The sequence below is a fragment of the Ischnura elegans genome, chromosome 5 (assembly GCF_921293095.1).
Source record: "Ischnura elegans chromosome 5, ioIscEleg1.1, whole genome shotgun sequence".
Classification (NCBI taxonomy): Eukaryota; Metazoa; Arthropoda; class Insecta; order Odonata; family Coenagrionidae; genus Ischnura; species Ischnura elegans.
This window is the reverse complement of record NC_060250.1, coordinates 19,357,645-20,265,647: the sequence shown is the minus strand read 5'-3', so window position 1 is coordinate 20,265,647 and position 908,003 is coordinate 19,357,645. Positions and strand designations below refer to the sequence as shown.

Sequence of the window (908,003 nt, the reverse complement as noted above, 5' to 3'; positions counted from 1 at the left end):
TGCCGCGCAAAACAACCAGGTGCGATGCGCCCCGTTACCATAACACCAGAGCACATACATTTAAGTGCTGTAGAATCATTTTTCGGTAATGATTCCTGTAATAAATAAAATAAAGGTTTCTCTCCATCTCTCTCTCCCTACCCTACCCTCGTGGCGCAAATAACCTTAACTACCGGTCGCCTCCTCCAAATACCACACCAAAGCAGAACCTGGGATCGTCTGTGCGTAATCATTTTAGGCTATGTTCGGCTGTCCACCAAATCATGTTAGGAGATCCTTTGCAGCCCCCCTCCCCTCACTCCTGAAGAGTAGTGCTGCGGGTGGCTAATCACGATAGGGATGAGACATGCGTACGTCATTTGCTATCTCGATTCTTTGCCTTTTCTATTGGATTGAATACAATCGAATGATGATTGTCGTATACTAGGCGTTAACTACCATACTTGAACGCCAAATCGGTTACAATGGATAGGTATTCAGCCATTTTTATAACCTTATTCACGTTTCCGCCTATTGAAAAAATAAGGAAATCTCCATCGCTCTGCTCAGTAGACCCTAAGAAATACACTGTAACACGCATTGGTATTTTGTAAAACGATAAAGAGAGACACCTACGATTAACGAATTTAGCTAATTACATAGTTCAATAAAGTGATTATTATCAACAAAAAAATTAATATAGACTTCATTGTGATGCTATTCATAATCCGTAGGTGTAGAATGTAGTGTTTATGCATTAATATTACGTTTATGAATTTTCCCAAGCTGAACCGAACCCAGGACGGTAAAAGCAATAACCTATTACATAATATTTCAAACTTTAAATTACTAAACAAACAATAATACAAGGAAAATTTCATTTATAGGATAATGATTTTAGTGAAAATGCTGATTAAAACATGGCGTGACATTACTTTTTTAAATCCCAATTCACCCCAATCTTTATAACCCGCGAAAATTAATTAGTTGATCAAAGCAAATCCTTCCATTTTCGATATACAAAATTACAAATGTTATCGCTACACAGAAGTAACCGAGATAAGCAACTAAAACGCGGAAAATGAAGTCTAAAATAAACCACATCCTTCAACGAAACAAGGAGAACCGATTTTAATGGTTTCGTTATGTTAGAAGAATTTGTTTTCTCGGATGTAAGATTAGTCACCTGATAGCTGCTCGTTTCCGCGCATTTATAATCAGACGGGAGGCCTTAGAACGAATATTTACATTAATAAAAGCACCTCCAGTAACAGACGACTCCACTAATACCAACAAATTTTTAAATGGTTATTCTAGTTTACACTCAGGAATAAAACGGCGTGAGCAAAGGAGGACTCGTGAACGGGAAGGAGGTGATGTGAGGATGTTCATGTAAGAGTTATGAGGACGCAAACGGATGAGGATGATGAAAGGCTTTCGAGATAAGGGTTTGAAGAATGAGGAAGTTCATAAACATAATATCAATGCATAAATACTAATTTCTACATCTACGGATCACGAATAGCATCACTATGAAGTCTATATAAATTTTTTGTTGATAATAATCGCATTATTGAACTGTGTAATTAGCTAATTTCGTAAATCGTAGCTGCCTCTCATTTTTTCAATAGGTTAAAATAAATAAGGTTAAAAATGGCTGAAGGCCTATGCATTGTAACCGATTTGGCGTTCAAGTATGGCAGTCAATGCATATTATACGACAATCCCCATTCGAAGAAGAAGGAAGAATGAAGAAGAAGGAGTGGACGGAGAGGAGGAAAGATGAAGTGCTGAACATGGTGGGTGAGGAGAGGCAGCTTCTTGATGAAATGCGGAGGAGACAGGAGGTATGGATGGAGCGAGTACTGAGCGGAGAGGGGATGCTGAAAATTATGTTGGAGGGTCGAATGTTGGGTTAATGAAGGAGAGGAGTAATGAGAGAAGGATTTTTAGATGGTATGAAAGGGGGCAGGCCTTATTGTGAATTGAAGAGCAAGGTCCATGAAAGGAGGGGAGACTGCCAGAATACTTACCAAATACTTTATAGAAACGTACCTCAATCGGTGGAATACTTCAATGAATGAAATTTCACTATATTACGCCTGAATCGGTTGAATTTATGACAGCAGGATAGGAAACTAGGTGAGATGCGGATGAGAATATGGGTTTGGATATAGCGAGTATTCAGCATTGAGATGAGGCTAAAATCCACGTTAGAGGGAAGAATGCCAGGAAAGCGAGGGAAGTGGAAGAAAGAGAATAGGATTTATTGATAGAGTGAAAAGGAGTACGCCTTATAGTGAATTGAAAAGGTAAGTCCTACTTGGCAGAGGGGAGACAGGCTGTTTCAATTCACTTGATGCTCCATATACTGTAACCGGCGGAATACTTTGATAAAAATTAAAATTGTTAAAAGCGTTTGCCTTTTCTTCGATATATTTACTGGTATGCTTAGAAAATTTAATTTGCGCAAACATCTCCATACATATTTTTAAGGGCACAATTTCAATGGCACACGGGGTGCTATTAACCTCTCCGCTCCTTCCACCCCGGGCACCCCTAAATTTAATTTGTGATAACAAGGCCACAGCAATTACCAACAGAGAAAAAAATCATTAAAATTTAGGGAAAAACGTGAACGCATATTCCAAAATAGTTTCTCTGATCCTCCTCGGAGCATAACTCGTCTAGGCGGAGTGGGGGTTGCGGTCTATTTCCGAAGGCCATAGAGTTTTGTGCCAGGTTGGCAGCTCTTGCATTCACCTATTGAGCATAGAGGGGAACTGGAGACGAGTTCATCTCAAATGCTGACGGCTCCGAATCCAAGTAATCCGAAAAAATATCGAAGAAAAAACAACCTCGCAATGGAATTACCATTCGATAACGACCTACTGACAGGGATGCCGACTTACAAAAAATATTGGGGGGGCCCAAACCGGGGATCTTGCACCGGGAAATTTTATAAGTAGTGAGTTTTAAGTTTTTTTAAGCATTTTAGAAGAGTCATATGATCAACATTAGAACCCTGATAACTCGAATATCGATATCTGGACACTCCGGGGAAAATCGACAAGCCTGACAATTTTTTCCTCACACCCATAACGAATTTTTGAGTGGGCTCGGGTCCCCTCAGGCCCTATGGAGTCAGCGCCACTGCCTACTGACAGTGAGAGGTATCATGAAATTAATAAATGCAACACGGGGAATCTGCTGGAGGAGAAACAGATGAAAAGAAGAAATATTTTAAAGGTTAAAGATGGCTCGTCATTGATGTAACCACAAATTTCAAGTTCCACTGTGGGGAAAAGTAAAAAAAACTGAGATTGAATCCTGCTTTAGGAAAGAGGATTTACTTTTTATAGTAGAAGTAGTAATATATTCTACAGCTGATAGTTTGGTAACCATGATATGGCATGACGAAATTCATTAACTTTGAAACATACATCCTATGTTTGATAACAATCGAGCATGCAATGAACACTGAGAAGTGATGTCATGAACTTCGGAAGATTATGGATAAAGTGCTCTTGAGCTTACAGCCGGGCGAGAGAGTTCATTATTTCGGGTTAGGTACCAACATCTTCATGTATCCTACCACGAAGAGCAAATTATGCATTTGATGCGCCAGGAAAGCGCTATATCATTCATCGGAAGCTTACTTTAGAGCAAACTCTTTTCAAGGTTGCACTCTCATATGTTTTGAGAAAGTTCTTGGTAGCTTATTTCGCAGTTTACATGACTTTCGAAGGAAGTTTCCAAGGAGCTGCCGAATTTGCTAAAGCCGCGCAAGGCTGTAAAGGCTGGTTTGAGGCTCTCAGCCGGTTGTGGCTTAATCGAAGTCCTTTCTCCTTCAAGCGGCCATAATTAATGGACTTTACTTAACATCTAGTAGGTACCATGAGCTATAAGTACCAGAGGTGCAATTGCCATGGAATTTCAGGAACCGGAAGAGCGTAAGGGTCTGCCCAGTGGCCGGGAAAACCATAAGCACGACGTTTTTCCCAGCATTTTTTTCTCTGTAGGTCATTGCTGTAGTCTTGTTATCACAAATTAAATTTAGGGGTGCCCGGAGAGTAAGGAGCGGAGAGGTTGATAGCGCACAATGTGCCATTATGGTTCCATTCCCAGGACAAGGAAATTTTTTTCACAGCATTTCATATAAATTTCATCGCCGTTTACGCAGATGGCCCTTAATAATGAACTTCTACCGCCGTTCTGGTTAAAACTTTCAACCTTTCCCTTTAATTCTACCCGCATACCCTATTCCCTTATAGCCAGTGTACCTAAAATTCTTCCTTCTAACATTTTTCAGCTTCCAAATCTCCTCCATATGCTACCTCTCCTCACTTAACTCGTAGTAGCAATCCACCGTTTTTTCCTCACCGTCCATTACCTACACCTGCTTTTTTCTTTTCTCCTCTACAGGAGGAGCGTGATGGCATAGGAAGTCCGATATGATGTCGATCAATGGGCCCTAAGCCTATACTGGATAGAGCCTTCAATACACCACAATACAAAAATGTTCCTAGTGGGAAGTGGTCGTTGGAACTCCATAATTATATTAATTCATTCGCCGTGGCTTAGTCTGAGGTGAGCTCTAACCTCTCAAATCCAAACCAAACTTCGCTCGGGTCAAATAATTCTTCTTCGTGCCCACATTCATTAGAAACCCGACCACAGGTCCAAAAGAAACGATAAATTAAAAAAAACCTACCTTGCCGAACGAATAGGCATGCGAATCCGTTTTTTTCCTCGAACAAAAAAAAAGTAATGAATGCTAGGTAGAACATTGTTAGTATAGAGCATTTCCTATTTATTCGTTAACGGCTGGTGTCCTAACATCCTCCGCCACGCATCTATTGAGACTGCTTGCGGGATAGTATGCAGATTTAGATGGAGCATTCTAGGATTTGCCTCATTCGGTATCCTCTCCCTACTCCATTTCATTTAATCTTTAAATTATTTTCTCTTCCTTCCCCTTCCTCGCTCAGCATGCGTTCTCCCAATAGACACGGATTCAGGGTTCCCCTTCTCGCACAATTATCACTCCATCCTAAACTTTCAAACAAGTCTCTCATTTATATTTACGTGGAATTGCAGATACTGGTGTCCTAGCACCCTTCGCCGCACACTTATTAAGGCGGCTTGCGGGATATTATGTAGATTTCAAAGGCCTTGAGCCTTCTCTCTATCTCCTTCTTCAGTGCCCACGTTTCCGCACCGTAAGCGCAACGCTCCATAGAAGAGTACACCCCTATTTTGCATGCTTCTAAACGTTCCGTTCTTATCCAGTTAATTTTCCTCGTACAGGCATGTTAGGCACGCGTACAGGTTTTCGATGTATTCAAGGAAAAGTATGTAGCTAGGTTGGTAGCTAATTTTTTATTTATTTTATCTAAATTGTAGATCCTGCACAAGGCTCTATTGGAAATAATGGTATTTTCGGGAAGCTTTGCGGAATATTGAATCAAATAATGACGTCTCTGATTATATCTCACTCTACAGTCAAGCTTTTATGGTTAACACACCAACTCCCGTGACCAATGTTTTTCAGATAAGTGCGTAATTAAGGAATGAAAAATGAGAGTTTTGAGGGATTTGAGTCCCGTATGAATCCCATTTGAGAGCCTTTTCTAAACTCAAAAAGTGGGTTACCCGCGGAAGATGCGAGGATATCTTGATTCGTGTCTTTCTTGTGTAGTGAAGAGGGAACTGGGGAGAGGCGTGCGCCCTGACGCCTTCGCTTTTTTCGTCACCCTTTCTCCCCTTCCTATTTCTGTCCCTCGGCACCCCCCTCCACACTCCCCTTTCCGTTATAACGGCCCTGGCGGCACCCTCGCATCCACGCTTGCTTTCGGCAAACATCCCGAGGACGGAGAGCGGGCACTGGGCCAACGCGGACGGGAGTGAGCAACAGCATAGTATAAGAGCAGACTTACCCACCTGACAATTCGTCCCTACGCCAGACGACATGCGCCGGCCGCCGCCACCGGGGTTGAATGGACAGCGGGGTCGATGGCGCCACGCGGCAAGAACATTGAGGCGCCTCTCAGTCCTAACCGCAAAAATTCCAAGCATCGGTGAATTGAGCGGTAGGACCCTTGGCGAAAGTGGACGTTGCTGGCGGCAGGGTGGAGTCTTCGTTTATCAACTCGGCGACTACGGCTTGTGGCTCGGCACTCCTGTTGTTTCAGGTTGCGGTAGAGTTTTTCAAACATGCATATAGTCGCGAAAATTACAAAACAGGATTCTCCAGTCCAGGTTAGCACACTAAATCATTTTTTTACCAACCGCGCTTTTCACCAACTATGACTCAATGCTGCTTTTAATTAACATAAAAATATGTACACATTTTCAGCTCCATTCAGGAAAGATTTATACCAAGTGTTCTTCTTACGTGCCGCAAACATTAATGGCTAAATATGTAGTTGCCCCAATAATTATGATTTATAAGAAAATATTCACATTATTGAAATGAGAAGTCCTGAAATTTAATTTCGGCCAGAAGCAGTTCTGGGTTAGATAGGGTTAACACATGGGTTTACTGAAGCCACTACTCGCGTTGCTGACGGCAGAAAGATCCTAATTTCACGGAGAAATTCGTTTTATTTATGGATGTTAATCGAAATTTATATTCGTGATGGTATCATCTATCCAACGCACATCTTTCCAATGCTATTCCCAGCGAGTGAACATTATTTCAAACTCTGAGAATGAATGGACTAATCTCCCCGCTGCGGCCATTTTTGAAAACCAATTTAAATCGCAACCTTCAATAAACAGTAAAGACAAATGCATAAGGTTAGATGTACAGGGAGGAAAAAAGAACGAGGGAGTGGTGCATATGATGGGAGAGGAGAAGAAACTACTAGAGAAGATACAGATTTTTGATGGAGGTTGTGCTGATGAAAGAGAGGATGAAGAAAATAGTGACAGATGGAAAAATAAAATGGGAGAATAGAGAAGAAGAGAACAGGATATATAGGCAGTGAGACCATGACAAAATGGCCCGTGAAAAATATCCTTTCACATTCACTCACCCGAGATTGAGGAGGAGCATAGATATAAAACCCTTCCGTTTTGAACATTTGGAGGAAGCCACATTTACTGCGGTGCAAGCCACATCCGTAACCGATTAGATGCACATAATCTCCAACCGCCTAACCAAATAGACGTCTGGAATACTTAATCAATGGTAGATTACACCGAGAAACTGATGGACGGCATATTCATTGACATTTCCGAATAAGTTCTGTATGAATTTTACCGAATAATTTTAGGTTATGTCGCAACACATTCCCAATACATTTTAATTTTACTGTTGAGTATTGTCAACATCATCTTATGCCAGTTCTGACGCATGAAAACAGTCATAGTTAAAACTAGATTATACATGTTGTTTTCACCAAAAAAATAGGATACGGTGGGTCATAAAAAAGTATTAAGGATAGCATTAAATTTTGGAAACATTAAATGAATCAATGTTTGAACTATTAGCGAACAAATGCCGTCAACAAAGAAAAAAAATACATTGTTTAGGCTAAATTCAAGGTATCATTGGCTAGAACAACTTGGAAAATTGTTTATTTTTAAACGCATGTTTTGAAATGCTAATATTTTGGCTTTTAACATCAAAGGATTGCATCTATGAAGAAAAACCTATTCTCAACGATAATTGCGATAAAGTTTTCTCATATATTAATCACTAAAGAAATCCTTTTGCCGTTCCAAATTGACGATGCATTAATACCAACAGTAGTTCACTCTCAAACACAGTATTAAGGAAATCACGATCGACTCCTTCCATCATTTTGATAATGAAACTACGAATGGATAATTGCGGAACACATCACTCTCATGCATGATTTACGAATAATAGTTTTCCTCCCACCATTCTATGAGAGGCCAATAAATGCAAATGAAGGATGTTTATCACTGCAATATCTCGAGCCACTCAATTAGCTCAAACATTTACGACGGCAATCTAGAAGTGGCCATGTCGTGCGACTCTTTAATCTTAACTGATTTCTGAAGACGCTGATCACTGCCAAGGAACATTAGTCTTTAAATTTTCATGAATTGGGTTTTAGAAAGGAATTGCTACCTACTAATTTCTCTAACTTACAAACCCGTGATGGTATTGGCCTCACCAACGACCTACGTCCACTCTTCCCTGTCTTCCGTCATTCCTACCTCTGCTCTTCGGACATCTTTGAGTACTTGGCCTGTCCAATGCAGTCTTGGTCGAATTCTAACGAATATTCAAAAAGTAACTACAGTAGGAAATATAAACTGTGAATCGGTATTTATTCAGTTTTTAATATGAAAAATTAGAAGAGTGAGCGTTAACTGGTGTGGATATTTTCCAAAAATAGTGGATCTCCGAACGATAATTCAGAACTTCGTATCCTTATGACGCAATCATGTCCAAACGGACCTTCTGACCATGCCAATAGACATACCCATTTTTTCGGCTGGATATTCTTTTCCTGCGCTCTCATACCCTTTCCCTTTTGAAATTCATCCAGCTGTGTATTCTGTGATCAGTTGGGTTCCAGCAACTTTTTGGGGTGAATCGTTTATAGACATAAGTTATTGAGCCTTAATTGATTCCGTCTTTTCTTTATCTCCAGCTTTTAATGAATAAATTGATCCGTTTCTGATTACTTTCAACTAAATCGGTTCCGCGTTGAATGTCTTAATACAACGATTAATTGCCACAGCCGTCAAAAGTTTCTTTTACCCGAGTGGTGAACATCCTATGTGAATGTCAAACAGTTTGGCTGGAAAGAATTATCTTATATCGCCCTAAACTGTTTTTATGGAATGGCTTTTATTCATCTACTTACATTTAAATATTTTTAATAAGAGGCAATGCAAAAAATCATAATTAGACTGGGTTCATGAATATCAATTTCACAAATCGTGTCCAAATATGATCTTCTGATTGTACATCATCGAATTATGGTTTGTGCGTAGGATCTTATGGCGTTTATTTTGAATTTCTTGATGCTAACTTAAATAAGTAGTTTTCGCAAAAACTCTGGACTGGATGTCACATGATATAACGGTGAAACTTAATCTTAGGCTTAATCTCTTAATCTTAGGCTCGTAACCGGATTGATTTTTGAGTAATTTTAGCAAAAGTAAGCTGTAATTGAAGTACAATCAAGTAATTGCACGCAATATACACTACGGTCAGCTCAAATAGCTGAAAGAAATACTAATAGCAACTTCGCTTCCTTAAATAAGTGATTTATGCACTGTAAATACTCTCAGTGACCTAAGCCTTTTTGGTTATAACTATTGACAATATACAATATATTTGCCCAAGTAAAAATGTATTATAGTGTATATAAAGTCCAATCTCTGACCTTATAGCACTTCACAAAGAGCTTCGTCATAAGACCGGCTACACCAGCAATTCAAGGACACCGAGATCACATCGTCTCTACACCAACATGAATGTAAGACGGCCGCCTTTGGGGTTTTTCTCCGGTTTCCTTAGCATCTCGGGCAAATGTCGGACCATAAGCCAGCCCAAAAGACAAGAGTGCCAGATGCTTTGATTTTTTTCGCCATGTCTGCCTCAAGCTAAAAAAACAATGCATAAATAACAGCTACTATATGAAAAGCCTTGTATAGGAATATTTTCTATATCGGAGTCGTTGCTGTGTATATAAAAATATAATAATAATAATTTATTACTCCTACATATTGTTTTTTACATCTTAATACAATGAAAAAAAAGAGAAGGACTTTAGGTGGTCTCCAAGGTCATAGGACCAGAATTGAGCCACCATCAAATAACAAAATGTATGCCAATAAACATATTAATGCAGTAAATGATACATTAGTGTTTTATGTAAATAACATCAAAATAAAATTTTAACTATTTCTTGTGAGAAGAGCCAGTCTTTAGTATGTCTCAACATGACATTTGTGATTTTATTTTTTTTAATTCTAGGGGGTAGCAAATGAAATAATTTTGGCCCCAGGTAAATAAAACAGCGTTTATATAAAGTTAACTTGGGTCTATTTGCAACTATAAAAGACTCATTCCTTAAATTATATTTATATTTGTCACTTACACTCGGCACATTTCCACTTCCTGCAAAAAACAATTTAAGCACTTTGAATAAATAAAAATGCCTTAGTGGCAACAAATTTAGGGCCACAAACAACGGAAATTAGTGCTCATAGTAATTTTTAGACAGTATTACCCTATTTTTTTGCAAAACGAGTGCACACTTAAATGTGCTCATGTATGCAATGCCCCAGCAGATTATATCATAAGAAAGTTTGGAATGAACAAGAGCATGATAAATGGTTTTTTTAACCGGAAGAGGGCATTTGTTTCGTAGGTAGTAAAATTTGGGAAAGGCATTTGTTTACAGTAAGTAAGTGTTTATCCCAGCGTAGATTACTATCCAGAATTACTTCCAAGTATTTCATTTCATTCACTCTATCAATGACTGGACAGTTACAGACACAATTGAAACAATTTGTATAGTGAAATATAAGTTTGCCATTAAAAATACTCGTATTACATAAGTCATAGCACATAAACTTCGTCTTTTCACTTAACTCTAATCCATTGAAATTAAACCATTTTCGCAAGAAACCAGGGTTAAAGAATGGTGCGGTTTTGAATATGGTTTAAATGAAAACAGAATTACTTACAGATCACGTTTCTTATTTTTGAAATTTGTCATCTGAAGCAGTTTTTCATATACTGAATACATTGAAATATATGCGCCCTTGGTCGCTCGGACAAAAAAAACTCGGCGTCGACATTAGCCTACTCCTATCGAAAAATGCCCTTGGGACCACGGCTTAACGTCCCATCCGACGGACGGATTGCTGCACCTGAAGTGTCCTCCTCATGGTACTAATACAGGGATCGGGTATCCTCCCAAAAATCTCTGCCACCCTACTCCTACAATCTTCTTATACATTACAGAAACCGCACCATTCTTTTATGATAGCCTTTTATTACCTCACTATTTAAATGTTAATGTAAACTGGCAGTAATGGAAATAAACGCATTTTGACTTTACTGGCTGAGTGTAACGTAAGACTATAGGATTCAACTTATTCAAATCATACGGAGTATTATTTAATTTTTAATTGGGTGGATTTCGCTAATGATATCAAAACGTTTTCAAAATAAAATATCTGAAAAGTATTTGGTTTGCATCGCGCAGTTTCCGACCAATCTCCTAAATACATGCAATTAAGTCACTGATATAATTAATTGGATCTTGGGGACGGCATGATTGGTTAAGAGATAGATTATAAATGCCCCGTGCTGAGCACTCATTGTCAGCGGCACGCATCTTCCCAGCCGCCGTACGGAGGGAAGAAAGCGCTCGTGCGCCCTTTGCATTTGAGTCAGCGGCGCTTTTAACCGTCAGGCGGAGAGCGCGTGCACCTTTAGCAGTAAACGCACGGATTTATTCATCGGCCGAAAAAGCAGCGTCGCCGCACGCCTCGCCTCATGCGTGATTCATGAGCCTCGTTGAATGCGTCGGAGATAAGGAGGAGGCGGGGAAATGCGACTTAAATACCACCGGCAGCTCGATTGCTTTCCTGTTTGCTCCGACACCCACACCCACCATGACGCTTGCTAGAGGAAGGGAACACAGGTGCGGTCATGCACTTTGTGCTTTTTCACGAACTTCGGAAATACCTACACTCACTTCAGTGATTTGACCCGAAGGTTGATTTTTGTTTATTTATTCCCATACCAGCGGAAACGACTCATTCTGGCCTTATACATCAGGGTTATCAATATCTTTGTCGGCCTACGTGGCGGCGGGGATACCATAGGTCGCAGGTTCGATTCCCGCCTGGGAATGTTGCTCCTTCCAGGACATGGTTGAGAGTGATCGTCTGTTGATTGTTAAATATCCCGATGTTAAGGTCTCATTGTGCTGTTTTCGGGGGTAGTTGAGGTAAATAAATAAATTTAACAATCACGCATGCACGGAAAACCATCTCCTGGACAGGGGCAACCTACCCAGGTGGAACTCGAACCCGCGACCTCTTGTTTATGTAGGTGAGAACTTAATTCCGCTGCCACCGTGGCCGCGGATAGTTGAAGGTGACGATCAACCCCGCATTGGTTCAGGCGCATAAATTTCACACAATCAGGATATGGAGGCCATCTCGTACTTGAGGATTTATTCGTTTTGAGACGTCTAATGGCTTTACCCAAGGTTTGAACAGGGGTGGATTCAGCAACAATTTTGGGGGGGGGGGTGATGACCTGGGTGTGGGGAGAATGGAATACCCCCGCGAGAGAGGGGAGTTTTTACAGTAGAGATTCGATACATACAACTGTACGATAAATACAACTCAAACTTCTCTCACGTTTGAGACTTGTAGTCATGCATTTGCATATATAAACCCCTTACTCCTTTGTAAGGAATATGCAAAATTATTAAACTAATAAAAAAAATGTTTTTTTAATTGGGGAGGGAGAGGTCATGACCCCTGTGACCCCTACACCCTAAATACGCCCCTGGATTTTAACCGTGGGCCCTTATATCAGCAGCCAAGAGCTCTACCCAATAGGTTACCACTCTAATTCCTTATTCATTGCCCAATATTTTTTTAACCACACATGAATGTTTCTGCATGACTGAAATGTAATTGATACCAATGCAATATTTTTACTCAATTTTCCAAAGCCGCGTTTAAGAAAAAACAATGATATGAGATATTTTATACCTTTGACAGACACAAATGAACTTTATCAATGCGTATACGTAAAAAGCCATGAATAATTGAGAAGTATCATTTCGTATCGTAACTGAACCTCGACTAGATGAATAATAACCTTGGAAAAGTACTACCCGTTATTTAATGAAATTTTCTATTTTATGCCCAACCGCTTTCAATTGATCGACATCAAGGGAATTACCTCAAATATAATTACAAAGATTACATTAGGTTGAAACCCGATGGGCATTTTATGAAAGAAGTTCTTGGTCAATTACAAAATTATAAGAATTTGACTAGTATAGCGTCCCTGCTTCAATAATTTTTCTCACGATTCTCATTTTATGGATCACTTGATAACTTAATTTCCTGTATTTAAATTAAATTACACCTCGCTAACTTTCATACCCTTATGTATCATCTTCATGGCATTAGATAAATTTATTAGAGGCAATTATGGTAAGGTTAAGAGTATCTTTTAATAACAGTTTCATGTTCACAGTGTTTCTTTGCCGAATTTACCGCCCAAAAATTGATCCAACGCTTACAAATACTAAAAGGCCTGAAACGTAGGAAGTAGGACATTAATTGTGCATCAGTGATTTAAAAAAAGACCAAGCATCCAAAAATTATTTCCCTGGTGTTTCCAAACAGTATTCACTGCAAAACAACATTCACATCAAAGAACTGCGTTAGAAAAAACAAAAATAAGAATGACATTTAACTATCTCACACCATTATCTGAAGGTCAGACTCAAGTCTCCTTTTCAATCTACGCTATCATATAGATTTTGAAAATATTACGAACAGAAGGCGTCTTACGACGCAAAATTCCCTCACAGTGCATCAAAAAGGGCTGCCGCGTACTTTCTTAAATCATTGAAGATGCGCTCTTCATTAAATCATTCACGCATTGATGGGATCAACGGTGACCCACATTCGCATTTCACCGCCTGGCCATAAATAAAAACCAAGCCATGAAAGTACAGTAACCGGCCACCCAATCTGAGGCCGCTACCAGACGACAAAGCTCCGTCAGAGAGCACAACTAGTGGGAACTCTAGCGTTCACTCCGGGAACTACTTCACTTTGTAGCGGTCAATTCAAATCCATGCCTCAGATGTACTACAAGAGAGAAGTATCACTACCTTGGTATTACCGATTTAAAGGAGACAAATGACATTTTTCAGATATCAACGACACTTAATATAACCACAAGGAATAAGTATATTGATTCCTTTCAAGCAAGCCTCTTTTAAAATAAACTAATTTCATGATATCAATTTGTTCATAGTTATCTCAACACACATGTTGTTAATGTTACACTTATAATCATTGAAATATAACGTAAAATTAAGTAAATACAATAAAATAGCTGTAACCACTGGAAAGTATGGTCCCATAAGACAAGTTACAAAGCTTGTTAGATTTTTTGGTGATGTTTGTGCATGACATACCTATTTGAACGTATGATTCTTCATACTGCTGTAATAATAACGGGAAGGTTATTAATATATAACATTTGAAAATATACATTAAAAATTATTGAATCCTGTTGAATAATCAATGCATTTAGTGGGCGTCTTCAAAATGAGTTACCTACGTTTCCTCGTCCTCATGTAATGCTTATTCAGTGATAATATTAATTGAAAATAATTAGGTAAGGCAAGTCTTGGGAAACTTTTTTACGCCCTTTTCATTTTACGGCAGATTTTTTATTTATTTAAAATACGAAACTTTTACGAGTAGAAGATGAAATTAATTTTTGAAGAAACTTATAAAGATTATTCCGTTAAGTGAATAAATGCTTGTTAAAATTGATACTTTTTAAAACTGTACATAAGCGCGAGTTATTTTATTTTTGCCAACGAAAATGTTTAGTACCTGAGGCAATGAGTCTCCAAGTTCCAAATTATTGCGTTTTGTGTTTGGCCGCTCGAGATAATTTCAAATATCTAAGTTGACATATTGAGGCGTTAGAGATTTTTAATCGTTCTAAATGTAGTAGTTGAGTTCTCCTCGATCTATTTTGCCTCGCTCAGAATCACTTTGAGTGGTTCCATCATAAAATACCAAAGTGAGGTTTAAGGTCTTCCGATTACAGCAATAAAAGCATATGCCCTTACAGAATCTGAATGCAAGAGCACTGAGCAGGAAAATGCATTCTGCGATTATTTTTTTACTTGGAAGAAGTTTTTAATCAATATCAAATACCGTGCTGTCCTTAGTTCTGTAAATCTATACCTCGGTGCAGGCCATTTTCAATCCTTTTGTGCTACTTCTTAACAACCAACATTTGATGTGAGAAATAGATTTAATCTAAGTGAGAAGTAGATTTAAATAGAGAAATAGATGTAATATCATTTTAAAGAACGGATTTAACTTCTTTTTTAATTTTTTATTTAGAGGTTATATTTAAAGGTGTAGGTGAACCAATTAGTCACAAAATGACAAATTAAGATTTTTATAAAAGCGGATGGTGTAATATTGCGCCCGTAGTAGAAATCGAAGGATTTCACCGTGGCGAATAACCATATCTACAATTAGAAAACGAGAGCGTAAAGGGAGTAACCATAGCGAAGTACTTGATATTGGATAAAAGCGGAACTAGAAATCAAGAGATCAGCAAGTGAATTACAAATGGAAGAGCAAATAATTGATCTATATTCCATTCATTTAATGGGACCAATATTTGGGTAGAAGACCGAAAGTAAGAATTTACGGTAAAAAATGGTAGAGGGTGTATTAACATATAGAGAAGAGGTATATTTTTACCATATTATTCAAATTTTTAGAAGGTCGCTATCTGCCAGGTGATAACAGTTTGTATGTAATGAAAATATAACTCCAAAATAAAGCTACATCGGTGAAATCGAAAATTTAAAATTAACATTGAAATTAATTTTCCAAGATAAACTTTTTGCGCCTATTCTTAAAAACCTATTTATTTTCTTCACCGTCCTGGTGAGTCACATTTGCAGCATTTCAGTGACACACTCAGTCTTTTTATTGCATCCGCATTGCACACCTTGCTGGCTCTCTTTGTATCTTCTCAATGGAGTTTATTCGTCTCTTTTCATATGGATCCCACTCTAGGGACGCGTAATCTAAACTCGTTCTGTTTAGGGTCTCATACGCCTTTTTCCTTTGTAGTTCGACCGCGTTCCTTTAGGTTTCTCAACACCCAATGTAACATTTTAAAGGCATTTTTTTACCTGTTCCACGTTTGCCTCCCATTAAAATTTTGCGTTGAATACACCCCTAGTATTTACAAAGGTCATTTTTTCAAACTGCCTTACCTGGAAATGAATAGTGACTTTATGTATATTTAGTAATGAAAATACATAACAAATTGCTCACCGTATGCATTCTTCGTGCAAAGAATCAAAAGTCCCAGAACTGAAACGAGCTTGTCCAAAAAATATTAAAAGTGTAAACTGTAACTGTAAAAAGTGTCATCCACCAACCCCATGTACCTCAAGAGGGGGGGGAAGGCAAAGGGAAGGAAAAAGGAAAGTGGCGCCCCCGCAATAAAGAGTCATATGATCAACATTAGAACCTCGATAACTCGAATCTCGATATCTGGACACTCCGAGGAAAATCGACAAGCCTGATACATTTTTTGCTCATACCCATAACGAATTTTTGAGGGGGCTCGGGCCCCCTTAGGCCCCATGGAGTCGGCGTCACTGATCCTAATAACAGAAGACATTTGAACAAAATATCTGGAAACAGGGGAAAATCGACAAGCCTGACACATTTTTTCTTCACACCCATAACGAATTTTTGAGGGTGCTAGGGCCCCCTCAGGCCCCATAGAGTCGGCGCCATTGATACTAATAACAAATGACATTTGAACCAAATAACCCTATTTCCAACGATCCCTAATGAACCACAATGACATCAACAAAGAAAAGAGGAGCACTTACTCTTAAAATTTCAATATTTGCGGAGAATATCTTAAAAATTTCTTCTCGTAGATCATTCTATTTCTTTATTCCTCTATACAGAAAGGATTCCTAAAGTAAGTAATTGTCCCCCTTTTTATGCCTCCATTGAGTATCTATATTTAGCTGCCTCCCTATGAACACTTTCAAGCCTTGAAATATGTTTTACTATGAGGATCCGACACTGAAGTAGGAATGGAAAAGTCCCAACACTGTCATTAAGACGACGCGAGCTACCATCAGCGAAACCGAATTTACTGTTCTTAAAGAAATGAAAGATTATCCTGCAAGAAAAACAATCAAAGAGATTTTTTCTGGATTCAACAAAACCTCAGCGGATGAGGACCCATGGTAAGTCCTCATATGGTACAACACACGAGGGCCGGGAACCAAGTAGTTCAACTACGCCCAGTCATCCTGGGGAGGGATGTAGAGAGGAAGAAAGAAAAGGAAAGAAGCGCCGCGGCGAAAACAATTTTTACGAAAAAAATTCAATCCGGGCAATTTTTAAGAAACTTATTCAAATTTGAGGCAAAGTAATTTGTTTAAAAAATTAGCCTATGAAAAACGGTTTGCGTCATAAAATGTAATTATGCATTGACAATAACTGTCCAAAGTTTCAAATTCCGCACTCAAAAAAATCGTTTTTGAGGTTTTGTCCAGCTTTTTTCGATTTCAGCCCACTGTGCGCTGCCGCGATAGGGATCCCTCCGACGCGACGCCTCCCCGGTGAGGATAGGGTTAAAAGGAATGGGATAAAGAATCCCACGCCGCGCCGTCAGCAGGACGACTACTAGCGAAACCATGATTTGATGTTTCTGCAGAAATGATAGAATATTCCATAAATAAAAACATCCATTTGATTTTTCTGTAGATTCAACCAACCTCAGTTTACCCCACCCAAACGAACAAGCTTACCCAGGCCCGAAATGAAACGAGGCGTGGCGATGGATGGTTGGAGGGTGCGCCATAGCGAAACAGCAACAGGACACTGGGAGGGGCGTGAGCAATTCATTTCCCCCACCCCCGAAGGAAAGGCGGCGCAAGGCAGGGGGCGCGGACGACGCAGCGTAATAGGGAGACCTTCTGGTCGGGCGTGGCATCCGCACACCGTCGTATCGCTCTCCCGAACCATTCTGTCCACTCGGGAAGCAAAACGTAAACAAGACAAGCACTCGGTGAGATAAACAGATGAAACGTCAATCAATCGCATGTACCGCAACAACATGGAACGGAAGTGAACGGATGGTCGGCGGGGGTGGGGAGAGGAGGGCGGGGGCGGGGGAGGAAGAGATTCCTCCCCTTCTTTGGAGACGGCAGGGAGAGTAAGGGGATGGTTTTCACTAACTCGAACCACTCTCATGCCAACCACTTTTGTCCTCGAGCACTCCATGAATGATTCACCAATGCATGCCCATGTTTCGAATTTCCGACGGTTTCCCTGACGACAGAAGTTCGTCTCGTCTCTCAGGAAGGTAGAGGGGGTGAGCGTGGGTGGGTGTGATCCTGGGGACCAAGGGTTTGGAGGGTAGAATAGGGGTTGTGTTCACCGCATGGGGTGCGTATCGACCAGTATCACTCGAGTACCTCCTAGTCCCTGATGCGAGCCGCTCACCCCTCGTATTTCTCGGTGAGTGAATATGTATACAATTTAAATATAAAGGCAAGTCATCAACGCTTGAGATGGGTAGAGCTTTGCTCTTTGCGCTCATTTCCTCATTCCAGTAACCGTCGGAACCGACCCATATTTACAATTAAAAGAAGTATAAATATAGTAAGAGATAGTCCTTCAATCCACTAAACCACTGTTTCACATAATAGGATTTTTTCTTGGAAATACATAATATTTTATCAATGATTTGATTGAGAAATTATCTTTGAACAGATTATATTTTAAGTATTATAAGTAAAATAAGGAAGGTTCGCATGGAGCATTAAAGCAGTGTTAACCAGTCGTCCAATATTAAATTACTTTACATGCGACTTGGCCGCCTCTCAAATTGTATATTTTGTTTTTCACTGACGGTTCTCCAGATACCAGATCCACTTGATTACAAACATTAAATTTCCATTCATTCCTCGTGGATGTTTCGGTGCTCACTATCGGAGGTACTGAAAAAAACATCCGTTTCGCTAAAATAGATGAGAAAGTAAACATAAATCAATATGAAAAGGGAATTTCAAAAAATCATCCCCCACTCCAAAAATTTTCCTCATTAGTTCACAACCATTTTAAATCATATCATCAAAAAGAGATAGCTTCAGGCTAATAACAGCGGCGTATACCGTATCAAGGCTGAGGGCAGAAAAATGTTTCTGGGGCTCACTTGGAGAAGGGACACGTTACGAGGGTGGTTCAGTAAGAGAGGGAATGATTTTGACTGTATCTACCGAAAATTTCTATGGGTTTTAAACCTCGCTCGCCATAGTTTTGCCTCTTATCTTAGTATATTCGGGTTCATATAATTAAAAAATGTGTCAGTACACATCTTTGTAAGAATTCCATACAAAACCATGCATATAGAAATTTCGATCTCTCAACAAGGAGAGGTGAAGATTTGAGTTACCTACGATGACTTCCCGGTGCCGACACAATAAGCAGACGTGTGGCGCCAGTAATTCGATAGCTTAAGGTGATGAATTGCGGAATTGCCTCGCGAAAATGACGTGCATTTTGACGGCATTCATTTTTTGACAACCGGTTTATCTGCAATGGCAACATCTCCACAACTCCTAAAAGGCTTTGGACACGTAAAAAAGCTATCCGTCATATGATAAAGGTCTCCGAAACCAACCTGACGCTTTCATTTTCCCACAAGCCACTTAACTATCCATTTCTCAAACGGCGGGTATACCTTTAGCGTGGGTGTTGCATTACATGCATATACTCATAAGGTCATCAAGAAGATGTCAATATGATATTAACCGTGAAATGTCACATTACACACCAAAAGCCATAAAATGTACGAAAACATCTATTATTCTCTACAGAGTGACACCATTTCGTAGATAAACCACAGGAAAATTTCTTTTCCACACACAAAATAATATTCAATTCAAATGAAAAGCTAACATAAATAGTTTAGTTTCCGCATGCAATTATGAAATTTTAATGAGTCAATGCAGGTAATTCAAATATTAGAGTAGAGCTAAACCTGATAAAATTGTTGTTTACCATTAATAGATAATAAAAAATACTAACGTTTTATAGTATCGTTTATGAGCGTCTTACATTCACGAAAATGAAGCACTAAGTTGAAAAAATCGAAAAAACATTTTTGAAATTATTTACATTTTTCATCGTTAAAAATGAAACAGGGAAATATATAGTTCCATTTAGTTCATTTCATTATTTCGAGAATACTTAAGCGTTACGGGTGGATGATATTGTTGAAGCTCTTTCTGGCGGTAATATTATTGCAGCGATCTGAAGCTGACGCGAGCTGACTCCTGGCCATTTATGGTCCCCATTAAGATGACCTAAATGTAGGCAAATGATAAGAATCTTCCTCCAGAACTACAAGATAATGGTTCCACTATATGCTTGGCAGTTTACAGCATCGAAAGGGATGGTGAGTTCCACTCTAGGTGAGTTTGTCTCATTGAAGGCATTGGTTTCAGGATTATCCTTAAAACACATTAGATTCAAAGATAGAGTGAAGAGCAATAGGCCTTCTGCCGATTTGGAGGAATCAAAAAACCGTGGTATCGGGAACAGCGAATGTCGAAGGCGATATGAAAGAGATTGCATGGAAGAGCGAATGCTCAACGCCGTGCTAGAGGAAAAAGATAAGCGGAATATCGCGAGGTTTCAGGATTTCAATGAGGCGAGAGATCAGGGTTCAGAATTCAGGAAACGATAGATAGGTCTCATGCCGAACGGAAAGAACAACATTGCATATTATCTGTAATGATGGCGACTAATAAAAATAAAAATTAATAAAATCTATAAAAACAAGAATTTATGCTTTGCCACAACGAAGAAAAGGCAAAAAAACGTCACTGGCCTTGGAGATGAGGGATTCGTGGAGTGATACCGGTGGTGGTATCTATGAAAGGACTTGTTCCTCAGGACCTAATCGATTCAATGGACAGGGTGGATCTTCGTAGGTAGCATTAAATTATGATGCAGAAATCAGTAGTATTTGGTACTGCTCGAATAAAAATATTTATTGGCATATGAAATCATGCAACATCGATCTACAGTCAATGCAGTATATATCCACAAACATACACACTGCAGTGGCAACTTTTATGCGAAAGAGGAATATAAAAAATATAATAATAATAATAGTAATAATATTTTTTTCAATATAGAGTCTTTTCAGGTTCAATCTTGTAGAATTCCAAGATGCTAGAAAATTAAAAATTAAAAACTAACAATTTTCTTATAAAAATAAAGGTTGAAGTATGATACCCAGTCAAGGGCGTACCCAGAATCATAAATAGGGGGGGGGGGCAAGCCATGGTCTATTGGGGAGGGAAGCCATGGTCTAGGGGGGGGCAAGCCAAGTTGTGACATTAGTTTATGAGATTATTTCCTTGAAAAAATAGTTTTATTTTTGTAACATATCTCATACTAACACATCATTTTTCGTGGGTTTAAATAAAAATTTATTGAATGCTTTCGTTTCAATTCAGTACTGATTTTGCTTAAAGACTTATGAGGGTTTTACTTCTAGGGGGGGGGGCACCTGCTCCCCAATGCCCCTCGCTAGGTACGCCCATGGTCCCAGTCATATTACTACATAACTTACTTAGTCAAAGCGAGTTTCAAGGAAGTAAAAAAAAATTATTTTTGCCCGCCTTTTTCCAGGTCCCTGGCTGAGCGTCGCCCCTGCGTGCGGGAGGGTATATCTCCGGCAAAGTCATGGTATGTCTCCGCCAACAGGCGAGCAGAAGATGCGAGCGGTGGCAATGGCGATGACTCCGCCGATTCCGCGCGCCTTGACTGTCAGTGGCGACAGTGCAATGATGGCAGCCTGAAAGCATGGTCAAGTAATCACTGTCGCTCAACGCGGTGGCGTAGACAACATTAAAACAACGTGACGTCTGAATGATATAGATATTATTATCAATAATAATTGGTTCACTGTCGGTTAAGATACCATTTCGTTAGATATGGAGCATTTTATTAATCACCCCGGCCTTCCCCCATTACCAAATTGAACATCCAACTTCAATTACAATGTAATTAATTTTCCTGGAAGAGAAAGTAATGCGGGGACGGGATGACGTCTTTCAGAGATAAACAATCTGCAGTAGCTAAATGGCCTCTCAATAAGTGAGATGAGAGTTATAAAAAAGACGGTAACCAGGAATACAAAAGTGCTGCCACATCGAGGAATTCTCGAAAACTTGTGTTTTACTGAGAACGAGTGGCGCTAGCGACACCAGGGCCGCCCATGATCCACGTATGAACTTTGAGGCTGCCATTTGAGTTTCACGTCTTGCGCTTTGATGACAGGCGTGAATTTCGGCGGATTGAAGGAAAGAACTTGTAAATGGTTCCTGTACGGTCGATGCATTTCGAGCGTGTTTACACAGAGGTTCCCTTCAATACTGCGAAATAAGCCATCTTGTTTGTATCGCATTATTTCGGATTCAGAATGGCTCGACATAGGAATACGAGGGATAAGAGGCTGCCATGGTGTCGTAGGAGGTTTGCCCGCTTTGTACACTCGAGCGAGGGCGAGACAGAAAATCGATAATTTCGAAATATTTGGGCACGCCCTGCATCGGATAGCTACCCTCCCCTCTCTCGCTTCCACGCCCCTCCCCCCCTTTGGCGTATCCCTCCATACTTGACGCCCCTCATCGTTGCAATGGCCGGCAATTGAACACAATGGTGCTGCATAGAGGAGGCCCAATTCCACCCCATAGAAGACTGATTTCAGTTGCCACTTACGTCGCATTTAAATAGGCTTTCAAAAATGTCCGCGGCGCGGTGATGAACTCAATGCGATCCACCTTTATCCAACATTTTGTAGTATAATGTTTGTAATTGCGAGGAATAGTTTGGAAACCAATTAATTTGGTAGAGCATGTCAAAATGTGTATAAGTTTCGGGTAATACCCCTAATTATACCGCATCCCCCAGTGAAACTCGGATCAATTTGTCCGTCAGTGACACGAGTGGCGACTTTTTAAACGCATTTAGACGCGCGGTGTGTGACAACATATTTAGAGGCCGACTTGAGGATCCTCTTTTGTAATATTCCTGATTGAATCACTCAATGGAATGTGGAAGTGGGATATGTACAGAGGTCGAATAACAATTCGTACCTCAAGAGTTGGAAACAGCCCTTAAATCGAAATTTTCCTCGGCCCATAGCACTGTCGCGTTATCATCAGATTTCATACTCTTAAGGGTTTTTAATTTTAATACGAACATTTTTTCTTCGAAGTCACCGGTCCACGATTCTAGGATTGATTTGGGCAGCAGCTGTAATTTACGCGTTCGAAAATATTGCGTGTGACGTCGTGAAAGTATCCTATATCCATGCTGATTTTTTTTCACAGGCATTTTTTTAATTTCACAGGCATTTTCACCGCATAGTGGCATGTTTATAAGCAACATTAATTACGTACAACTTTTGCCATTTATTGATAAATAATAATTGTGTTCAATGAAGTATGGGACGAGAAGGCTACCTATTCCAGAATTGAAAGGGAACTCAAATACCATGCCTCCTACCGAGCTGATGATACTCGAATACATCCTCCGTGGCGCTGCAAGTAATCGCATGATACAAACACAAGGAAAATGGAAGGACTTTTTCGGAAGGAAACAATATGAGTATGGAATGAGGATTGGAAATAATTTGGTGATGGCAGACACGCTAAAGAGCATATTCCTGACAATACAAATGAAAAATCAGTCATCATCATCAACAATTCTCAGATTCATTGTCGCAGCTCTCCGTTCCGCTCTCCGTTCCGTCTTTTATAGAGACATATTTCTTTCATTTCAAATCCTTCATTATCTTTCCTATAGTTATAACCCATTCGGGGTCATCCCTCCTAGACCTCTGTATCTAAACTATTCCACTATGATGTTTCTAGGTTAGTTAAATGTTACTTATACCAGTATACCAGTATTTTTTACATACAGCGACCGGTGAGTAATCATAATAATGATAAGTTACGCCTGATGACTATGATTACTCATCAAAACTCGGGTCGCTTTATGTAAAAAAAAAAAGTGGTAGTATAAGTAACAGTTAACAACAAAGAAAAATTAGCAGTAAAACAGGTTAATTCACTGACGAGACTGCATTTAATACATCGTGAAATTGGTGAATCCCCTGAATTTCTAACCCCCTAATCAGACCCAAGGAACTTTCATGCGCGGCACAAGAGTGGGAGCCGTAGCTAAATTTAACAAAGCGCACGTTCTTTCTGGAGTTATACGCTCCCATGTGTATTGTGTAAGAATAGCATAGTGACACTCCATATTTTTCTTTTATTAATCAAGCATGGGGTGTCGCTAGATCTATATTTCGTAGGAAAAATTTAATTACGATAATATGAAAAACTCACTGAGAAACCATCAAAATTTCAATCTACTTATAACGATTTAATTCATTTTTTCATTTCCAATTATAAGACTGATGTTTAAGTTTCAATGTTAGCCTCAGCTTTTGATTACTGCGCAGCCTCTTTGAGCATCTTGTGTATATTCTGAGACAAAAGCACGCAAATGGGCAGTGGGTATGTTACTCCGTAGGCATCTGTTGCCAGTGTCAAAGCTGATACAGGCTGATGGAGGAGACTATTTAATACCTGCAATGCAGTTAGCCTTGGTAGAGTCGGAAAATATTTTCTCAAGGGAATTAATGGTCAGCATCGTTTTAAAAGACTAAACACCGCTGGATTTTAATCGATTCCAATATGGGCACCCAGAAATTGAGTGTAATTGCCGATCGTATCATTTACAACCAATTAGAATGTCATAAAAGAAAAACGCCCAGATTATTTGTAACCCGAAAATTTAACCAATATGGTCCCCTGACCAACGGCTTTCTCCCTCAAGATTTGGGTATTGAGGACCCCTTGTGGTTAGCAATTAAAGCTGTGCTACGCGACTAGTTTTTGCCTCTTTGCGAAATTCAAACGCCTGTGGCTTAGCTGGGGTGAGCTCTACCATCACTAATCCAAAAACCAACCTGGTTGAATTCTTGAGTGACTCAACCGTTTCACACACACACACTATGGTGGGTGAATATACCCTTTTACATTTAACTTTAAGATTTTGAACTCCACCTTTATGAATCAACATGATTTTCTTTCATAAAAAAATGAAGAACTTACCAAAAACACATGAGTGACTCGGTTTGAATGAAAAAATTGTCTCATAGGCCATAATCAAATCATGCACATTATATTAATAATTATTATCATAATTGAGTGGGTGAGAAGTCAAAGGGTACAAGTGATTTCGTTTTCTATACAGAGTTAGGTACAGAAATTAGGCACAGAAAACAAACGAGATCAGTTAGATATTTAGCAAAGCATTTCAATTTCAACTCGATGTCAGCACAGAACTGAGACTCACTCGTATCCCTTAGCAACCAATTTTTGTGTATTTCTTCTAATAATTAACTTTACCTAACTCTGTTGAGAAAGAAAAAATCACTTCTACCCCTTGACTTCTCACCCCCTCAATTATAATAAGCAAAAATAATTCATTAAAAGCAGTGACTATTTAAATGAACCTACACTTCTAATTAGTCTAATTATAGATAGAAATTCAAGTCATGACGACAGAACAGATGGATTCTGCGTCACAATCAGTTATGATTCACCATCGGTGACCGGTTAAAACGAAGTAAGTCTCCGCGTGACTCCACTGGAGTAGCATGATTGTTATGAGTGGAGAAAAGTCACGTCCTCCACGAGGTGGATATAATAGATGTCACACAAAAGATGACGATGTTTGGTCACGTTTACTAGCGGAAAATACTGGTGCTGTGATGACCAAAGACGTAATTGTTGCAGTATTGAACTTATTGACTAGTTCGGTATCTTTTCTTATAAAATCTATCATTGAAGCCATTTCTCGCTGTAATAACCGTTCCGATTATAAATATGCCTTTTGCAGAGCTTCCTTCATTGCAATAAAGACTATCGAGGGACTTAAATCCCAAATCCAAGAATAACACTGTGCGAATGTTGGCGAAATAATCTTGCTATTATATCTTCATGAGCTAGCAAAGAAACTGATATTAGAACAAAAATTTTAAAGTTATATGGCTTATAACAAGTATTATAGGACCAGGTGAAAACAGGTGTCTTGCTCTCAGAAGGCATTTCCTTCGCCGTGGATGAAACTTATAAGATAACGCATCAAAGCCGCTAACTCTAAGTCGTATTTTTATACATTTACGCATTGAATGTTTAAACCAATCGATTAACCTTCATTCCTACTTCTCAACCTTCCTTCCCAATCTTTCATATTTCCAATTTGGTTCATATCAACTCCAACTAATCTAAAATCCCTTAACTTCAACCCTCACTTCTTTGAAAAAATAGACAAAAATAGTCCCATACTTACACAATTTGTCCTCTGATGCTGGCTGTCTTCACTCTCCTTATCTTAACTATTGAACTATATACTTAAAATGGTTTTAAAATTACTTAATAATGCCCTAAACTTGACTACAGACTGCCCTGATCTTCTTTCTCTCTTGAATTTTAGGATACCAACTCCGTCAACTCCCTCGTTCTCCCAACCCCAACTGCCTATTCCTAGGATCTCCCTGACCAAGAGCTCACCGTTATATCGCCTCTACACTCTTCTATGATCCATATGATCATGCAAGAGTTTCACCGTACAATCCTTGTCCCATCTGTTTGGTAATTGAATGTTTCCTCTCTCCTCTGGTTATTTATTTATTAGTTTTTATATTGTTATTGTATTTGGCTAATTTTATGCTTTCTTTAAAAATTTCATTTTTTATTGGCGTCACGGCTCTATGTGAAAATGATTTAAATAAATTAAATAAAAAACCTTGAGCTGGCATATTGAATTTTTCATAGTATATACAGTAGACCTATGTAAACATTTTCTTTTCAATATGATGGCATAATTCATTCTCTATCACTAGCTCGCACAAAATATCGTGAGCGCGAATGATGCATCCTCATGCACATGTGGAGGTTTTCTATGAAAACTCCTCACCTCATTTATTTTGTAGATTATGAAAATAGGTACATTCCAATAATGAGCTTATATTGTTCACATGTAGTGTTAGAGCTACAACAGTAAATAATGTAACAGAAAAAATTAAAATTCTCCTATTTTCAAAAAATGTCCAAATACACAGACGTTGAAGCGTAATATTTAAACACTGCCGCGTGAACGGTGGAAATTCACAGAAATTGCCACGAGAAAAAATTACCCTGGACCGAGAATCGAACCAAGGACCATAGGATTCCCGGAAACCTTGCAGACCACTACGCTATCCAGTTTCCAGATTTCCCACAGCATGGCTACTCTCCCTGGCGTTACCATCTTGGATGGACTGCGGAGGCCTAACATCTAGTACCATCAGCCTTGGTACAATTGCCATGTGAAACGAGGAACCTGGCATTGTGGTATGTAGTACGTTGTACGGTGGCTCGAAAACCAAAGGTCCATGGTTCGATTCTCTGTCCGGGATAATTTTCTTCTCAAGGCGATTCCCGAGAATACAGACATTTCTCTCCCAAAGTAGACCCTCATATATGTCCAGGCCGTCACATAGTTCCGCCTCTATAATGCCCGAGATTTTTGACATTAAGATGATTAAATACACCTATCTGTAATGCGATTAACGACGTAAGCCGTGGTAGCGAGCAATCCTGACGCCGCTCGCTTGAAGCTTGATTGAAGTCGTTGTGAGAACGTTCGATTAATAACACCGACTTACATAAACGGCGGTTGATCTGTTATTCGTATACGCAAAGATAGAAGCTCTCAGGCTACGTTGGAAGTGCCTCAATGACTGCCTTTGACTCCCTCCTTTACCCTTCACATCCATAGATGATACATTCGACAAATATACCATTCTATATGGTAAAACATCTGGCTAAAACAGGGAAAAGTTGGGGATAATGCAACAAAAAAAACTAAAAATAACTCTTGAAGGTAGGGCTGTTGTAATCGGAGGTAGAGTGGAAAAGTACGAATTTTTATGTGAAAATAAAATTTATAGGCAAAAAAGAAAAGGATCACTTATTAAAAAGAGCAAATTTATTTTTCGGTTTTTTTGCAACCAATGATGAAAACAAGAAAATTAAATAATATCTGTAGAGCTACCAATGATGAAATATCGTTCTCTTCAAACGACATTTTTTTTAGTTCATTCAGCTTTTTCATTTTCATAGTAAATTTCAATGGCTTTCTGTAGATTTTGAATAGCTTATACTTGAACAAATTCTACAGGTCACTCATCACTCGTGCCTTTGCTTTAAAAAAATTACAATTACAACTGACTTCCAAGAGCATTTATAAATGCTTAACTATCTTAGATATCAATATCTTTCCATCTCAGTCCAGGGAACGCTGCGGGGACACGAGGAAGAGAGTGAAAACCATTAATTACGACTTGATCGCCACGGCGCCGTAATTCGTACAGCTGATGACGCTGAAGAGCTAAAGCGTGTATGATTAACCCACTTAATGGCTTCGAACGCATCAACGCCACCCACAACAGAAGTTGAAAAAAATAAAATAGCAGAAGGCCGCTCAATCATCGTCAAGGTATGTTTGTCGAAAGGTGAGCATGTGACGCAATGGAAGACGGACCAATCCCTGCCTCGGGTCACTGAAAGTTAAAGGCACAAATGAAAAGAAATTAATGGAAGATTTATCTTTGAACAACTACGACCATGAATTTCACAACTTTACTAATTAATAAACGATCGTTTTATTTTATTTTTACAAAATGTTGGCCAGTCATTACATCACAGCGTGACGTGCCCATTCGAGCGACGAAATAAATCCTCTTCGGCCATTACCAAATGTTACTATCTCTATTCGTTCACCATTTGTTAACACATTATGTGACGGTTATCTCCTTCTTCAGTTAGCTGCCGTGAGTCTGCTTTGTATCAACTCACCATTCTTACCTGTTTTCCGCCATCCACATCAGCTGGCAATTTGATGCTTTGTTCATATCTCTCATGATCTCATTGATGCATGCAAGTGGTGGTCTTCCTCTAGTGTTTCTTCTTTTAATCGTCCCTTAAATGAGTCTTGCCATTGGGCTTTTATGTCCTTTCATATTTCCTCTTCTTTTTCTTAGGCTATTCATAAAATTTCTCCTTTTTCCTGCTCTTTTGAACACAAGAGCTTATAAGGTCAACGATGCCACCATTTTATCCTAAAATAATCTTTCCGGGGGAGAAGATTTTTCCTTCCTCACAGGTCTCAGACTGACAACAGAGGGTGGAGGTTGAGTAATTATCAGAATGACATTAACTAAGAAGGGGTTGAAATAAAAGAGTCGTAGATGAACCGTACCATAGCGGAGAATGATTCTTTCGGGACATATTTCTTGAGGGTCACTAAAAGGAAATCTATTTCCTAACTGAAGATTGACCAAGGATTCGATTTAAAAGCTCATCGACTCTGCGTGCTGAGTGAAATTTATGCACATTATAATAGAAAATCTGATGACTGAAAACCGAAAAGGGAGAAAAGAATTCACGATGGCACATCACTTATCACAGCATCTCACTTTTCGGGATTCCCACCGGTTTTATATCACCAACGTTTCAGCGGACGACTCGCCCATCATCATCAGGGCGAATGAATAATATTGAATGAACAGAAAAATTGAGATGTAACTATGAATAGTCCCAACAATCAGGTTACTCCTGATCGGCCGGAAAGTTCTAGGCAGTGGCGGCGCGTGCATATACGCATGTAGGCAACTGCACACCCAAAGATGAATGAATCATAAAAGAAAACTATGTATTCCTTTGCAAAGAGAAAGATAAAAATCCTGTCCACACAGAGATGGGATATGAAGCTCCAAACGCTACAGCTATCTCCTTGGCGAATTCACCGCTCTACAAGCGTGCGCTCCCGTGGCATTGCGCCGGCCGCTTACTCGGTCTACGCGATCGCTTGTGGGTGCTCGGGCGGGACGAGGTAAGCGGGGGGCATGCCATGTTCAAATGGGTCCTGGGAGCAGACTCAACACGACGCGAATGCGTACGCGGATATTTGGTGATTAACTAGCAGGTAGTGCAGCGATGTAGCTGCCACCTACACTACCTGCGCTCAGGATCCTAGTATGTCAATGAATTCAGTGACATTCAGCAGCATTCCTTTGAACTCAATGCCCTTTTTCATCATCGCATATCTTCTCTAAAACATATCCTGAATATATAATCACTGGAGCTCGGTAATTATGATAAAAAGGAGTTCTATCATGTTTTACTTTCTTTGAATGGGATTTCACACATCGTTATGTTCATAGCCCATGTCTCGATTAAAATTTTCGTTGCTAAGCCTGATCCCAATGACCTCCTTAATAATCCTGTTTCAGAAGTTGATGGAACCTAGATATTTCCGGTAGATCAGGAGTAACCTGATTGTTGTGACTGTTTATTGTTACATCTCAACGTTTTTTGTTCAGTCAAATTTATTCATTCACCCTGATTACGATAGATGAGTTTTCCGTTGAAACGTTAATGACATGCAACGAACTAAACCGGTGGAAACCCCGATAAGACTTCACTTAAATAACTCGCCGGGAACGAATTACTCCCTATTTTACTAATCACTTACGTTTTCCTCGAATAAAAAGAAACAGTCAAATTTTCTTTTCAATAACACAATACTTAACAAATACATTGAAATCAATACAATAAATAAGGATGCATAGACGTCCCTCGTACAGAAATAGGGTGGTTTCCTATTATTTTTTTATTGCTTTAATCGAAAGATTATTACTCCTGGAGTACGTATTTCACGCTTTTAGATTTTTAAATGACAATATCTATTTTTTGCGATTAAATGAAAAGTGAAAATTTTCAAGCGCGCGAAGACGCGACGCTTAAGTATGAATGCCGGGAAATATCTCCGTACGTCGTATTTCTGGTTCCCCCTCCCGCCCGGTGAGGTGACCTTGAGGCGAGGCTTAGCGCTGATACGTCGCAGGATGCTAGCGGATAGCTGAGTACCTTGCTGGATGGTAGCGCTTGGCTTAAAAAAGGTTTATTAATACCTTATCAAACGAAGAAAACTTTCCGAACTTAGCCAGTTTCAATAGGTGATTATTAAGACATGTTTCCCTGAGCTCTGTGCCTCATGCATGCATTGGTAACCTCAGACGATGTATAACTCCTATCCTCTCGTGTAGAAACTAGGTCCCTGTGACGTCATGCGGAGTGGAATCGCATGGGCGCCAATCTGGCCTTTTTCAAATGAGGATAAAATTTGACCCTTGCCATTCGTCTAAACCGGTATTTCTAAAACCAAATAATATGTGTATTATGAATACACTAATGGTGGGTAACGAATCGCAATCAATGCCTTTCGTTTTCTTTGATGAAGGAAACTACCCTATTCCTTGGAGAATTCATAAAAATTTGCATCCAATGTTGTTCCATGGTGTGTCTAGTGTTGGTCATCAACATTATTTACATATATATGCGGGAGTTCCACAGCTCAAAATCGGTGTTAGAGTCGAGTTAAAAATGAGAATTAATACCTAAAACCGAGGGATAAAAAGAAATAGATAATCTTAGGTTTTCCCGGCGGCTTCAGAAAAGTTTCGCGGGTTTTCTATCGGTTGATGTCTTCCATGTCTCCCGACGTTTCGAGCAACGACTTGCTGTTCATCCTCAGGGGAGCTTCCGATTCATTTGGATTCAATTCGGAGGATCCCCTGAGGATGAACAGCAAGTCGCTGCTCGAAACGTCGGGAGACATGGTACACATCAACCGGTGGAAAACCCGCGAAACTTTTCTGCAAGAAATAGATAATTAGCCACCAACAGGAATCAAAGGAGGACTAATGCTGACATAATGAACACACATAACTAGATAGCTCCATGGATACGAAAATTAGTTCTTCCTTCAGAAAGGAGTTTCCACTCCAATACACCTTATTGACACTTACTACCAACCAAACAAAAAGACAAGTTCACATTAATCAAAAGGGAATTAGGGCACCCAAGAAACTACCAATCAAAGGTGGAACTCATACCAGCGCTATCGCCGCGCTTGCCGGTAAATGGGCCATATCTCAATACTGCACGCGAACGGCGATGAAATTCACATTAATTACCATGGGAATAAATTACCCTGGACTGGGATTTGAACCACGGTCTTTTAGCATTTCGAGTCTCTGCGAAGACCACTGCGCTATCCAGGTTCCTGGTATCCCATGGCGTGGCAATTCTCTCTCGCGTTGCCATCCACAACGGGACGCAAGGGCCAAGCTCCGTGAACCTCGGTAAAAATTGTTAAGCGAATCAAGGAACATGGTTAGCGTAGCGGTCTCCGAAGTGTCCCAGATAGGCAATGGTCTGTGGTTTGATTCTCAGTTTATCCCATATTTACCTATCTATTACGTGAAGGTTCCCAACCGAGCTCACCTTCAAAGCAGAAACACTAGTGGTTTCACCATCCTTACCGTTGATTGCTTATTCAAAGTGAGGTCTTACAAGAGTTGGAAGGATCTTTCCTACACATCCTTTGGTATTTACAAGAGAATTGGATACGTTGGATTAGAATAAATAAAGAGAATTACCGTAAACGCTTTTTAGATTAGCATGAAATCGATTTCAGGAACACAATCCCGCGCTTTGATATCGGTTTTCTCAGTTATCTCGTAGCGCGGAACAAAATCTAACCACTGAATCTACATCTATTCACAACCTAGCAAGTCGCCTCAATAGACGTGTGGCGGGGGTGTTAGGACACCAGCCTTTAGCAAATAAATAGGAAACGCTCAAACGAAGTTTCGCCTAGCATTTATGTAAGTCCTTTATTATTCGGGAGACAACCGAATTCCCATACCTATCCAATATTTTATACATTTCTCTCTTAATTTATCGTTTCTGCCGGTCGTAGAAATATAGTGGGATTCTAAGATGATGTTCTCCGTGTCTGAAAGATATCTATTCTCAATGGCTCAAGCAATATAAACCTAGCGCACAGCTTCCGCGTTTCTAGTGACTCTCAGTCGAATCACGCCATGGAGAAGGAATTCAAAATCATTTTATCCTAAAATGTAAAATTAATTGTTTGCGTGCACTTTTGGAGGTATCTTTCCTGAAAAATGTATTCATCACCGGAGGGACATAATAGATGTAATGAAAGAATCTAAATAATCAATAAATTTGCTCCATTGAAGTAAGTAGTGGAACGATACTCTAACTACATGTGGGGTAAAATAGCTGAAGAAATGAACAAAAAGCAAAAATTTCGCACGCAAGCTGCTGAGAGCATGGCTGCTGTCTTTGCCTTTAAAGAAAGATCACGAATTACACTATCATTTGGCTTCATGAGAGTGCCAGTAACTTGACGCAAATAAAACAATCATTCCGTTAAAATGAAAAGAATATACTGTGTTATTTCTATGTTACCTTCTAATGACAACGGGGAAATATCAGTTGCGCTGGTGGTAAAAGATAAAAAAGGAAGGATAATAAATGATCCATATGAGTCTCAAATCCGCGAGACATGGATAAAAAATAAGAAAATAGAACGATAAAAGAGATATAAACGGAGAAAGTATTCAGGCTTGCAATCAATTCCCTCGAGCAGGATGACATATGACTCTCCATTGATGGGGATACCTTCATTATTTCGACGAATGACGGGATTATTTTGCTTAGCAGAATTTGCAAGTCACTTTGGCACGCATATAGCACCTTGATGGATTCCGCATACGTTCGACGATAATTTTTCCTAGTGAGATGAAATAAAGACTTGAAGAAGAGAGTGAAGAAACTGATGAGAATGGAGAAGGATGGTGAGAAGATAAGTCTCATCACCTGCCTTCACCGGTAGATTACAAAAAAAATCCAGGAACTCTGAGCGTTTCAAAGTACATAAACGGGTGCGTGTTTTTTTCCTTGAATCTAATATTGAGGAACGAGAAAGCCAAAGAGCATAAAAATGAAGGGGAAGTGGGAACTCATATTTTGTCCGCAAGCAACTCCTAAGGATTAGGAAAAATAAGTGCTGCTATTAGACCTTCTAATGGAGGTTTGATTTTCGGTTCGAGAGTTTTATAATACATAACGTATTATTCACTCATAAATTTAATAACGGGATACAGATATTAATAAAAAAATTAATTGGCCATTATAACATATTAACCTATGGCTTAAGCTTTCAGATTTAAATGGCAAAACTTTGGTGCACAATCGTTAGTGCACGATTACCAACCTTTGGAATGAAAAAAGCGAGGGAAATTTATCGATGGTGAGAGGGAAAAGGTAAAGAACGTATTTCACTTTGAGGGGGGCGTGAGGATTGACGCCTATCAATAAGCCGTCAATCGGATCCAGGAAACGCCGAACAGCGTAAACACTCGAGTGGAACATCGAGCAGGCCAGTCTGGACCCGTCGAACACGATTAGGTAAGCTGACTCTTTGCGCGTGCTCCTTCCAGTAGGACACGGACAAATAAGAAGAACGCGCGTAATCGTATTCACTTGTTTTCGCTCGTGGCCGAGCACACGCGTAAAGATGACACAATGCGCGGGGGAAACGAAAGAAAGTGGTTGCCTCTCCCGTAAGTTACGTCAATCAGAATTTCTCGCTGTTTTTCTCCTCTTCGCGCTTTCCTAGGAGAGGAGTTCTTCGTAACGCATATACAACTCACACCGGCGACACAAAATGGAGACCTACGTAGCCCACTATACTGTAAGACGAAGAATTGATGTCTCACATTCGTTCATCAGGGCGAACGATGACTCGGACACAACTATTATGTTACTAATAAGTGGACACCCAGGTCTAAGGGACCATCGAAAAGAAAATAATTAAATTTTGACTGAAAATATCAATTAATTTATAGTAGCAGAAGCCGCTGCGTAAAGAAAATAAAGAAATTAGTGATTGATGAAAAAGATGACTTTCGATGCTTTGATTGCATAGGTATTCTCCGCTATCAACCAATGACTATTCTTTTCCATAAGTTGTCTGATTCTTCTCACCTCTGCCTCCACAACTGCAATCTATTTTCACTGACATTTCAAAAACTAGCCTCTGCAGTCAATTTTTCCTTTCTCATTCAAACGGATAACCATAAGCGAAGGATGTACAAACTGATTATACCACTGTTTTTATGGCAATTAACGTTTCATTTTATGAATACCTTCAACGTAAAATCCTTCTAATTTATATGTTACGTAAGGCCTTTCAAATCGTTTCTGTTCCTATCATTCCCTCGCGCCGTATATCAGCCTGTGGGCTCGTTTAGGATAGATGAGGGTAGAGCTCACCTCACACTTAGCCACAGATCGGTGAAATTAGCTCATTCAGGATATGGTCCCTGGAATACTTAGTATTTCGAGGATTTTAGAGAGGGGTACGTAATGGCTTCGCCCGAGATATGAACCCAGGACCCTCGAGGCAGCAGGAAAAAGCTCCACTACCTGTGCTCCCGCATGGAAATTTCCGATTCAGCTAGATCATGTCTCATAAGATATTAAATCAAGTCTAATGAAATTATATGAGGTCTGATCCAATTCGATCAGGCCTGATCTCGAAATATATCAAGTAAGATCTAATCAGATAAAATGTGCATGATATAAAAGGGTGTGGAGTTCTCCCATCTGTTTCTATAGTTAACAAATATTTAGAACACGAAAATGATGTCAAATGTCTTCCCGATATTACACGGTGGATACCTTCAGTGAAAAGTCGCCCAAACCGCAATGCTCCTAGTCCAAATTATGATTCTAATAAACGATATATCTACCGCAATCAAAAGGCCATAGTTCTATGAATTTGCCAACTAATAGATATTTTCTTTTTGTATTTCGCACCCCACTGCAGTCAGTATATCACAATTGAAACCTATTCCTTAAGACCAATGTTCATTTGGGACAAGTGCAATAATTTTTTCTCGAGTGTGAATTTAAGCATCTCAATGGAAACATGAAGGGGAAACCATTGAAAAAATACCTTCGAGATATGGTGATAGAGAATACTGGGATAAAATAAACGGATAAAGTGATGAATGAGGAATTATAAGACATTTAAGGGCAAGGAGGTGCTACTTACAACGAAGAAGAACACGGAGAGTTGGCTACATCTTGAGACGCAGCTATCTTCATCTACATACTACCCCTTCGAGCTGCCTCAATAAGTGTATCGCTCGTAAGCTGCCAAATAAGTGTATAAGTGTTAGGATATAAGCCGTGGACAAATAAAAGGGAAAATGCTCTTACGAAGTTCCGCCGATCATAATTTAAGTCCTTAATTGTTCGGGGATTATTCCCATACCTCTGATATCTGGGTTCAGTGGCGGATCCAGGATAGGGACAAGGGGGGGTTAAATATTCCAGTAGAAGTGGGGTCAGAAAAAGTTACCATTCCATCTAGTGTAAATTGGATACCCAAGGGGGCTATAGCCTCCTAACCCCCTCCCCCCCCATAGATCCGCCACTGTCTGGGTTATAATATTATGTTCCCCGTGTACCTCTGAAAGATATCTATTTCCAATTGATCGAGCAATCCGAGTTTATAGCGAATAGCCTCTGGCTATAGGACTAGTAGGAGAAAAAATAGGAGGGATAAATTGAAGGTGACCCCGAGAAAGAATTAGGGACAAGTACCTGGAGAAATTCAAGAAATAGACAGTAAAGAGAAAGAAATGGCATCGAATAGAGAGAAATAGCGAGAGTAAAGTAATCCGAGGACTGTAAAATTATGTGAGTAATGGAAAACAGGAAGCGATAGGTCACCTGAAGAACTCCTTGCGAAACCTGAATGCTAGGAGCTTTCGTACATAAAACATTCATTCCTTGGAGCCCTTTCTCCTTGACATTGGAAAGACTCTGGGCTTACATAAGGGGACCTCGGGAAGGAGATTCCGAGACGGATAACTACAAAGCTTTCACCTTCACCGATGACAACTGAGACGTGCTCGCATGATTGTACAGCACAAATGTATGCGAAAAAGGGAAGATGAGATGGAAATGGGTTGCCCAAAGGATGGCATCACGAGGGCCAAAGGAGACACGTTTTCCCGAATAACCCCCTGGCCTCCATTCACACCCGTCAAAACGCAAGCTCCTCAGACGTAATATTTGCCCACCCGGCATGCGGATCAGAAGTGGAAACTCTCGGGAGAAGGCACAAAGTCTGCGGCGGGCCTCCTCCGTTTCGCCTCCCCGACTTCTTCTGTTTGCTGATGGAGAGAAGCTGCGAAGTGTTATTTTACTCCCACCACGCTTTCCACTGCTTCAAGGATATCCGTTATACGATACTCCGAAAGAGTGAGAAAGAGAGAAAAAAACATGCATAATAATAATAATGTATTCAAATTAAGCCGGTTCCTTAGTTGGTCACAGCCCCTTCCCCACAGAAACAAGAATTCCCCCTCCATACTCCTGTCTCAAGCACGCAAAATTCCATCCATAATTAAAAAAATAAACAAGCAAATGAGCGTGGAGGATTCTTTTTCAAATCCACCCACCACCAGAAGAGCGTCCATCACGCACACGGCGACGAGGAAAAAAGAAAGAAACGAAGAATACATGGAAAGAAGATCTCGTCACCTTTCGAAGCCCGCGGCTGCATGATGTTGCTGGAGCAGGGTATATACAGACGCAGCGAAGGGGAATGGGGAATTAAAGGGTACTGAAGGGAGTAGGGGGGGATATTTCTTCTCTCGAACGAGGAGGCATAAGCGAGAATATCTCTCACGAACAAAACTTAAAGAGATTGATGCGATTTTTCTCTCGCGCCACCTTTTGATGGACCGAAATTTTTATGAATTGGGAAAAGGTTTCGAAACCGATTAGGTAAGGCGGTTAGATCACAGGCTTACTGGCGATTCCATTCTAGAAATTTTCCGGAGATGGTAAGCAATTTTAGTATCCATCACATTTTTAGCCGCAATGATTTCTATTTTGTTGCTGTTGTTTACTGCTTTTGATATTTTTGTAGCAATGAACACTATTCTGTGCATAAACCTGCCTTAATGCCCAGCTATTTTTGCTTGTCAGCGATGTCATGTGTATGGGATGGTCATCATCATCACTGGTCAACAATCCTAGGATTGGTTTGACGCAGCTCTCCACTCAGTTCTCTTATCAGCTAATCTTTTCACACCTACGTATTTCTTCTCTTTCACATCTCTTTTTACTTGTTCCATATATTTTGTTCGAGGTCTTCCTTTTCCATTCTTGCCTTCCACCTGTCCTTCGAAGTTTGTCTTCATCAGGCCATCATGTCTCAAGATGTGGCCTATAAGGTTGTTCCGTCTTCTTATTAAGGTTTTCATGAGGCTTCTCTTCTCTCCTACCCTTCTTAGGACTTCCTCGTTACTAACTCGGTCGATCCATTTGATTTTCATCATTCTTCTGTAGCACCACATTTCGAAGGCCTCTATCCTTGCTTTCTCCGCTGCGGTCATTGTCCATGCCTCACTTCCGTATAGGAGCATACTCCAGATGCAGGTTCTTATAAATTGTTTCTTTACTCCCATATTTAAGTTTCCCGCTGTAAGCAGGTCTCTCTTTTGGTGGAATGCTCTCTTCGCCTGGGCTATTCTGCTGATAATTTCTTTCTTGCTTCTCCCGTCACTAGTTATCTTGCTTCCCAAATAACAGAATTCATCCACCTCTATCAGTTTTTGCCTCCCTATTTTAATGTTGGTCTTGACTTCTTCTCTTCTGCTGCATACTAAGATCTTGGTTTTCTTCGTGCTTATTTTCAGTTTATATCTACTCATTACCCTACCCATATTAACCAGAATATTTTTCAAATCCTTCTCTGTTTCTGCTATAACGGCTATGTCATCGGCAAATCTTAGCATTCTAATTTTTTCTCCATGGATATTCACTCCCAATTCCTTTTCTTTGATTTCATTAATGGCTTTTTCAATGTAAACGTTGAAAATTACGGGTGACAATGTACAGCCTTGTCGCACTCCTTTCCTAATTCTTGCTTCTTCACAGCTGGGCCCTGATTTTATCACGGCTACTTGGTTTTTGTATAAACTGTGGATGAATCTTCTATCATTATAAAGAACCCCAATTTCCTTTAGGATTCCAAGCATTGTGCTCCAATCCACGTTGTCAAATGCTTTCTCTAAGTCCACAAACGCAACGAATGTTGGCTTGTTCTTTTCCATTCTCTTCTCTATGAGCAGTCTTAGGGCCAATATTGCTTCCCTTGTGCCTTGTTTTTTTCTGAATCCAAATTGGTCCTCATCCAAGTACTCTTCTGCTTTTCGTTCTATTCTTCTATAGATGATCCTTGTCAGTATCTTTGACGCATGTGTAGTAAGGCTTATGCTCCTAAAATCTTCGCACTTCTCCGCTCTTTTCTTCTTAGGTTCCTCTCGAAATCCTTTGGTATCTCACCTGTCGTATACATCTCACAAAGGTTTTTGTATAGCTGGTTCAACGTCTTCTCTCCTGAATGTTTAATTAGTTCTGCAGGAATGTCATCAATGCCAGACGCTTTATTTATCCTGAGGTCTCTTACAGCCGCATCAAATTCCGATCTTAAAATTGGGGCTCCCATGTCATCGGCATCCACTTCCCTCTCGTTTTCGATAGCATTCGTTCTGAGGCGACTTCCTTTGTACAACCAGATATTCCTTCCATCTCTTCCCTTTTTCTTCGTTTTCAATCAATAGTTCTCCGTTTTTGTCCCTAAGGGTATTACATCATACGCCCCTTTCCTTTAAGTGATGGTAACCCCACCAAAATTGTTCTCTTATTACATTATTATGCTTCGGTTGGTTATAGACCTATTATTGCGCATGCCGGTGTATTATTCCGTCTATAAAAGGAGTTCATACGCCATTAAGGAATAAAGTTGTCTTGCTGGTTAAATTAAAGTTAATTTTTGTTTTGAGACGTCCAGATGAAGTAATGGAGGCAATGATTTCCAAGTCAATTTGGGCGTGAAATTGGGATGAACGTTTTCAGTATACATTTGGGGCTCCAAGAATTTTTCCTTTCATTCTTTTCTACTGACAGATTTTAAGAGAATAATATATCTACTTACGGGAAAAAGTTGAAGTGAAGACCGTAGTATCTTTAATAGCTACACATCAATTCGTTTGCTTAAAAAAATATCTGAATAGGTTTGATAACTAGCTTACCACAGATTCGATCCTGGCCTATTTTGGAGCTCTCTTGGCGGGATAATGACTCATTCTTGAATGCGTTTTTGTATTTTTTTCTGGGTAAGAGGACATCTATTCTACGCCTGTGAAGAAAATGTGACTTTTCAGTCGATATTTACCGTGAAATTCGGTCGATAATTTAAAGGGTTCTAAATACGAAAGTTTCATAGTTACCAACACCTAAATTACTTACCATCTGAAATTCTACGCATCTTTAACTAGGAGATTGAAATTTTGGATGGAGTAAGAACTGAGCGAGAAGAGGAACTCAAAATCCGTGTTAGATGGGAGATGGAGGGGTGAACGAGGAAGGTTACGCAAGAGAATATGATTTATAGATAAAATGGAATAAGGGAAGGATATCGAATGGGTTAAATCTCTAAATCCTCCATCTACATCTACATACTACCCCACAAGCCGCCTTAATAGGCGTGTGACAGGGGTGATAGGACGCAGCCGTTGAAAAATACAAAGGAAATGCCCTAACGAAGTTCCACCTAGCATTTACTAAATTCCTTTATCGTTCGGGGAAAAATTATTTCCCATACTCATCAATTCGGCAAAATATTTCTCATAATTTATCGTTATTGCCAGACCAAAAAATGTAGTAGGGCTCTAAAATTATGTTCTCCGTGTCACTCTGAAAGATATTTCTTGCCTATTACTCAAATAATCTAAAGCCAGAGCGCATCCTCCGAGTCTCTGGCTGCTCCCAGCCTACATAACTTCTCATAACAGCTGCGTTACGCCCTCTGTGCGCCCGTAGGAGTTTTTGACGAATCGCGAAGCTTTTAAGCCTATTTTCACTTCTAAGTAAACTTTAATTATAACACCATGTTCAATTCTCTCAGACGCGGAGACACCGGTGAGAATGGCATTCACGGATCGACTTCTCACCGCTTGATGCGATTTTTCTCTCGCAGCATATTTTGATAGGACAGGTTTTGTGTGAAGTGCGAGTCTTTCTAAACGCGCTAGATACGAAACACAAGAAACCGATTTCGTTAGGTGTCTAGATGTCTGAATTCCCGGGGTTTTCATTCTGGCCATAGCTAGAGATGCGATGGCGAAACATTAACTTTTACCACCAACGTTACCGTTAGAACACAAAAATCATGTAACTATTTCTCAGAAGAAAAAAAATGATGCATTGGTCAACTTCAAGGATTGCTTAGGAAGAAATGATAATACCATAATACCATAAAATTTCAAGCAATAAGAGAGATACGACTTCGAGTCACAATGACTAACACAGAGGTACGACTTAGAGACATAATGAAAGTTTCAGACAAATTAAAAAGATCAACAGTAGTTTGAACTGAATTATTACAGATTATGATACCGCAACTTTTTCCTAGTAAAATTTACTTTTATTTTTCCAGCACACGATACAGAATAAAAAATAATAATTTTGCTGCAGCGAGTCTTTGGAAAAATTTGACAAATAATTTCAGGACTCAATACAATAGAGTTAAAACCGTTTTTCGCCTGTAAAAACGAGGTCAAGATGACTTATTTTTTTTAGGGAATGCTGATTTTTCCGCTATTTTCAGGTGCCAAAAATATATATAATTTCATTTCAAATCATACGCCTTAATGGCCTGCGTATTAAGCCTTTCGATTTCAATTCCAAGCCAGAAGCAAGCCAATTTTGACGGACCGAAGGAATGCAGTTATCCAAATCCCGCCACCTGCAACCGTGGTGATCAGTGGTAGTGGTGGCCAAAGTGGTAATCGGTCCAACGCTCTCCCAAATTAAAAAATGAACCGTTGCGGCGGAGGGCACTGATATTTCAGCCCACCCACGCCGACCCATCACTCGCCCAGTCCTTCCTTGACCTGCTCTCACACTTTCATCTCACCAACTTCACTTTTTATAATTGGCGTGGTTATCAATTTCTGGAATGGACTGAAATGATAGAAAAGGAAGGCCTCGAATTAAATATAAACATGTATTAAACAGGTGACGTAGGATGTAAAACTGAAGAAGCATGTGATTGCATAGTATAGTTATGAAGAGATTATTTGATACGAAAAATGAGTGGAGAGCTGTGTTCAGCCAATTATCCCATCATTGCTGACTACTTGCTGCATTGTTTTGACAAGGTGTTAACTGAAATTTTGGCCAATGGTGGCGTTACGTGAAAAACAAGTATTTCAGTTTGAAAAACCAACCGATATCAAATGAACTAGCTAACCACTGATATCACATTTGACCCCATGTTTCATGAATAAGATAACAGCATGAGTATAAAAAATAGACTTGGGTGGTGAGTTTTTCAAATATGATGATAGAACACTTATTTGTAATTTTCTCACTTTCCTCAAACTTACACCGACCTAAGTTGCTGCGGATAACCGTCATTCTCAAGATAATCCGCTGAAAATAGGTTTATTGAGTCTGATTGAAGTGAGAAAAAGAACAAAGGTGAGCGTGACCTTCCATCATCATATCACCAAGAGCTAAAAATTCATTTGTCTCGAGAAATAATGCAGTTGCGCTTAGAACCTTGTCAAACCAATGCAGAGTAATGGTGATGATTATCTTCTGGTCTTACACACGGAAAAAAACATTGTAAGTAATCACCGCTGTCCCCAGTCACATTCTAACTCACCTTACAGCCCAGTTTGCACTGTCGCTGGGGTTAAATTTCCCAGGCAAAGGATGTTTCTCGATGGGAGCAAGGTTTGGATATTGACAATTGCAGAAAAGTCAAGATTGGAAGCATTCGAAACGTGGTGCAACCGAAATATGATGAGGATAAAATTGATCGACCGAGTAAATAACGAGGAAATGCTTAGAAGAATGGGAGAAAACCGAAGTCTTCTAAAAAAACCTCAAGGAAAAGACGAGATAAATAAAGTTGGCGATATATTATGAGGTATGATGGCCTGCTGAAAACAACCGTAGAAGGACTGGTGGAAGAGAAGATGGGCAAGAGAAGGCCCGGAAAGAGTTACATTGGACAGGTTATAGAGGGTGTAAAAGAAAAGAAATACGTCACTATGAAATGGCTAAAGGGTAGGATAGCGGAAAGGAGAGCTGCGTCAAACCAATCTTAGGATTTTTGACTTATGATGATGACGAAGCAAATGATAGAAATGAAATACTCATATTGTGACAGCGATATCAATCGAACATGCCGCAACGCATGGGATACGGAGTAGAAATTGCACTGTATAGATCGAGGTAGCGCAACAAGTTTTTTCAGCGCGTGGGCGTAGCGACGAAGGGAACGAAGAAGCAGGTTAGGGAAATGACACGCTCGACGCGCGGAAAATGGTAATTTGCGCGAAAATAAAATGACAAGACCAGACGACGTGCGCTTTAAAATCTGCCGCGGCCATGACACACGGCTTTCTCTTCGTGCGTTGTGATCACCGGCTGCAGGCAGCAGCATCCTCTACTCTTCAATGGGATCACCAGTATCTTCAACCCATTGTGTTGTCTCTGTAGAATAGACGGGAGCGTCACAACGGGTGGGAATAAGCGGCCGAGGAAAACGGTCGTTTCCCGCAAATTGCCCGTCGTCCTTGTCCGAGGCCACACACAAACTCCGTAGCGCTGTAATCGATTTTGGCACGGGCACTTCGTAGTAAATGGAAAACCTTCACGTAATTGAAAGAGGTTCGCAAAAGCGACTACTACGCACGAAAGTTTGCCGATGATCTACCAAGGGAGTGTTTTCCGATAATATATATAAGTTTTATTGAGTGGAAAAATATCATGATGCACGCAATCTGCATAAATCTACATCTACGTGCAACCCATTAAGCCGCCTCAATAGGCTTCTGGTGGGGGGTGTTAGGACATCAGCCTTAAAGAAATAATAGTGAAATGCGGTGACGTAGTTCCGCCTAGCATTTACGAAAGTCCTTTATTATTTGGGGGAAAAATTAATTCCGATACCTATCCGTTCCGTAAAATATCTCTCTTAATTTATTGTTTCTGTTGGACCTGGAAATATAATGGGCTTCTAATAAGATGCTCTCCGTGTCGTTTTGAAAGACATCTATTCTCAATTGCTCAAGTATTCTAATCCTAGGGCGCAGCCTCCGAGTTCCAACGGCTCCCAGTCTAATTCCTTTCATATCTCTTTAATCTTTCTGCAATAAAGTAAAGTAAATAACATAATTTGAACATAAACACATGCGTAAATTATGTGCAAAATTAAAGATAGGCTTAAGCTAGCTCTACAAATTGAATATCAATTTCCGGCTTAAAAATTACGCTATCCTAGCCATCCCAGGCTAAAACATCCTAAACGTAAATGCAAATTCGATCAATCGCACAGTTGTGATAATAGATCAAATTTTGGAATTCATATAGCTTTATGGCATCTTCATGTTTGATTTAATTTTAAATTTAATTGTTTTTATTATATCATTTATAAAATAATATAATTTATATTCTTTGAACATTTTGAGCCATTTTTTCTCATGAACATTTTTTAACTTACCAGCAGTAGAAATCTCTAAACTTTTATTGGCTTAAAAAGTAAAAGAAATAAGCCTACAGCTCATTTAAAGAATTTTGGCGTCGATTAAATTCTGAGTAGACGATGAGATATCGACAGGAGCTGTGGAAAGATTCATTATAATTTAAGCGAAATATACAACAGACAGACTCTAAGATACATGCATATATTTTTAGAGTGATAGTATTTATAAATATATGAACCACAGAAAGTGATTGATTTGTGTTACAACTATCTGATCCTCTCACGAAGAGCGACATTGCAAAAACCGATATTAACCTCTAATCATCAAACTACTCACACTTTCTAACAGCACCCTTTAATTGATAGTCGCAGCATCATTGCAGTAAGTAGATCTACAGCATTCCGAGAGAACTCGATAACAACTTTCAATCTTTAATCTTGAAAATCTTTCGACAGCAGATGATACTGCGGTGAAAGACGTAAATGACTTGCTCGAATCATAACAACCACAGCAGTTAGCATTTCATATCAAGCGAATTAGAGGGGAAAGATAGCGATTACTACTCGTCTGTCCATCGAGAAGACGACATTATGAATGGCGCAATAACGACACATGGCAAATACATGGGGAAAAAATAAATGAATGAGGTACGCACGAGTTTGAATTTACTCGCCATGCAATTTCGCTAACTCGTATTTAAAGTTAAAAATAACTTCCGCAAGGATGCAAACATCATAAGCGCAAGGCATATTGAGCAAGGAGTATATTTTCTGTAAAGAGAAAAATTCATCTACTGAAAGTAAATAAGAAGGTATATGAATAAGACGGTAGGGATAAAATATCGTGCTTATTTATTTGCATGGAGTGTACTCTTACCGTAAGTTGCCACTTGCGCAAATACCAAAGGATAGAGACTTTTGAACCGATTTTCTAAATGCATATAAGAAGAAAATTCCACGTGAAAGTCTTAGGCTACGTCAGAAAAATAGGAAGAATAAAACCACAAAATATTTGTTGATTCATAAAGCCCAAAATTGATTTCATTCAATATTTCCAACCAAAATTTTCAGGGCCTAGTAATAATAATCATAATTTCGAGCTTAGTGATTTAAAAAACATCCTCATAGAGGTCTTCAACCAAGAAGAACGTTTGGATCGGTGATGAAAGGGATCAACTAAACTACCCACTAAGCTACAAATTTTCATAACGAAATAGAATTAATAAAGTTATTGAGACAATTTGGAAGAGTGATCTTTTAGGAATCCGAGAGAGAATAACGATTTACCTGAGATTTACGCTCACGTGTGCTATGTCTAATCAATCTCTTATGGCTAAGCTAGTCACCATATTTAAATATTATGGAATACCAAAAGGCATAACTTTTCATGCTTCTCTCGAGCAATATTCTAAATCATTTGAGTAAAGTGCAGTAAGATTAGTGCAGATGAAATGTAGTGCTACCTATGCATCGCCCTGATCGGTCTATAAGGGTTTCATCTCTGTAAACCTTAAAAATAAACAAAATCTTCTAAATGTCAGGTAATATGTATTCAATTTTAGTAACAATCAATCAATGCTAGTTATAATAAGTGTTGAACTTGCATTGGTAGACAAAAAGGTGAGAGCCTCTAGGAAATCGATTTTAAATGATAATTAGAATGCGGATATCATAAAATTCCAATAGCTTTTTAAAATAAAGAGAGACTGTATTCAGAAAAGTAAAAAAGCATGATCTTCAACTTGTGCATGAAATGGATTATATGAAATTACATTTTGGTCGTAGGAAGACCTGAAATTGCAAAAAAATTCAGTCAAAAAATTTGCAGGTAAACAGCTATCTACTACACCAATCGAATGTCTATAAGTAACACGGACGGCACATACCCAATATACACTCATGTTCTATAATTAGGAAACCCTTTATTTTGCTTGACTAAAACACTCTCCAGCATTTGGGTGACTTAAGGACCACTCTATTTTGCAACGCACAGTAATGAAACCTTTTACTGCGACTTTCGCAAAGCATTCGCATTGACGCAATGCGAACGGGCTTTTGGTAGTCTGAGCTTTTGGAATGAAAACGATAGTCATTACGTCTCGCGTCCATTGAGCGAATCCTTTCCTAGAAGGCAGCAGTTGGATCCATCTACCGGGAATTTCGCCCGAAACGGGGTCACGTGAACGGTGAGGTTTTATGATTTGTCGTAATCATACCTTGAAAAGATTGGTAGCGACCTCACCTGAAAAGTCTTCCAAAATTTGCAATCAACGATCGATTGCAATTCTTGAAGTAACTACCTTATTGTTTTTGGGAGTTTGATTTGGATAGTGGTAGTTTTGTGGGGCCAAGAAATACCCAGTTAAAGCAATTTCTCTCACCTTTTTCATTTTATATTGTCCATAAATTTTCCAAAAAAAAGACGGGTATGATAGTTAACATTTAATATTTATAGCGTCATTATCTCTACTGGAATATTTTCAAAACTCTAACTACCTGTGTCTATTTGGACTGAATCATCAATGAAATTCCTTGATTTCCTGCCTATGTTATTATATGTTAAATATTACTGGGCTCATGATGTAAAGATAAGATTTAAAACGTGAGTAATAACAACAGTAGCTGACGAAATAACACACCATTCGTCACACACTAGCAACGTCAATTTTATGAAAGCCCCCATGAGCTAAATTCATGGATACCCATTGCAGGCGCTGGCGACGATTCGGTCTACCCCGGAGAAAAATGGGGAATTGTACGATATTAATTTTACGGTCGCTTTGAGGTGGGATCAACACGCTCCGAAAGTGTGTTTTTTGAGCATAACCAACCCTGGCATCTGATGGATGGCATTCCTCCATGCACGGCGCTTTCCGATCAATTCCTCGCTAGTTTCGGGCGATGGCAATCCGTTATGGCGCAGTCTTCCTTCCCCTTCCACTCATATATGCCTTTTGCTAATACTCCCCCCTCCCTCTCCTCATGTTTTCCCCCAGGCACTTTCAGCTTCTCCCTCCCCCCTCAGCAATATACTCCTCCTCCCCCTCCGCACTCCAAACGAACTTAGCGAGAAGCATGAAGAGTCCCTCGCCTCCAACCAGGTGCATCTGAAAGCGGTCTCGCCTCATCCGACACGGCAGGCCATTGATGCCGCGCTCCTCGTCAACTAGCAGCCGCCGTTGGAAAACATAAGTCTCGCATGGGAAACTTAACGGGTTTCCATTTGCGCTATCAATTTTTAGTTCAATCCCTATCGCGCTTGGGGCAAAGTTATTCACGTATTCTCTCGCCTTCTATACTATATTTCGGAATTCATCTCGCATTTACGTTTTTCTTCCTCTCAATCACCCGGCACGAAGTGTGAGTGAGATGCACACATGAGTAAATCAGAAGGTAAAATTTATTCCTCTTTCATATGCCTTTGTAAAAAAGGGTATTTGCGTACAGGCCTGTATATATTTCATATCTTCTAGCACTAAGAACACGTAGACCATTGCACATTATGAGACGTAAATTATTTTGTTTCATCAACTGATAATAAGATTCTTAAAATTCGGTGTCAATTTGATAATAGGAAAAATAAACTGAGATTTACATTTAGCCGAACAAGAATATGTCAATAACCGACGCCATTTCCTTTTCACATATACAGTGCATTACAGTCTATGGGGAATAAAAATCTATCAGTAAATACAAGTGCCTATTGTATATACGATGGTCGGGGCATTTTAAATTATTCCTGGAAGCTGACGATTGTTCAATGAAAAATGTAATCGGATTTTACGGGATTCAAAAACTTCTCATAAAGAACACCTCTGTTATTTCATATTTCAACTGCTGTGTGAAAATAATTTTTCATTGACAATATTTTCCATCATATAAAGAAAGATTTGCTGAAAAAAGTATTTCTTTTTCCTGAAATAATCAAAGAAGCAAGGGTATATACTTTCATTACAGCTTATCTGCACTCATCATGATCACAATCAAGCATTACAGCAACCTCTGTCGTATGTTTTTTTTTCAGTACAAGACATATGATGCACTTTTATCGTCAATTCACGCTAGATACTTAAACAAGCCCCTGCCGAGTTCTTTTTTTTTGTCCATAAAGAGATGAAGCCATTGAGAATTGTGACGTTTCCGGACTAAATTTGACTGGTACAGGGTGTTTGGGTCTTGATTTGGTCCAGTACCCCTGGGCAAAGTGTAATCAATCGTCTGCAACATAATCTGCGGTATAATTCGCTTAATAACAGGACAAAGTTAAAAAGATGAAAGCCTAAAGGTGAAAAAATTCAAGTTACCTTCACGTTAGGCTGTAGATGAGGTTGTGTAGATTGAAGTTTTCACTCAGCGAGTATTTATTACTCAAGCATGAGCAAGGGAAACATAAACCGAAAATAGGTGCCCAAAATTAGTTGAACTGTGATGGAGAATTTCATATAAAGTCGGTTCATAGTTTTTTTTTAATCGCATACATTCACAAAGTTTTTGGGGGAATACCAACGAAGTATGGCTCGTTTAAATGGCTTTTTGCCTTCATCGACCGTAATGCAATCAAAGGTAATTCTTGATTTGAGTTTTGCCCTAGGATAGTTGTCCTAAACGACGGGCTGCCCTTAATACCAGATGCCTTAATCATCCGAAATCTACCTTAGTACTATGAAATGTAAAGACCAAAATAAACATCTCCTGCGCAAAACAAACATACACATGAGCTTTCATAGTGACAGAGGTATTCACCACAACCAACGACGCCAAATTTTGACCCCCAGTGGTTGGGAAAACATATTCTGGATTCGCCAATTTCACCTTAATTCACACACCACCACAGGCCTTCGCCAGCCTTCATCTCCGCCTCTCCATTTCATCCCCACCACCTCAAGGTCTTCTCTTCGTAATCCTCACTCCCTCCCCTCCTACGCGCAATACATATGACCCCCCCCCCCCCCCCCCAACCTCTCATACATCCTGCATCATCTCTCTCCCCATCCCACTGACAGTATAAACGCTATTTTAAACCGCTCGACTCCCAATTCAGCTGAGATAGCAGCTTCTCTTTTTTCTCCAAAACTATTATTTACGGAACAGGTTCGTCATAATTGAAAAGAATCACATTTTATGGCCAAGCGCGTCGAGTCCGCGGACACGAATTAATAATCTCACAAAAGCCTTCTTTTTTTCGCTACGACTGGATTACGACGACGCTGACTGACGGGTGACGAGAGAGAAAATTTGAAGACGATGTCCAAGGACGCTCGACTCGTCGAGTTGACGCTTGAGGTAGTGCCGCGACAGAGAGAGAAAGAGCATCACGTCGACACGTTTTTCAAGGCGTTAATTCAACGCGCAGGGATACTGAGAGAGGACGAATTGACTGGAAAATCAGAACCAAAGGATGTTTTCCGTTGAGTAACGTATGGACATCCCAAAGGTCTAACTTGACGGCAACCATTGGTTATACCATTCAATCAATTTTGAATGAGATAAATTGATATACTAAATGGAAGGTACTATTTTTATTAAGAGGACACATAGATTTAGCTCGACTGGTCTTAAGAATCAGTTCAAAGAGGATTGGAACGAAAGATCCTGCGCAAATATTAAAAAAAAAATGACGGAAGGAAACTCAGAAACGGCATACAGGCCAAGAAAGAGACACCAAGGAGACAGAAAACCAAGATGCAAAAACAATAGAGATTCAAATGAGAAATTGATGATGTATCATAGACATCAGCTGTACTGGGTGGAGAAAAATTATGTCACGTAACTTAAATCATCGATAGATGATGCCAGTAGGAAGAAAAATTGAGAACGATGTTTTGGTCGAAAACGCACCATTTTCAAACTACATAAACTTCCAAGCGCTCCAATTTGCCACGAGTTTGCGCTGTTGTCGGATGTTCTGGACAACTCATGACTACGAACGCTTTTCCCACTAGATATTGCGATGTATCCTAGGAATATGGTAATAAGGCAAATTCGGAGCGCTTGGCTAAAAGTTTCTGTAGTTGCGTTGTCGACCTAAACATCATAAGAAATATTATTTACTACCGGTTATCAGCTATCTAGGGTAAAAACTCCGTGATATAATTTTTCTCATCTCTGTAGATGGAAACAGTACGTATAAGAACTACACCGAGGCTCGAAACCCCTAAAAGAAGCAGTCTCAGATGACCAAGGAGACGGGGACAACCGTTACCAGGAATTCTGATTGTGAGAATAGAATTTTAGAGAGCTCCAAACTTACCCGCGCGGTATCCCGAGAAGAGTTTATACATATTGTTCGCCAAGGAAGTGTAAACTCTTACATTTGAGAGAGCTGTTAAAGACTTAAAGAATGGAAAAAGGGCCCATAGAAGATTAAATAAGCTGCGAAGGAATCAAATCACTTGGTGAGAAATCGAAGGAAGCACAGTAAGGAATACTTCGAGACTGCTGCGAATCGGGAAAACTATCATAAGATCAAGTGCAGCACAACTGTGACCATACCGAAAAGGTAAGGGATTACAAATATGAAAATAACAAGGCCTTGTATCATATGCCTCCAAAATCCTTGCTTGGATACTAGGAAGACAGATCGAAGGTAAAACCGGAGAAAACAAGTCAGAAAACCAATTTGGATGTAGAAAGAAGAGAGGGAGGCAATATAAGCACCAAGGAGAAAGAAATATTGAGGCTAAAGTTAACAAAGTAGTCCGACAAGAAGAACAAGGAATCTAGGGGATCAAGATGAATTGAGAAGAAATAAACATGCCACGATTCGTTGATGACATCACAATCGTCGCAGGCAGCGAAGAAGATCCACAGGACTCGAACACAAAAGTTGAAACAGTGTTTTAGGAATAAAATATGAAAACAATTAGGAGGAAAACCAAGATACTTGTACGCGGAAGAGAGAAAACTGCGGCCGAAATTTCCGTCAAATGAGAGAGATAGGAGCAAGTAGAGTCATTCACCTGCCTTGAGAACAGCATAACATGGGAGGGTACAATCATGACTGACATGAAGCGTTAAATAACCAAAGCTAAGGCGACGTTCATGGCAAAGAGGCCTCTCTTAGAGAATAACCACTGGAGACTAGGAAACTTTAGATAAATTCAAGAGCAGTGTCTTTTCTAACGAAGTTAGCCATACCTATCTTACGGACGCCAACATACTACGGAAGATCAGATCATGTAAATAAAATAAGAGATATAGACTGTAGAACAGACAGATTCAAAGTGTCTTTTTTTCCACGATCAATAAGAGATTATAACGGTAGCGTCAGAACTCATAAATAGATTAGATGGCTTGTAGTGTAGCCTACTAACTTATTTAAAACTTAATGCATGTATCTGAATTTTATTATTTCTTCTAACAGCTCATGGTAGTATAATTTGTTAGTATGCGTGACGTTTTTTGGAGCGTGTGGTGTGCATGTGAGAGTCCAATTGCATGCTGGTGATTTATCACCCCCTGCCAAACACCCTAGAGGTGGCTCGCAGGGTATTTTTTAGATGTAGATGAAAGAGCGCGTGAAAACATTCGAGCGGGCAGTGGCATTCTTTGGTGCAGCAATTTGGATGATCAAAAAAATTGATCAGAAAAGAATAGAGACGTTCGAGAACTGGTGGTGGAGGATGATGGTGAAGATAAAAATGGCTGGGCAGCGTGATAAATGAGGAGATGTATAGAAGTGTAGGAGAATAAAGGACCCTATGGAACACTGTACGCCAAAGAAGATCAAGGTAATTTGACCACGCAGTGAGATACAGCCGTTACGTGAGAAACATAATGGACGTAAAATTTGGTGGAAAATTCCCAGGAGAATGGTCAAGGGTCCTGTACCTAGGACAGATTAACACTAGAACCGCGGAGGGGGTCAAATTGACCCCTTACGATTTTCAACATGTAAATTTCGCACTTAATTTTCTTTTCACAAACCTGACATTTTCTGACTTTTAATGAATTGTATAAAGGCATATTCGTGCAAAATTCCGACGCTCTAGGACTATTTTTGTGAACACTAGACAACAATATACCTAGAACCGCGGTAGGGGTCATTTTGACCCCTGCTCTGTTGTTGTTCCCGAACTTTATATTTGCGCAGCAGAAATTCACCGCAAGCGTAATTTTCGAAGGTCGAATGTGTGGGAATGGCATGGATTACCTCTGTCGTTTCTTATTAGGCCGCAGATAAAGGCAACCCGCCCAGCGGACGCCTGAAAGAATGTGAGAGTCGAGCCGCGTAGAAATGGACCTACGCGAAAATTTCCGGGCACCCCCCTTTCCTCGGCTACCCCCACTCAAGGCTCCTTCCTTCCCCTACCGTGCCTCCCCTACCAATGTGGCGTCATTGTAGTTGTCAGCTCAATTACATGAATTACAATGTAATACTTCGCAATTCACCCGAATTCAAAAGTTTGCGCGGCAGTTCGTCTCACCCGTTCGATTGTTGCGCTGCATCGCTCAGCGCTGAACGACGGGCAATACCGTTTCAAGGGTGATACTCCGGTCAACGCCCAGCGATGCGTCGATCAAAGGGATACACCGCAGAACAGGTCGCTCGTATTCTCGAGCAACTTTAGGATGTGCCTGAGGATTGCTCTGAGGCGGAGGATGATCCTGTTGTAGTGTATGACGGCGGCGTTGACGCAGAGGAAGAAAGTGAAGAGTCCTTGACTGAAGATTCAAGCGAAGACACTGGTAAGTTTCCTATTTTTATTTTACTCGCATTCTTTGATAATTGTTGCAAATCTATTTCATAAAGCATTTATTTTGTTTGGTACAGGTAATGAAGGTGAGGAGTACGTTCCCTATTAGCCGCCAACCACCCGCACACTACGACGTGAACGTGGTCCCCAAATACAGCCTCCCGTGAACCAAGTCGTGTCCACAGTTCCTGCTCAAGGGACGGGGTCGCCCTGGAACTGCCCAGGGCCTCTGCCGTGGTGCTCGGGGCCATCGAGGACGTGGCGATGCTGTAGTCGCACCAGCTGAAGACGACGAGCCGCTTGAGTCTGCTGCTGCCGCTCCTCGTGGACAGGTACGAGGACGAGGTGGTTCTCGCCAGGGGTGTGCTAGTCTTCAATCTTCTTCTTCACTGAGGGTGATGTTCGCTCAGCATGGGATTTGGTGATAACTCCAACTATGCTGAATCACATGAAGATGTGCACGGAAAATCGGGCTCGTGAAGAAATTGGGGACAAGGACTGGTCGGTATCTATGGATGAACTGGAAGCTTTCATTGCAGTTTTATATGCACGTACGGAGCAAGGAACTTGGAGCTTGACTTTTTTTCTTGACTTGACATTCTTCATTACTGTATGCTTCTCTGCACCAATAAAAGTGTTTCTTTTTTCTTTAATAAATTTAAAATTTTTCCCCATCCTCAGCCGAACATATAGTAAAAATGTGAAAAACGCATTATTTGTGCAAGACGGGTAGCCTATCTAGCGCTTATACCGCCCATATATCATTCAAATTTCATTGTAAATCTCAGATAATTCATTTCACATAGTGCAGTATCCAAAAGAAACCCAAAATACTAAAAATATGGCAAGAAATGACGAGGGGTCAAAATGACCCCCTCCGCGGTTCTAGGTATACGAAAAAGTCCGCGGTTCTAGTGTTAAGTAGGATACGGGGAAGAGGGGCCTCAGGAAGATTAAAGAACAAGCTTGGGATAGGGATTACTGGAGGCCTACTGCATACCAATCTTAGGATTGTAATACCGAGTATTTATTAACACTTGCCAGGGACTCCATTAAGTTACATCGCTGGCTATTCCAAAGTTTTGTTGAATGACGTAATTTGCCGTTTAATACACGATATAGTTCATCTAAGAGTTCACAAAAGGGATTGTATTTCTCGCCATGCTTGACGCATATGCAGCAGTGAATCTATGCGATAATCCAACGCGTCAAATTGTGTACAATTTTGAAAAATTCTTAATAATTTACTAAGATGGATATAATTTCCCTACTTTGTTATGCAGGTCTATGAAAAATAAGGAAAAACACTTGAAAAATAAACACCTATTCTAATTGTCAATTGCATTTGATTAATAATGTAATGTAATAATTTTTCCAAGCAACCCAACGTATTTGGAAGAAACTCTGAGCTTTTAATGTAATGAGGAAAACTTATGGAGGATGAGAGTAAATGTAAATTTGGTATTTTTCAACGATGGCGATGACAGAAGATAAGAACGAGAAAGATGGACTTGGAAATACTTCACGTCAAACACCAAGTGGCGACCCGGAGAGGTAGGCGACGGTGCGATATTCATCATGCCACTGCTTCATGGAAACAAACGAAGAGTTTATAAAAGAAGGATTCAGAAAAGAGGCACTCAAAGGTTAAAAACAAATTTAGTATTTGACGAGATCCTACCGTCATGCACAAGAAATCGTTAACGCACTCCATAAAAATCCATCACTTTAAGTATTAGCTAGATTCATTCAACAGATGTTTCCCACTGCGTTATAAACGCCGATATCTAAAAGACAGTTCAATTTAGCTTAAAATAATGATTTGAGTATATTCAGTGGATTCATCTGGTAGTTTCCGGGGAGTTATTTCTGGAACGATCGCTCAATGTGATAAAGTTTAACATTGCATGTAATTTTGCAAAGATAAATACAACTTCATGCATGAATGATATTCAAGCGGCTACACCACGTTTACAGTAGGAAGGCATTACAAGCGGTGGACTTAACACGATGAAATTATTTATTACTCAGGCTACATTTAAGACCGGCTGATAATGTAGCGCATAAAAAACAAAATCGTTTAAAAAATTACTTTTCACCGAAATATCAGGCATCCTACTGTCAAATAATGTTAAATTTTAAATGATAACCTGGAGCCCCGATAGCTAATTGCGTCCCGATAGACTTTTCAAGTTTCCCACACGATTAATTCTCTCACATTAACGAAGGTAAGTATAAACAAACCAACCCGTCGAGAAATCTGAACTCTTCCGAGAGGCTGTTCGAGGGACAACTTTCAACGAATATTCGCAGTGTACACATATTGCTAAAACTAATGATGTGTAATATTTCAAAGCCTGCCGCGTGAACGGCGGTGAAATATACATGAAATGCAATGAGAGGTTCACGGAAATTCATACGTATACAACTACTGATGCTTCCTAAATGAGAAAAATGCATTATTCGCCAAAAAGAAACGGCATGATTCTGCACAGACTGATCAAAAAAGAAATAAATATAATTATTAATATTGATAAAGTAAAATTCGCAATATTCTTTAAAGATTTATCCTACCAAGATTTCCATGAGAATGACGTATTTTCGAATGACCAGAGGGAATTTCAACATGAATTGAGGCCAATTAAGGAGCCTAAGTCCACAGTGTCCTAAGTCCCACAACCTTTGGATTGCCAACAGAATAGTCTGGAGAGGAAATTAAACGGTAAATTATTTTTTGCGGCGCCGGCTCGACCTTGATCCATGCGTAGAGATTCTCATCTTCACGACCTCGAGAACAAAACTCAACCCGCAAGGCATTTGGCTGAAGAATCGGGTTCCGGCAAATCAAATCCTTGCTTGCACGCCGATTTATCTGTACGCATGAACTCAACAGTCTGTCAATCCTGCGAAGAAAAATTACTAGCATATCTTTCGACAGAATTAAACTCTAAAGTTCAAATCTCGAGGGTCATACATTCGTTTCATTCCTCATGAAATATCCTCATTCCTATGTTTTTATCGGTACAAAAAGGTCAAGAGACCTAGAAGCATACTCCTCTCGTAATGGAAAGTCATCAAACAAAGTGCATTGCACATATACGAATTTTTGAAAGAATCGTGGATATTGTCAAAGAGGCCGAAGACTGTATTTCGCCCCAAAATAAAAATTCAGACTGAACGACTTCTGATGAGTGAACCGCCCTTGAGACTGAAGAAATACATTCACAGTATAATTTAACTAAATATTGGTCTAAGAGAATCATATTGTGATACATAAGCCTAACGCCCACCAATTAATTATTGCACGCATGCAAGAAGCCGAGCAAATACTTCAGTGAGAGTATATATTTTTCCCAACTACAGATTGCATAATCTACCCATGCGGTATTCGAACCTGCGGCCTTTGCTTTAGCAGACGAGAACTGAACGCCACCGCCACTGAGACCGACTAAATTTTGCCAGCACTGGGCCACGACCCGAGGATCCCTGAGGCACGAGCACTTCGCTTAAGCCATTACGCTGCACACCGTCGACATTGACTTGAAAACATGTGAACCCACGGGCAGCAGCTAGAGAGAAGATGGAATTTGCCACTCAGAAAATGAGATATTTATAATGGCTTAAAACCGACGCTATGTCTGCTATAAAATCGGGGCATGGATAACTGCACAAAACAATCAGCGTGTACAAAACCGTAGGCAGGGGAAGAAAGTAAAATAAAATGAACATATTTCAGGAAGCGGATATGGATAAAAACGACGGCAAACCATTTTTTAACACGCTTCATTAGAATCTCAGCAGGGTTTCCGAGTGAATCTTCCCCTACTTGAACAATCACATCGATTTTCCTAAGCATTGCGATGAACAAAAGATCGGTTTATAAATAAATATGCATCATTTTACGGGCTATCTTGTAGCTTTTTTCGCTTTAGCCGCATTCTGGCAAACAATATTCCCCTACGTATTTTTTTTCGGTCGGCGTTTATGAAACTTTGAAATTCAAGACTTTTCCTAGGCAGAGCTGCATAACTTCGTAAAGGCATCTAATGAAACTCTAAGCGTGAATTAAGGATATTAGTAATTACAAAAATCTGAGTACAATAATGACACCCTAACAAGTACTGCAATATGAATAGGAAAACCTTAGGAAACATTCTCATAAAAAAATGAAAAGAGTCAATGAATTCACAGTCGTTATTTATAGCTCCTAATTTGGGGTAACTCGTAGGGGATTTAATTGTAGAGCACTATGCACAGATTCAATTAAAATACTGATATCCCTCATCCTAAAGTCAAAAATTTATTTAATTGCAATGAAATTTCGAATTGAAAGCAATAACAAGGTAAAAGACGCTATTGTCTTTTTGACAGCCAATGAGGCTCTTCGCGTAACTTCGGATTTAGTCATTACAATACCGGTCCAACGCGAAGTAGCTGGCCACATATGTCTGTCGCATATGTTTACTACAAGAAGAATCCTCATTTCACACTGGTGCAACGAGTCACACATTGAGGACCGACGGGTAATATGCATCAATCTGTCCTCGCGGAAAAGAGAGATTTCAGAGACATTGAGAAGGTGAGAATGGATGAAAGGCGCTAATATATACAAGCGGCCGACTAGACTAGCGGCCAAGTCCCAAACTTTCGCTCGACCTCCGAACGTCCTTGCGACTCTATGTAGTTAGCGCCTTGTTTCCGCCTATGCCGGAATCGCACGATCATTTTTTCCGTCCCATCCGAGCGATAACCCTAGCGATCGGTCCAATGATGGCGGAAAAATGACAGTCTCACGCAATCATTTTTTGTGATGTCTCCAGAGATGGAGAATCCCTTTTTCCATTACTCGGCATGTCCAGGGTCGGATCAAAGTGGGGCCCAAGGGTTTACCCCCCAACCCAGGGTCACCCACCAAGCATGAGCCTTCCGCCAATATAGGTTTATAGGTATCTCTCATAAAATCGTAAAAACAGAAAAAAGATAATGCATGAGGGGATTCAAATTGAAGATGGGTTGTTCTTTGGTTAACATGTAGTCGTCAAGATTGACGATAATAAATGGCTTACGCTGCTAATAAAAAACGCTTAATCCATTTTCTATTTTTTTTGCATTTCCTGTCATTACGTTAAAAATTGTAATACTTTTAATCTGTGTGTCTCCCACCAAAATGGGTCCCGGGCCACGGCTTAGCGGCTAGAAATTCTTAACAGCTAGAAATAAAGTAGACCACGACATCTATGGTCAGCCACGGATTGTAGGTACTTCGTTAATTTTACAACTTTGGGAATAAGTAAAACACAATCAACAACTTCCATGAAAAAAATTAGCACTACCGATAAAAATCAAGCCTTCGCAGGCATCACACTAATATCACTTCAACTTCAGTGCTAACGATCAAAGATGATCCATATCCTTCTCTTCGAAAAATCGCTAAAAAATTGCCATTATCAACGAGAAACTGACTGTACATGTATAATAATAAAACGTAAAACTTTTTATATAGACAAACTGACGCAATATTCAGCCCTAAATTTAATAAAATCACATACAAGCGTTGAAAGTAGACACTATAAAATGGGAAGAAAATTTCTCATGAGAAAATATTTTCGGAGAAATAATAAAGATGAAATACTTCGAAGAGGAAGAAATATTTTAAACGCGATAAGTTTTATATGAAAAGGAGGAATTCATAATGCTCCTAAGCACAAGAGAGCCAAAGATGAGCATTAGAAGCCAGTTTTTCCGGTTTATACTGCCAGGACCTTTCGTTGACAAGGATTCTAAAGATAGATTAAAATTAGCCAATACTCGATGCAAACGACTGAAGATATCAGAAACGCGTCAACTTATAACTCCACCGCGCCTTTTGCGACATTCAAACTTTCCAATAAATGAGCTTATGGAGCGCTTTAAAAGACAAAGATATGGTTGCAGAGTTTCACCGAAGCTGCGGTTTCTCGCCTCTTCAACTTATTGAGGGCAAGGATAGTTTCCATCATAAAAGACTCTCAACCCGCACAATTCTGGCGGCGTTTGTCTCTCTAAGAATAGCTCTGGGAGCGCAGGGTAAAAATATAAATACATAGTAGTAACAGGCATAAAATTATGCCCTCATGCGTTGGGGAACTCAGAAAAACTAATCTCATTAATAAGCATAAAATTATCACCATAACAAAGCCGGATATCATTACGGCTCAACATATGAGAAAAGGTTTTTACGCTCAAATAATAACAACAGTAAATTAGTTGCCAAATAACATCAATACGCTTCATCAATCACGCATATAGGTTGTAAATTGGATAAGCTATGATTTAGGAAGTTGTTTAAACAGCAAAGAAAATAATGCTCCAAACGATGAAATGAGTGGGGTAAGATTTTTAATGCACCTACTTTGGAGGAAAAAATAAGCATTCAAAAAGATAAGATTGATTACTCAAAAATTTGGAAGAATTTTATTTTGGTACCATAAGTAAATAAATGAACCTTGAAGAAAGGACATAAAAGTCTTATGTAATTCCATTTCTCCAAGAATTTCCATTTTTGACAACGGCGTAAGGGCTTTATGTCAGCACGTTACGCTGAGTTTTAAATGCACACACTAAAGTTGCGAATACTTCAATGGCTGCCTAAAGGATCGTAAATAATGTATCAATTTCTCTAATCCCCGAAGAGAGCATAGGTAACAAAATTTCCCGTTCATCTTCCCTTCAATAAATAAGATTTTTGGATCATCGTTCACGTGTAGCACGCCCTTCTCAGATCGTATCAGTGAGCATAACATGGCTACCTTCAGCCAATTGCAGTGACAATATGCAAATGGCCTGGAGGAACTCCGCTCCACCCACGCATAAATTCCTATCCCACCCCATTTACCCGTGGAGATGAGGAAAAGGAGGTACACGTAATACTTATGATATTTAGGCAACGCCTCCTGCACAAAAGCATCATCGATTGAAACAAACGTACTCTATCAAGTGGTTAAGGAAACGTGGCTACTGTAAAATCTACGACATTTATTCCAACATCTCACAGGCAGTAAGAGAAATTATAAATTGAAAGCTTCCGTATAGTGTACGTCCAATTTAAAGCACTTACACATGTCTGTATAGTGGGAATCCACTTAAAACGCTTATTCTGTTTGCTTTAAGAGCATTTTCACAAAATGCCCGTCAAGATTATTACAAATCAGTTTCATTCAATTACAAGCAGAACCTATTGGACTTCGGTAGATAATTGTCATCATAAATAGTTTTCCTGATTAGGGTGTCATCATTAGATTCAATCATTCCAAACAAGTATTGCTCAGTCCGACATTCTAACTCACGATTTGCTAATCACTTCATCCTCGCATAAATTTTCAGTTGCGCGGCACTCATGAATCTATCCTCTACGTTTCCTTATTTAAGTTCTCTCATTCTTTTCTCCATGAGTTCCCAACGCGCACATCCTCACGTCGCATTTTCATTACTATTTACGACGACGCAGACCACTGTAACGGAAATTGCACTCTACTCGGAGATCTTGCTTGTACTATGATGTGAGCCGAGGATGTAACCTGTGACAGGACCCATTTATCCTCGTCAATTTTCAATGTTTCCAAAAGTAACAAATGCATAGCGTAAATTTATTTAATTTTTATTGGGCGAGTCGAAATTTTTACAAATCAGCACGACACTGAGGAAAAAACGCACGTTTAAAAAAAATATCAGATAACTTTACATTTATGATATATCACAGTAAATGATGATAAAACATTATTGCCAAATTATAATAAAATTTAAATTACATTAGTCAATTATATCCCCTAATACTTGTTTGAAACGCTTTACTTTACCGTAACTAGTAGCTCTGACCCAGTCGCTACATTTCAGTCAAATCTAATCAGTTGGTATTTAATTGATTTCCTCTTGCAATGACGAGGATAGAATGTGATGAAATTAAAGAAGGTATGGTACGATAAAATAACACACAATATTAAAAAGCTGATCTCTCGTCTTTGTCAGCGCTCTAAAATGCCATTTTTGAATTGATGCAATTGCCCACCCTAGTAATAATCTACGGATTCCGACGGAGTGAACAGACCTCTTGTGCGGAGTCACAATGAGGGTGAAGGTACTGCCCCCTCAAAAACGAGGGAAAAGGATCTTGCTAACGACATATAGCGATAATAGTAAAAGAGCTCTGTGGATTTACGTGTCAAATTTGAAACGCTTATGGACACAATACTAAAAAAGGTGACAGATATATCTCTGCCGTCAACTCGAAACCCGCTTGAAAAACCTAAACCAATTTTTCTCCGCTAGAAGAATTCAAAAACAAATAATTCAATTCCAAAAGATATTTCAACGATTTTATCCTCATTTTCGAAACAATTGCTAACGCAACCTGAATCGTCGTTAATGACGCAATGAGCGTGCTTTTTGCTCATTTCTTCTCTTTGTACGACTGACTGCGTGACATATTCCATATTTTCACCGCTAATGTACACAATAATTGTACACACGTGACACGAGTAAGTCTCTTTACCAATTATAACCAGCTTGAAGATTTGAAGCGCTAAAATACTCGTTTCAATAAAAGTTCCATCATTGAATTATTGACAATTTTCCTAATGTAAATATAATAATAATAATAATTGTTTACTCTTACGGGTGTTAACCCAATGTACAGAAAAGGTGTTACATTAAATAGCATGTAGACATAGCGTTGCTCAATTAAGTACATATAAAAAGCATATAAACATTAATAAGCATAATTTAACACATTTATAAAGTAAAGGATAGCGAAAGATAGCATGTAATCAATAGAAAAAGTTATAAAATAACAAACATATAAGAAGCATACAAATATTATTAAGCATTATATTAGCACGTTAAAAAAGTAGCGTAGCGAAAGATAACATGTAATCAATATAGCAAAGTAAAGCGTACAAACATTAAAAGCATTATTTAACACGTTAAAAACAAGTAAAAGGTAGCAAAAGATAACATGTGATTAATATAAAAAGTTATAATATAACATATGATTAAAATCACGTTAAGAAATATAAAATATATCAATACCAAAAAATGATCAAGAACATGGAAAAATATACACTCAAATTATTTAACTAAAAGTGGAATTGTTCAAAGAGAGGACGTGTGCTCTTCTGCATTGTACCCTCTCTCTTGTCATATATCTAATCCTACGCCACGCCATTTAGCCTCGCAATCTGAGAAGTGTGGTGAACTCCTACCCGCCACACTTAACGTCTTTTTTCACCCATTTCCTCCTCTAGTCTCCTTCGAAAGATGCTCTCCTCCTTTGCAGTAATTATCAATTTTCGATTTTAGGAATAACCTAATTAAAACTTAAGAAAATGTTCATCGCTCCAACACCCCATGCGTATTTGAAGGAGAAAGAGGCGGGAAAATACAAGTCGCAAAATTAATGATTAGTAAATACAAAAGAGAATATTACTTTAATTCCATTTTTGGCCATAAAAAATCACGCAAATGTAATTCAGGAGTGATTTGAATAATTGTGAAAACACAAGTAATGTCCAGACATGGTGTAAGACATTCAATAGAAGTTTTTCTCTCACGTTAGCAAATTCGCATAAGTATGTCGAGTTCGTTTGAATCGCACCTCCTCATTTAGTAAACGCTTCGGGCAACTTGAAACTACGCCACGCCACTGGACCTCGCACTCCGAGAAAGATTGACCGCCCTCACACATCGCAACCAGTAGACTCTCCATTTACCCCCACCCTCCTTCACTACTCTTGGAAAGATTTTTTACTTTCTCACAATTTTCATTAATTTTAATTATTTTGAAAAATATTACGAGCCTCAAGAAAAATCCATGTTAAGGATCTTATATCATAATATTAACAGGGGAGGACGGTTCGAATTTAAAAGATTAAGACGCAAAGAATAAAAGAATAAACATTTAAGCACTTAGAATAAATAAAATATAGAGTTCTTTACAGTAGCTAAAATACGTAAGTATAAGAGCGATTTGTATAGGTGCGAGAACAATTTAAACTACAATCACTTCCCATGAACGTGGGGAAAGCAAACCTTAGACGTTTTTCTTGCATTTCTATAGCCAAAATACGTTTAGTTGTGACATTCTTTTGAATCACACCTCCACGCTAGGTATTTGCCTCAGGCAGCGAAAACCTACTCCAAAACACAGGGCGTCGCAATCCGAGAAAGATGCTGCGCTCCACTACCGCCGACAACAGCGTCTCCTTTTTTTCCCTCTCTCCACAGCTCTCCTCATAAAAGTCTCCATCCTCGCCATTTTTGCATTAAATGGTGTGAAAAACCTTTTTATGGCTTAATAAAATATTACTCGATCTGGATAACTTCATCTTCATAGTTACATCATATTCTGAAGAGGGGAGGATCGGGCATACATGAAAGATAAGAATCAAACTAATACGAAATTTTAAAAATTACTAATTAATTAATGAATACTTTATCAAAGTTTTTATCTAGATTATTCATCCGAAATGAAAATATTTGTTTTGGAGTAATTAGAATCATTGTGTGGATACAAATCATATAACATAATACTTAATACAAGAAAATTCATGGAAAAATATGAGGTAAATCTCTCCTGGTGAATTATCTGCGTGAAATCTTCTAGATTTAATTTGCTGTATATCACATATTATTCAACGGACGACTCCTTCATCGTAGTCAGGATGAATAAAAAAATTTGACTGAACAAAAAACGTTGAGAAGTAACTATAAACAGTTACAACAATTAGGTTACACATGATCGGCCTGAAACATCTTGGCAATTACGATAAAAAGGAGGCGTTCGATCACTTTTATACCTATCGTCGCATACCTATCACCAAAATTTAGGGTACGCATCGTGATAAGGAGTAGCTCTTAAACATGAGCATGATTGCCCATCATTGTGTACGTCTCGGGCAATTTGAACCAACGCCACGCCGCTGGGCCTCGCAATGCGAGGGAGATGCTCCACCGCCGATGGGAGGTCTTCGTTTGCCGGAGCTCTCCTGTACTCGCCTCCAAAATAAATTTTTTGCCCCTCATATTTTTCAAGTCTCATTTTTTTGGAAAACTCTTATTACTCTCTAAGAAAATATTCCTTGCACTGGAAATATTAAACTCTATGATAATATCACATTCTGGAAGGGAGACAATTTTCGCGTAGGAATGAATAAAAATAATACATATTTAAATAAATAAAAGATCGTAGTACTTTTCCACAAGAATTTTTAATGCGTACAACGCGTTTCGGCTCACTGAGCCATCATCTGATACAAGACTGATTGCTCAGTGAGCCGAAACGCGTTGTACGCATTGAAAATTCTTGTGGAAAAGTGCTACGATCTTTTATTTACCTAAATATGTCTAACTTCCACCATTTGAAGCCAGAATCTGTTGAACTTAAAAATAATACAAATGACACTGCAACAAATAATCTATATAAACTTAAGCAGCAGTTTCTGCAGCAGTCAATTATACAGCCACTCCATTGTCATGACTTTTAGCCAAAACTTTTCGCATATTGCAGTAGTTCCTGTTGGTGTTACATACTCCTTAGTGAACACAAGTCACATTTCAACAAATTCATATTGGACAGGAATATTCTTTTGGGTCAAGCCTACTCATTTCGTATACTTCGCCTCGGGCAATTTGAACCAACGCCATGCCGCTGGGCCTCGCAATGCGAGAGAGAGAGAGATGCTGAGCTCCTTCACCGCCGACGGTAGCGTCTTCGTTCTTCCGCCCTCCCTCCTGCACTCTCCTTGGAAAGGTCTCCTCCTTCGCAATGGATGTCTCTCCTCTCGAGAGACACACTCTCCCCCCCTCCACTCAGCGAGAGGCACTCTCCGCACGCAATAATAATGCACGCGCTCCCACCGCCCCCGTGAAGACGACCCGCCGGCCTTTCGCTCTCATCTTCCGCCCCCGGGGCGAGCGAATCGAGAGGGGCGGGGGCGGAGGGGGCGGCGGGGGCACACCTTTTTCAGGATTCCCATCCCTCATCGCCCCCCGAGACCCCATCCATCCATCTGCAACACCCATCGCCAGCAACACCCCCCTCCCACCACTGGGGACGACTCGAGTATATAAGGCGCGGGCCGCGACACATGGCCATCACACAGCTCTTTCGGCTCCTTGGATTCACCAGCAGAAGACAGAGACACACACAACCCATCCGCCATGAAGGTGGTAAGTCACGTTTAGTGTAGTGGATTCCGCGGTGCTCGTCGACGAACTTCTTCATCTTTCGGGTTCACTACCGCATTGGAGTTTGCAGTGCTGACATCAGTTTCGCTGGCACCAGTGCTCACGTCTTCAGGTCGAGGAAACTAAGGTTATTTTCGGTCTAAAGACGCGAGCAGAAGTGCTGGGGAAACTGTTGTTAACACTGCAATACCCAACGGATGCTCAGCAGCACAGAAGTAGTGATCCGACAGATGCAGGAGTTGGTTTCATTCACTGCTTTACTTGTATTTTTTTACCCCGACAAGTTGGAGATATTCAAGACGAAAATACGTACTGTGCGCCTTTTGCCTACAATATCATAGATTTTCCCTGGATAGGCTACGATGCCATTTAAAACCAACGGTTAACTTTTGCCAGTTACATTTACATCAGTACAATTACGGACAGTGGTGTGAAGAGTCTTCAGAAAATGGATATTCACATAGTTGACTCGGCGTAATTCACGTACAATTGTATCGCGAGGTTAAGTCACCCCATACTTGGGATGGTACTTCCAACATAACCCGACGTCTGAGTACGTTACCCACACTTCTTTGCAATGTGGAGATGTCCTACGATTTATTTCACTGAGATATCACGTCAGCTCCCGAAATTTTGGCTCCGTTAACCAATTTTCAAGATAATCTAATTTTTTCCCCTTGAAGGGCAGATTGAAGAATAAATATTTTCGCATATATTCTAGTAAACAAAAAGTTAGCTCATGACTGTGCAACTTTCATGTGCAATTTTTGGAGTATTACATCTACTAGCATCACCAAGAGACAAGTTTCCTCATACCAAGTTCTATTTTGATTCCTTGAGTTTGCTTTCTCAGTTTTTTCTTTTTTCCAAAGTAACCGTTGTTACTTGTGCAAAACTTTTCTGAGTATTTTCCGAAGAAATTAAGAGGATATTTTACTAGTCAGGAAAAGTTCTACAGACTCAAAATGAAATTAAGCGTAAATGCTTATAGAAATCACTATCACTTCAAAAGAGAAGAGAATATGAATTATAATATCTTTCATAGGCTTCTCGAAAAATATTTTCATCAGTAAATTTCATCGTCAAAAGTTACGTAAATATAAGTTATTACGTAAATAATAACGAAAGTACAAGAGAATAGAATAAGTTTTCGTGCAATCCAGTTTCCAGATGAAAAATGAAAAAGTTTTGATAATGTGGGAATTTCACCAAAACCAATTTGCATCAGGATGATACCTAAGACCGTAGAATACACCACACTTTGGAGAGAAAAATTAGTCAATATATATATGATTTTTGTCAACCCTCTAATCCTCATTGAAGTTTATGTCGCTATTTCACTCTTCGCGGATGTTTGTAGATAAAAATATAGAAAGGGATTTTAAATACTTCCTGCTTAGAAATGGAGCGATGGATGTCTTCTACAGAATGAATACGAAATAAATCTTCGATGACATAATTTAATTTCTATAAAAATATCCAGTGATCAGCTTTGCGAATACATTACATAGTAAAATATCTAACATTACTTCCGATGCAAACCAAATCTCAAGCTCCTGTATAAGTATTCAATGCTTTCTAACTCCTTGTATTCTTTGGAACGTCTGCCGGAATTAGTTATTTTCAACATGTACCCCAAAAATTTTATTGATATGGTATTTGAAAAACTTTTCATCGATATGGAACGGACGTTAATATCTCCTGGTTTGCCTTACTCATCACTTTAGAGGAAAATTTGGCGTAATAATAGAATTTGCGCGAATGAGTCGATACTCGAGAGAAAAACCATTGCCATCACTTTCTGGCGATCGCAGATGAGAGAATTTATGAAAAAATAACATAAACTTAGTTTTAAATGCGGTCATCAATCAAACAAAAAACATCATACATTACGGAATAGGCCGACATCCTCCTTTCGCAATGAAGATAGTACCCTTCAAAAAGAAAATCAAAAACCTCACGTTTTAGAAAGGGATGTGGTGACTGAGTTAAGATGCCGCTAGTTCGGGCGGAATGGAGATATGTAGGAAGGGGTAAAACACGGGTCACCATTGACCCTTCACCCGCACAGCGAATGACCTCATAAAATGTGGCTCCTTCCCAGAGAATGGCTCCCCACGCTGCGAGGTCACCCAAGGCTCTTTAAAGGCGCTCTCTTTGAACGCGCTAGTAACGTGCTAGTGGCGGCGAAAGTAACATTCAGCGCAAACTACTCGAGAACCAATTGCATCGGGAGCGGGGAGCGGGCCTCCGGGTGACGCCGCCGCTGGCCGTGATGCGGGGACACGGAGAGGGATTAGGCGGACGCATGGCGTTTTCAAGCCCAATATTCAAGACTTAATGTTGAAGCAGGGAAACCGTTGGGCCCTTGCAATTGGAAACCTCCATATCAGCATGGAACGGACGATTAAATCTCCGGGATTTCTTTATTCCACTTCAGAGTCAAATTTGATATTATCGTACCACTTGCGTGACCGATTATATGCATAGTATTTCTCTCATCTATAGACTCAGTCACGCAAATGCTATTTTAATATCAAATTTTCCTGTGAAGAGACGAACAATGCAATCCAAGAGATTTCAACGTCCGCTCCAAACCGGTATGGAGGAGTCCAAATGCCACCTTAGTAAAATTTTAGGGAAATATGTTTAAAATATCTAATCCCGGTAGATGTTCCAAAGAAAACAAATGATATAAAAGTTTGCCTATTCAATCAGTACTCGCGACAGAATCATGCATCTGTAAGAGACAACCATATAGAAGGAAAAGACCATCATACAGTTCCTTACATTTTCAAAAATTTATCGGCCTAAATACGTCATTAGAGTCCGGTGTATCGGTTTCAGCTTGATAAATTCCGAATTTTTCAAGTTAGGAGGTTATTAAAAAAAACACAAAATTATACCATAGAATTGAAGCGAACCGTTTGCTCCATTGCTAATGCTAGCGAAAACCGTTCTCTGCCTAATCGTTTCAGAAATACGGACACGTATCTAAATTTATGTCTTTAAAACGAAACTATTTGTCTGAACAACGCACGTTTCGCGAAAATTCACCATTAAAAAAATGGTGATTCTTTTGAATATTTGCTTATAAAAGAATTTTGCGCCAATCCGCATCGGTTTGAGTTAGTTTTAGGCTCAAACTTAACTAGCGGAAAAATCACACGGACCAACATAGAAGCAGACTTCCCCTTATTCCAGCTTGCTTGTTCTCTCTCTTTAATAGCAGTCCTGTCACTACTTAAGTCACTTGCGATACTCAGCACCCTGATTTTAAAAATTCTCAAGGAGGTAAAACTATTTTCCGCTGTAGCCACGAATTGCAAACCCCAATAGACATGCCTAGCAATCACAACTTGAAAAAAAAATTAGACTTCTATGAATACAACCATTTCCTCCACACACACACACCTCAGGTTAGACACTTTAATTGAAGGGAAAAATAGACAAGATATTTTCAATCTACGTGGAATACCGAAGTGATAACACCATCAGCAAGGAATTACCAGCTATAATCACATACAATACGGGATAGATAGATAGAAGAAGGTTCTTACTCAAAGGTGACTAGGGGCCCCTACACTGGTTGCCACACGGAGTAAATTCAAAGAGAATAATAAGTTTATCATTCATCCGATTAAATAGTTAAATGTTTTGAAATTGCATTCACGCACGAAAATTCCAATAATTCAGCATGCATTCTATTAATTAAATGCATGTAAGTCAGACATTATTTTATCAATTACACTTTTTCTAGCTCAATGTAGTGTCATTTTCGCTCATCTGGCCTATTTATTCTTCAATTTTGGCATTAAAATAATAGCAACTCAAATATAGCATGGTTAAATAACTTCGTTTTTATCATATTTGCTATAAATTTTCTACTCAAGGGACAGTTTTGCTCAGTGTGAAGCTGAATTTTGCCTATTTTTACCTTATCGCCAATCATCCCTATTGCAAATTCCAAATTTTTGCATTCAGTTCTGAAGATCACAGAAAAATAAGAGGAGATTACGAAGAGGATTTTTAGGCGATTTTTGAAGTAGTGCAATACGAAGATCATATACTCAATGCATTTGCATAGGTAACATTATCACAGTTTCTCGGAGGTATCTCCTTAACTTTGGTCGATCACGGTGTTGTCGGGGCGGTGTCGTGAAGACGGGGTCCATGGGAGAGTCGCATGGGCACCTCTTACGCAAGCGTGATAAGGCACGCCGATTAGAAGTGAAAGGCGCGAGGGGGGATTGCATAAGCCACTCGAGATGAATGTTCCACCTGTCACCCCATCGCTTTCTTCCATCCGCTGGTCCCCCGCCGGCGGTTCGCTGAATATGCCGCGGATACAACGTCGTTTTGTTCCCAATCACATCTTACATCTTCGTTTAAGTATGGTGACCTAGGGACACGACACACCTAACCGATGGTAATTAAATACATTTCATAATCAATGGAACTCTATGAATTCTTATCCCAGTGCTTTTAAGGACGTAAGTAAATTCATTTTTATTAGTGCGAGAAGCTAGCTACAAAATATGATGATGTTCAGGAAGGTCAAGAAAATAACTTCGAAAATTTCTTTTCCAGAAAGACTATAATTTTTCTTACGAATCTTTAACCCATTCAGTGCTTGAATATTTAGGTTGGATTGGATAGATGAGGGTATAGTTCGCCACAGACTAAGCTACAGACGCGTGATACTCATGCATTCAGTGTAAGAAGCTCATTCCTTTTTCTGGGCTACCGTGCATCTTTAGGCTTTTTGTATTGATGCTGTGCAAAGGAATCACCGAGATTCGATCTCAGAACTCCTCGGACAGTAAATCCACTAGATAACTATGTTCCCATTAAAAACCTGTGAATAAGGGATGCTCCAAGAAATCGGAACGAATGACAGACGTGTTTTAAGTAAATTAAGAAGAAAGCATTCTATGGTTCGGATTCAAATGTTTTAACGAGGAACCTGCGCATACTAGGACTAAATAATAATGTAACTCTGGCATAAACAGCATAATAGACATATTTCCCATTCAAAAACTCATTCAAATAATAATTTTTTGCTTTCTCTTCCCCGCAGTTCGTATTTTTCTTCCTCACCGCCCTGGTTCTCGTCTCTGCCCGTCCACAAAACGACGTGGTCATCACAAGCTACACCAACGAGAACATTGGAGTCGACGGATACAGCTTTGGGTGAGTTCATTAACTTTCATGATATAACAAAACAAAATCAAGACAACCAAATGATGACGCTCAGCCACTGAAATCAGCAGACGACATTAAATTATTTTAGTACAGCTCTTTGTTTTGGATTTCCTACCATGAATATTACTTAGTTCCACTAAGTGACGTCCAAATAAGTTGATTTGATTTATTGACTTTGAACAAGGGTTCTACTACTATTAATTAGCTTTTTAATAACTTCATGGGAAAACAACTCAATCATAAATGGCTAGATGATGAAGGGGAATAAACGATTTTCGTGCTAACGGATAAGTAAAAATGCATTAGAAATACAGTATATAAAAAAGTCTCTATTACTTCTAAGGACTGCAATAGGAACCCGATATTATTAATTTCACATTCACTCGGGTATTATTTGCATCTAATGCAAGACCTCAGTTAAATTTCAGTTTGACTCCACAACCCTAAAAATTTGTTTAAAAAACCCTTATTTTAATTATTGAAAACATTTTTCGAAAACTTGAGTTCATCACATTTCTACAGCAGTTGCGCCATGGAATCGATAGCGAATTTTCCCACGATATCAAACATATTAAATCAACATACAAGGCGGTAGAGAGCGAGGGGGGGGATCCGGGAGTTCAAACCCCTCCCAAAATGCTCAGAAGATATGGCCCTGAGTGTCTCTCCTGATCCTGCGTGTTTTCTCTCCTAAGAACACCACTCCCACAATTTATCCCTTCCTCCCAAATCTCTCTTCCCAAATAAATTTCCGGCGTCGCCCTTCACCAAAAGCAAACCGCAAAATAACTATTAAATTACGCTAATAAGGAAGGAATTATTCATAGCCAGGATGAAAAAAAATTATTTTATTTCACCACGATATTGAGTGAGTATAATTTATTCCAGTTATTTTAGGATTTTGGATTGAAACTGAAATTTAAAGTCGAATTGGATTGGGAAAAATCAATGGAAATTACGCTTATTTATGTCATTTTCACTCTTTCCGCACTAGTTATGAGCAGAGCGACGGCACGGCACACCAGGAGACTGGAGAACTGAAGAACGCAGGCAGCGAGAACGAGGCCATGTCAGTGCGAGGCAGCTTCACCTTCAAGGGAGCCGACGGCGTCGTGTACACCGTCAACTACGTCGCCGACGAGAACGGATTCCAACCCGAAGGCGCCCACATCCCCAAGTGAACATGATCGACAGGCGACAACCACAAATAACAACAAAAGCGACCACGCAGTTCCTCAAACCTTCCCAATACCCTCACATACTCCCAATACCCTAGACCCTTAAAAACCAACTCCCCGACCTGATTCCACGCCCAACCATCGGAGACTCTATTCCACTGAAAGCGATATCCTATCGAACCATCACCATCAGATCACCGAGAAGAGCTCAGTCGCATGGAAGGCGAAGGAGCAGCTTCGAGATTTAGAATGGTGAAGACATTGGGACAGATATGCAACCACCCAGGAGGAACTGCAAAACGGCATGAAAAAAAATAAATCTATGGCAGGGGAAAAAACGACAAAAAGCGAAAAAAATGAAGGTGAGAGGCGGATGGACAGTTTGCGACGAGCCTTCATTAACCTTCTCCATGACTTTATGTTTGTTTTAATGTTTTCTGGAGAGGAGTTGGAGGCGTGAATGAGAGGGTGGAGTGAATGAGTGATTCATCTGTCACGTGTTGAACTCGCATTGAATAAAATGCTTTTTTTACATACCAAAATCTGACTCTATTCATTGCCTTATACAGTCGCTGTTCTTCAAACCTTATCTGTAGGTCCATACGATCCCGAGAAATATTTTTCATCCAAATTCCGTTTTACTTGACGCTTAATACAGCACAGGACATACCATGCTGCATAAAACTGTAAAAGTAATTCTTCTTGAAGGTAAGTAACTGCCATGATTGGCAGGACAATAACAACCAGGAGGTCAGGGTTTCAAATCTCACCGATAAGATTGAAAGATACAGCTTTAAACGTAACCAATACAACTGAACACCCTCCATGATAAGAGAAGCCCGAGTAGGCTAATATTAAATAGGAGTAAAATTAGACTTGCCAGTAAGAGCCAATCACAGCAGCGATTCAAAGGAAGAAAATTTAAGATTGCATACCGTATTTGAAAGCTAATTCTACGGATAATAGAACGCAGAACGGGATAGGTATCATTGACAGATTAACACACCAGTAAGTCATTCATGTAACTCAGCGCCTAAGATTGTACCTACGTGTATGTTTACTAGGAATTAGTCTGTTGCTATTTGAAACCAGATAGTTGTAGCACTATACAGGCAATCCCTCAAGTCTTGTGCTTAATCAATACAAGTAAATTAGAGTTAATGGTTGTATAACAATGCTATCAATCACCCCTAAAGACAAATATACTGCCTTTTTAAGTACGGGCGGCTTATTTAGGGGGGCCTCGTAAATCCTGAAAATAGAAAAGATAATATTTGAGGTGGCTCTCCAATGCAAGTTTTTAGTTCATCATCAAAAATCAATGTTTTAAGGTAATTAAAATTGCACTTGCCTAAGCAGACCCATTATCCCTGAGAGAATTTCCATAATACATACTTGGATAAAACCCTGCTCCAAACGACGACATTAATGCCCCCTAGTTTCATGAAATTATTATCGCCCTATAATACATTTCAGGATTGTCATCCCAGTTCAATTTTGAAAAGAATACTCGAGGACATTTCGTTTATCGTGATCGGGATATGGAAGTTTGAGCATTATAACTCTGCCATTTTATTTCCGTTTTGCTCACAGCCAAAACTTGTCAAATAATAGTTGTTTCTTGCTCTTAAAATGAGACACGGGTGTTACAAACTAAATACCTTTAGGATTATATGGTAACTTTTTGGCCAGAGTATGTAATAAAATTCGGCCCAATGCTTACTTCTCATATCAATGTCAAAGAAATTTACGCTAACTATAAGGATATAGGGTTCGCATCGTAAGCATCTATAGAACATGCTCTAGACAAGATTAATCAAGGAGTTTATTTGAACAAGAAGGCAATGATTATTGAAAAGTGGAAGCATCACGACAAAAGCATGTTCGACGGCAGTTATAAAATAAAGAAATAATAAACTAAGTATCTAACTCCAGCGGTTCCATGGTTGTAACTAACGCGACCGGTAGCAAACTCTAAAAATTTCGAAGTCATTGAACCGACCTCGAATTTTCAGCTGAGAAAATTTTTACTGGTATAATTTTGACGCGTATGGAATACATTTTCCATGCAAATAATGTGATCCATTGGAATATATCTCACCGTTTTTGCAGAGAAAAAAACTTTTTTCTGTTAAAGAAAAAAACACAGGAGAAATAAAGTTTCATAGCCACTCAAAATCATCTGAATGGGTCGCGATCGTTTAATTTTGGAAAGTCATCTCCCCAAAATAGCCCAGGTTTTCAACACGATGACGCCGTTTGATTCTACGGAAGATAAGAGCAAAGGTTTAATCTAAATAAACAACCTCAACGACACTACCATGCTCACATTCAAAAATCAAGAATTTCAGGCGGCTATTATTTGCACAATAAACCGAGAAAACACGAAAAAGAAGTCAAGGGCGAAAGTAAAAGTCGTCGCTCAGAGAGACATCTTCACTTTCCCTTGCATAACTGGTAATTAGAAGAAGCTACTACATCCTGCTATGGAAGCAACGATGCGCCAGCTGAAAAAATACTTATAGCAAATATCCAATCCAATCAGAAGCATCGATTACAGCACACTAGCAAAAGAAATCCACTTGATTACATCCTGAAAATCACGTGCCAGTGAGTAGCACCCTGATAATACCACCTTATGACATAAATTAGGAATGAAAGAGTTGAAATGAAATATTTAAATATCAAAGAAATATTTCACCCCGATATATTTTTGGCAAAGTGATTCGATGAAAAGAGAAGTAATTTAATCCAACCCCATTATAAAGAAACAGGAAATATTGGCGAATTTATGAGGGAAATCAATTGTGGAAATAGCCGAAAATTATAATAGATGAAAATCGTGATAATTGCTGGGGATCGCTTTTTAAGAACTCATTTCATCATCCGCAAAATTTACTATCTACGATGAATTTTAAATAGGCGCATTCCTTAAGCAATCCTAACATACCTAATTTTCATCTCTAAGAGTTGATTAAAAGACGCTCGGAACCATTTCCGCACACCGTAGCCATATGGCTAAATCCTACCATTCTGAGCACATGAGACTCTTGAAGAAAACCCTTACTTCTTTTTGTTTTCGAATTTCCGCAAATGTGTTGTTGAAGCATTTGCGCGTGCCGTTGATTTTTTTGCTAAGCTTTCTTTTAAATGGAAACGAAAGTCGAAACGCTGGCTGACTTGTCTTTATGTGTTAATCGACGGTGAACATGTCTTAAGCCCGAGAGTCACACGATAATTTTTAAGTCCCTCAGAGTGACAGCTTTCTAGGACCAAAAAGTGATCATTCAATCCACCATGTAATAAATCTCACGGTCATTCCGCGGTCCCTTTTTCATCACTTTTTGCGTCATTTTCCGTGTTTACAACTGTAATTTCGTTAAATCCATACGTATAGGGTTACAAACGCTGTTTGAGGCCGTGTGATATGATTGACCCAAAGACGATGTCAGCGAGGGTTTCAGCGACGGAAAAGGGATGCGCGGATTGGAAAAGGGATGATATTCTCCATTCCATATGAGTCATCGCGTGAAACGTTCATTTTATTATCGGGCATCATAGTGAGCAATCAATGGTGATATCGCTGAAAAGGGACGGAAAAAATTTGGTGTACATAAGAAACTTACTGATTTAATCGCCCTACAGCAAAATTCAATCATAATTTGCGGCCAAAATGCTTATTTTTTACCTTACATCATACATATTTACACTTCTACGACGCAGCAAAAAGTGCTATGGGAGTCACTAGTCGGAAGCTTCCGAATACTTGGTGATAATATTTGAAATTGGGTTTTCTCTCGCCGAGTCATTTCTCTTGCTACAGAAAACCTAGTTCAGAGGGTATTCTTTGCTCTTTAATAAATCTTCTACATAGAGAAGACCCTGGTGTATATCAAAGACGCTTCGTTTATCTTGTTAGTTGGGACGCATTTTAAACTGTTTTCGAAAACGCTCGTATCTTAGCGATGAGAGCATATTGATCCATTTATTTCCATTATATTTTCAATAGAGTACCTGCAATCACGAGGAATAGGATAGAAAGGAAATATATGTGATAGATTATATCATCTCGAAAATAAATTTCTGTTTACATCCACAATATTCACTTGCATCCCCGTAAAAGTCATCTCGCTCTGTGTACAGCCACTTCTGTACCGCCGTTCAAATGCGCGGTGAGGGGCAGCTGAATGGAGAATATCTTTTTTATATACGTTCCTCTTAAGTTTGATCTTGCCGAAGCATTGACGTTTAAAATTAATGGGTCGAGGTCCTTCCCGCGTATGGTACACAGCCCCCTTGGTACGCCTTATGTGCGACTATGATTCAGCTGATGCATTGCATGGATTTACGAGTCCTCGTCACACCTTATGCTTTTAATTTTGACTCCTCGCCATTGTATGCCGCGAAGAGAGCTGGTATTTTATCCCTTGCTTCATATTATGTTTTGGAATGCTCCCGAACGGAAGAATTACTCTGGGTTCCATACGAAGGTGTCATGAATAACCGCTAGCATTTACACGCGCGGTCAACATGACGCGTCATTCCCACTCAATCGGTCAAATATGCATTATTGTGTTGGGACTAAAAATATTGTGAACTGTGGTCATGAGCTAAACGCAAGAAGAGGTCGTGTCATTAGGTATTCGGAATGACGCAATTCAGAGTTAAAGGTGGAGAAAATTTCGAATCGGTACGAAGTCACTCAGAATATAGTTCAGTTGATGGATAACCATGTAATGACAGTGTTTAAGTTTTTATCTTAGAGATGTGCCTTATCCGTCTTGTGAAGTAATCATTCCCAATTGTGCTCTTCTGCATATTCCCCAAGTGTTTACTCTCAAGCCCCATTATCAGCAGTAGTTCTCCACCTTATCCGTTTTAAAGATGCGCAACGCTTTCTGTTCGTTTGTTGTGGTTTTTAGAAGTATATCACCGCTTTCATTTTCTATCTTATTTCTAGGAGTTCGTTCGACATGCTTGTTCAGGGACCCGGACTTTTACAGATCACTGAATGTCTCCACAACGTCATGTCTATCCCTCATTTCCTCATACACTCACAAAGTTCAATAATCAATTTGTCCCAGCCTTCCAACTAAGCAGGGGGGGTCTGGGTTAATGGGGGCCCTCGGCTGCGGCTCATGATGGGGGCCTCCTTATCTGGGGAATCTGGGGTCCTTTCACCGGAAAATTTTAGGAAATTGTATTCCTGGAATAATATTTCTGACGCTATTCTGGTTCTTAATAACCAGGTAAAACTTAAATTTAAAAAATAGTAATTCAAACTATATGCTTCACGACCCCTTATTATATATATATATATATATTTTTTTTTAAATCACGAGATGTGGGTCATTGTAAATATTATTTAATTTTTTCCAAACTTTGCCAACGTTTCGGACATTTTATTTGTCCATCCTCAGGGCTACAAAAATGATAATTTATGATACAAAATTTGTTAAATACAGGCAATTTTACAGTTGTTATACATTAAAATACATGGAAATACATATTCAAAATTTACCTTTAAGTCTGATGTTGTTTTTATTTATTTACAATTTGGTTGCTTGGATTTCTTTCTTTGTTGGTTATGTCATTTATTAAATTATGATAAATTTTGCTAAGGTAAGTAATGTCTGTTCTTTTATTGCAGCTTTTTTTATTTCTGGATATGTGGTACATTTCTTTGAATAATCTTTTTGATAAAACTGGTTCTGTATCTAAAATTTTGGCCTCTTCGAAACGAAATGAGTGACTGTTTGTAATTGCATGATCTGCTAATGCACAAATTTGAATTTTGGTCTTAATTGATGTTTTATGTTGTGAGATCCTATTTTTTAAATATTGACATGTTTGGCCTATATAATTTTTATCACAGTCTTTACATGGAATTGAATAAATGATATTTAAAAAATAGGATCTCACAACATAAAACATCAATTAAGACCAAAATTCAAATTTGTGCATTAGCAGATCATGCAATTACAAACAGTCACTCATTTCGTTTCGAAGAGGCCAAAATTTTAGATACAGAACCAGTTTTATCAAAAAGATTATTCAAAGAAATGTACCACATATCCAGAAATAAAAAAAGCTGCAATAAAAGAACAGACATTACTTACCTTAGCAAAATTTATCATAATTTAATAAATGACATAACCAACAAAGAAAGAAATCCAAGCAACCAAATTGTAAATAAATAAAAACAACATCAGACTTAAAGGTAAATTTTGAATATGTATTTCCATGTATTTTAATGTATAACAACATTGCCTGTATTTAACAAATTTTGTATCATAAATTATCATTTTTGTAGCCCTGAGGATGGACAAATAAAATGTCCGAAACGTTGGCAAAGTTTGGAAAAAATTAAATAATATTTACAATGACCCACATCTCGTGATTTAAAAAAAAAATATATATATATAAAAATAGTAATTTCGTAAGATAAATACTATGAAAAGTGAGAATGTCACAGCTCATGAAATTTAATAATGTATTGTGGTTCTATCATCTATTTAGTGAATTTGTTCCTTGAAACTGCTCTGAAATCTAAAAAACCTGCAATAACCTTTTCGAATAACCCTTTCAAGAAAGCATCAGCTCCTCGTTTATCTTTTGACACCTTTACTTTTTTTCTACATAATCTTTTTACACTGAACGTGTTATAAATAAAGCAACTAATGAAAATGTAGAATTTTATAACTGCAGAAAAAATTTGGTTCAAGTAATCCGAGTATGTTTTCACTATACGCTTTACGATAGAAGCGAGCGTTAAGTGGGGGGGGATCGGGACCCTAGACAATAGGGTTGTTCAAGCCTATCAAAACGGTCTAAAAAAACGAATGTATATCACTTCTGATGTAATTTCATTTTGATTGGGATGAATGACAGATGCGTTGAAAAAGTAATGATGGAATTATTAGCAATCAAAATTCGAACAATTTTAAACGCCGCCAAAAACGGTCGGCCATCTTGAAATAGAGGTGATGACGACACAAGCCTGTACGGCTGGCCTGTACCCTCGATCGCTCGATGCCAAGCTGAGTACTCTGCATGCCGACTGGACATTTGCCAAGGTTATTCCTTATTTTGAAATGGCCTATGTTGTGCATGAAGCTTCCGGATGGATCAAGGCGACATGAAATCCATTCTTCAAGTTAGGCAGGCAATGTATGTAGCGTTGACAGGAATTGAAAGTTTTGTATTGCTGCATTTGCTAGGAAACTACGTGCAGTGAACTTTCATTGTGCTTCTAGTGCAAGTGAACACAATTTGTGCCCTTAATGTACCCCTAAGTGAATGATTGCATATAGACGATGAAGCGACGAGTGAAGTGAGTTGTGAATGTAACTGCTTCGACGAAATTATTTATTTCTTCCATGCTAGTTCAATCAACCCTATACATTTCGATCTAAGGTATCTAACTATTGCCTAGGGGATATTTTTCATATTTGAGCTAGTTGTGCTTTAGGGATACATCGAACGCATATTAATTTTCAATCGTTTGTTCGCTTCTAAGTTCCGTTTGATTTTATTACCTATTCCACCTATTCATTTTGAGCATTCACGAGTGTTTACATTTCACGAATTTCGTTGCGCTGTTGTTTGTTTTTGTTTTGGTCATATTTTGGTTACGGTAAGAGTACGGGTAAGAGTAATAGTGAAATTCGAAGTTTTTTGATGTTACAATAACCGGTTTAGCTATTTGTTTCAGCCTATTCATTTCATTGTCCTCGAAATGTCAATGTGAAATAACGTACACTGATTCTAAGTCGTTAGTGATGAGTGAGAAGTGAGGTGTGGAGAATCTTTCGAACTTCAAGGAGTGCAAATTCTTTTAGCGTGTGCATAGTGATTGGAAAACCGATTATCATGTTTTATTAGTGTTTTATATTTATTGTGAGTCAAGTTTTTCATTGAATCAGTTGATTCGGAATATATTCGAATAATATTCGTATCAAAAAGACAACTCGTGAAATGTGTACGTTGTAGTGCTATTTATGATATGATGAGCAATAAATATGTACAAGTAAGGGTAATTTTGCTTATTATTACTCTTATTGAAGGATAAATTTGGATTTTCTTTAAACACTGATCTGGCGGCAGACGCTGGAGATCTTGAAAAAAAGTGGAATAACCCTGCTGAGCCACTTAAACAACACTGCAGTAGGGCATCTACAGGCTTGTGACGTCACACATCAATTCAAGATGGAAGTAGGGCTTTTTGGCGTCACGTAAAAGTTGTCACTGTTTAAAGCCTTCTCTAAACATGTACAATGAAGAAAATAGCATAATATTATTGTCATTGCTCCTTCTGAAGCACGATCTTTCGATTTCTTAAATAAAAAAAATATGGTGAACAACCCTATTGCCGACCAGCCGACCTGGCTAGACCAGGGGCGGAATTCTGTACACCGTACAGACGATTGTCGGTGTCGGTAAGCCGGTCCTACCGATAAGTCTCGGTACGAGCGATTCAGGAGACACGTTTTACCGACGATGGTCGTTATCCTACCGACAGTTGTCGGTAAACGCGTCGGTACATACCGACGATTTCAAAACGCTCGGTAGGACCTACCGACAAATTTTTAGCATCATGGCGGACTTTTGTTTACACTTTTCGGCCTAAGCTGAGGATTTTAAATCATAATCTACGACGCTAGATCCGTGGAAGCGCTCTAATTGTATGTTATTTATAATAAAAATGATTGATTAAACACTTGAAACGTAAAATTTACATAGTGGGAGCAGTATTTAACTTTACCAATGTTACACGTATATTACATTATGCGTTCCAATAGCGTAAGGTATTTTACATTATAAATATTCCGTAATTTTAAGTATGTAACGTATTGCTTTGCTTTTAAATTACTCACAACAAGACACGATAGGTATCTATTGTTGATTCGTAAAGTTTGGATCCGAAATTAATTTATGTTTTCAATAAAAACGAATGCTTATTGATGCACTTTCAATGAAATATATACGTGGACATTTCGTTCACTTTCATATTAACTTCAATACCCTATGTGAGCATCTGAGAATGGGATTTATAATGAAAATAACTCTCCTACCTTCGTAAGTACTCTTGAGAGCATCAGACAGCAACGACGAAATAGAAAAAGCATATTGCTACTATATTTTAGAAGAATATAAATGGCATCACTTAACTCCTCTCACTCTTTGACGTCGTTACCGGTGCACAAAACTTCCCGTAAAATTAATGCTGAATTTACTTTACCATACTAACCATACACCGTACGGGACTTCAAGATAGATTTTCATTATTACTATAAGAGCACTGAGTAGGTACGTACCGTGTATTCCATCGGTAGAAAGGGGCAAATAAAAAGAATGATTGCACGAAACAAGGAAACATTTAATGAATTATTCATCATAAAACTACAAAAATTTCATTTCAACACGAGAAAACCTTCATACTTTCAACGGTATATCACAAATTAACACTGATCAAGCATATTTAGTCAAAGTCATATCAACGCTAAGTTTGAAATAACACAAATGGTATCAAAATGCAAAAGTTAACACTTCCAAATAGATAGCGTAAAGTATGTCACTCAAGTTCACAATCACAACACTTGACGCGATGATACTGATGATACCTTCCGTGACATCCGCGGAAACTCGGTATTTTTCTCAACGAATGTATTTTAAATAGCCCAAAATGTGAATTCAAGCGACAAAAATGTTTTCTAATGAAATAATTACCCTTGTGGTAGCATCGGACTCACAGCGAACAATGAGGCAAACGATGTAAACAAACCGTGGCTGAAGATGAAGGTACATTGTTACAATACTAATAAAAATAATTTCGTCACTGCTAATCCCAAGAATACAATTATAATAAGCGTAGGTGAACAATTATGTAGCAGACAAAGTCCTCTTCAAGACAATTATACTTGAAAATTCCAATACATTGAGCACCAAATGTTGCCGGTGTTCTTCTATCAACGACCGTTGAATCCTTGAATAAAAAGGCTTTTTTACTTGGGCTAGAAAAAATCCTATGGTAAATACGGCAAAATCTCGGAATACAAGCCACATCGCACCAACGGGAGTAAGAAATTGTGTTCGCAGAGTGAATAAACATCGTAAATATCTCACAAAGCAGTGATCAACTCTTTTTAACTTCTTCGCGGGCTGACGAATAACAGATGGCGTTTTCGGAGCCTCATTTGTTTAATGCAAACAAAGGGGAAATATGATTGGTCGAGGCGCCTAGCCTCGCGTGCGGGTGCCACTTTCGTACCGACAAAAGCATTACGTCACGAATTTGTCGGTTGCACCGACAATCTGTCGGTAGCGGCGTTTTGTGAATCACATTTCTATCGGTGCTACCGACGATCGTCGGTAGCTACCGACACCGACGATCGTCGGTATCCGTGTACAGAATTCCGCCCCAGTAGGGGCTTTCTCTAACTCGTTAACGAATTGTTGTTAACGGGTTGTTAACGAATGTCCTCTCTTGCAACGACACCCTCTTATCGAAAGTGTGTTTCTGTATCTCACCTTAACGACAGCTCGTCGTTGCAAAACAAGACCACGGTTCGTCGATAGCAAAAAATACACCGTAGGCGCCTGCGAGTGAGGCTAGAATTTTCAACCAATCACAATGCCTAGATTTCTTCGTTCGGCAGCATCAAGAAGCAGCGCCTTACTACGGTAGCTAATAAACGATAAATAAACAAGAAGCTGCTAAACGACGCACCGGTCGATTTGGAAAAGAATAATAAATGATGGAGAAAACTGATGAGTATTATTTTAGTAGTGGATTCATTTGCTGTTTTTATGATGTGTTGTAATATATTTCCATGAAGAACAAAATAAAATAAGGGGGAAACTAGTGTAAATAAGCGTGTATATTCAAGGATTCAACGGATTCAACAGTCGTCGACAGAAGAATATCGGCTACTTTTGGTGCACTATGTATCGTTATGTTCAAGTATTATCATCTTGAAGAGGACTTTGTCTGCTACTTACTCGGTTACCTACGCCTATAATAATTTTACTGTCGTGATTATAGTAGTAACAAAATTATTTTTATTAGTATTGTAACAATGTAAATTTTGGAGTGCATCTTCTGCCACGGCTTGTTTACATCTTTTGCCTTATTTCCGCTTTAAGTCCACAACTTCCACAGTGGTAGTTATTCAATTAGAAAAACTTATTGACGCTTTCATCATATTTTGAGATGCTTGAAATCAATTCGTTGATAAAAAATACCGAGGTTACGCGGATGTCATGGAAGGAATCATCGTGAGTGTTGTGATTGTGAACTCGTGTCACATACTTAACGCTTTTTAGTGTCAATTTCTTGAGTAAAGATTACGGAAGTGTTAATGTTGTTGGTGCTGTTATTACTTATAATTATATTCTACGCAAAGCGAAGATAAGCACAGTATAGCAAACATAGAAAAAAATGTGCATTTAAGGAAATAATATAAATATATTCATAGTCGTCCGCCATGTTGAGGCATCGAATCACTGATTAAATTCACACAAATCAAAGCGTAACATAGGTTTATCGTTGGTAGCCACAATTAGGCATAGGAAATCACTGCAATCAGCAGCTGAAAATGATTCTAAAATAAGTGTATGCATGTACCCATCAAAACACAGGCATATTTTTCGTTGGGACTTATATTATAATATTAGGTATATAGTAGGATAGTATTAGGTATATAGTAGGTAGGATATAACTTTTCAAGTAAAAATACCTTTATCGCTTGGTGGTAGCAGAATTATAACTTTGCCACGCACTGAGCAACCGAAACCTAAAAACAATATAGCGGGCGTCGATAAGCTTAAGACGGGCTCCCGAGTCCCCGGATAAGCTATCGGCATTTTTCGTTAGTGCTATCGAGAAAATATCGTTAAGCGAGCGTAGAGAAAACAAATTGTCGTTAGTGAAGATTTTCGATAAGCTAACGACGCAGCAACGTCGATAAGACTTGCTATCGAGTTAGAGAAAGCCCCTACAGGGGCGGAATTCTGTACACGGATACCGACGATCGTCGGTGTCGGTAGCTACCGACGATCGTCGGTAGCACCGATAGAAATGTGATTCACAAAACGCCGCTACCGACAGATTGTCGGTGCAACCGACAAATTCGTGACGTATTGCTTTTGTCGGTACGAAAGTGGCACCCGCACGCGAGGCTAGGCGCCTCGACCAATCATATTTCTCCTTTCTTTGCATTAAACAAATGAGGCTCCGAAAACGCCATCTGTTATTCGTCAGCCCGCGAAGAAGTTAAAAAGAGTTGATCACTGATTTGTGAGATACTTACGATGTTTAATCACTCTGCGAACACAATTTCTTACTCCCGTTGGTGCGATGTGGCTTGTATTCCGAGATTTTGCTGTATTTACTATCGGATTTTTTCTAGCCCAAGTAAAAAAGCCTTTATATTCAAGGATTCAACGGTCGTTGATAGAAGAACACCGGCAACATTTGGTGCTCAATGTATTGGAATTTTCAAGTATAATTGTCTTGAAGAGGACTTTGTCTGCTACATAATTGTTCACCTACGCTTATTATAATTGTATTCTTGGGATTAGCAGTGACGAAATTATTTTTATTAGTATTGTAACAATGTAGCTTCATCTTGAGCCACGGCTTGTTTAAATCGTTTGCCTCATTGTTCGCCGTAAGTCCTATACTTCCACAAGGGTAATTCTTTAATTAGAAAACATTTTTGTCGCTTGAATTCACATTTTGGGCTATTTAAAATAGATTCGTTGAGAAAAACATCGAGATTCCGCGGATGTCACGGAAGGTATCATCAGTATCATCGCGTCAAGTGTTGTGATTGTGAACTTGAGTGACATACTTTACGCTATCTATTTGGAAGTGTTAACTTTTGCATTTTGATACCATTTGTGTGTTATTTCAAACTTTGCGTTGATATGACTTTGACTAAATATGCTTGATCAGTGTTAATTTGTGATATACCGTTGAAAGTATGAAGGTTTTCTCGTGTTGAAATGAAATTTTTGTAGTTTTATGATGAATAATTCATTAAATGTTTCCTTGTTTCGTGCAATCATTCTTTTTATTTGCCCCTTTCTACCGATGGAATACACGGTACGTACCTACTCACAATCAGTGCTCTTAAGTAATAATGAAAATTTATCTTGAAGTCCCGTACGGTGTTTGGTTAGTATGGTGAAGTAAATTCAGGAGTAATTTTACGGGAAGTTTTGTGCACCGGTAACGACGTCAAAGAGTGAGAGGAGTTAAGTGATGCCATTTATATTCTTCTAAAATATAGTAGCAATATGCTTTTTCTATTTCGTCGTTGCTGTCTGATGCTCTCAAGAGTACTTACGAAGGTAGGAGAGTTATTTTCATTATAAACCCCATTCTCAGATGCTCACATAGGGTATTGAAGTTAAAATGAAAGTGAACGAAATGTCCACGTATATATTTCATTGAAAGTGCATCAATAGGCATTCGTTTTTATTGAAAATATAAATTAATTTCGGATCCAAACTTTACGAATCAACAATAGATACCTATCGTGTCTTGTTGTGAGTAATTTAAAAGCAAAGCAATACGTTACATACTTAAAATTACGGAATATTTATAATGTAAAATACCTTACGCTATTGGAACGCATAATGTAATATACGTGTAACATTGGTAAAGTTTAATACTGCTCCCACTATGTAAATTTTACGTTTCAAGTGTTTAATCAATCATTTTTATTATAAATAACATACAATTAGAGCGCTTCCACGGATCTAGCGTCGTAGATTATGATTTAAAATCCTCAGCTTAGGCCGAAAAGTGTAAACAAAAGTCCGCCATGATGCTAAAAATTTGTCGGTAGGTCCTACCGAGCGTTTTGAAATCGTCGGTATGTACCGACGCGTTTACCGACAACTGTCGGTAGGATAACGACCATCGTCGGTAAAACGTGTCTCCTGAATCGCTCGTACCGAGACTTATCGGTAGGACCGGCTTACCGACACCGACAATCGTCGGTACGGTGTACAGAATTCCGCCCCAGGACCACACGGGGCGGAATTCTGTACACGGATACCGACGATCGTCGGTGTCGGTAGCTACCGACGATCGTCGGTAGCACCGATAGAAATGTGATTCACAAAGCGCCGCTACCGACAGATTGTCGGTGCAACCGACAAATTCGTGACGTAATGCTTTTGTCGGTACGAAAGTGGCACCCGCACGCGAGGCTAGGCGCCTCGACCAATCATATTTCTCCTTTATTTGCATTAAACAAATGAAGCTCCGAAAACGCCATTTGTTATTCGTCAGCCCGCGAAGAAGTTAAAAAGAGTTGATCACTGCTTTGTGAGATATTTACGATGTTTAATCACTCTGCGAACACAATTTCTTACTCCCGTTGGTGCGATGTGGCTTGTATTCCGAGATTTTGCTGTATTTACCATCGGATTTTTTCTAGCCCAAGTAAAAAAGCCTTTATATTCAAGGATTCAACGGTCGTTGATAGAAGAACACCGGCAACATATGGTGCTCAATGTATTGGAATTTTCAAGTATAATTGTCTTGAAGAGGACTTTATCTGCTACATAATTGTTCACCTACGCTTATTATAATCGTATTCTTGCGATTAGCAGTGACGAAATTATTTTTATTAGTATTGTAACAATGTACCTTCATCTTGAGCCACGGCTTGTTTACATCGCTGGCCTCATTGTTCGCCGTAAGTCCGATACTTCCACGAGGGTAATTATATAATTAGAAAACATTTTTGTCGCTTGAATTCACATTTTGGGCTATTTAAAATACATTCATTGAGAAAAACACCGAGATTCCACGGATGTCACGGAAGGTATCATCGCGTCAAGTGTTGTGATTGTGAACTTGAGTGACATACTATTCGCTATCTATTTGGAAGTGTTAACTTTTGCATTTTGATACCATTTGTGTGTTATTTCAAACTTTGCGTTGATATGACTTTGACTAAATATGCTTGATCAGTGTTAATTTGTGATATACCGTTGAAAGTATGAAGGTTTTCTCGTGTTGAAATGAAATTTTTGTAGTTTTATGATGAATAATTCATTAAATGTTTCCTTGTTTCGTGCAATCATTCTTTTTATTTGCCCCTTTCTACCGATGGAATACACGGTACGTACCTACTCAGTGCTCTTATAGTAATAATGAAAATCTATCTTGAAGTCCCGTACGGTGTTTGGTTAGTATGGTGAAGTAAATTCAGCATTAATTTTATACGGGAAGTTTTGTGCACCGGTAACGACGCGTCGCGACGTCAGTGAGAGGAGTTAAGTGATGCCATTTATATTCTTCTAATATATAGTAGCAATATGCTTTTTCTATTTCGTCGTTGCTGTATGATGCTCTCAAGAGTACTTACGAAGGTAGGAGAGTTATTTTCATTATAAACCCCATTCTCAGATGCTCACATAGGGTATTGAAGGTAATATGAAAGTGAACGAAATGTCCACGTATATATTTCATTGAAAGTGCATCAATAGGCATTCGTTTTTATTGAAAATATAAATTAATTTCGGATCCAAACTTTACGAATCAACAATAGATACCTATCGTGTCTTGTTGTGAGTAATTTAAAAGCAAATAGCAATACGTTACATACTTAAAATTACGGAATATTTATAATGTAAAATACCTTACGCTATTGGAACGCAATGTAATATACGTGTAACATTGATAAAGTTAAATACTGCTCCCACTATGTAAATTTTACGTTTCAAGTGTTTAATCAATCATTTTTATTATAAATAACATACAATTAGAGTGCTTCCACGGATCTAGCGTCGTAGATTATGATTTAAAATCGTCAGCTTAGGCCGAAAACTGTAAACAAAAGTCCGCCATGTTGCTAAAAATTTGTCGGTAGGTCCTACCGAGCGTTTTGAAATCGTCGGTATGTACCGACGGGTTTACCGACAACTGTCGGTGGGATAACGACAATCGTCGGTAAAACGTGTCTCCTGAATCGCTCGTACCGAGACTTATCGGTAGGACCGGCTTACCGACACCGACAATCGTCGGTACGGTGTACAGAATTCCGCCCCTGCACCTAGAGTTGCGGCATTAATCTACTTTTTAACAAAACCTTGCGGTTCGAAGCTTGAAATTCTGTCGATTATAACATAATACTTTACTATCGGTATTGATAGTATTTGAAATTCTTATTGGTGTATTATAATAATAACTCGAGCCAGTTCCTTCGGTTTCCTGAGGTGATTCTTTCTCTTAAATTTCTTGATCTGCCGCTATTAAATCTCTTTTGATCTTCTTTGAGGATTTTTCTTCAATTTTTCCTTCCATTTCAAACCTCATGTAATAGGAAATCTCTCACTTTCTATTCATATCAGTAATCATGAGTCAACAATCCTATGATTGGTTTGAAGCAGTTCTCCATTCCGTTCTCCAATCCGCGAGACTTTTTGTGGTGACGTATTTCTTCTTACATCTTTCACATCTCTATTACATCTGTTACAACCTGTTCTTATTGGCCTTCTCGATGTAAACATTAAAAATTACGGGGAACAGTGTGTGCACTGCACAGTGCACAACCATGTCTATTTCTTGCATCTGCACACTGTGGCCCACAATGACCTTTTAAATAGGCTTCTGCTCAGTGACGGATACAGAAGGGAGGTGCAGAGGGGCGCCCCCCCCCCTTGTAGGGCCGCCCGTATTGCCAAATATTGCAGAACCACAATTTTAACTTTTTTATATAATAAAATGGCATTGTATTGTGTTTTTAGCTTTTTATACTTTACAAATTTTTATTTACACTTCAATTAAAACCTTCTTAAACTTTGCTTGTGACTTATTTTTTATTGCGATAAAAGTAAAGGTAACTCAAGGTATCTTTTGCGCCCTCTCTTGAGTTTTTTCTGTATCTGCTACTGCTTCTGCTTACATTAGATGCTTTTATTTCTTATTCTGCATAGGTTAGCCTCAAAGTGAAAAACCAAAGGAGATGTTTTGGAGGTGAAAGAAATATTCTGGAGAATGAGAAATCCTCATCTTCTGACTCAGAATAGAAATTAAAGCGGCATGCTTCAGTTTTGGAGCAATTAGAAATAAAAATATTTGTTAATGGTATTATTTTATATTATTACGCTACAATGACCAAATTTTCAAGTTTAAAGACCTAATACCAATATTTAATCATCAATTTCTTAAAGCGTAGCCATTTGATAGCTTTAACATTGCTAATAATAGAAGAAATTCCATCTTTCCTCAGATTTTCCCATAGCAAAATTTCGACCTGACCCTGGCAACTATGCCTCACTCATCACTTTTCCCAACTGTCGGCGTCAAAATGACAAGCAGTTGTACTTTGCAAATTTATATCTGGGCTTGTGCGCATGCTAAAATAATGACGTAATTTTAAAGAAAATTTTATTCTTAATTCCGATATATTTTTTATGAAAAAAATTAAAAATGTAGACACACCAGTGTAATAATCGACTCGGAGCACCGTAAAATTAGCCGTTTTGTCAACTTCATGAACTTTGTTACTCAACCTAGGGACAACTACTACGTCTACAGCATTCATCTTCCGCAACAAGTTGCAAAAATTCATGTACATCAAGAAAATGGCTTTTACGTATCCTTATACGTTTCCTTCCTGCTCTACACTGTTAACATGCCCACGACAAATGCCCAAATCAGTGACGTAGCCAGGGAGGGGTTCGGGGGGTCCATACCTGCCCCGAAACATAAAACACAATTATTGTCCTTCATAAAAGAAAACAAAATATTGAAAAATCAGGAATTTACAAAATGTTTCTTCAACAAATTAAGTTTTTTCAATTATGAAAAGTGTTAAAATTAGTTTAAACCCATTACTTATAAGTACATGCACTATAGTGCCCGGTTTTTCAAAAATTTCCCCCCCTGGTTTTGGACCCTCCAAATGAAATTCCTGGCCACGCCACTGTCCCAAATGTAGGCTTATCCTTTAGTAAGAAAGAAAGAAGGGTTGCTCCAGACTATAAGGGCTCTGTCCTTGCAAGACACTCTGCCAGGCTAAAGGGAAAAATATCTCTTGGCTCTCTCCCGCACAGGCTGGAAGCTAAAATCATGTACTCCCGCAGCTAAAGGGTTAATGGCAATAACATTTTGGCATGTAACTATATTGTAATAATTTTTAAATAAATCTGTAATTTTTTTATAAGTCCAAAACTTCACAATTAGAAATTAATTTTTATTTTTATGTACTCCAGGGTGAACGAAGATAACTGATAACCAGAAGTAAAAATATTGTGCAGTTATCTAAAGAATTTTAGATTTTGATAGACTGAAGGAGATACATACAAGATGTTTCTGCATCAATAGAAAGCAAGTTTGCCGCTGGTATCAAGTTGGGCTTTGCAGTGATGAGCAGGACGCTGCCCATTGCTGAGGGTATTTTTTCATATTATTGAGTGATTCCAGCAATGCTGTGAATATTATGTATTTTCCCACACACATTTCATCGAAAGAAAAGCGCACGAGCATGGTATATATCACGGTGCGAAGGTTGAATTAGATATCTCTCTCTCTTTGATAGGTATATTTAAAGAGGGATGATCTAGTCTGGTACTGGTAATGGACTCAGGTACAACATGGGTCTTATAATGAGAGCTCTCATGCACTAAATGTTCCCATTAACTCAAGGTGAAAAGAGAAAATATGCAAATTTTCAAATGCTGCCAAAAATACCAAAATGAGCACATAATAGGCTTAGAATACAAAAATTAAATATGTTTAGGAAAAACAAAAATGCATGCATTAATGTTATAAGAGTGATGTCAAGGCAAAATTAGCAGTGCCGGAATGCATTTTCCTTAAATCTTTTTAGAGATGAAATATTTCTGTTTTTTTATAACAGGTTATTATTTTCATTTACAGGCGGTCCCCGACTTTCGTACACAATGCGTTCCCGAAAACTTGTACGAAAGTCGAATTGTACGAAAGTCGAACCATTGAATTCCATACTAATTAGGGGTTACGTTCCAAAAGAGCGGAATTTACGTACTAAAACCTTTTTTTTCACGGAATTCATTTCAATTGACTTAATTTTAATAATATATTAATAAAACTCCTCAAATCATATAATTTATTTCGAAAATACGCAGAAAATGCAAATATAAGTTTAAAAAACAAGAAATCCGTTGGCTATCGAGTGAAACTTCCTCTTGGCGTTTAAGTTGACATTCCACTTATTACGTCCACTATAAATAAAAGGACATATCAAGTAGCATAAAAAAATGTATTCGTTGAACCCGCACTCTGGATACCTTTTAATTTTTACACCAAAATTCGATGTTTGGCAGGTGACATTCGTGATCGCGTATATTCCGCATGTTATTCAAAAAAGACAAACGGAATTCGCGTGATATGTCGTGCAATATCGTTGCTGAAGGTTTACATGAATTAAACAGCACTCAAACGAAAAAACACAATTAGAAAGAAGGTCTTACTAGTTTTATTGAAAGCTATTCGATGATGTCTAGTCAACTTCTTTTGAAAAATATCTTCAATGAAGGCTTTCCTCTTCTCTTGATAAAGGAGCCTATAGCAGGCAGTCTCTCTCCCAAATAAATCACCTAGATCAGAGTCAATTACCAACAATTCCCTTCATTATATACGTTCATATTGTTCGCATATACTGCCAATACTGCAATTTGAAACAATTGAATGTTGGGATGCGCAATAAACATAGCGGGAATTTTAAAAAAATTACAGACCAGCGTCCGAAAGTCCGAATTTAGCGTACGAAAGTCGAGTAAAAGGTGTCAATTTTGAATGTACGAAAGTGCGAATTGTACGAAAGTCGAGTGTACGAAAGTCGAGGACCGCCTGTAATTACAATTTTTTGTTTTGGTTACAAATGTATTTATTAGAAATTTTGAGGCAACATAATTGATGAAAGTTGTCTATTATGATAGATTATTATGTCCTTTGGCTGACTGACTAATGTCTTTTTTTAATCAGTGCTGGAACAGCGAATGTGCATGTTGGAGTCGTGAGCGGTAGGAGTCGGACTCCATGCACACACAACACACTCCGTGCACACTGTGCGCTAAAATTGTGTGAGGCAAAGTCATATTCCCGGCGGTCACAACTCCCCAGCACACACTTGGCATGTTGGAGTCGTGAGCAGTGGAAGTCGGACCCCATGTACACACTTCTTCCACATACATTTTCCACATGAGGATCATCACATGTTTGGCGAGTCAAAGGGAGGACATGGCAATTTTCGTGGGTAGCCCACTTCTCACGTTTTCATGTCGCTTGAAAGATTCTCCGGATTCATTTTCTAGGTATAACTCTAAAGAATCTCATATGACCCTTATCATACTTCTCTCTTATTAAAGTAAATCCCAAGAAAAAAGGGTTGAAGTTGTTCATGTAAAAGTTCATTTAAATTTTCATCAATGGCAAATTTATGACATGAGAAAAAAATGAAAATTTGTTCCAACATAAACAACTAAGATTACTCGAGGAAATTAATTATGAATTGCTAACATTATCATGTAGTTTTGGAGAGAATATTTTATTACAACAGAATTTTTTAAATTGTCATCATCTATAAGCACAGGAAACGGAATAAATTTTCCACCTTCCATGAAAGATGCAACTTTTCTCAATGACTTAAAGGCCATTGGCAGAGCCGTGACCCATCTGTTCTTTCGACTCGTCAGGCAATGGGCGGATGATACCAGCACAGCATCGGGGCAAGTAAAAGACTGCCCCCATGGAGTTTTCCGTGGCCCCTACTCCATCGAAGTCGACGTGTGTGTTGCCAACCTCGCAAGCACAAGGGCAAGCATAAACAACCATGAGGTTGTTATACTCAATACTATGCAATAAATACCGCACAAGAATACTACCAAAATTTTATGAGCTGAGATAATATATTACATACATGCAAAACGATTAAGATGCTGAGTGCCCTCATGTACTTACTGTATGCCAATACTGAGCCCACATCTCCTTCTCCAAAGGCTGTGACAAATTGTCAAACTCAACACCACACTTCTGACTGGAATATATGAGCCTTCCCATTTCGTCCAACACATGACTTTCATCTGATGAGAGCTGGTGTTCTGAAAATGGATTCATGACTCTAATTCAGCATCTTTCCAGCATTATGTCTAATTTATTCCCTAAATAGGATGTATCTCTTCCATAATTTTTCTCTCTGAGCTCACAAGACATTTCCTGCAAATAAGTAAGTCTTCCAATAAGTACATAGCAAGATCAACTGAGAACAGGCAAGGATTAGTAAATTTTTAGAGCCTTTCATAATTCATCATATTCCACGGGATGGTTAAGAAATGAATTTTTTTGATTTTAGGAAGTAGGTAATAGAATATTATGCATTTTGTTTCCTGAAAAAATATCTTCTGGTAACTCAGGAGTAACACAGTAATGGCAGCTTAAAAATCATCTGAGATGCACATAGAATTATGAAATTGCCAAAAACAGAATTGAGCAGGAATACTGAATGAAAATCTTTCAATGTATATCGTTAAGATAGTTGTCTTTTTTTACTGCCAAAATATATTTATATTGGCAACCAGTTTTAAGATGGTTACCAAAATGGAAAAGATTACCAATTTTGAATACATAACTTTATTTTTTCAAACACGTGGTTGATATTCAAGACTTGCAAGATATTAATGGCTTCAAAATAAAAAAATGCTATTATCTTGCCAATCCTGCCATCATAACATTCATTATTTATCATCTGGTATATTAATACATGTGAAATGCATGGCGATACTCTCTCATTTGCCCCTTTAGTAATAGCTCAATTCCATCATCAGAACTAACATTATTTTCGATGTATACAAAAAATAGCTCATTTTCAAAACAGAAAACGTAGATTTTACTTTCTTTTTTTAAATTTGCTCCTTCACAGTATTTAAATGGAAACTCCAAAATACATGCACCTTAGAAAATATAGTCATCGGTAGCTAAACTAAGAAAACTCAATCCTATTTGTATGCAATAAATAATACCAAACATAAAATAAATAATACTTAAGCAATACGACCATCAAAAGTATTGAATATTACTTGTGAATCTTCTTATAGAGTGCAAAATTTACACAAATTCTGCATCAACTCCATGAATATATTTTCCAATAAATTTATCCCTAATCCTCCACCCATGTTTTCCATGTTTGATCCTTAACATGACACAAAAAATTGATGGGGACAAGTGCTACTAGGGTAAAAGTTAAAGGAGTGCATTCACAGAAGCCAAAGAAACATAAAAACAAATACATATATAAACAACAGAGAAAGAGGAATATTCATTTATCAGTTCAAAATTGAAAAAAAAAACAATAATATAAATAACATAAAAATTATGTTCTCATTAAAAGCAACTTAATTCACAGGCTGGTTCAATAAATAATGAATTTTGTGATAAGTACATGGAGTTTTCAAATCACACATAAAAACTTCAAAACATTCATCAGCTACGATAGAAATCAGCAATGACTTGATAGCAAAAATTCATCTGTGTCTCATTTAATTTTTAGAGAAAAACAATATTTTACTATCCCTCATGCAAGTTCCTTAGTCTATCTAATCTGAAGAAGCCAGCAAAAGATAGCAAATTACTGTTTTACACTTGTAAACATAAGAGTGAATCTTAAAAGAAAATACATTCAGGGAAGTATATGCTGAAGAATTGCTCACATTGTTAATGTAGTTGTAAGGGGGTAGATCAGCAATAAGCTGTTCAAATGAAATGATGTGTTAATGATAGTGAGACTATTAATGAAATATTTGAGAAAAATATTGCAATCAATTAAGATACAAATGAATTAATACGCTACAAAAACCTATAACATATCTTATTTTCAGAAGCCATTTTTATTCAGAGACTCATACTTATCATGCTGACAACAGAGTCAATTCTTCGAATCTATATTTCCCCACTTCCATGATGACCCCCTAAGGTGTCGGTGCTGTCACCGACACTGGCCGAAGGCCACTTTACACCGGCATCAGCAGCCACTTTAATTCTGTATGTATAAGAAGAAAGATGTGGTTTGAAGATGGAAGATGTTATTTGATCATGCTTTTTACCTTAGCGAAAATACAGGAGATGAGAAAGAGAGTTCTGCGTGCATCCATTTTTGAGAGTAGGATGTTTGGGAGGAAGTTTCTACTCTACATATGAAAAACTTGGAATGGACGAATCTTATTTTTTTTAATTGTTTTCGTTTGAGTTGGCACACAAATTATTTTCTCTGAAATGCATAGGAGAAGCTATGCAGCACAAAGATACTGTAGAAGAGAGCAAATACACTGCCGATGGTAATGTTTGCAGACCAGTGACAAAATAAGGGTTTTTCACCCCGACAGTGGCTTAGTAAACACGACCCTTCGCCAAATGTGCCACAGTGTGGACTTGTGACGTCAACATCTTGTTCGGTAAAACCCATCCTGAAGTCCACTCTCAGAAATTGGCTTGGTGGTGGAACTGGTTCACACACCCGACTGGCAATCGGGAGATCTGGGTTCGAATCCCGGCTAAGTAAAATATTTTTTCATGGCGATCTTCACCTGTTAGTGTATATAACAATAAGGTGGAATAAGGATGACAATTAATATATTTATGCTAGTACTGCATTTTTAATAAGATTTAGTAAGAAAAATATTCAACAATATAAAAGTCCTTGAATGAAGGGTCGAATGAGGGCTAGATTTGCAAGTCACAGGGGAAATGTAGCTGTTCACCTTGAGGCAATGATGATTGTCGACTGAGGACAGTTGTTGGATGAAATCTGTTATTGATGCTGAGAATGAGATGAGAAAGACAGAGAAGCTAATGATGAACAGGCAGGAAACAATTCAGGGACTGGTGATTTATCTCATGGTTTTTCATGTTTTTAATAAGTTATAAGACACCCATACAGAATAAATCTTTTTCCTCGCCACCCATTTTTCTCACAGCTAGGAAAACAGAGAGAGAAAGTGCTTGGTCTTTGTCAGGTTCATAATTAGTATTTTATATAATTTAAATGACTATATCAACGTCCTCTTGGCACCTGAGTTTTTTCCGAGAGTGGAAGGCATTGTCCTGGTCACAAAGTCCTCATACGATGCCTATATTTCCACTTCAATGTCGTCGTTACCCTCAGTATATGGTATCTTCTCCTGTAACTCCTCAATACTTGATACAGTATCATCTTTTTGACATGCTTTCATTTAAAATTTCAAGTTTTCATGGTAGATATATTTCTTCGTAGTTCTCTGACCAGATCTCTTCCCTTGTGACTTTATTAACTAATGCCATTCTGCCATTTTTTTAAAAGATGAAAAATTACATTTCATTGTGATTTTAGCAGCGATACTTGGTGTGGGAAGCCTACAAAAAATAGTAATATCTTCAAGGATATGAAAGAGTACGCAAGTAGCCAGCGATTTTAGAATTCAGAGAGGTTGGAAATGTAACTGTCTCCTGTGATCGAAAAAGGTACCTCGTTAACCCTAAGTTTAACTAAAATGTCCATGTTGAAAAATAAAAGGTATTACTTATCAAAGAGCATATAATTTATTGAAAAGAAACTATTTCACATTCAATTAAGTAAACTTGGTGCACTTAACCATCGCTGGCTGCACCATATTATGCGCAGTTAACAAAGGAACACTTCTTGGTCATAGGATCGTGGCTCTAATAGTCAACGATATCAAGGGAAAGTAAATATAAAATCAGTGTTATTATGAAAATTAACAGGGTTTTATGAAAGATATTTGTATTTTAGTAATGACCAACAGAGAATCAGAGGATAGTGGAAAAATCAAAATTAGTATAGAGATGAATTAGTTACTCTTTCAAAAAAATAATGAACAGTTGCGGGGAAACGGATATGAACCTTGGTAATAATCATGAAATGCAAAACTGTTACTTGCTTCTCCTCAATGTATTACTTGCTAGATTTACATCAAAATTTTAGGTACCAGGCACTTGGAGCAACATTTACTGATCTACACTCTAACTACAGGCTGGGGATAAGCACAGTCAGTAGATTTGTAAGTTTGGTATGAAATATCTTGTGGCATTTACTAAAATCTGAATTTGCTCCGCAACCGACAGAAGAGAAACGACAAGAAATTGCAAATTGATTTCAAAAGGCTGCTCTCTTACCCAACTGCATTGGTGTGGTCGATGGAAAGCACGTACGAATAATGAGGTTTTCTCATAGTGGCTCCATGAATCTTATCTCAAGAGCCACTTTTAAATGGAAGTTGCTGATTCAGGACAACAGATTTATGTACATATATATGTTGGGGCCTATAGAAAAGACTGCCACTAAAACATTTTTCAATCGACCACTTTGTTTTCAGTTGATGGTCAGCAAGAAATTGAATATTCCACTCCCTTAATAGTAATGTTCTCCTGAAATACTACGAGTAGTGAAGATTTTCCTCCAGTACTTATGGGAGGTGAAGCATTTTCACTGTCAGAAAAATTGATGCGGCCATAACCAGGATGCAATATTATGGAAAAAGCGAGTATTCAATTACTTTTTATGCCGAACACAAAGACGCTTTGAATGTACATTCGGTTCTATGTACAATAAATGAGTTATTTTCCATACATCCTCTCACTAATTGTCTATTCAATTCATGAGTGACATCACAAAAGCATGAGTGGTTCTTTAAAATGCTGGGTGACTGAAAGATGGGTGCAGATCTGAAGAAATATACATGACTCAGTTATTGCATGGAGTAAACAGATTTCCCTAAAGTTGACCAACAAGTACAGCAGCCAACATAAGAGATTGTTTAGCAGGCTACTTGTTAGGCCCCGAGGGGGGCATTGTCATGGAAAAGGAATAAAATATTCTATCTAAAGCCTGAATATTATTCAAGCACATAATAAAATTTGACTTCCCCACTTAGCATTATTCTTTCTCATTTGTTTAAAATATAATATTTTAAAAATTCTCTCCTAGCTTTTTGTTTTTCCAGCTCGTCTTTAAAGCAATCTGAGGCCTTTTACGATCCACTAGTTCAATCAGAGTCGCAATATCGCAAACTGGTGATTTTTAGGCATAAAACAGAACCACAAATGAGGCCGATTACAGAACTATGAAACACAGGAGCAACAACACGACAGAAAACCATCTCCTCTCCGGCACTGGCAAAATAAACCTACATGTGGTCAAGTATACGTAAAGAAACATTGTAATCGACAACCGGTGCCGGCTTCCAATTTGCAGAGTTCATCACCAGCTGCACTTGGAGGTGCTGTCAATTGCGCCGGCAATGCTGCCGGACAGGACTACGTGTATAGGCTTCCATTTGGTTGCATTGCATCCGGTGCCGGTAACGTCACTGGTTTTGCCGGTGCGTGTGAAAACGGCCTAATGCTTAAGCGTATCTTAAGGTCAATGTTAAGAACTAGACCTGAGAATGTGTCACCAAGATTGTTGCAAAATATCATCCAAAAAATAATTAACTCCAAGTGAACCCAAAAACCTCAATAAATAAAGACTTTAGGAAAAACTACTGTTAAACTTAAAAATTAAAAATACATGTATTAGACACAGCATTTTAAATAAAACCTGTTTTTAAATTATTAAGATAGGAAAAAGTCCTCCAAGCAAACTAAATCAGAAGATATATACTTTAAAATACAATAATAACTAATGAGTTTTATTTCAAGAATAGAGGGAAATAGATTTAGTTCATCGATACATAAACTAGTTTTCCATAAATTTCAAATCCAGAGAATGATAACTGAAAGTCTGAAGTTTTCATTTTGACAAAAACCATGTATTGAATAAATGTCTCACAATGATTAAAAGATACCTCAGCAAACCCATTTACCGTCAAATCAAGCTACAGCATAACTTATAAAGGAATAACTGTTAGCTTGTGGTTTTAAGACAGAACTGCCTTTAACTAAGGAAATCAATACAGTTCACTGCTGCTCTATCTTTTCAAACCCTTATGAAGTTTATTGTACCATATTTTTTGAACCAATACTATGTAGTACAGTTTCATGATATGGTTTCATTTGAGCAAGTATACTAAAGGGAACTATTTAGAGATCAATCTATCCAGAGAGAAGTATGAAAGCATTAAAAAAGAAATATGAACATAATACTCACAGTACTGAATATTCAAATCCTTACTGAAAAGGGGCAGACTCCCAACAGACTAGCTGAATGGAGTGCTATACAAAAAGGAAGTACTAAAAATATAACTATTTCAGTTGGAAACTGTTCCAAATCAAAAGAAAAGCACCTTTAACAGTTTTATTATTATTTTCTGGAACCACAAAAGAGCAGGCAAACACTGGCATCCATACACTCACTTTGTCAACATATGTAAAACACTGGCATCAATAAAAGCACTATCACTTTTTTTCATTTAAGCATTATGTAACCATTCCTTCAAAGGAACCGTTTTGTCCATTGGAGATTAAAACTCTGACACCCACAGTACCCTGGCTCTTTGTTATAAATGTTTATATAGGGTTGACATATAATTTACACCACCCTTCCAAAGAATGAGTTGTCTGAATTTGGAAAAGGAAAGGTTAAGGAAGGAAATGACTCAAGCAATGCATACAAAATACAAATCACAACTGCTATTAAAATTGACTTAAAACAAAGCACTATTCCACCATACACGATTATGGCCCAGCAATGTTCCTCGGGGAAGAATTCCTTTAAGTTCCACGCAATGAGGTAAGCATGTACATATACATATCATGCTAAAGCCTCAAATACACTTGAGGTGCCAAAAAAGCAACATCACATAGCCACCTTTACAGTGCTGAACAGCAAACATGCTCCAACATATTTCATGAAAATTGAGTGTCTTCTTTGATATTGAAAATCCAGTCACATTTCTTATAGGAATATTGATAGTTGACTAGACATCATTGCTACATAAATTTTAACTTCCTAGAACTAAAATGTATGTATGAAATAAATGCATTAAAATAGAAGACAACTTTCTTATGTACAAGAACACACATGAAAGAATCCTAAAAAAAATAAGATATTAAAGAAAAGACAAAAACACAGCTAAAAAAATTACCTACTTATGATATTGATTCATGAGCCCACAAAAATAAAGCCAGTAGGCAATACGAGTAACAGGCAACACAAGGGCTGGAAATGAAGAAGAAATTAAATTTAAATGACATAAACTGAAAGTTCCATTTCAATTATCTAGCAACCAACACAGTGTACGAGTATTAATGGCACAGGCACACATCCACTGGAATACACATAAATTTACGCACCTCCTCACAAATACATGATAACAAAAATAATCAACTCTACACAGCTTTTAAGCAAAAATTAATGTTATTTCATGACATAAATTTGTACTAAAATGAAACTATAATCAGAATATGTACAGAAATATAAGTTACAAACATTGGGTATCACACTATTCTTCCTGGACCAATAATTACGATGAATTCAAGGAAAAGAAAGTATGCACACGACTAAGGTGAAAGGCAACACATACCATTATCAAGGGGCACAATTCATATGTTGTTGAGATATTCCATTTAATCTCAAGATAATCACTCACAAAATATCATGTTGAAGAAATTGAGAGAACATGAGCTTCTTCCTTCATGAACATATGATGGAAGAAATGCAGGTTATTGTATTTTGAACTCATATAAATTCTGAGAGTAACTGTAAATACGCTCAGGCGGTGGTGGTTTCTGTGCTCAATATCATTAACTCACATTTACATTTTTATCAACACATTTGTGTTCACAATAATAATGCAACCCATTGCATTAGATAAAATTTGTCCACAGTTGAGAAAATTAAATGTAAAAAAAAGACGTAATTAAACTGAGGGAAAAGCTCAATTTTGAACATGAATTTTTCCTATGCAGGGGTTTTTGCATGATTATATCACTCTTAACAAGCCAGTAAGAGGTAGTGTTTGCATAGGTTTCTTTTAAAATAAGTAGCTAGAAACACCCATCCCAAAAAAAATTGACTCTCTGAAGAAGTAAGACCCAGGATGAAGCAATTCCAAGGGCATTGACAAACACTGCAACCATGCCAAATGAACTAGTTAGCACATATTTCAGGACATAAACAACAATGATAGGGGTGTGCGAGTAGTATTTTTTGATCTCGTGTTGAGTATCGAGTCGAGTTGAAAACTACTCATGCCCATCCAATCAAGTCGAGTATAGTAATTTCTGAACCAGGCAATGCAGCAATGCATGCATCATTTCTCCGAAAGATAATGAGGAAAGTTGATGGTAATTGTGTCAGAATTAGGAGAGGAGTGAAAAAAATACATCTTAACCAGTTGAATAAGCACAATTGAAATTAATTAACCTCTAGTAGTATACGTTCAATTTAATTAATATATGCATCCAAACTGTTAGGAACAGCCCCGAGTAAATGCAATTGCACAGTTGTAATATATACATATTATTCATGAAAATGAATCAGGTAATTTCATCCTCTCAAATTCTCATGCAGAAAAACCATTTTTTTACAAGTTCAGGCTGCAGGTTATGACTCCCCAAGTTACAGTATCTCTGCCAGCAGAAAATTTTCTCTCGCTACGCACTAGTGTGGCTGGACATTACAACGACTTATCAACTTTAAAAACAATATTATCAGATGAGTTTCATGATAGCGGCCCCCTGCTGGCAAATTTCTGGACCTACTGACATCGACAGCTCTGTAACCGAAACTACTCCACTCGACTTGACATTCGTAATGCTAATCAAATCGTTCGAGTAGAGTACCAACTACTTGACTCGAATTTTTGAGTACTCGCACATCCCTAAATAATGAATATCCAGGATGAACTTCCGGTTAACCTTTATAAAATTCATGCCAAGAATGATAACAGTTAACACAATAACCTGAACCATACTAAATGAATTCCCAGTATTTTCTTGAGTATTTCCAATGCAATCAAAAAGCTGAATCCCAAAAAAAAGAAAAACTTGCAAGTGTTCACTTATGAAAGAGTAGAAGAAATTTTGACAGCAGAGCAGATGACAAAAAAAGGAGAAAAATATATCATAGCCACCGTAAGAAAATCAGTACATAACTGTAGTTGTAATCCATCAGTGTAAATTTTGGTTATAGGAAGATAAGGTTTTTATTAGTCATAGCCCCAAGTACGCTTCGCTGTTTTCTCCTATTCTTTTCTCCCACTTCAAGAAAGGAACAAAATTTAAATAATATGATGGTATAAAATTTGGCAACAAGCATATGCACACACTTGGAAGAGATTTTTTTTCAAATTAAAACACTCTCTCAAATCTTATAATTTAATTCACAAATAATAAAGAAAGAAAATTCACATCAGCACTAGTTTTTGGTCAGTATGCTTGTCATGTCTTGTGATTAAATCTGGATTCAGCTGGGTAGAAGCAAGAAAAAGGAAAGGGGTGTGCTCTGTCTCCAGTTATTTTCACTTTGTTCATTGAGAAAGCTATCAAAAAATGCAGGATAAAGCACCAGGAGAGAAAATCCACCGTGAAAAAATTAGCATATTGTGACTTAGGTGAGAAGATTTTCGTGGTGTTGATCAGACGATCTGCACATTTTCTTCAGGTTCTCAATGCATCCGCTAGCTTTTGATGGCAACAGGTTCACTGGCATTGCACTTAGCATTATAGGTCGAAGGCAATGTCAGCGAAACTGTTATCAACAAAAGCCAACAAATGCAGTAAGAATATGCAGAGATTACGTTGCAATGTTCTGAAGACATCTCAGTCATAGCATATAAAGAGAGAAGTAAAATAAGTAAAGTCTTTTAAAGATGGAAAACATTATGACTTATGAACTAAAAATATAATAAAAAAAGGTATAGGTCTGCAGTAGACAAGATGAGGTGAAAACCAATCTGAAACTTGGAAACCGTTAACTTGAGGAAGTGAAGGAGTTCTGCCACTTGGGTAGCCAAGTGACCAATGTAGCTTCAGCCACACAATTTTTTCAGCCTTCCCCACAAATATTGCCTGAATATTACTCCATAGCACTAGCAAATGTTTTCTACTTTGCCTGTACATAGGAAATTCAAATGCCATTCAAAGTTAGATGCAAAAATGTCTCAAAAACCAATTTTTTTATTGTTTCAGGGAAGAAGAACAGCCTCTAACATCATTAATGACGAAGTAGTAGTAAGAGATCGATTTATTTTTCACAAAATGATCAAAATGAATGTAATCAACATTTCCTTTCCCTTATTAGTTCCTAGATTGTTCGGCAAAGATTAATAGCTGCTTACCATGATGGCTAGGATTAAAAACAAACGTTTAAATGTTAAAACAGCACGAGGAAAAATCTCACCCAAGGAACATATCTCCTAAATTTGCCTCAATATGTACAATAAGAAACTGACTGAGTAAATCACTTAAAAATAAGATAATAGCAATGGTGGTCATTCAAAATAGTCAATGCTTAATGACTTGAAGTTAGAATCAACAAACGTACTTCAATGGCTCTCCACATGTTTAAAAAATATAATGACGTGAAGTCACTATGGTTTTCCTTCTTACAACATAAGTATGACAAATGAGAAAGTCCCACCCAAGTTTATGAAAATTAATAATTTCTCATATACCTTCAACCTCACATTGAAAAAAAATCTCTGAGAAAGTCAATTCCTTCATAATAGCCAAAAGTACACCCAAACAGTGAGCCAAATAAGAAAGAAGGATGGATTAAGAAATATAACAGAAGTGATAGTATGTGAACTCCATGAGAGTGGGAGAATTATTTATCCTAAATTAACAAGACATATCCAAGATTATTTATCAGGAGCTCACTATCTAATTCACTAAAAATCCATTAAGAAATGAACTTATTCTAGTACTTCATCAGTTGAGAGACCATTATGATAGTGAAAACAAGAAAAATTGGGGGGGGGGGGGGGGGGCAAATGTAGCTAGAATACCCGAGAACAAACCACTATACTTCTGAAAATACTCGTACTTTACAAAGGTTTTAGTCTTGGTATGGAAAGCAAGAGAAAGTAAATGCAACCATATTCCTTTTACACTAGACCATATTTTCACAGAACTAATCAGTTCAATAACTTTTTTCCAAAAAGGCAATGTTCAAAGCTTATCTTCGAATTGCATTTCCTCATCCTGTAACCTCCACATCATGCTTATGGAAACAAGTAAAAAGGAGAATAAGGTAATATAATATCAACACTCACTTAGGATGCATCAGTCACCGTTTTTTTTTCATTTATAACACCTTCAGAACCTCCATCACCACACAAAAGCAGGGGAAAATTTTATGGCTAGATGGTTTCTTATATTGAAGAGGAAATTAATGTCAAAGAACAATGTTATAACTTTTGAAATTTCAAAGAAAAAAATCAAAACAAATTATTTTTTCTAAGATAAAATTACGCTAGGTGAACTATGTATATATGTCATACGAGTCTGAGGAATCATTTAGCTTGTTTTCTGAGCCAAGAATTAGCATGTTTGTCTAAAACATCATCATATGGCTTCCATAGATCACCAAACAAATCTGAACAGAAAAGATCATTCTGTCTGCACCTTTGTTCTTATTGTGCCCATTGCTTTTGTGGATGGCAGTTTCAATACATTGAAAATAAGTGGCCTTAGGCAGAAACTAATACAGTTTAGCCTCAATTATCCATCAGTTGAGAAATTATTTATTAGATTACTGCCCAAACCAGTCCCGCTAACCACTTCCTAACTCTCCCTTATACTTTCTTTTTTATCCTTAATCCCGATCTCACCATTCCGGACCAAAAAAAATCTTTTCAATGGAAAGGGAGCAAAATATTTTGAGATAGATTAACAATGACATTTATCCCTTTTGATTATTCACTTAGATTTTTCTCTCCATGAGGTAGGATCAAAGAAGCTCTACTGTAATCACAAAAACAATGCGTACCATGAGAATTGATGCATTCAGAGATCAAAGCATCAAGATCAAGGAAACCCACAGCTGAGCAACATAGAAGTCCATTTATTACTGATAAATATGGCCAATTTCCATGACTTTGAGTTGCAGAATTGAATGCAGAAGAATATTTGTGACAGCAAAAACAGATTCTCACAAATTTTACATTGACACAGCTCATGCATCTTCCAATATATTCTTTTGGAAATTCAACATAATATAATGAAACTAGAGCCAGTTTCTGAGATATTAAGACACTGCAAATTTAGCTGAAATTTTGCACATCAACGAATGACTGCACCATTTAGCTTATATTCAGTGCCATATCATTTTGATTAGCCATTTTTAAATTTTGGCCCGCCCCATAGGACAGGCATATTCATATGATATTTACAATCAATTGATACAATATCACAAACTTGTATTAATCATGCTCCTCCATGATGATCGTTAATATCATCTAAGTTCTATTTTCAAACACTTATTCACATTGAGCGATATGGCCCTTGCACCTTGAGATAATGAATTACAAGGGATGACCCTCCAGCAACAATCTCGCATGGTATTTTAGAGAGGGGACAGTTCTCCAAACTAAGGATTTGAAGATTACTACAAAGTGAAAGCTCAAATGGCAAGTTGTGAAGATTAGGATTATCATTAATGTGCAATGCTTCTAAATTTTCCAGAGTTCCTATTTCCTCTGGAATTGAACCGAGGTTGTTTTCACCAACACTGAGATATGAAAGGCTGGTCAAATGGCCTATTGCTTTGGGTAGAGCAGTCAGATGGTTTGACTGGACAATGAGCTTCTGGAGTTCTTTCAAGAAACAAATCTCACTGGGTAATGACTCAAGCCTGTTTTCAGCCAGATCTAGAACCCTTAGTTTACGTATGTTCCCCAAAGCAGGAGTGATCCTCTTCAAGTGATTATTAGACAATATTAAGACCTCCAGTTTTGGAAGATGCTGTATATCATCAGGTACTTTGGTCAGCTGGTTAGTACCAAAATTCAATTCAACCACATTTGACCACTTTCCAATATCTACAGGCAGTAGTGTTAACCAATTATCCTTCAAATTGAGTTTAGTGAGGTTTTTAGCTCGGGAAAAAATCCCATATGGAATCTTATCGATTTGATTATGTTCCATGTTGACAGAATATACGTTTGCAAACTGAGCTGGTCCACCCATAGGAAATGACATAAATGCATTTCTAGACAAAGTTATGCTACTTAAATTATACAAGCTCGACAGAAGATCACATGGGAGGGATGCAAGAGCATTACCCTCAACATTAAACTCATCCAAATGCACACAGCAATTGAGTGTATCTGGCACGGCAGTCAATCTGTTATACCTGAGGCCTAACCTTGTGAGAGACTTAAGATTTCCAATAGATTCTGGGATGTCTAAGAGTTCATTATGCTGGAGATCCAAGGTAGAGAGTTGAGTGCAGTTGCCAATTTCTTCGGGTAAGTGCTCCAGATGGTTGTGTGACACATCAAAAGTTATTAGATTGGTCAAGTTACCTATTAACACTGGTAACTCCTTGATTTTATTCTCACGAAGACTTAGCATTGTTAGATTGGTCAACTGACTTATCTCATCACCAACAACTTTGATCCGATTGAATCGGAGAAATAAAGTAGTGAGTGATACAAGTTTATAAACAACATCTGGGATCTCACTAAGTTTATTGTGCCTTAGGTCTAAGACCTTCAGCAACTGCAAATTAGACAATGTATCAGGAAGGCTGGTCAAGGAATTTTCACTAAGAGCAAGAGTCCTAAGATTGACCAGGTGCCCAATTTCTGGGGGCAGAGTCACTAATTTGTTGCCGTACAGATAAAATTCCACTAAGTGGGTGAGCTCTCGAACCGTGGGAGGCAGCTGAGTAATACTGGACTTGCTGAGGTCCAACCGCAGTGAGCCTTCCTCAGCACACTTGGAAAACTCTTTTGACACATCCAAGTCTGCCTGGATGGGCTTACTCTTCTTCACAGTGGGCTTGAACTTGTTAGATTCCGGCTGCTTCACTGTGACCACCTTTGGTTGCACAGTATCACTCAGAGAGCTAGAGGACAATTTCTTCTCCTTGGACTCTCTGCCTGACCCCGAGGCCACACTACTTGAGATGGATGTGACTGAAAGCTGGTCCACTGCATCAAGCATGTCCAAACTGACACTGCTGCAGCCTTCATTCTCGGGAGATCCAGAGCTTGGGCTTCGAGATGAGCACCCGGCAGCTGACTCGCCCTTGCCTTCCATGGTGGGGTCTGCCAAGGATGCAGTCTCCAAACGATTAGTCTTGGAGGATTTCTTCATCCCGCTCACTAGGATGACATCACTGAAATCATAATTCCTCATTGAGTAATATAGACAGATTCAAACCTGATTTGAACCAAATTACACAATTAATCATTTGAAATTGTAATTAATCATTAATTTGAAAGATGTGATACGTTGTTAAAGCACATCAGCAGCGATACACATAAACGTGCCAAAGAAAGGGGACCCGCAAAATGACAGCTATCATTTGAACACACAGTCACTCAGTCAAAGAAAGCAAAGGAAGAGCTTGTTGTTGCTACCACAGAAGCATTTTTAAAGGCTTAATTTAGTGTAGAGAAACTTGACAATCCAAAAATTCTGGAATGGCTCTCGAAGTATACACATAAGAGGTAGTGGGAATTTGCCGATCGTATTCACCAAGACTACATACTTGAACCATTCATATACCTTGAACCAATATAAGTTGAACCATTTCTTTCATTTAATTTTATCAGAACTTTTGTACAATCGAAATTGTGTTAAATGTTATGTAAAATGCTTAATAAAAGTTTAAGTACTCATGAAATGTGTACCATAAAATAATAAAACGCCTATAAACATGGGAAAATTGTAGCATTATAATAACACCGCCAAGATGTTCTATAAAATCGAAATCACATGGTTTTAAAACGAATTTTAGCATGAAATAAAACCACTTTCACAGACCTCTATTAATAACTTGATTAGCAAAAATCAAAAGGCTTCTATTTTTATCACATGCACAGAGTCATAATCTTTTAGGATGCTTCAATTAGTATGGCAAGCTGGAGAATATTACTATTAAGCTGGAGATGGATGGAATCTTTTAAATTGATCGAAGGCATTTTGAATAGAATAATGCTATTTGTCTCTTCATCAGACCCAAGATTGCTTCTCCTATTCATATTCTTCGCATTTTTAGGTTTGGGTACATAATTTTTAGAATACCTATTTCTCAGATTTCTCAGTATTTTCAATACTTTCCACAATATAAAAAATCATGGAAAAAACCTAGAATAATATCACAGAGAGCAGATCTTATATCCCTTGCCAAGAAGTGGAGCATCTACTCATGAGTGTCATTATGGCCACCACAATTCCTGTTCTCCATAGCCCACCTAGACGACATTGGAACATCTGTTGATCTAACAGCAATTCTTTCGTGCACGAATTTTTTCTTAACAGCTTGAATTGAATTAAGTATATTTTTTTAGGACCTTTAATGGAAATTGCTTGGCAGCAACACCACAATGTCAATATGAAGTATGCACATTTACACTTCCAAACCAGCACTCTTGATGAAATTTATAGCTTCCATTATTCATACATATATGCCACCAATGTAATGAAAATTTTACATCGGCTCCATAAATGTTTGGGCTTGTCTGGGAAATCTTTCTCACTGAATCTTACCGATAAACAGCACTGGATGCTTTTTCTATCTCTCTTAAAATTCATGACACCATAGAATAGAAAAAGTATGATATCTCAAATAAAAGAAGAATTCTCTTATCTCATAAGAATTTGTTCATAAAAGATTCATTGGTTCAAAGGTTTACAAAATGACAATTTCTGCACAAACAGATACAACACAAATGAGTGGGAAACCTTGCAAAATTTTCTATGCGTCCATCTACAAATACAGGCATAGATATAGCATTTATGAGAACATTTTTGTAAAGAAAATAAATGGAGGCTTAAATTGCAATGCAACATAGTCTGTTTGCATTAACTTTCAAACCTTAGGTTATTGACTTTATACTTAGAACTTATCGATATCGAATTACATAATTTCAAGAATTTTAGATAATAGGGTAGTTCCCTTCATCAAAGAAAACGAAAGGCATTGATTGCAATTCGTTACCCACCATTAGTGTATTCATAATATACAAATTACATATTTGGTTTTAGAAATCCCAGTTTAGACGAATGGCAATGGTCAATTTTATCCTCATTTGAAAAAAGCCAGATTGGCGCCCATGCGATGCCACTCCATGTGATGTCACAGGGACCTAGGTAGTTTCTATACGAGTAGATAGGAGTTTTACATCGTCTGAGATTACCAATGCATGGATGCGGCACAGAGCTCAGGGAAACATCTCTTAATAATCACCCATTAAAATTACCTAAGTTCGGAAAGATTCCTTTGTTTGATAGAGGAATAACAATCCTTATTTAAGCCAAGCGCTACCTGCTAGCAGGGTACTCAGCTACCTGCTAGCAGCCTGCGTCGTATCAGTGCTCAAGCCTCGCCCCAAGATCACCTCAATCGGCGCAGGGGGAACCAGAACTATGTCACACGGACTTTTTCCCATCATTCCCACTTAGCCGTTGCGTTTTCGTGCGCTTGAAATTTTTCACTTTTCGTTTAATCGCAAAAAATAGATATCGTCATTCGAAAATCTAAGAGCGTGAAATGCGTACTCCAGGAGTAATAATCTTTCAATTCAGGCAATAAAAAAATAATAGGAAACCACCCTATTGCACAAAACATTAACATTTGTTTTTCCACCATCACTTGTCTCCACCGGATCAATTTAAACATAATTTGATGCTATATATGGAAGCAGTACATTTAAAGACATACATTACCATTATAATACCTAGTATTCCTCTTTGTATTTAGTAATCTTTGATCCCTGCATTGCCAGAATTTGGACATAATTTCTGAATGTAAACAAATCATACTTAAAGATTTGATACTCTCCCGGCAAATCATGCGGGTAAACTTTTTCCGAGATGCCCACTGGGTTAAAAACTCCATTTTTGTCAACATTTCAAGCTCCATCTTGAGGCTGATCATGTTACTGAATGTTGTTTCATCTTTTTTCCTATTGCTATGTCACATTGTTACAATTAATTTGTGGTATCAAACATTAATAAATTTACTAAAATGCATATATCAGTTCCCTTATCACAGATCTCAGTGTTTTTTTTTAAGAATATCTATTTTCTTATATGTATATCCTTTTTGTAAAATTATGTTCTGTATCCAGAATTTGTTTTCATAAGCTTGGTCAGGTTCACTTTCACCATTGGATTGGGAGTACATCGATGATGTCATGGCAGCCACGGGAGTGTTGTTCCACTGAAAGGAATTGGAGATGTAGAAAAAGAAGTTCTCCAAACTACAAACCTCCTAGACGACCTTTCCTCTGGACCACAAATGACTGGTGATCAACTTAATCAGGATATAGACGAGCATATGCTATCTGTGCTTTCCAAAAGCCTTAACTTTGCACCGCCCCCAGCTAGATACCATATACCTATGTAGAGACCTCATTAGCGGGGTGGAACAAGCAATTTGGAAACTACCAGAAGCAGCAGAGGAAGTGAAAAGCAATATATCCATGGTCCTTAAAAGGGCTGTTTCCCTGAAACTCAGCATCATGAAGGAAGAGAGAGATGCAGTCCGTGCCTTGAAGCAAAACGAAGCGGTAGCCATTCTGCCAGTGGACAGTGGCAATGCTACCATCCTCAAGGAGACCATAGACTACCACCACAAGGTGAAGGAATTACTTCAGGACAAGGATTACGAGAAGCTGCAAGGGGACCACACTGACTGCACTCTGGACTGGAATTGACGCCTATTTTCGCCTGCCGCCTAAACTTCGAGGCCAACTCGTGACGGCCAAGGACCCTTGTGGACTTCGGACTCCGGGTATCTGCCAGATACCATGCACATGCCACCTGCATGGCCTGGTGTATGTGGGAGAGACAGGGAGGACCATCGAAACAAGATTAAAAGAACACAAAAGACATTTCAGACTCGGGCAGCCTGAAAAATTGGTCGTGGCCGAACACAGCATTTCCTCCAACCACGCCATCTGTAGGGAGAAGACCAAGGTCCTTTGTCGCATAGAAAAATTTTGGGAAAGACTGGCAAGGGAGGCCATTGAAATTCGTCTCAACACCACCATGAACCATGACACTGGCTACACTCTGAGCGCCTCATGGAAACCAGTGCTGAGGAACATTCGTGAGGAACGAGGAAAAAGGCGGGAAGCTCTCAACCAATCACATAACACCTGCCCCGGTTGATACCGCTGTCATCCATATATAAGGAGGACGATTTTCAAGACTCGACATGCCCTGAAGATGATGGACAACTCGCCCATCGAACGTCGGCCGAGATGGAGTTGGAGAACCTGACCCGGTGAAAATCCCGTGTAACCTTCCACAATTCTATACGCCGGGAAAACCTACAATCATTCTTCACACTGACTGCATAACAAGGAAGACCATCACGCTCCTCAACGGATTGGGTCTGCCAATCGAGAACAAGAAGAACGTGAGGCCACAAATACCGGCTCCCCCGAGGCTCTGTGGACGGCCGAAAGTTCACAAAGATGGAACACCCCAGAGGCCAACAGTAAGAGCAGTCAGAACATCCATCTTGAGAGGATTCGACACCAGAAGCGTCATATGAGGAACCCGTGGCTGGTGCCAGTTATGGCAGCAGTGAGAATAGGGATGAAACCAAAAAAGTAAATAAAAACTGTACCCCATATACATAATATAATGTAATAAAATACATCAATGTAGTCAGAGCTTAACCAAAAGTATGAGAATTTTATGAGTGTATTCCCATTTCATTACATCTGCCATTGGTCCACCGCAGGTTGCTCCAAGTTATTTCAAACCCTTTTTCATCTAACAATCAATTCCAGAGCAGTTAAAAATTACACAACTAAAGCAAACTGCCATCAAACATACGTTGTTATTAGTACACAGTTTTCATATCCAGTTTTACGCCCTTTGTTAGTTTGTTCATAAAAAATGCTATTAATTCTTCCTGGAGGCACAGGTCCAGGTTTGATTTTTCAAAGAATTTCTTATTTACAAAACATCTAATTTCCAAATTTGCCATGCATTTAGCATAAGCTTTTTGTCAGGACCAACGGTTTCGCTAATGTATTATCCTGATTTGTGAAACCAAGAATTTACTTAATTAAAAATCGCCTTCAATGAAAAAAAATATCTCTGAAAATATTGGAAGCTCATATTAGTTCCATCACCTCAAAAACAATCACATCAATTTTACCAGCTCATCAAAATTTTATGAGCAGCACCACAGTTACTGACATGTACACATCCTTCGGTAGCAAAATTCTCTCACCAGAGTTTGAAGACAACCGATCTACAACCGATCATTTGATTAAAAACAAAGTGCATCACATTAAAACTGTGCTTACAGAGGGAATTCATATTATTTTCCCACATGAAATACATCACTAAGTTAAAACACATCATCACCTGGCTCACCGCAGTGTGCATGTACATCAGCAAACATTAGTGCTGCCTATGAAATTTTGAAAGTGTAATGAAAAGGCTGTAAATTATTTTTATAGTAATGAAACTAATTTGCATAGCTGATATTTTTATCGGCAAGACAAACTAACTATGTATATTTTTTTAAATTGAAGGGGGAAATTTGGCATCAAAGGCCAAAGTTTAGAGTCAATGACCTTTGGTTTGAAAATGTATACAGACAGTGCACTATGCATTGCAGTTTAAATCCCTAGTTATAGCTTTTTTCTATAAATGTGTATTAAATGGTGCATCTACATACATGATAGAATTATAAGCGCTCATCGGTAGACAGACGTGCTCCAATTACACAGAATTTCCTAAATTTGATCTCCCGTAAATTTCTTGCTATTTGTTGTTTAACGTTAGAATATTACATATTTTCAATGCCTATAAGCGTCCATAAAAATACCAAATATAGGCATGGAATGGCATTGGCTTTGCCATAGGAAATTTTTTTACTGAAATATGTTCACTTGAAGTCAAATGGCCACAATGGCATTCATAATTGCCACACTTTTCAAGAGGTCTCTGATTTCCTAAGAGAGTACATACATGGAAAAAGCTGGGAACGCCCATTATCCTCCTGTGGTTTAACAGCTTCCTTAGTGGCTTTAGTCCAGAGCACAGGTTGAGCACACTTCTTGCAACCGGGAAGCCCAAATATTTTCCAAGTGGCAAATGTGAAGCATTCTGAAAAATGATAAAATGTATTACTGCCACAATAGTACCATCACAACTGAAAGAAAAAAAGGTAAAAGTGGCATTCCCTCTAACTTAGCACATACAGCAAGTGAATGTCTATTTCATACAACAAATGATACGATCATGAGAAAAAATGGCACATGCTAATATTTACCACTCAATACGTGAACAGAAACATGAATTATGACACTTTGTCACAAGCTCTGAGCAAAATGAATAAATAATATACTATAAAGGTAATGCACTATAATATACTACAAAGAGCAGGTACCAACAGACAATTTGGTTGGGGGGGTGTGCAGGGCCGTGAGACGACCGGCATTACGGGAAGTCTGGGGGATATCCCTACTTTAATAGGGAGTGTTTCTCACACAGAAAATGTTTTAAAATGAAATTTATCCAACATGAATTAAGCCAAATTTCTGATGATATTTTGTGCATTGTACCAAATTTCGTGATTTTTGGAACATGCCAAATTTTAAGGGGGGCTTTTGAAGCAACCTAGCTAAGCACAAAGGCACTCCATTGAAAATTTGATATGCACCTACAATCAGTGTAAAGTATCAGGTAATAGGAAGACATTTTGATGAAATTGAAATTAAGGTGAAGGAAGAAGGGACTGCAAAATTAGCAATTGCATTTATGCTTGATTACGGTGCCACATTACTTTGCCACAAAGACATTGAGCCAAAATATTGAAACCTTTATTTAGAAACATACAGTTAACCTGGATTACAGTCAGTAAACTTTTTGAAAATAGTTCATCCGCTTGTAAATGTAAAAATGTAATTACCATACTGTTTTCTCATTGTAGACGACATGATTCGAAAACAAGGCCAGCTTTCAGGATTTTTGACTCAAGATAGAAATGATTAGTTCATAAGATTAAAATACATATAGGTACATATTCACCAACTTTGGTGCGGCAATTGGCAAATTAAACCCACAACCTGTGAGTTTCAATTAGAAACCAAGCACATTTTGCTGTTTTAGCCTTCACATTCATCAGGATGGAAAAATGATACAGTCAATAAATAGGGCTTTTCATTAAATTTCCCACTGCCCTTGCTCCATTGAGAACTCTCATCTAGCATTCATTATATGTATATGATTCATTATATCTATCAGCTGACATCCAACATCTAAGGTTTGAACCTGCCCAGTAGGTGATGAATAATCAGTACATAGAGGGAAAGCCCCCTTCATTAGTACCACACAAAAGTTATTCAAAAGTGAATGCACACATGTGAGCAATACATCTCATTTGACAAATTGATAAAAATGCTCTTTTTACCAAACCTGTGAAATAATCAGCAGTTCCACTCACTGTTGTCCAAAGAAGCAGTTATACCAATTTCCAAAGGAAATTATAATCAATAAAATATATGAAAAATGACTTTATAAAACTGATTCACTCTGTGGGGAACTCTCATCACTTTTGGCATAAAACTGCTCATGCTCCACCAGGCATGTAGAGAAGGAGGGCTTTGGGGATGTCAGCCACGTCAACCCCCCTAAATGCTTTCCCCTTGTGGCTACTATCCGCAAAATATTCACTGAGAAGACCACTTGCGAAGGGGCACCTATCCTCTGACATCTTTTATTTGACTGAGCAACACATCATAAAGCCTGTCACAGAATCACGATGAAAAATAATAACTCAATCTCCTTTGCAAAAGGACAACATTTAGAGAAAAATACATAGACATTTTTAGAGCATGAAAATTAGGATTGAATAACACAAAAATATCAGCATTATTGTGGTGAAAAAAGACGTAAGTGTAAGATTAGACTGACTGCCAGGCCTCAGGGAAAGTACAATGAGCGCAGACTGCACCTTTGGTAAAACCAAATATGACTATTAATTTCAGCATCATGCAATCCAAATTTATACCTTGTTCAATGAAATGTATGGTTTTCCAATGCATGTGAATTGACAAAAAATTACCAGGATATGGAACACTCACACAACCCAAGCCACCCCCAAAGCAAATTTCGGGCTACGAGCCTGCCCCCCACATATGATCAGTGGTGGATCCAGAGAGGGGCTATGCCCAATCCCCCTTTTGGGTATCCAATTCTCAACGGATACAATGGTAATTTTGATCAAACCCCCAATACTGCAGGGAGGTTGCCCTCAAAGATCCTCCACCTAGTCCCCCCTTGTCCCAATCCTGGGTCCGCTACTGCCTATGACCTTGGGTCTTCTACCTGCAAGAGACTAAACTAGCTTCCATACCACAGAGCCCTCTTAATTCTTCTCCTAGGAATGATGTGTTTAGATGGTACATATAACTTTTTCTACACAAATGAATGATGTCTACAGGCATAACTACTACAAAGCCACCCCTATGTATTTCCAAAAGTGCTCTCGATTGTGCATTGCGGGTGACTACGGTAAAAAAGTTATCACCGCGGCTAGTCCCGGTATACTTTAAAAACTGCTCTAAAAGACCTAGAATGTTAGTTTTAGATTGTTGTCAGCTGAAGAGGGTCCTGAAGTGGAAATCCTAATTTCTGAATTTACTTCTGAACTAGCTTTATTATATTCATTACATTATATCGATACCGAACAATTATTTTTCTTTTAATTCGTAGTTGATTACAGCTGAGAGCAAGTATAAATTTTTTTCACGACAAGTAATCTACTATGTAATGTAATGCCTATCTATGTGTTCTATTATTAATAAAAAAAGTGTTCAGACAAAACAAAATTTCCTGACATCTCTGTGATAATTTACCAACTTCTCTAACTGATTACAAGAGCGAGAGACATATGGGTGTATGCCGCGTGACGTAGTGGAGATTGCCCCGACGTTTCGCGACCGACAGTCTGGTCACTTCTTCAAGGGAATGATGCTGGGATTTGGTTTTGGGTTTATGCTCTGCATTTTTGATTGCCACTGTTTCCAAGTGTTCCATATAAATATCTGCCACTGCTGAAGAGATGGGAGACCCCATCGCCGCCCCTCAAACTTGTTCGTAAAATTTGTTTCGCCATGGGAAGAATGTGCTTTGCAGGCAAATTAATGACAGAGAAGCGATGTGAGCCAAACCCAGAATTTGGCTATGGTGCATAGACAACACTTTTATCATTTGGATGCATGGTCAACAGAAGTTAGAAGAATTTTTTGAATATTTAAATACCCTTAATAGCCGTATTAAATTCACTATGGAGGTAGAAGAATCAGGAAAACTGCCATTTCTCGATGTCTTGGTGAAGGAGAATGACAACGGAAGCCAAGGCCATGCCGTGTATAGAAAACCGACATCAACAAATCTGTATCTCCATGCCAATTCTCATCACCACCCTGCTCAATTAAACGCTGTGATGACCTCTCCACTTGAACGTTCGATCCGGCTTAGTGACTCAAAGAATCTATCGTCAGAAACTATTAAGCTGAAATCCATCCTACGTCTTAATAGTTACAACAACAGAGCTATATCCTGCAATTTTAAAAATATTATCAACAAGGACGACAGGAACAATTCCAATGACACAGAAGACATCATTAGCCAAAAGAAAGCCTTCCTCCCCTACATGAAAAGAACAATGGATAAGATCAGTAACATCCTCCGGAAGTTTGACATTAAAGCCATTTTTAAACCACACGCCCAAGTACAACACCTCCCGGGAAATGCCAAGGAAAGGATGCCACTTCAAATTGAAGAAGTATATGAAATCCCCAGCGAAACTTGCAAGAAGAAATATATCTGGAAAACAGGACGAACGGTCAAAACTCGAATAGAAGAGCATAAGCGGGCCATTCAACTGGGTTACTCTTCAAAGTCAGCCGTAGTGGAGCACGGAGCCACCGGACTCGCGATTACCTTTAAAAAATCAAGAGTCATGGCGAGGGTAAAACATTTTAAAGCCGGACTCATCCGCGAAGCCATAGAAATAAAGAAGAACAAGAATAGTTATAACAGAGACACCGGATTGAGAACAGTTCGTCATCTTCCCCCTCCAGTCCTCACTCCTCACACACTCTGCCCATCCCTTCCAACTGAAATAAAAAGGCAGCAAAAACCAATTCCCAGCCTCATTCCCTTGAAGAAGTGACCAGCAGTCGGTCGCAAAACGTCGGGGTAATCTCCATTACGACACCTGTATGTCACTCTCTCTTTTAATTATCATGAGCTTCGAAAGCTCCAATCAAGAAACTTCGCTAACTGATCCATAAGAAGTAGACCGCTTCACATTTCCTAAGCCTGATCACACTGTGGAGATAGAACAAGCATCAAGGCAAAGGAAAATAGGTAAATTGTGGCACAACCCCAATTGTGGGAGCACATAAGCTATGTTTAATTCCACAGGTACTCCCTGACTTATGAACAGGATATGTTCCGAAGACTTTGTCATAGGTCAGATTGGCTGTAAGTCGGCAATGCCAATTATGCATAGGTACAGAATCATCTATAGGCCAAAATCTCGCCTAAAACATTGCTGTGCCAAATAACAAGGATTCGCTCTGTGAAGTACATATACTTTTTTATGCACCATCCCTTGATAGGTACAAAGTTATAGAATAAACATATAATTAAAAATAAAGAATAATTCTGAGCTAGAGGGTACCTATTTCCCCAATATGCCTATGACTATTGTGGCATTTTCAAGAGGAATTTTAGGGATTTTTCAAAATTTGTTTTTCAAAATAATGTTTGTCGTAACTTTGGATGGCTGTTAAGTTGGGGAGTACACACTTGTATTTAACTGTCAAATGATGAATGATTGTACTTCTTACAAAAAAATCTTAAGATAATTCAAGCTTAGAGGGTATTTCTATAGTTATGATTAAAATTTTTCAAGGAAAAGAGCCAAAACACATGTTTGCAGAGCCGAATAAATTGTGTGCCATAGTACCATAGTAAAGGGAAGCAATTCACAGACTCATAGGTCATTCTAATGGCCAGATGCACTATTGTGATGGCAGAAGTGATTAGAATCAACTGAATGTTACATGAATTGATGGGGCCAATTCAATGCACATCAGCAACAAACATTAGTTTTACTATGTGATTGGTTGTCAAAAGGGGGTTAAAGATTGGCAGGTAAGCCAAGTGTTAGAACAATAACCAGAATTTTCAATTCAACTTTCTTCCTTGCTTTAATGTGAATTCTCTCACTTTTCCAAATGCAAAAGTTCACAGAAAATTGTAAGATTTTCCCTCATAATTGCCACCCTGCTTATGTTTAGTTTACAACTGAAAATTTGAAATCAAGGTCTACCATTATTTTTTATGCATGTGGTTCAATGTTACATCAATGCTACTTATGATATTTTTTTTTAATTTCCTTAAAAGCTGCGAATGGAATGCCAAACAAAAGAATGCATTACTGTTCTTACAAATGTAAAATTTTGGCATTATCTCAACTATTTATATTACATACTTATCTCTAGTGTCTAAGGTGACTAACTCAAATAGCCATTGCCACGTACAATTCATAACAATCAGTAAACCCTGAATTAATTATAGTATCATCACCCCAGAAAAATTGCTGAGCAAAAAGAAGGTTAGGTTTAAATAATGACGGCATTGGCTAATGCGACCAAGACGCAATACTCGCAGTCAGCCAAAGGGGGACACTGGTAGAAAGGACATAGACAGACTGCTGACGAAAGGAGAAAGAGAACAGTAGATAAATCATTTTCATCACTAGAGTCAAATCTGAAATGGCAAAGAAATTTAGCATACATATGATGACTAAGATTTCTATATAAAAAAAAGTTGAGAGAAAGAATTAATAAAATATACTAATTAAACAATTGTTACCTACCTCTCTTCATCCCTCTGCAGAGTATGGATCTCTATCAGCTTCAGGATTCCTCTGAAGATAATTTATTGCCATTATGAGACTTTCCATACATGTTGCACGAGGAAACACCTTAGTATTCATTTCCCTTAATGGATGTCTCGTGTGACAAGAGGTTTGCAGCATGCATAAGACAGCCAGAACCATCCTAAGTGAATCAATCATATATGTTGACACAAGTTAAATTATAAATGCAAGATAGACAATGATATGCTTAGCGTTATCTCATGAATGACAAGAGGTTTGCAGCATGCAAAGGACAGCCAGAACCATCCTAAGTAAATCAATCATAAATGCTGACACTTGTGTTACTTGTAAGTTAAATTATAAATGCAAGATAGACAACGATATGCTTAGCACTACCTCAGCTGATTTCCTTGGTTAAATTTGAAACATATTTTGAATGCAAATATTATCTTCACATCAATTACAAGCAAATTAAAGATAGGCATTAACAAGAACGAATCAAAGCAAAATGCCTAACTACCAATAAGACCGGTAATTCCAAGACTTATCACACTTATCCACAATGTGACAGTGCACTGATGCAGATAAAGGACATTAAGGGGGATACCACACAGATTTTGCAGGAGTGTTTTCATTGAAATGAGAGGAAATATTTACGCTATTTTACAGGCGTTATTGAATTTTGAGCATCCATACCCCATGAATCTACAAGCACCAGCACATAAATACTTTGACTGAACCCCATTTCAGACTCTTTTCTCCTGTTAATACCAATTTAGGTCTATAATTAATCAAATGAAGAATCACAACTGTACCTCAATAGAAGTCAGGCTTTTAGTTCGGTATTTTTTTCTATCCCTAAGACGCCAAGGCATTGATTGACATCCATTACTACAATCTAACAATAGAAACACTTCATGAGATGCCATGCTGTATTTTTAAAATTCATAATAAACCTTCGATGAACCCCAATTAACATAATGAAAAATAAAGCAGATCAAAGTCTATCAATCCTACTAAGTACTAATGCAAGTGTAGACTAGATTTCACTCGCCATACAGCTAAACTTCTAGATTATACTAGTACATGAAGTTAAAGTTAGTACCTCATTCTACTAAAACTTCCCAATATGCTTACATTTTGAGCACTAAATCAGTGATTACGGTAAGTATATTGCCAGGAGAATTCTTCAGCATGGCAATTTTATCGTATGGCACAGAAAATTAATGCTGTATTCGATAACTGATATAAAAATGGAACTGATCAATGCATTTAAAAAATGAAGCACGGCATCCCAGAGAATTAACTCACAAATTTAACTTGGTCAAAAACTAGGGTATTTCCTGGGTAGCTTAATGATACAATTTGAAATAGAACAAAATCATTTTGGCACGTAGCCACATTTTCACCTGAGGTATAGGTGCGATTATTAAACAGAAACCAACAGTTTAAACCTCACACCTTCGCATGCAAATTAATTACCAGGTACGAAACCAACAGTTTGATCACAGCGGGAAACTGTGTTCAACTAAAAAAACATGGATTATCTACCGAAATAGGGCTTTAAGTCCTATAGAATTCTTATATAAATTAGGCATTAGTAAACAAATAAAACCATTTCACAGTTTAAAGAGGAAGCATGTATAAGGGTACCATACCTATTTAAGACGCGTAGGCACATAAATATTTTTTTCGTTCAAGCATGAAAGCACAGATGCAAGTAAGATAAACGTTATTCAAAGACTGTATCCTTCACAAAAAAGTCATACATGGTCGAAAAGGAAAAATAACTCAACGAGAAGAATGCGGCATGCCCATTACACTTCAAAGTAAAGAGCAGCCAACTAAATGGACATGGAAAAGCATAATAGCACTGAACTTAAGAAAGCCACCAGCTAAGAGAGAGTATTAAATGAGTGACAATCAAAAGAAGTATCAACAACGGACTTGAACTGATGTTCACCCGTAAGTAACACATAAATCGTCTGCAGACAACAGACTCGTATTCTATTCTTTCATGTAACATGAATTTTAACATTTTCAAGGCTCAATAAATCGTTCTAAGTAAAAAATAAACGAAATAACAACAAAGTAAAGACCTAATGCCAAAAAAAAACAGTAAGGAAAAAAATGACCACCACTAATAAACTCACCTTTATAAGTATTCCATTCATTTCCAACCCCGCAAGAACGTCTACTAATATAGATATAGTAGTATAATGATCTTTTTTTCCACTTCACTTCCTAACACTTATTTCTAAACACGATAAAAAATACACACACACTCGATTCGAAAATGTTTCTTGATCATCATCTGTAAACAAACGAAATGCTGACGCGCATCAGCAAAACGCGCATCGCTTAAAACTTCTTTCAACGGTTGTGTTAATAGTATAATATGACCAGCATTGGATAAAATTGAAATATTGACGGCCAGTATCAGAGGTAAGTTTAATATTATTTTTTCATTCAATTTATTTAAGTAAAAATTCTCGATGAGTCCATTTTATCCCAATATTTACATAATATACAGGGTAATATGCCAGGATATATGTGGTGATGGACCTCATTGTTTGGATGGCCTTTGGGTAGCGGAATTGATGAATATGTAAAAAAAACTTCATTAAATCAGTCAGGTTAAATTATTTTGGATTTGAGGATGTCTGAGATGATAGATGCAGGATGCTTTACACCATATTTGAGATTATAACTTTCACTAAAGCATGACCATTCCTGAATTTTAATAAGACATTTGCCACTGGTCATCAAAATTTTATATATTGAGACTACTCAGGATTGAGTTGCATAGGCATAGAGACCAGGGGTGCAGCTAAGAATTAGGGCCTTTGCACACTAGGCCACCATGGTGGCGCTACCATGGAAGCGCCACTTTGGAAGAGCGTTTGGTGGCGAGTAACCTTGAGTAGTGTGCCACTTCATCAGCCACCACGCTTGCTCAGTTTACTATTTTCTATTAATCGTGACGGATGTGGAAGAACCTTGTGGGTTTGCTTTTATGTTATTTACTTGCTGAATAAAAGGAAAAAAACAAGGAGAAAATATTGGATACACCCGTTTTACGCTTTATATCTCTGTCCTCGTACACTTCACCACTCATGTCCCACAACTCTGGCACGGTTTGCACTTCTAAGATAAAACGTTCCACGTCAAGTGTCATGATGATCACAAGTTACACTGAAGAAAAACAAAACAAAACAAACCTACTGGTGTCGCCACAGAGTAGCGCTAGTGTGCAGTGCTCCATATGATTCAAAGCTTTTCGGCTGGTGGCATGATGGCAAGCAAAGTCTCTGGCCACCGCAATTTTGGCCGTTCTTCCAGGAGCGCGACCAAGCCACCAAAGTGGCTCAGTGTGCTCTTGTACATATAGCTCAATGACTTTTGTGGCGGCGCTTCCATGGTTGCTTAGGCCCTTAAGGCTAGGGGGGGTTTTAGGCGCAACTAATACTTTGAGGTGTGGGGCTATTGCATACCCGCCAGGGTAAGAGGGAGTTGCAGGGGTCCTCCTCCAGAAAAATTAAGATTAATGGTTCAAAATCAAAATGACTAGTTTTACCACTTTATGAGAGATGTATTTGATTAATCCTAACACTATTCTGTGATTAATACTAATCTATTAAGTAAAATGGATTAAAATTTAAAATTTCACTGAGCTCTGGGAGGATTTTATCCACCAAACCCCCCCCCCCCCTCGCTGTGCCACTGATATAGACAATATGTGGTAAGTTAAGTTGGGCAAATATATTGGACTTGATGGAGCCAATAAAATATTTTAAGTATTACTTTTTACAAGTATTGATACTTGGTGAAGGTCCGACAAAAATTGGCGTTTCGATAAAACTACCATATACTGTTGCTGGCGGATTTAGGGAGCTCGTGCTAAAAAAATACACAAGATTTTAAAAATGTTTATCATTATGTTCATTTAGTTTTGAGAATTACACAGCATCATTCACTTAATTTCACATTAATAAATTAAAGTGATACTAAAATAAATAGAATATTTTGTACAGTAATGTTCTTTGTTATTTTAAAACTCAGGTATGAGAAGACCATTTACCTGTCAGACTCTTGTGCCCCCCAGAAAAAATCCTGAATCCGCCCTTGCATATACATGCATCAGGTGGCTCTCACAGTGGCCATGCAACTTTATATAGGAGAAAAGGGACACTTCCTTTAGGGGAATATGTCACTATTATGAATATTATTGTTAAAGGAAAAAAGAGGGGAACGTTGTGACAAAGAGGTTGATGAAAATATGTCATGAATCTAAGATGCTCAATATTTCTAACAGATTTCATTTATAATCTGGCATACCAATGCTAGGGAATGGATTGGTGTACAAGCTTACAGGCTGCTGATGCAGATGGGTCTTGGGCTTATTGGCTTACTTATTTAAAAATGGTGCCTCAAATCATGAAAAATTCTGCTCATCTTGGAAAATCACTGCAAAGCGAGAAGTTAACTCACTCTCAAAAAATAACTTCAACATACAACCTGCACTCAATGCATATTTTACAGCATCTTTGTGGGATGTTTAGCAAAGAACACCCACTCCATGGCTACCTTGCTCCATGATTGGCATTCAACTGCCTCTCTTGTGCCATGGGTGTATCAAACCTTTATTCCGAGCATTTCATCCCTCGGACATCCTTTGTATTCCATTGATATACTACCCTACACCACCCTTTTAATCCTTGGCTATCCCACCACAATTTGAACACAAAGAAAGGAAGAAAAAATCGGCAATAAAATCCAATACATTAAAAAATTTGTCCATAATACCATGAATGGTAGGTAGACTCTTACCTAAAAATTGTCTCTATGAGGAGACAGTTGCCTTTGACCATTTTTATCTCAAACTTAGGGGATGTAGGAACAACGTACTTGATACCTACATAAAATGTCACTAGGAGTTACAGCAGCATACAGGGTGCTTCCGATCACTAGCTGACTTTCTAGTCTGTTTGGAATGGACTCTTTTCTCAGTATTTGGGGGTTCACCAGTGATGGAGTTCATGACATGGTGAACTCCCCAAATCTGGCATCTGGTTGCTGGTCCTGTGGTTCATGATTGGAAGGTTGAGACAGCTCATACATTGATGGCACAAAGGATGTATTGAGCATAGCATGATTCCTTAATGGACTCTTTATGGCAACCGCATACATATTTTGCAGCACCTCAAAAGGACTGGCAAAAAAAGAGGTGGAAAACTTGTTTCCATGCTTTTGTCTCACAAGCAAAGTGTCTCCTGGTCCAAATTTTCTTTCTGATTCCCTTCTTGCTGAATTAGCATAGATTTTCACCTTTGCCCATTTAATATTGTCCTGATCACGCACTTTACCATCAGTTTGTCCTCGTTGAAGAATGCTTTGGATCTTTTATCATAACTCCCATCCGAACGTCATCTTTCCCGAGGAAACCCAAGTGACAAGTGGTCCTATAGGTGAAGAGACAGCTCCACAGGGCCTTCTTTATGTTCACACCTTGAGAATGACCTACCTTCACTCTGTTTATTATAAACCTTTTCTGTCTCTCTTCTTCCCATTTTCTAATAACCACCTTGGTGTGCATTGAGGTAGCCTACTTAGTGACATAACCTTAAACTCATAAGCTGCAGTAACCTGTAGATACTAGAATATACTCTCCAGCCGATTGTGGCTCCAAATAATGTCTGGCTATACACCAAGGCGTACAGGGTTTGTATAAAAAGTAACCGGACTGTGCTTAGAAAATATATTTATCGGCAAAATTTCTACACTTTTCCTGTAGAAATCTTCGAAGTAGTCCCCATTGGAGTCGATAACCCTTAGGTACCGGATTTTCCAGTGCTCGAACGCCTCTTGGAAGTCGACAATCTTTAAGGCGTCTAAAGCCCTCGTTGTAGTGAGATGAACGGCTTCCAGAGTCCAAAATTGTATCCCCTTCAGTACTTTCTTGATCTTGGGGAAAGGGAAGAAGTCCAGTGGTGCCATATCCCGGCTGTCAAAAATATTCAGTTTGGTTTGCAGGCGATCAAGAATTTCCGATGCGACAGCAACAGCGACTCCTTTTGCTTGTCCGGCAGCTGTTTTGGCACCAGCTTTGCACAGATCTTCCTCAAGCCTAGATCGTTCTTAATAATATTGTGAATGGTCATCTTATCAATTTCGATCTCTTATGCGATTTCTCAGATGCTCAGGCGATGGTCAGTGTTCAATACATCTTGCACTCTTTGAACATTTGGGTCTGTGTGACTGGCTAATGGATGTCTGGCACTCTGTTCACCATGGACGTCATCGCGACCCTCTTGGAAATTCTTGTTTCACCAGAAGATTTGAGTTCTGGATACAGCATCCTCACCGTGAACCTCATTGATCATTTGAAGAGTTTCCGTAGGTGTCTTGCATGAAAAGAAACAAGAAATAGATACCATGATGGACATATTATTCTAAAGTATGAACAATAAATTATTTGTACTCCATGTTTTCAGGGAAGAGATAGTTGGTAGGGTTTCCCACTTTCACTCTGACAGTGTTTTTTACGTAATACCATCATGTGGACTACCTTTCGTCTGGCTCCTTCCCTTCAACCTATCTGGCATGGGTGACCCTTCCGGTAATAATTCAGAATTAATCCCACCAGTGCAGCTCTAGGGGTCATAGGGACTCTCAAGCCTTTTCACCGCAACAAGGTTGTAGCCCAAGGGAAAGGAGAAATAGAAATAGAAAAAGAAATTTATCATTCCGGGACAAGTTTGTTCCTTAGGAACATACATGATTATAAATGTATTAGAGTAAAAAATATTGCATATAATGAAGCAATTGTGCAAGCAGTTGCATATTATGAAGGTTTACATGAAACATTGATGTCACAGAATGCGGCATATTATATGACAAAATATAACATATATAATATTTATCAGTAAGGCAAACGTATGAATACTCATGAAAAACATCTGATTTTGTTAACTGTAGCATAATATTCAGTTAACAAACAGTACCCAGACGGCACAGAACCCTCCGTATCTAATTCGTATGTACATAGTACCCATTGACTAAGGGGATACTATGCCGCTTCGTCGCTTTTCGTCAATGGATAATTTCCGTTCGCGGCCTGTCGACGAAGCGCGTACGCAGCATGTGAATGTCCGCTACTAAGCACGTACGATTGGATACGAAGCGCGCAGGAACACGGCACTCAGGCTAATCTCAATCGATTAGGTCGACATTAGATATATCGTAACTCGCACGATCGAAAAATGTATCGAACGCAACACAATCGATAGCTACCGACCGTAGCGAGAACCTTGATACGAATCATTATGAATTGTAAGTTCTCAATAGGTAAATAACACCATATCATGAATTCTAATTACCATGAAAGACTCACGACCGACAAAGTTTTGTCGGTTGTGAGTTTTTCATGGTAATTAGAATTCATGATATAGTATTATTTACCCATTGAGAACTTACAAAACTTACTCGGCCACTTAAATAACTCTGCGAAAAATGAGATTCTCATGGCTAATTCACGCACCCCCAGCATCCAGCATTGTTAAGTGGCTCGTACTTACTTGGAAACCTTGAGATGTTAATGAGAGTAAATTCTTATTAATTTTGACACTAAATAAGACATCACATAGCCCACGAGCATTAAAAAGCTTACCCTAAAGCCTGACGAAATAAAATTTTTAAATAAAAATTGCCGATGAAACAGGATTGCTGACACATCTGCTATTAGTATGATCGAATTCATCAAAATGCAAGCAAAAATTAACGTATACCCTGTCGATTTCTGAAACAACAATGCCTGTTCGTTGTCCGTTTGAAGTCTGTTGATAGCCTGTTGGAGATTAGTGAACAGAGTATAAACAGCCAACGAACAATCTCGGGTCACTCACAAGTAGGAACAACTTACGAACAGCCTACCAACAGTTTGTACTCTGTTTGCAGCTTGTTCCTTAACAGGCAGGCAACAAGCATTTCGGGAACAATAGTGAACAAGCTTTTAACAGGCAGGGGCCGGTTGGTAGTATGTTTCACCGAACAGGGAATGAACAGACAACAGTGAACAAACACTAAACACCCTATCGATTTACGTAAAAATGATGCCTGTTCGCTGTCAGTTTGGAACCTTTTGGAGATTTTGAGAACAGATTATGAACAACGTACGAACAATTGTTTTAAGTTTCGGAATTTGGACAACAATTTGGATTAATCCAAATTTAATTGAGTACAAGGAAGTTTGATTGAATCCAAAGAAAATATCATCTACTTAAACAGTAATTATATACGGTTGAATTCATTATCACGATTACCATCAACCACGGATGACGGTTATTGAAGTGAGCACGCAAATTATATTAGCTATCTGCTCGGCTTACGCACGTTAAATACTTTACTTCGCCAATTACAGGCAGGGGCCGTATGTTTCAGCCAAAGAGTATGTACTCTGTGGTTTCAGCGGACTGGGAACGAACAGACAACAGTGAACGGACAGTCAACAGGCAAGGGCCGGTTCATAGTCCGTTTCACGGTACAGGGTACGAACAGAAAACAGTGAACAGCTAGTGAACAGGTTCTCAACAAGGACGGAAAGATAGCGTGGTGCTGCTACCTACCTATAGAAGATGGCAAACGCAAACAATGACGCCAATAACCGATACCGTTATCCGGACAGTTTACGAGCACATGGTCGACTGTGTTATGGTGAAGTTGTTGGTTGCGGAGAAAACAGTTATTTATTTGATTATTATTTAACCTGTGCTAAATGCCCGCAGTGACGAATTAAGTAATTCGTGCATCCATTCAGTGATAGTGAAAGTCGTGAAGTGATATTTGTTCTTGAGTGTGTTTATTTAATAATTTATTGTGTCTCTTAAGTTTTTGAGCAAGTACTGAGATTTGTATTGTATTTGTATTATGCGTATGTGCGTTACGTCGCCAATAAGAACCAACAAACATTGTCAGAGTGTCTTTCTTGTAGGTTTGTGTGTGAGATGTGAAATCATCGTGTTCATAAATATGTATTCTTTAAAGGCGTGTTTCTCTTTTAAAATCACACGTATTATATTGACATAGTGCAGAATCCGAGTTGTATTAATTTAAGGAAGTACATATTTCTTTGATGAAGGCATGTGAAATATTTGTTGATGTAGTGGTTGTTCTGTTAATGATGACAAAGCTTGCTTTTCTGCAACTATTCAAGATTTTTATAACTAATGGAATATGTGGAAAAGCAGAATAAAAGTTTTTCTTACAATCATTCAAATGAATTTCAACTTTTAATTCTATTTTAGCATAAATTATCTCTTGTCTATTATGTCCAACTTAGCAACAGCGAACAGTTAAGGAACAAAGTATGCGCATAGGGAGAGAACAGACAAATAACCATCTTCCCACATTGTCACAGACAAGGAACAGACAAGGCGTTCCAATTTACATTCTACGAACAGTCGCCTGCCTGTTCTCTCTTGGTCAAGGAACAGGGAACAAACAACCTAAGAAAACAGGCAATGAACTGACAGCGCACAGTCCCCTGCCTGTTCATTGTCTGTAGTCCAACAGGTAAGGAACAGAGAATGCCGCTTTCTTAACAGGGAGGGAACAGACAAGTAACCCTTTTCTCACAGACAAGGAACAGACAAGGCGTTCCAATTTACATTCTACGAACAGTCGCCTGCCTGTTCTCTCTTGGTCAGGGAACAGGGAACGAACAGCCAACTGACAGACAATGAACAGACTTTATTGTTACAGAAATCGACAGGGTAGTTCAGTCTCAGCTACTAAAACTTACCCATATCAGGCGCTAAAGTATTTGAAAAATTATTTGGGATGAGTAAAAGTCCCTAGGTCACTGCAGTAAATGTATCACCCTATTAAAAATATGAAAGTCCTGCCAAATCACCAGCATAAACACTTGTAAAATAAAACATGTTATCTCTTAGATCACACCTCCGATTTTATACTTACTTTGCATGAAGTCACCACCGCAAGAAATTTTAAAGAGGCAGGAAAGAAAAAACCCACAGAAATACAATACATATATTATGTATTTTCTATTGTCAACCACAATAATATTTCCAATTTTCTCTTCTATCCCACATCTAATTTAGCGAAACAATTACTCTTATTCTCTTTCGAATAGAAAATTATTTAAAAGAGGACTGGTCGATACATACAAACTATCGTCAATACTATCTCCGATGAACGTCCACTATCACTGCACCAACTTGCACAAATCAAATCCACATCCACAAATATGTCACTTCTGCCACAATGTCTGTCTTCTTGGCGACAGGTAACAGTGAAGCAATGGTACCTTCCTCCAATCTGGGCACCTCCAATTCAGCAAGAATTTTCTCCTCGTCTTCTCGTCCAAGGCCACAGATTATTTTCTGATATCACAAGGTGCGATGTGAAGCTCCTAAAATTAATAAATAATAAAATACCATGTAACTTATTAGGTCAAATCATTTCCAATTTTTGGTATTTCTGCATGAGAAATCAAATTACTAGGCTCGTAAATATAGTAAATATTTTTATGCCTGATATTTTTATTGTTTTAAACTATAGCATAAGGTAATTTGAAATGATGAAAGCCGACGTGTAATACACCATAGGGCAAGCTAAGAAGCAATATTCGAACCTATAAACTTGGCAGCTTATTCCTAGTTTCTCCTTTAACCACACGTTTACCGAATGAATTAATACCTACAAAAAAGACAACTAAAATGCAAGAATTTTCAAAAGAATTGCTGCTACAATATTTTGAATCACCATTTTTAGTACTGAATAGTACTATAGTACTTCAGTACTGAATAGTTCGGGATGTTGATGCATCAACATCCCGAAGCCACTTCTAACTTAAAATTACATCCAAATAATTACAGCGAGAAAGAGCACATACCTCACAGCTTTTCGTAGGGGTGAAATGTTTTCTTCTTATCGCCCAAATGCACTTCTTCTTCAACTCAGGATCTTTTGGAAAGCTAAAACCTTGAACCACGTCCCGGAGTTTCCATTACGTCATCCCGACAATAAACACACGAAAGGCATTTTTAACAAAAATATCTCACAAACACGTTTCTGAAGCCCAGTGAATGAAATTAAAGAATAAGGGAAACTTCACTATTACCAGACACTCTATTTTTCACAAACTTAACCACAAAAATCCCTGAAATGTGGTAAGACGTTACGTAAACGACGCGATCTCCAACGCCTTGTGCTAGCTTGTGAAGACATGTGATCTTTCTAGGAGGATATGGCACGATGGCACCAGATGGCACCACCCGCGTAAGAAAATAGTCCCAGACCGAATACAGTTTTATCCATGGAGAATACATTATATAGGAGATTAAAGAGACTGCCACTAGGTGTTGCCATGAGCATCCCGAGCTAACGAAGTGTTGCCAAATGTCGCAGTGTTGCCTATTCTGCAAAGACGGGTCGCTGCATGGGGAAATGTATAGTTTTAAAGGGCAATAGGACGGACAGAAAACCGAATTAACTTTTCGACTTGACCACTACCCGTTAATAAATACATTTCAACGAATCACTGACCAACAAATCGTCCTTTTGTCAATTTCCCGCTAACTCCATGGGGCTTATTACGTAAGTCATAACTCCGGAGCTATGGAGCTATAAGAGTTATGATGGCTGCCATAGCTCAATTTGCGATTACAGTAGTCAAAATAACTCCGATAGGAGTTGCGAACTGGAGCTATCTCGGGGCTGGAATAACGCAGGCTTCTGACCCGTCCTTATGGTAACTCCAGCCCGATTTCGTTCGCTTCTCCACTGTCATTTGTTGATTTCTGCCGTCGGAAGGTCGGAATCTGAAGGATTTGGCAATGGATGGACCAATAAACATATTTGGGGAAGGATGATGAGGGTGTTTGCGGAGTATGAAAGAAGAAGGAGGCATCTGACATTAGAAATGAGACGAATAAGGGGTTCCCACTATCCGATCGAATTATATGAAGACCATTTTCGAATGTTTTTCAGAGTGTCGAAAGACATTTTTCAATATCTCTGCCGATCTCTGGGACCCACACTAAGGAAACGCAGAATATCTGGACTAAACGTGGAAAAACAGATAAATATTATTAAAGAATTTTCATGATACCACTATGGGCGTGTGAAATGTTGAATCTTCTTATATAAGAAATGGATCATCGAATATTCGATGATCCATTTCTTATATACATTTCTCAGACGCAGAATAATTATTCTGCGTCTGAGATATTCCGCGCTTCCTTCCTTACTGCGTGTAGTGTGGGTCCCAGAGACCGGCAGAGATATTGAAAAATGTTTAAACATATCTAATTCGATCGGATTGTGGGAACCCCTTATTCGTCTCCTTTCTAATGTCGGATGCCTCCTTCTTCTTACATACTCCGTAAACACCCTCATTATCCTTCCCCATTATATGTTTATTGGTCGATCCATTGCCAAATCCTTCATATTCCGTCGGCAGAAATCAACAAATGACAGTAGAGAAGCGAAGTAAATCGGGCTGGAGTTATCTCATTTTTATTTTCATTATTGGTATTAAAAAAATGTGTCGGTGTGTGTGCAATTATATCTCCGTTCTGTGTAGGCATCTGTCAATCTCACTAGCACATTTTTGTTAATTGTCTATGAAATATTAAGGTTTATCACCCCACATTTTATTCATTGTTGCCTCCCCGTTTATTCCTTGGAATACGCCAAGGGCCAAGCTTCTGTGGTCACTCATAACATTAGTGAGCACCACGCACTGCTTCCTGCTCATTTTCTCCGACCTTTGCCGGTATCTAAAATTGTATTCATTGCCATAATATAAACATGGGCAGAGAATAGGTTTGCATTCGACGATAAATGAATGACTGTATACAATGGATGACATATAACTGTATATGAATAAGCTTTAAAGTATAAACATTTCAACAATGTGGTTTATATTAATTATTTCACGTTAACTTACGAAATACAAGTTTGGGACTCCATTCCGAAATTCACGCTAAACCCGTCTGCTCAGAAACATTTACTATCGGATACCTAAGCTCCTATTGGTTGACTCATTTCTGGAGATTTGCTTTCCGAATTTTTCATAGCCACTGTAGCTCCGCATTCTTTCGGAGACTTCTCGTAACTCCTGCCGGTACGTAATAGGGTTGGAGCTACAAATCAAAACAAATCCGGGCGGAGTTACAGATAGCTCTAGCTCCGAGTAAAAGTTACGTAATAGGCCCCCATGACCAGCAGACGACGTATTCCGTAATATATACGACGCCTCTCACAGTGCACAATTACCTGCTTAACATGTCAGAACATCGCAACTTCTGGATTCCCCTACTATAAGTATTGCGATGTATATCGGTAATGTTATCGGAGTATGACATTGACTTTAGTTGTCATAAGGCACAGCGAAGAAAACCACAGAATAATTAAGCGTAAATAAAGTATGACTTTTAGAAAGTATTTGCACGAGAGGGATCAGTGAAATTAGAAATCGATCTTAAAAAAATACAAACACATTTCTCTTATCAACGGAAAGAGCGATTGGTACAGATAAAGCTCAAAACCCACTAAGCCCCGAACTCTTTTGATTTCAAAAGCAACGAGAAAAAAAAGGCACCGAACACAACCACAAACAACATTTCGGACGTGATGCATCATAAAGCGTTGAAGATATGGCAATTAATCTAACAATGCTCATTGCATTTGCAACGGATGTCACAGTGCAAGATTAAGAATGAAGAATGCTATTGACTAAAAAGCGCTACCCTATCTAACAGTTGTCCTTCACAGAATTGAAATGTGGCATTTTATTATGACTATAACACAAAACTCACCTGTGCATGGATTTGCAAATACTTGCCTCTGATGGGGTGGCACTCACATTAACTGTAACACACATTAGAAATCATGCAATTTGCAGCTGTTACGGGAAACGTGGACCGGATGTCATGTAGACTTAAATAATTATATCCCAATTATTGTTCACAATCACATCAAACAGAAATTTATTGCCAAAATTGTAACTTACATAGAAATGTAGTTTCAAATGTAAAACAGAAATCTCTTTTGTCCAATATCAAACTATAGCTATTCACTGTGTGAGTCACACACCACGTAAAATAACTTTCCTTTTATAAACAGTTTAAACTTAAGATGATTAAGCACAGCAAATAAATAATGAAACAACACTGAGAACAGTTGATACAAAAATTCAAGCCTTGTATCGTTGAAATAACTTGCACTACACTAACCTAATTGCACTATGATAACACTGACTGCTCCAGAATAGTATTAATTGCACTTCACTTTCACTAATTTAACTTCGCTCCCACCAATTGCACTACTCCAGCGGCCGTTTCTGGCCCAGCATCCTTGCAATCGAAACAGCAAAACCACGGCAATACTCCACCTAAAAGGTAGAAAACAGATGATGTAAGAAAACTGATTTAAAGGAAGAAACACAAGGATCGACAATACAACACTCAATAAGAAATAGTTTAACACTCATTACAAATGTTAGAACATTTTCTAGTTACCAATCAGTGAAAGTTTAGAACTCTATCATAAAAAAATACAAACATATCTCTTATCAGACGGAAAGAGCGATTTTATGTTTCAAACGGAAAGAGAACTCACTTTATAAAACGAAAAGATATCAAATTAATTCGACGATACCCTATTTTCACAACGCATTCACTGGCGCGGACATAAATTCGTAGGCATTGCGAAGAGGTTCCTATTCCGCCATTGCGTCAGCGCATCAATCCGCGAGATATATGCATCATCTAAATAGAAGCACATGGCAGATTAAATTGATCTCTTCACATTATCAACAATTCTGCCTTGAAGTCATTACACTACATCGATTATCCCTGATTTAAACCCCACTTATTTAGAAGACAAATAGAAAGCTTTCAGTCCAGAGAAGAACATTCATGTATAAATGCCAATAAGGACGCCAAAATGGAGTCGCCCGCGATATCCCCACGATGTGTAAAAAAGGCGATTAATTGCTTACCGGCCGACTTTAAAATATTTTATTCGGATATAAACAGCAAAAATGCGTATTCTAAAAACTTTGGATCTAATTTTTCATAGGTCTTTAGCCAACTTGCATATAGCTGGCACTTCCCGCCATTGCTGGCGGGAAGTAACAGCAGCACATTTTCCTCCCCAGTGCTCACTTTCCTCCCACGGCGAATGATAACCAATTGTTATCTCATCACAAGATATGTATATTAACGTCTAATAACAGAAATTTTAAAAAAATCGGCCAAAGTTGATCAATCCCTCTTACCAACTAAAATGGTACTCACCGTAGCCACACCATGCCATAGCCTTGGACCTGCTTTCTTCCAGATATCCACCGAAGTGTTCACTTTTTGCGTCTTCTTGTAAGCGGTCGTGCATCCCCACACATAACAAGTTCGAGAATTGCAAATATTTTCCAAAGAAAAACTCACAAATTGATGAATTCCGGAGCTCTGCACACAAGCGTCCGTAGCCTTGCGTTGGAATGTAATGACTAAGCAACCCAGAGAATATTTTTGTCGCGCTAAGTGGCAAAAGTGGGGAACTAATAGACGCGGGAGTCGGACCACAGCGCTTTCGGATTGCAACGGGTAGCAAGTCAACTAACCTGTGTAATGTATTAATCATGGTTTTATCGATGAGATACAATTTTATCGATGCATATGAATTTGCCAGTCCTCTTGCATCTTTATTCGTCATTAAAGGAAATAAGGAAACAAAACCTTCTAAGTAACTTCTTAAGCGCGAGTTTTGTATCTTGATTGTCCACCCTCGTATTTAGGTACGAAAACTTCCTGTGCCGTCTGGGTATTTAAATCACAGGTAGCAATATTTCATTGTATTTCTTTTTGGATTGACCTCAGATAGTGGTTCACAGTGGGTCAACATCAGAGAAGAGGTTTGTACAGAGGGAAAGATTGTTTTTGAAGTTACCTAATACTGCTTTGCGTTTTTGGCCATATTGTGTACCTTGGATTTTTTGTCAAAGTAGGGACTCAGAATAGCCTCTTTGCCGGAAGACAAAGGTAGATAAGAAAAAAAATATTGAGAGCGCCCAGATTAAATTATAACATAAGCATTTTGTAAGTGTAAGATAGCAGGTGTTTATCTAGTGTTTTTATTATGTGTACCAAGGTGTTGAACTTTGTGACCTCTTTGCTATACCAATGACAAAAATATGCAGCAGGAAGTTTCTTGACCTGGAAGACAAAAGCCGTCGGATATTTTTCTACACAGGAGAACAAATGCCGGAAACATACGTTTCCTTACTCTCCCAGGTCGCGGGTTCGCTAAGTCTTAGTTTTGGGACCCAATAAAGCGGGACTTAAGGCCTGTTTACACGATAAATTAACACGTACGAGTTAATGTACGTTTGCGTGAATGATTTTTGTGGACCGGAACGGAACATGTACGAAAGCATGAACCAAATTAGAACAGGTTCTATTTTCTGTGCATGCATTCGCACAAGTTGGGTGGTTACATGGTGCATTTTGGCGTTCATTCTTGCGTTCATACATTTAGACATTAACCCGTGCGTGTTAATGCACCGTGTAAACAGGCCTTAAGACAGTACCCTTGAAATATGGGAGAAGGTACCCGGATCCCTTGTTGCATATTACCCCTCTTTGTGGTAAGGGACTGCAGTCATTCAATTGTTCATTCAGTCGGTTTTCAAAATAAATATTTGTTCCTTTCTAAAAAAATATAAACTAAGAATTGAATTCTTTGTCTTTTGAGCAGCGTTCACAATTTTTAAACAAAATTCTACTATATAAATATTAACTTATATCTCGATTTCAGTATGAACATCAATATGGAAATTGTTGCTGCATTAAATGCTTTATTAATGACGGTAGAGCTTCATTCAAAATTTGACGATTCTTAGAATAAAATTAGGAATATAATTCTAAGTCTTCAATTTACATTCAAGCAACAATTATCCACATAGCTAATTCATATAAACAAAGCATGATTGACCGTGAACCAATGCTGCTGGTAGAGTTATGCACCCCAAAAGGAGGGAGCCCAGCAACCCTAGGAGTCCGAGATAATGCAGAGTCCCCGCTAGGAAGGGTCAAAAAAGGTTAGTGCTGAGAGTGTGTGATTATCCGCAAGACCCTTCTTAACAAACGTCCCGTAGAAATGATAAGTACAGAGTGGACGGAAGAGTCTTTGGGTTCAGTACAGCAGTCATGCTAAGGAGAGAACTCCTCCGTCTCAAAAGGGTCAATACAAAGTGAGATGTCCATATCAAGGAATGCAGCATATGTGGTAGATGAATCGCAAAGAGGAAGATGAGTTGAAAGTTATCAAGAAATCCATATCATGAAGCCTCAGTTGGTAGCTGTTGCAAACCCAGAGGATGGGTTGGAGTGGGTATGAGGAGAGAAAGGGCTGTTCTAGGTGGCCTAGAAAAAGGTTAACCTAGGAAGGGCTGAATTGATTCCTGTGATAAAATCCCTGGATGGGGTAGAGTGATGGATATTAATGAAGAAACAGTTGAGAGTAAGGGAATTTCATTTAGTCTACTAGAAACTTAGTGCTTGGAATATTAAAATGTTGGAGAACAGAGAAATTTTCTGCATGTGGTATAGATGTGTATTGGAAAGTGATGTTAATGCTGGCCAAAATTATGTTTTGTGAGTAGGAAGGGTGATAGAGGGGAAGCTTTGGAGCAGTGGCATAGCCAGGAATTTCGTCCGAGGGGAGTCCAAAAGCAGGGGGGGCCCAACTAGCACAAGGGGCTATATATCCCAGTCATATCATAATACTTTCCCGATATAAGATGGATACTATATCTCCTACGGGAAAAGATATCTCGGATATAATGGGGAAATGCAGCGGAAAAGCACGGGATACATTTCCGCCTTTGACGGGATATGTTATCCGTAACAGGGGATAACTGCTGCCTGGCGGCGAAAACCAGAATGACCCAGCAAACGATATATCGATAACATACTCGAAGCAATCGCAACGAAAATATATCGACCCTGACACGTAATCGATATATCGACTGTGCTCGACGCGTTCACGCTGCAAGAGCTAAATCATATAAAAGAACCGCCACATTCTTCAAAATTACCAACGATCATGCAGCGGTAACAATCACCCACCAAATGAATTTAAAACCAACTATCAAGCCGATCTCCCAAGGATACTACCCTTAAATCTCCTTCGTCACCGGCCGGCTCGAGATTATTCATCTGGGTTCACTGTTCATGGTAAAAAAAAGAACAGCAAGTTCATCGAACACCTGAAAACTCGAATATGGAAAGGTTTACCCCTAGGGGAGAGTAAGTACAAACTCGACACCGAGAAACCCCCACCCACTTCTAAAATATAAATTAACCCACAGTTGCTTCATCACTATGAGGGGGAATTCCCGGTACCAGGTACCCTACCAGGTAAATACCAGGTACCCTTTTTTTGAAAATTCCCCCGGGGGGTACCTGGTAGACTAGGTATCCTGGTGCATTAATGTGAAGCATTCAAATTATAGAAAGCAAAACTTAACTTATCACTGAGGAAGCATCGTAGTTCAATAAAAAACAAAGAGATGAATTGTTACTTAGGCTGTGTTTGAATTCCAAACGAAAACCACGCAAGCTTCCAAAACTATCAGCAGTAACACCTGCTACAGGCAATTGTAATTATCTGTAAATCTCTGTTGAGCTCACTTTTTCATTGCAATCTCTGGCGGTTCAGTAAAGTGCATCATGATCCAAAACAAAGCAAATTTACAGAACCTAATAAACCAAACAGCAACTGAATATACGATGGGTGATTTACCTGTTGGTTTCAGGCACCTGAGCAGGCGATATGTGGCGTCGGCCATGAAGTTTTGGTTTTCTGAAATCGTGAAATATCACTCTTACGTGAAACATTCCTGATGCTATGCTACGTATAAGAACTTATCCCAGTATTCTATCGATTACATATGGCCATGGTCCATATAGGACCATACATATGGCTTTGCATACGAACATTCAATCGAAGAGGGAAGTTATTCAATTCAATAGTCACATAAAAGGTGCATGCATTTACATATAAATAGCATTTCCCACCCGCATTCCTTATTTCTTCGAGAGCCCACTCGAGCTCACTATGTCCTCCGCAGGATGACTAACGGACGGCATGGCATCCGTGGCATTGATGACTGGTCGGTTTATTCTCCTCCTTGTCCGAGGTATCCATTAGGCAGGAAAAGTGAACGGCAGTCACCAAGGCGTTGAAAGAAGAATTCGTTATTGGCTGCATGACCCCCAAAAAAGGAGCTCGTAATCCTTAACCCTGCCTGGATTAAAGCACCAATTCAATATCAGCATTCTCATGGCTAAATATGGAAGGAATAAACATGCCATCAGAGAAGTCAAAACGCTTACCTCCAATTTTGACTGCAGTCTCCACCACCAACCTCGTTCTCACCTTCACCTTAATTTTGATTAATTATTTCCATTAACAACCATCGAAGTACCGGGAAAATATTTATGCCATCAATCTTTTCATGCCAAAACCCACGCTCACCACTCGTCTTTCACTCCTAGCAGCTTGAGAGAAATAACGGTAACCGACAGCTTGACACGCGGGAAAAGATGTACGTGTTGCCAAAAGCTAGATGTTAAAAAACACATTGCTGCTCACAACAGGGGTCGCGTACATGTCCGGTAGATGGGTTCCATATGTTGGAAAAATTTACGATGGGTAGCACACGTGCAGCAAGGGAGAAGCAGTTCAAATTCATGAGGGAGAGGGGATACCCAAATGCTGCAACAGCTCTGTGGCAGGGCAGTAAAGACATTTGGCAAGAGAGATGCAGTGGAGTCATAAATTCGGTCTGGCCTGAGCCAACTGTGCAGCTCAGTATCAGTGGAGTACACATGCAGCAAGGGAGAAGCAGTTCAAATGCAATGGACTTGCAAGGGAGAATGGCATCAGAGTTTCAGTTGAGTGCTCCTTTTCTTGTTGAGGACAAGGCAGTGCAGTGCAGTTACAAGGCTGCTTCAAGGCAATTTTCACACAGTCAGTGGAGTTTCAGCCCAGAATCAGCTCTGTTTCAAGGGAAAATTTTTTACTTGAGAGTGTCGTAGGATAATAACCACGTCAAAAGTAACTACGTTGCAGATTTCAGAAAAGCACCCTCAGCAGTCCATCAGCCCGTGCCTCTGTTGTCTTCAAAGGAAAATATCAAATTACTTGAGAACAATTGAAGCGTGTTTCATCCCTACCCTGTCTCACCAACTGACCTTTTTGGCCTACCTGCTTCAATTCTCAGTTTCTAGACGATAAATGCTAGGTGAGTGACACTCTGGGTCCGAAGATGTCTCGATAGCTTCGACCATTAGATGACATGCACGAGATTCAAAAAGGAATTAGACCAAATGTGATGCATGCCTGACAATATATCTGTTTATTTTTCAGCTGTTTTTGAATGCCACTCTGTTTACAATGAGGCTATACTAATATGCAACATTGTCCAAACAGCACAATTTTCAAAGAAGCAAGTGCAGCATTAACCCCCAAACAAGTAAAGACGGATTAGAAACACCAACTGCATATATATCATGTAGCTTGCCCGGCTTCGCTTTGAAGGCAACGACGTCACTGAAGCAAGATCTGACTTGTTCATCCTTGACTCCCTCATTTGTAGCCTCGTTGCTTGAAATACGGAGGGAGCGCGCTCCTTCCCCTCCACCTCTCCTTTACGCCCTTCTGCTGCCCACCCCTTCCTCATTCTGAGTGGTCGAGCACCTCGTTGCACTTGACATTAATGCTGTTTTAAATACTGTTAATTGTGTTGCTGATTGCGCAGTTGCAATTCAATTTAATGATATACTGATAAAAATGTCTTTCATTGTGTAGAAACATTTCTATTGAGATAAGGAGAACCAATGTATGCCATGTGCGTGATCTGTGGCGTTAAATTATCGTGAGGAAGTGCTAAATCCACCTCACCATACTGTAGCATTTTCGGGTGAAACACAAGTCGGTATGTAATGAGAAAGTGACAAAATTCGGGGGAAACGTGCGTGAGGAAAATTTGAATTCAGTCGATGGTGGGTAGCCAGGAATTTTGTTAGAGGGGGGGTACTAAACCAGGGGGGAAAATTTTTAAATGACAAGGTATGAAGTAGAGGGTGTCAAACTAATTTTAACATCCTTCACCAATCGAAAGAAAAATTCATTTTTCAAAGAAATCCATTATAAATTCATGATTTTTCAATATTTTGTTTCCTTTTATGAAGGAAAGTCATTGTGTTTTTATATTTTGGGGGTCCGTACCCCCTGGACTTCCCCCTCTCACTGCGCCACTGGTCAGTGGTTTATCAGAAGATTTTTCCTATTTTCATTTCCAAACACAACCAAACAGTTGAGGCCCTGAGCATGTAAAGATGTTTTTAAAAAACAACTCAAACTCGAAAGCCTATAAAAATGATTTTTAATTTATAAAAATATTAAAATGTGTATTAAAATCTAAAAAGCATTCCTTTGATTGCATGTACCCAGAATTAACTTGAATAATTACTTCGTTTAATAGCAGGAATTTGAAAATGCATTTGGATCAAAAAATATCCAATCCGAAAGATCCTGCTCTGAAAATCAAGGATCCGATCTGAATCCGGATCCGAAAAAAATCCTGGATCCGTCCATCCCTAGTTAAAATCCTCAGTACCACTTTTGCAGCCTGCAATATTTAGCTAAATGTCCCATAATCTCTACATTCTACAGCATTCCTAATTCCAATTCTCCTAATTCTTTTCCATCTCTCTCTTCCCCAACTGAGACGTTTCAGTCCCTCATCACTAATAGATTTGTCTTACCCAGGATTTCCTAATTATATCCTCATGCTGTTTATGCACCTAATCTACATCTTCCTCACTATTGTTAGCAGTCATGTTAACTTAAACCACCACAAATTTGGTGGGTCTTGCCTAGGGCTGTGCGAGACTCTCGACCACCCGAGAGTCTCGACGGTCGAGACGAGAATTTCATTTCTCGGCATTGTCGGGACGAGACTCTCGCCGCGCCGAGAGTCTCGCCTGGGTCGAGAGTCTTGACGAGAGTCGAGAAGTCTCGCCCCTTCGAGATTTCTCGACACCTGTCGAGACTCCCGCTTCCTCGAAAAAATAACACTATTTCTATTTTAGACATTGAAAATAATTTAGCAAAAAGATTATTTTAAGACATCATATATATCTCCAAAACTAAAAATAGTTGTAATATAAGATCGACATTGACAATTTAAGCATATTTTATTATTTAATCAGGCAAAATTGACTGGTAACCATGAACCTTAGTTACCATAAATAAACATTTCAAAAAATATATAAAATTCTATAGAAATAAACGATGATCTATTCTTTTTTTAATGATCAAGTGAATGTTTCTTTTCTATTATATTACTATAATATTTAACATTGATGTAACTCTTTAACATGCCTGTGTATCAAAATTATTTGCTCAATTTCATTACAAGCCCTGATAATGGATTGTAAATAAACGGAAACGTTGGCACAATTTACATTTCAATTTAAAGACCTACACTCCATGATTCAAATTTTATATTAAATATTTCCAAAACTAAAATTAGTTAGAAAATAAGATCGACATTGACAATTTAAGCATATTTTATTTTTTCTATTGAATTCAATAGAATTTTATATATCTTTTTGAAATGTTTATTTATGGTAACTAAGGTTCATGGTTACCAGTCAATTTTGGTTGATTAAGTAATAAAATATGATTAAATTGTCAATTAAATAAAATATTTTTATAGTGTGAATAAATCCATAAAAGTAGTAAGGGATACCCCAGTAATCTCTATTAACGACTGATTGCGGTATTCATCGGAATTTCTCGCCTTGCTCGGGAGTCTCGACGGATGTCGAGAAATCTCGAAGGGGCGAGACTTCTCGACTCTTGTCAAGACTCTCGACCCAGGCGAGACTCTCGCCGCGCCGAGAGTCTCGTCCCGACAATGCCGAGAAATGAATTTCTCATCTCGACCGTCGAGACGAGACTCTCGCACAGCTCTAGTCTTGCCTCAATTTATACCACTAGAATCCTACCCCTTGCCTGATCTGTACTTCCACTCTCTTACCCATCTTCTCAGTTAATTCTAAAATTACCCCTCGTTGACTTTCCTCTCCACCACTATGCAAAACCCTCTACCCATCAATCCAGGAGCACTCACTATCCTTCCACCTCACTCATTCATCATGAAAAGAGTTTTATCATGTTGATAATGAACCAATTCTCAGGAAAACAAAATTCTTTTCCGTCATACAATTAGTTACTTATCTTGATTCCACTCCCATGGTAAAAAGTAACGTTCTGGAAAAATTATAATGCCAGCAATTTTGTGTAAACTATCATAGCTGCAAAGGAATATTTTCAAATGAGAGGCACAAGACACAGCAGTAACCCTGCGATGTGTTCTTCACGATGGTCGGTGAAACTTCTGAATCACCTGCCAAGTTACAGCTACTCATTCAATGATAAATATCCACATGAAGGTTAAGAAGCATTATTCTACAAATTCGGATTATGCACTCTGTTAAAATTTTCTTAGAATTAGTCATTGATACTGCTTGGTGTAATTCTATGCATGATAACCCTGGGATATCCCCAAAGGTGACCATCACCACAGCAGGTACGTGGACGGAGAGGAGAGACAAGGAGCGGGGAAGATACCCAAGCAAAACTATGTCGGAGGCCATGGAAAAAACATCCTTGGCCAGCCATGAGTTTCCAAGAAAAATAATTGCAAGGAGATGAAGTTTTGTCAGTGAGCATTATAAATAGGCAAATAAGATTCTTAGCAAAAAGAAAGAGAAAAATTGGTATACATATATACTTAGTAATATTTTCCTTTTATTGAACTATTTCATTTTATTTATAAAGTTTAAAAAAATAAATAATATGATTATAAATAGAATATGGCATTTATTATGAAACTTAATAATTCAGAAATTAGTATTGAAAGAGCAGTCCCAGACATAGTGACAAGGAAATTCTCGGGGCCGCAGCAGCTACGTAAATCCATCAAAGTAACTTTTTTCATTAGAGGCCAATGAAATGAAAACTGTCCATACTATGATAACAAAAATACATTTGTTGACTAAAAAAGAAGAAAAAAAAAGACTACTAAAATTTCAAAAGGATTCATGTTAATAAAAAATTTTTACATCATTTTTAAAACCACAAGCGCAGCTAAGGCACAGCGAATCCATATGAGGGTTAACAAAGATTGAGACAGTAAGATGGGCAGAAATTTCTATGAGGGCCAAGTCCTTCTGATATGAGTCTGTGACCTAACCGTACAATGATATTGACCACCTCTTCTATTATCAGTACATCATCTTAAGTTATTGCTATGCATTACTAGCACAAGTATTCACTAGATATATTGGCAAACCCATCGAGCTAAAATTGTATGACTAAATTTTGCTAAGTTGTATTCCTGAAGTGCCCTGTTTGAGCGATCGAGTTACAGTCAGACTAAGGGATTCTCATGCATGTTTGAGAGGAAGATATACTATAGATGAATGGTCCTGTGAAGTCAAAGGTAAGTTTTATTGTACAATTTTGATAAGGTTATCTCCAGGCAGGCAAAAATCTTATTTAAGCTGTTTGCGTTCCACTGTACCGCATATGGGACAAATGAAATTTTGCCTCTCTGCCTCTTCATAACATCTCATGAAATATTTGAAAAGTATAGTGAGAGGTCTTCATGTTGGGGAGTGAGGATAAAGGTAAAAGTACAGCATCAATAACATTTATGGTTTTCTTTACAATATGAAAGACTGAGAATGTAGTGTCTACCCAAACATTTTTTTACGGCTTAATGGGTGTTTTCAGAATCTCATGGAAGTTATCCTTAGGTACCGTTCACTTCATAAAAGCTCTTGCTCCTTGATGTCATGTTAGCAGGCAAGCATAGTCTGGCTCATCAAAGCTAATTCTGTCATGAATCACTTTTTACTTACTATCGCTCAGAAAGTAACGTATCCAGTTTACTACTGATCTGTTTAAGCTTTGAGTTTTAAGGCTGCATGACTGAAATTTGTATTGCATTGAATTCAATAACTGTAATTGATAGTGGTAGGTATAATTAATGAAAATGGGCTAAGATATATAGTAAAATAAATTGGAAATGTACTCATCAGTGAAGTCAGTGGCATAGCCAGGAATTTCATTTTGGCGGGGGTCCAAAACCAGGGTTGAAAATATTTGAAAAACAGGGTATTAAATAGAGAGTTTTAAACTAATTTTAACACTTTTCATAATCGAATTAACTTCATTTGTCGAAGAAATATATTGTAAAGTCATGATTTTGAAATATTTTGTTTTCTTTTATGAAGGAATATAATTGCATTTTTATATTTTGGGGGGATCTGGACTCACCGGATACACCACTAAGTGAAGTAATAAACTATAAAACATCCACCCATCATTTTATGCAGTTTTCATATTTGCCATGGGGTCAGGGGCAAATTAAGGCCCTTGCTACAGGAGGTGGAGGTTCATCACTTATCGTGGCACCTTGGTGGTATGCAATACCTCACAGCAATAATGCACCTGAGGTCTGACATGTGTATGTTGAAAAAAAAGCAAATGTTTGGGTGGGTACTATCATAGAGTAAGTATATTCTTATAAGAGTAAGAATATTTATCTTTAAAAATTATTCATGAATTAAAAAAAATCTATTTTCATTTATATAGGTAATACAATGCAATCAGTATCAGAATATTCTTACTCTTATAAGAATATACTTACTCTATGGTAGTACCTCAGTTGTCACATTGTTAAGGAAAAAAATCACATTACTGATTGCATTGTATTACCTATATAAATGAAAATAGGTTTTTTTAAATTCATGAATAATTTTTAAAGATTTTTTAATTAAGCTGGCGAAATAAAAATTACTTTTGGAAGCCATCTTAAAAATTATCATCTTATCAATTTCCTCAGAAAATATGGGGAGGGTGACCACCCACTTCAACATCCTTTCTTTCCTTAACACTAGGAGACAGGCATGGGTCATTGTGACCCGTCAACTTTTGTAGCTTCATGCACATTTCTGTCATCTGTGGGTCCAATTTTAAGGCATATTTTCTTTTTGCAAAGTGAATTAGTCCATGAATTGAGCAAAGAACTTGCTTTTGATGCATAATTCTTTAGGCAGATGCAAGTTTCAGTTTAACCAAAAATGTTTGATCATTATAGTGATTTAGAATTTGCCGCATTGCAGAATTATCTTTGATGGATATTTGTTTATTTATTATTTATTTATTCCCATGCCACTGAAAATAGCACATATAGGCCTTTTACATTGGGGTTTCCAATATGTTAACAATTACACGTGCACTAACAGCATTGCCCTGGACTGGGGAAACCTACCTAGGAAGGACTCGAACTTGCGACCTTTAGTTTGTCAGGCAAGGACTTCACCCAGCCCATAGCCATTCTAGGTGGCTATGCCCCGCCGCCACCGAGGCCGGCGACTGATACCGTGGAATTACCGTGGGAATAGAATGATGAGGTTTCGAGTACACATTGTTATTAATCTATCCTGATGTGTTATTTGATCTGTACATAAATACCGTGAGTTAATAGCAGTAGCAGTGGTGCAGTGAGGGGGAATTTGGGGGATAAAACCCCCCAAGAACTCAGAGAAATTTTAAAATTTAATCCATTTCACTTAATTGGATAATATTACTCATAGAATAGAGTAAGGATTAATTAAATATCCCTCATAAAGCCGTAAAACACACCATTTTGAACCATTAATCTTAAAAATTTTCTGGGGGAGGGCACCCGCACCTCCAGTATTCCATAACCCCCAGTATTAGTTGCTCCTAAACTCCCCCTAGCCTTAATTTCTCCCTGCGCGCCTGTGAGTGAGCACAAGGAAATGGAGAGATAACCGTGCCGCAATGAGAGTTAATGCGGGAGAAACAGTTAGGGGGTAAAATGACTTATAACCGCCCTTCTAGGTATAACATCCATTTAAAAAAATTCTACCAATCACTACGAAATTTTATTTTAAAATTAGTACAGTATCAGTAATCACACGCTAACAAGGGGAGATCACTTACACAGACTACGCCTTTTTCAATGCAATATTATTTATGGCATTTGGAATGCCAAACGCATTCTCGGGACTGGTTGTGGTTTTATTGAATTTAGTTTGGCTGTAATTTGTTATTTTTCATGCGGTACTTTTAACATGGCTTATATTATTATTGAAATAGCTACATATCGTTCGTGTGAGTCAGTTGGTGAAGTGGTCGGCGTTGGAGCCAGGGTTCGCGGCTTCATCCCGGCGGAATATTGCATTGTCTTCATTTCGATCATTTGGCGCCAAATTAACATTTAATTTCAATTGCAACAAGCATAGGCAGGAGAAGAATTTTTATCATCGTAATGTCTTTTAGGTATTTAAAAAGCGGAACGAAAATTTCGAAGGCGGAGACAGGAAGACTATCCTAGAAAGGGTTGGTGTGCGCTAGAATGTTCCTGTTAATTTTTATGTGGTCACGACGTTTTATGAGAAATTTACTCTTTCTGGTGAGCAGTGGAATTTTGCAGAGAGATAAAATGTCCCTTTATAGTGTAGTCTACCGATGTCCGCGGAAGTTTAGTGAAATTTCAAGGGAATAGTATGGAAAATGAGAGTTAAATTTGATTTTGACCATGATAAATGGGTAAAAAGGATCAATCCCATCCTATAGAGTTAATCTGCCACTGATGGGAATCCTGTTTCTGTTAGCTCTTCATCGATGGATAGCGCTTAGTTCTATTCAGAGGCTTGGAAACGCGTTTAAAATGAGAGAAATATCGCACGATGGATCCATCTGGTGTGTCGTATTTTTATTGAAAGCATAGCACGAACGGAACGCGATATGAAATATTAATCAACTTCACGTTTCCCAAACAAAAGTTTCCCACTTTCGAACTCAGTATGTTTGGTGCCTTACAGGAACAATGAAATTGAAAAGCCGTAACTTGGGGTTGAAATCAATTTTCGCTGGGGATTCCGTTCGCGCATGAAATTGGGAGACGTCGAGATTTGGCTGCTATTTAGGGTTCGATGGACGGAATATGAAAAGAATAAGCGAACGAGACTGCGACGGCAAATTTACTCACCCCGGGATCGCTCTCCGAGGATCAGATTTCGTGCTTTTCCGATCCAATTTCGCGCCTTAACACAGCGATAAATTGACGTGAAGTCCGCGGGTGGTGTTGTCCCATCAAAAAGTGCATCTAGCTTCATTGAATTTCGATTCATTCTGCGTCAGGCGCATTTGAGCATTGCAATATTGCATTGGAGACATACAGTACGGGTTTGACTAGGAATTGATTCGTGAACGTCAGTGATTATGAAAGAGTCTTCTTACCCATTATTTTGAATTAGCATAAAGCCACTGGAGCAGTGTTAGGATTATATTTTTTATTATATCAACTCTTTTTACTATTATTAACAATGTAACTATAAAGAATACAATCTCTAGGAATCGTGTTTCGTTTCATTGGAGGATAAATAAAAAACGATGCACTGAACAGTCCCTATTATGATGAGTACAGGTCACTTAGGCCCTAAAGTGTTTTGTGAGCCATAAATCCCTATTATGATGAATCGTACTCATATACTAGTCGCATGGAGTCAGTTGATCAATTAGTTAATTTATTGATGAGATAAAATGAGAAAACGAGAAATACGGCAGTAAAAAATATTTCATGGCTAGATGAAATTTTTGACTGTTTGCCATTCGTTTTAACCCTTAACCGGTGACGTGCGGCTTGAGAGACCGCTGCGTTTAAAAAATTATGAATATTTTCAAAATTAAGATTTGAAAATATCTATAATTCTCGTTAGCTTCATATTTTTGCATAACAAGGACATCCCACTCTTAAAATTTAACGTTCCTTTTATTAATTTCTGTAAATTTGCAATTGAACTCGATTAGCGGTCTGTGAGACCGCACGTCACTTACTAAGAATGCATCAAGGAATGGAATAAGCGGGATAAATTTCATGGCTACTTACTACTTAGCCTTCCAAATTTAATATTTAAGGCTGTTTTTGAATCTGGCGAAATATTGATACATAAATATAATAATTATAACTCAAGTGTTTTTGGCATCAGTTTTTTTATCCTGCTTCAAATCACAATTTTTTATGACAAATTGGTTCGTATTGGGAGTGTAAAATAATTATATTATTTAAATAAATTTTAATATAAGTTCTAAAATAGTTAAGCATTCAAAAAAAATCAAACAAAACAATAAAAATGGCGTAGCAATATTTTATGAATTTTTGATTTATTGCGGTCTCCCAGACCGCACGTCACTGGTAGTGTAACAAGAATAGGGTGGTTTCCTATTATTTTTTTATTGCCTAAATCGAAAGATTATTACACCTGGAGTACGTATTTCACGCTTTTAGATTTTTAAATGACGATATCTATTTTTCGCGATTAAATGAAAAATGAAAATTTTCAAGCGCGCGAAAACGCGACGCGTAAGTATGAATGCCGGGAAATCTCTCCGTGTGACGTATTTCTCGTTCCCGCTGCCGCCCTGTGAGGTGACCATGGCCCTTATGTACTGGTTACTAATCTCCGGCTCGGGAGTGTTGAGCGCTGTTACGACGCTGGCTGCTAGCGGGTAGCTGAGTACCCTGCTGGCTGGTAGCGCTTGGCTTAAATAAGGATTATTAATGCCTTATCAAATGAAGAAAACTTTCCGACCTTAGCCAGTTTTAATAAGTGATTATTAAGACATGTTTCCCTGAGCTCTGCGCCTCATGCATGCATTGGTAACCTCAGACGATTTATAAATCCTATCTTCTCGCATAGAAACTAGGTCCCTGTGACGTCACGTGGAGTGGCATCGCATGGGCGCCAATCTGGCCCTTTTCAAATGAGGATAAAAATGGACCATTGCCATTCGTCTAAACCGGTATTGCTAAAACGAAATAATTTTTATATTATGAATACAGTAATGGTGGGTAACGAATCGCAATCAATGCCTTTCGTTTTCTTTGATGAAGGAAACAACCCTATTGCAAGTCACTGGTTAAGGGTTAAGATGAAAATAAGCATAACGATTTGATTGCATGATTTTCTGCGGAAAATAAATCATATGTGGAACAAAAGCGATTGATAAAAAGTTGACGGTTAGCTCACAAAAACCCTTTCTCACAAGGGAATGGTTAAATAAGGCACGAAAATAAATTAATAGAATAATTAAAATAGTGAATATGTGGCGTGGTGCAAAGTTGTAATTGGTATTGTACTAGCTATCGATGAAATGCTTCGTATTCGGGATGTACATATAGCAACGCGGGATACAAATTCGGAATGTGAAGCATGAGATTATTTCATTTTGATGGTAGTGAGAGAATAACCTTTTTCAATTCCAGAGATGACTCTCTGTTACAGGGAAAATTTTTGAAAGATTCTTTGATTGATGGCTGGAAAATAAAAAAAAATAAAAATTACTCTTTACAATAATTCCACTGGTTGTTGGTTTAGTGCCATACAGGACAATCAGGGAGAATGGGGATTTTCAGTTGCACAAAAAATGCAAGAAACATCTTAATGCATCATTTAAGTTTTTACATTCAGCCATCACAGAGTGATATAATGGGGTCATTCTATTTTCATGAGAGAGGCAGTTGGTTACTCATCTTAGCTGCCCATTAAAACGTTTTGATCATGCAAATGATTATTTTTATGTAATTTGTAAATTTCAAATATAATATTTCTGTTCGGGGTCGGACGGCAAAGAAATATGACTCCACATATTTCATAATTTAACAAAAAAAATCTGTGAAGCGCATGTAGTAATTATAATGGTATTTTAAAAGAATATTAAACATTTTTTTCATGATAAAACATTATTAGAAAGAGCGGCTTTGGTAGGAATGGGTGAAAGAAATATGCGGTCCGTCACGCACTTTTAAGGGAGCTGGACTGAAAAGTCCACTACGGGCTGCATGGTAGGGCAGGGGGCAACAATTCAAGAGTCGTCCCTTTTAACACACACTATAGCTAAATTGCAGACAAGAAATGGATCATATAATAATAATATTTTGATGATGCACTCGACATCTGCCCGCAGCAACATAAAAATCTCATCTATCTTTATTTTGCACATAACATCTTGTCTTTAGTTTTCGTGAGGGATAGCTTCAATGATCGCATTTTTCAGTAAAATAGTTATATTAGTTTTTACCATTACCTACTTGGATGATGAATATAAATAATTTTATATAATTATAAAAATATGTATATGCCTAACAAAAACAACTTCTTTAATTAATAGGCTTGATCTTCACGAAATATACCAATGGAAAAATATTTCGACATTGTATATATCAATATGACGGAGAAAGTTTATTAAAGTTGATTATAAGTGTGTCTTGCAGCGGCACAATAGATGCAGAAATTCCGATATTTATTTTTTTTTCAGCTCAAACCACGTGATTCATTATCGAACAGTGAAGCTACGTAAGGATTCCACTAATAAGAATCTTTATGTTTAAAGCCCACATTTGCTTACTCAGTGAAAAATAAAACGTTTATTGGAAGCAGAAATCTCTTACTGGGAGGTGTCAGCTGTTGAAGTGAGACCATAAATCAGCAATGAGTGTTTTCTATATTTAGTGCGATTTGAAGAGCTGACGATAAGGTATTTGGGCGATGTCATTGACTGTGCCTCGAATACGAAAAGAAGTGAGCGTGGGTGCTAGGACAGGAAACATTGAAGAAGAGGTCATATGCCTTAGCCTTGATAAAGTGTTGCAAGAAACCCGTGAAGCAGTTCTATGATAGTGTCATCAACCCTAGCATTGTGTACAGAGAGACTTCAGCGGTCATCTGCCTTAGCTTAGTTACTCAATCCTTTCCAGTCTAATTTTTCTTTCGCTTATTTCGTTACCTCTCCGCTGATACCTTATATTTAACTATCGTAAGCTCTCCTCTACCAAGCTACCAAGCTTATGTTAGTTAAATGAGACATCGAAATATTTTCACTGAATTAATTTTTGCACAAAGCGTTTCGTTGTAACATTTTGAAGTGCTCTTGAAAATGTCGAACAGCATATTCAAGTGTCCTTGCCGACGCATAAAACAAGAGAAAATGAGTGCTATCAAAATGATAAATAAAAGAAGCCCACGTACAAAAATCCAATGCTGATTTTTCCATAAAATATTCGAGCAAATCAATCTCTGAGATAATCTTCGCCTGCAGATGGGGATTGGGAAGCCACTTTGTTCCCGGGATATTTAATCAGAAATGCCTACAATAAGTGTTTTAAGGCCGTTTTACACGGTACACGGAATTGCGCAGTCTGACGTACGTGTGAAGGCGCAATCAAAATTGCGTCGTGTAAAGCGGTGAATTGCTAGAACACATGCGAGAATGCGTGGATGCGAGACGGCAAAATAGCCCCTGTTCTAATTTCGTTCATGCATTCGCGCAATTCCACGCCATTTTAGAAATTAATGCAGCTCTAACCTGCGCAATTCCGTGTACCGTGTAAAACGGCCTTTAAATAAAAGTGCAAGTTATCCTAGCAAGTTTCAGTTGGTCGCGGATACCCGAGGAATCATAATTTGTGGTATTCCAATTCCTTTCATGCATCGAAGTGCAAGAGCTGTCTCATAAAAATATATTGCAATGAAAAAATCAACATTGAAATGTCTTATTTAACAAATATTAATAACTTCCACCACATCGTGCCGCATATGATACAAGGTAAACTAAACGTATGCGGCAGAGTTGCGTCTTCCGAGTTTCAGAAAGTTAGAAACCCCAAATGCAAAGAGGTTAGTTGCGAAATACGCGGCTTCTTTCATTGAATAAGCATTCGTGGAAGGAAAGCGAAAGAAGAAGAAAAATTCCTTCCCCACGAATATGGTTGGAGACCGTAGTTTAATCAGCGGAGAGATACTCGTCTCCTACGTACACGTAATGCTCTTCAAGCTGTCTCAGGGGTATTTGGAAGAAAAGGAGCTTTTACCAGCATATACTACGCTTACTCTACATTGCTATGTAAAATCTGAAGCAATATCGCTGAGCAGATGATGTGGGCTTTCCCAAAGTTTGCAACGCTGCATTCCCTCAAGGAAGATACACCAACAGACATTGCTTGCAAGAGATTAAAAATACTTTTCTAGGATAAAATTGAAAATTAGTGTCAGCATAAGTTTTTTAATAAGCGTGGTAACATTTACTGTAGCGGCTGTTGTTCTATGATGCATTAGAGGAATTGGAATAATACAAATTAATCATTAGTCCTAGCTACAGCAAACTGGAACTTGCTTGGATAACTTGCACTTCAATTGAAAATACTTTTTGGAGCCATTTATAATGAAATGTTCCGGGAACGAAGTGATTTCCAATTAATATCTTCATGCAAAGATTGATTCAGTCAAATATTAAATAAAAAAAATCAGCATCGTAACTTGGGACGTGGGGTTGCCATTGTTTACCTTTAGCCAGGAGCTCATTTTTCTCTTTTGTATGCGTTTTTATACGCTATCTGCTGGCATGTGAAATCGAAGCATTGGTTGTTTTTAGGCGCCGTGCTCTGTTAGGTCAGCATAAATATCTGATTGCTGTGATCCTACTGTTAATTTTCTCTTCGAAAATTTTCCTTTTATTTTTACGAATAATTGTTATAATTTAATTTGATGTCTAAAAACAGGGTACCAGTGACCCATGGGGGCGTATAGGATACCATTAATTACGGTAATGTGTGAGAAAGAATGGAATATTAAAAAAAAAAACTGCGTAAGAACTCAAAATAGGCATTTCGAAACAATTTTTTTTACCGTAAACAAGTTTGAAAATTGCTGTGAGTTGCCGGAAGACTCAATAAAAAGACACTTAAAATAGATCTTTCCACAGACCACACATAGCCGAACAGGAATTCTGTTTTTAATTTCATAATCTTTCTCAAGACCGTGCTTTATGGTACTGTGGGAGTTGACTACTGCATGATAAACGATCATAGCAAACTGAGTTGACTTTTTTAACTTTTCAAAACCATTTTTAATATGTGTCTTTGCGATTTTCTTAAGCAAAACCCTACCAGTCTGTATAAGTGACTGGATTTAGCTCCAAAATGCTAACTTTAGAAATTGCATTTGAACTGAATGCGCCCTTTTTTGTCTGTCAGATCTGCTGAAAACAACGTAAGTAAAGATATGAATTTTATAGACCAGTTTATATATAACAAAAATATTTCAGGGCCATCTGATAAAAAATAGGATAGACAGGGTAAGTAGAGAGCTCAGAAAAGTTTTTTAAATACCATCTAACAATTACCCATCTGACTTTCCTTCATATTTTCGACTATCCGTAATATTAGTCGAGCGCGCGGATGTACGAGGGACAAGGAAGTTGCAGAAACTGTCGCCAGAGCGTGCCCTGTGAGCGCGACCACAGATATATACTTCTGTGAGCGCGACCCACAATCGGGAAAATCTGCGTAAAAGCTTGCTACGGAAATCATGGGTGCCCCTTCAATATTTTTTGGGGGTGCCCAAGGCATAGGGTTAACAGGAGTGAGGCCCGAGAAGCCGTTTCCCGGAATATTTTGTAATTTTGAGGCTTATGGAGAACTCTCTTGGGTCACTTAGGTCAGTGTGGATCCCAACCGCGGAGGTCCGCGAGAGCCACAGTGGCAGTACTCGTGAAAAATAAGAAATATTGCCATCAAATAAGGATATCATCATCTTTTTTACTCAATCATATTTGGTTTTGTTCATTGGCAAGGCGCAGAGGAAGAGTAACCGCTGATAGGGGCTATACTAAGTGAAGGCTCGCGGGTGTGAATGATGCGTACTTGTCTTGATTTCAAGCTGAAAATGTATGAAGTATGCAGACTTATGAGGGTTAGGAACTACTAAATTATGTTAATGGCTGAACTATAATTCTGAAAAAATGGTGTTTTAAATGGTACATTAACCATTAATCGGCATATAGTTATATTTTTGAGGTGAAAATATTCTTTTGAATTTAAAAGTGGTAAGTAAAACATAAAGGACTACGTATTTGTTCATTTGAAAAAATGTTGATTAATTAATAAATGATGCAATGTATCTCCTGGGGTACTACATTTCCCATTTCGGTTAAATAATTGATTTGTATCGGTGAAAAAATAATTCAAAACAGACTCCATGATAAACAAAGAAGAGATTAGTATGTACTTACGCATGCCCATAAACAATAAATTACATAAACAAAATTTATCAATGATTCACGAGGGGGTGAGTGATTTGCTCGCTGCCGTGTTGAAAAATCAGGAAGCATCGACTTAATTCGGGAACAATCCAAGAGATAGCGGTAGTTTACTATGCCTTTATAACACCTGTTTCTTCTTAGATAAATCGCTCGAATTGCAAAGAAACACATAAATCTCCTGCGCCATCCTGGTTGAATGGTGCATTGCATGAGATACGTTGGCCAATGTCTCAGAATTCTCCAAATAAAATCATACTGATTTTCATGGTGTGTTTTCGAGAAAAAAATGAAGTACATACTGATGTATTAATTAGAGTTTGGAAACACAACAGTTTTTAAAATAAGTATTCAGCTGGAGCGTTGGAATTAGGTCTTAATTTTTTACATTTGTTTGCATACGATTATATACCTTATTTACGGCAATAATCATCGGTAATCTCTTGCCGCGGGGCTAACAACAATTTTGAGACGAGTCAGTATTCTACGCTTGCGTAGAATGATGGTGCCGGACAGCCTCCGGTAATGATGCGGGGTTGAGACCGGATGTGGCCCATCAGCATGCAAAGCGTGCGCGCGAGAGAGAGAGCGAGGGTTGGGCCGCCTCCGGCATACGCCTCGCATGTACGATCGGAGCGAGTGAGTTAAACGGGTGACTCCCCCGTCAACCTCCCCCATTACATCCTCACTCCTACGGACATGATGCACCCCCCCGAGTGGCGGGATGACTCCATTGATAAGGACTCACAAATCGGCAGGCAATGTGCTGTAATCGAGCACCTGCGCCTCACTTTCGTGTCTCCTTAATTCCATCTTCCGACCGCCCGCGTCGACAGCGAAGGAAATCTTTCCCTTCCCTCTGGCGAACACGTAAAAAGGCTTTGCCGCCATCGGGTAATATGAAACCCGTGCTGGATCAAGTGTCATGGGATTTAGGCTTAAAAGGACGATTCTCTTGATCACGACCAGTTTATCTTCCTGACGCATTTTTCGTTTCTAACTTACGCTCTTATCTTTGTAATTTTCAGGATATGGGTTAACTCATTCACTCACTCAGAGATTCAAATTGAAGGTTGGTTAGGATAGATGAGGGTAGAGCTCACCCCGACCTAAGCCACCGGCATGTAAATTTCACGCATTCAGGTAGCAGGGCCAGTTCCTTTTCTGGGCCATCTCGCACTTCAAGGACATACGTGTTTGTGGGTGTCAAAAGGTTTCCACCGGGATTTGAACTCAGGATCCCTTGATCTGTAGCCAAGCGATCTACCCACTTAGCTGCCATGCTCCCAAAAAGAGTTAAAAAGTAACAGAAATTTTTAGAATCTCAAAGTTTGATAAAGTTACTTTATTTTATTCTCTGAAGTAAAATGTTCGTATTTGATATGCTGGCAAATGTTGATAAGGGTCACCTCTGAAATCTTCAAGATAATAGAGTACGGCGACTTTTAGACTGGGTTCTCCGAGCAAGATGGTTATGCCCCAAGTCCAAATTGTGGAACAGAAGACAGTACAAGTGCCTACCAAACGTTCTAGGGAAATAAGCCCTGGTTTATCGCTATTCACTGTCGAACGTTTTCAAAAGAGCTGCATGTGACTATAGCAACTTTGTACACAGCCACCTTGTACAGTGCAAAATGTTTTACTCCAGTTTTTCTTGTTACTATTGTAAACTTATTTTATGCACATTTATTTTATTCATCGTGAAAATATCATTTGATGGCGTGTACTTCAAACTTCGTCAAAGTTAATACGTCTCGAAACACACCAGTAAAGCGGGATTTTGACGCGGCCTCTCGTCTCGCCATGAGATTCATACACGTGCCCCGCAGAGACTGCATACATTAGCCTCTGCTAAACGCTTCCATTAAGCCACCGAGCACGCACTCTTCATGCGAATTGTGTGGTGGTCGTTCCATGGTGTAGTCAGGTGCGGTGCCTTTAGATCGTTCACGAAGATAGCTCTCCCGTCTTTAAGAAATGCATATTCTTCCTATGTTCATGAGTTGAAACTTCCACGTTCCCTCGTAATTCTTGCACTATACGTGCAAGGATGTTAATATTGATGGGATGGAAATGGTTACATCATTTAAACCGACAAGAAAGATTTTTCCTTTCAGAACGAAATTACAGATCGCCGATGGTAACAAGGTGTCGGGATCCATGTAAAGGAACCAAAAAAGTAAAACGAGATTAACCTCAGTGGGAGGCATAGTAATTTCCACAGGCTATGGCATTTTCTTACCTTTTAATTGCCTATTCCGTTTGAGAGTATATTTTGCCGAACGGAGGATGAAAGGCGAAGTGGAAGGATGTGGAAGTCTTAAGGAAAAGCGGCATGTTTCTTTGAACATTAACTGTATGTAATTTATTTGAGGATTCAAGCGAGATTCTTTGAAGAAAATTGTGGCTGTCCGACGAAAAAAGTCACAAGGCTTCGAAGGCTGATAAATGTTTACAATCACTGATAAAAATGAAGATAAAAGAGTAAATAGGGCTACATTGGAGGTACTAAAATATGCAGTAATGAGATAGTACAAAAGAAGCCTTTCGCCACCTTTACTGTAGCAGTAAAGAGCTGTACTTTGGAACTGTTGCGTACTATCAAGAACGAGGGGTGTACACAGGGGATCCCTATGGGGCCAAAATGAATAAAGTAAAGAAAAATAATAATATCGTACTCTGAATTGGTTTAGTGGATTAAACCCCAAGAAATTTCCTCGGATGCAGTAATATTCCTTCACATATATTATTATTATCATTTAAATACATTTATATAAAAAATGTCATGATGTGTTTTAACTCAAAATGAGTTAACCTAACCTAAAAATTATCTTACCTCCCACACTATTATCGATCCATCGTCTTAAGTCATTGGTGTTACTGGCCCAAATAAGCGCAAGAGATTAAGAGAGGAAAACCTGGAGGGCCAAAATCACCTCACTGAATATTAACAATATTTCTGAATTGTTCTGATGGGCACGATCGTCTCTCTTCATCAAGGTTACGCAATATATTGCGGCCAACACAAATATTTAGTGTCGCAAATGGTAAGAGTGGTACGCACAGCGTCATAAGGGTGGTGAATGAGGGGGCCCGGGATCCCTCACCACGAAGTAAGATTCTATGTACTGCCAAGAACGCGTGGTCGAAAGGCTCCGCTATTTCTTTGACAACCTTTCCTGTTTGTTTTATTGATGGAAAATTCAAAATTATTTGTTGCGTACGAGGTGTGTTCAGAAAATCACGGGAATTTTAGTATTTTGAAAAAATATTTATTTATTATTTATTTATATGAGGAGTATATTAAAATGGCATGGATTAATATGAAGATAAAGGATTATCGTTTAAAAAAACTGTAAAACATTTTGGGTTCCGTCATCTTACACGCCGTAGCAGGCAGCCAATTTAGCCGAATTTAGTGTTTTTCCGTGGTCAATATCGCAGCGTGAAAAACGAGAAATGAAAAATTACGACGATCTTTTCAAATATCGATGTTTCTTCTTCGTAAGTAAGCATTCAAATGTTATGTGCATAGAATAACAGAGGCCTCAGACGAATCTGCCCAGACGTCTGCAGCGTAGTTTTTGGTCAAGGTATCCGGGAGCCTTAACGTTGTCACCTTCAAAATAGTCCCATTAGATATTATGCAATCATTAGCGCTTCTTTTAATCCTCAAAACACTTATCATGCTTGATCTTTGGGATTGTCTCAAGTTATGTCAGCGATTTCTTTTCATATCATCTATGCTTGTAAAACGACGGCCCTTTGAGTTTCTCTTTATTTTTGAAAATTGTAAAAAACCGCACGGAGCCATGTCTGGCGAATATGGAGGCTGGGGCAACGTTACAGTATTGTGTTTGGCCAAAAATTTACGAACAGGAAATTAACAGCAAGCCGAAAATCGTCAAGCTCATAAAAACACGTCTAAACTTAGCGGCTACCGTAGACAAATTAAGCGATGAATACAGCTGAAAATTTTATCAGACGAGAGTGGCTTGTATACCAACATAATAACGCTACTATTCATTCTGAACTATTTATTTTGAACATGCAAGTTCCTATGTAACGGCAGAAATGGCTGATAAATCGTAAAAATATGGTTTTGCTATGGTCAGCAAATAATTTATGGTTTAGTTGCTGGTGAATTACAGTTAATGAGTGTGTTATTTAATTTTTTCCATAATCAAAGGAAGCGGAATATGAAAAGGACGAAATACAAGCCACAAGTAATACTCATGTATCACAGGAATGTTTTCGAAGTCACGAGAATGAATCGTGTTTCCCAGAGGTCCTTAATATTCTACGTTCACGAGAGTTCCCGCTGTAATTGTGTGCGCATGCTGTGCCGTGGGTTTACCCTTAACGCACGAACTACATGCGAGCCACGGTTCTTGTTTGCTCACAATTAAACTCCACCTGTTGTTCAACACTCGGGTTTTATGCCTAATATTTGAGCGCCGTACTTCGGAGTAAAATAGCTCACGCATTGAATGTCCGCCGCAGATAGCATTCTCCTCAGAGGAGGAATGCTCCACGCTCACGACTGTGAATCCAAATTTATGGTGCCTGGGGGCTCTTTTTTATACCGCGCATCCGGTATTTGCTATACTATCCGAGTGAATAATTGAAAATGATTTCAAAGTTAAACGCAAAGGGAAAAGGGAGTTGGAATGGAAATTCTAGAATGAATCGACGCAATCTATCGTTTACAAAGCATGCGGTTTTTTATGACGGAAAAATATTCTGCAGTAGCTGGATAGCTACGTTCGGAAATATTTGTGTTCGTTATTTGATCGGAGGCTATTCCCCCGTTACCGAAGAGCTTCTGCTTCATCAATATATTTAGTCCACGCGCAGTATCATTTATTTTACGTGGGTTCTTTGAAATTTTATTTTTTATCTTGCTGATGCATATCACAATGAATCACGATTCGCCTACCTCGTGGATAAATTTATCGATTTTGTATGAATTGCAGTCGTGTTTACATGACTTGACTAGTGCAAATTACAATGTTAACAAGCATCAATCGGTTAATTAAATCTACGATAAGTATCACTTCTCTTATGAAATCAATATAGATTTTATAAAATTATAACATACCGGGATCGACGTAAGAGTGATGTATTTTGACGGCCACAAAGACACTGAGAACAATCAAGTGTTTTATATAGTTATACTATAAAACGAAAGTTTTCATGAGCCCACCAATTCGTATCGTAACTATTAATAGTTTTAATAACAGAGGGATTTGCGCAATATGGACGTATTTTCGATTACTGTACTTATTATTTTATTACTAATCGAGCAATAGTTTCACTCAGCTGCAGGCTAACATTAAGCAAGCTTAGTCTGAAAAGTGCAGCTTTTAGTTGTGTTTAACTGCCATTATTTAAACAGTTAAAAATTATCACGGAATCAAAAAACAATTAATAGTATCATGAAATGGAAACCATATGTTATTTTCCTTACATTCACAAATTTGGATGCAATAAAAATTAATGAAACGAGGTACAAACATTTCTTATCAGTTTACTTTCTTTGCAATTCAAAGGGAAACCAAAACAAACGTAAGCATGATATTTGCACACGGGAACATGCTTAAAGTTCTTACTGGTTATTGTATATATGGCTTATTTTCGATCAAAATTAACAAAAGCGTGATTTTTCTCATTGGAAGAAGTGGAATTCTCATTTAGAGAAATCGGATTGCATCTACAAAGGACACAAGTCCATTTTTTACTGGAATCGCTTTCGGCGATTTTTAGACAATTTCTTTGAATAATATATATCATCCCTGAAAATCAATAAATAATATCTTAGATAACCACTACGCCATGAATGATCTTGAAAATTAAGTCATACTAACTGCTTGTCTGATCAAAATCTTCTGTATAGCTCTCACATAAGATTCGTCAAAATCATATCGTCAATGATATAAGAAACACATATTGGCGGCGTTGGTAGTTTATAATTAATGCTGTATGTAATATTACTATGATAAGGAGCAGTTATTGCATCCACAGACTTGCATTATGAGCCTACGGTATGTATTACCACGAGCACATTTCAGCATATACCACTGGCGACTATGTAAGAATAAAATTGATAACTTGAGTAAATGTTAAAACCTAATTTATGAAGAACGCATAAGCTATTAAGCCCACACTTCTGATAGTGTTCGTAATGCCATACTTCATTCGTATATGTTTTTTTATTAAAGTCAATGAAAAAATCCTATCATTAGCATACTACAGCCCTCCGTTTCTCCTTATCCTATGATAGTTATTTTACTTCCCTAAAGTTCTTCTTCCCCGATCCTTCTTCTTTTTCCCCAATATTTGTCGCTTTGTCTTCCTCGTGAGATTTTCATACAATATTTCCCTCCCTCCTTCTCACTTTATTGCTGTTACATTAAATTGTTAAGCAATCGTGTTCTTCTTTGATTTTTGACGCTTCACTGTGAATTATTTCTCCTGTTATTTAGCAATAATTTATTCTCCAATTATATTTCCGGCATCCTCACTATGTATCAGGTCCACCAGGACCTAAAGATGAAAGTAAACTGGACGGATCACTGACGAGACACAGGGAGACACACAGAACATATACATAATTTCAAAGGGCAGCATGATTCTAAAATTTTGAATAAATTTACACCCAACTCAAACGTTGTGAACGAGAAAATTTAAGTATCTTGGTGGAACACATTTAATTGTAACACCAGAGAAATGAATGGAAGACCGTATTCAGGAAATGGTAAATTGTGGACTATGCACTCGGATCTGAAGCATCAATTCATCAACAGTGGGGCAATTTTCTTTAGTACATACTTATTTTGACTCGATGAAAACCAAAACACCCTTTGTATTTCCTTGAACAACCGCTATGGTTTTATCTAAGGCGTAGCGTCACTAATGTCAAATGGCCCCTATTTTCCAATCTTTTCACACCACTACTTCCCCTCAATTCATAAGATGAAGCCGTTACTTTCAAGAGCTCCATGTATTATCGACTGTGTTATTTCCATATTGGGACCAGCGTTAGGGTTACGCCTAAGCATTTTATATTCTCTATGTATGGTGGTCGCGCCTATCCGCTCACAAATACCGTTGAAAGAGTTTTGTTATCTCTTTCCCACGGAGAGATTTTTTAATGCTCTGTACCTTTTTTAGGAGACCAGGAGTAAAAATTATTTCAATTTGTTCTAAGCCTAGGTGGAATTTAATGAAAAAACGATGTGAGCGCTTCTGCAGATGTAACCAGCGTAGGTATTTCACAAAGGAACCGCTGGATACAGTGAGAAATTTGGATTAAAAATCAAAGTATGACCGAAAAAATTCCAAAAATTATCCATTGTGTGGGAGAAATGGATTTTTTCAACGTTAAGTTTTGATTTCAATCGAAACAAAATATAATAAAAGTAAAACAAAATATCACCCGAATTTTGAAAACTATATAAAAAAACTATCGTTTGCGATAAGTTAAATATGCGGGTAACGTTACTATCCCGTCTAGAAAGTTTACTAATAAAGGGCTATTACAGCCTATTAGATTATATTGGTAGCGATATGGTTTCAGGAATTTTATCAGGAAAAACTAAATTAACTCAAATATTAAAAATAGCAGCTACCGTAGCAGCTCTTAGCAGTCTAATAGCAGCTCTTTTCTCGTAACACGTAGCTAATTTTGTAAAAACTCGAGATGGGTAGCTTACGAATATTTTTGATGTTTTTTTCTCGTAGTAATTAGCCTAATCAATAAACTGATTAATAAACCCATTGTTCTCTACTGATGGTATGCAGCGGTATTTAGGCCAGCGATCGGCAAAGTCCTGTGCATCGTAAAACAGGGGAAGGACAGTCAGGACGGAGAGAAAACACGCGTCTAATGGAGCCTGCTCTTCTCCTAATAAACATTTTAGATAAACAAAAGACCGTTCGGTCCAGCGTGGAAAGGTAATGTTTTATACATAAAAAGTAAGCAGAGTAAAGAGATTTCTCTGCATGTTTACCATTCATTGATATATAACATTGCTAGATTTTATTCGGAGTATTTATTCGTCGTAATGAATTATGGTCAAAATTTGGATGCTCCGTATCAAATAACTTAATCTTCACGCATTCTTTCTATGTTGGCCTCAGGGCTATGTAGGCTAAACGTAAATATTCATTGGGCGATTCGATTAGGTAAGGCAAGCCTTTATTCATTCTCTGAAGTTTTCTCTTTCCTGCCCGCATGCCTCCGGTTTCCCAGGAGTTAATTTAGGGGTCTTCCCGAATGCGGCTCGAAATTCATTCATGTGCAGCTCGTACCTTCAATTTAATTACTATTAATGATAAAATAGTAAACTAATTTAACGAATGGCAATACTTGTGTTTTAAGGAGAAATTACCATTGAAATATTCCTGGAAACAAAAAGTGAAGTAAAAAACATCAACGCTGTGCTTAAATAATTATTGCATTTATAAATTGCATCATAATGAATTAAAAACCAAGATGTAGTGCAGAAATACTGCCGAGTGACTTTCATTGACTATGAACTGTCATTGATTATTTAATTAAATGTTGATATTGAAAGATGGAAGTATTTTACTTGCCCATTTGGCGTATTTTATGGAACGATCCTCGTTAAATTATTTTTAGTTTTATTTTGAGCAAAGGCGAAAATATTTTAATGAAAACTCACCATCATAGATATAACTTTGAATTTACACGATTAAAAGCTTTGCTTGGGTTGTTTGTGTTACCTACATTCGGTCTAGAAATCAATAGACCTCCGGGTATACTATATGATTTTTTCATTTGTCATTTCACACACCGTAGGTCCAGGGAAATGGATGAGACTATTTACTTCGTTGGATCGTGGAACCGTGTTTTTAAAGCTTTTCTTTGGAGTTTTATTATAAAACCGAATATTTTGTAATTGGTATAAAGTTTTGTAATGTTATTTTCCAATTAATGCCATTCTAGTGTCTATAGATCGGTGGCAACTTCGAGGTAAACTTTGTGTTTCGTTTGTTTTTAAACTTTTATATCCGCCTTTGCAATATGCATAGTTACATTGTTGCTATTTGCATCCAATTATTAAAATTGAAATTAAAACGGTTTCATAGAGTTTCCCCTAAGGGTACCCACTAAATTTCAGCGAGATGTTAATTCTGGTAATTTACTGAAAAACTCGAAGGTGAGCGTTTTTTGAAAGGTGATTATTAAACTTTGACCACATAGGTATTGCCAAGCACAGAAAAAATTTATACGGCTTATCACGCACAGTTTATTTGGGATTGTTTATGCGAAGTCTCAACTTCCTGGTTCAATTAAAATCTTTTTTGAGGATTTTGCCATTATTTTTCGATTTCAGCCCACTATGTGATGCTCCAAATATCATTACTTATAGGCAACCAGAAAACGAAATTTTACCTTTACCTTTATTTCTGCTAGGAATGATCCGATGAAGGCGTGATATGCTGTCAATACCTTAGAGTTAATATGGAAACGAACGATTTCGGCTTGAGTGCAGTCGGCAATGATCGAAATGGCCAAATTCTAGATCTCGTGATCGTGTATGGGACTGATTGCCTGATTCTGGCGATATCGTATGCTTGCATGTTGTTTCTTTCTGTTGAAAATTTTAGTTAAACTAAATTTAACATTCACGAAGAAGGAGTTGTCGCGAGATTTTAAGAACATATATTTATTAGTGTTTCATTTGATGACTTATTCCATTCCTTTTGTCAATCTTGCAGTAGGGGGCTTCAACGTCGGCATCAGCTTTTGGTTTATTCGGAGCACCCTTGAGCACGCTTGTTTATGCTCCTTGGTCTATTTCATTGAAAGATTGAGAAAAATTGTCGTGACAACATTCGATGCAATATCGATGTGGTTCGGTTTGGTCACCCGGGTATTACACTTCGTTCTGAGAATAAAAGTGGCCAAACGAGACTCCCTCTCATCCAATCTCTTTTCTCAGTCTTTGGCCACTGGTAGTAGAGACAGAGTGATAAAGAGTTGGGTGGAGAGTACCCACGCTCTTGTCTCTAACGGTACGGTGGATGTGAAGGAGTGGTGGGGAAGAGGGAGAAATGACGGACACAGTCGCCTCTCCTCGAAGGAGAGGATCTCCGCACTCAAACGTAGTTGTTACTCTCCCAAGTCCTCCTTTCATTTCGTCTCCCACCTTTGTGGTTTGAAGACCCACCGCCAACTCCAGCCTCCCCCCACCAGGCGTGCCCCGGCCCACACACGCCTGCTGCAGGACCATAAAGCCACCGCATCCCAACAATTCGAGGAGATTTTCCACGGACACTCCTTAAATTTCGTGGTGGTCACAGTTACCACGCTCCTGAGCGCTTTCTCCGTCAAATGGTCGACACTGCTTCAAGCTCAGGTGTGCGCGTGACGAACACATTTGACCGATAAAAATCTACGGAACGACACGGAATGAGTTGGCACTCAGAAAAGGTTTCGTTTTTAATTTCTCCCTGGGAAGAATTACAGCACCGTGGCAATATTTTTCTTTCTAATCTTATACCAATTGAGATCGATAGCAAATGAAGACATCACTCGTTGATACTTCACGTTAAGTTTAATATTTGATCTCTACTCTGATAAGGCTTATAGTTTATTTTTATTATCGCCCTATTGATAAATGCGCTTTTTGATTAAGGAAAAGATGGTCTCCATTTTTATGTATCCCACGCTTATTTTAATATTGGTCAATAGAAACGGCATATATAAAGTGCCGTTTCTTTTCCCTGTAACGAAACCGGATTCGTAAAATATTTTTTTGGTGTGCCTGAAAATCTATGGATAGCCTAAGCGTGGAACTAGAGCCGATGAAAGGAATAAACATCTAATTTTAAATTGGGAGAAATTATAATAGTGGTTGGAGCATTAAATCATAGCTATCTTATCCAGGTCATCCATCGGTAGATTTAATGGCAGTACTGATTTTATTATTATATTATTTTATATTTCCATTTTACTCGGACTGAAGCCAGCCTCTTCAACTTTAAGTAGGAACGGCAGCCTATTTCTCTGTATAATGTTGTTTGAACTTCTTTCTCGTTCTACCTTTCGCATTTTTTCATTGGAAAGAGCCCTCAATGAAGGTTAAATTGTCCCTCAAATAGTCCCTCTTCGTGTAGCTTATCTAGGATTCTCGTCTCTTTCTCTTAGTGTTCTACTGACATGGCATATCATCTCTTCTTTATTAGTCACCCTCTCCATCCAAGATATTTTAGTGATTCCCCAGTAGCACCACATCTTTAAGGGCTTAAAATTAAAAATAAGAATTTAATAAAAGGGAATTGGATTGATATGGTGGGTATATTGTTGTGTTCACATCCAGTGGGAATGGGTTTGGATCATAGGAGTGGCGGAGATAGAATAAGCTTTTATAGAGTAAGCGCAATCCCTTTTTGGGTACTGAGTGGAGGGTACTTAAAGTACACTCTGTCCATCGGATGGGTGTCTATCCGTGCTACACTTGGCATTTTTTTGTTGAGAGCAATCAACCGCCGATGTCGGGTTTCCCCCTCCTCATACTTACCCATTATTCTCTAAATCACCTTTGCTTTTAAACGGCTCTTCCAATCATACGCCGCGCAATAAGAAAGAGTCTTGTGAAAGGAATGTATACGGAGGAGGAAGAAATATCGTTCCTTTCCAAAAGCCAAGGATAAAGAGAAAATTGCGAATTGGAAAGTTAAGCCTCTTTCCAGTGAAAAAAAGATGCCGACTTTAGGGCTTTTAAAGATTTACATTTCATTTGACATCGAGATGAAATAGAGGTAGAAATTTGTTTGATGAAACTTTTTTCATTATTCGCACAAAGCCTTTGAAATTTCTAATTAATAAATTATGAATTGGTGTGGCAGTCGCCATATGGAAACAAAACTAATTAAAGAGAACAAGAATTTTTGCCTTAATTTGCCGCTAATACTTTTAATTACGATCGGAAAAGAATAAATTCTTCGTCTGCAATTGTCTTCCACAATAACATACGTATTCCATTCAAATAAATTGCGTCAATTTTTTTATCCCGTGAATTATGGAATAAAATATTTTTTTATTTATATATGCGTTCTTCAACATCAATAGAAGGATAGAAAAGTCATTGTGATGCGTAGGGGACCTTGAATAATACATGGAAATACCGAGGATTTAGTTTATTTTGGTTGGTTTGGTTCATTCACGTTCACTTCCTGAATCCATATCCGTACGAAGCCCCGCGTGTGCCTTACCCATATTTATTTAAGTAGGAAAAATCTGGTATTGTTACTTGCGAAATGATAAAAGGTGGGATATCTCTCTAGATATGATTCGAAGTTTTTTGTTTAACTTTTTTGAATGGAATACATCCTTTAATAATTTAAGGGATTGCGTATCATCGTCATTGAAACTCATCGGTCCTGAGGTTGGCCCAGTGGCGGATACAGAAAAAATTCAAGGGGGGGGCGCAAAAGATATCTCGAGCTACCTTTACTTTTATAGTAATAAAAAATTAATTAATCCACGTGCGAAGTTGAATAAAGTTTTATTTAAACTCATTTTACACGTATATAAGTCAATATCTTACGATACAAAAAAGTTACAACTGTGATTCTACAATGTTCGGCAATGTGACCGAACCCGCAAAGGGGGGGCGCGCGCCCCCTGCGCCCCCCATCTGTATCCGCCTCTGGGTTGGCCAGGCACCGTTTTCTTCTGTGGACCAACTTTTTCATCCTTGCACAATTATTCCTTTTATTCATTGAATTATTGCCCCTATTACCTAATTCGAGGCTACTCCCATAGTATTTCCAATCTGTTATCAAGAATTTGGATTTTTTAGTCTTCCGGTGCTTATGAATTAATTTTCTGATTCAGGTGTGATATAATGGAATTTCGACTTATTTAAATAATTTAAATTTAAGATATTTAATATATAAAATTTTAATTTGATAAAAAAATTAATTTCACAGCATTTACCACAGATATTTTAATGCGTGAAATGCGTTAAAATAGAAGAAAAGTGCAATTATGTTCTATTTCAATATTATATTTCCTGTTTTCTTTGGGAATATATGGAGAATTCTACGTTCTTCTGATAGCCTCAAGACCTCTTAACTGGGTTTCTATCGATCCAATATGCTTCTAAACCCTAAATGGTTCCTCTAGCAGTCCTTTTCTTTCCGATACAACTCAGAGAGGAGATATTATGGAAATATGAATTCAGTAATTAGAAAAAGCACATAGGCTTCACTATTAATAACGTAGGAATGCCAGGGTAAAACAATAGAGAGAGAGGATATTTAGAAAATAGACTCTAATAGTCCTAAAATCGTCTATTGCACAATGCCCAATTGCACCGCTGGAGGTGCGTTCCACCAATCTGGAAAATGAAAAGGCTCGTGAAATTGAGAATCGTATAATTTTACCTTGTCTAGCTGCTATTTTAAGCTGCACTCATAGGTTACCGTTCAAGTGGAAAATGCATTTACAATGGCGAGGTTAGAAAGAGGGTACGAAGGGAGTCAGAGGAGAGCGCTTTGTTGAACCGAGACAGGTGGGCACTTGGAGCCATCGGCGGCGGCAGCACGAAATTGAATGCACTCGACGAAATGCACGGGGCCCGAAGGCGTCGTCGGGAAAATACATAGTCCGTGACGAGGCGATGGAATTCCACTCCGAAGGGAAGAAATGTGTTGGGTGGATGGGTGGGGGAAATTCATAGATGTGCCAGAAGGGTGGGTGGGTGGGCGGGCGGGCGGTAGAGTGTTTACGTAGCGTCGAGGCGACCATCGATTCGGGAAGGAGTTTTGGAAGGAAAAAGGTGAGGGCCTTTGGGAGGGAGGAGAAGGAGCAGGGACGATGAAAACCAAAGAGGGCGCTCGCACACAACAGCTCGGAGGAATGGAAGAAAATAGGACCCCGCCGCGCGGACGGAGAGCTTCCCTATATGTGAGTGGAATCGATGACACCTGAGTGAAGAGGGCTGGGATTTTATTCCGAAGCCACCATCTCGACTATAGCCCTCCCTGACGGCCACGACCAGTGAATAGTATCCTTGTCGGTCGCAAAGCTCGATCTGAGTGGCAGTGACTCGAAGGTAATGCTTTCTCCGTGTCTTATTCGAATCCAATGCAACTGCTGGTCGATTCGATGGCCCATGCGTGTAATTAAAATTGTTTCAATGTAGGCGGATGACTGAAATAAGTGATTATGCGTATCACTGGAAATATGCATATGTGTGAAGTCTTCTCGGGGTTTTCACCGGTTTAATTCGTTGTATATCACTAACTTTTCAACGGACGGCTCATCCATCGCCATCATCTTAAATTAATTTTTAATAGAACAAAAGACTTTTAGATGCATCCATGTAACAATCACCAGGGGTGCAGCTAGGAATTAAGGCTGGGAGGGGTTTTAGGCGCAACTAATACTGGGGTGTCTGGGGGTATGGCATACCCGCCAGGGTAATCGATGGTGCGGGGGCCCTCCCCAGAAATTTTTTAGGATAAATAGTGAGGATATTTTATAAATCCTTAGAATATTCTATAATTAATATTAATGCAATTAAGTAAAATGGACTTAACTTAAAAATTTCTCTGAGCTCTGTGGGGGGGTTTATCCCCCCCAGCGAGGGGGGGTTTTATCCCCCCAAAAACCCCCCCTCGCTGCGCCACTGACAATCACAGTAACAGGAGTCAGGTTACGCCTACTCGGCCGGAAGGATTTAAGGTATTTGGATAAAAAGGAGGTCTACCATCTTTATTTTTTTAAATGGGATTCCTTGCATTGCCAAGTTTTGAGTAGAATCGTTGACACCTGACTGAAGTGGGCTTGGATTTTCATTTAACATCGAGAAATTTAATTTAAACTTAGCAACATGTGGAACTCCATCATAAAGACATTAAAAAATGGTAGAACTCTTCCTTTTTATCCGAATTACCAAGATCTTTCCGGCCGATCAGGAGTAACCTGATTTTTGTAATTGTTTATAGTTACATCTCAACTTTTATTGTCTAGTAAACCTATTCATTCACCCTGTTGGCGACGCACGAGTAGTCCGTGGAAATGTCGGTGATACGAAACAAATTAAACCGTGAAAATCCTGCGAAAACTTCACGAAAATAATTTTCCAAGAAAGAATTACATCGAATTACATCAAATTTTACTAAAGACATCATTGAAGGGATTGGCGAATTGATATACAGGATCTAATTCGGAATAAGAATAAATAAAGAGAGGTTATCGGGTTGATATGGTGGTGAGATTGCTGGGTACCCATTCAAACGGTGAGTCGACGCTAACGCCGTCTCGTGCTCTGGTATCACAATTACTTCGGATACAAATACTGAAAAGGAGAACCACCTTCCGATCACACAGTTTTTATTAGATTCTTTTTTTAAAGCCATTTTACTAAGGAGATGGAAACCAAAGGTCTGCGGTTCGATTCCTGGGATTGGAGAATTTAATTGGAATACCGTTATTGCTTGTATTTCGGTCCATGCCTTGCATGCAGTGGAATGCTCGAAGTATCCCCGAGCAGCCCAATGCAGTCATGTATACGGCTCTTTCGTGCAGTGCGTCCTTTCTGCTTCTCTCTTCACTCGAGAGTGCAGTGCTCTTGCAAGTACGTGCTGCATACGTGTTCCTCTTCATTTGTTTCCTCCTTTGCTACCCACCCTACCCCCCAACCAACTCACCGCACGCCACCAGCCTCTTTGATCTTTTTGAGACGCCTTCTCTAATTTTAACTTCCTGCTCAGCAACGCTTCATTTCTTTACCTTTTCCAACTTCTCGTGGGGGCCTTGCTTCTTTTTTTTTCATGCCAGTACCACGAAATTCTCGTAAATGTTAACCGCGACGACTCTTCGGTCCTAGTTTCGAGTAAGTATTGAGAGAGAAGTTGTGTTTCAAAGGCATATTCTCAATTTGAAGGATGTGCAGCGAACTCGCTACGTCATATTGCTGATTTGGCCATATTTTTCGGGAGTATTCACTTCAGACCATTCTGATTAATGTGGCTTTAAAAATTAAATGAGTTTCTTCATTTCTCATTTCTTGTTATACCGTTTGTTACATCGTCAATAAAAAAAAAGAAGAGGCATACAGAAGAGTGGGAGAATAAAGAGCCTTATAGACCTTATGGAACACTATTGAGAAAAGAAGAACCGGATGGATTGATCACACCCTGAGGCTCAATGGATTCGTGAAGAATGTAATTGAGGGAAAACTAGTGGGAAAAGCCCCAATAGGAAAGAAAGTGCAAAGGAAAATATGAGAGGAAGTAAGCCAAATAGCATTTGTTAGGGTGAGATGTAGGACTAAAGTCAACCAATTTCAGGATTGAGCGATCAATGAATCAGTGAATGAAATGAGTATATTTTGTTTGTAATAAAGGTATAGATGGTGAGTAAACTGTCACGGGATCAGGTTAGAAGCCAGAAACTTGTCTGAGAAATGATCAGCCTAGTGATAGATGATCATAAAGTCTGGTTTCTCTTACGGGTCTCCTAAGTTAAAAAAATCCATTGAGATATGCGTTTGATTAATGTAAAAGTTGCCATAGTTAGAATTCATAAGTAGATCAAGTTTTTCTGTCAAATGTTTTATGGTGACAAGGTTTGTATTGATACAGTATAAAGTTTAGTTATCAACAACATTTTGGGAAAGCTGGAAAAATCACTTGATGGTGCTGAAGCCAGTTATTTCCCTCTGCCTGTGTGTATTGGATAGAATTTTTCCTATTTCTTCGAATGGTTTTTATTAGCTTTCCTCCATCTGCGTTTTTATACAGCAGGCTGCCTATATTTGCAAGTATTCCGGGCCTGACAGTAGGCCAAGGCTGGATGTTAAGAAAGTCGTCGTCTGTCCATTAAGTTTCGGTGATTGTACAAAAAATAAAAACTATTGCTAAGAATATAATGGAAATAACAATTTAAATTATGCTCGTATTTTTTAGGAAAATTTGTTATGACCAAAATAAAATTTCCTTTGGTAATTTTTTTAAGCCATCTCGCTGCCATCATGTAATTGATCAATTGAATTGACGAATTGATAGAATTTTCAGAAATTATGGTAAAATAATATGAAATTTTTAGAAATTATGGTTTAATAATCCGTAAATTTATGTAGGTTATCTTAATAAATTTTTCCTCGCTCACTAAAGTCATGGGTGATGGGCATGTGATTTGTGTACCTTTTAGAATATTTTTTTTTAACGGCATTGGGAATCTGTCAGCTGGTTTAAAATACTACTGGTTGCTCAGTGAATAAACATTGCGTCGAGGAAGAACATAAAAAATAATATGTATTTTTGTTCTACGAGCTTAGTGAGATATACACAGGCTGTCCTTCTCCTTGGGTACCCTCACTTCGTCCTTTGGCTTGAGTAAGATTTGTGACGGACACAAAGAAGGAGGCATCATCGCCCTAATGAAAATTTCAACTTAAATAAAATTAATCCCAACTCGCTAGTATTTTTTATATTTTTGATAAATTAATTTTTTTCTACGAACTACTTAAATGTATGCTTCTGTTTGTATCATGAGGTTATTGTAGTCCTCTATCAGCAAGAATTTTAGCTGTATCAACAAATGACCAAGAAAGCAAAATTATCAGCATAATTTTGATTATGTTTGGGTAATAATTTGTTTAACTTAACTTGAAATAAAAATTACCAAAGAAAATTATATCTTTAGGTTACGAATATGTTGTTTATATGGAGGATGAATCCATTTTTTGGAGGAAAACGATAAATGAATTTGTGTCTTTTTTAAGATAGGAGATTGAATTGGTTTATTGGGGAGCCTTTTCCTTGTATTTTCTACCTTCTCCGTCAGCTAAGATCGATTTCATGCTAGCAGAACGTTACTTTTTCTCTCTCAACGTAAATAAAATTTGATCACTGTGAGGTAGTGGTTTTAAATATTTGGTGCAAAGTCAGTTATTCCTGATAAAATTTTAAGAACTTCCTTAAACTTATCCCACTGGCTGGGACAGCTGGCCTCCTTGAGCAACCTTCCTTATAATTGCACGTGATGTGATTGCCATTAGAAGCCGTGGTTTGGTCCCAATTTGGAGGTCAACCATGGTGATAGCGCCTGCCAGGGCGTTTTGCGGGAATATTCATAAAATTCAGTTGGGGAATTCAAGTTTGTCTCTATTTCTCGGTTTGCCTCTATCTTTGGCTACTAAGGCCGTACAGTATCGATCATAGAGGGCAATGAAAAGTTTGATTCACATATTTAAACAAGAACACCCAATGATATTTTATGCATGAGTTCCTATATCTTTGAGTTTAATGGAACGAGAGCTTTGAGCGAGTATGAACAATACGATTGCGCAATCTCACCCATTTTCATATTAATCGTTTCAAACAATTAGAATCGCACATTTTCGAACAACCTTGATTATTTTATGTCCTTTAAAATCCAAAGTATTAAATAAAATGTCGAAAAGGCTGGGTATCCGAGAAAAACCGTTTTCATGATAACTGCAAAGTCCATTCAAAAAATATTTGCGATGCTATAGCTCAGTAACTAAGGAATTGCCACCCCAGATATACAGACAAAAATATGCTTAAAATTATCTCCCCTACCACCTCCTGAAGTATTGAAGATTCCTTCTGAAACACCCCATATACGGTGGAGAATTACCCCATGGTACGCTCATGCCCTTGCGCAATAAACTGATTCAGAATACAGTAATTATGTTTTCTTTATTTTCCTCATTTTTGAGGAAGAAGGCTAACCTCCACGAGCCCTCATTTTTACACCTCTACCTGCTGCTTAGATTAATTAAAATCCTGCATTATAAAGAATGTAGTTCAATCTTTCTTCTGAAAAACCTAATGGAATCCAATTTTTTCTGTTCAAAATATACGATGCGCATGAAGAGAAATTCCATTTATTCAAGGAAGATCATTAAAATTATGTTAACTTCTTTGTTGCTTCAGGAGCTGAGGCCGTCTAGCTGGCCTTTTCCTTGGGCACTCTCACTTCGTCTCGTAAGTAAGACATGTGACGAGCACAACGAAGTAAGCCACACCGTCCGTCTTTCTTTCTCATCGTAGTACGTACGTACGAAAGGACTTGACCTGCGTGACCTCCGCGACCGCTCGAGGGAGGGCAGCACCGTCCCATGCCCTCTCTTGCTCCTCAAGAAACTTCCCAAGGATTGTTTACCCTTGCAGTTCTTTTTTTCCCCCTCGTTTATTTCTCGGGAGAGGATATGTAGGCGTTCTGTTTATTTTCGTGTGCAGGAATGCGCGCACAGCTGTCAGGTCGGGACAGTGCGGGGAAGGACGTCTCGGTGCGGAAAAAGGGTTGAAGCGAGAGTTTTTCAGAAGGGACTGAGGGAAAACGGAATGATGTTGTTTCCGAGTGGGAGAGGAAGGGAAGATAGAGGTAATTACAAAACTTGGAGAGGGCAGAAAAAAAAAAAAAAAAGGTTTCGAACTCGCTCCGCGGAAGGGCACGATGGAAAAACTACTCGACAGATGAAGGAGAAAAAAATGGCTGCGAGAAAAATAAAATCAGCGCGAGCAAAAAGTGGAGGGGTATCCTCTTTTCCCTCGTTTCGGGGTGTGTATCATCCGGAAATTCTTTCAAAGGGCGCGGCTTTTTTTGAGCGCGGAATACGTCGATACCAACTCTTTATAGGGTGATCTCATGAACTGAGTTGTATGCGCACTTTATCTTCATGTTCATTATCTCCTCCTTTAAGTAAGTATCTTGTATGACATGTGGCACGATGTTATTAATATTAGTTAAATAAGACATAATACTAATCCTGAATAATATACTTTTTTTAATAGACCCGTTTTTTCCTACATCGTGCGAATATATAAATTCAATAGAAATATTGCCATGTCTGATTTAACTAATCCTTTTTTAAAGCTGTGGCGATCGGGGACGTCCGGGAATTCAATCCTCCCCCAAAAATTCTAAAAGGATTCGGGCTTAAATTTTTCCCCTCGAAATGGACTACTGCAAAATTTACCTATGTTCTGTATATTCTGTTGTTCCCCGTATTCCGTTGTTAAGCACTGCCATCTCACTATTCCTAATTTCATATCGGTCATTATTCAACTGCTTTAGGCTATGGCCGTAAAATTTTCTGCATTGGCATATGCGTATTCTATGCTTGTTATTTACCTAACAGACCGAACCACGGTAATTATCATCTATCTACTATCAATTTTACTGCCATTGTCTCCAAAACCTCCTCCGAAAATATCTTTCTGACCGTTTAAATTTAATTGATTTTGGACTTGATGGGTGGAGCAAACGGTGGAGGCAAACTCGTAACTGCCTCACAGTGTTCTTAATTAAGGCTTTCCCGCTATGAGCTACTTATAGCTAGTTCGTCAGTGCTGCTCTGTTGTCGTTGTTTTAAGTGAGTATCGAATGACTAGAAATAACGAATTTAGGCGGTGTGAGAAGGATTATGAATGAATTTAATGATAGTAGCTTTCTTTGCTTAACATTTTTATTGAATTTTCAGGTTTTTTAACTTAAATATACTTAGCGTAAATTTAATAATAATAATTTTTATTCTTCCATGCATATATATTTTTTACAGACTATTACATCCATTCAAGGAAGTAAGGAAGCCTATAAGGCAATAAGCCTGTGTTTGGGCTAACATCAATTTTCATAAATTGCGGAAATGATAACATATACAACCAAAATACACAATACCTTGAGAAAAAAAACATGTGCGTAATAATATAATAACAGAGCTGACCTTAAGATGAGATACAACTTATAATATACAACACATATGATGCCTAGGGTATTTTCTGCAATATACCGACCCTTTACCATAGCTTTTCGATGTCTTCAAAAGTCATTATCCATTTCTGTATCAACCTTTTGTATTTACCAAAACAATTTGTCTCTTTAATTGTATTTGGTAGCATATTATACAATTTTGGTCCCATATACAAAAAACTCCTTTTATACAACAAGAATAACTAATTTATTATTTCATTAGCATTGTACGATAATATTTTTACCAGCAAGTTACAGTATTGCAAAAAAAATACATTGAGTGAAACGAAAAGTTTATCAAAGTAGCCCATAATTTTCTCTACTTTTGATTCCATTTGAGCTAAGTGTGTATCATCAGAAGGTTCTCTGTCTACCACTTTTCTCATTTTCTAATCAAAATAAAAAAATTTCACAAGTAAAAAAATTAAAAATTTAATTTAAAAGTGATAAAATACATAGCAAAATGTAAAAATTATTTAATTATCATCAAAACACCAGTACACTTGTCATCACATTAAAATTTCACAATCGAAAAAAAATATTTATAAAATTACAGAAAAGAGGAAGTTAAATCATCTAAAATAATAAATCCATAATACTTGAGTCATAAGTCATGCGTCAGAAAAAATAGCGTTTATATGATGCAGCATAAATTAAAGTGCAGATAATATATAGCATTTTTGAAAATGATTTAAATTGTTATATTTCTAATAGATTTTCCCTCAGCCTTATTTTGGCGTCTTCAATTGTCCCCGAGCATGTCTTCGGTAATTAATTGAATATTTATGGTACTATCTCCTCATTTTCCACCTCTTTCGTCGAAACATCTTGGAATTCTTTAAATTAATCATGACAATAGCGCTGCTGTGGATTCCACTGGAGCTACTGGAGCCCTATCCAGTAATACGTCTCGTTTCCGAGATTTCGGAATCGAACTCAACATTTCCGTCACTCGGAAGCGCTTTTATGCTATCCACTACGCTAAATTTACTGCTTTGTTGAAAAGCGTAAATGATTAATGCATAAATAACAAAAGTATAAACGCTTTCAACTGGTTTCACCTGTAACTTTATTTAATTCCTAACTCCGTACATAGTCATCCATTTCTCATAATTTTAGCATATACTTATCGTGCCAGTATTGAAAATTACTTGTGACTTCTTACCAGCCTCAGAAACACCACTTTCGTGGTAATAATATTCCATAAGCTTCCAGCTGGCACATCACTTTCCGATTCCGAAAAACGAAAAGTTATTTTCCGAGACCCTCTGTCATTACGGCCGCTCTCGGACGGGTTGCCGTGACGGAAAGTTCGGATTGACCTTTGTAGACAGCTCATACCGAAATTATGACGTCTTTCCGAGAACCAACCACGAACTATCCGAGAGATTGCCTTAGTGGACAGGGCTCCTGAGCTCAGAACTCAGTTCATTGGAAGTTATTTTATGGTTCTACAGCCTTTTTTTGTTTAAAATATACACTTCTCACCGTGTTCAACTTCGTCTCATTCAGTATTCTATCTTAATTTGTATCCTACAAGTTTGAGGTGCCAGTTCGTGTGGAACTGACTTGAAATGCGCTGGTGGCTCTGAAACTTGGAGGATAGTCACGAAGTATGAAGCGGTGGACCGCTAAAAGAGATGCCGATGAATTGAGCAGAAAGGGAATCCTAGGAAAAATGTGGGAATGAGAAGACTCCGTTTTGCCTGAGGTAAACGGTGAGTTTGAGTCACTTTCTAGTTATTTTACCTTGTTGATAGTTTCCCTGGCATTCCAGTTTATTTTAAGTGACAGTGGATAATCGCAGTGTGAAAAGAGTGAGCGACACGAAACTAGTGACTTGATATATTGTTTTCGATGCCTGTTGTGGTAGTCATGCCTCGTTGATTCCTTTTCGAGAAAAAAAATGGAATATAAATGACAAATTTCTCTTAAAAATAAGCATTGCAGATATTTATTGACCAATTAATATCAGAAGTTATTTTTTTCTTTTTTTCTAAATAACTGATGAAGAAATAAATATTATGTAATTTTTGTTCACCGAGCCTGATCTGGTCTACGCCATCCGCACGAGCAATCTTCTTTAAATTCAGAGGATTTTTCTGTCTTTCTGTTTTATTCTGTATTTTTCCTATTTTGTAATGAATATTTGCAAAAAATTACCGTTTTATGAATTTTAATAGAAAAAACTCTTTCTTATTTATGACTCAAAAGTAATGAAAATTTTCAAACATACTGTTTTTTTTATCGTAACAATAGTTTTGTAAATTTGTATTCCAATACCTTAAAGACGTTTAAATTATTTGATTGAATTGCATCACTTAATTCTGCTTATTTTGTCAAGAAGCTGTCTAAACTGCGGTAAAAGTGGACGTATTATGTATTTTCGGTGTACTCTACTGTGAAAGTTATATTTCACAAGTGAATTCCCGTTGATAATATGCGATATGATTTGATGCCTAAATAGCCTTGTCCTCAGTCTTAATAGGAATTTTGAAAATTCCTAAATATTGCATACTAAGGGTTTGACTTCAACAACTTATTCTTTATTTCACTAACTGTCATTCAAGAATGGAAGTATTTATCCAACGTAAAAGCTTGATTTCATTTTCATTTACATTTTTGATGGCGTATGAAGTTCGTGAAGCTGTTTATAATGATTTTTTACTGCCATATTTAAATGTTATGCTCACACATTATGAGGTAGCAGAAGCTAAACATCTAGCACCATAATCCTGGGTAAAATGGCCGTAGAAAATCATGACCATGGTTACCGTAGTGGCCGGAAAGCCAATGGTTCGTTTTTCGATTCCCGGCCCAGGGGAATTTTCCGGTAATTCATGTGAATTTTACCGGCGGGATTAAAAATTTTCAAATTGAAAACTGATTTGTCCGATTGAATCACAAAGACAGAAATGCAGCAAAATACGTCTGGGCTTGAAGAGAAATATGCGTGATGGAATTTGACAGTAATATCTCAGGAAAAAGCAATATGTGAGAGAGATCAGGGTAAGGAATTGAATTTTTTTCTGTTGATACTCGAAGAAAAGGGAAAGAGGGGTGTTTTTTCTTTCCTTACTTTAATCTAAAAATTTTCCGGCTTCTACTGCATAAAAATCTTCCAGAGGCTATTCGATACATTTTAAGGACTCACATTTATGTAGAGCATCAGTTCTTATCATTTTTGCTTGAAATCGCTTGGCTACCTGTTCTCCGTGATCGAACAAAAAATCCATTTATCGTAGTATGCACATATATTCGCCGTACTCTAGTCGTCATTCGACTTTTTTTTACCAACCTAAGAACTACGAAACAGTTATAGGCATCGAGCTGACTCCGAGGGGACGCATGTACTCATGCGGCACGAAGCGTTGGATTGTGAGCGGCTGTTCTTCAGAATGCAGGTAGTCCTCGGGACCATAAAGGCTCTTTTCACCGGAAAATCACGACATTTTATGGAGAGTTTTACAAAGTTTGAAGCTACTGAGCGGGAAAATATTTCCCCACATGCAGTACTCTGTTACCCTGCGACAGAAATATGACAAAACCCATTTTCCGACGATGAAATTAACATTTTTAGCCAAAGTGAAAATATCGAAACTAGGAGATTTTTGGAGACTATTTCTGTCCGTTGAAAATGGTAAAAATTTTGACTGTCCAATGAATGGACAAGGAAATTGATCATCGAAGAAACGCGCATCTGACTGCAGACTAAAGTTGTCGTCACATCTGTCATGGGTGGAGCAAAAGTTGCTCTTCTTTAATTTTATAATTCACGTCTTAAGCGCATTCCTCGTGTGGAACAATTTCTGTGTTCGAACATAGCTTGAAAAAAAAAATATCTGTATCAAAATTTGCCGGAGGATGAGTTTATGAATTTTTGTACGACAGAGGAAAACACCTTTTTTGTGATTAGAATCATTTTTTACGGTATTCCCTCATCGTGCATCCACACAATATGTGTTGGAATCGATTTTTATTGAAATCAGAAGACTGTATATATTTTCTCTCTTTGAAAAAGAAATATGCAACTCCCTGCTAAACCTACGAACTTCTTTGGAGTTCTTCCTTTAATTAGAGTGGACAGAGGGATTTTTTAGAATATATACTGACCAGAAATCGTATGGAGTTCTCTTGGTTAGTGCAAGAATGTCGATTGGTACTACTATCTCAAGTCATATACACTCTCGGCGATCTCTTGTGTATCAGCTACTTTACCATTTTTGGCAAGTTCTTTCTGCATATTACACCCTTCTTTTGGCTGGTCTGTTTTTCAACCCCTCTCTTCTCCAACGTTAAACGTCTCTACAACTGGAAAATTCAATTAAAACGTGTTCTTCTAATCCCAGAATGAATTCATTTGCATTTAAAATTATAGGAATAAAATATAGATACATATTTGGTTTGATAAAAATCCCGCGCTTTCTTCGTGTGAAACTCTACTTTGGACGACGCGAAGTTATACGATTGTGAGACCTAAAATAGCGCATTGACACAGATACCTTCAATTTGGTGAGCAATTCTTCGCCTCATTATCCCCTCCCTTATTTTCTAAGCAAACTCCGTTGGCAATATTGTGTATTCGCGATCTCTACTAAAGCCAAGTACGATTTCGGAAATAAGCAATGACGGCTATGCCACCTTTGTGTGCAGGCTTTCGACAAGAACGATATGTTCCGTTGGTCATAATTCTTAATTTAGATATTTCAAGCCATTTAAGCTCATTATAAATTAAAAGATAATGAGTCACCACGATATGCTAAGATTTAATTTTCGCATTACGCTTCCGCTGATAAACAATATTTGAAGGAAATGAACTATTCCCTCGAACTTGTGCTCTAAACACCATTTTAGGAATAGCATAACATTTATATATTTCATTGGTGATAGAAAGGAAGTGGTAACACTGAGGAGGTTATCTGTATCATTATTTTAAAATAGAAATCACACCACTGGAATTTATGATGGAATACCTTTTGTATACTATTCGGTTCGCGGAAACATGAATAAATTTATCAGGAAGAAAATAGGAATGACAAAGGGGCAGTTTACGAGATGGAAAGACCTAGTGAAAGGATCTTTATGCAATGGTGTAAAAAAAAGGTTGATGATAGTGATTATAGCTCTTTACGGTGCGAAAACTTAGACGTTTGGTGAAAAAAAGACTGCAGGTGACCGAAATAAGGATGTTATGAGGAATGAAGAAGGTGAAGTGGACGGAGAAGAAAAGAAGCCACGAAGTGCTGGGCGTGATGGGCGAGAAGAGAATACTCCTTTGGGGGACACGGAGGGGACAGAGGATTTGGGTGGAGCGAGCACTAAACGAGGAGGGTATTTTAAAATTCTTTCATAGGAAGAAAAAATGAAATAAAGAAGATAAAAAGCACGCTTTTCCAATAAAAATATATAATAAAATGAACAGTAAAAAATTAAGCTTTTTATCACTCGAAAATAAACGTGGGTGCTGATTAGGAGTATTAGCGACGAGTACAGAAGAGTACGATCGGTGAGTATAAGGATGAGCTCGCAATATTAGCATCTAAACCTAATCAACCCCCCCCCCCCCCCCGCTTTATTCTTCAAGAGATGAAACCTTATTTTTTTAGTTTTTGGGATATTTTATACCGTTTTTGGAAAAATCGCGTTTTTTAATCCTTTTTTATTTTATTTTTTTACTTTTTAGAGGCGAATCGTGTAATCGATTGAACAAGAGCATTATAGGAAATTTCTGCCCGAAGAAATTATAACTAACGATCATCTATTTGGAAACTTCCAAAATATTTTTCCATGTGGAAATGTAGCTAATTAATTAATAAACAGCGGAACAAAATTTCAAAATTCTTATCACGGAATATTAGATTGACATCAAAAGCAAGCAAGTGTGCCAAGTGTCAGGCCGATCTAACAAAGTGAAGTTGGTTAAAAATCAATAACAATATACCATAGATGAAACAGACAAACAGGCGAGGAAAGTTAAGAAAAAGCTTGTACGAATGTTGCAGGGAAAGAGGTGGCAGAGAAAGGGATTTGTAGATAGAATAATAGGGAAAAGGACTCGTAAACAAAAAGATACCAGATGCTGCATGTAAAACAGATTTAACCGGTATAATATCTTTCATACTATAACGGTGCACAGCACAGAAGCGCGGCATCTATTTGCCTTTTTGACACACATGACTCCTCAGTGCACCATTCTGCTCATTTTCACCCTCGAACGGAGTCCTCTCTAACTTTCTATAGGGTATCCCTCGAAGATATATTCAGCCCCTACGTGTTCCCGCTAAGGTTGTTGATTTTGCTCCATAGCGTTTCGGCTGAATTTCAGCAGTCTCATTCAAAACCAATCGAGCCGAAACTGTTATCAACCAAAGTCAACAAGCGTAGTGGAAACCTGGAAGAATAGATTTTCATGAATGCCATTCCGCGTCAATATTCCCTTCCGTACCAGTGAAAGTTTCGCTGAAATGCTCGTCAGATTGGTGTTAAAGGTTTGTTCCCGAGGAGTCATAGCATGAAAAATGACTCTCGCTTTTATTAAAAGAGGCGATGACGTTGACGGAATGAGTGGATCACGACGTCTATGGGTAAAAGTAATGGCTAAGACTAACGATTTCATAGGTATTATGAAATTGAAGGCATAAACGGAACAAAGAACGAATTTGGCGAAAATTGTGCATTGCGGGTGACTCCCGTAAAAGTTATCACCATGGCCAGTCCCGCTATACTTAAATCAACGAATTTGACTATTCTGTTCATCACTTTGCGACGCAATCTCGAGCTTTGATGTTATTTTTTTTTTGCTCTTGTTCACCACTAACCTTGACCTCCAGGAAATGAAAATTCACTTTGAACATCCCATGTTAAGGCTTTATTCCTGATCATAGTTTCGCGTATACTATGTTATTGACAAGGTACAAATAATAAAGATATATCTGAAGGGAAGCTGTGGAAATTCCACTTTTAGAAAATAAAGGTGAAATAATGATTTTCTTGACCAGCAAGAAACATTCAAATCATCGAAGAATGTTACTTTAATCTAACAAATGATCTTTATTTGTTGGCCATTCAATTTTTTATGAATTTTCATAAGTCGTAAAATTAATTTCACTCTTTTCCATCTTTTTGATGTCATATTTGTCCTTGTCTTTGAGCCAGCATTCTCTTTTATTCCCCCTTCTACTACGACAAACAAGAATTAGTCGTCTCTCGTACTGGAAACATGGATGCAATGCGAAATCCAATTCACGGTGTTAAGTAAATGAGAGAGGGTAAGGAAAAGATAAGGTGGTTGGAAGAAAATTACTTTGCTTTTCTACAAAACACACACTTTATTGCCGACTAGTTTCGGTACACTGTACCATTTTCAAGACTATGAAAATGGTACAGTGTACCGAAACTAGTCGGCAATAAAGTGTGTGTTTTGTAGAAAATCAAAGTAATTTTCTTCCAACCATATAATGGAATTCTACAAAGTAAAGACCTCAACAATTCAGTGCGAAAAGATAAGGATTTAAATAATGAATGAATGTGTATTATCCTGATTGTGAATTGAACGATACAGCTCAATTTCGGAGGGAGAGCCGGCCGGCGTGATTCATAAAAAGTGCTCCATATAAACCCTATTTAAAATATTAGTGGGTAAAAACCGTTAGTTATGCAAATAGAGTAGCAATTAAAGCAATCCGAATAAAGTATATTTGTTTGGAGTGGATTTCAAGTGAATATAATAATTGTATCATAATACTATGCCGATCCGGAGTATCTCTAGGTCCTCGTTAGTGCTGTCTTTATTTATTTTCATCGTCGGCACTTAGAGATAAAGGGGAGATCTTTTTGTTTCTCAATCAGCGGATCATATTAAATGTTAATCGAGAAGAGAACGTATAGGATTTAGAAAGGTGTTAGTTTTATCTTCCTTTTCCGTGAGCACGCTAGGAAACGGAGGTATGCCTAACTGGAAACTTTAGGACAAACTCCGTGAAGGTCGTGACTCACTTGCGCGCGATCTGTCACCGCAGGGCGGATGGGAAGATAACAGCAGAAAGCACTCCCCATCCGACTGGCCCCACTCGGCTGTCGCGCTAGCAATCAAACTCAAAAGGAGAAGCTAGGAGTACTGAGCTTTAATACCAAGAGAGAGGGAGCCAGGGGGTTAATGCTCTTATTACGCCGCTCTGCACTTGCATCGGGACTAGGATCCGATGATGGCGGGAAATGTCCAAATGCCGCCCTGAATCTCCATCGCTGATTGTCTGCCCAATTAAACGTAGATTATCCTGTTGAATGGCGCCGCGAGGGAGGAAAGCGCTCCAATTTGATCCTCATAATCGCTCTCCTCTCCCTCTCTCTGTCGCTGCATTCTCCGGATCGATTTCCGCAAAAAGTTTATCTGCTCCTCTAAATTTCTAGATTTTGCGGGAAGACTATCCTCTGCCTGCAAAATGTGCGAACTCATTCGCCTGAAATAATAGCGCGATGAAAGTTTCCCAGGAAGCCGAAGTTCAGCAGCTCCTAACGTGAAATTTGGTACTTATGGAAGCCATTATTGATCTTCGAATACGATTTCGTGGGCAACTATCCCCTGCTCTCTCCTCTCTGACTGAGCTTTTGTATGAGATAATTAGAATGGGACAGTATTACGGTAAGATGCCATGATTTGGAATATCACGATAATTCCGAAAGACGATGCATCTCTCCCGATTGATTCGCTCGTTTCCGTAACATATTTATCGTTAAAAACTTACGCCATCAATTCGAAATTTTCATAGCATATATTAGTAGACCATTGTAAAATTTTCCGGCGTTTCAAATTTTTAGATTTCATCCCAATAACACCCTGTAGGTGGCTCGTAGGATTTTACGGATTATGTAGATGTATAATGCCATGTGGATCCTCAGTTTTTTCATTCGAGGCACAGGCAAAGGAATAGAACGTAATGAAAAAATACCAAACATGAAAGTAGAGAGGGAGAAAGTCATACTCTTAAAAGCAGACTTTATTCTGTCCTTTTCAATTAGTAAATTAAGATGTTTGCGGATCTGCACAATTAATTAATAAAAGAAGGTATAAGCGAATTCATCTCGCTCATGAGAATCATTGAAGAATGCTGTTCCTCTTGGGCACACTTTGTTACTTTGAAATAAGTAATGCATAAGCAGCGCAAAATAAAATTATTGTTTGAATAAAATTTAAAAATAATGATTTACCAGGACATAATATAAATATAACCCACCTATGGCCAGGCACTCTAATAAATTCGTTTCCCTCTCTCACTGCCTTTCAGATCTCGATGTTCGCTAAAATAAAATATTCTCTAGGCAATTTAGGGATCTGAGAAAGTAGAAAATGTGAACTTATTCGTCTGAAATACGATAAGTTTCGTACGATAAAAGTTTTTAAGGCAACCAAAGCTGCTCTGAATATCGAGTGGGTACTAATTATGGCCATTATTGAGCTACGATTTCGATTCCTTGAGAGATAATCATTCGCTGATCAGCGAATTTCAGGGAGATACGAAGTTTAAAGTTAAGTACAGCCCTAGTGAATGCGTACGTCCGGTAAAATCGCAGAATAGGGGAGGTTCAGGGTATGTGGAAGGGTCCAGGGAAAGGAACGGTGAGGAAAGTTAGAATATAGTCAGGAGAAATCCTAAATTTGATTCTCAGCTAACAATTTTAATTCCAATTCATATAGGGCAACTCACTCATGGTGGTGCAGATACCTCCGCAAACTCCGTCAAGATAAGGGACAATGCCTCCCCCGTAACCCGTAAAGGGCGCGCAGCTGAAGATATTCAAATTCATTGAGGGCTAATGAAATATTTCGAATTCGATACTCATAATCGGTCCTCTTGCGCAGAGTTTCATGATCGATTTACGAATGAACGAACTTCATTTTGTCTCTCCAGGGATTACCGGAAAAATTCCATTTATGTGGAAAACTTGCAGGCTCATTCCCATTAAATATTAGTTTGGTAAAGTAATCTTAGGCCTCAGAAACTCAGCAGCACTAATTGCCAAGTGGCGAACTACATAGGGTACTACATGCGAATTAGATCCTGTTATTAAGTACTTTTGCTGTATTTTTCAAGCCGTATGAGATAATTGAGGATTGTTCAAATTCATTATTCTCTCCCACATCAACGTTACCGACGATATCGCTGTTTAATACAACAGAGACGAGGGTTTCAACTTAAGTAAGGCATGGAACCCGATTTTGAAAGTGGCGGGAAAAGCGCACTCTTTCTCCGCCAATCAGAACGACCCAACATAACGACCGAGGATATATAAACCTGGCACTTTCCTACTGGCATCATCGGCCCTGATGACGATAGAAAAGGATTCTATCGAAACGTCGGCAGCGATGGAGATGGAGCTCACCCGGATGGAAACCCGAGAAGAATTCACCGCCATCATACGCCGGGAAAAAGTGAAATCTTACAAAATAGCATGTGTTGGACAGCACAAGAATTTGAGGACAGTGTTCTTAATATTCTTAACTGAGCTCTGGGTTTTTGAGTTTTAATTTCCTTGCCTCGTGCGCACGGTAGTTTTATATTTAGTAGTCGGTCAATATAAATACACTCTTCTTCAATCTTAATGCCAAAAGGAAAACAGGCTGGAGAACCGTCGCGTCGGCTCTCTAGCCGAATAGAAAGATAAGGATTATGGCAGGTTTAGTTAAGGCCGTGATTAACTGATTCTCGGAGCTAAAAAGTTCTCCGTGATGCGACAGTAATTGAAATTTTTACTCTCGGAGACCGGCTTCTTTTCGGAGAAGATGCATGCCTCTTAAAAAGCCTCTCTATTTCGCGATATCACTGCCCGTCAGAAGAAGAGGCGACGAGTTCCGTGATTAGGAAAATCGGAAGCCATCAATCATGGCCGGAGGATCAAAGCGGGAGAGCGTACATGAAAGTTTGAAGGGAAATTGGGCAAAGATCAAATGGGACCCGTCATCCGATCGAAAGGATTGGAGGGGTACAGGAGTCGGGGGGGGTGTGACATTTCATAACGCCGCCGAGGCGATTTCTGAAGCGGGGTGGGAAGAAGTAAACAAAAAAATTGGGGATCTGGGGCTAAGATTGGACGGAGGCCCTCTTTCCAGGATTTAATATTTGTTCTATATGAAGTGGTGGGGGAAGGAGGAGGAGGAGGTTGTGGCTGGGAGGAGTAAGAGGGAGGGATGGAAGGACGGAGAAGGATATAGCAAGGACAAGGGAAGGAGATTGAGAAAAGTGGAACGGCGGCACACGACGTCGTGAACTCTTCGAACGGATTGATCGATTAATAATAAAGGCGGTGGTGGTCCTCTTTTCTGGGTTCCCCTCGTCGCATCCGGCTCCCCATTTGACGGAGTCCTCCAGTCCGCGTGGCGGCGCTGCGATCGGTCCCGTAGATGCCGTGACTTGGCGCCAAAAACGACGCTCGCGAGTCGTCGTCGCTTTGACGACGGCAGTGTGGTGGAGGCATCTGTGGGCTGTGGTAGACACTGAGGGGGGTGGTGGGGAAGGATGCGGAAATGCTGCAGGTCTCGAAATGCAATCCACTCTAAAATCGATGGCTTTAATGCAGGTCGTCGTCGAATTATTGAGCCAATACACATTTCTTGAGCAGTTGATTCACGTCCGATCTCGGGGATGGTATATTCGGCAAATATTGACGTAATACCCGTTAAAGCGATCATCATTAATATTTAAAAAGCTCTCTCTGAGCAATATCTCGTTTGAGATAAATGGAATGGTCATTTCTTAGATTGAGCTTTTTGGATTTTTTTTCTGTTTAAAAATTTGCCCATTGAAATCTTATGTTCTACGTTGAAGAATTTATTTCCTCTTGACATCGCCTTAATGAAATGATGGGACGGTTTAAAATGTTATTTTATATTTTAACATTGCTTTTTATGACATACTCAACTGCCGTGACGGAATTAAGTCATTGTTGGGTGAGTGAGGGGGCCTACTACTTAAAGTTTCCCCAAAAATATGTGTAAACCCTTTAATGAAATGGGGAGTTAGGAGAGTCAGTTTAAAATAGTTGCCCGTAAAATTGTCCCGCAACACTTATGAATGGAAATGACTAAATAAAAAGTTTCGTCGAAAAAGCTTTCTTATGATTTCCAACAATTATTAAAGAAATAGGTAGTGTTTGATAAGAATTTAATAAGCTACCTATTGACTTTTGCATATTTTCCCAGAAATTTTGGGAATTAATTTCGCCCGATATACATTGAATTATATCAATGGAAGGTATATCACTCTTAAAAATATTTATCCCATGGTTCTTGAATTGACTAAATTGAATTAGGAATGTTGCATGCTCAAATGAAACATTCGTAGTATACGCTTTGAAGAATAAAGTAAAAGTTTATCATGGTAGACAATGGTAGCAAGTGCTGAATAATAATGAGGTTGTTAAAGTAACCAAGGCCACGGTTTTGACGAAGGAAGGGGAAGAGGGGTGGAAGATTCATCAGCAAAACGAAGAGCTTAGCACTGCACAATATGTGTGCGTGGTCATTATTTCAAAAAATTCCAAGGAGTCTAACTTGGGACGTACGTTGCATTGACAGCACGAAGCCAACTCATAGTAGACCCATACCGAACGTTCTATGGATGATCATCTGTCAGTTAGCATGTTGTGATATTTAGAGATGTAGGTATAGTATTGGTGGATCGGCGAAGGCATTATTGCCTTAACGAGACTAGCTTCACACGTCTGAAAGACACTGCGTCAATAACTTAGATTGATGGAACAGCATCGTGCTTATGAAGGCTCATGTCGGTGCACTTCTCAGAATCACAGTATCGTTTGCCATTAGTCTCTACTTATGTATTTTGTTCGCAAACATTTTAGATGAAGTTTTTTTAACAAAAATATACCCAAGGTTCATCATTACATAGACATTTTCAAAATAGAACTTAGGCCCTACTCCATACTTATTTGAGAGTTTCTTGAAAATGTATGGCGTGCCTTAAGTCAACAATTGCACTGGACGTTGCAGCTGTCGACAAATATAAATAGAGAAATAAATGTAAGCTGAAAAATATATTCGTTGGAAAATGTGCATGCTGTGCAATCAGACATTGCTTTTTCTTATAAATCGTTGGACGTCACAAGTAAAATCAGGATTGAATAAAGTAGTGCGAACTTAGATTTAAAGTTTATCTAATTCTATTGTCGTGGGGAGAGGGCTGTTTTAAGTCTACGTCCCATGCAACCAAAAGGGCTTCTATACCGTTTGACGTATATCACTGGAACACATTCATTTGATAAATAATAGTAAGGAAAAGTACTTTGAGAAAATATGATAGACATTCTTCAATCTTTTTGAAATTTTAAAATTGACATGATTGCAACTTGGTGGTTTATTATCTACTGGCGAGTATGGAAAATTTGCCGATTACTTTTGTAGAACTTTCATCGGGTTTTTCGGGTGCCTTTAGAGAATGTATGTTTAGACAGCACCGATACTTTATTAGGAAATGTCGGGGATAAATTGAGGAGAACATATCGCTACAAAAACTATTGCTAAAGGATGGGTACCACGACCATTTCATGAATGAATTTCCTTTTGAGTATCAGAGTGTGCCCCATGTGAATACAACAAGGATGATAACAAAGATAATAACAAGGAGAGGATTACATACTTCGAAACTCGCAATCCTGGTGGAACACTTTAATAGGACATATTACTCCGCCTCGCTCGGTTGTGTTTTGCCTTTTCTGTGACTTATTACTCGCCTAGAACTCACGCTATCATCTCGCAATTTCAGGATTCAAGAAATGGGTATTTTTAAATATTTATTCACCCTTATCTCATGCACAAACATTTTACTTTAAAGAGCGTACTTTGGAAAAATTGTTAAGCTTGAGATAAAGGTAAATATAGAAGTCCCGTGCAAATACCATGAAAATTCCATGGTGATAACCTAAGTTTTCAGCAATTACAGCGGCAGTAAATTTGTCAATATCAGCGGAAGTTATGCATTACCAGAGATTGCTCCAATCCCCCTCGACCTGTCTTTTTGTATGGTGTTTTAATCGTTTAAAACTTCCGCTGACATTCTGAAATCTTCACAAAATATAGAGCAAACCTTTGTGCATCTCAATTTTAAAATTTTTAGCACTGTTCACCAGAAAACCAAGGTCATGCGATTTTTTAAAGTATTGCGAGCCAGGAGTGTGAAAATCAAGGTAAATAAGGTGGGCAAAAACTTGAAAAAGTGGAAGACGTTTATGACCAGGTCGCAGCTTATGACGAGATTGTCATGTCTGAGTTTACAGAAAAGCCTAGTGAAGAGTCTGTTCTGGAGCTCTGCGCTTTATGATGCAGAAACATGGGCATTTAGGCAGGATGAAGAGAGAAGATTGGAGGTATTCTAGATGCAGGACTGGAGAAGAATGGAGAAGGTGAAGCGGACGGAGAGTAGGAGGAACGACGAAGTGCTGAATATGGTGGATAAGGAGAGGTAGCTTCTAGATGAGATACGGTGGAGACAGAAAGTACGCTGCGAGTACTTTGCGAGGTAAACGACAGAGAGGAAGAAAGAGAATTGGATTTTTATATAGAATGAAAGGGAACAGGCCTTATTGTGAATTGAAGAGGGAAATCCATGAAGTAAGGGGAGGCTGCCAAAATACTTCTTCAATCCTCCATTTAAACCTACCTTGATCGATATAATGCTTTGATGATAGTAGTTTCTACACTCAAAATTTCCTTATTTAGGATAAAAAATAATGGTGCCTTGTCTCTGCCTATGTACCCTAAAATTAAAAATTACGAGTTATGCATCACGGGAAATGGCATTATTCGACCGGTCGATCTGGAGTGATGGCTGCTCTTGAGGAATTAAGGGGTATAATAAACCGTTTGGGCGCGGTGCAATCATTCAGCCAAAAGCACAATGGCGACCAAAGTGGCAAAACTGTGAAAAAGATACGGGTCATTTTTCGAATAATATTTATCGAGTTGTTAATTTCAGGATGTTTTCGATGATTTTTGTGTGTTTTTGGAGATATTTAATTCGAATTTTATTTTTAGATAGTTATTGTTTGCATTAGATGCGTTTTTCATATTTTTATCTGATGATACGTTGTTCCTATGAAGCTTGTTTAAATGTCTGCTCTCAATAGGATACGTAGCTGCATTTTAATTGATGTTGATGAGGTCACCTGTATCCCCTTGTTCGGTCAGGGGCGGATTTCAGGGAGGTCTACTTACTCGCTGTACCGTCAAGGAAATCGTTTTGGCGAAGCGTTGCGTCGGAAGAAGTGAAGGGCAGAGGGTGGAGTGGCGTAAAAACGGCATTTTCCGTTGCTAGGCAACGCGGCGCGTCGGTTGCAGTCTGCACCACGCGTCGACGCCATTTCTCGTCGCGTCGAGTGCGGAACACGGCTTTCAAAGCGAATGCCTCGCGAAATTTCTCTCGGGCTGACCCTCTGGTCTTTCTTCACTAGTCAGTGGAGATGAGACGTCCCAGGTGAGGGAATATCCGAATGGTCCTTCTCATTTCACTCCTGGAATAATGAACTATCGGTAATGGTGATAAACTACTCAGCGCCAAGTGAAGCCGAATGATCGCTTTCAAGAAATTATCCGCCATAAGCTAACATTCCTGCCTTGGTTGCCCGCCCAAGGTTGGTATTTTTCAAATGTAAAGGTTTGATTTTCAGTCGAATTATTAGAATTTTCCCTCGACGGATATCTTCAATACTCCATTATGTATTTCCTACAGTATCAATGCATTGGTTATAACAAAAAGTAAAAAAGTAATCAGAAATGGCACGAAGTCTGTAAATAATGAGCTTGTCTCCCTAAGGTCAAGCAACACTTCACTTTGAAACTTTGTTGCAACCCCGGTTTTTCCACAAACTACATCAATACCAGGGGACGGGGTGTATATAGTATAAGGGAAGGAGGAATAACGGAAGAATGGAGAGATAGGGGAAGTTGTGCAGGAAAGAAGTGAGCAGGCCTTTATTTTCCCTCTTTCTTTTATCTTGTCATTCGACATCTTCATCAAACCATTGTACATACAACCTTTGAACATACGTATACCACGTTCGTCACTTTTTTGTAATGGAAAAATAATTAAAATGGGTGATCTAAGGCGGTAGTTTTAAATACTGATTTTCAACAATTACGTGTGTCAGAACGATACTTGAACGGATTGTTGCAGTAATAAAAAACTGTTATACATAAGTGTCAAAACAACACGGCATACTGAGGCCTTATTCCAACCTCGGTTTCTCATCAAAGCATTAGTTGCCTTCCTTTGAGCGAATGTGTATACATCCTAGAGGGCAGATGGTGTTGCTGCAATGTAGGATATAGAAGTGAAGGAGTATATGGTGGCTGTGTGGTCTACGATGGAAAAATTTCTCCCTCTCCTCTATTGCTCATCAAGGAATACCTCAATTGAACCGTCATCTATTAATAATGATATCCAAAACACTGGTTATAAAGGAAAACTTGAAAATACTTGAGCCGATACCATCATTTTAAGCTTGCCTTCCTCCAAGAATATGCGTCGATACTACAATTGGACGCATTTTTGCTATGGAAAAAGGAAAAATTACTATAGTGGAAACCCAACACTTGAAGGATGTTGCTTTAACCCGTTTTTTTCACAGAAGCATACGTTCCTCTCCTTCGATTAGAGTTTACACTTGCGTAAAAAGAAGCAGGGGTGTCAACCATGGACGAGTGCGGAGAAAAGGAAGGGGGAGGTGATAACCGTTTGTGCGCATGTGTATGATATAAAACACTGGAAAAATGTAGCAGACCATCCTTTTCCTTCTTCTTCTCCTCTTGTCCATCGGAAAATGTCTTCATTAAACGAATTGTTACTTATCAAGGCTTCCCAGGTGCTGGATCTAGCGAAAAAATGGAAAAAATTGAGAAGGAGTGAGCAAAGGCGTTAGTTTGAACCTTGTCCTCCACCAAGTGTGTGCGTGCGCAATTTGTATGATAATAATTAAATGATTACAAAAAAGCCCTCACACCGGTCAGATCATCACATGATCCAAGTATTTGACATCCCAATTGCGCTCTTCTAAACATTTCCGTTGAGAAAATATTTATCGATATATATCGTGCTGGCTGCTTATTTTTATTATTAACGCAACTTCATGTGTTTCAAAGTGTATTGCAGTAGAGTTTTTTTAAAATTTAAATTAATTACACAGTATAATATCTTTTTGAACCTTTTCACAATGCTGTTCCGCGATATCTCTTCAGTAAAAGTTGACTTTATTTCTCCTGAGGTGTCAAGACAGCGTGACACTTGGAGGACATTGCTGCAACCCTGTTTTTTTCACCAACGCACGCGTTTTCTTTTTTCAAGGAGGGAAACATACATGCACAAGAGGGCAGAGGGTCATGCTGCAAGGAGGATAGGAGGAATAGTGGGGTGGTAGTGTGTGTGGTCTACGACGCAGGAAAAGGGGAAGAGAGAGGGGAGAAGAGGAGAAGAAGAAGAGACTTTGAAAGGGAAGGCGTTTCCATTGCAGGAGGCGGTGGGGAGAGAGAGAGGAATGGGTTTTGGGTCGTCGCAGCTTCTGTTGCTTCAGCCGTCGCCTGGGCGATTATGCTGCTGCTCTGCCGCGGGGTTCACAAGGGTGAGGCTCCATTTGGGAGATTAGTCAGCTTCCCTTCTTCTTCCTCCAACCCCACCACCCCCCTCTCTCCATCTCCATCCTATTAGGGCCTCGCGTCCTGGTGTCCCGCCCCTCCAACCTCTCCGCTCCGTCGTGGGTGGGTGGGGTTCGTAAAGGAAAAAGGGGGAATTCTGGGTAGGGCGCAGTCGGAATGTGTCATAGCAACGGTTTCCAGGGCCAGAGAGATAGAGGGAGTATACGTAATACGTATTCCCTTTTTCTCTCTCTCTCTCTGCCTCGGACTACCCTTGGGCCAGTCCTGCCCCTCCCTCTCTCTTTCTCTCCTGATCGTTTTCACAGGACGGTCCGGGTCCGTGGGGCCCTCATTCCCTTCACGAGATGAGGCCCCGAAGGCCCTCGGGAGCCTTTGAGTGGTGTACATGAGAAAACAAATTTAGTTCCCTTGTTCCTGGAAAAGCTGCTTCTTCAATGCGTGGAGGCAGTAGAGGAGTCCATTGAAAACTCATGAGAGGGAAGCTAAATTGATAAACAGAATGGGCCCACTCGAAGGCGCAGTTATTTGGTGAATGGATGAAGGGCTATTTACGAATGGAAATTAGGAAGGAATGATCACGGAGGGAGATTAAGGGAGTGGCATGGAATATACGCGTTCATTGGCACCGAAAATTACTTTTAAGCTTCCTATTGTATCGAAATGTTCGTTTTTTAAATGTGTTGAATATTTGAAAGAAAAGGGCTGTGTCTCGGTGCCTTAATAGCATTTATACAAAATTGAAAGGTTTAAGATCGCTGCATTTAGATTATTTTTTCGTTTTTGTTGAATGAGGTGCCATAGAAATCGCCAGTCTTGTTTAGATGAAATTTTGTCAATATTACTGGAAAATTTTGGAAAAAGACAATCATTTGAATGAATATTTTGCAATAATTTCATCCATATTTCCGGAGAGCTAAGAAGCCAAGGCGATATATGTAATGTCCAATATTGATTTTGATACGTAGTTCAAGACTCCTACAAGTAAATCTTACAAGCTCTCAACGTCCTAGATGTAATTTTGAAGATAAGGGTTTGGAAACACTCGGTAATGGTCCTTGGTAATACTGAAATCTAAGTTTCAAATAATGAAACTCATGGGTGCATCAGTGCAACTTAATTAAAGATGGAGTAAAGAGCGTATGAAAGAGAAGGGGAGAGAGGATAAGACTCGACCATGTGGACGTAAATGACGTCATTTCTCAACAGTCAGGACCTTAAAAAGGACGTATCACTACCGATCAATCAGCTTTTCTTATTGACGTATTGCTTATTTCAAATCTTGTGTCATCTTCTTAAATATTTCATGGTGTAGAGAGAGGACTGTTACCAAAATCGGCCTGTTTCTTAACCATGAAGTAGTTCTATCTATTTCCTCAAGTGTGAGCAAGGAGTAAATGAAAATAGTTAACTTTATATATCCAGAAATTTTAAGCTTTTTTCGAAAATAACACGCCATCTAACAAGACGAAGTAAGACCTTTTGAGCATGAATGATGCGATCATTTTATGATTTTTGATTGCGCACCTACCGAAGGACTTAAAAGCTGAATGGTGAAATTAGATGGGGAATCACATTTCATAATGAAAAGTACTACTAATTAGACCCAGATTCCGAATATATATTTCGAATTTTAGTAAATATTGGTTGGTTAAAAATTCTGTCTTTGTATGTAATAATGACCTGCACACATAATGTTATACTGAGGCTAATAAATAAAAGGTCGGCGTTGTAATTCTTATGTATTTCACTGCCTTAAATTTTCCTGTGTCACGTTACACAATTGAAAAGACAATTTCTCTACTAAGCTATGCGCTTCATCTCACTGTCAGTGAAAATGGTGTTCTCTTGCCTATTTTCGCTTGGAGCCTGCTTAACGAGTTTCTTCAACTTGAAACGTTAGATTTAAAATCGGATCAGGGTTCGGGATTTCACTTTACGATCGCCTGCCAGCCGCAGTGTATACTGACAGTCGACGTTCGTCTTCCGTTATTCTAGATCACATAAACTGAGGAAAAACTTTAACAATTCACCCCAGTTAAACTATAAATAAATAAGATTAGCTTATTTTTGCATTTTGCTATTCCTGAGTGCTGTTCGTGCCGATAAACGTATGTGCAGGGCGGTGAAATTGGATACCCGGCAATTTCCCAGAAATGTTAGGGTCAAAGCTGGTTTTTCGTTGATTTAAAAAAAACTTAATGAGTTGACGGCTAAAATAATGTGCGTGTAATCCTTTGCGACTCTTCGATTTTTATGACTTTGAATTCTAACATGTACTCTATCGAATTTGCTCTCACTGTACTCAAAGCAGATGACTGCTGATCGCGAAACACCGCGATCAGTTGAAGCAAGTCTAGGTACGGGTCCTCCATAATTCCAAATTCCAATTAATTTTTCTTCCAAGTCGCTATCCCGTTCAAATTAAGCCTGAATTAAACAACCTTTTTCTTCGTCCTAGCGATAGCTTCAATAATGACGGAAAATGACCGTTTCACGAATCATTTTCCTCGATGGCTCGAGGCATGGAATACGCATATCTTTTTCCGTCGTTGAAACCATCGTTGGCGCCGTCCTTAATTTAATCAGAACGCACGGCCGCTAACAGCGAATGAACAGCCACACTTGGATTTTAATTTACCGATAGTAATAAATACGGAAATCGACGGAATAGTCGATGGGGTAAAAGGTATGGTGGGAATGACTGTGTGATTCAGAAAATGATGTGTCGAGCGATCACTCTTTTGGTCCCTGAAAACCTATCTCTGAAGCTATCTATCACTCCAAGAGACGGGAAAAATGACCGTGTGAATCAGGCTTTTAATGCGCCGATACAGTTCGAAGTTGTGTCATTTAGCGCGTATTTAAATGTAAATCAATTTTCGATGTTTTTTGCCAGATGCGCAATTTTTTGGCTTTATACAGGGAGGGTCCAATTTATAGTCTGTTCTTTGCAATTATAAAATTCACTAACTCTTGGTTTACTTTGTGGTATTCCATTATAAGTTTTTCCTGGATATTCACAATTTTTTATACCACTTATTAAAAAAATTTAAAAAAATACATGCACTAACCATTAGGAGGCTATTGTGTAGAGGCAGGAGTATGCTGCCATCATTCGCTTCATAATTTTGATACGCATCCGCCGTCTGTCTGTTAATTTTAACCAATTAAGCATAAAATATCATTTTTCCTCCTGTCTTACACCTTTTCCTCATTCAGAGATTAATTTATTTCTGTAAACCACAAATTTCTCAGCAGGTGTTTGCAGTTGATTATGCGAGAATAGCTTTAAAAATATCACTATTAATTAAAAATACACCATGAACGCGAAAGTTTGGTGATATATCTACACGACCAGAGTGTTGGGCCATTCCTGGCTTCAAATCCGGTTGAAGAATTGAGATGCCACAGAATAATAGAATTCGCAATGCGAAGTCTACTAGGGATAGATGGCGGCGCCCTTTCTCTGAATGTGTGAATTTCACACGCCTCGGTTTAGTAGGGATTATCCTCTGCCGTAATATAGCATTATCAACCTTCAGTCTAAATAACAATTGAAATTATTAAAGAAGATGAAAATTATTTGTAATAGAAGAAGAGGGAATCAGCTGAAATAGCTCAGCATTGGAAGTGGAGTTTGTTTGCACGAGGTGAAGAGATCATGGAGCCATTAAGCATTGACAAAGGACGGTTAAGGGATATGGGCCATTGAGAAATTCCTTGTCGGAAATTCTGTAGTCGCTGTACAATCCGGGTCGTAAGGATTAAAATATGGAGTAAAAAATGAGATGAGATCATCAAAACGGAAGGATCCATTCAAAATAGAACGAAGAATTTGAGGCCGGATGTTGATGGGTGAGAGACGATAGGTCATGCTATAATCAGACGTCCGCTTGTGAATGTTTGAAGTGAGCTATGCGGTATTAAATGGATAAACTGTTGAAAAAATGTTAAGGTTTATAATGTGAGGTACTATGAATGTAAGCGTCATACGTCAATACTTCTCCCAGCCACTGTATCACATCTAAATTTCCTATAGTCCGTGTTTCCATCCCATTGAACTTGTCTCTAAGCTCTCCGTGTGTTATTTCCCAACAGACGTGTTCAAAGTGTTCGTTAATACCTACCCACAGCTAAAAATGCGTAAAATAGTGAATTATTTTGGCATTCATTATTTTTCCGTTCCATAGAAACCGTTTCCCACCATCAAACTACGGAAAAATCCAGTTCCTCCCTTGGTATAGCTAATGTCAACCAACTTCTATGTTAAATTCTGTTTTCACCAAGCTAAACGCCTTTATTACATAATCCATCATATCCAGACTAATTAAATTAAGGCTTTAGAGTGATCAATCTTTTTTTCTCGCGTATGATTCATAAAGTATGCTGATTTCTGTAGTTTAACATCTTTCACGCATATGTATGTCCCTGTCCCAAACGCAATAGCCGTGGGAGTTGCAAGGAAAGGTTACAGGAAATACGGCAATGCCTTAATAAAGTTAATCTAAAGTACGCTCCACGGTCCAAGCTCTCAAGATTCCTACGATGAAATTGGCAGCATTTTGAAATCCTTTGTTACTGGAAGACTTTTCTAATGGTTCCCTGATTGATTAAATACCTCTGATAATTTCCTGATTGAAATTGATTATTTCAGGTCTAACATGGTGGATAAGGAAACTTTGTCATGAACTAAGGAATCATGGATTTCCCCGATTGGATACAAAACCCTGATATTAACCTGATTTTCCAAACCTATTGCATCCCTCATGGAAATAAACGTTCACAGAAGCATACGACTCACAGTTGAACGTTTTAACAACTACTCACCTATTTTTAATGAATATTAATTTCTTTTCTGAATTTATGAGGGACAAATAGGCAGATAACTTGGTTTCAATGGTCTCTCTTAATCTTTCTCTTCTGACCGGATGTGCTTGGATTCGATTCAAATGCTCGTGTGCTCCCAATAATACTTGACGTTTTACGGAAAGGTTACAGGTGACCCAATGCTGCCCCAATAAAATTATCCTTGGGAACTGCCCACTGTGCAAGCACTCAAGAATTTCCTTCAAGGACATTGGCGGCATTTTAAAATTCTAGCATCCCTGCGTTTTGAGTATATGGGTCAAAATGTCATTCAACCGAATTCATCGATTTTTTCTTCGACAGAATGAAAAAGAAAAACGTTCCCGTAGGCACTCTCTTCCTGCAGTAATCTTCAGTTATGGGCCATGGGCGGGGAACGTTCGTTATCTGCGATCTACTTTTGCTCGTCAGCGTCTGAAAAGAGTTGGGAGGATGAGGAACACTCCCTTTCGAGTTACCGGGATCATTACCGATACGAGTTGAGCTTAAAGGACGCCATGTAATGAGGTTTAAAGGATGCTATTCCGTGACTGCCGTCACTACATCCAGGCTCAATCTGTCCAAGCGTGTCATGGCTAATGAACAGTAGGGGCTTTGTTGCCGAGCCTTTTTCCATTGATTTAGATAGTATATCGTAGTGAAATGGTTCTTTGATCGCTCTTTTCAACGTATCACTGCTTTCTGTCATGCCTTGAACGATTTTTTTTTTAACTTTTACACATTTTCTTCAATCGAAAAGATAATGGATCCGGCAGAGATGAGAATGCTGAGGTGGATCATGGAAAAAGCAAGGAGAGATAGGATTAAGAATAAGGCAATTAGTGAGATGGCACAAGCGGTTGAGATCTCGAGGAAAGTGCCAGAGGGTAGGATGAAATGATTCAGATATATGTGACTGACTATGCATTTTAAGACTAGATGACAAGTATGTGGGGAAGAATCCAAAATTTTCAAGAACGGAAGAAAACCTCTATAGGAAGGCCTGTTAAGCTGTGGACATCTTGACGCCTCTTGTAAATTGCACGACGCGTCAATCTTATCGTATAGAATTTTTATATATGAATCCAATGAAGTTAAAACAGCCATTAAATTATTTTGAATCTCCGAAAAAGTCGACTATTTTTTTAAGTTTAGCCACAGGTGTTTTGCCCTCAACATGCCGATGTTTGACAGTTTACATAGGCGAATAAATTAATCGTAAGAACCTATCAGGTACGAAATTTTAAAGTCATATCCTGTACAATCCGAATTTAGCATTTAAAAATTTCATGCAAAAAGTGGATAAAATTACTTTTGGCCACCTTTTTTCGATTTGGGGCCATTGTGCGACGCCGCGCCGGTTCCTGTGCCGCCCTTACGTCATGACCTAAGCTAGGCCTCTTTCTTCATAAACCGAGAGCATGTATACTAAAATAGCTCAACAATCGACTTTGGTTAACTCTGCATGAGTAGAAATGTATGAAAACGGCGATTCCATTTGTGTGATCGGTATATGGAGCTAGATACCTTAAGTCAGCCTCACGCCAGAGTAAATTTTCTGTGAATGGCTTCACTAAGGTGGGCGAAAGTGTTTATGCGGGATGTGTTTGCAGAGGAGAGTCACCCGTGCGAACTCTCCCTCGAAAGCCGATGAAGCAGGAGGGCTCCCCTGCTTTCGAGGGAGTGAAGGGCCCGCCCGGAGGAAAACCTCCAGCTCCCTGAGGCACACGAATATTGTTATTGCCCACGTATTTCACGTCTGCCTCCCACGAATAGGAACCTCATTTCGGGACGTTTTGGGATCAGGGATGGCGATCGAAGGGAAACGAATATGCTCAGGGGCGGATCCAGGATTTTTTTCAGGGGGGGCATAAAGGTATGACAGGTCTTTTCATATTTGAGATAAAAAATACAACAATTACTGCTGTAATTTTTTCTCTTTATTTTGATACAAAAGTTATCAATATTATATTAAATGATCGAGGCTCCGTATTACACAAAATAAAACGAAAGTAATGATAACCGTGTTAAAAATCTTGTCTAATTTTTAAGCGTCTGTCACCTGCTACCCCTTAATCCACCTATGAATATGCTACGTTTCGACCGTGAGTAAAACTTAAATATTTGGTATACGTATATTTTTCTCCAGGAGGAAATTGGCATTATAGGAGATGAAGGAATGAAAAATTGTTTTTTTTTTCCACATGGTGATTTATTTTGTCCAACCATGGTTTCGTAACAATGTAACATCTTCAGTGTCTCTTCCTTCCTCTCTCTCATTTAGCGCACATTCTACCGTGTAACCTTTTTTAACCACCCCTCCCCACTCAGCATTCGCTCCATTCATACCTTCTGTCTCATCCGTACCGTAGAGCGGGTAAGTGGACCGTTTTTTTATCATTTTTTAAATAAAAGTACCATTTAATATTTAAGTACCCTTTTGGTATTCCATATATAATACCTTTGAGATCTTCCCGACACAATATCCATGAACGTGCCAACTTTCCAGCAATTTGTATTTTTTTAATTGAAAAAAGTGTTCCGCTTTACCCCACAAGTTGGGGTAAAGTGGATCACTATCCTATTTGGTGTCTAGGGTCTGTTTCTAGTGCTAATAAGGTAAAGTGAACCACCAATATTTGTTTTTGAAAAGTGTTTATGGATGTGAAACTGAAAAATACGGTTGGCCTCATCATAGTTAACAATATTTTGAGGGATATGTCAGGGATTTGAGGGATAGAGTTAAATAAACTCTAACTCTTGAGGTTTAGGTCTTACCATAATCAATATTGCTTATTAATAGAGTGAAATAACTTTTCACCAAAGCATCCTCGCGTAGGCATCCTGCGAATGAAAAACACAAGCAGAGTATTACAACGATCACGAATCCATTCTATCCTTGCATTGGAGAATATATCATTTTTAACAAGCACATAAAACCCATCACTAACATACTTGTCAACACAGAGTAAATATGTTAACAATGTTTGGTATTACAGTAGGCAAAAACATACACTTCATGATTTTACTTTCGTTTGAAATCCATGCCCTAACTTCTAGATGGCCAAAAAAATTAAGAAATATAGCGGAGGCTTATCGATGGCGCAACGGCAGACGACCGGAAAGTAAGCCGCAGATAGTGTAGCGTACAGCGGCCATCTTGATAAATCAAGTTGAATAACGATGAGCTCTCTAACATGGCGAATTTAAAAACTGAATATACGTTGAAAGATGGTGCAGCAAATGTGCATTTGATTCAATACATGCAACCTTACTCTGACGTAAGTGGACGCAGAGAGTGTGCTCTCAGAGAGCTACAGTAGTAGCCACGCTGTTATGCCCAGAATGTGTCTGCTTCTAAGTATTCAGAGTGAGCACTGACTCACTTCTCGAAGTATTCTTTTCGGATTTATGCAGTTCGCTCAGAGAAAATAGAACCTATCATTTGCGACGAACCGATAACGATCGTCACCTTATTTGATGAGGAATTTTAGGGTGACGTGATGCGTTAGCGTCGAGAATTCAGTGTTTAAACCCGTATTTTGAACTTATACAGGGACATTGGTAAAAAACTACTCTCATTTGTGAATTTTATTCATTTTTATAACATTTCATTTAAGAACTGTCAAAATCATCGAAAGATTCTCAAATCGCGGAAAAGGGCGTTATAAAAGCAAAAAAAACTAAAAAATGGAGTAATAACCGAAATTACGCGCGAAATCGTGAAAATCAAGGAGCCGTAGGTACAGAGAAAGATACAGGGCTGCTCATTTGTGACATAGGGGGCGGGATGCCTTCGATTCACTCCGAGTTTAAGTCGTCATAGAAATGTGCTCGATCACTCTCAAAAAAGTCTTTCTTTGTGAAAGAGCCAAGTGGAATAGAAAGGCCCGGCGGAAGGAGAATGTTCCCCAAGTTTTCTGCTTTAAATAATAGAGGGCACATGAATCATTCATGTACTGTTATCTTGCTCCGGAAGGGAAAAAAAGAAGTGCCGACGAAAGTTTGCGCTGAGGAGTTTTTAAGCGTTAATGGAAGCAGTAGAAACAGCAATATGAGTGGTTGGCGGTCGGAGCGGAAGAAAGTTACATCTCTATCGTAAATATGCGCATGAACACATGAATACATGTGCCTGCGGAGAATATTTACGGAGCGTGCCTCTTCCTTCAAAGCTACGCTTTCTTGCATCCGATTTTCGGAGGGTAACGGAAGGCCATGTCAGTCAGTACCCCTGAAATTCATAAGGCCTTAGATCATGAATTTTATTAGCAATGAAAGTAGGAAAGGTATAGAGTAATTTTTGACGTTCTACCAATTTTAGAATTTTTAATGACTCATAGGAATAAGATTTAACAAAATTCTCGAAAACACATTTTATTCGTAATTTGGAAGTAGTAAGTTATTTTTGAAGCCACAAATGCTACTTTACAAGCTTTCTACACATATTTCTGCAAATTTATTTTCCGGAAAACCTGTCGCCTATGACTGTGGTCTTATTTATACTGCTGGCGGAGACAACGAGTACGCCCAGTTGTTTCCGTTAAGCTATGAAGATGATGCCGGATTGGACGTCTATGCACCTTAAGTCAGTTGCAGTCGTAAGTGGAGGTTTTATTTGAATATCTACCCATCAATATAAGTCATTGAAAATATAAATCATCACTAGATTTTGTGATGAATTTAAACAGCAGAAAAATGCAGGAAAAAATTGAATAAAAATTGAATAGCAGTTTGGCCGACGCGTCGTTTACTAGTAAAACCAAAATTAGATTTTCGATAAAATAAGTAATCTGTCAAATTCTGGGGACAAAACAGATAACAGTAATTCATCCATTAAAATAACCTAGATAAATCTGCTACATTTTGCAGTGTTTCCTTCCCCTTTGAATGGAAATTTCACATTATAATACGCTGCTAAATTTCAATATCCCACCGAATAAATGCATGGTTGGATTTTATGAAAAGGTATAATGCAGAAAATTGCGCGTGCAACCTTTTCGCTTACTTGCACGTCTGAATTTGAAATCAAAGCTATTGAGTTTGCATAGAATTTCTCCTTTTATATACCTCGCACCGTTCCTTAGTTAAATATGGATACCTCTTCTCCAGCGACTACTCTTGCCATCCACACCAGTATTGCTGAAACCAAATTAAATTCAAATGACTGAACCGCTGTTTGCGCCTTCTCACGGAAATCGCACATGGGACCATAAAGGGATATAAAATGGCTGAACTGTTTGCTGAAAACATGGACAATTGTATAAATGCAGATAAAAGGCAAATGAATATGAAGTGTTTCGTCCTTTACTGCATTTGCTAACGTGCATGTAGCCGACGTACAATTTTGCGATGCTATATTTTGTTCAAACGAAAATAAAAATATGTAGAGAAGGACAATTTTGATATTATTTGCTATGCTGATAGGGATTTGAATACAAATCCTAACCGAGAAAAAGGCAAGTAGAGCTTAGACTTTTATAAACCCTAGGAGACAAAATGCTTATTCGTCAGAAACATGAATTGGAAAGCCGGGCCGCAGTAAATTAATAATTGGCACTACTTTAAAAATTTTCAGTAGTAAAACTGTTATAATATGACAAAAATAATTTTCTTTTCTTTTCCATAATTTTAATCCGCTCATATCAATATAAGTCAACGCTATTCACACATACTGTCAGTTATTCCATGCGCTCATCTAGAGTTAAACATGTTATAATCATGTTATGGCACCAGAAAACTGAGTTGAACTATGAAAATGAATCTGGCTGATATTTTTTAACTAAGCGTGGAACTATCATTATCATTATTGATAATATGATGATGATCGTCATCAACGTTATTATTAGTTTTCGTGTAGCTTGTGTAACTGAATAACGTAAATAATTGCATTTATGTAATTTTAAAGTCATATTTTTATCAGGTTACCTACTCCAGAGTCATTATCACGCACTTTATTTCAGATTCCCTTTCAAATACGGCTCGCTTGTATCTATATCAAGTCCTGGTCGAATCCTTCGGAAACCTCAAAAACCAAATCCTCGAATTGCGAGGAAACATAGGAAGAGGAATTAGCCCCAAAACCCTAAAATTGTAAAATTTGAATGCCTATAGCTTACCCAGGGTTTTCTAAATCCTTGGTTTGGGTTGAGTTCTACCTTCGCCTATCTTAACCAATCTTCGGGTTGAGTGAACCAATCACTAAGTGAGTGAACAACGCTCTGTGCGTAGCTGCTAGAGTCAAGTTTTCTTGACATAAGAATAGCTTTGTGACACGAACCTGACAAGAGTTTCAATATTTTATTTGAGTTGACACAATTTCAAGGAATTCATTTGAATATGCCTTTACAATATTATTTTCATAAAAAAATATTGAGCCTAACGGGCACCAAACTTGATACAAGATATGACTGCAGATCAATATAGCGTCGCAGAAATAATATGGAGTGCAGAATCTTTAGAGAAGCTATAAGTCTCATAAAAGAAGTTAAGCGATGGCGGAAATGTGTCAAATAAGATTTTTATTTTATTTATAACCTGAATTTTTCCTCTATGAAGAGCTGCAAATCAAATATCTTCACTATGGTCTAGCTATCTTATCGGCAATAATTTAGGACGAAAGAGGGCGAAAAGAATCCCAATCGGATTAATAATTCAAAATGTAATATGAGCTTTACCCTTTTCATTACCCATCCAACTCGAGGGAGCATGGGTAAGGGGTTCCCACGCATGTCTGTGCATTAATGAAGCGCTTTTCGGTCAATAGTTGAATAGTAGAATGTACCATTTTTGAACTGATTCTAGGATATGTAGTGGGTGACCTATAATCTTTGAACCAAATTTTAGCGTAACAAACAAACAAGATATTCTAATTATTTTTTTAAAATTTATACTTCCAAAAGATGAAAACCTTCTGATGAGCCAAATGTGACTCAGAAGGACTCAAAATATATAGGAAATCGTGGCCTTCTTCTCTAATATTTTTGCTACAATCAATGTTAAAATGTTTGCGCTATTGATACATACTGGTGAAAATAACTATAAAACGGTTCTTCTTCTCAGAAAAAAATAAAAAATAACATTCGAGGGTATCATTAACACAAAAAATCTAAATTCAAATAGCAGCTCAAGCATTCGAAGAAGGCTGGGAAAGTTATTGCCCTGAGATTTGAAGACATGGTGGTACAAAGATGAGAATCTGAATATGGAGTTCTCTAGCCCTTGGTGATTGATCAAAGGGTGATAATACCTCGAGACACGCGAAAAGAGAATCAAGAAAATGGTATCAGCGATAAGAACGCGAGAGAAATAGAATTCTTGAAAACAGTTGTAATTTTAGCTCAGGATCGTAAGAAATGGATGAACAGCAGCAGAATTAATTGACCTCGTGAGACACCGGAAGACTGCATTGCGGGCGGAATAATCACAGAATATTACGAGTTACTGAAGCAAGAGGAATAGATAAACGACCACGAGCCTACTTCATTCATAGTTTGCGAACGCAAGCCAGCCAGCTATAAGGACATAAATGGATGGAGTCATTATTTGGTGCGTTCCAAATTCAAATTCTGGCTAGTTTTTCTCACCAATTTCTCAGGCTACGCAAGCTACTGAGTTTTTTTGCCGTTAAATGTTATGAAGTCGGTAAGGGCGTTACGGGTCGTAAAATTGGTTTTTGCGAACTAGCTTCGGAGAATAGAACGCCTTGCAGTGGCGTTCTATTCTCCGCAGTAATACTGTTATTATCATTATGAATTTGATCAAAGACAATCTACTCTAGACTATAGCATTAATGAAGTTATGCATCGTTGCATTAGTATTCATGGCATACGAACTTACCATTCCATTGCATGATAAGAATTAAAATATTTGTTCCAATGTATCATTTTTCCCACGAAATAAGCAAATCCTTTTCTCGGAAATCCCGAGTATGACCAAATGATCTACTTAATATCTATGGTGATAATCTAAAACAAATCATGTGGAGTTTTATAAAAATGGATTTAATGCAATGAATTGGATTTAACAGTGCAATTAATCGGTTTTTTCTTGCGTTAAAAATTCAAAATTTTATTGGTTTTACAGTCTTTGTATTTTCATGCCCAACTTTCAGGCATATTTTTACATAAAAATCAGTATTGAGTAAAATTTAACTAAATGTATTCAGTTATAGTTGAGAAAAATATTCTAAATTTACTCATACGCAATGCATAAAAAAATGTTTCATTAAAATCTAATGAATTTTTGGCGCTTTTATGTACTGAGAGGTTTTAGATACAACGTTTACTCAGGTCCATCTAATATTTAATTTTCATTAGTTTATAGTCAAAAATATATTACATATATATTAATATTTCTAAAATCAATTTTTAATTTTTTAGGCTGTGGGTGAGGGGTAAATTCTGGTTTCCGTGTGTGCTATCATAGCATTTAATAATGGCTGTGATTTATTTCGAGTACATTTATTTTCCAAAACTCTTGGCAAGGTAAACAATCTAATGTTATGAAATGTGTACTTAAAAGCTGTAATGAGTTTTAGCGAATTTTACAAAGATTAATCGCGAGTATCGTTTAATATTAGTTCCTGAGGGAGAGCTCAACTCCCATTTCGAATATTGCACGTATAGGTATTTTATAAAGCATTTTTATATTTATTTTGAAGCACTCCAGGGTCGTTAGAAGTCGCTAAACAATTTTTTCATCGTCCTTTGGCAATGAAAAATAAATAAAAAACTATCGCCACAGAAATTGATGATACCACTTCTAATCTATGAACGGCCGTCCTCAAACCGAGTATATGAGTTGGCAGCGTCGTCGAAGGGCTTTCAAACTAATTGCAAGCTCCTGCAAAGGGGACCGATGTATACACTGTCGCTCTGTTATATACGGCAGGTGCAAGAGCACAGTTCGTGCGATGGCACCATTTTCCGTAGTTTTCCGCGAAAATTGAGCGTCTTGCTTTTGATAGATGGGACGCGTAGTAATCTGCGACTCAGTCAGATTCAAACATTAGTGCGATTGAAATGCCTAGAAATGCATCCCTTTGATCCAGAGCAAAAGAAGTATGCTACATATAAATTGCAGAGAACACATTGACGAAGTAAATGTATCGACAAATCGTTATTTTAATGGAAATTAATTTTCAAAGCTGGATACTTATATATACTTTTTATCATTTAAATCATCATCCCTCCACAGGGAGATTGGATAATGCTGCTGATTTTCTTTATTGACCTAAAGAATGTCCTTTTTCATTGCGATAAAGATTCAAACCAGGGTTTAAAATGGATGGCAAAAAATGTCACGGCAATTTTTTCAGCCGAATCCATTTATTTTTCTAATATTATATAGAAAACAGTTTCACATTGTGCGTGCCCGTAAATTCCAACAAATCTAATAAAATATGAGTTGGAAATTTTTATCAAATCTCCAATCCCTAATTTGAAATACCTACGTTATTGAAACGAAACCAGGAATCGAACCCGGATATTATATCGATACCTCAGATTGCCGGTCAGGTATCTACCAACTCACCACCAGATCTTACTTTTTTTCGAGGCGAATCACAGACTTAGCTAACCGAACATATCGTTGCCGTGTTCACACTGTGGCACAGGAGATGGAGATCGTGATTACAAAACCACTGTCGGAGAATAAACCCGTCTTAGGCGCTATACCACGACGGACGGTTTTCAAAGTGGCGGATACATGGCGTGCAACCTCCACCCCTTGCGGGGCCGCCCATATTGCCAAATGTTGCAGAAACACAACTGCATCCTTTTCATATCATAAGATGGCATTGCCTTTGATGTGTTTAATTGTATAATCACATAGATTAAAACTTTATCAAAATTTGCTCAGTGGCGTAGCCAGGGGGGGTGTCCGGGGGATCCTGACCCTCCGAAATATAAAAGCACAATTATTTTCCTCCATAAAAGAAAACAAAATATTGAAAATCATGAATTTACCAAATATTTCTTTAAGTTTTTACGATTATGAAAATTGTTAAAATTAGTTTAAAACCCTCTACTTAGTACCCTGTTTTTCGAAAAATTTCCCCCCTGCTTTTGGACCTCCCGAACAAAATTCCTGGCCACGCCACTGGCAAAACTCTTCCCCATACTCAAACTTAGGCGTGTGAATACCAAACATTCAGGGTAATGGGGCCATTTCCTTTCCCTGAGCCGCCTCACATTGCGAATTTTTACTTGGTGCCCAAAGACTTATTAGTAAGGTAAGACCACAGATATTATCAAAGATGTATATATCTGTGGGTAAGACTTATTAGAAAAATGATGGCGCAAAGATCAATTCAAGTAGCTGGAAAAAGTACGGCTTAAATATATATTTATTGAATTTTAAACATTAAATGAAATTTAGTTTTTATTTTACTATCATCATCATTAAGTTATCAATCCGGGGATTGGTCTACGGAACTTTCCAATCCACTGTCCTATTTGCTTACCTTTTAATATCTGATTTTTCTTTTATGTCTCAAATAACCTATTCGGAGCATTATCTTATTATGTGGCCAATTCAGCTGTCTAATTTTTTTTCTAGATTTCTCTTTTCCCCTGCTTTCTTAACACATCTTATCAACTTCTTAGTTGCTCCATTTTATCGACAGCATTCTTCGGTAGTTCTACATTTAGAATGATTCTATTGTTAAATTTTCTGTTGCTGTCAACGTCCATGCCTCGCTTCCACATAGAAAAATGCTTCATATTTGGTATCTGATGACCTGTTTCCTTGTTTCTATGCCTGTATTCTCAATTGTAAGACGATTCTTCTTCTTGTAGAAAGTACCCTTCGTCTGCACTATTTTACAGACTATTTCTTCCTAGCTTCGTCCATTATTGTAACTCGGGTTCCTAGGTTTCAAAAATCTGTCATGTCTTCAAACTTTAGTCTTCATTATATTTTAATGTTTATCCTGGCCTCCTCGCTTTTGCTGCGTGCTAAAATATTCATTTCTTTTATTGATACTCAGCTGATACCTGCTCAGTGTCCTTCTCGCACTAATGAAGGGATTTTCAACACTAGGAGTTGATAGAGTTGAAAGTAGTTAACGAAATAATGAAAATAATAATAATAATGATGAAATATCTATTTAATGTGAAGCATATAATAGTGATGGACATCGTTCTGATGGGGATAGACGCGACGGAGCTCCCTTAAAGCCTCGAAGCACGTAACAAGGTCAGACTTCTGGCAAAACCTCGGCCTTTGTCCACAAATTGGAGACAAACATACAAGATAGTCGTGGTGCTTGGAGGTCATCGTTTCCGAGCAATTTGGGCCGAGTAATTGCGGTGCCACGTTAACTCGCTCGCGTGAGTGATAACTCATCGGACAATTCTGGTCGATGTGAATCGTGCGCAGATGTGAAATTTTCAATGACATCAACCCTTTACGGACGCTTAGGGTCATTCGTTTGATTGTTCTCTGTCCATTACCGTTACCGAACGATTGTTAAAGAAATGTAACAGTTTCTATCGCTAAAGCAAGTAAATCCAATATAGGCTGGCCGAATCTGAATGGATGATTAATTGATGAGCTGAGAAACCTACAAGAGAGAAACAAACCTAAGTACAGTATACATCCTGCTTAAAAATACAATAATTATGGAATAAGAATAGCATAAAAAAGAGTAATTAAATACAAAGATTCAAATAAAATCAAATTAACCAACTCAAAGATTCTTGCAACAAAAAAAGCACATAGAAGTTATTCAGAATTCTGCGTAGAAGTCTCGGGATGACAAGGAAGTAATCGAATCAATATCGGTCCATTAATCAATCCTCTTAAAATAGATTGGTTATAAAAAATTTAGTATGGCATTTAAGTAAACTACAATTGACTAAAATTGCTAGGAATCATTGAAAACAGGTGATCACTTACCTTAAAAGCATTGATAACCTGACCACTAAGGTCATTATAAGTTATCCATGTATATTTATCCATGTTTACAATTAGTGTAAATTGTAATGTCTGTCTACAACTTATGTACGTGGGGTTGCCGAGGGGTTTGTTCACATGGGAGGAGGGGATTTTTGAGGGAGATTAGGAAGGGCTCATTTGGAAAATTAGTTGATCACATCGACTTAAAGAAATAAATTAGTTTGGTAGGTGGTCCGGTGTGACATATGTTCATAATCCATTCTCTTTCACGCTATGTGCATATGTGGATCCCCGAAGTTAAGGGATCAAAGTGACATTTATGGTCAAATAGAGTGAAAAGCAGAAATACTAACAAGTTAAAATACCATTCTATTAGATAAGAGATCCATGCGAATATCTTGATAGGGGCTGTCATTTATCGAGGTGGCCTTTCACCAACTAAGCAAAGTAATGCATTGCTTGGAGCTTTGCCTTCAGTTATCTCGAAAGCTTTTTCATTGCACTTTGTCCAATGTGCTTCTGGGGTCCACATACCTGATCTGGTAATGAACGGTATGGCCCATTTTTCTGTTAGCTTTAAAACATAACGCTTTTCACGCGACGGATTTTAGCCTGCCTAATTTTAACAAGAATGGCTCATCCAACTAGACCATAAGTGCCAATATACGACCAATAATACAAGCGCCGACTATCCTATACTTTTCTATAGTTTTAGATTGACCATCGATGAAGAATCTGAGCTTTTCCCGGTGAATAGTTCAGAATATAGGTTGTTTGGGTGAAGACGATCAAGTTGTTGCTGCATATGATGTTGCAACATAAGTAGAGATCGAGGACTGGAGCTAAGTAGCGCTTGGAACCTGGCAATAAATAGGACGAGAAAGGAAGAAAAATCCCGGACCAATCAGAGACCACCTAGGTGAAGGAGGAGGGTATATATATCAAACACAGCGACACCGGCATCATCAGCCCTGAGGATGTTGGGAAAGTCTCCCAACGAAACGTCGGCCTACACCATGCAGACCCTGACCCGGTTGGAAACCCGAGATGCTTTAAACCTTGACCATCGATCTTTTAAGTTCACAAATATGGGGAATAAATAGGTTTTTATGGGATAATTTCCGTATTCCCAAATTCAATTACCCACAACGTCTATAATTGGAAAAGCAATATTTTCTTGGATTGCTCCTACAATATAACGTTTTGTATCAAAATTTCACCACATTAGTGGGCCTATGAATTTTATAAATACATTAATAGAGATGAATTTCTGCGTTATATGGTGTGTACATGCACTCGCTCAAATGCTAATGAGGTGGCGACTTGGTTCCACGTTTTTGTCTCACGAACGAATTACGCAAGTGCCCATTATCACATATATTACCATGCTACCAACAATTTAATTACTCTTTCTTAATTGTAAGTAGTCTTACCTTTTTCGGCAGAGAAACTTCAAGTGAAAGATAATAGAGTTCACTCTCCTTCACCACAAAGCGTGACATCTTCACGAAACTCAAAGTACCTACCTCTTTTCAAGTTCCTCTCGCCGGGAGTATTCAGAATAGTGGCAGGAAAATAAAATGCAGCGCACAGAGAAGACTTCAAAGAATAATTACTCGAGACGGGCGAAACATTTTTGAGTCATTCACAACCTCATATTTCGTCTCAGGGCACCAAAAGTTGCCGCTTTGTAAGAGCTTTCTTCTCGTAAAAATGACTCAATTGAAATTTTTATTATTTTTCTTTCTTACGACGCACTTTCCATCCATATGGCATTTATTTTTAAAACCCAGCATTTGAACATGATCTACGTTATGAGCCACAAAAACCTACAGCAAAGCAGCTATAATTCGGAAAATGGTAAATTGAACGATGAAGATCACTTGTTTGAGGTCGTATGAATAATATGTCTTGTTGTTGCATAACTGCTATCAAAGTGACATTTATGTGACAGTGACACTCTTTTAAATCAATGGCAATATAGCCGCGCTTTTTTGCTAAATTATTGTTATATTTGAAATGAGTGGCAATGTTACTTAAATGTATTTGAGAACTGTAGTTTCTTGAGGTCTGATTAATTAAGGGGATTTTAACGTGGTTAATAGATCAAATAAGAACTATTCAAGCACAGCAAACACTTTTTGCATATTCAGAACATCTATAGGACCTATTTTTAAGTAAAGAACGCTTTTTGGGCATGATATTTTTACTTAATTAAGTTCTGTTCATCCTCGCACCATTCTTGAGCGCCTTCTGTCTGCCTTGTTGCATCGAATAAGAATCCTTTACAAACTAGATGAGCTTTATTTTGGACAAATGTGGAGAAAATTGAACAGTTCCAAGATTTTTGTCTTAATTCTTGTCACTGTTATTTTTATTTCCTTGAGCCACTGTTGAAGTAGTTAGATAACTCGTTTAATGAACATAATTATCCCTTTCTAGTGATTCGTTTCAGCTAATTGGGTATCGTTAAAAGTGTATTAGAGTTCTTCTTGCCAGGGCCTGGAAATTTTTAAACCAACTTTAAATGGTCTCGATTGCTCCTGCGATTTCCAGAGTAGTAGGTCTCACGTAGAAGAAGTTGCGTCACCGAAACAGATCTACGAAGATCTCCTAGTGGAGCAAGCAAGAGACATAAAGTCCAATTATATCAGCCTGGGACTTGGGCGTTCGGGGAGTCTCCATGCTCATTCATCCTCCCGCTCGGTCCAGGGGCAGAATCCGCGAAGCTCCTCGGGAGACGGCGGCGGAGAGACGCCTCCAATCCCGTTCACTGCACTCTCCGAATTCCCCGCGGAGGCCGGATGGGATTATACGGAGACAAGTGGGAATGCGGGAGATTTCCAACGAATCCGCCGTATTTCGGTCCCAAATGAATAAAAAAAACTGGAAAAATTCAATTTTACTTACATATGAACAAATTTTCACATGAACTTTCAATGCTTCTCCTCGTGAATGCAAACATATTTTCTGATGAATCTTATCCGGTTTGGCACAGGGCTAGGCTTTAAGGCGGTGCCAAATCCGAGAAAATTTTATCAACAGAATTCACCCGGAAAGTTTAAGAGCTTTTAACATATTTTCGTTTGAAAACATTGAGAATAAATGAATCGCTCCGCACTCATGGCCAAGCTGTGAGAATTTTTCAAAAGCGGTTAAAATATACTCAATTGATTGAGTTGAAATTGATTAATATAGTTGAAACAAGAGGTTACGTGGAAAATATTTATCAAAAAAAGAGCAGTATTCTCGGAGACCTTGTGAAGACGGCGGGTGCTTAAGATCAAACAGACAGACAGGTTGAGAAGCGAGTATGCTTCCCGAAGCATTAGGAGAAGGCAAGGAACTCTGGAGTACCTTATGAAAGAGAAGGACCTGGTCGATTGTCATGTGAAATAGTAACAGATTCATGCAAAATATAATGGAGGGGAAAATTGAGGAAAAGTCACCGAAGGAAAAACTATATAAGAGTAATTGAGGCGGATGAGAATGCATACGAGGAAGAAGAAAATCTAAGAACTAAAGGAACTAACTTCAATAAGGGTGTAATGGTCTGCTGATGTAGAGATTTTTTGTTTTTTTTTCAATATTATTTCATTATTCTGATATATGGAGGTGAACAATTAACCGCCTTGTTATTTTTATGAAACGAAGGAATCCCCTTTGATGAATGCGCTACAGAATCAAGTGTTTTCTCGCAAAAGATTGAGCATATTCTGTACCCATTACCACGTATTTTCCTTTCATTACCGATGGTTTTATGAAAGTTACTCCGGATTTAAGTTTGCAGAATACCTCAACAAAATTAGATTATCTTCTTAACTACTGTGGCATTCAATTAAAAAGCACTTCATTAAATGTAAGAACTTAATTTTACTCCTATTTTTAATATTTAACTCATGCATAAGCCACAAGTTACTGCCTGAGGGATCAAATTCTTGCCACTCTAACACCTCGCTTCCCGGTAGCGTTATATTCCAAATTTTGATTCAAAACTTTCCCTTAGATATTTTCGTTACCTAGTTGGAGAATAAGATAAGTTTCAACTAGACTAGTTCGATTATTTCAACGTCTTCATTTCCTCATTTCAACTATTTCTCCTCAAAAGAAACTTGTAAAGAAATAACTCTACTAAATTGAGCAAAAAAAAAACAAATATAAATGCAGAGAAAATTCATAATGCGCTGCAAAATACATACATGAATACATTGGGACAAGATCACGGCGTTAAACAGCTTTCTTGAGAGATAGGGAATAAGGAGGAGAGATTGAGATGGCTAAAATTGCGCGTCGAGCGTAAACAAAGCGTCAAGGAGGTCTGAGCAGCTCGTTCAATTTATGTCTTCATGCGAAGTTTGTTTATCTTTCTCAGATGACAGTTGACACGTTCAAGCGTGAGAAATCGTGTGCCGTGAACATGAGCAATTCGATTTGCTAGTGAGAGGTGACGGTGTACCTGGTAGAACATCCGTGAATTTCATCCTACGTATTGCTTCTGAGAGGGTACTTCTATCAAGGTTATCATGAGATAAATGAATGTATAGGAATTCCAAATATATCACCTGTATGTAGTTTTCGCCCTTTGTTCAAAAGTCCCTACTTTAGTTCCACGAACTGTCATATTTTATCCGTCCCTGAAATAGGAATTACTTTACTCCGTCGACGTGCTGTCTGGGAAATACACATTTTCTCTCTTTTTTACCTGTGATGCCGAGTTATTTAAAAAATCAGCTTCGAATTCAAAGTAAGTAATGAATAGATATAAAAAAGTTCCATGCAAATTCTTGGACTAAATAATGACACTTCTCTCAGTACATGGATAACTAAGTATTAGGAGATGGACGTTGTGTTCGTCACATCCGATTTCTACCTTTGATGAGCTGCCATCTTATATGTATGTCTCATATTCATCAATATTTGACATTAATTCTTGGAGAATTTGTGTTATATATTCCAGTTAAATCACTCAAAATATATGTTTTTACTTTATAAATATCCCATTAAAGGATTAATATACCACATCCAGTACAACACCAAACTGTATACTGTATACACTGTCAATTTTGCCCCAAAGTGATTCTTAAACAAACATCTAAACATAATTTGATGTAAGCAAAGCCTTTAATTGACATTGCCTTCAAACCTATCCTAAGCGTGGGAATATCAATTCATTTCCCTAACGTATACAGTGAAATAATAATTAACGTTCTACTGCCGTGCCTTATTGAATGAAATTTAATTCCACAGGACCGCAATTTTAGTTGGAAAGCTAATGGATTGGGTGAATGGAAGGGATTGGGTTAAAAGGAAAGGAATGGAAAGCTACAATTTTCCCAATATTTATTATAGCTCTGAAAGGACTGCTATTAACCTACTATTTAAAAATCCAAGACCACTGAACCTATTTTATGTATTTGTATGCCGTTATATATTTTCTTGCGTTTCTTCAGGAATATTTACACAGTTATAAAGAACGATTATTAGTTATGGTGTGCTTAAGTTTAAAAAATCTTTATTACTTCAACCTTTCCTTAACGCATTTGAAATATATATTAGAGAAATTTATCAGGTCCTAATAAGATTTGATATTACTACGAAGAAAATAAAAATACTAACGACACGTTACGTGAAAGAGAAACGAGGAACACTATATTAAATGAAATACATAGTTATTTGTTTTTACTTTATCTCTAAAGTGATCAGCCTTGGGTTTTTAATTTTATCAAAATCATTTAAGTATCAAAATATATTAGTCAACTTGATGTTCTTTATTTGAATCGAAAATGGCTGTACAAATACTGAAACTAAAGTCCCCAATTCATTACCTTTCTACAAAATCCAGAATCCAGGTTGTCCTTCACGTGTAGGTACTTCAATAAGATGCTCTATTCATTTCAATGAATGTGGGTCGTCTGATTTGATAAAGGCTCTTTAATATCAGGCAGCTTTTAGTCTATGTTAGAGGGGAATATTGATGATTCCACGGCGTCAAGATATCATTCGTCGGCTTTGGTTTAAGCAATTCGGAAGCATAAGTGGAGAACCAGGGAGCATCTTCTTCAAATTAAGTGATAAAATCTCCTTTTCCGCGTTCATCTCTCTTCTCATCCATCACATCTTTCTGTGGGCGTTTCCCACTAAGCCGCATACCGCAAGCAGACTCCGGACAGTAGTCAACAAAGATCTTCTGTTCAGACGCTATTCGTCTTGTCATATTCTAGTCATTCTCCTTGATACCACATAACCCCTGCTTCCCACAGATTTCGTAGGATTTAATTATCAAGAATTAAGTTTAAGTTTACTCGGTAATGAAACCCTTTTTTGTGTAATAGAGCCGTTGCAGATGACCGACTAAACCGCACAGGGAACACCCTAACAAACTCCTTTTATCGGTGGAATTGGTATTTTGAGGACGCTATCGACAGCTAGGTTACTTGAGCCGTAAAGGAATGACGGAGAAAAATCCAGCGTCGGAACTGACATACTATTAACGAAAACTGCCAAAGGAACCACGGCTTAAGGTACCATTTAACATAAGAAGTGCTGTACTTACAGTTCTTTTTACACAGCACCCAAGCAGATATAGAGTCAGCTTCTGAAAAAACTCCACTATCGCTGGGATTTAACCCCGGGCCCTCTGCTTTGGTAGCCAACACTCTGGTCACCACACCTCACTATTTATCGGTGGGAACAATTTAGTAACAAGCGATAAGCGTTGGTGGATGTATACTTTTTTGGTATATTGTGGCACATTAATTCTTGTAACACTAAGTAGCATTATGCGAGGGTCGTTCAATAAGTCCTTAGAATCTCCAAGAAATTGCTCTCGTAGATTCAAAAATTAATTTTTTCCTGAAAGCAGCACTATTGACTAGTCAGCTGTTAGAGTTTCAGCGGTATCCAGGCTATAGTTTAATTTTTGTTACTGATTGTAGGGAGCTACTTTCATTTGTTTATAAAAATGGATAAAATGGAGTTTCGGGCGGTGATCAAACACTTGTTTTTGAAAGAGTTAACGCTGTTGGAAATCAAAGCTGAGTTGCATCAATTTCATGGCATATCTGCTTGTGTTTGCAACTATATAAATTGGGTTAATGAATTGAAACTACGCCGAAATCCAAAAAAATAAACATTGCTCCGGATGCCCTGTGGAAGAGTCACCCGAAAAAATGACAAACAAAATTCACGGTATGGTTGTTAGTGATAGAGTAATCAAAGAGCACGAAAGAAAATATAGGTAAGGCCACAGGCATATCGAAATGCACAATTGCTTTAATTTTCCACGAAAATATGGGTGTGAAAAATTTTCGGCAAGATCGCTGCCACGTTTGCTCACAGTGGAGAAATAACTCTATCGTGTGATCTACTCAGAGGCTAGTTTGGCACTTTTCTTTCGCTATCCTGAGGATTTTCCCCGTCGATACATAACTTTCGATGAAATATGAATTTATCTCTATTCTACAGAAAAAAACTAAAAAAGCTGAAAGGCGACTATAATGAAAAACTTAAAAAAACTTGCCCCAATTTAATGCGTTTTAATACCTTTTTCTAAAGATATATTGAACAATCCTCGTAACATCAATAAAGTGCCAAACATGAAATGCCTTGGCCGAAATGAAACAGGGGAATGGGACTTGTTGGCGCGACCGTTTCAGCGCGGCCGTCTTGGCGTGGGATATTTTGGCGATGGCCATCATGTAGCGAAAGTAAGCGCACAGGCATTATTTTTCTTATCGGCAACGTACAATGGTGGTTTCTCGTTTTTTATCGTCATACAAACTTTCCACGTGCCAAGATAGCCGTGCCAAAATTGTCGCACCTATATGTCCAAGACCCACAGAACAGAGCTATCTTCGTGCAATATTTGCCAAAGGAATAGCCAGATAGCCTAGAAGATTCAATCGCCTGGATGGATATAATATGAGTAGGCTTTGAAAAATAGAACCCCGCAGCCATCGGCTGTTTTCCAAAATACAAAAATGCCGAAGCCGTTTTTGATTCTTCTCTTTAAAACTGACTGGAAGAAGAAAACTCTCTCGTTTCCACGAGAACAAATTTGGCAAGGAAGGCGAAGTACGGAGTACTTGCACTTGTAGATAAAATTTACTTGCCGAAAATATTCTCAGTATTGGACGATTTGGCGATAAAAAACTGCAAAACTCATCAATAAAAACAAAGAATGAATTAAGTTCCAGAACTCGCCGACTGTGAGATTCGTTCGGTGGTTCGGTTTTGGACGTAAGGAGCACGAAGTCATCCAAGTATAATTGGTGAACATGCGAAATGAACGAGAATAGTGCGAAAGTGGGGAAGAATGTCAATGAATCACGAACAAATGTCCTTGGTGAGGCTCGAAGTGGTTTCGTACGTTGTTATGATGATCTGTTATGGAGAGTTGAGTATTGAGTTCACATAGGAGAAGTTCAATGAACCGGTTCCATCAACCACCATGTACTCCACGCAAGATATTATCCGACCATCACTTTTTTCTCGCACTTGAAGCATGACGTAGCAGATAAACAATTTCAAAATGACGACGACGAGAAACACTTTGTTTTATGGTGTATGTTAATGATGCGTGAGCATTGAAACCGGTTGAATAAGATTAAAAAAGGGTGGAAAATTACTACAGCCGTTGCAATTATTTCTATCTAGGGACTTCCACAAATTCTTATCGTCGACAATCAGTCTGTTTAATGTATTTTTTCGTAAAGCTACTCTCTTTCTCGATACGCCTTTTAGTTATTTATAGGCTTTGAATGCTCATTCAATTTATGCAAATATGGTGGTTTAGATAACATCTTAAAATTAGTGCTAATTCAACTAGTTTGCAAGATGAATCTGAATTAATCCCTATGCTCTAGCATAGATCAAGAGGCGAACTTGTCTTATAACATCCCAGCCGTTCCGCAAGTACCTAACAGTGAAAGATATGCTTTCTACTTTTCACCTTCTGCAATCTATAATATTTTTCGGTGGTATTTAAAACAAGCAAATATTTTAGGTAATTGATGGCCACTATTTGTGGTAATTTAACTTTAAAAAATAAACGAATTTATGCATACTTTTTCCTGCCTTCCTTCTTATCCTGATTTGTGGCGGCATTTATTTCTTCTGGCGTATCTAAAATCGAGAGAGTACCTTGCTAATTGAGCATAATTTAATTGCAACGTTTGTACTATCATCAAATTTTGGGAATAAAGAAAAAAAGACCAAGTAATATTGTAGATACGAAAATGAATTGGAATTAGGAGTGGCATTTGGGCGCCAGTTTAGGTAAAGTGATTGCATAAAAGGTATTTTGAAAATGATGCATACCGATATTGCTATACCATATGCATCTCTTTACATCCCGTGCAAAATGGCCTAAGAGCCGTTAATTGTTAGTAAAATTGCATGCTAATCAAGCAACTCCAACTGCCCATTTTGCCATCCTGGAATGCTAGCTTCGAGGGTATTTTTTCCAACAAGGAAAAGAGCCTTTATAAAAGATTAGCAATTAAAATTTGCTCTTTCAAATCGGGGGTGGATTTAATTACCCTTTCAGTTGCATGCATGCGGTTCGAAAAATAAATATAACATGTTTTCAGTTTATATGTGCTTAAGCAGAGAAAAAAAAACAGCTCGCGGTAAATAATAAAGGCTCGGTAAAACGCTTCGTTTAATATTCATGGTTGTTTTAATTAACAGCTGCAATGCGTTTGACTGAAACGCATGATGATTTAAGCAGGAAGAAAATAAAACATTTGGACCAAATTATTTAGGAGGAAATGTTAATATTTTAATGTAATTGTTTTGGAAACACTCCTATTGGTTAACTACGTTAACAGCTCTATGAATTACTCAGGTTATACATTAATAGAAGAAAATCTATATAGAAAGGTCATTTTAAATCACTGATTGGAAAATTAAAGGCGCTTTGAGCGATATAATAACGGAGTATGGACGGGTGTGAATTTCCCAGACGCACGAGTACGAACTTTGGAAGTGTATCATAATTTGAATGAAGGTATATCTATTTGTGTCACTGGAAATACTTCCTAAATTATTGCTAAATTTATATTTGCTAACTTTTTCATGCTCAATAGCCCAATACGCCAAGCTTGAATATATAAGTGTGGAAATATCAGAAAAAAATGATTCAATAACTGCACATTTCACAATATTTATTAAAATACTATATTTCAGCTGAAATTCAAATAGTGTCAGTATTTAAAGAATAATACGTGATTTCTCTTCCTTTTTTTCTAGCCATTGATTGAATTTAATACATCTTTTGAATAGTCAGTGCCTTTGTTATGCACAAAGTCATGCATCTAGCTATCTGGAGTAGTCCAAACCAACCTTCGAGTTGAATAACTGTGTGAGATTTTAGGTATTTCGCAAATTGGAAAGGCATTCACCGAAGAATCCTATGGCCTCAATGCCTACACGTAAGAAATCTACTCAATTTTAGCCTCTGTGGGTTCTTCCATGTATGCCTAGCCACAACTTGCTTAGAGGGTTTAATATCCACTTTAGGCGCGCTCAGAATTGAAAAATGCTAAGAAATGGATTATGATTTATTTTAGAAGTTTTGATGTTGAATGGGGATTGCGTATTATTCCAAAAATTAGATTCACTTCATTTTCGAGGGATTTGGATTCGTATTTAGGTAATTAATAACATTTTACCGATGTCCTAAAATGATATCTACTGTAGGTACGTAAACAGTGATTTGCAAACACTTCTATTCTCTTCGATACAAGTATTCCTTATTAATTGTGGTTTACATAAGAAGCTTTCTTGTTTGAGATTATATATTTATTGCATGCAAATACCATTCTTCCTTGGTGCTTCTATTTTTACGAGGGTCTGCTGATGAAAAATCTGGTAGAACTAGTAATATATAACCTAAAAGTTTATTTATGTTTATGTACCTAATAGCACGCGGAAATTCACTACGGTAAAGGGAGAGAGTACATGGCTTTTCGGACGTTTGTCTGCTCCGCAGATGGTGAAAATTTGAGTACCCTCGTCTTGCAATACCCCTCGACGTTGATTCGACGATGTAAGAGAGATCTTTGAGTCGCCGTCGTTCGGAGTAGTAAATCCATGCTCTTCGCGCATTATGCTTCGGAAAGAATGAGAAAATAAAAAAATATATTTCTGAATGGTCTGCAAAAAAATCATAACGAAAAATGATCTCACATTCTACTCTCTTCTTAATTAATAGTTACTACGCAAAAATTCCATCCTGTGCAGGTGTAGTACACATTAAAATATGAAGTTATTAATGATTGAGTTTAATTAAACGAAAGCTTTTAGCGAGTATCAACTAAACAATTGCGCAATCACACCCATTTCGAGATAAATTCTTTCATACAATTACAGTCTCACATTTTCATCCAGCCATAATTATTTAATGCCCTTATCAATCCAAAGTATTAAATATAATGTCGAAAAGGCTGCATACCCTAGAAAAACCGTTTTCACTGCGATGTGCATCCAAAAATGTTTGCGTAGCCATATCTCAGTGACTAAAGAGTTACGACCCAATATTAATGGACAAAAAAGTCTTAAAATTGTTTCCTCTACCACCTACTGAAATATTTCTTATTCCTCCTTAAACACCCTATATTTCATATTGCACTTTTTGACTAAATTGAGTTTTAGCGAAAAATGAGGAGTAAATATCTAAAGAGTTGCTAGATGTACTGAAATTACTGTCAGGTTGGTTGAATCCTAGTTTTCTTAGACTTATATATTTGTACACGCCAAAGGTAAAATTGGCTATATAACATACATCATCCCCGCTAAGCCAAATATGGAACACCAAGGGTGAAATTGGCTAAGAAACATTCTCACGGCTAAGCCAGGGTGAAGATTTTTTTCAGGGCGAATTCCACCCATGGTGTAAATTACTTGCACCAGTGCGCACGAATGTGGGCAAAGTTACATGTGTCATGCTGTTCTTATTTATTTTTGCCTTCTTATTTCATACTGACTGCACGAAAATCCCATTTTGTGCTGGATTCGATACACACATGGCTTTTAGCGGGTCTGTCTCCAGGCGAGAAATGATTGAAGATATCCTTTCGTTTATCACTCCTTGGCGTAGATACCCCGAAATGGAGTGAGCCACATAGTATAAATAAAGGTAAATAATACATCGCTTAAATTAACAAATTCTTGTTCTATGCAAATTGCGTAATGAATATTAAATATTTTTTTAAAATTGCTTGTGAAAATCTAAGTGAACGATGAGGAGTGAAGCATAATTGCGAAGTGGAGTAGAGTTACTGCATCATGTGATGAGTACATTTTAAATTAAATTTTTTACTATTAATCAGAATTAGATTGTAAAATGAAATAATATTATGAGGAATAGGCAGATAAATATACTGAGAATGAATTGGGTGAATACATAAGATGCGGTAAATGCAATTTAGACTGTGATTTTTTTGAAAGTGAAATTCCATTTCCACATCCATGGCATACTTCCTATGAAGACGGGAATATAAATTTAACCAATAATATACATATTCCGCGTATTCCCTTTTTTTATTAAATAACTCGATCACTGAGGCTTAGTTCTCCAGTCTTATTTATTTACCGCGAAATTCCCATTCTGTGAAGGCGCCGATACGAAACATGGCTTTTAGAGTGTCTGTCTGCTGGAGGGAAAAGATCCCCCACCCGCAGCACCCCTCGACGCGTAGATTCCACGAAATAAAGTGATCCACACGCCGATCGGAGAAGCAAATCCCTGTTTTAAACACGTTGCTTTGGAGAAAGAATAACAAAATATAAATATGAAATTATTAATTGCATGTAAAAATTTCAAAGAACAATAGGGTGTGGCTATCTTTTCAAAGGGGAGGAGATTTACTGCATCGCGGAATTAGTATGATGAAAAAGTTAAATGTTCTTCATATTACCAGAATTAAATTTTAAAATGAAACGACGTCGTTAGATATATGCTATCGTTTAAGAGGATCTAGGTTTTTATATTAGATGGAATGAGATTATTTTTTTATGGTTATATTTTAACCATTGACGAATGGCATGCTTTCCAAGATCATAAAATAAATTTTGCATTTTTTCCAGATATTAAATAATTCAATCACTGAGACTTATTCCTTTATGCTTATTAATTTTACAGAAAATTCCTACTATTTGAAGGGGTTGGTACCAAACACGGCTTTTAAAGAGTCTGTCCGTTGAAGGGAAAAGATTCAGGGTCTCCTTCCCTTCACCATCCCTCGCAGTAGATGGCACAAAATAAAGTGAGCCACGCGTCGCTCGGAGTGGCAAATCCCTGTACCTTGCGCTAGGAAAAGAATGAAAATAAATTAAAGATTTTTTTATTTTACATAATGCGAATAATGGTCTATCGTTTCGAAAGTAAGGATATATACTGTATCAAGCGATTAATGAAAATTAAAATTTTAATACCAGAATCAAATTGTTGATTACAATTATTTAAGAAGTGATATTTTTCATTATAATAATGGCATAGTTTCTAAGAAAATAAATTTTCTAATAATATCTATTCTGAAAAAAATTATTTTTGTTCACATAACTCGATCTTGAGGCTTATTTTTTAATTTTAATGTTGCTTAAAATTCCCATTATCTGAAGCGGTAAGATACAAACAGGCTTTTAGAGGTTCTATCTGTAGGAGGGAAAAATTGAGTATCTTCGATCTGCACCACTCCTCAACGCGTAGGTTCCACGAATTAAAGTGAGCCACGTGTCGGAGTAGCAAATTTCCGCTGTATACACATTGAGTTCGAGAAAAAATGAAAAATATGAGATTTTGTAATTGCATTTAAACATCTCAGTGAAAAATGTGGAGCTGCAACCATTTCCAAAGGGAGTAGAGTTATTGCATCATGTGATTGTTGTCATAAAAAACTAAGCTTTTCATTAACAAATATTAAAAATATATTAATATATTATTATGACAGATAGGTAGTAATATTAAAAAGAATCGTGGCGAATTTATTAGATGTGATTATTGTAATTACGGTGATGATTTTTTAAATTTTATACATGCTATGATTTTTGATGAGATCGGAAAATATATTTTTCTAATATGAGGCAATAGACACATTATAATATTTCAAATCAGTACGAAATAATTTTAGTGAAATATTGGTTTTTGTAATTAACAAGATATCACTATCTATTTTTTCTACACAGCTTCCCGGAATATTACATCTTAAGATTCGTTAGAAGCAAAACATTCTGGTGAACACATTTTAATATCAATAAAACTATTGATATTAAATTAATAAACGGCATAAAAAGTTAATGAACAGAACTATTTTTTTGCTTAAGAACTCGATTACCGAGACTTAGTTATTTATACTAATTTATTACGCAATTCCTATCGTACGAAGGGCTTGGAACATTCGTTGGCTTTAAGAGGTTCTGTCTGTCGGAGGATCTCCAACCCCTCGACGTTGGATTCCTCGAAATAAAGTGAGCCACACGACGTCGGAGGAGGAGAAGCGGATTTCCAGACGCGTTTTGGCGCGATAGAGGAGGCAGCAGACATTTTGGCGACCTCGACCGCTGGGGGAGAGCGTGTGCGGGGGCGGGTGGTGTCGCCCCCCAGAGCAGCCGTTGCCTCCGCCGCCGTCTCGGGGGCGCTCAATGCACTGCGGGGCGGGCGCGAAAAAGAGAGACTCGGTACACTCTCCCCTCCCTCCCTCTCTCTCTCTCTCTCACTCTGCACTCACTCTCCCAAATGACTCGAGCGGGCATTGAACCGAGGAAAAGGGGTGCCGTGCCGCGAGTCACATCCAACAAGGGGCGCCCACTTCCAAAAATTAATTCTCCCGAAGCCATAATTTTAAAGAACGGGGTCAATCGATCCCAAAATTGAGGAGGCTCTCTTAAGCGGACGCAAACGACTGCGTTGGCATTTTTTAAGGGTGCTGAGCCGGGCTTGAAGTTCATTAGCAATAGGGGTAATTTTATATTTTTAGCAGTTAGGTGTGACAGATACTCAAAGTGGTACTCCATCACATCACCCTTTACTTTGTGAAAGTTGCTTGTATATTATTATTAGAATTTTCCTCTATTTCACGAATATTCTATTATAAAATCAAAAAGTTAATGTCATTTTCACGTTTCTATCTACCGCTGACCATTGATTAAAGCTTCCGCGTCCCTTTTAAAGGATTGAAATAGATTTCCCGGCGTGCTTCTTCAGTGTTTGGATTGTTTACCCCAAAGTCTGAACGCGCGAATAGAATGGAATGATCTGAAAATTTTATGTTTTAAAAATGTGCGGGTGATAGATCAAAACATTTTTACTTTTTGGCGCAATTTGTTCGTTTGCAAAATGGTGTTGACTCCAGAGATGGGAGCACTTAGTCTTGCATTAAAATTATTCATCTCTGGAATGGTACAGCGTTTTTAGTGTGATCTCCAAAAAGACGGCTTTAGCCGAGACGACTAATTCCGCAAAGTAGTTCTACTGGCGATGGAACTATGACAAAATATCACTTAGATCTTCTAAAATTTTTTTCTGCAATTTCCCGGATTATTTCATCTCACGATTCACCAAAAGCAAAACATTCTGGCGAAGTTTTATATCTCCCGGAAAATTGCTCAAGCAAAGGTCACTTTTATTCCCAAGAACATGTAATTGCATGTAGATCCGTGTGGTAACGTCTTTATTTGCAGGTTGATTTTACTTTGAATGAACTCTGGTTTTTGTACCAAGGGGACCCATTTCGCAATACCATCACTCCAGCACCCGTCAGGCACGATTATGCCACTCATAAAATCAGTTGAACCGCCAATTTGGCGTATTTAATATATTTTATGTTCTTAATTTTATTTTTGAAAATGCGGGAAAGGTCCATGCATCTTCATTTTTACTAGTAAATGCAATTGAAATTTCAAAATAAATCTCTGACTGAATTCCATTAAACTTTTGACGGTGACTCATCGATGACAGGATATTTAAACCGTTGAGCCGGTGGACTTTTTAAATTTCATTTATGATATTAAAAAAAAACACCTACTCCTCTTAGCAACGTTAGTACGCTTTCGGGGTTTGGGCTACTGTTGGTTAATTTTACTCCACGCATGGAAGAGCATCAAAATTTTCCATACGATAATATAGCTCCACTAAGAATGTATAGGAATTGTGTCCAAGAATTAATCGTGATTTCACTGATAGTCACCTGGAACCCTTTAAATGACAAAACATTAAGAGCGAAAATTTTAATGATCTGAAAAAATTGAGCTTTGTAAAAATAAAGTAATTTTTAAACCTGAAAATTAATGAAGTATTGAAATAATTACCGTTGATATTTCATTACCAGTTGTCATTCTGAAAATTAGTTTACTTTACCCATTTCTATGAAAAAATTTCTTCCAGGTATCCTATTTGACTTCCCTATATTGCTGGAATACGGCGCAAGTATTTCTGAGCTATATTTGGGCTCTATCCACCATTTGATACCTATATCCAAATATCTGCATGATGAATCATTGAATTATCTATGCCATAAAGCATCGTTGATTAAGCATTTGAAAGACCTAAGAGTGGTATCAGCCTACAAATAATGTTGTAATTGGTAGAGAAATAATTAGATACGTGCAATTTCATCAGGGTGAAATTGATTGCTGTTTCATCATGTGGATGATATCGTTAGAATTCTCCTGTTTACATGAAACAATACATATTGATTCATGAAGAAATTTATTGCTATTATTCCTCTACGAAGTTTCGTCGTATATTTACACATGTAATTTTTATCGCTTCGTAGATCTTCATCAATATTTTCAAGTCCGTTGCTTCTAAAATTGTGCTCACTTGTGAATCCTTTTCTTATGTTTGGATATCAATAAAATAAGCAGACATTTTGATGAAAAAAGTGTCATCGGAATAGGAAACAAGATAAAATGCTTCGAGTTAAAGTGCGACTTACTAGCCAAGTGCCGGCCGGTTGCCGGTGATGTTTGGCGAAAGAAAAAGATTATTTGAACGTATGTCTTCCTCCGTCGAGATATTTAAGGGAAAGCTTACTCGGAGAATTTTTCCATGGAATATTTTTCATCTAATTTAAACTCATCTCAACTCTATTCATCCTTTCATTATCACACATCCTTACCTTATTCATTACACCAGTATTTGTGACTCTCAATGCATCTTCTTTTGAGTCTATAATGTTACAACTTTTATTGCCTCATAAAACCTTAGGTAATGATTCTTGAGTGAATAATTTGAACCGCCAGCGAATATGCGAGTCGAATTCCGTGGTATAATAAAAGAATCGTAAAGCAAACACAGTGACCGCCTTTCTCACAAAATATTCTCACCACCGACCAACATGATGCCCAAAGTTCTACTCAAAAGCTCCCGGTATAACAGTTTGAAGTTCATAATGGGGTCGAAAATTAGAGATTGGTAGCTAGGAGAGATTCCTGCTGTTTGCTCTGGCTTGCACTACATGAACCTGATGCAAAATTGATTCTCGACTTTCATGTTCTAATCTGGGTCTATGGTTACAGCCGTCCTTCATTCCACCAGGCTAGTTTTTCTCATAAGACATTTTGCTGTTCGCTGGAAAGAAGTTTTTAACGAAGAAAGAGACTCTTTGTATGCATTGGTTCGTGGTTCTAAACTTGCTGGGGAATATTCGAAAGCTTGTGGGGCGTTCAAATGTAAACTTGGGCGAAGTAACAGTTTTTCTCTTTCACTCATTCATTTCATAAGCTTCATTTCATAAGGTCTGAAACATTTATAGGACGGTCTGCTGTTATTTTATTTTTAATTAGTATGACATGACTTTTTCTAATTTCATGCACAGCAAAAAATGCGAGACGGTTGAAGCGGTTTATTCACACCATGCTCGCGCAATCCACAATGTACATCAATACCATCAGACTACCCTGTAGGGAAGAAAGAATTATATCACCAGATTTTTTAAATGCCATTCCTTCACTAATTCCTTAATTTAGACACATTTAAATTCATTGTATTAGGGAAATACGTCGTAAAACACATAGTTACTTGATGAACTCAATGCAAAATATTTTTAAGGCTCACGTCTTCCAAAATCTACTCTGATATTACAAAAAATATCAGCGAAGCGTTGAGTGGAAAAAAAATAATTTTTATAAGTCCAATAATGAAGATCCGTAAAGTTATTAATTTAGATGGTCGAGTTGAAAAGCGAGTTTTAAAATATATTTTTCATACATAAATTCTATTCCACATTTTTTCACGTATCATATTTTTAAATATTCCTGAATTACCGTTATTTTTATTCAATCCCCGTGAATTTTTTTATCGCATAAGCCATGTTTCCTTGAGGATTTTCGCTTTATTACTTTGCATGCCTATGACCTACGGCGATCATCTCCATTATCTCAATGATGCAACTTAGATGCCAGATGTTACAACGGTTAGCGGTGAGGTCCGATCGCATACCTATCTGATTATTGTGAGCGGAGGATGTTTACTCCTGGAATGCCCAACGTTCCATCGCTCATTGATTGATCGAAGAAAATTAAAGTGGGTCACATTATATGAAATAACGCTACTTCACAGAGATTGTGGTCACCACTGAACCTTTGATAAGCAAGGTTTAGTGTTTCCACGCGTTTCCTGTTCCAGCATTCTTCGATGTATACCATTGGAATGTGTTGGAGAAGCACATTAATCTGAACACAACTAAATTTCAGCACGTTCTGTTTGTATTAATATCGGGAGCTTGATTACTTCGCTGAAATGGCTAACGTATGCGCATTTCGCTGAAATATCATAATAGATAGTTTTCAGTAAGGGAAATAAAGATTTGAAAATGCTAAAAATATAAAATCCGCACCCTCTGGACGTTGAGTAGCATACCTAAATTGTAATTCGAAAACCTGAAATCGAACCGCTGAACAGTTCCTATTTAGCATGAATGTCACGTTGAGTTATCAACGACATAAGTTTTCCTGAGTAATACAAAAATATTGCATCTTACCCATATTTGTATTAAAAAAAACTATGGACATAAATATTACAAACCCGGTGAACAAGACAAGTTCATTTTCTCAAATACTGTTTCCCCACCCAGCACTGAAGTTGAAAACTTTAATTCAGAATGGGATAATTTTAAGAAAATATATTTTTGCACTCTTCGTAATTAACAAGTCTCTAGTTCGAATTCGTGAGTAATTATTAATTTACATTTCGAATTCATTTCTTCTCGATGCCTTGAGGAAAATACCGTGAGTCATTGAATTCAGTTAATTTGTAATTTCTAATTTGTCTCTTTGTCTTTACAATTCAGTTAATTTGAATTTGTTCTCGTTTGTATATTCCATATTTAAAAACCTCACATCTAGTGTAAATTATTCTAGTGTAACACGAAATGAGTTCATTTGTGTGAATATTTATTCACATTATGAAGCACTAAAATAACAAGTGAAGCTAAAGAGTTAATTTTTTCCTGGTGGCTACACCGTGAAGCACATAACAGGTAGCTTCGTGAAACATTAGAATTTTCATCACGAATCATAAAAATTTATATTAGTTGCATTTTTAAACTTTATATCTCTTGCTATAAACGATTTATTTCGATTTATCAGTAAAATACGTACAATTTAATCATTCGAGCGAATGGAATCAATCTCCCAAGATTAATTCAAATAGAATGCACTAAATCAGTGAAATTTGATTAACGTCCTTCTCCAACACATTCCAATTGTATGCATAGAAGATCACTGGAGCGAGGAAACGCATAGAAATTCTAGAATGGTTGAAATTTCCCCATCAATCCTGTTATGCCTCTGCATGTGGCGCGTTGACCAGGCAAAAGCTATACGCTATAGGAACTCATATGCATTTTTCAAGTAACCTCTTTAATAATATATTGTTTTATTCATAAATTATTAGTTTTCTATAGATTTTTTCTGAAGTAACAATTCAGAGGGTTTCCAATGCATTTTAAACGTGATCAAAAACTATATTTTTTAAGCTGCGTATGAGTATGATTCATGTAATTACTGCTGGCTAGAAACAATTTTTGAGAGACGTAATCCCACAAAAAACCTTAGCATTGGAGGAAGAGTTCTCGGGTTTCTGTCTATTCGCCGCGAAAACCTTAGATGCTTCAACGTTAGAATTGTCACTTATTCCGGAATCGTGTTTTTTTTTATCTTTTTCGAAGTTTAATGTTTATTAAAATGTTCTAAAATCCCAAAATATGTCACAGAATTTCCTACGAGTTTTTTACAACCATAAATTTTGAATTCCTATGATACGCATGATGCAACCGCTGTAGAAAAAGTGTGGAGGGACAATCCAATTTGAAAATATGAGTGGAGATAACCCTTGTAAACTTTTAAAAGTACTCACAGCTATTTTAGCATGACATTTCGCAACTTTACTTTGCATTAGCTACTGAAATTCTCCAATAAAAATTTTCAGCGCATTTTATCCGGTTTTATATGCCTCAATAAAAATTTTCGACATTTCTCAATCGAAATCTCAAATTTTATATCCCATTATTTGCATATTTTAGCACATCATTCCACCGTTACACATGCCGGTTTCATTTTGCGAATGTGCTGAAGATTGGACATTGAATTTTGAGGAAGTCTGGACCGTCAACCGAGACCAATTAGTGTCAATCTCGTCCTAAAATAAAGCAATTAACGAGAAACTAGAGTTTTATCGTTTACATCGGCTTCCATCTGCGAATCTCAAAGGTTGATCTTCCCTCCGGGACATTCGGAAGGGGCTCCTCAGATGAAAAAAGACCTGTTTTTTGGCGCATCGGCTGGTAGTCATGGGGCGTCGCGTCGTCGCCAGCGAGTAGTTAGGCCGCGGGGTGGAAGGTGGAGCTAGTGGTATCTCGGGGGAGTGGGAAGACGAAGAGAAGGGCTGGGAAAATGGAAATGAAAGGGAGAGAAAGAAGAAGCCACGCGTGCAGTTTGCCTCGGTCGAGATAAGAAGGGAAAGTGAACGAAGAATATAGTATCGTAGGAGTGAAAGTGTTGGAGGAAAGGTAGAATATGAAAATAGAAAAAGAAAGATTGTATTTAGGGGTAAATATTTCCCGTAGCATCAATAATCAATCAAAAACGGTACGGAATCGTATGTTGTTTAATGAATGAGATTAAATTAACGTTACTAGACAATAAGGTAGTTAATCAAAGAAACAGAATAATATTGTATCACATATTAATATAAAGATTCTTTCCCTAGTCAAATAAAATCTTTGAATTTCTGACCAAATATGAGTAATACCGCTTTAAATATATGCTGCTGCGTTTTTGCGGAAACTGTGAAATATTCAAGTCGACTGGGAAAACATTTTTTATATGTAATGCAAAATTTAACTGCGTACATGATTACAACCTTTTTAGTTTAGGAGTTAATGTCTCCTCTTTAACAGAGGAGAGATAACTCATCCATTTTTAAGACCAGTTTTTCATTAAAAAAAAGGGGAATATAATTTAATTCTGCTGGAGACCCCATGCGTTGATTCATCTTACTATGGAAGATTCATCCTTAGTATTCTCCATCCGAGATTTAACGAATGCCTAACGCAGGGTTTTCAAAACCGTTAAATAAACACCAATAATCCAAAGAAATACGAATCAATTGCTCAATTATATGAAAACAATCCATATTGGCGTTTGGATGATATTAATATAGCGTATTCCCAAATTCAATTAGAATATATTTGTCTACCTCATTGCATAAGCGACAATTCGAAAGAATTCATTTTGGTATGTATGGCATTACATTCGGAGAGGGCGAACGACAGGATAAATGAAAATGATTAGAATTTCGCTACTCCATCCTGCGAGAGACTGAGGTATAGTTGAAGGCTGCTCCTCCTGACGGAAGGTCCTCCGTATAGGAAAGACCATCCGTGTGGTCATAGACCGTGTGAAAATCATGACCGAGCAAAGATTTTTTATTTGAAAACTGAGATAATAAATTTTGAATTTACTGAGCAATGAAAAGTGTTTTCTCAATAAATATAAAAATCTTCATTTCTGAAGGAGGTAAAAATATCTTTAATCCAATTTAATTGGGTGGCTAATTGGAGAAATGGACACTATGAAGAGAGTGCTGAGGAATAAAATAGATGTTGTGGACAACTGTCGAGCTCTATTGATAGTGTGGCTTAATGCTAATTAATTGGCTTCAGCTAAGACTGATGATATCTCATCAATCCTTATAAATGGTGCGTTTAAAAAATTCAATGACAAATTCTGTCCATTCACGATCATAGAATGTTTTGCCGAAGTAAACTAGACTCGAGGGACGGTACACAACTGTAATAAATCCTGAATTACATTAACCTTGATGAATTTGTGTAGGTAAAAGAAAGGCAACCGCAAAATCCAAGCGTGTACATATGTGTATCATTTTTTTCTTAATTAGCGCACTTGTAAACGACTTAATCAAATGTAGAGGAGATTTTATTTGGCATACTTCATCCACATTGAGCGATTAATTTTGTATAGTTGCTTTTTCATTCATGAAAGCCTCACCCATAAGGGAATTTTCTACCGAATACATCCAAATTTAGTTCCTTTGCCCTATTATCTATCTCGATTTTCTAAATATGTTTTACAGTTCGATTCTTTAACAATGCCTACGAAATGGCAGATGTAAACAAGTTCTCTTACATACATTTTGAATTTAGTGTTTGATGAATGATTTTTTCTCCCATGGTAACGTAAATAGTTGAAAAATATTTTTTTTAACCGTGGTTAGGGTAAGCATAAAAAACCATGGGGAGGGTAAAGTGGGATGGGTGAGGTGGGAGGCGGGTGCGGGGACTGGGAAAACCACCTCGAGACTCGAACCCGAGCCCCTACCCACATTTTATCTTTTTTACCCGTTGTGAAGCAGTCCATGTATCTCAGTGGACTCCGAAATGCCCCTCAGGGCACGGCTGAGAGCACTCTTACTCTATGAACTTTACGCGAGCCTTTTACCAGGTTGGTATTAATTTCTGTTTATACAGTATAATCTATGTTATCCATTCTTGCGGTTATCCGTCACGTCCAGTAATCCGGCGACCTCACTACAGCAAATGTAATTTCGTCAGTTTTAAATAAAAGATGTTTCATTGCAAAGTAACGGTTTGTTGTATTATGTAGTATGCAGGTTTGCGTCAGTTCATAATTTGCATTCAGTTTTGGTGTAATGGAGTCACAGCGGTGTTCAGGGTTTATTTTGCCTTTATCGACAATAATAGTTATCATTAATTTCGTTATCTACCTTTACTCACACCCTAAGTAGTAGGGAGAGTTGGCGTCACTACCTATTTAATTGTAAATGATACCTTAAAAAGTATTTTGTGCATTGCGTTTGTTTCCTGCAAGTTTCCAATAATCCAGCGTTTTCGATAATCCGGCTATGCAACGACTGCATATGTGTCGGATTACCGAGATAACACTGTATTTAATTCTCTTATATATAACTTTTCGCTGGTTACAGTGACTCGGCTTTAAATTTGGTCTATTTATAATCAGAAATGTGGAAAACTTGGGCAAAGCACATGCCGATTAAGAGTCGGTAAGAATAAGGAAAATAAAAAGGAGTAAATATAGAAGCTCTAATCGCAAGCTTCATAAAATTGTTCATTAGCATCTATTCATCAAAAACTGCTACGGGCGTACATACAGCGTTACCCAGATGTTATTCGAATTAGGTTGGGAGCCGCTGGAGACTCGGAGGCTGCGCGCTAGGCTTACAATTAGATTGCTTGAACAATTGAGAATGGATATCTTTAAGAGCGACACAGAGAACATAATATTAGAGCCCCACTATATTTCCAGATCCGACAGAAGCGATAAATTAAGAGAGATATTTTGCCGAACGAATAGATATGGGAATTCGTTTTCCCCTGAACCATAAAGGGCTTTAAAGGCCGTTTTACACGGGGCACGTACTTGCACAATCTGACGTGTGTACGAATGCGCAGTCAAAATTGCGTCGTGTAAAGCGGTGAATTGCTGGAACACATGCGAGAATGCATGGACGTGAGATGGAAAAATAGCCTCTGTTCTAATTTTGTTCATGCATTCGCGCAATGCCACGCGATTTTAGAAATTAATACAGTTCTAACCTGCGCAATTCCGTGCCCCGTATAAAACAACCTTAATATAAGCTAGTCGTAATTCCGTTAGAGCATTCCCTTCTTATATGTAAATGGCTGGTGTCGTAACACCCCCTGCCACACGTCTTTTAGGCGGCTTACGGAGTAGTATGTAGATTTAGATGATGTAGATAATAAAATATCATACAATCACACAAGGTGAAATAATAATACCGACGATTATATCAAAGAGAAATACACAGTTGTCAGCAAGAATAGTAAGTATAGAACAACATGTAATGGCTAATGATAATGCTCTAGCCTGGAGGCCGATGTCATCAGGTGGACTTACTTAGCAGATAGAGTAAAAATTAGATTGATAGAGTGTCTTGACTCTGGAGATCATAACGTACCACGCAGCCTTGAGAGTGCTTGACTTCTGCGTTGGGCAGTTACGTAGGTATTTCCTTTAATAAAAGAAACTGGTTTCTTTCGAATAACTAACATCCCTTTCTTTTAGCAGGTCTTTATTTTGCTGAGTTGGCAACCTTAAATTTCTTTTGTTCCTCTGGGGTGGCTATATTTCAATTGATATCTGTTTGAGTATTGCTATGGTGCATATAGATGCATAATAATTGACGGCTTTGATCTCTAAGTGCGTAATGGATGTGGAACACTTGTGGATATGAGTTAATTAGACTGAAGTGAATGTATAAATCATCTCAGAGTTAATGAATGTGGAACTTAATCCACATTGATTGATATTGGCTTAGTTTGGTCGGGAAGATGATTGAAAAAAATGATGGAAAGTAAAAATACTCCGGGGACGGTGGAAGAGATAGGGGAGTAATGGCCAAGGGGAAACCGCCTTGCAACTGCAACCCCTCCCCCGTCCCTCTCTCCGTCCTGCTTTGCTGGATATTTCTTTAGGGGACTCCGAAAGTTTCCCAAGGAGATGGGTAGCAGGAGGTGCTCTTTTACCACGAACTGCCTGGGGTCCTTTTGTTACATTTCTAATGCCATGGTACACAATTTTCCAATACGTACTTTCCGAATTCTACACGTAGGTAATCGGCTGTGGACTTGATCCATTTCATTTGAAGTTCTCTTAAAGTGAGATCAGCACCCTTTTATGCTCATTTGAGGAAAAATTTCTGAATCCATAAACGGAGAATACGCTAATTTTGACTCAATAGGTAGTGAAATCAGGCACTAGTAGAGACAACCCCTCTCACTTGGCAGGGTACAATAAAATTGATAGGGCACTTGGACACACAAGGGTATTAAGAATCGTCCAGTGCTGAAAGTGCTTAGGTTATTGAGGAAAGATCTGGAGTTTTCCCCGCGAATAGACTGAATACGTTTTTCTCGCGTTTCCTGCCGGATGAGCATTTTCCACAACGTTTCGAGGTCCAGCACGTTCCTCTCCATCAAGGAATGATGCTGATGATCGTGCCACGACCGTGGCCTCTATTTATACTTTTATCGCAAGAGATTACAATTTTAATCATAAATATTATATAATGAGTAGAATGTAAATACCATCATATACGCAAAATAATAATACCAATGAGACAAAAATTTTTCAGCAAGAATAGTATATTTAGAGCAACAATTAAGGCAAAACGTTTATAATATTCCTTGGGAATTGTCCATAACTTTCTTTCAATGCAGCATTGCGAGACAGGGAAGAGGTCAATATAATTAACATCATGGTCATCTCTTAGCATACGACTAATCGGTGAGAGGAGAGTCGTGGTAATCTGCTCATGGTAATTAATTTCATAAGGAACTTTACTTCTAGTATGATGTGATGGGGCTGTTATGTTTATCTCGTGTAGAGTCTCAGGGGAATAAATACAGTTATTCGATAGTTTAAGTAGAGAAGCGTGCATATGGATTCAAATACCTACTTACCTGTCTCGGTTATAACTACAGATTACTTGAAATATAATTCTGTTTTTCATCACAATTACATGGAGGTAAAATTAATTAGTAACAACCTCAGCTTGATGGCATCAGGTTTAGACAAGTTATTAATTGAGCGGTGATGGACTAAATCATCCCTGAGATTTTTTGAATTTACTGAAATTACTTGGCGCATACTGGAAATTGGCGTACTGAGTGGGGAATATGGCAGAAAAAATGATGCCAGTGTTAAAAAAGTGTGTAGGGTGCAGGATTTGGAACCACCTTGAAACTCGAAGCCCCCACCTTTCTCCCCCGCTGCGAGGCAGTCTATTTATCTCGGGGGACTCCGAAATGTGCCTAAGGACACGGCTGGCAGAACACACGAAAGCGGAGAAGGAACGCATGCCCTCCTTAATCGATAGAAAACATCGTCTTGGTGTGTATGTGAGGGTTGGGGGGACGAACGTTTTTCGATCGAGTCACTGAATGCGGTGGGGGAGCAGCGTATAGCAGAGTGGTAAGGGTGGACGTGAAATGCGGGCACAAGGAGCATGTGCCCCCTGCGAAGGGAGAGAGAGAAAGATGGCCTTCCGAGAAGACCGTGCCTCCTCCAATTACGAAATACACAAAATCAATCTAGCCTCTCTCTCTCTCTCTCCTTTGATTGTCGCAAGGCTGTCTCTAGGCATTTTTATTTTAAGCGCAGCGGACACTTCTTGAAAAATCCCCTTAAAATCTTGGAATCTAATACTACGCCGCACGTGACGTTTTAATATTGATTTGGATATTAATGATCGAATCCGACCTCATATTTGTTCTGTGTTTGTAAATTGATTTAAAGGGCACACCTCTCAGCCGGTAAATGTATTGGAAATTAGTCCTTCAGAAATACAATTTAACGAATATTTGTTTATACTTAGTGATGCCAGAGTTAAAATGTGAAGTTGATGGAATCATAAATAGCACTTTAAGTGTCTTCAACATGTATTTACATTCTTGGGAATGAGCAAAACGGGACGAGTACCTTATTTACGCCATGGTCAGATACACAGTACATATTCTCCTCCACATCGAAAATTAAGGTTTCATACATACGCACGTGGGTGTATTTGGCGTGACTTTATTTTGCAACCATAGGAAATGCATAAGAATTCGATAGGAATGAAGTTAGTTAAGGAAGCAATGAGTAGGAATAAATGGGCCCTTAAAACTATTAAATACCCCTCTGAATTTCGGAGTCGCTGAGACACCGTATATGAAGGTTGTAGTGTGAAGACGGAAGCAGTAGCTGATACAGAAAAAACTCAAGGGGTGGCGCAAAAGATATCTTGAGTTACCTTTTCTTTTATCGTAATAAAATATGATCAAATCATATATAACAAGTCAAAAGCAAAGTTTAAGAAGTTTTCAATTAATGTGATTATGTAAAAATACAAGATAATGCCAACTGACATTAAAATAGTTAGTTAAAATTGTGGTATTGCAATGTTTGGCAATACTGGCGGCCCCACAAGGGGGAGGGCGCGCGCACCCTGCGCCCCCCATCTGTATCCACCACTGGACTGAAGAGACACCCCTATAAGAACGTAAACTTTCTCGGCGAACAAATTGAAGGAACTTTTCTTGAGTTCTCCTCCGGTTCAGATTCTCCGTTACAAAGGTTACAATGCCCTTTACGGTCATTAACAATGCCCTGACGGCAACTACGTTCTCCATTCACTTAATCTGATGTATATATCTTCGTTTTGATCATGCAATTATCCTCCAACGATTGCTTTCATCAGGCATTCTCGTGATATTGCAGACCATTTTGTCCCGTCTTCTATTTAAGGTTTTCATTAGACTTTGCTTCTCATCTACTCTCCTTGAGACTATATATTATTCACTCGGTCGATCCGTCTTATTTTCACCATTCTTCGGTTGCACCATGTTTTGATGGTGTCATTTATTTGAATGTCTTTTTAAACACTTGATTTCTCTTTTGCTGTCATCAATTCCTTTCTTCAGCAGAGAATCACGTTCTGGTTGATAAGCCTGATAAATTATTCCCTAATTATAATTTTATGTCCCTGCTGATATAAGATTCTACTTTGTATGGAATCTTCTCCTCGCCTGGGCTCTTCTACCTACGATTTCATTCTTTAAAAACTTTTTCGTGAAGTTAATATTCGTCTTGTTTCCAGTCTTCATCTTCCTCGGGTATTGCAACCCATCATGAGTTTTGATCTTCTCAACTGTTGTAGCCCATCATCTCTTCATCTTTCCCTCGATCTTCCTCGCCTCTACCTTTTATCGTCACTCTCGTGGTCACGCAATACTAAGATCGTGCTCTGCTCCAGCCGAAAATTTACTTCACCGTCCTCATATCTACAATGCGCATTACTTTCCCAAATCATCTCATTCTTTTTTTGACACTTTATGAAGACTACTATTAATTTGTAATTTTATAATGCATACATCACGCGTTACCTTCTAATGAAGAGTACCCTTAGTAAAACTTAGTATAATCCCCATCTAAAAATCTGGAACCCTTGCCCTGGAGTATCCAATTTCCTTCCTTACTCAGTGTATTATTCTGAACCAAACGCTACTTTTAAAATTTATTTTTAATCATAAATTTTCGATTCACATGGCAAGTGCTGAAAACAGAAATTAATAATTCCATGCTGTGAATAATTATTTCTATGTTTCATAAAATCCCCCACTTTTATTGATTTTCTCAGAATTTTTCTCCATAAATTCATCAACAAATAAATTCTCTCCGCTGGCCGCTAATATTCGCTAACTCATTCGGCTGGAGATCCTTGCCATTCCAGAGGTATGTATCTGTGGTCGTATCTCTGCATTTGTCCTCGGTGGGACTACGTCTGCCTGTGGCCGGGCAAGAAAGAGAGGGTCGAGATCCCAGCTCTATCCAACTAATGAATTTGCTCGCTTTAATTTGAGGAGGAGCGGTGGGGTGGGTGATGGAAGAGTGGCTTTAGAAGTGGCCCAGTCCAATTTCCACGCTGAATAAATCAAATCAAATTCTGGCGGTGGAGAGAGGGAGCCACATTTTTGTGTGCACGTGGCGTGAATTCTCCGGCGTGTCCATTCCCATCAGCCCCCACGTCTCCATCCTGCTCCGCCCCTTTCTCTATCTTCCCCACTCCACTGGTAACGTGTCTGACTCGATTGATTGAAATTATCGTTCATTATGTCCTTTGGACATTGGTGATACGATACCGATGCCCAACTTCAGGACATATCCTCGATTTTTCCACCGGGATAGGCTTTTTTATCCCTTTCCTGCCGGACCGTTTTTTAGGGAATACCCAAAGACTGATGAGGCTGTTATCAGGGAGTTTGTAATGCATCAGACTTTCAGTTATTTCCTGCACTTAATTCTGCTCATTGCTGCTATATTTCTCTCAAAGTTTCAAGATGCATTTTCGGAAGAATGGAACCATGGTAAAACCCATGTAAGAATCAAGGAGGTAGCATACTATTTTTGAGAAGTAAAGTGACAATTTTTTATTATTATTGTAAAAATTTCGAGCAATAAATCGGCCCATGAGAGTTTTCGCACATCCAACGAGGGGCGATGTATATCTGTCCACTAGCGGTAACTGGGGGCTTCGAGCGTGCAAGAGCGTGATTCGGGGTCCACCCTCTGGGCGAATGACGATGTTTTCATTCAAAGTTAACTGCCAGCCATTGCTTTGAGTGCTTTAGGAGTTTGGCCGTGGATGATGAGGAAATTATATGTATTTTCGAAAAGTTTGATTAGAACTTTTTTTTTAGTCACATGGTCTTTGTGGGACCTCCTTGAGCTGTTGAACGTCCAACCGTTGAACAAGGGTAATTTCGAGTACATTGCAATATCTGTACCCTCCACCGCGAAATTCGCCCGCCTTCAATTCTCATTGTTTCGTTAGCGTGGCAATTCCCGGCACGAAATGAGATTGCGGTAGTTACCCGGAAGAGGGTTGAGTAATAGGAAAACCAAAAATTACATTCTGCAGCGGAGAAAACAATATTGTCCCCGTAGTATATTATTCTGGGGTCGTGGTCTATCCATGTGGATGTGATGGGTACTCCACTGATACTTTGATCCCTTTTGTTGGAGTAGGGGATCAAAGTCATGCAAGCGAGTAATTTGGTTTCTTGTCGGAATATCCGCCGCATAGAGTAATCCCGGCTCCCATCATCCTCAATGTCGAAAACCACTCGATTTTCGGCTATTGGAGATGAAATTTCGGGTCACTATTGTATAAATTGTACTTCTGAAATGACAGACTGACTCTGTAGCAAGCCAGCTCCTTACTATTCATTTACTTTTGCTACCTCAGCGCCCAGTTTTCAAAAGAAGTAGAATTTTTGACCATTTTTCCCTAAAAATGTTTGAATAAATTATGATATGCATTATGAACTAACTGTTCTCAAGTTTCTCATCCATAGTAATGGGGATGCCTCTTTTTCGCTTCTTCTACAATTTATCTTCGCCATTGAAGATAAATGTGGCACTCTGAGGACATTAATCAAGAACAATTGTTAAGAAAAAATATCGTTGGAACATTTTCAACTATTGGTTGAAGATCTTGAACGTAGACAATGGGTAAATGTGAACGCTGATGTCACAATTAAAGCGAATCCAGGGAAAACGGGGATTCGAGTGTTTGAGCATCCGTCTACCTCGTAATCCCCTACTCATGATCAGTGTTTGTTCCCATCGAGACCAACCACTAGGGTTTATAGGACACGGGATTTGTTTGAGCTGTAAAGGAAGTACTGTGGAAAATTCATTATTTTTTTTCATTCACCTGTGATTCATTGCGGCAGACAAAGTGGGTGGTCGTCGTTGTCGGAGTTCAACTGCGCAACCTGTTGGTGACTGCGCGATGAATGAGTAACGAGAGCTGATTGATAATTTTCTGTGCCGGCAGGTCAATCAAATGGATAAATAGACAAAAATGAGGGTAAAATGAGACGAAAATAGAGCAGTGGGCAAAATCCTGGAACGTTGACATATTGTTTGGAGGCAGCGAAAACGAGATACTGTCGTAAAATAACGTATCCGCTGTATCGAGTATTTTTTAATGATAATTACTTTCCAAGTACTCCATCTTTGTTTATATTATTCATGGATTATGGCCTGCTTAAATGGAGTATATTAATTTCTCCGAAGCCATCTTTACTCACTTTTTACTACCATGCTAAGTGATAAGAAGCAATATTGTTATTATTATTATTACTAAAATTATTTAAAAATTGGTACAAATCTACCATGCGTTCGGGTATGAACATGCATGACAAAAAATAAAAGGCACGAAATATAAAATTGTGAGCACAAAAAGGCTCAAACAATTCAAATTATTTCACCCTCATCATAAAAACCCGAGTGTTTATCGGGAAGGGCTCCAATTTTTCCTCGGGTAAACCATTCCATTCTTCTAACCCATTGTTATATCCTACAAATATTTTCAATTGGGGGAACAATCAGTGTAATTAAAAAAATGATCAGATTATTTTAATAATCAAACCACACCTGTGTGGCTGTATTTTGCCAATTATGTAGTTGGAGATAACAAATCAACTTATTTCACTATCTGCTATACGATATAGCGACCTGTAAGTGCCCCTGTACTTCTTGTTCACAGTGGTGCCTTTATACATGTTCTTTCTCAGCAGTTTTTCCTCTTAAAATGGAAACATTTCTCGCAGGCCATCGTTTATATCTGTACTGCATGTATAATTTTTTAGTTGCTCCACTATCTGAAACGAAATGGTTGAAATAGTTAAATTCAAACTACGCCCATAGCACAAAAATTCAAGGGCTTAACAGAAGTGTAAATTATTTAAATCCATCTTGAATCACTCTCGTTGCCAGAACGTGATTCTGCAATAATGCCATAATTCAAAACAAATACCTATTGCATGCGTATGTCTATGAAAAAAGCTTACCTTTCATATATTCATAACTTTAGAATTGAATATGCGATAATAAGTAACGCATAATGAGGGCTATTTCGTTTACATATTTTATGAATTGCCCTTTTTTTAAAGGAAAATGAGCCGACATAATTTTTCAAATTAAATTTAATGTAAAATATTTTATGTATTCAGGAAATCGTTATGAATAGATCGATAAAGTTAGAACTGTGACCAATAACGACGAAAATGATGTATTTTCAGGTTTTTTTTCTGCTTTCGTTACGATGCGACAAATGTTTTAACTAGAAGATTCATGGCTTACACGGTGAATGATAATCGTGAAATATTATAGCTCGGCCCTGGGCAAAGTTTATAAAGGGATAAAAAGATCCCTTTATAAACTTTGCCTTCCTTGCGATTAGAATGAATAAAGTTTTCTCGGGTCTCCTGCGAGGTGATCGTGTCCGATTTCTCCAACGTTTCGATGTCCGACGCGTTCCTCGCCATGAGGGAATGATCACACATGAATGGGTTGGAAGCCAAGGGATACATGTGAATTCTCTATTCTATACAGAGTTAGGTACATAGATTGGCTATAGGAAACGAACGAGATCAATTAGATGTTTAGTAGTACATTTGATTTTCCACTCGATGTCAGCACACAATAGACTCACTCGTTTCCCTTGGCAACCAGGTTTTTGTGTATTTATACTAACAATTAACTTTACCTGACTCTGTTGAGAAAAAAATCACTTGTACCCCTTGGCTTCCAACCCACTCATATCTTGTACAGTATAAATATATACTGTTAAAAATATGGCCGCCATGCTGTCATGTGTAATGTTGGCCAATTATGTATTTGGAGATACCGAATCAACTGATAACGAGGAACGGAAATAACTCACCACCTATTTACAAATTTAAGCACCTATTTAATACAGTCCTCCCGATAATTTATCTGGATTGTCCCTGATTGAACGCCTGAACTTCAACACCCTTTTGCTATTGCTCTCCCGATATCTTATCCGGTCTGTGCACAGATTGGAGTGATTAAACACCTCTTGCGTGGGGCCAGCATCTTCACGAGGCGAATTAAGAGGGGGATCATTCTTCGTTTACGCCCACGCCATACGGGGAGGGATGCTGTAGGGAAAACGGTGCCGTCCGCGCCGCTCTGTAGTACTAGTGTGTCTATAGTGCCCGAAACGGGAGGGAGGGGGTATATACCTCAGTGGCTTGCCGTGGGGAAGGGGGGGATCAGGAGTGGGAGGGGCGCCTTGGAACGTCAATACTCGGGCTCCGGGAGGTTAGGGAGAAGGAGGGAGGGATGAGGAGGAGTTACGACGAGGATTTGAGGGGGGTGAAGAGGGAGTGGAATGGGGAGGGAGGGGAGGGAAGTGTAGTTACGCGCGCGCAGGCGTAGTGCGGGTCTTTCCCCCATCCTCCCTCCAAAACAGTTCTCCCTCTCGCAAGAGAAAGGGAGAGAGTATAGAAAGGAGGGGGTGTTGCATGTCGGAGGAGGGGGTGGGAATGTGGTCTTTCCCCCATCTCCCATCCCTTTCGGTCAAAGGGATGAAGGGGAGGGTGCCATGCGGGTGGATTTGGTGCCCGAGAGGAGAGGAGAGACCGGTTGAGAAGTCGTTCGCGAACGAATCGTTCGTCCGTGAGCGACTCTCTTTGCTGAAAAAAGGCTTCTTTCCCAATCCGTAGTTCATGATTCAGAAGAGAATCGCACCCGTAAATGAAGCGGGGAAGGCCTTCATTTGAGAAGTCTACAAATCGTTCAGTAACGTGGGTTAGTGGATGGAATCTTTCAGCGATGGAATGGAGGAATATGTCTAATTCATCGTTTTAAAATTCTGCTTAAAACTTTGTCAAGGAAAGCAAAAAGGAAAGGAAAGTATAAATTACGATTATCAGTTATTTTTTGGCCTTTTTTTAGAAATGTTTTATTCAGCGTATTGCAATATATGTATTCCCAATATTCTGAATGAGAAAGGCAATGTGGAAATTTTGCTGATAAGTTTTGCTTGCTTCTTTATTCGACATGGGGTTCAAGAATAATGAAATTATCTCGCCTTCCTGGAGCTTTCAAGCTATATGATTTCATTGCTCATTTCGCGTGGTTTCCAGGTCTGCTAGATAACCTGACTAGCAAGCAGGATTTCTGGTGAAATATCATTCTTAAATTAAATGATACCCGCACGGCTATTTGTCTTAAAATAAGTTATATTCAAGAGTTATTATGCAAACACGTATATATTCTAACGTTTGTCTCCTTTTGTCGAATAAGAATCGGTTTGCGTTTTCGTGTCAAGCAAGTATGATATGAACAGACTTGCAACCTCTTGACTGCTAATAATTATTTTTCTCTGCGGGGGTAAGGTGATCCAATTTGCATTATCGACAGGCGCTGCAGGTCAATAGGGATGTCAGATTTGTCAGAAAAAAATAAGTCTTATTATTTTTTATTAAACTCACCCTTGAGCTGAGATAGCGATACACCTTTTCCATCACCTTTGACAACCTAATTCATTCTACCTGCCAATAAAAAAATGTAAATCTTATGTTTGTACCCTAAGTACGGTCAATATTGACATATAGATTCTTCGATTTCAGTAAACAGTGCAAGAGGGGTTATGTCAAAATAGAATGTATTACTTAAGTTATTCCCGCTGATCACCAATTCTGCATGTATCCTTGAGATATTACATTATAAATATAAAGCATTATTTTTTTGAGCACTTGGGTAATAAACCGAAGAAATTAAGCTAATTGCATGGAAGAACACTCTAGTTAAAGTTTTTCACAGTGAAAAATATTAAGTGCGACATAAGAAATAAGCGTTTGATACAATGTCACTTCTCCAATTGGTGATCCACTTTTATCGAAAACGATCGTAATCCCGTTAATAAGTAAAAGGTTTTAATGGTGAAAGAGGCATATTTTGGTCATTTTCAAAGAGATTGTTCTACTGAATGCAATTGCATAGCAGTAAGTGATTTGAGTTATAATAGGCTAAAGTGTAGGTCAAAGGGCCACCATACAAGTTAGTATCTTCTTTTTAGGCGCCACGACATGTTTATGCTAGTGAATATGTTCTGCTGAGTGGTCTCCTTTGTTCTTCCCCACTCCCTTGAGAACTGATAGCCTTCGGGCGGGTCGCCACCCATGGCGGTCAAACCGCTCTTCAAGTGGATCGGATCACCCGCTGAGGGCCTGAAAGACATTTAATACCGGCGAATCTGGTGGGCGATGAAACCGATATCACTCCCCGGGGTTCGGAGTTTATTAATTTGACCAGGGCTCAGAGGAGGAAAAAAGACTCACTCATCATTTATATTCCTCCAAATAGTCGACGTCGTACCAAGTTATCATTGAGTTTAGTTCTGGAAATAACCTTGAAGATCTCAGACGATGACTGACGGACATGTTCTCTCTGAACGACTCACTTTTAATTTCACAACAACCGCATTGGGTTTAGGCAGCACAGTGCCATTTTCTATCACCTACTGCATCTTTATCATTATTAAAGTACTCTTCTTGAACACTATTATTTTAAAAGTATTCTTCTTCGACTAAATACCTCCCTCTAATATTCACAGAAAGGCCTACTTCCTTTAATTCTTTCTGAAATCCTATTTCTTACTCCCAATCTCTCGTTTACCTAACATTCTATTCTCCAAGACTCTTTTCAACATCCCCTCTCCACTCAGTACTCGCTCCATCCATACCTTCCGCCTTCTCCGTATCTCGTCCAGAAGCTGCCTCTATGTCCAGAACTTCGTCGTTCAGCCTCCTCTCCGTCCACTTCACTTTCTCCATTCTTCCCCAGACCCACGTCTCGAACGCCTTCAGTCTTTGTCTAATACATAACAACGACATAATTTAAATATGGTAATAGCATAAGCTCTGTCTAAATAGTTTAATTGCTCTACCTGTTCAAGTGTTAGCCCACCTACCTTTACCTTGTGTGTCACCGCTTCTCTATAAGAACAATCTTTTACTACGGTAAGGACGCTATTGATGAGACTTTCGGAGCCAATACGAAAGTGTCTAAGCTAATTTGAATCCCTTCCGCTCTTTAACTAGGGCTGAAGTGTCTTTTTTTTGGATCGGGTGGAAGGAACTGTGGGAGAGTAATTAATGAGTAGGGAAGAACGGGAGTTTTCTCGACCTGGGTCGCTAGATGGCGAAAACGGTGTATGCAATATTCTCCCGGAACACACGGAAAGATTTAAAAAGCAAGCATTTTATGGGGTGCATGACCTACAGAGTACATGTTTCACCTCGCGATGTAGAAGGGTTTTTGCCTGTATACAAATTTCTTAGATACCTCTCAGGAAAAAATATATGTTTTCACTTGAGAGAAAGTGTTTCACGAGGAGGTTGAAAGTTTCTGAAGCCTCGCATTTAGTTCTCCCGCAATCAAAAGCGCAGTGTACTGTGTGATACTTTGAAATTTCAGCATTAGAGGCAGAAAATTAGGGAGAAGTTTCAATGCAGTATTTTTACGAGTTTTTTTCATTTGGAGTACCTACATAACCCCAAATGTGTTTTAGAGGAAGAATTACTTAATATCCTAAATTCGCATATCTTATTATCGCCTAGATTTGTCTGTGGTGCACGTCTGGTCTGCTACCGTAGATTACTCACAGATAGCACAGAAGTGGGCATGGAAAACTTTCTGGGCCTTTAATGGGAATACTACAAATAAGAAAAAAAATGACACATTGGACACGCAGATAAATCTTTCCGCTGTCTTTAAATACCTTATTTTTCAGATATAATATGAAAATAAGACTTCTTTTTACTAGTAAGGCAGACTCATTTAAGAGAAATCAGACTAAATCTTACAATCTTCATTTGTCAAGGAGATTATAGTATCTTCATACCAAATTAACCGGAGGGTTAATAGTACAAACAGATACAATGAGGAGAATGCTTAGGATTAAATGGATGTTGTGAAAAATGTCGACTTTTATGGGTGGTACATGGATTGTTATTAATTAGTTGACTTTATTTCAGACATGTGATCTCCTGCAATTCCTATCAAATGACATCTTTAAATAATTCAATGACAAATTTATACCATTCACTATCAAAGAATGCTCTGCCGAAATAAACTAGAGCCCAGGGAGTATATACAGCTTTAATCAAACCTAGGATATGTCAACCTTGATGAATTAGTGAAGGTGATAGAGAAACTAGCGCTTAATCCAAGCGATTGTTATTCTGTACACTACCTAGTTGGCGGACATATGAAATATAAAGGAAATTGTATTTAACATATTTTCTCCACACTGACCAATGAATGTCATATATAAATACTTTCTCATTCATAAAAGCCTCGCTCAAAAGGGAAGTGTTTATCAAATACACCCACCTCTTTATCTCTCGATTTTCTTAGTGTGATCGAAAGTTCGATTCTTAAAAAATTCTCTAGGAAATGACTGGATCAAAGAAGCTCTCTTAATTCAAATACATGGCTTATCGGAGGGATAGAAAGGGTACATTCACTCGAATTTCATAGTTTCCGTAATTTCAAAAGGTTCCCATTGCGGCGTAAAGAAATTTAAGCAATGAATCAATTCAAATTAACAAGAATAAAGCGAACAGAACTCTGTAACTAGCTTTTATTCCAGCTTGAGAGAGAATGAAAAGCTTTTTAAGTATTTCTAGAAGCTTTTTCTTATTTTTAGAAAAGTATTTTTTCTTTTCTTAATCCCATTTTTCTAAGAATTATTTCATTTTTCTTATCCCAGTTTCATACTTTTATGGACATGATGAAGCTTCGAGTGCCTTCCCTCAAATAATGACGCAATAATTATCGACGGAGATTGCAAGCCTTAACTTCTCATTTCTTACCTTTTTCTCCATTTACTTATCATTCAAACACCTTATATTTAAAGCATCCCTTACATTTATTTGTCTTTCTTTGCCATATTCCATATTTATAATGTTTATTTTGCCTATTTTAAATGTTTTAGCCCATTTTTCTCGACTTAAAATATTATTTTCTACTTTTCACTCTTATTCTCTTGCAATTTATTCTTCTTAACCTAGTTGCATGAAACGAATTGAATCGGGAGTTATTATACCGCAGAGATTAGCCTATCAAAGCAAACTTTTAATCGGGGATGTATGTACAGCATATTCCAAAAGAAAATGGCCGAAAAATTTAGTTACTGCTATGGTTATCAAAGTGTGAGATTCTCTGGATTTTTCCTCTGTCGAATCTCCGCTTTCAACGTGCACTTGCGTTTGACTACGCACAGGAGCGCGGCTGGTTAGTCCGCTGTTATTCCCTTGAAGAATCCTTATGCGAAAAAGACACCAACACCATCAACATGCGTCACCAACTGGATCCTAATTTAACATAAAGATAGAATATTGGCACTATTACTATACACACCGTTGTTCCTCCACTCCGAGTTGAGACCACATGTATTCTTAACTCGGCTATCACTGGATTTCTAGTCTCGTTTTTTTTTCAATCCACAGCAGTATAAAGACCAGATTTCGCGAACATTCCCTGGAAAATCGTAAACCTCGTGGAGGCTGAAACTCCCGTTTTCAACACTCTCCTGATTACGGAGTCCCTTCCAAAACAATTACCGGCTTTATTTTGGTTTCTTGTTTCTCATTCCTATCTAATGTGCGCGGAGCAAACTCAAAGAATACAAAAGTGAGCTGCGTGGTTCGTCAAAAACTGCTACGGGCATACAGAGAGCGTTACATAGATGTTAAACGAATTAGGGTGGTAGCCGCTAGGGAATCCGAGGCTGTGCGCTAGGCTTAGATTGCTTCAGCCACTGAGATTAGATATCTTTCGGAGCGACACGGAGGACATCATATTAGAATCCCACTATATTACCAGGGCCGACAAAAACGATATTTTAAGAGAGATATTTTGTGGAACGGATAGGCATGGGAATTCGTTATTCTCCCGAGTAATAAAAGACTTAATGCTTAGCGCAACTTCGTTGGGGCATTTCCTTTTTATTTGTCAACAGATGGAGTCGTAGAAGACCAAGCCGAATCGACTATCGATTTCCCAAAACTTAGCTAGTAGCATCAACTAATGTTACTTTTAAATCAGGTTATGTAAAATTTAAACGGACAAAAGTTAGCTTTTGTAAAAACTAACGAGGACTTTACTTTTTATCGAACTGAATCAAGTGAAAAGATGTTTCAGCAAATATGCTTTTAAATCGTCCATTTTTTCACGAATCAGAGTCAACTGCGGTTTTTTTTTATTTGAAATACTTAAGTAATTTTAGCTCAGCTACAGCTTGAGGTAGAACGGTCGCAAGCGTACGTTTTTAAAAAGAATGGTCGCTTTTAAAGGAGGCCCGAGATATGGCATTAGTTTACACAGTAATTTCCTGAGCGAAATGAAGTATTTTCTAGCTATCTTCGTAGCAATTTTTACTGCAATTGTTTGAATCGTTCACTGAATTTCTAACGATTAGTATAATTGTTTGATTTCTTTAAAATCATTGCTGAGATTAACAATTAGATGATTACCTTCTTTCTGATTTGTTTGCACCACACAACTACGGTTCAGACCCCAATCACAGAGGGTGTACGTACCTTCTTATTTCTGCGTCGGCTAATCTTGATCATTGCTTCATGGTTCGTGGCGGCAAATCGCCACGGTCGCGTGGCCTAGACAAAAACGGAAGTTTAGCTCGGTGTTCCGCACGGCTACACATGCACGCATGCGTTGAGGGAACACAGGTCTAGCCGCTCGACAGTGGCCCGAAGTCGAAAAAAACCGGATTAAAGGCCAAATTGGCTTTTTTCTTTAGATAAGGACCTGAAAATCAGTGCAAGTGCTCAAAAGTTATTACCGATTATGGATTTATAAGCCATTTTACATTAATGCTACCCGTTACTGAGATACAGTGGCTCAAACATGACTAATTTTTCAAAAACACGCATTATTTCGTTTTCTTTCGAAAATCTTTGAACTTATGGAGGTAGTGTTCCGGCAGTATTATTTTCATTGCACAAAAAATACAATATACCTTTGACATGGTGCTTTGCCTACATTATCCATTACTTTTGTCCGTCTGGGTTTGCTACGCAAAATAGCGTGCCCGTTTTCTATGTGAAATTTGATGTACAGTAGAAGGTACCTTTCGCGCGCGCTCCTTGTACCTCAGTATATAGCTCCGTTTCCCAAAAATAATAAAAATCCAAGCACAACTACTACGCCAGGTTTTTTCACATGCTATGTAACACCTGGCCGCAACCATTGGCACATTGACCGTTTCCATAGTCAACCCGTCATTATCGGAATAGCATTCTGATGAGGATTCGACAATTGGCGGGTAATACAGTGTTGTATTTATAAAACCCATTTCCAAAGTAGGGACTCTCCTACTTTCCATATTTCTCCCCTCTTTCCTTATTTAACTCCTTTGTTGTTCGGGGAAAAAAGAATTCCCATCTATCCGTTCGGCAAAGTATCTCTCTTCATTTATCGTTTCTGTCAGACTAGGAAATATTGTGGGATTCTAAAATGAATTTCTTCATGTCACTCTGAATGAAATCTAATCTCATTGATCAAGTAATTTAAATCTATCGCGCAGCCTTCTAGCCTCTGGTGGCTCCCGGCTTAATCCTTCTAATATTCGCCTAACGCTTTCTGTACGCCCGTAGCAGTTTTAGACCAATCGAGCAGCTTTCCTTTGTATTTTATAATTCTCACACGGCTTAAGTCTTTCTGCGACGGATCCCATATGATCAACGTATAGAATCTTCTGATTGGCAATATGCTGATCTCATCCCTGGAGAAGAGTCGAAAATCCAGCGTCTGTATTCACGTCCAGCCGACTTCCATGACGTGTATATCCAATGCGTAAAGTAGCCCTAAGAGGAAGCATCAGACCCCATCAACTAGTTGTATTTTTTCTTTTTTCGTGGCGTTGCTATTCGAATACGTACGCTATCACATTGAAAAGGAAATTAGTGTTTACCTTTGCCTTCAACAATTTGTATTTAAAATGCATTTTACCTCAAAGAAAATGCTGAGTTAAAATTGCTACATATACCGTACAAGAAAATATTGAAAAGGCTATTCTCTACATACCCTGAAACTTCCAAGATCATGGCTAAAGTTTTGAACAAATAATTCACGTAATAAGTCCACGAATTACTCCTGCACTGATCGTCGCAATTTCAGCACTTCTTAGCAGCACGAGGAGCTATGGATTCAGAAGTGAACGAAGCCATTTGCAATAGAGCTCTATGCCCGAACGTACTCTTCAAGTTGATGAGACAACACTGTGCGAGGACTTTCTCATCAGTGTCGATAGTACAGCGTCCGCCGTCTGGTGAAGCATCTCCTTGCGGTATAGAGAATTCAGGAATGGCCCACGCAAAACAATGAATTCGCGCCCTACAGGTTTACAACGTCCTGTGTCCCAGACAGTGACATTTTTATCGTGCTTCGTCCTCTCATTCGTCACACACGACGTGACTGAACAAGAGCCAACTTTGCCCTTGACGTCCGGTACCGCGCTAGACTTCATGTTACTCGAACTTACATAGCCAACGGGGGAGAACCGGCATACACAATCAGTCTTTAGTTTAAGAATGCATGAAAGTAAAAAGCATTTAATTTAGGATTTAGACTATAATTTACATAATAAAATATAGCATTAATTACACATCCAAACGCTTTCCCGTCACCAGGGTGACTTTTAAAGAGAAGTCTAAAATATTTCGTGTTTGTGACTGCAAGTATCAGGTGATAATTCCTAATTAATAAAAACGCCGACTCTCAATATGAAGTAATATAATAAACAATAAAAAGGAGAAAAAGAATAATTATACGTATGTAATAATACAATCAGCAACTCCCGGTTCCACTTTGCTAGAGGGATGAAAAGTCATATTAGAAAAAAAATCAGTTGTCAAATACAAATATGTATGCATATCAGGCGCCCGATTGAAAAAATACGAATTGTTCAACCTGTAGAAAGCACGTATTAAATAATGGCAGTCGAAAGAGTTTAGGTGCCATGATGGAAATGAATAAAAGCTGCGATTCTCACTTAATAATGAATTTTAACTACCCCACAATAACGATGTTATAATTAAAATTCATAAGTGAACTTTGAATGTTTTATATATTTTTGTCATGGAAAAATTGCGCATAATTACCCTAGAAATTGTTCGATTTGTTTAGATATTATGCATAGAAATTTCTAATCTATTTGATAATCCGTTGATCCAAATGAAAATTCTTCCTCCTTTTCAGGAAGCAATTCTCAAGCAGTCCCTCCAAAGTACGAATCACTGAATGGGACGCGATAAAAATGAACCGGTCGTCTGAGTCGAAAGAGCCGTATCGCCCGCAGATACGCGCGTGTCGTCGGCGGAAGAAGTTTTCAGAGGATAAAACGGGGTAGATGCGGGAGTATAAGAGGAAGGAGGGGAAAAGGAATGAAGATGAGAAGGAGGGGAAAGGAGAGGATGGGATAAGGTGAGGCGGGGATAAGGTGAGGCAGAGCAGAAGAAGAAAGAAGAGTTCGAGATCGGAGGGGAAGGTGCGAGAGATAGCGAGAGGAGAGCGGAGAGGGAGAGACTGCTGCCAGTGCACCCTGTCGGCCCAATCTGGAACCCTCCATACAAAACACACACACCTTCTCGTGAACACACATCGCATCATCGCTCAGTGAGAGCGCGTGGCCTGAGGAACGAGTGCTCGTACCCGACAATAACAACAGCGGCAACGTGGTGTGCGTTTCGCAATAGCCGAGAGCGAAGTGAACGTTAGAGAGGCGTCGTTTTGTGCGTCTGTGTGGAACAGAGTGGTTGGGGGAGGAGAGGAATAACTGCGGTGGGGGAAGCCGTCCCCCTTTCACATAGTCTGTTGCTCTTGGGCCGAAAAACCCACCGAACAGACTGTTAGAGCCGCCGCAGCTGTGTGTGGTGAGTGAGTGTTAACGGAAGGCCGCAAAGGGCCTTTTCGGTCCGAGCTCGCAAGATTTCCGACAGAAAATCCTCAGTTCGCCGCCGAGACAGACCCGTTCTTTCCGCCGTTGCATGCGGCGTGGACGCGTTCGACTCTTGCAGGAGCCGGCCGCGTGATGTAATCGCCTCTCCCGAGATACGAGGGGAGTTTTACTGAGACCATGAGTCCGCGATTGAGAACTGGTGAGGGAGAGTGGGGAGGTTGAGTTGGCCGAGAAGAGGCACGAAGTAATCACCGGGAGTGTCTGAGGCGATCGCCGGGAGTTCCCGCTTCTGTCGCCGGGGCATCCGGTCCAATCGCTGGCGGTGTGTCGCACTGCCGGTGTCGTCACACTGCATCGAGGGCGGCGACCACGCCTTCGTATTGCGTTCAACTCGAGTGATCTTGAGTCAGCGCTTTGTGTCACGCCGGCCGGCTTGATGTGTTGGTGGTAGTGTGTGTCTCTCTTGTGTTTTGGTGCATACGACACGCGGTGGTGTCAGCGCAGGCGCCGCCGTGGTTCCTCCCTGTTCCATCCCCCTACTACAGGCAACCCCTTACCACCCTCCCCCCAGTTCGATCTCTCTCCTACTTTATCGCCCCCTCCATTCCTGCGTACGCACTTCCTTGAATCCCTTGCTCCCCCCAGATATCCCCCACGCCCCCGTGGATACGATTCCCCTACGAACCCTCCACGCGGTCGAAGAAAACGACTGCGAAACGCAATTCGGTCCACAGCGAGTAGAAAGAAGAGGATCTTGCAAATGAAAATGGGAAGGAAGTAAAACAGTCGACTCACCCCTGAAAGGAACGTAGGGGTGGTAGCAGTGCTCTTAGCTTTGGGAAACAAACAGTGCTGTGTACACGTGGAAATTTGTTTAAGATTCAATAAAAAAGTGATAACTAAATGATAACTAGTGGTGTAAAGCGCTCCTGAATACTCTTTTTAAGGGTGTATAAGCTGTCGCATTCTATCAAGCGCGCGAAAGTCATTCGACCGACGCACCGAACAGTTCATTTTGCGCGCGCGCATCTTCAGGTCATCGGGTACATACGTGCCGTGGGCGGTTATCAGGTCCCTCGTTGACGGGCGCAATAAAGCATTGTAATGAAGAGGCGCTCTTGGCCGCTTGATTAATCCCCTCCCCAGCGGCACACAGAGAGGAACAGAAAGGGAGGAAGGATATATATAAAGCGTAGTTGTGGGAGCGATCATTTCCGGGCGAATTTCATCCCTCCCACCCACCCACCCACCGGGCGGCGAGAAGCTCGCGAATTGTGATAGGAGAGAAGTTCAGCGACGAGGGAAGAATAGTTGATCGGAAGAGAGAGACTTCGATTCAAGAACCGGCGAGAAGGAGGAAGATAAAAAAAGACCGCCCTTGCGATACCTCCCTCCCACTGTGCACATCCTCCTCGCCACTATACGTACAAGTGACCGACGAAAGGGCTTTGAAATATTCAAGAGCGCTCTTAAGTAGCGGCGGGCGTTCCGTGAGGGTCAAATAGGAGTGAGAGGCTGGTGAGAAGGCAATAAAAATAAAGAAGGAAACATCATCTTCTTCTCTCACTCCGCCGGCCTGTTTTTTTTTATTAACCACCGTCACCGCCACCAGCATCTCTCGGCGGAAGGCGTAGCGGTGGGGCCAGTCTCGTCCTCGGATCGTTTTGCCTTCTACACGGCCCCGGTCCTCACGGCACAACAACAGCAGGGAAAGGTCCTCCTCCCCCACTGCCACCTCAACCACCCTTCTTCATCCTTGCCCGTCCCTTTGCATCTGCCGCGTCCCTCCCCTATTCTCTCACCCCCAAACCACCCCCCGGCCCGAAAAACCTCCCGTTTCCACCTTCAACACACAGTCAGACCATTTCGTGAGCACCGGCACGAAGAGGAAGGAATAAAAATCCTCACACACACAATCCCACCAACGAGTCCTTTCACTCCCTGACTCACCAACTCCATCCGAAAGATACATACATCCAAAACCATCCCTCCTACTTTACGCACACGAGGAGAGGGGAGTTCTTTTTTGTGTCACCGCATGAGAAAAAGCACGAAACGAGCGAGAGAATATAGCTCGACCATACATACCTTTCCTCTCTCGCCCAGATCGAACCTAGCGTCCCGACCAGAGTGCCGGTTTGGACCCCATTCAAAGAAAACACACCCACGACGAAGACGCGACCGGGTCCAAGTTTTTTTTTTCTCAATTTTATTTTACGGCGGGGGCGCACATTCCGGCGCAGGGAAGCGTCTTGGGGTGGTGATCACGTGATCCGACGCAATAGCAGCGAAACTTATATACACTCTCGCTCGCCGTGGGGGGATTTTTTTGAAAAAAAAAGACGCGAATCCACCGCCGTTAATAATCGCTCCTTTTTCCTTCGTTGCGTCCGAGGGGGCCACGTGACTGGTCGGAGCGCACGCGATCCGCCTTTCACGGCCGACGGAATAATAATCTTTCTCTCGAGCGGTCAAGGAGCTCGTGAGGGGCACTTTCTTGTGGAGGTGGAATGAAAGGGCACCGGCGAGGCAAAAAATTGTAGGAGGGGGGAGGTAATATAATTCGTAAGAGCGGCTCGGACGGAGAAAGGCGGGCGGACTGTTCTCTGCTCCCTCGGAGGGAAAGAAACTCGTTCGTGGCGAAGGGGGGGGGGGGGGAAGGAATCAAAAGACAACAAACGAGGCGAGGAAGACGTGAGCGTTAGGAGAGAGAGAGAAGGGGAGGAGAAAAAACAGAGGAGCATCGGAGAGGTCCCGAGAGTGATTTATAAAAAAAAAGTATCAACACATTAACCGGATTAAGCGGAACCGAAAGAAGACATCATAATCTTGGCCCATTAATGGTGATGGTGTGGTGATTGGTCGAGAGTTTTTATCCGTTCTCCTTCTCACCACTCCAGGGAATGCTCCTCTAATTTATCGGTCAAGCGGATATAGCACCGTGAAACGTTGAGGGGGTCATTCTGCCTCTAGGGCAGGGCGGAAAGTGAGTTTGTTAGAATCATCATCATCTTCGTGTTGGTCGAGGGATCTTGGGCGAGCGGCCTGTCCCTTCTCGGGAGGAGGTCGAATGATGTACGGTGCGGGGACGGCGGCAGGTGCACCGGCCGGGTCTCCGTGGTCCTTGGGCGGGGGCGTTGCCGTCTTCAGCGGGGAAGCGGACGTTCCCATGGCGGTGAAAGCGGCGACTTCGGCGTCTTCCTTATCCTCTTGGAGGGCGGAAGGAAGGAGGGGCCGGGAGGGGTAGAAGACCACTGCTTGTAAGAGAGGGGTGTTGTCCCCCCCCCTGAGACGCAGCCTCCGACGGAGTAGTGGACCTTCGCCGGCCGCCTAGCAGACTCTCCGCCTGCCCTTCATGAGGAGCAGTGGAAGAAAGAAGCAAATAATCGGAATCATTCCTATAAAAAAAAAACTTTACGTAAATCCTAAACCCACTTCGGTGAATCGGCATTATTTAGACTCGAGAAACCCTCCAAAGGATTTAGTTTAGGAAAGAAGCTTAAAATTATAATCATCGCTGAACTGCTCCGCTTAATCCCTAACCCTTATTGATAAATCATATCCTTTTATCATCGCCCATAGTACTCTGAAAACCTTGCCAAGTACTTGCAAGAGTGACCTCAAAGTTGGAAATTCAAAACCACAAAATTGGAACCGACCAACTTCACGACTTTCTCTAAAGATATTAGAGAAGGGGAAAGTACTAAAATCAGAACCATTTTGCAATTACTCAAGTTCACACCTCACCCCACATCCTTTTCCCACGTAAATAAATCCTTTAATCCATCGTCATTCATCAACTTCGATCTTTCCGAGTGCGGAATTCTCTTGCGGTAAGTCGTCGACTGACTGGGAACTCTTCCCCGAATTTTCCTCGAACCTGTTAACCCTTTTGGGAGCGTCTTCGTTGAAGACTTCCTTTCCTCGATAGATCCCATCGCCGCAGGGAAAAATATCCGGATCAAGAAGAGTCCCGAAAACTCCGGAGATAAGTTGGGCGCGATCGATCTGAGCGATCACTCTTCCTTCGGCACCGCCCCTTGATCCTCCAAAAAAGGAAAAATAATCCTCCAGGGGTTCGTGCCCATCCTCCAAGATCCCCCGAGGATCTCCAACAGAGTGTGCGGGAAGGGAACCCTTTCCCGCAGTGGCTGATTCCGCACGGGGTCACGGGGCCGCGCCGCTAAGCCACTGGCCAATCCTCGTCGAGGGCACAGCCGGAGGACAGGCGCCTTCGCTAGAGGCGCCGGGAAGAGGAGGAAGGTCGGGAAAGAATTAAGGAGAGTTGGGAAGGGATAATAAAGGGAGTAATTGGCTTGCGGTTTCTTTTTTGCCATCGGAGAAGAGTTGGTCTGAGGAACCCTGTGGCGGCGAACGAGGGCGCTGTTCCCTTGGCATCATCCATCTCTCAGGGGACGATGACCCATCCACGAGAGGAGCTGCAATCGATTTACTCGTAAGGGCTATCCCTCCCCTCCCTCGCCGCCCACCCAAACCCGTCCCTGACCCCCTCCCCTCTCCCGCCAGCTACCCCTGAGCGCGCCCCCCTCACCCCACACCACCCCCAGCAGTCAGTTCCCCGCCGCGGTGTGAGGAGGCAGAATCAGCGGCGGCAGTAGTGGGGCGACAGTGGAAGGTGACGGAGCGTGTGTGTTGTGGTCTTGAAACGCGTGCGGTATAATACATAGGTAAGAGAGAGTGGGGAAAGTACTGGGCCGAGGAAGGTGTTCTTACCCTTCCTGTACGCCCCTGAGGTGGAGAAGGAGGGGGCGTGGGAGGTGACAGGCCCCCTTTCGATTCCCGCCCCTCACCCCCAAAAAAATACCCTTAAAATTTTCCACCCTCCTCCCACAACCCCTTTGTCTTTTCCCCACCAACGCAGTTCGGATTCCTACGGCCTCTCACACAAACACACTGTGCGGAGCCGTCGTAGTGAAGAGGGGCAAATAAAAGGACTCCAGGACGGAAGAGAGAAACCTCTTCTCTTACTTTCCCGCCCGACGTGAATATACGGGAGGAAATAGCGAGGGAGAGAGAGAGAGTGGGGAGTGATATAAGGGCCTGCGACAATTTTCGAGGACGTCACCGTGTTTTTCCGCCTTCACTCCATCCATCGTGAAGGGAAAAGGAATTCGGCCCTTTTTTCTCTCACCCCCAACACCACCGCACACAACGGGGAGAGTGTGCTTCTGCGGGGAAAGTGGACTGGGAAATAAACGCAGGAAGCAAGAAAGGGTCCTCCTCTCTCCGACAAACCCTTTTTTACGCTTGTCGTCGAAATACCTCCAAGAGGAAAAAAGTGTATTGCCGTGACCTCGATCAAGTGCTTTTCGGGGCCTTTCGGCAAAAAAATATACATACATCTACGTGCCGGTTGGTTGGTTCAGGGTAGGGATTGATACTGCGGGAGATATATATTCGCAAGCACGCGTTACATTCGCACGTTCCGAAGGGGTAAGATAGGGAGAAAGAAGAAATTTTGTGTTCCATACTTCTCTGGGGGAATATTTGTCCTCTCGAGTGTCAGAGCAGTACCTACCTTACTGTGTTTTTGAGTGCGTATTTGTGAAGTGACAAGTGTGACTACCTCGAAAGGGAAAAGAGTAATCACTACCCAAATTATAAAAAAATAAAAGAAGTACGACCGCTAAATAATTGTGACGAAATCGAAGAGGAAAGTGAACGTACATTGAGGGTTGATTTGGGTTCCAATTCACTTCCAAATAAGTGCATGTTGGCCCTACAACCTTTTGTTGAGGCCCTGGATCAATCACTGTAGTGACTATATAATCTTTGCACCTCACGAACGCGTTTTCTTAAACGCTTTCCGTGTCCGCACCGAGCGTGGACTACTCGACCGCGAAACGAGACGTCGTTTGAGTAGCACGTGACTCACCGTGACGGAAGGACGCAGACGACGGAGAGGCGGAAAATCGACTTTGAAGAGGAATTCTTTTTGGAGCAATAAGTAGTGATGGTTTGCTACATGGATCCACGCAGGGCGGCGCAGATGGACTTGTGGATATTGCTCGTGCTGGTCATAGCTGGTGAGTCCTACAAATATACTCAGTTTCTTTTCTTATTACAATTTTCGTAGAGGTCAGGATTGGGGGGTGTGTAGTTTGCCAGGTAAAGACGTGGATTTTTTGCAAGTTTGGCAATGTCTAGGATGTTTACGATAGAGCGAATATATTTTTATCCTTGGCAGAAGCAACCTTTTTAACATGGGAATGTTCCATTTTCGCTGTCGATTAGCCTTAATTCGAGCTATCAAAAATAATTTTGTCATTTCCCGTAATATTGCCTTGATTTTTGCTGAAAAATAATAAGAAAAGTCTGAATAAGGATGTGGGAATATAAATGCCTTATTTCTCATTATTTGCCGGGTCACTTCTACACTGCGCCATATCGTACGTAACATACTCCAAGAAAAAATTGCTCCAGCTAGAAATCTCCTAACACTTGATCAAAGGTGGATTTAGGGGGGGCAAGGGGGCACGTGCCCCCCTGGCGCTTAAAAAATAGACCAATTTTTTTACATGATTATCATTACGTTCATTTACGTTCATTCATTACGGAGCCTCAATCATTTAATTTCATATTGATAAATTTCATATTAAAATAAAGAGAATATTTAGCACAGTTATTGTTGTATCTTGTTTTTAATCTCAAGTAGGAAAATACCGTTTGCCTGTCAAACCCTTGCGCCCCTCCCCAGAAAAATATCGCGCATCCGCCCCTGGTACTGATATGCGAAATGAAATAAAAGTAATCTAATTTAAGCCTATGCCTGTTGGTGTAAAAGTAAACTAATCCAAGGCTATTATATGAAAGTTTCCAATATCTGCGGTAAATAGATCTTATCTTCCAGAAATCCCGAAAATTCAGACGAAGAAATAATGCTTGCCGTACTGCCTTCCTTTGTCCGAGCTCTCGATGACAATTAGGAGGATTTTAGTTTGAATTATTTTATCCTACGTGGAATTTCGGGCCTCCGTAAAGGTGTATCGATGGCTACTTCGATGTTTCGTCTACTTGTTATCTCCATAAGCGCGTAATTGTGAGATATGGAGCGGACTCTGCGAAGGCACTTTTTCCTCTTCCCTCCAAACTCGATTTGGAGCGACGCTCGGGGAGGTTAGACGAGAGTGCGGTGGGAAGGCAGGTGACCACCCGCACGGAAACGCCCATGCCGTGCACGCGTCCCATTTCATGCGGGACGAAAGCGAAATTTGGCGAATTCGGTCACTCTTTCAACAAATTCCCTCATTTTGCTTTGTAGCTCTACCCTAGGCGTTTGGCAGGGGGTAAATTTTCCCAAACCGGCATTAAATAGTGAGTTATGTTGTATAAGCCACACTAAACTTATAAATTTGAAACTTTTTAAAAAGTGATTACATATATGAGGAAAGAACTTTTGATACGTTTAGTCGTTATCGTAACTTGAGAATGACTTAACATGAGACGACACACTGTCAAAATTTCATAATTGTTTGACCGAAAACAGGTTGAGATCTTCCGTTATCATTGATCTCTCGCTGAATTAATCTCTCGCCGAATTTTTTCACGAAATAATTATTCTGCAGCATATGTCTCAGCAGCATAATCTGTTGGAGCGCCGGGGTGTCTTCCTCTAAGTTTGATTGAATGAAAATATTTCTCCGCTCTGAATCCTTGTAACTATGCTGTACTTCCAAGAAAATTGTTAGGTAAGGCTGCTCAGTACATTAAGAGGATGTCTCACTCCCGTTCCACCGGTCGCATTCAATTTTTTTCGCGAAGAAATACTTGTGTAAAACCCTAGCTATCGTCTCGAGATTTTCTATTGTTGTAAAGCATGCAATCATCAGCATTTCCCTGTGTCTCAAGCATGAAAATTTACGTCTTAGTAAGTACTGTGGTTACATTTTGAATTTTAGTTAAGAACAGTTTATGTTACTTGAAAATTTCAAGAAAATAGTGCGAAAAATTCATATCTGTGGATTTTTCTCACAATTTGTGCAATGCGGGTGACTCCGTAAAGTTATCACCGCGGCTAGTCCCGGTATACTCAAATTCAAGAAACTAGCTTACTTTTTAAAAAGTAAATATTCAAGAAAAAAATTCCATTCGCCTTCTTCATTAGTACTCAGAGGATGAGACTGAAATGACTAGCTATGCTGCCTGATGGTTTTACATTACCTATGCTATACGATTATATTCTTTCATTGCTCCAGTTAAAAAGGACACATTTATTCCTCGTTGGTGAAGTGTCTACGATTTCTGTATTTTTCCGATCTCGTATTTCACTATTTTGTTTATCATCACTCAATGTACCATTTTGAGCGGGGTGCCTCATTATGTTTCACAGTTGTTCAAAATGTATATCACTTTGTGTTATACAATGTATTCGAGCTACGCATTATGTTCCCGCGTGCGTGACGATGTACGCAAGTGGGGCTCGAAAGGTGTAAATACATGCGTGCTTTTTGTCGGGGGATCATGTTACCGACGTTGAGTCACCCTGAATGCAAACCTCCGTGACCATATTGCGCGTAGGTGACAGCTCTAATTGTATGCTTTTTGCCGTTCTTATCATACAACCGTCACTCACTCGCTTGGTATTTTAACCCGGCGCTCTTGGGTTAACAAGCGAGGCAGAGCTCACCTCGTACAAACTCATTGGACCGTGTGATTCGCAAATTCAAATGTAGGTGAGAATACTCCTTTCCTTGGGCCACCTGCGATACCTGAGGGGATGTAAATTGAGAAAACCAATGCAGGTTGGGCTCTCTTATTGGAAACGGGGTTCAAAATCCTTTGCCCTTTGCCACCGTTAACCCTCTAATAGTAAATTACTAACTATAAGTCAATTCTGGGACTACGAACTTCCTCTAAATCCCTAACACGGATACCCTAAATTTACCCTTAAGCCAAATAACCTCGAAACCTTACTACCACGACTTAATAGATCACACAAAGTGTGTTTTCCAATGTACGTGAAACAAATTTTACACGAAAAAACCAAATACCCATTTGGTTGGGAAATTTGGCGAATTACACCAAAAGTGAAAAATACTTGGACTGGGAAGTCAGAAAAAGTCATCTAATGTAAGGGAAAAATAAAAAAGTCTGGAATTCATATTTGTTGTACAATGCAAATGGTGGCTCCTCCTCACCCTCTCAGGCAATAAGCATAGCTTCCCACCCCCAAGATGTCATTCATGTTGAACTGAGGAAACGGGTGGTGAATAAGGAAAGATTGCAATGAATTTATCAAGTTCATTGACAAGCAAAATCGCACAAGAAGTAGAAACCACGGCGCTTAGGAAAACAGGAATGCGATTGAGGAAATAAAGCAGAATCAGAAGAGAAGGAACACCCAAGCTTACGCGTTTCCAACGATTAGGCGGACGGATCGGCGTGTGAAGGTGAAGGCAAGGAGCGCTACATTCCTTAACGGGAGACACCCAGCAAATATATTGCAAATCATAGGGGCCCTCGAATATATAGAGGCTGGCCAATTTGATTCCTCCATTCCTTTCCAGAAGAGCCGCTTACTGGAATAGTCGACCGAGACACTAGCCAAGGCTTCGCCGCACTCTCTCGGGCTGCACCCCGCAAGGAAGTCGTTACTTATAATTCTCTAAGGGACCAGTGAGGATCACGCATCTTTCCTCGGTTTTCACATCAGCTTGAGACCTCAGGCACAGATAGCTCAGTGTGGGGCTCATCAAAAGAATTCGGTTGATGAAAAAGGAAAGATTAGTTACGATGGAAAAAATTCTTTCTCATCTAGCCATTCTTTTGTACGTTTGACATGGAACAAAATGGGTGAAATTACTGCCCAATTTGCAAGAGTTGGTAACGTCATTAGAGTTTCAGTTCACTAACTCATTCAGGGAGCAGCGCTCAGTGTGGGGGGTAATCGCTCACAAGACTAAACAACAACGAGGTACGCGAGACACGGGAGCAGCGGAGAAGCTGTGACTTGTTCGGCAAGAGTTCGTGACGTCATCAACATATCTGCGGAAGAGTTAAAGATGTCGATTTATCGTCCTGAATAACTCGAAAGGTTGACATCGCGGCATCAACCTTTCGATCCATTCTCAACGACCGGCCATTCATCGAAAAATGGAAGAAACGGACGGTATCTACCAATTTTTCGAACTCTATGACAATCGCAAATTTGAAAAACAGGTGCACTGACCCATTGTTGAAAGTTATTTTTGTACTGTGAGTCCGCTTGATATTTTTGAAATATGCCGAACAAAATTTAAATCTCCCGTAAATATGACTATTAAGCGTAAATACATACCATGAGAAAGTTGGGAAATTAGCGAAAAAAGTCTGAAAAGAATGTAAAAGCAAAGAAATTCGAGTAAGATATTTTGAATTACCACGGCTACCTTCATTGTCACCGATAAAATTTGTAATCGGGTTGTCCACAGGTTTCACCTCGATTTGAACCCGTGAACTTAAGGTCTGCGGCACTGTGATATTAGCCGCCAGTCTACCATTCCCCCACTTCGCTCTCCATGGAGCATATGGCAGTGGCGCAAAAAGCCTAAACGTGTCTCACTCGGACTCTTCCTGAATTTAAATAGGAATAATCAAGTTTAGCCCAAGCGCACGTGGGGACAGGATGAATTAACCATTAGAGTACTTACGTACGTGCACAACGCATTATTATCTTTTCACCGCTGGCGTTAGCGTAGTGCACCGGCAGCAAAACAGCAAAGCTTTAGCCTTGAGCAAAGCCCTCGCCGTGGTTCTCAGAATGCTCGCGTAGCACCCAAGGCGTGTGATGTCGCATAAATTCGATGCTCTCTTTTTAAATGCTGCATGCGCAGGAAAGTCCCAATCGCTTACGTTATTCCGCCTCACACGCGGTCCATGGCCGTGGGAAATACAGCAATTAGATTAAGCTTGCAGTTTTAGATGAAATATAAATTAAATATGCTTAAAATTTGCTTACAAGTATTAATAGAAGGATATATGTTGAGCATGCATTTTAAAAAATAGCTAAAAAACTGTTATAGCACAAATTGAAAGCGCCTCGATCGTGTAGCTAGTATTTTTCAGCCGATATACTCCTTTAATCCCATATAAGAGCCAGGGGGATTCAAACGCCTCCAAAATGTTTGGAAGATACGGTATTAAGTGTACCACCTTCATATGAAACCATAAACTTTTTACCTCATTCATAAAAAAACCAGCATTGCTTTCTTGTAACGGTCCTGGTAGGCACTCTTGTGCTTCTCGGTTCTATTAGGTATTCTTGATAATACCTAGTAGAAACCATGCAGGATACGATTTAGGCGATTTTAATTCTCAAGCTGCTGGGAGAAATTTATGTGAATGAAAATGATTTTTATAAATTTAAAAGTTAGGTTTATTAAAAATGCCGAATATAGTAATGCTTAATGCTTTCCTTTCTACCCACTATTCAACTTGTCGAATTATCGAAATCATCCGAAGACAGGTTTTCACAAATTATTCCCCAAGTCGCGAGTTTGTCTCTTTACTTTTTGGATATGATATGAGCCCACTTTCCAAAACTCAATGTAGGTGTCCGTAGTTCATGTAGCTTTACTCCAATTCATCAAATCTTTATAGATTTGCGTAGAAGGCAGGGGAATGAGGTTTAAGTGTCGAAGCCTGGGTCGCTTTTTCCGTATAAAGTTTAAATTTGTTTCGAGTATCTTTAGGAATTACTTCCACTGATGATGGCTCTAATTTGTGAAATAGTGGCATAATTGGAAAAATAAATGAAATTATGCTAGTTCGTACCCATGGAGTCTAATTTCTCACAATGCGTGTCTCATTTTTTGTAAATGCAATCCTAAGTTTGGTGCTCAACACTTAACGATTTTTTCTTTTACCAACATGGTTCGCGAATTTCTCTATTGAATTTATTTGCGTCCTTCGTCGGCCACATATAGGTAATTATCCCTAGCCTTTCCTCGGGAACTTTTCCTTTGATGATAATTATTTTTCACGTAATTGTTGTGTCTTATGAAACGACCTATCCACCGAGTCTTCTGCTCCACAATTCCCCCCTCCTATTCTTCGATATAACTCCTTATTTTTCGCCGTATTGATTTTTCGCTTCGTGTGTGATTGCGTGCTTCACATATTTATATGGTGATACCATTCTCGTTTTGTTGAAAAAGTACCTTGAACTTCTGTTAAAATCAGTAAAGGAATATCTATGTTTTTAGATGTACATGAGTAGTACCAAGGATTATCCCGCATCGTCTGAATTTATTTAAACTTAAGGTTGTTTATTTCGTAATGCATTATTCGTAATTCATGAGAATATGTTTAGGTTCAGGATGTGTGACTTATGACGAAGATGTTGCTCCACACTGTTTAATGCGCCAACAGATGTATTCCGAGGGAGAAAAATTATTTCACAGTCTTCAATCATTTGAATTATTACACAGTCGCTTTCATTCTGTTATCAAACTAAGACTGAGAAGTACGCGAGATTTCGTGGAATATTGCTTATTTTTTGCTGAAATATACATCCCTTAATTTCATTGTGAAATAAAATCCGAAGGTTCAAGCGTGGTGTAGTGGATTTTTTCCGTATTGAAAAAAACATAAAAAAACAATTTTCCATCATTTTTTTAATAGTTAATATTTTTCTCAGTAATAAATTTTATAAAAGTAATAGAAGCAGGCGAAACGTAGTGGAATGACATCCTGTAAGTATTAAAAGGAATTAGAGATGGCACTTTTACACAGGTTTATATAAAGTACGACCCGTTTCAAATGTTATGTTGTACTAATTGTACTTAATAATGACCTAACGGTTAAAACACGTCGTACATCTCTATTTTCTTTTAATACTTAATAAATTTTATAATCGTGGAAAACTGCTAGTATTTTTTATCGCTAAGTGTCTATTCCAATAACAGTATGTGAGAATTTTATCAGCCGTAAAAGTTCACGTTGAACACCTTGCCCTGGATAGTTCGGGTTTAGACGTGGTATTAGAACAATGTGGAGGGCCTTTAAGGGAGGCGAGTGAGACTCTCTGGCCAGGCGGACGTTCCGGAGGCTGAGGGGCTGCTTTGCGGCCTGAGATTGCGGAGGGCGATGCTCTTCGCGGTCGCACCCTTTGCCGCAGCCGCGCGCTCCAGGGATTACTTCCCTAAAACAGTGGCAAAAGATTAATGGCGAGGTTGGTGCAATGTTGCCTTCCATGCAGCTCGTGTAAGTCTCCTTGATGAGGGACATTAATCTATTCCGCCCCCCCGCGCCCAAAACGGGTGCATGATAGGATTTAGGAAACCACCCCAACTCGGACGAATTAAAAAAAATAATATTTACGAAAAGAGAAATGAAAGTTTCGAAAAGATATTTTCCTCAACCTGTTCCCACCGCAAAAAGCAATCTCATGAAGCTGAGATAAAAAGGTTATCTATATCAAGCTAAATTAAATTGTCTGACTCGTTCCTTGCTATGGTTTAGTTGTTGCCCTTTTCATTGTCTAGAATGCGAAAATTGTGGGTCAAGTGACTATTCAGGATGAAAGAAAATTTCCCCATTGCTTGTAATAATTTCCCTTTAAATATGGATTGCGAATGAAGTTGAAGAAATTAAGGAATCTATATATTCATCTCACTGTAGCTTTTCATTAGAAAGAAGTTGTAACTATCTTTATTTGTCAATGATATATAATTGGTGGCCAGTGTTAAGGAATGTCTTCTATTTTTTTTATTAGTTATTGGGTTTCTCGATAAAACTAGAGTAAATTTGATTCATAGAAAAGATCTTTGTATGCATAAATACCGTTGTTATCATTACTCCTTAGTTTCATTCACGATAATCTTTTAGTGATGAAATTCATCCAATTATGAAGACATTTCACATAGTTAGAGTTATGGCTGGTATTCATGGGCAAGGCTGGGTCGCAGGTGTTGCTGCTTTTGCGGGCAGATGTTGGTTAGGCACACCCCTCCTAGTGCTTTTGTAATACATGCCATCAACGCGTATGCAAATCCTAATGCTCCGACACAAAATTAAGGAGTTAATTTGGAAGGAAATGTCAACTGTGTGGAACTCATTGCGAATGAAAATGGTTGTTTCATTGGGAAGCCTTTCTCACTTACGAGATTCAATTATGAAACTTAATTTCGATTTGCTCTTGTTTACTTAAGTGATGCTCATAATTGCATTACTTCTTAATTCTTGCCATAAGCCATTCGGTTATTCTGTCATAAATTCGTGAATTGTTGAGTTAATTAAGTTATTTCCAGCGTGAAGCATTTTCAGCATTGCAAGTGTGCATTAAAAATGGGCAGGCTGAAATAGGAAGCAAAGCATCAAGAATGGACCGTGCAAGACTCGAATTCTTAAGACCATGGCATTTCTAGTCATCTTCGCGTTTTATTGAGTAGACTTTGAAGTGTGTCTTATCATTCTTAACCGATTTAAAATCTTAAATTTGATAACTCTTGTGTCATAACTCCCAGAGTAATTCTGTTGCTCACGTTACCCTTAGGGTGTCTCACAAGTACAAATTTCAAGTGCAATCATTCGCAGAGAGGAATGTAGCGTTGCTGCCGATGGCCTGGTGGATCCGGAAACCTCACTAGCGACGAGGAGTTCATATTGATTCCATATCCCGGTAAAGGCTTTCATACGTTTCTCCCTAAATCCAATGTTACTTCCCAATTTCATCTTACCCTATGTTGATAAAAATAGCAAATGCAGCGAATCATTGCCAATTTATTATTTTTTATTAGAAAAGAGGGGTATTCGACCAACCATTTATATTCTTCGCGTATGGTTGCACTGGAGCAGCTAACTCCCATTGTTTCAATCACTGGCTCGCAGCCCTCGCGGGCCAAAATATATACCATCGCGGGAAATAGATGGTTGATTTCCGCCGGTGAAGAATTGCGCGCTTGGAGCAAGTTCACGGTGATATGGTCACCACTGTCAATCACTCATGGGCCTCTCTCTCGACGTCGGCATTGTTGGCACGAGAGGAGACCCGGTCACGGTCGGCTGAAATTCGCTCCCATTGGCTGCTTCATTTCCCCTCGCCGTATCTGCGAGTTTCGGAATTCACTCTCTTGCGATGGCAATTACCCCCACGCCCGTCCAAAGTGATAACGAATGTCGAAAAGCTTGTCGGCCGCGGCGGATTTTGAATGATGTCCCGTAAAAACATGGACTCATGACTCGGTCAGCCTGAAAGCATTGATCCTCTGTGTTGCGGGAATTTTTTTCTCTTCCGAGACTATGATGTATGCAGTCGCATTGCTGCGTAGTGGTCTCGAGTCATTAACGCGTGACCTCCTTCTGATTATTTAGTGGTTGGATAAAACTCGAATGTCACGCGGCCTTTTATCATGTACTTCTATATCGTAACTGTACGTATCTCCACTGACTTCAAGTTTTAGGGCTTATTAGGGCCAGATAATGGAAAAATTAGCGACAAAACGAATCAAACAGTTGAAGAAAAATTAACTTTGCAGCTGTGAGGCATTTATAAAAATTTTATCTAATAATTAAAGTGTACTAGGCGTCATCCATCAGCATTCTAAGAAAAAAGAGCTAACCACCGTTCGCGCTAAATGAAAATTGAGTTCAGCATTTTTTCTAGCCGCCTAATTTTCCATTCCATTTTTTATCCATTTGATTTTTCATCCCGTTGTGCCTTCTTCCATTATTTAGCATTTGATTTTATAAGGCGCAGGAGAAACGTTCTTGTAATTACTGCCTTCTCAAAAATTTCATGCTAACTTAAAATCGGCCAAACCCCACGGTAGTTTTTAGGTTATTTTAACCAGGCTCCTGTCTTTTTTTACTTCTATGAACCTAGTCATTGACCTACGAGCACTAAAATGTCGCGCAAAATACTTCCTACGAGTAATTCAACGCTATTACCTACCTTTTACCCACACATGCTCACTCATAAGGTACATTTTAATCCTTTACTTGTCAGGGCTTTTGGTCCATACCAGGAACGCCACCTTAAGAACCTTTGGAGAGTACATACATTACGTAAATAAACTGCTGTTAAAACATTCGAAAGAAATGACGGCTGATGTAAGCTCTTCTCAAGCATAATTTGATTATAGCGCTTATTACTGGAATAGCAATAGAGCAACAAATAGTCAAGGAATGAAATTAATACTCTCATTGGATACTTAACTAGAATAGTATTAAGGCTAAGCACGCTGTACCAGATATCAATAGGCGTTGTAATTAACCATTCAATAACTTTATCTACCGGCGTAAAAATTTATTTTAATACTCATTATCTCATCATAAATGCTCATGTATTTTCGCCGAATCCAGTGATAACAAAATTTCAATTTTGTGCCTCATTTTTACACTTCAATTTTATGTGCATCATGTTTACTGGCTTATAGAACTATGAATTCAGTATTTATATACATAAAAATTTTTATGCAAAATATTTCCTCTGGGATTTTAGTGGAAATATTAGACTTAAAAAAATATGCATATTTATATCGATAGCATGACGACCTGACAGTCCTCCCATATCGCATTAATATTTTATCATCAACTTTTTAGAGCGAAGCTAGAGGAACTGTTTTCAAATGATGGTCATGTAAAATATCTATAAAAAATATCGAGTCTAGGTGGTAAGTTAGGGTGAAGTACAATGATTCTTTGCCAACGTTTCGGAATTCAATGAATTACATCTTCATGGCTCTGTAGAAAGATTCATATGAGGGTAGAACTCTTACATATCATAGATTATTTTACAGAATCAATTGGGACTTAACACTCGATAATTTTAGTGAATATGTTCATCAAGAGGTCGAGAAGGAAGGCATTGTATTTTCATGTTACGCAATGAAAGAGGACCATCTTTTATGCATATATTTTCCCATCTATTGAGCGTGTCATTCATCTCGTTGTTATTTTCCTTCATTTGAGTGAAGTAGGGCAAAAGGCCGAAGCTAATGCCCGACGGAAGGCACGCAAAGACTCTTTGCACTCTACCTGAGGGAAGGCATCAAACATAAATCCCATAATGGTCCCCGTGACATTCTGATACTGTATCAAAGGCCGATGATGAGAGGTTGGGAGCCACCTTAAGATGCCGGGTGATGCACGCAAGGCTTAGATTACTTGAAAAATTCAGACGATGTGATGATGAGGGTGACTCGAAAGACTTCTACTCGCACGCTACGTCTCTAGGAACGGCAGAAAGGACAAGTTAGTTATTGTATAGATCGCCATGTGGTCTTCCCATGTGATATATATTTCGACCAAATGACACAGTGACTCTACTAATCCGTGACGATGCATTACAATAACTTTTAGAACTCTGACTGTTACCATTACGTCAACCAAATATCTTGCGAGTCACCATAAAAAGTGGACTTTTCACGCTACTTTTTCCGTTTAATCTGTAATCATGATCCGTAAAAGTTTTCTGGGCGCTTATTGCGATCGTTGCTCAGTTGGGAAATGAAACGTTGGTACCTCACCTTTGTTAGACCGCTAACATTGCGACGCAGAACCAATACACGTCCGTTGAATGAGAATGGTGTATATAGTTAATCACATTCCGAGAATATGCGGTTGTAAATGTTGTGTTAAGCCATTAATCCATTGTTTATTGCTATGAATCCTATTAATCTACCGCCTAATAAATTTTTATGAAATAAGAAGGATATCTCATGCGAAAGCCACATTTTAGGAGGTTCCACCGAGAATCCATGAGAATGTCAATTTAATAAAAAATTCAGAAATGTGCAATTCTATTACGTAATATGTACGTTATTTATTGGTTGTATCAAAGATATCTCCTTATATCTTTTCTAAGATCAATCGGGGTCTCATTCTTGGTAGCCAATATTTTTAGCATGCATGCGAAAATGGGCTCGTTCACCAATTTTAAATTGTCAGTTGAGATATTACTGGAAAAATTAAGAGACATTTATTTTTCCGTACTTTGACCCCTCGTATACTTCTCGAGCTATTCGTAGCGATAAATCGACTTTAACCCTTTCCTAGGTAAGTTGATGACGTCACTTACTATTGCCGATGGAGTCACCTCTTCTCAGCCTCCACTCTCCCCCTCACATCGGATTCGCGTGGTTCGTTTTTGTTCATATACTAGTGAGCGATTCATACCTTGGAGGAGTGATTCTCCCCAAGTGAGTTAATGAACCGAAACTAGTCACGAGCTCACCAATAGTAGCCAGAAACTTCCCCGCATTCTATCATTTTTAATTTACGAGAGAATCGCTGAATGAGGAGTAGGTTTTTTGTAGTAACTAATCTTTTCTATCTATCCATCGAATTCCATTCGTGAATTAATTTTTTCGAGCCTAAGTGAATGGCATTGTTATTTATTTTAAATAAATTTCCGGCCTAGTTGGCGGCGAGGTAAATTACTCGCCTGGCAAACCGAATGTTGCGGGTTCGAGTTCCACCTCGGTATCTGTGATGGGTTGCTCCTATCCAGGGTGTAGCTGTTTGTGGTTGCTCGTCATTGCTGTTTCATTTGGATAACTCCGATTTAAAGGCCATCAATGCACTTTTTTCGGTGTGGCGAAGAAAAATAAAAAAAATAAAATTAAGAAATGAATAAGTTGCCGACTCACAGCGGAATCTCTTCATTTATGAAAGGAGGTATTTATTTTTAATGGCGTTGCTACGGCGCAGATGTGTCGTATACCACTCGGTGAGTTGTCACTCTTTACCACAGGATCTTTGGTTCATCGTCATGGGCCCTTGCTAGCCAACACTATTCCTGCTGACCCTGTAAAGACATGCTTTTTGAAGGGGGCGAGGGCTGCATGACCCTACGACCTCAGAGATTGTGTACCGGAGGCTTCCTTTGCGCCCCTCGCTTTGCCATTGTCATTGAGCGATCTCTGTCCCTGCTGGGCTCGCCCAAAATACCCGTTCGAAGGAAAAGCACTGGAGAATGTTTGCGCTTCAGAGGCAAAAAATGGCTCATAATTCTGCTCCTGCTACCTGAATACCATCCTCCGAAGCTTTCAACTGCATGAATATCAACTTCAGGTAAACCTTGTGCTGCGTTAGCCACCACAAATGACGGTTCGCAATCATACAAAGTCCGTTCCAGCGTCATGTTCATGAACTTGAACGTGCTCATGAACATGAACGTTTTCTCATGGACATCCTAACCAGCCACAGACTTGTCAATTATGATAAATAGATGTCTCAGTTTTCCCAGTCACCTATTCTTCGCTAGTGGTTCAACCGATGTAGTTCACGAGTGATATCATTTTGCGCTGGATCGCATGTACTTGCCACGCATCCAAGGCCTTATCGGCCTTATGATTGAAAAACGGAACCCATATTTAACTTTTTCTCTTGAGGACCTTCCCAAAAATCGATTCCTGGATTCATAAGGGCTCATCACAGATATTTTTCACATGTATTTCCAACGATACATGTGAAATTAACGCAGTTCTCATACATTTCTCCCCTATCTATTTTTCTCTATTCGAAGAGAACATGAATACTTTTCATGACGCCTTCATCTTCTCTTCAAATCACAACAATGTATGGTGATAGTTAAACGTCCTACGGAAAAAAATACGGCCTATTTATATGGAAGTTTTAGTAGAGGATAGGATGATGACTACATGAGGACGAGGGAGGTATTGAGCGGTATTCATGGTTAGATTAAAGGATAGTGGGCCTTGTACCGTTTCGAGGATGAAAGTTCAATGTGGAGAAGTGGATAGACCGGCGTGATGGGCAACATGCTCCATGTAAACCAACCTGAACAGGTAGAAACCGTTAAAAGTAACGAGGGTCCGTCATGTAGACGACGATAACCCTATATCACAAGGAGTTCCTTCGACGGGCGCACGAGTGTTGGAAGGAAGTTTTCTGGACCTATCAGCTGCAGTAATCCTACACTCTGACTCTCAGCGATGGTGTCTTAGAGATTTGATATTCTTCGACAAGGGGCTTTTATATATTCTTCAATTATTTTTAAACATTATTTTTAAGCTAGTGAAATAAAAAAATTCACTTGAGAGACACCGCGAAGATTGCCGTTTTCAATTTTTCCAGAAATTACAGAATCATATTTAATTAATTCCTCTCTACATGTAAGTAGTGTAATATGCATCGTAATAGTACGATCTATCTATACTATGATCTATGAATTTCGGGTTGTGATAAATAACTTGATTAAGAGGACCATTGTGAGTAGTGATTTTTTTTACTCCTGAAAATTACGGTATGCATAAGCTTATTTATTTTGCATATTTCCGAGTGCAATCTGAGCCTTTTTAGTTTCGATTCACAACTCCAGAAAAAGATACTGCTTCCGGTGAAATTTTGTTGAGTAAACCAACCCTCTCCCTTACCTCTTAATCTGCTACTATTTCCGTCACTTGTGAGTTAAGGGGAGGCAGCTTGTTCTGGCGACCACTTCAAATCAATTTATGGCTGGCCAATTGAAAACTTGCTGAAAAATGAAAAAAAAATAAAGAACCGCGGGGATCGGTCACGTCATGAGGATGCTAACGTCACGAGCAGTTCCCCCGGCGACGGCCAACGAAGAGTGTTTGAGGGAAGTTGTCTGGGCGATGGAGGGATGCGATGCTGGTTGCGCCAAAATTTCCGCTCATTTCCATACTTGGGCGAGCGATCTCAGAATTGAGTGGAGTGGATGAGAGGGAGGCGGCATCTCCTTGGTCGCATACATTAAAAAGGTTAAAATGAAGGAAGGAGTGACGAAGGGATGTGAAGGGTGTGAGAGGAGAGAGGAAGGAGTGGAGGAAGCTAGGGTACCCCACCCACCCCATGAACCCGCCCCCATTTGACCCCTAGGGGTAAGGGAAGGAGGAAGTCAAATGGGACCATATTTAGGGATATAAGTTATCTAGTGCAATCTAGGAATTTTAAGTTCAATTAAGCAACTTTAGGAAAAGGTAATGTTTCTGGAGAAAATTTATAATAGACCCCCTCAGTTGGATCCTCCTAATTACGTGGGATTTTTAGGGTCTGAGAGGGTAATCTAGAATGAAATGGTGGAATCTAAAGCTGATGACTAGCTGACCACGACGATAACTTATAATTTCATGTTGTTTATTTCGATTGTAAATATAACTCGCATTAAATTTAATATTCTTCAAGGGGGCGTATAAGGGTTGAAGTAAAATCTTCAATTTATAGGTTATTTATATTCACTGTTTCCACTTTACCCCTGAGTTTGGTACTTCAGTTTTGGCATCAGCATTTGGTTACTGCTTAGCCGTCCTCAACGCTCTTGTGTGTATTTACTTTGTGAGAGAGAGACTCTGCAACGAGTAGCGTAGAAGCACATATAGAGAGAGGAGCGTGGGGAAAAGGAGTTGGAGAAGAGACGAGGGTGCCTCCCGTATAATTCTGTCCCCATTTGACCCCTTGAGGAAGAAGAGGCGGACCGTCAAAAGGGACCATATTAGGGGCGTGGGTGGGCGCGGCAAAGGTCAACCCGCGCCCCATCCTGTGTCCTCCTCGCCTTCGACAAGTCCCCGCTCGGCGCGGCTGGCGGTGTGTATTTACGTGTGTGTGGATGGACGTAAGGACGAGTCGGCCGAGTTTGCGGTGACGAAGGCCGGCCGGCTGTGTTGCGTTTACCGCTCCCGTAAGCACTCGAGGAGGGAGGGGAAGGAACCAGTGTACGAATGAAAACTAGGTTGTCTCAGAAAAAAAGAGCCTTGCGCGTGAAGAAAACTTCAAACTTTACAACCCGAGTTTATTTTTGTGGAATTTAAGGATCAGTCTGGAGCTGATTCGTCATTCGGTTTTATGATCAGATTACACGCTTTGATTAGGTGGAACGCAGTGTCACGGCTTTGGTTTTTTCTTGTTATCCGGATTGCACTGGCCTCTTTCCACATCCATCATACTTTTTGGTCCCATCAAATATTTGTAGTTCAAAATCGTCTTCCATTTAATGCGTTTGCTTTCGACCCAAGTATTTTTAATCAGGCAATTTTAAATGTTTGGCTTTCATAAATGACGATTTTGAATTTACAGTGAACCTATACCAAAATATTTAAACAAAATGTGAAAAACGTTCGTCAAATAAGTAGTCCCGACGAGGAAGCAAGATATCTTGGATGTTATTAATTGAGTATCTGAGGCATATCTTATTTGTTCTTCTTCTTTGATCACTTTTTTAATCTGGTTATGAATCAATACGTGTATATTCTCGAATGAAATTTCCTTAATGTAATCAAAAGTAAGTATAGATTGTGAACGGCTTGATGGGAGAAATAATGCTTCTCCCATCAAATCCACGATATCTATATAAATTCCCCCTTTTGACGCTAGTGACCCAGTCATAGATGTGTTCGGAAACCTATCTGTAAAATTAATTTCCTCGAGACTTACCTGATGTCTTCAATTTCTCCCTTTGTTTATTACTACTATTACTTACTATTCCACGAATTAGAGAATCAGCTTACGGTGGTTTTTTAATGGTAACCCTCGCTTGTTAACTCAAGGTGGCCGGCATCGATCATTCTACCTCCCTTCCTCATTGTGTCCAAATTCAAATTAAGTACTTAATTGTCATTCGTCTATTTACTCATTTGTTGAATTTGTTCATTATTACCATTTAATACTTGTATAGACAAAAGCGTATTTTATTGATAGGAAATAACTTATCGATGTTTTATATAGAAGGACCATTATTAGTTATTTTGATCCATTTTTTTATTTCAAAATTTTTAATTTTCCCCCTACTCCTCGAGTATTTTCAAATGTGACATTGAAAAGGGTGAATTTCTATGTATGCATCTATTGAAGTAATTTTTTATTAGTTTACTGTTAAATGTAAAAAGTTTATTAATTTGCCACACATTTCTCGTCTTGTCACTGTCGTTGTAAAAAGTCGAGATTCCCAAGTTAGTAGTATTGTATCTCGGTTACTGCTAAATTGATTGTAATAAAATGAACTGAAAATGAGGGGAAATTTATTTTTAAGTTTATTCCGTGTCATCAGCAACTCATCCTTTGTTTAAATTTTTTTATCCGGCTTTGTATAAAAACCTACGGTTTTTGAAGCTCGGAGAGCATTGGCTCCAATTTGAACGCTATTTTTTCAAGCAATTCTCCGTGTATGGACATAAAGGTAGAGAGAATTATCAGACCCTAATAAATGTACGTATCAGAGAAGAATTTTATGATAGTTGTTTTAATGTTAAAAATTGTTGTTAGGGAAAACTCTGATAGTTTCGATATTTTAAAACTTGAAGGAAATTTAGACGCCTTGTCGGAACCGCTTGCATATAAAATTGACGAAATTTGGAGGTAAAACCGCAAATATTAATTATTTATTGAGAAGCTAGCATATTGTACTTATTTATAAGGTAAGTAGGTAGTTGGAAACTCCCGCCCTCCTTGTGCTATAACTGCATTTCTGAGGGAGGGTTGCAGTCTCAACACGAGATGGATAGTTGGGGTTGAATGAATGAGCTTGCCAGTAATGATAGGACGTTGCCTCGCATAAGAGGGGGCGGTTAAGCTCTCCTAGACAGCGGCTCCTCCTCCTTCCCCGTCGCCAGCCTGCATGGCTCCTTGGCTGACATGCAAATCGTCCGCGGACCCAATTTCGGAACCGTGTAATATGCCTCTAAAGAGGAACGCGCCGTGCAATTAACAAGAAGAAAAAATGCATGCATGATTAAGACTCAAAACTCATCAGAGTTGACAGTGAAAGACCGAATTTTTATTTTGAAAAAAGTAGAATCATCCCCTACAACGGGTGAAATTATGTATCTATATTTTCTCCTGGAAAAATTTTCGAGACTACTAGAACAGAGAATAATTTTTGAGGAAGCTTTCATCCCATTTTTCACTCTGATTTGTGGTGATGAAGAATCAGTTTTACTGTTGCATGTAATTTAATTATTAATATTTCTAATCGTGTAACCATATTCATCAAAAATCCTGTTCGGGTATTTTAAGGCTAGAAACATTAGTAGTATTTTATCTTTCTGAGGAGAATTCAGGCACCGTTCAGTCATGCAAGGTGATATCATAAGGGCAAACAATTTTCATGAGAGATGATGAAACTTCTATTGCGTTTCATCGTTACTGTCGACCTCTATGGAGTCCATTAATCATTGTTTGGCATTTCTTTGAAGTTAAATCTTAAGTATAATTAGATGCGTTGTAAATGAAGATATAACGAAATTTTGGCAAAGCTTTTCTTCCAAACCTCAGTTACTGAAGTTTTTATAGTAATTTTAAAAAATGACATGTTAAAGAAAAGTCGAGAAGAAGTATGCATCTATTAATACGGTTCCTAAGATTGCCCAGGACACATCAACTCGAGGTTTATACTGGATTTTCATGATTTCGAGTATGATTATGCCGAAACTGAGAAATATATAAAAATATGGGGTGATTTATGCCTTTAGGCAGCGTTTCACTATAATGGATGCTGTCAATGATGTTTTTCTAATATCGTAGCTATTTTATCCCGTTTTTAACGAAGATTGATAGAGATTTATTAGTGAGAAATGTCTCCCTTGATGGGAAAAAGAAGTTTTCCACTGCTGTGCTAGTTTTTGTTTTAATAATTACATTGTTATGCAGTGTGGATTTCGTATCATAGAATTTTTCTTCTCCACTGCTAATGTGACACAAAGAGTGATGTGTGCCGATGCATTTTGTCAGGTTACTTGTTGGAATGTAATGTCATCCATAAATACAAAATAAACTAATCCATCGTAGGCAGTGGAGCTGCCTGGGATGGAAACACAAGAGCTAAATATTTACTGGACATTGATCATGAATAATTTATCATTACTCTGTGACTCCAACTTTATTAACTGACAGTGATGAATTTCAACTCCTGTCTCAAATGCAAATCCACATGATTGGATCAGATATCACAAAATAAGATGAGTACGGACAGATTTAATGTATCTCATTAATTCTGTTTCAATTTGGAGGATTTAATGTGGGATGTACGTGCAAAGAAAATTTGATTCTTTATTTTCTCGAAGCTATCAGAGCTGAGTGAGTTTCCGTAGAGTATCAAGAGTAACAAAGCTCTAATGGATTAATTCACCGCGAAAGTAAACGATGTGTTCGGTGTCATAATGTCATAGGTGTATGCATGCATTGTTGTGAAAGCTAAAATGTGATTGGAAAAGTAGTAGTTGCACCTCATTATTTTTGTATAACCTATAGGGTAGGAACGAAGTCAATAGAATACGTTTATAATAGGTACTCTACCGATTTATATAAGCTTTCAAGGTGCATTTGATAAGTATCAACATTGCCCTGTATTTAAATTACAAAAAAATGTTACCTTTGAGGTCTAATTTCCATACTAATCATACGAAGATATTTGAAAACGATCTACTCTACTATTATTTTATTAAAGTATTCTACCCAATGAGGTAGGCTTCCATGGAGTACTTACGAAGTATTCTGGCAATCGCCTTTCCCTTCATGGACTTCCATCTTCAATTCACAATAAGGCCAACTTTCTTTCATTCTATCTAAAAATCCTATTCTCTTCCTTCCTCTTTCTTGTTTACCCAACATTCTAACCTCTAAGATTGTTTTCAAACCCCCTTCCCCCCTAAGTACTTGCTACATGAACGACTCCTTTGATAACGCTATTCTCTACCCGGTGTCCCTCTTGCTATATCCGTTTTCATCAAAGTAATGTGCTGCACAAATAGTTGTATTGCCCTGCCTGCTCAAGTTTTTTACCCGCCTACTTTTTTCTTCAATGGAATATCAAGTTCTAATATTGTTAGGTTGTTCATTGGAGCATATAGTTTTTCCACTTGTCAAATGATGTTCTCCTACGACTGAAGTATTTCCATTCAGGAAGGGAATAAAGGTCTTTACGCATCATGAATATACCTCTCCTATTGCACTCTACTAACTGGTGTCTATGAATCACGATATCACCGTTACGTTATTTGGTAATCGGATGTAAAAATCCGGAAATATACATGGATCAATAGCAACAATAACCATGCATGGAAATTGTGTTTCACCGTGGCTAGTCCCGGTGTACATAAATTATGCATGGGAATGTATACGTTTTGCTTTTCTAATATAATGAATTCATCATCGAGAGATGAATATTAAGCGGCTACTTAAAGAATGAAAATGAAAATTTTAGGGAATAGCTGTAAAATGTTACTTTTTAAATGAGTACAAAATTGATAGCGTGATTGATTTCAAAATATATTATTCAAATGAAAGTAGCTTTAAACTTGATTCAAAAAGTAATTTTTTCGTACTGCGTACGTAGACTGTCTTAAGAATGATTAAAAATGTCATCCTTCTATCGGGAAAGAAATTTGTTCGCAAGAAAGTACAGATTCATTTTGAATTGCATTGTCATAGCGGAACCTTCTGCAGCCTCATTGTATCATCATGTCATAACAGTCTGTACATATGGATACTGTATAGCTAGTAAACCGCAAATTGGCTTCGAGGTTCGTATCAACTTCATGCGTGTCGAACCAATGGACCGCAAAGAAGTCCTGCAACGCGTCATCTCACCCAATCTGTGGATAAGGGAATTTTCTCGTGAGACAGTGCAGCGCAAATTATAGGCCAGGAGATTGTCGGTCGGTCAGCTCCTTATCCAGGGCCCCAACCGGGTTGCCGGCGATAGATGCCACTAATTTCACGGCTTGGAGAACGGCTGAAAGAATATAGAGCAAATAAAAACCTAACTGAGATCGCCTCTGAGCCCGGCTGTCGCAGTAAAATCGCTGGGTTAATGTGGAGGCGGAAAATTGGAAGTCATAGGGCCTTAACTTGTTTGTTGGGTAGCAAGCAGCGTATCGGCGATACGATTTTCCGCCACGGCTTCGGCAAGCCCAGTTTTGTTAGCTCAGCAAATCGCCTGGCTTAGGCTGCGGCCACTAACGAACGGGTCGTCGTAAGTGCTGGGGTCTACAAGCGCTCGCTGCACGCCACCGCCCCGCAAAAGCCACGGGCATTAGCGTTCGCATCTAAGGACACGGCCTATCAAAGGGCAGTTAATCTACCTTGACCTCGTAACTCGTAGGAGTGGTTCAAGATTAACGACTCGTGGAGCGAATGCCGGTGGAGAACTGATAAGGTTTCTAATATTCACGGTGCCTCTGCAAGCGCTACTGAATCGCTAGTGAGCTCATACATGCGGTAGGGGCGAATATTTAACCGAGTGGAGGGTTAGCTTAATCGATGCCTTCCCCACATTTATCGAGAAAGTATTTTGGAAGTTTTAAATAATTTAATGCGCTCAGTTTTTTTTTATTTCCACTGAATTAATTTCTTTAGTATTTTAGGCATGGAATGGATCGAAAAGCTCCAAGCAGATATCTCCTAAATGTTACCTGCTTTCATAGCTTATCCAGCTGAATATTAAATGGGAGTTCAATGCTAGTTTCAAAAGGTGCTACCCTAACCTTTTGCTTGTCATAGATCCACGCACGGACCGACTCCGCGGCCGCGTACGGTCAGCCGCGAGTAAGTTGGTTTATGGGATAATAATTTTTGTTTCTTCAGTAAGCCTTCCGTGGCTGTAAAATTCTAGTATATCATTGGGAAAGAGCTGGGAAAATGATATCTTTACTTACCTGTAAGGAAAGGTGTAAAAATAAAAATTAAATGGCTTAAGAAAGCAATCTTTGCTTTTGTTAAATGTCGAAAGAACCTATTTTAAACCCACCAAGAAGGCGTCATAAATTGTCTTTTAAATATAATCAACAGATTTAGGCGTTACTTGGTGGAGCGATGAGATATTCATGGTTAAATAAAAAACACAGTACTATTCCACAACCTTATAAGGTACAGTACTATTCCACAACCTTATAAGGTTGTGGAATAGTACTGTGTTTTTTATTTAACCATGAATGTCTTTTAAATGTTACCAGCCTTAATGAGTGAAAGCGTTTTGAAAAAATCCTTTTAGTTATACATCACGCAAAGAATAAAAAGGAATACAATGCTGAATGTCTGCTTAATAAATCTCCGGGGCGTACATATTTTGTTGTCATTCAAACGTTTTATAATTTCACAAAGTGTTCTGTGCCGAAGGGCTTGGAGTGGTTAAAAAATGTGTTCTCTCAATCATTTCCTCGCCCCGAGAAATACCAAAATTCCCACCACTTTCCCAAAAAGCAAATTTCAACCTGACAATCGTGACCGAGGTTGAGTTTCCCCCGGCGCGAGGGCGCCAGAGCCCAAATTGCGCCGTCTGGACCTCTTTTTTTAATCAACTGGGCGCGGAAAATTATCCCGAACGATCCAACAGTCGTTTGGCTGCTTTTTGGAACGCTAGCGTGGCTTGATCAAACGCTCACTATCCCGATTCTTAACCTTTTAAGTCTTAGCTGGCTCGTGAAATGCGTTTTAACCACCTCCAGCTACTATTGTCCTGAAGTTATTCCCCGTCATCCGGTAATGAATTAAGAAAAAAATCATGCAATAAATCGGACAGTAATGTTCAAATCTAATTGGCTAAAATGGCTATCGGTTAAAAAATCTGATTTAGTTTCATTTGTGCTCCAACGCTTGCAGAAATATCTGTTTGAATATAATGTAAGGAATTTCGTTCCTACCAAAAAAATCAGGAATACGAATTTTAATTTATATCACATACTATCCCCGTTACTCGAAAATAAAATATCTGCTGAAATTTCAAATTCGTAGAAATATAGTTATTGTAACTGGACTCCTTGAGGCATTTATTCGAGACGCAATCGATGCAATGCAATCAATCTTACTCAAACGGGATTAGTCAGACTGGCAGTTCAAATCTATTTATGGAGTACGTTATAGCTGAAGAAAAAAAGGAAGTCGATCGTAAAACCATATTTTGCATACAATAATTCCTTCAAATGTGGATACCGTAGCGCACCCCGTTTTGTGACACATGCAACAGACTATACTTCAGGTTCATCTTTCTTGGATATCGGATGTTTTTATTCTGAATAATGGTTGTAATTCATAGAAACCGGATGGCCGCTACATTATTCCTATTTCTTTACTATTATTTTTCTATTTCTTTACTTTTAAATATTTAATATATCAGAATATAATTAAACAATAGATAATTTTAACCGTGTCAAGCCCTGAGCCGCGTAAAGCACACTCCAAGAGTTACCTTTCTGACTCCGATATGTTTTCTGTCTCCTTACCCAAGGCATAGATCTTAGCCGGCTCCAGTTTATGCCGCAAAATCAGCGCTAACTTAAAAAGTTTGCGCGACTCCGTGCTCTGACTCGATCCTAATCTCGGAAAACAAATCCAGGGTGATAAGCGATGTGTGTGAAGTGAGATGTGAGCTAGCAGCCCGGGGCAGAGTGACGGAAATGAAGAGGCCAAAGGAGTGAGGGCTTTCGGATCGAACGGAGAAAGTGAAAGGGATTGCAACGAACGAGAAAAGCCAATTACCGAATTTCTAACAATAGGAAGCGCTTCATTGCGCTGCCGCGCGCGACGCCATTCTTGCACTTATCCCCTTTCTGCATTCGTATTTTCGTCACTTAAAACTCATCTTCAAAGACATTACAGTAGCACATTAATTCTCAAATCCACCTACAGTGTTCAGGAAACGATTCTCTTCTTATTTTGTGATAATTTTTAATATTATTTGCATGAATATCGTCACCTTTTAATCCTAAATCTTGAAATCATCAGGAGTTAACCCTAAGTGATATTTATATATTACTTTTGTCCCTTGCCTACTGTTATTATTTTGGAAATATAAAATCTTGAGGTTTAGGTCTATTTGTAAAAAGGCATATTTGATCTTTTAAAAGCCGGAATTTGTGCACATTTTGTGGCCAAACCGATAGCAAGTTGTTTTTCCTGTTGTTAATTGGGAATAACTATTTTTTAAGTCACGAAGGAATAGCCTCTTTAATTAGTTTTTCTTGTCATTTACATTGCTACTCCGGCATTTATTTTAAAGCCAAGTGGTTTTATTGTTGGCGTAATCTTACGGTGAATCTGTGAAGCTACATTGAGCATTGTGTTTGTAATTTATATAATTAGTTTCCACGTTAATGGAATGTGGTTATATCGGTAGATTTTACGTTTTCTCTGGTTTATAGGTCACGTGCGGTTTCCCTTTGAAGGCGAGTTTGCATGCTGTAGGAAATAGTGGTAGAGGTTTTTAAGTTGCGAACGGATGCGAAAGAATATCCCTTGCCAATTTTTTGTGTGTGTACTCATCGATGTTCGCCGATCATGCGCCTCTGGTTCCGCCGGCCGATACAGGCGCTGGCCCCGCGACGCCCGTTCTGCGAGGACCCTGGGCTTTAATGTTTGTTTCCATGGTTATGCCCATATTCACGTCCGCATGTCCGTTAGAGATGAAACTTCAGTCGCTGAAAGTTGTAAATAACTAACGGCTACTCGTAAGTTATGTAGCGGTAAATTATGCTGTATTATTTTTCTAAATGATACCTTCCGTTACCGATGCTATCGTAGTCGGAAGATCTACCAGTGAAGTTCAATCTTTTCAGGACATACTGGAGAGAGAGATAGAAGTGGGTGCAAAATTATATATTTAACCTTGTTAAAGGTTATCGTTACGATATTGACATGCAGTATGCTTTCAGTCACTTGGTAGCGAGGTTTTTTTATTCAGTTAATTTGACGAATTAAATCACACTGGGAAAATATTTTTTGGCTTTCAGGGCAATGACTGTAAATAGTAAGGATCTTTCTCATTGAAATATTTCCATGATTTATTCCGATTATTCTGGAAGCTGTTTTGCATTAATGCTGCAAAAAATATTTACTCATTCACCAAGAATTTTCTATGTGTGATTTTCAATCTAAGATTATTTTATCCTACAGTTTTGAAATAAAAAAAACTTCACTTTGAAAACTGCGTCTATTTATCTTCAATATTTGGGCAAATGTCGTTTATTTATTATTCCCAGTAAAAAGCGATAAATGAAATGAAATTATTTGTCACCCTTTTATGAGGTACGCAAAAATACTCGGAAATGTTGCTATTTCTTTTTTTTTTCTTGATTTGTCACAGTATAGAGCTGATCGCATGAAGCTTCGCCGTAGTGAATGGAAACAAAATGGGCCACTTTCACCAATATCCTTTCACCAACTTTTATTCATAATCTTAGTTTTGATCTCAAGGTAGTATAAAATATCCTCACCTGGATCTTGAATATAATTTATACTCGTAAATCGCAGCGTTTTTACCTTTCCACCATTAAACATTTTTCGAAAAATATGTAAATTATTAAATACGCAGGGGTGAAATCTTTGAACTTGCGCTTTTATTTCGCTGTTGTTATCATCATTATTATTACGTTGTTAAAGCACGTCTCACAATCACTGGTTGGATTGCATTCTCTACGACCCGTACTGATCAAAGATAAATTTTGCATGGAAATGCGTCCCTCTGAGCCTACTAACTCCGCATGGAATATATATCGCTGCATTTTGAACGTGTAGTACGAGGAAATGGAAAGATCTTGCGGCGAAGTGAAAAATTCTAATTTACCTCTGTATTAGGGGAAACCCTTTTGAGCGAGCAGCTTGTGATAGATCTCTGGGATCTCTTTGATGCGCAGCGCGAGCGTTTGTTTGTGGCGTGCGATATGCGGGCTCTGTGCCGCGACTCCCCGTGGCGTGCGGAGTAAACCCGGCGGCGGCGCTTGTGATACGAGATATCCACTGCTCGTGGGGGTGTTCTTGCGTGCGTGACCGCGGCCGCGGCGTGAGGACAGGCCGACCGGGCGGGCGCGTTTTTCGTTAAAGGGGGAGTGTCTCTCATTGGTGTACGTTGGTTGGAGCCGTGCATTGGCCTCTTCCCTCTTTCTTAGAAATTGCAGTCACGGCACTGGATGACGAGAGTGAGAATTGAACGATATTACGGCCGCGACTACGGATTGAAAAGAAGTAAGTGGTAGTGGTGGTATTTTGACGAGGCGACCGACAGCTGAGGTAATTTTTATTCATTATATAAGGATACACGTTGCTATGACGAATCATAGATGAGCTGCTTTAGTGTTATAACTATTTTGTAAATTTTTCTGCTGAGCCTTATTTTCATTGAATGGCAAGCCTACAAAAGATTGAATCTCTTGCAGTACCTAATTTCACTGGTTATATATGTATCTATGTGTAATTTTTGGCAGTGAAATAAATATATTTATTAATATTTTTCCCCATAGGGAAGGGTATGGAAGGTTGGGTGGAGAGAAATCCGGCGTCGGCATTAGCTTACTTTTAACGAAAGGCGCCACCACGGCAGTAACGTCCCATCCGACGGATGAAGTGTTGCGCTTGAAATGTCCGCCACGCATCATTCAAGCAGGGATCTGGCGGACTCTAAAAATTCTCAAAACCGCCGGGATGTGAACCCGAGCCCACTGGGTGGGAATGTAACACTATCCACAAGAAATGACTTAACACTATTAAATTATAAAATCATAGTACATTGAATCACTTATTCCTAATTTTTTTTAAGTTACTACGTTTTCAATTGCTACTTTTTTGCGCCTAACATAGTGCAGAGTTCATGTAACAAACTATTTACTTGAAATGCGTCATTTGACGAATAAATTTCAAAGTAGCGCAGTGACGGGCTTGTTCTCTTTTATCTCGATTCCTTAGATTAGACACATGCATATTTTATTAATTTTTTGGATAAACGGCATGCTTATTCCGTCATTAGTAACCATTTTTCTATGATAGGATTTGCCGTGACAACTATCTGTAAATATCCGGAATTTCCAGATAAATTTCCTTCAAATGTAGAGACTTACCATTTCATTACACTGAGAGTTCTTCGTTTAAAAAAATGTAGTTGTACAAGGTACTTAATATATTTTATATATGAAGTGGCAATGTGCATAAAGAAATATAGAAACATATTATGTTATGCATAATCGTCGTAGAGGCTACTGGATCCGCGTGCCCAAAGTGTGCCGCACGCTTCTCAGTTTTTATGTTCATTGGGCCTAAATTATGCAAGAACTATCGGACAAAATTGAAGAGTAGACATTTTGTTCAAATTTTTTTGAATAGTTTAACAATATTTAATACCTGGTGTAAACATTGAAAATGTGCTTCGTTAAGATATATTTTCTTTTTCTTTTGTTGCTGGAGTCAAGTTTTATTTTAAAGATACTTAGTTTGTTTTTTCTTTTAAAATATTCTTTTATGTAATTAAATACCCTTAAAATATTCCAGCAATGCACGTAAAAACCTGTTGGTGCCCAAAAAACAGGTTTAATGGCTTTTTATATATATATAAGTAGCTAGAAGAGCCATGTTGGCTTTGTCTTTTAAATACGTAATTTAGTGGCCAAACGTCTAGTTTTCGTAAACGTAAATTTTGACATGGCATTTTGAATAAAAATTCCCCTACTCGTACTTACGCTTAGCCTGCGTGACCCGTGCGTGCGAAGTGCCAATCCGTTGGGTAAAGGTGGCACGCGCCATTTTCGCTCTCAATGGCGGGGGTGTGGTTCTCATTTAAGTGGTTGGGGGCGGTGGCCTCCCTTGTGGTGTAACGATCAGTGCTCACTTTGGGCGCAAAGCCATTCAGTCAGTCACCGCAAGGGAAGCCGTAAATGATTAGCGGAATTCATGAATGCCGTGATCATGAATGAATCGCGAGATCGCTAAATCTGATTCTCACTCCAGCGGTGAATGACCCATGCTGTTTGGATGGGGGTGGATTATTTGGAATAGGAATTTGCTTTACCCATAGGTACTCAAGGTGTTTAAACATGATCTCTACGCTTCTTTAGTGTACGTTCCATTTGAAAGCCATAAATCCCGTAAAAAAATTAAAAAATATTTTTGTCATAATGATGTCTATTCTGTTGTTATTTTGCACTGATTTGGATATTTTTATAATAATGAACACTTATCTGTGCATAAACTTGCCTTGATGATTAGATATTTTTGCTTGTATGTGCTGGCGTATGTTGGCAGCACATACAAGCTTATTTTTTTCTTTTTTAGATTAATACATGTCATCCAATGTACCTCATTCGGGGCCTTCCTCCGCCTTTCTTCCCGTTCACTTTTTTGATTTAGAAGGATTTTAGAAGGCTTATTTTTTCTCTCCTTCTTCTATGGACTTCTTTTCATTACTTAATGTATCCATTTTATCTTCACTAGAATTTGTTAACGGCGAATTCCGAATGATTTCACTCTAGATTTCTTTCTCTTCTACTGTCTGCGTCCACGCCTCACAGCCATAAAGGAATTTGCTCCAGATGCAATCATGCAATTGTTAGCCAGGTATAAGTATTTATAAGCATGAGGTACAATTTGTTTTAATTGAGTTTTGGCTCGCACGTGGTTTCTAATCCCAATGGTAGCAGAAGTTTTACAGCAGTTTCCCGATCTCTATCTGTGGAGGGTCAAAAAAACGTGGCGACATAATGACTTAGGTTTGGCATTGCGGGACTGGAATGAATCAAATGGTCGAGTTAGTAGCGGGGCCGTACGATTGAGCCTTTAAAACTTTTACTTCATTCAATTTATGTATTTTATTGTAATAAATCATCGTACAAAATTACTGTTTTTTGAGTCATAAAAATCACGTTTTCATCATCAAAAATCTCAAAAATTTCGGTAGAGGACACCCTTTCGCCCTGGGGTGTTTTTCATACATCCGGGGTGGGAAATCTCCGGCAAACCCCCCCCCCCCTTCCCATTCAAAATCCTGTCTCTGCCACTGTGTCGACTTATGCCGGAGCAGTGCGGGGATATGTTTGCGGCATTTTGAAAAATTTTCAAAAGCTGTGAAAGTAATCGGGGGAGGATATGTATCAGCACTATCGTTAATGAGTGTTTCGGGGATGTTATGGATTCGTTCTCACCGAAATTAATGGATTATTGAAAATTACAGTTGACAAATGTGGCTGAAATTGGAGTCATTCTCATCAGGGTCTATGTTGTGGCGTATAATGATACCTCTGTGTGCATTTTGCTCCTCAAGTTTCCATTTATGCGCTGCGCTTGAATTTCTGGAAACTCAATGTGATGAAAGTGGTAAGTTAACAGCCGAAGTGGAATATATGATGGGTTTTCAATTTTCTACGCGGTTTCCATTTGGCGTACAAACAATTCATTTACATGCGTTTGCAGTTCACCGGGATAGGGTGTTGTACTTTTTCACGAGCAAACACACGATTGCTTGGCTTAAATGCGATTGAAATTTGTTGCAAAATAACGTCCTAGATGGTAAATATTGTGTTTCCCTTGAATTGCGATGAAGAGTTCAAACATTGAAATGAATTTCATGGGTAGAAGCAATGCTCAGTTCCTAAGCAATGAAATAAATGTTTGTTTTGCTTTATATTTTGCAGAAACATTAATATTTCGGTGTTTACCCAAGCATTTTTTCATCACGCGTAGGGTCATAAGGAGTTAAGGGTTATTCTTGATAATTCGTATGTGAAGACTATATCTAATTCTCTATTTTTATTGTTCCTTCTTACTTTTCTTATCTTTTTTGTGCGGTGGATACAAATATTTGCTATCTTTCGAGTACTATATCAACATTTAATTTAGGATCAAAGCAAGGAAAGTAAAAGGACTGGGTGTATAGGAATGGTATAACTGTGTGCTCAGGCTCTTTGTTTTCTTTTTGCATGCGCTCGACAAGATACCAAATATTTGTTGTTTCCTTGGAAAGCGATCAGGAACACAAACAAAAATATCGAAGCTCTATTATTGCGATTTTGTTTTGAAATTAAATGTACGCAGTAGGATATTTGTAGATCGATCATATATTTGCGAAAAATCGGTCTCGTTAAAAGGGCAAATAATAATGTAAGGTTCAATGAATTTTTTTCGTGAACGTGTTGTTTGCTTTGCACTTATGTTAATATTAATTGTAATAGAAATTTATCGTAAGAAATTGGCTTTATGGCTCGCAGGAAGTGAGATAATAAGTATAAAATTTTATTCCAATGTTAAATGAGATAGCTTATTTACCTAATCGGATGACCATTAAGATTTGATCTTATTGAATACAATATTTGCCTGATAATGGAATTACTTCATAATTATATCGTTTTCTAGATACTTTTTAATTCTCTACTTTGATTCTTAATCATTGTATGTCAGCGAGCAATTCAGCAAAATATATTGATGAAGTACATGTAGTTACCGATAGGACTGTATTACAACTGGAAAATAATATACGCCCCAACAATTAACATGTTCCTCGTCACTTTCAGTGAGTTTTATGGTATGATCCTTACACTTTTACTTTTTACCATCTTATTTTTAAGAGGAATAGGTAAATGAGCGAATAATGCGGTTCTTTACTAGGTTTGTCCAGCATGTTACTTAGTACATGATAATTTTCCTGACGCCAAAGTTTTAGAGACGGACATATATGACGCTGTGTGAGGATCGCGAATGATATTAAGTTAGTATAATCATGTATTAATTATGACGTTGGATAGTAAAAAGTTTTCTTGGAGCGATGGAGGGGTGAAGGTCCTGAATGGAAATAGGAAACTTAGTTTTGGAAAAATGGATTAGGTTTAAATGAAACACTATTCTCTGTTATTATTTTTAACAGCGATATAATATTACCTCCTTGAGTGCTGTTGATAGAGTAAGAGGTAGATTCTATTTCATAATGGTTGTCTTAAAGTCTTGCTCAGTAGTTATGCAGTGGGTACAGTACTATAATATTTTGATTCCTCATTTTTTCATCATTAAAGAGAAATAACGCGACAATCTGAAAGATAATCTAATCCCCAAGTTATCAAGCCCCATCACAGTATAGGAGGTTTTAGGTACTGTCGCCTTTCAATACTACTTTCAGGATCATGTCAACGAATTTACGTTTTCCTCCGCATTTTGATATTACTATCTGGGTAGCTTGGAGCATGATTATAAGTAGTATTTTAATTTTTCATACCGTGATACGCTACGAGATTGTCCCTCTGGAACATTTTCACATGAGCAAAGGGAATAGGAGTGAAGAATTATGTTAATTTATATTTAGAGATACAATTTCTGTACCTGTCATGTAAAATTATTCTATGACGGAGTATCACCCTTTATCGTATGTGTATATAATTCCATTTTCAATTTTTGCCGTTTTCATTAACACGAACGTCTGTACAATAAACCTACATTTGGAAACGTCGTCCAACATATTTTTCGTAATTAACATCGAAAATTCAGAGTTCAAAAATTCGTACGAATCAATTCTGAACGAGGCATACCTGCCGTCGAATTAACATCGTAATATTGAGCAGAATGAAAAGCTTTAATTTGTTTTGATTATTTTTTTTGCCTTTGAGCGCAATCAATGCAGCTCTTTTGAGTCCTCGGTAACCGGCACCGTCCAATTTGCATAAATCATGTCACATCATTGTAATATATCATTTTTATCTTTTGAAAACGGTGCTTTTTCCTAAAATTTATTTTTGGGAAATACCCTAGTCACAATTGAAAATTGGATGACGTTTCTACTCCTCTGCCATTGTTCGTTAAATACTGAAAGTAAGTACTGAAATTAATTACTATAACTTATATTCCTTCTCAACAAAATATGTAAATAGCTTTTGTTGGGGTTAACCTCATATATTCATTGCCGATGCAATTCCGTACCCATTTTTAACTAGTAGCTAAAGAACAATTTTTTCTAACAATGTATGTTATTAAAAAAGTAAAATTGAGAAAAATTAAGATGTATTAACATCCCCTGTCCCGAAATATATCCTATGATGATGAAATTCGGATATAGGTGGAATGATAGTATTCCAGACGGCCGTTCATCTTTTAGAAACTGCTAGAAGACAAATGCCATTACAGTTTTTCTCCACGGTCTCTTCTAATCTTGTTATATTGACTTATATTTCGTATGCTTTCAAATGTTTATTATTTTAGGACTAGTTTTTCCTCTATAAATTCACCGTAAAATACAATTCCGCACCATTGAGTGAGTTCTCCGTGTTGCAACCCTTTTCTTCCTGAAAGTTAGTAAGATTAATAGCTGTGGAATTAATGCTTATCCAGAGACACGACTTACAGCGCAAGGCATCTTAGCTCCGGATTACGAGGGTAGACAAACGACAGGGGATTATTTGAAGAAGAAATGGAGATAACAGTTGCCGAATATACGCGGCGAAAATGCCATGGATTCACCATCTTTAAAGACACATATCGTTATATTATTTCAAGGGTAAATCATTTGCTGCCTACCCTCTGACCTTCCTAATTCACAGCTGATGTGCACTTATTTTTGTTTTTTCACTTATCATTAACAAGTTTGAAAATTTTCCGGGTTTTGTAGCTTGCAGTGCTTTTAAACTCGTTTCGGCCTTTTTAGCTGGAAGAAAATGAAAACCATTTGCACAATGAAATAGTCTGTAAACTGCTTTTGTCGAAAAGGGTGACCTATTACAATAGAATATCGAGGGAATGGAACGTTTCCAGAAAATTTGTAATGATTGAATGTTTGAAGACTTCTGCCGGATGCTTCACCGTTAGCTCACAGAAATGGTGTGGTATGGTATTTGGAGGAGGCGACCGACAGCTGAGGTCATTTGCGCCATGAGGGAAGGTTGTGGAAGGAAGGGTGGAGAGAAACCCGGCGTCGGCGTTAGCCTGCTCTTAACGAAAGGCGCCAAGGGGACCACGGCTTAACGTCCCATCCGACGGACGGAGTGTTGCTCTTGAAATGTCCTCCACACAACATTCAAGCAACATCGGGATGTCTCTGAAAATTCTCTGCCACCCCCGGGATTTGAACTCGAGCCCACCGGGTGGGAAGCCAACACTCTAGCCACCACACCAACCCGATCCCATCTCACAGAAATGCCTAATCATGTGAAAAACGGGGGCTATACCTTGATAGCTAAGAAATCACGGGGTGATGGATATTAATAAATGTTTGGCTCCACATTCCCTGTATGTATCGATTGGCTAGGTGTATATTCATGTTTTTATTCTGGTTCAATCTTTTCTTCTACTTCGACATGATTAGTTCGCCGCGTAGATAGTATTTACATTCGTAAATGTTGTCGATATTGGCGGAGTGTTTAATTTTCTCCATAGCTATGATAAGATGTTTTGAATATCACCTTCAAATTCAGGAGGTAGAAATGTGTGAAGAACTCGTAAATTTGTGCGAAACATTTTTTTTTTTGACTTCGCGCAGTGTAATGGGGAATAGGGAGCGTGGCAGCCTAGTGTGTGGAACTCTTGGCAGCTGATTCAAAGGACCCATGTTCAAAACCAAGGTGAAGCATTTGGACACCCTCAAAAAATCCTCTCACAAGGAGACATCGCGAGAGTGATGTTCGTGATCTGAATGCCGATGTTATTTTCAGGAATTATATAGGTAATGTAAAAAAAGTGTCACGGCTTTCTTCCTCATAGGCCCGGGTTCGAATGATATTCGCGTGTAAATATTTCGCGCATCATTAATTAATTCCCTGTAGTTATCGCTCTCCCAAGCACCGCCGTGGTCGGGTGGGCTAGGGCACTGGTCTAATAACTGATGTAGCGTGCGTCCCGGTTTTGAGTCTTGGTGACGGCTAACTTTTTTTTCTCCCTTATAATTTTAGGAATCACTGTTGCAACTCATAACCATTCGTTTAATTTAGTTCATTCGCGATTTTTTTATTGTAATATTAGTTTATGGATTTCAAATGGCATTCCGAATTGTGAATAGTAAAGCCTGCTCGGGTGCTCCACAGGGTAATCTCCTCTGTTTGCCGACGTTTCGGTGTACGAGTAGTACTCCATCCTCAGGGGCTGAAATTTTCTTTCACATCGTCGTCAAATTTATTGACAGGAGTCTTGGAGGAAAGTGCCCGGTGGACCACCCGAGCAGCCTTCGCTACCGGCATTCGTCGGGAAAGCATCAGATCTTTTTTTAAATCCTCAAAGTTCGAGATGGCCCAGGCAAAGGAATTGGCCTCCAACCCTGAATGCGTTAAAATAACAAGTTTATGGGTTAGTTCGGGGCGAGCTCTAACCTCACCAATCTATACAAATCTTCGGGTCGAATCACTGGGTGAGCATAGTGTAATTGGCTAAAGGATAAGTCGTATGCAACGCGACAGCCGGTACGTGATTATGAGCAGTTTATTTGTGATCATTGGCGTGTGGGCGTAAAGCCTCCGTAGCGATGAAAAGATTCGGAAGTATCATGGAGAGAGAGAGAGAAAGGTGATTTCTCTCTCAATGAAGTGATGATGCTTGTGTGGGAAGCCGACGGAGCGAGTGAGTGGCTCAAGATTGATTGTCGCGATCGGATGTCACTTCCTTTAGACCACACCCACGCCCCACAGGAGTGGGGGAGGGGAAGGGATGAGGGAGGGGGAGAAACCAAACCTGTACAGACGGGCGTCTATCAAGGGAGGGAGTCTCCTCTGCGCCCTCACTCAATTGAGGCGTATACGTCATCATAATGCCCCTCGTTGTAGCCGAAAAAAATATGCGTTTGAAATACCACTTTTTTGGAGCGAGAAATTTCAAATCCATTGCGCTTAAAAGGAGAGGCGTCATTCCGTGGCCACACGGGAGTTGAAATAAGGTCATAAATTATAACTTATTTTAATGAAAAATAATTCATGAAATCAAGTAACGATTGTGACAGAGTTAAGGATATTGCTGTTATAAATTCACAAAGAGCTGGTAAGAGATAAGAAAGGAGACATTATTTTATGAAGAATATTGCTTAAATTTTTTAATGCTACGACAATGATATATCGCTACAAGACAATAGTGAGAAATTATTTTAGGCTTTGTTTATCAAGTTAATGATGCAAAAAATGACGGAGATGAAAATGGGCAAAATAATCAATTACCGTTGCTAAGGAGAGGGATTGACAGGGTTCAGCTGCTCCGGTGTGTGGGACGCGAGTGAGACGAATTGTGTCGGTCATTGGGCATCTTTTGCGGCTCTCTTGTTAGACGTGTCGGGTGGGAGGAAAGCCTCCCGCGACGCTCAAGGTTTCCCCTGGCGTCTGCTCATCTCTAAGAAATGGCGCCGACTCCATGGGGCCTGAGGGGGCCCGAGCCCCTCAAAGATTCGTTAAGGGGGGCGGAGCCCCCTCAATAATTCAAGAAAATAATTAAGTTATATTATTCTTTGGGAAATCACAAAAAATATAGTGGTATTTTCCCATATTTGACGACAGATACCTTTTAAAATGCATTCAATAATGTGTTAAAACAAATAATTTTAAGGTACTAAGCAGGTTAACTGAAAACAAGTGGTGTGAATTATGATAGTGTTACGGTGCTGAGACACACTTTGCATTTAACCTCTTCCCGGGGTAAGACCCCCGATATGGGCCCCCCTAATATTTTTTATAAGTCGGCTCCCCTGTCTCTAAGGAAACCGTGTCAAAATCAATTACACCGAGGAGAAATTCAGTTCAAATTGCTCAAGTAAAGAACTTACTTTTGCTGTTTCGAATGGGTCAAGCGGGTGACGCATTCCTCAACCGACCATAGAAATTTCCCAGAAACACGTAGCTTCCATTACTACTATCTGCCTCCGCCGAGATATTTTGCTGGGGGAGGGAATTTACTTACTTTCACCATGCCGAGCCTTGGAGACGATATTCTCCGAGCGTATCGGGCCAATATGTGTGGGTACATACGGTGATTGTGATAATCCATAGGGCTTGCATAGCGTCATCCATTCCCTGCGAAGAATTTTAAAAAGATACGAAAGTCGTTTCCCGGGGAAGAGTGTGGGTCGATAAAAAAAATATTAAAAAATTGATTATTTTCACGAAATACGATCGTTCTTTATAAAAGAAGTGGCCTACACTTGAATACAGTAAATTTTTGGCGTGGTTGAAGTGAGTTCAGCTATCAATTTAGTCAATTTTATCCTTTGCCGTCCGAGTTTCATCCACTTTGTTGTAGACAGTACTTTACCTCACGATTGGCAAATGCTCATATAATCAAATGGTTGTTGTGGTATTATTGAAATCTGCTTCTAATTTAATTGAAGAATCCACCCTTAATATTGTACGTCACTCGCTCCGCATCTACTACCTCATCAAATTTTGAAGGTATAACTCACAATATAAATCACAATATATATTTCAATATAAATCACAATAATTTTGAAGGATTTCAAAATTATCCTTCTTGTGTATATAAAATTATTGTGATTTATATCGATTTCATAATTGGAAATTAGTCATTTTTGAAACAAAATTAATTATTTTTTTAGCCCAAATTACGTTTTTTAATAATGAGAGCTGTTAATAAAAAAGCTGGACATGTTTCTCTTTCATCACCATAAGAAAATTAAAATATATACAGCGGCGAATGAAAAGTTTATGTAGAGATTTTTACTAAGGTGTAGATAGAGAAAAAATTTCAAAAGCCCTGATAATGGTTGTAATAAAAACCGAGTCGTGGCTAAAATTAATTGTTGTTATTAACGGGTGAAAATAATTAACTACCAGTCTCCAACGAAAGGATAACGTATTAAAAATACCAGTAATCGAGATACAACCAATCATATCTCATGAGCGTTTTTATTAAGTGGCAACCTTTTCAGAAAAGTGAAAAAAATTTTTGCACTCTAAAAACCTTACTAAAAGATAGTCTAATTTGCCCTGAAGCTAAGTCTGCTGCATACATTCCTACTTCTTAAAAAACTATGGAATTTATGTCGAGAAAAAATAATGAAATTCGCCGGAAAACATTATTTTAGTTAAGAACAAAGAATTATAATATCCTTATATGGATCCTTCTCTGAGGGCAAATGAACCATTCCACGAGAACTGGAATTTAAAAAAGAAAAACCATAACCCATTCAATGACGATATCCATGTGAAGACGCTATCCGCATCGGTATCCCGGGGCGGTTTCCGATTGCAATTTGAAGTAGTGCACGGGGACTGTGTGTTATTCTGGAAAAGATTATGACCCGGAAAGACATTCTGGTATTTTTATTGTGTGTCATGCACATCAAGGAAGTTCTCATCCTTAGATTTATTTTAGGGCGCATGCAATTTTTTCTACTTAGCAGTTGCTACATGTCATAGAGTTAAACGTAGTTGAATTTTATGGCGACTCTTAAACAATGCTTGTCTTCAACAGATTCCCATCTTAATTTTTTTATCACTTATATCCATTTAATGCTCTTTATAGATAAATTTTTTGGTTGAAGACATTTTTCATGGCAAAATATATACAGAATTCTACGTCTATTGATTTCTCTTTTGGTATCTTTTTCATTTTTATGAAGTAATGCACTTCAAATTCGTTGAATAATGAGTAATAGACGGAGCAATAAAATTAAATACATGAGCATGGAAAAGATGTAGCTATCAAAGGAGTATGAATGACAGAAAAAAATTTGGGCGAATAACATAAGGATAGCTCTTTTGTTTCTTAGATTATATATAATGTATCGTACATGTGAATTTAATAAGTATGTATTTTTGGCATAGGCATGATTTCACACTTACCACTTCATACTTCTTTTACTGTTTCAATAATAACCATCAAAATAGCCTTATGAGCCTATATCACATTCGAATTCACGTTATTTTTATCTGAAATATATGGTTACTTTATTGATAGAGTAACAGAATTATTTTTCAACGAATGGGTTGCGTTTAAACTGGAGAGTTTACAGAAAATTACGTCCTATTGTATTTACGTTTTAGTGGCAATTTGTCTATTGTGACAATATCGGTACGGTGCTTACAGCACGGTGCCTTTGTAATATCTGACTCATTACATCACAACCAAAATTCATTTTTTGCGTTCAGCGTGTCTCTAAAAAACTTTCCTATGGTTTCACGAATATTATATTAAAATTGCAATGCATTTCAACAGGTTCCTGCTTTCTTGAGCTGGAATAAGGAAACTCTGGATTAAAAAACTGATTTCGATCGCTGAGCGTCAAGGACATGTGAATATTTAGAGGATCAATTCCAAAACTCACCCCTGTACTGTGTAATTCAAGTTCATTTTTGTAAGGGTGAAGTTTGGAAGCACTAAATAATGTAATGTCTTGCTCTATCGAGCTGGAATTAGAAAACTCTGGATAACAAAACTGATTTTGATCGCCAAGGGTCGGGAAAAGTGAATATTTAGAGAATCAATGCCAAAATCCAGCCGATGCCAATTGTGCAACTCAAGTTCGTTTTTGTAAGGGTGAAGTATGGAAGCACTAAAAAATGTAAATTATCTCTTGAAGGCTTCGAAGACGTGAATGTCATAAAAAGAGGAAATATTTTGTCGCTATGGATCGTTTGACCTGAATCGTTGTCGAACCACTCGGTTGGCAACCCTGCGGCGATCCCTTCTCCCCCTATCTGCCCTGCCCTGCCAAACCCATTCCTCCACCCTCCCACTCGTCTTTCCCTCCTTGCTTCCATCAATCTCGGCCTTAAATCCTACCCATCCCCCCAGCAAGCCTCATCCACATTCTGCGACGGTCGCCCGCCCGCAAGACGACAAGAAAAGGGTTCATAGCGACCGAGCGTAATTACGCCATCCTGAATTCCTCATCGGGGGAAAAAAATTGGGGACAAAACAAAAGGGGGAATAAATGGCCTCCATACTAAACAAGGGTAAAATTATGACCAATTTCGGGGATCCAGAGAGACTTTTTGAAAGCACTTTTTTTGTGTGTGGTTTGGAAGCTTTGTGCGTTGCTGCGTCCCATTTCTCAGCGAATGTTTATACACTGTGCATCTGCAGCGGCTACGAACGTATGACAGCCGGGCGGGGAATTTTTTTCTGTTTTGAATTGCCAAAAGGGTGAATTCCTCATCTCCGCTCAAGGGAAAGAGACTTGTAATGTGAGGCATGAGTGGCCGAGCATGATTTAACTTATTTTTCATTTTATAAGACGCTCATGGCCATCTATGCTGAGTAATGATGCCCATCCCAAAAGGAAACTACCAAAAATACTAATAAATTATCAATCGAGTGAATTGGTAATTTAAAAAAAAGTTTTACTGTTATCTCTTTCGGTACATTTGGTATCGTCATGAGGTAGGAATGGCATCAACTTTGTGAAAACAGGTGGTAATTTCCTTTATTTGGTAAATTGGCACTCTGTTGCGTTTTTGCGATGCTGTGATTTCCATCGGATTAAGCCTGGAAATACACTCTGTGAAAAAATTGGTTTTCAAGATAACGCCGGCAATCCGAGTGCCAAATATTGTCATTCGAAGTATGTCTCAAGTGTACTTCAATGAAGTATTACTGCATGCACGAACTTGTAATGGCATCTGCCATCTCGCCATGCGAATGTTGTGCAATTCCCACTTTATAATTTTTTTCGTCCACCCCAATCAGCGATATGATATGAGCTCTTGATAAAAGGGTGATGTGAGACTTTAAACAAGAGTGCGTTCTCAAAAGGAGGGGCATTGTATAAAATTCCTAGTTTACCCGGCGAACTCCGTTCCGCCTGATAATCAACGAACATTTTAGTTGTACAATTTATAAATCATTAGCGGCTGTACTGATTTTAATAATTTTTGGCTTATTATAATGACATAATAAAAATTCAATAAAACTACAAAAATAATTTCTACAGTGGCTTAAAAAAAATATTTTCTTTGTTCAATCGACATAGGGTGGACCGGGGTACGTATACGCGGAGTTATTTCAATGAATTTTCTAATTTTCATGTTTAACTTAAGAAATTTGAGACATTATGGTCTTATAAAGCAGTTAATAAAGTCAAAATTTTATGTATCCCGTTCTTGGGCCAGTTTACGCAACGTTAGACCGATGCTTGATTGGCGCTCAAAATCTCGTAAGATTAGCCTCTAGGGAGCAGCATTAATATGTCATAACTTGTGGCGCGATAGTTATAACTCGGTTCGGAAAAGTGCACTGAGTAAACGTGCCCCATGTGTGAACGTGCCCTGGTCTACCCTACATATTCGGCTTTATTCTCTTGAGTCAAGTACCTTCTGATACTCAACAGTTTTTGTTTTGCTATCGAGCGCAAGAACAAAGAAAGCGGATGATTTGCATACACGTGAACATGCCACATGTATTTGACGATAAAAAAATCATAGATTTTCTAGGTTCCGACCACAGCACTAACCTTGTGAATTATTAATCGTCATTGCAAATGAAACACGAATTTGGAAATTCAATTCGTTCAAACTCAAAGGACGTATAAGTTGGGATCATGGGAATCCTCAGAATAATAACTTTGTCTTTTTTTAATTTTCCTTGGAATATACTTATATAGTCTGGTGTATCACATTGATTATCATTTGCGTTTCATGGTATAGTTTAGGTTTCGAAGCATCATTACCACTGAGTCAACCTTCAACTGTAAATTTTGCTTCGGCAAGCAAGGTATCCAAGAAGTTTAATAATTCAAATAGGTAGTTGGTGACTTAATCTTCGTTTATTAGACAATCAATGGGTTTGAGTTTTGATTTGAGATTTTTGGATTGGTAACGTTTGTGTCTCTTTTTTTGGATTCCTTCGGGCTATAAAAACAGGCTTTTATGCCTGAATCTGGTCCTTCTGGTAGTACCCCACGTTATTTTATCTTCATTTGCAGATTTTCTCGTTTCTGATCTCGGGCATCCATTTGAACTTCAGAACACGTCTCCAGTGATAGTTTTCGTTGGTAGAGACTTCGCAGGACCCAAAGAATCAGTCCCTGGGCTATTATTCTGAAGTGTTTGCGCCCAGCATCGTCCCTTGTGAGAAACAGCTCTTTTGAGCGAACGCTCGCTGCATTTCGGGGAATTGCAGTCTCCTCTCATCGGCTTTTGCTTTTCCGGACGACATGACGGTCCGAAAACCTTTGGGAGTACTAACGTATACCGGATTTTAAATTACGGGAACATTTTTTTGGTCTCATTATTCGTTCCTCGAATGGCTTCCTTTATGCCGTGCTGCAGCCACGTGGCCGGAGGCGGTGCTCATCGTGGCGCCCGTTGCCCCCCCCCCCCTGAGGCGCCTTCAGCCTTGAACCGATCACACAGAGACCTCCGCGGAAGAAGGAGGATAAGCTTTTCCCGAAAAAGGGTCCGTCATTCCTTTGTGCACTTGCTTTCCCTGAGCCCAGCACGCTCTTCCTTTTGCCGTTCTCACATACACACATAGGTACGTACCTACTCGCGGGCGCATATTTGGGGCAATGGAAAATTCCTGGGGCGTCTTGAGGAGGGTTCGCCCGATGAGTGGTAAGGAATCCCTTTGAGACGTCGTCCCAGTTACCATCCCTCACACTCCAGCCCCCCTCTTCCCCCACCCACCGCCTCGCCCTCCCTCCCTCCCCTTCCCTTGTATATACGTCGATCGGGATCTAATCAAAGACGTGATGCCTCCGATTTATTTTCCTCCCTCCGAACGAGATTGCATTTCCTCTCTTCTTTTCGAGGGATAATGAGTCACGCGCCTCGTCGAACCCTGCTCCCTACCCAATCGCTCCCTCCCTCGTCGGACGGATCCAAATCATCCCCGTGGCTGCGTCTCAAGAAAAGAGTTGATCGGGAGAGAGAAAAAAATCTTTCATCATCATAGGACGGTAGCAAAATTGGAAAAATGAAATCGATAAGCCCTTCTATTCATGAACGTTATGTTCATATCTATAATTTGGATTTGGGGTAAAAGGCGTGTCTACAGTGGAACTCACGTGGTATCTCAAAATGTGCGCAAAACTGTCCTTTGAAAAACCCAACCACGAAGAAGGAAAGGCAAACTTTAATACGAGAAATCGAAGGAATCAGCGTGGAAATCAGCAAAATTGGAAACTGAAATCGTTAAGCCCTCATATTCAAGAACGCTATCTTCATGTATAAGTATATGAATTGGGGGGTAATAGGTATCCGTATAGTGTGACCTACGCGATATCTCAAAAGGTGAGCACAACTAACCTTGACTATGTTGAAGGAAAGGCAATCTTTTATCCTAAAAATCGAGGTATCAGTATGATATAGGATATAATCGAAATCTTAGATGGCAAATTATCACGCGCTATTATGGAAATTTGAAATTCAGAATAGTAAAAATGAAAATTAAATCTATATTCATTCGGATACTCGCTTCAAAGTCATTCACATAAGAGACATTCACTAACGTCTTGGGTGGCGAACATAACTATTCGTGGAACCCACGCGAAAAAATTCTAAACACGTCCACGTTAGAGGGTCATGGGACATCATAGCCAGATAGGTCGAGAGTCTGGCATAAAATAGAAGGGCACTGGGTTCATATCTAGGTGAAGTATTTGGAAACCTTAGCCTTCCAAAATCTTTATTTCAGAACATTTTTGTTCTTAAACATGATGGTCAAGATAAAATAGATCGACCGAGTAAGTAATAAGGAAGTGCTAAAAAGAGTGGGAGAAAAGAGAAGTGTTTCAAAAACTTAAGGAGAGAAGGGATAACTCAGTTGGCCACATTATGAGCCATGGCCTGATGAAAACAATATTAGAGGTACAAGTGGAAGGGATGAAGTGCAAGGGACGGCTTTGAATGATTTGCTTGGGACAAGTTATAAAGGATGTAAAACAGAAGTAACATTTCACTATGAGGAAGCTAATGGATGGGAGAGCGGAATGGAGAGCTTCGTAAAGCCAACCTTAGGGTTGTTGAATTGTGATGATGATAGATATTTTCCCAAATCCAAAATTTCTGCATGCACATTGCACAGATTAATTTTTACTGAGGTCTAATCTACGCATTTTGAAGGAATTCCACCGTTTGAAATGGGTTTACTTGGAGCACTAGTGAATCGCCCGAATCATTCACATTGTCCCCATCTCTTATAAAAAAATCCTGAAAACTTATAGGTGTTACTGCGAGTGTTAAACGAGTTATGGTCCCGAAAGTAGAAAAAATACGATCGATCGAGCGGAAGCGATGCGTATTCTTAATGAAATTGCTCTGTGAATCGCGGGGAACAATCTTTGCGAATCTGGTCACACCTGCGCGAGAGGCTGACTCAGCGTGAACTCGGCTGTATATCGGTGGCTAGGGCGTCCTGACTCTATCTAACCACGCATTTGGTGCTTCGAAGTTACGAATATAACAATATGGGATTTTGTATGCGGCCAGATGTGTTGCCACCCACCTTGCGTTTCGATGGTTTACGTAAGTCGTCTCTTGCGTTGCTGATGGCCAAGCGACCGAATTTCACGGGGATGCTCACTGCAATTTGGTCTTTTAACCGAAATGGAAGCTCGAGATAATCTATCGAATTCTAGACGCATCGTCGCGCTTCGGACATTTTGGAAAACTGATTGAAATGCAAGCTAAGTAGCAGCATAGATAAAGCTATTACGGGGCGGTCTGAGGGCTCTGTGTAGTCCCCATGATTCATTCCTGCGACGCGGGAGAGACATCAGAAACCTTAACATCTCCATTTCTGTACCGTCGCTCATGATTTTTTGAAAATAAATTGAAATTAACCCCAGCCTATAAGCATTTTTGGGAGATTTGGAAGCCTGGAAGCCTAGTGGGTAGAGCACGTGGCTGCTGATTGAGGGGTCCCGGGATCAAATACCCGGTGAAGTCTTGGGACACCCGCAATAATTAATCTCTCTCAACAATACTCAAAGTGTGAGGCGGCCCAGGAAAGTAACTGCCCATCCTACCCTTAATGTGTGAAATGCACACGCCTGCGTCTCAGGCGTGAGCCCTATCCTCATCTGTTCAAACCAACCTTCGGGTTGAATCAGTATTAAATGAGTAAGTAAAATATTGAATAGTAAGTATATTGAATAACACAGCATCGAACTCAATTACTCTTGAGTAATATTTAGAAGAGTTTCAGGTGAAGATTGATAACTTATTTTCTCCACGCAAAAAGTGCCATCATGCATTCCCACGTAAATTGCATGGAACAGTCTTAGCGACCCATTCGGTCGCACCTGCGGTAGACGCGGTCGAAGCATAAACTCGGCTACGTATCGGCGGCAATGGCGTCCCGGCTTCGGTTAAGCACGCATTTGGAGCGTCCAAAAGGGCTCATTTTCCGAGGAGTCCGTTCCGGATGCGGTAAAACGCTAAGAAGCGGCCTCTTTAGGCCGGGGAAGGGGAGGGGTGGTAGTGGCTGTGTACTTCGCGCAAATGCCGCAAAGATACGCGGATATGCAAATGGGGATATTCCGGGAGGAGGATGGAGGGGAGTTTAAAGGAAAGGCCAGCGTATGAAATGGAATAACCCGGTCGGATGGGGGTGAGTTCGGTACCGAATACCGGATACCAGGTTAGTAGGGGAGGATAGTGTATGGGGAGGTGGCAGTCAAATGCTCCCCATGCAGATAGTGCCTTCCCGGGGTCGTTTGACAATGAGCGAGGTGTGAGCAGGGATCCCACCCACACGCAGACTCAAGGGTGGTCTTCCTGCCGTTATCACGGGAGATAATGTCTTCCCAGAAACATAACGACATGCATAATACACCCCTACCGCGGTGCACCGTCGCCCTGTTAAACGCGCTGGCTTCTTCAAATCTACCGACGATGACGCAGGATGCCCGGTCTGCCGCCATTACCTTCGCCCTGTCTGTCGTTTCCATGACGTAGGGAGAACCATGAAGCCGATAGCGAACAATGACCTTTTACTACAGGGAGGGCCACATGTATCCTCAGGGTATTCCGAGGGGGGGGCGCAATTTCAAACATTAGTGTAAAATGCATTTTCTTTGCTTCCAATTCTGTCCATTTTCATCTATTTCTATCCAATAGTGTCTGAGTGCATACTCTTAGGGATATACTATTGTCAGGAGTTGTGAGCCGAAAATGTAGGGATCCTTTTTGTTGCCTTGTTGTTATACCATACATTAACCCTTTCTAACCCAGAGCTGATTCTGGGAGGAATCAAATTTGAAGATTTTTCAATTTGAAAACTTGAACATTTTACACTCAATGATAACTATCGTGGCAGTTTAATGTTTCGTCATTAAAATTTACACTATAAAATAATAGGTAGTTTAGATATCTCCTAAATAGAGCTGAAATTTTAAACATTTTTTTGGGTTATAAAGGGTTAAAGTTATTTTCAGCGGGGAGGTTTACGGCACATGCTGAACGTTTTTCCATCTATGTAGACGATGTTTCCACCGGTATTGTCGCTGGCTTCCTCAGGTTGATGAAGTGCAGAGAGATGGTATGGACTGACTTTTACACACATCCGTGAGAGCCAGGCGTGTTCTCATTGGTCCATATAGGAGTAAGGAGGCTTCCTTTTTCCTATCGTCTTGAGTTGGTTTTAACGCTCTTTTCCATGAGATCAGTAGCAGGTATCCGTCTTTCCTGTCGAAGTTTTTTTGGCGCATTTATAATCTAAAACGAAAACGCCAGGGAAGACTGACAATTAAGAAGTATCCGTCCTCCTATATGGACCAATGAGGAGAAGTCACCTGGCTCCGACGGATGTGCATAAAAGAAGGTAAAAAACCATCTCTTTGCACATCATCGACCTAAAGAAGCAATCTGCATTACCGGTGAAACTGTTGTCTGTAAAGATGGACACATGCGATGCATATCCCGAACACCTCTCCGCTGAATCTTCACCACATCGAGATTAATACATTTATATTTTTATTTATCACTTTCATCCATATGCTCATCCCAAAGGTTGGTTTGGAATGGTCATTGTAGAGCTTACCTCAGACCAAGTCAAAGGCGTCTGAAATTCCGCATTTCTGACTCATTTGGCTGCCGCGATTCACATTATCATACATTTTCATGTAAACTGTTTATAGGTGTGTTTTTCAGTACCTCTTAACTCCCAGAATTAAATGTAAGTTTATTGCATGATCCTTTCATTTCCTCCACTTAATGGTTACTAGTTCCGAAAGGTAAGCTCCAATTCAATTTTTTCCGTCTCGGGTTTGACCAAAACTTCAGTTATTTTTTTTTTAATTCCGTACTCATTTCACAAAATAAATGTCTTTATAATTGCAATTTTTCAATTGCATATTTTTAGTTTTCATTTTAAATATTTTTGGATAGAAATAAATTAGATTATTTTGGTGTACAAGAAACACCATTCATATAGTACATTAGGCTCACTTTTCATAGAATTTCCCCGATTAGAAGAACACACTTTTCCCTTGGGACATGATCATGTCGCTAACCTTTATACGAACATTTTCTTATTAGGACTGTGAGGATATGAAGCCGGATAACTCGCAGTTAGCCATCGGGTAGCTTATAAACCTTCCGGCTGTGAAATGAAATTTAACAGTGAAAGATTGCGAGGAAAAAGTAGATGGTTGAGGTTTGATTGGGAGATACGGGTGGGCAACACCCAATTTAGATAGGGTTATGGGGTTGTCATAAAATCCGTTCTGCTTCCTTGGAAGCTCAAAATGACCTATTCTTTAGGGAGCCTCTTAAATTTTGCATTTTTTTCCTGCGCAGGGTTATGTGTTCTCAATGCGAGACCCCATTCCTCTCAAACTTAGGAAATGTATTCCAGTATCTTTTGCCAAGCCATTTGTCTTTGCGTTCACATATGGCATATCTCATCGCATGCACATTAGGAACGCAACGAAGAATCTTTTCTAAAACGGGCTCTGGCTTGCATGAGAAAAAATATCTCCCTTTTGGGTCGTTTTTAGCAGGTGATGCCGTTCGTTCCCTTTTCGAGCTGCATTGGAGGAAAAAAAATCCGCAGCGTGACGACGCACGGTAGTTCCAAAATGGCCTCATTTCCGCTTAAGTACAACGACCAGTATCTCACGTGGGCCATAATGCATTGCTTAATTATAGTTTTTTCTTTGTCTAGTAATAGTTTTTCTTTTAATTCAACGACATCCTATCAAAAATACGGCGAAGGGGGTCGTTAAAAAGTCAAATAATGACCTATTTAAATGTACTTGTCTTATGTCTTAACTATTAATGCGATTTTTTGCGTATGATGTGAATGAGCCAAGTTTTTGGTTGCTGAACTTTCGTGATTTGCTGGAAATAAGATCTTTGTGGCTGCTGATTATGGCTCAAGATTTTTTCTTGTCTTTTAAATAGCATTATTCCCTCAACTATTAAAATAAAAAAAACTGAACACCATATTTACTCCACTCAATTAGTGATTCAACCTGAAAGTTGGTTTGGATATGTGATTGTTGAGGTTACTGTAAACATAGAGCTCACCCCGAACTAATTCACAGGTGTTTGAATATTCACATTCAGGGTAAGGGGGGGGGGGGGGGCAGTTCCTTTCCCTGGGCCACCACCTCGCACTTCGAAGATTTTGTTTCGGGGTGTCCGTAGGTTTCACCAGGTGTTTGAAACGTTGGCCCTTAGATAATCTGGCAAGCGTTATACCCACCGGGCTACCCAGAAATTTACGACTAATGATATAAATAAAGACGCTACTTATTCTCAGGTACGACTGTTTTTTTCCTAGCATTTGAGACTCTTTTAAGAAAAATAACGCTCAAATGAACGGGATCATTATTTTTCAATGGGAGTGGGTGGCCCAACGGTTATAGCGTTGGTTTATTGTTTGAAGGATCGAGGGTAGAACTCTCCCGAATAAAAATACTCGATGTACGAGGTGAGCCGTGGCGCCGAGCTCCCTCAAAAATTCGTTATGGGTATGAGGAAAAAATGTGCCAGGCTTGTTGATTTTCCTCGGAGTGTCCAGATATCGACATTCGAGTTATCAGGGTTCTAATGTTGATCATATGGCTCTTCTAAAATGCTTAAAAAACTTAAAACTCCCTACTTATAAAATTTCCTGGGGCTAGATCCCCTGTTTGGGCCCCCCAATATTTTTTGTATGTCGGCATCCCTGGAGGTGAGTTATGAAAAAGAACTAGCCCCCAACCCTAAATATGTGAACTACACAGTATGAAGTGTACATTTCACACGCCGCTGGCTTATTTCGGAGTGATCCAAATTAACCTTCTGTTAAAATTTTAAGTGAAAAGTTATCAGTAGATGCAAAGTATTATTAGCCGTTTCATTCTGTTTTCATTGTATTAGTTAAGATATCAATTTCTTTTTTTGTATATTTTTCATTGATCTAATTTGAGTAAACCAAATGTATTACGTAATATACTTCTGTGAAATTTCTTGGGTTGTCCCAAAAATAATCTTCCAATTGCCATTCAAAGCCTTTCCTCACTGTATGGAAATCATTTTGCTCGATTGATGTATTACTCTAACCCAGAAAAATATTGCGAATTGATACCCTTATTGATTAAAATAACCTAATCTTGCCTAATCATTTTATTTGCATCCCAAAAAAATCATTATACTCAAGTGAGTTTTTGAACAACTGTGCCGTCTCCATTTTATTCTTTTTTATCATTTCTTTTAGGCCTTTCTTTAAATTCTCCGTGTTTTTCTGCTCGAGGTGCCAAAACTTTTCACAACTATGCACTGACACCTCCGCACATTCCGCTTTCTACCTCCCACCGCTAAAAGTTCGGCATTTTCCTCTTCGCTCGAAAATAGCGATATATCCTACGCAGTTTTTTTTACAAGGTAATAGGTGTGATGGAACTATTGGCAGGGCCTTTTTTGTGCAGGCCATAAAACTCGCGTCGCTATACAGCCATTTTCGAGGATTGACTCATAGGTGAGCGGGTGGGTGAACGTTCCAAGCGAAAGGAAAAGTTATGACATGGATTTGAAGGGTCTTTGTCACTTCTCACGGTGCGAAGCGTGAAGGGATCTATCTGACCGCTGGATACTCCGCCCACTCGCTTCCCTTGATGTTCAGGGAGCCAGCAATCGCTCACTGAAGTCACTTTTTCATAAAAATCGTCCCTTTCTTCATACCTAGTCTAATATTTTTATAAATATTATAAATCTTGCAATCCGTGAGAAAAGCCTTATCTCACTTCCGATAAGTTTTTCTCAGCAGTGACCTGTGTATATTTACTCGATAAACATATTCCTCGCATCGCTTTTATAATTTATTTTTGAGGTGCCTCACATACAAAATGGTTCTAATAAACTGTTATGCCTATTAAAATCGTTGATTGAATGGATATTTTTGTTAATGTGCATATTTAGAAAGTTTTAGCAATAAGCTGAGATTGAATGGATTTGGCTTCTATAATAATGCAGAGAGTGACGAAACCTGATTGTTAGCACATCATGTTTGATAACTAAATATTTGGGTACTTAAGATGAAAACATACAATGCATACAATTTCCTCTCTTTCATTCGCTACTACCGAACGAAAAAAGCTTCTTAGGTCAGCATTGAAAGAAGAAAAAACCATCTTACGCAGTATCCCTTGCATATATAGAAGTGCAATCTGCGTGTGGTGGCATTTAATTGTTGCATTTGACCTCCGACTGAAACAGAGAAGTAAAAGAGTAATATTTACGTCGACATCATTTTGTGTTTAATGTTTCAGGTACTCAATTTCTTTTGTAGTCACTTGATTTTTCTTTGGAAATGCTAGTTCTTTTAATTTTATGATTAATAATCTCTCTATGCTCATCTGAATATTTTTTGACAAATTTTAGATACATTATGCGTTTCCAAACTAATTACCCTTGTACTGAAAGTTTGCACAAATTCGATATTTATCTTCATTATTATACATACCAAACTCGTTGCAAAATTGATTATATGTCGCTGATATTTCCTGCTCTAAGTGAAGTTCAATTTAAACTTTAGTAAACAATTTTTTCGGATAATACTAAAATAATCTAACTGTCAATAATTTTTTAATCTGAATTCAACTAGTTTGCGGCCAATCATTGGGTTATTATTATGTAAACTTTTATCATCGTTATAATAAGGCGTTGATATATGTGTTTTTGCCGCTTCTAAAGTTATAATCTTCACGCTGAAAGCTATTTTCGACGAAGACGATATTTGCCCTTTCATCCCGCCCTTTTGTGGATTTACGCGGGGTGGGACTCCCACGTGCCATCTGGGAGTGGAGTGACCGTGATAAAGGACTGGAAGCCGACGAATGGGGCGGAGGTTTTGATGCGAGGTGACCTCACGCGGGTCACGCGTGAAAGGGATCGCTCAAAGGGGCAGAATGCACCGGACGCAAATGGGCGCGCAATGATTGAACGATCTTCAAATCGGACGCATTTCGTCACGGCTGAAATGGCTCCATTACTTGTCGTCATTAGGGAGCCTGCCCACTTCCTTATGGACGGAACAACCTCGCCGCGAACGGTGATTTGAAAAGGTGATAACGCGCACTCATTAGTCAGATGGTATTCTTATCCTCGCCGATGCTCAAATTTCTGAGAACTGAATAATAAAGAATTCGGTTGGAAAAAAAACTGTGAGCTTAAAATAGTCGGTACGCTACGAGATATCGCTAGATATCCTTGACATTGTTGCCGCGATGGTTTTAGAAAACCTAAGTACCCACATTAATTCAGGTAATCGGGGAAGTTGCCTATATTTGAGCTTACCTACACTGTCTAAGAAAACTGTAGAATCCTCAAATTTGGAGAGCACTACAGGTTTGGCGTTGTTAGTAGAATTTCGTCTCAGGAAAAGAAATTTCAATTTGTATATTTTAATATTAAAACAGACTATGATTAGTATCTATGATTGCTGGGTGACGCGGGTTGATGTGGTGGCTTAAGTGTTACCTTCGTAACCCGTGGGCCCCGGTTCAAAGTCCGTCGGTGGGGGAGAAATTTTCAGGGATCACCCGATCCCTGCTTGATCGTTGTGTGCAGGACACTGCAAGCGTAACACTCTGTCCGTCGGATGGGACGTTAAGCCGTGGCACCCTTGCCATCTTTCGATTTGGGCTCGCTAATGTTAACCCCGGGGATCTTTCCATTTCCGCTACCTACTTTTCTTACATGGCGCGAATGACACCTTACTATTGGTCGCTTTCTCCAAAAACCATACCTCGTGCGCATCTCGTGCGATAAATTCATAAGCTGCACCCAAGATATACCGTGCCTGAAATGCGTCGGAACTACCATTATGCCCAGTATTCAACCTTGAGCACGTCGGACATCCAGGAACACGTGGCGTTCCTAAGAAAACCGAACAATCCCGTAGATCGAGATATGGGAGAGCGGTCTCCCTCGCTTTCAAGACTCGATTGCGGCGATATCCGGTAGACGTGGCAACAGTGCATTGTATCGGGAGGAAGAGGAGCTGTTAGATGGGAAGCGGGTTGATGGAAGGAGCTTCTCGCGGTCCCCATTGTGACGAACAACCGTCCCACGAGCGTCCAATGCGTGAGAGACTAACCGTGCCTCCAGATTAGGCGAAGTCCTCAAACATTTCCCGCGCCTGCAAAATTCCATAAATCTACCTGTATAGATCGCAACATGGGTAAGTAGGCAGGCGACTGCTTCTTACATCGCAAAAATTCCCAATTTTTTGTCCAGTAGTTATTTCTTTACACATTGCAGCATCACGACTCTATCGATGATAAAGTTTAGCAGCACTTCTGAAAATTTCAAGTTGACGCAGAAAACTAGAGGCCAGAAATTGAGTGGAGAAGAGGAAGTAAAAAAAGTAGCGTCAATAGTGAAAAATAACGAAAATAATTTTTATAAGTTATTACTTACATTATGGAATAAATAACACTACTGTAGCATATGCTGAATCATATGCATCTGCCTTGAAATGAATAAAAATACATTGGATGTCTCAATTTTAATGATTTGACAACAAGGAATCGGGTATCATGTATAGGGAGTGGCATGGAAGACGAATCTCCACGAGGGACCATACGGTCAACTGAATGTGGGACGCTCTATACGAGGACAAGTCATGCGAACAGCCTGTATTTTTCCTCTCGTCCCGTCGTGCGTACAGATGCACTTTGCTCTTCGTTGGGGAGGGTAAGAGAGCTGTTGTGGACAGCGACATGGAGGGGACCCTCTCTATATATCCGGATGATTCAGCTGAATAGAATTCGCTTGTCACGCTGATCGATAAGTGTCGATTGGGAATGGCGATGGTACGGCTGTGACCGCTCATAAATCATATTTTCACATGTCTCAAAGCAAATTGTGTGTTCGTCGCTTATTAGATGAAACTGAAGATTGTTGGTGATGGGCAAAGCAACTAAAGGCAATGATTCGACATGACGCAACTCTTGGTTAACTCTTTTAATAATTGAAATATCATCTTTTTTACGTACTCTTTGGTACACCAACGTCACAAGTTGTGAAAGTAGTTTCTGTGTTGACTTCAGAAGTTATTATTGTTGACGTAATGTATCGGTAATTGTAGGTTTTCATGAACACAACGAGCCATGTTTATTTATCACTCACAAATTATCTCATTGTAATAATTTCTTTAGTACAGATCAAGGCCCGTATATAGTGCAGAGAATTTCAAGCGCTGCACTCCGTCCGTCGGATGGGACGTTACGCTGTGGTCCCCTTGGCGTCTTTCGTTGAGAGCAGGCTAAAGGCCGTTTTACACGGGGCACGAAGTTGCACAATCTGACGCGTGTATGAAGGCGCAGTCAAAATTGCATCGTGTAAAGCGGTGAATTGTTAGAACACCTGCGAGAATGCGTGGACGTGAGATGGAAAAGTAGCCCCTATTCTAATTTCGTTCATGTATTCGCGCAGTTCCACGCCATTTTAGACATTAATGAAGTTCCAACCTGCGCAATTCCGTGCCCCGTGTTAAAGGGCCTTAATGCTGACGCCGGGTTTCTCTCCACCCTTCCTTCCATAGCCTTTCCTCATGGCGCAAATGACCTCAGGTGTCGATCGCCTACTCCTGGTCGTGCACTTCAATAGAAAGGAGCCCGACGTAAGCACTTACTTTTATTCTCCACTTTGATGATCGCCCAACATGAAAGAAGTCGTAGGAAAAAAGTTGCTCTCAATTTATAATTTTAATACTCATTCCATGTGCATTTTTATGGTAGGGTCGGCATCCTTTTTTAATAACGGGTCTTTACTTTGTAATAGCATGTTTGGGTAAAGTTTTGGGGCACAAATAGGTCCAGAATTGATATGAAATTTGCTTGAAATCAAAATACGAAATATATTTGCTTGCACTATTATTCAACTACTATTATTCAATGAGTTATTACATAAAAATCATGCTAATCGTATGCGATTATTATATAAAGTCGTTTCGAGCGTTGCATCCTGCATTATTATGTTCATTGCCATCATTTGTGTATTGTTGGATAAGACTATTAGCACACATGTGTAAAAAATAAGTGGAATATTAGTTTACGCCAAATCCATATTCTTCATTACGTGCTGCATGTATGAATAGAGAGTATGAAACCATATGATTCCCATGCAGTAGGTACCTACATTGGACCTGAGTGTGGACTGCGAAGACTGATGAACAAAAAGTGCATTGCACAGTATTTTCTAAAACTTTTAAAACTACGCTTTCTTTATCAGCGAAATCGACCTCAATGAAAAAGTAATTAATGAGGGAGCAAATTTTTTCCAAATTTCTATCGTAAGCCCCACTCCACTGATCCATATTTGAAATTACCTGCGATTGCATATTTCTCAATTGCGCCGGGGAAATTCCATCCGTGCGCCAACCTACATAAATTCGCGAAATGAGGCTGAATGATATCGCCCAATTACGTCCCAGTTAAAAAAGAAAACCCAATCTCGCGCGCGACGTGAGAGCCATCCCGTTACTTTTAATCAGGGAATCTTTTCAGGAGCGAAGAAGAAGAAGACTTGGCTGCCTTCAAGTAAAACACGCATTCCTTCCTCTCCCATTTTTTTCTTATTTCCTCTTCCACCCAGTTCCCTTCGGCGTTTTTTATCGGCCGATCGAGGAAAAAATTGAAGGATGGAAAAGCAAAAAAAAAAAAAAAAATGAAAAAAATATAAAAGCAATAACAATGATAAAAAATTCTGCGGTTCGGAGGAAAGGTTGGATGGGCCTGTAGTTTTGCGCCCTCGGGGATCTTGTAGCTGGGGGATGGAGGAGAGAGGGAGAAGTGCCTACTTTCTCCTCGGGGGGTGGAGAAAGGGGTGGGGGAAGAGTAGTATGTATGCGGAGCAGGGTGAGTGAGGTGGGGGGATGGGTTTGGGGGCCCCTGAGGTCCTTGGAAGACGTTCCCTATCTTTTTGGAAGGGGGGAGAAATGGAGGGAGAGAAGGAGGTGAGGAAAGGAGAGGTAGCCATGGAAACTTGTGCTAGAGGCTTAAAGAATGCATCGATATTCGATGTACAATACTCGATGAAAATTCGGCTAAAACTCGTGATTGCTACATTATATTTCCTTTGAAGTTACAGGCAACGAGAAAATGAGAGAGAGGTAGTTATTTTTTTCCTTTTTTGTCGCTGAGAAAGTATCGATTTACAAATTTTCCAGAGGTTTTTGAAAAAAATTTGAAATTATTTGAGTGAAGTCTTGTTCGGAATTCATATTGAGATTAGTTGATCAGGCATTGCCAACGTATGAATGCCTAACTTCACCATCGTCCTCAGGACGTTAAGTGGTGCCCTTAGGAAAGCGTTAAGTATATTAAATATATATATTTATATATTTATTTATATAAATAAATGCCATGATAGGCCACAAAAACATACACACAAATAAAAGAGAACTCACACTATATTTATTTATATTCATATCACCTGTGGTGTCTTTCATAAGTAACATATATATTTATTTATTTATTTGTAGCACGTAAACTACGTATTTCAAATTATATGATGCATAGTATATTTTTGTTTACATTTACTATGATGAATATTACTAATGCATGTATAATTATTCTGTGGCGCCTGTCTAACTTTTAGATGAAGGGAAATTAGTATTTACTCGCTTAGGACGGAACTCTTATGTAAAACCATTCACTTTGAGTTCTTGGAGAATCTGTACTCGTATATATTCTTCCTTTGTCCATGGTTATTTAATAATTGCTCTACTTTCAGATAGAAATAATGCGTCCGTGGTGAGTAATTTTTAAAATTATCCCGGAAAGTAAAATATGGGTTATTCCTACAGAAGGACAGAAATAAATGTTTATTTCCCCATAAAAATACATATTCATCGCAAGGAATGTAAGTGAAAGGTTATTGTCTGCAGTGAATACGTGTATCGTTTGTGCAAAACTGTTACATGTGTTAATTTATTTATTATTTCTAAAAGTATGAAGCCTATAACTGCCTATAAGCCTATAACTTTGTAAGTATTTACCTAGATAGCCTGCCTTAGTTCATGATTCTGCCGGTAATTATATTAAAAGTTTTTGGTTACCGTAATAGGCTTGTGCTGATTTGGTTTTTACCAGTTTTTCACCGTTGTTATATATCACTAGCACGACTCACGTCGCGTCGCTGGCTCGTATAAGTCATTTAAATTTTTTCCCTCCCGTTTTTTACGCAACTACATATGTATGCAATCGTTTCAGGCTTGATGGGGTGGAAGTGCGATATATCCATGATTATCATTACTATTTGTTATTAATATTTTATCATGGATGCATATATATGTTCATTAATCGTCAATTTCAAAGATATATACTCTCCCTCACTGTAGTTATCATTTAAGGCATCGATGCACACACTATTCGATATTTATCCCCGATGTGCGCATCACCTCGTCGTGTATGTGCGTTCGCCCCTGACCTCTTGTTTGTGTGTTCTATCGATCTCCAACCCTCTTCCTCCACCCATCTCTCCACCCCCCCCCCCCACATTCCCTTTCACCCCTTTATCTCATTTCCTCATTCTGCTCGTCTCTCCCATCTTATCCTTCTTCTTCTTCTTCTTCACCTCTCTCGCACTCTCCTTAAACTCTCCTCCACCGCCTCCTCGAACGACACTTCCAACTCCACCCCAACCAACCCTCCCTTCCAACTCCTCCTCCCTTCGCGCTAAACCTCATTTCTTCGCGCACCCTACGCCCACCCTCACGGTCCTCCCCGAGTGGAGAGAGAAGGAGAGGTTGCCATTTTGGTCGGGGCTTAAGGCATGTCCCTCTTCCTCCCTATCTACGCTTTCATCTAGGACCGCCAACACCCTCCATACTCCTTCCAACCCTCCCACCCACGGCGTCTTAAGCAGAATTAACGTCGAGGAGTCTTGTAGGCTGCGGTTCGAACCGATGCTTTTAAAGCTGCCCACGGAACCTGGTTCCAACAAGAAAAAAAAAGAAATGAACGGAGTTGCGTCGAGTTTTGCCGGCAAGGTCGTGATAACGTTTCAATGAAATTAAGCGACGCCATCTGCTCGGATTCCTTCGTGGCGGTTTTGGCGAGAGGCTTGATGGATTAAGGTGTACAGGGAGGGTTAGGTGGAAACATAAGTCACACGTCTTGTGAGGACGACGGGGAGAAGATTGAGCGGGCAAGAGATTAAAGGTCACGGGGGAAGAAGGGTAAAGATTGCAAAAAGTTTTCAAGATTGTGCTACCAGACATATTTTGAAGGAGTCAGCCGATGTTCTAGTCAATTCCTTGATCGAGCCAGAAGTGTCCCTTTTGCTAGCAACATTACAAAATTGGGACTTCCCTGGAGTAGTGAGAATTTCATATCTGAGCATTTATTATATGGTATTCCTTAACTATAAACAAGTCAATTCATAATGAAATTATAAAAGATTTAACTTTAAGAATAAAAACCAATAATATTTTATGATAACAATGACCGAAATGGAACTAATTAGTAGAGTAGCCAATATGTCTGCCATTTTCGACAGCTGCTGCAGAAGTAGCCTACCACACCTATACCTCCGTATTTATCTTAGCTCTATTTCTGCAGTAATTACTCATAAAATCATACCACTTCCCAACATTTACATATCTTCTGAATCCTATGATTTTTAGGTCTCTCAAACTGGTGTTGTAAATAGCATCATAAGTTCATCATCATCATAATTATTTTTTTTAATTGTTTATCATTCTACATCTTTCTTTGCCATCCTCCATGTCTCCTTCAGTGAGTTTGTTCATCAGGACACGTGCATTGCATTTTGAATGCGTTCTGTGTTCCCTCCGTTCGGGGGTACAGTTGAATGGCATGGTATTTGAAGGAGGTGACCGACAGCTAAGGTTATATGCGACGTGAGGGAAGGGTTTAGAGAAACCGCGCGTTGGCATTAGCCTGTTCTTAGGCCGAGCGCCGAGGGGATCACGGCCTAACGTCCCATCCGACGGTCGGAGTGATGCACTTCCACTTCACATCATTCAATCAAGAACTGGGCAGTTTCTGAAAATTCTCCGCCACCGCCGGGATTCGAACCCAAGCCCACGGGGTAGAAAGCCAAGACACTATCTACCACGCCAACCTGATCCCCAGGGGTAGTCATTTGTATTGTGGAAGAACAGCGATGAGTTTGGAGTAAAATTTGCCGGAAATCTTGGCCTACTCTCGAGAAAAGACAGCTTGGAGAAACCGTCTTAACGTCAAATCTTAAGAACCAAGTACTTGACTCAAGTGCTTTCTTGAAGAACTTAGAAGGAGAGGGATTACCTTCGAAGAATTTGTCTTACACTGGTACCTCTATGAAAACAGGTCCTCCTATCCTTAGGGATTATCGCAACTCAACCGATCCGACACCTCTTCAAAAATAGGTCATTGATTCGAGTAGAAGTTTCTGTTTCTAATAGGTAACTGTTGCTAAACAATCTTAGAGTTTAAATTGATTAAAATGTAATTATAAAAACGGGAAAACCTTTATTTTTAATTTTAACAGCAGCTTGAGCCTTTTATTCGCAGAAGAAGCTATCATTGTGATTTTGGAATACACATTGTATTGTGAAAAAAGTTTTGTTCTGAGAGAAATCTTAGTTTTTCATTGTTTTGAAGTATGGCATCAAAGTATCTAGCTTAATTCAAAATATCGTAAATATTACCCAAATTCTTCAGTCTACTGACGACGTACGCTGTTAATGAAACATAACATTAGGTTATTGATAAAGTAATGTTATTAAACAAAAAATTGGGAAGAAATGGTGAATCGTTCCACACAATCCTCATGTGTATGTCTATCACCCTGAAACTCAGCGATGTGTTTTTCATGCACCATTTTACTACTACATTTGCTACTAAATTTTCCTGTAAAATGTTTCACGAGGGATTCAGACTACCATATTATTCAATTTTTTTGACGCCCGGATTGTTATCTGGGATGTGGCATTTTTGCATTGTGATTTTGATTAAGGCAGTTGATTTTTTGTAAGCTCTGAAAAACAACCGTTTTTATTTAGAGCCACCGGATGGGTATCTGAATATGAGCTTTAATACGGTTTTCGCAGTATTATTTGTCAATTTTTTTCGCACAATGACCATATTTTCTTGGCTTTCGTATCCACTTTCTTGAGGAAATGGACGATGTGCGCCGCAATTCGCCTCGTCCTCCGTGAATGCATCCGTGAATCTTCATTCTTTCGCGTAGCGACACGAACGGGAAGTGGCTGCAATATTCAAATATTTATCCTCCCGGCTGAATATTTTCGCGGATCCCGGTGATGCCATGTTACGGCAATCGCTTTAATGAGAGTTTATGTAATGTACGCGAGAAATGAAGACGTGCGAGATCTCATCCCAAGGACGAAATGGTGGGGAAAAAAAAGGGAAGAAATTCTTCGTTGCAGCTCTCCCGTAGCCCCTCCCGGCATCCTTCGTGATCTGCTCTCATCACCATTCCGCGAATTTTTAGCGTTCTCTTCCATCGCCTGTCCACCCAACCCCCTTCCACTCAGCCTCCCTCCCTGACTGTGCAGCGGCGCGCAGTGACTTGCCTCAGTTCAAGAAACCCTTCTCACACCCTGTCCACGCAAGCTGCTATCAAGGCCCACTAGCTGGTCCAGTCAAAATATAGTTTTCCTGGAAATTTAGGTGAAAAGTATATTTTTGTAAGGACGGATTTCTGCATTCATTACGTGGTATTATTCAATTCTGAAAAATGGAACCTGATACTTCGGAATAGGAGCCTTCCAATTACTTTATCAACACACCAACATGAAAAATTTGGATAATTAACAGTAGCGGGCGTAACTTTGTGGAAATCCTTTATCGCAGGAATAGAAGAAATTATAGCTTTGCTATTTCCACACGGTAATTTATTACCTTATGGAAATAGCAAAGTTATTATTCCTTCTATTCCTACGAATGCAATTTTTTAAAAAAATTTCATGATAAAGATTGGTCTTTTATTGCAATAGGTACATAGCTCACTATTCTGCTGTTATGAATATGAATGAAACTACAGTATGGATATGCGGACGCATTTTTTGAGTTTCATCACTAGCGCATCCGTAGAGGTCGCAAAAACACGAAACAAACGTTCGTCATTTAAATATTGTAGGTTTATATTCATGCATGCAGAACTGATTACGATTTATGTGAAAATATTATGAGGGTATTATTTGCTTTTTCCGTGCACGCTAGCGACGATTTTGTGAGAATTCTCAAGGCGGTATCATCGTATTACAATTGCACAATAACCTGATACTATGGATACTATTTACTGGATGGATACTATTTTTAATATAGATTATTGTATTCATTTTATTTTATCATACCAATGAAGTAAAAGTCGAGTATGGATTTTATATTTATGGTACTGTCAGTCGAAATATTTTATCTATAATAAAACGGAATGCCTGGTGCAATCGTGAAAATTAAAAATGTGCTAGCCACTCTGTGTTTAATTGAAACTTAGCTTTCCTTTCTATTTATTTTATTGAAAATTGTATTTTTTAAATCTTCCTTTGTATATGCTCTGTATGTACCTACTTATATATTTAAAAGAAAGTTGAGGAAATGTACAAAATAAATTATTTCAGGACAGTAATAATATATGAGTTCCTTTGAGTATAATTCCTAATTCTTATATTCTGCCCACGATTATTCCGACGTTAGGAATGACTACTTATAGAAAAACACTGAACTGGAGTCTGATTAATTTTTTGAGAAAAATTACCATAGGAGTTGATATAATTTACAAGTATATGCACGAATTGGAAGTGTGCCGATTAGCTTACCATCTTGCGATACTTGCTAATTTTTATATTAATAGAGAGGTGACCGATATGAAGGTAGTATTTTAAAAGTCGCACACATTTTAAAGAAGGCAGAATTTGGATTTGAAATTACATCGGTAATTTGTGGGTGTGAATGATAAAACGTGAGAGAGATTGTAAAACCAAGCTGCACAATACACGCCAATAATGCTACTTTTGTAGGCTAAACCTCTACTTACGTTTGAACCATTTAATGCAATTCTAGTATCACACAACTGACACGAAAGTATTCATAACCCATCATTACTGTACAGAAATACTCGTGATAGTCTTTAATGTCTAAAATCCAAAGTGGAGCAATCTAGGTGATTAATGTTTGTGCGTAATTCGATGTGAAATAAGTATTACGTCTTACGCCTGTAAACGCATTCATCATTCCATTCGAGATGAATTTCCTTTTGATGCTTCAAGACCTCACTGTGAAATGAGAATCTCTCTTCGGCGTATGGAAATTTACTAAAATGTCCCGCAGCATTGTGTCTAAATGCCATACCCGTCATCGTCTAGCCGAAGTATGCCTGTCTATTGTATTCCAGAGCTCATGCGGGAAAGCGTGACAGCTTCACCTCATCGCATTAAATGTCTCAGCACCGCTCTCGCTATAAGGTCGCTGGGCTCCTTTATTGGTGAGGGTTGGATGCACTCAGTTAATTGAGAAAGGGTACTTTTTTTACGAAGATAATATTTTAACGTACCTTTGAGGATTTTTCTCATAGTGAACTTTACTATAACACAGTGATTATACCCTTTTACCCACGTTAAAACGCCTCTCTCTCGCTCTATACATTTCTAGGCCTCTTTGTTGTGTAGATCGCAGTGCTGCTAAAATGCATTCACGATTGTAGAGCCTCATTGGGATCAAGATCACAATTCTACATGATTTTTAACTTCATGAAGTATAATCGTCTTCTTTCATCCCATCAGAGAGCTTAATAATTGTGTTTGATATGGATTGGGAACTCATTATGACACAAAGGTCACGAAGGATACGTGTTTTCGCTCTTCCTTGAAAAAAATAGGCTTCCATGCTTGGTAATCTTCGATTTTAAAAGCATGATGTCGATACCTAGTCCTACCTGCTAGTAGTCACTGAATGCATGTGTAAGATGAAACTTTTTCCTGCTATTCAATCCGATGATAGACCCCGTTCCATTTAAATGATGACTTAAAAAATTCCAATAATTTAAATATGAAGATAGCATTAGCAAACATTGAGGTGAGGTGCCTTATCTTGCGTGGTATCTTGATCAATGCAGGTTATGTCGCATTATATCTCATGTCTATAGCAAGTTTCTATTCTAATTTAAATTTTCACATAACTTTCTCTTTAAAAATGTTAAACTATTTGTCTTAGGATCAAAAATAATATTTCCGGTCATAAAATGAAATTACTTGGAAAAAATGAGTTGGATAAAATAAATGGCTTTTTTTAAGAATTGTGTATTTTGATATGTCCTCGAAGATTGTCATTATATGCAAATACATTTAGCAGAAGGATTACATCTTAAAAATTTTGGAGTAGATATATAGAGCAGACCCTTTTCAAATTAGTCTTTATCGTAAGTATGAAAATTTTTGGTACCTCTTTTTTTGTCGAAGGTCAAATTTTTATTTTTGGGAAGCGGGTAAAAGTTGAATGACGTTCACTTCACACACGAGGTGAGTTCAAAAAATTTCAGTTCCATAAAAACATTATTTATCCGTCTACATTAATGTTGTCACCTTCAAATAATCCTTATTAGACATTAAATAGATTAGATTTTCATGACCATTTCTTTCACTTTTGCCATGTTTTCAAGGGTTGTTGATGTGCTGGGGCGTTCCAGTCTTCAACGTATTAACAGCCATCTTGGAAACGCTTATTTCACTCATGAATTCATGTTTTAGTCATAGCAGACTCACCATAGGCCTTTTTTTTACATTTAAACACTTTTTTTTTAACTTTATTTGCTTATTATTATTTGTTTTGCTATCATTCTTTGATCCATCTCATTCCATAAACGAAAATCGCCGAGCTCATAAAAACATGTATAACCTTTGCGACTGCCACTGGCGAAGTAAACAATGAATATAGGTAGTTGAAATTTTTATCGTACTTCTGAGGCATGTAAGCCAGCATAATTTAAAAAAATAATTATTTGACTTGGTAATTTAAAAATTACCGTTATGTTCTGAATACACCTCGTTCCCCAAAATTTTTAGGATGGTGGCTTTTTGTTTTAATAAAATAACTTACCACGGAAAAATACTAATCATGGTCCATTGTTTGAAAGTGATGGGTTTGGGATGTAGTGATTTTCAGGAAAAAATATTCGATAACTCGCTGATGACCCGTTGACATTCGTCGGCAATTACATTCTACCTTGGCAATGGGCCTGAATGCGACTCCGAAGTCCGAAGATTGGAGCTCCATGCCGGTCGCTTCGAGATTTTGCAGATCAAAGGCGGCGACCGCATACAGACAGAGATAGGAAGGAAGTTATGTACCGCAGGAAGAAGAAAAGGACGGCCGGCAAAGAGGAACAAGATGAGGAAGTAAGGAAGAGAGGGCCGTGTATATATATGTATGTGTACGATTCCCTGACCCCCCTCAGGGCTTCCATTTCGTGAGTGAGTGGATACCTACTACCCTACGCTCGACCCGGGACCAAGGATCCTACAACATTCGTCCGTTTTTGAGTGTATTACGAATCCAATCAACTTAATTGAAAGAAAACTCAAACTAGAGGCCGACCGCGTTCCGTCCTCGTATAACAGAACGTACGTTCCAATTATCCTGAGATATAATGTGACGTATTCCCAAAAATTAAAGCTGGATTGCCCACCGCTACGACTAAAGTTTGAGAGCTTCAACATTGGCAATTTACTTGGGCAAAATTTCGGGACCATTCATGAATTCAAAGTTCTACTAATTGAACCAGCGCAATTTAGTTACCGTGGTATAAAATTGGCATTTTGATGAGAAAGCGGCTCGGAGTAGCTGATTCTACGAAAATATACTGGATCCAGTGATGTAGGTGGTATCAATTTATTTAATTACGACTGGCTGGATTATTTGCCATTAGAGGCTTGGATGTGGCCTCTCTATTTCCAATTATTTTCAATTAATCAACCGGGAATCCGTACGTTTAACCCTGAAAATAATAATTAACCATTTAACTGGAAAAAAGTTGGTACGATGAACACAGTATTATATCTCACTTTTATGTTAAAATATTTATTTTGACGAACGTTTACTTCAATTTTGCGTTAAATAAGCGGAAAAAGTACTTTATGTATTCATCGCGCATGCTTGTAAACAAATTTTCATCGGGTATGGGAAAGGAAAATGGGAGACAAATGGTCTGCAAATTGGAAATGAGACGTGGAAAGATTGAAACGTGTTATTCGTGACTGTCGTGGTTTGAGGATCGTGTAGGACAGCAGAGATGTAGTTGTTTATTGAGTTTTCGCGTGATTGAGAAATTTGATGTCTCTTATTTCTTTCAATTTAAATGCTTACTTTGGGTCACCGTAATTTTGATATTATTTAAGATATTTCTTAAAAGCTGATTTAAGATTAAAAAATATTGGAGGCCTACAGTATTCAGTTATTTTCATATCTTTTATGTAGCAGATACCTACCTGTTGTTTCTATAGTTCAGCAATTTGCTACCTAGTCTCTACTTTTGGCTTTTATTTGCTTGCCCATTTAATTTTATTTGGCTGGCCTTGCTTTAGGAAATGGATACAATTTTTTTATCGTAATTGAAACTTTTTATGGTTGAAAATTGTTGGATGGCTAATTAAACAAGTTGACACTCATGTCATCTGTTAGGCAGAAAGTATAACTTCTGCAAAAGTAATTTAATGGCTTACATTTTGTAAAAATGATTCGCAAAGAATTTCCTAATAATTTAAGGGTGAATATTTACCTAGTGAATCATGCTTTTAATCAGTCTCATTTAAGGGTTGTCGGTTTTTCCTCTATTATTTAACGAACGTCTATTGCATTGCTTTTATCGATGTGAGCATTGGAGAATTCAGCGTCACGATGTACTGAAAGACTTTCCCAAAAATACATAATTATCCTTGGCTTAATATTCGCCATCACTCCTGTAGTTCTCTTATTTATTCCCTGTAATTAGTGTGTTAATTTGTTTACGCTGCCTTTGGAAATTCTTCTCCCTCATTGTTGGACAATCTCCGTGCAATAATTGAGTAATATTTTGCTGAGCAACAGCGAAGAAACGAGGTGATACTCAAGTTGCGGCAGATGAGCATCAAAATTTGGTTAATTACACCCTATACGATTAAACTCTGTTTTATTTCTTATGCTACTTCAGGATTTTTCTCTGTGGATTGTGGAGGGCATTTTAAATTTCAATGCCCGACCTATATTTGATATTTCCTATGCTTCTTTGTTTACCCGTTTGCTAGATAATTTAGCAATTTTAGGGTTCAGCTCGAGCGAATCAATCATTTACTCTCCGTAGTTCAAACACATCTCTTAATAATGACGTTGATGTAGCGTGGAAAGCGAATGAGGCTGCAATAAAGTGGGGAAATAATCAAGCATTGATTGATTAACTTCAGCGGGTTCACATTTGATTACTCTTCACTTGCGACTACTTTGGAAATGTGTAATTAGGTGTTTAAGTTTGCCGTTGTGATTAACGGTCTGGGTTCATGCGTATATTTCATAGCTGAAGCTTTAGGATAAGAATGGGAGGAGATAAATTTAGATTTTTTGTCACTATTGCGGTCACATGTGAATTTCGTGTCTCTGATGATCGCTGAATCCGTCAACCTGCTTTCGATTTCAGCAATTCTTCACTGCGGTGGCTGACTTAGTTGGCTTTGTTTTGTAAAAATTGCTACCGGTCCTTTCAAACTCGGGAATGGCTTGCTGGATGACCCATGAATGCTTAGCAGACTTTCCCTCTTAAAAGCAACTTTTCGTGAAAATTTTATAATATTTAATTTCATTTATTTTACATCATATACAAAAACATTCAAGAAGATCTGTTGCACTATATTAATAAACAAAAGGTTAAATAATATTGTGCAGCAAAGAAACAATTTAAAAAAAAACGCTGCTTAAATGAACTCGGGTATCACGTATTATATCACTAACATTACCACCTCATCCGATCTTTTGCAATTTAGGGAGGGATGGGGAATCGAAAGCGGGATTTAGATAGGAAGTCTACTGATGAAAGCCTTACATGATGAAATTGTTGATCAAAATGAGTTTTGATGGAATTTTAGGTAAGTGGTAGCCGGTAGGTAAGGAATATCAGAGTCACAGATAAAAGGTGATGAGGTAGATGGAAAAGAGACGAGCTCCGTGTTTCACGGCAAGGGACACCGAGGGAGAACATAAGGAAAGTGGCGGAAAGTTTTTATACATGTCCATATTACTTCGCTTTATCTATTTTTATTTTTAAGATTAAGTCCTTTCTTTATATATTATTTGGAAATTTCATCAGAAAATTTTCAAATTGCTATTTTCCCCCATAATGATGGTTTATGATTAGAAATAAATTTTTATTACTATTAGGATAAGCATGTACATAAACAAAATACTAATACATGGTTCGTCAAATGATAGTCAGCCATTACCAAAAACATTTGGCTCCTCACGACACTGGGCTATTATTCTGTGGTCAAAATACGTTAGTTGGTTGAAAATTATATGGAAGTAATTAGTGTGATGTCCTGTATTTTCTCTTCAATTTTTTGTTTATTTTCCAAAGACCATTTATTATTTGAGACCACATTTGATCCTCGATCATACCTCAGAACCTTTTCTTTGCAGCCAATCCACTATTTTAGTAATTGATGTAACTAAACAATCAATCTGAAAAACAAACATCAAGAAAATAGAGTAATTAGTAAGTATTAATAAATTGTAATCATAATGGAGTAAGCCTTAAAAAAATGCATCGAGAAAAAAAGGAATAATAAAGTCTCGAATAATAAAATATATCAAGTGATCACTTTTTTATAAGGTTCGGTGAGGCACGAGCTTAAACTACCCCTCTTAGAACAATAATGATATATTCATCATCATGAGTCAAAAATCCTAAGATTTGTTGGACGCAGCTCTCTCCATTCCTCTCTTCCATCCGATAGCCTTTTTATATCGACGTATTCTTCACTTTTACATCCTATGAAACTTATTCGGAGCTGCCCCTTGCCCTTTTTTCCTTCCATCTGTTACCCTACGATTGTTTTCATTAAGTCATCGTGTCTCATAATGTCACCTCGTCTTCCCGTAAGGTTTTTATGTGACTTCTCTTAGAAATGTATCATTACTTACTCAGTCGATCCATTTTATCTTCATAATTCTTTGGCAGTACCACATTTCAAATGCTACGACTCTTGATTTCTCTGCTGCTGTCGACAACCAAGCCTCGCTCCCGTAGATAAATATGCTCCATCTGTAGCATACAATGAGTTGTTCCTTCATTTATATTCTTGTATTTTCATCTGCAAGTAAATTCTCCTTTTTATAGAAATGCTGTATTCTCCGTTGAAATTCAGCATCCAATCAGCCGCTGGTATTTAGTGCACCGAAGTATGGCGCTCACAACTTTCTCTTAGGGTCGTGCTGACGTCAACCTCCTAGTTAAGTACCACTTCTATAGGGAAGTCCTTTCCCCAAGAGTGGAAATAATCCTTAAAATTTCCGAGTACATTTTAAAGCTGCAGTTAGCTTCCCTAATCCTTGCGTTGGTGTGGGCGGGCGGTGAAAATATCTAGCCAATTAATCAGCCAATCCCTTTTCTCGACACCCTCGCTGCTCCTCCAACTGTTAAACTCCCTTTCCCCCACCCCTCTCCCCATTCCTTCCACATGGCAACGGACCCTTCCACTTCCCCCCACACCCCTACTCCATACCATCTGGCTCTCTCCCCACCTCCACCTCTTCCCTATCCATTTCGCCAGCCGCCATCAAATTCGGAGCGTAATCGATGTGTCAAATTTATTTCCCCAACCGCCCCAAAGTAACGAGGTTGTCACTCCATTTACTCCACACGGATTGCGACCCCTTACACTGCCATTGCTTCTCTTTTCCCTCAGAACCTTCGGCACCGGGAGAACGTGGACAAAATGAAAAATCCACTGCCGCCCGGTTAATTTAAAACAACGGGCCTCACCCGAGTATTCTTGGGGAGAACTGAGTGGAGGATATCCATCTCGTTCCTTTAAATATATAGATGTATGTATAAACGCCGTTGCCTGGCCCACACGATGAAGCGTTCTGGCGTCCCATTCATCTCGGACCATCCTGTTTCAACAACCGTTCGCATATCTTTGGACCGCAATGTGTGAGAGATGGCTCGGGCAAAAACTGTCGGCTTTGCGTCGCTCATTTATACGTACCCACACGCGGGCATGTACCCAAGATGGCGGCCTATCCTTCACGAATCCATTTGTAATTGTCACGTGTGGTGGCAGGGAAGTCATGGAAACGAAGCGTAAGTTTGCAAACGTATGATTTTTTTGCCCCTCGCCGTGAATCCCCACCGAACGTCATATTTCTCCATTCATTCTCCCTGGTCGTGTTGTCATTTTATTTTAGATGCGTAGGAATTCTTACTTCTTCTGTACAAAGGCTTGTGCAAATAATGACATTACGCCAAATAAGTGAACGGTAGCTGTATACACTGCAGTCATATCGCAGACTCCTTGGGAGAAGTCTGATATGTACAAATGGTCTCCTTATTTTTCCCATACGTGGTCACCGAGCAGAAAATGCTTCTGTTGGTAGATACGTGCGTCGAAAACCGCGGGACTTGACACTTCATTTCCTTTCTACAGTATTTCGAATGCAATGAGCTGTTAAAAATGCGATTCTTCTTCCAAAAATATTTCTTTTGAACTCGATTTGATTCTAAGAACTATTAGTTAGACAGTGACTCCGGGTTGTTTGAAGTTTTTTTTTCTTGGATTATGAAGTAGTGCCTAAGCCCATCTAATGATGTGATATTTCAAAAAAAAAAATTAAATTGAAAAAACTTATTTTGAAATTGAAAAAACTAGTCTTTTAAAACCATTTGAAATACTAATTATTAACTAAATATTAACTCTATGAACTATAGTTTGAAACTATTAGGAGCAAGACTTTATATTTAAGTTTTCTATGACCCTCCTGCCTATGTTATTTTAATCATCAACCGGATAATCATTGCGTTAATTCAAATTTGAGAAAAAAGTAATAATTTAAAATATAATTTAACCAGGGTAATTCAATTTCTCTATTAAAGGATGCAACCGCAAAGAGCACTATTATCTATTAAAACGCTCGTTTTTTATTTATCTTTCCCATTATTTTGCTATATTGACCCAAATTGGGATGGCTAATCCTATAAGTTGAATCTACAATACTGTTTGATATACCAACAGGACCCGAAACACTCCGAACATTTATCGAGCGATTGTTCTTGTAGACGTATTGAGTTACAATTTATTAATTAAATCTTGAGGGAATTTAATTAATTAATTAATTTCCACATCTCTTAAAACAGCACTACTCGGCCTTGGCAAGGTTTTTTTTTTAAACATTTAACAATCAAACGTGCACAAACTATCCCCTTCACTGGATCCATGCCCTCCATGATCCAAAAAATCCATGCCCTGGATGAGGGTAACTTACCCAGGCGGGACTCGAATCCACGACCTTTGGTTCGGTAAGCGAGGACTTCACCCTTCCGCAACCGAGGCCGGCAATATCATTGATGTCATCAATAATGTCATTACTGCTTCAAAATCAAAGGCTAGCCCTATATTTTACCGAAAATTTATGTTTCATACTGTTTTTTCAGGGGCCGCAATAATTAATGCACCCTTGCAATTTGAAAACCTGCATATTGTAAATTTTTGTGGGGAGAAATAACGTTTGTTTTAAAGAGATAAACTTGTCGTAAGATGGACTCTGAATGAATCTATGCAATAAACTAGTAATTTCATTTGAGTGACATTCTTTCTGAAAAAATTCCTTCTCTTTTACCGTGAATCGACGTAGCAAAATCTGCGCACTGACTAAGCTCGCGACTATTTGTTTTAAATGCAATGCGCATCTGCGTAGATTTCAGTCGCACGGTACAGGAGCACCTCTTTGCAAACAGCCCCGCGGAAGAGAGAGAAACAGACGAGACAGAAGAGCATCACGCGGCGTCGCGTCGTCGTTTGCACCGCGTGTGCGAGAGGCGGGTCGACTGTACGTGCTCGCGCCAGAGGGCGATGGCTGGCGTTAGAAATCGAAGCGTAATGAGTCACGACCTCTCGCGAAGGGAAAGAGAGAAAAATAAAAGAAGGGGATGGCGCGCATCAGTCAGAGGAAAAAGAAAGAGAGAGAGAGAGGAGTGGAGAGGATATTTACTACCGCCGCCCTACTACTACGGTGTCACTTGGCCCAGGGGATGAGCCGGGTGGGCAAAGAGAGGAAAGGAGGGCGGGATTTGGACGAAGAAACAAGAGAGGATCACACGGCGGAGGGCTATTCCGGCCTCGGCTGATCCCTTAGGGGAGTCCTTCTCTCTATCTTCTTCTTGTTACTTTTTCCTTTTATTTATACTCTCCTTATTTATACACCTTTTTGTTTTTATTCCCTCGTCCTTCCGAAGGGGTGGTAGGGGTGAGCCTTGCTTAATCGGGGATCCCAGATGCTCTTGCGAGGAAGGGTCGACGTCTTTGTGCCTGACGTCGACGACATTTGTGGGTGAGTGGGGGGAAGGCTGAGTGAGTGAGAAAGGATTAGCTGCAGATTGGAAGGGGCGGAGGTTCGCGTAGATTACTGACCAGTCGCAAGAAAGGGAGGCAGCGCGGGCGGCGTTCCCAAGAGCACTTGCCTAACCACATGTAGCTACAGAAAAAATATTCTATTTTTTTCATTTACTCAATTATTTGATTCGTCGTTAAGATACCCCAGATTCTCCATAAATATGATGGAGAAAACAAAGATTCTTTGTATTTTATTTAATGAAAGGTAGCTGCTCTTTTCCACAGTTATTTAATGCGCACGACGCGTTTTGGCTCACAGAGCCATCATCTAAAGAGATTATGAGATGAAAGGACTTTAGTTGTATGTTTTCTCACCGTCTCCCCACTCTACGACTGTTTCCAACCCCTTCCTCAGACCTGTCAAATCCTCCCCCACCCTTACGTCAAAGGTATAAATTTGATGTTCTTATTTACTTCAATGTGTTGCACCAGATAATGACTATGTGAGCCAATACGAGGCGTACACATTGAATAAATGTGGAGAAGTGCAACTACCATTCATTTTAATGTGTCGAACTTCCACTGCATCACGCCTGATTCGGTTTAACCGATTCTTTTTATAATAATTGGCATTCACAATCCGAGTTTATTTTCATACAATCGATGGGTGGTACAGGATAAGAACTGGTCGTTATTGAAGAGTTTTTATTTCAGCAGTCAGAAACGGCTCAGTATTTCCTGTGATAGTAATTATTGTACAATGATATAACCGTAATTGACATTGGTCGCTGAAAATTACAAATAATATTACTAGTATTGACCTTGTATCGGAAACAATTTAGGCATTTTTTCCAATGCACGGATTATAACAATCATAAGTATAGATATTAAAGTTTTATTCAAAGCAATAATTTTATTTTAATGGTTCAATGCCTTAATATTGCAGCATTGGGTCAAAGCAATTATTTTTATCGTTAATGACCTAAGATACCTATAAAATATTTTCCGATCAATCTCTTTCTTCAGCATATTTAGTCATTTTTCCTGCGGGTTGAATGTGGGGAAATATTATTATTATACGTTGTATGACATTTGCGTCTAGCAATAACTGTGTTAGGTTGTTGTCAATGCCCACTCACTCTGTGGTTTTAATTGATTACGGATATTTTTCTTCAATACACGCTTGTATTTTTAGCATATCCTGGTATTGCTGTTTAGGTGCTGATATGATGATAACATAACATGATAACCTTGAGGTATTGGAGACTTACTTAAGCCTAAATCTCACGATCATTTTTTTTCCGTCCCTCTGAGTGATAGCTCCAGCGATAGGTTTTCAGGGATCAAAAGAATAATCCCTCGAACCATCATTTTCTGAATCACGAAGTCCCTTATTCCATCGTTCGTTCCGTCGTCCCTTATCCTTATTACAACTGTCATTCCATTAAAAGTCATTCGTGGTGTTACAATCGCAGTCAGCTTCCGTGCATTCTGATTGTCTTAAAGATGGTACCAGCGAGGGTTTCAGCGACGTAAAAGGGACGCGCCAAATGATGGAAAAGGAAAATGAATGGAATTTTCATCCTTGGAGCCATCGCGGAAAATGATTGCGTGAAACGGTCATTTTTCAACTATCATTTCAGCGATCGTTGTAGCTATCGTTTGGAAGGGATGGAAACAATGATCATGGAATTCAGGCTTTAATTACCGCCCAGGGTGATTTTTGCTCATCCATAGCGAAGTCGTGGGATTCAGTGTAGAAGAGTCGCACAGATGGAAAGTGGGGTTAAGTGAAGGGTCTCGCTAATCTTTGACCAGTGGGTAGGGCGATGGTTGGCGCGGTGTCCCATAACAGGTGCTCTTCTGTGTCTGAAGTTGGAGAATTACGAATGTAATCCCTTACTTTCAGTTTTTCATTCCCTATCTTCCATTAACATCTTTCATTGCTCCAAAATCTCAAACTTGAAAAGCATTATCTGATTGCTTAATGATACGTTTGAACAACCGAAACTACTGTCCTTTTCAATCTCCGTAGGTAGTCATTGTTGCCTGATTACAGTTATTATTTTCATCAATATTTCGTTGTATGTACGCAATTTATATCATATAGTGTATTATTACATCACAATACACTCGATGTGATAAAAATTGTGTGTTTACAACAAAATAGCGATGTAAATAATTAACTGTAATTAGGAAATGATTAAACGTCAGGAAGATTGAAAAATATAAACATAAGTAGTAGTTTCGGTCACTCAAACGTATTATCAAACAATTAACTAACTCTGCTTTGCCTCCCTACCGCAGTTACTTTTAACATCAGAGCCTACGATAGTTCCAAAAATTTTTAAATTTTGTATTGCACATATATTCAGTTGTCTTTTAAGGTTGATTTTATCGCCTGAGATAATCAAATTAAAGTCTCCAATTGCCGCAAAACCGTATGTTTTTCTCCCTTACCGATGTCGACGGGATTCGCTGGAAGGGAGAGTGTGTAAGGCAAGGCCACGGACCGACGGAGGAGGTGAAGGGTCACTCGAATCTTTGACCGATAGCAGGAGTGGGTTGGCGGGGTGTCCCGTAGCACGTGCTTTTCTGTGTCCGAAGGAGGACGGGCGGCGGGGCATTAGGGATGTAATCTCTTTCAGGAAATGAAGGCAACCGTCTGCGGCATCGATCCACGGCGCAATTATCTTTCGGAGGAGGCTGAGAGGGATGTTCTAGGGTATCGGATGAACCGCCGGGTCGGGGGACGTAATGGCCAGGGGGATTATACGCTGTGATAATAGACATGAATGGCATTTAGTCTCAGAGTCCCCTGTTCGATAATTAGCAGTTTTGATAATATTTGATTTATTTTGTCTAATGATAAGGCGGTTAAATCACTCGGCAATTAATTCATTAGTTGTATAAAGGATATAGTTTTTTTGCACTGGTAATAATTAGTGCAGTAAGAAAGTTTAAGGACAAAATGTATTCAATTTGTTTCAACTGCATGAACAAACTCCATTTCAGTAAATTAAATATTGAATAATGTACATTTTGTCTTTTATCTCAAGAAATAAAAGATGTCTTGTCATAATCCTATGAAATTATTTTGCTTATTGTGCTTTAGTGCGAATACTTTTACGTAATTTTTTTTTCTTATTTCTGTGCTCAATTATGTTAGCGATGGCATCACTTCAAATCGAATGATAGTAGTTTAAATACACGTCCTCCTTCTTGGCTGCCTTAAGATAAGCGTGCTGGACAGATAATGCACGGTGCATTCTGTTGTTGGCTGACAATCAAATCCATTACTTAGTCAGTGGTTCAGTTCAAGATTGGTTTGGATAGGTGAGGATAGAGCCTGTCCCAGATTTAGCCACTGGCATGTGAATTTCGCATTCAGGGCAGAGGGGGCAATTCCTTTCCATGGACTACCTCGCACTTTGAGGATTTTGACCGAGGGTTTTCGAAGGTTTCGCCCGAGATTTGAACCCGGAACCCCACGATCAGAAAACAAGCACTCTACCCTTTAGACTACTATGATCCCTATCATTAATTATTGGTAAAGTTGAGTCTTTGTAATCCGCCCTTGCGGTAATCCGACACGTCCAGTAATCCGGTGATCAGGGCTGGCGACTTCCCTTCGGCTAATATAACTTCGTTAATTTTAAGTAGGTAAAAGATTTGTTTTATTATTATGTATGTAGGTGTTTGTCAGTTAATAATTTACATGAAGTTTTGGTTGCGTAACGCACTGCATTGGGGAAAGAAATGTCCTTTGCTGAGTCGCAGTGGTTTTCAGAGTATATTCTGCCTTTATCGGTATAATCGTTATCATTAATTTGGTTATCTAACTTGACTCATCTCATATGTAGTAGGGAGAGTTGGCGTCAATATATGTATCGAAATGCAAAACTATACTTGAAAAATCTTTTTGTACATTGTGTTTGTTTCCTGTAATTTTCCAAAAATCTGGCGTTTTCGATAATCCGGCTATGTCACGGCTGCTGTCGGATTACTGACATCGAACTACATTATTATAAGGATATGCGTAAATATTTACGATCATGGAAATTAAAAGAGCTAAATTAGATGCCACGTGGGAAGATGAGGGAAAGCGAGGTCGCGGGAACAGTCCGAGATGTGACCGTCTAATCGTGGAGTACGCATCAAGTCGAAATTTGTCTCGACCGGGGGCGGGTCGCGAGTAGCGGCCCCTTGGCGGGCGAATGCCTTGACGGAGTGACTGACGTTTCGAGACGATCCGCTCCACATGCTCGGTGTAACAAAAAGCCGAGGAACCCCTTCAGAGCGCGTCGTCGTCTTTGAAAATTCTGAGGAGATATATTTGATTGACAGTGTTTACAAACCGTGGAGGATTTGGGGAACATATAGCCTGGCACCCATCCAAACCGTCTCTTATTCCGGTTCGCCCTCGCTCATAATCCTATGCTTACTAGACTGTGACATCTAGCTATTAGAAGCAGCGACATTCATATTCAAGCTAATTTTATCAAAAGGAATGAATCAACTCCTCAATGTTGCTCCTCAGATTTCCATGCGCCAACAGAATTTGAGATGTAACTGCGGCGATGTGAAATATTTTTATTGCCTTCTTCTGAATCCATGTAATAACTTTCTTACCTCACATCGCAATTATTTGGATTTCTAAAAATCCAGTGGAGTAATCCAGTTTTAATGGCCAAATAAAATATCATTAATTGACGTACTCATAGAAAAAAATGTGATTTACAGACAATATTTGTTCGTCTAAGCGGAAAAGCTCTTATTAGCAGATATTTTTAAGGCATTGATTGATAAATTGATGGGAAAAGTTTAACGTTTTTTAAAGTAGTGGAAAATAAATGGAGTCGAAGAAGAACAAATACTTGAAAATGTTTACTTTTCAGAACGAGCGAGATCTGCAAAACATTATAATTGACAATTATGAGGGTGTCAAGGAGTTCGCCTATCTGTGAGTCAGACTTAATAATAAAAAATTAATATATACACTGAGTTCGACCAAAGGGTAATGGAAGGTAACAAGGAATATTTTGAAGCTCCTAAAAATCAACTCTACTCTCAAGGAATACAAAACTGAAGATCTATAAAACTCTTAATAGACCTTGAGTTGCAAACTCTCATTAGATTATGCAACTTCTGGAGCTGAGATCTGAACAAAATCAAGTCAGAATGAAGAAACCATAGGAAAGTTTGAAAGAAAGATCATAAAGCGAATCTTGAAATAAATACTTGTAATTTTCCACGATTATAAAATTTTTGATGATCTAGGTTTTCAACGTTACTACCTCATCTTCAAGCCTACATCAGCTTGAAGATGATGTAGTTACATTGATAACTCGGTCGTTATAAATTTTATAAATGTGGAAAATTGAATGTATTTACTTCAATAGGGAAAAATTCAACTCCATCACGCTTGAATCTGCGGATTTTATAGCGAGAATCCGCTGCCCAATTTGGGATGGAGGGAAATGCGGAATTAGAATGAACTTAGAGATAAATTTAACACTAGAAGAGAAAGATATAGTTAGATTTGCCAAGTCGCTTCGGCAGGCACGGTTGAGTCATATAGAAAGGATGGAAAGGTCAGAATGTCCAATTCTTAGTAGTAAAATGGAAGGGGTCAGAAGGAGAGGTATCGTACGGAAGAGATAGCTACAGAATGCAAAGGATTATTTAAAGGCAATGGGAATTACAAGATGGTGAATTAATAAATAATACAAATAATTAAAATAAAAATATGAAAGGAGAATTGAATGGAATCATATAAGAACCCAAGACCAACATCGGGCTATAGAGCTGCAGATAACGGTTTATGTATGAAATAATGACAGAAATCTTGTAGGGAATTTTGCATGGTGAATTTTGATAGTTTTACCTTTAAACTGACTGCAGGTTCCCTCGAACCCACCCTCGCATTCTCTTTCTAGATAAAATAAGCGACCCATTTCTAAAACATCGGCCCTGTTATGCAACGGAAGTACGCATGAATTACACTATATTCGTCCTCAAACTATGCACACTTACCCTCGTCTCATCTTTTCTCTATTCAGGTACTGTATTCATAGGTGTGGAATGGGAGCGAAAAACCTTTCTCGGCCTGACCCGCCTCAACTCACATTTTGGGGAAGTGCGGCAAAGAGCAACTTTAAATGCACGTCACGTTCATACGTCCATGCGTGTTCAAGTATCTCGAATTTTCTTACACACATGAAGGAAGAAAAACTTCTAAGAGTGGCATTCGCCATTTATCTTTCCAAGTTCAAAGTTTTGAAGTGTTCTTGCTCGGCGCCATGAATATAAAAGCGCTTAAATTTTTGACTTCTCAAAACGCGGAGTAATACGAAAATTTGGAATGGTAGAGCGATGGAACTACAGAGAGCAGCATCTCTCTATAGTTTCCAGTTTTTTATATTTATGGACTTAGTCTTATATTCAACGTTAACGGCTCTAGTGGTCCCATAACCATTAAGCCAATGAAACTTAGCATAAAATTAGTGCCTACCCATTTTTAAAACTTGTTTTTTTTTCATAACGATGCTAAAACTATTTGTAATTCATGTGGTGATTCTAAAAATATTGTTTACCAATTCTACCAATACCCAAAACCGTGACGCTGAATTTTGATATTTTGATAGCATCAAGGCATTTAAGAAGATAATTTTGAAGAAAACAAATACCATAGGCTTTTCGTCATAACTGAGTATTGCTTAAACTGAATGCTGCATTACAATTCCTACTATTTTATTCCTTTGGGCCAATAAAGGGCTCTGTAATGATCTTAAAAGAATTTTTATATTGGAGAAAAAAACATTAATTAATAGTTATCTTATGCATATGCCTTTGAACATTTTGTCTTCTCGTACCATTTAAATTAAGTTCAGATAAAAGGAGAAAAATAATGCTTTTTCGAACTCTCTAATTGCCTCTCTCCTAGCCAGCACCAGAGGTAGAAGCAGTAAATTTTCTATCTGAGCGGTCAAATACTACGGTGCATTGCGAGCAACTTTGCTACATTTTTGATGATTGATTCTCACAGTGTATGTTATCAAAACTCTGGCCGGCAGATGCACCAACGGTATTCGCGCAAGCTCGCCGTGCATTGCCACCGTGAAAGGAATTCAGTCCGGCTTTCCCGGGGGTAGTTTATCATCTTTTTTCCCCGCCAACCGCTGCAACTCTCTGCTCGGACCATATTATGCGCGTCCTCTGAGGCCTCTCTTTCTTTAATCCCATGCAAACGAATGTTTCCCGGTGGGCGCGCTTCAGGTCCGCCGAGGCTGCGGAAAAGCGTCTCCTTGCCTCGGTGTTTTCCTCTCTTGAGCCGAATCATCATAGAGTTTGCGCGGAAGCCAGGCCCGAGGCGGTTCGCACTAAAGGCTCAATCCCACGCAGGTGGAGCGGACGAGCCAGAGCGGTAGCCCCGGTCCTCGTTGCTGATTCCAAATGCAAAATTTTCTCCCACTCATCCATTTTACCGGGTATTTCTCGGCTCTGGAATCGGTCTTCATCATCGGTACATACACGCCGTAATACTTTACCTAGACGGCAAAATTTTCCCGCCCTGAGCTTCAACTGGTTATCAAATTTTAACTTTAATCCTCTTGATCATTTCCCAACTTCTATACTATTAAATGGGTTTTAAATCAATTAAGGACTCTAATTTGTGAATTAACCGCAGATATCGGGCTTTCATATTACATTGCAACGTCAGACGATTTGTGTTTCCAAAAAGAAACACTTTATTTAATGCAAAGCACAGTTTTATTTGTCTCACTCCTTCAAGTAACTTTCTCTCTTCTCAAAAATCTCCCTGTCTCTCTATCCCTCTATCCTCTTTGATCAACAACTCCCTGGGAAATTAAAATAGCAATATTTAGTAAATATCAAACGTTATAACATGATGATTATTTTCAATTCTCCACACTGGGTATCCATTCTATATAATCAATAATTAATTTACCTTGAATGAGTAGGCCTCGCTCGTTTTATTATCTTCCTTACATCTTCTTTCTCTCTAGGCTAATCTTTCGTATATGTCACGGTTTGCCTGAGTTTTTATTTTTTGTTAAATAAGATTACATCTTTGAGAGTTTTGCATGCAAATCACATACACCCAGACTTACGAACAGGATACGTTCGGAAGACGTTCCGGATTCTTCATCTATCAGAAATGACATATGTAGGTGACACATCAGGCCAAAATCTGTCTTAAAACATTTCTGTGCCAACTGACGTAAATTCACACTCATTCTGGAGTCGTTCTTTATCGTCTGACATTACGCGTTGTGATCATCTTCAATCCTTGACAGTGGGTATTTATTCCAGTTAATTGATAATTAATGTATAATGCATTGGCCTCGGTCATTTTTAAATCAAGGAAACGTACTTTTTACGCGCTTTACTTCAATAGATATAAAGATAAAGAAGAAACATATGAACGAAAATATAGAGTAATGCCATGATAGGAATTCGTTATCGCCATATGAGTATGATTGTCGTGACATTTACAGTAAGAAAGTTTTGCGATTTTGCTAAATATGTTTAAAAAAATAATTCTGGACATGACACCGGATGGTCGCAAGTTCGACGGTCGTAAGCTGGGGAGTACCAGAATATTTAAATTTTACTCCATTATCTCCCGGGGATCAGCTTGTAATTTCATACCAAGAAGTCTTGAGAACAATAATATTCACTCCTACTGCAACAACAGTTTTGACTAGAAATAATCCATGGAAAAACGGAGGTTTTCTCTGGAGAAATTTCTAGTTGGTTTTCATTTTAGAAGTGAATTCCACGGAAGGTCACGGAAACTTCTAATTTATTGGCGCTGATTTTAGGTTTTCCGTGTATATCGCTGCGGAATTTGTTGATGACGATAAATGTTAATTTACTTGTTTAGTAATTTAGATGTTGACGTTCCTAAAATCCGTCACTATTATTTCTCAGGCGACTATAATTGAGAAAATGATGGGCCGTCAAATATAGGTATCGGTTGATGCAACCTTCCTTCTGTCTATGGCGTCATCGATTACTCTGTAAAAAATTAAAAAAACCTCGTGCTTGGGCCAACGCGTTCGCGGGTCGTTTCCTTTTCTAGAATCGGCCACTTCTTCGAAATCAAGTCCACGCGTGGGACTGTTCACGCACGATTGCCTCGTGTCCGAAGAGGCCAAGGTTTCGACGAATTAGCTACAGTATTGTTTTTCTGGAGCTTCGATTTGGAAGGCAAGATGAGTTAAAACGTGCACAACATCTTTTGATTGACGAGCGTGATAATTCTTATGGTGTTTTATCATGTGTGATATTTGATAAATGTAACGCACTTCTCATTGTTGATTGTCGAAAGGCGCTTTTTTACCTTCTTGGAAGGATACTTTGGTTTCTCGCCTGGTAATTGTTGTTTGACATTGCTGCCGAAGTTTCGAGAACCGAGTCGATTCCTGTCTTCAGGGCTGATGGCTGAGCTCATCCTAAGGGCTCCTATAAAATATGCGGGGTCACCTTCGTGCACATATCTCAAAAAAATATATTATGTTGTAGACCTATACGAATCATGCACAAATTTGCCTCTTTTAACTGCCCGAGTCATTTTTTATACGTTACAGCCACCTAAAAAATCACCAAAAATGACTTATGGCGCGATAATCAGTTTTGAAAGTTCTATTGTTATTGTAGTTTAATGGAAAGAAAGGATGTGGAGAGAAGAAATACGTAGCTGAGAAAAGATTAGCTGATAGGAGACTTGGGTGGAGAGCTGCGTCAAACCAATCTTACGATTGTTTACCAGTGATGATTGGTGGAAATTGAAAGTGGCCACTTGGTAAATCTTGGTAATATTTTTTTTGGAGAAATAACCACGATAGATGCGTTATTGGCAATGATATGTTTCCTTAAACTATCGCGTGGCCCATGTGTAGGGACCTTGGCATAGGGTTTACTGATTGCCAGTGGTGAAAGGCAACGAACTTCGATCGAAGCCTCGATCAATCGAGCCATCGAAGCAGGCCGGCGGCGCCAAAAGTCAAGTACGACTTCCTCATTCTCCCCCCTTTCTCCTCACCACATCACTGGCAAATAACATTCTTCCCTCCCCCCTCCCCTCGCGTGCGTGGTAACGCTCTCGCGTGCACTGAACGCATTATGAAGACAGACGCACGGCCGGGTGCCGAGCAACCCCCCCGTGCCGGCCTCGGTGGCGACGGGGTAAAGTCCCCGACTGCCAACCTAGAGGTCGCGGGTTCGAATCCCGCCTGGGTGGCTTGACTACCATCCAGGGCATGGATGTTTGTGAATGTCTAACAAGTTAATTGTAAGAGAGGACAACTCTGTCCTAAATTCGCTTGTATAATAAAGACAAATTATTATTATTATTATTATTACCATCGCTCACATCGCGGCGGCGGGCGGCGCGGCGCAGCGCCAAAAGCCCATCGTGCACCGCGCGCCACAGAATCTCCTCAGGCCCTGCCTCAGTGTGGTAAACATGAACAAGGAGCAATTCATCTGCACCTGCGACTAAGATGGCATATACTTAGATCAAGTGTTCCGTCCAGAAAAAAATATACTTATTCCAAACTATTACATCCTAAATGATCATTTCAACGCTTTAAAATCGTGAATGTATGTTCAGAATTGATACTGTATATTTACCTTAGTCATTGAATTTAAATTATTATTATTATTATTCTAAGAAATTTAACTGGATGCTGAGCTTTTAACTATTGAAGAATAATGTTCCATTCAAATCATTAATCTAATAGAATTAATGCAATAATCTGAGAACGGTGCAGGAAAGCAGGGTCTAATAATCTGAGAACAACACATTTTAATGGTAATAATATTAAAGAAAACGGAAAAATGTTATCTAATGTATGAGACGCCTAAAAATTTCTGGTGGCGCGGCAGGTTTGCTATGGGGCTCTGGGATCCATACTCTCTGCGAAAATATAGTCCCATGTCCGCGCGCATCGCTGAGGGTCGCACTCGGCAGGGGAGGACAGCGGTCGTGTCATTACGAGTGTGCGAATCGCACTCATTTATCTTTTCGTCGTCCCCACCCCTTGGTGCTGCTGCTGCGAGAGCCCCCGTGTTGACCATAACTCACCGCCTGGAGGAGTTCCTTGCGACCGCCGCCGCACCGACGGGATTAGCTCTTGCATACTGTGCGCAGATAAAACCACGGGCCCCCATGCGGTTCCGAGAATGGCACTCCATGCATCCACAAGTTCATCACTCTCACTGTAGCAATAAAATTCATTTTCATTGAAATTATCGTCATTTCACTTAATATTTCTCGTGCTTGCCTACGGAATAAAAATTCCATCGTTGCCAACGTTTCGAAACAGGGGCCGAGCCATCTAGTGGTCGGGTAAGCAGGGAAAGTCTCTCTCCATTTATCGGAATCATTCTTTGCGTATCCGTTGGCCCTTTAATCCATTACAGAGATTTTATTGTTAATAGTGATGTTTTTGCGTTTAGATCTTAATTTGTAAAAATTTAGCTACATTAGTCAGAACTTGGTGATGAAAGAGTTACCTTGAGGGGCTTAGTCCGCGTCTGAAGCAAGTTAAAGGGGAAAAGAAATGAATTATTTAGAGCTGCCAATAGTCATTTTTTCCACTTAGAATAGGACGGAATTGGCACGACATTTATGTATCTGGAAATGATTAGGCGATTGTCACACGAATCGACTGAATTTGCGCCATATTCTCTTTTGCATGCCGTTCATGCTTTAGGATAGTTTCGAGCACGCCCAAGAGGTAATTTTTGTGAAAATTTCAACTTGAAATTTGAAATAATAATTATTCAAGACCTAAATCTAAGGCCTAAATTTCGCTTGATAACTTCAGAATGGGCGTAATATTTATATATGTTACAGATACCTATAATACTGTCATGGAAATACGTATTTATTGAACAGTTTATTGGTGAAATCTACTCTTCAATATATAATGAAGGTTAATGGCGGTTGTGTAAAATAATATGTTTCATTGGTTAATTTCAATGCAGTAATGTAATCAAGATAATTTTCTCTCTCTTTCCAGGTGAGTTTTATCCATTGGCCTTTATTGATGGTAGAGAATTTCGTCCGCTTGGCAGTTCAAATCTGTGAGTAAAAGATGCAATCATATTTCGAAGCGTGAGTTAAAGATAAATTGTAAAAGGGAAAATCGAAGGTTTCCGCTGCGCTGTGATTCCAAATTCTCCATTATTCAGTCCCTACCGCGTCGGTGGCTGTATGTTAAGATTAAGTTAGCACGATGATAAAGACAATGATATCAACTGAGTGTCATTTGAATGAAAGACGAGTTGAATACTGGTTATCGCAAGATAAGAAGCAGCGTTACTTAAAATTAATGAACAGGCAAGATAAATCAATATTACTGGTTGAAAACAGCCTAAGAAAACAAATTATTTTCCGCCGAGGAAAGATAATTACTTAAAGAGGTATTAATTCACAAAATACTGCCCTAATTCGTCAGTTTTAAGTTACCTTTGCAATATTACTAGATTTTTCCTGCAAGGTACCTCAGTGAAACTAGCACAAATAAATTATAAAACACTTAATGATAACGGGTTCTCATTTGGTCCCTTATTGTCCTTCTGTGGTATAAAACAAGCTTAGTCCTTTAAATATCGAAAAATCCGTAATTCGTGAACTTTTATTCATCTCGCTCACTTGATTCCTAAGCCCAGATGCAATGAGCAGGTATTATTATACTGTAAAGACGTATTAATTGCAATTTTCCGCGATTATTAAACCTGTAAAATTCAAAGTAGGTATTTATTTCATTATGGAAAAATTCCAGTCCATCACGCTTGTATCTTCGGATTTTATATTATTTTACTGACTGTGGGTATAATTTTTTAATATATCCCCTCGAGAATGAAAAAGCAAATCCTGTCCTCACACAAGTGATCTACGTCTCAGTTCACTTATCCGATCGGTGGCCGCGAACGTGCCAAAAAAAAACAGAATACTCGCGCCGTCCGAATTCCGTCACGTTTAGGTATGGGCGCGAGTGGGTGCAGTCACATGGTGATGGTCTCGAGAGACGGCGAGTGCTGTGGTGCGCGCGGATTGCACTCGGCAGCGAGTCTTTAGGGCGGCCTCGTGGTGGGGCCTTGAGCGAAAATCGTTATCAGCCGCGTCCACCCACGTTTTTCTATATTTAAGGACGTTTGCCCGCCACTCCGTGGGTCGATACTACCTTCTAGGCTCGGTGATTTAAATATAATGCTTTTTTAATGACTCGAGAAAGACATCAAGAGATCATTTCAAAATTGAGAATATTAAGTTTTTGTCAATAATTTCCTTTTTAATGAGTATATCCAGTATTTGATGATCATATGTCCTGCCCTTACCTGCCAAGGAGTTGACGCATGTGTAATAGATACACTATCGCAGTAGGTCACTAGCTGTTCAAAATCAGCCTCAATTTATAAAGTAATCGTGATCAATGATGTGCTAATGACACAGTATTTGCGAATTCCTGAAGATATCTTCAATTTTTTTAACCTAGTATAACGTATTAAAAGCAATTATCTTCCTGTTATCACTTCAACTGTATCAATTTTCTTCTAATTTGCTTCCCAAATAGTTGAATTTCTCGGCCCGGCAATTGCCTGATTACCTGCTCAAATTCTTGCCCACACATGTTTATCTTGAGTCGCACATTCTTTGCTCGCGATGCTTTACGAAACCGGATGACCTTCGAAAATATATAGTGTACATAAAAATACATAATACACTAAATATATTATGCACATGTTAAAAATGAGGAGTGTCTTTGGCATTTGGTACTGAATTAGATAGGAAAATGAAGTTGGTTGAAATGTAAATAGAGAGGTAAGTGAAATTGGGTAGTATAGTATGCTTTTTTAACTCTTTGGTTTTTAACTACTCATTAACGACTAACTTTGTCACTCAGTTGTACCTCGTTTATGCACATCAATGATTTGGTATGTGCCAATTGAATGCAATAATGACGGTACCTTATTGCTTGAAAGTGTTGCGAAATTGTTGATATCTTTCGGATGGACAGGGAGGGTATCATATTAGAGCCCCGTTCTATTTCCAGGTATAAAAAAAGCGATGAATTAAAAGAGATTTTTTTCCACACGAATAGGTATGAATATACGTTTTTCACGCGAACAATAAAGGAATTCAACTAGGCCTGGTGGAACTTAATTACAGTATTTCCTTTTTAATTGTCAACGGCTCGTTTCCCAGCAACCCCCGCCACACGCAGGCAGCTTGCTGGACATAACGTAGGTGTAGATAAAATTATTATTAATATCATTAAAGTATTCTACCGATTAATAAAGGTTTCCGTGGAGTACTTGAGGAGCTATCCGGAAGCCTCCCCTTCCGGCATGTACTTCCCTCTTTAATTCACAATAACGCCTACCCCCCCTTCATTCTATCTAAAAATCCTATTCTCTTCCTTCCTCGCTTACCCAGCATTCTACCCACTGACACTGTTCAACATCCCCTCCCCGCTAAGTAGATGAAATAGAGGTTGATAAATACCTCTGAAAAATGGTTGAATTGGCAAGAGTGTTTTCGTGCACTTTACGCGGATAAATTCGCACATCATTCGTTTTGCAGCTTGCAGCAGGCAATCCTCAATGCCACTCTCGAGCGCGAGGTGCGAAACTTTTTTATCTGAATTCCGTCGGCGTGCGAAGGGTGAACGACGAGGAATGATTTGGGTTGGCGTAACCCCTTTCCATGAACGAAATGATGGATACGGGTGACTCAAGCCGAAGGGAATGCGACGGCTAGGAATCCAGCGCATGCGCAATGCGAGGACGTCGCGTCGTCACTTCCAAAATTATTTCTTCCGCTCGTCTTCAAAAGACTCGATCCTCCTCCCTTTGATTCGCATTGGGGTGTCATTTGGGGTAGGGGATGAAGGTGGTCCTGTTTCATTTCCGCCGAGATGAAGGGGAAAGGGTCGAGACTGACCCTCGAGTAATTAGCCTCGCTACGTGTTTCGCAACTCCTCCCCCTACCACTTTCCTTTTCGTCGCCTCTTAGTCCAATTTTGGAGCTCCGTCGAAGGATTTCAAATCCCTTTTTCAGCGCACCACTCTCGGCGATATCTCAGTGGCCCTCCAGCCATAGAATCAATAATTTGAATATTTGCTTCCTATCGGCACATTTATATTCGCTTATCCTGGTCCATAGCAAACCAACTTGGCCTGTCTTTTCTGTTAGAGAGATGAGGGCGAATATTTACCAATTAAAAATAAATCGCCTATCTAAGTATACTCCTGAAATCTATTGATGGGTCTACAAATTCGGTTGAATGATTGGGTTACGTTCTGAACCGTGTTTGGTGGAGCAAATTTTACTTGTGCGCAAAGGTCATGGTAATACAAGTTATATGTATAATGTTCCATTGCTTTCCTCTTCAGTCGTTTTGGGATTTTATCTCCTCAGCATCACTTGCTGGTTTAGTTTTTATCTGTTTGTTCCTGTGCCTTTTTGGGTAGTTTTGTAGTTATGAAGATTAGTTTTATGAAAGAATTAGTGAAAATAGAGGCTAAGAATAAAGCCTTCTGAAAATTTTCCTGGGAGTGATTAACTGTTAGAGTTTGACTTATACTCTTCAGATCTTCCAGTCAGGATTAACTGGAGTAACCTCCGCGATAAAGATATATGGCTTTGCTACGAGTAAAATGAATTCACACGATTCGCGACGGGAAATTATTTCTTTTTAAATCAGAATGGCCCCATGGGTCCTTTGTGACATTCAGATCAAATGACACGGGAAAGAAGATGGAGTTGGTGCGAAGGCTTCCGCGGTGCGCTGGTATTTTAGGCTGCATTTTCCGGGTTTCACCGCGTCGTGGTTGTTGGAGACAACAGTTTCTACTGCATTGCAGCAGGCGTCTTCAGGTCGAAGCACAACCACGACGCGGTGAAACCCGGAAAATGCAGTCTACATCACGGGAAAGAAGCTGATTGGTTGAATCAGTTTCTCTCTTTTTTGGGCGACTTGAGAAGATTCGTGCTAGAAAGTATTCGATTGAATCTCTGTGAAAGTAGAATCCGAATATCCGCCTTAGAATTATCAATTTCGGAATTTATATTCTTATTGGATGAATGGAAATGTATGAAATAGAGGTTATTGAACAAGCCTTAAGATGTGTGACAGGTTGGATTCTGAATGTTCATGCAATCCCTTGTAACTCGTAAATAGCTAGTGGTTTGCGAATTTCTGGATTACTTTTCCGTCATCTTAATAATTGATGTCTTATGGGTAAGCTGAAGGTTTTTTTTTTTACATTTTTGTAGAAAAATATCAATTGGCTGTCTGATTTTAGTCGGATACTGCGGATAACCTCGGTAAACGAAAACTGTATCACGAGAAGTGTTGAAGTGCGGCATTTGATGAACATAATGGGAAATAATTGGTTGATTCACTGTTTAATGAAAGATTCGAAGAAAAATCTATGAATTATTTTTATGCTTGATCTAAATATGGCATGAGATTTAGCGGATTTAATGATAATATTTGTAATTAGTTTGAAATTTGGCTGCATTTCTGTATTTCTATTTGCTGCTTAATCAATGCACAAAATGTAAGGTGTCACTTTCCCCACTCACATCGTCCCACAGCTTTCACCCGACCTATGCTTTTGAAGACTGTAGCCACTTTAATTACACCATATCTTCAACTTCGGTCATAAAACGAGGGCTTTTGCGATTTCATGGTCAAATGATTAATTCATGAGTCTGGGCTGAAATTTAGAGAGCAGTCTCGCAGGCGTGCTTAAAATTTCTCATTAAACCCTCGGGTCCCCCCGATGTCATACTTCATCACTTCATATCGAGTGAAAACGCGATACCTTTCGCATAGCTGGAATTTGGAGTTTGTGGTGGTTTCAGAATTATCTCGCCGATGAAATGATTTTATTGTCTTCTGGGGTATACCGTCTCAGCTAAGAACTCTGTTGTAGGTAATGGGGTATTTTAATACAAACGATTTGGATTTTGTGGCATTTTATTATTTACATTGAATGAGAAAGGTAATGGCTAAATTTTGATTTGTAACCCTCAATGTGGACATTATCAATAAAAATGTTCAATTTTTTAAATTACCAAAATATTGATACTCATTTATTTCATAAAATCAGTAAAAGATCTTTGATACAGCTTCCAATATCTTAAGTTATCATGGAAACAGGAATAACATGTATTAATCATTTTGTCACTTAACTTCCCTCGGTAATTCTAGCTTATTCCAGCTTGGGCATGATTTATTTCTGTGGTGAAGCATGAATAACTTGTGTAAATTTGAAAGTACCATGAAAATTGAACTCTAATTTGAGAGAAATAAAATTAAGATAAATTATCTTCTGCTATACGTCTGAGAACTATGAAAATAAGGATAGTATATTTTGCTCATCATTCAAATCAAATGGTCAAACGCTTTAGCTTTAAGTGAGGTTGTTTGTAGTACCCATTTCAGTCGAACGAAGTTTCGAACGTTTGTAGCATAAGTGAGGAATTTTGTACTTCTTCCTATCAGTGATAGAAACCACTTAGGCCCAGAGAACCTATCATTTCCTCGTGGATTTATAGTTCGTGGGATTTTCGTTGAATTCTCGCCCGGCGAGCACTGAAGCCAAAATATAGATGGCGGAGCGAGAGGGCGTTCTACCGATGGAAATTGAGACAAGGCAGACGTTCCTCGGGAAGGAGAGCGAGCGAGATATTCGATGGTCTGGGGTGGGTGGCGTTGAAGACCCCATCGCAAAAGAGAGAGAGAAGGTTATTATTCCGGAGGGGGCGTTGGTTTGGCGGAGCGCGCGGTTCTCTTGTGCGGATGGGGTGGTCGGGTGGGTGGGGAATGAAAGGGGGTTTGCTGGGAGAGGGCACAAGTTGGGAATGGCCAATGAAGGCCCCTTTGATCAATCGATACCACACACTTTCTCTCCTTCACCCTACCGCCCCAGCACTCAAGGCTTGTTCAATAGGCGATTTTGCCTTTCGATATTATTATCCTAAAATTGAGCTCCAAAATGTAAATGCTGGAAGTAGATGGGAAATCGATTGTACTTTTATATTCAGGAATTCTTCTTGGGCTCTACAACAGGTTCATTCAGTCTATCGATTCACCGTTGATAGTAGATTTTTTCCGTCGAAAATCGATCGACCGTCAACAAATCGATTTGCCTTCGAAAATCAGTTTGCTATCAGCAATTAACCGTCTATCGACGATTGGCAGGCCATTAGCAATGATATCTATACAAACAGCTGCAGTAATTTTCCTCACGCCGGTGAAATGGTTAGATTAGTGTGGAAAATCAGTGCAGCGATTTGTATCTTATTACAATGAATTTCCACAGTGTGAACTCGTCAACGATTGATCAGACCATTAGCAATCGGTAGACCAATGAGAATGTGTTTCACTCTAAACAATCGGCCGACAATCCACGATTGTCACACAGTTGTCGATTGCCTGTGATGACCAAGAGCTACTAAAAACCCTAAGCAATTGATAGCTCATAAGCTATTGGTGGACCAACTACGAACTTTAAGCATTGTTTAATAGTCGAAGTTGTCTGCGATAGCAGTCGACTATTACGCTCAACTCGCCATATGGACCATGATTGTGAAGAGGGAAGTGCTCCGCTGTGATTGTCCACGAGTGCGTGTAAGCTGCTGTGCCAGTCGACTTCGACATGTTATAATCGCGTGGCCACCGAGATAATCGATCCACCGTCGATAGCCAGTTTCAAATCAACCGTTTGTATTCTAACTCAAATGGATTGGCTATCAGCACCTGCCACATCTTAGATAATAGACTGGCTAATGATATTCGGTTAACTATCAGCAATCTATTGGCTTTTGACAGTTTGAAGAGTATTAGAAACCTGTAGACCCACAAAAATCGATCAATGGTCAATAATTTCCCGACAATCTACAATTGTATACCTGCCAATTTCCGAGTGGGCCATCTAAAGTTGGTAAACCATTAGCACATGTTATTCCAAAAACTATTTGTGAACAATCGAGGATCGTGAGACAATTGAGCTTCAAAATTGTCGGAGCCTGTCGCCAATACATGGCCACCTTTTATTCCATCCTCATCTATGACCTCCATTTAAATACTAGGGAAATCACGCAACTTTGAAATTATTTTCTCTATTCATATAATTCGGATGAACTGCAACTTGGAACATACACTACGATCTTATGCGGTCGTTTTTTAACTTTCAAATACAGTATCCTCGTAATGGAAGTTTTTTTCGTTTTTCCCAATAGAATTATTTGACCATGTTTGGAGGCACGGACTGGCTTCAACTGATCCCGTGCGCGACCGGCATTCCATTGTTTTGAGTCAAGTGGCTATCATGAAGGGCCGAAAGAATGGTCAATGATTGCGAGTAATCGAATGATCGAACGAGCCCGCTTCTCGCATACTCTCGAATTCATTGTTCACCCTTTAGTCTGCGACGCAGGCAACTTCCCAAGGCGCACCGCACTTCCTCCTGCCTCAGTCGGAAGCTCTTTCCTTCCCGGGCACCCTTTCTTTTTTGCTCGCCCGCCAAACGACCAACCCCCAGGGTATCTCCCTCGCCCCCCGCAGCATCCTTCCCACCGCCCCCATCAATCTTGCCCCGCCCCTCTTTCGGCCTTTTAAGCCCCCCGCCGCGACCCCCCCGATGGATACGCACCCCTTTATACGACCACCCGAGAAGAAGAAGAAGCAGGGGAGTGCTCACACATTACATATGTGTTGTTTATATGGTATATCTATGTATAGGAGCACATACATGGGCATGTATGCGTAAACATGAAAACGCACTACAGAAAAGGAGGCTTCACTCACTACATCTACATATTACCCAGCAGGCCGCCTCAACATGCGTGTGGCAGGGGTTGTTACAACCCGTGTACATATAACGCAAAGGTAATATATCCGTGCAACGAAACCTTCTCTATGGAAATCTTCCAACCAACCTACATGCTGACGGAAAGGTTTGAGATGTTCCGCTGTGCTTATATTTTGCAGGAAAACCTCACAGGTATTCATCGTCCTCTACATACCACGCCGCAAGCCACCTCCACAGGCGCGTGGCGGGCGGTGTTTGGACGTCAAATTTTAACAAATAAAATAGAACTGCTCTAACGGAGATCCGTCTTGCAAATATTAAAGTACTTTATTGTTCAGGGGAAAAAGAATCCCCAGCCCTAAATGATCGGCAAAATATATTTTTATTTGCCGTTTTTGTCGTACCAAGAAATATGGTGGGGTTTTAATACGATCTTCTCCGCGTCGCTCTGAAATATATCTGTACTCAATGTCCATGCTGCTTAGCGCGCAACCTCCGAGTCTCAAATGTTGGAACCTTTGATATCGTCTTGAAGACTATGTTGAGTAGAAAAGCCAATGTCTTAAATATTCTATTTCGAGACTAGCTTACTTGTTTACTAGCCAATTACCTATTCCTAGCCAATTCAACTCAAAATCTCATTGCAACATTTGGTTGGTAGCAATTTGATCATCCGCCATACAGTCCAGGCCAATCGCCAAATGACTGCCAGATTTTTATCATCTGAGCAAACACCCTGGAGGTCAGCGCCGTGATGACGTACAAGAAGGGAATGCGTAAAAGCAACATTTTTTCATTGGTTGTCAATTCAGGTGACAATTTTCTATGACGACGGTAAGCAAAAGCTAGTTGTTCGATATATCATCGTGCCACTTCATCTTTCACGTTCCACAGAGATTATAGAGACGTCTTCCTCTATGGAATAGTTGAGATATTCCAGCATTTGTTACTACCTCCGTCGTATTTTTCAGTGCCGTTTGTCTCTGCTTATTAATAGCATGGATTTTATTTCAATACTTTTTTCATTCTTCATTGTATGGATATGTTTGTTTAAGTCAGGTGAATAGTATATTCGAGACTGCGTTCTTTTGGAAAACATATTAAATGAATTTTAGATAGAAATTTTAAAACATATGGTGTGATTATTGTGACTGCAATTTTCAAAAGCGTCGGTCGGGTGAAAAATGTGGTACATTGAAAGAGGGGAAGGTGATACCTTATATTTTGCGTAAGGAAAGATCATTGAGTGAGTTGCAGGTAGTAATAAATAAATGCATCCAAATATCAAACTAATTACAAATATTGTGGCTCATCTCACCAAATATCCTGCCATATTTAGATCAAGCCTACAAATATTTTTTTAAACAATTCCCCATTGAAAGTAATCGCATTTTAACTGCAGGCATTAAAAGATCTATGCACCGGAATACAAGAGAGAAAAGTATTAGATTGATAGGAACATCCTGGTCGTATAATGATATTCTCTTTCGTATGAAGTCTTCAAGCAAAGATAATCATTTCGTATAAGTTTAGATGTTTTATAGAAGCTTAAAGAGAAATTAATGACAAAAAATGTAAAGGTGATCCGTTGGAGAACTCGAACAGCCTTCAGCAAAATACCACGTTGAGAAAGGACTACATATGAGTTCACATGAAAGAGCAGGTACATCACGTGTGCGCAGTATATTTATTTTAACGTAGAGGGGGTGTGGGCATGCACCAATTTATGTTTGTATCTAAACGTCTCTCTTTCTTTCTCTCTCGATTTCTTCCTCCCGTAATATCCCTGTGCTCGTTGGAAGTTTCTGAAAAAAGGGTGTGCGAGTAAAAAAATCGACTTCTCACACCCTCCCTCGTATATCTATGGGCCATAGATTACGGAGGGGTGGTTCATCCCGCTCCGCTGCGTGGGGTGGCCGAGGGAGAGGCGGCGCGCATCTTTGCCCTCCGACCAAAGGGGTCTTCCTCTCCCTCGCCGCCGCCCGCCACGGCCGTGAGTCAGCGTCGAGACTGATGCGACCCTCGCCAGACAGTCTTAATAGTCTTAGAGAGCCAGCCAGCCCGTTGTGCGAGAGAGTGGGTGCACGCTATTTTTGAAATGCTACAACACGGACGACGCTCGACTGAAACTAGCGTGACGGAGAGCCAATGCAAATTGAATGTTCACTTCGGGAATCTCGGGCGGTAGGGTGGACTGAGACAATCCATGCGTAGGCTTTCGCGGTGTGGTGGAGATTCAGCGACGAGGTTATGTACCGCGTGTGTCTCCATCTTTGCTGTCTGACATTTCCATGACGTAGAGGGGACCATGAAACTGATAGCGAACAATGACCTCTTACTATTTGCATCGTCAGGGCGGACCACATGTACTCAGGGTATTCGGAGGGGGATGTAATTTTAAAAAATAATGTAAAATGCACTTTATTTGCCTCCCTTTCTGTCCATTTTCCTCCATTTCTATGTATTTGTGCCTGAGTGGCATACCCTTTGGAATATTCCCTAGTCAGGAGTATTTAGGTCGATCATTTTCCTTACGTAGTTGTTTTAACAAACATTACAGTTATATTCACCGAAGAAGTACCGGGATATACTTCGCATGTGTCCGTCTTTATAGACAGCTGTTTTGCTGGCATTGCATCTTGCTTCTTCTGGTCGAGAAAGTGCAGGGAATTGGCGTAGACCGGATTTTGTTCACATCATCGGAGTCAGGCGTCTTCTCATTGGTCTATTCAAGAGGCCGGAGACTTTTCATTGGTCCGTATTCACTGTCGTTTTTACATTTCCTTTCTCCCGAGTTCATTTGAGCACTATTTTCCATTAAAACGTTTTAGGGAGATGGAGAAAAAGAAATAGGGAAACGCTATTTCTTAAATTTCTCAAGGTGTGAAAATGTGCAAATAAATGCTGCAAAACGATAGCATAACATGCCATTTCGTTGTTGTTCCAGTACCATCGTTTCAGTCGTAAACCTGATGCTTTTTATAAGTCATGACGTAAAACACATAGGCATTTTATTTATTATAAGTAATTGCTACTCCTTACATCCCTGTTCGTCATATGGTTCTTAGTCCTATGGAAAAATAAATATTATGTGAGTGGGTATTTTTACCGTTGGATTGCATTCAGGGAATTGGCATTCTAAAACCCAGTTCTCATCAACTTAACATGGAATGAATTGACTTAACCTCACCCAGACTTGAAAACACCCAGAAGTCTTCCAATCACAGCACAACTTATATAAATTAGTGATTCCGTTTGAGATAAATTTATATTGCTCTTATGATTGTCGATGGACTTGTATTCTTCATTCATACTGGCTGATTTTATGAGGAATTGGTGCTTGTCAGTAATGACTATTTCAATTCGAGTTACGCCGCTTTAAGCCGCTGTGAACCATTGGAAGATATTCTCGGGATATCAAATCCATAGTTACGCCAAGTTATGTCAAGTTCAGCTGTTGTGAAATTGACATAACTTGGCTAGCTCTATGGATCCATGGTTAAAAACGATTGGCTCATATTTCTCAGCTAGATCTGTGGCGAAATTAGGAGTTATAATTTTTCATACAGCCCTCACGTGCGCGGTTGAGTTTTGGTGGCTTTGTTAGGAAGAAAAGGAAACTCGATTTATCAAGTTCTCACGGATCTAGTGAACTGCATGGTAGTAGTCAAAGAAATTATACGTGTGGCTTTTTCTCCCTCGAGTTTTAACTTGACGATCAACGGTCCTCCACGAAATGCCTTTAGTTTACTTTTATGGGGCATTCTTAGGATCTGTTTCTACCCTTTGGACGGCGTTGTTTCTTCGGTAAAAAATGAAACAAGACGATTATCTGCCACTCTGGTCTTTTCCACATTAATGTTCTCGAGCTACAATGCGTTAACAATGCATTACCGCTGATACAAGGAACAGAAGGGGCACGGGGCGTGTCCCTTTGCAACGTTGAAATCGAGAAACCGCGAGCTTTGTCCGTTGGCGCACGCAAACCGCGCTGCAACGAACACTGCTTTGTTTCCACCCTCGCCGGAGCGGGAATTATTAATAGCCACCCCCCACTCGGCGCCCCCTTAATGCCCGACTCTGAAGACTCTCAGACCCCTTATTCTGTACTTCCTTCTTAATTGTTAATGTACGCTGCGGCGTGCGAGCATTCTGGTGGGGCAATGCAACCTCTCTCACTCAGCGCCAACCGGCTTAAATTCGGCCAACATGAAAACGAGTATTACCTTTCGTTTGCTACTCACATGAGAGCTTATTTATGCGTCGCGTCCTCCACCTTTCGCGGATAAAAAGTCTGAATTACAGGATCATTTGTTCTGTCCCTCAGATGTATAGCTCTGGCGATAGTTTCTCAGGGACCAAGTGGGTGATAGCACAACCTATCGTTTTTGAATCACAAGGTCATTTCCACCATCCTTTTTCTACCGTTCATTACGTCACTTTCCATATTTACAAATTTCAAGCATGGCGTTAAAATGGCTGTTAGCAGCCGTGCATTCTGATAGGCTGAAAGACTGCAACAGCGAGGGGGAAAGGGATGGCATCCATGGAGTCATCGCAGAAAATAATCGCTGAAACGGTCATTTCTTCGCCATCATTGGAACGATTGCTGGAGGTATCGCTCCAATGGGAGGGAAAAAATGACCGCGTGAATCAGGCTTAAGCAAGTATTTTGAGATAATTCTTTGGATTGACGCAGAGTCAAAGTATCATTTATCATTTCTCAGTCTAGTATTGTCTTTATTTTGAGTCAGCGTTGAAGTGTCGTATACCTACGTTTATAGAAAAAGTGCGACTCCTCCGGACGGACTGTGAAAGATATCGGGACGCACGGGTGTGTTTTATTCTCGGGGGAAACCAAGTTCAAGTACTACGAGACAACTCTGAGCATGTCACTCGACTCATCGGATTTTTACCCTCAAATAATATCTTCACTAAAGTATAATTTTAAATATTTTTTTTGCAATACTTTAAGGCCAGACTGGTTTTTTATAAGAACTATTATTTTATTTTCCCATCGGCCAGTGGAGCGAAATGGCCTTAGTCGCCGACGCACCCTATAACTAAAGTTCTACTACCTCTACTTAGTTAGCAAGAAAACGCATATTGGCAAAAAGAAAATCCCTCTCGTCCTTGGAAAATGTAAATAGAAACTATTGGCTCATATTCTTCAAATGTCCTTTTCCGTTCAGTTTTTGTCTATTTTCTCCTGAAGTCCGCTCAATTGCCGGTGAGAAAAGAATAGGATTGGACTTAACCATGAAAGAATCATTTTTTCACTTGGATATTCACAAGTCCCGTGACTAGAAACATGGACTATGTCGCAACAATGGGCTAGACGGAAAACTTTTAGGATCGCAGGCACAATTGAATTATCAGCACAATTCAGTATCATAGCAAGGGAAGGATTCAGCCACTCCTCGTCAAGTGTAACTGGAAATTAATCTCAATGGGTAACTGGGACAAAGGCTGCAAAACCCACCGCGAGGGCGTCCAACATGAATGAATTAACATGCTCTGTGGAAGAACGGGAAGTTTTCTCCCAACTTTGGAAGACTTTACTTCCCTTTCCAGAGGCAAGAGGTCTATTCTCTCAACTTCCCCACGTAGATCCCTTACTTCTCTCTTACTCCACTGAATCTCCCTTTTTTCTTTTAACTCCACCCTCAATCACCCCATAATACCACTTACCAAAGCAATTGCCACGAATATATCCAAGGAGAATTCTCCAGTGGGCCACTATATGCGCGTATTTTAATGGGTTTACAAAAGTCTCCACTCGTGGCGCTGACGGTATTACTATTTTAGTACTCTACCGATCAAGGTAGGTTTTCATGAAGTATTCTTGCAGTCCCTTAGCGGACTTCCCTCATCAGCTCAATAAGGCCTACTCCCTTTCATTGTATCCATAAGTCCTGTTTTCGTCCTTCCTCTCCCTCGTTTTACCCAACATTCTAATCTGCACCACTGTTTTCAAAATTCCTTACCGGCTCAGTACTCGCCTCAACCATATCCTCTGTCTTCTACGTATCTCAAGAGCAAGAACCCGACATGAGGACGGTAATCTTCTATCTCGAATATGTTATCAATGGCAGCGCAAGTAATTCAAGTTCCAACTTTGGCTGCTGTGGCGCCGCTAACCGTAGGCGAGGCAGTTAGCAGACGTTATTATAGGGAAACAATGTTATTTCTCAATTTCATTTTACCAAATTACGGTGAACAATGATGAGTTTTTCTAAGTTTTCTGATAAGATGAGTTAGGATATTTGAATTTATAATAGGATGAGTCATGTAGGGTTCTTGCTCAAGTGGAAGCTGCCTCTTCTCACGCACTTAGTCGTATCCGAATTAATTATTCCGCGGTAAATAAACTATAATTGGCGCTAATAACCGAATGTAGTGTTTGAGTGTATAAAGTAGGTATATTGAATTTATAACTTTTAAATGTTACATTTCCTGATTGCAATTGCACACATTGGGAATATTTAGATCGCTCAGCGCTCATCGTCGTGCTTCGCAAAATTAAAAAAAAACCTAAGGTTGTGAGCGGATTGGCTGCATAAATTAATCTTCTGCAGGATGGACTAGGGTTTCCTCTATGTCGTCTTTCTGGCAGTTGCTGTGGCGTATTCAATGGTACCTCGGAACAAGAATAGGAAAGCGCGAGTTTATGGCTTTGCGCATGCGGTCAAGTTTGATTTAAACGATTTCTTTCACTCATATGATCCTCCACTCCGTCTACCGTCAGCGTTAGGATTCCGCTGAGTCACTTTGAGCTCGTAGTCTGGATTTGGAGCACATGCATTTTTTGTTTTTGTTTTGAAAAGTTTGATCGAAAAGCCAAAAATGAACAAAGAACGGTGTGTGTGAAAGTAATCTATAATTAAGAAAAAGACTATTCGTGCATAGTAAGTAACCGAATCCAGAATATGTAGGCCAAGTTTAATTACATTTGGTGGTTATCGCTGCAAATATATCCATGGTCCTCAGGGCTCTTTGTAATCGTGGACGTTATCAAGTAAGGTTCATGGTCATCCAGTTGATTTCAGAGGAAACATTTCCCTTGGCTTTAAATTTATCGCCAATACTTAAAGAATTCTATCGGATCCGATACTGATGTTATTTCTTTTTTTGCCGTTTTTTTTATATTCGGAATTCTCCATACGTTAGCGGGGCAGTAGCTTGAGGGATTTTTAAAATCCATTACAAAAGACTGCTTCGGGGCGGTGGAGGCCATAGCGACGTGCCCAGCTACGGATAATTAAGTCCTGTCTCTCTCCCGACCCGAACATAATGAAGCCGCAGGCCGATAGACGAAGAAGGACGGAGCGAGCGTGCCGAGGAAGTCGCTTTCAGTTAGAATGGGCCACAATGGCCTCTACTGGGGCGCATAGCAAGTGGCGTCGCACAACTTATGTTCTGGAACGGCCGACCGTCGCGTTGAGATATTGCGCTGCAAAAATTTTTGCGCCGCAGCCGTTGGCGAATGTGATTTTTCCAAATTTGAGTGTGTTATTAAACATGCAGTCTTGATAAAAGTTCAATAATTTATATTTTCTTGCTGTGACATAAATTTTTGTCAATTATCTTTCTTTAAGGGAATGGATTTATTTTCATTTTCCATTTAAGGGCGAAATCTGTAAATATTTATAAAATATTGCGCGTTATTGCGTACCGGAGTTTGATTAAAAACAAATTGGGCAAATTTTATCGCGGCGACGTGGTTCACTACAATTACCAGATTGTAAATACACTTGAAAACAATATTAAACTACTAACACTCACTTGAAACCATTTGCAATCAAATGATGCAATATAAGTTCAGTATTATCCTGTTAAGTACTCCAGAATCAACATGATGATGTGACTATTTGTTACGGTAACAATTGTGTATATGTATGCATTTTTTCAGTTCAACCTCAGATTTCCGCGGTGGCACGTTAAGACATGTCAGTGGCCGCGACCCTGAAATCTGAGATTTCACTCTATGCTAGTGTTTTACCGAAAGGGTTCGCTTCACTCCATTTTTACACCTCGATTTATTCGATACATATACAAGCAATATCTTGTTGAGAGCAATTATGATTTTCTGATGTGAAAATTCGTCAGCATATGGGCTCGCAATTGGAAGCTGTCCCGGTTAGTTCAGCGTCTAATCCAAGCCCACCAGCTGAAAGGAAAATTTGATATATTGAAGCTTTTGCCTACGTTGTCGGTGTAGTGTGTTGTTTGTGTGAAGTAGGTAACTGAAGATTTAATTTTTTTAAATTAGAGTAAGTTTTAAATTTCATTATTAAGTCATTTTTCTCGAGCATCATGCATTTATTCATTAAATATGTAAGCAAAAAGTTCATTATAACATTTCATTGGTCCACAAGGGGCAAATTTTCTCATTTTTTTAAATTTTGCCCTCACAATCGGTCATTAAAATGCTAAACAGGAGTAACAGGCCTAATAGTTATAGGAACGACTCATAGTAAAGCAACTTGCTTAAATAATTCATGAGTTGTCAAATAACCTCATGTTTGTAATAAATGTGCAACTACTTCTCGTCTGCCTTAATGTAACATATTTTTTTTAAATACAGGTTGAAGTTGAGAATGAGAGAAATTGATAAAAATTGTGGCGAGTTAATGACAGAACATCGCAGAATAATTATTCTAACTCGAATTAGAACAAATTATACTAAAAATAAGTTATAATATACGGGACTAATTTTACGTGCAATACTAAGGGGGAACTTGAGAAATTTTTGAAGATGAAGTATATTTGGTTGCAACGTTTCCAGAAAAAGTCTTTTTTCTCTACCAAAACAGGAGCCAGGATCCTCCGACTTTGGACTGAGAAGGTACTTCAAGAATTTGAGTTGAAAAGAGGCTTTAATAAATTTAGGTTATGACCAAGAATTTATTTTACGCATTCTTCTAGTGTGCTTGCGGATTTTCTACTGAAGACAACTGCTGAAAATTCTCCAGTTTCTCCCGTATACAAAGAGTAAAAAACGGACATTACTTTTTTTCGATGAATACACCTTAAGAAGGCGCGACACTCCCTCTTAATAGGTAATATTTTGTCTTTCTTTTAGAGCGAAACGATTCTATGAAAGCTTACAGTTGTATCTAAAAAAAAATTTGGATGAAGCGAGGAGACAATTTTCAACATTTGAATGTAGGTATCTGAAATTTAAAATGTTGCATCCTCATGAATAGTGCGACATAATTTTCAAATGTGAGATCCAGGAACATGCTGACAGGAATATTTTACATGAACCCTGAAAATTTCAGTATGATTGATTAGATTTTAAATGAATAATGCGTCACGAAAAATTGCCGTTCAATCGGGAGTAATGCGTCCTCTTAAAGGATGAAAACTGTCACGGCACCCTCGATATGCAATCGTGAATCTCGCCTGGTTTATGAAGCGCAAGAAGGTCACTTCCCGATCACTTGAAGGACGTGATGCCGTGTTACGTTTGGCATTTCCCTCCCACCTCAGGTTTCGCGTGGCAGGCCGCGGGGAGGCAGCACATTCGCCTTTGACGTGACGATCGTCCTTTAATGCCGCTAACGAGCACTTCCGCCAATTGGTTCGCATCCGCTGAAAGGACTCCGCGCACCGCGTCTCTCTGCACCCCTTCCCATGACGCCCTATTAGTCGACAGTCGGAAGACACAGAACCGAGGCCTTACCTCCTCAGCTGGCGGCTTAAAACGTTCCGTTCGATGAAACAAGCCTTCAGAGTCATAAATAAAATCATGCGGGGGTGGAGCCACGTGGAATTTACGAGGAGAGGTGAATTTATGCTCAAGCATCTGCCTTAGGTGGAGTTTGAAAACATTTGTCGTTCATTGTCTCTAAGTAAGGGTACAGGACAGATGGGTAGAAAATTTCATTTGCGTATTGCTTCAGCACACTTTGGCTTATCATAATTGAATTGAATATGTATAAAACTGTTCACTTAACGCGGATGAGAATACTCTTCTTCTATGAATTTTATTCAAAATACCCGTCGACTAAGTGCCTGATAAATAATTTAAAAGAACTGGTAAAATTTCAGTCTTTTGGAAATTGGATTGAATGTAAAAATAAATGTACGATTAATTCACCGCCTCGGGTACAATTTTGAGACTAAATTTTTCCGCATTTATGCCACATTCGTGCGGCAATCTAGCAGGAATTTCAGCGTAATATTTAACAAATTGTCAGAAGCATTCCAATAGATTCGGTAATTTCCTCAATATTACGATTTAATAGTTAAACTCATTCGCAGAATGAATTCCGGAAAAAAATATATATACGAATGGAAAATTGTCAAACCATGCCAACATTGTTCAACTTTTATGTGCTTGTTTATTGAAATTTTTTAAAAGCTTGAATTAAAACTTCATGACTGAATATTACGAACAAAAGATAATTTATTTAACACGAAGATTGCCTGCCTTGCCCTTAATGCAAGAGTGTGGGACCAATTCCGCGGTTTCAAGTTTTTATGAAATTAATACGCCTCTAAAATAAATGATTGCTCTCTTTTTTTAATGGAAATTACAAAATAAATTACAATTGAGGTTATATTTTCTTATCGAGAGTAAATAGGCGTCATAAGTAGCTGAAAAAGTAAGAAAAACAACAAAAATGTGGTATGAACGCTGGAAATTAAGCTTATTAGGCCGTTATTCGGTTTTGGACTAATACTATACAATAATCATGCGATAGTGTTGGCTTTCATTTATAGCTCTTGATTGTATCTTACAATTAGTCCAAAGTGATTTCCCGACCAGTACCGAAGAGATTGTTCTTTTTGGCATGCGACGCGTCACTGGTTTTCTATAGGGAAGCGATTGGGAGTTACTTGAAGGGATAGTCAATTCTGACCAATAAAGGTAAAAGGTAAAAACATCAATAGACAATAAACCACCCATTTCTGATTCTGTAAATATTTGGCTAGTCTTCAAACCGATTATTGACATGGATAGAGGAGAGTAAAGATCACTCAGTGCTAAGCCACCGGTTTCATTTTTATTTCATGGGTTATTTCCTTTCCCTGGGCCATATTACGTCGCAAATATTTTATCAGGAAGTGTCCTGGGATTTGAATTCTAATCCCTTAGGTCTATTGCTCAGTGGTTTATCAGGGTGGCCACTTTTCTTGAAAAATATGAAATGAGAGAAGACCATGGAATACTAAGGGAAATGAGAAAAATCTGGAAAAATCATCCTTGTTGGTTGATATTTTGGGGCGATTCTTCCTCATTCCTCTTCCACTCTCAAACATTTCGTTTAGGCTGTACTATACGATTGTAAAAATTCATTTTTATTTTATGATATTTTAAATTTTATTTTAGGATGATAAATACGTGCTTTTTATGGCTTCTCTACCTCCTGTAGGAAAGAATGTTTGGTAAAATTCACAGTATTAATGAGCCTGGAGAACTGGGTGAGTAGTTGGGAAATTAGAGAAATGTCTTGGAATCACAGTTACATCGTTGAGTGTATACCCTAGACCATTGCATTCCTCAGTTCATATTTATCTCTTATTCCAATCCGATTAGCCCACTTTGTCTTCATAAGCTATATTCGGTAGCTTCTGCTGCGTAAATACCTACTTGATTTTTATTTGGGAATGTCCTCCAGTGATGAAACTCAGTCCGATGACATCAGATGGAGGAAATTGGACTGGCCTGTCATTGGCTGCGGCGATCTATGTGCTGAGGCGGAGGGAAACAGTTAAGGGGTCAAACGCAGGAGGTCGGAGTCGGAGGGCCCTGGATTATTCGAGCGAGACAGATGCGTAAAAAAATACGCGGGCAGCTGCCACGTTTTCGCCCCGGGGACCAGTGTGGAGTTTTTTTAGGGCCGATCGGCCGTCTGATCTAAATTCAGTTGGACGTCCCAACCAAACGGGTCTCGTAATCTGATCGATGAATCAGTTCGATCGCTCCGTCATGCCGAACGCAGAGTATTGAACCGATGAGCTTCTTGAGTCCTGATATGTTTCTCAAAGACTGCAATGAGCTTTTTTCGGAATAATCTATGGGCAGACCCACCCAGAACTTCGGAGAAAACGAGGGGCTACTGAATGCATCTCGGGCTTCCAGTCGGGTTAAAAACTCCATCGTCGCCAACGTTTGAAGATCGCGTAGCTCATCTTGTTTTTTTCCATTCATCGTGAATTTTTTGTAGCATTAGTTAATGGTCTATAACCTCGGTATGTAATACATTTTTCGGGCCCGAAAGCCCGAAAGTCCGAATAGCATTTTTTTATATATATTCGCCGGGAAAGCATCAGATCTCACTTCACGTACAATGTACTTTGCAGTTCGAATATTTGTACTACCGTGTGGTGTCTGTACTGTTAGCTGAATCAAAAAACCTTGTGGATTTCGCATACATAATTTTAATATAATACGAGTTTCGTCGCCGTCCGACATCGTTAGGTTATTCAACATGAAGCAATTTCACTAAATCATGCCTCAAACTGTTCATTGTATTGTAAGCCTTGAAGATGCATTAGCGAAGCATTGGCTCTAATAAAATAATTCAATCCTTGACAAACCTCTAGGAAGATGCATAATGGGTAAATTTTTTAAGAAAGATCTGGTGCTTTCCCGGCTAGTAAAATCCTCACCTGCCAAACCAAACGTCGCGGGTTCGATTCTCGTCTGGGTAAGTTACCCTTATCCAGGGAATGGATGCTTGTGAACGCGTGATTGTTAAATGTTATCCATTCCAATGTAAAACGCCGAAAAGTGCTGTTTTCGGTGGTATGTGAAATAAATAAAAAATTAAATAATGTACAGAATAAGATTCAGTTAAAATTCGGTTGTAAATCCAGCTTTTCAATAAGGACAGCGGGAGCAACACTTGGGGTTCAGTGCTAAAAACTATAGTGTGTACGTAAATCGGCGCCAACCAATGGGAAGACATCGTAACCGCGATACAAGTAACTATAATAAATACAAGCCACGCTCATAACACCAGCATCATTCCCTGATGACGAGGAATGTGTCGGTCATTGAAACGTTGGAGAAAATGGACTCTCTCACCCGGCTGGAAACCCGAAAAAACCCTTATTCAATACATTATTTGCTTCACGTAATGCGCAGGGAGCATATATCATTTTGAAGAATCATGGGTATTTCTCGTGATGACACGTTATCCAGAGACCACGTTATCCATCTCGGAAATTTTCAACGAACGATGCAGTCGTGCATGGCAGCCAATGATGTGGGAGCTCATTTAGGATGCAGGAGAGGCGGGGTCCAGGATATTTTTGCGACCACTTTTTGCAACGTGAGTGGAGTGTCTAAATGGGATAGCACTGGTCGTCGGCGGAGGTAAAAAGCCAAACCCTCCCTCCTCTCCCCTGCCCCCGGGGGCGGCAGTATTGGAGAAACTGTTGCTCCGCAACCGATATCGAGTGCGGCTGTAATACGTTTAGGGGTCGGTGGGGAGGAGCTGAGGGGGCGGTCGGCGTGAGGTGGCAACGAAACATAAACGAGAAAATCATCGGTATTTCATGAGGCAGGTCTTTGTAGAGAGAGAGAATAACTCTGTAATCTGAAGTACTGTGTGTACGGAAATACCCATAAAAATCTGTCTGCTATGCACACGTGTTGTGAGAGGATTTGCTGAGGTCGACAGGTGTTGCATGGGAAATTATCCTTTGAAGGGTTATAGTCATGTGAGATCAACGTGAGATACGTCAACCACTCACGAGGGAACATATTGATCCAAAATTAAGACAACTAAATTAATGGTCATGGGATGTAATACCATTCATGGTCATATTATTTGAAATAACTATGAGCGCTATAAAGAAGAGGAGATTGGTAGCTGGGTGATTGTATGGCTGCTGACCAAAGGGTTTCAGGTTCCAACCCCGACTGAAGCTTTCGGACACTACTAATGAATTCCTCGAAGTGCAAAATGGCTCAGGGAAAGAACTGGCCTCATTGCTCCGAGTGTAAAATACACTCGCCAATGGCCTGGTCCGGAGTGAGCGTTGATCTCAATTAGCCAAGCAAATCTTCAGGCTAAGTTACTGAGACGTTGATGCGTGATAGTAATTAACATATTAAGAAGTATTAATAAAAGATATGCTATGAATCCAAATCCATTGACTATAATGTGATCTTACGTTGAGAGAATATAAAAACTCAGCTTCTGGCCCTAGCATTGGGTCAGGCACCTGTATTACTAGACACCATTACTCGCGTCAGCTCTAAGAGATGAAAGAGGAGGCATGTGGCAGATCACTAAATAGTATTAAAAGAATGAAAAAAGTAAATTATAAGATAAGGTGGGGCTCTCGTTCCTGCATTATATACCTTATTGTATATGTTATCAATTGAAAGAATCTCTCGGGTCATATATACTCGACGTGACTACTTCTGGGGTAACATACTTATGGCTCTAATGTTCTATTTTGATGACGGAATACTCGCTTAAAAGTTCTGTCATCGAATAATGTCAGAGAGTAAACCGGCATCAATATTTGCCAGTATCTTAAATTTGAAATTTTTCCTTTTATCTGCTAATTATATTGTCAGATGCGATGTTTTTATATTTTAGGTAAAGCGTGATGCTTAATAGGGTCTATTCTACCGACCCGGAATATGCAAAATGGTGGTAGCAAAATTCATTGATCAAGTCAACTTCTTAAGTTTTTAGATTCTTCCATGACTAGTTCGCAATGTAAAACATATATTTGAATCCTACTTTTCTAAGGCGCCATTGAGAAAATAACGCTTTCATGAATGAGACCATTAAATGTAACCAATCACCTGATTGATTTGTAGCAAATTTATCTCTTCCCAAATGCGTGTTTCCTCTCTTTTGAATTCTTTACACCATATCCTTCATTATTGTCTTGGAGTCTTCCTGGACGTCCTTGCCGTTTCAATGTACCTCTATTGTCCTCGTCAGAGTGTCATTTCTCATAATGAGGCCAATTTAGTTGTCCCGTCTTCCTCTCAGTGTATTATAGAAGTTTTCCAACCCCCTATCTTGGGCTCTCGTTATGACTCCGTCGATCGTAGAAAATAATAATCGTTTCTAGAAAGCTGCACCACTGAATGAAAGTATCATCAAGCGATATACTTTATCTAGATGCTTATGCAACCTCTAGTATCGTGTTCATGAAACTGACGTATTTTTACTCGGTATTTCTGTAAGATAATAATTTAGGAAGTAATATGGTCAAGTTCCTTGCTTTATTTGTGTTACACGACTTATTGCAACGCTTTTAGGTGAAGATTTTGCCAATATCTAATGGACACACAAAATGATTTTTTTTCACGGCAAAGTTCTTCTGCAGTTCATATTTTGTTAATATACCTGATAAAATCATTTAGGCGTCCATATTGTATACTTCTAGATCTCATTTTAATTATTTTTAGGTGTACAGAGTGGACTTGATAACAGATAAATTTTAAATGCTCTCTATTCTGCTTTCTAGGCAGTATTTATGCAATAATTTATTTAAAAAACTATCTCCCAATCATACACGCAGTGTTACTAGTGCATTTAAATAATTTATTTTTGTATTTAATCCCAATGCAATTGCCTTATCATTGTACCTATTTTCTTTCTCTTTACAGGTAAGTGTGATCCATTAGCCTTCATTTTTGGTGAAGAATTTCTTCTGCTGGCGTGATCGTCTAATCTGTGAGTAGAAATAGCGTCCGCCATTAGACACATTGAAGATCTAGAGACAAATGAGAGAAATGCTTGATCATTTCTGAAAATTTGTTTGCGCGGAAATTGTCGCACGAATATATTAACATTTTTCTTTATGTTATCGCCTACCTGAATTATATTTCCAACAGTAGTACTTCTGCCGTTTCAGGGAAAAATTGTATTTAAACGGTTGTTTTTATCACCAGCTATGTCTTTGTGTGTGGTTTTATGGAGGATTTCCGACAAATATAAGCGCATCAGAAACAGATCAAACATTTTTCTAGCATGTGGGTGGGTTGGAAGATTGGCATAGGGAAGGTATGGTTGCGCGTATACATATATAGCTCCTATTACCCCTTCGGGCCTGTGGAAGGTTGGAATTTCGATCGCAAGGAAGTAGTTCTGGGTGAGGGCGGGGCAGGGTGTGCAAGTATGGTCGTAGGATACGGGATTTTCGAGGCGTGGTCTTGGCTTCGGTTTTGATACTCGGGTCGCGTCGCTGTATTTCGTTCGCCTCCGGGACAGGGGTGGTGCTCGGTTCATGCTTCGTTGCCTGCGTGTGAGTCCCCATACTCTTCTCAGGTGCTCTTCCCTGGGTAACGGCGCGAAGGGGGAATTTTCGGAGAAAGCTGAATACGGAGAGCAGGCGTAAACTTTACGTCCCCTCGCGCGGTCGCTCTCAATCGGCGATAAAACCCGGCAGTCATGAATGGAGAAAATTTAAGCGTGCGTCCCCAACGACGAGGGAAAGATGGGGGATCGCACACATGCGTTTTTTGTGAGTTTGTATCATGACGAGCGAGGGGTCTCGTTCAGGGGAAATTTAGTGAATATTGGCGATAGCATACACACGCTATATGGCTGGTTTGTTCTCTCTTGAGTGAAACCGTTTACGCTGAATTATTCAGTTATTCATCCTCCGAATCGCAACATTGGCTGTAAACTGACTCAAATCCCTTTCATGGTTACCCGATCACGGATACCACGCCTGGATATCAATGAAAATTTAGTGAAAAGTTATGACTTGGAGGAGCATAAGTTAACTACTCCTCAATTTGGAAAATAAGTTTAATAGAAAAGGATTTTGGATATTCCTCCGTGTATAGGTGTTTCCTAAAGGTCACAGCAGGGTGAATGGAGAAACATTGTCCCACATAACGCACTCGAATGCGGACGTACGCTCGAAGTATTCTTTTGTAATGGATAAAAGCCTCTTATACCTGAAACCTAACTATTCAGTTAAAAATTAGTCAAATTTGTAAGTGGCTGGTTTGGAGTCTACGTTTTCACTATTATCATCATACCTGGAGTAGTTCCGCATGATTTTGTAGGCGTTCACTATGCCCCGCTGACAGCACTTTGATCGTACTGGAAATTATATCAATGCCTAATTAGCTAAATCGTAATGCTAGCTTAACTTGCAGCAAAAAATACTCAGCTACATAAAAAGCTAACTTAATGACAACCATGACTGATAGAAACCTAGCGAGGCTATTTTCAAGTGATTGCTGACTATTGAAAGTAACTATTTGCTTGGAAATTATCTTCCGAGAAGATTGCTACTGGTCGTGATTATCAGCAAATGATGGTGTATTATAGATAAGTATGTTTTTCATTGTAATGTCTCTAATCAATGGAATCGAATAGTATCGAGGGAACTCGACAACCATTTATTTCACGAAAGATTATCTGCTTGGATCCACACACCAGCTTTGTCTTCCAGCTGTTATTCATGGACGCTTTCTAGTGAGCATTATCCTTCTGGTGAGAATAAACTGATTTATTTTGGCAAGTGTAAATGGAAAATTTGTTTTGGTGGCTTGATAGAGGCGTAGTTGAGAATTACTTTTTTATTTCAGGGTTTGAACAATCCGAATCACTTTCATCAATGGCAATCTTCCCACTTCTTGCTTCAGATCAACATGCCAGTTAGAAAGAAATATTATCCAAGGTATATATATAAATCCCTCGTAATAAATATCTATAAATCTCTCGTACGCCCACCTCAAATTAATTGTTAGGAAATGGCTTAAGAGTGGGAGCTTGAATCATGAATCATAAATTGGGAACATATGAAACAGGGGGGTTTATGAATCAACTTGCATCTTCAATGCGATCGAAACTCAATGCAGTGCTAGTTCAAGGCTCGAATTTGATACTAATAAACCTGAATTCAAGGCTCGAATTCAGATTTAATAGTATCAAATAAAATTAACCATTACAAAATTTTAGATCTGACAATCATTGTTTAATCTTCTAGAATAGTTCGATGTTAATTGCGTGAAGTTCTTGCCGCTGTTGTGCCTAGAAGAGAGGAGAGCACTATTTTGATGGAGTTGCCAGCCGGTACAAATGACTGCACAGAAAAAAACATCTAAGTATCAAAGCATGTTTATGCTCAGAAAACCGTTCATTATTACAAGATTATGAAAATCAGTGCACAATTAAATCCAAATAAAAGCCATAATAACATATAATTTTGTGGAATCTTAAATTTCATACTTGAAGAAGATAATTATTATAACTTACTTATTACCTTCACTTTAGAGTCGTCGTTTTGATATCCGTTTTTAGTATGAGCCTAACGTAAAATATTTTCGTTGAGTTTATCAATGCCTTTGTGCTCCTGAGAGAAAAATAAAAAAATCCCCGCATTATTTTCAGCATAATGTGGTGTGCCGGCCCATTGAGGGGGCTAAACGACCACGCCGACCGACAGTGCGGTCGTTTGATCACGCAAACGGCTCACGGAAGTATGTTTGAGTGCGTGTTTGTGGTAGATATGACCAAAAACTCACCGAAATTTTTTTGCGGAATTTTGGAAGCCTCCCTGTTTTTGATGGAACGTAACCCCACCTTTCCGGGCAAGGCTGAAAAAAAGAGGAGGGATATGGAGGAAAACGAGGCGGTTTCTTGGGTGGGAAAAAATGGGATCGGCCCGATGCTATACGAATTGAGGCATCAGCTACTAGCTACAGATAGGGTTTTTTGTCCTCCCCGCTCGAACGGGTATTACGAAAGAGCAGTGGATCGGGCCTTTTTTTCCTTGGACGGGAAAAGATTATTTCTTGCGTGCCCCACCGCTTGAACGCCGAAAGTCGTGACAGGCCGAGTCTTCCCTTTGACCCCGTAGGTCTTTGAACTAATGGAAAGGGAACGTGGGATTGACGAGATTTATTTTAAGGACGAGATTTTTCGGCCGCTCGGCAGCGAACACCTCATAAATCTATCGGCCTGCGCCAGTCTTTAGCTTCCGTGCAGGCATCTATTATCTCGGGGTCGCATCTGACCCCAATAATTTCTACCATAATTTCCCCAACCTCTTTGTAGTCGCTCTGTTTTCTTTCGGGAGATAAATGTTCTTCCAGTGCAGCGAGCTCTGATAGTGACTTACTGATTACGTATTGATGGGAAAGATTAAAAATAAGATATTAATACCCGTTGCGAGTGGTTTGGGATTAGAACTCCTATTCTTAGAGTCTCCTCTAATGCAAACTGTTTTCTTTCGGGAGATAAATATTTTTCCGCTGCAGTGAGCTCTGATAGTGAATTGCAGATTACGTATTGATGGGGAAGATTGAAAATACGATATTAATAATGGCAGGGAGCGGTTTTGGAATGGAACTCCTACTCTTGGAGTCCTGTCTAATGCAATCTGTATTTAATTTTTTCTTTGCCTCAGAAAAAGCATACAGATTAATTCCTATGCACTAATGTAAAAGTAATCAACTAATATTAAAGTAATTTATTCATTCAGAATATTCACTTATTGAAATTGATAGAATTTCCTAATCAAGAAAACTTGAAAGATCTGGTGCTTTCCCGTCACGAGGGAATGAGACACGTTACTCATTCCCTGGGAAACTTTTCGCACCTCGAAACGTTGGAGATAGTGGACCGTGTCGCCCGGATGGAAACCCGAGAAAACCTTATTCAATGCCATATCAACATTCTTAGAGTAAGCGCCATCCAGTGGTTATACATGCAGTATTTGGCACTACGTAGCCGCGGGTAGGAGTTGGTATTTTCTCTGGGTGCGGGTTAATTTGAAGCATAAGCTATGACAAGATAAGTCATAAATTTTGAGGATCTTAGGCAGCGATTCTGTATATTCATAAAGCCATACGCTACGGTAATATTAGCATGTCTTTTACCACGCTTGTGATTCAAATCAATTTGCGTACGCCACATTAACATATCTTATGATTGAGAAGAACTTCAAGCTTGGCGCACACGTTAGCTAGTTATGACCTGCGTTATTACTGTGCGTTCCGCTGCGTTATTGCGGTGAAATGGAACCATAATTCGGCCCTTAATGTTTTAGGAATTTGTCCTTAATGATGTGTATTGCATGCCAAAAAATAACATTATCGTTTATTGGGAAACTTTATTTATCTTCTTAAGTTAAATACACTGGATATATTCATTTCTCAATCTCTAAGGAGCAAAGAAGTAAACGACAATATCTATTTTATTTTCTACACTTTTTGGCCAATAATGGAACGTCCAGCTGCTAATTGATCAACATTATAAATAATTACGAGTTATTGTCTCCCATTTACGAACAAAGACAAGCTTTCACGATTTGAAGACTGACGGCTACTTCCATTTTGGATTTTCAACGGCGATAAGAAACGTATAACAGCTTTCCATTTTATCGTGAAGAAAAATAAAAATGCAATATTAAATGTCAACCTCCGTTATGCTACTGAATTTCGCGAAATGGAAAATGCTTCGAAAGTAATGACATTCAGCATAAAATTTGATACATTTTTGAACATACGCTATATTCCACTTTTTTAAAGACTCAACGAACTCGAAAATAATACTATGCCCCGAAATCAGTCGTCTGTGTAATTTTTGAGGAGAAAAATTTGCAATTCATTCATCAGTTCCTGATGAAACAGCTCCAATATATTGACTTACGTACGTTAACTCAGAGCTTTAACTTAAATTTTTACAGTTCTGATTTTAGAGAATGATATCGTATTCAAGTTCTCGCGATTTTGGTGCATTGGAAAGCAAAGAAATTTCGGCTTCACTTCTCCGGTAAATTCAAATAATCAATGCCAGGACGGGTCTTGGGTAAGATTCGCGCTTTATATGGCAATGTATCACATTTTCCATTTTATATTTTTTGCGAGTATATTTCTCTTATTCAGGTCATTGCTTGGAGAAAAACTAATGTAAAGAAATCAGATGCATTCATTGGAAATGCATCTTAAAAATTAATATGTTTCTAGGAATTCTCTTCGCACCTAGAGATCCACTGGAATTTTAGAATATCTTGTGCATTAAAATTTCTCCTTTTTTCAAAAGAAAGCACTGCAACGCGATGTACGCGCTCTCATTTCCACGGGAAGATAAAATGGAAATCGACGGAATTTCTCCAATGGAGAAAGAAATGTTCTCGCATTTCGTATGACTGATTGGAAAGCGCGAGCAATTTGAATTTAGAGCGTTGAGGAGAAAATAAGTAAATGGTGGCTAAATAATGCAGTGATTAAAATTGTTTCGCTTAACTTCGTCTGCGTCATGGTGAATTGTACCTTGAAAATCTCTCATCCGTTTGACTTAAGAAGAGTAATGATTTTACATGCATACGCATTATCAATTCCTGAGGGATATAAATTCCTAGGACCTGATTCTTTTAGTGAACTCTAGAATTGATTAACTTTTGTTTGACCTTCGAATCTGACTGTTACCTTGATTTTATACACACCTCCCTATACTAGCGATTTTTTTCTCGCGTATTTCTTTCTCGTCTTTATGCATCGCTTGACAAATGCTCTGCTTCCTTTTTCACTTTCAACACTCCTTACGCCTGACCCAATTTGACCATATTCTGACCATTATTGGGTCGAAATGCAATCAAAGGTTGCATTAATTCATTACGTTAATTGTTACAGGGCCTTTTTGAGTTTCGTTGTTACAAAAAATTTTCAAGTGCCGCGTCGTGTGAAAATTAATTCAGTGGAAATATTCCAATGTATATTTTAATTAATGCTAATAACTTCCATTACATCATACCATACAAGATATCTAAAATTTATTTGGAATTCGTAGAATTGAAGCTGTTTAGCGAAGACTTAAAAATTTTCCATGAAATTTCTTGGTTTCCCTTCGTTTGGTTAATCTACGAGCTTGATGAATTTCATGAAGTTTTCCTTGGTACTAACGGTAGGTTTTATTTCACGGAAGTGTAACGGGAAACATCAATTTAGGAAAGAAAATCGCAGATAGCGCGTGTAAAATAGGGTGAGTTATGGAAATGAATATTTTGAAGTTCTTAGTAATGAAATGAAGAATACTTTTTTGGGAATTTTATTCATTATAATTCTTATTTTGAACTCTTGCCTAAAAATTGGAGTTGAAAAAAGATGGAAGAAAGTAAAGAAAGAGGGAAGAAAAGAAAAAATAATTTTGTTTCCCAAGAGATAGGCCAGTTTAAAACAGATATAAAGTAGTATCCTAATGTTTGATATGGATACTTGTCACCCTTTGTTCCTCGAAAGCCAAAATACGTGCCCCCATGTAACACAAAATGAAAATATAAGCTTTTGATGAATTAACTTGGTTAACCCTCTGTCTTCTTTTCTTCAAGATATTTGTGTCACTTATTTAACCATCTCACTAATTTGGAGCAGGAGTAGTGATGATTAAGGAAGCTTAACTTACCGATGTCCTTAGGGAGGAAATGCGGTGTGTAGCTGAAGAGTTGTTATCTTGACATTTTCTTGGTATGTGATGGAGATTTTTGTCAACATTTGCCTCTATCTCAAGAATAAAAATTGTCTATCTCATAAAATACTGGAATCAAAATTTAGATTTATTCAGATATTGAAAAAGGTCTACATCATTCGATCAGGAAATTTCATGGAGCTAATGTAAATATGAAGAGAGTGGTTACTTGTGCATAAAAGATTTGTCAATTGGTTCTCTTTATCTGCGCTCCCTGAATAGCAGTGATATTCATTTCTCCCTACTCCGTACTTCGCATTAAACGTTTTGAGTCTCTACATGAACTTGATCGGTTGTTCTTTTTTCGCATTTTATTTAATGCTAATTTTAGTCCAACTTTCTCTGTACTCCATCACTCTCTCACGGTTGTGATTTGGCAAAGTGAACAAATGGGAGTATTCAGGATAGGCATAACTTGGGTTACTAAAACTCGAATTATTTGTCATGAAAGCCGTCTTAAACATATGTCTATAGCACTCAACTGAAAAATGTGGACATTCTGGACACAAGTTGAACTTAGTATTCTGTTGCTACATGTATTTACTTAACTTCTAGTTTTTCGAATGGCCGAACTACGTGCCGTGATTTCGCATAACTCCACCTACCGGGTGGGTCGCGTGAAATTTTAAAATCTTTCCATGAACTCCCTCGCTGGCCCATTCTCGGAGCTTCGGTTATTCTGTCAGGCTTCATTAAACAGTGCACATACTCACGTGGACCACCAGTGCCTCGCGTCGCAGAGAAAGACCGTGCAATTTTCATACGACCGCCTCCTGCTCGCTACCAGAGTTATTCTCTCTCTCTCCATTATAGCTGCCGCTGCTCTGAATCGAGGCCATCAATTATAAAAAAAAAGTTGAAGAAGTGTGGGAATAAAATAAAGGCTTTTACGTCATGGTTTTGGGGGAAGAGGGGGAGGAGGGTATCGGTCCGTGGTGGTGAGAGGGTAGGATTAGGTGGTCTTCGTAGCCTCCCTCCCCGCAATGACCGTGAGTGACGTGGATCGCGGCGGTTGGTTATTCACGTGGTGGTGGTGGTAGAATTGCTTTAAATCGGAGACAGACCGCGAGAAAGCTCATACCCTCCATAGAGCGATGGTCCCGAACATTTTAATCCTCCCCCCTGTCCGTGGTCGCTGATTGTGGTTTATGTCCGCGGATGGCGCTAAGTAAGCAGGTACACATTTGTGAGCGCGCGCGCTTGGGCTTGAATAAATTGTGGCGCGAGGGAAAATAAAAGTGCAAAAGAGATGAGGGGTCCCGCGGGTGTGCTACATCGAGTTCGGAAACCCTAAAGCTGGGAGTTGTGCGGTCCCGCTTCGACCGTCAGGATGCGGACGTGGAAACCAATAATTATCATCACCGATACCCCTTAACTCCCTGTTGGGGATTGGCGAAATATTTAGATACTGAGGAGTACCCAGTTCTATTTTACATTGAAATTGATGTGAGGCATCGATGGGCGTCTTGAACTTGATAGATTAAAAAGTAAACTATTGTATTCCCCGCAGTATTTATACATAAGTGTATATACCGCCATGTTTGTTTATATATTTGTTTGTCTCTTGATAACGACCTGAAAAGGTCGAAAAAGATTGAGTCTTTTGGTAAATACTGTGTGTAATACTACAATATTTACTTTTTAATCTATCATGCCACGATTCCACAGAGTCAACTCGCAAACCATTGATTAAATGCGTCTTGAACTTGTTTCTACTGAATGCTTCGATTCTGAAAATACCGTCTGTGAACTGCATTGCAATATTTTAACGATCTTGCTCACTGCATTCTCAGTTATTATATTAAAAAATGTTAAATTAAACTCTAATCTATTATCTATTTTTCGACAGAATCATGATCTTTCCTATCCCATTGTTAAACGTTTTGTATCAAATAAATATTTTTCTATTTGTTATTAACACAGTATCTGTAGCTATCAGTAACTGTAGGACAATTTCATGTCATTTTGATTTCTAAAATTTCTATTTTTCAATAAACATCCGTCATTAAGATAATAGGAACCTGCAAAAAAAAAGCATCGTATTGATGTAATGTTAAACCTGAACGTGTTGCAATGTATGATACAAGCGTGGCTATGAACTAGATATTAAATTGTACACAAATTGGGAAAAAGAAAGAAGATTATAAACATATTCCTGGGAAAAAAATGAAAAGCGTTGGAGTCCCTTAGGTGTGTTGCATCAAGCTGGGAAAGCTAGTAATCGCATGGGTTCGCTTCACCCATCAATATTCGGCCCCAAAAACCTATTACTACCAACATAGATACGCAAATAGCCCGATAGGGAATGGGAAGAAAATATCAGTACAGTAGATATTCATATAAATTTCGATTTTACCGATTGACTTAATTAACTTGGTTCTCCAAGTTTACCGATACGGAAAATAGAGGTCATAATCGCACTCATAGAACGATAAGAGAAGACTGGAGGCGTCCGGAATGTGGGATAGGAGAAGAATGGAGAATGTGAAATGGACGGAGAGGAGGAGGAACGACGAAGTGCTGAACATGGTGGGAGGCAGGAGAGGCAGCATGTCGGTGAGATGCGGATCATACAGAAGGTTTGGATGGAACAAGTATTGAATAGGGAGGGGATGTCGAAAACAGTTTTATATAGTAGAGTGTCGGGCAAACGAGGGAGAGGAAAGAAGAGAATAGGATTTATAGGTAGAATGAAAGGCAATAGGTCTTATTGCGAATTGATGAGGGAAGTCAATGAAAGGAGGAGGAATCAGTGTTCACCTCCAGTTCTCCATAAAAGTCAAAATTTGTTCATAAAATACTTAAATAATACATTTAATAATATTTTCACGCATAAGCTCACTCCCTTTTTACTAACAGCATTGAAATAGACACAAAATAAAACTCTCAATTCCAATTGATGTTGAATATTTTTGCGCAATTTTTTTTTAATTATTAATGTTTAATATCTCATCGCATTAAGTTCAGTATACGAGTATTTTTCCTTGGCCTTGCCTTTGCTCATCCATGTAATGGAATATAGAATTTTATTGCTAATATTTTATGCAATGGCATTTCTTTGCGTTCCACCCGGAATCCCTCTCCCGTAATTCACGGGAGTTGTGGTTTGGGAGCAGGAGGATACCCTCCCACCACTATGATCGATGCAATCGAGAAAAATTATGCGTCAATAATCCCAAAGGTCTATCCCCGGACATAATTTCGCTATCCTGGTGTGCGCATAAAAAATTAATTCTTTTTTAATCGCCCATGATGTTTCAAAATTAAAAAAGGAATGTGTCGCTTTTCGGGCTTGATATTTTTGTGCTCAAAACGATCGCTTTTCGAGTCATCGTTGACGTTCCCCAATGGGTACGTCGTAGGTTGGAAGCTATTGCTGATTCGAGTAACCTCATTTGAAACGCCTTGAACGGCGCGAACGGTGCAACAAATTGTCGACGATTTTCTCGACGCTAACGTTAGGAAGCGTAAATTAAAGTCTGAAATGACCCTACATTCAAGAAATATTCACAATGCTTAAAATATTATTAGCGTGATCGATTGTATGTTCTTGTCATAATTTTATCTTAGGTTCAAGGGGGTGATTTGACTCTAAGTTTAATTGCCTGCTTTTGTAAAACTTAATCAGTGAACCGAAAATTATTTACATCTCAAACCATAATAGTATTTTTTTAATCTCTTGTGAAAAATTAATACGCTAAATTTGCATATTTAATGCGTTAATTTGCATGTTTACAGTTTTTATTATAATAAAGCGATGCTCTGATCACGGTAATGATTTTAAGGCGCGTCATCAAAAGAGTCAGTTATTGCAGAAGATAATTAGATTAGCCGCACAGTGTAGCTGTTTTGAGATAATAAAGGTAATGTTTCCTATTAACCAGGATCCGACATTAAATTTTGGTTGTTTGAGTTGCCCCGCTGAAGCGTAAATTTTTTAATCACGCGCGTAATTACGGCAATAACTGTGCATTAACGGCTGTTAACTAATTTGTATTTCAGCCATCCCAAAAGCATTTTCACTGCCTTTGGAAAAAGGTGAATTAAAAGAAATAATTGATGTGTGATTTTGTTTTAAAAAAATCATAAGATATATTTTTTGGATGCTCCAGTGAAATAACTATTTGTGATTGTTTACTAATCATGATGAATAACCTTGACGGGGAAAGCAGATGCTTTTTGTGAACTTAATTACTATTTTTGAAAAATTCATCATTTTTCAAATACTATCCTATTCCTTGGAAACTAGCCATCACTTGAAAATAATAATTTTAATTTGCTTGCTTCCCTCTTAATCGGGTCCGTTAATCTGGTACCCTTAGGAAATATGCTATTTTTGTAACTTTAATTTTCCAAGGCTTGGCATACAGTTTATGTAACTTTTGCTGAACAAAATCACATTTCCTGAGAAATTCTCTTTTGTCTCAAATTTCGGTTGGTGTATGTTTAAAAAAAGACAAAAACTTCTTTGTCCCCACGGCATCGATAAAATTGTTGAGCAAATTGATGGCCAGCCGTGTTTTTGGCTCGTTCGGAAACCTGCGAAGGTAAAGAATATTGTATTTAATTCTTAAAAAAATATTTTATGAATATTGGCTACTGTTTCCACCGGGAAGCTTTAGTTCTTCTGGCTGGGATCAGCAGTATTTTCTCATTGTTAATTTTGTCAAGGGTCATCAATGAAGACGATACCCTAATAAGATTCAATTAGGAAGGTGATGTTGTCCTCAAAATCTATTCTTTCTGCGGTTATGAAGTAAGATATAATATATGACTTTATTTAATAAATTTACATAATCTAATATGTACAATAAACATCAACTATAATAGAATGAAATTACACACCCCAGAAGAGCACTAATCTCATGGGGTTACCATTCGACGCATGTGTCAGCGCAAAAAAAACAAAGATATCTGATCATCAAGGTAAGCTTATGCATATAAAGGTGTTAATTTTCACAAAAATATCTAAATAAAGTCTTAATAACAACAAAACATAAATCATTGTACCAATAAATTTATGGAAACTTGAATTTTTTATACATATAGAGTAGAAAAATCTACCCGCGCTATGTTTAAAAAGAGTTACAGGTTCAGGTCTTACGGGTAGTATATACGATCGGGGTCAACTAGCCGGCGAGATTAAAAAGCGAATTTCACTTTCTTACGAGGGATTTTTTTTCAAAACTGTCTGAATACTTTTATGATGGGTTCCGAGCCGGACACGTTTTAATTTATGCGAGGCTGTAAAAATTCATGCGTGATGTTTCTCCATCCCGCGAATTTCGCATTTATGCGTCACTTTCCATCCACCGCGTGTCCCAGCCACGGCTGCACGCTCGCGTGAGTGGATATTTTGACTCCAACAACATTGTTTCCTGACGAGGATGGCGGTAAAGCAAATGAGAGTTCATTGAATGTAACAAGGGAGCCCGCTTGGGAGGAAGGCGTGCCAATTTGCCAATTGGATGGCCGGCCGTGTTTTTATGTCGCTCGGAAACGTGCGAGAATGAAGAATATATTTTATTCAATTCTTAACAATCGCGAGTTCCATAGAATAATAATGACCAGTTTTAAGGAGTAGGTACTTGATCATACCGTTTTTATCCACTGTTAAGATGATTTCGCACTAGTACCCGTAATATTTCGCGCATAGACTGTGGCAGAGGTGCATTCTTTTGTGAGCCATTCGCTACTTGAAGCACCTGTTTAATTCCACCCACGGTAATTCCTGTCGCTTGAGTTCCATGTCTCATGAATCAGAACCTTATGGTTGGGTATAACTCAATAAAGTTTATTCACGTTCTTTGGGGAACTCTTGGTGCTTCTGTGTCATGTACAGATTAACCCGTCATTTTTCCATGACTTTAATCTAATGATCTTATGAAAATTATAAATGCTCTAATAAAGCAAGCTCTCCTGCCTGAAGGCCGCTTATATTGGCAATATTCATTACTCAAAAAGCCTCTCTGCAATACCACTCTTAAGTATATTAAGACTTGGGACGAATTCTTCTCGGGTATCCGACCGGGTCAAGTCTTACGCCTCGTACGCTTCAATGGCTAACTCCGCCATCGTCCTCATGGCGTTGGTTGGAAACCCGAGAAGAATTCATGTCATAGGTTCGCCGGGAAAGAAATAAATCCTTTGAGATCCCTATATATTCCTAAATGCCTTGTAGATCATGATAAAACTTTTTCTCACCGTTACCCTCTTATAAAAATTTATTATGCCTGTTTTTAGAATGCATTCCTGAAGATTTTTTTGAAATATTCAATTATCCAATGGACTTGGGACTAATTCTGCATTACTAACGTGGGGATGCTCTCTTGTGTGTTTGCATAAACCGACGTGCCATACCTAGCACTTCCTTGGTCGTAAATTAAAAAAACTCGTATTTGTTTCCATTATGAGAAGCACTGCCCCGGATAACTCTCGCGTATACAAATGGGCATCGGCCGATTTCCTCTGGGAATCAATCCTTCTGACTCCACGGCGCCTCGTAATTCTCGCCGATGAAGCAAAGACTCGCTCGCATCAATCATGCAAGCGCGCTCGCCGAACGCTGCGAATTCCACTCGCGCGATAAAAATTCGCTCGTGGTGCATAGCGCGAATGTTTTTTCCCCTCTCGACGGAAAAGTTTTTCTTGTACTGCCACCTGCGGAGGCTGTAACAGGTTGCGAGAACAGGGCGACTCTTCAAAGAGAGAAGGAGGATAAGAGCTGGAGTGGCGGATAACTGCGTGGGAGGGACGCATTAAAGGCATTGGCTGTAGGAAGTGCGTGTCTATGAGTATTGGAGAAATGGAAACGGTTGCATTAATTTCGGCGATGCCCACTAAAACAATAATCAGGTAATAATTAATAATAATAGAGCCGTCAATGATGATAATATTCCCATCATTTGTGAAGTTTCTGAATTTTCATCATTTCCCTCAAACCACTGTGACCCAAGATTTACGAATTTCATGCACATTTCAAGTCGTAGCCTTACGTAGTGTTCAAGGTAAATTACAAATTTTTGAAGTGCTGTGTACAACAATATGATGCTGAAATAATGCAAATGGCCCTGGTCTACCCTAAAATATTGTGGGGGAGGGTAACATGAAGTTAACGTAATGTTGCGATATTTTCGTTACTAGGGTTCATTGCAGTAGGGTACTATAGAAATCAATCTTCAGAGATTCAATTGGCCAATCAAAAATGATAAGTATAATTCCGACTATTAATGTCATTAATATTTCGGGTCAGTGATTTAATGGGTCGAATTTTCTCTTTTTTATTAAATTTATATACATGAAAAATTTTTCCGGATTATTTTTGTATTTGTTTTATTTCTAAATTTCCATGCTTTTTCGGCTACGGTTGGTTTTATTTTGTGCATTTATGTAGCTAGATAATTGAGATATGCTTAAAATCTGTAGATTATTTGGGAAAACCACGGGGAAATAGTTATTTTGGCTAATGATTTGTTAATTTTTAGATTATTTCAGGCTTTATATTTTGTGCGTAAAAACCTAGTTAAGGAAAACAGAATTTGACGTACCATTTAGTTAGCGTGTGCATATGCATCGTGCTCCTCCAATCGAAAACTAAAAATGGTTTAAAAAAGCCAGCTGTCTACTTCGAAGCTTAGATATCACTCTCGATGAGTTGTGATAGACAGGTACACTATTGTTGCCCATTGACGGAATGGAGTCCATTGTTCGTCATTGAATGTGATTTACATCCATCGGCATTCCCATGAATAAAATCAGAGAGGGTCTATTCAGAGTAGTGGAATGGACGTAGAAGTGGGCGCATTGACCTCTGTGCCGTGAATGGAATTTTCTGCTTCAAATTTGACTGCAGAGGCAGTATTTCATTTGTGAGCAAATGAACGGATGCGCAGACTGTAATCCAGTTATTTTTTTCATAGCGGCTTTTCTCGGCGAAGGGAGTGATCGAGGCATCTAAGTGGATTATGTGTGTGTTAGTAAACCCTTTATAAAAATGTCCAATTTCGTATGGCGGGAGAAAAATTTATACTCGGGTCACCTACTGTTTTCACGACACGAGTATTCTATACTACATATACAGAAGACACCAGACCGAAATTCTACTGAATCAAAGTACCAGAATGACTACTATTGATTGGCTATGGAGTGACATAGTAACATAGTAGTTAATTGTGCCGGAAAGCTCATGTGATGCAGTAGAAGCATATTAGGAATTGATTTTATTTAGACTTAAGTCTCTACTGTGATAAATAAAAATGATTTTGTGATGAATGCAATGATGATAATGTTATGATTGAAGTAAATGGATTCTTTTCATCGGAAATCCTGAAATGATGAACGACCTTTTATAGAGGTTGCGCTGTCGCAAAAGTACCCGTCGAGGAAATGATAAAACACGACTTCATTTCGTTAACACTCAAATGCGAAAGAAATCACCTATATTTCTCCTTCGGGCTTGCCCTTTTTCTCATTTTTGGAAAGTTATGTTTACTCCAACGTGTACGTCCTAAATCTCATGACATTTCTACACCAAGGTCAGGAATTAGAAATGGATGGCCAGTTGCCGAATCGGGCGTGATTTCGGTCTTCGTGTGTCAATTGTTAGTCGTACGCGATCGCCATTACTAGGACCATATCCGGGACCAACTGTCGCGCACGCCGAATCCCCTCTAATAGATGGCACTGTTAACGGGGGAAGGAGTGAGAGGGAAAGGGTTCACTCTTCACCCTGAGGGAGAAGAAAAAAGCAATAACCAAACAGAAGAAAATGAGAGACTGGACAAAGACCACGCCTCCACGAAAATTTCGGCCATTTTGCCGGTCGACCAACCGACCGCTGCGACGCTAGAGTGTGTGCGAATCTATGTGTGTGCTGGGCGCTACTCGGTTGTGTTTATGTGTGTGGCGATTATTTCTCTCCCCCGTAGTCTGTCGCCAGCACCCCCCTTAACCATCCACCCTGGTGGCAACGCACGTAATCCCGCGAAATATCACCGACTCGGGTGGACAAAAACGGAAGGGGATGGTGGTCCACTGATACCTATCGCTAGTGGCGACACACCCTCCAACTCACTCGCAACGCACGGGCACAATAGGGCCCTGGCGATCACAGCGCCATTTCGTGCGACGTGGACGGATTCCGAAGGAGAGGGGAAAAAGACACATGAAGCTCGCAATTCGCACGGTGGTGCCCCCAACGCCATTAGTTCTCTTCTCTCTCTCTGTCGTCCTTTCAAGCCGTTAACGTTTTTATTACTTTCTCCCGTCCTCCATCACGAGCGTTTCATTTAATCCCTCCCACCTTAATTTCCATTACCCGCTGCTTTTTCGCCTATTCCCCCTCCACCCCTTGTGTCCTTTTCGGAGTTTGTTTACACCGCCTCCCTCCCCCGCGACACTTCGCCACCCAATTTGGCCGGAGACATATTACGACCGTCTAGGGCCTTATAGCTGGGTAATAACCATGCCCCGTCTTCTATCTCTCTCTGTATTCGGTGCGAATTTCGGCAGCAGTAAGTTAAGATTCCGACTCCTGTATGAGCTTCTGATGTTTTATTCCAATCCATCACGCTAAAAAAAAAACATTTACGGACTGGATTGATTCGCTAGTTGATCAGAGTTGTGAGTCTTTTTTTTAATTTACTGGTGATTTCAGTTTTAATATCCATGACTATCCCTCTTGTGTATGGGAATGGAATCATGTCGCTATTGTCTCAGTGTTGGAAGTTAGAGTTATGCGTTATGGAAGAGGCAGGTGTATCATTCACCCTTGTCGCCACTACCATATGCGGGTGAGTTATTAAGCGATTTATTTGAGGAAGAGTCTCAGTGTTCATTTGAAACCGATTGTTATTATTAACATTTACGGAGGATATCATTTACGAAATGTACCTTTTTTAATCTACTTCGGGGACGTTATAAGGTGGCATCATACTTTGAAAAGTAATACTGGACGGATAGTTTCAAAATCAGAGATGATTTTATGGACCACCTAACAATTGGAAATGAAATGCATTCTATATTGAATAGACCCATGTTCCCGGGATAGAAAATTCATATCCTATTAATTATGAGTGTGTTGGGTATCATTGATGCAGAGAATGGTGTGTGGCTTAATTGCTGTGGAGACAGTTTGACATTATATATAATGAGAAATAATTACGAAGCATGTTAAGGATAAAAAAATACATATTTTAAGGTCGAAAAAACAAAGTTTAGGTTCCCCAAAGCTTGAAAAATTTAGTATCCTATTCAAAGGGAGGTCAGAGGATTTTTATTTAAAAATGACATGTTTACTATGATTGTTCGGAGCATTCATGGTCAGCATATTCGTATTTGGAAAGAGCTGAAGTTGTAAAGATAGCTGTATAAAAGAATCCTAATGTAAGTGAGAGAAGAGAAAGTGATCCGAATATTATATGGCTTAGGGAATTGTCTTCTTGGAAGAGGAAACCGTAGATCAGATTTCAAAACAACTGCTGGATGAATCCGAGAGATAGAGCGTGCTTCCGAATACAATTTCTGGAACAATGTGTGGGATGGGATAAAGGTGGCATCTGTAATTCAAGACACGCGGAAAATAATATCCAGAAAAGACGAGTTCCCTTTTCTTGGGAATTTCTTGACATGATATTGCCCTTTTACTAAACGGCTTGAAACAAGACCGTCCACGAGTCGCAATTGGAGCCCATTTGTGCTTTTTAAGGCGAATAGAAAACGCTAATGGATTATATTAATATAAATAACGTTTATGGATAAGGTCAGGGGCTTTATATTACTACCTATCTACGTAATAAATCAGGGGCTTATGGCACAAGCCCTCCAGTTTCATAAAACAACAAAATGAAATTTGGTGTGTCATCCGGTCTCCATCATTACTTTATAATAAAGTTCATCGTAGTACCGATATTATTATACATTTATTTCCAAAGCTTATTATCTTCTCGTTGGTACCTACTGTTAAATGCTGGAGACAAAAAACAAAAGAGGAAGCTCTTGAAACTGTGGAATTATCCTGCGGGCTGTACTTTCATTCGGTGAATGCTAATTCTTTCCGTGAAGAAGGACTTGAGAAGAATTAATTTGGCAATAAAGTTTGAGAAAATTGGCTTTCTGGTCCAACTAAATTTTGACGCTGTTTCACGGATGAATCTAGCTGCTTAAAATACGCAGTAATGGTAAGAGAGAATTAATTGATTTTATTGGTTGTGATCTTAATTTATACGTCCAATTAATTTGTATATACTAATCGACAAGGTTATGTACACTTTAATACACTATTTAAGGCATTAGGAAATAAAAATATATTATCAATGCACTATATAATAGTTATTCATTGGTATTTTCGTGCTTGCGGCTCATAGGTCTAAGTTTCAGCTTCACTAATATCCGTATCCGAGGCTGAAACTGGTTTCGTTTGGAAAATATTTCCAGCCTTAGTCATCTAAAAAAAGAAATAAATGAGGCATCAGAAATAAATATATGCTACTAATCTGGAGCATATTAAAGGTACTGGTAGCGGTTATAGTTGGGAATAAAAAGAAGAAAACGAAAGCTTGCAGTTCGTGTAATTTCAGTAACTAAGTATTATAACTTAGAGTTAAAACAAAAATTTTAATAATTACCGTATTTCTCCGAATATAGTCCCCCTCTGAATGTAGTCCCCCCCTAATTATGAGGCTTCAGTTTCGGGAAAAATAAAAAAAATGTGTTTGAATTTAGTCCCCTCCTATACTTTTACCACAAGCATTTTTGGAAAAAAAGGGGGGACTGTATTCAGACATATACGGTAGTCTCCATAATGCGTTTCCATTGACGAATTTAAAAATATATATTGACTATTACATTCCCTGGGCTTATTGTGTGTTTTTAACTAGTACATCGAGGAAAAATGAATTTTATCTTTCTTACTGGAAAATGTCTTGAATAGATGTGCCTATTTTTTATACTTTAAACGTGAACATATCATATTCGTGATGGTACTGAGAGGGTGGCTAGATAAACTCAAAGCGTTTTTTCGTCAAGAGTTGCGCGATCAATAGAGAAAGAAAACTTAATTTTGTGAGATAAAAATGTTGCGTGCGTAAAAATATAGCAGTGGGCTGATATGTGGATATTTCGGGTTTTTAATATCGGTTTTTCCTCCCAGAAAACACAAGAAAAACGGATGAAGCGCACCGTTGTCCGTCTTGTCTTCGACAAAGGATCAGCGAAAATTCTTTCCGGTCAAATTCCCACGACGCACGGTCAAATTGATTTCCGTGTGGGTCGGGCATCTTGTCTCTATCCATCCGATGGGACCAATCCGGAATTGCTCCTCCGGAAGCGGCGAACATTTTAATAACGCGACGCGGACCTCTGTACAACGCAAAACCTTTTCCTCTCCTGGGACAAGGAGCTCCTCTTTCATGTTTTTTTTCATGCGGGGTATTGAGCAGGCTAAGGGTTGCATGTGGAGGGGATGGGGGCGATTTCAGGCAGTAAGCACTTGAGAAGATGGTCTCTATAGAGCACATATTCTATAGAGGTCATACGCAATCTATTCTTTGTTATAACACAAGGGCTGGTATAAGGAAATTAAACTATGAAAGTTTCGTATATTTTTTGAGAATTTTAAAGAAAACAGTTTTTAATTCATTTGGAAATTCCCGTGACGGTAAGCCATTATAAACTCATCATGGAAATTAGCACATTCGTTCTCACTTTGAAGCCCTCCTATAGAACAACTCGGCTCATTCCGGTTACTGATATTTCCACTAACTGACCATACGTTTTTGTAAGAAAACAAAAAATGTTTGACTCTGTTAAAGGAATCCAAAATAATATTGACACTACTGTCTTCCAAGGGATAATCAAGAATTTAGAAAATTTGAGCTTAAGAACTTGTGGGTAAACAAAGAGGGTCACGCCTCTTTAGGCAATTGTGAAATGGTTTACTGCTGGTGTTAGCTATATTACGCTGGGATAAGTTCCTGTATATGGTTGTTTATAACGTAATCATGGCATGTACTGCAATAATTCTGGATGCCTTTTTTAGGAAATTGCAATTATGGAATATAAAAAATATATATTTGCGATTTTGAATTCATAAAATGAGACAAATTATTTTTTCCGGAATTTTTTGGCTGTCCTTATGTTTGAAATACGTACTGCCAGAGCATAGAGGCATCTCCTGCTCAAGGCTGACCTGTGTCTTGCTGCATTATGGATGCCTGTACGTGAGTTCCTTCCTCCGCTTTAGTTGCAGCCCTGGCATTTGTCTGCAACTGTCTTCCACTATATCCGATATTGGGGTAACCTTTTCATTTTTCTGTACGATCGGCATCCAAGGTCCTTCACCAACTGTCCCATTTAGTCTAGTCTGAGTCTGTCCTTGGTGTTTTCCCCGTCCTAAGGAGTGCCTTACATAATGGTTTTTACCAAGCAATCGTGATGAAGAACACGGCCAATCCAGTTGCCCCTTTAATCATTTAGCATTTTAATCAGGCGATATATTTCCCCTTTCCTTTTAAACACTTGTTCGTTATAGACCCTTAAATCTTTTCATATTTTCAGTATTTTATTATGTAACCATGCCTTATATGCCTACGTGAGCTTCAGGAGCTGATTGTGTCAAGGAATAAATTTGGTAACCCTAAATGACAAGTTCACTAGACTTTGGTTTCATTGCATTGTCGCAAAGTTTTTGTAAATAGGGCGTTTTTCATAGATTTTAAATTAATCTGGAGATCGAGATATTTCGTATAGCGTTGTTTCCTCGGCAGAAAGTGGGAACGATATCCTGAATAAATGCAACCCACTCACCATTTAGACAAATATTGACTTGGGAAGGGCAAACTACACTCCCGGGACGTGGAGAGTAGATTATCTCACTGCGCATATATGTGGTATTAAAAAAATATCGTTTTGATCCGATATGTGCAACTTTTACAATAAGTTTTGCTTAGAGCTAACAGTTCACATATTTGCTTACTAATAAATGCATAAATCTGTCATAAAAAAGTAAATCCTCAACCATTGCGGAAAAGAATAGTGGCAAGGGATGACCAATAACTTCCCTTTTTGGGACGGCCGATGTTTTGAAGCGTGTGAGGGGACAATTGTCTTACGCCAAGGGATTCCCGGAAGATATCATCCACGTCGACGCGCTGACGTCTTTTGCAGGGTGGGAATATGACGGTAGTTTGTTGAGGAAATTGCTTTGAAGGCTCGCTGAAGCAATACATCCCGGAGAGAATGCCACGATGCCTCCGGGTTTAATTCATAATTTCACGCCGAGATATTGCCTAGGGCCGAGCTCTGATTTGCGTCCCAACACAATTCAGCCATTTTCCATATTCTTCATTCTATGCTTACATATATTTTTGGTAATCTCTGTATAGAAGATCAAACTTAATTTCCACGATGATAACTCCTCGAAAAGCAATTTTCAACTTTGAATAATTTATTTTCCATAAAGAATTTTAACAATAAATTTTTTTATTCTTAAAGCGTCGGAAAGGCCTCAAAGGTGTTGCAATGACATTGAGTCGTCTCTCATAGAACGGCATTCAATCCTGAGATGAGTGACGAATACCCATAAAATTTGCTCAAAGTCCTTGAGCGTTAATAAAATCTTTGGATTTATACCAGAAATAACATTGCTATGATGTTATAATCGGTTAAAACGCGAGGTGAAATTTTGGGAAAGTTGTTCCAATGACTCCGTTAAAGTTCTGTACAGGGATTTCTGAGATCATTTAATTTTAATTACGATAAAAAGGGTAAAAAAATCAGGCGTAGGTGTTTTCATGGGTAGGCCGGCTAAATAAGCTGGAGCTCATTGCCGCTTTTGTCACTGCTACGATTTATATTAATTTTTGATTTAAAAAATCGGGCTACTTCTGTCCATACCCTTCCTGAAATCTATTCTCATCCCTTCCTACCCATCACTGCCATAAACTTCAGCATACCATGACCCATTAGTGCTCTGTTCAACAGTTTCCTCTGCTACTTTACTTAATACACCATCGTCGCCGGTTTACCCACCATCTCGGGCACCGTCAACCCTTTTATTAAATAAGTTCATCAACTTTCTCAAATCTCCCCTGTATTTTTTATACGAATGTTATTCATTAAGTTCAATCCATTCTCCAAAATCATAAAGTGGCGGCTTTTGTACGCAGCGTTTGATGTTTGGAATATTAATGCTTGAAAGTTATTTCATGTCATGATAATATACACCAAATTGTTTCATGGTATCTAAAGAACACGCTGCGTGTATTCAAATGAGTTTTTTCTATACTTCCTTGTTAACTTTGAAACAATGAATTTTTATTTCAAACATTCATTCGAAATGAAATCTCACTCATCGCTTTCTGAGAAATGCTTATTAGACTTGATGGACGGTTTTCATCGTCTCCAAGTCTCTCCGAGTCATGCTTTAACGCCTCTAGAATCGTCTCTTTGTTCACGCTCCGTCTCCCTCTCTTCCTCTCCCTGTTGTCAAGTTGCTATGGAGGAGGAGTTGTTACACCCTCGCTTGCCACCCCCGACCACTGAAAACTCACTAAGATTCCGAGAGAGAATGAGACGAAGGGCAAAGAAGAAAAGTGAAAGAATGTGAAGCTTAGCATACCGAAGCCTTAAATTATTGCTCGACCTTATTTGTGAGTGCTTGTATTAATAACTTTTAGAACGGCGCCGAGAAAATAATTGATTCGTGTTACCGATTTAAGCATTGGAACACATTATCTCGTAGCAATCAAAGGAAATGAAAATTATATTATATGCCATGTTTTTTCGAAACATGAAAGTTAAATTACTCCTCCATGATATCTGCAGGAATTATATGAAAGCATATTTTAATTATATACTTCAATTCGGTAAATTTTATTGTTTTATATGGAATGCCTTTTATTTTAATTAACACATTTTACAATTTTTCCAACTTATGAGAAGATGAAAGAATGTAATAATTTCTATTATAATCCGTTTAGCCAAGGTGTACAATTTTCTTCGAATGTCAATAATACGAAGTGTTTAATTATATATTTTTACCTTTCACCTTGGGGAAAGGAAATAACGGAGGTCAGAAGCGGACGCCGATTAAACGTTTCATTTTTGGATGCAGGGGAAACATCCAGGGAACGTAATCAATAGGAAATATTAATTTTATAAATGATTTTTGGTCCTGCGGGCTAGGCCGTAAACGGAAAGAATTTTCGTTTCGTTCATTTTTGTTCGGTAATGAATTAACCCATTAAATCCCAAGCATGTTAATAATTTAAAAATTCCAAATATTTTGATGAAATAGCAATAAAACAGACTAAAATAAGGCAAATTATCGGTTTTTATATTTTTATTGTTTTTAGTTTGCGGTTGGTGAAACGTTGCGTATACGCAACGTTGGGAGTTCCCCGGGTCAAATGAGCCGTTTTGCTTTTTTTGGAACTCTATTATTTTTGCAAATAGTTCGCTTTTATTGTAACCCAAATATATAATTAACCCAAAATATTGATTAAACTTGGCATTGTTCATGAAATTTAGAGGACCAATCAGTATGTAAATGAATATTGCACATTTGGTAATCACTAAATATCTGGCTGCTACAAACTCGGCATCTTCGTCGTGAATTTTTCCGTCACGAACAATATTGTGGCCAACTTTGTCTTTCCTTACTGTATTTCGTAAACTATTTATTCCGTTATGCCCAATATTATGGCAAGTTTAGTGACTAAAAGTGTAGTTGCTCAAATCGAAACTTGAAGCTTGCACGTGGTAGAAGTTCCATATTATCAATAACAGACACTTTGTGACTTCCACAAAGTATTTATAAAAATTTATGCTATTTGACCGGTTTCGGCTACTACACCATTATAAAGTACAGAAAATATAAAGAAACCGGTCAAATAATAGGAATTTTTATATCGCAGAAATAAAGTGTCTGCTATTGATAATGAGTAATTGCTCCTTCACTTTCGCCAAAATATGGCATCATCCTCTCGTCAAAAGATAATTTATGAGAAATTGCGTCAAACCGTAGAAATATTTGGTTGAGCTAGCAAAGTATGGACGTATCTTAGAAAACTTATCCCCCTGGTCCAAACTTCTGTTACCAGTCAGGCGTAAGAATATTTTAGGTTCAACAAAACGCTTCTGAGACATCGTTTGACGCACATTGGGAACGCGTCCTTACTCCAGTAATATTTTTTGCTAAGGTGTAATAACCAATAAACATCAGAACGGAAGAAATACCACGCTATTGGAATATTTTCTGAGAATTTCACGCACTATGATCACTGGCAATAGTGAACAACTTAGGCTGCAAATGTGAGTTCAGGTTATTTGGAGGGAACGATTGTTCAACAGACAACCACAGATTTAGTAAAAGCAGATGGAACAGAACATCTCCCCTTCTATATACCGTAATACCCAGAAGGCCCTTTACCTGAGTAAATATACCTAGAAATATTTTTCTTGGAATCCCTGTGCATTCATAGTCACTCATAGTTCTCAAAAAATTTCTTTCGAAATGACCTGCACCCTCATTTGGAGCCTTACCAGCTCATTATCGTCAGCGGCCAGTGGTCATGAATTTCTCAGAAAATACTGTGATAATGTGATCCCTCTTATCTCTCCATTCATTTTGCTCACTCGCCAGCCCCCGCTGTGCACGGAGACCCATTGGTGCCGGGATATCCCCGCCCAGCCTACCTATGCTTTTTACCCTCCCACTACCTTCCCTTTGGATCCTAGTCAACAACACCACGTAAATACGAATTTACGAATTTGCTAACCTTCACATACTCACTTGCTTTTTGCATACTTGTCAACTGTGGTAAGCAGATCATTCTTACCTTAGGATGCCAGTATACCTTGAAATTGCACACGCCTACAGAAATCATTATATATTCTGGACAACTCTATAGCAAAGTTTTTATGCATCCTTTGCTTAGTTCACTAAATTTCCACAATAGCACAAGTGAACGCTGATTTAATCTTGCTCGATAAGTGAAGTAAAAAATATCAAACAGTCACAACTCGGTGAAAACTCACCACCTGCCAAACATCCTAGTAAATACCCTTCAAAACTTATATAGATGTATATTTAGGAATAAAATACTGTACAATTGTCTTAAACTAAAGTTTCACCATAAAAAGGTAACATATTCTTGATAAGCCTTTCATTTTTCAGTCCAAAAAGAAACGCTCTACACGACTACCGCTGCGGCGCGCCGTTTCCCTAGATTACCGGGGTCCTCCCAACGTTGCGTGAACGCAACACTTGCTTTATTGTTAAATAATTTGAAAACCACTTAGTCAAATTCACCCAATCTGTTGCAATGGCCTAGAATACAAATGCATCATTGTATTTGCAGAGAGATGTAATCATGGAGTGCCTCAGATTTAACATAATATGTAAACTTAGAAGATAACCTAAAATAACGACTTACATATAAATGAAAAGGCCATTGTAAAAACAAAAGTTATTAAATTTCTTCCGTGAAAAAATTCAAAACATTTTAGAAAGCATTGAACTACCTATGTTAAAAATATTAACTACTGATCAAAAACAAATACGGAGAAAAAAAACGCAAAGTTTGCGTTGCGTTCACGCAACGTTGGGAAGAAATGGGTTAAGAACGTACATTTAAACCGCAATCTTATGACCACATCTCCTAAATATTACGGGTTTGAACTCCGTGACCTACCCTCCTATTAAGGTCTTGACTCTGTCTGAAAATTTTATTTTATCTTGTTAAATAATGAGGGGAGCTTGGTAGCCTAGTGAAGACAGCGGTCAGCCGCTGATTTAGGGGTCCTGAGTTCGGATCTTGGAAAACGCTTCGGACACCCCCAATCAAAATCCTCGAAGTGCAAGATGGCCCTGGGAGAGGAACTGCCCCCCAACGCTGAATGTGTGAAATTCACACCTCTGTGGCGTAGTTTGGAGTAGGTCTGCCCTCACCTATCCAAATTAACCTTCGGGTTTAACAATTGAGTCAGAAAATTGAAATTGTCTGGACTTCTGATGAACTGAATTTAGCGTTTCATGCTTAAATAGAGATCGAAGTGAAATTTTTAATTATTATTATTTGAGAAATAACTTGTTCTTTTGGATTTAAGGGAAGAATAAGTTTCATCTCTCATCCGCTCTCAGGATGGTCTCCGAATACTGATGTGAAGTTTCACACAATTTTGGTTTTAAAAATCACAAACTTATTTTTACTCATATATTTATTAGTCTCTATAATTTTATTTCTTTTCCACTTTTGACTTCCTCAAGCGCGTGGTCCTGTTGTGATGGGGGTGGCAGCTAATTTTTTCTCCATTGCGCACTAGACCTTCGTGAATCGGAAAAGGGAACCGAAGAGGATTTTTCCCTTTTGGCTGAAACGGGGCTAAGAGGCATTGTCGAGAGGTTCTGGGGGATGTGGGTGAGAGAGAAGGGGTTTTTCCGCCGCCGACTTATCTCGACTCGATTCTGATTCTCCTCGACCGTCGAATAGAACCCTTTTTTCCCCGCCCTCTTGACCCACATACCATGTGCTTTCGCTTGCGCCCAGTACCCTGATTTAAGAAGAAAAAGAATTCTTTTTTTTTGCATCCTTCCTCCCACATCATTCACCAGAACCTCATTTCTCCCGTTTCCCGCACCTGCACATGCATGCAAGGAAACACGCCCACTCCGGCGGGAAAAAACACACTCATAAACACAGGGGGCCAGTGCGGTGTTGCCATTTTTGGATCCATTCCCGCCACATTCACTGTGGCGAGCGTGTTCGAAATCGCTCGTGCTGGAATTATTTACCCAAGTCCGGTGATATAATCGCCTTAGTGCGGAATAGCGAATTGTATTGTATTTTAAACGGAAGATTTGCAACCTTTCCGCTGGAGTTACCTCAGCTATGGCGTTAGCTTAAAGGATTACACCACCGCGCATTTTTCATGCGAACTATCAGGAAAATTTATCCTACTTTAGAACCCTTGACCATGTTAACATTTCATCCCTGTGCTATATCGACCGTTGAGTTATCCTCACGCGAATTCGGAGTGTATATGAAAGCATTGTATTTCCTGTAATCCTATTACGCTTGAAATTTCCATGTATTTTTTCCTGACCCATGAAATTTTGTTTGCAAATGAGTTAAACCTTCAAAAAGAGGTTTATTTATTGTTTATTCTTATGGATTAGTTCTCATGTACACTCACGATATATATCTGTATTCTTCACTGCGAGCTGCTAGGTAAGCGTGTACCTGAAGATGTTGGAACACCAATCTTGTTTAAACACTAAGGGGAGTTAGAATACTAGTTGCGTTTATGATGTATTTATTGCTGTGATATTCTCATGATGACAATCTTTTGTTTATAAAAGTGGTAGAACTCTGAGATGACTTATTATTGGGTTTACAACCGGGTCAGTGCTTCTGCTGCCGAGGTTTCAACCGGTAACTCCGCCGTTGTCCCCAGGGCGTTCGTAGTTTGGATTTTCTCCCCTTAATATATATTTCTGAGTCAGTTCCGAGGAAAGTTACTCCTGATACGACGGAATTGATCTATAGAGTTGACGGATATCGGAATATTTTGACAAAGGTAGCCATTGAGGTCCAAATGGAGGAAAATAAGGTCAATAGCTATTCTGTATATGCACTCACCCAATCGTGGAGTTCCATCCCTCGGAAAATTAGGGAAGCAAGGAGAGAGGGAGCCAATCAAGGGTGAATCTTGGAGGAGGAAAGCAGCGAGTACAAGAAAAAGTGATCAGTTCGCAGAGGAAAAAGTAGTTGGGCTCAAATTTAGTTGTTCTAGTGTTAGATAAAAGGCGAGCAAATTTTGAGTTTCATTTTCGGCTTATTTGCGGCGCTTCAGAATTTCCAAGAGCATGTTAATTAGTGACGTAATTTTCTACCTAAGGAATTTTACGTTCTCCTCTTCTGGCTCAAGCTCATGCGGTTTTGAAAATTGTACATTATTGTTGCTCCTTCATATTTGAATGAGTCCACTTATAGTTAGTTGAATAATTATAGTAACAGAACTTTAAAAAAAACACTAGCATGATCTTTCAAGAAACCACTAAAAATACCTCTATTTATCAACATGCACAGCATGAAAACGCCATTCAATGGCTTGCATGTCAACAGAGCAGTTGGATGTCGGTATGTACTATGATAAACACTAATAACTTAATTAACGCCGTTCCGACACTGGCTAACATAAGACATAATAGTCAAATAACACTTATCAATTTTTTTGTCTCAACATTTTTCATATTTACATTCGTAACCAGAACAAAAAATGTAATAAAATGTAAATAATGAATTGTGATAAAAAACACACATAGCAATATTTCACTTCTAATAAAAGTTAAGGAAGGTTCCCTCAAAATTTCTAATGTATACATTCGCAGCGAAAACAAAAATTGTAATAAAATCTAAATAACAACTTGTAAGAAAAAACACACATAGTGATATTTTACTTAAAAAAAAAGTTAAGTAAAGTGCGAATATTGACATGACGTCACTGCTGATGATGGTATAAAAATATACCGAAACGTTGGCCAAAATTTTGCATTCAATTCTTGAAGACATACACTCCAATATTCTTATCAGCGTTAAAAATTGAGGACGAGAGAAAGGAAAAAAATTCGATATAATTTATGTTAAATTGATGAGCATTGTGATATGTGGGTAAGTACGTATAAAGTGGCAGTACTGCACCGTGCCTTCTCGCACGTTCCCACTTTCTTACATGCTCTCACTCGCTCTCTCATTCTTCTCTCGGAAGACCTTTTGCGCCCTTCAAGTACGTCCTCATCGCCACTGTCTCACTTCTCTCTCTCTTTCCCCCTCCCCCCCCCCCCCCGTCGTCTTGCGCACCCCTTGAGTGCCTCCCACCCTCCCTGCCAGCCATTGTCCCTCATCTTCTCATCCGCTTTCTTCATCCGCACACGTCGCTTGGCGCGAAAAACCATCGATTTTCCCCCCCACCCTTCCACCCTACTCTTCATACGCTCACATGCGAGGCCAGTACATTTCTCTCTCTCCCCTCGCTCCAGCGCCCCATTTCCCACTTCATTTGTTTCATTCCACCGGATCGTAACTCATCCTCTCGCCGCTCTTCGACGCGGGAGCGCCTCCGTCTGCACTCCGCGACAATGAATAGCGAAATGTTTGAGAGATGAGTGAAAAAGGTAGCTTTTTCTGCAAAAAAAGAGGGAAGTGTTGGGAGATAAAAAATGAATGAATTCCTTCCACATTTTTTTTTAGATAAAATAAAAAAAAACCTTTCCTCCTCTCTCTCTCTCTCTACGAAGATCAAACGTTCCCCCTCCTCCTAATGTTCAGCAATCCATTTTTTCCGCTTTTCCCGGAACGCCATTAGTGTATGAGGCATAAATCAAATCCGTTTCTCACGCTGTTTATTAATAAATATGCACGTGAGCGAGTGTGTATATTTACTTCTCCTCTCGTTCTCGCCTCCTTTCGGAGTGAGAACGTGTATTGCAATCCGTGCCGCGGTGCGATAAATTTCTTTCGGAAAACTTCCATATCGCGCTCTGGGAATTCCGATGCAGAGAGAGAGATAAAAAGGGAAGTATCGAGAAAAAAAAAGTGAAACGAGGAGAGAAGAGAGGCGTTGGAGGGATCGCTCCATTTGGTCTCTACGCCGCCTCCCGTTTCCAGATTTGCGCGCCTCCGATTCTTTTTCCTCTTCCGATGGCTTCTTTTTTTCTGCGATTAAGGGTTTTTTTTTTATCTCTGCCCATGTGTTTGTGTATGTCTCGACTCTTTTCTCCTCTCCCTCGGCGCAGGTGGCCTATATCGTAAAGAATCCTATTTTTTGATCCTCCACTACACTCTCCGTTCTTCTTCGGAGGATTATTATTTCACGCATATGGATGCGAGTGAGGTCTAGCGATCGCATTTCGGAGCGGAGACCGCTGTATCGAGCGTCAAATGCGCCGCCGCTACCCCGTTTTACCTCGCGCGATAGCGCTTCCCACACGGGCATAAATCTTGGAAGTCCTTCATCCCACACCCAACGCGCTGCGCTTCTCTTTCCTTTTCTTTTATTCAAGCGACGCACTCGAACCTATACACCTAAGTTCCACATATCCGACAAAATATGAAAGAAGCCACGTCAGAAAGTCGACGTGTTCCCAGATGAGGAAATCCAGGGTAGCATTAAAGGATTATTACGTGTTTCCTCATAAAATAGGAAAAATTATTACTTTTCTTGTGGTCTGTTTATAATACAATCGCTATGCTTTTATGAGGTAAATCCTTCCGGGCGACGTTTTATAACATAAAATGTAGCATATTTAACGTGTGCTTCGAATAGTCGCTCTTCTTCGTCCCCTTCCAAAAAAAACATGAATCGACCCCGGACAAAACCTCATCAATTATTTGCTGCTCTTTTAAGTCCACTTTGATCTTCTAATACCGGCGAATGTATATTATCCCAACGAAGCGATTTATCTATCAAGATCGTCCGATCACTGAATTGGGGGTGTAATGTAAGTACTGGAGAAAGACCTAATTTCTATGCAGATCTCGTATTTTAATAAATGGTTAATTACATTTTTCTGCACTATTAGCTCATTTTTTCAGACAGTTTCCGATGCTTTTCTTGTTTCCATTTCCTTAAATTCTTTCTGTTTAATTATCCTTGTTATCGAGCAAAAATTGAGTTGGCAATTCACAATTGTGTGCTTACATTTTTTTGGTGTAATTCGCTGTAACTTTTTCGGAAATAAGGTAAATGATGAGGGGATGGGGTTGGTGTTGTGCCCAGAATGTTGACTTTCCACCCAATGGGTCCGGGTTCATATTCCGGCTGTAGAAGAGATTTTTCAGAGACTTTTCTATCGCTGCTTGAGAACCTATTGGGTATACTTAAACTACAGCACTCCATTCGTTGGATGGGACGTTAAACCATGGTCCCCTTGGAGTCTTTCAGCGGGCTAATCCCGATGCTGGATTTCTCTCCACCCAAATTACCCTCTAGGCGCATATAGCCTCAGCTGTCTGTCGACTCCACCATGTGTGAAGGTGCTAACTCGTGTTTTTACTGGTTACTTAATTGCGAATAAGAACCTATTTATGTATTTTCGTTGAATTAAAAAAAATGCGTTCGGTTTAAAACGATGTTAAGGGGAAATTTGACTAGGGACTTTCTACCTAGTAAAAACTAAGATTGGCTGATTTATGTTCAAGGGTTCCAACTGACGTGAGGGCAATTTAGGTCATCGGGAAGCAAAGCTATATTTTCTCGCTAGGGTCATACTGCCTTAAAAAGGAAATTTCACTGTTTTATTGTAGTCACACTTATGCTTCGGTTTCATGGTGGCCTAGATGTAAGTGCGTTTGGATATAGATTAAATAATTCAGCTTAAAATCTGGGTGAAGCCTATGAACGTCCTTGCAAAACTCGGATTGATATCCCTTTAGGAAATTAATTGGCCCGATTGTCCTGTTCTATTTTCATGAATCTGAGGGTGAACTCTGTTTTAACCTAAAATTACCAAATTTGGAAAGCTGTTGTCGGAAACAATTTTATGTCTACAGGATATATCTTCAAGTTGACTCGTTCAAGAGCGGACCTTATCATGAATAGGCTGGACAACGTCGGTAGCAAATACTTGTATTTTCCTGACATGTTTTTCGCAACATCTGCGTAGAATCTTATAGCTACACTTTACTATTTATATGGGCTTCCGAACACTGATATAAAATGATTTTCGCGTTGAGCAATCGAGTGAGCGGGTTAAATCTAGTTTATAAGTGAAAAGTTGTAAAAAACCTTATTGGTATTAAGTTTTTTATTATTCTCAGAGACGTCAACAATGATATGAGTTCATCTCGAATGAAATCTTCGATGGCTGCGTCTGGGAGCTACTAGCTGCATCCTAGTTAACAGAAGCATGGCGAGAGTCACGAGCGAGGAATGCGTCCTCCTTGGGGGCAAATGATTTAACGGGCTCGTCATATGGGCTGATGACGCGACGCATCCTAGGCAGGGATGAGATCCTGATGAAGGGAAAGCGACAGCTGCGAGAAATCTTTCGAGCCACTCCGTGTGTATGCATGCATGGGGAAGGAAGGCAAGCCGCCGAGAACCTATCCATTCGCAGTCACTCTGTGGAGTAATTAGTAGCCCGAGTAAATCACGTGTCTAACCCTTCACCCGCTCCACTCCCGAAGGCGGGTGACGACATCGAGAAGTTATAGGGGAAGGGGGTAAAGGGAGATCATCCCTTGTGTGCTTTGGGGGGGGGGGGGGGCGAAGGAAGGAGGAAGGGTTGACTGTTGCAGCGCCAACTACCGGATGGATAGATGGGGCAAGTGCACATCTGGCGCGCACACCCTTCCGGGGTTAAACGGGGCACAGTGCGGTGGCTTGTGGGGAACGTTTGACCGTCAAATGGGGTGACGGCGGAGGGTCATTAGAACGAGGGGGAGGATGGGAAGAGAGACGTCTACAATCTTCCTCAGAGTAAGTTTAAACAGATCGCTCGAAGTGGCCCCGCAGAGTAGTCAATAGCATAGGCCGGCTTTGAAAACACGTTACTAAAGAAAATGGCGGAGCAGTATGGCAAATGGAAAAGTTTACGTAATTCATTCATAAAATCAAAGTCTAATCCTGAGATTATTACGCCGCAGCCTTTCATTTCTTTCTCCCCTAAGCAAGTTCCTTAAGTAACGTGATGCCTTTCTTCTTTGAGTCCTTCTTCATCATCCCCCAGTGCTTATTTACTAGTTCAAATCTCGGGGTCTTCATCGCGGTTCCTTTACTTCAACTTCTCCCCGATTATATTTCGCACGTATCTTTTGACATCGACAATCCCCGATCATGGCGCATTGTCATCCACTGTGGCTATTCTTCTCCTATTCTTCGGTACACTATTAACATCATTTTGCTAATTTATACCTTTGGAGTCTGATTTTTTTTCAAATCCTGATGCCTCTACTTCTTTTTGAGTCTTTTCACGATAAAAAATAAATTTTCAATGTAAATGAGCATATTTACAAGCCGTTGTGGTCAAGAATATTATCGTCTGGGAAATAGATAATGTTATCTGGGATTTTTCCATTCTAATTTTAGCGGCATGCGCAGGAACTGAAAATCTCTCGTTTCTATTGTTCTTGTAAGCTTGCACTCCGCCGACCATTTTCAAGCCATCTACTCCTCCACGAAGCGTTCTCCCTGTACTAGCAAGCAGGAGCAATCATCAGTCCACTCTGCGAACGCCAACAGGTGAATTCTCACGCGAGTACACCCCGTGGAGCACTCCCGATTGAGCAAACGTTATTCACTGATCACACACTCGTAGTCTATCTCTCTCACAATGTCAATGGCACGCATCTGAGCGTGAATCATCACGGACGATCAAGGCTGAGAGTCTTTTTTTTTTTTTTTTCTAGGAGAGGTGATGTGTGAGTGATATCATGAATATTAATTGGTATCAAACATCATGAATATGAAACTTCACCTTGTCGAACATGGGGAGACTTGTTCACATTCTCCTATTTTGTAGCTTCGAAGTGCCTTTTGAATTTCATATCCCTCACTGAATCGTATCCGAAAATGTCCCCTCGGTTCTGTGCCTATTACTTGCATTTTGCTGCGTATTAAAACCTCTTGTTACACATTTTCCCACGTTATATAACATTCCACTCCAATCGCCCAGGTGATAATTATTCATGCCGCCGCATAAAATTATTAAATTAGCGCAGGATTATATAACGAAGACTGTGGAGCTACCGGCGCATCATAACGGTAATAACGCAACAACGCATAGGATATATAAATGGTTAAATTTAACCGATACAACTTTATTGACGCGACATAATAATGACTCAGATGCGATGAAGCCCATATCCTCCTCTTTTAAAGCATAACTCGCAAGCAAAACCGTAAGCAACCTCTGTTTTTAAAGTAAAATCTCAATTCGCGGTATTGCAATTGTGCCTTTAGAATTGCTTTCTTCCCTACCTTAGCGCCGTCCATTTGGTTGACCGCTCCCATGGTTTCCCGGGGCAATGCACGAGAATAAGTTATCTCGACCGGAGTGAGTTCATGTCCTTCGTAATTGCAATCAAGGAGCGCGCAGTTGTGTGGCGAACGCGGTAGGATGGGTGGACGAACTGACGTCGTTAATAACGTTGGCGTTTCGAGCCAATCTGCGCGTACGAATGGTTACACGCAGTTCGAACGGTTTCCCATTGATTTAAGTGGCGCTGCCGAGGAGAGTAAAAATTGAAAAGGGGGGCTTTTTGTTTATTTTTTAACTTAGATCCCAACTGGGGTACAACCGTTGCGTGCTGACGGCCACTAAACATTTTAATAGGGGTCGCCAGCGGGTGGAGAGATGGTGGTTCGTTGGGACGACGCAGCGAGGTAACCGTCCGGCCGAGTTCGACATCTGAATGGGGTGGGCGGAATGGATTCTCGGCCATTCCATTTCACCTTCCACCGGACCTCCGAAACATTCCATTTCGCCCTCTCACCTTTCCTTTTACGCCCTTTGAGGGACAAAGATAAAAGTACGCCCGCTCCGGCATTTTATCGACTCTCTCGAGAGAAAATGGTTTGGCTTGAAGTCTCCCTTGAGAACGATTTGAACGGCAAATGGAAAGTAATCCATGAGGGCTCCTCAGGTTGTACAGCGGGTAATTATTCCTATCCATAGATACCAGCCGTAAGAGTAGCTACACGTCACTCTTAACTTTCTATCTTGCTATTCAATAGTGAGGAAGAATTTAATATTTATCATAATGAAATCATGTAGTCTTATTTCCACAGTTTTTTTTATTTCTAATCAACAAAGTTTCTTCACATATAGCCATTTTCAAGGTACACGATTCTTGGATGACAATCTACGTATGAATTTCAGTGAGCCAAGGGTGGAGTTTCGGTTGGTCATTGAATTTCTGAGATGACGAAGGGAGAAGGGAATTCACTGGGTTTTCTAAGGCACAATTGAATGAGAAAAGTGATTCATAATGGCGTAAACTGGCCGTGGGTGTGAGATAGGGTAATGTGCAGGAAGGATGAGTTGAATGGGATCATATGGTTGTTAAACTATTTTAATCAGCAGCATCATGTACAATTTTTCACTTTAAGCAGAAATAGAGTATAGATGGAGAATTGTTGATCACCTGCATTATAATATAAATTTTCTCTTAAAATATAAGGGAACGCATCTCTCTCCTTCAATCGGATAGTTTTTCATGACCTGTACATTGTTTGAAACTTAAGCTATCATCATGAAGTATGCGAGGTGCTAAAAGTGAACATTTAACTGTGTTTCGAATGCCTGAGAAAATTTCTGTCTTTATTTGAGAAAATTTTTATAAATAGGATAAATATTTATTTTCTGCAAAGTTGACTTAGCCGACCGACTGGCACACTGGGTGATACTGCTCTGGCCTTGAATTGCAAGGAAGTATTTTGGGTCGTCTACTCACTAGGATACGTATAATATATACATGTGGGTTTATGAAGTAATTCTGTGATTTAAAATGGAAGCAATATAAAAATGAAGAATTTGTTATTTTAAAACAAAACTAAATTTCAAATTTTCTCCCTACTATAGTATTTTGAGTTATTGGTGATAAATGAGGACATTATTTCATTATTCACGAATTATTCCCGGGGAATTCTTTTGTTAAATATTCTTTGGATGATTGTTAATGATGAGATGAATAGGAGTGTCTCTGGCTAACCCTTTCAAATGACATGACATATAGCGAACAGCTGTGGGAATATTTACATTGCTTCAATAATGCGTCTTCGTCTCGATATTAAGGCAATGATGGCTCCTCGTTTCTTGGGGATCGGTTTATCTAAATTCGGTTTACGCTTATCTAAACTTTTTTGAGAGTAGCCCCAAATCAAACATTTCGGTGACAATTCGCAATAACTATTCACGCCATTAACTGACTGTTATTGCGAATTCTACTGAATAACCAACGAGAATTCCTATAGAATCTAAAATTGCAGTCTAATTTTGCTGGATACAATGTAGAGATGCTTCTTACAGCAGTGCTTAGTGATGTGTGATGGAGGTGCTGACACATAACCGTTTTAAAATTCACAAATTATCCATATCATGCCAATTGTTTTCGTTATATTCGACCTGTTGCTGATAGATTGATGATATGAATGGGTGTGTTTTTCCTGACCGTTTTTAAATGATATTTCATGTAATTATCACATACGGGAGCGTTTACATTGCTATAATAGATAATTGTGGAATCATATTCTCGATATTAAGGCAGTGAAGGCTCCACGACCTTAAATCCGTTAGTTTTAGGATCCATTTTTCTTCACTTTGTGATGGAATGTCTTGAGTTTTTGATAGCGTAGTTCTGTCTCTAACGTTGCTGAAAGAGTCGTAAAATCCACTCGAGGCATGGAATGATTTGCCATTAAATAGCTATCAGAGAGCTTTGAAAGTGGCGTGCGCCATAGGACAATTTTAATAATACATATTTCCAACACCCTAGGTTCTGTTTTTTATGAAAAATCCAAATTGGTGTACATTTTTGTTTATATATGTTAATATTCTCATGGTAGCAGTATTTTGAAGTAGGCGACGATGATGGTGGAAAGTAATAATTTTATCTTTCACCCATTATTCATAGTAAACTCGACTTTTTCATTTAATTTTAGTGATTGCTAATAAATTGATGGTATGGATACGAGTATCTTTTTATAATCTGTTGAAATGACATGCCGTACAGAAAACACCTGCGGGAGTGTTTAAATTGCTGTGAGTAGTAATGAGGGGAGTCATCGTCTAGATATTAAGGCAATGACGAGTCCTCGACCGTAAATCCATTTGCGTGAGGATCCATTTGTCTTCACTTGAGGGGGAGCGTCTTCATTTTTGGAGAGCTCAGTCCGGACTCCATATTTCAGAGAGCGATGATTCATTCACGGCCGGGGAGACGGTGCGTGCAAGTGTCCAATTGGAAACATTCGTCGCCTTCGAAGTGATTCAAAGGCAAAGCGGGGTTGACGCGTCGGATTAAAAGTTATGGTATCACACGTCTCGCGGGACATCTCACACCACGCATGGCGCTGCGAGTTGAATACTTAAAAAGGTACTACAGGCCGACTGATGCGAGGCTCAGGACGACTTCTTGTTTCTGGCATCATTGCATCGGTTTAGCGCGCAAAAATCCAAAGATCAACGTTCCTTCATCCAGCAGCTCCATCCAGATGGCAACGGAACACGTACGCACGGAAGAATTTCCTCCGCTTAACAAAAAACTCGCGTCCATTTATTTCGCGTGAAAGAGCAGCGAGTGAAAAAAATCTTAGCCATTTCAGAAACGCGAGCGGATGAGGAAACTGCCGTACAAAGGAAAATTTATCATGTGGCGTAAGTTGATCTAACATTTAATGTTTATGCAGTGCTCTTAATTTTCAAGTATTTAACAAGAATTGTTTTAGTTTAATTAACCGACTGAGGTGTAAATTTCATTTGATAACCACACCTGTTATACTTCATTCTTGATGATGAGATTAACGAATTATGAAAGTCAAGCAAGAAATGATTGAAGAATTGACCTATGAATTAGGTAGCAGGAATTCATCTCAACCTATTATTAATATTTTGTTCAAATTCTGCCATGAATTAGTTAACTTTTCACATTGCCAAAAGTTACCTTAGCGATTGATCATTGAGTGGGATACGAGTAATTTAATAATCAAGTAATTCGTAATGTGTCAGTGCCAAGTTTTTCGTGTTCGATGCTCGCCCACTCAGGTGCTCGATTAAAGCAGTACTAACGTAAGAGAGACTGGAATGGTGCAGTATAAATCTTCTGCACCTACTGTTTCAAAAATGAGAAAAAATGGAAGCTTAAAAGCGTATCAAATTATGCCATTAATGGTGGGAACTGCCAATGAATCCTGGAGTTTGGATGTGGTTTCATATTTTTTTTAAAGTAAACGAACGGAAATGATAAAGCTGAACGATAATATGTTAGCGGGGATTGGTAATGAGGAAAATATATTTAATGTTTTGGCAAAAGCAAGGAATAAGCATGTGAGGTGTAAGTGAGGAAGAGATTAGCTAAAAAATTAATCTTAGTGGAAGACGATAACTTGCAAACATGATAGGTGTACCACAAAAACCTTATTGAATAGTCTGCTTCTTCTAATAAAACTAATGACCCAACTTTCTTGTCCAAATTGTTTTTCAATGAGTAAATGGGTAAATTTTAACTTCAAGCAGTGGTTAATTTGAGCTTTGAGCCTAATGACTGTTATCGCTTGGAAAACCTTGCGAGTTTTCGCAGACTTGGAGCGTGGATCACTCAGCTGTTGGAGGATCTAGTTTCCACGTCGTAACTCTCATCAGCAGGGAACAGCTCCACTAATAGTTTCTGCGTAGTGCACTACATTGCAGCCCTCTCCAACGGCGCAGGGCGGCCTCCCGCTCCCCCTCAAGGGAGAGAGCAGTGCTATCAACGGGAGTACCCTCGTTTGCTCCTGCCGTAATTTTAATGACGGAGCGTGGAAGTTCCTGGGCGCGTTGACGCACGAATCCGCGGATGTGGCGATAGGAGAGGTCGCATCGCTGCTGCGGTCGCGGGACAGGTAACGGTTCGAATGCGACGGAATCCGAAGTAAGAGGAATGCGGTGGTGGGCGAAACAACGCGAGTACCTAGATAGTGTCCCCAATGTCAATTGCAACCCCGCATAAGTTTTGTGAAGGCTATGAATGCCAAATGAGAGATATATTATAATAATTTTGCTCCTTGTAGGGAATAGTAATGTAAGAATTATTTTCATGAAGTAGGGCCGAGTATTTATCCTTGCCTTTCTCCATTACTGCTACCGTTAGTTTTGTCGCCCAAAGACTTCATAAATTCATGTTTTTTTTGTTGATCATTGTAGATTGTTGTATTCCTTATTGCCAATATCATCAATCAACAATCTTCAGGTTACTTTGACGAAGAGCTAACAACGCACTCTTTCCTCTCAACTGGTATTCATAATTTCATTCATAATTATTGGTATTTCCCCTCTTTTACCGTTTTCTTGGCGTTTGTTCCTTGATATAATGTTTCGTTATTCGACTAATTTTTGAAACCTTCCATTGCTATTTTTCTCATGAATGTTCTTTGAAAATCACTTTAGTTGCAAAATCAAACCTTATAGTGTGGCCAATAGGGTGGTTTCCTATTATTTTTTTATTGCCTAAATCGAAAGATTATTACTCCAGGAGTACGTATTTCACGCTTTTAGATTTTTAAATGACGATATCTATTTTTCGCGATTAAATGAAAAGTGAAAATTTTCTAGCGCGCGAAAACGCGACGCGTAAGTATGAATGTCGGGAAATCTCTCCGTGTGACGTATTTCTCGTTCCCACTGCCGCCTTGTGAGGTGACCTTGAGGCGAGTTGAGCGCTGATACGACGCAGGCTGCTAGCGGGTAGCTGAGTACCCTGCTGGCTGGTAGCGCTTGGCTTAAATAAGGATTATTAATACCTTATCAAATGAAGACAACTTTCCGACCTTAGCCAGTTTTAATGAGTGATTATTAAGATATGTTTCCCTGAGCTCTGCGCCTCATGCATGCATTGGTAGCCTCAGACGACGTATAACTCCTATCTTCTCGTATAGAAACTAGGTCCCTATGACGTCAGGTGGAGTGGCATCGCATGGGCGCCAATCTGGCCCATTTCAAATGAGGATAAAAATGGACCATTGCCATTCGTCTAAACCGGTATTTCTAAAACGAAATAATTTGTATATTATGAATACAGTAATGGTGGGTAACGAATCGCAATCAATGACTTTCGTTTTCTTTGATGAAGGAAACTACCCTATTAAGTAAAAATAATTAGGTTAAATATCTTATATATCACGCCTAATCAAACTCCTCAATTGTGTTTTTTAAAGTACTAAGTGAATGGATAATGAAAGTTTATCCACGACAGATAGCATTAACTTTCAGAATTACTTTCAACCAACTGTTAAGTAAATTACACGTAATCCTTTAGTTATGCGTCGTTACAATTTAATGATGAAATATTTTTCAGGTTCATCCCTGTATGCATTTTTGGCGTTGGAGAAGTACTACTTTATAAAAAATTAGGCTCGTTTTTGTTTAGATGGAACGAATTAAGTATGAAAAAGTGTTTCCAAACAAATTTTGTTTCAGTCCAATGTTGTGCAATTGAGAAAAAACCAATTCATGGGAAGAAGGATATCCTAGAGACGCTGGTATTATGGCACCAAGAGAAGCGATCCAGAATGTGCGAATGGAATAATAAATGTGACCCTGGAGATGATAAATTCCACGCGTGTGCGATATATAGAGCTCTGCAATTCGAAAAATCGAGACTTCTTAAATTCAAATTTCCGTGACTTATACCTCGACCTTGAAGGGCACTGAAAAAAATACGCCAAAAATTATGCCACGGCGGTAGGATTATTGTTTTCTGCAGCCATTCTGACTCATTCCTGATGTAATCCACCAAGGAGCGATGATTCAACCGGTGTATTTTTCCTCAGAGAAAAATGGAGCTAGGAGCGCCATTCACAACCGCTGCGCGGCGCTGCCTACGCTCTCGAGGCGGACGAGGAAGAAAAAGCGCCCTCGTGTTCGCTTGAGCGGGCTTCAATTGTTTCCCTCCCTCGGCTTTCCCTTTTAATTGTTTCGCTGGGGTGGGGATGGGGAAAAGCTTCTATGCAGCCTGCGTTCCTATTCCGAGCAATTCTAAGGAAATGGACGATGCAACTCGACTTCATTTTTGCATCCATTTTCGCTACGAAGTGAGCTAAAAAATAAATGTTTCCCCATTTGGAACACCGATTATATAAAAAGCAAAACTACCGCCCTTGCATGCAGAAATAAATCTTTTCTTTCGAATATGTTGCGTATTGTCGGTTATTTTGGCTCGTGGGTAAACGGTTGCCAGCCAACCTTCCTACCTCCACTGTTTGATTTTGAGGATTCACTGAAACGGAAAGAAAGGAAACCGAAAAGACGGTGGAATTAAATTTAATTTATTGATATTTTTTTATCCGGTCGTTCCCCACAGCGTGAAGAATCCAGGGTATACGCCTGGCGTACTCGTTCCCGTTCGTATTTTATTTTGCTTTTTCGATCGAATCGCTCTGATCTGGAGTCATATCGGTTCAACGTTCTCGAAAGAACTCACATAGTGAATACATCTACATACTCATCATACTCATACATCATCAAGAATCAAAGAATGACGAATGGCGTTAGTTGTGAATAATTTCTTAATTCTTAAACAATTAAGTTTCCTTTTTACTACTGTGAGCATTAGATTTTTTTCGCCTACGTTCATTTAAAGGTTCGTTGATTAGGAAATATTATCGGTTAATATACATATATGTCTTTGTCTATTATTTTTTAGCTATTTGCACAATTACTCAAGGATAATTCTGTTTCATTCTTTTTATTACTATTGGCCATATTCAGAACCGGATCCAGGATAGGGACAAGGAAGTTTAGAGGCGGGGCATAGTGGTCACCTTTGCGCAGCAGTGGGGGTCCGAGCCAAATTACCATTTTTCTAGCGTAAATAAATTGGATTGGGCCCAAGAGTGGGGTCCCCAATAACCACTCTCTGGGTCAGCCACTGTTCATATTTATTTGACGTGAGCGCTGGAAAATTTGGTGGCTTAAAATGCAGGATTTCAAGACTCAAAACAATACGAATTACTCAGCACTTAAGAAAAACTTACACCTTTCTATACCATTTGAAGATCGTTTATTTACATCTTCTTTGTGTATAAAATTATGGCAATGTTAATTGAGTACAATAAAACATTTCGGGAAAAATAATTATTACATTGGGGTTGATATTTCTTAAATAGGTGCGTACTTTTTCATCAAATTTCACCTCTGCAATCATAAAACAAAAATTAGTTTTTGTAATTGCAAAATGTGATCTATTCGTAGGAATGCGAATTTGAATGTATCTAGAAAAGTCATTATTCACAGAATACCATATTATACTCATAAATGCTGTTGGTTTTTAAATTAAAATTCGCTCTCATTAATTTCAGTTTTCCTAGGAATGTGCTTTAATTTGGTTTTTTGGTCATCGGGAATTTTTTTGATTCTACCGTATGGGGCACTTGGGAAGGCACGGAAGGATATCTGATCTCATTTAATGGCCAATGGAGTCGGGGCCTAGTCAATATAATGCTCCAATGGAGTGGGTTGATGAATTATTTTGTGTGGAATTGAATGGCTAATTCTTTTCATCACTAATTCCTTCCGCAAACTAAAAACGGAAAAAAATCACACCTTCCTGCCTCCTACGGGCAAATTCGAGGTGAATATTGGAGGCAGCAGTAAACTATTAACTTTGGGAAATGAGCTTTCATCCCAATTAGTAAGCACTCAAGCGGGCCTTTCGCAATTATTCGCACTGAAAATCTAAAGTGCCATGGATCACCGATCGTGCGCTTAATGCACTCGATGGAAAATATGAATGACATGATTTTATTGCCTTTGGCATAACGGGACCATCAAACTAATTTACGGTTTTGGATACCTTATTACTCGGTATTAGTACTCACAATGGTATGTGACATGCTAATTAGCGTTGCCAAGGAGCGTTTTGAATTGATTCATTGGCGTGACCTGACGATTTTATATGCATTTAAGTACCAAATTTTCTGTAACTCTGTCTGCGTGCTCGGTTCAGTGACAAATTTGTCCAAAACCTGAGAGTCTTCTGGGGTATATCATAAATGCCAGCATAAAAACGATGCTGTGGGAAAATAATATGAATAACAAGATCTTACTTCAGTCAAATTTACCGAAAAATATCTATGTGAATGGCTGGAAAATTCTGTTGAAAGTGTGAAGCATGATTCGAGTGCCCTCTTGACATTTTTATTTCTCCTAAACAAGACCCTCGAAGTTTCTTTCAAAATATACATAGTCACGTAGGAGGAAGGAGTGCCGATTATCAAGCTCAATTTCCAAGTACCTATTTTAATCTTATTCCCTAAGCAGTCATGTAAAACAACTATGCTGGTGGAGATTTTCTGCTGGTAGTGTTTTTATTGCTCCTAACTATCAAGCTTCTCCTCGCTGAGATTATAATTTCCTCGTCTTTTGCATATTCGCCGCGTATTCGCGCGTGCCTTGCAATGGCCGCGGAAGATTTTGGAAGCGTCTCTAGGAAATAGCATCCTAAAGCCTACACTAATAACGCCACTCACTGAATAAGCCTGAGTTCCAACCTGTAATGTAATATATTTTGCATTACATCTGCTTGTAAAAACCTTGTCCGCATCGTGGAAGTGATGATTATCTCTGTAACGTATTTTTTTTATTTGACGACAAACTTTGTGATGTGAATGATTGTCTTATCTTCCTTAGCTATGAAAACAACGCAAAGAACTTCATAAATAAATGAAATACATAGCTTATCTCTATCCCAGGTCATTTCCTGAATCTAAACTACAATTTCTGAGATTAACCGGTTAAGTATTCCTCTAATTAAACCTGATGCAACGCGTTAACCATGAAGCATATTTTGGAGGACTTTCGATTGTCTCAGTACTATCGAAAGGCATTGCTGTGCTCATTGCGAGTATCTCAAAGTATGTTTTTTTTCATATCTTGTTAACGTCATTTTTCATCGGTCTAAGCTGATGCTAACCTGCGCGCACTTAAATTTTTTACTCATACGTTATGTTAAGCAAAGAGGACGCATTTCTCGACTTTCTTGTTTTGTCTTGATTCTCTGGCATATTTACATATTTTGTGATTCATTAAAAACTTTTATATCAGTATCAGAATCAAGATTTAACTTTCGTATTTGATACGCTGGGTAATGCTGCCAAATTTCTACTCAGTATATCCTGACTAATTCAAGACTATATCGTGAGTTGCAGACGAGTGACACCTCTGGAAATTAAGATAAAATACGTCCGGTATTGCGGAGTGATGACTCATTTTAAGTGAAGTTGTGCTTAACGAGGTCTAATTCTTGAATTAAGGAAAGATATGTAGGGGAGTGGACCGTGGGTGGCATGTGCCCAAGTGCGCATGCGTCAAACGGATTATTTGTGGTCATTTATGCCGCTGCGTGTTAGAAGAAGCCGCCGACCACCCGTGGTGAATCTCCAAAGGCTATTACGAGTAGCATTCACACAAGGACACGGTTCGGACGGAATCTAAGGGGCACGAATTAGCTGCGTGCGCATTCGCTCGCCAACCGATTAAGCCCTAGCTTGGAGATGCATACAGCTGTGGTTACGACAACTCCCTAAACAAGGAGGGAAAACGATCGGTGACTATTCATTGTTAAGGCAATATATTATTCATACTCGAAGATTTTTTTTCCGCACGTATTTCATGCATAAAATTTACGCTGTCGTCTTTAAATTTTTAGGATATACTTGCACTATAACTGTGTCAACAATAACCTCAGAAACAGTTGTTAATCAGAAAATAAAAACTGGTATGTGTGAGGGATGCAAAACTGGTATGTGTGAGGTGCCCGTAAATATTGAAAATAAGAATTTCGTGACAATTTCATGATGATGGCGTAAGTTCTAAACGAATGATAAGTCAGGGAATATAATAAAATATGAAGGGTCTAGCGGGAGTATTGATTTATATTAACTGTATTAGTTACATAAAAAATAATGAACAAAATTTATCGTGTTATAACTTGCAAAATATTTAACTATTATGTTCTCAATAGAAACCGCATTATTTACTAATACATAAATTTTAATTTCGTCAGTAATTTAACTGAAGCAATTCTCTTTTCTCTATGTTAGTCTTCTCTTTCGTTTTCCAAAGTAACTAGATTATTTTCTCAAACAGAATCTGGTAGTATTTAGTTAAAAATTGTCTGCATCTGTAGCTGCCAAATACTTGTGTGCCTCTTGAGTTTCATCTTTACAGAGGAACATTGAAGTGAGTTGGGACAGACGCATCTTTGCATTCGCAATTGACTCATGGTTATTGGTCTCCTTTTTCCGGCTAAGGCTTCTATTAACAATCCATCATGCTCCTGTGATACTACTAAATTAGTATAGGTTCTTGACTTGAAATAAAAAGCCATTGGCATGAACGAAGACTGTGGTCATCCTCAGCGCAGCCTGAGGCGTTAATTTTTGGGCGGGCCCAAGCCACTTATCCACAATGAAGTGATGAGTCAATTGATGGATCTGTTCGGGTTAGAGTGGGCCAGTGGAGACATTTTCAAGAAATGCTGCCTACATCTTTTTCATTCCAAGAACTACATAATCGTTCATTCCTACCGTTGGAACTATCAACAAGAGAAAGACTGTCTTATCACTACTCTGGTAAAATTTATATTGAGTAGAAAATTGTTTCTAATCCGTAGTTATAATACTAATTGATCCACAATTTTTTGTGTAGATTTCTTTTTTAAATTTACACTTCACTGAGTTTTTTTATTCATTGCGCTGTCCATACGAGTTATTTTTTTACTTTGGTCTATGTCTTCGATGAATGACTAATTGTCGATTGATGCTGATTGCATACTGATTCTCGAGGCATGAATAAACCATTTGAAATTCGAGTGATAAGTTCCTAGAACTGCACCGCAGAGAGAGTGTAATGGAACCATTCATTACACTCTCACCTTAATTAGGAAATCTAAAATTTACTGCTGGTGTTAAATAGTTTCTCTCGGATTCCATGCGTGAATAAATATATATTGCATATCTCGCCAATTTTAAGGACCCAATTTTCGATAATTTGAAAGCATTAATTACATGGGAAAGCAACCAATCACATTATTGAGTTGATACTCTCCCCGCTTGTTCGCAAAAATACTGAGGACACTCGAGGAATAAAAATTACTGGTTTTCCCAAAATTAGCCGAACGAATTAAAATTTATGTCCAGAATTCGCAGATAGTATTTACCGACCAAATTAATGTTGCGCAAATTTTCGGACAATCAAATAAGTATTCAAATTAATCATTGGTAAAATTCCTCACTATATATTTCCCAACCAAATGCAGGAAATTATTTATTTTGGAGTTAATTTTCTGCCTTTTTGGAGAACAAGAATAATAAATTAATAAAATACAAATAAAAATGATACGGCATCAAGAGTTAAAAGAGGTCATGACAATTATACGCTAAAATTTTCTTTATGATTAATATCGCATTAGTATGAACCTTTCACAATATTCCTGCCCCAGCTATTTCAGTGAAGAGTATTATCTTGTTTACAAGTATCTATCATATTTGAAATCCAGGAATCTATAATTTTGAAGCTAAGCGATAAGAGAGCGAGCTTCGAAGGAAATAGGTGAAAAGCTGGACTCACCCTGCTACATACGAAGGAACGATCATGAATTCAATATCATGTCCAAGAATCAGAAAACGGGCATTTTGAAGGAATATTTCCAGCAGGGAGGAGTAAAGGAGTGGGATAACCTAAATACTCGTCTTTTCCTCGCTAATATAATAATGAAAAGTTTTAGAGCGAGTGTTCTTCGATTCTTGGTTGACGCCATGAGTGGTTCATGAGAATGTATTGTAAATTTAGTTATTTGGTTCAAATTTAATTTTTTAGTTGTATCATATTCTTATCAGTGTACTTTGTATCATATAAGTGTATTGTATGTTTTTTTAAATTTCCTCTTCGGTAGATAAGCTATCCTATTATTTTTTTAATTCTCATGCTACCACCAGGTGACAGTTTACTTGTAGCAATATGCATGAAATGAGTAAGTTCTCCGTTTAATTAGGTATATTTGAGGGAGATGGTTGACGGACGCTTATTAGACCGTTACCTCTTCTTTTCTTCTCTCATAATTCTTTCATCTCTAGAAGGCTAATATGTATTTCTCTGCCGTAGATGACGAAGGATACTCTTTTCCATCGTCATCTATCCTATTGATTATAAATACTTCATAGTAAATGATAAAAACCTCATAATAAATACAGTGAGTGAAAATAAGAGCGATTTAGGGTTTCTACGCAGGGTCAAGCTCTAGGTCATGTGATCGATCACTGATGGGTCTGGTCTAATTCCTTTATTCTATGATCTCCACATGTAGTTTTCTCAACTCCCACTGCATCAAATATGTTTTCGTCATTACTCCTTTTCGTCTAATGCCCATTCTTCTTCGTGTGGTGAAAAAATTTACCCGAGATCATCTCTCACCTCCAAAATGCTTCTTTCGACTGCCCCCTACGTTGACACATCAGGTTTTAACATATGTTATAAGATTCTATCATGGTATTTTCTTTTTCATCTAATTTTTTCATACCATTCCTTCATTGGATATCTTTCACAATACTTTTCATTCTTTCATTTATTTGTATTAAGTACTCACTAGACAACCGGATTCCGTTCGTTAATATAGCTGATTCCTTCTAATCTTACGTAGGACTTCACTTTTTCCCGGTGAATGGTGGGAGTAAATTCTTCTCGGGATCTCATTCGGGGAAGCTCCTCGACCTCCATCGCTAAGGGCATCGATGGAGATCAAGGAGCATACCCGGATTAAATCCTGAGAATGATATACAGCCTTATAACGTTACATTTTTTCAAGAATAAATTCATCGAATTGCTGATTTTATGATTGCTGTGATGTAATTTTCAATAATTTAAGGAAAGGATAGAATTTTTTTCTCTTTAATGTCTCAGTGGCCAAAATGAGGACGAGAAACAGCTTACACACTATACTAATTACATATATTGATGTTTATTTTTGAGCGTTCAAATAAAAAATTAATATTGCTAATTTAGATGTCATTCATCCTCTGGATAGAAGAAATTGAGCATGCATCAAGTAAAGTTGCGTTAATTATGGTATCCTTTTTCTTAATTTTACTTGGCTTAGGCCTCTTTAGTTTTAAGGTATGTCAGCGTTGTTTCCCCCCGTGAGCCATCTGCAAGAGTATTTTGTGAGGTTTCTTTGGTTGAACTAGGGGATAAGGGAGCGGATTTAAGTCCGTTGGTCTGGAAAAAGTTCCTTGCTTTAGTGTGCTTGGACGACTTAGTCCCCAAAGGAAGGAGGAATCGGATTAGTTGGAGCTTCTTTTCCTGAAGTTCAGCCATTGCCAAAAATGCTCGTCTTCGGTGTCTGAGTTGTAATCTTGGCGGCCATCGTGAAAGACCTAGGCTCTACCTATATGCGTGTGGTAGCTATGTGCGGTAATAGGGCATATAAGAAAGTGCCAACAACTAGATTCCGAGTGCATTTGATAATTAATACTATTGATCTCATGTATGATTGTTTTCGAACTATTTACAAACGAGGAGACATTTAGGGAACATTTTGGTGTTGGTGACTACGGCACTATAGGCACAATTGGAATTTTGTACTCATTTCCCTTTACGCGGGGGTGACCGCTAGATGCCACATCGGTTGCAGGTGGTCCGAAAAGTGATATGAGATCACTATTCTTGATTTCTCTCTATTTTTCACTTGATTGTTGTCGTCATACTTTCATTCCTGCTCCCAATGGGATATAGTAGCAACCGACCAATCGAGTGTGTTCACTATAAAGAATGCATCGCGATCGTCAACCATTTATTCCAGAAAAATATAAAAAAGTTTTTCGAGTCTGACCACCTGTTTTACCTTTTGCTATTATTTTAAAATCAACGATTATATTTTAACCTGGGAAAAAAGCTCCCCATGGAAAAATATTGTAAAATAATTACCAAGAAACGTGGGAAGCCGTTGGGAATTGAAATTCAGTTGGTATCTAAGTAAAAAGTAAAAGCAATTATACCGATAAGGTAGATTTGAATGGAGTATTTGAGAAGTATTCTTCGTGGACTCCCCTCTTCATTTCTCTTTCTAATTCAGCTGCTCCATTCTTCTCAAGTTCCAAAAATGAAAGAAAAATGATGGTTTAAATGATGTTTCCACGGTCGAAGAAAATGAAAGACAAAAGAGGCGGGAGTTGGGCACGCGAACAAATAATGGGAGAGTTGTAGTGATCGACCGTAGTGATCGGACGTGTCTGAAAGCCCGGAAACACTGGAATCTTTTACTCCGGATAAGGTCGCAGAGCATAAAAAGAAACATTCTCGTACTGAAACAAGTAGAGATAGAATGGAGGCGAGAAATCAAGCTGTGGCAGGTTACATTGGAGAGGGAAAGGGGACTCCATATAGGAGGCCCAATTCAATCCAAAACCATGTTGATTATTTTCGGTCGCATTTTAATTGGTTTTCAAAAATGTCCGCGGCGCTGTGATGAGTGCAATGCGATCCACTTTTTTCCAATATTTTTCATCATAAGGTTTGTAATTAGGAAGAGTGGCACCGATATGTTATGAATCTGATGAATCACATCACGAATGAATGCATCACATCACGATGAATCACATCACAGCATGAATGTAAATTTCGGTTAACCCCTTTTATAATCTGAGCAATCCCTCGAACTTAATCTGAGCAAATGCATGGCGTTACATTTCTTGTGGAATTCGTCCAACCCAAACCATGTTTATGCAGTGGATGGTATTAACATAAAGGCAACAGACGAAGTGAAATACCTGGGAGTTACGATAACCTCGAACCTCACGTGGGGAACGCATATAAAGAATATTTGCGGCATAGCCCTGAAGAAATGAGGATTCGTCAAGCGTATTGTGGGAAGATTTTCGGATGATAAAGTGAAAGAAAGGTGCCATTTCGCTCTCGTCCGACCGCACCTTGAATATGCAGCGAGCGTATGGGATCCCGTGCAGAGAGACTTAATCCGCGAAATGAATAAAATACAAAGGAAGGCTGCGCGTTTCGTCAAAAACTGCTACGGGCGTACAGACAGCGTTACCCAGATGTTAAGCGAATTAGGCTTTGAGCCATTGGAGACTCTGAGGCTGCGCGCTAGGCTTAGATTGCTTGAACAATTGAGAATGGATATCTTTAAGAGCGACACAGAGAACATAATATTAGAGCCACACTATATTTCCAGGTCCGATAGAAGCGGTAAATTAAGAGAGATGTTTTGCCGAACGGAGAGATATGGGAATTCGTTTTTCCCCCGAACCATAAAGGACTTTAATAAACGCTAGTACAAACCTCGTCAGAGTAATTCATTTTTTTTAGCTGTAAACGGCTGGTGTCCTAACACCCCCTGCCACATGCCTTTTAGGCGGCTAGCGGGGTATTACATAGATGGAGATGAATAATATCTTATTTCCCCATGAAACTCGGATCTATTTGTCCGTCGGTGATGCGAGTGGCGGCTTCTGAAAACCCATGCGCGAAGAGTGGCGACACATTTAGTGGCCGAATTGAGGATCCTCAAGCTCACAGGAGAGAAAGATAGCAATTGCAGGCGAGGGGAGAGGACATACGGTGATCATCATCATCAACAGTCATTTGTCCTAATATTGGGTTGACGTAGCCTTCCACTCAACTCTCCTATCAGTCAATCTTTTAATACCTACATAATCCTTCTGCTTTACATCTTTTATCCCGTGTATATGTATTTAACCCGAGGCCTATCTCTGCCATTCTCCCCCTCCACCTGTCCTCCAACGATAAATTTAATTATTCCATCGTGTGATGTGATGTGGCAGATTATGATTTGATGTAAAGAGCCTAATTCTCTGTTTTTAATGCATGGTTAGCGCTAACCATAAGATTATGCAGCCTTCCACTTTACTTGACGATGGCTGAAAGTTCTGATTGGCATGAAGACTTCATCTTTTTCAGAAGCTAACCAGATCTTTCAAACACTTCTAGGTAAAGCTGAGGTATGTATCATATTAGGGTTACCGCTTACCTCACGTTATTAAACCGACCCTAGAAATTCTAAGAAATGAACTTCATATAAAATTGAAGGGCCACAAGACATGAAGTTGAATTAATTATATTGTTATCGATGATAATCTTAAATAATAAATCTCCATTTCAAATTGATCCTTTTATTTTATGTTAATAATTAAACTTATGCATAAAACATTTTAAATGGAATATCAATTGGAAATAATAAACTCGATAATCACTTACCAGGAACAATATTAAACATAGGGAGAGTCGGATCTCGTAAGATCGGTTTAAAAGGAAGCATTTTAAAATATTTTTGGGTTGTTGATACTTACGTGTTAATAACGCGGCTTTTAAATTCATAGATACGAGAAGATTGACGTCACACGTATCCATTCCAACAAACCTTGTTCAATTGGTATTGTGGGATTCAGGCAATGATGGCTTCGAGCAGTCTAGGTTTGGTCCTGAAATTCAATGTTCTCGTTAGCATCCTCGAACAAGTTCAAGGTTATGTATCATGTCATACAGGTTATAATTAGGCCTTAAATGCTTCTATTTTTTATCCCTCATTCATCAGCATTGGCGAGCAACTGCCTATTACCTAGAGATGTACAGGATGGCAAACTGCCTCCCCCCACTACTTTTATGTACAAGGCCTATGTGAAGCGCTGGAATTGCGCTTCCAATATTATTCTAATGACATGTTTCAATGAAGTTTAATATTTTTATCTTTTTGCACGCCCCCTTTTTTGACGATTCCAATTTTTTTGAACTTTTTATGCACTAAGAAAAGCGCTAAAGTTATTTAAAGGCGGAATTCCATACAATTATAATTTGAAAATAGGAAATAGTTTCGCCGTTTGCTGACGCTGTATTCCTGACGCTGAGCTAGAGAAACGTGATCAACTAATCACACTACCTCGGCTTAATTACTTCTTCTCTTTCATTTCAAACATCAATGCACAATGTGTGGAAGCCATCTTCGGTTGTTGAGTTTTATATTAAAAGTGTGGATATTACCTAACATTTGTGTTATTTTATCATGGATCAATGCATTTGCCCTAGCATTATTTCAGGCGAGCTATTAGGCCAATATGACTAAATTATCAACAGATTGTGATCGACTTGTTTTGACTGATGCGCTAATAAATTGGATAAAATGAAATAAAATGCTTATGAGCTATCAGTAGCGATTAATTGATAAAAATGCTAATTATAACATAGAAAATTACGTTATTAGCAAAAATTAGCAGCCTAAATAACGCGGCATAAATAAAAGTAGCTACAGTGTCCTCATCAGAGCATACACAAAAACAGGCCTACGTATTTCAAACAGGTGACAATCGTGATTCGGAAGTTCCGGGCTGTATATCTCGGAGGCTCCGCCTAGACTCCCTACTCACTGGAGTAATGCAATCAGATTATTGGCTTTCGTTTGGTTCAGCTATAGCAGTCAAGCTTTGAAATTTCACACCGGTCAGGATGAAAAGTGCTCCGCAGTTACGTGCGGTTGTTTTTTCCCTTTTTTCCGTGTCATTTGCGTCCGCGTCTCATTTTCCTGCATTGTGCTCGATTTAGCGCGCCCTCTCCAGTTAGCGGACGAGAACCTCGGCTGCTCTCGCGAGCGCGCCAACTGATCGTCACGTGTTCCCCTGGGAGCAGACAAAATTGGCGCAAAAAGAAATGCATGCGGTCGCCACTGAGCTGAGAGAGATGGTTGATGGGAGGAAATTTGACGAAGTGGCATAACCACTTTGCTAGGTTTCTGAAATAACGTTGCACATCGCGCGCGGATCTCGGATTATTATGAAATAATTCTACCATTCAACCTAGGTTTACATCGAAATTTTTGCAATCACACAATCACCCCTGTCTCGCCACTCAGCTTGGAGTTCCCTCTTGAGGCCCTCCCCTTTTACCCTATCTAAAAATTTCTATTCTCTTCCTTTCCCTCCCACGCTTACCTAACAAATTTGCCAGGTTAGGAAGGGAGTAGACCTAATTGATAGAATGAAAGGGAATTGGCGTTATTGTGATTTGGCGAGGGAAATTTGCCAGGTTTGGAGACAATCGGTGTGATTAGCTAAGATCTATATTTAAACCTATCTTAAACGGTAATGTGTCTACCTATAATGATATTTTTTAACATAACATAACATTTTTTCACGTCATCTCTTCAGTGCAGAACCGATGCTCAAAAATTAAAATTGAAGGGAATAAGTGTAACAGAATAATGATAATAATAAACCATTACCGCACATCATGGGCACGTATCCCATATTTGTTGACCGAACTACTGGGTAGAATGACGGCTATCTTCACTTTCTTCCTTTTAAATGATATTCTTCATATCAAGAAGTTTTCCACAACTTGGAAGAATCTCTCTCAATCCTTTTTACAAAATTTGGCCTGCCTGTATGCAAACTGTCACGATTCTGGAATCCATGATTTATTGCGGGCTGCTGGAAAAGAAACGGAAAACGTGATACTCGTTAGAGAGATTTTTCCTGGGCCGCAAAACAGCGCTATTGTCCTCACTGATTGCATTTCCGACCGCGGCGTATTTCACCCGAATTCTTTCAGTCGATGCGATAGCTGCCTTGATAATTTCATGTCGCATTCAGTGTCATTATCACTATTCAATTAGCCTGCGTGATCAATAACCAACAATCAAGAATGAATAATTGAAAAGGCGCGTTCACGCTAATGGAAGGTAAACGCTTACATTTTTAACGTCAGCGTGACAAATTGAAGCGGGCGCACAGTTTCCTCCGTGCGTAACTTCACCGTGGGAATGTTGTAGCTGGGGAAAAAATTGAACTATTTTTGAGTGGGAGACACGCTCTGGGAGGGAGTGATCGCATTCAAATTTGATGCTAATATATAACCAAGTTAATGAATATTCCGTCCCCATTTTGATTCCGCTGTGCGGAAAACGATGCCTGGCTAGAGAGGAACCCGGAACATACCCTCAGGCCCCCCAGGGAGATGGGGGAGGGGGCGGGTTGAGTTTGAAATGGGACCTCCTAACCAGCGGCGGTGAGAATTTTTAAGGGAGCTGCTGGTCCAATTGCCGCCTGTGCCGTGTCATAAGCAGTGAGAGAGAGGTTAACGTGCCCGCTGGGGAACGTCTGCTAAATGATAATATGGGCCCTTGCCTTGGCGCCGAATTGCCAATTGAAAAAACGGCGGACCTTGAGGAAAAACAATCATTCGCGGGCCGACCAAAATTTATGAGTGCAGGATTATTGGACCACCGACCAGGATTCAACTGCGGTATGTGTATTTCTCAACTGACTCAGGAGCTGTTACTATGGTAATGTTGTAGTTGCTAATCCGAGTTTTCGGGACAGTTCTACCATCCATAACTAATCGATCATATAATTTTTCCAAGACAACGGTTATAAATCTCAAGGCATGATTCAAGACCGTGGTACAACGATCATCGTCATCGCGAGTTATATTTTATCTAGCACAACATCTCTCTATATTATTATAATGTATTCCATCAGTTAAATCAGTCTTACATAGAGTAATTTGTGTATCAATCGCCTTTTTCCCCCTCCAAGTTGAAGTTATATCTTCTATTCACAGTAAGGCCCAATCCAAATCATTTTATGTATAAATCGTTCTACTTCCATTCTTACCAAATATTCTTCTGTCTAACACCGTTTTAGCGTCCCCTCCCTGCTTAGAACCTCCTTGTTCTATCCAAAATATGCATCTCCTCCGCTCCTTTGAAATTTCCTTTCCTCGCCCACCATGTCTAGTACGTTGTCGTATCTGTTACTATACGTCCAGATCACCTTCTCCATTCCTCTCCAAGCCCTCATCACGAACGCCTCCAGCATTCCGTCTTCCTCTTTCCTCAGCGTCCACGTTGTATGCCTGTTTTTCCACCGTCAGTAGGTGGAGAAGGGGAAGAAAATCATTCCGAAATGCTTTCAAAGGGTTTGATTATGACTGCAGGAGTTGAACCAGGAGCTACCGAAGGATATTGGGGATGATAATGGGAGGGGGCTGCGGTAGAATTTAGAGTACGCATCATTGCCGTTCGAGCCGTTCTATTCTGCCTTCTGTGCTCAAAAATCACTTATTGTAAGATGAATATTCTATTTTCAAATCATCTGGGAAAATTTATTGGAATGTAGTTTTTAATTCTTCCTATCTCAGAAATAGAATATCTATAAAATATTTCCTGAAAAAGAAATGACTGGGTTCAAATTTACACATTTTTTAGTACCGGCAAACGTTGATTGGTCTACCCTAACTTTTTTGCAAAATTTCTAGGCAAAAGTTCAGGTCGAGCGATAGTGATGCATTGATATCAACTAACCACAGTGGCTCGATTATTTTTATTCGCAGAATTGAATAATATAAAGCCTCGCCCAAAGCTTCCGGCATTTGTATATCGTAGTATTGAATGGTAAATGTGATGATGGGATAATAACTACGTAGGGTCAAAAAATACTATCGATTATAACCATGGTCTTGTGGTCTCTTCTCAGTCCATCAATATGTAATATTGAAACCAATATATACTGAGAACATTAATGAACGGTTAAGAAATCTCTGAAGCGCATGTAAACGCTGTTGTACGTGGATACAAATAGGGTGGTTTCTTATTTTTTTTAATTGCCGAAATCGAAAGTTAATTACTCCTGCAGTACGTACTATTTCACGCTTTTCAATTTTTAAATGACGGTGCCTATTTTTCGCGATTAAAAGAAAAGTGAAAATTTTCTAGCGCGCGGAAACGCAGGAAACTTTCCGACCATAGGCAATTGTAATAGGTGATAATTAAGAAATGTTTCCCTGAGCTCTGTGCCACATGCATGCATTGGTAATCTCGGAAGATGAAAAAATCCTGACTACTCGTATAGAAGCTAGGTCCCTGGGATGTCACGTTGAGTGGCATCACACGGGCGCCAATCTGGCCATTTTCAAGTGAGGTTAAAAATGACCATTAACATTCGTCTAAACTGTGATTTCTGAAACCAAATAATTTGTATGTTATGAATACGCCAATGTTGGGTAACGAATCGAAATCAATGCCTTTCGTTTTCTTTGATGAAGGAAGCTACCCTATTGGATGATGAACAGATAAGACTATCCATAAATAGTTATTTACCAGATCAGTATAAGCAAGGAAAAAGAGAAAAGGTTATCTTGGTTAGCTATGTCCTTTAAATAAATATCTTCACGCAAGCCTTAGATAGTTCTAAAATGCAAATAATCCGCAGGGGAAAAATTATTCGCTTACTTAGATGCAAAAACCGCCTTGTCATTGGAGTAGATTTTTCCTTTTGCGCAATTTCCCCACTGTATTGCACCTTGTAGTGGGTTCGTAAAGCCATTTGCTCGCTCCTGGCTTGTCCGTCGAGTTTCCTTTAGAAATATTAACCTGGTCGTTTAACTGTTTTTAATGAAGATTAGAAAAATAAAATGTGCCAATGTTAATTCATATTTTATTTCTCAGTTTTCATAATACAGTACTTACGTGACCATTTTCAATAGCATCCACTTTGACATAGCAATGGCCTTTGCAATTTGGTCGCAATAATTTATTGTTTGCTGTCACCTATTTTCTTAAGTAACAATTTTTTAGTTGCAATTAATTTTTTTAGCGGTGATGTACCTTCTTTTATGGTTATATAAAAGGTTTAGTGCCCACCTAAAGTTCTTTTTTGAACCCTGTTGTGGTGCAATAATCACAATGAGGGAAATATATCATTCTCAGTAATATAATGCGTAGTATTTCCAAATTTTAAGTTGATTTATTTCCTCAAGAAAGCCTCTTAAGTGATCCTACACCTTGCTACCTTCGCCGAAGATCTACATCCTGATTGGCATTGTAAGTTCTTGTTACAATTTCAGCTTTAGTTGGATGAATTTTTCTCCGAGGAACATTCTTAACCTAGAGTATAAATTCTTTTATACTTCGGGTACAACACACCTAGAATCTAGGTAGTATATACAAACAGCAATTGAAATACAGATACGAACCCAACAATATAATGAGGAGTTCACACATAATTGAATTGGCTCATCATTATTACATACTCTCTGCAAAGCAATATATAGCAGATATATTTCAAGGAAAAGTTAGTTTTACTCCAATTTGTTCCCTAGTATGTAGTTAAGCGGGTTTTCTTTAAACTAACAACATTTGATAATGAGTTGGAGAGTTCCACATCGCCGTAGAATTGGCTATAAATTAGTAACGACATTTGGTAGCTCAATATGTGAGAGAATACTTATTTATATTATTATTCATTATAGTATTTATAATATTATACTTCATAATACTTCATTTCATTTATAATATTTCATTTATAGTATTATACTTTGAATGGGTAACTTCTTGGAAACATTCCCAGATACAGGCAAACTGTTGAATGTGTTATGACTGAGTGGAGTTACAGCGTTGACCACTCCATGTTTTTATCTTGTATATTTAGTTTTTAGCTATTTCAAAAATGATCTATAACTAGCGGTACTTTTATGACTTTAGTCTAGTCATCAATAATATTCGGAGACGAGGTTAGGCTTGGGGTTATAAGGGTGGTAGATTGGATAATTAATAGACATGACTTTCTCGGGGTCAACTACGAAGATTCATTTAGCGCAGCTTATCATGGGTCTTACTGGATAGCGCTTACTTTCAAAAGTATTACGCCTGTCTCCCAGCTGAAAATATTCTTTATGCAATATAATTTCTCCCTTGTGGTTCCAGAATAATTTCTGTACTGCAGTTTTTTATGAGAAAAATTTGCTAACAATTGCCTGAAACGTGTAATCCACGAGTGTCCCACTGACTGAGAGAATCATCGTTTTCTTGATAAACATAGTAGTAGTCGCTTCCGCGGACAGCGTCATAATAGGCACACTGGAAATGAGACTATAGTGTGTGTGCGATTCTAAGCTCTACATGAGATTGTGTTGCGACTCCACCACGTTCTATGGAAACCTTTTTAATCCTTTTTTTTACCGCTTTCGTCCCTTTTCGAATTTAATTAATGGAAATATCTTGTCGTGCCGCCCTTTCCCTTCCCGAAATTCATGTCCTCTCTTCTCCTATACCTTTTCTGCCTCCGCAGCTAGATCCGCAAGAGAAAAGAGAAATTTTTCGTCTCTTATTTGTCGGCCGTTCCTGAATAACCATTCCGTTAGGTACCGTGTAATTTTATTCTCTCTCTCTCTCTGATATTTTTTACCTCTCTTTAGGCTGGCAGTCCCAGTACCCACGGCATGGATGACGACGGTTTTTCGCGAGCTAGTCCTGGAAAGGCGTTGCGGAAGGCGCTCTCATGTAGGCATTAAGTAACGGAATGCCGCCTCTTCACCTCAGTTCGCGTACAATTAATTCAAATGGATGTGTTAGGCTCTGAAAAGGACTCTTGTAGAGGGCGCGCGGTATGCGGCTCCCGAAAGAGAGGAATGGAGGTAGCGACGGCTGACAATGGGAACTGGAAGAGCACTACTGAAGATTGCTCGTCAACTGGGATGGGGGTGAGGGGGAAGGAAAGGGGACGTGGAAAAATAAAATAAGTTGTTGCGTTCTTTATTTCTTTCCCTAAAGCTCGAAAGGTTAACGCAAAAAGACGAAAAAAGAAGTACGCTGGCTGAACTATCTGGTGAGTTATGGTCCGTGCCCGTTGCTAGCTCGCTTTGCGACCAAAAAGGGAGAGCTATCTCCTAGTGAAGGATGGGTTGAGAATGTCGGTCTTTTCGGCTTGAAAGCTATACGGAAGGAATTGCGGAAAACACCCAAGGTTCCCATGGAGTATCTTTAGGGGTTCTTATAAAGGTGGTACGACTGAGGAACCCTCGCTCAGGAAGTTTAGTAAAGTTCACATCTCAAGAGTTTCATCTCATGCTTTTATCATCTTTGGTGAATGAAAATTATCTCATGCTTTGCTTAAATTTTAAATGAATACCTTAAAAATTAACTAATTCACTTTATTATCTCTTAACTTCATCTATTTTATTACTTTACCTGCATCGATGCGCAACTTCTAATATTTATTTCGTAATGCTCGTCGTTTAACTCGCTTTTTGAAGTGTTTTCCTTGTGTCTTATTTCTTCTCTTTTAAATCCTTCTTTTGCCTCTGTAACGTACTCAGAGTCTCTCTTTGCCCTTATTTCCGTCCACTAGTTCCTCTTCGTAAGCCAACATCAAGTCATCATGCCATTTCGATGAGGCCAATTTAGGACATTCATAATACTTACATTTTATCCTAGTCTTCGTAGGACTTCCTCATTTCTGATTTGGTCGATTAACTTGATGTCTATGTATATCAATTGGTATTAATGAAGTTAACTAAAATTTTAAGCCTTGAAGGCGATGTGTTTTAAACAACCTTATAGATTAAAAAATCAACAATTTTGCTGATATTATGAACTGATTTTCATACTTTTGTTTTGAACACTTTTTTGATCATGAACTTGCATTGATGCTTAAATATTTTTGTTTATCTGAGATGCCGTATAAATAAATTGGATGGCAACACCTCCAAAATAGTGCTCTTCTGGGGTGCCTTACTTCATTCTGTTATAACTGATGCTAATTTTATGCAATTAAGTATGCGAATGAATGTAATAAAGCCTTATAGTATAATTATTATTCGTTTGCAAGAAATCGTATGTAACGTGAGATTGAGAAAAGCGTAGAACTTAACGCAGAATGTCATAAATAGATTGGGATTTAAAAACATTTTACATGACCAAAAACATTTTTAACAAGATGAACGAACTAGCTTACCAGGCTAGGAATTCCACGTCCCCTCTTGCCTCTACTTATGCTTCTATGGAAACTATAATTTAAATCTCTCCCTACCCTCCCTCAATAATCTCTATCTCCCTCTTTTTGTGAGGTTGTCATTTTCTCCAAAAACGGGCATATCTTATATTCACAGCACGCCTCAGAAAATAAAAACTACATCCCTTAACAGTCAAAACCATTTGAAAACCCTCCCAACGGAATTATCACTGGGGGACGTGATTATTATCGCGGCCGAAAACCTTTCCCTATCCCCTTTCCCCTCCCTCCTACTGGGAGGGAGGGGAAAGGGGATAGGGAATCCCCTTTACCCCCCCCCCCCCGAGCATCCAACCGTCGAGAGATGGTATCGACAGAGAGGAATGGGCTTCAGGATATCCCTGGAATCTGCAGAAACCTTTTTCGCCAACACCCATTAGCAAATGGCCGATAATCAATTATCCCTCCGGATCCGTATAACGAATTCCGGAGAAGAAAAGCGGCAGAAAATTAAAGCGCGTGCCCCCTTAAAAAATACCCCCCCCCCCTTCCTTCGTCTCCCAACAACCGCCCCCGCCCCTTCTCCTCCTCTGGGGAATCGCCTTCGTGCGTCCGAGTCCTTTCGCCAAGATGGCCTCCGCCCGCACGTCCTTCCTCCTTCTCTTCCCCATACCCTTTTTTTTCCCTCAAGAGCAGCCCACTTTTTCGCCCATTTTCCGACATCCTTGCGTGCTTCCGCCGCATTGCAGTGCGGGGAACTCCTCTCGAAGCCGTTTGGGGGCTCTCCGACGCGTCGGCCCCTTTGAGACCTCACCGCCCGCGCCGAGAAGAAAAGAATTGCGACGCAAGAAATTTTTACACGGCCGGAATGTTAGCGGTCAATTAGTTCCAACACGGCGTTGGCCACAGTGGCATAATTTTTCTGAAAGGTGAGAAGTAAAAAGCAAAAGATTTTTACTTTTTCTCGGCGATTCCTTATTTTAGCTAGTATCTAAGAAACTTTGAACATTGAGTTGTTGAAAGCGTTGCCCATATAAGCTTGATGACGCATAGTTTACAAATATGCAAGTAAATTTATGTAAAAATAACAGTGTAAAAGTTTGAGAAAAGCGTTTAGAGCTGCGTCGGTAGAAAAATACTCACCCATAGAATGCCGACATTACTTCAAATTCGTGGAAGTCGATTTACATTATAAAATTTAATTCATTTGAGCGAGAAGAAAAGAATTGCGATGCAAGAGTTTATACACGGCCGGAATGTTGGCGGTCAATTAGTTTGAACACGAGGCGCCACGTTGGCATAATTTTTATGAAAGGCGAGAAGTAAAATTGATTAATTTTTACTTTTTCTTGTTGATTCCTTTTTCCCTAATTAAATTTCTTAATGCTAATCGACTTTCATGCGATTTGGAAGTATCGTCGGAATTCTAATGACGATGGCTGAGAATTTTTTTTCCACAAACTAGCGCCAGCTTGTACATTTTTTTCTTCTTAAATTTAATTCCATATTTCTACACTATGTGTCAATTAAAACTGTTCAGGTATCGCTTTAAACAACTCAATATTCAAATTCCCTTGGCACTAACTTATTCCCCTAATATGATCATTCGGGAGTTTTTTTGACTGTGCGGCGTTCCGTTTTTGTAGTTGTTGTTGTGGGTCTTGAGAAGAATGGAGATTGTGAAATGGCCAGAGAGGAGGAATATCGACGAAGTGATGAAAAAACAGTAAACGTTGTAAAAACTCTCTCGTCTTTCTTTCATTGATTGAAGCTATAAAGTGAAGAGTTCATGATACTGAAAAAAAACGTTGATGATAAGTTTTTAAAGTATACCGGGACTAGCCGAGGTGATAACTTTTTTACGGGAGTCACCCGCAATGCACAATCGTGCGAAAGATATAATTTAAGGAATAAATTATAAGAAATATCCACAGGGAAGAATGACGCCTCGATAGCTTAACTGGCTAAAGCACTCGACCGGAAATCGGGGGATCCGGGTTGGAATCCCGGTCAAGGCGAAAGATATTTTCTCTGTGGATCTTTCGTTGATGAGAAGGTTTTAGGTTCTTTGTGTTTTGATATTGTTTCGTCCTAGCATTATAAAATCACACGCTCGAGTTACTAATCTCACTTCAATCAGATTCATAGATATTAATGATGAACTAAGAATATTTTTTCACCCCTACGTAGTTGATGTTGTTATGTCATATAAGGTGATGAAAAATAAGTACACTCTGATGTGCCACTTTAACATTATTAAAACATTTTGTCGCATGCACGTGGAAATAAGGGTTTCATTCATTTTTTGGTTTTGAATCGAGTGAACCTGCAATATATATAACACATACAAAATGAGTATGAAATTTTAAATTCAATAAAAATTATTAAAATTATAGATTTTGTTATGATAGAGCGAGTATAATGTGCAGAAATGTTTCTCGGGTTTTTCAACAGTTGATGTTCTCCATGTCTCCCGAAATTTCGAGCAGCGACTTGCTGTTCATCATTCTGATTCAGAAGATCCCCTAAGGATGAACAGCAAATCGCTGCTCGGAACGTCGGGAGACAATGAGAACATCAACCAGTGGAAATCCCGAGAAATTTTCTGCACCTGACACACCGGGAAAACCTAAGATCAATCATCGAGTTTACCGTGTTGAAAATGTAGTTTGTTGTATATTTGCTGTCGCGTGTGCGATAATTGCCAATCGTTGAACATATGAAATAACTGCTGCCCACGTGTACTTTAGTAAATGTTAAATAACCATAATTTATTATAATGGTTTGATGCTCTTCAAATAAAATGAAAAATCAGGTAGGCGTTTGATAATATACCTTCCTAAACGCAACAAATTGTGAACATTGTGAACACGTTTGAATCTGTACGATGGTCTTAATCGTGTTCCAAAATTTTCGATCATTGGTTTTGGCAAATTCAATGACCAAGAAGTCAAAATGGAGAAATTCTAAGGCGATTGCGTACTCTCTGAAAACACGTGCAGTAATATGATATGGTCTCATTCTCGACGGTAGCACAAAACAATAGCCCTCTCAACCGGCGTTAACTAACCAAAATCAGGTGTCCGCCACTTTCGAAAGCCGAGCTGCGGGCAGAAATGAAGTTTCTTCCTCTTCTCCAAGTCGGGGAAACTTTCACAAAGGAGCAGGAGTAGTTACAAGAAGCACACTTAATTTTTAGAAACTCGAATAAATTACTGGAGGGAGAGGTTGGGAGTCGTACGCGTACCCTTTACTGCTAACCAGATTTTCCTCATCAATTTTTATAATGCATTACGACATAACTCGTTCGCGGTGTGAAACCTTGGAACGAGGTAAAAAGCATCTTTTACTTTTTTGCATCCCTCCCTTTCTTCCCGTGGGAATTCTTTCTCAAAATTTAACATTCGTGTACCTCGCTCTTATATATCCCATGGCGTTTACATCAGGGATTGGACGGCCTCGCTAGGCGCCAAGGGAGCCCGCCACTGCCCCCCCGTGGATCATTAAATGAGGTCGCCACCGCCGCCGCTCAATTCAAAGGTTTCACGCCTAATTGGCAATTTATGGGGGCTGCCCCCCCGCTCCCTTCCCCCCCACTACACCCCTTGAAGCTCCCGAACTCTACTCGCGCCGCGACCCATAAGTGCCCTCGGACCTTTTAAGCACGCGCGCGCTCTCGTGCGGCCAAAAGAAGAATTAAATTCCCTCTCCTTTTTCCCAGCCCGCTCCGTGCCTCCCGTTGCAATAATCGAGTCACATTCGCAAAAAATGGGCCATTTCATGGGCGACGGGGATAACAGTTGCTTGGGTTACAACGCCAACGCTTTGGTAGGAGAAAATGGAACTGATTGGTAACCGTGGCGGTGGGTTTTCGGAGTGTGAAATGTGAGAATCATTATCAAATATTAATATTAATATATTTTTTTTCTCAAATTATTACATCCAATTGGAACATTTTTTAGCGATTTAAAACTCAGCATACAGTTAAATGTCTTAGTATAATACTAATTCGAAATCAGTAGCAAAGGAAAATATACAACAAAATGGGATGAAGAGTCTTTTAGTTTAGGAAGGCTGTTCCATGTTTGTTTGGCAACAATGGTAATTGGTTTTGGAAGGCTGTATATATAATGTGATTGATATATGTAGATAACTGGGTTTAGCTTCAGTAACAACGTAAGACAATGTTTTTCTCTTGGGATAGATTAGATAGATAGTTTTTCATGGAAGTAATTTGTTTTCCTAGATAATCCTAACTGATCTCGCAAGTCATTCCTATTGTATATAATCTATCTGAAAAAGAGGCTATTTGTACAACGATTGTGAGTCGGAAATTTTCAATTTAGATCATCGTGGGACATCTATTACTCCTAAATTACTATCTATGTAATTTGAATTTTATTTTTATCGCCAGATCCGTTCTTCTCGGTTTCTTTAAGTTTGGATATGATGTGAGGCGCCAAAAATTGAATAAAAAGACAAAACGGATAAATTGTAATGCTATAACTTAAGTATTTGATGTTAACAAACAAAAAATGCCGGTCATTCTTTGTCTGCGTCGCTTTGACTTTAATTGAATTGAGTTGATAAAGGTATGTCCTTCAGAAGTATATTCTTTGTCAAAATGAAACAGCTCTTCAAAGGGAAATTCAATCGATCAATTTTATCGCTTCCAAACACTGAACATCTAGGGTGGCTTCAGGTTAACTTTATCCCGGAATCTTTTTTCTTGTCGTGTCAACACAAAGTGTCTACTCAACGTGATTCGAATCCTCAAAATTTAGGATCGTTTTTTCCCATGAGGGTGCGTGTCATGTCCTAATTTTGCCCGTGCTCTTTGTGATGACTCGTTTTGGTCTTCACTTCCGCTCTTTCCAATGTCTCGCATCAATCGTTTGGGAACAAATGAAGCAAATTGTGCGGTTAAAAATCGTCTTTTATTGTTTTCATGACGTGACCACCGCGCGGAAGCGCATGAAATGATACTACCGCTTGGTCGTAATATCCCTACTCCTTCCCCCCGAGGTTCGCCCAAGTGACCAATCATTCCATGGTCGGGGATTAAGAAGGTTTCTTTTCCCATTTCCGCGATCATTTTCGCGAGCAATTCGTCGTGAGATTGGTCTTCCCAATGAAAAAAGCTCTCTGGCGGACAAACTGCAAGTGCAGAGAGGTTTTATTTGCGAGCCGTCTTTCACGAGACATTTCCCCGCGATATTCCACTGCGGCCGCGACTCCAATATTTTATTTTTGTATGAGCGTTCGAGAGAAGAATTTGCTAGAGGTGAGGGAAAACTATTGATATTTGTTACTTCCGAGTGATATTTTTTTCTTAGCACGAAACTGCTCGAATTTAAAATTTCTTACACCACAAATACCGATTCAGGGGCAGCTCTGCCACCTTTCGTTTATTTTTCAATATTTATCCACTAACGAAGAAATTAAAGTATTATATGTACAAATGAGTTTTTAAACCATAGTAGGTCAATATTAGCAATATAGTATGTAGGCTATCCTGATTAACTGACTGAATTGTTCACCCAACAGCCGTAACTGAAAGTGATTATTTTATTAAATATTCGGGAAATATGCCCACTATAATGTGTACAGTGTAAATGCACTAGAATATGATGCTTGCGGAAAATGAATTTGTGTACCTCTATATCCATCAGCTGCGTTTGCAATTTTTTCACGTTACCTCTTGCGTAACGCATTGAACCACTTACTTCAAGATAATAAGAAAGTCCAACAGATTTGACAATGCATTCTTCTGTATAATATGCTGTTCCATATGAGTTAATAAATGTGCTACTTGTAATAACACTTAAAATAGATATACTTACCTATGGTGTTATTTTTGCAGGATTTGCATTTTATTGACTCTATAAATGCATTATTCATTTGTTTTCCTTTGGAAAACAATCGTCCTTATCACTTTTATTTGTGAAAGGTATGTATTTAGAAATAGTTGACAGCTGTTCTGCTTTATCTTCATTGTTTTTTTCCATTCTATGCAATATGCATGGTTAAAATGCTGGTGACTTTTAGAGCACAACCCTCGCCTATAGAGTAACTTTGAGAGGGTGTTTCGGATAGGAGCGGGAAGAGAGAGAGAGGGGACTGTTTCAAGAGGTCATTGTTTTTCTTTTTCCGTTCCGGACCCTTAGGCCGCTTTAGGGGGTTCCACGATTGCGCGGTCCAGCGGAGCCAAAAGTCACGGCCACCAGCATTCGATTGTCCGACCGGAAGAGTCGCCGTCGTCGGCAGCGTATCACAATTTATGGTCAAGGGCGCCATCCCATCCCTACTACAAAAGCCCTTCCCTCCTCCGGAGCGTGTCCAGGACTCGGGTCGTGGTGCGCGCACGAAAAAAGTTGTCTCTCTCCTCTCTTTTGCGATTGACTTCCTTTCGTCCGATCCTCGCTTCACGCCACCGCAACCAAGCCCATTGCCTGCGCGAACGGAATCGACAAAGTATTGCCCCTGGGCAACAACTCGACCGAGAATACTCGTTACGTGAATTTGCTTTGACTGAAAACTACGGCATTGTAATTGACGATGTTTTTCGGAACAAATACTTCAATCTGTTTCCTTATCGAGACCGTGTTTGATGTTTCACATTTTATAAGTATTACTTCAAAAAGATTGATCAAAATGATGCAGTTCGGTTACACGCAAAAATGAGCAGAAAAAGTTTTTTTTCCACCAATCCATGTGGGACGATTTCTTTTCTTTGAAGAAATTCTTCCCGGGTTCTCCGCCGGATCAGGTGATCCATGGTAGACGTTTCAATACTCGGCATCAAGGCAGAATGGTGAAATTAACACTCATCTGTCCTGATTACGATGCCCGAGGCAAGCATCGAAACGTCAACCATGGATCATTTGTCTCGATGGAAAACCCGAGAAAAATTTCACCAGCGAGTTCCCCGTAAATGCCTACAATCTTATTTATTTACCCTAATTTTAGCTATCAGAGAAATTGACTGTTTAATTGCAGAACTTTTGCCGTTTTGTACCCTTGTTAGTGCAAAATCACCCATCGATAATGGAGTGCTGGTCGCTGTGTGCAAGGAATCGTTGTTTCCTTAGTCACTTTGAATACAGAGGAATGAGCGCTGGATTTCTGCCGTAACCTTTTATGAAGCACTCTTTTTTCAAGCAGCATTGACTGGCCAAGGCAAGTGAGCATGTATTACGATGATAATGCCTGGTGCTTCCTCTTTATGGGGATTACCTCGCATGCGCCAACATTTTTGCGTTTTCAAACCTCCAAATTTATCCTTGTTATCGTTTGGTAGGCTACGCAATGGTTAATCAGCCAGATATCGAGTGATTTTTATTGTTGCTACACTTTTTTACTTTGTTTTTGATTTGTTAGCCATCATTAACCTTTTAATAATTATGTGAGTAACAAATTTACCAGTTAATTTTCATCAAATCCATGAATTTTAGGCAGTTAAAATCTTTTCAGGCATAGAGCAAGTTAATCAGGGTGACCACGCCCCTCATTTATTCGTATAGTTGTACTGTGGTGAGCGGAATATACACGGCGTGGAGGGAAAGGAAGCGCCACTTTTCCCGCCCTAGCCTCGTCCCCCTAAGAATGCACGCCCTCTACTCCCTGTATGGGTCACAGGAGCATTTCCGAGAATTCGGCCTTGATCTCTGGATCAGGTACGGTGGTACGCCACCCCCGCGGTCCTGTCCCCCTCTCTGCCACCCGCAACTCCAGGAATTATTAGTGTATATAGGGCAGAAATTCTGCATCGGAGGGGCTTTTCCGAAAAGAGCATTTTTTTGCCGTCCTTCGGGGACTGCAGCGGATCTCGCCTCCGGAGACTCTTTGGGACCGTGACCCGGGAACTGCGGTAGACCTCAAAAGACGTTTCTTGCGGGCCTAGAACCTGGGACTTCCAGGATTCCGTCCTTCGGTGTCGCCTTCGGGAACTTCCAGGGCCACGGCACCGTCTCTCTCCACTCGCCGCTACGCAAGTTTTCTATCCCAGACTCCATCATCTCCGAACGCGCCAGCCTCAAGTCCTTCCGGGGACATGTGTAAAGATTGAAGTCTAAGCTCGAATAAAGGCTGATTCTCATAACTCCCGACGAGTATTTCTATTGCTCTCCTTTCGGTAACCTTATCCCGTGATGGTCAAGGTACCAAGGATGAGTATTAAGTCCTCCCATCACGACAGTATCATTACCATCATCAAAACAATTTATTATTATTTTTTGTCATACTAGTACTTTACATCACGTATCACTCCACCAGAGGGACTAAATTATTCAGCTTAATATACTGGAATGGAATTTCACCTTCAATTCCCCAATGACGAGGTTCCTTTGATTGCGTAATTCTGTGATAACAGATATTGACTTACGTGGAAGATGTGCGTTTAAATATTTACGGATGAATGGACCGATCATTACTGTGTATGACAGTAAGTGTATATTGTATCATGTAATAACCTTTATTGCATATATATATACGTAATGATAATCCTAATTATATGCAATTTTCAATTATAATTTTTTCTTCATACATTTCAATTAATATTACTCTATTTTTATTATTTTTTTTTTCAATATAAGCTAGTATTTTTCTCTTGAAAATATAGTGCGATATCAGAAAGCATGCTTAAAAACTAGCTAAGAAAATCTTTTCAAAACATTTCCTTTGTCTGCTTGAAACTGTGCCGGCCCATACAGTCAACCCTCAACTCCGTTCGTGTTCCTGCAACTTGAACTCATCGAATAATAAAGTTTTGTCTAGCTAGACTAGATTCTCCCATTTTCAACGCCTTACCTTTGGAGCTTTCACAATAGATGACCCAATGTGTGCAACGAAGAAATGTTGATTTTATTCGCCCTGAAGGCATGACAGTGACGAGGCGCTTTGAAGTGTACTGAATCCATTAGAAATAGAAGAATTACGCTGGGAAAATGGAACCAGGGACTTCGAAAGGCCTTCCTGCTGCGAAACCTGGCCTGCAACGCTCGTCTTGCGTTTAAAAAATTTATCGTGAATCTCAGTTTCCTCAAAAGTCATTAGTAATACATCGAGCCTCGGAGTTGGTTTCTTTACTTCTTCTTTTCTACCCCGTGAACTTGCTTTGGAACTGGTCATAGAAGCGCAAGCTAGTGACGCAAAAAAAGAAGACGCAGGAGAATTTAAACTCGTCCCTCTCCTGTTTTCTATCCCGGGAACAGTCTCCATGACAACACGAGTTTCTCGAAGACGCGACGCGTAAGGAATTCATTATTCAGTCAGGACTCCCACGGAAAATTTTTTGCTTCCGATGTTATTATGATTCCGCGATGCTTCCTTCTCTGTTTCCTCCTCCACTTTCAAAGAGTTTTCGAGCAATCTCCGTCTCTATCTTCCAGCCTCAATAGGCGTGTGGCGGGGGGTGTTAGGATAGCTTTCTACCCTTCTAAGAGATAATAATCAAGAAATCTCTGTATGAAGGAAATATACCAAGAGACTGGGAAATCGTAAAGTTTACACCGATATTTAAAAAGGGAAACATATATGACCCACGGAATTATCGACCAATTTCAGTAACATCGATTATAGGTAAGAGTCTCGAACAAATCATTGTTAGCAATCTCATGGTTTTCCCTCTTAAGAACGGTTTCATAATTTATATTAATATATTATATATTGTGGAATAATTAACTCCTAAAAGACGGTTTAGACGAAAGAAGAGAACGGATATGAACATTTGCTTCATGATACGTAACGCTGTGGAATTTTTCCTTCTGTTCAACCCACAGTCTCATATTTCGTGTTAGGATTAAAACAACTTTTGAGGAAGAAAAACAGGTAAAGCGCTTGGTATTTCTTTCATAAGAATTCTTTGCATAAAGTAGAACATTTATTATTCGAAGCGTGTCTTATAGTGTTCTTCAATTGCATTAAGATTGTGCTTGTTTACGTTTCTGCCGAAAGTTAAAAGTCTCCTGAACTCCTTTGGGAAGTATGTTCTCAAAGGATTTCCGGTAAAATTCTCTGGAACTGCTAAGGAATACTAAGGCTGAATGGAGGCTATGCTGTACGTTTAACAGACGCTTTACCACAAGAGATTTTTCAATAGCAATTATTTTTCAGAGACAATTCTGAATACCCCTTCTGGGCTAAAAAATTACCAATCTCGAATTATCTGCCACTTAAAAACGTTTTCAAAATTAAGATCTGGCGCGGAGAGTTATTCAATTATTTTTTATCCTTTTGAAAATCCGATCCCATTTCCTTTCATTTAGAGATCCCCATTGTAGTTTGAGCTCGAGTCGAAATCTTTCTTTTCCGCCTGGAAAGCCTTTACCAAGAGGCGCCGCCGCGTGGTCGGTTCTCTGTGTTTTAACGTCTTACTTCTCCCTTTCTTTCATGCTAAATGCATTCTCTTCCTGGTTATGTTCACTCCCTTCCCGTAAGCCTCTGTCGCTGGCGCGGCGGCAGCGTTCCTGTCGAGCACCTCTCTAGCGCGGGGCTCAAAGGACCTCCTCTCCACTGCGCCACCTTCCGGACCCTTTCATCTGCTCCTTTCAGCTATATCACCCCCGCGCGCCTTCGGTCTCCCTTTAAATGGGCCAGTGGGGAAGGGAGGGTGTAGGTCGTTTTTAAAACGACGGGCTTATTCCCTCGTGCTTCAGCCAAACAACGCACCTTTTGTTCCCCGCGCGTAACCCTTCCCTCCTCCGGGGGAATAATGGTGGACCCGATCCCCCTTTCAACTCTCCGCACCTCCGGCTCGAACTATAAAGGTAGGATAGAGAGCCTGCGAGTCCAATACCCGTTCGCGCATACACTACTACTCTGCGATCGAATGGCTCCGTCGACCCGTGTCGCTACATTCTCCTCTCGCTACAAACGGTTACAATAAGAGCGCATTGAGACCTGACGACTGGTGAAGAGTCCAGTCGCTGCTGTTCCGTTACCCCTCCAGGATTTGTTTGTCGAATTTCCGAAATCTCCCGGAGGCGTTGGAAATTTTAGACCGGAAAATATCAATTTTTTTCTCTTTCATTTGTGAAGGATTATTTCTGAGGGGTTTGGCTACCTCACTTATCCACATACTGTGTAGGGCGCGTTTCAGAAGAACTAGGGGTTGAAAAAAATTAACACGCGTGGAAAAGAGTAGAGAGGGGAAATCAAAATTCGTCCCAAAACGCTTTCATTGTTCCGCCAAAGCATTTCACCCCCTCTCCCCCTCCACTCTCCCCTCCCAACCACCCCCACCCACTCCCTCCTACTTCCCCTCCTCTCCCATCCATCTTCTCCCATCTCGCACACACTCAGCCTGCGGCGTCATCCTTCCCTAGTCCAAACAAAACAACCTCGCCCATCGCACGTCCGTTACCACTGAAACCCACTTCAGTTCCACTCTCACTAACCTCCCTCCCTCTTGGCCCATCTTATAAATATTCAGCGGCGAAAAACATAATAGCGGCCCACTCAAGTTTGAATTCCAGATATTACCATAATTTAAGCCAGGCCCCCTCACCCCTTCATATCCCCCTGTCCGTCCTTCCTCACTCCATAAACTTCCAGCAACCCTCCAACTCCCTATCTCTCTCCCCCGCTTATAAAAATACGAGCTTCCTCTTCTATTATTAATCAAGTACGCCCTCCGTCCCACGTCGGACAAGCGATTAAAGTTTTCAAGCGGCCACTCACCTCTTCCCGCTAAATGGAAAGTGCTGAACTAATTTCGCCCACCACCAAGTGCACGAAAGACTAATTTCTGGATTGCTTCGTCTCCAATTGAAATTCAGCTCCAGTTGCTGACTGGAGTTAACCTACTCTCATGTGCTGGCTTTACTCTTCATTCTGCGAGTAATCCGAAATTTTTGGGAGAAGTAAATGACTCTTTGAAACAATTTCCATATTTTTCGAATCAAAAATTCGGAAGTGCTCCAGTTCCTATTGCTGTGGATTCGTAACTGATGCATTTAGTCACAAGGAATTTTACAATTAGATGCGCCTTGGATTTTTACAAGAAGCGCATTTTTTCCATAACTTTTAAATAATATTTATTTTCTAAAACATGAGACAGCCCCCACTGACAAATAATGCCTTCACTTGAGACCGATTTAATGAATAACCTTATGGAAGGAAATAATTTTCTTTATATCTCAAATATCGTATTGAAAGCACTACTGCAGACATTTTTATGCTAGTTTATAGGGAAAAGAAGGATGAAATAAGCTTTGGGAAGTAAGTTTTACAACAATAAGAAGTTAGGAATCGATTTTTAATGGGCTCTTGCTCGAATATTTGCAAACGCGTGAATGCCAATTCATGGGCGATGCAATGTAATGTAATTAAGGATAAAATTGATGGTGTGAAATGTACGGGAGTGGTACTCACGTCACACTGATGCCCATAATTACCGGGCGAACATCGGAGCTCCGTTTTGCCGCGTGCACTCAACCGACTCATTCGTGGGGAATGAGGTCCCCAACGTTCAACCCCTGTTCGTTCATCCCGCTGAAGAAGAGGGCACCAACACCCTTTTGGCTTGATCCAACACCTACCTTCTCTTTGGATGTAACATTTCGTCCCCGCGAACCCACACGTCCCCTCCCGCTGCATACAACCGCGAGGAGATGGCCACTCGCGGCAAAAGAGGAAGCAATTTCCGGTTGCGGACACGCATTCTATGAAGGCGAGCGAAAAAACCTTTTGTGCACTCCAAACCCGCTTGGCTATCTAAGGTCGTGCTGGGAAATGCAACGCGAGATGGCTTCTTCCCTGAAACGATGCTAACACAGTGCTTCCATCTGGGAAATTATGACTCTACTGCCTGTCAACGCGATCTTCTTTCATCGTGCAATTATGATTTATTAATAGTCATTTTAAATCATTGTTTTCTATTATTTCGCGATAGCTCAAGATTTTTGCTACACGTAACTACTTAGTTTTCCATAATACAATGGGGTTCACTTGAAAGGTGTGTCTCACAAGTGTAGTGCGTAGATATTTTATAATTTTCTCTCACTATTAATGAGTTTTTTAAGTAATTTGAAGCGTTTAGCATGTAGTAAAATCCGTTTTATTCATATTTTAACCTTAAGTTAAACATTGTATCTAACAAAGCATGGGACCACCATCCAACTTTCTAATTTAATGCTTGCATAATTAATAATTTGTGTGGCATAATTTATAAGAATAGATAAAACTAGGGAAATATTTCGTTTCTCATTCTAATATGCATGTCATTTTTAGGGAAATTAGTTGTTGTATTCATAAAAACTATTAAAATATTTTTATAATATTCTGGTGACGTGTTCTCAATTGGTTGGAGACAAGTGCCCATAATAATGCTAATTATGCCTTCCAGTATTATAATCCCTAATTCAGAATTATGCTAAGAGCATGGAACAGCTCTGTTTTCAAAATGGATGTTGAATCAAAATCGAATCTCACGGAAGAACTGAGGATCTACATAAGCATCTTCCCTCACAATTAATCGATTAAAGTTATTAAAATTGTACAAAACTAAGTAAATTCCATTATCAGTGCATATAGTTGAATTGATTTGCAGTTTCAAACTCAGCATTGGAACACCTTTCTACTCATCAGTGTCATATTGAATTCTTAATAGTGAATTTGTGTAGTATTAATTCTCTTATAAACCCCTCTAAAAATATTGGTCTTAAAAATTTATTTAACTTTCGTAGGTAGCGTGGTGATTTACGATTGATCATGATGTGCTATTTCATTGTAAATGGTGCAGAAGTCAATTTACCGCTTAATGACTAGAATGTGCTCGTTAAAAACGATGTCGATAAATTTTCTTAGCTTTCCTTTCAATATGGACGCTTCAACGCATAACGGCAGCGGCATTTATATTGCCATGAAATATAGATAAAACGTGTGAATTATTAATTTAAATTGCTTAAAAGAGTTACATTTAACTTTAAAGTTGTCAATTTTAGTAGCATTGGCCTATGCGTAATTAATCCTGTCATAATTTAATGATGAATATCTACTGGAAGAGTGTTTTATTATATCACCCATTCGATGTTGACGCACGAAAACAAGGCAAGGAGGCAAGCAATTTGCAGTCTACAGCCACATGGCTTTTTAAGGTCATTCTGGGAAATGCTTTGCCAGAAACTATGGTCACCATAGTCCTTTCTGTCTTCGATAATCTCGCCAAGATTGCTCCAAATGTAGCCATCTCATTCAACGGCAGTCTCATTTTAAGATAATAAAATTGCCTAAAAGAGCAAACAGGGTATGAGTTCGCGAAGTTGAATCAAATCACTAACTTTGTGTGCATTGGTATCCATCAAGTTTCATAGCGATGGTAAACTTTAAACCAGCTTCTCACTCCGCCGTGAGAGTCACTCTGTAGTACTTTAGAGGCAATTTCGTTTCTTAATTGAACTCGCTCTATATCGGTTCTCTTGCAAATATCTTTTCTCCGCCCATTTTCGAATAAAGCGGCATTTTATGATCGCAAGCAAGTAGCAGACGTTCCCGTGAATCCTACCCACTCTCCCATATTCTTTTCTTTCGTCCCCATTGGCCAATTTACTTCATTTGCAGGCGTAAGCTATCTGAATCTGCATTTACTTAATTCCCTACAAGCAACCCCGACGGTGTTCGGCAGGAGATGACCAGTAACTAGCATGCAGCATTCAAGAATATATACTACACATAAAACTACTGCGCATAATAACAAAATATACGTGCACAATCATGTAGTCAACAGCTAAACTTGACAACGGTCATTAATTTATATGGTAATCCATGCAAAGTTTGAGCAATGGATAAAGATAAACAAATGTAAATTTATGCTATACATAGCTCTACCCTCCTGCAAAGATTCCCGTCCCAATTGACTTATTGGGAACGCTGCACTTTTTATCTTACAACTCATTACGAATCTAGCCTCTCTACGATGTGCTCTATTGATTTCAGCTATCAGTCCTACTTTATAAGAGTCCCACACGCTATCTGCATGCTCCAAATGACGTGTTACTGTGAATCATATAGCTTCTCTCTTTCACCTTTCTATGGCATTTACTTAGAGTTGTTTTTACGGGTCCTATTTAAAGGTCGGCTTTTCCTTTTACTTCGCGTGCCCGATAGCCAACTTTTAGTTCCCGTCATTACCTCAGCATTTGTTTTTAGAATTAGATAGAAGAAATCACCTACTCCGCCTTTAACATTACGGAAATTTACAAGTACGACCGTTTGGTTGTTTCATGCGCAGTTTTTTTTTAACTCTCTTTGAAAATTTAAGTTTCTCAGCGCATTCTAAATCTGATTTTTCTGATGTTCTGTGACTATTTTCACAAAAGTATTTGCGGCAAGGAAGTATGGAATACGTTTTTTTTTTGTTTGAAGGGAACCTGTGATCTCATGATTTACTATCCCCATACGAACCCTGCACTCTGCCGTTCTCTCCAAATTAAAATAGGTCTGCAATGCGCGAAGAATTTACTAGCTACACACCAAGCTGACTCAGCCGTGTTAATGAACTCCAGAACGGGTGTTCCGACATGATCGGATTGCCGGCTGCAGATCAACGGAGGAGGCTACGATATCCTTGCATAACTGACGCAGCCTCTGATTTATGCCCTTCGCTGGGCTCCAAATCAGGGGTCCACGATCGATCCTCGGTAAAAGGCTACAGATCAAATGCTCCATGCCGACCACCATGATCCCACCCACCCGCTTCTTTTCGGCATTCAGATCCCAAATGCCTCCTAACCATCATCCCCTGTCCCTGTCTTACCCTGTCATATCATCTTATTAAACAATAGGAAGACGAAATTCAAATTAATACCTATATTATCCGAGACTCCGCATTGTAGTCTTCGGGAAGTCATTCAAGGTTCAAGAACTAGACCATGGATCACACTGGTTAATCACAAGAGTTAGTTGACGCTTTATACCCTTAAAAGCTACACCTATAAATTTTATGTTCCAATAAATGTTCAATATTTACATTTTTGCGAAAAGTTTCTCATACTTCTTGCTACTACTGATGGATTTTTGATTTTCTCTTCTTTTTTTTACATTGTATTGCTGTAAGCTGAAGCCTCGACAAAACTGTTGAAGCATTATTTATTGTACTTAACTGCAGTGTCCCTGTACAAATATATCATATATCTATCTATCTTCTGTCTAGCTCTCTCGTTCCCAAATACGTTAGTATCTGAACAAATAAGTCGCAGTGGTACCTCAAATCCCCATTCTCCTTTCACCTACATGGTTAATATCTTTGCTATGCTCGCGGCGGCGTGATTAACTGTGCACAATGGAGTGAGTGTTGGCTAGCCACTCCTGACTGCAAGTTCGGAATAGTGCACGTTTCATCATTCGACCTAGCGTGTGATTAAAATGTTCCCACTTTGCCATTCAAAAAGGCCGCACACTCTCTGCACGTCGTGGCCCTGTATGGGAGAGCACCCACTACATTGAAACATTCCCGCAATGGGAAGAAACAGCATTATCTGCCCCGTCTGCATGCGCTCCGTTTCAAATCTGAGGCACTCCCAAAACGTGGAGGAGTGAACTCAGGATCCCAGACCGCGGCTAATCGAAATTCCGCGGCCCTGATGCCCGAGTTTGGGCGTGTGGATGGTGAGCCATTAATATGCATTAGAGTGCCGGGTGTCATTCTCCGGTCTACATTCGTAATTCTGCCATTTCGTCAATATCTCCCGCGCCAGTATGTAAATTACGCTCTCCGTACGCCGTCGAGGCGGCTTTCCTGGGATGTGAGAGGTGGAGTGATAGACTCGAAGCAGCCGATAGGCATATCACGGGGTAATCTACTGATGTCACACTTTTCAGTGAGTATGAACTGTAAACTGAAAAGGGAATCATCCATGATCTTCATTCTTGAATAATGAGTTGGTAATATGAATATTCGATGCATCATTTGAATAAAGTATTGGATATAGAATAGTTACCATCCATTTGTCTGGTGTCATTTTCAAGAGGGGCCGGAAATGTTGACTATCCCCCATGAAAATGGCACGTTGTTGTTGAAATCGATCGGGGTGATCAAAAAGCTGTGCGGAAAGTACAAAGTAGTTTCTTTTGGCCTGTTCAACCTACATAAACTCCAAAAAGTATCCCCTTTACCCATTAATATAATCTATAACATTTTTTTCTATGGACATTATTATTAAGAACATTATTTCTCGGGCCCTAGGTTGTTGAACAAATGCCATTCCCGATTTTCTTTAGCGAGGATAAACGTTGAATTTAGCCCAATTACCGAAGATCTCAAGTTTCTTATTGGTAATTTATGGATTGCCGGAAAACTAAATGCCTCTCTTGGGAGGGCGCTTCTATCGAGGTTATTTCCTTTTTGCAATGTGCGCTAAATTGCTTATTCTACGCTTCGAGACACTTATCTTAATGATAGGCACTAAAGATACGTGCCCGAGACATCATGGTTAAAACTTGCTGCGATTAACAAAATAATGAGCATAATTCCGTGCTAGTAATATTTTTCATGCATTTACTTAGCGTCTATACACGCAGTAAAAATGTCATATCCGCAGATATAGTGGAATAAAGGACGATATTGGATTTTTCACGTTTTTATCAGTATCTATCTCATGGCGCGTAGTAAACATTATTTCCGGGGATGACCTATACAATAAAATAATATAGCTTAAATAATTTTACATTAAACACACCTTCCGCAATTCTAGGCGATATGCTAATTGACAAGGAAATTATGTATGCTGATGTAATATTTTCCCAGGAACATCGGCTGGCTTAGATTTTTACCCGCGCGGAAACTCGAGAAAAGTTTATTCACTGGGCAAGATAATTATTTCCACCGATTCAGTCTGATTATTATCAAGTGTTTGGAACTCTGAAAAGTAACTCATTTCTCCCACGTATTACGGTCGCGCGATGATGTATCGTTATTTGCTCCGACAAGCTTCGAAAACCGCATTGGTATCCGAAATGTCCAAAGTAATTTTTGATCCTCGGCGGGCGGTATACCCTAGAGCAATTCAATCATGACTGTCATATATCCAGATTTGGTAATAGTTGGAGCTTGCTGAAAAATAAACCATGTGAATATTTGGCAATGATGATGAACCACGCTCTTTTTGCAAATAACAACGACGCTTCAAGATTCATTTATTTTATAACTATCTTAAAATAGAATTCTGCTCTCCCTGATGTGCTTTCCTTTGTACGTAATTGAATTTCGAGAATTTATTTTAGAAGATGTATGCTACCCACAATAAAATACACATTTCTGAATAATTTGGGATACTACTGTCACAGTACGACTAAGATACATGCACCACTTTTGGTAAGTTTGGTATTATTGTCTTGGGAACTTTGAGGAAGACAAAGTCTTTGATGAATATGTATGCGGAGCACACTTCTCTGCGACAAAAAAGCAAGCTTGACGCGAAAAATAAACTTGTCGAAGTAGACGTGCCGGGAGATCAATGTACATAGTTTTAAACTTTGCATCCAACTTCAATACCATACGTTGCGCCGGCATTTGTGTGAATCAAAATTGTGAGGGCAGATGTTGCACGCAGAGTTCTTCAAGGGAGTGGCCGTGAGCCATTGCAATGTGTACAGGGTTTTGAGGACGTATGTCGTAGCACATGCTGGACGATGTCGCGCAAGTTCCTCGATATATATTCTGTTTTGCAGATGCTGTGTTGCTTTGCGAACACAGAAGTCCGGATACCGGTCCTCTCTTTCTATGAATAGGAAGCTCTCTATACAATTCTCAGTTGTTCCCAATTTCGAATGTTATTATGGCCATGAATTTTATTTTCACGATTACCTACAGCGATATGCCATCGAAGGCAGTTGACTGTAATCTTATACAACTGCGTCAAATACATGTGGATCATCGAAAAAATTTATTTCCGTCATCCTCGAATGTAATTAATTAAGTAAAGTTGAATAAAGTTGAGTCCTTTTTATTGGCTGTAAAGAAGCGGCTTTTTTAGAGCAAGGCGCTGTAGTAGGAATTCGGAGGTAAATTTTGTTTGAAAAGAGTGACATAAGTGTGTTAATCTGATGGAGTTACTGGCGTTCTTGGGAAAGGACCAGCTGGAAAAAGTTATCAAGATAATAAATATTTATAATTGCTTAGTAAATCTAACCTATCGACTACACTGAAGGTATGATGGGTTAAACAAGAGCAAAGTTCTGTTACTACCTGCTGTATGACAACACATATTTTGATGTAACCGTATAGGGGAGAGGTAAATCAATCGGAGATTTTGAAATCAATGAATACGGCTTGAATAGAAAGAAAGGGCTGACATTAAGGATTTTCAAAAACGTTCCCTCTCACCGTCGAAGTCCGTTGAGGCAGCAGGAAGGTTCTTGAACGCGTGCCGACAGGAGATTTGGGAATTCCGAAATTCGGCAGACGTATTATATCTCTCGTGAAAAGGAAAAATTGGACGTCATATTTTCCTATTCCATTCCACCTTCTATGTAAAGCGTTCGTGTTTCTTTCCCTTCACGTTTTCTTCTCTCAGCACATTTTTTTCAGACAGTTTCAAACGACCGTATTCAAGAGGTTTTTAGACCTTTCACCCATGACTTTGATTACAGGGATTGGCACAATGGATCTAATTCTGCCTTTGAAAAGGACAGCACTTTTTCTCTGGATCTGCATAAGAAGCGCACTACTTTCGCTTTTTTCCCATTATAAATGACGCATATAGAATGAACCATGCATTATTATATGCATGTTTCTGCACTTAAATGTACTTTCGGTATTTTACAGGTAAAATGAGGCTCTGTGCCAGATTAATTCGTCTTTGAAAGGATTCTGCTTTATAGTGAAATTTAGAGTATCAATCGTGGTAGTAGCTGATAATATGAATTTTCCAAGGCCCCATTCTTTCAGTCTACTTCTACTCAGGCAGTTACTATTCCAAACTCTTTTCTGCTTGGTGTTGTTTTTCTGCGGATATTTAGTAAGTCATACTTAACTTATTCAATGTAAACTGATGCTCACAGTGCCGCATCGTATTTTAATAGTATATTTTAATAAAATCTACCAATTCATACCTTTCAGATTTAATGCAATTGCATATACATCGTATTTATCAGTATAGAAGTTGATTTCTTGGTTACAGAATTACTTTAATGATAAATATAACTAATCTGCTGGATAGAAATGATCGCTTAAATTAGTAATCCTTTATCTTCAGCTGAAAATCTTGGAGTTAATGCAATGGTTGAAAAGGGCATTTTTTAGATTTAGCTAATACATAAAAAAATCGCTCGCATATTTTATAGGATTGATAGTAACCCTTCGAGGCTCCTCATACAAGAACTATGCTAATGTGATTTCAGTGTCATTCCAAATCCTGCTGCACTCCCTAGGAGTGTTTAGTTCTCGATGCTAATGATAGAGCTGTTCCTTGTGAATTCAAGGGGAAAGGAGAAATATCCCATCGAGTAATATATTTCTGATGAAAATTTATTGACGATGTTCTTTATGACGTGAGAAAAAGTTGGTGGCTCGCAGCATACATTGATTTGAATCAGAATGATGCCTACACACTATTCCACACTCTTTTCTTCTCAGTTATGCTTTTTCTGCATATTAAAATATAACACATTTCAGTTGATTTGAAATGATACACTAAGGGAAACAACATATTTTATCGGTATCGATTGTATAAATATCATAAAACCGCCGATATGTTATCACAAGCTTGCCGCTTGAGGGGAAATATTTCATTCTAAGATCAATAGCAAATCGGGTTCCGTATAATGAAGAATGAGGTCGAGCGAGAGATGGGGTCTTTGTCCCGAGTCCTCTATATTTTTCACGCATAACCTTTTTTTACAAAACTTTTATCGAAGTTTTCTTTATCTCCAATATTTGAATGCATCGATCCCAAACGGACCTCACCGATATCCCTTTCCGGCACGAGAATTATCTGGACCCGATATGTATTTTTTTCATTCGGAATTTACGACTCCATTGATACCGAGTAACCATGGCAACGAGATTACGCGCTGTCAGCGCAGCGTGGAGGTGGAAGCCCGTAAACTCGCGGTGCGCGTTTCTTTTGTCATGGCCGTTCACTGAGGCGACGAAATGGAATGGCACGGAGTCGACCTGGAGGTCAGGGTTCGGGACATCCATCAACAATGAGGCCAAAGACCCCTTAGTAAACAAGTTTAAGGCGTATAAACTTCGTTAAATGGTGATTATTTCACTTACTCAATAATTCAACCAGAAGGTTGGTTTGGGTAGGTGAGCAACGTTTTAAGCACTTATTCCAGATATAAATGGTAATAATGTGATTAACCAATGAAAACCTGGAATAAATTGTGATGGGAATGAAATTTCACGTAATAACCTCTAAAGTTGATAGTTTACGACCAAGGTTTCGAATGCATAGATGCATAGATAGTTTACTTGCTCGAGAACTTTTCCTTTGGAGCATCAATATGTTTACAAAAAACGAAATCTCGGGAAATCATAAACAGAAAAGCACACGCAATAATAGTAAGCTAATAATATTAAACATAATATACAATCAAAAATATACATCATTTTTGCAAATCATATTTGTGACATACATATTTTATTATCCAGGGTGTACGTTATCGAAGTCGGAAGCAAAGCATGGAGGTTATAAAATGCGATTTTTTGTACCTTTCAACGATGCGACAAAGTAAAGCGTGAAGCCTTGAAAAATGAACGATGAAGATGATGTGATCAGAAAAATTTGTAAAGAATGGAATCCCAAGTTTCAAACGTGTGACAGCAGCTTCTTTTCAATTTCTCCTTGGCCTTTTTCCAATTTCTAATGAGAGAAAATATGTCAAGGAAGTATCCGGTGGATAGGCCATTCGATAAGGTAGTAATTATGAAATAAATATTAAAATGTGTATGATTTCCTGCTAAGTGCGTTTGGGTGTAACGATGGGACACCACCCGCTGATCTTTACGAGAATATGAAAAAATGGATTTTTGGAGATTAGTTTGCTTGAGTTTATCATTAATAAAAAGTCCTTCATTGCACGGGGAAAAATGAATGCCAATTCCTATTTGTTCAGCAAAGTATACCTCTCGTACTCGTAATCGTTATTGCAGTTAATGTTGTTGGAATGGAGGAAAATTGAAGAATAATGTAGAGGAGCGAATGCTTTGTGGAAAACTCCTGCGAGGAAGAACAAAATATTAGAAAATGGAGCATATAAGAAAGTACGCAATGAACGATAACGTGAGGCAGGATGAGGAGGAAGTGTTGGAGGGGATAAATGGAGGGCTTGAGTCTATACGAAACCCTAGGATTACAGGACGAACGAATATATGGAGTACCCTTCGTGATGTGGGTTTTGCACCTACTCTGTGACCCCACCACTCGTACAGCCTTCTCTCCGAGGCCAAGAGGCCCTTGGTGGGCTATTAGCAGCCTTCTATTGTAGCGAACGTGACCGTTCTGAGGAAATCTTTGCTTGGCGGAGGAAGCAAAAATTTGTCCCGATTGGTCTCCATGGGACACGCTGCATGGGCGTCTTTTCCCGATTGATTGGCTGTCCCTTTCGTGCTGTCATGACTACGGAAAGGCTCACCCTCGACGCCCGTTTTTCCTTCTCCGTATCAGACCCTTCTGGGGAATTTATCAAGCATGGCAGGACCTGTCGAGAACTCAAGGTAAGGATAAAGGGAGTGAAATTATTGGCTTCCGCGCGAGCAACCAAGATTGAAAAAATCCTGATGTAACTCCACATCCTAATAAGGCAATTAAAATAGTGAAAATCTCCATATATTAAAAGTGTGGGTGAAACGAAGTCTTTTACGCGTACAGGATAGCAATTAAATGTTACTCCTAATGATGGAATTTATTATCATAGATATTATTGCGTGTAAATAGTGTCTCTTGACGTTCCCGGGTGTAACGATCACCCTTAAATATCTCTCTTCAAGAGAATGAACATATACCCAAATCAGGCAATTGAATTATACATACAGCGGCTTGTTTACGGCTGTCTTCATTTTCCTGCACTCAGCGTCTATTCTCTCTATCATAACATTTCTTTTCTCTCATTCCTCTTGTTTCCATTTATCAATGTATTTAATGTCTACAATTCCCTCGTGGTTTTTCTTCAGTTTTCCAATCTTACCTTCAATGTGGAAGCATTTTTCTCACGCCATCTGGTGTCAACCATCCTATTAACATGATCAAAACAGAGTAGTAGCTTCCTTTCTACCTCGTTGTGAAAACTATTTTTTCCAGTTCCATCATCTCCATCATTGTATCAGTTCTAAATTTATCAAGTCAACTTTTTCTGCAGCTCCTTCTCATATAACCTCTCTCACTCGTCAATAACCTATTTCTGTGTCTCTCCGTAATGCCCCATACTTCTGCTCCATAATCTATTACAATGTGTTATTTGATAGTAATGTAATTATATCGCATGCAATGTAATGAAGTGTTTACTGAGTTAGTCAAATTTGCACTATAAAGTTACAGTATATACTTATTTCTAAGTATGTAATTCCCAATTAAATAACATTGTTCACTATTTTGATTAATTGATTATTTAAATATCAAACTCGGGCTTTCATCTAAATTCTCAAATTTTCGCATATGCTCAAAATATTTGATCTTCATCTTTATTGTTACCTAAGATGCTGTTTTTTAATCAAATACGGACGCGAGTGACTGCGACTCTTTAGTTGGGTAAAAAAATATGTGCCCCAGAGGCATTCTACAGGAAGTTACTTTTAATTGGACCGGGATTCCTCATCGATTACCTAAATTTCCGCGATTCGTCAATTGACGATAAAGTAAGATACCAGAATTCCCTTTACGCTCACGCTCTTTGAAGTGAATTTACTCGAGGAATTTTTGAAAAATGAAGAAATATTTATGCTTGGGAGCATAACTGACAAGCAGCGTGGAAATTCATATTGCGGTCAAGTTGAGTCAGATGTTTCTCAGATAGGTACTGCCGTTGGTGTAGATGTCTGTGCATGTAAAATCACTTGTATTATGCAAGGGGTTAAAAAATTCTTTTCATCCATGTGTAGCAAAAATCATTTCTTACGGTTCCATAGAGTTTGTGAGTTACTTGAAGTGATGGGAAGAAATTTTTTTAGCAAGTTTTAAAGGTGAAGCCATACAATCGGCTCGGAAAAAGCATTCCTGTGCAAGATGTCATAATTTCTCTAACTTATCCCAAAGTTCGAGGGATTAAGCCTTAGCACGCCATTTTACAGCTGCTACTGCAAAGCTCAGAAGAATAAAGAACGATGTTTGCTTTAGTGAACTCGCCTCTTTGACTCCCTTTTCATCTTTATTACACAGACTCCTTTATCCCCTCTCCCAATCCGCCGTTGAGGCAACACATCACAGAAAATCCACCGCGCCCCCCAAAAAAGGATTAAAAGAATTGCACCTGAGATTCAAACTTTTCGCCGAAAATCTACGACTTTTAAATACAAACACACGGACGCGAGACCACTATCATAATGCGAGCGCTGTATCTCAATCCTCGTTTATCAGAGACGGCAAGCTCTGTGTAACTTGGGTGCAAAACCAAACATTGTTACGTACTCTGTTTATTTATTTTTTTTACTCGTCCCACTATCAAAACTTTGGGACAGCTTTTTTTTCTCTCTACATCGAGCTTTTTTTCCTCCACCGAGACTATAAAGCCGTAAAAATGTGCGGCTTAGGTCGAGCAAAACATAAACTTTTCCCAGCCCCACGCGTACCAGTGCAATTAACGCTTTGGGTGCGGGGGGAACAAGGTAGGAGTCGCTTTTCAGGTTGGGAATAACGACATGTGATAAGGCCGAGCGTAAAAATCCTGAGCGAAATAAAACAATAAAAATACTGGAAAAGTTGCTCGTCGCTCTATCCTCCGCCACCATTTTCCATTGCTATTCCACTCCCCCCCACATACCCTCCCCAACTCTCGCCGATACGGGCAAAATCCCATTTGCTCCTCGCTTAAACCCCAACGGTATCCCCCGACAAGCGAAATTGAATACATACATTTCTACTCGTCGCACCTCTCTCTCTCTCTCTCTCTCCCGGTCGGTGGAAGAAGAAAAACTTGGGCAGTTTTGCACGCCTCCGAGAGAGAGATCAGAGGTTTTTTTTCGTGTGCGCTGTGTTCAAATACTAAGCGAACCGAAGAGACCGCTGATGGGAGTTGGAGAACGCACGGTGTGAGTACGAGTTGGTGGAAGGTGGGGTCGGGGGCGGGGGGTCACGGCGGATGTGGACGGACGGCCAATAAACGCGCGCGGGGAAACGTGATTGGTTCGTGATTCCGGGCGGGAGAAAGTCCGCCCGCAGTGGAATACGACACGCGGGAAGGAGAGTGGGGATAGAAGGGGTATAGAGTTATCGGCGTCCGGGGAAATTCCAATATCTTGTCGAACACGCCGTGGGACACAAATGGTGGTTGGGGAGGGGGGTCACCCCTTTATAACTGCTTCCCGCAACACACCACCCCACCCGCTTTCCGAAATTCCGACGGTGCGACCGCGGACCCACTGGAGAGCGGAAAACGATTTCGCGAAAGCAAGTAGTCGAATAAAAAAATAAATAAACAACGAATAGAAACTACGCATGTATTTTGAAAGCTATATGCAGTGCTTGGATTTTTTTGTAATCGAAATCATTTCCAAATACAAACAAGAGTAGAGCTAATAATACCTTTCAGACAACCAAGTTGGCATTTTATTTTTTCTACCGAAAAACATGACTTTATTGCGAATATATTTTACATTATCAATGGCTTCATAATTGATGCATATTCCGTTATGAGGAATATGTTTGAAATGTTAGGAACACGGTATGCAGACGTGAGTTCAAATTTTTAAGTCAAAAGTGATAAAATAATTGATTTATTTTAGTAATTGAATCTCTCATTATCTATCATATTAATATGTAAGTTCCAAGATGAAGTATTCATCGTGGAAAATATCTTCTAGCATTCACACAAAAGTTTCTGTTTCACTTTATTCTATCTTAAAAAGGGTTAGCTGCACGAAAATTACATTTTTTTAAACTTTGTTGTCTTTTATTATGAAATTTCTAATTTTTTCTTCCTTTTGTTTCAGGTAAGTTATTTCGAGCAAAACTCTGTAGCCTTAGATGGTTGTTAACCTGAGATGGTAAGTCAAAAACTTTTTATTCCTGAAGTACAATTTTTCTCCCAATTTCAGGGAAACCTTGATTTTATTCTATTCATGAGTCTCTAATTATTATCGTACGTCACCCATCAATTCTAATCCACTGGCCATCTTGTTTTTACTGAAGTGTCATGGTAATTGGTACAAAATGTGCTTTGCATCATTGAAAAAATTTTATAGTCCATAGATCCATTCGCTTAATAATTTCAAATCTGATTCCCAACTATGCCTCGTGAAAAAGTCTACTTGGTTTTTAAATAGGTACCGCTTTTCAATATCTTATCGCTGCACCAAGTTCACCATCTGCGACTAAATCAAAGCTCAGATGACGCTTCTGGGAAACTTAAAATTCTTATCTCATCTCTTGGAACCATTTTCTTCTTTGAGGATTTATGTGTAATATTACTTGGGTGGGAAGTATAGCAGAAAAAATAAGGAGATATTTGTGGATGAAAGGGAAATTTTGCATCGATCTTCTTTCCGTTCCCCAATCTGACGACTCTTTGGACTTTATGTTTCACCTGGAAAATTATTTTTACCCTCACTGAATTGATTTTAATTTAGAGGTTGTCGCTGGCAGCAAATTTGAAATGTTTCTCTTTAAGAATGAAGGAAGAGACAGTTAATTTTACAAGAAATCTGTCTGAAAATGAACACAACGAAATATCCTTCCCACTCTGGGCGATATTAATTGCGAGTATATTAATCGAAAGAAGATGGCAATATTTCGTGGAATATTTTTTCGAGAAATATGATACATTGGAAATATTACCGAGGAACAATTTCCCATGGAACAATTTATTATCTTCTCCGTTTAAAACATTTGGCGTCGTCATGAAAGCATCCTGAAAGTAAGCCTCAGTTGTAAAATTGGTTGCAGGAATAAGCTCTCTCCACTGGGTTAAAAGTTTACTTTTTGAACACATCTAAATAACCTTTTTTTCGTTTTTTTCATCTCCATATATGATGATGATTATCATTTGTTGAAACTTTGGTCATGTTTTTTTTTAAATTTTATAGTTTTGTTGTACATACTTAAGAGAGGCATGAATTACAGCGAATTTACGAATTCAGAGTTGATTGCCTAGCACTAATTAACACCGAGGAATTGGTCTCATCCTAAAAAATGGTTAGAGCTATAAAAAAAACTCTTTAAACCACCATTTATATCAGTTTATAATTTCATCCTCTCTTTTTCGTGGCTATTTTGCTGGAAAAATATACAAGCATTCAATAAAAGGGAGTAAAAGAACAGTACTCATGTTTACAAGTAATATGTGCATGCAGGTATCAGAATAAAAAATTCCTTTTACCCTGTGGTTCGTCGGTGTCACAGTGCGGCATGCTTATCCTCCCCACCTTTCTCCTTATTCCTTCTCCCCTTTTCCGGATTACCATCTTCAATCTCCGTGTCGATTAAAAAGCCACTTCCCGCCCGTCCACCACCCCGCAACCATTGTGCTCTCTCTCTCTCTTTCACTTTCTCTCTCCCATCGCATCCAGTTTCAATTTACCGCTTTTTCCCCCCTCGACGGGTCGGGGCCAAGGAATGAGTTAAGGGCAGATATCTCAGGATTTTCAGGGGTTTTCCGGCGGAATGACGTTTATCGGCTGGAGTATTTTCGTTTTTGGCGCGGTGGGTGGGCCGCGCTTAAGGGGGCGGTGGCAGGGGGTGCTTCCTCCAACCCCCTTCCACAACCCCAATACCCTAATATGTCTCTCCCAGCCCCTTGTATTTTTCCAACCCCCACCCAGGCACCATCCCACCCTTCCTCCCACGCCCAACAACCCCCTCCAACCCCCTTTTGGCGCGCGCTGCTTTACAAGCCGATATATCGACCGAACTGGCATACCATGTTGATTCCGCCAGGGCCACTTTTAAGAGGATTTTCCCCCCTCCGAAACTTACTTCTGCGCATGCTCCATTGGAAGGAAACATCTTCTCCCCTTTTTGCCTCTCTTCATTTCTTTATGTCTTTCCCTCTCTTCACCAGTGGGGATGGACTTGGAGAAAACCATTGAAATCGCCATGGAAAAAAAATTATAGTGAAAATTTCATCGGAATCCGGATACGGGGCGCAATTTAGTTTTTATTCGGCAAACTTGGAAAACTAATGCCGGAGCTGTTGTGAACTTTGGGAAATAAGGGAGATTTTTCTCTCAATGCTTTTTGCGGATATTATACTTCTCCATTCGGAGTTTCGCTACCTTTGAAAATTTTAATTTAGAAAGGGTGGAACTTTGTTCTGTGTTCCTTGTGCGGCGAATATAAGCCGGAAAATAGTATTTCAAGATTGTTTTCCCTTTGACTAAATTTTTATTTTTTTATTTGGTATGTATTATTTTCAACTCATTCTACACCTTATTATTATGTTTTAAATCCTCGGCAGGTTTAAATAAAACTATATTAAAACCAGCGGATACTTGTAGGTTCTTCAATGTTGTACTCGAATTCAATACCTTCCACCTGATATTCAAGCATTACGCGTATGGATTTTTTCGAGTCTTCTTTTTGCGTCAATGGCTTTTTATTTTTTAGATAATGCCCATTCATTTTTTCTTTGTAGCAATCATATTATTTATCTGAAAGTAAGAGCGAACATTTCACGGTATGTAGTGCAAAAATGTCTCTACGATTAATATCCAAATATAGTAAGAACTAAGAGGCCATACTCAACAGTCCCATCATGCCGCATATTTTTTTGGTAATTTTAGCGAACTTGGCAAAATAAACTCGGTTCTTAAATGTTGGTTAAGGGGATGAAATCTAAATTACTTTTTAAGCCAAGCGAAAATGTTTTTGGATGAGGCTAATGATTGCAACTTGAGGCCGAGTGACATATATGGAGGACGTTTCTTATGCACTCCCTATTAGAGACCCTTAAGTAATAAATATATGCAAAATGTTTCACCCTGAGGATCTTAAGCTTTTAGTTCATTCCTAGTTCTACAGTTCAGAGGTTGATGTACTGCAGCCTATGTTTCTTCCCTTTCCAAGGCGGTATCTTCAGTTCCCTGATGTTCATCTCCCTCGTGTCTTTCTCTATCTACGCGCCATTGGCTATGTCTTGGTCTTCTTCAGGGGAATTTTCCTTCAGTTTTACCCTCCCATTATATTCCCCACATGATTGCTGTGCCCCAAATTTTAATTCTTATCAACTATGTCCACCCACAGTACCATCCACTAGCGTATTGCAATTTTGGTTCCTTTCTTCTCCTATTCTATGATAAACCACCTCATTTCTTGTTCTATCCATCAATTTGATCCTCAGAACCAATATCAGGTCTCGAAGACTCGGGTATTTTCTGGTCAACTTTTCCATTGACTCAAGTTTCTGGTCCATACAGTTAGCACCTAAGTTTAGGTATATAATCCTCATTTTCCGCATTTTCTAGAAGTTTCCTTGACAATACACTACTCCAAATACTCCCATGGCTCTTGCACATGCTTTTATTCACCTCCAATTACAATTAATAGAGAAAATAGTGTTTTGCTGGTTTCGACATTTCCTGTTCGTTACTGTGCTCTTCAGAGTAGCAAAGCACTTCTCGCTGAACAGCCACCTCGGCGTCTTTACTTCACACTTCACTCATTGTCCAAAGGCACTTCTTTCAGGCACGCGTTGGCAGCTGCCAGTGAGTGGCTTCGCTTGTAATACAATACTGAAAGACAGCTTTCTCTGATCACAGACCAATGACAAGGAAAGTACATCAATGGGTGACGGGGGCAAAAAAGAAATTTTGCAAGCAGATCCTACGGACGAAGAGTATAATGGCTTGAACATTTTTTCCTTTGTGAGCCAGTCAGCTGTCGGCTGGCGAGTGTGATCGCATAAGTATGTTGATAACCTTTCGTGTGGTAGTCTGCGAAGGGATCAGAACAGAATGATTGCTGGATAAATGGACTTCTTTCACCTACTTCATTGTATGTAGTTTAAGTAGTCCTTGACTACGAGAAACGAAGAGTGTTCTGCAAATAATGTGGTCTCCATGACGACGCCAACCGCCTGACGGTGAATGCGAGATATTGTATCTATGCAGGAAGTGTACGAATACAGCCCCCGAAAAGTCCAACCGCGAAACAAAATAATTTAGTACTCCAAACACCCCAATCATTGGGTGATTATCGCCATGAATTAACAATATTTGGCGTCATAGGAAATGGCCGTTAATGCCAAGTATTTTCCAGGGATGCAGTCCTTAGGATTTTTACATGGAGATGTCGAAAGACTTAATCTAGATTTGAACTCAGTACCTTGACCAGTAACCAAGCGCTCTAAAGCTCAACTAAACCCCCAAGCCCTCCTTCGACGTCCTGCAGAAGTTACATCATACTATGAATATACTTATTACTATGATATTTTATTCAAAATTCTTATTTCATTCTACGATCAGTCAATGTTAAAAATATTATTTTACCAACGTCGTATTAAAAATAGATTACATGTCTGTTTTGCGTGTCGATTAAAGAGAATTTTCTCGACTGCGTGTTTGTGGATCCATTTGTATAACGTAAATATCTATTTGCTGTTTTGGCAATGCATTAGATTTATGTATATTGATATACGTCGTGATATGTTTCTGACAAAATTATTGTGTCTGCCTCTTGAGTTTTTACTATATTAATATCACACCTTGGCCTGAAGGGAGGCTCTAATCGAATTATCACGTATGTGAATGTGAATTTTTGTAAAGAAAAAAAAATCCTTTCAGCAAAAGTTTTTGACCCACAACTTTTTTTCACATGTTGAAAGCTACCAAAGTTATCACTTAAAAATTTCCCCTTGATTTTATGTATTCACGTTGTGTATTAAAAAAAAGTTTTATATATTCTTTTAGCGTTAGCTATCGAAGCCCCAAAGTATAGAAAAAAATAATATTACCAGCGTAAAATGTGTCATGCGTTTCAATAACGTGAACTGTAAATTCGCATTTATGGTAGTTTTAGAGTATCTTCCCTTATATTTTGATGATTTAATCCATTTTATGCTTAAATCTTTTGTGGTGTTTCTCGCAATTAATTATATTCAGTTTCCAGCATTGGGAATAATTAGATCGCTCCTCCTAATTGCCATGACGTGGATATTTTTGAAAATAAGTTAAAAATTGCCTTAAGGGGCAGCATAAAGCATTAAGCTTCTGCGGGAAGCGGCACTGGGGGATCCTCTTTGTCGTCTCCATCTTCAATTATCGGTTTCGAATCACAGAGACTTGTTGGAGACTCCCTAAGTGATTCTTTCGGTAAATGAAAAAACGAGAGTGGCACGTTTTGTGGTCGGCCAATTCTTTTCCCACTTGATTTTAATCCGTTCCCCATCCATAAACCCGACCGCATCCCAGCCTATAGCCGACCAAACGCCCCTCATAGCGTCTTGGGTGTATTCTGCGGCGCCGATCTCCGTTCAATTGCACCGATGGTGGTAGTCTGTGGCATCCACAGCAAAAACAACCACCCACCTTTCTCGTGACCCCCTGTTATGGTGGAGCATCTGTCACCCTCCAGCGAGATTTCTTGCCACATAACCAGTCTAGAGTAAAATTTGAAACTATTCAACGCAAGATAATGAAACGCAGAAAGTATTTTTTCTTGAAAGAAATCTTTATATTAATTTTTAAATTATTCTAAAGTTTCATGATAGGGTATTTTACTTGTTATTTCAATAAATAAAATGAATATGCTATTATTAAAAGTTATCCTGTCCCAAAAATTAATTTAAAATTATGAGAAGATGTTTTAATCCTGCTTTAACCACGATATTTTCATAAAAAGTTATTTAGACATCCAGCATGAAGAATGTGGGTTGAATTCTTTCGACCCTGACTCAGCATAAGAAGCAAGGTTGGCTCGTGTTGTGGTCGGGCAGACTATTCCCTCTTTATTTTCCCTCGTTCTCCTCCATGTGTACCCGACCGCAACTCAGCAAACCGCCTCTTATATTGAAGGGTCTTGGAACATTCTGTGGCGCCGATCTCCGTACTATTGCACGGCGGCGGCGCGGGCGGTCTGTATCAGCGGTAACAAAAACACCCCTCTTGTCCGCACCCCCCTTGTTACGGCGGAGCACCTGTCACTCTCCAGGGCAGACCCGAGGACCGACTGACGCCCGAAATGCGTACAATATCGATTCGCTGCTCGGCGCCACGCGTTGGGAGGCCGCGATGGGAAAAGCGTGAAGGGAGTCGCGGAGGACGGCGGCGAATAAAATAGCCATTCCATTCAGTCATGCAAAATCTGCCGACACTCAAATGCTATGTTTGAGTCAAAGAAATGTCGACAACGCTGAGAAATTTTCATGTGTTTAAATAAAGTCAACTGAAAATTCGCATCCCTCGCGAATTTACAGTATTTTCCCGAAATTTGCAGTGTAGGTTTTGGAAAAACATGGGCAATAAAAAGGATGATTTTTTGGTATATTTATAGAATTCAATAGTGTTGTAAATGAATTGTAGGTTCTGTTTAAGTTAATAGTAACTTTTGCGTTTCGTGCTCTTCAGACGTTAGCTCCAGTTATGATTGTGTTCCGTGATGCAGCAGGAAGTATTCAGAAATCATCTTTTTGGCTAGTAAATTAACTCAAGATACGATTAATTTTTCTTACATTTGACTTTATTGCTTGTTCTCTTTAGTACGATATGGTGGAGCTAGTTTATGTGAGATTTATTAATTTGCTACATGAGCCTACTCTCAATCTAATATTTATCTTAGCTGTCATTGGTTTGAAATAATGCCACCATACCATGCAAGTTTCTTTTAAATTACTAATACCTTCATTAAAGATTTTGTAACTCAAACAGCTCTAAAATATTTTACCATAATTATTAACGTCAGCCTAGAGTAATGGAATAGGTTAACTATGATTCGTGTTAAATAACAGATTTTGATGTTGTTCCTCCTATAAATAGGGAGAAGAGCCGGTGAATATACTTTTTCCATTTATCAAATGGGAGGAATATTGAAAGTAATGTTATAAAACCTTTTAGGTTTCGTACGCTAAGAGCTGTTATGTATACAGTATTCACGGGCCTATGTATCACTAGACTTCTGCCACATGATTTCTTTCAGTCTTATATTTCTCCACAACGCTTCTTTACCCTCTATTTTTATTAAATTTTTTATCGTTAATTGGAAGATCTTTAACCCACAATCATTCTCTGGACCACTGTGCAGAACTCAATGTTGTGGTGGGTTCCCCAGGAAATTTCGCGAAGGTGTTTTTGTTATGAATTTTTTTGCCTAAAAGAAGCTTTGTCTTCAAGATTCGTGTTCGGGTTGTTTTCGTATCCCTCTGTGCGGCTTACTTGCGTAAGCGCAAGACTGCCAGTTGGACCGTCGCCCGGGCACGAGGTTCGCGCTATCAAGCAATCTGGGAGATATCCGATACAGGAGAGAGGCGTGGACGGAGACCGTGATTGCCCGTGTGATGTGATGGTCTAGGAAGGAACAGGTGCTGTGTGGCACCCCTCGGAATGCTTCTCGCGTGACCAACGGCCGAGCTCTCTGGCGCCATCTACGGACGTGGACGTGTGGCTAGGTTGGGAGGGGTATTATCCAATGTGAGGGGGAACTTGGTCTTCTATGCATCGTGTGGTGTTGTTGACTGAAGTTTCTGTTTTTAGGGAATTTGATCAGCAAAAGAGAGGACCTAGGGCAAACATTAAACTAGGAAAACAAAAGCTTGGATAGGTGAAAGAGTTTCTTTTACCTACGCTGGACGAAGCAAGAAATAAATAGCCAGTAGAATAGCACGTGGGAGGATGGTTTCCTGCAAAAAGAAGAATCTACTTACAGCTGAACGTACAAGGCTAGGAAACAATCAGCTGGCACACATTGAACATAGATCTCAGTGGTAGCAAGGCTTGGACGTTGACAGCAGCAGAGTAGTCAAGAGTGGAAGTATGCGAAATGTTGGAAATTCGAAATTCGGTGCTACCGAAGAATGACGAAAATAAAACAGATAGACCAAGTGAGTAGTGTGGCAGTGCTAGGAAGAGTGGGAGAAATTAGGTGTCTTCTAAAAACCTGAAGGAGAATATAGGGCAACTTAGTTGGCCACATTATGAGGCGTGATTGACTGACGAAAACAATCGTAAAAGGAAAGGTGCCTTGTACTTTACAGCATATTAATGAGAATGAATTATCCCTCAATGACGTTTTAACTAGGAAGTATTTTAAATTACCTCATTTTATTGGCAGTTAATTGGTATAATAACTTTTCTCGTTGTTTCGTTGAGAAAATACAATTTACTGTAATTGTATACAAAGAAACAGTGATTGTTACATGGTTTGATATCTCTGTTGCATTATCGTAGTAAAAATTTTAATTTATAGTAACTATTTTTGTACCCCTAAACGTATCGTCAGTTTGTATTTCGTTTTAAAAACAGATTCAGCAATAGTTCACGATTTGATTTTTTTTAACCGCATTGGAACCACTTTTACGGAAGCCCAACTTTGTCCTCTCACAAACTTTTACTGCTGACAAATTATAGCAAATAGCTTGCACCTTACTTAAAGTTAATTAGCCGATAAATAAGTTTCAACTGCCTTGCTGGAAAAACCAATTTCATGATTTTGCTTAGTTCTTTTTTTTATTATTTCAGCGCATTGTGTACCTTTCGGAAGGCTCCGCTCCGTCCCAGTTTTCAATTCCCTTGTAGTGTTTTCCGGAACTAGCCCTTTGATCTGAAACAGTGGCGAAGCGTCGTCCTCGACGCTAGGATGGCTCACCGCGGGCTTGTCCGCTGGAAGTCGCTCTTTGCGCGCAAAAGCCCGCATAATAGGATTTCCTCCCTATGTTCCATCTCTCTCCGTGCCTATGCGCCCGCGCAACTTCGGCATGGAATCGCATGCAGATTATGAGTCCCTGCGTCAAATCCCGGATTAATTAGCGTTGATCTCCGATGCGCACTGGTCCCAAATTCAAGCAATTACCCACTCTCACAGACCCTAACGGCTGTTGCATTCGTCCTTCCAGTCGTTAGTAGTTCTCCAGGGTTAAGATTTGATTGGACAAGTGAACGACCAACTTCATGTTTGCATGGATACCTAACACTGCCGAATGAAAATATTCTTTTATGCTGCCATGTTCGTGGAAGAGATAAAATCACTGAAGCGCATATATGGTTTTGTTATGTTTCCAAAAGAACACGAGTTAATACTAAAGTTATTTTTTTGAAACTTCTGGGTCATTAAATTCCAGATGAGATACGGAGGATACAGAAGGTATAAATGGAGCGAGTATTGAGTGGGAAAGGGATTTTTTAATACAGTTTAATACTCTGTCCCTCCATGAATGAGGTTCTATGAAAATATCACACTGAATATGCTGAGGTTTTGTGAAGGCTTGATCATATTTTTAATTTATGAAGGGTAGGGTATAATGCACAGATTAATCGGTAAAAATCAACACGTTTAGTATTAGCTAACTTCTTCAGCGTTTCCGTGTGAAATTAATTATATTCATAAATAAATAAATAGCAATATAAACCAAATTTCTAAATCTCCAATTTTTATTCCAAAACTTTGACCAAATTTTTGACACCTCATGCTACATTCGAAAAAAGAATGGAGAAGGGGTGAATCTCAAGAAATATTGTGATGCTTATCAGTACCTTTTATTTGAAATATAAACTCCACCTTCCTATTATGTATACTCATCTGTAAAGAGTGGTCTTAATAGTTAAGAAATACTATTGGATATATTCTTTTAATAGCAGCTGGCAATGCAGATTCTCTCCTCTATCCTCAATGTTACTCGTGTATCAATGACCATTTATTTAAAAAGTATTCATTGTGCTTCTAAATCAGGTTTTCATGCTACGTCGCGCGAGGAACAGAGTATCACGTAATATATAATTACGTAATAGCTTTTAGGAGAAAGGATATGCATTAGAAAAAAAATTCGTTTTCTCTGTCTCTCACATTATCATTCTTTTTCTAAACTCCCTCTTCTGCTCCAGCGCGAAATAAAAGTGAGAATATAAACAAACAAACAAAAGAGGAGTATAAAAGCGACGGCTGCAGAGGTGAGCTCCCACGGAGGAGAGCTCATCGCCTTAATCCGTCCGGTATGAGCGTTCACTCTCTCATACTTCATGCTGGGAGAGAAACAAAAGAGCGGAGAGCAGCGTCGATGCGAGCGAAAAGCGAGAGCCCTTTCATGTCGTCCTCGAATCCGTCCCTCGGGTGGAAGGGGAGGGAGGTTGTGCAGGTAAGGCAAGGGAGGGGTTGGGTAGAGGGAAAGCTATACCCCGGATGACGGACGTGGGTATTAAAAAATATGGAGTGGAAGTGCATACGTAGGAATGTTATGTGTGCCGGGGCAAGGCCTCTGGCTTCGTCCCGTCGGATCCAGATGCGACTAAGGCCGAATAAGAGGCTCGTCATGGACAGGCCTCTGCGATGTCGACACACACGCCGGGTGGCGTCGCGGTCCGACGCTCCGTCCGACCCTCTTCCTCTCTATAAACCCTCGCCGTGAAATCCTCTGAATATTTCACCGGCTCCTCGTCATAGAGTGGCTCGTCCTTGTGTACCTTGACCGGATGAATGAATGGTCGACCCTTTTGGTCGGATGCCTCGTGCGGGCCGTTGGATCGTTGGTGCGGGATCGTTGCGCTTTGAGGACACGCGCGGGTGATAACGTCCCCGATAAACAATCTTCTTAGTCTCGCTCTTCTGGGAAAATTATTTGAAGAAAAACATTTTTTTTAAAGTGACAAAATTTGGAATAGCAAAGAATATTTAACGATTTTCTCTGAATGCATACTGACGCTCCTCGTTATAAATATTTTCACTAACACATTGAATGTATTCAACTGACTCATTTCAATGGGATGAGAACACCTTCAACGCAGGTGTAGCCAAAAAAGTTTCGTATCTGGATATCTTAAGAAACACAGCATTGTGCATCATTTTAATGCACGGGAAATCACGTAATATTTTTCTTAGCTCATATAATTCGTAGATTGTTGTTTGGAAGATAAGCCACTTGGGTTAAATGCTTCAGTTTTGCATTGTACTTAAATTCGAATTGTTTAAATTTTGCCATTTACAATACAAAAAACGTTTGTTAAGAGCAATAAATCTAGAATATTATTCATAGATTTCCTATCCACTTGTGCATTGTACCACGTGTGTATATGCATAACCTGCATGTGCATTACGAACAAGCAGAAAGTGATCCGATTTATCGTCGTAGTTTTCGAAAGCGATACCTGATGGAATAGCAGAATTGTATGTACTTCAGCGCCGATCTTGCCCTCGATTTGCTGTTTATCTGTTGTGATGTAGTAGTATATAAAAATTATGACAATATTTAAGTTTGGAAGTGAATTTTCGCATTTTAGTTAATTTTGATACATGTTTCATTCGGTATTTTTCTCATCGTCTCTCACGCGGAAGGTAACTGACATAAATTGTCTCGTAAGAAAATAAAGAAATGCCTCGCATGATTTTGTTGATATGTTGTGAAATTGTGTTGCAAAAATAGACCCAATATCATAAAATTAATATTTATGCGTTTTTAAATAACGACTTTAAGTGCATCAGCAGCCATTGGATAAAAAGGGGTGGAAATTAAAGATCTGTGATAAAAATAACTGTATGAATGCAACTCCAAGGATGTGTGAACTAAAAGACTTAACATGTGCGGGACGAAATGAATCATCTGAGGTGAATCAAATTCTCTCCAGATAAATGTCATGCCCTTGAACGTGAAGCATTCAAAGGCAAGAGAAATTTCCTCTATCAAGCGCATTGATTACGAAATGTCTCTTTAGGACTTTGATGGCTTGATAGGTTAATGCATAAAGGCCTGAAAATTGAAAATTTTTAGCTAAAAATTCTTTTTATAAAATCATGCTTTTACCATGAAAGGAATGAAAGGGTCTGCCTCTGCATGTATGAATACCGATCAATTTTAAAAGGTGGACATTTCTGTCGTGATGGGTCAGTGCTAAGATATTGAAATGTACTGGAATTATACATGCGTGATAAAGGTGAATTAAAAGTTCTTAGTTTAATGTTTACCTTTCAGTTTTTATTATGATAAATTATTTTTAGCAAAATATATACATCCTTGAAAAATTTGGCTCGGCAAAACTTCTACTTTATTTAATAATTTTTGCATGTTTATTACTTTGCTACTTATATACGTTGGAACGCAGTTCGGCGTAATAAAGAAGATAATCCGCGACTTTTCCGATATGAAAGCCTCAAATTACGCTATTAACCGTATAATCTTCTGGTCTTAAGTGGTTTTTTATAATTTTTAAAAATTTACATTTGTACCACCGAAAACAGCACCATTGGCCTTTTTAACTTTACAAAATCTCATACGAATATCTATGTCCCATTCCTTTCCTATTTTAATCTTATGTGAAATGCCTATGTTCGTAATTATTAATTTAATTCGCCTTTCTCTGCACTTAACTGTCGTCCTATTCGCACCGTGGCGCCCTCTAGAGACAGGCGATAGTCGTGCGCTCTAGTGAAAGCAATGTCGACGCTTTTGGTTTTACGATCCTTTCCTTATACTTCTCTTCTCATTGCCCTCTCACTCGAGACAGAGGCGCTGTGCTATAAAATGAGGACCCCGCGACTCTTATCTCAGTCCGTGCTTACGATTTCAAGAGTAAGATGTTGGGAAAGAGGGTATTTCAACTCCCAGTTTGTCTTTTAGTGAGGATTAGCGTAGAAATAAACGATGCTGTACAGTATCCGAAACCTTAGGTCAGCATTAAAAACATATTTCTCTGCAGTGTTGATTTTGCTTCATTGATAAATAATAAAGCATACTAAATAAAGGCGTTTAAAATGCATTCTTTTCTTTGAGTTATTCCCATCTAATTGCTTTGGTTGTGGTAGAATGACTAGAACCCTGCTTACCCATAAAATTATTTGTAGATCTACGCAGGGGATAGTGAGTTTCTATACCTTAGACATTTTGATTTTTTTCCGCCATCGCGTGGTTGTAAAAATGAAAGCGACACTAACTGAAGTGCATGTATGATGTATACATTTCCAATGAGTGGAAAATGTTTTTTTTAAATATAGTTTTATTTAGTTTATATTTTTTAGCACTGTGGGAAGGCATATCGTGGTCGGCAGACCTGATCAATTTATAGGCCTCTGAGGATAGACCTGGATGTTTAAGACAAACTTTTTGAAATGGGTTTTGATGATCGCGAAAACAGCAAGTATCTTGAGGGAACACGCTGCTTGCTTTTACTTGCCACGTTCATCAGGCTATAGTTTTGATTGGTTCAATTATTAAGTATTTTTCTTTGAGTTGACATGAAGCAATGCAATGAACATAATCTGTTAATGTGTTTTCTTTAGCGTATTGAAACTCTTTCTCGTGGAGAACAGTCCTACGTTTAATTTTTTACAGATAAAAATTACATCTCCAAAACCACGGTGCACATCAATTTTAACATCTATAATAAATTATCGAATGCTTGATGATGAATTTCTATCACGCCATTGTCAAATATAAAATGAATGCGAACATAAACTTGAATGAAAACATCGACTTATTTATGTAATTTTGCAATAAATACTTGCAATTTTCCACGGTTATAAACTTTTATTCCGACCTAGATTTCGATGCTATTGCATCACTTCGTTTGGTTTGAACCATTTTGTGCATTGAAGATGGTTTAGTAACGTCGAAAACTCGGTCGGAATAAAGGAAATGAAACACTAGCAATTTTATAGAAGTTTATTCCGACCTAGGTTTCGACGTTACTGAATCATCTTCAAGGCACAAAATGATTCAAACCAAACGAGTATGATGCGGTAACATCGAAACCTTGGAATAAAAGTTTATAATCGTGTAAAATTGCTAGTGTTTAAAATTTCAATACGGAATACTTGCTCTCCATCACGCTTGGTTCTTCTGATTTTATATTTATGATAAAATCATTGATCAATATTTGCGTGGTCCGCGTCCCTCAAAGTCGTATTCCGGTTGCATTACTGTCCAAACTCCTTCATCCCTTCATCCGCAAATTCCATTCCTCCTAAATGTTGCCTTACTCTCCTCATGCATAAGCATTCCCGGCTGCGAGATTCAACGTCGGATGCTCCGACGCGACCGACAGCTTCAACAAGGACTCAACGGTGAACAGGGCACACGCCAATGCTACATTTATTGTCACTTTTATCACTTCTTTTTATTTTTGGCCCTGAACTCAGCGCGAAAAAATAGAAATTTGTTGCATGTCGATAATGACGAAACGATGTATGTGTAGCTCAGCGCGTTTATTCTCCTTTTTTTTCATTCATACGTTCCAGAAAAGGCGGCGTTGACCCATAAAAGTTTCCAGCGTCGTCTCCGCGAGCGATAGATGGATACAGAGAGAGACAGAACACATGCGCTCTCGGCTCGCCAACAGCTGCAGATTCCGCGAAACAATGGAATGGTGCCGCGCGCAAACCGAAGTTTTTCCCCGAAGCGAAGAGAGGCGACTCCACGGTCGCGCTGATGACTAAAATAATCCCTTGTAGCATCTCGGATTTCGCGAAACTTTGCGCCCAAACTTGCAGGCTTTGGTCGCTCACACGCGCACAAGATTTTATCCGTGTATTATTCTTGCTGGCCCAGTGAATTGAGAGCGAATGACATGGGGTCCAATAAAAATCAGCGAGACCTTCGGGGCGACTCAAAGCTGCTGTCATGCGGCGATGAGTGCCTTCTGTGAAATAAAATGTGTAAATTTTCACGGTGATGTTGATCAAATGCATCTTCCAATAACCGCTCTTGCGGTCAGCCGATAAAATGATGGACAACACGCGGTTGTTTCCGTTTTCGTGCTGATTTTGTCCTAAAAAGGGAGTTTTTGAGTTTTCTCAAGTATTTTTAAGTTAGAATGGGAATTAAAAGGTAAAATTATAATATCCAAGGGCTCAATTGTTCCGGTTGACATTTTAAGGCTTATAATAGGTAGTTTGTCAACCGTTGAACACAGTATGGCTTTACACACAGTATGAACTCATTTAAAGGCTTTTAATAGGTAGTTCGTCAACCTTTGAGCACAGTATGTACTTCAATATTGATGAGTATGAGCACTTTAAACCAGTATTTAAGCAAAATTTGTAACTCGCTGGTTTTCGCGAAACGTTGCGCTTTTTTGCTTGGATCTATTGTCCAAAGGTGCTTATTTTCCGAAATGATTTAAAAAGCATTTGGAAAGAAAAAAACCTCAAATATATCAATTGTTCCGGTGTGACATTTGAAGGGATGCGATTGATTATGTAACGACCTTTTAGCGTTCATTCCTTCAACAATAATCCATGCATGAAGATAAAGTTGATATGCCGTTCTCTACGTCTTGATAAATGACATGTGCAACCTTATAGTCCGTAAATAAAAAGGTTTTAATGGTGTCCAAACTATTTTGAAGCTCTGCGTCGGGACTTGTACGGGTTACCCATGAGCTCTTATACTTTTTGGTGGTTCGGTAAATGGAAGCGAATGAACTGGCATCCAATTAAAGCTAGCGCGACCTTCGGTGGCCCCACAATGGTGAATGTTTGCCATGATGTTATACGACCAACGATCTATGTCCTCTAAGAATAAAATGTATTGATTGCCAGGTATAACGAGTCCCAAGCAACTACCAGCGATCGCTCCTCCGACTGAATAGTATGAGAATAACGATGGGATTTTGATCATGCAATCTACTCAATATACCTACTATTTTTCGCATTAAATACATACGGCCGTATTCATAGTTTCCTTAGTAAGCTACTAACGCCCAAGTAGCGTTCTAAGTAGTAGCATACTAGCAAAATGGTATTCATAGATCGTTAGTAAGGGCTACTAAGCCTAGTATGCTACTATCTTAGTAGCCGGTTCTTAGTCGCCCTTCGCCCTTGTTTATGGGAGCTACTAAATATGGCGGACCGTTGTGGATGATCGAACTCCGGTTTTATTTGTATACTGTTATAGAGTTTTTACGCATTTGTGCCAAAATGGAATACGAGAATCCATTCTTCAAGTAAGGCAGGCAACGTATGTAGTGCAATTGTCGACAGGAATTGAAAGTTTTTTTTGTAGCTGCGAGGAAGCTACGACTTGCGGTGAACTTGTGCCTCTAGTGTAAGTGAACACCATTTGTACATTCAGTGCGCCCCTAAGTGAATTGATTGCATATAGACGATGAAGTAAAGAGTGAAGCGACAAGTGAAGTGATTTGTGAGTGTATGAGCTTCGACAAAATTATTTATTTCTTTCATACTGGTTTAACCATTTTGATCAAAGGTATCTACTAGCTGTTGCGAAGGGGATATGTTTCATATTTGAAGCAGTTGTTCTTTAGGGATACAGCAAACAATTATAAATTTTCATTCGTTTGTACGCTTATAATTTGTGTTTGATTATATTCCTAATTCTAGTCACTTTATCGTGAGTTTTCGGCGGTGTTTACATTTCGCGTATTTCGTTGCGCTGTTGTTTTACTTTTGGTTACGGTACGAGTGATAGTGGAGAGTGAGATTGGAAGTTTGTTGATGTTACAATTTCTGGTTTAAAAATTTGTTTCAGCCTATTTATTTCATTGTCTACGTAATGGTAATGTGAAATAACATCAACTGATTCTAAATCATTAGTGATGAGTGGGAAGTGAGATGTGAAGAATTCTTTCGAACGTCAACGAGTTCAAATTCTTTTGGTGTGTGCAGAGTGATTGGAAAACTGATTATCATTGCTTACTAGAGTTACGTTATAGTGTTTTAAATTAAGTGTGAGTCAATCTTTTCATTGAACCAGTTGATTCAGAATGTACGGATTATAAGTGTCATAAAGACAGCTCGTGAAATGTGAAGTGAAATGTTGTGTGCGTTGTAGTGCTATTTGTGATATGATCAGCAATAAATAAGTAAAACAAGTTACGTTAATTATGCTTTGTTTTTTACATTAACCACCTCTAGTAAAGTATATGTCGTATATTTCCGCACGCTGTCAATATTTGAAATATTTAAATGTAGCGAAGCAGATTGTTGTTTCCTTGACTAACATTTTAGGAGTTCCAAACAGATGTTACTAATTGCTCACACGTAGGTGTTTGTAGCATAATAAATGTGTATCATTCACACATTTATCTCAACGTTATTTTCTTAACGTTTCATTTCTCCATTGCAAAAGTTTTCGTTTCTACTCCGACATTGAGGTGTATTTCTGCTTTCCGAATACAGATATGTATAATACTGACGTTGCTAGTTATGTTTTTCCATACTAATCACGCATACGCTAATCGAAACAAATATCGGAAGTGCAAACAATATCTAATGTATATGATCAATGAATACACGGCCGTTTGTACAGCAATAACTGCATCTCAAACATACAAATGCTTCTGTATTACTCATAAATCTACCCTTTCCAAATGGTATTGCATAATTTTTGTGTACAGCAATCAAAAAATATGTCTGCAATGCGATATCGCATCGAATTATCCGCAATGAAGTAAAAATTTCAATGCATTTTGCTGAATCAATTGCTTTTGTTTGAAAGTTTTACGAATTTTCCGCGCCGCGGAGGAGTCAGATGCAGTGTTGTCAAGCGTAGCCTAGCGGGTTGAACCCAAATCGCTACCGAGTATCGGCTGCCGAGCTGGTTAGTAGCATACTAAGTTAGTAGCTCGTAGTAGCTCACGCAATAGAATCCATGAATAACATATCTTAGTAGGCGACTAAAAGGTCTTAGTAGCCGACTAAGTTAGTCGCCCTACTAGCGTGTTTTAGCGGAAATCTATGAATACGGCCGATAGTATTTATATTTATCTAAAGCCATTTAAAGTTATCGGATCTATGACAAGTAGATTGAAGTGCATCAAAGTGTCACATTTGTTTAAGGTGGAATTTAAAGGCCTCCAATTGACTATTTTACTTATGAGTATGGTATTCACCTAAGGAAATATCTTGCACAAATATAACGTAACTGGCTCCACTCATTCTGATGATACATTAGAGTTGATGAGTTTGCTCTTCATTGCCTAATTCTCGAAACTAATACACCTAATGCTCCCCTCTTCCGTCCTAGCGCAGCGATAGAATTTTGCCTTTGAACTAGGATATAGTGCTCTTCATGGTGGCGAAAATAGCTTTAATCTCAGCGTTCAGACGCTCCCCTAGTGAGGGAACTTGGCTTTTTTAATTTTTTCCAGCCCTGAAACGATATTTCAATTTGAATTATTTTGAAGTTTCTCTCATTATTAGGATTTTGTTCAAATCTCATATTGATTGAAACGTAACAGAAGTGAGTTGGGAATTATTAGTAGAAGATTGTTAATATTGTCATTATTAATTTTGTGAAATTATCAATATCCGTCATAGATCACCGATTTTATGGCTCTTGTAGGCGATCAAATCGAGTGTTGTTGTGAAAAATTCAAAGGACAATCGACGCAGCACATTCGTAAAACTACTTCGACTTAGGATAGCAACGAGTATTATGTATAAGCGATGAGTCAGGGATTTTTAGAACTCGAACGGGGATAAAGCGTGCATGATCGAAAACGGTCATGACTGTTGCCAGCGAATCGCGCATCAAAATTTTAAACGCAAGAGTGTAAGAGCTCACCTTTATGGGATTAGGATTTGAAAGAAAGAGAGCTAGGGATTTTGAAACGAGCGCTCCATTATGCGCTGGAAGGAAAGCAAGAAATCCTTTCGGAGGGGGAACATGCAGGAGTAATCGATGTGTTTAAGTGGAGCTAGTTCGATGGACGGGACATTTCGGTGATGAGATGTGAATGTGGGAAATTTAGAAGTCTCACGCGGTTCCCAATTGAGAGTGATGTTTTCCAACTTTCCTCTTCCCCCGGCCCTTGCCGCTATTGGATGGATAGACACTGATAGTAGGAAAGGAAATCGTGTAAGAGGATAATATGAAGGAGAAGCTATTTCGATTAGGATGAATGTGGTTACGTTTTGTCTTTCTGTAAGTAAATTAAGAATTCATTTTTCTGTCATTGACTGATATTTACTTGATTTAATCAGATTTTGTTTAGAAATTATTGCGGATTCCAAAATTGTTTCATTGCCAATTGTTTAATTATTAATACCCACCATAGATCAGCAATTAACGCCTCTTGAAAAATTATTTTTATGATTCAAGCGTCATATTTCCAACAAAGCATTGAAATAAAATTAAATTAGTGCGTGAGGATTCGTTAAAATAAATACGTGGCTGTTATTTCACACGGAAGTTTTAGTTTTCCTAAAACGTTTTTAGAATATACTGTATGTTATGTGGCATGATGTGGTGGAAGTTATTAATTTTATTTAAGTAAGGTATTGTTATATATTCACTGAATAATTGATACTAATAACAATTATTAGAAAACATTTCTATGAATAATTATTAATTATTATTTATAGCAAAAGTTATTATTAATTTTCGTTAAATAAGACATTTGAATACTTCCTCTGAATTCATTTATGCACTCGAGAATGTTTAAAGAAAAAACGCGTCGTGCGAAAATAAATTCAGCAGAAATATTCCAATATCTTATTTAACCTACATTTTTTACCACAGTGGGAAATTGTCTGTTGCCAAAACTGTGCGTTTACCCTCTGAGTGTCTACTCCTATTTACACTGCCATAAGAAGCAAAATACCGAAGTTTAAAGAGATAGATGTCATGATAGCGCTAGTTAGGACGGAGGGGAGAAGCTCAAAATAGATGGCATAAAATAATTTACGAGTTTCACGCGGTTCCCGCTGGGGAAGGGGATTCTCCTAACCCTCTCCTTAGCCGCTATTGGATAGATAGACACTTGGAAGAGAAAAGGCACACATGTAAGAGGAATATTTTGAAAGGGAAACAATTCCGATCTGGATGAAGGCGGAAGGGTTTTCTCTTTCTGAAAGTAAAAAAAGGGAAACCCTCCCCTTTGAGAACCAATTTGATCTGCCAATCAGCAGAGGAGATTCACCACCCCCCCACCCCTCCCTGCCAAGCCCTATGCGCTGTTCTCGATCCCAAATATGGCAGAGCGACATGGGAACGAGCCGAGGCAGAGTCGGGCCCTAATGCAATCGGATTCCACGCAAATGGTGAAAGAGAGAGAGAGAGAGGACTGTAATTTCTGCCACCCCTTACCATCCCTCCCAATGCCCCTGAACCAGCCATCACACCGAAATAAGGGTTGAACTGGAGTAGATAACATGGCCATTTGGGAGACAGGTGACGCAACCTTTTTCCTTCCTATCACCTATTGTCTTAAAATACCTTTAATAATGACGGAAACGAAGGGAAAACTTAGATATTTAATGGTGGATTTACGGCGGTTTTAATGCAAAGTGTCGCAGGGCATCTTAGGTAATTGGATTTCTTATCTTTGAAATTGTATTTTATTGAAACTTTTTGCCAGATCGAATATTAAAAAACTAACGTATTTTTGTTACTCATTATATTTTGTTTACGCACCAAAAATCACCCCCCAAAAATGAATAAGGTATTCAATATCAGGCATTTTTCAATAAACGTGTGGACGTTATTTGAATTTGATTTTCCGTACTGTGGGTGTGGCATACTTATGAAATATATTGGCCGCAAAAGATAATTCACCACGCTGCTCTATTTACTCTTTTATCCGTCCATATCCCTACGTTATTTGTGAAGCTATCTTTTCACGAGAATGAGGTTGACGAGAATGGGTAACTGCTAAGATATCAGTCACTCACTCAATAATTCAGCCTGACTGTTAGTGTGAATAGGCAGGAATAGTGCTCAACCCGGATGAAGCCACAGGCAAGTGAAATTCACTTATACAGGGAAGCGAGGCTTGCGCTCCTATCCTTGCGCTACCCCGCCCTTCCGTGATTGTTGCTTTAGGCATTTTAACTCTCGCTATCTAAATGGTTAGAGATCAGGCCAAGAAAAATATTCAAAAATGTTTACTAATTTTTATCAGTCAATTAAGGGATGTAGTAAGTGTTTTGTAATACCGCATGTACAAGTGTCAGCCTACGTTGATCAATCGATTGCTATCAATTATAGGATTATTTCTAAGTTCTTGGGATATTTTAAATAAAAGATTAAATATACCCTACGTTGCCTTGGGTGATATGTTGCGGAAGTATGCATGATAATAAGGTAATCCCTTTTTTCTATAAAAATCAGAATTCTACATTTTTCATCATTCATGAAGTATGGGTACTAGGTGTATGCTAGGAAAACAGGTAAGTAACAAGCTTCACGGTTATTTCGTAAGTGATTATTATCAAGAGAAATATGCAAGCGTCTTAGTTAGTCGTATTAACCTCATCTAATTTAAAGAGCTGGACATTATCAAGGGTTAATTGCCTACATTCATTAATTTGCCTTAAAATAGAGAATATCCCCCTTTATGTGTAATAAACTCCTTAAGCTCAAAAAGCCACTTATTTTGAAAGATCTAAAGCTGGGACACTGTAATGTTAAATATCATACATCAAAGTGTCTCTTGGTTAAAGTCAGTTGGAGCATTTACGTAGTGCTATTAAGAGTCGTCGGCGACCCATAAAGAAAAGAAGAATTTTGGGCCCCTTACATTCCTTCTTGGTGCGAGGGCTCTGTCTTATCTTCTAAACAGTTCTCCCTCTCTTTCTCTGAATTCAGATATTACACTTAATATCATCTTAATACTCTGTAATTCTTATAAGAGGTAGCAGTAGTTAAAAAAAGCCTTTTCATATTGTTGGGTTTGCAGTTATATGCAATAATGATGCACAAAATAAGAATGAGGTTAAAGATAAAATTCAATTTTAGAAAATGTTTAAATAAAAATAATACCACTTGAGTTAACTGCTTCAACCCACCATCTTCAGGCAGACTGTGAGCTCAGTTTTTACCTAATGATGATGTGTAAAACGTCCTAACTCGGGACGTAGTGAGTAGAAAATTATATTGGTTTTTTAACCTAATCATATCATACTTTTTCACTAAGACGACTGAATATAAATTGAAGGCTAAAAAGCAGGTAAATATGTAAATGTTAGCAGATTGAAGAATGCTGTCGAGAATTTCGTCACACCTATCCTTGATTATTTACTAAATGTTTTTAAAACGTTCAATTCACTTATTTGACATAGTGCAGAAGGTGTACCAAATATCTGTTGTGATTTCTCGGAATGAGTTCTTCGCTCACTGCTCTTGGATTTCTATCAAGTGCTTCTTTCCCCATTTTCTTACGATGCGGCTCATGAAGATATTGTAAATATTATTTTGTGTACCCACGTCTCTTTATTTTTTGGTCATTAGCCCCGACTCAATTCCGTGAATTTTACTGGGGGAGGAAATGACTTAATAACACAACATTAAGGCAAAAAACGAAGTAGAAAGGCGGGCAGAGAATTTTAATCTTAATTTTTTCGAGCAATATTTCCGCCTCCTTGTTTGTACTACACGGGAGGGAAAATTTCTCCTCGGGGAGTTGAAAAGTTTCGGTTCACCAGTTAGTTCCCAGCTCTCCCTCTGGGTTTTAGTGGCGCAGATTTCGCTCGCTACTTGGGCGTAACACGACCCCTGGGGGAGGGCGGTCGCAAGATGCCCGGAGCTTTAACTAGCGCTGAAGAACGTTTTCGGGGGTTCACACAAAAGGAAGAGGAAGGGGTCGGGAGAAGGTGGAGGGAGTTTCTTAAGCCACTCTCTGCTCTACAGCTAAGTCTCCTCCTATTGCTCTTCTCTCGGGCGAAGAAAAATGAACTTCAAACGAGAAACCCTCCAGCTTTCCGAAGGGAGCGAGAAAATAAATCATCTTGCTGCTCAGTAACCCATGATAAAGTTAATAATCGTGGAAATTATCTTTTCATATTTATTGATAGAATTAATATAATCATCATCATTGGTTAGCAATCTTAAGGTTGGCTTGATGCAGCTCAGCAAATGCAAATTTTTCTATCAGCTAATCTTTTCACACCTACGTATTTCTTATCTTTCACATCCTTCTTTACCTCTTCCATATATTTTATTCGATTATATTTATCCCGTTCTTGCCATCTACTTGTCCCTCGACGATTGTCTTTTTTAGACCATTATGTCTCAAGATATGGCTTATAAGGTTATTCCTTTTTATTATAGTTGATAATATAGACTTTATACGAATAAACATAGAATTTATACGTATATTGGACCGTGTAGATGAGAAGAATTAAGGAAATATCCGTCCACGGTGGCGGTTTGGTAAAGCCCTCGCCTCCCAAGCTAAAGGTTGCGTGTTCTAGTCCCGCCTGGGTTGGTTGCCCTTATCCTCGGTATAGGTATTTTTGATGGTCCATTGTTGTTCATTGCTAGAATCCCCTGATGTAAATGCCTTAGAGGCCCTAATTTGTAGGAGGTGAATATAAATTTAAAAAAATGTAAATAGAAAGTGAAATTTTCCTATGTCTATGAATGACTATAACTCTTCTTTTTCTGGAATTTTACTCATTAACATCATCTGTATTTATGTTTACATCTTCAGGCAGGTACTGACACAGTATAGACCTGAATATGATGGAGAAAATGTTGATAATTGGGAAGTTGTGAATGCGCTTGAAATAGTGGAAAATAATTCATTAATTGTCTTTACTGCGTAATCATGTTTAAATTCAAAGATGAGGCGCCTGAAACTCTAGCAGCGACAAAAATACATAAATGCGTGAAGGTTGACTGATGAGTCGATGAATGGAAAGTTGCGTCAAGCCAGTTATGGGATTTTTTCCAAATGATAATGAAGCATTCAATTCACATATACGCCACAGCATAGATATTTCACGAAATGTATTTGGAGGTTATTTAGTACGTGGTATTTGCTCAAATTTCTACGATTTGCTTGTCAGCCGCATTTACATTTTCTTACAACTCGGTATATGAAGTGTGGAAGATAACATAATTGGGCGAATCCAGTAGCAGCTAGCGCTCAGAGTTTTCGCTACCTACGGCAGCAGACCGCTAAGTGGTTTATTCTCAGCCTTACAGAATGGAGAAGTAGGATCCTTCTGAATTAATTACCAACATTTTATTGCCCCCCTAGAATTAATATTTTAGCCTCCGCCAATCACCGTGAACTTCTCAGGTAAGAAGGGGCTCAAATGACTTCTCCGAGGGATGAGTGACCCTGAGCTGAGTCGCAGCGTAGCTGTCGCAATCAGGGAAAAATTCCTCGTCATTATTCTGCATTTCTTAATTTAAACGACCGCATTCGGAGAGCCAGTGGGTCTTTAAATGAATCGGTCAGTGAGTCACCGATTGCGCGAAGGAACAAGATGACACAATCGAAATGAAAGGTTCCCACGGGAGTGAACCCTAAAAGTGCGTCGTTGCTTACGCGCCGCCCCAAACACGACACCCGTTTGCGGTTAAATCAGTGACGTAATTCGAATTTGATCCCTGATTCGGGAAAACAATGTAACGCTCATATGGTGGTGGCGCTACCTTAATTGGTTCAATCATAGTTAAGATAATGTACCCAAAATATATATAAAAGTTGCTTAATATCAATAGAAACATATGCCCTAAAAGCACTGGAAAAACTCACCTCGCTCATATTAGGCAATCAAAAAACAACACTATTTTTATAGGTACAGATACTTTTTTCAGCGAAATTAGGTACTGCTATGCATTTTTTTATTTTATGAAATGCACAAAATAACGAAGATGAAGTATTGTTGCTACATTGTTTAAATTACATGAAATGAAAGAATATCAGGCAGCGAGCGCTCACTCCCCCTGAATACTCCCGGCATTTTTTTCTCGAAGCCACTCCCATCTCCGTGGTTACCAAATTCTCTTCACTCTCGCGATGAGAAATGAACTTCAACCGAGATACCCTCCAGCTTCGCGAGGGCAAGGCGAAGCGAAAGACGGAGAGGAGGAAAAGGAGGAACGCTGGCTTTCTTTTCGCGACAATTTTTCCACTCCCCTAAGCGGAGTGACAGTTTGGACACGGCCGTGTGCAGGCCTCCCCTTTTGTGTGCCTTGAAAAATGCCCCCTCAGGCATGCGAAATTGGGACAGTGACTTTTCTGGATGGATACATTACGAAACGAGTGCTCGGAGTGACGTGAAAATGATTTCTTCTGCATAGTCACTAAAGGGCGAATTATTCCCTTCGCCAGTATGCCCTCGACAACTGAATATTTCATTTCCCCGTCACTCATTTGTTATGTGCTCTGAAGTCGTTGCGAGAGAATGGTTATTATGTTTAATTTAAATTGGATGAACGTCATCAATTTTGCGAGGCACTAAAATTAAGATAGTCATCGGTTTATTTTACAATGCGTCGAAATCAGTGTAAAATTCTTCCTATCTAAAAGCTATGGTTGACGATAATGATTCTATATAAGTGTGTGATTAACCCGAGATCTAACTCTTATGCGGTAATTAATTTTGATTATATTATATTATATTCTTCATCAAAATTGACTGAGCGCCGCATAACTATTAATTGTGATTTTTCGGTATAACGTTTGAAGATAATCGAATTTAAGAACAAAAGGGAGTCAAAAATTAAGAACACTTTGCCTGCTTCACGCAGCGTTAAAATCAGTTCGACCTTGTGTGGTATATCTTAAACATGTGTATGAATTCAAAATTCGTTTCTTCTGGTGATAAAACCCCTCCGAAAAAAATTAAAAAGGTAGCAGTGAAGTTTTCTCGGGTTTCACACAGGGTCAGGTCCTCCATTTCTCCTTCCAACGTTTCGATGAACAACTCGCCCATCGTCTTCAGGGATTCAGGAATCCAAGATTCATTGGATTCCTGAATCCCTGAAGACGATGGGCGAGTTGTTCATCGAAACGTTGGAAGGAGAAATGGAGGACCTGACCCGGTGTGAAACCCGAGAAAACTTCACTGCAATTGTTCGCTGGGAAAAACCAAAAATTATATTAAATTAAAAAGGTAGTTTTCCTTAATCTAAGTGTTATTAGTTAGTAAGCTTTAAAATATTATAAAGCACTGCATTATTATTTATTTTGATGTAGCTTAATAATGCTCGTATAGCTGAACAACTGAATATTAGGTACACAAGAACATTATTTACGCATTCACAAATTATCCAAAACCCTCATATTATTGATTGCTATTTATGACAATCAAATGTGGTTAATTGACATTTATCATTATTTTGTTAGAAATAATCTCTTATTATTATGTTAAATTGCGGTAATAAATTTTCTCCAATCATCTCCATCCTTCGGTTTACTTATATTTGCCTTATAATGTTAATTAAAGTTTTAAATGATGATTTTTCTGCATGCTTTTGATAAAAATATTAATATTCAAGTGATCCTTGGAGTAGGAATCCAAATTAATGAAAAAATGAAGTTTATGTAAAAATGTATCTAAATATTTAATATATTTCATATTCAATGAGCCAATCATGCATGGTGAAAGGCGTGCGATGTAAGTATATATTTCTGCAACCAAAGAGCTCTGTAGAGAAAAATATATATGTCTGATTCCTAGGTCCAGGCGTAAAGGGAACTTATGACCTTTATTGGCGCTCTGCAGCATCGTTAGAGTGAAGCATTTTCCCCTGTCACTCATTTTTCTCGGACTACATTTTTCCGTGGGGGAAAAATGGACTTAACAGCTAGCTGAAGGAATTAAAGTGCACATGGTCCTAGGTATTTAAAAGAAAATAAAGAGCTTCAGGAATAATTTTCCACCTGATATTTTCCTTTTCTTATGTTGAAGATCTTTCAAACTGCTCATCTCAGCAAATGGAAAATATTTGTCTTATTGCATTTTTTCAGGGAGTATGTAAAAGTATTTCAACCAAATTTATCGGTTTTGTTAAAAATTTTAAAGGTATTGATAAATTAATATACTTTGAGTTATTTGTTTCATAATCATTTTAAACACAACCTCTATTTTCATTTAGTCTTTTGCTGTTGTGTATCTCGATTAAAATAAGCTATTCACCATTATAAATGGGCACCGCACCTGAATATGCTAAATTAGTACTTCATCCACAAGGTGAAATTTTCTTTCCTATCATTTATTTGCCATTTTCGGGATAAAATTTGAGAATGAAAAAATACGATTCAATTGGGTGGAATTTAAGGATGATCCAAAAGCGCAACTCTAAAATTCTCATTCAGTGTAATGCAATTTGACAAAGTATTTCCAGTTGTTATTATTTTCCTTGCTCCATTTCCTCTCTCTAATTAACCTAGAAGAATTCAAAACTCCGCTCCTATGGCGCAGACTTAATGCAATGCACGCTTCCATGGGCAGAGTGACAGCGTGAGGGACACGAGCGACGTGCTCCCGGACGGAAAGAACAAAAGAAAAACGCGGTGCGAGACTCGAGGGTATCCGCTGCCCGGGCGAAAGAAGAGGAGAGTTCATTCCGTTTGGCCAAGTTTCGTATGCGGTGCGTGGTAATTCCAAATTCATTATCTCACGTCGCGGAGGAGCCGGAAAAAAATTATCTGTGATCCACCAAAAAAAAAGGAAAAGCTGAATGCAGGAAAATTGCGGTTCGCCGGCAAGCGGAGTAAGCGCTCGCGGTGAGCGGAGTAAGCGGGCGGCGGCAGCGGACGGATACCAGCCTGGGGGATCCGGAAAATAACAGTGGAAAAATTTCAGCCGGGGACAAAAGAAATAATGTTACTGTTCCCAATTTTTTTCCTTTTCCTCTTCCTATTCTGTTTTCTCCTCCCGCCCTCCTACCACCCCTCCGCAACGCGCTATTCGAAAACACACACGCCGTGCGATAAGAAGAAAACAAAACATAAGCGCGCCGCGCCGTCTACCTCCTCCCCCTCCGACCCTCCTCCTCTCCCGCCTGCATTTCCCCGCAAACATACAAGTCGACTCAATCTGAGAAAATAATTAAAACTGAAAATTGTATCGTGATCCTATTATAACACGAGCCGACGTTGTGCACACACTTAAATGCCTCCATAACCCATTACGGAATTCTTTGAAAGGGGATTTCATATTAACGCTTTATTCCATAAGTTTGCCATGCGAGATTTCTACGCTAAATTCCTTTTTTAGTGCGCAATCGTTTTAGCTGGAATATGTCATTATACTCGGCAGATATCTTGTGGTTTTCTTCGAATTAACACTTGCATAAGCAAATGTGATATTGTTTGCCTTTGTTCTTGGCATTAAAAGGGAGGATTTGAGATGTGTTTCGTGACTCAGAAAACATCATCTTCTCTAGACGCGGTGAACATTATCCAGATTGGCGAAAGATTCTTGCTTCAAAATGGGTTTCGCAGTAAATGGTACGGAATTTTAATTCACCATTGAAAATATTCTCGGAGATCGACTAATCATAAGCTAACCATTTTTTTGTGACGGGTGTTCGTGAGAAAATTGTTTTAATTTGGATCATATTATGCTGTTTACTTTTTCAGAAATTCTATCTATAGCATGTTCTTTGGAAAATAACTTCGGAATACTTAGTCAAAATAGTAATCAGATTACTGCGTATGCAACTAGTTACCTATTTTGCCATTTCTCTCGGTGTAAAGTTATAATCTTTATAGAAATAATAATCTTACTTGTAACATTTACATGAGTTTAATTGGCATTATTTTCATTTTTTTTCGAACTTACGTTATTCTGTTTTCGTTTTTCAAAAATCCACATTTATCCAACAACTGCATTTCTTACAAAATATTAGATTTTTTTTTCTACAATGCCTTTCCCACTTAATGAGTGAATATAACGCTATTTGGCGAATTTTGAACTAACCTATGTTATAGTAATATAATTTTCATTTTTTCTAATTATTTTTGTCCTCTTGATATTTCATGCAATTCGTCTCTGTCACTATCATAAATATATGGTAAGTAAAATGATATTGCGCCAGTAAAATAATAACTTCTTGACGGCTAAACTCTGGAATACCATTTCCTCAAGGATGCTGAAAAGAACTAAAAAAAACGTACGTCAGTAAACGAAAGGTTTTTTTTTACGCATAAAAGCCAGGAATTCAAATATTTATGGCCATCAATTTCGCTCGTCTAGATTCTTCATGCATGCTCCTTTAAGCATTTAAATTTCACTCGCTCTCTCTGCGTTGAATAAAAGTAAAACACTTCTACTTCCTTCCAAGCTTTCCTGAACATTTCTTCAAAAAACTGTCCCGGAGCACCATTTCTTCTCCCAGTTCACTTTAGGAAGCAAATATACCTTGAAAAGGATTTTTCGAAAGGCATTTTTAAACTAACTCAAAAAGGAAAGCTTTTGACGTCGCGGAGGGGAAGGGAACCTCCTGGGCGGAGGAAAGGCGGTCCTTTGATGTGAAGCTGCAAACAGGGGTTTCTGAGTCTCGGATGCGGGAGGCGAACCAGCGGAGACAACCCCTTCCCTTCCCTCAAAATTTGCTAACCATCCCCTCGTCCCTTACCCCTTTATGCCGTCCTTTATGGAGTCACAAGGAAAGGGCGACGCAAGAAAAAGGAAAGAACACGCTTTTCATGGCATGACGACGACATCGAGGGATATTTCGTTGAGATTAATAACCAACAAGCAATCGTGCCAGCTTTAGTTAGCCTCTTCAAAATGAATTTCATACCCTTCAGTGAGCTTTATTTAAGCTTGAAATGAAAATTTCCCTTTTCAAGGATAAGAGTCGAGTTCTGCAATTCTTCAATTAAATTTGCCAAGAGATCATTTCTTTTAAGCAGAATAAGTTGTTTTAAATTTTTATACAAGATTTTTCTCTTGACAGGAAGTCTTAAAAGTGATTTCCGCTGGGTATGCTTGAATGATTGTGTGGTGTTGCACACAAATCAATATTTGTTTATTTACTCCTTTAAGTGTCCTTTTTAGAACGATAATGTGTGTATTTATTATCAATTAGATTTGTTAGAATAGAAAACCCTTATAACACTATGTTCATAATATATTTCAGCGTATGCACATGAACTAGGCTCAACAGGTGTCTTACTATTGTCATTTACAATGAATGGCAATAAAGATCGAGGGCTTTATCTTTATTTTATAAGCTCCTCAATTAAGTTCTTTTCGTGACGCTATCTGCTAAATATGTATCAGGATACACATTATTCGTATTTTAGAAAATCAACAAATACCTGTGTTTCTCTAAGTACTCAAACGTTGAATGAAATATGTAAGTTGAAATTAATTAGTTATCTCTTCATTAACTTGCATCGTAATCACCTTGGAACGCTTTGTGTTATTAACGCAAATGAACTCTCTTGGAAGGGGAGAAAAGACATAAGCCATCAGTGATGTCATTATCTAAGGGTGAAAAAATGTTTTTATTTGGTGCTTTACAAGATTGCTTTCATAATAGTTGTGTAAAGTTGTCATCTATGAAAAATTCAATACTATTTATATTTTAGTTGTGTTTGTATGTGTATCTCTCTTGAGCTTCCAAATGGGTTAGCTTTGGCACAATGATGACTTTTGACAACATTTTTTGCCCTCGTCCTTAGTGAATGAGGTTTTGTAGAATGAATGGTACTAAAAAGAATGAGAGGGTATGCATGATTTTTAAAGGATATTTTTCTGAGGGAAACAAATATGACTGCGCTATCTAAATTTCGGGTAGGTATAAAACCAATTTTAATACACTTGAAAGCCTGAGATATTTTCATCCACCTTACTCACCGGTAAAATCTGAAGTCACTTATGAGCTATTTTGGTAATTCAATTAGGATCCTCTTCTTACAAGTATTCTTTGCAAAGACTTAAAAATGGCGAGTGGTAGTTTTTTTCATTTCCAGGAATTACGAATATTCTGTTATAATAGATTCCTTCGTTTTAATGCGGGGAAATATTATATTTGTCATTGAAAACTGTCAAATGTTTACTCTAAAAATACTGGAGCTTATTTTTATTCGGAGTTAATTGTAACCCATATTATCTTCTTCTTAATGATTCATTTTAAAATAATAATTGATTCTAATTACTGCGTTAGACTTCTAGCATTAGTCTTTGTAATTATTCATGATAGATATGATTTGGTTAATGATTTTTAAAAGATACTTGTATCAGAACTCGGTTGATATGTTTTAGTTTCCCTTCGTAATTATAGGGAAAACACGCGATTGCAGCGTTGTTTGCGGTCTGCTGTATTTTGTGGAATATAATGCTATTCTCAAGTATAGAGCACTCTCAAAGTTACCTCTGCTGAAAACTGTTAAAATTTGTTGTGGTTAATGCTCTTCAAATTTTCCTTCGTATTTAATGAGAATTCGTTTTATTTCTATCAAAGGGTTCGTATATTTTATTACAGAAATTATTTAGTCCATTATTCATCAGCTTTGATAGCAATTTAAATAATCGAATAATTTACTACGCACTGAATGATATGAATGATTTAAAAAATAATGAAAGATTAAAAATTTGATTAGACAGCTGGGCAGAATTCAGTTATATGTATCATTCCATCATCGAGGTTGTACGGTTAGTGTTTTTTGCATGTCTGTACTGTGATGATGTGTGCAAACTTCTCTTCGTAATTCTGTAGAAAACATGCTAAGACAACACACGTTTGTGGTCTGCTGTAAGTTGCGGAAGGGAAGGGGTTGACGAAGGTGATAAAAATTGCCGTGGGAGAGGAGTATTTTGACGACCGCACTAAAGAGCGGTGGAGACGAGTAAACTGGGGTGGTCCGAGCCCTGCGGGGCGCTGAGGGTCCGGAAAACTCCCGCTCGCATTTAGCGCTGAGGGAACAGAGCGCAGAGCAAGTTGGGCGTGGGAAGGAGGAGCGCCTGCAATTCATGCAACCCACACGGCAAACTATCCTGCCGTGTATGCACCCGTGCACACCGCAGTGGGAGGCGAGACCGCAGCGAGAGAGAGACACCCGAGTGCATTCATTTGTCGTCGGCTTTAAGCCTCGCTCCTCACCGGCAATGTGCATCATCCTGTCTGCCCGGGAAGTGGGCGGCAGGGGGGGGGGGGAGGGCCGTAAAATTGCGCTGCGGCGAAACTTAAATGGCAAGTGATCTGCACTAATTTCCTAAGTGAGTTGTCACCTGGTGCCCTGAGTCAATATCACCTGTCTGGCGGACGTTATTCTGGAGTTTACAGGCGCTTTCAAAGTTACCTCTGTCGAATACGGATCAGAAAATTGATTTCGTGGAGCTAATGATAGAGAATATCCGATTTAAAAGCGACAACCATTCTAATTAAGCAACCAGTTCAGAGAAAGGGCCTTCGCCTGTTTGTATTATATGTTGGCAAAGTTATTATGGCATGATCGAGGGAAACGGTACAAACATTTAGAATAATGAAGCGTTTATTATGCAAGTTATGAAAGTAAATCCTACATTTCTAAATTTTACGTTGATACCGACTTCATATTATAATTTTAATGTTGAATAACAGTCAAACATATTGCGTGATAATTGATTAAATAATTCCTGGATAATTGCACAACCTCTAGTAACTAAAATAATTTCACAGCCGACAAACTACGTGTTTTCACAGGCAAGTTAATTCAAATGTGTATGATAATTATTATTTATCTATTATCTTTTAAGTACTATTTTTAACGCGGGAGCACTAGTATTGCTCGTCTAGTGTTAACTCGTCAAAGTGTATGAGCCACGAATTTCCTAAGGTATTTTGAAGAAATACAAATTTTGAGGCTGTATTATCAATTGAACCTAAACGTAAACCCTAATCTTATTGGAAATTAATCAGTTAAAGATGACTTAATATCAAATCCATGCTCAGCTACCATATTATGGCAAATTAAGGTGTATGAATATAAGTTGAAATGTTACGCTGTTGAGTTTGATAATTTCCATTATAAATCTTAATGATGGAAGTATCGTTCATTTAGGATTAAGTATGACATACATTCTTACTCATGCCTGGGAGACCTTAGAAAAATGGCGCTATATATTGCTGACCTTTAAAATCACAATACTTTGCGTTGATAGGCTAGTAGCCCGTCTATCAAAGAGATGAGATTGAGTTATGTTATTGAAGCGTTGCTGTTGAAGCATAAAAGTCCGAGCATTGAAATCTCAAACATATTTATGGCAAGAAGTGGAATGTATGCCGTATATTGCTGCTGACCTTTCAAAGATATAAGCTGTGCGTTCGGATCCGGGCCATTTTATTTGTATATGTGGAGAGGAAACGGAGGATAGGGTCCACGCGTAAAAGAAACGAGTGAAAAAAATGACTTCTTTCCTTGCCCGGTATAAGATGGCTTCTCGTCTTTCCTTTATGTATCAAGTCTTTTCTTTTCCTCTCGCATGAGCGATGGGCAGTAACGCACTCCCATTCATATACAGAATCGAATGAGAGCACAAAAACTTTGCAGCGGCTCGCGCGCAGTACCCCCCTGCTTTCGTATTCATATTTATTTCTCTACTGCAAGTGCCTTCCTCCACCCCCCAGTAGAGGGCGCTCCGTTGCACCTCGCCCGCGAGGCCCTCCTGCAATAAAGGGACCGCGAGGGAAGAGAAGCGCTTTTATGGCTGGGGCCCCGCTTTGATCCAGTATGCTCTCTCGCATACGTGCTGCCATCTCGCGGGGGCGCAAACACTCATTTTTTACGCCTCTACAATTCCACTCCATGCAGCGCCACCCCAGAGGGCCATCGCTCTTCTCCGTCGCCTCTGTCGTCATTTTTCCTCGGACGTGTAGGCATGTTCTTTCATTTGTATATAATAATAATATCGTTTATTTTCGTAGGCCCTGGGGCCCATGAGAAAATATAAGTACAGCTTTCTACATTTCACATTGAGATAGATAAATAAAAGAAAAAAGTAAATAAATATATATACATATACAGACAAATGTGAACAGTGCATATCGCCTAGTGCATTAAAAAAAAACAATACAATATTTTCGACAAAAAATAAATAATCGCACTTAGATATAACACACTAATTACAAAATTTAAGGTGACAAACAAAAGAAATATGAACAAGAGATATGAACATAAGAAAGTGAATATAAACAAGAAATATGAACATAAGACAGTGAATATAAACAATAAATATGAACATAAGAAAGTGAACATAAACAAAAGAAATTTAACTTGGGGATAAGGAGGCATTCTTCAGAAACCCATATGTGCTGTGTTTAAACCTATTGATGTTTGTACTGCTTCTTATTTGGGCTGGGAGAGAGTTCCATATTCGTGAGGCGGTTACTATGAATGATTTGTTCATATGAGGCGTGTGATGCTTTGGAATATGGAGGTCAATGTTATGATTACGAGTAGGTATATTATGATCCTCAGATTTTCTAACGAATTTCTCGTACAAGTATGGCGGGTAACCGGTCGTTAAGACACTAAAGGCTAGAGTTATTATGTGAAGGGTGCGACGCTCTTTATACTTAAGCCAGTTAAGGCGGTTGTAATAGTTACTAATATGGTCCCATTTTTTTAAATCGTAAATAAATCTTACTGCCGAATTCATGGCCAATTGGAGTCTGTTATTGTTTGCGTCGTCTTGGTTAGTGAATAAGGCTGTACAATAATCCAAGTGAGGAAAGACTAGTGTTTTAACTAATGAAATTCGTATGTCGGGTGTAAGTATTTCTCTGGCTCTGACAAGTTGATGCAGTGATCCCAAAAATTTACGCCTCGCATAATTTGTTTGAGGCTTCCAGCTAAGGGTTCGATCGAATATGACTCCAAGGTTTTTTACCGTTTCCTCATAAGGTATATTGTGGCTACCAAGTCTTATTTTTGGTAGATTTTCATGGTCTAATTGGGAAAAGAAATAATTGCTCCCTATAATTATTGCTGTTGTTTTCTTGTCATTGAGAACCAAATGATTGGCCTGCGCCCAACTGTTAATTCTCTCGATGTCCTCATTGATAAGTGCTATTGAATAAATGATATTGGACGGCGATGAATGACGATAAATTTGAAAATCGTCGGCGTAAAGGTGGTAGTCACAATGCATGAGGACATCAGGGAGGTCGTTTATAAAGAGAGAAAAAAGAAGTGGGCTAAGAACTGAGCCTTGTACCATCCCCACGGGATTAGGGATCCAGTTTGACTGTAAGTTACTATTGACCACCACTGCTTGAGTGCGACCGCTGAGGTAAGATCTAAGCCAGTCAACAGCACTCTTTGAGAAATTTAGGGTACTCAGCTTGCGGAGGAGCAATTCATGGCAAACGGAGTCGAAAGCCTTGGTGAAATCGAATAATACTAAGATCGTCACCTGGCGTTTGTCCATTGCCTCACGAATGTCCTCGGTAATTTTTAAGAGTGCAGTTTGAGTGCTATGTCGACCACGGGAGCCAGACTGCAAGGGGTTTAGTAAGTTAGCAGTGGATGTATATGAGCTTATTTGCTGAAATACAATCCGCTCAAATATCTTGGCAAAAGCACATAAAATTCCTATCGGTCTGAAGTCATCAGGTGTAGAGGGCTGGGGGCATTTAGCAATTGGGTGTATAAGGGAGTGCTTCCAGGTCGCAGGATAGTGTGCCGTTTGAAGTGAGGCATCTATTATATTTAGGAGCGAGGGCAAAATGACAGGTAGAGCCTTCTTAATGCAAGAAATGGGAATTTTATGTTCGCGTGACTCTATGGCTAACTACTCGGATGGCTTATACTAACTGCTGTTACTATATATTATTCTACCGATACTAACTGCTGTTTCTATATATTATTCTACCGATTGAGATAGAATGTTTAAGATATAATGTTAGAGAAATATTCTGACAGTCCCTCTTCCCTTCACGGATTTCCCTCTTCAATCCACAATGTGGCCTACTCCCTTTCATTCTATCCAATAATCTTCTCTTCCTTCCTCTCCCTCGTTTACCCAACATTCTACTCTGTAACAGTGCTCAGTACTCTTAATTCCATACCATCCATACCTTCTGTCTCCTCCGTATCTTGTCTAGAACCTGCCACTCCTCACCCTCCATGTCCAGCACTTCGTCGTTCCATCTCATCTCCGTCTGGTTCACCTTCTCCATTCTTCTCCAGACCCACATCTCGAACGCCTCTAGTCTTCTCTCGTCCTTCTTCCTTAGTGTCCATTTTTCCGTCCCGTAAAGCGCTACTCCACAGATTCGATTCTTCACTGGCTATTTCTTAAAATTCTTACATAGCAATCCTCTCCTTAGCTTTTTCTTATTCATTATCACCTCCTCTGCTGACGTTATTCTGTTCCTTAGGTCCTTGCTACCGTATCCGTTTGCTTTAATGTGCTTCCATTGTGGCTGAGTTGTTCTGCCTGCTCAAGTTTTTACCCACCTACTTTTATTCTTTAATTATCATCTTCATCTCGATTTTTTATTGTCCTATCTCCTGGATCCTAGAGTTAATATCTCGCTATCGTAAAATTTTCCAGAATTATGCGATGCGTCCTACCTGCATCCTGTCCATAAAAGGCGTCCTCTTCCTTCACTCACTTAAAATCCACCTCTCTGTCAATTAAGTAAACGTCCCTCTACCGTCAATATCGCCTCCTGCTTCCTACTGCTTAGTATTTCAAAGGGTAAAATTTGTAAAAGGCCCTACAAAATTTATTCAACCAATTACCTTAACTATGTAGCTATAGAAGGTCTTTATCATAGGTTCTCTACCGTATTTGGCTAGCTTAGATTGCGGCATAAATATCCTTCTTATTTGTAAGTTTGATGCTTTAGATATTCTACCACTATCTCTTCCCTTACATTCTTCCCTTTTCATCAGTGAAAAATGTTACGGTAGATAATTTACATTAAAATATTCTATCGCTACTCAGCTTCAAACTTGAATTGCCGACGATGATAAAAAAGATAGCGAATATTTTTGCGCATAAAGTGGTCTATCATGACTATAACTGCCCATAAATCCTGATAAGCCGGATAGGTGTGTGATAAACGAGACCGAATCGCGAGCATTACGTGAAGCATCTAGCATCCGAGGTGGGCTGAAGTCAAACCCGTGGCCTTTTGGGAGCCGGGGCATGCACGGGACGACGACGCAAATAGGGACCATAAACGTGGGCTCCACTTGCATCCGAGCCTACGCGCTCTACTCGCAATCAAACCACCATTAATCTCGGTTAGTAGTGCGCCTTCGATTTGGGGGATGGGCGTTATTGATTTCGTGAACCGAATGCCCGGGTTTCATGAACCCTGATTGCTGAGTTGGAGGAATTCTTTCTCCATTCATTAGCAACATCCATTGAGCTAAGGGTATCCGACACATTAATCGCATTTAGTTCTTTGTTGAAACAATTGATCGCAATCCGCACTATTTTACGCATACCTTGCCTCGAAGTTCTTCCGCTCCTTGTGCATTGATGCTTGTCACTGCTGTTGGTTGTATTTAAATCTTAGTTTTTGGGCACACTTTGGTAAAAATTAGAAATGATATTTAATAACTTGGTGAAATAAAATAATTATAATTAAGTATTTATTTTGTTATTGACCCCTTTTTATGTTTTTAAAACGAAATATTGAGGTTTAGGCCCTTCTGTATGAAGGAAACATGTTGTAACACTTTGGAATTTAATTCTCCATTACCAAGGCTAATGATATGCAAAGATAAGATGTACAGTAATACAAAAGCTGTTCTAGAAGTAAATTAAATTTTACATAGCAAAAATATCTAATAAAATATTGTAACTAATAGATTTAAAAGCAAGCTAAGAAAATATATGGGACATGCCTCTTAAATAGTTTTTTAGTTGCTGAATTACAATATTTTTTAAAATGTCATTGTGACGAATTACATTAAAATATATTTTGCTTGAACCGTCTACGTCAATTCTTTTCTTTTATCACAACTTTTTTGTGTTGCTAATGTAGAAAATTTATTTCTATAATCTTTTTGACAAACTATCATATGCACTATCACCAGCCCCTGCCTATCAATATAAGATGATGATTACTTTTACGCAGGATATACTCTGATTTCTCCCCTTTAAAATATTTTTGAAACTGTACAAGCTGAAATTATGTATTTTGTTTAGATGATTTATGGATTGTCATTTATAATCAATAGCCATCGTAAATGGGGTGTTTTGCATAATTATCGCATTTATTTGGATTGTTCTACAAAAATTTGGATTTATTTTCTTAAAATTGGGACCGAAGTAAGGATGAGGAATGCTTGTCATTATTTTTTTAAAGGAGTGAAAATGTGTAAAATGGCCAGAATGCTGCGTTTCTTGCTTTGGTATGGCAGGTATTTGTAGGAAGGGACCTGTCATTGCGGTCATTTAGGCCATTGTGGGTTGCGCTGACTAGGATGAGTGGAGAACACTCGTGACTTGTTTTAGGCTTGGGAGTGACGGATGGCCTCTAATTACCTCGGTACCGCATTAAATGAACATGTATTACACATTTTGCGATACCTAGGGTTGAAATAATTGTGATACATTGAAGAAAAAACTAGATAATTTACTTAAGAAACTAAAATAATTCCGAATTAACTGGCGTAGGAAATAACAGGATCAATTTTCTTAAAAATTTGTCCCAGTGTATTCGTCACTTAACCGTGGTATATTAACTTTAATTATGCAGTGAAAATACCTTATTATGCTCATGGTATGGTACTTGAATGTACAAATGATCCATTTAAATTCAGCTTCATTTTTGTTATCTCTTACTGCATAACCCTTAATTACCCAATATTGCTTCTGAGCAACATTAAAAATGTTTAAACTTTCAGCTCTATTTAGGAGATATCTAAACTAAATATTATTTTGTAGTGTACATTTTATTGACGAAATATTTATCTGCCAGGATAATTATCATTGAGTGTAAAATTTTCAAGTTTTCAAAATGAAAAATCTTGAAATTTGATTTCTCCCAGAAACAGCTCTGGGTTAGAAAGGGTTAAAATTGTACTCTAAGCATTTACTAATCATACCAGTCTTTATTCAGTGTCCGCAAAACCGGGATACCTACAAATAAATACAATAATTATGTAGGCGTTCACTAAAATTAAGTAATTGAATTTTTCGTGAGATATATTATATTTTAATGCATTTAGTGATTTTATTAACAGATTCACTTTGAATTTGTATCCTCTGTTTCTTGACCTAGAGTAAATTACATATTTTTGGAATGAATGGTATCGGAGTGGTTACAAACGGAATGAGAGAGCAGCAAAATAACAGTGGCAGTAACTTGAAATCAATCACTTGATTGCGTGTTTTGTATGTTTGAGAAGAAAAGGATCCGCTAATTATTACATCATGTGTATATGCCGAGTATGTAAGACGAGGTGCTTAGTGTTTACCCTCTTCCGTTTTTACCCTCTTTCTCGCAGTTTCTGCTCGCATATCCCGGGGAAAATTCAACTTCCGAGTCAGCCTTTGATCAAGGCCATCAACCATTGCACATGCCGTCCGTAGCAGACATCGATCAAAAACGTTCCTAATTACGTGAGAAGGCTCAGAACACTCCCTGTAAAAAAATATAATCTCCGGGGAAATAGTTTGCAAAGTAGTAGTGGACGGATGAAAAGCATCACGTTATTTTTTTGCAAACGTTAAGAGGCTCCAACAGGATTAAGGGCATTTTTCAGGGGTTCAAAGGGGCAAAGTAACACTTTTTTTCCCTCTTTTCATAAGCCCTTGATGTTTATTTTTTGTTCACTTTATTCGCCTTATAGCTTCCATTCTTCCTTCCCTCCGGCTTCGCTGCTTCAGAAATTGCTCATTATTTCGCCCTTTACGTCTTGACCACTTGTGCGATCTCAGCCCCGAAGAGCTCATTCTATTGGCCGTTGCCACCACTTGCAAAATGCTCGCTCTCTCCGCGAAGGTTTAAAGAATTTCGACGTTCTGAATACACTTGCATTTGAGGCTGATGCATTTCTGCGGCCAACAAATATTCCAAGCATTAATGAAATCCGGATAACTTTGCTTTCATATGATTTATGTTGCATAATAGGCCATTATATGTCCAAATATAATTGAATTTTTTTATTCAAGTTAAAACTTTGGCGACCAAAAACAATGTCATATCATAAAACCATAAGATAACCAAAACATTTTGCGTCACTTGAGCACTTGAAGTTATATTTTACTTATCTATTATAAAATAAAACCATGAATTATACTAGCGCTGTATAGTAAAATATTTATTATTACATTATAATGTTATACGGGATAATATCGCTTGAAATAAGTACTTAAATTATAGGAATCTTCAGAATATGAAACATTATTTGGTTTACCTGTATCTTTAAAAATTATCTGTTACATTGTTTAAAACATTGCAATATTTTCTGTACCTTTCCCTTATTCATGCGTGTTATATTCTGAAATTATTTGGATAGCTCTAACCGTTCATATGCGAGATGGTGTATAACTTGTGCATAGTGCGCATGTTAATGGTAAAATAAGTCAAAGAAAGGTTGCGCGAGTTTAAACGGAGTGTCATTCTTTAATTTTAGCTTGATCCCAAATTGAGATATAGCCAAAAGGTCTAAGGATCGTTCTTTCTACTTCAATTAAATTTCTTCGATAAAACTTTTGTTGTGATGGTACCTATGTTTTTTCCATTTCCCGACAATTTGTCATCCCAGCTTTATAAAAATAATGTCAGTTTACCCCAAATATTTACATATCCAAGAGTTGAAATCGAGTTGAAACAGAAATAAAAATCTATGGAATTGTATGCAGTTGTCTATTTGTTGTGGCTTACGTTATACATTGCGAAATAGCAAATCGTTTGTATACGTCTGCCGCTTGATGTCGTCACTATGGAGAAAAATCCAAAAGAGCTAGTCAAAAGTCGAAAAATGAAGTTCACGCAAGCCAATCAAAAACTGTTGTTCAAATGGTAGTTTTGTAGAATTATATTTTCAAAGTTTTTAATATTTAATTTTATTCAATAGATGAGATATTTGTTCCATTTTACTTGCTAATTGATATTTTCACCATTAAAAAAATTGTGTCGATTTTCATTTACTTTAATGTTTAGCCGTCGTTATCACTGTCATCGACATCAGACCACACGGAGTTATCTGCACTATTTGACAGACAAATTTATATAAAACAATGATTGGAAGGAAATTTTTGCAATAAACTGAGATTTTAATTTTAGCAAGTATATTTATTTAAAACTTCGGCCAATTTGGCCACAGCCCACTAATGGGGACTAAGTGAAGAAAGTTTACGATTTCCGGGCACAAAGACGACGGAACACCTGCTCAACATCACCGCTGAGGTGAATAGATATTTATGAATTATTTTCATCTTCATTTTGGCACATTATACATCAGTGGCCAAATCAACGTAAATCTCGTCGCAAATCGCGACTTCTTGCTACATTGGCAAATGTCGATTCTACGATGAGAAGTTCGCAGGGATGTTTCTTAGCGGGGATATGGGCTAAAATATATATGAAAGGATTTTCCGTAAATTGAGGATTTCTCGCAGATATCGTTGGCAGTCTGCGGTCGAGTGGTTTAGGGGAAACCCGTGTTCGTGCACGCGCAGAGGGAGGCGCCTTCGCCTTTTGGTTGAGGGTCCCTCTTGATTCTTTTTGACTTACATTATTTCAATCTATATCAATTATGCTTTTTACGCCTTCTTTTTGCCAACCATTACCGCCAATTGTTCCGACGTACGGAATTCGTAGTCAGTGTCTCAAGGTGTTTTCCGGTACTTTTCGCGTACTTAATGCATCAGTTGTCCTAGAGAGAGTGTCTAGTGAACATCCTCGTTTCAAAGTACGATACACTACGGTACCAGGGGACCAAAGTCTCCTTGCAACCGTATCCATTACGTTGTGTGTACTTTGCCCCCGTCGAAGGAAATTTTACATCCCAAACTCGATGCAGAGATGCAGTGTGAGGTACTCTTTGTAAGCAAATTTTTAAAATTTAAAATGGATTCCTAGTAGTAGTCAGCAATTTTTTTCCCATGTAACAGTTATGATAGCAAAGCTGCCGATGGAAGTGATTACCTGTTTTTTTTCATCTTGCAGTGTTACATTCTAAAATTTGTAGGAAAACATGGAGAGTAGAGAAGTAACACGGTTACGGCTTCGTGAAAATTGTAGAGAAAACAATACGGCACGTGAGAAGAAAAAAAAGGTTTTGAAAGATTTATTTACTGAAAAATATCAATGGAATAGAGGTGCCAATGCGAATGGTATTTCGATGAAGTGCAGAAATACGTACTTTTTTCACAAGATATCTTGAAAAATGGAATGAGGCAAGTGGAATGCACAAATGGAATTTTACAGTAATTTTACAATGAAAATTGGATTAATTTTTTTTTCTGGAATTGTAACATTCGTTGGTAATAGCTAAAATTTGTACAGGTCAAGCTTAACACAAGTTTGTGTTGATCGAGACACATATTTATAATTCTTTTAATTCCGTTTTTGTAGTAAAATTTGTTAAAACACATAATGCAGTAAAATTCTGTTTGGAAATTATTTTTTACGAATTTCAAAACTCCTAACATTATTAAATACGATAGACTGATTATCATGGAAATTTTTTTAATTGTACTTTACCTCTCAAACATCAAATTAAGCTATAATTAATATATAGTTATATAGTACACCGTTTAAATCGCTGAATCCGTAAGATGTATTGAAAAAATAATTATACAATCGCGCTCATCAGCCCAAACATGTACTTCAAATGTACTTGACGTTGCGCGTGGAAAGGACTTCATTAGATTTAATACTTCGGGCCTGCTTTTCTTTAGTTTGGGCTACTGTCTCTCGTTAACCATGTTTCCTGGCTTTGTGTCTGCATTTAGGCGCCCATGGTTTGCAGTCCTTACTTGGAATTGATAAAGGTGGGTAAAGTTTGAAAATTAGTGTGTGAGAAAAAAAAACTAAAAAATATTTTACCCCGCACCCCTCTCGAACGTGCTGCCCTTCACTCCTTGATGAACCACTCACTCCAAATACTCTCCCACGGCAACCCGGCTGCGTCGTTCCACATCCTGGCCGCGCCGCCCGCCAGTTTGCCGGCATCCGGGTGCAGCGCAGGCCGGCAAACGAGAGTGCGTGATTCCCGACTATCAAAGACGCCGTCCTAGATATTTGAGTCGCTCTCTGCTGCTTCAAAAGAAATGGAACACTTGAATTGTGATTGCCTAACCTTGCGTAGAACTTATTTTAAAGTCAGTCTATACTGACTTAAACCATATATTTTCTTTTAATTTTTCAAACGGAAAAAAAGTCTCCTTATTCCTCTTTCGGCAATGAACTCTTTAAAAAAAACACTGGTAACTCCAAATTAATAACTTACGTCTGTGTAAATCAATTCTATTAATGAACTAGCAAATTGAAAATAATTATTTCGTATTTCACATGCACATCGCGGATCCAGCCACTGTAGGCCACCTGCAGTTTTTTCCTAACGTACTCATGACCTTATAAATGTGTTTTCCTTGAGTCACGGTATTTATATTAGATCTTTATTTGTTAGTCAATCACCATGTTACTTCACGGTATTTTTCACACTTCGAAAAGCCACTCATTCACGTTCACACGAACAGTTTCCCATCGAAGAGTAATAACTATACCCCAATGTGGTTCTACATTCCATATTATGAGTTTATTGATTAAAATTTGCATACCAGGAAACTATAATAGAGCACATACTATCCGCTTAAAATATATTTGCGCTAACCTCATGTGACAGCTCGTGAGGTATATAAAGCTATCTTTTTGAAATGATCCGGGAAGGGCGCGGTCAAACAGCCCTCGACTTCGTAGTTTCCGTTCGTCTCTGCACTCATGAGAAGCACAGTGCAAGGTGAAAAATATTTGGTAAACAAACTTAAAAAGTAGTGTTTAACTACGCATACACTGGGTAACGCTGCGTTACATGAAGCGGCATACACATAACGACGTTGCGCAAATAGTTATCTCATGGATCGTTTTTCTTTCACCCTGATTCGGACAAGTGAAAATATATTTCAAAATGGTGGAATGGTGGAAATTTCAAATCTTTGACTATTGGCTTTATTTGTGTTTCTGGTGGCTGAGAGATTTTTTTCAATTTAAAGATTTTCAGCATTACCGATCATAATTTTTACGAATATGGTCGGGGCAGAAGTCCGTCAAAGTGTTTTATCCTATATTTAAATATTAATTCCAAAAAATCGTACCAGATGCCATTAAACTCTAATGCGGCATATTTTTCGCAATCTTGATGTTAATGGATTTAAACAACATACATTTGCAAACACCATGCTTAATTTATCAATGGCGTAAACATACTGTTATTAACTCTTTATTAATTGAGTACACGAATGCAGTTTACCAAGTTTTATCTGTAAATCAGTATTCAAGATGATCCATTCTAATTTTTATGATATGAGTTATCTTTATGACTGACTGCAGTCATGAGCATAAGATCATGGTGATGAAATAAGATATAAGATTAAGAGTAGGATGACACTGGGACTCAGCAAGAAATAGGAAGAGGTAGGGCGTAATGGCATGAACGCTTATAGCGAAAGCCGAGGTACTGCTAGATAAGCCGTGATTCACAGCAATGTATCCTAAAATAAATGTCGTGCATTCTAACCCTCCAATGTGCTTAGGGATCCCTTCAGATGGTGCAGCTTACAGAAATTGCACATTCGTCTCGTTGACTCATGCAGTGGTTACTGCTGACTCATACCGTAGAGCATCCAAACCCTATTTCTTAGTAGATGGTTCGCAATTTACGTTGTGGGAAACATTCTCACGTATCTCACGTCAATTCATTAAAACAATTTGGCGCAATGAATGCTAAATTTGTTTTTTGAGTTATTTCAAATATTTCAATAAAAAACCATGGCTTTGTGCGTTACTAATCATACACATCAGAAAGTCTTAAAAAATATGACCATTGCAGAAAAACTACCAATGGATGGCTTTACCTATACTTGAACTCAGGGGCCAAATGTCAGAAATTCCAGCCCTTTTCAGGCATTGTATTTTAATCAATGGTTAGCTATTCTGAGATGGTTTTGATACCATCCATATTATTCTCCTATCAGCAAACATTTTTATACTTAAAATTAATTCTGTTTAAATACTTATTCACCGGATGTAATGTGATGATTTCAGGAATTCATTTATCTTGTAAACCCCCTATGCCATTTTTTTCGTGTTTCCTCCTTCTGTAGCGAATTTCCTCATGCACTCCTCCAAATTAGTCACTTCTACCACCCTCGGTTTTTAAAAACCCCTCCCTCTCCTTTTACTTCCTATAATTAGTCTTGTTTCATCAAACCCTGCACTATTCTGTTGATAATGACCTTAAAAAGCCAAAATCGGTTGATTTTTTAAAAAATTATGGGAGAATCGTTCTAAATAGGAAGGAGCTTACTTGAGGGTCATTTTGTTAGAATTTGAAGAAAAGTGTATGAAGAATCCGGTCTGGAGTGTAGCGCTTTACGATAGCATGGACATTTTGGAAGGAGGACGAGAGAAGACTGGAGGTGTTTGAGGTGTGGGTGTGGAGAAGAATGGAGAAGGTGAAGTGCTTGGCTATGGTGGGTAAGAAGAGGCAGATTCTAGATAAGATACGGAGGAGACATAAGGTATGGATGGAGCGAGTACTGAGAGGAGAGGGGATGTTAAAAAATATGTTAGAGGGTGAAATGTAAGGGAGAATAAGATTTTTAGGCAGAATGAAAGGGAGCAGGCCTTATTGCAAATTGAAGAGGGAGGTCGATGTTGGAATGGGAGGCTATAAGATTACTTCTTAAATACGCCATATAAAACTATATTACTTAAATAATACAATAGTATAATAAGTAAGGGTATAATACTTAAATAATAAAATAGTTGTAAAAGGACTTATTGCCTGATTTCAAACTTACCTTGAATCAAACTCGCCAACCATTGTTTTAAATGTTTTTTTTTTATCGGCAGCCATAGTCACACTTGCTCCCGCCTGATCTGCGCGTGCAGTTTACTACAGTCTGGCGCCCCGTTCTCCCCTCTGCCCCCTCATGGCATAGCCTTAAGCCAAGAGTGATATAGGATCGCCATTAGGCGAGCGGCAAGCACTCGGCGGTTGGTGAGGCAGAATATTTGAAGGTCCTAAGGGTGGTGATATTGCAGAAAAATGTCATTCCACGATCATTAGCTCCAAAAAAGCCATCACTCTTTGCCTTTATATATATCTAGTTGTTTGATTGAAATGGGCAGAGCTTGGACCCCATTCGGTTTGTATTAATGAAATCGTGTACCTACCAAATTTCCAAATATATGTAATGCGATGAACGTTTTCGCGTTGTTTCTTTTCTTCCAATTTAAATAAAAGACCCCTTTAAGCTTAGCGTTCGATCAGTTGTTCGACTGTATCTGCAAGGACCATATTGAGTTCATATAAATGACATCGCAGGTGAATTAAAAGTTTACGCATGTTTTTCCTAATCGGAAATAACATTTCAGAGACTTTCTTCTCAATCATACCGTATTAACTGTTACCATGTGAGCAAAAAATAAAAAAACATGCTATAAAATCAGGTAATAATCTTAGAAAAATATTCAAATGGAGTATTTTCCGAATAGTTTAGAACAAATTATCATAAAATAAATGCAATGATAGTATCATAAGAGTGTAATATACTTTTTTTAAGAATATTCACTCAATCCAATTGAGACTTTCTTTTGTACCCAAGTTTTTCAAGAGTGGCCGACATTCCAGGAAATCGGTATTGTCCAAGTCACAACCTTTGAGCAGTTGCCATAGTTCCCGCATGTATCTCAAGCTCACTAAAATTTGGTCGCGGTAAAAAGAATTGCTGAGGATGTTCCTTTTTTTCAACGTTCAGTTTTGCTTACAATGGTAAAAATTTCACGTCCGAGTCACGAAGAACGGCTGCCATTGAATTTTTTTTACGTGTTTTATCTAATGAAAACAGGTTTTTTTGCGTGAGTTATTCTTTCTTCTTCCGTTTAGGCATAAAAAAATAAAACGCATGCCACTAGGCCTAGCCTAAGGCCAAGGCTAAACTCGGACCACCATTAAGCAAGTACCGGGCGCTGGGTGATCCTGACTCGTTAAAGGTGTTAAGAGGGAGGAGAGGGTGTAAGAAGGGTCAGGAGGGTGGTGCCCTTGGGGAGATGGTAACGAGAGGGTGTCTGCGAAGGGCGAGATCCCAAATGAAGACCTTCCTTTGGCCCACGGACGCCTTACGCAAAGGCTCGGCTACTCCCCAGTGGGGGCTAAGAGGGAGAGGGGGTGGTTTCACCCCCTCCCGCGTCCCTCCATCATCACTATTCGGAGAGCATTCCCATGGGGGCGGGCGGACGAGGCGGGCGAAAATATCGCATTCATTCCCGCTTGCTCTCTCGGAAGACCCTCGTCTTCATCATCGCGCTCCTCTGGAGAAATGGCCGCCGCAGGAAGAAGAAACTGCCTTCGCTCCATATATCACCATCTTTAGGGCTCATCCTCCAACATCCCCAACCCCCTCTGATCCCACCAACTCCCCCCCCCCCCTTCCCCCAGGTGTGTGTTGATGGGAGGAAACCACCCCCGTTCTGTGAACGAACGCACATCTCCTCCAACCCACCAACTCATACTTCCATCCAACCAATTCCTCGTCAGACATTTCTCTATTGCTTCCTTCCTCATTTCGCCGGCTTAAATGCGTTGAGGGATGAGCACGCCTTAGCCCTAAGTTCGAGGTCATGTGACTGTCTCATAACTGCACGTGCGAACATTCTACCCAGGGATTTGGGACATCTCTATCCCTGAGTAAGCTGTGACTTTCTACAGACCTATTCGCTCACAAATCTTGCGTTCATAATGCGCGTTGGTTTCTCCTCGGATATCACTTGATTCAATATTTTTCCGTGTTTTGTTCTAAATCTCTAACCACTCAATTAAGCTAAAGCCTTCAGCTTACATGAGATCGGAGCTAGTAATGGAGCAAAATTTGATTAATGTAAGTAAAAAGTATTCTCTTCGTAAACAAGGTGGTAGGTTATATATTCTTTATATTGAGTGGAAGGCTCGATGACAGAAAAATCCGAATTCCAGTTAACGTTGGAAATAGTAAATGTGTGCGAAACTGGTTATTCAGTGACTTGGCAGTGATCTACCCGAGGTTCAGATGCTAATACACCAAGAGGTCAAAAGGCTTACTCTTAATCTACCCTTGGGTAGCAAATATCTGTTATCCTCCCCGTAGATGATTGAAAAGCATTTCAGTGATATTTAGTTTTTTCCACATTTAAGTGGAATTCGGATTCTTCTGTCTTCAGATGCTTTCACTTAAGCCAATTGGAAGCACGTCCTCATTATTTCATTAGTTGGCTCAAATGCTTTGAGGGGTGCAACCGCTTTAGTACTGAACCCGAGGTTGTGCGACAGTATTTATTATACGTACACGCGCGAAGGTTCTACTCCAGGATTTGGATCCTTTCTGTCTCTGGATTTGCTGTGCCATTATGGAGACTTACTTGCCTTCTCTCTTAAAATTGATGCCTATAATTTATAATTACCTGATTATTAGTCCTTGAGCATCGCTTTATTTTATGCCTTGACTTCTTGGTTTTCTTTTCCTATCTACATATTCCTCATTTCGGCTTGAGAATCATACAAAATTTGAAAGCCGATTTTGATGGGTTGCTGCTAAAACGCAATTCATATTTATGAGTAGGCTACATTTTGTTTTCGGATAAGCCTGCATTAAAGTAATCGCTAGGCCACTCTAATACCTATTCGCACTAGGGTTATACTCAGCGATCTGGTGTATTTTTATCCCTAAACAGGCTGTGGTGTTTATAGGAGTTACTATCTCTCTTAAATATTCTATTTATTTTTAATACGCCCATGTCTTAGAGCACCACTTTGCGTAGAGCATGTGGTTCCATGACTTCTTATTTGATGTGATGAATCCCTACACTCATTTCTTATGCCTCGTATAAAATTAGACGCTAAAACTTTATAGATTGGATGAAATAAAAACATAGGTACTCTTCATTTGGTTAGGCTAATTTTCCTGTATTGGTAGCTGAGTGTGACTTAAACCTACCCGCGAGAAGGTTCTACTCGGGGATTTAGAAAATTTCAATCTCTGAGCAGAATGTGGCTTTCTGTAGACTTACCTAATCTCTCACAAATCTTGCCTTTAAGACGTGTATATGTCTTTAGTAATCACTTGTATTTGATTATCTGCTAGCGTCACAAATTCCTCTCCTACTTCTTGAGCCTTGGTATTCATATGAAATGAAAGAGCCGAATTTGTATGCTATGGGCATTCATTATGCGTGATATTTTATTATATTTCAATATTTTGGTCTTATTTAAAGCAAACCAAGCCTAGCCTAAGTTCCTGTGACAGTGTTACATGCACAAGGAGGTTATTCAGGGATTAGGGAAACTTACATCCCGGAGAAGACTCTGGATTTCATTAAACCTCATCTCTAACAAATCAGTCCATTAATATCCAGGTTTTTCCTCGGGGATCACTCTTTGTATTTGGCCCAGTATCGTCTTAACTTGCGTCATAAATAAAAATCCCTTGCAATAATTTGCGGTTTAAACTCGGATCACAATCCTCATTGTTTTAGAAAAGTAATTTTGGTGGATTGCAGAAATGTTTTGTTCTCGTAATTTTTAAAGCTTAAAATGAACGATTACGTCCAATGAAATGTAAACAGAGTGTTTTTTCGAGCTGCTTAATTAAAAAAATTTTCAGCTGTCGAAAATTTTTATTCCTAAAATTGGTGAGAGGTTTGTTTCGCATTTTCCATCCGTTGCAGCTGGTAAACAGTTATGTTATTATATGGAAGCAGTTCAAAACGTGTTTGGGGGCATAATTCCAGGGTGGGATTTTTTTATTCGGTTTTATGATTGAACTTTATTTAGCTATGGCTTGTTATTAAATTTTAATAGCCTCTTCTGTATAAATTATTACATTTTTAAGATACATATTTGTTTGTGTTTGAACGTTTTACGGTGTAGCATTGGAATAACATTGCCTCAAATTATGTATTTTGCCTCCGAATTTTTTTACCTTTGGCGAGAGAATTATAATGCATTTTTGACCCTAAAAATTACCTACCTTCTATATAGTTTTAGTAACTGTTTCATGTGACGATTTAATCGCTCAGAAATGTTCTGGGTTGAAGCATTATTATTTTTCTTTCCTTAGTCACATTCCGGGTAAATGATGACGATTTTCTGACAGTGCATTTACGAGTCAACCTCATCGACGCATAATCTTACCCTGTAATGTCTCTTTAAATTACAGTATATCCTTGGACGTATTCCTAATCTGTAGCGTCCATGTCCATACCGCGTATACTCCGTAATTTCGTGTGCACCGAAGCACCAAGCCCCATATCTGCAAGAATTCTAACTCTGTAATGCACGCATTTCTCATTTAAAGACAATTTTCTTATAATGGCCAAGCAGTAGTACTTAAATGTTGGCGGAGCATCACTCGGCTCCACGCATCTGGAGCGGAAAGCTAGTCTCCATGTTGATGATGATAAATACGTGAGCTAAGTGCGGGAGAATGATGAGGGCGCTTAGATGCCGGGCAACGAGCTTTAACAACCCCAGCGAAAAGCGGCTCTTTTCCTTTGAAGAGCCCGCTCTGCTGGTAGACGCCACGACAACATATCAGAAAAATGGATCGTACGCTTTAACTCGAGATACCTCACGCATACTAATTGATGATTATTTTGCAGTGCTTTTGAGAAGAGTTTTTAACGTCAAAAATACATGTTTTCCAAAACATACGAAGTGATCCCACTGTTGATCAAAGTTTGAGCCATGAAAACGAACGCTCTTTCTGTCCTTATGTATATTTGTGTTTTGCTTCCCTGTTTTTTAAATATTTGCTTTATACTTTTTTCTAGGAATTGATTTTAATGATAGTAAACCAGGCTCTTTTACTACGCTGTCTGCGAAACTTTATATTCCAAAAAGAGAATAAAATAAATCTTCATTAGAGTTACTGTATCGAATCAAAAATTGAATCTTGGCTTTGGATTGATTGTAGTTCAACCCTTAAAATTACTACCACTACCAAGTAGTCTGAAGCTGTTTCCAGATTTTTTTAGACTATTATTCTACATTTTTTTTCGTGGAATCCCTCTCGGTTTTATTTTGCGAAAGCTTCTCCCACGAGACCGTAGGTACTAGTAAATATTTTATGACATAAAAATATCTCAATCCGCGTTTCAATATTTATGGAGATCTCAGTTGTTGCTTATTATGAAACTTTTATGCATATGCATATACCATTAATGGGCCTTTGAGGGCTTAGAGCGAGTGGTAGCATTCGACATGCGCCATTTACATGACTATTCACGCGTAGGTGATAAAACACCATAGAAAATGAGTTCAAGAGCTAGCTTAGGTACATCGATGAAAAAGGGTAACTTTTTATACCACCAAATTTGTAATTTTTGAGGACCGCGGAGCAATATTTTGGCTGTATATTAGGTTCTGCGTAGATCAGCATTATGAATCTGAAGCTATTGAATGAAATGTAAAAATACATACGTATTTAAGGATTTTATGCTCACGCTTCCACTACGGCATTAAAAAAAACTTTGACATGGGGTTTCAAATTCCATTCGATGTATTGGTATGAAAATTACCGTTTCGATATTCGTATTGTATACGTTTTTCTAAATCCATGAAGAACTTGAACCTTTGGAAAATTCAAAACCGGCCTTTGTCGAGAGTCTTATTTTCCCTATCGTATTTTTAGTTCTACAAGTATGGAGGACAAATTGCGTGATAACTATTTTTTAGCGTTCCGCTGTATACCGAGTTAGTTTGCTTCCTTAAGCGAATTATAAATACAAGGCGGTTCTTTTGAGATTATTGCTGTGAGCCTACGTCACGCCTTTTCGCGGTCGCCAATTGACCGCAGGACAAGAACAGACGCCCTCCTGCTGACACGGTGGCAGATCCGTCCGAAGTGTTGGAGTTTGGCGCAGGGGTGGCGCCATCTGCCGCGCCCCTTCCATGTCCCTCGCCCCCCAAATCCGGGGAGGTCAGGGGGTGAGAGGAAGCTGGAGAAACCGCAGTCGTGGGAAGTCGACTAAATTTAACAAGTTGGCTCGTAAATAGCACTTCGAAATACCTCGCGCAACTTTTTCTTGACAATTAAGCCCGGAAATTAAATCACTGACGAAGATGGTTTCGTCCCTTATAATTGCGTTGTCTGGCTGGCTCTCCGGAATTAATTCCACTATCGACCCCTCGACGTCTAGATGGCGCAACTGATGTAATAGTGTCGAGAGTTCACTGCCATATTTTATTTTTATTCTCCCAAGGAGTTAGAAGAGGTATTCCCGAGAGAGATTCGTGAATTTTTGAGCCTTTTTTTCAAGTTTATGAGCTTTTATTTTCAATTAACTAAATTTACACTCGCTTCGGATCAGGATGGGGTTATTCTCTCTATTTTTCAGCCGCTTTGCGAAATTCAGATTTCTCGCGAGGAAAAAAAACAAATTTATGCAGTTACGTTTCAAAAATAATGATAGCAGTTAAAATATTTACTGTCCTAAGTAATTTATTTTGTTACATTTGCCGCTGGCATATTATTTCTAATAGTATTTTAATGTACTAATCAATTTTTATGCTTTGGTCTGGCATACAATAGCACTGTGCTGCTTGCATAGATTTCTAAGGAATGTTATATGGGAACTTCGTTTCTCATTGGAGACTAGTGGTGGCCTAGTATTTGAATAAAAATATTGATCAAACTATTGGAGCAATCAAATTTTTACAATTTGGCGATAAATGGCTGCAGATCTCACGAATACAAACATTTGTGTGGAAATAACGTTCAGCCGAACTGTGTTCAAAATACTTCCAAAATTCATATTTGTATCATTAGTGCAATTTATAAAAATTATTTTTACTATTGTACCTGATTAAGTGGATTTTAAAGCTGAGTTTATTGTAAGTATCAAATATTCGTTTACTTTTGTTATCCTAATAATATGAATTTTACATTTCAAGCTTTAATAACATTTCTTAAAATCGAAGTCGTATGGGTGTTTGGGATAGGCATATCATCACATAGTCTGATTATTCTTTTATATATACAGTAGGTATACTGAATTATTACATCGAGGTTATTTTTTTCAATATTATAAAGAAATTTATAAAAACAGTGTGAATCAATTGGGCAGTAAATTTTGAAATATTTTGTTCATTTGAAAAATTAAATTCTGCTGCCAAATTTAGACCTTACTACAGTGTTCATTATAAGGAATGGTACAATGAGTGATCTCCCGCGAGAAAATCTCCGTGCTACAAATATAGTTCAATTCATATCTCCGATTGCTAGGAAAATGTTATACCCTAGTAGGAGGAGCTGATTGACTCTCCCAGAATACATAGACAAGCAGTAGCATTGGCGGTGTTAGGCGTCCTAACAGAGTTGCAGCATTCGACACAAAGGACCATAACTGAATTGACAGTGCCCTCCGTGGATGGAGTTGAAGCATGAAAGGACACATTGATAGTGCCCTCGATAATCTGAAGCCCAGTCATTGAGCCATCGAAATAGATACCTCAGGGATCACTAGTTGGTATGGGCCCAAACCTCGCTGTTTGTTACCATTATGATGCTCCCGGCAAACAAGGTTATGACATTGGATGTCGACGGTTACAGAGCAGCTCGGGGTTCTGGTTACATATCCTTTTAATGATTGCCAGATCGTAATACAGCCTTGACCTACATAGCAATTAGTCCCCTGGGATCGTGTGTTGTTTTACAATGGATGCATGCGGCGTCAGCTCTTTTCATCGAGCCGAGTTAACCTGCGTAACGTTTCCTAATGGAATAGAAATTCCAGAGAAAACGTGTGAGGATACGAGAATCCTTTCACCATGGTAATTTCGAAAGTGGATCCAAAATTTCGTGCTTGCTACAGGACATATTAATTATTGCAGTTAAAAATTACCTGAAAAATGCATCGTTCCATTTTAAAGAGACGATCATGCTTGCTTGTTTCCTTATAGTGGTTAAAGCAAATACAAATCAGAGTGTAAAAAAAGAAAAATTAAAACTCGGCGAGTGTATGTACCAGAGTAAATAAATGACGCATTCTCTCAATGATTGCGGCATTTTTTATTCTGTGTGCGACCATCTCGTCCCAAACCCAAGTGTAAATGAAAAATCCGAAAATTATTATCCAATGAGGGTGCTTTTGGAAATCATTGTTTTTGCATCATGAAAAACACACCATGCTACGTTTAAACAATCATTTTCGTTGATTAATGTTGGTCTCTTGTGATAAGAATGTTCTCCAACAATGACGGAAAAAAAGTATTTCTGCCAACTTCTCTTACTTTCGGTGACAGCGAAATGGGTGATGGGAAAAATAAAAAAAAACAATATCTGCCCAGCTTCGGAGATCAAACCGCGAATACATCAAGTTCAGAGGGGATGCGGTACCGGGGAAATCGTACGCAGCGCAATCAACTAGCATTTAACATTTGTTCCTCCGGCAAATTTGAATATTTATATATCTCCGCGAACGAACAAAAAGCTGTGTTCCGAAGGTAAACACAAAAACAATTCGGTGCCGTGGGCTTCAATTCCGCCGTCTCTCTGTTGTTTTATTAATCGAATTTTTGCTGCACTGGCTGGCTCTACACGCCGGTCGTTTTCAGCGCGTTGAGTTGGAGGGCCGGAATGGTTTAGAGGGGGGAGAGGGAGGGAATGATGTTCTAACGTGTAGCGTCGGAGTGGACTGTTCATTTGATCGTGCGATTCGCGGAGGAAATAAGTTGTGGCTAGGACGCGATAAAAGGGCTCTGGGTGGACAAAATTGAGGAGGATGAGAGGAACTCGGACGTCTGTTGCGTCGCTAGGCGTCGCCACCGACGGCTGAAATAAGGGGAAGGGGGTGGGGAGGGGTTTGAAGGGAAATTGACACTGATTTTATCGGAAACGGCTAATGACGACCGCAGGGCAACGGAAGGAAAGCACTCCAGCCGACGATTAAAAAAAAACAAAGAGTTTATAAAGAGTTAATTACGAAAGACTACTCCGATGTGAATCGTAAATACGGGACGAGGGAAACATTGACGGTGGTGCGATTGCTTAAAAAGAAAGAAAAAAAAAACACTTGAGGGCGAGAAATGGGATGTGCGTCAGCGTACGGTGTTTATTTGTCGTGAAATATGGCAATTTTGTAAATGAAATAAATGTAAACATCATATGATGCGACAGAGAATTAATGCAATCAATCAGGATTTATCAAATAAATTCCGCTGGCTTATTAGAGGACATCATTCAAAATACGTTGATAAAATATTCTAGCACTGCAGGGGCTAATTAAATTTAAGCAGAGAATGGTGACAACTTTATATGGATTTGAAATAAAATGAATCTGTAATGGAGAGGAAAACAATAAACTCTCCCCTTCCGTGCATTCGTCATGCGGGATATTGGGTCTGTAAAAAAATAACTCGGCATAATAAAAATTACTATTTCGAGGAATGGGCTTGGAAACCTTCCAAAGCAATATCAAACTCTTTGTAACATTCCAGAATGTTCGGATGTTTACGTCCATTGTTTTTCCAAGTTATTGGTATTTGAGTAAGGCAATATTTTTGATGTTCCAGTTAAAAAGAATTCAGTCAGTGAAAGCATTGATGCCATATGATACTGGCGTTGTAGGTAAGAGAAAAGTATTGTAATGACTGAACTAAATGCTTACTTCAGGAACTCTTCAGCTTTGAAAAAAGCAATTCTGTGGTGAAATATTTTGCAGTTGTGCACAATGTCACAAATTGATTGAGGTGCACAATATCTCCTGGACTTAAGTTTTGTAATTAGGGACTCCAGGTACATTCATGGCTTTTAGTTTTTGACTAGCATTACGTTAAACATCATGGTTATTTACTTACAGTGTTATTCCGATGCCAAATAGTCTACCTTCGGTACCATTAGGATGCTTTGAGGTAAAGAAAACTTTAGAATATGGAAAATAATTGTCTCTTCACATATAGAATTGTTTCCGGCTTCACTTGGTGGAAGTACGATATATCTATAATCATCATCATCACTGGTCAACAATCCTAGGATTGGTTTGACGCAGCTCTCCACTCAGTTCTCCTATCAGCTAATCTTTTCACACCTACGTATTTCTTCTCTTTCACATCTCTCTTTACTTGTTCCATATATTTTGTTCGGGGTCTTCCTTTTCCATTCTTGCCTTCCACTTGTCCTTCGACGATTGTCTTCATCAGGCCATCATGTCTCAAGACGTGGCCTATAAGGTTGTTCCGTCTTCTTATTAAGGTTTTCATGAGGCTTCTCTTCTCTCCTACCCTTCTTAGGACTTCCTCGTTACTAACTCGGTCGATCCATTTGATTTTCATCATTCTTCTGTAGCACCACATTTCAAAGGCCTCTATCCTTGCTTTCTCCGCTGCGGTCATTGTCCATGCCTCACTTCCGTATAAAAACTACAAATGGTAATTCCCACTCTGTAATACTCAACCATACCGATCATGCTTTCAAAATTTTACGTCGTATTCAAGGATGTCACATCGGATGCTATTGTGTAATTTATTTCCTTGAAAAAGTCATAAAATGTCGAAACCATGGTCGATAGTTGAGTATCAAAGTGTGGAAATTACCATTTTTATTTTTTATCATGGATATTTCTTCACATGTTATGATTTTTCTCAGCATAGTTTAGTTAGCAGTGTCTGGCAGCACGGATTTGTCTGTTGCGAAGATTCCTGACCAACGAATCTCTTGTGTTGGTACTTAAATATATCAAAGTGGTCAGCGTGATGTCTTTGGAACTTGATTTGAATCCTGGTCGAGGAGAAATAATTTTTACGGTAATTTCTTTGGATTAATTAAACTCGTGGTATTTATCACCAGCGCCTTTGAATGATGAAGAAAACATTCCTCGCGTTATAAATAGAGCCTTTTGTTTGATAATGCCTTTAACAGGGGGACAGGAGAGTCTTTTCAGATAGATTTCTTCGCATAGATAGGATAGATTAGATTGGAGTCGAAAGATAAGCGTTCATTTCGAGCCCCTCGTCGGCCGTGACGGCTTTCTAGGTTTGGGATGGCCGCAATAGTTACCCTTTCTCCCCCCCCCCCCCTTCCCTGGCTGTGTGCTCCCTGGACTCCTACCAATTGTCCACGTGCTCTTTTTACACACTCCCGCTTTTGAACGTGCTTCAGGGTGAGTGGGCATAAGAGTGGGGACAAATTTACGCGTCTTATTCCCAGAGCAGCGGATGGCTTCCACGAGGACAGGGACGGGGCAAAGCGCATGCACCGTCGTCGTCTCGGCCGGCCTCGACGGGAATGAAAATAGTTTCCACGAAATGTGGGACTCGTCGATCAGTCGCCGCCCGGCCGCTATTCTCGTCTCTCCTCCTCGTTTTTTTTTCTTCCTGTTGGAAAGAGGAGGAGGGAGTGGAGGAGAATCGGGCAACAATTAAACAGCTGTCGCGTTCACCTGGGAACGTCGCGGGTCTTCGAGGAGGTCGAGGAGAACGCGCATCTGTTTAAAGTACTCGTGTCTCGATATTTCGGACATGATCAAACAATTAAAAGACTATTTTACATATGTAAGGATTCTTAAAAAATTAATTAAAAATATAATCCGGGAATATGAATACCAACTTTCAACTTGATATACAAATCTGACAGGGATGTCCACTATTGTTGTCAAAACCAGAATGAATGTTTATTTATGACAAATAAAATGCTTTGCGCAGCAAAAATTTAAAAATGACTGTATGCGATATCATAAACTCGATAAGCTGTAAAATAATGACAGTAGAAATATAAGAAGTTCACTGAGTAATAATGATGTTAGGACGCCGTGTACGTTGATAGATTTTATGTCATATTTTGAGGGTGCTAATTATAAGGATAATTATTAGGTGCAATTATGAGGATTAGGTTTTACTAATATATTATTCGTTATTACGAGAGGGGATTATTCAAAGCACCGCAATCCTGAGATTTGTATTCTTCAGCGCTCAATTTCTTTCTTTCTGAAGGCAGTTCCAAGATATTCTAGTTCCGAGTGTTCATTTGAATCTACCTTACTAGTACTTCCTTCTTGGGCTTCATCTGAGGTTTTTTCTTTTGTTTGCCCTCCCGTACGTTTCTCACGCAATCACTGCCTCACAAGATATGGCCTAGACACTGGGTCCTTATCTAACTTGCGGTGCTACACAGTCCATTTTCTCTTTCTATTCTTCGGTAAACCTTTTCTTTTCTCCCTCTATTTACGAAATAAGGAAAAACCTAGGAATATATTACCTCAACTGCAGCTTCATGGCCAGATCTCCATAGAAATGCATGGGAAGGGTGTCAAAATGACACCCTCCTGTATTCTTCTGATAATTGTGTTTCTTTACTACCGCTCCTTCAACGCCTGCATTAGGTTCATATTTAATTTACAAATATCAGATCATACCACCAATCATATTAACGATCTCAAATGGTTAAAGCCTAGTTCTCGACGCCGGATGCATATCCTTTGTCTTCTCTATCAAATCTTACAGACTAATACACCAGCGTACCTCAGAGACGAATTTCAAACACTTAGTAGAATACACGACTCAAATACGAGGGGAAATGAAAAACTCGTTATACCTCACCACCGGACAGTCAGATTCAATAAATCATTCATTGTTACTGCATGCCGCGAATGGAACAACATTGACCTACCACTACGTAAATCATCATCACTCGCCTCCTTCAAAAAGGCACTACAAGTAAAACTTCTTCGAGAACAACAGCGAGACATGCAACATCACGGGAACAGTACGAAAGATTCATCAATTATCTCCTCCGGCTTCATCTAATTTTCCTTTTCTTTACAGGTACTGGGTGACACTTTCCGTGTAATTCATTGTATTTGTATACTCAGGTTTACATTAGCTTTCTCAGTAGGTTTTCGCAGGTTTTTCACGCCCCCCTTCTTGTGTGGGCGTTTTCCTGCAGTGGGTTTTTTCCAATAAGGACGACAGTCAATATCCTTAGGTTTTTCCCACGTTCACTAACATCTTTTTACACTTGGTCAATAGTAACTTTGTCAAATTATAATGCTAGTTGTTGATTGAAAATGGAACTTCTACTTATTTTTATGTAATTTCTCTGCATGTAATTTCATGAGCAACTTGATAATGTATTTAACTGCATATATTTAATGTTTGACGAGGGGTTAGATGGAAGATGGGACTTTCTAGTCCCAATCTCGCCCAATAAAGACGTATTATTATTATTATTATGTTTTTTCTTAAATTTTCTTCAGTTTTCACTGAGTAGCTTAAGTGTTAAGAGCACGGGTTTTCACCAAGGTAACTCTTCACTATTGAATTGCGTTGAGAAATTTTCTCGTGATATGACAGGTTGAAATTATTACAGCCTTTTGCAGTTTGATGTAAGTATTTGGATGGAGGTTGAGTATTTTGAAACTATTTTGTATGTGTTTTGGGATGATACCGGTAGCTGAGATGACAATTGGAGCTATATAAACCTGTTCCATATTCCATATTCTTTTTATTTCTATTGCCAGATCTTGGTACTTGTTAATTTTTCCTGTAATTGTCTTTTCGATGTTATGCGACAGTGGCACGGCAATATCAACTATGTAGCAAGTTCTATATTTCTTGTCAATCAACACTATATCTGGTCTATTATTAACTATAGTTTTATCTGTTTGAATAGGCAGATCGTAATAGATTTTAAATTCGCCGTTTTCAAGCACTGTTTCAGGGTGGTACACATAATATGGGGTCTTAGTATCTATTAACTTGTGTTGGTAGGCCAGTTTTTGGTGGATAATTTTTGCAACTTGATTATGTCTACTTAAATATTCTGTATTGGCTAGCATCTTACAGCCAGATATAATGTGCTGGATTGTTTCAGGTACTTGAAAACACCTTCTACATTTGTCATCTGTTATGCTTTTATCACCAAGGATGTACTTCGCATAATTTTTAGTGCGGATGACCTGGTCTTGTATTGCAAGCATGAACCCTTCGGTTTCTCCATAAAGTTCACCCAATGACAACCATTTGTTTGATGAGATTTTATCAACATATGGTTGATTGAGGTCATTGATGTGTCGTCCATGTAATTCCTTCTGGGCCCATACTTCTACCTTTCTATTTAATAGAACAGCTCCTGTGTTGGTTGCTTCATCGGTCGTGCCATTTTATTATTATTATTTTCATTTTTCCCTCTTGCTATCTTACAAGGATTTTTCACAGTGAACGGACCAAGTCAAGTTCAGCTGTGTTTTGTTATTACTTCCGTAATTATTCTATTGAAAGGAACCGTCGGACAATATGACAGGTGTCCAGGATGACTGACTTTTGTATTTTTGGTAGAGTTTTCTCCAATTTTAGCTTTTTTAGCTGGTGTAGAACTTCGCACGGTGTGATTCCTGTTGTTGTTATCACTATTGGGCATATATCTACTGACTGCATCTTCCACAAGGCTTTGATCTCTGCTGCAAGTTCTGCATATTTGTTAATTTTGGTGGATTGTGCTTTCTGTACATTATGGTTTAAGGGAATTGTCACGTCTATTAGGGTAATGTGCCGTTTTATTTTGTCTATTATAACTATGTCCGGTCTATTGTTTTTAATTGCTCGGTCAGTTTTTATTTCTGCATTCCAGTATAGTTTGCACTCATTGTTTTCCAAAACATCAGGTGGATGGTATTTGTAGTATGGTTCATTGGTGTCCAGGATTCTATTTTTTCTTGCCAGTTCTTGGTGCATGATTTTAGCTACATTGTCATGTCTACTGGTATATTCATTTGCTGCTAGAGCCGTGCAACTTCCCATAATATGCTCTATTGTCTCAGATTGGTTCTTGTATCTTCTGCACTGATCGCTGTTTATGTTTTCTTTTAATATGAACTTTCTGTAGTTCCTCGTCAATATTATGCGATCTTGAATGGCCCTCATAAATCCGATTGTTTCCCCATATATATTCCCTTGTTTCAACCATATATTTGAAGCCTCTTTATCTATGTGTGGCATGTTTAACTGATGAGGATGGTGCCCATGAAGCTCTTTACTTTTCCATTGATTGATTAGTTGTTCTGTAGTTTGATTCGGGATGTCTAGTTCACGGTTGCTTAGATGAAGTGGTGTGTAGTGAGTGTCTGTTTTACATACTATTTCGAAAAGTTTGCATTTGACTCCTTTGCCATAGAAGTATTGTCTTAGATCAGCAATTTGCTTATAGTGAAGCTGTACAGCATCAAGAATACCAAGTCCTCCTTCATGTGTGGGAAGTATTACTCTTTCTGTGGAGCTCTTTGGGTGGTGTAAACGGTGTTTTGTAAGAAGGGTTCTCACAATTCTGTTTATTTCATTAAGATCGGTCAAGGTCCATTTGATAATTCCAAAGGTATAGAGAAGGATTGGTATTGCAAAAGTATTGATGGCTTTTACTTTATTCCGCCCGTGAAGTTCCGTTTTCAGGATATTTTCTATTCTGCTGCTAAGTTCTTTCTTTATGTTGTCTTTTAACTGTGTATGGGGTATGCCCATTAGTTGGGCAATGCCTAGATATCGGTAACTTTCGGTTTCTTTAAGGTTTTCTATTAAAGTATTTTCATCGAGGGTATAACCATCTGTGGCTGTTAGTTTTCCCCTCTGTAGATGAATGGATTTGCATTTGTCTATACCGAATTCCATTCTGACGCTATTATTATTATTATTATTATGATCAACTTCACGCATTCAATGCTGTTCCCCCCAGGCTGTATCAAATAAGCACCGTTAGGTATTTACGGCTTTAGCAAAACTGTAGTAGCATATGAATTATTTAGGAAAAAGTATTGAATTACATTTCATAAATGTCTGAGTTGTACGATATTGTTATTGGCTTGGTGAAAAGAAAATTGTGCATTTGAACTGGATGTCGTAGGTATTCGATCTCATTTTTGATGTGTATAATCATCACGTGATAATCATGATAATTGTAAAGCTTCAATAATAAACTTACATTTAATGTATAATTACTGGTATATGATAATAGCCTTTATTTTTCTGAGATATCTTTCCCGTAGAGCATGAAGAACATTTATGCATAGATTTAATCGATTTTTCCAAGTCTTTTACCAGAAAAAAAAATCAGGAATAATTAATGATATAATTCTTTCCCGGATAACTAATGATATGAGAAGTTCAGGTTTCCAACCGTGTTAATGGCTCCTGATTGAAAGAGGAGAAATTTAAAGATGTATTGAAGGCGAAGTTATTCAACGGAGATGCTGAATATGCACTCAGCCAATCATGGAGACCCATTCTTCGGAAAATTAGGGGAGCATGGATAGGGATGCCAGCCAATCAGGAACCATCTGACTTGAAACTGGTGGTTCGGAATTGTACATGAAATCGAGGACATCCTGGCATTTACGCCCTGAGGTCGATGGCGGAGTTGGCCACTAACCCTCTCTAACCCAGAGCTGCCTTTGGGAGAAATCAAAATTCAAGATTTTTCATTTAGAACACTTGAAAATTTTGCACTCCGCCATAATTATCGTGGCAACTTTATATGCATGATATTCGTTACTCCGCGAAATATTGTGTAGTTTAGAAATTTCCTAACTAGAGCAGAAAATTTATAAATGTTTAATGTTGCTTAGAAGAGACATTGGACTATAATGGGTTAAAACAGCGGGAGCAGAGGACCTAACCAGGATAGAACCCTAGAAGAATTAATCTCGTAGATTTATTTTTACTTTATTATTTTGACATATTGGCAGAGATTACGTGATTATTTACGAATTGCGAACATTATGCGCGAGTGGTGAATAACACCGTTTCTGCGTTTCACAGACTCTTTCCACGGTCGCAGGAGCTTAGGAACTCGACAACTCTTGCCTCACATAATTTCTTCGGCGGCATACAGTGGCCGCCACGGTGGAGTGGCCGGACTCAAAGTATTTTCCCCGCTGGAAGTCTCCGGTCCGAAATACGTTCAAAGGATGAAAGGGAAGGGGAGGAAGGCCTCTTACGCGGCGCTTCCCTTTGTGCGGAGGCGAGAAGTGTTTTGTTTTGTTCTCGCGTGGACAGGGCGAAGCGGCGACGCCGGGCATAGGGGACGCAGGGTATAAAGGCGGTGAATGATTGCGAGGGTGAGGGCGTGGGGTAGAAAAGTGGAGCCCAACCCTTTTACGGTACGTTTAAGAGGATTTCGCTCCCCATTTTAATGGGCCGTTTTGATGACAGGGAATCTCGTTAAAATCGATTTCAGGAGAGTCCTCTCGTATGTGAAGCACGCAATTATCGCGTTCGAAAAAGGATAATTTATTTCTGAAATACGATACCGGGTCTCAAAGTGACTACGAAGTCATGCTTTCTTTATTGATGGGCTAATTATAAGCGGAAAAAGGAACAATTTTTCGCAGATTAACGAAGGGAAAGTTTCCTGGTTCAAACTGTTTGCCCAAAATGTATACAATTTAGCCTTTTAATGACGGCTAATTGCTCGAAAATGTTATTTCCTCTATTTTGATAACTTTGAGTGAAAAAGTTACTAACATTGAATATCGTTTAACTGTTTGTTCACTATTTAATGCTCCATGAAACAGTTTGTTGCGTGAAATGGTGGAGTAAAAAAGAAGCGTTGCCGCCTCTAAGTAGCATGGGAAAAATTAGCGGCACCCTGACTTCCTTTGAGGTTACAAGAATATTTTACTCTAAGTGAAAAGAGATTCCGTAATTTACGGGTGAATATATGAGATTTGAGGATTTAGGAGATTCATTAACTATTTAGCTAACACCGGGTGAAATCATAAGAAGACCTCATCATAATTATTTTGCGGAAAACACAGAATTCCGTTCCGGTTTATTTTACGCTGCAAGCCAGAAAGTCTATAATTTTTAAATGAGCGTAAAGTTAAAAAATTCCTTATCCTTGACCAGGATTTCAACCCGGATACTCCGATTTCGTGTCAGGTGCTCTATCTGTTAATCTACCTAGCAATATTTTCTTTAGTGGAGTATTTATTTTAACAAAAAGAAGATTTCTTGTGGCAGAAAGGAGACAGGTCCGTACAGCTTGAATGGTAGAACGTCTATCGTGACTTCGGGAGAACTGGGTTCGAATCCCGGTAAATGAGAATGATTTTCCTTCGGTGGAATCTTTGCACTTTTAAGATACGCATCCGACTCCGTAAAGGTAGGCCGCGGGCTACTCCATGGTATTTTCCCTGTGTAATTTATAATGCAGTTTCCCGATGAGAATGTTTAGGTTTGAGCTATTTTCAGCAACGCATCTTTGAAGGCCCATGCATGGTCTTTTCCTTGGGAAGTGTGAACCACTATGTGAAATTCATGAAAATTATTCACTTTCCCGCAGCCGGTTGTCCCGCGAAACAAATGATGTAAAAAAACTCATAAATAAGGGAAATATGACCGCTATCCCGTGAGGAAACGCGAGATAACTTCTCGAGCACCCTGGCTGGTATCTTGAGACAGCAGCGTGCAAAAGGGCATCATGGATGTCGTGGAGCGAAGCGGTCGCGAGTCAGTCGTGTGTCTCGCGAGTGGTGACGTATGGGAGGGGGGGCGGGGGTTGGGAGTGAGGAGGAGGGGGAGGAAGTGGTAAGGATGGGATGAGTGAATAGTGTGAGTCGGATGAGGAGGAAGAAGCCCCTGAAGGAAGAATGAAAAGGAGAAAGCGAACGGAGGTCGTCGAACCGACGTGCAGCGACGCCGGGAAGCGCTAGAAAAAACACGGCGACTCCCCCTTGTTCTAGCCGTTGTGGTAGTGTAAGGGCGCCCAGGGGTGATTCCAGCGTATAAGTTACCAAGTGTGAAAGTGAACTCCGAGAACGTTTCCAATTGGAATGTCTCATGAAGGTTTCAATGACCCTCAATTACTTTTCAGCCAACGTTCCGTGATTGCTACACCTGCTCAGAAGTTTGAATTTTGTGATGGAATTTTTAGGGACCGAAAAGTCTCAAATAGATCGTGTACCAGCGCGCAATGTGTATAAAATCTCTAGCTTAAAAAAATATTGTTAATAAAATAATCGCATGAATATAAGAGAATTATGTGAACAATAAATATTACTGCCTATCTACCAATTCACCCGTATCGGAATTAATTTATTTGTGTACCAATTCATTGATTTATTATCTTCTTATATATTTGACACGTTGACCTTAAGTTTCCCAGTTTGTGGTGTATGGACTGAGGACTCTCAAAGGGTCATTATCAGAATAGAAATGATTGTGGTTCACCATTTACTCTATAACATTTCCAATTGTTTTCTTTCCCTTCTGTTATACCTATATTTTGTAAAATTATGAGGAAGCTTAAAACTCGTTTTTTGATACAAAATTTGATTTAGTGTACTTTATCTTTGTTATTGGATTAATTTTTTTGATGAAGCAGTGGAAGGAATAGATATTGAAAATTAAACGAAATGGCAATTGTCCTCAAGGTTAAGTAGTCATAGCCTTTTAGATATGTGCCATCTTTTTTCCTCGGCATTTTGGGTCTCCTTCTACTATCAATAAATACAATATTAATTTCTATGGTTCGATTTCGAATGAAGTTGGAGACAATTTTGAAATTGATTTGGAGGAATTTGAAACTCAGTAATCTGTAATTTTCGATGATAGTACGAGTGAAGACATTTTTTTTGACAGTTTTTTTCATTTTAATGATTCGTTTTTCATTCCTTCTTCCCAATACTAGCTTCTATCGTATCTATTATTAATGAATTAAGCGAGAAGAATGGTTGCATACGACTAACAGGCATTGCAATTAGCTCAGATGAATAGGGCACTTATGAATTGATGAAGTAGCTGTCTTATTTTCCGCAGGTATTCGCTTATCTTTTCTATTACTGAAATAAAACTTTGCAACTTTGTGTTATTTCGATTAATAGCGAGGCTTTGTTTGCGTGAAAGGATATTACATAAGCGTTTGCCAGCATTTCGTCAGAATAAAAATTCTGGCCCAAAGCTTGGGTGGAAAAATGATCTCAGATCGGCCCTAAAGGGGCTGATACCCTCCTTCCCGTCCATGTATTCACCCGAAATGGAAAGGGAGTGAAGGAAGATGGGAAGGGAAAGAAGGATGATAACACCACGAAAACAAGATGAAAAAAAAAACAGATGACAGACGGGTCGTGATCCTGGGTCGCTTTCCGCGGCAATTCCCTCTCCCCGCAAACACGCGAAATAACCTTCTCTTTTTTTTCTTCCCTTCCTTTCCTTGCGTCACGTGTGTTTTCCACGCTACCCCACCCTTCTCCCGTCCATCCCTTCCCTCGGTCCTTGAAGTCTTCGCGAGAAGACGACGTGCGCAATTTTATGCAAATGCGGTAGCCGAGGGAAGAAAAGGGCCCTGTTCCGGTTGGGAGGGAAAGAGGGGCCCCGAATGCGGTTTTTTGGGACCGTGGCCTTCATTTACCTATATATATCCTTCTCTGCAAAAACAGTGGCGGAAAAAGGGATTTGAATAAGTATGAGCTGTAAGAAAATATAAATTGATACTATGTCGAGGTTGTGGGGGGATGATGAAAATAGTGTTGGAGGGTAGATTATTGGGTAAACGAGGGAGAAGAAGGAAGACAATAGAATTTTTTAGAGAAAATGAAATGAAGAGGGCCTTATTGTGAAATGAAGCGGGAGGTTCTTGAAGAGAGGGATGTCTGTCAGAATACTTCTTAAATACTTCTTGCAAACCAACCTTAATCGGTAGAATACTTCAATAATCATACCGGCAATTGGTAAACCTTGTGTACTTGTTAACTGCTTAATTGAACTGCTATAGAAGCCAATTACTACGTTCGACTCGTACTGCGACTTCTTTCACTAGTGGTGGAGTATAAATCGATTGAGATCGTAGTCGATCTTAATTCGATCTATTAAACAGGATTTACAACTGCGATGTACAAACCAGACTTTTATGACGTTCAGCCGTGAATGCTATCTTAAAAATATATAAAATCACACCTAATTTTAATTATCGCTTCACGTATTGGGCACGCTTTGTTTGCGAATAAAAATTGACTGATAAAGCATTGGGTAGTCGAGTCATTTTCTGAGTTCTCTCGCTCCGAATACAAACCTATTAAGCGCTAGGTCGATCTTTATTCCATTTATTAGTCGCACCGCCCTCACAGACTAGTCGAGCGTACTTATCGACCGTTGATGTGAAGCAGTTAACTTCGGCATGTCATCTATGCTTTATGAAGTTTCTATCGTTAGATTCTTAACGAATTCAGAATTCACTGCCCTCAGTACGAAGCAGCCTCAGGAACGAAGCTTAGTCAGATGCAGATGTTGTTCTGCCCACTAGTCATTTATACAACCTTATTCGAGCAAACTTAGTATGTTATTCTTTCAATTTGAATCTTTATAAGCACTCTTCGATACTTTCTACTGGGTTAGAGAGAGAAATAATACTTAATCAATTATAATACGAATGTTTTTCTTCCAGTTGTAGCTCATCATAGTTTTCTGCACGATAGGAGGACCGCATCGGTCGCTGAAGAAGTCACTGCCTATTAGTCGTCTTTGGGAAATTCTTTTCAGCGGAGCCTCGTGTTTTTGAGATATGTACTTTCCATATCGGGGAGATTCTGGGTACGGTCGGAAATTGTTTTCCGCGAAAAGGTGTATATTTTTGAAAATATTTTTAAGGCAATGAATAATTTAGGGCGGGTAGGCAGGGCGTGTTTGCAAGGTGATGGAACACCCGCGCCTATGAATCTTAATACAGGGTTATACCTCACTCAAGCCCTCCAATATTTTTAATTCTGATCCCATTCCTTGAGACTCCCCACAGCTTACTTATCCACCAGCCAATTAAATTAGAATCAATTTAATTAAAAATTGATTTTCACTACATAGTCATTTATTTATTAAATGATGAAATAGTTATCGTGGCTGTACACTAATAACCTCTCCTCCTTTGGGATCATCCTGATTGGTAAATGTACAAGTTCTCCATATTAAAACGAGCAAATGCTCCGGTTATCGTTTTCTGTAGGATAGGAAGGCCGCTTGTCGTATGGTCAAAGTCGTATGATTAAAGGCTTTGCTGGCTGGTTGAGGAGTTTTTCTGGTTTTGTATTAGATAAGGTAGGTTATTTAACAGAAGATAATTTCCAGACCTAATTTAGCTTTATTTTTATTTTAAACTGCGTTTACTGAATGAAAATGTTCCTTCGGTGTACATAACGGGTAAAACTCTAAAACGTCCATTCTAAAGATGGATTAAAGGCCTCGGTTAGCGATGTACCAAGTTGTTTTACTTTTGATAATAACCTTGGGTAATTCATTTAGCTAATTTTATACTTAGCCTCGCTCACTCACTCAGTTATTCAACCCGAAGGTTGGTTTGTACTTCGGCGATAAAAAATTGGATGAAATTGTTGCATGACATTTTTCCATAATTTCTCACCTGCTCATTCAAGGTCAAGTCTAAGCGTTTTACTTGGGTTTATTACTTTGTTCGGTATTCAGCGTAATATTTAATGCAAGCGTCTTCATTGTTTAGGTTAGACTATCGGATTCGCCCATGATAAATATTTACGCAGTCAGCCGCAAGTTTTTGTGTATCAAGTACCTTCTAATGTTTCCACTGGAATTAATGTTACACCGAATATATTTTGACTTGAAAGCCAACAATTTTTCTCATGAATTGGTTTCTTCTGTCTAATTGAGTGGATAGAAGCAAAATCCGTGATAGAACAGGCAATTGAGGTCCTCTTACCCATCTTCCCCGCGTATGAGTCCGTCATTCAACAGAGAAAGAGACGATATTCGTCTCTCGTGGCAAAGGTTTGCTCCAAGGCAGCCTCGAGTTGCGAAGACAAGAACAAATAGCTGGCTCTCCGGCAAATTAAAAACACGAAAACTGGAGCGCGAGCATAATGCCGCGATAACGCGCTGTGCAAACACAACCTCTCTTCGGAGAACAGACGAAAAAATGAGAAAAAAAAACAATCACGGATCAAGGAGGATGTTGAGAGACTATCTTGGCATTCGAGGATAAAAAATGGGATGAAATGTGATGGTAGTGTGTGTAGTAGTGTTCCTCCAGGTCGTCTGATTCGCTCTTCTTATAAATCTAAGAGAGAGCATGGATCCTTGTCCCGTGTCAGGGCGTCGGGGGTCGAGAGGGGGCCTCGAGTGGAGTGGGGAAAGGGGAGGGACCCCCGATCTCAGGGAGCGGTCCGGAATGTCTAAGCTTCCTCCCTGTCTCACATCCGCATCGATACGGCCGACGTAGATCGCTCTCGTATATTTGCACCCCCGTCCTTTTGGCGCATATCGTACTCTATCTCTGATCATTGAGCTTAAAGGCCGTTTTACACGGTACACGGAATTGCGCTATCTGACGTACGTGCGAAGGCGCAATCAAAATTGCGTCGTGTAAAGCGGTGAATTGCTAGAACACATGCGGAAATGCGTGGATGTGAGACGGCAAAATAGCCCCTCTTCTAATTTCGTTCATGCATTCGCGCAATTCCACGCCATTTTAGAAATTAATGCAGCTCTAACCTGCGCAATTCCGTGCCCCGTGTAAAACGGCCTTAATACGATGAAATCACTCATTGGTGGAGTTGTTGGACAGCCAGGAGGAGCTTGGCCCTCCAAATTAAATTGTAATTTGTCCGAATAAGTACTAAAACTGTACGTTCAAGAATAATAAAGAGAAAAGAATCAAAATTTTAAAAATTAGTGTTAGGTAGTACTTAAAAAATTTGAAAAGACTCATCTAAACAATTTTCCAAGAATTAGTGGCTATGGAATACCCGCCGTTTCACTGGGGGGGGGGGATCTCTGATAGCCCCTGAACCCCCGGCAAGATTGCTAGTCCTCCCAACATAAAACTCTAAACTTCTCCCATGGAATCAGGATATCCCGTCATATATACGTGTGTAACGGCATATTTTCATTGTAATTTCATTCATTTAGCCATCAGGAATTTACGAAGTTTTCGCATACTTTTATCTTACTTTTACTTTGCTGATATCTATATTTTTGTTAGCCTGTCCATATTTAAACATAACAAACAATTTGTCGGAAAATTAAGCATTTTCTCTGCGCAACATCCATTTGTTAGGCACCTTTTGAAATGGTGTAACATGACGGAGAAGGTAGTTTATTTTCCCCGATAAAGGAAAGATCTTAAATGAGTTAGGTGCTCAGAATGATATTTTTCATAAAAGCGCGTGTGGCTGGCTTCTGCTTCTTTGTTGAAGATATAAAGGGGAGATTTTTTATCATAAATGAACTCGTGGAGACCTTGTGAACTTTGTTCATTTCACTACCTGAAGGCAATGGGCAAATCTTCCTTGTCTTTTGATGATCGCGCTAACTGAGGCTTGTAAAAGGCTTCAGAACTTTAAAAGGCAAGTAACATTCCGTACGTTGAGAGTACATACTCTTATAAATCTCTTCATGCTTTTATGCAGTGTTTTGTAGTTGATGCTTCAAAATAAGTGGCTTTTGTCATATTTTACAGTTCGGAATAAAATTAAAGTTTTCCTTGTCTGGATCATGAGCTCGTCACTGATGTAAATGAGCCACGCACTACACATCATTCTTGGAAAAAAGAAATAAATTTACTTATAAAAAGAGAATTTATAAAGGAACACTTTGATTTATTAACGAATATTTAAGAATAAACAAAATTTGAATGAATTTATATCTTAAAAAGCTGCAAGTATGTTCAATACCACATTTAAAAAATAAATTACTGTATGAATTCGAAAAGTAGGCTTGAAATGTATCACCGGAAGAGTTTTAGGGCTTAAATGGGAAAAACTACAGACCTTTTCATCGCTGATTGTGATAGTCATTTGGCATTCTTATGGTAATTAGGTTTTACGCATAAATGCAGACGAACATGAAGAGTATGGAGTATCTAGAAATAGAGCAGAGAATCAGGGAAATTTCATGATTATCCGGTGGGAAATTATGATTTGTGATGTTTTAAGATAAAATTTGCTTCCTTAATGGGGTGGAAAATATTTTAAATATGGTATCAGTAGCCTGAGTTACTTACGTTTACTAATTTATGTGAGCTACTCATTTGCTCTTGGTGAATATTTATAAAGGAAGGAATAATCTAGACAACCACCAATGGAACTAATACCTGGTCACATAGAACATGGTGCCAATCCAGAAGGTTGGACAGCGTAATCTCGTCACCAACGAGATGATTGCCAACGTCAACCGAAAATATGGTTTCAGTAAATTTATGCCATTATTTGATTGGCTTTCTGGTTATTTCGGGCAATGTTATGAAATTGAATTATGAGCTAGAAAAATAATGCTTACCCATTACTGGGACGCTTTGGTGAGGATATCCTAAAATCTGTGTGAGAGATATATATTCAAAACCTGTTATATCTAATTAGTAGACATGTAACGTAAGAATTTACTGCATACGAGTCTGATTCTTAGCCTTCCACCACTCTTATGACTCCAAGATTCTCCGAAATGTTTCCTATCTTCTCGCCCTTTTGCACGATTTCTTATAACTGGGAAAAACCTGGCGCATGATATTCGATTCACGATACGTTCGTATCGAGAACTTTGCGATATCGTTCCATGTCTTGCCTCTTCCCCTGCCATCTCCAAGGCCTCCTCCCTCCGCCCCCCTCTTGTCTGTGGAATGGGGGATGACGCCCTACAAGTCCGCAGGAGTTGTGACGGCTGCGCTGGTTCTCAAGAGGAACCTCGAAGAGGGAAGAGAAAAAAAAAGCGAGGAGAAAAGCGGAAGGGGAGTGGGGGGTGAGGGGAGGAGGGATTTGGGCTGTTGGCGGCTCAAGGCGACGTCTCCTCCGTGGGCGGAGAAGTTGAAGCGATTAGGGCGCGGAGGGACATGATACATGTACTACACGTTTCTAGGTACAGGGGTGCCCGTCCGCCTTACCCCCCCCCCCCCCCACCCTTCCTGGGCACAAAAAAATGCGTCCTTTTTTTGACTCGCAAGTCAAAACGAAATTTAAAATGTCTTCATGTTGTTGTCACTTCATTAGTAAGTGACTCATCCCAAATTAATTCAAACCACCCCTTTCCTTACCCCAATCAGTTAATTATTATACTAAAGAGGGCAATAACTCCTAAAGGATTTACGCTTTTCCTGGGAAATGATTGGGGTGTTATCTTTTTGGATTCCCGCCGAGCTATGGTCTATATCAAGGATCTTCAACCCGCGTCCCACCGGATAATTCCTTGCGACCCCCAAGGGCTAAAGAAAATATTTTATCGCGCCTCACAATATGAACAAATATATTGACACAGTCAGGATTTCCCCAGGTTAGTAGGTGTCCTAATTGAATTCAGACGGCATCCTTTTTTGTATTTCAATGGAAAACTATTCTTACACTCAAGCACATGCATATTTTGATGCAATTAAAGTGTACCATTTGATAGGCATAGCAAAAAATGAATGCATTCTGCGTATTAATTTCAATTATTTTATAACACTTGGGCACAATGCACTGCATATGCCCTCATTGTGTGAAAATTTTACGCAGAAAAATGTAGGAACATTGGAACTGCTCGAGCACAAATTTATCCTGGAAAAGTATTGATTTTCAAATGAACGCGGGAATGGAAGATTTTTCTAAATAAATTCTTCGAATATTTTTCGCCATCTCCTCGGAGTTGGGAATAAAAATGTAGGTATGCGGATTGTTCGCAAAGTTTACCCTGAGGTATTTTTCTCGGGAGGCGCGAAAGTTTTGGTGGAAGGGGTTGCTAAGATTTAGTATGTAGGAGGGATTAAGATGGGGGCGCATAAGGGGGCGTGGCTTTTCCTGAAGGACCCCTCTGAGATCGTGTGGACACGGAGGAAAGAGAAGGAGACGACAGTGGTGACAACTGCAAAGTACACGACGCTCTCGACCTCTACATTTCTTCTCTCATGTTCCCATTGATATTCCTCCTTTTTTTCCTTCCGCCTCCTAATGTTCAATTTCTTTTTTTTATTTTCTCAGCAGTGTTCCTCATCTAGTTCAAGTTGTTTGCGTCTAATTTTTCTCCTACTTCTCTTATTGGTTTCCTGTCGACGGGGTTTCCACTGGAGCTCGTAGCGGTTGTTTCCAGCCTTTCATTTTCTTCGAAAGGTTCTCTTGGGGTAAAACCTGCTCGCTCCGTGTTTGTTTTTTGTTTCCCGAGAAAGCGATCCGTCTTATCCCGTTCGATGAAGCCTCAGGAGCGGTTAGCGGTGTGGTTTTTATTGTCTCGGGGAGGATCAAGGTCTTTCAAGCAGGTAACGAGTCTTAAAGACGGATTTTAGACTCCCCTTTGCAGCATGCAGAAAAAGCAGCTGCGGCTAATGGCTGCCATAAAAGAACGGATCGGCCAAATAGAGAGTTCCATCCCCTGAGGTAATGATGCAATCGACTTGTGGCGGTGGTGTAAGTGAGCAGTAAACGAGTTTATAAAATGAAGTTGTCCAGTGTAAACTGAAAAGAGTAGACTGGCGATCATAATGTGTATACTTGATGGTTAACGATTCCCAGAGCGCTCTCTAACTCAATGCTCAAACATGTATATGCTTCTGATACGAATTCGAATAAAAAAATACGAATAAAGTTTTTACATTGTATGATATTTAATATTCTTCATTTCAATTAGCTGTTGAAATATCAGCCATATTTTAATAGTTTTTGCTGATTTTTTTCCTTAATTTCTTCTTGCCTTTTTATTTTCAAGCTAATCTATCTTAACCAATACGTCCAATGCAAGACTTAATGGGATGACGAAAAGATCCCTCTTAATTCTGATAGACAAGTCTTCTTTATGTCAATAAACGTTTATGCGATTCGATATAAAAATTCGATAAACATATCACATTCGAACTTTTGCTAGTTAGTTCTATCTATTTATAGATTGTCTAAAATAAACTAAAATCAGCTGTGCACTACAGTGTACAGCCTGTAAATGCTCTTGACTTAAAAGATCGCCAAAAATCAAACTTGACTCTCTTATAAAATATATGTGTTTTAGATGATAATGCTTGAGTGTAACGCTGTGAGCTCATAATAACTTGTCGGTGCGACTAGGTCGTTAACTGCTAGTTCTCCCTAGATTAATAACTTACCTTTTTTATTCCTCAAAACGACAGCATGAAGTGGCTATTCCACCTATAATCAAGCTAGTATCGGAATTTTCTGCTAAAATTGTCGCAATTGAAGTCTTTACCGATTTTTTTCTTTTAAATTTACTCGTTCGATCCAGTTTTCAACGTAGGCTCTGGATTAATGGCAATAATTTCTTAACCTCTGTGGGAACCTTAGTTGGTTTCATAAAAGTAGATGGTGAGGATGTTCATGTAAAGGTGCCACATATCTGATTCCACCCAGATGTAGGTTTGGATACGTGTAAGTAGAGCTCATCCTGGACAAAGCTATAGGCATATGAAGTTCACATATTCAGGTTATGGGGCAGGAGGGGCAATTCCTTTCTCTATGCCAACTTCACTTCGGCAAGTTTTGTTCAGGGATTTCTGAAGACTGAAAACGAGAAAATCATACGAGGTGTTTCTGTCCGCAGCCAGGCGCTTTTTGAAATTGTCAAGTACATATGTACTTATATGTTCTATGCACAATCTCTTGTGCTTAAACTACTCTAATTCAAAGTCTGGGATTTGTTTCTATATAGGACCTGACTAAATTTCCTACTTGATCCCATGCCCTCGGATCACTTTGCAATTAGAATACGCTCGGAATTCCTATGACGCACGCTGGGTGTGAAGATTAAGAAGGGACTGAGATCTGCTTCTTTTGCCGAGGGACTAACTTTTGCCTTGCTGCATTTTGCCGGCTGGGATGTCACGGGAGAAGATGAGGAGGAATGTGTCAAGGAGCAGGGCGGGAGGGGGGAGGCCAGTGACGTCAGCTGAGGCGGTGCCGCTGGTGGCATCTGGTGCAATTCCCAGAAACAAGGGGCCGTGAGGAGGGCGACGGCTTGACAATATTTAAAAAAAAAACTTTTTTCCTTCTTATTTCCCTTCGCTCGCGTCGTGCAGACGAGGGAAACAAATCATCTGTCGTCGCGTGTATCTGGAAGGTATGGGGACGGGCGAGAACAGGGCTCGACTCTCTTGTCTGTCTCTTTGAGGAGGTGAGAGCGCTTAAATCCACAGAGACGTGTGATTGCTTACACCACAGGCGTCATTACATGAGGCCAGGAGGGGGCCGCAGAAAATATATATATTTGTAGACAATCAGAGATTTGATTTTTTCAGTAAGAATTTTTTAGCAATATAAAGCCAATACTTATTTAGAATTTTGTTCAAATTAAATAAAACTTATGGCGAATGTATTGAGTTTGGTGGGCCAGAATTTAGAAAATGAAATATGTTAGAATCGATTTAGACATTTTTTTAGCTTTATTATGTTAATGAACCCTTGAATACCGTTTTTCTCAGCTGGTTCTTTTCTAGGTTTTCCTAGGATATTAATCGATGTTAAAATAATGCATATTTTTATTGGCTTAAGGCTCCTAGAAATTTATATCGCCTACCTTGACGAATTATTTGTGTAATCGAGAAAATATATTTTGCTATCTCACTATTATTTAAGAAACTCTACTAGTTTTATTGAACTTTAGCGATGACATTCATTTACATCATTTATGCTCATCATTAACTTCGTGGTTTGTATTTCCATTTTTTGGAATCATCAAGTTCTCTCTTGAAATTTTCTTATCGGACAAAAACAGTAGTCCACGCCCTTCGATGTTGGGATTCCCGCCCAGGTGGAATTTTAACCGCCGACCTTTGGTTTGGCAGGCGGAGACGTTATCACACCGCCATGGAGGTCGAAAAATTACGTATAAAGCGGTCGAATTGCCAAGTGAATTTTTATGTGCTAATGTAGCACGCTGAAAAAAAATGATCACCTCCGTGAATAACATTGACTAATTACGTCAAATTAGTGATCGTGAGCGTTGCAATTAGCATTTTGCCGAAGTGCAGCTATCACTTCGGTACGTCCACATCAACGGCTCATCTCTCCGCGGTCTTAGATGACGAATAAAAAAATTAAATACCTCTGGTTGATTGGAGCAGATCCAACCGTCTGGTGATGATAATCTTCCGCAGAATCTCAGAATGTAAACACGCATCCTTGTAGCAAGAAAGCTGTGGAATCGGGTTGCACTATCACGGAGTAATTAAGGCGAGGTGATATTCGTGCGCATGCTTAGAATCCAGCCACTCGTGTGTGCCGTCCACGAAGGGAATTAAAGAGCCCTATCCAGGCATTCGTCAAATCGAACGCAGATTAACCACGAGAAAAGGTAAACGTGGAAAGTGACTGCGTGAATTCGGGCTTATAGCAGCCGTTCGAGTCTATTTTTTTCAAATCCAATTCCCAGCGCTATTCTATCGGTTCCTGATGGAATAGCATAATTTAGCACTCATAAGCTAGAGTTGATGAGCATTTTTCACTACGCTCATACAAGTATCGTCATGAGCGCTTGCATCAAAATTCGGACTTTCAAAAGTAATTTTGGATTTAACAGAAGAAAACTTGTAAGGTATTACATTTGCATACCTTTTCTAACTATTATATAATTAATATCTTTTAATGTTACAATTATAATTTTAATATATAATTTATAAATTAGTTAATTTCTAATAAACCCTTCAGCGCTGCTTCTGAGAGAAATTAAATTTCAAGACTTCTCATTTGAATTATGTGAATATTTTCCATTCAATCATAATTATTGTGTCGGCAACATATTGCGCTATTAAACTTTACAGCAAAAAGTAACACGCAGTTACAATTTTTCCTGAATAGAGTTAAATGTATATGCATTTTTTATGTTACTTCGAAGCAACATTGGGTTATAATGGGCTAAAATTGTAGAGCTTGTAATTTGTGTAGACTTAGTAAACACAAAATATAGCAAGCTTTTTTTGAGGAGTAAATCAAAATCTATGCTAAAAGTCTTTCGATCATTTCTCCTGTACCCAAAATTAGTCATCAACGAAGCAATCTGCCTGTTGTTTAATCCCTGGTTTGGTTCGACACAATGTCTCCATTGTGTACCCAGACCGCACCCACGGTAGTGGTATACAACGGTTCTAGCCGTCAATTAGTACATCGCCGATTGGGCTTTTGTTCACTTCATAATTCACAGCCCAATGACACTCCGGTCGATCGACCCGCCGCCATCTGACCCGCGGTCAGGTGAAGAAAGAGCCTTGCCCCGTCCCTCCGTGGTACCTTGTAGCGCCAAGCTTATGCCCTCGAAAAAAATAGTATTCTGCCGCGGTTATGGATTTTCTGGTCTCAGAGATCGTTTCATAATGCAACAGATTGTTCATGCATGGTGAACTGAATGGGGAATATCGTTTAGGAGATTGCATGCGGGTTGCTAAAATTTAAATAACCCGGAACGTGTATGCATAGCGTAAAATTCTGCGGCAAATATAGTTCTCCGCTCTACGAACAAACCAAATATTTCCTTAGATTCATGGCCAATTTACACGGATACCCAGCATCAAATGGAAATAAAACGCTCCGCGGTCAATCTCTGAAGTATTATCTTCAAATTATACCAAAGTATATCTTGGAATGATGGACCACTACGTGGGTGTGGTAGCTTAGATACTTTGATTTTGGCATTATTCTGAAACCTAGGGTTGATTTATGTTGGCTGCACTTTAAATTGAATAAATGGAGATGTATGAGCAGCTGTTTAAAAATCTATGCTTATGAATTAGTAATTTAGATATCCTCTTTGGTTCCATGTTATCACATTCTTTTCGCATTTAAGTACATTTACATCGTAAAGTATAATTATATCTTATGACAAGCGCATGCATTTACAAATTGGCATTGAGCTGCATGTAGGCTTACACCCTAGTTCAATGGTCATTCCATTTCATTTTACCGTTCAAATTAGTGCTGAAAAATATGCCAACGTTTCAATATAAGTGCTTACTGAAAAATTTCCAAATCATATCGTAAATCCTTGAAAAAGCGCTGGAATGGAAGCTTGATAAATGGAATGTAATAACTTCAAAAATGGCTGGCAACGTGCCCATCATGTCTTACGTTTCGTAAATATGCAATTTAATTAAAGAGTTTTTGTAATATCCGTGTAGCCGTGAGTTCCAAAGGCTCGTTTGCGATATGTTGAACGTGCAAAGATGGAAGCGGTCCAGCGAACTTTACTTTTTTAACCCTGGAACCCTGCTTTACCACCCTCGTTGACTCATTCCTTTCTGATGTCAAATCTCTAAAAATCTCGGCTCGGAAACATTTTTCAAGGGCCATTTACATATCCCGCGAGAGACAACCCGCGGCGATGAAAATTATCATAAAAAGGCCATTTCACGCCATTTTGACGATATATTGCGTCGCTTTAGAGAAACTGGAATATTTCCCAGGGCCGATGTGGGGTGCGCTCGGTTTTTAATATTGCCGCGAAACAAGTGACGCTCACGTAGCTCATAGACATGCGTCGCAAAATAATTATTTATCTCATACCACCTTTTATAATGTTCCAGTCACACTCCAGTCCATTTTTTTGATCAGAAAATACTTATTAACGTTTCAATATTTTAGGAGCTTCCATATCTAGTATACCCTGATTAGGGATTAACCTCTGTTAGTGGGTGTTGAATCGCCCTGCCTACAAGTGGATATCGGTGAGGAGTTGGAAGTTTTACCCGTCTTCGCTATGACTTATTGTGTCACAATTCCTCTGAATAAATATTATTCATCTTCACCTCTACTCGAATCAAGAAAACCAACATGAATGCCGAATGCTAAAAACACAAGGTAGATGACTCTATAGTTGTTGATTTGGCATGAATTGATGATTAGGCATGAATTTTGTGGATCTGGTTCGAGCACATCCCAATGACTTCACAGGAGTGAAATTTTCAGTCGTTGTTTATTTGCAAATGTCTCTGTAAAATGCTCACTACTGGCTAGCGTCTGCTGGTTTCTTAAAATTATGACTTATAACCACTCCTTCCATTTATCCCTCCCACCCTCTATAGCGCTACAGCTCGAGATGAGCATTTTCCTGCTATACAATGGGCTCACTGTCAGCAATCTTTTGGTCCAGTCCTTCTCCTTAATTCTCCATACATTTTTACACACATAATCTAAAAGTTCAGTCCTTCTCTCCTTGGTGCATTACTTTTCTCCTTCTTCACTTTTGTAACGTATTTTTTTACCCTCGTTTTACACTCACAACTGTTATAGCCCTAGGAATATCCTTCTTTATAGTTTTTCACCATTCTTCGTATTTTTTCAAGCATTTCTCAATACATACCTTAAACGCCGTAAAAGCGAGATGCTCCAGGGGAAAGAAATTGACTCTCCTATTCAGAATGTGTGGTATTCATACGTTTTTGGCTTAGTCTGAGGAGAGCTCTACCCCAATCTATCCGAACGAACCATCGGGTGTAATCACTGGGCGGGTGGTGCAAGCGTGTATCACCAAGGTTGAGGTACAACCAATATAAATACAAATATTTCGGCCATTTTTTTCTATGCGGTTATTTTCATTATCCATTTCAATTCTATCTTTTATCACCGTTTTCTTTGACCGAGGCACTACTAATATTAGCGTGCGAGTGCTAAGGTGGCGTCTTCGGCATGCAAAATTCACGCTTCTGGAAAAAAATATAATTGGCCGTTAAAAATTTATCGGAGTTTATTCAGGGATTTGATTGACATTGATGTGCGGAACGCCGATGGGGATAAACTGAGCGGGTGATTGGGCGGAGAAATGTTCGCGCCACCGACGCTGGCGTTGAGTAAATAAATGTATACTACGCCGTCGGATATGTATAAATATTCGTAGATCCGGCCTGAAGAGCTGTTTGGCATGTGCCTGCGTGAAATCCGTGGGATTAAGATGTTTTGAGCGCTGGAGGATCCGGGGAAAGGTAAACCTGTCTAATGTTGACTCTTTCCCGGCGTATGTTAGCACTGAATGTATCTCAGGGTTCCACTTGGGTTAAAATTTCCATAGAGCGCGTTGCTGCTATCTGATCAGACTGCCCTGAAGACGATGGGCTACGCGCTCTTTAAAATGTTGGCGACGATGGAGTTTTTATCCCGAGTGAAAGCCCGAGAAACGTTTTGTTTTGTCTAATGCCAACCAAATCTGGAGCCGACCTCGCAGTAGATTTTGAATTGACGTTTACTAGGATTGAAATCGGACTTCATTGCAAAAAATATTTTGGAAGAGAAATAGAATTCAATAGCACTATAATCTCCGTTGACCTTTTTCGTAGTAAAATTCCTAATATAAAATTAACATAAACTAACATTCTATGAAGATTATTATTTGAATTGAAATTCATTGGTATTTAAAGTGTCAATGATTCCTATTGTAATTTTCCGAATCCTTTTCACTCTGTAATTCCTGAATCCAGTAGTTGGAGTAGGAAGTTGATTTTTGCAATTACATGACGAGAAGTTTATTAACTGTCAATGTTTGCTTTTATATGGGATGAAACAAGACAATTGTCTATGGTCCGGCAAATAATGTGTGTGAATTCTTCTCGGGTTAGAAATAAAAGATTAGACGACATTTCGGGGTCCAACTCGTTAACAATTCTCAAGGCTAGTCTTCAGAGTGAGTGATGGATTGGAACTCAAAACATCTGCTGATCTTATATTTATAATACTCGGGAGCGATCAGGATATGATCCCGATCACTCGGATTAGTAGCTACTTTTAATGCTCCTACGATAAGTTTCTAAATCGACTTCCTCATTCCATCGGTTCACTTCACGAAGTTCTCATTTGTGATAGCAGAGTCAATAATTTATTCAATAATTGGGAGAGTAAAAATGCGAAAAACATTCCTTAACTCTTAGTTACGACCGATAAATTTGCAGACATATTAGTGCAATAAAACAATGCATCCCTTAGCAATTTTCAAGCTCCTACAGAATCGACAATAATTGATTTGGTAACCAGCATATACGTTAGCGAAACTCAATGATGCCTAGTATTGTCTTTGCTCAAATACTTGTAAGACATTGAATCTTTGCATTCATTGTTCATTGATAAAGTTGTATCGTTAAGTGATGCAAAAAAATTATTTTCAAAGAGATAGGAGTTAATTATATTCGAGTTGAAGCTGCTCAAAGACTCTCTCTTGGGAAAGGTGCCGCCGCTTGGTAGTTATGCTTCAGAGATCCCTAGCCCATTAGCTACTCCGCTGTTTACGTGCTGGCAGCCACGCTGTGGATCGTTTGACCAGGGTATTCCCACAAATATTAGTCACCGTGGGGCCCACCATTGTTGCCAAATTTATTAATCACGCAAGGAACACGCGGCTTGTTGATCGACCTCGGGGTGCCCGACAAATGACGATGAAGAGTTGTAGGCACAGCCTACAGGTGACGCTGATACGTTTGTTCCCACCCTCCTGCCCTCTTCCCTCGCCGAAACTTCTTCCTCGCGGTGGGCGAGGGAGAGTCGGTGGCGCCCGACAGGCGCCACCTCACGTACATGTGGCGCCGCAACACCGTTTACTATCGATCCGAAGAAAAGGCGAGTTTTATCCCACATTCTGCCTTCCCTCTGCGAATCACTCCAATGGTTGCTGGCAGGATGATGTTGATGGAATAGCGGAGATCCTGTCGCAGACCCGACTTTTGACAATGATCAAGTGGGGCATTCGCCTCACAGGGCGCACCAAATGGTGGTGGTGATCTACAATGAATAGCCATGGTAAGTGATGCGACTTGCCTCTTTTGCCCTTGATATTGAACTTGTATGCAGAACAGATGGGAAGAGAGACGCTGGAGGAGGTTGTTGTCCAGATTTAAGTGGGCAAAAGAAAAGAAAAGTGTGGTTCACGCATGATCAGGCATTGATAAGCAAGTCGGCGAAATGTTAGCAAGCATTATTATAATACGGTTGTAGATAACATTGGGATGAAAAGAGTATGACGATTGATCGCAGTTTGACCGAAGACATTCGTATTTTACATTTTGAGAGAAAGGAAACAGGCTAAACAGAAGTAGATACGTATACAGAAATATTTAGAAATAGAACAGAAGTAGAATGGTTTCAAGTTGGTACAGATGGAACAATGCTAATATTTATCCCCCTCATAAGTAGTAAACGGACACAGTAGTAATTATAGCAAGAAGAGATAAGCATTTACTCAGTGAAAAATTCAGTGTAAAAACGCGTGATAGTGTTATTTTTAACATTTATTTTCCTTTATTACTTTTCATCAAGAAATTTTTCGAACCTCATTCAAATATGTATTCAGCAGCCCAAAATAATCGACGGAAAAATCAGAACTATCCAAAAACTTACCAAGGAAGGCTCGCTTGGTCAATCGTTGACGATTCGGCCTCCTGGGTGACAAAACTCATGCACCACTTCCAGACTTTGTTTTCCTAGTTTAATAGTCGTTTAAGCCTCCCCTCGTTCGTGCATACTAATATTTTAGCCTTATTTTGCGTTGATATGTTATTATACCAGATAAAAATGGTGTAAGTTGGTGTTATTCGCGTTTACCACTGCTTTTGGTAATCGCGCAGTCAGTATGCGTGCTCTTGTTTGTATTTCCTCCTAGGCCACGAGATCGCGAAAACGTTCGCAACCGCGCGCGCAAACTGGGAGGTTGTCTCAGGCGCTCCCTGGAAAGCCCACGTCCTCCTCGGGTGTGATAGGGGAGCCATTATCATAGTCCTCGCTCTGTGGAGGGCGTCACTCCACGCACCTCGGTTGCTCTCTCGCGGGACCGCTCGACCCCCGTGAATAGCGGCTGCCTCTGGAGTGAATTGACACGCGCCGGTGGGGTGCTTGAACAGTCGGTAATGGCCTCCGAATGTTATCGGAGAGAGAACAGGAGCAGAGGCGAGGGCACGACTTGGCGGATGCCTTAGGAGGCAGCCCATAAAGCCGGAGGAAGCCTATACCGACTCACGCTATCTAAATGCAAGAGGAGATGAGGGGTGGTGGTAGTCCATCCTATTCTTTACCAGCAAGTAGCTCACCACTGCATTTGGGTGTCACCTCCTTAGAAGGGTGAACGCATTTTCTGGTACATTCACTATGATTATAACCGTTGATAATATAGGCAATTATCGGAAGTGAGATCCTTAATTTTTAATGACCAAAAACTAATATCATTACCTAGCTAATAAGGAATTTTGGTCTTTTAAATTTTAGATGCATTTGAAGAGAATATCAAGAAATGAATACATTTTGATAGATTCTTAACTTTACAATGCCCTTATATATCCAAAAATAGGTCTTAATTTAAAAAATATATCGAAATTAAATTAATTAAAATTAATAAAACCTTACTCCTAATAGATATAATTAACTGATATCAATGGAGCGTATCATTGGCATCTTTTTCTACAGAATATCATCTTGGATAGGGTTAATCCCTTCATAGCTCCGTTTTCAATCTCAAATTATTTAATGGCATTAAATCTTGTCGGTTTACGTTTCATTAAATTCTTTAAATGAATCATAAAAGGTGATTTTAGGTAGGAAAATGGTCATTATTATATTTTCTTTGGAATAATCGAGGATTTCTGGCCACAAAATTGCGTAGAATGGACTTAGTTATCCTCACAAGGTCCTTACTACTACTTTTACCACAAAATTAACTCCAGCGTTCCATTTCTCCCTGTCGCCTTCCAGTTACTTTTCTTCCTAAAGCCTGAATCACGTTATCATTTTTTCCGCCCCTTCCGAGCGAAAGCTGATATGATGACGGAAAAATGAGAGTTTAACGCGATCATTCCATTCCATTGATCGGCGGGTCCAATTTTCCGTCGCTATATTATATGCATAGATAAATGATTCTATGGAAACCGTCATCTGCCCAATAGACATAATAATTCCATTCTTGCATGACGGAACGGATTTTTAGCAGTCAATATATTTTGCTCTCTTTGAAACGAACCACTGACAACCCCTTCATGTACCTTTCTCTTTCCTCGTGTCTGAGACAGACCGAGTCCCTAGGATCGACACGGGGAGTCAACCCTCGCGAAAGCTCTCCGCCGTTCGAATTAATTATGGCGCGAGAGAACGGCGTCCTTAATGAGTGCTTATGGCAGGTTGGGGGTCGTCTTGGAAGGGGCCCGTGTTAATTCATCACCTCGCCGTGCAGTTATAAGCGTTGCTCATGAGGTGAGCAAGTTTGAAATGCGAGCAGGAGGCATTTCCTAATCGGTATGACTCTCTGAGCAAGTTGCACGTCGTATAACGTGATAAATGAACTGTTGTTTGACTTTGGAGTTCTATCTGTATGGCCTGATCCTCAGTAATTACCATGGGAAAATATAACTCTTGTCCGGGAGTGAAACGATAGACTTTCCACGCCTCTAAGCCAACCGCTATACTATATGCTCCTTCATTAGCATGATATGAATAGCGTCCGTGCAGAAGCCTTGAATTTGATTCCCGATCAAGGGTTATTTTACCCATCAAAATCATTTTGAATATCACTGCCGTTAACGTGGCTGTTAATGAATATTTCTAAAAGGCATGATGGAATTTTATTAGGCTATTCATTTAATCCCATTCCTCTGTGTTTCTTTATGTCAAAAAATTTCCCTCATTCCAGATAAAAAATAACAGACACAAATTAGCAATTGGATTAACGATAGAGTTTGTATTCAGTGACGAAACCTACGTCCAGCCACCCTCTCCTGACCAAATGCAGTATCTAATAAGTTGCTGCCCCATCAAAAATTTATTGATACCATAGGAGGTCCAGTTCGGTATCTAAACTATTACCAGTTCGCACCTCCTGCGCTGAATGTACAAGAGAGGGGCTGCTGACGTACCTATGCCACTTCTGCGACTTAGGCGTTGCCGTGATAGGCATTTCCATGGACTTACATGATTCATCGCCCATAATTTGAAAACCTTGTGACCACTAAAAACAACGGGAAAATACAAACTTCTTACGAAATCAATAGTGTGGGCTACGAAGGAACAGGTGCACGAGCTCATTTAATGCGAAAATGCATTTATTATCGGGGAAAATGAACGTGTGTCGAGGCATATGCGAGAACTCTTCGCTTGCGTATTAAATGGCATTAACTTAAAATGTCGTTCTCGAGGTAATTTTGTGTCAGTATTTGAGAAGACACAACTGAGATTTTGTGTTTTACCAGCCTACCATATTGGTGTTACCCCAAAAGTTGGATGAAAATGTTTAATAGTTTGATTGAAATAAGTTAAAATATAAAAAGTCTATAGTTTTGTCCTATTTTCCATCAGCAATATAAGTATTGTGTTTTCCGTTGAAATTTCTCGAATACATCGACTATGCGTCCTAATGTAGGATAATTTTTCTTACTTTTTGAATAGTTTACAGTCATGACCTTATGAAATCATTTAAATATAATTGGGTTCGATGAGAATGGTGATGTGATATAAGGGGCTCGATTTCATAATAACCGTGGATGAAGGATCAGAAGTGTGGATTTTTCATGAAAAATATGCTCGAGTTCATGTGGAATGGAATGAAAGGCCGCATTAATCTACGCTGTTAAATTTTAATGAATAATTTTGCAAGAAATAATGTTCACGCAGGATGTTTGATTTTCTCTATTTCCCATTTTCCCTCCATAAAACGAGCCAATTACCCATGCAGGAGGGTAATTACATTTCACTGGAAGCATTAGATATTCATTATTAAACACGAAAAACACATTTGCAGAGTTAATGTATGCTTCCAGTAATGTGGGAAAATTTAATAAAGCCATACATGTTTCTAATTTGGCCAGCAATCATTTTAAATTACCTTTAATCTTATATGCGGCTTGTAACGCATTTTACCATCTAAAAATATGTTGTGTAAATGAATTCTATGATGCATGAGTAATAATTTTTTATAAGTGTTCCTGTGTTTCTTACTCTTTACTTTTCTCTCATTACAGGTGAGTACCTAGCTCCATTCACGCGAGTCGATGCTTACTTGAGTAAGTACCTGAATGAGATATATTTTGTTGCTAAGTTATCTTTGCAGAATTAATATAAATAGTTTCTGCTACAAGCATGGTTATTCTTTTAGGTTTAAGAACATGTGCAATTTAAGTGGCTGATTTTATAATTATTTAAAATTTACAGTGACATTAGTATCTGAAGGTATGTTTTTTTAAGCATTCGCATTGAATGAGTGACTTTTCAATAACTGGTGTATTTTCCCAGCAATTTGACATTTTACACTGAAACCGGTGAATGCTCTAATGGACATTTATCGGTTATAATCGATTGGTGAATATTCTATTTGACTATTAACGTGCCAGACAATAATAACTGGCGGCGACATCCTGTAATGCCTAAGAAAAATGTGCATCTTTATCGTGACATTTTTGATGATTCCCCTATCGTTCAATTCCCTCAAATCTCTCTTCGTCATTTCCATGTATTAGACTGCCCTGAACTTATCTCATGATTTGCAGCGGAATTATTCATTGAGCAAATGAAGCTCGATCAAGCTAGTGGAAATGTGAAGCGCAATTAATGAAATATATTCATGAAGCATGGAGGATGCATTGCAGTTATTCTACCACGTACATTGGCTTAAGTGTATGTTATAAATAAACTACGTGTACTCAGTACTGTAAATGTAGCATATGTTTTTCTCGGTGGCGGCGGGGTAAAGTCATGGTCTGCCAAACAGGAGGTCGCGGGTTCGAGTCCTGCCTGGGTAAGTTATTCTTATTCAGGGCATGGTTTATTGTTTGCGTTAAATTGTTAATATATTAATAATCCCGATTTAAAAGACCGTATAGAGCTGTTTTCGGTGGTATGAAAATAAATAAAATAAAAATACCTTTGGTGCAACCTTACTCGTTCAGTAAAACGATATTACCGTACATTGCCTTGCCTTTTTCATTGCCTCGTACATTGCCTATGGCTTGGGCTTCAAAGTGCACATTGCTTTTTCTACGGACTTCCTAGTGTTTATTAATAAGAATCACGAAACTCAAAACAATAGAGTATTTGCTGCTATATCCTTTCGAGAGGAATCACCTCTAGCTAGTCAATTACCTGCCAGCATGGCCATCTACCACGAATAAACAAGAAAAAGTGAAAAGCATGAATGAAAAGATACCTAGCGCTTTTTGCTGCTAGCGACTGACAGTGTTGTTCGTGGCCTCAGTATTTCATTATCTAAGTTACAATTCCATTCGAATTTTATGACTAGAGGGAAAAAATACAGATTTGCGTGGTTTTTCATGCATATACATGGAGCAAAGTTCCCGAAGTCATTTTCAAGAGGTCCAAATGCGATTTTTCTTGGCTTCACCTTGGGAAGGGGTAGCTATCACGGAATCCATTCCAGTTAATTTATTTTTAGTCGCTTACGAATTATAACGAGTACTAGTAGTGACTCCTCTGATCTTTTTCTCTGATATATTGAAATTATTTGGATTCCAAAAAAACTTATGTTAGCTTTCGTTGGTCTTTTCGTTGGATGGATTCCGGGAAAATGTTTAAAGTTAGACGTGCTGATGCTTTTTCCAAAAATCATCCGAGGGAGATAGAGCGGGTTTAAGGTAAAATAAAACCTTCGTAAGAACGATAAGCGTCTTGTAAAAGATTCCTATTTCTGTGAAATGGATAAGTTACGCAGGCACCAGCTTACCTGGAAATATCATCGCCAGCTGATGGCCCGGAAATAAATTGAGCGACGCTCTTTGATTTTTGATTTTTTACGTCGAATGGTTTCTCTTACTTAATATTAGCCAATTACGGGGTCGAAGATGGTGAGTAATTAAATACCAGGTATTTCGACGGAAAATATTTTGTACGTTTTCATAATAACTTAAAATCCCAAGGAGAAAGTGGGAAGCTATCGCTAACCTTTTGCGGTCTAAAATCTTGAATCCCCTGGAATCAAATAATCAATGAACAAAACAGTATAATAATGACCGGCAGTAATATTACTCACCCCGATAATTATGAAAAAAACTTATCAATCTACTCCAATCAAGCCCATGTTATCACTATAAGCCTCTTCACCACAGAAATCATAATCATTCCACCTTTGGGTCAAGCAGATTTTTTGCCTTTAATTCTCCTTGAGAAGACACTTCACATGGTGGAAAGCAAAGACCCGTAGAAATTCACGCACATTAGGTATTATGCTTAAATTGATGATATGCGCGTCTACTGGAAAAACGCAATAAAAATAAATATTCACGGAAGCATCTCATATTTATATTGTTAATCCAGCGTAAAAGGCAGATGCATTAGAGCATGAGCAAGTGAAAACAATATGTGGGGATGGCTCTTCATTGGTTATCATTTTTTGTCTCACCATGGCTTGTTGCTAGAAATCAGTGACCAATTCAGCGACGGATATGTGTTCATTTGAGGATAACATTAGTTTGAAGAGGCTTGATTACTAAAAAATATTTCTCACGCTAAAATATTGCGAAGGGAAAACTTAGTTGTTGTATTTAGGTATAGGTTGCGGAATTACAGTTATAGACAACCAATGAATATAGCTAAAAGTCTTTGTGATCTCCGCAGCATGAGCTAGTGGGTCATAATTTTATAGCTGGTCTCTAAAGTGCTAGTAAATGGAGACGAAGTCCGTAGCGTAGTGATGTTTCTTTCTGGAAGATATTAATTTGCATAAAAAATATAGAAAGCAAAAGTATTTCCCAGCGCAAACATATAAAGCTGAACCTATTTGTTTACCAAGGGAAAGGTTAGTAGCTAGATTAAGGTCTCGGATAGGAAATTACCGTCAGGTACAAATAACATCTCAAGGCCCCTCTTTGTGATCATTCGCACGCCCTAACCGTCTCTGGCGGCTTCCTCGTTTGCGAAATCTCGACCGGCACGCGCGCGAAATCCGTGCGCCGCGCGTTTGTCTTCCAATTCCACTGAAAATTACAAAAGACTGAAAGGAGCGTTGCCGAGGAAAAGGAATCCCGAACTCGTATTTGAAAATTAAAAAAGGGAATAAATGTATGCGTTAACAGGTGAATAAATAAAGAGACAACACCCGCATGAAAAGAAAAAAAAAGTGGAAAGCGAGGGAAGGAAATCGGCGACGCAGATTCGAAAAAAAAAATTTAAAAAAAATAAAAAGTTTGCGCATTCCGGAGGTCTCTGAAAATATTTAATCGGGATAGGAAGGGGTGTGGAATGGGAGACGGAGAGAGAAATTGTGATGCGAGGGAAGGGGTGGGGAATGGAAGCAGAATTAGTGAGAAGAAGGAGAGGGGGAAGAGAAGAGAAGCATTTTATTGCGTTCCGCCCCTCTTTTTTTTCATTTTCCAGATTTTATTTTTTCGCGTGCTTTGATTCCGTATGCACGCGAATGATGAGGTTTACTCCGTAAGAAGAGGGGTTAAGCGGGTGGGAGGGGAAAGGAGAAAGTGAAAGAAGGAGAGGTAAACAGAAAAGAGGAAGAAAAAAATGAGTAATTTGTTTGGAGCGGGCGGAAAGAAAAAAAAGATTCCGCGAGAGTTGAGCGAGAGAGGGTCGGAAGGGAGGGAAGGAGAGCGCAATTTGAGGGCAAACGACACCGGCGACGACGGCGGCACTACGGCGAACTAAAAAAGACGCACGCTCCAATCTCTTTTCATTTTGTTAAGCCCTTTCCCTTTCTCTCCGTAGCTTTCTTTCATTTTCCTTCTTTCCCCTTTTTCTCGTGTCTTGTTCACAGTACTATATGAAGCAATGGAGGGATCTGTTCATATACCTCTCCCCCTACTGTTTCCACTACCTTCGGTCAACAAACTTATATCGCTTCCTTATTATGACGAGGTAGCAGCTAAAGTTCCCTGGTTTTCCAAACGGTCTCGCTCTGATGAGCAATAAACATTAGTCAATTATCAGGCTTCTTATAGTAAATAATAAAAAAAATCCTTGGTGCACTGCATTGTAATAGAATGGCGATGCGAGTAAAAATGAAAAAGAAATAAACACGTCCGTATCGGAGATGGTTTTCATGGATTCATCCCTCTTTGCTGGTACGGGTAGTTGGGTGGCTGTTAGCTGCATGATTTCTGGAGTCAAAAATATTGATCGTATTCGTCGAACTGATTATCACTCGCCATGAACCTTACTATGAGGTTTTAGTCTAAAGTTTTACTTGTATTGACCCTGAGAGAAAACACATATGAACCTTACTATGAGGTTTTAGTCTAAAGTTTTACTTGTATTGACCCTGTGAGAAAACAAATTGAATAAACGATATTTTTCTTATGTAAAATATGATTTCATGCAATTTTTGCCCACCAGGAAAATATCGCGTAATTAATGCAAACTTTTATCCTTAGCCTTCCCCTAAAAGCAGTGTGCACTACAGAATTTATTACTATAAATCGGAATTTAGCATTATATGATGGCATGGTGATACGTTTTTTCACTAAAGCTTCATGGAGTTTGTCAGATTCAGATCTAAAAATTGCTCAAATTTTTTATGTTCTCTCTTTTACGTGGCACATGCAGGATTGTAATTTTTTTATTTCGAAAGAGACCAATATACAGCTGCAATTCGATATTCACGCTTTCCACTAGCGTCGTGTGCTTCTTTCAGCATCTAGCTATGGCTCTCGAGAGTTCCATCCAAATAGTCTATTCACGAGGCCAAAGCTCTCGTCCCAACCACTGTTGGGTCACGTGACGTATGAACTTTGAAGGTTCTGCCATTAACGTTTAGGTGATCTCTACCGTGGCGGTTGTCTTATCGCAAAGGATAATACCTCGGGGACCGCAGTCTTGGCGGTTTATGCGGCGGGCCGCGATGCTCTTCGAACTGAGCCTACAGGTAATCACGGAGGGCTTAGCGTTCATCTGATTATCCTAAGGACGCTATTGCGAATCGCTCCATCGTCACTGTTCTAACAGTGTGAACCGTATATATGGCGACACTTCAGAGCACCAATCACTTCTTCCATCTAAGACTTTATAAACCCATTTTAGAAGTATGTTCTCAAGAGCCAATAAATATCTGAAATTGGTCACTGGGGGATCGGGTTGGTGTGGTGGCTAGATTGTTGGCTTCCCACCCGGCGGGCTCGGGTTCAAATCCCGGCAGTGGCAGAGAATTTTCAGAGACTGGCCGATCCCTGCTTGAATGTTGCGTGGAGGACATTTCAAGCGCAACACTCCGTCCGTTGGATGGGACGTTAAGCCATGGTTCCCTTGGCGCCTTTCGTTAAGAGGAGGCTAACGCCGACGCCGGGTTTCTCTCCACCCTTCCTTCCACACCCTTCCCTCTTGGCGCAAATGACCTCAGCTGTCGGTCGCCTCCTCCAAATACCATACCAATTGGTTGCTTATTCATTGGGATAGCTTAAAATATCTAAAGTTATTTATGTAAATACATTTTCCATGATCATTATTACCAGCTTTTAAAACTAATGATCAGCTTTATATTTCTCTACGCTATACTCTCATTCAGTGATTCAACCCAAAGATTGAAGGTTGGTTTGGATAAATGAGTGTAGACCTCACCCCGAACTAACCCACGGGCGAGTTAATTTCTCACATTCAGGGCAGGGGATATCAGTTCCTTTTTTCTGGGCCACCTCGCACTTCGCAGATTTTGTTTGGGGGTATCGGAAGGCTTTTCCGAGGATTTGAACCCGATACCTCTAGATCAGAAACCTAGCGTTCTACCCACTAGGTTACCACGCTCCTCCTTTGCTAAACTGTAATCCTTATTTTCCTTCCCCATCATATCTCAAGCCTATTTCTGAGGGTTTGGGCGTGGTGTATCAACCTTGTGGTGAGCTCTCCATGGAAAATATTAGCTGGCTAGTTGAACTGATTATTCCGAGGAAGCTACTGTGAAACGTCTCAACATCACTACTCCCAACTTCGACCTCGCATACAGTATTAGCTATGTCATTTCACGGCAACAGCCATTTCTGTCTGCCATCTCAGACTTGAAAAACTCGTGTTGCCGGCATCCTGGAAAGAAAACGGGAATTATTACTGTTAATACGCATTGTATCAGCCTTAAGCTTTAAATATTTATTTATTCGCACACATTTTCTCGACTTTGTTGTTACTAATGTAAAAAGTATTGAATTTCTGCACAAAAACTTTCATTCCCCCCTATGTCATGCTATCTCCGTTATTTCTCTTTGGATCACGTTTCCTGATATCTTGCTGCATAGCACTAAGGTACAAAGTTGTAGGTCTTTCTCTGGGAAGCTATCCTTTGCCTACCCCACCATAACGCTTTACGGATATTTGCTGTGGACCCAGGCCGGGCAAACCCACCTTCTGCTAGATCAAGCCATATTCATGACCTCCTCGCATTCCTCTTTACCAAATTACTTTCTTGACTGTAAAATTTTCGGCCCATTTCTTTACCACCTTCCAAGTATGAAAAAAAAAGTTATTAATTAACCGAAGTTTTTGAAAAAGCTTTCTCTAGAGATTGTTTTGGTGGACGAATTGTTACTACTTCACTATTTTCACGTTGAAAGAACCTGTAGCTAGAAGCTTGAATCGAAATGAAGCTTATCTAACTGCCCTAGAAGTAATATCCCGTGAAGCGCTTGAAAAATGAGCGTGCTAAAGAAATTTAAAAAAATAGGTAAATGCTTTTGCGGAGAAGCCGTCTTCGGCAACGATCAACTTTTCGACCTGAAGAAATAAGGTGAGGGGGAAGGGGGTAAGTTTTCCACCGATCCCAGATACACACAGCACACAACGAACGAGTTTGCCGTGATGGGAGAGTAAATAATTAAAAAAATGTAGGTACACAGGCCGTAATTACGACTCCGTCGCGTCCTAGCGGCGCAAATTACCGCGAAAGTCTCGCGACTCCTACACGACGCTAATTACCCCATTCTCCGATCCGCGCGCGCGGGGGTGGACTGGCGCTGAAGGGGGAGGGGAGGAGGGGTGGTGGATAAGACGCGTTCGCTGCCGTTATCGCCGCGTTCAAACGAGCGACTACTGTTCGCAGACTGTGCGGCGTCGTCTCAAGTGTCTACTTGCCCCCCCCCCCTCCTCTTTGGGAAACGAGTTCGGTGTTTACTGGAGTAGGTAGTGCACAGCGCGCACTCCATTTACCCCTCTGTGTGTCTTTTCTCTTGTGTTCCCCACTGGTAGTACAGCAGGTGCCATGCGGGGTGAACAAAAAAAACGCGTCCAGTGAAAATCACATTATCGTTTATTGAAAAAAATTATTAGAATTTGAAAGGAATTCATTGCTTAATAGCCTGTATCCTCACGAAAGAAACACTGTTTAGAATGTAGATAAAAGGAGGAGTGAAATGCTAAAATTTTTACTGGTATGAGCAGAATATTCACTTCGTTACTTAAAGAGTTGTTTATGATTTAATTAAATTGACAATTATTTAAAAAAGTGAAATATACAGATTTTCAGAACTCATGCAATCGCACTTGGAACTAATTATGTGTTTCCTACATCTAAATAGTGAATTTCATCTTGTTTATACGTGTAAAGGATTAACGAAGAAAATATAGGAGAAATGAGAAATATAACTTTCTGGAACGGTGAAGAATTCGTAAGCAATATTGACACTTGTTTTAAAGGATCTTTTTTCTGGCATATTGTCTACGTCATAACGAGTCTTCCAATGATGCTCACTATAATCTGGAATGAATTTTGGAAGGTGGTTGCCTGATAGTAGGGAGAGCTCAGATTTTTAAGGTCCAAGATTTATATTTAGATCATAATTACAGATACTATCAACTTTATTTTCTTTCACTGTGTTGCAAGTCCTTTTGTGGAACACTGATGAATGAATAGGGGAGGGAGAAGTGAGAAATTGTCCTGAGTAGGTGTTAAATGCGGTGAAGGACACTGCATGCATGTTATGCAGGCATAATGAGTGTGGTGGAAAAATATTTTTATCTAAACCTACCTAAACTTAACTACTTTTTTAAATTTCACAACCAGATAGACATTGGTTTCAAATATCCGTTGATTTTCAACGGGTGCATGTCAATATTAACAAGGAGTTCTTAATTTTAGTCAAATTACCTTCTTCACTGATACCGAGGTAGATCACAAAGCGAACTCAGAAGAGGAATTGAACTATATTGTCTCGTTCTGAATGTTCCTTGGTAGTAATGGGTGTTAGGCGGGTTGAGGAGAATGAATGCATACATGGAATACTAACAGTGTTTCCTCTAAAAGAATAATTACATATACTTTAAAGGCTTTTTATTTTCCCTGCAACGCAACTCTTATATTCAAAACCACCTCATTGCTCACTTAAATTCAAAGAGTGTTAAAGAAGTTATAGAATATAAATTTTACCGTACGAATTTTATTAAGGTTTTATTTATCTGAATGGAAACTCATAGACCAATGAAAAAACTCACGATGCTTTTCAATTGTGCCGGCAATGATGTGGAGACTGCAGATGTAAATGTCTGGAGAACTAATCACTTTAACCTGTTCAATTCAGAGCGTGATAACATTTCTCTTCAAGATTTTAAATTTAATTTTAGTGCTTCCTCGCAAATGAGTAGGCCAAGCAGTTCTATTGATGCCATCATGCTATCAGCAGTTTATCAGAGGTCTGGAGTGGGAGTGGGATACGCGGTTTCTGTGATGTCATCACGTCAGTCTTGGCCACTTTTGGCATGAGCAGAATCAATGAGGAAAATTAGTGCTTCAAGTCGACTGCAATTTATAGGGAATTATGTCTTACATTGCTCGAGCTCGAGTGTGTTTGATGCTAAGTATGATAATTCATCGTTAAAGCTTTTGTGGGTGCTCTTCATGTTAGTTAAAGACCTTTTGAGTTCAATTGACGCGGCGACATTGCCCAAAAATGTTTTTACTAAGTATACTTTTAATTTGTACAACCCCCACAATTATCAAGAGGTGTCTTTCGAGAAGAAATTTGTTAGGGAATTAATAGTTGGCATGGAGCTCATGCTTATCCAAGATTACGACTGGAATCATGGATTAGAAAATATGATACCTGATGGTTTCATTTGTTTTTATTGGCTATATTAACAATTGAAAAGTGGCAGCCTGAATTGCTTCCTCGGATTGAACAGGTAAAATTTATGACTAAATAATTTTTTTTTAAACTATGGGCATCCCCAAAAATATTTTTGATAGCTGACTTAAGGTCAGAAAATTGAAAGTAATAGGTCAGAAAATTGAAACTAAGGAACGTGTGTTTTTACAGTACAGACAGCACTTGACTGCTGACCAAAGGGTCTCGGCCTCGAGTCCCGGATGAAGCCTTGAGGCACCCACAAGCTGAAAATGTGTGAAACCTGGCATGAACGTGTGGAATTCGCACGCCCATTGCTTAGTCCGGGGTGAGCTCTATCCTCATCTAACGCAAAGGAACTCTATGTTAAAGGTAGGGTGGGTTTACGGTTTCCGTCCACGATGTCATTTTGATTTGATTTCACCTACTCTGGTGAAACGTCGCCATAAAAATGACAACGCGGAGGGAGCCCGGAAATTTACTGCGAACCTGAACGCCGGAAAACTTACATTAGAAACTCTAGGTTAAATCTCAGTGCAGGATCGCTGAAAGTTGTGAATGAGGTCGGTAGAGGTAGTGGGAGTAGGTATCTCTCTTGCTGTACTATTCTCTCAGCTCTTGTTGAATCCAGGTTCTCTTTGCTGCGTTCACTGCATGGCGAGCTGCTCTTGATGTGGATGTAGTTGTAATGTGATCTTTTATTTATTTAAATCTGTCTAACTTCCACCAATTGAAGCCTGAATCTGTTGAACTAAATCTCTGTGTTGGAAAATACTAATTTTTGTGAATAGATACTTTAGATTTCTTTCCAAGTTCGTGTGCTCATTTAACGTCGTCCTAATTTACCACCCCTTGTTCCGAGGTAGTTAGTACGGCGTGCAGTCTGGCCCGTCTCTCGTATCGATTGCGCAGTCGCCGTAACCCCGCTCTTCTGCCTCCCATTTCCTTCACGGGGCAAATGCACACACGCGGACGGAGAGAGCTGTTCTGCCCGCCGCCGTGGCTCCATTCCACCCCCGAGGGGACGGGAAGGGGTGGGAGCCTCCCAAAAACTCCACCCCTCCCATCTCCCACCTGCCCCCTCCCCTCGTGTCTCCTCACCTCATGATGCGATTGGGAAGAAGCGTGACCGATTCAGGAACGGGAAATATTCCGAATGACAACAAATTATGGCGGAGAACCCACATGAGACCAAGAACTCTGAAATAATAATGGTATTAAAAGCGCCAAAAAGAGCAAACTGTATTGGTTCCGAACAGCTTACTAATAAACATAAGTATAGTGCCACTAGATGTCACACTTTAAATTAAAGAGGCATTTGCAATGAGTTTATATTCTAATGACTAGCGGACAAAACACATAAAGGTTGACCGGTTATGTATGACGGTATAGAGTAAGTATATATGCTTACTCTCTGATGAAGGTCATTATTCTCTGCACCTGTTGGTGGATTAGGATGATGTTAAATGAGCAAATACACTTTGAAAGAAATCTAAAAATCTGTTCACAAAAAAAGTACCATAGTAAGGCATATTGAACGCTCTGTCCATAAATCTGTTTTTTCTCGTTATTGACCTAATTACTTGTTTTTTGTAATTTTTAATTTTCATTTCTGTGCTTGTGTAACTTCTAAGCTGAAACAGTTTCGTGTTGAGGATCATGAATAAAACCTCTCATGAAACATGTATGATGAAAAGAGCATGCATATTTCATAACGCGAAAATCCTCCTAGTAATAATATCGAAAGCTAAGTTGAACACCAAGGATTTATCCTTCTCCAAAACCACTTACCGAAAGACTTACGATGGCCCTGTTTCGTCGTGCACCGATAGCTATCAATCCTCAAGATTGGGTCGTAAACTATTATCTTCTCTTGTAATGTGGCATTTTGGGGAATTGTCCACACTCTCCTGCATCTGTGTTGCACAGCGAAAAGCACGTACAGGTTGATCTGCTTTGTGTTACGGTAATTATTGGCTGTGCATTGTTGTTTTTAAAGGCTAACACAGCATCCTCGTTCCCGATCTATCAGAAGCCATGTTATGCTACGACGATTATTTTTTGTTTAGACATGCTCCGTAAAATTGGCTTGTTCCTGCGTAAATATATGGTTTTTTGAACCGTGTACACAAAAGAAAATCCTGGGAAGCCCGCATACCGATAGTCTTTAAGGGTTCCTTTACAAAGAAGAGTATATGGCGGTGGGAACAAAAGCAATATTAATTTAACAATATTAATTATAATGAACAATATTAATATATTAAAACAATATTAAGTTTCTCGGTTAAAGTTCCTTTCACTAAACTTAGCATTCCTTAGACTTGATTGGAAATAATTATATCAATTAAAACTCAAACTTTTTATTAGTCAGGGAATCGATGAAAGAGGGATCTTGATATCTAGAATGGCTATCAATACAGTCTCTCTTTCTTTCTAATAGCTGCATGAGAGTTGTGTGCTTTTCCCAACCAATGATCGCTCAAAGGCGAATTGTAATGCTTTTAGGTGTTGCAAACCAGCAGATGATGTTCTCTATTTTTCAACTCCAGTGTTACACCAAGTTAGCTATTGTCAACAAGCTATAAATTACCTTAATTACTTCATTGATTTCAACGTAGACGTATTTTTCATTAATGGGTTAACATCCATTTCCCCTCCTCGGAGTTCTAAAATAAAAATATTCTGAAAAATTTGTTTCGAATATTTTATGTGCTGCTAAAAATTGCTTTTGGATTGTTGAATTCTTCGGGTGTAGTTAAGATAAATAAATGTGCATTAACAGATATACACGGTACTTCATACACGATTATTTGTTTATTTCTCTCTCGGTCGAGCCGAAATTTGTCCGTATGTTTACGGCCATGATTCTATATCCACGCCACCACCGAATCAACGTCATGTGTTAGTGTTCCTATCTCTTTGTTTCACCTTCTATTTGTATTTATGCCTATCTATATTTGCCCAAGGCGTCCTGTGTCAATGGATGTTAATTTGAAGTATACCTATATATTTTTTGTGAAAGATTTAACTTTCTCCCGGCCAATGATTGTCAGGTGAGGTCGGTTCGTATTAGTGGATATATTTTTGCATTTTCTCGTCATATTTAGAATAGGGTTTCAGGTCCTACTCAAGTGGAATCATCCGCTTCGAGAGTAATAATTTCAATGGAGATGAAGGATTCAACTTGAGTAGGATATGAAACCCTATCATTAATAAGGCGAGAAAAAGCAAAATAGCATCCGCCATTGGAACCGACCTCACCTGAACCTGGCCACTGGAAAACCGGCATCAGCGGACCTCATGAGGATGAATAAGATATTCATCGAAACGTCAACAAGGACGAAGATGGAGGATCTAACCAGGATGGAAACCCGAGAACTGTTAACGCCTATTTATTTGTTATTGGCAGTCTCTTCCAGCCTTTACCCCCCTCCCCCACTCCTCTAGTCTGCGTCTCCGCTGCAGGAAAGCCGCAATCCTATTCGTGGTCACCTTGCCCTTAAAATACCCCCCTCCCCCCTGCCGTGACCCCTTTCGGGGGTGACCCTTTCCCAACCCACCCTTGAAATCCTTCCTCTCTCATTCGATCCCTCTCCAGTAACCGCGCGGATGAAAGTTGGCAGAAAGCGACGACGCCGCCAGCGCGGATCAAGGCGGATTATTATGCCTCAATTTCCGCGGATAAGAGGAATCGGAAAGAGTGGGGGGACGCCCAGACACCCTTGGAAATGAAATATAAAAAGGCTGGAAGCCGTCGAAAGAAAAAAAATAAATTGACTCGAGAAGAAGAAGAGTGTTCGGGTTTTATTGAGGGAGTTTTATTTTTTATATGGGCTGGAAACCTCTCCAAAGGTATAGTAGATGGATATATGTATACGACGGTCGCTCTTCAGAAAAGTAGCGATCGGTTTTCAGGCTCACGAGAAGGCCATGGGACTGAAAAGAAGGGATAAAGTGAGGTATCTGAGTGTGTGCATTTTTTTAACTTTTTCATTATTTTCGGCAGCGGAAAAGGAGAGGGAGGCGAAATTTGAAAATAAAAAAAATGGCTAAAAGAGAGCGGAAAGTAGGTAGCTATAGCTCCTGTGTAAGATAGCTCTCGAACTCCCTTCGAAAATGTGGTGTACCAGAGCGGCGCATTTTCGCAGTGTTAGGCTGGCGCGCTCTCGTTATAAGATCCGTCGGCTTACCAAACCAGTCCGATCCCAACAATGACTTCTATTTTCATGTATATATTTCTCCTTCGAGCAAGCAGGCCACTTGCTTGAGTCCAATTTTCCGCAGATTGTGATGTCGAAGACTTATTTTTTGGAAAAGCTGAATGCTCGAAAGATTTGACCGAATGGCCGAGATCCTTTGAGTGGAAAAAAATAAGCAAGGGGCTGCAAATAAAAGCTCCCCTATCATAAATACATGGTTAAAATGCATAGCGTAATGCATAATGGCCTGATAAAATTGATGTGCTTGGCAGGAAAAAGCGCCCACTTAAGGTAGTAATAAAAGAGTTGGTTGCCTTTAAAGGCGGCGATATTTATTTCGATGTATGAGGATAAACCCTATAATGAATCCTTTTGATCTGCCACGAAAGCAAATTTAACCAAAGGCGACCGATGTGACTGTCGAGTCTGTGTTTGAGTAAAGTATTTTAAAGGTCAACGGGTAGAAAGAAATTCCTCGGTGAATGCCAAAATTTTAAGATGAGGATGTTATAATTTACATTGAATAAATGCTGCTCCAGAATGATAAAATTCAACCATAGTTGCGTCAAAAGTACCCAAAAATTATTGTTTTTCATTAAGATGTATATAAAAAAACACGAGCAGTTTCCAATGTAGTATATTTATTGAAATTCGTCGTGAAACTACTTGATTGATTTTATATTATTCGTAACATTATTGGTCGCTGGAAATGTTATTAGGAGGTAGGCTGAGCGTTATTTTTGGCTACATTTCGTTTTACTAAAATCAGACTACACCTAAGTGAAATGTTTAAACTACCGTGTCTGAAATAAAGAGGTGGGATGAAATACTTAATATGTGGCAGATAAACTTTTAAAATCCAATTTCATCATTGAAAGTAATTCATTACTCTCGGAATAAATTAAGATCACGAATTCGTGGAGGAGGGTGGGGATGTTGAAGAAAATTCTCCCCGGCAGTTTAGGCAAGTGTCATTACATGAAGTAAAAATTACAATCACCCGCTCAAACACTTTGGCGTTTTTCCGTTTTGCCAATTTTAAGGTGCTTGAAGCTTATAGGATTACAATCAAGGGTATGTTAAGTTATATTCCATTTGACTTATCTTCGTCAGCAAAACGTCACGGAAATTTTTGATTAATTATTATTATTTAATTTGTCTTGATTATATTTAGCCTCGATTTTCAATAAATATTTTTGCAATATGGCATTACTAATGCTATGTTGTTTACTACATCTCATGACTTCAGATATTCCCTATTAGGCTCTATATATTTTTTTCTTTTCGAGAAATATCTTCTTTTAATCATTCAGCGAAAGATCAATTAAAATAATCCAAGGAAAGAAAAACTCAAAAATCATGTGTTTTATATTTTGATAAATTACTTTTTTGAATTCACGGGAATTTTTTAAATTTAGATTGATTTTTAGCCGTCCTCGACCTATCCTTTTATCTGCGAAGCATCATACATCACTCGTGTGAGTAATGCAAGCGCAAATTAGTCGCAATAACGTTCTGGCCCTATGGAGTCATGCTTCAGCTTTTATGGGACTTCAAAAGAACATCATTTTTCCATTTAAAGGGGTTCTCCCGGTAATGAAGTGGGCTACAGCTCCTCGTGCCCTCTGCCAAAGTCAAAGTTTTCAAATTATGAAAGCATAGTGACTCATAAAAAGGAACGAAAAAAATCGAATGCTAAGTATGAAGGTAATTGCTTGTTGGCTTAATGGCAGCGTTTTAGTTGAAACCTATGTATTCATAAATTATGTTGAAAATCGTCATCTATCTCCAGAAGTGCATATTTCAGTAAGTTAGTCCACTGTGCCGTCTGATTTACATACATGCACATTCTATTGTATGAGATTTCAGTTGAGTTTGATAATTTCTAACGTTTAAACTGCATCAAAAAGGAAACAAATTGTTCCCCGAGATATCGTAAGAAGGTGTCGTAAGCGTCTCAAGAAGGTGTTTTTCCAAATTGTTATTTAATTCAGAATTTACTTGTTGAATCGCCTTCCAGAATCTATTTCCCAAGGAATTTTTTGACATTGGTGATGAACATATATTTGCATATTTGGCCTGTAAAAACGAGCACAGATGGAGCTAGAGGTGAATAGAAGACTCAAAGAGAGTGCTTCGCACCGGTGCACTGCGGTCATTAGCCATCAAACTACCGCTTAATCACTTACTTGTAGATGGCGATACCTGGTGGAACTACGAAACTTAATCTCAGAGGCCCTAATTTTGTACGTTCCACAAATTTTTCTTAGTCTGACCCACGTGTAAACACTACGTCATGTCATATTCCTTTGGGAAAGCTAGGTAAATATGACCACATAAGCCGTTTACCGACGAATGCTTCGCAATACTGCCCTTGCAAGGTTATTCTCTCATTCAATATTATCTCATTCAATCTCTTTCGTTTGGACCGTGGCAGCAAAAGGTATGCCCTCAGACTGATAAACTGCGCGAGGTCTCCCCGTGTGCGTTGAGTTAACATTCATGCAACGTCGCGTGCCCACCCGTTCCCACTGCATGCCTCAGCGTGCGATGCGGTCGTCAGTGACGAACAGATGGCGAGGAGGGCTCCGTTAAACCCGGAGATTGCCCTCCGGGTGTGACGCCTCGAATTCAGAGACTGTACTGTCGATGTCGGCGCCACGGAGGGCGCCACCTTCAAATGCCAAAACAATTCACGCGACCGATCACTGAGCTCTGAGCCTTCGTAAACAGATGCCCTCCTCTCTAGACTTCACACAAAGTCAGTTGCCCACGATATCAGCCTTGATCACTGACGTCAAACTGTTTGTGTTTGCACTTGAAGCCAAGTCATCCATGCTGGTACCGACCTCGATTTATTCTTTTTTTTGTGGTGTGTGATAAAATAGTCGCATTACTTTGCGACTTCGCTTTTTGAAGTGCATAAAATGTCCAGTGGTCGTGTTTTTCACTATTCAAATCATGACGTATCCAAATAATAAATATTCAATTTACTTGATTTTCCTCTCCAGTAAAAGGTTCCGAGGACATCCAAAATTTACAGGAACTAATTTTTTTAAATCTCGCATTCTCTGGAATTCAAACGGGCTTGAAACATTTCCATTGAATTCATGGCGAATTTCATCCATTCATTCAATTCATTTAAGCCGTATGTTGAGCTACACCACCAAAAATGAAATTCACCTTTTTTTCATACACTAGTCATATGTTGGGAACAGGCTTGGAAGGATTACGATCATGCGTAGGCTTGAATTCAATATATTTATTAATAGTATTATTATTATATTGTACAAATTACAAGTTGGCTATTTGCCAGGTGGTAACAGTTTCTACAAAAAAATAATAAAACAAAAATATTGTAAATGAAAAATGCATATCTTCAAAATGAAACTATATAGTGAATATTTAAAATGCAATGGTATTAATTTTTCAATATAAATCCTTTACACCTCTTCTTGAAAATCCTTACGTTGTTCAGGTAGGGCTCAAACAGTTATGCAGGGAGTCTATTCAATTCCGTAATACAATCACAATAAAATAATCACATCCTCGATGGAATCACTTATTTTCTTGACTATTTAGGTAATTATTGGTAAAATATGAGGTAGAAGTTTCTTTTCCAGCTATGTACCTATGTGTAATTGTGCATGCTCGAACTTGTGAGACTGGTCAAATTTGACTGCTTTATTTCTTTTCCTACCTTCCCTTGTGCTAACAAAGTTTCCATGTAATTGTTTCAAAAAACCGCTTTCCTTATATTAAAAAAATAAATACTTTATATAGAGAATTTTCGAAAATGAAAATACTGATGCAAAAACACCTATCCATTAAATAGTATACATAAAAATACAACTGGATCATTTTTCGCAACTAAGGAACGCAGCAGGAGACTGGAAAGTATTAAAAAAAACGACGGCGAGAAGGTCACAAAGTAAGAAAAAAAACGAGTCAAAGCATTTGGGCAAGAATTTAATTCGGAATAATAAATTTCTTCCTGTCAAGCCGACAGGCTGGGAGCCCAGTTTTTATCAATCCGACACATTCGCTTTTCTGTCTCTTTAGCTCTTTAGGGAAGGCTGGCAGAAAAAAGTAATAAGTCCCGCTGCCGAAGCTTTTAATAGATCTGTCACCGTGTTTTTTTTTTCATTCGTCGTCCATTAAAGGAAGTAAAAGAAAAAGTGAGAGAGCCACATGAAAAGGCTTATCCCGCCTCGCCGGAACCCAGACTTCACAGCCATTTCTCCCTTTTCCCCCGACACTCTCGATTTCCTTCGAGCTTTCCCGTCAAACACTGTCCCCCACACTCTCACAGAAGCAATAAATACCTTTGCTTCGATTTTTCGAGGGATTTCTGAGCTCTTCACAATAACCTCGGGCCGTATGCATTGTACGGATTCACAGATGTTGGTGACACCACCATTCAACCGCATGTATCCGGAAGACCATAAAGTTTCCACCAGTTTTCTCCTTTTTTATAACTCAAGGTAAAATTCTAATGGCATTATTTGGCTTTAAGAATAAATTGTGGAGAATTTCCAAGGAATTTGTTATTACTTTATCTTTATTCTCTTATTTCTGGTGATTTTATGATTCTCAGAGGAAATGCTATGATTGTAGAAGGGGTTTTTGTCCTGGATAAAATTATAGTCTAATTTACTGAAATTTTGGCTTTAAAAAAGTGTTTTAAATCGTTAATAAGGAAAAAATAGTGAAATTAGTAAAATTCTCTACAATCAGCTATTTGATACTTTTTCATTTGTTGAAGCTAGAATAACTCTGTTGGGCATTTTAAACATTATTTGATAGCTTTATCAAAGACAGAAGTGGTAAAATTCATACCCCCTTCCGTTCATGGTGTGTCAGTTACAGTTTAAGCTACATCAAATTTTAACATCACTACCACCCAACGTAAAGCATCTAGAAGTACTATACAATCAATCTCAATAATCATAAAATTAGCGTTCGCCCTTATCAAAACCCGCAGTAAGTTTTATTAATTTCTTTCTCTGAAAATTCAGAATAATTGCCGGAGAAATTCCAAAATGCGTTGGAAAAAAATATGTAGTGTTCCACTAAAAAAGTTATCATTTGGTGATTATTTTTATATTCTCCTCTGAGGCGATACTCTGCATGCCAGAAGGGTGGAAATCTTTGTGAATAATGTTGAATAATATTTTGCTGAACAAATATGAGCACTTGTCCATTGTCTATCTAAAGAAATGTGTATAATATACAAATTCGAATAGGAGAACAACAGAAAAACCCTATGAATTTTAATGAAACTCTCAAGGTAATAAAATTACACTGCTGAGCTGTAGTAAACGTAACTTGGAAGCTTTTACAACAAAAATTTTGGCATACCCATCCCTACATCCATTTCTCGAGGGCTTCCTGCTTTTTCCACCCAATCTTTTGGCCATACGTGTTATATGGTCGCATTTCATCCACTTAACAGCTGGCTTAAGGTTTTTAAATAGCGTTAACTTTTTTCAATTCCCCCTCTGTTGTTCCAAAGCATGCGGCAAAAATGTTTTGGTGTCTTTTTGTCTGCTGCCGTATGGAAGTGGTGGTGAGAATACAGCTAATTGGGATGCATTTTTTTTGATCTTCTGAATATGAGAAGGATAATTTTGACGTCGCGTTGGAGGATCTGGTGTCTTGGAAAGTTTTTAAAGTCTATTTTTACGACTTTTAAGTTCAAAAATATTTTTTATGATGAATAAAATAAAATAAAATATAGTTAGATGAACTATTTAGTCCCCATACGAAGCTCTAGCGCCCTTTGTAGGCCTAGACTTTCTTAGAAATGTACCTCTTCAGTGTGCTTTGTGCTTCAGTTTCCTCCTTTTGATTTCTCCCTCAATTTAATGACTGTCATTACCCTCAAGCCTTTTTCTGCATCCTTCTTTTCCACGATCCATCTCTCATCCGGACCCCTTTTATCTTGAAATTAAGATTAATTTTGAGATTACCACCTTTCAATATGACCCAACCATATCAGTCAATGTGCCATGAAGAATATCTGCGCTATTGTTCCAGAATAACGAGCCAATTAATGTCCAAAATATTTTCATTCCTCTCCTAAGCAGTATCAGACGTATTTTTGAAGATTTACCTCAGAGGAAAGAAAATAGACAAAATTCTTTAGTTTTCGTGATGGACTTTATTTGTCTAGCGGGCGTTTTGATGGTTGCATGGGAATCAGAGCACGAAGAATTTTCCTCTCTCGTGACTATCGCTGCGTGTATATTGATTGACTCGCGTGACAGAGGAGTGCATTCCCTTGGAGACCCCCTCCGCACTTGAATACCCTGCGCTCCTTGTCGCATAGGTAGCAAGGGTTGAAGTGGCGAAGGGGGAGCGATGCAAGCGATGAACCCGCTCGCCAGTCGCAGTCTCTTCCACCCCATTCATCTCTGCATGGTTTTCCCGCCAAAAACCCTCAATGCTCCACGCTCAAACGCGCTGCATGCATTTCAGTTTTTTTTCCTCTCCTCCCTCAACTCTCTTCTTTATGCCCCCTCCTCTTTCCTCGCCCTCGCTCCACGTTTATGCGTTCGGAGCGTTCGTGGGGAATTCACGTGATTTTTGCAAAATTTTGAAGGGCCCTCGAAAATTCACATTTCAAAATTAACTCTTATTAATTCCAAAAAATACTGAATGCATTGAAACGTAATATTCGTCTGGGAAGGGGAACCTGGTTCCTTTCTTCCTGGCTCAGTACATTATATTTTTTGCCTTGTTTGAAACATAATTTGAATTACTAAAAGTCAATAACAACTCATAAATTATATTTGGATACGATTTTTTCTATACTTACAAACGGTAGATATAGCTTATTTTTCAATAAAAGTAGTTCAGTCATATTTAGCGTATCATTTGGTACGTATATACTTAGAAAAAGATATTTTCGCCTACTAAAAATCAAATATATGCCGTGCTTCTAAATAATATTTGTTAAAACTGCTTTGAATATCCATGAAACTAATTGAGGTTAAGCAATTTTTAACACTTTTCCTATGATATGAGAAATTTAATTATAGAAGCGAAGTTTCACGTAAATGCGTATGTGCGTACGTTAAATAAAACGTTACCGCCGCCTTAAAATCACGATCATAAATCTGACTGCGTTGCCATACAAAATATATGACGGACGAAAAAAAAACCGTGAGTGTGGACCATGAAACAAAAGAAATTTCAGGTGAAGGATTATAAAAAATAAATACGCCTAGCGTCCTCGTGTCTCAGGGGAGAAAGTTGGATCGTCTGCCAACACGGAAAGACTGCGCGCGCGATCGGAATGTGTGCGCGTGCAAACGGAATGTATAATATCCATACACGAGTGGAATGCTGGGGTAGCGATTTAAACCCGGACATCTCCTTAGGAATTGATGATGCACATTTGATGGGGGCTCCAAAATTCAAGCTCGGCCATTTTAAATATGCTAGGTACACAGCTAAGAGGTTGGCAGGATTGTACGGCCAGGGTGGCCATCATTAAAGATTCATCCTGGGTGAGCTTGAAATTTTGAATATGGTAAACTCTGCCACAGATACGACAATCTGCTGCCATGTCCTATGCTTGATGTTTAGCAAAAACGGTTCTCTCTCCGACCATAAGGTTTTCCTTTAACGCCGCCATTGCTTATGGCATTCAGTGATCCTCCCGCTTGATATCCAGTTTTGTAGGAATGAGCAAAAAATAATACTCAGCCAAGAAGATTCCACCGTTTGGCGCATTCGATGGATGGAATGTATTTCGAGCCGCCAAAAACCACACGACCACCGACCCGGTCCTTATCTATCTCATAATATCTTTGGACTACACGCTTATTCAAAGGGAGGCTGTATTTCATGGCCGGAAAGGACAACGGCTCTTTTTGACCTTTTATCGCAAATATACCGAACGCACCCCCTGTTTCCTCTACACAACCTTAGAGAGCATGCCAGCGCCATTGGAATGCTGCGAAGGACGCCATAAATAATATAACGTTATGCACAACACACGCCAGCGTGCCGGCGTTTCTTGAACTGCCTGGCTGGATAGCGAGGTCTACTAAATTCCTCGCCCAAAATCCCTCCCATCGTGGCCCATTTCCTCATCCTCTGCTCGGCGATTCTCAATGGTTACCACTACTCCGTGAGTCCTCTACACCGGAATCCTTCCGACCTCTGCATTGTGAATCCGCTTTGAAAATCAAGAAGCCTAAGCGCAAATGCAGTAGTTTCCTTTCGTATATGTAAGAACTGAGGAAATGTAGCTTGGGTCAGTGGTATAGAAATTTCAGGCTTGTTATCAGTAAACTCAAAGAAGTTTTTTCTCGCAGCTATTTTTCAAAGTAAAAAATAAGTTCCGAAAATTTAAAATTACTTATTTTTATAGTTAACTTCGGAATGCCATATTTTAGCAAAACATTTTCACATGTAATGGTGTTATCTTTCCAACATCCTTTAGTCGCAAAGGAAGGCATGTCCTCCTTGTCTAAGCTCTAACTCAGTAATGCATTATCATTGCACAATATTTTTACTTTTTTATTGACGCATAACCAAATTGTGGAATGTTTCTAAAGAACGCACTAATGGAATGTACGGAATGCTGCAAATTCGTGTTCAACTTTTCAATTAAATTGGGCTCGCTCTCTCAGTGATCAACCGAAGGTTGGCTCGGCATGTAGATCTCAACCCAGAGGTTGAAACCATAAATAAATGAATTGGGCTTAAGCTATTTATAAATTACACTTATATTTGGATAGGAACGCTATTGTTCTTCAACTAAGGTCCTGAGGGAATCGTGCGCTTGATTACATGGGTAATTCCCTTTTTTACCAAAGTTAACATAAACATTTTAACAATCGCCCGAAAGTTACCCCTTAAAATCATGCCTTATGTCTTGAAGTTCTCATTGATTTCCCTAATTTTCAGCAAACTGCCTGAAAATCCTTCAAAAAAACATTGAATACGCGACTCTAACCTCACTACCTCACTATCTCTTGTAAGCTCTCAATCACCGCCATTGTAAAAGAAAAGACCCGGTTACTATGGTGATTTTCTTTATTTTAAATTCCTTCTTATGGATTTTTCCCAATTACTTCTTTGAGTGGGACTACCTTCCAGTCGCTATCGTAAGCTATTTCTTTACCGTGGAGTTCAGTGATTTACTTCCGTTTATAATCATGAAGAAGTGACTTAATCGGGAGGGTTTTCAATGGCATAGAATTGCTTCGGTAAGCCTGTATTACTAACTACCAGCTTAGATTTATTAACTTGCTATTTAAGAAATGGTTTTCTTTCTTGTAGTCTTCTTGTAACATTTAGTGTAATGGAAAATATCTTGTAAGTTAGGCAAGATTTTTTTACGTACATGTACATTAAGTGTTCTATATAAGGTTGCTGTGTTTTCAATAATTCTAATTACTAGGTCACTTTATGGACAGCCCTCGCATGAAACATGAATTTGGTAAACTTTATTAATGCTACCGGTAACTATAGCTAATGCCATGGTTTTCCCTTCTTGCAGGTGAGTGCTCTGTTTCGTCTGCTTTGGCGAATCCATGTATGAGTGAGTACCTAGTGAATAATAATTATTCAAGCCTCAAAATCAGTCATCGAATACAGATGCAAAAGTTGCGTCGTTATGGTACCGTTGCATATGAAGACCACGATCGGAAAACAATTCTCTTTATGTCTTTTTCGCAACTACGCCCGTTGTTTGCGGGGAGACTCCGGAAGGTTCATCCCTTTAATATCGCTCCAATCCATCGAATTGTACTAGTAGTAACTATTTTTAATGAGTCAGAAGGTAATGAGTGAGAATGGCTATTAATAGTTGTATGCTGAAGGTTTACAACCCATTTGTCATTGATGCCAATGGATACACTACGATTTCACGGTGTGAATCGGAGTTATCTTTTTATTGGTATTCATTATTTCATATATTTCGTTGGTAATTACCATCCATCTATACCAGTTATGTAAATTATAAAATACCGATAAATTCCAATCATAATTAGTGAAAACGAAATTTTTTACAATTTGCTGACACTGGCTGAAGTCAGGTTTTTAACTGACTCGCGTAGTCACGTAGGAGTCCCTTAAACTATTCACGCTTTAGGGCACACACTCAGATAGTTGGCCAAGGGAGGAGGAAAGCCTTCGTCGTCGGAATAAAAACGTGAGTGCGTTGAAACAACGCCCCGAGAATTACCTTCGCCCAAAATCGGTTTCCCTTTCTCCTCTGCCCCGTTTCGTGGGCGGCAACGCCCTCCTCCTCCTCATCTTACGCCACCTCCGAAAGCACCGCCCCCTGGCAAATATCCCGGCAATGCGTGGGGACACGTACTACTACTACAACTGCTCGGCGGGATATCAAAAACCCTCGGGAAACTTAACTGAGTAAAAGCTTTACTTTCTCCTTCCCATTCGCAGTGGGAAGGGAGGAAAAAACATTCTCTCTGGCACAGGAATGCAATGAGACCCCTCGTACAACCGATATTTCCTCCTCCGCCCCCTAGGATCGCCACTTTCAAGGTTCTCGAAAAGTAGTTGGGCCGCGGAAGCTGCTTACCGTCTCCTCTGCGGCGCCATAATTTATCCTGCAGTTTATTCGACTCCCCCCTCTCCCGCTTCCTTCCCCCACCCCCGTCTCCTTTTTCCGCATTTCCTGAGAGCGCCCAAGTTGGCCTCAACATCTTCGCAAAAGGAAAAAAAATACCGTCATCGCTAGAACTCGTCCCAGACGTTTCGCGACGAAGTGTAGAAAATTCCCAACTACCCAGTCTTCTTTTTTCCTCTCTCTCTTCTCTTCTCCTCGCTAAGGCCTTTGATCTTTGAAGATATCGGTTTTGCCTCTCTTCGTTTTTATTCGCTGCCGACCAGCATAGAGGCGCGTGGTCCGATGGGAAATTCCCGAGTTCTTATTTTTTGGGGGAATGTAATGATCCTTCCAATTGGTGCTTTCGATAAGGGCTGCAAAATGCGTATCGACAAAGTAATCGGTAGATAGTTCAACACACCCCTTCCATGTAATTGAAATAAGTAGCCTCTTTCGCGTCTATGTAACAGCTGTAGAAAAAGATGATTTTTTCATATTTTCGCCTGCCGAAATGTGTAAAGATGAGAAATCAATGAAAAAAATAATGTATATACATATATAATTGTAAAGTCTCTACATTATCATTTATTTGGATGCTACTCAATAAGCTCGATAATGAGCAAGGGGCTCAAGCTTACTCAGTGAAATGACTTCCATTTGGTTGAGTCCTCGAAGGCATAGAGCAAAAGTATTCCTTCAAATGTATCAAAATATTCTACCGATTATTGCAGTTTTCCGTGGAGTTACTTCTCTCTTCAATTCACTATAAGGCTTTCTCCCTTTCAGTCTCTCCAAAAAAAAGCCTATTCTCTTGCTTCCTATCCCTCATTTACACAACATTCTACTCTATAACACTGTTTTCAACAGCCCCATCCACGCTCTGAACTCCATTCATACCTTCTGACTCCTCCGTATCTCATCTAGAAGCTGCCTCTTCTCACCCACCATTTCCAGCACTTCGTCCTTCCTCCTCCTCTACTTCCACTTCACCTTCTTCATTCTGCTCCAGATCCACATCTCAAACGCCTCTTGTCTTCTCTCATCATCCTCGCCAAGTTTCCACGTTTCCCCACTATAAAGCGCTACACTCCAGATCAGACTCTTCACTAACCGTATTTTTAAACCTTTATGTAACGTTTCTCTCACAAGCTCTCTCCAGTTCATGAACGCCTCCTTTGCTAACGTAATTCTCTTCCTGATCTAGTTTCAAAATAGAGGAAATATATGCAAGTGCTTTCATCGGGTTCTGCACCAAAACTGTAATGGCAATATGCGCGATCGCACCATTGATCTGATTGACTGACTTTGGTTATAAATTATGTTTCCTTAACGTTCCTTTTCATTGGAAATTTCATCTATGTTACATATAATAATCATGAAGAAGGAGAAGTATCAGGATATTCATCAATTCATGAGAGTTAACTATGAAGTTTTTATTTTCCATTATAATACGTATGTAGGTGCTTCAATGCTGAAATCGGCTTCCTATTTTGGCGAAGGAAAAATCCACACTATTATGTACGTTTCCTCTGAGGTTTCTAGGAGGTACCTTGAATACACCTTTAGAAATGCTACAGGCATCTCTGGCCTTCCAATATTTTCTTTCATTTGTGTTCTTCTTTTCCATCAATAGTTGTATTTAACAAGTGCCCTGGGTTCTTCCATTACCAAAATATTCCGTCCCACATTCCAATAACCTTATCATAGTCCCGTAATTAACAAACTTTTCACTTTCAGTGGTGATTAAATGAATTTTTTTCATGCTAGAGCAAGCTTTGCGAACTTTCTCTTGATTTTTTCAATCGCGATACAGGTCGCGGTAATTATGTCATCTAGATATATGAGCATAACAGTGTTTTTGGTGGAATTTACCTCATTAAACTCGCTTGTTCGTTTCTGCATTACCGAATCCTTCAATATTTTTTTATTATTTCTTTTATAATACATACTACTTGTATTACTTTTATTCTAACTTCCTTTTTAATTTATTTTGATGAACATAAGTTTTATCGAATTATATATCTTTTTGCGTGCTTACTGCTTTATAGTGGAGCAATTGATGTAACGGGTGCTTCACTAAGTCGATGTAGGTAGTGATATAATTAGCAAACTTAGAATTGCCGGTCACAAGTGACTAACAGAAGTTTTCTCGTAAGTAGAGAAGTACGGTGAAAACAACTCTGCTGGAGCAACATAATCGAAATGAAATTACTCCCGCCTAGCCCAAACCCAATTGCGGAGGACAACAAGCTCCTGCAGGAAGACAATAAAGAGGTATTCATCCGCAGAGAGGCCTCGCCCTAGGCCCGGCCGCGGAGGAATCCATTCCATTTGCTCTAGCTTGTACTTCGAGTCCATTTCGTCATCCTTAGCGTCTGCAGTGTTTCCCATTTTCCTTGCTCTCCCATCTAACCATCCTTCTCGTGTCTTTCCAGCCTTCGTCACCTTCATCTGATCCCTCCCGTACTTTCCCTTGACTGCTATTGTATTTCATCTCAATTTCCTGACGTATGGCTAATTAAAAACTTATGTTATCATACAGAAATCTGAAGTGTTTCTTATTTATGAAAATATTACTCCATGTAGAATACCGAGTTAAAATCCCACGCTTGACTTACGGGTATTTATAGGTCGGTAATACTTTAAATTTAGGTTTTAATCGGAGGTTAATTTTAGCTATCATAAACCGTGAAAATGTCTAGCTGATTATACTAGATGATACGTTTTAAACAAATTTAAGGCCGGGAAAACCGATCAATAGCCGATTTGATGCGCCCTCTTAAGCAAGAAGTCCTTAAGTTATGGTCAGCGACATCAGTTCAACAAGCCCACCGATTGAATAATGCATCCACCATTTCATGTAAAATAGATGTTTTATCGATATTTTTCATTTGAATATCAATTTCAGAACACAAGTTTAACGCCAGTAACAAGTACCTACCACAGGATGTATATTTAGGCCTGCCATATTTTTTAAAATTAGTAAAGCTTACGATACGTGATATTCTCTTGCTAAAGGTAAGTCCCCTGTATATCAATGTTAAATTTGATTTTAATGCCTTTCCAATTTTATGATCTATGCATTTGATAGCATTTTTCAATTACTTTGCGAATGAATCTTCATCGTTTTGCAGAACATTGTACACCCTAGTTTATCAAAGAGCAACCATCTTAGTTTTTCCTCTTTCGTGAGTGGTTTGAGCATTTCCTGTTTTGTGATTGCTTTTAAACATTGTAAAGAATGATTTTGCGGCTATCACATCGCATTAATGGTAATAAGATACCTAATTGAGGGCTCACTACTTTTTTGAAAATATTAGATGTATAGGTTATGTTATGTAACTTTGTTGAAAAACTTTTCGTCACGTAACTGTGGTTTTGAACCACTTTCATTTCTCATTACTTGCTCAGAAAAAGATGATCAGTGCTGTGATTTCGAGAGATCATTAACTTTATTTTTGATGAAGAATGAAAAAAACTATGTGCTTTCTCAGGCAATATTAATTTACAGTATTTAGTTACAAGGAGTAAACATCAGGTGAGCTCTCACCTGATGATAAAGTCCCCTACGTTGAAACCATGATCGTGTAAATAAATATTTCATGTGAAAGTACTAAGTTTCCTCATCATCCTTCATAGTGAATCGCTTTCACGAAGTTACGCCTCAAACCATTAATTTTATTTTTGATCTTGAAGTATGTTCAAAACTGGCAACAATCTTTTTAAGTTTTTGTCAGCATGTTTTCCTTTATGTATGAAGCAACTATATTTTTTTAGATAGCATTTTTAGAGTCATTTTACTAATATATCCTCAGAGTATGATGTAAAAAGGCAGAACATACATTTTGTTATCACAAATACATCAATACAAAATTGCACCGATACTTTTTCACGCCAAAATTACGGACCAGAGGCTGCTTTTACTTTTCGACCATTCCCCTTTCTGCCGGCTCCGTAGTGACCCCACTGCCTCAAGGCAAGAAGAGCTGAAGAGAATGGAGACGACCCAACGTTGAAAGAGGACCTCTTATGGCTAATAAAACAGAGGGCGAAGATGTCCACCATCCCCCTCCACACACCACAATTTCCTTCCGAGATGAAAACCTTCTCTCTCTGCTCGATACAAATATTTTTATCGCCCGTAAAATTCCTTTCAGGGCCGATTAGGAATCTCCTTACTCTGTCTTCGCATATTCCCTTTTTTTCTCCTCTCTGCTCTTCCATCAATAATGCTTCAATTTTGTCACTCTTGTCGTTCCTTTATTTCGCGTAAATAATAAAAGCAGTTGGTGGGGGGGGGGGGGGTTTGTATTGGCTCCTTCTCCTTGCCATCAGGTCACATCCGTTTCCATCCGCTTAACACTCCCAGTACCGTTTTCATTTCATACTTCATATTTTTTTTGGAGGGATGAGTTCACGTGGGTACAAAAGGAAAGATGGCCACTAACACTCTGCCGCTCATCTTTTTTTTAGAGCGATGATACGCCCTAAAGAAACGTCGAAACTGGAAAGAGTATTGTGGCGTTACGAGCTAAACGAATGGCCTGGGATGAAAATTGAATTTTAATAAAAGCAAGCAAAGCTTTATTCTATAAAGTCGTGAAGATATGTCGGAACGTTGTATTTTCCTTACCGCGTTCACGAAAAGACACCGGGGAGGTCTCCTTTTTGTATTAGGTACCTGTTGGGTCCTGATCTAAGTCTCTATATTATTTTGTGGTTTACTCCATAGTTTATGTAAATAGGTATAATTTTCTTGTGTTGGAAGTTTTATTGCTGTCTTAGATGTTGGTGTAGTTTTCCATATTTTTGGATAAAGGTTATTCAGGAAAATAGGTAATGGCGTTATGTCATTGTTTTTCTTTAATTTTTTTAGAAAATCATGAGATGTTATCAAGGATATTGGTCACTTTTACGAATTGACGCGTACTTTGATTTAGCACATAACATAATTATTTCTCTCCTATTTTTTTGTTAATTCATTGGTAAGAGATCGTCCCTTGTGGAGATTAATCAGTTATTCTATGTGCAAATGCTCAGTAAGATATCGAATCGAAAAATCTTCTGTCGAACCAAATGCTCGTGGTTGCTCTTGTGTTATATAATTTAGGGAAAACATACTTTAATTCCATCTCTCTGGAAACAAAAACCCGTAAATTGGTTGCTGTGTGGTTGCAGCTGTGGTGAGTGAAGATTGTGTCAACACATAATCTCAGGGCTTCAGAAAATATTTATAACCCACGTTGTAATTCGACTCCAATCTTCATCTAAGTGTTGTCCAAACATATTATCGATGGAGGCTAAATATCTTTTTCGATTTCAGTTGAAACGCCAGAAAATCCCAAACCGGTTCTTACAGTCATCCTTGTGGTTATTCTGCTATAACTTTTTTTTGTTACATCCTTAAGGCTTATCTGCAGACAGAGGACGGTCATTTGATATTTCTTCTTAGTATTTTTGTGGCATTTTTTAAAAATGTATTCATCTTTTTCATTTCTGTTCCGTACCTGTTACGCAGTGCGCTGAAAACTGGTTCATTTGTAGATGTCTCTGAAGTGCATGAACATGAAAATCAAAGTCATCATCAAAGTGCACTTCAGGTGCGACCAAATTCTTTAAGGCCATATTGAATCGAAGTTCATTGAATCTGGTGACTTCTTTTTATTTGCAACTCGTAACTCGTATTTCTCTCGACGTATTTCAACGCAAAAGCGCTAGTTAATAGTAATTCCCTTTTTTAAGGTTTAAGGTGAAAAGTATAGGAGTGTGAGTCTGGACTTGAAAGTGAAATCAGTTTCCATGTGCTGATAGCATCTTCTTCTACTTTCTCTGCAGCTTAATTTCCGTTAGTGGTCGCGGTTCCTAACAAGTCGCCTCCAAGTGAACCATCCTGGCATTCCCTTTCAGTCAAGTCATTCTCGACACAGTCCCTCCATCTTGTCTTTGGTCTACCCCTCGTTCTCTTCCCTTGTTCCTGCAAGTTTCGAATTCTTTTCCCCACATACTCTTCATTCCTTCTTAAATCATTGCAAACAATTGCATCCTTCCCCTATTATACCTTCCTTGTGATCTCAACTACTCCGGCCATCTCACTTGTTGTCTAATATCCTAATCCTATCTCTTCTTGTTTTTTTTCATCATCCACCTCAGTATTCTCATCTTTCGTGGGGTTTCTCAACATGCCAGGATTCTTTGCCTGATATTTTATAATATGGATGCTAATATCGTTTATTTTTTAAAACGATTTCTAAGTGGTGAATTGCTATTAATTCAAATTTAGACTTCAATTTTTAGGTACGCTGACTAATTTTGTCATAAGGAGCGCCGATATGGATCCATAGTGTTGGTGGTTTGAAACACGACAAATGGGCGTAGGGAATTATTTTAAAAAGAAACCTCACGAAAATAAAATTTCGTTGGAATTTTATTTATCATTGGCCAATAGAGTGCATAAAGAACCTTAAATTATAATGATTTTTTCTCGTGTTTCTATTGTTTCTTTCATCTGTATTTTTCGTGTTTTATTTTTTTCAGAGGGCTTGACTAACTAGATGCTCCCAATATTAGCCTTCTTGTTTTGTTATAACAGTGAAATCTCTGATCGTTCATCTTTTATATCCTGCGTTTTTCTTCCTCACGATAGTTGGGACTGGGTTGTGCAGTGGTTCATGCAAACACCGGTGACGTAGATCAGGCTGGATTCATTTTCGCAAAGACATTTCCCGATTTTTAAAAATCCGCTGCGAATTGGAGGGAAATAGGCATGACATCATTCTCGAACTTTTATTTAGGAGAAACTTTCTTAAGAAAGCTCGAACCATCCGATAAGAGATTGATTGGCAGCGAGGAATTATGGAGAGAAAAAAATCCGGAGAAAAGTAAATTTATTCTCTTTCTACTTGGGAGTTTAATCTAAAAAATATCGGGGAGAGCGTCGCATTCGACGGCGAAAAGGAAAAGAATAAGACGCTTTCGAGTCTTCCACGTCAATTACATGTCTTCAGGGCGGTAGAAAGTATTTCCACCCCTTTCTTCCCTAAGACTTTCTTCTCTTTTTCTCTCCTTTACATCTGCCTCTTTCTCTATCTCCCTCTCTTCCCTGGCGCGGATTCATTTTATTCCCGAGGAGAAAGGACTTTCCGGAGTCGACGAATCAATCCGAGCCTTCGTATTTGAGAGAACCTCTCTTCTCCCCCGCGCGCGCAGCTGCGCTAAGACGCGCGCTGCGATCTTTCGGTCATCGATTGCCCTTCGGATTCCGTTCCTCATCTGTCATCGTCCGCGGCGCTCCAATTTCCCGCTCCAATCTCTCCTTACCCCCTCCTCACCCCCCCTCTCTCCCCCTCTCAATTCATTTGCTTTCGTTCCTCCACGACGAATTTCCTTCCCCCCCCCCCCCCTTACGCTTCCCTCCAATCTCAAACATCCATTCCGTGTTCCCGCTACTTACGTTAGAGTCCTGCAATACGTTGTTGCAAATAGACGCTTTGAAAGAATCCTAAGCTATTACAGGTGATGATATTTTATTCTTGGAAAATTCGTAATGGAATAAATTGTTTTTATCTTAGATTGGTCGTTATTATCTCAATTCATTATATAAATTCTCTTCTTTAGGTTATCGTTTCCAACTTATATGACAACATCTCCAAGAGTCATAACAATGCTATTAACGACTCAGTACAGATAATTGTTATACCCGTATTCAGGATGATGATAAGACAGTTCACACAAAACAACATGAATGCGTATGTATACCCAATGATGGTTTTAATGAAGATTTAAATTTTGGCCATGTAATAGGTCGTAATAACCAAAGGACAAATACTGACCAACCTGAGAGGCAAAGAAGTTATCATAGCTTCAGTGATCCATTTTTTACACATTATTCAAACGCTCTAATGTTTTATCCTCTTGTCCCATTATCAACTTGATTGCAATACGAGTACCTACCTTTGATAATGATTTGAGAGTGTCATTATAAAGGGTAAGAATTTTGAGCAATTTTAGGGAAAAAAATTCTTTTTATGTCCGCAAACAAGCAGCCCATTCTTCTACTCTCAGTAGTCCCATTTTGACTGCATTAACTGTAGCTTTTTCGGATATCCTGGCTCCCGAATCTATTTTCCCCTGATATGCTGCCCAATTAGTTTAATTACTCCACTGAGTGATCAATTATTTTACCGTTGTACGCAATATTTTACTAATTTACATATGTTTGGTCTTGTTGTGCATAATTTTGGTTGATTAGCCATATCAACAAAGTAAATGAAGTAGGTGCTGAATTTATGACGTTTTCTCTCAATCGGTTTTTTCTTCTTTTGTCTAACATCTACGTAAATCTATGAGTAATGAGATGTTAACGCGATATATAATGATTTTCTACTCTCTGTATTCATAAAAATAATGATTTGTCTTTTGTCTATGAATAATTTATTAAAATAATATGCAGCAAAAACTTTTTCTTTGATAAAGAGTATTTCTGCTCTTTATTCTCGTATCGCTTGCTACAATGTGCTTATTTTTACAGCAAATGCTGTAATTGGAGAGCCTAGTTTTTTCTCTGATCGTTTGCTTCAAACACTTTCTGATACCTCGTTAATCCCAAGGTAGTAAGTGCTTCGGACACCATTCCTTTTTGCGCATGCCTGCATGGCCTCTTCCTCAGTAACAGATTTGTTTCCTTCTCTCTCGATTTCTTTCCATAATTCCTGCGCCCTTGGCGTCAGCGAGATTCAGAACGATGCTGTCTATTTCGGTGATAGCATACGAAACTGAGGTGCCATTCCAGAGAGCTTTGTTTGGCAGACTGGATAAAAATAACCACGATTCTAACGTAGTCGGCAAAAAATAATGTTATCAGCCATAAATCTTACCCTCGGGCCTTTGTTAGCACAACGTGGCCACGCCCGTTGGTCGTAATTCTATCGTACAGTGGCGATAGGAACGAAGCTTCAATTCTCGGAAGCTAGGAGTTTTGCTTAGCATATGGAGCTAAAGATAGGTCGCTCTCTTATTTAAATAGAGCGGAATTTCTACATATTTTGCATAAATTCAGCAATCACAAAATGTTGCCCCTTCTCTTTGCAAGTGCTGGATATGAGGTTATTCACTCATGCCTACTGCTGCACTGGGCAACTCGCTGCGTGACAGGTCAGAGTAAGAAATATTCCCTTGAAAGGAGCTCGGAGACGTGAATGGAAACTGGTCGTCGTCGTTTATTTATCATGACATTGATTTATAGATGAAAAGTCACAGGAAATGCACGCTTCAAGTTAGAAATAATATTTATGATCATCTATGTGTAAAACAGAGAGAAGGGCTTATTTTTTCCGGTGCTTGTACGTAACGTGAAGCATTTGATTTTGTGACACCATCAATGCAGCTAAACTCCAGGCCAGGCCCATATTACATATAAATCTGGGTGGTAGCCCATATGTAGTATTAGCCTATCTGTAGAATCAGTCTCTCATTGATTTATGTTATTTTTTTAGAGTCTTCGAAATTATTATTCTTAAATATATTGTCCAGTAGCGTTTAAATTGCTTAATATTATCTAAAAGTTTGGTATGATTTCAAATCACAAGTGAAAATGTAACTTGTTTTTCCTCGAATAAATTGTGGTATTTTTACACGTTCCAGCACAGCTTTGTTTTCATCAGGTCTAGCACATCTTTGCGGGGAAACTCGTCCTCCCAAGAAAATGATGAAGCGGAGGAAAACCTGGGCGCATATTTTACTCGTGTAGCCGTTCCCTGGGTGATGTAAGCTAGATGATTCACTCTTTCTTCCGGGGTGAATTCCGAGTGTATCAATTTCTGAGCGATAGTTACAAAACTAGACAGAAATCTAAAATAAGTGCTGCTGTAAGGTATTATAACTATTTCATATGAGACGCGGAAATGTGTCTGAAGAAATGAACAGACACATTATTCAATTTAGGACAGACAGTTTATGCGGAAATCTTGTAAAAATATGCAGCTTCTTCTCATAAGAGGTGAAGTTTGATGCAGAAGGAGTCTATATTTAAGTAATTGCGGTCCATTTTCTGCGATATTTGTTTTCATTGCCTGGAGTCATATTTGGATTTTGAGACTGTGCCGGCGAAGCTGTCAAACTCATGGAACAAAAAAATTAAAAATCAGTTAATTTTTTTGCTCTTCTGCCCACTAATACCATCTTTCGTGCTAATGAATCAGGATTCTTACTCCAAGATATGGGCATCATTTTCTCCATTTCGCCTCCCTTTTCTGTACCATAAACTGATGTCACACTCCATTTTTCCCACTAGTCCCATCACCGTGAATTCCCTCTCTTTTAGTTCATTTTATTCCCGTGGGGGCATTTTGTGGAGTTGGTTGACATCCATTTTTTTCGTTGCCTGTGTAGAACATGAAGCATTTAATTTGGTGCCGCCATCAATACAGTTTAACTCTTGGCGGAACTCACATGACATTTACATCTGTACCGCTCTATCCAATGATTAAATCTTTTATCATACGAGTGTTGACGCCCAGTCGAGGTTTTCCACTCTCTGCTGCCAAGATAAATTCCGAACGGTGACGCCGTTAATCTTTCATTGTATTACTGATAACCACGAAATAAAACATGAATCTCATAAAAAGACCTTTCTAATGCAATGATCACTATTCTACTCGTCATTTATCTTTTCGTACATGAAAATGGGGTTTTCTTTATCAAGAATTGTAAACCACACCGTTATGCCTTTCATCTGATCCCTATGAATTATTAGTCCTTTTCCGTTGAAAATGTATCATGACATAAGTGAATTCCAGCGATCTATTGTTACGTGTAGCTCCATCCAGTCCTACTCCTGCTCACATTGCTAACTTCGTCGGTTAAAAAATATATAAGGGCTACGGTTCCAATACGGTGTCATTTATAAGATTAATTTCTTTTGGTATATTCAATGTGGCTGTCATAAAACGTCTAAGGTGTCACAAATTCTCATAACTTGGTTACATTTTGAACATGGAAAAATATTTTATACTCGATTCATTTACATTCCAAAAATTTCTTCACGTGGTTCATGTTTTTTTTTTTTCAATGAAGGCTACGAATTTCACTCCACCGAAAACTGCTGTTCCCGTTTTATTATTCCTTGGTCCGAAATCATGAGTATAGGGTAAAATGGTGCCTAAATAGATACTGGAACTGAAAATGTGATTTCATAAGAAACTCATATTAATTGGAATGGAGAAAATCACTTGCTCTAAGAATCAAACTCTTTACCGTTGCTTTCCTCCTGGTGGAATATAATTATTGGTTCAGAATATTTAAGGCACGTCTTTAGAATCGTGGTTCCGGAATTTTTATCCTGAAAAGACATTTGAGTATTTTAGCCGCTATGCGACTTGCATGACGTTATTGTATTTTGTTGTAATTGAAATCATAGTGATACGGTGGAATAAGAAAGGAAGACTACATAGAAGTGATAAAGAAGGGACAGAGAGTGTGCAAGGAGTGTATCATACTGTGAAGCGGAAAATCGTGATAACGTGATAGAGGAGGATGTTAGATTAGTTAGGAATGGAGATTCATCTAAATCTACATACTACCCCGTAAGCGGCATAAAAAGGCGTGCGGCAGGGGGTGGGGGGCAAGGACCCCAGCCGTTTACATATAAAAAGCAAATGACCAAGCAAGATTACGATTAGCATTTATTAAAGTCCTTTTTAGCTTGGGGGAAAAACAAATTCCCATATCTATACGTTGCGAAATATCTCTCTTAATTTTTAGCTTCTGTCCTGAAAATGGATTGGGGCTCTAAGATGATGTCCTCCGTGTCGCTCCTAAATACATCTATTCTCAATCGTTAAAGCAATCAGCACTAGCTTCATTGGAGGATATTAAGCGTTATGTACTCTCACCTTGTCAAATGAAAGGAAAACATTTCAATGTTGGAAACACTTTTCTTTCAATTCTAGAGTGAATAAACTTCTATAAACAAAATTGTATTACTCTATTTAAAAATACATACAGAATGTGTACACATGATCAATTTCCCCTGTGTGATGTAAATACAGCGTATTGTCAAAAGGACAAGATTTTTTTGTTTTAAGCTATTTTTGTAATTATAATGTAAATTCTTGTAACATTGTAAATTGGACGAGTGCGATACCATTTAAAATATTGTCTCGGGATAATAAAGTACGTATGGTTTGTGAAATTGTATCATTTGTGCCGCATAAAACTTCTAGAGGGGTAGATTACTTTTGATGATACTTCATGCCTCATTTATCTTCGTGTTTTATTCGGTCTTAAGCGAATTTGATTTGATAAGCCGCTTCGCTCTGATTTCTTTCGCTCCAAAATCATATCCCGCATTCGAGGTGAAATCCTTGAAATCTTTTTTTTTCACCAAACTCGTTGTTCGTGGGCTGGCTGCGCGTGTTATCCTCGAGCTCCCATTCCAGCTTCCGGAATGCACTCATTCCCGTGGCGAGTGCGAGAAGAGGCAATCGGCACGCCGGCACCGCTGAGGCATGAGCTTAGGCCTCCGGAGGACATCACGTCCACCCCGTGATTCTGCGATGCAGTGAGCCAATGCGGTCCGCACACGATAAAAGACGCCATGCAGTGGTTTCCCCTCTCCCTTTTCTCCCCCCCCCCCTCCCCAACCCGTACCCTCTTCCCTCCCCACCACTTCCATTCTCGTTGCGAGGGAAACGGGAAGCACACTTCTCCCTCCTCAATTTCATTCCGCCCATTATGTTGTTCCCTTCGAAGTCTTTCCTTTGATTTCTCATCCACTCACACCGGAAACCTCTCCGCCGCATCACAAACGCCGAGGGTCTGAGTTAAGAATTGATGAAGCCCGAAGATTTTTCTTTGTATAACGCCTTGAGGTCACTACCGGTTCGAGTTGATCAGCTGATCTCAGAAAATACCTTCAAATACAAAGTTGCGCCCTGAAAATTATTCTTTTGTATGAAATCTTTAATACGAAAATGACTTAATTTTGATATGAGTTTAAATATAATAAATTTTAAAAAAGGTAAAAGAAATAATTAGGCCAAGTAAAATTTGTTTGTCTCATGTAGAATATGCCGGTTTTTTTCAATCAAGAGTCTTTTGTCTTTCGATAAAGATTTTTTGTGTCTAAAAAACATTGTTACCACCATAATGATGCCTTGTTGAAATGACTGCAATAATAAGATATTTTTGCTTGAAAATTTTAAAATGGCCCTGTACAATTACAGCAGTATCCATTCTGATGCGATATTATAATTATTTCAGCCTAAAAATTGGCTTATTTAAAAAATCCTGCTTTGAAATTAAGTTTGTACTTAGTTAGCAGCAGCTTAGTTTCCAAACGGCGATTTCTGCAGGCCTTTGATGGCAATACCTAAATGAAATTGTGTTATTGGCAGAAAAGCTCGATTTAATAGCTTCAAGTTATTTCAGGAAAGCGTATATATTTTTGGAAAAGGATTAACTTTTTATGGAGAAAACGTTTACTTAGCGAAATAATTATTATTGAAAAACATGGTTTGCATCGTAGCTTTGTGTTAATAAGTCCTGATAGTTACAGGAAAACCTTGAAATTTCACATAAAATAAAATTTAAATGCATTATTTTCAGATGAAAATAAACGAAAAACTAAACGATTGTTTACATGTTAAATGTTTTGTTCCATTTTCTTTGTTTTTTATTTAGCGTATACATCCCTAAATCTTGAATTACACGATTTCTTCATCACAAGGTTGCTATACACGCGTACATAGGCGTTACTCCCTCTCATTGGAATCATGCCCGAGATTCGTTGTTGTCCCGGTGCGCAAATCTACGTTGAGAGGACTTCCTCGCAATGCGGGCTAGCAACGCAACGTGCGCTGAGGAGGAAGATCACCGACTACAATCTGCTGCAGACACGGAGGGCGATTCACGCGATCCGTTATCTGCCGATGGGTGAATGCGCCCGACAAACACGTGAACTCGGGAATCGAATTTCCGCTCTGCTTCATTTAAGCTCTCATTGAAATTCTGCCTCCGACCGGTTTCGAAATACTCTTTTGAGACGCGAGAGAGAATATGCATAGTCTCCATGCATTGACTCGGGTAATGACCATCTCCTCCTTGGTATCTCACCGTCGTGGCCAACTTATTTATGCCTGTGAATCTAGGGATTTCGCCTCGCATTTCAAGGTGAGGTTCGTAAATTGGGGGATATTTTTCCGTTCGATTCACGTTTTATGTAAAAGACACGGAAGGAGTACTATAATTCATATCCACTGAGCTATTGCATTATGAACAGCAATTCCTGATATTCGCCACATTAGGGACAATATAAGTGTACATTAAGGAGCCGATTCTATTGTCGAAGTTAATGCGTTACTCTCCGAATTGTAAATTTCTGTTCTTGCAAATGCAATACCGACGCAGAATGATTCTATACTCGAAGCAGAGAAGGCTCGTCGTTGTAGGAATGGGAAATATTTTTGTGAAATTAAATGATACAGTTTAATACATGGCTATCTCTTTCTCTATCAAAAATTGAAATTTTGTGAACGTGTGACGAATAGCCATTCCAAAGACAACTCTCTTTTGTAGTCAAAATGCTTTGCGCCAGTAGGTTGTCATCTTATCCTCTAATATTCTCCTTGGTACATTCCGTCTCAGGTATCAAATTGAGTGATAATCACGCTTTTGTGAGTTGTAGAATAAATGTTCCTTGACACACTTTTCGAATATGCACCTAAAACAAGTAGCAATAATGGCTATAGAGATGCAAAAGTAAAGGTCCATGGATGAACCTGCCCATTTTAAAGAAATTAAAGCCAGATAATTGGCCATTTCACACCAATTATTGTCAGTCTATGTAGTTATTTCTAAAATAGATTACTAAAAAAGTTCAGATTTACCAATCAAAATAACAAGGCTAAATTTTATTAGTGTGTTTTCCTTTGTGTTTAATTTCAATATCTGTAACTTAGTTTCATCTCATCTCATGTTTGAATGAAATGAGTCATTAGTTGAAACGAGAATAAGTTGAAGCCTACGATCTAGAAACCTTTTTAGTTTTTATTCCTTATGCAAGCTGTACACCTTAATTATTTTTAGTTTAACTGAAAATTAAACTGATAATTTTGGGATGTCCGTTTGTGTCACTAGAAATTTGGGGAGTCGGTTGTTTATGAGCCTCGAAATCAATGATCAAAATATATTATGACGCTTCTGCTTCCTTGGAGGTAAGCCTTTATTGTCATGGTGTGAATCCTCTGGACTTTTATCGTTTTATCATTCAGTATTTGTTACGTTCCTAAAGAAAAATACTGCTCCTGGTATAACATCTGTCTCATTAGAGTCTTGGATAAGGCAACCTATCTCACTGATTCCACGTACTGCCATTAGCTTAAAAAATTAAATAGACTTAAACTGGTATGTGATCAATGCAATGCATGAAAATGCTTATTGGAAATTGGGCACAGAAAAAAGTAAACAAACTCTTATCTACCAATGTGTGATTTGTGCCTCAATTCGGCCTGATTAACCCTTCCTTGCTTGAGGTACTTCATACCTTCCGCTACCTAATGGGGTATTTCAACTACCGCAACTTGTTTTCCCAAACATTCACTTGTTTTAAAGGAAAAATAACATGATAAAATTAGCATTCCATCTCTTTGTAAGCAATCAATCATAAATTATGTAATTAGAGTGCTTATATTGTTGCATTCAAAAGTTACATGTAATGTAATTAATGCCGTGCAGTTAGAAATTACGGTAATAAGTTTGTATTTTTTAATGTTGGAAAAGTAATGAATTATGCGGAAAAATAAAGACCCTGTAAGTGCTATATTTCTGCTGCCCCATGGCTGACTATCACTGACCATTATTGACGGTTCAAAGTAATGTGGCCCTAGGAGCACGCACGCCCTATAGTTGAATTTGAGGTTCTCTTTTTTCCCAGTCAACACGTGTCTACACAGTCTATTGCTTCACTTAGAGGCATTCTGCTTTCATCGTCGAAGTAAGCATGTAGGATTGAATGCATTTGATTACTTTCTCCAATAAAAGAGCGATAATGCTTGCCTTAAATGCTGACTAGGCGTACGTAATGGCCTCACTCCATCATTACTTCCACACTTCCTCCGTATCGCCCTCTAATCAAATTCTCCTCTGCCCCGCGACCTGCGCCTTTGCCCTAGTCCCTACTTCCTCTCATAACCTTACGTCGATAAGGTCCTCCCAAGATTTCCCTTCTGCCGCTGAACGCGCTTGGAAGGTTTCCCTTTTAATGGGCGCAGTCCATCACAGCATCTCTCGGTCCAAAGGATTACGCCTGGATCCCCTGTTTAATTAAAATCATTCCGAAACAATGCCACCCTTAAAACCTCTTCGGAGGATTAATTTTTCAATTACATTTAAGCCTACCCCCGAATTCGGTGCCATCCCACGCTTTACCAATACTCTGAGGGCATTTCAAGGAATTTGTTCTCCCATATACCTGCCCATTCGAAACCCATTTGAGGAATTATCAAGAGAATTTCCTAAGCTCGAATTTGGGAAAGGGTCGACGATTTTTGAGAAAACGTGAATTACATGATACAGTGCATATGGATGATATTTCTGGCAACTGTTTTTGACCAAAATAGCATCTTTAGTAGCTACCAATGTGAAAAATGCCATGAAACTTGATGGATAATGTTAATAGGCGTAGGATCTGTCTATACATACACGAGAGCACCGAGCCAAGAGTGGTAATGACAACAATATCGAATAGTATCGAAATGAATTCTGCCTTATCTTCCAATAGCTCATTTCTTAGCAGTTGATATTTTGAAAGGCAAGATTTGTTGGTACATAGCCACGTATTTATGACAATATACGTACTATTAATGCTGATTCTGGTATAACTGATGGTCATCGGAAAATGATTGGAATATTTACAAAAGTTTTTATGGCAAGAATAAAGACTGTGAATGATACTTATCTATTTGTAAAGAGTAGTTTAAGGGTTGAAATGTTTCAAGTAGAAGATTCTAAGTGTAAGCTCCTATTATTTTTGTATCTGGTTTCTCCCGCTTAGTGGCAACTCTTATTTATTTTTTAGTGTTTCACCAGTTCGTCTTTTTCAGTATGAATGATTATTTTATCCGCCTTTTTCTTGAAACTTTCTGCGGAGTCAAAGGATGGGGAACATAGCTGGGCTGGGAGTTGAGCTGTAAATTACTTCTTACGGAAACGAAGCTACGAGCTCGATGCAAAGAGAGCCACCGAAGTTGCGCATTGCGTCGAAGAAAACACCGATTAAAGCATCATCCTTGTGCCCATTTTAAAATTGACACACTTTTTGACACAATTTTAACATTTCAGATGCAAAAAGTTTAGATATATCTAGCAGTAAAATAAAAAGGTGGTTGGAAGTTTTTGTTTGGCATTCTGTTGAAGGATGATAAATGCATGTGTTCATATTTACTGTGGTAATGTAACCTAAGCTTTTCATAGTGCGAGGATAATATTTTGATTTTAAATTGAACTTTTATCCCGCATAGTTAGTTATTCTGTGGAGGTAGGTAGCTTGTGTCACCAAATCATTGCCTCGTTATTTATTTCAGTGGCTGTACTTAAGTCTGGTGTTTGAAGCCCGTATAGTTTGGGACATGTTAGTTGCATGAATGACAAGGGAATATACCACACTTAGAAAAACTGTGGGGTTTAGATCAAAATAAAGTGATGCTCTTTTAATTCTCTCTCAAAACCTCGTTCTTGTACAGTTATAACGTTCCCAGTTTTAGCCGGAAAGTAGGCTGGTGTTTCCCAAACTATCCACCTTAAGTTTTTCCTTTAACCTATTCATCTCACATGGTTTTCACCCACATTTCTTTAAGCCAGTTGGTATTTAATATTTTATTAAATTAATATAGCGTGTTTACGGAACATTAATTTTGTGCTTATTAATAAGTATTAAAGTTACATTATTCAACTCACTAACATGAACTGACACTTGCTGAGTGACTTTAAATACTATACATGTTGTATTAAAAAATGAAAATCACGTAAAAATGGAGTTAAAATGTTAGTGCGAAAGTTTCTATTGGAATTTTTAGGCAAAATTAGCTGTTGAGAATATTTTTTTGGTATTATCTGCATTGATTTAAAACTTTTCTTGTTTTTTTTCCGAAAAATATACAAAAATCAACTGGACTGCTGTAGCCCTATGAGGGGAAATGAGCGGTAGTTTGAAAGAGGCCGCAGTTGGTTGAGTGTGGAGTTTGTCGTAATTCACGTCCGCCCTTAATTGAATTCCATGTCTTAGAATTACATAAATATTCTGGGTCATGAATATTCAGCCACTCTCGATGCATATGAGTGCATTCTTTGACCGAGAGATGGCGCCGCGAAATATGTGCCGAGCGCCCAGATGGCGCTGTTAATCATTTATTTCCACCAGAGGAAGTCCTATGTGTACATGATTCAGGAAAGTTCCTTTCGAACGAATTCTTCTCATTCTGAATTTCTTCCATTCTTGGCGTAGAATCAATAGACATGAGTATTTGAATATCAAAAGATTCTCTTGAAATTGGAACGGACGAATGAATTACTGTGATTCAAAATAAGTTGAATTTCTTCCGTTTTCCTCGAACATCTTTTAATAAAGGAATTGCATATTATATATTTTATCAAAGGAAAGCGCTAAGTTACCATTACCAATCGGGCTCATGGATCTGAAAAAATTGTTTGAATGATATTTTTTGCCTCCAATTTCTTTCAGAATTATTTAATTTTAGGGTCATTTTTAAGTTAAATTTTTCATTCAAAGTTACCAAAAGGGAAGCACTGGTACTAATAGATGAACCCGGCTTTTAATAGTCTTTCGTGCTGAAGAAATTATTGTGAAATATGATATCTTCATGAATTAAATTCATCATATGACTCCTTTTTTAACCCTCGAGCATGCGCCTTGACACCTTTTTCATTGTAGCTTTTTTGCCCATATTAGAAACCGTGCTGCCTACTTTAAGTCTATCAACGACAATGCTCTCTAAATGTGAATCGAGTTCAACAAGCGTGAGATTCAAATCACGGAAACAAAGACGACTAAACCACCGGTGCATGAAGCGTGCTGATGCGACTACTCGTGTGATGAATTTCAAAACTTTTCCACGTGGTTGCTTCCCACTTTATCTCAGGCGATAATAGTGAATTAGCCGATTGTTAATTAGGCGATAATTCAGGTGAAATACTTATCATATTATCAATACTTAAAGTTTGCGTATGTTTCTTTTTATCGATAGCATCCGCTACATCTCTTGATAGTTGGGTATCCAGAGTCGCCTCCATTGCACTCTCAACTCCACCCCCTCACCATATCTTACTTCGTAGTTGTTTTAAGTTAATTCAGAAGACTCTATTGACGTTAGAATTTTACCGAACTCTATAATATTCTTCTTTTGCCGCGCGTTGGTAATGGAGGAGTATCGTGGAGCGTATGTTTGTTTTATTCGCCCCGTTTCGTAAGATTTAGGGCACACCCGCGCTAAAAAAAAACCGGTGTCTTCACCATAAAAGTTGTTCGTTTTAAAGGAAAAGAGGACAGGGTATTGTGGGTGTGTTGGCCAAGGAGGTACAATCGTTTTCCCGGTCTCCTTGGAGACAATCGAAGCGGAGGAACAGATGCGTTGACATAGCGATGCGCCACTCCTGTGGATCTGAAATGGACCAGCGCAGCGGCGCCCGAAAACGTCTAGATCCTCCCTTGTCTGACTTTATTTCTCCTCCGGAATGATGGCGACGGCGAGAGCGTTTCTTTTGTTCGCGAGGAAGAGACGAAAGTAAACCGCGCGCGCAAAATAAGAATATAGGGGCAGATGGAGGGAACGACCGCATTCAGAAGGATGAATACAAGAGTGGAGGAGGCAGAGAAAATCGAGTTCCTCTCGCTTTCTTTCCTTTTCCACAAATCCACTCTCAACTCTCGGGCTTTATCTTTTCCACCATTCTTACGTAGATCCTCCGCGTCGAAGAGCTTCGAGCTCTCTTGCGTGTGTTGCGGGCGGTAGTCATAAAAGTGCATAGAAAATCAGAAGCGCCCGGTATACTACCAGTGTTTAATGTGAGCAAACTCTTCTCATTCCGAAATTATTCCATTATAGCTTATAAGTCTAATATCATCAGAACTGAGAGCTTAAATATCATGAGAGGCTCTTGGAAAATGAGCCGATACCTTATATGCATTGTAAATAAATATACGAAGTTTCTTCCGTTTTAAAATATTTGCAAATGCATTTCATGATATTTTATGAAATAGAACCGTCAAGTTACCATCGTCAATTAGCGTCTTGAATTAAAAATACAAATATTTCAAGGGTTCATTCACCTTTTTATCAATTTTATTCTCTTTCAGAAGTACCTCGTTGAGCGTAATTTTTAAATTTTTATTCAAAATTTCCACAAGGTAGGCACTTATATTGGTAGCTGAACACGGTTTTTGATACCGCTTCTAGCAATATAATATGAAACTCAATAACTCCGTTTAATAAGCTCTTTATATCCATATTAATTTAAATACTTGGACCTTTATCAATAATAAACCCCTAAAAATATGTACTTATTCCCCAATGGTCGTAAACTAGAATTTAAGTATTCGCGACGGGCTCCATTTATAAAATTGCGGGAAAAGTCAGCAGCGTTTGGTTTATTTGAAAAATGTTCCCCTTTGTGAAAGGAAAAGAGAGCACCAAAGCTATTTTACTGATATACGTCTACCTTCTAACCAAATTGACGCAGCAAGCGATTCATATCACGGTCTCGACTTTATGGAGATCTGTGGTAGGCATACTTTTCTCGTCAAAGGAGGCGTACCATTTCAACACGAGGTGTAAGAGGTATAGCTCAACTGATCTCTGCAAAAATGGAAATATTTGTTTGACGACAAAGATCTCGTCAAAATAATTTGATACTGTTTTTCGTAAAGTTTATTGTTCTTTATCAGGGTCCCATAAAAAATATCGAGTATAATTACGAAACCCACAAACGAGAATGCATGTCCACAGAAATCGTTCATTTCAATTTGAGGGGTAAATAAAAATTGAGTTGGATATAAATCAATTATTAGGATATTCAATCAAAAGGATATTAAATGTACAGGGTACGTTAAATAAATTCCATATGGCTTTTACAAGTACCTTCGATACTTGAATAACTTTTAAAAGGATAGTAATTTATTGATTTTTTTTATTTTTTGATTAGCTAGTTCTTTTGCTTTAATATGTTGCTATACAACGCTTTAGAATCAAAGTATGTCTTTACGGTTAGTAGTGAAATATGAACGACACAAATGTAAAACGAGAGAGCATTCGTATGAAAATCCTTCACCAAAACTTGAATCATCAAAAGAAATCATTTAGCCCTTTCAGTCTCAGTTGCCCATTTCATTTCCCGCAGTGCCCTCCCAGCTCCGTATGCCAAAATAACATGGTCTCTTTTTCTAAAGTATATAGCCGGTTCAAAATGTTTTCAAAGTTAATATAAGGTTTTTTTTCTGCATTTTTCTTTTGCTAATCATTGAAGTTTTATTGGCAACGATAGGGAGATGTTTCTTTTCTGACGTCTCTTGATCACACGACACAACGAATTTTTGGATATTCCTGAATTGATTGAATGATGCAAAGAACTCCAAAATTAATTCGACACTTTAGAGTTTGTTTCCTAACATTTGAGTCCTTGGCGAAGTTTTAAATATTGTTTACGCGTAATTAATCTAATTTTTGCATAGATTTTTTATGTAAATAATTTAATTTGCAATTCCGGCCCAAAAGAATTTCATTTTCCCTTGTAATTTAGTTAGTTTTCTGTATTTAAAATTACCCACTCACAATAGATATCTGTTTTTAAATAGGGTATGCTTAAGATGAAGATTATTTGGTTTCACCATCAGATGTAGGAGGAAATACTATTGGGGATCAGGCTTATTACGTATATATTTATTTTTTTATTTAAGCATTAATTGTATGTTAAAACCGGGAAACAAAGGAGTGCATAAGTACGCTGTGTGAGTCATTATCTGTCTACCCTTACTCACAGCAGTTAAAAAATTTTCATTCTTCCTGTTAAAATAACGAAGTGCTGTGAATTCGCCAAAGGGGTAATTTTTATTTGATTCTCATGAAGTGTTTTGGCACGCCCAAAGTTCCAGCATGCATCGCTCGAAAGCCTTTGCAGCATATACTTTACCGTAGTCGGCTGCCCTGGGTGCTTCAAGTAGTCTGGGTCAAAATATTTGCGGATTACCCTGGGAGTTCCAAGATGATATATTGCTGGGACTCTATGCATTCCTCTTCTGAATGCAAGTGCTGTTTCCTAGACCAGTACATGCCGCATACCAGTTTCTGAACAAACCCCGTTAACACGTTAGCAGTGTCTCTAAGATATATATATGTATATACACACAGTGGTGGCATAGGGCAAAGACGCTGCTGCGATTAAAGTCCCTTGTCCTAGTTTCGTAAGATTCGTCGGCTAGTAAAGTGGGTTTTCTTAGCTCACAAAAAATAACGAGTTAAATTACAGTCGTTCGCGGGAGTACTTGTCTACTTGTGCTCCTTAATAACCTTGGGCCAACTAAATAAACGTTGCGGTATCCCATGGTATCCAGGTTATATCTCAGAGTCATAATGGGTGCACTATTTCCCAGCTTCCGTGCAAATACTCCAACTTCGGCTACGCAGTCTACCGGCAGAACAGGCTATATCTGCATAAAATTACTCCCTTAGTTGAAAATTCTACGATAGATAGTAGGTAATAATAAATTTTAGCAAAAATAATTCCGTTACTAATATAGTGGAGTGGGAATTGGAACGATTACACTTTCTCCGCAGCCACTTGAGGGTTGGAGGTACATGACTGCCACTAAATGTAGCTTCAAAAGATACGAAAATATCCGTGATGATTTGTAAAGATTTCTTCGATTTCTTGTTCCTCACAAAAATTAATTAAATTGCAGCTCGTTGGGTATTAAATTATTTGAACCTTGTTTAAATCCATCCATGATTGAGTAATTAATGAAACACCCCCCTAAATATTCATTGTCTCTGGTTTATTCTATTTTAATTGCATAGCCATGCTCCGAAATTAATGCTTAAACATATTAACGTCAGCATTCCAAGATATGGTATGAGTTAATATTAAATAAAAAAACTTTGTAAATTTCACATGTTATTCACAACATTTTTTATTTAAAATGAAGCAATTTCACAAAGTCACGCCTAAAACTATCAATTTTTCTATGAGTTAATATTTATTAAGCTGGAATATGTATTTATCTCCTGGCCAAAAACTCCGTGGGTCACTGACTTTCCTCAGTCATTCTACCCATGAGTTCATTATCATACACTGGAAAATATGCCGGAAATATTTTGGGAGAGGAAGTTAATTTGAGGATTGAAACAATCGGAATCATATAGAAATCTAATTTGTGGTTTAAATAAGGGTATGAAAATAATAATTGACGACCCTGGCTGAACCCAAGCGGAATGCAAAGAATGTCTCATTTTCGTGGCGTTTCTGCCGCTTTTGCTGCGGTTCAATGTTTCCTTTTCAAGGCCTCCATACGTTGAGTTCGTTCCCTTCCGCAACATTTCGATCGGTGTGCTTCTTCATCCTTTACTTTTTTTGGTGCTTGATTACGTCATCATTCCTTTTTCCATCTCACCCCTCCCCGCTCCTTTCCCAGCATTCCACCTTCGTGTCCCTCAGCCATTAGAGCAGTTGAAAACTCGTCTGTGACGCTGGGTGACGCTCAACTGTTCTTCCCTCGGCGCGCTGTCTTTTGTTGTCCCACCCACGCGGTGCGCGCGACGTGCTCCGACACTCTTCAATCAAACGAGGCAAGGAGGGGAGGGAGCCGTACCTTCCCCTACTTCACCTCCCCTCACTTCCCCTGCTTTGCCTTGGCATACCCTTCATTCTCACTTTTGCTTCATATCACGCTCCTGTTTTCTGAAATTCCCTCGCAAATTTAATGCGAAAAATGTGGTCGCATTTTTGAATCGTTGGGGTCCGAATTGTCAGCGATCCGGAATTTTCTCTTTTTTTCATTCAAAACATTCGTAATTAAAAAGGAGAAAATGGTGTGGCGGCAGAAAATAATTTTCTCTTCATCAAGTGACAATTAAATCTTATAAATAATCTCTCGTTTTTTTTTATTTTGCGAGGAAGACGAAAATATAACGGGATATTATCGTTCCCCTTTAAATAATAATGTAGTATGGCTTAGTGACTGAAGATATTATTAGAGAACTGTCATTAAAACATGATTGATATACATCGTTTGCCAATGGAGATCGGAAATCGAGAATCACTCTCCACCAAATGTTGTCAAACATCATGTATTGAGACGATTACGTATGAATAGAGAAATTACTCGCGTTAAAATCACAAAACGGAAAACCTTATATACTAGGTATCTTAATGTATACATCGTCCGTACGGTCATTTTTTGGCGCTTTTTAAATGGCTTCAGCTTAATTAAAGCCACCTCTAAATATTAAAGGTGGACAATTTCTAAATTATTCACGTATTTATAAAATATTTTTTTAGAAATATTCATGATGGCGACTTGTATGCTCTACTATTCATTTACTTAGTATTCATGAAACAATTTATTAAACATGTAATGCTGGATGAAGTATAAGGTTTTCTTTATAATTTCATGCTGTTCTCATAGTCAACCCTTTTCAATAGCGTGTCTATAAAGCCTAAGAATTTTCTCGTTTTAGCTTCCCAAATTTTTAGTCGATTCCAGGTTTCCAGAATATTTTACCGGGCGACATCTGTGTGAATATATATTGATTGAGCTCCGCGATGAGTTTGCGAATGCAGTCTTGAGTCGTTGTCGTCAGTTGCTCGACGAAATCCACATTTACGGATGCAGAAGAGACGGCGATTGTAAACGAGGCGCGAGTTTAACTTTTCCCTCCTTTTCGAACCTTTAGCAATGGACCGCTGAGGCAACAGGCGCGGATGTGGGAATAAAATTGAAGCTCTCTTCCCGCAATACGGCGGCGTCGCTGGTGTCCAACGACTCAAGGACATCCTCCACATCGGGGACGATGGCGTGCAGTGTGCGATGAAGTGTATTCCATGCCAAACTACTCCCTCTCCACCTCTGTCCTGGAAGGGGATGGGGGAGTGGAGTAGAATAGGGGTGGGAAAGGCTGTCGCGCATCACCAACACCCACGCTCCTCAATATTCTAATTCTCACTCACTCGGTGATTCAACCCGATTGTTAGTTTGGATAGGTGAGGCTAGAGCTCACCCCAAACAAATCCACAGGCTTGTGAAGGTTCACAGCTTCACACACTCAGGGTAGGGGGGGTGGGTACTTTCTCTGGGATGGGGATATCCGAAGGCTTCACCCGGTATTGAACCCGGGACGTCCAGAGCGCTTCACCCACTAGCCTACCACGCTACCCGAAATTCTAAATCTCACTCATTGATTCGATCAGAAGGTTAGATTGTATAGGTGAGGCTAGAGCTCACCTCTAACTAAGAACAATGCTTCTGGAGTCCACACATTCGAGGATGGGGGACCAATTCCTTTCCCTGGGTCACCTCGCACTTCGAGGATTTTAATTGGGGGTTTCACCCGAGATTTGGACCCGGGACCCTTCGATCAGCATCCATTCAACCTACCCTATTACGCTCCCCATTTTATTCCTAAATATAAAAAAGTGGAGCTTCGTATATGCCTGTCTGTCCGAGATCGATAGACTTCGAAACCGCTGCACCGATCATCGTGAAAGTTGGCTCTTAAAGTACGCATATTTTTTTCCCGGAGAGGGCTTTAGCACCATTTGATTTTTTTTGTACCCCCTATCTCCCATGTTTTCTATTTAAATACCATGGGTTTCCTAGTGCGTTCTAGTGATTTTATTTTCTGCTTGTATAATTACTTTCACTGAAGATAAGAGGATTTTATTTTTAAGTGATGGGTGGTTTAACAAGGTTTCCGTGTATTTCAATCGATTTCTTTTACGCTTCGTATTTTCACTCATTTTGTGGGAAAACAACCTGCCAAATATTTTTATGTGGTATTTGTATTCTTCGACAACTGTAGTTAATCATCAGATTGATATGTTGTACGCAACTCTACTCTCAATTCTCTGGTCAACTTATCTCTTCAAACCGAGGTATTTTTTCTCTTTCACAACTCTCGTTACCTTTTCCATTTCTTTTATCCGAGGTCTTTCTTTTCCGGTCTTAGCGTCCGCTCGTCCTTCGAAGATTGTCATTATAAAACCATCATGCCTCAAGATATGTCTAATTAAGTTGTTCCGCCTTATTATTAATTTTTTTTAAGTCTCTTATAGTCTTCTTACGGCATCCTCATTGATCTCTCAATCGATCCTTATGAATTTGATCATTTTTCTATGGCACTAAATTTTTAATTTCTCCACCCTTGATTACTCTGCCTCTGCATAACCATGCTCACCTGCCATTTTATTGATGCAAAGTATTTTAGGCAAAAAGTATAAATAAATGGCAATAATTAAATTCTAAAACATTCTTTTCCTCCTTACCTCCGCTCTACCTACGTCGTCGAAATGTGCATTGTATTCGGAAAAGATGTCCTCTCGTTATACACTTAGGTTTAGTTATCAACCGAGGGTGGTATCACAATTGATAACCATAGAATTATAAATCCATTGATTTAATGGTTAAGTGAGCAAATCGTCTTTCTTTACAAAAATTGCTCGTATGAACAAAATAAAGCATACAGCTCTCAATTGTTGGCAACAGTGTCAGTTGGAAGCGATCAATAATGCTATTAATTCTGTAAAACATCTCTTAACGACCACCTCTCTTATAAAACAATATTTTACTGAGGGGGTTTTATTGCCGGTGAACTCATGGTATTTAATGTCCCCACACGAAGACCATCTCTCATTCAAATCAAAGGATGAAATTGCTGTATACTATAGGTATTAAAGATATAGAAACGTCATTGAAACATGGATTTATAACTTTTGTATCACATTTTCGCAAATAAATTTGGTGTACTTGTGCACCCATGCGTTGAAAATGGCAATTCTTTTCCAGTGCGACGTATGTACTTCAATAGTAAAAATTTGGTAAGGATACCTAAAATTCGCTTAGTAACTTACTGCCATTTATTTCTGATAAATAATACTTCTAAGTTTAAGAGCATTGTCAAACGGAGTCATATCAATCCGTGGAAAATTCGCTTCATCACATCGGTTATATTATTTTTGGAAACTCGGATATTAGAATTAATTTAGTGGTTAATATTCAGACAAAATCTGTTCTATCTTCTTTCAGCGATTCGTGAGCCAGTAGTTTTCGAGATACTTTTTTCAGTACAAGCACTTCGTCCTTTTTGATAACATATTTTCGTTCAAAGAACCAACCTATGCGGACATCTCCTCCCTGTCCCTCGTAATAGTGGAACTTTTCACTGAAACCATCCGTGGTCGCTTAATACAGATTGCACTCTGTTTAGTTCCTGCCCCAGTCCCTACTTTCCTCCCGTGAACTCTATCACTATTCTCGCCATATCCTTATTCCTCTTTTCCAGCCTCTCTCTCTCCCTATCCAACTTCCTGGATTATCCGGGGCGAGCCCTAGGGCTTCCCTCTCTCTCAGCAGTCTGGTGCAAGGGTCCTTCGGATTGCTCGAGAGGATGATTGAGTGGCGTAGTGGGCGTGTTACGGCGACTACTGCCAGTCTCATTGCGAGGGATCCACTCCACTCGCTAAGGTCACCTCCTATCCCACCGTACGTTTCTTCCTCCTGCGCGCCTGACCCTCTTGCCGCCGGCGGGAGGGAAGCGCTGACCTCGGCGGCCGTTGGAGCACACGCTCGCTGGAGCACTTGAGACGACACCCTCGGTGGAAGGCATTCCAAGTCGGCCACGGCAAATAAATTACGTAGCTCACGTCGGCGTCAAACTGCAACGGCTTAATTAGGAAACGCTTCGAGCACTTCTCGTCGCCTATCTTATTAACAATTTTCTTTGACTGTTGGAGCGAAATAGGTGAGTTTATTTATGTTATTTCATAAATGAAAATAACCTTAAAGCTTATATTTATGAGCTTAAAATTAGCAATAAATCCAAGCTGAATAGAAATATGAAAATTTTTAATCTGCGAGCCTCTAGAAGCCCATATTAGTGCTACAAGAAAGGTAAAGTTTTTTAAAATTAATCTCATATTTAGTATTATCCATTTCTGGAATCGGTTGGACTTTTTGGTCTTTTTTGGTCTTTTTCATTTAAGAAACTTAAATTTACTGCCTTTATTCCTCTTAATGCAATGGTAAATGCAAACTTGATCTAAACATGGAGATACTAAAGCAACAAAAATTTGATACGGATATATAAAATTCGTTTGGTAACTTTTCATCGTCTATTTTTGATAAATAATGTTTCAAGTTTAGAAGCATTGTCGAACGGTAGGTACCAATCCGTAGAAAATAAGTTTTTATAAATTGGTTATTGAATACATGTAGGTAAATGTTTTTTCTTTGCGTAAATAAATCCTTTCCAGCAATGCAACCTTCCAAATATTTGTATCGCTAGGTTTTTAAGTCTTCGCATGTTAGTATGTATGACTCGAGAATTTCCATCTGATATAATATGTATTTTTTGCTGGAATAAGCCAAATTTTATCAGCGGGAGGAAAATGCGATTCCTAAATATTCACATCTGGATTTAGATATTGTATGCTACTGTCACTTTATTCATTTCTTACGTGTCGGATGACACGAATTTAATTTGCGAACAGCTTTGTTAGGAATAGTAAAAAGAACGAGGTATATCAATGCGATGAAAAATTTGCGGGACGGAAGCCATATCTGATCGGAATTCAATTTTAGAATGGGTGCTGATCACAAGTAAAATATTCCATGCATACGTATCTTAACCCGAAATGGAATACCTGAAATATCATTATGGATATAATGAATGGAATATGACGTCTCGAAAAATAAAGAGGGTACTTCAATGTGGTAAAGGAGACAGGCCAACATGTTAAGTCACTTGCTCGCCTTTAATCTATCCTAGAATATAGATTACCTAATGTAGATGACGAGCGTTTATCTATGAGGGAGTGCATGGGGTCTTGCTCCCCCTCCACCCAGGAAAAGTTTATTCAAAATTTTGTAAATCAGTGCGACTTATTTTAATGAATCATGAGTGACGGCTTGGCAGAGGCATTCAGTGTGCCTCCGCAGTAAATATTTTAGTATTAAAAGCAAGTTATGTCCATTTTTTTAATAAAGTTACCAATCCTATTATTTAAATTCCCTTCCCATCAGAGACTCAGTCTATTTACGCCGCTGTTTGATCATGGTAATTTTGTTTTTAATTAGATACGGCATGGATCGGATTAGCTAAGGTTCCAGGTAAAGCATCTGCCCTATTTCCCTCTGAAAAACCTCTTCACCCAAACCTGGATATGGCTGACTCGAGAGCTAAACCTCCTTGCATCATGAACTCTGGAGCCAACGGCATGAATCACTGATGCGGAATACCCTCGACGTCACGGGTGACACCTCGTCGGGACACCCAGCTGACGCGTCGCTCATGAACCGCGTTTGTTTCCAGGTGGTGCGGAGGGTTACGGCCGTGGTAATTCGCAAATCGATCTTCGGTGCTTACGCACTTGGAATGGGGAGGGACGCAGAAACCAACCCCCGGCCATATGAATGTGGGATGGTTAGGGTGAAAAAAAAACATTTCTCGCTGGCGCGTGTGATTTCCATTGTGAGCCTTCGAAAGAGGAGAACGCCGACAGTTCGCGTGATTTCCGTCAGGGGGTGCGATTGACGGGTTGATTGACGCCTTTGTTAATACGGAGCCTCCCCCTTCCCACACTCTTGTATGCCCGCCTCTCCACCTCCTGGCGTCGCATGGCAACGGGACGTGCAAAATTTCATCTCGTCACAAAGAGGCATTGAAGGGAGATCGGACCCAGATAGCAGCCTTGTGGCACACGTCCCCCATACCTGCTTATCCGCGCTTTCGTTCGCCGCCGCCCACAAGCAAGATAGACGATGCTTCTCTACATCACTCACCTTTGATAAACAAGAGTCCCTCATTTTGGAACTCATAAAGCCCGGTCCAACTCGTTCAATGCGTGTGGAGCGCGCTCAGAGCTTCAGGAATAATTCCGACGGGTGGTATGCTTGTAAGCTCGCTCCTTTGATACGTCCGGGGCGATTTAAATTGCCAGTTTAATAGGGAATGAGGAACAATAGAAAGTTGATATAGACGGCGAATGCCATGCGAGTTTTCAATATTTCGTTCTCATGGCTGGAGTTTCAAAGTGAAAAAATTATCCCGGGATTATACTCCCATAGTTCCTACCACAGACTAATGAACTATGAATCATTATATGGAAGCGTGAGTTTTAAATTAAATAAGATTTTTTTATTATTCCGGACGTGCATTTTAAAAAATTGCTTATCCATGGGAAATATATTTTTTTCCTAGTAAGAGAATATTTCTGAATAATTGGGAATAATGAAAAAAGGAAAGTCGATGCAATGGCGAGTACAACGCAAATTATCTTGCCTCCCTGGTCAGGGTTGAAAGTTCATATAGGGATAATTTAAATTTAGAGAAAATTATACCTAGGTGTTCAGTCACCAGAGGGTAATTACATTAATTCATTATAATGAGCATTGACATTCTAAATGGGAAAAGGGATAATCGAATTATATAAAAATGAATCAAAGAATGGAAGTTCACCTTGCATTTTAAAAATGTAAGCGGCTATCCTCAATATAAAATATTTTTTTCTTAGCCATGTTATTAGATATTAAACTGTTTAGTTTTTAAAAATTAAGTCGATACGGATGACCAGCGCGTTACAATTTTTTAAAGTTTTCTTGTAAAGGTTCAAAAGTGAAGATAAATATTGGAGAAAATTGTTGTTCAAATATCTTAATTTTTACTGCGCACGTATGTATTATCTGTTTTTTTCTCGTTGCAAAAGTATGCAATAAAATTATTTTATGTGAGGCACATACTAACGAATTATAATGCACCCAAAATATTTTAATAATCTTTCTCTGTCCATAACACACATGATTGTTTTTTAATTCGTATATTGTTTCGTATACGAATCGAATATCCGTTTATTGATTTCCCTTGGGAAATGGACATGAGATTTAAAAAAATGCCCTTAAAAATTCTAGTTAATGTGCGCAAACCAGGTGTGACTACTAGATTATGTTGACGTCTTTTTTATTGTGAAATTAAAAGGGATTTTATTCATTTCGCCTCTTTGTAATTCATTTCATTACTTTTTTCCTTCCAATGCATTTTAATTAAGTTTTCATCATCCAAAGTCGTCTATTTTTCTCTATGGTCTCCATGGATGAAGACATTCGGGTACAAATGTTTACGGCAATGCCAGTTTAAATATATTCCCGTCGCTTGAAGGAAAGGATACCTCTCCTCGAAATTTCTTGCCGTTTCAATGGAAACTTTACGACTCTTGATACGTTCCACCTTCGACCCTTCTTCGATAGCCACAAAGGCACCGTAAAAATTTATAGCCCTCAGGTCAGACCTTGGACATCGAGTCTCACTCCCTAGTAACGGACTCTGGTATCGGTGTTGAGGCAGCCAAGTTAGACGATTTAATGGAGTCCCTTCTCCAACGCCAATATTCAATATTCTTCTCCGAATCGAAAATTCATTATTGATAATACCTCCGTCGCATTACCTGGTCGAAAATGACATTTCCGTTCGTTTATACCCCTTATCGTTTGCATAATGAGATCAACTTTTCCGCCATAGGTGTCCTGTCTAGCACTTTCGTCGTGAAACTTTCCTCCCTATGGTAGAATATCGAATTGATAATAAGTTTTCCAAATACGTTTGCCTTTATAGGTGGAGAGCCCTTGATAACCACTTCTATAAATTAATTAATATCGTCTTGTGGATAAAACCTCAATTATGAAATGGCCAAATTATATTTTCACATTTCCTCAGGCATTTGAATAATAATTGATAACGTCTTCATTCCGACGTCTTTGTGTAATGTTTGTAATTATACGAACCATTCAGGTGTTTTATTGAAATAAGGTGAGTTTAAATTCAGGGTAATCTATGGTCTAGTGATAAACTGGCAAACATTGAATTAAAATGAAATGCCAGCATCACGAATGTGATGATTTTTATTCAATTGTTCACAAGGAGGTAGGTTAGAAATTCCTTTTCCTATTCGCTAAGAGAGCACCAAATCTTCACTCAAGTGGGATTCATCCGCTTTGAGGATGGACGCGGTCCAGCTTCCGAAGCGTCTCTATCCATGTCATAATAGGGTAGTTTCCTTCATCAAAGAAAACCAAAGGCATTGATTGCAAATGGTTACCCACCATTAGTGTATTCATAATATACAAATTATTTGGTATTAGAAATCCCAGTTTAGACGAATGTTAACGGTCAATTTGAACCTCATTTGAATAAGGCTAGATTGGCACCCATGCGATACCACTCCCTATGACGTCAAAGGGACCCAGATGCTATACGAGTAGTCAGGAGTTTTACATCGTCTGAGATTACCAATGCATGCATGAGGCACAGAGCTCAGGAAACATCTCTTAATAATCACCTATTAAAATTATCTTAGGTCGGAAAGTTTCCCTCGCTTGATAGGGTGGTAATAAACCTTATTTAAGCCAATCGTTACCTGCTAGCTCATTTAAAAATCTAAAAGCGTGAAATACGTACTCCAGGAGTAATAATCTTTCGATTTTCACTGTAAAAAAATAATAGAAAATCACCCTATTGACTTGGTGAAAAATCCATTGAATAGCGTTCCATGAAGTCAGTGGGGGAATACAGGTAGATGCAGGAAGGTTATTAGCTTTTACTTGTTCCATTTGCTCCAGCATTAAATCATAGCATTATGTAGTTATGAATAATGAGTGTGATTTTTTTGTTAACTTCTGGTTATAATTTATTTGTGGCTTTTTAATTATCATCATCATCACATCAAAAGCCTAGTTTTAACGCAGCTCTCCGCTCTATTTTTCTAACAGATACATTTTTCACACCTACGTATTTTTCTTTCGTATCCTTATTCCATTGACATAGTTAAATATTATTTATTACTAACAACTATTAAATTAATTTTTCATTTTATAAATGCGTAAATTCATTTTATAAATGCGTATTCATATTCGCAATGGAAGAAAGTTATCGCAGAGCAGAAATTCCGGCCTCTAGGCGTTCGAGAGTCTAAAGTCAAGGACCTAATCAAAGGGTAAGGTGGGTAGGTATCAGGGGGACGGGCTCAAAATGAAATTTCCCCATCGGAACCCCAATCTCTGGCGAGACGTGCCGCCGAACGCGCGTGCTCGGCATCGGCACGTCGACGCCGAAGACGCCGGGCGGTCGACGCGTCGCGACGCCCTCGACGCCCCGTGTTCTATGGTAATGGTAAACTGGATAGTGAAGCGGAGGGTGCAGGAGGGAGCGGACCTCATTACCCGTCGTCGTCGTCGGCGCCGCTGCATCTCGCGGTGCGGCGTGGTCCTCGTTACGGAGGCACAGAGGAGAGATAACAGCTCCCGCCGACGAACGGCTTGATTCCAACGTTCGCCTGCCCTTGTTTTTCCTCTCAGACCGTGCAAAGCAAACGACGCCCCTGAAATGTAAATTCTCTCTCTCACGAGCGCATTTTGGTCCTTCTTTTGTCTCTCTCTCTCATTTTTTTCGTAATTATTATTTTTACTAAGACGCGCACACAAGCACCCATCGTACTCCCCTCAAAGCGACGCATCGTCCCTTCAATTACTCCATGGATCCGCCCTAGATAGGCCGAGCAGAGTGGATGGAAGGTCATATGGCCACCTCGCTCATAGAGCGACGAGAGCGCCGCCACCGCTTCCATGCGGCAAGAAGAGAAAACTATGACATTGCCTTGATAAGCTCTCCGAGCGCAAGGGAACGATGGGAATTAGGAAATAAGTAATCAACAGCGTCTAGGGGCAGTTTTTTAGGTTGAATATGTTCAAATATTTGCAAATATGTGTGGGAGAAAGGCTAGAATTCATCCTATCGCATGTCTATATACGTGCATTCCTGCATTTGAAGGTTTTAGGGTTACGGTGGTAGTTTTTCAACAGATGATTGTGTGTTATAGAATTTTTAAGGTTATATAAATACAAGAACATATCTCATGAATGAAATTCGAAATAATATTTTTCGATTTTCTTCCTACGTATTTCATGTCGGAGGCGTTTTTGTGAATTTATATGTTGACAGAAGAATTGATATATTTATAATATCAGATGTACATTTAAATTCATATTTTTGCGCAATGTTACTGTAAAAGTAAATAAAACTGCTGAGAGCAGTATTGGAAAATAGTTTTGAGCAAATTATGATATTCTATTGTTTTTTAATCTTTTGTAGTTTTAAACCCTGCGACAAATATGGAGTGATGACTAATCAAATCATAATAATAGCATATGCCTAAAATCAGCTGGATATTTAATCAGGCCGATTTTGGGTGAGAAATTCGTGCCATGAGCAAATGAAAAAATTTATGTTAAGCATTTCATATTTTTTTATGTGCGGCACCATGTGCGTTTCAATATTCCATGAATTGTAGTTAACCTGCCGGTTTCAATTCTGAGGTGTAATTTTAAGCTCTATTCAGAGATCCCAATGTATCTACTACGTACTCATCCCACCAGGACTTATTATAACTTCCCCCTGAAAAATTTGGAAATTTACCAATGTTTGAATTTTTTATAAATTTAGGTCATATTTCAAATGTTTATTGAAGGTTTGGGGTTATTTTGTAATATGTATCGTAGGAATTCTCTGCAGATAAGTGTCATTCATTTCAAGATATAGGGCGAATAATGTAGCAAAAATGAGAAAGGACGATATAAATTATGGCGTCAGCTGGTTTTACCGTATTCTTGGAAGAAAATATTGAAGAATTCAGGGAACGATTAACGTTGACCGAGAAAAATTTGACTATTTGTCTATTCCAAAGTTTTGCCTTCGTTCGCAACTATACATAGAAAATATATCGCCATTCAGTTTACGCGTAAAAAATGTGCTCATCTGTTTACAGAATACTCTTCGATATTTCTGTATATTTCTCGTAATATTTATGAGTTAATGGTATTTCCTGCTGATTACATGGTAAAATGATGGGCCTCTTAAAAGGTACGTATTGTTAGTGGATTGTCTCCTTTAAACTTTGCTTTTCAATAGTCAAGCATTAGTGACGTCTCTCGAACAAAAAGTTTTCTGGCTCGTTATATCCTTGAACTCAGAGATGTGAAAATATTTTTCCGAATCTTTTGAATGAGAAATTTGGTCATGTATTTATTATATTTATAAGAATTTATACATTTTCCTTTAATTTATGTTTAAGCTTCCTCTTTTTTCCTGTGATGAATTTCATTATTATTTACCGTTGGTGATCACTGAAAGCCGACGTAGGTACGATAAGTATCAAAAAGTAAGAATTTTTATTGGTTTATACCAGTAGCCATAGGCAGTTAGGTAACCTCGTGAATACGATCACATCGTGAAGCTTGAAATAGTCCTTTTTAAAAATTTATAGAATTATGAAATACTAAATCATATTTATACTCGTATTAAAAGGGAAACCATTAAAATCTTCAAGGATTTGTTCAAACCGTTGAATCATCTGAGCGTAAGACGTGTATAAAGCTTCACTGAATCGGAAAATGGAAAGGGTCGGAAACTGTCAGTGATATGTTGATGATGATAAAGGAACCTCTCGGAGGCGAAGAAAATGAAGTTTGGCATCTTTTCACCGAGTTTTCCATCATCCGCCGAAATTAACGGTTAATTAACTCGGAAAGAGAAGCACTCGCTGCCGATTTTCCTGGAATTGAACGACCGTAATTTTACGATTTGCCAATTTTTTCGGCTTGAGCAATCGCGTTCTCTTGGTTTTCGCCCGAGACACTTCCCTTGATGATGGAAACTTCTCTGTTTCCCATTGTCCCTAAATGGGTTTCATGCGAATGATCTGAAATCAATCACTTTTTCTGTAATTCATCAGTGGATAAAACCTCAAATACTGCACAAGTAAAACCCCAGGACTAATCTTTTCCCTCTTAGAAATAGTTATATGAATGCATTGATAAATCAAAAATAGATAACTTTGATCTATGAGGAATGATTTTTTTGTTTCATTTGAAGGTTATTTAATGTAACAAGAGCAGTTAATATTTCATAGTATATGGTATACATATGGACCATTTTTCGTACAAGTTAGCACTATTTTTAGCTAAAACATGATATGGTTAGAAAGGATTTTCTTTTCTTTCGGAGATAATTTAAAAAAATAGTTTTCTCTTAAAGACATTTAATCTTTTCATGCTATATTTTAAACCATCGTGTTGCTGAAGGAACGTAAAATCTATCCATTAATGTATTCCATTTACTGCATATGTCTGTCCCTTATTGATATCTCTTTCCTTTTCCTGATTTAACTTAATAAAAATGAGAGCGTCTAATACTAATATACGAGGGCTGTTTTTTTTCAAATCTCCTATCGCGCAGTAAAATCGCTATACAAGCGACAGGGGTGTTGCGCGCTTTGAGCAACTGCGCGTTCTTCTTGCCACACGCTCGGTCATTTGTAAGCATAATTTTTCAGTTTAAGGTGAGCAGCAGTCTCATTAACAAGGTCGCCTCAGTTCATTCTCCCGCCAAGTTTCATTGGCGGAGCGACAGCCGCAAAACTCGGCGAATGACTTCAGCATTAACATGTCTTGAACTTTGTGCCGATAAAAGAGACATTTTAGAAATCAACAATGGCTAGAGATGAGACACAGTAAATATAACACTCCTGAAACAAAGCAGCAATCGATGCACCAAAAATTACCTAGCAAACCAGGAAAATTAAGTTGATCCTTCACCAATCGATAGGCTATACCTACTTCTCTTTTTATAAAAATTCTGTGCTGCTTGTGGATTTTATGCTGCAAGGGACAACGATAAAAGCATCTCCTCAGTAAAACGTTACGCCGATTACGCCGAATCCTCCTAAGTTAAAAAATAGACTTGCTAACATCTAGAAGTGTTCTGATCCACGAAAAATCCCACTCTCTCAGCGATGTCGCATCCCAAGTGCTCCATAAGCGATATCAATGGGATATTTTCGATCACTCGCCATGCAAACCCAACCTAGCGCCATGTAATGTCCTTCTGTTTTGGAATGAGAATTTGACTCGGAGGGAAGCGTTTTCAAAAGAACTATGCTAATTTTTATTGGAATTCATTGGCGACAACGTTCTTTGAAGGTGTAGTAAAGCGTGCCCATAGGCACAATCAGTGTCTCAATCACCGAAGTGCTTATGTCCAAAAGTAACCGACAAGATACTCGATATTTAGTAATGAAACAATTTTGAATCAATCACTTTGTCTTCTACTCGTGGCTTGTTGAAGATTGAAAAGAGCAAACCTCGGACTAGGTGGAGTTTTAGTTTTTTTTACGGCGTATAGAAGAAATAATTCTCGGGTTTCCCTCCGGGTGTTGTTTTGTTTAATTAATCCCAACGTTTCCAAGGCAGAACCTCCTACTCCTTCGTTACTACACTTGAAGACGACGGCAGAGTCAGCGTTCGAATCGTTGGGACCAATTACCCAGAACTACACCTGGTGGGAACCCAAGAATTATTCTTTCTCTTACGAACTGTCCAAATGTACATTCTGTTATTTTCTTGGAGTGCTGTGAAATTTCTATTTAATCCTAACTTCAAATAATTGCAACATCTTCGACACAGATGTGTCAGTTGCAAACCTCTCACCAATAGAGAGAGTTGCAAATCTGTTACTTTGGCTCTCTATTTTTGTATCACAGTTTGCTGACTTTCCAGGCCCTAACAGTTTTCTCCGCTCTAAGTAACCACAGAGATTCGGGTCCATAAGTCACCGCGAAGCTCGTATGCTGGTGGTTGCAGTCCTCCCGCGTCCTATGAAAGCAATCCAGCTTTTATTGCCCCCTCTCCGAATGAGAGCGCAAGCAGATGTTTTTATGATGGTTACTCGGAGACGTCTCCAAGACGCTGTCACGTTCTCCAAACAGTTTGCTCGTGGGAAAAGTATGCGTGCTAGCTTCGTGTTAGCTCAGACTCGTCGCTATTTGTTCGCTCTCCGCATTTCCTCAGCCCTCTGACGACTGGGGTCCGGGAACTACACTGGGCACACCGTCAGGACTACAGCCCCTACTGAACCCGCAGCGAGGTTCCGAAGAGAAACGCAGAAAATTTCATTTTCATGAGAGTTTATAAAAATACCCTGCTGAATAAACATATTTTCTTTGTGATGAACAGTTCCATCGTAAAGGTTTGTAAATACCTCCTTTATTTCCCCAACATATTTATATTTTGCTAATTATACTTGTTACTCTTGAAAATGGTGCAGTGGCATCGAAAAGCGTAGTGTACTACGAAAAAATTGCAATTCGCGAAATTTTCTTCATTCATCATCCTATACGATACATTTGACGAGTTAGCAATCAAACATGTTATTTTTAGGGATGGAAAGTAAGTAACGTATTTTACACGCCGGAGCACATTAAAAATCTTTAATATGTTCTAATAGTTTATGAGAATTCTAAACACACGGAGTTTCTTAAAACGAATTACACAATTTATGAGGAAAATTTTGATTGATTCTCAATTATCCTAGTGTTTAAATGGCACATATGTTTTTTTTTCCAAGTTTTTCGTCAGTTTTCATGTTGGAGAACTACCAAACCTGAGGGGATTACTTAATAGGAATAAGTTAGCAGCTATCCCTTGTGTTTTCTACATAATTATTGTACTTTGCTCGGTCAAACTCTTCGGTACATTTCATATTTCTTTTTTTCTGATGCAAATGTGGCAATAAATAGTTGCAAACTTAGCCCTGATTACGAGCACGCATTTAGAACCAACATATGATGTTAGAGAGTTTTAAAAATTGAGCTTTGGACGGACTCTAAGCTGTTTCCTTTCAGACGCCGTCGACCATAAATGCTGTGTTGACGTGCATCATTAATACATGGTTTCTTCCGATGAGAGAAGGCTTCAAGTAGTCTTGCTGATAAGAAGCGCCTCGCAGTTGAGAGGTTTGAGTTAAGTGATGGACGGAGTGGAGTCGAAAGCGATTTTTTTACAAGCACTGAAACGTCTGGTCATAATCTCCGAGCCCAAACCATATGCACGGTGACGGGTGCGAAGGACGCGGAGTGAAGTTTGAAGAGCCCTTCGTGAAGTATCTATCACGACTGCACATCTGCTTCCATCTTCGGTCATAACAGTTTCCTCCTCTTGTGGGTTAAGTCTCATTCTTTAGTCGTCACAAACGGAATTATCGTTCACCGTTGTCGTTAAAAGGGGAGAAAATCTAGTCAAAACGTTTCCGTTTAAAAAAAAGTCTGCTTTCTTTATACCAAAACATCTTCCTCTTTGGTTGATTCTGTTTTGAAAATAAACGGCACGTATGTGTTTGTCTCTGGCGCCGACTGATTAGAATGAGATGCTCCTCCTGTCGTTCCCTAGCAGTAAGCATCTTAAGTCCCTTTCCGTCAAGCGGAGAGCGTTTAAATGCCTAAGTATCTTAGACATCCCTCTTAAGTAGATTCCTCGGCAAGTAATGTTATCTTTACGGCAGGAGTAACCGCTTTGGATGCCCCAGAATGGGTTTCCATGCATTTTTTAACCGAGACACTCGCAATGAACTTGAAGAGGCTCCAGTAACATTGCCGGGAATTATGCAAGCATTGACATCAAGTGAGGATTGAAGAGAAAATTATGGGTATGTGACGATATGCGATGCATATGAAAGCTCTTTTTACACATAAGAGAACTCAAAATATACTACTGCAAGAGAGATGAGAATGGGAATGGGTCACTAATGGAAAATAACTAAAATATGAAGAGCCCTTTTCGTACAGGCAGTAGATTAATAAACCAATTGTCGAAGGCAAATAATTTACAGTTACAACTTGTAATTGTTTTTTTTTCTTTTCTTTGGTGAACTAAATGGTTCAATAGTTACATTATTTAGGTCACTGATGTTTCCAATCATGTTTATAACGATTACGGAATTAGATATAAAAATGCTCTTATCAAAAGTGGTTATTGGCAATGTTTGTGAATTTATAGTATTAGAAGTATTGTTTATTTAATTTTAGTAACTAAATTTTAGCATTAATCTAATATATGAGATAGTAAAATTGTTTCGAAGAGATAAAATTATACCTATTTTTTGAAAGATAATGAATCTAGCGCCACGAGCCAAATCAACCGAAGAATATCCAAACCACCGCTGTATGATTACTTTAAAATTCGATAACTACTTCAATTTATGTGCTCTCTTCTCTGTCGTATTCACGTGCGTCTTTCCTTTTGGATAATCATATGGTCTCGTGGTTCGTTTACTTAAGGTATTTTATGCTCGAAGAAAAGGAAAAATGTGCCCGGAATAAGAATAAACTTAAAATTAATAATTTAATGAAATAAATTAAACCAGGATCAGTGAAGCATAATTTTGAGAGATATGCATATTGGCATACCTAATCCATTTGCACGACTGTCATATCCTGCTTTAAAATCACGATATCACGCTCTCCATGCAACGTGAAAAGGTGTAAGAATTGTAGCTCTAATGTGTAAATGGCCATAAAATCAACAAAAATGATGAAAAGAAAGTGAAACGTGCATGACTTGCGACGAAATACTATTTAAATGAATTGACGGAAAAGTGTTAAAATAATGCCAAAAGTTGATTCTTCGACTGAATTTTCTGATTGTCTACTGTTGACGACTTTCCCTGTGCGAGTTGCAGTCGTAAAAAGATCATTAGCTGGAGAGCTCGCTGGCGCAGTAAAATGTTGTGGTCAGAGCGCGCGGGTCATCTAGGTCAGTCTTTCATGCATCACTGCAAGAGAGGAATTCGCCGGCTTAGCTCTTCGATCCCTCTCGCCTCTGCTTTCTGCTGTTTAAGTGATTGCTTCTTCCAGTGACTCATTACACTAATGCAAGCAAGTCTTCCTCATCGATCCCCAATTATTCTCAGGCAAATCGAATCTCTCCCACTGAACTGGTAAAAAATCCTAAATTTAGCTAATACCCATTCCGTTGTTTGCTCCCAGACCCGCCTATGTAATATTGCTCTGAGAGTCTGTGTGGCCAGATGGAGACGCGGAACTTATTTGCACGGGTAATAACCGGGAATGTTGCCGATTGGCCATGTTTATACCAACTGTAATTTAGGTGTACACGGAGGATACAGACCATCTGACACCAAATTTTGGAGGCAGCAGTTGTCGTAAAATTTCCCAACTTTTATTTCTTGCTAAGATTTGTTGTGAGAAACTTTTCAATGAAAATTCCTAGTTATACTGGACAATTTTCTCAAATAACCTAGGTACCTTATTTAATGCTGCTTGTAATCGTCATAACTATTTGTAAATATGTTTTATTGTTCTTAGGCTCCTTCGTACGCTTGAAGTATGCAATGCATGGTACTTTAACTCAAGAAAGATTCCAAGCCCGCTGACATCTTACACAGAACAAGCTTATTTTCGTCCTCAGGAAAGGCCTACCTAGTTTTGTAGTGCATGCATGCATTGCCAGTTAAGATTACAGGTGACATGACATCAGTTTCTATAGTGGATAGCGATGAAATAGAACACCCTATGAATTACAGAAAGCCTTTAAATTAAGTCTATTCTAAAGCGATGGCGAAATGATTTTCCAAAACATATAATCAAAGCGGAATATTTTATACATACGGTATTCATTAGCCTAGTCTCAACAGTACAAAAAAAAATATTTTTTAAATTGCCACACAAAAATTATTATAATTTGCCTCAATTCATAATATTACATAATGGACAGAAATCGTTTTTCTTGCTGTTGTCATTATTCCGAACGCTGTCGCGCTATCGGGTTGTGGTAATCACACGAAAGCTTAAATCTTAAAACCATCACAATTTTCCGTTTCACTCTGCTGATAAAAATGCTCCGATGGTGGGTCTTCCCTTGTTTTTTTTTAATCCAGAAATAAGCAGGTGCAAGGATGAATCTCCGACCGGGGTCGTCTACGTGCTCTCAAATTCATTACCCTGATGGAGTGTACTTCAGCATCGCGTGATTGGTCTGTGGTGCTAGAAAACCGCCAGCTCTTTCCTATAAGTTGCTAATGAGCGTGCGAATGCTTCATACAGGCTGCGGATTTCCTGAATGGGATTGATGAAATGTTCTATTATTACGCGGACATATTGGAAGCTGGGTGTCACTCAGCTAATGCACTGGGGCATGTACTCCCTTTCATGTATGCTTGGGGAGACGCTATTACTGTGGGCCGAAAAAGGATTTACTTAGATTGCATTTCGTGATGAATTTGTAAAAGAACAAAAATAACTCAAGATGATCCTTTGAGAAAAAAGCATAATAATGACAAGCAGATTTCCTGGTATCTGATCTAACTTTCTGAAATATGAGGCATGGAAAAATACTTCCTAAGGCTTTCATTAAACTTAAATGATTCTAAATCAAGAGCAAATCACATTTCGGAGAAGGAAGAGAAATATTTTACTGTCTTGGTCACAAGGCAATATGCAACCAGCATCTATTATCCAGGTTAGAAATGTTGTTAAATTGAATTACAGCAAATACTTAAAAGCTCTGCAGTGTCGAAGATAAAATACTAGTATGTAGACAAAAAAAGTTGTCTCCAGTAATCCAAAATAACATTTTGAAACCGAGACCTTAGTGTAAGCAGTTTCCGTCCGGCTGGCGAATGAATCAAGACTCGCACTTAAAGTTCTACCTTTGTGAAAAGTACTCCAATTTTTACTGGATGCATCCATGTGGAATTCCTAATTAGGGTCGCCCAAATTTTCAAAACCTCATATCCTATGCGGAAGTTTCTTTGACTTAGATTCATTCGACCGAAAATCTGCTCGTGATACACAATGCCTTCTGTCAAAGCTTTTGTTGCTTATCGTGTGCGTTTTCTTGGAACAATGGAATCCGGAGAAGTGGATATAGTAAACACTGCATGTTTGCGCACGAGCGTCTGCGGTAAACGTGGCCATTTCCCAAGAAACAGAATCACTTGAAACGATTGCGATAATTACGGAGATTCCACCGGGAAACTGAGAGAACGCCACTTTAGTGAAGATAATAGAATATCCTTATTAAATATTCCACAGACTGCCGTTCTAAAAAAAAATTTCTTCTTGCCATTTTTGAAAATAACATTTGTGAAACCGGAAAATTACTAGGGCTCTCATGGCAATCTTTTTTATGGTATATTCTCGGCAAAGATGCCCATTTTCTTTCTAATATCTAAGCCATTGGCAAATTGATGCTCCTATTGAGTATTAATAAGAGCAATTTTCGGTTAATGCGCTAATCTCCGAGATTGCAATGGGGAAATTTGAAATCATTTGGTGGATTTGATAGGTTTCATTGTCTTAACTGGGTGATAGCTTTTTTTGTGTTGTTTACTTATATTGGAAATTATGTGCACACTTTTAATGTAACACTCACGAAGGAAGAGAAGTATGAGTATTTAACAAAACTATGTTATTAGATGTCCTTAGCTAACTTTTACCATTTCCCATAACTATAATGGAGTTGGGGTTTCTTCGTTGGCCTCAGCTTTAGTTTCCTATACTGCCATCTGAAGCGCTCTGGTATATATATTTTTTTTCTGAGGCCATATTCTGAGAGATTAAATATGAGATGTAGATCATAGGTTTACTGGGGCTTATTTTACACTAAAGATTCCGAGGTGATATTTTAATTTTTATACAAGTAACGCAACGCGAAAAAAGACAAAATAGGTACTGATCGAGCGGTTGCATTTGCCTTATTTTATATACTTCATCACGATTGTCTTATTTTATATACTTCATCATGTTATCATGAAATATTCAGGGTGCATCGATTTGATCCTTTTCCACACTATCCTGTATTTCAAATTATAAAATTTTACTCAATCATTTTTTTCCAATCCGTAATATTTATGTATTTGAGATAGAAATAGCCGCTGACCAGGATTACCCTCTATATCAGCGGTTCCCAACCTTTTTTTTCCTCCCGTACCCCTTCATATGTAGATAACAAATATTGTGCCCCCAAAAGTGTAACGTGCAATTTTATCACATAATTTCACTTCGTGTAGGTGGCACTTTTAGTTATAAGTAATTGTATAACTATAAACTTTGTTTTTAATACCCCATATAATATGTACACACATTTCCTGGTTAATCCCTAAACACATACGTATGTATACATATTTCCTGGTGATCCCTAAAAACCTCAATATGATAGCACAAGTTTCAAAAGGAAATAGATCACGAAAAAAAAAACAAAATACTGCTAGTGAAGCGGAAATGTTGTGTCATTTTAAGTGGCTTCGGAGATTGATGCGGATGTATCCTCGCTTCGCCTTTCGCGGTATTCGCCCCGAAATAGCGTCTTTCTGCCTGCGGAATCGCGGTCACGGCCGGGTTCATGCTTCAAATGCATATTATGCGCCCTTTTGCTGGCGACACAAGGCTGTCTCTCCGGTAATTTGAGACGCAGCTACGAGAGGGAACATGAGAGTGGCGAATCCCTAAGAAGGACCTTTCCAAGGACGAACGAACCCTGTCCCTGCCTGCCTGCCGCCCTGATGAGAGAGGGATATACACGTTCATTTCGCGGAATATTTGGTTGCAACGAAGGAAGAGTTTAGTCGGACGACAGAGCGCAACTGATGAGTTTCCCGAGCCTTTGGAGGACCATCCCTTGTACATTCACCAGTTGGGAGGTGGACAAAGTCCCTTTTGATCGCGCTGTACGTCTCAATTTCGCTTGATTTTCCGCAATTCCACAATTTGATGCTCTAGCCATCAGGTGAAGAGGGTATTTCGAATTTCAAAGAAACAGTCGCAATCTTTTTCGAGTGGGCGTTGCATCGGAATGACTACCGTTCGGCTTAAATTTTCGGATTGGTTTTTCTTGGTAAATTATCGTTAAAATTTCATCTTGTTTTTAACTTTATCTGATAAAGCCCCAGATAATGAGATTGATTTGCATGCATTAAATATTTAATTTGCAGCGTAGGTAAAATTGTTTTGGAAAATTATTGGACATATTTTTGTTCTATGACAGTTAAAGTTAGAGGGCGTGCAAAAATCCCCTACACGTTGGGAAAATGGTATTGTATATTTCCCTTATATAGTGTATTTTTTTTCATGATATCTAATATTATTTACATTTCTTCAAAGGTAATGGGTAAATGCCCCAATCCTGCGTTTCCCTTTGTTATATTCATCAAATGAGATTGAAAATAGATATCAGGGACGCTTTCTTTTACCTTTCTGCGCATACTAGACGTATAGAAAATTTTCTCTACGAAAACCGAAAAATTATTTATATGAATAAATGCCAGACTGAAAACCTAATTAGCAGACGGGTTTTTCTTCACTCTGATTTATGGTTTTGCGTTTCGATTCGGCTCTCTTACGTTTGAACATTGGCTCTTATCACTATCATGTTTTCATCGCAGTAAAATCACTGACATGGAAACTATTTTTTGGTTGCCACTCAAAAAGGATTTTTACTTCTTTTAAAGATAGAAGCAAAATACCATTGAAAAGCTTCAAATTTATCTTTGATCTACGTTGGCATCTTTTGGAGACGCCATTTCGAATGCGTTGTTATTTCTTCATTCAAAAGTCTCGTCTTTCGTAAGGGAATTTTAATAAAAGTTTCTCATAAGTTGTACTCAGTAACACTGAACTGTAAACAGGGAAAGAAAACCAAATCGCCTAAAAAGTAATGAAATAGCCCTGCAGTGATATAGCTATGAGAAGCATTACCCCTTCGTTGTGAAGTTGTATTTACATTAAGACTCCAAGGCTCTTTTTAGAGGCGCATGTGCTCACAAATCTTAATCGCGCTCATCGTTATTTTCCAACCCACTTCATCTTAAGTACTTCACATTATCAAGATCAAATATAAATCTAATATCTCAGAGCTGCTTATTACTATTAAATTCTCTCTTCGTGGGATTGTTTTGGCCCATTTGGGAGAGATTTGCGTCGCCAATCGATGAGTACGGGGCTCAATGCCTGGGTGAAGCCTTCCGACACCCCCAATTAAAAATAGAGGGAGGTAGTCCTGGGAAAAATAACCGTTCTCCTTTGGCAGAATGTGTGTCCTTTATTCGCATGTGATTTTTTCAGGGGCGAGCTTTATCCACAAGGAAGAATCACATTTCTCCCTAACTTGACGAGCTATCTTGACTTGACTTGAAAACTCGATGTAAATTTATGTTGCCATGTTACTTTCAGTCCCTCTTTCAAAACAAAGAACCCCAAAATTTAATCAATGTTTTCTATTTGCGCGTGACGATGTGTGTAGAGCAATCCATTTATCCGCTTTATTCAATAAAGTCATGCTTGCATTTAATATTTAAAATTTGAGGGATACCATATGCCAGTTATGAAACTAATAGATCACATCATCGTGAATGTAAATATTGGTAAACAGCCTTAATTACAGCTTATTTCGGGTCGCTCTACCTGCCAGCGATGCGAGTGGAGATATTTGTTATCTCATTAAAATTTGGGTCACAATGGCCGACTTGACAATCATCCATAGTGATATTCCTGCTCATTGCTTCCGTATTGAGGGCAATCCGTCGCTCATTTGTTTCGTCTTCTTGCCCCCGACCTTATAGTTTACAATAATTCTGTCCCCGTCCTTCTTCAAGTGTTATCTATAGCCCGCGTGTGCATTTATCTTCGCTGATGACCCGAGTGTGACGAGAGGAGTTTCATCTCTCCAGGGCTGTGTCCGAAGGGCGCAAAGCGTCTCTTGGTTCGTTGCTGCAGCAAAGGGGAAACATGCACCGAGGGAATATGCATTGAGAGAGAGTGGCGCCCGCGAACGCAAATTATAATTACGCTCTGGATGGCGCGGAATTCGCGGACGGACGGTCTAAGCCGCGTTGCATTGGCGTGCAACCTCCGCGAAATGATCGCCAGGCTCTTTCCTCATCTACATCTGCATACTACCCCGCAAGCATCCTCAATAGGCGTCTGACGGGAGGTGGTAGCACTGTAGCCGTTGACAAGGAAAAAGGAAATGCTCTAGAGAATTCACGCGTGTCATTAATGAAAGCCCATTTTTAAGTTGGTGGTTTCCATCGATACTCTGTGGAATATACTGAAAATTTTGAATAACTTAAACTTTGTTTTTCCATAGATTTTTTTTAAATCACAACCGTCGCGAGACCAGAAGATTACCAGAAGATGACGTTAATCGTCGAAACCATGGTCGTGATTTAATAAAAAATTCTCTGGAAAAACACAGTTTAAGTTATTAATTTAAAAAAAATGTTGTCACTTGTTGTTCCGGGGGAAAGCGAATTCCCATACCTACCCGTTCTCCATTGTATCAATCTTAATTTATCGTTTTTGTCCAAGCTAGAATTATAATGGTGTTCTAATATGATGTCCTCCGTGTCGTTCTGAAAGATATTTTTTTCTCAATCGCTCAAGCAATCTAAGCCTAGCGCGAAGCCTCCGAGTCTCTAGCGGCTCCCAGCCTAATTCTTTTGACGTCTATGCAACGTTATCTGTTCGCCCGTTGCAGTTTTTTTACGAATCGCGCAGCTTTCCTTTGTATTTTATTAAATTCATGGATGAAGTCTTTTCGTGCCGGATTGCATATGTCTGCTGCATAATCATGGTGTGGTCGGACAAAATTCTCAATTTCATTCCATCCAACCTTTCCCGCGGATAAAGCTCGCCTCGATCCAGAATGTGTTGAAACCCATTTCCATATGCTCGTTGTTCCTTAAGGAGGTTTATTAATAATGGTGTCTTTCACTCAGAATCGATGGTATGGCAGTTGTTGGAGGTGACCGACATATGAGTCCATTTGCACCGAAGGTTAGAGAAGGAAGGGTGGAGAGAAACCTGGCGTCGGCAAAGTGAGTGAAGAGAGAAAACTACTAGGGAAGAAATAAAAGTGGAAAGGGTGTAGAAAGAGCATGTACTGAGGGGAGAAATGGTGATATATAGAAAACGGTGATACATGGAAGTATATTCTTTAAGCGGCATTGACAGGTTGAAAATTATTAAGCCCAATGCGGAGTTGAAGAATCAGACATTAAGTAGAAATTATGGATTATCTATATGTATGTACCATGTAAATATAACTTTTAACCGAATATTTATTTGGTAAGACTTATGATTTTTCTTATGAGAGCAGACACGAGGATTGAGGAAATTAATTAAATCAAACTAGCCAATCTTGTTACCGAAAGACCTTGGCTATTGTTGGGGAAGGGAGGGTATGTCATTAGGCTCAGTGAATTTCATTCTTAGCTGCATATCGCAGAATTCAATAATCGCTTTTCCTATCTCTACCTAAATTACGCCTATCTTATCCCTACCTACCTCTTTTCCGCATTCCTGGCTAACACACTTCTCTGTATGAAGAATTTCGGCATCCTCCTCTACCTCTAAATTCATACCTAAACAATTTACTTCTCCCTTTCACCATATTTTAGACTCTGCCATCCTCTCGAGCAATGTGGTACTTTTCATCGTCTGTTTTCCTCTCCATCCATTTAATCTTCTAGATCCTTAATATATTTTCTTAGATATTTACGTGGACTCATCCAACATTAATCCACACTTACATTATACATGATCGATGATAGCATTCTTTAAAAAAATTAGCTGGCTTTATTAGTCTGTACTTTTATATTGTATTTACGTATGTGATCGAAATAGCCATCCTATAATAAATTATTTTAAATTCCGTTTAAGTAAATAAATATTAAAATATATAAAAGCACGCATTTTTTCGATCATTTTGACCGTATTTTAACTCCTACCCAGCATGAAAATATTAATAAATTATTAGAATGACAAGTATTCTTCTAAAACTCCTTGTTCCCAAAAAATCTAGTTTTGTGTGATTTAGTGCTCGTTTATATTTTACTTTGCCTTCAAAGTAAAGTATAAACGCCGCCTCAGCTATGTCAAAATCAGGAGTCGATTATTTTAGCATTTCTCTTTATCTTCATTCAGCAGTTTTCAACGCTACGTGAGTGTCCATAGTAATGAAACAACTGAGGACATAATTACTATTCATTTATTTTACTCCTATGCCTGTACTTCTAGCTCTCCATCTGGTTGCTGAATTAAAAAATAATATCTAATTTCTCTTTAATCAGTAAGTAATTACTTTTCATAGTATGCGAATACGCCTTTTGGTAATTCACTACGGTGTTTAGCAATAAAAATTAGTAATACAAATATATTAAACAATTGCATGCTAATACTAGTAAAATTATATACTAATAGTAAACAATTACCTATTCAATTTGAATAGTTTTATCGAAAAAGTAGACGCACTCATTCATTATGAGAAAAAATGTTTTCCGGAAGGAAATGCAATATTATGACCTTATGGTAAATGATAAAAGAAATAACATCCGGCCAATTGACACCTAGACGTGAAGAGAGATACGGTTAATTGGACGGGAAAAAATGGAAAAAGGAAGAGGCGTATCAGTATGAAATCATTTTTAATGCCTTGTTTACAAAATACTGCATTTTCCGGCATAAAATTGTTCACCAAAAACTTATTTGGATTTAAAATTACTCTCTATTTAAATAATTGATTCAGCTTTTGCGGAATTTCTCTTGCAAACATTAATGATATTCATGTTTTTATCTAGACAAAAAAAATGCTAATCCTACGAAGCAGCAGCTTTAAGAATTAATTTTTAATTAAATTTAAGGTCACTAAGAATTTATAAAGGGTAAAAATTCAACTACCGCCAATTAATAAATGAAATGTTCACTTGGACACCAAGCTTAATCGCTCTCTTCTTTTTTTTCAAAACTGGCCTGCCTCATTCCCGAGAGATAAAACCACTCCACTTATCTGCATCCACGGAAATAACTTTCATTTCGTCCACTCAATTATTATCATTATTATTATTCTAATAAAACAAACTTTATGCTTTGGGAGCCTGGAGGTCCAGCAAATTTCGTATCCTCCTCTGAATATGCCCGGGGAAACGCCGCTGGAGTAAAGTGGTCCCTCATTAATTAAGTCAGGGAAAGCTTTTCTGGGAAATATTTCCGGAATAAAAGTGATGTCTGTCGTATGAATAATAAAACAAGAGAAAGATGCATGCTTTAAAGCCGCACATAAGGTCATGGTCCATGAGGAAAATGTCAGATGCGTCCTTTGGGTTTTGGATAAGGAAAACCATTCGCTTTTGAAAACGATGTCAAGTGTTACGAAACCTCGAACATGCTCTCAAGATGAAAGAGATTTTGGGAGCCTTAGAGTTATACCCGAGGGGGGAAGAGTTTTTCATCCGCATTAATAAGTAACTTAAGTCTGGAATGTACAATGTGGAAAAATATTTCGCAGCACGCAAATTTATTTCCTTTGTTCTATTCATGTATGAAAGTAAGTTGAAAAAAGTGTGCTTTAATCCAACAGACAAGTTCACATTATTTGCTGAGTCCAAGTATTTTTAATTTGGATGCAAGGGTAAATATTTTCTTATTTTTCACTCCGCTTAATTGGAAGGAAGTGTTACATTACATTCAGATTCCTATGGAGTGAAAGATGTAATGAGATTAAGGCTATTTCCTGTTTTATTGAGATTTATAATTGTTTCCTTTTCTTTGCAGGTAAGTTTTGGTGGTAGAAATGCTGCGACTATATGCTGATTTCACTGTAGGCGGTGAGTGTTACCGAATAATTGCCCAAAAAGCTTTCGTTTTGCACAGTTTCATGTAAATAGCGTCACCAAACGTAAATGGTATCAAAATAATAAGGTCTATCTCTCTCGTGTATTTCATAGTGCCTTACTATTTAGTGAATTGCCTTCGCAGAGCACATATTTTTGGACTTCAAAAAGAATTTAAAAGCCATTTTATTTATGCGCGATAACTCCGTTAAGTCCGTATTGGGTCATGCGTAAGTTCTCAAATGATCCAATGAGTGCTTGAAGAAAAAAAAATTATTTCGTTTGCATTTATTTTCTAGTGTTTGCATTCATTAGATAATTCATTTTCTTCTCCAGAGGCCATAATGAATGTTACTTCTATTAATTGTCAAATTTCTCCAATATAACGAATGACCGTGGACACAATGAATGTAGAAAGGCATTTAGACTCTTAAAAATTCATGTTATTCCGTGATCAACTTATTTTTACGCTCAGTTACCTAATAGTTAAAATTTACCATTAAAATTATCGGTTTATTAAGGGAAATGTATAATAAAATTATTAGTCGAAAAATATGATGGTATTCCAAAATTTCCTGCCATGAACTATATTCATCTCCATATATGCGTATTTTATTATACAAACGGCATTGCAAATGCTACTTAAGCTGAAAATATTCACCTAGGGGCGATTTTCGTTCTGGTTGAATCCTTTTGTTTCACTCACTCCATTTAGAAAATTTTCAAGTCTAATATAAAAAGGAGGAATTTCTAATTAATTAAGATTAAAATTTGTAATTAATTTAAATGAAGAGCGTTGAATTGTTACCTAAGCAGTGTGTAGAGTAGGATATATTTATGATTGGTTTATTATTCCCGCGGTAGGCTCATTTAAGTCAGTCAAATTCTCTGTTTTCACTCCCGTAGCAAAGAAATAAATGGAATGAAAATGAAATTGCGCCCTCAATTTTCCTTAACGTTTATTTTCTCAGCTTCTCAGGGGAGAGAAAATTTTAGGTAAAACCTGGAAGACGAAAGGCTTATCTTATCGAGATATCGGTAGCAAAATGAAAATGGTGATATAACTTCCGTCTAATTTTCAGTACGCTGCACGTATCTAATCTTCATATCTCATCTGCAGGACTTAGTTGATGACCGTCATGACTTCCAGACTTAAATCACAAGCTACGCGGCCAAAAATAGAGGTTTTATAAGAGTTAATTCAAGATTTCAGTGAAACCTCGAGTTACAAATCAGCTATTTCATACGAGATATGGTGGTACAGAGTGTTAGAGAACAAAAGGGAACTTTGTAGTGTCCTGTCCTGTTCAGTGTACTGCTAGTTTTTTTCATTCTAACTGTTCGTATATTGACAGTTACCGTATTTCATCAGGTCTGGTTTGGTCAGACTACATGACGAAATGAGTCTAAAGACGTTTTGTTTGTGCTAATTAAAAATTGTTGACGGTAATGTAGCACGAAGTGCCTTCCTTCAAAGTAATTTGTGTGTTTTTATTGTTTAACATAACCATCAACGAACAAATATTTATAATATATGTATTGCTACCATTTTCCTCCATCTAGTGTATTACTTGAGGCTTTAATTTCTTTCGAAATCAATGAGTGGTTTAGTGACCATCTGTACTCTGCCTACGTTTTATTTTTATATCCCGCGTCGAGCGGGATTTTTATTCTAGCTATGATTTGCATTTTTATTATGTGTAGCTTAGCATCGGAAGCATAATCGTTAAGCCATTTCCACAACAAATTAGCTTAAATCAACTTGGCTTAACTAAGGCATAACTTGGCTTGCTACGTACCATGAAAATTTATTTTTATCAACATTAAAAACTAAAGTCACAGCAGAAACTGTGCCTCAATCGTGGAAACGATCTTTAAGGATCTAAGATTGTTTGTACGTGTATGGCCATGAATAGAATGAAGCTAACTTCTTGCCTCTGATTAATTCATGAAAATAATGAGTTTCTCTAATCACTAATGCTTACCGCAAGTTAAGTTACGCCATTTCAAGTTTTTTAACCAACGGTCACTATTTTTGATCTTCCATTTTCGTTATTATAGCAGGTTAAGTGAAGTAAGTCTACGACCTTTTTTAAAGTAAGTCATTGTGGGATACGTTTTTGAACTTTGTAGATATTTAAATGTGACATACAAAAGTATTCACTCAGTATTTCTACCCTAAGGTTGGTTTGGATAGGTGAGGATGGAGCTCACCTCGTACCAAGCCACACGCATGTAAATTTCACACATTAACGGTAGGGGGAGCAGCCCCTTTCCCACCTCCAAGTTCGAGGATTTTGTTTGGAGGTGTCCGAAGGTTTGACTCGGGATGAATAAAAAAATGTGGCTGTGAAATTTTCAATATTTTGAAAAATATTCTTTTGATTCACGTTTTCTAATGTTGATAAGAATCAAATTTTCTTTACTTTTCTTTAGAATTTCCCTAACTGTAAGGTTTTCGCATAGGCAGGGTTGAGCCTTAGACTGCAGTATTTTGAATGAAAGTGAGGGCTTTTGATACACTCTCCTATTCTCCAGGGAACGACGCACGACAAGGGTAAGGGGAGAACTGCAAGGAAAAGTCGTTTAATCCCCGCAGGAGTGGAGATAAAATGGCGCATGCTTATCCCCAGCAGGTCACCACCCTTAGTGTCCTTCCGGCGTGCCATACCGGCACGCCCTCGACCATGGGACTCCATAATGCCTACCCTCCTTCCTTCTGCCCTACTCTTTTGAAAGGGTCTCTTACATCGAAGAGAGGAAAAGGGTAGCGAATACGCACGCATACATACGACCAGATTTCGTTCCAAGTATCCATTTCGGAGTCGCAAGCGAAACAGGCACGTCGGCTTCATTGACTGCCACTGCCCGCTCTCGCAAGGCAAGGATCTTTTCGGGAGAATGTGGGAGGGAGGAGGTTCCAAACGATGGGGCGGAGAAATGCGCTACTTTGCCAAATCATAATCTCTATCGCTGGCAAATTTGAGAATAATGCATTCTTTTTCCTGGGTTAGCTATTGTTGTAGATCCAAACGCCGTTTATAATCTTATGGCCAATTTATAGAAAAAACGATATATTATTTTTAGAGAGCGTGAGATTTGAGTACCCTTATTTCAATGGTGACGTTCAAAAAAAATAAATGGATAAAAAGACATTCTTGAAAAGCACGCTTTTCCCAGAAGTTGCCGATTAGTTTTATTGGAAATAAGTGTTAAAGAGCCTGATAGGTGAGTCAGGATTGGCACCCATGCTTTATATTCTAAACGATGAAAAGTATTTTTTTACTATTTACGAGACTGCCAAAAACATACCCTAAAAAAGTACGAAATAGTGTAAACTAAAACGATGCAAGACGGGTTAAGTCAACCTGTTAATAAGGTTTAAAATTTTAAAGAAAACTATCAACTAATCTAGGACTCATTGGTACTCATTTGTTTTATTTCCTAATATTCATTTTATCTCGATTAATTATATTCGGAAATAATCACCTTTCACCTTATACCGTTAATAAATACACTGAGAATACCCGAGATACATGACAGTCTTGTATTCCATGAAGCCATCTTAGTGTTGAACTTTATCCATAGACGTTGATCGCGAGGTTTACCTTAAAGTTTTTGATCGGAATCATTTTCTAAGACGATCATCACTCACATTATTAACCTCGATTAATTACGATAGAATATCCAGCTTCTTACATAAATTCAGTAAACATTTCATTTTTTTTATATCTGCTGATTTTGTGTTGTTATGCGAAGGGCCGCCGTTTTATTGCTTTTTATCAGCTAGATATAGGCTACGTAGTTGGAATTAATCAATGCTGCTGTCGATATGCACGATTATGATGGTGTCACTCGCTCAGTGATTAAATCCATAGTTTGGTTTAAATAAATGAGGGTAGAGCTCACCCATGACTACTTATAGGCGTGCGCATTTCAGAATTTAGGAGCCAGTTACTTTCCCAGAAACACCTCACAATTAGGGGATTGTTATTTGAAAGTGTCCGAAGGCACCGCCCGAGATGATATTTAATCTTGAAAATGTGAATATTAATGAGGGATGGCTGTGCCAGAAATTTCCTTGAAGGGGACGAGCCTCTTACCTCGGTGTCCCTATCGCGTGCCCTGGTTCGGTTCTAATCAGATATCTTCTCCCCGCCCTTCCTTTTCTCTATGTTGCGTGCCGACAACTTTCACCGAAATCAGTTTTTTATTTAAGGATGCATTAACATATATTTTTAGATAACAAGGAGTAGATCCCTGTGATGGTAGCCTATCATATTGTATCACAGTATGTAAATCAGGTCACTGATTGAAAATGAACAGATCAATTTATCGTTAAGTATCCGTTATCAACCACGTTTTCAGTGTCGTTGGCTAATTGTAGACTTCCGTGATACCAATTCTCAATTTTAAAAACCGAGCAATTATCACATTATGTTAACTTAAACGAGAAGAAATGACATTCACGCAGTAAATGTGCATAGTAAAATGATATCATTTCTAGGTCCTTCTTTTGGTAGCTACGCGGAGCCATTATAATGGGGCGGTGTAATTTCATAAAATTTGGCTATCTAAATTAGAAAAAAAAATAAATATAGGGGTTGCATCTTCTCATGATTTCTCTATCATTCTATAGAAAATGATGCTATTAATTTATAGAATGTAGCCTCTCCACATGTAACTAATGGAAGTACATGTCATTTCAATAGATAGTGCGATCCGAGGAAGTACCAGTGGAGCTTCTCAAACTGCTAAAATGATTGTGAAAATAAATATCTCGATTCCAAAATATAATTACTCCTAAAATGCAGCAAAGTTTCAGTTTAATATGATTTGCTTCTTTCATGTTCTCTCCTGCGTCTGATCATCTCAGACGACGACATGTTTCGCAAACGTTGCAGTTTGCTTCTTCAGGTCCGAAGTGTAGGATGTTTGGATGTTGAATTATAGTGGACTGTATTAATTTAAAATGCTGATTTGTATTCAGGATTCTTTTAATGAAATTACACTAGTAAGAAGAGCACAAAGTAAACTAAAGGATCTTGAAAGGATCGGTAACTGTCCCACACGTCCAACCGAGACGATTGCGCGAAGCTGACTGACTCCCTTGGCCGGCCGGAGTGAGCGCACGGATACAAGCAAAAGAAATAGTTTTGCAGTGTATGCCTCTGATTTCTGACTTTTTCAAGCATGCAAAATGCAAAAATCTAGGATAGGGGCCCGATCCTTTCCCTGGCCCACTCTTGCACTGTTAGGATTTTTGTTCACCCTAGGCCACCTCGCTACAATCAACTTCCATCGCTTTTCCATGAAAAAGTATGTACCTTTCATCTTCTAACTGGAAAACCTTTAACTTGAAGTGTCTTTCACCGTTCAATTTGTTGATTATGTGCTGGATTTTATTCTTTGGTATATTTCAAATTCTCTACTAATCTTCTATCCACCTCCATTTTTAAGAAATATTCTTTAATAATATTTTTATCTTCAAAACTGCCTACTCTTGGAGCTCGTTTTTCAAGCTCCTAGCTACACGCTGTGCGAATGAGAATACCTTAGTATTTGAGCGGACCGAGTCGAAACGACCAAAGTTTTACTGGCGAGTGATTAAAAGGCAATGACGGCTTCCTCTCCCTCCGACTTACTCCGAAATGAATACTCGACATCTGGGTTCACTTTTGAAGAACTCCTTAATCACCACTCTCCGTGGACTTTACCCTTCCTTGGCGAGGCGACCCCTGCTCCCACCCCCCTTTGTCCTCCCCCTCTCTCGCCCTTTCGAAACTTTCCCGAGGGTCGCACCGCGTGGACCTCTCTTTGGCGCTCTCACTGTCTCGTCCGATTTACATACCCTTCAAAATTCTTCTCCCTTTCCTTCGTCTTATCAGAGAAGATGGCTTAACTTCCGATATGAAGTAGCTACAATCCGTTACGGTTTCCGTCGAATATTTGTCACAGATTTATTTGTGACAACCAACTACGATGGGCTCGCTCACAATTTTCTTCTATTGTCGATTGTGACAATGTCGGAAAAAAGAGACACTCGTAATTCTCTCGATCTCGAATCCTAATCCGTCACCTACCTCACAAGTTGTTTGCGGCGGCAAATCGAGTAAATATGCCCTTCACAAATAAGGTGATGCCATAGATCAGGGGTGTCAAACTCATTCACCTTGGCGGGCCACATTAGCCAACTAATACAGCTTGAGGGACTCATATATATTTCAGGACCAATAGCAGGAGAATTATATAAAATACAGGAATAATTTAAGTAATCGTGCCTCGACAAGTATTGGCCAGAAACTACCGCTAGATTAGGAGGCCAAGATAATAAAATGTAGAGAATTTGTGAAAGAGAGCATTTTCGGAGTAGAAGGAATGCATGTGGATAATATGGATGAAGTGCCAGTAAGTTTTGATATTCCAACTGCAAGAGCTGTAAATCTTAAAGGAACAAAGGAAGTGTCGATTGCGATTGAAGAAGTCTTGGTGCCGCGGGCCGCGTGTTTGACACCCCTGCCATAGATTATTTGATGAATTACGAACCACTACTGAGCGGGTCAACGCCTCTCCCCTACACTGAATAAATATTCGGGGAAATACAGTAAGAATCATTGGCCCTTTAATAGCCATTATTTTTGCAACGCTCATCTAAGTTCCTATCAAGTGGTAGCCTTATGAGTAAAGCGTTCGACTTCTGGCTTCTAAATCCTTTACTTAGTAATTACGTTTGTAAAGAAATGAAACCGCGACCTGTGGCTCAATGATTCCTACTCAGTTCCTTCCATTCTACATCCACAGACTATCCCGCAAGCCACATCAATAGTCGTGTCGCATGGGTGTTAGGACACCAGCCGTTGACAAATAAACAGGAATTGCTCCGACGAAGTTCCTAACGTTTATTTAAGTTATTAATTGTTCGGGGGAAAAACGAATGGCCATACACACGCGTTCGGTAAAATATGCCTCTCAATTCATCGTTTCTGTTAATACTAGAAATATGGTGAGCTTCTAACGTGATGTTCTCGGTATCGCTCTTAAAGAAAAGTATTCTGAATTGCTAATTCAATCTACAGGCCTGTTAACACGGTACGTTAACACGTACGATTTAATTTCTAAATATATGAATATGTGAATGAACACGAAAATGCACCATGTAACCACCGAACTTGTGCAAATACATGTACAGAAAAAAAACCTGTTCTAATGTGGTTCGTGCATTCGCACATGTTCCGTTCCGTTCCACAAAAATCATTAATGCAAGCAGACATTAATGTGTTAATGTATCGTGTGAATAGGCCTTAAGACAAGCGCGCAGCCTCCGAGTCTCTCGCGTACCCAAGTTATTCAGTTACTTCTACTCAGTTACTAGTAATCAGTCACTTTCACTCAGTTCCTTGTTCTCATTTACTCCAACTCAGTTACTTCTTAGTTGCCTCTTCATATTTACTCCCCGCCTCTTGCGTCGTATTCCATCTAGACTGGAGGTCCAACTCCTCCAATAATCTCGAAATGTCGGTCACGTCTTCCTCCCTCTCTTCGCTTCGCTCCGTCTCCTCCTCATAGTCTTTTTTTCTTCTTTTTCTCAGAATCAAGGGGTCCTGAAGATTGAACCACCAGGACTCTGCCTTCTCCCATCCCATACGGTCGAAATTGGCCGCCCTGAAGACCGATGAGATACCCATAATCCTGAATAGGATTTTCGTCGAGTTTTCTCGTCACAAAAAGATGACGCAGTGTGGCCAGGGTTTACTCTCCATCCTTTGAGAGGCCTTTCGAATTTTTGACGTTTGCTCTCCTCCGATGGCCGTGATGGGGCATAAAGCTTCACGTGATAGATTACGGATGGCAATCTTCGGTCACATTTTGCCGTGAAAAAACGATTGACATATTACGAGAGTTAGGTAGAGGATAACACCCTACCTAATCCTATGATTCAGTGGTGGCCTACGGCTAACTACTTCGAACTGCGAAACCGGATTAAATTTTTAGCTAAGACGCATGTTTTTATGGTGGTTACCTAAATGTAGTATAAATGGTTAAATTCATTTTTTTTCCTCCCAACATCCAATAATTTCTTTGACGTGTTTCGAGAAAATGTTACATTGAATGCACATAATTTCTTACCTGTAATATCAACAATTATTGTAATACTGCAGTAGATTATTCTTCCTGTAATGTGCCCTATTTGTAGAATTTTTACTGTACAACTTTCAGAAGGAAAACTGAAAATGGTAATGGTTTTTGAATTATAAGCAAATATTTTTAATTCGGGAGACGAAATCTACAAAAAAAATGCTATGCTTGTGAAAACTGCCTTGCTTTATGTTTAGATTAGGCGCGCAGAAACGTAGTGCCATAGTTTTATTTTATTGATAGCATATCAATCTACCAGATATTTCGTATCAAGTACTTGCCCTTTCAACAAGTTGTTAAACGTTGAATCTGAACAAACATTTGTATTCAAATTATTTTCTCGAACAATTTCTTAGAATTAAAACTTAGATCAATTCATTCACCGAAGTCTAATGCTTACCATGATATGTCAAAGCACATCTTAAAACTGTACCAAAATGCATAGAAAAGCTGTGTTTTCCAGTAAGTTAAATCACTGATTACACTGGAAAAAGTTCTTTTGGGGTGAGAAAAGAAGACTCATCAATCATGAGAAGCCCTGAGAATGAGCCCCGAGTGGCAACTTGAAACGTTAGCTATTATGGAGAATATTATCCGGTGGGAATCCCGAGGAGAGTTCATCAGAAATACTAATCAAATTTAAGTTCTGAAATGAGATGAGGGTTTTCCACAAGTGATAAATTAGCGGTACCTCACGTCAACTCATTGCTGTCAAAGTCATGGCCGATTGCTGATGGGTAAGTTGGGATGAGATCTCAACTTCATCATTAAATGCCGACATGGGAGTTTCCGTTGCCACTCTCTCTTATCTTGTGTGAAGAATACGATCCTTGCTCAGGTTGGCCTCCTGTGTATAGCAACGTGTCATTGGGAAATAGACTAAGAGTAGCAAAACAGAGAGGTGTTTTCAGACGGTTGGGTTACTTCAGAGTTTCCTCGATACGAGACCGTTTAGACTTGGAGTCCAGGGGGAAAGTGCAGCCAATGGAGGGCTACCCGTAAGCATCGCATTGCATGCATATTTAACAGCAGCCATCGCCAAAGGGGCGCTCAGGAGGGAGGCCAGGCCCCGGGCGTCATTACCACTGTTTTAGCCAGCCCCACCTTCATTAGCACCCTCCTTAATAAACCCTCACAATGCTACTTTGTCTCCTCCCCTTCTGTCCTTTGGCTCATTGCGACCCAAAGTGAGAATAAAACACACGTTCCTTAGGTAATGGCATCGTTCATAATTTTTTTTTCAAAACTTTGATAAGTTCTAAGAGCTAGAAAGTAAAGAGACCCTTATGTTTTCATAATAGTAGTCTCCTATGGCTGTAACATCATCCTTAGGTACTAGCCATAAATAACACTTTTCGTACTAAAAAACAATAAACCAGAGAATTCTAGCATGGCACAACACTTGAAGGGCATAGGCCATCAAATTACTCAAGATAATTTATAGTAGCGGGCGTAACTTAATTATCCAAATCGGAAATCCATAATCGCAGGAATAGAAGGATCATCAGCAAAGGAAATAGCAAAGTTGTTGATCCTTCTATTCCTGAAATTACTCAAGATAATTTATATCTTTTGAAATAATGATAGAATAATAATAATAAAAAACGTCAAGGCCTTAGGAGGCTATTTTTCTGTTCCACTATTGAGATCGTAGAGCTCACCTCACCTCACCGTACCTTCTGTATTCGTTTTTTGAAACGTCGCCATCTTCTTAAGTTGTTAGCGTTGGGCAGTAGCTGACCTTAAACCTTTCTCAAAAAAGTTGGTCACATAACCGTCCCTTTCAAAGCGTGTCACAGCGTCTCAGCTGCTCCTCGTCCTTCCGCATTGTCTTCGTATGGTTCGTTGTTGTTTATACTCGTGTGAGCGTTTTTTTCCTTCATTGAAGCGGTTCTCTCTGAAGTATTTAAGGGGCCAAAACTCAAGAAAATTGAGATTAAAATTGCGCTTTTTAATTTATTTGAAGGTAATTGAGAGAATGACTGAGTGTATGGGATTATCTTTTCGTCGTAATTATATTTCCCTTTCATTCACATAATTATTTTGATGAATTTTCGATTTCAGGTCTGAGTGAACGATCTCATTTGTATCTGCATTTATCATAAATGTACAGTCAAGTTGTACCATGGGAGCTTAGTGGATAGTAATCGATTGAGTATGTAACTAATGATCTAAGGAATCTGGTTCAAATAGGACTTTTATAAATGCCGGTCGTAATTTCGCTGGAGCGTTTCATTTTTATGCGCAAATGGCTAGTGCCCTAACACCCCCTGCCACGCACCTCTTAGGCAGCTTGCGGGGTAGTATGTAGATGTATATGTAGATGAAATCTGGGAGCTACTTTCTTATATCCTCAAAAATTCTTGCATTGAAGAGAGACATAGAGAAAATAAATAGCAGCCCTACTGACTTTTAGCTTATATTGCTTGGATCAGTTCTGCCCTAACCTATCTAAACTTATCTTCAGATTGAAACTTTGAGTGAGTTAGCCAGACCTGCTATGTGATTCTTTTCACCAGCACACAATAAAACTAAGGCTTTGATTGGTAATTTTGAATAATCTCGAACCTAGCCAAAGGTATTCAGTCTCCTCCAGTCATCATGGGAACCATTTTCGATGGAGTTACTTATTCATTTCACTGTATCTATCTCAATATCTGCCTGTACGTATAACACTTATAATGCTGGTATCTATGCGTTTATCAGTCTAATTTTTAGATTAAAATATTCTCTTGCACATTAATTTTAATTCCCTCCTTATTTTTATGGAAACCTACGAAAGTAAACCGTATAGTTATAGGTTGCACGGCGGACAAAATTGCCCGTTATTTGTCTCAATCTGTCAACTCTTATGTTTTTCAATGTTCAAAAACAAGTTATAGGTGTGGTTTATAATAGACAATGAGGAGCGTTAGAGCTGGACCACAAAGAAAATGTTTGGGAGTATATTTTAATTGTATAATATTTAATACCTGCACTTTATACATCCACCCTACCGGATCACATTATAAACGTTCTCGAAAATAGTTATTTTTGTTGCATCTGGTCACTACCAAGGCGATGGAAAACCAACTTCGCCAATATTTATATAAACCCCTCCATCGAGCAATGCCAGAACAGAAATCCTCTACGCTTTTAAAGGCCCGTGAGCTCTAAACACTATATTGACCCAGCCTGCTTAATAATACAGCACCGAGGTTTAACTTCAATTGCGCTCGGCAATTACAGCCCCTGGCAGCGCACGAGGAGACCTTTACATCGTGCCAGGCGGCGAAAGAGCGACTGAGCAGCATTCCACGGGGAAGACACTATGTTTTGTGGAGCGGCCGTAGCGAGCAAGAGGGAGTTAATTACTCGGTTGCCTTGTTAGATCATGTCCGCACGTACACGGACGATGAGATACCTGCATGAAGGGCATAACTTTGTCGAAGAAATTAAGTACCGCGTGTGCAGGGTTGGCTGAGCGAAATCATAATTTATAGGCTTGCCTTAGCCCGCTCTCTAGACTACAGTTTTATTCTGCCGGCGCTCGATAATATGCTAGCAAACATTGAGAAGCAAATGAAAGTTTTGTATGTTGAAAGCGTAGAAATACGGTAACGAATAAAATGCCTTAATATATATACTGTTTATTTGTTGCCTTTTACAGAGGTAGGCATATTAAGACAGTATGTATACAGACTATTACTGCGGTTGCAGAGAAAAATGTTAATTAACGGCTCAACGGAGTGATAAACAATATTTCCTCCCTGTTGGTTTAAAAAAAAAATATTCTGTGCCTATCGCATTCAAGGTACCTACAGATTAGTAAATTACATGGATTATAGCTTCTCGTAAGCCTGAGTTTTAAGCGACATCATACACACCTTGGCTGATATCTTATGGATTTGTTGGTAAATAGTGTCAATACCATGGCTACGCATTTCTGATTCTGTGCCATCATGCAATATTTGTTGATCTATAGACTACTCTTTGAGGCCTTAATAATTTTTTATACAGTAAACTCAGAATTCTTGTGACAACTAGTGATGAGATATTGCAATATTTTTAACAAGTTCACGAGTGAATTCTCATGGCAAAATGCTTTTATACTTCAATATTTCGTGATGAATAGTGCCTTAATAAGTCCTAATTCTAAGTTTTGATTAATATTTTAACCGCATACTTGTTGCGTGAGTTAAACAGAAGTAAGGAAAATATGTTTGACTTCAGAATTATTCCTTTCCGTCATAACTCAATATTCCGATATCGACTTTCATTTCCTCATTCGGAACAAAGTTTGAAATTCTCATCCGTTCATATTTCCGCAGAAGAATATTTTAATTCTTCGCTCTCAGAATTTCTGCTGGAGAAGCGAAACTTCTTCCTCCATATATTCCCCAATTCCGCGTCGTAGAAAGGTTTTGACTCCAGAAAGGAAAGAAGTCCCGAGCACTCATCTTAAAACTTGAAGAAATGAGGAAAATTTGACATCTTCTACCTGAGCTGAAGAGAAGTTACTGAATATTGATAATGTTGGTTCGGGAATATCATGGTTTATTTTCATTCCTTTTAAGTATGAGGCTTGGTTAATTCAAGAATCAGTAATTTCGTAAGAGCATTATTTTCGTGAAAAGTAGACGAAACCCTACTACGAGCAAATACCTCCTCATTTATAACGGTAGTGTGCGACAGGTGAGTGTTAATGTTAGACAAATTACTCATTATAATACGTATGAGATTTATTTACAGTAACTTCAAGCATGGAAATAGAGCCTTTTTGTTGGCACGAGGCGGACCTGTATAGATGGAGTAGCCGGTATGACTTGCGAACACTTTTTAATTTTCGAATACTGAATAGTGAGTACTATGTTTGAGGACTTATTTTCTTTATAGGTACCTCGTATCGAATTGACGTAGCATAGATATTTTCATCTTAGCGTTTTAAAATTAATACTGAATTATTAATTTGGTAATTAAATATAGAAATCATAGAATTGCTAAAATGTTAATCGCTAGAACATTCTCCATTGAAAGGAAATAACTCAAATGTCGCGTAAAATGGGTTCTAATAACTCAGATTACCAAGTATCGTTCTCAGGAGATTAATTAAAAAACATCGTAGGTAATTCTTTTGGTTGTACACTGTTTCAAATATTTTATATCATGTGAGCGTTAACATGGACTTCGATTCCAGAGCAGAATGTTTCTTTTCCATTCATTCAATGATATCCTACATGAAAATAGCCGATGCTACTTTTACGGGAAATGGTTCACAAGTGGTCATAGAATTGAAGTTTTGATTTATTAGTTTACTTTTAACAAAGGTTCTGAATTCATCATTGGATAATTTTCACTCGTTATGAGTACCATATCATCGCCAGGCGATACCTGAATTTGTAGATTCAAATCCTTTTCCTGCATGTTGAATCACGGCTTAGTACTAATTGGTTTAATTTCGTCTCCTAGGCTGATAATTTAGATGAATTTGAGCAATACTGGCATGAAAAAAGGTAAACTTTTACTTGGGTGAGGGCAAAATTTCGGGGACGCTGTAGTCATTACGGGGCGCAGAGAAACTAGGGCAAGCAAGGGATCATGAGTTAGTGGAGGTGGGACCCGTAGCTGGCTGGCATTTGCTTGCTTAACACGAAAAGCACGAGGAGGAGGTCCACAATCAAAATTCCCATCCGGTGGTGAGCATGGCATTAAGCCTCTCTGCAGGCGACGACTCACGATGCGCGTCAGAAATGTCACTCCTATTAATCGTAGCTGAGGAAACGAACTCTCAATCTCTAGAAAGAAACTACGATAATTTTTATTGGGGATCTAAAATGATATTCCCTCCAGTCTTTGAAGTGAACGAGAAAGGGATTAGTTTGAACTGATGCTCTCTATTTCCTGAAAATTATCGGGGCAATAATTAATTAATGATGGATCGCGTAAAATCTAGCTGTTTAGATGAAGGTATGGTTTCAGGAGTGCCTTTGTGAGAACGATTCCTTATAATTAAAGGCAAGGAGCAGCACAATGATATTAGCCAATCAGGTTTCTACGATAATGCGCTATCAAAAGAATGAGGTTAATGATGATCAATGCTTTGATATTTGCTATTCATGAAAAATTGAATTTTATTCTATGATAGAGAGAATTGAGATCCTTTCACTATTTCCTCATGTTTAAAGTATAAGTTTCGGCAGTGTATCTATGTTTATGGGCTGTTTCCAAAAAATCTACTTTAAAATTTTTTACTAAGCCTCCCTCCAAGGTTTTTGGCCACAAGTGCTGTGTTGAAAATATTCACGATGCTGAAAAATGAACGTATATGCTATAATTACTCTTTATTTTAAATGCTATCGTCTAGGAATTTGTTTCATAGATTAAGGAAAAAATATCACCGTACTGCCGTAGTGATTTAATTCTGGGCATATAGGTGCAAACAATTTCGGTGCCTTTTTTATACGTGGGGATACAAGCATACTTTAAATTATTTGGGTCCTACTTTGTTTTGTGTTTAATTTATTTTTCAATGCATAAAGTATGCTTTATGTTCGTGAATGCCGTTTAAAGAACTTTCTGCCACTGTTTGCTTTTTAGATACATTATCTTCAATGGTAAGATAGTTGAAGTCCTTTTCGAGTGAACTCCTTGCATCAAAAATGTGTAGATCCTCATGTGGAAATTCTTGTGATGGAAATATTTGAGTATTTTATTACTCTGTTTATTTAATATGGATTAATATATCAACATTTACTTTGGGAGGGGTAAATTTCATTATAAAAACGAATACAATGGATGTTGCGGCCAATTTGATTGTTATCTCATATTTAATATCGTTACTATTTTTTATGCTAGAATTTTTCTGTTGCCTTGATTGAAATCTTCATTTTGTATATTAGGTTGTATGAGTGTGGTAGTAGGATTCCGTAAACGTACTTTATATAAAGGAAGGTAATAAATAGAGGTCAATGCTAATTAGGAGTCTCTAGCTGTTGTAATTGCCTATCTAATCAGATGGCATTTTATGCTGCATAATTTTTTATTGCATGGAAACTAACACTTCTTATCTGGGTATTCGAATACGAATCCAATGAGTTGCTCTCTCATCCAAAATAGCCGAAAATCCACTTAGCATCCACTTCCTAAGGATTCGAGGAGATTTTAGCTTTGCTCGTAATCCACGAGCATTGGAAATTAGGGTGGAGCTTGGAGCCAGCTAAAGAGAATGGCGCGCAAACGACGGAAAAGGGGTAAGGTAATAATAAGGGACAAGAGTTGGAATGGTACCAGATGCCGTCTCCGTTTGAATCTCTTCCAATTCTCTTCCCCATCATCCCATACTTTGAGAGTGGATGGAATTTTCTCCATCTTTTAAAGTATAGGAATCATGGAATTCTTGAATTATCATGTACTATCAGTGGTGTACCACATATTCATCTATTTGAGTGTCATGCTCAACCCAACATGGCTATTTGCGATCCAAATACTTGTCTCTAAACAATTCATGAATTCTTTATCACTGTGCTATATTTAACTCAGAAACAGACTTCATTAAGGCTTTCGTTGTCTAAAGTGTTTAAAATAATAATGGCTCAACTAGGGCCGTTGGCTCATACCTATATGAATAGCATGGCATTAGTCTAGGTGTTCGGTTGTGTACCCTTGAAGTACACAATGTTTAATTTTAAAAAGCATTATTTCCTGACCGTTCTTAAAGTATTCTACCGATTAAGATTTCATGGGGTATTTTGGGGTTTAGGAGTAGTAGAGATTTCCGTTCCGGAGTATTAAAGAAGTTTCTGGCTGTCTCCCTCTTCTTCGTGGAATTCCCTCTGAAATTCACAATTAGGTGTACTTCCTTTAATTCTATCTAAAACTCTTATTCTCTTCCTTCCCCTCCCTCGTTTATCTAACATTCCACCCACTAATACTGTTTTGAATATCCCCTCCCCGCTCAGTACTCACTCCATCCATACCCTTTGTCTCCCTCGTATTACATAAAGAAGCTTCCTCTCCTCACCCTCCATGTCCAGCACTTCGTCGTTTCTCTTCCTCTCCGTTAACTTAACCTTCTCCATTCTTCTCCAGGCCCACATATAGGTTCAAGATCGAAGCAGTAGAACAATTTTATGAGATTCATTTGGAGAATGAATGCCTCAACCCCCGCTGGCAAACGATTGCATTGTTTTACGATGAAAAATATTTGCATATCCTTCTGAATTAGTTTTTTTATACGAGCTTCATTGTAATTATTCTTCTACCATGGTTTAGCACTATATTTTTTCCTATAGTTTTTTGCGTATATTTTTGGGTTAACTATCTCCTTTTTCCATTCACTACTCTTTCTTTTTCCTGGCTTGATTTTGCAAACGAGCGTGGTGCCCCGCTGATTTCTTTTCTCTGCTTTTTGCTTTTTTTGGTCTTTTGGGTACCATTCCAGTACAAATAATAGCGTAAAATGGTACCTACCCTCTCTTTTTCTGTAAAAAGGGTTGTAAACGATGGTTTGAAGTTCTGTTATGTCTTTTTCGAGTATACCTTCCCCTTTTCCATATTGATTCTCTTCGGCAAGCAGTTTAATTATTCTTTCCCCATAGTAGAAGTGGTGAAATTACCAGTTCAGGATTGCGTCATTCCGCTGGATTTTCGAATTTTGACTTTACTTCCTCATATATTGCTTGTTTGGAAGTTAGGTTAGTATTTCGAAATATTCTCGATCAATGGATTTGGCCTTTTTTCAATTATCGTGTGGGCATATTTCAAGAGCTAAAATTCCGCCTAGCTCCGGCTCGAACGGTGATTTTTTGTGACGTATAACTGATTAAACTCTAACGCTATCATGTTGAAAATGTCAGACTTTATTCCTAGGGTGTACTTATCTTGACTCCTGCCCGTATCAAACATTTTCCTTATTCCTATTTATAGTTTGATTTCCTCTTATTTGAAGTGTCGGAAAAATGTCGATAATGAAATCTTCTATATGCCTTGAATACCACGATACGTTATCCTAAATTATTAACAGCTTACGTATTGCAAAAAAAAACAATATACGACTACTGGAACGGGAGAAGTGGGTCGTCTTATGAACTAACGTCCTATTACCGATGCTCGTTTTTATTGCAACGAAACAGGTTCAATTCAAAAGAAAAGGTTCTAAAATTCTAGACTTTGCGATGGAACAACGTCCACCGTGCGGCGAAACAAGAGGTCTGTGGTGGTTGTGGCCTGGTTGGGGAGCGCGGCGGCGGCTGCGAAGGAGGTATCGGTCAGGGGCGGGCTCCTCCGCCGCCAACGCCGCCTCCGTGGCCCCCGGCTCTGGGCCCCTCTTCAACAATTCATCGCCACGCCCTCGTTGAATATGTGATTCCGTTTGAGCGAACTGCTAGGCGCCCTCCTGCCTAATTCATTCCAAGGCATCGAAATTTCCGTTTGAAAATTCATTCATTTTTGCCTCCCGCGTCAGAATGAGGAGAATGAAGGTGCCGGCGTCGAGTACGTACGTTACATCCCATCTCCACTACTGCGAAGGCGGGGAGAGACTCAGGCTTCTTCCTTGAACGATCGGTGGGCCAATGCACGGAGCAACTGCAAAGTGGATGGAAATAAAACTGGTAAATACAACTATTTCCTCTTGTTTAATGCGGGAGAGAAGAGACCGGTTGAAAAGATTAAAATTTTGTAGAATGTTCTAAGTTATCAGTATATTTATCCAGCCAAGTGAAAGTTCCGCAAAGTTAACTTGCGAAAAATTGAAGATTGAAGACGGAACGTGATTTCACCAAAATTTCCCCTCTGTCAACAAATTCTTTGTCAGTCACACATCAATCCATATTCGTATGTACTCTTTCTTCTATACCAATTGTGTTTGAAGGAAAATATAATATCTATACATAGCTTTAGGAGTAGAACCAATATAGCTAGGCAAAGACGACTAAGGTGTAAAATATTTTGCCGTTGGAACAAAAATTATTTAGCAGGGGGAAATATGTGCTCATAATTCACATTCTCGCTATTCGTTTAAGATTATAGATTTGAGGAATATAGCATTATGAGTTGAGCTATAAGAAGAAATATATTATAACTATTCGCATTAGGTGTAAACTTTGGGTAACACATAAGGAATTGGTTGAAATACATTGAATTGTGCTAAAAGAAATGATCACTTTTATATAAATCCGTATTAAAAATTGTAAATAATGTACGTTAATGTGTAATTATTGGCAGGAAATATTTTTGTGCATATGTGAGTGGACAATTGGAAAAAAGTTAGGGTTGAAATTATTTGTATTACTTTAAAAGGATAAAAAGTCGAATTACATATTGCCGGTGGAGACAATGGAAGATTCGTCTTCCGTGGTCGATCGAAAGCGAAAATGACGACGTAAGTTAAACTGAAGCGAGACATATGAGTGGGTTGGAGAAGGGCAAGAATATGCACGGTGTTGGGGGAGCGGCACGAGAAGAATTAAATGGCCGCCTGGACGCCTTTTAAAGGGAGACAGTGTGGGAGCGGTGGGGAAGTGTTGGAGATGATGGGGTTGGGACGGGTTATTAAGGGGGTCGGTCACCCTCCCATTTTGGCGGGACCGCGTAAATTGCTGTTAAGTCTACGCTGGCGACCGCCGTTATCACGCCATCTACTTCCACATCCAGCCGTCCGCCATTTTGGCCATTTTCTGGCGTGTCGTCGAATGGGGCCTCCCAACCCCATCCGCTTCCTTCGGCTGCCCTCCCCGTCGATAGTCCTCAGCCCCATCAGACCGCCCCAACCCATTGCCCGCTATCTACCCTCACACAACGAGACCACTCCACTCGTAAAAAGCTCATCTGCATCCCCGATCACAACCGCCGAAAAACTTTCTTTTTTTTCTGCGGTGCGGAAAAAAAATGTGGGGGGTGGTTTAAATGGCGGGAATTAAGGGAAGGTGGTAGTTGGTGGGTAAGATATCTTTCCGCAAATGACTTTTTTCGCCGCGTGTGGCTTCGCCTTTTGTATGTTTCTATCTATACGCCCTCCTTGCTAAACACATCCCGAGTGTGGACTTGCCCTTCCGCTCAACCCTTTCTGCCGTCATCCCTTCCTCCCCGCCCCCCGCCCCATCACGCCCTCTGGTGGCCGCAAAGTGGCGCTAATCGCTCCGCTTTCTCTCCTCATTTCCGCTCCTCCACATCTCAACTTTACTCTAAAGGGAAAATGCGTGCTCTTTCCCCTACTTAATCTCACTCTGGGGTAGCCAGTCAGCGGCTCAAACAGAGAACGGACTCCATTTATAACTGATATAACGTATTTTAGCGTTATAAATGTAATAAACATAGGTAGCGTAGTAATAAGCGTAGTGTACTTACGTATTTTCCCTCACTCAACGTAAGAGCGTAATCGAAAAGACTACAACCTTCACGGAGATACAACCTTCACGGAGATTGACAGAACAGTTTGAGATTTTGCACTCAACTATTTTTATTTTTACTAGTCGTTTATGGAATGCAGTTAGTGAGTCGAATTTTTAATATTTGAAGAAAATTGTATCATATATTGACGACATTTTTCATACTGCTGTTCATTAGTAACATTTTGGATCCTATCATAATGCACGTTGGTGCCTTAGCGTCATTCTCGGGCACAGTGTGACACAATAAGGGAAAGATATGACGGTCAGGCATCGAAGCGCGTTGAGATAAAGTTTATATTAAATATTGGAGGACCGAACTGTGCCTGGTGCAAATGTATGTTACATTTTCTCTACAAAGTTTTCCGAGGTCAGTGAAATGATATCTACTTCATTTCCCCGGTAATAGATGAAACCAAAAGGATTCGCAAATTGCGATGAATATTTTCATTATAAGCTTTCTTTGTATGGTGTTATTTGTTGAACCAAAAAAATTCTTGAATTAAGAGAACTTTATTCTTAGCTTCGGCATCTAAGAGGTATTTCTATATTTTAGAGAATCGTCTTTTAATTTTGAATAGGAGCTTATGCCATCAACGTTCGCATTCTGACCGTGCATAGATTATTGAGGTAAGAATTTAGGGTATTGTTCATCGTGAAAACAATGTTTTTAATTTAAGAATTTTTTGCACCGAATTTATCTTAATTTTGTAACGAATTAATCTCTCTATAAAACGGGATTTAAGCATAATTATGTACAAATTCCTGCCACCTGCACACGTAGTTGAGTTTTCGGTCGCTCTGTCGCGTCTCCAGGGGTTAGCATGAAATTGCAACTCGCTCCATTCACTAAAGTTCGGTCTTGGGAAACGTTTTTTGGCGCAGTTTGTGGATGCCGCGTGAGTTCCTCTTGTAACAGGGGATGCTGGTGGAATGGCGACTTTGTCCCCTCACCGCACTCGCTTGATTCGCGGTAACGTGGAGGAACGGCGTAATCGTGTACCCGAGCGTTTACACTACACGTGATGCAATAAACTCTGGGTATGCATTTTTCCCCGCGTCTGGACCACGTTATTTCTCAAGACCCTTCTCGGTGCGCGTGGAAATTAATCGCAACGTTTGGACGCGGAACGAATTCCCCCCTTGCGTTCCCAGGAACGCAAATGTATCCCGGTCTATTCTCTGCGCTTTGTCCGCGGTCGTGAATATGCGTTATATCGCGCGGGTGAGGAAGAAATTTGCGGATGCTCATTTCAGGCGGTCGCAAATCCATATTATGCATGCTTACATATCGCTGCGACCCCAGAACAAAAGTGAGAACAAAGTAAGCCATTAAAATGAGATTACAGTGGACTGTAACCATGTAGGTTTTCTTCTGTGCAGCTAGCCTATGGCCCTGGCAAGTACTAAATGCATCGGAAGATAGTCAGGGAATGGTTATTGAAGTATTCTACCGATTAAGGTAGGTTCCCATGGAGTATTTAAGAAGTATTCTGGCAGTCCTCCAGTCCTCATGGACTTCCCTCTTCCATTCGCTTTAAGGCTTACCCCATTTCATTTTGTCTAAAAATCCTTTTGCCTTCGTTACGTAATATTAAATAAATATGTAATCAAAGGCTTTTTCAAATAGATGAGGGTAGGGCATCATGCGTGTGAATATGACTCATTCATAGTCGGGGGTGGGGGGCATTTATATTCCAAGTGCCACGTCGCGCTTCAAGGAATTTTGTGTTGGGATGTCCTATGATGGTCCCGGAATTCGAACCCGGAGCCTTTGATTGAGATTCCAAGTGCTATGCTCACTCTGCCTAACAGATTTAAAGGCGCTGGTACGAGGGGAGGTTTACATTTGGTAAGGGTCAAGCTGATTTGAAGGAATAACAGGGATATTGTATGAATAAAAGTTTATTAACGATCTGGGTTTCCCCATAAGAGCTAATATAAATGCATACAACGATTTCTGCTCAAAAAGAAAAAATAAAAATACATCTAGCACACTTCTATTTGCAACAAAAATCAAAATACCGACATCTAAGCAAAAATTACCCAAGTTAACAATGGGAACATACGGAAGCGAACAATAGAAAGAGAAAACTCATAGAGAAATCTTCCGATAACTTGTGACAGTAGATACTTATAAAAGTGTGTAAACCATAAAAATAGGTAAACCATAAAAATAAGTAAACCATAAAAATTAGTAAGCCATAAAAATAAGTAAAACTTATTGACGTAAGTTTTCTCGGGGGTAATAATGACAAAGCATTTTTTCGATGTTTAGAATGGTATTCAAAGAAATAATCAATTGCAGTTTTGTAGATATTTCAAATTTCTGTTTTTGTAACTCCGCGTTAACTAAGGAGTAATTATGATACTCGTACATATTTATGGAATTTTTTCCTATTATGTCGCAAAGAGAAATTCTTGGGACAGAATTGTACATACATACTTTTTCAAGTGCATGTAGCAGCTCACTTTTAGCTCTTAAACTCCACGATGGATACATTGCTATTCTTCTTCGTTTAAAACTCCACTCAAGAAGATCACGTAGCTGGGTTTGCATCAAGTACTGGTGTAATCCCAAGCACTTGTCATCACACTTCGCTGAATATTTCGGCGATGCAAGTGACAAGGGAAGCGATGAATGCATTCATGAAGGCCTTGAGATTTGTCATAGTTTGTTTTTTACTACTCCAACCGTGAGATAGCGTTTCCTTGTAATAAGAGAAACTGCTCTACCATGAGAACCTTCTTTCTGCTTGACACTATATACCACACTCTTATGAGTAATAGTTATTTATTTGACACTTGACCTTGTTTCATTTATTAATGTGACATGAACACGTATAACTTCTTTTGAGCTGGTTTACTAAAATATTACGAATATCGCATATGGTTTGCAGCATATTATGGTGGAAATTCCTATTATTGTTTCATAAGGGCACTGTTTAATTTTACACTACGTTCACAGTATTAATTTTAGTGAAATATTGTGAAAATCGGTAAAAATATTATGAGGTTTACGACCATGGATATTTTTTACCAAAAAGTACACCCTACCCTAACATTCGCAATTAAATTAGAGATTTAGTACGATTGATGGGGGCCATAATGCTATAAGCACTGCCAATTATTGTTTTACAGGTCATGGAATAAAATAAGTGATACTTTATCTTTTTCGCTAGCTTTTTATATAAGTTCTCGGTTGCAATAATACTAACGATGAAAAGAACCAATTGCAACTAAATGAATTCAAGGCTCATATATCAGTAGCTTTTCTATTTTTACATTCGCTTTGAATTGGCTTCCGATTATCAAGCCCTATCTCAACAATGAATCGAGATTTTGCTGATATTTAGATGAAACCTTATGAAACGATAGGAGCCACTAAATCGTCTGCATATATGGTGTTTGAAAAAGATTGAACATTATGCTGCTCTAAAAGTTTTGATTCACCACTCTCGTTGAAAACCCTAAAATGTACCTCACCTGGATATGAAAATCATGATTATTTTCTTTGTTACATTTGGTGCATTCGCGCTGATGATATCGTACCGTCACTCACTCTAGTCTATTCTCTAAGCTACCCTATTCTATTTTTAATATACTCTTCCTTTAAAATATTAAAGTTCTCACCTCTCCGCATTTTATATTTGTTATCGTAGAGACCTTTTACGAGAGCAAACCCTTAAACGTTTCATTTTGAGCACACTATGATTTACGGCAGTGATATATCTCGAACGAACCTTGTGAGGTGAGACGTTGCAGCACTCAATGTTTTAAAATTATGACAGCCGACACACAAGCACGCAGGTGAGTCTGCAAATAAGGGACGTAGGAAAATTTACCGTCCTTGTCACGAAGGTGGAACACAGCTGTTCGCGGGTTTTGGAGTTATTCAGGCGCGAGGAGAAGGTGGAGACTGCGGGATTCAAGCGCTTCGGAGCGCGTACGGCTCGTCTGTGTGGCCATCTGTCATATGCGGATGGAGAGCGGGACTGTTCATGGGAGTTCAGGGGTCAAAACAGCGTGCCTTCAGCCGAGCTAGCGTCGTCTAGGTAACACGTCGACGTCGACCTAAAAGTATATACTATATCCTAATTAATGTCACATCTCCTCCGTATCCACTTTCAGGTACGCCGTCATCTGCGCGAGTAATCTTAATTACCCCACTCTCACCTTAACTACTCGGCGCGTAGTAACTAAATTGGGGTACAAAAACAGCCTCTTACTAATATGTGATTCCTCATTCTTCCCCGTCCATTAAATTACAACTTCTCCCCTTAGTTTTCCTACTTACCAGATCGCACAGTCATCACTTCGTGAAGGCGATGGTAACGTTATTTCAGGTGAAACAATAGCGACATTAAAATAAGACTTTTATGAAGCAACGCTCTTCTAATTAACTAAAAAGAGCAAAATAATTTTATTGTGAGTCTGACAAGATCTCTGAATAACTTGCTTCTTATGCTACGAAAAACGTTAGGTGCATATAATTTTACTCTGATTCATGTGTTATTAACAATTATTTATAAACATATTTACGGAGCTTATCTCCATATTTAATTGTTTCTGAATATTTCAATAGTTAATGTTCCCGTCACAGAAAAAGTGTAAGGATATTGAATTTGCATCCAGTTCAGAGCTATTCTGAATATTTTAACGTTATGGGTAGCCTAAAAGTAGTCCAAAAATCGATTAAAAAGGTTTGACTAAACACACAAGCACCAAACAAAGGTAAGAAAAACGTTAGCTTAAAAGTTAGAATTATAAGTTAACTAAGTTTTATTTTTATAGGATCTCATGTTCTTATATTGCTAGCATCAATTGCTTTACCAGAGAATATTTTAATTTTAGTCTCAACCTAGATTTTAATGCGCGGAGACAATTGTGTAGAATCCCCACCGAGCATCCCAATCCCCAGAATCACCAAGTATGCTGGATTACGGGTATATCATCCGTGCTATTTGAATACCGACGTCGTCGCTAATTTGCCCAGCGCAGAAGAGATACTCGAAAACCAGCATGCGTTGACAACATGTCGAATTTGGTAATTAAATGTTGGCTAATAAATTCCAGAAGATAAAACATGAAAAGGCAAATTTTTTAATAGAGTTCAGTTCGGAGAAGAATTGAGAAATTTTCTTGAAATAGTCGTGCAATTCACTTTTTGTTAATCAACCCTAATTAGTACGCTCTCTCCTAGATTACTATTTTCGCCTTCATTCCAATAGACAAGATCTTTGTCTTCCACGAAAATGAAATCACGAATTTTCTTCTTCGGTTTCCTGGAAACCGCGCCGCGTCAAGTTATCACTTCGTTAAGTAAAGTGCGAGAATAATGGCGCACTTTTTTGTGGTCGGTAGACATAATGAAATAAATACTCTATCCATCACCAAGGAAGGCAGAAAATTAAAAAAAAAAAAGAACGAAATTCCGAAACGCTGGGGGGAGGGGCGGGGAAACTAGTTTGTAGAGGATCAGCGCGAAGGGTCTCCCGTCCAAGTTTTGAGCACGTGGATATATGCCGCGGGAAATTCCACTAATTAAAATTCAATCAAAATGCAAGAAGGAATGTAATTAAATTGTTAGGAGTAGCGGGAGGTGTGTGTGTGTGTGTGAGAGAGTCCAAAGGTGGCGAGAGAAGGCGGGCCAGTCGAAGTTTTTCTTCCGAAGTGAAGGAGCAAGTGCGTAGGAGGGGAGGGAAGTGAAGGGGTGGGGCACAGGGGAGGGGTAGGAGGTGGGCAGATAACCTTTCACGCAAGGAGGATACACAAGTTGATGGAGGGACTCGGCCCACGCGTGCGGTTAATGCCGGAGCATTCGTGCCTATCGAAACTTGATGACCATTAACAATTTATATTTAACTACGACAGTAAAGAATAAGTTAAGATACTAATTACTGTGTAAAAATCTCCAAAATACCGAAGTGAATGCTGAAATCGATATCCTGTTATATTCGATACTCACCTATTTTCGATCTTTATCGATTATAATCAATGATTACCGATTGCCTGAGGGAGTCCACTGTTATTACATGCAGTCCATTTTCGACTTATTTTTACCGCTTTCTCAATCTACTTTCGGCATCCATCAGAATCTTTATCTAAGCTGTCCTATGAGCTTCTTAATATCGTCATGCAATGAAATCATCACCATGCAGGTACCACTCTTCATTTCACGTTTCCCCCGCTTACCCAGCATCCTTCCCTCTGACGCAAATTTAAGTTTTTCATTGCTCAGCAGTCGCTCCAGTTGAACAATCTGCTACACCATGTTAGAATTTTATGTTATCTTAACAATTGAAGTTGTAAATCACTTCAGCGAATATAGTAGATACCAGATATAAAGGTTATTGAGATACTTAAGAAGATTGTCTGGTTCTCTTCTTCAAGGCCCATGTTGAAATCTCTTTGGTGGGAGAGATCTCTCATTGTCAGTATAATTATAATCTCTACTTGGTTTCTGGGTGACGGTTGCTACAAGTACAAAGCTGTGTCAGTCGTATTGAACCTTAAGCCTTGTTACCTTTCAGGTGTTTTATTATTGGAACTTGGCTATTGGCGACACCAATTTTTTCTCCACTCTCTTCCTCCTACCTGTCCTTAGCTGTTTGTCGCATATTCCGAATACCATCCCTTACCAAGATGGCGGATTTACCTTCAGAAATCAGGAGGGTTGTATCTTCCATCATCATCTTCTTGCTCTCATCTCTCCACAACCGTTCCATGATATCTAACCCTGCGACAATACCGTCCCCCTATACGCTATCTCCCCCTTGCTGCACCATCATCTGATTGGGCAGACGAGGGGGAGATGGCGGACAAGGGGAGGATGGATACGGGAAGGCGGAGGAATTAGGTTTGGTGAAGATACCTATGATAACCGTACGGAATACGGATGAGCACCTGACTAAAAGGCAGAGATTGAGTATTACGTAACGATCATATAATTCTAGGTAATTTTTTTAATTGCAACAATCCCTCAAATGTAAATATTTATTGTTTTAAGCCCATCGTTTTCTGAGAGTAAACGTTGCTTCTTACATGTTAATCTTTCAATGCTTCCAAAACAAATAGCAAGAATGCGCAAGGATAATTGTACTCATTTATTGCAAAATATGTGTACGTTTTGTTGAAAATCATTTAAATAGATTATTTTGCATTTAACTTTTAATATATTTTCAAAACGTTTCTTTAAGTGAGTGTTATCGGTAATTTTATGACTATTTCCTTTGATAAATATAATTTGTTTTTTAACTTTTTAAAGTTTTTAAAGTAACTGTTATTTGTCCCAGTTTACTCTTTTGTAATTAGCATTCCTACTTGAAGGTGCGTACTTAAATTCTTTTTTATAACATCCAACATTAATTCCAACTTCGTATCCCCGATTCCAATTTTTTGGTGAAGCCCATTTTATGAGCTTGCGATTTATCATTTTTTTGGAAGTATAAAATGATCTGTAAAATATTTCTCAGAAATCCACAGTAAATAGTTTATTAGGAATTTTTCAGTTCATAAGTGAGGCTTAGGATTAGTTCCACAAACTTCATTGCTAATCATATCTTATTTTATATATTCGGACCATTTTACGCTGTTTTGGAATTCTTCGGTATCAGGCTGCCAAATCAATGCGAATTATTATCTATATTTTGTTCAGTTAAGTTCCGGAATTTTCCTCAGCATGGAGCTTGAACCATATACCGCATTGAAATGTCGGTTGTCATAATTTGTCGCTGATTTTTAGCGGGTTTAACTACATTGCTTAGAAAATGGTGTGTGGAAGGAACAAACCATAATCGTAGCCTGCCCATGTTATCATTCCACCGGAAGACACCAAAAATCATCGATTATGTGTTGCGCTAGAAAAGGACAGGAATATTATTAAAATTTTTCCCGGTAAACTAATTCTCATTGGGTACTGGATCCAGTGGATAAAGTAGGCGGTGTGATATCAGAGTATTTTTACTCCCGTTCACGCTCACCTAAGAAAATTGAATTTGTGACGCGTCGAGCGAGCGTGTAAACGCGGGAGAGCCTCGGGAAACACGACGGCTTCAAGGCTCGGGAACGACTCCACATCATCATCACCCTACCGAGAGAGAGAGAGATAGGAGATGTGTCGCTTGGAGCACGCGGGTGAATGTCGGCGCGAGGCAGTCGCGTCCTAAAAAAGGCGTCAGAATCCTCGGCTCAGTGGGAGTAGATGGGAGCGAAGTAGGCGAATGCTTCTCTTCAGCATGCGTCGATGCCAGCGTCGCTTCAAGCACCTTCGCGTCGCGTGGAGGCGCGGTACCTCAATGATTCGAAATGGGTGGCACTGAGAGGGAAGGGGTGATGATTTGGTGAGCGGGAGGTTTGAGATCCCTCCTCTAGGAGTGAAAGATCAGAGGGTGACGAAAGGAAGTCCATCCGCGACTACACTCGCGATTCAAAACATGTAGGATTTTAGTCTAAAAAAAAGTTCTCGTTCTCAATATACGTCCTAACTTTCTATAACACAGCTCGCTGCTAACTTATTTCTTTAACCGACAGAATTTTACTCATTACGCACGATAGGTTATACGCTATTTATTACGCTAATCTCGTGGCGAAACCTGGTTTTATTTGAAATTCATACTCGATAAGTAGAGTGAGTGTACTGAATATTATGAAGTTTGTTTTTTTCATTTCCTAAATAAAATTTAAATTACCACTTCCCCAGTAAATGAGATGCAGCAGCCTTGTAATTCCAAATAGGCTAGTAAAACAGAAACTTGGTTACAACGCCATACACCATCTGGTAAAATTAGGATATGTGTTTCGATTGCGTAATTCCTAGTGTTAAAATTTCTGTACGTGACTTCCTTCCTTATAGAGATATACTAAATGTTGAAGAAAATGATGAAAAATGAGCTACATATTAAGAAAGTTTCTAGTGGTTTGACTACGATAGGAGCTAAATATTAGTTTTTGGATATGTTTAACAACGTCATTATTAGCATCCGGTTTCACCACGAGTTTGAATTTCTATTAGTTGTTGCAATATGAAAATTATAATTATATTGACTACCACTGTAGGGAAGTGGTTTACTTAAATTTGTCTTCATACATAGATGCCTACCGCTCTAATGCAACCGTGAGCATCAAAATAGAAACTAATTTCCACGGTTGACCAAGCGGGAAAAAGTAATTTCACGGAATATCTAGATTCCGTGACACAATGGTTGCGGATAATCGTCAAAAGTATTGGAAGACTCCAATGTTTCACGGTGATCATTTCGCGTCAGCCAGGCGATTTCCGATTCATTGATCTCAGAGCAAAGGGAGCATTCAAGTGAATAAATAAAAGCAATCCAGCAATAAACCGAATTCTCAGGCGGGTTAGTATGTACCTGCCCGTGGATTCCCTCTTAATGTTACGCGTCTTTTATCCATGTATACCCATTTTTTACGGCAAAGAAAGACACTCTGACGCGATGGAAAATAGTTTCCCCGGCTAAGCGCCATTCCTTACCCGAGAGGGCGTGTAATTCCGTGGCGAAAACGTCGTCTTTTTCGACGCAAACAGATAAAAGGACCCCTTTTTCCCTCTCGCCTCCTACAAGTTCCATAAATGCGAGAAGAGGACATAACTTTCGTCCTGCAATCCTCACGCGGCGAGCAGATAAGAAGAAGAAGAAGAAGGGATCGGGTGCGGAGGATATTGGGGGAGGTTTTGGTGGTGCGGCAAGGGGGTGCGTGTGAGGAGGAGCGGTAAAGGGGGGAAGGGGGTGTGTTCCGGAATGGTGGAAGGAAGTGCTGCCGCCTGGCGGGGACACGGGGAGCGAGAGGGCGTGGGTAGAGGGGGGTGGGGGATTGCAGTGAATGTCGTGGGAGTTGGATGGTGCCGAGGGTGAAAAGGCAAGGGGCGGGCCGAGGTGCGAGCCGTGACGGTCAAAAGAGAGGTTCACCTGAACGAGGATTTACACGCGGAAAGGGAGTGGAATCCGAGAGCTGTAGGCTCCTTCAATGGTTCGGTCAATGATGGTGTCGGTGTGTTGTCAATTCGATGTTAGGCAGCTGGTAGGACGGCCGTTTTTTGTATTGTTGTTAGACATCCACTGTTGATCGATTGCATGAAGCTAAAAAATTAACGGCAAATGAATGAATTTGGCAATGGTGCTTTTGGCATCACTACCTTTGGCGATACTCCCTTTGGCACTATCGGTAGTTATCGATTACCTTTGAAAATGTTGACTCTCGACTAACGCTTCAGCATTCATATCATTGTTTTTATGATTTGTTACTGCAATTTTTTGTAATCATTAAATTTTTCTTTATTGGCTGTAGTTAATTTAATATTTTTAATTTTGTATTGAGTATCGATAAAAATTTAAATATGACCGGTAATGATAAAGTACTGCATTTTTCGTGGTAGTCTGGCTGCATTTGACACTAGTATCTGCAATTTATATTATCTAACATTTGTTATAAGTATTACAATCGTTTCAGGCTTGATTTTTTGGAAGTTAGATATATCCATCCGCGGTTTAATATACTTCAAAACTCTAAAAATTATAACATTGACAACAAGTTATCAAGGCTATAATTTACTATCATTTACAAAAGGAATATAGCTAAAATTTACTATCATTTACAAAAAGAATCATTCCGTCGATCTCTTTCGATAAAAAGTATCCAATGTATCAAAACTGATTGCATCAATAAATTATTGTGGTACCTGCTACCTAGAAGAAGTGCCTTACACTATTGAATTCATCAAATGTGGATTTTGCTTGCCTTCCTTTTCAACAGGTAAATATTAAAACAGTATAAATATTTTATTATTGATGCTCATAGTTGAAAGTGTTTATCAGTGTTTAATAGTCAATAATACTTGTTAGAGACTGATATCAAAATCGATTCAATAAATAATTGCGGAATCTCCTTTGCCTCTCCTTTCTTAAATATTATGAAGAAATTTCATCCTGTTTCGCCTTACACTAAATTAAATTTATCAAAAGTGGAATACGCTTACAAAATTGCCTTCTTTTTGACCAGTTATTAAGTATTCGATTTTTGATGCTCATAGTGGAAAGTCAGTATTTAGCAGTCAATGAGATTCATGGAAGTTGATATCAAAAACCGTCCATCCCAGCGACCCTAAAGCAAGGGAGGTGATGGGGGTTGCTTCTTCCCTTGCTTAGGGGTAAATTCGCGCCCTTTGTCGAGGTTTGGTGTGGTGTGTGCCAGGTAGGGCAGGGTGGATTTCAGAGGGGATGGATACTACCCCAGCGCCTCCGCGGCACAGCAGGGAAGTGGGATCGATAGCGGGAAGGGCCGGCGGGGGAGGAGGCGCCTTCCGTATATCCCCCCCTAACCCTCACCACTCGAAGCCTGAATGGGGGAAAACGGCGCGGTGCGAAGCGGGGATGCGAGGCAAGCCCTCCCGAAATCTTGAATAGGGAAGTTTGGGCGTAAAGGGGCGGAACGGGTCCGCTCACTCTCTCTCTCTCTCTCTCTTTCTCTCTCTCTCCTCGCTAAATCTCCACTCTATTCACTAATTCTCCTGAATGAAGAGCGATAGTGGAAAAAAATCGACAAATTCAGTTCACTCAACATCATTAGTATCACTCAACTCAGTGATTCAACTCGAAGGTTGGTTTTCATATGTGAGGGTAGAGCTCGCCTCGAACTGAACCACAGGAGTGTGAATTTTACTCATTCAGGGTAGGGAGGCCAGTTCCATTCGTTGGGCAACCTCTCACCTCTAGGAATTTGGTAGGGGATTTCCAAAGGCTTCACCTGGGATTTGAAGCCGGGACTCTTCGATCTGCAGCTAAGTTCCCTACCCACAAGGCTACCACGATCCCCTCAATACCCATTAATAACAGTGCGCTTCAGCGTTAGAATGGGGTTCACCATTGTTAGTGGCTTCTTTGAAGCCTAGTGGTCCTATCCTTGATGGACCGCAAGAGCCTTACATATGGCACCCGTAATCCAGGTAAAATTGCCATGGGAATTTTGGAAAATAGATAGTGTATCGATCTTTGCTTAGGAAAGTCAAAGGCCCGCGGTTAGATTCCCGGTATATTAATATTTTCCATAACAATTAGCATGGATCTCACCGCCTTTCACGCGGCAGATTTGAAAAGTACGACATCAATATGAATAGTCAGAAATCTCAATGATGCTTTTGTAAAGCTCTCCTTTATATCTATTATCCTCTTACATCTCAGGGATGAATTCTTTCGCTTTTCATCCATCATCACCTGGTGGGTAGGTATCACGTATCGGAAACCTCCGTTAGCCATCCATCTTTTTGATATGCCAACGTTTGTCTTCATCGCACACGTCGTTATGCTTTGTGATTTGACAGATCAAAAGAATTCAGCGGAGAAGTTTACGGGATTCACACCGCATTTTTCTATCTGTGTAGACGACAGCTGGCTGTAATGCCGGTGAAATTGTCGTCTGTTGGGGTGGACACAAGCGATGTAAATTCCGTAAACACCTCCGCTGAATCTTCGCTAATACGAAAAAGTTTACACAAGGATCAAAATACTTCTCTGATCTCTTATTCTTCTCTCTGATTATTCACACTTAATCAACACCATTTACCGCGCAGTAAAGTTTTCTTTGAATTGTTCGCCGGGAAAAAAACGAAAATTATACCATTTACCATGCTTACCTTCGTAATATGAATTATTGTAAGTTTTTAATGCATATGTAATAGCGTCCATATGCAATATAAGGATAAGTAGGATCATTTCGTTTAATGAATACGTTAATTAAAGCATGGTTTTTGAAAAATAAAAACCAGGTAGAATAGTTTCTTTAGTTTTCCGGCCTTTTTTACAATCAGATGCAATTTTATGCGAGAGTACAGTATAGAATAGACGCAGGTAATGGCAAATCTTAGTGTCAACATGACCAAATAAATCGTAATACAACTTACGCTCGTTTTGCGCCCAGGTCTAACATTGCTAGTGGAAAATAATCAGATAGCTGCTTAAAGTCTAGTACTGGGCAGAGTTATGTAAATCCCCTCATAGCCAATGGCCAACCTATAAACTAAGGCGTTAGAATATCTAATGAGTTGAATCAGTGACGTGGTTAATTGAAACTGAATTGATTTTTTCACAGATATACACCGAGGTTTGCTAAATGATTCTATTAACGCCAGTCAGCCAGGATATTAGTATGGCGGAACGCATGGCCATTGAGATTGCTATTTATACTCTCATTACTGATAGATGCAATGATAGGCTATCCATTCGTCAATAGAGATAGCAGTAAATTATTACTATTTATGAGTATTATTGTCTGTCCGAGCTAGCTTCTTATTTACTGTACGTCTGAAGTCAAAGTATGTTTTTATTCCGTCCAGTTATTTTCGAAAAATTTTGGTATCTTTAAAAGTCACTGTTTTAATGTTTCTATGAATATATATTACTTTCGGTTTGACTGTCGAAATAATTCAGGAGGCTGCTGTATTTTCTCCTGTTTACTTGTTGCGAAAAACATATGCTTGGAATATTGTCCAACTTAATTAATTCATAATTTCAATATTTCAATAAGCAATCGAGATTCTCTGGATTGCTATCCTGGGTGGCGGTGTCTCGCATTAGTCCAAGAAAATATATATTTTATCCCTTTTTTTCTATTGTAATTGTTTTAATCTCATATTCGCAATTAAAATTATTGTGTCAACAGACACAAGAGTTTTTCAATCTAAAAAAGACTTCGAATTTTATTCGGAATGCAATAAATATTAAATATTTTTGTAGGAACGAAATTTAACTGTCATCTATTTATTTATGTCATTTCTTTTTTCCTCGTGAGAGTCCCGTGGGAAATACGCATATTTTAAAGGAAAGGGATGTGGCAATATTGGGATATAGCAACAACTGACTGTTATAGCCTCTCCTTGGGGACCTTTTGCGGATGTTCGGAAATTGGCTTACGACCGAAAACATCACGGTTTATCTGTTACGACCAAGGAGGAAAATCCCGGATTGTATGGATCCAGTCAAGGATGATTTTGGGAAGAAAATATGTAGCTGAATTGAATGTGGTTTTCTTCCTTGCAGAAACTCCCAGTTCTCTCTTTTGTAATGTATGTGAGAAAGCGTATTGTATTGACATTTTTTTAAATTGTGATTAGTGCATTAAAATTAATAGAGCGTATGTGAATAGTATTTATTCAAATCGAGAAATCTCAAATTTCCAAAATTCTGGAGGATCAACAAACAATTTTACTTTAAATAATTCACCTTCTGATTCATTGCAGTTAATTCTCACTTAACTATCTCTGACTATCTATTCTATCTTATAGTGTCATTTTTGATAATGTAAGAAGGACTTTAGGAAATAGCAATGGACCACCAGAAACGCCCATGCCCTGCTAGGGGTAACCTACCCAGGCGAGATTCGAACGTGCGACCTTCATTTTTGGAGGCGAGGGCGGTAGGATTATTTTTATTGAGACAGTTTTCAATGGCCTCCTAACCAAGCCTGTCTCAAAGTCGTTGGAGCGGCAGATATATTTGGCGCTATCCCATTTTATCTTGTGGTCCCTTATCACATCATATTTTTTACACAACTAGCTCAAATACCGTGTCGTGAAGATGTGCCCAAGTTGAAAATATAAAGGATGTGACCGTAGGTGATTTCTGTGGTCTGGGTTGATGTTGACGCTCAACTGCCTCAATTGGCAACGCGTATAGAGGGGCATGTGTATTGACTCACATGATTTTAGGGTACCATCCCCTTCCTTGAGTACTATTTGGTGCGCTAAGATGATTGGTTTTCTGCTATTTCCCTCGTGGCCGTAACAATGAAACGGAGCAAGGTTTTGCGTGCCAATAATGGGGGAGAACCATTATTGCTATCAAAGCAATTTATCAAGATGTAGAGAACAGGGCTTCGATTTTATAGGGTTGTGAAAGAGAACGAGAAGGAATAACGATGAAAGAGAATTTCTCGACCTCACTCTTTTATCGCTATCCGGTATTGTCGTTGAAAATAGTCGGTAGTGAATCAGTTAGAGGGTTAAATTTGATTATTCGATGAGAACGGCAGGAAAATAGTAATATTTTGCTGTATTTTCCCAAGTGGTATTTAATTCAATTTGCAACTGAACATCCCAATATTTCACCTATATTCTTGTTGGCGTAATGAACTGGTAACTGGACTGGCGTCGTTTAAAACCGGGTGCATTAAAGGAAATTGCGAGCAGTAGAATAGTTAGTAAGCCTTTGCATTTTTTTCTAATCCTGGAAATTGAAGGGCGACCTATTCTCTTCAGATAGGCCCCTTGAAATCCTAACATTTGGCTCAACTATCGACTTAGAAAACCTGGAAAATTCAAAGAAATAATACATTGGGATTTGCCGGACACCCTTATTAAAAAAAGCAATAAATCAATATTAGGTTTTATCACCTTCATAAATTACTCTATGGAGCGCGAAGGTAGACCTCTTTTTTCCCATGGTCGATTTATGTATATTTGCAATAACATTTAGCTATGTATCACGTTCCATTATTGGTAGAGGGAAATAAAATCAGAAAGAGCGTGCGGTTTGGCACTGACGTTGAAGGAAGAACGGGAAGAAAGAACAATGGAGAGCAATTTCCCACACCACTCTTTTAGCGCTGTCTTTCGAAACGGGGCGAGAGGTAAATTACTTGTCCTAAATTAAAAAATATAAATATAAAAAGAGAAACACCAGTATATTTTGTACATTACGTAATTTACATTTACTTTACTTGACATTTACTCGATTCTTAATTGAATATCATTAACTAGCCATTTTCTTGTCAAATGAATTGTACTGGAAACTTCGAAAACCGGGCATAGTACTTAGAAAATGTTAAGCCATGGAATACACATAAATCATTTGTGCTCTTTCATGAAACCCTGAAAATAATATTTATCGTGTAAATATTCCTATCCTAACTCACCTAACCTATTAGAAACGTTCTACTTTTAATCGTTACAACGTTACACGAATCTGATCACCCTGCCATGCGCTCCATTGATTTCAGCTATCAGTCCTATTTCATGAGAGTCCCACGCGCTACTAGCATATTTTATTAATTTTATTAAATGGGTATATTATATGGGACTGTATTACTAAACTCTATCAAATCGTATACACAATATTTGATTTCCTGTGCCCAAAAAGGATGAACATTCGCCCATAAATAATGTTAGAAGTCTTAGTTTTGTTCTATTTAAAAAAAAGTCACCCCAACAAGAAACTTCTAGTTAGAATTTCAGTCGTATACAACTTGTTGGCCCGGACCTCCTCCTCGCTACGCCACTGGATAGATGTGTGTTACTACATAAATGTTATGAAATTGCATCATTATAATTTAATTTACCTTTTCCAAAAACTAAATGAAAATAATGTCTTTTTCTTTATTTTGAACAAATCTTCATCAGTTTATAGCTCAAGGAACATGGGGTTATAGTAAAGTCATAACTCTTGTGTACAGTCTTACACGGACGGGAAAGAAAACGAGAGCGAAGAGCGGTGGAAAAGCAGTTTTGGCCCTCGCTCTTTTTATCGCCATCGGGTATTGTCGTTGCAACTTTTCGAGAGTGAATCAGAAAGAGGGGGATGGGCAATATTGTGGATGTGTGGGGATGAAAACAAAGCGTGGTGGGGGATGTTCGCCCGTCTCCGCATACTTGCCCAAGGGTTCGGAGCAAACACGCAAGAGGAGGAGGCTTTTGTGCGCAACGTGCCGTGGTGTGTAGAGGGGGAAGTGAGCAGCGGTGAGGTGTGGGTTGGGGAGTGCGCGATCTGCTCTGTGGGAATGCGGGTGAAGCCATTCCATTGTGCACCTCTTATCTCCTCCCCAACAGACGACCCTTTTGGAATTTCCTCAGGGGAGGGAGAGAGCCACACGCCCCTTATGTGGGGAAAGTGATTGGGGGCGTCGTGGGTATGACGTCACGCCCCACGCGAGGGAAATTATTGCCTCTTTAAGGGAATAATGGACCCTCAAAACTAATATTAAGGCCCTGATACTCGAGAATTTTCAACCAATATCCTACATTTTAGAGTTTAAATTTATCTAAAACTATAGGTTAACAACGAGACGGGTGCATGTATTTGAAATAATCAAATGAAAAAGTAATATATCTATCCATTTTTTATTTTGATTGTGACATGATAGTTACGTATATCCATATACACACGCATAAGATGAAGAATAACATACATGATCGACAAGGAACAGACGATTTGTTTTCGTCATATATTGTTATATCAATGAAAAATGGTGTCGTGTATCTGATACAGCTTGGAGGTATTTAAAGGATGTTCATTGAGCTGAATGTTTATGTTCTCCCCCTCACAAACCCTTTTGGGATTTCCGTGAGGGATGGAGGATCCGTGGCTCGCATATCGTGTGAGGGAGAGGGGTGGTGAAAGTGATTGTGGATGTGGTGGATATGACGCCGCGCCCCTGCGAGAGATATTGTGGCTTCTGTCAAGGAGAATGGACCCTTAAACGTTAATGTAATATCCTGAATTGCGGATCATTAGCCAAAGTCTTTTAATTTTAAAGTTCAAATGCAATTGAAGATAGACTAAGAGACTTCAACATGTTTATTGCACGCATATAACGTTGAAAAAAGGCTAACATTTTTACTCTTGATCAAGTTTACCTATATTTGTGTGCTCATGTTCCAGTTCTGCTCTCGAGCTGAAAGGTTGTCTCCTCAGAGCTCCTGCTTTGCTTTCGCTATGCCTACCTGTTGTGTGTGTAATCAAGGCTCTCGACGTGGTCAAAAGGGCGTAAACTGTGGTGAGTGCAAGTCATTTTTCCATCCGTCTTGTGTTGCTATGTCCGACGGGGACATGCAAGTTATGGATGACCTGCAGAAAACCTGGGTGTGTGATTCCTGTACATCTCGGCAACGTGCTTCTCGCTCTGACTCCACGCCCTTAAAACCTGGCATAGGGAAATCTTCCGAAGAGCCTCTTGCTGACCTGGTTAAGGAGCTACTTGATAGAGTAAAGCAACTTCAAGAGGGTTACTCGGACATAAAATCGTCTCTCTCCGACATCCAAAAGTGCATCACTGATCATGCGGACGCCCTCAAAGGTATTTCGGCTTCTCTCACTAGCCTTAACCAACGCCTTGACAACCTATCTGAAGACAATATCCAAATTTCAAATCGTGTTTCGAGTCTTCAAGTTCAGTTCAATAGGGCTGAGCAAGAGTGGCTACGAAATGTTGTTGAATTTCGTGGTGTTCCCTTCGTCGATGGTGAAACCCTTGACTCTATCGTCTGTAACGTAGGGCAAGCGCTTGGTGTGGACATCAGTGTGTCTGACCTTGATTATTGCTATCGCCTTAAACTGCATGGCAAAGGGTCTGATTCACCTAACCCAGTGATAGTCCGTTTTCTTCGGCATTCACTCGCCTCTAAGGTTGTCGCCGCCCGTAGTGGTAAGAGAAATTTCACTACCAAAGATATAGGCTTCAACCTCTCTCCAGCGGCCCCAGTGTATGTAAATGAATCCCTTACGCCTTTCAATCGTAAACTGTACTCAGTGGCTCGCGACTTGAAGAAAAATGGCAAAATCAAGTATGTTTGGGTGCGCAATGGAAGGATTTACGCTCGCAAAGAAGACGGTTCCGAGCGCCTTACCATTTCTTCGACGGAGGATACTGATAAACTTTCTTCATTGGTGGATTAGCAACCAACTTGTCAACCTAGTGGCGGCCATCTGGTTCAAAAAGTTCTTCAATCTAACTGCATTAAGATATGTTGTGTTAATTGCCAATCTTTGTACGCCCATATCGACGAATTCAGACTTTACTTTTCCCAAAGTTCTTTTGATATCATATGCCTCACTGAAACTTGGCTTAAACCCGACATCCCTGATGTCCTAGTGTCTTTGCCCAACTTCAATCTTTTGAGGCATGATCGTCTCGGTAAAGTGGGAGGTGGTGTTGGACTATTTATTCGCCAGGATCTTCAGGTCTCAGTCATTGCCTCTTCTCCCTCAACTTACTGTTCCCGACCGGAGTATCTTTTTGTCGACATCATCAGCCCAAATACTCTAAAGCTATTATTATGTGTTGTTTATCGTCCTCCCAAAATTGGGTTCATGAGTGTTTTCGAAAACGACCTTCTTCGTTTTCTTCCCACCTACAACAACGTTGTGATAACTGGAGATTTTAACTCTGATCTCCTCCAAGTCAAATCTGATAGTCAGTATATTAGGAATTTTACCTTGTGTAACAATCTTCATTTAGTTCCGTTTACTGCAACTCATCATACAGCAACCAGTCATACTTTACTCGATCTGTTTATTGTTGATGACCCTGACAAGGTGATCTCATACTCTCAAATGCCTGTCCCCTTTTTGTCAGCTCATGATCTCATTCACATTTCCTATCGATTTAAGCTCTATACTACACCCCCAAAGCCTTTTAAATTCCGTAAACTTAAAAACTTTGATGAATGTATTTTCCAGAATGAACTTGCGGCTTTGGATTGGAGCGATATCTTTAAGTCCGACTGTATTGACCTTAAGGTTGATTGCTTTAATTCTCATCTACTGAAATGTATCAATGCTCTGGCACCTCTAGTGACGTGCTATCCTAAGCGCGTTCACGCACCGTGGTTTAATGAAGAAATCCGTAATCTAATAAGCGAACGTAATCATATTCGTAGAATATATATTCGCACCAGAAAGCCTGCAGACTTCCAATCATTTAAGGATTATCGCAATATGGTCAAAGCCCGCATAACGGAAGTTAAACACCATTACTATACATCAAAACTCCTGAAACTCGGTGACCAAAAGTCCATATGGCGTGAATTGAGGAACCTCAGGTTAGTACGACAGCGTTCCAATGCCCTGCCAGGTCATATTGACATTGATCAAATAAATCAATTTTTTACCTCTCTGTCGAGTAGTACCAGCGACACTGCAACAGATGCACCGACCATTGACGACCTTCATGTTCCGTTTGATGCCAATAATTTCTTTTTTCAACACATCACTCCGGATGTTGCCCTGAAGTACCTTAAGAAGACGAAATCTAATTCCCCAGGTCACGATAATATTTCTATTATGTTTGTTCATAAAGCCACTCAGTTCCTACTTCCATTTATCCTTGAAATCTTTAATTATTCCTTATCCTACGCTCGATTTCCAGCTGCCTGGAAAAAAGGACTTATCACGCCCGTCAGAAAGGTTATCAAGCCCGAAAACCCATCTGATTTCAGGCCCATTTCTATTCTCTGTGCCCTCTCTAAAACACTGGAGAGGATTGTGCACTCTCAAGTCATGAAATTTCTAACATCATCTGGTAAACTAGACCCTTTCCAATCTGGCTTCCGCAAGGGTTTTAGCACACAGACTGCCCTGCTTAAAGTCACTAACGATATTCGTCTCGCCACCGACAAGAAATTGGTAACCATTATGGTTCTATTCGATTTTAGTAAGGCCTTTGATCGAGTTAATCACGTAGTTCTCTTACGCAAATTAAAGTCCCTCGATTTTTCCAGCTCTGCCCTAAACTGGTTTAACTCCTACTTGACGGGCAGAAGTCAAGCTGTCAAGGGCTCAGGTGACGAGATATCCCCATGGCTCCCGATTTCATGCGGCGTACCTCAAGGATCCGTCCTTGGACCTCTCCTCTTTACTTTGTACACCCTGGACCTGGCTAAGTCCATTAGTCACGCCAACTATATGCTCTATGAAGATGATCTGCAAATCTACATTCACTGCTCTCGTGACGAACTTCCGTTTTTTATCGAAACAATTAACAGTGATATTAGCTCCATCATCTCTTGGGCCAATATCAACTGCCTACAATTAAACCCCTTAAAAACTCAAGCAATCATTTTCGGAAATTCAAGACTTTTAAATAGCATCCATCATGACAGTCTTCCACCTAATCGTGTTCACACGAGCATTGTTAAATTAAAAAAAACTGTTCGATACCTTGGCATCACTCTTTCCACTACTTTAAATTGGGATCAGCATGTATTGGAAATGTGCAATAAGGGAAATAAAATTCTCTATGTATTGAAACTTCAAAAGAAAAATTTACCTGTCCACACGAGAATAGCACTTGTAACCTCTTTGATTTTTCCTATTATGGATTATTGTATACTATTGTATTGTGATTTAACAAATGTTCTTGAAATACGTGTCCTGCGACTAATTAACAGCTGCATTAGATTTATATTTGACCTTCGCAGAGACGATCACGTTTCTGAGCACTTTGTTGCCTTGAAATGGCTGCCTATTGGCTCCCGAAGGAAGTACTTCCTGGGGTCTCTTCTGTTCTCCCTATTTCGTACTCAAACGCCTGAATACCTGTATAACTTATTCACTTACAGGACTAGTGTCTCCCTCCGAAGAACCCGGTCAGACCTTAACCTTCTCCATATACCCCAAGCCCGTACCAACCTATACCTAAATTCCTTCCAGATCACTGCCTCTAAGTTTTGGAATTCATTACCCCCCTTAATAAAACGCTCCTCCACCCCGGAATCTTTCAAGAGTAAACTGTATGAATATTTAAAACCGTAAATGTATTGTTCTTAGTTGTACAAATCTTTGAGTTGATTAATTTTGTTTATGTTGTGCTATTTCATATTTATTGTATTCTTGAGCAGAATGTTTAATTGTATTTAGGTTTTTTGCTCTTATGGGTTTCCCAGAGCATCAATAAAGCATTCATTCATTCATTCATTCATTCATTCATGTAATTTTTTAACATAGCTATAAATTCATCCACACCTTTAAAGACTTAAGCATGCTTTTTCATAATTTTTAATAACTTTTTTTCTTCATTATGTTTGGTTACATAAATAGAGTTATCTGATTCATAATTTTGAGATGGTTTCAGGTTGTTAAACTGAATTGTGTTGCAAGTATATATCCTTCGACTCCCTAAATATGCCTTTCTGGGAATTCCTTGAGGGAGGGATTGAGGATTCACCGCGCGCATTGTGAGAAGGGAGGGACATGATGGGAAGCTATGGAGGGTGCCGTGAATATGACGTCAAGCCCCTGCGAGCGAAATAATGGGCCCTGCCTGGAGGCGGAAGTGAATTTTGGGCTCATGAACTCGGCGATAAAGTTCTCAAAATTGAATCATAAAGCACGGCCTTGTATTCTCATGTTACTTTTAATTATAAGTAAAATAAACTACAACTTTAAGATCTTTGCGATAAATTTTATACCGTAAAAAGGCTACTTTTTTTCTCTTTTCTATCATATTTTCCTGCACTTGAGTGGGTTTTCAATTTTTATTGTCACAACAAATTCATGTATAACAGTGAATACGCTTAAAATATAATTAAATCTAATAAAAAATAGATTTGTTTTACACTCAACAATACATGCAATATTTTCTTATGCGTGTTGCAAAATTCATCTAAATCGGAAAAATTTATGTGCCTAAAATTACAGGTAATAAGTGACTCTCGTTTTATTGGACAGTGTCCGTATAGGGACAATACAGAAAGATGATCATGCAGAAATGAACGTCATTTCTACATTTTATTCGATTTCATGGATAAAAATTTTGTGCCGTAGTTTAGGTATGGTTGCGAGATATTTTTAATGAATTACGTTAAGTTGAATGTAGGACTCCTTGCTCGCACAAACCCTTCCTGAACTTCCTTAAGGGTGGGATGAGAGAGAGAGAGGGTATGAGCGTCACGCACAAGGTTCGAGGAAGAGGGCGGTGGAGAAAGTGTTTGGGAGGGTTGATATGAGGTCACGCACCTGCGAGGGAAATTGTAGTCCCCCTGCCAGGGAATTTTGGAACAATACATGAATGTAACAATAAGGTGTTACCATATGAATCATCATCCGTGGACTCATATTTTAAAGTTTGCATTTTATCTCGATAATGGTATTCTGTAATGCAATGAAAAGTTAACTATTTTGTTTGTCATAATCTTGCCATCATGTGTCTGCATTTCTAAAGTTTACTTAAACAATAAATGTATACACAGTTGCACAGACCCGCCGCAAACCCCTTTGGAATTTTCTTATAGACTGTACAGGATACTTAGAATTACCATTGCATTTTTATGTAAGTAAGTGTTAGTAACCTAACATGATAGACAAGGGGGATTTTTTCGACATCATATTTGATTACATCATTGAGCATTAATTGCCATTTTAAAAGTGAGGTTTCGGTCCTTAAAATTGAATATTTTTAGTTAAATGTGGATCATGGCGCCGCAACAAACTCTTCTGAAAATTTCTAGAGGGAGATAAACGATCCTTCTCATGGTTATAGTGAGAAGGGGGGCCAGGGTGGGAAGTGATTTGGGCATGACGTCACTCCCCTGCGAGGGAAGTTATGGCCGCTGCGTGGAGGCAGAAGGGAATTTCGGACCCTTGGACGAGGCGATAAAGTCCTGAAATATGAGTCATCAGCCAACGTCTTGTATCATCAAGTTTCCTTGGTTGAAGTCGGGACAACCTCAAGGTAGTGGATGAGAAATATAATCTACGGAAGGATAGCACCACCCATTCTCTGCTTCCCATTGCTTCTTTGTATACCGGTGAGCGTTTAACCTTTCTAATATACCTTTTAAATATAAAATAATGTGCCTTTATACGATATTTGCACTCGTTCTGAAAAAATAAAGTAGTAATAAACTAAATTTGTTGCCACTGAGACATTTGTATTTATTCAAAGTGCTTAAATTGTTTTTTGCCAGAAGTGGAAATATGCCGAGTGGATGCGATAAATATAATTTAAGGAGTGAGTCATTTCTAGTAGCAAACAGAAATAAGTTAACATTATATAAACGCTGTTTTATTTACATGGGGCCAAAGTTATTTCATTCACGGCCAGCTAGAATAAAAAAATCATCTAATTTAATATTAAGACTTGCTAAAGACTGGCCTTCCCGCAAGAAGTAATAGAAAATTTATTTTGATATTATTTACTTAAAACACTCATGTATCATTCACTGCATTATTATTATTTATTGGTATACTTTTGTTACTTGATGGTGGCTCAATTCCGGTCCTATGACCTTGGAGACCACCTAAACCTCCTTCTCTTTGTTATTTTTGTATTCAGGTGTAAAAAAAATGTAGGATTAAATAAATTATTATTATTTTAATTTTTTTCTGGTGAATTGTATTCAGGAATCCTATTCGGGCTCTACACCAGGTTAATTCAGTCGTATTGGCCGACGCGACGTTTCGGACAAACATCTTGCCTTCTATTCGGAAGGAGTGTTACTGCCTGAATGTCCGAATTAGGCGAGAATAAGACAAATCTTGCATTAATATTGTGCATAAATTATGCATTATACAAATTACCATTCATCTTTTTACGTTATCCGTTCACAGAATGGCGAATGCATAATAAAATGCAATAAGATTTAGTAACTATTTTGTTCATTATTCGTCAAACCAATTTATGTGCATGTCATCTAACCTTTAATCGTCTCAAAAATTCTAATCCTTAATCGCATGAAAGTTGAATTTCCATCTTTTTTCCCTTTTCAAAAGAAGTCAGGTTTCGATACTAATTTTGCTGTAAAAATAATTTCATCGAGTCCAAATATACTAATGGAAAGGAATTTTTATGGAAACGACATTTCCCGATTCTGAAAGAAGATGTTTATGCTCCCACAATGTCTATCTGCTAGATACTCTAAAATAATAATACCTTACACTTTCTAATTTCTTCTCCGCTCTCATTAATAAGATGAAAATATTATTTTTGCGAATTGATGCTTCTCGCTCTGCGTTAACCAACCTGCCTTATGTATGCTGCTTAAAAAATGGGACTCTAAAAATTAAAAATTATACTAATTTGACCAATTCATTTCCTCAGCAAACGACCATGTTTTGGCTCGAAAACAAAGATTGTATTGCATTATAAAATTAGTACTATAAATAAGGTGGAGGCCTTTGAAAATAACCGACAGGATGATATTTATTTCAGATGAGAAAATATAGAAAAAGAGCATAACACATACTATTAAAGGAAGTCTTGAACTTCGCGTCCACCCATTTTAATTATTTTCGCTTCATTAACAGGCATATTTTCAAGCAACTGTGCCCATCTAGGAACTCGTGCCGAGTTTGCGTTCTTATCAAGTCACGGCGACTAATTTAACTTTCCGCATTCCTGTGTACCTGCTGGATAAAAATCTCTTCTTCCGATTAATTTGCCTATCCTCTCTTGCAACACACTCCGTTTGTGCCTTTACTTCGGCAGACTGGCTAACAACAAGAGTTTTCATATGGATGAACTCCCTCGGGGAAATTTCTGTTCTGACTTGAAAGCGCCGCTATTTATGAACAGGGAGGTGTTTGTGAGCACGGCGTCCTGCTCAATCTTCTAGGTGTCCGCGATTAATTAAAAGCGCTCGAGGTGGAGTACAGGGGAGGATGGTGGGGGCAATAATGAAATGGCCTCCACCCCTCACCTCCCACAAGAATAATTCCACGCATGCGCGGAACGGTCGCTCTCCACACGCCGAATTAAAATTTGCTAATTTTCCTGCACACTTGTCTAATGCCTCCCCTCCCAGCAAGCCGGCTGGCCACCTTTTTCTCCGGAATTCAGGTGTCCCCCACGGCCGGAAGCATTAATTAGGAGAATGTTTACTAGTCTTTCTCCGACCGCCTTGCTTTCCTTTCAAAACAATGTTCTGATAACCTATTGTAGCCCTGGCTTTAGTTCAGCAAACCGTGTGTTAACACGCTTCTTTTGAAATCTTTTTATGGCAATGAGGACTTTAAGCTTTACAGTCTCTGTTAATATGGTTTTCTGCCATGGCGTTTCAGGTGAAAACAGGATAATTAGTGCTTGCTTAGTAACGGATTGATTAATATTGGCATAGCTCGGAAAATAAAATCTCAGTTATTTTTGTCTGTAGCTGAATCCTCGTCATTTAGAGAGTTTATTTTAGGAAAACTTCCATTTGGTAAAGAAAAGCATAAACTTACTCCAACTTGCCAACTCACTATATATTCCCCGACACCTAAAATTATAAGTACAATCTCAAATGTAAGCGTAGATTTCAACATAGCTCAATACTTCTATTTGTCAATAAAAAAATACTTCATATCCTATGCTCATAATCCAATTTCGTTCTTTTCTACAATAAAAATGATTTTCTTTTATAATTTTAGATTTTAAGCAATGCAGTATGGTTGATCAGACTTTTATTAATTAAGTGATTTTAAATTTCGGCAAATCAATTTTATGCTTACCAATTTGTTTTCGTCCCCTCAGCTGCCAACTTGGAGTTCATTTTAATGATCACCAATCACTTGGAATATTTTCATTGCGTATGCATATATTTTTATCTCTTCATATTTGGATTAAAATCGACTAGACGGTCACTATTGTGCATATTTGGCATAAATTGAACTAATTGGTTGAATTATTAGTTGATTTATTGCTGCACTGCTTCTTATCCTCCTGGCTACATTTTGTATGGAATGTAGGTGTTCAACTCGGCAAAAAGAATGAATTACGAGGATGAGTTGAACAAGACATTGTAATTTTTCTACAGAATTTATTTTCGTCCAACGTGTTTCGCTGCTACTACAAATAGCTTCTTTACAGTCACTCCGGGTTAACGTAGTATCATGTTTTTGAAGTAGATCTGTTGTTTCAACATTTCTATTTTTACATACTCTATCTTACTTGTGCATATCGTCCATATCGTCCATATTAGCCCATATTTCTCGTACGTATATTGGATTTTTTAAGCAATTAGCAAAGAAAATTCTATACATTACGTTGAATAAGAGAAAAAAGGTATTAATCGTTTCTTATTTACGAGAGTCGTGCAATAAATCCTTAGAATTTCCGAGAGATTGCACTCTTAATATCAAAAATTATTTTTTTCCTGAAAGCAGTCCTCTTGAATAGTCAGCTGTTATAGTTTTTTTGCGGTATCCATTACCATAGTTTCATTGTTGTTGCCGATTGGAGTGAGCAACTTTCATTTGTTTATAAAAATGGATAAAAGTGAGTTTCGTGCGGTGGTCAAACGATTGTTTTTAAAAAATTTAACTCCGAAATAAATCAAAGCGGAGCTGTTTAAATTCATGCCACATCTGTTCTTGTGTTTGCAACTATTTACAATTGGGTAATTGAATTTATACGTGACCTTACATCCTAAAAATTATCATCGTTCCGGACACCTTGTGGAAGGGTCTACTTACGAAATGATTGACAAAATCCACGATATGGTTTTAAGTGACAGACAAATCAACGAGCGCGACATTGTTGAAGCCACAGGCATACCACAACGCACAAATGCTTTACGTTTACACGAAAAATTGGGTGTGAAAAAAATCCCAGCCGCGTTAACTCGCACTGGAGAATGAACTAAATCGTGTGGTCAACTCTGAGGCTGTTTTGGTGCCTTTCCTCCACAATTCTGATAATTTTTCACGCCAGTACATAGCTGTTGTTTAAATATGGATTCATCACTACACTACAGAGAACAGTCGAAACAATAGAATTCTGAAGGTGAATAGACTCCAAAGTAGGCAAAGATGGTGAAATGGGGCAGTCAGATCACGTCAATGACATTTTGGGATGCATCTGGAATAATCTACATCGATTACTTAAAGAAGAGAAAAGCGATAACAGGAAAGCATAATGCCTCGTTATTGGACCGGTTGATGGTAGAAGCGTCCTCATTTGAAAGAGAAAAAAGTTCCTTCTTCAAAAATACAATGCACCTACGCAGTTTTATTGGCCAAAATTACGGAATTAATGTTCCAATTGTTACCAAACTTTCCGTATGCACAAGATTTGACCCCCAATGACTTTTTCTTATTTCCCAACTTAAATAAATATCTTTCAAGACATTCAGATTTACGTCTAACGAGTAGGTCATAGGCTAAAATAATGCCTATTTTGAGGAGATCCCGAAATTCTAGTTTTTGGTCGGCTTAAAATGCTTGGAAAATTGCCAATGAAAATTTAAAGAGCTGAAAGAAGACAAAGTTGAAAAAAAATAAAGAAAAAGACCCAAAATCAATTGTTTTTATACCTTTTTCTAAATACTTATTGAACGAACCTCGTATTTGTTGGTTAATTCCTAGTAAATGGATGGAATTCTTATTAAATTAAAAGCAGAAAAAAAGTTATGGCATTTAACTTGAATTTTATTGCATCTGCTACAATTTAACGATTCAAATAATTGACTTAATTTATCCCAAGAAACTCGATCAAATGTCGGTAACGAAAATACAACGACATTTATAATTTAGATAATTTAAGTGCTATAATTTGACCTTTTTTCGTTTATTAATTACAATTTTACATTACACAGATCTTGTACAATGTTGAGTTATTTTTTGTTAACAAAATATTTCCAAAGCAAGCGAGTTTTGCTTTAATATTTTAGATAGTTTGAACTACATTTGAGGATTGAGACCTATTCCGCGAAGCACAACGGACATGTAAAGTACAGGTCTCACTTTGACGGCTTGGAATCCGAGGTTCATAAGCAGATGAGAACTGCAGTAGTGTAGTTGATAGTACCTCAGACGCGAGCAGAGAGTAGGTAAGTGGCATTGTTCTCGAAGCCAAGCACTTTGAAGTCCTCGGCTATGAAGCCGAAAGATTTCCTTGGCACTACTGGATCAGTCGGAGAGATACGCGATCAGCGCTGCAAACCCTTCCAGCACAACTGCGCTTTCATTTATGCAACGATGGATGCGCTTTGTGGAAAAGTTATGATTCTTCACTTTTCATATTTTAGATATTGCTTACAGGGTATCACACACGTGTATCCCTCCTGTAGCAGCATCTGTATTTGACTGTCGATTGAAGTCTATCCTGTGAAACGTTTCAGATCGCTGGCATTTCGAATGTGACTCACACAATGCATCATCCAGGAGAGCTCTTCTTGTCAGGTGTAACATGTAGCCCATTTGATGAGCCGGCTGCTGAAGGGAGCCATGTATAGGAAAACCTTCTATCTTCACCCGAAAAAGCCTTAGTTTAAGCAGGAATATTAGATTATTAAAAACATATTTTTTAACTTTATTAGATCTAATTCTGCAATTTATGGTGATAATATTATCTTGGGTACCTATTTTCATTACTTGATAAGTAAAATGTGGAAATATTTTTTGTGCTAAATCGCAATTGCTATAAGAATCGTCACCTTATCATCTGCTCAATGCAATGGCTCTCGAAGGTGGGCCAAACTTTTTATCAATTAATGATTATAAAACTAACATAATAATTGTTTTTATTTTCAGGTAAGTGAAATCCATGCTCCTTCAATGATGGCTGGCTACTTCCTCTTCTCGGGAATAGGTATGAAATAATGTACAATAAATAGTGAAAGTTAAGTAGAGCTACGCATGTAAAACGAAATTAAATGTCTGAGCTGAAATCTCATGCGGTTGGAAACAAGTCGTGGCACTCTTTAGTTTTCTATTTTTAAAAGTTAAATTATGAACTTCTTCAATAAATTAACTAAGTTACGCCAATTCTGGTCATCTTTTAAATTTATTAATATGAACAAATTTTAAACAATTACGTTCTAATTTGGTCATCGGTAATATTTTATTTGTAATTAAACGAATAATGAATATTTAGAAGCATTCGTTCAAATATTTTAGCATTGCTTTCGATTTTCACAATCAATGAATCTAAATTTTTTAGAGAAAACAATTTTGTTAATTCCTAAGTTCAACTGTGAAATATAAAATACCATTATTTATTGATAATTTAAAATAGCATCTGTTTTTGGGGTCTTATTGTTAGACTTTATTGATGCTTGCAGTGTGTACATACATATATCGACCTATTGAAGTGCTAACCTTAAGTTATCCCTCAAGGTATACCACCAACATATTTTATTTTATGATTGCTGTTACCAATTCTAAGTATCTGGTAGGATTGAATACTACGTTTATACAATGGACTGAGACAAAACTAGTTAGAATTTACGTGCTATTGGGCAAATTTATGAACTATCTTTATTATTTGTTGCGGACAATAATGCAATTTATCGATATGTAATTCCATGCATGCTATCAAGTGATGTGCGCAATTTCCTCAAATTTTAAAAAATGCCTGAAAGAGAAAAATTTAAATATGCTTCATTTTAACGCTAAATTGTTTGAGAAACAGAACTTAGCAAACTTGAATCTCATTTTTTTTGCCCACTCCTAGTCCCCACGACTACATGTGCTTTTCCGGGTTCATGGGCTCATTGATTCTGATTGATTGATTTCCCCTAAAAGGACAAGGATCAAGTTCGTTCAAACGACGAAAATACACATCAGTGCGGAGGGAAGGAAGAAAATGAATTCAGGGCGGGGAATTGGTTTGTGAGTGTGAGAGAACGAATATTGAAGTCCTACACTGAACAATAGGGTGGGGTTGAGGTAGTGGAAAAGAGAGGAATGAAAAAATAGGGGAATTACAGGTAACTCAGTCACCGTTAGTAATGTAGTAGGGTCATTTTCATTGGTAATCACATTTTTTCTTCTTGCCCTGACCTCTATTATATAATTTGATTTTTTATTATGTGATTTGCCTACATTTCGGTTTATTTTAAACGATTCTCAGGGCTTTAATTGAAAAATTTATTGTACAGTATTTATAATTCTTGTGTCGTAAGTAAACGTGTTTTTTTTAAGTAAACGTTGCGTTCTCACTACCACAGTACAAATGCGCGTGGGCCGAAGACGCCACGTGAACATAATAACTACGCCGTCACTTTACGTGATTCTCAGGGTGCAAAATGTTTTCATTGGTTTTAATACTTAAAACCTAGTGCTAAAACTTTAGTCAAATTCTTTTAATTGATTCTTATGCATTCACCTTTTCTGGATTTTATGAAAAGTGAGTGTAATTGTAGGTAGTGCCTATAACTGTAACAATATCTTTATTAAAATTGTAGTCGATACTCGATGCCGATTGATATTTTAAAGATTGACAATATCTGAATCTACATACTTTTTGTGGCACTGATGGATTGTGTCACTCAAATGGGAATGTAATACGTTTCCGGCGAAATGTAATTTCTGTCCTAAGTAGAGAAAGGAGCAGGGGAAGGTAAAAAGCTTCCATTCTTCAGTTTTCACTTGAACCCCTCTTTTTCGTTTTGTTTTTAATAATCATTCCATTTTGAGATGGTGGTCTCATTCAAAGCGCTTCCCTTCGCCTTGGCGATAGTCGTCTACTGGCGGCCCTGCTTATCTAATTGTTGCGCCATCTCCCTCTCCAGCCTCTTTAGAGATTACTTCAGAATTAATGGAAATTCTCAGTGTAATTCCCGGCTTGATTGCAATAACGGCTTGGACAACTGTGGCGGCAAAAACAAAACATTGCCATTGCGGTGCTGGAATCCAGAAACGTCCTCAATATCGTGGCATGTAAAGTTTTGCGCATTTAAACGAAATTGAAACAAAGCTCATACTTTTTTTTCTCACTATTTTCCTTTTTCGGTGTGTGAAAATTTTGAAAATTGAAATTTTAAAGGACCTGCTGGCAATTACAGTAATAAACGACAGCGAAAAGTGTATAAAATAATTTGAAAGTGTATCAAAGCCTATATATATCGAAAGGCCGTGTTGTAAACATGTCCCAAAAAAGTGAGGAATTATTCAAGGGTGTTTGTTTCCATCCGTGTTTGGCTTCATCTCCAGTTACAATTGGATACATGACCTTAAGAGTTAAAGATATTTTGCGAATGGAAATATCACGTAGAGCCAGGAGTTATATGAGAAAAAAATTTTCCATCGACTTTTATTTAATTGATTAAAAAAAAATAGTATTCAGTGCTACTTGCTCCAGTCAATACCTGAAATTAAGTCATGAGCGAATTTCATAGTAATATGCTCTTTTTCACTAGAATCCACTACTCTAGTTATGATGTCCGTTGATATATCATTGGTTATTTGGATAAGCTTGAACAGTAGGTTACAACCTGGTCAATAATTAATAATCACCAGAGTGATAGATGTTTGGGACTCGGGTAGTAATTATATTCATCTATCCTTCTACGATACTTTATTTAAATGCATAATTAGTATATCTGTTTTCCTGCCGGACTTTTTAGAATCTCTTCACATTCCAGTGAAATAGCCCGGCCCTCATTCTATTAACCCTACATACATAAATTAGCGCGTATTTTTTGGCGCAGCAGGATATCGCATCGACCCTTGCTTATCGGAAATCCCTTTTGCGTCTATTATATGGGCTATATCACTTAGTGGCCCATTTATTCTCCCTATAATGGCTCAGAGTGGGAAAACTTAAGAGGGACTTGGACTCAGGGTGAAAATAATCAGATCTGAGGAAAAGTTTATCTCGCTCGTATTGGCGCCTGGTGCTATAGCCGTTGAGATAAAAGTAAAAGGTGTGGGAGGGAGAATGAAGGGAGGTGTGCTTCCCGCATTTGTCCGGCCACGAGGAAATGCGGAAATTGGGCCAAAGATTAGCTCAGACCGTCTTATGGATGAATAACTGAACCCAAGCACGCTTTTAAGCATTTTATTGCTTAAGTTCAAGCTTCGACAACTGGATTTCAAATGCCGGTACGTAGAAAAATTCCATTCCTGTCTATTTTAAGACAATTACTACTGTGTTCGCAGCTTTTAACGAGAAGGTAACCGTTCTCGTTGCATTAAAACAACGTAATACCGTATTCAGAGATATCTATAGTTTATGTTTACGAAAGCTATCGAAGTATCCACTTTTGCATATAAGCAGGGGCGGATCCAGGATTTCTTTCTGGGGGAGGGGTACAAGCAAGGCCGTATTCAGGTTTTTTTTTGGGGGGCGGGGGGGCACAGGATACCTCGTAATGCAAAACGAACGCAGTGACAAAGTGACCGTATTAAATATCTTGCATATTTTTTAAGGGTCTGGGGGGGGGGACGTTCCCCCTCCCTTGATCCGCCTGTGCATGTAAGACACTTGGTATTTCCAAAAATAAACCACCACCATTATCATTAATCTGAATCAATCGCTGTAGATTTATAGCATAATTTATGTATTAATCTGTTGTTTCTTATTCTTCAATTAGTAGAGTTTTTTTCAAGTAAACCGGGGCGAGCCACGGTGATAACTTTACGGGAGTCACCCGCAATGCATAAATTGTGCGAAAAATCCACAGAGGAAAAATCATTCGTCTTGACTGGGATTCGAAACCGAATCCCTCGAATTCCGGCCGATAGCTTTAGCCAGTTAGCCTACCGTTATCAGAGGTTTCCGTGAGTTTCTGTGAAATCTAAGTTTAACGCCTAATTTTCTAAAATTGGCTTGGAATTGCTAGTGCAGTTTTGCATATTCGTGAAATTGAAGCCACCTTCGTCTCTAACTCTAATTTTTTTGCTAAAATTTTATTATCTTTTGACTGCAGTATAAGTAGAACGTAGGAAGAACAGTTGGCGAGCCTTGAAGGGGGAGAAGGAGAACATTGTGCAGAGTGAGATGAGCACACGAAGGATTTATACCGACCTGAAGAATAAAACATTGAGTCGGTTGGTCCCCACCGTAATGGTGCGAGATAGATTTTTGTTGTGGTTACTTCATTAATGTATTTTAGAGAGGCTTGCTTGGGAAACAAAGTCTACATCCGAGCCATGGAAATTTCAAAAGATGCTCATCCTCATCTACATCATTGACTGACGGACACAAAATTAGGTTTTCAATACCCTATTATCTGTAAACTATCATTTCAATCCACATTTTTACTGCATCTTTTGGCGATGCATTACCAAGAATGCGAAAAAATCTTGATTAATTCTAGAGCGCACATGTCGTTTTGACAAAATATAATGAAATCTTTGTCAATCCTTAAAAATAATTTTAAAACTTAAACATAGGCTCCTCACCGTACTAATTTTATAGCTATTAGGAAATAATGCTAAATTTGAAGTCAAATCACGCAATTCATAATTAAATAGGAACACGGTAGGCAAAAATCTAGGAAAAACATTAACTTAAACATATGAAGATTGAATTACCCACATTCTCTGTTCTTGTTATTCATTCTTGCTTTTCAGCCTCGTTGGATGTTGGATTTGATGGCAAAACGTTTCTTTGATAGCATACACGAATTTATTTTCAATCTCGCAGTCGCGAATTTTCAATGACCTGGCATTGTTGGTGGTGGCGGCGGATGTTACATTTAGTTCCACTTCGATTCTTTTACTTTTTATCGATTAAATTCTTTTAACCAAAATCTAAAATCCCCACTCAATGCATGGAACATCCGTGCCCTGGTTAGAGAGGACGTCCATTCGATGCTGGGTGAATAAAAAATCGGAAGGAAAACACAGAGGCAGTGGAGTAACTAAACAAACTTCCCATCTGACCAGTCGCGTCCCCCTCTCCCCCGTGTTTTCCTTATCCTCTTTTTCCTGCGTCCGTTACCGAACAATCCGGCGCAGAGGCGGCGCGGCGTCTGCTAGTTCTCAGGCCCCTGAGCCCCTCGTGTTTTTGCGCGTGGGAGGCCGGAGGTGATGGAGGTGGCGCTACCCCGCCTCCCACGCCCCGGCATGCAACTCGAGAGGCGGCACAGGGGTCGGGCACTCCGTATAGCACTCGCACTAACATCAGTGCCGCCCTGCCTTGATTCCTGAAAACAACCTTAAACGAAGAAAGCTTCAACAGACTTCTTCTGGTAGCATTATCATAATAATTATAGCTATAATGTTTATTACTCCATTTTCTAATTACAATCAAAGACATATGGAAAATGTGAGGAGATTCAGGTAACCTAAAAGGCGGACCTGTGTTTATGTTTCCATCACCACATTGTAATGTTCTACCCCATTAGCATTATTATTTATAATATTCCAGTGTTTTATAAATCGTGGAAAAAAGGACATGTATCAACATTGACTAAAATTATATCTTTGACTAAATATATTATAATAACTACCTATCAAATTTGATTTAACAAAGTATTTCTTCAATTTTAGGATGAGGAAACAGTCAATTTTTTAAATATTTTTAAGAATAAATATGAAGATTCACCGGCCTTTTGTACTTATTGCTAGATGGTAATAAGTCGTAGAGGGATTTTTATATTGTTACCTATTTCTTTCGCAAATCACATCAATGAGAATGGGGACTGCAATATAGAGCACAAAAATCTATATAATTAATTATTTCGTTCTTTATTTTAAAAATCTTTCGCAGCCCATGCAATATTTATGTAAGGATTCAATTTCAAAAATACTTTAAATTTATTGTAAGTACTCAGCTGAATGGCAATACCTCTATGGCTTTCCCCTTCGTAATTAGGTTTTTATAGCATCAGAAGGCTTTCAGTAACTAAAGCAATGAGCCTAAATATCAAGGTGGGAATTCTGAAATCGGAGCAAAGGAAAATTAATAGTGGTTTACTAATTGTTATTTACAGGATAAAAGACTCATAATTAATGGCATCAAAAAATTAAACTGTTGTCAAGCAAACTCTGTGCTGCAAAAAAGAGGTAATATCTCTTTTGAAAGACCCATAAGCCTAAATCACATTATCACTATTTCCGTCCCTCAGTATGATAACTCCAGCGATATGTTTTCAGAGACCAAAAGAGTGGTCGCTCGACACATCGTTTTATTGATCGTAAGGTCATTCCCACCGTCCATTTTTCGATAGGTTATTCCGAATTTGGCTATTTTCATAGATCACGGATTATAGAAAAATTACTAATAAATTAAAAAGTGTTTCAATCAGTTTTACCTTTTATTTCGGAGTAAACTGCAGGACTAAATAATCTTTAAACATTTTCGTTAATTTACGACAATAATGCATTCAAAAATACGCAAAAGCCATTTTCGTGATCTACATAAATGTTTGCAACGATTTATGTATTATTTTCGAAGATGAATGCTGCTGACGTAGTAGTTTTCCCTAGGTTGAGTTTCAAAGTTCATAAAGTTGACAAAACGGCTAATTTTACGGTGCGCGGAGTCGCTTATTGCTCTGGTGTGTCTACATTTTTACTTTTTTCATGTAACAAAAAATACATTGGAATTTAGAATAAAGTTTTCTTTAAAATGGCGCATTATCTTTTATTTTAGCGTGCGTACAGGCCCAGATATAAATTTGCAAAGTACAGCGGCATATCATTTTGACACCTTCAGTAGCAATGGTTTCCACTATGGAAAAAGGGACGTGTCTATCGATAGAAGAAGGGATGGGAATACAATCCCTGGATCCATCGCGGAAATTGATAGCGCGAAACGCTTCTTCAGTCATCATTGAAGCGATCATTGGAGCTGTCGGTCGGAGAAAATGATCGTGTGATTCAGATTTCTGATTATTTAAATGAAAAATATTATTTATGCGAATTTTATGTCCTTTTTATCTCGAATCTTAATAGTTCACGTTCTGCCTATGCATCTAAAAATTCCCTTATCTAAAATTCTAATCTAAGATTCCCTGTCTTTCGCGAATATGCAATACGGAGCATGAATTTCTGAAAATCTATTAAGTCTTAGCACTAGAAGCGCGGAAGGGTCATTTGTAGTGTTAACAATAGAATATCGGAATGGGTCGAAACAACCCCTTCCAATATTCTCATAATGTTGTTGGTGGTTTTCGGGTATTGCTGTGTACAAAACATTTTAACTCGACGTTTCACTCCTCCTACTGGGAGCGTTATCAAGAGAATGGAAGGAATTTATTCTCGTCCCGAGATTATTTATGTTTATGTTTTTTTTCTTCAGACGAAAATTCTCATAATGTTTTTCACGCTCATGTTTCGAATTTGCAATTTGGCGTTTTATGAAATATCATAAAATGAGACTTAAGGAGCTCGTATAAATTTTGTCCTAGTTTGTCCTCTTTATCTTTTTCTGTGTGGCGATACATTATTTGCTGCGGAAAGGGTATTTTGACTCCTGAAGGGATTCCACTCCCACTCTGCATAGAACTCGCCTCGACACCAGCGCCGCCCTGCCTTAATTCCAGGAACCTTCCACGCCCACATGCACACAGCATCCCAGCATGAATTCACGGTTACCAAGGAGTCGGTGAAGACGCGATCCCGTACCAAGATAACATCCCCGATCGGGAAGAGAGACAAAAAAAAATCCGCACAAACTCGAACATTGTGGTGAAATTTCCGAGGAACTTGCGGGATAAAATATGCAGTCACGTATTTGTCGGCTCGATCATGGGATATCTCGATGATCAAGAGTTTGTAGGTGGAAATTTCTGCTTGAGTTCTGAGAATGTATGCTCGTAAAAAAAAGAGTGACTTCGCTCCTTCTGTTCACTACTTCAACACTTCGGATATAGGTAGCTCACGTTGTGGTTATATAGCTTGCCTATTTTTAGATTCTTGGAAAAATTATGAGAGGAATTCTACTGGAAATATATACTTGTCCTTGGCATTTGAAGCATGACTTCATTACTGCTTGGAAAAAAGAGTTGTTGACTGGCCTTGATTTTTGTATCTTGCCATATGAATGTAGTTCAAATGCGTTGTAGGTCCACGCTTAACATAGTAAATGTTTCTTTCCCATTTTCTTTCTTTAATGTCTGCATTTCGTCTGTGAAAGATACGAAACTGGTATGTGCTGAGCAAAGAAATAGTTAATAGAGTAATCCATGATTATTATTATGTTTTATAGGCTAATCAATTCTTATTACCTAATGATTTACGGGGCAATTGTATCGTGATGTACGAGGTGCCTTGAAAAATAACGGGAATTTTTCTGTTTCGCGGATTTTGAGAGTCTGTTAAACTTTTCCTTTTTTTCGGTATACATTCCCCTGAAGAATGGTAAAATTTTCAGCCTTATTCGTTGTTTACTTTCTCTATGGCAGCGGCTTTGGTTAGACATGTTTTATGCTCTCTGCGATTTGCGATTGCTAAAACACATCCATCAAAGAATGATTTTAAAGCAAAGAATTATTATCAAATATAGTGTGACAAGGTGTGTGAAATGTTTATAAAAATTCCTATAGTCCGTCTGCCTTCAGTAAAATAAGAATTTACGAGCGATATAAGAGCTTCCAAGATGGCTTTGAAGACATTGAAGATGACGAACTCTCCTTTGGGGAAGGCCCAACACATCAAGAGTCGATGAAAACGTGGAAAAGTGAAATAATTGCTTATGAAAATCTCATATAATGAATAGATAATGAAGAATATCTGAAGATAGATGCAGAAAAATGCTGAAAAATATTTTTTTTTTCAAAAAACTAGAATTGCCGTTATTTTCTGAACACACCTCGTAGGTATCTTACGCCGTCAATGCATTTAAAATTAGGTGAATATATTACTCAGGCCACTCAGTCCATGAGGAAACTAAAAACCCAATCCTCATAGACCCCTCTTCCCCTTCTCCTAAATAGCCTCCCTTTCCGTGCCTCTCGAGCTGTCAAGTACGGCATGCTGCTGTCTCCATCTGCGCGACCTTATCACGCGACGCGTCTCCCTGAGGACATGGATCCCTCTTGATCCTAATTCAGGGTTTTCTACGCGCGGTTTTGCCTCCTTCACCGTTAATTTCTCCTTTTACAATTTTTCCAAGATGATTAAATCCTCTCCGAGGCTTCCTGCGATTATCAAATGTTCTGTGAAAAATGTCGGGCACATTAATCGTAAAATGTAGGCTGGTGTAATATTTCGGGAATCGACAACCTAGAGGATGAAGCATATACTAACTACTTAATGCACTTATAAGGAAGTACATTCTTATTAACATCGGCGTCGTCGAAAATGAGTTCCCGAAAACAGCAAAATTATATTCACAGTATTTTGTCAGGTTCAAATTTTCTTGTGGGTGTCGCACTGAAATTTAAATTGTCAATAATTTTATTGGTGTGAAGTTGTGTTATTTTGATTTGCAGAAGACAGATTAAACGTGCTTTTGACCATCTAAGAGTGTATAAGTTTTATTTCAGAATGTTGAATGTACACTAGACGAGACGTTAGGTTGAGTATAAAATGGAATGAAATTCCCGGAAGAGGTTGGATTTGAAATTTTGTTGGGTCTTCATTAAATGCTTGGATGGAGAGCAGATTCTTGGGTGAGTGGAGGGTTTTGCGAGAGGGGAAAATATTTGCAGAGGAGAAGGCTGGGAATATAGCTGTGAGGCAGGTAAGGCGTGTTAAACTCATCACGAGGAGAGGCGCCGTCGCCCGAAGGCGTTCTCTTAAGTTTTAACATCCCACTCACAGCGGGCGCCGCGTTTGCACATGACGTCCTGCCCGCATGACGCCCAATAAAGGTCCCGGCAAAGAATGCACTTTCCTGTCGCGAACAGCTATTAGGCCCCGGAAAATCTGAAGGCAGCTCTTAAGTCCATGTAGATAGCCAGTTTTCTTGCGAGAGTTCACTCTTTAAATTCATCTCCAAAAGTGAGATGATTTGAGGATTAAGAAATTGTGAATGTGACTTTCTCTCTGGCACTTATTTCATCCGCTCAGTAAAACTATTTTATAATCAAAAACTGCGCGTATATATATTCTCTCTCTCCCCAATGGAAAGAAAATGTTCCGTGAGAAAGGATGATCTAACATAGTATTAATCATCTTTCTACACGAAAAAACAGAGTTCTATTTCGACATTTACTTGAGTGTAAACTAGCTCTTTACTTCAAGCGAGCAATTGTTTGCTCTTTATCGTCATTCTTTAAATAATCAAAATACGTGGTGTACCAAGGATTTTAGGCCTGGAAATTTTTGTTGAGACTTGATTAAATTTTGAAAATGGAGTACCTACAGTGAAATCTTGGTGCAGTTAATTGTTACCCTTATTGTTCATCCTCTCTTTCAAATTTATTATTTTTCTGCCAACGGTTTTTAAAGTGCCCCAGTTTTTTTCTGTCGTTAGAGTCCCATGAGATAGAAAGTAGTGCACAGCTATAGGTCATTTAAATCTGCTTATTCATTGGAATTTTTTAAAAACTCTATCTTCATATCATAAACCTTTAGATAATATCAACTTCTAGAAAAACTGTGCACTTCAAAGTATTTTTTACCGGCCACCATAATTGGCTTGAAGCCTTATGAGACTTCATCTCTATTTTGGCATAAGTTCATACATAAATGTATCAAATTTTGTTTAAGAAATATTTTTTTCTTCAAAATAATCCACCTCCAACAAACTAATAGTGGTCACAACATACCTGTAGCAGGGTGAGTATTATCTAGAGTAAAATATTCATTTTCACTCAGTAAATTTTCCCACATTCACGTAAGAAAGTAATATTCATAATTCTAAATTTATATGAGATTTTCCATTCCGAGCAATTCAAAAATGATTCTGAGGCCAGTTATGTCTACCGCTGCGATAGGCACCGGTTTTCACGAAATTTTCATTGTTTAGCTTGCCATGCATCCTGATTTATCCGTGGCGAGTTGTGTCCCAGACCCCATTCATGGTCCATACACAAACTGTACAAGTTTCTGGTTGTGGTTCTGCTTCGCGTCCCACAAACTGATAGCGGTCTCGGACAGGGCCAGAAACGTCCCGGTCAAACCCCAGGACAACTTCCAGCTAAGAGCGCCTCCCTTTGGACCCATGAACCGTTCCCGGAAAAGACGACGAGGCGCTTGCTTCTCGAACGACGAGACGAAGGGTCGCGAAGCAACGGAAGGGGTCGGTGGGATGCTGTAATAGGGGAAGGAATGAAGAAGGTAGGGTCTGAAGAGGGTCTTACGGGGGTTGAAGGGGTGGAGATGGAGAGCAGAAGGAAACTTCGCCCCGAGTAATGGGGGTTGGAGTTGGGGGTTGCTGGGGTGCGCGCGCCAAGAGGGAGGAAAGTGCTGAGGGAGTAGAAGTAACGCAGAGGAAGGAGGATGTTGAGGCGACGATGGAGCTAAGGCGAAAGAGCGCTGTTGCCGTACCGAGCGACGGAATTGCCGCTTTACGGCTCTAACCTGAGCTTCCTTACTGTCTCCAGCACGGTGACATGATAACCGGCCAGATAGCGGCCGTCACGGAATACGGCCGATTTTGACGCCTTAATTTTCAATAAAAACGAATAGGTTTTAATGGGTTTTGTGTAGTGGAATTTTTCAATTGCAATGAATGAAACTTACAAAATTTTGCAATTTTCTACGCTTTTATCAAGCTTAGGGGTGCGTGGTATGTACGATGCTTAACTAATTACATCCTTCTGAATTTGAACTTTAAAAGCCCCCACCATTGACATCCTATGGTGAGTTTGCTATTTGCGAAACTTTTTAGGAAATTTTAAGGCTTACGGAAATTTTTTAAAATTTTTCTTTGTCTCACTTTATACCAATAACAGTCGCGTGTTATCATTTCTTTATCTACATGAATAAGAAATTAAGGCAGTAGGCTTCAAGTACCTAAAAAAATATGGTGAACTATAAATATAGAACGGAGGCAGAACATTACTAAGTCCTCTAGTCAAAGCATCAGGAAAAACACAGTTGTGTAGAGCTTTCTAGGAAAGCGGTGATAGAATTAGTGGCGTATTAAGGGTTACAGCACTCGGATGAACGCATTTTCCACAAGAAATTGGTGTCAACAGACTATTGGTAAGAGCTTTAGGAAAGATTACGGCACCAATTACGATTTCATAATTTATATTTTCATAGTAGTTCACGGATAACGCTGTCCAGAATTGGAGTCCTTATATTCATTAAGGATTACAACCTAGGCCTAATTATTTACCTGCCCAATGACAAAATGCCGGAAATCTTGAATCATATTTACCTTAAAATCAATTATTCATTCTTGTAATTAATTTTTCCACGTGCTTTATATTTGCCATTATTCACACGAGCTTCCATTATAGAGGAATGAAGGCTATTAGATCCACGAACCGGTGCATAGTACCTTGATTACGCGAAACTTGGCCATTAACCCCAAGACATTGGTAGATTTTGGCGCCTTGATTTTCCCTTTGTGCATGCACTACTTTATGGATTACGTTTCCTTTGTTAGAACCTAATAGCTCCCTACAATATTGTAGAGCGTGCTCATTTCTGAGAATGTAATTTGATATCTGTAAAGTTAATAGCAAACAGAGCTAAATTGCAATACTCCTAATTGAAATAATTTCCACAATTACAAAATTTATTACCACCTATGTTTCAATGTTTCTACATCATCTTCAATCAAATGAATCTTCGGATTTTATTCAATACTCCTGAGGCTGTTTCCTTTTTCATTCGGTTTTTATAAGAACTAAAGGCGCAATGCTCCCAATAACTATAGAAATGAGGTTGAAAATTATGGTAGAAATCCTGAAAAGGAAAAACACGCATCGGAAAATTAATTAACTTGTTTGGATAGAGGTTTACAGGAAGATATATGGATTAGATAGTAATTACTGATAATTTGTGACATCAGGTGTAATACAATGTTTCTGAACGAAACTCGTCCTCACAAAAAAGAGGTGATTTAAGTCGTTATGTTAGAGCTTTAGAAAATAGCGAACCCCATATTTTAACATCCTTTTTGGACGAGCCTTAATGGAACACATTTTCATGGCTTAGAATCTCATAATTCCTTGATGGATGCGTTTTCGCAAGTATGCATTTCTGAGCTTGAAATTCCGAAAATGCATTAAAGTTTGAAGCTCGAAATGTCCCATCTTAACTGCGTTACTCTTAAGGCCCTTTCTTTTTAATTTTAACCTTCTAAGAACTAATAGCGTCAAGCCTTCCTCACCGTAGGATGTAAGGGTGAATATGATAGTAATAGTGGTTTTTAAGCCTGAGAATGTACATCGATTTACCTTTTTTTGTGGGAAAATATAGTGAAAAAATACGACTCCATATAGATAATTATCCCGTTGATGAAGCGTTTAGCTGCATGGCGGTGACAATATGACGCGGAAGGCCTTGGGTCACAAAATACTAATGGCTGTGATTCATGGAAAATGCGCTAAATATTAGAAAAACGCCTAAAGATTTTAAGTTTGGAGCTTTTCTGTGTGTGCTGGAAACGTGGATTACCACTAGATTACAATTGTTATTTCGGCTAGAAATGAAAATAATATTCTTTATAACGTGAAATTCGGGATAATAGTCACCGTAGGAAACGCACTATTTCGGAAACGTTAACAAAAGTAATGTTAAATATGAATTCAAAATCATCAGTTCCATTGAAATTACGAAATTTTCGACTGTTTGTATGTCATGAGAAAAAGGGGGATAAATAACGTTTTGTATCAGCTTTAGTCATAGAAAAAAAAACAATGAAAACCCTCTCACATCATAACAGTAAGACAAATTATTTATGTTTTAATTATAGTTATGGTAAAATCAAAGGTAAGAAAACCCTAAACTCCATTTTCTACCGTAAAATTTGAAGTTGGTGAGTAATAATCGTAAAGAATAAGTATTCCCTTATAAGATACAATATAATCTATTTTGGTTTCATCACTAACCGTAACATAGATAAGGATGTTTTTGGATTTTTTATTTTTCATTTCTTTCCATTTTTGAGGCTAAGTTACTTTCTAAATGGAACCTAACACGACCTATTTAAAAATGAAGTTTTTTAAATATTTCCATCTTCTCTCCCTCCTAGAAACTAAAACACCTAATTTTTCCTTAAATACACAAGTTAAAAAACTACTTTCATTGCTGAGAACTGAAGATCTTCAACTGTAGTGCCAGCAGTAATTCGTTGTCAAATTTTCATGAAAGCATATCAGCGATTAAAATAAACCTTTCATCTCCAGACTCTTGAAAAGGTGTTTGGAAAATTATTTTTTTTGAACTTATCTACATCCTACTACTTTCATTGCTGAGAACTTAAGATCTTCACGTGTAGTGCCAGTAGTAATTCGTTTCCAAATTTTCATGAAGACATACCGGTGGAATTGAAAAACCTTATTTAACCCCAAGACACTGCAAATGGTATTCTCTGAAAAAAAAAGTCTTTAAACTACCTGCATCCTAACTTATTTTTTCAAATCGATGGATTTCACCTATGAAATAATGTTTTTAATGAAGTTACGGAAATTTAGTATTGAGTATTTTCTTTTATTCGCGTATTCGATGCGATCCCCCTCCCCCGTGAGTATTGTAGCTTTTAGGCGTCGGAGAAGGAAAGAATAAAGAAGATGGGAGAGAGGAGAAGAACGACCGATAAAGGGAAAGAAAAGGGAAACAGATAACAGAGAAACAGATGGGGTGGAAGAGGGGAAGGGGGGTGCGTTGTTTCGGGAACGAAGTTTTCTTTGGCGAGATGGTTGCCAGGGATGGCAATGGAATCAAACAAGATTCGCCAGAAACATGCTCGCCTAGTCCATTAGGGCTCGGGTAATAAGTTTACGAGTCTGGGCTTCGGAGGGGGCCTGCAGCTTTTGAGAAAATTAAAATGGCTCTCCTGCGGAGTAGTTAACGGCACATATTGAAAATTAATTCGCATTATTGAAGTTTGATTGCTTTCGCGGCGCGGCACGGCGAACAAAGGCCAGAGAAATAAGAGAGTATCTCAAATATGGCTGAGCGATGGTTAAAATTCAAATCTTAATCGGGTTCAAAGACGTTCTGAAATTGACTTCGGAATAATCGGACCTTTAAGAAGACAGCAGCAACTTTAAGTGCTATTAGGAGCTGATTTACCTACTAACTCGAATTTTTAATATGCCAAAAAGCTGGATATTCTTAAAGATTTATGCCGAAAGCTAAGAAAAATGGACTGCTCATTATTTACTTGCAATCTATAATAGATTTATTGTGCAATGGGTTATATGTTCACTTTTTACACCTGTATATTATATTCCCAGGCTGTCTACTTGCGATCAGTTTTTATGGAAATCTAAGAAATTATTTCATCAGTCTCATTTCTAGTACTTCATTTTTATGCAAAAATGTATAACTACTCTTTTTAGTTTATATTGTTTTGTCGTAAAACTTAAATACATGAAATGGAATGCACGTAACTATGGATGAAACTAGTACTAGACGGAATTATAAGCAGATATTTGTGAAGTAGGGATTTTGTGAAACAATTAAACGCATAATGATATAAATTTGGTAAAAATTGACCCCTCTCAATGACTTAATGATTAAAAGAACGTCCTTTCGTAGCTTGTATAGCGAATCGTGGAAGTAAAGAGACATTACGAAAAATTGCATCCTCAAATTATACTCTAAATATTCGGGATAGAAAATTTGCCAAATAACATTCATAAGGCTTGAATTTCTCTTAGCAGAATTTGATCTCGAATTATATTATTAGAACTATTCGCACAATATTCCTTATTGTGCGGAAATCCGTAGTGTATTCAATGGCCTATATTCTACGCTTTGGGCTTAAGTTGACAACCCGTGCTAATGAACTAAGAAAAGGAAAAACCATGGCAAGTATTACTATGAAGCTAAGTTATGGGGTCATTCACTCAGATACGAAATCAAAATTAATTAAAGTAATTCAGTGGATTGAAGTTCTTTATAAGTGACGACGATAAAAATCCTTCCTCATTGAGCCGTATTCCCAAAACTTTAAATGAAAAATTTTCAGGCCATAAAATTATATCGGTGTACCCATTGACGACCCCATTGCAACTAATATGGAATCCTTCCTTCAAATTCTGAGTAAAATGAATGCATCAATGTCGTGCATGTAGATGCAAGACACTATTATGAGGGTAATCAGTCATCGGGATATGCAAGACATGGATGAAAAAATTAATACCAAATCAGTATATAGCCATTGATTTCACTCCAAAGCTAATCTTGAATTCTGCAATAGCCACTATTTTTACATTAAGAGACAATTTCGCGCCCTGGGAACTAAGTCCACTCAAAAATATTGCCATCAGGGTTGAAAGAAAGTAAGGTCGTGGAAAATTTAGTAACACTTTTAAGGAGAGTGATAATTCTTATGATATTACTTATTGCAAGCGTGATTATAATAAGCTACTTAAATCCTTTACATTCTTTCGTAATTATTTGGCTCATTAAATACTATGAAATTGTGTTTTTCTTATAATTTAAAACAAGGTTTGACGACAGTGGTTGTGCGGATAAAAATTCTAGAAAGCGTCAAAAATGTCTGTATTGTTTGAAAGACATTCACAAGTGCCCATGTTTAGTTTATTGATGGTACCATAATCACGGATATATTTACGCCTTTTTATTATTTTATCATGAATTCTGAATTGTTTATTTTTTCCGAGACAAAATAATCTACTGTTATTAAAGCCAGTCACAAATTCCCTCATATGCGTGAGAGAATGAATTCCTTCTCTTGGCTAGTGAAACTCGTGAGAAAGAAATTTTTGCTCCACTATTTCCTTCTTCATCTCCTCTCCATAAGTCTCATTTTATCCTCGTTCACCCTCGGGCAAGAGGAGTCCAGCAAAAATAATTCTTTGAGAGAAGGGAGAAAGTAGCGCTGTAGAAGCACTATTTTCGCCTTAGAGAAGGGCGATAAATATCTTAAGTTTTATGTTTATCAGCGAGTAAAAGTATTCAATTTATATATTGTCAAACATTTCATCTTCATTTTATTCTGTAATGCATCAGCTAAAATTTGATAGCCAATTGCATTGGAATTTGTCGTATGAAAAATGGATAAAATATGCATACATATACGTTTAGTTTCATGAACGCCGACTGTTGACCAGTTTGGCGTTCATGAAACTTGCAATGAAAGTTCGATGGCTTAATGATCAATAATGTCGATTCATTCCATTAGCTTGTTTTGAATTTTGTATTTATGTACTTGTTTTTTCATTAAACATAATTATTGCCGTGCTTATAGGTAGAAAAATTACCATCACTTGACAAGAAGGACAAGAAGGCCAGAGTGGAAATGTTCTTTTCTATCATAACGTAGGTAGTGTAAAAATGGCAAGAAAATTTCAAACATTTAGTAGTAATCTGAGCTAATGTACATTTTAATGATTGATTCCATTCGTATGAAGATACGTCTCTTTCGGGTAATACACCGCGTGGGTCTATTGTTCTCGGACGACAGTTTCGCCGGCGTTACAGTCGGCTTCTTCAGGTCAGTGAAGTAATGATGCAGTGGATTGGCCGCCGTATTACCCGAAAGAGACGTATCTTCATACTCATCGACCCGCGGAAGCCTGCATAAGGAATTGATTCCATTCACCTTTTTCCTTAAAATGGTGACTAGATCTAAGGTTTAATGATGGTGTCTGCGTATCGTGCACCTAATCCAGAATTCAATATAAGCTCGTGTTTTCGTTGAAAATATGCGTGTATCTAAATTCGGAAAACATTTCCTCATGGGACAGGAAAGTGAAGCCGTGTAAACATAGATTTCGAATTGTAATGCCGTCGTATTAGTAAGGCAGGAAAATGTCACAATTTCCAATGCATTTTATTATGGAAGCTAATTCAAATTTTGTATTTGCTTTAATTTTCATTTTATAAAGTATCGCAGTGTCCCTATTCGAAAAACATTCTCTCACATGACGAGAAATTCGAGCCTTGAATACCTATTTTTCGCATCGTAATGCCGTCTTGTTATAAAGGCAGTACTTCGTCACAATTAGATATTGATATCCTCGTTTATTACGAGTACCCATTGGAGTATTAATGATGCTTCTTTTTCCTGTAACTGATCTTGGATTCTGTATTAATTCACATATTTTCATTAAAAAATTATCTTCAGTGCTATAAAATGTAAAAATAAATCCCTCACAAGACCAAAAAGCCAGGCATTTTAAACTAGGTTTTCCTATAGCAATGCCGTCTTATTATAAAGGCAGGATTTTGCCACAACTTGATGCTGAAATCTGCAGCTATTCACCAATGCACATTTGACTGTCAGTTTTTGATTCAATGCTCCTTCTTTCCTTTGACTGATCGTGGAATTAACATTAATTTGCATTTTTTCGCTAAAACATTATCATGGGAGCTTAAAGCCGGAAAGAAAAATTCCCTCACATGACTGGCGACAGCCGCCGTTAGAAAGGCATTTTCAAAGTACACGTTTTTCCCGTACACATTTCCCCTTTTTTTATGCCTCTACTCCGTCGCCCACCCTCCCTGGGGCAAGAGTCCACTCGAAAATAATGCCATCAGGCAGGGTGGAGCGAAAGTAACGCGAATATAAAAAGGCGCCCCCCCGGCAAAACGGAGGGAGGTACACGGCGAAAGTAAACAAGGCGGCGAGGAACGGCGGAGGTGGTGGTGGATTTTTAACGGAGGCAGGAAGTTGCGTAGGAGTCCGGAACGAATGGGTAATGGGGAGGGGGGTGGGGGGGAGAGAGTAGGGGGAAGAGGGGTGGGGGGAATAGCAGAAAGTTGCGATACAGGGAGAGAGAGAGAGAGTGAGAGCGTTTTGCGTGGGCCGAGAGAGTACTTGCTTTGCCTTCCGGACGAGGGCGTGGAGGAAAAGTTGGAGTGCGCGGTGTAAGGGAGAATGCAGGCACATCTACATTGCACCCAAAAGACCTTTGCGACGTTTTTAAGTATTAAAAATATCCAATCACTCAATGCCTTAATTGTAAAATATACAGGGTTATCATAAGGGTTTTGAAAATCATTCAAATGTTCAATCATTCAAATGGAATCACTGATAATTTATGTTTTTTTATGTTTCAGTTTTGTCGTCTTAAACAGTTTTTTACTCAATCAATAAATGTTGACATGTGCGCCCTTAGTCGTTCGACAAAAGAGAAACCCGGCGTCGGCATCAACCTACTCCTAACGAAAGGCGCCTTGGGGACCACGGCTTCACGTCCCATCCGATGGGCGGAGTGCTGCTCTTGAAGTGTCCTCTTCAAGGCACTCAAGCAGGGATCAGGCATCCTGTGAAAAATCTCTGCCACCCTATTCCTACTATCGTCCAATGAGTTACAGAAAGCCCACCATTCTTTTATGATAACCCTCTATTCAAATATTAAAAGCATTCAATCAGTCAATAACTTAATTCCAAAATATTTTATACTCATGTATTTTTTTCATATGACCGCTTCCAATGTAACCAGCCATCTAATTCAATATGATGCATTATAGACTAAATAAAGATGAAATTTCTTGGGATATATTAATTTAATTTGTCCCTCTGTTGACAAAGACGAAATTTTTGTATTGCCCCTCTCAAAGTTGTGACTAATTTCTATAGTGAAAGCACTTGTTTATATCCACACTAATTTATTTCTAGTACCCAAATTTCGGCACATAATGTCATTTTCCTGAAACCTGATCAGGTAGTAATAACGAATTGTGGAAATGGAAAAGTGCTTTCATTATGCTGAATTTCAAAGATTTCCACGGAATTTCGCCGGAAACTGTATCTTTGAATTTCCTTAGCGTTATTTTCTCTCCTCCCCCGTAGCATCATTTTTGGCTTGGGTCTTCTTGCCCGAGGGTGGACCAGGATGGAAAGAGAATTCGGGAGAAGAAATGAAGAACGAAACGCACTGCCTTAATAAATTCCTTTCCCACTAGTTCCTCCAGTCATGTGGAGGAATTTACTATTTGATCTTTATGAAGGAACTGGCTTTAATTATAATAAAAGATGTGATGCATTTATAAACGCGAGCAAATTCGTAATTTGTTTCCGCGCCATTCTTTTACCAATATTTCCATATCCTGCCAGGCCAGGTTATATTGTGTCACGAATGAGTATAATGTATTTGCGGAGACATTTTTTTGTTTTCTCTACAGGTACCCTTGCCGTGAGTGACTAAGAAATTATTATTTATCACTCAGTGACAATAGGATAAGTCTATTTCTTAAGACGTTATTCTTTGATTCGATGAAAATAATTTGTAATGAGGGAAATATTCCTTTCCTATGAATTTTATTTAAATCAATCATTATTTAATTTTCTGGAAATATTATAAAAACATCAGTAACAGTGAAACACTATGCGTGGATTGAGAGGTTTTGCTTTTTGCTTTAGATTTGATACGCTGAACGATGTCTTGAAACGTTGGACGATGTATCGTGAAAAGGAGTTGTTTGAAGTAGGTAAATGAGATTGCTAGCATATCTATATTGCTCTGCTTAGAGAACCTCGGGGGTATAATTGTGAGGAGTTGCTAATTTGCGTCAGGGATTCAAAAATGTGATTTATCCTATAACCATTCATTCGCAAATAGGTATTCTACTGTACTAGCTGAAGTGCTCCAACGTGAAACATTTCACTAATCACCACGGATAGTGCCTTTTAAACATCGAATTTCCATTTTGGTATAAGTCTTTTTACATTTCATTCTATCCATGATCATTGCTTTTTCCTTCCCCCTTATTTCATCATCATTGTTCCATTTTCCTTAAATCAGTTTCATGCAACTCCCGACTCAAATCTGCTATCAGATAATAATTTCATACCAAAGTATTTTTTCTCTTTCACGTCATTCTTAACCCCGTTCCATGTAATTTATTCCAGTTCTTCCTTTTCCATTCTTGCCATCCACTTGTCCCTCGACGATTGTTTTCATCAGGCCATCATGTCACTAGATATAGCCTATAAGGTTGTTCCATCTTTTCGTCTAGGTTACCATGTGGCTTCTCTTCCCTCCCACTCTTCTTAGGCCTTCCTTATTACTTAATCGGTCGATCCATTTGATCCTCATCATTCTTCTGTTGCACCACGTCTCGAACGCCTCTATCCTTGATTTCTCCGCGGTTGTCATTGACCCTTCTTTGCTTACAATTAGCCGAAATCTTCTTCATCACGGTTTTCAGCATATTATCCTTTGGTACTCTCTACATCCGACCTTCCTACCTCTTTCGTATTTCCTCTAGCCTATTGCCTATTATTCTCTGTTGCAGAAGCGCATTTTTAATAAATTTATTGCTTCCAGCACCGTGCAGAATCCTGCGTTCAGCGTAAGCATATCTTGTTGTGAGTTTCTGCATCTGTAACTAAGTATTAGTTTACAAAGAAGGAATCAGCGAAGAATTAAAGCGAGAATGTGAAATTTATTCATTGAAAAAATTATGTGTATAACCAGTTGAGTACGCATGAAATTTAGCAAATAACGAAACAAAGCGATGGATAATTTTAAAAGCGCTGCAGCCTCGGTTTCAATTTGTTTCATCTAGCTTGGTGTGGAACGCAGCATTCGAAACGTACACAAAGAGATGCGATAGCCCAAAATTTTATGGATTTGTATTTACATTAATTAAATGTTGGACTATCAAGAGTGGCTGTTCAAAAGATACGGCATGTTTTGACACAGCCGTTTTAAAGGGAAAAACCGGCGTATATGCCAAGTAAAGAATCGCCTGCGGCCGATGTAATGTAATGAAGCTGTGTAGCTTTTAAATAAATTAAACGTTTAATTAATCTGTCGAGACGTAAAGGTTATACTACTATGCTATTTTAACAAAGCAACAAAAGGCAAACGCATATGAGATTATTGGGCTTATTCGCTTTGCATTTGATGACAATTAATTTATTCTCACTTGATTTTAATCGTCAGAAGATAATGTTGTCAAACGATCCATCAAACTGTTGAAAATTCTTATAATTGATGACTGCTCCATTTTGTATAGTGGTGCTCCTAAAAATAGCGAATTAGGGGAGATATGAAAGAGTTCATCTAGGGGGAGATGCACATGACGTAAATGACGGCTTGAAAAGTAGGACTCGTATTATTCTGCCCCTTGCAGTGATTGGGATGTCGTGGATCTACATGCCATGCAGAATAGCCAACTTAGTGTTTTAGGGAAGAAATTGAATCCTAGGGTCAGTGGATGATTTAAGTCGCTGTGGAGCAGATACGTAGCCAATTCTGCCCTGCCGTCTCTCCTACAAATACGTACAAGAAGGTGAAGCGCCCCCAGCATAACCCAGTGCGACTGCCAGCTTGGTTATGCAAAGTCGTAGAAAGCGTATGATAACTTTCATTGCTGGAACCGAAAATTATTGACTAAAATGTGACCCACGGGTGTAGCCCGTTCACGTGCGAAGAGACTATTCCCATCCTAAAATCGTCAACTGCACCACTAGTCCAATCAAAATGCAGTTTTGTGTGCAAATTTTTGTAGTTATGATTTCTTCATCTTCTATAGCTATTAGGAAGCTGAATTCAAATCTGAAGTCTATCAACGAAATGCTGCATTATTACAAAAAAAATAAACGTGTTTCATTATTGTAAGAAATGGCAAAAAGGCCAAAATATTTTACTCATTTTGAATTTTGTTTATAGCTTTGAAAAAGGAGGTCGCAACGTTGATGAGAGAGTACAGGGAAACCTTTCTAAAGCGGACACCGAATATCATAGCAAAATTTAAACTTTTAAACAATTTTTTGCATATGGCTGAGAATCTATCGATTTTTAAGGAATAAGTTTTCAATAGTGATGCGTGGTGATCCTAAAAACAGCAAATTGGGGTGGATATAAAATTTTTTTTAGCTATAAATCATATGCCGTAAGAGATATTTTGACCAGTAGAAGTCATACTATTCTGTCCCTCGCAGTAATGGCAACTTTATCGTTTGACATGGCATGCAGGATTTTTAACGTAATGTCTTCGCGAAGAAACTGGATCCTAGCGGTAGAATTAACTCGTCGTGGTGCTGATACGAAGCCGAAGCTACCCCGTCGCGTCTCTTCAAACTACTTAAAGGAAGGGGTAAGTCCCCCCCCCCCAAACATTCGTGGCGGAGCTTAGCTGGGAGCATGCAATTTCTGGAGGCAAATTAAAAATTACATTACTAGATGCGAAAATCATAAATCGCCACATCAACCACCGATTTTACCCATTCACTAGCGACAAGCATATTTTAAGAAAAAGATATTGCTTTTGCCCTGATGTCGTCCACTTGATATATTTCCAATTTTTTCCCATATATTTAATCACAAATTTTCCCGTGTTTCTCAGCCGTTGCTCAATGTAAAATCGAGTAATTATGTGGTATATTGGTGGTATTCATATATTGTCATCGAGAGTACTTTCGTTTGAATTGTGTAATATTTGTGTCTCTACCTTCCTTCCATGTGATATTCAAATCACATTTTTATTTCGCATAACTTTTATCGGAACATATTGCATATTTCCATCAAGGTGTATTGCCGCAACAACGAAATTCATTTTAATTAGATATTTCCTTGAGCATCTTCATTCTATCTCTTATCCAAATCCTATTCGTCCCAATACTACGTCCATAAGGTAATCTTTGCCTCTAAAATTCCTCATTTCCATCGGTAGTATTTAGCCATAGAAAAGCTCCGCGTGAAAAACAAATTGCGTGCAGGAGCAATCAAGAATGCTGTAAATTTTTGCAACAGCCATATCGATCGTGAGCAACAGCCAGTTTTTAAAATCCCTTTCATTCGGGATTTAAGTGGTATTAATCAAATGGATCTTCTGACCCCTGTTACGGAGTTTATTGTTCATGAAACCGCCCAGTGCAGCGGATGACATATAATAGGATAAATTCCCACCTTCTTCCCCTCTCCTTTCTCAAAGGATTCCCGGACATAGACGTCGCATAAGCCTCGGTAAGGCAATTTCTCAAAACCCGGGAGGGTTGGCAGGCCTGAGGGAGGGGAGGGGACGCTAAGTGAGGGGAATAAGAGGATTAAACTCTTCGTTGAAGAGAGCACCCAGGGCGCCGCCCCCGGCGACACACGAAAATTATTCAGGCATTTTTTCTCTCCATCCCCCGCTTAACAAAGAGGAGGGAGTCGGCCCTGTGTTCTGGGGGTGGCCAGGGATTATCGTCAACCCCACTTCTTCTTCACGTTAGAGGTGAGGGTGGACGCGGGGGTGTATCACGTAACCGGCATCCCCTTCTCAACTTTCTCCTCGAGGACTGCCCGTAATTCTTTTCGTTATCCACGGGTAACCCATCCTTCAGTGGGGGCATTTTTAGACAAAATGAAGACAGTGGTTTCGGTCGTTAATTGGTAGAATACTTGGTAGTAGGTTATAGAATAATAATTACCGGCAATGCTATTGGTATAGAATTTATTTGTGCTTAAATTAAAATAGTCAGAGGAAATTGTGGTTAAAAAAGGACTATTGCCTCGTACAATTGCGTTCTGATTTTTATTCTGAATGAAAAAGCTTCCAAACTCCAATTCCACCTGCTGTATCCTACACCTGGCCCACTCTCCAGTATATAAATACTGCTTATTATGAAAAAATTAAAACGAAAATAAATTTTAATGAAAATAATTGCAATAAAAAGTTTTCTCCAAAACATATGCAAAAATTTTGAAAATGAAAATAAGGAGAGAAATCAGGCAAACGAAAATGTGAATATTACACATTAAAATTAATTGTCATCATTAACAAGGCAAACATTGTGCGTTTTTAGTCCCATAATATCAATTATCATTCTATGATATTCGTCACTGCAACCAGTGAGTGAAATTTTGAAACTATTTGTCCTCATACCTCACGGATCTAATATTTTACCATCCTAGTGGTAAACATTATTTATATTGGCTCTTAGAGGCTAAATACTACCGCTTAAAACCACTATCACCTCAACTTCCCCTTTTGCGGGTCCTGAAGTCTTAGGTGGGTCTCTAGGTGCCTCAGGGAAACACCCCTGAGGGGTTTGCAACGAATATAACTCATGCTTCATTCAGGGTGAGGTCCCTGAGGGCTCGAAGTTAACGCTCCCTCGTTCAGTACACTGCGGCTAAAGAGTCCTGTAGCAACGAGGTTTGAAAGTGTAAGCGAGGTTTGGGAATGTGAATAAGAAGCCTGAAGTAGTCGAGTTAACCCTCCATTCTCGCTGTCAATGTATAGCAAGCTTTCGCCATGATTTAAGCGTCTCATTCAACCGTGGACAAAACGCTTCCGAAAGGACGGAGCATACATTATGCAGCATCACGCGAGCGTGTGTAAGGGTGGTCCAAAGACATATTTTTTAGGTTTCATGGTGGTACACATTTTTTTCTAAAATCTTTGTAAGAGCTAAAGCTTGAGATTTCATATTTACTCAATCGAATCGTGTCTCCCAGCTTTTCACCTTTTACATCCCTTCGCCTCAAGCTAAGACGCCATCCACCGTAGATGCTAACTTTTTTTAACGGATGCTAACTTTTTTTTTCTATATTTACTTGATTGTATAAAATTCCACAAGATTATTTGTAACCGCCTACCAGCAATGACCTCTACGTGCTTTAATATTAAATTAACTATATATAAATTCTATAAATAATCATAAAATTTATGCACAAATGGAAATTTTAAAGAATTTCGTTTAATAGTGATATAGGTATCAATTGAAATTTCAATTTAATATGAATTTTTAGCGATGTTAATTGCAATAAGGTGCCGTGGATCAATTAACCAGCCGTGTCCTCGGTGGATACAGAAAAATTTATGTGAGTAATGAAGTTATGTAAATTATTTTATCAGCATTTGCTGTAAAAAGTTAGTGTATTCTTTAGTATTAAAAAAATTATTAAATTAGTTAGTATATTTTTTTACCTTTATGAAACCCTGAGAAAGGACGACTGCAGGCATACAAGATGTAGGTGTGGGGAGAATACTAAAGATTAGTCACGGAGAGGAATATATTCACCGCAAGGAAGAAATGACGCGAGAAAGTTGTAGCTTGCTACTGTCTTAGTAAAATCGTCAATAAAAACTACCTTCGTAAACATTTGCCTCATTTATTCATTTTTAAAATTTTACATTTGACTGCGTTAAAGTTTAATCAGGATTTAATAATCCAGAACTTAAAAACTATTTACCATTTTCTTGGCCTGAATGTTATGTTGATATAAAATTGGAAAACATCAGTTCCAGTCACTTTTCTAAATTATTAGCCTTCCTGTTATTAGAATTTAATCCTTGCCTTTATTTGAAACTTATAAATATTTATATGCAATTTCTGTATGTCTATATATCTTAGTACGAATTTAAACCATTTTTATCGCTAATTATTGCTTCAAATGTTACCTATTACTATTAAATACTCTTAAACCTTAGCAGATTATATTTATATGTGCAAAGATAGAAAATAATACACGGCGAATTATTGTATAGTTTAATTCTACCAGAGTATGCTACAAAATACGTCATGTGAGCGAATTTGAATGGAGTTGGCTAAATAGACACGAATGACGCTCCAGACATCTTCAGAAGAAGATTAGGCTTACCAGTCATACTTCCGCGTCCACCTTTACGTTTGGATCGTGCATTTTGCGTTACAAGAAGTATCCTTTTACAATACCACTGATAAACATTAATCTTATGAAATTACTTAGTTGTTAATTCCTATATTAACTATTCCAAGTTGAAAATTGCTTGCACGTATGGTTCTTTCTTAATTTAATGCTCAAATTTTATCCCAAAGATTTATTAAATAGGACTAGTATTTTGACAGAGATGACACTTACAAATACTATAGTAATAGTATGAAACTATGCTAGCAATAGATGATAAATTTATTATATTTAACAAAAAATAAAATTTTTAATAAAATCTTCCCATAATTGTCATTTCTAACGAACTACTTATTTCAAATTAAATTATGGGCATATCAAATCATCTTTCCACTCTATTCTCGAGCATCAGCGAGCCATTTTAATTACAATATGGTCCAGTTAAAAATGGATTTGAACGAAGATTGCTCCAACCGATAGTTTTCTTCTCTTCGAATGGATATCACTGGGAGGTGTAACAAGCACCTCGTAGAGAAGAAACTCTCCTGAGTTTCCATGAGGCAATCTGGTGCACATGTCTTCTTTAAGGAAAGTTTTCGATCGATCGAGAATGCGGCGTGCTTTACGAGCGGGCATTATCAGCTGCGGCGCGTGGGCGGGACTGCAATTCAAAAGAACGAGCGGCGATCGGCCGCTGCTGCTGTTCGGCACGCGCCCAATGGCACAGGTGGCGCCCACGTTTTTTTTTAAGGCCGACGTTATCTCCGCTTTCATAATAAATTTCTCGCCCATATTCCCCCTTTTACTCTCGACGTTATTATGGGTATAAAATAAAACCAGATTAGAAAGAGTAGCGCTCGAATAGGGTTGCGAATTCTTTCCAGTAACAATGAACTCACCCAGAGTTTTACGGATGTTCTGACGTAGAGCGAAATATTGACATTTTCCGCTCTTTGTCATCCCAGTTACGCAGAGTGAGGTGAAACTTAGATTGACGTAATCCATTTCATAGGAAATGTGAATTGATATGTTGATGTGTTTCGAAATCAAAATTACAAAATCACGTGAATATAACGTATTTTCCACTACTAATAATTGACATTTTTAAAATTTTCATTTATAATTTGACAGTTGATTGACATTAAAAGAGGTCTGAGGAAAATTAAGTTTTAAAAAACGGGATAATTTGATGTATTGAGAAAAATAGAACAAAAGAGTAAGCTTCATTATTATTGTGAAGTCATATTTTGCTAAGGAGCATTGTAAAAGTGCTTTTAATCCTATTAAATTTTCTAACTCCAAATTTTTTTCTGCTGGAAAAAAACTTGGTCTCCTTGAAATTTAACTGTAAATCCTGAATATAAACTTTCTGTTATACATTAATTGAATGAAATTATACCGTCCATCTTTTCATTTTGAAATGGGTCAAGAATTTAAATTTAACCAATTGAAGCTTATTAATTTTTGTGCTAAGTGAGAGCTTTATGAACATTATGGGTTTTTACCCGATCTTCACACTAAATTACCATCAGCAAGTCTGTCACTGAATCACTATAGAAGTTACATTCTCCAAACTTTTATAATTTACATCTGAAACCGCGTCGTACGTACCTCGTAAGACAACAGAACTAGACAACCCACCCCACTCGTTAATTGGCTTTGTGAATTCAAACATGTGTAACGATCTTCAAAATACACAACGTCCCTTACACATCCAGCGCAGTAGGGAAATGAGTAATATCACTAGGATCTTTGGATTTCTCTCCAGAACTAAGTAATCTTTGGATTGTAAATTGACATTTTATCTGGATATTTAGATCTAATAAATCGTGATGATCTCTAAAACAACTGTAATTAAGGAAATAGAACCGATCTGAAGCAGATATAGATGGGCTAATACATTTTATATTATGAGTCTAAGCTCAAGAAATGACACGCTTTTCATATAAGTATTTGGTTTAATTATTGGTTAATGTCCGTCATATTGTCTAATATGATTGTTAAATCACTACCTTTGATTAATTATTCGCTTGAATTTTATTAAATATTTGAAAACGATATGACAGCAGCAGAAATTAATTTCTAGGCAGTGTCCATTTGCAGATTTATTTTTTAACTGTCCTTTCGTAATTATCTGGCCACCGATGACTCACACCTGCTACTCCGTCTTTTTACCCTGGTAATCCGAAAGACTGAATTAGTAAGCATAATGATGCCATGATGATAGTCAGTGTCAAATTTTCGTCATTGAAGGTAACTTACAATAGTAATAAATTTCTCGTTTTAATATATCGTCTCACTATAATATACTTTTATTAGTTCTGCGAGCCCGGAATAAAACAAAATAAAATTTTATCAGTTGGTAATATCTTCTCAAGGATCACTTATCTATTAAAATAAGAGGTATACTAAGTATTCAACTCGAAAAAAGAAAGGTAAAGCTCGTTTTCAAAAGCCGTCGATACGCTGGATTAGTTATTTTTTTACGTGTTGCGGCCGTTCCGCAATCGTCTCGATTGTCCTCGGATTCGGAGGCAAACGGGAAATATAGCACTCCACTGGGCGGCGTGACCCTTAGTCACCGCTTCCTCTCTTTGTCGCACGCCTGCCCTCGCCCCGACGTATTTTATTGAGCGCCAGATCACTGTTTCCACCCAGGGGGTTGGTGGGAAGGGAGTGAGGGAGGGTATTCTTTTGCGTTCTCCGCCTGGGCCGCAGAGCGTTCGGAGTCTCCTCCAATCTGAAATGGATCGGTTCACATGCCCACCGTCATCGAGTCTCATCCCGAGAACCAGAGCCGCCGCCGCCGGCATAGAGAGACCGAAAGGACCGCCGCCGTACGGTGGTTGGACTTCAATGCTCCTGATGCTGCTGGCCAGATCGTGACCGTGGTTTATATAGGCCGAAAAATAATATCTGCAAAAATCGTTGGCGGCCACGTGTTGGTGTCTTTTTCTAGGCGTACGCCCGCGCGCCGACACCTAGAACACCTTACACCTCCCTCAATAACACGACTCCCTCAATCAAAAGTACAATTTTCAAATCCCTTTGAGATTTCCAATTGCACAAAATGTTAAATTAACCTCTATAAAGTGACTATTATGATACAAACAATTTCATTACAACGATTTTTTCAGTTCAAAGCGTAACTGAGAACCTATATAACAAGTCCTTTTTGCATTCAACTTCGATAACGCGACTATAAGCATGACTCTACATAATAGAATGTGAATGAAGAGATTTAGTGATCCCACTAACCTAGATAATACGACTGATAACCAAAATAACCTTGATAACGCGGCCCTCAACAAAAAGAGCACCTCGATAATATGGCGGTTTCCCTAATCTCTTGAGAAACATTTTATCGAGGTTCTACTGTACCTATAGTAATCGACTTATACAAAAATACTCATAAAATAACGGGAACTAGATTTTTCAATCTCTCGCGAGTTTCGAGAATTGAATTTTACTTTTTTTACGATTTTATTATACATTCTCTTCAGGTATGATAAAAATTTCTACTGTATTAATTGTTAACATTGCAGCTAAGGTTAGACGTGTATTTATGAGCCCGGTAATTTTCGGCTAATACTCAATTGCTTGTTCGTGAATATTTTTGCCAAAAACAATATTATAGCGATGTCCAAGCCTCTATATTCGCCTGACATGGTTCCATGTGACTTTTTGTATTTCGAAAAATAAATAGAATCTGTGTGGGCCGTCGTTTTACAAGCATGGATGCCATTAACAGAAATCGCTGATAGAGAATGGGAGATAACTTCGCATTAAATGTGGTACTGCAGTCACGATACTGAGTATCTAATATTACTCTTCTATCTTGATGTCTCCAAGTAAACAATTTTCGTATGTAAGCCACTTCTAAGAAAGGAAATAGAAATTAAAACCCAAATAATGCAAGACTCTACCTGTTATAGTGGGGTAAAGAACAATAACCCATAACCATACTCCTCAAGACGTGCAACCCAATCATAATAGGCAAATTTAATTGGCTACAGAGGTAACAGTTAAAATAATATATAAAGTGAGGAAAATTACATAACTATAGGATCTGTGCATGTGCCTCCACTAAGTTAGTTTGATCATCATCGATTCTTATGTTCGCACCCTCTTTTGCAATAAAACACTGCGACACCGTTACATATCGAAAGCGAACTACAGTATCGATATTATTCGTCCATATTTTCACTAAATGTTTAACCCATGAAGTTATTCAGATAAACTATCAATTTTGTTTTGTTGTACTCATGAAATAAAATACAGAGTAGTAACAAAACATCAGTTAATATCTGTTTCTCTCGCATGTGTTGCGGTTCAATAACAATTTCTGATTTGATCTTTACCGTAGCCTGGTAGTGAAAAAAATTTTCAAAAACTTGTGGGAAGACCGGATCGTGGACATTGGAATCGACCACCTGCAAACAAGGGAACAAACGAGGGGGACGAGGCGATGGGCTTTAAATGAAGGGCAGGCGAGGGATTAAATGCAAACGGAGGCGGATTTTAAGTGGGAAGGGCGAGGATGAAAAGGAATAGTACATATCAGGTGACGAGAACCGACACGGCTTGGATTGCCGGGGGAGTATCGCTACAGGATTCCCTCGCCAGGGGCGGTGGTAGTCACTTATGTCTATTGGGCGATAGGGAAGGATAGGTGCTTCGTTAGTGGAGAGAAAGGTGGTGGATATGGTACAGACAAAATTTTAGTTCGAGTAGTTGAATCAGTTCAAACATTTACATTATCTATTCTACTTCCGTTGCGTAAAATATCTTAACTCGTTTTAATGCCTTCATGGTTACAAAATGTTGCATTGTCCTTAGCATCAGTGCTTGTCTTTGACAGAGAGTATGAGGGTTCTAGGTGAACCCTTCGAAGGATACAACGCACCGGGGCCGGGAACCAAGCCCGTGGCGTATACGCCCAGACACCCGGGGAGGGGAAGGAAGGGAAGGAAAAAGGATAGAGGCGCCGCCGCGATAGGAGCCCGCCGACGCCTCATGGAAGGGATAGGTACGGAAGGGATGGGACGAGGGGAAAAAACACCCCAACGCTACAGAAGCGAAGGGGGCCCTACTATTAGCGAAACCAAGCATAAGCAATTAATGTTCTGGCGATCCTAGTGGATTTTCCTATGAGGAAGAAAAATCCATCGATCGAATCGCTAGATGCTTGTCTTTGACAATGGAAACGAAACCCTAGGGTGGGCTCGCGGCGATACACTCCTGGGGCAGGGACTGTAAGCGCTAACTTTTCTCCTCTGCACCCAGAAGGGGAAGGACGGGAAGGAGCAAGGAAGGAGGCGCCGCACAGTGGGCGGAAATCGAAAAAAGCTGGCCAAAACCCCAATTTTTCACTATTTTTTTTTAATCCAAAAGTAACGTAATATTGTTCTAGAATGTCTATACTTCCAAATACGTTAACTTTTTTAAATTTATTTATGCTCTTTATATGTGTAATATCCTTCAAAAAGTGATAAAAAATCTCGAAGTTCCAAATCTACGTTTTTTTTTCAAAAATCTCTGTGTTTGTTGCCCTGGTGTGTGAACAAAACAAAAATATTGTTCTATTGGCGAATACAAAACGATAATATATATCTTTTAGATACTATAACGCTATTCATCGTGGAAAACAACACTTTCCGAATGGCCATTATATATTAATTAAAAATTAACTGTTTTTCGTTTAAAAACTAAATCAGAGATAAACTTACTTATCTCCGCTTATCTCCGCGGAGATATTATCATCAACAGTTAGAGCGAGGTTTATTCTATGTAATGGAACGATAAAATCCTGCGCATACTTGCAACTTTTCCACTTTTGTTGAATAATGTAAAATAACGCACGGCGCGTAGCGGAGCGGCGTCGCAGCGCTTGGGACAGAGGGTGTTCTGATTGTCAATTCTTTGGAAAACTAGGATTGTAATCACACTTGCTGTTCATTTTATATTTTTCACATATTCCCTTTATTCCTTTTTGGGCTATTCCCAGCTGTGTTTTAATCCTTTCCTAGAACTCCGCAGTGTTCAAACTTTGCCCGCGGTTCACCAAGACGGCAATAAATAGCCTTTATCACTGTCCCTTACCGTCTTTTGTCTACAGCGGCAACTGGTTCCTGCATGCAAAAAAATTAGGGGTACGTGCGAGGAGTATTGGTCATAAACTGCCTTTTCCTAAAATTATTTCCTCAATATAGGTTACTCGTGGAGGAAGACCATTGACGCCTTTTGAGAGAGCAAGTGAAAGGTCCAAAAGAAGGAAAACAGAAGAATGTGAGAATCAGCACTTCGAAAGAGGAATTTTGTGTGGCAACTTCAACGCAGTTACGTACCATAGGAGATGATGCTGCAGAAAAAAATGTTAAATAAGCAACAACAATAACACCAACCAGGACCAAGAGGATGCTTGACAAACGGAGAAGGAAAGAAATAGCTCAAACAAATTATCAGGGGAAGAGGTCCCTTATTGTAGCGGGCCATCTGACAAAGGCGCAGTATATATTAATTCGTGAAACGGCGAGAAATCATGGCCATAAAACATACCCAAGTTACGACCAAATCAGTTTGGCAAAAATTGCAGCATATCCTGTGGGATATCTATTTCTGAGGTAAAATGTGAAGTTAACTTGCAGTCTCCATTAAATCACACAGCCTCAAGGATAATATCTTCACTTAAGTTTTTAATGAAAGTCTGCCCCAACAACCCATCCTAATATGTAAATGAGGTTTTGACGGAAGTTCTGGCCACTCCCAGCACAAGCACACATGTGAGAAACCTAATGTAAGATATGAAAGCTAGTTCGCGACCTCTCTTGTACCACTTCACTTGTTAGACACTACATCAAGTAAGCACATTTGGAAATAGTAGTATTAGCACCACGCAACGTTCTCATTCTGGAAAGTAAATGATAGAGTTTTTTTGATGCAGGTAAATATTTATGGTCTAATCCTCGCCTATCCTTGACCAGATTTTGTGGACCAATAACTATTCAATGGACCCGAGTAACGAGAGAGGTTTTCGTGGAAGAAGAAAGGTATATTAATGAGCAGATAAAGAATCTTTGACCAATTCAGATCGACAGTATTTTGGTGACTTTAATATTATTGCTTATAGTGATTGATGGAAAGATATGGCATATAAAGCAAATAATAATAACTAGTTTTTATCAAGTGCTTACTCTTCAATTTATATCTAAATTCTTTCATAGCTTGGTTTTGTAGGTATGCGATGTATTGGCAGAAACGAGCAGCATGAAATGCTATCTGTTAGCTGCAAATAAATGAAGCTGTATTAACAAAATATCGTTGTTCCACGGCCAAAATTTATCTCAAAATTTATTCGGGTTCTATATGCCGCCTAATGTGCATTAAGGTTTGATTCACGATGCGGCAGTTATTAAGGACGCAATTATTCGTATTGGCCAGCTATCCGAGGAGGCCTTGGGAGCAAGGAATAAAGATATTCGACGATTTAGAGAGCATCGCTAAGGAAAAATATATAGACTAGCCACTAGTCACAACCTTTTTCACGGAATACTTCTTACTTCCGACCCATATATTTCATCTAAACCAAAAGTTGGTAAAAAAATACAAAGAAGAAGGTATTTGACCAAGTCAGAAAACTTCTATTGACGGAAGAAATTGATTCAGACGCTAAAGAGGAAGATTCTGGATCATATCTAGATTTTGACTTTTCAGATACCTTCTTGATGTTTTTATTGTTCATATTATATTTATTTCACACATAAAAATAAAAACTCAAATATGATAATGCGTTTAATAACTATAATCCTCCCCATTCTATGTAAATAGAACTAAGATCATCCTCGAATCTTTAACAGTTTACTATATTGTTTGCATGAGAAAGTTATTAAAATTCTAATTCGTATTGCAAATAGAGGACTTATAACGTCAATATCAAAATATTACACTGATGGAAAAATATTTGTGGTAGATTTCCAGAATTTAGACCAACCCATCGGATGACGCAAAAACGGCCTCTCCGCCATTTTGTTTTTAGAGCGTCTTCTTGTAGAGATAGAGTCCTAAAAACACTAAAATTGGATTCCTCAGATCAAAAACATCTAGAATCACCACTAATTAGCCATAAATTAGCCAAAAATTCTTCCACGGAGGTTTTGGCCAGCTATTTTCGATTTCCGCCCACTGTGCGCCGCCGCGATGAGAGCCCGACGACGCCTCCGGGGAGGGGATAGGGAAGGAAGGGAAGGGACAAGGAATCCCGCACCGTCACAAAGGCGGGCGGGCCCTCCTAACAGCGAAACCAAGCGAAACGCAATTAATATTCTACCAATCCTAGTGGATTTTCCTATGAGGAAGAAAAATCCATCGATCGAATCGGTAGATGCTTGTCTTTGACAGCAATCTATTGCAGAACTTTGCATTCAGATAATCCTAATAAAAATCAGTCGCCTCGGTTAGTGTATTTTGGTCTGCTTTAGTCTGGCCATGTTTTCTTAATTCCCAAATTGGCAATTGATCTAAAACCATTATGGCTGATTGGACGATCCACATTGTAACCATAGATCAACCGTAGATTTTGTAATGGCTGAAAATCTTAGCTAAACTTCGAGGAGAGGTACAATAAAGTACTTTTTCCAGTTATTTCTACAGAACGATGTCGAAACATTACCATAGCGACGAGGAGAGCGTTGAGTGATGAGCGGGTGGACATGAATGAGCGATTGTGGCGCCACACGGCGGTCGCAAAACGCAATTCGCCGCAATTGTTTAAGGGGATGTATCGTGCTGGTCGGAGTAGGTGGGTGTGTTGTCGTGACGTCACAAGCTGCCTTGTCTTCCAGTCCACTTGTCTCGTATTTCCCCTCCGATAGAATTTCCACTCTCGACAGAATATATTTGCGTGTGTCCCTCGCTTCTCTAAATTGTCCCTTTCACTACTTCCGTCACAGGCGGTTCAAGGTGGAGTTTCAGTTCATTTCGAAGACTCAGCACAACTGATTTAGTTCATAACAATGTTCGGCTCTTCAAATGTGGAAAATGAACGAAATTCATCGTGGTTCATAAATATATTTCATGTATTTATAGAATAAATACTGATATCTCTTTTATGAAATAATTTTATTCCTGAGTTCAATGCCTAATTATTAAACCTTCAAACAATTCTAATTTACAGAATATGCAAAAAACTGTTTTCCATGCTTTTTCACTTTGAAATCCATGCTTGCCGTTTATTTGCCGAAAAAAATAGCTCATCTTGTTTGATGTGTTTGCTCTTGTCTTTTTATACGGCTTTACCTTCAGGGAAGTTAGTTAGGTTATTTCGTCAATTTTGTTGCCAAAATAAATCCTTGTGTACATTCTTCTTGTGTTCGTGACATCTATATTGGCGATTCAACACGATGCTTGCGTTTGGTTTATTGTTCGTTTGAACTAAAAGCCATTCCTTTCACTATCCAGTCAACTTGTTGATGAAAATTTCATTTTTTAAATCGATAAATGATTAGTTGTATATTCATTGAATTCCCCTATCAATACAGGTCATGTTATTAATGTCATGTCATAATTCCCCTATCAATACAGGTCATGTTAATTATCATGACCTAGACTCATGAAAATCATTTTGAGTATAAGTACCTATTTGCATGCGTCTTAGTCCATGGAAAAAAAATAGCTCATCTTGAACGGTTTTAATTTGAAGCTGCAAGCTAATTCTATGTCGTTCGTTTTGAACGATTCCTTCGTGAGCGACAGAGTTCTAGTCGAGGAGTCTCGGGGTCCGAAACGTGGTGAGGCACGCAGCCAATCGCAGCGAATGTGAAGGGGGCGAGGTTCCGTGAGTGACATGGGCCGCCGTTGCCGGGGAGATTGATAGCCAATCAATATCCCATCGCGATGAAATTTTGATATCCGGACGGGAAAGAGAGAGAGGAAGAATATTGCGTTCATGTGTCGCCGAGTGTCACCATGCGTCGTAAGCGATGGTCTTGCTCGTTGGACCATTTCAGCCGACTTATAAGGGTTCTTGGGTCCCTATTGGCTGTGTGGTACTATAGGATGATGGCAAAATCGCAAAAGTTTGAAATCTCATGCGAATGTTTTTGATTTTGGTCCCTTTCTGGCCTAAAAATATTACACAAAATTTTTTAATCAGATGGGACATCGTTCACCAGTCGCGCAGCGGTTAATAAGAATAAAAAATAGCGATTTTCATTATTTACATTATTTACTGGGGTATGGCGCTTTCTTGGATGAAATTCCTGCTCGTAATATGCTTCCACACTCTTTTCGCAGTAATACTACTCCGATTACGTCTTCTTTCGATGACGGAAGGCGTTAGAGGAAGGTTTAATAGCGTCGATCATTTTCTTCGTGATTGCTCGCCTTACGGAGGCGTTACGGTTGAGTGGGTCTGTGTTTCATTGAGAATATGATTCCTTGATTTCATACGGCACCAATTTTGTCTCTCTTCGGTCAGAAATTGCTCTTAAAGCATTCATTCTGCTTTGTCATACTTGAAGGGACTACCTGTACTTATGTTCTCTACTCATGTCGCGAAGCGGGTATTCAAAACCCAGTGATTGCTCTGTGAGATCGATAAGTGTTGCAAGTAATGAAAAATTACTTGGAAAATAACAAGGCCTTGGCTGGAAAAAATGGTATGTGGAGGTTCTTACGGTTTATAGTTGTTTGAATGAGGCGACTGACGTACTAAGTCATTTGCTCCAAGAGGGAATGGTGGAGAAGAATGGTGCACACTGCACAGTTACCCAATGCCGGGATTAGCATACTCTTACTAAAAGGGCCGAAAGGGGATTTCGGTTTAGCGTACCAAACCACGGAGGGACTGCTGTACTACCCTCAGCATAATACTTGAGCTATGAAAATTCTTTTCCACCGCCGATTGCTATGAACTTCATGGCTATAATTAAAGATTACCGCAATCAAGTCATGAGAGAGAGTCCAATATAGGTCATATTGGTGTGTTGGCTTCTGTGGATACCTCTTGAGGATATACAAGAGGTCTGGAGTAAAATTCTAAAGGTGATGTAAGTGTTTAGAGGAAGGACGATCCCTATGATTGGCATTTCACCCTTTCATTTAAGTTATTACATTTTTTTCTAAAAAGGAAAACCAAGGCTAATATTAAATATTACAGCGATTTATTTTATTTCTATTTTACTCACTATTTTACGTATCTTCTCGTCATCATGTAACTAAATACACCGACTATAATGTGTATAGCGTATTTTTTTTCATTTTTCATAATGTCCATGATGGAGTGATCAGCACATTTTCTTTTCCCTTTGCAGGTAAGTGGTTCCCATGGACCTACCCTGGTTGCTGGCAGTTTTCTACGCTGGGAATTGGTAAAGACTGTGAGTTATAACAAATTCTTCCAATGGAGATTTAAAAATGAAGATTACATAAATAGAAGAATAAATAAATTTTTAGTATCCGTTAAAACTTGACTAGTTCCGAAAGAAGTTATGTGATCCTCTTACTTTGCCTGCTACCTGAGTCCAGCTATTATGATGACGTTTCTTGTTCTGTTATGCTTTATATTCACTCAAGCAGAGTGATTATTAGGTGTTTTTTGAGCTTTGAATAAAATAATTACCGATGTCGCACTTTTAATCACTAAATTACTGTAAGTTTATAACTTATCCTCTCCTGAATTAAATCAACTATGGTTAGTAATGGCTTCATTACATATGCGATCGAATATTGGATGTAAGCAAATGACTTTTTCCTTTCAATTATATATCATCCTTTGAATTACAACTTCCTGCTGAAAGCGTTTCTTCGGCTTATATTCCTTACCCCATGAAAAACCTCTTTCGGTAATTATATCCGTCTAAACATAAAGCCGGCAGTATATCAATCCATTATTAGTATCCCGTTACAAAAAATCATACCTCAGCATCTATTTCTGTCGTAATTACTTTTGATTAGAGAAGCGAATCCTCAGGATTACAATGTAAAATCGTCGAATTCATGTCAGTTCTGCGCAATTGAATTCCAATGGAAATTTAGAGGATTTTTTTTTTCATGCTAGAAAAGGTCACTTTAATTCCCGTGCATGTGGGCCATCATGACATTTTTTCGCAAAAAAGTGATATTTATAAAAAATATTTCCTTAACATATTTTTTTCAAGTACCTACGTAACTATTTTGAGTACAAAGGTATCGCTATCACATTTTTTTAAGCTGAGAAATTTGCGTTGAATCGGGCCTAACTGTATAGAAACGTATAAAATTATGGAGTTTCCTTTTTTTATAATACACCCGTTGTTGAAATGCCTGATCCCCTCTAATCGTCGCCAATTTTTTGCCGGCTTACGACCGCGGCTACGGCCACAGAGGCTCTGCTTTTATTGCGTACATGGATGCAATCTACCGTAATCAGGATTAAGTGCCCGAGTTCGCCCACTTAACAGCAAATGTTATCTTCAGGCGGAAGAAATGAATGGAGATATAAAATTATGCGCATGCGTGTGATAAATAGAATTTTTAATTCTTAAAAGGCATGAATCCTCTTTATTTTTAGATTACGATTTATTTTTTTAATTAAGTCTCCGCAACGAAGTATCCGGAAAAAGAACTACCAAATGATCGCTAAGTTCATCAAGTAGTGAAACGAAAGTAACGAATTAGTGTAAGCAAACACTGTGCATAATTAAAATGATTTTGTGTGAGTTAAAATGAAAGTGTGGTATCTAATTAATTTGATGCTTGTGAAATATGCGGAAAACGAAATGCCTGTGACATAGTTTGGCCAGAGTTTTACCTCTATCTATCCCTACCAACCAAATCCCTCAATGAATGAATTTTCCTACCTTTTTATTCTTTCTGTTTTTCAATTCTTAATGAGAAAGCTTGGATAAATTTTATATTAAAAATACGACTTAGTGCATCTGCCCTTTTAGTAAAATTTTCACGATCCTTGGGCACGATTATTCTATTTATCTTCAGGATTTTTTCCACTCATATCTCCGTACACATGCACTCTTTAATAACTACAAATACTCGAATGCATTATTGGCCCTTAATAATGAAATATTTCTCAAAATAACATCAATTCACGCCTCCAGCGTGGCTAGGTATGAACGTGGATCAAGAGGTACGACCGCAACTACAGACCTTTCCGTGCAATATCGCTTCCAGCAGAGGATTTTCTCCCGACACGAAATGGTATTCAAAGTCTCCATCGCATTTTTTACGTCTTTTAATATTGAGCGCCTTTCGAGCGCGTCACGCACGCCTTCTCCTCCCGTTTCTGAGACTAACCACCCTGTCTTAATATTTTTCTCCCCTTCGACCCAAACATATGAGCCGATGCCTCACGTCGAAGAAAGGTTTCACTATAAGGCTTTTAGGTATCCACACCACAACGCCGTGGGAAAATCCTGCGCAGCTCTGTCTTTTGAGATTGATAACGATCAAGTCTGAAGTAGATAGTAGATTGAAGTAGAAGAATAGATTCCTGGATTATTTATTGCTTTAATTACTATTGGCCGCCCGCGATTAACGATGCATGGTAGAATTAATATTTTGAAAAACATAAGGATTTCACAAAATTTACCGTCAAATATTTCTCGTGCAAATTTAGATGTCTCAGTAATAATAAAAAGTTTATCCCACAATATTTTACATTTAAATTCTATAAAAAAATTCTGGAAAATAGTGTTCATACGCACCCCTTTGGAGAAACTCTACAATGGAGTTTAATATACGTTCTTTAAAAATCATTGATGCTGTGATTGTGATTTAACACTTAAACGGTGCTGTAAGAGTTTCCAATTCGCTGTTAAACAAGGAAACGTAGAAAATTGAACTTGCTAAATATTTTGAATTTATTGATAAATGAGACCTTGCCAAATAAGTATTATTGGCACTACTGTGAGTTATACCACTCCAAACATCATAAAATGAAGTACATACATCATCAAATTAAAATAGCTATTTCTTAAATCAATTGCAATATTTACATTCAGTTTTGCGTTCAAAATGTGTTCTGGCAATTCAAAATAAATTTTTAGCCCTCGGATCAGGCTACTGCTTGAAATTCCGTTTCTCGGAGGATGAAGTGGATGAATTATGGATTATTTAGCAAAAATTGCTCAATCAGTTTGAATTTACCATGATATATGTTTCTACGTGGAAAGAATTTTGAATATCTCGTAATATTAATACAAGTTTGATATTATCTTACCTTTTTCTTACCAATCAAATATTTCTTCTTGCATCCGTATGGTTTAGCAATTCTGTTGAATGATTGTTAGTAATTCTACATCTTCCATATTCTTCCGTTTTTCGTGGTACATAAAAAATTCTGATTAATGTTTCATTCAAAGCTGATTTTGCTGATTCAAAGCTGAAGTTTAATCAGCTTTTAAAAAATATGCTCTACTCATAAAATGGAAATTATAGTTTATCATTAGCGAAAGGCAACATGCATTTTTGCCTTTTCGCATGAATTAGTTCTCAAACCCTGCATTATAGCAAATTTATACCCTCAAGGTTACAAGACTTGATTCCACTTTCTCAAACCACGCATGAAAAGACTGTGAAATATTGGTAATTACACTTTAAATGCATTATTTGCTTGCATAAAAAAATGAAACTTTTTCCATGCCGACTTGAAAAAGTTCAAACCGTGATTAAAAGCTTAGTAAATCCTAGCCACTGACGCAAACGGAGGCGAGAAATGCCATTTTTCGATTAAAGTTTCATTTTCCGCTCGCCTGGCGCGTTGAATGCGTTGCGGCTATCCTGCGGAAGAGTCAAAACTCGAACAAAAGTGTGCGGAATGGGAAAGGGGACGTGAATATTTGAAGCCTTGCGTGCGTCAGACCTAATTAACGCGGAAACTTGCGCAAACTTTTATCTAAACGGAATGGGATTCTAATTAAGAACTGGAAACGGAGGAGAATGGCTGAAATATTCATGAATTTATATTTACAACCCAATAAGGAATAGAAGGCACACCACGAAGTTCAATTCTGTGTTTTCCAGCCGTGTGAAGATCTAATTCACTCGAAATTAAAGCCGTCGGTGATTATGCGGGAAGCGCACGTTACCACACTGCCCCGGAATTCTATTTGCATAATTTATTTCTAAATTTTACACTAAATTGATGGAAGCAATCCGTGGGAAATATATGTCATCTCTTTTTCCACTGCTTACAACCCTCTGTTTCTCAATGGTGGGTATAAAATGTTTCATCTGATATATTATCCTCATTACTAACCTCCTTAAATGGTGTCATTTTATTCTCAATGGCATGAAAAATTCCTGTTTTTTTGTGCATTTACTTGACTTATTACGTCACCGGAACTTAAGAGATAATTAGAATGAGAAGAGGATACGGAAACGGATTTCTTAACGTAAGCTCAGTACATTCATTGACGCCGAGCATTCTTATGATTGAAATGCAGGTTTTATGACGCAGGATTGATTAAAATCAATTGATTGAGAATCTATTTTTCCGTGAATCGCGATAGCGTAACGCATTCATCTTTTTAATAATGAAAGAGAGATTAATTGAGATCAATGAATAGAAAGTGAAGAGGAGAGGTGAGATGAGGTAATAGTTTTCTAAACATTACGCATTGTAAGTAATTGCAAATAACACAAAAAGTAATAGAACCGTGAGCAGCCTCCATTTAATTATTATCTCGGTTCTAAAATAATGACTTTTTGAAATTTATGTCAGAAAGAGGTTTTAATGATTTGAGTAAAAATCTACAGCTAATCACACATTGACTTTTTCATCAGGAACTATAGAATTTTCTCGAGTATAATTGTATTTTCACTCTCAGTTACTTCACAGTCATCATCGTAAGTCAACTATCCGAAGATTGGTTTGACGCCGCTCCCCATTCCGCTCTCCTATCCCCTAACCTTTTCATAGCTACGCATTTCTTCTATTTTACATCCTTTATAACGTATCCTCTCGGGGCAGTTACCCTATCTCCCTTCCTTGTGCCCTTCTGCGATTGTTTTCATCAGGCCATCATATCTCATAATGTGACCAACCAAATTGCTCCGCCTTTTTCTTAACGTTTTGAGAGACTTCCCTGTTCTTCCACCCTTCTCAGCACTGTCTTATTACTTACTCGGTCGATCTCTGTAATTATCATCATACGGTTGCACCGCATTTAAAATATATTTATTGCATACGTATTTTGGTTATGATACCATTTTTTTAGTTGATTCAAAGGATGTTGTTGATAATAACGTAAAAAATGAATTAGTCGGTGCTTCCTTTATATTATGATTCGGTTGCACGGGAGAATTTACATTATACTAGTTTTTCATTGAAAAGGAAAAACGGAAGCATAATGAATAAAGAAATAATGGTTTTTCCCCCTGAATTTCACTTAACCGTACTTAATTTTAAAAGGGAATGGCAAAAAAAGAGAAACTGAAAAGCATAATTTTTATTTGTACGTCAATTTTTGAGGACACATTTTTGAGTGAACAGACCGAATACATAGAATGGAATTTGATCAGAAATTATTTTACGATGAGTCATCTTAAGAAGCCAGTAAGCGAGTTTGATGATCGCCCGAAATGCATAATCGGCTGTTAATGGAGTACCTCATTGCATTCCGGATACAGTTGTGGGCGAAGGGCTCTCTCAGCCGGCCTCAAGTGGTCCACTCCAGTGTAGCCGTCGAGGTGTGAAGGGCCCCGGAACAGATTAACGGACTTGGTGTGTGGGAGAGTGCAGAGAAGGAGGCCCTCTCTGGTGGGAAGAGGTGCGGGTAATCTCCCGCACTTCCGCAGTGCAACAGGCGGCACGCACAACCATCTAGCAACAGCACCGAATATAGCCGCCATATTGATAGGAATCATTACTACCGTTCTACCTGTCGTATTTTGTTTTTCTCGCTTTGATTTACACGTTCAAACCTTCATGTATCATCTTAAAGTTTTTAGGTTGTGTGTAGTAGTCCCCATTATTTACAATTTGCCCGTATCTTTGGTACAAAAATTTGACGTTTCATAGATTACCGAGGAAAAAACCTTCGAGTTTGAGGCAGAAAAAGATGCTGAAAAGGCTTATTCTACAAACCCTGAAAATTTCAAGGTGAAAGCGTAAGTTTTAAGTAAGTAATTATGCAAAAAAAGGTCTGCCGAATCCAAGTAATATCCAAATTTTCCTGTTGAATGCAATGTTGCAAGCTACTATTTAGTAGCTTGTTGACTCTTTAGCTCAAATATAGTGATATACCCTCTGAAAAAAATACTAAGGTTAAATATTTAGTTTTGAAATCTATTTTAGGTGTTTTATGTTAAAAGTTCTACAATCTATATTAAATTTAGTTTCTATATCCCTAAACAATAAAATAATTTCAAGATAATAGCGATAGTTTTAAAGAATAAATGCGTCATAAATCAGACTGGTTGTCCGGAAGTGATTCATCCTCTTAAAACAATTTATCGCGATACTATTTTGAGTAATAGCACTCGATTTTATCTCAATTTGTTTACATTTTTATTGTTTGAAGGCATTTTTGCATCGATATTTTGAATGAAAATTGATTCTTTATACTTTGTAGAAAAGTAACTAAGACACTTATATCAATCCCATATTTTTCATACACCGAAAAACTGTAAATAGCCGACGAGGATGAAATACCTGCGGCGGTGTTGTACTATAATTTATGAATTAATTTTTCAACTTTGCTGCACCATTTCGGCGAAGTTTTTTCGTACTTCGAAGTTCCCCTGTCAGAATCTGTTCGCGCGGAAGGCAGTATCATGCAGAAATTCAATCGAATCGTACATAACTCCTTCATTAAATTCCTAGTTTTCTACACTGAATCCAGAACTGAAGACATTGTTTACCAATGCACATTATTAAACGGCCTTACCTCGGACAAAGCGACTCACTCACTCAGTTGCTCATTGGCATATTCCTGGGCATTGTTAATCACCCTACATGGGCGAAATGTTCAGGGGAGTTTTATGATTGCCTCTTACGTTTGGAAATTATTCGCAATCCTGATATTTTGCCTTCGGCATGAAAATAGTTACGATCTTATTTTCAACCAGAAAATTCGGAAGAACTGAACAGTAAATAAAACTATTTTGCTTTATAAAAATATGAAATAATTGAGATTTTCTTGTAGTTTTTGTCGTAGATGAATTAGTCTTTACATTACGCTTGCAATCAATGCAGGGATTTCGTTATTTATCTGTTGGAATATTTTTTTTTTTACTTCAAGCATGATACTTTGGAAAATTTGCGTACTTCCCCTGCGTGGCAGATATTTCATTACAGCTCCCATAATAGCTAGTACACCCCATTTTTAAAACAGCTGGTGCCTATACTTACCGGCGTATACAATCAAGGATGAAAATGAAACCCATGGACGAACGTGACTTTTAACCCTACTCGTTATATTTTTAGGATAAAAAGAGAGGATGTGGACGAAAACTGTTTTTCTTGAGCATCGATGCGATAGTGGTCAGCATTTTATAATGGCAGTGTAGGCATAACAATATACTTATCTAAAACTAAACTGCTTGCAATGGTTTGCCAGGGGTGAACAACTTACCTATAGACGTATATTTTGAGACTTAATTTCATCGCAATGCCACCAGAAAACCCTATTTGTTTAGATTGCAACAAGAAACTCATATTGTAAGTAAGTATTGTAAATGGCACTTGCCTTAAGGCGCTTACAACACAAGACCGGCGCGCGAGGGAAGGTCGTAGGTAAGTGCGATGATCAGGTAGTTGATAGCGGACGGGGTCCGTCGTCATTGTAAGTACGTAATCGGATTACATGGGCGCGAAATACTCCGCGGTCGAAGGCTTCCCGTCCGTTGGCTCTAGGTGAAGGCGACGAGAGGCAATGTTCGGAGGAGAGGGGTCTAGGAATGACACAGCCGCGCGACGGGATTACCCGGTGGTGAGGAAACGCCCACTCGCCTGTCGCCAAAGCACATCCACTCCTCGTACTCGCCATCACATCCAGGTGGCGCCTCGGAAGCGATGTCAAAGGCAAGGTCGGTAAAAGCCAGGTCGTGTCACGCACTTGACCAATGTAATCCGCCATCTTGATTCTCAAGCGCGGCGGGAATTCAAATTTTACATGCATTTAAATGGGAGACATAGGTAAAAGGAAACACGGTTTTCTCACAACGTAATCGATGCAGGGAAATGAAATTTTTTTTATAAATAGTTAATAAAATGAAAATTTATGATATGTCTGTATTTTGAGTCTATGGTCCACGGTTCGACTCTAGAAAAATTGTCAACTCACGGGAAAAATAAATTTCGCACTGCAGCGCTCTGGATGCATGGGTTGTAAGGCACCATGTCTTACTCCCTTATTTAGGAAGTCTGGTACATGAAATTTTCCATGGTCATAGATAATTATAATATACTTGCGAACATGGGCAGGTTTTGACACTGAAGACCTCGGTTCGACTCCAGAAAAATTGTCAACTCACGGGAAAAATAAATTTCGCACTGCAGCACTCTGGATGCATGGGTTGTAAGGCACCATGTCTTACTTCCTTATTTAGGAAGTCTGGTACATAAAATTTTCCATGGTCATAGATAATTATAATATACTTGCGAACACGGGCAGTTTTTGACACTGAAGACCTCGGTTCGACTCTAGAAAAATTGTCAACTCACGGGAAAAATAAATTTCACACTGCAGCGCTCTGGATGCATGGGTTTTAAGGCACCATGTCTTACTTCCTTATTTTGGAAGTCTGGTACATAAAATTTTCCATGGTCATAGATAATTATAATATACTTGCGAACACGGGTAGTTTTTGACACTGAAGACCTCGGTTCGACTCTAGAAAAATTGTCAACCCACGCGACAAAAATTTTCTTACTTCAGCGCTCCGGGTGCATAGGTACAAGGAACCATGTTTTATTCCTTTATTTATGAAATTAGATTCATGAAATCTCCCAAGGTCATAGGAAATTATAGTATACTTGATAATACGGGCGGTTTTTAGTCTGACGACCTCGGTTCGACTCTGGAAAAATTTACAAGCCAAGCGAAAAAAACATTCGTTCTACAGCGCTCCGTGTGAATAGGTACAAGGAACCATGTCTCACTTCCTTAATTAGGAAGTCCGGTGCATGGAATTTCCACGGTCATAGTTAATTACATTATACTAGATAATAAGGGCGGTTTTTGACCCTGAAGATCTCGGTTCAACTCTGAAAAAATCCCCAACCCACACAACAAAAATTGTCTTCAGCGATCCGGGTGAATAGGTACAAGGAACCATGTTTCATTCCTTCATTTATGAAGTTAGATTCATAAAATCTCCCAAGGTTATAGGAAATTATAGCATACCTGATAATACGGGTGGTATTTTAGTCTGAGGACCTTGGTTCGACTCTCGAAAAATGCCCAAACCAAGCGATAGCATGACTGATCTAAGAGGGTTGTGAATTTGTTAACATTGCTACTCCAAATCATGTATGTAATACTAGAACCATCTGCTTGCCAATTTTCTAAGAATCATGACAAATAATACGACTGCAACTGCATTTAATTCAGCACAGAGCAAATGCATTCCAAATTACACCCAGACCATTAACAATTAAAATACTTATTGAGATGAATTGCTGGATAGAAATAAAAAAAGCTGGCACATCGTAATCACATCCTTATATTATAATAAAATTCACTACAATCTCCACAGTTCAGTAAATCACATAACTATTTACAATTACAGTCATATAAAGTAATGTTTGATCATTAAAACGGAAAGTCATGGGCAATAGAATATTTTTCCAGAATAAATAAAATATAATTTTGTTGAAATAGTAGTACAATTTGATCAAACTAATTTCAAAACAGATGCACATAATTTAAGGCTTTTAAAACATCCATTTAAAGGTGCACTGCCATAATGTCTAGACTTTAAGGAATGATGATTTTGCTAATGCTGGCAAATGTAGCAGTAAGGTCCACGCTACAGGTATCACCCTCAGGATTACAAATCCAGCCTGCCACTTAATGCATAGTATCCTGTCCCGGATTAAGAAGAACAGTTTTTCAAATAGTTCATGATTATCCACTGCACCAGGCTGCTATAGAAAACATAACATATAAATACCATGAGACAAAGTAAACCGAAGAGTTAACAATGTAATTAATTGAACAAACCATTCATTTTGAGATGCACAAGTATGTTCATGGGAAGTCAACATTCAAAAGGAAAAAGTTCTGTTCATCCAAGTTATCATTATAGGTCAGTGTATAGAATACCCAACAACACTTATACCATGATCCCGAAAAAATCAGAACTATGTAATTGTGTTTGTAGTTAATAGAATAATATCTTCAAATAAATGGATTGTACTAAACATCAATTCCATACTTAAAATCATCAACTTCTAAATATACTGATATTCCTCCTGATGTAAGATCCTAATAAAATCCTTGCAAACCTGAAATACAATTAAAAAGACTATCGGAAACAGTACATATTACATAATTTCCAAGGATTGCAGATTGCAGTAGTCTCACACATTATCCAAATATGTAAAATAAAGTTGAAATGCCATTCACCATTACCATATGCCTGCAAAATGACAAGTTCACAGCAATGCATAAGGCCTCATATACTCCAATAGCATATACCAGTTCATGCCATTAGAATGTATTTTCCAGTTCCCAAACTCAACCTAGAAAGAATAAAAATATTTAGCTCAAAAAAGGATGGGAAAACTAAGCACATAATCATTATTGAAATAAGTTCTAACACTCCCACATGAAAAAGACATTTCCTATTTTCAGAAAGAAGTTTTGTCTCAGATATTAATCAAATTTAAGAATAAAGTCAAAATGTCATTTAACATTACATTAGCCTGATACATGAAATCCTGATCATAGCAACAAGTATTCTATCATGTTCTCAAGTAACTCAAGCCCATTAATGCCAATAATGAAGAAGTTCCCTGTTGTTCTCTGCAACCCAAAATTTAAAAAGAAATTACCCAAAAGGGGAAAACTGGGCAAATAATTAATAAATCAGTAACATTTCCCCCTCTTATTGACCATATAACACAGCTACTTCCGCCTGGAAGAAAAAAATAAGGATTAGAATAACCTTGGAAATACATACTATAGAAAGGGCTATGAAAGAATCATTTACTCACACATGTGTTCTCCTGAGACATCTCCTCAAACTTTTTTCAAAAGTGTTTCCCGTGACACTCTCACTTGCTTCCTTAAATTCTCCAGATATCAATCCGCAATTCACATCATTTTGAAAGGTCCTATCAGTAACATTTCCCCCTCTTATTGACCATATAACACAGCTACGTCCGCCTGGAAGAAAAAAAAAATTATAACAGCTTTGCCCTGATTTTATCTAACTTAAGAGACAGATTAGAGACAGCTTATCAAACTTACTTCACCAACGTTACCAAAGATAATCGGACTTCACCATCCCCACTGGTCAAAAATACTAAGATTTTCCTAAAGCAATGTCCCTGATGGGTATCTCATTTGCTCCACCATTGAAGACAGATCAACCTAGAAGAAAGAAAATAATTATAAGGACATCCTTGGATACATTTCGAAAAGGCAAGACAAATGAAAAATGCACCTACTTACTCATGCTTGCCAATCATTCATCTTCATAGACTGTTTCCACAATGTTCCGAATGAGACTCACTTGCTCCCATAGTTAACACAGATGTTATTCCATTCTTCAAATCATTTAACAACTCTCATGGCTAACATGTTCACAACTCACCAAACCATAGATGACAAAGGAACCTAGGAAAGTGATAACATGTCCATATGATAATAATAAACTCTCATTGAATGCTTATTAATTGTCTAAAGTTGAGGCCTATGTTAATTAGTTAGAAATTGTAAATATTGCCAATCCCAATAATGAATGTAATACTAGAATAATCCGCATGCAAATATTCCAAGAATCACGGCAAATAATCTGACACAGTGATGTCAGTGTGCACTCAGGTGAGCCTTTAGGTACATTAAAGATTTTACAAATAACTGCAATAAATGAGTATACATCAGAACATTAATTAGAATAGGATGGATTCCAAACTCAATCACTGATTTTAAGTCAGCAAATGCTGCACGGAGCAAATGCATTCCAAATTGAGCAATTAGACTCAGACAATTAACAATGACAAGACAATCATGGATGTAAATAACTGAAGCATAAAGCCTGTTAAATTGTAGGAAGTAGTTTTACAAATCCAGTAGAATACCGCGCTCATGTGTTAATTTTAATGGATATATTATGGGTTGAAATGCACTATAGATACAGGGTGGGGTACAGACATAATGGGTATTAAATGAAACGAAATGATTAATACCGAGCTAAATGCAGGAGATTACCCCGAAAGGAAAGATATGGTGCATCTCAATATGCAGTCAAACTATACTAATAATGTTGCATTGATGGAGAGAGAAATAAATCATCCAGGCTCATCATAATCACATTCTTATATTATAATTCACTACAATCTCCACGGTTAAGTTAATCACAAAACTGTATCTATACTCACAAAAGTCATATGAGTGTGCACTGATCATTAAGAGGGATAGCTATAATATGTATATTATCATCCTGGAATAAGAATAACTGTTCTTCAAGTACCTAGTTCATCAATAACCATTGCACCAGGCTGCTAGAAAACACAACATATAAAAACCATTATAAAAAGTATACCAAATGCCAGCAATTCCATACTTAAAGTCATCAACTTCTTAAAATAAACTGATATTCTCCCTGATGTAAGATCCAACTAAAATCCTTGTACACTTGAAATAGAATTACAAAGACTATTTGAAACAATACATGCTACATAACTTTCACAGGTTGTAAAATCTCACATATTAACCAAACATGAGAATAAAGTTAACATGTCATTCAGCATTTGCCAGCTATATGAAAGGCTGTTCATAGCAATATATAAGGTATCATATTCTCAAATAACACAAGCTAGTTCATGCCATTACTAAATACTACCCAGTTCCCAAACTATTCCTACAAAAATATTTTGTAGCCTATAAAAGGGTGGGAAAAATGTGCACATTAACATTATTGAAACAAGTTCTAATTCTCTTACATGACTAACCATTTTTTAAATAAATAATCCTCATGAGGCAACCAACTTCTTCCTTAAATTCTCCAGCCATCATTCCATAATTCAACTGATTTCACCATCACTCATGAATACCGTGTTAATGCCTCAACTGACCATAGATCATAATTCAACCTAGAAGAATGATAATAATGATATGAACACCATTGGGAATATGTTGCAACGGAACACAAGATGAAAAAATGCACCTACTTACATATGTGTGGTTATGAGACAGCTTCATAAACTTTTCCGACAATGTTCCCCATAAGACTCTCACTTGCTTCCTTAATTTCTCTATCTACATTCTACAATTCAAATGATTTTACCAGCTCTCATAAGTAACATGTTCACACTTCACCTGACCATGGATCATATATCAACCTAGAAGAATTATTAGAATTAAAAGAACAACCATGGAAATATGTAGCAAGGGAAGGACTGGATGAAAAAATACATCTACTTACACCTTTATGGTTGTGGAACAGCATCTATGACTTCTTTCAATAATGTTCCCCCAGGAAACTGTCACATTGTCCTTAAATTATCCAGCAAAATTCTACAATTCCAATGATTTTACCAGCTCTCATGAGTAATATGTACACGCTTCAACTGACCATAAACCATAGTTCAACCTAGAAGGATGACAATAATGATAAAAACAACCTTGGTAATATGTTATAAATTTATAACAATATTTTGCGATTGCAAGGGAGGACAATGGAAAGAAACATCTACTTACACCTGTGTACTTATGAAACAGCTTCCAAGACTTAGGCAGTATTCCTCATAAGACTGTCACTTGCTTCCTTAATTTATCCAGCAGTCATTCCACAGTTCAAATGCTTTCATGAGTACATTTTTATTTTGTTGCTGCTTCACCTGACTAGCTCATCATAGTTCAACCTGAAAAAATGGCAGAAATAATAGGAACAACCTTGGAAATAATTTGCATAGGAAGGACAGGTAATGCCTGCGAAAAGCAATGCTCATCACAATAATATCAGATTATAAATTGTATGTGGTCATTTTCATTAGGCTTCACCGTATTGATTCACATCCTACAGTGGGTAATCTATTAACACATATAATGATTAGTATCTATTACAATGTTGAATATTTATTACTTTTTGCATGAATTTGGCCATATAATGTTCAACTTTTGCACTAATCCACAATAAAATGGGCTGATGTTGTTGCACCATTTACACAGTAAATGAATGATAGCATAGATTTAAGGTCTATTTTTCCCACACTACTGTTACACTCTCAATAACTTAACCTCACATAATACCACGTGTCCTTATTCCCATGAATTCAACACACGATGACTGCACTCAAATAACTGTCAAATAATTGAACTACCATATATTGATATCCCTATAGCCCACACTTTAATTAAATTCCTGTCAATAGACCCTTCCTTTAAATGAAGATATACTTTGCGACATTCTCAAAAACTACCAGACAACTTTATAAACGGTACATAGGCTTTATATAAATTATTTGCGAAGGAGTCCATGTATGAAGTTATAGGTTACTGCAATTCGGTGTGCATAATATCCAGTATCATGAAAATATCACTTCAACAGCACTGATACAAAAAAGTTAACTGAAAGCCAAACAAATAACGTAACAAGTGATAATTCAATATTCTACTACATAACTCATAAATTTACTACACACTAGCAGAATTAAAACTCGAGTAAAGCATATAACTTTCTCGTACATGGTTGCATTGAACATCACAATCATAATTTGTAAAAACTTTTCCATAATATCATTATACACTTACTTTTGCTTTCAGCATCCGGATTTCCTAATTAATCACCAACATCTCGTCCTGTTGACAGTCGGGAACGTCTGGTTCTTCCACCAACTCTCCTCCAGCACACGGGTTGATATCCGAGTTGTTTGGATGCAAGAATTTCTATGCATAACGTATAACGAATGCACGAGTTTAACAGGACATCTTATTACGACTTCCAAAAGTGCATAAAAAACTGAAATTATTAGAAAAGACTAGATTCGACTGTCGCCAATTTGTAATATTAAAACTATGTAAACTTATTCAAACTTTGTATAACTTATCTTCAGAATACATACCTTTTTTCCAGAAATCGCTGTTGGAACGGCAGTTTGTTTATGTAGTTTGCGACCATCCTGTTGACGACACTCTTAACTTCTCCGCAGTGAAACAAACCTAAATAATAATATTCGTAAAAATTGAGGAATTTCTGAACAGAGAAGGCATTATCCATTGCACGTATAAAACTGAATTGAAGAAATGTACACTGGCGCAAGCGAGCCTACATACGATCCGATTATTCTACTAATTTACAATGAAAATGCACTATTTCCGTATTATTCCGTATGAAACATGACCCGAAGTAATAAATAACATTGAAAAGTTTGGCACTTTTGCATTACTTAACATAATTTCAAGGCAAAACGTGATGAATCCGTATCAAAATATGCTGGTGACAACAGCGTCGTCAACAACTTTTGAGAAGCCTATATTTCTACTATGTGACGTTCCCTCATTGACATAGACTATTGCTAGAATTATTAAGACTTACGTTGAATATATAAATATTTACAAAGTACAAATACAGGCAAAAAATACTTATAATATTGTCACTTCCTTACCTCACAATGTGCGATGTTATTGTAGATTTCCATTTGTTTCTTCTGCAATCTATCGACCAAGGAGCCTTTCTTTTACGATCAGAAGGAAAAAGAAATATTCTTACTCCGTTTTTCGTGGAATTGGAGCAAATCGGAGCACTGCAGCACACAATTTTTTGAAATTAATTCATATGCCCTATGCAAACACCATGTAAACAACAGACAGGTGGGAACCAAGATGATCAAACCGAAATGCACTATGGGAGCGTGACACGACCTGCCTTTTACCGACCTTGGTCAAAGGTAGTAAAGGCCGTTTTACACGGGGCACGGAATTGCGCAGGTTAGAGCTGCATTAATTTCTAAAATGGCGTGGAATTGCGCAAATGCATGAACGAAATTAGAACAGGGGCTGTTTTGCCGTCTCGCATCCACGCATTCTCGCATGTGTTCTAGCAATTCACCGCTTTACACAACGAAATTTTGATTGCGCCTTCGCACGTACGTCAGATTGCGCAATTCCGTGTACCGTGTAAAACGGCCTTAAGAGTTTGCCATAACCAGCATCAATGCGTATTTAAAAAAAAAAACTAGAATCGATTTTTCTGGGACATTGACCCTTTCACAGCAAATACAAAAGTTTTAGCAGTTTTTTTTTCAAAGTATCTTTCAAGACCTATCGGGGGGGGGGGGGGGGAGTAAAGGGTTACGAGCCCTCTTCCAGATATTTGAAAGAGACAGTCTTAGGAGTGCCCGCTTTAATTTGCTGATATTTATTCCAAATTAAAAAATAGTTATAAATCTCAATATATATTGTTAGTTTTATTTCTCATCCCATAAAAAACGGACTTTCATAGAACGTATGTTTCACGTTTTTCAATGTGTTTTCGTACAGTTTCTGGCCCAACAACGAAGAGTAGCACGCAATGACTGAAAAAAATTATTTTTCACGTAAAACAGTAAGTATTGCTGCATTCATAGATGCATAGGATAATATTCAATTTATGAATGCATTTAACGAGGTTGTTTTAACGTTTTCCCAGCGATTGAGAAAGAGTAACTCTAACTTTTTTAGGAGTTTTCAATGCTGTATATTTATATTAAAAAGCCAGTATTATACACCGTTTTCATGCAAGAACCGATGACCAAAAGATTATACCTTTTCCTTTTCGAGTGTTATGCGTTTTGGCGAAGTTGCGCGTCCTATTAAACCCTTAGTAAACATGGTGATAATTTCCAGGCACATTTCAAAGGGAGATGCTATCTACAAATATTATCGATTGATATCGATGGAATTTATAATGGATTCAATTAGACCTTATTTTAAAATTTAAGAACAAAAAATGGATTCACATAATGGTAAAATAGAGAAAGGCATTGTGAAAACGGATGAAATTGAATGCAGCGTTGCCATAGATATTTTCAAATGTGTCCTGCATTTTTACTCTAATCAAATCATAGGAACGAACTTCATCGTTCCTTGACTCTCTCTGTTCTGCTCGTACACCAACTCACTAATTAAGGCAGTCCCTGCCACCAACTTCATCCCACGCCCCTTGGCGTATGAGGGCTTCCCCTGGGGCCATTACACCTTACCACCCTTAAATGCCCACGCTCCTTCATCGAGTGCTCTCTATGTGCGTACCGAGCGTGAATTACACCATTTCTCAGAGTCATACGTGCGATGAAGAGTTCGCCCTCTCGGTGACTGAAGCGCCCTCATCAATCCACTGCTGCGGTTCTCGAACTGACGCCCCCGCGATATCTCGGTCGACGCGATTGTTGGTGAATGGAGGTATCGACGCGGTTAAATGGGCCCCATGCGGAGTTGAGCCGTGCTAAGTGCTCTGTATCAGAAGCGGTTTCTCTCTCCTCGTACGTTCTCGGTCCCTTGGCACTAGTTCCTCAGCTTCGGACGTGCTGTCATCTCATATGCATGCGTAATGCTTTTTGTTGTTCAAGATCGGTAATGGAGAATTGACCAAAACTTTCGTAGCCCATAATATCCAGATGTGTCCTTTTTGGGTGAACCTGCGTATAGGTCTCAATTTATGCTCCAACTATAAAAACAAAGATATGTTGCTATTGAAATTATAATTAGCATTAGATTTCACCTAATATTTCTTTTCCTTCTAGGAAATTGGAGGAAAGATTTCCATATATGTTGCGAAGCTTCAAATAAGTTATGGCGGAAGAGTTTTTATCAACCTTCATTAAGAGGGCCTTAAGCTTTCAAAAAATAATGTCCGCAACCTGAAGCATATGCTAATGTGCCGGCCCCCCACTGTCATTATTGCCTTCATTTTTTTCTCGTTGTGTTTACTTTTGAAACCTTAATTTGAGCTTTTCTGGGATTTCTAAATTTCTATTTTATTTCTATTTCTATATTCTAAAATATATTTCTAGCGCAGCGCTAGCGATTGACACTTGATCAATAAGAATGCAGAATTTGAGATCGGGGTGGTCTCATGTCTCTAGACGTATTGCTGAAATAACAACGCACTCATTGAATAACATGTTTCCGTTAGGATAATTGTGCAAAACTATTTCTACTGATTTGGGTAATACTTCTGGTCATGTATGTCGGATATGAAGGTAGCTGATAAAGAATGGATAGAATATATTAAAGATAATAGTAAATATATAATATTTTAATAGCTATAGTCACCTATCTGTTTGAAAAGAAAGAGAGCAGAAATTTACCACGAATTCAGCCGAATATGTGCTTTACCGCTGGTGTATATTGCACCGTAAATATTTTAGGCACTGATACCTAATATGGACTTTTCAATCAAAGTTTTAACTTATAATAAGAGATTCCATTTGGTTTAACTATATTTTTCGTGTAGCTCGGTTAGACAGCAATGCAATTGACGTTCATATTTATTCTCCTGAACGTTTAGTGATCCGTGGAAATAATAGGAACGAGAAACATGCTACCAACGCTCTTAGTATAGTTCAGTAGAGAATGAGCATTTAATAGAATGTAAACAGATTATAGAAGGGAACAGCGGAACAAAGGATGGATGAATTATCATATAGATGAGGTGGAATGAAAGCTCCTATTAAAACATCATATTATAATATATCCTAATATATGTACATTGATTTGAATAGGTACGATGTTCCGTGATACCACTCCTAGGGGTAATACAAATTTGTTTTATATTGATTATTGCTTCGAAGTTCATGCTTGATTCAACTTCAGTTGACGCCATCCATCTCAGAATTCTATTGTTCTTTCTATAACGCATTGCTCGTTATTCTCTTCGATCAAACTTGAATGCTGACCATCTGTTGAACTAATGTACGGATCCCAGGGCTCCAAAAGAATCTCAAAGAGTATTTCCGCCAAACCTTCTCAGACATCGTTACGCGAATTGCGTTGCGTTGAATTATGTATTTCGCCTCTGCCAATGTTGGAAGAGATGGGATTCAATTTGTTTCGGAGAAAGAATCGGGAGTGGACGGCTAATTCCGTTCCATGGGATACAGATATCCAACGCCTGTCCCTTTCAATGCTTCCTCACTCAACAGCCAAATGGAATGGCGGGTTATTCAATCACGTCGCCGATTCCCTCGTCTCCCGGAATTAATTACGGTTCCAGGAATTGGAGAAAGGAGCCGAAGATAGAGCGAGGGATCGTTGCAAACGGAGATATGGCGACGGCATTGGTTCTATGCTGTGAGATTCCAGTGAGAAATCCATTGTTTCAAATAGAGTGAGAATGTGCTGCTGAGCGGATAATAGGCCAGCGAAGAGCATGGTCGGGAGGATGAATTCCTCATGGTTCGACCCAGCCGGCAGCGGATGTAGGATTTGGAGTTGGGTAGTGGTGAGAAAGAGGCTGTTCTACGAGATGCTTTATGTAACCCAATTTGGATAATTATTACCTGGAAGCCTCGGATTAAGAGTACGGATTATCCCATAGTTCTCGATCCCCGTCCCCACAAAAACTTGATTTGGCGTCAATAGATATAATATGCCCGAGGGATAGAGCTGAAAATTTCCGTCAACCACTGGTCAGGTTTCGAATCAACCTTGAAATAGATTTCATGAAGATATTATTCGTTTCCACTACTTGATCGTAATAAGATACTTTAATTATTAAAACCTTTTTTCTATACTGTTTCGTTACAAACCATTACCAATGTGCATTTACTTTCAAGTATGTTAGGGGATGAAAAGGACAATTTAACGCATGTAAAAAACTTGAGGGAAGTTTAGGGTGATGTATTGAATCGGCTCAATATTTAGAGCTAACTAGGATTTATTCATGCGTGGCATATAGTTAGCTTTTCCGAGATTTCCTGAAATGCATCCATTTTCACAACTATTAAGCTCATCTTCCAGCCAAAAGATGTATGAAAAGGATAATATGAACATCATTAGTCTTCATTCCATCGTGAATGGCTGATACCGTCAAGGATGGTTTTGATTAATTTAGCCATCCGACCAGTCTGCCCGGAATGAGTGTCCAGTCCCTTTGCCTGCTCGTAGCAGGGACATTCAGCCTTGGGAATGCACGGAGATGGCTCTCGCGGTAAACCAACGCTCCGACCACAAGTTCCCCTCCAACCCACCCGCATAACCTCCCCCAATCAAGACGCGTTCCACGTCATCCCTCGCAATCAGCAACCCTACCACTAGCCGTTAACCCGCGCCCATGGTAGCGAAGCTGCTACCATGGTCAGTGTGTGACTCTTAGACCGCCCTAAGGCGGAGATGTTTTGGTTACCACCGATACCGCAATTATTTCCATCTACATGCTACACCGCAACTTTGGACGTTGAGGGAGCAGGAAGAGAAAAGACTGGAAGCAAACGAATCGTGGTTGTGGATGAGTAGAGATGCGTGAAAATCGCAAATGCAATAAATGCGATATAGATGCGATGTGCGCAAATAAATGCGATGAATGGACTTTTATGATATTTTTACGCAAATTTGCCTTTTCGACGGCAAAATTCGTATATTTTGTGCCGAGCGCAGTTTAAATGCTCCGCCGACACTCGCGACTGGCCAGCTGCAAAGGACTCTACGTGGGCGCGAGCAAGCTACACCTCCGCCACTATATGTCTTATTCCTTACTTTATTATTTTTCTACAACATATTTATTTAAAATATTCTGTATTTAGTCACACAACTATGTTTCATTACATTTCATCGTCATCTACCTCATTATGAAAATAAAAAATAGACGCTACAAAATGCGATAAACTGTTATTGAAAGTGCGATTCTCACGTATCTCTATGGATGAGGATGGAGAAGGTGAAGAGGGCAGAGGAAAACGAATGACAAAGTGCTAGATATTGTACACGTGGAGAAAAAAGGTTCTTGATGGAATACGGCGGAGATAGAGGGTTTGGATGGTGTGAGAACCGAGCGGGGAGGTGATTTTGAAAATGGAGGGGAGAATGTTGAGTAAACGAGGAAGAGTGAGGAAGAGAACCGGACTTTTGGGTACAATGAAAGGGAGTAGGCCTTATTATGAATTGAAGAGGGAAGTCCATGAAGGGGGGAAGGCTGCCAGAATACTTCTTAAATATTCCACGCAAACGGACCTAAATCGGTAGAACACTTTCATAATAATACCGTCAGCGTCACGAGGGGTAACTTTAGTAAATCCATTACGGGGAGGGGATGGTAATAATACCTGATAGGCGGAGTAGGAAAGGAATAGAATAGGATTTTTAGATAGAATAAAAGGGAGTAGACCTTATTTTTAACTAAAGAGAGAGGTCCATGATAGGAGGAGAGACGGCCGAAGTAATTCGAAAATGCTCCATAAACACCTACCTTAACTGGTAGAATATCTTAATACACCTCCCAACAAATCGTCTCATTAGGCGATCGGCGTCAGGTCACCAGCCGTTTACCTGTGAAACAATATTAAAGGAGTAAGAATAATTTTAAAAATTAGTGAGGCATTTCGAGTGTTTTTACTGCGCTAGTTCAGTTCAACCTAAGATTAATTAATGGCGGTTACTGTGTGGGAAAATTCCTTTACCAATCTGCTCGGCAAAGAACCCTTCTTCGTTTCTAGCGTAACTGTAAATGTTGTGCGGTTCTAATTTGATGTCCTCGATGATGTTCTAAAAATATATCTGTTGTTCATTTCCCAAGCATCATACGCCTAGCAAGGAGCTTCCGAATCTCTAGAGGCTCCCAGCCTAATTTATCTTAAGGCTGCATAACGCTCTTTTCTTACGCTCTCTAACGCTCGCTTCTGTTTGCTCGTATCGGTCTTTTATGAATCGTATCTTTTGTAGTTTATTTAGTTCTCATGTTTAATATTTGGGTATTAATTCGTACTAATACTAATGAGAGGCATATATTTCTCACTCTCTGATATCTTAATTCGAAAAAAAATTGTAAATGAATGACTTCAAAAGCATCGTAGGCAAGGAATAATTTGGACGGAGACCTCCCAATTGTTATACCCGCGACTTCTAAAAATAGGACAGCCCATTATAATCCACCCCGCCTTGGCGCTGACCTAACCGATTCATATTGGTAGTTTGAATTAAATTGAAACCAATCTAATGTATTTGAAATATAATTAGCTCAAATCGTAATTATTTAAATGAGATTTCGCATATTTTTTTCGTTTCGTTTACCTAGAATCAATTCTTTTGTATTTTTAATATGATCACTATGACATTATAGATCGTATAATTTATATAATGTCATCTAGCATATCGTGGAATTTTATTTATTTGATATTTATCCTCTGACTTATTCCAGTAGAAATTTCCTCAAAAATATCGCCGTCATTTATTGATTATCATTCCGTAGCCCCGATTGATATGCGAATATCCCATCGAAGGGTTTTATGGTTGCCGACAGCATTCCATTCCCTTTCCCTGCTCCCGACCGGTTTCCCACAGTGCTATGCGACCACCCGCAATAGACGAGCGGTAGGATGATGTCGTCTACCATCCCCCACCACTATCTACCCTCGCACATTCGTCTCCTCACTTTCAGTTAGTAGCGCGCGCAAGAGAATCGGGACTATCGGATCAACCCTCCGGCCCGTCTCCGTGTTCTGGCCCCCGGGGGAGGGAGGCGGGGACTGGTGGGGGGTTTTTCGGAGGCATTTCGGTCGAGTGTCATTAGGGAGAACCCTAAGTAGTCCCCTTAATCGAACCGAGCATCAGAAGAATGAATGCGGGTCAGCCATAAATTAGCCTAATTCCGTATAAATTTGCCTTATGTCTACTGGAAAATAGATGAAGATAGACTGATTGTGGTCTAATTCATTGAATGTTATGTTTTATTCAAATAAAAATGTTATCTAAGAATCCACAATGATTCTTCACCATTGAACTTTGTCGTTATTTGATTTAATTTTTTGATCCAAAATAAACCGACCCAAATTTCCGCACTTCTTGCCAGTGGTACTCATCGTCAAAAGCGCATTACTTCCTTATGTTGTGTGAAATGTAATTAAGTTGTGCTTACACTACTACATTTGCAATGGATTAGAAACGGAAAATGTAACAGCAGTTTCTTACACTCGCAGAAATCTAATACAACCATATTTTTTTGATTGACTATTTTTATCCAGGGTATTGAATTCTCAATATTTACTTCATTTATTAATAATTCAAATATGATTTTTTTATTATTGAGTTATTCAATGGGAGATTGGAAACATAATATGAGTTACATTTCCCTTTTCACGCTCTCGTTGAGCGTTTGAGCGAAAAATGTGATGAAAGAGTATTTCATCACATTTTTCGCTAAAGGCAATTTAATTTATTAAAGTGGAGATTTTTTAGTCTTTAGTAATTTCCAGACTCTGGTGTCAAATAGGATTGTTCTGTTTTAGTGCCGTGTTCCCACACTCGTCTCTGTCTTCTTCCTCTTTTACATCCTTTTCGATTTATTTTCTTCCCTCTTGGTCGCTGCGCTTAATTATCCGCTAGAGTTCCGAATGAAAAAGACCTCGAGGACCATTACAGCCTCGCGGCCGTGAATGACACCCATCGTGAACGGCCACGTTCTTTTCGATGAGTTTTCATAGCTCATTAAATTATATTCCATACTTTCAGACAAGAGATTGTTGTTTAAGTTTTCCACATCCATTCCAATAGTGCTCCGTACGTAACGCCATCTGGTGAGCTGTCTTTTGGCTGGCTTTTACCTTTCTGGCGTGGGTGCCTCTAACGGGAGTAATTTACCTCCGTCAGCGCAACCCCACGGGCCATTGGAACGCGCAATTATTTCCAATGCGATAATTATGTAGCGCAAAGCAAAAGAATAATCTAATTTTAAGGAAAAATTTCTAATATATCGTATATCCCCAGTTCTTAATCCTTAATGAACTCTATCAGGGGGCGGCTTGTACGCAATGGAAATTACCTAAATTTCGGGATCTTAAACTCTCTTTGCTAATTTGATATTTTAATATGTAGGTAACTTAATTAGTATGAGTATAATGTCTTTATATTTTTGTAATGGAACTAATTTGCAAAGCATTGAGGGGATGGTGTTGGTGTAGAAAGGAAACGGTGGTTATCATTCCTTAATTATTTGTTGGATATAAGAGTTCTGGCAGAATTCTTTATAAAAATGGGTTAATAAATTTCTCTTCCCTGTAATTATTAGTTGATATTCATGGGTTGGAATCGTTTGGAGAGAGGAATTGATCGCCCTTGAATATGAATGCGCAGTGACTGGCTATCTCTTTCAACCCTCAACTCACCAACATGTAACTCTCATTCTGCAACTCCTCTGCGTTTCCTGCTGCGTTTCAAATTCCGAAATTCTGTAATTGTTTGTGCATGCATTGCATTCGCGAAGAAGGAAAAAATGTCGTTTTCGAAGCCATTGGCTCTTGTGTTGACATGTGCCCGGTCCATCCGTCATGAACAGCCGTCACAAGAATGATGCACTGTATATCCAGGAATTTCCCATTTCGGGGAGGCAATGAAGAATCTTTATTCATCACGAGTGGAATGCTGTTCATTGATGATGCCTTTGGGAGCATTGAGGGCGCTAAAGCATGAATATGTGTCACGTTTGCGATGGAGAGATATTGAACGAACTGACATCAACGGTTTCTTTTTTTGTCGTGGTAGAAGATTGATAACATTTTCCTAATATAAGAGACTTTTTTCTAAGAATCATGTTGATCTCCGTAGGAAATACAGGCATAAATTTTTGCGAATGTGCTCAATCTCTATGAGTTGGTGTTACTTTATTAATTACTCAAAATTATCAATCTTGCAAAAGCTCGCACTCAAATGAATGAAGTTTGGGTTTCAGTTAGTATATTTAATATGGTAATTAATTAATTGTAGTTTTATACATTTGTTTGAGCTATGTTAGAAATACAACATAAAAGCCCTTTTTTAAGAGAAAAATTCCAAGTCTCTTTGTGTTACAAGAGGCAGAGAGTTTCCAACCTTTGAATTATGACCTGGCAATTGATGAGCCACGTATGCACAAAGGGCCACGTTAGGAGTTAGGCAAGAGATGAGTGTTATGCTTTGCTTTTGCGGCCTTTTTCAATCTGCTTTGGATGAGTCGGTGCCTGGGAGTCAAAGTAAAAGGGCAAAGGAAACTGAAAATTAAAGGGTTCATATCTTGTCCTTCTCAAATACCCCTTTGATGACTTGAGGGACCTAATGTACTTTTGAAAGGTAACACAGTTAAAATGTTTAATATCCGGCTTAGCTTCTAGTTCTATCTTTTATCCAAAATTGTGAGGAATCTGCTAGAATTTCCCTAAGGTTGCGTATGCTCGTAATCTAATCGGGTTGCAAGAAAGCTACGGCAATTCAGGTGACTCTCAATCCCCAAATAGGAAAGCAATCGCATTAAGATGACCCCGAATGGAATGCACTAATGTGCTATTAGCACTGTTCAAAGGTTACATTCAATAGAAACGTTCATGACTCGGGGACGCCGCACCGCCGTCCATAGGGTTTGATCCTGCAAAATGTCACGGCTCACCTATAGAAAGTGGTCTCTGATTCGCGGTTTCCTCTTGAATTTTTGGGACTCCGCTAGAAACATATTGGTTTGCTCGTGTCTCCTTGAAGAAAAAGGCCATGCAGGCTTGATTTCCGTCTATCCATGAGGGTCTTTCCATCCGCCGGCAGTTTCCAATGACTGGTAACTCGAATGAGGGACTCTTTGATGCTCGCGGTGAAGAAGGAAGCAGGTACTACCGTAGATGAAGAGGAAGGTTTAGGTAAAGATCAAAAGAGCCTCGTAGGAAGGCAAACCCTGCCGAGCATCGCATGAGGCTGACTGCACCCAGCAGAGGGAGTTACAGGTCGCGCATTGGCTTTCAAGTTCCGGGACCCCGTTCACCGGTATTGGGAGCCGCGGGCATCCATCCCTTTGGATAAATATTTAATCAGTCGCGGTTTCTTCCGGCAGAGAGAGAGTGCCACAGCAGGGTTGAAGCCATCTGAGCCCGCCGCCGCCGCGGACCGGCCGAATGCATCTTCTTCATACCGTATTTATCGTCTCCCCGTCCCAAACTCCAGTACTTATTAATCATACTTTGCCCTCCATCCTTGCTATAGATCTGATTCTATAACAAATTTTTGCTTCTATTTTCTTGGCAGCAGTCTCTTTACGATTTTGGCTATTGCGCTTGAAAATTGCACCATCCAAATTACGATCACGTTCAATTGTTGATAAGTATGCTTCGAGGCGTTGGTAAAACACAGCATTGAATTGATTTTCATTACCACGGCCGTTTATACAATTTTCACATCAGTTTCAAGAAGGTTCTAATAGGCCATAATTATTTTATTCCACATATTATGGAGGGATGAATTCGTAGGATAATGGTAGCGCAATAGTTTGAACGATTGGGCTTCAACCGGAGGGGCTGTGGTTCAAATCCCGGCGAACTCATCCGACACTCCCATCTAGAAATCCTCTCGTTTGTTCGGGAAGGGGAACTGGTCTATCGTCCCTGATCGTATGGAAATATTCACGTCTGTGGTCCAATATTGGCCCAGCTGGAATATTTCGGATTAATCCTAGTTTCTTTGGGGCTCTGCCATGTATATTTCTTACCTTCATTCCCTGCGTTGGAATTGAGATAAGATTCTTCAGCGGTGTTCATTTCGGTGCTCCAGCATTTCCGACCATATCATCGCTATATATCTCAATGGTTGAAAACGCTTTGAGTCAGTTATTTTGTCACAGTAATTTTTTTGAACGTAATGAAGAGTGACTTTTATACTATCTCTGAATAACATTCCTGTCACGTCATTAGGACTGACTCAAATTTCCCATGCCCTGTGGTTTCATTCTTATAGAGCTTTGAGGAAAGAAACCAGCCTAAGAGGCAGGCATGTGTATGTTGAATGATGCGAGTCAATTAACTTTCCCTGAATTCCCCGCTAATTTATTAAATGATGCCAATATTATTTAGGGATCTTGTTGAAAGTGTTCACGAATGAAATTCAACAGGTTAAGCAAGAAATAAAAAAAATGGAACTGAGTCACTAGTTCCATTAGCGATGGCCCCAAATGACGACACAATCCTATTAGGGCCGGCGATGCGGCTTTGCTGAATGAATACTTCAAGGGGGCGGCCGAAATGGCATTAGTATGTTCACAATGACACGACCCTCAGTTCCTCTTGATTCTCCTTCAATGGCACAAAGGGCCGTGCCTCTTTCCAAACCCGCCAGGGCCCGCTCTCCTCCTCTCATCCTCCGTTTCGTATCCATAAGGCCATAATGTACGAAGCGAAAGGAAAACACTCGGAAGGCTATTCGCTAAAAGGCCTTCCACTAATTTGCAGTGCGGAGGGGAATCTCTTCCTATGGCTCTTTTCATTTCGCGCGCGACTGCCAAAAGACGGGGTTGGGGTAATTTTTGTTTGCATAGGAGTTAGTTACTTCTCAAGAGGCCTTTAGTCCGTCTTATAGAAGCTTGATTTATGTTGCCTCTTTGGGCGGAATTTTATCGAGTTTTCCAAAATGTTCGCAGCGTGGCGATGTGTGCCGAGCGATCCATTTATTCTTCATGTTTCCTAAGCAGTATTTGCTTTCGGTATTAATAGCATTAAAAAGTAATGATCTTGATAAAATATATCATACGAATATAAATTTTGGTTACGATCCATTATGTAGCTCATTTCGCATAGTATTTGGATCGCAGGTTTATGGGACATTGGGTGTTGAGAATCCAATGTCATTACCTGATGGGTAGTGTCACTCTTCTTATTAATGGAAAATCTATGTTCCCAATGCCTCGTCTCAAATTAGAAGTCCTGAAATTTTGTCGTGCTATATTCCTCCTTTCTGAATTTCATGTTTTGTGTGTCTTGTCAGTGAATGACACGAAATCATCTAATTGTCTTTTGGTGAACATTCATTACCCTTTACTCCAGACACACCACTTTCATACTCAAACTGCAAGATACTCCACATGGACTATCTCTCCCACAAATTAGATAAATCATTCTGTAAAGATAAATACGAAGTCCCTTTTCATACCACTTCGTGAAATGGTTCCAATGAATGGCCGATAAGCTAGGTCAAACAGGTTACTTGACTTATGACCGCAAAATTAAAAATGAAATATTTGGTCTTAAAATCTAGTTAACTGGAATACAGTATGATGCGCAGTTCAAAAATGAAAGGGCATGTTCGAAAGTCTGCTTTAAGAAAAAAAACTTATGCTGTGCAACATTTTGAAGTATTTACACACCATTGTTCGTAGCCCTTGGCTATAATCGAGTCGCTTGGAAATCAGATTTATACATTTCGACATTTTGTGCAATAATAGGTGTTTTGGTCTTATTTGCCTGTCTTTCATTCATGATTTATTCGTTATGTTACCGTTTACCATGACTGAGCTTTTCTTTTTAATATTCGGGACATAAGTGAAACTATCTGGTAGACTTACTTAATTTTCTGCCCTCAACTCGGGATATGCCAACTATCATCTCTTCTGTGTGACCTGTGAATCAGCTGCGTGTCGAGCTGATTACATTACTAATTAGTTTTATTCCGATCCAATGGATTGTATTTTACCCTTTACAAAATTAAATTATTACATTCATCGTACATTAAATTATATTATTATGTTAAAGCTTATTTAAATGTAATCTTGCATTTTATGCCATTATGTGCAGTATTTTAACTGTAAATTTAAGTCATTCAATCATATTAACTGCTTTGACTTTCACTAGCAAGAGTGCTTCTTTCTATTGTAATTTAAAATCTCATGATTTTATCATTTTCAGTAAATATGCCTTAAACCCGATTTTTAATTCTGTGATTTAGGTAAGATCATTAGGCGTCAGCAGCAAGTGAACACAGAATTGAGAGATTACGCTGCGTTATATTCAATAAATATTTAAAATAAAAGCGAATTTTGAAATCAGGCTTAAGATTATTTTTGGATAATTAGAGTTTATATTAGTGAAATTAATAGGAGTTTTTACCTGGAAAACAGAAACTAGTGCTCGCCGACCGGTATGAGCCTGTAATATAGACAAAATTGGAAAATTATATTGAGGCAAAAAAAATAATCCTTTTCACCTTATTCTAATGAGGTATTTCGTACAAGATATTTTTTAATTCATCGGAAAACAATTACTAAATGAGTTCCAGTCAATTGGAAAAAGTATTAACCTCGTTAAATTATGATTCTCAGTTTAAAAATATTTAATTATTCGCTTTGAGTAACCCATTAAGCGCATTTAAACCACCAATTTAGCCCCTTTTTTATCAAATTTCATAAACTCGTTGTCAGACATAAAGCCGAAATTAAGGTGAAGATAAAAAGGGACCGGAGAACGTTACATTGTTACCAGAGATATAGACTAACTAGACGAGTAATGATGAACAATGTTTCAAAGAGTTGCGTGAACAAATTCGTTTGTATTCAAGTCACTCACTCTAGAGTGAGTGACTTGAATACAAGACTAGAATCTGCACACCATGGATGAAATCTACTATGAAAAATCTACGTTAACTGTCTAGAATTTGTCCATTGGTACAATTTCAATTAATTTATTATCGTGGGCCATTGGGCCCATCAGATAATTTACAGGTTTACAACAATGCAGTAAAATTCATTTAATAAATGTTTAAAAGGAAAAAAACAATACATCAAGACTCAGTAAATGCAAAAAATTGAGAAAAAATAAAACTAAAACTAAATATAAACCTATACATGCATATACATACAATTGCATCCCGAATTCGGATACCCGGGTATCTAGCCACACAACATTTCAGACATATGAAATACATTTGAAACAGTATCACAATTCATTCAAAGAAAAATATTCAGGTGTAACAGAAAAACGTAGAACCAATAGACAATTATATCATGAATACAGATACCCGGGTATCTAGCCAAACAACATTTCGATGGGCAGAGGATCCGTACTGGGAGATGACTGATCGGATCCCGGTCTACTCAAATGCTTTTTCCGCATTTAATTTCATACTTAGTGTGTTGTGATCCGGAAATGGAAGATTTCCATTTCCAAAATATGCATAAACTTGTTGTTGTGTGACGTCTCAGAATAGCCGGCTATGTCAATCTATGCCTCGGGATTTATACCTTTCACTTTCTAGAACGCCTAATCTTCCTTTTCCCCTTTCTCTTTGACGAAAACATCCTGATTCCACTTCTCTATATAATGGCACGGTGGAGACGCTATGGACACACTCACTTGCTGGACTCGATTACTCAATCACCAGTAGACTCGCCAGTGGTCAGTCATAATGTAGCCGTCAGTTGGAGCCGAAGTGCGGGCCGTATATCCCGTGCGACCTAAGCGTCTTGCTATCCACCCGTGCCAATACCGGCAGCTCCTCTCCTTCCCGAGACCTATGGTAATTTTCTAAATTTTGGTTATTCTGGACGCACAAATTCATCATTACTGTGTGTATGTGGAAATTGGGATTTTAAATTGGGAAATAAACTTGGGACAAAAACTTTAAATACTTGTGTGTGATTATTCGCTTCCCGACACCAAGGGCAAGAACCCGCGCAATTCAAAGCGTGCGACCCGCGGCGGGCCGTACCCTTTACAGGTGTGTGTTAACAGTTGACACTATCCTCACTAACAAGTCAACACGCAGCATATCACAGTAGAAGTGCGCCACATTGAACAGCAAGTGCTTCATGTGACTTAGAGAGCTACTGCAGACTGATATTAAATTAACTTAATACGTACATTAATATATTTTTCTTAGAGTCATTTTGGGCCCTGCGAGGTGATCCAGACCATTCGAATGCAACATATCTGGAACTGATCGACGAAAACAAATCATATTATGTTCTCTTTTTTAGCCTTACGTTTTTCAGCCTTAGTTATTGCACAATTAAATACTAAACGATGGTTAAAATAGTTCAGTGAATTATTTTGATTAACGAGTACTTCTAGATTAAATACAATAGCAGATTATTCCATAAAATTGTATTTACTTCACGCTTATTTTTCCTCTCAGAGGTTTATTCAGTATTTTTTACGTGAAATATGCTACATTGCAGCACAAGTTATTTATTCTTTTTGTTTTTCTATTGAATGTCACCTTTCTGGTATGTGCTGTGTATAGTATGGGATTTTAGTTATTGTTTTGCTGGACAATGAAATTTAATATTTTTAGGCATTATGGTTGTATTTGTGCGAAGTCTACTATGCCCTGAATTGCATTAAATTTACCTACTCACTAAAAAAATTCGTTTGGTAAATATTTCTGCCTGTATAGTTTGCACTCTAACATTTAGTTGTTTCCTGTAGAGGTTTTCATATTTCACCGAGGTATCACAAAATTGTCCAGAAGAGAACAATAATATATGTTCTTGTCCACTTCGTAATGTGGTTTCTATCTTTGGTGACATTTGCAGTATCAATATAAAACAATCTTTGGAGGAAAGTAATTAATTTATTTAAAAATGCACAAAATAAACCTCCGATGAACAAGTAAGGTATTATATTTTATATTTAAGGGGTTTGTAGAAAGAAATTTGGACATGTATTTACTTTGCTTTTCGGTGGAATTGCTATCAGGACGCAATTAACCGCTTCATTCTCTCTAAATCCAAGTTAAATTTTCGAGCTGCATTTGTAACTGCAACACTAGATACCCCTCCATGTGACCTCTATTTGTCTTTCTCGACGTAGATGAAGAGCTACAAAAGACTCCTAATCAACAGTGAAACTCGCCTCTGGGAGTATCCGAAGCTCTCTGCCAGAAGCAGTGCTTTTTAAATTATCTTTTTCATGGCGCCAGGGTTTGAAAGTGAATCGTTGACGATGCAGGAAAGAGAGCTGAGTCGGCAATCGAAGATGGATGGGAAAGAAGGGAAGGGGGGGGGTGAAGGTTTCATTCCGATCCCCATGGGACCGCTTTTCACTCGTCTTTTGTTTCGACTGCCATCGGAAAACGAGCCCGCCTGCATCTAGCAGCGGAAGTGCTGGCATAAGCAGCACGTGTTCGGAGATATCGAAATGTTTTTAATAATTTCCCGCACGATGTTGGTCTTAGTACTTAGCTTAGTGTAGCTGTTCATGCGTCACGTCAGCCAAGGTGCATATACGCTTTTGTATTGTTTTGTCATCGACGAGGGATTCTTTCAGTGAATGTAGGTTACAGATGATTAGTAACCGTGGGGAATGTGGGTTTAGCATGTACTTATCGTTGACCTTCAGCCGCTCTCGTTAATGTCCCGATCTCGTCTCACATCAGTGTTCTCGTCTCAATTCGCATGCATTACTTTTTAAAGTGAACCTATCAACCCCATTCCGAACAGAATCTCGCAAGTCTCCCCCCTAGGAGATACATACCTATCCACGTAGAACACAAAATAGCTATCTTCTAGTTTTCTGCAGTTGATGGTGACGAGGTTTTGGGAACACATTTGTAGCATATATAGGTAGGTCATGAAAAACCGAACTGTCGTGTTGGCGCAAACTGTTCAGTAAAATGAACTGGTTCAAAAATGAATAGTTCTCTATAACTCCCTGTTCATTGTTAATGTCTGAACTGCAATGGTTACTTCTGGATTAGATTAGATCGTTCGGTTCGGACCCAGGCAGAACTCGAACTCGTGACCTTCGGTATGGGAGGCGAGGTCTTAACCCCGCCGCCACCGAACTCGGGACTTTATCATCAAATGTCATAGTCTCACCTCCTCGTCCGAAATGTTAATTAGCTAATTCAAAGGCTATTTCATATCCACTAGCTTATGCTACGGTCAAATTTATTCTTTAAGTTGGGTCGTATTTACGTTTAGGCTACGGAAATAATCATTTTGTTTTGAGTGAAAACCGCTACAGCGTACAGAGTACCTAGTTTTGAATTTTATTTGATAATGCATTTACTGTCAAAGATCATTGGAAAAGCTAACCAGAGAAGATTTTAAATCGTCATGACCTGGTACTGAAGGTCAAAAGGACAAATGGAGTAAGACATGAGGTGGTTTACCGAAGAATAATAGATGACAGGAAACTGAAGAGTAACATACGCCAGAGAATTACCCTTCTGGTTGGCCATACCATAAGAATTGTTCATTACATGAAAAATAAGTAGGAAGGAAAAGGACGACATTACACGAACCTTAGGATTGAGGGCTCTAAATATTTATGTGATGATAAATTCTTTTATTTGAAACTACATGCCTTACTGTTGCAAAAACTTTCCGTTCTGAGGAAATGAAATATCTTTTGGAAATAGGCATGTAGTGCGTGGGGCCGCAATTTGACTCCGACTGTCAAAACATTTCAGAAACCAATTCTATTTATTACTTATTCCCCCTCTCCGATATCCCTGGATTCCGACTTCCCCGTTTCTACCCTTTGACCTCCAGGGACACCCTTTCCTTCATCTTGACTGCCGGCGGGAGCGGAGAAAAAATCGCCGGGAGTATGAATGCGTATCGGCAACGAAATGGATTATTTATCGTTTCCTAGGAACCCCTCCAGCCCCAATTGGCCAGATTCTGACTGTAAGCAAAAGAGGCAGTCACCTCTGCAGTATACCTCGACCTTGTGCTATATTTCACTGTAACGACACACCTGCCGGCAACGAGAACTGAAAAAATATAGTATTAAAAATTTACAAGTATCTTTCAAGATCAAAAAAATTCTCTTTGCATGGACTGAACTCCTTAGACCTGCCTTATTGCAGTACCAGCAAAATCTTACAGCATTGCGCAGAAGACTTTTTTATGCTGGAAGAAAGCCTAATCTCTTGGAGCTGGTGCCGTGGGTGGAAAGACAGTATGGGCGAGCTCTTGTATACAATTTTCTTTGCCGACTTTGAAATAATCGCTTATCCCTTCACTATCCGTTCTTACAACTGTCAGTTGATTAAAAGCGTGACGTTCCAATCGCTGTTAACGCCCGCGTGTTCTGAATGGCTGAAAGGCGGTACAGTAGCGATAGTAATAGATAAATAGGCAGCGATAGTTTTCAATTACGGAAAAAAGATGGAATTTCCTGGCGCCGTCGCGGAAAATGTTCATACATGTTCATTTTGTTGGTGTTGGTGGTGGTGGGTGGAACTGTCATTTTTCCTGCATCATTGGAGTCACCACTTGGACGGAACGCAACAAAGGATCGTGTGATTCAGGCTTTAGTTAAGAATCTTGCAATCAATATGGTTATATTTGCATATTTGCGCCGTCCAAAACTTTTCCTCGCCTACAATACCTCGATGCTTCTGTCTGCTCTCACGGCTGCCACCGCCACATCCGATATTCCCGCTACCCTCTTCATCTCTGCCATCTCTCCCATATCTCTCCGGCAACCCTTCTCCTGCGTACATAGGCATGTATTGGCCCATGTGCGCCCTCCATCTTGGGGCCACGGCGTTCGTTGGCCCTCGCAAAGCTATTCAATTTGTCCGAGGAGAAGGGGCGAGAAAGTGGGGAATGGGGGCGGGGGGCGAATGAGAAAGTGGGATGGGAGGGAGAGGTCGGGAAGACGTAAGGGTATATTGTAAAAAATTGACCAATCAAGTCAACTGTCGGCGCGCTGAAATACGTCCGCGTCCCTTACAGGGGCCATTCCTTTTAACTCGCCACCCCCAACCCCTTCCGCCCCGCGGGAACCAAGTGAAAAACGCCAGCCGAGGAAGGCGTTGGCGGCTCACGGGATGCGCAATACTGCGGACGAACTTGAGGCAGAGCAAGGAGATGGAATACGCGTATTGTTGCCACACATTTATTGCAGTCGCGGGAGAAAAAAATTTGCCACTTTTAATCATTCTCCGCCCCGACAACTTTGTGGTTGCGATTGTTAAGATATTTAGGTACGTTGCCCTTACGGTTGCCTTTAGTAATCCAGTGAAATATCTGGGTGATACATCAACTTGTTCTTTCAGAATGATCCGTAGGCTTATGACTGCACTGAGTGGTAGCGAGGTCAATATCTAATGTCGTTCAATTTCTACTGGTGATTTTGAAAGAAAGGATGAATGGAACGCATGACTAACCCGTGTCGGCCGGTGATGAGCAGAATCAGTTGGTTCCTGCTTGTCTTTCAAGGGATGACACTTTAAGGACTTTTCAACTGTTGAATTTTTTTATGTACTTACCTCTGAAAAAATGTAAACATATGCCCTGGAAAATGTCTTGTCAAGAATCTCTAGATCGGAAAAGGAAGAATTTGTACGAATTTGATGTAGCCAAAACGGCTCTACTGCCCATTTTACTCAAAGAAAAGTATGCCTTACGAATAGCAGTTGAGGAAGTATTAATGAACGACTAATTATTTTTACAGTTTAACATGGATGGATCTTCATGTATACGACGCCACGTCTGTTACCATCCGTCACCACTGGATATAAATTTTACACCATATGGCAATTGTTGTTTTCAATAATATTGTGATATCCCTCAGCACTCTATCTGTATGCAGCACCAACTGTTGTGGGAAATTAGAGCACCCCTTCACCCTGGTCGAAATGGGTATCAGGACTCTGACCGACCATCGAACGCGTGTCTAACTCGTGTCGGCCGATGCTGAGCATTACCTGCGGGACTTTTCGTGGAGGATCCGTCCTTGCAAGACTTCTTACTAATGCATTCGAAGGCGGAGGGATGCCTTTGGCTTCCCGGCGCCTCCTCTCACTCATTCCTCGCCTTTTTCTAATTCCCTCTCTCCCACCTCACATCACTTATTCAAATCCCTCTTTCTCATTTATTCAAAGACTTCCTTCCTATCATCCCTACTGCCCCCTCCTCCTCCCCCCCCCCCCACATCACCTGCCACTCCCCTCCGGACCCCTCCCACTCTCTCGCCTTGGGGCGCATGTGTTGAGCCAGAAAAAAAACGCGCACCGCTTCAATCTTAATGAATTGATGGTTCATGTCAAGCAGGTTTTCATACAATTACGTATACGAGGTATAATTAATACAAACAACACTTTTCGATTTTGAGTACGCCGAAAGTTTGGATAGAGAACGTAATTTATGATAAATATAATTTAAAGAAATCATTTATGCAAAAAAACGCACAAAATATTTTAGGAAATAACTGAATGATGGTTTTAGCAAAATATATTGTACTTAATCTAATTATTCAAAATTGACGAAAATGAAAAATATAAATATGATATTGTAACATGGCACACTACAAACAAGCTCAGCTACTACATAAAAGGTATGTCACATCAATTATCGTAATTATAAACGTTTTCATTATTATTTACAAGTTTTAATGTAGGATGGGTGCAACATTTTAAGAGCCAAGCGTCAAAATTCCTCGTAAAAATGCAGCGCGAATTTAAAATTGAAAATTGAAGGGACATACACTTGACATACAAGGGACATACACATAAAGAACAATGAATTGCAAAAATTTTACTTAAAAGAACATCTCAAACTAGCTGGTGGCAAATTTACTAAGTCTATGAATTCAAAAATGTGCTTGGGTGTATACGATGAAATAAATGAGACTGTGGGAGGTGAATGCAACATAAATATCAATTCTAATTAAACAAATTATATGATCGTATGTATGTGAGAAGGATGAGCAGATTGTGACCGATAAACAGTAAAATGATCAAGTTCGTTCCTTTGGGTGCACAGAAAATTGAATAGCGTCAAATGGCCAAAATAGGGAAGAAGTTGAAAGGTAATATCCCTCACTCAGTGATTCAACCACGCCCATGCTAATTACTTTATAAAAGGCTACTGAAGCTGATAATTTAGGTGTATTCTCGAAGAAACAAAACTATAGGGAGACCACGTCTTGCAATATATGAGATAGACAGTAGAGGAAGTGGGATGCAAAACGAGATGAAGAGAATGGAAATGAACGAGGAGAACGGCGGGCTGGCGCTAGTCAACCGACTCTTTGAAGATCAGCGGAAAAAATGAGGATATAAAAATAGCATTATCTTCTCATTGTATGAAGATATGAACTTTATTGGAAAAAAAGCTAAGGATAGTGACCGTCATTGGAAAATAGACCCATCATCATTGTCACTGGTCAACAATCCTAAGATTATAATTCTTCGTTTAAACTTACGCGGGCACTCGTTATGTAAAATAAAAAACTTTTAGGCTATGCCACCACGTTTATTATTTGGGTGGCACCAGCGTTTACCGACCGATGCTGGTTCTCTTGAAAAAGCGACCAGCATCGGTCGGGAAACGTTAGGGCCACCCAAAAAATGACGCGTCGACATAGCCCAAAAAGTTTTATTTAACTTCCGAAGATTGGTTCTACGCAGCTCCCCACTCAATTCTCCTATCAGCTTATCTTTTCACACCTACGTATTTCTTCTCTTTCATACCTTTTATTCCTTATTCCATATATTTTATTCGAGGTCTTCCTTTTCCGCTCTTTCCATCTACATTTGTCCCTCGACGATCGCATTCATCAGGCCATCATGTCTCAAAATATGGCCTATAATAGACCCACTGTAGGAAAATTCTCACAAAAACGGCATGACGTATATATTTAGAAGCACCCACCGGTGAGGTTACGCAGTCTATCACGCCGTTTGATTGAGGAATAGACTGGGGAAAGTGGTTGGAGGATAGCGTTACGTGGGTATCCTGAATGTCCCGGAATATATCCGGCCTCCCTTCACATCCCGCCCACATCAGGAGCCTTTTCTCAATCCCATTGCAATCCCCTTTTGCCCTCATCCGCTGCTCCCTTTATTTCCATATCTTCCCTCTCCTCCCCCCCCCCCTTTCCCCGGCTGCCCCTCGGACGCGTAATTACCTCCGCTGCCCCCGAAATGAGATCCTTGGGCCCTTGCGTCGCACCCACCGAAAAAGGGACGGACATAATAGATGAAGACGCCCACCCGTCAGACCCTCGCAAGACAAAGCGCAGAACATTTAGAACCCTACCGCTCCCCGCCGCTCGTATTCTGTCTTCATTTCCTGACTTATTACTCGTTTAGAACTTATGCTATTATCTTTAAATTATCTGGTTGTACAGAAAGCATTGAACTGTCTTTGAGCTTTTCCCGACGTGTGCTCTGCAGGAATAATTCACGGGTTTACCTCCTGGTATTTTTTTTGGCACACGGTCCCAACGTTTCAACGGATAATTCTGCCATCGTCTTCAGGGATAGAGTATGGAGCTCTTGCCGATGTTTATATGCTCCACGGCCGTTCCAGAGGGACCTGATTGGTTGGCTCTCGATTGGTGTGGTTTTAGTACTTCGTGTTTAATTGCGCTCCTCTCCACATTATTTAAAGGAAGAATTTGTCCCTATAATGTTTTTTTCTAGCCTAAATGATATAATTTATTTTCTGATAATTACTGAGATCGTATCGCAGAAAAAGCGATACAAATTGTTGAACGTTATCGTGATTTACGTCACGATAAAAGACAAAATACGTATGGAAGTTCGGCTGTCTTTTGAAGAACCTCGGAAAAAAGCGCAGTACTGGAAAATTAAGGATTTTTCTTTACTCTCTTATGAAAACAGAGTGTAGTGCTGCGTTTGATATGTATAAAATCACAGTGAAGTAGCGAATATTTTTTTTCGCGAAATCCGGTGGTGTATTTATGAGAAAACCTAGTATACTTATTTTTACACTCCATTTTTAGCTTCGCAAAATTATTCGCTTCTCTTCTACAGATTATTACGACAAATAGTAGCTGTTATATGGCCATATAATTCCTTTATACATGATTTGATGTGATGAGGATATGATGATTTATCATTATTTACGATTGTAATTTTAATGGAAATTATGGCTATTTAATTCATTATTTCTGTCCCTTCTTTTGTTTATTGCCTCTTATCTACAATCTAAGGCCATTTTTGGGTGAATTCTTACTTAGCCTGCCGTATTAATGCTACAGGGCAAACCTTCGACTGCAAATGGCACTGGAGGGAAAAAATCCCCCAGCGAGTCAATATTTCTTGCTCCTCAAACTGTGAACGTCGTCCCAACGTCGGGCTAACGATCATCCTGTCTCGGTTGGTGGGTGATCGATCATGATCACAATATCAAGCGCCAGAGAAAAAAACGTTTGCCTCCTGCGTTTGTTTACACGGAAAAAAGAGCATCAAGGGGGTGAAAAATGAAAGTAAGCCCGGCTCTTCGGATTGTAAAAACACGGAATTCATTTTCGGCGAAATCGACGCTATCAGAGATCCCTCACCAGCGAGTGTTATAAGATGGCCGATTTGACATAGGTCACGCATACCATGACTATGTTTCTGTATTTGTCACATAGGGAATTTTAATTCTTTGAACCAAAGCTGTTTGGAGCCCTGAAAAGTATCCCTAATAGGTAAATGCGTACGGAATCTCAAGGAAAAACATTGACACATTACAGTTTCCATCAGATGTTAGGCGTCAGCAATTACGTATTAAATGCTTCAAATCTGCTTCGTGAACATGGTCATTGTTTATACACATCCATGGGAGAAAAGATAACGCGAATTGTTGGCGAGAATTCAAACCCTCTCTTTAAAATTAATTTCTATGAGATGAAATGATGATGTTAAAATGTGCAAAAATTAAAAAGTTTTGGTTGAAACTATGTGGAAACGCTTAATGTAAACTTAGTGAATGATAAGGGTATACAAAAGAGGTTGCCTAAATATTATCGATAAATCCTAAAAAGTCTCAGGAATGGAAACGGACAATTCCCATGTAGTTTGTATAACCTATTGGTACACCTATACTGAGTTGATGCAACGAACGGAACTTTTGTGAAGATGTAGATACGTGTGCATAAGCGAGATCTGATTATAATATTGATCATTTTTTACGCTGCTTAATTAAAAAAACAGAATTGCTTCATGCAGGGCGACACAACCTCAGCGGAACTGTGTTCCCATTACTCAACAGTGACGCGGAGGGATACACACTAAACTAGAATTATCCAGCTGCATTTCAGGTGAAGTCATGAAATTGAAAAAAAAAAAAAGTAAATAAGGAGAGCTCTTAAATTATTCCCTAATTAACACGATGGCTGTTGCGTGGTTTCATATATGCCTTCTCTATTGTACAACACGAACTACAATCCAGAGAATTTTTAATTTTCGAAAAATAAAATAGATGGTTGGAATTCTTTTAATTTCCTCCGAACCAAAATTCCTGGAATGCATTGACCACAGTCAAATTTACTGCGTTCAGTTGCTCAAAACGCATATTTCGTCATCATTGGCAGTTCATCTAAGTTCATCCGAACAAGTTAGTCGGTGGTATTTTTCATCAAACAAAGCAAAATTCCGCAGAATTAAAGATCGGATTTGATGGAGCTATGAATACGTCATTCAACCCTCGGTGTTATTTATTTGTGAATGCCGGTCCGTGGTATGCATTCTATTCTATCTTTACATCATCTATATATGTCGATTAAAAATCGATTACTCGACAAATCGATATTGACTGACATATTTATTTGTATCACTACATTTGTCCTCCTCAGCGTTATCAACATAATTCAAAATATACATCAGCATATTTTGCCCTAATAATTTATATAGTGAATGCATACTTACATAATGTTTTCGTAGAAAAATGAGATGACCAATTGCTCGTTGCTGTTACTTTCGGAGCGTTGCGTTTTCCATGGAGGTAGTGAGTCCCCTTAAGCAGAGGAAGTGGGGAAATTCCGTTATATTACTATTTCCCTCCGCCACTTTCCCTTTAAATCCACCATCTTGCTCCCTTTCTCTCTCTCTCATTCCGAACCGTATCTCCGCCCCACGTATTCCTTATCTCGGCCGTTCTCTCCCACGCCCCACATCTAATCAGCCCAGCCAGTGACGTGGGCGCTATTCTAAGATGGCGGGGAAGGAGAGAAGTTCAGAAAAAAAAGATATCCCTCCTCGATTACCCTTCATGTCCTTCCAAAACCTAGAGGGTGGCTTGACTTTCCGCCATTCAGTCATTAACACGTCCCTTTGACGTTAGCAATGCTAATTGCTTGTCCTCCGCTTCGGTAAACTTCGTTCTCCCCCCCCCCCCACTCCTCCGCGCGGTTGGGGCTCAATCATTCGTACGCCTACTGTAGAATTCGATGGCGGCCAAGCGAAGGTCTCTACGGTGCGAATCAGTCTTAAAATTTGAGTCCCAATCATCATGGAGTGCTACATAAAGGTTGGAAAATGAGTTTGTTGATATCTTCTAAATTTTTCGAGCTCTGTAGTGCGTCTAATTCGTCGATACATAAATAGATCAGATCTTTCAAAGTCCACACATCTTTTATTTCACTATTAACTATTTCTACTTCGTTTTTCCTCAGATAATGGCACGTGAGTGTTAAGCATGATCTAAGTTAGCCAAATTCAAAATTGTCAACTGTTTAAAATATTGATAAATGAAATTGAAAAACTTAGTGTATGTCCACAGTATTTATTATCGTACGACGCGTTTCAGCGAATCACGTTCACCTTCATCAGGTACTAATGCAGGTTTTAGTCAAGAAACTGAAACTTCTTGACTGAAACCTGCATTTGTACCTGATGATGGCGAAGGTGACTCGCTGAAACGCGTCGGACGATAATAAATATTGTGGGCATACAAAATTTTTTTCAATTTCATTTATCATTGCATTCCACAAAATCACGCCGAACACCATTGAATACATCTATTTAAAATATTACTTATTATTTCCCTTAATAACACTTTAGAAGTAAATACCTTGATTACGATAGTTGGGTAAAAAAGTAATTCAAAGTTAGTCAAATTAAGGGTTTTGTAGAATTTATATAGCTTTAATGTATTTACTTAACTGTGAGTCAGTAAGTTTGTTGAGAAATTTTCTCGATTCTCACGACATTATTTTGACCACTAATTATTATGTATAATATTATTTTCTATATTATTATAATTTCTATATTTTCTTTTTAAAATCCGCTTTTTGTCTTAGATTCTTTTAGTAAGGCTAAAATATCCATTATAGAGATTTAGTTAAAGATTAAATCATTAATATTGAATTCAAAAAATACTGTACAAAGCGCACGTAAGAGTGATTACAGAAATGAATGAACACCTTTCGATACTACTTCAGTGTTACTGGGATATTACTGCTCCAATTAAAATTCAATTAGTTTCATTTGTTAAAAAAAATAGGTGATGCGGTGATATCGCAGTGATCAGCTGGAATAAGAGCTAATTTAAAATGCGTTCAATTACTCCCCCAAAGTCTATGTTACTTAACTTTGCTGAGTGATACTGAAGTACTCAATTCTAATTCTATTAATTTTAAAGTATTATTTCTTAAAATTTCTTTGGAAGTATTATTAAAAATACCATTTTCTGGCACAAGGCACATTACCCATGCCTTTCTAAATAATTAAGTTTACTTTTTTGATCAATCGGGGCATTGAAAGTATTCATTTTAAGAAGTATGCCAGACGGGCCCCCTAGTTAAGATATGGTTCTGCTTATACTGGTATATTGACTCCTGTGAATGCAGTCATATGTATCGATACATTCGGAATATGCGTATCGAATATACCGGTAGATCGATATACCGGGAAATCCTCCCCTCTCCGCGCTATTTCTTTCAGCTAATAGGATCTCGCTTTTTACCTTCCACTGAAGATTTTCCTCCATTTTCTTTAAATCCGTTAGTAATCCTCCGCTATCCGCCCTTAATCTCTCAATTATTCCTCTAATCCTTTTGATTATGCTTTGCTCTTCCTCTCACCTTTTTTGAAATCTACCCACGTTACGGTCTTCAGCCTATTCATAACGATTTGCGATATGTATCGACATAAAAGTAATTGAAGTACAGCTGAACCATTTTTTAATATGGAGAAGCATCGATACAGCTTAGTTGTATCGGTCCTTCATCACTTTAATGAATGCTATTTTTTGGCACAATTAATCGATATAATTCTTTTGATCTAAATATTTCCATTCTATTCCTATTACATTTGCTAGTTTTTGTAATGAAATTTTCTAAATGACCCTCAAATCTAGTAAACCCTTGAAAATAGAAAAAAATGTCGAAAAAGCATTGAAAATTATACGAATCGGTCGTAAAATATAACAATATTGTCATATTCTCCATAGTATGGATTATTGATGTTTTCGTTGAAAGAAGTTCTTTGCTGCAGCCATATATGTTTGAATGCAAAATTTATGAAGGGAAAAACAACAAAATTGTATTGCACAGATTAATTGCTTAGGAAATGCATTTCAATGGCTGCTGTAAATTCGATCAATTATTTCGCACTCTAGTAATATTAATCCACATCATCTGTAGCACGGCCGATCCTTACTTTTTCTCTCGCCTCTATTCCTTCATTTGTTTCGAGTGCCCTACCATCCATCCGTCCCGTCAACTAATTAAGCCTCTCACACCCACGCTTACTCATTGAGCCACCTGGACGCGAGAATGACCTTTGACACCTCGCCAAGTATATCCTCTCACAAGAGCAATCCCGCGCATTCACTACGTGCTTTTATATTTTTATTCGCCCTCTCCCATCCTGGTTGATGAAAACCATGGTATTTAAAAAAAATAAATTACCTTGTTTTTTTAATTTCAATAGGGTTTTTATATATTTTTAATAACTCCTTCGACCAGATGTGTTTATGAAAAAGATATCGTATCATTCTATACACATTCATGATGGTAACTTGCACTTCTGTCATGATCGTCGTCTATTTTATGACAATATAGCATTGATTTCAGTGTAGGCAACTCAAATAAATGTAACCTATTTCCAATAATTTAATTGTTTTTTTCCTGAGACTGCTAGCAAACCGGTTCCGTCATAGTTGATTTACACACCAAGAGAATATCTAGAATATTATATGTATTGTTTGATTGAGAATAAATTGACCATAAAAACTAAATCCCGACAGCCCTGATTTGATAAAATCTATTCTGACTCCTTAGAAACCGACTCACACCACCTTTTACCGCCGATCCGATCGACGCCCTCGACGGTTTTAAACTCAGGCGCGAAGATTCTTTGCTCTCTTAAGATATTGGGCGTATAAATTGTGTCTATTCATATCTAGGAATATTATTTACTGTAGGTTCAAGGTCGAAAATATTCAATTACTCTTAATATTTAGTGAACGTAGCTTCTTCCACGGTAGGGAAAGTTCCGTTTGTTGACTAATTTTAAGTTAATTTTGAACTTTTCCATGTTGGAAATTGTATAAATCTTATTCATTTTCCACGCGGCATAATAGGGTTTAGTTGTCCTCGACCGCTTTCTAGGTTATAAAATAAAAAATTAGTTTGCTATTATCTTTTTTTAATGGAGATGACTCTCTGAAACCGATCGAGGACAAATAAGCCACGTTGTGTCTTAAGTTGAAATGCATTTTATTCTAAGCTCCTTTCATCTTGCTTATGATGCTCTTGATGAATTCAATAGTGTGACGCGAAACATGATGGAACAACTTCTTTATAGTGCAGAAAGGAAAGGCAATAGTAGGTTCAAAAATTATTTATTTATGCGACTGGTTTCGCTACAAGGTGTCATCTTCAATGCATGATTGCACTATAGCTTATAAAGCGCTAATTCAGAATCATTTGGATACGACAAGAAAGTGATGAAAGAAGGAGTGAAATGAAAGAGGTGGGAATTGGCTTTATGAAAAGGATGAAGAGAGTCAGTAGGGAGGCAGTTTTGAAACTGAGGCCCTTATTTGGAGAAGAGGAGGAGGTAGTTGCGATAAAGCATTGACTTTTTAGCCCCTGCTTGGACCCCACTCAGCCAGAAGAGCGCTTCCTATAATTGAAGAGGACAGAAAATGTCATATCGAAAGGGCGAAATCTCCTTGAGTTAAAGTCAAAAAGAACGTTTGTATAAACCTCGCGAATTGTTTAGAGACTTTTAAGATTTGTATGACTTACAACATGAGGAATATGCTCTGTTAAATCTGAGTGCTACTCTTCCACGTCCAATGTGTCGTTTTCCATTCAGAATGCTCCCTTGTTTTCCATTAAGCGGGGAAATCTGCCAAGTATGCCTAGCTCAATGTGACCCGGGATAAGCTTTTAAAATTCGTGATTTTTCTCAAATACTATGCATGTCAGGATGAAATACAATTTAAAAACGAATACTAGAGGGTTTTTGGACAAGAGTATGGAGGTGAATGGAGAAGTTAGGGTGTACGGAAAGGAAAAGGTAGGAGGAAGTGATAGATGTGGTGATAGAGAGGAAACTTTTAAAAGGAGAGGATGGATGCAACGAGTACTAAGCGGGGAGGGGATACCGAAAATACCGTTTTATACGGGAGAATGATTAGCAATCGGGGAAGGGGGAAAAGATATTCGGGTGTATAGTTACAATTAACATGAGGAGGCCTTATTCATAAATTAAGAGAGAAGTACAATTTTTGTTGGGGAGTAGGCCAGTGTGATTTGCAAAAAAATGTTCTATTCAAACCTACCTTCATTTGTGGAAAATCTTGAACTTAAATTAAATCGACTCTTATAATAGAAAAATATTCCTCATTGGAGGAAAAAATAATGAATTGTTTAGTATTCATCAATATTAATTTAATTGAATTATTCAGATATTTCCCCCTCGAACTCCACATTTTGCCTTTTTTGTTTGATTAATCTGAATTGAAGGGAATTCAGAGCCGTGGGGAGGTCTACCCACTCAGCAAAATATTGTCATTTCCCTCGAAGCCAGCATATATTGTATGTGATGAAAATCTTTATTAGTGACTTAAATTAGCTCAGGAGATTGGTTTTTTTAGTATCGTGAAATTTGATTCGGTAATCGAGGTGCATAATATTAGCGCTCAGTTTTCAATTGCATTTGACACAATGAAGTTTTGCAATTTTTTTATCATTAATTATTTCGAAAATGGGAATTATGTTGCTTACAGCTGAAAATGAATGAGCAGGATGAGGTAAATTCCATTAACGAATGCCACTGCAGAATAAAAGAGTTATCAAGTGTGAATTTATTTCAATTTCATGAAGAGTTGAGCTCGGCGATGGCGGCTGGGAAATTATTTTAGAGGAATGAAGCGAATAAAATTTTACATGTAATATAATAATATGATTACATTAATAATGAACTTCGAGTACCGATTTGTGCTATGCTTGCTGCGAAATATAGTACTTTTAACTTACTCAAATATTACTGGTATGAAAATACAAGCATTTTCTGCATTCAACTAAATCAGTAAGGCTGAATTGAATGCAATAACTTTCTTATGCTGGGTTTTGCAAAATCGGTGGAAAAATAACACTGCCTTCTTAAGATATAAATAATGGTTCTAGCAATTAGTAAAAAATATATTTATATCTGTAGTTTCATTATAAGCTATTATATTATTCAAATACAGTACATTTGATGCATCTTCAATAAATAACGCTGTGCTGAATGTCATTGAGTGCAAGCTGAGTCTTAAATACACTTGTATTTGGTGACTATTATTTTATCGTTCAGTTATTTTGCCTTCATTTGCAAATAAATTTTCAAACTGGAGCGTCTTACTTCTAAGCTTGAATGGGCTTTTTGTATAAGGATATGTCATTTGAGTGCACAACGTGTATAAGTTTAAGCCCTCTCTGGCATTTATCTAATTGGTTATTTTTTTCCTGGCCCATCAAAGCAAGTCTACTTTTAATTAATTGGATCGATAATCTTGAAGATCCCTTCGCTAAAATTACCAATTTAAAGTATTCAGCCATTAGACGGTTGAACTAATCAATTTTCTACCTGGAAACGGCATCCTTACCCTTCATATTAGGAGGCTATTTGCCATGCAAATAAGGGAGGAGTGTTGAAAGTGATCCTTTTGGGGCCGTATCAAGTTCTCCGGGATTTATATCTCCATGCCTTCGTCAGCTTTTATAAAGTCAACATTTACATGAGATATTTGTATTTCATTTCTTGCTCTCCTGAGTAGGCGCTGTCAACGTAGCTCACGGGCTAATTCGAAATTATGCTCGTAACAGTTTTACTTCTACAGGAAACAAGGTTTTAGGATAATTAGGAGGAAAAGTTAACGTTTTTAAATAGTTTAGTTATTGTATTTTTAACTGAAATACTTTTTAACTTTTAACAGTTACTTTAGGATTATTTTTTTATTATTTCATTTAATCCGCATTAATCGAAATGTAAGTTTTCTTAATTTAATAAAATAAAAAATCAAATTCAATTCACATTACTATTTTAACTTTGATTGCGCTGTGGTTAGAAAAAATGTGCCATTAATAATGTTATTGTTATTTTTGTGCCCGTGGTTACACGTGCTATGCCTACACAAATATCCTATCTAATTATTGATGTATTTCAGTCCTCCATTCTTTCCATTCCATTTTCTTTACTTTCCTGTTATTCTTCCTCTCATTGCTCCTCCTGACCCACCTAGATTACTCATACCTTGGTCTCCTCGGCATTCTTTTCGTTACATTTTTTCCTCCCTTATGCTATTTATTAAACGGAATGAATTTTCTGGAACTGGAGAATTTTTCCACAAATAGTTAGTTATCTTCTTTTTTTATGGAAAATTATCCGTCAGTTAAACTAATACGTTAAACGTCCACAGTTCGAAGCCTGAAAATACTCTATACTTCATTATGCTTTTCACGCAGTTTATGTCTCCTTAACGTGACCAACCCGTCGCATTTTCCTTTTGCGCATGCTAAGTCACAGTTTCTTCCCTTATCTTCTCGTATTCTTCTGTTGGTCGATTTTCACCCTATCCGTCTTCCTGATTTTCTGCATTTTCCCTCAAAGTATACATCTAAAAAAAACCTCTGTTTGTTTCTGGACACTTCTCGTTCGACCCGTGCTTCTGATACTTCTGAGTTCTATCGCTCGCGCGAAGTTTTCTTTCTATGCCGTCTAGCCTCCACGTTATTTTTAGATTGAAAAAAAGCGGTCTTGCGGCCATGAATTTGTCTTGCATTTCTTGTTCTCCTGAGTAAACGTTGTCAACGTAGCTCACGGGTTGAGTCGAAATTATCCTCGCAGCAGTTTTACTACTACAGAAAACGAGAGTTTAAAATACCTTGAAAGAAAACCTCACTTTGTTTGATTGTTTAGTTCTTTCAGTTTTGATTAAATAACTTTTTATCATGTCATTCATTTTTATCAGTTTTTTAAGACTATCATTCCTTTGCTGGACCATCGTATTTTTTAAAAACTAACGACTAAGACTAGCATTTCTTTGATGGACCATCGTTTTTTTCAGAAATTGTCAAATTGTACTGCTACAAAGGTAGACTTTAAAACTGGAAGCCCCTCCATTGATTATATTTGTTGAAATGAGGGGCTAAAAGCGCGCAAACCCACCAATATCTTTCCAATTGCCCCTTTATCAGCGTTTTTGATTAACTTGACGCCCGTTTCCTCAAATTCGATTGAAGTGGGTGGCATCCTTATGACAAATAACGCGCAAGCCCTTGGATTAAAAGCGGGGAACGACCATCAACTCAAGTCAGTTCAGTCATTTTTTTCACGGTGGCGTCACGTTCCAGCCATCTGAAATAAAATAAAACGATGCCGCGGGGCGTCGTAAATTCAGGAGAGGATGACGTGATGCGCGCCTCGACTTAATGATTTCCGAAAGGGGAAAATTGGACCCTTTTTGTTTTTGACTTTAGAAGGGGGAAGGGACCCTTTAATTTACCCTCGCCTCGAAAAGGTCTTTGATCGCTTTCTGAAAGTCCTGCGATAGGTCGTTAATAATCTTCACGCAGCCAATCCCGCATTTATCTCCTTGTGGGACCATTCAATCTCAATGCCGCAAGGATACATTTACTCATCTTACTCATACAAGGATACATGTACTCATTTTGTCGAGGTAAATAAATAGCTGCGGTATCTTTACCTCGTGAAGCCTCATATGGACTTCTCTGCCAATCGCTGGGTTCATTTTGAGAGTTTTGGATATTGTAAAGTTTGAGGGAGGGACGAAATAATTCGGTCATATTTTAATAAGAGATTAGGTGTATGTGGGGAACAGGATTCGAAATTTGAAGGGGCGGGAACGAGGGGAGACTAAGGAAAGGATGAAGGGACTGTGTAGATAATGATTTGAGGGAGAATGATTAGAAGGGTTTGACTGAAAGGGATATTCTGTATTGAGCGACTTGGAGGTGGCTAGTGAGCTGCGATCAAAACAAAAGGAAAAGTTACGGATGCAGTGTTGGGTTCAAATTTGAGTGAAGCGTTTGAACACTTACAATCAAAATATCGTCGCAATTCGTGGTGGCAGAGGGAAAGAAGCTCTATTATATGCAACGGTGTATAAATTTCATCGCATGAGAGATGATAAATTTTATTTTGTTATCGACTTATATTTGTAATAGTTTTGCATAACGGTCTCAAAAATAAATGAATGTGAAGCTTGTTTGGCATATATTCTGAAGCTCTGCTAATTTATACCACATATAAATCTTTTTTGCAATAAAATAGACACTGGTGGTGAAAAAATTTCGTGAAGTCTTACAAAAATAACGTTGTGAAAAATCTGAATTTATTCATTGAAATACTGGTTTTTAAGCCTCAAATCCATGCCAGAAACTTAGATTTTGTATATTAGATATCTTCCATACTCTATCCAAGATCCAAAGGATCCCTAATTTCATGGCATTTGTCTCTGAAGCATCGCAGCTAAACAGTTATACCACTGTCCCGTGGTAGCTTTCATAAAACGAGATCTGATTGAACAGTATTGAATATTAAGAGTTATAATTTCCCAACATGCTGGATAGGACATAATTCTGGGTGTGATTTAAATTTAATAATGTATTCTTTTGTTGAATATTGTCTGGATGGAACATTAATTCAACGATAAAAAACCATGATATAACAATAATATATACTTATCACGCCTTATAGTTCTTGCGAGCTTACGTATGGAGATATAGGGATGCTGATATACAGGTATTTTAGCGATGGGACAGCTTTATTTTAAACATTTAAACGATTTATGTTTGATGTGGCCTAATTTTTAATTGTTTATAAACTCCATTACCTTTTTTTAGCTTAAGTAGGTACTACTCTGTTTATTGTGAGACACCACCCCCTGGAGGCATTTTGTCTAGCAAGATCGGCTTTCCCGTCCATCGTGACTCGCTGCTGTCGACCAGGGATCGTGCTTCGCTTCTCCAAGGCCCTTCCTATCTCTCCTTGCGGAATCCGCTAAGCCTCTCCCGGCATCTTCTCCTCTGCCGCGCCATTAACAACGGAGCCTTCTCCAGTCTCTACCTTCCCCGAAACGTTCTCCACGGAGCAGGAATTTCGCCCAAATGAATCTCTCTTCTTTTTTTTGTACATATATATATATATATATATATATATATGTGTGTGTATACGTACGGGGTCCCGATCTCTATACTTTTGGCCGATGAGAAAAAGTACGTGGGCGCAATATGAATGCGGCGAGGCAAGTTGGGATGCTTTTTAGGCAGGAGGGAGGGAGGGAGATAGAGAAAAAAGTGGGAGCACGGTGGGATTTTGGGAGTCATGATTTAGCGCCGCGCAACGCGGGTCTTGCGGCAGAGTTACGCGGGCCCAAGGTGGTTCGTGCTCCGGGCAAAGAGAGGAAGCATTCACCGTGCACTACACGTGCATGAGTCTCTCTCTCTCTCTCTCTCTCTCTCTCTCTTTCTCTCTCTCTCCGGGGAAGGGTCTTCCGTGGGCCACTCCCCCCTCGATTGGAAATAATGCCGCGGGAGATTTTTTTTCTATTCTCCGCAGAAATCTCGGCCTGCCTTTTTTTGCGATGCCTTTGCAGAGTTAGCCCGAGATTTACGGAGGTAAAATTTTGGGCGTCTCATTTTGCTCCTTTTCCCAGCGACTTTGCGATCGCATCGATTGGTTTCGACAGAAAAAAAAGGTTAAAAATGCAATTGATTTTGGCCAGGTGATTGAAATTGGTAGTTTATTTGCCGTGACAAAATTTTTCCTTGGCGGTCACTAGTATTAATGCTCTTATTTTGCAAGAAGTAAAATCCTCAATCTCAAAAGCATTGTATTTTGTTGTTGTTCTTTCTATCTCTGTGCTTGTGCTGTAACGGGAAGACAAATTATACTTTTTTGCCACAATGGAGAGATTGAAAAAGCTAACTCTGATACTCTGATATCATTCGTATCAGTTAATATTGTCTTATGAATATTCTTTAAACTGTTCCCATTACAGTTTTCATATTAAGTAATATCGTAAAAATTCAATTCTAATGTGCAATATTGCAACCTTCTGGAAAATTGTCCGAGTTTTCTGGAAAAGTCCGTGATGCCAATCTGATATTTCAGTTACCTCCGTGCAAGAGAAAACGGTTTGAAATAAAAAAAGCATTTTATTTGCGCTTGGTGAAATTACCGTGCACTTTGGTTGCTAATGAGGGTGAAATTGGAGTAATTTCAAGTTTTGTACTCGCGGTTTTCCCCGTACTCTGCCTACAGCGGTATAAGGAAGTTATTTGGAAATTACTAAAGTTCGCCGAAGAATGGTATCTCTTTATTGCCTGTTCCTTTACCACTCCGACCATTCATTGCCTTGATTGTGATGATTTTCTTGCTCTTATCGCGAGATAATTTTGGTAAGAATTTTGTACCCTCATCACTTAGTGGATCTAATGTTTTGTTCATCTTGGTCGAGATGTGTTTCTCGCGCTAAATTGCTATTGGTTTTTAAATCTCTCGTTCATACGTCCCAAATTCATTGCCATGAAAATTATCAGCTGAAAATTAATAACTACATCATCAATGAATCACTTTTGGAATTAAAAAATTGTTACCGCGAAAATATTGCTTTAAAAACTATGATTAAGTAGTCGTTTCGTTATTATAATTATCGTTACGAAACTTATCTGCGTTGCGTGATAATAATATATACTTAAGGTTAACCTCTCTTATATTTTTCAGAAATTTCTTATCATTTAGGCCATTTCCTCAGCAATCTTGAAATCGTATATACACCTTGAATATAAAAAATAATTATATTCAGTAAGGTATTCCATGTTTGTTAAGGTCTCTGAGCATAGTTCTACGAATTATATGCAACATTGCTTGCAACGTTTCGATATATTTTTTTAATATCTTATTCAGGGCTATGAATGAGTATGAATACATTATATTGATACGTGAAGACATAAAATATTATTGCAATGTTTTTTACAGTAATAATATTAAAAAATAAAATAAATAAACGTATTCCCTAATTGCCTCTAATACTTGAACACCCATTTCCATCAGGCATTCTCTGATCCTAGATAATAAAATGTGTCTCTTTGTATGTGAGACCTTCTGGGGAAGACATTATAATGGATTCGATAATATGATAAACGCTGACTTAGAAAGAGTATAATTGTTCATTTGAGAACTCTTAAGTAATGAGCTATTTTAAAATTTCAGCTGCATTGAAAGAGATTGTTATAATGAAGGGTCACATATTAGAGCACCTTATCTAATTAATTTATTTTAGCAACATACTGAGGAATATTTCAAAGCACAATGTTGCAGAATATGGCTTTTGGCAAGGGATCATTGTTGATTTCGGTAACCTTATCGAGGAGAGTTAAGTCAGGCTAAAATATTTTTGTATTTTAGTTTGCTCATTTGATCATTCTTGTACCGTGTAGGTAGAAAAATTAAAACAGAGTCAAGGAATGTTAAAAATCTGGAATGAATGGATACGATGTTGGATGAAGATGAAAGCGTAGAAGTTTCTTCACTCATAAAGAAATAACGGAAGTATAAATGTTGTGTACTGCTCCGTAGAAAGTACACCAGCAATAGCATTCCTAAGTTTAAGATAGAGGGAAAAAGATTAAGTAAGAGGGATCCAGGGACAAAAACATTTGCTTTTATGGGTGGAATGGTTGAGATAGGCCATTTACGCATTGTAATCATGGGCTTAATTTGGTTGGAATTTCAAGCTCTTTTAACCTTGTCACGAGGTAGATGTTTGTAGACAGATATTTAAGGATTCTCATCAAAAGATCATGTTCAGATAAATATTCATAGAATATTTTGTCTTTGCATTATCCCCAAAAGATGAGAAACCGTTGAGATTTTATGGTAACTTCAGCTTTTGAGAAATCAGTGCCATGTTCTACCGCGAAAATGTTTCGACAGGGTCTTGTTAAATTCATTAAAGAAATAAATTTGGAGAATTTTTGGGCTTTGTTGAGACTGCGTATCTGACTTCAGAGCTCCATACGCTTAAAAGGTATATAGGCAATATAACTTTCACGGCAGTAGTACCAAAGAAATTCACGAAACAGAATTCTTTAACTGTCAGCCTGAATAGAGTAATCAATCATCGTTCGTTACGCCATCTCTGTAAGCTGAAGGTAGGAATCGATTTATAGATTTTGGGTAATATTCTTTGAAACCGCGTACCGGATTGCAAACTAACCTACCCAAAGGATGGCAATTCAACTTTAATGACGATAATAATTATTTCAAGTACCTACGAAGCAGGAGAAACCATCTGCCATCCTGAATAGAAAAATCGAGTCATCGTTAAATCTACTTGCGCCACTCGCTTCTTGCTCGCAGGTCCGCGATGCAATTGAGGTCCACCTTGCGTATCGTCCCTTGAGAATACTTACTCTCAATCGATTGGGGCAATCATCACTTACATTTGTATTCCTCGAATGTCTCGTCGCAAAGACCGCGACGAGAGTAGCGCCGAAAAAAATTAGCCCGAGTGCGGACTCTCGAAGAACTAGCTGCTTTGGGGAACTGTTGAGGAAAATTCCGTCTTCGGGTTAAGAATTTATGCGACGACCGTTTTGATATACGAGTGGTCACGTAGCAGAAGCCATTATCTCGATGACACGTTAATTCGATCGAACGTTTTCCGCCACGTACCAAAGTTATCGTGTTTGCTTGTCCGTTGACGGCAGTGGGTGGCGTTTCGCGGCGAAAGGCATTGAATTGTAAGGAAATAATAAGTACACGGGCGACTGTTTAATGATATCTGTGAAATCTGCGTCATTTATCGCGAAAATATATTCTCTGAATTGCTTGACGAGGCTGAACCGTGGAAACGTTGTTCAAAATAAATAACTTCATCGACCTCATCGTCAATAATTTTTTAAACACACTGACTTCATGAGATTTTCTTCAATTTTAAAAAGCATGATAACAGTGAAATAATAATTGTACAGTTTTTAGTTCTTTCATCCAATCATCCTTCACATCTGCTTCAAAATCTCTGCCGGCACCAGTTGATAAAGTTAATGCAAATTTCAAGCCGTTGAGCAAAAAAAGGATATATCTATTCAATGCGTTGCCTAATAAAGCTATTACCATCATACCGGGTGATAACTAAGTAATTTGTTGCTTTAAATAGGTGAGTGTTTTTCACATGGTGAAAGCTGTTGAAATGCGCATGCTATCAAAATGACCTGCATATTCTATAGCTATGTGAAAAAATATCACAAATGTGGGATAATATCATATTTCGATGCTCAAACATATCGCTCAATTGTAGAACCATGTGTGTTTATAGAATCCCAATGTTCAAATGGTTTTTGTTAACTTTTGAGAATAATAAGGCATCGTTCCAAAGCACTAATTTAAAAACTTGAGAGTCAAAAACTGTTAAACCCCTTTTTGCCGTCTCTTATTTCTTCACTATTCTTACATGGCGGGCTGCGTGACCGGTTTTTAGAAACACTAATATAATATGACCGCTGAACGCAAAATTTTATGTTTCAATTGTTAGCATAGGATCAAATGTATTTTCTTTCCTTAATGACCGTTCCTGAATGTTGTTTGCCCAGCAATACGTTAAATTTACATTGAACCGTGGCTTGAATTTGCCCCATAAACATTCTTAAATCGCATGATCATTCAGAGAACTCGAAAGCGTTTAGAAAACTGTTCATATAACCGAGTGCTCCTTTTTAAATTAGCCTCTGGTAGTGGCCATAAGTATTCTTTTTTCTACCTTTTATTCTACCATAATATTCTTTTTTATTTTCATTCTATTTCACTTCCCTATGGCTTGCAAGTGAAATTTTAAAAAATGCAGTGAATTGTGAATATTTATATTATCCTGCTTTGAAAGATTCACTTGATCATTTTTGGCATATTTTTGTGGTGGCACGAGGGTACGAAAAACGCAATTTTGGCCAAAAATGACATCAGGTTTGGCTTCGATATCGTTTTCTCGGGTTATATAGTTTCGTTGATGGTGCAAGACAAAGTTTTTGAGAATCTTGGGCTTCTGCAATCTGACAAATTTCAGGAATGAAGAAGCTAATTTGACAAATCTGTCCTATGTGCATCTACCTCCCCAGGAATCCCGTATTATTGCGAATGAAATACATACATCTTCAAAAAATCGTCTTCAAGACTTTCCATTAGCTCAAAATACTGGAGTAATGCGCAGGGCAGGCAGATCTCTTGATTTTAAGAGCAGCCATGTAACTCCTAAAAATGGTGTACTCAGAGTCTTCTCATGATCAAAGAGACTATTCTCAAATATGTATACGGTAAAATTTATTGAAGAAAAAGGATGTGAGGATGACTCAAATTTTTGAAACATTAGAGTAATTTAAGATAGTTAACTAATAGTCCAATAGTCAAAGGATAAACTATCATTAGGGATTGCATACGTCGTGTCAGTTTCATTAACGAAGTAATGTGGTAGAACCAATATTATGGATGATATGATAAATATCTATTCGTAGGACTGCACTTATAAGTTCATAGTCCGAGATAATACTGAACATATTCTTTATCCCAGCACTCTAAGTCGCCTATTCGTTCGCGACCGAGAGTAAAAATGATTTTTCGATATTTATTGGCATTTTTACTCGACCTCGAGAAAGCAAGAAATTCTATTGCAATACGAAAATTCCATTTCTCATCGCTCTATTGCTTGATAATATCTCATCTTATACTGAAAATCGTTCCATCCCTTCTAGGCTTTAGGTTTTCATCTGCCGTTAATGTATGCATACAGCTATATTTTCCACTCAGTCGTAAAGTATTCGCAGGTCGTAAAGTTCTAGGGTCACAAAAACATTGACTCTAGGTGACGAGACGTGTAATCAAATAAGGCTCTCTTGGGATGTCAACGGCAGCTCTCTCAGCTAGGATTTAAATTGCAGCAACCGTCTTTTCTTCTCTTCAAATTCAAACGAAAGCCTTGGATCTGTTTTTTTTTCAAATTAAAAATAAAAGTAGGGGAAGAGTATTTCGCTTGTTTTAATAAGAACACAGAGAGGAGACCGAAATCTCCGTCATTTATCGCAAAAATACGTTCTCGGAGTTTCTTAACGAGGCTGCACCTAGGAAACGTCATTCAAAAGATAGAACTTGTGGAAACTAATCGTAAATATTGCTTCAAATACACTGACTTCATGAGATATTCTTCAATTATAATAAGAATGATAGCGAAATTACATGTCAATTTAGGTAAATCGATGAATTCTTATCAACTTTTTTTCTTGCTGTTCTCGTTTACCGTTGCATCATTTTCAATCAATCAGTTTATTGTGACTCAGTTAGAGCCATGATTTTCTAACAACTCTGCCAGTAGTGTGCTTATATGCTGGCGTTTTATATTTTCACAGCTTTTTTAAATGATGATTTCCATATTATTTTTCGCCAATTTGGTTCATAATTTAGTTTGCTCTATACTTTTAATAAAGAACATCGGCCAAAGAGCCTTCCTAGTACACAGACATTCTTATTTTTAAATTTTATTTTCAAGACAATATTTCATCTAACTAAGATTCTACATTCAATAACGTACGTACAAAATATGAAGATCAGTGTACACGGGATCGAGCAGTTGATAATATTATCACTCCTTGCAGTGCAAGAACTTAAGTTCATAATAAGAAAAAGTGAGCAAATAAATATATGACTGCACGAAAATTGAATTGAATTTAAAAGGGGTATTTTACGCGGAATCGCTCATGCGATTATGTAACCGGATATGTAATTTCTTGTCTTACACGTCACATTTCTAATATGCAGCTTTTCCAGGTTTACGGTTACGGCTTACGCAATCACCTGCCTTGTTTCCGTATGGCATTTTGAGTTTTAGGTATATTTTGAAATTTTCATGAAATGGCAATAACTTCGTTTCACAATGGAAACTTTTTGAATTGCAGCAATCACCTTTTCACCCCTTTTAGTCCTCACCCCTTTTAAAATCTCCTCATTTTGTGTCAAATGAAATGCACAGGAGCGCAGGGGGCGGTTCACTTGTTTCAATGAACACAACAGAAGAAGAGGGGGTGGAGGAATTTCGCCCGCCTCGCGAGAGTGCATTCCCCGAGTCTCTTAATTTCAAATCCCGGCCTCTCGCACTCTCCCGTGCACTTCAACCGGGACACGCCCCGAATAACCTTTTCTTTTCTTTCGCACTTGGTGCCTCTTCGCGAAACTTCTAGGACGCCTCCCCCTTAATTCTATTCCGCCCTTCCACTTCTCCACCGATATTGCATTCTTCGGTCGGACGGGACCTTCACACTCCAGCTGTCTTCTTCTCGTCCCGGCTTCGAGTTGATACGTGAAGCGAGTGGAGTTCTTCTCTCCCTCACTTCACTTTACTTCAATTCTCTCGAGTTTCCATGACTACTAGTTTCCCAATTTTGCGTCCCGCCTAACTTTGATTTAATGGATTGTATAAGGTAGCTTCAGGGGTGGATCCAGGATTTCTTTCTGTGGGGGCACAAGCAAGGCCGGATCCAGGATTTTGTTCTGGGAGGGAAAGGATACCTCGTCATACAAAACGAACGCAATGATAATGGTATTAAAAATCTTGCATATTTTTTAAGGGCCTGGGGGGCACGTGCCCCCGTGCCAACCTCCCCCCCCCCCCCCCCCCAGATCCGCCTATGGGTGGCTTTGTGCATGAAATTTTCATGATAATGCATAATTTGAGACTTTATTAATAGAGAATTTGAGCATTCAGATATAAGCGTCATTACGCATTGAAAGCTGATCCCCGTGCTGTATTTTATTTATAATTTAAAGTACATTTCATCTGTGGAGTAATTAAAACATAATAATGAATGTAATAGTAAAACATTTTTAAAAGCACGCCAGTCGTTTTTAATTTCATTTTGATTTACTTGCCTTAATAATTTTAACTTGATAGCTCAGCTCCCCGTTAAGTTTAAGATATTCTTTCATAATTGTTTAAAAAATACACCTTTTTCTTTTGCACGAGCTTTTCCGGTTTCCTTTCCTTATTTTTGACTCCTTTACTCTCTCTTAGTTGGCGCTGTATTTAGTTTGCGTTTTTTGGCTTAGCGAAAGAATTTCCTTCTTTCAATAATCTGCTTTGCGCTGTAAATTCTCTGAATGGCCCGTCCAACTAATTTACTTTGGTAAAACGTTCCAAGCCATATATTAATTGAAGCAAGAGCTTGTTTTCCGGTGCTAGCTATGCATGATTATCCCATCGTGGCAGCTGAGTGACTCTTTTTAATTCACAAACTGTAATTAAAATTGTCGTTAAGCATACCGTGCAACTAATTGACTTCCGCTTCCAACCGATAGCATTAAATTTACTTGTATATACATTTCACTCTATTACCGGAAATACACTTCACTACAGGAATCATTGAGAGAGATCCTCGGTGAAAGTTCATTCAGGTTCCATATTATTGTTAGGAGATTACTTCGGCTATTTATGGGAGCTATTTACCTTTTTTCATGTTGATTTGTCGCATAATTTATGTTATTCCACAAATATTCATGCGTGGTGACTTATTTTTATTATTACACATTCGGCGACTGTCATTAATTACAATTTCCCCATATTTTCGTTACTATCGCATCGGTTGCTGTGCGACTAGCAGTTTTGCTGGCACTACTCCCAGTGTTAAAATGTTTTACTATAACATTCATTATCATGTTTTAATTACTCCACAGATGAAATGTACTTTAAATTATAAATAAAATACAGCACAGGGATCAGTCTCTTCGACAATCTCGAGAAATTGTTATCGTCACATAGCAGCCGATGCGTTCATAACTGCAAGCTGGAGAAATTGGAATCTCAACACGGCGGAGACCTTCGTAGTCACGTCATAGATTACATATTACGTATTTGAGAATTTTATTTTCTCTGAGAAATTACTAGCTGTGTGCTCAAGTTTTTTATTGACTATTATTTGTTGATCGTGAATCGGTATTAATGTTTCTTCGTCTCTCCTCTTCCTTTTTGTAGGAGTCGCTGGCTCCTTGGAGGTCCACTTCGAGAACAAAGATGGCGGCTTCTTCCTCAAGCACGACCGCTCCGACCCCGGGGATCGCTCCAGGGCCCTCCACCACCTATTCTCGTCGCCCATGCACGGTGGGGGCCAGAGGCGGAAGGACTCCGATGGGGGCCTCGATGACCCCTCCAGAGGCACTCAGGATGGCCTCCTATCCGAAGAGGACGACGACGACGAAGGAGACGACGGGGCCCCGAAGGGCCCTGACGACGAGGAGGGCGGTGAGGCGGCCATCTTGAGCGTGGACCGCTTCGCCGTGTTCCAGACCTCGAGGCCCATCTCGGTCAGGGCCACGTATGGGCCCTTCTCTACCAAGCAGACAGTGCCGGCCCGCTATATAGTTCCAGATCCTATCGACGCACCCCTACCTCCTATAAATCCGGCGATCGCAGTACCGGTACCCGGGTTCCCAAACGCCACCTCCCTGGTTGCGACCGCTCCGGCCCAGCCGCACCACCCTAACCTTCAGCTATTCTTAGGGCAACAGCCCCAGACGGGCCCGACTTCGCCCCTCGACCTTGACCCATCCTCGCACAACCTTGACATCAGCGCCCACCTAGTCACTCCAGAAGTTCCCAGGGACGCTCCGGTATTGAGGGTGCTATTCCATACGGGACAACAGGCGGCTTCGTCCTCGGCCTCCTCGGGACCGGGACTGTCCCCGCCACCGTCCCTCCTCCCTCAAGGGGACAAGCCCACAAGGAGAGGGGGCCGTAGGCAGTATCAACAGCACGCCGCAGCGGCCGGGGGGTCCAGGGTACCCCCGTCAGCGCCCCACGCACCCACGACCAAGCAACCCAGGGTTTGCATAGTGCTGTACGCCTCGCTGGAAGAGGGCAGGGGCAATGCTGAGAGGCCCCCAACTCCTGGTCCGCTGTCGGCGGCCTGCAGCCCTGATGCCGAAGAAGCCGACGGGGCATGCGTGGCCCAGGTTACCATACCCGCTTCGTGGTGGCCACCATTGCCACCTCCGCTGCCTCCAGTACCCCAGGAAGCCCATGTAGACGGGGACGACATCCTACCGGAAGGTCCCAACTCGCACCAGAGGCAATCTATGCCGCAGAACCCTCCAAAGATGCCCAGGGTCAAAGTTCACGCGGCGTTCTCGGTTTTCGAGCCCAGGGGAGGTGAGGGGTGCGTCCCTACGCCTGGGTCAAGGGTCCAGATCCAGCCGGTGACCCCTATAGGGCCCTCGGCGACCTTGGTGGCGGCAAGAGCCCCTTACAGGGAGCTGAGGGCGGACGACAGGCTGTCCATGCTCCTACCTCACGCACCACTCTACCCCCTGTCCAGGGTACACGTGCCTGTCTTCATAACGGCGCGACCAGGGGAGAAAGTCTCGGCTTTCGTCTTGAGGTAAGTGTTGCTCTTGAGCCCAGAAGCATTGTTTTTAGGTAATATTGATTCTTAATGCCGTCAGCCATTCTTAAAATTTCAATTTTTTTCCTATAAATATTTGTTATGGATACGGGCTCTTGTTTTACGGTCAGGACAAGAAAAAAACATTTTTTTTCAAAATCTCATATAGGATATCGAATGTCCTATTAGTGTTTAGGTCCAAATATAATGAAACAGCCGCTGTGAAGTTATCCGATAGAGCGCAATCCAATCATATTTTATAGTTAATTTTTATCTCTGGAGGTTAGTCAATGCTCCATGTGAATGGGATCAGATTACCTTTCAACTCCATATCGAATAAATTTGTCTTTTGTTATGGAATCTTAATTAAAATAGCTATTAAGTAGTACCATTAAAATGGATTAATAATTGACCGTCGTGGTCAGTGAGAACCCAGTTTGTAAAAATAATATAATTATGAAAATGAGAAATTCCGCGAAGTAATTACAGCTAATTCTGAGAATAATATCTCCCAAATATATGTTTCAAAAGGAAATTGAGTAGGTATATGTATTATTTATTTTTTGCATATGATCCAACAACTACGACGGGTTTCTGTTGTTCGCGCCATCAAATTCTGGCCAGGAATCAAATCCAAAAGACACTCGAGGTATTTGTCAGTGGGAATAAAAATACATGTATAGTATGTAATATGAGCTATATTTTTCTTGGCAACGTTGACTAATGATTTTGGATTATAAGTCAGTTTTTCGCTATTCCTCAATGCGTTTATGGATTCGTCCTTGAAAAGTAGGACAAACGTTAGTAATAACCATTTAACTTTTTAATTCTGCATAAATATCTTAAAATATTGCTTTCAATCTATTGTTTATGCAATTTTAGCATATTTATGCAGCTAATCAGGAATTAAAGTTACATAGTTCACCGGTGAGAAAGTTATAGACGGGAGGACTACGTTTATGATTTTAAATTAAAAATGAATCACTTCTTTCTCATGAGTCGCTGATCGTGAAAGAGCGGCTGGTGGCCTACGGGGCACAGTGGAGTAGACATGCCCCTAGCCTGCCTCCCCCACACGTGTGCGAAAAAAGGCGTCTCTCCCACAAAGTCGACTTCGGCAAGAATGCAAGGATCGCTCCAAGATCTCATCTCGCAGAGGCAAGAGTCAGGGGGAAAAATAAAAAGAAGTGGATCGAGGAGAAAGAAGAAAAAGGAAGCGCCTATAGGTCCCGCACTGCGTCTACGCCATGAATGGTATTCCGATCGTCCCAGCATGCACTGAATGAAATGCATTGAAGGGGGGTTAGCGCTGTAATGCTCCCGGGAATGGGGATAAATTCAGATCCGCAGCGATGTGGCCTCTGTGCCGGTGCCGTCTTGAAGGAGGGCGACGGGAAGGAAAAAAATGAGAGAGTGAAATAACCTACTGGCCATAAAACTGCAGCTAATTTTGAAATATGAAATATTGGATGGGTATCGTTCAACTTAAGCATTCATAGCGGTACATCTAGTGGAAAAAATGACGTGTATTTTTATAGTCGATGAATTATTTTTATTTTTCGTGTGGAATTCAATAAATAGAATAAGATTTCGTCAGAAAGTATTTCAAAGATGATGATGTGTTATGTCGATGAGTTTCAGGTCGAAAACAGCGAGTGTTTAATGTATACATTCTTTGGAATTTACGACTTAAATCTATCGTATCAAAATTCCAAGTTAATACCACTGAGTTTCTTCGTAAACAATCAGTCTTTATATTTTCTCCTTTAGAAATATTTTATTGCCTATTTTAAGTATATAATTTTATTAGTTGTGTGAATATTTTCCCGTTTTTTTGTCTATCCATTCCTAGCTAATGAAATAAGTTCATTATAACTTATAACGAGGTGAATTTAGGTAAATAGTTTTACCAACGTGTATATTACAAAGCACTACATTTACTTGGGTTGGTAGTTAATATCTATTGATAATCAGTGACATATATACTCAACTATAATTCTTCGGAAAGTTGTTTTGAAACTCAGACTTGATTAATTCGAAGGAAAATGGTGTGTTGAAGTTAGAATTTTACGTAGAGGAAAATTAGTTCGAATTATAATGTTTAATTCCAATGGTAACTGTTTGGCCTATTTTCTCTGCACTGCTGAAAAATAATTTTGTGCAAAGTGGTCTTCAACTTTGCAATCAGTAAATCAAATATCAAAAGTAACAGTATTCTTTATCGTATGATAATATTCTAAGTACTAGTGGATTACATTACTTTTTCCGCATGAAAATTGCTGAAAAGTTATGATAATCAATACATATGCGTCATGACTGACACAGTTTGAATGATCAATTATTTCGTACATTCTGAAGGATAATATTTTGATGTTCAAATTTGTAAACAAGCAAATTTGCGTTGTAACTAAGTTTACAGCCTCCTTTACCATATATCCGATTTTATTGTACGCTGTCAGACCGAAAACAATTATAAAACAATAATTGGCGGCTGCAGAATTTCTGTTTTCAGAAATACATTCTGATCGAAAGGCATTTTAAAATTTTCTCTTCCTTTTCCTTGAGGTTCAGGAGCTTTTCTTGAGATTGGCATGGGCTGTCACGCAAACTAAAATCCCAACGCTTAAAGCCCGGAAGACTTGTGGTGGATTATGATGTATAGTCGAGGCTTCTAAAAATAATATCGCCATTACGCGTGAGTAATGTTGAGAAAAAAAATATACATAATGTTACTAAGTATCCTCGCAATAGCCCTGGCCATCCCCTCCGATGGGTAAAATGGCGTTTTCATTCTAAAATCAGTATTTATACTAAGTTTTTTTATATATTTTTTCTCAATATTCTAATCAAGCCTTAAATTGCTACCCAAATAGAGGTAGGTTTTCGTTTTAATATTGTGCACCGGAAGGTGGGAACTGAAAGATTTTTCAATCATCTCGGAGAAACAGATGTAACTCAAGCGTAGTGATGCTTTTGAGATCTCCATCAACTCTGTTTGTACTAAAATTTCGACTTCTTGGTTAATCTAGGAAAATAACGAACATGTCAATGGTAAAAGTAGCCTTAAATGAAATTATTTTTATGAAAGAGATTAATTTTCCCATCCTTTTTTATTTCTATGCACCCACCCAGTCATTTTGCTTGATGAAAAGACCAGTGCGTAGAGCTAGAGTAAGTAAAATGATGATGAACTCTATTTTACTTCGCTTTGAGTCGAATATCGGTGCGAAATAATGCCTTCTCGTGGCGGCTCTCTCCCAACTTGGTGAGCAATGTTCTTGGAGGACAAAGGGCGCGCAGGAAATGAATTTCAAGTCTTCGGAGCAACCTGACAGTCGGGACAGTCACTCTGATTTAAAGCCTGAGGTAAAAACTTCCATTTCTGTCACAGAAGAAGCTGAGTTAAAGCAATAATGTTAAAAAAAAAAAGTTGCGAAGGCGTTCCATAAAGTTCTCGCCACAAAAATCCAGGAATAATGACCTACATGTGGACTTACGCAGAGTGACGGGAGTACAGTAATGAAAAAAATCAACAGAATATAGTGGATATTAAACTTTTGGCTGGAAAAAGGTGCTGCGAGCAGTTTAAGAATTTGATATTTAAATACTGATAGGTTAGTGGTGAATCATACTCGTGGTTTGACCTGATGCAGTGTGCAAGACCTATTTTTTTCTTCTTTGACTTGATTTCGGTTGCGACAAGCCGATTCAGAGAATCATAATAAAAAAACTGTAAGCATAAGCTCGGTAGCGAGAGCACTTGATGCGTTTATTAACAGACTACAAGATTGGTGAAACACTTAATCCATTAGCTCTTTCCTCTTTGAATGTATCAGTAACATTAGCATTTTCATTTCGGCCTTTCATCATCTTTGTGATGCAATGATCAATGCATGCATACTTCACTTATCGGCAAAAGATAATTTACTGAGGTTCATTTTCTCGTGATCAGTCCTTGCATCAAATGCTCATTTAAAGAGGCGTGCGCAGTCGAGTAAGATTTTACTTGTAAATTTAAACAAGTATTTGCCAAAACGTGTTTTTAAAACCGCCAAAGTCTGCATTGTGTAGTGCCGGAACATGGGTACTAGCATTTATCCAAGTAAAGAGGAAGTGAATTATCCATGTATGGAAATTCCAGTGCGAAAAAATCTTTAGGTTTGTCGAGAATTCTGACCTTCATCTCCCAAATTCACGCCAGGTTCTCCTCATTTATTCTACCTAGGCATATTCTTCTTTAAAAGGCCAAAGAAAAGACAAATTTTTATGCTGTATGATATAAAATGCCACCAAGCAGCATGTTTGAGCGCATTGAGCATCAGTTCTGAGGCTAACGCCATATCTTCTTAAGGAAAATATGCCTTGGTAGCTTAAGTGATTGGTCACCTGGCGATAATTTGGTGGATCTGGTTTCCAATACCGGTCAAGACTAATGATACATCTTCCTTTTAATATTCACGGATTTTATGCCCTTGGAGGAGACCTTGCTGGAGGTTCCGCGTTTAATTCCTTGAATAACCCTCAATGCTATTATTGCTGCTATCGAAACTGAGTGTCACTGTAAGGCAGCATCACGTTGTCAAAAACTTTTCCAATGGTGCACTTTAATTTTTCCTTGCTTTGCGTTGTGGTGGTTGAGAACAGTTTTAAAAAACCAAATCTTTTCAGCGAGGAATTGTTGAGCACATAGAGCCAAAGAAATTCTAGTCATAAATTGGATTGAAAGCTATTCCTCAAGTCATTTTGCATCGCGGCTAGGTTACAAATTTTACTGTTATAAATATTCTGTAATGTGCTCATGTCCATATAAATTGCTTCATTGTATTAATTTTTTCATAAATACAATTTCCTGTGTGCCCGCCAATAACAGCACCTTTTTATCTGGTGGTTCCTTCATCCTCAATGAAGTAAATACCTTTGTTCATTAATAATTTTATCCCTATAAGGGTATCTTGATGAAACCAGTACTGCAATCAAAAAGGCTCCTTCACTGTTAGGTAAGGCTACCGAAGAAGAGACTTATTATAATTGCTATATACTGGAGACGATGTTCTCGGTATTGTAGAAAGCAGAACAATCAATAGCGGCCGATGATACAATTCGGATCTGGAGCGGTGCAAGGAAGGAATGTCTTCCATTACCTTATGTGTTCTTGGTAACCCACTAAAAATATATTTTCCGCCCATCTTTCAAATTTGTTTTATATTCCGTGAATAGCATTATTTTTCAACCGCCAGGTAGCAGCACGCATGGCTTTACCTCACTCCGTCGCTGAAAATTTATGACCGAGTGCGAGACGCGTAAAGTTTTTCCGCGACGCGTCAAATGAATTCATGTTTTTCATGTTCGCCACGTTGGCGGCGGAATTATTGGTTGGGTGGCCGCCGTCGAATGGGTGGAATTGCAGATTAATAGGGCCGTCAGATGGAGCGATCGTTCGATTTATCGCCGATGCCTCTAAAAGTGAATTTCGCCACGTTGTCCCCCATTTTATGAAGCTTCTCAAATTTTGCGGATGATGAAACGGGATATAATTCTCATTTGATAGGTTTAGGGGTTATACGCCATGAATAATGTCCAGATTTGACAAATTTTAAATGGAATTTTGAGTTTGAAAGCTGGCAATAAGGTCTCGATGATCTTGAAAAATATAATTATTCATGTATCAATCATCTCTAATGGGAACGAAGTCTTCATTGGTACTAAAAAATTTCCAATTCCATAAAAAGCGGTTAAATTTGAACTAAAATTGAGCCCTAAGACCCTTAACACTCTTTGGGGAGATAAAATTCGTTTAAATGACTGGCAGTAAGTATACTTTCTCTCCAATAAAACGGTGAATTGTAACATACACGGAATGAATAGGGATCTAAATATGCCGAATGGCTGAGTTATGATGAAATTCTTACTTCAGTGCATGAAGTTTGTCCGGGAAAAATTATTGAAAAGCTGATGGCTGCGACCACAGTATATTTAAGAATCTAAAATAATTTGGCTCTAAAATAATTACAACATTAACTTCGAGCTCAGTGAAACATTTTATAACAATAGTATTATCACTCTCTGTTTAACATTTTCAGCAGTAGAAGGGAGCGTTATTTTAGCGGGCAAAACTAAACGTGACTTCACCGAAGAATTTTAGTGTAAATCAATAAGAATTATATTGCAATTCTTATCGCGGTCTAATGCTGTATTTTTTTAGATCTAAATATCATATTTCATTATTTTTCATTGAAAATTTGCATTATTCCGGGCGAGCTTTATCATGCCAGTTTCGTTTATGGTGAGTACGTAGAACGCTCACGCGTTGCAGAGGCAGGAATAGCACGCAACATTTTTATAGCGCTTGAGGAGTATCGCAAGTTACATACGTAAAGTAATGACAATTAAAAATGACTTAGCGATGAGAAAAAGGATTGGGTAGTCTCTCTCCTGCATCAGGTTATCATTCATACACCTTGTAAAGCTTGGTCTAAATCCATAAGGCTTCGGTGATTGCTACTTTCCGATTCAAGGAACTGTAATCACTGTCTGGAAAGAATAAAACTTAGCCAGTTCCACAATAATAGCTGTAATCATATAGAAGTATTCTTTTGACAATGCGTTACCTAACAAACATAGGTTGAAAATCAAAATTGAATTTCTTTAAAAAATTAACTGAATGCAATAATTTTTCAATTACGAAAGACTTGCAATGATTTCTTTTTTATTAAGAGACTCATTTCGTTATTTGGTAAACTTAAACAGGATAAATTGGAAGTAAAACTTTTAAAAAATGAAGTCAAACGAGGACTATCATCGATGGTAAATTAATTAAACTGTCAATGGTACAGAGAAATATATTGCACGTGTAAGACAGTTGATGCCAAAAATTGTTGACTTTTCAAGTAGATAAATAGTATAAGAAAAATCTGCTCGGGTTTGGCACAATTTTATAGTGCCAATGATGATGGGATTCAGTAGATTTGAAAGTTTTCCAAGCCTACATACGACAACATGTCCAGCAAACCACGGAGACAATGGATTTTGTGGTGATCCGCATGGCTATAGTCCCCGGATTCACTTCCCCTATGGCATGCATCTTTAAAGCACTTGCGATGACCGCGGGACAAACCTAACCCCCCCCCCGCACGGACGGATGCTGGGCGAAATCCGATCCCATTTTCGGCGCGTCGCTTCGGCGATTCCTGACCCCTTTCCTCCAACCCTCCACGCCATTGCGCTTAATCTACGCAGAGTGGCCGTCATGAGGGACACCGCGAACAAGGGATATCACCTGGACTGTCCCTTCCGCCCATCGAAACCATGCAATCCTTGTCCCTTCAACCCTGTCTCTCCACGTAGACCACCCCGTACTTAGTGCTGCTTCCTTCATCGCAAGTTGAGGGGTTTGTAAGAGATACTCAGTGACTAACTACATTTAATAGTTCTTCAACTGATAACGTGATTCAATTTGGCCTCCTCAGTGAACGATTTCCTTTCCTCTTCGTGATATTTTGTTAAATGACTTTCTTTCACGCATAATGAAAAGAGAGCTGAGCCCTTGATCAGGTTGTGAATTAATTACATTTAAAAATAAAATCAATAAATTCTTAATGCTAGTTAAAATTAAAGAAAAAGAGATTCTTATGTTTATCATTAAGGAGTTCTTCTTCTTCCAAGGACTTCTTTCATACTTAGCAAAATTATAACCAAACTAAACCTCTTTCACCTTCTCTTGCCCCTGACTTCACATTTTTCCATTTCTTTTGCTTTGGATTGCTCATGTGAATTCACGAAGCGTGGCTAGAAATCATCTCATATATACATGTTTTTAACATTCATACATTTGCTAACACCGCTAAGCACTTCAAGAGGGAACTAAAAATAGTGGAAGCTCTTATGAATTGAATCGAAGTCCAATGATGAAGGTAGAAAGTCGTCTCGTGTATAACGTGGGTATACACGCATTCAAATTCATTTTGCGTGCGCGTGCGTGTTGATGGAACAACTCACGCACTCTTTCTGTCGCGGCGCACACAAAAACGACCCGGAACTGCCCCCGGAGATACAACTCGCGGTCGGAGTCATTTGGGCAACGCGGTGTGGGTGAGTTTTATCGCTTTTATGAGATGCAGAGTGTGGTGATGGTGGGGGAGGGAAAGGCAGTCTTTTGCCCCGTGTTAGGTCACCGCCATTATCCGGACGCCGAGCGCCGAATGGCCCAATCGCAGCCATTACCTCCCCTCTTCTTGCCATCTCACTCCCCCATACCCTTCTCACTTCGATACAGTGGCGGCGATTCCAAGTGCGCCCTCTGATTAAAAAATACCCGTTTCCCCACCAACAATAAAGACAAATGAAGGCATCCCGGGTGTTGAGAAATAATCCACATGACATTTCGATTGAGCAAGGGGCTATTTAGGGGTATGAAAGCGGTTGTTTAAATTCCTATTTCTCACATTTTTGCCATTTATGCTTTATTCTCATGGCCATCAACGTTACGGTACCTTAGAATCACACTTAATATTGGTATTTCTCACATTTTTATAGGTTTTGGAAGGAAAATGATGGTCTGAAAGGTTAAAAATAGGTTTTAAAGAAATATATACAATAGATCAACCGTGGAAATTCAGGAAAAAAATCGATTAAGTGGGGGGCTCTTCAAGGACATGAAACAACCACCCATTTGAATACGTATATATACGTGATATGTTATAAGAGCTTCATTGACAGTGCCCTTGGCGATAGAGCTATCTAATTGATAGTTCACGCCTTTAATTATCCTCCGTTCTAAGAATGGTATGCTGCATGGTTATAAATTCATTTCAGAAAAAAATTTTCTTATAAATTTTGCATGATTTTTAAGAGAAAACTTTCAACTAAAAGCCAAAGAATCAATTGCGTGAATTAACACTTTCCCGACCAATAGAATTAATAAACTTTCTGATCCGTCTCGTAACCCACTCTCAAGACCACTAATAGCAATAATAATTCCAAAAGGCTAAGAAGTAGCCAAGAGAATGAAGCAAAAACCTTTATTCAACTGCGTGAAGTCTTCTCAGGATTTCTGTCGGTTTAATTTGTTGCATATCACTAACGTTTCAGTGAACGTCAACTCGCCTATCGTCACCAAGGTCAAGGAATCAGCCTGATTAGAGTGATGTGCAACGTTAGTGATATGCAACGAATTAAACCGGTGGAAATCCAGAGAAGATTTCCCGCAATTGATGCAGAGGTTTCATCATGTTTCCTTTTTAATTACCAGAGTTTGCAGTTGTTTCAGTAGCATAGAAAAAGACTATTTTCATTATTTGTGTATTTTCATTAATCTAATACCATTCAATTGATCATGGGGTTTTAGAATTTAGAATTTATGTTCGGGATTACGCTAATTAAAACAAGAATTATGATCGACATTAGTTACAAATATATTGTTTTTGTCACCATTGAAGGATTTGTCTCTGATAAAATTGAATGAGAAAGTGTGAACTTACCAAATAAACTTCTGATGGTCATCTAAGTTACTCTGGTATTGGGATGGAATAATTTTTAGATTATCAGGAAGAACAAAAACTTTAAGTGAAAAAACTAAATGCTGAATGGCGTCGACTTTTCCTCTGACTTTGAAACTTTTATCCATTATATTTCATATTTGGACCTTCGAACTTTTTACTCTATCGTCAAAATTGCCCATTTTCTCCCTTCATTTGACATTCATACGATCTTCATGGAAATAAACATCTTATTTTAAAAAATTTCTTGCTCGTCATCAGGCCCAAATTTTTTGTTGTTGTCGCCATCATTCCAATTCGTAACTAATTTACTTCGAGTCCCTCGCATAAACCTCATTTTCTCCCCAATTTTGGCTTTTCAACCCAATTTTTCCCTCAACAGTTTTCTCTTCATTTCACGAGAACTTTATTTTTAAGTTCATCTACTTCCTTCGGCTACTCTGCTTGGCTTAATCTTTTGCCAACAGCTGTGTTACAGTTGCATAGAATTTGGAGACATTAGGCTATGGACATATTTTTTTAGTTTCCTTGTATTTATTGTGTAATTCCTTGTTTTCCTTGTATTATCATGTAATAGTAAATACATTAATGTCACCAAAACTGTCTAATATATATCACTATTAGTCTCATTAATTCTGGCGGTGTAATTTTATTTTGCAGTGGCTTGTGGGAATTGTTGTTCTTTTGTCTGCTCTTTACTCATCGGTAATTGATTCATGGTGTTTCTCACTTTTTACCTGATAATACGAACACTGAAATCCATTATCTATAATTAAATTTGTCTCCATCGGTCGTACCTCCGTTTGTTAAGGTACCCACTCTATAAAAATTGATGCATCACAGAAGGCTGTGGGAAATAGTAAAACTATTGCTACAGCAATGAAATTCGATTATTCATCTCTAAGGGAAATTTAAAACTTCACCCCCATAAATGTTTGTCGTATACGAAATAATTTTCTAAATATAAATTATACAGAGGGTACCAAAACTGGTGGAGAGTCGTACCAAAATATGCATAGACCTGACGAAAAAAAGATGGCGAAAATCCATGAATATGTATTTGGTTAAACGGTTTATAAATCCAAAAAATACAAATCCTCTCAGTGACTCGGAGTAAGGGACGCCATAAAAACATTATTGTTTACTTAAAAGTACTTAGATTGACAGATTTATTAGCAATAAAGCAAGATTACACTAGGATGTGTTCCGCCAGCAGAAAACAACAATAGCATTCACACGTTTGCACATGTCCACCACTCGATTCTTAAAATGTGGAATAACACTGTAATTTAATATTTTTAATGCTGTGGAAAATATTTTTTCAAGCAAATCCTTCAAAATTTGTAGTGCCTATTTTCGGGCTACAAATAGTTTTCCTGATCCCAATAAAGTTTACGGAGAAAATTTGTCCGGGGAAATTTCGTTCTGCATATAGTAGTAATGTTCTGCATTTTTTAGCATGTGATTTTTTTTCCTGCTTATTGGCCATATAGTTCTTGATTCACAAGTTGCGACCAGCCTCTCTGCTCGCAGTCAATTGAGGAGGAAAATGCCTGAGTATCCCCGTGATTGACGGTGGGCTCAAGCCGTTATCCAGGAGCAACATGCTCGTATAACCCCAAAAGACTCGAAGAATCACGACGTTGCCCCGCGAGGCTATCGCAGCGGTGGCCGACTCGGCGCGGCGGTGTGATGTGATGCAGACCGCGCCAAAATGATACCCGCGGTGCTCAGACCCCAAAGCATAATCCGTTGCCTCGGCAGCGGCGAAAATGGACGATGCGGTGCGCCAATGAGTTAATCGCTCGTAGAGGAGCTTACCTGCCTCAGGCCAGCATCCACCGCCGCGAAAGAGGAGAGAATTAAATCCACGCAAAGGACAGTGCATGCTTTCCAAGCCAACTCGGCTGATGGGGTGCATGGTTTAGAACTAGGCTGAGTGAAATGAAATATTGGAGCATTAAACGTTACGTAGAGAATGAATCTTTACGATATATGGTGTGATCTACCTTTTATTCAATTGTTATTGCTTGAATGGTGCACGACTGCCTGACGCAACATCAGTAGACTCACTATAATTTTTAAATAACTGGTCAAGTCTGAACTCAATCATATTAGCTTTTGCGGTTGTTATTCATGAATTAAACTCAATTTATAAGCACAAATTAAGGGTAAAATTATTTGATAACTTCATCAACTCAGTGATTCAACCCAAAGATTACCTGAATTAGAGCTTAGGTAGAGCTCTCGCCAGAATAATCTACAAGCGTGTGAATCTCACACGTTCAAGATAGAGGTGCCCCTTCCTGTCTCTGAGCCACCACGCATTTGAGTATTTTAAAGCATGGCAGCAATCGTTGGGAATCGAATAGCATGCTGGCGATTGATCACCCCCTGCCAAACACCCTAGAGGTGGCTCGCAGGGTGATATGTAGATGTAGATGTTGCGCTGGCCATTGGGCGTCATATAACTCTGTCAAAATTTCCCGGGAAATGGGAAGCAGAGCCTAATTATTTTTTTGCTGTGATGGAAAAGATAGCCAATCAATATGTTTTATTGTATTATAGGGTAGCCTCTTGTGATCTGTATCTAGCTTTCGTTAAACGCATCCATTCCTGTAAAAATTCGGGCCGCGTTCAGGATATTTGAAGGTGTTATATGCCTCCTAAGTGGTCCAGTACTGGTGAAAATTTAACGTTTCTGCGCAAGCATGGTAATCGTTTCTGGCAATGGAACTTTTATTTGTAGCCCAAGTTTAATAATTCTGGCCACTGATATTTTAATTAACTCCTACGAAAGGCTCGACGACAAGAAGATTGTCTTGGAATTATATGCATGAATTATTCTCAAAATAAAAATTTTTTAGTACCAAGCTGATGACCCAAGTACTACCCTACAATAACTTTCGTTTTTTTCCATTCACTTTGAGGAAACTCATTCCTTAAAAAATTTTCATTCCTTAGTAGTAGGAATATTTTTACTAAAGCTTTACTTAGTTGTTTTTTTATCATTTCTTTAAAAATGTTAGTGAACTTATCAACAATACGCTCTAATATTTTCAGCTAAATCTAATGACTAAGGCTTCCTAGTTCATGCGAATTAGTAAGCATTAAATGCTAACCACAAATACCTTAAATTCACTTTTATATGTTTGCAACGCTAGTGGATCCCTCGTCTCTTAAAAAATTTCTGCTTTTACTCAATCTTTTCCCTAAAAGAAGGAGGGAGGAAATTCCATTGCTTGAGGAGCCAAAATATTTTATTCCTTGAAAATAATTTATTGCTTGCCATGCAGGCTTAGAAGGTGAAGGTGTATTGTAGAAATAAGTGTTCATATTCGTTTTATCTGTCTAAGGTGGTTATTTCCTAGAATTCTAGATGTTCTTATTTCACCTATAATAAATTAACATCGGTTTTTAATCTTTTATTTATTAAATTCTTTATACCTATTACAGCTAGTTATTTTTTAAGAAAGACTGTGATTAGAAACAAAAACGTATGGTCTTTAGCAAGGTAAATATAAGATCAAAACTTCATTTTTAGGCAAGTCACGAGGTTTAATCAAGTGAGTTGAAATGATTCCTATACTGCTGACTTTCCCTTGCTTATTTTATTATAATCCTCATTGCAGAGAATTTCCTCCTCTTGATTAATTCGCCAGTTTTTAATTCTCATTACCTTTTCGGGCTAATCTTTCAAAAATTCCGCGAAACATTTGTCTGATGTTTTAATTAACTCCTACGAAAGGCTCGACGACAAGAGGATTGTCTTGGAATTTATATGCATGAATTATTATGCAGTGAATCGTGAAGTAAGAAATATTATAACTTGAAGGTTTTATAGCCAGCTGTGTGATGAGTGAGTGTGTCCCTTGGGGGTTAGAACTCACTGAGGTCAATTTCCGCTTATTTTCCTCAACGAATTCCTTTCTTTTATTTTTCGTTCATTTCCGCAATTGGTACGACTATTGTCTTTCTACGTCTCCTACTACACCTTAAAAAGGAATTATTATTCACAACTTTTAAACTACTACCTTAGCAAGATGTTTTACTTATATCATTGCACCTGCAGAATGTTGACCATCTTGTTACAAAATAATTATTTGGTAGTTTGGTATTGCACATTGAGATATAAACACCTAAGTACTTCTCTATCGCAATCTAGAGACTAAGAGTCCGGACTGCGGATATACTTAAAGAGCATGAGCATCATCCTTTTCGTTTATTATTTAAAATATTTTGTTTTAAATCATATAATTTTCTATAAATTTAGAATAATTCCTAGATAGCTAAAAAGGATTTAGCTTTCTTATGTTTTAAAAAGTAGCCTTCTACGTCCAAGAATATATCATCCCACTGATATATGATTCCACTTATATGATGTGTGGCTTATTGAGATTTGTGTTTGAAGCTTCAGTTTTCAATTTTAAATGCATTTAATTTGCACCACTCTTACGTTTACCGTTGGTCCCAGGGGAGTGTGGTATTCGTTTTACCGCGGTATTCATATTTTCATTTGGTCTCTTGTACTTTATAGGCGAGATTTCCCTGTAATCCTGAAAACTTTCCTCCAAAGAGGATAGCTTAATAGAGTTTTGGACATTAAATCGCACAAAAAAGTTAAAAGTGTTTGGCTGGATTGGTATATGGCGCGGGAGAAATGTTTCCGTGGAAAAACGTAAGAAAAATATTTCCTCTGGCCATTTCTTTAGAGAATGCCAGTGAGGGAAAACATTAATTTTTTGAATTAATTTTAGAGAATACGCCTCGATAAATTCCACAAATTAGAAGAATGCGTATCCTTTTGGGCTAGAATTGACCTGTAAAGCCACAAGTTCTTGGTTCGGTTGGTGAATTGGCCGGGCTGAATATTTTCTGGAGTAAGGTCGCTTTATAAATAGTTTTTTTTTTCAATTTATTACTCATTCTGTTTTTTAAAAAAAAGGTGGGATTTTTTCCTCGCTTAGGCCAAATCTCATCTAAAGCTACTCAGTTTCTTGTTTCCTGGACTTTAAATGAGAAGTAGCATTCTCTACCTTCCTGAAATGGTTTTCATGTATCACTATACTTCTGTTATCTCTTATATTCCATCTCTAACTTCCATCCTTCCTCCCAAAATTTTCGGAATTCTGTTAGTTTTCCTCCAATTCTTCCCCCACTCGTATTGCTAAAAAATTTTATCTCAGCGCCTCTGTCGTTTTTCGCTACTGAGGAAAATGCAACGCGTTTGCGACTGGATTGCAGTGTTTGCGAACACGTTAACTTCTTCATATAACGCGAACCTTTTCGCATTTATATAGTGGGTTAATGGAAGCGGAGAATAAAATAGGGAGACGAGTTTTACTATTGCACTGCTACTCTTCTTTAGCATAATTTCAATTATAAATTGAAATTCAACTTCTCATTTATTTTACTCTTTCCCAAAGAACGTCACTTTTCTATTTTTCTACCCTTTATACCCAACTTTGGGCACTAGCTGTAAGTTTTGTACGTCTTATGCACAATCGATTTACTTTGCGGAATAACTATTAGGATTTCAGTCAAACCATGCTCTCCAGAAAAGCAAAAACCAAGTAAGGGACTTTTAATCGTAGAACGACTCTCAGTGGATCAGTGAAGCATGTTTTTCTTCAACAAATAGTGATAATATACTTACTTGATAAATTTATTCATCGAAATTTGTCAGTATCAGCGCCAGTTCAAAGATAATTCAAACTGTAAGCCGTGTACGCCGAGGGAGCTGGAGAAACATCCTCGCGGGCGTTGGCTATGGGTCGATCGGCTAAGTCATGTAACAACTACTTAGAAAAAATGATCCAAACTTTGTTCAAAGTTATCCTTCTTTTTACTAGCAGGTCGAGTCAGGATCCACTCTATCCACGTTTAACCCGATTTGGGACTTTCCTAAGCAGGATGGCACGTCGACACGATCCACGGCTGATAAATCTTAAGAGAAAAGGGCGACGAGAATTTTCGAGAAGATAAAACCCTTCGCGAGGGGTTTAGAACTTTTTCTCTTCTTCTCTCTCTGGCACAATCTTTCGAGCTTCATTTCCCAGAATCACCCTTCCCCACGAGCCTCCCACTCCGTTCAGCAAACCCAACCCCCACCCCGCAATCTTCCGTCAATTTCAGGCTAATGGCTCTCTTCGCCCTTGCCTCCTCATTCTTACTTTGCCCTGTCGACGCTTTATGCAAGTAATCCACTCATGCACCCACGCTTCCTCTGCGAAACTTTGATCACTTTGCCGACGAGACTTCCAGTGAGATACACAGCGGTGGGACGGACTGAGAACCCTCCCAACTACCCCCTTCCGTCTATTTCACCCTGATGGCTGATCTTTCATTTTTGTATTTTGAAGCCTGATCTTAAAGCATGTCTGTTCTTTTAGAACTTCAAAATCTAATATGCTGTTATTTGACAGGCCTGGTGTAAGAATTCATTTTTAATACATTATATAGGTCTAGTATAAGAATTTACTTTAGAATCTAAAGAGAGGCCGACTATAATACTTCATTGTAGAACCCGAACCTTATCTGTTTACTAGTTAAATAATTACACATGCAACGCGCATCATTTTAATGCATTCATTTTACGTAATGTTTTATATTGTTTTACAACAAAATTTTTGCCGTTAACTCATGTTGTACCCATATTTACTCAGGAAGCTTTAATACTTAGCGCAAAAATGTCATATGATATTTTCTCTGAGATATGCACTTGCTGACCGGTTGCGGGGCTATATTTCTGTCTCTCTTCAAGCTGCCAGACGATCCTTTCCTCCCGTGGCACTCATCCATGTCGATCTGAAACGGCGATTCGGTAGGACTGAAAAAATATTGATGAGCGAATTCAAATCGTGGAGCAAGAATGGTATCTTTTTTTCTAGACTCAACGGAAGAATCGCGAAAAAAAATTCAAGCTTTCGAAACGAGGGATGGCACTCATCGGTCAGGCTTCGAAGCGGCGACAAGTGGTGAAATCCTTGAGCTACGCGGTGAGATACGACTTTGGCATAGTGATTCAAGAATAAATGACGAAGTCTCTGTCGCGGCCGCACGTCGCCCTCTCAGATACCACTCTTGAGAGTTGGGGGGAAGCGTCGATTCAACTTCTTGCGATCGGATTTTGTACATGAATTTGGATTCCGGCGAGGCGGTGAAAAATGAAGCGTCCAAGTGTGGAAAGAGTCGAAAACTTTGAAGAGAGTGAAGTTGGAAGGAGGTTTTTAAGGAGGGAGCGCAACACGTACGGAGATGGTGGAATTTTTTTCTGCCTCTTACAAGGGGACGACCATAAATTCTGTGAAATGATCGCGAAGGGTTTGGTGAAGAGTCACGATGCCTAACATTCGAATTCGGCTGCCTCGTTCGAATTCATTGGAGATTCGAATTCGGTTGCCTCGCTAGTATTTTTTATACTTAGATAAAATCGCATTAATAATTAGATTTATTATTTAAAAATAGCGTTAAAGTACGTAATGAATTGAATTTCAATTGCTCGGCATTAACATATTTATGCGTGCCAGAAGTTAGGTAAAGATAGGTAATTGACTATACGTGTGTTTTGAAAATATGTATTTTAAGTAAAACAAATTCAAATTTATTTTTTAAGGTATCCAGAATGGCAAAAATTACGCAGAAACAACACACATTGAAAATTTTCAATTCTACGGCTTGGCAAGAATCAGCGAGCAAGGAATATGCGAAAAATTATGCTCGAGTTAAGAAAAGATCCAATACAGTCAAGCGAGAAAAAACTCATTGGTGGATGGTACATCATTCTGCAGAATTTTTTCAATGTCTCCTCACGAAAATAGGCATTTTTCTTAATAAAATGAGAATTTTTCTTCACTCCTTAAAGAATATATTTTTCTAGGTTACTAGAAAAACGCTATAGGTGCAATATAAAGGTATGAGCTTTTAAATGGTGCGATGTAAAAGTCTTGTTGAAAAATCCATAATTTAATGATCGTATTCGATGAAAGAAAATTTCACTGTATTTATTCCACGTATTAACGCAATCGACCTCAGGTTTTTCCAATATTAATATGGTTCCTCTTGTTATATTGATCTTTGATTTTGAAATACATGTAGAACGAAGACATTGAAAACCACAGTCATCTATTATAAATTATCTCAAATACAACTTCGGTCATAACTTCCTCTGACCTATAAAAGTTTATTTTTACAATTTATCGCTACTTCTTGAGTATTTTCTTTTCTTGAACCATGTGTATCGATCGTTTGGAGGTACTCAGACTCGTCTCGCATGCCTCCAAGGCATAAGGTATTCCCCATCATTTTTCGAATCACTTCATGATATTTTCTCCACCACAAAGGGTTTCTAGTGCCGCGAAAATAGCTAGCTAGGGAAAGAGTTGCTGCATATTCTATCATGAAGAAAACGTCCTTAACTATCAATTGAGAAATATCAATTTTACCTCCGCAAGAGTTGTTAAGAACCCATGGGAATTCGACATGCATGCAGGACCGTGTTCTGAATTTGTCCAGTGTAGCCTGAATAAATACATGCTCATCGATAGGCACGTTATTTGAACATGCTGCTTGAAAGAAAAAAGTGTGATTTTGTGCATATTCGATTCACGTCCATCTTAATCTAAAGCCTTCGATCACAAATGGGTTTCATAATAAGCCCTCTTTATGCCGTAACTTCCACGATGAAACGTTCCCACATTATGAGCATAATTTTAGTAACTTTTTGGTATCATTAAAATGGTCTTTTGACTTGGGAACATGTGGTCGAAATTAACCCCAGGCGCGGGCGTCGGTATAAATTTGGAATGAACCGTTGTTGTGCATATGCTTGGGGCTGCCGCAGCTGTAGTTTAAATTTCTTCTATGAATGGATACTTTACATAGTAATTCATGTATTCATGGATAAAATTCGAATTAATGGTTTCAATTGCTTTGTATATGTACAGAAGAAGTGGTTAGTGTGAAAACTCTGCTGAATCTACCAGTGTTGTTTTGTATTTCAAGGCTTTGACCACTCCTCTCTGTTGCTTGAGAGCAAGCCCACAACTCAATGCATCCTCCCTCTCGTACTTAGCGTACTCTCGTACCAGCGTTGCACATTTGTAATTTCTGAATTTATTTTACCCCCCAGACTTTGAAAAGGAGTCAATAACAACGAGTGGAACTCCTCTGGTTTGGAAATAACCTATTAATAAAATTGAAATGGCATCAAGAAGACTATTTTCTGAAAAAAGAATAATTTAGTAGAAGGAAGACATAAAGCAATCCCCGAAAACAAAATTTTACAATCTTTGCGTGTTTTTTATCAGGCTGCTATATGAATTGCTGTCTACTAATTGTTAATTTATTTATCAATGATGTTGTTTTTTAATGCGAAAGAAATTTGCATTTTCTCCACAGAGTGGACCCGACTCATGCTCTGATTTCCGTTATAAATTTTGATTGCTGTCAGAACCGGATCAATTTCTTCAATGATTAAAATAAATGAAAAATGTTCATAAGTGTTTGAGAAAAAAAATTGACTGGTTGGACAAACTTTGGACAAAGTTAACGCACAATAATCGAGGTTGGTGATTGTATGCACAATGGGGCTTGATTACAATTGTGCTAACGTTGTAAATTGAATAACGTGTAGTAGTTAAGGTATTTTTTATTTTAGCAATCAAAAATACTTTACCTTCTACACGTTATTCAATTTACCTCGTTAGCACAACTGTAATCAACACCCATTGTGCACACAATCACCAACCTTGATTATTTTGCGTTAACTTTGTCAAAAATTCTCTCATTCAATTTGCAATTTTTGTTTATTCCACCGATTTTTTCAAAATTTTCATGAATTATTCCCACGCTTTTTCTTGCTCATTTTTTCCGTCAAACAAGATTAATACCCTTCTCTTGATACGAATCCTGTATTTTTCATCAATTTCGAGCATAATCTGGGGATGAAACTCTGCGGCAGTGTTGAACCGTCTAAATAGCTGGCTTGACTGGGATGATTTTGCGTTTCATATTATGAATTTCTTTTGTTTTCGAAACGAGTGGATATATACACGGCCATTAGCTTCATTCTCGCCTCAGCAAATATGATTCGACCTGTTTCACGCGCTTTAAATTCACGTTACCTCATCAAGCAAGATTAAAGGCATCGGATTCAGCCTCATCGAATAAAAGCCCTGGCATTTAAAAAAAACCATCTGCAGTTTTTTTATTGTAGATAATTCATTCCGATCGGCGAATTATTATTGCACAAATCTACCTGAAGCGTAAAAGCGATGCAGCTCATGAGGACGCTTGATGAACGCTAACAATAAAAATTTTTCCCTACTGTCGTCGTTGTTATTTCTGAATATCCCATTGTTTCATTAGATACATGCGTGTACCGGAATATATAAAACTGGTAAACAAAATTAAAATGGCTACACATTTCCCAGGTGGTATTCATTTATCGACAATAATTTCGATATCCGTTTTACAACATCCGCAAGTGTGTACGTTATCGAATCCGCGTCACCATTTTATAACCCTTGGTGACCAGAAGTACATTATGTTTCCTCATTTGGAGGTTTTCGTGTTCCAAGCACGTACATACGCGACGTTAATTCTATTTAAGTTCTCCATTTCCATGCTTAATTTCCTCGCTGGGCTCAGCTTATGAACCATTGGATTCCTTTATTAAATTTTGTTCGAGCTGGTTGATGATAGGGTGTTAGTTTATCGACTTGGCTAATGCTTTGTGCAAAATGGATACCACTGCCAAGGGATGTGTCTCATTTCGTTATAATTTAATTTAGGAGTAAATTTTGATAGCTATTTATTGTGCAAGTAGAAAACTACGATAAGTATATTCGTGGTTGAATGATCTGAAAAACTAATCGGGATATTTCACAAACTATTTTCATCTCAAGTGCGTCGGATTGTTATGAAAATCAATTTGGAATTTCCGTGCCCCTTAAGAAATTTTTCAAACAATGAGTTTTGAGGGATTTGGGTAGTATGCGGGTAAAAAGTTATATTTTATTCCACCCAAAAGGGTTTAGACCACTGCTGTAATTCGGCGTAGTCGCAAATGATGTGTAAACTTTGCGTTGCTAATAGGCTCCTCTTGCTTACTCAACAATTTAATGAAGAGTTACCAATGGCTCTCGATTTCCCATATTTTCAATGGAATTTTTTATTTATTATTTAAAAGGAAATCATGTTGATATGCATTCGCATTTTCCGCCAGAAGATATTGTTTCCTAAGTATTTCGAATAATATGCTATTTTGGCCTATAGTCCACGTAAATGGGGAATTGAAGGTAAATGCTTTTTCCATATGATAATCATTTCTTTTTATTTTAACTTTCTCACCATATCAAATGTCGTTGTTTCCGCCGGTTATTTTAATCTATTATGTATACTAAATTTAAAAACGTAGCAATAAACGAATGAAATTATTATATTTGAATAATTAAATTGAATATAATCAAGCACCTTTACAATATGAGGACTCCTTGTTGCCTTCATTAAAAATTCCTGGAGAATTAAAACTCCGCCTTCCTAAAACTTGTTGTTTACAATAAGATAACGCATTGATAACGCATTTCTGATGAATGCAAAGTGCATTTTTGGCTTAATCGGCAGTTGTAATTTTCTATTTGCATAAAGAAAAGATTTAATTTGATTCATTTGGTTGCATACTTATGGTATGAGAATCATATTGACAGCATAACCAATTGGTTCCATCATAGAAAAGAATAGAATTTCAAACTAAGTGGAAAATTTAAGAAGTCAGTGACACCCAATATGGCCTGTAAAGTTTGATTGATCAAGTTTCTTATGTTTTCTTCTTATTTTACAATGACCAAGTTTTGAATCATATGATTTCTTATGGATTATCTTTGTTTTAATTGAGTGAGTTCTGAATCCAATTTTGCTATTGAATATTACTTGATTGTATTGCTTATTTTGATTCAAACGGTATTTATTTGTTCAGAACCAATTATGTAGGAGCTGGTTTGAACTTTTTGTAATGTTTCAAATGATATTCACTGATAACTTGGGGTTTTCAACAATGTTCAATCATTTTCAAGGTTCCCACTACCCTTTGGTGTAAGTCTACCCTTTGAATACTTTGTGATATCCTTGATATTAAGGTATCAGCCTGGGTACCGATTGGGCCTTAATAAATATGGTAGAGAATATTAAAAAGCTAAAATCATTTCTCCAAAGCCTAAAATGTCATAAAAGACAGTTGCCTGCTATAGAATTTATGCCAATGCTGTATCAAAAAGGAATGACTTTCATATATGTGTAATTCCACGCAAACTCGCTCTGGGGTTACCTCTCAGATTTGAAGAAAATCGGTGTACAAGTTTTCTTCCCAACATAATAACTTTCAGAGCGGTTTGCTAATGTCGAATAAACAGCTGCTTAACGGTCGTTTTTCGCGAATTCAAAACTTTAGGCGTCACGTCAGTCGATGCTCCATAAACGTAAACGGATGACTTCCTTTTTATTTTTTTCCAATTAAAAAATGAAAATCTGACCAAAATATTGATGTAATTGTCTTTATTTTAATTATTATTTATTGCTGAAAAACGTCAATTTAAATATTTTCATTTTTAATGTTTTATTTTTATTCCTATAATAATTATCTACTGTGTAATATAATATTGTATTTCTATTCTATGAACATTCGGGAGGTTTCCAATCAGGAGTGAAACGAATTTTTCAATTTGTCGCTGCAATGCGGTCAACGCTAGTCTTAGATGGCGTGGAATGGCCGATATGTTATTCCTGCTCTGCAAAATATCGTTTTTCTAACCTTGCTTATTTTTTGTGTATCCCCATTGTATAGGGCGAGAGTGAAGAGCGGCGTTCGCATCCTGGGTGCAGAGCCGAGCGTGGGGCGCCGATGGACGGTGAGCGTGGAGCTGAGTCCCAAGCAGACGGTGGCCACCGTCACCGTGTTCCGCAAGGACTCGGCTTCGGGGCCCGAGGGTCCGGACTCGATGGCCCCGGGAGACGCGGGGGCCAGCGCCGGGGAGGACGCTAAGTACGGCGGCGTGCTGTCGCTGCGGGGCAGGGGAGGGAGCCAGCACCACGGGCACCACGTGCACCACTCGGGCGGCAAGAAGAAGTGGGCCGCGGGTGTGCTCTCGCAGCGGAACTACGGCCCAGGGAACCAAATACGGTACGTAGCACGCAATTCACGCGCATGCGCGGCGTAAATTAGGTGAACTTCCATTCACGATCCTAGCCGGAACAATTCTGAGTTTCTGGATTAACGTGGCGGAAACATTTCCTCGAATAAGAAAATTTTTATTATTACTAAAGTATTCTACCGATTAAGTTAGGCTTGCATGGCGTATCCACGAAGGATTCTGGCAGTCTCCCCTCCCTTCATGGACTTCCTTCGTCCACAAAATAATACCAATTCCCTTTCATTCTATATCAAATCTTTTTCTCATCCTTCCTCTCACTCGTTTACCAAATATTCTCCAGCACTCCCATCAGTCCCTCATGCTGGAAGTGGCTGTAACGTTTACTCGAAAGCGTGCAGATTCAGATGAAATTTCGCACGTGTATTATATGTTATTACCCTAGAATAAAATTAAAATAATTTTAAGTCCTCGATTCACTGTTACAACCACCCTGGATGAAAACGGTAACGTTAATGGAGAGTGGAGACTTGAGCTCGCAGGCTTCAAGGAAATATAACCGGACCACAATTTGAAAGGAATTTGAATTCTATTGCCTTGATTTGTAATTTCCGCGAAGTTATGTGAGAAATGAGAAGGGTATTGATTATGAAAGAATTTATCAACCAATGGTCATTAAAAATAAGGTAAAGGCTCGCAAACCTCATAGTACATGTTACATAGCCATAATGAATGAAATATTAAAAATTCATTCTCCATATATCACTAGAACGAGCAGTAAATTACTGAGGGAGGAAAATATTTTTGATCGATTTTTATCATGATTCATTATTTTCTATTCATTATTTCCTATTTTGCCGTAAAATTGTTTTTTACGACTTGAAAAAATATTAATCTGATAGTTAAAAACAAGAAACCTCTCCTTGGTCGTACATTAACGTGCGAGATCGCAGTCTAAAAACCCACCTGGATCGGCGGGACAGCCACGTTTATTTTTGAATTCTTGAAAATTCGTGCGTGCGCCATGATTATTCCATACTGATAAGCATACGTCTTTCATACGATCTCTCTTATTTCACGTCCAAAAGCTAATTTGCTGACGGCAATGCCAGTGTGAGTGGGAAATAGTCTATAGCCAATGAATCTAAAGCACAACTCCAGCATAAATTTTAATACTCTGAAGAAGTATCTTCTATTTCCATGGACTGCGAAGAGAAATAATTGCCCTGGACTGTGAATCAAACCATAGACCTTTGGCTTTCTGGGCCATTGTGTATACCACTACGCTAGGTTCCTAAATTTCCATTGCAATTGTACCGAGGTTTTATGAGTGTACTACACCAGGTGTACAGGAGCCTGAATAGCGTAGTGGGTTTGCGCATTGTCTCGGAAAGTCTAAGGTCCGAGGATCGATTCCCGGGGATGATATTTGCTCATGCAAATTCATGTATATTTCACCACCATGCACGCGGCAGGCAAAAAATATTAGGCATCCTCTATTTCTTATACCATGATTTGATCTCTTCATTGCAGTCATAAAATAAAATAAAACACTTTGTTCTATTCCACACTTTCTTTTAAATAGTACGACCCGGGTTTCTGCATATCATGCTGATATCATGTCGTACCATTTAAAATAAAGTGTGGAATGGAGTAAAGTATTTTTATTTTATTTTATGATGAAGCAGTTTCACAAAGTAACGCCGGAGACGTATGTCTTATATCTTCGTTGCAGAGTGGAGGAGGTGTTCTCTTGGCTGCTGGAAGTGGACGAGTCGGCCGCCCTGTGGGAAGGCGGGAAGATCGTGTGGGGCGTGCGCTTCGTGAGGGACACCACTTCCTCGTCCGTCTCCTCGCCCACGTATCCCGTGGCGGGGGCGATGGACGCGTCGACCGGGGGCGGCAGGGGGTCCTCCCTCCGCCCCTCCGTCACCATGCTGCACCGGGGGCACTCGTTCCACGGGGACGGCGTCATCCCGGTCGGCGGCGAGGAGAGGAGGAAGCTGGCCACAAGGCTGGAGATCCAGAAGGACGACGTGCAAGCCGTGCTCCCCATATCCAAGGTCTGTTCGTGCAGTGAATTATCATCTTCACCGTGCATGTGTATAACAGAAGCCGCAAATTCCAAAGCGTCACATGTCCATTCACGGGGTTTTGAATGAAGTAAATAAATTTACAGGATTTAGGCAAGAAATTATTTTTATTCATTTGGAACTTCTAAACACGTAAACGTTCATAGTCGTAGGCCTGTTGGCCTTTCGGACTTAATGGTGCATTGATACAGTGGTTTTAGGTGGTATCAATTGAACACAATGATCATAATAATTGTAGTCGTAGAGCATGATTAGCAGTAGCCTTACATGAATAATTTGAAGAAGGAAAAGAAAAAAATAATCATATAAATGTTTACATAGACATAATTGTGCAAGAAAGAGGAAAATGAATTAATTAAGGTATCTTCATCATAATATAACGATTTTTTTAATAAGAATAACTTTCGGTGGCTTTGCTTAGTTGTTTTCACGAATGGACATTGAATTTATGGCTAATAATTGATTATTGCAGATAAAATTCTTAAAAATATCGTATCTATTAATGAGATCACTGTAAGAGCATCGGTATTAAACTAAATTAAAGAACAATTTCTTCTAGAATTGTGATCAGGATATAATGACGACTATCAATTCATTATAAAAAATAAGAATTTTATTATTAAGCGCTTATAAGAATTTTTTACCCTGGCACCTAAATAAACACAGTATGCAGTAGTATCCTCCATTATGTATCCTTGTAATAAAGTAGTCATACATATATTTTTTGAACGAAGATACAAGAACGGCTAATCGTTACAGCTGTTGCCCTATTTCACTCTTTTTGGTGCCAAAAGCACCATGCATGGAAGCATATCCTATTTCGAAAAAAATCTTGCGTTTGCAGTCTTTTTTGTTCTCAACACTAAAGTGTTGAGAACAAAAAAGGTCAAGCAATGGATCGTCTTCCAACCATCAGTCTAGTTAGAAGAGGTAAAGTTAGTAAACATAATTGTGACTCCTTACACATAATCTATTTATTCTCGGTAAGTACAAGATTATCTCTTATTCACCGGGCTATTTTTCAGGAGCCTAAAATGCCCATTGTTGGCTGTTTCAATTTTTTCCATTCACCGAGTGAATCTTAAATGCCGTAAAATGTATGAACCGGTATTTAATATTTTATACGATATGTGGGCCTTTTTCACTCCTCATATCACCGAATGAAAGAGCTCACCGGTGCTTGACGGTAATCCCATTAACTTGCAATGTCGTACTTTCACGTTTATATTCAAGCATACTAGCGTAGTGACGGCGTAATTACAGGGAGATAAGGACTTGATAACGAGTTTTGGGAGACAGCGGTCGGCAAGCCATGACAAAGCTTTCCGATGCGAGAACAGACTTTGACTGGCAGTTTAATTAACTGGACAAAAGTTATTTTTAAGCAAAAATTTTATTTACTTATGAATTTATGGTAATTTTAAATTGAAATGAGTATACTTATAATCAAGTAATCCCTTAATGTCTTTTCAAAATAACTTTTTTTTAAATTAAATTGATTGGCATTAGGCCATATAATGTGTGATGCATTGGTGTCATAATGCCGGAACGCCGTTCTGGTTAACAAAAGACATAGAAGTCAAATAACTCTTTTGTCAATTTTCTGCCTCAAAATTTCTCATATGTACATTCGTAAACAAAAAATTTGTGATAAAATTTAAATAATATCTTGTAATAAAAGAACAAACAATAATTTCTCACTTCTAAAAAAAAGTTAAGGGAAGTGCGTTCCAGCACTGCTAATTTTGCCAACGTCCCTGGTGTGGTCGTAAAATGATTATGAAGGTGAAATTCTGGAAAAGTTGTCTGCGAAGAGTCTCGTTTACATTTCTTCCACTATTCTCAAGACTTCTTCACTTCCTACTGTATGTATTTACTTTGGTCTCAATTCTTCAGTAAAATATTTCGATTTCCATCACTTTCGACTTCACTTCTACTGTCTCTGTTAATGGCTCAGTTCTGTTATGAAAAAATACGATAGTAGTTGGGTTTAGAGCTCCTTTTTAGCTGTTGGCTCATCGATAAAATTCTTTCCACAAGCCGAAGAAATCCCTCAACTCCCTTGCAGTCTTTTCAAAGTCATTTACTTTATGGATTCTTCCTCCCTCTCTGGTTGACTCCTTTTTTCTTCAAAAATGCGAAAGATAAAATTGAGCAAACGTAGTAATTTGGTAGTACATACGATTACAATACTACTGAAAATATTTATTTTTCGATTGTCTGCCGACTATACCTCGCACTGTGAAAAGTTTTTCTTAGTCGAATTCAAAATTAGCGGTAAATTTCTCAAATGAAGGCGTAACACTCTCCTGAGGCCTTGATAGATAATCAGATATTAATCACCTGTTAATTTGATGTCCTGTTGCTCTTTATATTATTATAATTACATTAGGAATTGTTTTATGTAAAATAGAAAATGATTGTAAATTAAGATGTTTTAAGATTTAGAACATGTTTGCTATATCTTACGTCAATGGCGGATCCAGGATAGGGAAAAGGGGGGTGGTAAGTGGGGATCATAGATCCGCCACTGTCTCACGTTGATTTTCTATAAAATTAGTGCTAATGTTAGCATCATTCACTCCGTGTTTCGACCCGAGAGCTGGTTTTCACATAGGTATGTGGGTTGACTCTACTTCACCTTGAGACACAGATGATTGGAATATGCTCCATAAAGTGGTGGGGACAATTACATTCCATTACTTTGGCAAACCGCGAAGGATTTTTTTTTTTTTTTTTTTGGTCTCTCCAAAGGCTTACACTCGAATTTGAATAAGGATCCTTCGGTGTGTATCCGAACACTTTGCGTATTAGAAATATTAAAAAAATTCATTAAATAATGATCTATTGAAATCAAAGGCTAATTTATCTATCTGCTCGTATATCTAAGGTGAAGGAAGTTTTATCATTAATGAAACTTTAAATGTTGAATTCATATCTGAATTTATGTTGTTAGAATTAATATATCCTAATGAAAATCACACCAAAATGTAGAACTTTGTATTTTTTTCTAAGAGAGTAGTAGCTACATATTTGTTATTTATTGCAAATCTCAGCTTCGGCACATTAAAAATCATTTTATAATAAGAAAAATTTATTCATTTTCTACTTTTTGGCATGAAATCCTAAAATTTTTTCTTGTTTTTGTGCTCCAAGCACAATAATTATCTTTCCATCCAACGCTTTCGTACTAAATGAGTGGTTAGGAATTAATTTTCGCAAAAAAATTTAGTATCAATTTTGTCAACAAGCGAATACCTTGATGGAACCGAAAAAAATCATCCCGCCGCAATTTGCGCTCGCCCCATTAAACCCCGCTCTCTCGTGCTCATCAAAGAGTCATTTGACAATCAGCTCGGCACTGCGGAGAGAGTGTGGCCCCCGGGTTTCCCGCGCGCGCGACTGCAAATTGAAACGCGGCGAGCGAGCGGAGACGTAGATGGCGCTTGGAGCGTTCGGAATATGGCTGCGGCGGCAAATGTTGGCTGGCAAAATGTTCGCGTCGAGGGGACCGACATTAACAATTTGCACGCAGTGTCACGTCGCCCATGAAACTGCCCGGGAGCGGTCAGGTGCGGCTTGCGTCAATCTGGCAGTCCCATTCAGTTAGCGTCTTGTGGCACTCTGAATCAATAGTTAATCAGAAAAAATGTTGTTGTTAACATAATATGGGAGAATAACGACGGAACTGCAAAACGATGAAATGCGTTTTTCTCTTTTCTTGGATACGAATTTAATATTGGGTACTAAATATTTCTTGCGAAAAGTAAAAACGCAAGCACAACTAAATCCTAAGCATCTTAGAGGTATCGGAGCTATCCAACTCAAATATCTCTTTAAGAAGAGATAATTTAAAAGCCACATGAGAGAAAAACCTGTAATTAAATCAAATCCATGAGTATTATATGCATCTGTAGCCTCTGACTCTTATGAAAATAAGTAAAAATGGGTATTTTTGAAATTATATGAAAAAATAATGCACAAATTATAAACCTTGTGATGTTTAATATAAAATGTTAAATTCCTTTTTCTCTGCTAACTTTACTCAGCGGATTCATTTTGAAAACATCAATATCTCATCGGGCTCTCCAAAAAATTACAGCTAATTATAGTCAAGTTTTCTAAGCTTGAATATGTATCAAGTTACGTATGCGAAGTAATTCAATAAATAGCCACAGAAACAGCTTTTTTCTTTAGTGCGTTACGGGAAGATGTTTTATGATGAGAGAGATTTATCAAATACCAATTCAGTTCCATTAGCGCTTACTAACACCTCCGGTTTGCAGCAGAGCAGTCACAGGCGTCGGTAGTCGGAAACGCTTTGCAGCACTCCGGGAAGTGACGTCGGCTGCAGTTGGAGAAAACGAGATCCGACTCCAGAACTGTTTTTGGCGGTAAAGGACGGAGAGGTGTGGATGGGGGGGGGAGGTCCTACCGGGTGGGGAGAGAAAGTGGAAAGCAAAAGCGTTGGAATAAGGAAAAGGATATGTGGGTGAAGGAGGGAAGGAGAGGCTAGGAGGTTATTATCCCTACATTTCCGCATCCTCCGCGCACAACTGCTGTCTCCGCTCTCTCACTCTCCGTTTGAAAGGCCGCCACGGCGTCGTGGGCCGGATGGCATAGCGGGTTAAGTGACTACATCAAATGCCTCCTTCATTTCGCACCCTCAGTCGGCTCCGCTACATCACATTACGCAATAGCATCCGAGGAGTCTCGCCGATTTTCTAAAGGTCCTCGATGCGGTGTTCACCTTTGCGGTAAGGCATATCTCTGAATTAAAATGCCTTGTTTAAAAACAACTTATCTAGGAATGTGTTAGTTCTACTCATTTTGAAAATATGCATTTCTCCTAAAAAATGGACATCTACCTAGAATTAGTCATTTAAAATTCAGATATGTATCATGTCATTTAAGCAAATATTATGCATCTTTTCAGAATGAAACCACTGAGCAAATTTATGAGAGAGAAAAAGGACCTAAACTAAAAAAAAAACTAAAGGAGCTAAAACTCCAAAAATATCTTAAGTGCTAATTCATAATAACTAAAAGCTGCGTAACTCACCTCAACGTTATAATTACCTGGAAAGGGTTCAACTTTGTCGTATATCTAGCCTGTATCTAGGGAGATATCAAATCCTAACGATATTTCTAAAAACTATCTAAAGTGGTGTAAAATCGATTTTATGATTGCTAGCAGGGTGTGATGTCATTGGTCTTAATATACTTCATTTCTTGATCTGGATTGAAAGAAATCCTAAGTACGCTGAGTTTATTTATAGCAGCGGGAACGGCCCATCCAGGCTTCTTTTACGTTAGGTAGGATAAGGTCTGTAAAAATCAGCTAAAACATGTGAAGCCTAAAATTCTATCTCAATGCTACTAAATGGTTGCAGATAACGTGAGGCCATCAAGAGTGGGCTTTTCTATGCTAATTTTTTTTAATTTACAATTTTAAACCATTTACATATTTAATATTCTCCTTCATCTTCATTACAACTGTTTTATTGACGTCAATCTTTAAAAAGTAATCTCTAAAAATGTAAGCATCTTTAAAAATGCGTGCATATGCCGAGAATCTATTCTTTTTCATGCCAATAAGCGTGGTTTTGAATAATTTTTTCGAAACGAAATCATTGGTGGACTACTGCCCTCCTAGTATCATGGTGTATAAATTTTAGAGAAATTCTGTCAGCCCATCTTAATTCATCTCGTAATAATAGGAAAACTGCATATGCATAGGTCGGCCAGCAGGAGAAACGGTATTACCACCCCGTGCATATAGGCAATTAAGTGTACACATACGCTCGGCTGGTTGCCTACTCAGTAAGGACGCGTGAAAAAGATCGCTGCGAATCACAATTTTTTTTGCAAGCGAAATTTTCTACCGTCTTTGTGATAAGATTCCTATTAAAAAGCAGCATTTGACAAACTTTAAATATGGCCGCATAAGGGCTCCCATCTAAGTATCCAACGAGTGAATTACCATCGTTTCATCGTTATGTTTTCTGTTCAATTGTCGTTTTAAATTAATTTCATGATTTTGATTGTTATAATTTTTAATCTTATGCATTTATTTTTATTTGTAATAATTTGTACTTTATAATTTAAGTTTAAATATTTATGAAAAACTATATTTTATCTTCAATTTTTTTAACATTTTAAGTGTGAATAAAATAAAATAACTGTTGTCTTTCCACCGGGTTTGTTCAAGTTCCTTGTACGTTCTCAGAAAGTTTTCATGGAATTTTTTTTGTAAACTTTTCATGATAATGCCATTTTTCTGGCTAGTGTTGGAACTGCTACTCTGTTATACAACCTATTTATTTCTCTGATCAGGTTTTGTTAACCATGACTCATACGCACGGCCAGCCTTCTATTTCATGTGGTTGGATAATGTCTTTACAATCAGTTTAGTTGTGCGGATAGTTGGTTTCATTCATAAAATGAGTGCAGATAAGCTGAAGCGAAATAATTGCGTCTCGGGAAATAGTTTTGCCTTTTTCATCGTAATTTTTCCCTTAGAGCTTAGATGTCTGGTATAAATTTTAGCAGCTTTCTGCTTTTATTTTTAAGACTCATTTATGGTCAGTGATTAATTTCTACCCAGTTCAGGTCTTTAAGTAAAATTCTCTTTTCTTAGAAGCGTGGAGATATGACTTTCTAATTTTTTTAATCGGCAAATGTTTTAAGTTTTAGGGTCAGATTTTTCAATCAATATATTTGGAGGGAGATGAGAATGGCTAAATATCATTTTATTCGATGCTGAACGTAAGGAATATGCATCGTTGTTACTTGAGAGGTAGAGAGGTATTTTTAACCATGGAGATATAATTTATTCTGTAACTGTTTATTTGAAAAAATGATATCGCCCTCCAAAATTCACTTCCACGTCTACATTTGAAAATTTTGTCCGCGTTCCTATTAAATTTTTGCGCGCTGCAACTTGTTGCCTGGTTCATTTATCACGTGAATTTAAAAAATAAAAAAGGACCTTTATTTCTGGACTTATAGAATTTTTCATGGACTCTCTGCTGGTATTATAGTAGTTACAAGAGCACTTTTACGTTTTGCTTAAATAAATATAGCTTGATGAAATAAACTGCCAAAGTAAACTTTTAGGCGTCTCTTTCATTGACAAGTGTTAACTCACGGAAACTCATACCCCCTCTCATGCAAAGTGCGTTGTAGAGGAGGCAAAACTACAGAAAAATTAGGCTTGTGTCAACTTGAGTACGTGAATAGAAAGCATCCACTAGTATCACGTGAGAATTACACATGTATGTTTTTCTCTTCGTGAGTGCTGATACTCCTCCTCGATGGCGGAAGATATCTCTCGTCATACAACCCATTCCCCCCTCCTCCAGCCTACTCTACCCCATCCTACAAGTTGCTCCTCTGCATTTGGTATCTCAGTGAGGCAAGAAATAAACGGACGCCTTTGAAAGCTACCTCGTTCCTTAGTCATCCCTCGAGAAAATTGATTGCGTGATGCTATCGCGGTACATTAATCTTGCAGCGAACTCTCCAGATAAGAGCTCAGCTGACAGCTTTCGTGTTCTCGTAGGATTTAGAGTCACGGCCGCCAATGGAACAGCACTTCAAAGCATTCCGTTGTACGTAAAAAGTGGATTTTGATAATAAGGTTTTGCTTCTCGGCGTGGTGATTTTTTTAGGGCACGGAGCAATCAACGTTACACGTATTACCGAGCTCTGTTTTGCTCTACTCTCACGGTCATGAATGCCGTCGGTACGTCTTAGCTTACTTCGTACAATTTTCAACTGTAAAACATTATTTTTTCATCAAGTAGGAGATGCCTATTTCGTACTCGATGCAGAGAAATGCCTATTATTTCATTCTGAAAGTAAAATATTTCTGATATCAGAATACTAAACACGTTGATATTTATGTGAAGAAGTACGGTTATTTTTTCAGTAAACATTTTAGTTAGTCTTATTTCCATTTCCACATGATCTCTAAATTACTGAATTCGTATCTAAATCTCATACTTTTTTAGTGCATTTTCATAGGCAACTTTCACTTCCCTCATTTGGAGATTCGATAATATGGTTAATTCATCAAAATTAAATTCATGTTTTTCAAAATTTTATGCACAATAATGTGAAGAGCAAAAGAAGAACAAAGATACCCCAGAAAAATAGCCTGTAGCCATCGTGTAGACTGAGGCTGGTGGAAGTTGAAATGCTGAAGAAAGTAACAAGCTCTACCACACAGTAATAGTTATTTCTACTGGTAATCCCATTGTTCAAAAAAGTGAACAACTCTCTGTGTTGTACACAATAATAATGTTGTTAGCAAATATTTTACAACCAATAAAAATTCAATCAAGGAATAAGAAACTACAATCATTTGTTCATCTAATCACGAAAACCATTATTCTTTTGTGTAAAGAATTTAAATCTCCAACCATAAAATATCCGCAATCCACCATACTTCTTTGTTATTAAACTCATGCAATAAGAAGTATTTTCTTACCCGTGTAAGACGTCTCAAATATCCTGTTAACAATACAACTGCTCAATTCTACAATTTTACTATCGAAAGTAGCGAATGTTTTACCGCCGTTTATGATTACTCTTCAGTGTCTTATAGCGGAGACTGTCCGGGACGGAAATATCATTATTTTGAACAATCATACTATCAGTTTGTCACTGGCATTGATCGATGAAAGTATAAGAAATTTAAATTGAAAACAACCATGATCACACGGTAAAATTTTCCAGATTGGCTCTTCTCTGACAATGAAATCCGTTGTTTTAATTAACCCATAAATTTTGCCGGAGAATTTTGTTTTTATTGGCTCAGTTATGTAGTCGTAGAGTTTTGCTTGTACATTTCAACGGGAAGAGAGCGGAACAACTTTAGTGCCAGGTATGAATATTTCTGCATGGAGGGTTCATTTTAGGGGTTGTTTCTTTCTTCATTATACTGCTATGGTTAGATTAGTACCCCCACAGCCCTCTTCATGTCTGCCTTTCCCAAGTTAAGTCCTTCAGCTCTCTTATGTGCTTATTCTTTCTATATCCTTCTTTGTCTGCTCTTCTAGGCTCTTATTTCTTGGACTTTCTTGCAAAAGTCTTCCTTTCAATATTTCCCACCGTTACGTGTCCTAATTTGTATTATTCTAATATATATATTTTTTTCTTTTTATTAATGTGTTTTATGGAAGAGGCTATTTCAGCCCTTTCTGTAGCTTATGGTCTTTTGCAGTTGCCATTCCTCTAATTTCTTTCGGCACACCATCTCGTTTCTCCCCTCTCTAATTTGATCTTCTGCACCCGCTGCGGCTCAACGCTTCTATCCTTTCCTTATCATCATTTTTCCTAGCTTATTTTAAGCGGTAGATTGAAATTTAATAATATTGCTGTACGAATTCTAGAAATATCATACATTCATATTCATTCTTTCGCTAAAACGCACAGTACAAGAATGATATCGTAAACATTTATCCTTTTAGTGTTTCTAACGAAGCAGAGCAATTTCATTTAACATACCAGAGTGAAGTCGTACAGAGCATTTGGCGCTCAATCTGACGTCACTGCATGGAGTTATATTTTCACCAGCTAAAGCTTTGAAAATGTTTAGTTTTTATGTCTATTTTGGGTTGCCTCCTCGATCAGAAATAAGGTTTTGTTGACCCACTCACAGAATTACATCGAGACGTATTCTTGGGCAAAAACGCTTTCATCCGAGTTTCTTCGAGACACAGATTTATTCCCGGCAGGGTTTGTTTTTTACTCTATTTTTCTGCAGTTTAGTGGGAAAATGTGCACGGAAAATCTCTCTTTTTTTATTCCAAAATAAAAAAAAAGATGTAAGGGACGATCCTTCGGCTTAAAGACAAGAATTGTGTGACGGTTTGCGGCTTCCTCAACGTACGCAATGCATTCAAAATTGATGCATGATAGAGATATTTGAAAACTTTCTATTTATATCATAAATAGAGCATTGAAGTCATCTCATTCTCATTAGTTTGGTGAAAAATATATTTTTTTATTATTTTCTCGTCAATTTACGTCTTGACACATTGTTCAAACCTGCTGAACATGAAAATAGAGTATTTGGGAGTGAATGGATATAAAATAAAACAAAATATTTTTTATAAATACAGGAAAAAATGAAGGATATGCTCATGTTCAAAAATAAAATTAAAATTACAACTAGTCACAGCGATAACATTCCGAGTAGAAGCATGAGTAAGTTTCAGTCGGTTTGTATTTAATGTGGCTACATATCCCAGAAGAATCAATTGAACGCAAGCTTTTATCTTAACTCGATTTTTTCTCTCTCTACATGTCTTATTTTATCCCTTAATAAGTGAATTATTAATACTCTTTGATTACCTATGCATTAAATGCATCGGCAATATACCGATTATAATGGCTCTCGATATTGTTGTCAATCACACTATTGTAAAAGTATTCCACAATATAAAAAGGCTGTGAGTGAGAATCATATCATAGAGAGAGATTATTTTTGTTGTTCCTTGATTTTGTATTGAACAGCGACATTATTTTTTAACCATTTTCCCATGGTAAAAATGTTATTTATTATTTATTTCTCATTTAGATCCGTTTCTAGTTTGGAAGTATGAGTCGAATGTGACAAATATGACAATGCTTTAACGGTAACATTTAATTTCCCTGAGTTACAAATGCTGTTATGTATCTATTGTTTAATCATTTACGAGAATATTTATTAAAAGCTTTTCATGCTATCAAAACGGTCCAAAACATAACTTCTCCTGAGGATGAGTCCTGTTATGGGATACCCGACACTTCTTTCGTTAGTGGAAAAATAAATACATTAAGAGAGAAACATAATTATAGAACATTAATCCTGTAGCTTGTAATTTCGAGGCACCTTAAAATTGAAACAACGTAAAAATTATGATATAAATTAAGAATAATAAAAAGGTATAATGAAAAACTGATACTGCCGAAGCAAATACGACAAATTGATGAAGATCACTGTATTTGATACTAATATGCACGATTTGTATTGTTAAAAAATATTTATTTACCCTATCTTTTACAAAATTATGCAGAAGTGTGTATTTCGCGGTAGTGTAGAAGGTAGTACAAACACCGAGATACACGAAAAAAATCAATTTCATTTATGCTTCGAGGAGCATAATTTCCCTTGTCCAAATTTTAACACATTCAATGCTGGTGTCTTGAATTCAATACAACATTTCCAGATGTTATTTGGCCAACCATCTCGCTCAGTATTGGCTGCTAGGTCTGTTGATTTTTTCATTGTTTTAAACAAACAATTTACGATAAAGAAAATTGCAATAACGAAATACAATAACGAAAATTGCAATTTGTATGAGACAAATTTTTACCGATCTTACATACTTCCTTTTTTGCAAATTTTTATTGATCTCATGTGCTTCTATCGCTAGAAAAATTTTCCTTGCCTAATGAATTTCTTTCATACAGATTTTCAGCATTTGAAATCTTTTTTTCCAATATAATCGGCGTGCTCAGTTAAGGACTTAGAAAAAAAGACAGGAATGAAGGGAGCGCAGGAGAAACTTTTGCCATGGCTGAGCGACGACGCTTCGCCGGCTATTCTGAATTCTCGAAAGGAACCCGATATCCGCGAACGGCGTCGGATTGAGGCGCTTAAACGTACAATTCTGGACCAAAATTCCTCTCCTCCTCCTCCGCTAAGCCCTGCGACCGAAACTTTCGCACTCCATTCGTTTTATGCTCGCCTTAGGATCTATATTTCAGCCTTCGTTTATGGCAAACTAGGGAGAATGTTGGAGAGATATACGGCCTTTTTATGTGTTTACCTATGCTATCAAACTAGCATAGAAACTAGAGTTTCAAGGTTGATGTCTGGCTATCTTTAATTTTTTTTCAGGCTTGAAACATCCCATCCCTACATTTTATTTTATGAAATATAGAAAAATAACGAGTTATAATTCGGATTTTCGTCAAATCAAATTATATCTTATTACTATTGTTTAATTTTTCGAGCCTGCCGCCTGAACGGCGGTGAAGTCTGCTATCGTTTTACATTACTCGATACGTTTGCTAAGGCAATTGCTGGAAAACGTAGTGGTCTGCGCAGCGTCCCGGAAAATTAATGGCTCGCACGTATAAAATCGTTTCAGGCATGGCGTGGCGGAAATGCGATATATATTCATGATATAAACGGCAAATGTTAATTTCCGCATTTTAATATATAACTCCACAACCGACAGTGGTTTCGACGCACTATGTCATTTGTAAGGTCAAGACTTAAAAGTGACGGAGAATGTTGAAACTATAGTCGGTCGGTAGTGGAGTTATATTAAAGTGTGGAAATAAGCACTTGCTGTTTATATTTTATCGTAGATTAATTGTTCGTGTTCGATTCCCCGTCCAAGGGATTTTTTTCTCACTGCAATTCATGCAAATACATCGTATTAGTATCACCTTAGCGTAATCCAATTAAGTAATGTGACCTGACTTTTCCGCCAACACGTTGGACCGAGTTATGTGTAAATGCATTTCGTGAAATCTCAAGCTTTTCACTGACCTCGCCTGTGAATTTTTGGGAAGTAAAGAGTACACTTCTCTGTCTTTTTCCGTGCCAGCGATCTAGGGCATTTGAGGTTGATACCTAATTTTTTTGTTTTCCGATGAAAAATAACCCTTGATTTAGATGAAGTATGGGTAAATAAGTTAGGTTATGGAGAAAGATCTGAGGTTTTCCCGGCGTATGATGATGTTGAAGTTATTTCGGGTTTCTCACGGAATGAGGTTCTCCATCTCTGCCGACGTTTCGATGGTCGTGTCGTCCATCGTCATCAAGCCCTGATGACGATGGACGACACGACCATCGAAACGTCGGCAGATGGAGAACCTCATCCGGTGGGAAACCCGAAATAACTTCAACACGTTAGGTTATGGAAAGAAGAAAATTATAGATAAATAAGTTATTATAATTATTTTCGCCATACTCATTCATGTGGAAAGAATTTCAACCGTGAATTTTGTTCCGAGGACTCAAAAACTTCGCTATCCCGCTAGTTCATTAAAGTTAGCTGAGTATAAATTAATTTAGTTATATTTTTGGTTCTGATTGTTTAACTTGCTGATGAATCATGAATATTTGTGATTTTAACCATAATTCCCTCGCTAAAAAGGTGATGCGTTTATAGGAGTCGAATTCTTTGCCGATTCAAAAGTTCTCTTTACTTGGAGACCATTAAACTAATCGGTTTAAATATTTATTTTCATTTAATATATTTGTCCATATTTTTCGTTTCGGCTGCTTAATTTATATTTACTAGTTATATAATAAAACATTAGATGTTGATAATACTTTAGCTGTTCATCAGGCATAGTGTACCAATTGTGGAAGGAATGGTTGGATATTAAGGGAGTATGTTGTCAATTATCGGCACTATATCCAGCAGTGGTGTAATTAGGCATTTTTTATTATTTTTTATTATAGGCCTTAGAATATTTATGTGTCAAAAATTTCTTGAATAAAATAAAAGGTGAAGAAGTATTAAAATACCGAGTTTCTTTCCCTCATCTCTTAAAATCTTCCGTAGAAGTTTACGCATCGATATCGCTACGTGGTATCTTTTGATCCCTCCCATATATCCAATATTTTGTCAATGTTTATTGATCGCTAACCTCGTATTTCTGTGTTATAAATGTAAAATTCTAAAAAATGCTGAATTCGAACTGTTATATAACTGAGTTATATATTTAATTAGAACAATCCAATGAAAACATATTTTGGCAGTGTAAGTCTATAAAGAGTAAATTATGCATAAACCAAGGATATGCCTATGTGAAGATCAGCATAGGGAACTCAAAAACTTAATTTTTTAAAGCCAAATTTTGGAATGGTCAGAAAGGAAGATGTTAACACTAAGTATTTCCCAACATTTAACGTCTATGTGAGATGTAGTGGGAAAGTAATGTCAAATTAAAACAAAAACTCTGTCAGGTTCAGTATTATATTAATATGGGCACGACCCGGGTTTCGTAACGTAGTTACATCTTCACGTGACTGATCTTACATCAAGTCACCTGAAGATGTAACTACGTTACGAAACCTGGATCGTGCCCATATTAATATAATAGTGAACCTGACAAAGTTTTACTCCTTTATTTCCAATATGGAGAGGTTTCACAAAGTCAAGCATGAAGTTATCAGCTATAAAACAAAAACATTCAACGTTGCCAAACTTAGATCGACTCACTGAGTATCGTCGTAAGAGTGGCTTGCGTTTTCCACAAAAAAGTAAAAAACATTATGGAGCAATATGTGAGCATTTAACCGCATCCAAGTGCTCTGAAAAGACCTCAAAATAGAAACCTCTTATAAAAAGGTCTCACATTTGCTTTCTTTCGAAATGGCAGTGAACGGCAGTAATGGGTTGAAGAAGTTAATCGCAAAAACCGGCTATTACTATTTTAATTAAATTGATCAATCATTTTAATATATTTTTTTCAAATTTAAAGTCATTATAATAAAAATGATAGCACGTAAGAAAACAGTGACATTAGATGTATTACACATCGAGCATGCATTGTGGCAATATAATTCCGTGAAATAACTACCATGGAATAACTCGTAATATAATGGGTCTCCAACGTGCACCCACTCACCGCACCACATAAGGCATCAAAAAATGTACCGAAATGCCATTTCACCTCGCTTAGTTAGGAAATTATGGGGTAAGCAATGTGAGAACGAGGAGAGCGCTCAATAGCACCGGACGTACGCGGCAGGTCCCCGAATCGTGTTAGCGGCTTACTTTCCAGCCGAGCACAAAGTGAGTGGGATTTATTTATCCATCATCTGTAAAAAATACCGCTCTGGATATTCAGAGTACAGAAAAAAGGCAGGTTTTATTTTCGAATTATTAACTCATTAATTGGAATCGATATTCGTTAAATTCAATTTATACTCGTGTACTAAATAAACACAGGATGAAACTAAATCAGATGGTATTAGAACATTTCTAATTATTGGTTTGCCTGCTTTTCATTGAATGACGCAATGATTGCCTTTTATGTTTTAACGTAAAGCGGAAATACGGAATACGAAATTCATACGGAATGAAGCTCTTTCTTGTAGCATAAACTTGTGTCGTCATTAATTCTCTCAGATTTACAGCCATTACTTGAAAATTTCCATGACTTCAGAATGCATGAAATATTTGAATTTTTATTATTTTATTTATTTAATTGATTTTATGAATTTAACAATAAATAATTTATTAGAACGGATTCAATACTGTACAAACTTCAATGGCTAGTATTAAACAATTGCCTCTTGTGAAAAAATTATCATTAAAGAGCCCTGAACGTATTGGGAGGCCAAATTGCACCCACTCACCTCGCCAAATGAGGCACTAAAAATGTACCAACATGCGATTTCCTAATATTCGGATGTAATGGGGAAAGTAATGACAGGACGAAGAAAGCGCACAAAAGACTCACGGAGCCCGTCTCCGAGCGTCGTGCAAGTGGCTTACCTGCTTGTCAAAAATAAACCGAGTGAAGTTTATTTATTCATCAGCTGTAAAAATACCGAGACGCTGGCTGGATAGGCAGAAGACAGGTAAGAGCGACTAGGTTTTAAGACGCGGAGCGAGGACAGACAAGATGGAGGGCTGGTTTAAGCGCTACTGCTAGGCAACGGAAATTTATTTATAGGGAGAGATGGAAGAGGTCGTAAAGCGAGCGCGAGGTGGCGCCGTGCCTCAGTGTGTGTGCTGGCAAGAATGCGTGAAATGTGTAAACATGGGAACGACCAAGTTTCGAGATGGGCCGGGCCCCGCTAATAACGCGGTTTAGCGCTCTCCTAAAAGACTTTTCATGAAACGTATAACCACTCTTCCTCCTCCTCCCCCTCCACTCGGAACAACCAATGGATGCAGAGCGACTGGGTCACGTTGCGGAGAACATCCAGCACCGAATTTCCCTTACCACCTAGAAAGAGGCCTCGGAATTCCCTTTCGATCAGCTCCATCTCATTGATGATATTATTTTCGAAAGTTTTACAAATTTTTAGCTTTTTTCACAGTGTCTGGCTATAAAAATAATTCAGGCAGGCAAGATGTTGGAGAAGGACATCCTGAGTTAATGAAATAGAGAAATAACTTATCCACAAGTTTATTTTGTTACGCACGAATGCGTTTCGACCATTAGATCATTCTCGAGTACCCTGTCATATTGCCAATTTCTAAAGCTGCATTTATGCTGAGTTTTTTTCTTACTCTCGACCTATGTGTTTTAACGTAGATTAGGTCTTGAATAATTTTAATGCAAATTTTTGCCAGCGTTTCCGTATAATTAATTCCTTCTTCAGAGCTTTTTACATACGGTTAGAAAATAGATGGAAGATGGAAAAATCGCAACATTTTAATGCTGATGAAGATTTCGTGTTTTTTTGTAAATTCTTTTTCCGGTTTTATACCGGGTGAATGTCACCGGAAACTTACCACATCCAATACTGAAAATTAACCATTTCCAATGTTTCGGAAAATGTATTTTATATCGTAAAATTGAGTGCATCAAATAAAGAGGTCGGACTTTTGGAAATATAGATTAATTTTATATTCGAAGGATAAAATGGCCGACAATTTATCTATCAAGAATCACATAATATAGGAATATTTAGGATAGGAATAAAAATAGCTTAGTTAAAATATTTTCCGAAATATTAGATATGGTCAATTTCCAGTATATAGTATGTGGTCAGTTTCCGGTGATAATCACACGGTTGTAAACCAGAAAACGAATTCACAAAAAAGGTCGAAATCTTCACTAACATTTAACATATTGTGATTTTTCCATTTCCCGACTCATCACTAACCGTATTTTAAATTTTCTCGAAAAGCGTTTCAGAGCGGAAGAAATGGAATGTGAAAACATGTAATGTCAATGATCCAAAATGCGTGACTTCACACCAACCTGTATTCGAAATTGAATATCACTTCTAGAATGAAATACCTTAGGATGGATGCGCTTGGAGCGAAGGAACATCTGGGTTTGCGCACGTTGGGGAATGAAATATCGCAGGAGGTGAACGGAAGCAGGTGGGTACTCCTTCGCGCATAAGACTCCGAATATGAAGGTATTGATTGTGGCAGTGAGGGATTGAAAACGCCGTTGTTTGCAATCCGGTGAGGTCTCCCTGTTAACTCAAGCAGTATACGCATTATAGTCACCATTGGGCAGTGAGCGAACGCTTCAGACATGCATGCTCATCAGAATTGATGCTGTTCGAGAGACAATTTGTAGGAGTCTAACGCATTTGAGTTAAATTTATTGCCTAAGGTCTTGCATATCGAGCTTTTCTCATTATTATTAAAGGAAGAAAAACGCTGGCTATTCACAAACAAATTTTTCTGGTATATTTTACCCTGAAGCAGCTGCGATTTTTTTATATTTTGGTTGGTAATACGATGGGTAGTTGGTGGGTACAATAGAGGTGGTGGTAAGTGACATTTAATTTATCCAGGGGTCAAGGTTGAGGGGGGAGGCGAAGTCCATCTTTCTCTTTACGAAGTGATTTTACTTAAAATGGTGACAAAAATGATTTAACAAAACAAGCAATTACCGTTACTATTTTTACATAATACAAACTCAGTGTAAAAATCACTCAATTTTTTATGACCGCAATATGAGAACGTTCACACTTTCAGACGTCTGCACAGTGAATTACTCATACATCGACAGCATTTTCCAAAGCATTGTTCATCAGCTGTCAAGCAATCAGAAAAAAAGCATCGTCCAAGTGGAATGGAAACTTGTGAATGGCCAAAGCGCCCGCAAAAATGCTCTGCCGCTCTTACCTCTATAATGCTCGATTCTTGTGATGAGAATGACTAAGGATTCCTAGGATTCATTATTGAAATGATTCTTAACGAAAACTTTCAAAATGTGAACGACAGGCCAATTAAAATTATTTATCTGGAAAAAATGTTTTTACTCATTTTAACTTAACGAAGGATCGCCATGTTTATATAGCTTTGTGGAGTAATCCAGTAATTATGGTTGGCATTTGAAATAATTATGTGAAAATTTGGTAAATTTCTGACTCTAATAGAGATGTGATAGAAATTACTTGAAATAATTTGCAGCCATCTTTTTGCCTTTTTTGTTAGCTACGAATTTCAGCGTCTAACCGGCATTCACTTTTTTTATTTCCTATACATATATTGTCTTTTTGCCTTTCTCTCAAAAGTGTTTAGAAGTTTCTGATCTTGTTTTTATCGTCTATGGAAAAACTCTGGAAATATTCTATGAAGCAAAAAAAACGAGTGATGCGATATTTTAGAAAGAATTCATGCCATTAAGTCAGAGACACTAGACTACCCGGTGGATAAAGTCGAATGAAGTTTTATAAATCTGAAGCCATGAGTTTTGACCATGACTAGCTCCTAGTGAAGTTTGTAATTGTGTTATAATTGTTTGTAATGCACAAGTTTTTGAGAGGCAAATGCTTGTATTTTGATCAGTATAATTATTTATCGTCCGCGGATAAATTTATCAATCAGCCTGTGTAGCAAATCTTATCGAAGAATCACGTAAATGTACGTTTTTTACATCACCGGTGTCTATTAATTCGCTAGAAACTTCACATTTCCAATGGATTTTGTGCCACGCTGCGCAGTACCACTATTTCCTATGTTTTGGGTGTGAGTGATAATTATTGCTCGACACAGAAGTATCGTAATACTAGTCAGCGTCTATAGCTCCCTATAGGATTGATCAGAAATCAGCCTACGCTGAAAAATAGCTTTCTTAAATTCTGACGCGTCTCCCGTACGGAAAACTACCCGCTAGTCTCTCGGGAATGGCCGGGTAACTCTCTTTGCCTTTTGAGGGCCTTTGTTGACTGAGGTCATCCACTGAATGTCCCATTGTGTGGGAAGGTCTCTGGGGTACAGTCACTCTACGATTGGAAGTCCCGCTTGTGAACGCAAATAAAAGATGACAGGGGATCAGAACATATCCCTGTCAAACTCGGGATATTTCCTACGTGGAACAAACTCAGATACTCCTCACCGAAACTGCGATGAAAAATGATAATGGCAGATTACTTTTTCCTCTACGACTTTCAGGTACTCATAAAAGGCTGAGCCGATGAGAATTGATCTATCATGTTTCATTTTTTTGGGAAATTTACCATATTTTTAACTTGTTACACTATTGCAGCTATGAAAATTTTATTTCATTATTCTCTGTGAGCAAATTGTGCGATTTTAAATTGTCTGAAACGATTAATCTCAAAATGGGTGAGATTGCGCATTCGTAATGCTGACACTCGCTCAAATCTCTCGATTAATTAAGCTCAAAGGTTAATTGTTTCAGACAATTATAATCGCATATTTTCGTCCAACCTTAATTGTTTAATGTCCTTAAAAATCCTGAGTATTAAATAAAATGTCACAAAGGCTGAATACCCAGGAAAAACCGTTGTCATGGTATCTGCAATGTGCATCCAAAATAAATGTTTGCATTGCAATAGCTCAGTAACTACTGTCGGCGTCAAAATGATGTGCTGCTTTACTTTGCAAATTCATATCTGGACTTCAGTGCATGCCATAATAATGAATAATACGTCATTTTAAATAAAATTTTATTCTTAATTCTAATTTATTTTTTTTATAAAAAATTCAAAAATGTGGACACGCGAGTTCAATAAATGACTCCGCGCACCATAAAATTAGCCGTTTTGTGAACTTCATGAACTTTGTAACTCAACCTAGGGAAAATTACTATGTCTACAGCATTCATCTTCCACAATAAGTTGCAAACATTGATGTGGATTAAGTAAGGTGTAGGTGTATTGTAGTAAGGTGTTGCGAACCCATGTTTATAAGACAAAAAATGCTTTAAACTGTCTCCTCTACCACCTCCTGAAGTATTACAGTTTCCTCCTGAAACAACCTGCATAGAATAATAGGTTTTCATTTAATCAATTTTAATTTTTTAATTTCATTGTTAAAATTGGTACGTAATATCCAGCCTTCCTACAACCATTAACTCGGTCTCCTCCTTTTCTCTTCTAATAGCATCCTCTCTTCAATTTCGTATTCATTTCCTCATTTGTTTTCTACATCGTCTATCTCGCCTTCTCCACTCTTCCCTGGTTATGGCTTCACAGGCTTTATCACACTCTACTCTGCATTTTATGTTTCCGTTTCTGCTCAATTCGACGCTTGCTTATGTTTGAATTATTACGGAAACAACTCATAATTAGTTTCCACAATTAGAGTCAACTGTTAACCGCAAATAGCATGAGTCTGGTCAAAGCATTTTATGACCAGCTGGCTGTATGAAAATCCGAAGTCTACTTTAGTTCTATTCCTCCAAGAGGTCCAAGAAACGCTTTTTATGTCCACCATAGCTTACGAACTCCGGAGCCTATTCTTATCGTCAATCCTCATGGTGTAAGGATCTTCATTAAGCAACGCTGCACTCCTGAGCAACTTCTTTTCCAATGTTTTCTTTACTCTCTGGAATTTTTCACTTATAATGGATTGACTTTGAATAGCAAGAAGACAGCCAAAATATTTTAGGCCCAGCTAATTTTATGAGCACATGAAGTCTAGTCCGACTATCTCTTCTGAGAGTCCAAATTTCAACATTATATAACGCCGCAACCCATGCTAAGTTGTTTCTTGACCCAGTTAACCTAGCTCTATCACTCGATGCAACCCAATAGTTATCTTTGATAGGTTGGCACTAATTTTTGGAATGGTTAGAGAAAATATCGATTGGGATTAAGTCCATGCGTATGAATTCATACTTAAGAATGATGTTCTTTTTTTCCTGGACAGCCTGCGAATAAGTTCCGACTACCATTAAGGATATTTGGCGTTATGACCCCTGCTGGCTTGTGTTAGGGCCTATTTTGAGACGGCTACGAATATTTAGCGTATTGTATTCTGCATGTTGGTGTATACTCACCCTCTGCCAAATACCATTGAGGTGGCTCGAAGGGTATTATGCATAGGGTGGCTGATATATATGTAGGCCTTATTAAATGTATACTTGGGCAATTTAGACAATTGGTCGATGCCACAGGCGCTTACATTGAATTTTAAAGTATGCATGCAAGTAAAGATTCTTATTTAATACTTAATGTAATGTAATATTAATTTCATTAAATTAGTGCTGTTGATGTAGAATTTATTCGTCTTTTTTAATACCTCTTTATATACCATCCACCCTGTAGATGTAGTAGGCTTCACCCAGCCTTTCTGTCGGTAGCCATATGCTCTACCCACAAGGCAACCGCTATTCCCACTCCATCGTAAACCACCCATAAATAAGTGCCAAAATTAAAATCGAGTTTTGACCTCGAAGAGCACGAAGGCAGCTGGAAAAAAATGCTTTGCCCCTCTGACGGGCGGAGGCTTTGATTAAACCACCGTAACTCAATCTTCGTCGGGGAGCCGGGTGGTTCGGAGCGTGTGCGCGTCGAGAACATAATAGTGCATGTGAGAGCACTGAACAGTTAGGGCACATAAGGCCGAGCACACTCAGGTGACAGTGGTAAGGGGTGCGAGAAGCTTAACTTCCGCACACCCCCTTGACAACCAATCTCGAAGTAAATATAAACAAGAGCGCCGGACGTGGTTACGTAGTGACCTCAGATGAAAAATACGGATACCTCCCAGATTCACAAACCGGAGCACTACCACCTTCTCCCACTTTCATTCAGGCGGTCTAAGTTATGCGCGGGAAATAACTCTCTCTAATGGTATTTTTATGGCACATTTCAATAAAAATAGGCTGCACTAAGTTGTCATAGGCTTCATTTTATGTGACAATTCAAAATCGTATAAAAAATTTATAGGTACGCACTAGGGTAAGCAATAGTATTATTTAAGGCGGAATTTCAGGCAATTACTGCCAGAAAGCAGGGAGTAGTGTTTCCAGACCCACACTTCACTACCCACTGACATGCCCGGAACTAGGGCGGGGCAGTGGGGAGCCGTGCCCCGGACGGCAAATCTCAAGGGGCGGTAAAATTTGAAAAGTTTTTTTTTTTATTAAAAGAATTTTAAAAAGTTTATCGATTTTTTAAATTAAATTATTAAACAATAATTATTAGTGCATAAATTATTAAACGATAATTTTAATAAAACTTTTTAATAGCAAACATACTTTGTGTGATTTCAACTACCGCATCTCAAAAAATAGTTTACGGAGATATTATATAATAGTGGTGGGGGTCAAACTCCTAGTTCCGGCCCTCCCTACAGATATGATACTAATAATAATCGCACTTTCCTAACCGTGCGCTTGAAGTACCGACAAGTTACGTAGCGCACTCCAGTGGCGGAGGGGCGAAGTAGTCGGCCGGAAAAAGTCCTTCCCTTCGCTACCCTCACCGCAGAGGGACAACAACAGGAGAATCCGGGCCAAGCCCTCTCAGCCCCCTCGCTGCCCTCCGACCCCTGCCTGAAACATCCTCCTGCCAGATGGTCAGCAGACCCTCGAACACACACACAGGGACAAGCAGCAGATTCTTCGCCATGGTTAGGGGGAGACACCTGCTCCCCCATACCGTACCCCCTCATCACTCACACCATCCACCCCCCACACTCCACCCTTGGCCTTGAGTCCTAAAAGGAGCCCTCTTCATCGTCCTATTCATAATTCAGCGCCCGCAATAACATCCCGTGTTACATTCCCCTCTCTGCGGGTACACGCGCTTACCTGCGTGTTCGCAAAAAGAAAAAGCGAGTTGATGGTACCGTAATTTAAGAGTTCTCACTCTTGCCAGAACTCTAACATTGCGGAATATACATTCCTCAGGGAAATCTTTAGAGGAGCGTAGAGCAAAGTATAGACTTAATTTACTAAGTAAACTCAGAGACGATTTTTTTCTCGGAAGACGTCAAGCATATCCCTTGTTTAGCGTAGTACAATGATAGACGTGACCACGAGGAGAAAATAAAGGAAATAGACTGAAAAACGGAGAGAGTTAAAATGCCATTCTTACCTCGCTCCATTAATGATAGCAATAGTGTTTCGATTGATAAAATTAATGTTGTCACTAGCTAGGACACTTGCATGTCGTTAGTTTTCCATTGTTCTAACTTGGCATGGATTTACTGTAGGAATTACCAGCCGTTGGCAAGTTTTGCCTTTACATGAATGTGCTCGTTTTTTGTTATCATGCGTAATACTTTTATGACTGTGCGCTGTACATGAGGGGATCCTCTTGCATACTACATGCTGGTGGTTGGCCATCCCCTGTCAAAACACCCTAAAGGGGCTGTTGGGTATTATTTTGATGTAGGGAAACTGTTATTCATACTACTCTAAATTCTTAAGTCAAACGCGCGCGTTATGCATGGTTTTTCTGCAGAATTTTCTGAGTCATTTAATTTGCGTTATACATTACGTAAATGACTGATCTTTGTGCGTACAAACTTCTGAATAATAATAATAATTACTTAATAAAATATATTCAATCATTCAAATATAAAATTTGTGGAATGATGATATTGCTTGCGAGTCTCAATTGTTTCGTGAATATGTATTCGAGTGGTTATGATTCTGAGTATACGCTGCGCGTAATATATTATTGTGCGTTGTACAATTTTAAGTATACCTTTAGTTTAGTAATAAAGTATACCTTTGTACCAGGAGATTCAAAGTTTACCTTTTAAAATATAAAGGTATACCTTTATACGAATAACATCCGAATGGTGACCTGCGCCGCATACTTGAGAATTTAGGATATGTTTTTCCTGGATTGGATCTTGACATGCATGTCATGTTATTGCGGAATCGGCATAAATTCTGTAGAATGTAAGTAAATCCTAAAAGGAATGATATTTTTAAATTATTTTGCATTTTTACATTCAGTTTAATTTCCGCTATTTCTCCGACGGGAGATAGGATTCTTAAATTTTGCAATATCCCTTGGAGTCACTATTACTCCCACTTTGTTTTCTTCACCTCGTACCTCAGCGTGTCTGGTTCTTGAATCGTTAAACGTCCCTGGTTTCACCAGCGAAAATATTCAAGTATAAAATTTCAGAAACCAAAATTAGAAAATTCAGAAGTTTGCGTTTGTTTGGATAAAATTTTTTAAATATTTTCACTCGGGAGTCGTTTCTCTTTTATTTTTAAGCGCCAAGTAATGATCCGCTAGCTATCTTGTTACTTTTTTGAGAGTAACTACCTACACTGTACAGAAATTTAACTTAATGAATGGAATGATGATATATCAGTTTTAATGCTTTTTTATTTATGATTTATTTATTTATAATTCCATAATTAAATTTATTTAAATGTAAAACGAAATATTTTTAGCAGACAATGACGTTTTTGAGGTTATTTTCCAAATTTATGTACTTTTCATCCATTTATTTGCTGGGTTAGATAGTTAAAAACCTGAACTCAGCTATTTTTATTATAAGGATAGAAAGTACTACATCTCAGTATCATTTTGAAACTCGAAAACAGCCGATGGATTTCGTTGTCTCGTGAGCTATGCCCAAAATTCGTTTTATTATCATGAGAATGGACAGAGTTTTACCGGTTTAATGTAATACAAGTTTTACTCAAAGACTTGTTATAGTAACGTTTTAGCATGCGTGCTGATTTTCTTTTCCTGATATCTTGTGTTTTTTTTATATTTCTGATCACCGATCGATCATCATTTGCCACGGTTGACTTTTGTTAAATAATTATCTGATTAAAGGTTACAAGAGACCGCGTGAATCATGTTTTCTAATGTTGGCGGAAATTTTTCAATATTTTGTGACCAGCGAGCTCACTCTGGAGTACCTTAGCTTCACTTAAGTGAAACTCAACCCCGAGGAATTTTTCGTTTCCCCCTATGCGTAGAAAATCCTTGATCTTCTATGGAGTTTGCGAGCCGCCAAGACCATTCTTTACCGGCTCATTGGGGAAAAAATCTCTTCAAAAGGACCCTTCTCTGTCCCTCACTTTGCCTCCAGTAAACTTTACTCCTCGCCTATTTTCCTTCCCCCTCCGCCCGTTGAGTGATTGGGAAAACACGCATCGATGTGCATTCGTTACGCTTTAGACCCGATGATTGAATGTTGTGGCAGTAAAGCAGTGTGCAATAAGCGCATCGATTTTTCGATTTCTACGGTCAGAGGGGAAGCAGGCGGTAAAATTCATGTTTGGGGAAGAGTGGCACCATTGAGCCCATACAACTCCGCTCTTCCGGTCTATTCCCGGTAGTGCTTGGTTTGAGGAGGCCGAAGGCACCGCTGAGGGTACCGGATGTGGTGTGAGTGGTTTTACTGAGGAATATATTATTAGTGGTTAGCACGTACTCGTTTAAAATTCGGACGCCACATTCTATTATGAGTAAAGGTTAAATATGAAACCTTAAACTGCCGTTTTCTAAATGACGTATTTTCTTAATCTATTACTTCATCTCGGTACATCTCTCCTGATTGGGTGAAAACCATTTCATTTTAAATATTAATTGAAGGTATACAAAGTGGCACAAGTCCAGTTTGCAGAAATTACGGATGAACAATTTTTAATTCTACGTCAATTAAAATTTAATTAACTTTATTTCATTGTATTTCGTAGTTTCACTATGCAAAGATGTTTTGCATAAATTGAGGGTTATAGTAGAACATGCGCCTAGCGTTGTTCATTTTAATATGAAGCAATTTATTTAGAACCTCTGACAGGCTCACAGAAAATTTATTTTTTTTCTTTTTAGTTTGCAAGAAAAAAGTTTTTTATACAAATTTATTTTTATACCTTAGTATTATTTTTCTTTTTTTTCATTAGATAAAATGTTGCGATCGATTAATGTATTCTGATCTGATCATTCTGATTTATTTTCTTCCAAAACGATTATACTCAATCAGTGATAAATGGCAGAAAGCTAAAAAAATAAAGGTATTCCAACAAAATTATAGTTTATTTATACATGCAGTTCCACGAACTAGTTGACTTCGCATATCAATTTTTTCATGTTTTCATACAAATTATGTGAAAAACTTTTTGAGCAGCTCTTTTGCGTTTCTGCCCTTACTCACTGTTTGCGCAAATTTCTTTCCTAAAACTAGGTAAACCACTGAATGAGGCTAAATTATATGCTTATATAGTTTCATTAAGTGATAATTGTGAAATAAAAGAGAACATCGACTGCAGATTGATTATAACAACAAATTTTCAGCGTGGAATTGTTCATATGCAAACAAGCCATGAAGAATTTTAATTTTTTTTAATTACATTGTAAGTTTCCTAACTTATCTTTCTGCTCTTTTCGTTTTCTCTCCTTCTTCTTCTTTCCTACTTTTATATTCCTCTAGCACTTCTGCTTCTTTTGTTGGTCAATTTTATCTCAATCAATTATTCAATAAAACTTTTATATAAACACATTGGTTATTATGATTTTCTATCATTCTCCTTCCTTTAAATGATTACAGCGATGCCATCGAGTTTCGTGGTCATTTCTTTAATTAATCTTCATATTTAATTTTTAATTCTGAATGAAATATAGGTACAGTTAAAATCACAGTAATAGTGTGAGAATATTGCATCATCATCTGGATCTGAGTTATCCTCAAAATAACAGCTCGATAGCTAATCGGAAAGTGGGTTAAAATTGAGTTGCAAGATTTGACCTGGACAACAAAGCGAGTTTATAAAGCGTTGTAAATAATTAAGCGCATTTTCATGACGATCAGAGTGGCTTAATTCGTTTAAGCATATTTAGCACGGCCGGTAGTCATCGTTCAATGACTGAGTTTTAACCGCATGACAGCTGAAACGACATCAAGCCGTAACTGCTGTCGGGATGCTCCGATCCTACGATATCAGCCCCCCTAAAATCCAAATAACCTACACTTCATTGCCACCATAAATCTCTCTGCCTTCTCGAACGCTTCGAATTAAATGATGCGCTGAATTACGCTATTAGCCATCCACTCCACCCGATTAAGGATTTCATTTACGTTAGAATTCTGACAGTGCCTCAAAAATGTGTTCGTAAAAGAAGACTCTAATTCGTTATCTCTTTAGAAAACAGTTTTTTCGTTAAGGAAACTCGAAAGGCTTACTTTGCGATGGACAGTGTAGAATGGTGGCGAGATATGAGTAACCGATATCGAAACGAAAAGGAAATTCAAATACTTTGTTTGGAAAATATCAATCGGGAGTTCCCTTGACTCCGAATAATCGTGTTTTTCTTTAAGGGGCCGCTAAAAATGCCATTTTCGATGCAACTTTTTTGTATTTATGATAACTGCCATGGAAATTTAATTCTAAGGGAAACCTCGCGAAATCGGCTTCCTTTGGTGGGCGATTGTTGTGATATCATGATGCCATGTATTGTTCTTGCCGAAAAAAAAAACTGTCTCTAGCTATGGAAACGATATTAAGGAGTAAATATTACTTTCTCATCCAGATTTTAATTTGATTTAATATTAGCTTAAGTATTTATAAATGCATTACTTTTGCTAACATATCGTTGAATGAAATGGGACTCAATTTCTTCTTGATGTATTCTGCATGTTAATTATTCACGAGTGTCAACTGCCATCATATTCAGGGTGTTAATGTTTGTTATGAAAATACGAAATCACATATGCATGGAATTCTCTGATTTAAATTATATTTATACCCATATTTTTGGCAAATTGATGGATCTAATTTCATTTTTACCCAAGAATTTCGTACCGTCTCAATTTTCATCAGATTTTCCATGTGATAAGTCATTGTTGAATATAAATTTTCTAGTCTAACATTATATTTTGTCATTTTTCATGTTAATTATGCACATCACATTATTCACACTTTCTTCCCTTGATCATGCAAAATTGAAAATAGAGTGATTTTCTCAAAATATATCATGCAAAAATTTGTCTCTTTTGTTCATAAGTCAAGAAAAACTAAAATGACACCTACTGGTAGCCATGTCGAAATCATGAAACTGGACTAAAATGGTTGAAGTTTTATTCAATTTATAAATCAGTTCGAAATTATCGGGGAATAAGTCATCCTTCATTTTTCTACCCTCTAAAATTTCAAGATTTCCCAATATTAACGCCCAAATCTCTATGATAAAAAATTTGCTTTGCAAAGACTATTAGCGCTTTCTTGAGATCTTTAGAAAGAAACTTTCAGAATCCCTCGCCATCTGGTACGCGTAACAGTCTTTAAAAGTTGTTTCTTAATGCCGTTTGCTATAAACAGAGATATTGCCGGGGAAGAGATCCACAAGCAGGCACGATTATTTGCTTCTAGAGAGAGAGAGAGGAAGAAGCGTGGGGAAGTAGTGCTCGGGTCCCGATTCAAAGCGGGGCCGCAGCCGCTGAACTTGAGGAGTCGGGTTGTTTACACCGAATCCCGTTTTAGAGCGACGGGAATAAAACACGATCAACTGCAAAGCGGCCGGGTACCCCCTTCGGGCGATGCGTGGGCTGGAAAAATCGAAACGCATTTGCGGAGAGAAGGTAAACACTCTCTCAGATCAATCGAAGGGCTTCGTGGAAGATAGGAAGCAGGAAACAATGCAAGGCCGACGGACGAATGACGTGAGGACGCCACTGACTTATATCGCCTACACGAATATTACGATAAAGCTGAACCAATGGGGATTCGTTATCGTACCGTAAAGAACCTAAATAAATGCTAAAATGACGCTATTCTACCGATGAAGGTAGGTTTCCATCGAGTACTTACGAAGTATTCTGGCAGTCTACCCTTCCTTCATAGTCTTTCCTCTTTCATTCAAAATAAGGCCTACTGCCTTTCATTCTACGAGGGCCGTTTTTTTTTCAAACTCCGAGAGCTCAGTAAAAACACCATACAAGCGATATGCGGGTGCTGCGCGGATAGGGCAACTTCGCTTCCTCCGTACCACACGCTCAAGTTATTTCTGATCGTAAGTTGTTAGATTAAGGTTAGTAGCAATCTCATTAGCTACACTCCCTCAACTGATTCTCCCGCCAAGTGTGCACTGGGGAGCGACAGCCAGAAAACTCGCCGAATGGCTTCAGAATTGACATGTCTTGACCTTTATGTCAATAAAAGAGAATTTTTCAAATGCATTGTGGCTAAGGATGATACAGTTTAAATACGGCACTCATGAATCAAAAGCAAAAATCGCTTCTATGGATGCACCAAAAATCACCAGGCAAAAAAAGAAAATTTAGGCGATCCTTTCAGGTTATACTACCGTGTTTTGTTTCGTAAAGGTACTTTGCTCGAGCATTTCATGCAGCCGGTAGCAGCGTTAATGCAGCTGCTCACTGTGAAACATTGCACTCATTTCAATTCAAAACAAAAGAAGAGACATGAACACTCTGGAAGTGTTCTGATCCATGACAACGCCCGTCATCTCAGCGCTGATTCAGCCCGACTGCTCCTTGAGTAACTTCAATGGGACTTTTTCGATCATCCACCGTACAATGCCGACTAAGTGTCGTGTGATTTCCATTCTTACGCTGAAAAAAAATGTAGCTACGAGGGAAGCGTTTTAAACGGGCGATGAACTTCCGGATAGAGGCAAAATTCATTGGAAGTCAGATCTGGCAGTCAAAGAAAATTCTCTGCTACCACTGGGATTTGAACCAGGACCCACTGGGTGGGAAGCTAGCCCCCACTTAAACTCGATCTTTGCAGAAGTCCGTCTTACTCAAATTTGCCCAAGTAAGGGTCTCATACTACCGGGAATATTCTATTTCATACTTTCTTACCGGTGCAAATCAATCAACGTAAATGCGTAAAATATATGCGTATGCTATATGCGTAAAATGAATTAAAGAGATAATAAAAAGACAATAATATGCATAAAAGACACAAGTACGAATTCTTGATCAAATTATTTCTACTTATGTTTCTGTTCACATTAACCTTGAATGGGATTTTCTGTGGCTAGTGTATCGTGAACGCAGCTGACGCACCAATTCAGCCTGCTCTCGTAATCGTTTAAATGGCGTAAAGGGTAATGCATCCTGTATTTGGCCTTATGCATCCGCCTTCTTTCCCTTTTCCGATAATAATGCTGAAGTTGGGATTGCGATGTTGGCCCCTGCTTTTTGTACTGCACAATCACAGCTGCTCTTTTTATATTTAAACCGAGGAATCGATTACTTAAAAGTAGTTGGCTGACAAGATGCAGGCACGTAGCCAGAAATTGTATTCGCTTTCACCCGTAAAATTCGGATTGCTCTGTCGTCAGCGTCGAGTTGGGCGACTTTGGTGAACCCATAAATGCACTGAGTGGCAAAATTCCGTATTGATCTACTTATTACCCCTCAAGCCGCTTCATTAGGCGTGTGGCGAGGGATGTTAGGACGCACAAAAAGATGGGACGTGTAAGAGATATTAGGCTACTGAGTCCCTAGACATAGGCGCCGAGAGTAAAAATTCGATGGTGTTGGCGTTCGGGAGAATTTTATTTCGCAGCGTGCGGCGCGCCGACGTTCACGCCCGTGATCTCTACGGCGCGAATTAGTCTCTGAGGATTAAAAATTGGGTTCCAAGGATTAGGTAGTAAAAAAATAAGATTGAGTACTGAGAATTTATTGAAGTATCTGAGCAGCAGCAATTCAACTATTTAGACTACACACTAGAGTAAAACGGTTACAGCAGTGAGGACATCAGGATGAAAACAGCGGAAACAATGGAGGCGTTCACGAACTGGAGTAAGCTTTTGAGAGCACGTTATCTAAGAGTTCAACGGAAACGCCAGGGAACATTCTGATATGGAGTGTAGCGCTTTACGGTGGACACTGGCATCAAAATCCTTTATTGTTCGGGGGAATGACGAATTCCCGTACCTATCCGTTCGGCAATATAACTCTCTTATTTTATCGTTTCTGTGGGACTTGGAAATATGGAGGGGTTCTCATAAGATGTTTTTCGTGTCGCTCTGAACGATATCCATTCTCCATTGGTCAGGCCTGTCAGGCCATTTAAGCCTATTGCGTAGCCTCCGAGACTCTAGCGGCTTCCAACCTAATTGGTTAAAAAATGTGTAAATCTTTCTGTAAGCCCGCAGTAGTTTTTGACGAACGGCGCGGCGTAGCTTTCCCTTGTATTTAATAATTAAGTTCACGTATTAAGTCTTTCTGCGCTGCATCATTGCAATAAGATACAAACAGTTGTTGTAATTTTCCACTCCATTTTATTTGCTCAACTGATTTCATCGTTAACACGTCATTATCAAGAGCTGTCCTACGTGGAGTATCTCATCGTCTCGTTACAACTTCACGATATATCACGACTTAATATTTATACCTAGAGTGGGCCTAAGTCAGGAAATTTCATGCATTCGGACGGAGAAGTGAATAAGAGTTAAAAATTACGAGATGAATGAATGGACCAAGTACTACACACATTTTATGTATTTTTACGCACTGGTTTTGGGGTACAGGAATATACGTGGACAATGCTCTATCAAGAGATGTTCTACCGGTGCAGCAGATGACCGTAAACCGCCATTATCAAGAGCTGTCTCATCTGGAGTCGGCTCTTGACAATGACACGTTAACGTTGAAACCGGTTTAGCGAATAATAGTATGGAAAATTACGACAGCTGTTGGTATCTTACATAGTGTTTCCCTGGCTGGCCATATTCAGACATCAATGAGCTTTGCATTAATGTTTTTCGCCACTGTACATAATCGCACTGTCTCTGCTTGATCTCTTTAATTTTCTTTTTGCTCGGAACGTTTCCTCTCCACCTCGCTCTCGTCTGGTTCTCTCCCCGCATGACGGATCCTCTGCGGGTTTCCTCCCCCGCCACGCCCCTCGCCATTCATTTGTCTTCCTCCCGACTCACTTTCTCCGGCCTTCCCTCCTCAAAAGGCTCCCGTCCTAGCGGATCTCTTTTGATTCATCGCATTCAAAGCATGAATTCATGGGCAAGGAGATACGGATGACATCGAAGGAGGAAAACGAGGAGAGTGTGAATGATAAAGCATCGGAAGAAAATTTTATTCATTAATTTTAATAAATGACGTCGGTCATTCATTTTTCGTATAACCAACGTAGCCTTGCGGTATCTGTTGAGGTATGTTTTAGCCATCCATTTTCTTCTTCGGCTTTCAGCTTCTACTTTTTTTCAATTTTATTCCTGAGTAATCGATTATTTATTTTTGCTATTTTTTTCTAAATCTGTTTGTATTATATTCAAGTTGTATTTTCAATTTGATCTAAAATTGAGAATAGAATATTTTATCCAAGTCGATCTAGAGCTCACTCCATTAAATCTTTTCCAAAATAACGTTATGCAATGCAATGCACTCTGTTCATGTGGTGCACATAAAGAATGAACATATGAATTGAAAAAGTAGTAACTACATGGCTTACATTGGGATGGTGGAGGGATGCATAAAATTCATGAAATAGAAGAAACGCCAGTGTTACGAAAGTGAACATTTTGTGCCCTATCTTCGAATGATTTCTCACCGGATGAAAAAGCGTTATTTGCAAGATATAATTTGTGCCATTTTTGAGGTTGAACCCTGCTGCACCCGGATTTCTATATCCTCGTCTTCTTTATACCTGTCGAGCGATTTTATGAACCCACCCCACTCTACGGTTCATGCTCGTATGCTGCACTGGTAGAATATCCCCAAATAAATAACTGTCCGCGTAAGTATTTGTTGGGGTTAAATGAAGGTTTTAATCCAGTTTTGTGAGTAATTTAGTAAAAGTAAAGTAGTTCACACAAGAAGTCATATAAGTACAAAACATTGAATTTAAAAAATCGGAAAACCTTTTTTTTTGCTGTTTGGGCGTTTGGTCGCCCCCATATAGCTGCGTCGCCCAGCCCTTGAGCCGGCCCTGCTCGAAATTTTTCTGATTATACACATGAGGGGGTGCAAAAGATATCTTGAGCTACCTTTACTTTTATCGTAATAAAAAAATAATCAAGGCACATGCAAAGTTTTATTTAAGCTGATTATACACATGAAATACAATGGCATCTTATTATATTAAAAATTTCAAATGTGGTTTTTCAATGTTCGGCAATGCGGGCGGCCCCGCAAGAGGGAGACGCGCGCCCCCCTTCCCCTCCCCCATATGCATCCGCCGCCGACACAAAAACCGCTTGCAATCACGTCACTGTTGCTGCTCCAAAGCCGAACATGTTTTTAACTGGAAGTTATATATTTTTTCATGTCTGATATACGCCACTGAAATTGATTTCTCGGGGCTTTTTGAGCGGCGAGGAGTCGTGTGTAAATCCCGAACCCCATTTTCTCTTTCCCCCTCGACTGGCTGTCGACCTTCCCATGCTCGCGCCCAGAAATAGTCCCACGAATGAATGATACGGAAAAAGAACATCTCCACCCCGAAACCGACATCTTTAGTGGATCATGAGTCACCAACAACAACTGCAGATTTTAGCGACTGGGGCTGGCGCCCGCGCGATTTTTTCGCGTCGTTTCCCGAACCGCGAGGACCGCCAGCCGCGTATTTTGGAGCAAAACAAGAAAAAAAATTCCATCCGGCCTTGGCTCCAAAGGGACTCAGACTTCCCACTCGGAGGAAACGAATTTGTTGACCTTGGAAGACTGTTTTCCTGTCGGTGCTGACGGTATAGCCCTTGGCGGAGCGTGCATAATACTCCTTAACAATAATCTACATAATATAAAAGAGGATGTCTGTTTGTCTGCCCGCTATGCATTTCCACACGGCTACTCAGATTGCGACGAAAGATAGTATATAGGTACATCTCATGCATCGGAACCCCATAGTGCTAGTTTTGGTTGCGTCCGACGCGTCCTTATCGTCGTTTCTCACTACCGTTTGTTACGTCACGTCATTTAGCTTCTCCTGCCTGGCAGGCACACCTCTTGACACTATCAAAGAGAAAACAAAAATCGTATGTGATCATGAAATTCACGTTCCAAATTTCCCACGTCTCTATCTCCTTCCCGGTGGCTTGCCAATTATTAGATACATCTCAAATTAAATTAAGGAAATTCGTTTCATCAAAATTAATAAAAATATTCCCAGAAAATGATAATAAATCAATATGTTTATTTAACGTATTTGGACGTGATATTTACATACATATATTTCATGTAAATATGGTATCTAAATTTACATCATGGAATACGCACGTACTCAGTGGCGTAGCCAGGGGAGGGGTCGGGGGGTTCCGCACCCCCCCTGAAATATAAAAACACAATTATTGTCCTTCATAAAAGAAAACAAAATATTGAAAAATCAGGAATTTACAAAATGTTTCTTTAACAAATTAAGTTTTTTCGATCATGAAAAGTATTAAAATTAGTTCAAAACCCATTACTTAGTGCCCAGTTTTTCAAAAATTTTCCTCCCTGGTTTTGGATCCCCCCTGAACGAAATTCCTGGCTACGCCACTTCACGTACTTATATGTGACATCCTAAAGGAATTCTGAGGCACTTCAATGTGAAATACTCGGACGTAACACGAAAGTATTCCATTTTATACATCAGTATTTGGTATTTATTTTTCTGAATCAACTAGAGGATAAAAGGAAATAGATATTACCTCTCTCCTTCGCTTCCATTGGTGTACTGTTTCACATGTTGTTCTCTTAGGCTTAGTAAGTTATATTGCTTGAAGGTTACTATCGTCATGTGAGGATTCAACAATTCCAGCCGTAAATTGTGACAAAAATTTCATTGGCTTCAACTCTACTTTTATTATAACAAAGATTGTAAAACTTCATTGACTCATTATACTGATTCTTTTCTTTCAGAACTGGGAAGTCATGAATACAGCAATCCTCACTGGAAAGCAGGTTTCTCAAGCAATGAAAGTCTTCATTGTAAGCCAGGCTGGCAAAGTAGCGGATGTCACGCTTCAGTCATCATGCCATTCTGGGGAAGAGAGTGTACTCAAGGTATGTTCAACTTAAAAAGTAGTGCAAGCATGTCTCCTTATACTATATTTTAATTCAGAAATATCCTTAGTGAAAGAGTTTTTGAAGTTACCTAATTGCTTGAAGAGAACTAATATTTTGATTTTTCTCTATATTTGAGCTCCTGAAATAATTTGTGAATTGAAACTGAAGCAATTGAGGTGGTTATTCTTGCCCTAGGCTCTCACAATTCTCACCTTTAGGACATACTCTTTGACCAGTTCACCATCAGAGGTCATTTTTCTAGAGCTTTGAATCATAATTTCCCCGGAACATCAGCTATGCTGAGAAACTTGAAAAATTAAAAAATTCTGGCCTCAAGGCTCTTGAATTATGTTGCGTTGGATGTAAGTAGGTTGTGGAAGATCGGTATTTGATTGTAAGGCATCTGATCATATGGAATGTACCAGCAGCCAAGCTTTGGAGCATCCAAAACACTTCAATCCAAAATGATGCATGTATGAAAATTCAAGCTAATTATATTTTCTCCTTCTTTCTTAGAAACTAAGTAGGTGATAAACATTTATTTTATTTATGATCATTATGCATTATTAATGTTTTGTTTAAAAAATTTGGGTATTCTTAAACTTCCAGATTTCTTTCAAGTACATTTCTAATGTAAGATAATTTCTCCTGTGAACTGTACACCTGTGAATCAAATCTCACATCATGTAACAGGTGCCTTAGGAAGCTATTTCCCAGCTATTGCACCAAAAATTGTAAGCATTGCAAGAATTGTCATCTTCATCACTTCATAATTTTCAATGTTTTACTTTGATAAAGAGTGAATAACAGAACGGAATTTAACCTTTGAGTTGCTCAAACATTTTTCAATTACTACCTACTCTACACTAAGTTATCCTTTTCTTCACTTGGGCTTTTGCTTACTGCAGATAATCATAAGTTCTTACATTCATAGATATTCATAGATACCCACTGTGAGCATTGGAGTATCTGAAACTGCTTGAATGGGGGTCACTGCTGGATAAGGGGAATATGTAATACCAGCTCCATTTAAAAAGGAAGGTCCAGGAATTTTGAAAAATATGCATCTTGAAATCTTGTTTTAAAAGCGTTCAGAGCCTAGAAGGGCCCATGGTTGTTGAATATATTTCATTGATCGAAATGAATTAATAGGCTATGAATACCTAATGGTTTTTCAACTATATATTTTCTTAGTTAACTTCATGCAAAGGGGAAATGAAGGAGTTTATTAACCGTGAGTTTCTTAGCAGTGTACCATTATAATGTGATATTAGATATGCACGTAACCACCTCTTTGTGGAAATGATACATACAATTTCATAAAGCTTATTGGGTTGAAAAAAGCTGCAAATAAATTAATCTATAGTATTGTGTTCATCAATCAAATGATAACCTACTTTTGAAGCTTTTGTAAACATTTATTTTCTGTTATTTCCATTAAGGTATCCTCATCATGCAGTTCAGTGTATGTTGATGGCACTGAACTTCGCGGATCGACAAATGCCACTGTGGTGGTAGCCTACGGTACACATGTGGGTGTGGCCAGATTTACAGTATGGGTACCAGAGATGCCATTGGAAGTGGCTGTAGCGGACCCAAGACTCAGCCAAATCAAGGGTTGGAGGGTGGTTGATGAGGCCAAGTCTCTTACTCCAGCTGCTTCTCCTCGTCTCATATCGACAAGGTAAGCGCATAAGCAGAGCCAAGAATACTGTCCTAGCTGTAGTGAATTTGCTCATCAAGTTGACTTGCCTCCCAATCTCAACTATTAAGTGTGGGCCAAAATATCTCGGCTTGTGAATGTGCTTTATCAGTTGCATTTCCACTCTTTATTATTCAGCACAAATATGTGGTTCAATCATCATAAAGGGCAAAGGTACTCATGGAAAGTCCAAGGGATGTGGGGAGATATCAGATAGACTACATTATGGTTAGACAGAGGTTTAGAAATGGTGTGAAAAACTCAGGCAGCTTCCCTGTGGCGGATGTGGATTCAGACCACAACCTAGTGCTCATGAAATGCAACGTAAGATTCAAAAGACTTATGAAAGTTAGGAAGGCGAGGAAATGGAATTTAGAAGTGCTGATTGGGACTATGAGGAGAGAATATCAGGAACAAGTGGACATAGTCCGGGAGATTGAAAATACACATACTGTAGAGAAAGGGTGGGATAATATTGGAGCAGTAATAGTCAAAGTGGCAGAGAAGTCAATTGGCTACGTTGATATCAGAAGGATAAAGAAGCCTTAGGTTACGGAGGCAATGGTAAAAGAAATGGAGGAGAGAAGGAAGTGGAAGAACGTGGACACATAGCATGGCAAAAGAATATGTAGACAAATTAATAATCGATTACGACGTGAAACTAAGAGGGCAAGGGAGGCTTGGTGGAAAAGGCAGTGTGAGGAAATCAAAAAGTTCCAGAAGGATGGAGAAGTAGGCAAAGTTAAGTTGCTATTGGGTGGCAAAAGAGGACAAGCCACGTCTAAAATTAAGGCTAAAGATGGGAGGATACTAACCAAGCAAGAATAGGTGCAGAGTAGATGGAAGGAATACGTGGAGGATCTGTATGACAGAAGGAACAGGCCGGAGAGGTTGACTTTAGAGGAGGAAAGTGCAGTAGAGGAGGACAATCTTGGGCTGGGGATCTTAGATTCGGAAATCGAGAGAGCACTTGAAGGCTATGTATATAGGTATGAAGGCTAGGAAAGCAGTGGGCATGGGCAATATCGCGTGTGAGCTCCTGAAAAATCTAGGGAAAGATGGTAAGAAAAGGTTTTTCGAACTAGAACTCAGGACCTATGAGGGATGGAGGATTTCGTGAAGACGGCTTTACTTCCGCTAGCGAAAAAGAAGAAAGCTGTGGAATGCGGAGATTAAAGGACTATTAGCCTAATATCGCACTAAAATAGAAAAACAATTTATAAGTAAAGGTTGGCGGAAAAATTCAGTGCAAGTAATTAAGAAAAACGAAAAATAGAAAGGCTAAAAACATATCCCGATACATGCGACCAAGCATTGGCATTCCAGAAAAGCCGAAAAAAATTTAACTAAAAGAAATAAAGAGAATTTTAAAGAAAAAAATTAACTATAGAGGATAAAAAGAATTTAATTTTGAATTTCTACCTGGAATGCTGATTAAACTAATAAGAATGAACTAAAATTATGCAATCTTAAAATGATCACTTGAAATAGTGAAACAGAGCTTAACCCAGGACAAGGCAAGCTACACAAGAACCACTCTTCAGACGCCCAACAATAAATAAATAATATAATTAAAAAATTGACCTGGCTCCATAAAAAGTTAAAATTTTGAAAAGATAAATTAGTTAATAAAATACTCCTGGTGTAAAGGCCGGGAGCAATAAAAAATTTTAAATGCCAGCACCTAAAAACAAAATCCTGGAGTAAAAAGCTGGGATAGCAAATATATACACTACATATAATAATAATCCATGAGAATCTTCATTGAAAATTTTAAAAACTCTGTCTGCTTGGGGAGTAGCGGGAGTGTTTTTGGAGTGACTTTGCCCTGCCACGACGGAGGCCAGCGATCCATTATTTATCATGCACAAAGGTTAAGAAAACACTTAGCTGTTTCACAAAATAATTTAATTTAATAATTTATAATTTATTTTGTGAAACAGCTAAGTGTTTTCTTAACCTTTGTGCATCATGAAGGAGTTTCACCATGTTACGCCAACCACCATCGCATCCATTATTTATCCTCATCATTTATGACCACGAGTTGATTCCGAGTGATTAGCAACATGATTACAATTTGGTGGGTTTGCATTTCATTCCTATGATGACGTGAGTCATGATGATATCAGAATGAAATTTTTCAAACAGCCAGATTCCAATAATATTGCTGACCATTTGAAAAATCAACCACTCGTGATGACAGCTGACTGGAACATAATTCTGATTTGCACCAAGCCCACTGCTCCTGGAGTAACATAACCTAGTGCTAGACTTACTTGAAGTCACTTTACCATGGATTCAATTGAATGGACCCTCTTTTAAGATCCCTAGGTGAAACATCACAGGATCCTCCTCGGAAATTCCACTATAAAATAGCTCTCCTTTTCATTTAGACTGATTTTCTTATAAAACTTGGATTTTCAACAGTGGAGATGGAAAGCGGCTAATAGATGAATTGGACCCAAGAAGATCTGGAGAGTCTCCACAAACAGGAATGTACCGAAATTGGGGCTCACTTGGAAAGAAGGGTGGGATGGAGCAACAAGAACAGCCCGTTCCAGAGCGACACATCTGTCGGCTGAGGTTTCAACAAAGCCCAGTAGAGGTGAGCTATGATGGAGACTAACAGAAAAAATCATCAACTTATCCTGTATAGTCAAAAGGCCCCAATTGACACAATTCATGATTCATGAGTAAAATCAGCTATAACACTCAGAATAGAATGAGTTATCTTCATGACCTTGCAATATATTTATTAACTATTATTTTTTGGAGTATAGGTCTCTTTTTTTCATTAAAAATCATCATTTGGAATCTTACTGATCTATTATCAACCATAAACAACTCTTTTCATGAAAGCCTTGATAATGGAGCAATAAAGTTTCAAATTTGAAAAATTAGTTTACTGATTTGTCGGAGGTCATATCCAGAAAATGTTTCATGGAGGGAGTTTATGAGCATGGGGGAAAACACTTCTGAGAGGTTAAAGGGGAGAATTAATGTATTTTGAGGGATGAGGGGTACATTTGAGGAAAGAAAGATAATATAATTTTACTTGTATCCCCTAATTATGTGACACTAGTTTGGATACTTGAATTGTTACATCTATCTGACTTAAGAAAGGAGCAACTGAGAATCATTGTGAACTGTCTGTAATATATATACAATTATGTTTATTCTATTTATTCAGGTTTACTCCAGATTTTATGCTCAAGATCATGATTCTGGTCGAGTGTCATACTTCATATCTCGCCGCACATGGCTGCGAGTCACAGACTTGGTGCTTGCTCTCTTGAGAGTGTCAGACACCAGGATTGCCTCGCTAGATGGCAGAATACTTCAAGGACAGAGCACTGGCCGCACAGAGGTTCAGGTGAGGCATTGGTTTACGTTAATTTTTCAATATTTACCATGTTATGAGATTTGTGTCGTGGTTAAATGCAAACATCGCCATGCATAGAAACAAGCTTTATATTCCAGACTTATAATTTGCATGTCTTTTTTGAGCAGATTAGCCAGCAGTGAACCTTTTTTCATTTCCCCACAAGTGCACATTAAATGCCAAAAATTCCCTGGGAAAAAATCATTTACCAAATCTTAGATCCAGACTCAGCTAGGAACCTCTGGATTCTTTCAGAGTTTGCTACTAATTACACTACCAACAAACCACAGGGGTTGATCATACAATGGTTGCTCAAGTGGTTTATACATTTTGGTTAGAGGTTTTTTTGGTCCTTGTTTGTATCCAGGTTGAGGCAAATGATTGTTCTCCATTGGAATACTATTCATCTTTCAGATTTTTAAAGTCTCTCTTAGAAGAAAACTTTCTAGTTAAATTTTACTGCTTAATTTTTTTTTTTTTAGTTTCTCTGTCTAATTTCCTTGATGTTGACTTTACTCTAGCCATTTTTGAGTTGACTATCACTTCACTCCATAAATCACCTTGAAAAATCATTTGAATACTTATCTGATATCTCAGAGAACACATTTTTCACACAAGCAAAAATTTCATAGTATACCAGATAGTATGGAAAACATACTTTTATAAATACTCTAGGTACCAAAGAAGGAATTTATTCCTGTGAAATTCTAAGCAGTGGCTATTGGTCCTCATATTTTAAATGAGTGTTCAATTTTCAAATTCCTATTCCAAATTTATTACCAAAACAGGAACAGTAATAGCAAATTGCTGTTAGAAGTAGGGGACAAAATCACAGGAAAATATTTTGAAGCAGTTGACTACGGTGACTTCAGGAGCAGAAATGATTTTAAATTGTAAAAATTGATGATTGTCTTGGTTCCTATAATTATTTCACTTTTTTCACGAATAATTTAACATTGCAGCTGAACTTCTATAGGATGGAAGGAGGCCATCATTTATAGACCCCCTAGTTATTTGCCACTGAGTGCTTCAGCTGTGAAAATTGTCCAGTGAGGTGAAATCTCTCATAGGAAATAATTATTCATTTGAATGGCATAAAAACTTAAAAATGGATTTCCCTTTCCACAGGTTTTATCACCAATCAGTGGAAGAGTGGTGGGGGCAAAGGAGGTTCGTGTTGGGAATGATAAGGTGACCATATTGAAACTCGGAGTCAGGGTGGTGTCTGGACTTCAGTTATCAATCACACCAGATGGCAGTATTGAAAATGGATACATAGCTGAAACATCTATAACCCGGAAATTGACTGCCCAATACCAGGTTTGTGGCAAAAATCCTTGTAAAGTGATAGAATATCGCCCCTAAAAATATTACTTTTCAAGTATTTTTTGAAGGTTTCAGATTTTTCCCATATAATTTGTGAACTCTATAGGTCACTTTCACAGAGTAAAATGTATCCCGTGGCTAAAAAGGCACATTGTAAGCTAAAGATGTAGTGGTACCAACAAGTTTTACATTTGAAGTTGTCGATTATTTAGCTGAGAATTCTTAATGTAGTTAAGCACTTCTCATTAACCTTCAATGCTTAACCACTGAAAGAATGTGATACACGTTATGAGGTACAAGAAGCTATCAAAGCAAAATGAATAAGCTACTTTCGCACTCAACAATAAATTCTTGTTTGTAGCTCTAACATCATGTAGGATATTCATGAGCCTCTCTATTAAATGAATTCTAAAAAAGTCAATCTTTTTGTTTATTTACTCATTCTAGAGTCATGAGTTCTTTCTCTCCCATGTATATATGTTTGGGCATTTCACTAATTTAATGAGAAGTTGAAATCATAAATTGACTCCAGTCCCTAAAATATAAGAGTGATATGCATAGAAAATGACCATGCCCACTCATTAGCATTGACACCACTCTCACGCACCCAAGGTCTGCAAATAATTGGACAATGTATTGAATGGGTTCACTGTGAAAATAAAGCCTTCTAATTAATTTTTAAAAAGTAAGAAAATACACAAGTTGTAATCACTTGCATTCAAATGTTTCTGCCCTGGAATATGTCTCCATGTTTACATGTACACCTTTCATAAAAAAAGAGCAAATATCAGGGGTGCTCCCAGGAATTAATTCCTGGGGCACAGACAATCATTAAATCGTGTATTTCAAAATTACCATTACTGGTGAAAAAGTCATTTCATCTAAAATTTGGAGAGGGTGGGTATTGGTTCAACCCCCTTTATTTTCCCACACTGGAGTTTGCCCCTGGTGAATACCTACCTCACTAAAGACTGCAGTTATTAGGGTTGTCTAGATCGACACAGTAAATTTATTTTGCGTAAGGTTGGTTAATGGCTATGTAATTTGTTTGAATACAAGTTTAGCCATTTTTACCCTATGCTTATTCCCACCCAGGTAAATGAATGATCAATTGGCATAATACTGGCATAAATTCAGATAAGGAGCTATTATATTGGTATTTGTTCACCTGTTTGTAAATGTTGGGATGTTGCAATATGAAATGTTGACAGTGATCGTGTGTTGGCACTAAATACATCTTGTAAGTGGGGGTCAACAAGAAACAAATTTTGCTCTTCCAGATATAACCTATAGCTATCTTGAATGGCCGTGATCGAAAGACCCTAAAATATTTTTTTTAATTACTCCCAAGGATTTTCATCCTAATAAGTTATGGGAGTTAGGAGTGAAATGGATTTTCTAACATTTAACCTTACATCCACAGGAAGGGCTGCTCGACATAGACGTAGAATTCAGCGATGGAACAAGAACTCCATTGAGGCAGGTCTCCGTCACAGACTACCAGCTAGCAGTGGACAGCCTAGACACGGACGTGGTGGCCTTTGCCCCAATGCTTGCCTCCCCCCATCCTCGGGTGATCGCAGTTGGAGAGGGCAGGGGTGACCTGCTGCACATATCTCTCCTCCTTCCCGAGCGCTGTCCGAGAGCGAGGGCCACGCCAGCCAATGTCCAATCCGGCAGCCTCTCATCCGCAACACTTAGGCGCAAGTCTGGGTCATCCGCTTTGCAGCAGCCCCAGTACACCCAAACGCAGCCACTAGCATCTGCATACGCAAGGGTGGAGGTGCACTTTGTCCGCCCTGACTCGGCCCTGCGACCAGACTTTGTCCAGAATGATGGTGGAGGTGATGGCAGTTTGGGAGGGTCTCTTTCGGGTCATGGTGGAATGAAGGGTGGCTACAAAGGCAGGGATGGGCGCATTCCACCTGATTTGCAGGATATCCTCATAGGGATCCCCTTGAAGGACGAAAATGACCACGAACCCACTGTTCAAGCCAGGCAGCACGTCTCCAATTCCGGCGGAGTCGGTGGAGCCTCATCCTCCTCCACAGCAGGGGCAAGATCAGGACACCGCATGCACATGACTCCGCTTGAAATAGGGATGTATGTCCTTCTCGGAGCATTCTGCTTTGCCATAGTGGTGTTTGTGGTGTCTTGTGTTGTGTATGCATCACGATTCAAAGAGGTTGGAGCCCCAGGAATGGGTGGGAACATGAATCTTGGGTTGGGTGGTGGTCTTGGAGGAAGCTCGCTCGGTGGACTTGGCAATGGGGCAGTCAACATGGGCAAGCTTGGTCGTGGAGGAGGGGCCAAGAGGGAATCCACCACAAATGCCCACGACTGGGTATGGTTGGGCCGTGCCACCCTTGAGAGGGCGTCAGGAATGGGTGTAGGCCGCTCCTTTGGCCAATCTGAGGGCAATGACATCGAAGCCATCAGGATCACCACAAACCCCAACTACAGGGAAGATGCAGCAGCTGCAATGGGAGAATCAGCCGTGGTCTCGACAACAGTTTTTGAGGTGACGCACAACCAAGGGCTAAGGCCCTCAATTGACACCTCCACCTACTGCAAGGGAAACAGCGGACGTGCCAACGACCCCTTGAACCTTCAGCAGCATCAGCAGAACAACGCTGGAGGTTTTGTGGAGATAGATAAGGCGTGGATGAAGTATGTAAAGCAGCCACATAGCACCCAACAACCACCTCAAGTAGCACCGCTTGCGTCAAACCCTTCTTCCCAACACCCTAGTCATTGGCACCCTAAGTTGGTGGAAAGGTCAAAAACACGAGACCATTCAAGGGCTTTGAGAAGAGGTGGACACCCTTGAATTTTTGGTTGTCCACCTATCTCCCTGACCGTGGTCTCTGATGACCCTGTCCACTAACTCCTGCACCTCTTTGAAAAAAAAATATTTTCATCCCTACACAAGGCATGTCACCATATAACCAGCATGCACATCTTGCTTATGCTTGTTGTATTATTCCCTTTTGAGTTGAGGTACGCATCCCCATGATGTATCCAGGCAGTGCTTCAGTGTTTCTTGTTTCACTGATTCCGTTTCTTCCTCCCCACGCATGCACCAACAGTAGAGGAGGAGGAGGAAGGGGTGGGGATGGTTTACCACCAACACCTCCCCCACATGGCCTTCCGGACAACGCCCCCCAAGTGGGCTTTGTCATTGAGGGTGATGGGGCTGTTGAGTACAGGCCTCCAGTGCCCCCACATCGCAATATTGGAGTGGCGCGCATTGGGCCAGTCCGAACCCAAGCCCCCACCCCAGGATTTCGTGAAGTAAGTGTCCACCCTGGACATGGAAAGGAGAGCAGTGACGTTAGCTCTCCATCCCCTCCCCCACCACCACCTCCAAAGGAGAGGCGATGCCGCAAGGAAAATGGCAGCAGCAACCATGACGGGAGCGAGGCACCCTGGGTAGGGGGAGTACGGGTCTTGCCAAGGAGTGACGGGGGATCTCCAGCAGCTTCCCGAGGGGGTGGTGGTGCAGGTAGACACCACCACCATCACCACCACCACCACAAACACCATAAGAACCACAGCGAGAGCTCTGGCACTGAAGCAAACCAAAAGTCCAACAATTTAAATGGCCAGACCAGATTCCAGCTGAAAGCCCCCCATTTAATATCGAGGGACTCCCGGGAAAGTAGCAGTCAGAGGGAGGATGGGGTAGGGAGGAGGGGACGAGGAGAGGAGAATACCTCAGCAATACGTACCACAAGGGACGACAGCGAGAGCACAGCAGATGAGGAAGTGGTGGCGGTGAGCCCAGGAAAGAAGCAGCAAGACCATGGTGACTCCTTCCGACGAGATCTGGGCATTGTGGCTCAGCGCTCGGACGAGGCTCAGGAGCCAATTTTCGCCATTTACGCAGATAGCGAGGCGTCTGGATATTCGAGCAATGGTGCCGTCCAAGAGGTGGGCGAGAAAGATGTCGACAGCAGCCAAGAGGATGCGTCAGACATGAGCCAAGCTAATATTGTGGGGAATCCTATGTTCTCTGATCCAAAGGAGTTTGAGAGGAAGAGGCAGCTTCTCCTCCAGTCCAGGAAGTTTGGGGGCCAAACAGAAGTCGGGAGGCCGAAGGAGCAGAGGTGTTGGGAAGACAGCAAGGAAGGTGGTCATGCAAACGGTCACTGCTCGTCACAACAGACAAGTCCATACAACAAGAAAGATGTTGACTTGGATCTTGACCTTTTGATGGACTACAGGAAAATAATGGAGTACTTTGACAGTCTAAAGGAATCAAATGCTTGAATCTAGTGGCATGCATATGAAATGACTATTGTGCTCAAATGGTAGGGATGACATACGAACGATATAATATCGCGCATGGTGAGGTGTTATGAAGGTTACTGATTTTGGTACACAGATGCCAAAATATAACATCTCTGACATCATATGCTGTGGAGGACTTCACCCATAGCTCTATCACTGCATGATGGAGCGCAACACTTGACACACCAAAGTATACTGCTGATTCAAAGCATCTCCCACGTCAACCAAACTTTTGAAGTGTTGCAATCCGTCATCAGATGGTTGGAAGTATTATTATTACTATATTTGAACTAATGAAATTTGTTGTCCTTGTATGCCTCTGATGATAAAACATCACAAATTCAAGGCTTTTTTGTGATGAACATGCAAATAAAAGGTGTAGATGATAAATGAAAGAGTTCATAAAGTTGTGTAAGCTTCGTAGGCATAAAAAAATTCATATCCACAAATCTTTCTTATGATGATATGACTGACTTAATAAATGAAATAACATAAATTGTTGTATGAAATCATATCAAAGCTAAATGAATGTGAGGCAAGTATTTTAGTGAGGTTTAGAAGAGAAAAAGAAGTTAAGTACTTAAGTGAATGTCTCTTGTTTGTGTATGTGAGTGTGTGATGTAATATAGGCAATCAATGTTCCTAAAATTTATCTCAGATTGCAAGTATTCTCAACAATATTTTGCCATGAAGTCAGCATTATTTATCCATGCTGCTGTCTTTGTTAAGTGCAGGTACCAAGATGTTTTAATGGCATTACAAGAACTGTTCAACCCAAATAGTTACTTCTGAAAACTGTTTAGTTACGAATTTTCATAGTTTTATTATGAAAATGTTTTCTTTTCCTGTGTATAGAAATTATTTTGAAGTATTTATTTTTTTCATTATAGTAAATTAGTTACTTTATATGATGAAGTATGTAAATATAACTACCTACTGACACCGTCAGATTTGATAACAAGCACAATTTTCTCATGTTTCCATTGGCAATAGGGTGTTACGCTAGTCCCAATTGGCCAACGAGTCATTAATTGTTAAGCAAATATCATCATTACCTACATAAACTGAGCATGAATACAGTACACATTACATTAAAAAAATAACATTTGAAGTTTTAAGTCCCATTCACATTACCACAAGCTGAACAGTGACGCAAGCTCTCTTTCACAGAGCATAGGGAAACACTTCAAGGCAATGTGTTCAAATCACTAAGAACATTATATAAAATGTTTCCTGATGACTTTTGTAAGCAAAAAGTACGCAAATGTAAAAATATCTCATTTCAGCAACATTTTTCATAGCAAGAAATAGCATGTCTAATTGCCGTTACAACCCAACGAATTTGTGTAATTTTTTAATCTCACATGAAAAGTACTCCACAGACACTTTGAGTAAATTTGGCAATTTTGTAAGGAATGCTTTTGTGATTGTAGAGAAAAAGTCTTCAGCCAGAATGAATATCACAGGCAAAGATATTTGGAGCTGCTAATCATAATTTATATGCATTTGTAATTATAGCATTGAACATTCATCAGTAAAATTATAATCATGGCATTCAACCCCTTTAAAATTAACCTGCAAAAATAATTCTTATATATAATGACTGTGTATAACAAAAAGGCTAACTTGTTGGTTGAAATATTAGCCATAAGACAAAGATGCATGTTATGTAAAATTTTAAATGAAATGTTGATGTAATTTGAAGATTTCTCTGGATTATGAAGGCGTGAGTCAGCTTATGCTTTGTATGTACTGAATTGGCATGGCTAAAATCATACATTTCGCTTTGTATTGACATGTGAAATCATTCTAAAAGTATAAGGTGGTATACAATGATGCCAAGGTCAGTTATACTCAATATGATAGCCTGCCTCTTATCCTTGAAGGATGACATTATTTGCATTATGTGTGCCAGTGTTCATGGCCATCTATGAAGTTGACCTATATTTCCAATTTGTGTGTAGCTATGATGCAGCATATCACAAAGGTTGTTTTGAAAGTAGAATGCCAAAGAATTCTGAAAATTTTAGAAGTAAATCACAAATACCATAGCCTAATTTGAAAGATGATGGCTTTAGAGGGCATCAAATTCGTATGCTAATGTAAATACAAAAATAACTAAAACTGACTGTACAACAAACCTAATAGAATGTACTCATTAATATTTCTTTCCCAATATATAATTAATGTATTAGCTAGAGGTAATGATTGGTGAACCCATGTGTTTTATATTGTCTTGCCAAAATAAAGTGAAAACGGTTCTTGTTACAGATAGAATCATATAAAACTTGCATAAAAGTGTTAAAATTGTCACCATGTCAATTTTGAGTCTACCATATGTACCTCAAACTCCATTTGTTGGGCTTGATACTAAATCCTGAAGTATATATAAAAAAACTCCCCAAACCCACCTCAGAAAAATTATTCATTCATGCTGCAAGAAGACTCACTGAGGAAGATGTTGTTGCCAAGTGACATGTCATATTTATTGATGCAGTTGCCCATAAAATAAAGACTCATTAGATCATAAATAAAATTTTGTACATTATTATTTTGCTAAAATAACAACGCTACCATAAAATTCATGAACTCAAAAAAATTTATTTCACACTCAATCACAGTAAACTCAGAGACTTATAAATTGTGTAATATTTACATACATAAGATAATGGAGACAATTATGGGGCTACCTGTATTTCCCAAACCAAACTTTATCATATGGTGATATCCACCTGTGGCATCCTCCCATATTGTTCTGGACTATATACTTAAATGTGTATGGATTCATATTCTCCCTTTCAAGCCTCTCCTCTTCTTCTCTAGCTTTCTGAATGGTTTCTTCACTTACAGCCTCCGCCTTGAAGGGCAGCTTTTGAGCAATTTGGTGTAGAAAACCCTTTACCTGTACCACCCCAATGGAAAGGAAGTGACTTACAGTAGAATCAAGCAAGTAATTGTGCATTTCAACATTAATAACAACAGAACAATCAATGTATTGGTCAGCAGATTTCATGATCTCTATTCAATTTGTTTATTCAGTATTAGAGGTCTTATTAATTACTAGCAATAGCAGCATGATATTTTTTCTGGATACATTTTCTTTTTTGTTGTAAATCAGTTCCTCCAATTCAGCCTAAAATAAAATATTTTCCAAAAATTTTGGCTATAAAATATTTTTCTGGAGTCACTTTTATCAGACCTGCATTCCTCAATACACTAATTGAAAGTAAGTTTTGAATACTACATAAATATAATGGATTAGGTTGTAACTTTCAGAAGATGAGGCTTGATTGAAAAGAAATTTACTTAGATACATTCCTTCAATATATATTCTTTGAGAACCATGTTTGATTCTCACCCGTTTCAAGAAGTTAAACCCTATTTCCTGAAATCCTCTTCAAATGACACAAATGTATAGAAGCCAGTTGGAAGTTCAAAAATTAGTGAAATGTTTCCAAGAAAAACTACTTTCCATTCAAAGTATGACATGGAAGAGATTTCACAAAATAAACAGAACTTACCTCTGCAAATTCACACCTCCCTGCAACCTCAACGATTATGCGTCCAGCTTTCACTGGAGTCACATAATGATCTATTGCTCCTTTTCCTCCACCCATTCGCTGACCTTGGCCCTTAGTACAACAGAAATCTCATTAGGTATACATAATCATACAATCCTTCAATCCATTAGGATTCAATAGCCCTACACATACAAAACATTACTAACATGAAGAGAGAACTAAACTGAAGATACAAAAAATCTATGACGGTAAGAACAAGGTTATGAAATACCAATCAAAACCACTTTTAGATATAGAGTGGTATTCAATATGTAAACTATTACTTATCATAAATATGTACCTCGTTTACAACATGGAGCTTGCTTATTATTTTTCATATCCTAATATAAAATGGATGGAAAGTCCAAACATGCATTGGTTGCTTCAAGAAACCACAACTGCATAAATATTCAAGTACATAGTGAAGTTTTAACAAGCAAAACCCCAACATTAGTGTATCGGAAATAATTACTCATAAATTGAATTAAATTTACACCCACAAATTGCTTTCAACATCTCTCAAATAATTTCATACATGTACACACATAAATTCATAAGTAAGGTAAGAAAGGGATAGGAACACATAATAGGTCAAGGACAAGAACAACGGGGCAGAGGTAGATGGAAAACGCCAGAAATCAGAGGGTAAAAATGCGGCCTGAATTGGACTCAAACCCAGAACCTCCCGGTTGCCAGCCAGGTGCTCTAACAGTTGTGCTACCAGGACGCTAAGGTTTACCATGATTTTGGTAGAGTGTATCGCCCATATTGGCTTGTTTCGCTTGGGCTAAGCGTGTCCTGAAACGCATACTCTTGTCTTTTTACAGCTACTGCGTGAGTACCTATACATATTTCCTTTTATTCTTGTGTCCTTGTCCACTTCTGTTGGTGAGTGGTGAGCTGCCCCAGTGTCATCTAGTGGTTACCCTTGTGGGCCAAAGCAAAGGGAGTTTTCGGTGTATAAACCCATATATATAATTTATTTTTTGACAGTGAAAGTACAACACTGATCATCTTAGATCATACCTAGGTCCTCCACATTAGTTTTTACATTGACTCTGGAAGACATTACCTCTTATTTCCGTTGTTTTTGCCTCTCCAGTAAACAATTATTGATGCATTAATTTTATGTTTAGAATGTAACCATACGTGTATATATGACCAGTAAAGAAAAAAATTATAAAATTAGAATTTTTACAATTGGAAAAATTGCAATTACTCATCACAAAAAAGACATCACTTCATGAGTTGAAATATTCATCCCCAGAATAGAAGCAGTTACTCAGAAGGTAGTGCTTTAAACCACCTTTGAACATTCTCCAAGCCATCTCATCTTTCAAAGATATGTGTAATTGATTTTGAATTCTTGTACTCACATTAATGAGGCCAGTGCACTATTCAAGACAGAAAGATAATGTTGCCTAACTCCATAATCATCTCAGCTTCAAATATGGCAGTTATGAATATCGTGATACCTGACAAGAGAGCTTAGATTCAAAATCTCCTATTAACTTCACAGCACACTACACATTAAAACAAGACAAAGGAAGCACCTCTAATCGTTTGAATAGATTATGATAGCTGGCTTGTTTCATGGCTTTACAGATAATTCTGACTTCCCATCGTTGTAATTTAAAGAAACAGATTGCCTCAGGGGAGAGGCCCCAAGCTAACATGCCATATTAAAGTCTTCTATGAATATAAGCATGATAGAATGACTTATATGTTTGTACATTTTTAGTTTATACATGGGTGCAAAGGCATTAAATACAAGTGCCACCCAATTCAGAGGTCATAAGCTAAAATATCCAATAGTTTGCAATGGGAGTAGCCACCATCTGATCAAGGGAGTATCTATATGAGTAGGCACATTTGGCAAGTATACTGGGAGTATCGATTCGGCAATATTTTTTTCTGGAGGGAAAGGGGTTCATTTGGAGGACAGGCGCACTTCAGGGTGATTCATTATGAGGGGGTACACAGAGAGGAGTCAAAAATTTTAGTTGGGGGATTAGAACCACTTTCAAGCAGTCCATACTACTGCCTACTACCCTAAGAGCACTTTTTTATTATGATGCAAAATAAGCCACAATTGAAGTATTTGTGCGACAGCACATTAAATTCACACAAAAGAATACCTTACACAATTACAGTAAATTCTCATCCAAATTTTACTTATGTCTAATGAGAAATGAGAGTTCAAGACAGCAGTGCATGGCTAAAAGTATGCTGCTACTTTTCAGCATTTTTCCCACCAACCTGCATCAACAAAAATTAAATCAACCCTTTATTATTATAGTTTGAGAGGCACAAGAAATAATTCTAAATGATATATAGGCATCCCGCTCCACAACACATTTTACAATGCCAAGTCCATGCATCCACTTAATAATAATAATGGGCCTTTCACAAAGGCTAGAGATTTTAAGACATAATGAAACAGCTCCACTAAACATAAGCTTACAGTAAAACTTTGTGCGGTCCCCTACGACTTACTGGTTCATCACAACCACCAAATAGAACACTTACTTTTTTGGTGACAGGCTGCCATGGTGCATCTACCCTCCAAACAGCAAACATCCTACTGGTATCTATATTTCGGCCAATTGTCAGCCGAATCATTTCAAAATGACCCCATCTAAGACGGCCACCCCCAAGAGCCTAGCAGGCGATACCCAAAAGAAGTTACAATAATGTAATTATTGCCAAAACACTAACATTATATCACAGCCATGACTATTTAAAATAATTCCACAGCCGAACAAAATTATAGCTAAGGAAGTACACGACTCAAAAATGAAATTTAAAAAAAAAATTCAAATATATCTGTTGCATACACTGAGAAATAAATTTCTTAACAAAACAGAGGACTTTCACTTCTACTCACCATGATTCCAAACTGATTATGAATCAATTTATTGTTGACAAGTTCTGGACCTCTCATGAATCTTAAGCATTTCATCATTTTTGGTGGACGAACATTCGTTGGATATTGAGGAACTTTATCAAAAAACTTCAACTTTGGTCTATCAGGAATTTCCATTCCTAAAAGCAAAAAAATTAATCTTGGAATACTTATATGAAGGCCAAAAGTTCGATGAACTGCAGAATTAATTCTAAATGATTCTAGGCGGCCCGAAAAATGACCGACGACAGTACACACATGTTCATTTACGGACATGCTGGCGGTTATCTAATATATATTTATCAAATACTCATTCATATTTGAAAATCAAATCACAACGGTGAGGAGAAATCTTATTCAACTTTAAATTTGAGTAAGTTAAATTCATGACCGTGAAACGCAAAAATCTTGACCAAATAACCTTCAGATTTCGGTCTGATTGCAGCAGGTGACCAAGTACGCATTCTAAAAGACATGATTAATACATTGCCTTTTAGCATGGAGAATACATATAATGTATTCTCCATGCTAAAAGAGCTCAAGAGAGAAACTAGCCCAACGTTACATATTATAAAATGCAAGTTAAATGAAATCCCCCCAATGATAGAAAGTAAAGACGAAGAGTAATTATAAGTAAAAATAAAGGTTGTGCGAGCGAAGTTGTTGACATCGATCGAAGTATGATACATCGTAATATCTTACCAGTATACTTCTCTGGAGGAAGGAAATTTTTAAGGCCTGCGACCTGCAAAATCCGAAGGCACGCAATACCTGTTCAAACGTAAAAAATATTTCAGCGAGCGAAATCCAAACAATAAGGTAGAAAGCAGTTATTCGTCACCAAATTACCTTTTCCATGATTGCCAAGGGTACAAACCAAAGGCCAAGTCAATAAAGACATTATTAAGTTAAATGCGGTGGGAGTTATTCCTCTCAAATTATTGGCTTAACAAAGAATCTCACTCAGTGATTGAGCTCAACAAATATTCCTACAGTTCATCCTCAGACCGCAGAAATATTATCAAAAACCATGTCCAAAACAATCCTTTTTCCGTCAGATTCACAGCAACCGGCTTTAACTAGCCCATTCTACGGCACAGGTTACAAGTCTGCAACCTTAAATATTTCAACTTTACTAGCTAGTCCATGGCTACCACCATATAAAAATCACGAACTTATAAATTTCTAAAGTTCACCTGAAAATAGATCAGTGAGTCTATTATTGAGATGCACTGAAAAAAATATATTATTGGATGCATATTTTAGATGCTTTAATGTGCTGAAATGTTAATTGATGGATAAAATCGTACAATCCGGATCGGAGACTGTATAGAGCAACTAAACATCATGGCAGTCAACTTCTATGGCATTTCAGTCCTTAAGAATAGCTTAAAACTAATAATGTGTTAAAATTGACTTTATTCATCGTATTTTATCACAATAATACCATATTTGTCTTAGCTATTATTTGATATTTTTATTTAACTTTCAAATTACCGCGCACTCGCATCAATATCCCTCTCATTGGTTAAATGTCAAACAGTTACACTTGGCAACCATGGTGCTTGAACTTTACAATAGTTTAATAAATGAATTTATTGATGTATACGAAACTATTTGAAGAATTATTATTACTTAAAATATTTAAACGCATAATTTCTCTATTTAGACCTCTTAGTCGTCACTAAACCTTTAAGTTTATGTTTTGTTAACGTTCATTCTGGCGCCTTCGCGCAAGTTCAGTTAGCCAGTCAGTTCAAAACGAAACTTTAAATTGGGATCTACTGATAGAAAATACAGTGAAGTTACACTTTTAAAATGCCCAGAGTTTCTAAAGCCAAGGGTAGGGCTACAGGAGTTGGTTGTTTGGAGACGGAAGTGAGAAATGAAGGTAAGTGAGGCCATACAGAGTTTTTCCTAATTATTTCAGTGCATACTGTGGCCTGATGTGTTCGAGTTAATCATTTGGGTTGAATCTGTAACACAAGATCGGCAAATTATTCAGTGGAAAATCATTCATAAACCGGGTTACGTCCACAGTTTTTTTTTTACTTCTGTGTTAGAATTACATTTTGGGGGTTATACAGTGTACGGTAATGAGGGTAAAATTGTTTCTAGGTCGGGTTCGGTAAATGTCAGTGCATCCAGGGACGACACCCACCGACTAAGATATTGGCCAAACTTGGCACTTTTCAAACTTCCACGTAGTCATGAAAGAAAGTAAAGTTTTCTTATCTTAACCTTCTAGTTCGCACCGACCGACCGTTTCGCAGTTCTCATAGTTTTTCGCGTGTTCTTCTTCACTATTTTGACAGTAGAAGCTAATATTTTACGTTTTAGCATTGTTTAATGATCCATTGTTGTAGTCAAATAAACATTGAGTAAAACAATATATGACACGACTTTATGGAGTTTGGGCAGGATTTTATACAAATGCTTAAAGTTTAGCATTCTGCCTTTTTTTGCCGTTAGTAAGTGGTCCCTTATTCAAGGTTTGCGAGCTTCATGAGATAGTGGAACGTGAAAGTGGATGCTATGTCAGGGAGCTGGTGAAGCCACACTCTGACCATGTGTTTACAACTGCTTTGCACTCTTCTGCATCCTCCCCCCACCCCATAAGTTCTGTTTGTTATCCCACATTAACAATCCAAAGTTGTCTTTCTGCATCTGCTCCCTAACATGCAACAGAGGCACTCACACTACTCATTGTGTTAATTTATTTAATGGATGTGCAATAAAAACATGGTTTGCTGAACATAAGAAGTTTTGGTTATAGGTGATTGAACCTCTAATTTTGCCGAGCATTTGGTGGGCTGGAAACACATCTGTGATTTTAATGTCCAGATCCTTCCCAACCAATGTGAAGGGAATATTTAGCCTTTTTTGAACAATTGGAAATTTCTCTAGCATGTCAAGACGAAAATGTATGCGCGATAAATGACCTTTTGTACCCCTCCCACTCCTCTCCTTTGCTGCCAAATCTCCTTTACTTCAAACCAAACACGTCAGACTACTGACCCCGAGAAAGCCATATCCTTGTTATCACCTTCGAAGACCTGTCTTTACCTCTCTCCTTCTTCCGAAACCATCTAAATAAGCTGTCATAATGTGTATTTTGACTTTTAAGAATTACTTTGTGTATAGTCAAAACCTGGGTCAGACCATTAAATTTTTAAAAAATCACTTCAGGCTGTAAGCAAGCAAATGCCTTCTTACTTGCATTTATTAGCCCTTTGTAGTAATGTAACTCATTAATAAGTATGTCCTAGGTAAGGCTTTCCTTGAGCCTAAAATGGTTTTAATTATAAGGTTTGCTACACAAACATACAATCCATCTACATCAGCCCCTTTGAACTGGTACTTTAGGCATGTTCCTATTTTGAAGCCAGTTCAGAGTTGTGGCCAGTAGAGGTGCCACTAGGCGGAGAGCCCATCGGAGGCATTACGTTGCTTTGCCCAGCATTGGATTTTGTTATCAATAGATACTGAAATTAAGGTGAAGACCGTCTATATAATACTTTATTTGGAATGCAAATAACATCCAAATTAAATGCTCGAGTTTAGGTGTATCTTAAGGAGTGCAATTATTTAATTAAGCGGAGAAAAGGGATAGCTGTGAGGGTGATGAAACCGGGAATGAAATTATTATATTCGCTTCAGCGATGTGATGAATTAGTAGTCAACATAAATTAAGAAAGGAAAACGTGCCACCTTTAATTGTGGTCTAAAGGGTACAATTACTCCAATAACCAATAGAATTATACCATGTACAGACACTCATCAAAATTTTAAGTAAGGAAATAAGCAATCATGAATCATGGGCGTATCCAGAGGAGGGCAACTTCCCACCCCCTCCCCTCCCAACGAAACAAAAAATTCCAGAATTTTTTTAGGAAAATCGGGACTGAATTGAAACGAAAGTTTTGAACAAATTTTCTTTTAACATATGACAAATGATATTGGAGTAAGACGTACCACTAAAATAAAAATAATCTGTTTTCGTGCAAATTATTTTAAAAACTAATGAAGCGCTATTATAATTTTTTTAAATATTGAGGTTTCATTCACCCTATCCATGCGTCTTGAACAATCATAGCTTGCCCCCTCCCCCCCCCCCCCCCTAGTCTTGATCCTGGGTAAGCCCTTGCCATGAATTTAGTCAATATTAACATCGAGTTGCATATTATTAGCCCAAATCGATTGGAAATGGGAAACTATTGTCAATTACAAAATCGGGACTTAGGAATAGTGGTAAGGAGGTGGAAAAGACTTGGCCAAATTTTAAGAAGTGATACAACCTAGGCTTGTCTTAAAGGAGAAAAAAAAGATAAAGAACTGAAGGGTGATTTAATCGCTGCTACAAAGTAGAGAGTACTCATAAATTTTCCCAGCATTGTGCCCAGAAACTCCATGTACCAGGGAGGAAAGGGGAATCCACCCTTAGAAGGAAAATATTACAGTCCAAAAGGGAGAGTCTTTAAGCGAACAAAATAACACTGCAGAAAATGAAGGCTAATTATTCAGTCCTCCAACCATGTTCGAAAGTAATATTCCGCCATTGCTGATTTGCATGCTAATCTACCAAAGAAAAGGTTAATGCAAGAAGAGAAAACAAAAAAAAAATTAGCCAAAAATGGAGACACAACATTCTTCAAATAAAGAGAGAGTTTATTTGTAACGTTTTTCTCCTCATAATGGCATTTAAATTTCTTTACGACAAAATGAGACATGTAGAAAGTTGAAAGAAGAAAGGAAATGAGCCAAAAGGAAATTCCTAGTATAAAAATCACAGCAAGAAATGTAAACGTATCATCCAGTCAATAGGAAAGGAAACAATATCCTATGAGCATAGAAAAGAAAATACATTTTCAATACACTTTCAATGGCAGAGTAACTAGTAAGACAAAAAAAATAGTTTTATTTTAGTTACATATCTTATACTAATACATATCATTTTTCGTGGGTTTAAAGAAAATTTGTTGAATACTTTCGTTTCAATTCAGAACTGATTTTGCTTAAAGACTTTAGCGATTTTTGCCTCCAGGGGGCTGCCCCCCTCCGCCCCTCGCTGGGTACGCCCATGGGATGATAGTATCCCATGCTGTGAACCAGCAAAGAGGAAATAAAATCTGTACAAAAGATTTTCTGTTGCAAAAGCGGCAAAGCTCTTGGTAAAGATGCCATGATGCATCTTATTTACTAAAATAAAAACACGAGTATGGCCATAAGACAGAACGGGAGGAATATAGAGGAATACAATTGATTAATGCTGACTAATAAAATACTATCTAAAATTGTGTTACAGAGACGTACAATCAGGCAGTAGTAGCTGAAAACAAGGAATAACTAGCAAAGGTGTTATCAAAAGAGGCGAGCAAAGTCGGTTTAAAAGTCAATGAAGACAAAAAAATTACCTGAATATTATCAGATACAAACACGAAGACAATTCTATACCAGCATTACATGATTGATTTAAAAAAAAACAATTTAAATATCCAGCAGAACGACCGTCGTGAATTAGACTCTAGAGAGCAGTTGGAAAATTTGTAAATTATTGAAAACCAGTACAGCACTTTGATAAACGAACATCTTTACCCATCTTTTTGTCCTGCTAAGGGGTCCAACGGCACTCTAAATAAAGAATATTCCGTCTTCGAACTGCCATAGCTGGTGGAATAATTCGGCACAACATACGACCGCGGCATCCCTCCGAAAGAGATTAATAATCAGAATTTTTACAGAATAAAAATGATTTTTATGTTCCATAGAACAAACGAACTATACTACAGCGGTAAATAACCTCAGTAGCTCGCTCCATCTTTAAATAAGAGTTTTAAACACTAGTGCTCTCAAGAGAAATTCAGGGTGAATCATATATATGCTCAGGGCTCTTAAGCCTGGGCTTTTCTACAGGTGGCGCTACCCCCGAACCAAAGCGGAGAACGCAGGAACTGGCTTCAAAAAAGGAACATGGAATCCAATGGGCTGGGATAGGAAGTTTTAGGGGGCTGATGTACGTACTACCCCACAAGCTGCCTCAGTAGGCATCTGCTGGTGCAGGAGGGTGTTAGGACTCAAGCTGTTTCCATATGAATAGGAAATGCTTTGATGAAATGGCATTTAACATTTATAGTCCTCTACTGAACGGGGGAAAAATGAATTCCCATACCTATCCATTTGGCAAATTATCTCTCCTAATTTATTCTATCGGTCGGACCTGGAAATGTAGTGAGGACACTAATATGATGTTCTCTGTATAGCTCTTAAAGATATCCATGTCTAGTGTGCAGGCTATGAGTCTCTAGCAGCTCCCAACCCAGTTCCTTTAACATCCATGTAATGCTTTCAGTACACTTGTAGTAGTTTTTGCCTAGTTTTTTTTAAGTTCATGGGTTATGTCTTTCTGCACCGATTCCCATTTACTCACTGCATATTCAATGTGTAACTCTCTTTTACTTGGAAACCTCTCTTTTACTTTCTCATCCAAAAATCTTTCCACAATGCACTTGACAAATCTTAGCTTATTCAGGGCTCTGCTACAAATATTTACAAATTACAGTTTTCATATGTTATGGTATTTGGAGAAGGCAACCGACAGCTGAGGTCATTTGCACCATGAGAGAAGGGTAGGTTAGGAAGGGTGGAGAGAAACCCGGTGCGGGCATTAGCCTGCTCTTATTGAAAGGCACCAAGGGGACCACGGCTTAACGTCCCATCTGACGGATGGAATGTTGCACTTTAAATGTCCTCCATGTAGCATTCAAGCAGGGATCAGGCAGCCTCTGAAAATTCTCTGCTACCATCGGGATTTGAACCCGAGTCCACAGGGTGGGAAGCCAACACTCTAGCCACTGCACCAACCCGAACCCCACAGTTTTCGTTACTATTTTTATGCTAAGAATAAGCAATTTTGACTCATCAAATGTTCTCGTGCAACAGCGGAACAAATTCCTGTAAAAAGCAAACAAAAAAATTTGTAAATACATTAATTCTGTGAAGAATACACAATTAATACCTTATTATATGCTATTTGTCAGATTTTATAATAATAAATATATGATAATTTTTTTCATATGGTACCAGTTCATATGGAAGGGCTGTATAGCCTCCTTTGTTTGTTTTTCCAGTATGGTGTTGCAAGCCTGCAGATAAACTAATGGATTGTCAATGATCGTAGTTTTCCCGGCGAAACTGGGAATTGTCATTTCCCAACTTTGCTCCCTGTTGTCTTTGTAAACATATAACTGCTCGTATAACCACTCTACCCTTGGGTGAGAACTATCGAAAGTCATGCTTTACTTTCTTGTTATTTTTGTGCAAATTGGTTTAACCAGTCTCTGATCTTTGTGTTCTATATTTCACCTACACACGTATTAACTTGCCCTATTTATCTCTTAATCAGCCGCACATGGACTCACGGCCTTAAAAATTAATTCCTGTGCATCATCTCATTTTTTCTGTTGATACCTTGAGACTTATTTACGATTTACACAATTAATTTATTTGACACGCCATGCATCGGTTGTTGCATTTATTGATCATTCTATCCTTAATATAATAGTATCTTGCCATCAGTGGAGCAATTGCTGTGTATAGCATTAAAAAAAATTGTCTGTGGTTTTGTACTTTTTCATTATTTTGCATATTGTTATAGCCTCCTCCTAATGTAGGTCTATAATTTTCATTTTCTTATTTTAATCATTTATACCCAAGCTAAAGTGCTTATCATTTCTGTAGCAAAAGTATGTATATATCTTTTAAGTATGCATGTTTGATGTCACGTTCTTTCATATTTCTTCATTATTTCAATATAGTTAAACTATTGCTAAGAGACCGCAAGAGGAGGCATCAGGATCTTTTGGAAACAGTAAATAATTATTATGATAACTTGTTATTAGAGCTTCCTGCTGATATTCTAGAAAAGCCTGTATCACAGCTAACCAAAGTGAGTACTTGGCCTAGAATTTCGTAGTTGAGATATCTTCAAGAGATAATTTGCATTATCTCTTGAATCTTATCATTGCACTCTTATGCATTTCCATATGTTAAATTTTTTTCAGGATGATATTGAAATGATCAGAAATGGAAAAATGAAAGAAAAGGGTGCCTTTGCAGTAGGTGGAAGCTTTCCAATGCCTACAGGTAATATCGTTCTTGGATAATACAGTGGTAATATTTCATATTTATAATGATTCATAAAAACATTTCTTACCTTTTTTGCTCACTCATCGTAAACTGAGAAAGAATAGCTTAAGTAACTCATCCCTAAATTTCAACATGGCCAATGCCCAATATGATGCAGTGAGTGAAAATAAGCATTACCACAAAAAGGTCGTATGTTTACCCTCACCTTTCTGGTGGACCACTTTCCTTGTACCAAATCTCTGCCTAATTCCAGTTGCTAGTTCATGCAATCTACATCAAAACGAAAACATTTTCCTGATCTTGTACTAATTTTCAATTGCAAAAATCCCTCGTAGGTTCCCTTTTCTCTGCTGTTTATATATTTCTTATATTATTGGGTGTTGAACAGTTACAGAAAATAGAACTGTCACATATGCAAGGGTGAAATATTGGTTAGATTTCCTTATATCTCTACTTACATTAGCACCACATATTTCTTTTTACATATTGTATTATAGTTTTTATTCAGTTAAGGTGTAACTTTGAAGTCATAAACGTTTTTTGTTTTCATTCAGGCTATATTTGGCCATTGGCAAGCTATCAATTTTCCCCCCTCTTTTTTTTTTGCTGAAATGTAATTTTTTGTGTCTTACAGCCTCACATACCAAGGGAAAAGTGCGGAATCATTTGCAGGTTCCTGAGAGTAAAGTGAATAAGGTAAACAACCACTTTTTGTTCATTGTTATATCAGCAGTATTTTGTGTCTTTGGATATCGTCTTTACTTACTTATGGATTACACCCTTGTGTTAGGGATGCACAATGTCTTAGGTGTGGTGGCTAAGTTTCTTGATGATTTTTTTAAATATTAGGCATGCATATTTTAAAAATAACAATATATAATAAGTAATTATCATCACCCAGGAGCTGAATCTTGATCTTTCAGACCACATCATCGTCTGGGTACACAAAAATGGTTAAAAAGGAAAACATGACATCAGTAGAAACACTCGTCATCAGCTACTAACAGACCTCAGTCCATCATGTGCCTAATGTCCTTGCATATTTCTTTAACCCTCACACTGTGGTGATGGCACCTTGGCACATTGCCTTCACCACATTATCTGGGCACATTAGTTGTGTTATTTTATAGGCATGAAATAACACAGCAACTACTACATATGTAATCTTTTAGCAGCTCCACCAGAAAACTTCATATTTATATTTCAAGGCAAAAACAAAAACATATCACAACAGGAAGATTCTTGCCGGTGGTAAAAGGGTTTCTTTGCAAATGCCATGACAAAGCAAACTCCCCATTTCCAATACCCTATCTACTATGGCCCATATCCCTCACCAGGGTGCTAATCTTACTGCTGTAAAAAAGCTAAAGCGCTGCATTTAACAATTTGTAACTGGTCTGCAATCTGGAGACCCAGGTTCAAAGCCCAGTTAGGCCAAATGATCTTTTTATGGCAAATTTCATCTTTATTGTAAAACATTACGCTGTTGAAAGCTGAGACTGTAGAGGTATTAGCCTAATATTGCACCTAAAGAATATAATGCTGAGGTTTATAAATAGACAGGGTTCAAGAGCAATAAATTGGAGAGAAAGGTGACTCATTGTAATATGTACTCGAGTCAGACTCCACGAATCTGGGTAACCATCAGAGAACAAGAGTGGGCAAGTATTGGTTGAGTGGTAAGACAAGGCTCTCCCTTGGTACTTAGTGTAAAAAAGAAGCATGGGATGAGTTATGTTGATATGTTGGGCGTGAACTGTAGGAACTGATGTTTTAAATCAGCAAGATTTCCCATATTACATACATATATATTTTAAAAACTTCATTTATTTATTGTTTATTTATTTTAACTAAATTTATTTATACATATAACCTTGTGAACTTAGGTAATCTGGTGCTTGTAATCTTCCTTATTACTTTTCAGTTTGAGACACCATGTAATCAGAAAGTACCACCTCATCACATGGGCACAGTGACCCCTAAATTCAATCCATATGCTCCAATGTCTGTCGTTCGTGTTCCTAAGGAGGGCGAATTGGCTATGTCTCTTACTGGCAGTCCACTGCAAGTGACGCGTGTCATCCATGACTCCAAGGCGAATGTGATCGTACCACTTGAGAATGGACAGGTGAGTTGAGAATGTGCTCATGTTTTTATTTTCTCCCGAGTATTCTTAAACATTGTTAAAACTCTTTTGCCTTGGTAGTCCAGCACTTGGGAAAACTGGAAAATCAGGAGAATGTTATTTCCGCTGGGAAATCTCAGGGGAAATATTGAATTTACTCTGCAGTTTTCTGTGGTGTAAATAGTGACGGAATAAATATCCCATTTTCATCGGGTTGATAAGTTGAATTGCCATTGTGTTGTTGCATTTTGTAAACTTGTTATTATCAGGTTCACTTTTTTTTAATAAGTACAATATGTTTTTTTTTATCGGTCTTAGTCTGTAAATCAGAGGAGTAAAGAATGTGCCTTAATCTCTGAGTTGCTAAATCTAATTTTCTATGGAATTGTTTCATATTTTTGTCATTCCATCTATTGCCAGGTATATGCTTTTGGAAAAACTGAAATCTCGAGTTTTTTTCTTTTCCTTTATTCATTGTAGACAAACACCCTGTAAATTCAGTCTCCTCAGATTTTTAAGTTTTTGGTCATTAAAAAACACTGCCATTAATATCAGTATCTGGCTGCACCCTCGAGTTCCGTAGTGCCTGCATGGTGGTGATTTGATTCTCTTTCTAACAATTTTATAGCTGTGTTATAGAAAAAACGGAACAATGCTTTTTTATAATTTTCTCACATCACGCAATGGGTCTAACAGGATAAGATGGTTAAAAATGCCCGCAAATGTTTTGAAAATTAATATGTGCACTTAAAATGCATAAAAAAATTATGTGTTTCCCCAAAGTTTCAGGCCTAATATGGAAGACAATGGAAATTAGCCCCAAAGAAAATTGAAAATCGATTTTTCGTTTTGTCAAAATATTTCCAGTTTTTATTTTTCTAAAAACGTTTTCTTGATTATAAAATGAGTATGCTATTATGTTCTAACATCCTGATGTTAAAAAAAAAATTTGACCGAAAACAAAAATTTTAACAGAAGTTTGAAAATTGAATAAAAAATTTTAGAAATTTGAATTTTCAAAATTGAATTAAAATTTTTAGAAAACCATAGACACACTGGAAAATATATATTGTTTTCCCTACATCAAGTTATATTCATAATATTTTTCAGATTTTTAACCTTTTCGAGCCGAGCTCCTTCGCGGGAAGTTGCTTTTGGCTCTACGAAGGGTTTGAGATTTTCTTTTTTGCCCTGTACGGAGTTTTTTTTCGGCTCGGGACTGACCAGGTAGTCGCTTCCTCCCCTTAATGACCTTTCCTAGTGGGGATAATCCTCGACCCTTTTCCCCGAGAGCAGCCCATCCCGGCGTACTTTTGCGGTCAGTTAATTGTTACCAGTGCAATTTTAATTTTTTTAAATTGTTACTGTTGCATTAAATGTCAGTTCATCAATGTATTCCTTTCATTTTGCAATGCCTGTAGAACTTTTAAACGAAGTTCTACGGTTATTTTTAGGGTTTTCAGCAAAACGGCATTATATCATAGACCAACAAATACTTTAAGTCCAGGAAATTTGCCTAACGCTCCTCTCGGCCAAGCAACTCCGAACAGGTCGAGAACGTAAGCAAAACTAACGAAAGCGAAACGAAAGGCACTTCAAGAAAAAAATCCTGGCTGTATAATTCCAAGAAAAAATGTAATTCCACCGAAACATCATTTGAAAAAAAATCCTTGCAGGAGGAGGAAGGGGAATGCATACAGAATATTTACGGTTAAATTTGAATACACGCCAAGAAAATTTTGAAAAGAAAATGAGCTTTTCCGAGAAGAGTGAGGTTATCATCTTCCACGTAAATATTTCCATAGGAGAATACTTACACCAGTATACTCTTGGGTCTTCCAGTTGGAGGATAATAAGTTTTTCCAAGAAAACATTAATGCGCTAATGTGTCCCGAACTAACTCTGTGAGGTGCAACCTGACCAGAGATCCAAGATATGAGAGTAACTACCTGGGTAGAGCAGTTGTCTTTCCTGCAATGGTATGGAATGCTTCTCACAACATGTGTCTACGTAAAACATTCCTTATCATACATTATCGTACATTAAATTTACGAATTTTTAGGATATGCATTAATCAGTATTTATAGCGAAATTCGTTTATACAGTAAAACCTCTTTACATCGTAATGGAGGGGACCAAAATTTGGGCAATTTGATGTATGGAGGTTCACTATAGAGAGGTTTTAGTGGAAGGCACCATTTTTTCATATCCTAGGGAAATGAAAGGTGCTATTGTCTTTTTAATCATTAAATAACTATATTTAAACATATATGCATGCATAAGTGAACATATATTTACAGTTATACATTAGGAAAAGGATTACTCAAAGGTAAAGTAACTAGTTAAAGAGGCCTTTTTAAAAAATAAATTAGTTATTGGTTTTGCTTAAAATTTTTTTCAAACTCTTTCGAAATAATGTTTTCAATTACATGAGCACTTTTTAATGTCATTTTCACTATAAATAAATCACTAGCTGTTTTCGTTAATGCCTTTTGACCTAAGAAATTATTCAATTTACTAATAGTGTTCGGAGGAAAGTACAATAGTTTTATATTTCTCAACATAATTTCTTCATCCTCGTATTTCACTGCCTGAGTGTTTTAATTGTGCAGCCTAGATGGACAGTTTCTTATGTTTTTCCTTGGTTGTTTAAAATAGATGTCAGGGTGAATGATGGCTTTCCAAAGGTCACTGCTACATCTTCCTTCTGCCAGCCCTCGTTGATGGCTAGAGAAATAGCTAATTATGTGGTAATGTCAAGTAGTCGCCTTCTTTTATTTTTCGAATCCATCATCAGCCTATGATTAATTAAGTAATTTTTATATTTTAAGGGCAATAATTGAAAATACTCCTGATAATATCTTTTAGAGAACTGATTTATCATTCTTATAGCATGTGACTTGTTAAAAATTATAAAAATATAAATAAACATGTGACTACTGCAAAAAATAGACAAGAAATTGAGCACAATTTTGAAAATTTCATTGAATTCTCTCTCTCCAAAATATAATGCAAGTAGTGTTCCGAAGAAAAAATCTGTCAGGGGCACACAAAAATGCTAGGTCTGCGAAAGGACGTGATTTCCCGGCGAGAATGCTGGGCGAACTACTTTAGAATGCGGCGGCGACGGTAAGAAATTTCATTGCCCTACCGCATATCAGCTAATTAACTGTCTCCTTCACCTAACATTGTCGCGCATGGATTGATGTTCGTCAGTATTGCTAGAAATTGACATCCCGGACTCCCGATGGAAGAGTCAGATTTTGCGGCATAAATATGCAGGCAAGACATATGTCGCTAAGCGCATTAAATTATAAACTACGATCGTTCACGAAAGCATCGAAAAAATTACCAAGGCGGTAGTAAGAAAGTGCTACACTGGGAAATGTGGGAATGAAATAATTGCAAAATTGTATTTGATTTATTTCGAGTCACAGTATATTCATGAAATATTTTCATTTTAGAAGCAGAAATAGCAATGCGGTCGAGTAATTCTGTCTTCATGGATGGGAGTGAAGTTAGTTGAAATATTTTCGCCAGCAAGTGATTATAAGCTGAGCTGGTCGCCTCTTTTATTAACTGAACATTGTATGTAGGCACTTACAAGAAAATAAAGCCATAAGTAAATGAAAGCGATTGCTATCGCAAGATTTTGACCATGATTTGAGAGAAAACAATGTCTTCTGTCATCATCATCATTAACTACCACTTAATATGATTAGGAGAGTTGGATGCCTTTTTCTTATTTACTGTTAGGTATGCTCTCAAATGGAACAAAATGGCCCAAACTAATGGTTAACGTGAAAATTATTAAAGGTGTATAAGAAAAAAATAAGCGTGAAACATTTATCGCTGATAATGTCATTCCATGTTCGTTATTGCGGCTGCATTGATGGTCTCTAATTGTCTCGGTACGAAATGCGGAGGTAGTTAGGCCGTCTCGGGGGTGTCTCGTTGCTATGATATATAGAGGTTTTACGATATAAAGAGGTTCACTATAGAGAGGTTTGCCTATAAATTTACATGTAAAACTGACGGGACCAGAGGGTTGGTATGATGTATAGAGGTTTTCGATGTAGAGAGGTTCACTACATAGAGGTTTTACTGTAATACCTTTGTATTCAAAGGTTGGTAAGAGGTTATTAAAAATAGTCGCTGTAATTTTGGCTCACGACAAAGAACTGAGAGAATCATATTTTATTACATTACGAGGGCTTTTTTTCATAGAAGTTAAATCAAATATTCTATCGAATTTCACCGCAAATGTACATCTAGAATGTAGCTAACAAAGTAACGTATATTTTTAATGTAAATCGTTACAATATCGCTCCTACAAACTTGATAGTGAGTTATAAAAATAACAATTAAACATCTAACCTTAGCGTCTCCAAAAATTGTTCTAGGTGATGATTAACTCCGTTAATATGAACGCTAGAATTCTGTTTAAAATTTGGAACCAATCAGCAGAACATACAGAATGTAATTCCTCGCATTGATTTTCAATAAATGCAACGTGAACGTTTTTAGTTATTTTAACTTATAAACAAATAAGTGACCATGAGCACCTTCCTTGAGTGGGTCACTAAGTGCCGGGATGGGCCGAGATAATCCCCACGCGGACAATAGGAAAGGGTCAGACCTCTCACGCCGAGAGACCCTAATGGCGGTTGGGACCCACTTGGCATGCTTGACCGCGAAACCGTGAAAACACGGCCTTTGGCCTTTTGCTTCGAAAACGTCAAGCTGTGATAATCCGGCCTTCCTTCTTTAGCATCAGAAAATTCAGGCCGTGAAATCACGCCCTGCGTAGGGAAGAGGTTAAAATTGGTGGAACACGACCAAAAACACTTAAAACTGTTTTGCACGATTTTCCGTCTATTTATTCCACAAGGATATATATTGATTTGATTGTTGAGAGCAACGATTATTGATCAGCTTGTAATGTAATTGATTGAGAATAATACTTTTAAAAACAATTTGTCATTGTCGCTGACTTGTGGCCCGATAAAGCAGCATGCTGTCCTAGTTAAGTGGAGAAACTAGTATATTCTTATATTGGGATCTGTTCTTCAATATCTGCCTGAATTAAGTGGGTTCCCCAAATAACTGGTTGACCAATTAACTGGAATATACTGTATATATTTCCAGCGTGTCTATTGTTTCCTAACATATTAATTCAACTTTTTAAATTTCAAACTTGGGTATAATTTTTGTTTTCGGTCAAAATATTTTTTTTTTAATGGGGTTGGTAGAACGTAATAGCATATACATTTTAAAATCAAGAAAACCTTTTTACGAAAGTAAAAACTGGAGATATGGTTAAAAAATAAAAAATGGTGATTCAATTTTTTTTTGCTAATTGCCATTGTTAAGGCCTGAAACTTTGGGGAAACACATAATCTTTTATGAATTTTGTGTATATTTTTTATTTTTCAAAATATTTGGGGGCTCTTTTCACCATCTTAACATTGTGAACCCTATGGAGACCAAAGTAGTTAAACTATATTTATTATAATCAATTCGTTTTGCTTGGCTTTACCCTTTTTTCCATATGTCACCGTGACAGCATTGAGAGACATAAGTCATCAGTGAAATCCAAAAACTTCAATATTTGATACATATTCATTCGAATTATCAAATTAATTATTCTCAGTCCGTTTATGTTCCCAAAATCCTGTTTTTAATTTGTTTAAGTTTGCTGAATTCAAACGCTCATTATTCTAGCCCTTATCCGAGGGCTAGAATAATGAGCGTTACAAACAATCAGCTATATTTCACAACTTCAACTGTCATTCATTTTATATTTCTTTTCATTACGCAAATCATTCAATTCAAAATGATTTCTCAACGCTTTTATCATCATGGTTAATAAGACTTCATAAAGTATTGTTGAGGGCAAAAGAGCGTATTCTTCATCTATTCCTTCCATTTAAACATCATATTGAGTGTTTTTTTTTTTATTTAAACCCCTTATGGACACATTACCCTAAATAATGTGACACAATACCATGTCTCTATCCCCCACTCGAATGTGGCATAGCATATGCAAATGCATTAACCAAATTAGAACAGGTTCTATTTTCCGTTCATGCATTCGCGCAAGTTGGGTGGTTACATGGTACATTTTCGTGTTCATTCTCATGTTCATACATTTAGACTAGTGATGGGTCAGTTCGATTCCTCGATTCTCGACCAAGAACCGGAATCGAAAATGAGTACTTGCCAAGTTGAAAAATCGATTCCGATTCCAGTAATACTTGAAAGTACAAATTTATATACGACCGCGTTTCCAACAGTCATTTGAATTTTCGCGCCATGTAATCGTAATAACAAAACCATCTTCAAGGGATGTGCGAGTACTCGAAATTTCGATTCGAGTCGAGTAGTTGGTACTCGATTCGTGCGTTTCGAGTAGCATTACGAATGTCGAGTCGAGTAGTTACGGTTACAGAGCTTTCGAGGCCAGTAGGTTCAGCAATCTGCCGACAGGAAACGCTATCATGAAACTCATGTAATAATGCAGTTTTACAGCCGAATAGTCATTCTAATGCCTTTGCCTGGTAGTTTCAGCTTGCCGAGGGCGCCGAATGCCTTTACGCCAGCCGGGGCGGCCGATCGTCTTCCGACCCGGCGCACACTGGCCCGAAATCGAAAAAAGCTGGAATAAAGTCCAAAGTGACCTTTTTGGGGATAGAGACTTGAAAATTAGCGTAAATACTCATAAATCATTACCAGATATAGATTTATATGCCATTTTACATAAATACGACCCTTTAGTGAGATACAGCGGCCCAAACATGACCAATTTTTCAATGCCACGCGAGGTATCATTTTTCCTCAAAAAATATTTGAATTTATCCAGGTGGTGTTGCGTTGGTATGAGTTTTATGGAATAAAAAACGCAATATTCCTTTGACCTGGCGCTTTGCCTATACTTTCGATGACCTGAAGATTTTGGCTCTCATCTGTCTGGTTTTACAGCGCAAAATGGCCGACCCGTTTTTCTCGTGAAATTTGACATAAAGTAGACATTATCTTTCGTTTACGAAAAATATAACTCGGTAAATTTGAACCACGATATAAAGTAGAGATTTCTAAAGAGTACTAAGTAGACATCTTGGAAAAAAAGTTTGCGACAAAGGAAGTAAGATCGATTTTTCAATTGCGCGTCAAGGCTGAGCTACACGCCGCGGAACTCTGAGGCTCGGTAACTGAGGCCGATTTTTCAAGATTTTTTTTAAACTTTAGTCTTGAAAATCGTCATTCAAAGCATGAATAATCGTCTTCATTGACTTAAAACACTAAACTGAGGATGTTAAATAGGATTATGTATAGATCGACTTGACCATTTAGCACATTACTCGACTGAAAATACTAAGGATTGGATATTTTTCGAAACCATCCCGCACATAAGAATTATAGCTCGAGTATTGAAGTAAAGTGAAGAGATTAAGTCGGCATGCTTAAGAGAGAGAAAAATGAACTGTTTCCGTGAAAGGCAACAACCGATTCCCTTTTTCCCTTTCCATCTTCGCCGAGGTGAGTCGCGTGGAAAGGGGAGTTTTCACATCAGAAGGCTCTTTTAGCCTTTTTTATTACTGTGTCCGCCCGATGTGATATTCATTTGTAGCGTTTAGTTTCTTTCTTGAACTTAAAAAAAACAAGAGTTTTTAAGGTTGATTAAATGACGTGAGAAGTATAGAATTTGTTTTGGCTCTACAAAACTAAAGCTTAGTTCCATAGTTCGTTCGCTTCGTCCACTTGAATTCCATGAAGATTCAAGATCCATAAAAATCGTTGATATAATTTTAATAAAAATTCCAATGTTTCCGAAATCTCGATACTTGCGAGTAATTTTCAACTCGACTCGAGATCAAAGAGTGCTACTTGCACATCCCTATTATATTTCAAAGGAGTAAATGCAGACTAGGGAGACTGTGACAGGTCAAGACACAGAAGTGCATTTGGAAAAGTACCCAAAGTAACCATGGCAAACACTGTTGAAGCTGAAGTGGAAGCTTAGTTATCAGAGATGAATACACCACCAAATTCCTTCCCTAAGAAATACTGGAAGATTTGTATCTCCTATCCAAGGCTGAAAGTATTAGCGAAGAAGTTATTTGCCATACCGCCATCCACTTCGTTCAGTGAAAAACTTTTTAGTTCGGCAGGAAAAATATGTGATGTAAAACGAAACAGGCTTTATTCTGACAGAGTGAAGATGCTTTGCTTTCTGAGCAAAAATTTAAAGTCTGTAAAAGGAGACTAAATTTGTGAGACATTATTGATAATGATAAGATATTTTCAATATAAGATAGATATTAAAGGAGATACTTTTATTTTAAATTTAAACATGAGTGCTAATATTATAAATTAATACCTATGAGGTAACACCACTTTTCAGGTATGTTCTGTTTTGAAATTTAGCTATTATATTTTAATTACATAGTGATGATATGAAAGATGCTTTTGTCAACTGATTCTTTCACAGAGTAATATTTTTTTAAATGGTTGTCTTGTTGCCTATTTTTCTTGGGGCCTATGGTGTCAGAATCGATGGAATCGGTATCGGTAGAATCGGAATCGAAATGTCAGAATCGGGATCGGAATCGATAAAATTTTGGAATCGACCCATCACTAATTTAGACATTAACTCGTAAGGGTTAACATACCATGTAAACAGGCTTAAAGACATAGCATTGCTGGGTAAATTTTGTGATATAAGACTTGAATCTGAGAGACATGACATCTTGTTAGAGAACATCAATTGCGATACACATAAACGTGCGAAAGAAAGGGGACCCGCAAAACGATAGCTATCATTTGAACAGACAGTTACTCTGTCAAAAAAAGTGAGGGAGGCGAAAGAGGAGTTTGTTGCAGGTTTGATTGATTTAAATCATGATTTAAATCACGATTTAAATCACTTGATTTTTATTTTAAAATATCAGGTGATTTAAATCATAATGTGATCTACAGTGCAACCTCGATATAACGACACCCCACGGTGCACTAATAAACACTCGCTATAGCGAATTGTCGCTTTACAAGAGGTGGAGCAAATAATAGCCAATATACCTGTTGCGAACAGATATACAGGAACAGGAGTGGTGCGGCGACAGATAAACATCTATCCGATAAACGTAAGCATAAATCCAGACGAAAGGCGATGTTTTTTTGCATCACTAAATTTCTTTACTCAAATAACGACTAACTATTCAAACAATTTATAAGTGCCGCACTGAATAAAAATCATGCAAAGCATTGTTTCGTCAATCATTATATTTATCGAACGACAGTTTACCACATAAATTTGAGACTGAGCACTCCATTAACTTCATTTCTAACAGATTGCTAGCAATTACAGAGGTTAAGGAGTCTTGATGAAAGTCTTCCGGCGGTGAAACCCTCGCTATGGCGAGAGCCAAAACCGAAAGGGTCTCGTAAAAACGAATTTTTAACACGCTTATTATAGGGTCAATTGACGGTGCATCGGCTATCTCTCGTAATAGCGGGGGTGTCACTGTAGCCCGTACTCGCTTTAACGAGGTTCCACTGTATATGTTTGATTTTTAAAGAGTCAAGAAAAGGAAGCTGTGAGTGTATAATTTTGATTTTTATTTCTTAATTAATACAATGAATCGGCAGTTATCAGCACAATGGTGGCTCTTAAATAGAAATGATACTGTAGGAATGCATGTAACATGAAAATTTTTAAAAATGGCTTTGGTTAGGATACTAGTGTATCCGTTGAAAAAAAATTGTTTTCTGATTTAACTTGCAAGCGTAGGCACCATACAAAGTTGCAATTACAGAATTTTTCTAAACTTCATATGCTTTAGAACCGCATAATATAGCACATTTGATACTTCCAATGGCAATTTTATATTATGCTGGTGTAATTTTTAATTTGATACCATTGCCATTTCCATAGTTCTCTCCCCTGATTGACTAAATGTTGTATTAAGTTTAGAGTATGTTGCCTCTTATTGTTTCTGCAAACGATCATTCTCCAATGTGCTGCCCAAATAGTTAGTTTTGCAAATAACTGAATTTTTTATGAATGGAGAATCATAAAAATCTCATTTAAATCAATAAAATCCAATTTAAATCAATAAAATCCGATTTAAATAAAAAAAATCAACAAAAATGATTTTTTTGAAAAAAATCATGATTTTTATCAACCCTGGTTTGTTGTCCCTACCACAGAAGCATTTTTAAATACTGGAATAAGTGTAAAGAAACCTGATAATCCAAAAATTCTGGAAAGGCTCTTGAAGTACAGTCACTTTCAAAAGTCGGTCCCCATACCTGGCGCAGCCATCTCCGTTATTCTCCGAAGTCGACCCTCGCGTATTGCTTACACGTTCCTTGTCCACTGGGGATCGATTCGACTTGATCAGGTAGTACAAATGGTGCAACTTGACTACTTTAACCGTCGTCAAGAGCCCTACGCACGATTTCAGAGGTAGGAAGGCCGCGTGAACCTCCCCCCCCCCCACACAGCCAACAATTCCACCACCGAAGAAAGCGGAGAAGAATATATGGGTTTTTCCGGCAAGTAACCCATCGCACGAGGAAGAGAGGAGACATCTGTGTAGTTTGGTAAACTTATACAAAACATATTGTGCAAATAAATTTTCGGAGCATTTCGAGCATGTTACTCCAATATTTTTTCTTCACATCGCCTGATGAAAAATACGTAAATATTTACGCCTATGTAAATATTGTCATTTGCGTCAAGGTTACCATCCGTCATCGCGTTCATCCATGCCGGCGGTTAAAGATTTTCAGACATTTTTTCAATGTCTACAAGTTAAATAGCAGTCACTCCCCAAGTAGTAGGTTATTCGGACTTCAAGTTGTGCCTACATTTTGAATAACGCAACTTATTCCCATACTGTGAATAGAAAATCAGAAGAAGTTTTTAAATCTTTACCGGTCAAAAGTACCGGTACGGCAATTTTTTATGGGAGAAGATAATTTTGCATTATTTTTTCGAATAAGCAATTGGATTGTCTTTAAATTTTATTGAATTGCTTTTAAGGTAAACATAAATTTTCACTAAAAGAAGCAGCGAGATGTTTATTGGCATCAAGTGAAATGGCAGGCTGTTAGACCATAATGCGTCGTAGGAAGTGTTGTCCTTTTGTTCATGGGAAATACTCTTACATTAATATTGTTCATTTTTTTAAGAAAAACAGTACAAGCAACATGTGCGTGGAGTTATGATGGTGAGTCAACCAGTTATGGTGGTCATAGAAAAACATCATTTACCTGCCCTTCTGAATTGAAGATTTTACGAATCACCGTGCCTGCGCCCCTCCCAACTTGAACTTACCCCTTTAATTAAAAGTGACGCCCATTCGCATTAGGCCCTTTCATTCTAACCATATCCTTACTTTCATCCTTCCCCTCCCCCCTTACCAAAAATCTCTCGACCATGGATAGCACTTCTTCTTTTTTTCCTCTCCATCCTTCTCACCTTTTCCTTTCTATTTTATACTCACATCTCCGATGCCTTCATTCTTTTCTTGTCCCTCTTTTGTCGTCGCCTAAGTTTCCACACCGTCAAACGCTACATCCCAAGCAGTATATTTGGCAGCTCATAAGTTTAATTTGTATTAATAATGCAGAAATAGTCATTTGGTACCCAACACGGTATATTTTTATCTGATGAATATTATGCGTGCATAGTTTAGTGTCAGTAGGAATATGATCAGTATTTGTTCGCCCGTAAGACTGACTCAAGGTATTCATTACATGAGTGTAAGTTCTATTTATGATGTAAAACCACTTATAAATAATAATCTGTAGGATATTGCCCTGCGTGATATCAGCAGGCGCCAATTACGACTGGTTTTAGCAGAAAAAAAAGAAACGAAAAAGGGGGAAGACTTAGGTTAACCTCTCAATGAAGGGGCAAAGATAAAACATATAGCATTAATGTGCCTTTAAATGGTGAGAAATAGGCACACAAGTCATGTAATTAATGCTTCCGTTGGTATTTTCATTATAGAAAATATATTTATGGTAACTATTAAGACATTCGAACTTTCGATGAACATAAATATGTCGGTTAATTACTTCCTGATACCTCGAATGTATAAAGCATTATTTAAATATTTGTTCATATAGGATATGTTAGTAACGACTGGAATAAATATGATACAGAATTAAACATTACAATTTAGTGCACATTAATATTTTTGATTTCTCGCGTGATGAGACACGTAGAAAAATGTAGTATAAACCATGGTAAACATATGTATCCTAAGAAAATGGTTAGGAATAATGAATGCGCCAAACAGTGTGTTTGAAATACTTAAACATAGAGCAATACATATTGATGGTGTTGGTAATAATGTGTTAAAAGTATAATCTAGAAGGTTATTTTGTAGGAAACTTTTTGAATACTCTTTCAGACGAAAATTCCAATTTTCGTTTCTTCCTCATATGTGCGTTGCGACGCAGATACGTCTCGTTATTTTTTAGTGCAAGCCAGACTACTCGGAATATCCATCTCAGAATACTATCAGGGTGGGAATCCCATGACTGAGAACATATGCTTCGCCTTGTGTTGTGGCACTGGGAGTCGGGGAAGTCGCGAAGAATTTAGGAATAGTGAAGAATGCCTCGGGAAGACTTGCGCGGACGGTGGGAGTAAGTCAAACTGGCCCGTTCAAGACACAGAAGGCATAGCCAATACCCGAAGTTCGACCTCCGAGAAAAACGTAGTTGCTCGCGCTGGCCGTGGGGACCTACTTTTGAAAGTGACTGTACATACATGAATAGTAGCGGGGATTAGCCATCTGGCAGTTGTATTTGCTAAGAATACATTCTGATTATAAGGAAAAAGAAGCAGGAAGGGCTTAAATATTGTGTTATTTCTCTAAATTAATACAATGAAACTGAAAACAAATTTCAGTACTACAGTAAAACCTCTTTACATCGTAATGGAGGGGACCAAAATTTGGGCATTTTGATGTATGGAGGTTCACTATAGAGAGGTTTTAGTGATAGGCACCATTTTATTGATAAACCATAATATTAATATATTTAAACATACATGCATGCATGCATTAGTGAACATATATTTACAATTTAATGATTACACAAAGGTAAAAGTAACTTGTTCGAGAGGGCTTTCTAGGAAAGAAATTAGTTATTGGGTTTGCTTTAACCTTTTTAAAACTCTTTCGATATAATGTTTTTAATTCTATTGAATACAATCATATTAAGATCGCATTTCTCCATGCTTAATAAAAACCATTTAATTATGTTCAATAAATCCTCAACCTCTGTTTTGGTGGGAACTGTAACTGATTCCTCATTACCAACATCTTCCTCTAAATCCATCTCTTCCTGTATCCTGCAAGATATATACATCTCCTTCACCACTATCTTCCAACTCATGAGGGGAACAAATGAATAAATCATTATCAACATTTACAAAGTCTTCAAATGTTGAATTTGTGTCAACTATTTTGTTGATTTTATCGTACTCGGTAGGTTCATTCTCAAATATCTCACTTTCCTCCTGTTTGCTACCACCCATAATCCCAGCCTTGATGAAGCATTTCTCAAAAATTGAGGAAATGCACAGCCTGTGCATGGTCTGAAGGATGTTCCATGAGCACTTTTAATGTCGTTTTCACTATTCACTCTCCATAAAAAATAAATCACTAGCTGTTTTCGATAATGCCTTTTGACCAAAGAAATAATTCCCTGGTCTAAGGGTCGTAATTTACTAGTAGTGTTTGGAGGGAAGTACACAACTTTTATATTTCTTAACATAATTCCTTCATCCTCTTATTTCACAGCCCGCGTTTTTTATTTGTGCAGCCTTCACCTAACATTGTCGCGCATGGAGTGATGTTCGTCAGTATTGCTAGAAATTGACGTCCCGGACTCCCAATGGAAGAGTCAGATTTCGCGGCATATATACGCACGCAAGACATATGACTGTCGCTAAGCGCAATAAATTGTAAACTACGATCGTTCACGAAAGCATCGAAAAAATTACCAAGGCGGCAGTGAGAAAGTGCTACACCGGGAAATATGGGAATAAAATAATTGCAAAATTGTATTTGATTTATTTCGAGTCGCAGTAAATTCATGAAATATTTTCATTTTAGAAACGGAAGTAGCAATGCGGTTGAGTAATTCTGTCTCCATAAATGGGAGTGAAGTTAGTTGAAATATTTCCGCCGGCAAGGGATTATAGGCTGCGCTGGTCGCCTCTTTTATTAACTGAACATAGTATGTAAGCACTTACAGGAAAATAAAGCCATAAGTAATAGAAAGCGAGTGCTATCGCGCAATTTTTACCATGATTCGAGAGCAAACGTTGCGTTATGTCTTCATTTACTGTCACTTAAAATGATTAGGATAGTTCGTTGCCTTTTTCTTATTTACTGTTAGGTATGCTCTCGTATGGAACATAATGGCCCTAGGTAATAGTTAACATGAAAATTGCAGTAAAGTAAAGGTGTAAAAGAGAAGAATAAGCGTGAAACATTTATCGCTGAAAATGTCATTCCATGTTCGTTATCGTGGCTGCATTAATGGTCTCTAGTTGTCTCGGTACGAAATGCGGAGGTAGTTAGGACGTCTCGGGGGTCTCTCGTTGCTTTGATATATAGAGGTTTTACGATATAAAGAGGTTCACTATAGAGAGGTTTGCCGATAAATTTACATGTAAATCTAACGGGACCAGAGGGTTGGTACGATGTATAGAGGTTTACGATGTAAAGAGGTTCACTACATAGAGGTTTTACTGTATTTGGTCAATTTTCGCTCTAGTCTTCCTTACAAAGACAATTAATTAAATGAAGTTTCTCGGTGTACCTTTTCTTGCTCGCTATTATGTTAATGCTTGAACCATTGATATATTTACCTTGAACTATTTCCTTATTTGGTTTTATCAGAAATTTGGTGCTGTTGAAATCGTATTCAATGTTATATAAAATGCAAATGCAAAAGTATAAGCAATCATGAAATGTGTACCAAAAAATAATAAAACTCCTAGAAATGTGCAAAAATTTTAACATTATAATAACGCTGCCAAGGTATCTATAACACTGAAATCACATAGTTTTAAAACGAATTTTAGCAAAAAATAAAACCACTTTCACGGATCTCTACTTACAATTAATGAAATTGTATCTGTGATTCATTTTGATCATGCGATTTATGTCCTTGGCAAAAGAATTGTCACATGATGGGAAATTAAATTTGAAAATGGGAAATCAAATGATAAAAAGAAGTTGGCTCATGGTAATATCCCACACTAGTTATTCTGGACGTACATATGTAATGTGGTGCTAGTTAAAAAATAGTAACTATTACCTCATTACATCAAGTAAATTTCAAGTATGCTATGACATTAAGAACAGTAAAAAAATCAGACTACTTTTGGCATAATTTATAAGTGTGTAACATTTTAACTAGTGAACACTAGTGATAATTTTATCATATATTTTACATTTTCAACTTATAAATTCCCTTTTAAATATGTATCCCATTCTAAAATGGGCGTTCTGTACATCTAGAACAGTCTTGTTATTCACCACCAACATAACCGACAGCAATAGGAAGTTCAGCCTTGATTCCTTTTTTTACTGTGATAATTTGGTTCACAGTGATAGTTCTTAGATTGTTCTAATTTGCAGAGTTCAAGAGTTCATTTGATCTGCAGTGCTCCTTTGGTTTGCAGTTCATTTGGTGTGAATCTTTCTTTGTTTTAATTTGGTTCATTTTGAATGATTGGAAAGAATGCCCACCAAATCACATTAATGGAAAACCGATATTAATCAAGGAGCACAATACACTTTGCTTGCAATGCCATCAATAATAGTATGAATGGATTGTCCCCATAAATTCATTTGAAGAAAGTTGCATTGTACTTAAGATTTAATAGCCGTGAAGTGGTGTTGTCTCACTTTAATCACATGTCTAACTTTATTTACAGATTCTGTCGGTTTTACCTGAGCGAGGTTTGAGGATGTCCCAGATACCAGAAATGGATGATGAAGTAGTAGGTCAGCTTCAAGTTCTTAATGAAAACTTGAATAAATTGCTTGCAAAGACAAGGAAACACTAGTTTTTTTTATTTTGTAAATTTTGTGATATCCATGTATCAGCATATTTTGGATGACTTATTTTGTTTTTAATATTAAGTATTGCCTTATAAATAATTCTGGACACTTATGGTTTTATTAATTGTATGTTAGTTTCATAATTGTTATGGTGAATGTTATTGATATGATGAATGCTCTTTTATTTGTGTGATCCTTTTTTCCTCTCTGTGTTTATAATTAAGATAATAATAAATTAATAAATGAGATTGAATTTTATGTCTTAATTCTTTGCAGTTCCATTTATATGCATTTAAAATCAGTATCCATATGAAACATCTAATGTTACTCTTCTCATTTCTATCTGGAATGTGCAATGGTATCACACATGCGAAACATTCATAAATACCTCTCTTTTACTCGAATCACTCTCTCATCTTAGGTTATTTTGATGTTCCTGATGAGGAATTCTTTTCTATTTCAAATGTTAAATAGATACTTTAATTAGCACTGAGCGTGCTATAGGCATAATATAACGCCACATGAAATCCTACGATTTTTGCTCGGGGTATAATGCTGCACCATCAGTCCTTTGAAAAATCGCCATTATTTAATATATGTATATACAGTGGAACTTGGTTATAACGTCATCAAAGGGACCAGAAGATTTTTAACGTTATATCCGAGTGATGTTATAAAAAAAGCAGCCTTAAACCTGAGTGAAAGGACAAAGTAAAAACCCAAATGTTCTGCTATATACAGCACTGTTTATTAAAATCTACTCGTAAATTGGAATATATATAATAAGAAAACGTTAATAAAAAAATGATATTCACAATTAAATATTTTATAGCCTAATAAAAATCTTACTCTAATGTCGAAAAAAATCTGTGATCTTCTTTTGAACGGTCCTTTCAGAAATATTAATTCTCTCTGTTGTGCAACAAACGTCTTGATTCGCCGCAAGTCTTCGCAAAGGAGATCAAATGTATCGCTTTGAAACGATCAAGCTAGCCATTTGAACATGTAAAATTAGAACCGAGTATTTGTCCAAACTTTTTCTTTAAGAATTGGTCCACTAATAGGAATGTTGGCGCTGTGGCATTGCTTAAACCATTTAAGCAACGCCTCATCTACATCACTATGTTCGCACTTTATTTTTTTACGTTTTCTCCGTCTCCCTTAAACGCGGTTAAATTTTGTCTTTATTCTTTAAAATTGAACCTACTGTAGAATTTACCAGACCAAGCTCACGACACACTTTAGCGATTTTTCTTCTACTTTCCACCGCTCTGATCACCCGCACTTTTTCCTTGATAGGAAGCACCTTCCGTTTGACACCAGAACTTGACATTGCACAAACAAAGCACAACTAACAACGTGTAAAACAACTGTCAACATACGCGATGGTCACACGGAGGTAGGTAGTGATGTGACTGATGATCTACCATAACTAACAAAACAAACAATACAATGCAGTGTGCCTGTGTCAGTGACCTTGTAGAATGTAGGGGTGGAAAGGGATTAGACCCAGGTATGCGGGACAGCCCCCGCTCCCTCCAGACACCAATTAAACAAAAGAGTTGCATCCCGTCACTAGCTCAACGTCCAGCTTGTGACCTGTTTTTGCTTTTGATGTTTCTACACATGGTTGCCATGAAATTTGGGACATAATACAATCACACTACCACTTTTGCAGCCTAAGAATCGCAAAATTTTTGACGCTATACCGAGCATCGCAATCGTCGCAATATTTGTTGACGATATGAACGGGTTTTGATGCAACATAAAATGTCCAATTTTGGCTGGTCTGTATAAAATGTGACGTTAAACCCGAGTTGACGTTACAGCCGATGCCGTTATGACCAAGTTCCACTGTATATTAAATAACTACAAGAAATAATACTAAAGTATTAAAAATGGCCAGCCCTGGGGTACAGATCTACCTGGGCTCCCACTAAACTGTGAAAAGGTTAAAACTGTGAATAAGCCATGAATTTAGTCAGCCATGAAATAAACCTGGAAATAGCCGTGAATTTCGTCATAAAACCTTAAAAATCTCTCAAACTTGATTGTAGATCTACGATTGACATAAAAACAATAATCGATATTTGGATCGTGTTTCAAGGCCGAGTCACTGTCCACAAATTTATCTGCGCAAGTGTATTTGAAGCGCAAATATTGGTCCGTGTGCCATGAGGACACATTGACTTTAAGCCTGTGATTGGAAGGCCAGTAACCCATAAAGTGTTCAACAAGTCCCTCATGAAAAATCAGACACTTCTTCACTTCCCTACCACCCTGCCCCTTCCATTTTCCCACTCACAACCTTTACCCAGTCCTGAATTTTGCTAAAGATAGGTGACGTCGTAAGAGATAGCGCTTTCATTGCTGCATTTGCATTCACGGTATCTGTCACGTTTGATAAATTTGTAGTTAACTTGCGGCCGATTATTGTTATGTGATCAATATTTCTGTCTAAAATGCCTTATCTACATCATTAAAGTTACAGTTAACTATTTGACATCATTAAGATCGTGAAAACCTAGAAAAAAAACATGAATTTTATCATGTACATAATTAGTGTGGGAACCCTGTCTACAGTACTACAGGTCGGCTGGCTAAGTGTTAAATGACATGAATCAAGACATTATTTAAGCTTAACATCAACAACAATAGAATTTATTCAACTTTCTCCCTTTCGGCTCTTTTATTTTAAATAGAGTTCATTTGTTAGAACTTTCAGACTTTATATCACTTTAAATAATATGTATAAGAAATGAAAGGATGGCATACACTCCATGATACCACCACTCAGCTGTATGACGTACAATTTGTCATTTATTTCATCAAGGATTTAAGATGTAGAGCTGAGTATATGGCAGTAATGATGGCTGACAAATTTTTATTAGCTAACAAACTTATATCTGTAAGAATATCAATTTCATTTAATTGAGCAACCACAAATAGAGATGCTTAGGGATCCGGTTCTCCAAGGGCTGCTTAATGGGTTCCGTAGGCAGCATTGAGCTGTACATATTTATTAGATTTATTGCCCATGACAAGAGAGTAAGAGTTGCAAATATTTCACTGCATAAGGAAAAATTATAAGAGCAAGTGGGACTTCCCATATATGTATGTACATTAGGCCGGCCCTTATTTTTCAGAATTGCGAAAAGTTATGTTTTCCTGGTCTCAAAATGATCCAAATGAGGTCTTTATTCACGTGTTAAAATTTGGTTACTTTAAAATAACTGCAACCGGTGCCCCAAGGGCCCTAAGTAGGGATGGGCGGTTATGAGAAAAAAACCGGTGTTAGGTTAACCGGTTATTTTGAGTGATATCAGTACCTGAGTATTATAACCGGATGAAAAAAACCGGTTTTATTCAGGTTATATAACCTAAAGCATTGCGTGTTGCATATCTTCGATTCTTAAAAAACCTACCTCATTTTTGAATTTCGTCTTCCTTCTTCGTGCTGAAGTTTAGCGTAGAGTCTTCCTTGTTTTTTCTTTGATAAGCCTATTAAAAACCGGTTGTTTTTCTGCCATTTACCTGACAATTAAATTATTTTTGGCATAACCGAAAAATAATTTGACTCCTGATTCCCGCACTCTCTCGCGAACCGTTGGAACTACCAGTACTTTTGCCGCTGCTACACGGCTGCCACTGGCTGAGGCGCTTGCACTGGCTTTCCTGCGCCTCTACCGGCCACAGAGAACATTAAAACCGGTTATTTTTGATGCAATAGAAAAACCTAGTGGCCGATTAAAACCTAAGCGACGAGTACTCGTTGGCATAACCGATGGCAGGCGGGAGAGAAATAACCGGATGAGGGAGTACTCGTTGGGGAAACCTATCGCTGTGGGAAGGTTTTTATCAATGGAAAAACCTAGTGGCCGGTTAAAACCTGAGCGACGAGTACTCGTTGGCATAACTAATGGCAGGCGGTTATGGCAGGTTACAGGTATAGGTTTTTTCAATGCATCTCAACTAGTAAAAACTGTAACGAGTATTTGGTTATTCTCCGGTTATTGCAAAATAACCTGAGGAAAATAACCAAGGCGTTGGAGTAGCTGTTGCGGAAGTTAAATGGATATGAAGTACATGAAATATTATATTAGTTTGCGAAAGCATGCCTGCCATGTGACCAAATTCAATAACACAAATATGAATATTGAAAATTCGGGGGGGAGCCGGTACCCATTTGGCTGTTTCTACAATCAGGATCGAAAGGGTCGTAGTTCCCCATAAAATTTCCGGGGGGGGGGGGGATAATGGACCCCCTAGCTTTTAATAAACTTATTTATATTCAAGCACAGTCATGGTTAGGGGGTTCTGTCACCCCCGGGAGGACCGTAGTCTCGTTAGAAAATCTGGGGGGTTGGACCCACTTAGATCTCTGTTATAAATTTAGTTATGTTAAAGCATGTCTGCGACATCGTAGTAGCTAGGGAGTCTCAGGGGACCCGGCCGCCATAAAAATTCTGGGGGGTGTATGATGACCCCCCTAATTTTTTATGAAGATTTTGTTACTTTCAAGCACGGCTGTATCTGGAGGCGTCCTGGACCCACAGAAGGGGTCGTAGTCCCCCATAAAATTTCGGGGGGCGGGGGGGTTGTGGCCCCCCTAAAGTTTTCGTTTATGACTCACAATCAGTTACATTCAAGCACTGTCATAGTTAGGAGGTCCGGCCCCCCCTGTAAGACCGTAGTCCCGCTAGAAAATATGGGGGGGCGGGACATCCCCCCCCCCGAATTTTTATAGGCGGCCGGGTCCCCTGAGACTCCCTAGCTACTCCGATGTCGCAGACATGCTTTAGCATAACTAAATTTATAACAGAGAGCTAAGGGGGTCCTGCCCCCCAGATTTTCTAACGGTACTATGGTCCTCCAGAGGGGGGCCGGACCTCCTAACTATGACAGTGCTTGAATGTAGCTGAGTCTAAAAAAAAAATTTTTGGTGGGCCATAACCCCCCCCCGAAATTTTATGGGGGACTATGACCCCTTCTGTGGGTCCAGGACGCCTCCAGATACAGCCGTGCTTGAAAGTAACAAAATCTACATAAAAAATTAGGGGGGTCATCATACCCCCCCCTGAATTTTTATAGGCGGCCGGGTCCCCTGAGACTCCCTAGCTACTAAGATGTCGCAGACATGCTTTAACATAAATAAATTTATAACAGAGATCTAAGGGGGTCTAACCCCCCAGATTTTCTAACGAGACTACGGTCCTCCCGGGGGGGACAGAACCCCCTAACCATGACTGTGCTTGAATATAAATAAGTTTATTAAAAGCTAGGGGGTCCATTATCCCCCCCCCCCGGAAATTTTATGGGGAACTACGACCCTTTCGATCCTGATTGTATAAACAGCCAAGAGGGTACCGGCTCCCCCCCGAATTTTCAATATTCATATTTGTATTATTGAATTTGGTCACATGGCAGGCATGCTTTCGCAAACTAATATAATATTTCATGTACTTCATATCCATTTAACTTCCGCAACAGCTACTCCAACGCCTTGGTTATTTTCCTCAGGTTATTTTGCAATAACCGGAGAATAACCAAATACTCGTTACAGTTTTTACTAGTTGAGATGCATTGAAAAAACCTATACCTGTAACCTGCCATAACCGCCTGCCATTAGTTATGCCAACGAGTACTCGTCGCTCAGGTTTTAACCGGCCACTAGGTTTTTCCATTGATAAAAACCTTCCCACAGCGATAGGTTTCCCCAACGAGTACTCCCTCATCCGGTTATTTCTCTCCCGCCTGCCATCGGTTATGCCAACGAGTACTCGTCGCTTAGGTTTTAACCGGCCACTAGGTTTTTCTATTGCATCAAAAATAACCGGTTTTAATGTTCTCTGTGGCCGGTAGAGGCGCAGGAAAACCTCAGCCAGTGGCAGCCGTGTAGCAGCGGCAAAAGTGCTGGTAGTTCCAACGGTTCGCGAGAGAGTGCGGGAATCAGGAGTCAAATTATTTTCCTCGGGTTATTTTTCGGTTATGCCAAAAAAAAACCGAGTACTCAGGTTAACCGGCGTCGAAAAATAACCGGTTTTTACTCGGTTAACCTTCTAAAAAAACCGGTTATAATTAAAACCGGTTATTTTTGCCCATCCCTAGCCCTAAGTACTAAGGGCCCTCAATTGAGTTTTTTGGGGTCAAAAAAGTGCTATTCCTATGTAAAACGTAAAAGTATAGCCCTTTAGAACCAATTTTCTGTTTGTTTTGACCTATCTCTAAGCGTTTAGGAGATATCGTCCGTCGTAATGCAATCCCCCCAGGGCGCCACCCCGCACTGCGGCACTGCTGAGGCACCACTTATTACAGACTTCCCCTCCCCTCCCTCGGCAAAGACTTTGCTCCTGATGACAAGATTTACATGTTAGTGGTGCAGTATTGAATAGGTTGTTCCTCTTGTGTCATGATTAATGTTGTTAAAGCCTATAATGTCAATTTTAACCCTTCAATGCTGTCCTATGTACTGGGTACCGACCCTCTAAACCTTGATTTTTTGCCGCCATACAGCCGCGAACCACTCCAGCAGGCTTTGTTCCAAAGTGCTCTTTATGTACAAAATATTATGAGCTTGTGATAAAATTGTGTCTACGAATTATAAAGGAATGATGGGAATGAGCAGGGCTTACAGGGCTCCAACAGTAGATAGAAATATTCAAGGAAGACGAAACGAGGTAGTCAGTTCACGGATGTAGATCACTGTGGAGAGATAGTTCTTGTGTATAGTGTGCTAAGGATAGAAGGTGCTAAGTATTTAAGGATGTAAGAAAAAATGTAGTGAAATAAATACTTAATCATGAACGTGACGTTCATTTTAAGAATAGACCAACAAGGAAAGGCATGTAATCAAGACTAAATCCAGGCATTGAACTGGTTGGAAAAGAAAGTGAAGAAATACTCGGCTCAAATTTACCTAGAGTGAGATAAGTACTGTGTTTTCTCTGTCACCTAATGGGTTCGAATTTGTAAGACCTAGTGCGAGAAAAACCGTGAGAAATGCGTCTCAACCAAGGTACAAAACTAGAATGCTTGTTATTGCGGTAAATAAGGCGATTGAAAAGTTAGAAAAATGACGTAAAGAATGGATGAACGTGCAACGACATAAAGAGAGCGCGAACTACAGTGGAGATGAAGAGAAGAGAATCTTTCGTAACAAAAATTGATGATTTGTTTGAAATTGCAAGGAGCGGTACCATTGAATTTTTGACGCACGAGGAGGAAAGTGCAGTTAATCTCTCGCATAAATGTGCTTGGGCTGAAGAAATAAAGTTCTTACGCAAATGAAGAGGAGAACGAAATGCAGTTATTGGTGGAATAGATTTCAATATATTCAAGAAGAAAGGAAAAGGTGTGGTTCTCCGCTCCTAACAGTGTCAGAAGAATTAGAAATACAATGAAAATGTATTTTATTTTGGTTAATGTACCGAAATTCTTGGACAGAGTGAAAATAAATTGATCTCATGGATTGGAAGTATTGTTATGGCAATTAGATTCTTTCTAAGGTAAGCACATTTCTTCAGAGGCTAGATCTTGCCAGTGAGAGCAAAGTCTTTGCCGAGGGGGTTGAGGGGAAGTCTGTAGTAAGTGGTGCGCAGTGCCACGGTGCGGGGTGGCGCCCTGGGGGGGATTGCATTACGACGGACGATATCTCCTAAACGCTTAGAGATAGGTCAAAACAAACAGAAAATTGGTTCTAAAGGGGTTTACTTTTACGTTTTACATAGGAATAGCACTTTTTTGATCCCAAAAAACTCAATTGAGGGCCCTTAGTACTTGGGGCACGGGTTGCCGTTATTTTAAGGTAACCAAATTTTAACACGTGAATAAAGACCTCATTTGGATCATTTTGAGACCAGGAAAACATAACTTTTCGCAATTCTGAAAAATAAGGGCCGGCCTAATGTACATGTAAACAGGACTTAATAACCTTCTCTGTTATGTATGCAAATTTCATCATTGCATAACATTCAATCCCTAAAATTTGATAGCAAAGCAGGCAAATGACATGGTATCTATCAGTTTAGTCTCTAACTTTACCAGAACTATCCTTTCATTGTTCTGCAGGAAGCTTTTTACATGGATCACGGTGTTTTTTCTAAGCATTCCAGCATTACCATTTAGCAATCATGTGTTTATCATTTTGCAGCTTCCACTGCAAAAATCTCATTCTTGAGTCCACTTCATTTCACTGATGCCTAGAAGTCCAGTTAATTCTTTGCATTTCAACTTTTCAAGCCTACAGCAGGAACAAAGCAATCTAGTGTTTCATGTTCCTATCCTTAAAATTTTACCACATTTGACTAATATGCCCTCTCCCGCAGTCACCGCCCAGAGATCTGAATAGGGCACTAGTTTACCTCCGGAACATCTTGCTCTAGAGAATTTCATCATATCATGATATAAAAAATGAGTGGAGTAAATGCAGGATAATAGGTAATGTAGTGGTTTCCCTTTGCCTTCCACATCGCAGTACCACTGCCGTTAAAGTACCGAATATGTCTGAATATAGTCCCCCCTTTTTTTCCAAAAATGCCTGTAGTAAAAGTAAAGGGGGGGACTGTATTCAAACGCATTTTTTTAACTTTTCCGGAAACTGAAGCCTCAAAATTAGAGGGGGGGACTATATTCGGAGAAATACGGTAAATGTTCTGAAATTTTTAACGAAAACTATCATTATCATTCTAAAGAAACAATAACACTAAATCTCTAACCATGTGTCTTCCATGACAATAACGATTTTGAGGGCATCTGTCTGCAAAATGAGGTCTGTAATTGGTCATGTCAGATCAAGAAAAGGTATGGAATTGAAGTTCCTGATCTGGAATTTGTGGGTACTGAGAGAAACTGGTAATGTATTATGTTCCATTTTAATTCTGTACTGGTTCTGAACCATTTCTATTGAAACCATCTTCCACTAACAGTCCAGCTGCAGAGAGATGTCGGATGACAGGTAGAAGGGGTAGAGGGCAACGTTGCCAAGTAGAAAGGAAAAGCCTGCATCACATGTAAACAAAAGGGAAGAAAGGAGCCTGAAGAACCATAAGGAAGAATCCCTTGTTTTGGCGGTTCGAAGAATGGGTTCATTTTGGTGGTTCAGGCAGGTTTCAGTGCTTCATATGCATGTGACAAAGTTGTACAACTTGGCAAAGGTGTGAGGTGCATTTGAGAGACAGTACATAATTGGCTGCAAAACTTGCTGGTGCAGGGTTCTCCATCCCTCTTTTTGTGCTGTCATCTGACAACTCTTGCCGGTCTGACTGTTAGTCAATTTCAGATTTGAAATTAATTTACAATGGGTACCTAACCAGTTGGTGAAGACTAATTATTCCATGTTCATTTTTTTCTGCATTTATCAGAGAGTAATTTCAAGAATAAAAATTCCTGTGAAAGTTGATTTATGCCACTGAATTCAATGTTAAAATGTCTCATTTTGATGGTGAAATAAATACTGAGATCAGGTAAGATGCTGGTGCAGGTGTGATGGCTGGCAACTAATATGGTGAGTGCTTATGCAGCTACCTAAAATTCCACAAAATATTTTTTTCAGCACTATGGAAAAATGTGGACAACACATGAAAATTAAAAACTGAGTATAGGTGCATGGAGCGCATCTCGGCCTTCGTTGATTTCTATCTCCAACCCTTCGTTCAGTCCCTTCCATCATACATCAAAGATTCTCATGACTTCCTTTCTAAACTCAATTCCATTTCCCTCCCCCCCAATCAGCCCATTATCATGGCCACTATTGATGTAACCTCACTTTACACTTCAATCCCTCATTCCGAGGGACTCGCTGCTCTCCGCCACTATCTTTCATTACGACCCACTCCTCAAAACCCTAGCACTGACTTTCTTCTTGATCTTTCCCATTTCATTCTCACCCACAATGCCTTCTCTTTTAACAATAACTACTATCTGCAAATATCCGGCTGCGCCATGGGAAGTAGGTTTAGCCCTTCTTATGCAAATCTTTTCCTTGGCCCGTTTGAAGAAAATTTCCTCACTAATTACCCTCTAAAACCTCTTCTTTGGCTCAGATACATTGATGACATTTTCATTCTCTGGCCTCATGACATCGACTCTCTCAATACCTTTGTTTCTTCACTTAACGCTTCTGCCTCAGTCTCTTTCACCTCTTCCATCTCCAAAACCAATATCAACTTCTTAGATGTGGACATACACCTTTCAGATAATAAAAAACATCGGTTCACATCAAAGCTACTAACAAACAACAATACCTTCACTACAGCAGTTGCCATCCACCACACACCAAACGTTCCATCCCTTATTCCCTCTCTGTCCGGGGACACAGAATCTGTAATAACCCCGAAGACCTTCAAAAATTCCTCTCCAAACTCCACACCTCTCTTCTTCACCGCGGCTACCCCGAAAAACTCTTGATGAACAAAATAAGAAAAAAACCGGCTATTCACAATAAACCCCGCGCGGACAAACATTGCTCTCCTTCTCTGCTCACAACCTACTTTCCTGGTGCTCATTTGTTACAAAACATATTGAAGGACCTGTACCCCATCCTTTCCAAACACAAGTCCACCTCTCAGATTTTCCCTTCCACTCCTCGGATAACATTTAAGAGACCACCGAATTTAAACACCATATTTAAAGCCACCCGCCCTCTCCAAAAGTCACAGTCAGTCACTATCTCCACACCCTCACCTTGCAATCGTCCCAGGTGTAAAACCTGCAAGGTATCACCACCCCCTGCCTCTTTTCTCCCCAAGCTTAAATGCCTACCGATTTTCCCCTCCACTACTTGTACTTCCACCAACATCATTTACCTTCTTCATTGTAATTTCTGCCCTGCTTTCTATATTGGCCAATGCACTACCCCTCTCAATCTCAGAATTAACAATCATCGCGCCTCCTGTTGTCCATCGTCCCCCCACTCCTCTCTACCAGTTCCTACATATTGTCTTTCACATGATTCCATTTTCAATCAATGCTACAAAGTATCCATTATTGCCTCCCTCCCTCCCACCGACTCCGCCCTCAACCTCCACACCCTCGAATTGGCTTGCATTTGGCACTTTCAAGCCAATAGCTTTCCGGGGCTGAACGTCGCATCCTAACCTCTATTCCTAACTCCCCCTCCCCATACACCTCTCCCCTTACCCCTCTTTTCCCTTTTCCAACCCTCTCCTTTCCTCACCATTCATACTTCAGCTGAGGAAGAAGCCAGAAGTGCTTCGATAGCTTCGAGTTTATTTATTCAATGTGAGTGTGTGGGGCCCATTTTTTGTGTCTCTGTGTTTATCGATATTAACTTGAACTATTTATATTACGTGCCACGTGCAGTTCATATTTTCCAAAACATTGTATATATATATATATATAGTTCAGCACTGAGGATAGCGGATCAATCCTGCTGAAACGTCTGAACGTTTTTTTGTGAGTGTCCCCCCTTTTTTACGTGTGTCTATGTTTTTATTAGTACAATTTTTGTTCGTTCGCCTCGATCGGCCATATACTTATATTATCGCTTAGTGCGCTTTCATCAAGATTTTATATATATGCATAATTTCATCCTGTATGCAATATACAGAATAATCATTGTTTGCAGTTACATGTATATGCATACCATCAGACTTGCTATGTTCTTTTACCTAAAAATCCTTCCATATGTGACCATGAATTCCCAGTTCCATGTTTCCCACTTCTCTGGGTGCTATACTTCCTGAGCAACCCTGGGCGGCCTGCTTGCAGTCAATAAATTTCAAATTACATCTCTATCACATACCTACTATGACTCTTAAAAAAAAACATTATCAGCCTCTTAGTTCAGTGAGGTGTGCGATATTTTCAGTAAATCTATCTGTAGCCAAAACAAACAAACTGGATTGTTTACCCATGCGTGAGCATGCCACGTATGAAGAACACTGTGTGCCTCAAAGTCACAAAAAGACATCTTTTGACCTTAAGACTTGTCATTGCAAATGCCAATCTAATTGGAAATTGAACCCGTTTGTATTCAATTGGCAAATCTGTCGTAATAATAGGGATTCATGGTAGTAATACATCTCCTTGGAACATAGCATTCATAATTTATGGTGATAGAAAGAGATTTCAAACGACATAAACAATACTGATGGTCGTCAAGGGGACAGTGAGCTAAAAACGCTAAAATTTCACCTTTTTTTATTTTTTTTCTAAATTCACCGTAAATCACGGAGAAAGGTCTGCAGTCATTTAATACAAAGTTTTACATGAATTTCTTATGGAAATGACTCAGGGCCCATTCCATGGCCTCATGGCCCTGTAGAGGAATGAAAAATAGTTCACAACATATTCTCAGTCCTATTGAACATACACACCAAATTTCATAGGAAATGGTCCAGCCGCTTCAGAGGATTTTACAAAAAATCATAGCACGAGAATTTTATATGTATATTAGATATAGCTGCAAAAGAAAAAGATATGTTTTTGTTTGAAGTGAAGGATATTGAAGTTCTGTCACTTCCAGTTGCACTTCCACCTGCAGTTGACCGGGAACATTTTTTTGTATGAAGATACGTCTCTTTCGGGTAAAACACCGCGTGGGTCCATTGTTCTCGGATGACAGTTTCGCCGGCGTTACAGTCGGCTTCTTCAGGTCAGTGAAGTAATGATGCAGTGAATTGGCCGCCTTATATATCTGTCCGTAGAGGTTAGGTCATCTGTGATTGGCTGTCGCTGCTGTGTCTTTTTCCACGCAAAACTCGTTTCCAGGCATGCGGAAGGGGATAGCCGTCTTCCCTATTGAAATTATCTTGAGTCTTGCTTATTTCGATGGCTTCCCGTATCAGGCGTGGAAAATATCTCCTTTCTTCGGAAATAAGCTTCGCTTCGTCAAAATTGATGTTATGGGTAGGGCCTGTCCATATGTGCTCTGCTATGGCAGAAAGTCGAAATTGTCTGTTTTTAGTTGCCCTTTGATGCTCCATTAGGTGGCACTTGAGGGATCTGGAGGTCTGGCCTATGTAGCTACTCCCACAGCTGCACTTGACTTCATACACTCCGCTCTTCGACTGCGTAGGAACTCGGTCTTTTACTCTGACCAGAAGGCTTCTGGTCTTGGAAGGTCAAATGTTGCACGCTGTCATACCAGTACCATTATTAAACATTAAAAATAGAACAAAAATAAAACAGTAGATTATTAAAAATTATTATGGCAGATGTTTTAATGAAAGATGCTGGTTTTCTATGCACATCTCATAATGCTAAAGTTTGCACTATGAAAGCAAGTAACTTGTATTTTAAAACTATATATCCTGCAAAAAATATATACATCTTTTTTGCGGAAATTCGGTGAACCATTTCTTTTTTAAAGGATGCGTTTTATCACTGGGATAATGAGGATCTTATGATACACGGCTCGACCATTGCGTTATAATCAGCAGCCTTCCACCATTCGATCATTGTTGACTAGGATTCAAAGTGACCTAATTTGCCTCTTACACACTTTGGTGTCCTTCGTTTATAGCTTTTAAATGTCCCCCATTTTTATACCTGTCATCGAATACAGCGCATGTGGCCAATTTGTAAAGTAATTTATGAAAATGAATATCTCTGGGCGCATCGAAAAAAACCCACCTGAGCCCACCAATGGCGTTAAAGAGGGTCAGTTGCGGGAGATCCGGTTGTTATTACAGTTAAATTTTGTCACGGCACGTTCGACTTTAGTTATGCCATAGTCTCGAAGCAGTGAAGGACGCTTGATTTTAAGCATGGAGATGCCAGATAGAGTGCCATCCTTGGTGGATTGTGCTGCCCAGGCTATAGTGTGCCACAGTTCATTGGCGGAATCTATTATCCATTCATATCGTCTTCCTCCTAATGTGATTTACCGTCTCATGAAAGTTTCTTTTGTTAAAGGTTTGCTAACAGCATTACTCATTAACTATCTGGTCGTCAATTGCTTGTTCCCTAGGCACTGGTTTGAGTAAAAGAGAAATGGTTCACTTCCAGGTAGGATTCTTTCCCTGAAGGCTCTGTTACCTCATTGGCCTTACGAGAGACTGGCGATGGATATGTTTTGGCCGGAACTTCGTGAATGTATTAGGTGGAAATTACTCTGTGGCTGTGATACTCGAGATATTTTGGACTGCATGAGGTCTTGTTTTGTTGTTGCAATGAAGTCTTTCTTTTTTCTCTTTCACTCGGAAAAGAGACCATCGAAATTCACGTTGGATATTAGTGGGGTTGATTTGTGTAAGTAAGTATAAGATACGTCCGAGCAAAGGGAGAATTTTATGTTATTATCCAATTCTTGTCTTTTTTAGCCGAAGTACAAATTTTGTCGGCAATGATGTACTTGAAGAAACTTACCTCATCTAAGAAACATTCGCGGAAACATCACAGTAAATCTGCAGATAGTGTTGGTCCTTGTAAGTATCATAGCCATTTCTTTTAAAATTGTTTTTCTTTGGTTGTGGGTGAGCTGTTAGAATAGCAATTTTTTTTCTAAATCGTCAATTTAAATTTTCATGTTACAGATACTCTATTTATGGATTGCAGCATATCGGATGTCAATGTAAATTTAATAAATTTGATCCATGAGTTAGTTAAACCTTTTAAAAACAAGTTAATCGTGGAGTTCAAGAGGCTGGAGATAGTGTCTGTTCCATGGCGTAAAGTTTTAAGGATTCTTCATTCATTGAATGAAAAAGTATGTATATTTAAAATTTATTGTCTAACTTAGTACTCGTTTGTACTAAAATCATGATGATAAAATTGAATATTTTTCTTCATATGGAATTCCTTATGATGGGCAGTGGCTGACATTAAGCGTCTTGTTCAATTATTGTGCACGTATTATTTGCTGCATATTATTCATTTTTTGAGCTTGAGTTTCTCATTTAAATTGTCAATATTATCCCATGGTTTTTATGTAGAATCTACCTGCTGTCATAAATATGATTTCAAATAGAAACTCTGATTACTAATGCCAAACTCAATGGCCTTGATTTTGAGAGCTTAATTTTTTCAAGAGTTTCATGCACAAAAAGCAGAATTTGAGAGATTGATAGGGTTGTAATATGGCGAAAAAATTTAAACTGGAGAGGCAATGTAGAAAAAGTCGTATTTTGGAATACCATGTGTACACAGGTTGTCAGGAACTGCAGTGTTCTAAATTGTCACTCCATGTGAATTCATTACCTGCAGTGGGTGTCACCCATTCTAGGGGGTGTTAGTCCATTGACAGTAAAACTGGAAATGCTGGTTCTAAGATCATTCACAGATATAATTTTTTTATTAACGTATATAAGTTACACATCCATCACCCATACAGTACAGGGAGAATTTTACTTGTGTATACTAAGTTGAGAATTTACCCATTTTTAAACTTATACTTGTCCTTTAAAGGTCTGAGCTCCTGCCTAGATATAAACATTATTAATAAAAAGTAGCTTTTACAGTATATTCTTGATATGTAATAGTATTCAAATACAAAAAAGTGATAAAAAATATTTGTTTCGGTAACCAGTGGACGAAATCTTCGTGCCACTATGAAAGCTTCGACAGTTAGTCCGGAGAAAAAACAGGATCAACTATCTACTTCAAGTTTTATTCTTCAACCATTTTTAAAGAGTCACCACAAAGTAACCATCAACAAACCCTTGGCTACAAAAAAGTACATAGATACTTTTTTCTGTTGATAAAAAATGGCATTGTCCGCGAATATACAAAATATACATTTCATGGAAATCTTAACACTCCCCCTCGGACAATACCTGTTTTTTGAAAATGCAATAATCATTTCACCTTCAATCTCTGAATGAGTACCAAACAACACAAGACATTATAATTATAAAATATTCAAACATCTTAAATTCTATTGTACAGATCCTTAAGTCCTATCATCTTTGATAACACTTTGATTCTTGTCCCTGGCAGTCTTTTAGTAAATATATCCGCAGTATTCTTGTCTGATGGTACATATATAAAATACACCATTTTTTCTTTGACTTGTTCCATGATGAAATGGTATTTAACAAAGAAATGTTTGTTTCCTTCAGTTATAACATCATTTTTGGCAATGGCAATGGAACTCTCATTATCACAATAAATAACACAAGGTTTAGGCATTAAACATCCTTGATTAATTTCTATTAACAACTCTGATAACCATACTATTTCAGTTACACACTCATACAATGCAATAAACTCTGCATGAGTTGATGAGGTTGCCATACATTTTTGCTTCCTTGCTCGCCAGATAAATGGAGCCCCTGCTAAAGAAATATGATATCCTGTAATGGACTTACAATAACCTTTACTGCCTGCCCAGTCTGCATCAGAGTATGCGTTAATTTTACTTTGACATTTTTGATAACATAAAGCATAACCTCTAGTCTTAGATAAAAATCTAAACATATGCTTGACATTTTTCCAATCAGTTTGACATGGCTCCTCCATATACTGACTTAAAATACACACAGCATAGGAAATGTCTGGTCTTGTATTTCCAGACAAATGCAACAAACAGCCTATTGCTTTTCGATACAAATAATTGCTTATTTGGTTTTCGACATCTCTCTCTTGAAAATCTACTGGTAAAGGAGTATTCACCCCATGACAATCTTGCATCTCGAATTCTTCCAACATATATTTTATATAATTCTCCTGATCAATATATACCACACTTCTTTCAGGTCTCTGTATTCTGATGGACAAAATATTATGGGCTGAACCAAGATCCTTGACTCCTACATGCTTACCTAGATAACTCTTAAACTGTGATATCTTGTCCTTCGTTCCGACAAGCAACATATCATCAACATAAACCCCTACTTTAAGGTCAGACATGCTAAAAATACATGGATCACTTAAACACTGTTTTAATCCATACACAGACAAAATTGAGCTTAGATGCAAATACCAATTTCTACCTGATTGCTTTAAACCGTATATACTCTTGTTTAACTTACATACATAAAACTTTCTATCAACCGTTATATTCTCTCCGAGATATTTTGGTATCTCCATGTACACATCCTCTTCTAATTTACTGTTTAACCCATTAATCCCCAGCGTTGCGTAAACGCAACATTATTGAATCGTAATTATTGGAAAAAACCTTTGCGTCAGAATAATGTTTTCTAGGGTTTTATGAATTTCTAAAGAACTTTTTGTTCTTATTAAGTTAGTTTTGTAAAAAAATTCAGTAAAATAATTGTTTTTATTTTACTTCGAAATTTGCCTATTTCGATGCGTTGAAGTACTACAAATTGTAAATGATTTTTTACCAAGATTTATTGAGTAATCTTACTGTAGGTAATGTTTTATCTTAGTTCTAAGTTTTATTATTCATCATGTTTATTTTTGTTACGAAATTTCGTCGTTACTTGTTTAAATATGGTTGTTGTAAATAATGTTGCGTTTACGCAACGATGGGAATTCTCTGGTAAACCAGAGGGCTTTTCTCAAAGCATAACGAAACTTGTCAGTATGGCTTTTAATCGACGACGTAGTCTTTTGGAGGCAGTTTAGCTGCATTTTTGGGACTCACAGATTGTGAGTTTACAAAGTAAAGGGTGAATGACTTTTTAAAATTCCAGCATGACCATCTGTACGAATTTTACATCGAACACTCAGGTACTTCGTTGAGTCGAACTGTTGCGCGCACACGTGGAACCGATACAGGGCAATGTCATTCCCAAGTCGTTGATTGGAAGTATTACATAGTAGACGTTAAATTCAGCTTTAGTTGCATTCAGTTTCAGAGACCGTAGGATGATAGGGCGAGAAACTTATTAGTTGAAGCAGGATTGAGATGGAAGGTGGAGTGTTCCTATAGTCCCTCTTTGGAATTTTCTCCGTGGAATCCTTAGTTACCTATTTTTTATTCTATCGCTTAGGTGATATAAGGTTAATAATCTAGCTTCAGTTGGGTTCGTATCAGTTTAATAGTCCTCTGAAATGCATCTTATCTCTCATCCAGTAATTATATCAATAATACCGCAGTAGCTTTTTCTCAGCGTTTTGCAAAATAATTCATCCAGGGGTTTCATTCAGATACAAAAGTGAAGAAAATTTTACCCGTTATTTCTACGCCTCATACGTATACTTTAGAAGAAGCGTCAAGAAGGTATCTTAAGAATACAAATTAACAGGAGAGGCGATTTGTAATATTTTCTAAATTTTGGAACTGCAATGGGGATTGCATCTTCTCAGTATTTCAAATACGAATGATTGCAGGCGGTGCTGCAAGGCAAATCACAGTTTACTCAAGTAGTATCTAAAGAAAAATTGTCCAGTAAACGCGCACGCCCAGGTAAAAGATGCAGAGAACAAACAGGCTCATCTAAATGTGAAAAAAATGAATCTACCTCCGTAGCAGTCCCGAATTTCTGCGTGAAAAAGTAATAGAAACACTTATTAATCGGTATGGAAGCCACTCACCAGTTGAGATCCGTCGCTTATTTCTGAGTGGAAAATTACTTGACTTAATTTTGAGCTACTCGAATAACTACGCTGAGGAGATAAATAACCATTCATTTACTCAGATTAAGGCAGATAAAAAAATAATTGGAATCATAATGTTGTCGGGGTATCATATATTACCGCGCACTAAGTTGTACTGGACAAGCCAAGAGGAGATGTATGTCGCATTGTGAGGCAATGTTGACGTGGATTCGGTTTGATGAATTTAAAAAATATCGACAGCTCTCCGATAATTCTCAACTACACAAAGTGATACATTTTTGAAAGTCGGACCTATTCTCAAATGATTATACCAAAATTCCATCTCTATCAATTTTTGCCATATGGAGAGGCGGAACTAGAAAGTGATATTTCTAGGATCTCTAAGTTCACTAGGAGAAAGGGTTGTTCTAAATTTGCTGAATTTTTTAAGTCCAAAAAATTTCATACCGCGTATTTTGATAATTTCTTTACCAGCTACAATCTGTTTGCAACTTTTAAGTGATAATTGTTATTTTTCAACGGAAACAGCAAGAGAAAACCGAACGGAAAATTGCGCACTCATGTCTTCGAGAGATTTGACAAAAACAACCTAACGGGGATTTCTTCTATTCGTCTGACGGGTCAAAGCATATTCTCTTAGTGCGATGGCATGATAACTCTCATCGCTGTTGCTTCAAATTACGGGAATATGGAACCCAAAGTAAGGACAAAATGACACGAAGATTTCCGAAGAAAATCGAAATATCATCACCGATTACAATCAGGGAATGGGAGGGGTAGATTTACTCGATAATTATGTTGCATGTTACCGTATCCAAATTAACATCAAAAAAAACCTCTTTCCAAAAAGGGATTGATAATGCAGAGGTGATTCCGTGGTGATTTTACGCCAAAGTCACGGGCAAAGCAATTCCATTGTTAGAATTTCGGTCCGAGATCATAAAATTTTACTGAGGCAAGAAAACGTTTCCAATACAATTGCTGATGACATTGGGCATAAAACTCGGTGTCCACATGCAGGACACCCTAGGAAAAATAGCATACCCCAGCATGCCCGTCAAGGGAGAATAATGCATTTCACCCGCAGGCATACTTATAATTCCCGGCGAAGAATTCGAGTGTGCAAATCAAAGATAAGTTATATATTGCTAAAAGAGCTACGTTTAATTCCAAGCAGAATATTATTGGACATTACATCAGAAAATACGATGAAAAATAAAATATGCAACTTAAGTTTTGAAAAGTTCTTTTTTGTGTTTATTTACCGGAGTTTTCCCAGCGTTGCGTAAACGCAACATTATGCAAATCATATATTATGATGAATATAATATTTTTTTCTGAAAATTAATCTTAATTAGGCCAAAATAAACCGTAAAATACGAAATAACCGAAGGTGAAAGCCCTATGTGTAGTCTGGGGAATAATGGGTTAAATATGCCCCTACAATATCCAACTGATCCATTTCTAAATCTGTCTCAACAGCAATAGCTATAAGAAGCCTCAGACTTTTCTTTTGAATAACAGGACTAAATGTGTCATGGTAATCAACTCCATGAATTTGACCATATCCCTGAGCAACTAACCTTGCCTTGAACTTTATAATTTCCCCTTTATCATTACGTTTCAAAGCAAACACCCATTTTGAACCTACAATATTTAATCCCTCTGGTCTTGGCACTATTTCCCATGTTCCTTGGTCTGACAAAACTTTTACTTCTTCTTGCATTGCCTGTTTCCAAAACTCAGAATCTTTACTATTTAAAGCCTCTGTTACTGTCCCTGGAATGGAAGTACACTCAATACTTGCATGAGCATAGTTGCAGCTTTGACAAGATGTTGGCTTCCTAACACGCTTTGACCTCCTTGGAATGGACTGGCTTGGTACCTCACCTGCGACCTCACCAGGGTCAAGGTTTGTCACTGGTACCTCTAAATTAGTAACTGTGGGGTAGACCACCAAGACAGGCTGTTCAACGTCATCCTCCAAAACTGCAACACGAGGCGCTGCCTCCTCTGGTATCTCAGGCACTGCTCCCCCTGAAACTGAATCTGGGACCACTGGAGTCAGACCTGGGATCACCACCGGGTGTGATGAAATTTGGTTTGATTTAGTCTCCTCAGCTTTTCCATCGCCTGTGAAAACATAGCCTTGTTCCACAATGTCTTCTCCTGGATCAGGTTCGCCATCGCTGTCTAGATCGGGAATCTTGATATCATCTCGGCTCATCTTAAAAGGAAATTTTGATTCGTTGAACCTGACATCTCTGCTGATTATTACTTTCTTCTTTTTCAGACTCCAAAGTCGATATCCTTTGATGCCCTCTTCATATCCTAACATGATGCTTTCTTCTCCTCTGGGACTCAATTTTCCATCTCTTGTCTCTCTTGGCTGCCATGCCCATGCCTGGCATCCAAAAACTCTTAGATAGTTATAATCTATCTCTTTTAGTTCCCGTCCTTTCCACAAACTCATTGGAATATTGCTATTTCGTGCAGAAGTAGGAGACAAATTTCTGAGATGTACAGCAGTCATGAGAGCTTCTCCCCAAAATCTTTTATGAAGACCAGATTTTATCAGTAAACATCTCGTTGTATTCAGAATAGTTTCGTTGTACCTCTCAGATAGCCCATTTTGCTGTGGAGTATATGCCACTGAGAAACGATGTAAGATTCCACATTCTTCCAGGTGTACTGAGAATTTTTTATCTGTGTATTCTCCACCATTGTCACTCTGGAATTCCTTAATTTTCCTATCGTGCAGGCATTCCACTCTACGTTGAAATTTCTTGAAATTTTCAAATACTTCTGACTTCTTTTTCAATAAGTAGACCATAGAATACCTTGTAAAATCATCAATAAATGTGACAAAGTACTTAGCTCCATTGAAAGTCTTGGGTGTAAATGGACCTGCCACATCAGAATGGATTCTATCCAAGACCTTGCATGTATCTTCTCCACCTATGTTAGGAAATTTTAACCTTTTCATTTTCCCAGCATTACAAGTGTCACAATCAAAATGGTTAATTCCACATTTTTTATCCAAAGGAATTCTCTTCATATCGTCTTCATTTAGATGCCCCAGTCTATCATGCCATATTATGGTAGATACTATGGATGCTTTCTTTGTCTCAGAAATAATCTTGACATCTTCAATGCTGACTCCTCCTACTGTAGTGATGTAATATAAATTATTTACGAGAAATGCCTTTAAGAAAACTTCTCCTTCATCTGATATCTCGTTCACCCCTTGATAACATGAGAACTTCATTCCCTTCTTGTCCAATACTCCTTGTGAAAGCAAATTATCTTTCAAATCAGGGATGTACAGTACATCTGAGAAGTCTATAGTAAAGCCACCACATTCAGTGGAGATCTCCAATTTTATGGTGCCAATTCCTTTGACTTCCAAAGCATATCCATCACCCACAACAACTTGACCAGTTATGGGACAAAGATTTATGAATAAATCTTTTCTATTGGTCATGTGGTCTGATGCTCCACCGTCCAGTATCCATAATCCCCCACCTCCTATACTTTTCTCTTGGTGAGTACACAATGCTTTATATCCTCTTGTGATGACAGAAGCTCGCCCCTTCTTCACAGATTCAAAATTCTGATTCTTCTCTATAGCATTTTGTTTCTTATCGGGGCACTGGAAAGATAGATGTCCCTCTGTTCCACATACATAACAGATGGGAGGATGGCTTTTTCTTCCACCTTTACCTTTGTTCTTTCCTTTCCCTTTAAATCTATTCACTCCATGCTCAGAAAACTCTGATTCCTTTGTGACCTTGTAAACTTGATGTGCATCGCTATTATCTTCAGATTTGAGCTCTTTCTTTTCTCTTGACATGCATAGCATCTTCTGCTCTTCCACAAGCATGTCACCCAATACTTCTCTTGAGACTAATTTCCCTTTCCGATAACTCTGGACAAAAAACTTCCAATCAGATGGAAGGCCGTTTAGATATACATTAGCTAGCATATCATCATCAATTTCCATACCACATTTCTTGATTTTCCTGCGATAATCGTTTATTGTGGCAACATATTGATGAATACTCATCTCCTTAGTCTTTTGTGTGTTCCACATAGCTCGATTGAAGCTGCATAGCTCAGAGCGGCCGTAACTCGTGCACATGGTCTCCAACGCTTCCCACGCTGCCTTAGCATTATCGCAGGCGTCCACATGCTCCAGAAAAGTCTTCTGAACGTTACAATAGATGAGTCCCAGACATGTGTTGTCCAGCCTTTTCCTCCGTTTCACCTCATAATCCGGCGGATCTGCCGCGACTAACACACCGTTCTCTTCTATCGTCCACTCTTCAAAACCTTTGATAGCTTCAATGCATTGAGCTTTTAAGAATAACCCCTTCATTCCTAGTGTCCACTCGTAATAGTTCGGCCCTTCAAGTTTATCAGCCACAGGTAACTGCCCCTGGGCTGACTCGCTATCCATCATTTGATTTTGCCGCCGTCCGGACATCGTTCCTCTCTTTTTCTTTTTACGAGTTCGACGAGTTATTCCAAGCCAGACTCTGGTTGATTTGTACTCGAAGTTTATCACCGTTTGCTCAAACGATAGTCTTCTTCACCAACACGTTTAATTCTCCGCACTTATGCCTGCTGGGTCCATAACCTGATAAAAAATATTTGTTTCGGTAACCAGTGGACGAAATCTTCGTGCCACTATGAAAGCTTCGACAGTTAGTCCGGAGAAAAAACAGGATCAACTATCTACTTCAAGTTTTATTCTTCAACCATTTTTAAAGAGTCACCACAAAGTAACCATCAACAAACCCTTGGCTACAAAAAAGTACATAGATACTTTTTTCTGTTGATAAAAAATGGCATTGTCCGCGAATATACAAAATATACATTTCATGGAAATCTTAACAAAAAGTAATTGTCCACTAAAAGTAATCATATGTCTGAAATGGAATGTTAAATTTTTTTGGTGTTCTAGTATTGTTACTGTGTACAACGTTTAGTCATTTGCAGAGTATATTATCTATTTATTTATGTTTTTTTAGAGAGTGGGAGCAATTTAGGTAATGCACTAATGATTGCAAAAATCTGATTATAATGATTTATTCTCATTTTTAATTTGTTTTCTGTTTCATTCTTATCTATGAAAAACCCTCTCTATCTTAAATGGAAATGAAATTTATGGAAACCTAAATGTTTGTACCTGTGATTAATGTTATTTAAGGAGAACTTACCAAAGTATTTGGTGTAGGACATGCTTTTCCATTCAAGTGGTGGTTAGATATTTTGCCATTTTTATTGGCTAAGTCAAAATGAATCAAGATTAAAACACAACTATCTGCAAGATAAACAGCTTAAGAATGATTCCGGAGCTACTAGAAAAATGTAACGAGGTAATAGTAGGGGAGCTTTTGCATTACCCACTGTTGGGCACCACTATATGGTAGGGGTGACGGCACATGCTGGTGTCCCTCTGCATCACTTTGCTATCAAATATCATGAGAATGACTAAAGATGGAGTATTTTTTTAAAATCACCCCTCAAAAGTTGCTAAACCACATATCTACTGTCACGCCTTCCCTCGGCCTATGATCCGATGGGACCGCCTACCATAGCTAATACCCGGCAGCTCCCGGCAGGCTCCGATCTCTTGAGTCGTGGGCTGACCTCATAGGAATTTCAATTTTATGGGCGCCAGGCAACCAGAGTTGCCTTCCTATGGACAGCACTGAAGGGAGGCTTCACACAATTGTCACACTTAACATGGCAATTAATTTATTGCAGAATTTAACAAACATAAAGATTTCCTTTTAAACAAATACCAATAAATTACAGTGCGACATACATACAAGATACCATGAGAATATTGTCTTTTCTTCTGGTACCAAATTTGAAGATTCGAGACAGGAGAATGCTGGATCTCGGCTCATATCTGCCAAAAGGCAGCCGGATCTCTGAGACAGGAGAATGCTGGATCTCGGCTCATATCTGCCAAAAGGCAGCCGAATCTCAGCTACGTATATCCAGGAAATCACCTGAGTGGTGTCCACAGCCCCAGAGTACTTGCCCTGGAGAGAACAAGTGATAGGATCGACCCATGTCTCAGCAACCGGCCAGAAACCAGTTAATTGCACCCAATGCTGTGCACTTGAAGAAATGAGGCTGATCCACTTACCGAAGAGCGTCGGGAGATACGGCTTAATATCCTTCGGGCGCTATCTCTATGCGTAGGCTGGACACTCTCTGAGTCGACCACTGTCGACCGGTCTCCTGTCTACTCTCTCTCTGTCCTCCGTCTCCCCGTCCTCACACACGCATGTTCGCTCGCCTCTCTCCCCAGACTCGCCTCCTGGCTGACGCATCGTTACCTGGGCTCTCCCGGCCAGCCCACCGACCTATCCAGGAGGGGAGGGGGTTTTGGTGGGAGGTGGGTGTGTGGGTAGGGGAAGGTTTATTTGGGAAGGGGAGGGGTGGTTGCCTGAACCATGACTCCGCACGCCCAGCGAAGGGAAAACGGGGAAATGGGAGAGTGGGTCACCGTGGAACCGGCCGGTTAAGGCAAGCCCAGTGGAGTATTCAGGGTGAACGTTACATTTCCCCCCCTTCCTAAATAAAAAAATTTTTCCCTGGAAAAATTTTTGTATTACACCAGCTTTAAGTCTTTTATATGCCAGGGACCATCTGTTAGTCCCTGTTCATCCTGGAGAAGGTAAGCCTTATTTCCTACTTTAGAGTGGACTAGATAAGGACCTAAATATTTTGGTGCTAATTTGGAAGAAAAGTAATTAGCAGCATTGGATTGTACAAAGTTTCTCCTTAAAACTTTCTGTCCGGGCTCTATATTCACATCTCTCCTCCGCAGGTTATAGTGATGGGAATTCTTTTTATAAGCTTGCTGTAATCGCTCAACAACTTCCTTCCTTATTTCCTTGACCTTCTCTAGGTGTTCTAAATGTTTTCTACGATTTTGAAAATCTGGAATCTCTCTTCCATTAATTTGTATTTTCCTTAATGTCCCATTTAAGAAAAACTCTTCCCCAAATACTAGTTTATGAGGACTACATCCTGTCACCTCATGATCGGCAGAATTTATGGCATAATTAATTTTAGATAAATTTTTATCCCAATGGCGATGATTGTTGCCAACATATGCAGCTATCATGGTTTTTATTACCCTATTAACTCGTTCTGTGGGATTGCTCTGGGGATGGTAATAAAAATTATACATAATTTTTACACCATACTTCTCACATAAATCTTTAACCTTATTACTCTTATATTGCACACCATTGTCACAAAGTAAAGTATGGGGAGCCCCAAATTTCAAGAACACATCAACCTCTAAATGGTTTCTAACATTGTCGGCGGTTGCCTTTCTCATCGGTTTCATTATCACATATTTTGAAAACATACAACAGGTCACTACTAAATACATGAATCCATTAATTGACTTAGGCAAAGGCCCGATAATGTCAGATGATACTATCTGAAAAGGTTTTGTAACAAGTCTTTGATCTCCCATGAATCCCAATGGTGCATTCTGAGTAGCCTTGTATTGATTACAAATATCACAACTTTTAATATATTTGACAACATCTGCCTTCATCTTAGGCCAATAATATAATTTTCTTAGTCTACTAACTGTTTTCAGACACCCATAATGCCCTGCTGCCGGATCATCATGGCATTCTATCATTACTTCTTTCCGCAAATCCTTAGGGATGATTCTAACCCACTGATGAGATTGGTTCCAACCTGGATCAATATATTTGTAGATCTGATAATCTTGGACCTTAAATTTTGGATATGACTCAGGTTTATCTATTATTCCTTTTCTCAGACTCTCATACCAAATATCTTGGCTCTCTCCCATGACTTTAATTAAGTTTAAACTTATCCCATCATTCGGTAATGGGTTTCTAGATAAAGCGTCTGGAACAGTATGTTCCTTCCCTTTTCTATGCACAATCTTAAATCTGTATTGCTGCATTCTGACAGCCCAACGACCCAATCTCCCTCTGGGGTCTTTTAAATTATTTAACCAAACTAAACTAGCATGGTCTGTTACCACAGTGAACTCATAGCCCTCAAGATATCCTCTCAGCTTTTCAATAGCCCACAATACAGCTAAGCATTCAAGTTCAGTAGTACAATATTTCTTTTCTGCCTTAGAGGTGCCCCTACTAATAAAAGTTATCACCTTATCTTCTTGGTACAAGACTGCCCCTAGACCTTGATTGCTAGCATCACAGTGTAATTCAAATTCTTTTGAAAAATCAGGACATGTTAAAATAGGAGCAGATATTAATTTCTCCTTAATAACTTTAAAAGAATGCTCACATTCCTCTGTCCAATCATACTTATTCTTTTTGGAAGTTAAAGCATTCAAAGGCTGCATGATGCTAGAGAAATTCTGAATAAATTTTCGATACCAAGAAGCGAGCCCTATAAACCTCTTAAGCTCAGTGACATTGGTTGGACGAAGAAATCCAGCTATTGCCTTAACTTTATCTGGATCTACTTGAAGTCCCTTTTCGTTTACCAAGTAACCTAAATATTTTAACTCATTTCTACAAAAACAACACTTATTTAAATTCAGTGTCAAGTTAGCTTTATCTAAACGATCGAGTATCTTATAGAGGAGTTCTAAATGGTGTTCAAATGAATTGGACACTACTATTATATCATCTAAGTGACAAAACACAAAGGGTTTTAAATCTTCCCCTATCACCTTGTCTATGAGACGCTGCCAAGTAGCAGGACTTGTATTCAAACCTTGAGGCATTCTTTTAAATTGAAAAAGGCCTTTCCCTGGAATTACAAATGCAGTCTTTTCTCGACTTTTCTTTTCTAAGGGAATTTGAAAAAATGCGGACTTTATATCCAATGAACTCAAGTACCTAGTGTTTCGCAACTGAACAAGAATATCCTCTACCTTTGGCAGAGGGTAAGCATCTGGTTTAGATACTTTGTTCACCTCTCTTAGGTCTACAACCCATCTATAGGAGTCATCTGGTTTCTTAATCAATAGCACAGGAGATGCCCATGCACTATTTGAAACTTCTACTATGTCTTGGTCTAATAGTTCTTCTATGCCCTTATGCAATATTTCCAATAATTTGGGAGAGTATGAGTAATAACGCCGTTTAATTGGAGGCGAATCACCTGTATCAATTACATGTTCCACTAAATTGGTACAACCTATCCCCCTTCTACCTATAGTTTCTCGATAATCTCTCATCAATTTCTCTAATTGACTCTTTTGAGTTTCATTTAGCTTGCGCTTAGAGATTACTGACTCCACAGAGTTAACACTGATTGGTGTTTCCAGTTTACAAGTACCCTTTAATAAATTTGGTTGTAAGCCCATAATCCACCAAAAATCAACACCAAGAATGAAATCATAAGTGATATCTGGTACCACTAAAAACTCGCATATTCTGGTAATATCCTCTACTTCTACAGGTAAGCTCACTATTCCTTTTACCTGACATTTATTCCCATTTGCAACTTGAATACTAGAGTATGTGGGTTTTTCAAGAGACAGCTTAAGTTTGGACAAAGATTTCCAACCTGATTTACCAATAACTGAATGAGTGGCTCCTGAGTCTAACAATCCATAAAATTTCAGACCATAGACTGAAATTGGCAGATAAATCCTACTATCTCTTTCCATTTCCAACTTCACCAAGTCTAGATTCACATAGGGGGGAACTAAATAATTTAGAGAGTACGAGTGCCCCTTGTCGGACTCTCTCCTTAGTTTTCCTGTCTCTGTGGCTTATAAGTTCTATCAGTTCTATTACCCCTTCTACAATTTGGACAAGTTCTGGTTATTTCATTTTTGTACCCACAGCGATGACAAAATATTTTAGAGGATAATTTGCATTCTGAGAATCTATGCCCATTTTGGTCACAATTCCAACATTTAATACCCTCTCTTTTTATCCCTATAGACTGCACCAATGGTTTTTGAGATGCCCTAAATTGGAAAGTTTTATTAAAGGCCAAGTCGGGTTCTAAAGATCTAACCTTGTTCATTTTTGATGCCTCATATTGTTCAATACGGAATTTATTCAAATCTAGTTCCTTGCCAATCGATTTCAATTGCTTAATTGACAACACTGGTTGCAAAGCTAACTTTTCCAGATAATAGGGAGCTAAATTTCTTTTAATCTGACTTAACTTTTCTTCCTCTCCGACTTCTTTACTTAGTCTATCATATAGTCCTAACATACAGGCTATGAATGTCCCCACTGACTCAGTCATCCCTTGCTTCCTGTTTCTAATTTCTTGGAGTAAATTCTCCTCAAAGTCCAAAGGAAGAAACTCTGAGCGAAGCATAACCTTGAGTTCCTCCCAACTAGAGATATCATTCCTCACCGACCGAAACCAAAGTAGAGCTTGCCCCTCAAATAATTCCACTGCCCCAAGAAGCAATCCAGCTTCTGACACTCCACGGGCTATTGCAAGTTCCTCTATCCTGACAATAAATGCATTTACACTTTCTGGGGGACTACCACTAAATGTAATGTTCCACTTATGTAATTGTGGTCTACCCTCATAATTTCGGTCTGTTCTCATATTCCCACGAGTCTCTCTATGAAATGTATTAACATCCTGACAATTTTCATATTGATCTATTCCAACATTAACTTCAGGTCTCCTATGACCCTGCAAGCTTTGTCTTTCAACTTCTGGTCCTGAAGAAGAGGACATGGAACATATATCTGGACTTTGGTACTCTACTCCTTCTCCTAAGTTACTAAACAATGTACTCAATTGTTTTAAACTGCGATAAATCTCTTTACCCTTTTTTCTGTCTCCCCCTTGACACCTGGGAAAGATATAACTAATCCTGTTATTTAAGTGATACAACAGAGTTTTAATTCTCCTGGGCGAGGTTTCCTTCCCACCCTTCTTAACATCCTGGATGGCCAATTGTACTAAAGTGAGTTTCGATTCAATTACTAAAAGTTCTGACTCTATTTCAACGCTTTCTTCCTCCTTAAAGCCACCCATGGGTTGGTCACTACGCAATAATTCTCTGAGAGCCCCTCTTAAAACATCTATTCCTTCATCTGTACCAGCTGAGCCCCCGCGCACTCCGACTTCGTAGATCAGCTCATCCTTAGTTAAACGGTTAACCTCCATTCTGGCCAATCACAGAAAACATAGGGTCTCACCAATCTCGAGTGCTCTCCTCCGGCTGGAAAAATTTCCTTTCTTTCCCCGGAAGTCCAAATCGTTCAAGGCGAAGATCGAGCACTCTCCAATCTGGTCCATCCACAGAATACCTCTGCCTTTCTGGCTTAATGTTATACCCTGTTACATGAAAGAAAATTTAAACAAATTTTAGAATCAATTCCACAAGATATTTCTTAACCTATACAATGACATACACTACATAATAATCAATAAATGATTGTATCAACTCAGAAAAATTGAAATTAAATCTTAAGTGTCTACAGCTTGAAATCACAACATTATTCAAGCCTCTAAGCACAAATCAAGAGCAGGCACTTCACAATTTTCACTTAAACAGTTCAACACAAATTATAAAACACGTAATAATGAGTCAATTAAACAATCCTTGATCTTGTAAGGCACTAATAAATGCTTTAAACTAAGTTTGCCTCTCCAGTAAAATGAATCAAAGTTCAAACTGCCGTCAAGCAAGTCGACGTTGCTGCCCCACGTTGGGCGCCATTATGTCACGCCTTCCCTCGGCCTATGATCCGATGGGACCGCCTACCATAGCTAATACCCGGCAGCTCCCGGCAGGCTCCGATCTCTTGAGTCGTGGGCTGACCTCATAGGAATTTCAATTTTATGGGCGCCAGGCAACCAGAGTTGCCTTCCTATGGACAGCACTGAAGGGAGGCTTCACACAATTGTCACACTTAACATGGCAATTAATTTATTGCAGAATTTAACAAACATAAAGATTTCCTTTTAAACAAATACCAATAAATTACAGTGCGACATACATACAAGATACCATGAGAATATTGTCTTTTCTTCTGGTACCAAATTTGAAGATTCGAGACAGGAGAATGCTGGATCTCGGCTCATATCTGCCAAAAGGCAGCCGGATCTCTGAGACAGGAGAATGCTGGATCTCGGCTCATATCTGCCAAAAGGCAGCCGAATCTCAGCTACGTATATCCAGGAAATCACCTGAGTGGTGTCCACAGCCCCAGAGTACTTGCCCTGGAGAGAACAAGTGATAGGATCGACCCATGTCTCAGCAACCGGCCAGAAACCAGTTAATTGCACCCAATGCTGTGCACTTGAAGAAATGAGGCTGATCCACTTACCGAAGAGCGTCGGGAGATACGGCTTAATATCCTTCGGGCGCTATCTCTATGCGTAGGCTGGACACTCTCTGAGTCGACCACTGTCGACCGGTCTCCTGTCTACTCTCTCTCTGTCCTCCGTCTCCCCGTCCTCACACACGCATGTTCGCTCGCCTCTCTCCCCAGACTCGCCTCCTGGCTGACGCATCGTTACCTGGGCTCTCCCGGCCAGCCCACCGACCTATCCAGGAGGGGAGGGGGTTTTGGTGGGAGGTGGGTGTGTGGGTAGGGGAAGGTTTATTTGGGAAGGGGAGGGGTGGTTGCCTGAACCATGACTCCGCACGCCCAGCGAAGGGAAAACGGGGAAATGGGAGAGTGGGTCACCGTGGAACCGGCCGGTTAAGGCAAGCCCAGTGGAGTATTCAGGGTGAACGTTACACTACCTTTAAAAGAGGCCTATTTTATGGCAAAATTCTAATGCTTGTAGTTGGGTATTTTAGACAATGTATTTGTGACACGTGTTTATAAAATAATGCCTCAAAAATATTTCACACATGTTTTCTCAACAAAATGAATGTTTTGATGAGTAGAATATTTTACTATTTGGGTTTTCCAAAAATAAGTCACACCCTACTTAGAAGACCGGTAAGCTATCCTGGTTTCTTAATTCTTATGGCTTAATTTACACTGAACCTTCGCCATTGAATGCCTGTAAATTCATATGGATAGGGTTATTTTTTTATAAATTGAATGTTAATAAGTGCTTTGCACAGAATTGAATGTACATAGTAATAAGAATTGGATATCTGTTAACATTATCGATATAGGCTATATTGATTTCTAACTCTTCTTTACAGGTTGTAACGTCACTGAGTATAAATATGAATGGCCCTATTATTGGGGAGCATTTTATTTCGTCATTGAAAAGGGTTGGATCATTTAAGAATTTGACATCCCTTAGCCTGAGTCAAAACCATATTAAACTTAACAATAAGAATGCTGAAATACTTGGAGCAGTTCTTCAAAAATGCAAGTTTGTAAATAGGCTGAATCTCTCAGGAAATCCTGTGACAGGTTAGTATTATTTTTTTTATAAGTGCCAGTAAGGGGTAAATTTTTGGATGTGCATTTTTAGCGAGGAGAATCATTTGTGCTTAGAAGGCCAGAATTGCCAGAATTATTTTTGGGGATTTGCTTTGAGGGAATGAGTTTTTGGGGGGATTGATTTGGAGGGGGTGCACTAGAGGTTGTATCTCCTTAGTATTTCTTGGGGGCATTGAACCCCTTGATACCAGCCTATCTTGCTTGCAACAGCATTGGAACTAGATATCTTGTTACATGCATTCAAATGGTGTAGCTTAAAGGTGATCTGAGACTTCGAGAATAACTTATATGGTGTCAGTAAAATAGTACATATATGGCTCATAGGTAATAATCTTATTCATTCATTTCATTTTAGTGAGAATGCTGGCTTAAGCAGCATGTGCCTAATCTTTGTTGTCACTATTCTGGAGGTTATAGAAATAGGGGAGAACTCAGGGAATGTCTAAAAATACTTTAGAAAACAAGGATAACTATAGTTGTCTCTGTTGCAGAGTCAGCGAGTGTCCGGTAAATATCAGCTTTTGCCAACTGCAGCATGTGACAAAAACTAACCCAGTGCTAAGCATGCATGCATATATTTACTCATGCTGCACTCAAAGCTAATCATAGAATAAAGTAATTTGTTCCAAATTCTCCCGGAAATCTAAATATGCTAGGATAATTGCTTACTTGATATGTTTTATTTATGGACATACAGCTAATATTTGGGAACTAGCCCAGCCAGCATAAGATTTGAACTTATCCTTGGATAAATCAGATATTGTAGGGATAAGCATATCCTCCGCGTTTATTATCCCTTTTTTTCCACGATTTCAAGCATTTGGGGAGGGGTTGTTACAGTACAATATCACCAAAATTATAAGCGCATAACCATAAGCGCATAAGCGCGCCACTATGCGCATCACAAAGCGCATAGTGGCGCTGACGTCCTCCATTACCGTTAAAGTGGTTAAAGCCATTAGTGGCTTCGTGTTTACATTTTTGTTGTTGTGTATAGTGGTGTTTGTGAGTAAAAACAGTTGATTTTTTGTCTATGCAATAATAGTTAAGTTGGTAATGCGACCGAAGCATTGTTTTTGTGCGCCTGGGTTTGATGTGGGCTACGCTGGTACACACTGGTGTATTAAGATTTTTGGCCAATGAAGCAAAACATACCGGATTGTCGTGGATATTAATGATGGAATCGTCGACAGTGCTGTGATTGTTAACGAATGCGAGGTATTAATGATTGCAAATGTCAATTTCTAGGTTACCTAACGGTAATGGATTTCAAATTTGTGCTTTTAAAACCATATATAAGGTACTCCACCAGTCTCTGCTGTAATGTGATAAGGCTAGAATGGACTTGAGCAGTAAGATTTATGGTTTACTGATGAAGGTATGAAGACTGCTCCATGTTCTAGTGCAATGTATGTTGTTTCAAGATGAATTATTCATTAAATGTATCGTTTTTAGAGCAATCATTTTGTTTATTATCCACCTTCTTCTATCGGATTTTTTGGTATCCACCTAAACTTGCGTGAATGTTTAACATAGCTTTAAAAAAAACCTTATTGTGATGACTAATTCGTTATTGGCTTGTGATGGTGAAAGATTCAGTGCATTATATTTCATCATTTATGTTATTATATTGCAGTATCCCATGTAGTATCAAATTTCTCAGAGGCATCTCATGAAACATTATCTTATAGGCGTACAGATCTCTCTGAGTGGGCATATATGCCTCGTGAGATGCCTCTGGCATATTTGATGCTATATCGGATACTGCAATATGATAAAATGCAATGATGAAATATAATGCATTGAATCTTTCCTCATCGAAAGCCAAAAATTTAATCTACTATTACATAATTTTCACGTAGTTCTCATGAATCTCGCATGGCAGCACGGGGATCGTACATGAAACAGCTGCTACCTACCAGTAATTACTGCGTAAGGATAGGTTTATCTCCAAAAATGCAGACATTTATCTCTAATTTATCCCCAAATACGGTGTGGATTCTTCATACTTTATCTCTGCTTCCAGATAGGCTTCGTCACGGCTTATATGAATAAAATCCTCGTATTTAGGGATAAGGCAAAATCTGTGCTAGTTGGGAGGTAGTAGAACTGTTTGTGTATTGGATTGCAATTCTATCTGGGTTGTTTTATGGGGTTAAGTCCACTATCTTGATAAAAAAATTAATGTAAAGAGTCCTTGGGGGATTGTCCACCATGGTATTGTTTGTAAAAGTCTGGAAAATGGTTAAGTCCTACTGCTGTTGCCATAAGTATTAGGGAATATTTTAATGCTTCACAGAAAGTTAAAGGCTAAAGGCAAAAAAGCTAAAATATTCTGCAACAATGCTCAGTAAATCTCAGCCCTTGCAACTTGCTTGTGATTTCAAGAAATATTGTTAAGTTATTACTTCTTTTATCTCCATTAATTTTGGCTTCTCTTTTTTGACTTGTGATTAATTTGTTTTGATTTAGTCAAATTTTGTATTATAGGATATTATTGTATAAGTTGAAAGATTATTTATGAAATTTTAAAATATTTTTTTTGCTTTCACTTGGAAATTTGTATTGCTTTGAATTTTTTCCATACATATTTTGACAAAGATACCGCAGACCTGTCCGTCACTATTGGGTAACACTTGATACTTGACACCCAAATGAGTATACTTTTGTAATTGAGATCATTTTCAGTTAGGAAACTGTATTTAGCTTTGAAAATAGATATGAGAATCTCTAAAGCCGATGTCCCACGGTCTAATTCGCATCAAATTTTGATACAACTGACGCGCACCGTCTCCCACGGTCAAAATTTCATCCAACTGGCTTTTGGTCCTATTGTTTGGACCAAAGTCAGTTTTTTCCAAACGGATAGAACAGGTTCTAAATTTTCATCCAATTGGATGAAACCACCCAATCACAGGGCCTTAGACAAAAAAGCATCGCCAAGTGCTGACACATAGGCCACGAAGGTTGAACTTATTTATCGTCTGCATGAGCATTATAATTTAATAATGGACGCAAAAATAAACTTTGTTGTATTCCACACAATATGCAATAAAAACCCAACCGGTTTCCACCTTTTCAGGTCATTATCATTATCGTTCACCTCTTGATAAAGACCTGAAAAGGTCAAAACTGGTTGAGTTTTTTCATAAATACTGTATGCAATACTAAAAGGTTTGGCTTTGAATCGATAATGTTACCATACCATGAAGTAAAGTCACAAAACATTATTTCAAATACATATATTTATGTACATATATACATTTGTGATCGACTATCCATCGCCTGGTGTGGTCCTAATAGTGAAAATGAGAAAAAATTGGTCTCGATAGGTGATGGAAACTCTCAACTAGGAAATCCGTCATAATGAGTTCATGTTTAATAAGAAGGAAGCGATCTTTTAGAATCACAATACAAGGAGGGGTGTTTTGGAAAGAATAAAAGATTTACTTAAGGTATCGAGGCTGAATTCTTCAGGTTAGCATGTGATTCTGAGCGAGTGAGCAGTTGGAGAAATGACTACCTGTGAAACACTACAGCTGCCCGTTTCGATCACTATGATTATAGGATAAGGGCCTTATTTTAGCAACTGCTTGACTAGGAGAGAAAACATGTGATTTCAATGCATAATTAAAGCACTATTCATTACATCATCTCAACTACAATGTCCATAATTTATTATTAACATTCACCTTGCGGGAATAAACTGCCTCAGGTTTGTATCCTGGCGTTTTATTCTGCCCTCAACCTTGCTGATAAGGGACATGAAAATATCCTCACTCATCGTCAATGAATGCGATAATTTACGTGAACTTCGGCAACCAACTCCTTCTCCAACATGGTTAGCACGCCTATTCCAACGCTTTCATATCCCCTTTCTGCCCATCGCCAAGTCCAGCACTCCCTCCGTTTTCTTTTTTTCGACTCTTTAATGTTCAAGAGGCCTGCTCAGACAATTTCGACTGCTAAAAAAGACAGAATCCTCCACTTCACAAGCCTTCACATTTGTTTACATAAATATCGTCTTTTGTTTGTTTTCCATCTTTTGGTTCAAGTGAGATGGATCGTGGGATACCCCCATTCCGTTGAACAAAAATTTTTTGACAAAAAAACCGGCTTTAGAAATGCATATGGCGAAATGATCTACCATAAATATGCCATTGGTTTTTTTATATTAAGTCACTGTGTGATAATGTGTTTTGCTAACTTTTCTTTCTAGGATCTTTGGAGACAATACTTGCACGAAAAGAAATGGGCATAATTCACCTTAACCTAAGTTATTGCAATTTGTCATCTGTGGATATAAATTATTTGGCCAATTCACTGCATAGGGAGTCAATAGTTGAGTTGGACTTGTCATACAACGACTTAAATAAGTCATTTTCTCAGTTCCTATCCATAATTAATGGAGCTTCCTGCCAGGTAAGCTTGTGTTTCTAATTTTTATTTAGTGTAATGACATTATATTGTGACTACAGACTTAATTTCCTTTAAGGATCACTCCTTACCAAGTGGTCAATTATGTTATCTGATTATTACTTGTTGAAGGTAGATAGCCTTTTTTTACTTTGCTGTAAATTAGTTTTATTTCATATATAATTTCCATGGTAATGAAATGGTAGTAATTTTTTAAATTTTGGTGCCAAGCTCTTTCTTTGTTTTATAGTAATAAAATAATTTTTTTCTTAAATATTATAAAGAGTAGGAAAGTAAGTGATGACATAAATGAACTGGAATATTTTTTTAATGTCAATTTGAGAGCCAAAGGTGGAGTCTTGGAGGATGCACAATTTTTACTATGCACTGAAGAATTTTTTATGAGGTGTAATTTATTCATCAGAACCTTTTGTGGTGTAATGTATTCATCAGAACCTGTGCACTCAAGAACAAATGACCTTTTGTGGTAGTACTGTCATATGCCTAAATAATTTGGCCGTGGGATCTTGAGTATTTTCAATTTTATACGTATTGGGATTAGGTTGGATAAATTAATTAATTAACACATGGCGCTATATAGGTGTGAATTCTTCATTAGCAAAACCGAAAGTAAGTGGCTTTTACAAAAAAAACAAAGGAAGCTCACAAATTAAAAGAAGCAGCTTAATCACACTATGCACAAAAGAACTAGGCATGAGATTAAATCTAGATTACCATTTCCAACATGCCACCTTAATCTAGATAAACATAAAAAATGAAGCCTTCTCAATCAAACACAAACCAGTTAAACATTTTGGCAACTTGGCTCTACTCAATGTTAGGCAATCAGCTATCATCTCATCAGAAGGCACATATTTCAAAATAATGCCCTTGCATTTCACTGCATCACACACAAAATGATGTTTAATATGTCAATATTCTTTGTCCGAGGATGATTCATTGAATTATTAGCGATAAACTGAGCTGACTGCTTGTCACCGTACAATATCATTCTCAATTTTTCGCCAAGTAATTCATAAATTAAATTGAAGAGGAAGAGGATTCGAGTTGGGATTGGAATCATCAAACTGAAATTGGGAGTATCAAAACATGGACTTAAGTGACTTTCAGAATATAGCCGACAACTGTGGCAATTTTAAATATACCTAAGGAATTTGGCAGTTCATAATAAACAAGTGGAGAGCATCAGGGGTACAGCTAGGAATTAAGGCTGGGGGGGTTTAGGTGCAACTAATACCGGGGTGTGTGAGGGTATGGAATACCCACCAGGATGAGCGGTAGGTGCGAGATTAATAAATTGCTGAATTTTAAGAATAGCGGTTCAAAATGGTGAGTTTTACAGCTTTCTGAGAGATATTTTATTAATCCTTATCCTATTATGTTAGTAATATCAATCCAATTAAGTGAAATGGATTAAACTTAGCAATTTCTCTTAGCTCTGCGGGGGAGTTTTAACCCCCAAAACCCCCCCTCGCTGCGCCACTGGAGAGCATATACATTGAGTGAAAGGAAATGGAAGCTTTCGGATCAGTTGAAAGAATGCTCCTCTGAACTTAGCGTATTGGACGGCATATAAGACACACCCTGATTTCAGTATGGCATATACAAGAAAAAAGCAAAGGCATATACCAGCAACTTCAGTTAATTCCTTTTAGATCTTATAGTGAGCGAGATATCAAACAAGATTGATCGTATATTTACAATCAAGCTTGTTTGATATCTCGCTCCCAACTCCTTCAATATTGCAGAAGTGAGCAAAAAAATAGTAATAGATGATATAATAAGTAAGCAATTACAGTCTGGCCTCCGATAGTGGTCCGATGGTAGGCAGAAAGGTCTAGTTTGGGATAGGGGGCAAGGATGCCAGGTAAGAATGGGAAACGCCCATGTCACATGTAAACAAAAGGCTTATGTGAAGAAAGAAGCTGGTGGGGACGACTAGCACGAAGGACCCAAAGGATAAATCTTTTTTCTTGTGTATGCCATACTGAAATGAGGGTGCATCTTATATGCCGTCATATACATATATGTTTTGGTGATTTGAAGAAAGGGCTTGTTTGGGTGTTCTACTAAATCAACTACTCAACATTCTTCAATTGAATAATTCATAAATATATGTATATGAGTAAATATAATGGTGTCAGTATTGAACTAATGTGGAGGTGGGACCTTCAATCATGAGACATAGGTGATTATTTTGAGCTATTAGTTTGGAAAGAAGGTGCATCTTATATGCTGTCAAATATGGTAAGTTAAACGTTATAGGGCTAAATCTTGATGGTTGAGGGTCCACTGTTGTCCCATTTTTAGCAGTCAGTGGGTGTTATGTTTAATCTGTCCTTCAGTTGGAGAGATCATATTTATTAATTTATTTTTTATTTACAGCTGGAGATACTTTGTATAGACTATACCCATCTCCGTAGCCATCATATCGGCAGCCTAGTAACTGCACTATGCCAAATGAAGAGGTTAAGGTATTTGAGCATGCCGCAGACACATTTTGGGTTTGAAGAAATGATGGAATTAGCACCACTTGGCTCCATTAAGTCATTAGAAATTTTCAGGCCGTGCTCCAACTTGGATGATGATTATTTTGAGTTTACAACTGAAGTGGATGCCTTCAAAGAAAATTTCTTGCTAGAATATTATAAATTCAGAAAGTCAAAGCATAAAAATGCGTATCCGAAAGAGACAAACATTTTATTTTAACCCTTGATATTTATTTTCTTATTATATGATGTTACTAACTGCTTTGCTCTCCGAACCTAATATTTGAAGATTTTAATGAGTATAAAAATTAATGTTGGGCCTTCGAGCCATGATTTTACGCTTTATGATATTTTATTTAAAGAATGTATTAATGTTTTCTTATTATTTGTGGAGAGCCATTATAATTTTTTTTAACCATTGAGTATGCCTTTTTAACAGAGAGATGTGATAGAGAACTTGCAGACTATATGTGTTTTAATCCTTGTTACAATGGCTGTGAATGATTTAAAACATTGCCAGGAAAATAAATATGTGAAAATGAGAACAGTTGCATTTTCAACTGATAGAAAATCTCGTGATTCTGTTACTTTGTATGTAATAATTTAAATATGTGCATTAAAATAAAATATATATGTATAAGATTTTAAATTAAATTTTTTCTGCAATAAGAGTATGTTTCTCCCTGTAGAAAACAAAAGTCTGCATGAAGAGGTACTACATATTGTTTTCAAAAATACGAAGACTCCCATGAGTCTTATTTTACTTATGAAGCTGTTAAGGTAGTGCTGTTGATGAAAACTTGGAAGGTTGGCACATTAAGCAAGCTACATCCTTTGCCTTGATGCTACCAAGAGCCAATGAGGATGGATGCGGAAGCAACCAGGCTAGCAAAACAGGAGTCCAACTCCAGGGGCAAAAGCCCTAGTGGATGGAATGCACTAAGGAAGCTCATGTCCACGCACACTTTGTCCACACACACACACACACACACTAGAGTGTTTTCTTTCGGGCTCCGTGGCAATGTCTTTCCTCTAGTTAGAATCATTTTTGGACACATTCACAGTTCTAATTATTTTGTTGTGTTAGTCTCATCGTTATCACTGGTCAATAATCCTAAGATTGGTTTGACGCATCTCTACCCTCAATTCTCCTATCAACTAATCTTTTCACACGTACATATTTCTTCTCTTTCAGGCTTATGGTCCTAAAATCTTCGCAGTTCTCAGCTCTTTTCTTTCTCACAGAAATTGGGATTATAATGTTCATCTTGAAGTCCTTTGGTATCTCACCTGTCGAATACATTTCACTAATGATTTTGTACAGCTAGCTCAATGTCTTTTCTCACCTGCATTTTTAATTAGCTCTGCGGGAATTTCAAATATCATCAATTCCAGATGCTTTATTTATCTAAAGGTCTCTTACAGCCGTATCATATTCTGATCTAAAAATTGGGGCTCCCATGTCATCTTCTGCGACATCCCTCACATTTTTAGTAGCATTTGTTTTTAGGCTGATTCCTTTGCTGAAATCTTTCAGATATTCCTCCCATGTCTTCCCTTTGTTTTCGTTTTCAACCATTAGTTCTCTGTTTTTGTCCCTAAGAGTATTCCTTAAAGTGGTTCCTCACTATCCTATAGGTGGCCTCTACTTTTCCATGCACAAGATAGTTTTGTACCTCTTCACAAATATTTTTCATCCACTCTTCTCTAGTCTTTCTCGCTTTACGACATATCTCATTCCATATTCTCTAGTAACAATTCGGCCCTGCCTCTGTTTTTGCAGCCTTGTATTTTCTTTTTTCGTCAATGAGATCTAATCTTCTTGTGTGATCCATGGTTTTTTCATTAGGACTTTTCTTTTACCTGGAACTTCCTCAGCTGCTACCTGCAGACCGTTCCTAATGGTTTCCCAGCTCTCTTCCACAGATTCATTGGTCGTATCCTCCCCTATTCTCTTTTCTACAGCTTCTTTAAAAGCCAGTTGATGCTGAACCTCCTTAAAGTTTTCTACGTGCCATAATGTTTTTCACTGCTTCCTTCAAATTTTTGATTTTTAGGTGGCATTTCATCATATGTAACTAAGCTATGGTCACTGCCCCAGGATAAGCTGTCGATATCTGCCCCAGGGTAGCTTTTGCAGTCCTTCACCTGCTTCCTGAGTCTTTTTTTCTCAAGAATGTGGTCAACTTCTCATCTTCTAAGATCTCCTGGCATCTCTCACAGTATCTTTGCTGCAGGGAATTTTTGAATTAAGTATTGGCAATCACTAGCTTGTGTTCTATGCAGAAATCAAGTAGCCTTTTGCCTCTTACATTACGATTTCCTATTCCATATTTCCTAGTTATCATTCCGTCTTGACCTTCGCCAACGACAGCGTTCCAGATTTTCTTCCCCTCTTGCCTACTTGATAACTTCCATTATATCTTGGTAGACATCTTCCACTTATTCATCTTCATAATCTGATGTAGGCATGTGAACCTGCACCACTATAATAGCTATGTGTTTAGTCTCTATCTTCACCATTACAGATAGCTTTTATCATGCATCCCAGCGCAATTTCTAAGCATTATCCCTACTCCAGCATTACCATTAAGCGATCCTGTGTGTATCATTCTGTAGCTTCCACTTCAAAATTCTCTTTCTTGGGGCCACTTTATTTCGCTGATGCCTAATGTGTTGAGGATCATTCTTCGCATCTCCACCTTCAAGTTCTCTAGCTTACCGCAGGTACGAAGTGATCTAACGTTCCATGTTCCTATCCTTAACATTCTATCACCTTTGATCAATGTACTCTATTGAGTGGTCTCCGCCTGGAGATCCAAATGGGGAACTAGTTTACCTCCGGGATATTTTACTGGAAAGAATTCCATCTTGTCATGATATAGTGTGTGTGGAGTGGCTGAGACTCCTTGGCATTTCATCTATGCATAATGTGCTGGTTTCCCCTTGCCTTCCACATAGCAGTACTACAGCCATTAAAGTAAGTATTACCACACCGGAAGTGAAATGTGTGTCACTGTACCAACCAATATGTTCTTCACCTTCGCACATATGATATGAAGAAGAGCTGCTGCCCTCTCCCCCAGATGATGAGAGACATAACTGTTGGCGCCCCCAGTTGCCAAGTCTCGGCATCTTCACCCCAGCAAGCACTTTATAAGTCATTGAGATAAGGTGAAAGGAAGGTGCTTATCAAGTAAGCTTGTTATGGGTTTCTTACGGCCAGGATGACAAACATCCAGAGTAATGAAAAAGTGGATGCCAAATTTTCAGCACTTGCTTTCAGCTTCTGTAGATGTTGTTTTTATTCCATTATTTTAGAGTATTCATTAACCCCTCAAGTGCGCTGAGCATTTAATTAAATCCCATCTCAGCGGCCGGATGAGATTTAAATGACTTCGCCTTTTTGGCATACTATCATTCAATAATTTATATCTTTCATAATATACGATCAGTATCGTTGAAAATTTTTGTAAACTTGCGTAATATAATGCGCTACTGTATAATAATTTTTCGAGCGATTTGAAAAAATATTTATTGTTTTATGTATCTCCTTTTATGAACTAATGAATAAAATTTCAATTTTGAAATATTTTAATTTGGTTTCGAATAAGATACGAAATCTCTAACATTCCATGCATTTAAAAAATACAATTACATGATGTAATTTATTTATTTGGGGTTGAAAATTTCATAACAGATTGGATACTTTCGATAGGATTACCTGTTTTGCCTACTTGAAAATTTACCACTCCGCGCACATCTCTGACTTTGTTCCATTATTACCGTATCATTTCATAAAGGTAATCACGTGCTAATGTTTCAAATGTCAATATGTGAATATTCAAATGATTTACCTTAGAAAATTTACTTGGTGTGAAATGATTTGCAGCAATCCAATTATAATCCCACTGCACATTTTTCACACCAGCACACGCAGTCTCTTCATTTCCCATGTTAGGCACAAACTGCACACCTCCTTTGAGACTTTGATTTCTTCCCAGCTACACGAATTGTCTTTAGGAAATGTATTTCTGTGAGTCTTGGTACTAAATTGTGTAATGAGTGACTGCCATGTCCAAACAGTTGGTATGACGTTGGACATTTCAAAAATATTACTTCGGACCAATGGCATGCGAAATGATAAGTCAAATCTTTATACCTGTTTTTCCTATGAGCAACATATGAATTTAGGACTGCCGCATTCAATAGTCTCCTAAATAACTTCATACACCACTTGTAATGGCGTTTCCTTTCCATTAGGTACGAATGCAATAACAGGACTTGAAATTCACCCCACCAATGAATTTACTATAACCTAACACACAGACTTCCGAGTCTCTTTTTTGCCTTTCAATACTATTCCCTTTTTGTAGGATCCCCAATTATAAAAAAATGCCACACACAGGAAGTACACTCGATGAGAATTTCAACACACTGCCTGAAAGAAAACCACACAGCATGAATGACTCAAGCGGACTGAAGTGCGTTTTGAAGCTCCATCAAGAGACGAGAAAATATCTCGAAGGGGTCCTGGTATATGCTGACTGTTTAGATGAAATCTTATCTTCGTTGATTACTGTCCAGAAAAAAATTAATGCAGAGCAAAGCACATGTCCCCTTTGCTTAGGACGCTTAGGACTAACGAGGCGGTCCAAACACACTTGGGGCTCGAGGTGACGACACAAGGAGAAGACGGAGAGAAGGCAGTGAGCTTAGAAGATACCGTATCTCAAGCTAAAGTAGCTGACCCTTCTTGATGTCTCACAAGCAGAATAGACGGCAGTTTTCGAGGTAGTACAGTCGAAGGAAGGCGTTGAGTTTTTGGACCGAATTTGTCAACACGCTGGTTTAAAATGGAATTTCATTGAAACATTTAAAAAAATCCTGAAGGCATAAAGTCGCTATGAATATTTTATTGGAGAGGAAAAACATTTCTTCAAAAGATAGAGTAATTAGTTTTAATTTAAAATATAATATCTGGCGGAGAAAAAATATTATATACAGTAGGTCAGGAAGCGTACTGAGTAGGCATGATGGCGGCATACGAAATTTAAAGGGCGCGTACTGGGTGCGCATGACGGTATTGAGGGGTTAAGGGATTTATGTATAAGAACAATTTTTCCATTCTTGGAACGTGTATAGTATGAGTAGAAATAACATCATTTGGCGATAATTGGAAAATCATTCACATTTATGAAATGATGGCAAAATTACGGTAGTAAGAAAAACACATAATGTCACAAGAAGAGCGACGTAGAATAATATGAAAATGTCGGAAGAAATCTCTAATTGTATTCATTGGGTTATCAGACCATAACTTAAAATTCATTAATGTTAGAATGTGTGGACATTGAATAATTTCAGTGTTCATACACGCTAAGTTTTTCTATATAATTGGATTTTGAAATGGCAACTACGCCTTTTACACTCATCAGTTGCTGTAGTGAAATTGTTAGCGTTTAGAGCTGCTGAGGCGTTGGTCATGCGTTCGATTCTCCATGGTGTCATTTTTTTTCTTTCCGCCAAAAATATTAAGTACATGTACAGTTAACTTCCGATTACCCGGGCTAATGATGGGGAGGGATGGCACGAATAATCGGGAAACACGGATAATCCAAACTTTCACTCCAATGCCTCGTATTGTTCATTATATACATAAAACAAACAACAAATTATTATTATTATTGCCGTTATTCTGATATTTTAGGGTGCTTCTCGGACTCAATGAGAGCTTTCTTCGCCAGTTCGCGATCTTTTTAGCGGCGATAACATGGTTCTACTCGTATTATTAATGCTCCATGTACGGCCTGGTTTCGAAAACCACACATCCGTGGCTGTGTGATCGCGGATACAGAAAAGTGGTTTGCACGAATGCTTCAAAATCACTGCTCGACGTCGGAAACATATTGTCAGGCACCACGCCACGCAGTCGCGTCTCGCACGAGTTTCCCGGGTTGCAACTGCTGCCGGACGTGTATATGTGATCAAGAAGTGCAGTCGCGCACTGCGAGGCTTGGATAACACGAACACGGTGCTCCCGTGAATGCAGCTAGCGCGCGATCGCTTCCGTTTTACGAACGGGATTCTGAAGGAAATGAAAAGTGCGGTGTATCCTAGCATTAATGCAGTAATTCCGATGATTTTACGTCCGATTTTATTTTTTTATAAAGATAGCAAAAAAAATTGAACGAGAGTTAAAATCATACACGGATAATCCGCAACCCGGATAAACCGCAGCCGGATAATCAGGAGTCTGCTGTATTATGCTTTATATCTTTACCAGTCTGTCGCTTGCTGTTGTTATTTTTTTCTATTTAAGGGAAAATCTGTAGTCGGTTGTTAAGCTCTTATTAAGACTATGAATTTTACTGGTAGGCTTTAAATTCATGCCGGAAGGAGCAGCGTAGCGTGTGTAGTACACTGTTCAGTCACCTTTGGCGCTCCAACAGAAGCGACTTATGTTTTCTGAGGACATTTGACGGCATTCCTTACCTATTTCTCCCTAAAATCTTACCCTTGCCTTATATAAGCCCCTTAGCTTTCAATAAGCTGCTTATCATTTTTTTCCATAAGAAAACCATAGGACACGAATTACTCTCTTACTTTGTGCTATCTGGGACAGGTTTCGGTATCATTTAAATGATCTAACTTACCCAAGGATAGACCAATGCCCCCTCAGAAAACCGTCGCTTCTTGTCCACAACTGCTTATTTGGCGAGAGAATTTGCATATCTTGCTCCTAACCTCTATATGTGAGGTTGACCCACCATCTGAAACCCAGTGGACGCACTCGGTTGCTTCTCAGCCATGAGTCTGTTTGTATAAAGCTGGGAATTATAGGTATGTGATATTTCATGACTGCAGCTTGATTGTATCCCACACAGCACACGGACACCTTTAGGACATCCGGTGACTGTCCGCCAAGTGGCCTATGGACGTCCGTAGGCCACCCGAATTCATGCCAAAGGATGTCCGCTGCAAGTCAGCATGTCAGTAAAAAAGGTTGCCTACGGATGTCCTGAAAGTGTCCGCTCCGGACACCTTCAGGGCACTCAAAGGACACCTTTAGGTTAGGACTGAATTTTGTTCGATACTAATAAATAATAGGTCCAGACAAGAATTTTAAAAAATAAGGCATCAATTTCATACACAATATTTATTTGGTAAAATAATATAACACAAGAAACTACATATGTATTACTTAATTTTCTTCTTCCCCTGCAACCGCTCCTTGGTGTGCCTCAGTCAGTTTTCGATAGCCACCTCCACATCTTTTTCAGGGACTAACATGCTCTCATGCACTGCTTCTGTAATAATGAAGTATATAAACATTTCACTGTAGCAAGAAATCATCTCTTGTAGGTAACAAGCAGATTGCGTAAGACAGGAAGCTACAGTCTTATTGGTCTCGTGTCTAACATTCTTAAGGTTTCAAAATAAGGAAACCTGTCCATTTTTGGCCATATACATTTTAGAAACTTTTCTTTTTCTTCTTCTTGAAAAAGAAAAGATTTTTAGTAAAAATATTAATACATTTTATATTTAAATATGACAGTTATAAATATTCATATATTAGTAATTTATATATTTTAATTAAGAACATTTTTCTTAGACCAATTGTTGCACGACAGAACCGAATGACGGAATACAAAAAAGACAACTAAAATGCAAGAATTTTCAAATGAAATGCTGCTACAATATTTTAAATCACCACTTTCAGTCCTGAGTCGTTTCTTAAAACGAAGCTTAGTATCCAGCGTATCCAGATACATACAAAATGACTACTGTGTCATATGTTAATTCATGAGTTTTTAGGAAATTTGGGCATATATGATACAATTTTATCGTTGCATATGAATTTGTCAGTGTACTGTTCGCCAAAACCTTCGTACAAACGGGACACTAGTTGGACACCCGCGGGACGTCCGTTCATCAACATCCCGAAGCCACTTCTAACTAGAAATTACATACAAATAATTTCAGGGAGAAAGGGCACATACCTTAATGTTTTTTTTTAGTGGTGAAATTATCTCTTCTTATCACCCCAAAAAACACTTTTTCGTCAACTCACGATCTATAGGAAAGCTAAAAACTTGAACTTTAAAGTTTATATTTTATAAAAAATATTTTTATCAGAATTTGATCTAGTGTGACCCTTGTTTTTTGCATAGTTCTTTAAAGATAACTTTCAACTGTTTTTAAGTCAATTTTCCTTCTACTTAATTGTCTTTGCTTTTTTGCGTAACTTTAGGATACTTCATTGGTCTTAACTCCTCTCAGCTCAAGGTAATCTTTATTTTTAAAATGTATATCCTCCAACGTATGCGACCCGCATATCTAAATGCATCCTGTTGATGCATGCAATCACTCATAACAGCACGCCAAAAATTTGTAGTTCTTGAAGGAATTTGGGATCGCACGAAAGACGACATAAATAAACACATTTGTAAACGAAAATGCCATTTCCTTTATTGAATTATAAGCTGACAAATGTTTTGGCCTCATATTTATGTACTAATTTATTTTGCACAAGTTGAATAATGAAATAATAATAATGATTTCTTTATGTAAAACATAAGTGTGAAATGAAAGATAGCAGAATTTATAGCCACTTCTGAATGTGACAAATTTTCTATTCCTTCCATATAATGCAATGTTCAGCTTGTAAGGTGATGGTGAATGAGACAACAATGATGATTATACCAGACAGATAAGTGACATTTCAATACTATTATGAAAGTTTACTGTTATTGAAATGTCAATTTTCACTTCCTTGACACGTTAACGAGTGGTTAAAATTTATTTTTCACTTCAAGCTAAGTTCATAGTGGGTCTGAAGTTGATCTCTTATAGAATTCAGTTCAGTTTCACATTTCTCCCAGCATGTCACTAAATTGACAACAAATATTCTGAAATAGTGGTTGGTATTTTTATGTTATTTTCCATTTGAAAGAGTGGCACTTGATAACATAAAATATCATGAGTACGATGCCTATTTAGCTGCATTTGTTATATGAATAACTACATTTATAGTACTAATTTTAACTGATATACGTAACAGCTAGGAGAATGAGTTAGAATTTACAAAATAATTGTGATTCATTTATGAGTTCTTAGGACAATTTAAATTTGCATACTGAATGATGGTAACAGGCAAAGAATATAAAATTTGTTGTGGTATAAATCCCTTCCATGAAATATTCAGTACGTGTTTGTGAATTTGTATGTGTACGGGCTACATACCTAGAAGTCATAACATACGAAGCTATTATCATGCTTTCCAAATACCCTTTTTAAGACAAAGTGACGTCCCAGAGCCAAAATCTTCGAGATTTGATAGTTGTATACCCACGGCGAGAGTAACGTGTAAGAAGGTGTACTTGTAAGTTGCCCTACTTGACATGAACTGTTGCCGTTGGCTGAAGACACCTACCCTGCTTCTTAATGCTTTGCTTGCCATTGTTCGCAGGTGTACTCAGCTGGAAGAGGATGTACACAGGGGGTAAATTACTTCTAGCCAGCCATTGTGGTGAGGTACTATAAGAAAGCCTTTTAGGGAATAATCAACAACCACGAAAGCTGCAGACTGTGAGGAAAAACGTAAACAAATTCTAATGATGCCATTTACGAAGAAACCTTGAGAAATAACTTATGGCCATAGGTGGATCTGGGGGGAGAGGGCAAGTGGTACCTCCCTCCCCCCACATCCACAATATTATGTAAGATATTTAATGCGGTCTCATTATCAATGCCTTTGTTTTGTATTACAAGGTATCTTTGTGCCTCCCCAGAACAAAATCCTGGATATGGGCTTGCTTGGGCCCCCCCAGAAAGAAATCCTGGATCAGCCCCTGCTTACAGCACTAATATCATGATTCCAAAACGCCCTTTTTAAGGCAAAAATGATGTCCTAGAGCCAAAATCTTCGAGATTTTTGACTTGTATCCTATGCATATGTATATATCCTACGCATATATATACATTAGAGGGGCTCAGTTTGCGCACGCCCACCCCCTCTCTTGCTGGGCCACCTTCAT

At 38.7% G+C, this 908,003-nt stretch overlaps 6 protein-coding genes and 3 long non-coding RNA genes across 19 annotated transcripts; 5 read left to right on the top strand and 4 right to left on the bottom strand.

The window, feature by feature from the left end:
- Positions 1–52,893: 52,893 nt before the first annotated feature.
- On the top strand, positions 52,894–53,462 carry LOC124159828. Its single transcript, XR_006865021.1, has 2 exons — positions 52,894–53,109; positions 53,195–53,462. It is a non-coding gene; the product is annotated as an uncharacterized LOC124159828 (long non-coding RNA).
- An 11,749-nt stretch (positions 53,463–65,211) lies between these two features.
- On the top strand, positions 65,212–72,261 carry LOC124158554 (endocuticle structural glycoprotein ABD-5-like). Its single transcript, XM_046533705.1, has 3 exons — positions 65,212–65,318; positions 70,417–70,529; positions 71,536–72,261. The coding sequence occupies exons 1-3, from the start codon at positions 65,310–65,312 to the stop codon at positions 71,720–71,722; spliced, it is 309 nt and encodes a 102-aa protein (XP_046389661.1). The 5' UTR covers positions 65,212–65,309; the 3' UTR covers positions 71,723–72,261.
- Positions 72,262–104,701: 32,440 nt separating this feature from the next.
- On the bottom strand, positions 104,702–121,077 carry LOC124158553 (leucine-rich repeat protein soc-2 homolog). Its single transcript, XM_046533704.1, has 4 exons — positions 120,915–121,077; positions 118,759–118,942; positions 112,830–112,967; positions 104,702–107,001 (listed from the first exon to the last, which is right to left on the bottom strand). The coding sequence occupies exon 4, from the start codon at positions 106,977–106,979 to the stop codon at positions 105,141–105,143; it is 1,839 nt and encodes a 612-aa protein (XP_046389660.1). The 5' UTR covers positions 106,980–107,001; positions 112,830–112,967; positions 118,759–118,942; positions 120,915–121,077; the 3' UTR covers positions 104,702–105,140.
- An 11,666-nt stretch (positions 121,078–132,743) lies between these two features.
- Positions 132,744–134,256, bottom strand: LOC124159653. The gene is made up of 2 exons (XR_006865006.1): positions 134,085–134,256; positions 132,744–133,177 (listed from the first exon to the last, which is right to left on the bottom strand). It is a non-coding gene; the product is annotated as an uncharacterized LOC124159653 (long non-coding RNA).
- A 117,509-nt stretch (positions 134,257–251,765) lies between these two features.
- On the top strand, positions 251,766–828,918 carry LOC124158549. 2 transcript variants are annotated; one of them, XM_046533700.1, is made up of 11 exons: positions 251,766–258,134; positions 754,672–756,073; positions 778,412–778,747; positions 780,451–780,778; positions 815,533–815,676; positions 817,122–817,363; positions 819,809–819,986; positions 820,572–820,754; positions 821,892–822,083; positions 823,513–824,759; positions 825,182–828,918. In XM_046533700.1, the coding sequence occupies exons 1-11, from the start codon at positions 258,062–258,064 to the stop codon at positions 826,359–826,361; spliced, it is 5,505 nt and encodes a 1,834-aa protein (XP_046389656.1). In that variant the 5' UTR covers positions 251,766–258,061; the 3' UTR covers positions 826,362–828,918. The 2 variants fall into 2 exon arrangements, with proteins under 2 accessions (XP_046389656.1, XP_046389655.1); XM_046533699.1 differs by having other exon boundaries at positions 825,179–828,918.
- On the bottom strand, positions 705,782–708,537 carry LOC124158552. Of its 9 annotated transcripts, none has more exons than XR_006864836.1 (5): positions 706,995–707,255; positions 706,791–706,913; positions 706,535–706,706; positions 705,951–706,455; positions 705,782–705,823 (listed from the first exon to the last, which is right to left on the bottom strand). It is a non-coding gene; the product is annotated as an uncharacterized LOC124158552 (long non-coding RNA). The 9 variants fall into 9 exon arrangements; XR_006864834.1 differs by lacking the exon at positions 705,782–705,823 and adding an exon at positions 708,497–708,537 and having other exon boundaries at positions 705,919–706,455; positions 706,995–707,159; XR_006864832.1 differs by lacking the exon at positions 705,782–705,823 and adding an exon at positions 708,088–708,264 and having other exon boundaries at positions 705,919–706,455; positions 706,995–707,159.
- A 40-nt stretch (positions 828,919–828,958) lies between the features above and the next one.
- LOC124158550 (39S ribosomal protein L16, mitochondrial) lies at positions 828,959–833,945 on the bottom strand. The gene is made up of 6 exons (XM_046533701.1): positions 833,697–833,945; positions 833,550–833,618; positions 832,830–832,987; positions 832,472–832,603; positions 829,904–830,014; positions 828,959–829,284 (listed from the first exon to the last, which is right to left on the bottom strand). The coding sequence occupies exons 1-6, from the start codon at positions 833,746–833,748 to the stop codon at positions 829,069–829,071; spliced, it is 738 nt and encodes a 245-aa protein (XP_046389657.1). The 5' UTR covers positions 833,749–833,945; the 3' UTR covers positions 828,959–829,068.
- Positions 833,946–834,495: 550 nt separating this feature from the next.
- On the top strand, positions 834,496–859,470 carry LOC124158551. The gene is made up of 6 exons (XM_046533703.1): positions 834,496–834,738; positions 840,662–840,792; positions 840,908–840,989; positions 841,627–841,688; positions 842,917–843,120; positions 859,091–859,470. The coding sequence occupies exons 1-6, from the start codon at positions 834,666–834,668 to the stop codon at positions 859,220–859,222; spliced, it is 684 nt and encodes a 227-aa protein (XP_046389659.1). The 5' UTR covers positions 834,496–834,665; the 3' UTR covers positions 859,223–859,470.
- Positions 859,471–872,804: 13,334 nt separating this feature from the next.
- On the top strand, positions 872,805–898,611 carry LOC124158547 (leucine-rich repeat-containing protein 14B-like). 2 transcript variants are annotated; one of them, XR_006864827.1, is made up of 7 exons: positions 872,805–873,092; positions 873,186–873,428; positions 873,500–873,604; positions 873,713–873,885; positions 890,791–891,007; positions 891,393–891,544; positions 895,257–895,367. XR_006864827.1 is itself a non-coding variant. In XM_046533698.1 (7 exons), exons 1-7 carry the CDS (start codon positions 872,945–872,947, stop codon positions 898,181–898,183), a joined length of 1,413 nt encoding a protein of 470 aa, XP_046389654.1. In that variant the 5' UTR covers positions 872,805–872,944; the 3' UTR covers positions 898,184–898,611. The 2 variants fall into 2 exon arrangements, 1 of the variants encoding a protein (XP_046389654.1); XM_046533698.1 differs by lacking the exon at positions 891,393–891,544 and adding an exon at positions 897,860–898,611 and having other exon boundaries at positions 895,257–895,459.
- Positions 898,612–908,003: the final 9,392 nt, after the last annotated feature.

Excerpts from the sequence above, each read along its gene's own strand:
- LOC124158554 (XM_046533705.1), top strand. Across the intron at positions 70,530-71,535 it reads GTCGACGGATACAGCTTTGG|TTATGAGCAGAGCGACGGCA; the intron begins GTGAGTTCATTA and ends TTTCCGCACTAG.
- LOC124158553 (XM_046533704.1), bottom strand. The coding sequence starts at position 106,979 with ATGAAGAAATCCTCCAAGACTAATCGTTTGGAGACTGCATCCTTGGCA.
- LOC124158549 (XM_046533699.1), top strand. The coding sequence starts at position 258,062 with ATGGTTTGCTACATGGATCCACGCAGGGCGGCGCAGATGGACTTGTGG. Across the intron at positions 258,135-754,671 it reads GCTCGTGCTGGTCATAGCTG|GAGTCGCTGGCTCCTTGGAG; the intron begins GTGAGTCCTACA and ends TCCTTTTTGTAG. Across the intron at positions 756,074-778,411 it reads GTCTCGGCTTTCGTCTTGAG|GGCGAGAGTGAAGAGCGGCG; the intron begins GTAAGTGTTGCT and ends CCCATTGTATAG.
- LOC124158550 (XM_046533701.1), bottom strand. The coding sequence starts at position 833,748 with ATGTCTTTATTGACTTGGCCTTTGGTTTGTACCCTTGGCAATCATGGA. Across the intron at positions 832,604-832,829 it reads ATAATCAGTTTGGAATCATG|GCTCTTGGGGGTGGCCGTCT; the intron begins GTGAGTAGAAGT and ends ATCGCCTGCTAG. Across the intron at positions 829,285-829,903 it reads GGAGGTGTGAATTTGCAGAG|GTAAAGGGTTTTCTACACCA; the intron begins GTAAGTTCTGTT and ends GGGGTGGTACAG.
- LOC124158551 (XM_046533703.1), top strand. The coding sequence starts at position 834,666 with ATGCCCAGAGTTTCTAAAGCCAAGGGTAGGGCTACAGGAGTTGGTTGT. Across the intron at positions 834,739-840,661 it reads GACGGAAGTGAGAAATGAAG|TTAAACTATTGCTAAGAGAC; the intron begins GTAAGTGAGGCC and ends ATTTCAATATAG. Across the intron at positions 843,121-859,090 it reads TACCACTTGAGAATGGACAG|ATTCTGTCGGTTTTACCTGA; the intron begins GTGAGTTGAGAA and ends CTTTATTTACAG.
- LOC124158547 (XM_046533698.1), top strand. The coding sequence starts at position 872,945 with ATGGAGATGCCAGATAGAGTGCCATCCTTGGTGGATTGTGCTGCCCAG. Across the intron at positions 873,429-873,499 it reads TATTAGTGGGGTTGATTTGT|CCGAAGTACAAATTTTGTCG; the intron begins GTAAGTAAGTAT and ends TGTCTTTTTTAG. Across the intron at positions 873,605-873,712 it reads TGCAGATAGTGTTGGTCCTT|ATACTCTATTTATGGATTGC; the intron begins GTAAGTATCATA and ends TTCATGTTACAG.